The 1,153,433-nt window shown below is 41.8% G+C and overlaps 1 protein-coding gene across 1 annotated transcript; it reads left to right on the plus strand.

Annotated features, from left to right (window-relative positions):
- The first annotated feature begins 1,141,502 nt into the window (after positions 1–1,141,502).
- LOC124795740 lies at positions 1,141,503–1,152,993 on the plus strand. Its single transcript, XM_047259823.1, has 3 exons — positions 1,141,503–1,141,738; positions 1,142,066–1,142,684; positions 1,152,955–1,152,993. Exons 1-3 carry the CDS (start codon positions 1,141,503–1,141,505, stop codon positions 1,152,991–1,152,993), a joined length of 894 nt encoding a protein of 297 aa, XP_047115779.1.
- The last annotated feature ends 440 nt before the right edge of the window (positions 1,152,994–1,153,433 follow it).

A 1,153,433-nucleotide genomic window follows, 5' to 3' on the forward strand; every position in this document is an offset into this window, starting at 1 on the left:
CATCAAACAATGGTCGCAATCGACGGAGACTTGTTTCAATTGGTTGGCCCGCATTGAATGAAACCACTCAAAGGCGGTGAGTGAGTGAAAACATGCATATAGCTGATATGCCTGCAGAGACTAGTTTCGTTCGGTTGTTTCATTCGACTGAAAACAATTGCGTGAACTAAAAAACAATCGACTGACAAATCGATTGTCAAAAACTGTCGATTGTCCCATCACTACGTGGCAGCGCGCCTCGCGATCGTACTCCAGCACCAGACACGAAGGGCTCCACACTGTTTGCCCGTCCGTATTAAATCTAATGCCCTTCAAAGAGAACCAACGGTGGAAGAAAGAGTACAGCTAGCTAATGTGAACAGTACACTTAAAATCTCTAGCAACACGAAACTAGACTGACGGCAAAAAAAAATCGCAGCACTAAAAAGGTGTTGTGTAACACAAACTTGTTTCTACATCTGAAAGATGTTGTCTGTTCGAATTTTGCACCAGTCGCCTAAGAGTGGTGCTAATAGCGCCACTATGAGGATGCAAATCATGTTTGCTTTAAATACACGCAGTAATGGTCGGGAGCGTTAGTTACGTATGGGATAGGACGTGGTTAGTTGATATTAGTTAAGAGTGCCTTTAAGGCGAGAAATACGCCAATGCGAACACCTCACTGAGTTCGAATGAAATCGTGTAACAGGATACGAGAAGCTGGCTGTTCCTTCTGTGGTATTGGAGAACGACTTGGTGAGGAATGTATCCAACGTACATGACTGTTGGCAGCGGTGGTGACTAGAATGGGACTAGAGAAGGAGATCAATGTGGACTATGGGAAGACAACAACATGCTGAGAAGATGTTAAATTATTTATTTATGCAATGGCAATATAAGGGCCTCTTACATCTAACCAGATATCTATAGCGTGTAAACATTACAATCTGTATAGTACATGAGCAGTACATAGTAATAATGATAATAATAATGATAATGATAATATGTATAGTAATGAAAATATGGCATTTAAGAAATGACAGTCTCATTAATAATGTATTAAGCAATTTCGTTATTACATCTTTGTCGAACGCCAGTAATGACATTTAATACAAACATGCTTTCCAATTCAGAAGAAATCAATATAAAGAAGAAATTGACTGGCTACAAGAAGAGAGAGATGTAACAGAGGAATATTAACAAATGATATGGAAGGAAGAAAATAGAAATGTGTGAGAAAGGCATAGACAGTTTACAATGTGGCAGCGGTACTGGTTCCCTGTTAGAAAGAAATAAAACAGCTGCGATATGGCGAGAGGGAAGCTACGCTGATGGTAACAGACAAAGCTTTAATGTCCTATTGAATGCAGAGTGGTTTTGAATTAGAGTCTGATTACAGGGCAGTTTGTTCCACAGTGGTATGGCTGAAATGGAGACAGTTTTTCTCATGAGCTCGTACGCCTGTCACTCCATAAAAACCACATGTCGCAGCATATGCTGTCAATGCTTGCATATTACCTAGTCCAGTCAACGAACGAAAATTCGGGGGAATAAAGTTTGAGGAGTCGCAAATTTTGGTACAGTGGCAGGAGAGAGTATCATGAACAACATAGTACAAATCCCCACCGGTATGATGTGATTATGGGGGTGGGGGTGAGGTGCTGTTTAAAGGTCACTTTTTTATGTTTTACTCGGATAACTCAAGTACCCCCCCCCCCCCCCCCCCCCAATGAACCATGGACCATGCCATTGGTGTGGAGGCTTGCGTGCCTCAGCGATACAGATAGCCGTGCCGTAGGTCCAACCACAATGGAGGGGTATCTGCTGAGAGGCCAGACAAACGTGTGGTTCCTGAAGAGGGGCAGCAGCCTTTTCAGTAGTTGCAGGGGCAACAGTCTGGATGATTGACTGATCTGGCCTTGTAACACTAACCAAAACAGCTATGCTGTGCTGGAACTGCGAACGGCTGAAAGCAAGGGGAAACTTGTAACGCCGGAAATGCATATCCTCCTATTTCCATCTATTGTACTATAATTTGTTTTCCTTATTTTTGTTACCTGAATATATGACATTTCTGTGTCTTTACATATTGTAATTGTTTTACTATTTGTATATATATATATATTTATGCATTTATGTCGATGTATAATTGGTTTGTTTCGTAAATATTATTTGTATTTTTACGCTGGGTCTTGCCTAGGGAAAACTGCTATCGAACGATTACATCGACAGGTCGTGTGAAGACTCAAAGTGTGTAAGATCTTTGGTAGTGTTAACTCTCCCGCGTGGAGCGCGGGCAGAGCTGTGGGAGTCTGGCTGGAGTAGCGAGTGGAGTAGGTGTGTTGTGTGACGCTCCCGCGAGTTGCCGCGCTTTCGGGGTTTGGCAGCATGTAATTACGCTCGACTCGCGATGATAGTTTCTGACATGGTGTCGCGGACGGGAAGCATTAGCCCCTGGCGCACATCAAGAGCCCGTGTCGCCTGGTGACCGTGTCGAGAAGAAGGCGCGCCAACATCCAGCTTCTGCAACAGCGACGGCCGACAATGAGTGACTGTCGCCACCTCCTCGATCGACGGCTTCATACCCTCAATCAACCAACAAGGAAGACTAAAAGCACGTAAAGTTTCAGAACTGTGTGGCAGACCTCAGCTTTTCAAATTGTTCCATTTGCCTCGCAAAATTACAGCAACTTAGCATGAACCTTTGTTGCTCATTGTCCCAATTGCATTGCCAAGCAGGGTCCCTCCCTTTTCCGAAATGAACCCGAGTGTCTTTGAAATTCAAACGCCAGCATAATTCCATTTGACTGCTTTAATTTCAAAGTTCAATTTAAGTATTCATAGCTGGCTACAATAGTTAGATTACACAAGCACAAATTAAGAGTGCGAGTTTTGTTACCGTATTTTAGCTTACCTGTGACTGCAGCTCAGCTTGGTACGTACTAAATTTTACTATTGTTAATTGTTCAGAATCGTTTAATTCAAGTTCAAAGTTAAATCTCTTCTTTCTAAATTGCGTAGATTCAAGTAGCTTTAGAAATGATTGTTGAGGTAGTCCAAGACTAACTGTATTTCGATGTGCTTCAGAAAGAAAGCTCACTATTAACTTCAGTCACTAAATTAACTTTCGATTTTCCGGTTTCATTAATTCTTTTGCTAAATTAAGTGTAGCAAAATTTATTACTTCTGACAAACTTTCAGTTTTCACACTACACGTGTCAACCTTCAGTTGCCACGCTTCTAGTGCTAATTATATGTGTAATAACCTTTCTTTTTCAGTTATTATAGTAATTGTCCATAGGACTGGCGACCCTAATTTCCCCCAAATCTCAAATATCTAATTACCGCTAGTTGATTGTTAACGTAACGGCCGCACATTTACTTTCTTTATTAACTTTATCCCTATTTCAAAATTAATTTCCACCAGTTTCACTTGCATTTTTCCTTTCATTTAGATGTAACCCTTTCCTCCCTCTTTACCGACAGGTTAACTTCGGTGACGATTGCTTTTCCAAAATTCCCATTAGGTACACGCGGTTTCATTTTTCACTGTCATTAAGGTCGATAAGTGAGGGGGAGGTTACACGTGGCGACCTGGTGACAGAACAATCTTCAAATTTGAGGTTGTTCTGGACACGAATTTTGCATTGTACAAATCTCGTAACAAAGTACTGGTTACGAAATGGTCGATACGTCAGCGAGAATATTAGTGTGAGGAATCCTAATTAGATTTGAGATTTGGCATTTATATTGAAAATTATTAAAATGAGTGAAGGCAACAATTAGCAAAATTTGGTAGGCTTGGATAAGGAACAATCGGTCGAACAGTGGGGAACGCGCACCGCGGTACCCATTGTTCAGGGACAGGCGGCTAGCATGAAAGACGCAACCGCCGAAACGCAACAGAGAGCAGAAATGGAATTCCACACTTTAGAAAATGTTTCGGAGTCGGAAGTGAAAACCAAATGCGAATCCCTTGATGACGAATACGGGGGGACAATTAAAGAGGAAGCCGCTACGGAAGTAAAACCGGTAGTTTCCGGGAATTTAACTGATTTATTGAATGTTTTGACTAACGAAATCAAGAGTCAATCGGTCAAGCAAGAAGCTCAGTCTGAAAAAATTGAACGAAAGCTAGACAGTCACAACAAAGCTATTAATGTTGTTAACAACAATGTTGGAGTTGTTAACACAAAAGTTGATAAAATCAATGCAGATATTGTTGTGATTAATAGCGAAATCGGTAATCTTAAACAGGAAATGATAGGCGTTCAGGCGGAAATTGCGAGCATAAATAGTCGTTTTTATTCCGAAATTAGCAGAATCGAGAAAAGTGTAGGAGAATCAGTTCCTCCGATCATCGAGAATAAGGTGACGGAGCAAATTCAATTAGTGAAAAAAGAGGATCAAAAGAAGGTGGAAACTTTAAAGGCTTTAGTATCCGAAGTAGATACCAAAGTGACGAAGCAGGCTAATACCTGCGAAGAGAAAAAAAGGGAAGTAGAAACGCTTGCGACAACACTTGCCAAGTAATTACGAGAGTGTCGGAATTAGAAAAGAAACTTGACGAAAAACAGAGCTATGTGCCAATCTATGCGCATAGTTCGGAATTGTTGACGAAAGACGAGCGGTTCGACCCCTTGAAAAAAGGCGGTATACACGCGACGGATTTCATTAAGAATTGTGAAAGAGTTTTACCCAGATCATGGACTAATGAGAGAAAAATTAATGCGATTATTGATGTGTTGGCTGGTGATGCCAAGCGTTGGGGCTTAAACCTCAACATTACGGACCTGACTTTTGACGAGTTTAAAAATTTGTTTCTGGCTGAATACTGGTCAGAGCAAAAACAGCAAAGTGTCTGGCGCGAATTTGTCGTATCAAGGCCTTTCGATGCGAATTCGCGCGGTTCGATGAAGGAGTTTTGTGAGGGCTGGATCCGCAAGTTGGAATATTTGCGTGATCGCCGCTCGGAATCCGAAATAGTCTGGGAACTCTACAAGAAGCTTCCAGATGATACAAAAAGATACGTAGGAAGCAATTACAGGACAATCATTGATTTCCTGGAAAGAGTGGAGGACGAGGACAATTGGCGCAATAATCGCGACAGTGGCAGAGGCCGTGGTAAGAACAACGGGTACCACAGCAACCACAACAACGATAACCATGGGAATAATGCATACCGCAACCATGGCAGCAATAACAATAATGGTTCGGATCGTAATAACAATCGGTACAACGCAAATAACAACAGGAATGACGGAAACCAGTATCATACTAACGTGATACGGGCTTCACAGAATAGTAATAACGCCAGAGGGTGTGGTCAGCCGCCTCAGCAGCATCCGGGGACCGTATCTGCTGGGACGAGACAGGGAAACCATTAGCCGCGCCGGTGAGGGGCCGACCGGGCGTGGAGAAATTTTGGCGGCCAAATAGCAGGAGAAAACCCAGGTGTCGTCGATATGAAAATTCCGTGTGGAATAATCAACGGCGGGAGCGTGTGCCAGTGTTAGGAGAAAGGAGTGCGCCCACAAGTAGTAGATCAGCTGTATACACGGCAGTGGGAAGTACATTCACTGTCAGTGAGAACAATTTAAGTAGTGTTCCGGAAATCGATTATAAAGTGGCAGCTGTAATACCCACAGCGGAACTGGAGATTGAGTTTAAGAATGATTCGCAAGTGTTGAGAGAAGATCAGATGTCGGATAAAACGTCCGTCATCGAGCGAGGGGATGCAGAGAGGGATGAGGTCTGGTTAAGGCAGTTCGGTCGCTTATACGACGAACTAAGAGATTATAGGGGCCTGTATGGGAGAAGTGTTTATGGGGAGCGCGTGCAGGATTTTCCGCGTCTCGTCCCGCAGGAAGATAGTGTTTGTGAAATGATAGAAAGCTCTGGCCCTAACCGGCAGACTTTACTAGAAATAGTTGATGTTAATGGGGAGCACGAGCAAGATTGGTCATGTTTCGTCCCGCAAGAGTTGGATGTTGAAGTAGTAACGGAAAGTTCTGGCCCTAACCGGCAGACCTTACCGAAAGTTTCAGTGGTAGAAGTAGCCGACCCATCCGACGCAAACCTCCAGTTTAAACATTGCGAAAGTATGAAGGAGAAAGATTGCGAAAATTTTAGTGATAGCCGGACACGATTGGTAGAAAACCACGTAGATTACAGTGTGTATGAGGTTAGAGCTGACGTTATACGGTCAGACGATAACAGTGTGGGTTGCGCAGATCTAGAGGAAGTAATTGCAGATACTACCGGGCACATTTCTCCAGGTAGATTGGCAGATGAGATCAATCGGGCTAAAGAGGAATCGACGAAGGTGACAATTAGTGAATTGATAGCAAAGCAACACTCGCTAGTTGACGAGTTACAGGAAAAGGTTTCGGTGTTGGAGGCGAAGCTACAGACAAAGCCTCAGGACAATCGTGTTGAAACTAAAACTGTATGTGAACAGAGGCTGAAAAAGCCGCCAGATAAGCCGGATTTGGGATCAAAGCCGGATGGTTTTTTTCTGGAATGAGCTGGATATAGACGAGGATTTACTGTGGGAAAATAAAGAAACAGTGGAGGACAAGTGTAGACGGGTAGTAGTGTCTGTTAATATGCACGACCTACAACTAAACGTGTTGATTGACACCGGTGCAGAATTGAGTGTTGTATCTGGGAAAATATTTGAGTTACTGAAAGATAGACCTGGCATCGTAGTTATGCCAGTAACAGGAGTGAAAATTATCGGTGCTACTGGGAAGGCCTGTAAACCGGTCACAAAACAGATTTTTGTCCACTTCGAGATATGTGGGACACGATTTGAACAAGAGTTTGTCGTCGTGCCAGACTTAACTACGGAAGTAATTATCGGGTTAGATTGGCTATTAAAGTACCGTGCAGCGATTAATTGCGAAAGCAAAACTTTGACATGTACGTCACAAGATAAGACAATAGTAGTTAGTTTTGACGAGGCAGGAGACTGTGTGCATAGGCAATACCAGCCTATACACATTGTTAACTGGCCGGATGCTATTGACGTAGGTATGAATCTGAACTACTGTAATGTGAAGAATCTCGGCATTGACAATAATGTAGAAAGTGAATTGGAAAGTATTGTAGACGGTGTGTCAAACGTAACACACGAACTAAGACGAGGCCGACTTTCCCGTACCTATTGCCATCTCAACCATAGGGCATGGGGCAAATATGAAGCAGAATTTAAGAGAATTATGAACACCTTGAGACATGAATCGACGGGATTTTCTCCAGAGGAAATCCTGTTGGATGACAGAAGTAAAAGTTTAGTAGAAGAGATAATCAAATTCCCTCCACGGATTAACATTAGTATTGGTGTGAAAAAAGATCGTTTGCGAGAAGTAATGAAGCTAAAAGCCGATGATCGCACACGTCGTCATGACGCTAAAGCGCGTTTTGCTAAGTTTGCAATCGGAGACTTAGTACTTGTAAAAGCTCATGAGGAATCGAGCGAGATAGACAATGAAATCTCTAAATTTAAGTTTGTTTATAATGGACCATATAAAGTCATTGGTATACCTCACACAAATGCTTGTTGCTTAGAGTATCCAAGCTCTGGAAAACTATTAGGTATACGGAACATTGTAGACCTGAAATTGTACCAACCTAGGATCGATTAATACCACAGAATGGGTAATTTGTACAGTATGTAAAATAGAGTGTAAGATTTAACGATTTGGTAGATTGCCATGCTTTTGACTGACCAAGGTCATTAAAGAAGTTGTAATTAATAAGTAATTAATTTTGATTAATCAATTTAATTTTAATCAATTTAATCATGATCTAATCAACTGAAAAATCCAAGCTGCTAGTTTAAGTTTTCAGCTGAGTCACAGAAGATTAAGGAATGTAAATATGATTTTGTCAATAGCTGTAAGATTTCATAAATATGTGATTTATTAGTCGTTGCCGGTGTACTTAGACGCTGTTTTAAATTTCAGGCTAGTACATGCGTGTGAAGATGGACAGTGTTGAGTTATCCACTGTGATAGTGTTTATGGACTCCTTGAGATTACTCGGGAGTGAGTTTTCCCGAAAGAATTCAGTGAAACGGACGTTCTGGAAATGCCGTTACAAGGGCGAGAGAGACCAAGCGTGCCGCACAGGCGGGCGCAACAATACTGGCGGGGCGGAACCGCTGTCGGCTCTTGTGCCGCTGTCGGCTCTTGTGCCGCTGTCGGCATTCTTTGTACTTGCGAGTACGGAAGGCGGAGTTGTTTTTCTTCCCGGACAGCTGATATGAAAGAATTCTGTTGTCAATATTTATGTTTTTGTCGATCTGCTATATGTTATTTTCTTGTTTAGCGTTAAGTGCACACTCATGACGAGAATATTAATTATGAAAAGTTTATATAAAATACGTATTCTATGTAATTAATTATTAATTTGCGTATTGTGATATACCTGTTTTATATGACCATGTAATCTGATTAATTTTGTAAATAGTATTCCATTTCTTGATACTGCTAGGAATTTAGATTTTTAGAATAGCTAAACCATTTTCTATGTTTTCTATGAATTTTAATATGTTGTCAACCTGTTTTATTTTGATCAAGATGACAGAGTGGAATAAGATTAGGAGTGTCTCCACTCAATTATTATCGTCTAAAAATTGGTTTATGGTTAATTAGGCGAATGCTAAATTTTGTTGATGTTTTGAGCATATGCATTTCCGCTGTTTCTTTTTTTTTGGACATTTTCTGTGTCTGTTTACGTTACACGAACATCCTCAGACAATGTGGGGCACGTGTAACGCCGGAAAAGCATATCCTCCTATTTCCATCTATTGTACTATAATTTGTTTTCCTTATTTTTGTTACCTGAATATATGACATTTCTGTGTCTTTACATATTGTAATTGTTTTACTATTTGTGTATATATATTCATGCATTTATGACGATGTATAATTGGTTTGTTTCGTAAATATTATTTGTATTTTTACGCTGGGTCTTGCCTAGGGAAAACTGCTATCGAACGATTACAGCGATAGGTCGTGTGAAGACTCAAAGTGTGTAAGATCTTTGGTAGTGTTAACTCTCCCGCGTGGAGCGCGGGCAGAGCTGTGGGAGTCTGGCTGGAGTAGCGAGTGGAGCAGGTGTGTTGTGTGACGCACGCTCCCGCGAGTTGCCGCGCTTTCGGGGTTTGGCACCATGTAATTGCGCTCGACTCGCGATGATAGTTTCTGACATGGTGTCACGGACGGGAAGCATTAGCTGGCGCACATCAAGAGCCCGTGTCGCCTGGTGACCGTGTCGAGAAGAAGGCGCGCCAACATCCAGCTTCTGCAACAGCGACGGCCGACAATGAGTGACTGTCGCCACCTCCTCGATCGACGGCTTCATACCCTCAATCAACCAACAAGGAAGACTAAAAGCACGTAAAGTTTCAGAACTGTGTGGCAGACCTCAGCTTTTCAAATTGTTCCATTTGCCTCGCAAAATTACAGCAACTTAGCATGAACCTTTGTTGCTCATTGTCCCAATTGCATTGCCAAGCAGGATTCCTTCCTTTTCCGAAATGAACCCGAGTGTCTTTGAAATTCAAACGCCAGCATAATTCCATTTGACTGCTTTAATTTCAAAGTTCAATTTAAGTATTCATAGCTGGCTACAATAGTTAGATTACACAAGCACAAATTAAGAGTGCGAGTTTTGTTACCGTATTTTAGCTTACCTGTGACTGCAGCTCAGCTTGGTACGTACTAAATTTTACTATTGTTAATTGTTCAGAATCGTTTAATTCAAGTTCAAAGTTAAATCTCTTCTTTCTAAATTGCGTAGATTCAAGTAGCTTTAGAAATGATTGTTGAGGTAGTCCAAGACTAACTGTATTTCGATGTGCTTCAGAAAAAAAGCTCACTATTAACTTCAGTCACTAAATTAACTTTCGATTTTCCGGTTTCATTAATTCTTTTGCTAAATTAAGTGTAGCGAAATTTATTACTTCTGACAAACTTTCAGTTTTCACACTACACGTGTCAACCTTCAGTTGCCACGCTTCTAGTGCTAATTATATGTGTAATAACCTTTCTTTTTCAGTTATTATAGTAATTGTCCATAGGACTGGCGACCCTAATTTCCCCCAAATCTCAAATATCTAATTACCGCTAGTTGATTGTTAACGTAATGGCCGCACATTTACTTTCTTTATTAACTTTATCCCTATTTCAAAATTAATTTCCACCAGTTTCACTTGCATTTTTCCTTTCATTTAGATGTAACCCTTTCCTCCCTCTTTACCGACAGGTTAACTTCGGTGACGATTGCTTTTCCAAAATTCCCATTAGGTACACGCGGTTTCATTTTTCACTGTCATTAAGGTCGATAAGTGAGAGGGAGGTTACAAACTACAGCCGTAATTTTTTCCGAGGGCATGCAGCTTTACTGTATGGTTAAATGATGATGGCGTCCTCTTGGGTAAAATATTCCGGAGGTAAAATAGTCCCCCATTCTGATCTCCGGGCGGGGACTACTCAAGAGGATGTCGTTATCAGGAGAAAGAAAACTGGCATTCTACGGATCGGAGCGTGGAATGTCAGATCCCTTAATCGGGCAGGTAGGTTAGAAAATTTAAAAAGGGAAATGGATAGGTTAAAGGTAGAGATAGTGGGAATTAGTGAAGTTCGGTGGAAGGAGGAACAAGACATTTGGTCAGGCGAATACAGGGTTATAAATACAAAATCAAATACGGGTAATGCAGGAGTAGGTTTACTAATCAATAAAAAAATAGGAGTGCAGGTAAGCTACTAAAAACAGCATAGTGAACGCATTATTGTGGCCAAGATAGACACGAAGCCCACGCCTACTACAGTAGTAGAAGTTTATATGCCAACTAGCTCTGCAGATGACAAAGAGATTGAAGAAATGTATGATGAAATAAAAGAAATTATTCAGATAGTGAAGGGAGACGAAAATTTAATAGTCATGGGTGAATGGAATTCGGCAGTAGGAAAAGGGAGAGAAGGAAACGTAGTAGGTGAATATGGATTGGGGGTAAGAAATGAAAGAAGAATCCGCCTGGTAGAATTTTGCACAGAGCACAACTTAATCATAGCTAACACTTGGTTCAAGAATCATATAAGAAGGTTGTATACATGGAAGAAGCCTGGAGATACTGACAGGTTTCAGATAGATTATATAATGGCAAGACAGAGATTTAGGAACCAGGTTTTAAATTGTAAGACATTTCCAGGGGCAGATGTGGACTCTGACCACAATTTATTGGTTATGAACTGTAGATTAAAACTGAAGAAACGGCAAAAAGGTGGGAATTTAAGAAGATGGGACGTGGATAAACTGAAAGAACCAGAGGTTGTACAGAGTTTCAGGGAGAGCATAAGGGAAAAATTGACAGGAATGGGGGAAAGAAATGCAGTAGAAGATGAATGGGTAGCTTTCAGGGATGAAGTAGTGAAGGCAGCAGAGGATCAAGTAGGTAAAAAGACGAAGTTTAGTAGAAATCCTTGGGTAACAGAAGAAATATTGAATTTAATTGATGAAAGGAGAAAATATAAAAATGCAGTAAATGAAGCAGGCAAAAAGGAATACAAACGTCTCAAAAATGAGATTGACAGGAAGTGCAAAATGGCTAAGCAGGGATGGCTAGAGGACAAATGTAAGGACATAGAAGCATATATCACTAGGGGTAAGATATATACTGCCTACAGGAAAATTAAAGAGACCTTTGGAGAAAAGAGAGCCACTTGTATGAATATCAAGAGCTCAGATGGAAACCCAGTTCTAAGCAAAGAATGGAAAGCAGAGAGATGGAAAGAGTATATAGAGGATCTATACAAGGGCGATGTGCTTGAGGACAATGTTATGGAAATGGAAGAGGATGTAGATGAAGGTGAAATGTGAGATATGATACTGCGTGAAGAGTTTGACAGAGCAGTGAAAGATCTAAGTCGAAACAAGGCCCCGGGGGTAGAAACATTCCATTAGAACTCCTGACAGCCTTGGGAGAGCCAGTCCTGACAAAACTCTACCATCTGGTAAGCAGGATGTATGAGACAGGCGAAATACCCTCAGACTTCAAGAAGAATATAATTCCAATCCCAAAGAAAGCAGGTGTTGACAGATGTGAAAATTACCGAACTATCGGTTTAATAAGTCCCGGCTGCAAAATACTAACGCGAATTCTTTACAGACGAATGGAAAAACTGGTAGTAGCCGACCTCAAGCAAGATCAGTTTGGATCCCGTAGAAATATTGGAACACGTGAGGCAATACTGACCCTACGACTTATCTTAGAAGCTATATTAAGGAAGGGCAAACCTACGTCTTTAGCATTTGTAGACTTAGAGAAAGCTTTTCATAATGTTGACTGGAATACTCTCTTTCAAATTCATAAGATGGCAGGGGTAAAATACAGGGAGCGAAAGGTTATTTACAATATGTACAGAAGCCAGATTGCAGTTATAAGAGTCGAGAGGCATGAAAGGGAAGCAGTGGTTGGGAATGGAGTAAGACAGGCTTGTAGCTTATCCTCGATGTTATTCAATCTGTATATTGAGCAAGCATTGAAGGAAACAAAAGAAAAATTCGGGGTAGGTATTAAAATCAACAGAGAAGAAATAAAAACTTTGAGGTTCAAATGGCTCTGAGCACTATGGGACGTAACATCTATGATCATCAGTCCCCTAGAACTTAGAACTACTTAAACCTAACTAACCTAAGGACACCACACAACACCCTGTCATCAGGAGGCAGAGAAAATCCCTGACCCCGCCGGGAATCGAACCCGGGAACCCGGGCGTGGGAAGCGAGAACGCTACCGCACGACCACGAGCTGCGGACACTTTGTGGTTCGCCGATGACATTGTAATTCTGTCAGAGACAGCAAAGGACTTGGAAGAGCAGTTGAACGGAATGGGCAGTGTCTTGAAAGGAGGATATAAGATGAACATCAACAAAAGCAAAACGAGGATAATGGAATGTAGTCGAATTAAGTCGGGTGATTCTGAGGAAATTAAATTAGGAAATGAGACGCTTACAGTAGTAAAGGAGTTTTGCTATTTGTGGAGCAAAATAACTGATGATGGTCGAAGTAGAGAGGATATAAAATGTAGACTGGCAATGGCAAGGAAAGTGTTTCTAAAGAAGAGAAATTTGTTAACATCGAGTATAGATTAAAGTGTCAGGAAGTCATTTCTGAAAGTATTTGTATGGAGCGCAGCCGTGTATGGAAGTGAAACATGGACGATAAATAGTTTGGACAAGAATAAAATAGAAGCTTTCGAAATGTGGTGCTACAAAAGAATGCTGAAGATTAGATGGGTAGATCACATAACTAATGAGGAGGTATTGAATAGAATTGGGGAGAAGAGGAGTTTGTGGCACAACTTGACTAGAAAAATGTATCGGTTGGTAGTGAAACGTCCCCTTTGAACAATTTATACAGGACTGTGCTTAACCTGACACACAATATTTTGTTAGCGCAACGCAATCTGACTTTCAGAATTCCCTACAAAAGAATGGCTCTGACTAACATTAAACTATACCTTTCACAAATCACTTACCTCACAAAAATCTTCGCTGCTCAAACTACTGCAATACAGCGAGCGCCACTACTGCCAGCTAAATAAAAGATTCAAACTACTGAAGGCACTAACTACTGATAGGGATAGTTAGCAAATGAAAGATATTAATAGAGAACGAACAATGTATTTACCTTGATATCATCATGTATAAATATAGCAGTTCATGACAAATTACAAATCTCCGCCATCTCTCTCCCCACATCCACCACTGCTGGCGGCTCACCTCCAACTGCGCAACGCTACGCGCTGTTCACATCCAGCTGCCGCTGCCCAACACTACAATGGCGAGTATTACAACAATGCAAAGCAGCCACAGACTGCACACAGCACAGCCAGTGATTTTCATACAGAGGTAGCGTTACCAATAAGAAAACCTAAACAGCCTACTTACATAGAGAAAACATAAACAGCATACTTACATAGCCCCCATGCTCCCCACAAAAAATTTTTACAAATGGTGTTGGGCACTGGCCAATACAGATTTGACAAAAATTTTTCATAATTACAATAATAAAGAAATCAAATGCACACACTTATTGATACAATGTTGGTCAAAAGCTAAAATTTTCTCACAGTCCATAAAGATAGTCCTGATCATTCATCATAATAGTAATTACAGGTTTTTTTTCACAAAGTCTCACTAGTAAAAGAAATTGCACACAGAAGTAGTGGATTTCCATGCAGTCTTGAAGAAGTAGTGTTGTCCTTCCAACGGAAAGACAGTGCTGACTCTTGACATGCTGACAGGTAATGGGCCACAACAGAGCAAACCCACAGCAGAGTCAGTCGTAGTTTGGAAGAATATTGGTAGGTAGGTCATCACAGAGCAGACCCACTGGAGTCTTGGTAGAGATTGTGGTATTGGTGGGCCACCAGAGGTGCAGACCCACTGCAGTCCTTGTAGAAATAATGGTATTGGTGGGTCATCAAAGATGCAGACCCACTGTAGTCCTTGTAGAGATAATGGTATTGGTGGGCCACCAGAGGTGCAGACCCACTGTAGCCCTTGTAGAGATGGCCAGCAGCCATCTGTTGCGATTGTGCAGGTGCACATTCACCATCGAAGAGTCTTGCGGAGAATATAGCAAGTCCATAAACCACCACTTGTGCACTCACAAAGTTTTTTGGAATTGTCCTTAGAACGAGCAATGCTGTTATCCAGTCCCTTGCTGAATTATCAACACACATGCAAACACTAACAGTCCCTACTTCTCACATATTGTCCATATACTATGACCAACAGAAACGTGTGCAGTGAAATGTAACTTACAAGTTAATAATAAGATGAACTGGTGTCAATTACAATTTTATAACATGAGAATACAATTACAAAGGTACAAAATACATCACTAAAAACATAACAATACAGATAACATTTGTAGTACAGGCTTTACAAAAGAATCGAACTAACATATACATCAGTGGAATTATGACATGAGTACATACATAAAAGATCACAATAACTTTTGAAACATCAACTTCACACATGAGCATTAAACAGAACAGAATTAATAATGTCTAACATCTTTACAAAGTAAATAACATATTATTAATGCCAATTATATTCGAGGATAACAGTATTCCTCATCATAGTGAACGTAGCTTAATATTAAAAGAAAAAAAATTTCTATGAAACTACACAGAGACAGGAAGAAAACAAATACACAAGGGTACACAAACATATAGTGGGATAATACAAAAGGAAAGGACAGGGTTTGTTGTACTGCAGTATTTTGCAAACAAAACTTTCTTTACTTCTTGGAGATCTCCCTTCATTCAACATTATTCCCAAAAAGTCCTATCTATACCTGCTTTCTGTATTCTATTCATATTTTTTTCAATATAATTATTTCTCAGTGCACAATACTCATTTTGGCCCAAGTCTGTTTCATATAACTTCGCAACGCATTCTTTACCTACTCTCCATAGTCAGTTTCTTATATAGTCTCTCAGTGCATTTCTTCAAATTCATCACAACTCATTCTCTTATAGGCTACCCCCTCTTAAGCTAACTTAAATCTACTGAGCTCAGATGCTAAACTAAGGGACGAGGCAATGCAGCAGCACATAAAACAATTAATATAAACAGCAATGAAAAAAAAAATGGAAAATCGCAAAGCAAGCTACAGTAAATCTAAATTACCAAGCAATTCAACATTACAACTAATATGAGGCAATGCGCAGCAAACAAAAAAATAAATCTGGCTTAGCAGAATAACACAAATTAAAGTTCAGTAGCACTATGCTTGGCAAACAGCAGCTTATATCTAAACATGACATAGCTCAAGCAGAAAAAATATTACAGTAAAGATAACAATGCAGATAAGGGAAATGTATAATCACATCTTAATGTCTAAGTAATTAAAGTGGTGCACCACAACAACTTATTGTAAAAGAAATATTACCATGTACTGGAAAAGAATATTATGTATGCAGTTACTGTTACTAGTCCCTTCTTATTGTTCTTTCCTTTCCAAGTGCTCCTTTTTTGAAGAATGTGGATCACAAAATTATTATTTAACAGATCTGTTGACAGAAAGTGTTCACATTAGCAAATGCATTTAATTTTATTTTATGAAACCAATGCTGCAACACAGCTGGAAAACAGATGTCAAATGAAATAAGCAATTACGCAAACCAAAGCATAAAAATATCATTCAATAGTCATGTGGCATTTCGTAAGTCAGTAGCTCTCAACTCTCATAGAAAGACACTTGTCATTATAATGGCCTCCCCTCTTTTTTTTTTTCTACTTGTGCCGCTGAAAGGCTAATGCCTTTTTTTCGGGCGGCTGTCGCCCAGGTGGGTGCCCGCGACGCATTACGTGCAGGTGGTCACTTAACTTTCTTACGGAAATATTTACGACAGCAGTTTCCGCTACAGTGACAGTCTCACATAAAAATATTTCACAGGTCAAGAATTAGCGTTGCAAATCTGTAGAAAGAAAATCCTATAAATATAAGTGTCCAAATAAAATACTCGTCAGCATTGTGATACAGTCACGCATTTACGCACATTTCATAACTCTTAAAGCACGATTCTTGGTTTCCAACATACTTCTTATTTCTCATATACGGTAGCATCGTCTTATTGACATAAACATACCTCAATAGCATAATACACATCGTCGTCGTAATAATAACATCATAACACCTCAGTCAAATCTCAAAAACCTCGTAGCTTTCTGCAATAATTTCAAAACCTAAAAAAGTTCTCTGCTCATTTCAATAGTGTCATCTACCTCAAACGTACTTTAAAATCATGCTCCCTTGCCAAATATATCATTCAAAGCTCTCATAGTATCACAATGGTTCCGAAAAAATATGAACAGATCACACAGTACTGACAAAATACAATTTCATAAGTGTGAAGTTATCCAACTGTGTAATTACTTAAACATCTGTCACTGATGTAGTAAAAAAAAGTTCCTTTCTCTGTTAAATGATCAGATAGCTGTGTAATTTGTGTGTTAGAGAAATATGGTACCGATGTGTAAAGTTGTATAAGCAAATACCATATTAGCTAGGGTTCCTTGTGGTTGCCACACACATGGTACACAAAGTAAGCGTGTACCCCCCTGAGGATTAATGTAATTATACCCTCAGGTGTTACAGATTACACCAATGGAATGAAATGTATCACGGAAAACTTTCTTTGTAATTAAAAAAACATTTAAAAATAAGTGTTTTAAGTATAAGATTAATCACTCAAATGCGTGTACTGTAGCGCTAAACTGTGCATCTTGTCGCAACATAATCTCTGTGGAAGTGTCGTAGTTATCGTCCTCCGAAAGCTAAGTTCTGCAGAAGTCAATGTACTTACCACATGATAAACAAAAGTGAAATGCTTTGCGTATAGATATCGTAGTTATTATGCTTATTGGCGTGATGAAGAAAGTACTGTACAGTAACGTATTGTTATGCCACGAAAAAGGCTGTCTCATTGTTGCTATACCACAAAAGTTACTACTAAAACATGTTTTTCTTCCTAGAAGAATTCAGAAAACTGTGCAGATATAAAACAGATACACTGCAAAAGCAACATTGTAAATTGTCACTCATTAGTAGAGTCGTGATAACATCGTGTAGCTGTCACGTAAACTAACCACTGTGTCCTCTGGTATCTCACAGAAAGTACTTTAAACCCAGAATGTATTTTCAAGTAAACCAAAATGTTGCATTAAAATCTCATTAGCAGTACCAGTATGTGTCCTAAGTATGTAAGCCTGATAGTCGTTACGTAATCGTGCAACTAACAAGCAAGAATGTACAACTAACAACACTGTGTCATCTGTTCATTATAACAATGCATTCGTAATTTCTGTTTAAATAAGTTCTCTTGGTTCTTGACTGGATATTTCACTTCAAACATTGTTACATGTTAACAGATTCTAAATCTGACAAAGCATACTAGAAATGTGAAGTGAAAAGTTTTATGGCAAAGACAAAGTTAAAAAGCAGATTATCTTTCAATAAACGGTTTTACATGTGAAATGTGGTGTAAACCTTTACTCTTCCTAGTACGCAGAGTTTCAACTTCAACGCAATTATCATGTGGTATACGTCGGATTCTGTAAGGTCCATTGTAAACTAGAAAGAATTTGTGACTCAAGTGTTTCTTCTTATGTGACAATGAATGAGCTTTAATGAGAACTTTCTGACCAATATACAACTTCTTTGCATTTGCTTTACCGTGTAGTTTTCTCCTTTTGTCTGCTGCAGATTTTATATTTTTAAGAGCCAAATCAATTATGTCTTTGTGTCGAAGTTTACGTGTATTCGGGAAAGGTACAACCTCTCTGATTCTGTTCGGTGGTTCTTCATTCTTCAGTACAAGAGTATGTGGTAAAGCAGTGGAGTCGTGAGGCATTTCATTCAGCACGTTTTGAAATAAGTGTAAATATCTGTCCCAATGCTGATGCTTTGTGTGACAATAAAGTCTGCAAAGCTTATTGATTTCTTTCATAATCCGTTCAGACGGGTTGCAATGTGGTGAGTACAATGAAATAAAAACAGGTTTGATTTTATGATTCCGAAGCGTGCGTGACCAAACAGCAGATCTAAATTGCGGTCCGTTATCTGAAATGACTTTAGCAACGTGGCCAACTTCACGTAAGAAATTTTTAACAAAGGCGTTGGAGACAGATCGTCCAGTGGCTTTACGTAACGGAGTGAAAGAAACAAATTTTGAAGTAAGTTCAACAGCGACTAGAACGTACGAAAATCCATTGGATGTTCTGACAAGCGGTCCCAAGAGATCAACAGCAGCAAATTCTTTTAATTTAGAAGGAATAATAGGAAACAATGGAGCACGATGTGAGACAGTAGATGGTTTCGCCTTTTGACAAAGTTTACAAATAGACAAGACTCTTCGAATTCTTTTTTCCATAGTGTTAAAATAACAAATCGTTCGAAGAATATGATAACATTTTCGTGGACCAAAATGTGCGTAGCTGAAATGAATGTACCAAATGAGCTTATTAACAAAATCGTCAGGAATGCAAAGTACCCATAGCTTGTCATCAACAGTGCAGCGTTTGAACAGTATGTTGTTTCTAACCAGATAATAATGCCGAATCTGTGTGTGTGTCTTTTCATGCCATTTGCTCTTGATGTCTTTCCAAATCGGATCTTTATCTTGTTCATGAGCAATGTCCTTTAAAGATGTGGTGATGAAGTTTTCAAAGGCGACTTTCTGAATGTAAAGAATACTGAAATTTTTCTCGAGGTTGCCTTCTGTGGTACTTTTCTCAAGCCCAGCCGGTGCGCGAGACAGTGCGTCCGCAACAATGTTCTCCTTGCCGGGAATGTAGACTATTGTGAAGCGGAATTCTTGCAGAAACAATGCCCAACGTTTTAACCTGTCATGATTTAATTTTGAAGACATAAGAAATTGTAATGCACGATGATCACTGTATACTTTTACGTGCTTACCAGAAAGAAAGAAACGGAATTTGTTAAATGCCCAAACGATAGCTAACGCTTCTAATTCAGTAACGGAATAATTTTTTTCAGATTTTGTTAGCACTCGGCTAGCAAAAGCAATGGTTTTCTGAATGGTAGTGTCATTTTCTATGGCTTCTTGAAATAAATGGGCACCAAGACCGACTTTAGAAGAATCCGTGCTAAGACAGAAATCTTGTGACAGATCTGGATGAGCTAAGATTGGCGCGTTAAGTAGCGATTCTTTCAAAGAATTGAATTCCAACTGTGCTTGTTCGTCCCAGTTCCAAATAGTATTTTTTCCAGTGAGAGAGCAAAGTTTTGGTGTAACAAGAATTTGCATATTCAGAAAACGACGGTAAAAATTTACGAGACCTAGAAAACTGCGGACTTGTTTTTTTGTGGATGGAACTGGAATCGCTCTGATTGCTTCTAACTTTTCAGGATCCGGCTGAATGCCTTCAGAAGAAATAATATGTCCCAAAAACTCCACCTTTGTCCTACCGAATTCAAACTTTTCCAAGTTAACTGTAATTCCAGATTCTGCAAAAATACGTAACAAACTGTTGAGGATGCGATTATGTAGTTCCCATGAAGCTTCTGCTATTAGAATATCGTCCACATATAAGGTGATGTGACGTTTTAAGAACTCAGGTAATATGGAATTTAGCCCGCGAATGAATGCTGCTGAAGAAATGTTCAAACCAAAGGGAAGTTTCCGAAACTGATAACAAACGCCGAAACAAAGGAAAGCTGTGTATTTTCTACATTCTGGATGAAGTTCGATCTGATAAAAGCTGGATCTGAGATCAATGGAAGACAACACTTTTACACCATTAAAATTTTGAAGAAGTTCTTCCAACGTTTGCGGCCTGTCTGTTTCAGGAATAATGATCGTATTGATTTGTCTCGAATCTAAAACAAGCCTGATCGATCCATTTTTCTTCTCAACAACATGTAATGGATTGTTGTATGAGCTTACTGCAGGCTCAATAATGCCCTCGTCAAGCATAGATTGTATTTCTGTTCTAACACGGTCCCTATAATGTGCTGGAATTACATATGGTCTAACACAAAATTTAGTATGCTCACGAACACGAAATTGGTATTGAAATCCCTTGATTGTTCCTGTTTTATGAGTAAAAACTGTGGAATGTTCTTGTAAAATCTCAAAAAGGTGCTGCCTATCAGTGTCATTACAATTCTCAATTGTTTGAATTTTATTCTGAATTAACTCATTAATTTCAAATATGCCGTCGATATCATCCCTGTCAGTTCTTGCAGAGTGATTGTTAGTGTCTAGTTCCGTAGAAAATTCCGAACTGTTGTCCAACAGAAGGTAAAGCCGATTGATATCTTCGTCATGGTTTGAGAGCCAATCTTCAAATTCCAAAGCTATTGACTTACCTTCCTTCTCTAAACTTATTTCAGCATCGTGAAAGTTTAAGATTGCTTTGAATTCATTCAAAAAGTCTACTCCCAATATAATTTCCGTCGACAATAATGGAACAATAAGAAAGTTCGTAGAGAAGCTGTGGCTTTGACAAAAGAATTCTAAGTTGGTTTGTTGGCGTACATCTACACTTTTTCCAAAGATTGCACCTTGTAATTTAATCTTACGTAACGGAAGTGTGGGGCAATCGTTCGATTTGTTGCATTTGCTAAAGGCTGTTTCACTAATTACTGAAATGGGACTGCCAGAGTCAAGTACTGCCGTAAATTTTACGTCATTTACTGTAATGTGAATCACAGGATATGCAATGTTGTTATGTTTTACGTCGTGTTCTTGGAGTAAGATGTCCCTAATGCCTTCCATTTTTACGTTATTACTAGCTACGGCAGCTGCCTCGTTAGTGTCATAAGAACGTTTTGTGGCTGCCAGCGGTGTGAGTCATTGCCTATTGTCTCTTTGTTGGCGCGCGTCGTTATTGGGATTTGGAGACCTAACTTCTACAAATTCACCGTGATGAGAGGGCCCTGCCCTGTTTAAATCCCGCCAGTTCTGATGCAATTCAGGTCTGTCGTTACGATCACATCGTCTGTCGTCATGTCGGTAGTTCCTGTAATTTCTTTCTTGTCGGTTAAGTGGTGGAGAATTTCTCCCTGAATCGTAACTGTGCGCTGGACCGTTGCATCTAAAGTTATTCTGTCTCCCTTGATAATAATTATTTTGGTTCCCAAATTGTCTGTTTCTCTGATTGTCTCTGTGATAGTCACTACCGCGGAGAGGTGATCTTTCCCTGTAATTATTACTACTCTGGCAACGGTTGTAATACGGGTGGTGTCTGTTTCGGTCACGATTTGTGTTGTGAGAATAGTCTTGTCGCGTCCAGTTATTATTTCTTTCATCGCGGAATTGTGACGAATGTGATCTGTAATTGTTGTGCTCGTGCGTTCCGCGATTGTCAGTGTCAATTTCCAGTTCTTGTAAGAGTCCTTGAAATGCTTCAATGTCGTCTTTGCAACGTCCTGCCAAAATAATATGTCGTAAATGTTCAGGCAGTTTGATTAAGCAAATGCGGATGAGTTCTGAGGGGCTGTATGGGTTTGAAAGATACTGATTCTTGTGTAACATGTCTTCAAAATATTTCACAAGACTGGAAAATTCAGATTGTTCGAAATGTTTCATCATTATGATGCTGTGTTTTACTCGGTCTTGTGTAGCTTGAGACCAATATGCTGAGAGGAAGGCATGATAAAAATCTCCTTCATTGTGACAATCGTGAATGACCGATCGCATTCTTACAGCTGGTTCTTTCTCCAAGTAGCCATACATAAATTCTAATCTGTGCTCTAATGACCAGTTGGGGGGAAAACAATGAGAGAATTGATGGAGCCACGCTTGTGGATGAATGTCGTTAGCAGAATTCTTAAATGTTTTGAATTTACGTGTAGTAATGAACAGCTTATAGTCAAAATCATCGTGTCGGCGAGTCGCATATCGGTCATTGTTACGTCGTTTCGGCTGTTCCATTTCAAAATTCGGTGCACCTTGCCAATTTCTTTCATAATTTCCGAAATGCGCTGTGTTATTATTTTGTGGCTGTTCCGTATTTCTATGTCCCTCTTCCTGTATTGGGGCGCGAGTGTCCTCTGAAATATGTAATTCTTGTATTACCTGTGTCAGCTGATCTTGTATTTCCCGGATTTCTCTTTGGTGTTGCGTATTAATTTGATTCTGATTTTGTTTGAATTTCCTAATTCGTTCGCACTCTTCTGTGTCATTCAGATTATCATCTACCTTTGTAGATAAATCATTTAGCTGATCCGAAAGTTCAACTACTTTCTCTGATAGTGTACTTATTTCCTCAGTGTGTTTTTCTGAACCAAGTTTCAGAGTGTCCATTTGTGTTGAAATCGAATCTACTGCGTCCTTTAAGTTTTCCTGAGTTATTGCAAGTTGCGTAACCGAATCGGTAGATGCAACTGAGTCAATTTTAGCCCACAAGGTCTCATGATTTTCATGAACAATGGCTTGCAGTTCTTTTATGGCTGCTTCGTGATTCTGTAATGCATTTTCATGCCGTGAAAAAATAGGTTGAAAATGCTCACAAATGTGTGTTTTTACGTCATTACAGACTTTTTGACATTTCGATTCAATGTTATGTAACTCAGTAGTTAAATCTTCACGTGTTTGTTCAAGTGTGGTGTCTAACTTTTGAAGATTTTGTTCCATTGTGTCTAACTTAATAAGATTTTGTTCCACTGTGTCTAACTTTTTAAGATTTTGTTCCACTGTATCTAACTTTCGAAGATTTTGTTCCATTGTGTCTAACTTTTGAAGCTTTTGCTGTGTTTGTCCCATTTGCTGTATTAATTGTAATAACAATGCACTGGTGTCTGGAACATGTTCCTCAGTGCTTTTCGGCAGTGAATTTGCACCGGAAACATTCACATTTTGACAAGCAGAAAATGTGTCTTGACTTATTTGAGAAAACGGTGAGGATCCAAAACCTGAATCTACAGTATTTGCGAGATTGTTTCCTGTCATTTCGGATTCCTGAGGCGAGCTGTTGCCGACCGATCGATCGATAACGCTTCCCTGTTCACTACCTGTTTCACTGTCTACACCATTGTTTGCCGCCCGCTCCATTTCCCTATGCACAATTACCAAATTACTACTTTGAACATTAGTTAATTCATTACTCTGCGGCGCTAACACACTGCTTTCGTCTTCACTGTCATTTCTCAGTTTACTTTGGAGCCTAGTATTACGTTTTTCACACGCCATTATTGTCACAGTATTTCACACGATAACACAGAAAAGCGCAATTTGAAGAGCAAAATAAAATAACATAGCAATGGAAATAATGTCTACTTAATTGCCAGCGCAGCTGCGAAATACTTGGTGCAAATCTACATGCATGCCACAACAGTTTTACTGTAGAACAATGAAAAACTACAACTACAAAGGAAATTCTCTCTATAATTACGTGCTAGCAATAAACAATAGCTACACTAATTACACAAACTACAAGAAAAAATCAGAAGATTCCAGTCAGGTATCCTAGGCTAAGGGTCGACATATGAAACGTCCCCTTTGAACCATTTATACAGGACTGTGCTTAACCTGACACACAATATTTTGTTAGCGCAACGCAATCTGACTTTCAGAATTCCCTACAAAAGAATGGCCCTGACTAACATTAAACTATACCTTTCACAAATCACTTACCTCACAAAAATCTTCGCTGCTCAAGCTACTGCAATACAGCGAGCGCCACTACTGCCAGCTAAATAAAAGATTCAAACTACTGAAGGCACTAACTACTGATAGGGATAGTTAGCAAATGAAAGATATTAATAGAGAACGAACAATGTATTTACCTTGATATCATCATGTATAAATATAGCAGTTCATGACAAATTACAAATCTCCGCCATCTCTCTCCCCACATCCACCACTGCTGGCGGCTCACCTCCAACTGCGCAACGCTACGCGCTGTTCACATCCAGCTGCCGCTGCCCAACACTACAATGGCGAGTATTACAACAATGCAAAGCAGCCACAGACTGCACACAGCACAGCCAGTGATTTTCATACAGAGGTGGCGTTACCAATAAGAAAACCTAAACAGCCTACTTACATAGAGAAAACATGAACAACATACTTACAGTAGGACATGTTCTGAGGCATCAAGGGATCACCAATTTAGTATTGGGGGCAGCTTGGACGGTAAAAATCGTAGAGGGATGCCAAGAGATGAATACACTAAGCAGATTCAGAGGGATGTAGGTTGCAGTAGATACTGGGAGATGAAGAAGCTTGCACAGGATAGAGTGGCATGGAGAGCTGCATCAAACGAGTCTCAGGACTGAAGACAGCAACAACAACAACAACAACAACAACAACTCGAGAACTGTGGCTTCAGTACAAAATTAAACTAGGTTTCCCATAAAAAAGGTCCCATTCTTTTTTACTCTAGGACTAATAGTTACTCCGTTGCAAAGCTCCCCCGTTGCAACGAATAGAAATTCTGCCAATTATTAAAAATAGTGTTTTAATGCTATAAAACTATTACTTACTGTGAAATGCAGTGGGTTAAAAACAAACATTAAACTTGTGTACCACGTGTAAGTGCAGTAGAGCAGTATTAAGGGGTAAATTGTTTTCAGGGGATGTAACAGAGCTGAGCAGGGTTGGCGTCGGTACTGTAGCCTGAACTTGTGACATTGGCCCCTATTACCAGGCTAACAATGAAACAGTTGATGTTTGCGGCTAGGATTTGGCTATTCGTGTTGCGCTTGCACACAGGTCACTACCCTCTTACATCATTCTTCGCACCTCTGACAGCGGTCATGCCTTGACGCGACACTATACAGGATATCAAAAAAAAAAAAAAAATGCCAATATTTTGAGACATGTTAGTACTCACCAAAATGAGAAAGAAAGCCCAATGAACTTGTGCTCTAAAATACACATCTTAATAGCTATGGACATTTGTTCCTCTTCGATACTGTGAAACACATCTATTCTATTGAAGAAGTGTTCATAGGTCTTAAGATACGCATTTTAGAGACGAAGTTTACTGAACTTTCTTTCTTTTTTGGTGAGTGCTAGCACCTTTCAAAATATTGGACACTTCTTTTTTAACACCCGTCGTCCTCCCGAATGCGAGTCCAGTGTCAAACTGTGAAAGACAGAAATTTGTCATGTCACTGGATAGAGGAGGGTTCAAAGTTTTATGTTCGAACAGACGCTATACCATGCACTCAACATGAGCACCATACGTTGCTCGAGAAACATCGAAACGGTACTCATTTTCATTCCACACACGAATCAACAGGTCCCTGTTTACTGAATCGACAACTTCAACAATTAGATTTCTCAAATTTTGAAGAGCGTTGCCATAGGTGGGGAAAAGACCCCGACTTTTATGTAATCCCTCCACCCTTCCCACAGAAAAGAACCTCAAAGTGTGGGCAAATCTTGTTGTCCACCTCTTCCAAACCACGGTGTGGTGTGGTGTTAAGACAACCCCGCACCTCAAAGTGAAAGTGACGCTGGGCATCGTCTTGTGTGAAAATGAAATCATTGGAATTTTCGTGAAGTTGAGGAAACAACCGATTTTGTAGCAGGTGCAGGGATGCTATTCCTGTCACAGTTAGTAAACTTTGTGAATATAAACAGCAAAAACCACATTCAGTTTCGCAGAGTCTCTTTCATGATCGAAAACGACGCCAGGATCTTGTGACCCCAAATTATTGCATTATGGTAATTTACTTCACCCGATAGGTGAAACGACAATTTGTCCGAAAATATCAGTCTTTCGGAAAAAGTGTCCTCAGCCATACCCTGGAAATCTGAAAAGCAAAATTCATACCTACTGTTACGGCCGCCGGGACGCCGTTTCTGCAATAACGGTAATTTGTGTAAGACTTCATATGCAAGACGTCGTTTCAGAAGACGCCACATCGTTCTTTGAGGAAGCTGAAGTTCTTGGCCTGCCCGTCTTGTGGGCTTCCGAGGCCACCGGGTGAATGCGTCTCGTATACACTCGATATTTTAATCAGACACGCCTGGCAGACCAGCGCTCTTCCCTTTGCACATGCAACCAACTTCCAAGAATTTTTTATGCCATTTATAAATCAGCTTGTGCAAAGGCGCCTTCTTGCTAAACCGACGGCGGAATACACGTTGCACTCGAATACTGGATTGACTTCGTTTGAATTCCAACACACAATATGAAATCTCTTGTGGTGCAGTCGCTATGCTGCTACAAAGAAACACCGGCGCAGCTGTGTCAAAAGATTGAACATTGCTGCATCCAGTGACAAGTGCAATGTGTTTCTGTCTTTTATACACTGATATGACGAAAGTCATGGGATAGCGATATGCACATAGACAGATGACGGTAGTATCACGTACAAAAGGTATAAGAAAGCAGTGCATTGGCGGAGCTGTCATTTGTACTCCGACGATTCAAGTGAAAAGGTTGCCGACGTGATTATGGCCGCGCGATCGGAACTAAGACACCTACCGCGGGGTGGTAGCTGCAGCTAGATGGATGGGACATTTGATTTCGGAAATCGTTAGGGAATTCAATAATCCGAGATTCACAGTGTCAGGAGTGTGCCGAGACTACAGAATTTCAAGAATTACCTCTCGCAACGTACAACGCAGTGGCCGACCACCCTCATTTAACGACCAAGAGCAGCGACGTCTGCGTAGAGTTGCCCTTCCCAACACACAAGCAACACTGGTTGAAATAGCCACAGAAATTAATGTGGGATATACAATGAACATATCAGTTTCGACAGTGCGACGAAATTTGGCGCCGGCCGGGGTGGCCGAGCGGTTCTAGGCGCTGCAGTCTGAAACCGCGCGACTGCTACGGTCGCAGGCTCGAATCCTGCCTCGGGCATGGATGTGTGTGATGTCCTTAGGTTCGTTAGGTTTAAGTAGTTCTAGGTTCTAGGGGACTGATGACCTCAGCAGTTACGTCCCATAGTGCTCAGAGCCATTTTCTTTTTTTTTTTCTTTTTTTTTTTTTTTTTTAAATTTGGCGCTAAGGGGGGTAGGACGTCAAACGGGCCGTCTTGGAGCAGGAGAGACACCACAGAACATTTCAATTTCCACTGTCTATACTTTTACGAATAAATTCATAAAACTTTGTCAGCATGACCAGAAAGACTTCAGGATTTACACTCATAGCAGTGGAAGTTCAAAAACATAACAAAATAATTTGTTTCACATGTGAAATTTCATCATTTTTTTCACTTACTATTGGCTGCGTTTTTTGTTAAGGGTACACGTTTCTTCATAAGTAAGAGAGATTCTTCGATGAATCTTGCACAGCACACAAAGCATACTTACAGGTGTATGAAACTCTAGAAATTATTTAATTTATGAAAAAATGAATATGCTGTTATATTCTAAACTTCATGTTTAGAAAAAACTCAAATTTTATAGTTATTTATCTCAATTTTTACCACAGTTTTCAATAGATTTGAAAAATCCTAGAGTTCCATACACCTGTAAGTATGGTTTGTATGCTGTGCAAAATTCATGGAAGAATCTCCCTTACTTATGAAGGAAAATGTACCTATAGCAACAAATGCAGCCAATGGTAAGTGAAAAATGGTAAATTTCAAATGTAAAAAAAAATATTTTCCTATATTTTTGAACTTTCCTTGCTGTGAGTGTAAATCCACAATCCTTTCTGGCCATTTTGACAATGTTTTATGAATTTATTCGTAAAAGTATAGACAGTGGAAATTAAAATGTCCTCTGGTGCCTCTCCTACTCCAAGTTGTCCCGTTTGACGTCCTACCCCCCTTAATGGGTTATGGCAGCTGATGACCAACGCGAGTGCCTTTGCCAACGGCATCTGCAACGCCTCTTCTGGGCTCGTGTCCACATCGATTGGACGCTAGACGACGGAGAACAGTGCGAGTTCGAAAATGGGACAGACCCTACGAAGCTGTGGACCCAAGTTGTCATGAAGGGACTGTGCGAGCTGGTGGTGGCTCCATGATGGTGTGGGCTGTGTTTACATGGAACGGATTCGGTTCTCGGGTCCAGCTGAACCGATCATTCAGTGGAAATGGTTACGTTCGGCTACTTGGAGACCATTTGCTGACATTCGTGGGCTTCATGTTATGGATGACGATGTACCGTGTCGGCAACCCAAAATTGTTAGCGATTGGTTTGAAGAACATTCTGGACAATTCGAGAGAATGGTTTGGCCATCCCGAACGCCCGACGCGAATCCCATCGCACGTTTATGAGGCACATTGGGGAGGTCATTTCGTGCACAAAATCCTGCACCGGCAACACTTTTGCAATTATGGACGGCTACAGAGGCAGTATGGCTCCGTATTTCTGCGGAGATTTCCAGCGACTCGTTGAGTCCATGGCACGTCGAGTTGTGACAGTAGGCCGGGAAAAAGGAGGTCCGACACGAATTAGGAGATATCCTGGTGATTTTTACCACGGCAGTGTAATCTGCCTGTAATAAACAACTGACTGCTGCGTACTATGGCAGTTACCTCGGATTTTATATGTGAGTAATATTACTGTTGGCAAGCGTACCCGAAGGCCAGAAGGTGAGTAGCAGGGCGGTGTAGGTGGTCACGATGGAGACGAGAGTTGCGACGAGGCGCAGCCGCAGCCTCAGCAGGCCCCTCAGCTTCACCTGGGGCCACTCGGAGGTCGCCAGAAGCCGCAACTCGCGGTGGGCGGCGCCGCCCACCCGCCTCCCTCCCAGAAACAGCCGCCAGCACTGCCCGTGTGTGCTCCCGGCTTCCACTTCTACCCAGTGAGCGGAGGCTACCACCAACGCGAGTGTGCTCAAGCTATAAATGGCTCCTATGCAAGAATACCCTGTCATGTTCACTGTTGACACACCCATAAACAGCGAATTGCTCACAGGGAAGTAAATAAATGTGATCATCATCAGCGACTGCGCTACAAAATACAGTACCAAGAAATTTTCGTGAGCGGTATTTACCTCTGCAGACAGTTCACAAAGCGCCGTAAACACCCGTCTCATTGATCGCACGTAGGATGATGTGAAACGGACACTTTCACTTATCGTTTCTGTGCCTTTACTCAGAGGAAATACGGACGTCGTATGTAGTAGCATTTTACGTGCACCGTACACATCGTCTTGCATTTTGAGTAAGCAAATATTCAATAATGATATTCTGCCCCTGATCACTAATTGTAAGGTCGTAAATCTTATCACCGTTAACACAGATGTTAAATAGTTATTTGCGCTGCATATGCTACATAATTTGAAATGCATGCTAACAGAGGGACTGATGACAGTACTGCACAATGAACAGAAGTTACAAAGAAAGATCAAGAGTTGGATTTTCACCCACTTTTGAGCGGGGGCACTCACTGGTGGTATATGTTGTGTCAAAATTTTGTCGCATATCGTTATCAGCTGAAGCATTCTTTCATATTTTTCCGTATTACAACAAACGTCAGACACTATAGAAACGAAGGCCAAAACAGAATTATGCCATATTCCAATAAAGAAAATACAATTAATGACAGAAAATGTGTCTACCACATAGGAAAAAAAGTATGGTAAAGTACAAGTCGAAGTAAGTTGCGACGAGCAGACTAGGATCAAAATGATCAAGTCCGAGTTTGATCTCTTCAGTGATCCGGTTCGTATATCCATACTGAATGGCAGCAGACCAAAAAGTTTACAAGTGGCGTAGAAAGCTTTGTCCACCGACGACAGAGACGTGGTGATTTCTGGTGCTGCGACGGTTAACATGTTGGTTGGCACCATCTGGAAGAAGACACACACAACTGCTCAGAACACGTCATATTTTACTATCAATAAATTTTAATTTTGTTTTTCTTCCTGACTACTGAAGCAGTAATCCCACAGGACTGAAATGTTATTCACAGATTATATAGGCATTACATTATTTAAAATAAGTTCAAAGTGTCTAACATTTAGTTGGTGCTAATGGTATGGGGCAATAATTTTAGTATTTTTGAGTAGTCTTCACCAGTCGTAATGTTGCTGCTGTTGTTGTGGTCTCCAGTCCGAAGATTAGTCTGATGCAGCTCTCCACGCTCGTCTATCCTGTGCAAGGATCTTCATCTCTGCATAACTACTCCAACCAACATCTATTTGCAGCTGCTCATTGCTTGATCTCCCACTACAATGTTAACTCCCTTACCAGATTCACGATTCCTTGATACTTAAGGTTATCAGCTCATGCATTCTTTTAGTCAAATTCCGTCATAATTTATTTTTTTCCCATTCGATTCAATACCTCCTCATTAGTTGCTCGATCTTCCTATCCAGTCTTCAGTATTCTTCTGCAGCACCACATTTCAAAATGTACTGTGTTCTTATTGTCTGAAATGCTTATTGTGCACGCTCCATTTTCGCGCAAAGCTTCATTCCAAATACCTTCTGAAAAGATTTCCTAACGTTTAGGTTCACATTAAGTATCAACAACTTCCTCTCTCTCGGAAACGCTTTTCGTGGTATAGTGAGTCTGCCTTTACATTCTCTATACTTTGGCCAACATCATATTTTTTGCTGCCCAAATAGTACTTTAGTATCTAATACCTGCAGCATCAACTGATTTAATGTGACTACAGTCCATTACCGTTGCTTTATGTTTAGTAATATTCATCTTGTAACCTCTTTTCTACACACTGTCCATTCAAATCGTAATACGCTCTCAGGCTATTTCTTAGAGACTATTAAAGAATTCACATACTCAACAGGCGGACATTTCTAGTTCCTTATCGGCCAGAGATGTTGATGAACATCATGGCAAGCCATGGGGAACGCCAGAAAAGACGTATTGCTACTATCATGCTGAAGTAGTCTCACATTGTAAAAACAACGGCAGAAAAGGATGGATGACGTTGTGGATGGATAACGCACTGTTTATGGCACAGGCAGTAAGAATAATAACGCCTATAGTCACAAAAATTTCATGTTACGTTAAATCAGACGATACGTCTCGGACTCTGTGGGTCCATCATCAGGTGCAAAACATTAATTACATTATTTTTTGTGACTGAAGTCGTTATTTTCCTTACCTCCTGTATACTGATTACAGTCACGTGCATAACTGCAAAATATGAATAAAACTACGTTGTTCATTGTTCCGTCAACAAACACTTCAGTCAGGCATTCACTGTAAGGTGAGGGATATGTTCCGGGAACCTGGGTAGTATGTCCCTAAAAAGCACTATGTATGTTGGTGCGTTGAAGCGGGGAGGAAAAAGAAACGGGCCTTGTACGTGATCATTTACACCTGCCTATACGATGAGTGATAATCTGTGTTGGTCCGTCACAACTGAAGCGTAGGGATTGTCACCGGGGCAACCATGACTATTGCGACTATTTAATATTTCGTCTCTGGTGAAACAGGCTTCATCTGTGAAAAGTGCATTTGCAGGAAAGAGAGTATCAACTGTAAGGCGCTGCAAGAACCACTGACTGAACACGACACGACGTCCGAAGTTAGCAGGAATCAAAGCAAACACTGTCCGTGGATGGTAGAGGTGTAGCTGCATTTTCCGTAATACGCGGCACACTGTACTCGGCATGAGCAACTGACCGAGTGCTGATTGCAGGCGCTTCACCCTCTAAGTCGGGATTCCTTGTAGTTTAACGTTCCTCCTCGGTAGTATGCATTGATGTTAATTGCCCAGTTTCACTTAATTGTTGGAACAGTTTTGGAAATATGATGCGTCCCGGATATCTTACCTCTGGTTCCCAGAAATGAAACATGCTGGACGGTTTTTGGATGCTCTCAGGAATCCTATTGCTCTTAGGATTTTCCTTGTCGCTCTGGGAGCAGATTTATGTTCGAATGATGTGTGGTTACGTTGGAACCCATCTGTAAGGAAATAAGTGCCGTTTCCTGTGTGCGATCGTACTGTGCACTAGAACACTCCGGGCCTTGTGGTGTAGTAGCAATATAAATTTTTATGAAATTCAATGCAGATACACTGTCTGATCAAAAGTAAAGGGACACCCCTATGTAATATGGAACTGATCAGCTGGAGAAAAATAAAAAGCAGAATGGGTCGGTCAAGGAAGCTGTGACTTCGAACACCTAGTGGATGTCATCTGAGTAACAAATCCATCAGGGACACTTCAACCCTTCTAAAGCTTCCCAAGTCGACTGTTGGTGACGTAACTGCGAACTGCAAACGCGAAGGATCAACCACAGCTAACCCAGGCAGACATCATGTACAGGTGGAAAGGGACCGACGAACATTGCTGAGGGTGGTTGTAGAAATTATATGAAATCAGCCAGTTCCAATGCGCTGCCAGCAGTCTAGTTAGCACAATGTCTGTGCATCAAGAACTGAAGGGAGTAGGGTTCTCTAGTCAGTGTTAAGCGACGCTTGAGGTGGTGTAAAGAGGCGCCGCTGGACACTGTTTTGTAAACCCTCGTCGCCAGTTTTGTAAAAGCCTCGTCACTACTGCTGTGGAGGCCAAGTTTCCACTATCGTTACGGTAGGCCGAATCTGTGAGTTCGTGCTTCTGTTGCAGTACACCGCTATGACAATTTCTCCCTGCTGCTATTACACAGCTATGCATCAGGGTCAGGTAACAGGATAGGAGAACGAAGGTTCTACAACACTCCAACGAATTAGTAACAAAGTCACACCAATGAGGTAAAAAGGTTCAGTTATGCAAAAACAGACATAATGTCTGATGGGATAGCAGCAATCAGTGATTGTATAATGTTACTTTTAATCCGTCTTGATTGCAAAATTTTTTATTCATATGACCGGTTTCGGTTCATTCAGAACCATCTTCAGATCTGATATTTCATTTACAGGAGTAACCCAGCAACTTTCACATGCTGCGTCACATGATGGATTTGGACGGGTTACTCCTGTAACTGAAATATCAGATCTGAAGATGGTTCTGAATCAACCGAAACTGGTCATATGAATAAAATATTTTGCAAGCAAGACGGATTATAAGTGACATTACAGGTTCACTTATCTTTGTGACTTGTCAAATAATGAAGTTTGCAACACTGAATGTAATATAACACAGAATAGGCCCTCTATGGCTACGTGCAAATAATCGTTGGTAAACTTCATAGTACATAGAAAATGCAATTTACAACAACTGTTTGTCCACTTTTAAGAGTTCACTAAATGACGTCCCCTGTTTAAGTCAGTCCTAGACGATGATCTATAATCATGTGGGCGAGAGCTGCTCTTCTGTCTTCCGAGTTCGCTTCTGTCCGTTGTCGTCCGGCCATTGGCGGATCGTACTCGGCCGTCAATTGGACGAGACGAAGTCGATAGCTTCATCCAGCGCCGCCCGTGGCGCTGGTGGAACTCGTGCTAGTGGCACAGGTACCAGTTCGCATATGTGCACCTGTGGTGGTTTTGCCCTCGCTGTGTCTTGTTCGGACGACACAGCACACCAGATGACTGGAAACAAATGGTTTGGGATGATGAATGACGTTATTGGCAGTGGCAAAATTATGGACGTGTCTGGGTTTGGCGAATGCCTCTAGAATGTCAACTGCCATATGTGACTTGCCAACAGTGAAGTACAGGTAGGTGGTGTTACACTGTGGAGGTGTTTTCCGTGTTTAGATATGGTCCCGTTATTGCGCTCAAGAAAGCGTAAAATGTGGAAAGACATGAACGTAGTTTACTGCATTGTGTACTCTTAACAACACAAAAAAATGTTCAAATGTGTGTGAAATCTTATGGGACTTAACTGCTCAGGTCATCAGTCCCTAAGCTTACACACTACTTGACCTAAATTATCCTAAGGACAAACACACACACCCGTGCCCGAGGGAGGACTCGAACCTCCGCCGGGACCAGCCGCCCTGTCCATGACTGCAGCGCCTTACACTGCTCGGCTAAACCCGCGCTCTTAACAATACAAGAACAGTTAGTAAACGATGTTTGTTTTTGTCAACATGACATTGCACCCTTTTATAAAGGAGCATCTTGAGGCAATGGTTAAGGACAATAACATTCCTGAACTGGAACTGGGCAGGACTGTCCAGAATCTCACCCTGAATCTAATGGAATGCTCCAGATCCCAGCGTCCAACATCACTACTTCCTCTGGCTTCACCTCTTGAGGAATAACGGGCTGCTGTTCCTACACAGACATGCAAATCCTCATCGAAAATACCCCAAGGAAAGTTCAAGCTGACATAAAGGCAAACGACGGACACACCGCATATTAATGTCCACTAATAGATGTCCAGATACTTTTGACCAGATAATGTATACGTGAAAGTAAATAAAATCGAGTTAGATAATGTTTTTAAAGCACATTGACTATTAAAAGGCCGTGACTGTTTCAGAAATATGAAACAGTTGTTCAGAGAACACTACCATTCACAAAATTTGTTAACATTCGAATAATGTAATGGAGCAACATTTTTCGAGATATAAACCTCATAGTTAAACAATACTACTACAATAATATTTAACGAAAATATGTATAGATATTAGAGTTATTTTCTAGAGTCGTGACATGTGCAGTGGTCATTTTTGTTCATGTGAAATGTCTGTGTTCTCAGTGAGTGTCCAGTTTCTTCCCTTGCTGTGGCTCCATGAAACTTTTAACCACTGCTCACAGAGTGTCTAATGGATCAATAGAGACTTGGCCAGTGATACACGCAGCCGATTCCATCTACTCTTCAAATGTTCAAATGTGTGTGAAATCTTATGAGACTTAACTGCTAAGGTCATCAGTCCCTAAGCTTACACACTATTTAACCTAGATTATCCTAAGGACAAACACACACGCCCATGCCCGAGGGAGGACTCGAACCTCCGCCAGGACCAGCCGCACAGCGTATCTAGAGTCTTCAGAAATCTCAGATGACCAGAAGTTGGAGCGTCATAGAAATACTTCATGATGACTGGCCATAGATGAGCCGGGACGACGAAAAACTTTTTCTATCCCTTTGGATCATAGTTCCTGCTATACAATGTTTCATTTATTAACTGTAATTTTCCCTTGTTCGGTTCCACCCTCTTGAAGGCTTCTACGGCTTTCAGCAAAGCTGGATTTTGGCTCTGTTTGGAAGCAACGTCGCTTAATGCACCTATGATTGAGATTTCATCCACACTACTGTGTTCCACAAAGGATTCCTTGAAGGGCAACTGCCGTCCTTGTGTATGCGCCCGCTTTTTATACCACTGTGACCTAGCACGCATGAAGCCTCATGGCACATCTCTCCAGTCGACCTGACGGATCCTTTTTCACCGAAAAAACCGACAGTGTCATCTAGATAGCAAAGACACGTCGTCCATTTAAAGTGTCGAAGCACTTTTTCTGTATTATATTCGAAGGTGACTGAAGCGCTTCATTATCCAAAAGACACAATTGCGAATTCATAGACGTCATGAGGAGTTACGTAGGTAACGTTTTCTCGATCAGCTTCGTCAACCTAGATTTGCCAGTAGCCTATCTCAAGGAGACATAGTTGAGAAATGCCTCACTCCTTTTAAGCATTGTAGAATGTCATAAACACGTGGCAATGAATAGACATCTTTTTTGTGATTTCCTTCACGCGCCTGCAGTCGAAGCAGGAACGCAATTCAATGATATAATTTTGCACGATCTTCTCCATTTAATCCTGTACGAGCGCTGGCTGGTTGGTAGATGATCCCTAGTGTTGATATGGTGGTATATTGTGTGTCGCTTGGTCTCCACACCGGATCTGAAAGCATCCAAAACTGGCTACCACTCGCCAATGTTGTTCCTCGCTCAGGCCAGGTCCTGCTGGCCGTTCCATAGCAGTTTCCTCCGCTGTGTTGTCTGTAGTGGAAGCGGATCATGATTGTTCGTCGATGACACTGAGTGCTCATGCTGGATTAGACCAGCTGCCCTTGCGCGCATGCCTTGTGGATAAACTGGGGCTCCGCATGGCAGTAGTAACAAAAATTTTCCTTCGACTTCCTGCAATACTTATGATCGTCGCTTGCAAGATCTCTTTGTGGGCCCGAGCAGCTTTTTAGAATCAGTAGAAGCTTGACAGTTTTGTGAGTAGGCCGTTTAGGTTTTTTTTATTGGTAACGCCACCTCTGTATGAAAATCACTGGCTGTGCTGTGTGCAGTCTGTGGCTAGTTTGCATTGTTGTCTGCCATTGTAGTGTTGGGCAGCGGCAGCTGGAAGTGAACAGCGCGTAGCGTTGCGCAGTTGGAGGTGAGCCGCCAGCAGTGGTGGATGTGGGGAGAGAGATGGCGGAGTTTTGTAATTTGTCATGAACTGCTATATATATTATGACTATTAAGGTAAATACAGTGTTTATTCTCTATTAAAATCTTTCATTTGCTAACTATGCCTATCAGTAGTTAGTGCCTTCCTTAGTTTGAATGTTTTATTTAGCTGGCAGTAGTGGCGCTCGCTGTATTCTAGTAGTTCGAGTAACCAAGATTTTTGTGAGGTAAGTGATTTGTGAAACGTATAGTTTAATGTTAGTCAGGGCCATTCTTTTGTAGGGATTTCCGAAAGTCAGATTGCGTTGCGCTAACAAAATATTGTGTGTCAGTTTAAGCACAGTCCTGTATAATTTTTCAAAGGGGACGTTTCATATGCACTTTTGTGTACCATGAGGTAAGTACATTGACTTCTGCAGAACTTAGCTTTCGGAGGACGATAACTACGACACTTCCACAGAGTTTATGTTGCAACAAGACGCACATTTAGCGCTACAGGACACGTATTTGAGTGATTAATTTTGTACTTAAAACATTTATTTTTAAAGATATTTGAAGTACAATGATACAAAGGTTTTCCATGATACATTTCATTCCATTGCTGTAATCTGTAACACCTGAGGGTATAATTACATTAATCCTCAGGGGGGTACACGCTTACTTTGTGTACCATGTGTCTGGCAAGCACAAGGAGCCCTAGCTAATATGGTATTTGTTTATACAACTTTACACATCGGTACCAGATTTCTCTAACACACAAATTACACAGCTACCTGATTATTTAACAGAGAAACAAACATTTTTTTTACTATGTCAGTAACAGATGTTTACGCAATTACACAGTTGGGTTACTTCACACTTACGAAATTGTATTTTTGTCAGTACTTTGTGAACTCTTCATACTTTTTTGGAACCATTGTGATACTATGAGAGCTTTGAATGATGTATTTGGTATGGGATCACGATTTTTCAAGTACGTTTGAGGTAGATGACACTCTTGAAATGAGCAGAGAATTTTTTTCAGGTTTTGACATTATTGCAAAAAGCTACGACGTTTTTGAGATTTGACTGAGATGTTATGATGTTATTATTATGACGACAATGTTTATTATGCTGTTGAGGTATGTTTATGATCAATGAGATGATGCTATATGAGGAATTTAATTTTGCTATGTATTTATTATAATGAAATATTGAAGAATGCTACAAATACGTATATGTGTAATAAGGTAAGAAATAATGAGTAGTGGTTAGGAACGCTGATTTGTGAAAAAGGTTGTTGGAAACTAAGAATCGTACTTTAAGAGTTATGAAATGTGTGTAAATGCATGAATGTATCACAATGCCGACGAAAACGTTTTGAACACTGTTATATTCATAGGATTTTGTTTCTACACATTTGCAACGCAAATTCTCGACCGGTGAAATTTTTTATGTGAGACTGTCACTGTAATCCAAACTGGTGTCGTAAATATTTCGGTAAGAAAGTTAAGTGACCACCTGCACGTAATGCGTCGTGGGCACCCAGCTGGGCGACAGCCGCCTGAAAAAAAAAAAAAAAAAAAAAAGCCATTAGCGTGTGCCTTTCACAGGTACAGGTGGAGAATAAAAAAGGGAGGCCATTATCCTCGCTATTGACATTCCTTTGTTGAAATCATCGCAAATACGACACGCTCATAACTTGGAAACATTCTTACATCTGCACACCTGATTAGGACAAGTGTCTATCTACGAGAATTGAAAGAATTTCTACTAACTTATGAAATGCCTCATGACTACTGAATGATTATCTTATGCTTTACTTTGTACATAGTTGCTTATTTCATTTAATATCTGGTTTCCAGCTGTGTTGCAGCATTAGTTTTATAAAATAAAATTAAATGCATTTGCTAATGTGAACACTTTCTGTCAACAGATCTATTAAATAATAATTTTGTGATCCACATTCTTCAAAAAAGGAGCACTTGGAAAGGTAAGAACAATAAGAAGGGACTAGTAACAGTAACTGCATACATAATATTCTTTTCAAGTACACGGTAATATTGTTTTTTAGAATAAGTTGTTGTGGTGCACCACTTTAATTACATAGACATTAAGATGTGATTATACATTTCCCTTGTCTGCATTGTTATCTTCAGTGTACTATTTTTTCTGCTTGAGCTTTGTCATGCTTAGGTGTACGTTATAGCATTTACTGCTGCTGTTTGCTAGGCATAGTATTACTGAATTTGACTTTGTATTATGCTGTTAAGTCAGTTTACTACGCATTTATTTTTCTTGTTTGTTGCACAGTGCCTTATATTAGTTGTAATATTGCAATTGCTTTGCAAGTTTGAATTTTTTGTCATTGATGTTTGTGTTACTTGTTTTGTGCTGCTGCATTACCTCGCCCCTTAGTTTAGCATCTGAGCTCAGTAGATTTAAGTTAGCTTAAGAGGGGGTAGACTATATAAGAAACTAACTATGATGAATTGGAAGAAATGCATTGAGAAGCTATAAGAAACAGATTTGGCAAAAATGAGTATTGTGCACTGAGAAATAATTATTTTGAAAGAAATATTAATAGAATACAGAAAACAGGTATAGATAGGAATTTTTGGGGAATAATGATGAACGAAGGGAGATCTCCAAGAAGTAACGAAAGTTTTGTTTGCAAAATACTGCAGTAAAACAAACCCTGTCCTTTCCTTGTGTTATCCCACTATGTGTTTGTGTACCCTTGTGTATTTATGTTCTTCCTGTCTTTATATGTTTATCTGATAAGACTTATGTTGTAGAATTTTTCTAATACTCAGCTACATGAACTATGATGAGGAATACTGTTATCCTCAAATATAATTTGCATTAATAATATGTTATTTACTTTGTAAAGATGTTAGACAATATTAATTCTGTTCTGTTCATGTGTGAAGTTGATGTTTCAATAATTATTCTGATCTTTTATGTATGCACTTATGTCATAATTCCTGTAACACTGATGTATACGTTATTTCGATTCTTTTGTGAAGCCCATATTACTACAAATGTTATCTGTACTATTATGTTCTTTAATGATGTATTTTGTACCTTTGTAATTGTATTCTTATGTTATAAAATTGTAATTGACACCAGTTTATCAAATTAAGTAACTTGTAAGGTACATTTCATTGCACACGTTTCTGTTGGTCATAGTATATGGATAATATGAGAGAAGTAGGGACTGATAGTATTTGTACGTGTGTTGATAATTCAGCAAGGGACTGGATAACAGCATTGCTGGTTGTAAGGACAATTCCAGAAACTTTGTGAGTGGACAAGTTGTGGTTTATGGACTTGCTATATTATCTGCAAGACTCTTCAATGGTGATTATGCACCTGCACATTTGCAACAGATGGCTGCTGACCGTCTCTACAAGGACTACAGTGGGTCTGCGTCTTTGCTGACTCACCAGTACCATTATTTCTACAAGGACTGCAGTGGGTCTGCGCCTCTGGTGGCCCACCAATATCGTAATCTCTACCAGGACTACAGTGGGTCTGCTCTGTGATGACCTACCAAACGATATTCTTCAAAACTTCGATTGACTCTGCTGTGGGTTTGCTCTGTTGTGGCCCATTACCGTCTGCATGTCGAGAGTCAGCACTGTCTTTCCGTTGGAAGGACAACATTACTTCTTCAAGACTGCTTGGAAATCTACTACTTCAGTGTGCATTTTCCATTACTGTTCAGACTTTGAGAAAAACACCGCTATTTTACCTTGATGAACGATTAGGACTGTCTTTATGGACTGTGAGAAAATTTTAGCTTTTTACCAACATTGTATCAATAAGTGTGTGCCTTTGATTTCTTTGTTATTGTAATTATGAAAAATTTTATCAAATCATTATTGGCCACTGCCCAAAACAATTTGTAAAATTTTTTATGGGGAGCATGGGGGCTATGTAAGTACGCCATTTAGGTTTTTTTATTGGTAACGCCACTTCTGTATGAAAATCACTGGCTGTGCTGTGTGCAGTCTGTGGCTAGTTTGCATTGTTGTCTGCCATTGTAGTGTTGGGCAGCAGCAGCTGGAAGTGCACAGTGCGTAGCGTTGCGCATTTGGAGGTGAGCCGCCAGCAGTGGTGGATGTGGGGAGAGAGATGGCGGAGTTTTGTAATTTGTCATGAACTGCTATATATATGTTATGACTATTAAGGTAAATACAGCGTTTGTTCTCTATTAGAATCTTTCATTTGCTAACTATGCCTATCAGTAGTTAGTGCCTTCCTTAGTTTGAATGTTTTATTTAGCTGGCAGTAGTGGCGCTCGCTGTATTGCAGTAGTTCGAGTAACGTAGATTTTTGTGAGGTAAGTGATTTAGTGATTTGTGAAAGGTATAGTTTAATGTTAGTCAGGGCCATTCTTTTGTAGGGATTTCTGAAAGTCAGATTGCGTTGCGCTAGCAAAATATTGCGTGTCAGTTTAAGCACAGTCCTATATAATTTTTCAAAGGGGGCGTTTCAGTTTAACTGACAAACTATGTTGGCGACTGCAACATTTCTTGTTGATGACAGCAGCACAACAATATCTCCTTTAGAAATCAATTGCCTAATGCAATCTTTGTTATTGTGCTTTTTGGAAGAGTTTCGTTAGTTTAGAGCTCTGATGCCGGCAAGAAACTTCATCCGCGAATAACATTATGACTACATATTGTTAAAACGACAAATTCGAAGGGCTCTGTCACTGATAGTCTTGCAGTACATATTCCTGATGGATGAACGCATTTCCTGTTTCAGGACATCAGCACAACTGCTTTCTTCAAAAATCAAATGGTTCAAATGGCTCTGAGCACTATGGGACTTAACATCTGAGGTCATCAGTCCCCTGGAGCTTTGAACTACAGTACTTAAACCTAGCTAACGTAAGGACATCACACACATCCATGCCCGAGGCATGATTCGAACCTGCGACGGTAGCAGTCGCGCGGTTCCAGACTGAAGCGCCTAGAACCGCTCGGCCTCATCGGCCGGCAATTGCTTTCTTATCAAGGAATGTACTCTTCTAGGGCTGGCGATAATGAGCATTCGATGTTATGGGAAAAGAAGCACCTGAGTCAAACAGCGCCCGGACTGCTTGGCCATCGATGTTGACGTCGATAAGATTTCCTGTTATCTTGGTAACTGTCGTACACGTTAGATTTTCATCTCTGATGGCTTCATTTCCATATACAGTAGGTTTGCTTAATTTTCCTGAATTTGGCGGCTAGACGTGTGGCTGGTAAATTCGTACGGCGACGGGAAATATCTGATCTCCGTGGTCCTTACGCGCAGTGTATATTGGCGACAGTAGAATCGTTTGGCAGTCAGCTTCAAATGCCGATTCTCTAAATTTTGTCCCCTCGAGGGATTTCCATTTCAGTTCCTGTAACATCTCCATAAGACTTAAATGTTGTTCGAACCCATCGGTAACAAATCTAGCATCCCGCCTCTGAATGACTTCGATGCCTTCCTTCAATTTGGCTTGGAGACATTAAGTACATACTTTCGTAAGTGGAGATTACGGACAAATCCTACAAAAACCGAAACTACAAGTTTCCATCTCAATAATGAATTAGCGAGCAAACAACTTGACGTTCGTCTCGAGGGAAATCGGCTCCGATCTAATAAGCATACAAAGAACCTTATAGTCGCTGTGGACAGAGAGCTCACTTATAAATGACATCTGGAAAATACTGCAGCCAAACTAAAGACGAGGAATAATATTCTCCAGAAGTTGTGCAGCACTACTTGGGGCTCTTCGGCTGACACGCTACACACGTTGGCACTCGGACTGGTCTACTCGGTCTGGATGAACAGTATTCACAAAAAAAAGAAAAAAAGTCGACGTGCAGCTGAATAGCACGGAACCATGAGATCAACCCCAACACATTGGCTGCCAATTCTGAGCCACATACTACCTGCGGACCTACGTCGAAAGAATGCTCTTCTCCAGGAATATAGGAAGATAACCGACAACGCCCAGCTCCCTATACACTGCGACATGCCTGACCTGGAAGAAACAGACTTCGGTCTAGACATCGAACAACTATAACAGTCAATGAATTGCAGAGTATAAACTTTAATGCAATAATTACCTGTAGGGAACAATGGCGAGAGGTGTGCCCTGAGCATTATCAAGCCCTCCCCTGCATCACTGAGAGACCGCCCAGATATGAACTACCGCGTAAAATATGGTCATCCCTTAACAGAATGCTCACAAATCACGGAAGATGTGCAGATACTCTTTACAAATGGGGAAAAACACCAACTCCCAACTGTGACTGAGGAATCAGCAGACAGACCATCCGCCACATCGTCAAAGGGCGCGACAGAAGAGCATACAGTGGCAATTTCAGTGATCTGATGGCAACAAACGCCTCAAAAGACTTTATACATAATCTTGATGTTTGTATTTAATTGCATTGACCATACATAATCTTGATATTTGTATTTAGTTGTATTGTCCATTGTATGTATGTTTTATACTTCTTGTATACATATTTTATTGTGTTTTCATGTATCTTTGTTTAAACATTTGTAAGAAGCATAAAGTGATGTGCATTGCCCTACGCTAAATAAATAAATAAACGTATTCCAAACACTCGAGCAGTACTCAAGAACAGGTCGCACCAACGTCCTATATACGGTCTCCTTTACAGGTGAACCACTCTTTCCTAAAATTCTCCCACTAAACCGAAGTCCACCATTCGCCTTCCCTTCCACAATTCTCACATGTTCGTTACACTTAATACCGCTTTGCAACGTTTCGCACGTCCAGATATCTAAACGACTTGATTGCGTCTAGCAGGACACTAGTAACATTGTACCCGAACATTATAGGCTTGTTTCTCTCGCTCATCCGCATCAACTTACATTTTTCCACATTTAGAACTATCTGCAATTCATCACACCAACCGGAAGTTTTGTCGAAGTCGTCTTGTATCTTCCAACAGTCATTCAACTTCAACACCTTACTATACACCGAAGCATCATAAGCAAACAACCACAGATTGCTCCCCAACCTGTCCGCCAAATCATTTATACACTCCTGGAAATGGAAAAAAGAACACATTGACACCGGTGTCTCAGACCCACCATACTTGCTCCGGACACTGCGAGAGGGCTGTACAAGCAATGATCACACGCACGGCACAGCGGACACACCAGGAACCGCGGTGTTGGCCGTCGAATGGCGCTAGCTGCGCAGCATTTGTGCACCGCCGCCGTCAGTGTCAGCCAGTTTGCCGTGGCATACGGAGCTCCATCGCAGTCTTTAACACTGGTAGCATGCCGCGACAGCGTGGACGTGAACCGTATGTGCAGTTGACGGACTTTGAGCGAGGGCGTATAGTGGGCATGCGGGAGGCCGGGTGGACGTACCACCGAATTGCTCAACACGTGGGGCGTGAGGTCTCCACAGTACATCGATGTCGTCGCCAGTGGTCGGCGGAAGGTGCACGTGCCCGTCGACCTGGGACCGGACCGCAGCGACGCACGGATGCACGCCAAGACCGTAGGATCCTACGCAGTGCCGTAGGGGACCGCACCGCCACTTCCCAGCAAATTAGGGACACTGTTGCTCCTGGGGTATCGGCGAGGACCATTCGCAACCGTCTCCATGAAGCTGGGCTACGGTCCCGCACACCGTTAGGCCGTCTTCCGCTCACGTCCCAACATCGTGCAGCCCGCCTCCAGTGGTGTCGCGACAGGTGTGAATGGAGGGACGAATGGAGACGTGTCGTCTTCAGCGATGAGAGTCGCTTCTGCCTTGGTGCCAGTGATGGTCGTATGCGTGTTTGGCGCCGTGCAGGTGAGCACCACAATCAGGACTGCATACGACAGAGGCACACAGGGCCAACACCCGGCATCATGGTGTGGGAAGCGATCTCCTACACTGGCCGTACACCACTGGTGATCGTCGAGGGGACACTGAATAGTGCACACGGTACATCCAAACCGTCATCGAACCCATTGTTCTACCATTCCTAGACCGGCAAGGGAACTTGCTGTTCCAACAGGACAATGCACGTCCGCATGTATTCCGTGCCACCCAACGTGCTCTAGAAGGTGTAAGTCAACTACCCTGGCCAGCAAGATCTCCGGATCTGTCCCCCATTGAGCATGTTTGGGACTGGATGAAGCGTCGTCTCACGCGGTCTGCACGTCCAGCACGAACGCTGGTCCAACTGAGGCGCCAGGTGGAAATGGCATGGCAAGCCGTTCCACAGGACTACATCCAGCATCTCTACGATCGTCTCCATGGGAGAATAGCAGCCTTCATTGCTGCGAAAGGTGGATATACACTGTACTAGTGCCGACATTGTGCATGCTCTGTTGCCTGTGTCTATGTGCCTGTGGTTCTGTCAGTGTGTTCATGTGATGTATCTGACCCCAGGAATGTGTCAATAAAGTTTCCCCTTCCTGGGACAATAAATTCACGGTGTTCTTATTTCAATTTCCAGGAGTGTATATATAGAAAACAACAGCGATCCTATCAGACTTTCCTGAGGCACCCCTGACGATACCCTTGTCTCTGATGAACATTCGTTTTCGAGGACAACATGTAACATCTATTTTCGACCTATTTTGTATATCGATATTTCTAAGTCAATTTGCAGTGTCGCTTATGCAGAGTGTTCTACATCTAAATCTACATCTACATCTACATGGATACTCTGAAAATCACATTTAAGTGCCTGGCAGAGGGTTCATCGAACCACCTTCACAATTCTCTATTATTCCAATCTCGTATAGTGCGCGGAAAGAATCAACACCTATATCTTTCCGTACGAGCTCTGATTTCCCTTATTTTATCGTGGTGATCGTTCCTCCCTTTGTAGGACGGTGTCAACAAAATATTTTCCCATTCGGAGGAGGAAGTTGGTGATTGAAATTTCGTGGGAAGATTCAGTCGCAACGAAAAGCGCCTTTCTTTTAATGATTTCCAGCCCAAATCTTGTATCATTTCTATGACACTCTCTCCCATATTTAGCGATAATACAAAACGAGCTGCCTTTCTTTGAACTTTTTCGATATACTCCGTCAGTCCTATCTGGTAAGGATACCACGCCGCGCAGCAGTATTCTAAAAGAGGACGGACAAGCGTAGTGTAGGCACTCTCCTTAGTAGGTCTGTTACATTTTCTAAGTGTCCTGCCAATAAAACACAGCGTTGTATCTGCCAAGGAAATTCTTTGACTATCTATAAATATTTCATTTATGTGAACTTTTTGAACGATGTTGTTTAAACTGTGCTTGTGGATTTAAATAACTACTGCAATGATTGTTATATAATGTGCTGTAAATGACTTGGTCCATAGTTATGGAACGTAGGGCTGAATGTAAAAGATGTGGGGAAGCCCAGCAGCTTCTGAAGTAGCCTGGCAGAGTGGAAAAAAGTGTGGTTGACGCGCTAGTGGCAACTCGTCCTTTGTGACAGGTAAGGAGTCCGGGCTGGGCAGTGCTGTGGTTAACATCTCGCTAGCAGCAGCGGATCACTGTGGCTCATATTCTTGGAGTTTTGAGGCCAGGGGAGCTTAAGAGCAGTATTTATGGGCCTCGGATGCTGCATTTGGTGATGCTATAATCATGACGTGGTTTTTGGCCTGTAAAACATAATTCCGAAGCTAAGAAAATCTATAACAGGGCGTGGCCAACGGTACTGTCATGACTGCATCACCGACGTGTTAACAACCACTACAAATTACGCCACCAGTGCCACTAGCCTTCCACTAAATTGTTTGTATTTGGCACTCTGTAAATGGACCAGGTATTTGTGAAATCTGGTTGATTTTAATAATAATCGAGGTGTTGCTAAAAACTCTATCTTACGCCCGTGATTATCCCAAATCACAAACCTGGACAGGAATCCTATCCTTGTGAATTTAATTCCGAGTGTCCCAATTTATTACGGAAAGACTTATTTGGCAGATATAAAACTAGTTGTGATTGGTTTCTAATGTGTGGAATTATAGTGTTTAAAGTTAAGTTTTATAGTTTGAGAAATACTCCTCTTCCAGTGCATTTTTTAATGAATCTGCCGTCATTTCCTTAAATAATTTGCCTTTCTTGAAAAGCTGCCTGAAAATAGTAAAGTTGTTTGTTAAAAGAACAATAATATATATCTGAAGCGATAAAGATTATTAATTGTTGCATTTATGCACATTGATCAGAATTACAAAGTTTTATCAGTGTTCATTTCAAGAGAAAGTGTTTGAACTTGAATTTAATGTTGTGTTGGCATTTGCACAGCCAAATATATTTTGAATAGGTTAAAAGACTAATTATCAAAGCACATTTTTTATTTAAAAAATTATAGTTTGTTGTGCTTTACTTAATTAATAATTATTGATGAGAATACCTACAATTTCTCATACATACTTGAGTAGTTTTGTTAATGAGCACGGTTCTTCAAACCATGGAAGTTTAAGGGCCCTCATGTGCTAGGCTAGTTAGTTAATGAAGCAAAGTAAAGGCTCCTTCAGAGCCGGTGTAGTTAGATTTGGTTGTGTTTAATTGCTTCAAACTGAGCTTAAGAAAGAAATATTTACTATGTTAGCTATTCTATTGCAAGTTGGTTAATGCACAGGCATCGAGACCCTGTAATAAGCAATGATGTTATAGAGTATGATCATTAACAGACCCCCCTGATTTAAGTCAGAATCATTTGATGCTCTTCCCTGTTTAGTATTGCTATTAGTTTCATGTGTGTTGGTGATTGATTCTATAGACTGCTGCATTTAGCTCATTTAAGGTACGTGTTGTTGAGAGGCATATGTTACTGTTGGCTATTTCATTGGTCATTTGTTTGTCTGACTTGCTATTTAGTAGCACATTTATCTGCAAGGTTAGGTTACTGTGTTGTAGTGTGAACAGATATAAAGAAAGAGTTTAGTGTGTTTGTCAAGGAAAGTTAGGTTAACTTTAGCACTGCCTTCTGCTTTATTATATTGTTTGACACAAGAATGCCTAAATAGGTGGCGAACGATATTAATACGTTGTATTACAGCTTGATTTAATGCTGGGAGAACGTCTGGTCCTCACCCACCCGCTTCCTGTTGGTTATACTCTGCTAGAGTGTTTCCGAAACGAATCCCAGCCCGATTGTTCTGTTCCCATTAGGTTATCTCATGATTGCGACTTTCTCAAAAATTCCTAGCAGAGGTTTAATATTAGCATCGGTCACCGTCTAACGTGGTCGGTATTACCGTTACAAACATACTGGCTTTTATTACTTAACAGGTCTTCGAGGCACCTACATATCTGTGGTCTATTCCATATGCTCGTACATTCGTTAACAGTCTGCAGTGGGGCAACGTATCAAATGCTTTCCTGGAATCTAGGAATATGGAATTTACCTGTTGCCTTTCATCCATAGTTCGCAGTGTATCACGTAAGAAATGGGCAAGCTGAGTTTCGCACGAGCAATGCTTTTTAAAATCGTGCTGGTTTGTGTACATAAGCTTCCCAGTCTCAAGAATATTCATTACATTCGAACTGAGAATATGTTCAAGGATTCTGCAGCAAACTGGAGTTATGGATATTGGTCTGTAATTTTGCGGGTCCGTTAGTTTACCGATATTATATACTGGAGTCACCTGCGTTTTTTTCCAGTCCCTTGGAACTAGAGATTTACGATAAATGCAGGCTAGGTAAGCGGCCAGTGTCGTACAGTACTCTGTAAAATCGAATCCATTCTGACCTGGTGATTTATTTGCTTTTAAATCTTTCAGTCTTTCTTCTACGCCAGGGATGCTTATTGCTAAGTCGTCCCTGCAGGAGTCTACCCGATGATCAAACGAAGGTATGTTTGTACGATTCTCCTGTGTGAACGACTTCTTGAACGTGAAATTTGAAACTTCGGCTTTCGTTTTGTTATCTTCAACTGCCGCACCAGACTGGTCAACAAGGGGCTAAATGGAAGCCTTAGACCTGCGGTTTTACATAAGACCAGAATTTTGTCGGGTTCTCTGACAGATCTTCTGCTATGGTGTGACGACGGTAATTGTTGTCTGCTTCGAGCATAGATCTTCTCACTGACGCACGAATCTCCCATCGTCATTTGTGCGTTCCCTTTTGAACCGAGAATGCGACAGCTTCTTCTTCCTCAGCATCCCCCGAATTTCGTTACTAAACGATGGACGGACTTTTCCATACTTTATTCGCTTACTAGGAACATAACTCTCCAGACCACGATTTACAACTTTCTTAAACTTTACCCATAATTCCTCTACATCCATTTTACTGGAGCCAAGTGATGTCAGTTCATTGTCTAAGTGAGATGCTAATAACTGCTAAGCTGCTATGTCTCGCAGAAACATTCTCCTAGCCTTTTTGACTTTCGTAATCATATTTGCTATAATGACATCTTGATCGCTAATCCCTCTTTCTATATTGACAATGTCGATAAGGTCCGGCTTATTTGTAGCTAAAGGGTCTGAGGTATTTCCGCTGCGTGTGAGCTGCCGAGCTAGCTGCTCAAGGCAATTTTCAGAAAACGTGTTCGAAAATATTTCACATGAGTGTGTGTCTGTACCCCGAGCAATGAATCCATAGGCATCCCAGTCTATAATCGGTATGTCAAAGTCCCCTCCAGCTAGTTCTGCATGATCAGGGTATTTGCGCGCTATTGACCTTAGACTTTCTTTGAATGCCTCTAGAACTATCACACCAGAATCCGATGGCCTGTAGAAACATGCAACAATTATCTTTTTTTACGTGCATCTATTATAATCGACCAGTTAACTTTACTGTCATAATCAACTTTGACCTCAATAGAGCCAATATTTTAGTCAGTTGCAATGAATACTCCCCCCCTTTATGTCCTCTAATCTATGTTTCCGATGTACGTTATACGACTCGCTGAATATCTTGGAGTTTTCTATTTCCGGTTTCACCCAGCTCTCGGTCCCAGGAATAACTTGAATGTGACAATCTTCCTGGAGGGTAGTAAATTCGGGAACTTTATTACGAATACTTCGACAGTTTACTGATAAAATTATGACAGTCGAAGTGTCTTTATTCTGAACGGCGTTTAATTTCCCTTGTTGCATATCGACTGGTGAGTGTTCATCATAACACCTCAAACTACCGCCTAGCCTAAACAAAACCTAATGTGCACTCCACAAGTACTCTGCTACCCAAAACACTACTTCCTTTGTGTAGTGCACCTTTGACTTATCAAGGGGAGTCCTACAGTCCCCACACCGCAGATCTAGAAATCTGCAGCCAAGACCGTCATAGAGCCGACAAAGCCTTTGATTGAGACTCTCCACCCCATACCCAAGGACCCTGATCAACTCTGGAAACAATGTCGCAAATTCCGAGGCCAGCAGTTTTCACCACCTCCACCAGCCATCTGTACGAACAGAGCATGGCCTCAGAACCCACGTGACAGGCGCCATTGGTGCCGACGTGAGCCACAACTTGCAGACAACTGCACCTTGCACACTCGATAGCTGCAGGCAAGGCCACCTCCATATCTCGGATAAGGCCCCTCAGTAGACATGCCGGGTGCACATTGGTATTCTTTCCAGCCCTGAACGCTATCTGCCGAAGGGGGCTCCATAACATGCCTAACATTGGAGCTCCTAATAACTAGTAAATCCCTCCCCCCCCCTTCTCCCCCCACGTGCCTGCTCGAACCCTGCTGAAGGAGCGGCCACCTGTCGACTCGCAGGGTGAATTGGCAAGGGCAGGTGGCTAGTCTCCACATTGGCACTCTGCCTCGAGAAACGCGAACGCGTTACCACCCACCACTCACCCTGCAGTGAGGGCGGATTCACCGCATCGGGTGCATTAGGAGATGCATTGGAAGCAGAGACCATTAGCAAAACAAGCGACACCAGATGTATGCCATGCGACGCACCAGATTCTCTGCCACCGCTACACTCTGAGGGAGCAGCCTGGAAGTGACTGACCATAGTCAAAAGAGCATTCAGTTGTTCGCGAATTGCAGCTGCTCCTGCATCCAAACACAGCATGCACACCTAACCATCCTAGCAACATTAGCTGAAGAAGTAACACATAAAAGCAGACAGAATCCTAGATATGCAAGTTGCTACCCTCCTGATGCGTCACCAATGGGCACTGATGCACTAATGGGCAATGTAGCTGGCTGTTCAGTGAGCAACTACAGCGCTGCACACTGAATGAATTTATACTTGCAAAAACGCGAGATTAAACCCCTTAAACAGAAAAACATGGACGAAATTTAATAAATATACAAACACCATGTAGAAAACATTAAGCCATATCATAGTGAGCAAGATTAATGACTAATTGTTATATGTGATATTTGGGAATATGTACGTATGTCACCTGCTATTTTCCTTAAGTACAAACATTCATTTCTGATTATTATGAGGTTTTATGAGGATACTCTAATCGTGTGAGATTTAACTAGGATGTTTTACCACCATATGCAGTATTATATTTTTTTCACTTCCTATCTGTTCAATCTAGACTATATATATTAAGTTTCCTCTTGCCCATACAGTGATTTGGTTTGAGTGATTACTACTGTCTATAGGTTGTGCTATCCAAAAGGATTTTCAATTAAAAATTTCTTACCACTCCTGCTTAATGATTGCTATTATTTATGTATTATTCACTTAGTAACTAAATTTAACTTAGTGGAGATCCATATACTCTTTTGATATTAGCCTATGTGTTTATTATGTCATATAGAACATTGTAATGTCTTCTGCAGTAGTAACAGACTATGAGTAGGTTGAATAGGCATTCCTAGGACAACACTGAGAGCGTCATTAACCTGTTTCATGTACGCCAATGGACGGATTACAGCGAGGAGAGAGTAGCGAGCAGATCGCTATACTGCCCATCAGCCGGTCGGCGCAGCATCGACGCTACAGCCATTCCCCACCCCCTTTCAGTGCAAAGAATACTCCCTTGTGACGCAGTGTTGTGAGTAGTGAAATAATTTTTTTAGCTGGATTTTGACGGCCTAGTGCTTATGAAGCTTCTCTAGTTGTTACGCCTAATACTGTCACCAGTGATATTGTCTACCAAGAGCAGCAGTGAGCGCATGCGTTTTTCTACTATTTTCTTTTATCTCTTTGTTTCAGGGAGCTGTATACCGTGTATAACCTCTTGTATTTGTAAACCTTTCTTATCAGGGACTCAATATTCTCAACTCTTGTTTATCCACTGTATTGTAACTGTGTTTTGCTATACAAGTTGCACTGTAGGTTGATTTCTTTGGTTATGTATTTTTTTCTCTATTTGGCAATTGTTTACTTACTGTTCTTTATGATTCTCTGTGATTGTAACTAATGTCTGGTCCACAATGTGGCAATGGGTCTATACATGTGGGATGGGGTAGTATACCCACTCCCCTGCCCCCGCCTCCCCCCACACCATCTCTTAACCCCTTGTGGGAGAGAATTACCTCGATTTTCGATATTCTCTTCGACAACTCGAAAATTTTTTCGTGCGGGAATGTAAATGTATCGTCATATCGCTGGCTTGGTTGCGGAGCACCTTTGCGCGCGGCTGCATTTTTTGCAGAGTCGATCACACGACTGGGAGCGGTTATGTTGTGCTGTTGGTAGCTCTAAATGTAGAAGGCATTGTTATGGAAGTTCAAGTGTTGCTACAAGTGCTATTACAGTGAAGTAATGAGATGTGGAAGTGGTTTCAGTGAAAAGCGTGCAAAGAAGTAATTAAATATGAGCAGTGCAACCGATAACGTTTTTGTGTATCAGCTCGTGAGAACGTGCGTTCGGTCATCGCGTTTCCGCATCATCAACAATCAACCACGTCGTGGCGGTTACGCGCACGCTCGTTCAAGTGAGAACTGAGAACTGAAAATTTAACTTTATGAACAGTATTATATTATTACTAGTGTCAAGGAGGACTGGTAGCAAATATCCGTGTATGCGTGATGAGCGTAAGAAATTTCGTTCGATCATTCGGCTTCCGCATCATCAACAATCACCCACGTCGCGTCGGTTACACGTACGCTCGTCCAAGTCATATTGTGGACATAATCATCAAGAATGTTAATTGGGATAAACACTTATGACTTAGAATGTGCACAGTGAAATTTGCGATTATCTTATCGTCTCAGAATATAGTTGATCATACCAGACGTAGGACAGTGTTGTGTTTAATGTTGAGTGGCTCCTCTATATCCACTTGCATATTTAGGTACATAATTTAGGCAAGCCAGCAGCAGTGTGGAACAGAACATATTGTCATTTCGTCATTTGGAGATAGCGAACAGAGCTGCAGACGCTGGTAAATGGAGTGTCAAGTGGAGAAATCGGAATATTTGCGACGTATCACTCTGAGTTCAGTAGAGGAGTGACACAAGCGGAGGCAGCTGCAAACATTTGCGCCTTGTACGGGATAGTGGCGTTGGACATAGCACGGCAAGAAATTGGCTTTCTCATTTAAAGGAGAATCGGTTTGACATTAGTGGCTGTCTGCGTTCAGGGAGACCTTTGGGGTTTCATGGAAATCGTTTATCCACGTGTAATGACCAGCAGGACTGCGTGAAGTGATGCTTCTCCACGATAAACACTCACCCGCATTCTGCTAGACTTGTAACCCTTATATCGATTAGGAGTAGGTTTATTTTAAGTAATTGTGAACCTGCAATTTATGAAGTGTGCATTGTGTGTTGTTTGAACTCCTTGATGCATGACAATAACATTAGAGTTTTGTAATGTATATATGAAAAAAGGAAAAGAATATGTTGAAATTTTAAATTATTGTAATATGAATATGTTTATGAAAGACGCATGTTTGTTAAAAGCTGGTTCATGCTTAGGGCACTTGTATTTGTAACATGTAAACGCTGTAGGGAAGTCCCTCCGCAACGAAAGTGGCTTGGCGCGATGTATAAGGTGGGTTTGGTATCGAACTGTACGGCTCCTTTATGTGAACGGCACGCAGTGTGCGGCTAGCCTTAGCACGGTACACCTCGACTTTGCTAAGACAGGCAATTGGAAGCGGCATTAAAAAGGATTTGCCTCGGATGTGGATCTGGCTATTATTTAGTATTCACAAAATAATGGAATGGTTCACAAAATCTGACGCCAAGAAGAGATTTTATAGAGCATTCGCACATCAAGAGCTGTGAGTACAGTTAGCCGACATTTCGCCTGCCACTAATCTTCGCCACTGCTTCACATACTTCAGACATTCAGTTACGTAATGTATATTGGCATGGACCGGTTAATCTATGTGTTGTTTCAATAATAATCACATAAAACGTGTTCGAAACCATAACTTTTATCACGAACCTGCACAGGGTCTTCAGCTAAGTGCTACTAAATCGAGTATCCTGATTTAAATGAACAGTTCTGACAGTTATCTGTTTAAAAGCGATTTTTTGTCTAAGTAAAAGAAGTTGCAAAAATTAAAGCAATAATAAAATTTGGGTGCTTCGTTTATGGACTACTCCAAGTGAAATTGTTAAGGTAGGGACTTTAAATACAAAAATTTAAAGATCAATCAATAGGAAAGTGAAAACCTTAATTATTTAAAAGCTAAACCCATAAAAGTGAAGTTGGATAGGCTTTTGCTAAAGTATCCTTAGTTTATTATAAAATGTAGCTTTGTAGGATTACAGTGCAAGATTGTGTAAATATTATTGCCAAGAACACCTGTTTCACAGGTGATTAAAGTACAAGTACATATAAATCTTTAATGAACCGATTTGCCGTAGTACTATTAGAAGTGAAGCAATGCACATTTTCAAAGATAGTGTAGTTTTGGTACACATCATGAATGGTTCCTTTTGAAGTTAATTAAGCCCAGTGTTGCATTCCATTACCTTGCAAAGTAATTTAAGTGAATGATTAGCTTTTAGAGATAGTTTTTGCTTTTGCAATAATCAAAGAATCTTGGGTAGTGAAAATATACCAGTTTATGGGTCCCTGTCATATTGTCCTCCTATTAAGAAAAAAATGAGCTATTACTGTTACTAAGGAAAACTGATACATGCAGAGGAGCTTAAACAGTGTATTTAAGATATTAATCATCTTTATTTGTGTTATTCATGTCATCAGGATAGAAGCTCCTCATGTCCAAAATTAGTCCTGCACTTCATGCAGTGATGTTTCAGTATTTTGATTAAGTAATGCTAATGATTGTGGCCATCATGAGTATGAGCTCATTGCAATTTTGCTCTCCATAATTTACTGTTGTGTGTTTTATTGGTAACTGCTGCTACACACAGTACAGAGTGCACTGTGTCAGTTTGTATCCTGTTTACTAATCAAAGGGAAATCTCAAGAAAAGTAACTTCAGTAACTAATATCCAATTTTCTTAAATATATATTTCCAAATTTATTTGCCTAATTAGTCTAGCGACTGTTCATTTTTTTCATTCACTTATAATTTTACCACTTGTGTAACTTCCATTTGGTCTTACTGTCAACTTCACAATTTCGAAATTATAGTCCGATACCCTGGAAGAGCAGTTGAATGGAATGGACAACGTCTTGAAAGGAGGATATAAGATAAACATCAACAATAGCAAAATGAGGATAATGGAATGTAGTCGAATTAAATCGGGTGATGCTGCCGGAGTTAGATTAGGAAATGAGGCACTTAAAGTAGTAAAGGAGTTTTTCTATTTGGGGAGAAAAATAACTGATGATGGTCGAAGTAGAGAGGGTATAAAATGTAGACTGGCAATGGCAAGGAAGAGAAATTTCTGAAGAAGAGAAATTTGTTAACATCGAGTTTATATTTAAATGTCAGGAAGTCTTTTCTGAAAGTATTTGTATGGAGTGTAGCCATGTATGGAAGTGAAACGTGGACGATAAATAGTTTAGACAAGAAGAGAATAGAAGCTTTCGAAATCTGGTGCTACAGAAGAATGCTGAAGATTAGATGGGCAGATCACATAACTAATGAGGAGGTATTGAATAGAATTGGAGAGAAGAGAAATTTGTGGCACAACTTGACTATAAGAAGGGATCGGTTCATAGGGCATATTCTGAGGCATCAAGGGATCACCAATTTAGTATTGGAGGGCAGCGTGGAGGGTAAAAATCGTAGAGGGAGACCAAGGGATGAGTACACTAAACAGATTCAGAAGGATGTAGGTTGCAGTAGGTACTGGGAGATGAAGAAGCTTGCACAGGATAGAGTAGCATGGAGAGCTGCATCAAACCAGTCTCAGGACTGAAGACCACAACAACAACAACTCTTTTCCATTAGACAGATGTATGATCGAACTTTGAAATCCTCTCAGAGGATGACGTTAGCGTGTTTCGCGGTACGTTAGTGTTATAGACTGACAAAAAACACTATAAAGGAGGTAGGTTGGGAAGTCATTCCGCACCCACCTCATTTACCTGATCTTGTGCCCTCAGATTTTCACCTTTTCCGCACTGTATCCAACAACCCTCGAGGAACTTCCTTTCAGGATAAAAATGCGCCCAGAACATGGCTAGACGAGCCCTTTGCCTCAAAACTACATGATTTCTACAGCCACGGAATCTAAGAGTTACCCCAACGTTGGCAGACTGTTTAATGAAGGAGAACGTGTTATTGAAGAACAAAGTCTCAGTTATATGTATTTGCTGTGTTTATTACTTACAGTAAAACGATACGAACTTTTGCACCAATCCAGTTTAATCAAGTACATATCCGAATGCAGGGTCGTCAGTTAAGTGCAACACTTAGAACTCAAAGCACATATTCATGGACAGCAATGTACAGATCGAGCAGAACTGCCTCCTGGATGGAGAATGCTGCTATTCATACACGCAGTGAATATTTCAGAATGTACAAACTTTGCTAACATAAGAATAGTCGGTAAACTTCCAAAAATGATAAATACTAAATATCAAATATTTGCTGATGATCGGATTTGAAATAGAGACCCATTAAGACATAAAAATGCGCCAGATGAAACAAGCGAAAGGGGAATACAGAGTCAAAAATTAGACTGACAGAAAAGCAAAATGACAAAGAGGAATGACAAGGAAATAAATGCAATCCTATAGAAGCATGCAGAACTAGGGCAACGATAGATGCCATCTCTAGGAAAATTAAAGAGACCTTTGAAGAAAAACGAAGCAGCTGTATGAATATTAAGAGCTCATATGGTAAACGAGCACTAAGCTAGTAATGGAAGGCTGAAAGGTGAATAAGTATACAGAGGGGTCCATACAAGGGAAACAAACTGGACGAAAATGTTATAGACAGAGAAGAGTAGTCTAAGTATGTGTAGATAAGATGGAAGATGTGATACTGCGAGGAGAATTGGACATAGCACTGAAAGACCTAAGTCGTAAAAAAGCCTCTATAATAGAAGAAATTCCCTCCTAACGACTGAGATCCTTGAGAGAGCCAGCCATGACAAAATTATTCTACATGGTCTGCAAGACAGATGAGACAGGCAAATGACGATGCTTTTATACTTTAGTATGAATATAATAATTCTAATTCAAAAGAAGGCAGTTTAATAAGTCATCGTTACAAGACATTGACATGAATTATCTACAGAAGAATGGTAAAACTGGTACAAGCTGATCTCTGGGAGATCAGTTTCTGTTCCTGACCCTATGGCTTATCTTCAAAGACAGGGTGACGAAGACAAACCTATATTTATAGTATTTGTAGATTTAGAAAAAAGACGAAGGTAATGAAAATTAGTAGAAATGAGAACAGCGAGAAACTTAAGATGGGGACTGATGGTCACGAATTGGATGAACTTAAGAAATTCTGCAACCCAGGCAGTAAAATAACCAATGACGGACGGAGCAAGGAGGACATCAAAAGCAGACTAGCTGTGGCAAAAAAGGCATTCCTGGCCAAGAGAAGTCTACTAGTATCAAATAAGAGGCCTTAATTTGAGGAAGAAATTTCTGAGGATGTTTGTCTGGAGTACAGCATTGTATGGTAGTGAAACATGGAATGTGGGAAAACCGGAACACAAGGGAATCAAAGCACCTGAGATGTGGTGCTACAAACGAATGTTGAAAACTAGGTGGACTGATAAGGTAAGGAATGAGGAGGTTCTACACAGAATCGGAGAGGAAAGGAATATGTAGAAAATACCGATAAGGAGAAGGGACAGGATGATAGGACATCCCTTAAGACATGAGGGAATGACTCCCATGGCACTAGAGGGAGCCGTAGAGGGCAAAAACTGCAGAGGAAGACAGAGATTGGAATAAATCCAGCAACTAATTGAGGACATAGGTTGCAAGTGATACTCTGAGATGAAGAGGTTAGCACAGTCAAAATATGGCAGGATGTTGGTTCGTTTGTTTCCGAGACTAGCAATCTTACACAAGAAGGAAAAGTATCTGATCTTAATTGTTTAAGAATCTCAGTAATATGCTTCTTCCAGTCCAAGTACACGTCAATATGTACAAGCAGAAGTATGCTGCATTCCGTTATATTTACTGCCTTCTGTTCTTGAGCTACATCAATTATTGGTGTGACTATTTGTTGCATAGAGGTGAATATAGTGTGATTTCTCAAAATGAAGGGTGAGTTCATTTTCAGAGAACCACTTAACAATCCCGTAAAAAACGTAATAAACACATTATGTTGTTTTCACTCTAGGTGGCATTTATTGTAACACTGTATTGTCTGCAAAAGTTATGAGTTCTGCTTGTTGAAAGATAAGTGGAATGTCATTCATATATAGAAGGAATAGGAGTGGATGCAAAACTGAACCCTATGGGACTAGCTTTGTGATTTCTACCCTGCTGCTAAAATTTTTCACCCTTTCAACATAGTTTGATTTCTCAGCACTACCTTTTGTATTCAGTTTCTTAAGTATGAGTGAAATCAGTTGTGTGTAAATTTTTTAAGACTGCAACATGATCTATGCAAGAAAATGCCTTATAAAGACCACAAAAAATACAAACTGGTGATATTTTGTTATTTAAGATTCGTAATATTTAATAAATGAATGTATAAATCACATTCTCAGTCGAGTAACCCCTCTGGAATCCAAACTGTGGTATGCTAAGTGAATTGTTTCTACTTAAATGTGAGACTACTAAGGAAACTGGACGACAGTTATTTAAGTCTTTCTTTTCACCTTTCTTGTACAGTGGTTTCAATATTGCAGATTTTAATCTGTCTGGAAAAAATCCCCTGTGCCGATGATGCATTACTTGTATCACTAAAAACATTACTTATTAGGCTAGACCAACTCCTTAGAGTTCTGTTTGGATTTCCATCAACACCATACAAGCTTTTTTTAATTTTTATAATTCTATTAATTCTAGTGAAGGATGTTGTTGCCACGTTTATTTGCTTAAAGTTTTCTGGAATGACATTTTAACATATGGTATTTTCTTAATTGTTCAGGTGAACTATTTAATCCTATTTCTGCTGTTACATTTAGAATGTTACAAGTGCTTGCAATTTGTGAATTATTGGTCACAGTATTGTCATTTAGTTCGATTGTTATGGTATGTTGTAAAATGAATATGTCTGTTTTGTCACCCATCTAACAATATTCCATATAGTTTTAATCCTGTTATGTGCACTATTTATTTCTGTCATGGCATGCATAGTTCTGGACTTATTAATGACTTTCTTTAAAATACTACAGCAGAATTTGTAGTATGTATTTTGTAGCTGTATAACTAACATAATTTTTTTCATAATAACTCACTAGTTCTGCTTCGTAAATAGATATGGCGGACATGATCTGTGGAGTCTGAAAACTAACAAACACATAGTCCTCTATGACAGTGGACACATACTTTCATGTGAAAGAATCATGTCACAGAAACTTACCTGTGGTCGCTACCTGACTAGTACCATGAATATCCAGTAGACTTCTTCGGTACGAGAAACTGTTAGACAGCATGTTATGTCTTAAGTTCGTTGTTCCGATACTGGCCTTTGATAAGAATGTGTAGCTGGTCGATCTCGCTGCATTGTTATCTCCTTACGGAGATGAGCTCGAGACCTTAGTCCTCCTCTAACAATTACTGAAGAAGACAGATTATCGTTTTCATTAAGCTTAAAGGCACCACGGTCAACAACGTTATGGAAGATATAGCATTCTTTTCCTTTCGACTGAATTGCTGAATGGAGTGTACGTTTGCTTCCTGGAAGACTCAGTGTGGGTAGCTAGTAGTTTGATGTTCATTGGTAGTATCATCTATACTTCTGTTAAAGACTTTAACTTGACAACTAGGAGAATTGGAAGTGAGGAGCGGCAGCTGCTAATATTGCCTCGCTCAGCCCAATAACAACGTCTACAGCTATGTCTATATTCCGCAAGCCACCTTGCGGCATGTGGTAGTGGGTACTTTAGGTACCATCGTTTCGTCCCTTTACTTTTCCATTTGCGATCTGGCGTGCCAAGAATGGCTGTCGGTAAACATCCGTATGAGCTGTCATTTCTCTGACTTCTTCACTGTGCTTAATTCGCGGCACAAATGTACGGGGAATAGCACGAGCCTCGCTCCTCTTGGAACGCATGCTCTAGGAATTGCAACAGTAAACTTCTCCGTGATTTGCAGCGCATTTTTGTAGCGTCTGCTAGTAGAGTTTGTTGAGTATTTGCATATCGCTCTCGCATCGACCGCATTCGTTGGATCTTCTCTCTCTCTTCTGTTAAACCCAGATTAATGAGCAAAACTCAAGAACTGGTCCAACAAGTATTTTGTAATCCACTACTTTTGGGGATAAATTACATTTCCTTAAGGTTCTGCCCATGAATCTAAACCTGACATCTGCTTTTCATAAAGTTGTTTTTATGTGGTCATTGCATCTTAGGTCGCAAGAGACTGTTTCGCCTTGGTATTTTACAACTCTTACTGTTTCCAACAGTTTATCGCCAGCAGTGCAATCGAGAAGCAATGGATCTGTTCGCTTACTTGTACGCTATACGTTACGTTTATTTACGTTCAGGTTCAACTGACAGTCTTTGCAACAAACGCTGATCCTCGACAGGTGTTCATGAATTTCTCTATAGATTACTGGCACTGCAACACATCCATAAACAACAGTATGGTTTGCGAAGAGCCTCATGGAGCTTCCGACGAGATCCAATAGATAATTTAGCCTACATATGTTGGAAACGATAGCGGCCCTATAACACTCACTGAAGGTACTGCCGAAATTGCAGCGAGCGGGACAGCGCAGTGGTTAGCACACTGGAATAGCATTCGCGAGGACGATGGTTCAAATCCACGTCCGCCCATCCTAATTGACGTTCTCCGTGAGTTTCCTAAATCGTTTAAGGCTAATGCCGGGATGTTTCCTTCGAAAGTGCATGACCGTTTTCCCTCTCCGTCCTTCCCTAATCCGAACTGGGGTTCCGTCTCTAATATCTGGTTGTCGACGGAACTTTAAACAATAATCTCCTCTTCCTCCTGAAATTACCTTTACGTCTACCTTTAAAAACAAGTTGATGAGTTCTTATCATATAGCAAGTCCTGAATACAGGCACAAATCTATGTCAATACTCGGTAAACTCCCCCCCCCCCTCTTTTTTTGCACCACACGGTAGTACGGAAATTTATCGAATGCTCTCCAGATGTCGAGAAAGACGACATCGATCATCAGCCTTTATCTAAGGTGCTCTGCCTCTCAAGGACGAACAGAACGAGCTGAATTTCGCAACATTGATACGTGTTGAGTGTAAATAGGTGATATTCGTTCTCCAAAAACATCATAATAAGTGAGAACAAAACATGCTGAACTATTGTACAACAAACAAACGGCAGTGATGTCGGTCTACAATTATGTGCATCTGTCCGATGACCCTTCTTGAAAACAAGAAAGGTCTGCACGTTTTTCAAAACGCTTGGTGCCCGTTGTAGCTAACGAGACCTTTGATGAACTACATCTACATCAACATACATAGTCTGCAAGACACGCTATGTTGCATGGCAGAGGCTACCACGTACCACCACTAGTCATTTCATTTCCTATTTCAGTCGCAAATGGAAAGAGAGATAGAAGTATTGTCTCTCTGCCCTAACTTCTCTTATCTTGTCTTCCCGGTCCTTAGGCAAAATGTACGTTGGCGCCAGTAGAATCGCTCTGCAAACAGCTGCAAATGGTTGTTCTCTAAACTTTATGAATGGTGTTTTGCGATAAGAATATCGTCCTCCCTCAATGGATCCCGTTTGAGTTCACGAAACATCTCTATAAACCTACCAGTATGAAATCTAGCAGCACGCTTCTGAATTTATACGACTTCTTTCTGTATTCAACCTGGTGTGGATCCCAGACACCTCTGCAGCAATCAAAAATGGGTCGCACAAGTGTTCTGTACGCTGTCTCCTTAGTAGATGAGCTACACTTTCATAAAACTCGCCCAATAAACCGAAGTAGACCATTCGACTTCCCTACTACCGACCGTGATGGTTCATTCCATTTCATATCGGTTTTGCAACATTAATATATATATATATATATATATATATATATATATATATATATATATATATATGTGTGTGTGTGTGTGTGTGTGTGTGTGTGTGTATTCCTAAGGGACCAAACTGCTGAGGTCATCGGTCCCTACACCTACACACTACTTAAACTAACTTATGCTAAGAACAAGACACGCACACCCATGTCTGAAGGAGGACTCGAACCTCCGGCGGGAGGGGCCGCGCAATCCGTGACATGGCACCTCAAACCGTGCGGCCACTCCGCGCGGCGACGTTACTGTCTCAAGCAGCACATTACTAATAGCGTATTTAAACACTACGGGATAGTTTTTCCTACCCAGTCGCATCAGATTACATTTTTTTTCATTCAGAGAAAGCTGCCATTCATCACGGCAAATAGAAACTCTTTCTAAGTCATCATGTATTCTCTTACAGTCGCTCAATGACGACTCATTTCTGTACAACACAGCGTCATCACCAGACACTCGCAGACTGCTACTCACACTATCTGTCAGATCATCTGTACTATAACATAACATAAATACAATTCCTTTTTTAACGTTGTCATAAAAAATCTGGAAAAGTTCCTGACCGATTTACTTCAAATGTTTACACTGTGATCTAATAAATTTTGCCGAACATAGGCTATATACTTTTTTAAAGTATATAAACACTGAAGCGCCAAAGAAACTGGTAGACGCGTATTCAAATACAGATATATGTAAACAGGCAGAATACGGCGCTGCGGTCGGCACGCCTATGAAAGACAAAAAAATGTCTGGCACAGTTAATAGATCGGTTACTGCTGCCACAGTGGCAGGTTATTAAGATGTAAGTGACTTTGAACGTGGTGTTATAGTCGGTGCACGAGCGATGGGACTCAACATGTCCGAGGCAGCGATGAAATGGGGATTTTCCGGTACGACCATTTCACGAGTTTACCCTGAATATCAGAAATACGGTAAAACATCAAATCTCCAATATTGGTGCGGCTGCAAAAAGATCGTACAAGAACGGGACCAACGACGACTCAAGAGAATCGTTCAACGTGACAGAAGTGCAACCCTTCCGCAAATTGCACCAGATTTCAATGCTGGACCATCAACAAGTGTCAGAGTGCCACCCATTCAACGAAACATCATCGATATGGACTTTCGGAGCCGAAGGCCCACTCGTGTACCCTTGATGACTCCACGACACAAAACTCTACGACACGCCTGGGCTCGTCAACACCGACATTGGACTGTTGATGACTGGAAACAAGTTGCCTGGCCGGAGGAGTCTTGTTTCAAATTCTATCGAGAGGATGGAAGTGTACGGGTGTGGAGACAACCTCATAAATCCATGGACCTGCATGTCAGGATAGGACTGTTCAAGCTGGTGGAGGCTCTGTAGTGGTGCGGGACGTGTGCAGTTGAAGTGATATGGGACCCCTGCTACGTCTAGATACATGCATTCCGACGAAGTTGGGCAATTCCAACAGGACAATGCGACACCAGACACGTCCAGAATTGCTACAGAGTGCCTCTAGGAACACTCTTCTAAGTTTAAACACTTCGCTGGCCACGAAACTTCCAAGACATGAACATTATTGAGCATATCTCGGATGTCTTGCAACGTGCTATACAGAAGAGATCTCCATCCCCTCGTATTGTTACGGATTTATGTGCAGTCCTGCAGGGTTCATGGTGTCAGTTCCCTCCAGCACATATTCAGGCATTAGTCGAGCCAATGCCACGTCGTGTTGCGGCACTTCTGCTGCGTGCTCGCGGGGACCTTGCACGATATTAGGGAGGTGTACCAGTTTCTTTAGCTCTTCAGTTTATATGACTTCTTCTAATTCATTGGGACCTAGGGTTCTAGGAAGCCCCAGCATTTGCGGTGACGCAGAGATGGACTAAGATGGACTGTACTCAAATGCTTTCTAGGTTTAAGTTCAAGAAGAAATGCTACTTTAGAACATTAAATGTAGTTTCTCTTCTGAAAATCGGGAAGCAGGAGGAATTCGAATTATTTCTACAGAATAAACTTGCACAAATTTTAGCGGTGCAGGACATGAGATTCGCAGATGAGAATGTAGTTGACACACAACATTATAGAAATTATAAAGGGAAACCAGCAGAAAGAAAAATGAGGAAATGAGCCAATTGGAACAGAATTTTATGTGAGCAAATAAACGTAGGTAGTATAACAGAATTTAAGTCGAAATCAGAAAGAATGCCCGCATCTAACAATAAAGTGCAAGAATAAAAGCTATTGCCTTATAAATTGTCATGCACCCATAAATGTTGATAACTGAAGAAATATGCAGAAAGTAAATCAGTTTTGGGATTTTTTGTAATCTGAAATCTCCATAGTAACCAAATAACTAAAATAGTCTCGGGACTTCAGCGCGCAGATTGGGAAGGAAAAGAAATTTAAGAATACTGTAGTCGAATATTCAGCACACTTAAGAACAAACAGAAATGGCAAAAGAAGGATCAAGTTGTGTAAACAGTTCCAGTTAAAACTGACGTCCACACATTTTCCGAAACTACCAAGAAAAGCTAAAGCTTGGATATCTCCAAATCCAAACCTAGGAGCATTTAAACTGGATCAGATAGCCATATCTAGGAGATGTATAATTGATATTACGAATGTTAAAGTAATCATAAATGGGGACTTACCTCACATCATTATCTCTCTAAGACTAAAATTAAATTTCTCCTATCAAAAACAAAAATTTCAACCAAACAAAAATTTCAACCAAAAAAGTAATTATATACAACTTCACTGTAGCTAATATTACAATAGAAAATATAAACAGATTTAGAGAAGAAACTAAGACAACGAAAAAACGTGATAGGCATGAACTTCAGGAACCAGTTACTAAAGCAGCAGAGAAAACTTTCGTGCTTGCCAAGAATAAAAAGAAGACATTGTGGGACGAAGAGTGTGAAGTAACACTAGAACAAAGAGATCAAAAGCGAAGGAAATGGAGGTGTTCAAATGATAACATTTAGATGAATTTAGACAACAAAGAAAAGAAACACGAAAAATAATCCGAAAAATCAAAGAAACCTTTGAAAAAACTCAGCTAGTGGAAATACGAGCAAATTTTACCGAAAACATTACTATAAATTTTTATCAAACTATTGAACATGTACTTAAAGGGCATCAAGCACCAAGCAAAATAGGATTAAATAACAAAGAAAATTGTGAAATAATATCATAAGTTTTTGACAGGCTCTTAAACAGCCCAGTTCCAACAGTTACATTGGAATTTCAGCAATACCACAAAACGTGGAGGATGATTTCCCACCAACAGAGCAAGAAATTCATGAAGTCATCAAATCATTCAAAAATAGCAAAGCGAGTAGTGAAGACTCCATTACAGCAGAATTATTGAAATGGTGTTTCTCTATACCATTTCTGGGTCCAGTTTCTTACAGGATACAACGTCTGCTTCCAAATAAATATAACTGTAGGGTAGCCTTCTCCACTAATAATTCTTTAAAAAGTAACGTCACAAATAACGTATAACCTACGCTTTCCCCTTTGCTAAATTCTGGTTTTTATAAAATTGTCCCGTCTATTATATAGGGCAAGCAGGCCGAGCTATTTCGATAACATTTAAGGAACACCTTCTAGGCGAAAAAGGCACCAATTTCCACAATTCATCTATCGCTGACTATTTATTAATCACAGGACATAATCCTACATATGTAAAAGACGTCCAGATCTTGCACTCGAAGAAAAAAAAGGCTTTAGGCTTAACATTTTAGAATAGCTAGAAATTTTTAAACACCTGTCTCTGAAGGATGGTCTCGTTCATAACGAACAGTTGCAATTACGCAACAAAAACTTTTCTCAAGGTACAGAGGCGCTAATAAAAATGGTCTGAATGGCGATACTCTCCTCAATGTAGACTCTTAGACATCGGTTTCCCTGCCTATTTTCATGTATTCTCTGTACATTACTTGAACTATATTTTCTCTTGTAAAAAAAGACTGTAACGTTATGTTGCAACTTTATACACTGGTTCCTGTTTGTTACCTGTATTGTTTAAAATTGTCTTGCAATGCCTCATTTGCTCTTGTCTGTAATTCGATTACTTCTTGCTAGATGGCGCGAATCTGTGTCCATCTTATGACTGCCTTGGCCTGTTAATCGTGTAGTCTGCCGGTAGCGGCTGTGTTGCTGCAATTCTTGGCCCTAAGCGACCTCGCGGTTGCAATTGTATCTCCATGGAATATTTTATACATTTGATAAATATGTTACATTTTTACATTTTAGTTCTTATTCTTGCGACATTTTCTATGTGACGAGAGCACTTTTGCTCCGACGTTTTTCACATAAGGTGTGATTATATGTAAGTACACTCTGTTTGTACAATTTATGGAAGTAATCCTATTAAGTATATTGTATTTCAAGCCATGTCACATTTTCTGGATAATCCTATGTAATTTTTATTCTGATGAAGACCGCCTTAGTGCAGTCGAAACCATGGTCAATTTGAAAATAATTCTGTGCAACCGAGGTGACAATACATACATCCTGTATATGCAGTTCTCATATAGACTTAGAAATTGCAAAACACTGCTGGGTTTGCTAGTTTCTGAACACTGGCGGGAAAAGGAATTTGTACACCTGGAACGACTACTTCGATTTTGATCTCATTACGGCAGTGCCACCTGGGGGATCATAGATGTACTGATAATGGCTTCAACGTCGTCCGCCAACAGATAACGTATGGCACAGCTACCAGAGTGCCACCTTTGTATACCCTTTAATAGTGAATTCTCACAACCAGAATGCTCATTGTGGTGCAAACGTGTAAAGCACGCGGGAAACCACGCCACTGAGACCCACTCGCCCTTCCTACAGCCAAATGAGCGAGTTAGAAAGAGATGAAATTGCGGCCACCCGAGAGGCGGAATGGTCCTGTCGGAGAACTGCCTCACAAGCTGGACGTGCTGCTGGTATCAGTGGTCACATGGACATTTTCACACCCATGGACGAGTTTCTGGACATAAATGCAGTACACCCGACCCGCAGGATCGTCGTACAGTAAGGACAATAGTGGCAGATCGTACAGTTACCACAGCACAGTTGAGAAGGGTTGCGAGCCCAGATGTGTCAACACGAACTGTTACGGACCGATTATTAGAAGTCGGATTACGGGTACGCATACCACTAGCCCATCCTCCAGTCACGCTACAGCATCGACTAGTACGGCTCAACTGGTGCTGTCAGAAGACCATTTGGAAGACGGACTGGTGCGTCGAGATCTTCAGCGATAAAAGCAAATTCTGCCTGCAAGCGACTATCGTTTGCGTGTACGACGTACGTCAGGTTATCACTCTCATAGAGTACATTCGTCCAAGACTCACTGGCCCCAACCCAGAACTTATGGTCTGGGGTGTAAAAAGCTACAACTCTCGTTCACCTTTGGTGTTTCTGGAGGCTGCGCTAACCAGCTCTCGGTACGTGCAGAATCTCGTTAGACCTGTTCTTTTACCATTTTCGTAAAAGGAAACTGATACGTAGTCCCAAATGATAATACTCACCCACACACTGCCAGTGAAACTCAACGTGCTCTGAGAGACGTGCAGCAACGTCCCCGGCCAGTATGTCTGCGCGCGTGTGTGGGGTACTATATGACGAAAGTGACTCGTCCAACTCGTCAAGCAGCAACTCTTACAGAACTGCTTGAATAGGTCGAGCAGGCGTGGCATAATGTATCCCAGGACAGTATTCGCCATCTGTACGATCGACTGGACGCCAGGGACAGTGCCTGCATTGCCGCCTTTGGAGGCAACACCGGGGCTGGCCAGGGTGGCCGAGCGGTTCTAGGCGCTACAGTCCGGAACCGCACGACCGCTACGGTCGCAGGTTCGAATCCTGCCTCGGGCATGGATGTGTGTGATGTCCTTAGGTTAGTTAGGTTTAAGTAGTTCCAAGTTCTAGGGGACTGATAACCTTAGAAGTTAAGTCCCATAGTGCTCAGAGCCATTTGAACCATTTTTTTGAGGCAACACCAAGTACAAATATAGGTGTTCCAGCGTGGGTCGATACGTGCTGCCTCAAAAGCGCTTGTGTCATTAATCTGTAAATGTAACCATTTCATGTACTACATATGCACTGTTGCAACAATAAATCTTGAGTGAGTCAGAAGCCACTAAAAGAGTTTACTAATTTTCTTTCTGTGGTGTATATAGAGAACAAGAGTAGCCCTTCCACACTTCTCTGGGCCACTGCTGGCACTACCCCTGTCTCCGATGAGCACTCGCCGACGAGAACAACGTATGCTCTTACTTAGACGTTCTCAAACCACTCGCGTATCTGAGAACCGTACGCTCGGATCTTTGTGGGGCACCACGTCGACCGCTTCCTGGAAATCTAGGAATATAGAATCCGCCTGCTGCCCTTCATCTGTGGTTTGCAGGAAATCGTGCGAGAAACGTACTGGCTGGGATTCGCACGAGCGATGCGTTCTAAATCCGTGCTTATTCGTGGACAGAATCTTTTCTATCTCAAAGATATATGTTATACTCGAACTGAGAATATGTTCAGGACTTCTGCAGCAAATCCATGCCGAAGGCTATTGGTTTGTAATCTCACTGGTCCGTTCTTTTATCCTTCTGCTACGCAGGAGTCACTTCCGCTTGTTTCTAGTCGCTTGGGCCTTTGTACTGGGAGTGAGATTCGTGATAAATAAGTCAGGGGTCAAAGGCGTAGAGTACTCTATGTAAAACCGAGAAAACAGCTAAGCAGCAGGTAGATTTTTGCGTACAGCTTCGATGCAAACATACCTTATCACAAAATATTCAGAAGTTACCAGAATTTTTTGTCCAAGTAGTTATAAATCAGGCACTATGCAACATCGGTTATTCTCAGTACACCAGAACATCCCAGGACTCAAGTGTAAAATTGAGGGACTGTTAATTCCAGCCGTGGAATTAAGTTCCTCTAATCCAGTTGACATAATCTGTTTTCCCGAATATCATTTGACCACTGGTATAAACGTTTCAGTAATTAAGTTAGATTTGTACCTCTACATGTTTGTGTACATCTGTGTCTTCTGTGTATTAATAAGATTACTCTAATCAACAGTGTTAGACGTGAATGGGTTGTGGTAATATTATTTTTAGCAAACCAGAAGATGGAGGCTGACAAGACCTTTTTTCAAAAAAGTACACTTCAATAAGTTCCAATTTGAGAACGTGTTTAATATTTTTTAATTCAATGCATCATTTTGATTGTAATACATGAATCATGTTACTTTTCATATGTAGTAGTTTCAAAAGGTTTCAGCAATACTTAAGGGTTTTTTATGAGAATTTACAGGCGTTTAACAAGGGTATTATTTTTCAGTAAATTTTGATGTGGTTAAATAAGTGTAACACATACAAGGATGTTTTCTTTCAGTCCTACATTCGCAGTTTAGTTACATATGTGAATTACGATAAACTCTATAGCTGATTGGTTTCCATTCAGTTTCATAATTAATCACTTTTCTATGTTCGATGAGAAATGTATCATTTATTTTATTATTTTGTGTTTATTTCAGTATGTAATAATGAGTTTAACGTTTGTCAGACAAGGCAGAAAAATACACATTTCTAGGGGCACCTCTAAGACATAAAAATCCATTTCCTATTCTCTTTTCATTACATCAAGTTTAGTGCAGCAACTTAAAACTATTTTTAAAAAAATACCCAACACATATCTATCATTTTATGTCATGAATAGGTTCGTTCTTTTCCTGAAAACAACCCAAACAATTACACATTTCTAGGTGCTTCTGTAACATCTTTATAACACTTTTGCGCTGGAAGGTCATGTGTAACAACACAGAAAACTCGAGGCAGTTACATAACACAGTTTGCTTGCTTTTGTTTATCAGTTTTTAAATAATTCATTTTCAAGTTTATCAGTATATACACGCCAATATAATGTAAACGTAGCATATACAGGGTGACAATTATTTAACTATATGAAACAAAATCATCATAACTCCTGAACAGTTTGAGTTAGGACGTTCAACTGCACAGTTGGTCACAGGTCATGATGGGAATTAGTATGCGCATGCACATAGTGACGAAACCCATTAACTTGTGGATGGGTTCATCAATAAGCATAATTGGCGCATTTGGAGGACTGAGAATCCGCGTTTCACGATCGAGAAGTCTTTACAGCATCAACGGGTTATTGTGTGGTGTGTAATACCCAGTCACAGAATAAGTGGTGCAATATTCCTTGATGGCACAGTGACTACCGAATGGTACGTGCAGGTTTTGGAAGATGATTTCATCCTTATTATCCAAAGTGACCCTGTTTCCGACAAGATGCAGTTCATGCAAGATGGAGCTCGACCCCATCGATGCAGGAGTGTTTGATGTCCTGGAGGGGCATTTGGGGACCACATTCTGGCTCTCCAGTACCCAGAGGCCACTGGCATGGGCCTCGATTGCCCGAAATATTCTCCGGATCTAAACACATTGGATTCCTTTTTGTGGGGCTATATTAAAGAAAAGATACACAGCAATAACCCAAACACTGTTTCTGAGCTGAAAACAGCCGTTCAGGAGGTCATCGACATCATCGATGTTCCGACATTTCGGCGGGTCATGCAGAGTTTCCCTATTTGTTTGCGCCACATCGTCAACCTAAATCCGAATATCTGTAGTGATAATTGTTTAAATAAATATTGGTGCATGCAAAATAATAAAGACTTATGTCCAGCACAGGTTGAGTCCTATGCCCACCAATCCATTTGAGGAAGTGGCGGTCGAGTGACCTGGGTTAGTAGAGGTAGCCGAACTGCCCTTTCTTTCCCGCCATTTTCTTAGGTTAGTAGAGATAGCCCAAGTGACTTTTCTTTACCGCCAAAATTCAAACTTGGCGCCAGTTCCTAGGAAGAGGTGGCGGTTGGACGAGTTAGGTTAGTCGAGGTAGTCCAAGTGACCTATCTTCCTGTCATTTTCTTAGGTTAGTAGAGGTAACCATGGTGTATTACATTATCCTGATGGAATATGAACTTCCCACCAATTCCTAGGATGAGGTGGCGGTCGGATGACTTAGGTTAGTGGAGGTGGTCCAAGTGACCTATCTTCCTGTCATTTTCTTAGGTTAGTCAACTGGTGTATTGCACTATCCTGATGGAATATGAACTTCCCGCCATTTTCTGGGGGAGGGGGTTAGGTTAGTAGAGGTAGCCCAACTGACCTATCTTCACACCAAAATTCAAACATCCCGCCAAAATCTGTCATCTTGGATGATGTCATGCATTGTTGCCAAGTCTATACACTGCAATCTTGGATGACGTCATTGCCGCCATCTTGGATATACACTCCTGGAAATGGAAAAAAGAACACATTGACACCGGTGTGTCAGACCCACCATACTTGCTCCGGACACTGCGAGAGGGCTGTACAAGCAATGATCACACGCACAGCACAGCGGACACACCAGGAACCGCGGTGTTGGCCGTCGAATGGCGCTAGCTGCGCAGCATTTGTGCACCGCCGCCGTCAGTGTCAGCCAGTTTGCCGTGGCATACGGAGCTCCATCGTAGTCTTTAACACTGGTAGCATGCCACAACAGCGTGGACGTGAACCGTATGTGCAGTTGACGGACTTTGAGCGAGGGCGTATAATGGGCATGCGGGAGGCCGGGTGGACGTACCGCCGAATTGCTCAACACGTGGGGCGTGAGGTCTCCACAGTACATGATGTTGTCGCCAGTGGTCGGCGGAAGGTGCACGTGCCCGTCGACCTGGGACCGGACCGCAGCGACGCACGGATGCACGCCAAGACCGTAGGATCCTACGCAGTGCCGTAGGGGACCGCACCGCCACTTCCCAGCAAATTAGGGACACTGTTGCTCCTGGGGTATCGGCGAGGACCATTCGCAACCGTCTCCATGAAGCTGGGCTACGGTCCCGCACACCGTTATGCCGTCTTCCGCTCACGCCCCAACATCGTGCAGCCCGCCTGCAGTGGTGTCGCGACAGGCGTGAATGGAGGGACGAATGGAGACGTGTCGTCTTCAGCGATGAGAGTCGCTTCTGCCTTGGTGCCAATGATGGTCGTATGCGTGTTTGGCGCCGTGCAGGTGAGCGCCACAATCAGGACTGCATACGACCGAGGCACACAGGGCCAACACCCGGCATCATGGTGTGGGGAGCGATCTCCTACACTGGCCGTACACCACTGGTGATCGTCGAGGGGACACTGAACAGTGCACGGTACATCCAAACCGTCATCAAACCCATCGTTCTACCATTCCTAGACCGGCAAGGGAACTTGCTGTTCCAACAGGACAATGCACGTCCGCATGTATCCCGTGCCACCCAACGTGCTCTAGAAGGTGTAAGTCAACTACCCTGGCCAGCAAGATCTCCGGATCTGTCCCCCATTGAGCATGTTTGGGACTGAATGAAGCGTCGTCTCACGCGGTCTGCACGTCCAGCACGAACGCTGGTCCAACTGAGGCGCCAGGTGGAAATGGCATGGCAAGCCGTTCCACAGGACTACATCCAGCATCTCTACGATCGTCTCCATGGGAGAATAGCAGCCTGCATTGCTGCGAAAGGTGGATATACACTGTACTAGTGCCGACATTGTGCATGCTCTGTTGCCTGTGTCTATGTGCCTGTGGTTCTGTCAGTGTGATCATGTGATGTATCTGACCCCAGGAATGTGTCAATAAAGTTTCCCCTTCCTGGGACAATGAATTCACGGTGTTCTTATTTCAATTTCCAGGAGTGTATCTGGCAACAATGCAGTGTGTGCCAGTGCCGCCCTTGTCCAATACTCACCTCCAATCAATCTTCCATTGATACATGATTTTTTTGGCTCAACACTGAGTACAAAACCTATGTGCTCAGGAGAATGCCACAATTTCCCTGTGACGCTGCAACAAGAGAAGAGCATCTTGCACGTTCTGTAAAAGTTTTTCTGTTCACTACATTTGTTGAGGGGCCTGTATAGCATTACATGAATCTGAGCAGATGAGAAACAACTTTCTGTGGTCTCGTCTCAGCCATACAATCACGGTCAGCCCAGTTTGGTAGACTGCTTACCAAAATTAGCAAAATTTAAAATAACTCTGGGGCTCTGAAGTAGCCAAAATGATAATTTACTTTACCCTTGGTGTAAAAAACTGACACTAGCCTTCCCCTTTTCCCAAAGATGGTTCTTTGCTTGGTTTCCAAGTGGAATTTTTGCTCCATTGCTGGATGAGCAATTTTATGGGATGAAAGTGCTGGAGTCCGGTATACATTTTGTACAATTGTTGCACCATGAGTACTTGGCGCCTGAACTGAACTGGTGACTCGCCAGCTTCGTCACAGAGACTGGGAACAGAGCGCATTCAAAATGCACCCATTGCGAACCTAATGCTTTCATGATGGATGATATTCAGTACCTTAAGGTATGATAGCTAGTAGATCCGTAGGCCGTGCAACCATAATTATTCCAGGACCACACAACAGCTCTACGAAACTGGAAAAAACATGTTCAGTCTGCATATTTTCAAACGTTAAGGGTTTTGACGGATCGCGTTCTCAAGTCCCTCAAGTATGGCTGTCACATAAGTTTCTGATCAAAACGAACGCCAAGATACCTCACCGACTCTAGAACTTAAAATGGTGTCCCCCCAATTTAAATTCTGGAAGATTAAGTTAAAACAACGCACACAGATTTTTCTGGCGAAAGTGTGGAACCAGTTTCTAGCGCCCTTTCCTCCAGCCTCTTAACAGTGAACTGAAACTGGCGTGCACTTGCTTCAAGACTACTGAAAAAAAAAACCGGAAAAGCTCATCACAAATAAAGAGCACTTGAAACGACTCCTTAATGTAGATGTAAAGATGTAATACTATCTATAGCTATTAAAAGATCTCACTACAAATACTACCTTGAGCAATACCGTTTCCTGATCTCATAAAACACCACTAACTGGATATCTGAAATAACAGGGGAAGAGGAAGGAGCATATAAAAACAGTAAAACGCCTCCAAATATCCCATGCTGTCGGCTTGTCCGAGAATATAATACTTCCAAGTAGTAAAGGCAACAAAAAAAAACCTGTTTAAGTGATGGTTGCGTAGGGAACCCTGTTGTACACTGAGGTGACAAAAGTCATGCGATACCTTCTAACATCGTGTCAAACCTCCTTTTGCCTGGTGCAATGCAGTAACACCATCTCGACATTGCATGGACTCAATTTTGTGCACGAACTGGCCTCTCGATTAGGTTCCAGAAATGTGCAATGGAATTCAAGTCAGGTGATCTGGGTGACCAAATCATATGCTCAAACTGTCCACAATATTCTTCAAACCAGTCGTGAACACATGTTACTCTGAAGCCTGACACATTGCCATTTACAAAAATTCCATTGTTATTTGGGAGCATGAAGACCATGAATGGGTGCAAATGGTCTCCAAGTACCGAAAATAACCATTTCCAGTAACTAATCGGTTCAGTTGAACCAGGGGACACAGTCCAGTCCACATAAAGACAACCCACACTATTATCGAGCCACCACCGGTACCTTATCGACAAATTGGGTTCATGACTTCGTGACGTCTGTGCCACACTCGAACGTTGTCATCAGCTCATAGAAATTGACATTGGGACTCGTCTGACTTGGTCACGGTTTTCCAGTCGAATAGGGCCTGACCAGTTTGGTCACGAGCAGGTGATGTTGTGCTGCCGATTAAAGCCAAATTTCGCCCCCCTGTCCTAATGGTTAAGTTCCTCGTTCGTCCCACATTGATTTCTGCGGTTCTGTCACTCAGTGTTGCTTGTCTTTCAGTGCTGACAACTTTATGCAAACGCCGCTGCACTCAGTCGTTAAGTGAAGGCCGTTGGGCACTGCGTTATCCTTCGTGAGAGGTAATGCCTGAAATTTGGTATTCTCAGCACACTCTTGATACTGCGGATCTGGGAACATTGAATTCCCTAACGATTTCCGAAATGGAATATCCCATGCATCTAGCTCCAACTACCATTCCGTGTTCAACGTCTGTAGTGCAGCCATAATCACGCCAGAAATCTTTTCACATGAATCACCTCACAAGGGAAACTCTCCATCGCACCTCACTCAGATATAATGGTAAAATGGTTCAGTGGATAGCCTGTCAGAAACTGAACACAGATCAAGGATAAAACCAGGAAGAAGGTGTACTGAACTGTGAAATAAGAAGCAAAAGTGAAGCAGTGAAGAATAACGGTGTTGTGGTTGTGTGATCACGGTTTTGGACTGCAAAGGGAGAGATCTTTGTTTAAATATCCCTCGCTCTACTTTTTTTTTTTTTTTTTTTACAAAATTATGAATTTTCCATCCATGCATTGACGTGTCTGTTCTGCTTCTGCACTCCTGTCAGTTATTATACTACACAGTGGTTGTAGAACATGAGTCATATGGTAACAACATATTACCGTCTCAAGTAAATGTGATGAACAATGACAGCAGGCGAGATGTCACATAGTCCTCTCACAGAAAGGAAGACAACTAACAAACACGCATGAACTATGTTACAACAAAGGATTTCAAGAATCAAAACTTTCAGAAAGGAACGCAAGAGTCATAAGATGCACATGTGTAAAAGAAATAGGAGGTACGTACATCTGGAGGTCCCTTCCATATAGCACGGTATTGCAGACGGACTTTACACCTCGACACGGACACAAATTTAAATACAGCGAAGAGACACATCAATGTTCGGACGGACAATTCATAATTTAGCACAAAAATGGGACACGAGGGAGACTTGAACTCGGTCTTCCTCTTCACAGTCCAACATGCCGTGGGTATTCAAATTCGCTCATGTTGCAATATCTTCACCTTGGACCGTTCACTGTTTCAGTTTTACTTCTTTTCAAACGTCCCCTTAGAAAAATTATAAATGACTGTGCTGATAAACCTCTTACGTCATTTAATTTTCAAACAGCTGAGCAAAACTGAATGTACTCAGACATTTCACTCTGATCATCACTAAACGACACACTATTTTTTTTTTTTTTTTTTTTTTTTTTTAGCGCAACGCAATCTGACTTTCAATAATCCCTACAAAAGAATGGCTCTTACTAACAATAACCCATCCCTTTCAGGAATCACTTACCTCACTAAAATCGTTACTCGAACTACTGCATTACAGCGAGCGCCAATACTGCCAGCTAAATGAAAGATTCTAATTACTGAAGGCACTAACTATGGATGGGCATAGTTAGCAAATGAGAGATTTTAATAGAGAACAGCCAGCCGGAGTGATCGTGCGGTTCTAGCCGCTACAGTCTGGAACAAAGAGACATCTCCGGTCGCAGGTTCGAATCCTGCCTTGGGCATGGCTGTGTGTGATGTTTAATTAGTTCCAAGTTAATTAGTTCCAAGTTCTAGGTAACTGATGACCTCAGAAGTTAAGTCGCATAGTGCTCAGAGCCATTTGAACCATTTAATAGAGAACAAACAATATATTTACCTTAATAGTGTTCAAAATTCAAATGACATCCAGTCTAACAAATTTCCTTTTTCTGACGGACACACCTCCACATCATCCGCTCTCAAAACTCTGCCATCCCTCTCCCCACATTCACCACTGCTGGCGGCTCACCTCCAACTGCGCAACGCTATGCGCTGTTGCCTAACACTACAATAGTGAATATTCCAACAATGCCAACCAGCCACAGACTGCACACAGCACAGTCAGTGATTTTCATACAGAGCGCTACGTGGCGTTACCAACATAAAAACTTAAACAACCTACTTACATAGCCCCATGCTCCCCACAAAAATTTTACAAATTGTTTTGGGCAGTGTCCAATACATATATTTTTTAAAAAATTTATATTAACGCTAACAAATATACCAAATGCACACAATTACTGATACACTGTTGGTCAAAAGCTAAAATTGTCCACTGTCCATAAAGACAGTCCTGATCATTCATCACATTAGTAATTACATTGCACAAAGTCTGATCAGTAAAAGAAAATGCGCACGAAAGAAGTGGATTTCCATGCAGTCTTGAATAAGTAGTGTTGTCCTTCCAATGGAAAGACAGTGCTAACTCTTGACTTGCAGACAGGTAATGGGCCTCAACAGAGCAAACCCACAGCAGAATCAATCGAATTTTTGAAGAATATTGGTAGGTAGGTCATCACAGAGCAGACCCATTGTAGTACTGGTAGAGATTATGGTATTGGTGGGCCACCAGAGGTGCAGACCCACTGCAGTCTTTGTAGAGATAATGGTACTTGTGGGCCATCAAAGGTGCACACCCATCATAGTCCTTGTAGAGATGGCTAACAGCCATCCGTTGTGACTGTGCAGGTGCACATTCACCATCGAAGAGTCTTGTGGATAATATAGCATATAAATTAACCACCACTTGTGCAAAAAAAATTTTGAAATATCCTTAAAGCCAGTCGCTTGCTGAATTATCAACACACATGCGAGCACCAACAGTCCCTTTTTTTATCTTCTCATATATTGTGCATATACTACAACCAACAGAAACGTGTGTAGTGAAATGAAACTTAATTTGATGAAGTGGTATCTATAAAATTACAAATTTATGGCATAAAAATACAATTACAAAGGCACAGAATACAACATTAAAAACATAATAATACAGATAAAATTTGTAGTAATACAGCCTTTACAGAAGAATTGAAATAAACATATCCATCAGTGATACAGGAATTATGACATACGTAAATAAATAAAAAAATGAGAACAGCTTTCGAAACATTAACTTCACACGTGAGGATTAAAATGGAACAGAATAAATAATGTCTAAACATCTTTACAAAGTAAATAACATATTATAAGTGCAAATTATATTTGAGGATAACAGTATACCTCATCACAGTGAATGTACCTTATCATTAGAAAAATTCTACAACATGCTCTTATCAGATAAACACAGGAAGACAGGAAGAACACAAATACACAAGGGTACATAAACACATAGCACAATAACACAAAAGGAAAGGGCAGCAGTTGTTTACAGTGTGACATTTGGTACTGCAGTATTTATCATATTTGATTTGCAAACAAAACTTTCTTTACTTTTTGGAGATCTCCCTTAGTTCATCATTATTCCCTAAAAGTCCTATCTATACCCGTTGTCCCTAAACCCTACTCTTTCAAAATAATTATTCTTCATTGTACACTACTTTTTCACCATACTTTTTTTCTTATAGCTTCTCAATACATTTCTTCGAATTCATCACAACTCATTCTCTTATATAGCCTATCCCTCTTAAGCTAACTTAAATCTACTGTGCTCAGATATATATCAGAGAACGAGGCAATGCAGCAGCACAAAACAATTAACACAAACAGCAATGACAAAAAAATGCAAATTGGCAAAGCAAGCAGCAGTAAATATAAATTAGCACAGCAAATGCAACATTACAACTAATATGAGTCAATGTACAGCAACAAGAAAAATAAATCAGTAGTATACTGGCTTAATACAATGTAAAATTCAGTAGAACTATGCCTGACAAACAGCAGCAGCAAATGCAATAACTTTTACCTAAACATGACAAAGTACAAGCAGAAAAAGTGTTACAGTAAAGATAGGAAATGTCTAATATGTATGTCATGTCTTAACAGTAGAATGATGGATCACAATAACTTACTCTACCAAAAAAGGTACCAAATCGTTGAAAAATTATGTATACAATTCCTGTGACGGAAAATATCTGTTTGTGCTCCCTTTTTTAAGAAAGTAGATCATAAAATTATTATTTAATTGATCTGTAGGGATAAAATAGTGATGTTAGTGCACCTATTAAATTTTGTTTTAACCAATGCTGTAGTCCAACTAGAAACTAGATATTAAACAAAATTGGCAAATATATACATAAAGCAAGGCATGAAACGTCATTCAATAGCCATATAGCATTTCATAAGGCAGTAAAATGTCTTTCAACTAGAAAGACATTAGTCGTAAAATGTTTCTCAAAATTCAGTAAATATCAGAAAGTAAAAGCTCCAAACTGAAATCATATATTTTCAAGAATGAGCGTGTCATATTTGCGGTGCTTTCTACAAAGGAATGTCAATACTGAGGTTAATGGCCTCGTTTCTCTCCATCTGTCCCTCTCAAAGGTACGCACTAATGGATTTCTTTTCCAGGTGACGGTTGCACAGATGGGCGCCCACGGCACATTACATCAAAGTGACTTGCCTTCCTTACTGACATTTTTACAACAGCAGTTTCTGCTACTGTGACAGTCTGATACAAATAAAATTTTACATGTCGAGAAATCCCAGTAGAAATGTGTAGAAACGAAATCTCATGAATAGCAGTGTTGTGATACATTCACGCATGTACACACATTTCATAACTCTTAAAGTACGATTCTTGGTTTCCAGCATCCTTTTTCACAAATCAGAGTCTCTAACCACTACTCATTACTCATATATGTATAAACACATAATCACATTCCTCATATAGCATCATCTTATTGATCATAAACATATCTCACCAGCATAATTCACACCATTGTCATAATAACATCATCATAACAGATCAATCACATCTCAAAATCGTCGCAGCTTCTTTCAGTAATTTCAAAACCTTAAAAAACACTCTCTGCTTTTTTCAATCGTGTTAACTACTTCAAACGAAATTCAAAAATCATGATCCCATACTAAATACATCATTCAAAGCTCTCATAGTATCACAATGGTTCCGAAAAAATATGAAGAGTTCACAAAGTACGGACAGAATACAATTTCTTAAGTGTGAAGTTATCAAACTGTGTAATTGCGTAAACATGTGTCACTGACACAGGAAAAAAAAATGTTTGTCTCTCTCAGTTAAATGATCAGATAGCTGTATAATTCTGTGTTAGAGAAATATGGTACCGATGTGTAAAGTTGTATAAGCAAATACCATATTAGCTAAGGCCCCTAGTGCTTGCCACACACTTAGTACACAAAGTAGGCGTGTACCCCCTGAGGATTAATGTAATTATGCCATCAAGTGTTACAGATTACAGCAATGGAATGAAACGTATCACAGAAAACCTTCTTTGAATGTATGTAATTCAAAAATCTTTAAAGATGAATGTTTTAAGTACAAAATTATTCACTCAAATACATGTACAGTAGCGCTAAACTGTGTGTCTTGTTGTAAGACAATCTCTGTCATTACTTAACGGTAAAAATGTGCCAAGTGTCGTAATTATCGTCTCTGTAGAAGACAATGTACTTACCTTGTGATAAGCAAAAGTGAAATGCTATGCGTATAGATATCGTAGTTATTACGTACATTACCGTGATCAAGAAAGTACTATACTGTAACATATTGTTGTGCTACAGAAAAGGCTGTCTCATTGTAGCTATACCACAAAAGTTAGTATTAAAACATGTTTTACTTTCCAGAAGAATTCAGAAAAACTGTGCAGATGTAAAACAGATACAGCGCAAAAGCAATAATATTAATTGTGTCATTCATTAGTAGCGTCCTGATATAATCGTGTAGCTGTCAAATAAAGTAACCACTGTGTCATCTGGTATCTCTTAGAAAGTACTTTAAATCCAGAATGTATTTTCAAGTAAACCAAAATGTTGCATTAAAATCTCATTAGCAGCACTGGTATATGTTCTAAATATGTAAGTCGTTACAAAATCGTTCAACTAACAAACAAGAATATACACACAATAACACTGTGTCGTCTGTTCACTATAACAATGCATTTTCAATTACTGTCTAAATAAGTTCCCTACGTTCATGACTGGATAGTTAATTTTAAAACATTGTTGCGTGTTAACAGTTTGTAAGTGTGTCAAAGTGTATTAGTAATGTGAAGTGAAAGATTTTATGGCAAAGACTAAGTTAAAAAGCAGATTACCTCTCAATAAACGGTTTTACATGTGAAATGTGGTGCAATTCTTTACTCTTCCTAGTACACAGAGTTTCAACTTCAATGCATATGGTATACGTCGGATTCAGTAAGGTCCATTGTAAATCAGAAAGAATTTGTGACTCAAGTGTTTCTTCTTATGTGACAATGAATGAAATTTAATGAGAAGTTTCTGACCAATATATAGTTTTTTTGCAGTTGTTTTATCGTATAGTTTTCACCTTTTGTCTGGAGCTTCTGGAGCTCTCTGACTAACAATAACCTATACCTTTCATGAAACACTTAAGTCACAAAAATCGTTACTCGAACTACTGCATTACAGCGAGCGCCAATACTGCCAGCTAAATGAAAGATTCTAACTACTGAAGGCACTAACTTCTGATAGGCATAGTTAACAAATGAGAGATTTTAATAGAGAACAGCCAGCCAGAGCTTACAAATAGATACGACTCTCCGAATTCTCTTTTCCATATTATTAAAATAACGAGCTGTCCAAAGAATATGATAACATTTTCGTAGACCTGAATGGGCGTAGCTGAAATGAATGAAACAGATGAGCTTATTAACAAACTCATCAGGAATGCAAAGTACCCATAGATTGTCATCAACAGTGCAACATTTGAAGAGTATGTTGTTTCTAAGATCAGTTTGGATTCCGTAGAAATATTGGAACACGTGAGGCAATACTGAACTTACGACTTATCTTAGAAGAAAGATTAAGGAAAGGCAAACCTACGTTTCTAGCATTTGTAGACTTAGAGAAAGCTTTTGACAATGTTGACTGGAATACCCTTTTTCAAATTCTAACGGTGGCAGGGGTAAAATACAGGGAGCGAAAGGCTATTTACAATTTGCACAGAAACCAGATGGCAGTTATAAGAGTAGAGCGGCATGAAAGGGAAGCAGTGGTTGGGGAGGGAGTGAGACAGGGTTGTAGCCTCTCCCCGATGTTATTCAATCTGTATATTGAGCAAGCATTAAAGAAAACAAAAGAAAAATTCGGAGTACGTATTAAAATCCATGGAGAAGAAATAAAAGCTTTGAGGTTCGCCGATGACATTGTAATTCTGTCAGAGACAGTAAAGGACTTGGAAGAACAGCTGAACGGAATGGACAGTGTCTTGAAAGGAGGATATACGATGAACAACAACAGAAGCAAAACGAGGATAATGGAATGTAGTCGCATTAAGTCGGGTGATGCTGAGGGAATTAGATTAGGAAATGAGACACTTACAGTAGTAAAGGAGTTTTGCTATTTGGGGAGCAAAATAACTGATGATGGTCGAAGTAGAGACGATATAAAATGTAGACTGGCAATGGCAAGGAAAGCGTTTCTGAAGAAGAAAAATTTGTTAACATCGTGTATAGATTTAAGTGTGAGGAAGTCGTTTCTGAAAGTATTTGTATGGAGTGTAGCCATGTATGGAAGTGAAACATGGACGATAAATAGTTTGGACAAGAAGAGAATTGAAGCTTTCGAAATGTGGTGCTACTGAAGAATGCTGAAGATTAGATGGGTAGATCACATAACTAATGAGGAGGTGTTGTTGTTGTTGTTGTGGTCTTCAGTCCTGAGACTGGTTTGATGCAGCTCTCCATGCTACTCTATCCTGTGCAAGCTTTTTCATCTCCCAGTACCTACTGCAACCTAGATCCTTCTGAATCTGCTTAGTGTATTCATCTCTTGGTCTCCCTCTACGATTCTTACCCTCCACGCTGACCTCCAATACTAAATTGGTGATCCCTTGATGCCTCAGAACATGTCCTACCAACCGATCCCTTCTTCTGGTCAAGTTGTGCCACAAACTTCTCTTCTCCCCAATCCTATTCAATACTTCCTCATTAGTTATGTGATCTACCCATCTAATCTTCAGCATTCTTCTGTAGCACCACATTTCGAAAGCTTCTATTCTCTTCTTGTCCAAACTATTTATCGTCCATGTTTCACTTGCATACATGGCTACACTCCATACAAATACTTTCAGAAATGACTTCCTGACACTTAAATCTATACTCGATGTTAACAAATTTCTCTTCTTCAGAAACGTTTTCCTTGCCATTGCCAGTCTACATTTTATATCCTCTCTACTTCGACCATCATCAGTTATTTTTCTCCCCAAATAACAAAACTCCTTTACTACTTTAAGTATCTCATTTCCTAATCTAATTCCCTCAGCATCACCCGACTTAATTAGACTACATTCCATTATCCTTGTTTTGCTTTTGTTGATGTTCATCTTATATCCTCCTTTCAAGACACTGTCAATTCCATTCAACTGCTCTTCCAAGTCCTTTGCTGTCTCTGACAGAATTACAATGTCATCGGCGAACCTCAAAGTTTTTATTTCTTCTCCATGAATTTTAATACCTACTCCGAATTTTTCTTTTGTTTCCTTTACTGCTTGCTCAATATACAGATTGAACAACATCGGGGAGAGGCTACAACCCTGTCTTACTCCCTTCCCAACCACTGCTTCCCTTTCATGTCCCTCGACTCTTATAACTGCCATCTGGTTTCTGTACAAATTGTAAATAGCCTTTCACTCCCTGTGTTTTACCCCTGCGACCTTTAGAATTTGAAAGAGAGTATTCCAGTCAACATTGTCAAAAGCTTTCTTTAAGTCTACAAATGCTAGAAACGTAGGTTTGCCTTTCCTTAATCTTTCTTCTAAGATAAGTCGTAAGGTCAGCATTGCCTCACGTGTTCCAGTGTTTCTACGGAATCCAAACTGATCTTCCCCGAGGTTGGCTTCTACTAGTTTTTCCATTCGTCTGTAAAGAATTCGTGTTAGTATTTTGCAGCTATGACTTATTAAACTGATAGTTCGGTAATTTTCACATCTGTCAACATCTGCTTTCTTTGGGATTGGAATTATTATATTCTTCTTGACGTCTGAGGGTATTTCGCCTGTTTCATACATCTTGCTCACCAGATGGTAGAGTTTTGTCAGGACTGGCTCTCCCGAGGCCGTCAGTAGTTCCAATGGAATGTTGTCTAGTCCGGGGGCCTTGTTTCGACTCAGGTCTTTCAGTGCTCTGTCAAACTCTTCACGCAGTATCATATCTCCCATTTCATCTTCATCTACATCCTCTTCCATTTCCAAAATACTGTCCTCAAGTACATCGCCCTTGTATAGACCCTATATATACTCCTTCCATCTTTCTGCTTTCCCTTCTTTGCTTAGAACTGGGTTTCCATCTGAGCTCTTGATATTCATACAAGTCGTTCTCTTATCTCCAAAGGTCTCTTTGATTTTCCTGTAGGTGGTATCTATCTTACCCCTAGTGAGATAGGCCTCTACATCCTTACACTTGTCCTCTAGCCATCCCTGCTTAGCCATTTTGCACTTCCTGTCGATCTCATTTTTGAGACGTTTGTATTCCTTTTTGCCTGCTTCATTTACTGCATTTTTATATTTTCTCCTTTCATCAATTAAATTCAGTATTTCTTCTGTTACCCAAGGATTTCTACTAGCCCTCGTCTTTTTACCTACTTGATCCTCTGCTGCCTTCGCTACTTCATCCCTCAAAGCTACCCATTCTTCTTCTACTGTATTTTCTTTCCCCCATTCCTGTCAATTGTTCCCTTATGCTCTCCCTGAAACTCTGTACAACCTCTGGTTCTTTCAGTTTATCCAGGTCCCATCTCCTGAAATTCCCACCTTTTTGCAGTTTCTTCAGTTGTAATCTACAGGTCATAACCAATAGATTGTGGTCAGAGTCCACATCTGCCCCTGGAAATGTCTTACAATTTAAAACCTGGTTCCTAAGTCTCTGTCTTACCATTATATAATCTATCAGATACCTTTTAGTATCTCCAGGGTTCTTCCATGTATACAACCTTCTTTCATGATTCTTAAACCACGTGTTAGCTATGATTATGTTGTGCTGTGTGCAAAATTCTACCAGGCGGCTTCCTCTTTCATTTCTTCCCCCAATCCATATTCACCTACTATATTTCCTTCTCTCCCTTTTCCTACACTCGAATTCCAGTTACCCATGACTATTAAATTTTCGTCTCCCTTCACAATCTGAATAATTTCTTTTATTTCATCATACATTTCTTCAATTTCTTCGTCATCTGCAGAGCTAGTTGGCATATAAACTTGTACTACTGTAGTTTGGTGTGGGCTTCGTGTCTATCTTGGCCACAATAATGCGTTCACTATGCTGTTTGTAGTAGCTTACCCGCATTCCTATTTTCCTATTCATTATTAAACCTACTCCTGCATTACCCCTATTTGACTTTGTGTTTATAACCCTGTAGTCACCTGACCAGAAGTCTTGTTCCTCCTGCCACCGAACTTCACTAATTCCCACTATATCTAACTTTAACCTATTCATTTCCCTTTTTAAATTTTCTAACCTACCTGCCCGATTAAGGGATCTGACATTCCACGCTCCGATCCGTAGAACGCCAGTTTTCTTTCTCTTGATAACGACATACTCTTGAGTAGTCCCCGCCCGGAGATCCGAATGGGGGACTATTTTACCTCCGGAATATTTTACCCAAGAGGACGCCATCGTCATTTAATCACACAGTAAAGCTGCATGCCCTCGGGAAAAATTACGGCTGTAGTTTCCCCTTGCTTTCAGCCGTTCGCAGTACCAGCACAGCAAGGCCGTTTTGGTTATTGATACAAGGCCAGATCAGTCAATCATCCAGACTGTTGCCCTTGCAACTACTGAAAAGGCTGCTGCCCCTCTTCGGGAACCATATGTTTGTCTGGCCTCTTAACAGATACCCCTCCGTTGTGGTTGCACCTATGGTACGGCTATCTGTATCGCTGAGACATGCAAGCCTCCCCACCAATGGCAAGGTCCACGGTTAATGGGGGGGGGGGGCATAAACTCCTCTTCCCCCCAATTCTATTCAATAATGAGGAGGTATTGAATAGAATTGGGGAGAAGAGGAGTTTATGGCACAACTTGACAAGAAGAAGGGACCGGTTGGTAGGACATGTTCTGAGGCATCAAGGAATCACAAATTTAGCATTGGAAGGCAGCGTGGAGGGTAAAAATCGTAGAGGGAGACCAAGAGATGAATACACAAAGCAGATTCAGAAGGATGTAGGTTGCAGTAAGTACTGGGAGATGAAGAAGCTTGCACAGGATAGAGTAGCATGGAGAGCTGCATCAAACCAGTCTCAGGAATGAAGAGCACAACAAGAACAACCAGAATATAATGCCGAATCTGTGTGTGTCATTTCATGCTATTTACTTTTGATGTCTTTCGAAATCGCATCTTAATCTTGATCGCAAGCAATGTCCTTTAAAGACGTGATGATGAAGTTTTCAAAAGCGACTTTCTGAACGTAAAGAACACTGAAATTTTTTTCGAAATTGCCTTCTGCGTTACTTTTCTCAAGCCCAGCCGGTGCACGTGCAACAATGTTCTCCTTGTCGGGAATGTAGACTATTGTGAAGTGGAATTCTTCGCAACAACATGTAATGGATTATTGTATGAGCTTACTGCAGGCTCAATAATGCCCTCGTCAAGCATAGATTGTATTTCTGTTCTAACACAGTCCCTATAATGTGCCGGAATTATGTATGGTCTAATACAAAATTTAGTACGGTCACGAACACGAAATTGGTATTGAAATCCCTTGATGTTTCCTGTTTTGTGATTAAAAACTGTGGAATGTGCTTGTAAAATCTCAAAAAGGTCCTGCCTATCAGTGTTATTACAATTCTCAGTTGTTTGAATTTTATTCTTAATTAACTCATTAGTTTCAAATACGCTGTCGATATCATCCCTGTCAATACTTGCAGAGTGACTGTTAGTGTCAAGTTCCGTCGAAAATTCTGAACTGTTGTCTAGCAGGAGATAAAGGCGATTAATTTCTTCGTCATGGTTTGAGAGCCAATCTTCAAATTACAAAGCTATTGACTTACCTTCTTTCTCTAAACTTATTTCAGCATCGTGGAAGTTTAAGATTGCTTTGTATTCATTCAAAAAGTTTACTCCCAATATAGTTTCTATTGACAATAATGGAACGATAAGAAAGTTCATAGAGAAACTGTGGCTTTGACAAAAGAATTCTAAGTTAGTTAGATGGCATGCATCTACACTTTTTCCAAAGATTCGACCTTGTAACTTAATCTTACGAAACGGAAGTGTGGGGCAAGCGTTCGATTTGTTACATTTGCTAAAGGCTGTTTCACTAATTACTGAAATGGGACTGCAAGAGTCAAGTACTGCCGTAAATTTTACATTATTTACTGTAATGTGAATTACGGTATATGCAATGTTGTTCTGTTTTACATCGTGTTCCTGGAGTAAGATGTCCCTAATGTCTTCCATTTTTACGGAACTAATAGCCACTGCAGCTGCGTCGTCAGCTTCATAAGTACGTTTCTGGCTGCCAGCGGTGTGAATCATAGTCTACTGTCTATTTGTTGTCGTGCATTGTTATTGGCATTTGGAGATCTAACCTCCACAATTTCAGCTTGTCGAGGGGGGCCCTGCCCTGTTTGAATCCCGCCAATTCTGATTAAATTCTCGTCTGTTGTTAAGATTATATAGCCACTCTTCATTTCAGTAGTTTCTGTAATTTATTTCTTGTCGGTCACGTGATGGAGAACTTCTCCCTGAGTCGCAACTGCGCTCTGGGCTGTTGCGTATGAAATTGTTCTGTCTCCCTTGATAATAACAGTTCTGGTTCCCATATTGTCTGTTTCTATGATTGTCTTTAACATAGTTATTACTGCAGAGAGGTGATATTTCCCTGTAATTATTAGTACTCTGCCAACGGTTGTCATACGGATGGCGTCTGTTTTGGTCACGATTTGCGTTGTAAGAATAGCCTTGTCGTGTCCAGTTATTATTTCTGTCCTCGCGGAATTGTGACGGATGTGACCTGTAATTGTTGTGTTCCTGTTTTTGCGTCCCGCGATTGTCAGTGTCGATTTCCAATTCTTGTAACAGTCCCCGAAAAGCTTCGATGTCGTCTTTGCAACGTCCTGCCAAAATAATATGTCGTAAATGTTCAGGCAATTTGATTAAGCAAATGTGAACAAGTTCTGAAGGGCTTTATGGGTTTGACAGATACTGATGCTTATGCAACATGTCTTCAGAATATTTGACAAGACTGGATAATTGAGATTGTTCGAAACGTTTCATCATTATGATGTTATGTTTTACGCGATCTTGAGTAGCTTGAAACCAATATGCTGAGAGGAAGGCATGATAAAATTCTCCTTCACTGTGACAATCGTGAATGACCAATCGCATTCTTACGGCTATTTCATTCTTTAAGCAGCCACACATAAATTCTAATCTGTGCTCCAATGACCAGTTAGGAGGAAAACAATGAGAGAATTGATGAAGCCATGCTTGTGGAGGAATGTCGTTGCCGGAATCCTTAAATGTTTTGAATGTACGTGTTGTAATAAACAGCTTATAGTCAAAATCATCATGTCGGCGAGTCGCATATCGATCACTGTTACGTCGTTTCGGCGGTTCCATCACAAAATTCGGTGTACCTTGCCAATTTGTTTCATAATTTCCGAAATGTCCTGTGTTATTATTTTGTGGCTGTTTCGTATTTCTAAGTCCCTCTTCCCGTATTGGGGCGCGAGTGTCCTCTGAAATATGTAATTCTTGTATTACTTGTGTCAACTGATCTTGTACTTCCCGGATTTCTCTTTTGTACTGTGTATTGATTTGATTCTGATTTTGTTTGAATTTTCTAATTTGTTCATACTCTTCTCTGTCAGTGAAGGCTACCGGTCTTATGTCATTCAGATCATCATCTACCTTTGTAGATAAGTTTGTGAACTGATCCGAAAGTTCGGCTACTTTCTCCGATAATGAACTGATTTCCTCAGTGTGTTTTTCTGAACCAAGTTTCAGAGTGTCCATTTGTGTTGAATGCGTATCTACTATGTCCTTTAAGTTTCCCTGAGTTTTTGCAAGTTGCGTAACCGAATCCGTAGATGCAACTGAGTTAGCTTTAGCTTGCAAGGTGTCCTGATTTTCATGAACAATAGTTTGCAGTTCTTTTATGGCTGCTTCGTGATTCTGTAATGCATTTTTATGATGCGAAAAAATAGTTTGGAAATGCTCACAAATTTGTGTTTTTACGTCATTACAGACTTTTTGACATTTCGATTCGATTTTAAATAACTCAGCAGTTAAATCTTGACGTGTTTGTTCAAGGGTTTGCTCAATTGTGTTTAACTTTTGAAGATTTTGTTCCATTGTGTCTAATTTTTGTAGCTGTTGCTGTGTTCGTTCCTGATTTTGTTCCATTGTGTCTAACTTTTGAAGCTGTTGCTGTGTTTGTCTCTGATTTTGTCCCATTTGTTTTTTATTTTGTTTCATTTGTTGCATTAATTGGAATAATAATGTATTAGTGTCTGAAATCTGTTCCTCTATGCTTTTCGGCAGTTCATTTGCACCGGCAACATTCACTTTTTGAAAAGCAGAAAATATGTCTTGACTTAATTGAGAAAAAATATGAGGACGTAAAACCTGAATCTACAGCATTTGCAAGATTGTGTCCTGTCATTTCGGGTTCCTGGGGCGAGCTGTTGTCGACCGATCGATCGACAATACTACCCTCTTCACTAGCTGTTTCACTGCCCACACGATTATTTATTGCCTGGTCCATTCTCCTATGTACAATTACCAAATTACTATGTTGAACATTAGTTAATTCATTACGCGGTGGCGCTAACACACTAATCTCGTTTTCACTGTCCTTTCCCAGTTTACTTTGGAGCCTTAGTATTGCGTTTTTCACATGCCATAATTGTCACAGTATTTCACACGATAACACAGAAAAGCACAATTTGAAGAGCAAATTAGACAAACCATTAAAATAGCACTGAAAATAATATCTAATTAATTGGAAGCGCGGCTGCGAAATACTTGGTGCAAACCTACATGCATGCCTCAACTGCTTTACAGTACAACAATGAAAAACTACAACTACAAAGGAGACTTTCTCTACAATTACACGCTAGCAATAAACAATAACTACACTAATTACAGAAACTACAAGAAAAAATCAGAAGATTCCAGTGTGGTATCGTCGGCTAAGGGTCGACATATGTATCGTTCCCTTAGAAAAATTATAAATGACTGTGCTGATAAACCTCTTACGTTATTTGATTTTCAAACTGCTGAGCAAAACTGAATGTACTCAGACATTTTTTTTTTTTTTTTTTTTTTTTAGCGCAACACAGTCTGACTTTCAATAATCCCTACGAAAGAATGGCTCTGACTAACAATAACCTATACCTTTCATGAATCACTTACCTCACAAAAATCTTCGTTACTCGAACTACTGCAATACAGCGAGCGCCAATACTGCCAGCTAAATGAAAGATTCTAACTACTGAAGGCACTAACTACTGATAGGCATAGTTAGCAAATGAAAGATTGTGATAGAGAACAAACAATGTATTTACCTTAATAGTGTTCAAAATTCATAACATATATATCAGTTCATGACATCCAGTCTAACAAATTTCCTTTTTCTGACGGACACACCTCCAGATCGTCCGCTCTCAAAACTCTGCCATCTCTCTCCCCACATCCATCACTGCTGGCGGCTCACCTCCAACTGCGCAACGCTACGCGCTGTTCACATCCAACTGAGCAATACTGCCGTAGTGAATATTCCAACAATGCCATCCAGCCACAGACTGCACACAGCACAGTCAGTGATTTTCTTACAGAGCGCTACGTTGCGTTACCAACATAAAAACCTAAACAGCTTACTTACACTTTTTTCAAAGTTCAGTATATCTTCTTCCTATTTTCACGCTTGGTCTATGTTCAGTTTTTGACGGACTGTCAACGGGGTCATCTTACCACTAAATCTGAGGGGCTGCAATGAGTAGTTTCCCTTGTGCATACAAAAGACAGGTCCGCCAATACACTGCCCTTTTATCATGTGTACGCAATACGTCAGCCATCTACGTATGTGCACATCGCTATCCCAGCACTTTTCTCGCCTCAGCCGGCCACCGTGGCCGAGCGGTTCAAGGTACTTCAGTCCTAAAGTGCGCTGCTGCTACAGTCGCAGGTTCGAATCCTGCCTCAGGCATGGATGTGTATGATGTCCTTAGGTTAGTCAGGTTTAATTAGTTCTAAGTCTAGTGGACGGATGACCTCAGATGTTAAGTCCAATAGTGCTTAGAGCCATTTGAATAATTTTTCTCACCTCAGTGTGTAGCACCTCCAACAGCGTCAGTTCATCAACTGTGGAGTGATACCTCCAGAATCCACACTGAAATCGACGAAGAAGCTGCCTGAATTCTAAGATCCAGTCAAGGCAGCGGTTGATTATCCGCTCCATGGTGTTTTCGATGCAGCTGGTGAGAAAAACAGTAAGTAGCTATATGAGCATTTCAGTCGTTCGAAGGTTTAAGAAGGGGAAGTAAAATAGCTTCTTTCCGTGAGTTAGGACGTTATCCATTTTCGCATATTGAGCCAAAAACTGCAAGGAGGATTCGCTCAGAAGTTACAGTGAGATGCCGCAACATGCTATAACGGATTTTGTCAAGAACTGGTGTCGTGTCGGATGCTGCATCCAATGCTGAACCCAGCTTCCACAAGGAGTTGGGGCAGTTATAGACTTTATCATTTGTGGGACTAAAGTCCCAACTGACCCTCTACACAAGCACTCGGAAGTGAGGGTAAGATGGATCTAGGATGACAGTGACCGTAAGTTGAACGAAGAGCACCACCATGGTTTGTGCAAAGTCTCTGTTGTTGGTCAGGAGTCTCCCATTCTTCATTACAGCATTACAGAGCACCTCCCACGTCTCCCAGAAATACTCCTAGTTGGTTCCCATACATGGTTTAGTGCTAGCGGTGTTCACGAAATGTTGTCACGATCTGTATTTTTGCTCTCCCTAACTGTTCGACGGCATTCCACCATCGGCACCCGAAAGGCTGTGCAAACTTCTCATCAGGTGACCAGCACTTGAATCTCATTGAAATGAAATGACATGTCGCTAGGGCCTCCCGTCGGGTATACCACACGCTTCTGTAAGTCTTATTAGCTGACGCCACTTCGGCGACTTGCATGATTATGAGGATGATGTGATGATGAAGAAAACACATACCCAGTCGCCGAACGGAAAAAATCTCCGACCCAGCCGGGAATCGAACCCAGGCCTCTTGCATCACAATCTGCCGCCCTGACCAGTCAGGGCACTTGAACCTCAATGAACTTCATTGTGTTTTTTAGATCTACGTTTTGGCCACTGTTTCAAGTGTACTTTATCAACCGACATCCAGGTGCACCTATAAGAGGGAAAGAGGGAGTATAAGGGTCCTCGAGGTTGCCCCCTTCCCTCCCAATCCCTTACAGCAAATGTCAGCATAGCCAAGTTTCTTAATACATTATAAGACAAAAATAAAGCTGATCCACATAGCAGTCGATGATTTTAAAAGACTTAGCAATTGATCCGTTTTGTAAAAACCAGTAATTCCTCAGTTTCGTTTCAAAGAGTACCAGATATATTGGAGTAATTATCGTTTTTCCATCATCATGTGCTGCAAAACTGGATTGAAGCTTTAATCTTGTAGTTCAGCTGTATCCTTCAATTACCAAATAACTTAACGACAAAATTTGAACTAATACAAAAGTATTATGTAGTGTCTAGCATTTAATAGTAGATTTCAGTGACAGTTTTTATCGTCAACGACAGTTTTTGTTCCTTTCTGTACTTTATACGAACTAAAGTGTCGAATACAACACTAACTGGAGTATTTTTATGTATTTTGCACATTGTAAAATAGGGAACCATTATTTATTTGCTTATCCAGAAGTATCGACTATTTTTTTTAACAAATTTCAGCATTTTTTAAATTACGTCCTTGAGTGAGTAAGACTTTCTTTTTCCCCTCACTCTAAAAATAATTATATGTGTATCCCTGAGCACATCACATTATCGTCACTTGCAACAGTAGCCAAAACGTTGGTCCATAAAACATCATAACGATACGATCACTTACCCAGAAGTGTTACTGATGCTGATGACCCAACGTTCCTTTCCCTTTGCTATGGAAAGTGATCCTCGAGGATGTGGATTAGCTCCAAAACTTCATTCATTTTCGTTCACTAATTAATACAAAGCATATCACAGTCGTGTAAATCTATGCATACCACAGTGTTTAAGATAATCCACTGGCTATTATAGACAAGATTTGTAAGGAAAAGTGTCTAATTACAAAATGATGACAAAATATGAACGTATTACAAGATCAAGATCACAATTTGAAATCTTTCTGATAATACTGCCAAGTGTTCCTTAAAGCCTTATTGAACTCCTTCTGATGTCATATATTATTAACACCTTACACTGAATGTTCCTCCTAGTGTTATCTTTCGTTGAAAAGTACATAGGACCACCTGTTGCAGAGCGGATAAGAGCTTTGCTTCCTTCTGTGTTTAACAGAATGTGCTTTAGAAACAAAAGCCAAGGAATTCAGAAGTACTTGGGTATTTGGGTTTAGCAGGGTTGATTCTGTGTCCAAGTACTCTGAGATGCATCATTATTATGTATTATGATATAACTATGATGACGCTCGATCCACACGTAGCCATTTGGAATTTTGGTGGTATAAGAAATACCTGTTACTATCATTCGGTAAATAATAGAAGACAGTTGGTAGTGTGCAAAGTTCAACAGCACAGTGTACCCCCAAGCTAGTATAAAGCCCAAACCAAATCACTCCATGGTGTTACAAGAAGCAAGCGCATTTGTCATTGTTATAGATCCTTCAGTCGGACGGGAGTGTTAATCCTGACGTCCCCGTCCGTGCTAATGAGTGACGTTGAGTATGTAACGACATCGGATTTCACTTTCTCCCACTCTTGGCAGTTGTAATCACCCGCGAGAAAAATTAAAAACACAACAGTACACTACACAAACCCCGATTACAGCCACACTCACAATGCAATTTCGCATTTGTTGCGTCATCGAAAATCGAATGGAAACAGTGACAATCTACCTCTCTTAGTATTTTATAACACACCACTATGGGATTTCCTATACAGTTAACACAGTAGTGAGAACAAGGTCATCGAGTAATGGGATTTGTGGCAGATAGGTATCTCATTGGATGCTGTGAAGAGCAAACCAAATGAAGCCAGTAATTACTGATAGCTCCTTTACAGGATCGATTTTGGATGCCTTAGCATCTATGAGCTGTAAGGCCACTACGCAGCAATATGAACTATTTTTTAAAAGTGTTATTTTACTTCAGAATAATACGAGGAAGTAATTGCCAATAAAATTTATTTCCCTACTTTTAGCATTGACATAGTCTATGCTCATTGATTCTTGAGCCATTATCTGAGGAACATAACAAACGTTTTGTCAAGACACTGCAACTGCCACTTGCATTCGGCTCTTGGTAGCTTCAGTCACATAACGAAGAAAAACCGCTGTTGGGATGAATAAGTAGTTAAAAGCCACCCCATGTTTTTCGATCCTTACAAGAAGGAAACTGTTAACCAGCTGAGGTGGTTATGAGGTAACCTGTCAGGAGTGTTAGATCATGGAGGAGGGAACAGTACCGATTTGTCCACAAGTCGTTCTGAGTTGGTTCTGTTGCTCTTCCTAGACGTAGTTTCATTCGTTTCCAGTTTTTCATCTTCAAGCTGGAGGGGTAGATAAGCGTGTCGACCTCAGTTACGCTTCATACATACAAGAGGAATAAACGTGTACATTAGAATACTAATAAGTAGACACAAACACTCATACTTTTGCCTGCAGATATAACTATTAATCAATATGTTCATACAAAATACGTGCAGAAAGACATACAGAGAATAGGCAAAATAATGTGAACACCTGTACTTACTTGGGGATGGTTTATTACTGAGGGGATGGACCCCCATTTGCCCATAATACAGCCGCGATTCTTCTTGGAATACTGGCATATAATGATTGTGTACTCTCAAGTGGAATGCTGTGCCACTCTTCGATCAGAACCTCTTCGAATTCCTGTAGTGATGAGGGTGGCCAAAATCTGCTCAGGAGTCTGCGCTCCAATACCGCCCAAAAGGGTTTGATAATTTTAAAGTCCAGGGACTGTGCTGGCCAGGGGAGACGTCACAGTTTATCTGCATGCTCCTCATACCCCGATTGTACTTTCCTGACTGTGTGAATCGGTGCATTATCGTCCTGAAATATGGCATCATTTTTGGGGAAAAACAATTCAACAATGGGGTGTACCGAATCATCTAAAATGTTTACATAATCGTCGGTTGTAATACGGCCTTTGAGATTAATGATGGGACTAGCAGAATGCTATTAAATGGCTGCCCACACCATCACACTTCCATCTCCATGCCTAACTGTTGGAGTCAAGCAATCAGAATTGTAGGCTTCTTTGGCGTTCTCCAGATGTAAACCTGGCCCGATGTTGGAAATAACGAAAGCGTTGACTCGTCGGATTGTATGACGTGTTTCCACTGATAAGCTTCACAAGATTTGTGTTTCTGACACCATGTTTAACCCTTCTTCCCGTTGGTTGTCGCCACTAGTGGTTTCGGTATAGCAGATCGTCCGTGAATATTCGCTTTGTGGAGTACTCAGCAGACAGTGTCGATAGATACAGGGTCTGACCGATGGGCATAGTGTGGCAAATTTATTTAACAAGTATTTTATATCCGTTACTGATAGAATGGGACTCTCAGGATCAGTAAATAATGCCCTTGAATATCTGAAACTAGCCTTTACAAATAGCTTCGGGTACATGAATGTCACTCACTTCACCAAAAGAAATAACTTCCATAATAAAATCTTTAAAAACAAAGCATTCTAGTGGTTACAATGAAATATCAACAAAGTCAATTAAGGCATGTTCTTGTGAGTTTAGTGACAACGGCCTTGCCGCAGTGGATACACCGGTTCCCGTGAGATCACCGAAGTTAAGCGCTGTCGGCCGTGGCCGGCACTTGGATGGGTGACCATCCAGCCGCCATGCGCTGTTGCCATTTTTCGGGGTGCACTCAGTCTCGTGATGCCAATTGAGGAGCTACTCGACCGAATAGTAGCGGCTCCGGTCAAAGAAAGCCATCATAACAGGAGAGCGGTGTGCTGACCACATGACCCTCCTATCCGCGTCCTCCACTGAGGATGACACGGCGGTCGGATGGTCCCGATGGGCCACTTCTGGCCTGAAGACGGAGTGCTTGTGAGTTTAGTACAATTCTAAGTTACTTGTGTAACCAGCCAATTATAACTGGGACATTTCCTGACTGGCTAAAATATGCAGATGTTAATCCCCTATTCAAGAAAGGGGATAAAGAGATACCATCAAACTACAGACCCATTTCACTTTTGCCAGCATTCTCAAAAGTTTTAGAAAAAGTAATGTACAGGCAGCTGCTCAAACATCTGACCACAAATAACATATTATCAAGAACACAGTTTGGATTTCTGAAGGGTTCTGATACTGAGAAGGTTATTTACACTTACATTGAAAACGTACTTAATTCATTAAATAACAAGTTACAAGCAGCAGGTATTTTCTGTGATTTGTCAAAGGCATTCGATTGTGTGAACTACACCATCCTTGTAAATAAATTAGAATTCTATGGAGTCACAAGCAGTGCTGCAAAATGGTTCAAGTCATACTTTGTTAACAGGAAACAAAGGGTGTCAGTGCAAGGGATTAGTGAATTAAGTCATCAGTCATCATCATAATGGGAAGAAATTACATGTGGTGTCCCACAAGAATCCATCTTAGGGCCACTGCTTTTTCTTGTGTACATTAATGATCTCTCATCAGTTACACTGCCAGAAGCAGAGTTCGTTTTGTTTGCAGATGACACAAGTATTGCAATAAATAGTATGTCGAGTGTAGTTCTAGAAAGCTCTGCTAATGATATTTTCATGGATATTAATAAATGGTTTAAAGCCAACTCACTGACATTAAACTTCGAAAAGACTCACTATATGCAATTCAGAACCTGTAAGAGGTTTCCATCCAGCATATGCATGAAGTATGAAGAAGAGCAGATAAAAGAGGTTGACAGGCTTAAATTCCTGGGATTACAACTTGATAATAAATTCAGTTTGGAGGAGCACACCACAGGACTGCAGAAACGCCTTAACAAATCTGTATTTGCAATTCGAGTGTTAGCAGACATAGGCGACATGAAAATGAAAAAGCTTGCATACTTTGCCTACTTTCATTCCATAATGTCATATGGTATAATATTTTGGGGTAACTCTTCAAGTCAAACAAAAGTTTTCGGAGTCCAAAAGCGTGTAGTACATATTATTTGTGGAGTAAATTCACGCACGTCCTGTAGAAACCTCTTCAAAGAACTGGGTATACTAACTACTGCCTCTCAGTATATTTACCCCTTAATGAAATTTGTCCTAAATAATATATCTCTTTTTCCAACAAACAGCTCAATTCATACATACAATACCAGGAACAAAAATGATCTGCACTTACTTTAGCTCAAAAAGGGGTCCGCTACTCAGGAACACTCATCTTCAATAATTTGCCAGCAAACATTAAACATTTTTGTTACAAATAAAGATCAGCTTAAAAGGAGCCTGAAAGACTTACTAGTGGCCAACTCCTTCTACTCCATTGATGAATTTTTTAACAGAAACAAAAGATGTATATATTCATACTATTAGTATTGCTATTTCAGCTTTAAAAAAAAATGACGTTTTCTGCATCCACGAGGATCTCCTCAGCACGGATCTATGTAACGGAAAACTAATCTAATCTAATCTAATCTCAAAGGTGGCTATTGATCTCTGCAGTCACCTTAGCCGCCGTAGTTTTGTGCTGTTCTTACACAATTCGTATTAGCGTACGACGATCTCTGTCATTTAGTTTTGATTTACGCCCGCTATTACGTTTACACGATGATGTATCTCTATGTTTTGTGTAAGTTGTAATGACTGTTAAAACAGTTGCTCTTGAAACATTCAATAAGTTGGTTGTCTTGGTTACCGATGCTCCATCTAATCGGGCATCCACAATCTGCTCTCTCTTGAAATCTGCTAGATTTTCCATTACACGTCGACGTCGGCCTCTGAATACAAATACGAAGTTTGCACTACCTGTAAACAACCTGCACTGATGCATAGTCCATACCGAACACACACAGTCCAGCACGACACGTCTTACCTGTATTGTTGACCATCAAACACAACCACCCCATTACAACCACTTTTCACGTTATTTTGCCTATCTCTTGTATATGCTGCTGCAGATCAGACGTGTCGTTTCCTAAAATTGCCGTTTTAAATTTTAAAGTCCCGTGCCTCCAGCTCATGCTTATGATGACTGATGAGTGGAAAATGGATGGACTCATAGATGTTCCCCAATGATACTGTCATCATTGGAGGAGGGGTTAGTCATCCAATAATCGACAGGTATAGTTACAGTTTAGTAAATGATGGTTGTTACAAGACATCCAACAAAAAATAGTAAATACCTTCTCAAGGAACTACCTGGATATGATACTTCAGAATAACAGTCACGGCGGAAATATATTTGAGCTGATGGCAACAAGTAGACATGGCCTCTAAGATAATATCCATATCGATAAATATCAATGACCATGACGAGATGTAGCAACAATGGATACCAAAGTGTAAAGGAGAACTAAAACGAAGAGAAAGACATGGAACTTCAGTATACTCTCACAATTAGCATTCCACCCGAAAGGATGAGGAATAACTGATGAGCATTTTGTCTAACCACCTGTCCCTGGCTTTGTGCAGAGACAAGGGCACAGTTAGATGGGATCGATGCATGAAGCGAGCCGCTATGGAAATATACAGAACCAGTATCATGCCTCAGTGTCATTGTTTACCTGCCAGTCGGTGCTCCAGCACCTACTGGAACCAGGTGCACTTCGTTATGTGGCAAACGTACTTCAGTAGCCATAGCACCACAGCGTATCTTCTTTGGCGCTTATAAATGCCGACCTTCTGTTCAAGCTGGTAACTGGTCGAATCGACATTTCAGAGTCGTCAACTGTGTTCATGCCAGCTTCCGCCATGAGGTCGTCATCACTCTGCCGTCATCCTGATAGTACCTCCTACCGAGAGGGTCCAGCCGCCGCCTAATGGGCTGTGGAGCAAACCGAGGCACTCCCGGCCACCACCAGCTAGTCACCTCTCGGGGGTTTCCTCCCTGGGCGTCTTCGCCCGTCAGTTCCCGTGGCTCGGCGGAACTCAACATTGACCGCCACTTTGCGCGCCAAAGGCAGCATGAGCTTGCTACATCAGCACCTGATGTACCTCGGAATGCCATGATTGGATATGGCGCAAGGTTGCGCCACGACTGGCCGCACTGATGAGGAGAACACGGCGAGTGCCATAACTAAATTTCCCAGAAACTTTGCTCACTTGAAGAAGGTTCAAATCAAGCGAATATGTGTCTCGGTTTGTGTGGAGATACTCGAATATTTCTGAAATAAGGACGGTCAAAATACTCTAGGTATTTTACAGGTGCTTTATGTGCATTTTACTGCGCAACACTCTCAGTCGAAATGGTGGCATAGTGGCTATCGTCGCGGCTTTTTAATTTTGCGTCCTATAATCGAAACCAGACTGTTAATTTTATTTCTGTTTTTCATTTATACATCCATGTCTGTAGAAGATTATCACACAAATGAATTCCAGTGTGTATTGATGTAATGTTGTGCTTATTTGGACTACTAATCGTATGTCAGATGAATGAAGTAAAACAGTTGAAAATTATTTGAAATTTTTTTCGGTGTAATTTCTGTAGTGCATCTTGATTCATATTCAGCTGCAAGCGCCAGTTTTCGGAAAAGTGATTTGTTATGCATGGTTTGCTGCGAAATTGTTGCCAACACACGAAATATTCAATAATATTAACAAGTTTCCCTAATGATATTCGTACGAAGAAGTGTCACCGTTGCAAATCTCCCTTTGCGTGATACCCATAGTATTCAGAATATCTGTGTTTTGAATGTTCTGCGATCAGTATCATCCAAGAGAATGCACCCAATCTTCCTGAAGAATAAATGAAAGTGAAATATCACAACACGAGAATTTTAAAAGATTATAACTCTTCTGCACACCATATACAAATACACTCCTGGAAATTGAAATAAGAACACCGTGAATTCATTGTCCCAGGAAGGGGAAACTTTATTGACACATTCCTGGGGTCAGATACATCACATGATCACACTGACAGAACCACAGGCACGTAGACACAGGCAACAGAGCATGCACAATGTCGGCACTAGTACAGTGTATATCCACCTTTCGCAGCAATGCAGGCTGCTATTCTCCCATGGAGACGATCGTAGAGATGCTGGATGTAGTCCTGTGGAACGGCTTGCCATGCCATTTCCACCTGGCGCCTCAGTTGGACCAGCGTTCGTGCTGGACGTGTAGACCGCGTGAGACGACGCTTCATCCAGTCCCAAACATGCTCAATGGGGGACAGATCCGGAGATCTTGCTGGCCAGGGTAGTTGACTTACACCTTCTAGAGCACGTTAGGTGGCACGGGATACATGCGGACGTGCATTGTCCTGTTGGAACAGCAAGTTCCCTTGCTGGTCTAGGAATGGTAGAACGACGGGTTCGATGACGGTTTGGATGTACCGTGCACTATTCAGTGTCCCCTCGACGATCACCAGTGGTGTACGGCCGGTTTGGATGTACCGTGCACTATTCAGTGTCCCCTCGACGATCACCAGTGGTGTACGGCCAGTGTAGGAGATCGCTCCCCACACCATGATGCCGGGTGTTGGCCCTGTGTGCCTCGGTCGTATGCAGTCCAGATTGTGGCGCTCACCTGCACGGCGCCAAACACGCATACGACCATCATTGGCACCAAGGCAGAAGCGACTCTCATCGCTGAAGACGACACGTCTCCATTCGTCCCTCCATTCACGCCTGTCGCGACACCACTGCAGGCGGGCTGCACGATGTTGGGGCGTGAGCGGAAGACGGCCTAACGATGTGCGGGACCGTAGCCCAGCTTCATGGAGACGGTTGCGAATGGTCCTCGCCGATACCCCAGGAGCAACAGTGTCCCTAATTTGCTGGGAAGTGGCGGTGCGGTCCCCTACGGCACTGCGTAGGATCCTACGGTCTTGGCGTGCATCCGTGCGCCGCTGCGGTCCGATCCCAGGTCGACGGGCACGTGCACCTTCCGCCGACCACTGGCTACAACATCGATGTACTGTGGAGACCTCACGCCCCACGTGTTGAGCAATTCCGCGGTACGTCCACCCGGCCTCCCACATGCTCACTATACGCCCTCGCTCAACGTCCGTCAACTGCACATACGGTTCACGTCCACGCTGTCGCGGCATGCTACCAGTGTTAAAGACTGCGATGGAGCTCCGTATGCCACGGCAAACTGGCTGACACTGACGGCGGCGGTGCACAAATGCTGCGCAGCTAGCGCCATTCGACGGCCAACACCGCGGTTCCTGGTGTGTCCGCTGTGCCGTGCGTGTGATCATTGCTTGTACAGCCCTCTCGCAGTGTCCGGAGCAAGTATGGTGGGTCTGACACACCGGTGTCAATGTGTTCTTTTTTCCATTTCCAGGAGTGTATATTACATAATAACTGTATGACACTTATTGTTAAATCCAGTTGTAATTTTACAATTACTATAACTGTATCCCCCAATGTGATAAGGAACAATCATGTAGTAACCTTCTACAGACAGGGGTAGATAAACGAAAACAAGACAATAAAAATGAAAATAAACAAAAAGTAATCGGGTTTTGAACATGGGGAATAAAATTAAGAAGTTGCAATGCTAACCACGAAGCCACCGTTTTGTCTGAGAATATTGCGCAGTAAAAGGCACATAAAGTACCTCAAAAACTTGGTCTACCTTTTCTTCAGAAACGGTTGAGTATCTGTGGATAAGCTGAGACGTGTGTTCGTTTATTTTGAACCTTTTTCACAGAGCTAAAGTCTCCCGAAAATCGGGTGATGGCCCTTGCTGTATTCTTCTCGCGAGCCCATCTGCAGGCGACGACAACTTTTCACTGCCGCCAGTCTGTGGATCGAGGTCAACCTTCCTGCACACATCAGATGAGAACTTGAGCTTGCAATAAATTAACAGAGGTATTCTGCTACCTACAAGCAGCTTCTGAATCACCCTGAACCACCATTCTCCACCAGTGCATACCCACACTCTCTGCAAGTGGCGTCAGAAGTACTTGTGGAAACTGCAGGGTGATTCGACGTTGTCAGCATCAGGGAGCAAACATGGCTGCAGCAACAGGAAAGAACTAGTGACTGCCAACTATGAGTTTTCTGTATGGGTCTGCATGGTTATTTCCTTCTTCTTCCTTTGAGCTTTGGAATGTTGTTACTTTGTGCTTTTGTAGTAATAGACAGCAATCAAAATCAGGCCAAAGGAAAAGATTTCAGCTACAGAAATAGTTCAACAAGTGTGGGATCAGATTTCTCACATGCGATCTAATAATTTAGAATTACACAAGTAGCTTGAAAGTCCACAGGGGACGAGAAGGAAACAGACCTCTCCTAATGTGACCTCACCTGCACTAGGTACTAGTACCACCTCATTAGTAACTCCTTTTTCAGGATCAGGGAAAATATTTTTAGGTTTGTAGATGATTTATACTGATAGCTGCGGGATTGGGGGGGGGAGGGGGGGGGGGGGAAATCTAAAGATGAACAGTTACTGAGTATGACTCGATTAAAAGTTACAGGGCCGGCCGCTGGTGACCGAGTGGTTCTAGGCGCTTCAGTCTGGAACCGCGCAACCGCTACGGTCGCAGGTTCGAATCCTGCCTCGGGCATGGATGTGTGTAATGTCCTTAGGTTAGTTAGGTTTAAGTAGTTCTAAGTTCTAGGGCACTGATGACCTCAGATGTTGAGTCCCATAGTGCTCAGAACCAACCAACCATAGGTGACAGGATATGCTAGAGCATATGCAATGTGACACACCAGGCGAAGTTAAGTAATGCTCGGTGTTTTCAGGACCTACAGGAGTGTTTGGTGAAACAGTATCAAGGGAAGATTTTATCGTGAGCAGCTTACTGCAATAGCATGGAGACGGCGAGCGTGTGTAGAGAGCTTTGCTAATCGAACTAAGAAATAAAACGTCAGTACTTATGAGCTGTCAACGCTATCAGGGTCATTTTTCAGGAAACCGAGCAGAGGGTATTAAAAGCATTTTGTGGGGCTTCCTGGCAAAATTTCCACCATGGCGTGAGTACAAGTGCCAAACATTTTACATAAGGTTGTAATGATTGCAACAGGTTAGCATAAACAGATACCGTGACCAGGACAAAGGAAAAGAAATGGTCATTGATGTGGAACTTGTGTGCTACTGTTGTGGTCTACCTGGCCACATTTGACAGAACTTCAGAAAAACTCTATGTGGGAAGTGTACAGGAAGTAGGGCACTCTGAACAGGAATGTTCGAAGGATAAACTTGTGTGCCACTTTTACATAAAATGTGGCCACTGTGCAGTGTTCCCAGTGAAGGTCAGCACAGGGTGCTTGTGTGCGGAATCAGTGGCAGACTATTACTTAACCAGTTTTATGCGATGAAAGGCATATAAAGTTTCATTGGATAAGGGATTGCAGGTGTATATAGCAAGTCAAGGTGTAATTGGTATAAAGAAGTTGAACCTAGCTCATTGTAGATTACGTGGCGTAGGTGGAAATAGTATTAACTTCCTCAGTTTGGCATAAACAAGCTTCCAGATGTGAAATGAGGACTTCTGTGGAAGTATTTCCTCTGGTAGGCCAAAGCTACAATGGAATACTTAAGACTGGATTTCCTGAGTAAACAGGAAGAGCGTATAGCAGAGCTGGATGGGACACTACTCTGCCTGAAAAATATAACACCACAAGGTATACCCAGATGTGGGATTAAAAGCCAACTAAAGTGAGAGATCCCTTCGACTTGACTCATAGGGCAAAATATCGAAAGACACAGGAAGCTAATATACGTGGATGTAAAAAAGGATTTTCCCATTAATATATTATGTTTAGTTGAGCTTTTATTAGAAAAAGAAAAAAAAACTGGACGGAGGACAATGCTTTGTACATGGCAGGTTGTTGTATCTACAAGACATCAATGGTAACCAGATGGTGTTCGGCAGCCTTGATAATCCTGGATCTATGGGAGTGGAGTTATCAATCTGGATGTGTTTGAGGTAGAAGTATTAGATTTCAGGGTAAAATATTATTTCATGGTAAAGTATTCTAAGCTGCATCAGTCTGTTGATTTGGCTGCAGTGTGGGGAAAAGTGTCACATTTTCAAGGAAAGGGTATGGAGGTAAAGGAAGAGTTGTTGGTGGATTACCCAGAGTTATTCAGTTCTCTCTGCCCATTGTCAGCTAAGCCAATAACGCAATGTAGAATTCCCACTGGGAATGAACTGCTAGTGTATATGAGAAAGCTGTAATGAGCTCCACATTACTTCTAACCACTGATGGAGGAATATATAAACCAGCAACTCCAGAACTGCTTCAAGCGCTGAGAGAGCAGTCACTCGCAGGCATCGTAACGATAATGTTTGTTTTTAATTATTTTCTACTTAATTAACGCAATAGTCGTTAAATTTTTGCGTTCCATGCGTTAGTAAATTACTAAGTGACATGAATTATCATGAAATACATTTAAAAACAGCCGAATCACACAGATTCAATGACATAAGCTACAACTTTTCCAAGACAAAATACTTTCGAATATGTGTGTAGTTGCATGCTATCCCACCGAAAGCAAGAGAATATAAATACGTATTTCATGTATGAGAAGCATATACTTCAAAGATTCACCCAGAAAAACTGGACATAATAGCAGCCATCAAGAAAAATCACGTTTTATATTTATCAATGTGAAGCCTGCGATAAAAATTTCAGGGATTACAGATGCGTCCGATTCCACCCGTATGCTTTGACACATGACGTCATCAATACAGCGGATATGGCCATTCTCAGCGTCTCCAATATGGCGCCTATGACGTCACTACATGAACATGGCAATAAACACGAAAATACATATACATAAGGCAATAACAATACCCTCCAAAATACAACCAAACTAACAGTACAACTGCGGTAAATAGGGGTTTTTAAGGTGGGAAGAAGCTAAATACTACAGTTAAAAAACTGTCCCAAAACACGCAAAATGACGAACAAAAAACAAAAAAATTACATCATTACGCTACACCATCAAAATCCACAGGAATTAGACACTGCCCATGACCTATACAGCTCAACTGCAAATGTCGATACCACAATATCAACACGTACAACTACAAAACTTGGAATCGGGGATTTCCCTCGACCTATATAGGTCAACCACAACTACCAATACCAAAAAACCAATACCTACAACTATGAAAAATAAAACCAAACAATAACAACTCAAAAACCCAAAAATCAAACATCCCTATATAAATTAAAACACAATCAATACACCACATATACACAAAACATCACAACTCAAGAAGAATAGACAAAAAACAATAATTACTTACTATCAACAAATTACAGCGCTGCAAACTAGGTCAGCAACCCCAAACACACACACACACACACACACACACACACACACACACACACACACACACAAACACACACACCTACAAGGAAAACACGAACAAAAAAAAAACTCCCAAACCAACCACAACCTACCAACCCCAAATGACCAATGTACCCCCTCCCTCCCCCCAATAACAAAAAACCATCAACAGAAAAAAGCCACAGAATAAACGAAAATCAATCACACATCACAAATCAATAACTGCAACAAAAAAAGTCTTCTACTACATAATCATAAAACAATCCCCTTCCCCACCCACAACCCACACACCTAACTCCACAACAATTACCAACTCACCTCCACCCACCCATACATACCAAACCCCTTCAACTAACCACCCTCAGCCTGTACGTTTAACCTGCAGCCCACAGCCCTCAGGAAAACACGAAAAGTACAATGATCCCAGGGACTCTCTTCCGCCAGCAATAGTCAACTAAATGACACCGCAGGTTAGAAGAATGCCTCTTCCCCCTCCCTATGACTGATTTAACCACCTCCCCCAAAACTGCTCTGTTGTATTAGTACATGCCCCAGTTTTATAATTTTTAAACTCTGAACTATGGTTCACAATTAAATGATCAAAGCCCCTCTTCCCCAAACCCACATAGGATGAAAAAGCATCTGAAACGACAGTACTCCTCTCCTCAATATACTCTTCAATGAACCCCCCCCCTCCACTTTCCTCTTGGTATGTCCCTCCAAAACCCTGAAAACACAGTCAGTATACCCACCCCCCAAAATCACAGCCCTCCCACATCCACAAACCAACCGGAGAACTACCCCTCCCATACTTCCTGTATCCACTTTCAACCACCACCCCCACCCACCCAACTTACCCCTGTACTTAACATACTGAGAACACACTTCCCTACAAAAAGAAAACCAGTCGAACACCATTATCTCACTCACTCCAGTCTCATGTGCACAAAGCAAACAATAAGAGTACAGCTTTGTGCGTAATCAGTGTGGTCATGGTGAGATCTCAAAAGACATAATTGGAGAGATGACAAAATGCTGTGTGTGTGATCTTTAACATGGTCAGGAAAGTGCTATTTTGATCATTTAGAAATGGTGCATGACGTTAAAACGACTACAGAAAATCTTTGATTCTCATCATTTTCTGATTTTAAGCAATAGAAACAAGATACAGAGAAGACAACAAGAACAGCCTTTGTTGAAAACTGTGGATTTACAGTGGCTGCTGATGGTACAGTGAGACATTATTATATTTGCCACCACTCAGGTCACTTTATTCCAAACCGTAAGGGTGTCAGGCACTTGAAAGTGGAAGTGAGCAAAAAAATGTGCCCAGTGCAGATTAAAGTTACCCAGACCACAGGTCACCCATGCCAGGCAATATTTGTGTCTATGCAAAATTGTCACTACAATGACTTGTCAAATTGCATTAACCATAAGAGAAAGAGCCAGCATAGCCACAGACATCACAACAAAATCCCTTTTCAAGCTATTATGGACAAAATCAGAGATTCAGACTCTGGTTTTGAACTGGAAAGGATTCATCTCCTTATGAACATCAAAATACACCTTATCCATTTCAGTGAAACATCAGAATGACACTGTTAGTGTAGAGGCCTGGGTATGTGAAATGAGCTCAGGTGAGAATCATTCTGTGCTGTTTTATAAGCTGCAAGGAAAGTTAGTGAAGCTCATCCAAGACTAAAAAGCGATTTTGTGCTAATTATAATGAATAAAGCTCAGAGAATTTCTGAAAAAATGTGTAAATGACTGTGTATGTATGACTGCAGCCCATGGACTGAATGCCAACGATTTTGAATTGGCAATATTATTAGTGCTAGATGGTATGAGGCAGGGGTTCCCTCATGACTTTCTTACATTGAACAGGACTGATACTCTGGTGATGTCCATATTTCTGGAGTGTATAAGATCTGAGGTAGGTTAATTCAGCTCAAGTTGTACATGTCTGATATGACTGACTCTGTAATGCCTGGAATGCAATAATAGATCCACCAGTGAAGAGACTATTTTGCGCTTGGCATGTGGACCAAGCATGGAGAAGAAACATTGGTAAGAAAATTAATCCCAGGTTATAAATTTGTCAGAGCTTTATTGGAGGAAAGGAATGTGATAGCATTTGAACTTATGTTTCCAGCTGCTGTCCAGAAACTTAATAGGAATCCAGATACATCTGAATTTGTATCTTAGTTACAGGACAACTACCTGCATAATGTACTGTGCTGGTCTTGGCACCACAGACTAAATGTTGGCATAAACACAAATGTGCATTACACAATTAAATATTTTTATTTGAAAGGTTTACGTTTGAAATGCCTACACAAAGGAACACCTGCTCTGATGCCATTTGATAAGGAAAAAATGTTCAACAGGCTTCTTGTCCTGACAAAAGGAAAGCTCACCCACAAACTGAAAGAGATTAGCCACAGGCACAATTTAAGCAAAAATAATAAGCAACAAAAACAGCCCATTATCAAGGTGGATGGTGGTTGGAAACATCACCTTTTTCAAATATGTCAGAAATATTTTTATCAGAGGATAATGAGCTGGAGTGTAAATGTAAATTAATGTTTTGAATTGTATAACATATGTATAACAAGTACTGCTCATGTTTTTATTTAAGAATTAAGTGGCAGATGTGTAGTAAACCCATACCCATTGTGTGTAAGAAGACTATAACTATACAGCAGCCTGCAAGTAGTTCAGACAATGAAAATAAACTGTTGGTTTCAAGAGTACAAGCTTCTTTTGTAAATGAAATGCAGGAAATACTGCCACAGGTCAGCAGAAGGGAGATACCTAATAATCATGCCGCCATATCTCATCAAGCTCTAAAACCTTGTTGGAGGAATTTCAACACACAGGGAACTTGAGGTACTTAAAAAGCACATAGCTTCCTGTGAAGCTACTCTATAATGATGTACATAATATATTTATTCCGAGAAGTGAGGGACCAAGTTGTAAGAGAAAAATTGTTCCCCAGAGAATGCTTTTCTCAACAAAGAAGACAAAAACTTCTCAACGTGTTCCTCTGCCAAAACCTGATGCAACTGAATGGCAGAAAATATCAACAACATTGCTAGAAAAATTGTAAAGTATCACCAGCACCTGAAGTGTCAGAAAACTGATACATACAAAGTGAAACATTTATTACTGTTGTGAGCCCCACAGATAATGAAAATGACATTGAGCCTCTTGTACTTCAGAATGTAAGAACATTTAAGTAGATGTGTATTCATTTATTGATCTCTGTTTAGAGCAATATTGAATACATCAACGTATATGGAAACGTAGGAAAAACAAAAACTTATTTACTAATTTCATTTGCTAGATATAGACACCCAATTTCACTTTATGCTGCAATGCTTGAGTGTACTTCTTAGTTTTGTTTTCAAGATTTGTTGTGCTTTTATAATTTTTAAACTGCATGGTTGCATGGTGTAGGTATAATAAGCAGTCATATCTAGGAAGCTGTTTATTGACCATTTGTGCTTACATAATGACTGGTTGATTACTGTCTTGTGTGTAGTTCTCTATTTAGCATTGGTGCACTAATTTGAGTTTGTTTCAAATAGGCATAGAGAAGACGCAAAATTTTAAACACTTAAGCATTGTGTTAATATGCACATTTTCTGCTCTACCCTATATCATTATACATTACAATAGTGTATCTTCATCAACTGTGTGGGAGATATTCTTCATTAAAAGTACGTTGCTGCTTATTTTTAAGCATATGGCTTTCTTGGAGTTATATATCTATTGTCAATTCCAGAAACTTGCTACTATTGGCTTCTGCTATCAGTGTGTACCTAAATCTTGTATTTAGTTCTCCTTCTTTTGTTGTTCTCTTTACAAGCAATCCCATGTAAGTTACTTTCCTTTGATGTATAATTCTGGTTTTCACGTATATATTCATTGGCCTTTTTATGTCTCCATGAGAGTCCTATACATGTTGTTATGTATTACATGTCCATGTACTTACATATTATATGTTCATGGAAATTATTCTGCTATCAAAAACTATTTTATGTATGCATTTACAGTATAACAACTTATGTAATAAAGGTTTTTAATATTTGGCTAAAGATGCTGGGATCTTTTGCAACTTGTAATTTGCTTTGGCAGGCTGTTTTACAGTTATAGTCCATGATATACCACACCAATTCGTGTTTTACACTTGTTTTTTCTCCTTAGTCACTCTGTTTTATGCTCATGTTTTCAGTTGTTTTTAGCATACAGATGAATATTTTCCTAATGTACATAGTAATCTACCCCTCCCTCCCATCATTTAGTGATTGTCTCTGTCGTCTCAGTTAAATCTTTTAATAAGCTTCAACAGGAGTAAGATTTACTATAAACTTTTTACTTATCTTCTTTTCTCGTAGTTGGCTCCTGTTTTTCATGTCTAGAGACTGATTCTTGAGCTGAAATTTTTGTGGGGGAAGGGAGTGAGACAGGGTTGTAGCCTATCCACGATGTTATTCAATCTGTATATTGAGCAAGCAGTAAAGAAACAAAAGAAAAATTTGGAATAGGAATTAAAACCCATGGAGAAGAAATTAAAACTTTGAGGTTCGCCGATGAGATTGTAATTCTGTCAGAGACAGCAAAGGACCTGGAATAGCAGCTGAACGGAATGGAAAGTGTCTTGAAAGGAGGATATAAGATGAACATGAACAAAAGCAAAACGAGGATAATGGAATGCAGTCGAATTAAGTCAGGTGATGCTGAGGGAATTAGATTAGGAAATGAGACACTTAAAGTAGTAAATGAGTTTTGCTATTTGGTGAGCAAAATAACTGATGATGGTCAAAGTAGAGAGGATATAAAATGTAGACTGGCAATGAAAAGGAAAGCGATTCTGAAGAAGAGAAATCTATACTCGATGTTAAGTGTCAGAAAGTCGCTTCTGAAAGTATTTGTATGGAGTGTAGCCATGTATGGAAATGAAACGTGGATGATAAATGGTTTGATGAATACTGCTCCCTCATCACCAAACACAAATGGATAAACATAAGGAAGAAAGTTTTGTCCAATGATAAGGACAGCACATCAGAATTGGGAAGGAGTGGAATATACACAATCTCTAATTAACCACTCTTTCTACAAATTATCTGAATATCAAGGCTTAAATTTCTGGCATCTATATGGCAAATAGCTTGTCTGTGCTATATAGCTGTATAACAAGTAATAGTGTACTATAAACAGGGTTAAATTATATGAAGAAATATTTTCTTTTGAAAAAATAATGTTGTAATCAAGCAAATATCAAGCTATTGCAGTAATAACAGATAAACAGCAGTTCAATAATAAAACCTAATGGGCAGCAATGTTTTTCAAAGTACCAGCTTTGTTACTAATTTACTCAATTAAATTTAGGTGACATAAGGCTGAAAAGCATTCAACAGTGGAGTGATCGTTTAATGTTAGTACAGTGTACAAATTTAAGTTTCTATGATGCCCATGTCCCGTGTTAATGTGTATCTTGACTTGTTTTGCATCCCTGAAGGTTCTCCTCAATGGGATCTATGGAACACAGTGAATGAAGGAATTATTGTGGCAATTTTCTATAAAGGCTAGTCAGACAGGTCAGTACCAACCTACCTGATGGGACACTGTACAGCAGTATTCATCAAAAGATAATATTAATGGTATGTAAGAAATAATGAAAAGAATCACTAATGACTCATTCTCCATTACAGTGGTACACCACTGTACACCAGTGGTCCTTGTGTGTGATTTGTTACTTTTGGTTGTTTTAAGTGTCTCACTGTCATCGTATCTATTGGTTAATAATGGCCATTTTTAAATCTCATTAATCTTTTGGAATATCCCATCTTGGCCAGGGAACATATGTTTAACAACATTTAAAACTACATCAGCTTTGCAAATGTTTGATATAACATTGGTACAAGCATATTGCCCGATAGGCTTACAATTAACATGTTAGCTGACTCCAGCAGCTGCTGTGGTCACTGTCAGCCATGTGGCAGTTGGTGTGTTACGGGAAGAGAAATTGTAGATTTGGGGTATCTGGCAGAAGATTGGTTTTAGAATTTTGCATCATCACATTAGTATTAACATCACCAAATATTAAAATTTGATGGCTCTTATATAAAAATGGTACATTAACAGAATTTGCAAAAAAAGAAATACAGCTACAGGTTGATACCTAATTAAAGAGGTTCATAAGCCATATAAATAAACTCAGAATCGGGTAGATGAGCACAGGAAGAAGCATGCCACTGCCTTAAATGCCTATAGACATCATGGTTACAGTCACTACTTCATTAGCATAGTGTAAAATACTTAAGTGAAATTGCAGACTGAGAGTCATATGTAACTGGAACTATGTACGGTCATTGGAAAAATCATGAATTCATGTAAGCCCCCAGAGAGTGCAGATAAGCGTAGTATATCCTGAACAACCCTCAGGACAATCAATATAGAGCTTGCTCAATTACTAGCCATAGTAATCAATGAATGTTTATCCTTTACAGAATTCCTGAAGCTGGCACACAGAGTACCAGTAAAGGTGACCAAAAATAGTGTCCAGAAATTAAGAAACAGAGAGAGCAGTACAAGTCTGTAGTCACACAATTAGGAATGATAACCATTTTCAGTCAGTATGTGGTTTTATGGCTCATCAGTGTAAAAGAAAACTGAGTGACTTTCGTCGTAAGGCAACAAACATATAATTATCTAGAAATACTAAGCCGCCAACTGTCTGGAACACATGACAGATTCCCAATAGTTTTTCTAAAAATGTTCAGTACATTGCTTCAAGAAATACTATGTCTGATGCCACGATTATTCAGAAGGGAAACTGCACAGGACTTGAAGCAGCCTCCATTACACCCTGGTGAAAGTTTTTCAATAACGACTCAACTGATGGGAGAAAATAATATTGTTTTTCATCTGTTTTTATGTCCTTTTGGAAATAATTTTCTTATACGTTCTATTAAAAACTGTTATAATTAACTTTCTTCATGTGTAATGTGATAAATTATTTAAGTCTGATGCAGTCTGTCCAGTCATGAAGTAAATGATACATACCTAGTAATAAAGTATATATTGGGCAGGAACTTCTGTACCAGTGCTACTTCATGAAATAAATCTGTGAAATATATGATCTTAATTGTGTGACTGATACCCCACCAGTTTTCATATCTGATCTAAAATAAACAGTTAAAAATTTAAAGCCAACTGGATTACACATCTTGAATTTGTGTTCCATAATACATTGACTGCCTTGAGGCTGCCTGCGGCCTTGTGGCAGTCAACATGTTAAGCCAGTGTTTATTCAGGCACAGTACATTACACTACAATACTTCTGAAAGTAGTTCAGCTTTATTTATCACTGGCTGTATGTTTATGTGAAAGGAGGTCAGATATTCACAATATTTAACAGTTAATTGTACCATAGGTTTATCATTACCTGACTGTGGACTTAAAGATTGCTGTAATTTAACAGACTCACTTGAAAGCTTTGCCATCATTGCAAGTTTCTCTGGAAAAGACCTCATGTTCAAGAATATTGGCAGTTTCCTCAAATTTTGACACTTCTGCTTTGGCTAAAGTTACATATTGGACACTCCTCCTCCCTCCCTGAAATCTTGATTGTGATGACAAACTGATCAATCGCACAGCCTGAGGTCTAGGTTATTTAAGATGGTGACAATTTGATTGTGAGTTGGCAAAGCCAAGTAACATGAAAGTGGAAAATCTGATTGTGGTTACAAATTGACCAATAGCGAAGTCTAATGTTTACATCCGTGCCATACTGAAAAATGCAAGTGGGGTCTAATATGTAACTTTGACCTCAACTTTTTCAATAACTTTGTGTAAGGCTAGTTTACCAGAGTAATTAAAGTGCTGCCCATGTTTTTGTATATTAGTTCCTATTAGAACTACTTGTATTTTAGTGTCACATTACTGAAATGACCACAGAGTTATTTGTATTTAATGTTGATTTCAACTACTTGTTTCTTCATGTATGAGTCTTCTATCAAGTCATGTTGATGTAGTATGTTCACAATTATGGTAGGCCTATTCGTATGTATGAAGCCTGCTTGTATTCTTCTGAGGGGAGAGGATGCCAAATACGAATAGTTTCAGAAGATTTTTAGATATCTCTAGTCACCCATACATTTCTTTCTGAAGTATCTTTTTCTTTCTGAAGTATCAAGAAAAAGAACTTGTTTGGGAAAGTTTCTCAATCTTTTCATTAACACAGTGTTATAAAATTTCTAAACATCTTATTCACAATTGCTTCTATGTAACTCCTTCCCAATTTCATTGGAAAAAAATTGTAACAACAGTAGAAGGATTTAGTTTGAAGAAGAGAATTGAAGTTAAATGCTACTAATAAAATATTTCTTAAAATAGATGACAAGTAACTGTTTAAACAAGTTTATGTAACAAGTGCCAAGCTACTTTTATTTAAATGTGTGGTATACCTGTTAAATCAACATATATGTTTTACAAGTGCTAGGCTATTGAACCCACTCCTTCATTGACAACGCTACATTTAGCACCAATTTATGTAATTTATGGATTGTAAGGCCTGTAGGATAATATAGGTCGGTGTATGACATTTTTATGAATCGTTAATTCCAGTTGTCCGCTGATGCTTTATTATTCTCTCGCACAATAAGCGCTACTGTTATTTTCTAGTACACTACAATCATTATACATAGTACAGATGTCGTCTATTAGATGGTAATTTATGGAAAATGTGTGTCTATGTAAATTACCGTACCGTCCAGTTACCGGGGTCTATATTATGTATTTTTTTTTGCTATAGTAATTGTGGGAATACTAGAAAATGACAGTAGCACTGAAATAAGCTAATTGTATGAAAGAATAATAAATCATCGGCAGCTAAATTAACAATTCATAAAAATGTCACTGTTTCAAATTTATGTAGTTACAATTCATGGAATGGTTCAGTAAACGAATCAGAACTAAACATTGGTCACATTTAACAAATAACACAATGAATGGACATGTCTGCAAAAACAATTCATCCCATTTGCACAATATATTACCACTAATTGCCCAAACTGTGTTATTCTTCACATGTTGGAATGCAAAGTTCCACAATGATAAACAATTTGACTGGCACTAATGACACATTACTCGATTTCTATCGTGTATACTTTTCTCACTGTGGTGATACTCAGAAAACTTGCCCGTGTACATTCTTTACTTATCTCGTAAATTTCTCATTTCACATGTTCATGTAGTAACTCAACAAATGTAAGCAAAGTATTCACTAAAATTCTCTCCTTTAATAAACCTCCCTATTTCGGAACAAATTATCTTTCGCCAAACCAGGAGTCTATCTAGTATCTAGGAAACTCTGGAATACTATTAACACATACTCGTACACCGCAACCTAAGGCGAACAAAAGATAAGAAGAAATGATTTATTTGCTCGCTGTGTGTTAATTTCGGAAACGATATTCCGTCACAAAAAAAGTCTTCCCCAAAAGTTATAAATCCGTGTTCTCAGTAATCAGTTATCGGGTATATTATTACTGTACAAATCCGTATACAGGCGCTTAAACACTATTTAGTATTTACAAAACACACAAACATCAACAAAGGAGTCACGTGACCGACATCCGAGATGACCGGAAGTCCCGACAACGACTCGCTGGGGTTAACATCTAGTGGCAGCACTTCATACTAGATGATGTGACGTCACGATCCGAGGCAAAGGACGAAAGCAGAAAGACAGGCTGTGGCGCGTGCTTCATGAAGGTAGATCTGAAGCCCCCTGCTCGCTCAGCTCAGCAGACAAAATGCGTTTCTAAGCCTGTTAACATGCAGCTGGGCGTGTACATATTAACGAGAATTGTATCTACTGCTGGAATCTGCTGTTCTGAAGTCTTACTGATTGACACTACTACAACAAAATTTAATATAAGTTCAATACTCGATTTAAATGGTATAGCGGCTTGTTTATAGGATTTAGTCTCTTCTGCCCAACTCTCCCTTTCTCACGACTCCTCCCCCGGGCTTCCCCTACCCCCGTCCCTCTACTCCTCCTCCCATCTCCTCTGCCATCGGCATCTCTGCTGTCCCCTCTCCCTCCCCCTCACCCCTCTTCCACTCTTGGCAGGTCCCCAGACTCGCACACGTTACGTGGACATTCGCGCCCCGGAGATCATTGCCATCAGTTTCTCGTGTGTGTGCCATCGTGTTTGTGTTAGTGTTCACCGTCACACTCCTACGTTCACCTGTGCCGTCAAATCATCAGTGTTTGTGCGCCGTGCCAACGTGTTTCAGTGTAATTTTCATCAAGTGTGAACGGCTCCGTGTTTTGTATTTTTGTATGTCTAACTATTATGTATCTTCTTACTGTTTTTTATCATTGGAAAATCAAAGGCTGAAGAGCAGTGTATGATGCTGCTGCCAGCATACCTATGTGTCTATATAGGTATGAAAATTACAATAAAGGAATAAAAACTGCCTAACTCCATCCATAATGCCAATTCCCACACCTTCTACCCCTCTGCAGGTGTGCCCCAGGGCTCTGTCCTCTCCCCTCTCCTCTACCTCCTGTACACGGCAGATATGCCCCAACCCTCCCTCCAGTACATCTCTTGCAATATGCCGATGACACCGCATTCCTCGCCCTCGCTCCTACCCTCCGACGGTCCCAATGCCTTCTCCAGAATCACCTTGACCTTTTTGCTGCGTGGTGTAACCAGTGGCTCCTGAAAATCAATCCTTCCAAGACCCAGGCAATCATTGTAGGTCATACCATTCGCTCCTTCTGGCTCCTGGATTTCTCCTTAACCGTCTGCACCCGTCCTGTCTGCCTTATTGCCTCACCCCCACCCTCACCTACCTTGGCCTCGCCATTAACCATCACCTCACCTGGATCCCTCATCTCCGCTACATCCAATCCAAAGCCCACAACCGCCTCCAACTCCTCAAACTCCTCTCTGGCCGGACATGGGGGTTGCACCCCTCTACCATCCTCCACACCTACAAATTCTTAATCCGTCCCATCCTCTGTTATGCCAGTCCCACTTGGATATCTGTCCCCCCCCCCCAAATTCTCTAAGTCCCTCCAGATCCTTGAGCATCGTGCACTCTGCCTCGCCTTCTGTATATGCCTCCCGTCCCCCACACAGATTCTCTATGACCTCATTCCTTTCCTCCATCTGCTCCTATTCCTCGAACATATCCACATACTCTACACCAACTGCCGCCTTGATCCCCCTCACCCCCTGGTTGCTCCTCTCCTCTCCCATCCCCGCCCCCTGCCACGTCTTCACTGTTGTGTCCCCCCATCCCTCCATCTGTACACCCTTCATCTCCTTTCCCAAGGTGGCTTCCATCAACTCCCCCTCCCACATGATGCCCTCTCTCCCTCCATTTATCCCTCCTATCAACTCTGGTTCTCACCCCCTGTCCTTTCCTCTGTCCTTTCCTGGGCTCCCTCTCCCCCCCCCCCTTCCATCCTCTTTTTTCCCCGCCTAACCTCTCTCTGCCCCACTTCTCTCCCCCGAGTCCTTTTGCATTTCCCTACTCTGCTTTTTTCCATTCCCTCTCGCGTCTGCCCTGCTCCTCCCCCCCCCCCTTATGAGTCGTCTACCTCCTTCGGTACCCTCCCTTTCGTTTTTCCTCTCCTCCCTCCTTGTTTTCTCCCTCATCTGTCCAGCCCCCCCCATCTGCCCTTGGCTATGGTGTGTCATCTCTGTGCCGACATTTAGTGCAGTGTTTACAGTGGGTGTTCAGTGTTGTGTGTCTTTTCCGAAGTGTTGTGAACAGAAATCATACTGTCGCTGGGTGTGATTTTTATATCTCTTGCGAACAGAAACCAGACTGTCGCCATGTTTTTTAATTGTCTGTCTACTATTTTACCTGTCTGCTTCCTGTGTATTTTATTAGCATTGCCAACCCTTTGTTTTATGTTTTAACTTTCCACAATTTTCCACCGTTTCACTATTTAAGTCACCGTTTTATCGCCTCCTTTTATTGTTTCGTTTTAAAAAGCCTGTAGGCTGAAGAGCAGCGTACTAAGCTGCTGCCAGCCCGCCCCCTTAGGGGGGAATCGAAATTCAATAAAGGAAAAGAAAAAGTCTGCCTAACTGTCCTTATTACATACAAGAAGTATGCAACTGATCATCATTTTGGCAAGATTTTCGTTTTATTGCATCTTAGTACAGCCATAACAAATTATAAGTAGGCACTCCATAATAGCGGATTCCAGTAGAAGATGCAATTCTCGTCTGTACGTACACACCTAGTTACGAGTTAATAGTTGTAGAAACATAATTCGTCTGCTGAGTTGAGCGAGCGCAGGCCTAACTTCGCGATGAATGCGCTGCGGCCTGTCTTTCTTGTAGGCCTTGTCACAATGCTAGGATGCTCATGGTTTAAAGGCCGAGTGAACAGAAGGTGGGTATTCGCGCGTCGTGGCCTACACTTTTTTCTCACGCCCCCCCCCCCCCTCCATTTCCTAGGTAAGGCGTCCTTACCCCTCACAGCAATCAAGTGGCATCGGGAGAGACGTGGAACGCACATACATACATACATTTTTGTAATATAAATGATTATCTGTTATCCGTGATCCACTGCTGCGACATATAGCCTATCAGTCATCGTTCACACATTAGAAGCAATTGTAATTGAAAAATAGTTGCTTCGATGCTACCCTTTCTTCTGTTAAAATTTTCTCTGTGGAAACTATACTGTACGCTAACAGCATTCTTGTGGCAAGAAAACAACAGCTATCAAAGAAATATTGAATACGTGACTGTGCCATATAGGCCACCATTCTCAGTGATTTACAACATTAATTATATTACCACGGTAGGCTTCAAAAATTCCTTATTCCAAAAGCAAACAAGAGTTGGGTGAGTCATTATCACAAAGAGTTGTACATAAACATGAACCCACATATGGTAGTAACCTATATTTCGCATCCTAATAGTTTTAATTTCGCTGGGATGAAGATGTCGATAAACTACATTTACCAACGATATAGAAACCGAGAAAAATATGTGAGTTTCGTGTCATACACCAAGCGCTAACAGAGAAGTATTTATCAAATCTGTAGGTTGCATACTTGGTTCACAGAAACAATTATACCAGATTAAAGTAATTTATGGGTATAGAGTAAGTATTACATTTTATTTAAAATATCTGTATAAATGTATTTAAAGTAATCTCCAGTGTGCCAGAAGTGTATGGTATGCTTTTTGTTGTGTTAATTTTGCGAGGAAAGCTTAGATACCATAATATATTCCGCCTTATTTAAAGCATAAACATAATTAACTTCACCACGTCCGTTACAACAAATGTTCACTACTATTTAATCTTGAGTGTGTTTGTACAATGGGGGTCACACAACAAATATATAAATTTCATAATTACTTTACGTCAGGAGACAGTTCTCAAACGCGATTAAAATGTAGTGAGTACTATAACTTTCCATACTATGCTCGCTAATTTGTTGAGTCCATATGGGTAACTGAGGGATTAGAATGACGAAAAGTACACGAACTTTATAGCTACGAATATACAATCATATTCCACTTGAGCATGAGTTCCGTTTTAGCTGTTCATCCGTCGTTGCAGCCAGGTGTGTACAGTAGCTGTGATATCGATTTCCGGTCAGAAACTGGCGCAAGACACCGCACGCGAGAAGACCAAGTACTTCACTCTACGACCGCTATGCCGCGCATCCCTCACTCTGAGCGACGTCGATACAGAAAATACATTCAGCAAGCTCACGCAGAGAAACTGCAGTTATTACTCATAAGCAATTATTTACAATCAAAATTGGTAAGTATATCAGTTAACTTGAGAACATGTTCAACTATTACCGATCACGGTATAAATCTGTACCCATTGAAGCAACGTCACTTATCGTGTATATAAATGATTGTAGATACAAATAAGTAGGTGAGACCATGCTGCTCCCGTCCCAAGTATCCACTTTTTGGAAGTGCCAGACGTATGTGTTCTGGGGCTGTGATTGGAAGGAAGGAAGCGGTGTTAAATGCGATGTGTGGTGTGCATTGGAATGGCCTAACGCGACTGCTTGGTGGTGGCGCGGCAAGAACATTTCACACCGAAGAGATGCTCTCTGTGATACAGAATTAAGTCATTAATGCAGCGGATCGTTTATATCTCGTAAACACTGGCGAGCGAAGAAGATATTGGGTACATCCGTTATGGTTGAAAAAAGGAAAGAAATATCACACATTCGACGTAATGAAATAATTCAACTTGAATCCTGACTGTTTCCAGCATTCCTATAGAACGTCTCAAAAGTGTTTCTTTACTGCGCTTGACAAAGCCAGAGAAAAGTAACGAAACTGCAATGTTCTGATCACAATTCCTAGTTTTCATATAATTTTCATTTGAATGTAACATTGCTGATTTTGTGAGAGATATTAAAAATATTATGAGACTTTTCCAGAATCTAATTATCCGTAAATATTTCACTGCTGCAGACCAGAAATTCCTCAATACAGGACGTAGTTCCTCACCATATGATAGAGATTTTGTCCTTATAGATAGGAACAAAATATCCTTTCACACTGAAAATTGGATTCGAGCCATTTCCAGCGCCAAGGACAATAGACTCCTTCTCCATAAAACAGAACCAAAGGGTTTCAGGGATCTTAGCACACTAGACCACGGGTTGTACATACGCTCATTCAGAATAATTGAATACGTCCGGTTACAAATGTCACCTGACAACCCTACTACATTCAGGGGAAAGAAAATATCGTAACAACCAGCAACCGTGGGTTTGTCAAAGCATTGCAAAGAAGCCTAAAGGTGCTAGAAAAAGAAACCTGCTGCTATACGTTTAAATTCTCCCTGTCCAAGATGCTACTCCAGGCGGGTGTAAAATGTATTTTCGCAAAGGAAAATAATAAACGTTAAAATGAAGATTTGGCCCTGTCTGACTACCCACTGAAGCAGATCTTAGGATCTCTTAATCCTATAAATTACAATCTAAACATAAATGAATGATGAAGGCAACTAGTCCTACTAAATGATAAACGCTGTTCCTGCTTATATATTTATTGTAGATTTTTGAAAAAACCTTTATATTACAAAGTTTACATTCCCTAAGTGAAACTACTGATCAGTTGCCCAACTCTGCCGCTTATTATGACTGCGCGGTCAAAATATCAATAACACGAAATGACTGACACCATCTAGGTACGAAACACTAGAAGACACTACTTTCAAAGGTGATCTTCGGTAGCGTGGAACCTCAGTGGAAATAAACTAACGTGATCACATCTGTTTAGCTTTTATAGCGCCAATTATCCAAAGAAATTTGCGATATCACCATATATACTGCGTCTGGTGCGTCGAAGTGATGGTTCTCGTACTCGTCTGCGACAATGGAAGAACTCCTGCCACAAATAAACTCTTTCAAACACTAGGATGGCAGAAGGCGATCCTCTGACTAATATACTCTAATAATGTCTTCTCCTCTCTGTGTTCTACAGACGAGAAATGCGAACTCCCGACCACAACGACGGAGTTCAGATAACGTCTCAACGTAAGTATAGGCAGAAGAAGTGCTCTCAATTACTGAACGCTGCGCACTCAATGACGACTTCCAACCCGGAGGTGAAGCCCAGAATCGTATAGGTTCGCAACAGTACAGTTCCTAACTGTTCTAACTATAAACTCTACTGAGAGCAAAGACAGCAAGTCCGTCTGAACCAACAAAAGCTGATATCAAACAACCGTCACACATGGGCGCTCACAACGGATGACCACGTCTCTCCAGCACTGGCTTCCCAGCAAGGCCCACCACCGTAATTCCTAAAACGAATAATATTCCCGAAACCACGGAATATTCTCCTTCTCTACAGATTCTTCCGAACGGCGACCAACCTTATTTTAGTCTTTTGTGGTCCAGCGCGGAAAGTTTGCGAGGAAAAACCGATACTCGTACATGGTACGCATCTGAGTAAAAATCGTTGGAAATAACCCAGCCTGCATGGTTTCCGAGGTGATGCTTCCTCATTCCTGTCAGCTGCGTTCAAGATTTTCGTAGTTTCCGAAGGATAATCCTCCCCGTCCGGCTACAAACTGGCCGGTCGCGTCTCTATTGTGCCTCAGTGCTCAGGTGCCCCAACGTCTGTCTTGCTACTTCTGTGTTTAAGCAGGGCCAGCATACCTGTGTGGGCTTTCCACCCAGGGCGTGAGTTCTGCCTGCCGTTTCATTTCCACTGTCGTGCCAACATCTACTAGTATGATAATAAAGACACTCCGTCACCTTTCATGCAATAAGCGTTAACAATTATTTACAAGGCGTATGTGACAACGTCAGTCTCCTTTGAATACTCATATATACGATGTACTACCTATCAAGTAATACCTAATGTGGTTGTAGATCACGGCAAAGTATGTGGATGAGTGTTTGTTAGGTGTGAAATTATAGCCACCTTACAATACTCCCACTTAACAAACTAACTGCATCAAACCAGTCTCAGGACTGAAGACCACAACAACAACAACGAACTATTTTGTACTAGGATGAGGTTAGGCCTACTGTTATAGTATTATGTGATCCAATACAAAATCATATGACCATCAATTGTCTGTACAAGCGAACTAATAAGAATACGAGGGCAGAGGAACATTTGAATTATGACACGTTCTTCTAGAGTCATTCTGCATTCATTCATGGGTTTACTGCCATAAATTTACTTAATACATGTTTATTATAATGTCTACCCCTTATATTTGGAACAATGTTCCGAGACATGACAACTTAACTAAGATTACAAAAAATTTCTTTATGCCCTTTCAAAAATGGCAGTTCCCATCTTTCTTTAGACTTAAGGCCTACACTCTCTGTCATTCAACCATTCCTAAGACATAGGTTGAGGCAAGAAACATTTAAGTATCCTAATGTTTCCAAAGTGGTCATCCAATAAATTACATGGTCTTCATTTAGCCATTGATAGCAAAACAAGTAGTTACATCAATTATTCAAGAGGTTATCTATTGTTCATTATACAAATATAAAATTCTATGAAACATTCTGCATAATTCTTAATTGTCATATTTATGCTCTTGTCCTACATCACAAAAAAATATCATTTCACAAACTGATTGACCAAGTCTAGTGTTACACTAACGTGTATACTCTTTAAACATTTCCAAAATTGTATGTTCTAAAGCGTTCTTTGACGAACTGCATTTACATATACTGTGACAATTAATATTTGTAATAAGAGTTCGAGCGACCAGCAATTTTAACTAATGTGTTTATTCACAATGTGTTAAATGTAATACATAAAAACGTTAAAAACCCATAGCATCATTAACAGAGACATGACAAACAATAATTTTACATAAATACATACACAAATACAATTCTGGAAATACAAAAATATATAAAAACAGTGAGGACATCACATCTTTATCAAAGATAATGTCAAACAATATTTTTACATGAACATATACACAAATATTTTCTTAAGATCACCCTGAAAAATAAGTACAAGAAGCTTACATGATGATAGATATCGGAAACTGTTAGTTTGTGGGTGAAGCTGTTCAGTGTTCATAACATTATGCACCTTTTTTTTTATCAAGAGTCACAACTGATTCGGATTTCACCACACACTTTCATCTTCATTTGTGTACGGGAATGGAAGCTACAGTTTTTTTTTTTCTATTTGAGTTTAGGACGCGAAGATGATTTGAGATGGGATATGTTGCCTTTACAAGCCAGTCTTTGGACCCTCAGCTGATTGCTGCTCTCGTCAGATTACTAGTCTCTCGTAGAATTGATGATGTGGGAGGATCCTCGGATTATACAGCCAGGTAAGTGAGTGTATGATTTGAAACAGCCAAGTTACCGTCGAATTTGCACACAGTATGAGGGAGGTACTGTCAGGTAAGATCGTTATAGGTCACCTAGAATTCTTCTGCGTCGGCTAAGAGAAGTGTAATTGTGCCTTGTCCTCAGTTCTTCGTGTCGCTTCTTTCTTTTGATATAACTATTGTATTTTGGATAAGGATATCGGTAATTGTGACAAGTAGGTTATCTGTTTGGTGACACTATACATGGAACTTGAGTCGTTGTGTGTGACTCAGATTCCTCAGAAGTCAATGCTAGTTGACTGCAGAAGACGGCGGAGGACCACAGAAGAAAGCAAACACAGTTGACAGTTCCGTACAGCTATTAGCAGTTGCTGTAGGCTTACGTGACTGTATTATGCGTACAATTGGATTATCTCGTCTCCATCGTGTAGTACAACAGTGGTGACAAGTCAGTAGTGGCCGTTTAAATACCACCTTCGCTGCGTTGGCTACATTACCTGGCGCCATTGTCTGCTACCCGGGCGAGGTCTTCAGGCAGCTGATGAATAGCCCACGTCCTCATATTCACTGTGACATGGCTAATGGCGCCCCTTGCTCCTGGACCGTTCCGTCCGCTCAAGGTGTTGTTGCTGCTAGTGTCACACAAAGTTATTTTTGGGCATCCTGAGCTCACTAATGCCCACAATTAGTTTCCAATTTACAACAAATACTATACAATACATAAAACAATTTATTGACATTTATGAAATATAAAATTTTAAGATGCACTCACTAGTGAGGTCATTTACCTTTACATTTGATATTGTTCTATTTGTATTATTAGCCAACAGGTCGAAAGCCACCCTCTTACCTATCACCATCCCGACAACATCATTCACGCCTCGTCCTTCCTTTGGAAGGTAATTACTGATGCCATGGAGGCCCATGTTCCAACTAAAACCATACACCCCCACTGTCCCACTCTCCCTCCGTGAGCTGTCTTCCTCCTTCGCGAGTCCCGCCGCCTCTATCGCTCCTTCCTGCGCACTCATGACAGGGATACACTCCAACGCCACCGGCAAATACAGCGACACGTACGGAACCTTATTACAGCAAAGAAACGCCGGGACTGGCGCCAGACCTGCACATGACTCAACGCCACCCTCCCTATCAACTCCTCCAAGTACTGGCCTGCCTTCCGTCGCCTTACTGGTTCCCATTCCACTCCCCACTACCCCCTTCTCCATAACGACCGCCCCCTTCCAGACAACCTCAGCAAGGCCAATCACTTCGCTTCCCACCTTTCTGAGGCCTTCTCCGTCCCAGATGATCCCCACTTCGATTATTCTCTTTTTCCCACCATCATGGAACGTGCCGATCCCTCGGTCGCTCCACTTGCTCCTAGTCTCCAGTACTTGGGGCAGTTGCCTCACCTCCATCTTAAGTAAGGTCTTCGAATACATCCTCTGCCACTGTATCCATCAGCACCTTAATCTACACCACCTCCTCCCCCTTATCCAGTGTGGCTTATGACCCTCCTTCTCCACTGAACACCAACTCCTTAACCTCCTTCAACTATTGTCCCTCCAGCTTAACTCCTGTCGCTTCGCCATTTTTGTATCCCTCGACCTCCAAAATGCCTATGACCGTGTATGGCATCCCGGTCTCCTCTTTAAACACCAAACCTACGCCCTGCCTATCAATTTTATCCATCTAGTCGCTTCCCTTCCTATGTCACCCTCCACAACACCAACCCACATATCTTTTATCCCACTGCTGGCGTCCCCAAGGGCTCTGTTCTCTCCCCTCTCCCTTATCTCTTGTATGCAGCTGATACGCCCAAGCCACCCCCACCTGTCCACCTTCTCCAGTATGCTCATGACACCGCCTTCCTGGCTCTCTATCCTACCCTTCAATGGTCCCAACGCATTCTCCAAACCCACCTTGACCAGTTCACCACTTGGTGTAACGAGTGGTTCCTCCATCTCAACCCCTCCAAAACTCAGGCAATCATCATAGGCCGCAACCCCCACTCCTTCCATCTCCATGATTTCTACCTCACCCTTTATGGTCATCCCATCCAGCTCACCCCCACCTTGAGCTGCCTCGGCCTCACCCTCGACCGTCACCTCACCTGGACCCCTCACCTCCCGACCATCCAGCAGAAGGCCCATTCCTGCCTTCATCTCCTGAAACTCCTGTCTGGTCGGACATAGGGATTGCATCCTTCCACCATCCTCCACACCTACAAATCCCTCAACCGTCCTATCCTCTGTTATGCCAGCATTGCCTGGATCTCCGCACCCATCCACTTTTACAAGTCCCTCCAAATCCTCAAAGGCCATGGGCTCCACCTTGCCTTCCATATCCGCCATCCTTCCCCCACATGGCTCCTGTATGAACTCATCCCCTTCCCCTACCTCCTCCTTTTCCTCCAACATCTCTGCATCTCTTACACTGTCCGCAGGCTTGATCCCCCCACCCCCTGGTTTCCTCCTTCCTCTCCACCCCCACCTGTTGCTGTGCCTCTATCGTTGTATCCCTCCCTCTCTCCACCTCCACACCCGCCATCTCCTTCATTAGGGCAATCTCCAGCGCCTCCGCTTCCCAGATGATGAACTTCACTGTGACATATACCCTTCCTTCCAGCTATAACCTGGCCTTGTTCCCCGCTCCCCAGCGCCCCCTTTTCCTCTCCCCTCCTTCTCACAAAGCGGATTTTCCTCCTTCCCCCCTGAGACCCTGCACCCCATCCTCACCTCTTTCCCTCCCACGTCCCTCTCTCCCTGACCCTCTTTGCCATGCCCTCCACCCATCTCCCCCCTCTCTTCCCCTCCCTCCCTTCTTCCCTTCTCCCTCATCTCCTTGCACTTGGCGGATCCTCCATTTTGATCATCTCCATTCAGAGAAACGGGAGTTCAATAGGTGGCCAGCTCCACATGTCTATGCACCGTTATTTGTATGGGAAAGTTGTATTTACGCTGTCCAAAGAGACAGAATAATTTCAGACATGGTGGCCAGTTCTACGGAATGACTGACAGTAACACTAAGCATAAGGCCAGCACACAATTAAAAACACACCAATCGACGCCAACCATCGATACTCTTATGCTCCGGTCATAATTCACCTTGTGTTCTTTTAATTGTCCCAGTTTATGGTTTTTTGTGTGCACTACTTTTTTACAGTTTTTATCTCCATTTTACAGTCGCCCCTTTGTGTCTATTGTCTTCCATAATGTTACCCCCTTTTTTATATCTATGTACGTCATGTTCTCTCCTTTATGTTATTTTTAAATGTCTTCTATTGTATGTTCTATGTCTTTTGACTGAAGAGCAGCGCATATGCTGCTGCCAGCCCGCCCCGTTGGGGAACTGAAATACAATAAAGAAAAAAAAATTAGTCAAGACACTCACTTATTTACTATGATTATTATTTTGATAATTTTTATGTACAAAGTTAATGTTCCTTATAAAGGAATAAGCCTCTACCTATGTCGATGAATTATTAAATACCTATCAGCACCTGTATACCTACAAAAATAATGTTCATTAGCTGTTCATACAATAATATACTACTGGCCATTAAAATTGCTACACCAAGAAGAAATGAAGATGATAAACGGGTATTCATTGGACAAATATATTATGCTAGAACTGACATGTGATTACATTTTCACGCAATTTGGGTGCATAGATCCTGAGAAATCAGTACCCAGAACAACCAACTCTGGCCGTAATAGCGGCCTTGATACGCCTGGGCATTGAGTCAGACAGAGCTTGGATGGCGTGCAGGTACAGCTGCCCATGCAGCTTCAACACGATACCACAGTTCATCAAGAGTAGTGACTGGCGTATTGTGACGAGCCAGTTGCTCGTCCACCATTGACCAGACGTTTCCAATTGGTGAGAGCTCTGGAGAATGTGCTGGCCAGGGCAGCAGTCGAACTTTTTCTGTATCCAGATAGGCCCGTGCAGGACCTGCAACATTCGTCGAGAGGAGTGATTTTAATTGTGTGCTGGCTTTGTACTTAGTGTTACTGTCAGTGATCAGTGTGCCACGTCAGTGTTATGTTTGGTGCTGTTCTCCTGTGCGTCGCCTATTTTACATGTTTAGCAATAGGATCATAAGTGAGTTACTTGCTAACAGGGTTTGCTGCGACATGCAAGAGCGTCGTCAAGTATGATTTGTCATTTCTAACAATTTTTTACTGACGTTCTCTCCTAATACATTCCACATCAATTAGTTAACAATTTTTTTATCTATTAACACATCTTTAAAACACTTCTGCAGTACCACACGTCTCTCAATTTCACTTTATTACTTCATGGACAGATAGCACATCTTAAACTCTAAACACCTAAAACTGTACGCTCAGCTTGCTGTGCACGTAGTTATAACCTACCAAGAAACATACCCTAATTTTCGTACCCACGACATCCTGCCCTTTTATATACTGTAGTACCTCTTTTAACATGATAATATTATAGAAAATTTGATAAATCTACAGATCCCTTCAGTGTATAACTTAACTTAATTGCTATCTATACACAATACTTTACTGTCGCCATACCAACTTGCCTTAATTCCTCCTCCTTATTCTACGCTATTTTGCCCCACTCTCCCAGGATTGGGTGGTCTAATTTCAACTGATTGTTCCCGGTTCCTGTTACTATTCATTCCACCCCATCCTTGGTCAGACCGTTGACGAGTTTCTCTATTGTTGTCCCATGATGCGCCATTATTTTGTGGCTCCCATCTCCGGTCATTTTGTTGCCCATATTCTCTGGCATAGTTCCTCCACTGTCCATTATTTCCACTATGATCTCTCTGGATCATGTTTTGGTGAGGCGGACGATTTACATTGTTTTGCCAATTATGGCCTCTGTTATTCCCTCCGTTGTTCTCCCTTCTTTCACCTTGCACGTCTCTGTGCCTACGTTTTTCTCGCTCCTGCTGCTCGTTGAAAGCGAACTCCAACTTTCTTAGGATACCTTTGAACCCTTCTACATCTCTTCCATATCGGCCGACGAGCGTTTGCTGGTAGGAAATTGCCAACTTCATATAACATAATCTTATGATCTCAGTTGGTGTGCATGGATTGTCCAAATACTGATTTTTCTTGGTCAAGTTTTCGAAATACTTCACCGTACTATGGAACCCGGAACTCTCCAATTTCCTGCTTATCATTATTTCCTGCTTGATCCTATCCTGTGTCTTCTTGGACCAGTATTTGTTTAAAAATTTGTCACGAAACACTGCATATGACATGCACGTTTTTGCAATGTTCCGCATGTATCGGCCGTTGTTCCCTCGATATGTGAACATACGGAGTCCAGTTTGTACATCAGAGGCCAGTGAGGAGGTAATGATAACTCAAACTGACCAATAAAGGTTTTCGGGTATAAAACATTACCCTCGTCTTTGTAATGCTGAAATTTTCGTACAGAGATAAAATGCTTAAAATCGAAAATTTCATAGAGTTTCTTCCCGCTCGGCCTACCACATTCTCACTTGGCGCTAACGTTTCCAGTCTACCATTACTTTGGGCATCCTCTCTTCTACTCCCTGTTACGTTTGCATCAGTGGAAAAATGTTTCGTGGCGCGCATTGTTGGTTAAGAATTATGCATATGAAATATTTCATTGCTCTTCTCCGTATTCGTAATTTGCGACCCAGTTGTGCCATGTGTAGGCGTGTGGCCCATATCTCTAGCGATATTTCGTTGCTCTGCATATACACTTTCAGTCTGTAGTTGACGAGCAACTCTTATATTCGAGTACATTCGAATATCGTCTGGGTTGGACATGATCGTGTAGAGCTTGAACCGGCTCTTTCGGTTTCCGTTTTTTCCAGATCGCCTACTATTTCTTTTCTGAGAGGTGATTTTTCCCTTGGTCGCAACGTGACGTCCTGAGATAATTGCTTGATTTCGCTTTCTATGTTCTGTTTAAATTGGGAGAATTCTGCGATCAATGCCTTATTTGCTGTCTTTTGCAGCTGCGCTATTTCTACTTGTTTCCCTCGATTCTGCAACTTCGTTAATGCGCCTCTACCTATCTTTGTCACGTTTTCTGTCTTCTCTAAAGTTTCAATAGCGACAGAACGTAGATACAGGAACCGTAGGTATAACAGTTGTAAACTGCCGTAGCTGTGTTGGGAAAGTACCAGAGCTCAAAGCGCTAATAGAAAGCACTGATGCTGAAATCGTTATAGGCACTGAAAGCTGACTAAAGACGGAAGTAGTAGTAGTATAGTGGGGTTATGGGTGCAATTTTGAATCAAATTGATATGCAAATTAATTAAATTGATCAATTAATCATCCCTGCCACCCGCCCAACCCCGCCAGCGACCTTGCCCACGACCACGCCAACCCCCGACCCTAGATGACATCACGAGTTTTTCTTAGCCTGCATTTGTGCCCCAACCCCCTCCTCAAAAAATGGTTCAAATGGCGCTGAGCGCTATGGGACTTAACTTCTGAGGTCATCAGTCCCCTAGAACTTAGAACTACTTAAACCTAACTAACCTAAGGACATCACACACATCCATGCCCGAGGCAGGATTCGAACCTGCGACCGTAGCGGTCGCGCGGTTCCAGACTGTAGCGCCTAGAACCGCTCGGCCACTCCGACCGGCAACCCTCTCCCCCCCCCCCCCTCCTCTTCCCCTCTCCCACCCTACCACATCCGCCAATATTCCCTATTTGATGGAATTACTATTTTTTGGCGGAAATTTCGAATTTTGGAGGGAATTTCGAATTTTGGCGGGAATTTCTTTGTCCCAGGGCTGTGCTGACATCCCACCCCACCACCCACCCGGGAACTGACGGGAAATTACAATTGGCAGTAGCCTTTCCAGGACTCAAGTTCTGGTCTTCCTGGGTGGGAAGCCCAAGTGTACAACCCCCCCCCCCCCCCCCCCCAAACACAGTTGAATCACCAGGGATATTTGGAATCGACAGTAAATTAAAAATGGCGGTGCCCTTTCCAGGATGCGAGCCCTGATTATACTGAAGGGAAATCCTAAGTGCACCCCATAACACATGGAAACTGTCTAGATGCGGGAATCTAACGCAAATATTGATCCTAATTAGGTAATTAATCACAAAGATTGGCCCTAATTACATAATTGTATGCATGGCGCTACAGAAGGACGGCATAAATTCGCAATACAACTCAAAAACAGACGATGCCATACAACTGGTTTTATTAAACTGGGAAAAAATTTCGCAATACCCTTCGAAAACCAGTGACACACACTCAAGCACCTACAAGCTGGCAGTAAAAAGGCAGGGGTGTAAGGTCTTTTTGGCAGGAAACACGTTCAACTGACAAGATGCTGATGTTGGACAGAGAGGAGTTTAATAAGTGTATTCCTGTAAGCATACAGTATCTACCGCTACTTGACGTCAGAGTTCGCTACTGATGCCTGTTCAAAAATCACCCTGCAGCCCAGGTAACCGATGCCAATACAAGCTACCACAACTGATGGAAAAAAATGCGTCACAATCCTAATTACACTTCGAAACTGTTGTGAAAAAACTAGCACTCGTAATGAATGGGTCATAACACAACACATGTACTGGGGAAAATCGTCGTCCTAAAATACTGCAGAGGAGGCGGTAGTTGAACATGCGTTCTCCTCGATGTGCAGGGCGCACCAGCAGAAGTGACCTGACACAGACTAGGTAGGCCCCCAACGCATCCAATAGGTCTCTCGTTTCCGGAATGGAAAACACTTTTATTTAACATCAACAACTCTTTCTTGCAATCTGTTGAGAGTATTTCTCAGAAAGACTGGAGCCCTCTGGAACAACAACGAAATTCCAGGAACAGTCTATATGGCCCGCATCACTCAGCTGATGGATCGCATCACTCGGTTCAAAATGGTTCAAATGGCTCTGAGCACTGTGGGACTTAACATCTATGGTCATCAGTCCCCTAGAACTTAAAACTACTTAAACCTAACTAACCTAAGGACATCACAAAACACCCAGTCGTCACGAGGCAGAGAAAATCCCTGACCCTACCGGGAATCGAACCCGGGAACCCGGGCGAGGGAAGCGAGAACGCTACCGCACGACCACGAGCTGCGGAGCGCATCACTCGGTTTTCCACCATCTGGCTGCTGTCTTAAGACGACGATCCTACGCCAACACAATAAAGTGCAACTTGTTTGTCTAAAATATAGCGACAGAGCTCCCATGCACCGCCCCCTGGGCAGAGAGCGGCTGTAGCCGGCGACCGCCCGCAACACCTCCAACAGATCTCTCGTTCTGCGATGGAAAACACTTTTATTTGACGTCAAAAACTCTTTTTTGCAATCTGTTAAAAGTATTTCTCTGAAAAACCGAAGCCCTACGGAACAACAACGAAATTCCAGAGAACGGTCCATATATCTCGCATCACTCAGCAGATGGATCGCATCACTCGGTTTTCCAACATGTGGCTACCGCCTTAAGGCGACGATCCTGCGCCAACACAATGAAGCGCAACTTGTTCGTCTAAAATTTGGCGACAGAGCCCCCACGCGTCGCTCTCCACGTAGCTAGCGGCCGTGTCTGGCGACCGCTCACAGCAGACTCGCCCCGTTGCCCGCCCTTTGCTATTATTCTGCCGACCCACGTATGGCTGCAGGCCCCCGAGGCCTTTTGCACCACTCGCGATACGCGGCATTTCATCAGGCGGCGGTCCTAGGCAACACAAAAGGGAAATTAAGTAGCATAATCCCGCCCATCCTGGGAATGCTCCAGATGGCCATTTCAAATAGGAAGCCCATGCCGCCTAAAGCGAGCGCAGCCGTACCCCGGCATACTCAGAACCGTGATAAATGACTGCTATCCCAACCGAGGGAGAGCCACGGCCTCGTACGATACTCGCCCGCCATTCTGCGCTGGACAATTTAACACCAACTCGACTCCTATCATAAAGAAACTATTAAAAAAGAAAAACGCAATCATTTTGCATTCGATAACAGCAAGCTATAATTCAAGAGAACGTAGCTGTTTTGTACACTATGACAGGTCCCCTTTTACCAGTGGGATGCTATACCATACTAGCGTATACGAAACAAATCGTGAGAGCCTGTCTCTCCCTGTGTAGGTGGGAGACTGAAATTTCGTTAAAAGATATCACTGCAACTAAGGAAAAGGAAACACTTGTCAAGAATCATCCCGTGGCACCCTAGCCATCCCTTCCACCCCCCCCCCCTCCCCCCAAACGACACGTCATTGATATCAAGTTGATGGGCTACTTAATGAAATTGATCATGAGCTCACTTTGCACGGCGAAAAAAATTTTTTTCAGCAATCGGATTACACTCGCCAAGTAAGACAACTGGGAATCCATGGAGGGAAAACGAGATTCTATTCGAGGAACACTATTGAGAAATGACATCTGAAGCTGACACAGAGGGATTCTACAGCCCACAGCATACATTTCGCGTAAGGAACGCACTATTAAAAACACGATCATAACACCTATGTTAACTTCACCCCACATAAAAAGCGGTCTTGAGTCTACAGAGGCACACATGGGTCGCTGGTAGTGTTACGCTTTCAGGTAGAAATGCTGTCTGAAATGCGTCCACAATTTGGAATCAAGTCTATCCATTCAATCACATATTTGCGTTGGATCTTGTAGAGACGTTTTCTAATGATTACAGCCACTGATGAGTCATATTCGTGCAACTCTCGTATCTCGAAACGAGTCACCTTTTTTTTTCGAACCTATCTGCTCAGGATCCCATACACCACGAACTCCAGCGCTGTTTTTAGACAGTCCCTCTGCATCTTGTAACTGCTCCTAAGTCTCTGTCCCGCCCTCCCTGCAGCTTAGTTCATGTGATAATTCCAATTTAAGTCTGACCTGTACGGAAGTTTGAGAGCGCTATATCTAAGACCTTCTGCATCCTGTGGGCAAACAGGAAGGCATGGTCAACTACCGCCCCTTTCCCAGTCTTTTAGGACGACCATTTTCCCCAGAACGTGTGCTGCATTATGACCCATTCATTATGAGTGGTGGATTTTTCACAATTTCGAAGAGTAATTAACATTGTGACGCATTTTTTTCTATCAGTTGTGGTATCGTGTATTGGGTTCGATTACCTGGGTTGCAGGATGGTTTTTTAGTAGGTGTCTGTAGCGACCTCTGATGTCAAACAACGATAAATACTCTATGCTTACAGGTAATACACTTCTTAAGCTCCCCTCTGTCTAACACCAGCATCTCGTCAGTTGAGTCTGTTCCCTGCCAAAAAGAATAAATATAGTACCTTACACCTCTGCCTTTTTCCCGCCAGGTTGTAGGTGTACGGTAGAGTTTGAGTGTGTCTGTCGCTAGTTTCGAGTGGTATTGAGAAATTTCTTCCCTGGAGGATAACTCAAATTGTATGGTATCGTCAGTTTTTGAGTTGTATTGCGCTTTCATGCCATCCTTGTGCAGTGCTCTGCATGCAGTTATGTAATTAGGCCCAATCTTTGTGATTAATTACGTAATTAGGATCTATCTTAGCATCAGTTTTCCGACCAAAATAAATAAAATATACTAACCTAAACGTCCTCTCCTGCAATTGGACAGTTTCCATTTGTTAGGGGGAGCAGTTGGGCTTTCAGTCCAGTAGAATCGGGTTCGAGTCCCACAAAGGGCACCGCCATTTTTAATTTCCTGTCAATTCCAAGTGCCTCTGATGGTTTAATTGTGTAAGGGAGGGGGGGGGGGGGTACATTTCGGCATTCCGCCCAGGAGGACCAGGGTTCGATACTCAGGAAGGACATCACCAATTTTAATTTCCTGTCATTTAGTGACCTTTTTTTTTTGGGGGGGGGGGGCGGATGTTATCACAGCCCTGGGACAAAGAAAATCACGCAAAAATTCGAAATTCCCATCAAAATTCGAAATTCCCGCTAAAATTCTAAATTTTCGTCATTAGGGTGAGTTGGTGGATGGGGAGGGGTGGGGATGGGACACGCAGTGGGAGGAGCTGGGGCACACGTGCAGGCTGAGAAAAACACATGATGTCATCCAGGGGTAGGGGTGGGCGTTGTCAGGGGCGGGGGTGGGTGCAGGTGATTAATTGATCAATTTAATTAATTTGCAAATTAATTTTATATCAAAATTGAGCTGAAACCGGCTTTATACTACTACTGCTAGAGATAAGCTCAGCCGAATTTTTTGCGAAGAACCTAACGGTGTTCTGAAAGGAAAGGCTAACATGGTTGGCGGTGGCGTGTTTGTTGCTGTTGAAAATGGAAATGCCGTGTGGCTAGGGTCTCCTGTCGGGTAGACCGTTTGGCTGGTGCAAGTCTTTCGAGCTGACTACACTTCGGCGACCTGAGAGTCGATGGAAATGAAATGATGATGACAAGGACAACACAACAACCAGTCCCTTAGAGGAGAAAATCTCTGACTCGGCCGGGAATCGAACCCGGGCCGTTAGGTATCTCATTCCGTCACATTGACCACTTAGCTACCAGGGGCAAACTTTGTTACTCTTAGAAGTAGTTTATCTTGTCGCGAAATTGAAGTAGATAGCTCCTGTGAGTTTGTATGGGCAGAAGTCATTGTTGTCAACCGGAGTAAAATAATAATCGCATCATTTTATTGACCTTATAATTCAGATAATACAGTTGCTGAAAGGTTCAAAGAAAACTTGTGTTTGATTTCAAACACACACCTGACTCATACGATTATAGTTGGTGGTGACATTAATTTGCCCTCGATATGTTGGCGAAAATGCATGTTTAATTCCAGAGGTATGCATAAAACATCATCTGAAATTGTGCTAAACGCATTCTCTGAAAATTATTTCAAGCATTTAGTAAATGAGCCCACGCGAGTAGTAAACAGTTGTGAAAACACACTTGACCTCTTAGCAACAAATAACCCTGGGTTAATAACCAGCATCAAAACCGATATAGGGATTAGTGAACACAGGGTTGTTGTAGCGAGAATATTGTAATCCCCAAATCCTCGAAAAATAAGCGAAAAATATACCTATTCAATAAGGCAGATAAAAATTCACTTGACGCCTTCCTGAGAGACGATCTCCACTCATTCCAAATTAATAATGTAAGTGTAGACCAGATGTTGCTTAAATTCAAAGAAATAGTATCGGCAGCAATTGAGAGGTTTATACCAAATAAACTAACAAACGACGGAGCTGATCCTCCTTGGTTCACAAAACGGGTTAGAACACTGTTGCAGAAACAACGAAACAAACATACCAAATTTAAACAGACGCAAAATCCCCAAGATTGGCGATCTTTTACAGAAGCTCGAAATTTGGCGCGGACTTCAATGCGAGATGCTTATAACAGTTTCCACAACGAAACTTTGTCTCGGAACCTGGCAGAAAATCCAAAGAGATTCTAGTCGTATGTGAAGTATGTTAGTGGCAAGAAACAATCAATGCCTTCTCTGCACGATAGCAATGGAGATACTATCGAAGACAGTGCTGCCAAAGCAGAGTTACTAATTACAGCCTTCCGAAATGCCTTCACAAAAGAAGACGAAGTAAATGTTCCATAATTCGAATCAAGAACAGCTGCCGACGTGAGTAAAGTAAACACCCTCGGAGTAGTGAAGCAACTTAAATGACTTAATAAAAGCAAGTCTTCTGGTCCATACTGTATACCAATTAGGTCCCTTTCAGAGTATACTGACAAAAAAGCTCCATATTTAACAATCATATACTACCGTTCACTCGACGAAAGATTTGTACCCGCAAACTGGAAAGTTGCATAGGTCACACCAATATTCAAGAAAGCAATAATCCACTAAATTACAGTCCCATATCATTAATGACGATATGCAGCAGGATTTTGGAACTTATATTGTGTTCGAACATTATGAATTATCTCGAAGAAAACAGTCTATTGACACACAGTCAGCATGGATTTAGAAAACATCGTACTTGTGAAACACAACTAGCTCTTTATTTTCGTGAAGTTTTGAGTGCTATTCACAAGGGATTTAAGATTGGTTCCGTATTTCTGGATTTCTAGAAGGCTTTTGGCACTGTACCACAAAAGCACCTTGTAATGAAATTGCGCGCTTATGGAATATTGTCTCAGTTATGAGACTGGATTTGTGATTTCCTGTCATAGAGGTCACAGTTCGTAGTAATTGATGGAAAGTCATCGAGTAAAACAGAATTGATTTCTGGCATTCCCCAAGGTAGTGTAGCGGCACCACCATTTAAGATGGGAAAAGGTTAAATTCGGTGCAGTATTTCTAAGCGCACAAGTTACAGCCAGGCGCAGGCCTGTTGACAGTAAGTTATGCATACCAGTGGATGCGAAGCAGAATGGAGGCCACAGGGCCATAGAACCGCTGAAAAGAGTAAATGCAGCAGTTTGCATGGCGCACGTTACAGGCATAATGGGCCCACTGGCCTATCTAGGTGTTATGAATACATGACTTGGAGCAGTGTGTTAGCAAAACAGAGGCGCACTGCTGTGTATAAGTAGGTACTAGTTTTCTAACGAGAGCATTGAATTGTGACAGCTGTCCTGGACGGTGGGGCATGTCACACCACCGGTTACACACAGCAGCAGATGGGGCGCCAGCGTTCCAGTCCACAGCAGGTCACTGGTTCGACCCTCTGAGGCCAACACAGGGTCCACAGTCAGCCAGCGGCGAGCCACGCCACGACTCGCTACCGCGGTCTGTCTTGTTGGCTCCCAACACATGCTGGAGGCATCCCGAGGTGAGATGCAGGTGCTGTATCGTGGGCGCTTGATGTCGCAGCGATCTAAGCCACGTCGGCCTTACAACTCTGAATGGGCAGCCGTGAGTCATCAGGGTCAGAGACCACTGAGTTGGCTGCCGACACATCCTGACGTCATCACAACTGCACAGCCGTACAAGGCGGACACACAGCAGTGTTCTGCATAGGTCGCTGAGGCAGCCATTCCGCGCCGAGCCATTTTACAGACAGCGAAATGGTGTCCTCAGCATTGTGGGACCTGGTGACGGAGACTGAGAGGAACGGGGGCACTGTAGCTGGAAATAGTAAATACGGGCGATCCTGACAGTTTCAATCCTTGTCCAACATTCCTCTTCAGTAGTGTTAGAGGCCCTTTCCTGTTCCTTTTCTATATAAACGATTTGGGAGACAATCTGCGCAGATGTCTTAGGTTGTTTGCAGACAGTGCTGTCGTTTATCGACTAATAAAGTCATTAGAAGATGAAAACAAATTGCACAAAGATTTAGAAATGATATCTGAATGGTGCGAAAATTGGCAGTTGATCGTAAATGATGAAAAGTGTGAGGTCATCTACATTATTACTAAAAGGAATCTATTAAACTTCAGTTACATGATAAATCATTCAAATCTAAAGGCCATAAATTCAATTAACTACCTAGGAATTACTGTCATGAACAACTTGAATTGGAACACATAGAAAATGTTGTAGGGAAGGCTAACCAAAGACTGCATTTTATTGGCAGGACACTTAGAAATTGTAACAGATCTACTAAGGAGACTGCCTACACTAGGCTTGTCCATCCTCTTTTAGAATACTGCTGCACGGTGTGGCATCCTGACAATATAGGATTGATGGAGTACATTGAAAGAGTTGAAAGAAGGCAGCATATTTTGTATTATTGTGAAATTAGGGAAAGAGTGTCACTGAAATGTTACAGGATTTGGACTCGATGTCATTCAAACAAAGGCATTTTTCATTGTGACGGAATCTTCTCACGAAATTCCAATCTCCAACTTTCTCCTCCAAACGCAAAAATTTTTGTTAAGAACGACCTACATAGGAAGAAACGATCACCACGATAAAATAAGGGAAATAAGATCTTGTATGGAAAGATATAGGGGTTCATTCTTTCCCACGTACTATATGAAACTGTAATAATAGAGAATTGTGAAGATGGTTTGATGAACCCTCTGCCAGGCACTTAAATGTGATTTGCAGAGTATCCATGTCGATGTAGGTGTACATGTAGAAGTGACAGCCGCCCTGCCCACAATGAAATGCCAGTTGCAACCGAACCTTGACGCTCGCAGCTGCAGTGCAATATCTCTTCGTTACGGAATAGGCTGGCAGTGTGAAGAACCTTGTCGACATGCATTCCGATTTGTCAAGTTCTCCTGATCTATGTTATCAGGCCACCAGAAGACCGAGGTACTGTCTTTTATGTTGGCAAACAACTCAACAATAAAAACGTATGGCACACATGACTAAAATTTGGCCATGGACTGCGCCTCACATTTGTGTTGACTGTGGCTGATGTCAACAAGCCAATCCTGGGTGCGGATTTCCATGACCACCACAGCTTATAAGCCAACATCCCGAACAACCAGCTGATTGATTTGACGACAAATCTGCAGCTCAGTGATGGCCAGTTAGTAGGGGGACAAGGGTGGCACAACTGTGTTTTTTAGTGTCGATACCTACATCAGGGGCAGGTATGCACTCAGGGGCAAACCTTTTGTTCTCATCTGATTGTTAAGTCATTAACTTATTGTTCTCCTTTGATTGACTGGTCCTTAACCTATTGTTCCACTAAAAGGATCTTTCCTTTTGATTGACAGGTCCTTAACCCATTGTTCTGCTAAAAGGATCTTTCCTTTTGATTGTCAGGTTCTTAACGTATATTTCCCCTGCCCGCTTCCTCCCCCCCCCCCCCTCAGGAAACATTCAGGCCGCCCTTCTCCTCGCTGCTATGGATACACTTCCAGGTCTCAGTTAATGAAATAGCCCCACTTACTCTTATCAATTTGAGTGACTACTTAATTAAATTGATCAATTAATTAACCTCTCCCCCTTCCTCTCCCGCCTGGAAATTGGCGGGAAAAGACTCAGTTGATTGGTCATTTGGAGGGAATTCGATTGCAGTGTGTGGAATATTGTTCAGACAATTTAGACAATGTATAGAATATTGTTTAATTGTTTATGGCAGTGTAAGGAATATAGTTCATTTATTTGGTTAAAAATTTTTTCCAGAAATCGATTGCAGTGTATGGAATATTGTTTAAACAATTTAGACAATGTGTGGAACATTGTTTATTTAAGGATTTATTGAGATTCAAGGCAGTGTAAAGAATATAGCATATTTATTTATTTAAAGAATTTTTCAGGAAATCGATCCCGCCACTTCCACCACCCCATCCCGCCCTCTCCAGTCCCCCTCCCCTCAGATACCTGAAAATTGGTGGCTCTCCAGTGGAAATTCAAGGGTGTAGTGTTTATTTATTTAAGAAAAGCAGTTAGTGTGGGTTGGATTGCTCTTGCTCACCATTCTGTACTGTTTTGAAAGCTGCAGGTCCCGCAAGAAGTAATTAAATCGATCGCCTTTCTTTTTATTCCAGTCGTGCAAGGAATACTGTCATGGAACTCACATCACACATAACTACACAGTTAAAAATCGATCGTGAAGCATGCACCGTCCACCGTCCCCTTTCCACTGAACTGCACAGAGCAACACCGCACACGCTCTCAGGAGTCAGGATGCATTGGTGGCCCCGCAGAGCGACGACGCGGCTGTCAGCCTCCGAACCACGCGAGGGTGTCAGTTTGGGTCCCAAGAGCATGAGGTGGCAGCATCCCTTTCACACTTGACACCTGAGAAATAACTGCCCCGAAACATGTGTCTACCTAGACACCGTTGCTGGTGCGATAACGTACCTGCAGTCCAGCTTGATGTTCGCGTAGCAGATCACCTTCAGCGAGCTGTTTGCAGAAGGCTCATCCTCGTAGATGCAGCTAAAAGATGTTAATTTTGTTGTTGTTGTGGTTTTAGGGCGCACAACTACAGTGGTCATTAGCGCCCAGACTAAATTATGAATGCACTGCAAGGCACAATGTTAAAACAGCAAATAAAAAGGACAACATTACAAAAGGCACATTAACAGGCAAGGGATTAAAAGAAAACAGCATAATCGAATGTCCTTAGACAGGTTTGTCAAGTGGATAAAACGAAGAACGCGAGCAGCTGCTCCTGGGTCATCCGCTAAAATTTCATCCAGAGTACATGGCAGGCCAAGATCAATGCGCAGTGTATTAAAATTCGGACAGGACGTTAAAATGTGGCCTACCGTCAGCAATTGCCCACATGGGCAGAACGGCGCCGGCGCAGCCGTCAGCAGATGGCGGTGGCTGAACTGGCAGTGTCCAATCCGTAACTGGGCCAAAACGCAAGTTGGCAGTGTTATACTGACGTCACATGTCTATGTAAATAACAGCCAAGTGTCCATCTGGGTGTGCTATAGAAATCTTTTGCAATGCTCCCCAGAATGACACAGGGTGGATTCTTCCTAGCAATCCTAACGGGTCAGCACGTCCATTACATATCAGTTCCTTCCCGGAAATCTTGAAGTCTCGCAGAAATAGTTAACGGTAGGTTTTGTTGTTGTTGGCGGTTTCATTAAGTCTCAGCTTGTCTGTATAGAGATTCTTGTCCTAACAGAACCTGCTTACGAAAATAGCCCAAAATAACACCGATAGGCCGGCCGGTGTGGCCGTGCGGTTAAAGGCGCTTCAGTCTGGAACCGCGTGACCGCTACGGTCGCAGGTTCGAATCCTGCCTCGGGCATGGATGTGTGTGATGTCCTTAGGTTAGTTAGGTTTAAGTAGTTCTAAGTTCTAGGGGACTTATGACCACAGATGTTAAGTCCCATAGTGCTCAGAGCCATTTGAACCATCCATAACACCGATAGCATTCTTCCTTATGGTCGCAATGAGGCATCATGTGTTCCCTTCCTGGAAATCGAGACGTCTTCTTTTCAACATACGTCTCAGAAACGGTAAACGTTCTCACTGCTAAAAGCCTTCCTCATGTCTGTGCACGCTCACGAAAACACCATTACTCATAAAAGCATTCCTGTTGTATCGAAAGAGAGCACTGTCTAATCACAGCCAGGGAATTCAGAACAATTACGCAAACAGAATTCAAAGCACTATCCTACAGAAGAGAAAAATGGCGGAAATTTTCGATGTCCTGCAGCTACTGGTCTGGAGATGTCTTAAGGCTTAACGAGTGACAGCATCCCCGCCAGAGATGGATGGTCTACTTCAACTTGTATTTGAACACTTGCTTTCTCAGAACTTTCGATAGATACCTTGGTTCCATCTTGTTTAAACCAATTTGTAGAGGCTCCTGTGGCCTAGCACTTAGGATGTCTTATCAATGAATGGAGTATTCTGGTTGGATCTTACTGAATTTGCCCGCCAAATTACTGATGCTGCCGGTGTGGGTGCACTGCCCAACACTTATTTCTGCAGACGAGACTTTCATGAATAAAACTATTTTGTGTAGATCGCCATGTTGCGCTGACAGTTAAACCCCACAATAGTGGTTTACAGATCGTCAAATACATTCCACGTACCCGCCGTGCTGCTGTGCAGTGCTGGCAGAGGAAACTGCCACTATAATCGTGGCCCATGTCCGCAGCTGCAGAAGAACATGTCAGCCAGAGAGAGGCCAGCCGGCCGTGAACATCCCAGGAGGACCTGAGTGGTAGGAGTTAAAACGCCATCAATACTGCTAGCGCAAACACTCGTCGTATTGAATCTTCTCAAATTTCCGCAGAGTACACACGTGACACATGCCGTCCTGATGGCGACTATTCACCAATCCAGAGGGAGCTGCGAGACAAATCGTCATAAGCCAGAAGCTTTCTCGGATTCTCCGAACTGGCGTGCAAAGGATGGGCAAGCCCCAGCTCAGAACAAAGGCATCCACTGAGATGCTGTTTCCGGCCCCGACCTGCCTGCTTGCTGCTGTGCTTTCTACGGCCATCTCCAGACTCACAAGAATATTGGCAACCAGGCACATATTTATCAATGTAACTACAATTAAATATTAGGACTGCTGCCGCCGTCTGACACCGAGCAATGTAATGGAAATGTCTCCTCTTGGCGGCCGTGGTTCTGGAACGAATTTCAATATTTATAGCGCACATGCACATATACAGAAAACAAAGCAAACGCGCTGCAAATGTGGAATATGTGGGTGGAGGCGACTGGATTCAATCCGCTACAGTGCTGTACTATGTCGCCCTATCAGAAAAATAGTGCATTTTGCGCTAGGTATTGGCAGTTGTACTACATTTACAAGCAATTTTAAAACACGGAACGACAAGTGATGTCATGATCGCATGGGTAGAAGTGACATAAAATCGATAGAATTACGGAAAATGGTGGAAAATTGAGGGAAAATACACCGAAATACGGAGAAATTGAGGAAGTACTTGCGTGTCTTCTGGTTGGCACAGAACAATTCTTGTACATGGGAACAAGTATGTGACAGCAAGAAGAATCCGAGAACACGTCAACATGAAAGCGAAGGGAACCAGGGAAACTGTCACTTTTTTCCTGTCGAGGCAGCATTCTACTGTATGTCTATTGAGGTAACAGAGAAACACGCAAGTTGATTAATGTATTTGACGCTTTTCAGGGAAACAGAGTACCATCTGCCTCTAAACTTACATGCATCTGCGTTAAAGGATAACAGAGAGTGATCGGTTGAGATGGAGCTGCAACGAGGTATGATTTAATGACAGAATGAGGATGCATTCTAGAGAGGGGGAAGGAGATGTTGCTGCAGGTCATTTGACCATTTTTTCCGCTGTTCTATCTGGATGCGTCAGTCGTGTGACATAGCCTGAATTCGACTCGTATACAACCACGTGTTCTGTATGTGACTTAGAGCACTGTCTACTTGCGATCGTTAACAGCAAACCCCTCAGTCATTAGAGGATTTCCATCTCATGTGTAATGAAACGTGACCATCCTGTTTCGAAACATTCCTCTACATGAACGACGATTTATGTGACGTACTCCATTCCCCTGTTGCATCTTGGGTATAAAATGGAGACTTCAGTTCCATATTTAAGGTGATTCTAAGTTAGTTATAGGTGTATGTAAGGTACTGCAATCCCCGTGTGTACACCTGCTTGACAGATGTCCTGTTTACAGAGTTAGTGGCGGCATGACGTGTAATTTCACATGTCAAACGCCTCTGGTATGAATTCATCTCTTTCCTTGTAAGAGATATTCTCTGTTACTAACAATCATTTCATAAAGGACTGATGAGAGAATAGCATAATTTCCGAACTGTTAGCCGGTTTTAAATGCAGAACCGTGTAGCCTTTTGAGTGTGTGTGTTCATGACCCCTCTTACCAGTGCCCTCCTGGTACTGATCCCAGACACTAGAACAATACTTTAAAACTGATAGCGTAGTTCATTTACGTAAAATGCTTCGAACTCCATCTGTCTGGAGCTACATCATACATAAAGGCCAATCATTTCTTGTTCTTCTTAGCCATCTGCTATTACATCACAACACTTTCAAATCCGCTACTATACACCGATAAGGGGTGCTAATCTCCTCAACATGGGTGCATCTGGAGAAATCTTGTGCACTTGGATGGGCGAGAACTCGGTAAGCTCCATTCATACATGCGGAATGTAACAGTCTACTTCTGGTCAGCTGCACAGTGAATCGGTAACGGTGCTGCAGGGTGGGTTGGTCAAAGACAGTACGAGAGGATCTTTCAGTCTCTAATTTTACCCTAAGACTGCGAGAAAGCCCTGAGACTCCCATCTGCCTAGAGACAGATCATAAATTATGCACTATGTTCGAGGTGCTAGAAATATGTATATCACTGTCTGGGATACTTTCTTTGGAAATTTGTGGTAAGTTCCTATGGGACCCAACTGTTGAGGTCATCGGCCTCTAGGCTTACACACTACTTAATCTAACCTAAACTGACTTAAACTAACTTACACTGAGGACAACACTCACACCCATGCCCAAGGGAGGAGTCAAACCTTCAATGGGGAAAGGTGCGCGAACCGTTGCAAGGCGCCTCAGACCGCACAGCTACCCCACACGGCCTGGTATACTTTGATAATGTATATGTTCGAGAATTAACAATGAATGGACGACTGCACCGTCATCTATCTACACTCGGAATGATACTTGCAAAGTAGAGAAGGGGCAGTTTTGGGATCAAACTGAAATTGGGAAACATGCTGTCACATCATTGGTCGGTGTTGAAATTAGTGTAATATTGCTAAAATTGTTTACACTATCAACTGTGATGCTTATTATTACAGTACAACGATAGTGTCTTTTCCATCCCATCCGTTCCCTGATACGCTGTTGGTTACCACATAACGATTGACTGACATCACTTGTTTGAGATGGAGAAAGAGTTTTGGTGGAGGGTCAACACCATCTGGACATGGCGTGATTGCGTACATGACTGCAATATGAGGAATCGGTCGATATGGAATGCAGAGCCATCAGATACCCCATCACTGTGACAGATGAGTTTAAATGTAGAGGCCATCAATCAGCTTTGGACAGCAGTTTGCAAACTCTCCACAACACCGCAAAACTCTTCCAGTATCCTTAAGTTGTGACTGTCTTTTATTTAATAACATCCAGTGTGCGTGTGTGTTATGCTAGCAGCAGGAGCAACAACATGATTTACATCGTGAAACGCCTAGTTTTCTGTGAGAGGCAATGAAACACAATGTGTTAATGTCAGTTTAGAATCTGACCTCGAAGTCGTGGTGGTAAAGACAAAATGTACGACAGTGTACAAAGCGTGTTACAGCAGAAAAAAAAAGTTTCAAACAACGACACAGGGAGCCTCTCTTGGGACTGACTGTATAGTCTGTGGACTACGGTCATCCACCTTCTCCTACAGTATGAGCATTGACAGTTTACACTGGTCTGAGCAATGGATCAATACCCGAACATTTAATAGGATCGCCACATGTGCTTGATGCCAGCACACAGTCGATATTTGGTTTCCCATGTGTGGGAAGAGGGAGATGCAGTGAAAATCTTATCAAGTTCTCTATTGGATGAAGTTAACTTTGAAAATTCGTAATTTTTCTCTGTTGGATGGTACAGAATAATAATGATAAAATTTTGGGGTGACAGATGTGAATGGATCATGAGGGACGCGGATTCGCTTCGGACTGCAGTACCTGTATGTAGTTCGAAGATGCACCACAATGCAGTAGCAAAATCCTCGTCCTTCTCCCAGTTCCCATATTTACTACCTCATGTTGCAGGACTAGGCTTCATTTGGCGCTGACCTTACACATCATACACTGTTGTCGGAGCTATGACAACATGTTCCCATTTCCACCGAATGGTCAAAACAGGGTCCTGTCACACTAACTCAGGTCACTCCGTTTCTACACAGGTTGCAGAAGGTGGTAGATATAGCTCTCACCGACTTCTGCTCAGTTCCGATTTAAATTGGAACAATCACATGCATAAAGCTGCAGGAATGGCAGCAGTTGCAAGAGGCATAGGGACTGCCTAAAAAGCCACGTTAGTATTTTGCTTTAACAGACAGGTTCTAAAAAGGTGACTCGTTTTGTGATATGAGAGTGCCACAAATATGATTCACTAGTGGCTGTATCATCATAGGACTTCTCCATAGGATTCAATGCAGGTATGTGGTTGAAGGAAAGACTTAATTCCAAATCACAGCATTTCTGCCAGAGACTGTAACTCTACAGATCTGAAAAGCCTATGTACATTTCTTACCATCTCAGTCAGCACACCATCTTCTGTTTGTGATTATTCTTAATCAGTCATCACCTGTAATCCAGTGGATATATCGCAGAACCTCTGACATGACATCGAGACAGAATGCGTTACAAATACTGGAAAAATATTTAGCAGCGGCGTGAGGGAGTTACAAATATCGGCTTCATAACGCATTCTTTAGCCGAATCACTTACTAAATTTGGTGATTTTATAACGTGGTTGCACCGTCGGCGACGCGTAACCGCACTGTTGGTCCGATAATATACACTCCGGTGATCACCATATTCAGTGTCGCGGTACTTGTCTGGAAAAACCACGATGTTCGGAGGTAATGTCATACCTCGATTTATAAGGCTTGTTTAGTATAGAAAATGACTATGTCCAGTCGAAAGAAGAGTATGGATTTGATGTGGAATACTGCGATAGCAAAGGGAGTGGAAGATTCTTTTTTTAATTGGAAAAGTATGCCAAGTCATAAGAATGATACAGATATTTCTATTTCCTGAGACACAGCCTAAAGCAGGGGGTATTTCTGATACTTCACTCATTCTTGAATGTCGTTCAACAGAGACCACAATCGTAATATTAAATTGTAAGTATAGCAAACAAAGATGTATGTAGCCAGTTTTCTAGGACGATTCTGTCTGGGGTGTATGGCGTGCGGCGGCGGTGGCCTGTGGCGGAAGTGATCCATGTTTCTGGCTAACGGCAGGAGCTGTCCGAATGGAAAGGCCTGTTGGTGTGCAGGAATGTAGATGACCTGCCGGTTTCGTCCTCTAGACGCCTGAATAATGAACTAATACTCTGTATGCGTTGGACCGCTTTCGTTATGGCGTGTGTTCCCCACGGAAATTTCAGAAGATTTAACATGGACGTGTGTTTGCACTGGACCATTATTCTCTCCCATGTACGAGGTGCATTCAAGTTCTAAGGCCTCCGATTTTTTTTTTCTCCAGACTGGAAAGAGATACAAACATGTGCATTGTTTTAAAATGAGGCCGCGTTCTTTGTCAATACGTCCCAGAGATCAGAGATGGCATCACCGTACGGCAGATACAATTTTACCGGCAGCGGCGAGAATGGGAACTGTTTTAAATACTTAAAATGGCGACGTTTTCCTTACTTGAACAACGTGCAATCATTCGTTTTCTGAATTTGCGTGGTTTGAAACCAATTGAAATTCATCGACAGTTGAAGGAGACATGTGGTGATGGAGTTATGGATGTATCGAAAGTGCGTTCGTGGGTGCGACAGTTTAATGAAGGCAGAACATTGTCTGACAACAAACCGAAACAACCTCGGGCTCACACAAGCCGGTCTGACGACATGATCGACAAAGTGGAGAGGATTGTTTTGGGGGATCGCGGAAAGACTGTTGAACAGATCACCTCCAGAGTTGGCATTTCTGTGGGTTCTGCACACACAATCCTGCATGACGACCTGAAAATGCGAAAAGTGTCACCCAGGTGGGTGCCACGAATGCCGACGGACGACCACATGGCTGCCCGTGTGGCATGTTGCCAAGCAATGTTGACGCGCAACGACAGCATGAATGGGACTTTCTTTTCGTCAGTTGTGACAATGGATGAGACGTGGATGCCATTTTTCAATCCAGAAACAAAGCGCCAGTCAGCTCAATGGAAGCACACAGATTCACCGCCACCAAAAAAATTTCGGGTAACCGCCAGTGCTGAAAAAATGATGGTGTCCATGTTCTGGGACAGCGAGGGCGTAATCCTTACCCATTGCGTTCCAAAGGGCACTACGGTAACAGGTGCATCCTACGAAAATGTTTTGAAGAACAAATTCCTTCCTGCGCTGCAACAAAAACGTCCGGGAAGGGCTGCGCGTGTGCTGTTTCACCAAGACAACGCACCCACACGTCGAGCTAACGTTACGCAACAGTTTCTTCGTGATAACAACTTTGAAGTGATTCCTCATGCTCCCTACTCACCTGACCTGGCTCCTAGTGACTTTTGGCTTTTTCCAACAATGAAAGACACTCTCCGTGGCCGCACATTCACCAGCCGTGCTGCTATTGCCTCAGCGATTTTCCAGTGGTCAAAACAGACTCCTAAAGAAGCCTTCGCCGCTGCCATGGAATCATGGCGTCAGCGTTGTGAAAAATGTGTAAGTCTGCAGGGCGATTACGTCGAGAAGTAACGCCAGTTTCATCGATTTCGGGTGAGTAGTTAATTAGAAAAAAAATCGGAGGCATTAGAACTTGAATGCACCTCGTAAATTATCCAGTTGCATGCTTCTGCACATTTCCCGCCTTTATTTAGTTGAGAGAACATCGATTGTGGTGCGTGCACATAGCAGGTGAAAGACGAGTCGAAGACACGTTTGCTGGTTCTCTAAACATGAGAAACACCTTAGTTGATTTTGAGGGATGATTTGGAATCTGTTATATCACCAACATCGGTATTCGCTAGTGGAAATATCAGTTTACTGTATTTTTTTCGAGTTTTCACTTGAAGGTTTTCACAGACGGGATAAGATTCTAGTTCTACATCTACATCTACATTTATACTCCGCAAGCCACCCAACGGTGTGTGGCGGAGAGCACTTTACGTGCCACTGTCATTACCTCCCTTTCCTGTTGCAGTCGCGTATGGTTCGCGGGAAGAACGACTGCCGGAAAGCCTCCGTGCGCGCTCGAATCTCTCTAATTTTACATTCGTGATCTCCTGGGGAGGAACAAGTAGGGGGAAGCAATATATTCGATACCTCATCCAGAAACGCACCCTCTCGAAACTTGGACAACAAGCTACACCGCGATGCAGAGCGCCTCTCTAGCAGAGTCTGCCACTTGAGTTTGTTAAACATCTCCGTAACGCTATCACACTTACCAAATAACCCTGTGACGAAACGGGCCGCTCTTCTTTGGATCTTCTCTATCTCCTCTGTCATCCCAACCTGGTACGGATCCCACACTGATGAGCAATACTCAAGTATAGGTCGAACGAGTCTTTTGTAAGCCACCTCCTATGTTGATGGACTACTTTTTCTAAGGACTGTCCCAATGAATCTCAACCTGGAACCCCCTTACCAACAATTAATTTTATATGATCATTCCACTTCAAATCGTTCCGTATGCATACACCCAGATATTTTACAGAAGTAACTGCTACCAGTGTTTGTTCCGCTATCATATAATCGTACAATAAAGGATCCTTCTTTCTATGTATTCGCAATATATTACATTTGTCTATGTTAAGGGTCAGTTGCCACCCCCTGCACCAAGTGCCGATCCGCTGCCGATCTTCCTGCATTTCGCTGCAATTTTCTAATGCTGCAACTTTTCTGTATACTACAGCATCATCCGCGAAAATCCGCATGGAACTTCCGACACTATCTACTATGTCATTTATATACATTGTGAAAAGCAATGGTCCCATAACACTCCCCTGTGGCACGCCAGAGGTTACTTTAACCTCTGTAGAAGTCTTTCCATTGAGAACAACATGCTGTGTTCTGTTCGCTAAAAACTCTTCAATCCAGCCACACAGCTGGTCTGATATTCCGTAGCCTCTTACTTTGTTTATCAGGCGACAGTGTGGAACTGTATCGAACGCCTTCCGGAAGTCAAGGAAAATGGCATCTACCTGGGAGCCTGTATCTAATATTTTCTGGGCCTCATGAACAAATAAAGCTAGTTGGGTCTCACACGATCGCTGTTTCCGGAATCCATGTTGATTCTTACAGAGTAGATTCTGGGTTTCCAGAAATGACATGATACGCGAGCAAAAAACATGTTCTAAAATTCTACAACAGATCGATGTCAGAGATATAGGCCTATAGTTTTGTGCATCTGCTCGACGACCCTTCTTGAAAACTGGAACTACCTGTGCTCTTTTTCAATCATTTGGAACCTTCCGTTCCTCTGGAGACTTGCGGTACACGGCTGTTAGAAGGGGGGCAAGTTCTTTCACGTTCTCTGTGTAGAATCGAAATGGTATCCCGTCAGGTCCAGTGGACTTTCCTCTGTTGAGTGATTTCAGTTGCTTTTCTATTCCTTGGACACTTATTTCGTTGTCAGCCATTTTTTCGTTCGTGCGAGGATTTAGAGAGGGAACTGCAGTGCGGTGTTCCTCTGTGAAACAGCTTTGGTAAAAGGTGTTTAGTATTTCAGCTTTACGCGTGTCATGCGCTGTTTCAATGCCATTATCATCCCAGAGTGTCTGGATATGCTGTTTCGATCCACTTACTGATTGAACGTAAGATCAGAACTTCCTAGGATTTTCTGTCAAGTCGGTACATAGAATTTTACTCATTGGTTTACAGTACCCTGCATGTCGCTAAGTTTTGGGTTTCTAGGCAAATAATTTCCAATCTATATCTTCTGAACTATACCGTCCAAGCGAAAATTCTATGTAAGTGATATTGCTATGTACTTGATATCGAGAAGTATCGCGTAAATGCCATAATATACTGGCAAACAACGTGAAAATACGTGTGCTCTTGTAATTCCAGAGATGGGTGTAGAAAGCAAGCAAGCAGGTCAGGGCCAAAACAGTGACGCCTTTGTGCCGAGGGGAATTGACCCAGCCCTTGTACTAAAGTCTTCGTGGTACATATACATGTGTCTGGTGGTCGCTACTGTGTGTCCCATCATGAGGGAGGTATAGACTCAGCACATAAGTAGCCGTAAGGGGAATGAAAGATCTTTTTTACATGAAAAATTATGTGCGGTATAGATATAGAGATTCGTTCCAGAACCGCGGCTGTCAAGAGGAGAAATTTCCAATACATTGCTCGGAGTCAGATTGCAGCAGCAATCCTAATATTTAATTATAGTTATTCTCTATCAGCATATTTCTCTTTATTCCATCTGTAATAGCGTCAGTACGCGATCCATGTATATCGCTTTCCATTTGTGGAATCACACTACTTTACACTGCATTCAAACTGTTGTCATATTTTTCCATTTTTCCGATTATTCCAATTTTTCCCATATTTTCCATATTCTGTGTGTAAATGTACGAGTCTTACATGCTCTTATTGTTTACATTACCAGATGTGGGTTATTTTTACGATCCAACTCTGATACAGAGTCCCAACTCAGTCAGAGTAACTATAAACTATAGTTCTCCCAGATGTCAACCCACGTAATTCCAGCTGACAATCCCAATGCTGAACCACTCACACATACATGGATTGATGTACAGGTTGAGTGTTGACTTTTTTCTGCTATAGACAGACACATATTTTAGTTACACTACGATGTGTGTCAGATAAAATGCAAAGTGGTATGATTTCATAAACGAAATGCGATGCAGATGGATCACATATTGACATCATTCCATATGAAGTAACGATAACTTTGCTCGTAGAGATAAAAGGACTTACTGCACATCACGAGTAGTATAATTTTTAACTAGATGACTTAGATTAGCACCTAATATAATTGCTCAGCATTTGTCTTACTTTTTAAACCATTTATCTTAGTTTCAATCATTATTTAAATTGCTCTCTCTGACAGTATCAGTTGTGGGAAATATACTGCTTTCGACACATGCAGTTGTTTGTTTTGGAGGGGAGTTAATTCACAATGGAGAGAGAGAACTCTGGAGATGCTGTCAGATCAGGTTGATTGCTGTCCATACCTCATCACTACTGTGTGAAAGGTTAGATTTGACGCTGCTGAATTGACGGTCGCTTTCGATATCTCCACCTCATGGCCATCCTGGGTCTTATCTGTCAGCCAGCGACCGCCTAACACTGTCCCGTAGTTCTAATGCTCAACATTTCATAATCACACATTATTATTTTTTAATAAAGAACCACATTCTTGCTGTTGGAACTGGTCTACAGTAAAATACATGTTAAAAAAGCTGTATAAACGCGTTTTAGGCTCCATCTACAAGACATCGCTGTTTATGAAACTATTACTGGGGATGTCCACGTTGTCTTCGGCAGGTGTGGATCTAATGCGAACTGTTATCTGTCTGTCTGTAGTTTTAATTATTTAACGTAGAAATCGATTACCAAAACACGAGTTGTTGGTGAACTCTTATAAAACAATATATTCTGAGACGTTTACTGCAGAGGATGCATAAGCGTATCCAAGGTCAAAGTCTAGGTTGTCTGTATTGTTTTATCAAAATAGCAGAGTCGCTCACTGAAGTGCGCTGTGACCATAATTCAAAGGGGCCACTTGCGTTTAAGGCAGTGGCAGTACTCACAGATAATAGTCGCAGCATGCTGTAATCTTCAAAGCAGCGAAAAACTATCTTCTCTTTCATCATCGGATTTGTGTTGCATTCCACCGCCGCTCTCGTGACGGATAAGAGTGCACATATGCACTGAAATATAATCCTGTATTTAAGAGTTCCATTGGAAGCGAGGTACGACGGTGTCGCCCCCAAACTGCCGCGAGCTTGTGTGATCCCATAAAATTCACGTGACTAGAGATAAGCGTACTCAATTCCTGTCTACATGAATACTCTGTAATTCACAATTACGTGCCTGGCAAAGTGTTCATCGAACCACCTTAGAACTGTTTCTCTACTGTTCCATTGTCGAACAATGCGAACTCTAATCTCTCTTATTTTATTACAATGATCATTTCTCCTTATGTAGGTGGGAGCCAACAAAATATTTTCACACTCTAAGGAGAAAGTTAATAATTGAAGTTTCCCCAAAAGATCCTGTTCCAAAGAAAAAGGCCTCTGTTTTAATTATTAACACCCCAATTCGGGTATCATATCCATGACACTGTGTCCGTTATTTCACGATGATTAGTTAACGAACAGGTGCAGAGTATTGGTCTCGTATGTTCGCTTACGCAAAATGCAAGACGATACAATGCCCACATTTCCGCTGAGCTGCAGCATAGAATCTAACATTAAAGGCGTCCAGTTCACGCTGATCAGTTAGATGAACATATACAGAACTTTGTGGACTGTCTACGGTGGTAGCTGCCACCCACGAAAATTTCTTGGCACTTTGTTCGTAGAACAGTCCCTGAGTGAGAACTAGTCCCTCAGTGACAACTACCATACAAACACTATGTGATCAAAAGTATCCGGTCACCTGGCTGAAATTGACTTACAAGTTCGTGTCGCCTTCCATCGGTAATGCTGAAATTCAGTATAGTGTCGGCCCACTCTTAGCTTTCATGACAGCTTCCACTCTCGTAGACATACGTTCAATCAGGTGCTGGAAGGTTTCTTGGGGAATGGCGGCTCATTCGTCACCGAGTGCTGCACTGAGGAGAGGTATCGATGTCGGTCAGTGAGGCCTGGCGCAATGACGGCGTTACAAAACATCCCAAAGGTATTCTGTAGGATTCAGGTCAGGACTCTGAGCAAGCCAGTTCATTACATGGATGTTATTGTCTTGTAGCCGCTCCGCCACAGGCCGTGCATTATGAAGAGGTGCTCGATCGTGTTGAAAGATGCAATCACCGTCCCCGAATTGCTCTTCAACAGTGGGAAGCGAGAAAGTGCTTAAAACATCAATGTAGGCTTGTGCTGTGATAGTGCCACTCAAAACAACAAGGGATGCAAGCCCACTTCCATGAGAAACACGACCAAACCACAACACTACCGCCTCCGAATTTTAATGTTGGCACTACACATGCTGGCACATGACGTTCGCCGTGCATTTCACTCTACACAAAGTTTTTCCACTGTTCAATCGTCCAATGTTTACGCTCCTTACACCAAGCGAGGCGTCGTTTGGCATTTACCGGCATGATGTTAGCTTATGAGCAGCTGATCAACCATGAAATCCAATTTCTCTCACCTAACTGTCATAGTATTTGCAATGGATCCTGATGTAGTTTGGAATTCCTCTGTGATGCTCCGGATAGATGTCTGCCTATTGCACATTACGACCCTCTTCAACTGTCGGCGGTCTCTGTCAATCAACAGACGTGGTCGGCCTGTACACTTTTGTGCTGTACGTGTCCCTTCACGTTTCCACTTCACTATCACATCGGAAACAGTGGACCTAGGAATGTTTAGGAGTGTGAATAAAGACGTATGAAACAAATGACACCCAATCACCTGACCACATTCAAAGTCCGTAAGTTTTGCGGAGTGTCCCATTCTCCTCTCTAACGAAGTCTAATGACTACTGAGGTTGATGATATGGAGTACCTGGCAGTAGGTGCCAGCACAATGCACCTAATATGAAAAACGTATGTTTTTAGGGGTGTCCGGATAGTTTTTATCACATAGTGCATTTACTTCCCTGCGATCAAATTATTATTTGTCTTGTGTGCGATTGGTTTACAACTTGAAAGCACTCGCGTTGGTGATAGTCATCGGTCGCTGAAGCTAAGCGCACACACGGGCTTTGCTGGCAGCTGCTGTGTGGGCGACTTCGCCCAACGCAAGGTGCCGCCGCTGGCGACCTCTGAGCGGCGACCTCTCAAGCTGAAGGACCTGCTGAAGCAGCAGATGTACTTCACCTCGACTTTCGACTCCGTTGTGACCACCTACACCACCCCATTACTCACCCACTGGCTTTGTGGCATAGCTACTTTCGAACATTAATATTACCCTCAGCTGAAATTAGAGCTATTTCTACTTTACCCCAGGGACCAGCCATAAAGTAGGAACATAGCACTATTCATAAAACTATAACAATTCATTTGTTATGAAATAATTTTTCTTTCTGTCACCTCTTTAGACGTATCTGTTTTCACCATCGTTTAGTGTAAGTTAGGTCATCTGTTGGGTAAATTATGCATTGTTTTCAGTTGTAGAACCAAAGTAACATGTGTTCAACGAACAGTTTGGATTTTTTGGAAATTTTATGAAAATAACGATGTATTAATAAGGTACTGATTCGGCCTATGTTGCTATACTGAAGAATACACACATCAGTGCTACAGCTACCATTAGACTCCACCATGATAGTGAGATATTCAAAAGTCAGGCAATAAGACTACATACCACTGAAATTATTCTGTTTCTTGTACGCTACCCGTGTGAATAAATTAAGCTAAAATTACAAAAGAATAAGTCAATGAAACATATACCATCCCTTCGCTTATAATCGGACAGAATGGACTGTGGTGATCGCGAATTGACTTATACCTTAACAAGGCTCTAAACATCGGAAAGACTTTGTACACTTAAAAAAACTTCACTTGCATTATACATTTTTGTGTGTTCAGTCACTAATCTGATCAGGAAGTTGTGGCAATTTTCGTGGACGCTCTTGGAGCAAATGAAGTTACGGAGTAGTCATATGAGCCCCTTTCTCTCCTCAGCATAGTGTGCCAAAATTATAGCTAATTCCCTTTTACTCATTATAACTTACGAATTTCCTATCATCAAAAGATATCGTGAACATGTTCCATGGAGGCTGAGAACTAGCTGATTCGCAATTAGCTGTAACAGTAGATAAGCAGGCCCTACTTGTGTAACACAGAAACTTACCTTCGGTCGCAAGTTGACTGTGGCCGTGAAGATCGAGCAAACTGTTTCGTTGTGAGAAAGTGTTAGATGAGACATCACGTCCCAAGACAAGTTCATTTAATATCGTAACAGCTTTCGGCAGTGTTGCTTAACTGGTCGATATCGCTTCGTTTGTAATCTCCATTAGGGAAATGAGCCGCAGGACTAAATTCTCAATAATTACTGATGAAGTCACATTTACTTGTCATTAAGCTTAAACGTTTAGGGATACACAACTCTATTTCACAGTTGACAGAATCGCGGAATTGAACTTAGGTTTCTTTTCTGGAAGCATTTTTCGGCCTGGCTAGTAGTTTGATGTTCACTGCTAGAATTATGTACACCGCTATTAATGTATTTCAGCAGACTACCTAAGAGTATTATGCAGTATGGGAAAGTGGTTGCTAATCCCGTGCCTTGTTTAGTATCTCTTAACAGCATCTAAATTACGTGTATATCTGTATCTATACACCGTAAGCCACCTTACTGTCTGTAGCGGAGGGTATGTATGGTACCATTAATTTTTGCCCCTTCCTTTTTCCAGTTGCGAATGGTGTAAGGAATAAGTGGCTGACGGTACGCCTCTGTGTAACCTTCAATTTCTCTGATTTTCTCGCCGTACCCATTTCGCGAGATGTATGTGAAAGCAGGCGATAGGTGTCTCACTCTTGTTGAAACTAAGCTCCCGGAATTTGAACAGTTAACCTCTTTGTGACGCACAACGCCTTTCTTGCACACTTTACCACCGCAAACTGTTGACTATCGCCGGCCGGAGTGGTCGAGCGGTTGTAGGCGCTACGGTCTGGAACCGCGCGACCGCTACGGTCGCAGGTTCGAATCCTGCCTCGGGCATGGATGTGTGTGGTGTCCTTAGGTTAGTTAGTTTTAAGCAGTTCTAAGTTCTAGGGGACTGATGACCGCAGAATTTAAGGCCCATAGTGCTGAGAGCCATTTGAGCCATTTTTTTTGTTGACTATCTACATAAAACTCTTCCACTTACTAAAAAATCCTGTGACGAAACGTGCCGTTTTTGGTTGTGTCTTCTCAATTAGGTCTATTTATCCGACCTGGTAGGTGCCCAGGGACCGATAGGCAGCACTCAAGAATCCGTCGAACAAATATTTTGTAAGTCACTTCTTTAATGGGCGAATGACATTTCCCTGAGATTCTTTCTCTGAATATCAGTATGGCACCCGCTTTTCCTAAAGTTGCTTTCATGTAGTCAGTCCATTTTAGGTCATTCCGTACTACTTCGCCTCTCCACTTTACACGTGTTAATGTCTCCGGAATTTTAAATGTGCGCTTGTGAATCTAGGGAGCTCAACAGCGATCTTAAGAGCAACATTGCTAAAATATACAGTCCAGTCACACTAATGTGACCACCACTTATATTCGACGTCGACGTGCGCTAACCATTCACAGACGGTAGGTGGTAGCACTGGCAGTGGAGGGCATATAAAGCAGGTCTGGGAGGATGCGGAAAACAGTGCAGTCGTTTTCGTAATGCGGAAACGGAGCAATTTATGTGACGTCCAATACAGCATTACCATTTTCTTTCCGGCCAAGAGTGGAAGCACTTCCGAAACTGCTAAGTTTACAACCTGTTCGCTTGCCACCTTTGTTAAAGTCTGCTGTGATGGTAAAATAGTGCTATCCACTGAAACTGTGGTGTGTACCATGGGCCGTAGATGACAGGTGTGAACGAGGCTGCAGAAATACGTAAGGGCGGATACTCGTGCATCTGTTGAGGAAGTCACCGTCCAGATGAACGAAGGCGCTACCAACAGCGTCTCTTCAATGGCCATTCAGTGAACGTTTTCGCATATGGGCTTCCGTAGCAGGCGCATGGTTAATACATCCTTGCCGATTGCTTTTCATTGACGATGAAGGCTGGAATTTTAACGCCAAAGCCGCAACTGAATGTCCACTGTATAGTTACGGATGGTCTTTTCGGGTGAATCACGTCTAATGCTTCATCGGACAGACGGCTGTCCGCATGTCTGACCCTGCAACAGTCGTCAGAGGAGGGTGTGTTACGGTCAGAGGTATGTTTTCGTGTCATTCCCTGAGTTATCTCGTAATTCTGGAAGGAAAATTGGATCAACACAAGTATGCATCTCTCCTTGGGGACCATGTCCACCCCTACACGCAGTTTGTTTTTCCTCGGAATGATGGCATTTAACAGCAGGACGTGCGACGTCTCACACCTTGCAGTGTACGTGCGTGGTCCAAAGGGCACCAGGATGAGTTTGCCGTCCTCCTCTGTCCACCAACCCTCCTGGATTTAAACCCATCTATAGTCTGTGGGAACACCTCTATTAGACTGCTCGCGCCATGGATGCTCAACCTAGAAACCTAGCGCAGCTGGCCATGGCACTGGAGTCAGCATGGCTCCACATCGGTGTCGGCACCTTCCAGAACCTCACTGGCCCTCCTCCTGCACGTATCGCAGCGATACACGGTGCAAAAGGGGCTGTTTAGGCTTTTGACAGGTGGTCACGTTACTGTGACTGCACAGTGTAGCCTCACTGAAAATTACGATCACTCTCTGCCATGTGCACTCACATTCAGCTACCCAGTCACATTCAATTACACTAAAATAAACTCTCTCCGAACAGACTTTGAAACCACCGTGTCGTCCTCAGATCACAGGCGTCACTGGATGCGAATATGGAGGGTACGTGGTCAGCACACTGCTTTCCCAGCCAATGTCAGTTTCCGTGGCCGAAGCCGCTACTTCCCAGTCAAGTAGCTCCTCAATTGGCTTCACAAGGGCTGAGTGCACCCCACTTGCCATCAGCGCTCGGCAGACCAGACGGTGACCCATCCAAGCGCTAGCCAAGCACGACGGGAACCCGTGTTACCACTGCGGCAAGGCCGTTGGCATATTATAATAGAATAGTATTGGCTGGCAGAACCAATCCTATAGCTATTCAGCTGTGTCCCGCAGGGCATTCAATTATACAGAACTTAATATTTTTGACCCTGTCAGTGTTAAAATGTGTTATTAAAATTATCGCTGAACTGTAGGACAAAGGATAAATAATAATTACTCAAGCAGGTAAGACTGACTGATCACTTACAAAAACTTGATAGAACAAGCTAACCATTTCACGAATACTTTAGGGAGCAAGTCAAACATCTCGAAATATCTTAAAAGTCGAATCACATTCCTCTCATTGTTGGCTAACTTACATGACAAATCAGATGGTAAGCTAACCTCTCTCGTCTTGTTGGAATAAAAAGTGCATTCATTTAAAATGAGGTGTACTGGTGATCTATATGTCAGGAGGACCACACACTGAAGGGTCCTCCCATTGTATCAGCAAGTCATACATCGTCGGAAAATGCTCCATTCGTTGGTGAATCAGAAGTACTTCATTTCATCTCAGTATCTGGAAGCAAGTATAGTGCGATATCGAGTATCTCGTTTTATCGACTGCAATTACTGTTCGTCACTTTCATAAAAAAAAAAAAAGTTTAAATTGCTCTGAGCCTGAGCACTATGGGACCCAACATCTAACATCTGAGGTCATTAGTCGCCTAGAACTTAGAACTACGTAAACCTAACTAACCTAAGGACATCACACACTTCCATGCCGGAGGCAGGATTCGAACCTGCGACCGTAATGGTCGCGTGGTTCCGAACAGAAGCTCCTAGAACCGCTCGACCACTCCGGCCGGCACTTTCATCCATTCTTGTTCCCTTTCTCCATGGGCCTGTACCTCAATAACAAGGACATAGCATGCAAGCTGACAGCAGATTGAGCCGCTTGATTTGGAATACACGCTTCCTTATGTGCTGCATCTGCTAATTTATTCCCTTGTACCCTAGTGCCCAGCAGAATACCTCATTCCCGCCCAGAAAATTCACCGAATCTTTGAGATTTGGAACTGTATCCCCCATTTGCAGGTCAGCTACATCAAAGAAAATCGAAAAAATCACGAGAAAGCGTTAAATAAACACGCATGCCCTTATCTCTGGAAAATTTAAAATCAGTATGGGCAGCCCATTTTTCCAACTTTTTGATGGTAGGTTGCACAAGGCTAGAAGTGGAACAAAACATTGCAAAATCGTCCACAAATAACGAACACTCCTCTGCGTTCCTTACCATGGACGTTATGCCATTTTCAGTAGTTGAAAACAAAGCTACTCAATAAATACTATCTTGACAGACACTATTCTCCTGCTCACATCTGTCAGATAGTACTTGACCAACTTGGTATCCAAACAAACGTTGGGTTAGAAAGGATTGTATGAATATAGAGATTCTTTTGCGGAAACCTCATTGATAGATCTGCCACAATTGTGCCCCCTGGTAGTATCATATACATTAATTATACACTGAGGTGACAAAAATTATGGGACAGCAATATGCACAAATACAGATGGCGGTAGTACCGCGTACACTAGGTATGAAAGAGCAGTGCATTGGCGGAGCTGTCATTTGTACTCAGGTGACTGATGCAAAAAGCTTTCCGACATCATTATGGCCGCACGACGGGAATTAACAGACTTTGAACGAGGAATAGTAATCGAAGTTAGACGCATGGGACATTCCGTTTAGAAAATCGTTAGGGGATTTAGTATTCCGAGATCCACCGTGTCAAGGGTGTACCGAGAATACCAAAATTCAAGCATTTCTTCTCACCGTAGACAATGCAGTGGCATACAGCCTAGAGTTGTCAATGCTAACAGACAAGAAATACTGCGAAAAATAACCGCAGAAATCAATGTGCGACATACGACGTACGTGTCCGATGTGATAGAGAGGCGAAATCTGGCGTTAATGGACTGTGGCAGCAGAGACGACCGACACGAGTGCCTCTGCAGAGAGAGTCACCTCGCCTGCAATGCCTCACCCGGGGTTGGGACCACATCCGTTGACCCTAGACGACTAGAAAACCATGGCCTGGTCAGATGAGTCACGTATCGACTTGGTAAGAGCTGATGGTAGGGTTCAAGTGTGTCGCAGACCCTTCGAAGCCATGGACCCAAGTTGTCAACATGCCACTGCACAAGCTGGTTGTGGTTCCATAATGGCGTGAGCTGCGTTTTGATGGAATGGGCTGGGTCCTCTGGTCCATCTGATGGTTCACTGGCTAGAAATGGTTGGGTTCAGATACTTGGAGACCATTACCAGCCAAAATTGTTCGTGATCAGTTTGAAGAAAATTCTTGGCAATTCGAGCGAGAGACCGTGACACCCAGATCGCCTGACATGAATCCCATCAAACGTTTATGGCACATAATCGAGATCCATACGTGAATAACATCCCACACTGGCAACACTTTCTCAGTTATGGACGGCTATATAGTTGGCATGGCTCAACATTCGTGCAGAGGACTTCCAACGACTTGAATCCATGCATGTCGAATTGATGTACTACAGCGGCCAAAAGGAGGTCCAACATGATATTAGGAGGAATCCCATGACTTTTATCACCTCAACGTGTGAAGAAATATGCTCAACAGGTGCTGCCTCAAAGGGAAAGGCTGTAGTATAGCTGTCTGCAGCAGTGACAGGATGTCAGTAGTTGATCGATATTATCTGAGAGCGACTAAGGAGCTTCCTGAATTCTAGGATACAGATCAGTCAACGGTTTACCATATGCGCCATGTTATTTCCTAGATAGCTAGATAAGGCGAGAATCCGATAACTGTTGGTACTCGGTTGGAGCTTCTCTGTTTTGAGGAGGACAAAATTTTCCTTCCTCGATAATGTGCGAAACTGTCCGCCATAGTGTACGAGTATTACCAATTTCTAGAAAGATTTCCCTTGCCTAATTGCCGCAGTAGGCTCTGCCTGATTCGTCCGTGCTCGGGCGCAGTATTGCTAGCCTCGATAAGGGCTGAATTCAGTTCCCACATGAAGAGAGTGCAGTTACAGGAATCAGTGTTGTTCAGTCTGAAGTCCAATCCACCGTCTCCATGTACAGGTGGTGACGACGGCATGCTGGATCCAATCAGGTGTTACTAGTAGTCTTGGCGAAATCCTGTGCCATTGTCTAGCTGATGTCTTCAGTTGTTGTTTGGAGACATCCTCCTTCACTACAGCTGCTATAGGTGGCCTGCTTTACCTTTCGGCAAACCTTCTGATGATTACCCTTACTTGTGCTGAACTGATAGAAGGAGTAAAGTGTTCAATAACTCTGCTTGGTGATACGGTGGCATTTCGCCCTCTACACCTATTATGTGTCGCGTAGCGAAAAGCAAGTGTCCACCAAGATGCTCAGCACCAGCGTGCCATGCCATGACACGTGGAGCTCGTGGAAACGCTGAGTGTCAACCTAACCAGTTAGCAGAGAATCCAAAGCCATCGTCAGGACAACAAAGAAACTGAGTACAACAGAGTAAAGAATTCATAACATATATGTAAAGCGAATGTAGGAAAAATAAACAAGATCTGGGCTCGTGTTATCATGTGAAAGACTTTGAAGTCCACGTGGTCGAAAGAGGTACTTGACAGAGCATCCTCTAGAGGTGCCAAGACTGTTTTCTTTCGTTGCGATTTCAGCGTTGTGATCAGCTGCTCGATCTCTGCATTTGATGCCTGATGGAACAGTGCAGTAGTCAGTTGCTGAATTTCATTTTGGTAGCAGAATGCTTCAAATTGCTCTGACACAAACTGGCGACCATTGTCTGAAATCAGACCGTGTAGTGCCTCCATCGATAGCGAAAATGGCAACTAATGCTTAAATGTCTTGGAGGACAGTTCTTTGTATCCCTGTTCACATGGGCGCTTGGCTTACACTTAATAGGCAGGCACCATGTATTCAATGGCAGAATTAATTGCTGGCCAATAGACATGTTTCCAGGCCAGTAGTTTCATGCACAACATCCTCCAATGTAATGCATGTAACATCTACAAAATGCATTGTCGCAACGATGGTAGAATAAAAATGTGGCAGTTCTGCTAGCAGTAGGACACTTGCTATAGTGTTGAGTCAACCTCAAAGTTTGAAGTACGTGCGCAGCGCTTTTTTCTGACCAAGTTGGAAAACGTTCTGCCCACCCTTCCTAGACTGCAGTAATTATTCTGTGCAAGAATGGATCCTCGCAGATAGCTGCCACTACTTCCCATGCTATCAAGGGACATCCATTGATGGTATACTCAAGATTCTGGTCTAGCGCGAAACCGATTACTTCTTGCTTTTTGACGTCGACGTTAGGATGCATAGGTAACTGTGACAAGGCACATGTATTCGCACGCTGTGAACAATTAGTCAGAAGCGAGGCCCACTGCTCAAAATGCTGTTCCATTCTATCTGGGTGCTTCGACTGGGGACCAAACAGAGAGAGATGGGCGGCTTATGGTCTATAAGGAGCTGGAATGTGATGCCATGCAAGAAAACATGAAAATTTTTTACTCTATATATCATCTCAAGTGACCCTTTCTCAACGTAAGAATATTTCTCTATGCTGTCGATGGGTGAATGAGTTCTTCGCTGTCGCCTCCAAAACAGTTCATAGTCGGATTATGCAGTGAACTTAACTGAGAAAAACATAGTACTATTCTCCTAGCAGCCATTAAAGTCAGTCCAGACAGGAACTGTAGCCAGGTGAATACAGATACAAATGCAGGAATTACTATTAATCTCAGAATAGTGAGAGGCGTACATTCTTGTGTCGCTAGAGTTACAAGAATTTCTAAGAGAAGGCATCACCATTTGTCCAGACAGAGTGATACAGAATAACACATGGTCATGTGAGGTACAGTTGTTCTTAGGAAAAACAGAAGTAGCAGAGTGTCGAAGAGGAGTGTTTGCCCCATGACCGATTTCCAGACAGTGGGAGGACATTGGATTTTCTCACCAGAAGGTGTCATTGCAAACTGTCACAAAAATGGACCAAATGACCAAAATTAAGCTACAAAACAGTGGTATATTAATAAATTGTACATTGTGTGACGGAGCAGCAGCACAATTTCGCCTTCCAGTTATCATTACTGGCATGTCCATGATCAAGTTATCACAAACTGTGTTGTATTGGCCGAAAAAACTGTTAGAAGAGTTACCATCCCAAAAACTCAAGTTCCTCAACAACTTCTTAAACGCTGACCTATTACACTCATTGGATGAGCTGATAGCGTCAAACGTTATAACATCACGACTAAAAGTATTACCACTATGATAACTGCCATGGTTCTGCTGACGGTATATGTACTCTACTTTCGCCCGAAACATAAAACGACTCATCCCCCTAAATCATCAATACATCAAATACCTGTGAAGTGGTTAAATAGTATTAATAAGGAGCAAAAAACTGTAACATAAAATATGATTCTATACCTGTTTTAGAGCATAAGGATTCAACAGGGACAATACAGGATTAAAAAACAAAACAAGTACTTTGTGAATAAGTTTTTGCAAACATTTAAATAATAAGAAATTGTACAGTGTGTAATTATCCATGTAACATATACACACATCAAAAAAAGTTTTGCATCACCTCGGTTCCGAGAGTTCCGGAACCTGTACAGAATTTTGTAGTAAGGTCAACATAAACACCATTTCCTCTCTTTTTATTCCTCATGCATTGCATGTTGTACAACCATACAGCGAGACCTTCAGAGATGGTGGTTCAGATTGCTGTACACACCAGTACCTCTACTGTAGCACGTCCTCTTGCATTGATGCATACCTGTATTCGTCCTGGCATACTATCCACAAGTTCATCAAGGCACTGTTGGTTCATATTGTCTCACTCCTCAACGGCGATTCGCGTAGATCCCTCAAAGTGGTTGGTGGGTCACGTCGTTCATAAACAGCCCTTTTCGATCTATCGCAGGCATGTCTGGAGAACGTGCTGGCCACTCTGGTCGTGCGATGTCGTTATCCTAAAGGAAGTCATTCACAAGATGTGCACGGTGGGGGCGCGAATTGTCGTCCATGAAGGCGAATGCCTCGCCAATATGTTGCCGATATCGTTGCACTATCGGTCGGAGGATGGCATTCATGTATCGTACAGCCGTTACGGCACCTTCCATGACCACCAGAGGCGTACGTCGGCCAAACATAATGCCACCTCAAAACGGCAGGGAACCTCCACCTTGCTGCATTGGCTGGACAGTGTGTCTAAGGCGTTCAGCCTGACCGGGTTGCCTCCAAATAAGTCTCTGACGATTGTCTGGTTGAAGGCATATGCGACACTCATCGGTGAAGAGAACTGGATGCCAATCCGGAGCGGTCCATTCGGGATGTTGCTGGGCCCATCTGTACCGCACTGCATGGTGTCGTGGTTGCAAAGACGGATCTCGCCAAGGACGTCGAGTGTGAAGTTGCGCATCATGCAGCCTATTGCGCACAGTTTGAGTCGTAACACGACGTCCTGTGGCTGCACGAAAAGCATTATTCAACATGGTGACGTTGCTGTCAGCGTTTCTCCGAGCCATAATCCACAGGTAGCGGTCATTCACTGCAGTAGTAGCCCTTGGGCGGCCTGAGCGAAGCATGTCATTGACAGTTACTGTCTCTCTGTATCTCCTCCATGTCCGAACTACATCGCTTTCGTTCACTCCGAGACGGCTGGACACTTCCCTTGTTGAGAGCCCTTCCTGGCACAAAGTAACAATGATGATGTGATCGAACCGCGGTATTGACCGTCTAGGTACGGTTGAACTACAGACAACACGAGCCGGGTACCTCCTTCCTGGTGGAATGACTGGAACTGATCGGCTGTCGAACCCCATCCGTCTAATAGGCTCTGCTCATGCATGGTTGTTTATATCTTTGGGCGGGTTTAGTGACATCTGTGAACAGTCAAAGAGATTGTGTCTGTGGTACAATATCCACAGTCAACGTCTATGTTCAGGCGTTCTGGGAACCGGGGTGATCCAAAACTTTTTTTGATGTGTGTATGACATGAGAGTGTTCCAGAGGCAAAATAAAAAAACATTCAGGACGAATTTTTTAAAGGAGAGGTTTATACTCATGTTGCACCACAGAAAGATACAGTAGGCAGAAACAAAATCTTCTGAAAGTTTTCTCCAGCCACCACTCAGCCAAGTCAAACCAGGCCAGCGCACCACGTAGCAACCAGAACGACAAACAGGATGAGAGCCAACACTGCAAATAATATGGCACAAGCCAGAAGCTGTTGCTTCACCTCATTTGAGTGAGAAGACTGACTCATTGATTCAGTAACATGGCCTCACTTAAGAGAAATCTTAATTTCATAATGACAGCACAACATAATGCTGCAACAATGGGTAAATGTTCGACAAGAACACCTATCAGCCAACTGACGTAGCAGGAAAGCATCAAGCACTGAGGTGTGGCAAATAACACTGATGGGTCCAGAACACAAAGACATGTGCAGTAACCTCGGCAAGACATAATGTCATTGCCTTAGATTGACAGCTTCCAAGCCGATATATGAGTCAGTTATAGTGAGCCAACTATGATGCAGGCCACGTGATGTGCTGCCTACCATTCACCAGATAACTTTCACCTTCGAGACTGCTGTCCCCCTGGTCGCCTGTTGATATGAAGTCTTGGGGACTTCTACCTCCAACTTGCTGAATGTCGGAGTGATGGTGTTTGGTGCACCATCAAGCTGTCACTGTATCCAAAAGGTGTGCTAAAGGCTGCTGCCCCTGACTTGCACCTGTGAGCAGACACTAGCACTCAAGGCCTACCAATGGTGGAGAATCCATACTGTAATTCTGCAGTACACTCTACATCCCATGAAGAGCTGTTGGAGTTTAGTCGGGCACACATCTTCGATGTCAACAAGAGTGCCTAGTAAAAAGCAGTTGATGATCTCGTGGCTGACGCCACTGCACGAGCAGCATCAGTAGCTTGCTGCCGTGCACGGTGCTGTGCTGTTACATGAGCAGTAGTTATGGAGACAATGACCTCAAGGATGTGCTGAGGTGGAAAGTCAGCACCTTCTACAGCTGTGTGCTGTATCCACTGCCCTCACCATGACCATGGAGAAGATGATTCAGTTGTAACCCTTAAATCTAATAAATGTATGTCATGCTAATGCTATTTCATTAGTGTACCAACTGGCCTTCATCCCTTTACTCCATGCTTTATTATCTTGAAACTGTAAGAGTTTTATGTCAAGCCCTTACAGTTCATAGTTTGATTAATGTAGCATACATAGTGTAAGGCACAACAGAGCCTCAAGTTATTTACTTTCAACGCGTGTGTTGCTTATCAAGTGCCACAATGTTAATTCAATGTTTAAAGTGCCTGCAAAATACGCCAGCAGTACAGAAAAGTGCAATGTGTAACTCATGTATTGCAATGTTATTTTCCATGTACGTACATATCCGTTCAACCAGCGCCCAGAACACTACTGCAAACAATCCTGAGGCTATTACCATATCTAAATACTTACAAACAACATGCTAAACAGACAAATGTGGCTTAAAGATTGATTCTAACTTGTTACCAGGCAGAAAATGTATATTAGCTAGAACACTAGGCAAACACAAAAACTAATGGGTGGTCTGAATTCCTAGAAGAATGCTGCTATTTTGCGCTACTCTTTGTGTCAGGCACAATGTACCAGCAAATTAAATGTTTCCACATCTGTAAGTGTACAATAGTAACGAAGTACATGGAGGGTGTTGTCATTTCAGTCTGATTCTGTGCCAAAAAACGTACAGTCATTTTAGGACCCGTATTTTTACATATTTATAAAACTGATTTTAGCCCTTTATTTTCTTGGAATAGGCCTTTTTGGGTTTAAACGAACTATTGCAGGCTTTTTGAGGTCTTCTGATGAAAAATATAATGAATTCTGATATTAACATAGAATATTTATTTGTAATTTTGATACAGCTGTTCTAGTTCATGTGGAAAATAAATAATCAATTATTCCTTGTATCCATTAGAAAAAATGCATAAACAGTTAAGACATTTAGCTGTGATACAATTGTTTTCTTTTTTGTAATATGAATGATAAGAAAAGTTCTTTAACTCAAAAATTTGTGTCTTGTATCACTCATAAAAAACGCATGTGTACATATGTGCGACCCCAGTACTGATTGGCCAAACGCTACAACTAACAAGACATTTTATTTTACATTTTGGTACAGCAGTTTACAATTAACCACATTTCTAAATTTTGTAAATCGAAAACTTTCCTTTTGTCTCTCAACATATTCTGGTAGGCTGAGAAGGATCTCTATACAGCACAAGAGGTCAATGGTGCATATTTCATCGACGCATTTGCTCGTGGCCCCAATACTATCCACCTTCGAACTTCTCTCCCTGAATAATGGCAGGCACTTTCTTCATATCTTCCTATCTGGGATTCCCCAGAAAAATTTTCCTTATTTTAGTGAAACATGCTGCACCCACTGAAGCAGGTATTCCTTCCAACTATATCTGCACCATAGAGATCACGTTTCCAACATCTATCGGTGGTCGAGATGCCAACCCTAAGAGTTGAATTGCAACAGGTAGATGTTGGAAGTGAACTCTTAAAATGCAATTATGCTCCATTCTTGTTATTCTTAAGGGCTCTCTTCGTTCTTTTCACTAGATCTGTATGTGTTTACTACCACTTTGACTTTGGTAGTGTTCAGCGTAATATTCGCATAAAACTGTGAATAAACAGGCGCAGCTGATACTCTGCCGAAAGCCCTTAAAATTAGAGTTCTATAGCATGTTCCATGGCACATTAGCCGACACTAAAGCCTCGCACAAGCCTATATAACAGCTGTCCACTATACTACTTGTACTAGTGGTGCTCGGAATGTGAGCTGTGAAATTTCTGTGTTGAAAGAAACCTAAAATTAAAACAAACAAACAGCAAGAAGATACCAGAAACTAAAACATAAGAACGTGATCATGTAATTTCCAACTTCAATTAAACTGTATATGCATATTCGTAGACTAATTTTAAATTTCGATTTGAAAATCTGAGGAAAGGAGACTAGCAAGAAGACTGGTAGATAAAAAGAACAATAAAAATAGCCCGTGTTCACTTACTTGCTTTTGACAGGCTTGGCAAAAAAATTACTCAACTGTCAGTTGTGAAATTGTAGTCTTCCCCAATTCACAGCCAGAAAATACCAATTATTGAAGATTTCTGTTTAATCACGACAAAATTACACTTACAGCCCTTTACTCAATGCGAGTCAACACACCACACAATTTTCCTTCGTAATTACAAACATAAATAGACTCAAGCATGAGCGATTTGATCCTTTAATATACCTGTCTATTGACAGATATCATTTAAACAAAGTCTGGCTGGGTTTGTCCCAACGCAGCAGCATGTGGATATATTTCCAAAACGACAGTGCAGCGACAATGTGTCACGTACAATGTTGATTTCAATGCGAGCTAAATTTCTTATGCCTTCCAAACTTCAAAAACAAGAATACTTAGGTGTCACAGAAGCAGGAGAGAGTGCTGACACGATGTAGAGTTACAAAGACAAGTGACATTATGTCATACACATTCTTCATTTCAGTTTTGTGTATAAATTCATTACGTCTTTTCTTGGAATGTGCAGATTCTTATTACTGATTTCCTTTGGTACTAATTAAAAAATCTATTTAAAAACCGTATTTTTCTGCAAAAGTCCTCTTTAGCCCTCCTTTTATCTGTGCAAATCTTATTTAAGGTTTTAAGTTCAGTGTAGTACTTTTTAGAGTCTATAAGGTTAAAACTTTCCAATCCGGTCTGTAGTCGCCATCTAACATTTTTCAGGTGTGTTTCATCACCAATGTGTGGCTAAAAAAAGGTAAAGCATCACTAGAAAAATGTAGTCCAGACTCAATATTGCATTAAAAGTAGGGTTAATAGGGGTTAAGCACAAAATGAAGACTGCATGCACTTTAATAGTTCTCTAGAACTGTAGTCAACAACTAACAATACCACATTCTCATACAATCCATTTTAAGAAGAAAATTTTTATTTCAATGTATCATTTAATCTGCAGTACATAAGAACATAAGAAGAACATCTGCTTTGTTTACGCACAAAACATGATCCAAGTGGCGAAAGAGCTGAAACATCACTGAAGAAGATGACAGCATCGATATCTCAAAAGTAAAGTTATTTACCAAAACACATGCAGGTTACATGAAAGTATAATTACGGATCTAAAAAAAATTCGAACTGCAACATAAAAAATTGTGTTATTGGAAAGACACACTTTGCAGGAACAATGGTTCTTTCAAGTTAGATATTTTCACATTAAAATAGTCGTACTACTTATTAAAATACACACAGCTTGCATATTGGCCCTACTGGAACAAATTATAGGTTAGTAGAGCAGCTTACTTCAGTGTTTGTACCACGCACTAAATTCATTAAAATATGTAAAAATTGATTGTAAAAGACACACATGAGCATTACTGCAGATCTAACTTAGTATCTAAAGTGCACCATGAAATAGCAAACTAAACTATGTTACTCCCATGTCAAACAGTCGTATGATATGATAGTGAGTCATTCATCATAGTGACTCTCTGCTTGCATATTGGCTTTATGTTACAATGGAAAACGCCTGTCATCGCTACATGACACTTCACCCCTCCATAAATCATGATGTTACAGTAAAATTGTGACAAATTTCCATCCATGTTATAGTGAAATTGTAACTAATGGTCCTCCACGTTACAGTAAGAACGTAACAAACTGCTCATGTTGCAGCATAATTGTAAAAAATTGTCTCCACTTTACAGTGGTATTGTTACAAATTGCCCTCAATGTAATAAAAGGAGATGGTCAGAGAGAGGGGGGAATAAGAGATGAATACATAGAAGGAGGAAGAGAAGATGGACAATGAGATGGGTGAGGATGAGACAGAAAGAGAGGGGAGTAGTAAATATACAGAGAAAGGGGGAGTAGGAGTTGAACAGAGATAAGAGAGAGGAGGAGGGGGGCAGAGACAGGGGGCAGGATGACATGCATAGAGAGAGGGGGAGGAGATGGACAAAGAGAAAGAAGAAGATGGACAGAGAGGGAGGAAGAAGAAATGAATAGAGATAAGAGAAAGGATGAGATGAACAGAGAGGGTGGGAATCAGGAGATGGACAGTGGGGGAAGGATGATAAGGACATGCAGAGGGGAGGAAAATCGAAGTCAGAGATGGTTGGAGAACATGGTCGAGGGAGGAACGAAGAGGAGATAGACACAGAGAGAAGAAAGAAGAGATGGTCAGAAAGAGAGGGAGTAGGAGATGGATGTAGGGTTGATGACAGACTGAGAAAAGGAGAGCAAAAGATGGACAGAGAGGGGGGAAGGAGAAGATGGAAGAGAGAGGATGAAGAGGAGATGGATACAGAGAGGGCAAATGAGATGGTAGAGATTGGAGGAGGAGATGGACAGGGAGAGGGAAGGAGAAATGTAATCAGAGAGGGAGAAGAAAGGATGGACAGAGAGAAGGGGGAAGAGGAGATGGACATAGAGGGTGGAGATGAGGGGATGGAAAGAGGGCGGAGAAAGAGATAGAGGTGGAGAAATAAATGGACAGAGACAGTGGAGAGGAGGAGATTGACAGTGAAAAGTGGGGCAGGGGCATGTATAGGAGGTAGGTGAAAGATGGAGAGGGGTAGTGGGCAGGTGGAGAGGGAAGAGGTGAGAGGTAATAGTGGGTGTACTGTATCCTTCTCATTGGCATGGGAATCAGAACAATCAAAGAAAAAATTAACATTCTCTCTTGGTTCACATAGTGTAAAACAGCAAAGAATCAGATATTAATAGGTGAAATATACGTGACATATGTTCGCATGAGCAAACATACAGGTAAAAGGCTAATATCTAAAGTTGTTATTCCCTCATTAAAGTAATCATTACAGAGTGATAGAGAAAATTTACTGAGATCTGTCAGAGAAATAAAACGTACTGATTATGGTAATGATGATGTGGCAAACTTGGAAATATTGTATATAATAGTATAATAGTATTCAGAACTATTCGCCTGCTGACTCAACAGATGAAGGGAGAGGGGGGCAGGCGGTAGAATTTCTTGTCTTGTGTGCAAATTTCTGCTGAATCAGCAGATTGTTACAATTTATGTAAAACGGTGGGGAATTTGTTACAATTTTGCTGTAACATAGAGTGCAAATTGTTACGATTTCAGTGTGACATGGAGGGCAATTTTTACAATTTTCCTACTATAACATGGAGGGCAATTTCATACTGTTTTGCTGTAACATAGACAATTTTACTGTAACATGGAGAGCAATTCTGTTACAATTTTGCTGTAACATCGAGGGAGATTTGCTCTTGGAAAGCAATTTGTTAGAATTTTGCTTTAACATGCGGATTTTTGTTACAGTTTTGATGTAACATAGAGGGCAGTTTGTTACAGTGTCATGGTAACATTGATAGTTTGTTACAATTTTGCTGTAATATAGAGAACAATATTTTACAAGTTTTCTGTAACATAAAGCTGTATGGAGGGTAAAAATGTCATAACTTATCCACAGTGCTATAACAGTGGAAGGCAGACGTTTTATACTGTAAGTTAAAGTTAATACCCAAGTGAGAGATCACTATGGTGTATGAGCTACTGTGTTATCAGACTGGTTTTTGATATGAGAATAATATTGTTTACGTTGTTAATGGTCACTTTAGACTGCAAGTTAGATCTGCAGCAGTACTCATGTGTACGTTTTGCAACCAGTTTTTATATATTATGATGAATTTAACCTGTGGTACAAAGATCAAACAGTGGTTGTCGTCTAACCTGTAATTTATTTCAGTAGCATCAATATAGTGACAATTTAGGTCTGGTAATATTTAATTTGAAAGTCCATTGCCCTTGTAAAATGTGCTCTTCAAATTATAAGGAGGTGTAGGTACATCCATTTCGGATTGTGATGTCACATGATTGCATTTCAAAGTGTTTACATGAATGCTTTCCTTATATTCCAAAGTGGATGCGAATGTACGTACATATGAATCGCCTAGATGCAAAACTGTCCATGTCCTTCATAACCGGTTTTGAGAAAAAGTGGAAAAATTGTTTCCACTGGGTAAATACACACTGCCCTACACTGTATGTTGTATACATAAGTATGGATTAGTATAAAACCATTTGGGCTATTGAAAAAAGATCAGGAACTCAATGCATGTCAAATATAAGCAAAATAAAAATGGAATTGGACAGTTTTGCATCTGACTTTGCAGATGGCCACTTTTGCATGCAACTGAAAAGGACATGGACAGTATTGAACCTGACTAGTTGTACATGAGGAGAGGATATGGGGTGAGCACAATACTGTGTATTCAGTTTTAATTTCTTTTAATATTTCTGAAGGTACATGGTGTAACAACTGACAAACTGCAATCCACTTAATACATCATATCTGGAACAATGTCTTCATCCCCTCCTGCTAGGCATTCTGATTCAACTGATGCCCCTGACCAGCTGGAACCTAGTAATGTCATGTACCACGACAGGGATTCACGTTCCCTCCGGGACTCACCATAGTGTTTCTCGAGGAGTTTTGAAACATCCTCCAGTTTCTTTTCATTAATAGGAACAACCGTGTTCGTAATGCAGCTCGAGTTTATGTGTCCTAAGTGTTTCCTACGTTTGCATACGGACGCTGGTAGGTTGATTTCAGAATTATAATTAGGCTCCCCTTGGACTTTTATGGCATTCTGAGAGTCACGGATGATGATCACTCATTTTACTTTCGTTATCTGAAAGGGGAATAGTGCTGCGGGTTTAGTGATGTTTTGAATGGCTCCTTTACAGTCAACTACCTTCCAGTCTCTTCCTAGAATGTGAAGGGTCCCATACTGTTCCAAGATGGTATGGTACTCTGATGGCTGAACTATCACTTCTCGTTTCCGCAGTTGCCTTTCGATGAGCCCAAAAACTTTATCAGGAGGCATGAATGAATGTCCAGTTACGGGATAAATAACTTCTGTTTTGTTTACGCTTGGCGCATGTTTGTACATCCAGTGACACAGCACTGAGACAACTATTGTGTTCTTATTTTGCCCAGGGCATCGATCGGCAATTAATCTCAAAGTCTGTACGTTGCTCATGTCTGTATGACACAAACGGTGGTAAAGAGTTGAACTTATTTCATTTGACTCCTTCTTACTTTCATGTTCAAGCCAAGTATACATGAAGACATAATTAGTAGTTAACTTTGATTTAGAGGAGCCTACAGCAATGGCAAAATTGTATAGGTATAATTGCTTACTGTAATAGACATTCTGATCAGGTATTTTTGGCAAGGGTAAATTCTTTTGGCAGTTAAAGGACATTGTCAGAAGACTGTCTTGCTTTTCATTCAGCAGTGAATGGAAACTGTTTGCTTTAGGTTTATGAAGTCTCTTTCGACCCATAAGTGGAGCTTTCTTAACGTCACGCTTTTCAGTTTTGATCTGCTCCAAAAGACTGAGGCACATGGAACAAACATCTGTTTTTGGAGGCCCAAATCCAATGTTAAATTTTGTATTAAATGTGTTCCTAAAAAAATTCTGCGTGACTCGCTTTTCAGGAGTAACCATGGAATTGTAATGTAGCCATATCTTTCTAATGTTGAGAGTCACAGGTAAATACACGCGACAGCTTTTCTCCCTGCAGTAATGTGACTCAGTTGGAACATACCTTTTTATAGGAGCAATTACTTCCTGTCGTTTGGGCTCATTCTTCATCGTCTGGCGATCACCTCCTCTTCTCTCCTTAGCAATATCTCCAGTCTTGAGGTGATGGCGTGCGATGTTTTGCACTCTTGCTTTTGAAACACCAAGAATGTTCAAAAATGTTTCACGACATACTTTCACTTTCACTGATCCACCAGGTACCTTTTTTCGTACGAAATAAGAGATTGTCCTTCCTCTGTTGATTTGTCTTTCTCCCCTACAACGAGATCTCGAAGGTGTCTTGATACTCATGTATTTCAGAAGGAAATTATCTTGGTAAATTTTATCACACTTTGCATAATAGCTGGTATGAAAAGACTTAATATCTGTCATTGTCAGGCTAGCACAGTCCCATCCGTCTCGATGACCACATTCTGGATACTCAGGAAGTCCTTTTGACGAATATCTGAAATCACACATACAAACAAAAAGTTATTCATAGATCAATGTTAGGTCATGTCAATAATAATAGTCAACACATGTATTTATTACTTTCACACAAATACGATTAATGGGGTATACATTTTTTCTTAACACCCTGAACTGTTATTCTAATGTTAAGATTTCCATCATTTACAGCATGATGTAAAGACAAAAATAATACATACCTCTTCAATTTTGCCGTACTTCGTTTCCACTGGTCTTCACGGTGTACCTGCTTCCTAAAACGGTCAGATTGTCTTTCTGTCATGCCTTGATTATGTTCCACAATTTATAATTTATTTAAATGTAAAATGTGTATAACTTTCAGAATAAACAGCTGAAAGAGACCACACAAGTACAATGTTTACGTGTTTATGGTAGTCATCTTGCATTACAGTCACATGACCCCAGCCTTCAATGCGATTTGTCAAAAGGGACAAGGCAAGTTTTTCACCCAACTTACTGATGGACATGGACAGTTTTGAATCTAACCACACTTTTCGTGAGCTGTTTTCCATAGGACATGGAGAGCTTTGAGCATAAATAGCATTTCAAGCATGTGTAAAATGTCATGCTCTACAATGCAGAGTTGCCAACTCAATTTTTTTTTAAAGTGGACATTAACAGTTTTGCATCCAAGGGATTCATGTATTATTGCCACTGTTATGTCAAACTGTTGTTTTGTAAATGCAGTGCTGTAAGATAACAAATAACTGTCCTTATGCAGCTCAACCTTTCTGTTCTTCAGTAAACAAAATTATTTTTTCCTCTAATTTCAGTCTCAAAATTTGTACATACAAAGTGATACATGGCACTGGAGATCCAATGTACCCACAGTCATCGTTCCTAATTGTGAATAATATTTAAGTAGTAAATTCTGATGGCTGTGTTACAAACAGATTTAGTAGAAATTACCCCTGTAATACGTAAGCCTGATATTTAACAGTGATGTTCAATAAAACCCCGTAAATCTGAGAGATAGAAAGAAGCTGTAAAAATAAGAAATGTAACTGCAAAAGTTGAGTGTTTACATATTTACCATGTAGAAGAAAAAATGTTATTAATACTACTTACGTTTGTATGATGTGTCACTTACGAACTCCATGACAACGTGATTAAAATAGAAAATAAATGTTTTATAACATATATGTTTTAATTTCTTACAACTGAAAGACATATGCCCATTGTGGATACAGCCATCTATTGAAAACAGTACAGAGATTAGTATAAGGCCCCATTCTCGAATTTGACTCAGGTCTAGCAATTGATATGTGAGTCAAAAGTGCACAATCATGTTTGATTCTGGCTTGCATATGTTTAAAAAAAAAAAAAAAAAAAAAAAAAAGAACACTGCTCTTCAGAAAGACACAAATTATACAGAGATAATAATTTCTTTTTGATCCAGACATACTTCAACAGATGAAATTTTGTAATGATTCTAGAATAACTTACTTGCATATTCCATGTTGACATTGGTAACAAAGATAACAGCATGGATCATACACAAGAGCTACATATACGAAATGATGCATTTTGGCTACAAACAAACCTATAACTGAAGGATAATAAACCATATATCCCCTATAGAATTTAAAATAAGTTTTTCGAGGATTATAAACATTAACTTCTTCTCTGAAATGTTGAGGTTTTGTGTCATTAATTAGCATCACTGTTCTTGGTGGTTAATGATTTCCCCAAGTCACGCCAGGCTAATATTAGGATGCTTTCTCCGAGAAGTACATGACCGATTTCCTTCCCAGTTTTTTACTAATATGGACTTGTGGTCCATCTCTGATGGCGTTGTCAAATCCTAATCTTCCCTCATATTACAAAACATCAAGTGGTATGGCGGTAATGTGGCCATTCAAAGATGCCCACACAATATTTCGAAGCGTGGAACCGTGACACAGATACAGGGCACACTGGAATATCGGTCACGACCGGTGGGTGGCGCTTATTATTGCGCTGTCCCTGCGCCAATGGTATACACAGCCTCAAATACGAGATGTGATACCATTAAACAGCAATTCAGCTCTCCTTATTGTGGGTCACACCGTCCAGCATACCTTACAGTAATGCTTCCCATTGTTAGACAAACTTTTTCTGGAAGTTAACAACAGTGGTGGTGTTAGGACTGCAGTTTGTTCTGATTTAAGTACGAGGAAATTTGTGATAAGGTCTTATGGGACCAAACTGCTAAGGCCATTGGTCCCTAACTTTACATACTACTTAATCTAACTTTAACTTACGCTAAGGACAACACACACACCCATGCCCGACGGGGGGGGGGGGGGGGGGGGGGGACCCGCTCGAGCCGTGACAAGGCATCTGGTATAGCTGTGCTTATGTCTTACGTTCCCAGGAGAGCGCAGTGTTGCTGAACAACATAATCCACCAGGTGGAACTCAGATCCATGTTCACCAAGGAGAAGGCACACACGCCACAACTGGATAATACACTACGTACCTCAAGCGGCATAGTACACACAGGAAATCTTTTGAGTCACTTTCACAATATTTGACTGTAATAGCGGCATGGACAACGAGGAGTATCACAGTCTGAGCTAAACTGGAGACAGAGAAATGAAAACAGCTAATAGGTTCAAACGGCTCTTGGTTGCAATAATTATTGTAGGTATCAAAAGACATGCATTGGACGAACTAGAGTGGAGAGCTGCGTGAAACTAGTCTTCGGACTAAAGGCCATAGCAACAACAACATTGACAAGAGAGTATTACTCAATTTCTCTCAGATCTCTACTGAGGGCAAGTTCTGAGCTGGTTGGAAGCGTTTGGGCATTTGAGGAAAGATAATTATTCCTGTTCAGGATTGTAGCAGTTGATAGAACATGCCTCTGCTGTAGCCGAAATTTATCTCTGTACAGGAAGCTTCTCCACCAGCATGAAAGGATACTGTGCTCTACGTCGCGCTTACACCGTGCCGAATTTCTCTGATTGGTTTCTAACATGTCACTGATTCATTCGTGAGGAATATCATCCAGATGTGTCTCCTACACCATCCCACTTTCCTGCGATTCAAATATTGTATACCGCATTCACAGAACACGCAGTGTTTGTAGCTTCCGTCCACATAGGCTACTGGAGGCACCCAAAGAAGGAATGAACGATGCTCAATGTTAAGTAATATTGTTGCAGAGTGCCTATTAAACGAATAATTCGTTCTCTGCTGAACACTATGTAAGTTTTCATGTCGTACGATTCATTCGTATAGAGAGGAGAGTTTTCATTATTTGGCTCTTTTTTGGATAGCAGAGAGAAAATTATTCAGTTCCTTACTATTAAAATATCAGCTGTTTTAAAGAAATCAGAACCATTCATGTGTTGATACTGTAATAGACAGCCACAGAGTTCAATACTGCAGGCTATTACATGCATGTCACTAGATTCAGCCAGGGTGTTATTAGTGTGCCTGCAACATATTCTGATTGACGCTGGTTGTTCATAAACAGCACCCTCTAGAAAACGTTACAACACAGCTAATACTGTTCCTTCTGAACATTCCACTGCAGCCGTTCCATGCTTCAACCATGAGTCATTAACATGTCCGCTCAGTCAGGGCTTTACCTGCGCACCTACAACGTCTTCCTCTGCCTTTCCATGTGGCAGCTACGCCCTGGAGGGTGCAACAAAGAGCAACCAACGAGTCATTCCATTGTCCGAGCAGTGACGTCGTTCCAACATGCCAGCTATGAGATGTTTACAGTTTCCAGTGTGCTGTCCGTAATTATTTGTAGAAGTATGTATGAATAGATCATTTTGAATGTTCGATAAAACTTAAATAAATAGAATTTGAAAAGGTTTCATTAACGACGTGAAACAGGAAGAAAACATTGCAACTGGAACTACTTCGTTGGTTTCAGTGCCCTTCACAGTCTATGTGGAACCTACTAAAAAATAATAGTTTTGTAGAACCTATTATTTGGTTGTAACTGTACCGTTGTAGCTTACTACACGTAATTAATAACATTGCCTGACCAAAAAACCAAAGCACCCACAAGTGGAGGAGGAAATAAAATGAAACTTCTTGTTTTGAGAGAAGATGTGATATTATTTCAGAGAATAAAAAATCGAGTCGAGTTTACAAAGGACTTGGCAGTATATGTCCTTTTATTAGTTTTGCACCTTGCCTCACCTGGATGCATGCTCTGATTCGATTTGGAAGGGGTCACAAAGTCGTTACATCCTCTCCTGAGCCAAGCTGGCCCACAACTATTGCAACCCGTTCTTCGTGTAGGGGGTACTTGCTGTGGGATGAAATTGAATCCCGAGCTGACGGTCCCACGAAAGTTCCATTGGGGATAACCTGGGCATCTTGCTCGCTTCAACACCATGCAGACAGTACATAGAGACACCTGCGACCTGTAGATTAGCGTCATACTGTTGAACAATGACACTATAGTAGTGTCACATGAGGAGTAACACATGAGGATGCAGGATGACTGCGATGTACCATGGTGCCGTCAGAGTCCTTCAGACCAGCTGCGACCTGAAGTCATACCCAATGGCCCCCCACGCTATGATGACAGAACTAACACTGCTGTTGTATCTCTCAACATTGGAAGAACGGAACCTTTCTGCAAGTCGCAGCCACGCTCGCAAACAACGGCCATCTGGGGTAGTGCAGAGATGCTATTCGTCGCTGAACACAGAACGACGCCACTCATCAGCAGTCTGCACTTCCCAGTCCCAGCCCGACTCCAAATATAGCTACTTGTGTCATTGTATTGATGCTAGCCTAAGCATTAGACGGCTGTAATTCCTCAATTCAGCTGCTGCTGGTCTCTGACCAATGCCGCAGGAAGATACAGAATTTTGCAGTCAGTCCATTACTTGTTCTCGGATGGCGGGTGCAGATGTGAAGCGGTTATGATGTGTTTGGTGCACAATTTGGCCATCTTCCTTTGTGATGGACAGATATGGTCTACTGAAACGTTCTCGATGAGTATTCCTGCCCTCACGTTGCCATGTAGGCCAACATCGGATGACCGTCACATCCAAATGCTCTACACATCTGGGTACTGGATGATTCGACGAGCGGCAAAATGGAGGCTCAAAATGAAGCCACTTTCAAACTCTGCCAGGTGCTAATAATGCTGTCTCAGTGACTATGGCGCATCTCCATGTCCTTCACAGTGATCATTCAACATCTGACACTTTTCAAGCCCTTTGTATATACTACAAGGCGTGCTAACAACACCAAACAACATTAATGCATTCTTGTGGCTGTGTGGTTGTAATTATCACAGAAAATTGCAACTCTAACCTTTTACATATTCAACGATGCTGTGTACGTGCAAGACTGCATTGGCATTCAACCATGTCTTCTGGGAGATTCCCTTTTTTTGGCAGTTAGTTCTGGTACAGATTTTGTGGGAGGGACGGGAAGAGGATGAAGTCTCTTTGTGGCAGGGAGACACAAAAGCATCAAAGTGAATAGTGGGAGGCGCCAAGCCATCACAGACACAATCGAACAGGAGCTATCAAGTACATACCATGAAAAAAAGTGAAGCGTCGGGAAGATGTGACCAGACGTCGATGTAACTTCATATATGTTCGCACAATCAAGTTCTGGTACAGAGTTTGTGGGAGGGACGGGAAGAGGATGAAGTCTCTTTGTGGCAGGGAGACACAAAAGCATCAAAGTGAATAGTGGGAGGCGCCAAGCCATCACAGACACAATCGAACAGGAGCTATCAAGTACATACCATGAAAAAAAGTGAAATGTCGGGAAGATGTGACCAGACGTCGATGTAACTTCATATACGTTCACACAATCAGTGTGAAAGTAAATGACAAGAGTTGAAATCCTCTGTAATAGGTAGCATGGCCAATGGAACGTATTAGTGTTTAGCGTCATTACCAGGCCTGGTGGGATAATACTAGACATGAACAGTATCAGATGTTGAGAGATCACTGTGAAGGATAAGGAGATGCTGTGTACTAGTATGAGACAGCGTTATCAGCCCATGACAGAACTTTAAAGGGGCCTCATTATGGGTTTCCATTTGGACAGCTGGCCAAATCGTACTGTATTTAGATTGTGGGCCATCTGAATGCGACACTGACCTGATGTAGGGCGTATTAAGCGATGCTGGTTTCCTCGACGGACTCGTACATCTCATAAACTCATATCTCACGAACAGATGTTTCAACAAGGATGTGCAGGGCAAACAATTGACACATAATTGTGTCTAAGCTGGAATACCCCAGGGAAGCATTCTGGGACACATCTTGTTCAACCTCTACATTAGTGATCTTCCAGGAACACAAAACACGGCATTAGCCATCTACTCCGCGGATGACACAGCCATCGTTGCGCAAGATTGAAAACTGTCGAACATAAATTCACGATTACAGGTGGCACTTAGAACTCCCGAGCCTTGATTGGATATATGACACATTACAGTAAACGTCGACAAGTCCGAAGCAGTTCTGTTCACACGCAAACCGAAGCTACTGCGCAAACATCAACACTCTCAACAGATAACACTATGCACGCCCAGTACGTTTCTGAGAGAAAGTCATATACCTCGGCGTCTGACTGGATTGGAAACTTATATGGGGGGACCACATGGAATATGTTGCCAACAGAGCGCACGTGAGGCTCAAACAACTCTACGCAAGGCTGAACAGGGAAATCACACTAAATAGGAGGGTGTCGAGGTCCATACGCATGACATTGATTAGACCTCTGATGACGTACGCAACTCCCGTCTGTGGACATGCAACTCCTACACGCCTTCGCAGCCCCTAGAACATATAGAACAAATTGCTACGCATCATTAGCAGCGCTCCACACTACACTCGCACCGTGGATCTTCACACTGAAGGCCACATTGAAATTCTTATGGAAGAATTCAAAAAATACTCCACGCGACTACACAGGAACTCGAGACATTCGAACAATCCTTTCATCTTTACTCTAGGAAACTATGATCACAACACTAGGTGGAAGCATAAGCGGCCAAAGACATTGCTAGTTAGGGCATAACCACCTCTTGCGAGCTGACATACACTCACAAGTGACAACATCGGCAAGCCTCTGCACAACAGCAATGCTGACTGGATATGGCAGATGCTATCACAGTCGAATGGACACCCGTGTCCAGGGGTAGTGTCTTTGATTAGTAATCAAAACGTCCTCGGTCCAGGGCTCTAAAGCCGCCACCGCTTAAATTTTGATTAATATTCAGCATTGGTGGCCGAAGACTTCCGGCATAAGAAGTCATCCTCATTCTGCCAACGGCCTTGTCAAAGAGGGCAGAAGAGCGAATAGAGAATCTGGGCACTCGCTTGTCCTTAGGGTGGGACACTGCCTCTAAAGGCGGAAGAATCAGCAATGAACAACGGCATGAGCCTGCAGAAGGCAACGGAAACCACTGCGTTAAAGACACATAACGTGTATCCCCAGGACTTGTGACCTGTAATTGAAAAAGTGTCATGATGGTTTCTCCATTGGCAAAAGATTCCGGAATAGTCTCCCAATCGGATATCCGGGAGGGGACTGCCAAGGGGGAGGTAAATGGAACTGAGCGCTTGGCGTCATTGGCCGGCAGGTCCGGCCGCTTTGGTGGAGGTCTTACTACATTCGACGCCACATTGGGCGACCAGCGCGCCGGATGGGGATAAAATGATGATGAAGAGAACACAACACCCAGTCCCTGAGCGACGCAGCCGGGAATCGAACCCGGGCCCGTAGGACGGCAATCCGTCACGCTGACCACTCAGCTATCGGGGCGGACCAAGGGTCCCTGAGCGACGCAGCCGGGAATCGAACCCGTGCCCATAGGACGGCAATCCGTCACGCTGACCACTCAGCTATCGGGGCGGACCAAGGGAGAGGGGGGGGGGGGAAGTGACCATGAGAAAAAGACTGAATAACCAACGAAGGTATAATGTTCTACTAGTCGAGGCGTGGAACGTCTGAATGTGGTAGGGAAGCTAGAAAATCTGAAAAGGGAAATTCAAGGGCACAATCTAGATATAGCAGGGGTCAGTGAAGTAGAATGGAAAGAAGACAAGGAATTCGGGTCAGATGAGTATAGGGTAATACTAACAGCAGCAAACAAACAAAGGTATAACGGGAGTAGGATTCGTTATAAATAGGGAGATAGGGCAGAGAGTATGTTACTCTGAAGAGTTCAGTGATACGATTGTTTTTATAAGAATCAACAACAAACCAATACCGGCAATGATAGTTCGGGTATACATGCCGGCTTCGCAAGCTGAAGATGAAGAGACAGAGAAAGTATAAGAGGATATTGAAAGGTTAATACGGTACCTAAAGGGAGATGAATATCTAATAGTCATGGGGACTGGACTGCAGTTGTAGGGGAAGAAGCAGAAGAAAAGGTTGCAGGAGAATTTAGGCTTGGGGCAAGGATAAGAGAGGAGAAAGACTAATTGCGTTCTGTAATAAATTTCAGGTAGTAATAACGAATACTTTGTCCGAGAATCAAAAGACAAGGAGGTATACTTGGAAAAGGCGGGGTGATACGCAAGATTTCAACTAGATGACATCATGGTCAGACAGAGATTCCATAATCAGAAACTGGATTGCTCAGATCACAATGTCGTAGTGATGAAGAGTAGATTGAAGTTTAAGAGGTTAGTCAGGAAGAATTAATACGCAAAGAAGTGGGATACAGAAGTACAAAGGACTGACGAGGTACGCTTGAAGCTCTCTAAGGCTATAGACACAGCAATGAGGATTAGCTCTGCGGGCGGTACAGTTGAAGAGGAATGGACATCTCTAAAAAGAGCAATCAAAGCAGATGGGAAGGAAAACATAGGTACGAAGAAGATAACTGCCAAGAAACCATGGGTAACAGAAGAAATACTTCAGTTGATCGAGGAAAGAAGGAAGTACAAACATGTTCAGGGAAATTTAGGAATACAGATGTATAAGTTGCTGAGGAATGAAATAAATAGGAAGTGCAGTGAAGCTAAGACGAAATGACTGCATGAAAAATGTGAAGAAATCGAAAAAGAAATGATTGTCGGTAGAACTGACTCAGCATATAAGGAAGTCAAAACAGCCTTCGGTGACATTAAAAGCAAGGGTGGTAACATAAGAGTTCAACGGGAATTCCACTGTTAAATGCAGAGGAGACAGCGTATAGGTGGAAAGAGTACATTGAAGGCCTCTATGGGTGGGGGGGGGGGGGGGGGGGAAGATTTGTCTAATGAGATACAAGAAGAAACAGGTGCCGATTTAGAAGAGTTAGGGGATACAGTATTAGAATCAGAATTTAAAAGAGCTTTGGAGGACTTACGATCAAATAACGCAGAAGGTATAGATAACATTCCATCAGAATTCCTAAAATCATTGGGTGAAGTGTCCACGAAACGCCTGTTCCTGTTGGTGTACAGAATGTATGAGTCTGGCAACATACCATCTGACTTTTCGAAAAATATCATCCACACAATTCCAAAGACTGCAAGAGCTGACAAGTGCGAGAAGTATCGCACAATCACCTTAACAGCTCACGCATCCAAGTTGCTTACAAGAATAATGTACACAGAATGGAAAAGAAAATTGAGAGTGTATTAGATGACGATCAGTTCTGACTTAGGAAAGACAAAGGGATCAGATAAGCAATTCTGATGTTGCGGTTGATAATGGAAGCAAGACTGAAGAAAAATCAAAACACGTTCATAGCATTTGTCCACCCGGAGGAAGCGTTCGACAGTGTAATGTGGTGCAAGATGTTCGAAATTCTGAGAAAAATAGGGTTACGGCATAGGGAAAGACGGATAATATACAATAATGTGCGAGGTCCAAGAGGGAATAATACGAGTGGACGACCAAGAACGAGGTGCTCCGATTGAAAAGGGTGTAAGACAGCAATGTAGTTTTCGAAACTGTATAACGAAGAAGCAATGATGGAAATAAAAGAAAGGTTTAGGAGTGGAATTAAAATTCAAGGTTAAAGGATATCAATGATACGATTCGCTGATGACATTGCTATCCTGAGTGAAAGTGAAGAAGAATTACAGGATCTGCTGAATGGAATGACCAGTCTCATGAGTACAGTATGTGGATTGAGAGTGAATGGAAGAAAGACGAAAGTAATTAAAAGTAGCAGAAATGAGAACAGTGAGAAATTTAATATCAGGGTTGATGGTCACGAAGTAGATGAAGTTAAGGAATTCTACTACCTAGGCAGTAAAATAACCAATGACGGATGGAGCAAGGAGGACATGAAAAGCAGACTAGCAATGGCAAAAAGGGCATTCTACTTGTACCAAACATAGGTCTTGATTTGAGGAAGAAATTTCTGAGAATGTACGTTTGGAGTACAGCATTTATGGATGTGAAAATTGAAATGTTGCAAAGCCGGAACAGAAGAAAATAGAAGCATTTGAAATGGAGTGCTACAGACGAATGTTGAAAATTAGGTGGACTGATGAAGTAAGGAATGAGGAGGTTCTTCACAGAATCGGAGAGGAAAGGAATATGTTGAAAACACTGACAAGGAGGAGGGATAGGATGATAGGACACCTCTTAAGACATCAGGGAATGACTTCCATGGTACTAGAGAGAGCTATAGAGGTGAAAAACTGTAGAGGAAGACAGAGATTGGAATACATCCAGCAAGTAATTGAGAACGTAGATTGCAAGTGCTACTCTGAGATGAAGAGGTTGGCACAGAAGAGAAATTCGTGGCGGGCTGCATCAAACCAGTCAGAAGAATGATGACTAAAAATAAAAAAAATAAAGCAGCCGATTAACAGACTACAGCAGGGAAGCCGACAAGCTCGCACACTAATGCACAAACAAACCGCCAAGACTACCCTACATTGTGAATCCGATATATGACCTATCGGACACTAACTGGTGATGAGCCCAACTGTTACAGGTATTCCGATGTTGGTCAAAAAGCCAACGCCGGTACCCAGCTGCAGCCGCCGAGTAACCACGCTTCACAACGCCTGAATTATACCCACTACTAACACAACCTGTCCTTGCATGACCTGTCGCAGGCAGCAAGAAATTCACTACTGCTCTTACAGCCCGACTCAGCTATCGCATACGGTTTTTTTCCCCTTGGCTGTTGCCGTGGCACTTTTTTCCCCTCTGCCCTTCAAACTGCTAACCTTAGTTCGACTTTCGACCCAATCTATCTACAGATGAGGACGCGTTAATGGGTAACCATAACTAGACGTACGTTAACATCACATTACCCATACCCTGCGAGACCTCACTTAGTGGATCTTTTGTGTTGGCCATCATGCCAGTGTAGGCATGGAGAGGCTCCAGCCTATATATATATATAAAAAAAATGTTGGACTGCATGGGAACCTGAGAGCAGGCATACCCATAGCGAAGGATCCAGTCGACCGCATGTGACCAACGCAAGGAAGGATCTTTGTATGGTGCGCCAGACACATCATAACCCCTTCACATCTGCGCCTCCCATCTTAGAACAAGAAATGGACTCCCTGCAACATTCTGTCGTCTGCACCATTGGTCACAGATTTGCAGCTGCCGGACTAGGGACTACCATCCTTTATTTATTTTTATTTACACGTCAAGTTCCGTAGGACCAAATCGAGGAGCAAATCTCAAAGGTCATGAAACGTGTCAGTACATGAAATTGCAACATAAAAGTAATAACAGATAAAAATAAAATGTTTATGGACCCGAAAAAAATCAATCCATAAGTTTAAATAAACGCAATCAACACTACAACAGGAATCATCTTAATTTTTCCCGAACACCTCGACAGAATACAAGGAGTGATCCATGAGGAAACTGTTCAGTCTCGATTTGAAAGCGCGTGGATCACTGCAAAGATTTTTGAATTCAAGTGGTACCTTATTGAAAATTGATGCAGCAGTATACTGCACACCTTTCTGCACAAGAAGTCCGATTCAAATGCAAGTTTGATTTCTGCCGAGTATTAACTGAAGTGAAAGCTACTCATTCTTCGGAATAAGCTAATATTGTTAATAAGAAATGACAGCAAGGAATATATATATTGACAGACCTATGTCAGAATACCGAGACTAGTGAACAAGGGTCGACAAGAAGTTCGTTAAGTTACACCACTAATTTCCTGCACCGCCAGCTTCTGAGCCAAAAATATCCTTTTAGAATGTGAAGAGTTACCCCAAAACATAATACCTTATGACATAAGCGAATGAAAATAAGCAAAGTAACCTAATTTTTGTGTCGAACGATCACTCACTCCAGATACAGTTCGAATAGTAAAAATGGCAGCATTAAGTCTTTGAACAAGTTCCTGAACATGGGCTTTCCGCAACAGTTTACTATCTATCTGAACACCTAGAAATTTGAACTGTTCAGTTTCACTAATCATGTGCCCATTCTGTGAATTTAAAACATCAGGTATTGTTGAATTGTGTGTTAGAAACTGTAAAACTAAGTCTTACTGTGATTTAGCGTTAGTTTATTTTCTACAAGCCATGGACTTAAGTCTGCACTATTCGAAACCGAGCCAAAGTTGCACACAACACTCTTTACTATCAAGCTAGTGTCATCAGCAAACAGAAATATTTTAGAGTTACCCGTAATACTAAAGGGCATATCATTTATATAAATAAGGAACAGGAGTGGCCCCAACACTGATCAGTGCACGATTAAGACCCCACATCACAGCCATTCTCAACATTGTGAATAATGACCTTTTGCTTTCTGGTGGTAAAGTAAGAGGTGAACCAATTGTGAGCTACTCCCCGTATTCCGTAATGGTCCAACTTCTGGAGCAATATTTCGTGATCAACACAATCAAACGCTTTAGTTAAATTAAAAAATATGCCTAGCGTTCGAAACCTTTTGTTTAACCCATCCAGTACCTCACAGAGAAAAGAGAATAAAGCATTTTCAGATGTTAAATGACTTCTAAAGCCTATCCTTAGGCTGTCATTAACAACAGAACACAAACGCCTGTGTTTAGAATGGCGTGACTGGCATGTTTGGTCTCTGACGACGCTGTGTTCAGCAATGAATTGCAGTTCTGCACTACCGTGGATGACGATGATGATGATGATGATGTTTTGGTTGTGGGGCGCTCAACTGCGCGGTCATCAATTTTACGCTAACCAGTCTAGACACTGTCACGAATGACACCCGGCCGGGAATCGAACCAGCGACCCTGATCCAGAGCCAGCAACGCTAGCCACTAGACCACGAGCTGCAGACCATTACCGCGGATCATCTAGTTAGCAAGTGCGTTGACGATCTGGGCAGAGGTCCCTGAGTTATCTGAAAATTGTCACAAGATAGAACACTTAGTTCGGTAATGGAAGGTACACGTATACGTACCGAGAAATAAAAACACGCAATTTTTATAAAATAATTTTATTTCATCAAATATCTCTAAATAAAACTGCCAGTTGAAAAATTTGAAAAACAACAATAATTCTTTAAAAACATGTACAGCTTAAACATTAAATTAGATACAATCCTTTGTGGAGTGCAACAACTTATAACACTTCAAAAACAACTGCCATGTCCAGTCTTCCAAAATGTTCCCTTTTCAGACGGATTAATTATGATACAGAGGGGATCACACTATTCAGTGATCTAAAACACACATAAAAAAACAATTACAACACATGTCTTAAAAGGAAAAAAGGAACTAAACCCTTTACAGTGTGAAAAGGAGGGAGAAGACTTTATTGGGTAATGTGATCTGAAAACCAGGTAACGATACTAAAACAAATCTTAAATCAGGGCTTCATAAACAAGATTTTTACCAATACTTAGACAAAATATCAAGATTAAAAGATTAAACCAACTCTCTTACAACATAATTTCAAAAGCACATTGCATGACTTGAATCACAGGTTAGCCAAAGTCTCTCTTCGCTTGGTGTTTAGCAAGAGTAAAGGTGCCTGCTGATATATAATTTTAAAAACACTGCACCAATAAACATCAACATGGGTACACAAAACTTAACGGCACTTGGCCAGAACAACATACTGAAAGATCGGGAACCGTCTGACCATACAGTGTACCACTCACGATATGGACTTGAACACAATGCTCTCAGACACCGTCAGGCTATTAAACAAGATTAATCAGTGGCGTTCATAAATACCAAATGTTGACAAATGACTCTCTATCAAACTGTAATCTCACAGTTTATTCATTTGCGTTATCCCTTGTGCGCTGCGATGACCATCCACAAGCATTACGGCGAAATCCAACCAAATTATCAAATGACACAAGCCATGCTTACTGTACCTGCCAACCTTTAGATAAAACAGACTGCACATTCAACATTGTATGCACAAATCGTAATCCCACGGTGAGCTAGTTGGCCCAGAAAGCATAATACTTTCGTGCCAACGCTTAGTTCAGACTCCAAACATAACTCAGAGTTCCACGTCACTTCCAGGTGACCCAGCGAACAGGGTCCGTCTTAGCCGGCGTGGGGCCATGTGCAAAACTTCCGCGTGAGGTTCACCCGCATCTCCCCCTCCCCTGCCCTCCCTCCTCCAACAGAGGTTATACACCTTCCTCACGTTCAAACGAATTCAAAGCTTCGTCATTGACGTACTATTAATATATCAAAAGAGAGTTACTACAGTAGACCTGCTGTTATGATAGTAATATAATTAACCGGAGAGGTAATTTTAATAGGTAAGGTAATTATTAAAATGTTAATAATAAGAACTATCTTAGCTATGGAAATCCTTTCAATTTAATGAAATTCAAAATGAAATAAGGTTCACAAATGTTGTTCAGGATATACACTTAAATGTTTTTATCACTTGACTGTACTCTACATTTACAAGAAATTAAATGAGTTGTGGGCTGTAAACGCTAAGGGTGTTCTGCTTATACACACTTTACACAAAACATCTTTTTCCTGCTTTTTGGCGAGCAAATTCATCAATAATATCCTCAAAATTCAATTCTGAAACCAAGTCGTGTTCCACTGACAGCACGGCCAGAGAATAACGGCGTTCTTGCGACGTGCTGCTTCTGAAATAACTCTTGAGAAGCTTTAAACGCGAAAAGCCCCTTTCAGCGGAGGCGACAGTCACTGGCAAGGTTAGCAAAATTCTGAAGGCAATGTAAATGTTGGGAAATGCCTTTCCAACGTCATTCAAGTACCGGGTGATCAAAAAGTCAGTATGAATTTGAAAACTGAATAAATCACGGAATAATGTGGATAGAGAGGTACAAATTGACACACATGCTTGGAATGACATTGGGTTTTATTAGAACCAAAAAAATACAAAAGTTCAAAAAATGTCCGACAGATGGCGCTTCATCTGATCAGAATAGCAGTAATTAGCATAACAAAGTAAGACAAAGCAAAGATGATGTTCTTTACAGGAAATGCTCAATATGTCCACCATCATTCCTCAACAATAGCTGTAGTCGAGGAATAATGTTGTGAACAGCACTGTAAAGCATGTCCGGAGTTATGGTGAGGCATTGGCGACGGATGTTTTCTTTCAGCATCCCTAGAGATGTCGGTCGAGCACGATGCACTTGCGACTTCAAGTAACCCCAAAGCCAATAATCGCACGGACTGAGGTCTGGGGACCTGGGAGGCCAAGCATGACGAAAGTGGCAGCTGAGCAAACGATCATCACCAAACGACGCGCGCAAGAGATCTTTCACGCGTCTAGGAATACTTTGTTTTCTTCGGTTCTAATAAAACCCCATGTCATTCCAAGCATGTGTCTCAATTTTTACCTCTCTATCTACATTATTCTGTGGTTTATTAAGTTTTCAAATTTATACTGACTTTTTGATCACCCGGTATTTCAATATTAACATAGGAGTTTTCACATCCTCGGGCACCATTTCTCTGAAGTCTTTCATTTCTGTCAAAAGGTATGATGCAGCAATGTCATTCGAACATTCGCCATTTATGTTTACACTTAGCTCTTTCCCAAGGTTTCTACATACCACTTTCAGTTCTTTGTCCTGTACGTAAAAGGGCCATTCAAATGAACAAATGAACCCCGGTCACTAGTGTAAAGTAACGGTAACGATTTTATTAACTCAAAAATGTAGTTCTACACAGTACATATAGTCAAAAATAGTCGCCAAAACAGTTGGCATATTTATCCCATTGCGACACTAGACGGTCGATTCCATCCTTGAAGAAGCTAGTAGGCTGCTGTCAGATCCAGGCCTGGATCCAGTCACACACTTCGTCGTGGGTGGTGAGAACGCTGATACCCAGTAACCGATGGATCTCGTCCATGGTGATCTACATCTACATCTACATTTATACTCCAAAAGCCACCCAACGGTGTGTGGCGGAGGGAACTTTACGTGCCACTGTCATTACTTCCCTTTTCTGTTCCAGCCGCGTATGGTTCGCGGGAAGAACGACTGTCTCAAAGTCTCCGTGCGCGCTCGAATATATCTAATTTTACATTCGTGATCTCCTCGGGAGGTATAAGTAGGGGGAAGCAATATATTCGATACCTCATCCAGAAACGCACCCTCTCGAAACCTGGACAGCAAGCTACACCGCGATGCAGAGCGCCTCTCTTGCAGAGTCTGCCACTTGAGTTTATTAAACATCTCCGTAACGCTATCACGGTTACCAAATAACCCTGTGACGAAACGCGCCGCTCTTCTTTGGATCTTCTCTCTCTCCTCCGTCAAACCGATCTGGTACGGATCCCACACTGATGAGCAATACTCAAGTACAGGTCGAATGAGTGTTTTGTAAGCCACCTCCTTTGTTGATGGACTACATTTCCTAAGGACTCTCCCAATGAATCTCAACCTGGTACCCGCCTTACCAACAATTAATTTTATATGACGGTTCCACTTAAAATCGTTCTGCACGCATACTCCCAGATATTTTACAGAAGTAACCGCTACCAGTGTTTGTTCCGCTATCTTATAATCATACAATATAGGATCCTTCTTTCTATGTATTCGCAATACATTACATTTGTCTATGTTAAGGGTCAGTTGCCACTCCCTGCACCAAGTGCCTATCCGCTGCAGATCTTCCTGCATTTCGCTACAATTTTCTAATGCTGCAACTTCTCTGTATACTACAGCATCGTCCGCGAAAAGCCGCATGGAACTTCCGACAGTATCTACTAGGTCATTTATATATATTGTGAAAAGTAATGGTCCCATAACACTCCCCTGTGGCACGCCAGAGGTTACTTTAACGTCTGTAGACGTCTCTCCATTGATAACAACATGCTGCGTTCTGTTTGCTAAAAACTCTTCAATCCAGCCAGACAGCCGGTCTGATATTCCGTAGGCTCTTACTTTATCAGGCGACAGTGCGGAACTGTATCGAACGCCTTCCGGAAGTCAAGGAAAATAGCATCTACCTGGGAGCCTGTATCTAATATTTTCTGGGTCTCATGAACAAATAAAGCGAGTTGGGTCTCACACGATCGCTGTTTCCGGAATCCATGTTGATTCCTACAGAGTAGATTCTGGGTTTCCAAAAACGACATGAAACGCGAGCAAAAAACATGTTCTAAAATTCTACAACAGATCGACGTCAGAGACATAGGTCTATAGTTTTGCGCATCTGCTCGACGACCCTTCTTGAAGACTGGAACTACCTGTGCTCTTTTCCAATCATTTGGAACCTTCCGTTCCACTAGAGACTTACGGCACGCGGCTGTTAGAGGGAGGGCAAGTTCATTCGCGTACTCTACATAGAATGGAACTGGTATCCCGTCAGGTCGAGCGGACTTTCCTCTGTTGAGCGATTCCAGTTGATTTTCTATTCCTTGGACACTTATTTCGATGTCATCCATTTTTTCGTTTGTGTGAGGATTTAGAGAAGGAACTGCAGTGCGGTCTTCCTCTGTGAAACAGCTTTGGAAAAAGGTGTTTAGTATTTCAGCTTTACGCGTGTCATCCTCTGTTTCAATGCCATCATCATCCCGGAGTGTCTGTATATGCTGTTTCGAGCCATTTACTGATTTAACGTAAGACCAGAACTTCCTAGGATTTTCTGTCAAGTCGGTACATAGAATTTTATTTTCGAATTCACTGAACGCTTCACGCGTAGCCCTCCTTACGCTAACTTTGACATCGTTTAGTTTCTGTTTGTCTGAGAGGTTTTGGCTGCGTTTAGACTTGGAGTGAAGCTCTCTTTGCTTTCGCAGTAGTTTCCTACGGTGGGTTTTTCTCGTCCCTCATAGTTTTACTCGGCACGTACCTGTAGAAGACGCATTCTGCGGTTGGCCAAGACTAGAGCATTCACTTCTGCAACCACTTCCGGTGTGATGACACGATGAGCCTGTCTAGGACGAGCATCGTCTTCCAGTGACTCGCGCCCCTCAAGGAATCGTTTGCGCCATTCCACAACACTTGAACGCCTCAAATTGTATTCACTGTACACAGCCTTCATCCGTCGATATATTTCACGGCCTCTAACTCCCTCCGCCGCCAAAAATCCAATCATTCCTTGTTGTTCCTGCTTACTCACCTGCATGTTCAGTCGATAGTGGACGATAACTTGTGTAACCACCTTCTCTTCACCGTGAAGCCACACTGGCGCTATGCAACATCAAACGGTACGCACGCGTCAATCTCTACCAATAGATGGCGCCACCATACCCGCAGTTACGTGGTGCCACCTCACGTGTAGGACAAGGGTGGACGCATTGACCAGGTGTCATTTGAATGAACCTCATATTTTAAACTTTCAGGAGAAAACAAAAAGCTGAAATTTCGGAACACTTAGACAGTTGGTCAACCCTTTTTTTCAACCATTTTAATACTGTGTCAACGATAGGAGAGAAAATCTATTTTGTGTTTCTTCTCCGAAGGCTGAGCTCTGCAAACCATGTTGTCACCGTCATAATTATGTTGCTACACCTTCTTTGCAGTACCCTTTTCTTCAAATTTTGGTTCAATCTGTAAACTTTCAGCTATCTCTTTCACTGTTATCTGCACATTAACGAAACCTTTTTCACGGAAATTCTCAATAAACTTCACTAAACTTTTGAGGGATTTAGATGCTACTTTCACGTCCATGTTTTCTTGCTTGTAGTGTCTTACTTGCTGCGTTAATGGCAAAGCGAAGGTCATACCATATGACAACACCTACGATAAACTCGAAGCTTTCTAGTTCGTTCACAGCAAGCGAGTGCGCATCGCTCTTTGTTTTCGATTCAACAGTGCTCTTGCTCACCTCAAGAAGAGCATGTCTGACTTCTCTTGCCTAGTAACTTATAGCTTTGACACTCTCCACCCTGCTTTCCCATCGAGTATCTGAAGCTTCTTCATTGTTAAAGTTGGCACCCTCTTCCATAATATTTCCCATCTCTGAATGGATGCACTGAAAACAATGCATATTCTTTGAACTACACCAAAAAATGTGTATGCTTTTGCTGTCGATTTTGCCGAATCTGATAAAACAGGATTACGTTGCGGCTCGCAGAGGGCATATTAAATGCTCTTGGATTGCACTGTGGGATCTTGAATATCACTTCGATAACCTTTCATATTTGCGCCATTTTCGTATCTTTTGTCTGTGCAATCATGAATATCGAGTTCTAGTTGATCTAGTTTCTACAAAAGGATTTCAGTCAAACTTTCTGCTATTGTTGAAGTGACGTTCAGAAATTCGACGAACTGTTCTTCTACAGTCACTGCGTCTTCTGATAAATTTACAAACCTAACCATCAATGTCATTTGTTCATTGTGGCTTGTATCGGGAATATAATCAAGTATGACAGAAAAATATTTACTCTCTTTCACAAAATTAACAATGCTGTTTTTTACTTTGTTGGCAAGCAAATTTATGAGTTCATTTTCAGTGTTTTTCCCAAGATAACGGTCCTGAATTTCTTGAGTTTTTACCCGCCTTAAATGTTCCTCCAAAACAGGGTTCAATTCTGATATCATTTTGATCAAACCAAGAAAATTAGCAGTATTTTCTTGATATAGCTGGTCGCTGTTACCCCTTAAGGCGATATAATGTTGAGCTATGTACCTGATGGTGAATATCATTCTTTTTAGAATCTGACGCCAATGTTCCTTCTCTTTTTCCAGTACTTCAAGGTCAATTTGATAAATACCACTTTTTGTTTCAAACTTATCTTACATCTATCCATTTTTTTGTACAATTTATGTGGTTAAATGATTGTTCATGCTCTTGAAACCGATTTCCTAAATGAGCCCAATCACAGAGTCCATCACTTGATAGCTTTTTTGAAGGAGATCTAAAAAATTTAAAACAAAAGCAAAAAATATTGTCGATAGATTTCGAATATACGAGCCATTAACGATCCCTTTTTTCTCTATTTGGTAAAGTTCTTACGTAAAAATAAGTTCAAAATTTTCTTCTGTTCTCATGTAAAAAATACTCAAAATTTACAATTTTAGTAGGGCCTTTCTGTATAATTTCGTTTATAATGGGGTATATTAACGTTTTAGGCCAAGTGCCGGGGTCCGCATTGGTGATTACTTCACAACTGTTACTACTAGGCCTATCTGAATGTGAGATAGCAGGAGGTCCGCAATCACTTGTATGTAAAACACCACATGATGAGAGACTACTTTTAAAGCCATCGTCCTTCAAGCGCACTTTAGTCTCACCGTATGAAGTTACTGTCCGAAGAAATTTTTCGAAAGCGCCTTTTTGTGAGTTCAGAAACTGTTCATGTCGTAGCTTTTGCTTGATCTTTTGAGCTCCTAAATCGTATCTTCTAAATCTGTCCCTTTCACGAGATTTTTCCCCGTTGGCATTTTGAACTACACATGACAGACAAAAACACTGTGTCTTCACACAGAGTACGCACACAACATGTGAAACGGCGTGAACTGGAAAAACACCGTACCTTTAAACTGACGGGAATGAATAAATCATTCTGTGGAGGACACCTGCTGACGGAAGAAAGTAATGCTAGATTGTTTAGCCACAATAGTGAGCCGAAAGGGCGCGTACCTCTTAATTTACGCACGATCAATAGTCATGTGCTGACAGCAGATATACTGTAGCGCTTCGCTACGGTCGCAGGTTCGAATCCTGCCTCGAGCATGGATGTGTGTGATGTCCTTAGGTTAGTTAGGTTTAAGTAGTTCTAAGTTCTAGGGGACTGGTGACCTCAGAAGTTAAGTCCCATAGTGCTCAGAGCCATTTGAACCATTTTTTACTACAGCGCTTCAGTACCTTAGCCTCTGGTTCCCTCGGCACCGATGCAGGCATAATTTTCTGAGACGTACTCCAGTGGCCATAGTCGTGTCACAATGGGTATATAATTGAATTACATTACATTAAAAGTAGTTTTAGAAACACCTTACTTTAGTTTTCCATTTATCTGTAATAACAAAATTACGGCTGACAATTTTCAAATTACTTTCCAGTGTTCCGCGAAGGGTCCTGTGCGATTGCACCATTTGCTCATGCCTAAGGCCGACCCAGCCTGTGAACACCTATTACAAAAGCTGCCACTGAACGTCCGGCCTCGGTAACATTGCGTCAACCCCGCAGCTACAGTTCCACATGCGAACAGCTCCCCCACTCTCCCACCAGACTTAATAGCTCTTCCATTCGCTGGAGGTGGCAAAACTGTGAGCTGATCCACCTATAGTGCTTTAAAGCCACATAGCTCGACCCCACCGCCGCCTAGCGCGACGCCGGGGTAGGCGCTGCCTAGAGACGCGGATTCGGTATCTTTGAACATCGATAGTGGACCGGCTCAGTCCCATTCTTCCAATGGTTTGGAAAGGCACAGTGGCTTAACTCCTGGCGTCATTGTGTGGGGAACCTTTGAGTCATGGCCAGCAGGGATCGAGCGAACTCTGACAGCTCAATGGTAGAGCAAGGACATGCTGCGTTTCCATGTATTATTTCTCCTGTAGTAGTACGATGGTGCCATTTCTCAACAGGACAAAGCTCGTCCACACATGAACGTGTGTCTACGAAGTGCCTGCTCGATATTCAGGTCCTATCATAACATCACATTCTCTCAATTTGTGAAGTTTCACTTCGTTCCCTCCTCCCTTTCTGGATACTTCATTCTTTTTTCCAGGCAGTGTATTTAACACGCACCCGGACAGGGAAAGACTTGGTTCAAGTAGTATTGTGTCAAAGGCGTAAGAAGTAGATATGCTAGCCTCCAGGATACACTGTAGAATGTACGGATATGAAGGGTTGTCATAAACCAGAGGGTCTTGATGGACTACGTAAGCCACAGCATTCTACTCAGCCCCTCATCTCATGGCCCCCTGGCAGAGATTTATTTAGTTTAGTAAATGAATGAATCAGTATTTGTGCCAATAGCCAAAATACAATGTACATACAGTGATTAGGTTATTTAATACTGGCTGGAACAAGTTCATTGTCCCTACCCCAAAACTTGAATATAAGTGACAAAATATGGAAAAAACAGTAAAAGGCTGTACTGAAAACATCTGTCAGAGATCTAAATTAGTTTTGCTAAGAATTTTGAAAACGAGAGAGAGAGTATAATCAATTTTTCAAATTTTAAAACTTTCAAGTTATAAAGAAAAATTCTATTTATAGAAGAACTGTGAACTCGTAATTTTATGAACTGTTTACGTTTTTAAAGCGTTTTTGCTGTTACACAACCACAGCAATATTAGAACGTGTATCACCAAAGTATTATCGAGTCAGGACTAAAGTCGCAATCTTCTGTATGCATAAAAGTATTGCACATTAAATCCGTTTTGTGTGGCTGTGCCAATAAAGAGAACCATGTTAATATATATTTCAATTCCTGCTAAATGAAATCCGACAACGAAACCAAAATTTAGATAATTCTTTCATGTTCAAAATTATTGCAACAGCTATGAAATTGGAAGGTACAGATCTAGTTTAACACTACACTGTTCGTACTGCGCCCGTACATATTGTGATACAATGAGTTAATAGCAAAATCTTCTTTTCTTGTGTTATTTCTGTGGTGTTCTGGGTTGTTTAGATTCAGTGGTGTGTCTAATTAACACGTTTTCTAACAACAACGACTCTGTACTATTGTACATATAAGTAATTCATTTCATCTGATATTACGGTAAACTTGTGTAATTGATGTTCTGATTTCATTTCTTTTTGTTTCATGCCATTATGTTACGAAAACTGTAAATAAGATTCAATGTGAATATTAACGTTTATGCCAAATGTCAAGTAATATTGTAAAAGAATTGAAATGTAACAAATGTTGAAACTGTTGTAAGGTGTTTAAAATTGTAACTGTGCGTCTGGTCCATACGTAGGCAATGTGTTAGGATATGTAGAATGCAAAACCTCGGGTGAATACCCGGTCTGTCAGGGAGCGGTAAAAGGTGGATGGCAGACGAGTGCGGGAAAATGCGCGCGGGCACTGCACGGCACAACGGGCTCAGTAGTAGTAGTTGGAGTTTGGCACTGGTTTGAGCAACACCTTCTGGAGCGAGGAGGCTCTCCTGGAAGACAGAGCTTCACTGAGCCTCGGGTATGCCGTTCCAACGCCCACACAGCATGGCAAAATTCCATACGCACTAAATGGAAAAGTATTGCGACGCTAAGAAGAATTAAAGTGCCGATGCGTCAAGAGCCATAGCTGCGGTTGTATGTGTGTCTGTGCCTCGCCATCTTGCCGCCCGCCAACCGCCGCAACGATACTAGCAGGTTGAAACTTTTAGTACTGTATTCGTATGGATCAGAGGGTGAACTGTGTTTGTTTGGTGTAATAATAACCTAAATTTTACCAGAACTTTTCCATCATTTAATTATCCTCTCAACTAACCTAGACAGGGTCCTTTCCAAACGTTGTGCAATCAGAGTGTCCCCAAATGAAAATTAAAAATTGTGTTAATAATTATTATTTGCAGAACTAGCTATATTAGAATGGTGTTTAAAGAAATATTTTGTTAATGAACCAGCAAATGAATAGCGAAGTTCTAACGAGTCGAAAGATAACTTTAGTATTGATATAGTAATGAAGTTTATTATTTCGAGACAGATTTAAAAGCATTTAAATGAGCAGTAAATAAGATGAAAAGAGTAGTAACTTATATGCTGGAAATCTTGAATGAATAATAAATTCAGTAATCATTTTTTTAAATACAGCGATCATAACAGTTTCAGGGTCCCCCCCGCCCCTCATTCATTTGAATTCTGAAGTGTTCTAAATTGGTTTGACCAGCAAAAGTTAAAGTCAATATAAAAGTCAAAATTTATCAGTGTTTTATCTTTATCAAAATTGACATTTTGTGTGAGATATGAAAGTAAAATTTCTAGGGTAACCTATGCCCGATTTTAATCAGATTAATAGACAGTATAAAATTTTGTAGTAAACATTATAGTGTAGTGTTATGTATTCATGATTTTCCATATCAGTACAGAACGTGAAACTATCAGTTCAATAGATTTTCTGGGTCTAAAATTCTACCATATTATACAGTGTTACATCTTGTTGTTTTGCATGGACATATACCAACTGGTACAGGGAAGAAACTCAGTTAATGCCTAATTAGGCTGGCGACCGTGTTATTGTCACATTGGTAGCATCTTCTGGTTTGCTTTTGATCCATCCATCCATCCATTTCAAACTTACTTGACGGATCATTGTTATTACAGAGTGGATGTAAGTCTGATTCGTCACCATTCAGGTACACGCGGTCGATATCTACGAAAAAATCCTTTCTTATAAGGTGGATCTCGCTCACTTACCATAGCACAGGCTTTAACGAGTACTGTGTCAGGGATTACAGTTTGCTTCTTAATGTACTATGATATGGTATGAAATTCTCTGTTATACGAAGGGCAGATAATTAATTTCACCTAGTGTAGTCATGAAGGGAAGGCAGAAAAGTGAAAGGAGTATATAGAGGGTTTATACAAGGGCGATGTACTTGAGGACAATATTATGGAAATGGAAGAGGATGTAGATGAAGACGAAATGGGAGATAAGATACTGCGTGAAGAGTTTGACAGAGCACTGAAAGACCTGAGTCGAAACAAGGCCCCGGGAGTAGACAACATTCCATTAGAACTACTGACAGTCTTGGGAGGGCCAGTCATGACAAAACTCTACCATCTGGTGAGCAAGATGTATGAGACAGACGAAATACCCTCAGACTTCAAGAAGAATGTAATAATTCCAATCCCAAAGAAAGCAGGTGTTGACAGATGTGAAAATTACCGAACTATCAGTTTAATAAGTCACAGCTGCAAAATACTAACGCGAATTCTTTACGGACGAATGGAAAAACTGGTAGAAGCGGACCTCGGAGAAGATCAGTTTGGATTCTGTAGAAATGTTGGAACACGTGAGGCAATACTAACCTTACGACTTATCTTAGAAGAAAGATTAAGAAAAGGCAAACCTACGTTTCTAGCATTTGTAGACTTAGAAAAAGCTTTTGACAATGTTAACTGAAATACTCTCTTTCAAATTCTGAAGGTGGCAGGGGTAAAATACAGGGAGCGAAAGGCTATTTACAATTTGTACAGAAACCAGATGGCAGTTAGAAGAGTCGAGGGGCATGAAAGGGAAGCAGTGGTTGGGAAAGGAGTGAGATAGGGTTGTAGCCTGTCCCTGATGTTATTCAATCTGTATATTGAGCAAGCAGTAAAGGAAACAAAAGAAAAATTCGGAGTAGGTATTAAAATTAATGGAGAAGAAGTAAAAACTTTGAGGTTCGCCGATGACATTGTAATTCTGTCAGAGACAGCAAAGGACTTGGAAGAGCAGTTGAACGGAATGAACAGTGTCTTGAAAGGAGGATATAAGATGAACATCAACAAAAGCAAAACAAGGATAATGGAATGTAGTCAAATTAAATCGGGTGATTGTGAGGGAATTAGATTAGGAAATGAGACACTTAAAGTAGTAAAGGAGTTTTGCTGTTTAGGGAGTAAAATAACTGATGATGGCCGAAGTAGAGAGGATATAAAATGTAGACTGGCAATGGCAAGGAAATCGTTTCTGAAGAAGAGAAATTTGTTAACATCGAGTATAGATTTAAGGGTCAGGAAGTCGTTTCTGAAAGTATTTGTATGGAGTGTACCCATGTATGGAAGTGAAACATGGACGGTAAATAGTTTGGACAAGAAGAGAATAGAAGCTTTCGAAATGTGGTGTTACAGAAGAATGCTGAAGATAAGGTGGGTAGATCACGTAACTAATGAGCAGGTATTGAATAGGATTGGGGAGAAGAGAAGTTTGTGGCACAACTTGACCAGAAGAAGGGATCGGTTGGTAGGACATGTTTTGAGGCATCAAGGGATCACAAATTTAGCAGTGGAGGGCAGCGTGGAGGGTAAAAATCGTAGAGGGAGACCAAGAGATGAATACACTAAGCAGATTCAGAAGGATGTAGGAGATGAAGAGGCTTGCACAGGATAGAGTAGCATGGAGAGCTGCATCAAACCAGTCTCAGGACTGAAGACCACAACAAACAGTGTAGTCATGCTTTTTTTTTTCATCAGTCTTCTGACTGGTTGGATGCGGCCTGCCACTAATTCCTCTCCTGTGCCAACCTCTTCATCTCAGAGTAGCACTTGATACCTACGCCCTCAATTATTTGCTGGATATATTCAAACCTCTGTCTTCCTCTACAGTTTTTGCCCTCTACAACTCCCTCTAGTACCGTGGAAGTCATTTCCTGATGTCTTAACAGATGTCCTATCATCCTGTCTGTCCCTTCTCCTTATCAGCGTTTTCCACATACTCCTTTCCTCTCCTCATTCCTTACCTTATCAGTCCACCTAATTTTCAACATTCATCTCTAGCACTACATCTCAAATGCTGCTATTCTCTTCTGTTCCGGTTTCCCACAGTCCATGTTTCACTACCATACAATGCTGTACTCCAGACGTACATTCTCAGAAATTTGTTCCTCAAATTCAGGTCGATATTTGATATTAGCAGACTTCTCTTGGCCAGGAATGTCCTTTTTGCAATTGGTAGTCTGCTTTTGATGTCCTCCTTACTCCGTCCGCCATTGGTTATTTTACTGCCTAGGTAGTAGAATTCCTTAACTTCATCTACTTTGTGACCATCAATCCTGATGTTAAGTTCCTCGCTGTTCTCATTTCTAATACTTCCTACTACCTTTGTCTTTCTCCGATTTATCTCAGTCCATACTCTGTACTCATCAGACTGTTCATTCCGTTCAGCAGATCATGTAACTGCTTTTCACTTTCACTCAGGATAGTAACGTCATCAGCGAATCGTATCATTGATATCCTTTAACCTTAAATTTTAATTCCACTCTTAAACCTTTATTTTATTTCCATCATTGCTTCCTGGATGTACAGATTGAACTGTAGGGACGAAAGGCTGCATCCTTGTCTTACACCCTTTTTAATACGAGCACTTCGTTCTTGGTCGTCCACTCGTATTATTCCCTCTTGGCTGTTGTACGTATTGTATATGACCCGTTTCTCCCTATAGCTTATCCCTACTTTTCTCGTAATTTCGAACATCTTGCACCACTTTACATTGTCGAACGCCTTTTCCTGGTCAACAAATCCTATGAGCGTATCTTCATTTTTCTTTAGTCTTGCTTCTATTATTAACCGCAACGTCAGAATTGCCTCTTTCGTTCCTTTATCTTTCCTATTGCCTAACTGAGTGTCATGAAGCGCATCCACATTTTTCTTTTCCATTCTTCTGTATATTATTCTTGTGAACAACTTGGATGCATGACCTACTAAGCTGATTGTGCGGTAATTCTCGCACTTGTCAGGTCTTGCCGTCTTCGGAATTGTGTGGATGATGCTTTTCCGAAAGTCAGATGGTATGTCGCCAGACTCATACGTTCTACACACCAACGTGAATAATGGTTTTATTGCCACTTCCGCCAATGATTTTAGAAATTCTGATGGAATTTTATCTATCCATTCTGCCCTTAAGTCCTCCAAAGCTCTTTTAAATTCTGATTCTAATACTGGATTCCCTATCTCTTCTAAATCGACACCTGTTTCTTCTTCTGATCTTCCCTCCTTTTCGTACTTTCAAAGAGAAAGTAAGCTAAAACAATTCAAACTACCAAAATAAAAAAAAATGTACACCACAGAGCTAGCTAGCTATTTCGCGAGAGACAGGACATTCGCTAGCAAAATATAGCATGATTAAGCCAGTTCTCTACCCACTGCGAAACATTAAGCTCATGCCACGTCCAGCAGCAGAAGCTCTTGGTTTGGGAGTACCTGGTACATACATGAGGTGATTAGCGGTTGCACATGTACAGATGGCGGTAGTATCGGCTACACATGGTATAAAAGGTCAGTGCAACAGCAGAGTTGTCATTTGTACTCCGATGATTCACTTGAAAAGGTTTCCGACTGCAACATTCTGAGACCCACAGTGCCAAGAGAGTGCTGATAGTGTCGAATTTCTGGCGTTGCCTCTCACCACAGACAACGCAGTGGCCGATGGCCTTAGCTTAACGACCGAGAGTAGTGGAATTTGTGTATAGTTGTCAGTGCTAACAAACAAGCAACATTGCGTGAAATACCCACAGAACTCTATGTCAAACGTGTCCTTTAGGACAGTGAGACGCAGTTTGACGCTACTGGGATATGGCAGCAGACGACCGACGCCGAGTACCTCTGCTGTCAGCACAATATCGCCTGCGGCTCCTCTCCTGGGCTCGTGACCACATCGGTTCGATCCTAGACGGCTGGAAAAGTGAGCCTGGTCAGATGAGTCCCGATTTCAGTTGGTAAGAGCTGAAGTTGGGGTTCGAGTGTGGCGTAGACCCCACAAAGCCATGGACACAAGTTGTCAACAAGGCCGCGTGCAAACTGTTGGAGGCTCCATAATGGTGAGGGCTGTGTTTACATGGAATGGACGGCGTCTTCTGTTCCAGCTAAATCCATCATTGACTGGAAGTGGTTATGTTCGGCTGCTTGCAGACCATTTGTAGTCATTCATGGAGTGCATGTTCCCAGACAACGACGGAATTTTTATGGGTGACAATGCGCGATGTCACTGGGCCACAATAGTTCGCGATTGGTTTGAAGAACATTCTGGACAATTTTGGAAATTGGAAAGTTGTGGTAAGTTCCTATGGGACCAAACTGGTGAGGTCATCGGTCCCTAGGCATACACACTACTTAATCTAACTTAAACTAACTTAGGGGCTAAGGACAACACACATACCAATGCGCAAGGGAAGACTCAAATCTCCGATGGGGGTAGCCGCACGAACTGTGGCAATGTGCCTGAGACAACGCGGCTACTTCGTGCGGCCGGACGATTTGAGAGAATGATCTGGCTACCAGATGGTCCGACATGTATTTAATCGAACATTTATGGGAAATAATCGAGAAGTCAGTTCGTGAATTAAATCCTATACCGGCAATACTTCCGGAATTATGGATGGCTATAGAGGCAGCTTGGCTCAGTATTTCTGCAGGGGACTTCTGACTTCTTGAATCCATGCTAGGTCGAGTTACTGCATTACGTCGAGCGAAAGTAGGTCCGACACGTTATCAGTAGGTATCCCATGACCTTTGTCACTTCGGTGTAAAGCTGAATACATATTAAGTCACCTTTCTTTGAGTTCATTTTCAAAAGACTGCTGTCTCCAGTTGTATAGAATTTGGGTAGTATGGCACTCATCCAGTTAATTGTAAATATTTGCCGTGAAAAAAATGCAACAGTCAAACACTTTATGGTTGGGAAAGTACAAAATTTTTTATACAATTTGGAAAGTTTACGTGTCTGTGTCTGTCACTGATATTTTGTCGCGTTTTATCTACCATTGCTGTGTTTTCAATAAGTTTCCCACATTTTGTGTCCCTTTGCTTGTACACAACGATCCCTAAAATTAACAGAATGATAAATCTCCGGCAGTAATTATTATGGCTAAAAATAATGCTCCTGAAGACCTTAAAAGATGGTGGTGTAGACTAGACGGACGCAAAACTTATAAAGGAAATCTACACAAGAAAGCAGTGGTAATGAGACTAGGTGATGATGAAACGGATGGGACAGGTACTGGAAGAGATGTCAGACCAGAGTATTGTTTGTTACAAACGCGTTTCAGTTCAGCCAAGAAAGTAACGTGCAAAAAATTAGAAAAAAGAGGCGTAATAGTAAGCGGAGAAAGGATAAACACAATTATGAGTACGCAGATGACGGGGCAGTGTTGATTGAATCAGAAGAGGAGCTACAATCGAGAGCGCGCATACGATAGTTTGTAGTGCGGGAGGCAGCGGGGGCCAAGACATGGATGTATGGAGTGTCTCCAATATTTTGGAAGACGAATGGTGACGTCTAAGTAACCATAAAAAAGTCCCTCTTAGAAACGTACATAACACCGACTTTTAAATTGTTTTCTTGAAAGAAGCACCACTGACTATATTATATTTTATTTTCCTTTCCCTAAAGAGAAGCGTAAGGGCGTGTGGCGCACCTCCCCCCCACCCCACCCCCCCCACCCCACCCCCCCACCCCACCTCCGTCCTGCCCTGGGTATGACCCTTGTCTACAATTTATGACGAAGAGAATCATAATAATGGAAAAATTATGGAATTGGGTAAAATACAGGGAGAGATCAGTAATCGTAAAGGTTGCATCAAACTATTATTGCAAGGAAAGGGTTTAAAATGGATAAAATCGTTAAGTACTTGCTAATTTTCATGACTGAAAATGGAAACTTATGGAGGAAAAAAGAAGCAGAACACGTATGCACTTTTGATAAAGTGAAAAGTTTGTTGACAGCAGAAAAAACTCCGATATAATTAAGAACGATGTTCGCCAAATCATTTTTGTGGAGTGTAGTGCTGAACGTAGCGAATCGTGGACAGTGAAAAAGAAAATGGAAAAAATGTTGGATAACTAATACTTGTATAGCTTAGAAATGCGGTTGTGGAGACAAATGCTAAATGTGGGAATGATTAGCAGAATGACAAATGAGAAGTGCTTTTGAGAAGAGGAGAGGAAGCAGCACTATTAGGAATGGTAAGAATGACGGATAAATTTTTGGTTGGGACGTATCTACATCTACATGGATACTCTGCAAATCACACCTAAGTGCCTGGCAGAGGGTTCATCGAGCCACTTTCACAATAATTCGCTATTACTCTCTGTTATACTGCAACAGCACGAGGAAAAAAAGAATATACTACAAAGAAACTACCCGCAACAAAAAGTCGTTGACGGAGAAATTCCAGGGACGAGTGAAAATGAAGAAGAAGCCTTGGAGTGCTGGTTGACATCAGAAAAGGACGAAGTTAGGACGAGATAAAAGACGAAGCGCGAAGCAGCTACACTACTGGCCATTAAAATTGCTACACCACGAAGATGACGTGCTACAGACGCGAAATTTAACCTACAGGAAGAAGATGCTGTGATATGCAAATGATTAGCTTCTCAGAGCATTCACACAAAGTTGACGCCAGTGGCGACACCTACAGCGTGCTGACATGAGGAAAGTTTACAACCGATTTCTCATACACAAACAGCTGTTGACCGGCGTTGCCTGGTGAAACGTTGTTGTGATGCCTCGTGTAAGGAGGAGAAATGCGTACCATCACGTTTCCGATTTTGATAAAGGTCGGATTGTAGCCTATCGCGATTGCGGTTTATCGTATCGCGACATTGCTGCTCACGTTAGTCGATGTCCAATGACTGTTCGCAAAATATGGAATCGGAGGGTTCAGGAGGGTAATACGGAACGCCGTGCTCGATCTCAACGGCCTCGTATCACTAGCAGTCGAGATGACAGGCATCTTGTCCGCATGGCTGTAACGGATCACGCAGCCACGTCTCGATCCCTGAGTCAACAGATGGGAACGTTTGCAAGACAACAACCATCTGCACGAACAGTTCGACGACGTTTGCAGCAGCATGGACTATCAGCTCGGAGACCATGGCTGCGGTTACCCTTGACGCTGCATCACAGAAAGGAGTGCCTGCAATGGTGTACTCAATGACGAACCTGGGTGCACGAATGGCAAAACGTCATTTTTTCGGATGAATTCAGGTTCTGTTTACAGCATCATGATGGGCGCATCCGGTGTTTGGCGACATCGCGGTGAAAGACATTGGAAGCGTGTATTGGTCATCACCATACTGGCGTATCACCTGGCGTGATGCTATGGGGTGCCATTGATTACACGTCTCGGTCACCTCTTGTTCGTATTGACGGCACTTTGAACGGTGGACGTTACATTTCAGATGTGTTACGACCCGTGGCTCTACCCTTCATTCGATCCCCGTGAAACACTACATTTCAGCAGGATAATGCACGACCGGATGTTGCAGGTCCTCTACAGGCCTTTCTGGATACAGAAAATGTTCGACTGCTGTCTTGGCCAGCACATTCTCCAGATCTCTCACCAACTGAAAATGTTTGGTCAATGATGGCGGAACAACTCGCTCGTCACAATACGCCAGTCACTACTCTTGATGAACTGTAGTATCGTGTTGAAGCTGCATGGGCAGCTGTACCTGTACACGCCATCCAAGCTCTGTTTGACTCAATTCCCAGGCGTATCAAGGGCGTTATTACGGCCAGAGGTGATTGTTCTGGGTACTGATTTCTCAGGATCTATGCATGCAAATTGCGTGAAAATGTAATCACGTATCAGTTCTAGTATAATATATTTGTCCAATGAATACCCGTTTATCATCTGCATTTCTTCTTGGTGTAGCAATTTTAATGGCCAGTAGTGTATAAATGAAGAGCAAGCAGTCGCTACCTGTCGTATGGCATGGATACCAGATAAGAAGAAAGAAATGAAATACACTTTGTGGCGACCGAAGATGATAATGGATAAGAATGTTATGGTTAAGTTACCTGAAGGCCACCAGGTGATTATCAGGGTGGTGTAGGTGGTGAGGACGGAGATGTACGTCGCGACGAGACTCATACGCAGCCTCAGCACACCTGCCAGGTTGGCCTCTGGCCGCTCCGAGGTCGTCTGAAGCGCCAGCAGCCGCAGCTCGCGGTGGGCGGCGCCGCCCACGCTACGCCCTTCCTTCAGCAGCTGCCAGCACAGCTTCTGCGTGCGCCCCACCTCCGCCTCCACACAGTGGGGGGGGACTACCAGTAGTGCTAGTGAGCTCATTTGGATGTACATTCCCAACTGTGACAGCCATTTCCGACTTTTCATATCTCTACCTAGGAATAAAGCATTTGTAATATTGAAATACAACTGCACTACATTCATCGCTGTCGTCGCTACGAAATATAATATCAAGAAACTTGCGTGAGCGGAAGATACTACCGTTGACAGTTCACATAGTCCCAAATACACTCTCCTGAGAAATCGCACACGCTCCGATGTGCAACAGACACCTCCTCGATTGACATTTACGTTTTTTCCTGACGCAACACCTCGAATGGAATGCACTTGCCTGTGGTTTGTAGCATATAAGTTGTCTCGCATTTCTAATAGGCTAATATTCAAGCGTGAGATTCTCTGCCTTATCACCAGCTGTAAGTTCAAAAATCGCAAAATAGGTAACTGGGTTGTTCCATAAAGATAGACACTAAGCATTCCTCCTAGCCTGCTGCTTTGTTCAGTAAAAGAAGTGAACACAATAACAAGCATTAAACAAGCACAGGAAAACAGTAAGAACAGCTGCAGCATTATGAACATTCCATAATTACTGTTCTCTTCTTTGATATAGACTGTCAGAATTTTGTCACACGATGTAATTAGCTGAAGCATGTCTTCATACTTTTTGTTGTTAAGGCAAGCATCGGAGATTACAGGAATTAAACTCATAACTGTGTAATTTATATTCCCTATAAGACTAACAACGTCTATCACGGAAAATGTCTGTGCCGACCAAAAAATTAAACACAGATAAGTGAAAGTAGATGCCAGACGTGCTACGCAGCCGAGGGTCAAGATCACCAAATCCGATTTGCATCTGCTGAGTGACGCCGTGTTTACATCGACAGTAAACGGCATGAGACCAAACAGCTTGCATACGACGTGGAACGGTTTGCTGGCCAATAGGAGGTTTCTAGTGATCGCTGGCGCTCTGGTGGTGTCCATGTTTACTGAAGTCATCTGAAAAATTCGAGATATGTGTTATTAGTACGAAGTTATTTATTATTTGACACACTGACAATTTTGAGTTCAAAATGTGTTCGCTAGTTGCTATGTTCTTCTGTACTGACACCACGTTGGAGTTGTAATATATGCTTCTACTACATGGGTCATCAAGACTTTAATTAATATTTGCAATGAAGATGCTGTAATAAATAATTTGAAACTTCTTACGGCAGAGACTGCCATTTTTCTTGTGGACTGTATTAATATTGCGGTCATTGAGCACATGTTCCTAGTGGAATAAAAACTCAAAAACTTTTTTGGAGCACTTAAACATAATTAATCAACAGTGAAATTTTTTCGTAATTTTTATGACATTAGGAGAGCATAGTGGTGTAACAAAACGTACCTACAATTTTCAGATAACTACAGCTACTCTGACCGACAAAAGTTTCTCGACACGTGCAGGCATTACATAAAACGGGATATCTTACGAGGAACTCGCCATTAGCTAATTAAATCAATGGCTTTTGAGAATATTAGTCGAGTAATCAATATCATTACACACAGACATTTTCAACGAAGTGGAACCTTGACATTATTACTTCACAATCAACTTTTCTCCCCTTCAGTAATTACTTAGGAGTTATTTCGTTATTGCTAATAAACTTTAAGTTCCTGTCGGTAGTCAAAATATCACTGAATAAACAGTAGTTAACGCGCCTTAGGGTGGTAAACGCGACATGAAGATACTCGCTCTGTATCCACCATTTCGTCAGCAACTTTTCGAAAGATAGTCGGGCCTCTATTACCTGTAATGTTGAGCGCCACGAACCCAAACAATAACAACAACTCCCACGCCCGGGTTCCCGGGTTCGATTCCCCGCGGGGTCAGGGATTTTCTCTGCCTCGTGATGGCTGGGTGTTGTGTGCTGTCCTTAGGTTAGTTAGGTTTAAGTAGTTCTAAGTTCTAGGGGACTGATAACCATAGATGTTGAGTCCCATAGTGCTCAGAGCCAATAACAACAACAGTTAACAATCTTCAGATTGTGGTATTCATATCTTAAGAACTAAGCTGTCCGCCAACTTCTTTAACTTCTAAAACACTTCATATTGTCTCAAGGAGACACGCCATTTCACGGCGTTGATCGTGATTCAAACTTTGGGTAGGGCAGCTAAGGTAGATAGCAATCTAATTATGTAGTGCATTCAATGAAACTCGCTGAAATTAAATGAGTCAGTCGGGTGAAATTATGAAATGATCGGAGATAGAATCGTGACTATCATTAAGTTTGAAGTAACTGGTTTGGTAACACAGATCATGTATACATTTATTGTCTTCAGTCACAAATGCAGCTTTATTTTATATTTTACACGACGAAAGATCGAATTACGAGGAGGCACCTGAAGATGTTTATGTTTACACATTGACGAAATAAATCGCAACGCCTAAAAGTAAATAACAATGAGCGTATTTCATTGGTGGCCGGGATACCCATCGCGGGGCGGTTCGACCGCCGTTCCACAAGTTTTTTAACGCCACTCATGAGACTTGAATGTGAATGAGGATGAAATGATGATGAAAGACACACATCACCCAGTCATCTCGAGGCAGAGAAAATCTGTGACCCCGCCGGGAATCGAACCCGGTACCCCGTTCGCGGGAAGCGAGTTCGCTAGCGCAAGACCACGTGCCGCGGACGCTAAAGAGTAATAAATATAGAGTAATAAAATTTCAGGAATACATTTGGCCAGGTAACATTTCAGTGATTAACATTGCAAGATCACGGGTTAATGTAAGCGCAAGATAAGCAACTTGAAATGTGAAATGGTGGTACCATAATAATAAATGTAACCCCCAGAATGCGGAATTCAATCGTGCAAAAGTGCATGCATTGTGTTGTACCGCTGTTGGATGTCAGTTACTGGGATGGAATTCCAGGCCTGTTGCAGGAACGACGGTCAGTACTTTATGTGGATGGCGCTGGAGTTGTCGTCCGATGAGGTCTCATATGTGGTCGTTGGAGACAGTTCTGGTGATCGAGCAGGCCAAGGCAACATGTCGCCACTCTGTAGAGTGTACAGCATGTTGGGTTACAACAGCGATATGTGGGCGAGCGTTACCCTGTTGAAAAATACCCCGTAACACCCCAGGAAAGCTGTTAGTGAATGGCATCAGAACAGGTCGAATCACCAGCTAGATGTAAAAATTCGCAGTCAAGGTGAGTTGGATAACTATGAGAGTGCTCCTGCTATCATACAAAATCGCACTCCAGAACATAACTCCGGGTATAGGTCAAGTGTGTCTAGCATGCAGACAGGTTGGTTGTAGGTCCTCAACCCTCCCCCTTATAACCGACACATGGCCGTTACTGGCACCCTGGCAGAACCAGCTTTCATCAGAAAACACAACAGACCTGCACTCTACTCTCGATTGACACCACTGAAGTCGCAAATGGCGATGGTTTAGGGTCAGTGAAACACATGTCACAGGCCGTGCGTATCGGAGCTGTCCTTGAAATAACCGATTTGTAACAGTTTTCTGTGTCACTGTGGTCCGAACTGCTACTCAAATTGCTGCTGCAAAAGCAGTACGATGCGCCAGAGCCACACACCGAACACGATGGTCTCCCCTCTGAGTAATGCCATGAGGTCGTCCAGAGGCCGGTCACCTTGCGACCGTACATACTCGTGACTACCGCACCAGCAGTCATTTACAGTGGCTACGTTCATGCCACGTGTTTCTGTAGTATCCCAGAACGAACATCCAGCTTCTCGCAGCCCTAATATATGGTCTCGTTGAAACTCAGTGAGGTATCGACAATGGCGTCTTTGTCATCTTAAAGGCATTCTTGACTAACATCAACTCACCACGTTCTGTCTCAAAGGTAACTAATACTCACGACCATTACAACATATATTTGTAGCAAACGTAATTTGCATCCTCATAGTGGCGCTGCTAGAGTCACTCGTATGCGACTGGCGCGGAATTCGAATAGACATCATCTTTCATATGTAGAAGCAAGATTATCAACTTCCGTTTATGTCGCACAACTGCTTCATGGTGTTGCGATTTTTCTTCAGTACTCTTTCATGTGTTTTCTTGCGTCAGGTACTAACAAATCGAATCATGTGGCTCCATCTTTAGATGCTTGTGTTTATATGTACGTTTACATGTGTTTTCTTATGTCTGGTAGTAGTATATCGATTTAATACAGAGAAAATATGAACATTACAATTAAATCTTTACAGCGCTGAAGCGCTATAATAAATACAGCCAATCTCAAACCTTTTGGTTCAAACGAAAACAGATGATAGTGGGACCACAGCCGATTAAACTTAGACAGGGAACCACTGGTCAGAAACGCGTATTTATTGTTTTATGTAGATACACAGCGTACACCGCATAAGAACAACACAGCTCGTAGTAATTGTTGAAAGAGACGACTACCAGTCTCAGTGCATGCATGACAACGGCGCATGAAGTTCTGGCACACTGTGTCAAAGATCCCTGGTGTCTGTTGTACCAGAAGACAGGCAGCTTGGACCCTAGCAAGCATGTCTTCATCCGATTCTATGGGGTTTCATACACCAACGTTTTGATGTAACCCAAGAGGAAGAAGTCCCGAGGTGTGAAATACGGTGATCACGCTGGCTGTGGGGCAGGACCTTACCTTCCTATCCAGCGACGAGGTTACAAGTTTTACAGGTACTCGCGGACATTACCATCGAAGTGCACTGGTGCACCGTCTTGTTGAAATCACGTCCTTTCGCGAGCAACAAGGAGTACGGTCTCCAAGAACTGTGGCTGTAAACATCGCAGTAACACCTGGTGTAAGTAGGCTGTTTAGGTTTTTATGTTGTTAACGTCACGTAGCGCTCTGTATGAAAATCACTGGCTGTGCTGTGTGCAGTCTGTGGCTGGTTGGCATTGTTGGAACATTCGCTGTTGTAGTGTTGGGCAGTTGGATGTGAACAGCGCGAGCGTTGCGCAGTTGGAGGTGAGCCGCCAGCAGTGGTGGATGTGGGGAGAGAGATGGCGGACTTTTGAGAACGGATGATCTGGACGTGCGTCCATCAGAGACAGTAAATTTGTAAGACTGGATGTCATGAACTGATATACATATATAAATATATAGTGACTTTTGAACACTGTTAAGGTAAATAAATTTTTTGTTCTGTATCAAAATCTTTCATTTGCTAACTATGCCTATCAGTAGTTAGTGCCTTCAGTAGTTAGAGTCTTATATAGCTGGCAGTATTGGCGCTCGCTGTATTGCAGTAGTTCGAGTAATGAAGATTTTTGTGAGGTAAGTGATTCATGAAAAGTATAGGTTATTGTTAGTCAGCGCCATTCTTTTGTAGGGATTATTGAAAGTCAGATTGCGTTGTGCTAAAAATATTGTGTGTCAGTTTGTTGATGATCTGAATAAGTAAAGAGAGAAATGTCTGTGCATGTTCAGTTTTGCTCAGCTGTTTGAAAATCAAATAATGTAAGGGGTTTATCAGCACAATCATTCATAAATTTTTCCAAGGGGAGGTTTCACAGGTAGCGTGGACCAGTCGAACGTGCAGGCAGAAAATACGGTCCTATTAGGCGATGTTGGACAATGCCAACCCATAGGGAGGCACTGGGATTGTCCTTACTCAGACATCTCAATACATGCTCTGGGTTGGACGGCCTCCACTTTGAACAGTTACTATGAGCTACGTTGTTGTTATGTGGTGTACGCTGTGTATGTCCATAACAAAGTAAATATGCATGTCCACTGGTTCCCTATCTCAATTATAATCGGATGTGGATCAACTCTTACATGTTTCAATTTGATCCAAAAGTTTTGAGACAGCCTGTTTGTCTGAAAAAGTCGCATGCACAGTAATGGTTTGGGTGGTCTTGGTGTTCGCTTCCTATTTGAACTAGGAACGTGAGGCAAAAAGTTTTTGGTTTAGCTTGGACCAGCGGCTATTTGTACAGCCATTCAAACATCTTTCCTACTGTAGCTACGTTACTGTACATTAAGCGAGGTTTGAACAATGAACCGGAGCAGGACTGAGGGCAAATTTTGCGAATCGATTAATTCATTTTGCAAAAGATTTTAATTGGGCTGGAATTAATGCTCATCTAATGACATCATTTGTATGTACGCTGTTCGGATTTACATGTAAAATCATGAAAGAAACACGTTTTTCTGGGAGGTATTTGAAGCGCGCCACTTCTATACTTTAAACTTGTTTGAATCGGTTCAAACTTCGCACGAAGATGGATAAATTCAAAACTCATTTTTTTTCATTCAGTAATTTCTATTTGCTGTCGAGATACTATTGTTTAAAGTTGAGCAAAACTTATCACATGAAATTCGTTCTTATGTGAACTGAATGCACGAAAACGGATTAAAGTGAATCAAATAAATAAAAAATTGCATTCTTGCCATAAAATTGAATCCTCGCTACCAAAAATGTAGCCTCATGCGGATTTTACGAGCAAAAAACATCTTTTTGTGAGGTTTTAACGCGCGCCACTTCTATATTTCACACTTGTGTGAATCGGTTAAAATATTGTAAGAGGGCTGACAAATACGTGTAATCAATGGTCTTCCTGTTTTGCGAAAGCCTTACAGTTGCCACGATATAAGCAACATGGTTCGAAAGACAATATAAAAAATCTATACCCGATCAGTCGTTGTCCGACTCAACAAAAGCCTACAACGGTTGAGAAGTTATGGCTGTCGAATGTCAAAATTATGGTACAGTAAAAATTGGGAACCGGAAGGAAAAATGTTCATATCATAGCACAAAAAAGACAAATGTGTCCTAGGCAAAGTCAGAGATGTAAAAGATAGAACTAGTTTTTCGACTTATCTGGCTGCTTCCAACACATTTAAATCAAAACATCTTGACATATTGGCGCTTTTTTCTGAGTTCACCCAAATTCCCCAGCACACTGAACTCTCTTAGCTACAAGGTATTGGCATACCTGCATCTTGAAATTTATGAGCTAAAATCCCTCATTCTGTGTCCGAAATCCAGAAGATCCTCCAGCCATGGTAAACAATACATAATATCGTATGGCTGAAGCGTCATGTAAGAGTTAAAAATGTTTTTTTGGAGGGACAGAATTAATGGGTATGGATTTGTTCCTGATGGGATGCTAAAACATTTTTTTTTCTGAGTGTGGGCGGGGTAGTGCGTAGATTTTCTTCTCCATGGTGGCCTTTTCTCCCCAAAACCCTCTTCCTGTTACATGTATGGTAAGAAAAAAATAGACACAAATTTATGTGCTCCAAGAGAGCAAGGTGTATCTACGATCGGAAGTATCCGTGAGTGGGGGTCCATGTGTAAGAGGAAATAGGATGTATCCAAAGTAGGGCTGCATTCATACTAAACTTTGAAAATGAAGAAAATGAACACACTTGGTACGCCGAGATCGCAATGTAGACACTTTTATTGCCTTTTATGCTTTGATCATCGCCCAATTATCTATATTTAGGTTTCCTCTATTTTTCCTAAATCGCTTGAGGGAAATACCAGAACGATTTCTTTGATAAATACACGGCCTGGTTTTCCTAATCCGAAGTTGTGTTCCGCATCTAACGACTTCTTTAAACCCTAATCTGCCTTCCTTCAGGGAAATTACGAAACAACTAGGACGGCGGCAATCTATGCACTAAAAGGTATCCACGCTACATTTTGACGCGTGGAATTGTGATTTACTTACAGGATATACCAGAATATCGGTCATGAGACATGCGTGGCACTTACCATGTGTGCTGTTCCTCTGACAGTGGTATGCAAAGCTTCAATACGAGATTGTTGTTGTTGTTGTTCTTGTTTTTGTTGTTGTCTTCAGTCCTGAGACTGGTTTGATGCAGCTCTCCATGCTACTCTATCCTGTGCAAGCTTCTTCATCTCCCAGTACTTACTGCAACCTACATCATTCTGAATCTGCTTAGTCTATTCATCTCTTGGTCTCTCTCTACGATTTTTACCCTCCACGTTGCTCTCCAATGCTAAATTTGTGATCCCTTGATGCCTCAGAACATATCCTACCAACCGGTCCCTTCTTCTTGTCAAGTTGTGCCACAAACTCCTCTTCTCCCCAATTCTATAGCATAAAACGACTATACAGTTCCCCATACTATGGATCACATCGTCCAGCACAGCTTACGGTGACGCCTCCTATTGCTAGACAATCGCTTTCTGGAGGTTAACAATGGTGGCAATCTTAGCACTGCAGTCGTCCTACCTAGAGCACCCCATGCACCACAGTCGAATTGAGGTTCGAGGAGCGAGCAGATTTCTGCAGATGCGTGTAGGATTCGAACCTGCGACGGTATCGGTCGCGCGGTTCCAGACAGTAGCGCCTAGAACCGCACGGCCACTGTTAATTACAAACGCGTTTCAGTTCAAGCCAAGAAAGTAACGTGCAAAAAATTAGAAAAAAGATGCATAATAGTAGGCAGAGAAAGGATAAATACAATTATAAGTACGCAGATGGCGAGGCAGTGTTGACTGAATCAGAAGAGGAGCTACAATCGAGAGCGTGTGTACGATAGCTTGTAGCGGGGGAGGCAGCGGTGAGCAAGACATGGATGTATGGAGTGTCTCCAATATTTTGGAAGACGAATGGTAACGTCAATGTAGCCATAAAAAAGTCCCTCTTAGAAACGTATGTAACACCGACTTTTAAATTGTTTTCTTGGAAGAAGCACCACTGACTATATTATATTTTATTTTCCTTTCCCTAAAGAGAAGCGGAGATGCGAGTGGCGTCCCTCCCGCCCCCCTCCCCCTGCCCTGGGTACGGTCCATATCTACAATTTATGACGAAGAGAATCATAATAATGGAAAAATTATGGAATTGGTAAAAATACAGGGAAAGATCAGTAATCGTGAAGGCTGCATCAAACTATTATTGCAAGGTAAGAGTTTAAAATGGGTAAAATCGTTTAGTACTTGCAAATCCTAATGACTAGAAACGCGAATTTTGGGGGAAGAAAGAAGCAGAATTTGTACGCACTTTTGAAAAAGTGAAAAGTTTGTTGACAGCAGAAAAAGCTCCGATATAATTAAGAACGATGTTCGAGAAGTCATTTTTGTGGAGTGTAGTGTTGAACGTAGCGAATCGTGGACAGTGAAAAAGAAACAGGAGAAATTGTTGGATAACTAATACGTGTATAGCTTAGAAATGCGGTTGTGGAGACAAATGCTAAATGTGGGAATGACTAGCACGATGACAAATGAAAAGTGCTTCTGAGAAGAGGAGAGGAAGAAGCACTATTAGGAATGGTAAGAATGACGGATAAATTTTTTGTTCGGACGTATCTATATCTACATGGATACTCTGCAAATCACACGTAAGTGCCTGGCAGAGGGTTCATCGAGCCATCTTCACAATAATTTTGTAGTACTCTCTATTATAATCCAAAAGCACGTGGGAAAAAAGAATATACACCAAAGGAACCACCCGCAACAAAAAGTCATTGACGGACAGATTCCAGGGAAGAGTGAAAATGAAGAAGAAGCCTTGGAGTGCTGGCTGACATTAGAAAAGGACGAAGTTACGACGAGATAAAAGACGAAGTGCGAAGCAGCTATAAATGAAGAGCAAGCAGTCGATATCAGATAATAAGAAAGAAATGAAAAACACCTTGTGGCGACCGAAGTTGATAATGGATAAGAATGTTATGGTTAAGTTACCTGAAGGCCACCAGGTGATCATCAGGGTGGTGTAGGTGGTGAGGACGGAGATGTACGTCGCGACGAGACTCATACGCAGCCTTAGCACACCTGCCAGGTTGGCCTCTGGCCGCTCCGAGGTCGTCTGAAGCGCCAGCAACCGCAGCTCGCGGTGGGCGGCGCCGCCCACGCTACGCCCTTCCTTCAGCAGCTGCCAGCACAGCTTCTGTGTGCGCCCCGCCTCCGCCTCCACACAGTGGGCGGGGACTACCAGAAGTGCTAGTGAGCACATTTCCATGTACATTCCCAACTGTATCTGCCACTTCCTGCTTTTCATATCTCTACCTAGGAATAATGCATTTGTAATATTGAAATACAACTGCAATACATTTATCGCTGTCGTCGCTACGAAATATAATATCAAGAAACTTGCGTGAGCGGAAGATACCACCGTGGACAGTTCACATAGTCCCAAATACACTCTCCTGAGGAATCGCACACGCTCCGATGTGCAACAGACACCTCCTCGATTGACATTTACGTTTTTTCCTGACGCAACCCCTCGAATGGAATGCACTTGCCTGTGGTTTGTAGCATGTAAGTTGTCTCGCATTTCTAGTAGGCAAATATTCAAGCGTGAGATTCTCTGCCTTATCACCAGCTGTAAGTTCAAAAATCGTAAAATAGGTAACTGGGTTGTTCCATAAAGATAGATACTAAACATTCCTGCTAGCCCGCTGCTTTGTTCAGTAAAAGAAGTGAACACAATAACAAACATCAACCAAGCACAGGAAAATAGTAAGAGCAGCTGCAGCATTATGAACATTCCGTAATTACTGTTCTCCTTTTTGATATAGACTGTCAGAATTCTGTCACACGATGTAATTAGCTGAAGCATGACTTCATACTTTTTGTTGTTAAGGCAAGCATCGGAGATTACAGGAATTAAACTCATAATTGTGTAATTTATATTCCCTATAAGACCAACAACGTCAGTTGTGGAAAATGTCTGTACCGAAAAAAAAAAAAAATACAGATAAGTGAAAGCAGATGCCAGATGTGCTAAGCAGCCGAGGGTCAAGATCACCAAATCCGATTTGCATCTGCTGAGTGACGCCGTGTTCACATCGACGGTAAACGGCATGAGGCCAAACAGCTTGCACACGACGTGGAACGGTTTGCTGGCCAATAGGAGCTTTCTAGTGGTCGCTGGGGCTGTTGCGGTGTCCATGTTTACTGACGTCATCTGAAAAATTCGATATATGTGTTACTAGTACGGTTAAAACTGCCCGGTAATTTATTATTTGACACACTGACAATTTTGAGTTCAAAATGTGTTCGATAGTTGCTATGTTCTTCTGTACATACACTATGTTGGAGTTGTAATATAAGCTTCTATTACATGAGTCTTCAAGACTTTAATTAACACTTGCAATGAAGATGCCCACACAGTGAGTGAAATCCTTTTGCTGTAATAAATAATTTGAAACTTCGTACGACAGAGACTGCCATTTTTCTTGTGGACTGTACTAATATTGCGGTCATAGACCACATGTTCCTAGTGGAATCAAAACTCAAGAACTCTTTTGTAGCACTTAAACGTAATAATTCAACAGTGAAATTTTCCGTAATTTTTATGACACTAGGAGGGCATAGTGGCGTAACAAAGCGTACCTACAATTTCCGGATAACTACAGCTACTCTGACCGACGAAACTTCCTCGACACGTTCAGGCATTACATAAAACGAGATATCTTACGAGGAACGCGTCATTAGCTAATTAAATCAATGGCTTTTGAGAATATTAGTCGCGTAATCAATATCATTACACACAGACATTTTCAACGAAGTGAAACCTTGACATTATCTCTCCACAGTTAACTTTTGTCCCCGTTAGTAATTACTTAGGAGTTACTTCGCTATTGCTAATAAACTTGAAGTTCCTGACGGTTGTCAAAATATCACTGAATAAACAATAGTAACGCGCGTTAGGGTGGTAACACGCTACACGAAGATAGTCGCTCTGTATCCACCATTTCGTCAGCGACTTCTCGAAAGATTGTCGGGCCGCTATGAACTGTAAAAATGTTGAGCGCCACAAACCCAAACTATAACAACAACAACAGTTAACAGTCTTTAGATTGTGGTTTGCATATCTTAAGAACTAAGCTGTCCACCAACTTCTTTAACTTCCAAAACACTTCATATTGTCTCAAGGAGTGACGCCATTTGACGGCGATGATCGTGATTCAAACTTTGGGTAGGGCAGCTAAGCTGGATAGCAATTTAATTATGTAGTGCATTGAATGAAACTCACTGAAATGAAATGAGTCAGTCGGGTGAAATTATGAAATGATCTGAGATAGATTCGTGATCATCATTAAGTTTGAAATAACTGGTTTGGTAACACAGATCATGTATACATTTATTGTCTTCAGTCACAAATGCAGCTTTATTTTATATTTTACACGACGAAATATCGATTACGTGGAGTCACCTCTAGATGTTTGTGTTTACACATTGACGAAAAAAGTCGCAACGCCAAAAAGTAAATAACAATGAGCCTATGGCATTTGTGGCCGGGAGACCCTTCGCTGGGCAGTACGACCGCCGCTCCACAAGTTCTTTAACGCCTCTCATGCGACTTCAGAGTGAATGAGGATGAAATGATGATGAAAGACACACAACACCCAGTCATTTCGAGGCAGAGAAAATCCCTGAACCCGCCGGGAATCGAACGCGGGACTCTGTTCGTGGGAAGCGAGTACGCTACTGGATGACCACGTGCCGCGGACGCCAAAAAGCAACAAATGTAGAGTAATAAAATTTCAGGAATACATTTGGCCAGGAAATATATTTAAGTGATTAACATTGCAAGATCACAGGTTAATGTAAGCGCAAGATTAGCCACTTGAAATGTGAAATGGTGGTACCATAATAATCAATGTAACCCCCAGAATGTGGAATTCAATCGTGCAAAAGTGCATGCATTGTGTTGTACCGCTGCCGGATGTCAGTTTCTGGGATGGAATTCCAGGCCTGTTGCAGGAACGACGGTCAGTACTTTATGTGGATGGCGCTGGAGTTGTCGTCCGATGAGGTCTCATATGTGGTCGTTGGAGACAGTTCTGGTGATCGAGCAGGCCAAGGCAACATGTCGACACTCTGTAGAGTGTACAGCATGTTGGGTTACAACAGCGATATGTGGGCGAGCGTTACCCTGTTGAAAAATACCCCGTAACACCCCAGGAAAGCTGTTAGCGAATGGCATCACAACAGATCGAATCATCAGATTGATGTACAGGTTCGCAGTCAAGGTGAGTTGGATAACTATGAGAGTGCTCCTGCTATCATACAAAATCGCACTCCAGAACATAACTCCAGGTATAGGTCAAGTGTGTCTAGCTAACATGCTGACATGCTGGTTGCAGGTCCTAAGCCGTCCCCCTTATAACCAACATACGGCCATTACTGGCACCCTGGCAGAACCAGATTTCATCAGAAAACACAACAGACCTGCACTCTACTCTCGATTGACACCACTGAAGTCGCAAATGGCGATGGTTTAGGGTCAGTGAAACACATGTCACAGGCCGTGCGTATCGGAGCTGTCCTTGAAATAACCGATTTGTAACAGTTTTCTGTGTCATTGTGGTGCGAACTGCTACTCAAATTGCTGCTGCAAATGCAGTACGATGCGCCAGAGCCACACACCGAACACGATGTTCCCCCCTCTGGGTAATGTCACGAGGTCGTCCAGAGGCCGGTCACCTTGCGACCGTAAATTCTCGTGAGTACCTCAGCCAGTAGTCATTTACAGTGACTACGTTCATGCCAAATATTTCTGCAGTATCCCTGGATGAACATCCAGCTTCTCGCAGCCCTAATACATGGCCTCGTTCAAACTCATTGAGGTATCGACAATGGCGTCTTTGTCACCTTAAAGGCATGCTTTACTAACATCAGCTCACCACGTTCAGTCCAAAGGTCACTAATGCTCACGACCATTAAAACATATATTTGCAGCAAACCTAATTTGCATCCTCATAGTGAAGCTACTAGGGTCACTCTTATGCGACTGGCGCGGAATTCGAATAGACATCATGTTTCATATGTAGAAACAAGCCTACCAACCTTCGTTTATGTCGCACAACTCCTTCATGGTGCTGCGATTTTTCTTCAGTTCATTTACCCTTTCATGTGTTTTCTTGCGTCTGGTACTAACAAATGATGTTAGTCAAGAATGTGGCTCCATCTTTAGATGCTTGTGTTTATATGAACCTTTACACGTGTTTTCTTATGTCTGGTACTAGTACATCGATTTTATACAGAGAAAATATGAACATTACAATTAAATCGTTACAGCGGTGAAACGCTATAATAAATACAGCCAATATCAATCCTTTTCGAAAACAGATGATAGTGGGACCACAGCCGATTAAACTTCGACAGAGAACCAATGGTCAGAAATGCGTATTTATTGTTTTATGGACATACTCACGTACACGGCATGACATCAACACAGCTCGTAGTACTTGTTGAAAGCGACAGCTACCAGTCTCAGTGCATGCATGACAACGGCGCATGAAGTTCTGGCACACTCTGTCAAAGATCCCTTGTGTCTGTTGTACCAGGAGACAGGCTGAGGAGTAGCGCCTTCGCATCGCTCCTGTCACTTGTTAGGACGATATCGTTATAGGCATGAGTCATCGACAGATGTCACCAGCTGACATGGACCAGAGTTACAGAGGTGCACGTAGTTGTACTAGTAGGCGGCAGAGGTCAGCAGTTGACGGACAGTGCTTGCAGTCATAGTCAAAACAATGTTGTAAAGTTATGTTTGACTAATATTTAATGTATTTGCATAATTATAATTGTTTTATATGTGTAGTAATTAGCAGTGTGAGTGTTGTATGATTGAAGAAGAACAGAAGTAAATGAAAATTGTTTTGTTTATTCACGAAGTACCAGTTAAACTATACAGGGGATTTACTACACTCCTGGAAATGGAAAAAAGAACACATTGACACCGGTGTGTCAGACCCACCATACTTGCTCCGGACACTGCGAGAGGGCTGTACAAGCAATGATCACACGCACGGCACAGCTGACACACCAGGAACCGCGGTGTTGGCCGTCGAATGGCGCTAGCTGCGCAGCATTTTTGCACCTCCGCCGTCAGTGTCAGCCAGTTTGCCGTGGCATACGGAGCTCCATCGCAGTCTTTAACACTGGTAGCATGCCGCGACAGCGTGGACGTGAACCGTATGTGCAGTTGACGGACTTTGAGCGAGGGCGTATAGTGGGCATGCGGGAGGCCGGGTGGACGTACCGCCGAATTGCTCAACACGTGGGGCGTGAGGTCTCCACAGTACATCGATGTTGTCGCCAGTGGTCGGCGGAAGGTGCACGTGCCCGTCGACCTGGGACCGGACCGCAGCGACGCACGGATGCACGCCAAGACCGTAGGATCCTACGCAGTGCCGTAGGGGACCGCACCGCCACTTCCCAGCAAATTAGGGACACTGTTGCTCCTGGGGTATCGGCGAGGACCATTCGCAACCGTCTCCATGAAGCTGGGCTACGGTCCCGCACACCGTTAGGTCGTCTTCCGCTCACGCCCCAACATCGTGCAGCCCGCCTCTAGTGGTGTCGCGACAGGCGTGAATGGAGGGACGAATGGAGACGTGTCGTCTTCAGCGATGAGAGTCGCTTCTGCCTTGGTGCCAATGATGATCGTATGCGTGTTTGGCGCCGTGCAGGTGAGCACCACAATCAGGACTGCATACGACCGAGGCACACAGGGCCAACACCCGGCATCATGGTGTGGGGAGCGATCTCCTACACTGGCCGTACACCACTGGTGATCGTCGAGGGGACACTGAATAGTGCACGGTACATCCAAACCGTCATCGAACCCATCATTCTACCATTCCTAGACCGGCAAGGAAACTTGCTGTTCCAACAGGACAATGCACGTCCGCATGTATCCCGTGCCACCCAACGTGCTCTAGAAGGTGTAAGTCAACTACCCTGGCCAGCAAGATCTCCGGATCTGTCCCCCATTGAGCATGTTTGGGACTGGATGAAGCGTCGTCTCACGCGGTCTGCACGTCCAGCACGAACGCTGGTCCAACTGAGGCGCCAGGTGGAAATGGCATGGCAAGCCGTTCCACAGGACTACATCCAGTATCTCTACGATCGTCTCCATGGGAGAATAGCAGCCTGCATTGCTGCGAAAGGTGGATATACACTGTACTAGTGCCGACATTGTGCGTGCTCTGTTGCCTGTGTCTATGTGCCTGTGGTTCTGTCAGTGTGATCATGTGATGTATCTGACCCCAGGACTGTGTCAATAAAGTTTACCCTTCCTGGGACAATGAATTCACGGTGTTCTTATTTCAATTTCCAGGAGTGTATAATTAAATGTGCAGTCAGTTTATGGTACTAATAAATCGTGAGTAGAACACAAATTAATCGTTAATTTCGGAAGGAGTAATTTTATATTTGATACTTTTCTAAATTTATTTATTTAGCAATTGCCATAGAAAGGAAAGTTTTACTATGATTCGTCATTGGAGTAAATCGCGGGTTAGCGCGGGATAATTCTGCAACCTGATTTGCTGTTTGTGATATCAGCCAATCAGAAAAATGCAGGCTCGCGCCAATCTATGCTTGGAAAAACCCTTTGGTGTGATCTAGGAGAGTCGGAGCTGAGGGTTCGAACTAGTAACATCTGATTGAAAGCAGCTCCGACAAAAGTACTATAAAATCGCGGAAAAATGCTAATTACCAGTTCGCGAAGTAGTAAAAAGCGTATTTAAGTGAACGGTTAGTGGAAGTCGTGTGGAATTTCGGACGGAATATCAAAATTATTGCTTGACTGTTAGTTGAAACCGCGTGGCGTGTTGTGCGATCTAAGACTGGAACAGGTATTACGTGTAGAGCAGAGTGCACAACATTTGAGCGAGCATTTTCATAACTAAACGATCCGGTGAACTCTATTAACTTCGGTAAAGGGTGTAAATACCATAAACTGGCTACGTGTGTGATTGTGGTGTGTGTGGGAGCTTTACCTTGTGTAGACACTTAGTACAGACTTGGCAGTATTAACTGTGATCTTTATCATAAAAATACACCTGAAAATTTACATTGCCAAGTTAGAACCATTATTTCAGTAGCTAGCCACATCCCGTTTACCGGACAATTCTGTGTGTGTTGCGACCTGCAGTAGACAGTAGTGGTCTAGTATTTTCTACTACAACTATTAACTAGACAGATGAACAGTGATGGACACTGGCAGGGTGGTAAAAGGAAACGTACAGCGCCGCACATGGTGCATCGGCCGGGAAGCTATTAAGCTGTAGGAACCGACTTCGTGATCGAGAGGAACGGTCAATAAGGAACTTTACAACAGTGACTGTAGGCGCGAGTGGGATATTGCTGTGAAGACGAACATACGTTTTGAGATGCAACAAGGAGAGAACCTGTGGAACGGAGATTGTATAGCGAACTGGATGCTACTGGACTGCAAAGGCGCAGCGTAGCATTGGTCCACTGAGCAACAGATGGCACAGTAAGCGGACAGCAAGGCGCAGCAGCTTCCATCGCAGTGGCAGTGCGTGGGGGCCCGTGAATCTGGTACATCGCAGGAAGAAAGGCAGATTGCTGTTTTCAACACACTGCGACTTCATCGGACGAAGAAATATAAGCTAAGTTTATATAGTGTATTATTTGCATGTGTAAACAGACTTGCTAGTATGGATGGGAATGATAATTATGTGGTTGTGAGAGAGGGTGATGTAAGTCAGTTTGATGTGAGTGCTAGTCAGGCAAGTACTCCTGAACAAAAGCAAGTAGGGGATACCGTTAATATGGAGGTAATTAAATAACGATGTGCCTCAGATATCTCTAGTTGTAAAGATGGAAGTGGAACATAATGTTCCGACCGATTCTGGTATGAGTGACAGTTTAAATCTTCACGATAGTCAGTTGAATGATTTCAGTATTAATAATTTGTTTGATGTCAGTAGTGTTAATGTGAGTGAGGAGGCTGACAGAACAGATACCAAATTTGGTGTCAAGCCCGGTCCACACGAAACGATCTGTCTGCGCAGACATCGGCGCAGATGTCTGTACATGCAAAAGATCGCTGCAAATGTGGGGTGTTCACACGACACAAACCCAAGTCTACTACTCGCCCGCCATCTGTCGGTGTAGTAAAGAAATATCAGTGGCAAGCGACTACGCTCCCCGTAAACGTCGAAAATTTAATTCAGTTATTTTGAAATATAGAAACGGAGGAAATTTTGTTGTGGTCTGTGTTCGCAACTTGTGTTGCAAAAAACATTCAGACCAACCGCAGGAAACAGAGAAAGCGGGCAAAATGGTGTAGACAGTGGCTGCTAGAGCGAAAGTATTTTTCTCACGTATATTTAGTGCGAGAGTTGCAGGGAGAACCTGTTTTGTTTTACATTACCTCGTGTTCCATTTCCTGGCACATTGACACTCCAATTTCATCTTCAATTGTACTCCTGCTTGGTCGTGGCGTTTCTTGATCACTAAGAAAGCCAAGCAGATCAAAATACCATAATGTCGACTGGTGTACTTGATCTACTCTTACACCAGATCTTCTAGATTTCTGAACTTTGGATAACTCTTTTCGGTAAACAGTTCGCTGACAGACTTAATTTACTTGACTTGCCTTCATGAACTCATCCTTCAGGACAGCATAAATAGCTTCACATCTATTGGGTATTATTTTACTCAACGCTTGTTTCGATATTGCAGTTGAAAATTCCAAATCCTTGTAGCTCCTTCCTGTTGCTAGGCATCTTAATGTTACTGCCAGCCGTTCATGAGGAGAAATTACCCTTCTCATACAAGTATTTTTTTCTCATAATATGAGGATTTACAAGCTTTAAGAGATAATTATAAGTTTCGACATCCATCCGCAAATAATTTCGCCAGTTCGCAACGAATTTTTTTTTTAATTACCGTTTCTCTGTTTGCCGAGGCGTCAAATGCCCGCAATTTTTCAATTAGAGCATTGTATGCGGCTGTATTTTTCTCTCGGTCACTATATTCTTTACTTTTAATCTTCCACAAACATGGGTGGTTTCTATATTTTTCAATGAATTCAGCTGTTTCGCGCCAGATTTGCGGCGATGTCCTGGCCACACGCTCCAACTTGTCTGTGCAGATGTAGTTTGAACCCACAGATTTGAGAGGTTTCGCTCAAACCTCCAACACCAACTTCCAGGTTTGCACACACCTCAGGTTGGTGCAAATCTTCTGTCCACACGCAACGATCTGTCTGCGCAGATGTGATGTGCGCAGACATTTGCGCAGATAGATCGTTGCGTGTGGACGGGCCTTTATGCCTGTACAATTAGCTGAACAAAAAATTGTACAACAGGAAAACAAACCAGTAAATTTACAAGATATGTTTGCAGCTTTAATGACGAATATGAATCAAAATTTCAGTAATATTAATCAGAATTTCACTGAGGTAAAACAAAATTTTGGGAAGTTAGATCAGAAAGTTGAACAACATTCTGGTAGTATTACCAAGCTACCTAATGATCTGAAACAGTTTAAGACTGAAATTAATGAGAAAATAGAACAACAGGCTGTTGAGCTTAAGAACATGTGGAGGACGGATTTGCAGGTGTTTGATACTCATGTAAATAAGAGAATTTCTGATGCAGAAAGTAGGTGTAAAAAGTCTTCAGAAAATGTAAAAAGTGAATTAACAGAGCTGTTTAGCAAGGCTGCTATTGGAAGCCAACAGAATATAGATCAGATAAGAAAAGGAGTAGGTCAAGTCAAGTCAAATCTGACATCAGTAGAATCTATGTGTCAAACTGCAAATGGAAATTTAAATAGAAAAATTGATTCTGTGAATGAAAATGGTTTGGACAGTGTTAAAGATGTGTCTGAACGAGTGAATGCGTTTGTGAGTGGTGTAGAACAAATTACTAACAAAACTGAACAAATAGCCCTTAAACTAAATGAGCATGACAGTAGACTAAACAAAGTGGAACGTAATATTATATTGGGTGCTAACGGTGTGAACTGTAGTATGGTGACGGAAACTGCTGAAGTGTCTTATATTACAAACAAACAGTTTCTTCGTTTTGATCCAGCTGGAAATGTTCTTCCGAAAGAGTTCTGGAACGATTTTGAAAATGTTTTGCCTAGTTTGTGGAGTGACCGACAGAATATTGGTTTCGTAATATCGAAGTTTTTGGGTGAGGCTAGGATATGGGGAACGACGGCAACGGAACAATATGAGACGTTAGAGCAGTTTAAAGAAGCGTTTTTCAAAGAATATTGGGGCAAGCAAAAGCAAATAGAATTGCAAAACAGTTTCTGGGCTGGGGAAAAGTTCAATCCCAGGAAAGAGAATATAAAAAGATTTCCTTCAAGATGGGTGACTAATTTGTCATATTTGACGAACAAATTAGAGCCCGAGGAAATAATTATGGGGTTAGATGGAAAGTTGCCTCTAAGCTGGAGAAATAAAATAGTTGCTGCTCCTAGGGACAATGTTGATAAGTTTATTGGCTATTTGGAAAGGGTGGAGAAGCTTATGCAGGGAGAGGAGTAGAAAAATCGTAGTTTTAGGCCTCAGAATACAGTTGAGAGAGGTCAGAATGTTAATGTAAACAGAATGGTTGTGTCACATAATAGCCGAGGAAGGGGTTGGTGCTCTGCTCCAGTTCCAATGACAATTGATAATGATCAGGGGCACACTTACAGATCGCGATCGCCAATTCATGATGACGATGATTTTCAGGAGAGAGATCAGGTGGGGGTGCGGAGCAGAATCACAGGGCATGGGAAACTAGATCATGTCTGTGAAGGGGCTGGCATATGCAGAACGGGCAGCAGTATTTTGAATCCGCTGGCCATACCTTTTGTATACAATAAGAATAAAATAACTGAAGTCCAAATTATTGACAATAGTGATACAATTGAAAGTAGTAAACCGAAGGATGATAGAATAGGCATGCTACAAGGTGGCTATGTAGATGGGAGCAGGCAAAAGGAGCACTGTGCTGCAGGTTGTTTGGTGGAAAAAGATGTTGAAAGTGATGCAAAATCTAGCAGTGAGGGAGAAGTGTACAGTAGAGCGAATGAGGAATCTTGCCAGGGAGGAGGAGGAGATACGAATATACAGGGATTGCAGGAGCTAGATGAGAAATGGGTAGAAGAATTATTGATGTCAGTAAATAGGGACTTAGAGGGAGCTATGGAAGCATTTCATGCCAGTGATGACCAGAAAGGGGGTCAGCCGAGTAAAAATAATGTAGAAGGAGGAGGTAGAAGAATTAGTGGAGAAACTAATTACTATAGAAAAGGGAGCTGCAGATTTGCAGAAGTGTTTTAATCTATCCATAGTGGCAAAGATACAGAATGTAGGAAGGGAGAGTAGTGAAAGCAATCCTGTAGATATTTGTCTAATCTCTGGGCACAAGGAAGGTTTCGCAAGGCGTAAAATTGTGCACGACTTGCTTGAGGAGGATGAAGTCACTGTTAAGGAAGAAAAGAAAGTTCGACCAGTAATCAATCTTTTACTGCAAGAGGAAGAAGTACTGTGCCTAGCTGATAGTGGCAGTGATTTGTGTGCTGTTAGTCAGCAATAGTTAGATGCTTTGCCTAATAAAAGAGAGCTAGTAATTATGCCTGTAATGGGAATCCAGATAATTGTAGCCACAGGAAAAGTGAAGAAGCATGTAAAGTATGAAGTGATGTTGCCTATCATAATAAATGGTAACCAGTTGTATCATAACTTTCTAGTTATTGAGGGCTTAAGTATAGATATGTTAGTGGGAATTGATTTCGCAATGAAGTACAAGGGGAGGCTGGACTTAGAAAATGACAGTATAAGCCTGGAAGTGAGTGGGAAAAACATTATAGTGCCTTTCTCTAAGAAAAGAAAGCTTACAAAGAGGGAAGGTGAGCAGATTCCGATTAGATATTATAATAAAAGGGCTCAGAGTAATGAGGAGGAAGGACATATCTTGTTGTAGAAGGTAGTGTTACCCTGTTGGAAAATGGTAAAGGAATTGTGGAGTGTAGTTACAAAAGTTGATGTTGCAAACAAAAGAAAAGTGTTAGTTAGCATTTGATTACTAATGGATAGCGAGTAAGATGATTTGCATGAAGATGCATGGTCATAATGGAAAATGAATCTATCCCAAAAATGACATGAGATTTACCGGAGGTGAGTAATAAAAAGAAACCGATAGAGATGACAACCAAAATATTACTAATACTAATGCTACCAGGTGTGAAAGGTAAGAGTGAATGGGCATATATAATGGATTTTGTAAATAGTTATATGAATTTGAATTTAATATCTTACGTGGTTTTGAAGTCATGGTCAAGTTTTGAATTTGGTGTATTATTTGCTATTGTAAAAGACTTCTTAACATTTTTTGAAGAAGAAATCATAGAGTTAAGGGTATTTATGGAACCTGGTAAAAGCTGTCATAAAGACTTTGCCGTAGTTTTCAAGTTTAGAGAAAAGATTTAGTGGATAGGGAATAATCAGAATTTAACCTAATTAAGTAATTTCAGTGTATGCCTTCAATAGCAACACATAATTTTGCTGAAGTAGTTAAACACTTTAAAAGAAAATGCAAATTTTCTTGCATTAAGAGTCAAATGGTCTGTTAATTTGCTTTGAATAGATAAAATATAACTAATTAAAGAGTATAGCACAGGGAGAACAATTTTATACTATGAGTTGAGACGGTTATGTATATTAGTAGTCTTAGACGAAACTATGTTTTGTAGGTAAAAACCACTGTACAATAAGGACTGGCCTGAGAGTGGACCAATGTGCAATGTTGTGGACGCCAACCAACCAAGGTGTTGTGACATGCTAAGAGAAAAATCGTGAGGTAGAGGACACTTATGCAGTGTAACGTGTAAGGGAGGAGTGATTTCAAAATTACACCAGGACACCAATCAAAGTGGGTGGAGATTCAATGAAATAGTGAGTTCATGTAAATAAGGGGAGGTAAAAGGCAAAAAATTTAATTGTAATGGACAAGAACTATTTTATGTAAAGTCACAATTGGTGGAAAGTATGGTTTTGAAGGAAAAAATTAATTAGTTCAAATGTAAAGTTTTGTAAAAGAATTCCTAAAAAATCAAAAAGTTTTGTAAAATATTAGACATAGATAGGCTAGTATGCCAAGTACATAGTAAGAATTCTGTAACTTAAATTAGTAATTTTCAAATTTCACATTTGTTTTGAGAGTAAGGAGACAGTCACGATGTAGTAAAATTATAAAAAGTTGTTTTCTACAATTTTAATAATTACAGGGGGTGTGAGGCGTAGCGCTTTCGCATCGCTCCTGTCACTTGTTAGGACGATATCGTTATAGGCATGAGTCATCGACAGATGTCACCAGCTGACATGGACCTGAGTTACAGAGCTGCACGTAGTTGTACTAGTAGGCGGCAGAGGTCAGCAGTTGACGGACAGTGCTAGCAGTCATAGTCAAAACAATGTTGTAAAGTTATGTTTAATATTTAATGTATTTGCATAATTATAATTGTTTTATATGTGTAGTAATTAGCAGTGTGAGTGTTGTATGATTGAAGAAGAACAGAAGTAAATGAAAATTGTTTTGTTTATTCACGAAGTACCAGTTAAACTATACAGGGGATTTACTATAATTAAATGTGCAGCCAGTTTATGGTACTAATAAATCGTGAGTAGAACACAAGTTAATCGTTAATTTCGGAAGGAGTAATTTTATATTTGATACTTTTCTAAATTTATTTATTTAGCAATTGCCATAGAAAGAAATGTTTTACTATGATTCGTCATTGAAGTAAGTCGCGGGTTAGCGCGGGATAATTCTGCAACCTGATTTGCTGTTTGTGATATGAGCCAATCAGAAAAATGCAGGCTCGCGCCAATCTATGCTTGGAAAAACCCTTTGGTGTGATCTAGGAGAGTCGGAGCTGAGGGTTCGAACTAGTAACATCTGATTGAAAGCAGCTCCGACAAAAGTACTATAAAATCGCGGAAAAATGCTAATTACCAGTTCGCGAAGTAGTAAAAAGCGTATTTAAGTGAACGGTTAGTGGAAGTCGTGTGGAATTTCGGACGGAATATCAAAATTATTGCTTGACTGTTAGTTAAAACCGCGTGGCGTGTTGTGCGATCTAAGACTGGAACAGGTATTATGTGTAGAGCAGAGTGCACAACATTTGAGCGAGCATTTTCATAACTAAACGATCCGGTGAACTCTATTAACTTCGGTAAAGGGTGTAAATACCATAAACTGGCTACGTGTGTGATTGTGGTGTGTGTGGGAGCTTTACCTTGTGTAGACACTTAGTACAGACTTGGCAGTATTAACTGTGATCTTTATCATAAAAATACACCTGAAAATTTACATTGCCAAGTTAGAACCTTTATTTCAGTAGCTAGCCACATCCCGTTTACCGGACAATTCTATGTGTGTTGCGACCTGCAGTAGACAGTAGTGGTCTAGTATTTTCTACTACAGCTTTTAGCTAGGCAGATGAACATTGATGGACACTGACAGGGCGGTAAAAAGAAACGTACCGCGCCGCAAGGCTGCTTTGACCCTAGCAAGCGTGTATTCATCCGTTTCTATGGGGTTTCATACACCAATGTTTTGATGTAACCCAAGAGGAAGAAGTCCTGAGGTGTGAAATCCGGTGATCGCGCTGGCTGTGGGACAGGACCTCCCCTTCCTACCCAGCGATGAGGGTGCAAGTTCTGCAGGTGCTAGCGGATATTACCATCGAAGTGGACTGGTGCACCGTCTTGTTGAAATCACATCCTTTCGCGCGCAACAAGGAGTATGGTCTCCACTTACTGTGGCTGCAAACTTCGCAGTACCACCAGGTAGTGTGGACCAGTCAAACATGCAGGCAGAAAATACGGTCCTATTAGCTGATCTTGGACAATGCCAGCCCATAGCTTGACAGACAGTCATTGCAGATGGCCACCGATGTGGGTGGCATGGGGATTGTCCTTACTCAGACATTTCAATAAATGATCTGAGTTGGGTGGCCTCCGCTTTGAACAGTTACTATGAGCTACGTTGTTGTTATGTGGTGTACGCTGTGCCTGTCCCTTTCTCAACATAATCAGTTGTGGATCCACTCTTTCATGTTTCTATTTGATCCAAAAGTTTTGAGACAGCCTGTTTGTCTAAAAACGTCGCATGCAGAATAATGATTTGGGTGGTCTAGGTGTTCGCTTCATATTTGAACTAGGAACGTGAGGCAAAAAGTTTTTGGTTTAGCTTGGACCAGCGGCTATTTGTACAGCCATTCAAACATCTTTCCTACTGTAGCTACGTTACTGTACATTAAGCGAGGTTTGAACAATGAACCAGAGCTGGACTGAGGGCAAATTTTGCGAATCGATTAATTCATTTTGCAAAAGATTTTAATTGGGCTGGAATTAATGCTCATCTAATGACATCATTTGTATGTACACGGTTCGGATTTACATGTAAAATCATGAAAGAAACAAGTTTTTCTGGGAGGTATTTGAAGCGCGCCACTTCTATACTTTAAACTTGTTTGAATCGGCTCAAACTTTGCACGAAGATGGATAAATTCAAAACTCATTTTTTTTTCATTTAGTAATTTCTATTTGCTGTCGAGATCCTATTGTTTAAAGTTGAGCAAATCTTATCACATGAAATTCGTTCTTATGTGAATTGAATGCACAAAAATGGATTGAAGTGGATCAAATAAATAAAAAGTTAATTCTCGCAATAAAATTAAAACCTCGCTACCAAAAATCTAGCCTCATTCGGATTTTACGCACAAAAAACATCTTTTTGTGAGGTTTTAACGCGCGCTTCTTCTATGTTTCACACTTGTGCGAATCGGTTAAAATTTTGTAAGAAGGCTGACAAATACGTGTAATCAATGGTCTTGCTGTTTGGCGAAAGCCTTGCCGTTGCCACGATATAAGCAACATGGTTCGAAAGACAATAAAAAAAATTTAGACTGAGTCAGTCGTTGTCTGACTCAACAAAAGCCTACAACGGTTGAAAAGCTATGGCTGTCTAATGTCAAAATTATGGTAGAGTAAAAATTGGGAACCAGAAGGAAAAATGCTCATACCATAGCACAAAAAAGACAAATATATGCTAGGCGAAGTCAGGGATGTAAAATATAGAACTAGCTTTTTGACTTATCTAGCAGCTTCCAAAACATTTAAATCAAAATATCTTGACATGTTGGCGCTTTTTTCTGAGTTCACCCAACGTCCCCAGCAAACTGAGCTCTCTTAGCTACAAAGTGTTGACATACCTGCAACTTGGAATGTATAGGCTAAAACCCCTGACTCTGTGTCCGAAATCCAGGAGATCCTCCAGTCTTAGTAAACAATACATAATATCGTATCGCTGAAGCGTCATGTAAAATAATCCGACATTGTGTTCCATCTCTTAACGACCTCTTCAAACCCTAATCTGCCTTCCTTCAGGGAGATTACGGAACAACTAGGACGGCGGAAGTGTATCCACTGCAAGGTGTCCAAGCTACATTTTGACGCTTTGAATTGTGATTTGCTTACAGGATATACCAGAATATCGGCCATGAGACATGCGTGGCATATCGGCCATGAGACATGCGTGGCACTTACCATGTGTGTTGTTCCTCTGCCAGTGGTATGCAAAGCTTCAATACGGGATGTGATACCATAAAACGACTATACGATTCCCCATTTCCTTATACTGTGGATCACATCTTCCAGCACAGCTTACGGTGACGTCTCCCATTGCTAGACAATCGCTTTCTGGAGGTTAACAATGGTGGCAATCTTAGCACTGCAGTCGTCCTACCTAGAGCATTCCATCCACACCTAGTCGAATTTAAGTTCGAGAAGCAAGCAGATTTCTGCAGATGCGTGTAGTTGTCCTCTTGTCTTACGTCCACCAGGCTACCACTGTGCAGAACGATAACGTCATCCACCAGAGAGAACTCAGATCTATGTTTCACCTTGGAAAATGCGCGCATGCCATCGTAGGACGATACCTAACAGACCTCAGCTGCCATAGTACACACCGAAAATACTATCGGTTGCTTCCACAGTATTTGTAATGGGGGTGTTGGTTAATAGGGACTCATCATCCAACCTTAAGGCAATATTATAGAAATGGAAGAGGAAGTAAACGAAAATGAAATGGGAGATTGGTACGGAGAGAAGTATGTGACAGAGCACTAAAAGACGTAAATCGAAAGAATCCTCGTAGAGTGGACGAAATGCCCTCCCGACTACTGAGATCCTTGCGAGAGCCAGCTGTGACAAAAGTATTTCATCTTGTGTACAAGATGTACGAGAGAGGAGAAATAACCTCAAGCTTCAAGAAGAGTGTAATAATTCCAGTTGCGAGGAAGGCAGATACTGACAAGGGTGAATGTTACCAAATTATCAGTTTAATATGTCATGGGTGCAAAATACTGATATGAATGGAAAACCCGGTACAAGCCGACCTCAGGGAAGATCACTTTGGGTTCCAGAGAAATGTAGGAATGCACATGGCAATACTGACCCTAACACTTATCCTAGAAGATAGACTAAAAAAGGGAAAACCTGAGTAATAGATGAAAAGCACCACTTTGCTATTATTCTACAATATTACTTTTATTGTTAACCGGTTTTCAGCTTACAAGGCCATCTTCAGACATTTACTGAGTATTATCACCAAAGAAGTTAAAATGTTTGTAAACAACAATGGAAGAGAAGTAACACGTCTAGACTGAAGTAGAAACATACAGTAAGTAACATAAGTATAAACAATTAGATGGCTTAGCAATGGGTTCCCCTCTTAGTCCACTGTTGGCTGAAATATTTATGGACCATTTTGAACAAAATTTTCTAAAAACAGAAGCTTTGGGTGCAAGCATCAAATACTGGTTTAGATATGTAGATGATGTCCTGTCTATGTGGACTGGTGCTACAAGACAACTCAACAGTCAACATAAAAATATCCAGTTCACTATGGAGATTGGCAACAAATCCATAAACTTCTTAGATCTCACCATTGACATTAGTACACACACACATTGTTTCAAAATTTACAGAAAAACAACTACTACAGACACAGTAATACCTTCTTGCTCATAACACCCCATAGCTCAGAAACATGCAGCTTTCCACTCAATGGTACACCGTCTCATATCTATCCCCATGTCCAGAGATGATTTTAAAGCAGAGTTAGATACAATAAAATTTATTACCACAGCCAATGGCTACAATCCAGTTCATACTGACCACATCTTGCACAGGAAACAAAAATGGAAAATTATACCCCTCCTCTGTGCCCCACCTGCTTCCCCATCCATTGTCTGTAAGAAATGGTGTACACTACCATTTCTAGGTCAGGTATCACATATTGTAGCCAAAGCACTGAAATCCTGCAAGTATAGGCTTCCCTACTATGTAACACGACAGCCCAGTGTGTTTTTAATAGCTAAGATAAGATCCAGTTATTAGCCAACAGTGGGGTATATAAAATCACCTGTTCTGATTGTGACAAATTTTACATTGGTCAGTGCGGCAAAGACATATCAACTAGGCTGGCTGAACATGAACACAGATGGAGGTTGCAGAATTCAGACTCTGCATTTTCTGAGCATGTACTGAGTGAGGGTCACAACTACCAACCATGTACTTCACTTAGCAAACAAAGGCCATAAACTCAACCTGTTGGAAGCCCTGGAAATTAACAAACATCTTGCTCACAGTCCAGATCTCATCCTAAGTGACCAGACACAGCTCAACACTTCCCCTCCCCTAAACTTCATATAATCATCTCTGTTGTTCATTACTTCCCACACTCTCTCTTCCTACATATTCCCTTTTCCCTATATTCATTAAGTTGTTTTGTTTTGTTGAAGTTGTCTTTGTATTCCATATAGACTGTAGTTTCAATAGTTAAGGCTTTATATTAACTGATACCGGTACTTGTATTACTGTCCATGTTTAACACCCCTTGTAATTGTCTCATCAAATACTGTTCATATTTTACTTTCCTCATTTCTTTAATGAAAACTGTTACACAGCCACTGCTTCAGTTATAATGTTAATGTTAAAATGCAGTACCACCACACTCTCAAACTGTAGGTTCCCTCAAACACCTCCATTTTCCTGCATTTATTTATTTCTTTTTATCTTATTGATATTGCCTAAGTTCCTTATGTATTCTGTAGTTACATTGATGTGTGTCTCTTTTTTTAATTGGTTTGTGTATCACTCTCCATGTTTCATACCTCCTGATGTAGCCTTGTCTAGTACTAATTTTATTTTATTTTATTAGTTTTGTTTATTAATAGTTAGTGTTATGTAGGCATGCTATTCCTATTTTTTGCTAAAGGTTTTCCTGTCTACTCCATTGTTATTTATATACTGCTCAATTTTTACTTTTTCATTGCAAAGATGTTACTTACTGTATGTTTCTACTTCAGTCTAGACGTGTTACTTCTCTTCCATTGTTGTTTGCAAACATTTTAGCTTCTTTGGTGATAATACTCAGTAAATGTCTGAAGATGGCCTTGTAAGCCGAAAACCAGTTAACAATAAAAGTAATATTGTAGAACAAAAGCAAACTGGTGCTTTTCATGTATTATAATGTTGTTCTACCAAGATCCTGAGTACATTATTGATTGACAATGCTGAGTGAAATACACTATTTGAAACGTAGTGCTATAGAAGAATGCTGAAAGCTAGACTGGTGGATCGAGTAACTTATGGGTATGTAATGGGGAGAACTGAGGAAAAAAGCAATTTAGACACAATGCGGCTAAAAGAAGGGATCATTTGATAGAACACATCTTCAGGCATCAAGGAATTTGGTAAAGAGGGAAGTGTGGGTGTAAAGCTGCGCAGAGGGAAACCATGGGACAAATACAGTAAACAGATCCAAATGGCTATAGGTTGCAGTAGTTATGCAGAAAGTAAGAGACATGCACAGGACAAACTAACATAGAGAGCTGCAGCAAACCAATCTTCGGAGTAAAGAACACAACAGTACCAACACTGAACGGCATTTTATGCTGTCACTCTTGCGTCGATGACGGCGGGCTATGTACAACATTTACTGCGCCACCCATTGTCTTAATGTGAAGGCCATACATCTAGTGGTTCGCCAAGTGTATAAAACAACTTATCACAGCCAGAGATACACAATCTGGTGAAAGTTGTGTGGCCCAGAAGCTAGTCCTCTAGCCAGGGTAGGTTCTGTGCTGGTTGGATATGTTTGTGTATTTGAGGGAAGATAACTTTCCTCGCCTTGGACTGCCGCAGGTAACCGAGCTTACCTCTACTGTAGTCGAATTTTTCCTCTTCCATGAAGCTTTTTCAATGCCATGAAATTATGCTACGCTCAGTTATTGCGCTCGCATCGTGTCTGTTGTTGCTGGCTGGTCTCTTAACTTGTCTTTGATTGATTCTTGTGGAATATCGTCTAAATGCGTCTCCTGTAACATTCCACTTCTCTATGGCTCGAGTATTACGTACCGAGTGGACACAACCTGTCCCTTCTGCCCGTATTGCTCGCTGGAAGTACGCGAAGTAGGTATAGGTGATATTCAATGGCAAATAACACTGTTTAGGGTACCTATTAAGTAAATAATTCGTTCCAGGTTGGATCCTATAAAAGTTTTCAAATATGGTTCTGAGCACTATGGGACTTAACATATGAGGTCATCAGTCCCCTAGAACTTAGAACTACTTAAACCTAACTAACCTAAGGGCATCACACACACCCATGCCCGAGGCAGCATTCGAACCTGCGACCATAGCGGTCGCGCGGTTCCAGACTGAAGCGCCTAGAACCGCTCAGCCACAACGGTCGGCTACATATAAAAGTTTTAATAATGTCCGAGTCATCAACCCAGAAAAAAAGGTTTTTACAATTTGTCTCGTTACTGAATAGCAGTGAGAGGCTTATTCAGTTTTTATTACAATGCTTGCTGTTAAATTTCAGTAATTTTAAGCAAATCAGTGCCATTAGTGCCTTTAAACTGTAATAGTCACCCACAGAGTTCAATATTCATTATACTAAGGTTTCATGCTGCTCTTGATGTTCTTCCATGTGTGCGATTTAAAACTGGATTGTTTTGAAAATTAGCCTTATGCAAACACAATTTGTTTATTTTTGTATTTACCCAGACATGTTTCGACATCTTTGTGTCATCTTTTGTGGGTCAAATTTTTATTTCTGTAATGTACAGTATGAAATTTATAATAATTTAACTGTTGTAGACCTAAGAATTACAATTGTGCAATTTGTTTTGTTTTGTTTAGACTCTCACCTTAAAATTACATCGCTAAATGAACTACATTATTATGCACCGTTTTTGTGCTCTTTATGGTCGTTTTTTGACAGCAACTTATCTGCAAACTAGCCATAAAGAAAATTAATGCGTATTTATCAAGAACTGTTTCGTGGGTAGAGTTTATGTCCCAATGCACCAATCCATCATAGAAACAGTCGAAGAGGTATTTAACACACAGTCAGAGAGGGGGAAACTTGTACAAGCAGAATGATGAAATACCCTCGGATGGGCGATACTGATGTGTCAAGAGCATAAGAAATACACGCACGGGGTTGTACGGGGATGAATAACTGCCATAAATCGAAAGAGGCACATGCGCTAGACATTCGTCAATATCCTACTCAGTCCCTCTTCTCATCCCCACCACCCTGCAGAGTTTTATTTAGTTTTTTAAATGCATTTATCACTATTTGTGCTAATAGACTGTATAGTGTATGTGTTACTTCAGGCTTGGGTAGAAAGAGATTAAACTATTTCATACTGCCTGGGACAAGTTCCTTCTCCACACCCAAAAATCTAAATGCTAGTGACACAGTGTGTAGGCTGTGAAACTTGTGCACGTTCAGCATTTCGTCTATGAAAAATGGGCCTATGAGGTGAGGGTTCACTATCCCACACCACTCGTTAGACTCCATGGATGCTGTCATTCCACATGACGAATACAAAGGAATTGTCAACAGACCAATAGTGCAAGCGTCGGTGGTTTACCTGGACATGATTGATGAATGTGGCTTCATCACCAAGTAAAATATGTGGTATGTCTGGAGTACTCTGTGCTAACGCCAATAAACAGAAGTTAACACAATTCTCATAATGGTTTCCATGCAGCACTTGATGGAGAGAGATGTGATGGGGATGGAACTTAACGTCGATGGAGATTGCGTATGACACTTTGAGGCGTGGCGCCTTATATCGCTCCTGTATGGAGCCTATGCATCGGGAGAATGACTCGTGTGTACAGTGACAGATGGTCTGAAGCGGGTTCAGTCGAGTATGTAGTGCTAATTTTCATCTGCTAGAGGACAGCAGCTGACAGAGATATTTAAGAAACAGGCCAAGAGAATCTTTCTGTGAATTCTTCTGTTTATTTCTTGAAGGCTTTTTTGTTTATTTATGTTTGTGCGGTTTTGTATATACTTCTAATAATGTGAATGATGCGTGGATGTTGTCTAAAGCAAATATGTAGATAATTGTTCTACTGATGAACGCTGTACGAACTAATGTAAGAAAGTTTTAAGACAGTGTGAATGCAGGCGATGGGGAATTTTGTATCATAATATGTTACGTTTATGGTAAAAGGAAAGCTAATTCGAGTGTAAATGAAAATAGTTAATAACTTAAAGTATAAACAAAATATCAGAATGTTAAATATTTATTTTGGGAAAAAGTATAGTTCGAAAGCGTGTTAAGGCCGGCCGCTGTAGCCGGGCGATTCTAGGCGCTTCAGTCCGGAACCGCGCTGCTGCTACGGTCGCAGGTTCGTATCCTGCCTCGGCCATGGATGTGTGTGATGTCCTTAGGTTAGTTAGGTTTAAATGATGACCTTAGATGTTAACTCCCATAGTGCTTAGAGCCATTGAAAGTGTATTATTTGATGACTGGTTAGTCATCAAAAGCGCGGACTAACGCAGGAGAATAATGATTCTCTATTGGCCTTAATGAAAACTGACCAGTCAGACTGGAGCGTTCTTCGTGCATCTTTACTCTTGGAGATACAGAATGCTTACAGCAGTCTAAGAAAGTCAGAGACCAGTCTTTCAATGTTACGGTCGTGTGCAGTATGAGCTCCGAAGGAAGTTATAATTTGCCGATTTTAGTTTCAAAAGTGTTTCAAAGTGAAGGCATATTTATTCTGGTGTGTTTTTTTTTAGAAACTACGGATTTTTAAGTAATTTTGTCTATGAGAAAAGACAGTAATTCTGCATGGCATATTGAGCACATCGGTGACTAAAAACTTGAGTGCATTAGACACCGATAAACTTAATAAGATGGCGAGCATCTTCCCGTAAGAACAATCCGTGTTTGGTAGCTGTTCAAATTTCGGGAAATACGTTACCTTAAACTTGCTTACCTGAATGAAATGGTTTGTGCATGACTGTGTTAAGATTAGTACGGGTTTGGCAGTGAACGTGTTCATAATTAAGGATTTTTCCCGATTCTTGGAATGTCTACTTTGTATGCAGCCTGGTGCGAGTTGCAATACGGTGGACATTGCTCAGCTTTCCTACCGGCGATCTGCTGCAACGAGTTCACAGGTTGATCCAGGTAATGGACAATAGTAGCCACGCCGCCGCACGTGGTGGATTCTCCTGGAAAACAGTTAAAAAGCCGTAGTAAATTGCACCCGTAGTTGAGAGAAATTTTGTGAAACACCGTAGTGAACGATAATGAAAAACTTAATTAATCGATACACGAGAAATTTTGAACGTAACCCGTTTCGAGTCGCCGGAGAGACTTAAGCCTAGTTTACATGACGACATTGGGTTGCGCCACGCGTTGCGTGGGATTAGTTGCACGCAAATGGTTTCATATTTGACTGTAGACACGGCAAAACCAGTATGTTCTTCAGTTTCGTTGTTTTGTGGGTTCCTGAATCGTGTCTGAAATGAAAGTTTTGGCACCTGCACATCGCAGGAGTTGAGATGGAGTTCAAGCTTGTTGCATGGAATCGCTGCATAAGGAAAAATATGAGAAACGTGTTTCGATTCATTACTGGATGAAGAAAAGACGTCAGCTCGGTTGCTCAGCATCCTTGCTGAAATAATTTGTACTGGAGGACCCAAGAAGTTCTTTTAACTATCTTAGAATGTCACTAGAACTGTTAATGTTTCTTCTAAATAGAGTTAATTATGCGATAAGGACTAAAGATATTGTAATGCTTGAAGCACTGCCGCCAGAACTGAAATTACACATCATATTGCATGCACTGTAATCAAGAACATTCGGCATGCCATAAGATGCGGTTCTAGCTGGTGATGACACTTTTTCATTAACACCAATAATTATTAACAGTGATAATTACTAACATTAACAGCAGTAATTATTCAAAGCAGGCCACATTAAGAAGAGAATGGTTTGCAAACTACTCTATTGAAGATAGATCTGTACAGTGGAAATATTTCAAAATTCAATCATATGTGAATAGGGAGCACTGCTGCAACGTTTTAAACACATGAATATTGAATAAAGAATGTAGATTCTTGATTTGTGTAGCCTTCCCTCCTGTCAACAATATTCCTTAAAAAAAAAAAAAAGTCGGCCAACTCGAACGATGGGATTTTAGTCTTGTAGACGAGAGCATTTCTATGTCTAGAATTACATTTGCTTATATTTTTCTTAAATGAGTTGTATATGTGCCCCTAATTCAATAAATTTTGCCTTGCAGCTCAGATATTGTCAAACTATCTATGTTCTGATCGCATGTGAAGGTCTCAGAAGCAGCAATATGTTGCTTACTTTTGTAATCAGCATCACTGAAATCCCACAAACACGTGTGCAAAGCTCTGATATCCAAAAAACGAATAGTATTCTCCGTTCCCCACTTCATATTTGATTTTGTCTACACTCTACAAACACACATAACCTCAAAACGCATGAACTGGTGTCACCAAAGTTGGAACACGTCTAAACTGTTTAGTTTCACCGACGAGTGGCGCAAATGCTCGGCGCCCATGCACAGTGGCCGGAAGTGCAGTGGGCTGCAACCTAGTGTCGTCGTGTAAACTAGGCTTTACAAGAAAGAAGGTGATGTTAAACAGTCACAATAACAACGAGGGCGCATTGAAGCAGCAAACGACGTCATAGCCATATCAACGAGCAGCAGTCAGGGCAGCACTGCCAACTTAACACAACGAGCGGGGAGCATGAAACTGGTATGGCAGACGAAGGAGGTTGGACTCGCAGTTTCAGCAAGCTGACGTTGCAGCATTCAATGAAAGAATAAATTAAGTTTGTCACATTTGTTGTGTGTTTGCTGAAAGACTGAGTAGCATGGAAAGTAATAAAGATTTTGTAAATATGCTAAAAGAGGAAGAACTCTCATTCAGTGTAAGTGCTTCACTAACTAGCTTGCCTGAACGGAGAGAAGGAGCAGATGATAAAATAAAAGAGAAGGTTTTTGACGAGAGTTCTGTGTTATTTATGGACAGTGGAGTAGAATCTGCTTGAAGGATGTCAGTTAATGTAACTAGTGGGGTTAATGTAAGTCCTGAAAGTGACATTAAGCATGAAATCGGTAACAACCATTTGTGTGATGACAAGTGTTGGTAGTGTTACTGAATCAAATGTCTCAAATGTGGATGCCAAATTTGGTATAGTACCGGTGGAACAAGATAAACAGGAAACAGTAGTGCAAAAAATAGAACCTGAAAGTATGCAAGAAATGCTTGCAGCATTAGTGGGTTCTATAAAAGATGAAAACAAACAACATACTAATTTGGCTGAAACGATTGGTCAGAAAATTAATAAACTTGATGAAAAACCCTAAAATCAGACTGCTGTTTTAAAAGAAATGTGGAAATTGATTTGAAGTCGTTAGAAAGTAAAGTGGATGTCAAAATTTCTCAAGTTGAGAATAACTGCCAGCAATTCATTAAAACTGTAAAAAGTGAATTAACAGATGCCTTGAAAAGATTTGCTATTGGAAATAAACAAAGGATAGATTTGATAAAAGAAAGTGTGCAGAAAGTAGAAGTCAAACTAGCGGCGATAGTCTATATGTGTAAATGATCACAAATTGTTAGACAGTAAAATCAGTTTTGAATACGCCAAATGTATGAATTAAGTAAAAAGCGTGTCTGACAGAGTTGTCTTCATCTAACTAACTAACCAAGTAGAAGAGGTTGAAAATAAGTTGGATGAGCATAGCAGCAGATTATGCCAAGTTGAAACTAACGGCAGACATGGAACTAACAGTAGTGGGTGTAGCTTTGTAGTAGAATTGTCTGAAATATCATATGTCATTAACAGGGAGTTTTTACATTTTGGTCCAATAGGAAATGTACAGACAAAAGAATTCTGGAATTACTTTGAAGGTGTTCTACCTAGTTTGTGGCCAGACAAACAAAAATTAGGGTTTATTACGCCTAAATTCTTGGAAGTGGCTAGAACTTGGAGGTTATCGCTACTGAACAGTATGATACTCTAGATAAATTTAAAGAGGCGTTTTTTAAAGAATATTGGGGCAAGCAAAAACAAATGGATTCGCTAAATAGCTTCTAGGCTGGGGAAAAGTTAAATCCCAGAAAGGAAAGCGTAATAAAGTTTGTGTTAAAGTGAATGGCAAATTTGTCATATGTAAACATTAAAGTCGAGCCAGAACAAATTGTTTTGGGCCTGGAAGGTAAACTGCCCATGAACTGGCGAAACAAAATTATTGCAGATCCGAGGGATGATGTTCATAAATTTACTAGTTATTTGGGGAGAGTTGAAAAGTTGTTATATGGCGAGGGGCATTCAGGTCATAATGTCAGGGCTCAAAATAATGCAGAACCACAGCAGAATGTGAACGTTGACAGAATTGGTGTGTACCGTGGAAACAGCAGGAGCAGAGGTGCTGGGAGGTGGCGCTATCCAGCAAATGATAGGTGAAATAATGGGGAGCAGGTGCACAGTTATCGATTGTATTCTCTGGTGCGAGAGTATGATGTTGCGCCAAGGCAACAGCAAATGGAGTTAAACGTAATAAGCGGTACAGAATCCATTAAACTAAATGCTGTCTGTGAAAGGGATAGCGTTTACAAGACAGGAAGTAATACTTTGAACCCGCTAGCAAAACCCTTTGTATGTGTTAGATTGGGATTATAAGTGAGGAGCAGAAGAAAGAAGTAACAACACACGAAATGAGCTACATAAAAATCTGTACCTTTAACGAAGGTTTAGGAGATTTATTGGAGAGACATAAGCAAAATAAGCATTGTATTGCAGACGAAATGGGTGATGTGTTAGCAGAAAATGTGACAGAACTTGATTGACACGAAGGAATTAGCAACCTGGTTGAAGTCGAATCACGTTCTGGGGAAGGGGAAAGTACAGAAGCTGCAGAATTACAGGAGATTAGGGATGTCAGTGTAGACGAAATACTAGTGTCTATAAATGACGAGGTTTGTGTGGCTATAAGGGAGATGCAGGAAAACAGTGACCAAAACGGGGTCAGCCAACTAATTGTGAAAGAGAGGAAAGGGAGAATGGTGAAACACCGGAAATTTTTTTGGAGCTGTCATTAATGGACAGAATAGTTAGTAGGGAGAAAAGGGATGAGGGTAATTCTGCAAAAATCTGTGTAATTTCTGGAAACAGGGAAGGTTTCAACAGAAGGAAGGTTGTGAACGATTTGTTGGAGGAGGGTTCTGACACAAGCAATGAAAGGATGGTGTTGAATTAGCCAATAATTAGTCTGCAAGTGTTTAACAAAGAAGTACAGTGTTCAGCAGATAGTGGCAGTGATTTATGAGCTGTGAGTAAAACTTGGTTAGAATCGCTGCCAAATAGAAATGAACTTGTAATAATGCCAGTAATAGGGTTGCAGGTAATTACAGCTACAGGAAAAGTTGTAAAACCTGTTTAACAAGAAGGTCTGTTGCTAGTAAAAATAAGTGGTGTGCAAGTACTCCATAACTTTCCTGATCTATGTATAAAATGCTTATTGGTGTGGATTTCTTCAACCAGTACAAAGGGAGATTAACTTTTAATGAAAATGTAGTAATTTTTAAATATATGGGAAAAAGTGGTTCCACCATTTTTTTGAAAAAATAATATGACCAAAGAAGAAGTAGCCAGTATACCAATTAGGTACTGTAAAAGGCTGGGAGATTTAGAGGATTACAATGAGTATGGGGATGATGTGGGGGTGGACCCTGAGGAAATAAGGCTTCAGAGGGCGTTGCAACCTATGCAATGCTAGGTGTTTGACGAACACCAGGTGCTCGAGTTATTGACAATGCTATTTCAGTTTCTTTCCGTATTGTCAATCTTCCTCTTCTGTCACTCTGAGCTGAACCTATCATCTTTAATTTTCTTCTCTATCAGTGAAGGTTAGGTATTTGAGAGCGTCAGAGGGTGTTATGGTGTCTTATAACGAAATAAGGTTTATGGTCAGAGAAATGAGGGTCAAATTGTAATGGAGTGAAATGTCAACATAAGTATGTTGACGTGCGAAAATGATTGAGGTACGAAGGTAATGACGTAAAACGAAAGTAGAAAAAGATACATTATCCTGCTGGAAGCTGACAGTAAGGATTGACTTCAGTAATATGAGAAGTTATTCCATGATATGTGGAAGTGTATGAAGCATTAACTAACAGTTAAAATACTGGCAGATAGGAAGAAATATCCGGCTGCAGTAAGTAAAAGTAAATTGGAGGCAGAGAGAAATATAGGGATAAAAAATAACTGGATGTGACAAGTGCAGTTAATGAGATTTTGATGATGAACACTTACGTGTAGTGGTCGCGGAAAGGCGTGTTTTAATGATGAAATGGGATGTACAGTGGCCACATAGTTAAAGGAAGTTTAACAAACATGAGGAAAAATATACCTGTATAAGGCTGAAGAACATTTATTATGAGAGAAATATGAATGAATGTGGAGATGGTAAACGTACTGTAAATAAAAAAATTTGATTTCTGTTCAATAGAGGTAAAAAATATGAAGAAGAAGTGATACAAAGAGACACTGCATAAAAGTGGAAACTATGTATTGTAAAATGTTTGTAAATAATTGCTTTGTCACAATTAAATGTTCTCAAGTTGAGTTACAGTAAAGGAAAAGTAAGTTTTGCTTTCAATAACAACTAGTTTTTTCTAATAAAAAAACTCATTAAGTCTTCCAAAGGAAATAGATTCTCGAAAAAACGTTTTCTAGTAGATTTGATCTGGCTGATTAAAGTAAAATAAAGAAGCAACACCCTGTTAATTTACTTTCATTTGCAGTCAGTTTAAACGAAATATAAAATTTGTAAATAATTTCTTTAATAATAAGTGATTGTGTATTAGGATGTATGTAAAGAAAGTAGTCTTAGATGGAAGTATGGTTTCAGGGACAAAGTTTCGTGTAAATCCTAGGAGGACAGATGTATGGAGAATGGAGGAATGTTATGGCCGCTACAATGCAAATGTGCCATAATGAAAAACCAGGGAAATGAATGTGACGAAGGCAAAAGTGATTTGCTAGTGCTAAGGCAGAATGAAATACCATTATTAAATGGAAGGACACAAATAGCAGTGCCTTTAGATAAAGAAGTGAACAAGTAGTTAACTTTAAAACACTTTCATGAAATATGAATTTAAAAATGCTGAAAAAGATATTAAGAGATTGAAAATTTGTTTTGAAAATCTGCATCAACTTTGCCAAGTAAGAAACAATTTTTCATAAAGAAACTAAAAGATTAGGCTAGGTTAGTTGTAGACTACCAAGTCCAGAGTTCAAAATGGCTCTGAGCACTATAGGACTTAACATCTATGGTCATCAGTCCCCTAGAACTTAGAACTACTTAAACCTAACTAACCTAAGGACATCACACAACACCCAGTCATCACAAGGCAGAGAAAAAGTCCAGAGTAAGAAATTTGTAATTTTAGTGTATAAGAATGAGATTTTTTTGAAAGATTTAAATTTTAAGTCAGGATCGATAATTTGTATAATTCTAAATTTTTGGGAAAAATCTTTGTAATCAGATGGAGTGTGAGATGTGACACTTTATTTCGGGCATTTGCTGTGAAGTGTGAGGTTTGACGCTTTATTTCGGGCATTTGCTGTGCATAGCCATCTTGGATTCAGCGGCTCAGATTTGGTACGAAAAAATGGTACAAAAACCTTTTTTGGTATTTTTAGGAACCCCCACAAACTAATCAGGCCTCCATAACATCTTAAGACCCACCGTAGACCATATCAAATGCAAAAAGAACCAAGCGATCTCCTCCATTTGCGTAACCAATGTAACATGAGGGATCTGCTCTGGAAGAAACTAATTTTATAACACATCGGGTAGTGGATGCTGTCGCATGTGTACCACCATTCATGTTACATCTCATGTACAGTGAGATAAAACAATGGGATTCTCTTGTCAGGGGCCTAGCTACAGAAGTGAATACTGCACCAGCGGTTTCAAATTTGCATTACAATAACTTCAGATATACTTAATAAACACCTCATTCTATCACTACATGTGTCTGTATTGCAACAGCACCAGTGGGTTTGTCGAAAACTCACTGTTAGTTCAAAACAAAATTAATAAGATGATGGTTTGAGGCAGAAACCACTGGTACTGACCTGGTTAATTGCAAAGACGACACCCTTTCTGTATACAATCATTCCAGTGACCCGAAATAGTAGTTTATACTATAAATCAAACATCAAAACTTTCACCATTTTCTACATACAAATTAGTTTTACATTATTGTTCAAATGTGGTGGTTAAATAATATGACATGTCGTTTTGCATATTCTACATTTCATTACAGATACAAATGAGTAGTTAGCCACTTGTGGTTATATCACATCGTCCATAACAGCAGGTCTGTGTAATAACTCACTACTGCTACTGTAGCTACTTGCTAGTGTCGCCTTAATCATGAACTGTCCACCTGTCCGTAGTGCTGATTTGACGAGGTCTCTTGATAGCTCTACTTGCTAGCCAGCAAGTTCATGTCACAGCCAATGTCTTGTGAAATAACTGTAGATTATGCTCATAAACCAGATTTTTCTAAGCAACAGATACATTGCAGTAATAATAATCTTGTTGGGTAGTTGTTATGTGGGAAAGGGGTGGAGCAGGGTTAAGGGACTAAAGAGCAAAGTCATCAGTCCCTCTATCCAAGAGTGGCACATCCAGAAGTAGAGACATCCATCAAGACATGATCTGATCCAGTTGGGAGATTCATAACAGTATAACCGTAAAGACTTAAAGCATAATGGACATATTTTGTACCATCAACATCCCTGGGGCTCTGCATGTGACAGGAAACGTCCCAACCACAGATGTCCCACTCCGATCCATTAAAATCAAGAGTGCCCACAACACAGCAGAGTGTGATACCTTGAATGGAAAACTGGGTGCGGAAGAAAGGAGGCAAACTCAATCTAAAAGTTATTAAAACAGAGTAAAAGAGGGGTGAAAGAGTGGCTTGGCCTAAGAGGTGGGGTCAGGGACTCCCCAGACCCAGTACATAGCTAGAGATGTCCCAACCCTAATCACTTTGCCCCTGCTCTTGAGGTAGATTAAAATCTTATAACTGAGAATAAAAACCACTTTCACGAAGAAAAATGTGAACCAGTTCAATCATTCATGGATCGTCTGCCAATATTAGAGCCAATGAGTCCAGAAGTCTAAATTTAGCATGGAGGGTCAAATGGAGGGGGATTCCACCAAAATATGAGCTACTGTCTGGAAGACTACACAACCACAATATGGAGGTGACATGTTACACAAAATAAAACTTTGGCTTAACATGGTATGACCGAAATGAAGATAATATAGGACTGTGGATTTCTTCTGGCTGAAGCACAAGGAAGAGCACTATGTTGCAGCAGCCCAGCAAATGTCACTTCACTTCTGAGCGAGCGCACCCAGGATCGTCAAAGCGAATGGGGAGTGGTTAAGTGCTCCTCTAGTCAAACGGTTGGTCTTTCATCCCCTGGGATACCCACGTGACTTGACAGACAGAGAAAGATAACTGAGCATGCAGCACAACAAAGTCATGAATAGAGGAGACCAAAGTGTCCCACAAAAAGCATCGGTCAATAGCATGGAGACTGCTCATTGAGCCAGTACATACTAAAACATGGTCAAGGGAGGCCTATTTAGTAAAATGGAGGGTTCTGGTAACAACTATCAGCTCGTTGTAACATGCTATATGTTTCTGGCAGCGTATGACATCCCATACAGGCAGGAGATGAAAATGAAAATCCCGTCTAATCCACCAGTTTTAGAGCTATCGGTGTAACATATTGTAGCACCCTATAACTCTTGAAGAACTTAACGCAACAGAAGCACAAAGGTCATGGTGGCGTCCGAGACTTTAGTACCTTGGAAGAGATCATTTCCAATCCGTGGTCTGGGCGCCATCCTCAAGGGCAGCGCGCAAGAAAACATGGGCAGCACAGCCCAGTGAGGAGAGCTGGAGATCTTGGCACAGGGAAGAAGGTGCATTCCTACTGGTAATCACATCTGATGATGGTTATCAGGGGGACAACACCTCTCACATGTAGAGAGAATAGGATACGTGGGATATTTGGGATCTGTCGAATGGCGATTGATTAGGGCATGAAGACCTGTAACAACACCAATCGGCAATGATTAGAGCACACAAAAGTTGTCTTGGTTAGAAGTACTTTTTTTCATTTCCACTGCTTCTGGATATTGCTTGTAGTTTTCATAAATCATCTCAGTACGTGTGTGCTACAGCTCTTTTATTTTTAGTGGAATTTTCGGTAACGACACACTACACTACTGGTAGATGTAGTAATGACCATCTTCGTAAGTACAAACTTCCAGAACAAAGGACACATTGAATCAGGACTGTGTAATATAGTTATTGGCATTAATGTATTTTGCTTATTGCGAGGCGCGGCACCAAACAGCAAAACTGTGTAGATGTACTGTAAACTATGTTACACACCCACCTCATTGCTTTGCCATGCTGAGTGTACATCGCAAGCAAATCACATTTCAAAAAATTGTACATGTGCGAGTAGGACTCACGCATTGATGGTTTCGTACAAACTTCATTTTGTTAATAAACAGCTCATCCATTCCAGGAATCGAGGAACATGACGATCTTTGCCTGTCGTTGACATTGATACTGGTAAGATCTCCCACAGTTTCCAAGACATCCCAAAATGCTTTAATTTCAAGTCTGAAGTCAAATAACAAATGACAAATGAAATAGTTTTTCGTGTAATATAATTACAATTTAACAATTTTCTGATTTTTTTCCTTTACTTGTACTGTAAAACCTTGCCAACATGATTCCGTTTTATCCACGTAATGTTGAATAACAAAGACTGGAGGCGTGAGTGGCAAAACAAGTTTTATCTCTCAACTGAAGTTCACAAACGATCAGAATACAACACTGTCAGACGGAATTCTACACTGAGTCCCTGTCACAGTCATACAACACTGTATATGTCCACAGTTACACGTGGTGAGTCCAAAAACCTTGTGAGACTGGATCCTAACTTAGTACTGCCGTCCATGGCGTGCATGCACTTTTAACTTGTCTGGCAGCGCAGGAGTACACAGGCCGCTGGAGGGCATGCAGTGGTGTGGCATGGCATGGCATGGCGTGATTGGCCCATAGTCGGTAGATTGCTATTTTCTGTACGGGCACAGGCTGGTGTTGACGAGGTTACCACAGAAGCAGCTTAGGGATGGTTGCGCCTGTGCTATTATGCAGCTGTGATGCCACCATCTATCAACCGTGAGCAAACGCCATCTGATTCCTGCCCACGAAATGTTGTGCACCATGATGTGGTCATTGATGATACTGCACTGTTGTGGCATAGTGAGCATGGCCACAGCAGCGATGGTGCAAACGTCTGGGCTGGAGGCAGGGGTGGCGATGGCAGTGGTGGAAGGAGTGGAATTCACAACAGAGGTGGTGCGGGCCCCCAAGGCAGAGATGGTGGTGATGGCAGTGGGTCCAATGCTAAATACTGCAGTCAGTGCCAGGCCATTGGGATGACATTCGTTTCGTGGAACCACCAGGAGAGATGGCGCCTGTCCATACCTGCTCTGTAACCAAGAAGTCACAGAAGGGTTGGGAGTAGCGTGAGGGTGCAGATGATTTTGATGCCTGTGCTGATGGTGCCCCATTCCGTCCTGAATAACGTATGTAGCTCTATCCTCATAGTGGATGACAATCCCAGGAGCCCATGAATGACCCCTGTGAAAAACCCAAAAGTAGATCTTGTCATTGGTTCTGAATCGGGGGGGGGGGGGGGATCATGGGAGCATGGAAGATGGAGGAGATGCAGAATGGTCTGGTGAAAACTGCCATTGAGAAATTCAGCTGACGACGTATCTCCCAGATGCATCATGCAGTAGGAGGAACAAGAGTGGAGCATTTCCTTGGAGTGGAATGGTCATAGCTTTGTCATTTGGACTTTGAAAGCTCGCATGAACCTTTCCCATTTCCACTGGACTGTGGTGAAAATGGCGCTGAGCAGAAATGAGTGATGCAATTAGCCTTGCAAAAGGATGCATATTCAGTGGAGGTGAATTGTGGGCTGTCATCCAATACAAGAATGTCATGCAACCCTTCTTGGCAGAAAATAATCTCCCAGGCCTGGATCATATTGGTCAACGTCATGGAAATCTGACAGACCACAAAAGGAAATTTGGAAATGACATCTACCGTGATAAACCATTGTGAACCCCAAAACGGTCCAGCAAAACTGATGTGAACCCATTGCCAGGGGCTAGCTGGTCAGGCAGGCGAAAAATTGAAGGAAGGATCAAGCAAATTCTCAGCACAATCCTTCCTACTCATGACCAAGCATTGTCCATACCCAACCATGTACGGTGCTGCCTGGCCAACTGCTTTGCATGGACAATGCTCCAGTGACCCTTGTGAAGTAAGTCTAACATATACTCCTGTAGAGATGCTGGGATTAGCACCCAGGTCTGCTCTTTTGGTGTGTCTAAAAGGACAACCCCCTGTCAGAAAATGCATCACACTGGAGAAACAAATGCAGAAGTGACTCAGTAAGAAGGAAGGCTTTCGTCTCCAGCCAGCTGGACTGGATTAATTGACAGAGGAGCCAGAAAGTAGCATCCTGCCAAGTGGTTGCTGCAAGTTGATGGTGGTCAATTGGGAATTAAGCCACGCTGTTTCCTCAATCTGGTCAGTGTGAAAACATGCCCTCTGAGAACAATCAAATTCTGTATTTGAACTGACAGGGAAATAGGGACAAGCAGGCAGATGGTCAATAGAGAATCTCATTGAGACCTGATAGTCAAGGGAAGACAGGAATCAGTTACGATCGTGGAAAGGGCCATAATCAGTTGCTATTGGTTGCCTTTTACAGTTAAACACATTTATTTTTAAAACAAGAATTCCAGACTCAACAATAAATAAAAAATACCACACATTACTGATGAAGGAATAGACAACTGTGTAAATAATAGTATTCTTAGTGCGTTACAATTTAGCAAATCACCATAACATACAGATAATGCTTAAAAAAAACAAGCCACTGTGATCACAGCTGAAAGCCTTTCACACAAAGAATGGCAATAAATTAAGAATGTTTAAGAACTCGCTGCAATTACAACTTACATCGCTGCAATTACAACTTACAGGTATTGAAATATTAAAAAGTCAGTGGCTACACACTGCAAAAGGTATCAGATGCCAGGAATGCAAGTAAACAAGGTTTTAACCGTTACTGCTAAAATAGAAATATCAAATTATTTTTTTCAAAGCAAATGACCACAATCACGGCTGAAGGCCTTACACACCAGGAATGGCAATTATATAAAAAATTTAGAAACCCGCTGTAAAATAGCAAATACAAGCAAAGGTTAATTAAAAGAAACAAGCAACTAACAAGCAAACAGGTGAAGTAAGATGATAGTAACCTCGTAACATAACCCTTTGCTAGATTTATTCCAGAAGGTGACCAGAACTATTAACTAGACATGCATAACCTTTAATGTAGGCATTAAAAGGTATGCTAATAAATAATACAATAATAAAACACAAGGACCAGTCACGGTGCTCCAGGAATCGACCTCTGAGATGGTCCAGCAACAAACACTTTCGTGATCGATGAGATAGGCAGCCAAGAGTTGCATTCACTTCACAAGATGGTAACTCACACTAGTAGCAGTCTAACGAATGACTAATGAAAATCTCGCTGATGCTACCTGATGTCCAATAAATCAAATTCAGGAATGGAACAACACGCTAAAGCCAGAACCGGCCACTAGCGGAAAGGCAACGCTTGCGAAACGAGTGGCGCCAGCCAATGCAAGAAGAAGACAAACAACTGCAACCATGCTAACTAAAGGATACGGTCTGGCCTTCAACAGGGGGCGGAAACCTACAAACAACACCAATGTGAGCCGCAGCACAGCTCACTCATAATTGCAGGTTTCCATGATAAGCGCCTAACATTGAAGTTTTTGTGCTGTCCGGACGGGTACAGGCTTGGCTGGGCGGAAGAAACAGGTGAGGGGCTTGTGACCTGTCAGATCTTTCCAAGAGCAGCCTGAAGCTCAGAGAGATTCGCCAGAGAAGGGTGTTCCTGGATACCTTATCAGAAGGACAAACACCATGTGCATCAATGATGTGACCAAGGTATTCGATCTGAGTGCAGAAAAAATAGCATTTCTCTCAGTTGCACCTGAGACCAGCATCAGTAAGTGTCTGGAAGAGGCACTCCAGGTCCCAGAGGTGCTCCTCTAGAGACCTGTCTGAAACGAGAATGTCATCCATATAATTGGCGCAAGGTGGTACTTTCGATATCAGTTGTTCCAAAAGTAATTGGAAGATGGCTGGGACAGAAGCTCTGCCAAAGGGGAGACACTGATATTGGAACAGCCTGATGTGAGTGTTGACGATGAGAAAGGACTTTGTATCATTGTCCAACAGAAGTTGTAAGTAAGCAGTCCAGATATTGATCGTGGAAAAGAAAATGCCTCATTATAATTTGTCCACTAACTGCTCAGGGAGAGGGCAGTAATCTATGACAGACTCTGCATTAACGGTGCATTTAAAATCAGCACGCAGGCGAAGGTTGCATTGGGGATGCTCGCTGACTAGCAGAAATGGTTGGAAGGAACCCCAGGTGTCGCATACAATGCAACTCTGCTGCAATGGTGTCCCAAATACCATCAGGAATTTCCTGAGCTTTGATGAACTTTGGCTGGGCCGTATCTTTCAAGGTAATATGATTGAAAAACCTTTATCCCTAGCCAGAGATACCTCAAAAAGCTGGTGGAATTTGTCACAGAGCTTTGTGACACAGTTGTAAGAAATAATAATCGCCACATCATCTGAGTTCGAAGACCAAAAATGTCAAAGGCATTAAGATCAAAAACGTCAGGTCTGTCATAGGAGTGCAGCACCGTGATCAGAACTGTCTTAGAGGTATATCGGTATTGGATCAACAAAGAATAGGTGCACAGGACAGCAATGCGATCACCACTCTACAGGTATGCAATTAGAGCCTGTGTTGAAGTGTCGAGCCATGGAGAACTGAGCTTCTCGAATGTTCCTCTATTAATCAGTCCCCAAAGCCCCAATATCCAGCTAGAATTGTACAACTGGGTTCCATATGAGCAAATGAATGAACAGCTCTTTTTATTTCCTGTATAGGCAAAGAGGGATGCTGTGGATGACTGACAACTAGGGCTGATGACTCGTCAGAAACTGATTGATACAGGAATACAGCATTGTCGCTATGGACCTGATTGGTATCTATTGTCTCTGACCTGTAAGGGACAGAGGGACAGACTTGCTGAACAATTTCTTAGAGCAAACTTCTTGAAAGTGGCCAACTTCCTTGCAAAACAAACGTTTGGCTTGGTGAAAACGACAGGCATTCTTATCATGGGCTATGTAGCACTGACGACAGGATTGCAACTTGCCAGTGGGACAGAGCTGCCACAGACTTGATGTGGGTTGTTCTACAGTGCTCAGTAGAAACAGAAGGCCTTTGCGGAGGGGACCAACGAGTGTCAAGGGCAGCCACCATGGGGAAGTGATATCTGCAACTCAGCTGTGTTGAATAATTCTTGTGCCTTGATTATACAAATGACATCCTCAAGGGAAGGGTCTGAGAGCTTGAGAACCTCTGGATGAGGTTGGTAATCAGTAACAATTTGAACAATAGTGTCCTGCAACATAGCGTGAGCATATGACTTACCACAAGAACAGACAAATTTGTATGCGCATTTCAAACCACATAACTCCATGAGCCATTGCCATTATAAATGGAAATGTTGGCGTTTTGTGCGAAAAGTCTTAAAACAAGCAGAGGCGACCAACACCTGAGAGTCAAAATACTGATCTAGAACAAGAATGACATCCTAGAAAGGAACTAGTTCCAGCTGGGTATGGGAAACCAACCCAAGAGAAGAAAGAAGAGCACCTCATGGAGTGGCCGCGCGGTTAGGGATGCCATGTCACTTATCGTGCGGCCCCTCCCACCGCAGGTTCGAGTCCTCCCTCCGGCATGGGTGTGTGTGTTGTCCTTAGCTTTAAGTTAGTTTAAATAGTGTGTAAGTCTAGGGACCGATGACCTCAGCAGTTTGATCCCTTAGGAATTCACACACATTTGAACATTTGAGAAATAAGAGTGCTGAACATGACCTGAAATTTCGTAGGCCACAAAGTGTTGAAACAGCTGCCATTTGTACTCGTCACATTCTTCCAATGCAGCGTCCTACTTTTTGTCAGCCTGGCTGAGGCAATGATGCAAGGTGGGCTGCAGTAACTGCTGGTCATTCAAGAGCAATGTCAACTTTGCCATCAGTTGAGAGAATTGCATCAGTTGATATTTGAAAACTCCTTGAGTGACGTAGGTTCCTCAGGTTGGGAAGCCACCATGGCGAAGAGGAGAGAAGAAACAAGGAAGACATAAGCAAAGGTACAAACCGATGTCCCCCAACACCGATTGCACAAAACAAGAGAAGAAAAGACACACAGTGGCCCCCTTGTTGGAGGTGGTGAGACACCTAACCAGAAGCAAGGCAGGACCAACACAGGCTGCTGGTGAGCACGTGGTGGCGTGGCATGGCGTAATTGGCTCGTAGTCGACCGGTTGCTATTTCTTGTATGGACGCCAGCTGGCGTAGCTGTGGTTACAATGGAAGTGGCTTAAAGGAGTGGTCGCGCCTGCGGTGTTAAGTGGCGGTGGTACTGCCACCTATTGGTCATGAGTTGAAAGCCATCTGATTCCTGGCCGCATACCGCTGTGTGCTATGGTGTGGTCATTGATGATACTGAGACTCTACTTCAAGGGGAAGTACACTATATGTTGAAATGAGTGAGATCGCGAGTATCAAAGTATCTTTTGACTGCACTGACTTAGAAACTAATGTTTATTATACTGCCAAGCGATCATAGACCTGAGTATGTGACGTAAATTTCAAGTTGATACATTTACCTGTTCCGGAGAAAAAAGGTCTCAACAAACAGTCAGACATACAGACAGGCCAATAACAAACAGAAAAAATTCACGATATAATTGTAAATTAATAGTTTTTGGATTTTATTTCCTTTGGTTGTAGTGTGAAACATTGCTTATTTTCATGATATTAGGTCAACCTGTAGGTTTTAACGAGTGTGTTTGCAAACATCAACATACGTGACATAAAAGGCCATGTCTTTTGACTGGATTGATTTAGATGGTTCATGTTTTTTACATTACTAAGGGACCATAGACGTTAATGTGTGACATAAAATAATCAGTAGTTCTGCATTCAGGCCGACTAGGTTGCAATGGAAACTGCCAAACATCGTCAGGCAAGGAATGATTTCATTGCTCATATGACACGTTTCAGAATTAATGCACTATCTGATATCTACAAAAAGTAGGATACAAAATAACACACATTAAAAAAGTTTCGCATCACCTCGGTTAGGAGAATTCTGGAACCTGTGCAGAAAATTAGAAGAGAGATCAACATAAACATCATTTCAGGCCTTTTTATTGCTCATGAGAACCACACATTGCATGTTGTATAACCATACAGCGAGACCTATAGAGGTGGTGGTCCAGATTGCTGTACACACTGGTGCCTCTAATACCCAGCAGCACGTCCTCTTGCATTCATGGATGCCTGTATTCATCATGGCATACTATCCACGAGTTCATCAAGGCATGTTGGTCCAGATTGTCCCATTCCTCAACAGCGATTCAGGGTGGATCCCTCAGAGTGGTTGGTAGGTCATGTCGTCCATGAACAGCCCTTTTCAATCTATCCCAGGCATGTTTAATAGGGTTCATGTCAGGAGAACATGCTGGCCACTCTATTCAAGCGATGTCATTATCCTGAAGGAAGTCATTCACAAGATGTGCATGATGGGGGCGCGAATGCCTCGCCAATATGATGCCGATATGGTTGCACTATCGGTTGGAAGATGCCAGTCACATATTGTACAGCTGTTACAGTGCCTTCCATGACCACCAACAGTGTACACCGGTCCACATGATGCCACCCCAAACCAGCAAGGAACCTCGACCTTGTTGCACTCGCTAGACAGTGTGTCCTAGACATTCAACCTGACTGTGTTGCCTCTAAACACATCTCCAACAGTTGTCTGGTTGAAGGCATATGTGACACTCATCTGTTGAGAGAACATGATGCCAATCATGAGCAGTCCATTCGGCATGTTGTTGTGCTGCATGGTGTCATGATTGCAAAGATGGACCTCGCCATAGGCATCAGGAGTGAAGTTGCGCATCATGCAGCCTATTGCACACAGTTTGAGTCATAACACAATGTCCTGTAGCTGCACGAAAAGCATTATTCAACATGGTAGCATTGCTGTCAGGGTTCCACAGAGACATAATCCATAGGTAGTGGTCCCACTGCCCTTAGGAGGCCTGAGCGAGACCTGTCATCGACAGTTCCTGTCTCTCTGTATCTCCTCCATGTCCGAACATTGCTGTGGTTCACTCCAAGATGCCTTCCCTTGTTGAGAGCCCTTCCTGGTACAACGTAACAATGCAGATGTGATTGACGTGCTGTATTGACGGTCTAGGAGTGATTGAACAACAGACAACATAAGCCGTTTACCTCCAGATTAACTGTCAGACCCCTCCGTCTAATAGGCGCTACTCATGCATGGTTGTTTACGTCTCTGGGCGGGTTTAGTGACATCTCTAAACAGTCACAGCCAACTATCTTCAGGAGTTTTGGTAATCAGGGTGATGCAAAACTTGTTTTGATGTGTGTAGTTTATAAAACACAGTATAGGATGGGTATAGCATTTCACAACTGGCACAACTCATGAGTAATCTCTGTACACAAGACATAGTGTCTTCAGCTCTATGTGAAAGAAACATTCACACACTACTGATGTAGCATAGTGCAGGCCATTATTATGCATTTATATTTAGGAAGCTTAACTGCTACCTGTGGTTCAGTCCCCCTGTCACAACAATCGCAGAGTCGATGCACAACTGGCTCCACAAGAATGTGGCCTGAAAGCAGTCCTCCCAACGTAATAACGCATTCTTCTGCCTACTTACATAACAGTGTAGAATCCAGCAAAACCACAAGTATTGGCAGCCAATGTTCCTGACCACAGGATCAGTGCATTTTTGTCTCTGGTTGTGAATGGGTGGAGTGACCCACTGCATTTACGTCGAAAACCCTCATGGCAGCGCAGAAGAATTACAGCCAGATAGAAATCTCTGAGCATCATCTCTGGAATCAAACACTTCCATAATTATACCTATGATTGCTGTTTCATGCTCTTGACAGATCATAAACCTCAACTGCTGCTCTTCATCAACAGCAGTACTGACCTGAAAGGCACAAAGGCTGCAACAATGGGCCCTTTTTCCCTCAGCATACAACTATGATATCCAATATCGCACTAATGCCACCATGTTTGTGAAGACCTCCTTAGGCTACAAGCCAAGAGTGACGAGGATCCAGAAATACGTTTTCACTTGGAAGGAGAGGCTACAAATATCATGTCCAATCTCCCCTTCAATCTGCACCTCGTTGGACAACACACAGCGAACAACCCTGTCCCTCCAGTGGGTTTGCAATATACAACAAAGGGATGGCCCCCAGACAAGGAACTACTGACACATCTGGACCTCCAAGCATACTCGAACAGGCAGTACAAACTTTCATATTTATGGTAATTTGTTGCTATAGGGCGCCATGGGTCATTCTTGGGTTCTACTCCTGGCACCCTCTGACATTAGGTACTTCAGCTTCTCCATGATAGCCACTCCCCACTCATACTAACAAAGCACCTCGCAACATGTTTACTGGATGGGTATAGATGCGGATAGGGAGTGTTCCACAGGTCAAAGCAAGCAAGCAGGGCCCCCCCTCCCCCACTTGTCTGTATTTTCTATGGCTCACCATGACTCCTTGGTCCTGTCTACATTTGGATTTTGAAAGTCCTTGGATATTTTCCCGGATGTGGATGCAAGCAATTGGGTCCCTTTCCTGTTTTGCATGCAGCCCACAACCTTGATAAAACTACGAATTCTGCCTCTCTAATTAATGATGTAATGACATCACATCAATCCATACAGCTCCATTCCATCCTGCCTCAAATGGTATGACTGAAAGTTTGGTAACCACTTCAAAACCAAAGTGGAAGAAATATCTTAACATCACTCCATTGAAGATGCCTGAACGTTATACCTTTCGTCATACCGTGTATCTCCTCAGGACAAGTCCTCACTGGCAGAGATATTGCATGGCCACCAGCACAGTTTGCAATTACCCCTGGTGTACCCCCAGAACAGCCCCTGGCCATCAAAGGCTAAGAGATGGCGTCATTTTTCTCCTCAGGGTCCAGTGAGGGTACTAATATACAAACAAGGTCATCAGTAGTGGCAGTCCAGTTGATACAAGGAGGCCACTACCACTGACACATTAATCAAGTCTGGGAAAGACATGGACTGGAACCTCTGAGGCATGCCCTAACACCTTGTTCCGTTCCAGTTTTATGAGATGAGGTGATAACCTCCCACTGAGGATGAACCAAGGACTATGGACTACTGGGTACCCTGCCAGGCATCAGCAACAGGTCCCACACTTAAACTCTCATTGACATTCCGTTGCAGAAAACTGCATCATACTGAGAAGTTAGGCTGCATAGTAGGTATCAGTTCTTTCAGTCCTAGCTTTCCCCATTTTAGTTCCAGCTCCCTAGAATTACCTAGAGACTGTACCAAAGAACTGTATATAGTTGGAACTGTTGAAGAGGTGGAGTTAATATCTTACTTTTCCTATTGTAACCACCAGTGTTTTTCAAGTTAATAAAGAAGCTGTTTGTAACAACTACTGGGTCTTTCCTCCATTAGCAACTAAAAGTAGGATCTTTCTGCTTTGAACACTGCATTGCTTTACTAGGCATGGTTCTTTTGGAGGTGGCATGTCTTTGCCTTCCTCCAACCTCTGAAATGACAAGCCAAGCAAGATACAGAAAGAACTGCAGTTCAATATAAATGCCTAAACATACAGTTACACAATATTTTGTATATTCATTTCTTAGTATTGTAACAAATATTTTAATGCAAAGGATTTTAGGAGAAATTTGGGCCAATGAAAACACATATCGACTCACCTGTCTTACAGTTACTGCCGAAATTTGATACTATCTCAAATTTTTTCTCTCTCATCTGATGACAAACAAGTTTTTCACAATATCAAAATTCAGTAATTTACAATTATAGATACTAAAATATAAAAAAGAGTCATGCATTGTTTCTAAAGAATAGCAGAGTAACAAAACAGCTTGTTTTGTGAATGGATACCATATTTGATTTATTTTATCCAAAATCTGCCATACTAAAACAATTTATAATTTACCATCCAGAATATTTCTGTTAATGCAAAAGGAATAACACTTTAAAAGTTTACTACCCAAAATGTTCTCAACACATGTTGTATCTCTAAAAATTACCACTCTCCTACAAGTTGGCAAAGATTCCTATACCATTATAAAGGGACTCAGGAATAATGAATGCTAAATAAAGGTCCTCTCACATTCATGGTCTATTTATCCAACTTTTTATGGCTTTCGGCACTATTCTACCTCTTAGAAAATATGATGTTATTTTTATGAGATAGAGGGAATTCAGGTATGATACCTAAACAGTGATTAATTATAGAATTATACTTAGAAATACATTCACAAACTATAGTCCAATGTATTTCCACTGGCAGTTTACTGCTACGCAAATATTCCTTCGCTGGCTTAAAACTGATGTCTTGATCACAAATATCACTAATTTCTCTCACTTCAGATACAAGAAATTTTCATAGAAATATATGTAATGAAATTACCATTACTGTTCTGGTGTAGAGCTAAATTTGTTTTGAATATATTGTATCATAAGAAAGAGAGATTACATATTCTTATTCAAATGAAGGAATCCTATAAGAATTTACTTACTTATTTATTTATTTAGTCCTGCAAATCCTACATGTATAGAACATATACAAGGGTATTGGACATTGTTAGGTCTTTACAAGATAAAATACAGTTTGTATTGCATTCATAAGGACTAGATATTAAAGTAATTTAGCGAATAATCATATATAGAACAAACATTAAAAGCAACATACAATGTAGAATATTCAAAATGCATCTTTATTTTTGTTGTCTGGTTTCTAGGTACTCTGTCTGACTGTAAAAGCAATGAGCAATTAAATATGCCTTTAGTTCAGCCTTAAAACTACTCAGCTTACTTACTGATTTAATATGTTTAGGCAGATTATTGTAAATTTTTATCCAAGTATGTAGAGTGCCTTTTTGGAACAATGATATTGTCACCTGTTTCATGTGAAGGTCACATTTTTGCCTTGTATTTTATGCATATGTATCTTTATTTTTTAATAAGGTATGTGGGTGCCTATCAATATATTGTTTGATGAAAGCTGATGTTTCATAGATAAAAATTCAAGGAAGAGAAAGAAGTGACAGTTTTTTGAATATGGGTCTGCATGATTTCATATTGTTTACCCCTTCAATAATTCTTAATATTCTCTTTTACATCCTAAAAAGTTAAATATTTGTTGTTTCATTGCTCCTGAATATTATGCCACATTTAATTACAGAATGCACACAGGAGTAGTATACATTTAACAGCATGGCTTTGCTGCAACAAGTTTTTAAGATCCTTATCGCGTAGCAGGTTTTGCTTAGTTTTCTTTGCAAATATTCAATGTGTACCTCCCATTTTGTGTTGTTCTGGAGCCAGAGTCCTAGAAATTTTGTATGTCAACGCTTTCAAGAACTCTGTCCCTTAGTTCTATTTGTATGTTTGGGTGGCGTCTTCCTTTTAGATTATAGAAGGTCAGAGCTAATGTCTTTTCTTTCTTTATAATTAGCTTGTTATAGCTGAACCACTGTTCTACACTGTTTATTGTTTGGATAGCAGAGTCTTTTAGTTTTTCTTGTTTTACCACTAATAAGGAAGCTTGTATCGTCTGCAAATTGGTAAATTGGTGGCTAGTTTGGCAATACTTGTTGAACATAAGATCATTGACATAGAGGACAAACAGAATGGGTCCTAATACTCAACCTTGAGGGATGCCATATTTCACAACCTGAATAGTAGTATCTCATTTTGTTATCGTCAGTAAATTGCACATCAACCGCCTGTTTGCGACCACATAGGTATGTCCTGAGCCACTGATTGGGTATACCTCTAATTCCTAATTGGTCAGGCTTCTGCAGTAGGGCATTACGATCAATGACGTCAAAACTTTGGATAAATCAAGACATATGCCCATCACAAACTCACTTAATTCCAGTTTAGCATAGATTTCATTAAGAAATTCAAATATTGCACTTTGAGTTGAATAGCCTTTCCTGAAACCATGCTGTGAGGGAGAGAGAATTTTATTTCTATTTAGGAAATCAGGCAAACTCTTATAAAAATAATTTCTAAAATTTTTGAAAATACAGGTAGTAGGGCTAATTGTCTATAATTTGAAACACGTTCTGGATTTCCTTTTTTGAGCAGTGGTTTCAATTTTGCTGTTTTTAAGCCTGAATGGAAGGTTCCTGATGCCAGTGAGCTGTTTCACAAGTGTGTCAAGGATTCAGTTAAGACTAGACAGCATTTTTTAATAATTGCATCTGATATTCCATCAATTCCACATGAGTACCCTGTTTTCCAGGTTTTTATAACTCCTGTTTGGTAAATTTCTGCGTCTTAGACAAAAACATTCAATTAAAATATAAATTTTAACTAAGATAACAAAAATTGATGAATAAACTCATCCTAAAGAGATGCAATTTCATGGGATAAAAAAACTCTGAAGCAACCTGCTTAAAAATAGTAACTATACTGGGCACTGAAATATATTTAAGGCTGTCTTTGACAGCTGAAAGCTGACAAGTTTTATATTATGTTCAAATTAGTTTTAACTTGCAGGAATGTTTTTCCCATGTTTTCGTTTGCTATTATCTCATTATGTAAGTTGTGCTGCAAATATTCTCATCAGAAAATGGTAGGATGTTTAGTGGCAGATTACATTAACAAGTTGTGACTTTTCATGCGTCTATCGCAAATCAACTCATATAGAGCTATATTTGCAGGCCACAAGTTGCCACCATCCTGCGCAACGCGGTAGTGTCCTATGCTCTTTGGTGCATAGAGCACATGTAGTCTCAGAAGCCGACAGTCTACCTGGTAAGCTACAACACCTGAGAACAGTACTCCAACAGAATGGCTATTCCGATAGGCAGACACGCCATGCATTCCGTTCCAAGCAAACTCAAAGCAGGGATGTAAATGAAGATACAGAGGCACCCACTGCAACAGCGTTCTTGCCCTATTTTGGCGGCATGTCTTTGAGAATAGAAAGAATCCCCAAAAAGCACGACGTCAAGTGTGCTTTTCGGCCACCAGCAAAACTGAGGAATTTATTGTTCTCGGTCAAAGACGACCTTGGCCTCAGGAAACGTGGTGTGTATAAAAACCCATGCCAATGTGCAAAATCTTTTATTGGACAGACATGCCGAAAAATGCAAGAATGTTGCGTCGAACATCATCGTCATGCACGCCTGGGGCAACCTGATAAATCAGCCATAGCGGAGCATTGCCTGGACACGGGACATTGTTTGCTTTACGAACATATGGAAATTTTATCCCCAGCGTCATCTTTCTGGGACTGTATTATTAAGGAGGCCATACATATCCGCAAGGCGGACAGTCTTATCAACAGGGATGCAGGTTTTCAACTGAGCGCCGCCTGGAATCCAACACTGGCTGCCATAAAATCAAAAACGGGGAAAACAAGAACTTCTGTTTCCTCAAGTGACGCAACGCGTAGTTGAGATTTAGTTCAGACTTTAACCACAAGAGCGTCCGGCAGCACAGTTATTGCCCATAGCGCACGCGCGGATGGCCTTTCTGGAGCTCCCAGTAGGGGGCACCAGGAGCGCCGCTTTCCTCCAACTACGAGCGTCTTCCCGCGCACGCGTATTGCCTGCTCCCGTCATGATAAATTCCGACACCGCCGTGAGATTATCATCAGTCGCACCTTGCAGCAGTGTCAGCAGCAGCTACCACCACCTGATGATGTCGAGCAGTTGCATCGAAGAAATATTGTGTGATTTACACAATACGATCAGGCAGCAAACCCGAGAAGCGTATTTGCTAGATTAATAAGATTTATAAAAGCAATTGCCAGTGCACTAAAATTTGGTTAAATGCAAATAGGAGTTGTCTGAATATCTACCTATTTCACATTAGCTCATACAGTCTACATTTTAAAAATGGTTACAAAAAACACCAGTAAGACAATGTATGCACAATTATAACTATTTCCTATGTACATTTGTGACAGATGAATTTCTTTAAATGTTACTATTCAGCATTTGAACTGACTGTTGGTCTATGACATTTTTTAACAGTATAGTGCTGCATACATAATGAAATGGGCATAACAGCAATAAAATAAGCAAAATTTCTGACATATTCTTCAGTTACTGTATCGTATGATTTCCGTTTTTAAAACTGAGTAAGCTGCCTTAACAAATGCATAAAAGTAACTAGATCTAATACTAAAAAGAGGTTATACAAACCCTAGTCACTACCATTTATACATCACTTAAACATACTCGCATTAAACTAGGTATTTTAAATTGAATTGTCTTTATTGTTTTATTATTGGAAGCAAAAAACTATGAGTGTGAGCTAAATTTATCTAGATACAAGTATATATTGACGGAGTGTTCACTCACAATAAATTACTCTGTTTCCTTCAACAAATGAAGCTGCTAAACATGAAAAATTTTTGCATTAAAATTTCAGCTTTATAAACTAATTTTGTATTGAAATATCACCATTAATAATTAAGATCAAATACAATGAAATTGCAGACACAAACTAAACCACTCTGCACAAGTCAACACGAGTACATTTGGAATGTTCACAGCTTACGCTTCTGGAAGAAATGGATAAAAGTACACCTAGCAGAATGTCATGGAAAGAAGCTCAGTTCGACTCCTAAGAGACAGAGTACTGACTTATTACAGTATATACATAATAATTCTGAGAAAACTATTATTCTACATCTACATACATACTCCGCAATCCACCATACGGTGCGTGTCGGAGGGTACCTCGTACCACAACTAGCATCTTCTCTCCTTGTTCCACTCCCAAACAGAACGAGGGAAAAATGACTGCCTATATGCCTCTGTACGATCCCTAATCTCTCTTATCTTATCTTTGTGGTCTTTGCGCGAAATGTAAGTTGGCGGCAGTAAATTTATACTCCAGTCAGCCTCAAACGCTGGTTCTCTAAATTTCCTCAGAAGCGATTCGCGAAAAGAACACCTCCTTTCCTCTAGAGACTCCCACCCGAGTTCCTGAAGCATTTCCGTAACACTCGCGTGATGATCAAACCTACCAGTAACAAATCTAGCAGCCTGCCTCTGAACTGCTTCTATGTCCTCCCTCAATCCAACCTGATAGGGATCCCAAACGCTCGAGCAGTACTCAAGAATAGGTCGTATTAGTGTTTTATAAGTGGTCTCCTTTACAGATGAACCACATCTTCCCAGAATTCTACCAAACTGCCATTACATGCTTGGCCCACTTCATATCGCTCTGCAATGTTACGCCCAAATATTTAATCGACGTGACTGTGTCAAGTGCGACACTACTAATGGAGTATTCAAACATTACAGGATTCTTTTTGCTATTCATCTACATTAATTTACATTTATCTATATTTAGAGTTAGCTGCCGTTCTTTACACCAATCACAAATCCTGTCCAAGTCATCTTGTATCCTCCTACAGTCACTCAACGACAACACCTTCACGTACACCACAGCATCATCAGCAAGCAGCCACACATTGCTATCCACCCTATCCAAAAGATCATTTATGTAGATACAAGACAACAGCAGACCTACCACACTTCCCTGGGGCACTCCAGATGATACCCTCACCTCCGATGAACACTCACCATCGAGGACAACGTACTGGGTTCTATTACTTAAGAAGTCTTCGAACCACTCACATACTTGGGAACCAAACCCATATGCTCGGACCTTATTTAGGAGTCTGCAGTGGGCCACAGAGTCAAACACTTTCCGGAAGTCAAGGAATATGGCATCTGTCTGATACCGTTCATCCATGGTTCACAAGATATCATGTGAAAAACGGGCGAGTTGTGTTTCGGAGGAGCATGCTTTCTAAAGCTGTGCTTATGCATGGACAGCAACTTCTCTGTCTCAAGGAAATTCATTATATTCGAACTGAGAATATGTTCAAGAATCCTGCAACAAACCGATGTTAAGGATATTGGTCTGTAATTTTGAGGATCCGTCCTTCTACTCTTCTTATATACAGGCGTCACCTGCGCTTTTTTCCAGTCGGTCGGGACTTTATGTTGACAAGAGATTCGCGATAAATGCTAAGTAAGGAGCCAATGCAGTAGAGTACTCTCTGTAAAATCGAATTGGAATCCCATCGTGACCTGGCGATTTATTTATTTTCAACCCATTCAGCTGCTTCACAACCCCAGGGATGTCCATCACTATGTCCTCCACATGGGAATCTGTACGAGACTCAAAATGGCGGTATGTTTGTACGATCCTCCTGCGTGAAAGATTTCTCAAATGTTAAATTTAAAATTTCAGCTTTCGTTTTGCTGTCTTTCATTGCCAGGCCAGACTGATCAGTGAGTGACTGGATGGAAGCCTTCGACCCGCTTGCCGATTTTACGTAAGACCAAAATTTCCTTGGGTTTTCAGCAAGATCTTTCGCTGAGGTATGACGGTGGTAGTGGTTGAATGCTTCGCGCATCGCTCTTTTTAGAGCAGCACGAATCTCTACTAACTTTTGCCTGTCCTCAATCTTGTACCGCGAGTGCATCTGCCCTTGCTTCCTGAGCATTCTCCGAATTGCACTGTTAAACCACGGTGGGTCTTTTCCGTCCGTAACCCACTTTTTCGGCACATACTTGTCCAATGAGTGATTTACAATGTATTTAAAATTTGCCCATAATTCTTCCACGTCCATCGTACCGGAAGTAAATGAAGTCGATTCATTTACTAAGTGGGAAACCAACAACTGCTTATCTGCTCTGTCTAGTAAGAATACTCTCCTAGCCTTCTTTGACCGACTTTTTAACTTTCGTAACCATAGTCGTAATGACAACATCATGATCACTAATCCCTGTCTCAACACTGACACCATCGATGAGGTCTTGTCTGTTCGTGGCTACCAGATCTGGATAATGTGTTCAAAAGTAATTCGCATGACGGCTTGTCTGTACCACCTGTAATGAATCCATAGACAGCCCAGTCTATACTAGGTAGGTTGAAGTCGCCTCCAACTAATATTGCGTGATCCGGGTACTTCTGCGATACAGAATGTAGACTCCCTCTGAATGATTTTAGAACTGTCATGGTGGAACCTAGTGGCCGGTAATAGCACCTCACAATTAACTTTATTTCCCCTAGCCCAGTTAAACGTGTCCAGATAACTTCACAATCACACTCTACTTCGACCTCAGTAGACACAATATTTTTGTCAACTGCAGTGAAGACACCATCTACATCTACATCTACATGATTACTCTGCAATTCACATTTAAGTGCTTGGCAGAGGGTTCATCGAACCACAATCATACTATCTCTCTACCATTCCACTCCCGAACAGTGCGGGGGAAAAACGAACACCTAAACCTTTCTGTTCGAGCTCTGATTTCTCTTATTTTATTTTGATGATCATTCCTACCTATGTAGGTTGGGCTCAACAAAATATTTTCGCATTCGGAAGAGAAGGTTGGTGACTGAAGTTTCATAACTAGATCTCGCCGCAACGAAAAACGTCTTTGCTTTAATGACTTCTATCTCAACTCGCGTATCGTATCTGCCACACTCCCTCCCCTATTACATGATAATACAAAACGAGCTGCCCTTTTTTGCACCCTTTCGATGTCCTCAGTCAATCCCACCTGGTAAGGATCCCACACCGCGCAGCAATATTCTAACAGAGGACAAACGAGTGTAGTGTAAGCTGTCTCTTTAGTGGACTTGTTGCTTCTTCTAAGTGTCCTGCCAATGAAACGCAACCTTTGGCTCGCCTTCCCCACAATATTATCTATGTGGTCTTTCCAACTGAAGTTGTTCGTAATTTTAACACCCAGGTACTTAGTTGAATTGACAGCCTTGAGAATTGTACTATTTATCGAGTAATCAAATTCCAACGGATTTCTTTTGGATCACCTCACACTTTTCGTTATTTAGCGTCAACTGCCACGTGCCACACCATACAGCAATCTTTTCTAAATCGCTTTGCAACTGATACTGGTCTTCGGATGATCTTACTAGACAGTAAATTACAGCATCATCTGTGAACAACCTAAAAGAACTGCTCAGATTGTCACCCAGGTCATTTATATAGATCAGGAACAGCAGAGGTCCCAGGACGCTTCCCTGGGGAACACCTGATATTACTTCAATTTTACTCGATGATTTGCCGTCTATTACTACGAACTGTGACCTTCCTGACAGGAAATCATGAATCCAGTCGCACAACTGAGACGATACCCCATAGGCCCACAGCTTGATTAGAAGTTGCTTGTGAGGAACGGTGTCAAAAGCTTTCCAGAAATCTAGAAATACGGAATCAACTTGAGATCCCCTGTCGATAGCGGCCATTACTTCGTGCGAATAAAGAGCTAGCTGCGTTGCACAAGAACAATGTTTTCTGAAACCATGCTGATTACGTATCAATAGATCGTTCCCTTCGAGGTGATTCATAATGTCTGAATACAATATATGCTCCAAAACCCTACTGCAAACCGACGTCAATGATATAGGTCTGAAGCTCGATGGATTACTACTACTACCCTTCCTAAACACTGGTGCGACCTGCGCAATTTACCAGTCTGTAGGTACAGATCTATCGGTGAGCGAGTGGTTGTATATGATTGATAAGTAGGGAGCTATTGTATCAGCGTAATCTGAAAGGAACCTAATCGGTATACAATCTGGACCTGAAGACATGCCCGTACCAAGCGATTTGAGTTGCTTCGCAACGCCTAAGGTATCTACTTCTAAGAAACTCATGCTAGCAGCTGTTCGTGTTTCAAATTCTGGAATATTCCATTCGTCTTCCCTGGTGAAGGAATTTCGGAAAACTGCGTTCAATAACTCCGCTTTAGCGGCACAGTCGTCGGTAACAGTACCATCGGCACTGCGCAGCGAAGGTATTGACTGCGTCTTGCCACTTGTGTACGTTACACACGACCAGAATTTCTTCAGATTTTGTACCAAATTTTGAGACAATGTTTCGTTGTGGAACCTATTAAAGGCATCTCGCATTGAATTCCGTGCCAAATTTCGCGCGTCTGTAAATTTTAGCCAATCTTCAGGATTTAGCGTTCTTCTGAACTTCGCATGCTTTTTCCGTTGCCTCTGCAACAGCATTCGGACCTGTTTTGTGTACCATGGGGGATCAGTTCCATCTCTTACCAATTTATGAGGTATGAATTTCTCAATTGCTGTTGCTACTATATCTCTGAATTTGAACCACATCTCGTCTACATTTGCATACTCAGTTCGGAAGGAATGGAGAGTGTCTCTTAGGAAGGCTTCTAGTGGCACTTTATCCACTTTTTTAAATAAAATTATTTTGCGTTTGTTTCTGGTGGATTTGGAAGAAACGGTATTGAGCCTATCTACAACGACCTTGTGATCACTAATCCCTGTATCAGTCATGATGCTCTCTATTAGCTCTGGATTGTTTGTGGCTAAGAGGTCAAGTGTGTTTTCGCAACCATTTACAATTCACGTGGGTTCGTGGACTAACTGCTCGAAATAATTTTCCTACCGTGTCTAATCTGTCTTTCCGATCCACGTTCCAACCCTCACTAAATATTTCAGAACTTCCTATCTCAGGGTTCAGCCAGGTCTCAGTCCCGAGAATAATTAGCGCGCCACACGCTTCCTGGAGGGCAATAAATTCAGGAACTTTATTCCAAACACTCTGAAAATTTACTGCTAATATCTTGATAGCTGAAGTGTCTTTACATTGAGCGCATCCTGATTTCCCTGCCTGCACATCTACTGGTGAGTGTTCATCAGGACACCTCGCACTACTGCCTAGCCTAAAAAAACCCCATGTGCACGCCACAAGTACTCTGCTACCCGAGTAGCCGCTTCCTTTGTGTAGTGCACCCCTGACCTATCTAGGGGCATCCTACAATTCCCCACCCAACAGCGCAAGTCTAGAAATCTGCAGCCAAGACTGTCACAGAGTCGACAAAGCCTCTGGTTGAGACCCTCCTCTCGGCTCCAAACCAAAGGACCCCGATCCACTCTGGAAATGATGCTGCAAATAGAGAGCTCTGCTTGCAGCCCACGTGCGAGGCCAGTGGTTTTCACCAAATCCGCCAGCCACCTGTACGAACTGAGGATCGCCTCAGAACCCAAGCGACAGGCATCATTGGTGCCAACGTGAGCAACTACTTGCAGACAACTGCACCCCCTACGCTCGATAGCCGCAGGCAAGGCCGCCTCCACATCTCGGATGAGGCCCCCTGGCAGACAGACCGAGTGCACGTTGGATTTCTTTCCAGCCCTGTACGCTATTTCCCAAAGGGGCTCCATCACCTGCCTAACGTTGGAGTTCCCACTAACCAGCAAGCCTTTGCCCCCATGTGCTTGCTCGGGCCCTGCTGAAGGAGCAGCCACCTGCCCACTGACAGGATGAACGGGCGAGGCCAGCCGGCCAGCCTCTACATTGGCCTTCCGCCTCGAGCGACGAGAACGCGTTGCAGTCCACCACTCACCATGAGGTGAGGGCGGCCCCAATGCGCCGGGTACACTAGAAGGTGCCTCGGCGGCTGAGTCAGCGGACGCAGCAAGCGACACATGGGGTGTCTCAAGCGACGCGCCAGACCCTCCGCCATCGCTGCACCTCGAGGCAACAGCCTGAAGGCGGCTGACCGTGGCCAACAGCACTCTCAGCTGCTCGCGAACTGCGGTCAGTTCCTCCTGCGCCCATGCACACACCCTATCCATCCTACTGCTAATATCTAACGACTCCGTGAATTTATACTCTACAGCTATCAATAAGCAATATTACTCCTCTCAAATACGAGAATACGCAAGGATTTTATGTAATTAAATATGCAGGCACACAAACACTCGGAAAGAAATTAAGATTCAAACTACAAAACAAATATGAAGCTAAATATGCGACTTGCTGCTGCACTGATACTTAAGGGAATAATTTATGAGTAAAGGAGACCACTCACCAAATAGTAGAAGTGTTGAGTCATCAATAGTCATACAAAAATAATGAAAACTGTCCTAGCTTTCTGACGAATCCTTTAACAAGTAAGAGGATGCGCGTGCGCGCCCACACCCACACCCACACACACACACACACACACACACACACACACACACACACACACACACGTGCATGTGAACACACCTGAACATTCAAGGAGTAAAAGGCAAAGAATTTATTGTAAATAATTTTGGACTAGAGAACAAATTTGATTTTTTTTTTCTGAATGAACACGGGGCAACTGAGAGTGAATCTACAACTATAAAATAGCAAATGATTACTGTAGAAAAGTGCATAAAAGGGGTGGTGTGGCATTGTATACTAACCAGTCAGTCAGCCACTCCATCAATAGGTTGGATCTAGGCTATTTGTGTGATGAACAGAAGTTTGAAGCCACTGGTATAATTAGTGACAATTTTAAGTTAGTGATAATAGCCTTATACAGATCAGCTAAGGATAACATTAATGCATTTTTAGAAAAACTGGACATGCTGTTAGGTGTATTTAGAAAGACAAAATTGTTACATTATGACATTGTAATAGGCAGAGATTTGAATGCAGAGTTTGATGTAACAACAGCCAAACATAGTGTCACTGAGTTCAAAACTCTTCTAAGACAGTACAATCTGCACTTTATAAATAATAGACCCACAAGATATGAAGCATGTCTTGATAATATCTTTGCCAGCTTCAATACTGCAGAAGAATCATGTGATGTGACAGTCAGTATTCCCATTCTCTGATCATGATTCTGTATCATTAAATTACATAGGTAGGTTCTGTGTTGATAAGAGTAACATTGATAAATCTGTCCCAAAAATGGTAATCACAAGATAGGTCACAGATGATAAAAGTGACAGGTTTTGTAAGTCCCTTACTGTCAGAGACTGGTTTGGTCAATGGTCTGGTGACACAAATTATAGTCTATGTAAAGATCTGTCAGCAAAACTAATATTTGAAAGGTTTTTCAAAGCGTTTTTGACACAATTTAATGACTGCATTCTGATAAGGAAATGCAAAATAATTGACAAAGGTTCCAAAGGCAAGGATATAAACAAACAAAACCCATGGTATACTACACAACTAACAAATCTGAAAAACCAAGTTATGTTGTTGCACAGTATACATAAAAATCTGAAGACCAAACATGCCAGATCAGCATATGTTCAATGTGGGAATATGTACAAAAAAGCCACTGGGGAAGCCAAAGAGCACACAACTTCAGCAATATTGAGAATTCCAGGAATAAATGTAAATCTGCATGGAAACTAATAAATGGTGTTACTAAAGATGAAAGAAATGAAAAAAAACAGTATATTCTCTCAGGAATTGAATGATTTCTTTACTAAATTAGTACAAGAAGTAGGAAATGCTATCACCAAACCTGTCATTAGCTCATCTGAGATTATTTCAAAAAATGTCTGTAAACCACTAGTAAATACAAGTACGTTTACCTTCACTGAGGTCCCACCTAGTTTCATTCTAAAAATAGTTAAACATCTGAAATCATCAGAGGGTGTAGACATATATGACATTTCTTGTAACATTCTAAAAAAAAGTATTAGATTGTACTGTGTATCCTTAAACATACTGCATAAATAAGTGTATATATGAAGGATATTTTCCTGATGAGCTAAAAGTGTCTAGGGTACTCCCAATATCTAAAAAAGGAGATACTGACTCACCTTGAAGTTACAGACCAATTTCCATAGTCCCAGCTCTCTTTAAAGTATTTGAATGTATAATATATCAACAGTTATCCGTGTACTTTGAAAATACAGGAATAATTAGTGAATCACAGTATGGTTTTAGGAAAAACTTGTCAACTGTTGATGCTATAGACTTAGTAGTCAAACATACATCAAGTGTTTGAGGATAGAGGATTTGCTCAAGTCACCTTTACATAAGGCTTTTGACTGTGTGGAGCATAAAATACTCCTAGAAAAAAATGGGGTACTACGGCATTCGAGGTAACAGCCTTAAACTATTTAAATTGTACCTACAGGATAGCAAGCAAGCTGTTTGTGTCGGTAAAAAAAAAAGTGCAGTATTGAATTAAGTAAAATAGGTTTACCACACGGATCTGTACTGGAGCCTTTTATGTTCCTAATAACTGTTTATGATCTGCCATCATTCATGGAATCCATGACAGTACTATATGCAGATGATACAACTTTCCTTCATTGTAGTAATGATTTCAGTAGCCTCAAAGCTTGTGTTGCAGAGACAATGGCTCAAGCATCCTATTGGTTTAAAGCAAATGGCTTCCTATTGAATGATAACAAAATGCAGCACTTGGTTTTTAGTCTAAAAGACAAGCCTCAATCAGATGATCCTAGTTGTGTTATGTTTTTAGGGGTATATATACACGAAAAATTTTCATGGGGTCAACATGTACAACATATTAGTGGTAAATTGTCTAGAGTGATGTATTTGCTATGGCGACTTACGGACTGTGTACCTCAAAATTATGTTAGAATGTCAAATTTTCCATTTTTCCAAAGCATCCTAAGATACGGTATTATTTTATGAGGGAACTTGAGTTCAGTACATGACATCCTAATACTACCAAAAAAACCATTAGGATAATTACTGGTTCTCTATATAAAGCACACTGCAAACCATTGTTCTGTGAACAAAAAATCATGACTGTAATAAACGTATATATTTTACTCCACACAAAGAAGAAGTTATTGGAAGCAAAACGTAGATAAAATTTACATTTCTACAACATGAGAAGGAGCACACGCATTTATACTCCTTACCACAGACTGTCAAAGTCACTTAACAGCTATGAACTGATGAGGCATGAATTATTTAATAAGCTTCCACAATATGTACAAGAACTACCTGAACAAGCATTCAAACAAAAACTGAAGTTGCTCACCCATTCTATGACATAAATAATTATTTCAAATGTAATATAATTTCATAGTATTAATGACAGGCCTCTTGTAATGGCTGAATAACAATAAAATTACTATTACTATTATTATTATTATGTCAACAACTTTATGATTCTACTGTTCAGTAAGTGGTCTCCTTTTACTCTTAAATTGCTTGCTTTCTTCCAGAATTTCTGTGGCAATATGTCATTTAAGAAACCATTTTCAATCTATTAATGAGTGCTAGGATCCTACAAGTAATAGCAAATGCTGTGGAATTGCTAACCCAAGGACCATGCAAAGAAGTTTTGGTGCCACCACTAGAGGAAAGACAATAGTATTGGGCTGTGCACAGGAAATAAGTGTAATTTAAATTAGTTCATGTAGCATTCTTCAACACAAAGGTGCCTGTGAGTGGCAAGAAGATTATAGACATACAAAGGTTCACACTATAAGCTACTTATCATCCATTACAACTGGTGTTTGATCTTTGCATTGATTTAAATAAGAAATTTCAAAATACTGAATTATTTTGAGAGAATACTTTTACCAGACCAACTGATTTAGCAAACTGAAGCGCAATGTTATAGGATGGCTGTTCGTTAATGTGGCCTCAAATGCAATTTAACTTTAATTGTTACCATTGTTAACACCATTTCATGAATATACTTATTAGATAGCTTTTTCCTCAGGTTGTTTATTTAAAGGAAAAATAGCTTTTTCCTCAGGTTGTTTATTTAAAGGAAAGAAAAAACTTATTGTGCATGCTGACATATCATCTCTCCCCAGTATTTTGCACGTATGAGGAGCTGGTAGATCCCTTACCCCAATTGACCTTTAAAATCAAATAACAAAAAATTCTCAACACTTGTTGCTGGACAGTGTGTCAAACTTGTCCATTTCCAGAGCTGCATGAGTATGGTTATAATCAGTTATTTTAAATTGGAAACTGCACATAAAATATTGTAAAAGGAAAATATTATGGAGTGTGGTGCCAGTCACCAATGAAATTTACAGTAGAATTCATTCCAGTATAAATTTCTGTATAATACATTCTAAGACAAAAACATCAACACACCATAAACGAATTATCCGAATGGGACAGAAATCAGTAGATATGACTTGCATGTACTTACAAACAAATGATTTCAATTTCAGAAAAATTTGATGATTTATTCAAGAGAAAGAGCTTCACAAATTGAGCAAGTAAATTGTTTGTTGGTCCACCTCTGGCCCTTATGAAAGCAATTATTTGGCTTGGCACTGACTGAGTTGTTGGATGTCCTCCTGTGGGAGATTGTGCCAAAGTCTGTCAAAAGGCCCTTATATACCAAAATCGAGGTTCATTTCGAAGCAGAACTCATCGCTGAAGACAATTCTAATCCAGTTATTGAGGTTCTAGGCATCAATGATAAGTGAAGACGTGCCTGGAGACACCTCAGACGGTGGTGGGACCCCAACCTGACTGTCACTTTGATGCAGCCTGACAGCTAGGAGTGATGGTCTGAGGTGCCATTTGTTTTCATAGCAGGGGAACTTTGGTCATCTTCTGCAACACTCTTACAGTACAACAGTATGTCGATGATATTCAATGCCATTTTGTTGCCTACTTGTTTAAGAGTGTATTTTTATGCCCCAGGTGAATGGTTTCTTCTGATTCCACAGAAATTTTCTTAGGTAAGTTATTAACATAACCTTATTTTTAAATCCATACAAAGGGTAACCAGTTTCCATGAATTCTTAAGTTTCAATCAGTTTATTACTTTGTAAAATCACTGTACATTGCAGAAATGTGTCTACGTTGTTTTGGTATATTTCACAAACATTAAGGAATTGTGAAAAAAATTGCATAAATTCGTACATAAGCACCAACAGATAATAACAGCAACAACAAAATATTTGTAATTTTGTAAGTCTTTCTCCACTCACATCATTTATGTCTCAAGAATTTATGTTGTTTTGCTTTATCATTCCTCCAGGGCATGCCCACTCACCCCATTCCCACTCATCAAAGAAAAGGGGGGATATAAACTGAGGATAAAATTTTCTCAGGTGATTATCTGAGTGGTGGTGTCATCGTGTCACTAAGTTTCAGACTCATTATCTTCAGCCAAAGTGCTGGGATGCTGTGTTCTGTGTATCTATATAGCTGCTACCACTGACCTTTTCTATGGATGGTCCCATCATATGTCTCCAGAAAAGGGTGCTACACCAGTGCAGCAGTTTTAGGTGGCCAGTGTTCAGCACTAAATCTTCAAAGTGCTCCGTGTATAGATTAGCGATACACTGAGTAACGGGGGAAGGAAAATAAACTAAAAACTTGATATAGGTAACTTTAAATCATATTTTATGATTTAGCAATACAAAATAATATTTCTTCATTATTCCTCTCTTAATCAACAATCCACAACACCTTTAATTACCTGTCCATCAGAGTTTGATAACATGCAGGATGAGAAAGCTACAGTAATTTGAATCTGTAAACAGTCTGATTACTGCCAAGGAAAATGTGCCATTATTTTTATGCAACTCATGAAATTATGGACTATTCTCCACTTCATTGCATACCAAATAAGATATACAGGCTGCGTAATGGAAATAAGGAAAACTTAAGGCACTCTATTTGCGAATTTTATCAATTAGAGCATAAAAATAATATTCTGCCACACTTTATGTGTACTGTACACTTCAATAAGCTGAAACTCTTTTGTGCGCTACTTTACTGTCATTCCAATGCTCTGAAATTTCACCTCTCATTTAGAAGTCAGCATAGAGTGTTTCTCAACCAAATGTAAAACCCATGAAGTAAAGAATCAGACAGTCACAGGTGACATTTTTAAATAATTTTAACTACAGTTTCGCCATTGCAAAATGCTGGTATTTTTTCAGTTGTCCCAAGAATGCCTGAGTTATGAGACTTTTTCATAATTAAAAAATACTCTCTTTCTTCTTTACCCATAAAATAGTGTAACAATTACAGACAGTATGAGATCTTTCTGTCTAGCACCACTACTTTGCTAAATGTACATCAGCAGTAATGTCATTATATCATTCTTCAACAGTTTCTACTCAAAGGATTTAATCCATTTGGTTAAGACAAATTTGTCATATATTGCTTGCACTCATTTTTTCTACTAGATTCATTCTTCTATTAAGGCAAATGATATTCTTCACAAAATTGACATGGACTGGTATTACTGACAGACACGCTGTACATATGCACAGAAACTTAGCAAAGCCAGTACTCTAAAAGACAAAGACAGAAAGTAAAGTTGCAAACTGTTAAAAAATAAGTTTAATATATACTGATAGTCTTACATTTACTGTAAAATATAGTATTATCATAGATAGAAAAGTAACTTTCTGGTAACTCCACAGTTTTGCTGAGACAAAGATGGCTAAAGAAGAAGAACGTTTTAGTTTGTATTAGTGTGTAGCTTCCACAAAATATAATGTATTGGTATGTACATATAGAAAAAAAGTAAATGTGGTTAAAATTTTGGTACAGATTTAAAATGACTTACAAGATAATTTACAGGAAACCAGTCACTACTACTTTAATATTTTTGTTTTTCTTCCTTGGCTTGATATTGTATCTCTTCTCATCAGCTATGCAATTGTGACAGTCATGACTTCACCTTGTATTACAGATCACATCCACAAGAATTTAAGATGTTAACAGTTGTGTGAATAAAACAAAGCTAAGTGCTACAATATCTTATAAAGATTATTAGGCACAAGAATCAAATAACAAAAAAAGTCCTTCAGCATTATCACAATATCCACAGACTAACATATGTGTACTTCACATGAAAAATGTAGATAATTGTGAAAATAAGACTTTCTTGGTAATGTTGTGTGTGAATAAACAGCTGCAACTACTTATCTTGGTCATATTTCATATCAATTTCTTTTCTCAATGTGTCTTCCAGTTTAGCAGTCAGTGTGCTCTCAGCATGGCTTATTTTTGGGACTTTCTAGTAATCCTGTGACGGACAAAACAGTTTTTTGCTGTATTTGTATAAACAGTTACAAACAATATGCACAGTTGAAAAAATAATAGGACATATCTTTTTAAAAGTCATATCAAAGGATCAGCTAAACACTTTAAGTAACAGAGCAAAGTGACTCTTCACATCCAGCATTTTTCAATGTCACTCAAATAACATTCCTGTTCTGTAGGTTCTGGATTAGAAAAAACAAAGTTTTTCTGTCTTATTTATGAACACTGTTGCTGTCACCCTTCACAAAAAGAAACAGCACTTACCACCATGAGGCAAAATATTTAGCACTGACAATAAATACATATAAAATTATGCAACACTATTCTAAATTGAGAGCTGTTCGTTTTTTCCTCGTGGAGGAGAGAGCAATAGGTCGACTTGGTTCAAAAGTAAGGGAATAACACTCAGACCCAAGGATAAGAGGGACCTATCTGTTGTGAGGATGAGGGAAGACATGGATAAAGAATAAGAACAATCTACTATCTTTGACCTCCTATTCTCCATGATGCCTCCCCTTCATTATCAGAACAAGTGGGTCTCTATCATCCTAGGGTATGATGACCAGCGTATCATTATCAACCTTCCTTATTTATCCCTCCCTCCTTCCCAAGGAAGGAACCAATAATTTCAAAAGCTAAGACAGTTCATGTACAGTGGGGGCTGTGTGACATGGACTACACCTTTTTAATAGTAATAATAATAATAATTATTATTATTATTATTTGTTTATGTTAGACAGTCTTGGGAAAGTATATAAACTTCTGAACTGCAAGTAGTGTGTTTTTTTTTTCAAAGTTTAGTGACAAGGAATTGGCTAGGAACCAGTGATTAATGTCCACAAATATTTTATTAGCTGATCTTTCTAAGACTACACTTGATTTGCTATTTATTGCAATGTTTGTATCATTGGCAAACAAAACGAACTTGGCATCTGGTAATGTTACTGATGAAAGGTCATTGATATACACAAGAAAAAGTAAGGGCCCCAAAATGGAGCCTTGTGGGACCCCACATGTAATTAGTTCCCAGTTGGATGATACCTGATAGCTTGATACATGTCTCTTTCCTAATAACACCCTTTATTTCCTACCAGAGATATAAGATTTGAACCACTTTGCAACATTTCCTGTTACACTATAATATTCTAATTTAATAAAACGATATTGAGATTTACACAGTCAAATGCCTTTGACAGATCACAAAATATATCAGCTGCATGCAATCTCTTGTCTAATGAATTAAGCACATTTTCACTGTAAGTGTAGATAGCCTTCTTAATATCAGAACCTTTTAGAAATCCAAACTGTGACTTTGACAGTATGTTATTTGAGATAAGATGGTTATAAAGCTGACTGTACATTACTTTTTCTAAAATTTTTGAGAATGCTGGCAACGGTGAAATTGGATGGAAGTTTGATGCTATTTCTTTATCTCCCTTCTTAAACAGTGGCTTAACTTCAGCATATTTCAACCATTCAGGAAATATTCCACAGATAAACAACTGGTTACACACATGGCTTAATATGTTACTTAGCTCAGAATCATGTGCTTTAATTAACTTTGTTGACATTTCATTGTACCCACTAGATGTTTTTGATTTTAAAGATTTTATGATGGACATTATTTCTGTTGGTGTAGTGAGGGTCAAATTCATATTATGGAAGTTACTTGAAATGTCTGGTCTGAGGTATTCCATAGCAGCATCTACCGAACCTGACAGCCCCATCTTTTCAGTAACAGTTATAAAATGTTTGTTTAAAAGTTCTGCAACACTATACACATCTGTCATCAATGTATCATTTACTCTTAATGCAATTTGTTCCCCTTCACATCTGGTTCTACCAGTCTCCTCCTTCACTATATCCCATATTGTCTTTACTTTGTTATCTGATATGACACTCTTTTCCTTGTAATACTTTTGCTTTGACGTCTGTATTACAGTCTTTAATATTTCGCAGTATATCTTGTAATGTGCTATAGCATCAACATCAGAACTGTTTCGGATTGACAGATACAGTTTTCTTTTTGTTTTACAAGATACCCCTATTCCTTGAGTAATCCATGGCTTCTTTGTAGACTTTGCTCTAACCTTGGTAAGGTTTGGGGGGGGAAACGGTGTTCGAATAAGGTAAGCACTTTATTAGCAAAAGTGTTATATTTTTCATTCATGCCATGAGCACTGTAAACATCAGCCCAGTGAATGTCTCTGAGGAGTGCCCTAAAATAATCAATTTTTGACTTATTGATTACCCTCTTGAGCTCAGATTTTATATCCTGTTTAGTATTAACATTTAACAGAAGGAACTGCATGTCATGGTCTGAGAGGCCATTGACTGTTGGTTTTGTAATATAATTTTGTTCATTGGACTTTTCTATAAAGATATTATCAATGGCTGTTTGTGAGCAATTGGCTACCCTAGTGGGGAACTTTACAGTGGGAATTAAGTTGAATGATAGTGTTACTAACTCAAATAAGTTCTTATTGGGAAAGTCTTTAAGGAAATCTACATTGAAATCATCAGCAACCACTATTTCTTTGTTTTTGGTTGTTAAATGGGCCAGTACAGCTTCAAGGTGGTTTGCAAACAGATTAAAGTTACCTGCAGGTGCTCGATGTACATTTAATATTATGAAGGATTTTTTGTGAAATTCTACTTCTGTTGTACATGCTTCCATATGCTGTTATAGGCAAAATTTATGCATGTCCATGTTCTTAAATTTATGACAGTTCCTGATGAATGTGGCAACTCCTCCTTTCTCCATTTCTGATCTAAAAATACGTTCAGAAAGACTGTAAAGTATACCTAAAGGATCATTTGGTCTCTGAAATGAATCATACACTGTCAAACATAAATATTCAGAAATAAACTTTTCTTTGTTTTAAATTGTACAGAAGAAATTCTTTATACTTTCATCAATCATTGTTAAAACAAGTAAGTAAAACAATGTCACAATATTTTTCTTTGTAAAAAGATTGAAATGGACTCAAAACACACTGTTTATGTTAGTACTAATAGTATTTTTACTTTTACAGACAAATAAGGTAAGTACCGAGTATTTGTGAAAGATTAAAAATGCTGCTGGTGACTGAAATGCTCTCCATGCATTCTTGCTTATCACAATCAAGGAACTAAAACATAAGAACAAACAACTTCAGTCTATAATTATAAATATTTGGAAACAATTAGGAACAAAGAGTAGACAGAATTGTCTCAGGTGGTATAGGCCCACAGTTTAGACATTCAACAATAGCTCTTGCTTGGTGGCCTTTGCACGCATCCTTGTTGTCCCTGAAACATAGGTTTGATGTTCTTATTCCTGTTTTGTTCTTTGCAGGAAACCTGAATTTCACAACACTTTCTATTCTCACATTGGCCAGTGCTGGTGTCAAGTGCCTGCACGAGAACATTAGCTGCTCTCTGCAGTTTTTAGGGGGCAGCAAGCTCATTTGCTACTCTGAGGACAAAGTCTCAGCATGAAATCTTCTTAGAGCTAAGTAATTTAAAAACTGAGTGAGCATTGATCATTTCAAGGTCAAGAATATTGCAAAAGATGTGCCAGCTCTGACACTATAGTGTCTAGCCATTTGGTCAATTATATCTCTCTACCCTTAGTTTCATTATAAAACTTCACAGTTTCTGGAAGTTTCTTTTCGTTAATCTCATTCACCTGACATCCAGCATGCATGTGACTCAGAATAACGACTTCTTTTTCCCTTGGTATACTGTGAGAAGATTGTCACCTGTCTTGTACAAGAGTGTTGCACACGGCGCCGGAGGGACCTCTTTGAGTGTCGACTAAATTTGTCCTTTATTGTTTCACCTCATACCAGTTTCAAGGAGGTGAAGAAGTTGTCAGTTGTGGTGTTGCAACCACAGTTGAGGAGGGCTGTACCAGCTTCATAGCGACAAAGTGACCAAGACCCTTGCTAGGATCACGAGTTTTGTGCTTGTCATGGTAAGGGAATGCATTCAGGATCTAATCCTTGTCAGTATCACATGAAAGCCAGTATTTCATCCAATACTTGCCAGGTTCACTCAGCATGTACTGTATGAATGGGCACTGCGCTTGCAAGGATATAGTTGCTCATCGACAGTGAAGTTCTCATCTGGCTTGTAGCAGGCAATGCAATTGTCAGAAAATAGATTCCACATTTCTGAAGCAAGGGAAAATTTATCAACATTGTCTTCTTGATGACATAGAATCAAACAAAAAGTGACTGCATATTTCTGCAAATATGTTCCATGACATAATGCTTTGAAAGAAATTGTTCTGTAAATCCTTATATGAAATACCCTGAGCACCATATGCTCCATGAGCATAGAGTAATCCAATGAAAGCATCTAACTCTTCCAGGGTTAGGGACCACTCATTATTACCAACTGTGCTGTGAGCCTTTTCTTCAGCATACATTTTTATCAGTTTCAAGATTGGGTCACTGAAATATAGCCACAACGTAGCGGATGGCAAGTCATCTACAACATGTTGTTTGGCATGTCCTGTCAGCTGGCACACCTCCCAGAAGGCTTTGTGGGCACTGCACCTACTTGCTGTGTTGCCTGGCTCAGTTTGTGTCCATTTGGTGCCATTGGATCTCTCCACTTCCTCACCTGGCAGTGGATGTTGCACAGTGCATCCTGTTCCTCATCCACAATGAGCTGCTGCACAATGTCTGGCACCCAATATACTGCAACCATATCCACTTCTCGCTGCTCTGTCAACTGCACCAACCGCCATGCCATCAGTCTTGTGCATTGTCCACAACACATGGATCATCACCATTGTCAGCTACAAATTGTATTGTGTCAAAATTCGTTGTAACTAGTGAGAGATAGGGAATGACAGCAAAAGAACCGCCATGACGCAATCCGACTTCTGCATTTACATTAGATGATCACTGATACGGTGTTCGAGTTGATTTATTTATTAGTGACTTGCCGACTCCCACAGGTAGCTGATAGATAACTCCTCTGCCCTGCCATCCTCATCCTTGTCAAAGGCCCTGTTCTGTAGTGCACATGTTTGGCTCATCATGCCCTTGAGTAGGATCCATAAATCTGACACTTAAAGAATAAAAGAAAGAAAGCCATATAGTGGATTTCTCGCTTGCTGGTTCAAAAACTTAGGTAGAATGATTCATGCTTATGTTGTGCGAGAGGCAGGACATTGTCCGATGGAACTGATTCTGCTTGCTGTTCATTTGATGCATATAAATCACTTGAGTCAGCAGTATCCAATGAAACAAAATTGTCATCCTCCTTCACATTTATCTCACTACCCGATTTATCACTCAATTGTGTCGGTGAAATGTTCTCCAGATAGCACAGAATTGCAGCCTCCATAAGGTGACATCTTCTTGCCATCGTAGCTTCAATTAAGCGACCTCACACAAATAAACTGCATGCTCACACTGCTGGTGTCAGTACTGTCTCAGCCCACTTAGCTTGACCACAGGTAAAGAAGTACTGCCATGAAATTTCCGTAAGAGTGATGAGCCTGACATCTGTCATGTAAGATAAACTATTAGCAATGCCCCAGACAGCGAAGTATGAGGGGGAGGAGGGGCTTCTTCCCCACTGAATAATATGTTACTGTGTGGCTTCCCAGTGTCATTTCATAGGTCTGCATGTCACCAGTCCACAGAAAACGGAAAGCTGCACTGATATAAAGTATCTCCCGACCTCCAAATTCTTCGCATTTTATGTTATTTTTAGCCCAAAGCATCATAATATACTCCAACATCTCATGAGTAATGTTGAGAGACATCCAGAAACTATTCAATGTCTAAAAACTGGTATCAAACTGATATCAAATTGTGTTAAAATGCGTATGGGTAAAATAGATGCACATGGTACTATTGATATTACACGTGAGTTTTTCATACTTCAGGTTGGGACAGGGGTATGAAATTTTGGTGAGTTGTACAGCCCTATAAAAGAAGAAAATACACAGGAGTGGTGGTCCTGCAATGATTATGGACAGAGATAGGGCTCTCAAAAAATCCTGTGTCAAAAATGAACCATGTGATACTTCTAGCATCAAAGCTGATGATAATTTCAAATTAACCTCAATACATTGGCAAAAATTCATATTTAAAGCCAGTGGTAGGTACAAACTATCATCATAAATTGTAGTAAATGCTTTCTCTGAAAATTATAATCAGTTAGCTCAGGAGTCCACTGGAAGTGTAAAAGGCTGCAGAAACATAATTGACCTCTTAGCAACAAATAATCCTGAGCAAATATGGAGCATCACAATGGTGACAGGGATTGATAACCATAAGGTTGCTGTAACGATGTAACGAAACAAAAAAGAGCAGATAAAAATTCGCTTGACACCCTCTCTTAAGAGATAGTATCCACTCGTTCCAAACTATAATATTAGTAGTAGTAGTAGTGGTGGTGGTGGTGGTGGTGGTGGTAGTGACAGTGGTGATGGAGATGATAAAGAAGAAGTTGTATGACTTATTTTACATATAACATGTATACATATAAAATAGCAAATCTATGTGCTACAATGATAATTTATAATTACCTGACATTATAAAAGCGTGTTCTAAAAGTGATATAACTTTATGAAAGAATGTTTCTGTTTTGTAGTATGCATGACCATTTCTTAATTGAGGAAGAAACAAGTTTTTAAAAATTTATGCACCATTTATGTGTAATATTCAGTACATTGGATGTGCCATTTATGCCAAGACACAGAATACTTTTACATAAATGTCTTCAAAGGATGCCACAAACAAATCCACCATAAAACAGCTGTATGATGAGTCCTAGAAGACAGGAAATGCAGCAGATTCCACTGAAACTGCCCAGACAAAAGTGCTAACACCAATAAAACTGACAGACATACAAGCTGTATTTTCTAGTTCCAAAAAATATTTGTGACACCGATCTAGCCAATTTCATTTCTCCATTGGTGGTGCACATATTTAAAGATGCATCCACAAAGAAATTGTACTGTTCTTGACTTGCTACATGAAGGTATTGGAAATGTGTCAGTGATTCATGTTATCTGTAACAACACATGGTTTTAGTCCAATGAGGCATGGTTCCAGTTTGATGTACGAGGTGCATTCAAGTTCTAAGGCCTCCGATTTTTTTTTTCTAATTAACTACTCACCCGAAATCGATGAAACTGGCGTTACTTCTCGACGAATCGCCCTGCAGACTTACACACTTTTCACAACGCTGACGCCATGATTCCATGGCAGCGGCGAAGGCTTCTTTAGGAGTCTGTTTCGACCACTGGAAAATCGCTGAGGCATTAGTAGCACGGCTGGTGAATGTGCGGCCATGGAGAGTGTCTTTCATTGTTGGAAAAAGCCAAAAGTCACTAGGAGCCAGGTCAGGTGAGTAGGGAGCATGAGGAATCACTTCAAAGTTGTTATCACGAAGAAACTGTTGCGTAACGTTAGCTCGATGTGTGGGTGCATTGTCTTGGTGAAACAGCACACGCGCAGCCCTTCCCGGATGTTTTTGTTGCAGTGCAGGAAGGAATTTGTTCTTCAAAACATTTTCGTAGGATGCACCTGTTACCGTAGTGCCCTTTGGCACGCAATGGGTAAGGATTACGCCCTCGCTGTCTCAGAACATGGACACCATCATTTTTTCAGCACTGGCGGTTACCCGAAATTTTTTTGGTGACGGTGAATCTGTGTGCTTCCATTGAGCTGACTGGCGCTTTGTTTCTGGATTGAAAAATGGCATACACGTCTCATCCATTGTCACAACCGACGAAAAGAAAGTCCTATTCATGCTGTCGTTGCACGTCAACATTGCTTGGCAACATGCCACACAGGCAGCCATGTGGTCATCCGTCAGCATTCGTGGCACCCACCTGGATGACACTTTTCGCATTTTCAGGTCGTCATGCAGGATTGTGTGCACAGAACCCACAGAAATGGCAACTCTGGAGGTGATCTGTTCAACAGTAACTCGGCGATCCCCCAAAACAATTCTCTCCACTTTCTCGATCATGACGTCAGACCGGCTTGTGCGAGCCCGAGGTTGTTTCACTTTGTTGTCACACAATGTTCTGCCTTCATTAAACTGTCGCTCCCACAAACGCACTTTCGACACATCCATAACTCCATCACCACATGTCTCCTTCAACTGTCGATGAATTTCAATTGGTTTCACACCACGCAAATCCAGAAAATGAATGATTGCACGCTGTTCAAGTAAGGAAAACGTCACCATTTTAAGTATTTAAAACAGTTCTCATTCTCGCCGCTGGCGGTAAAATTCCATCTGCCATACGGTGCTGCCATCTCTGGGACTTATTGACAATGAACGTGGCCTCATTTTAAAACAATGCTCATGTTTCTATCTCTTTCCAGTCCGGAGAAAAAAAATCGGAGGCCTTAGAACTTGAATGCACCCCGTATGTGTGAATGCACTCAATTCACATATTTGGGCTATAACACACGCCAACTGCAAGCATTCCCTATGCATACATTCATTCAACGGAAAGTGAATACTGAATACTACACATAAATGGTGCAGAAATTTTTAAAATCTGTGCCTAAAGATCCCCCACCCCATGAACCATAGACTTTGCCGTTGGTGGGGAGGCTTATGTGCCTCAGCGATACAGATAGCCGTACTGTAGGTGCAACCACAATGGAGAGGTATCTGTTGAGAGGCCAGACAAATGTATGGTTCCTGAAGAGGGCAGCAGCCTTTTCAGTAGTTGCAGGGGCAACAGTCTGGATGACTGACTGATCTGCCCTTGTAACACTAACCAAAAACCGTCTTGCTGTGCTGGTATTGCGAACGGCTGAAAGAAGGGGAAACTAAGGTCGTAATTTTTCCCGAGGGCATGCAGCTTTTCTGTATGGATAAATGATGATGGCGTCCTCTTGGGTAAAATATTCCGGAGGTAAAATAGTACCCCATTCGGATCTCCAGGTGGGGACTACTCAAGAGGATATTGTTATCAGGAGAAAGAAAATTGGCGTTCTATAGATCGGAGCGTAGAATGTCAGTTCCCTTAATCGGGCAGGTAGGTTAGAAACTTTAAATAGACATGGATAGGTTAAAATTAGATATAGTGGGAATTAGCGAAGTTCGGTGGCAGGAGAAACAAGACTTTTGGTCAGGTGAATACAGATTATATAATGGTAAAACAGAGATTTAGGAAGCAAGTTTTAAATTGTAAGACATTTCCTGGATAATCTGACTAAACCAGAGGTTGTACAGAGTTCCAGGGGGAGCATAAGGGAACAATTGACAAGAATGGGGGAACGAAATACAGTAGAAGAAAAATGGGTAGCTTTGAGGTATGAAGTAGTGAAGGCAGCAGAGGATCAAGTAGGTAAAAAGACGAGGGCTAGTAGAAATTCTTGGATGACAGAAGAAATATTGAATTTAATTGATGAAAGGATAAAATATAAAAATGCCGTAAATGAAGCAGGCAAAAAGGAATACAAACGTCTCAAAAATGAGATCGACAGGAAGTGCAAAATGGCTAAGCAGGCATTCTTAAGGACAAATGTAAGGACGTAGAGCCTTATCTCACTGGGGGTAACATAAATACTGCCTACAGGAAAATCAAAGAGACCTTTGGTGAAAAGAGAACCACTTGTATGAATATCAAGAGGTCAGATGGAAACCCAGTTCTAAGCAAGGAAGGGAAAACAGAAAGGTGGACGGAGTATATAGAGGGACTATACAAGGGCGATGTACTTGAGGGCAATGTTATAGAAAGGGAAGTGGATGAAGATGAAGATGAAATGGGAGATATGATACTGTGTGAAGAGTTTGATAGAGCACTGAAAGACCTAAGTCGAGATAAGGCCCCGGGAGTAGACAACATTCCATTAGAACTGCTGACAGCTTTGGGAGAGCCAGTCCTGACAAAACTCTACCATGTGGTGAACAAAATGTATGAGACAGGCGAAATACCTTCAGACTTCAAGAAGAATACAATAATTCCAATCCCAAAGAAAGCAGGCATTGGCAGATGTGAAAATCACTGAACTATCAGTTTAATAAGTCACAGCTGCAAAATACTAATGTGAATTCTTTAAAGATGAATGGAAAAACTTGTAGAAGCCGACCTCGGGGAAGATCAGTTTGGATTCCGTAGAAATATGGGAACACGTGAGGCAATTCTGACCCAACGACTTATCTTGGAAGCTAGATTAAGAAAAGAGAAACCTACGTTTCTAGCAATTGTAGACTTGGAGAAAGCTTTCGATAACATTGACTGGAATACTCTCTTTCAAATTCTGAAGGTGGCGGCGGTAAAATACAGGGAGCGAAAGGCTATTTACAATTTGTACAGAAACCAGATGGCAGTTTAAGAGTCGAGGGACATGAAAGGGAAGCAGTGGTTGGGAAGGGAGTGAGACAGGGTTGTTGTCTCTCCCTGATGTTATTCAATCTGTATATTGAGCAAGCAGTAAAGGAATCAAAAGAAAAATTGGAGTAGGTATTAAAATCCATGGAGAAGAACCAAAAACTTTGAGGTTCGCTGATGACATTGTAATTGTGTCAGAGACAGCAAAGGACATGGAAGAGCAGTTGAACGGAATGGACAGTGTCTTGAAGGGAGGATATAAGATGAACATCAACAAAAGCAAAACAAGGATAATGGAATGTAGTTGAATTAAGTTGGGTAATGCTGAGGGTATTAGATTAGGAAATGAGACACTTAAAGTAGTAAAGGAGTTTTGCTATTTGGTGAGTAAAATGACTGATGATGGTCAAAGTAGAGAGGATATAAAATGTAGACTGGCAATGGCAAGGAAAGCTTTCCTAAAGAAGAGAAATTTGTTAACATCGAGTATAGATTTAAGTGTCAGGAAGTCGTTTCTGAAGGTATTTGTGTGGAGTGTAGCCATGTATGGAAGTGAAACATGGAAGATAAATAGTTTGGACAAGAAGAGATTAGAAGCTTTCGAAATGTGGTGCTACAGAAGAATGCTGAAAATTAGATGGGTAGATCACATAACTAATGAGGAGGTATTGAATAGGATTGGGGAGGAGTTTGTGGCACAACTTGACTAGAAGAAGGGATTGGGTGGTAGGACATGTTCTGAGGCATCAAGGGATCACCAATTTAGTACTGGAGGGCAGTGTGGAGGATTAAAATCGTAGAGGGAGACCAAGAGATGAATACACTAAGCAGATTCAGAAGGATGTAGGCTGCAGTACATACTGGGAGATGAAGAAGCTTGACAGGATGGAGTAGCATGGAGAGCTGCATCAAACCAGTCTCAGGACTGAAGACCACAACAACAACAACAACCTAAATATCCGCCACAGGACGTATGGTTTCAGTATGAGAATGCTGCAGCTCATTCAACCAACAATACTATAACTGTTTAGGATCTGTGTTTTCATACACAAGTAATTTATCTTTCCCTGACTCTTGCTTGTGGGTTTAGTAACCTCATTGGACATTCCCCGGAAGCTAACAACATATCTAATTGCATAACACTGCTTATGCCTGACAATGGTGCCTCTGGTGAGGAGAGCTGATAATATTGCAGGCCACTCATGTGAAATTCTGAACGTACTGATGTATGATACAAGTGACACCCAATCACCTGACCACATTCGAAGCCCGTGAGTTCCACATAGTGCCCTGTTCTGCTCTCTCACATTGTGTAATGACCACTGAGGTCACTGATATGGAGTAACTGGCAGTAGGTGGCAGCACAATGCACCTAATATGAAAAATGTATGCTTCTGGAGGTGTCTGGATACTTTTGATCACATAGTGTAGGTACATAGGCATTAAAGTTCGATCATTTATGTCAAATCTTACAAGGTAATTTAAGCCCGAGCAGTTTAGGTACAGCAATGTATTTTATATAGAAGAAATGGAGGCCATCATCTTCTTGATGTAGTATCAACTTGCTCTGCTTAATCAAAAGATATTAACTGTACAGTAAATCACCCTTAATTAAGCATGAAATGTACAGCATATTTAGAAAGAGAAAAATTTATTATTCTGAAGTAGAATAAAAAAGGGGGGAGGGGCCAGGAGGGCTTAAGATAATTGCCCCTCCAAGTTTCACAGTTTCTTTGTTGCAGCTTTATCAAAACTAATACCGCATATTAAGCATATGTTGAAATGTAACAGTGTTATGTTTGTTCACTGTCCACACTCATTGTACTCCTCATCCATACTTGGATAAATTAAAATACTGAAGAAAAGAACTGAGCAAGTATAGGCATATCTAGCTGTATACAGAATTTTTTTTAGGATAGTTGTGGTAAATAACACAATGTGATCTGAATTGTGAATCACAAGATATTTAAGTTTTCATTGGCTGGCTGATCTAAATTCACAATTGCCAGAAGCAAGTGGGGTCTACCATTGTCACAGAAAGGGGTGGTGGTGGCTGAGGAAACGCAAGTTATTAGAGATGCAGGTGAAGCCATGGCATCAGAAAAGTTACAAAGGCTGGTAATGGATACAAACTGCATATTCTGCAGCAGCAGACACCCTTTCTTATCAAATGAGTGGAAGAGTCCAAAATGCCACAAACAGACATGGTAAAGGTGAGGAATGATAAAGTTACATACTATAATAATCATAGGAGAGGTAAAATTCTGGCAGACATCATTCTGCAAGGTTTTTACTTGGCACTATCCATGAAGGTATTCTAACATCAAAAACATTAACAGTTCTTAAAGGTGATGGTGTGATGTTACTGTTGCCCCAGTTGGGCAGGAGTGGGGAGGATGTGCCTTCGCTCCAAGAGAATATGGCTGAAGCCTGAAGCAATCAGAAGTATTGCAAAGGGGGTTCCACAGTTATGGTAAAATACAATTTATCTTTGAGTGTACTACATAACTGATGTATCTGCAAATCAAGTCACACAAGAAGTGAATTTGTTTGGTGATTATAAGTATTTTTGATTTGTGACAAATTCGAAGAATTAGACCATGTCAGACAATGTGCAAAGGTAATGCCAGTCTCGATGCCATTACTAGAATTAATGTGGTAAGTTGAGTGTCTTTACTATTCCAGTGCTTACTGCCTCAGTATTGTTACTGTATCATAACTGATGAACATTTCATTGTGATAGGCAGAGGACCTGGTTATTTTGTGTTTGTTGAGAAAGTGTCAGCATTTACTAAACTATCCTGGCAGTGTGGCAGCAAGATCTCCATGGCAGGTACATGTTTCAAAGCATGCTAGAATTTTGGCAGCTTAGTATTGCATAGTCTGGTGCAAGTAACTTTCTCTTGTGCATTGGTAATGTCAGTGCGAGAATAAAAAGTTACATCCACGAGAGCACTGTGAATTCTAATGTACACCAATGAAATTGAAGGACATTGGTCTTGACAATATACTGAGTTTTCACCAGATTCCTCTGTGATTCATTTATGGGTGCAACAACTTGACCAGAGTGTTATTTCTGTGGCATACTAATTCTCAGAATTCATATGCTGGTGTGCAACATGCTGCTAGTTGTCCTGCACGTAAGAGGAGGAGGAGCTTAGTGTTTAACGTCCCGTCGACAACGAGGTCATTAGAGATGGAGTGCAAGCTCGGGTGAGGGAAGGATGGGGAAGGAAATCGGCCGTGCCCCTTTCAAAGGAACCATCCCGGCATTTGCCTGAAGTGATTTACGGAAATCACGGAAAACCTAAATCAGGATGGCCGGAGACGGGATTGAACCGTCGTCCTGCACGTAAGATCAGGTTAAGTTTGACAAGTGGGGAAGGTGTGGTTGGACTTCAAAGATGCAGAACCAAAGAGATGGTTTGCGATTCACTAGATCTATCTGCTCTTGTTGGGCTACCGCTTTCTGATACAGGCAGTTTACATGTGGTATTTTGATGGTTTGGGTTTGGGCTGCTGGTATTTTCTCCCATATCAAATCAATGTTTTTTGGTCTGTTTGACAGTAAAGAGGTAACTATGCAAATCGACAGAAAATATTTGAGGGGAGAGCGAATAGGTTTCAAGGTTACCAAGATTGGACCAAACACCTGTACTTGTAAATGTACTGACCAGGGAAAACTGTCAGTTTCCTCGGAAAGAGTTTGCTATAAAGCAGTCTACAAAAAGAATGAGAAATTTGACATCAATAAACGTGTTTGTTTATGATTCATCTACCTTGTCTGAAAGCTATCAATCTTTTCTTTCTAAAGAAGATCTTATCTTTTCAGAAAACTGTACTTGAAAACTAAAAAATTATCTGTGTTCAAAGTTATTGACTTATACAATGTTCAGAACTTAAAATGCAATCCTTTCAACCATTCAATATTATTGTCTTGTAGTCCTAATTTTTTGTTTGCATTATGTATAATTTTGCTAGAACAACATACTAGTTATGAAAATATTTCCGTTATAAAATTTGAGTCTATAGAAAATTTTTGGCGGGTCTTTCAAATTCATAAGGATAAAAGTGCACCAAAAATTCCAACACATAAACTAAATATCACAATTTTTGTCATTTGAAGAATACCCTGGTTATCATTAAGTAAAATAACTTTATGCGCTAACAAATATACACTGATCAGCCAAAATGTAGGATGCCACCTGGTGGTGCTACAGGCACGTGATGTGGTAACAAAAATCAAATGGTCGAAAATCCAGGTGGAATGTAACAATATTGTGAAAAGGAAAGCTGCTACTCAGCATAGAGCCAAGATGCTGAGTCGCAGATAGGCACAACAAAAAGACCCTCACAATTAAAGCTTTCGGCCATTAAGGCCTTCATCAACAATAAACGACACACACACACACACACACACAACTGTAGTCTCAGCAACTGAAACCATACTGCGAGCAGCAGCACCAGTGCATGATAGGAGTGGTGACTGGTTGGGGGTAAGGAGGAGGCTGTGGTGGGGAGGGTGAGGGATGGTACATTGGTGGTGGCACACAGTGAAGTGCTGCAGGTTAGATAGAGGGCAGGGGGGGGGAGTAGTGGAAAAGGAGAGAAATGAAAAGATGGCTGTGATGGTGGAATGACGGCTGCATAGTGCTGGAGTGGGAACAGGGAAGGGGCTGGATGGGTGAGGACAGTGACTAATGAAGGTTGAGGCCAGGAGGGTTACGGTAATGTAGGATGTATTGCAGGGAAAGTTCCGACCTGCGCAATTCAGAAAAGCTGATATTGATGGGTAGGATCCATATGGCGTATGTGCATAACTGATTTGGTGGTGGCATTAGTGCCATGGTGTTTAGAAGTATTTGCGGTTGTATGAGCTCCAAATTGTAATAAATGTTCACATAATTTTGGATAATTGTTGGAACAAATGTATATGAGGGTAATCTCAAAAGTTAGGTCTCCTATTTTTTTATAAGTACATAGACCTGTTTATTTCTACAATGGCTTACATCAGTTTACAGCTTAAACGTTTAGTTATTTTTCAACATAATCACCATTTCTGTTGCATTTTTGTAGATGCTGTGGCAGTTTTTGTATACCCATGTCATACCAGCTCGCCACCATGCTGTTCAGAAAGTTATGAACCTCTTCTATCACCTCGTCGTCGGAGCTGAATCGCTTTCTGGCGAAATGTTATTTTAATCTAGGGAACAGGTAGCCACTGGGCACCAAGTCAGGACTATAGGGTGGGTTGGATTCCACTGAAACTGTTGCAGGGGAGCAACGGTTGGCCAAGCAATTTGTGGATGAGTGTTGTCATGGAGAATGTGTACTCCTTTGCTCAACATTCCTCTTCCTCGGTTCTGAATTGCCTGTCAGGAATCAAAGGGCAGAGATCATCCAGGATGATCTGCCGATCTTCATGCATGCTTTGCTCAGCCTTCAATACTGTCTCCTCAAAAACTAATGGTCTCCTACTCCTTTGTTCATCGTGAATATATGTCTGACCAGCTGCAAACTCTCTACACCACTTGCGAACTTTTTTGACATTCATGCATGACTCACCATACACATCCGTCAATTGGCGATGGATTTCAATCGGCGCATTGCCCTTTTGTGTTCAAAAACTGAATAACTTGGCGATAACGTCCAACGGGAGCTCCATTCTCATTGGCTGCCAAGCCTAGACTGAGCACCTCAGTGTGGCGTGCGCATGTTTACACACAGCGCCTGAAGCACTCTTCATAACAGTGTGACCAACTGCCACATAAACAGAGTTCTGTACTTATAAAAAAAATAGGAGACCTTACTTTTGGGATTACTCGTACTAACAATATCTGAGGACACTGACCCTCAACAACGTATAAAGATTTACCAGATTTGCTTGCTTTTCACATGTTGGTGAACCGACTTCTCCCAGAGTGTTGCGTTAGAGTATTTTGTCATCAGAGTATACATGCTGGAGTGTGGCATACAAACATCTGCACTATAGGAGTTAAACAGGTTCACTTTGACCATGCAGTACCACCAGGTAGGTCTATTGAAACTCAGTCCCACACCTCTGCTAGGCCTCTACTTCCAGTCACAGGTAATTTGTTCCATAGTGCTTTATTGGTTAGGGTTTTGCAAATAATTTAACATATTCCAAAATGGTGCATCTGGCAAAAAACTGCACAAACACTATGGTATAGTTAATAACAAAGCAATTAGTTGGTCATATATTCTCCTATAGTAAAATCTAGATTTTTAAACAGTAAACTGAGAAGTAGCAGACTCGTCTCGTTGTAGCAGTAAGACTGGACTGAACTGAACACTTTTGCCAACACTGATGGACCATTCATAAAACATGGCAGTGGTAGCCATGAGGGAGCCAGCAGAAGACTGGTGTTGGGATGAAAAGTACCAAGCAATGGGGTGTCTATGCTTCTTAGCACCAGTGGCAACTACAGCAGCGATGGATGATGCTGTCCAGAATTCTTCAAAAGCTAAGCTCTCAAAATCTGTATCAACTGTTCTACATGCATTTAGCACTTCAGGACAGAATGCCCAATAGGGATAAATATCCAGTAGTTTCCACTTCACTGGGTGAAGTCAGGGTGCAACTGACATGGGTAGAATTAAGAGGGAACTGTACAGTACTTAGGTTTTCAGCCCTGACACGTACTCGACATGAGTATTGTATGAAGATGAAAGGGGATCAGAATTCCTGAGTACTGTGTCAGCAGAACAGTGTAATTTTAACCACTGGTAATCTATCTAAGTGATTCAGCACCTGTGCGTGTTGATGATACTCAAGCAATGACAGAATCAGTATCAGAGCAATTGTCTCCAGAGGTTCAAGCTGGACAGGCAAACTGTGTTACTGTTGTCCTTAATTGCAATGTTAGGTAATAAAAGTTGAGCTTATAGACAGAAAGGAGTAATTTAAATTCCAACGTGTAAACTGAAATAAAGACTGGTAGTGAAGAGGTAAATTTAAATGTAAAAACAGACTGACGTAGTCAAGTCCAAGGTGTCTAACTTAAAATTCGAGTAAAAAGTGACACTGAAGATCACTTTGCCCAATACTTAGTACAAATGAAGCTGTAGGCTGAAGCACAGCTCAGAAAGATTTTTTAAAAAGTAGATTCAGATCCTAGTGGAGGAGAGCGGAAGTTGCAACACCCATGCAAGATAGTTTCAAGTAACAGATCATGAAAAGGTAGGAAGCTTATGAAGCTGTCTATTGCACTTTCATCAGTAAATAGGGCTGAGGCAAGCAACATGAGAAGATGGTGGGCAAGGAATTGTCTATATAAGGGATAAAATACTGCTCAATCAGTGCACTAATTTTAATATGCATGTAACCAAGAAGAATTGGATGTTTGATGCAGAGCAAACACAAGCACATCGTTTCAAAAAGAGCAGCTTGTGCATAATCAAACATTTGATTCAAAACTAGACAAAACACAACACAAGATTCTACATTTGTCTCAGTGTGTCATACAGCATTTGTCTTTTATCTCGCTGAAAGCAGCAGTCATCTGTTGTCTAAAATTGATTTATTTTGATCTGCATGGAAATGTGCAGCCAAACTTATTCATACAGGAATTTATGGGTGTGCTTCAAGTATCTTGGTCAGCCCAGGAATCAATTCCTTGTGTTGTAGGACATTTTAAAGGCCAGGTACATTAGGAGGATGGATAATGTGGCTAAGTTCATGACAATTGGAAGAGTTTTGCGATAAATTTCTCAAAGAGTAATGGTCTGCTGAAATTCAAGGTTGGGGGAAAAATACAAGGGAATAAAGTATACTGACAAGGGCTTGGCTGTATAAATTTTTGCAGAGGGTGTGGAATGTACGTTGGCACTGTGTGTTCACTGAAAGATGGTTGCAGTGTCACAGGATAATTATGATAACTATGTCCATTTCCTCAAAAGAGTGGATTTACTGGTGACCAGCATGGTGGGCAGAAGAACAGACTGCTACAGCAAGATGGTGTTAGGCTGGTGTATCCTATTCATAGCTGAAGTTTCACACAAAACACAGGCTGTAGGTGACAGAACAGGAGCCATTGTAACAATGCAGAATATGGCAATCAGCATAAGCTACATGATCTGTTAAAGTAGAAAGTGACTTGTTGGGTGTCAACCAGAGACAACGAAGTCTGAGGTCCCAGACTTTAGCAAAAAACTGGCAAACAACATTCATGGATTATGTGTAAACAATCTACAGTACACAGACACCATGGCTGATCTTGATGGTGTGCAATAGTGATGGGGTGGGATGGGGGGAGGGGGGGGAGCCTTAGGGCAGCCAGGCAGCCTGTGAAAACAGTTGCCAAGGTGTTCTAGTGACTTCTTTCAGAGTGAAGAGACTCATACCCTTCAAGAGTCAGAATGGGGCACACCCACAGTGCAGGGAGTGCATGCCGAGCAGCTTGACCAACGTAGCAGCAGTCAAGCCATCATCACATTCAGATGGACTTTGCACAAATGATATATTCAAAATTGTGAAGCTGTTTGACAAACAGGAACTGAATGCAGTAGGAATAGTAATTAATAACAATTTGTCAAGAACGTTGAGCTCCAAAACAGAATAATAGTGCAGGGTGAATGCGCTTTAGTCTTAGAAGCGACAGAATTCAAACAAGCAAGAAAAGTATAAAGAGCGAGAGTGCCTCTGGAGGAAAGTAACATTATCCCTAAATTAAACAATGGAAAATCCAGGATGGAATGTAATGATACCAGAGAAGCAAAATAGCTACTCACCGTATAGCGGAGATCTACATCTACATCTACATTTATACTCCGCAAGCCACCCAACGGTGTGTGGCGGAGGGCACTTTACGTGTCACTGTCATTACCTCCCTTTCCTGTTCCAGTCGCGTATGGTTCGCGGGAAGAACGACTGCTGGAAAGCCTTCGTGCACGCTCGAATGTCTCTAATTTTACATTCGTGATCTCCTCGGGAGGTATAAGTAGGGGAAAGCAATATATTCGATACCTCATCCAGAAACGCACTCTCTCGAAACCTGGACAGCAAGCTACACCACGATGCAGAGCGCCTCTCTTGCAGAATCTGCCACGTGAGTTTGCTAAACATCTCCATAACGCTATCACGCTTACCAAATAACCCTGTGATGAAACGCGCCGCTCTTCTTTGGATCTTCTCTATACTCCTCCGTCAACCCGACCTGGTACGGATCCCACACTGATGAGCAATTCTCAAGTATAGCTCAAACGAGTGTTTTGTAAGCCACCTCCTTTGTTGATGGACTACATTTTCTAAGGACTCTCCCAATGAATCTCAACCTGATACCCGCCTTACCAACAATTAATTTTATATGATCATTCCACTTCAAATCGTTCCGCACGCATACTCCCAGATATTTTACAGAAGTAACTGCTACCAGTATTTGTTCCGCTATCATGTAATCATACAATAAAGGATCCTTCTTTCTATGTATTCGCAATACATTACATTTGTCTACGTTAAGAGTCAGTTGCCACTCCCTGCACCAAGTGCCTATCCGCTGCAGATCTTCCTGCATTTCGCTACAATTTTCTAATGCTGCAACTTCTCTGTATACTACAGCATCATCCGCAAAAAGCCGCATGGAACTTCCGACACTATCTAGTAGGTCATTTATATATATTATGAAAAGCAATGGTCCCATAACACTCCCCTGTGGCACGCCAGAGGTTACCTTAACGTCTGTAGACGTCTCTCCATTGAGAACAACATGGTGTGTTCTGTTTGCTAAAAACTCTTCAATTCAGCCATACAGCTGGTCTGATATTCCGTAGGCTCATGCTTTGTTTATCAGGCGACAGTGCGGAACTGTATCGAACGCCTTCCGGAAGGCAAGGAAAATAGCATCTACCTGGGAGCCTGTATTTAATATTTTCTGGGTCTCATGAACAAATAAAGCGAGTTGGGTCTCACACGATCGCTGTTTCCGGAATCCATGTTGATTCCTACAGAGTAGATTCTGAATTTCCAGAAACGACATGATATGCGAGCAAAAACATGTTCAAAAATTCTACAACAAATCGACGTCAGAGATATAGGTCTATAGTTTTGCGCGTCTCCCCGACGACCCTTCCTGAAGACTGGGACTTTCTGTGCTCTTTTCCAATCATTTGGAACCTTCCGTTCCTCTAGAAACTTGGGGTACACGGCTATTAGAAGGGGGGCAAGTTCTTTCGCGTACTCTGTGTAGAATAGAATTGGTATTCCGTCAGGTCCAGTGGACTTTCCTCTGTTGAGTTATTTCAGTTGCTTTTCTATTCCTTGGACACTTATTTCGATGTAATCCATTTTTTCGTTTGTGCGAGGATTTAGAGAAGATTACCCCTACTATTATTACTATTATTATTATTGATGACGTTGTTGTTTTTGTTATTTTCATTATTATTGAGTGTAAATTTCAATATGCAGAGTAAGCACCGCGTTGTGACTTTTTAAAATAATGTCAGAATGGTACTGCATCTATTCACCGCAGCATTATCCTACAAAATTCTTTCTGTATTTGTACCATGTCACATTTGAGTAGTAACATGAACTTTCGAACGTGAAGACCAAGATCAGTCTCAGGAGATGAATGAATGCCGTAAGTGCTGTGTGGCTCTTGTTCGGCAGTGTTCTGCTTAACTGTAGGTGTAGTGACGTCAAATTGAGGCCGGTGTTCAGCTGCTTAAATGTAGGTAATCAACAATGGAACGAATACAACCCTTTCAGAGGGGCCATAAATATGGAGCAACACGTGGAAAGAGACTGGCAAAACAACACCTCTTTGCCGGCTGGTGTGGCCGTACGGTTCTAGGCGCTTCAGTCTGGGACCGCGTGACCGCTACGGTCGCAGGTTCGACTCCTGCCTCGGGCATGGATGTGTGTGATGTCCTTAGGTTAGTTAGGTTTAAGTAGTTCTAAGTTCTAGGGGACTGATGACCTCAGATGTTAAGTCCCATAGTGCTCAGAGCCATTTGAGCCAACACCTCTTCCCTCTGAGATTCAGACACTACTTTTCCTCTTTGTGAGCATCCCATCTCTAGCGCTCATCCACATGCTCCAAACATTAGATCAGTATTCGCAGTGCGTGCGATGTGATGCAGTGGTCAACACACTGGGCCCTCATTGGGTGGATGGCGGTTCAACCTGCCCAAATCGCTTAGTGCAGATGCCCATATGGTTACTTTGAAAACACTGTGGTCAGTTTCCTTCTCCATCCTTCCCAAATACGCCTCTAAGCGCCCTGTAATCCAAAGGACATTGAACCCAAATCCTTTTTCCTACTCTCTCCAGTAACGGTAGGCTAAAACCAATTCAGACAACGGAAATGTACACCCAAAGCAATCTGGTTTTTCAGACACAGCACGTCTGCTAGGCAAATATAATATTATTAAGCCAATGTTATTCCCACTACCAGAAAAATAGCTCATGCTATTTTCCGTGTCAGAAGTCTTTGGTTTGATAATACCTGGTATATACAAAGAGTCATGCGAATAAAGTGAGACACAGCGTACACAATCCGCATAACGTCCGACTGCTGCAATGAAAATAAATGAGAATAAAGCTAGAAACCTCGAAAAATCAGCGATAATGGATTACAGCCTTACATAGAGGCTTAAGGTTAGCATCGAAAACACATGCATCTTGATCAGTGCTTAGTCTAAGTGGGATCCTGTAATAAAAGAAGCAGCATCGATTCACAACTGCACATGCAGTGAAGACAATACTACAATTCTAATACAGAGTGGGGACGAGTACTCACGGTCACAAAAAGGTAAAATTTAAGGAAGACGTTGAAAAAATAGGCCAACCAGTTTCAAAACAAAGGTACATTATCCCTTGACCTAGATTTCGATAGTTCTAAAAATATTTTTTTTTTTTTTCAGAAGGGATGGGCCTTGATACATCACACAGTGGTACAATACATTAGCTGAAGCTGAGCGGCTCTTGTTATATTTTTAGAAACGTTCAAATCTGAGACAAGGGCTAATAAACCTTTGTATTGTCACTGGTTGGCTGATGTTTTTTCAACCTCTTCAGATTTACACCGTTTCTGATACGCAACCATGTTAAATGTTTTAAAATTTATGGACTGAATACAAGTTGGGGAGGTGACGTTGAGGTACTCCCTGCTCCCTTCCTCTCCATAATTCTGACCTCAGTCCTGATTCCCTATATTTGCGCACGCGAATCTTATAACTGCCATCTGGTTTCTGTACAAATTGTAAATAGTCTTTCGCTCCCTGTATTTTACCCCTGCCACCTTCAGAATTTGAAAGAGAGTATTCCAGTCAACATTGTCAAAAGCTTTCTCTAAGTCTACAAGTGCTAGAAACTTAGGTTTGCCTTCCCTTAATCTATCTTCTAAGATAAGTCGTAGGGTCAATATTGCCTCACGCGTTTCAGTATTTCTACGGAATCCGAACTGATCTTCCCTGAGGTCAGCTTCTACCAGTTTTTCCATTCATCTGTAAAGAATTCGCGGTAGTATTTTGCAGCCGTGACTTTTTGGACTGATAGTTCGATAATTTTCACAACTGTCAACACCTGCTTTCTTTGGAATTGGAATTATTATATTCTTCTTGAAGTCTGAGGGTATTTCGCCTGTCTCATACATCTTGCTTACCAGATGGTATTGTCAGGGCTGGTTCTCCTAAGGCTGTCAGCAGTTCTAATTGAATGTTGTCTACTCCCAGGGCCTTGTTTCGACTTAGGTCTTTCGCTGCTCTGTCAAACTCTTCACGCAGTATCATATCTCCCATTTCATCTCCTTCCACGCCCGCTTCCATTTCCATAATATTTGCCTCAAGTATATCGCCCTTGTATAGACCCTCTATATACTCCTTCCACCTTTCTGCTTTCCCTTCTTTGCTTAGAACTGGGTTTCCATCTGATCTCTTTATATTCATACAAGTGGTTCTCTTTTCGCCAAAGGTCTCTTTAATTTTCCTGTACGCAGTATCTATCTTATCCCTAGTGAGCTAAGCCTCTACATCCTTACATTTGTCCTCTAGCCATCCCTGCTTAGTCATTTTGCACTTCCTGTTGATCTCATTTTTGAGACGTTTGTATTCCTTTTTGCCTGCTTCATTTACGGCATTTTTATATTTTATCCTTTCATCAATTAAATTCAATATTTCTTCTGTTACCCAAGGATTTCTACTAGCCCTCGTCTTTTTACCTACTTGATCCTCTGCTGCCTTCACTACTTCATGCCTCAAAGCTACCCATTCTTCTTCTACTGTATTTCGATCCCCCATTCCTGTCAATTGTTCCCTTATGCTCTCCCTGAAACTCTGTACAACCTCTGGCTTAGTCAGTTTATCCAAGTCCCATCTCCTGAAATTCCCACCTTTTTGCAGTTTCTTCAGTTTTAATCTACTGTTCATAACCAATAGATTGTGGTCAGAGTCCACATCTGCCCCTGGAAATGTCTTACAATTTAAGACCTGGTTCCTAAATCTCTGTCTTACCATTATATAATCTATCTGATACCTTCTAGTATCTCCAGGGTTCTTCCATGTATACAACCTCCTTTCACGAGTCTTGAACCACATGTTAGCTATGATTAAGTTATGCTCTGTGCAAAATTCTACCAGGCAGCTTCCTCTTTCATTTCTTACCCCCAATCCATATTCACCTACTACGTTTCCTTCTCTTCCTTTTCCTACTATCGAATTCCAGTCACCCATGACTATTAAATTTTCGTCTCCCCTTACTATCTGAATAATTTCCTTTATCTCATCATAAATTTCATCAATTTCTTCGTCATCTGCAGAGCTAGTTGGCATTTAAACTTGTACTACTGTAGTAGGCATGGGCTTCGTGTCTATCTTGGCCACAATAATGCGTTCACTATGCTGTTTGCAGTAGCTTACCCACACTCCTATTTTTTTTATTCGTCATTAAACCCACTCCTGCATTACCCCAAGAGACCAATAAACCTCCATCGGAAATTTAAATGGCTGCAAATAATTCTTCTAAAGACCTTAAAAATGTTGGTGTAAACTGGAAGGACCGAAAACTTGAAAACGAACTGTTCACAAGACAATAGTGTAATTAAGATGGTGATGAGAAAACACATGAGATAGGTATTGGAAGAATTGGTAGACAAGGGTGTTGTTTGTTAGCAACGGTTCTCAACATTCACTCGGAGAAAGATTACAGAAAGCAAGAGGCGTCGTAGTAGGAGCACAGACAAAGGGTGTTAACCCTTTCTCCACTACTGACGTGCTGTTCGCATTCCGTGCCGAGGCGGCTTTTGTACGGCTGTACTGCTCACCAATGCTGACGCTTGTGCTGAGAGACGGTGTTCCGGTCCGAGTCAAATACTTATCATCCGGTTTACCGATAATTTTTTTCCATCTTACTGTCTGATATCTTCGCTCGATGAAAAACTGAATTTCTTTTCGTTATCCGCCACACTTACTGCGCTGCATCAAATTAAAAAAAAACATTGCACGAAATGTTAAAGATTTTGCTGAGGTAGAAACATATTGCGTAATTTTTTGCGTATGGTTGATTTTAGCTGACACATTGCAGTAAAGGACATGTAGATAAAACATCAAAGATTTATTTGAAGTTGGGAGCTGAACGATATTTCATTCTCGAGTTATTGGACCGAGCGAGGTGGCGCAGTGGTTAGCACACTGGACTCGTATTCGGGAGGACGACGGTTCAATCCCGTCTCCGGCCATCCTGATTTAGGTTTTCCGTGATTTCCCTAAATCGTTTCAGGCAAATGCCGGGATGGTTCCTTTGAAAGGGCACGGCCGATTTCCTTCCCAATCCTTCCCTAACCCGAGCTTGCGCTCCGTCTCCAATGACCTCGTTGTCGACGGGACGTTAAACACTAACCACCACCTCGAGTTATTGGATTTGTATCTTAACGGAAAGTCGGGAGCAGTGCGCTCAGTTCCGTCCATGCTCAATTCTCGGCTGTCATGAAATACCGTTTTTAATAACACTATTAGGTGAAAAAAATTTATTTTTGCTCAACTTACAGTCTGAAATATTCGCTTGAAAAAGGACTACAATACTGCTTCAAATTAAGTAAAACATTGTGCGAAATTGTGACTATTTTGCAGATGTAAAAGCACGTTGCTTAAATTTTTCGTATGGTTGATTTTAGCTCTTATATTACAGCGAAAGAAATATAGATAATATATCTAAATTTTATTTAAAATTGAGAGCAGAAGGATATCTCATTTCGTTCTTGAGTTATTGCATTTTATGTCCGATGGGCGGACTCGCACGACGCGCCCATAGACGTTCCTGCGCATCGCGAATCACGTGGTCATAATAAGCGTCATATCTCATAAACGATTCAGGATACGGAAACGAGGTCTTTTGCAAATGTTGGCACACGATGAGGCACATATGTCGTACAGTGAATACTCGAAACTTTTTCATTGACTGAAAAATGGAAGTAACTCGTCCACGGCAGTGACCATGCAATGTTGACTGAATCAGAGGAGGATCGTAATAACGGGCAAAGCTTATGTAATTGGGGTAAACACATGAAAGATCGGTAATGAGAATCAGAAAACTTGAAGGTTTCGTGTAAATATCACTGCTTGGAAAGACACTGGAGTAAGCAAAATCGTTTAGGTAGTAAGGAAATTTGGTGATAGGAAACAGAAAATGGTTGGAGACACGAGCGAGGTGGCGCACTGGTTAACACACTGGACTCGCATTCAGGAGGACGATGGTTCAAATCCACGTCCGGAGATCCAGATTTAAGTTTCCCGTGACTTCCCTAAATCGCTACAGGCAAATGCTGGGATCGTTCATTTGAACAGGCATGGACGATTTCCTTCCCCATCCTTGACATAATCCGAACTTGTGCTCCGTCTCTAACGACCTCGACGTCAAAGGGACATTAAACGCATTCTTCCTTCCTTCCTCCTGTTTGGACGAAATAGGAAATAAAATATTTGTGAATTAAAGAACTTTTGGAAAAGTGAAAGTTATGTTGACATCAAAAAAGAACTGTGATAAAAATTTCGGCAAGTGGTATTTATAGAGTGTAGTGTTGTATGACAGCGGATCACGGACAGTGAAAAAGAAAGAGGGAAAGCACTTGGATACCTGTGAAATGTCGTTCTGGAGAAAAATGCTAAATGTTAAATTGACTGACAGAATGACGAATGAAGAGGTGTTTCTAAGAACAGGAAAGGAAAAGACACTAGTGTGATTGGTAAGAATGAGGAATACATTTTGATGGGACGTGTACTGCGAAGAAATTTCACATAACAAAGAGCCATTAAAGGGAAGAGCGAAAGAAGAATAAGAAGAAGACTGACTCATAACAGGTGTATCAAAGAAGAAGAAATAAAAAAGCCTGGCATCACTGTTGGTGGGGATTGAAGTTGATAAGGCTCAAGAATGTTTGTGTTAAGTTACCTGATGGCCAGAAGGTGATCATCAGGGCGGTGTAGGTGGTGAGGATGGAGATGAATGTCGCGACGAGGCTCATTTTCAGCGTCAGCACGCCTGCCAGATTGGCCTCTGGACGCTCTGAGGTCGTCTGAAGCGCCAGCAGCCGCAGCTCGCGGTGGGCGGCGCCGCCCATGCGCCTCCCTCCCATCAGCAGCTCCCAGCACAGCCTTTGTGTGCGCCCCGCCTCTACCTCCACACAGTGGGCGGGGACCACCAGTAACAACAGGAAGCTTGTTTGGAAGAATATTCCCAGATGATACTGCCATTTCATGCCATTCAGGTCCATATCTAGGAATAACACTTTTGTAAAACTGAAATACAACATTATGACACTCATTGCCGAAATGGCTACAAAATACAATATTAAGAAACTTGCGTGAGCGGAGGATACCACTGTTGACAGTTCACATAGCCCCATATACACTCTCCTGAGTGATCGCACATGTTCCGACATGCAATAGACACCCCCATGGCTAACATCTAGGCCTTTCACTGGCGCAGCCCACCCTGTGGGGTTCATTTGCCTATGGCATGTCGCGCCTAAGTTATCACGCATTTCAAGTATGCAAATATACAAGTGTGAGATTCTCTGCCTTATCACAAGCTGCAAATTCAAAAATCGTAAAACTGTTAGTATGCCTGTTCCATAATTGTACACACAATAAATTCCTGTTACCACTAAGCTCTGATCAGTCTTGGCAGTGATTCCAGCAGCAACCAATATACCACAAACAACAAACAATAAAAGCAGCTGCAGCTTTATGAACATTCCCTCTCTCCTAGTCTCTTTCTTGATGTGGGCAGACAGAATTCTGTCACAGGCCGTAATTAGCTCAAGCATATATTCATACTTTTTTTGGTTGAAACAAGCATCAGAGATTACAGGAACTAAATTCAGAACTACGTAACATATATTTCCTATAAGAGTAATACAGTCTATCACAGAAAATATCTTTACCGAACAATAAGATAAGATTGAATAAGTTAATGCAGACACCAGTTGTGCTGAGCAGGCGAGGATAAGCATCACCAAATCCGATCTGCATCTTCTGAATGACGCCGTCCTCACATCGACAGTAAACGGCATCAGGCCAAACAGCTTGCATACGACGTGGAACGGTTTGCTCCCCAGTAGGAGCTTCCTAGTGATTTCTGTCACTGTGCCGGTGTCCATGTTTACTGACGTCATCTGAAAAAGTAATATATGCTGCTTGTATGTTACAAGTGCCAAAGTATTTATTATTTGCATTGCTGCCAAAAGAAAATCTTTTCCCTCTGTCTATCAAGGTGTGGGTAATGAATATACTTACAGTGTCAAACCTTTTCATCTTATTTGCCAGATCTTCCACTGTGTGTCTGCTTCAAGAATAAATTGTTAACTGTACAACACTGATGGGAATTTACACCCTGGAACTTTCATTTTACGAATCATTAGGAGAGTTATAAGGGAAATAAAGCGTGAACCAAAGTCAGGAAGGGGATTTAACTGTGAATAACATTTTTTATCATTCGTTTCCCTTGATAGTTTACAAGCTAAAGGCAAACCATGCTCAGCCTCTTGCCCTTCCTCTGTCAAAATCTGAAACAAAAGTAAGGGGAAACAATAAATAAAATAAAATTGTTCACAATTTCAAGGCCACTGTAACTTTTGATTCACCCTGTATTTTACATTGGAATGTTCAGCTACTCTTATTGAAGTTTTCATCCTTGATAATTGCTAGCCTCATTGGAAATTGATCAGAAGCAGGCAGTAAATTTGTCAGAAGATAAATATGAGGGAAGGAAACAGAGTCCAATAAAGCAGTGATTGAAAGTCATCAAGCAATGAACCAACAGCATCAGTAGCTGGGCAGCGTGGCAATACTTAACTAGTACAAGACACTTCAATACACAAAGTATTAGGTTTATAACGTTACGCATATTTAGGCGAGCTAATCGGCCGCCCAATATTGGCATGAGGCAAGATGAATTTTTGTACGGCTGAATGCTAGCGGGCCCACATCTCAGGGCACCCCTGGCAGATCCGGCTTCCGGCTAGGCGAACAATATGAGCGAGTCCAGGAACAAAGACTAGCAGCGTAGCCAGAAATGGGGATGTTCCCTAAACTGGGAATTTTGACGGCCGTTACATGTGTGGCCTTTGTGCAGGAGGTGCTCCAAGAAACGGCGGAGTATCGGACAATCTTAAAGATAGCCAAGTTACAGCTCTCTGACATTCGACAACAACCCACATCAAATACTATTAATGCAAATATGAATACATTGTCGATCTCAGAAAAATGAGGGACATCCAGTGACACTACAATATTTCAGTCAACAGTATTTCAAAAACTACAGAAGTTAATATTTCACAGTGAATAAATATTTGCACCATGGACCTCTGAACTAACAACTTTTAATCAATTCATGCAATTTCAACAAACCATATCTGAGATGACAGCATTGCACCAAAGCTACAATCTCTGATAGCTAAGTTTCTGTATCTATTTTATTTATTGATTCACAATTTCTTTTGTATCTTTTTCCATTATGCAAATGTTTGTCACAACACTGTGTTCTTCACATTTACACAGAGCACAGCATTAAAACGTCACGTTTTGTCGTACTTGTGTATTTATTTAATGAACACTTTACTATTTTGCCAGTAACTTTATTCAAATGTTGACTGCAAGTGGTATTAAAAATGTGCTAATTTATAAGTGGTCTGTCACATGTGTTAGCGGACGCCACCATTGAACAGAGAACCAAAAGACATTTCTGTCAAGAAGGCACAAATAACTGTTTAAAGAGTACTTAAGAACAATCTGTTGTCATTTATGATGAACAAACTTGCGAAAGAATGCTGGCTTATTTATTTATGAGCCAACTTTTATTTACATTTATTGCAAACGATCTGAGTGTAACTGAATGTTTATTACATTTCTTTATTCAAATGGTGTTGTAATATATTAGTTTAGTCCGGGATGAGGTCAACTTGAATGAAATCATGTCTGTAGAGCTTATGGATCATCTCTGGTTGACAGCTGAGTTAATGCGTTGTTCTCCAGCAACGCTTTAGAAAGTTTCTTAATTGCCATCTTCAGACGAAGATGACAAGTAAGATAGCAAGTAAGAAACTTGTTGAAACGTTGCTGGACAACAACGCATTAACTCGGCTGTCAACCCGAGAAGATTTTATCATCGAGATTCGCCGAGAAAGACTGCATTCTCATATAGGACATGAATGTCCAAAACGTAGATCATAATATAGGACACCATGATATGGTAGACAAGCAAACGGTTTAATCAGAGATTTGACGTTAGTGAGTACATTATTTTAAAAGAACCTTGCGCGCTGTACAAATCGATATCTGTATAATTAGAGTATTAGTCGTATTATAGTATTCTATTTTATCTTCCCTCCTTTTACCATCCGTCACATTCTTCCATCATATAATTTCTACATCTTTAAGATTGTGACGTCTATATCGTTGACCCACTGCTACCCTGAGTTCTTTGGTGAAAGAGTGCTACACCTGCTAGCATCTGGAGTCGCAGTGAAATGTAGTGAGAAATATAGTGCAAAGAGCTAAAGTATCTTGGCTTTGTTCTTGTCTACAATAAAGATCATCGAACTCAAATTTATATTTAGTCGCGTTTGTAAAAATTTTTAATTTGGAACACAGTAGATTACATGTATGTTATCTTGGAAATGATCAGGGCTATATAATATAAGAGATGGCGAAATACACGTGGACCTTTATTTCCTGTGCTTAAGGACTCGTGTGTTATCGTTGCATGATTAATGTCAAACCAACATCTGGCCGAGCGGCTCTAGGCGCTACAGTCTGGAACTGCGCCACCGCTACAGTCGCAGGTTCGAATCCTACCTCGGGCATGGATGTGTGTGATGTTCTTAGTTAGGTTTAAGTATTTCTAAGATCTAGGGGACTGATGACCTCAGAAGTCCCATAGTGGTCAGAGCCATTTTTTGAAACCAACATCGGCCCTTCCATCCACTTTTGTAAATGTTATATTTATTTAGCTAGTATTTGTTCTTTTCATATTTATAGGAGATGTAGCTTGGGGTCTGAGTTATCGATCTGAGCTGGGGACAGATCCCGATATTATAAGGTTTATTATTGTTGTTGTGGTCTTCAGTCCAGAGACTGGTTTGATTCAGCTCTCCATGATACTCTGTCCTGTGCAAGCTTCTTCATCTCCCAGTACCTACTGCAACCTACATCCTTCTGAATCTGTTTAGTGTATTCATCTCTTGGTCTTCCTCTACGATTTTTCCCCTCCACGCTGCCCTCCAATACTAAATTGGTGGTCCCTTGATGCCTCAGAATATGCCCTACCAACCGATCCCTTCTTCTAGTCAAGTTGTGCCACAAACTCCTCTTCTCCCAAATTCTCCTCTTCTCTCCAATTCTATTCAATGCCCCCTCATTAGTTATGTGATCTGCCCATCTAATCTTCAGTATTCTTCTGTAGCAAAGGTTTATTATTAGTTTTTTCGTGAAAGCAATTTTTCTTGACTTATTGCAGCCCTTGTCGTAACTAAGTGGGTCTCATTTTTACACTACTGGCCATTAAAATTGCTACACCAAGACGGGTATTCATTGGACAAATATATTTTACTAGAACTGACATTTGATTACATTTTCACCCAATTTGGGTGCATAGATCCTGAGAAATCAGTACCCAGAACAACCACCTCTGGCCGTAATAAAAGCCTTGATACGCCTGGGCATTGAGTTACACAGAGCTTGGATGGCGTGTACAGGTACAGCTGCCCATGCAGCTTCAACATGATACCACAGTTCATCAAGAGTAGTGACTGGCGTACTGTGACGAGCCAGTTGCTCGGCCACCATTGACCAGACGTTTTCAGTTGGTGAGAGATCTGGAGAATGTGCTGGCCAGGGCAGCAGTCGAACATTTTCTGTATCCAGAAAGGCCCGTACAAGACCTGCAACATGCGGTCGTGCATTTTCCTGCTGAAATGTAGGGTTTTGCAGGGATCGAATGAAGGGTAGAGCCATGGGTCGTTCAAAGTGCCGCCAATGCGAACAAGAGGTGACCGAGACGTGTAACCAATGGCACCCCATACCATCACGTCGCGTGACACGCCAGTATGGCGATGACGAATACACGCTTCCAATGTTCGTTGACCGCAATGTCGCCAAACACGGATGCGACCATCATGATGCTGTAAACAGAACCTGGATTCATCCGAAAAAAATGACGTTTTGCCATTCGTGCACCCAGGTTCGTCGATGAGTGCACCATCGCAGGCACTCCTGTCTGTGATGCAGCGTCAAGGGTAACCGCAGCCATGATCTCCGAGCTGATAGTCCATGTTGCTGCAAACGTCGTCGAACTGTTCGTGCAGATGGTTGTTATCTTGCAAAGGTCCCCATCTGTTGACCCAGGGATCGAGACGTGGCTGCACGATCCGTTACAGCCATGCGGATAAGATGCCTGTCATCTCGACTTCTAGTGATACGAGCCCGTTGGGATCCAGCACGGCGTTCCGTATTACCCTCCTGAGCCCAGCGATTCCATATTCTGCTAGCAGTCATTGGACATCGACCAACGCGAGCAGCAATGTCACGATACGATAAACCGCAATCGCGATAGGCTACAATCCGACCTTTATCAAAGTCGGAAACGTGATGGTGCGCATTTCTCCTCCTTACACACGAGGCATCACAACAACGTGTCACCAGGCAGCGCCGATCAACTGCTGTTTGTGTATGAGAAATCGGTTGGAAACTTTCCTCGTGTCAGCACTTTGTAGGTGTCGCCACCGGTACCAACCTTGTGTGAATGCTGTGAAATGTTTATCACTTGCATATCACAGCATCTTCTTCCTGTCGGTTAAATTTCGCGTCTGTAGCACGTCATCTTCGTGGCGTAGCAATTTTAATGGCCAGTAGTATAGATTGGAACCAATATAATAAAATGTGTCCGTTGAGTGCTTTCCAGTGTCCCACATACTTTCACCGTTCTTCAGCTACTCAGCGTGAGCATAGTCACATTATGAGGTAGCACCACACATAGTACACGTGGGTTAAGTCAAGCGCAGTGCAGACAAGTGCACAGTTCAGAGCGGCAAGGCATAAAGTCGCTTAATAGCGCCACATGAAATTCTTAAAAGAACTGCATGTGCACGAACAGTTTTCAGTATTTCTCTGCGAAACTTATGTTATTCAGTATCTCTGATCACGTTGAAATAAGGTCTTAAAATTGTGAACAACTTAGATGTTTTAAGTATAATGCCTTTCGCTAAGTCCGTACTTATTATTTATTTCATTTGTCCAAACAAATGATATCAGTGAAAAACAGTCAATGGTTTCGTCAAGCCCTGGACCAGCGATAAAGTGCTCTACTGTTTGAACACTTATGAATGACAATCGCCATCCATAGTATCGCTGAAATATGCAGTCAATTTATTGTTACAATTTCAATTGCGAAATGATCATGAATATTTTTTCTGGAACCACTGACAGTCATAATGTTTGCTGCGTTCCTCATTTACAATGTTAGCTTTTAGTGTGAGCAGATACCAGGCGGTGCATACCCAAGAAGAATCCTTCGCCGCTGGACTAGTTGGCTCCAGATCACTGCTATCATTTACGTCAACGATATATGTCGCTTGCAATCTGGCAGTTCTGGAGAACTGCAGAAGTGTTAAAGACAGCTATTCTTACTTGTAAGGCCCCAGAGCACCTGTCAATTTGAAGTATCATTAAGGTGATGGGTAAGCTTCTCGGACATGAAACTCAGTGGAGAATCTACAACAGAGGGCTCATTGGTTCTGCGCCGATTTCGCCTGTAGATTTCTTGACATTTGCTATGGGGCAGACACCACTCAAGTCTAATCCACGAACTGTGGCGGTTCTCGCATGTCAAGGCACGGACAGGGATGGATTGTCGCAGATTCCAGTCGTCAGTTGCGGTACGCGCAGGCGCATGCTTTACGCTTGAAGAAAGAGTATATCCAGCAAATTATGTCTCTCGCTTTCTTATGCAGAATTTCTCACCTACCACCACCATCAGTGATGAGAACTCGGCAACAAACGGAATGAAATTCACTAAATAACCCTCTACTATCACATTTAACGCTCGCATTGGCTGCAGCATTCGCAGTAGAGCGCTGACACAACTATTGAACGCTCATTGGCTGTTGGAGAATGAGTCACGTAGATGCGCAGAACAGGCCTAAACACCACGGCCTTCGTTCGTGACTCCAACTATAGTGATTCCAAATTGAAATTTTCACTGTGCAGCTTAGTGTGCGCTGATATGAAATTTCTGCTGCAGTTTAAAAATTTCATTCTAGAAGTATCGGTGAGCTGCGGTTTGGCCGTATCTCCGCAGTATCCTTTCGTCCAAGAGTGCCTAGTCCAGCAAGTTTCGCAGGAGAACTTCTGTGATATGTGGAACATCAGAGACGAGGAATTGGAGGAAGTAAAGCTGTGATGACGCGTCGTGTGTAGTGCTTTGGTAGCTCAGTTGTGTAGAGCACTTACCCGCAAAACACAAAGGTCCCGATTTCGAGTCTCGGTCCGACTACAGTTTTAATCTGCCAGCAAGTTTCGCTACTAGCGTTATTCAAAATCGGTCAGGTGTGCTTTGTGCACCACATTCAGCTGGTCAGATGTACGCTTGTGTAGAATGCAAATGGAATTTTCCCGGTTAGTACGAAGAGACAAGTTATGTTTCAGTTAAAAAGTGAAAGTACGCTACATCTACAGGAACACTGACCAATACACTTGACTGCATTGGTAGCTGCGAAGTCAGCGTGGCTGGATACCACACAGGGGAGCCTGGGTTCGATCCCCAGCTGTGATGCAGATTTTTCTCCTCTTGGCAAATGAGTGTTATCTTCAACACCGCGTCATTATCAACGTCACACAAGTCGCCTAAATGGCGTCAACTGAAACGAGCTGCACCTGGCAGCGTAGTCCCCACACGAAAGAGAGAAAGGTGGTGTGTACCTCATAGGCGTTACTTATCCATAGCTTACCTATTCCTCTCGCCAACATGCGAAGAACACAGCAGAATCGTTTTTCAGACTGTCCAGAACACTGATTATTTAAACACGCGGAACAGTATTTCTAGAAACGACGTTCCTGTAAGAACACTCAACACTTTCGTAACAACGTCATACTTCTAACTGCAAATGTGGCATAAGACTGAACTCACACGATCTTCTGAAAATCGTAAAGCCTCTAGCATTATCCCAGAAGAGGTTGCCTGAGTTTCCACGTATGTGATATTCTCTGCACTCAAGTCCCATAATTTTAACAATAAATCCAAGTTTGAGTTTTTCCTAATTATTAATATCTTATATTCCTTTCACTTCATGTCACTAAGCAACGCTACTCCAAAACATGCGAGCGGCGCTACATTAATTGTGCAATATATTTTCATTTTCTGAAAGCCGATTGGTTTTATTCAGGATTTTAATACACCGTATTATCCTCCACACTTTTGGCTACAAAACATTATTTTTCGCCGGCCGGTGTGGCCGAGTGGTTCTAGGCGCTACAGTCTGGAACCGCGCGACCGCTACGCTCGCAGGTTCGAATCCTGCCTCGGGTATGGATGTGTGTGATGTCCTTAGGTTAGTTACGTTTAAGTAGATCTAAGTTCTAGGGGACTGATGATCTCAGAAGTTAAGTCCCATAGTGCTCAGAGCCATTATTTTTCAACATTACCGTCTTACTCCACCGCACAGGGAGGGTGTGTATTTACGCAAGGTACCACTTTACTGGTAGACGTCGGAACCAACGTCTTCCTACATTAATAACCTCCGCATCATCCATGTCCGCAGCTCGTGGTCGTGCGATAGCGTTCTCGCTTCCCACACCCGGGTTCGATTCCCGGCGGGGTCAGGGATTTTCTCTGCCTCGTGATGACTGGGTGTTGTGTGATGTCCTTAGGTTAGTTAGGTTTGAGTAGTTCTAAGTTCTAGGGGACTGATGATCATAGATGTTCAGTCCCATAGTGCTCAGAGCCATTTGAACCCATCATCCATGTACTGCCTCCCGCGGAGTTCATCCTTCATTGGGCCAAACACATGGAAACAAGGAGGTGCGAGATCTGGGATGTATGGTGGATGAGGAAGAACAGTCAAATGAAGTATTGTGAGCTCGTCTTGTGTGCGTAGAGAAGGAGAAGTTCGTTTTTGTGGCGACGAACACGCTGAAGTCATTTCTTCAATTTCCTGGGGGGTAACAAAATACACTTCAGACTTGATCGTTGCACCATGAGGGAGGACATAAAACAGAAGACCGTCGACATGACTTTACCAGCTGAAGGTCCGGCTTTGAACTTTGTCTTCGCAGAAGAGATGGTGTGCCACCACTCTACGGACTGGCGTTTTGTTTCTGGTTCGAAGTGATGCACTCATGCTTCATCGCCTTTGACGATGTTCGTCAAAATATTGTAACGATCAGCCCCGTAACGCGCAGGCAGTTCCGCACAGACGGTCCTTCGATGCTCTTTATGTTCTTCTGTTGGGTGGCGAGGAACCCATCGGTCACACACATTTGAGTACCACAACCGGTAGGTGAGCGTGTCAGCAGCACCAACAAAGACGTCCCATCGTGCAGCGAAGGTGTGATTGGGATCCGTCATTCACTTGGAATGGAAGTATCCGCATGCTCCAACATTGCAGGAATCACAATTGTGTGCAGCCGCCCGACACGCGGGAGGTCATAGAAGTTCGCGCGATCTTGTTGCAATAACGACTCACTGTGTTTTTGTTCACTGCTGGTATCCGTAGATATTTTGCAAGCAGCTACGAGTATGAATAAATGCAATGCTCTGATTTTCCACCAAAAGAAACTCAATAACAGTTTTCTGCTTGGACCGCACATCCGTTACAGACACCATTTTCAAGGTTATATATAGCGCAGCCACCTATTGGAATTTCATGAAACTACAGAGGCCGAAGAGAGACCATTCCGAAATATCGTACGACAAATTTCTTTTTTTTTTCAACTGAAGTTCGCCAAGAAACAAAACTGTGATGCATTTCTTATTGAACGCCCCTCACGTAATAAGCATAAGAGTCCAACCTCATACCACTCTTACGTCTCAGTATTGCAGACACCCCTCTGTCCTGTAAATATGCACGCCAAAGTCACATGGAAGACACGCAAATTGCTATGAAAGTCAAGTAAAAATGAAAATTCCTTCGCGATGCTTCTCAAAAAATAATTTTGTATTGAATCACACAAATATAATAAACTGATAGCGAATATCTTCACAATTTGTATGTCATTAGGAAGACACAGTGTTACCCGACCTAACAGCTGAGTACGTTAAATCGTCCGCTTCTGGGAAACGGGCGAGGCTTGCCAGCCTCAGACAGAATCTGCCCAGCGGGTTAACAAAGAGGGTCAGTGCGTGGGCCAGCATGAATGTGATTTTAGGCGGTTTCCCACATCTGACTAGGTGAAAACCTGGCTGGTACCCTCAGCGTGCAACGACACGATCCTAAATCATTTCGAAAACGTTCTCACACTTGCACGTGAGAAAATACTCGACACAGACAGTTAGGGTACACAATTTCCGTCGTGGGGTTATGTGGTGCCAAGGGAAAAGGCGTCTGGCCACCTGCTACCATCAACACTACCAAATCCGTAATAACAGACCAACCCCTTTGAAACACGGATTAAGCCCAGGAAGAGGAAAAACAAGTAGAAAAAGAGGAACTATAGAAAGACATAGTATTGCAACAAAAGCTTACTATAATTTCTGGATAGGTGTAGTTAGCACGGTGCACAAAATCACCTCGGTGTGTGGAGGGCTAGGGAGAAGAGAGTTGTTAACTAATCAAGCGAATGGCTTTTGCGAATATTAGCTGAGTGATCAATATCTTTGCAGACGGGCACTGTACTTACGAGATGAAGCCTAGAATTAACTCTCCAGAGTTAAATTTCCTCTCCCCTTAGTAATTAACGAATGAGCCTCATGGCCATCGATAACAAACGTAAACGTCCTGTCGATAGTCAAAGCATCACTGTATAAACAGTAGTCAACATACGCCCGGACGGCAATGCTTGACACGGATGCAGTAGTTCTGTATCCAGTATTTCGTCAGGAAATATATGAAAGAGTGCTTGGCCGCTGACCACTACAGTGTTGAGCAACCTAAACCCAAACAATAACAACTAAAAATCGGCGATTGCAGATCATACGCTCTAAGCTGTACATCAATTTCTTTCCTTAACTTCAAAAACCCACCATATGTTCTCAAGGAGTGACATCTTATGAATAACGGGTGTGTACCAGTTTCAGAACAAAGACTCCACTGTTCTCCTTAAGTGAACAAACCGGTCGTTTGCGATAACCTAATTTAATGACCCTTTTATAAAGAAACTGTTCACTTGGGTGCATGTATTCTTTATTTGTGTCACATGTAATGGTCAATAGCTGTCATGATCATTACCATAATTTATGGACAAGATGACCACCTAGTGGCTTCAGGTTTACCCAAGTGTTGAATGATTTTATCTAGGTGATAACTGTCATTTTTATGTGATGGTAGTTTATGACCCAAAAATGACACCTGTCACCGTCCCACTGTGCTATAATTGGTCATCCCCCTCCACATCACCACTGCCCGCACTGATCCTTAGGATCCCCGAGATTGTCATTCTTAATGTGGATCTCACTGGAGCAGCAGCGGCAGTAGCAGTAAATTCAGATGATGTTGCAGATTTCCACCATAGCATAGCACGCAGATATACTGGCTTTGTTTTCACGTTTGTTCATCTCCCACACTGTTTTCTGCGATATACGACGTTATTTATGGTTTCGTGGGTATTTTTGAGGAAGATACAGTTTTTCATTGCTGTTTTCTTATTCCTCTGCACTTTTCTACAAGATATATGTAAATATGGGTTTAACTGATATTCCCCCCCCCCTCTCCCCTCTTTTTAAGAAGATACACGTAAATATATGTTTCGTGACTAATTTTACTGATTTTTTGAGACAACACACATAAATATGGGTTTTGCTGCTATTTTATCGATTTTTTGAAAACACATGTAAAAATATACGGCTTTAAATTTTGAATAACATCGCCAACACATGACACGGTTTACTGTTTTTAGGCGAGTCGTTAGAATTTTGTCGATTATCCCTCAACGTCCCAAAAACACCTAACTATTCAGCAAGATCGACTTAAATACGGAACTTTGTATGTGTAGCAACCAACACCATTGTGAATACCCTACGAGCCTATCAACAATGACACTATTTACAGTTATTAAAAATTTTTTCGATTTCCACCGCAAATATCCACTTTCTTCAGGAAGACACACAATAACGTGAATAATGCAGCAGGCGTATGTTTCGCTCAAAGTAAATTTATCTCTCCGCGCTTTTAAAGTATGACGTAACTATCAGCTCCCATAACAATATATGATTATACCAGATTTGTAAAAAAGAACTGCTGTAACACTTCTGCAGAGGGAGCTATACATTCTACTCGCGAAGTCTGCAATGGCCCAGTGGAGTCTTATGTTTCTGTGACCACCGACCGCATCTAACCATCACTCACATTTCGCATTTTACTACTTCGCTTTAACTAGTTCCTTCCTTTCCCCTACGCATTCGAGCAGACTGAATGGGCTAGCTGCGTCCTATCCTGAAAGCTTGCACACGTTTCCAGAGGTACGTGACGTCATTTGTTTCATTAAAACTCACGTTCATTTATTGTTTGGCAATTCTAGTATAATTTTTTCCCGTCTTTCCGGCCGAATAATAATCGATGAATGTTTCAACATTCCAATTCCGGCAGATGGCACTGCTCTCATTTTAAGTTTCACTATCGGAGCGATAAAATACACAATTTGTCACTTCTATTAGTCGAGAAGCATGTCTGTTTTTCATCTGCAGCTAGAACTATTCGAAAATAGCTCGTGGAAAAAAAGGCCTTTCCGTTAGTCAGAATTTTTGGGCTGCATAGTAGTCCCATAATCTGATCCGTTGGCTTTTTATATTTAGTCTGCCTATCAAGATATCAGTCTATCAATTTAATGGTTGACAAAACTCACAGAAGAATGTACACTACCACCCAGTCTTCTCACGCACTCACGAAGACTCTAACACTACTTACTGTACAGCGCAGTGATCAGACGATTGATAATAACTGACGAAGTAACGCTATTATCTTCCATAACTGAGCACTCGGAACAAAATGTTAAATTATAAGTAAACTCTGTGTTGGTAATGTTCAACATTTTCTTCCACAGGTCATCGAGAAGAACCTTCGTCTATTTAGCTTGATGTTACAGACTGTGTCAGGCTATTTTTTCATCGTCATTTATTACATAATAATTATTTAACCGTGTTATTCCATACTTTGATAATGTAATTTTAATTGGAGGTGGGAACCACCGACCAGCCCTAATAACAAGAGCTAATCCTTCGTGAATAACACCGCTTTTCCCCTCATACTCTTGTCTTTTAAAGTGCCTCAAGTTAAAAACTTCAACCATCGATATATAGATGTCCAACGGATCAGTAATATCGTCTTTCTTTTTTTTGTCCTATCCTATTTATAGAGAGAAAAGAAAAGGACAGAACTTCTGCTGCTGAATGTCTCTCGGTAAAAACCTCCCTTATTTTCTCACTGCAGTCACTTCATGAATAATATGTGGGAGGGAGCAATATGTATCCTCACAATATTTAGAAGAAGCTGTAAAATGATCACCTCGCTACCTCCCTTTTGCCAGAGTAGCGTTTGCCCTCCTACATTCTCTTGAATCTTCCACTCTCCGAAGTAAGCCTTTTGCATCCACATGCTTTTCAAGAGTGAGGTTGGCTCTAGCTATCCCAGCCAAGTCACAGACCTCTGTTAATTGTCTCGAAATCCCATCACGTTGTGACAGCACTATTCCATTAGTCGTAAGTATGTCCAACCCTCAACCGTCACCGGATATGTAGAGAACTATTACGACGAGATAAATACCACACTAACACGCAGGGGAAAATTCGCCAACTTGGGGATTCATACCTCCAGATATTTTACTATCGGTAGTGTTTCCAGTGATTTGTAGTCAATGGCGTAATAGGACAGTAGCAGGTCACTTAAATTATTTTACATACAATATTTACATTTATCTGCATTCAGCTCCAACGCCCACCTGTCCTTAATCATCTGCAAATCATTATAGCCTACCGCTGTCACCACCCTGCTATACGCAAGAGCCGACATCTAAACACATATTTCACAAATCACTTTACAGTCCAAGGCGTAGGTTATGTCGAAGCACTGTTATCGATTGTTTTGTGTCTGTTCCACTCACATTGTCTGTGTGCCTCTATATATTCCTTAATCCGCCCTACGGTAACTTCGCCAGATATAGATTTTTTTAATGACCAAGGGAGCCTTACTGCTGCCCCTTTGCTATATGATGCCTCATCAAAAGAATTTAAAGGGGTAATCCAAGCAGTTCATCAATATCAAATGATTGTCTACCAATATGTCCCTCTAAGTGTCCTAATCGCCTTTATTATATTACTATGTCACTACGCTATAAAAACAATAGCAAAAGGGTATCAAAGCCTTATTTGAATCCACAGCGTTTCGCGAGAAATAAGTCTTTCTTTCAGTTGGGATACACCGGGATAATTCGATTTTAACAGCGTCGCTATGCTTCCAGCACATTGTATTAACTGAATCATTTCTACTGATGCAGCTGGTTCACACGATCAAGCACAATTCAGAATTACTGTAACTGCAGGGAAAAGACTTTGGGATTAATCACAGTGTTGTTCACCAACCCCCCACCCGTTATTCGGAAATGGGCTGAACATGAAATCTTATTCCAATTAGACCAATGGACATTGTGCATACTAAAAGTGGTACTATTTTTTTGTTATTCGAAACCAACCCACCAGTATTTACAAGTCTATGCGAGATTTATTGTTAGTTAGCTGACATGCAGAGGGGATTTACAGTTGCTCGCCTGCCACATGCAAGTCGACCTGTCAGTTCTTAGTGCTTCGGTTACTTCCCTTAAGATTACAGCAAATGATTCTGATTCTTATACAGACATTCTACTTCAGCTCGCTCCATATGCTTACTGCTAGGCAGTTTACTGCAGTTAATGCTTCCGATAGCGTGTACGGAATTTTTACTCATTTTAATGTGTCATAGATTTAGTTACGTCCACGTTAGCTACCAGCCCGACAACAGGTCTTCCCACCTGCTTCTAGTCAACTCCATCCCCTCCAAACATCCTAAGTCTAAAACAAATATGCCACGCCACAGTGAACGATCCTCCCTCGGGCATGGCTGTCTGTGTTTTTCCTTAGTATAATTTAAGTTAAGTAGTGTGTAAGCTTAGGGACTGATGACCTTAGCAGTTAAGTCCCATAAGATTTCACACACATTTGAACAATTTTTTATCATTTCCCACAGTCAGGATCAGGACGCATATACGCAGAAATTATTATGGATGCAGTGGAAATATTGGAAGTCTGTCTATAGCAGAACTTGTTGAGGCTGAAATGGACCATCAGTTTCTACTATTACAATGGCCTTCTATAGATCAGCGCTAGCTTCTGGATCCGGATAAAAAGCGAGATTTTTTTTCACAGAATGGAAATGTACAACCACCTAATGCAGGCAGGATATTATCCCGCTAAAAAGATTTTCGCTCTTAAGCTCTAATTTATAAATATGGAATTCGACTGCTTGAGTTTGATCCTATCTAAATGCTAGCGATACGGGAGTACATTTTAAAAATCAGCATGGAGTGTATATGGTGTAGAAGCCTGTAGTTTTAATGGAACATTTGTTGATGGTCGGATGGAATAACACAGTCCGCATCACTGTACTTAAATGTCCCGGACAGACGTTTGAAAACTATGTTACAGACATCTGAATCCATTGCTTCACAGGACAGCTGGGTATTTCATCGTAACGAAATTACATTTCAAAATGAGGAGTCTATATATATTTATATGGCATAGAAGACTGTAGTTTAATGGCACATTTGTTAACGGGTGAGGGCGTACCACACACAGCGTCACTTTACTTAAGGGCACTGACGGACGGTTAGAAACTACGGACAGTATGTCGCAAATAATTTTTTTGTATATGCTTTGAATTCCACATTTATTGCATCCAAAACCTGTTGGAGTAAGTACACCATCTTGTATTGAACTTCCGTTGGCCTCAGAATGACTGAGTGACCGAAATCACAAGCACCACAAGTCAATCTCAACGACGCCACTACCATAATCAAGACAATACCACAGATCTACTCTCGCTCCACTATAGCACTTACCCTTTCCTGCATCCAGATATGGTTATGGTACTTTGACGCTTTAGAAATAAGCTCTCCAATGGCCCTCAACCTGTTAATTTTGTCGTATTAACACCAAACACAATGAGTATTGAAGCACTAACATTGCTGCTGTCGAAGACAGGAATGTCGCGACAGATTTTACTATAATTAGCCGTCAACTGTACCACGATATACTCGTATGACAGTTTGTCGCACAGGTTCTCCTACTCCGTTTGAACGAGCCCCTCTTTCGTACCTCACCATACATTTTCAATTTCCACTCCAACTCGAGGCCATTGTCAGCTGATATCTTGACATTAACATGGATAACCCGTTTGTGGTTAGATGATTCGTACTGGGGAACAGTAACGTCGGTTCAACAGCTCAGCACCACCTAGTCGATGTCTACCAATTATCTGAGTCCACATCTGTTCGTGTTACATGGGTGATCTGCGAAGCAAAGGAATCATTTGTTTCCTGCTATGATTGTACAGGTTAGCACACACCAATTTAGAACGTAAATGGAAAAAAAATCTCTATAAAGGGTGACGTATCTCTCCCAGAAGCGTAATGGTGGATTATGGTATGTACGGAACTATATAGACAATCATTTTTTTACTTGATCAGTGCGTGAGAGTGGGATACAATAGTAATCGATAATGTTGTTGTTGTTGCAGTCTTTTGTCCGAAGATTGATTTGATGCAGCTCTCCATCCTGCGCTATCCTGTGCAAGCCTCCTCATCTCCAAGTAACTACTGTAACCTACATCCATCTGAATCTGCTTGTTGTATTCAACTCTTGGTCTCCCTCTACGATTTTTACCGTCCACTCTTCCCTTCAGTACTAAATCGGTGATCTTTTGATACCTCAGAATGTGTTCTACAAACCGATCCCTTCTTCTAGTCAGGTTGTACCACAAATTTCTCTTCTACCCAATTCTATTCAGTATCTGCTCATTAGTTACGTGATCTACCCAACTAATGTTCAGCATTCATCTGTAGCAACACATTTCAAAACTTCTATTCTCTTCTTGTCTAAACTGTTTATCGTCCATGTTTCACTTCACTACACTCCATACAAATATTATCAGAAAGAATTTTCTCACTCTTAAATCTATACTCGATGTTAACAAATTTCTCTTCTTCAGAAACGCTTTTCTTGTCATTGCCCGTTTGCATTTTGTATCCTTCCTATTTCGCCCATTATCAGCTATTTTGCTTCCCCAATAACAAGGCTCATCTACTACTTTAAGTGTGTCATTTCCTAATCTGATTCCCTCAGCATTACTTTATCTAATTAGACTACATTCCATTATCCTAGTTTTTCTTTTGTTCATTTTCATCTTACATCCTCCTTTCAAGGCACGGTCTATTCTGTTCAGCTGCTTATGCAAGTTCTTTGCTGTATCTGTCAGAATTACACTGTCATCGGCAAATCTCAATGTTTTTATTTTTTCTTCTTGGCCTTTAATTCCTACTCCAAATTTTTCATTACGTCCAGCCGAAGCGGGCCTAACACTTTTGCACCCCGTGTTCGAAATTCGATTATTACTTTTATTTTTATTTTTGTTTTTCATTTACGAGTATCTACCCATGTTCGGAGAAGATTACTAAGCGAATGGTTCACAATGTACACTGAAATAACGCTTTCTTTATTTGTCTACTAACTGCATGTCTGAGTCGCCTCATTCTCTGGGCATCCGTACCATTCTGATTGTATAGATCCATTAACGATAGTTACAATATAACTGCTGCTGATGCTTTGCTTCCGGCCGCAGGTTCGAATCCTGCCTCGGGCATGGATGTGTGTGATGTCCTTAGGGTAGTTAGATTTAATTAGTTCTAAGTTCTAGGCGACTGATGACCTCAGAAGTGCTCAGAGCCATTTGAACCATTTTTGATGCTTTGCTAAGAGACGTGAAAAGTGCATTTTAGATGACAATTTATATTTTCAGTACACCTCGATTTTTGAGTTTGACCATAGTAAATTCTCGACAGTGTCACACTAACGGGCCCTTCCAGCTATCAAATTATTCGTATGAGAATTACCTAAGCGTAATTGCTAGAACACTCAACTGCTTTGTGTAGTACTCCGTTTTGGGGTGTATATGACTCGGAAAGCGACGTTAATCTGATTTTCAGTCCATCTTCTGTCGACGTACTGAATGCTGACTGAATGAACCGACAACTATGTGACCTCACACGTGAACTCTGTAAAGTGCTGTCTCTGCTGTGAGTCAGTGCTGAGTGGACACGTGTGTACAGATGTAGAAACGTTCACTGCAGTAAGGGGGCGGGGGTTGGAATCTTCCATCGTTACATGCCTCCATATCAATCATAATCACAAGAAAAAAATTGATGTCCGCAAATCCATCCGGTAGTTATGCATGAAAGGAAAGAGACTCCTGGGTTTATTATGTTTGTGATCAGGGCTGCAGTTTGAAGCTGGTATCATATTATGCTTCACTATCCTTAAATGTTTATTTTCTTACTTCATACCGAAGTAAGTACTGTGAAACGAGAGAAGGAAATGAATCATATGCATCTCAGGAAAACTATTTACTTGTGTACTACTATCGACTGTAGAAAAACTCTTTAGTTCCTTGTGTGTGTTTTGCGTAAATTTTGATCTCATCTAATCTTACTTTGCCAGTAAATTCTCTTCCTTCAGGGGTAAGAAGTGACTCATCAATCACTGGTTAATAATCTAACGCTAACTACATAATAATTGTTCCACATGAAGGAGGTTGGAAGATAATGGACGTTGATAATGAAGAGCTGCTATAAACCAACGCTTGACTGATTACGAGAACAGCGACTGCATGGGTTTTAGGGAAGCGTGTACTTCTTGTAGCCAACCCATCCACCATAATTGCGCAGGGTTTCTCCAAGGCGTCTTGGAACTGATTTAATTAATTGACCTGACAGTGTTTCGCAATGGTTTATTTCCTACCACGTGTTTTTTATATTCTCCCAGAGGTCGCTTGTATTTCTAGATCCAAATGCCAATGACCTCGATACCTCTCCCTACATGTTCTCAACAGGGCTGTGGTCTGGTGATCATGGCATGAAAGCCATTAGTTTTACTCTGTATTTGCCGTGAAACCATTCCTGATCGGCTCTGCTTTGATGGATGGTCCTCTGTTCTTGTAAATAAATAGATATCATCTACTTATATTTGAAGAACATATTTGTAATTTACATACTGTATTAATGCTTTTTTTAAATATTGTCTAAGCGTTCAGGTCCAGACATGGCTGAGAAGTCTATTGTAAGTTAAACATTCAGATTATGAGCGTACATTACCATAATCCATTATCATTATATGACGAGAATCTTAGCCTGACAGCAAGATAGGGAGAATGGCTAAATCAGATCAAAGGATGTGGTATCGAACTGGCAAAATGATCAGCAGACCTGTTACTCACGGATTTTGATGAGTCTTCGGTATGTCGTCGAGGTACCTGTGCTCAATACTAAAGTAGCGGCGTTTCATCCAACGGCCTCTAGTCGTATTGTCTGCACCAGTAACGGATCTCTGTGTTAAGCAAGTGAGAAAGGCGCAGCGACCATAGTTCGAGGTTATCAAGCGGACGGTACAGGTTCAAATCCCGTCCGCATGATCTTTTACAGTGTAATCGTATAGAATATCATTAAATAGTATATGTCGTGCTAAATTATAAAAAATTGTCAATTTAGACACAGTAATTTCATTAATAAAACAGTCATTACAGCAAACTTTCTTCAAGTGTGTAGTCTGTTTGTTACGAAATGGATAACAGAATATTGTTACTCACTTTCGTTTACTGTGCTAGAACATAATTACTGATGATATTTGTCGTAGAGGCTAGTGAAACGCAGACTGGTAGAGTATCACGCACATTAATGAAAGCTACTGCCTTCCAGGCACACGGATTTTTCAGAAGGGATAAATTCCAAAAACAGTTATTACTGCGGTCAACTTCGATGTGAACCACGCATATTTGATCATTACTGTAAAAGCAGCCGCACTAAAATGATGCAGAGTTGAAGGATGTATTTTTATGGAACCTTCTCTCAAAACAATTTCTGTTCTAGTCTTTAGCAACTTGATGCACTTTGAATGTTTTTCGTGAGTGCTAGCTAGCTACATACTCAGAACAGATCCCTATTCAACATACTCAACATTTATCAAAATGTCTGGTTTACACGTCTAGTGGTCTCCTTGTGGGAGATGGAAATCACTGGATAGTTTGAACTGCTTCGTTTTCGACAATACTGCGCAAATAAATCCCATCGATGGAGTAACAGGCAGCAACCGCACAAGGGAAATTGAAGAATATGACTTGTGCCAGCATTGTGAAAATTCTCACACGCTATGTTTATGTGATGGTAATACTAGAATGAACATTAACTATCTGGCTTAGAGGTGAAAATATACATCGAATCACATTAGTGGACGTCGTAATAACAATAATAATAATAATATCATAATAATAATGGAGAGATTATTAGAAAAACGTGGGTGCAATACAAACTACAGTTGACTGGAAAATGGTTAGTAATGAGGAGATGTACAAAATTATAGAGAAAATACTGGCAACGCGAGGATTAATCTTTGTTGAACGTATCTACAGAATGAATGCGAAAGAGGCTAAAGAAACAAATCTTCTTTTACTTCTGGAAGAATAAATCAACAGTAGCATGGGTTAAGAAGTAAGCAAAGAACTAGAAAGAAACATCAAAGAATCGGAACTGATAGTAATAAATCCTTTTAAGAATAAAATATTGAATTTAGAAGCCTTTCAAAGCAGAAGAAATAAGAAATTGGGAACAACATAGACAGAAGAAGAAAAAGACACCATGGGAGAAAATGACGAAATACTTGAAAAATAGGAAACAACAAAAACAAAGAGGAACTGAGGTTGTTACGTGATACTAGTTGGTAAACAAAATAAGAATAACAATAAAATAAATGAATATTAGAAATCTATGAAAAAACTTTTACGTTATTTGCTGTCCATAGCTGCAGGAAATACACGTTGTCTTGAGGATACAGCATCTCAACGCTGGGCGTCTTCTTCTTCTTCTTTCCAATGGGCCAGATAAGGACCACGATATTCAACTTTTCAGCCTGGACACGGACTTGATGTTTGCCCAGTAATCCCGCATTCTCTGGCTATGCTTCCCCTTTCTCTCCTTCGTCCAAAGGGCGCCGGCCTTTTTACGGGGTGATCTGTCCTGAAACCTCTTTTCTTTTAGTATCCTTTGAGAAGTACTCCGTTTCTAATGTCACTTTCAGTTATGTTCAGTTCCTGGAAGCCTTTCTTGGCTTCTATCAGCTATGGTGTGATCATCTTCCTGCTCTTCCAGTAGTTGAGAAGCCGGCTGGTTAGTCTTGTTTGGTCCATCCTTGTGATAAGTACGTAGAAAGGGAGACGTCTCTTCCTGGCAATATTTTTGATTTTTTCGGTATCATTGTATAGCTCCTGGTTTGATTGTCTTCTGTACTCACCATCTGTTTTTACCGGTCCCAGAATTTTTCTCAGGATCTTCCTCTCCTGAATCTCTAGTTTATCTGTCAAGCCTTTCCTGTTCATATTCAAGCATTCTGAGGCATACAGGGCTTCAGGGCGGATAACTATTTGGTAGTGCTTTAGTTTGAAATTGTGAGATTGGCATTTGTTGTTACATATGTTTGTGGTTAATCGATATGCTTCATTATATTCTCCAGAATATTAACGTAGGCTTCTGCGTTGAAAACACCCTCAATGTGCCACAGGAACCCTGCTCCTCGAGCCGAGATATAGCCCCAAACGGCAACAGAATAGCGTCCACTTCTTTGTCATACCACGAGATACATCGCACTAAATAGCTTTCCTCATGGACTGCACACCCACTAATATCTAAACCGTTTGATGTTAATAAATTCATTCACAAATTCAACAAAAGCATTTATACAACAATAGCACCATCATAGAAGTGTAACTATAAAAAAAGGAAAACCGATTCTATAAAGAACGCCGCAAGGTGGAACAAGGTAAAGCGAGTTTTACATAAAATGCTTACATGTGTGATACTATACACAATCAATTTATTGATATCTCATCTGAACTGGGGAATTACTCATGGAAGAAATGAGTCTGCTCCAGTCAAAGGAAATGTATTCTTCCGCAAAAGTCGTGTGGTCGATCTCCTGATACGCAGTTAAGCGTTCCTTCATAGCAAATCTTCGGCACAAAAGTTGATTATCCTTCAACCTCCTCCTCACAGTACTTGCACTGCCAGGAAACTCAGAAATGTCTCTCCTAGGCGCCGTCAACCGAGAAACGGATTGGTGCATATGTTGTCGAGCAGCCGTCTGTCACCTCTCTCTCTGGACAGACGGGATCGTCCACTCGCAGTTTACATCTGGTACGGCTGGTGGCGACATACTTCTCTCCACCAACGCTCCGCCGTCACTTTTGGGACGCCGCATCTCTCACCTGCCTGGGATGGGTATTATCACCCGTACTTGATCAGTGCGAAGACTCGAACTCTCGTCTCGTGATTCGAGTGAGCAACCATGATGGCTGAAACCTATGTGCGGTTTTTCTTCCTTCATTGTTATTTCATACCCCTACCCATGTGAGCAGGGGCGAGCTGGCAGCGGCACAGTTCGCCGCTCTTCAGCCAAGAGACTGTGTAAAATAAAACGCTGCATACATGAAACATGAGGATAATACATCAGGATAAAAGATGGAGTTTACACACGAGAAGGGGAAGCAATGGGATTTAAAATAGGGATAATTTCATGGTGCATCTTTACTTAAAATCCAGGTATAATTAAAATGACACTCGACGAAAACATAGCACATAAAAACTGGCGGCACGAAGAGCACAATTAAAAACGGCATTTACACTAATGAGATCCCCATGGGATGACGACACTGAGCACACGCCGCACTTATGTTACAGTCAAGGCGAGCACCAAAACATGACAAAGTAACTGGGTTAAAATTGGAAGGAGGTACCAAGGGAGGGGGTGGGAGGATTAGAGAGGAGGGAGAGAAGAAAGAGAGAAGGGTGGTCGGCGGATGAGGAGGGGCAGGAAGGGGTGGAAAGGGGAGAGCTGGTAGCATGCCAAAGGGTGGGAGTGGGGAGGGGGGAGGGAGCGACCCAGCAAGTAGTGCAAGGACTGGAATAGGTGAAGTGATGACAGCGGGGGGGGGGGGGGGGGAGGGGGGAACAGGAAGGAGGAAATAGCAAAAGGGGAGGGGAACCTGCATATAGTGCGCGTTTAGGGCTCCTGTGGCATTAGATGTGTAATATATTTAGCAAAGACTGTGGGCTCTGAATACAGTGACTTGCGACAAGTGCAGTGATAAGCAGCGACCAATGTGTTTACGTTGACTGACCAATGGAAACTCCAACACACGGCGAGATACAAACAGGAAGACTTCGTCTTGGCACTGAACAAAGTGTGCCGACATCACTAGCTGCACATTCTTTGCGTAACTAAAGTGAGACTCTGTTCCCAGATCCGATGGAGCAAATCGAACCAGTATCATGCCATTAGTCATCAGAATGTGAACCAGTGATTGACGGCCCTCTTCTTACCCTTATAGGAAGAGAAATTACTCACAAAGTAAGATGAAGAGACATCAAAATTTACGCAACACACTGAAAAGGAACTAAACAGTGATCCTCCAATCGATAGTAGTAAACTAGTAAACAGCTTTTCTGAGAAGCATATGATTCATTTCCTTCTCTCATATCACAGCAGTTGTTTCAGTATGAAGTGAGAAAATAAACATATCATGGTTGTGAACCATAATATGATACCAGATACAAATATCAGTCCCAATCAAAAATATCATAAAACAGAGGAGTCCCTTTCCTTTCATGAATAACGACCGTTCACAAACTGTTGTTTATGGATTTGCGGACATCGAGTTTTTCTTGCGAATGAGCCATGTCTTATCTTACTCATTATAGTATGGGAACATGTAACAATGAAGAATACCGCTCTTCCCCTGACCCCTCCCCTTTACTGTAGTGAAAATCTTTATGCATGTATGCATTCAGCCACAATTTAGTAAGTCGACAAAAGATGGACTGAAAATCAACTTAACGTCGCTTTCCGAGTCATATACATCCAAAAGTGTAGTATTACTCAAAGTAGTCGGGTGTTCCAGCAATTACACGTACATAATTCCCGTAGGAATAATTTGATGGCTGAAAGGGCCCATTAGTGTGAAACTGTCGGGCATTATCAAGGCCAAACTCAAAATATAAATTCTCATCTATAAGGCACTTTTCACGTTTCTTGGCAAAGCGACAGCAGCAGTTCTATTGTTACCATCGCTAATAGAATCAGAATGGTACGGGTGCCTAGAGAATCAGGCGACGTCAGCTGTCCACCTGCTTTGTATGACATTAATGCTGATGCACTTAATCTAGATCTGACTACTTACATAAAGATAGCGTGGCGTTGTCCTATCTTCTTATGATCAGCAGCTCTTATGAGGTTCTGCCTGTATCATCATGATCCACAACCTGTGCACTGCTGAATGACAACGAACACCTTCGCTTCTATAGGACCTCACGTTTCCGTCAAGAACGAGCACAGAATGGAAATAACGTTTGAAGGGAAACACCCGTCAGTCTGCTCAATCCAGTACCCGTAGCACCTATCGCGTTAATACTAAGTAGACACAGAATTATTTCTTACGGTAATTACATTAATTTTCCAGACAAATACTTAGGCAAATTACCGTCTGCTACGCAACTGAAATGACAGTCATTACACAGGTTCCACACGTAACAGTTAGTTAAGTAATCAGTTTGCTGCAGTATTTTTTCCACTGTTATGGAACACACTGCTCATTAGTTATTTGCATCGATAGACGTTTTACTACCAGTCGCAAGTATTTGACATGTTTAGCCGCATTACAAGACAATGACTAACGGAAGAATGTCGTTAAAGTCCCGTTCCATGAAATGTCTGAGAAACAGTTACACAAAAAATGGGATCTGAGAAGTATTTGGCAACTCAGTGATAGTTGAGAGTGTTTCAGGCCCGGAGATTAATAACTGTAGTTCACTAGGTATTTGTTTGGAATTTTGATGTCTGAATAACTTGTCCGTAATTAATGCTTTCGCCTAGCCTACAGGATGGTCATTTGAAAGAGGAAATTACAATGCCTCTCATAATTTACTGTATGGAGAACATCCTTTTTTCTTAATTCATTGCTGGCAAGTTGGCTAGTTTCAATATCGCGACTGTGTGGAATAATTATGACCAAATCAGTACTTGATTAAGCAGTCCGGTAGTGTAATGTCGTAAACCACCCATCCAGAGTGCCGCGGATACAGATGACGTATGGGTTGCCAAAAATGCAAGTGAAGAATTGATTTGACAAAAAGTGTGTCACACGGCATCGCACCACAGCAATTGAGGAATCACTATAACAAGCCCACACAGGCCGCGATTTCAATCACGGCAAACAAGACACAGCCCAATGTCAACAGAAGTGCCTTCTGGCAATGGATTTATCGCCACTCGCTTTCACCGCTTCCCCTCAAATACTCCAATAGTAACTCCAGCGGCGAACAGCGAATAAATGTTCACATTCTCGATGGTATCTCACTAGCTGCATACTGCTGCAACTGTAGCGATACATTCAGATCACCCCTCAAATCTATGTTTGGAGCCAGACGTTTTTCCTCTTCCTCTATTTTAACTGAAAACGACCGCAACGAATTCATCTAAAGGAATCATATGAAAAATCTGAGTTTGTAATAGTCAGATGAGTGATGGAGTTCGCCACACTTTGCCAGTTACTACCATTATTTTTGCTATCAGTCATAAGCGCATTTATGACACCAAGAAGCCTGTACGGTAGGTATGAAACCGCATCAAATGTCAAATTTCAAGATACATCCACGGTAGCTGTTGTGATTGTGTGGGGAAGGAGTAGGGGGTGAATTATGGTGTGGTAGACTGTAACAATTGTTCATAGCTTTCAAAACGAGGTAACAGTCTATTTGCAAAAGAAACTAAAGTAAAAAAAAAGATGTTGCAATAAAGACGCGAGAATGCGGCATTTTACTATGATTACCTGGTATATTACAGGTCTCTGTTATGTATGGGGTACCAGGGTGTGGATCCTACACATCCACTGCTGAGGAACTCTCATGAGCAGAAAATAAGTCTGAGCTAGAATGCGACGTAGAGGTAGTTTAGCGTCATGAATCAGCAGAGTATAGATAGTTTCTGCAAGTACTAGAAGTGTAAGCCCCTCTGTGCCGTCGTATTGCACGTTGATAATTCTCAGGGGACTAATATGGCAGGATAGAGGCGTCATTTGTAAATGACACCACCAGGCATTCAGTTAATAACACAGTGCACTGACTGTGAAGCACTGCATAGAAAATTAGCACAACGCTCAGTATGGTGAACGTATTGTTATCTCAGTATCTCTCTGTCTTAAGCATAATGGAAGTTGAAAAGCTCTTCAACGTGGGTGCTTTTCGCTTTTACTGACAAAAACATCACTAGTGGTTATACAGTAATCATTACAAGTAGATACTTAACATTCTTCCAGTATTTATAGCCTCAATGATAGTTTTGCTTGAGGAAGACTTATTCCAGACATTATTCTCTGCATTTTTTGTTCCTTACTCCCTGTACTGATGAAAACTGCTCCTTCTTTCACGTTACCAGCAGCTCCAATCGAACTAACACTGCACATATTCGCTGGCGTCATTTTTTACACCGTTTTTGCGCCCGCTTTTCAGCTAATTCTTGGTTTGGGGCATAACAGTATTCGTAGCTTACGAAGTCTCTTTCGGATGTTCACGTTTTGCAATGAAAGCTCTGTCACTTAATTTGTGTTCTTCCGTTTCGGGGACGGTACCAACGACTTAAGAGAAACATTTTCGTTTTCAAAGGCTGTAACCATCAAAAGACGTGTTACTTTCTCAGAATATATTCAGTATAACTACTTGAGACTCTCCAGACATGTGAATTGCGTTTGGTGAATTTGCTTTTCATTTTTCAATATGCTTACGATAGAAAAACAGAAATAATTGTGGTAGTTACCAATTTATGATCTTTAGCAGCAGTTGTAACATCTGAGTATTATTAGTAAATACCCTCATGCGCCGTGTCTTTCAGACACAAGAGGTGCTCACTTTCCCGCAAGGCTTCACATCGCGTGGTGGAACGATTTCTTCCTGCTCGTAATATAACAAACTCTGCAAGAAGGTTGAAAATGGTTGGCAACGGTGTGACTACCCAGTTACTTCCTGGATTACATATAAGTTTGCTTACAAGTTCACTTCATATTTCCTTGTCAGTTTGATTGAATAGTTGCGTTATTTTCCTTAAAGGTGTGACATCGGCGTATAACTTTATGCTTTTGAGTCTGGGTAGGTTATTCCAGGTGGAGAATGCAATAAACCTTGCGTTTTACGTTGTAGTTTATAAGTTCAATCCGCCACTGGTGCAGTAAGGAAGAACGCATGACAGCAGCACCTTAATGGCACAGAAGTAATGTGTTTGCCTGTGGAACAACGGTTGCCTTGGTGCACGGTTCCAGTCTTGCAGGAGACCAGATTTTTTTTGCTGTCTCGCAACATAGCTACCGGCAAAGCAGACAGATCAAAAATCAACAAATAAATTGTAATTATGAAATGCCAAATTTGCATACTGTTAAAGTTTGACATAAGAAAGCAAATATACACAGACCGTATCGAAGTCCAGAATGTGTAACATCTTATTCATTCGTCCTGTTGCAGGCACGCTCGTGTTACAGTTCTTTCCGTTTTATTACGATAGGCTTACGTAAGTAAGCTGAATGAAATTTCGTAGTCGTCAGTAAACACCAGCTACGATAGACTCGGCCTTGAAGAGGATTTCATAGTGTATAACATCCTTACTGGGCATCCGGCTGCAAAATATTATGTTCACACATCCCTTTGCTCGATGAGACTTCTTGTCTTATGGCTGAAACAGGAATTTCCCCTTAAGAAGTTAATATAAAGACATCATAACTAGACACTAGTAACAATACTGGATAGGAAGTCTCTATCAGCAAAACGATGACGTTCAAGCTAAAATGCATTAATAGTCCCCCCTTCAATTTTTGTTGCTTTCATTTGAGCCTGTTGTACTCCTACACCGACTTCTCAACCTTGTCTACAGAATTAAAATGCCGCACTACGGTTAAATGGTCGCGGTTCATCACCTATGTTAGTTATCGAGACTTCCTGAGTGTAGAAAAGGGGCCATGACGGAACGAACGGCGTTTCTCGAAACAGTAAAATTGTTTACCGACGTTTTTTATCCAAAATTGCTGGTTCAATATAAAGTGCAAGTGTTCCGAGATGCCTTGCTGTCTTCACACCTCTGTTAAACCCAGAACACACAACATGTTGCAAATATTAGACTTTTTTTCCACTTGCGACTCTTTTTTGCAAACCCTTGAATAACGTTCATTAGAGTCGAGGATGAAAAATCCAATATGTAACTGCAAGATGAGAGGACTTCAAATTAGAAAATGACATTCGATAACACAATCATAACGCCGCGTTCGTATGGTCGTACGATGCATGACGAAATGTGGGAGTGCGGTGCGGTCGGTAGCCATCTGCCAGGGCCCTCTGTAGTCCAGGGGATTCCCGAGCGACAACTTGGTCTTGGCACAGCCGCGACCTATGTGGCAAAATTGTTGTGGAGATTTCTGGTATTACAAGTGGTTTAGAAAGTGAAGGGAATTATTCTAACTTCCTCAGACTGACGACCGAAATGCGATTTAAAAAATATGGAATGTTGTAGATACGCTCTCGCAACTTTGAGGTAACAATGCGCGATGGTTATCACTAGACCACAAAGCCGGTATTACACCATCAAATTTCTTTGTCAAATATCTTTTTCAAAAATCTTTGTCAAAGATATTTGATGGTGTAACAGTGAACTTTGTCAAATGTCGTCCAATATTTGATCAAATCTAGGGCCTCGCTGTAAATTTGATCAAAGAAGTCGCTTGTCTTCTGTTCACTGAAATGTGACATGTTACCGTCATGGAGCGCTAGCATCGCTGCGGCGTTTTGTCGTCTTTAGTGTTTTTATATACATTGCCGGTAAATACAATTGGTGTGTGCCGACAACTATAACATTAATGGAGATATATGAAGCTGATGCACTTTACAACGTGAGGCGCCCTGAATACAAAAATAGATTAAGAAGATTGGAGACCTGACCTGACCTAACGTAACCTAACTCTCTCCTGTAGCAAGGAATCGGAGTGTTACAGTGATCCTGTGTTCTACAGATGTAGCAGTTCTTAAGTGAATATTGTGCTTTGTGATATGAGGACACACTTCACTTAGCACATACAAAAATGTATGCTCATCCATCCTTAAGTAATTGATGTACGACTTGACGTCTTCCACTATAAGCTCACGTAACAAGTTTTGTTGAATGCTTTTATCGTGTCGTCGTAAAACCCACGGCTTCACCCAGGTATGTTTCCTTTCTTTTTCTCGCTTCTCATCCGCATGTGCACACAGTGCAATTGTGCTACATGCAACTGCTGCGGTTAATAACAAGTTGTTGTTGTCAGCCATCTTGAACTTTGACGAAAAATATGATGACAGTGTAATACCCCTCTAGCGCTACGTCAAAGATCTTTGTCAAATATATTTGACGGAATATTTGATCACATCTTTGATCAAATCTTTGACAAAGAGATTTGATAGTGTAATACCGGCCTAAGCAAACCTTGAGGCCTCTCGAGAGCAGAATAAGACTTCCTTCAGACACTTCCGCATTCTAGAGTGTTGCCAGATAATGCATATCCCTGGACTTAGAATTCTGGTGGGTGATCGACTTTATTGGCCACCTTAAGTGAACGATTCGCATTTAGCCTCTGCCTCAGCTGACCGGCAATCAATTTTTTTTTTTTTTTTTTTTTGTCTAACGCTGTATTTGAGCGGCTTATCAGTGCAGCAAACTGTGTCGCCATGCACAGCCCACACTCAGTCGTTTTGAGACTCCAAATGGTCGATTTCAACTTGTCCACCTCAACGTGGTTGATGCTGCTCCCGAGTCTGAAGCCTATCCGCATCACTGACAGCGTAATGTGCTGGGTGGGAGCAATTCCCTTCAAGTAAATTACAACAAAGATGACAGCAAGAGCATTTGTCGACACATCTCTATAACCGCTGACCATGGACGACAGTTTAAACGGTGCTATTTAACTAACTATGCAACCTCTTTGGTGTACGACGTTACTCCAAAATGCCTTACCATCCACAAAGCAATGGCTAAATGGAACGATTACACTGTAAACCTAAAGCCCCTCTTATGTGTCATGGTGGTCATTGGATGGGAGAATTACCTTGGATGGTATTACTGTATGCATTGCTCACAAACAAGATCTCTGGCGAACCACCTGCTACGCCCACAGACTTCGTGCTACGAGAACCACTGGTGGAGGCCTCAGAAGTCCCTGCTCTTGTCACAAGACTCAAACAAAACATCACACAGCTCAGGATACCGCATCCACAGCCACATAGGTATCCGAAAATCTTCGTGCATAAGGCACCAGTGGACTGTCACTACGCCGTGCTCCGAGATGACACTATCCGACCTTCCTACAGCCACCATACACTGGCACTAACAGAGTTATCTGATGAAGCACTAACATTTCCGACATACAGCTAACCACTGAGGTGGTTAACCACTTAAAAACAGCTTGGTTTTTATGTGACATCACCCATGCTGGCGACATACAAACCACATCATTCACATGGTTCCTCTGCTCCCTTCACAACCCAATGACACATCGCCCAGCTTGAACAACGACAACAGCTTCATGTTACAACAAGATGCGCAGCACTTTCAGCTGCGTGGCATTCAGGTCAAACCAGTCGATGATTCCCTCATGACTGAGGGGCGGCATAAGTAACATCAAATCGATAACGGATTTATCACCCTACATTTTGCTTGCAGTGACAAAATCCTGTGCACTGTGGAAAAAGCCTAATTCACGTCACGACTATCACCTGAGGAATTCCTCACTATCACTGCTCCCAGGGCATCACGCTGCCCTGCAAGTGACCCTGCAGGTCCTGAAGCCACCGCCCCCGCCACTTCGACACACCCACGCTCAAGCCCCACACTGTCGACAATCATCATCAGTCATTCTCGTTATGGCCGACCCATTGGATTCCATCTGTATGTCGTGGATTAGGATCAATGTCATCGCGTCCTCCATGTTCAACGAGGAACGGTCCAACTGTGTCCTGCTTTGGAGCCAGCTTGAGTGCAGTTGGTCATGTGCACAGGCGTGAAGGTGATCGCTACCGTGACGCTCCCTGGCTATCTCCACCCCCAATGCTCCACATTCCCAGTGGGAAGAGGAGCGAGGAGGGGACCTCTGTGGGGACTCCAACAGCGTCTGCTACATAGAGTACATTCTCTGACTAGCGTCAGCATCTGGTGTGAAATATCTAAGGACCTATGATTTGGTCTGCTTTATGCCTGCTGTTTTATTTGTCCCACCTCGATTACAGAATAAAGTGCATATTATATGTAACTCTGTCGTTACTACACGTTACCCTTATCCAGTCCCAGAGTAAAATCCATATTCATCGAAATATAAGTGAAAATCGGTATTAAGATGAATATTACAGACTGATGAAATATGTCATCCCATATGATTCGTGAATATGCTGGGAATTATAGAAAAGGCAAGTCACATGAAAGCTCGCATCGAAAGTAATCCGAAAACCCTAAAACGACCACTGCCTAGCGGATGCGAGAACTGTGGCAGGTTCAAAAGGGAAATGAAAAAAACCGGCGCAAACCGATTATGTGGCTGACCCGTCGACATACAGCGGCCGGAACCAGTCGAAACTTGTGAACTATTTGTTCTGTAACCATTATACTACACTGTGGACCACTGTATTAAACTGATTGATAATTAAATTGCATGTTAATACGAAAGGGTTGTTACGATTTTATCTCGACGTTTTTATGAAAAATCTGCGGCACAGTCATGAACTTTGCATATAAAATTATTTTTTTTACTTGGTGTTATTTTGGTAGGATTCTGAAGTGTTTAATTTTAACACTGTGTGTGCAATTGACACACTTGGTGCTGCATATATGTACGATATGGCCTGAAATCTTCTATTGTAGAAAGGGCAATAATGAGAGCATTTCACCTACGTAGTCATACTATTATCTCCATCTACAGATACACCTACAAGAGCCCAACGAAACTTATAATTAACCGCCTGGCAAAGGGTTCATCGATTCACCTACAAGCATATATCTCTACCGTTCCGTCCGCCTGCTTAGCTGGGTGGTAACGTGTTTGCCTCCCGTGCAACAGGCCCGCGTTCGATTCCCGGTCAAGTCGGAAATTTTCTCCACTTTTGGGCTGGGTCTTGAGTTGTCCTCATCATCATTCCCTCCTCATCACCCGCGCGCAAGTTGCCCAGTGTGGCGTCCAGGCGTCCACTGAAATTAAACTTGCACTCGGCGGCCGAACTTCCGAGAATGGGGCCTCCCAGCAAACAATGCAATGCTCTGATTCCATTTTTTTCTACCGTTCCACTCTATAGCGGCGGGCGAGAAAAACGATCATTTAAATCTTTCTGTGCGATCTCTCTCTATATCGGTAGTCGCCAAAGCAATATTTTCGAAATCGGAGCAGAAAGCTGTTGGTTGAAATTTCACGAGAAGATCCTGCGGCAACGAAAGACGCCTTTGTTTTAATGATTGCCACCACATTTCACAGATTACGTGATTTATCGTGTAATCGAAATTACCGGATTTCTTCTAGTACTCAAATTGACGCCTTCCCAATTTTCATTATTTAAAGTCATTTACTACTTTTCGCACCATACAGATCTCTGTGATATCGCGGTGTCTGTGTTGTTTCGAAGTACGATGCAACATTAAATTGGGCATGCGCATGTGGGTAGAAACACTCCATCGTACTTCTGAACAACACAGGCACTGCACTATCGGCACCGGGCAAGAAACTTTTCAGTTAAAAGTGTCTCCCCTGTGCAATATTATACATAATAAACGTACGAGTGCAGACAGATTATGTACACATAGTTGGCAACGTTTGAAAAATTGGAACTAGCCATGAAGCGTGCTCGGAGAGCCTAAAGGTAAGGCGACTGCTCGCGATAAGAGGGAAAATCCGGGTTCGAGTCTCAGTCCAGCGCAAATTTTCGTTGTTGTCATTCCATTATGCAGCTGATGGCTATCCGTATTCACGACTGCGTATACATTTAATGTAGACATATATCTTGTCTAAATCATTTTGCATTTGGTTTTGACCATCCGATTACTTTACAATACAGTAAATGATTGCATCATCTGTAAACAATCTAAGAGGGCTACTCAGATTGTCTCCTATGTGGTTTATGTAGATAAAGAACAGTAAAGGGCGTACAACGCTTCCTTCGGGAGCGCCAGATATTACACTACTGGCCATTAAAATTGCTACACCACGAAGATGACGTGCAACAGACGCGAAATTTAACCGACAGGAAGAAGATGCTGTAATATGAAAATGATCAGCTTTTCAGAGCATTCACACAAAGTTGGCGCCGGTGGCGACACCTACAACGTGCTGACACGAGGAAAGTTTCCAACCAATTTTTTCCAACCGATTTCTCATACACAAACAGCTACTGACCGGCATTACCTGGTGAAACGTTGTTGTGATGCCTCGTGTAAGGAGGAATAATGCGTACCATCACGTTTCCGACTATGATAAAGGTCGGATTGTACCCTATCGCGATTGCGGTTTATCGTATCGCGACATTGCTGCTCGCGTTAGTCGAGGTCCAATGACTGTTAGCAAAATATGGAATCGGTGGGTTCAGGAGGGTAACACGGAACACCGTGCTGGATCCCAACGGCCTCGTATCACTAGCAGTCGAGATGACAGGCATCTTATCCGCATGGGTGTAACTGATCGTGCAGCCACGTCTTGATCCCTGAGTCAACATATGGGGGCGTTTGCAAGACAACAACCATCTGCACGAACAGTTCGACGACGTTTGCAGCAGCATGGACTAATAGCTCGGAGACCATGGCTGCGGTTACCCTTGACGCTGCATCACAGACAGGAGCGCCTGCAATGGTGTACTCAACGACGAACCTAGGTGCACGAATGGCAAAACGTCATTTTTTCGGATGAATCCAGGTTCTGTTTACAGCATCGTGATGGTCGCATCCGTGTTTGGCGACATCGCGGTTAACGCACATTGAAAGCGTGTATTCGTCATCGCTATACTGGCGTATCACCCGGCGTGATGGTATGGGGTGCCATTGGTTACACGTCTCGGTCACCTCTTGTTCGCATTGACTGCACTTTGTACAGTGGATGTTACATTTCAGATGTGTTACGACCCGTGGCTCTACCCTTCGTTCAATCCCGGCGAAACCCTACATTTCAGCAGGAAAATGCACAACCGCATGTTGCAGGTCCTGTACGGGCCTTTCTGGATACAGAAAATGTTAGACTGCTGCCCTGGCCAGCACAATCTCCAGATCTCTCACCAACTGAAAACATCTGGTCAATGGTGGCCGAGCAACTGGCTCGTCACAATACGCCAGTCACTACTCTTGATGAACTGCGGTATCTTGTTGGAGCTGCATGGGTAGCTGTACCTGTACACGCCATCCAAGCTCTGTTTGACTCAATGCCCAGGCGTATGAAGGCCGTTATTAAGGCCAGAGGTGGCTGTTCTGGGTACTGATTTCTCAGGATCTATGCACCCAGATTGCGCGAAAATGTAATCACATGTCAGTTCTAGTATAACATATTTGTCTAATGAATATACGTTTATCATCTGCATTTCTCCTTGGTGTAGCAATTTTAATGACCAGCCCGTTGAATTTCCATTACGACGAACTGTGACCTTTGTGACAGGAACTCCCAAATCCAGTCACAAGTGCGACGACATTCTGTAGGCGTGCAATTTGATTAGCAGTCTCCTTTGAGAAACGGTGTCAAAAGCCATTTGGAAATAAAAAAATATGAAGTCACTTTGACATTCCCCGTCGGTAGCACTCGTTATGTCACGAGAATAAAGAATTAGTTGTGTTTCACAAGAACGGTAGTTTCTAAATTCCTGCTGACTATTTCTCAATAAATTGTTTTCTTCGAGGTAATTGATAATGTTCTGACACAATAAAAGTTCCAAAATCCTACTACAAATCGACGTTGTTGATATGCGTGTGTAATTCAGCATATTACCCCTACGATTGTTGCAATTATTATTATTGTTGGTGGTGTTGTTGTTATCTTCATTATTATTGAATGTACGTTTTCAATACACGGAGTAAGCACCATGCTGTGCCTTCCTAAAATAATATCAGAATGGCACTCCATCTGTTCACCGCAGCATTATTGTATAAAATTCTTTCTGTATTTGTGCCGTGTCACATTTGAGTAGAAACATGAACTTTCGAACCTGAAGACCGACTGCAGTCTCAGGAAATGAATGAAAGCCATAACTGATGTGTGGCTCTTGTTCAGCAGTGTTCTGCTATACTGTAAGTGTAGTCACGTCAAGTGAGGGAGGTGTTCAGCCGCGTAAATGCAGGTAACCAGCAATGGAGCAAATACAGCCCTCTCCGTGGGGCCAGAAATATGAAGCAATCCAGGATAAGAGACTGACAAAACATCACCTCTTCCCTCTGAGATTAAGACACTAATTTTTCCTATTTGTGAGCATCTCATCTCTAGCGCTCATCCGGAGGCTCCAAACATTAGATCAGCATTCGCAGTGCGTGCGACGTGACGCAGTGCTCAACACACTGGGCCCTCATTCGGACGTATGGCGGTTCAACGTGCCTAAATTGCTTAATGCAGATGCCAGGGTAGCTCCTTTAAGAACAATGTGGCCAATTTCCTTCTCCACCCTTCCCAAATATGCCTCAAAAGGCCTCGTAGTCCAAAGGACATTGAACCGTTATCTTCCTTCTTTCTTTCTTCCTACTCTCGCCAGTAACGGTAGGCTAAATCCTAGTCACACTACAGAGAAAGTACACCCAAAGCATTCCCGTTTTGCAGAGCTTCTTCGTGAGAGACAGAATGTCTGCTCGGCAAATATGGCATTATTATGCCAGTGCTATGCCCACTGTCATAAAAACAGCTCATGTTATTTTCAGTGGCAGCAGTCTTTGGTTTGATAGTACCTGGAATATACAAAGCGTCATTCGAATATAGTGAGACACAGGGTACACAGTCCGGATAACGTGAGACTGCTGCACTGAAAATACGAATAACTGAGAATAAAGTTATAAACATCGAAAAATCAGCGATAGTGGATTACAGCCTTACAAAAAGGTTTAAGGTTAGCATACCTTGTTCAATGTTCAGTCTGACTGGGATCCTATATTAACAGAAGGAGCAACAATTCACAGGTGCACATGCAGTGGAGACAGTATCTACAATAATAATGGAGAGTGGGGACGAGTACTCGCGCTGACGAAAAGGTAAAATTTAAGGAAGATGTTGAAAAAAGTCAGCCAACTAGTTCCAAACTAAGGTTTATTTGCCCTTGACCTAGGTTTCGATATTCCCAAAAAATTTTCTTCAGAAGAGGTGAGCCTTGTTACATCACATGGTGGTACATTAGAATAGCTGAAGCCGAGCGCCTCTTGTCATATCTTTTGAAATATCGTAACCTATGTCAAGGGATAATAAACCTCTTTTTTGTAACTGGTTAGCTAATTTTTTTTTCATCCTCTTCAGATTTACACCGTTGCTGATTCGCAGCCATGTTTAAGATTTTAAAATTCAAGGACTGAATATAAGTTGAAAGCGGTGGCGTTGAGAAAGTCCCTGTTCCCTTCCTCTCCATAATTCGAATCTCAGTCCTGATTCCCTGCATTTGCGCCCGCCAATCATGCCCCCATGCCACGTAACGATAAAGATGGAACTAATCTTCGAAACGTCGAACTTCAATTGAGATGTGACACGTTTCAACGCAAGAGAATTGTATACGGATTCGAAAGGTTCCGCGTCTGTCAATAATGTTCTGTTGTATTTCATGTACTGTGGATGAGCTGTAGATCAGATTCCTACATTTCGAGTTATTTTGCATGAAGACGTTCGAGAAAGCGATCTCTGAGAGTAACAGACCCATAAATCTGCACCGTAAATTTAGATGGCTGCAAATAATTCTCCTGAGGACCTTAAAAGGCGTGGTGTAGACTGGAAGGGTAAAGGAACTCTTCACAAGGCAATAGTGGTAATTATGATTGGTGATGACGAAGAGTAGGAGACAGGTATCCGAAGAAGTGTTGGATAAGGCTGTTGTTTGTTACCAACGCTTCTCAACATTCACGCTGAGAAACATGGCAAAAAGCAAGAGGTGTCATAGTAGGTGGAGAAAAGACAGAAAGAGATGACCCATTCGAGCTAACAGGCGTGCTGTTTGCATTCCGTGCCGAGGCGGCTTAAATTATGCCTGTACTGCCGAAGTGAAATACTTATTATTCGGTTTACCGACAACTTTTTGCACATTTTGCAGTCTGATATCTTCATTCGATGAAGAGCTAAATTTCTTTTCGTTATCCTCCACACTTACTGCGCTGCATCAAATTAAGTAAAACATCGCACTAAATATTAAAGATTTTGCAAAGGTAGAAATATATTGCGAAATTTTTTACGTGTGGTTGATTTTAGCAGATATATTGCAATAAAGGAAATGTAGGTAAAACATCAAAGTTTTATTTGAAGTTGGGAGGATTTGATGACACTGATCATTAATCTGCAGTGAAATTGGGATTGCGAGGCCGAAAGTGCAGGAGGTCAGGTCCATATGTAGGAGGATAAGAGTGGAGGAACTTCAGGATAAGGAAATCAGGCACAAGTACATAACAGCGATCTCAGAAAGGTACCAGTTAGTTGAATGTAGTCAATTACAGTCATTGGAAAAGGAATGGACAAGGTACAGGGACACAGTACTAGAAGTGGCTAAAGAATGTCTTGGAACAGTAGTGTGTAAAAGTAGGAGGAAGCAAACAGCTTGGTGGAATGACACAGTCAAGGCAGCCTGTAAAAGGAAAAAGAAGGCGTATAAAAAATGGCTACATACTATAACTCAGGTAGACAGAGAAAGTTATGTTGAAGAAAGAAACAAAGCCAAACAGATAATTGCAGCATCCAAGAAAAAATCTTGGGAAGACTTTGGAAACAGGTTGGAGACATTGGGTCAAGCTGCTGGAAAACCATTCTGGAGTGTAATTAGCAGTCTTCGAAAGGGAGGTAAGAAGGAAATGACAAGTATTTTGGACAGGTCAGGAAAACTGCTGGTGAATCCTGTGGATGCCTTGGGCAGATGGAGGGAATATTTTGAAGAGTTGCTCAATGTAGGTGAAAATACGATCAGTAACGTTTCAGATTTCGAGGTAGAATGGGATAGGAATGATGATGGAAATAGGATCACGTTTGAGGAAGTGGAGAAAATGGTCAATAGATTGCAGTGCAATAAAGCAGCTGGGGTGGATGAAATTCAGTCGGAACTCATCAAGTACAGTGGAATGTCAGGTCTTAAATGGCTACACAGGATAATTGAAATGGCCTGGGAGTCGGGACAGGTTCCATCAGACTGGACAAAAGCAGTAATCACACCAATCTTTAAACATGGAAACAGAAAAGATTGTAACAACTACAGAGGTATCTCTTTAATCAGCGTTGTGGGTAAAATCTTTTCAGGTATTGTTGAAAGGAAAGTGCGAGTATTAGTTGAGGAGCAATTAGATGAAAATCAGTGTGGGTTTAGGCCTCTTAGAGGTTGTCAGGACCAGATCTTTAGCTTACGACAAATAATGGAGAAGTGTTATGAGTGGAACAGGGAATTGTATCTACGCTTTATAGATCTAGAAAAGGCATATGACCGGGTTCCTAGGAGGAAGTTATTGTCTGTTCTACGAGATTATGGAATAGGAGGCAAACTTTTGCAAGCAATTAAAGGTCTTTACATGGATAGTCAGGCAGCAGTTAGAGTTGACAGTAAACTGAGTTCATGGTTCAGAGTAGTTTCAGGGGTAAGACAAGGCTGCAACCTGTCTCCACTGTTGTTCATATTATTTATGGATCATATGTTGAAAACAATAGACTGGCTGGGTGAGACTAAGATATGTGAACACAAAATAAGCAGTCTTGCATATGCGGATGACTTAGTTGTGATGGCAGATTCGATTGAAAGTTTGCAGAGTAATATTTCAGAGCTAGATCAGAAATGTAAGGACTATGGTATGAAGATTAGCATCTCCAAACCGAAAGTAATGTCAGTGGGAAAGAAATATAAACGGATTGAGTGCCAAATAGGAGGAACAAAGTTAGAACAGGTGGACGGTTTCAAGTACTTAGGATGCATATTCTCACAGGATGGCAACATAGTGAAAGAACTGGAAGCGAGGTGTAGCAAGGCTAATGCAGTGAGCGCTCAGCTACGATCTACTCTCTTCTGCAAGAAGGAAGTCAGTACCAAGACTAAGTTATCTGTGCACCGTTCAATCTTTCGACCAAATTTGTTGTATGGGAGCGAAAGCTGGGTGGATTCAGGTTACCTTATCAATAAGGTTGAGGTTACGGATATGAAAGTAGCTAGGATGATTGCAGGTACTAGTAGATGGGAACAATGGCAGGAGGGTGTCCACAATGCGGAAATCAAAGAAAAACTGGGAATGAACTCTATAGATGTAGCAGTCAGGGCGAACAGGCTTAGATGGTGGGGTCATGTTAGACGCATGGGAGAAGCAAGGTTACCCAAGAGATTCATGGGTTCAGCAGTAGAGGGTAGGAGGAGTCGGGGCAGACCAAGGAGAAGGTACCTGGATTCGGTTAAGAATGATTTTGAAGTAATAGGTTTAACATCAGAAGAGGCACCAATGTTAGCACTGAATAGGGGATCATGGAGGAATTTTATAAGGGGGGCTATGCTCCAGACTGAACGCTGAAAGGCATAATCAGTCTTAAATGATGATGATGATGATGGGGGAGCAGAACGATATCTGATTTCATTTTCGAGTTATGGGATTTATATCCGACGGAAAGTCGGGCGCAGTGCGCTCAGTTCTATCCATGCTCACTTCTCGGCTCTTATGAAATACGGTTTTTAATAACACTGTTAGGTGAAAAAAATTGATTTTTGCTCAGCTTACAGTCTGATATCTTCGCTTGATAAAAGACTGAATTTCTTTCCGTTATATGCCATAGTTACTGTACTGCTTCAAATTCAGTAAAACATTGTGCGAAATTGTGAAGATCTCCCAGACGTAAAAACACATTGCGTAAATTTTTCGTATGGTTGATTTTAGCTCACACATTGCGGCAAAAGAAATATAGACAATATATCTAAATTTTATTTAAAATTGAGAGCAAAAGGATACCTCACTTCGTTCTTGAGTTGTTGGATTTTATGTCCGATGGACGGTCCTGCGCAGCGCGGCCATAGACGTTCTTGCGCATCGCGAATCACGTGGTCGTAACAACCACCCGCAAGACTGTAGGGAAACACAAGGGGTACGCCACAGCAGGACGTGTATACACGCCCGCAGCTGCCAAAGGGTTTCCATTCAGTTGACCAAGCAGTGTTGACTGAATCAGAGGAGGATCGTAACAACGGGCAAAACTTACGAAACTTGGATGAACACATGGAAGATCAGTAATGAGAATCAGCAAACATGAAGGTTTCGTGTAAATATCACTGGTTGCAGAGATGCTGGAGTAAGCAAAATCGTTTAGGTACTCAGGATATTTGGTGATAGGAATCAGAAGCTGTTTGGAGGACCGAGCGAGCTGGCGCACTGGTTAGCACACTGGACTCGTATTCGGGAGGACGATGGTTCAAATCTGCGTCCGAACATCCAGATTTAGGTTTTCCTTGACTTCCCTATATCGCTCCAGGCAGATATCGAGATCGTTCCTTTGTACAGGCATGGACGACTTCCTTCCCCATCCTTGACACAATTCGAGCTTGTGCTCCGTCTCTAATGGCTTCGATGTTGACATGACGTTAAACGAATTGTTCATGCTTTCCTCCCCGAGCTTGTGCTCCGTCTCTAATGGCCTCGATGTTGACATGACGTTAAACGAATTGTTCATGCTTTCCTCCTGTTTGGAGGAAATAAGAAGTAGAATATTTGTGAATTGAAGAGATTTGAAAAAGCGAAAATTATGTTGTCTCCAGAAAAGAACTGTGATAAAATTAAGAAAGATATTCGGCAAGTGTTATTTATAGAGTGTAGGGTTGCATCGCATCGGACGATGGACAGTGAAAAAGAAAGAGGAAAAACACTTCGATACCTGTGAACTGTCGTTGTGGAGAAAAATGCTAAATGTTAAATTGGCTGACAGAATGACGAACGAAGAGGTGTTTCTAAGAACACCAAAGGAAAAACCACTAGTGGGATTGGTAAGATTGAGCAGTACATTTTGATGGGACGTGTACTGCGATGAAATCTCACATAACAAAGAGTCATTGAAGGGAAGAGTAGGGAAGAGCTAAAGAAGAAGAAGAAATAAATAAAATTGCTTTCATTGACGGTGGGGTCTGAAGTTGATGACGCATAAGAATATTTGGGTTAAGTTACCTGAAGGCCAGAAGGTGACCATCAAGGCGGTGTAGGTGGTGAGGATGGAGATGAATGTCGCGACGAGGCTCATTTTCAGCGACAGCACACCTGCTAGAGTGACCTGGGGCCGCTCCGAGGTCGTCTGCAGCACCAGCAGGCGCAGCTCGCGGTGGGCGGCGCCGCCCATGCGCCTCCCTTCCATCAGCAGCTCCCAGCACAGCCTATGTGTGCGCCCCGCCTCCGTCTCTACACAGTGGACGGGGAGTACCAGTAACAATAGGAAGATAATGTGTAAGACTACTCCCATATGATACTGCCATTTCATGCCATTGAGGTCTACACCAAGAAATAACACTTTTGTTAAACTGAAATATAACATTATGGCACTAATCGCTGACATCGCTACGAAATATAATATCAAGAAATTTGCGTGAGTGGAGAATACCACCGTTGACAGTTTACACAGCCCCATGTTCACTCTCCTGAGTGATCGCACATGCTCTGACATGCAACAGGCACCTCCGTGGCTGTCATTTAAGTCTTTCCCTGACGCAACTCGTCCAGAGGAATATACCCGCCTACGGCACGTAGCGCGGAAGTTGTCTCGCATTTCAAGTATGCAAATATTCAAATGTGAGATTCTCTGCCTTATCACCAGCTGTAAGTTCAAGAATCGTACAACAGTTAGTAAACTTGCACCATAATTATACATACAAAAGATTCCTGATAACCTGAAGCGCTGCTCAGCCTTAGCACTGATTCCAGCAACGAGCATTACACAGTAAGTCAAAAGCAATAAGAGCAGCTGCAGCTTTATGAACGTTCCCTCTCTACCAGTCTCTTTCTTCATGTATACTGACAGAATTCTGTCACAAGCTGTAATTAGCTCAAGCATATTTTCATACTTTTTTCTATTGAAGCAAGCATCAGAGATTACAGGAACTAAACACAGAACTGTGTAACATATATGTCCTGTAAGAGTAATACAGTCTATCACAGAAAATTTTTGTACCGAACGAGAAGAGAAGAATGGATAAGTAAAAGCGGACACCAGTTGTGCTGAGCAGGCGAGGGTCAGCATCACCAAATCCGATCTGCATCTTCTGAATGACGCCGTCCTCACATCGACAGTAAACGGCATCAGGCCAAACAGCTTGCATACGACGTGGAACGGTTTGCTCCCCAACAGGAGCTTTCTAGTGATTTCCGTCACTGTGGCGGTGTCCATGTTCACTAACGTCATCTGAAAAAGTAATATATGCTGTTTGTATGTTAAAAGTGCCAAAGTATTTTTTATTTGCATTGCTATCAAAACAAAATCCGGGCTCTCTGGCTGTCAAGCCATGGGTAATGGGTAAACTTAAAGTGTCTAACCCTTTCATCGTACTTGCCAGTTCTTCCACTGTGTGTCTGCTTCAAGAACAAATTGTTAATTACACCACACTGAAGGGCATATTCTAAGACAGCAAAACGAAAACTGAAATTTTAAATTTAGCATTTGAGAAATCTTTCACGCAGGAGGATCGTACAAACATACCGCCGTTTGAGTCTCGTACAGATTCCCGTATGGAGGACATAGTGATAGACATCCCTGGGGTTGTGAGGCAGCTGAATGGGTTGAAAATAAATAAATCGCCAGGTCCCGATGGGATTCCAATTCGGTTTTACAGAGAGTACTTTACTGCATTTGCTCCTTACTTAGCTTGCATTTATCGCGAATCTCTTGCCCAACGTAAAGTCCCGAGCGACTGGAAAAAAGCGCAGGTGACGCCTGTATATAAGAAGGGTAGAAGGACGGATCCTCAAAATTACAGACCAATATCCCTAACATCGGTTCGTTGCAGGATTCTCGAACATATTCTCAGTTCGAATATAATGAATTTCCTTGAGACAGAGAAGTTGCTGTCCATGCATCAGCGCGGCTTTAGAAAGCATCGCTCCTGCGAAACGCAACTCGCCCTTTTTTCACATGATATCTTGCGAACCATTGATGAAGGGTATCAGACGGATGCCATATTCCTTGACTTCTGGAAAGCGTTTGACTCGGTGTCCCACCGCAGACTCCTAACTAAGGTACGACCATATTGGATTGGTTCCCAAATAAGTGAGTGGCTCGAAGACTTCTGTCCCTTGGACAGATGACGCATTCTAATACGTTCTCCATCGACGTTGTCCAAGCACCGAGCACGGATCGAAAGTTCCTCCAGTCGACGTCTCGTGATCGATATAATGCACGCCTGAATGCGATGGACTTCCACTTGACGTTCGGGCGATGGGGCCCTGGAGGCCAAATCACGGAGCACCATGTAGTAATAATCAAGTGTGTCTCGGAGGCATTTCGCTTTTTCCTTACCATACGTCATGAGAGCTATCCGTATCTCCAGTCTTTCACATTGCAGCCACCATGAAAGAACCGCATCGGCAGACGGCGAGTGTGTGTCTACCATGTTTCTTCGATCCACTGGCGACATTCGAGATCCATCAATAAGCATAAATTAAATTTCCATGAACTACGGCTCCACCAGACCCGCTGCCGTAGGAGGGTTAACGTGCATAGATTAGATTAGATTAGATTAATACTAGTTCCATGGATCATGAATACGATGTTTCGTGATGATGCGGAACGAGTCAAATTTTCCAATACATGAAATAATTAAGTTAATTTAACAACATACTTAAGTTAATATAACAACTTTTTTATTTTTTGTGTTTTTTATTTTTTTTTATTTTTTTAAATAATTTTTTTGTTTTTTTTCTTAATTTGTATCTAAAAATTCCTCTATGGAGTAGAAGGAGTTGTCATTCATAAATTCTTTTAATTTCTTCTTAAATACTTGTTGGTTATCTGCCAGACTTTTGATACTATTTGGTAAGTGACCAAAGACTAGTGGCAGTATAATTCACCCCTTTCTGTGCCAAAGTTAGATTTAATCTTGAATAGTGAAGATCATCCTTTCTCCTAGTATTGTAGGTATGCACACTGCTATTACTTTTGAATTGGGTTTGGTTGTTAACAACAAATTTCATAAGAGAGCATATATACTGAGAAGCTACTGTGAATATCCCTAGATCCTTAAATAAATGTCTGCAAGATGATCTTGGGTGGACTCCAGCTATTATTCTGATTACACCCTTTTGTGCAATAAATACTTTATTCCTCAGTGATGAATTACCCCAAAATATGATACCATATGAAAGCAATGAGTGAAAATAGGCGTAGTAAGCTAATTTACTAAGATGTTTATCACCAAAATTTGCAATGACCCTTATTGCATAAGTAGCTGAACCCAAACGTTTCAGCAGATCATCAATGTGTTTCTTCCAATTTAATATCCCAACAATGGACACTCCTAAAAATTTGGAATATTCTACCTTAGCTATATGCTTCTGATTAAGGTCTATATTTATTAATGGCGTCATACCATTCACTGTACGGAGCTGTATGTACCGTGTCTTATCAAAATTCAGTGAGAGTCCGTTTACAAGGAACCACTTAGTAATTTTCTGAAAGACAGTATTGACAATTTCATCAGTTAATTCTTGTTTGTCAGGTGTGATTACTATACTTGTATCATCAGCAAAGAGAACTAACTTTGCCTCTTCATGAATATAGAATGGCAAGTCATTAATACACTGCTGGCCACCGTAAATGCAACACCAAGAAAGACAAGAGGTAGCACAACAAAATTTATTTTGTAGATAACATGTTGACCAAGCATCAAATGATTACGTTTACAGACGTCTGTGACATGTGGTTCCTGCCAGAATCAGTGGCCAGAGTAGCCGCCATGGTTGGAGATCACCGCTGCCACACGTCTCGGCATTGAGTCAAAGAGACGTTGGATGTGTTCCTGGGGTACAGCAGCCCAGGCAGCTTCCACACGTTGCCAAAGATCATCTGGTGTGGCAGCTGGGGATGTAATCTGGGTCACTCGTTGAGCAACCATGGACCACATGTTTTCTATCGGCGAAAGATCCGGAGAGCGAGCCAGCCAGGGAAGCAATTCAATCTGGTTATTGACGAAGAACCTTTGGACTATGCGCGCCACGTGTGGTCGCGCATTATCCTGTTGAAATATGGCTGTGGCCGAGCCCTGAAGGTAAGGAAGGACAACTGGCTCCAGCACCTCGGATATGTAGCGCCGGCTATTTAAAGTACCGGCAATGCGTACTAGAGGCGTGCGAGAGTAATATCCAATACCGCCCCATACCATAATACCCAGTGCAAGACCAGTGTGGCGGTGCATAATGCAGCTGTCCAGCATCCTCTCTCCACGGTGTCTCCACACTCGAATCCGACCATCGTGATGCTGCAGACAGAAGCGTGCCTCGTCAGTAAAGACAACGTCATTCCATTCTGCCGTCCACATCCGTCTGTCATCACACCATTGGCGACGGAGACGTCTGTGGTTCTGCGTCAATGGTAGACGAAGCAACGGACGTCTTGCGGACAGACCACTCTGCTGTAAACGGCGTCGAATGGTACGCGCAGACACTGGATGATGCGTTACAGACGCAATGTGCTGTGCTATGGTTCGGGATGTCACTGAGCGATCCGTCACTGCCATGCGCACAATTTGCCTATCAGCACGTGAAGCGGTGCACCGAGGTGAATGCGATCGACCACGTCGGTCCGTCGTTCCCTCCTGCATCCAACGGTCACATATCCGCATTACAGTTGTTTGGTTTCGTCCAACACGACTAGCGATTTCTCTGTATGATAATCCACAATCTCGGTAAACCACTATCCTTCCTCTGTCGAACTCGGATACTTGATCAAACGATGTTCGCTGTTGTCTACGAGGCATAACTGATCGTCTTGTGAAACAACCACAAGGTAAACACACGTGGCGAACGTACACTCGTCGAAATCGCCAAGCCTTAAATGGCGCTATGAGGTGGCGCCACAGGCGCGCGTGATGTGCGTCTGCGCTGAAATTCTAATCAGTTGCATATCTCATCGCTGCAAACCCATGGTGTAATTTTCACTTGATTCGGATGCTTCCTTCAGGGTGTTGCATTTACGGTGGCCAGCAGTGTATATATTAAGAACAACAAAGGACCCAAGACTGACCCTTGTGGAACCCCATTCTTGATAGTTCCCCAGTTTGAGGAATGTGCTGATCTTTGCATATTATGAGAACTGCTTATTTCAACTTTCTGCACTCTTCCAGTTAGGTACGAATTGAACCATTTGTGCACTGTCCCATTCATGCCACAATATTTGAGCTTGTCTAGCAGAATTTCATGATTTACACAATCAAAAGCCTTTGACAGATCACAAAAAATCCCAATGGGTGGTCTTCGGTTATTCAGATCATTCAAAATTTGATTGGTGAAAGCACATATGGCATTTTCTGTTGAAAAACCTTTCTGGAAACCAAACTGACATTTTTACAGATATGTGGAGCTACTCTTGAATACATTACTTTCTCAAAAATTCTGGATAAAGCTGTTAGAAGGGAGATTGGACGGTAATTGTTGACATCAGATCCATCCCCCTTTTTATGCAAAGGTATAACAATAGCATATTTCAGTCTATTAGGGAAAATGCCCTGTTCCAGAGAGCTATTACACTGGTGGCTGAGAATCTTACTTATCTGTTGAGAACAAGCTTTTAGTATTTTGCTGGAAATGCCATCAATTCCATGTGATTTTTTGCTTTTAAGCAAGTCTATTATTTTCCTAATTTCAGAGGGAGAAGTGGGTGAGATTTCAATTGTATCAAATTGCATAGGTATGGCCTCTTCCATTAACAGCCTAGCATCTTCTAATGAACACCTGGCTCCTACTATATCCACAACATTTAGAAAATGATTATTAAAAATATTTTCAACTTCTGACTTTTTGTTCGTAAAGTTTTCATTCAATTTGATGGTAATACTGTCTTCCTGTGCTCTTGGTTGACCTGTTTCTCTTTTAATAATATTCCAAATTGTTTTAATTTTATTATCAGAGTTGCTGATTTCAGACATGATACACATACTACTGGATTTTTTAATAACTTTTCTTAATATAACACAGTAGTTTTTATAATGTTTGATAGTTTCTGGGTCACTACTCTTTCGTGCTGTCAGATACATTTCTCTTTTCCGGTTACAAGATATTTTTATACCCTTAATAAGCTATAGTTTGTTACAAGGTTTCTTACGAGTATATTTAACTATTTTCTTGGGGAAGCAGTTTTCAAATGCATTTACAAAAAGTCATGAAATAAATTATATTTTAAATTGGCATCAGGTTCACGGTACACCTCATCCCAGTCTAACTGCTGTAGGCTTTCCCTGAAATTTGCAATTGTTAAATCGTTGACTGAACGTACTACTTTGGAGGACTGTTTAGTAATGCTGAATGGAGCTATGTCATATATTGTAACTAGCTGTGCACCATGATCAGAAAGACCATTCACAACAGGCTGAGCATTTATCTGGTTAAACTTATCTTGGTCTATAAAGAAGTTATCTATCAGTGAGCTGCTATCCTTTACTACCCGAGTAGGAAAATCAATAACGGGTGTCAAATTGAAAGAACCAAGTAATACTTCAAGGTCATTTTTCCTATTACCCTCTTTCAGAGAATCTACATTGAAGTCCCCACATATAATAATTTGCTTCCCCCTGTCTGACAGATAGCACAACAAGGAGTCCAAATTTTTCAGAAATAGATGAAAATTTCCTGATGGGGACCTATATACAATTACAATTATAAATGTGCCTTTATTTAATTTAAGCTCACAGGCCCATGCTTCTATATGTTTCTCTACACAAAACTTTTTTGTTTCTATACTTTTTGCACAATGATAACTTTTGACATATATGGCAACTCCTCCTTTCTCCATATTTTCTCTCATTACATGTGCAGAGAGCTTATATCCACTTACATTTACCTTATCCATATCAGTAACAATGTGATGCTCAGACAGGCATAGTATATCTATTTCATCCTCAGCTTATAAATCTTCTAAACAAACCAGAAGCTCATCTATTTTATTCTTTAAACTCCCAATATTTTGATGAAATATACTTACATTATTTTTAATTATACTTTTATGAGAACCTTTCCTTATTCTAACATTTGCAGTACTTTCCTGTCTGAGTTTCTCATTGTGCTTAGGCCTAGTTCCTATACCAGTAGTCACATGGTGTTCAGAGAGGCAGATTATGTCAACTGGGTTGGGTGACTTTAATTCATCAATGCAATTACTTAGGACTGAGATACAACTTGGTGGAGATAAAATTTCTGGTGATTGGTGAAAATTTATAATTGACAGCTGTGATTGATGATCCAATGTGCTAGAATTGTGCTGTTTAATTTCTTTCCTAAACTCAAGATTTGTTTCAATCCTGACCTCTCGTAGAACTTGACATCTTTCTGTCTTACCTATCCTAAAAAAGGTGCTGCTCCAACACCTGTAACCACTGGTATTTTACCATTCATGGCAGTGCCTCCCCCCCTTAAATTTCCTGCTATTACCCCAGTCAGTTTCCCCTTCCCTTTCCTGTTGAGATGTAGGCCGTGCCTGGTATAGTCCTACCTACTGACAGAATCAACAGGAACCACACCAATATGAGCCCCCGCACCCGATCCAAGCAGCCGTTCCAACTCCAAATTAACTCTCCCAACAGAAGAGTTCAAATGAGGCCGGCCATGGCGTCTCAGGACAGATACAAATTCAACATTAGTGTGTCTCGATGCCGACGCAATCTTTACCAGGTCACACTCTATACTGTACCCAGGACCTCTGTCGATGCTGTTCCCTGGCCCTCCCACAATAACCACGGTGTCTTCCCTGGTAAATCCTTTACAGAGTGAACCTAAATCCTCTGTCACCTGATCCAGACTAGCACTTGGTTTGAAAAAATTTGTGACCTGGTATTCTGGTTCTAATTCCTCCTGCAGAAGTTGGCCTACACCTCTGGCATGAGAACTGCCTAACAACAAAACTTTCTTCCTTTTCGACGACTTTCCTACATTCTTTTTCAATTTCCTATTGAAAGTTTGTTGTGTCCTGTCTACACCTACCTCTGCTTGAGGCTCATCAGTTTCTAACTGAAGCAACAGGTCAAACTTATTTTTGACATTCACCACAAAACTGTCAGACTTAGTTCTAGGCCTGTTCCTTCTGTTACCTGTTGCCACGTCCCACCTCTCTTTGCCCTTCTCCCTCCTTAACCTGTCCAGATCTTCCCTAGCCTGATCTAGCTCAGCCTGAAGGGCAGCAATTTTCCCCTCTTGTTCCACTATCTTCCTATCTCTGCTGCAAATCCTACATAACCACTGATGAGCCTGATCCACTTCCCCGACACCCACGCCACTGCAGTCTCCCCAGTGAAAAAAACTACTGCATCCATCACACCAAACCCCGGAACTAACTATTCTACGGCAAGTCAGGCACTTCTCACTCATGGCAAAAATAATACTTTAGCTAGAATAAATCAATTAAATTACCGAAAATCAAAAAAGACGTTACAAGAATTAAGCCTATTCACAAATATATATGAGCAAGTTTCTGATTTAAAATTCCGCTGTTTTTCTGAGATCTGTATTAAAACAATGAAGGTATACGCTATTTATTATATATTTCACTCGGTGGAATGAAAAAAAGGACAATTAAACGAGATACTTTAAGTTTGATTCTCCAAAAACGTTACGAGAATTAAGCCTATAAACAAATGTATATAAACAAGTTTCTGATATAAAGTTACGCTGTTTTTCTGAAATCTGTTTTGACACAATGAAGTTATACACTATTTACGGTAGTTTACTTATTTGTTACCGAGAAACTAGTTAAATTACCGTGAAACAAAATTTAAGCCTAAGCGCGACTTCGCGAAGTTACGATCTTTTCGTGTTTTCCGAAAAAATACACAAAGAAAAGTCAAACCTTCAACGGCAAGACTAAACGATACACTAATGCACGTATTTAATTTGTTATCGGCGTTAAACTAAATTATATTCCTGTCTAAATCACTTAACTTTCTGTAAATAGTTTCTGGCGTCACTTACTCGGTGGCCATCTTGGAACCTTCCATAAATATGCAAGGTAATCCGTAAAAGCTGTGGGCCAAAGTTCATCAGCCAACACGTGATCTCTTAATCCGTCAGAAACGTAAATCCGATCCAATCTGCTCCCCAAGTGGCTATTAAAAAACGTGTAGCCCTCTCGCTGCCCATGGAGCTTTTCCCACGTGTCCATTAGTGCCATTTCCTGGCAGATCGTGTGCAATGCGTAGCAAGAGCTGAAATTAGGGGTTTGATCCTTCGGTGTGAGAGAACAATTAAATTCCCCTCCTACTAAGATGTGGTCATATCTCCCATGGAATAGAGGGGTAATCTCCTGCGAGTGGAATCCTGCTCGCGCCCGTCAATTGTCAGATCCGGAGGGTGCATAGTTGTTGACAATACGAATGCTGTTCACGGTCACAGCCAAATACCGAGCCGAAGGGAGGTAATCGAGGTCACTCATCGGAATCCCTTCACGGACTAATATCGTTGTGCCATGTCCTCCATCTGGAGGCGGCACTAGATAAGTATTGTAACCATGCACGTCGGGAAGGGCAGCATTGCAGGTTTCCTGGACCAGCAGAATATCCACGTCTGTGGCGTAAATCATGTCCCTGAAAAGTTGCATCTGTGCAAGTGAACATGCGGTGTTAATGTTCACTGTTCCCACCTTTTATGCTTGGTCCGTTGTCGTTGTCATGCTCGTGTCATGTCATTGTGAACTCCAGGGTCTTTAGTCCACTATTCGTGCTCAGAGGGGTGCCTCCGTTGTTTTCGTTCCGTGGTGTGCATCCTGTAAGGGAGCCGTCATCAACTGGGAGCGCCAATTCCTGCATCTCTTCGACTGGTTCCGCCCAGTCGCAGTGGTCATCAATCCCAGAAACGTCCTCTGATGTATTTCGATGTGGTTACCGGGTCATTGTACCTGACGCCTCCGTCGGCAGTACCGGGTCAGTCGGTGTGAATGAAGAGGGACGTCTGAAGGAATCCTGTCAGCGTCCTCTAAAGGCACGTGTTCCATGTCAGACAGTTCTTCGGCTAGAATAATTTCCGTGTCCCCGAAGCTAGGGGAGAACGTATCACCCGAACCATGGCGACGCTTTTTGAGATGCTTCGGCGATCGTTGTTTGCGCGCCCTGCCCTCTGCTGCCGTAGGCGACGCCTCACTTTGTTCGACGTGCGTTCGTTGGTTTTATTGCTGACGCCACTGTCTCCACCTCCACTTCCACGTCACGTGCTACAAGTGAGGTTGCGGAAGGCTCCTCTTACGTGACGTGGGTCTAAGGGCATTCTCCGTGTCTCCTCCATGCTCCCGCAACTCGGTCTCGCCGGCCGCTGTGGTTAAGTGCTTGCAGCGCTTCAGTCCGAAATCATGCGCTTCAGTCCGAAATCATGCGGCTGCTACGGTCGCAGGTTCGAATCCTGCCTCTGGCATCGTTGTATGTGATGTCCTTAGGTTAATTAGGTTTAACTAGTTCTAAGTCTAGGGGACGGATTACGTCAGATGTTAAGTCCCATAGTGCTTAGAGCCATTTGAACCATTTAACTCTGTCTGCTCTTGCATCAACACATCCTTGTCACGCTCCGAACTCGGCAACACCCCCTGGCGGGCCACGGACACGTACGTCATAGGCAGTTGCCTGGGAACTTCTCGCTGTGTCGTTTCTCCATGTGGCAGTCGTATGACGCGGAGTTGTATGCACCCCACCACAGCCAGAACATGTGCGTTGCTGGCCATAGTAAATCACAATAGCTCGACATCCTGCAATATATAAATAAGAAGGGATATGTTTGTTAAGGATGACCCGCACCTGTCGGACGCCGTTTAGCAGGGGATAGGCGCTAAAACTCGCCTAGCGTTCAGGCGTATGACTGAGTACCGTTCTATATCGTCGCAGCGATTCAATAACCATTGATTCTGGTACCTCAAATGGCAGTTCAAAGATACGAATGACCCTCACACCCAAGGTGAAGGAGCTACTGTTACATCGCTGGTATGGCAATCAGAGTGTCGAAATTTAAATCTTCTTTGAACAGCGGCGAGCGTTCTTTCCCACGCAGCTTCATCGATCATCTTGACGTACATTGTACTGTTTACAATGGATAGGTAGTGTATTCCAATTAAGTCTGTAGCAGGTAAATTAACTTCTTGCCTCAAAAAACGCTCTATTTCGAAAGCCTTGGGTCTGGCATATTCGTTGTCAAACGTAAATAGGAGCGTAGTCTTTCTAAAATTGTGTGCCATGACGATCTAGTCAGACAACAACAAGCGCGAGTACCGGCGGCGTAAACACGTCCTCATCCACGCGCGCCCGCAGCCGGGACAACAGGTCCGTGCCGCGCCACCGCCTAAAGCAGACTGTTCATCTACGCTACCCAAGCACGACTGACGCCCCGTCCTCAAAGCTTTACTTCCGCCAGTACCTCGTCTCCTACCTTCAAAACTTGATAGAAGCTCTCCTGCGAACCTTTCAGAACTAGGACTCCTGGAAGAAAGGATATTGCGGAGACATGGATGTTTCCAGAATGAGATTTTCACTCTGCAGCGGAGTGTGCGCTGGGACCGAGTTCGAGTCTCGGTCCGGCACACAGTTTTAATCTAACAGGAAGTTTCACATCAGCCCACACTCCGCTGCAGAGAGAAAATCTCGTTCTGGAAACATCCCCCAGGCTGTGGCTAAGCCATGTCAAAATGGTTCAAATGGCTCTGAGCATTATGGGACTTAACATCTGAGGTCATCAGTCCCCTAGAACTTAGAACTACTTAAACCTAACTAACCTAAGAACATCACACACATCCATGCCTGAGGCAGGATTCAAACCTGCCACCGTAGCGATCGCGTGGTTTCAGACTGAAGGGCCTAGAACCGCTCGGTCACTGCGGCTGGCCATGTCTCCGCAGTATCCTTTCTTCCAGGAGTTCTAGTTCTGCCAGGTTCGCAGGAGAGCTTCTGTTAAGTTTGGAAGGTAAAGACGAGGTACTGGCGGAAGTAAAGCTGTGAGGACGGGGCGTGAGTCGTGCTTGGGCAACTCAGATGCTAGAGCATTTGCCCGCGAAAGGCTAAGGTCCAAAGTGAGAGTCTCGGTCCGGCACACAGTGTTATTCTGCCAGGAAGTTTCATATCAGCGCACACTCCGCTGCAGAGTGAAAATCTCATACTAGCAGCGTAGCCAGAAAAGGGGAAGTCCCTAAGCTTGGAATTGTGACGGCTGTTACTCGCACAGCTTTTGTGCAGGTGATGTTACAAGAAATGGCGGAGTGTCAGACAATCTTAAAAATGGCTAGGTTACAGCTTTTTGATATTCGACAACGACTGACATCAGATATTAATGCAAATCTGAATTCATTTGCGACCTCAAAAAAATCCGGCACATCCAGTGACACAATAATATTCAATTTCTTTAAAAGTACCGAAGTTAGTATTTCACAGCGAGTAAATATTTACACTGTGAACCTCTGAACCAACAACTTTTGATTAATTCATGCGATTTCAACGAACGATATCTCAGGTGATAGCATTACACTATACTTAGCACCCCTGAAAGCTACATATCTGTATCTACTTTATTTATTGATTTACGATGTCTTTTGTATCTTTTTCATTATGGATATGTTTGTCAGAACATTGTATTTTTCACATTTACACTGCAAGTGAAGGCAGCATCAGTACCTCATTTTGTCATACTTGTGTATTTATTTGATGAACAGCTTACTGTTTTGCCAATAACTTTATTCAAATGTTGACTGCAAGTGATATTAAAAACTGTGCTGATTTATAAGTGGTCAGTCTCATGTGTTAGCGGACACCACAATTGAAAAGACAACCAAGAGACGCTTGTGTCAAGAAGGCATACATAACTGTTTAAACAATACTTAAGGACAATCTGTTGTCATTTATTGTGAACAAACTTGCGAAAGAATGCTGGCTTATTTATTTATAAGCCAACTTTTATTTACATTTATTGCAAATGATCTGAGTGTAACTGAATGTTTATTACATTTCTTTATTCAGATGGTGTTGTAATATATTAGTTTAGTCCAGGAAGAGGTCAACTTGAATGAAATCATGTCTGTAGAGTCTATGGATCATCTATTTTTGGTGCAGATGGCCTCAGCAAGTGGACAAGCAGATAGGAACATTTTATGATGAGTCCTTGAAGAAGAGAGAAATGCCTGCGGTAAAGCTCGTGATTTTACAAAAGTTGGGACAAGGGCTAATAAACCTTAGTCTGCAACTGGTTGGTTGAATTTTCGACCTCTTCAGATTTACACAGTTGCCGTTTCGTAGCCATGTTTAAGATTTTGAAATGTAGGACATGAATGATAAAATCTTCTCGGGTTGATAACCGAGTTAATGCGTTGTTCTCCAGCAACGCTTTAGCAAGTTTCTTAATTGCCACCTTCAGGCGAAGATGACAAGTAAGCTAGTAAGTAAGAAACTTGCTGAAACGTTGCTGGACAACAACGCATTAACTCGGCTGTCAACCCGAGAAGATTTTTCATCGAGATTCGCCGAGAAAGCCTGCATTCTCATACAGGACATGAATGACCAAAACGTAGAGCATATAGGACACCATGATATGATAGACAAACAAACGGTTTAATCAAAGATTTGACGTTAGTGAGTACATTATTTTAAAAGAATCTTGCGCGCTGCACAAGTCGATATCTGTTTTATCTTCCCTCCTTTTATCATCCGTTACATTCTTCCGTCATATAAAAGTTTAAGCTCAACTAATTTCTACATTTTTAAGATTTTGACATCTATATTGTTGACGCACTGCCACCCTGAGTTCTTTGGTGAGAGAGTGCTACATCTTCTAGCTTCTGGAGTCACAGTGAAATGTAGTGAGAAATATAGTGCAAAGAGCTAAAGTATCTTGGTTTTGTTCTTGTCTACAATCAAGTTCATCGAGTCAAATTTATATTTAGTCGCGTTTGTAAAAATTTTTAATTTGGATGACAGTAGATTACATGTATGTTACCTTGGAAATGATCAGGGGTATAAAATATAAGAGAGGGCGAAATACACATGGACCTTTATTTCCTGTGCTTAAGGACTCTTCTGTTATAGTCGCGTGATTAATGTCAAACCAACATCTGGCCGAGCAGTTCTAGGCGCTACAGTCTGGAACCGCGCAGCCGCTACAGTCGCAGGTTCGAATCCTGCCTCGGGCATGGACGTGTGTGATGTCCTTAGGTTAGTTAGGTTTCAGTAGTTCTAAGTTCTGGGGTGGTCAGTCTCATGTGTTAGCGGACACCACAATTGAAAAGAAAACCAAAAGACACTTCTGTCAAGAAGGCACAAATAACTGTTTAAAGAATACTTAAGGACAATCTGTTGTCATTTATCGTGAACAAACTTGCGCAAAAATGCTGGCTTATTTATTTATGAACCAACTACTTTACATTTACTGCAAATGATCTGAGCGTAATTGAATGTTTGTGACATTTTTTTATTCACATATTCTATAATACAGTATGTTAGTTTAGTCTGTAGAGCTTATGGATGATGTATTTTTGGTGCGGATGGCCACGGCAATTGAAAAGCAGATAGTAGCTGAATACTATGGGAGTCAAGTGGAGACTGGGTCTTTCCGAGTGAAGAGCTCGAGGAAGTGACTCTGAGACACTTCATGACGAGTTCTCGAAGAAGGCAGAACTGCCTGCGGTAATGTGCGAGATTCGATCGTGGAGGTATTTGATTCTGGCCGATGAACGGCTGCTATCATACTTCTGAAGGGACTTTCTAATTCGAGAGATCTGAATGTGCTCCAGAATAGTACTCTTTATTTTTTTCGGCTTGTAATAAAGAACTGCACATAGAGTACGAGTTACTTTTCTTTGTTTCGCTTGTGATGATTTGTAAAGCATCAGGTTGAACTCTGAACTGTTTTGAGCTGGTAAATATTTTTTGCATTGTGATAACGAAATCGACTCAGTTTTCGTGTATCTTCGATGGCTATTTAGTTTAGGGATTTTACTACCTTTCTCGTAATGCTCTTAACGTAGCTTTATCGCAGGTAACAAGGGTATTTTCTGTCTGTACTTTAAATGAAAATCGTAGGAACACTTCACGTTCATTTGAGATGTCCTTTTTTGAATAAATACTTTTCAGCATAATTCTCTGTCGTCTACATGAATTACTGACATAGGAATAGAAACCTTTTAAGAAACTATTCATTTATCTTTTATTTTATATTTATGGTTATATTATTAATTCACAATTCCAACCGACTGATAGACTATTTGACTGCAGGGCTACAGCTTCAGGTTATTACTTGCATCGAATTAGTAGCGGGGTATGAAAGCAGTCGATCGCGACTCGGCCGTGTGACTATGTCGAACAATTCTTTTTACACAGAGTCACGCATACACAGCCCCAGTAGCTAAAGTACGAGTAACCAGAAGTAAAGACGCAACTGGTTTGCTCGTATGGGATGCTGTCTGAAAGAGCAGCTACATCAGGCAGTAACTGTTTGTTACGGTCGGAACTCGTCCGGGATATGAATGAAATCCCTTTAGAATTACGACCGTAACTCTAACCCTTCACAATTTTCTGTTATCCAGATCTCAAATCTATTGCATTATAGCAGCTTGCGTAGAGGCTCCGAGCATAAAATTTTACAGCATTTGCTTGCGTCGGACTCGATAGTGAAAGCTAAGAGTGGGGATACCCGCCATGGAACTTCCAGAAAGAAGGAGAAGGCTACGCACCGGCGTGTTGAGTTCGAGTCTGCAGCGGCCATCATCAGCGGTGACCTTGACGGTGGTATAGCGACAGTGGGGGCCTTCGCAACGCAGGCCACCGGCGGTGACTTCGAGTTCATCAGCATCGACACTTTGGGCAGCAGCAGTACAGCAGAAGCAATGTTGTTTGGTTGTTTGTGGGAAGAGACCAAACAGCGAGGTCATCGGTCTCATCGGATTAGGGAAGGATGGGGAAGGAAGTCGGCCGTGCCCTTTCGAAGGAACCATCCCAACATTTGCCTGGAGCGATTTAGGGAAATCACGGAAAACCTAAATCTGGATGGCCGGACGCGGGATTGAACCGTCGTCCTCCCGAATGCGAGTCAAGTATGCTACCACTGCGCCACCCCGCTCGGTACAGCAGAAGCATCCAGCATGATCCATAACTTAAGTATTTGTGCCGAGAGTGAATCGTAACAGAAATATTTATCAACGAAATAATAATTTTCAAAGAGGAAATGGAAACTCGGAACCTTATTAATGGAAATCAAAATCGGGAACGAAAATTCCAGGGTCAGGAGCCTCAAGATATGCAGCGCCAGAATACAAGGTCGGGAAATACGAGATCGCTGCTTCTCAGGTCCGGAGATGGCGAAATAAACCGGCGTTGAAAAGAACACGTTTTCTCAAAAATTCTGTGGGTATCGAAAATCCGGCAAAGAAGCCACAGATGATGGAGATTTATTTTACGAAAGATTGAGTGATCGGAAGACAGGCTGAGATGGATCTTAATTTGCTGGAGGTGGAATATATAACGAATTCTAATGAGTAAGGAGCAAGAATTATAGTAATGTAGGTGGAAATAATGTAGATGATTTTGTATTGGAGGAGGTAGATGAAGCTAACTGTGAAGTTGGTGAAGTTGTAGTCTTGTCAGCTGGAAATGAAGTTTTTGGCTTAGTGACGGAAGAGTGTGAAGGTAGTTGTGAAGGCAGCGTAGCAACGGTCTCATCAGCTGGTGAAGAATTTTGGAAGTTGGTGATTTATTGTTAAAGGGAATCAAAGGCGATGCTTTAGAGGCTGAAGTTGCAAAAGTTGAGGCTACAGATTCAAATATCTCATAGGAAGAAGTTTGTGCTGTAATTTCTATTGATGGAGGTGAACCGATCGCTCTCGACGAAAGCGTGAATTATGAGTGGATGTGGAAGGATGAATGTGAAAGTAATGTGTTAGGTAGTAGATCAGAATGCACAGTGGTGGAGCAATTTTAGACTAGATAAAATGTAACAGACATATAGATGGATCCGAGTTCGGCGCAGTTCGGGTGTACAGCGAATTAAAATGTGGAGCGATGCAATAGTGGTAATTTATGTGATGTGTCGGCGGAAGTCGACAGATGTATTGATGGCGATTTCTATACTGTTTCGATGGATGTAATAGACTTTATAAGTAATGAATCTTATAAGTTATCGGCAGATGCTAGTGGAGCTAATTTTGATAAAGTTTGTATTGTTTCGGCGGAAATAAGTGAGGATTTGTTGAAGACAGACCAAGTTTTATGTTGTGTGGTTAATTGTGAGGATTTTTGCAGCTATTGATATCGTTAATTCTGAGAAAGCGAACAGTATATTTAATGCTTACGAGGCTGATGAAAGGACGGGTTTTGAGGGTGATTTAAATCACTCGGATGAGTTGCAGGTGGAACAGGAGAGTCTAGGAATGGATAATGAGACCGAGGGTTGTTCTGAAATTATAACGTTTACCATAAATGTGGAAGAAAAATGAAGGGTTGTAAAATGATTTTTTGAGAGAACAGTGTTCAGAGAGGGGTGAAACAAAAAATGTGCAGCCCGTAGGTGAAATGATCGATATTAATGATGAAAGAAAGTGTGCATAGCTCAGAACGAGAAATGGTGTTATAGCGGAGATTACAATTTTTTTATGTAAACAAAAAGGTCCGATTGTGATCGAGAAAAAAGCGCTCGAATTTGAACAGGTGAAAATATACAAAAAGGTGAGGTTCAAAAGATAATCTCACTGGCTGGATAAATGTAAGCGGCTACGGTGGCTGACTTGCATCTTGTGTACGAAGAACATGGTATTAAAAAACTTTTGTATGTAAATAAGGGTATTTTCATGTGGAGTTTATAGAATTTTGGGTCGCACAACTCCTGGTGCGCGAAGATCGGCAGACAGTAATTAGTTGTGTAAGCGAGGAATAAATTGTATTCTACGTAAGATTTGTGCGGGAATTTCAAGATGTTATTTAAATATGTTACTTTGGTACGTGTATTTCTAGTGTGATATATGTGGTTTATTTGTAACTATTGTTCGCACTAAATCTGTTGTGTGAAGGTCATCAGGGCTGATTAAAATTTTAATTGTTTATGGGCAAAAAGGTGGGAATTTGAGGAGATGGGACCTGGATAAACTGAAAGAACCAGAGGTTGTAGAGAGTTTCAGGGAGAGCATAAAGGAACAATTGACAGGAATGGGGGCCAGAAATACAGTAGAAGAAGAATGGGTAGCTTTGAGGTATGAAATAGTGAAGACAGCAGAGGATCAAGTAGGTAAAAAGACGAGAGCTAGTAGAAACCCTTGGGTAATAGAAGAAATATTGAATTTAATTGATGAAAGGAGAAAATATAAAAATGCAGTAAATGAAGCAGGCAAAAAGGAATACAAACGTCTCCAAAAATGAGATCGACAGGAAGTGCAAAATGGCTAAGCATGGATGGCTAGAGGACAAATGTAAGGATGTAGAGGCTTATCTCACTTTGGGTAAGATAGATACTGCCTACAGGAAAATTAAAGAGACCTTTGGAGAAAGGAGAACCATTTGCATGAAAATCAAGAGCTCAGATGGAAACCCAGTTCTAAGCAAAGAACGGAAAGCAGGAAGGTGGAAGGAGTATATAGAGGGCCTATACAAGGGCGATGTACTTGAGGACAATATTATGGAAATGGAAGAGGATGTAGATGAAGATGAAATGGGAGATATGATACTGCGTGAAGAATTTGGTAGAGCACTGAAAGACCTAAGTCGAGATAAGGCCCCAGGAGTAGACAACATTCCATTAGAACTACTGACAGCCTTGGAAGAGCCAGTCCTGACAAAACTCTACCATCTGGTGAGCAAAATGTATGACACAGGCGATATACCCTCAGACTTCAAGAAGAATATAATAATTCCAATCCCAAAGAAAGCAGGTGTTGACTGATGTCAAAATTACCGAACTATCAGTTTAATAAGCCACAGCTGCAAAATACTAACACGAATTCTTTACAGACGAATGGAAAAACTGATAGAAGCCGACCTCGGGGAAGATCAGTTTGGGTTCCGTAGAAATGTTGGAACACGTGAGGCAATACTGACCCTACGACTTATCTTAGAAGAAAGGTTAAAGAAAGGCAAACCTACGTTTCTAGCATTTGTAGACTTAGAGAAAGCTTTTGACAATGTTGACTGGAATACTCTCTTTTAAATTCTGAAGGTGGCAGGGGTAAAATACAGGGAGCGAAAGGCTATTTACAATTTGTACAGAAACCAGATGGCAGTTATAAGAGTTGAGGGGCTGGAAAGGGAAGCAGTGGTTGGGAAGGGAGTGAGACAGGGTTGCAGCCTCTCCCCGATGCTATTCAATCTGTATATTGAGCAAGCAATAAAGGAAACAAAAGAAAAGTTCGGAGTAGGTATTAAAATCCATGGAGAAGAAACAAAAACTTAGAGGTTCGCCGATGACATTGTAATTCTGTCAGAGACAGCAAAGGACTTGGAAGAGCAGTTGAACGGAATGGACAGTGTCTTGAAAGGAGGGTATAAGATGAACATCAACAAAAGCAAAACGAGGATAATGGAATGTAGTCGAATTAAGTCGGGTGATGCTGAAGGAAATAGATTAGGAAATGAGACACTTAAAGTAGTAAAGGAGTTTGCTATTTGGGGAGCAAAATAACTGATGATGGTCGAAGTAGAGAGGATATAAAATGTAGACTGGCAGTGGGAAGGAAAGAGTTTCTGAAGAAGAGAAATTTGTTAACATCGAGTATAGATTTAAGTGTCAGGAAGTCATTTCTGAAAGTACTTGTATGGAGTGTAGCCATGTATGGAAGTGAAACGTGGACAACAACTATTTTAGACAAGAAGAGAATAGAAGCTTTCGAAATGTGGTGCTACAGAAGAATGCTGAAGATTAGATGGGTAGATCACATAACTAATGAGGAGGTGTTGAATAGAATTGGGGAGAAGAGGAGCTTGTGGCACAACCTGACAAGAAGAAGGGACCGGTTGGTAGGACATGTTCTGAGGCATCGGGGGATCACAAATTTAGCATTGGAGGGCAGCGTGAAGGGTAAAAATCGTAGAGGGAGACCAAGAGATGAATACACTAAGCAGATTCAGAAGGATGTAGGCTGCAGTAGGTACTGGGAGATGAAGAGGCTTGCACAGGATAGAGTAGCATGGAAAGCTGCATCAAACCAGTCTCAGGACTGAAGACGAAAACAACAAAAACAACATGGGTATAGAACACAGGGTTGAGTGCAAAGTATAAGCTAAGGTATTAGAGATATATTACGTAGGTTAGTTGATAATGTACGTTGTTTTGGAAGAGTTTTTCAATAGATTTATCTACGTAAAATTATTGGAATAAGTTCGTAATATGTTTATGATTATAAAGTCTGGAGATAAATCGTATTTTAGTGCAAATAAGAATGAGCATTTTATGAACTGATCCAGTTATGTGCTAAGTTAAAATGAAAGCTAAATGGGGGATTTCTGCTCCAGGGAAGCAGAGGGAAATGGCGGCGGACGGGCCTCTGCAAAGGAGCCAGAGAAAGTTTGTCTCACAATGCCCTTTCTTTCCTCTTATTCTATCCTGTTTTCCATCACTTGCCTTCGAAGATACGGTCTTCGTTAGCACTGGCGTGCCATCCGTATAGGAGAGGGACAACTCCAAACTGAAAACCGGAATCGGTACTTCCGTTAGGCGCAAGTACGGTCCAACCGGAAATGAGCGGCAGTTGCCTGCAGCCAACCTGACTCCGCACGTCGCCTATTTTCGCTCCTGTGGAACCAGTCAGCTAGTCCGAGAGGGTGGCACGAATAGTGGGAAAGCTCGCCGTCACCTAAAATCTGCGTCCCAGGCGCAGTAGCATCGACGGAGAGGACACTCCTTCCACGTGAAAACAACACGGATAGCGGCAGTTGCCGGTCACAAGCTCGCTCTAATGGGCTTAGGAGCGGGCGTCAGGGGTCGGTAGTGACAGTGGGAGGGACCATCGTAGGTCCACTGGCCAGTCACCGCCCGCTTCAAGCTGGGCAGCCCCCAGTCAGTTAGGTACTGGTCCGTCCATTGTGTGCTAGGAGTCGTCACCGTAATATCGACACCCGATGCTACAAAAATAACAAAAAAAAATAAAGCTATTTCATTACGCATTGGTACATGGAACACCCGCACTATGCTACAAGGCTTCCCGTACACCTGTGGATGCCTACAAGAGCTACGCAAGACGGCTGCTATCGACTTAGAGCTAGTCAGACTGCTGAAAACCGGGCTACCAGAAGAAGGTTCAATACCGGAAAAATACTACACTTTTTTCTTGAAGGGCAACGATGCTGCTAGCCCCAGACAGCACAGAATCGGATTTGCTGTCCGTAGTGACCTGCTGTGTTGTACCGAAAACCCGACTGGGATCTCAGAACGCATTATGACTCTGCGATTCACTACATATAGTGGACCACTGACGCTGATATCTGTATATGCGCCAATTCTTACTTCAGCTGCTGATGCCGAGGATCAATTTTATGAAAAACTCAGTGACGTGGTACAAGGAGTGCACTCCGGCGACCGTCTATGCATCCTTGGTGATTTCATTGATCGTATTGGTAGTGATTTTGCCACCTGGCCTGACTGTATAGACAAACACGGAGTGGGCAAAACGAATGAAATTACATACTTTAAAGGCAAACCGACCCACAAGGTTTCCTGGATGTACCACCGATCAAAACATTGGCACCAATTAGATCTTATTCTAACTAAAACGAAAGATCTGCGTTACTTTCTTCATACACGTTCTTTCCTTAGTGCAGACTGTGACACGGATCATGCACTAGCAGCGACAAAAGTGCGCTTTGGGACTAAAAATTTCACTCTGCCAGAACATCCTGCAAATCGAAAATTAATCTTTGCCAAACAAGAAACACTGCTGCAGTAGAAGTATGTAGTCAGGAGATACGAAAAGAGGTGGATCTCTGGGACGCAGCCGCTCCTATTTCTGAAGACTGGCACGAGATAAAATCATTTCTTACCGTTACGGTTAGAAACATGTTCCGTAATCTGGAAGCAAAATCCCAGGATTGGTTCATCGAGAACATAGATGTCCTGAAACCTCTCCTTGAGGCTAAGCGTCAGGCCACTGTCATCTGGCATAAAAACCCATGCAGTTCTACACGCAGGAAGCTAAGCAAGGCAAAGGCAGCTGTTCACCGCACTGTCCGCAACTGCACCAGTTCCTATTGGGAGCAATTTTTCACTGGCATACATTAGTGTTTCAATGTTGGCGACATTGGTGGTGTGTACTCGGGCATCAAACGGGCCATTGGACCCATTCCAAAGAAGAGAGTACCACTTAAGGAAATAGATGGAAAAGACATCACAGATCGGAATCGTCAAATGCACCGTTGGGTAGAACATTACTCCAGCCTCTACTCACATCCCATCAACATTAGTCCAGACACAATGGATGAAATTCCTCAGATGACACCTTACCATGACTTGGATGTCACGCCTTCTTTGGAGGAACTTCAAAGAGCAGTTGCACAGCTCAAATGTGGGAAGTGCCCTGACAATGACATCATCGCCATAGAAAATGTAAAACTTAAGCCAGTTTTTCAAAGGTGATCGCGGCGATTGCAACTGTCACCGTGGAATCTCACTTCTGAGAATAACTGGAAAAACATTTGCCTGTGTGGTGTTGGGCAGACTTCAGAAGCTTGCCGAGCGCATATACCCTGAGGACAATGTGGGTTTCGTCCGAACGATCTACAGTTGATATGGTCTTCACACTCCGGCAAATTCAGGAAAAGTGCCGCGAGCAGAAAACCCCTCTGTTCATTGCCTTTATCGACCTAAACAAGGCCTTCGACACAGTCAGCAGAGAAGGACTGTGCGCAGTACTCTTGAAGATAAGGTGTCCTCGAAAGCTTTTAAAATGACCAAGGCTTTCCACGAAGATATGGAAGGTGCTGTAGTCTTCGACGGAATCACATCTGATCCTTTTGCTGTGAACAGGGGGGTGCGTCAAGACTGCGTATTGGCTCACATTCTGTTCAATATTTTTTTCTCAGCACTCCTCAAAGTTGCTTTTGGTGAAACAAACTGCGCCTACATCTGTATACCAGTGCCGATGGGAAGCTCTACAACATGTCCCTACTCAGATCCAAGCGCTTCCGAGAACACTTGCTTGTAAACAGCCTTTTATTTGCTGACGATGCTGCATTTGTAGCGCATACTCAAGACGATCTGCAAGTGCTTGTGGATAAATTCTCTACAGCATGCAAGCTATTCTCCATGTCTATAAACGTAAAGAAGACGGTTGTCACGTCACAAGGATACACAGCTCCGCCTGTCATCAAACTGGACGGCTCCTTGTTGAAGGTAGTCGATAAATTCTGCTATCTTGGTTCAATAATGACAGAAGAACTCTCCCTGGATGACGAGATAATGAAAGAATAGGAAAGGCTGCCAGCACTTTCGGAAAGTTCCGCACACGAGCATGGGACAATAAATATCTTACATTGTCAACAAAAATACTTGTGTATCAATCATGTGTGCTGAGTACTCTCCTCTATGGAGCTGGAGACTAAACGCCTTTCACCTGCAGTGCTTACGGAGCATATTGGGAATGTCGAGGAAGGACCCTGTGGCAAATGATATGGTTCTGAAAAGTGCAAAACAACAGAGTATCACTGCCACTCCCAAGCAACGCCGACTGCGTTGGTTAGGACATCTGCATCGTATGGACCACTCCCGTCTGCCCTGGCGCACATTACTCAGTGAAATAGCAGAAGCAAAGAGACCTTGTGGAAGACCTTTACAACGCTTTAGGGATTGCGTCAAGCGTGATATATGCGCATTTAATATTGACAGACAAGTGGGAGCAACTCGCTTCGCTGCCGATCGCAGCAAATGGAGGAAACTGACTACAGATGGAAGCCAGATGCACGACCAAGAATGGCTTAACAACTTAGCTGCAAAACGATCGCGCAGACATGAGCTTACGACTAACCCTCCTGCAGGAGCGACTCATATTTGTCTCGCTTGTGGGCGCCAAGTCGTCTCTCGCATCGGACTTCTGAGCCAGCAGAGAAAATGTCTCCAGGATGACACTTGAATCTTCCGACAGGAAGCACCAGGTCATTATATTATAAGTTTTAAACTTTCTTATTAGATGCGGTAAAATCGTAGAAAAATGATAAATTGTTAGTTGATTTATGACATCGAACAATTATCATAGCATGAAAGACGTGTTTTCTTGTGGGAATAGTGACAAAGTATTTGAAATGCCGAGTTGAATCAAATGTTTCGCATGTGCGATAAGTCAGTTTTTGTCTTTGTGTATGTATCGACTCCACTGTGGAGGGCGTTCAGTGCCTGAACTATGCAGATTCGGGAAATCATATGACTACTGTAACTACACAACAGTCGTAATTTGACAGCTATCGCCCTTCAGAACTGGCGATGACTGTGGCTTGACGTATATTCGGCGCGGTACATGGCCATGGACTCACGAAATTCTGCAGAAGCTGTTGGACTGCGGACAATCTGAACTTCGACGTCAGAAAACCAATCCTCTGCTGTGTCCCTGAAAGAGAAGTGCTGCGATGTAGTGGTCAAAGCAAAGGTGTAATTAAATGAGCACAAAAGCACTGAGAACATTTCAAAAGAACGAACTGACTCGAGAATTTATTTACAATTATGTGTTTATCTTGGCATTTAATTACTATAAAACTTCGAGGCAGGTTAAACTTGTGCCAGACCGAGACTCGAACTAGGCACCTTTGCCTTTGGTGGACAAGTGCTCTACCACTGATCTATCCAAGCAGGACTGATGACCTGTCCTCACAGCTTCACTTCCGACAATATCTCGTGTCCTAACTTCCAAACTTCACAGCAACTCTCCTGCGAACCTTTCAAGACTGGCATTCCTAGAAGAAAGGATGGTGCAGAGACATGGCTTAGCCACAGCCTAGGGGAAATTTCCAGAGTGGGTTTTTCACTCTGCAGCGGAATGTGCGCTAACATGGAACTTTCTGACAGATTAAAACTGTGTGGCGGATCGCTGGTTCGCAGGAGAGATTCTGTGAAGTTTGGAAGGTAGAAGACGAGTTACTTCCGGAAGAAAATTTGGGAGGAGAGGTCGTCAGTGGGAAGTCGGCTTTCAGCCCCGGCACGGCTCGGACGGCCGACGCGCCGAGCACCGCTCCGCACGTGTGTTTGTCTGCTCGATGCGCGAGGTACTGCGTTCGTTATTGTGATTTCAAGCTCTCACTATATATTGCGTTCTATTACCGCCAGGCGACGGTGAAATTTACTTTCGACGATTCCTACTCGCGCCCAAATGCTTATGAAACCGAACAACGATATTTGAGAGACGACATGCATGTCGATCCCCACGAGCTGATAGGCATTCATCTGTTATCACTTCCAGTACACTCTACTACAAGATGAAGAGGTGTGTGACAACCTAGTCCGACGTTTCACCAACGGCTACCGCTTTCGCCATGCTAACGGTAACTCAGCACTGTAACCATGAACCACGCAGCTATTGGGAGTGCATACTTTGCACATATTCGAACTGCCGTTCGAAGTCCCGGCCGCGCTTGTCACAGACGCGTTACGACAGCTACATGGAAGAGAAGTGAAACACCTTTGAAATCTGCCACGGTCTCAACGGCAACCGATAGGTACGCATCGAACGTCCCGTCGTATGTGTTCATCGGCGGTTGCCGAGCCATCATTGTTTATGACGGACAACCGCGGACGTGTGCCGCCGGTCCAGGTTCACGTGCGGAACCAGTATACTGTTGATAGTGGTGCCCACCACATTACCGGGAGCGGTGAGACAGGTGTGCATAGACGCCGTGCCCGCGACAAAGTCTCACGCGACCTCGAGCTCAGCTGCCCAAGACGCCATGACGGTAGCGTTGCACCACGAGACGCCCTTCCAGGACACAACGCTTGCCACCGGCACCAACGTCGTCGTACCAGGGACGTCGGTATCGGACGCCGGCCTCACTGCCGGAGGTGTTGACTCCAACCCTTCGACGGTGATGGACATTCGGTCCCGGAGAAAACAGTCTTCGAAAATAAGATTTTCACTCTGCAGCGGAGTGTGCGCTGATATGAAACTTCTTGGCAGATTAAAACTGTGTGCCAGACCGAGACTCGAACTAGGAACCTTTGCCTTTCGCGAGCAAGTGCTCTACCATCTGAGCTATCCAAGCACAACTCACGACCCGTCCTCACAGCTTCAATTCTGCCAGTACCTCGTGTCCTACCTTCCAAACTTCTCACAAGCTCTTCTGTGAACCTTGCAGAACTAGCACTCCTGGAAGAAAGGATATTGCGGAGACATGGCTTAGCCACAGTCCGCGAAAGGCAAATGTCCCGAGTTCGAGTCTCGGTCCAGCACACAGTTTTAATTTGCCAGGAAGTTTCATATCAGCGCACACTCCGCTGCAGAGTGAAAATCTCGTTCTGGAAACATCCCCCAGGCTGTGGCTAAGCCATGTGAAAATGGTTCAAATGGCTCTGAGCAATATGGGACTTAATATCTGAGGTCATCAGTCCCCTAGAACTTAGAACTACTTAAACCTAACTAATCTAAGGACATCACATACATCCATGCCCGAGGCAGGATTCGAACCTGCGACCGTAGCGGTAGCGCGGTTCCAGACTGTAGCGCCTAGAACAGCTTGGCCACCCCGGCCGGCTCACATACTGCAGTCGCGACCACGAGCGCTGAACGTGTCGGCGGGAGATCGCTGCTATGTGAGACCACTGCCTCCGGAGTTTTTATTTGCATCCTTCTACCTTACGTTGGTGGCTCGAACACGCCAAGCTGGCCCTCCAACAGACGCTCATGGGATATGGCCACGACAGAGCACGCTGGTATTGGCCGATTTCGGAATTTTATTAGACAGCGCTGAGGGAACTAATGATACAGCCGCCATCACGAGACCGGCAGACAGTGGTTAATCGTCTCAAAGCTCACCATGGAACAGCTTGATGGAGCCAGAGTTCGGGCGAGGATGATCATATCGACCATGGTTTCCATCGTGCCCTGCTCGAGCGCACGGGCCTCTCACAAGCGTCAGCAAGAGTGAACCTACGTTTATCCCAGACTACGGTCGACGGCCACCGGACCTTACACATCACTTTTACTGTCGGTGCTAAAGGGATATCCTTTATCAAGAGTCTTATTCGCAAGAGTCCTCGAACCTGCGCTGCACGGCCTTCACCAACGACTGCAAGGCATCTTCATTCGGGACATGACCTTCCAATGTGGTGCCTTCACTGATGACATGGTGTTCTTGGTGCAGTCGGCCGATGAGATACAAGCAATGCTTCAGTAATTATCAGGCTGTGTCATCAACATGTGCAAGATGACGTACATTGATGTCAGGAGAGGCTTCCTCCACCCGACAGCGATCCCCTTCCCTAAGGAATCCTCACTGAACGTACTGGGAGTGCAGTTGTCCAGTACAGTTCACCTAACTCCGACACATCGCTGGCTACTATGACGGACACGTCACTCTTCTCTGTGACAGTAGACTTCGCAACATGGATATGATACTCCAGTTGTGTTACATCAACGGTTACCTAGCATCCAAACTTAATTATTTTGCATACATACTTCCCCTGATGGTCACCATGGCCCATAGTTTTGTGAGCGCAGGTCACGTATTCGAAGTCCGCAACACTACTTTACGAGGCCTCCACTGGCGGGAGATCTGGGGCTTGACTCATGTCCACAACCGTGTGTGGGCATTATACTTATGCACGAGGCCACTCACATGGATGATGGCCAGTACCAGCTTGACAGGGACGCTGCTTGAGACTGTTGCACCCTGAGATCTTTGACCACCAGCCGCCATGGGCCACATAGCTCCATCTCTCGCCCACATCCGAGATTTGCTGGTCGAACTGACCTACGTGACCAAGAATCTACCGTCAGTGAGGGCTCGGAGCACGCTAGACTATTACCAAATTATCGAGCTCAACAACCCCGCAACATTGTCAAACAGCAACACCTGACAATCCACTGGACAGGGTGTGGCGGGCCGTCGACACCCCATACCAGCCCACGTACACTCGTTCCTTGTGGTATGTGCTGGTGAACAGCAAATTAGCCAGCGCCTCCATTCCATCCATCTTAAGGACGACATTTTGTGCCCTCACTGCACAGTCGTCCATTTGGACATGACCACTTGACATGTACTGCGACAGGCAGCTGCTGGGATCTTACCCAACTTATGCTCGCGCTCATGCTGCCACATTGTAGCACGCTGGACGAACTCTTACGCCCAGCTATTGTTTACTTTCCCACTGCCAGAAAGAACGCCGTCAACAGGCTGAAGGGAATGGTGCTTGCAAGCCGCGCCAGAAAGCGCTCTCGACTTATGGTTCCGCTTGACAATGACTCATGAGGCGTTCTACCGCCGTGCATTGTACCGGACAGGACTATAGAATTATTTAGGCGCATTATCCAAGGATTCTCCAGTCCATTGGGGCGTTCTGAATATTAGAAGGCACATTTGAAGATGATTCATGGCACATGATTGATCCTCTGAGGATTTAGAGGGCGTTTAGAGGGAGTCCCCCCTTCATTAATTTTCTGGAAGACGACACAGAAGCTTCTGGTGGCAGTCGCAGCATCAGGTTAAAAATAATAAAACAAAATAATGGAAAAATAAAAATAAACAAATAAATAAAAACAAAATTTAATTGTAGCTAAATAATTGAATTTGTTCAAATAAAGCTCTCTTGATCGTGTAAGCCACTTTTGCTACGGTCACAGGTTCGAATCCTGCCTCGGGTATGGATGTGTGTGATGTCCTTAGGTTAGTTAGGTTTAAGTAGTTCTAAGTTAAGGGGACTAATGACCTCAGATGTTAAGTCCCATAGTGCTTAGAGCCATTTGAGTCATTTTAAGTCACTTTTCTTCCTTGGCTCTGGCAGGACGGGAATGGGACGTTGAGGCCACACTTCAGGAACGACCCCTGCTGTCTTTGCCCCTGACCCTCCTGTCGGGCTTCTTATAAAAAAATAAAAAAGGATCAATGGTTCAAGAATTGCTGAGGACTAAAAAGCAGTAGAGCACTTGCCCTTGAAAGACAAAGGTCCAGAGTTTGAGCCTTAGTGCTGCACACGGTGTTAATCTGCCAGGAAGTTTCATAACAGTGCACACTCCTTTGCAGATTGAAAATTATATTCTGGAAATTTAATTACTACGTTGTGATTTTATAATTTGAGTTAGTTTTAGTAAATGCATACTCATAAGCTGTTATGACATGTTCCAGGAGATACGTGTTGTTTCATACACCACCACAAAGATAATTAGTCTATTTCCTGACATGCAAGTTGGGTATTCCATTTATTACGTTATATATGCATTTATGACGTTACGTATGTCAAATTTGGTGCTACTTAATGTGCCAAATTAGCGAGCTAATTTGACACATTAAGTGCAGTTGTGCAACGCTACCCGTATTTCCGCGTGCTAATTAGCTGCCCAGTATTGGCACGAGGTAAGATGAGTTTGGTGTACGGCTAGACGTTAGTGGGCCCAGGTCTCAGGGTGCGGTGCGGCAGTTTAGGCTTCCGACTAGGTGACTGGTACGAGCGAGTCCAGGTACAAAAACCAACAGCATAGCCGGAAAGGGAGAAAATCTATACAATATAGGAATTTTTATGGTTGTCACTCGCATGGCCTTCGCGCAGAAGATGCTACAAGAAATGGGAAAGTGTCAGACAATCTTAGACGATGGCAAAATAATAATTTAAAATCTTTAAACCCCCAGAAGTTAATATTTCACAGTGAATAAGTATTTACATTATGAACCTCTGAATTACAAAATTTCGATCACTTCATGCGATTTCAACAAACGACATCTCAGGTCATTGCATTGCACTATAGCTACCATCACTAAAAGCTACATATCTGTATCTATTTTATTTATTGACTTACGATGTTTTTTCTATCTTTTTCATTATGGAAATGTTTGTCAAAAATGGCTCTGAGCACTATGGGACCTAACTGCTGAGGTCATCAGTCTCCTAGAACTTAGAACTACTTAAACCTAACTAAGCTAAGGACATCACACACATCCATGCCCGAGGCAGGATTCGAACCTGCGACCGTAGTGGTCGCGCAGTTCAGACTGCAGCGCCTAGAACCGCTCGACCACCTCGGCAGGCCCGTAATAACAGACCGACCCCTTTGAAACAATGGAAAAGACCGGGAAGAGGAAAAAAGTAAAAAAAGAGGAACTAGAAAAAGTGTTACAACAAAAGCTTACCTGTAATTTCTGTATAAGTCCAGTTACCACGGTGCACAAAACCACCTCGGTGTGTGGAGGCGCTAGGGAGAAGAGAGTTGTTAGTTAATCAAGCAAATGGCTTTTGAGAATATTAGCTGAGTGATCAATATCTCTGCAGACAGGCATTGTACTTACGAGATGAAACCTAGACATTAACTCTCCGGAGTTAAATTTCCTCTCCCCTTACTAATTACTAATAATTCGCACGGTCATTGATAACAAAACTTGAACGTTCTGTCGATAGTCAAAGCATCATTGAACAAGCAATAGTCAACACACGCCTGCGCGGCGATGCCTGACACGTATGCAGTAGTTCTGTATCCAGTATTCCGTCAGGAAACGTTTGAAAAAGTGTCTAGGCTGTGATCACTACAGTGTTGTGTGCCGTTTACCCAGGTGTTCAATGCTTTTATCTATGTGATAACTGTCATTTTTTTATGTGAAGGTAGTTTATAATCCAAAAATGACGCCTGTCACCATCCCTACTGTGCTGCAATTGGTCCTCACCCCTCCACAGCATCACTGCTCCCACTGATCCTTAGCATCCCCGAAATTGTCCTTCTTAACGTGGATCTCACTGGAGCAGCAGCGGCAGTAGCAGTAAATTAAGGTGTTGTCGCAAATTTATAGTATAGTACAGCACGCAATAATACTGACTTGTTCATGTATGTTCAGTATCAACACTGTTTCTGGCGTCATACGACGCTACTTATGGTTTCGTGGCTACTTTTTAAGAAGATGCACTTTTCATTGCTATTTCCTAATTCCCCTTTACTTTTCTAATAAAATACATGTAAATATGGGCTTCACTGCTATTTTTCCCATTTTTAAGAAGATACACATAAATATATGTTTCTTGACCAATTTCACAGATTTTCTCTGAAACACACATAAATATGGATTTCACTGTTACTTTATCAATTTTTAAGAAACACATAAAAAATGTATGGTTTTAAATAACCACTCCAGCAAATGACGTTATTTACTGTTTATAGGCGAGCCGTTAGAATTTTGTCAATTTTCCCTCAGTGTTCCGCAAAATACCTACCTTTTCAAGAAGACCAACTTAAATACGGAACTTTGAATGTGTAGCAACTAACACCATAGTGCATACGCTGCGAGCCCACCAACATACGACACTATTTACAGTTCTTAAAAAAATTTTTCGATTTTCGCCGCAAATAGCTACTTTTTCTCAGGAAGACATACATAAACGTCGAATATGCAGCAGGCGTATGTTTCACTCAAAGTAAATTTCTCCCCCAGTGCTTTTAGTATGTGACGTAACTATCACCTGCCATAACACTGTATGATTATACCGGACTTGTAAAACATAAATAAAAAAATTAAAAAAAAAAAACGGCTGGGGCACTGCAGAGGGAGGTAAACATTGTACTCGCGAAGTCTGCACTGGTCAAGAGGAGTCTTATGTTTCTGCGACCACCTACTGCATTTCACTATTTTGCTTTAACTACTTCCTTCCATCCCCCTACGTGTTCGAGCAGCCTATATGCCGGAACTGCATCCGACCTGAAACTTGTATACGTTTGAAGAGGTATGTGACGTCATTTGTTTCACTAAACCTCACGTTCAACTATTGTTTGACAATTCGAGTATAATTTTTTCCGTCTTTCCGATCGAATCATCCTCAATGAATGTTTTAAAATTCCAAATGCGGCAGATGACACTCCCCTCAGTTTAAGTTTCACTCTCGTAGCTGTAAGATATACACTTTGTCACTCCTAGAAGTCATGAAGCATGTCTGTTTTTCGTCGGCAGCTAAAACCATTGGGAAATTGCTCGTGGAAAGAATGCTTTACCGTTAGCCAGAATTTTTGTGTTGCAGAGTAGTTCCATAACCTGATCTGCTGGATTTTTAAATTTAGTCTGCCTATCATGATATCGGTCTATCAGTTTAAAGACAGACAAAACTCAAAATGTACACAACCACCCTGTCTTCTCACTCACTCACGAATGCTCTAACTCTTTATTTACTGTACAGCAACTGTCAGAGGATTGATAATAATTTTCGAAGTAACATAATTGAGTTCCATAACTCAGCAGTCGGAAGAAAATGCTAAATTACAAGTAAAATCTGTGGTGAATTTGTTCAACATTTTCTTCCACAAGTCATCGAAAGAACCTTGGAAACCATCGCCTGTTTAGCCTGATGTTACAGACTGTTTCAGCTACTTGTCCTTCGTCATTTATTACACAATCATTATATAATGGGGTTATTCGATCAGTTTTAAGGGAGGTGGGAACCACCGCCCACCTTTAATAAACGAAAGCTCATCCTTCGTGAATGTCGCCGCTTTCCCCCTCATATTCTCGCCTTTTAAAGTTTCTTCTTTTAAAAACACCAATCATAGATATATAGACGTACAATACAGTAGTAATATCGCATTTCTTTCTTTCCACCGAGCGAGGTGGCGCAGTGGCTACCACACTGGACTCGGATTCTGGAGGACGACGGTTCAATCCCGCGTCCGGCCATCCTGATTTAGGTTTTCCGTGACTTCCCGAAAACGCTCCAGGCAAATGCCGGGATGCTTCCTTTGAAAGGGCACGGCCGACTTCCTTCCACGTCCTTCCCTAATCCAATGAGACCGATGACCTTGCTGTCTGGTCTCTTCCCCCAAACAACCCATCTCAACCCTATTTCTTTCCTGTCGTACCCTAGCATATTTCTCAAGAGAAAACAAAAATACCGAACTTCTGCTGCTAAATGTCTTTCGATAAAAACCTTCGTACTAGCCCCTAATTTTCTCACTTCATGAGATGTATGTGGGAGAAAGTAATATGTATGCTCACAACACTTAGAAGAAGCTGTAAAAAGATCACCTCGCTACAGCCCTTTTGTCAGAGTGGTGTTTACCCCCCTACATTCTCACGAATCTTCTGGTCTTCGATGTAAGCCATTTGCATCCACATGATTTTGAAGATTGAGGTTGTCTCTAGCTATCCCAGCCAAGTCACAAACCCCTGTTAATTCTCTCGAAATCCTATCAGTTTGTGACAGCACTATTCCATTAGTTAAAAGATTGGCTAACAATACAATATTTACATAAAATATTTACATTTCTCCACATCCAGTTCCAACTTCCACTTGTTCTGAATCATCTGCAAATCGTTTTAGCCGACCGTTGTCGCTACCCCGCTATACACAGGAGCCTACATCCAAACACATATTTCGCAAATCACTGTACAGTTCAAAGCGTAAGCTATGTCTAGCACTATTATCGACCGTTTCGTGCCTGTGCCACTCACATGCTTAATGGTCGAGTAAAAATCGTTGTCTCTGTGCCTCTGTACATTCCCTATCCGTCCTATGGTCACTTCGCCAGATATAGGTTTTTTCAATGACCAAAGGACCCTTCCTGCTGCCCCTTTAGTATACGATGCATCATCAAAGGAATTTAGAGGCGTAATACACGAACTCATCGATATCAAATGATTGTCTACAAATAAGTCCCTTTAAGTGTCCTTATATCTTTTATTATGTTCCTATGATCGCCACGCTAGAAATACGACGGTACTATGGTCTTACTTGAATCCATAGCGTCTTGCGAGATATAATAGCCTTTTTTCAATTGGATATACCGACACAATTCGATTTTAACAGCTTCCTAAAGCCTCCAGCACACGCTATTAATCGAATCTTTTATACTGATGCAGCTGGTTCACACTATCAAGCACAATTCAGGACCACTGTAATAGTAGGTTCAAATGGTTCAAATGGCTCTGAGCACTATGGGACTTAACATCTATGGTCATCGGTCCCCTAGAACTTAGAACTACTTAAACCTAACTAACCTAAGGACATCACACAACACCCAGCCATCACGAGGCAGAGAAAATCCCTGACGCCGCCGGGAATCGAACACGGGAACTCGGGCGTGGGAAGCAAGAACGCTACCGCACGACCACGAGATGTGGGCTGTAATAGTAGGGAGAAGACTTAGGGTTTAATCACAGTGATGTTCACCTCCCCCCCCCCCCAGCCCTATTAGGGAACGGGCTGAAAATTACATCTTATTCCAGTCAGAGCAGTGAACAGTGTACGTACTAAAATGGTGCGGCACCGATCCCTATGTTTACGTCATTGGGTCACAATTGTTCTCAGTTGGTTCGAAGAATGTTCTGATCAGTTCGAGCGAATTATTTGGTTACCCACACCTCCCGACATGAATACCATCGAACATGCATGGGATATAATCGAGAGATAAGTTTGTGCACAAACTCCTGCACCAGTAACCAATATCGCAATCATGGATGGCTACAGAGGCAGCGTGGTCTCTGTTTCTCCAGGGGACTTGCAATGACTTGTTGAGTGCACGCCATCTCGAGTTTATACTCTACACCGGCAAAAGGAGGTTCCATCCTATATTACGAGATAAGCATTGACTTTTGTCACCTTAGTGTATTGCTGGATACGATAAATGAGAACCTGTCCTTGCCTCTGTGTGCTGTGTGTCAGAACCTGTTTTAGCTACAGTTAGAGCACTTTTGACGAAGCAACGATATTGTAAGAGATGCTGTTATTTTATTACCTTTATTTTATACGTTGTTAATACACATAGTGAAGAAGGAAGCATTGTCATTAAAATGAATTCATGACTTGTTTTCTCCTACATCAATCACATTTAGTTCTGCCCTTAATATGATAGCTATCATTACACTACGATCGTAACTCCTCCTGACCTACGTTGAAGAGTCGTGATTTCTATGTAGAAACATAGAACAGACAATACCACTATTCTCTCAATATACACTACTGGCCATTAAAATTGCTAAACGAAGAAGAAATGCAGATGATAAGCGGGTATTCATTTGACAAATATATTATACTAGAACTGACATGTGATTACATTTTCACGCAGCTTGGGTGCATAGATCCTGGGAAATCAGTACCCAGAACAACCATGTCTGGCCGTAATAACGGCCTTGATACGCCTAGGCATTGTCAAACAGAGCTTGGATGGCGCGTACAAGTACAACTACCCACGCAGCTTCAACACGATACCACAGTTCATCAAGAGTAGTGACTGGCGTACTGTGACGAGCCAGTTGCTCGGCTACCATTGACCAGACGTTTTCAGTTGGTGAGAGATCTGGAGAAGGTGCTGGCCAGGGCAGCAAGCGAACATTTTCTGTATCCAGAAACGCCCTTACAGTACCTGCAACATGCGGTCGTGCATTATCCTGCTGCAATGTAGGGTTACGCAGGGATCAAATGAAGGGTAGAGACACGGGTCGTAACACATCTGAAATGTAACGTCCACTGTTAAAAGTGCCGTCAATGCGAACAAGAGATGACCGAGACGCGTAACCAATGGCATCCCATACCATCACGCCGGGCGATACGCCAGTGTGGCGATGACGAATACACGCTTCCAATGTGCGTTCACCGCGATGTCGCCAAACACCATCATGATGCTGTAAACAGAACCTGGATTCATCCGAAAAAATGACGTTTTGCCATTCGTGCACCCAGGTTCGTCGTTGAGTACACCATCGCAGGCGCTCCTGTCGGTGATGCAGCGTCAAGGGTAACCGCAGCCATTGTCTCCGAGCTGATAGTCCATGCTGCTGCAGACGTCGTCAACTGTTCCTGCAGATGGTTGTCGTCTTGCAAACGTCCCCATCTGTTGACTCAGGCATCGAGACGCGGCTGCACAATCCGTTACAGCCATGCGGATAAGATGCCTGTCATCTCGACTGCTAGTGATACGAGGCCGTTGGGATCCAGCACGGCGTTCCGTATTACCCTCCTGAACCCACCGATTTCATATTCTGCTAACAGTCGGTGGATCTCGAGCAACGCGAGCATCAATGTCGCGATACGATAATCCGCAATCGCGATAGGCTACAATCTGACCTTTACCAAAGTCGGAAACGTGATGGTACGCGTTTCTCCTCCTTACACGAGGCATCACAATAACGTTTCACCAGGCAACGCCTGTCAACTGCTGTTTGTATATGAGAAATCGGTTCGAAACTTCCCTCGTGTCAGCACGTTGCAGGTGTCGCCACCGGCGCCAACCTTGTGACAATGCTCTGAAAAGCTAATCATTTGCATATCACAGCATCTTCTTCCTGTCAGTTAAATTTCGCGTCTGCAACACATCATCTTCGTGGTTTAGCCATTTTAATGGCCAGTAGTGTATAAAGTCCTCCATGGGGTTAAAAAACATCATTTCGTACCTCATCATAGTACTATTGTTAAGGCCTGTGCTTCGAACAGTTTCATATCCGGTAACAAGTGCTTTGTAACACGCACGTCCCGCTAAGCTGGTTGCTACTAGATTCTATATTGGGAGGTACTGCAGGACGAAAAATGAAAACTGAGTGCTACCTACAGCCTGGTGTCATATTACTTCAATGAAACGCATTACACAGCAGATGTAAGCGGAATTAGCCACATAAGTTATTTAGCTTTTTAATGTATTCACTATATGTTGGACAGAAGAATGATGTCATATATCACCGATATCGTAGCGGAAAGTCTATGCATTCTCGAGACATTGTGTCATTTCCAGCAGCGTAACGTGGTTGTAAAGGTTAGGGAGACTGCAGTTATTGTAGGGAGACAAAATAGTACAATAAACAATAATTTAAACAAATGAAATAAAAGGCATCAATAAAACAACAACTACTACTATTACCACTACCACCGCCACTAATAATAATAATAATAATAATAATAATAATAATAAACTTGTTCAAGAAACGATGACAAATTTGTAGAACTCCAGCAGCAAGAGAAGAAGCACTTATATTTTCTTGTACACAAGTCAGCGCGACTGTCTTTCCTTTCCAGGAATAAGTCTACAATTCGGTCTACAAAGATCTGGTCACTGGATAGCTCTCCAAGTAGTGTCTGTTCTATTGCTTACGTGCTCAAACATGACAGCCGGGTGTTGGTCATTGAATAATGCTTCATTCGTTTAAGTGTACTCATGCTTCGTTCACTGCCTGCTGTAGTTGCGGGTAGGGTCAAAACCAAATACAGAAACTTCGTTGTTTCTTCATAAACGGAGTCTAAATCATTGCTGACAATGTACTTTAAGAAGATTCTTGGAGATAAGTGCTTTTTCTCATCGGCGTATATGTTACACAGTTCATTTTCAAGTTGTTCTTGTTTGAAAAAAGGGTACTGTTCTGATAATTGAAGCAGTTTCGACTTTGAGAATTGTTTTTTATAGTTCCGGAAACACTTCTCGTTCAAAAGTTCAACAGACTGAATTTGGGGAAAGTCTTGACACCTTCTTTCGATTTGAAAAATTTGCAAATCCAGTACCTCATAAGTTAGTGGCCTGAGATATGTCTTTTGACTGTCACAGAATGATAAGTTGCCATTCAAACACAAGCTGCATTTAATGCATTCATCAACGAATGTTTCCGTTCTTAATTGTCGTAAGTTTCTCAAAACAGTTCTTATTTCGTCGTGGCAAGCAGTTTTGACTGAAGAATATTAAAGAGATGATCAACATAAACAAAGCACCCTAGGTAGAAACAAAGCAAGTAGACAAACGTAGGATCATCCATCCATCGTTTCATTCCCACAGCACAGCTCAAAGATTCTGGGTCCCACTGAGAGTCTGTGTCATCAAATATATAATTAGAAACACTATACAACCCTGAGAAATGACTAGGTGTTATTGAAACCGCCAAGGAACGAAAGTTCCAGCGAGTGTTGCTTGCATCTGGCAGTTTAAATCCTTTCTCAGTTAGTAATACAGTTAGTTTTGATGATTTGCTGAAAAACGAATGGAATGCAGTAAGATCACTTACAAACATGTGTACTTATCGTATGATTTTGAAGGCATGTAACAGTACCAAACTAAGTTGGTGTGTGTAACAATGAATAAGCAGCGCATAGGGACAAAACTGCTTCACCAATTTTTGTAGTCCTCTTTCTCTGCCCGCCATTACTGAAGCGCCATCATATGTTTGACTAACCACTTTTCCTTCCACATTCCATTCTTTCAATACTGCATGATTAATGTTTGACAAACCTTCAGCAGTTTTATCTCCAGAATCATCGTAAAATCCAACGATCTTTCCTCAATTTTGTCTGCAATACAGTACCTGAATATTATACTCATTTGACTCTTGCAATATACGTCTAATGTTTCATCAGCCTGAATCGAAATGAAATTGCAGTTCTGAATTTCAGATTTTATTTTCTCATTAACTGCCAGAGTTATCATTTCTATTACATCATTCTGTATATCTGGAGAAGTTCCTTTAAAGGTTGAAGATGATGACAGCTGGTCTCGGATTAACTGCTCTCCTTGAGCTAGTAAATCCAACAATTCCAGATAGTCACCTTTGTTGCTGGAGTAATCGTCTTCTCGATGGCCGTGAAAGGCTAGTTCTTGTTTGAAAAGAAATACAATTGCCTGAATAAGACGAGCCAATACTCTCCTGCTGGATGCAACTTATTTGTTGTATTTTATTGCTGTCAGAGGAGCGGCTTCAGAAGGGGCGTGCTCAATTCTACTTTTGCCCAATAACTGAAATGAATCTATGTTCTGCAGGTGACGGTATCATCTGATTCTTTTGTGCTTTCCTCTCAAAGTTCTTTATTGTACAAATGCCCTCATTTGCATTATTCTTTTTCAACACCAAACAGGAGACATATATAATAATATAATCTGTTATTAACTGCATTCGCAGTCAGCCAAGCATACTTTTCGTACCAGGCTGTCTGAAAAGTGCATTTTTGTTTGGCTTCACTTAAAACTACACTGAGTATAGGAGTAGGTCGTTTGTCCTTCAATTCGCACTTTTTTTTGTACGTTAATGTAGAAAAAAGCGTTTTAATAAAAATTCTATAAGGTGTTCAGTTGCTGGCTCACTCATGTTGGCGACACAACGAAAATATGCACTAGAATCACACAAGAATGGCTATGAACACAGGCCGCGCGACTGTTCACTTCCGTGTTAAAAGCTAGCATAGAAGCGGCAGAGACTAGTCTCGATACCTGCTAGCAAGTGCAGCGCACCGGCCTTCGTGGAGGAGGGGAAGTGGAGGGGAGCCGAGAACGCTGAGGCGCACACAGCCAGGTACGGGAGGGGAGGCAGACTGAGAGCAGTCGAGTCTCAAGCAATGAAGTACACCAATACTCAGGGTGCGGCGGCGCGGCTACAAAACTGATGTCTTCGCACATTTAGTCTTCCTAGTAGAAAGTTGTTTATATTTTTGTTATGAATTACTATTGCATCTTTTTTAAGCACGAATACAGGGGAGACTAAGTCTCAAAGTCTCCCCTCACGCTACGCCACTGGTCATTTCTCACAGTCAGGAGCAGGAGGCATATTAGGAGAAATTGGTACGGATGCAGTGGGAGTATAAGAAACCTATCTAAAGCACAGCTGGTTGAGGCGGAAATGGACCATCAGATTCTACTACTGCAATGTCGACTATAAATGTACACTACCTTATGGATTTGGATGAAATGAGAGGCTTTTTTGACAGAATGGAAATGTCAGACTACCTAACGTCTAACATTAACATTTACGTATTATCCCGCTAAAAAGATCTCCGCTTTTAAGTTCTGATTTATAATTATGGAACTGGACTGTTCGACTATGACCTTGTCTAAATGCTAGCGATACTGAACTACATTTCAAAAATCAGTAGGGGGTGCATACGATGCAGAAACCTGTAGTTTCTATGGTACATTTGTTGATGGTGGGATGGAATACCACATGCTGCGTCATTATACGTAAAAAATCCCTGACAGAAGCTTGAAAACTATGTCTCAGACATACGAATCCATTGCTTCGCTGGATAGCTGGGATTTCACCCTAAGGAAATGAGGAGCGAGTTAGTACGGCATGGAAGACATTAGTCTTAATGGAACATTTGTTAACGGAGGAATGAGTACCACACACAGCGTCAGTGTACTTAAATGGCACGGACAGACGTTTTGAAACTACGAGCAGTATGTTGCAAATAATTTTTATGTATATGCTTTGAATTCCACATTTATTGCGTCCAAAACCTGTTGGAGTAAGTATACCATCTCACATTCAACTTTCGTTGACATTAGAATGACTGAGTGACCGACATCACCACTAGCACAACTCCATCTCAACGATCCCACTACCTTAATCAAGATAAACCCTCAAGTCTACACTCGCTCCGCTGTAGCACTTACCGCTTCCTGCATACCACGTGGTGCCATAATACTTCGATGCTTTATAAATACGCTCTGTGATGACCCTGGAACTGTTAATTTTATCGTAGAAACACCATACACAATAAGTACTGAAGCACTAACACTGCTACTGTCGAAGACAGGAATGCCGAGACAGATTGTGCCATAGCCAGCCGTCAATTGTATCTCGATATATGACAGTTTGTCGTACGGGTTCCCCTACTGTGTTTGAACGATCCCCTCTTTCGTGCCTTACCAAACATTCTCAGTTTCCACTCTAACTCGAGGCAGTTGTCAGCTGATATCTCGACATTAATATGCATAACCCGTTTGTGGCTAGATGATATGTACTGGTGAACAGTGACGTCGATTTCTTAGCTCAGTACTGCCCAGTCGATGACTACCAGTCATTGTCTCCACACCTGTTCATGTTACATGGGTGATCTGCAGAGCAAAAGAATCATGCGGATGCTGCTAGGATTGTATAGGTTGACACACTCCAATCTAATACGTAAATGGAAGAAAAATCTCTGCAAAAGACGACGTATCTCTCCCGAAAACGTAAGTGTGAATTATACGGAACTATATAGCAATCGTTTTTTTACTAAATCAGTGCGTGAGAGTGGGATGCAAGGGTAATAGATAATGTTGTTGTTGTTGCTGCGGTCTTCAGTCCAAAGACTGGTTTGCAGCACCTCTTAAATATATGCTACTCTATCCTGAGCAAGCCTCTTCATCTCCAAGTAACAACTGCAACCTACATCCATCTGAATCTGCTTATTGTATTCATCTCTTAGTCTCCCCCTACGATTTTTACCGTCCATGCTTCCCTTCAGTACTAAATTGGTGATCTCTTGATGCCTCAGAATGTGTCCTACAAACCGATCACTTCTTCTAGTCAGGTTGTACCTCAAATATCTCTTCTACCCAATTCTATTCAGTACCCCCTCCTTAGTTATGTGATCTACCCATCTAATCTTCAACATTCTTCTGTAGCACCACATTTCAAATACTTCTATTCTCTTCTTGTCTAAACTGTTTATTGTCCATGTTTCTCTTCACTACAATCGATTCAAATACTACCAGAAAGGACTTCCTCACACTCAAATCTATACTCGATGTTAACAAATTTCTATTTCTCAGAAACGCTTTTATTGCCATTTCCAGTTTGCATATTATGTGCTCCCTACTTCGCCCATCATCTGTTATTTTGCTTCCCAAATATCAAAACTCATCTACTAATCTAACTGTCTCATTTCCTAATCTAATTTCATCAGCATCACTTGATTTAATTAAACTACATTCCACTATCTCCGTTTTTCATTTGTTGAAGTTCATCTTATGTCCTCCTTTCAAGACACTGTCCATTCAGTTCAGCTGCTCTTGCAAGTCCTTTGCTGTCTCTGGCAGAATTACACTGTCATTGGCAAACCTCAAAGTTTTTATTTCTTCCCCCTTATTCCTACTCCAAATTTTTCTTTTGTTTCCTTTACTGCTTGCTCAGTATACAGATTGAACAACATCGATGATAGGCTACAACCCTGTCTCACTCCCATCTCGTGCACTGCTTCCCTTTCATGGCCCTCGAGTCTTATAACTGCTACCTGGTTTCTGTACAAATTATAAATAGCGTTTCGCTCCATGTATTTTACCCTTGGCACCTTGCCAGCTTGAAAGACAGTATTCCAGCCAACATTCTCAAACGCTTACTCTAAGTCGACGATGCTATGAACCTAGATTCGCCTTTTCTTAAACTATCTTCTAAGGTGAGTCACAGTGTTAGTGTTGCCTCGCGTGTTCTTACATTTCTCCAGAATCCAGACTGATCTTCACCGAGGTCATCTTCTATCAGTTTTTCCATTTGTATGTAAAGAATTCGTGTCAGTATTTTGTAACCGTGATTTATTAAACTGATAGTTTGGTAATTTTCACACCTGTCAGCACCTACTTTCTTTGGAATTGATATTGCTATATTCTTCTTGAAGTCAGAGTATTTCGCCTGTTTCATACATCTTACTCATCAGATGGAGGAGTTTTCTCATGGCTGACTCTCCCAAGGATATCAGTAGCTCTACTCCCGGGGCCATGTTTTAACTTAAGTCTTTCAGTGCTTTGTCAAATTCTTCATGCAGTATTGTATCTCCCTTCTCATTTTCATCTACGTCCTCTTCCATTTCCATAATATTGAGCTGAAATACATCTCCCTTGTATAGACTCTCTATATACTTGCGTGCTTTCATATAATGAAATGTGGTGATGGCCCTCCAACAACGTACCCTCTGACTCAGAGTTGAAATATTAAAAGTTTTGGCTGGTTTCGTTGTCTAGGGGCTGGGATACGTAGTTGCCGCATTACGAGCCAAATACTGCTGAGACTACAGTATACACTATGAAGAGACACATGAATGAAGTGGTCAACGGTTCCTCTCACTCAACAGTTGCGAATTTTGAACGTACATAGACATTTATAAATGAAAGATTGCAATTAAATAAATTCTGTGGGTGCTATTTTAACGACATTAAATGAGGAGTACAGTAGCAGAAGTACCTTTAAGAACGCCCTTTATTACTGTAAAACACTTATTGGTGTTGACGGTCCAGCAGTTAAATAAAATATAAGTTGAATAACAGAGAAACAATAGATTCCTACTTCACGTAATTTGTTATGAATAAAACAGAGCTCGCAAGATATTCACTTCTAAACACATTCTACGTCTACACTGCAGAAGCCACAGAAATCTCACAACTGCACAAGTCGGCACTACGAAATATATCTATCTCCTGCGACCTGTCGCGCCATACTGTCCAGGACTCTCCGTGTCCTATGCGACTCCCCTCGCGCTGCACTACCCAGCACTGCCTCCCCCACTTCCATACACTCTCGCCACGTGTCCTTTTTGAAACGATCGCTGTGATTGGCTAGAGCGCTCCCGCCCTGTTTCCAAGCCAACGCACACTCACAAACATAATGAAACACATTCTAAATAGTGGATTTACATTTAAACAACTTGAAATTAAATAAATATTCCTATGGCTGGACCATAAACACGCTCTAACACACATTATAAATACATAAACAGATTAAATAAACATATATCAAAGGAATGGAACAGAAGTAAGCCAGTAGCCTAAAGTCTCTGTGCTTTCTAAAACACAGGAAATAATTGACCAATTTCTTCATGAATAGTATAAATCGGATATAAACAAAGACATAGATGAATAAATATGTTTATAAGCATGCTGGCACCGTTTTTTCGTGTAACAGTGGAGTACTTATGGCCTGACAGTATCGATAGTAATCGGCCACTTTGACCTCCAATAACTCATCTACTATTCGAGTTACATGCCTGTAATTGGTACCAATTTAGGTTTACACTAATATCTTTCTAAAACATGTCGATCGATAAAATTGGATGAACCGTTTAGATTTTGGAAATTCGTTGCTGGGTGTTGCTTGTATAATTTACAGTCAGATACTAAGCTTTAAACTAATAAAGATATTGAAAATCTGATTACACCATCAGAATAGTCGTGCAAATATTGGTAAGATACATGTTTCTTTTTGAGGTATCATGATTCAACTAGCTACTATTAATTTCTATACGAACTGTGAAATGGCTGTTATTAAGGTTTCACAAAGTCCGCCATCTTTGGCACTCCCAGCATGTCTCCTTCATCGACACAGCGTCACCATGGAATTCCCAGCCATGCGGTCCCTGGGCCCCAGCTAACGTTTGGCACCATGCGCCCGCTGACGAGTCGCGGCCTGCCGAGATGCCCGCAGTACGGCCACACCAACTCCAAAATTAGAAGATTTTCAGGGTGCCACAACTCACCTGTTATCTCACATACTCCTTCCATCTTTCTGCTTTCCCTTCTTTGCTTAGGAATGGTTTTTCATCTAAGCTCTTGATATTCATACCTTTTCTCCAAAGGTCTCTTTAATTTTCCTGCAGGCAGCATCAATCTTAGTCCTAGTGATATATATGCTACTACATCCTTACATTTTTTTCTCTAGCCTCTCCTGCTTAGCCATTTTGTACTTCCTGTAGATCTCATTTTTTAGACGTTTGTATTCCCTGTCACCTGCTTCATTTATTGCATTTTTATATTTTCTCTTTTCACCAATTAAATTCAATATTTCCTGTGTTACTCAAGGATTTCTACCAGCCCTCGTCCTTTTAACTACTTGATCCTCTGCTACCCTCAGTATTTCATCTCTCAAAGCTACTCATTCTTCTTCTAGTGTATTAGTTTCCCCCGTTCTTCTCAGTCGTTCCCTAATGCTCCTGAAACCCTCTAGAACCTCTGGTTCTTTCAGTTCATCCAAGTCCCATTTCCTCTTTGCAGTTTCTTCAGATTTAACCTGCAGTTCCTAACCAATAAATTGTTGTCAGAGACCACATCTTCCCCTGGAAATTGCTTGCAATTTAAAACCTGGTACCAAAACCTCTGTCTTACCATAATATAATCAACCTGAAAACTTATGGTGTCTCTTCCACATATACAGCCTTCTTTCATGATTCTTAAACCAAGTATTAGCTATGATTAGATTCTGTTCTGAGGAAAATTCTACCAGGCGGCTTCCTTTTTCATTCCTTCCTTCTAGTTCATATTGACCTACTACTTTTCCTTCTCTTCCTTTTCGTACTATCGAATTCCAGTCCCCTATGACTATTAAATTTTTGTCTCCCTTAGCTATCTGAATCGATAATATTGGTGCTAAATACCGTCTACCGTGCACTGCACAGTGGCTTGTGGTGTATTTGTTTTAGACATAGGATGTTTGCAGGATATGGAGTTGTCTACAAGCAGGTGGGAAGCCCTGTGTTGGGGCTGGTAGCTAACGTGGACGTAACTGAATCTGTGACACATTAAAAGGGGAAGTGTACAAGGGATAAGTCCATGCAGTCGCGTTATTCATCTGTGTCCTCAGTGACTCAGATGGATAGAGCGTCTGCCATGTAATCAGGAGATCCTGGGATTGAGTCCCAGTCGGGGCACACATTTTCAGCTGTCCCAATTGAGGTATATCAACAACACCTGTCGGCAGCTGAGGGTTTCAATGAATTGTCCTTTCCTGTACGTTTTACTCAGTACATTGATACCTACAATAAGTCAACAATCCAATGTCATGTAGCATCAATAGATACAAAATTCAACAATGTAACAAGCGCCCTGAATATCTGTCATAAATTTTCCTATTAATCGCATTAAATATGTTACTAAACACGTAATTATTACAAATAACATTAAAATGTGCAGTGCATCTAATAATTTGGCCAGAGACTGCATATTGTTGCGTTGCAGCGTAAGTGCGAATAAATATGTTAAAGTCTCTAAATATACGTTCAACTAGAGACACTTCTGCATGATATCATAATATGCTTTATGTCTAATTTTAACATACACTCCTTCCAAATCTTGCTTGTATAATATGATAAAATAGCACTCTTCTTACCAGCCTTAGGTATGTAGTCTTTAATTAGTTGATGGAATATAGGCTTAACATTAGTAGACCTTATTGGGTATGTTTTAATGTATTTTGAAAACAAGTCATAATAGGAAATTATGGATTTAATCGGGCAGGTAGGTTAGAAAATTTAAAAAGGGAAATGGATAGGTTAAAGTTAGATATAGTAGGAATTAGTGAAGTTCGGTGGCAGGAGGAACAAGACTTCTGGTCAGGTGACTACACCGTTATAAACACAAAATCAAATAGGGGTAATGCAGGAGTAGGTTTAATAATGAATAGGAAAATAGGAATGCGGGTAAGCTACTACAAACAGCATAGTGAACGCATTATTGTGGCCAAGATAGATACGAAGCCCACACCTACTACAGTAGTACAAGTTTATATGCCAACTAGCTCTGCAGATGACGAAGAAATTGAAGAAATGTATGATGAAATAAAAGAAATTATTCAGATTGTGAAGGGAGACGAAAATTTAATAGTCATGGGTGACTGGAATTCGAGTGTAGGAAAAGGGAGAGAAGGAAACATAGTAGGTGAATATGGATTGGGGGGAAGAAATGAAAGAGGAAGCCACCTGGTAGAATTTTGCACAGAGCACAACATAATCATAATTAACACTTGGTTTAAGAAACATGAAAGACGGTTGTATACATGGAAGAACCCTGGAGATACTAAAAGGTATCAGATAGATTATATAATGGTAAGACAGAGATTTACGAACCAGGTTTTAAATTGTAAGACATTTCCAGGGGCAGCTGTGGACTCTGACCACAATCTATTGGTTATGACCTGTAGATTAAAACTGAAGAAACTGCAAAAAGGTGGGAATTTAAAGAGATGGGACCTGGATAAAGTGAAAGAACCAGAGGTTGTACAGAGTTTCAGGGAGATCATAAGGGAACAATTGACAGGAATGGGGGAAAGAAATACAGTAGAAGAAGAATGGGTAGCTTTGAGGGATGAAGTAGCGAAGGCGGCAGAGGATCAAGTAGGTAAAAAGACGAGGGCTAGTAGAAATCCTTGGGTAACAGAAGAAATATTGAATTTAATTGATGAAAGGAGAAAATATAAAAATGCAGTAAATGAAGCAGGCAAAAACGAATACAAACGTCTCAAAAATGAGATCGACAGGAAGTGCAAAATGGCTAAGCAGGGATGGCTAGAGGACAAATGTAAGGATGTAGAGGCTTGTCTCACTAGGGGTAAGATAGATACTACCTACAGGAATATTAAAGAGACCTTTGGAGATAAGAGAACGACTTGTATGAATATCAAGAGCTCAGATGGAAACCCAGTTCTAAGCAAAGAAGGGAAAGCAGAAAGGTGGAAGGAGTATGTAGAGGGTCTATACAAGGGCGATGTACTTGAGGACAGTATTATGGAAATGAAAGAGGATGTAGATGAAGATGAAATGGGAGATGTGATACTGCGTGAAGAGTTTGACAGAGCACTGAAAGACCTGAGTCGAAACAAGGCCCCCGGAGTAGACAACATTCCATTGGAACTACTGACGGCCTTGGGAGAGCCAGTCCTGACAAAACTCTACCATCTGGTGAGCAAGATGTATGAAACAGGCGAAATACCCTCAGACTTCAAGAAGAATATAATAATTCCAATCCCAAAGAAAGCAGGTGTTGACAGATGTGAAAATTACCGAACTATCAGTTTAATAAGTCACAGCTGCAAAATACTAACACGAATTCTTTACAGACGAATGGAAAAGGTAGTAGAAACCAACCTCAGGGAAGATCAGTTTGGATTCCGTAGAAACACTGGAACATGTGAGGCAATACTGACCTTACGACTTATCTTAGAAGAAAGATTAAGGAAAGGCAAACCTACGTTTCTAGCATTTGTAGACTTAGAGAAAGCTTTTGACAATGTTGACTGGAACACTCTCTTTCAAATTCTAAAGATGGCAGGGGTAAAATACAGGGAGCGAAAGGCTATTTACAATTTGTATAGAAACCAGATGGCAGTTATAAGAGTCGAGGGAGATGAAAGGGAAGCAGTGGTTGGGAAGGGAGTAAGACAGGGTTGTAGCCTCTCCCCGATGTTGTTCAATCTGTATACTGAGCAAGCAGTTAAGGAAACAAAAGAAAAATTCGGAGTAGGTATTAAAATCCATGGAGAAGAAATAAAAACTTTGAGGTTCGCCGATGACATTGTAATTCTGTCAGAGACAGCAAAGGACTTGGAAGAGCAGTTGAATGGAATGGACAGAGTCTTGAAAGGAGGATATAAGATGAACATCAACAAAAGCAAAACAAGGATAATGGAATGTAGTCTAATTAAGTCGGGTGATGCTGAGGGAGTTAGATTAGGAAATGAGGCACTTAAAGTAGTAAAGGAGTTTTACTATTTGGGGAGCAAAATAACTGATGATGGTCGAAGTAGAGAGGATATAAAATGTAGGCTGGCAATAGCAAGGAAAGCGTTTCTGAAGAAGAGAAATCTGTTAACATCGAGTATAGATTTAAGTGTCAGGAAGTCATTTCTGAAAGTATTCGTATGGAGTGTAGCCATGTATGGAAGTGAAACATGGACAGTAAATAGTTTGGACAAGAAGAGAATAGAAGCTTTCGAAATGTGGTGCTACAGAAGAATGCTGAAGATTAGATGGGTAGATCACATAACTAATGAGGAAGTATTGAATAGGATTGGGGAGAAGAGAAGTTTGTGGCACAACTTGACCAGAAGAAGGGATCGGTTGGTAGGAGATGTTCTGAGGCATCAAGGGGTCACCAGTTTAGTATCGGAGGGCAGCGTGGAGGGTAAAAATCGTAGAGGGAGACCAAGAGATGAATACACTAAGCATATTCAGAAGGATGTAGGTTGCAGTAGGTACTGGGAGATGAAAAAGCTTGCACAGGATAGAGTAGCATGGAGAGCTGCATCAAACCAGTTTCAGGACTGAAGACCACAACAACAACAACATGGATTTAAATCCTTGCAGTCGGAAGTGACTTGGCCTGCTGAATGGAGTAAGAGGCTTTACAAAAAGTTTGATGTGGATAGACATCCATCTCATAAACATAATCCATGACCACACCAGGTTTCTGATCGAAGACTTCCAAATATTCCTTTAACATGCTAGCTAATTCATTCCGCTGTACTTCAGTCAAGTATTCGACTACTTCGTTCTGGATAATGTTTCCAACGTCCGATAAATTGTCTGTCAGTAAACTACTTAATCAATAATTGTGAGTTAAATACAGCACATTAGCAAATGAATAATAAATCTTTGTTCTTGGCAGAATCTCCGATGCAATTCTAATTTCCTCGCCAGGTTCAAAATAATAAATCTCTCATCATTGGCTAGGATGCATATCCCTTTTAAGAGGTCAATTACTGCATTTTTGTGCCTCAGATAACCCTAGCCCAAAAACGGGTGGATAACATAGTGTGCACCCATGGTGTTGGGGTAGTGGCTTTGACTGATAATCTGTACATCTATGCTCATGGGTTCGAACCTGGCCTTCGCTTAAATTTTGGTTAATAATCAACGGCAGAAGACATTTGGCATAAGAAGTCACCCTCATTCTGCCAATGGCATTGCCAAAGAGGGTGGACGAGTGGACAGAGGTTCAGGACAGTCTCTTGGGGTGGAAATCAGCAATTATCAACGGCATTATGGTGCAGAAGGCAATGGAAACCACTGAATTAAAGACACATAACGTTTATCGACAGGACAGGTGGCCTGTAATTGAAGAAGTGTCATAATGATCTCTTCATTGGCAAAATATTTCGGACTAAGGCCCAGTTCGGATCTCTGGGAGGGTACTACCAAGGGTGAGGAGAACATGTGAAAAAGACTGATAACCAACGAAAGGATAACGTCCTAAGAGTTGGGTCGTCGAATGTCATAAGTTTGAAAGTGAGAGGGAAGCTAGAAAATCTGAAAAGGGAAATGCAAAGGCTCAATCTAGATATAGTATTGGTCAGTGAAATGAAGTAGAAAGAAGACAAGGATTTCTGGTTGGATGAGTATAGGGTAATATCAACAGCAGCACAAAATGTTATAACAGAAGTAGGATTCTTTATGGATAGGAAGGAAGGGCAGAGAGTGTATTACTGTGAACAGTCCAGTGGTATGGTTGTTCTTATCAAAATCCGACAGCAAACCAACACTGATAACACTAGTTCAGGTATAATGCTGACGTTGCAAGCTGAAGATGAAGAGATGGAGAAGGTATATGAGGATGTTGAAAATGTAATACAGTACATAAAGGGTAGTGTTGCTGCCTCTGGATCATGGGGTCCTGGGTACGATTCCCGGCCGGAATGGGGATTTACTCTACCTAGGGACTGTGAGTTTGTGTTGTCCTCATCATTTCATCATCATCATTCGCGACAGTGGTTAGATTGGACTGTGTAAAAATTGAGACTTTGTATGGGCGCTAATGACCGCGCAGTTGAGCATCCCACAAACCAAACATCATCATCATCATCATCATCATCAGTAAGTAAAGGGAGACGAAAATCTAATAGTCATGGGCAACAGGAATGCAGTTGTAGGGGAAGGAGTACAAGACAAGTTACAGGAGAATATGGGCTTGGGACAAGGAATGAGAGAGGAGAAAGACTAATTGAGTTATTATAAATTTCAGCTAGTAATAGCGAATACTCTCTTCAAGAATCACAAGAGGAGAATGTATACTTGGAAAGGCTGGGTGATATGGAAGATTTCAGTTAGATTACATCATAGTTAGACAGAGATTCCAAAATCATATACTGAATTGTAAGGCATCCCCAGGAGGAGATATAGACTCAGATCACAACGTAGTAGTGATGAAGAGAAGGTTGAAGTTTAAGAGATTAATCAGGAAGAAGCAATAGACAATGAAATGGAATATGGATGTACTAAGGAATGACAAGATACAATTCAAGTTCTCTAAGACTATAGATACATCAATAAGGAATAGCTCAGTAGGCAGTACTGTTGAAGAGGAATGCACATCTCTAAAAAGAGAAGCCACAGAATATGCAAACTAAAATATAGGTACAAAGAGGGTGTGAGGCACTCTGAAAATATTCTAAGTTCGGAATTGGCATGAGTGCATGGGCCATGTGGCGAGCCGGGGCTCATCAGAAACCGCGTGGTGCTGAACATTAGCCGGTGCAATAGGGAAGACCCAGTGCGTGTCCAGGCTGACCGCGTGACTGGGAATTCCATGTTGATGTTGTGTCGAAGAATGGGCTTTGTGTCAATGAAGGAGATTTGTATGCTGGGAGTGCCAAAGATGGCGGACTTTGTGAAACCATAATGGCAAACATTTCACAGTTCATGTAGAAATTAATAATAGCCAGAGGAATCATGATGCTTCAAAAGAAATATGTACATTACCATTATTTGCATGGCGATTCTGATGGTGTAATCAGATTTTCAAGATCTTTATTAGCTTAAAGTTTAGTATCTGATTGTAAATAATACAAGTAACACCCAGCAACGAATTTCCAAAATCTAAACGGTTCATCCAATTTTGTCTAACGACATGTCTTTAGAAAGCTATGAGTGTAAACCTAAATTGGTAGGAATTACAGGCATGTAACTTGAATAGTAAATGAGTTATTGGAGGTCAAAGTGGCCGATTACTATCGATCGCGTCAGGCCATAAGTACTCCACAGTTACAAGAAAAAACAGTAGCAGCATGCTTATAAATGTATTTATTCGTCTTTGTCTTTGTTTATATCCTATATATACTATTAATGAAGAAATTGGTCAAATATTTACGGTGTTTTAGAAAGCACAGAGACATTAGGCTACTGGCCTACTTTTGTTTCTATTATTTGATATATGTTTATTTAATTTGTTTATGTATTTATAATGTGTGTTAGAGCGTGTTTATGGTCCAGCTATAGGAATTGGCTTGGAGACATGGCGGGAGCGCTCTAGCCAATCACAGTGCTCGTTACTAAGTTAGGCGACTACCGAAGTCAATGGAGAGACTGGATGGAAGGGAAGTGCTGGACGGGAAGGCACGACAGACGGTAACAGGAAATACTTGGAGAGTGTTGAGCGGTTTGCGCGCGGTGACGGTAGATAGAAATATTTCGTATTCTGTTGGGTTGTTTTGGGGGAAGAGACCAAACAGCGAGGTGATCGGTCTCATCGGATTAGGGAAGGATGGGGAAGGAAGTCGGCCGTGCCCTTTGAAAGGAACCATCCCAGTATTTGCCTGGAGTGATTTAGGGAAATCACGGAAAACCTAAATCAGGATGGCAGGACGCGGGAATATTTCGTAGTGCTGACTTGTTCACTTTCGAGATTTCCGTGGCATGTGCATTGTAGACGTAGTATGCATTTAGAAGTGAATATCTCAGGAATTCTGTTGTTGTTTATAACTCATTACGTGAAGTAGGAATCTATTGTTTCTCTGTTATTCAACTTATATTTTATTCAATTGCTGGACCATTGACACCAATAAGTGTTTTGCATTAATAAACAGCATTCTTAAAGGTACTTCTGCTATCGTACTCATCATTTAAAGTCTTTAAAATAGAACCTGCAGATTTTATTTAATTGCAATCTTTCATTTATAAATTTCTATGTAACATTAAAAATTCGCAATTGCCGAGTGATAGGAACCTTTGATCATTCGATTCGTATGTATATCCATATTGTATACTGTAGAATATTTGGCTTGTAATGCGGCAGCTACGTACCCCAGCCCCTAGACAACGAAACCAGCCAAAACTTTCAATATTTCAACGTCGAGTCAGAGGATACATAGTTGAGGATCACATATTCATTTATTTATTTTTTATTATTATTATTTTTTTTAAAGCCCACAAATGTAACTGTGAAGAAATCATGGGTACAGAAGAAATACTTCAGTTGAGCGATGAAAGGAGGAAGTACAAAACTGTCAAAGGAAAATAAGGAATACAGAGATACAAGTCGCTGAGGAATGAAGTAAACAGGAAGTGTAGGGAAGCTAAGACGAAATGGATGCAAGGAAAATGCGAAGAAATCGAAAAATAATTTGTTGGAAGGACTGACTCAGTATACAGGAAAGTCGAAACAACCTTCGATGAATTTGAAAGCAAGGGTGCTAACATTAAGAGTGCAACTGGAATTCCACTGTTAAATGCAGAGGAGAGGGCGGATAGGAAGAATGAGTGCACTGAAGGCCTCTATGAGAGGGGGTGGGGAGATTTGTCTGATGTGATAGAAGAAGAAACAGCAGTCGATTTAGAGGAGTAGGGGATCCAGTATTAGAATCAGTATTAAGAAGAGCCTTGGAGGACGTCAGATCAGACAGAAGGGATAGATAGCATTCTATAAATACAGGGTTTGTAAATAAAGTTTCAAGACTGATTTTTTCCTGAGTAGTGATGCGCGTGCAGACTGGTCTCACTACCTGCGCCAGGGGGTGGTAGAGTGTTGCCTAAGCAAGCCAAGCATTGGCATTTGTCGGCGAAACGCTGAAGTGAAAACATTGCGAGTGCAGAAAGTGTCTGTTTCGAAACGTCGTGGAGAAATCGGAGCGTCCAAACTGCAGCACCTCTTGGAGCAGCGGTGTTCGATAAAATTTTGTGTAAAACTGAACAAGACTGGCACGGAAACGTTCGAAATGATTCAAGAGGCCTATAAAGACTACGCCATGTCATGTGCAAAGGTTTTCACTTGACACAAGAGGTTGAAAGATGGCTGTGAAGACTTGGAGGATGATGAACGCTCTGGAAGACTTTCACAAGCAGAACTGACGAAAATCCAGCCAAAGTGCGTCAAGTTTTAAACAGTGACCGACGTCTCAGCATCAGAATGATTTCAGATGAAGTGGGGTGAGGGATTGAGTCCGCCCAGAGAAGAAAGACGACTGTGTGCTCCACCACGACAATACGACCATTCAGACCTGCTTCGCTGTCACTGAAGTCTTGACCTGGTTCAACGTGGCAACGCTGCCACAGTCAGCCTATAGCCCCGACCACGCCCCCATTGACTTCTTTTTGTTCCCCCAGATGAAGAGAGACCTGTAAGGGAAGGGGTTTGACAGCGCCGCAACGGTCCAAAAGGCTTCGAGGAGGGTTTTTAACAGCATTCTGGTTAAGGAGTTTCTGGAAGCTTACCAGAAGTGTATAATCTCGTTGGGCAGCGGTGTGTGGATTCTCTTTTGAAGAATTTTATTCCGATGTATGAAAATATTCAATAAATTTTGGGTTCTGAGACCAGTCTTGACACTTTATTTAACACCCTGTATTTCTAAAATCACTGAGGCAAGTGGCAACAAAACAACTATTCACTTTTATATGTAGAATGTATAAGTCTGGCGATATACCATCTGACGTTCAGAAAAATATCATGGACACAGTTCCGAAGACTGCAAGAGAAGCAAATGCGAGAATTATCAGACAATCAGCTTAACAGCTCTTGCATCAAAGTTACTTACAAGAATAATATACAGAAGAATGGAAAAGAAATTTGAGGATGTCATAGATGACGAACAGTTTGGCTTCAGAAAAGTTAAAGGCACCAGAGACGCAATTCTAACGTTGTGGTTGATAGCGGAAGCAGGACTAAAGAAAAATCAAGACACATTCATAGAATTTGCTGATCTGGAAAAATGTAAATGGTGCAAGATGTTCGGAATTCTGAGAAAAACGGGGGTAGGCTATAGGAAGAGACGTGTAATATGCAATATATTCAACAGCCAGGAGGAAATAATATGAGTGGACGACCAAGAACGAAGTGCTCGGATGAAAAAGGGTGTAAGACAGGGGTATCCTCTTTCACCCCTGATGTTTAATATGTACATCGAAGAAGCAATGACGGAAATAAAAGAATGGTTCAGGAAGGAAATTAAAATTGAAGGTGAAAGGATATCAGTGATAGGATTCGCTGATGACATTGCTACCCTGAGTGGAAGTGAAGAAGAATTACATGATCTGCTTAATAAAATGAACCACCTAATGAGTACAGAATATGTTCCGAGTGAAGAAAGACTAAAGTAATGAGAAGTAGCAAAAATGAGAACAGCGAGAAACTTATCAGGGTTGATGGCCACGAAGTAGATGAAGTTACGGAATTCTACTACCCAGGCAGCAAAATAACCAATGACGGACGGAACAAGGAGGACATCAAAAGCAGACTAGCACTGGCAAAAAGGGCATTCCCAAGCAAAACAAGAGATGTCTGCTAGTATCAAACATGGGTCTTCATTTGAGGAAGAAATTTCTGAAAATGTATGTTTAGAGCACAACATGTATGAAAGTCGCGAGCTCTATCTTCTTATCTCGTGTTTTCTACTGAAAATCTCGTGCTTGTACTCTTGTTAAACTTTACTATTACAGAGATCGCCTAAACTTTATTTTTTTTTTAATTGGTCCTGTGCGCAACAAATAACTTACTTGGTCTTTCTGCTGCCACTGCGTGATCTGCTGCATTCCATTATTTACAAAAACATTAAAAAAACCTATTATTCATGCTGAGTGCAATGCATGTTCTGTATGGCGGCTCCTGTTGTTGCTGTGGCTGCTGCTGCTTACTACAAGAGAAAGGGTTTGGTCAAATCTAAACGCGATAAATGATAACCCAGACACACAATTCCCTTTTCTTTCCAAAACGATATTCTGAAAGCGATTCTTTCTCATTCATTTAACAAAACGCTAGAAGCTCTTTGAACAATCGCTCCGTATGTAAATCTGCCTCCAGTGGCATTAAAGCAATACTACAAATTAATCAAACTCTTGAGACAGACTGAAATACTTCTCAGTTAAATGCATAGTGAAACAATTCCCTGACAATTACAAAAGAAATCAATGACAAAAATCAATACTTAATCTATTCGCCTAACAATGGCTTCCCTTAAGAATTCAACTCCTATCATTATCAAAATTACCGTCTGCTGCTACGCACATACACAAACCCTTTTCTTTAAATTAATAAGCGCGCTGCAAATTATAAAAAATATCAACTCACTACCAAATCCTGTGTCGCTGCTGGCGGACACGGCAGTACGGCAGCTCGGCGACGACCCCTCGCTCAACACACGTGCGCAACACAGCAGGCGGCCTCCTACGCTGGCTTCAAAACTGCCACTAGTTAATCTGTGCGCTGCAAAGCGCGACAATAATATCTTAGATTCCAGAGCTTGTGTATGCGTGCTGTAGCCAACCTTTACATCCTAAGAGAGTATTGCCAACTCATGTATGGTAGTGAACGTGGACTGTGAGTAAACCGGAACAGGAGAGAATCGAAGCATTTGAGATGTGGTGTTGCAGACGAATGTTGAAAATTTCGTGGACTGATAAAGTAAGGAATGAGGAGGTTCTCCACAGGAGCGGAGAGGAAAAGAGTATGTGGAAAACTGTGACAAGGAGAAGGGACAGAATGATAGGACCTTTGTTAAGACGTCAGGGAATGACTTTCATGGTACTAGAGGGAGCTGTAGAGGGCAAAAGCAGTAGAGGAAGACAGAGATTGGAATACATCCAGCAAATAATTGAGGACATAGGCTGCAAGCGCTACTCTGAGATGAGGAGTTTAGCACAGAAGAGGAATTCGTGGGAGGGGGGGGGGGGGGGGCAGCATCAAACCAATCAGAAGCCTAATGACTAAGAAGAAAAGAAAAGAAAGATAGCCTAGGAGCTAACAAGAATGTGCTTAATAGTCCTTCCATTTGTGCAACAATTTCTATCTGCCCATCAGTATTAAATATTCTTTCTGGGATTGAAAATTGTTGAAGAATATTGAGACATTGTATCTACTACAACTTCTTGAACGAGCAACACTCATCGATTTAGGCTGTCTTTGGCATAGTTGTCTGTAACATTTTATGGTGAATAGGCATCACTGTTTACTAGCGTCTACGTTTTTGTTCCAAGATTGAGGCATGTTCTTACCAATTTTTAAACTAATTACAGGCAAAGGTTAGCGCTTTTTGGAGATATTTATGGACGATAGTGAACTCATTTTCATTCTCAAGATTGGACTGAATAATTTTTGGAAGAAGCAGAAATACGATTTTTTAAATATCTCTGTAGAGCAGCGCTTAAACATCTTAAACACCATAATTTTTAATTTTTGACTCACTGCCCTTTGGCAGGAGTAGAATGATGGCTGGAGTAATGGCACCATGTCCCATTATGGCACCATGTCCCATTAGGTTCAAATGGTTCTGAGCACTATGGGACTTAACTTCTAAGGTCATCAGTCCCCTAGAACTTAGAACTACTTAAACCTAACTAACCTAAGGACATCAGACACATCCATGCCCGAGGCAGGATTCGAACCTGCGACCGTAGCGGTCTTGCGGTTCCAGACTGTAGCGCCTAGAACCGCTCGGCCACCCCGGCTGGCTGTCCCTTTAGGAACTTGGTGGCAGCAGGCTTGGATGGAAGGTCTATGAAGTTGTGGTATCAAGTTCCGTGAAAGACATAGTGCTGGCAGCAGATGCAACCAGATCTTAAACCTGTAGCTGCTGCTGCTGGTGACCAGATGTCTTGCTGTCTGGCATAGCTCTGGGGTCATGGTAGTGCTGCTTGTTTCCAGCGACGAGAAGTGATCTGTGCCTCCAAAAAATAGACTGATTTATATGCCTCTATTGTGCCTGTGTTTCACTAAAACCCGACACTAGTCATGTCGCCCATAACAAAAGACCTGACATGGTGTGGTGACATTACCCCGCAGGCAACACAGTCAGTACTGTGCAGTACAGTTTACTACTGTGCTCTGCTATCCTGGCTTCACAATCGACTTTCGTGTCTGTCATTGTGACCCACATGTCACCACAATGATGACTACCAGCTCCTGTTTGTTGATGCAATGCTCCACAGTGTCTTCCACACCACTTCTCACAACTTTTGCTACAGATATATAATTTTTACTGAAAGACTATGTAGCAGCACTACACTGCCCTTTCCATAGAGAAGACCCAGTCCCTTGGGTCTTTCCCTGGCCCAGTTCTCTATTGAAATTGCTTCAACGCCTTAACCTTAAAACAAATGTATGAAATTGAATTGGTTACTATTAACTACTATGCGTATTATGAAACGTCCCCTTTGAACAATTATTCATGACTGTGCTTAAACTGACATACAATATTTTTAGCGCAACGCAATCTGACTTTCAAAAATCCCTGCAGAAGAATGGCCCTGAGTAACATTAAACTATACCTTTCAGAAATCACTTACCTCACAAAAATCTTCATTAGTCGAACTACTGCAGTACAGCGAGCGCCACTACTGCCAGCTAAATAAAAGATTCAAACTACGGAAGGCACTAACTACTGATTGGGATAGTTAGCAAATGAAAGATATTAACAGAGAACAAACAATGTATTTACCTTGATAGTCATAATATATATAGCAGTTCATGACAAATTACAAAACTCCGCCATCTCTCTCCCCACATCCACCACTGCTGGCGGCTCACCTCCAACTGCGCAACGCTACGCGCTGTTCACATCCAGCTGCCGCTGCCCAACACTACAATGGCAGACAACAATGCAAACTAGCCACAGACTGCACACAGCACAGCCAGTGATTCTCACACAGAGCGCTATGTAACGTTGCCAATAAGAAAACATAAACAGCCTACTTACAGTATTACAAGGTCAGTATGACTCCATAAGTCAATCTTTCATCCCTAGCTTTGGGGATTCCGTCTACAAGAAAATGAATCAACATTGGATTGGGTTCTTACATGGCTCGTCATTTCATATACATAAGAGCTATCCAGAGCAAAATCAGAGTCACCACAGTGCTAGGTATGGCAGTGCTCAAGACACCAGTTACCTGACTTCTTCCATCCTGATACTGTTCCACATGCTGCAGCAATTGCCCTGTGCTGAGCTATCACTCCTGTGCTGTTTTTATCTGACTTAATGAATAGTCGAGGCTCAGTTCCCAGGTGTCGTTTAGGGAGCTAAGGCTTTCTTTGAACATCATCTACAGAGGTTCATCTAGCCATTACAACTGTCGCTGTGGTACATTCAACAGGATATTTCCTTTCATAGATGCTAGTGACTGAAACATTGGTCTTGTAATTTCGCACATAGTTCTATCGATTAACAGTCCACTGTCTGCCCATTCCAAACACCTAGCCCCGATGAATTTCCTTTGCTCATAGAAACTAGCGACCTCCACCATGTCGTTGAACGCAGAGTATATCCAATGTAAACCCACTCTCTTAAAGTATGGTTCTGGTTCGATCACCTCCTTCTGGCAAAGTCGCCCTGTGTTTTACCCCTGAAGGGTGGCATGACGCACGCACGCCCGCCCGTTGCCATTTAGTGGGTCTAGAATATGATGACTACCCTGCTGTGACATTGCTGGAGCTCACTCTCGGTTATAAAGAAGTGTCGGTCCCCATCTTCCGCTAGTAGTAACACCCTTTCCTCTCTCACTTGCACAAATTTCCGAACTGTTGCCAACTTCAGAAGATAAACGTGCTCTGTGTAGCACTTAAACAGGATAAGTGTGCACTGTATAACGTCTATAAATTAGGTTGCCAGGTGTGTGCACTCTGTGGGTGCAGGGTGGGAAACTATCACGGTTCAGGATGCTAAGTGCACTCGGCACACTGTCAACTAACGAATAACTTTTTACTAGGATAAAAAAATACTCGAAATCTACAGTTTGTAGATGTCATGACGTGGTTGTTCGGACGTATCAGAACTGGACAGTGTAAACAAAAGTAGCGACGCTCATCTGGTAAACAATAAGATCACCATACTTATGGGAAAAAATATCAGACTAGCAGCAGAAATCGAATCCGTACACATGTCAACTGCCTGTTGTAGATCTCAACACGGTAGGGTGGAATTCAGATGAACGTGCAGAACTGTGCCATATTTTGAGTTTGTATCAAGTGCATCGCTACATGGGTCTGCAGACAAGCTCGTAGCAGTGCACAGATTTGTTTCCAGACTACGGGTTTCCAAGGTGCACCACTTTTTGAGTCTCATATAGGTACGAAGCGAGTGTTAATATCATTATCTCCCTATCCGCACTCATGTAGATCATCGGGAAGAGGGGAATTCTGAGGATTTTTAACAGGCTGTTGTATAGGACGCGCAAATATCCTCGTAAAAATCAAACAACGCATGGGTATGCCAGAAATATGACCATATAGATATGGAAAAATATCAAAAAATACACAGATGACATAAAATTGGTAAAAATCGAGGGAAACCTTGTATAGTTGATGGAAAACACGTAAAATTGAGGGAACTATGACGAAATATGTAAAACCGCGACAACAACTTGCAAAATTACTTAAACTGGCTGAGAATACACAAAATTAGAGAAAAAATACCACGAAATACATGGAATTGAGATGGATTGGTGGTACCCGGACACTCAAGACCGAGAAAAACTTAAAAACTATGCTTTGGCTTCACTCAGGTTTAGCCCTTCCCCTCCACCTCTAAACTACGTGGATTTTAGCAACACATACTCCAACAAAGGTGAATAGGTATTACACAGAGGTGCTATATTAAAGCATGTGAAGCATAAGTACTTCAATCCATAACAGTGTTCTCACACAAGCAGTTGAATATAGATATTACTGAATTACAGTCGGTTCTCACAAACAATTTTACTCCTGAAGTATTAAAAAGAAGAATCAACACGTTTATCAGATTTAAGCCATTCCCTAGAGTGTTCTTAGAAGAGTAGACCAATATCACACGTATCACATTAAATAATGTGAGGGGGTTGCACTCGAGAGATGTGGTATTACACGAAACGGCTATATTATCCTACACCTGAGAAAAACTACGTGACATCAGACCAGGACTTCTTTGTGCTAGAGGAATGCTACCAGATCTGTGGTGATGCTACTGTGATATACCTCGATTTTAGACAGTATCAGTTAGCAAATATCAACTTTAAATTACATAACGTAAACATTGTTAACGGACGCGAATTCCTACCCAGCATCTCTTAGACAAAATACTTATGCAGTGCTATAAGACGAAAACATCGACCTGACTCAAACTGTCGGAAGTTTGTTTTAGAACTTTCGTTCCTGGATAAAGAGCTTTTCCTATTTGAGATATCTGTGAACGTTGCTGCATAAGACGATTTAAGAAGAAGCTAAATTCCTTCAGCTACGACACTGTTTAAAGAAATCGTCTTAACGGCACTAAATCGTGGTTTGTGAATCGTGTACTGGCTTTACTCTGCCGCATTTCGCTGGTTGGAAGGCAAAAAGCTTACTGACAAAATTCACACAGGGAAAAGGGGGACGAAATGTCTCCCACTGGAAGGTCATGTTGTTTTATTTAAATGATTACAAAATCAGCTAAAACGAACAGTGAGGCTGTCAGTATAAGCACATTACTGTTGTCAGAATGATGTTGCACTGCCCAGGGCCTGTAATGATAAAGGGCCCGTTTAGGTCACGCATATTGTATACAGAAGTGGAAGAGAGAGCACCACTAAATTCCACAATCCGCATTCATTGCATACACACAGAAATAACTGTTATGGTGTACTATTCGAGCCCAATGAGTGAATTGGATATTTTCCGGTGAAAAAGAGCACTGGCAAACAGTCTTTGCTACATTAGGTTACTTAAACTGGTGTCACTCTGAGCTAGAATTTATGGTCAGCGACTAAGTATAAGGTCAATGAGTCGGATGCGGGTTTTGCAAACTGTGAAATACTTTCCTACATTATACAAGTGAATATTAAATCTGAACTAATAATGCGAAAATTTTGAACTTGGATAGCTTACAATGAAAATCTTTTTGTTTATTGCAATGGAAAACAAATGTTTTTCTAAAACATTCTCTGCCATACACAACTTGAAACAGGTCACGCCAACCAAATCTTGTGGAAGAATTGACAGCGACGTATAACGGAAGGCAGTAAGATCCCTTGGCTTTTGGTTTGGCAGTATTCGACAGCCATTTCTAGGCGCAAGTAAATTATGAAAGGCAGCGCGCTTTTGTTATCAAGTAACGTCGTCATCAATTACTTTAGTTTTAAAGTAATCTGCGAGTAATTGCTGATTGATATTAACATGAAAAGGACTCCGTAGACAGGGAAAGAACCTCTTCTTGGGCAACTACTTCTATAATGACCAAAAGGCACTAAATGATCTTCAAGCACATATGTTCCAGCAACGATATGAAGAAAATGATAGTAACAACGACGGTAATAATCGAATTATCCGGTAACTTCACACTTCAAAGTGAATTTTCTCGAACTAAGAAATTTGCTGAATTGGTGATTATTTCAAAATGGCTTTACATCGAGGGATTATTTCAAAATGGCTTTACATCGAGGCTATGATGCCTAGAAAAGTCTTTACATACTTCTGACATAAGAATAGCATGATCTCCACATCAGAAGATTGCTTCAACTTAACCATTTAATAGACTCGCATTTTTTTCCACCGTGACTAATTTTGTAAGCTAAGCACATCATCAGTTACAGCACACTCCTGTGGCTGGAAAATGTGGCCACAATGGTCTGGTGGAACGAACTATCACAGGTGCAGTGCGTGGGTTCAGGCATTTACTTTTAAGAGGCACAAACAGATTTACTTTACCTCTGGTAACCTCAAGAGAAAGACGTTATAATCCAGAATCCGCATTAAACATCACGTTCCTTCATTACCAATTGGGCAGAGCCGGTTTAAGTTGGGAAATGACATAGGCGGAAGTCATGGTAAACAGAAATACTGCCTCCAGTAAACTTACTTACACTAGAAAATTTTATTTTATTTGATGAAACGATAGCCATTTAAAGGAAAAGGCCTTTTATTTTTCTTGTACTTGATTGAACTAGAGACGTTGAAAAATTTGGTGCTGGACTGTGATTCGAATTCGTATCTCTTCTTTCGAGGATCTGAATCTCTCTGAACAGTATAGTTCAATCATTTCGTTCCTTTTCCCAAGATTGCAATCTTCTCTAGGTGTCCTCCAAAGGTAAGTATGTGGGTCCGAATCCTGATCCAGTATAAAAATATTCATAATTTAATTTCAAGCCCTATCACGTGCATACCAGTCTGCTAGTGAAAATGAACGTGCATTTTTAATGAATGTTCATGTGTTGCTAACAATCGCAATAGGTGTCGTTATTTCTGGTCAAACAGGCACACATCTTACTGTTGGTGAGTAAGCAAGTGTTACTTAAGCTATGTTCGTGGATGATAAAGAAGGACGGTAGGTGTGCGGTTCGATTGTCGCTCAGGCACAAAAATTTGTGTCCTTATTTTAGATTCAAATATCTAGCAGCTTACGAAAGATATATAAAACCAATTATGAGAGTTACTGATTTATGAAGCTTAGTTTGCAGTCAGTTCTGAGTATTATTAGTAACTACGCTCCAGTCCCTAAACCCAGTTACAGAAATGTGAATCAGACGGATTACGTGTTCCAGGCCGTAGCAGCCGCGTCTTTGAGACGTCAGCTATGGTCACTTCCCAGCCCACTGTAAGATCACATCGGTTCGTCTTCTTCCTGCTGGTAATGTAACTGAGATTTGCCAACAAGGCAAGGTATATTTGGCAACTCTGTGATCGACGAGTTACTTCCTGGTGTGCGCGGAATTAAGCCTCTAAGTTCACTTGATTTTTCCTGTCATTTCCATTGAATAATCTGAGTTATTATTAACGCTTGAGCTGTAACAAAGGATTGTAAATTTACGGTTTTCAGTCCAGGAAAGTCGTTGCACGTGAAAATCGCATCTAATCTCGTCCTTTAAATAGCGGTTTACGAGTTCTAGCCACTACTGGTCTCGTAAGAGGAAACCTAGACGCACGCCTCTTCCCTAGCTCTGTGGAAACGTGATAACATGAGAGAAAGCGCCTGTTATGGTTTGCGGTTCCAGTCTCGCTGACTGTAACGTTTTTATCCCTTCTGTGAAAGAGCTACAAGCAGTCAGATCACACATCGATAAGGAAATCGCAAGAAAAGACTTTCGGCTCATAGTGCAATGGTGAAAAACTTACAATGCTGCACAACAGGTAACGCCTCTTTCCGCTGCTGACAAACAAATTTTGGGTTTCTAGGAATACATAACATGTAGAAAACTTGTTCTGAGTTAAAGCTGTCAAACAAGGTTTTATGAAGAGTAAAATGCCACTGCCACACGACAGCTAATGCAGAAAACACTTTTCTGACGTATTCTGGCACTATGCGCTCTCCCCATACATAATACAAAAGTTTCGAGATGCATCTGCAGCCTGGCCATCTATTAAACCTGAAAAGAACAAAATGTCGCAGAAGTTAGCCCTTTTTCCATATGCAACTATTTTGGGTTGAGAAGTGAAGGGAATTATGTCCAAAGTTCCACTAGATCGATAACTTCAGCAGACAGCAGTATGGCGTTTTAAAAAATGTAGCAGTGAATGTACCCCAACTCGTGACGCCTTATCAACAGTGCACGACGCTTATCGTTACGCTACTAGCAGACATGTCGCTATAATACCTCCAAAACTCAACAACACGTCCTCCAGAACTTGCGCATTGCACAGTGCTGTGAGATAATGCATATGGCCGGATCTAGACTTCTGAGAGACAGACAGTTACAGCTTTTATTTTGCATTTGCACGACGTTTTTAACAGACAGATGGCGTAATAGAGTAGCTCAAGTCGAAAGGAACACTTCCTGTTTAAATTTCTGCATCCTACACTGTTGGCAGTTCTGTGTAGGTGTCAGTTACGTGATTTATTTCGGTGATTACAAAGTAGAGTCGAATGTATGCACTGGGTAGCCGAGGCAGCTAGTTTATGGCGATTCGGTCAACCAAGTAAATGAATGTACTGAACATGCTGCAAACCACTACGGGGAGTCTGTGTGTCAGAATTCTCATCCAGTGTGGCGCAACATCGTTATGATAGAAAAATGAGTGATCGAGAAGAGAGTTTGGTGGTCTCTTGGATTGATGCTAGGTTATATACTTATGGTCAGGGTTCGATTCCAACTTCTGCTGATAATTTCTGATAGAGAGAGACAGATTCTGTCCTCTCCTGGCTACGCCAAGTGAAGATGGTAAAATGGCATTCTGGTCTGACATTCATGTTAAACATGGTATTCCTTCTCTACCAAGTAGACGTTAGGATGAACCACAATAAAGTCAGGATTCGCGACACGTAGAAACTCTATCAGCAGTAGTCTTTCTTATACTAGTTATTTATTTCTATTGACGAAACAAACGCTATGTAGGGTTACAGGACACTTATTCCCTCTTTTATTTGAGCTTCTGTATGTCGATAAAATTGGTTCTGATCTGGGAATGCAACTCAGACCGCCCTTAATGCGGAATTTGATCCCTTCGTGACAATACAGCTCGACTGCGATTTGTTGTTTGTTCAAAACTGCAGATTCCTCAACATCTCCACATATTGCGCGTGAAAGGGTTCGAATCCTGGCCCGGCACTAAAGCTTTCATTATGTATTATCAAGCTCCAGCATGAGAACACCTATCTGCTGGTGGGTAATAATTTTGATCTTTAATGTATTTTCATTCGTTGTCAACACTAACGGTATCTGACGTTTTTGAGTGCCAGTGAGACACAGAACTGTTTGCGAAATCATTGTAAATTCAAGGATGTTATTCCGAGGTGCTGGTGGAGAAAAATTCGGTAGCTGACGTCTCTTTGTATGCAGTCAACAACGATATGTGTGGGGCTCGATTCCCAGTCAGCACTGAACTCTTTGTCATATTATTTCTAGTTCAAACATGCTCACATGTCGCTGCTGGTGTAACAAACCCATTTTTAACGTTCGTTTTCTCTAGAATATAACAGCGATAGGTGCCAGGTTGGATTCCTGGGAAAGAAAAAATTAATGTTTCGTCTCGTCATTTCAGTTAAAACATCTAGCTACTGCCGAGAAAATCCGATATGTCACAGTTGATTGTTCAAAAATGGTTCAAATGGCTCTGAGCACTATGGGACTCAACTTCTGAGGTCATTAGTCCCCTAGAACTTAGAACTAGTTAAACCTAACTAACCTAAGGACATCACACACAATCATGCCCGAGGCAGGATTCGAACCTGCGACCGTAGCGGTCTCGCGGTTGCAGACTGCCACCCCTAGAACCGCACGGCCACTGCGGCCGGCACAGTTGATTGTGCTTCGATGACAATCCAGTTAGGTTCTGGGTTCGAATCCCTGTCCAACACAAAGCTTCACCTCACGGCATTTCAAGTAAGTTACTTGTGAAGAAGCAATATTTAACATCTCTCGTAGTTCGTTAACAAGGACAATAGATGCTGGGTAGGAATTCGCGTCCGTTAACAATGTTTATGTTATGTAATTTAAAGTTGATATTTGCTAACTGATACTGTCTAAAATCGAGGTATATCACTCTCTGTATGCCTAATCAGGAATGACTGTTAGTTTCCGTCAGTCACGAAGTCTTTGCTTAGTCTGCATGACCTGAGTTTGAATCCATATGCAGAACGAGACGGTTTGTCGTGCCATATTCATACATGTTCTCAACTAGCTGCTCGTGAATAACTTAAATTTTTAATGTCATTTTGTGTTAAATAATAAGTACGGTATGTTTTTTTGAAGAGGAAGTCATGAATACGACGAACATACTACGTGAATTACCTATCTGACGTTATAATGAGAGTGGTAACATTTCATGTATGTCATTTATTGTAACAAATGTGAACTTACAAGCCTGAAGAACCGATTTATCTGTGATAAGATGTTCCCTGATATTTGTAGTACCTTGGTATTACTTTACATCTAGAGTTATTGCGACACAGAGCAGTTTTTTCCAATGGTGATTTGTTGACACCATTTTCAATAGTCAAACGACTGTACCAAGGAGCGATTAGAGGACCTGCTAGACAGCTGCGCTATGTGGGTTGCATTCGAATCAGCCGAAATGCAATTCAGGTCGTTCGGATACTTTCAAGCACGACTGTACATGATCGCAAAATGGGTAAACAATGCGCTTCAAACTGGAAAACCGGGACATCCGCTACCCAGTTGCTGTGGGAGATGAGATTAAGTGTATAGGTCATCACCTTCGGATTGCTGTTGGAAACGCTCTACAATGCTAGAAACTCTTCCAGTTTCCATATGGTGCGATGTCTTCCATACTTTTTTCAATGAGAAACATCGCCTCTTTGTTTTATTTTTACCAACCTGTTTGTTGCGGGAGCTGCATTGGATACAACATGAGATGTTCAGCATTCTGTGAGAGCCAAAGGGTCGAAACGTGTTAACGTCGGTTTAGCAGCTGACACTGACCATGAAGTAATGCTAGAAAAACAAAGCGTATAGCAGTCTACACAACTGTAGTCGTACAATTCGTGGGTATGTTACAGCCAAAAAAACGATGTATTAAACTGCTTATGAGGGAACAATACAAAAACCCTCTCTTGTGACTGATATTCTGTTGGATATGGTCCTCCTCCAGTATAGCCCACACAGGTCTGTACAAGTAACTTCAAGCACTGGCCTGCAGCTTCAATGGCTCGATTTGTGTATATGTAATATGCTCGATGGTAACACGCAGACGGTATTTGTTTTTCGATACATCGGAAGAGAGAGACATGGTAAAATCTCATAGGAGGTTCTAATGTGTGCTATAACTGGTAAAAGTTTGGATGCGTATAATTCTCTCAAAATTGCACCGATTTTGCTCATAAAACTAACAGAAATCGGCTGTATCTATTATTTGGGTATCCTTGCTTTTTATTATTATTGTCATGATTGCGTGTTTAAAAATAGGTGTTACCGCAAGTCCAGTGTTATTACATACTTCATAATCTCTCATCATGAAGTAGACACCACTTGAACTGTAGCTCGTTCTGGAACCTAGAAATGAGAGTGTTTCTCCCTACATGTGAGTAGATTGCGTGAAACAGGCTGTGATGATCAAACTGCTTACAAAACTAGACCCCAGGAATCTGCTGTATGATTAGAAACTTTACAGACATATTGGTAGAGGGGAGTTTTGAAGCAAAAATGTCAGATGTAGGCACACACATAGTAATAGTTTTCGATTTAACGGGAAAGAGAGAAAGAGGGAGGGAGAGATACGGTAAAATCTTATAGGAGGTCCTACTACAAGAAAGGCTCTAGCGATTTGTTTCGTAAATGCAGGTGTAATACAGTTTCGCATTGGTAAAACGGGACTTGCCATAGTGTAAAAAACAGCAACATGGTCTGGAATTATAGCTTGTTGATGTCGAACGTAAAATGATTGTGTTTTTCCGACATGTGAGCCATTGGCATAAAAGATTGTGTTCACAAACGGTTTATTTACAGACAGTGATTTGAACGCGAGAGACTCTCGCAGACTGTGTAAGTTGTCCCTCAAGCTGAAAGAAACTGTTTAACATAGATGTTTTTTCTTCAGAGTTTAAATTCACGCCTTTTTTCTTTATTTTAACGATGGCTTCGAGATAACGAGGACGTTCTGTGGTTATCGGAAGTTTCCGCAGCAAAATAGTGGAAGTTCTTTTTCACAATTTTATGCAGGGTGGACGTGTATAGGGACTGTATAGTTACACCTCTGATTTTTTGTCATAGTGACATCGCAAAATAATGAGATGCGAATTGTATGCTGCAGTCGAACGTAAAAACTATACCGATTTTGCTCATAAAACTAAATGAAAATGAACTGTGCCTATTTTCGTGGTTGGAGGACATTTATTAGTGTCGCGATTGTGTTTTCCTTTTTTAATTGATGCTTAATGTAGCGGACACGCTGATGTTAAATACAAATGTTAAGTGTAGTGCTCAGAATAGCGAGCGCTTGCTGGCAGGGCTACTAGAGACGTGGTGGCCGAGTTCCATAGGAGGTTGCAGATGTTCTTTTAGACAAACAACTTGCAGTCAGGATAGCCCTCATTAATCATGGTTTTATTTTGAGGGATTCCAGCATTTCGGTCTATTGTACGTGTAGCTTTTGTCGGATAATGCTGACTGCCCAGCCATGTGCAACATGGTCTGGAATTATAGCTTGTTGATGTCGAACGTAAAATGATTGTGTTTTTCCGACGCATTACACTGAAGACATTGCGATGTGAGACTGCTCTGGGGTGTGCAGTCGCTTTAGGCGGAAGGTTTCCTGTTTCCCAAGCAGTCGACTTTTGAAAAAGCCATATGGAGCATTCTCCAGAATATCGTTGTTGTTCCAAAGGGGTCCAGTCTATCCAAGAAGATTGCAAGAAAGAGTTGCGTTAATGTTAAATAAACGTGTTCTCCATTGCAGAACGACATGCCTATTGGAGGCTTTTGGGTTGTGCCTAGTCTTTGTAAGGTCGCTGCCACAGCTGCGCCCCCTGACCTTGTGGGCTGTGTGTGGGGAGGGGGGGGGGGGGGGGATAGGCTGTGTTGCTGTATTTTAGATGAACAAGTTGCCCTTGGGGCGGCTGTCTTTTTACCTCCTATTGTTTAGGTGACTGTACATGGCTTTTGTTTTGGCGAAAGACCTTCGCCTCGAGGTGGTCAGCAACCATGGGCAGCTTGTGCCATGTCAAAAGGGCGGTGGGCTGCAGAAAAGCCATGAGGTTCTCTGCGGAGCAGTTGGCGACTTGAAAAAGCGATCTGGAGCATTCTCCAGAATTTCGTTGTTGTTCCAGAGGGGTGTAGCCTTTCCGAGATTGCCTGACAGATTGCATGACAGTATATCAGTGTTACCAGAAGGAACTCTTTGTGAACCACCAGTGGCAAGATAGAACGATCCTCTACCATACCTATGGTGAGGAGGGGGAGGGAGGGAGGGAGGGAGGGAGGGTGGGAGGGATGAGGGGTGAGAGGGGTGTAAGACTACCTCCAAGTTGGTTAGTTCATGGGCACCCATCGAGGAGAACGCATGTCCAAATACCGCGCCCTCTGCAGACTTTTGGGATGATGATTTGCCACAGTGCATTTGTTGCATTATGATTCATTCATTGTGAGTGCTAGCTTTCTGATGATAATTTCGGAGAATAATTACAACAATGATTCATTTTTTCTATCAATTGTGGTAGCATGTATTGGCATCTGGGCTGCAGGGTGAGTTTTGAACAGGCATCTGTAATGAACTCTGACGTCAAACAGCGATAGATACATTCTTCAGCTGTATGCTTACAGGCTGGCCGAGGTGGCCGAGCGGTTCTAGGCGCTACAGTCTGGAACCGCGCGACCGCTTCTGTCGCAGGTTCGAATCCTGCCTCGGGTACGGATGTGTGTGGTGTCCTTAGGTTAGTTAGACTTAAGTAGTTCTAAGTCCTAGGGGACTGATGACCTCAGATGTTAAGTCCCATAGTACTCAGGGCCATTTGAACCTTTTTTTTGTATGCTTACATGTAATACACATACTAAACTCCTATCTGTCTGACACCAGCATCTCATCAGTTGAACGTTCGTGCCAAAAATAATAAAGATAATACCTTACACCCCAGCCTTTTCCTGCCAGCTTGTAGGTGTAGGATTGAGTCCGGATACATCTGCCACTAGTTTTGAGTCGTATTGTGAATTTTTTTCCCAGCAGGATAATACCAGCTGTATGATATCGCCAATTTTTGAGCTGTATTGCGATTTCAAGCAGTCCTTGCGTAGATCTATGTTTAGTTGTGTAGTTAGAACCAATCTGTATGATTAATTACGTAATTAAGACCGATCTTTTCTTCAGTTTCCCAACCAAAATAAGTAAAGTACACTAATCTAACGTTCCTCTCCTGCATCTGGGCAGCTTCCATGTGTTAAGGGGTGCTCTTGGGCTTTCATCCAGAAGGACCAGAATTCAAGTCCCAGGAATGGCACAGCCACTTTTAATTTTCGCCAATTCTAAGCGCCGCTGGTGGTATAATTGTGTTAGGGGGTGCACTTGAGCTTTCCAGCCAGGAGGACCAGGGATCAAGTCCTGGAAAGGGCACCGCCATTTTTAATTTCACGCCATTCGATATTAATTTGACATAAAAAGTGGGCTCATGCTCCCACTACCCCACTACTCTGGTGAACAACACGTTATTGCTGTGAAGCTTGTTGGTCACACAGCATATATTTCGAACTCATTACAAACTCGCGTGTCGTGCCCTACTCCCGTGGGCAGATGCTATCAAAAGTGTGGGTACAGAACTTTGAAGAAATGGTGATACGTTTTGAAACAGAAGTGGAAGTGCAAAACGCTTGTCATATCAGGAAATGCTGCAAGAATGGAAGAAGGCTTCAGCCAAAGTCACAGGCGTTCTGCAATCAAGCAGGCGCTACAACTTGACATCGGCTCACAAGAAACTAGACTTTTATCGGGAGTTGTTGGAACTAATGAACAACAATCCAGGCCTGTGCGACAATCTGATCATGAGCAGTGCTGTGTGTCAGGCTTTGTTAACAAGCTGGTTTAGATACCAGCCATGTCAAAATCTCTAAAATGCTTAAAACACACTTCAGTCAATAAGTTGTAGTGTGGTGCGGCTGTCGTTGTATAGAATCTTAAGGTCTTTTTTAAAAAAAAAAAAAAAAAAACGTTGGTAGCAATGCTGTTACCGCCAATACAGAACGTTATGTTTAAACATTTTTCCTGATCATCTCATCTCCGACCACAGTGACATTTCCTGGACTCAGAGATCCTAAGACATTTCAGCGTGCGGTTTCTTTCTTTAGGGTCGTTTAAAACGTCTGATCTTCGCTTGTGACACACCACAGCCCTCCATTAGCTGATGGATCAAATTCGGGAGCAAGTTAATCGAATTCCAGTGCCAGTCATATAAGATTTAATGTCTATGTTACGTAAAAAACTTGAAATGTGTATGAAGGAAAATGACACCCACCTACGTGATGTCATTTACAAGTGACAGGTATTTTTAACTGCAGGCGTTGTAAATTCATGCAGATTTCCTTTTAAATCGCTGCGATTAAATTTGTCTTGCTGGTGCAGATTTCAAAATCAATCGTTTCACTGCCACACCTGTTACATGAAGGTTCAGCTTGCGGTGTTGCCCACAAGGTATAGCCTTGTATCGCCTCAGTGAATAAAGAACTCATCAAAATGCCTAGAGAACTTAATGATATGAGGAAAACCATGCGATTTTTTTTTTCAAATAGCGCTTCTTCCTGTTGTTTTAGGTGTTATTGACTCTACCCATTGTAAAGTGTGTGACTCAGTCCACTCACAACGATTGACAACGTGTTAAGAGAACGTTTCTAAGAGATTTATTCGGCGTAATTTTGAGTATGGATTTATTTGAGGAACTTGATATGGAAAAGAATGATGCAGTAAATTTTGATTATTTCGAGCAAAAAGAACCTGTTTCACTTCTGAAGTTAATGAGAGAAATAATGTCAGAATTTGGTGAAGAGCTCTAAAAGAATACAAACGATAAAAAAATTACGTAACTCATTCCTTAAATAATGACTGAACCAGCTGTAATTTTGTTCAGTTTTAACTATGAAAACTAAATAATCCCGCATTTGGTCATGAGCATGCGGTAATATGATGTTCTGCTGGATATAAATAGAGTTCACTTAGCTGGATAGCTCTCAGATTTAAAGTTCCCACCGATAATGTACCTTGCACCGATAGTAAATAAATAGTCTTGCTATGATTGGTCGGCCTCGCAATCTGATGGCAGCTGCCACAACTGTTGCGAGTTTCCACATGTTCTAGCAAAGACAATCACCATGCATTCACATGGACATCGTCACTGCTGTTTATACTACGCCATGTAACTCGCAATTTTCCAAAAGTATAACATTTTCTTTCATACCATTCACGTCGAAATTTAGTTCAAACCAAGACCGAAACATAAAAGATGAAACATAACTTTTCGTGTTTTCTACTCAACGCGTTAACAGCACACCACCACATACTCGCAAAAACATCACACTCCTTCACACCCACTAACTGTCGCTCTTCGATTACAGTTACCGATATTGTTCTCACCTCACAAGTTATACCACAGTTCTGCATATTGTATTTAGTTTTAGACATTAGATTAAAAAAAACATTACAAAGAACATCAAACATAATTTAAAACTTTACATACTCAATTAATGAGAGATTCATGTAGCAACATACAAAAAGTAAATCATAGCCACATTTCATACCTTAGAACAAAACAGAAAATATCCTACACCTTCAAAGATGTATGTGCAAAGCAAAGAGGAAAAAAAAGAAGATAAAACTTTATCTATGACAATTAGGATATATGTGAGCTGGAAACAGGAAAAATTCCAGTTTAGAAGTCAGTGCATTTGATGAGGAGCTGAAATGAATGTCAATGTATTTGTTGGGAGAAGAGTATACGAAGAAATCACAGTACCTCCAGAAAATGGAACCAACAGGGGTCAAAATGCAGAAAGGGCAGCATTTATTAACCATGTATTTTCATAAAAGCAGTTAAAAAATCGGAATAAATTTACGTAGTATCTGTCTCAAAGCCACAATTTGTTTTTTTCTTTCTTTTCGTTCCAGTTCTTCCTGGCTAGGTAAAATGGTTACAATTTCAAGTTAGAGTTGCCAAAATCTAACTAGAAGAGATGGAATTGGTAAAGAAGCATGAGAAATTCAAATACATAACATCTGAAATACTCAAATTCTTTCACACATATCATGGACCATTTGAAGTAGCTGATATACGCCACTGCTGTGCATACTATTCTGTTTTTCTTAAATCTAGGAAAACTTTCGGTGTTAGAAACACTGAAGATATAAAATTCCAGAAATAAAGGGTTGAATGGGGTAGCTGACCACAGGATAGTTCACATTTTTGTGAACATGTGTCTTCCAAGCCCAGGGCTCAGCCATTATGCAGTTTTCTATTTCATTTTTTTGTGCTACATTTTTCTTCAGTTGTCCTGTATATCTGCAAAACATAACTTTTACTGCCATTACAATCTTTCTTGCAAATAAGTCTTACTGTGGGTATAATTCATAATTACTTGGACAAAATTTTTTTACAATATGTTACTTTCCAGTATGTAACAGAGGTCGCTCACATCTTTGATTTTCATTGTGTTGCAGATTGACCAATAAAATATAGTATAGATTACGATTTCTTAATTTAAGATGTCAGTTTATACATTTAAGAATACTTATTTTACTTACACTGGAAATTGTGTATGTATTTTGTCAGTTAATGATTTATAAATGGAGTCAGTGATTTAGAAATAAAGTCGATGGTTTGAACAAGATGTCAAAGAACTAATTAATTATAATGTTATTATAGTGAAATTTTTAATGCTGAACATAATTTTCACTGATACACAAGTGTGAGCTATGTTCAATCAGTCCAGTGATAAAAATTGTTCACTTTACAAAAGAATCATATCCCTTATTTCAGCATTATTTTTACTGTTACTGGTTATATATGACTAAAAGAAGGTGATGAAAAGAAGAAGAACCGAATAATTTTTGAGTGGAACAACTTCATTTGTTGTGAAGTATATTTTGGAGTAAATACACTCTGTCTGGTCTGTATAGGATTTTAATAAGACTGTGACAATGTTAATGTGCTCTGCATTGTAAAACTAATTGTATTAAAGGACACAAAATTTCATCATGACTTTATGATTTGGTAAGCTGATACATTTTTGGTATATGCCTAGTGTAAATAAGGAATGAATGTTGGGATAAGTGAGAAAGAATAATTAGTTGAATTATTTGTGAAATGATAAAATGAAAATAAGTTACGAGTTTAATACTGATGCCTGTACTGGCTATTCAAAGCTGAATGACTAAGGTTCCAACAGTATACAAGATACAATTTTATGTGCAACTATGACTACATTTTGTGCCAGCAAGGACAGATGATAATTTTCTTGGGATGAAATGGTGTGATACATCCCATCTTAGACATGTAAATAAGAGTTTTCAGTCAGGGGCTTCAGATGAAATGGTGTGTTACATGCCATCTTAGATATATAAATAACAATTTTCAGTCAGGGCTACAGCAGAATAAGAAAAGTGAATAATGAAACTCAGACAGGCACACACTATTGTGTCCAAGGGCACGAATAATCTTGTGTTGCATGTCAAGCAAGGAACACCTAACCCAAAAGTGATGATGTGAAATCAATAATGGAGACCTGAATAAACACTATAGAACAGTAACAAAGCGGACAGACCAAGAGTCTGATTGTGAGCATTAACAAGTGGAATAAGCTAATATATATTTTACCCTTTAGCAATATACAAACATAATTTTGTGTATTAATAAGATTATTCTTATGAACATAGCTAGAAGTGAAGAAGTCATACGAATGCTATACCAATAGATCTATAATGTAGAGGATGACACAAGACATCGATTTTCTTTCCAAAATGAATTTTAGTAGTAAGTACAAATATAAATATCAGATTAATGTTTTCTAATTCAGTGTGTCATATTTATACAGTAATTACAATAGGTTTCATGAATACTCATGAGCATTTTTGTGTATTTTGTGTATCAATAATATTAATGTCATGAAAAATGTTGTATATTAAGGAGTTGTACTTGGTATCATTTTTATCAGTTCATAATGTAAAGATAGACACAAGACTTCGTTTCCTCAGAATATCCTTTAGTAAGTTCAAATCTGCGGATCAGATTAATATTTTGTAGTTCACTGATCCATTTTGTTTTTAATACATGAATCAGACACACATTAGTTTTCGTATGTACTGAAATCAAGATGATTCAGAATTACTTATGTGTTTTGTGTTTGAAATGAAAGTCAATTAGTCAAATTCTCTGATGTAATAAAAATTGTTTTTTCTTGCTTTAGATACTAAAATTAACTGATGTTTCTGTAAAACTATTTTACACTTATAGCATTTCTCAACAAATTTTGATGGGCTAAGATGTATGTAATAATTTCAACAATATTTTTTTCAGTCTTAGATTTGTATTTTTGGCTTCCCTGTTCCTATAAACGTATACAAATAATGATTAACTGTATAGTTACATGATTTCGATTGAGTTTCACAGTTAATTAAGTTTCATGAGAAATGTATTTCATATTCAATTTTTATTGCATTTATTTCACTATGTAATAATGAGGGTAATGTTTGGCAGCAACACAAAGAACTACAATTTTCTAGGGATGCTTCCAAATCATAAAAGATCAGTGTCTACTCTCTTTACATCACATTAAGTATAGTGGTGCATTATTAACTTCTTAATAGAAAATTTTATCCAAATGATATCTTCAAATTATATTTACAGTCAGTATTTCACAACATTGATAGGTTCAGTCTTCATTTCTTTTGCTGAAGACAACAAAAGTAGTTACACATTTGTAAGTGTTTCATTGCACTTTTATAAAACTTCAGCATTATCTGAGCCATTGCAGCCAGTTTTCTCTGGTGAAATCCATGTGCTGATCTAGACGCACGTAAGTAAGAACACAGTAAAGCTGAGGCAGTAACACAGTTTATCTTTCTTTCTTTTTTTCTCAATTATTTTAAATAATTCATTTTTAACTGTTAGTATCTCTCTCTGTCTCTGTCTCTCTCTCTGTCTCTCTCTGTATGTATACAGGGTGAGTCACCTAACGTTACCGCTGGATATATTTCGTAAACCACATCAAATGCTGACGAACCGGTTCCACAGACCGAACGTGAGGAGAGGGGCTAGTGTAATTGTTTAATACAAACCATACAAAAATGCACGGAAATATGTTTTTTAACACAATCCTACGTTTTTTTAAATGGAACCACGTTAGTTTTGTTAGCACATCTGAACACATAAACAAATACGTAATCAGTGCCGTTTGTTGCATTGTAAAATGTTAATTACATCCGGAGATATTGTAACCTAAAGTTGACGCTTGAAACCTCCGACGTTCAGTTGCGTGTTGTAACAAACACAGGCCACGGTCGGCGAGCAGCATCTGCAGGGACATGTTTATGATGACGACCGTGTTTACGAGTGTGGCTGTAGTGCACTGTTGTGGTTTGGTCTAGCTGTCGCAGTTCAAAAATGGCTCTGAGCACTATGGGACTTAACATCTTAGGTCATCAGTCCCCTAGAACTTAGAACTACTTAAACCTAACTAACCTAAGGACATCACACACATCCATGCCCAAGGCAGGATTCGAACCTGCAACCGTAGCAGTCCCGCGGTTCCGGACTGTAGCGCCTAGAACCGCACAACCACCGCGGCCGGCTGCTGTCGCAGTGTCCACATGTAGCGCTTGCTGCTATTGTTATTCTGCATTCGTCTCCGCACGCAGACCAACTGTAGTACACCGTGTTACCAGACGTCTGTGATAGTGTAGTGTTGTAGGAACTGTGACCATGGTGTATTCGAACTCTGAAAAGGCAGAGATGATACTCATCTATGGCGAGTGTCGACGAAATGCAGCTGAACCCCGTAGGGTGTATGCAGAACGGTACCCGGACAGAGAGCATCCAACGTGTCGCACATTGCAAAACATCTACCGCCAACTGTATGCAACAGGTATGGTCGTAGCACGCAAACGGGTCCGTAACAGGCTCGTCACAAGAGAAGCGGGTGCACCATTTCAGTGCAGTAATGTGTTCATTGTAAATAAGTATTACAGTAGTTGTATTACATGTTTATTGCCTTATAAATAAATAAAAAACTTTTTTATTTTAAATTCAGTGCATTAGTATTTGTAAAATGACTCTTAGTGTACATTAAAAAATGACGATCATTCCACTTGGGACCTGTGGAATGGTACATTAGCTTATTTGTTTTAGTTGTAAATATTTGTCATGTATTGTTGTTTTTCTGACATGTTCCACATCCTGGAGGACCTCGTCACTACAGATCAATTGGAATGAACGTAAATCTAATCTAATCTAAAGTTGGTGTGTTAGCTGCTGTTGCCATGAACCTACACATGAGCACACGGGACATTGCGAGAGCCGGTGGACTGAGTCAAAGTAGTGTCATGCGCATACTGCATCGTCACCGCTTTCACCCGTTTCATGTGTCACTACATCAGCAATTACATGGTGATGACTTTAATCATAGAGTGCAATTCTGTCAATGGGCATTAACAGAGAATGCGTTGCAGTTCTACCTGTTTACCGATGATGCAGGTTTCACAAACCATGGGGCAGTGAATCTACGGAACATGCATTACTGGTCCGTGGACAATCCTCGCTGGCTCAGACAGGTAGAGCGACGGCGACCGTGGACTGTAAATGTATGGTGCGGAATCACTGGCGACCACCTCATTGGTCCTCACTTCATTGCAGGGGCCCAAACAGCTGCAACATACATCGCGTTTCTACAGAATGATCTGCCAACGATGCTCGAAAATGTCCCACTGGAAACGCGTCGACGTATGTGGTATCAGCATGATGGTGCACCCGCACATTCCACAATTAACACTAGGCTGACCCTTGACAGGATGTTCGACGGGCGTTTCATAGGACGTGGAGGACGTATAATTTGGCCAGCCCATTCTCCTGATCTTACACCTCTGGACTTCTTTCTGTGGGGTACGTTAAAGGAGAATGTGTACCGTGATGTGCCTACAACCCCAGAGGATATGAAATAACGTATTGTGGCAGCCTGCGGCGACATTACACCAGATGTACTGTGGCGTGTACGACGTTCATTACGCCAGAGATTGCAATTGTGTGCAGCAAATGATGGCCACCACATTGAACATCTATTGGCCTGACATGTCGGGATACACTCTATTCCACTCCGTAATTGAAAACGGAAACCACGAGTGTAAGTGTACCTCACCCCTCATGGTAATGTACATGTGCGTCAGTGAAAAAGACCAATAAAAAGGCGTTAGCATGTGGACGTAATGTGCTGTTCCAGTCTCTTCTGTACCTAAGGTCCATCACCGTTCCCTTTGGATCCCTACATAATTCGGTGCTCTCCGATACACATGATCGAACAGCAGAGGAGTGGTACTCAAGCGTCAACTTTAGGTTACAATATCTCCGGATGTAATTAACATTTTACAATGCAACAAACGGCACTGTTTACGTATTTGTTTATATGTTAAGATATGCTAACAAAACTAACGGGGTTCCATTTTAAAAAAACTTAGGTTTGTGTTAAAAAACATACTTCCGTGCATTTTTTATGGTTTGTATTAACTAATTACACTAGCCCCTCTCCTCACATTCGGTCTGTGGAATCGATTCGTCAGTATTTGATGTGGTTTACGAAATATATCCAGCGATAATGTTAGGTGACTCACCCTATATATATATATATATATATATATATATATATATATATATATATATATATATATATATATGCCAATTCACTGTAAGCATACTGAGTAGTGCCACCTCTTGGAGTTCGTAAAAAAATATATTTTGTCTGTGCAAAGTTGTAATTTTCTTTTTAATATTTATGTAATATGTTTTCTCAAGGCTTAACGAATTTGCATACAGTTAATGCAGTACAAAATAAAATTAATATCTAAATATTTTTGCTAACATTTGAAATACAACTGCACTGGGTAGGCTCAAACAGTTGTCACTGAAACTTCAAACAATTTCAGTCTCTTGCTAACAGTGAGCTTCAGTGGACTTTGAACATAGCTATGAGCACTGGTGCTGTATGGAGGAAACCAAGTGGCTTCGTGTATGTGTGATAGTGATGTACTGAAATTATGGAGGAAGTCGTTTATTTCCATGGATTATGAACCACAAAATCGCAACAGAGATGCTGAGAGAGAGAGAGAGAGAGAGAGAGAGAGAAGAGAGAGAGAGAGAGAGAGAGAGAGAGTCTGTTCTGCTAGTAAAGTCATGACACTCACTTCAACGATGTATCTACACAGATAAGTCAATCAGTAAACTCTGTAAAATGCAGGTGCAAGTGATTTTTTTACCTTTTATGAATTGTATCATTTAAAAATGATTTAAGGAGAAATCACTTTTTCCTAATCATTTTTGAACCCATTGTAATAAATCAACTTCAGGTAGTCTATTGAAATGGAAAGACAAATTTGTTTCAATAATGCTAAGTCATAAAAAAGTTTATTTTATTTCGATTCCTCTTGACAATATTTCATATTTAAAGGACATCACATCATAGAATCTTACTATCTCCACAATATGTTTTAATACTGCAGTAATTACATTGTTATTTTTTTAATGATGTATTTTGTATGAAATTGGTTATGAATGTTTTCCTATTAATATGTCAAATTTTTATTATATACATCCAGTATTGTAGGATATCAAAACCATTGACCATACCCATGTCAGCCTTGTAGTTGTTGTGTGAATAAAATTATTTTTCCTATAATTTCGATATCAAAATTGTGTACATGAAAGGAAGGTACTCCTGCTATGTGTGCTTATAAAATTTTCATTATAACAGAGCACTAGTGATCCGAAGTACACACAGATGTTATTCATAATTAGAAGGGGTATGTATGTAGTAAATCCTGATGGCCATATCACAAGTAGATGTCAATGATATTTCATTCATGTGGAGCCACACTCATATAAAACTTATGGAAAGATATAAACGCCATTTGATTGTATGATATGCTTTATTACATGATCTAGATTTCAGCCTTAGGCCATTTTCAAGGGTTACAACAGAAGCAAAAGAATATACAATAAAAGTGCAAATAGCAGAAAAGTAGAGAAAAATATAGCTAATGTATAATTATATAAACCTGATGTTCTGTAAGTAAAAGTGAGATGAATTTTGTGATGCATTAACTGGCTGGTTGTAAGTAGGCTGTTTAGGTTTTCTTATTGGCAACGCCACGTAGCGCTCTGTATGAAAAATGACTGGCTGTGCTGTGTGCAGTCTGTGGCTAGTTTGCATTGTTGTCTGCCATTGTAGCGTTGGGCAGTTGGCTGTTAACAGCTTGTAGCGTTGCGCAGTTGGAGGTGTGCCACCAACAGTGGTGGATGTGGGGAGAGAGATGGCGGAGTTTTGAAATTTGTAAGACTGGATGTCATGAACTGCTATATATATTATGACTATTAAGGTAAATACATCATTTGTTCTCTATCAAAATCTTTCATTTGCTAACTATGCCTATCAGTAGTTAGTTCCCTCAGTAGTTAGAATCTTTTATTTAGCTGGCAGTAGTGGCGCTCGCTATATTGCAGTAGTTCGAGTAACAAAGATTTTTGTGATGTAAGTGATTTGTGAAAGGTATAGATTAATGTTAGTCAGGGCCATTCTTTTGTAGGGATTATTGAAAGTCAGACTGCATTGCGCTAAAAATATTGTGTGACAGTTTAAGCACAGTCATGTATAATTTTTCTAAGGGGACGTTTCATGGTGACTTGCTTGATTATTAAGAGTATAAGGTTGTGAAATAAAACATATGACCATATCATACATTTACCTACAAAACTTCAGGGTTATATAACTGAAGATATATATACACTCCTGGAAATGGAAAAAAGAACACATTGACACCGGTGTGTCAGACCCACCATACTTGCTCCGGACACTGCGAGAGGGCTGTACAAGCAATGATCACACGCACGGCACAGCGGACACACCAGGAACCGCGGTGTTGGCCGTCGAATGGCGCTAGCTGCGCAGCATTTGTGCACCGCCGCCGTCACTGTCAGCCAGTTTGCCGTGGCATACGGAGCTCCATCGCAGTCTTTAACACTGGTAGCATGCCGCGACAGCGTGGACGTGAACCGTATGTGCAGTTGACGGACTTTGAGCCAGGGCGTATAGTGGGCATGCGGGAGGCCGGGTGGACGTACCGCCGAATTGCTCAACACGTGGGGCGTGAGGTCTCCACAGTACATCGATGTTGTCGCCAGTGGTCGGCGGAAGGTGCACGTGCCCGTCGACCTGGGACCGGACCGCAGCGACGCACGGATGCACGCCAAGACCGTAGGATCCTACGCAGTGCCGTAGCGGACCGCACCGCCACTTCCCAGCAAATTAGGGACACTGTTGCTCCTGGGGTATCGGCGAGAACCATTCGCAACCGTCTCCATGAAGCTGGGCTACGGTCCCGCACACCGTTAGGCCGTCTTCCGCTCACGCCCCAACATCGTGCAGCCCGCCTCCAGTGGTGTCGCGACAGGCGTGAATGGAGGGACGAATGGAGACGTGTCGTCTTCAGCGATGAGTGTCGCTTCTGCCTTGGTGCCAATGATGGCCGTATGCGTGTTTGGCGCCGTGCAGGTGAGCGCCACAATCAGGACTGCATACGACTGAGGCACACAGGGCCAACACCCGGCATCATGGTGTGGGGAGCGATCTCCTACACTGGCCGTACACCACTGGTGATCGTCGAGGGGACACTGAATAGTGCACGGTACATCCAAACCGTCATCGAACCCATCGTTCTACCATTCCTAGACCGGCAAGGGAACTTGCTGTTCCAACAGGACAATGCACGTCCGCATGTATCCCGTGCCACCCAACGTGCTCTAGAAGGTGTAAGTCAACTACCCTGGCCAGCAAGATCTCCGGATCTGTCCCCCATTGAGCATGTTTGGGACTGGATGAAGCGTCGTCTCGCGCGGTCTGCACGTCCAGCACGAACGCTGGTCCAACTGAGGCGCCAGGTGGAAATGGCATGGCAAGCCGTTCCACAGGACTACATCAAGCATCTCTACGATCGTCTCCATGGGAGAATAGCAGCCTGCATTGCTGCGAAAGGTGGATATACACTGTACTAGTGCCGACATTGTGCATGCTCTGTTGCCTGTGTCTATGTGCCTGTGGTTCTGTCAGTGTGATCATGTGATGTATCTGACCCCAGGAATGTGTCAATAAAGTTTCCCCTTCCTGGGACAATGAATTCACGGTGTTCTTATTTCAATTTCCAGGAGTGTATATTAATGAAACATATCAGTCAGATAACTTTTGATATACAAGCAACAAATCAAATTATGTAATCTCTACATTAACTATAATGTATTTCTGTCAGATTTTCTGCTACTTTTCTGCTATTTGTTTTTTGTTGTGTATTAATCTATTCCAATTTTAACACTTGGAAATGACCTAAGGATGAAATCTGGATCACGTAATAAAGTACATCGCTCAGTCAAATGGTGGTTATATTTTTTTGCAAATAGGTAGATGCAGTAAAATTAGCCCCTCTATTACATTAGGCTGATGTTTAAGAATGGTGCTCTGCACAACATTGGTAAATAAGAGAAAAAGCAAGAAGTCTTATAAATAAGAAATCAAACTAGAAACTTGAATGTTTACATATGTGTTATGTATAAGAAGAGTATTCATTATTCATATTGCTTACATTTCTGTAATGAATTACTTATGAAATTTGTAACACCTAAATATGATTAGAAGAAAAAGTTAAGTTCACTGTTGCTTATACAGTTCCACTTCTTACCATGGAAACATGCATACTTTTTGTGGATACAGCCATCTGTAAGAAAGACTTCAAAGAAGAAGATATGTGACATACTCTTGGCATTGACTCTGCACTGCCAAATGACATGTGGGTCAGTGCCAGTGCTAAGAATGTCAGTACAAATAAACCCAATCTTATTTGATTCTGGCTTGCATTACCTGTAAATGAAGAATACAGTGTTTCAGGAACATATCCTTAGGACTGCTATCCAGAAATACTAATTTCTTTTTAATTTATAAATACTTCAACAGAAAAATTTCATAATGGTACTATAGTGACTTAGTTGCATGTCCCATGTTCACATTGATAACAAACCTAACAATGTGGATATATATAAGGGCTATACATACACAATGCAGAATTTTGGCTATACACAAACTTTTAACTGAGGGATAGTAATTCACATACCATATGTAGAATTTAAAACCAGTATTTGGATAATTATAAGCCTTAATTCCATCAATATTTTTAAACTTACCCTGCAATGTTAGAGTTTTGTGTCATTAATTACCATCACTGTTCATGGTGGCTAATGATAGTACATAAAGCTATTCTTCTAAATGAAACTTGATTTGTATCATATTTTTGCATGAGTTTTACACTGTAAGTGTACTTGTTTTCTCAAGTCCATTGCTCCCTAAGAATAGTATATAGTAAAAAAGAAACAGAGTAAGAGTAAAATCATTAATTCAAAACACATTGACAAATGTGATATTTATAAAATAAATGTCTGATGGAAAATCAGGAAAAAAAGAAAAATTATTTACACTTATTCTGAAGTCCATTTAATAGTTTTGTAGGCTTTTCTTCAGGAGAGTGTCATGTGTAATGGCGTTACAAGTTGTGTGTTTGTGTGTGTGAATGTGTATTAAACTCAACAGACTTTTTTCAGTGAACTAAAATAAATTTTACTACTTAAGGGCAGCAATGGAGTAAAGAAAAAAATATTTAACAATAATTTTTCATAGTATTGTTTTTATAATGAGTCGATTATACAGGCCGGCCGCGGTGGTCTCGTGGTTCTAGGCGCACAGTCCGGAACCGTGTGATTGCTACGGTCACAGGTTCGAATCCTGCCTCGGGCATAGATGTATGTGATGTCCTTAGGTTAGTTAGGTTTAAGTAGTTCTAAGTTCTAGGGGACTGATGACCGCAACTGTTAAGTCCCATAGTGCTCAGTGCCTCGATTATACAGCTGCTTTCCTTTCAAATAATGCCTACTTATAAAAACTTATTTGCTTACTTGCTGTCATTTCACATCTAATATACAGAGTGTATCTGTAAGAGAGTACAAAACTGTAACAGGACATAGAGAATGATCCACTGAACAATCTGAGGTAGGGAAACTGGGGTCAGAGACGTCTTAAGGAAATATGGAAGTAAACTTGCCTACTGCTTTGTCTAGCATTACTATTTTCCAGCTTATTTACGACTGACATACGTACAAGGTTAAATGCACTGAGCTATTAATTTACATGCACATTCTTTATTTGCAAGGAAGACAGGAGGATGAGCCTGATTACTAGGAAGTATTTCCTGGTCACTGGATTGGAACGGGAGGTCCTATTCCATGGTCTGGAGAGTCACCTGACCTGACTCTCCTTTATTATTTCCTATGGGAATATCTAAAGTCACTTATGTATGAGCCCCCAGTGGATACGGAGATGGAATTAGTTGCCAGAATTGTAGCTGCCTGTGATATGATTCGAAACACACTAGGGATATTTGTCAAGATGCATTAGAATCTTGTTCATCGATGGCATGCTTGCGTTGAGGTCAGTTTCAGCACATTTTGTAAGGAACAGTAGAAATGGTACGCTCATGCGTCAATGGTGGTACTTGCAGTTAACTGTAACTAATGTAAATAAAATAGTACATAGTACTGCGATTTTATTCCTATTATGTCTTCAAGCTGGCTTCTCTGACCTCAGGTTCTCTACCTCAAATTGTTGAATGGAGCATCCTCTTGGTCCCATTAAATGTTTGCACGCTCTTACACCCTGTGTACACAGTCCCATAATTAGAGAGATCAACCGAGCGAGATGGCAGATTTGAGAGGAAAGCAGTTTCGATCCTCGTCCAGTTACCTACGTAGATTTAGGTTTTCTATGGTTTTCCCAAATCGCTTGAGACAAATGCCAAAATGATTTCTTTGATAAATACACAGCCTATTTCCCTCGTAATACTTTCCTAATCCAAGCTTATGTTCCATCTTTAACGACTTCTTTAAACCTTAATCTACCTTCCTTCAGAGAGATTACGAAACAAGTAGTACGGCGGTAACGTCACCACTAAAAGGTGGCCATGCCCACGCGACATTTTGACGCGTGGAATCGTGACTTCCTTTCGGGATATACCAGAACATAGGCCATGAGACATGGGTGGCACTTACCATGTGTGCTGTTCCTCTGCCAGTGATATGCATAGCTTCAATACGAGATGTGGTAGCGTAAGACAACAATACAGTTCCCCATACTGTGGATCACACCGCCCAGCATATCTTGCGGTCACGCCTCCCATTGCTAGACAATCGCTTTCTGCAGGTTAACAATGGTGGCTGTGTTAGGTCTGCAGTCCATATCTAGAGCATCCCATGCACGCTTAGTCGAATTTAAGTTCGAGGAGCGAGCATATTTCTGCAGATGCGTGTAGTTGTCCTCATGTGTTAGGTAAACTAGATTACAACTATGAAGACAGTTAATGTCATCCACCAGACAGAACTCAGGTCTACGTCTACCTTGGGAATGGCGTCCATGCAGTCGTAAGACGAAACCCTAAAGACCTCAGCCGGCATACTATACACAGAAAACACTATCGGTCGCTTCCACAGTATTTTATTGTAATGGGGATGTGGGTTACTTTGAGCCGACGAGGCAATGTTATAGAACGGGTTGAGGAAGTAAACAAAGATGAAATGGGAGATATGATATGGTGATAAGAATTTGACTGGGCGCTAAAATACCTAAATCGAAAGAAGCCTTATAGAGTGGACGGAATTTCTTCAGGATTGTTGAGATCCTTCCGAGAGCCAGCCGAGGCAAAAGTATTCCATCTAGTGTACAAGATATATGAGACAGGCGAAATTATATCAAACTTCAAGAGGTGTGTAATATTTCCAGATCCAAAAAAGGGAAATACTTTCAATGTTATCGAATTATCGATTTAATAAAGTCATACTTGCAAAATACCGACGCATATTATGTATAGAAGAAAAAGTTGTTAGAGAATGGAGAAAAGCAGGTGCACCAGCACACAGACTGGGACCAAGACGTAAGGGCATAGAATTAGACTGTTTAGCATTTGCTGATGACATGGCACTGATCGCACAAGACATTACCGATGCACAGAAACAGCTAGAATTATTACAAGAGCAGGCAGCAAAAATAGAATTACAAATTTCATTTGAAAAAACAAAATTTATGACTGACATCAAAGATGCACCTTCTGATCTCAAAATTGGTAATAACTACATCTCTCAAGTAAAAGAATTTTAATATTTAGGTGAGTGGATTGCAGAAAATTGTAATGAAAAGAAATCTATCAGATCAAGAGTCCAGAAAATGGAGATGGCGTTTCAATTAACAAAAAACATTTACAACAAAAAGAGTCTCTCGTGGAACTGCAAAATATGACACTACAGAACAGTAATTAAACCCGAACCTCTCTACACATCTGAGACACTAAACCTTAATCACAGAACACTAAAAGAGGAATTAGAAGTGAAAGAACGTAAAATAATGAGGAAAATCCTAGGACCAAGAACTAAAGATGGTGTGCATTATCCAAAGCCCAATGCAGAAATATATAAAAATATTTCCAAAACAACAGACACAATGCGCATGAGAAGAATTCAATTCATGGGGCATTTAGAAAGAATGGACTCAGACAGGTTAAAGAACAAAATCCATACATTTTTAAAGAACAAAACTACAAGACCGAAATGGTACAACCAGACAGAAAAAGACCTGAGAGAATTAGGGTCTCCAAATCTACACGATAGAAATGCAATCAGAAAAATCGCAAACACACGGGGTTTTGAGGAAGAAGAGAGAAAAACTAACCGACATACGTGGTCTACGCAACGAAAGCTAGCCCATTCGTTGTTTATGAAGGAATACTGGGCGAAAAGGAAGGCCAACAAATGTCGATTACGCGTGGTCCTAAGTGATCCATCCGCAAGCAAGAAAGAAGAATGGGAAACCCAATAGAAGCCGACCTCATGGAAGATCACTTTGCGTTCTGCATAAATGTAGGAATACACATGACAATACTGACCGTAACACTTATCCTAGGAGACAGGTTATGAAAGGGCAAATCTGAGTTCATACTATTCGTAGAATGAGAATGTTGACTGAAATACTCTCATTGAAATGTAGTGCTGCAGAAGAATGCTGAAAGTTAATTGGTACACTGAGTAACTTACGGGTATGTACTGAGAAGAAGTGAGAAAAATTGAAATTTAGGACACAATGTGACTAAAATAAGTGATCAGTTGACAGAATATGTCTTGAGGCATGTAGGAATTTGGTAAAGAGGGAAGTGTGTGAGGCAAACTTTGCAGAGGGAGACCATGGGATGAATACAGTAAATAGATTCGAGTGGCTATAGGTTGCAGTAATTATGTAGAAATTAAGAGACATGCACAGGACAAACCAGCATAGAGAGCTGCATCAAACCAGTCTTCGATCTAAAAACCACAACAATACCAACACTAGCAGAATCATAAAATTCTGCTAGACAAGCTCAAGTATTGTGGCATGAGTGGGACAGTGCACAAATGGTTTAATTCGTACCTAACTGGAAGAGTGCAGAAAGTTGAAATAAGTAGTTCTCGTAACATGCAAAGATCAGCACATTCCTCAAACTGGGGAACTATCAAGAATGGGGTTCCACAAGGGTCAGTCTTGGGTCCTTTGTTGTTCTTATTAAGTATTAATGACTTGCCATTCTATATTCATGAAGAGGCAAAGTTAGTTCTCTTTGCTGATGATACAAGTATAGTAATCACACCTGACAAACAAGAATTAACTGATGAAATTGTCAATACTGTCTTTCAGAAAATTACTAAGTGGTTCCTTGTAAACGGACTCTCACTGAATTTTGATAAGACACAGTACATACAGTTCCGTACAGTGAATGGTATGACGCCATTAATAAATATAGACCTTAATCAGAAGCATATAGCTAAGGTAGAATATTCCAAATTTTTAGGTATGTCCATTGATGAGAGATTAAATTGGAAGAAACACATTGATGATCTGCTGAAACGTTTGAGTTCAGCTACTTATGCAATAAGGGTCATTGCAAATTTTGGTGATAAACATCTTAGTAAATTAGCTTACTACGCCTATTTTCACTCATTGCTTTCATATGGCATCATATTTTGGGGTAATTCGTCACTGAGGAATAAAGTATTTATTGCACAAAAGCGTGTAATCAGAATAATAGCTGGAGTCCATCCAAGATCATCCTGCAAACATTTATTTAAGGATCTAGGGATATTCACAGTAGCTTCTCAGTATATATACTCTCTTATGAAATTTGTTATTAACAGCCAAACCCAATTCAAAAGTAATAGCAGTGTGCATAACTACAATACTAGGAGAAAGGACGATCTTCACTATTCAAGATTAAATCTAACTTTGGCACAGAAAGGGGTGAATTATACTGGCACTAAAGTATTTGGTCACTTACCAAATAGTATCAAAAGTCTGACAGATAACCAACAAGTATTTAAGAAGAAATTAAAAGAATTTCTGAATGACAACTCCTTCTACTCCATAGAGGAATTTTTAGATATAAATTAAGAAAAAAAGAAAAAAAACAAAAATATAAAAAATAAGAAAAAATAAAAATAAAAAATAAAGAAAAAAACACAAAAAATAAAGTTGTTATATTAACTTAATTATGTTGTTAAATTAACCTAATTATGTCATGTATTGGAAAATTCGACTCGTTCCACATCATTACGAAATATCGTATTCATGATCCATGGAACTAGTATTAATCTAATCTAATCTAATCTAAAATCTAATCTAAGCGGCATTTTATGCTGTCACTCTTGCGTCGATCACGGCGGGCAAGGTACAACATTTACTACGCCAAGTGTCTTAATATGAAGGATATACATCCGGTGGTTCTCCAAGTGTACAAAACAACCTCTCACAGCCAGAGATACACAATCTGGTGGAAATTGTGTAGGCCAGAAGGTAGTCCTCTACCCAGGGTAGGTTCTGTGCTGCTTGGGTATGTTTGGGTATTTGAAGCAAGATAACTATCCTCGCTTTGGGTTGCAGCAGCTTCTTCAACGCCATGAAATGATGCTACGCTCAGTTATTGCCCCCACACCATGTCGATTGCCACTGGCTCATCTCTTAACTTGTCTGTGATTTATTCATGTGGAATATCGTCTAACTGCGTCTCCTGTAACATTCCACTTCTCTATGACTCGAATAGTACATACCGAGTGAACACAACCAGTCACTTCTGCCTGCATTGCTCGCAGGAAGTACGCGAAGTGAGGATGGACTTTATTCAGCGTCACGCAACAGTTACATGGTATCTATTAAGTAAATAATTCGTTCCACGTTGGACCCTATAAATTTTTTAACAGTGTACGATTCATCAACCCAGAAAAAGAGGTTTTTACAATTTGTCTCGTTACTGGATAGCCGTGAGAGGCTTCTTCAGTTTTTATTACAATGCTTGCTATTAAATTTCAGTAATTTTAAGCAAATCAGTGGCATTAGTGCCTTGAAGTTGTAATAGGCAGCCACAGATTTCAGTATTGCAACCTGTTACACGCATATAACACCCTGCGTTTAGGTTGCTACACACACGCGCGCAACGTACTGTGATTTTCGCCGTCTCTTCGTAAATAGCACCCCTTGGAAGATGTCCCATCGCTGCTAGAACCGTTCCTCCAGAACACTCCATGGTAGCCATTCCACGCTGCAATCATGAATCATTAAGATGTCCACTCGGTCAGGGATTTATTTGTGCACCTGTAAATATTTGTTTCTTTGGGACGTTTCGTCACAACCTTTCAGCCGTGACTCATTAATAGCTCCACCCGGGTACAGAGCGTAACCAACATGCCGTTCCATATCCAAAGCAGTGTCGTCGTTCCAATGCGCAAACCGTGATATGTTTACAGTGCGCTGTACACTTTTACTTGTTCAAGGACATGTGAATACACTGATTTGAAGAGCCAGTATATCGTAAATAAATAAAATCTGAAGATATCATTGCTATGTTATTGAAACTATTTCGCTGGTTTCAGTGTACTTTACGGCCTATGTGGAACTTATTAAATAAATAATAAGTTTGTAGAACCTTTCCTGGTTGTAAATGTGATGTTGTAGCTTATTACTCGTAATTAATACTGTACTAAAATGCAGAGTGTTAGAAAGGGAGTATCAGTTTCGCTGTGGCAGGGAAGTGCAAAGGAGACAAAGGGAAAGGTGCGATGCGCCATTGACCCAAGCCATCGTAGAATCAGTCGAACAAGGGCTATCAAGTATTTAAAACACAGCTGGAGAGGGGCAAACTTATACAAACAGAATAATGCAATATCCTCGGATGGATGACATTGTTGTGTCAAAGGCATAATAAATAGACACACGGGGTTGTATGAGGATGAAGAGTTGCCATAAATCGAAATAGCCACATGAGCTGGACAATCGACAGTAACCTACTCATCCCCTCATCTCATCCCCAGCCTCCTGGCAAAGTTTTATGTAGTTTTTTTAATTCATTAATCACTGTTTGTGCTAATAGACTCAGTGTAGTGTATATGTTACTTCAAGCTTGCGTAGAAGATGATTAGCCTACTTTATAATGCCTGGGACAAGTTCCTTCTCCATACCCGAAAATTTGAATGTAAGTGAGACAGTATGGAATCTGAGAAACCTGTGCACGTTCAGCATTCCGTGTATGAAAAATGGCCCCATGAGCTGACGGTTCACTATCACACACCACACGCTACACTCCACCGTTGCTGACATTCCATATGATGAAACCAACGGGGATTGTCAGCAGACCAATAGTACAAGTTTCTGCGGTTTACTTGGACATGACTGATAAATGTAACTTCATCACTAAGTAAAATACGCGATACATTAGGAGTATATGGTGAGAGATATGATAGGGATGGAACCTACATCGATGGAGGATGCTTTTGACACATGCCTGATTCAGGCACTTCCTTCTGCGTTTGCACGAGAGCTAACATGCACATCAACTATAACAGCAGCAAGAACGCTAATTTACCCCTCTTCTGTCGTCACTTGTTCCCTTCTGTTACGTTGTCTAGGTGGTACATTATCACTTTCATAAATAGTTGCCGAGATGGTTGACGCCTATTGGGATCTCTTGCCCCACACACTCTACAAGAAGAAACTGCATTCTTCCTACATTCTCCATATACCGTGAGCATGTTGGCTTTTTCTGCATTGGTAAATCCCATCGTCCTCTCACGCCCTACTGCTTGGACTGTCACACACTAACTGACCAGCAAGTTGCAGTGCACTCAAGGAACATACAAACACACTGTAAGCAAACATAATAACATCATACGAGCAACCACGCAAGTTGACTGGTACAGACAAGGGTCAAAAATTCAAATGACTCCAAGCATTATAGAACTTAACATCTGAGGTCATCAGTACCCTAGACTTAGAACTACTTAAACATAACTAACTTAAGGACATCACAAACATCTATGCCCGAGGCAGGATTCGAACCTGCGACCATAGCAGCAGCGCGGTTCTGGACTGAAGCGCCTAGAAGCACTCAGTCACAGCGCTCGGTCAGACAAGTGTCGGTGTTGAAACCTTGCACAGCATGACTCGTACTAGACTCCTGCAACAAACAACTGATGTATCCTCCTTTTAGTCTGTTAATGGCAATGGGCATTGTCCATTTAAAAAGGGTGTATGTTTGCACAAAAATATGCCTTCTAGACATTATTACAATCTGTTTATTGGTTAACAGTATGAGCCCCTGAATACCAATCCATTCTGTGAAAACCGCACACCAGTAGCAGTTTCGATTTCATATTTACGTTGTGTGGCTTAGCTAATTAGCCCTGTACAGCGCAATTCACAACTGATGTAAGAGTTGTTCGCGGAGTAGACTACATTACCACGTCTGTTGAGAATAAATGCCCTTTCCACACAAGTCGTCTACAACAAATTATCAGAGGCGCAGTTACAAGACCGACAAATTATGGATCTCCTTCAGTAAATGTAAAATTTTACCATGAGTGAGAAGTGTGGGCTCTGTCGTAGATTTGTGAGTAGTGGGATATGGTGTGGGATTTGTTCAAAGTATTTTCATTGAGGGGAATGCAGTGGGGAAGCCAGTGGTCATTTTAGTGAGATCCTCTCCTGGGAATGCAGAATCTGTAGTACAAATAAGTTGCTAGAGGAGCAGGAGCATAAGATCTGTGCCCCTCAGCTGCAGTTACAATGCCCAAAGGAGGAACTAGATAGGTTGAGGAGGGTGAAGGGCGGTGTGGAATCGGAACTGACAGTTGGCAAGAAGGCAGCTAGAAAGAGGAGGTATTCAGACAGTTTTACTTTATGTACATACAATAGATATGACTGGCTGTCAGAGCTGAATGGAGAGGAGCCTTGTGTAGCTGTAGGTGTAGGGAACATGCAGCAGTCCTCGGCAATTAGGAGGTCTAGGTTAGTTGCAAAATCTAGCAGAAAGAAGAAGGTTCTGCTTCTAGGTAGTTCCCACAGTAGAGGTGTGGGCTAGCAGTTACAGGAAGTGTTGAGGAGTGAGTACCAGGTCACCAGTATTGTGAAGCCTAGTGCAGGGTTGTTTCAGATGACTGACAGCATAGGGGACTTATGTAAGAATTTTACGAAGGAGGATCAGGTAGTGATAGTGGGTGGAGCAGGGAACAGTTTTGATAGGGATAGGGATGGTTAAGATAGCTACTCAAACTGGTGCACTAATGTGCATTTCGTCTAACGGTTTCAGCGTCATGATCAGCCTCACCTTAATGCAACTGTTAGGTGCGTTAACGTGGGGCTGGAGAGGGCGCTGATGGCAGAGGGCATGGGTCATATTTCAGTGGTGCTTGTTGGGTCTATCAGTAGATTGGGTTTCACTAGGCATGGCCTGCACCTCAATGGTTATGGGAAGGGGAGGCTGGCTAAGCTTATAGGTGATAGAGTAGTGGGTGGTGGTGGTGGTGTCACTCATGGAAAAAGTCCTGTAGTAGTTGGTGTTAGAGCTGCACCTTTTTTAGATTGAAGTTAGCTGATAGGTATACCTGCTTAAAAGAAGTCTCTCTAACTAAGGGCTCACCTTCCAAGGATGTAATGTTTCCAAGGAGAGAAGGAATTAGCATATTTCATCACAATATAAGAGGTATTAGAGATAAAGTTAGTGAACTGCTTATAGATGTTGACTCTGAAATTATTGGTATATCAGAGCACCACTTAAATAATTTGACAATTCAGAGGCTTCCTTTATCAGGCTACATATTATCTGGCTGATTCTCAAAGAGTTCCTTGTGAGGTGGGGGAATGGCTATGTATGTAAAAAACAGTATGCATTTGAGTCCATAGACGCATCACAACACTGAACTGACCAGATAGTTGAATATTGTGCAGTGGTAGTTGAATTTAGTGAAACTAAACTTCTAATTGTTGTTGTTTATAGGTACCCTAACTCCGACTTCAGAGCATTTCTTCTCAAGTTAGAGAGGTTTCTTGATTCCCTTTGTAGGAAGTACCGGAAACTGGTTATATGTGGTGACTTCAATATAAATTTTTTATATGATGGTGCAAGAAAAAGGATGTTGGTAGATATCCTAAATTCATATGATCTAATATAGACTGTGTTTTTTCCAACTAGGGTGCAGGGGAACAGTAGCACAGCCATAGACAACAATTTCATTCATTCTTCATTACTAGATGGGCACTCTGTTAGTAAAAGCGTGAATGGCCTTGCAGACCATGATGCACAAATCTTAGCACTAAAAGGCTTTTGTACTCAAATCAATGCCATATGTAATTACAAACTATGTAGGAAAGTTAATCCGACAGCAATAGAGAGTTTTTTAAAACTTGTCAAGGTACAAGAGTGGCAGGATGTTTATAGTGCCAATAACATAGATGACAAATACAATGCTTTCCTTAACACAATTCTCATGCTCTTTGAGTGCTGCTTTCCATTAGAACATTCTAAACGGGGTACTAGCAGTAATGGGCAGCCCGGGTGGCTTACTAGTGGGATAAGGATATCATGTAGAACAAAGCAGGAATTATATCAAAATGTTAGAAGTAGTCACAATAAAGCTACAGTAGCCCATTACAAACAGTACTGTAAGGTTTCCAGAATGATATTTTCATTCTGCAGCGAAGTGTGCGCTGATATGAAACTTTCTAGCAGATTAAAACTGTGTGCCGGACCAAGACTCGAACTCAGGACCTTAGCCTTTTGCGGGCAAGTGCACTTGCCCGCGAAAGTCTAAGGTCCTGAGTTCGAGTCTCAGTCCGGCACACAGTTTTAATCTGCCAGGAAGTTTCAATATTGTAAGGTGCTTAAAATGTTATTAGGAAGGCAAAGAGTATGTGGTACGCAAACAGAATAGTTAATTCACAGGACAAAATTAAAACTATATGGTCAGTTGTGAAGGAAGTGTCTGGTCAGCAGCACAAGGTCGACAATATAAAGTCAGTTCGCATTAAAAATATTTCTGTTACTGATAAATCAGATATATGTACATTATTTAACAATCATTTTCTGAGCATTGCTGGTGAATTAAATAAAAATTTAGTTTCTACAGAAAATGCCCTTCCGAGGTTAATGTCTGAAATACTCCTCTGTGATATGGACAAGAGGGAGATTGAGTCAATAATTAAATCACTGAAGACTAAGGACTCTCATGGTTATGGTGGAGTGCCTAGCAGAATATTAAAGTACTGTACTGCACATGTTAGCCCTGCATTTAGCCATATTTGTAATTTTACCTTTAGGAATGGTCAGTTTCCTGAGCAATTAAAGTACTCAGTAGTAAAACCGCTTCATAGAAAGGGAGAAAGAGATAATGTAGATAATTTTAGACCTATTTCTATGCCATCAGTGTTTGTAAAAGTTATTGTAAAGGCTGTGTACGTAAGAATAATTGAACATATTTGCTATCAAATGTACAGTTTGGCTTTAGAAGTCGCTTAACAACTGAAAATGCTATATTCGCTTTTCTCTGTGAGGTACTGGATGGACTAAACAAAAGGTTTCGAACGCTTGGCATATTTTTTGATTTAACTAAGGCATTTGATTGTGTTGATCACAAAATATTGCTTCAGAAGTTGGACCATTACAGTATTGTGGGAGTAGCTCACAATTGGTTCACCTCTTACTTTAGCTACAGGCAGCAAAAGGTCATTATTCACAATGTTGATAACGGCTGTGATGTGGGGTCTGAGTGGGGTACTGTCAAGTGGGGGGTGCCCCAGGGATCAGTGTTGGGGCCACTCCTGTTCCTTATTTATATAAATGATATGCCCTCTAGTATTATGGGTAACTCTAAAACATTTCTTTTTGCTAATGACACTAGCTTGGTAGTAAAGGATGTTGAGTGCAACATTGGCTCGGTTTCAAATAGGGCAGTACATGACCTCAGTTCATGGCCTGTAGAAAATAAACTAACGCTAAATGACAGTAAGACTAAATTTTTACAGTTTCTAACACACAATTCAACAAAATCTGACGTTTTAACTTCACAGAACGGGCATATGATTAGTGAAACTGAACAGTTCAAATTTCTTGGAGTTTAGATAGATAGTAAGCTGTCTTGGAAAGCCCATGTTCAGGATCTTGTTCAAAGACTTAATACTGTCATTTTTACTATTCGAACGGTATCAGAAGTGAGTGTTCGTTCGACACGAAAATTAGTCTACTTTGCTTATTTTCATTCGTTTATGTCGTATGGTATTATATTTTGGGACAACTCTTCCCATTCTAAAAGGATATTTTTGGCTCAGAAACAAGTGGTTCGGGCAATAAGTGGTGTGAGTTCACGAACCTCTTGTCGACCTCTGTTCACGAGTCTGGGTATTTTGACATTGGCCTCTCAATATGTATATTTCTTATTGTCGTTTTCTGTTAGCAATATTGTTTATTCCCAAGAATAAGCAGCTTTCACTCGGTTAATACTCGGCAGAAACCAACCTGCATTTAGACTGAACTTCCTTAACTCTTGTGCAAAAAGGTGTGCAGTATACTGCTACATCCATTTTCAATAAGCTGCCACTCGAATTCAAAAATATTAGCAGTAATCCACGCGCTTTCAAATCGAAACTGAAGAGTTTTCTCATGGGTCATTCCTATTCTGTCGAGGAGTTCCTTGAAAAATTAAGCTAATTCTTATTGTATTGCTGATAGCGTTTACTTTAACTTATGGACTGACTTTTTTCAAGTTCATGAACATTTATTGTTATCTGTTATTATTTTTATGTTGTAATTTCATCTACTCACACGTTCCATGACCTTGGAGGTTTGAACCTCAATTTGGTCCTACGGAACTTAACATGTAAATAAAAATAAAATAAAGTAAGATTCTACAACCAACATACACAGAGAACTTTGTCCCACACATGGATCCACTAAGCAAGCATTGCGTGTTGTTTTGCAAAATATAACTCAGCCTCTTGTTCCCGCATAAATGAGGAGGGTCATATTCGGCCAGTTCCACAGTCTTTCAAACCTGGCATATTCTCACTGACACAACTCGTTACGGACCAGTTCGTGTGGCCTAACGTCGAAAATGATTTCTGAGACTGGAGATGTACAGTCTTAGACATAAAGTTGATCGCCGCCTGGACGCCGCAGAAGCTTTGTCCGAGGAGTTTGCTTAATGTGGCCAATAAATTGGATCGCCCCCTCAGAATTATAAGTCCGGCGATATGCGCGCTCTGGTTACACTTACAATGCGGAAGTGTCTGAAGATGTGTTCTGCTTTGCTCGAGAGGCTGCACGGCTGCAGCTGCCCGTGGTGTAGTGGTAAACGTTGCGCGATGTAGCCATAAAATCGCGAGATCGAATTCACTCCACTGCAGTTCTTTTTTTTCCATCGCATTTCTGTTGTCTACGAAAGTAGACAGTTTGATGCAGTTAAAAGAATAAAGCCCTTCACTTTCCAACCCACCTGTAATACCACAAATATTAGCATCATTTCCGCCACACAGGTCGCGGCTGTGTCAAGACCAAGTTGGCGCTCGGGAGTTTCCTCGCCCTACAGAGGTCCACTGCAGCCGCCTACCGACTGACTGCACGCCGCTCGCCAACTTCGCCAGGCGTCGTTCGACCAAGTGACCGTGGCGCTACGATTGTGCTTATCAACTGTTATTTTACCAAATAAAGTTCTTTTTTCTTGCAGTTCCATATTGGATTTCTCAAGCTTGACTATAATTAACGTTATTCAAGAGTTGTAAAATAGAGCCGCAATTGGAAAAATGTCCAACACTTGCAACATATTCTTTGGTCTGGGTTTAACATACGTGTGAAGGCAGCAAGGCAGCTCGGAACATTTGCACTGAGTGTGGAGCGATTGATTTTGGGCAAAACACGTCAGTAAAGGATTTTTCTGTTTCAAGAAATGTCGTACGTTCTGTCATAACCACTTTACTACATTCAGGAAGTCTTTATAACTGACATATGTGATGAACCGCGATCATTTAACAGTAGTACGCCATTTGCATTCATTAGACAAGGTAGAGTAGTCGGGTGTAGGAGTACCACAAACTCTTAACTGAAAGCGACAAAAATCAAAGGGTTTACTACTAATCCATTTTAGCTTGATCGTCATCATTTCGTTCATTGAGAATTCCTAGCCAATATTGTTACTGGTGTCTAATCATGACATCTTTATGTTAACTTCTCAGTGGGAAATGCATGGTTCAGCCGTGTGACAAGACATCTCCTCGAGCAAAGGGTAGTGTGAACATAATATTCTGCAGCTGGTGGCTCAATAAGGATGTTGTGCACTACGAAACCCTCCTCAAGGTCGTGTCTATCGCAGCTGGTGTTTGTTGGCAACTAAGAACCTTAATTCAGCTTACCGTGGAAACCTTACGAGGAAAGATTGTCGTAATAGAACGGAAACAGTATGCAAATTTGACATTTCATAGTTTCCATTTATTTACTGATTGTGGATCTGTCTGCTTTGCCTGTAGCTCTGTCACAAAACAGCTAAAAAACATGGTCTTCTGCAAGACATGAACGGTGACCAGTTTGCTTCGGAAGCAAACATGTTACATCACTGCCAGTAAGGTGCTTCTGTGACGGGTTCCTTATTTGCCCCAGTGGTAGGTAGAACTGATAATCTACAACGTAAAAGGCGAGGTTAGTTGCATTTTCCACGTGGAATCACCTACCCACTCTCAAAAGCATAAACTGATACGCCGATTTCATACCTTTAAGGAAAATATCTCAGATCATTGAATCAAACTGGCAAAGAAATATCAAGTGAACTTGTCAGCATACTTATATGTCATCCAGAAAGTAACTCGGCAGTCACACCGTTGCCAAACATATTCAACCTTATTGCCGAGTTTCAGTTATACTACGAGTAGGAAGAATTCGTTTCGCCAGACGGTGTGAAGCCTGGCGCGGAATTGAGCAACTCTTGTGTCTGAAAGACACGGCGAATGAGTACCTGAATACGAAAGGTAGATGTCAATGGACTTTATTCACATTTCCGAACTACAGTGTAGTTACTAATAATACTCAGATGCCCCAGCTGCAGAGTAAACATCGTAAATCAGTAACTGTCACAATTATTTCTGTTTTTCTGTCGTAATCACATTGGAAACCGCAAAGCTAATTACCAAACGTGATTCACATATCTGGAGGGTCTCAAGTGGTTAATATGCATACATTATGAAAAAGTAACACGCCTTTCGACCGTTACAAATTTCGAAAATGTATCTCTTAAGAATGCTGTCATTGGTACCATCCACGAAACGGAAGGATGCAAATGAAGTGACAGAGCTTTCATTGCAAAACGTGAACAGCCAAGAGACGCGTCGTAAACTGCGGATAATAAACTACGGATAACGTTATGTTCCCAACGAAGAATTAGCTGAAAAGAGGGCTCAAACACTGTGTAAAAAATGACACCAGCGAATATTTGGAGTGTTAGTTCGATTTGAGCTACAGGTAAGGTGAAAGGAGAGACAGTTGTCATCAGGATAAGGAATAAGGAACGAAAAATGCAGACAGTAATATCTGGAATAAGTCATCCTTAAGAAAAAACTGTCATTAAGCCTGTAAATACTGAAGGAATGACAATTATGTATTCATTCGGCTTCTTCTTGTCAGCTTTCTCGAGTGGTGATTCTGCTGTTTCCCTGAAGACGAATACATGTTTCACAGGATTCCTTTCGTTGATTTCATCGTGGTCGTTTTCAATTAAAATAGAGGAAGAGAAAAAAAAATCTCGCTTCAAACATACATTTGTACGGGGAGGGGGTCAGAATGTATCGCTACCGTTGCCGCACTACAGGCTAGCGAGATATCGTCGAGAATGTGATCATTCTCTCATTGCTTTAGTATAGGCTAAGGCAGAAATTAGCTGTCATAATTATTTATTTTAGGTTTAATTTAAGATAGTGCAACTCATTTCAGGTATGTTGTGCTCATCATCAGGTGATTATGCATGCTGAAGATAGTTACTTAAAGATAATTGTCTTCGCAAAGAACTGTTTCGTTCACAGTTCACTGCTGGAGCGGATATTGAAGTATCGGAGGGGAAGTGGTGCCAGTGAGTGGCCAGAAATCGATTGCCAGCGGTGCCTTCTGTTGGCATGGAGCTGTCTCTCGTCGTTAGTCGTGATTGAAATCACAGCCTTTATGGGCTGCGGATAATGTTTCTTCAGTTGCTGTGGTGCGATATCGTGTGATACATTTTTTGGAGCTCTGTTGTTCACTTACATTTTTGGCATCCCATGCTTCATCTGTATCCATGGTACACTGGATGCGTGGTTTATGACGTTACACTGTTGCACTGCTTAATCTAACACTGATTTGGACGTAAATATTCCGCACAGTCTCGTTCCTTAAGCTTAGTCTGCATGGAAATAATGAATTAATCAAAAAGGAGGTTATCCATATTAAAAGAGACATTGTTATTTACTCGTAGGATGACTACCTTTTCGGCTAGGCACAACTTATTCAGGCATTAAACTTCCGAACAAATATCTGGTAAACTACAGTCATCAAGCTCCAGTCCTGAAAGACCGTCAGCTAACACTGGGTTGCCAAACACTTTGTAGATGGCATTACACGCATAGCTGTTTTTCAGACAATACAAGGAATGGGACTTTAACGACATTCTTTCGTTAGTCATTTTCTTGTAACGCGGCTAAAACATGTCAAATACTTGCGACTGGAAATGAAATGTCTACTGATTCAAATAAGTAATGGGCACTATATTTCATAGCAGTGGAAGCAATACTGCAGAAAAATGATTACTTAAATAACTGTAACATATAGTACCTGTGTAATGACTGTCATATCACATGCGTTGCAGACGATACCTTGCCTTAGCAGTTACCTGCAGAATTAATGTAATTACCATAAAAAGTAATTCAGTGTCTACTTAGTACTGGTGAGACAGGTGCTTCAGAATCTCATCAGGGTTGTTAGTCATAAGAAGGGAGGGCAACACCACGTTATCTTTATTTAAGTAGTCAGCGCTAGATTAAGTACACCAACACTATTGTCGTGCAAAACCGGCTGACAGCTGACGTGGCCTCATCCTCTGAGCACCCGTACCATTCTGATCGTACAGTTATCACAGTTATCTATTGACGATGGTTATAATATACCTGCTGCCGATGCTTTGCCAAGAAACGTGTAAAGTGCCTTATAGATGACAATTTTTATTTTCAGTGTGCCTCGATTTTTGAGTTTGACCTTAGTAAATTCCCGACAGTTTCAGACTAACGGGCACTTTCAGCTATCAAATTACACTCCTGGAAATGGAAAAAAGAACACATTGACACCGGTGTGTCAGACCCACCATACTTGCTCCGGACACTGCGAGAGGGCTGTACAAGCAATGATCACACGCACGGCACAGCGGACACACCAGGAACCGCGGTGTTGGCCGTCGAATGGCGCTAGCTGCGCAGCATTTGTGCACCGCCGCCGTCACTGTCAGCCAGTTTGCCGTGGCATACGGAGCTCCATCGCAGTCTTTAACACTGGTAGCATGCCGCGACAGCGTGGACGTGAACCGTATGTGCAGTTGACGGACTTTGAGCGAGGGCGTATAGTGGGCATGCGGGAGGCCGGGTGGACGTACCGCCGAATTGCTCAACACGTGGGGCGTGAGGTCTCCACAGTACATCGATGTTGTCGGCAGTGGTCGGCGGAAGGTGCACGTGTCCGTCGACCTGGGACCGGACCGTAGCGACGCACGGATGCACGCCAAGACCGTAGGATCCTACGCAGTGCCGTAGGGGACCGCACCGCCACTTCCCAGCAAATTAGGGACACTGTTGCTCCTGGGGTATCGGCGAGGACCATTCGCAACCGTCTCCATGAAGCTGGGCTACGGTCCCGCACACCGTTAGGCCGTCTTCCGCTCACGCCCCAACATCGTGCAGCCCGCCTCCAGTGGTGTCGCGACAGGCGTGAATGGAGGGACGAATGGAGACGTGTCGTCTTCAGGGATGAGAGGCGCTTCTGCCTTGATGCCAATGATGGTCGTATGCGTGTCTGGCGCCGTGCAGGTGAGCGCCACAATCAGGACTGCATACGACCGAGGCACACATGGCCAACACCCGGCATCATGGTGTGGGGAGCGATCTCCTACACTGGCCGTACACCACTGGTGATCGTCGAGGGGACACTGAATAGTGCACGGTACATCCAAACCGTCATCGAACCCATCGTTCTACCATTCCTAGACCGGCAAGGGAACTTGCTGTTCCAACAGGACAATGCACGTCCGCATGTATCCCGTGCTACCCAACGTGCTCTAGAAGGTGTAAGTCAACTACCCTGGCCAGCAAGATCTCCGGATCTGTCCCCCATTGAGCATGTTTGGGACTGGATGAAGCGTCGTCTCACGCGGTCTGCACGTCCAGCACGAACGCTGGTCCAACTGAGGCGCCAGGTGGAAATGGCATGGCAAGCCGTTCCACAGGACTACATCCAGCATCTCTACGATCGTCTCCATGGGAGAATTGCAGCCTGCATTGCTGCGAAAGGTGGATATACACTGTACTAGTGCCGACATTGTGCATGCTCTGTTGCCTGTGTCTATGTGCCTGTGGTTCTGTCAGTGTGATCATGTGATGTATCTGACCCCAGGAATGTGTCAATAAAGTTTCCCCTTCCTGGGACAATGAATTCACGGTGTTCTTATTTCAATTTCCAGGAGTGTATTCGTATGGGAATTATCTAAGCGTAATTGCTAGAACACTCGATTACTTTGGATAGCACTCCATTTTGGGGCGTGTATGACTCGGAAAGCGACGGTAATCTGATTTTTTGTCCATCTTCTGTCGACTCTCGGAATGCTGCTTGAATGATCTGACAACTGTGTTGCCCCATGCGACTATTCTGTGAAGTGCTGTGTCAACTGTGAGTCAATGCTGAATGGACACGTGGGTAGGGATGTTCACTGTAGTAAGGGTAGAGGGGTAAGGGATACCCTTCCTCGTTACATGTCTCCTACCATGATGAGTAACGTTACAAATGGCTGAATCACAAGAAAAAATTTATGTCCGCAAATCCATCTGGTAGCTATGCATGAAAGGAAAGAGAGTCCTGGGCTTTTTTTGTCAATGGGACTGCAATTTGAAGCTGGTATCATATTATACTTCACAACCCTAAAATGTTTATTTTCTCACTTCATACCGAAACAAGTACTGTGATAACGAGAGAATGAAACGAATCAGATGCTTCTCAGAAAAACTGTTTACTTGTGTACCACTATCGATTGCAGAAAAACTATATTCTCCCAACGGTCGCTTGCATTTCTAGATCAACTGACAATGACCTCGACACTTCTGCCTACATGTTCTCAATGGGGCTGCGGTCGGGTGACCATGGAATGTACGACATTAGTTTTATTCTGTCTTGGCCGTGAAAGCAGCTCTGATCGGATCGGATTAGATGGATGGGACTGTGTTCCTGTAAATAAATAGATATCTAGTTATTTCATCTATTTATATATCAAGAACGTATTTGTAATTCTCACACTGTATTAATTATTTTCTTATATTGTCTAAGAGTACAGGTCCAGACATGGCTGAGAGGTCTATTGTAAGATTTAAATTACGAACGTATTTCATCGTATGAATACAGAGTCTCGCGGCGATAACAATGAATAAAATGTTCTCGGGTTTCCAACCGCGTCAATTGCTTAAAACTACACGAGCTTTCGGCCAAGCACTTCTTGACCATTGTCAAGTGTTATGACTGCCAGTGGGCTGTTGGTGCGCCCCTATATACGCTAGCTGCCGGCTGTGACGTTACTGGTGCCCGTAACATTGCCATATATGGGCATGTTTTGAGTAATATATGGCAATGTCACGGGCACCAGTGACGTCACAGCCGGCAGCTAGCGTATATAAGGGCGCACCAACAGCCCACTGGCAGTCATAACACTTGACAATGGTCAAGGAGTGCTTGGCCGAAAGCTCGTGTAGTTTTAACCAATTGACGCGTTTGGAAACCCGAGAGTATTTCATCGTGTCCATTGTGTAATAAGGATCTTAGGCTGAAACTCGGATTGAGAGAGACTGGCTGAATCAGATCAAACGATGTGGTATCGAATTAATATCGAACTAACGAGGAGGTCATCGAACCTGTTAATCAAGGATTTTTTTGAGTCTTAGTTAAGTTGTCGAGGAACCTATCCTGAATAATGGGCTAGCGGCATTTGATCCAACGGCTTCTAGTTGAAGTATTTTGAGTATACTAGTAACGTGATATCTGTGTTAAGCCACTGAGAGAAGTGCAGCGGCTATAGTTAAAGGATATGATGCGGACGGTACAGGTTCAAACCCTGCCTGTGTACGTATTTTACAATTTTATCGTATACTTTGTAATTAAATAGTATATGTCGTGCAAAATTATTCAGAAATAGTCATTTCAGACATAGTAATTTCATTAATAAAACAATCACTACAGAAAACTTTCTTCAGATGTGTAGCCTGTTAGTTACGGAATGGATTACAGAACGTTCTCAGTCACAATCACTTGCTGTGCTGAAACAGAATTACTGACGGTATTTGTCGTAGAGGCAACTGAAACGCAGGTTGGTAGAGCACCATGGTCATTTAATGAAAACTATTGCCTTCCAGGCACTTTTCAAAAATGGTTCAAAAGGCTCTGAGCACTATGGGACTTAACGTCTGAGGTCATCAGTCCCCTAGAACTTAGAACTACTTAAACCTAACTAACCTAAGGATATCACACACATCCATGCCCGAGGGAGGATTCGAACCTGCAACCGTAGCGGTCGCGCGGTTCCAGATTGAAGCGCCTAGAACTGCTCGGCCACTGCGGCCAGCGGCACATTTCAGGAAGGGATGCCGGGAAACATAGTTTATTTAAATTACAATACTTCGATGTGAACCAAGCATTTTTGATCATTGTTGTGAAGGCAGGCACACTAAAATGCAGAATCGAAGGATGTATTTATTATGAAATCTTCTTGCGAAACAATTTCTATAATAGTCTTTCCCAACTTGGTTGCATTTTGAATTTTTTTCGTGAAACTTTGACCCTGCTTGCAAAAATAAATATCACAGGTTCGGCAAAGTGGAGTACATGTTCGAGGGATAGTTTTTACAGTGCAAATGCCTACCTTTTTTCATCTACCAAGATATGATCAGAATGTGCCTGATGATCTGCACTCCCTGTGGTGTCACCACCAGACACCACACTTGCTAGGTGGTAGTTTAAATCGGCCGCGGTCCATTTAGTACATGTCGGACCCGCATGTCGCCACTGTGTGATCGCAGACCTAGCGCCACCACAAGGCAGGTCTCGAGATACGAACAAGCACTCGCCCCAGTTGTACGACGACATTGCTAGCGACAATACGGACGAGGCCTTCCTCTCATTTGCCGAGAGACAGTTAGAATAGCCTGCTGCTAAGTCCATGGCTACGACCTAGCAAGGCGCCAATTGTAACAGTGCATGTATCTTACGAGTCGCATTTGTATAGTCAAGAGAGATGTATCACAAGGCATCATTAAAGTTAAGTATAAAGCAGCTACGTACTTTTCTTGCTACCATTCACTAGTTATCCTGTTCCAGACTTGACGCCCGTCGGCGTGTGTGTACGCGTGCCTTTCTTTCGGCTACTACCGTGTGGCATAACAGTCTTGTTACGTCACTACACTCCCCATGAATCAAACGTAGGTTATCCAAATATTTCGAATTGTAAATAAGTGCCACAAACAGAATACATCTTCGTAGAACGTTTTCGGTATAGAATTTTTACTAATGAAATTACTACGGCAAAAACCACTATTCTGGAATACTTTTGCATGACATAAACTACACTACTGGTCATTAAAATTGCTACACCAAGAAGAAATGCAGATGATAAACGGGTATTCATTGGACAAATATATTATACTAGAACTGACATGTGATTACATTTTCACGCAATTTGGGTGCATAGATCCTGAGAACTCAGTACCCACAACAACCACCTCTGGCCGTAATAAAGGCCTTGATACGTCTGGGCATTGAGCCAAACAGAGCTTGGATGGCGTGTACAGGTACAGCTGCCCATGCAGCTTCAACACGATACCACAGTTCATCGAGAGTAGTGGCAGGCGTATTGTGACGAGCCAGTTGCTCGGTCACCATTGACCAGAGGTTTTCAACTGGTGAGAGATCTGGAGAATGTGCTGGCCAGGGCAGCAGTCGAACATTTTCCTGCAGCATGCAGTCATGCATTATCCTGCTGAAATGTAGGGTTTCGCAGGGATCGAATGAAGGGTAGAGCCACGCGTCGTAACACATCTGAAATGTAACGTCCACTTTTCAAAGTACCGTCAATGTGAACAAGAGGTGACCGAGACGTGTAACCAATGGCATCCCATACCATCACGCCGGGTGATACGCCAGTATGGTGATGACGAATACACGCTTCCAATGTGCGTTCACCGCGATGTCGCCAAACACGGTTGTGACCATCATGATGCTGTAAACAGAACCTGGATTCATCCGAAAATATGACGTTTTGCCATTCGTGCGCCCAGGTTCGTCGTCGAGCTCACCATCGCAGGCGCTCCTGTCTGTGATGCAGCGTCAAGTGTAACCGCAGCCATGGTCTCCGAGCTGATTGTCCATGCTGCTGCAAAACGTCGTCGAACTGTTCGTGCAGATGGTTGTTGTCTTGTAAACGTCCCCATCTGTTGACTCAGGGATCGAGACGTGGCTGCACGATCCGTTACAGCCACGCAGATAAGATGTGTGTCATCTCGACTGCTAATGATACGAGGCCGTTGGGATCCAGCGCGGCGTTCATTATTACTCTCCTGAACCCACCGGTTCCATATTCTGCTAACAGTCATTGGATCTCGACCAACGCGAGCAGCAATGTCGCAATACGATAAACCGCAATCGCGACGGGCTACAATCCGACCTTTATCATAGTCGGAAACGTGATGGTACGTAGTTCTCCTCCTCAAACGAGGCATCAAAACAACGTTTCACCAGGCAACGCCGGTCAACTGCTATTTGTGTATGAGAAATCGGTTGGAAACTTTCCTCATGTCAGCACGTTGTGGGTGTCGTCACCGGCGCCAACCTTGTATGAATGCTCTGAAAGGCTAATCATTTGCATATCACAGCATCTTCTTCCTGTCGGTTAAATTTCGCATCTGTAGCACGTTATCTTCGTGGTGTAGCAATTTTAATGGCCAGTAGTGTATTTAATGATATTCTGTATGCTGAAATTGAAAAGAATAATACACGGACAGGATTTGAACCTGTACCGTCCGCATGATAAACGTGAACTATAGCCAATGCACCACTGCCTTCACTACCTTGGAACAAAGCTCAGTTACAGATATAGGAGGTACGCAAAAATTTTGAAAATCGAATTGCTCGGAAACTAGGACCTGATGGATAAAAAGCTGCTAGCTACGTACTCAGAACAGGTCCCTCTACAACATACCCAATATTTATCAAAATTTTTTGGTTTACAGGTCTAACACTCTCTTAGTGAGATATAGAAAACTACCAAATGAATGCGAGCAGGTTGAAGAAACAAATATTATTTTACTTCTGGAAGAATAAATCAACAATTTCATGGGTTAAGAAGTAAGCAAAGAACTAGAAAGAAACAACATGAAGGACTTGGAACTAATCGTAATAAACGTTTTTAAGAATAAGATATTGAATTTAGAAGCCTTTCAAAGCAGAAGAAATAACAAATTGGAAACAATATAGACAGAAGTAGAAAAAGACATTATGGGAGAAAATGACGGGATACTTGAGAAAATGGGACACAAGAGCAAAGAAAAAAAGGAACTGACGTTGTTACATGAAACTAATTGGTAAACTCAATAATAATAATAATAAATGAATATTCGAAAACTGTGAAGAACTTTTACGTTATTTTCTGTCCATACCTGCAGGAAATACACATCGCCTTGAGGATACAGCATCTCAACGATCGGCTCATTATATTCTCCAGAATATCAATGTGGGCTTCTGCGTTGAGAATACCCTCAATTTGCCACAGGAACCCTGCTCCCCGAGCTGAGATATAGCCCCAAACCGCAACAGAATAGCGTTTAATTCTTTCTCATCCCACAAGATACCTCGGACTAAATCGCTCTCCTCGCAGATGATGCACCCAGTAATATCAAAACCGTTAAACGTTAATAAAACCGCTCACAAATTCAACAAAAACATGTATTGAACAAAAACACCATCATATAACTATACAAGAAGGAAAACCGATTCTATAAAGGGTGTTCTGTACCACAATAACTTAAGTTTTACTTAAAATGCTAACATAGATGATCTTACACACAATTAATTTATTGATATCTCACCTGAACTGGGGCATTACTCACAGAAGAAAAGAGTCTGCTCCAGTCGAAGGAAATGTATTCTTCCGCAAAAGCCATGTGGTCATCTTCTGATACATAGTCAAGCGTTGCTTTACAGCAGTTCTTCGGCATAAAAGTCGATTATCTTTCAACCTCCTCTAACAGTTCCTGCACTCCCAGGAAACTCAGAAATCTATCCTAGGCGCCGACAACTGAGGAACGGATTGGCGCATGCGTTGTCGAGTAACCATCAGTAGCTTCTCTCACTGGACACATGGGGTCGTCCCCCTGCACATTCAATCCTGGTAAGGCCAGTGGCGGCATACTTCTCTCCACCAACGCCTCCCCATCGCTTTTGGGACTCCACATCCCTCACCTGCCTTGGACAGGCTGTAACTCCCGTACTCGATCAGTACAACGACTCGAATTCTTGTCTCATGATTCCAATGAGATGCCATGATGACTGAAAACTATGTGTTTTTTTTCTTTTATTGTTATTTCATAACCCTGCCCCATGTGGCTAGAGGTGGGCTGGCAGCGGCTCAATTCTCCGTTCTTCAGCCCAGATATTGTATAAAATAAGACATTACATACATAAAAGATAAGGATAAAAGATGGAGATTACAACACAGAAGGGGAAACAATGGTAGTTGAAACATACAAACATAAGACATAGTTTCACGGCGCACGTTTACGTAAAATCCACATATATTTAAAATGACACTAGATAAAGACATAGCACACAAAAGCATGAAGAGCACAATTAAAAATGGGCGTTCACAGTAATGAGAGCCACACAGGACGATGACACTGAACACACACTGCACATATGTTACATACACGGCGAGCACCAGAACACAACATAGTAACTGGGTTAAAATCGGAAAGAACTGCCAAGGGAGGGGATGGGGTCAGAGAGGAGGTGGTGGTGGTGGTGGTTAGTGTTTAACGTCCCGTCGACAACGAGGTTATTAGAGACGGAGCTCATGCTCAGGTTAGGGAAGGATTGGGAAGGAAATCGGCCGTGCCCTTTCAAAGGAACCATCCCGGCATTTGCCTGAAGAGATTTAGGGAAACCACGGAAAACCTAAATCAGGATGGCTGGAGACGGGATTGAACCGTCGTCCTCCCGAATGCGAGTCCAGCGTGCTAACCACTGCGCCACCTCGCTCGGTGCAGAGAGGAGTAAGAGAAGAATGTCGGTTGAGGATGGCGGGCAGGAAGGGGCGGAAGGGGGGAGCCAGTAACACACCAAAGGGCAGGAGACAGGGAGAGTGTGGTGGGAGCAGCCCAGAAGGGAGCGCAAGGAGGGGAATGGAAAAGTGAGGACATGAGGGGTTGGAGGGAGGAAATAGCACAGAGGGAGGGGAACCTATGTGGTGTAATGCATCCATTATATAGTGTGCACTTAGCACTCCCACGGCAATGTTATCAGATCCCTCACTTAAGCAGAAGACCTTTTACTGCTGATAGGAAGAGCACAAATTTATTCAATACAAAAGTTTAAAGGGTATTCAGTGAGAAGGAAAACATGTTTGGTATAATATTGCATAAATAAAGATCATTATGAGGTAAAATTAATGAGAAAATGCAAACGACAGTAAATATCAGTGTAAAGTATTTTATTGTGACAGCATCCTACGTAATTAATATTTACTCAAACTGTGTCCTGCACATTACGTTACTTAAATTTGTGCAGAATCCATTATGTCCGTAAAATATTTGGCAAAGACAGTGCGCTCTGTGACTTGCGACATGTACAGCGATAAACAGTGTCCAAAGTGTTTATGTTGACTGACCAAGGGGACCTCCACCACACGGTAAGATACAAACAGGAAAGAAGTGTGCCTACATCACTATCTGCACATTTTTTGCGTAGCCAAAGTGAAACTCTATTCCCAGGTCCTATGGAGCATGTCGAACCAGTATCATGTCATTAGTCATTAGAATACTAACCAGTGGTTGACGACTCTCTTCTTACCTCAATAGGTAGAGAACTTCCTCGGAAAGTAAGATGAGGTGACGGAATTTACACAACTAAAGAGTTTTTCTGTAATCGTTAGTAGTATACTAGTAAATAGCTTTTCTGAGAAATGTATAATTCATTTCCTTTTATTGCATCACAGCACATATGTCAGCATGAAATGAGAAAAAGAACATTTTAGAATTGCAAAGCATACTATGATACCAGATTCAAATTGCAGTCCCGATCTGAAACATTATAAAACCCAGCAGTCTGTTTTCTTTCATGCATAACTGCCGCTCACAAAATCTTATATATGGATTTGTGGACATCAAGTTTTTCTTGTGAATGAATCTTGTGTTACCTTACTCATTATGGAATGGTGACATGTAAACGATGTAGAATACACCTCACCCCCCCCCCCCCCCCCCTTACTACAGTTAACGTCTCTTCACATGTGTGCATTCAGCACTGACAGACACTTGCCACAGCACTTTACAGAATTCGCGCTTGAGCCAACAGTTGTCAGATCATTCAGACAGCATTCAGTAAGTCGACAGAAGATCAAATCACCGTCCCTTTCCGAGTCATAAACATCCCAGTATCGAGCATTACTCAGAGTAGTCGAGAATTCCAGAAATTATGCTTAGATAATTCTCATATGAATAATTTGCTAGCTCAAAGGGTCTATTAGTGTGAAACTGTCGGGAATCGAGGCACACTGAAAATATAAATTCTCATCTATAATGAGCTTTTCACGTTTCTTGCGAAAGCATCAGCAGCAGTACTATTGTAACCATCGCTAACAGATGACAGTGACAACTGTATAATCAGAATGCTACGGTTGCTCAGAGAACAAGGCGACGTCAACTGTCAGCCGGTTTTCCGTGACATTAGTGTTGGTGCATTTAAAGTAGCACTGACTACTTAAATAAAGATAGCGTGGTGTTGTCCTCCTTTCTTATGACTAGCAGCTCTTATGAGGTTCTGAAACACCTATCTCACCATTACTAAGTAGACACAGAACTATTTCTTACGGTAATTACATTAATTCTGCTGGTAACTGCCTGAGCAAAGCATCGTCTGCTACACAACTGAAATCACAGTGATTACACAGGTTCTATATGTTACAGTTAGTTAAGTAATCAGTTTGAAGCAGTATTCCTTCCACTGTTATGAAATATGAAATATACTGCTTATTACTTATTCGAATCAATAGACGTTTTAGTACCATTCGCAGGTGTTAGACGTGTGTTAGCCGTATTACAAGACTAACGAAAGAATGTCGTTAAAATCCCATTCCATGTGTTGTCTGAAAAACAGTTACACTACTGGCCATTAAAATTGCTTCACCAAGAAGAAATGCTGATGATAAACGGGTATTCATTGGACAAATATATTATACTAGAACGCTATTTGGGTCCATAGATCCTGAGAAATCAGTACCCAGAACAACCACCTCTGGCCGTAATAACGGCCTTGATATGCCTGGGCATTGAGTCAAACAGAGCTCGGATGTCGTGTACAGGTTCAACTGCCCATGCAGCTTCAACACGATACCACAGTTCATCGAGAGTAGTGGCTGGCGTATTGTGACGAGCCAGTTGCTCGCCCACCATTGACCAGACGTTTTCAACTGGTGAGAGATCTGGAGAATGTGCTGGCCAGGGCAGCAGTCGAACATTTTCTGTATCCAGAAAGGCCCGTACAGGACCTGCAACACGTGGTCGTGCATTTTCCTGCTGAAATGTAGGGTTTCGTAGGGCTCGAATGAAGGGTAGAGCCACGGCTCGTAACACATCTGAAATGTAACATCCACTGGTCAAAGTGCCGTCAATGCGAACAAGAGGTTACCGAGACGTGTAACCAATGACACCCCATACCATCATGCCGGGTGATACGCCAGTATGACGATGACGAATACACGCTTCCAATGTGTGTTCACCGCAATGTCGCCAAACATTGATGCGACCATCATGATGCTGTAAACAGAACGTGGATTCATCCGAAAAAATGACGTTTTGCCATTCGTGCACCCAGGTTCGTCGCTGAGTACACCATCGCAGGCGCTCCTGTCTGTGATGCAGCGTCAAGGGTAACCGCAGCCATGGTCTCCGAGCTGATAGTCCATGCTGCTGCAAACGTCGTCCAACTGTTCGTGCAGATGGTTGTTGTCTTGCAAACGTCCCCATCTGTTGACTCAGGGATCGAGACGTGGCTGCACGATCCGTTACAGCCATGCGGATAAGATGCCTGTCATCTCGATTGCTAGTGATACGAGGCCGTTGGGATCTAGCACGGCGTTCCGTATTACCCTCCAGAACCCACCGATTCCATATTCTGCTAACAGTCATTGGTTCTCGACCAACGCGAGCAGCAATGTCGCGATGCGATAAACCGCAATCGCGATAGGCTACAATCCGACCTTTATCAAAGTCGGAAACGCGATGGTACGAATTTCTCCTCCTTACACGAGGCATCATAACAACGTTTCAGCAGGCAACGCCGATCAACTGCTGTTTGTGTATGAGAAATCGGTTGGAAACTTTCCTCATGTCAGCACGTTTTGGGTGTCGCCACCGGCGCCAACCTTGTGTGAATGCTCTGAAAGGCTAATCATTTGCATATCACAGCATCTTCTTCCTGTCGGTGAAATTTTGGCGTCTGCAGCACGTCATCTTCGTGGTGTAGCAATTTTAATGGCCAGTAGTGTATGTATACAACGCCATCTTAAAACTGTTTGGCAACTCAGTGATAGTTGACGGTCTTTCAGTATTGGTGCTTGATTACTGTAGTTCACTAGGTATTGGTTTGGAATTCTAACGCCTGAATAATTCGTTCGTAATTCAGTTTTTCGCCTAGCTTATTAGAGTAAATTACAACGTCTCTCATAATTTGCTTTTTGGAAACCTCCTTTCATCTTAATTTTAATGTTATGGACCGTTACTATGTGGGATAATTACGGCCAGATCAGTGTTAGATTAAGCAGTGCAGTACTGTAATGTCGTATACCACTCATCCAGTGTGCCATAGATGCAGATGAAGCACGGGATGCCAAAAATGTAAGTGAACAACTGACTTACAAAAAGTGTATCACACGATATCGCACCACAACAACTGAAGAAACGTTACACGCAGACCACACAGGACGTGATTTCAATCACGACGGACGGCGAACACTGCTCCATGTCAACAGAAGGCACCGCTGGCAATCGACCCCCTTCCACTCACCGCTTCCCCCCCCCCCCCCCGCCACTTCTTGTTCCAATAGCCACTCCAGCGGTGAAGAGTGAACAAAACAGTTCTATTCTAAGACAATTATCTTCAATTAACAAACTTAAGTAAGCGTGCAGCCGCCAGATAAAGAGCAAAACATGCCCGAAAAGGGTTGCAATATGTTAAATGAAACATAAAATAAATAATTACGATGACTAATTTCTGCCTTCGCCTATACTGAAGAAATGAGAGAATGTCCACACTCTCGACGATACCTCAACAGCTGCATAGTGCTGAAACTGTAGCGATACATTCAGGTCCCTTCTACAAATGTATGTTTGAAGCCAGCTGTTTTTCCTCTTCCTCTATTTGAACTGAAAACGACCACGGTGAAATCAACGAAAGGAATCATATGAAACACTTGAGTTCATAATTGTCAGGTGAGTGATGGAGTTCGCAACACTTTGCCAGTTACTACTATACAGTATTGTTTAACAGTCACAATCGCATAGTGGTCTAGCGGTTCAGGCGCTCAGTCCGGAACCGCGCGACTGCTACGGTCGCAGGTTCGAATCCTGCCTCGGGCATGGATGTGTGTGATGTCCTTAGGTTAGTTAGGTTTAAGTAGTTCTAAGTTCTAGGGGACTGATGACCAGAGATGTTAAGTCCCATAGTGCTCAGAGCCATTTGAACCACAATCGCATTTATAACAACAATAAGCCTGTAGGGAGGGTATGAAACCGCATCCAGTGTCAATGTTCTTGATATATCCACGGTGGTTGTTGTCGTTGGGCGGCGAGGGAGTGGATGCGAATTACGGAGTGATAAAATGTAACACGTGTTTATCGCTTCAAAAGCAAGGAGACATTTTTTTGTACCCCGCCTGGAAGGCGTCGCGTGGGTAGGAGCAGGAGCAGAAAAAATACATTGGTACTGCACGTAAGTAAAAGTGGTTTACTGGAGCCTGAATATATATACAGAGGCATACATAGCTTTTACAGATGAGCACAGTCTCAAGCTGAAGCGAAGTGTCCCGGCCGTCAGCTCTTGATCAAATGGGGAGAATCTGGAGCGGAGCGCGTGGAGCTCTCCCACTCCGGCTAGAGTGCGCTGACGTCGGTGTCTCGTAGTGCCAACTTATGAAACTATGCTGTGGCATCGTTGCTAGCGATACCACTTATTTTACTGCAAAAGAAGAAAAAAGAGTCTGCCAGAAAGACGCGAGCATACGGCATTTTAGTGCGATTAACTGGCATGTTATAGCTCTGTGTTACGTGTGGTGTGGATGCCATACATCCACTGCTGAGCAACTCTTTCACGAGAAGATAAGATGTCTGGGCTACAGTCCGACCTAGAGGTGGTTTAGCGTCATGAATCAGCAACCTATACATGGCCTCTGCAAGTACTAGAACTATATGCCCATCTGTGCCTTAGTATTACACCTTGACAATTCTCAGCTGAATATTGTGGCATGATAAGAGGCCTCGTCCATAAATGATTTCACCAGGGACTCAGTGAATAACACACCGGCTGTTCATCGACGATGCACCGACTGTGAAACACTGCATAGAAAATTAGCTTGATGAACGTATATTTCTCTATCGTAAGCATAATTCAAGCTGAAAAACATTTCAACATGGCTGTCCTTCGCTTTTACTGAGAAAATATCATCAGTGGCTATACTATAATCATTATGAGTAGATAATTGTCATTCTTTCAGTATTTACAGGCTTAATGACAGTTTTGCTTCAGGTTGACTTATTACAGATATTACTATCTGCATTTTTCGTACCTTATTTCTTGTCCTGGTGACAACTGCTTCTACTTTCACGTTACCACCGGCTCTAATCGAACTAACACTGCATATATTCGCTGGTGTCATTTTTTACACAGTTGTTTGAACCCGCTTTTCAGCTACTTCTTGGTTTGGACCATAACATTATTCGTAGCTTACGACGTCTCTCTCGGATGTTCACGTTCTGCAATGAAAGCTCTCTCCTTTCATTTGTGTTGTTCCGTCTCGGTGACGGTACCAATTACAGTATTCTTAAGAGAAAGATTTTCATTTTCGAAGTCTGTAACTATCAAAAGACGTGTTACTTCCTCAAAATGCATGCAGGATAACCACTTGAGACGCTCCAGAGTGTTGATCGCATATGGTGAATTAGCTTTTCAGTTTTCAATATGCTTACGACAGAAAAACTGAAATAATAGTGACAGTTACTGATTAGTGATGTTTAATCTGTAGTTGGAGCATATGAGTGTTATTAGTAACTACGCTCTAGTTCAGTAATGCGAATAAAATCCATTGACATATACTTTCGCTATTCGGCCCTCATTCACCATGTCTTTCAGACACAAAGGGTGCTTTACTTCCGCACCACGCTTCAAACCGTCTGGTGAAACGAATTCTTCTAAAAATGGTTCAAATGGTTCTGAGCACTATGGGACTTAAAATCTGAGGTCAACAGTCCCCTAGAACTTAGAACTACTTAAACCTAACTAACCTAAGGACATCACACACATCCATGCCCGAGGCAGGATTCGAGCCTGCGACCTAGCAGTCGCGCGGTTCCAGACTGTAGCGCCTAGAACCGCTCGGCCACCGCGGCCGGGGAATTCTTCCTCTGCGTAATATAAAATAAACTTGGCAATAACGTAGAATATGTTTGGCAACGGTGTGACTGCCGAGATACTTCCCCGGTGAAATATAAATATACTGACAAATTCACTTGATATTTCCTTGTCACTTTTGATACAATAATCTGAGTTATGTCCTTTAAAGGTGTGACATCGGCGAATCACGTCATGCTTTTGAGTCCAGGGAGCTTACTTCAGGCGGAAATTGCAACAAATCTCTCCTTTTACGTTAAAATTTATCAGTACAAGCCAGCAGTGGAACAATAAGGAAGCGCCCAACACAGGAGCGCCTGACTGGCACTGATGCGATGTGTTTGCTTCTCAAGCAAGGGCTGCTTTGGGTCACGGTTCCAGTCTTGCAGGAGATCAGATTTTTGAGTTGTTACAAGCAAAGCAGATAGATCCAAAAACCAAAAAATAATTTGGAACTATGAAATGCCAGATGTGCATACTGTTCCAGTTTGACATAGGACAAAAAAATGTTCAAATGTGTGTGAAATCTTATGGGACTTAACTGCTAAGGTCATCAGTCCCTAAGCTTACACACCACTTAACCTAAATTATGCTAAGGAAAAACACACACACCCATGCCCGAGGGAGGGCTCGAACCTCCGCCGGGACCAGCCGCACAGTCCATGACTGCAGCGCCCAAGACCGCTCGGTTAATCCCGCGCGGCGACATAGGACAGGAAACATACACGAAGTCCAGAACGTGTAATATCTTATTCATTTGTGCTGTTGTAGGCAGGCTCGTGTTACAGTGCTTTCCGTTTTATCACAATAGACTGTCGTCGTAAGGTTACTGTGGAAAGATGAATTAAAGTTCTTAGTTGTTGACAAAAAACTGAACTGCGATAGGCACGACCCTGTGGAGGGTTTCGTAGTGCACGACATCGTTATCAAACCACCAGCTACAAAATATTATATTCACCCCGCCCTTTGCTCGAGGAGATGTCTTGTTCTATGGGTCAACCAGGAATTTCCTCTTAGGAAATTAATAACTAGACACCAGTAACAGTTCTGCGTGGGAACTCTCAATGAGTGAAGTGATGATATTAAAGCTAAGTTGCAGTAATAGTCACCCCTTTGATCTTTGTTGCTTTCAGTTAGAGCCAGTTGTACTCCTATACTCGACTTCTCAACCTTGTCTATTAAATGCAGATGCACGCCGTTCATCACGTATGTCAGTTATCGAGACTTCCTGAATGTCGAAGAGATATCGTGACAGGACGAACAACGTTTCTTAAACAGTGAAATCGTTTACTAACGTGTTTTGTCCAAAATCGCTCGCTCCACACACAGTGCAAGTGTTTCGATCTGCCTTACTGCCTTCACACTCCTGTTAAGCCTAGAGCAAACAATATGTTGCAAATGTTTGACTTTTTCCACTTGTGACTATTTTACAGCCCTTTAACAACATTCATAAGCTTCGAGCATGAAAAGATGCAAGATAAAAGTACCTCAAATTAAAAAATGCCATTTGGTATACATAATCATAGCGTCACGTTCATCTGCTCGTACGATGCGTGACGAAGTTTGCGAGTGGCGTGCGGTCGGTAGCCGGTTGCCAGGGGCCCTTGTAGGGCGAGGGAACTCACAAGCTTCAACGTGGTCTTAACATAGCCGCGACCTGTGTAGCAGAATTTAGTACCGACTTCTGATATTACTGATGGGCTAGAAAGTGAAGGGAATTATTTTTTAGCTCCATCAGACTGACAACCTGAATGCGATTTAAAAAAAAATTGAATGGAGTGGATTCGGTTTCGCGACTTTGTGGCAGCATTGCGCGACGTTTACCACTAGACCACGCGCGAACCTTCTGGCGTCTCGTGGAACGTGTAACGATACAGCCTTCCCAATATTCATATGATATGTCTAATACCACCTTCTTTATATATGCATCCGGATAGTTACGGACAATTCAGTGCTTCCTAAGGCCTTGTATGTGTGTCTTTAAATATATCATTCTGTGTCCAATTTGATACAAAAAGACTTGATATTCATTGCGAAGTCGTATGGAATGTTCTAGAAGATCGTGCGTTGTCATAATTATCGGTGGATTGATAAAATTATGTACATATGCTAAATTAAGTAACTAAACAAGAAATTGAAGTAATAAGTCCTTACCAATAAATAACTAGAGACTACAGAAATGTTATCATGAAAAATGAATGCTTCTAATTAAATAAATTGTAATCTAAAAATCCAGTAATAGAAAACATCTTTATGTTATTACCAAGCGATGTATTTTCATTGTTGTTTATTTTTATGTCTTTCTCTGTAATTAATAGTCTTCGTAATTACATTTCTAATTCACTCTCCAATTGTTTACTTCTCACAGTTTTCTAATTTCAGAATTTGAGGTCTTACTTATAACTTTCTCGTATGCAGTTGGTAAAACACAAGATTTGTAATATCACTGAATATTAGGAACCAAAACCAAACTGTAATTAATTACGTAACTAAAATAATATGAGAGACATTACTGTAATTAAAGTTCAGAATGATTTTTGTGGAAAACTAATGATATTACTATAAAAGATTGTTATTGAAATGTATTTTATACCTTATTCGGCTGTAACATCAGTTTCTTTACGCTTTGTAAATTTTAATTGTAACATTGAAATTAAACAAATTTAATAATGGACTATTTTGGAATCTATTGTTAAAATTCTATATAAAGAAATGCAGCGACGCTGCAACAAGTCAGTTTTGAAGTTACTTTTGGAAGTCAAAGAGATCAGTGAAGTCTGTACGTGTTTTGTTTACGTGACGAGTGTGCAGTTCGGATGTCAATTAATGTGAATAAATTTTGCTAAGCATGAAAATTTCGTATTCATTCATCAATGGACCAGGCAGAGAAAAATTAAGTAACATTCAACATGAATCGTTACAAACGGGCAACACTTCCTTCAGACACTTTCGCATTCTAGAGTGTTGCCAGATCGTGCATATTGCCGGACTTGGAATTCTCACGGGCGATCGACTTTGTTTGACACTCTAAGAAAAGGACTCGAATTTAGTCTGCGGCAGCTGGCCGGCAATCAATTTTCTTTTCTAAGACTGTACTCGCGCTGCTTCCCGGTGCAACAAAGTGTGTCGCCACGCACAGCCGCCACTCAGCCGTTTTGAGATTCCAAATAGTCGATTTCAACACGTCCATTTCAACCTGGTTGGGCTTGTTCCCGAGTCTGAAGACTATCTGCATCGTTGACAGCGCGATGTGCTGGGTGGGAGCAATTCCCTTCAAGAAAATTACGACAGAGATGATGGCAAGAGCATCGGTCGACACGCGGATATCGCCTTTTGGCTGTTCGATCTCTATAACCACTGACCACGGACGACAGTTTAAACAGTCCTATTTAACGAACTATGCAAACTCTTTGGTGTACAACGTTACTCCAAAATGGCTTACATTTACAAAGCAATGGCCACATGGAACGATGACTCTGTATACCTAAAGCCACCCTTGCGTCTCATGGTAGCTATTAGATGGCTGGTATTAGCTGCACACATTGCTCACAAACAAATCTCTGTGCCTCCCTTGCAGGAATCCTCTATGGTAAACCGCCTACTATGCCCACAGTCCTTTTGCTACAAGAACCACTGATGAAGACCTCAGAAGTCCCCACTCTCATCACGATACTCAAACAGCACATCACACAGCTCAGGATACCGCCTCCACGGCCACACAGGTCCCCGGAAATCTTCGTGCATAAATCACAATTGGACTGTCACTATGCCTTGCTCTGGGATGACACTATCCACCCTTCCTATATCCACCTTACACTGGCACTAACAGAGTTATCAGACGAGGCACTAATACTTTCGACGTGCAGCTTCATGGTAAGCCAACCACTGTGGTGGTCAACAAATTAAAAATAGCTTGGTTTCTATGAGAGATCACCCATATTGACGATGTACAAACCACTCCATCGCCCAGCTTGAACACCAACAACTGCTTCATGTTCCAACTAGGTGTGCAGCACTTTCTGCTAAGACTAATCGGTGATTTCTTCATGATTGGGGGGGCGGCATGATTTAACATCAAATCGAGAGTGGATTTATCACTGACATTTCTCTTGTAGTGACAAAATCCTGTGCATTGTGGACAAAGCCTAATTCACGTCACGACTATCACCTGAGGAATTACTCACTATCACTGCTCCCAGGACATCACGAAGCCCTGCAAGCGATCTGCAGATCCTGACGCCACTGGCTCTGGCACTTCGACACACCTACACTATAGCACCGTACAGTCGACAATAATCATCATTCTCGGTATGGCTGACCGATTGAATATCATTTATATGTCGTGGAGTAGCATCGATGTCATCGCATCCTTCCTCCATGTTCAACGAGAAACGGTGCAATTGCGTCCTGCTTTGGAGCCAGCTTCAGTGCAGTTGATCATGTGCACATATGTAAAGGTGATCGCAACAGTGATGCTCCCTGGCTATCTCCACCCCTAATCCTCCACACTCCCAGTGGAGGAGAGGAAAGGAGGGGGCCTCTGTGGGGACTCCAGCAGCGTTTGCCACATAGAGGAAAAACTGCCTTGCATCATCGTCTGGTGCGGAATACCTCATATATGGTACGATCTGCTTTATGCTGCCGTGAACTCAGACACATATTTGTCACACCTCGATTACAGAATAAAGTGCATATTATATATAACTGTGTGGTTACTACATGTGACCATTGTCCCATCCTGGGGTAAAGCCCACATAAGACAAAATATGACCACCAGGTCTCAGAAAGCGTTTATGCAATATGTATCTATTATCAGGTGATGTAGCGTGGTTCCGCATTTTAGATAGAATATTGATTCGCTAGTCACTATAAAGGGTTTGCAGAGTACCACTACGACCCAAAGTGAGAAAATAAAAATATTCATCGAAACAGAAGCGAAAATCGGTATTAAATTGAAATTACAGACTAATGAAATATGTCGTCTCATATGGTTCGTAAATACGCAGGGAATTAAAGAAAATGCAAGTCACATGAAATCTCGAAAGCCCTAAAACGTCCACTGCCTAGCGAATGCGAGTACTATGGCAGCTTCGAAAAGGAAATGAAAAAACGGCGCAAACCAATTATGTGGCGGGCCCACGACACATACAGTGGCCGGCGCCTGTGGAAACTCGTGATCTGTTTGTTTTGTAATCATTATACTATCCTGTGTACCACTGTATTAAACAGATCGATAATTAAATTGCATAGTACTACGAAAGAGTTGTTATGATTTTATTTCGACGTTTTCATGAAAAATCTGAGGTGCAGGCCCGAACTTTGCTCACAAAATTATTTTTTCTACTTTGTGTTATTTTGGTGGGATTCTGAGCTGTTTAATTTTATCGCTGTGTGTACAACTGACACTTTTGATGCTGTATGTATGTATGATGTGGTATGAAACCTTCTGTTGTAGAAAAGGCAATAATAAGAGCATTTCACCAACGTAGTCATACTATTATCTGCATCTACACCTACACCTACATGATCACTACACAATTTATAATTAAGTGCCTGGCAAAGGGTTCGTCGGACCACCTTCAAGCTATATCTCAACCGCTCCACACTCGGGCGGCGCGCGCGAAAAACGAGCATTTAAATCTTTCTGTGCGAGCTCTGATTTCTCTTATTTTATCACGATCATTTCTCTCTATGTCGGTGGGCGCAAAAGCAATAAGCAATACTTTCGCAATCAGAGGATAAAGTTGTTGCTTGAAATTTCACGAGGAGATCAAAATGGTTCAAATGGCTGTGAGCACTATGGGACTCAACTGCTTTGGTCATCAGTACCCTAGAACTTAGAACTACTTAAACCTACTAACCTAAGGACATCACACACATCCATGCCCGAGGCAGGATTCAAACCTGCGACCGTAGCAGTCGCGTGGTTCCAGACTGTAGCGCCTAGAACCGTTCGGCCACTCCGCCCGGCTCACGAGGAGATCCTGCGGCATTAAAAACGCCTTTGTTTTAATAACTGCCACCCCGACTCACAGAGTACGTCCTTAGCAGTCTCTCCCCTACTTTTAAATAATGCAAAACGAGCTGCCCTTCTTTGAACTTTTTCGATGCCCCCATCAGTCCTGTCCAGCGCGGATCCCATACCACACAGCAATTACTCCAGAAGAGGGCCGACAAGCGAGGGGTAAGCAGTCTTTTGCATAGATCTGTTGCATTTGCTAAGAGTTCTGCAATGAATCGTAGTCTTGATTTGCTTTCCGCACAACATTATCCAGTTCCAGTTTAAGTTATATGTAATTGCAATCCCTATGCAAATAGTTGAATTCGTAGCCCTTAGGTTTGTGTGATTTATCGTGTAATCGAAATTTAACGGATTTCTTTTAGTACTCATACGAATGACTTTCCAATTTAGATTATTTAAGGTCATTTACTGCTTTTCGCACCATACGGACATCCGTGATAGTGCGTTGTCTATGGTGTTCAGAAGTACGATGTAACGTTGCTTTGGACATGCGCATATGGGAAGGAACATTGCATTGTACTTCTGAACAACACAGGTACTGCAATATCGGCACAGGGCAAGCAACTTCCAATTGAAAATGTCTCCCCTATACGCTATGGATGTACGAATAAAGGTTTTGGACACATAGTTGATGACGTATGGAAACTTGGATTTCTGCCACGAAGCGTGCTCGGAGAGCCTAAAGGTAAGGCGACCGCTCGCGATAAGAGGGAAAATCTGGGTTCGACTTTCAGTCCAGCACAAATTTTAACTGACGTCATTCAGTTACACAGCTGATCATTTTCCATATTCACAACTCCGTACAGATTTAATGTCTACAGATATCTTGTCTAAATCATTTTGCATTTCGCTTTGACCATCTGATGACTTTACAAGACGATAATGATAGCATAATCTGCAAACAATCTCAGAGGACTACGTATCTACATCTACGTGATTACTCTGCTATTCATAATAAAGTGCCTGGCAGGGGGTTCAACGAACCACCTTTAAGCTGTCTCTCTACCGTTCCACTCTCTAACGGCGCGCGGGAAAAACGAGAACTTAAGTTTTTCTGTGCGAGCCCTGATTTCTCTTATTTTATCGTGATGATCGTTTCTGCCTATGTAGTTGGGTGCCAACAGAATGTTTTCGCAATCGGAGGAGAAAACTGGTGATTGAAATTTCATGAGAAGATCCCGTCGCAACGAAAAACGCCTACGTTTTAATGATTGCCACTCCAATTCACGTATCTTGTCTGTGGCACTATCGCCGGCCGAAGTGGCCGTGCGGTTAAAGGCGCTGCAGTCTGGAGCCGCAAGACCGCTACGGTCGCAGGTTCGAATCCTGCTTCGGGCATGGATGTTTGTGACGTCCTTAGGTTAGTTAGGTATAACTAGTTCTAAGTTCTAGGGGACTAATGACCTCCGCAGTTGAGTCCCATAGTGCTCAGAGCCATTTTTGTGGCACTATCTCCCCTATTTCGCTATAGTACAAAACGAGGAGCCCTTCTCTGAACTTTTTCGATGTCATCCGTGAGTCCCACCTGATGCTGATCGCACACCGCACAGCAATACTCCAGAATAGGGCGGACAAGCGTGGTGCAAGCAGTCTCTTTAGTAGACCTGTTGCACCTTCCAAGTATTCTGCCAATGAATCGCAGTCTTTGGTTTGCTCTACCCACAACATTATCTATATGATCGTTCCAGTTTAGGTTATTTGTAATTGTAATCCCTAAGTATTTAGTTGAATTCATAGCCTTAATATTTGAGTGACTTATCGTGTAAGCGAAATTTAGCTGACTTCTTTTAGTACTCTTGTGAATAACTTCACACTTTTCTTTACTCAGGGTCAATTGCCACTTTTCGCACCATATAGATATCTTATCTAAATCATTTTGCAATTCGTTTTGGTCACCTGATGACGTTACAAGACGGTAAATGAGAGAATAGTCTGCAAACACTCTAATAGGCGTACTCGAATTCTCTCCTATGTCGTTAATATAGATCAGGAACAATAGAGGGCCTGTAACACTTCCTTGGGGAACGCCGGATATTACTTCTGTTTCACTCGATGACTTTCCGTCTATTACTACGAACTGTGTGTGACGTTTCTGACAGGAAAACACGAATCCAGTAGCACAACTGAGGCAATATTCCACAGGCACGCAGTTTGGGTAGAAGACGCTTGTGAGGAACGATACCAAAACCTTCTGGAAATCTAAAAATATGTAATCAATTTGACATCCCCTGTCGATAGCACTCATTACTTCCTGAATATGAAGAGCTAGTTGTGTTTCACAAGAACGATGTTTTCTGAATCCGTGCTATGTGTCAACAAATTGTTTTCTTCCGGGTAATTATTAATGTTCGAACACAGCAAAAGTTCCAAAATCCTTCTGAAAATCGCCGTTAATGATATGGGTGTGTAATTCAGCGTATTTCTCCTATTTTATTATTGTTGATATTATTATTATTGTTATAGTTATTTTCATTATTATTGAATGTATGTTTCCAATACACAGAGTAAGCACCACTTTATGCCTTTTTAAAAATAATATCAGTATGGCACTTCAGTGTCAGGAGACGAATGAATGCCACAACTGATGTATGCCTCTTGTTCAGCAGTGTTCTGCTTTAGTGCAGGTGTAGTGACGTCAAATTAGGGCGGTGTTCAGCCACATAAATGCAGGTACTCACCAATGGAGTAAATACAGCCCTCCAAAAGTGGCTCTGAGCACTATGGGACTTAACATCTGTGGTCATCAGTCCCCTAGAACTTAGAACTACTTAAACCTAACCAACCTAAGGACATCACACACATCCATGCCCGAGGCAGGATTCGAACCTGCGACCGTAGCAGTCGCGCGGTTCCGGACTGCGCGCCTAGAACCGCTCGGCCACCGCGGCCGGCTACAGCCCTCCCCTCGGGGCTGGAAATGTGGTGCAATATGGGAAAAGAGACTGGCAAAACATCACCTCTCCCCTCTGACTTTAATACAATAATTTTTCCTCTTTGTAAGCATCTCTTCTCTAGCGCTCATCCGCAAGCTCCGAACATTAAATCAACATTCGCAGTGCGTGCGACGTGACGCAGTGGTCAACACACTGAACCCTAACTGGGGTGGATGGCGGTTCAACGTGACTAAATTGAATAATGCTGTTGCCGGGATGATTCCTTTGAGAACAATATGGCCAGTTTCCTTCTCCATCCTCCCCAAATACGCCACTAAAGGCCTCGTAATCCAAAGGACATTGAACCCTTATCTTCCTTCTTTCCTTCTTCATACTCTCGCCAGTCACCGTAGGCTAAAGCCCATTCAACGTACGGAGAAAGTACACCCAAAGCACTCCCGTTTTGCAGAGCTACTTCATGAGAGATCGAATGTGTGCTATGCAAATATGGCATCATTAGGCCAGTGTTATGCCCACTGCCAGAAAACTACCTCATGCTACTTTCAGTGGCAGAAGTACCTGGTATATACAAAGTGTCGTGCTAATACAGTTAGACACAGGGTACACAATCCACATAACGTCAGACTGCTGCACTGAAAATAAATGAGAATTAAAAATTTCGAAAAATCAGCGATAGTAGATTACAGCCTTAAAAAAAGGCTTAACGTGAGCATCGAAGACACACGTTTTGATCAATGCTTAGTCTAACTGAGATCTTATAATAAAAGAAGCAGCAATGATTTACAGATGCACATACAGTGAAGACCGTAGCCAGTAGCCACAATTCTAGTGGAGCATGGGGACGAGTACTCACGGTCACAAAAAAGTAAAATTTAAGGAAGAGGTTGAAAAAATCAGCCAACCAATTGCAAAACAATGGTTTATTATCTCTTGATCTAGGTTTCAGTATTTCTAAAAATATTTTCCTCAGAAGGGGTGGGCCTTGTTGCATCACATGATGGTACATTAGATTAGATGAAGCCCAGCGGCTCTTGTCATATTTTTAGAAATATCGAAAACTAGCTCAAGGGCTAGTAAACCTTTGTTTTGTCACTGGTGACTGATTTTTTTCAATCTCTTCAGATTTATACAGTTGCTGATTCCGTAGCCATTTTTGAGATTCTAAAATTTAACGACTGAATACAAGTTGGGAGAGGTGGCGTTGAGTTCGTCCCTGTTTCCTTCCTGCTGGAATTGCCCAACTCTGTAGGAATGCACAATGGACATCAGTGGATACAGATGATCAAACAGGATGCTTCCATACGTGACACGTGTCAGAGTCGTATGTAGACGTATCAAGGGCCCCATATCACTCCTACTTCACCCGCCCCACACCATAACGCAGCCTTCATCATCTTGAACAGTCTCTTGCCGACACGCTGGGTCCATGGATTCATGAGGTTGTCTCCATGCCCATAAACGTCCAGCCGCTTGATACAATTGGAACAGAGACTCGTCCGACCAGGCAGCATGTCTCCAGCCATCAAAAGTTCAATGTCGGTGTTGACAGGCCCGGGCGAGGTGTAAATCTTTGTGCCGTGCAGTCATCAAAGGTACACGAATGGAATCAACAGCAATAGCAGCCCTCGGCTGCAAAAAAGGAGTCTTTTGACCCAAGTTTCGGCACTGCTATGAGTGCCTTCATCAGAAATAAAACTCTCAAATTGGTCTATAACGTAATATAAGATTACAGGAAAGAAAAAAAATTAAGTACAAGTACTAACTGGCATTAAAAAAAAGAAACAGTACTTACTTGTCACGTATTAAACTAAAAATCAAGCGATAAAACTTTAGTCACCAAATTTGTAAAACAGAAAACATAAAATTCAAGCCGCTATGTGCTGCTAATATGCGTCAAGCTACGGTAAGCGCCAGACTGTAGCGCCTGCGTTAGCAATTACGGCAGACGAACGTTAAACCAACAGTGCCATCTAGTAGCCGCAAATACGAACAGGCAACTTAACATTCAAAATGTAGACAGACGAATGTTACGATGAACATTATTTTGAATAAGAAGTAAAAGGCAATAATTTTATCTGACAGCAGCAGACACGATAGCAAAATTGTCTACATAAGAGCTTATAAATACAGTTTAAAGGCTGAAAACCCCATTTCAGAAATACAAAGGGAGCTGAATAATTCAGCGAGCAGAAAAGATTGTATAACATGAAATATAGTCGATATAAACTTTTAAAAAAACAAAAAAAATATGAGTCGACTTAGATAGAAAAAATATTTCGGTAACAGCACGAGGGAACACGAAATCAAATATCAAGTAATGGCTTTATACCATTGAAGAAGCTTTTATGACATAATTGTAGTTGCTCATTGTTGATATCGTGAACAGCTTTGGGTGCGTGACCTGTAATCAGAAGGTGGTCGGCAAAATACGAATTCTGGGTGATAGTGCCGTTTTTTTCTTAAATTGATGTTCCTTGTATCTGACTGTCAAGGCACGTCCCGTTTGTACTATGTAGTAAGAAGAGCAAGTGTAGCAAAAAATCTTGTAGACACCAGAGTTTTTGAAAGGGGAACAAGTTGATTTCAAATTGTGAATAAAATTTTTTTTCAAACTATTATTAGTTGAAAAAGCGAAATTACAGTTGTATTTGTTACGAAGATGGCGTTGAATTTGATAGAAGATGGGGCCCAAGAAAGGAATAGAAAAGAACTTCTTCTTTTGGTTGGACTTCATGACAGGGGTGCCAAATGTAGTAACTCTTTTAACAGTTTTCTTTTTAAGGATGTCGCCAACCATGGCAGGTTCTTATTCATTATTAACTGCTATAGTTTTGATCAAATTAATTTCTACCTCGAGTTTTTCTTTCGATAGCGGAACAGAAGTATCTCTGAATAGCAGAGTGAAAGAAAGCGTTTTTACGAGTATGAAATTGAGGGTTCGTGGAAAAAGCAGGTACGACCTGATCGGTATATGCTCTTTACGAGAAACATTGAAAGAGATTTTATTTTCTTAGAGTCAAATCGAAAAAATTCATTTGGCGGGTCTCGTTTTCGAGTTTACCAGTGAAGGATGTTTTCTCGTGAAGTTCATTAAAGAAACTGAAAATATGGTGAATACCATCACCAGGAAATTTGTAGACGACTAAAATATCATCTAATTATATGCAATAGGAGAGTATGCCCAGCGCTGTAGCTGAGAGACTGTTGAAGAACTTTTATTCCAGAAAATTAACGAAAATCTCAGCAAGGACTCCAGCGAACTGATTTTCCATAACAAGACCATCGGATTGCTGATACAATTGTTCTTTAAATTCAAAATAGTTGTATTTAACTACGATGTGATTAGATTCATAAAGTCAGTGATTTGTTGATCTGAAAGTTCTTTTTTGAAATGGCGAAATTTTTTTCCGCGACCATAAGCGTTTCTCGCACGGGAACGTTTGTATAAAGTTCTTTGATGTCTAGCGAAAACAGCTTGGTATCTGGGCTGCAACCTAAATCTTTTATTTTATTAACTAAGGCGTGGCAATTGGGGATGGAATAATTGTTCTAGAAGATGAAACATTTTTTCAGAGTTTCATGCGGAAATTTGGCTGGATCATGGTGCGCGCTGTTCATACTACAGAAATCGGCCGTATCGGATGGTTAGGATTGTGAACTTTGAATTGAGAACGAAGTTTTGGGGACTGAGGGTTCATGTTGATAAACATTTTCTTATGAAAAGGTTTGAGTGAAAATTTTGCGTCACTGATAACTGACCTGTTCTGGTATTTTCGGAGTCCGGAATATTATTTTCACTGAAAAAATCTAAGGTTTTAGAAATGTATTCAGAATTATAGGCATTAACCAAACAACAACCTTTGTGAGACTTGATTATTAAAGCATCAGCTCCCTTAAGATTAAAATCAATAGATTGTGTATGGTTGAGTTTCGCTCATGTATTGCAGTGAAACAAATATAGATAATACATTGAAATTTTATTTAAAATTGAGAGCAGAAGAATACCTCATTTCGTTCTTGAGTTATTGGATTTTATATCCGAAGGACGGTCGCTCGCGACGCGCCCATAGACGTCCTTGAGCATCGCGAATCACGTGGTAACAACAATCGTCATATCTCATAAACGATTCAAGATGTGGAAACGAGGTCTTTTGCAAATGTTAGCACACAATGAAGCACATATGTTGTGCAATAAATACTCTCAACTTTTTTATTCACTGAGAAATGGAAGTAACTCGTCCACAGCAGTGAGAGGTCGGCAGTTCAGATCGCATTGAAACGTCCGCAGCACTGTAGGGAAACCCAAGCGGCGCGCAGAACACCTGGGGAACGCCACAGCAGGACGTGTATACTCGCCCATCGCAGCCAAAGGGTTTCCATGCAGGTGACAGACCAGTGTTGACTGATTCAGAGGAGGATCGTAATAATGGATAAAGTTTATGGAATTGGGATAAACACACGGAAGGTCAGTAATGAGAATCGGAAAATATGAAGGTTGTTGCTGTTGTTGTTGTTGTTGTTGTGGTCTTCAGTCCTGAGACTGGTTTGATGCAGTTCTCCATGCTACTCTATCCTGTTCAAGCTTCTTCATCTCCCAGTACCTACTGCAACCTACATCCTTCTGAATCTGCTTAGTGTATTCATCTCTTGGTCTCCCTCTACGATTTTTACCCTCCACGCTGCCCTCCAATACTAAACTGGTGACCCCTTGATGCCTCAGAACATCTCCTACCAACCGATCCCTTCTTCTAGTCAAGTTGTGCCACAAACTTCTCTTCTCCTCAATCCTATTCAATACTTCCTTATTAGTTATGTGATCTACTCATCTAATCTTCAGCATTCTTCTGTAGTACCACATTTCGAAAGCTTCTATTCTCTTCTTGTCCAAACTATTTATCGTCCATGTTTTACTTCCATGCATGGCTACACTCCATACAAATACTTTCAGAAACGACTTCCTGACACTTAATCCTATACTCGATGTTAACAAATTTCTCTTCTTCAGAAATGCTTTCCTTGCCATTGCCAGTCTACATTTTATATCCTCTCCACTTCGACCATCATCAGTTATTTTGCTCCCCAAATAGCAGAACTCCTTTACTACTTTAAGTGTCTCATTTCCTAATCTAATACCCTCAACATCACCCGACTTAATTCGACTACATTCCATTATCCTTGTTTTGCTTTTGTTGATGTTCATCTTATATCCTCCTTTCAAGACACTATCCAATCCGTTCAACTGCTCTTCCAAGTCCTTTGCTGTCTCTGACAGAATTACAATGTCATCACCGAACCTTAAAGATTTTATTTCTTCTCCATGGATTTTAATACCTACTCCAATTTTTCTTTTGTTTCATTTACTGCTTGCTCGATATACAGATTGAACAACATCGGGGAGAGGCTACAACCCTGTCTCACTCTCTTCCCAACCACTACTTTCCTTTGATGTCCCTCGACTCTTATAACTGCCATCTGGTTTCTGTACAAATTGTAAATAGCTTTTCGCTCCCTGTATTTTGCCCCTACCACCTTCAGAATTTGAAAGAGAGTATTCCAGTCAACATTGTCAAAAGCTTTCTCTAAGTCTACAAATGCTAGAAACGTAGGTTTGCCATTCCTTAATCTTTCTTCTAAGATACGTCATAAGGTCAGTATTGCCTCACGTGTTCCAATATTTCTACGGAATCCAAGCTGATCTTTCCCGATGTCAGCTTCTACCAGTTTTTCCATTCGTCTGTAAAGCATTCGTGTAGTATTTTGCAGCCGTGACTTATTAAACTGATGGTTCGGTAATTTTCACATCTGTCAACATCTGCTTTCTTTGGGATTTGAATTATAATATTCTTCTTGAAGTCTGAAGGGATTTCGCCTGTCTCATACATTTTGCTCACCAGATGGTAGAGTTTTGTCAGGACTGGCTCTCCCAAGGCTGTCAGTAGTTCTAATGGAATGTTGTCTACTCCCGGAGCTTTGTTGCGACTCAGGTCTTTCAGTGTTCTGTCAAACTCTTCACGCAGTATCATATCGCCCATTTCATCTTCATCTACATCCTCTTCCATTTCCATAATATTGTCCTCAAGAACATTGCCCGTGTATAGGCCCTCTATGTACTCCTTCCGCCTTTCTGCTTTCCCTTCTTTGCTTAGAACTGGGTTTCCATCTGTGCTCTTTATGTTCATACAAGTGGCTCTCTTTTCTCCAAAGGTGTCTTTAATTTTCCTGTAGGCAGTATCTATCTTACCCCTAGTGAGATAAGCCTCTACATCCTTATATTTGTCCTCTAGCCATCCCTGCTTAACCATTTTGCACTTCCTGTCGATCTCATTTTTGAAACGTTTGTATTCCTTTCTGCCTGCTTCATTTACTGCATTTTTATATTTTCTCCTTTCATCAATTAACTTCAATATTTCTTCTGTTACCCAAGGATTTCTACTAGCCCTCGTCTTTTTACCTACTTGATCCTCTGCTGCCTTCACTACTTCATCCCTCAAAGCTACCCATTCTTCTTCTACTGTATTTCTTTCCCCCATTCTTGTCAATTGTTCCCTTATGCTCTCCCTGAAACTCTGTACAACCTCTGGTTCTTTCAGTTTATCCAGGTCCCATCTCCTTAAATTCCCACCTTTTTGCAGTTTCTTCAGTTTAATCTACAGGTCATAACCAATAGACTGTGGTCAGAGTCCACATCTGCCCCTGGAAATGTCTTACAATTTAAAACCTGGTTCCTAAATCTCTGTCTTACCAGTATATAATCTATCTGATACCTTTTAGTATCTCCAGGGTTCTTCCATGTATACAATCTTCTTTTATGATTCTTGAACCAAGTGTTAGCTATGCTTAGGTTGTACTCTGTGCAAAATTCTACCAGGAGGCTTCCTCTTTCGTTTCTTACCCCCAATCCGTATTCACCTACTACGTTTCCTTCTCTCCTTTTTCCTACTGACGAATTCCAGTCACCCACGACTATTAAATTTTCATCTCCCTTCACTATCTGAATAATTTCTTTTATTTCATCATACATTTCTTCAATTTCTTTGTCATCTGCAGAGCTAGTTGGCAAATAAACTTGTACTACTGTGGTAGGCGCGGGCTTCGTATCTATCTTGGCAACAATAATGCGTTCACTATGCTGTTTGTAGTAGCTTACCCGCATTCCTATTTTCCTATTCATTATTAAACCTACCCCTGCATTACCCCTATTTGATTTTGTGTTTATAACCCCGTAGTCACCTGATCAGAAATCTTGTTCCTCCTGCCATCCAACTTCGCTAACTCCCACTATATCTAACTTTAACCTATCCATTTCCCTTTTTAAATTTTCTAACCTACCTGCCCGATTAAGGGATCTGACATTCCACACTCCGATCCGTAGAACGCCAGTTTTATTTCTCCTGATAACGACATCCTCTCGAGTAGTCCCCGCCCGGAGATCCGAATGGGGGACTATTTTACCTCCGGAATGTTTTACCCAAGTAGACGCCATCACCATCTAACCATACAGTAAAGCAGCATGCCCTCGGGAAAAATTACGACCGTAGTTTCCCCTTGCTTTCAGCCGTTCGCAGTACCAGCACAGCAAGGCCGTTTCGGTTAATGTTACAAGGCCAGATCAGTCAGTCATCCAGACTGTTGCCCCTGCAACTACTGAAAAGGCTGCTGCCCCTCTTCAGGAACCACACGGTCTGGCCTCTCAACAGATACCCCTCCGTTGTGGTTGCACCTACGGTACGGTTATCTGTATCGCTGAGGCACGCAAGCCTCCTCACCAACGGCAAGGTCCATGGTTCGTGGGGGTAGGTTACGTGTAAATGGTGGAAGGTTACGCGTAAATATCACGAATTGGAAAGACACTGGAGTAAGTAAAATCGTTTAGGTATTTAGCAAATTTGGAGGTAGCAAACAGAAGCTGTTTGGAGGACCGAGTGCGGTAGGGCACTGGTTAACACACTGGACTAACATTCGAGAGGACCATGGTTGAAATCCGCGTCCGGCCATCCTGATTTACGTTTTCGGTGACTTAACTAAATCGCTCCAAGCAACTGTTGGGATACTTCCCCCATCCTTGACACAATCCGAGCTTGCCGTCCGTCTCTAATGACCTCGATGCTGACGGGACGTTAAACGCGTTCTTCCTACCTTCCTTCTATTTGAAAAAAATAAAAAGTAAAATATTTCTGGGTTAAAGAGCTTTTGAAAAAGTGAAATTTATGTTCAAATCAAAAAAGACCTGTGATAAAATTAAGAAAGATATTCGGCAAGTGTTGTTTATAGAGTGTAGTGTTGTATGACAGCGGATCATAGACAGTGAAAAAGAAAGAGCTAAAACACTTGTATGACTGTGAAATGTCGTTGTGGAGAAAAATTCTAAATTTTAAACTGCCTCACAGAATGAAGAATGATGGGCTGTTTCTAAGAACAGTGAACGAAAAACCACTAGTATGGCTGGTAAGAATGTTGAGTGCATTTTGATGGGACCTGTACTGCAAAGAAATCTCACGTAACAAAGATACATGGAAGGGAAGAGCGGAGATGAGTGAAAGAAGAAGAAGAAATAAGTAATATGGCTTTCATTGTTGGTGGGAACTGAAGTTGATGAGGCACAAGAACTTTTGGAAAAGTTACCTCAAGGCCAGAAGGTGATCATCAGGGCGGTGTAGGTGGTGATGATGGAGATGAATGTCGCGACGAGGCTCGTCCGCAGCGTCAGCACGCCTGCCAGATTGGCCTCTGGCCGCTCCGACGTTGTCTGAAGCGCCAGCAGCCGCAGCTCGCGGTGGGCGGCGCCGCCCATGCGCCTCCCTTCCATCAGCAGCTCCCAGCACAGCCTATGTGTGCGCCCCACCTCAACCTCCACACAGTGGGCAGGGACTACCAGTAACAACAGGAAGCTCATGTGGAAGACCATTCCCACACTATACTGCCACTTCATGCCATTCAGGTCCACACCTAGGAATAACGCTTTTGTAAAACTGAAATACAACATTATGACACTCATTGCTGACATCGCTACAAAATATGGGATTAAAAAACTTGCATGAACGGAGCACCCCACCGTTGACAGTTCACATAGCCCCATATACACTCTCCTGAAAGATCGCACGTGCTCTGACATGCAATAGGCACCCCCGTGGCTGACGTTTAGGTCATTCACTGGCGCAGTCGATCCTATGGAGTGTACTTGCCTACGGCATGTCGCTTGTAAGTTGTCTTGCATTTCAAGTATGCAAATATTCAAGTGTGAGATTCTCTGTCTTATCACCATTTGCAGGTTCAAAAACCGTAAAACAGTTAGTACACCTGTTACATAATTGTACATACAAAAAATACCTGCTATCAAGAAGCTCTCCTCAATCTTGGCATTGATTCTAGCAACAAGCGTTACACAACAAAGGATAAACAATAGGAGCAGCTGCAGCTTTATGAACATTCCATCTCTACTAGTCTCCTTATTGACGTAGACTGACAGAATTCGGTCACAAGTTGTAATTACCTCAAGCATATATTCATACTTTTTTTTGTTGAAACAAGCATCAGAGACTACAGGAACTAAACTCAGAACCACATATCCAATATTTCCTGTAAGAGTAATAAAGTCTATCACAGAAAAATTCTCTACCGAACGAAAAGATAAGAATGGATAAGCGAATGCGGACACCAGTTGTGCTGAGCAGGTGAGGGTCAGGATCACCAAATCCGATTTGCTTCTCCTGAATGACGCCGTCCTCACGTTGACAGTAAACGGCATCAGACCAAACAGCTTGCATACGACGTGGAACGGTTTGCTCCCCAGCAGGAGCTTGCTAGTGATTTCTGCCACTGTGCCGGTCTCCATGTTTACTGACGTCATCTGAAAAAGTAATATATGCTGCTTCTCACAAGTGCCAAAGTATTTTTTATTTGCGTTTCTGCAAAAACAAAATCTTGGCCCTCTGTCTACCAAGACGTGTGTAATGAGTATACATAAAGTGTCTACCCCTTTCATCATACTTGCTAGCTCTTCCACTGTGTGTCTGCTTCAAGAACAAACTGTTAACTGACCACATTAATCGGCATATACACGATGGAACTTTCATTTTACAGATCAGTAGGAGACTTATAAGGGAAATAAGGCGTGAGGGAAAGTTAAGAAGGAGTTTTAACTGGGAATAACATTTTTTTTATTTGTCATACGTTCCCCTTGACAGTTCACAAAGACAAAGCATCGTCAGTCTCTTGTCCTTCCTCTGTTGGAATCTGAAACTAAAGTAAGGGGAAACAAGAAATAAAAAAGTTATTCACAATTGTAAGGCCATTGTAATACTGGATTGTCAACAAAACTAACTGACGTTTTCATACTTAATAATTGCTAGCCTCATTGCAAAATGATCAAAAACAGGCAATAAGTTTTGAGAAGATAAATATCAGAGAAGGAAGCAGAGTTCATAAAAGCAATGACTGAAAGTCATCAAGCAATGAACCAAAAACATCAGTAGCTGGGCAACGTGGCAAAACTTAACTAGCGCATAACACTTCAATACACAATATATTAGGTTTGTAACGTTACGCATGTTTAGCCGAGCTAATCGGCCACCCAGCATTGGTACAAGGTAAGATGAATTTGTTGTACGGCTGTACGCTAGAGTGCCCACGTCCCAGGGAGCGCTGTGGAAGTTCGGACTTGCATCTAGGCGACCAAGACGAGCGAGTCCAGGTACAAAGACTAGCAGCATAGCCAGAAATGGGGAAAATCCCTACATTGGGAATTTTGACGGCCGTTACACGCGTGGCCTTTGTGCAGGAGATTCTCCAAGATACGGCGGAGTGTCGGACAATCTTAAAGATAGCTAAGTTACAGCTCTTTGACATTCGACAACAACCTACATCAAATATTAATGCAAATCTGAATACATCTGCGATCTCAAAAAAATAAGGCACATCCAATGACACAACAATATTTCAATCAACAATATTTCAATATCTTCAGAACTACAGAAGTTAATGTTTCACAGTGAATAAATATTCACACTACGAACCTCTGGATTAACTTTTAATCACTTCATGCAATTTCAGCAAACCATATCTGAGATGATAGCATTGCAATAAAGCTACAATCTCTGAAAGCTACGTATCGATATCTGCTTTATTTATTGATTTACTATTTCTTTATTATCTTTTTCATTATGTAAATGTTTGTCAGAACATTGTACTCTTCACATTTAAGCAGCAAATGAGCACAGCATTAAAACCTCACATTTTGTTCAAAAATCGAATGGCTCTAAGCACTATGGGACTTAACATCTGAGGTCATCAGTTCCCTAGACTTAGAACTACTTAAATCTAACTAACCTAAGGACATCACACACATCCATGCCCGTGGCAGAATTGGAACGTGCGATCGTAGCAGCGGCGCGGTTCCGGACTGAAGCGCCTAGAACCGCACGGCCACAGCGGCCGGCTCACATTTTCTTGTACTTACGTATCTATTAATGAACAGTTAACTACTTTGCCACTAACTTTATTCAAATGTTTTCTGCAAGTAGTATTAAAAACTATGCTAATTTATGTGGTCAGTCGCATGTGTTAGCTGACACTACAATTGAAAAAAGAATCAAGAGACGCTTCTGTAAAGAAACATAAATAACTGTTTAAACAATACTCAAGAACAATCTCTTGTCATTTATCATGAACAAACTTGTGCAAGAAAGCTGACTTATTTATTTATGAACCAAATATTACGTACAATTACTGCAAATGACTGAATGTTTATGACATTTCTTTATTCATATAGTGTTGTAATATATTAGCTTAGTCCGGGTAGAGGTCTACGTGAATGAAATCATGTCTGTAGAGCTTATAGATGATGTATTTTTAGTGCGGATGGCCTCAGCCGACGGAAAATCATATAGTAGCAGAACAGTACGGGAGTCAAGTTTAGACTGAGACTTCTCGAGTGAAGAGCTCGAGGGAGTGATTCTGGAACATATTATGATGAGTTCTTGAAGAAGACTGAAATGCCTGCGGTGAAGCTCGTGATTTTACAAATATCGAAACCTAGGTCAAGGACTAATAAACCTTTCTTTGTAACTGGTTGGCTGAATTTTCGACCTCTTCGGATTTATACAGTTGCTATATTGCATCCATGTTGAAGATTATGAAATGTAGGACATGAAAGTCCAAAAAGTAGAGCATAATATAGGACACCATGATATGGTAGACAAGCAAACGGTTTAATCAAAGATTTGACGTTATGAGTACATTATTTTAAAAGAACCCTGCGTACTGTACAGGTCGATATCTGTGTTATTAGAGTATTAATCATATAGTATTCTACTTTATCTTCCATCATTTTATCGTCCCTCACATTCTTCCATCATATAAAAGTTTAAGCTCGACTAATTTCTACATATCTAAGATTGTGACATCTATATTGATGACGCACTGGGACCCTGAGTTCTTTGGTGAGAGAGTGCTACATCTGCTAGCATCTGGAGTCACAGTGAAATGTAGTGGGAAATATATTGCAAAGAGCTGAAGATCTTGGTCTCGTTCTTGTCTACAATCAAGCTCATCGCACTCAAATTTTTATTTATTCGAGTTTCTAAATTTTTTTTTAATTTGGATAACAGTAGATTACATCTTTATTATTTTGGGAATGATCAGGGCTGTAGCCGGCCGCTGTAGTCGAGCGGTTCTAGGTGCTTCAGTCTGGAACCACGCGGGTTCTACAGTCGCAGGTTCGAATCCTGCCTCTGGCATGGATGTGTGTGATGTCCTTAGGTTAGTTAGGTTTTAGTAGTTCTACGTCTAGGGGACTGATGACCTCAGAGGTTAAGCCCCATAGTGCTTAGAGCATTTTGATCAGGGCTGTATAATATAAGCGACGGAGAAATCCACGTGGACCTTTGTTTCCTGCGCTTAATGTCAAAACAACATAGCCACTTCAGCCCACTTTTGTAAAGGTTAATTTATTTAGTTAGTATTTATTCTTTTCAGATTGATAGGTGTAGCTTGAAATCTGAGTTTTCGAGCTGAGCTTGGGACAGATCCAGTTTTTATAAGATTTATTGTAATTTGTATTTGCGCTCTTTAAGGCTTCGTAGAAGTAATTTTTCTCGACTTGTTGTAGTTCTTGTGTTAACTAAGTTGGTATCATTTTTAATTTGGAAGTAATATAATACAATATATCCGTTGAGTGCTTGCCAGCGTCCAACAGGCCTCCACCGTTCTTCAGCTAGTCACCTTGATCATAGTCACATTTTTGAGGCAGCACCACACATAGGCCACGTGGGTTAAGCCAAGCGCAGTGCAGGCAAGTAGGCATTCCAGAGCGTTAAGGTACAAAGTACTTTAATAGCGCCAGATGAAATTACTAAAAGAACTGCATTTGTACGAACAGTTTTCAGTAGATCTCTGCGAAACTAACCTCATTAAGTATCTCGGATTAATATGAAGTAAAGTTATAAAATTATCAGTGACTTACATGTTTTAAGTATAATGCCTTTCGCTAAGTCCATACTTAACATTTATTTCATTTGTCCAACCAAATGACATAAGTGAAAAAACAATTAATATATCCATCATGCGCTGGAACAGCGATAAAGAGCTCTACTATTTGAACAGTTATGAATGACAATCGCCGTCAAAGCTGTGGCCGAAATATTCAATCAATTTATTGTTGCACTTTAAATTGCGAAATGATCGTAGATATTTTTTTCTGGAGCTGCTGACAGTCACAACGTCTGCCGCATTCCTCGTTTACAATGTTAGCTTTTAGCGTGAGCAGATACCAGGGTAACAGACGGTGCATACCCAAGAAGAATCCTTCGCCAGCTGGAGTAGTTGGCTGCAGATTAATTCCAACGATATGAGCCACTTGTGATCTGTCAGTTCTGGAGAATGGCAGAAGTGGCAAAGACAGCTATTCTTACTTATATGGCCTCAGAGAACCTGTCAATTCGAAGCATCATTCAGGTGATGCGTAAGCTTCTCGGACACGAAACTGAGTGGAGAATCTACAACAGAGGGCTCATTGCTTCTGTGCTGATTTCGCCAGTAGATTTTTTAAATGTGATATGGGGCGGATACTACTATAGTCTGATCCACGATCTGTGGCGGTTCTCGCATGTCAAGGCACGGACGGGAATGGATTGGTGCAGATTCCAAGCGACGGTTGTGGTACACGCATGAGCGTGCTTTGCGCTTGAAGAAAGAGTATATCAAGCAAATTATATCTCTCGCTTCCTTATGCAGAATTTATTACTTACCACCACCATCAGTGACGACAGCTCGCAACAAACGGAATAGAAATTCAGTAAATAACTCTCTACTATCACATTTAGTGATAGCTTCAGCTGCAGCATTCGCAGTGGAGCGCACATACCACTATCGAACGCTCACTGGCTGTCGGAGAATGCGTCACATAGGTGCGCAGAGCAAGAATAAACTCCACCGCCATCGTTCCTGACTCCAACTATAGTGTTTTCAAACATAAATTTTCACTCTGCAACTGAGTGTGTGCTGATATGGAACTTCCGCCGCAAATTAAAATTTTCATTCCAGAAGCATCGCCCGGGCTGTGGCTTCGCCATATCTCCGCAGTATCCTTTCGTCCAGGAGACAAGACGAGGAACTGGAGGAAGTAAAGCTGGGATGGCGGGTCGTGAGTCGTGCTTGGGTAGGTCAGTTGGTAGAGCACTTGCCCACAAGAGACAATGGTCCAGAGTTCGGGTCTCAACCCAGCACACAGTTTTAAGCTGCCAGGAAGTGTCACTACTCGTGTTATTCAAAATCGGTCAGGTGTGCATTGTGTACCACATTCAGCTAGTCAGGTGTACACTTATGTGTAGAATGCAAATTGAATTTTCCTGGTTGGTATGAAGAGGCAAGCTATGCTTCAGTTAAAAAGTAAAAGTGCGTTACCTCTACAGCACACTAAGCAACACAACTGACTGTATCGGTAGCTGCGGAGTCAGCGTGGCTGGATGCCAAACGGAGTGGCACGGGTTCGATTCCTTGCGGTGATGCAGATTTTCTCCTCTTGGGAACTGGGTGTTGTACAGCGTCTCATTATCACAGACTCGCAAGTCGCCTAAATGGCGTCAACCGTAACGGGCTACACCTGGCAGCGTAGCCGCCACAAGAAAGGGAGAATGGCGGTGTGTATCTCATAGGAGATATTTTTGCCATTGTTCACCGGTTCCTCTCGTCAACAAACGAAGGATCATCAGAATAGTCCGTCAAACTGACCAGAAAATTGTTTATTTAAACATGCACAACAATATTTCGAAAAAATAACATCTTTACATTAAAGATCTTTCTGTAAGAACCCTCAGCATCTTCGTAACAACGTGTTAATGGTAACTGCAAATATGGCATAAGGCTGAACTCATAAGTTCGGAAACATTCGAGCATAACTCCAGAAGAGGTTTCATGAGTATTCACGTATGTGATATCCTCTGCACTTTACTTACTATAATTCTAACAATAAGTCCAAGTTTGAATTTGTCCTAATTATTAATATCTTGTATTCCTTTTACTTCATATCATTTTGCAACGCTACTCGAAGACATCTGAACGGCGCTAAATGTGTAACACATTTTTTTTCTGAAAGCAGGTTGGTTTTATTCAGGATTTCAGTACACCATATTATTCTCCACTCTTTTGGCTACAAACTCTTATATTTCAACGTAATGGTGATTCAATGCCACGGCATTACGTCACCTAACTGGGAGGGACTGTAAGCCCGCATGGTACCACTCTAGTGGTGGACGTCAGAGCCAACGTCTTGCTGCATCAACAACTTTCCCATCAGCCACCTACTGCTTCCCGTGGAGTGCATTCTTCATTGGACCAACAGATGGTAGGCGGAAATCGCTAGATCCGGGATGTATGGTGGATGAAGTAGTACAGCCCAATGAAGCTGTGTGAGCGCCTCTTCGGTGGGCTGACATGTATGAGACCTTGCAATCCCATGGAGAAGGAGAAGTTCGTTTTTGAGGTGACGAACACACTGAAGTCGCTTTTTCTGTTTCCTGAGGATAGCACAATACACTTCCGACTTGATCGTTGCACCATGATGGAGGACATCAAACAGAATAACCCCTTCAGAGTCCCAGAAAACCGACGTCATGACTTTACATGTTGAAGCTACGCTTTCAACTTTTTCTTCAGAGCCACTCCATGGATTGCCGTTTTGTTTCTGGTTCGAAGTGACGAACCCATGTTTCATCGCCTGTGATGACGTTCGACAAAATATTGTAACGATCAGCCTCATAAAAGGTAAGCAATTCAGCACAGATATTGGAGTAGTTGGGCAAAACAGCTATCACCCCATATTCTGGGTTGCCTGCATCAGGAGCAAGCATACATTCAGGGGCAACCTTGATCGATTTATGACCATAACCAATTGTTCTGAAATGTGGGGTTGATTTATGACACCATGATGATGATGCGTCCCTCTGACAAACACCCCACACCTCCCCCTCCTCCCCCCCCCCCAATTCCTCTTCTATTCCGCCACCCATCTGGGAAATCCTCCTCACCGATATAAGAACAACTTCGGTATAAAATTAAATGACTAATTAATAAATTGAAAAATTAACTAACCCTCCCTCATCTGCGAAATCCCTCAGTCCTCCACTCCTACCCCCATTCCTTTCGATACACCATCTGGAAATTGACGTGAAGAAGGCTCAGTTTGTGCTGTAAAGGAAGGATCTCACGACAAGAAATTCAGTTACATAGCAAAGGATACATTGTTTATTTATAAAATTCAGTTCACAGCAGTTGGGTCTCTCTTTTGTTTGGTGGAAAAAGCTCACCATTCTCTGATGTTTTGGAAGATACAGGTCTTGTAAAATATATCGAAAGGAAGAAATTACATAGATCGCAATTTTTTCTGATCAAGCAATACCGTCATGAAATCAACGTCAGCATACCTCACCACACACAATCACACTGTTAATAATCTCTTGATCACTTCTTTGCACCAACCAACACGGGACATGCCAGTTGGAACATTGTGTCCCCACATGCCAGCCGCTTCACCATACTACACCATGGACCAATGTCCAAGAGGCTGCACTACACCCAATCAGCCCCACGAGCATTATCGACTGCTGCACTGCCAGCCATCTTGCATTATTAGCAAACCCCCAAGTCGCTACTTCGTGTCGTGTGCCACTGCTTGGGAGAATTCTGACCAAACTGTTCAAAACAGCAGACCATAATGTCTCAGAATAATACAATCATTGTTTGTGACTGTCCACCACCGCAGTCCCCTTTCATCACAGCAGCGCCTTTGCTACCTCAAGTGACTTCTTTTGGTTTCAGAACCTGCACAACCTGCTCCCAAACACACACCTTACATACCAGGTCAGTGGAAGCAGCTGCTTAAGTGCTCGCCCTTCTGTGCAGGTACTCACTGAGTTAGTTCACAGTACTACCAGCAGGGAACGCTGGGAGAAGCAACACCCCCTTCCCCTCCTCCCGCCAACTCCCTCCTCTCCTTCCCCTCACCCAACAAGTTACTTCCGCTAGTGACAACTCTTTAATACAGGTGGCAGCAACTCTTTGATATTGATACCTGCGAAATTCCTCTCAGAACATATGCTCTCTCTCTCTCTCTCTCTCTCACTCTCTCGCCCTCGCTCTCGCTCTCACTCTCGCTCTCTCTCCCTCTCTCTCTCTCTCTCTCTCTCTCTCTCTCTCTCACTCTCTCAGGTGGCTACTTCCTGCCCAGCGAGCATATGTCATATGCCATACTAGCCACTCCTTTGTCCCGAACAAAGTAGTGGACACGTGGTAAATCCCAGCTGTGAATGTCTTATAAATATTCCCTCTCTGTATCACATTGATTGACTAATTAATTAATTAAATCTTGCATCCTATTCTTGGCTACTAGGACTGGTATATGTGGTGGGATTTGATCTCACGATATCCCACCAGTTTCCACACACTTCTGGATATTTTTTTTTCCTTTGCCTCCTATTGGTGGATACTGATGCAGTTTCATCATTTGCTAGGAAGTCCATTATGTTGGAGGTAGCTGAGAATTTCAAATGTCAGCTCAGTTGCATGATATGTCCTTAAACAATCTGCAAAGGAGTTGGATTAGTGTTTGTGCTTTCAGTACCACTATTGGAAACAATAAATTTACCAATCATTGATTTTACATCTCAATTGGAGAAGGTACTGTGTGAAATGAGAGATGTAAATTTATATTTCAGCATCAATGTATACTATCACCACTGTGGAATTCCCAACTACTGCAGGTCTGCTAAGTGTATTTTATAAAGCACTATAGAATTCCTGTCTGTTCTCTGAGCTATAGCAAGATGAAGAAAGCGGAGGAGAAGGTCTACCACATGACAGGATAGGGACAATAAAAAATACCACTACAAGACAGAGTGCACTGCAATACAGCAAGGAGCACTAAACCATGGCTCTTGTAGCTGTCACGGCAAGATGCCTGAGATAGCTGAAAATATTCATACATACAGCCCACTCACTAACCCAGATGTCCACACGCAGAGTGCTCATCCCTTCCTACACTGCCAGCACCAACAACGCTCAGAGTTTGGAGAAAACTGCCACCATGACCACAGCTGCAGTCGTGGAGGCTCGTGTGTATCAGAGTGCAATACCCCAGCCGTGGAAGGTATCTGTGGATGATTGGAGTAGTAGGAATCTGGATGTTATCAATATGTCCAGCGCTAACACTTGGCAGTGATCGATATTGAATCACACAATTTTCCATGGAGAACACGTGCAACACACACAAACGCGGTCACAGCCTCATGCATACTGAATATTAGTTCACTATGCAGCTGTCTAGAGAGCGCTGCGAGGCCCGCCGCTGGGACTTGCTCCTGCAACTGAGAGCAAGAACCAACTACATCGCTGGCCGAAACTTTTCTTTGTACCCGCTGCTTGCCTTAAGCCAGATGTGTCACTTCGTTCTAGTCACCGACTACCTCTACCATGCACCCAAACACCTGGCTGAATCGTCCTAGGTAACCAGCCACATATTTATCACTGTAATTACAATTAAATATTACTTTTTCAGCCATAATCTGGTGATATTAGACAATGAACAATGTATCTGAAGTCCACCCCCTCCCCCCCCCCCCAGCTGGCTCCGGCTGTGGAAATATCACTATATATATATATATATATACACTCCTGGAAATTGAAATAAGAACACCGTGAATTCATTGTCCCAGGAAGGGGAAACTTTATTGACACATTCCTGGGGTCAGATACATCACATGATCACACTGACAGAACCACAGGCACATAGACACTGGCAACAGAGCATGCACAATTTCGGCACTAGTACAGTGTATATCCACCTTTCGCAGCAATGCAGGCTGCTATTCTCCCATGGAGACGATCGTAGAGATGCTGGATGTAGTCCTGTGGAACGGCTTGCCATGCCATTTCCACCTGGCGCCTCAGTTGGACCAGCGTTCGTGCTGGACGTGCAGACCGCGTGAGACGACGCTTCATCCAGTCCCAAACATGCTCAATGGGGGACAGATCCGGAGATCTTGCTGGCCAGGGTAGTTGACTTACACCTTCTAGAGCACGTTGGGTGGCACGGGATACATGCGGACGTGCATTGTCCTGTTGGAACAGCAAGTTCCCTTGCCGGTCTAGGAATGGTAGAACGATGGGTTAGATGACGGTTTGGATGTACCGTGCACTATTCAGTGTCCCCTCGACGATCACCAGTGGTGTACAGCCAGTGTAGGAGATCGCTCCCCACACCATGATGCCGGGTGTCGGCCCTGTGTGCCTCGGTCGTATGCAGTCCTGATTGTGGCGCTCACCTGTACAGCGCCAAACACGCATACGACCATCATTGGCACCAAGGTAGAAGCGACTCTCATCGCTGAAGACGACACGTCTCCATTCGTCCCTCCATTCACGCCTGTCGCGACACCACTGGAGGCGGGCTGCACGATGTTGGGGCGTGAGCGGAAGACGGCCTAACGGTGTGCGGGACCGTAGCCCAGCTTCATGGAGACGGTTGCGAATGGTCCTCGCCGATACCCCAGGAGCAACAGTGTCCCTAATTTGCTGGGAAGTGGCGGTGCGGTCCCCTACGGCACTGCGTAGGATCCTACGGTCTTGGCGTGCATCCGTGCGTCGCTGCGGTCCGGTCCCAGGTCGACGGGCACGTGCACCTACCGCCGACCACTGGCGACAACATCTATGCACTGTGGAGACCTCACGCCCCACGTGTTGAGCAATTCGGCGGTACGTCCACCCGGCCTCCCGCATGCCCACTATACGCCCTCGCTCAAAGTCCGTCAACTGCACATACGGGTCACGTCCACGCTGTCGCGGCATGCTACCAGTGTTAAAGACTGCGATGGAGCTCCGTATGCCACGGCAAACTGGCTGACACTGACGGCGGCGGTGCACAAATGCTGCGCAGCTAGCGCCATTCGACGGCCAACACCGCGGTTCCTGGTGTGTCCGCTGTGCCGTGCGTGTGATCATTGCTTGTACAGCCCTCTCGCAGTGTCCGGAGCAAGTATGGTGGGTCTGACACACCGGTGTCAATGTGTTCTTTTTTCCATTTCCAGGAGTGTATATATATATATATATATATATATATATATATATATATATATATATATATATCTTCTGCCTTGACGTATCTTTCCGTGTAATATCTTTCATTCTCCTTGTGGCTATCGATTCACTGAAATCGCAGTTTTCCACGTGACATCCATATCTCCCTTAAGACCACACACAGTCATTTTCTTTTCACTTATTGAATAGTGACCATTGTAACTTTACACCTTAACACATATTTTATAAACCTATCAATCACAGTGATTCTGTCACTATGCTTTCAGCTACCTAGTTCCAGCTACTGTTCAAGGTCATCCAACCACCCACTTGTCCCATAAGAAATTCGTGCACATATATCATTGCACACACATCAAAAAAGTTTTGTATCACCTCTGTTCCGAGAGTTCCAGAACCCGTACAGAAAATGGAAATAGAGATAAACATAAACATCATTTCCGCTCTTTTTATTGCTCATGAAAACCAAACATTGCATGTTGTACCACCGTACAGCGAGACCTACAGAGGTGGTGGTCCAGATTGCTGTACATACCGGTACCTCTAATACCCAGTAGCACATCCTCTTGCATTGATGGATGCCTGTATTCGTTGTGGCATACTATCCACAAGTTCATCAAGGCACTGTTGGTCCAGATTGTCCCACTCCTCAACAGCGATTTGGCATAGATCTCTCAGAGTGGTTGGTGGGTCACGTCGTCCATAAACAACCCTTTTCAACCTATCCCAAGCATGTTCGATAAGATTCATATCTGGAGAACATGCTGACCACCCTAGTCGAGCGAAGAAAGTCATTCACAAGATGTGCACGATGGGGGCGCGGATTGCCGTCCATGGTTGCACTATCTGTCGGAGGATGGCATTCACTTATCGTACAGTCGTTGCGGCGCCTTCCATGACCATCAGCGGCGTACGGCGGCCCCACATAATGCCACCCCAAAACAGTGGGGAACCTCCACCCTGCTGCACTCGCTGGACAGTGTGTCTAAGGCGTTCAGCCTGACTGGGTTGCCTCCAAACATGTCTCCGACGATTGTCTGCTTGAAGGCATATGCGACACTCATCGGTAAAGAGAACGTGATGCCCATCCTGAGCGATCCATTCGGCATGTGTTGGGCCCATCTGTACCGCGCTGCATGGTGTCGTGTTTGCAAAGATGGAACCCGCCATGGACGTCAGGAGTGAAGTTGCTCATCATGCAGCCTATTGCGCACAGCTTGAGTCGTAGCAATTACGCTTTCGTAGCTGCACGGAAAACATTATTCAACTTGGTGACGTTGCTGTCAGGGTTGCTCCGAGCCATAATCAGGTAGCGGTCATCCATTGCAGTAGTGGCCCTTGGGCGGCCTGAGCGAGGCATGTCATCGACAGTTTCTGTCTCTCTGTCTCTCCTCCATTTCCGATTAACATTGCTTTGGTTCAGTCCGAGATGCCTGGGCACTTCCCTTATTGAGAGTCCTTCCTGGCACAAAGTAACAATGCGGACGCGATCGAACCGCGGTATTGACCGTCTAGGCATGGTTGAACTACAGACAACACGAGCCGTGTACCTCCTTCCTGGTGGAATGACTGGAACTGATCGGCTGTCGGATCCCCTCCGTCTAATAGTTGCTGCTCATGCATGGATGTTTACATCTTTGGACGGGTTTAGTGACATCTGTGAACAGTCAAAGAGACTCTGTCTGAGATTCAATATCCATAGCAACGTCTATGTTCAGGATTTCTGGGAACCGGGGTGATGGAAAACTTCTTTTGATCTGTATGTATAGGGAACGTCTTAGTATTTTTCGTAGGTTAGCGAATGAGACCGGTAAATATTTTCGTACAAAATCTTTATTTACTACTTCATCTACATTTAGGGATCGAAAACAACACTTTTCTTATTATTGCCAGTTTGAATAATGTGTAATTTAATTTTTAACTTATCCACATCTGAATAATCTGTTTCTTTCTCCAATCAGTAATTTGGCAAATACAGAGAAGGTATATTCTAGAATTCTTATACCTATCTAATCTTCTTCCTGTAAAATACTTGTTGTATAGCTTTAACTATTAGATGTGTTCCTTCCCGCACTTCTTCTAGGAGAGAGCATTCGGGGACTTTAATTTTCCCTCTTATATCCTCTATCCCCCCCCATGAACCATGGACTTGCCGTTGGTGGGGAGGCTTGCGTGCCTCAGCCATACAGATAGCCGTACCGTAGGTGCAACCACAACGGAGGGATATCTGTTGAGAGGCCAGTCAAACGTGTGGTTCCTGAAGAGGGGCAGCAGCCTTTTCAGTAGTTGCAAGGGCAACAGTCTGGGAGATTGACTGATCTGGCCTTGTAACAATAACCAAAACGGCCTTGCTGTGCTGGTACTGCGAACGGCTGAAAGCAATGGGAAACTACAGCCGTAATTTTTCCCAAGGGCATGCAGCTTTACAGTATGATTAAATGATGATGGCGTCCTCTTGGGTAAAATATTCCGGAGGTAAAATAGTCCCCCATTCGGATCTCTGGGCGGGGACTACTCAAGAGGATGTCGTTATCAGGAGAAAGAAAACTGGCGTTCTACGGATCGGAGCGTGGAATGTCAGATCCCTTAATCGGGCAGGTAGGTTAGAAAATTTAAAAAGGGAAATGGATAGGTTAAAGTTAGATATAGTGGGAATTAGTTAAGTTCGGTGGCAGGAGGAACAAGACTTCTGGTCAGGTGACTACAGGGTTATAAACACAAAATCAAATGGGGGTAATGCAGTAGTAGGTTTAATAATGAATAGGAAAATAGGAATGCGGGTAAGCTACTACAAACAGCATAGTGAACGCATTATTGTGGCCAAGATAGATACGAAGCCCACACCTACTACAGTAGTACAAGTTTATATGCCAACTGGCTCTGCAGATGACGAAGAAATAGAAGAAATGTACGATGAAATAAAAGAAATTATTCAGATTGTGAAGGGAGACGAAAATTTAATAGTCATGGGTGACTGGAATTCGAGTGTAGGAACAGGGAGAGAGGGAAACATAGTAGGTGAATATGGATTGGGGCTAAGAAATGAAAGAGGAAGCCGCCTGGTAGAATTTTGCACAGAGCACAACATAATCATAACTAACACTTGGTTTAAGAATCATGAAAGAAGGTTGTATACATGGAAGAACCCTGGAGATACTAAAAGGTATCAGATAGATTATATACTGGTAAGACAGAGATTTAGGAACCAGGTTTTAAATTGTAAGACATTTCCAGGGGCAGATGTGGACTCTGACCACAGTCTATTGGTTATGACCTGTAGATTAAACTGAAGAAACTGCAAAAAGGTGGGAATTTAAGGAGATGGGACCTGGATAAACTGAAAGAACCAGAGGTTGTACAGAGTTTCAGGGAGAGCATAAGGGAACAATTGACAGGAATGGGGGAAAGAAATACAGTAGAAGAAGAATGGGTAGCTTTGAGGGATGAAGTAGCGAAAGCAGCAGAGGATCAAGTAGGTAAAAAGACGAGGGCTAGTAGAAATCCTTGGGTAACAGAAGAAATATTGAATTTAAATGATGAAAGGAGAAAATATAAAAATGCAGTAAATGAAGCAGGCAAAAAGGAATACAAACGTCTCAAAAATGAGATCGACAGTAAGTGCAAAATGGCTAAGCAGGGATGGCTAGAGGACAAATGTAAGGATGTAGAGGCCTATCTCACTAGGGGTAAGATAGATACTGCCTACAGGAAAATTAAAGAGACCTTTGGAGATAAGAGAACGACTTGTATGAATATCAAGAGCTCAGATGGAAACCCAGTTCTAAGCAAAGAAGGGAAAGCAGAAAGGTGGAAGGAGTATATAGAGGGTCTATACAAGGGCGATGCACTTGAGGACAATATTATGGAAATGGAAGAGGATGTAGATGAAGATGAAATGGGAGATATGATACTGCGTGAAGAGTTTGACAGAGCACTGAAAGACCTGAGTCGAAACAAGGCCCCCGGAGTAGACAACATTCCATTTGAACTACTGACGGCCTTGGGAGAGCCAGTCCTGACAAAACTCTACCATCTGGTGAGCAAGATGTATGAAACAGTGAAATACCCTCAGACTTCAAGAAGAATATAATAATTCCTATCCAAAAGAAAGCAGGTGTTGACAGATGTGAAAATTACCGAACTATCAGTTTAATAAGTCACAGCTGCAAAATACTAACACGAATTCTTTACAGACGAATGGAAAAACTAGTAGAAGCCAACCTCGGGGAAGATCAGTTTGGATTCCGAAGAAACACTGGAACACGTGAGGCAATACTTACCTTACGACTCATCTTAGAAGAAAGATTAAGGAAAGGCAAACCTACGTTTCTAGCATTTGTAGACTTAGAGAAAGCTTTTGACAATGTTGACTGGAATACTCTCTTTCAAATTCTAAAGGTGGCAGGGGTAAAATACAGGGAGCGAAAGGCTATTTACAATTTTGTACAGAAACCAGATGGCAGTTATAAGAGTCGAGGGACATGAAAGGGAAGCAGTGGTTGGGAAGGGAGTAAGACAGGGTTGTAGCCTCTCGCCGATGTTGTTCAATCTGTATATTGAGCAAGCAGTAAAGGAAACAAAAGAAAAATTCGGAGTAGGTATTAAAATTCATGGAGAAGAAATAAAAACTTTGAGGTTCGCCGATGACATTGTAATTCTGTCAGAGACAGCAGAGGACTTGGAAGAGCACTTGAATGGAATGGACAGTGTCTTGAAAGGAGGATATAAGATGAACATCAAGAAAAGCAAAACAAGGATAATAGAATGTAGTCTAATTAAGTCGGGTGATGCTGAGGGTATTAGATTAGGAAATGAGGCACTTAAAGTAGTAAAGGAGTTTTGCTATTTGGGGAGCAAAATAACTGATGATGGTCGAAGTAGAGAGGATATTAAATGTAGGCTGGCAATGGCAAGGAAAGCGTTTCTGAAGAAGCGAAATTTGTTAACATCCAGTATTGATTTAAGTGTCAGGAAGTCATTTCTGAAAGTATTCGTATGGAGTGTAGCCATGTATGGAAGTAAAACATGGACGATAAATAGTTTGGACAAGAAGAGAATAGAAGCTTTCGAAATGTGGTGCTACAGAAGAATGCTGAAGATTAGATGGGTAGATTACATAACTAATGAGGAAGTATTGAATAGGATTGGGGAGAAGAGAAGTTTGTGGCGCAACTTGACCAGAAGAAGGGATCGGTTGGTAGGACATGTTCTGAGGCATCAAGGGATCACCAATTTAGTATTGGAGGGCAGCGTGGAGGGTAAAAATCGTAGAGGGAGACCAAGAGATGAATACACTAAGCAGATTCAGAAAGATGTAGGTTGCAATAGGTACTGGGAGATGAAAAAACTTGCACAGGATAGAATAGCATGGAGAGCTGCATCAAACCAGTCTCAGGACTGAAGACCACAACAACAGCAACATATCCTCTATAACTCAATAGTTAAAGCTTTCCACATCTTCCTGAGTGTTAAGTCGGCAACTCTTCTGCTCCACATTCTTGCAAGATTTCTGTACACAACTTTAAGTTAAAACTTTTGCAAACGAGTTTCCATTAAACGTAGTTATTCCATCACTTTTAAACTCGGCAAATGGCTCTTCTGTTGCTAGGTGGACAACATCCAGTTCACCACACTTACATAGAGTATATCCATCTTTTTTAACTGGATCAAAATGGGAACAGAAATTAATAAACATATTTTTCGTGTATCCCTTAAAACAGTAAACATTCTCGATTCCATTGATTTCGGTCAGTGCTTCAACACGTGACCAATTTCAGTTGCTGTTTATTGTAAATGCCAATATTTTGTACACCTCTTCGTAGCCAGATTTCTCTATACAGCCTTTTTAAAGCCATATGTAAATCTGACCTGCACATCCGAAATAGCTTCTTTCTTTTCCAATTGCAACTTACACTTTTCCTTTATGGTAGTTGTCTTCTCCATATACTTCAGTTTACTTTTCTTTACTTCGATGCCCTCTTTTCCAGATTCCTTTTCCATGCGCATAACGCATTAACTGTACTTAAAGATGTAATTTTTTAAAATGGGGAATAAAAATTTGTCCATTATGGATGAGGATTACTGCGATTGTGACGAATAAATGTTTCTTGAAATTACTGCAGCCAGTTGTCTTTTGCTTCCGGTCACGTTATTCCTGTCATACACTCTACCTAACTCCTACCCTAGTTGCGCTATGTCGTTTGGAAGGAGTCCGTGGTAGGGTGGAAGTCTCTCCCTCGCGAGTACCATCCTTTTGTATGGGATAGAGCCAGCACATTAGCCAGAATGTATAGTACAGTGCGGTACTTGGACACGTTAGTTTCGAGGGTATGGTGCAGTGCAATATTCGTACAGTTGAATATAACGCTGTAACCAGACACGGTTTCGGGAGGGATCATACAGTGCAATAGATAGACGTAATACTGTAGCACTGTGCCCGACCATGATAGCGAGATTGTGTGGTGTGTGATAGGGTGGTATTCGTGAGGGACAGTCTGTCTACTTGCCACTGATACATTGCACACAAAATATCGAAACTGGGCTTGGAGTTATGTAGAATATATGACCGGAAATCACGCGACCGGAAGTGCCGCTATCTTGAATCGTTAGGGTGTAATGTACGCCTGAGAGCCGCAACGCATCAGCTTTCTGTGGTAGTTAAAAGTGTGAACATTTATTCATCCAAAGTGCTAAACATGCCTCAGCTATTAGGGAGGAAGGCAAGACCAACAGAGGAACGCATCGGTTTGTGGTTATTACAGCAGAACCTGGATAATCTGGATACTGACATTGGCAACATAAATTACACGGAAAATAATATACTGCTTAGCAAGAAGAATGTTAATGTGCTTACTCCTGTTACAGAACCGCTTTGCGATAACATTAGGGGGCTAAAATCTGTGATCAAGTGGACTGTAGAGAACAATTAGAAAAAGGAGGGTCTGTAATGTTAAGAAGGAGATGTGTGGCTCATTTAACTATTATCTACGTAGTAAATTCTTCAGCAATGCCACTGCGAGACATGGCATCAAGGCGAAGCTGCCATTTCTCCCACACGGAAACGACAGTGTGACAGCAAGGGGGATACGGGAAAAATCGGCAAGGAAGTTCTGGAAGCTATGTCGAGAAACTATATAAATAGTGTGGTTATATCGTATAAAGTGGAATTAGCTGACACTAAAATGGATGTTCTAATGGAAGAACTTCCTGAAATATTGCAACAGATACGTGTAGCGGCTATTAACTTTAGGGTTTGGACATAACGCAAGGCTTTATCGGAATTTTTAATAAAATGTAGATGTGCGACTATTTAATATCAAACCATGACCTCTACGTGGAATTGAGATCGCCAGGGAAACAACAATGTGATTGTGGACAACGATAAGACAGTCTACTGTGGCTTAGCTCCAACTGCAGAGTAAAGATGTATATAAATTTGTATGTCAAATCACAAGTCCTGGAGTGAAGAAAGATATTGGTAATCATATTATAAATTTTATAAAGTGTCCTGACTTGCGACTACGACAGACTTTTAGGTTTTACTTGGTTAAGCAGCATGACATTACCAAGCTGGAGGCTACAACATACAACTACAGAATGGATCATGTCTGGTGCAAAGTGATATCAAAAGTGCGCGAGAGTTTTTTTTGGTCATGTGTTGTTTATTATCTTTGCCGTCAGACTATAGAGTCTCCTAGTTTTTGTTACTTCTCTGTTGCTTTTTTAGTTTTCTTCTCATTGTGAGTTTTGCGAATAAATATTTTTTCGTTAACTCATTATACCGGACGGCTATGCAATTAATTGTTGTAGGCAAGTCGCCTACAAATCGAAACCACGAACTTGGGTTCCACTGTCCAGTGCGCTAGCACGTAGCTATTGATGTTTGCAGCAATATGTCTTTCAATAACATATATATACACATATATACACTGTAACATAAATTTCACAGTGTATTGTTCTCTTTCAGTTCAAAATATTATTACACATTTTCATTCAATAAATAAAATTAATTAATGTTTTTGTGCATATTCAGAGATATGTGAACGTATTCTCTGTAGAATGTCACTTGTTAGAAATGGTTTATACTGTGCTAAAGTCTTTGTACTTTAAAATAAATATGACGTGTCACATGTTTCGTTTACGTTGAGATGAAAGTTCTTGAAGAAATAAGTTGGAGATCAACAATCCCGCAATGAAGCGTGCTTTGGGAGACGTAGTTAAAATATGGTTTCGTCTTGGTAGGAATACATGGCGTCAGTGGTTCCATACTGACCAGTCCGTGTTACATCTACACAATAACCTCCATATTTCGTCTGCCGAAAGGCGTATGTCGTCTCTTGGATATTGTGTCGTCGTTTCGTCGAAAAGTGTGCGGTGGTTTTGCGACTCACGTCACCAATAGTGTCCCATCATGAGCGCAAGTAAAACGTTTTTCAAAAATTTGCATAAAACTTGTTCATACATTGTTTGTTGCAAAACAAAATGTTCGTTCACAACAGAGAGCACTAAACAGAACAAATATCACTTCACATTTTCTGTTACATATTTATATAGATATAAAAAATTTCTGTGAAACATGTACCTATAAATTTACATTACATTGTTTGGTAATACACATTTTACATCTTTCAATTGCATTAAACTAGATATTTACAAATACATATGGGTCAGATATAGAAAAGATTATCTTATAGGTTTTTTTAATAATGTTTTCCTTTTAAGTATATTTTCCTTTATATCAATACTACACAATAAGTGTTCTTCCTCATTAAATGTTTCCTGCAACATAAACTTTCATAGTTGGTTAGAATACATCTTGGAGATGATCTGTCCTGAAAAGTCATGATTACAATAAGACACGACACGTCACATCCACAATCAATTCCAAATTAGCACATGCACAAAGTATCATTCACAAATAAAATAAAGTATATAGCCTTGCTCAATTAATCTCATTTGTCATTTCCTGTAGAGTGTTTTTTGTGCATGTTGTGTTTATGTGGATTGTGGTGTGAGTGTGAATAGCAAATCAAGCTCTATCATACCAATTAATATATCAGGCTCAGGGCAGAAATTGTCTCCGGTCATTTAGTCTGTCAGCTTGTCTGCAGGGTATTAATAAATAGTATCAGTAGCTGTGCTATGCATGAAAATTGTTAGTTCTTCCTGTGTGTTATCTTCTTGCTGCTGCTGTTATTGTTGGTGTTGTAAAATGTAGACACTTGAGATTATAGCTTATATCTTCTTCTTCTTCCAGCTTGAAGTACCAGATGTGACTTACCTTGTTGTTGTATCAGCATACTCTGCTTAAGGGCTAAATGTTTTCAAATCTTTGTGAGGGTTCAAACCTAAAATTCTCTTATTCTTGGGGTTTTGTAGGAGATATGCTCCAGGGTGTGGTGTATCAATGATTGTGTAAGGACCTTCATATAATGGACGCCAATTAACTTTACGTTTTAGAGGTGTTGACAATTTGTAGTGGGTCTTAAGTAAAACTTGTATGCCAAGTGTAAAGTTTTGCCTTCTTTTAAGATTAGCACCATAGTTCTTATTTCTAATGTCAGCTTGTTCAGTAATTGCAATGAGTACTTCCCTTACCCTTTCCTCGTGTGAAGGTTTGGTGTCAGAAAATTTTGGCATTGGGTTGCTCCATTCATTAATTTCCTTTGTGTCAAACATGATTTCTCTGGGAGTATAGGGTGTGTTCTATATATTTAAATTGTTGTGTATTTCCTCAAAAAGTGGTAGGTAATGTATCCAGTTTGTGTGCTGTATTGAGGTATAAGTTCTCATGAATCTGTTTAAGTCTCTAAAAATTCTCTGGTTGTGTCCTCACAGGTAAGATAATTTGGATGACAGCTCTTGCATCTAATACTAACCTGATACTTCCATTGTGTCTTTTCACTGCATGCAATAGGCTACAATATGGAGATGTTCATGGTTCTATAATATTCCATGTAATCATTTTCTTTACTTCTTCCCAAACTGCAGGTCGCAGACCTAGAGGTACATTGTATGACTTACGGTAATAGATTTAGTGAGGCTTGACTTCAATCGTATACATATACGTGTTGATCCTACATGGCTTACTAGTGAAAACATCCTTATTCTTAAGTAAAATATGTTTAAGCTGGGATCTCTCCTCTTCATTAATTGTGCAGTCCTTCTCGCAAAGAAAATCAATACCCAATATACAATTGGCAGCAAGGTTTTGGACAACTAGGAAAGGCCATTGTACGATTCCATTTCCCATATTAACAGTCACAAATACCTGCTTATTAACCCTACTTGACTTATTACCTAATGCAGTTAATATTAAACAGTTTTGAACTGGGAACTGTGGTATCTTAGAAATTTCCTTTATCATAACATAAAAATTGTGAGAAATCACGCTGACAGCAGCTCCTGTATTAATAATTATGTTAGTAGGTATACCTCCTACAATGCCAGAGGTGGAAGACAGTACAAATCTTTTCTTTACGTTGTGACATTGTGTGTTGTCATTTATCAGATCATCAGCTAAGTTTCCAGTTTCATTATATCTTAAGAATAGTGTAGGCAACTCATGTTGTGTAAATGTTAATTTTTCTTGTTTCACAGTGTATTCAAACATAGTCTCTAAATTGAAGTTGCCCCCCAAATGTTCCTCAGTCATTACCTGGGGCTCAGTAAGGACTGGTTCTAGTTTACCTGGTTTGTCTGGTCATTTGCAAATGTAGTTGTAGTTTCATTAGCTACCTCAATAATATTTACATTAGGATATTGTCTTTGCCAATCGCCTGTCTGTTTTCGGTTGGCGGATGTCACTTGTTGGTTTCTGTTGCTTGTTTGTGCAAAATTCCCTTGTGGCATCTGAAGATGATTTTGTGGTGGCGGTTGCTGTGTTTGCCACTGTCTCACATAATACTGGTTGTTGTTCTGGTTAAAATGCGTTGTAAGTGTTCCATTTCTTGTGTAATCTGTGTTGTTGTTTCTTTGCCAATGTTTCTGTTTGGCTTTGTGTCCGTCGTTGTTTCCGTTATTCCTTCTTGAATTAAAATTGTCGTTTCTTCGTTTTTTGTACGGGTTATCTCCCTGTGTATAGTTACAAAAAAATGGTTCAAATGGCTCTGAGCACTATGGGACTTAACATCTTAGGTCATCAGTACCCTAGACCTTAGAACTACTTAAACCTAACTAACCTAAGGACAACAAACATATCCATGCCCGAGGCAGGATTCGAACCTGCGACCGTAGCAGTCCCGCGGTTCCGGACTGTAGCGCCTATAACCGCACGGCCACCGCGGCCGGCTGTATAGTTACAGTTGTTGTTTGTGTGCAGCTGTGAGTATTGGTGATTGTTTTGCATGTTTACTGTGTGTTGTGAATTTTGCTGCGTGTTTGGTAATGTAGCAATGTAGATATGTTGATTCCTACTGCGTGAGTTGCGTGGTGGTTCTTGTTCTTCATACAGTAAATCAACAGCATCTAACTTTTCCAAAAAATATTTAGGATCGTCGTCCGGTATGTACAGTTATTTCTCTTTAATATTAAAAGGAAGTCTTGCTTTCAGTGATCAGATCACATCTTTTGGTTTCACTGGTTCATTAAGAAAGTGTATCATGTTTAGGTACTTCTCGAAATATCGGCGCAGATTGCCGCTTTTAGGATTGAAGTGTTCAGGTTCAGTGACTTGTTTGCGGATACGTTCCTGCACAGTGGGTGACCAAAACTTATTCAAGAAGGCGCGTTCAAACTGCTCGTATGTTACACTTCTGTCGCTTTCATGGTAAGCCCAGCCAGCAGTGTCCCCTTGAATGTAATCCACAACGTGTGCAATGCGTTTGTGGTCACTCCACGAACGTGGGAATGCGTTCCTAAAAGCTTTTAAGAAGACTACAGGGTGTACAATGTTTTTGCCTGGTGTAAAAGGTTGGAATTTACTGTACTTGAATAGACTTTCTTCTTCTTTGTTACGTGTTCGTCTGTTTCTTTCCGTGTAATCATTGAATTCTTCCTTGTGTGCACATGGTTCTTCATCAAAATGATAATTGTATTGTATTTCAGGTGATGGGTATCTGTTGCTATGCGTGTCAGTGTGTTGTGTATTTGAGTGTTGAAATTCGCGTGTGTACATGTGTTCATTTCCGAATCGAGATTTTCTTCTGTATGTGTTAAAATGTGTAGTTGGTGTACTATTCTGTTATGCTTGGCATTGAGTTGTCTTTGTTTGCATATGGTCATCGATTACTTGTCTATTGTTGTTCATGTATTCCACTACAGAATCGTGCACATTATGTGACAATTTGTTTTGTATACATTCTTCAAAAAGTTCGTCTTTGTGTGCTGTCCATTCTTTAAATTGTGAATTAATGCGAGAGAAATGGGGTTCAGCCTCTCTCTGAACTGTTGTGTGAATCTGTTTGTGAATGTCAGCTACGTTTGTTTCTATTGTATTCACCTTTAAATTAATTTCGTCACACGTGTGCGTGTTTGATTCTAATTTGCAATTAATAGTTTCACAGGTTTTTGTCAATTCTTGGATTTGACTGGCATTGTCGCTTTGTCGTAACTCTAAATTTTCAAGTTTTTCCGTAAGATCGTCGACCTGTTTGGAGAGACGTGTATTAATTTCATCTACCATTTGAGCCAGTGTGACGAAGTCTGATTTTATCTCATTTCTGAAAGCTGCATTGTCTGTCATTAAATGTGTGAATTTTTCTTCATTACCTCGCTTAATATTGGATAAGCCTTCCAAAATTGAATTCAGTATAGCGGCAAAATTTTGATTGCAAAATGAGCTTGCCCCCGCCGCGTCATTAGACGTGACGTGGTCTCTCAGGTTTGGTTCTGAATTGCTCCTTTCGGCGTTTGTGTGTGTGTGTGTGTGTAGCGGGTTATTTTGATGTGTTTGCGTGTCTGTATTAATTTCTGTGTCTGAATGTGTCTGTGTATCCATGTTTGCGTTACTTGATTGTTGTTCCATTGTCTACTGGTGTCGAGTTTTTACCATATCGTGAATAAATTGTGTGCAAGAAAAAAATTATTTAAACGCGTAGTGTGAAAATGTACTGCCTATGTGTGTGTTTAAATGACTGAGAATGATTGAGAGATGACTTTAAAGATCGAAAGTACCATACCTGTTAATGGTGACTAGCCACGTCGCTTGAATCTTGTACAATGTCGGCCATATAGTGCAATGTAACTTGCGTATTCTTGGATCGGAATATAATCGTCTGAATTATGAGATTTCGCGGAATTTGGAAAAAATTACTGAATGGAAACTTAATATTGAATTTAATGCTGAGAAAAATAATACTGAATGAAAAATGTGCTTCGAATCAATTGTGGATGCGCGAGTGCTACATCTTACCGTACATGTCGTCTTGATGCGAAGATTGCATTTCCAGTCAAAATTGTCTCCAGATTTTATTCGTTTTCTTCAATATTCTCGTCAGATAGGTTGTTGCCGGTTAGGATGTACACTCTTTGACATAAAACTCGACCGGCGGCCGGCCGCTTCAGAGGCTAAGTCCGCGCCGATCGCGACATGGGACAAACAAACTGGCCAACTCGCTAATTCTGTAAGTCCGGTTATCTGCACAATCTGGCAACACTGTAGACTGCGGCACTTCCTGGAGGAAAACTTATCCCATGATAGAGAAACCACAGGCTGATTGCGCCCGTGGTCTAGCGGTAGCGTCCGTTGTTTCTATTCACAATGTCAGTGGATCAGGAGCAGCTGGCATGAAATATTTTTATAGCCTCTTCTGTCTGAACGCTGAAGGTGTGAATGTAATGGTAGCGCAGATTCAATCTATTTCGCTTTCTGACACACCGATATCAAAATTTTATCCAGTAACCATTTTGCTGCAGATTTCCTGCAGACTGTCCTCTGGACGCCGTATGCGGCAACGCTCCGGGATCCATTTGCTGGCTACCGGCAGCTGCCGTGGCAACAGCAGCGGCGATGCACTCCCCCGTTCTTTATCGAAACCGCCTGCTAACGCTCATCGCTTTTGATGACTTAAAACGCTTTATTATTAAATGTTGGTACACAGAAAATTTCTACGATTTCCATTCACGCTCAAAAGCAACGGAGACAGACGCCGTGATTAGTAGGCGGGTGTTATATTACATTAATCGACAAGAGTTGAGTATGGCCCGAAATTAATTTTATAGATTGGGACGAAATTAAACCACTTCACTACAATCGACGAATTTATAAATGCTTCATACCTCGTTTCTTTTCCTTTCAAAGTCAATTGTTTGTGAAACTTTTGGTCAATGTTCGGATGTTTTCGTCAAGCCAGAGTGAACGTCCTTGGTGTAAAGTGTATTACAGTTCTTGTTTCATTCCTTATGGTAAGTCAGTGCAATAAACTGTGTGAATACCTTGCAATGTATGCTCTGTAACAGTGCAGGAACACTGCACATTTGGAGTTTCATGTATGGATTCATGAAGTATTTAACCTTGATCGAAAGTGATAGTTAAGATCATCAGATTTAAGCCAGAAACATTTATCGTTTTGGAGGTTTCAGAGAACGGAAAGGAATTGCTAACACCGGTGTCAGAAAACGTCTTCAGTTAAGTGCTATTGCAAAAATTTAGAAGTGAGGAACTATATTAATCATCATGTGGACTTCACAAACAACCTCTTGACATGTTAGACCTATATGACTAACAAAGCTCAAATTTATATCGTTGACAGTCGGTTGGAATCTTTTCAGGATCTATTTTACAGTGAAGCACCTTTTCATTTGCAAAGCAGACATCCATGATATTAACATAATTTACTAAGTCGAAATCGGACGAAGATTGATGTTTAAAGGCATTCTTCAGATTTCGTTCAAGGAATTTTTACTAGCAGTTTGCAACTCCATTAATTAAAATGGAAAATAAAAGGTTGCATTCGGCGGCTTCCACCGATATTGGAACTGCTATGTCATATAGTACGAGCACGGCAACGGACAAGGGAACCTATTTTTTTTTTTTTTTTTTTTTTAGGGCCTCCCTTCCCCCCTCACAGCCCTTCCAAACACTCACGTTGTTATGCCTTCTTCGGCTAGCTTCTTTGCTTTTGTCGTTTTTATTATTATTATTATTATTATTATTAAGAGTCCATCCTTCTTACAACTTTTTTTTACTTTTTTATTTTATGTACTTTTTTATGTTTTTGATGCCAAATCCTCATTTTTCTTACTTTTTGCGAGTGCTCGGCCACCTTTTCTTTTTTTGTATCTTTTTATTTTATTTTATTTTTTTATTTTTTTTATTTCGGCTTCTTAATTTTTTTCTGTAAGCTGGATGCCTAAATTAGCTAACATAAATGAGAATAAATATTTCTTCTTAATATCAATTAAAGGTATTGAATCTTCCTCTTGCTAATGGAAAGACAAGTATATTAAAATAAACTGAAACCTGAAGTCTCTCATCTTCATAAGGAAAACATAAAATCTTGCATCCCCTTGAAAAACGTTTTTTAGAACTTAAAACTTCTCCGCGTATGGCATAAGATGATTAAAAAAAGATAAAATACATAAAATTTGATGTCTAATTTCTTCATGGGGATGTAGTCCGGTGCATCTTGCCACGGACTTGATTTCTTTTCTGTAGTGTCTCGTGAAAGGATCGAAGACATTCCGGTTCCAGTTATCTGTAATCGTGCAAGGCTGACATCTCTGAATTCCGTACCAGTCTTAATCTGTTATTGTTCTCTGTTTAATGTTATTCCATGATTCTATTTAGGAAGCATGTGAAAATTTTTTTGTAGTCTTTCGTCCGCATGAGATGATGGTGCTGAGTCGTTATATACACCCAGTAATCTTCTTTGCTTTTATTTTCTGCTTCAAGATATAGTGCAGCGTGTGCCCTTTTAGCCAGTTAACAGTATTTCTTTTCGTATTAGGATATGGCACTGCGGCTGGAGTCAGAAAATCTGCGGCGGTGAAAACGGTTGGAGATGTTCTGTTAACGGTCGCTAATTTCTGCTTAACTATATGCCATATGTCTCTTACTCTTTCACACACGAATCGGTGTTCTTCAGTGTCAAGAATGTTACATGACGCGCACAAGGGCGAATTTGTGAGATGTATAGCATGCAATTTGGAATTAGTTGATATTTTCCTGTTGACTGCATTATACCAAGTTGCTTTCACCTTAGAGGGTAAGTTCCGATCGTGGATATTTTCCAAATTGCAGACCAGTCGTTGCTGGGGTATTTTCTTTCAATAATATTTCCTTCCTTAGCTTCCATTAAATATGTATAGATGTCCTTTACTCTCTTCAACTGCTGTTCTGAGAGCCTCTAGGAGATATAACTGTACTCAACGAGAAAAGTTTTCAGGTGACAAAGACCAGCTGGTATATGCTTCACATCTATTGGCGGCTGCATGCTTGCCGGAGCAATTTCATTCAGCAAGTAGGCCGTTAAGCTGTCGGGCGTCTGTTTCCATTGCTTGCACATTCGACACACATATAACGCTCGTGACCTGTAACTGACATCAACCAGGTTTAAACCTCCTTTCCTTGTTGGGAGTGTTAGTATATTGAACTTCACTTTGAAAATGTTGCCTTGGCATACAAAGCATCCTATCGCGGATAAAATTCTTCTGGCTGTTTCTAATGGCGGAAAAGCTTGGACAACATAGTTAAGTTTGGATGTTATATACACATTTACTAGTTTGATTTTCTGTATCTCGTCCAGTTGCCTCATACTGTTTCCTTGTACAGATGCTCGTATGCTTGCAAGTAGTTTTTTATAATTGACGGCAATAGTGTGTTGGATGTTGCTCCTAAATTCAATACCCAAACATTGCAATGTGGATACTTCTGTCAATTGTCCCCGATTTTGCATGGATATTCCTCAGCCTAGGTTCATGATGCCTGACTTCCTTTTATTTAGTTTGGCGCCAGAAGCAAGTGCATATGTGTGTACAATCTGAAGAGCTTTCGCCACTTCATCTTCATTTATGACCAGGACGCCCACATCATCTGCGTAGGCGTTGCACACTATTTTCTTGCCGTTTATACACAATCCTTGCAGGTGATGCGTGAGTGTCGCGAGGAGAGGTTCTATTGCTATTGCGAAAAGGACAATTGACATTGGGCAACCTTGACGTACGGATCCAGTCAATTCAATCTCTCTACTTAGTTGTCCGTTTATTATTATACGTGCTACACTGTTTTTCAGAATTTGTTGAATAATCCTAACGAATCGTGATTTTATCCTTGCTCAAATGGAAACAGATGAATCTTTCGTTTCAAAGATTGTGTTTAGTGGTGAAGCAACTTTCCACACTAACGGGAAAGTCAACCGTCACAATGTCTGTATATGGGGCACTGAGAATCCACGGGAAACAACTCAGTATGAACGTGACTCGCCTAAGGTGAACGTTTTCTGTGCCATTTCAGCCAATAAAGTTTTTGGTCCCTTTTTCTTCGAAGGTGCTACTGTAACTGGACTACAGTATCTGGAGATGTTAGAGAATTGGCTGTTCCCTCAGCTCGAACAAGAAGCACAACAATTCATATTTCAGCAGGATGGAGCGCCACCACATTGGCACTTATCTGTCCGTAACTACCTGAACGTCAACTACCCGAGGCGATGGATCGGCCGCCAGGCAGCCCGTGACAGAGCATTTCATCACTGGCCTCCAAGATGCCCTGATCTTACCCCCTGCGATTTTTTCTTATGGGGGTATGTTAAGGATATGGTGTTTCGGCCACCTCTCCCAGCCACCATTGATGATTTGAAACGAGAAATAACAGCAGTTATCCAAACTGTTACGCCTGATATGCTACAGAGAGTGTGGAACGAGTTGGAGTATCCGGTTGATATTGCCCGTGTGTCTGGAGGGGGCCATATTGAACATCTCTGAACTTGTTTTTGAGTGAAAAAAAAACCTTTTTAAATACTCTTTGTAATGATGTATAACAGAAGGTTATATTATGTTTCTTTCATTAAATACACATTTTTAAAGTTGTGGTATTCTTTTTGAATCACCCTGTACAGTAACTTGCTTTTCATTTGTTGCCAGACACTTGGTAGAATTCCACGGGGATACCATCAGTTCCTGGAGACTTATTTTTAGGACTCTGTGCTATTGCGTCTTTCAATTCGTCCTCTTCTATTTCGGCCATGAGATTTTCTACTTGCTCTGTACTAATTCGTCCTGATACGATTCTAACAAGATCACGCCGCGCCTCGTCGACGGTAGGTTTGGTGGACATCATATCTGAGATATACTTATGAACAGCGTTTCGAATTTCATGCTGTTTTGTGTGCCTGGTCCCATCAGGTAACGTAACTTCTGTCAGTATTTTTCTGTTTCCTCTCTTATTCTCACGCATTACATGGTACATAGCCGTTTCTTCCCCTTCTACAATGTTGTGTAGTCTCGCTCTGACTTTAAAACCTTCTGACTGTCGCCGCTTCAGTGCTAAAAGTTTTGCTTTAACTTTCTGAATCCGGCTAAAGTTCTCCATTAATCGTGTGTCCAAGGTGTACAGGTCTCTAAGGCAGCTAAAATAAAATTCAGCCGTCTTTTTAATCCAGAAACTTTTCTGTCGTGAGTAATCGATCAGCATTCTTCTTATTTTAGGCTTCGCACATTGTAACCACCAAGCTATGGCAGAACTGTATAGCGGGAATCGTTTCTCGCATTCTTGCCACACATTAGTAAATGCTACGCGACATTCCTCATCTTGGAGATGTGTAATGTTGAGTTTCCATATGCCCCTCGCTCGGTAAGTCTCTTGTTTTTCCAAATTTACTGTGGTGATGTACGCGGCATGGTCAGAAAACATAGTGTGCCAGACCTCAGACGGGAGTACATGGTTCTTAAGGTTGGACGAGACGTAAATTCTGTCTAGCCTGCTTGCTGAGTGACTGGTGAAATATGTGAAACCAGCCTGTGCGCCATGGGTATGTTCCCAGGTATCGGTTAACTGCATTTGGTGGACTATTCTTTCCAGTTCTACGGACTTGTTGAAATTCGGTGTCTGGTCTTTCGGGCTAAGTACAGAATTAAAATCGCCGGCTAGGATTATATAATCTTGACGTGTACCGAAGAGATGAACGATTTCACTTTTAAAAAAATCCGCTCTAGCACGCCTGTTATTGTTGCCTGACGGTGCATAAACGTTGATGATGCGGGCATTGTTAACAGTCACTGCAACCCCTCTGCTGTTTTCAAGTTTTGCTATTTCTGTGACACGGATGCCTTCTTTCGTGAGAATTGCGGTTCCCAGCTCTGCACCGATACCGGGGTTTATTATGGCGTTGTATCCACGTATATTTTCTAATTTACTTCCTGTAACAGTAGTATATCAACGTCAGCTGCGTACAGAAAGTCTTGCAGATGTTGTAAATGCAGGGAGGAGCGCATCTTATTAATGTTCAACGTAGCGATTTTGTAGGCTTGTGCTGCGTTCATATTGTCCTATTCATTACCGAAGTCAATGTTCGTCATACGAAGTGCTGTCGGAGGAAAATCCTTTTTCACATGTATGTTCCGGCAATGATGTATCCATCGTGTTCAGTTGATCTCTTGGGGCAGGAGTCTGTTCCGTTCCTCCAGTTTCATTCAGTTCTTCATCTTGATTCACTTCATCCGATTCATCAGCCCAGGTTTTGTGTTGATTAGCTTTCGATGTCTCTTTTTCTGCATTTCTAATATCAGCGAAAACCTTGTCGGCATCGAAAATTACTATCAGCTTCAACCTCTCGTGTGACGAATGGTCCGTTGACATGGGGCATGGTGTATTTGATTTGGTTTGCAAGGGGTCAGGTGCCCGCATACTCAGAACCAGATTACTATGTCGTTCTTCATGCAGTTTGTTGCTAATCAGCTTTGCTTTTTCTCGCAAGGGCGGTGCCAGTTGTTCAGCGCCCTTATGAGCTAGTCTCCTCTTTTTATGTTTCCTTGGAGGACTGACTCTTGGGGAGGTTTCATCGTTTTCCATTACCTCTTGGGTTTCTTGCGCTCGGTCCTGTTCGCTGGCAAGTGATGGGTTGGTTTCCTTGTGGCTTTCTGGAGACTGCTCATTCTGAACGACTATAACCGGTTCAGGAGTTTGTTCTATTTGAACAGAGATATTTGGTTCTTTTTCTTGACTCTTTGGCTGTGTTGTCACCGTCGAGTCGCTAACTTTCATTATCACTTCATTGTCGCGAGTTGCATCATCCTGAGTAGCGTCCCGAGTAGCGTCAGGAGCGCCACGCGTATGGAGTTGTCCAGCGGCTGCCACTACATAAGTTACAGGCAATGTTGACATGGCTGGGGATCTCACTGCTTCGCCCGCAGGTAGCTGGGCCACTCGGCGTTGTATACACTGCGAGCGGACATGGCCTGTACCGCCGCAAGACGCGCAGGTTCTTGGCTGCCCATCATATGTTACTATAGCCCGATAACCACAAACATTTATATACGAGGGTATGTGCTTGTGTAAATCAACTCGCAGTTGCCTGATACCATTCAAGACGGGGAACTTGTGAGCAGGAGACCACTTTTCTGCAAAATTGCTAATTATTCTCCCATAAGGAGCTATTACGGAATTGATCTGCTCAGCGGTGATTTCAAATGGTAGCTCAAAGACACGGACAGTCCTTAATCCAAAGCCAGCATGTGTAACACGAACTTCACTAATATTGCCATCGTGATGTTTGAACTTAAATATTCCGCCACTAGATTCAACAATTTTGTCACACAATTCCGTGTTTTTAAGTTTGACAAACACAATGCTACTCACAATTGAAAGGTGAATACCTATAATATCCTCAAACGAAATTTTCACAACTTCCTCTAACCATGTCTCAATTTCGAACGAATTCGGTCTCTGCCCTTTCTGTTCAAAAACAAATTTCAATGTGTCTCTTCTATTAGGCTGATCCATCTCTCCTTCTAATATGAACCCATCAAGAGTCTCAAATAACGCAGCTAACTACTGCAACAGGCGCTTGACTTACCGAGCGGAGCGCAGCAGTCCGCAGCGCACAGCACAGGCCGCAGGTCCGCACACCACGGCCGCCAAAAGCCGACTGTGAACCTCTGAGCTAACGATAGACTGGCGGCAACAGGCGGACTATGGTCGCTGCGACGTTGCCTGAGCCTCAAAACGCAACCTTAAACACACAAACAGGTGTTACTTATGTGAAGAACGCCGTCCTTGGAGTCCAGAAATTAAATATACTTTCTAACAAGGGAACCTCCCCATCGCACCCCCCTCAGATTTAGTTATAACTTGGCACAGTGGATAGGCCTTGATAAACTGAACACAGATCAATTGAGAAAACAGGAAGAAGTTGTGTGGAACTGTGAAAAAATAAGCAAAATATACCAACTGAGTAGTCCATGGGCCACATAGGTAACATCAAGGAGTACATGAGTTTAGGAGCGCCGTGGTCCCGTGGTTGCGTGAGCAGCGGGTGAAGGAGAGGTTCTTGGTTCAAGTCTTCCCACGAGTGAAAATTTTACTTTCTCTATTTTTGCATAGTTATTATCTGTCCGTTCGTTCATTGACGTCTCTGTTCACTGTAATAAGTTTAGTGTCTGTGTTTTGCGACCGCATCGCAAAACCGTGCGATTAGTAGACGAAAGGACATGCCTCGTCAATCGGAACCGAAAACATTTGATCGCAAGGTCATAGGTCAACCGATTCCTCCACAGGAAAACACATCTGATATATTCTATACGACACTGGTGACGGCATGTGCGTCACATGACAGGAATATGTTGTCGACCCACCTAACTTGTACACTTGGCGAATGGGTAAAAAGATTCTTCTACCTTGCCCGATTTAGGTTTTCTTGTGGATGTGATAATCACTCCCAAAAAAGTGATGAAAACATAAGAGTTTGTCACATAAACTGAAAATAAAAAATTAAAGTTTTCACTCGGTGGAAGGACCTTTCGTTCCGCAGCCGCTCACGTTACCACGAGACCACGGCGCTCCTGCGATCACAGTGTCCTTTATGTTATATATCTTCGCATGAACTACTCAGTTTGTGTATTTTGCTTATTTTTTCACAGTTCCACACAACTTCTTCCTGTTTTCTCAATTGATCTGTGTTCAGTTTTTCAAAGCCTATCCACTGTGCCAACTTATAACTAAATCTGAGGGGGGTGCGATGGGGAGGTTCCCTTGTAAGTGTCTCATCTTACAGTGGATTATATCGTATGAGTCCTCGATGTGGAAAACGAATGTCAAGTGAATTTAGCGAGGTAATGCCGACCTACACCCGGAAGTAAATGCACTATCACAGCGTTGACAAATACTTGCTACGTCGCTACCAATTCTCGGCTCTCTTACGAGGCAGCTCTTTAGCGAAATGCTCGTCGTGATTGTCCGATACGGTTCTTCAGCGTGGAGACGTGCGCGCACGTTTGGTTTTTATGCGGCGTTCTCCCCTTACAGTTTCTGACGTCGCCTTGTAGGCTATGTATACATTTGAGACATTCAATTATCATTAATCCAGAATGATACAAGTTTCAGCTTCCGGCGTGGAAGAAGGCTGTTGACGCCGACATTATATCATTTCAACGTAAGGAAAGCAAAACGGATGATTCAGTGTTTCTCATTCAGCATAAAGCATGTGAGATAATTTTCCGTAACATTATAATCATCTAAAAATACAAACGAAGTAAAAATACATCGGAAGCTCATTTGGATTGAATATAATGTAAGATATCAAACGCTTTGCACCTCGATGTCGAATGTGTCCACGTGCAATCTTTTGCTGCAACTTATAGAATGTCATGATTACCACGAGAATGAAGAGATATGTTGGTAGGGATGGAAGCAAGAAGTCACGCAGTCAACAAATATTCGATTGCTTATGGCATTCATTTCATTTGAGATGTAAGAAGAGGTAAAGCGGGATATTACTTTCGTTAACACGAAAGATATGGCGCACATATTGATAACGAGGAAGTCTGCGTCTTCATAGTTTCCTTCTTGAAATCTGTATGCTCTATTACATAGTACGTAGACTGGTCATTGTTTCAGTAGTGTTACCCTCTTGTTTGACCCCGAAACGATGAACAGATTCCAAATGCATGTCTCTGCATGAAAGAAGTTGTTCGAAATCCTTTCTGCATTGTTTTCTGCGTTTTATTGCTTGGAATTCCTGAAGCAGACCACTGTGCCTGCCCCCCCCCCCCCCCCCCCCTATGGGTTAGGTCTCAAAACGAAACCGCTTTTTATCCAACGGCACAAGACTATCAAACAAAGCCTTCCATTTACAGTTGCAACATTCTAACCAGCAGCTGACCCAAGGGTAACCCACGGTCATGGTCCGAAATTCGCAGCTCTCTGCTACTCTGGCAAAGTCCGTACTGCACTTTCGATTCCGCAGCACCATTTTATCTGGTAACACTGTGTAGTTGCAGAGTTGTGCCAGCATGTCTGTCCTCACACTGTCAGTTTTATGTTTCTCACTTCTCCTGTAGCGTTGATCAAAAATGGTTCAAATGGCTCTGAGCACTGTGGGACTTAACATCTGAGGTCATCAGTCCCCTAGAACTTAGAACTACTTAAACCTAAGTAACCAAAGTACAACATACACACCCATGCCCGAGGTAGGGTTCGAACCTGCGACCGTAGCGGTCGCGCGGTTCCCAGACTGTAGCACCTAGAACCGCTCGGCCACTCTGGCCGGCCGATAGGGAAATAATTCCTTCATTTATTTAGGAATGGTTCGAAATGGAAGGTGTAATTTTACTATTATAAAAACTAGCCTGGATTGAGTTGATTAGTTCCAATTTTTGAATACATTACAGCCCAATAATCAATACAAATGGAATAAAATAGGAATATAACGTCTGGAAATGAGTAAGCGAGGACGTCCTTTGTCCACATATCTGCTTCGAATATAGGGTATTAAAAACAAGTAGTCCATATTTCGAGAGCTGATAGGATGGACAGAAACAAGACAAACATATCCAGTAAACAAGAGCAATCAGTCTGGAATGAATATCTTAAGAGCAATGAGCATTTCTTCACCTTTACCACTGTGAAACACATCTGTTGTTCTACTTAAAACACTTCTCTTGTACTGAAGAAGTGTGTGTAGCTCTTACGATATGCGCTTTGTCATGTTTTACTCCATATTACCGACTCACAAAGTATGGAATACCACTTTCCTTAACACCGTGTGTATATGTATTACAGAAGCAATATAAACAACGGAACAGTTAACATTAACAGTTAAATTCAATTGTGAAAAGATACGCTGCATCACATTTGTTAACAATTTCGTAATAGTTCCACATTTTGAAACAAAATGAACAACATTTTGCAGGTATTATCCGAAAATCGAGAAAATAATAACACTGGAATGTAAGAACAACAACAAATGGTAATGGCAATGAAAAAAAGTAATAAACATATGAACACAGCAATAAAAACTGATGCCGTTACAAATATAGCACTTCAGCCACGTCAGGACCAGAATGAGAGAGAAATAGATGCTTAACAGAAGTAAAACGAAGAACAACGCTAGCAAACCATTGATGATTACGAATAATGTTCTTTCAAGTGAACGTACAAGTCACAGAAATATAGAAACACACTGCAAAATGGATTATGTAGAGTACTCTTTTCTTTGTAAGTGAAATATGGGATCTGAAAAAATGTAGTACCGTCCGCCTACAGGTAACAGGATACTGAATGTAGTGGAAAATGACCAAAACAAGGTAGAAGGAGCTAGAAACGAATCGCAGAGTCGTATAAGAAGTAACTGTGGAGAGAAGCCTAAGAAGAGAAAAGCTAAGTAGGAAAATGAAATTTATATATATCAGTTATTTATACACGGTGTCTTCCTTACACATACAATTATGGAACGAGGCACTAAGGAAGAAACTAAGATGGTGCCCGGGAAAGCTGTATTTCACGGCCATCAATATCAAAGCAAGGTGTAGAAATCAAAATTATACAACTGACAAAGTAGAGTAGACGCTTCGATAAGAAGTAGAGCTTATCAAAGTAGTGAATAAATCGTAGGAAAAACCGGCATTACTCTTAATTGTTCCACACGTCCACTGTTCATACCTGCAGAAGATATATTTCACAGTCTGGGTACGACATTTCAGCACTCGGTTTCGTAATGGAATTCAGTATGTTAATGTAGGTCTCTCCGTTGGGAATTCCCTCTGTCCTCCAGAGAGGACCTGCCTCATGAGCCGAAATATAGCTCCATACAGCTACAGAGAACCGTCCACTTCTTTGTCTTTCGTTAAGATACATTGACCGGAAGCGTTGTCCTCGTGGGCGGTATACTTAACACAAAAAACATTTGCGTGTTAATGCAAATATTCACAAATTCAGGTGTCATATTTACTTATCTGATGAGGGAAAAACTACTAAAATCATGATATAGGGAACTGTTTATATTTATTATTTTGTGCCTACTACAAATGTAAAGTCACTAACAGCATAAACTAATAAATTTATGGAGAAAATTTAGTGTGTCTCCTGAACAGGGGCGTCGCTACAGGATGAAAATATTTTTTCATCCGAAAAGATTACTCTATTCCAGTCAAAGTCGATATATTCTGCTGCAAAAGCCATGCGGTCAATCCTCTGATAGTCGGTCAATGACTGCTTTATAGCGGTCCTCCGACCATATAATCCGGCGTCTTTCAGTCTCCTCGCAACAGTCTTTCCGCCGCCGGTAAACTGAGATATCTCTTTCAGACCACGGCAACCGAGGAATGGATTAGCACGTATATTCTCCAAAACACGCTGATCATCTGCTGCAGTAGACACACGGGGCCGGCCACTTCCTCTTTTCCGCCCTATACAGCCCCTTTCTTGGTATTCTTTCCACCAGCGTCTAGCTGTTCTTGCCGGTACTCCACACTTTTCTCCAGCTTCTGATGCCGAGTAGTTGCCACGCTCAATCAGTGCAACCACACGTACCCTACTCTCTCGATTCCACTGCGACTGCATTGCGAATGTCGCCCTTGTGACGTTACCACGCGTTTTATAAAGAGAACCATTTACAGCTCAGTGGAGAAACAAAGTCTGACAAAATGAAATAATATCTTTTTTCAGTTATCTGACACACAAAAATATAAACTTCGTTAAAATTCTTTGTCAAGAATCCCTGTTAAGAAAGAAACGATAATCATTAGGGAAGATATTAAACGATGCTGTTGTTCATTTAGGTCAGACCACAAATAAGCAATGAAAGGTAAATTAAGGTTTCTGTCCCATTCATGTAATCCATTTGACTTACTACTTGAGTAACGTGTTGAAAAAACACTGCGCCCTCTTGACACTGCCACTCGCAGCACGTGACGTGGTGAGCAGCGTGCCCAGTCACGTGGTGCTTGTGTTGACGAAACAGGAACGCTGCGGCAGCCACTGTGATGTAGAAACAGCAGTCGATCTTGACCATCATCACATAACTCGACTACCCAAAAACTGATTCCCATTCTTAAATCCAACGGAACTAGTGAAATCTGCGTTGCCCGACTTTTTATCATCACATAACACACTTCCCACACAGCACCAGACTCGAGAGCATTCATGAAATGAGTTTTTCGAAAAGTATATAAATCACTTCTGCATCTTGTGACGTAATACATGGGTATTCTTACTGCCCACAGTGTTGTATTCCAAGACCTGCTGACAGCAGGCCCATGTTCAGAAGTGGTCTTTTGTATTTTCTAATCGCTGCTCAAATGATTTGATGCTCTAAACCAAGTCAGAGCTTTATGGGTGTCTAATATACGGTGTGACTAACACTCGATATAACGCTTTAAGAAATCTCTGAGGCCGGAAACAGTCAGAAAAGTTCGAAAACATTTCAGTGCGTCAACAAGGAATGGGCTGAAATTAAAATCAATGATGGCCGCAAGCGAAACGCTACCTAACGTGACCAGGTATTTTTTCAATTAGACGTTGGAAGTAGTTCCCATATGAGTACATTGATGCTTTTGTATCAAGACCATATTTTGGTCTATCAGTAACTAAATAAGACGGAAAGTGGTCCAACTTCAAGACACTACATCAAACCCTCCCCACGCTCGCTATGGTCAACTTGCTTCTCTTAATATTATTTTCTTTCATTCGGTCTGGTGTGTGCTGCAAAGTGAAAGGCTCGTTCAGAGCTTCTGAGCGCTTCTATAAGCACAATTTTCTGATTTCATCACGGTAAACATTACATATAGATGTTATATATCTTTCCTTGGTGTATAGCCTTTAATGAAAGGGTAATGAACAGCAGTAAAATTAAGTAAGGCTATGCAGAGGGTATGAGGTCAGGAAATGAGACGATGGTAGTCGTAGCGTGGTTTGCAATGTGGGTAGCAAAATGACTGCTGCGGAAGAAGTAAGAAGGATATGAAATGTGGTTTGGAAATAGAAACAATAGCTTTACTGAAAAAGAAAACCTGCTACATCCAAAAATGAATTCAAATATCAAGGCGTATACTCAGAAAGTATTTCTCTCCGTTTCTGCCGTTGTTTGATGATCTAGGTAAGCACGAACAGTGGTAATACATGGGCTTTAACCATGATACGAGTCACAGACGTGGGAATATTACTGAAAGGGTTTACAATTAGGTTTTCTGCTCTTTTTAGACATGTAGGCGTACCGCCATATCTGTCATTCGGACTGCATTGTATCCGCATCCGTTCGTGAAGAATTACTGCTAAGAAAATGGAATCTTCTTGCCACTAACGTAGTCAAGGACTCATGACGTCGTACGTCCTTCTTGGCAACTGTGTTGGTATGAGAATGACTTGCGGTTGTGGGACTACATCGTATCTGCTACATCCATTCAATATTTTCTTGTCATCTCGATCAAATATTGTCAATAATTATCACAGAAGGAGTGGTTTTGAGTTAGGAAACGTATTTCAGTTCAAAATGGTCGCTTCATGAAAAGGTGGTCGTACTCTTCATGTTTCACGTTTGGAGCCGTATACGTCAGCTGCGATTATGGTAAGGACAGTATTTGCTACTGTGCGAACAAGGCACTGCTGCAGTAAAGTGCTCAATTTATATAACTATATCTGTTTCTTTCATTAGTTCCAGTTTTCTGCAGAAGCTTGATCTTATCAATTCCTTCCGCTAGTGCTTTTTTTAAGTTCTAATGCCTAAGTGACCAAACTGCTAGGGTCATCAAACCCTAGACGTAGAAACTCCTTACACTAACTTAAACTAACTTATTCGAAGGACAACCCACACATCCATACCCGGGGGAGGACTCGAACCTCCGGCAGAAGCGGCCGTGAAATCTGTGACACGTCGCACCAGACCGCGCAGCCACCCTGCGCGGCAACTGCTATTCAAAAGGTCAGAGCTGAGAGACTATTCTTAACCCTCCGTATCGTATGTGTTTCGAAAACCTCTCAGGATTTGCGACAGTAGTATTATTCGCGAATGCCAATTTACAGCAACAACAAAACAAGACTCAGTCGCTGAAGAGACTAGAATTATGTGTCAGGGACCCGAATTTGTGTTGTTTACATCATCTCGGTGTGGAACAAGACGGTAACCGTCACTGAAGCAATAAACGAGGTTATTATTGATGTGTTAACTATGGCAGCTATATCCTATTCAAATATAGCAAATTTCACTGAAGCTGATGAGTATAAGTACACAATTCATTGGTAGATTTCAGCGATGTAATGTGCTATCAGGTTGGCGTCTGGCAGCGCAGCTTCACTAGGGAAGACAGAAAAAGGCTGTGGACAGCTGTAAGGCCTTTCTGATCTGTCCAATGCCTTACTCACATTGCTACTGTTTTTGGTACTTGGCAGACGTTTTGAAAGGGTTTAGCACGCCTGTGGTCATTCACTCTCTTTCAGGACTGGTGCCGAAGGACCATGCTCAATTCCCAAAATATTGTCTTTTTATATTGACGAGTAAACTGGATAGTCGTATCACGTTCATGTGCCATCTACATAGCAAATTTAATATTGCGATCCTAGGACCTAACCTGCAATACGTTTTGTATTTCATAATCGGAACTATCTACATTAAGCGTCATCAGAGCAATGTCAGGGAACAGAATGCAGCAGTACCTTGGTAGCTACTTGGAAACCTGCTTGAGTCGTGTACTAAGGAAAGGGTAGTTGCTGGTTCACATTGTCTTACACTAGCGAGAAGTACCGACTTTTCCTTTTTCTCTACAAACATCCAGAACTAAATTCAGTAACAAAATGCAAAGAATATATTTGCATTGTGCCTACTCAAAGATCAATCTGTTTCTATAGATTTTTATATTCACAGCCATTCCCATTCTGCATTGCAATAAACTTCATTCATTACTTCTTCTTGTTACGATTATTATTTTCATTCTCTCACTCCCAAGCGTTTTGACATCCCTATTTAGTATCGATGCACATAAAGAGTAGCTATGAAAGAAGGGCCTGCTTCAGGAATTCCAAGCAATATAACTCAGAAAACAATGCAGAAAGGATTTCGAACAACTTCTTTCATGCAGAGACATGCATTTGGAATCTGTTCATCGTTACGGGGTCAAACAAGAGGGTAACATTACTGAAACAATGATCAGGCTACTTACTATGTAATAGAGCATACAGATTTCAAGAAGGAAACTATGAAGACGCAGACTTCCTCGTTATCAATATGTGCGCCATATCTTTCGTGTTAACGAAAGTAATATCCCGTTTTACCTCTACTTACATCTCAAATGAAATGAATGCCATGAGCAATCGAATATTTGTTGACTGCGTGTCTTCTTGCATCCATCCCTACCAACATATTTCTTCATTCTCGTGGTAATCATGACATTCTATATGTTGCAGCAAAAGATTGCACGTGGACACATTCGACATCGAGGTGCAAAGCGTTTGATATCTTACATTATATTCAATTCAAATGAGCTTCCGATGTATTTTTACTTCGTTTGTATTTTTAGATGATTATAATGTTACGGAAAATTATCTCACATGCTTTATGCTGAATGAGAAACACTGAATCATCCGTTTTGCTTTCCTTACGTTGAAATGATATAAATTCGGCGTCAACAGCCTTCTTCCACGCCGGAAGCTGAAACTTGTATCATTCTGGATTAATGATAATTGAATGTCTCAAATGTATACATAGCCTACAAGGCGACGTCAGAAACTGTAAGGGGAGAACGCCGCATAAAAACCAAACGTGCGCGCGCGTCTCCAGTCTGAAGAACCGTATCGGACAATCACGACAAGCATTTCGCTAAAGAGCTGCCTCGTAAGAGAGTCGAGAATTGGTAGCGACGTAGCAAGTATTTGTCAACGCTGTGATAGTGCATTTACTTCCGGGTGTAGGTAGGCATTACCTCGCTAAATTCACTTGACATTCGTTTTCCACATCGAGGACTCATACGATATAATCCACTGTAAGATAAGACACTTAGAAAGATTATTTAATTTCTGGACTCCAAGGGCGGCGTTCTTCACATAAGTAAGGTTGCGTTTTGAGGCTCAGGCAACATCGCAGCGACCATAGTCCGCCTGTTGCTGCCAGTCTGTCGTTAGCTCAGAGGTTCCCTTGTCCGTTGCCGTGCTCGTACTATATGACATAGCAGTTCCGATATCGGTGGAAGCCGCCGAATACAACCTTTTATTTTCCATTTTAATTAATGGAGTTGCAAACTGCTAGTAAAAATTCCTTGAACGAAATCTGTAGAATGCCTTTAAACATCAATCTTCGTCCGATTTCGACTTAGTAAATTATGTTAATATCATGGATGTCTGCTTTGCAAATGAAAAGGTGCTTCACTGTAAAATAGATCCCGAAAAGATTCAAACCGACTGTCAACGATATAAATTTGAGCTTTGTTAGTCATATAGGTCTAACATGTCAGGAGGTTGTTTGTGAAGTGCACACGTTGATTAATATAGTTCCTCTCTTCTAAATTTTTGCATTAGCATTTAACTGGAGACGTTTTCTGACACCGGCGTTAGCAATTCCTTTCCGTTCTCTGAAACCTCCAAAACGATAAATGTTTGTGGCTTAAATCTGATGATCTTAACTATCACTTTCGATCAAGGTTAAATACTTCACGAATTCATACATGGAACTCCAAATGTGCAGTGTTCCTGCACTGCTACAGAGCATACATTGTAAGGTATTCACACAGTTTATCGCACAGACTTACCATAAGGAATGAAACAAGAACTGTAATACACTTTACACCAAGGACGCTCACTCTGGCTTGACGGAAACATCCGAACATTGACCAAAAGTTTCACAAATAATTGACTTTGAAAGGAAAAGAAACGAGGTATGAAGCATTTATAAATTCGTCGATTGTAGTGAAGTGGTTTAATTTCGGTCCCAGTCTACAAAATTAATTTCGGGCCATACTCAACTCTTGTTGATTAATGTAATATAACACCCGCCTACTAATCACGGCGTCTGTCTCCGTTGATTCTGAGCGTGAATGGAAATCGTAGGAATTTTCTGTGTACCAACATTTAATAATAAAGCGTTTTAAGTCATCAAAAGCGATGAGCGTTAGCAGGCGCTTTCGATAAAGAACGGGGGAGTGCATCGCCGCTGCTGTTGCCACGGCAGCTGCCGGTAGCCAGCAAATGGATCCCGGAGCGTTGCCGCATACGGCGTCCAGAGGACAGTCTGCAGGAAATCTGCAGCAAAATGGTTACTGGATAACATTTTGATATCGGTGTGTCAGAAAGCGAAATAGATTGAATCTGCGCTACCATTGCATTCACGTCTTCAGCATTCAGACCGAAGAGACTATAAAAATATTTCAAGCCAGCTGCTCCCGATCCACTGACATTGACAACAGGAACAACGGACACCACCGCTAGGCCACGGGCGTAATCAGCCTATGGATTCTCTATCATGGGATAAGTTTTCCTCCAGGAAGTGCCGCAGTCTACAGTGTTGCCAGATTGTGCAGATAACCGGACTTAGAGAATTAGCGAGTTGGCCAGTTTATTTGTCCCATGTCGCGATCGGCGCGCACTTAGCCTCTGAAGCGGCCGGCCGCCGGTCGAGTTTTATGTCAAAGAGTGTACATGAAAAAGAACAATTAGTTGTAGTACAGAGACAATAATCTGCCCTGTCACGGTCGCCAGTTTAACAAATAAAATAAAATAATAAAATATAATAATAACAATTTTGTAATAATAATACTTGTTTGTTTGTTTGGATAAGTAATTGAGAGATTAAAATTTACACCGTTAATTTATCGAGCTTCGCACGTCCGAAGATGTATGGAACGTAGCCAGGGCTCATTATATATTTTTTGTAGACAAAGCCTGATATCTGACCTCAGCTTCAATCATGACAATCGAGTGACTAAAACCACTAAAACAGCGAGAAGCATACGATTAAATAAAACATATATTCATTACAACATATATATTACGATGTGAATGACACTTACGTAAAATTATAGGTAAATAATTGCAGATAATTCACAAATGAGAGCAACTTATTAATTCTGCGCCTCTTTTCTGCAAATATATCAATCTGGCTATGTGTGGAGCCACACAAAATATTACGTCCTTCTAGGACAACGAATGACATAGGAGTGTAGATGCCTACTGACTGCGACAAGAGAGCGGTGTTAATTGCTTTGTTTTGCTTTCTCCTGTCTTAAAAAATCGATACTTATAATCTAATTTCAGTAAATTAAGTATCGTCTGTGCTCGAGTGCAAATGGTTCCTTAAATCGCCAACAGAAGATTTTTAGTGATTTCTGTCAGTGTGGTTGTGTCCATATTTGCTGACGTCATCTGAAAAGTAATATATGCTACTAAGTATCGTCACAAGTGTCAATGTGCCTGTTAATTAATTGCGACGCTAACGATACAAAATCTGGACCCTTTGCCCATCGAAGCGTACGTAATGACTGCACCTTACAGTGTCTGACCTGTTCACCATACTTGCGAGTTCTTCCTCTGTAACTCCGTGTCGTCGTGAAGTAAAAACGCTTAATTAGTTCACACTGACAAGCGTATTCACCCTGGAACTTACATTTTACAGGTCGTTCCCCGACTTACATGGAAAAAATTTTACACTGGCATGTTCAACTAATCTAATTGACTTCTCATGCTAGCCTTAGCTAACCTCTACGCAAGGTGATCAAGAACTGGTAGTAAATTTGTGATAAAAGCACTACGATAGAAGCAAGCAGATATCAGTAACAGAAAGGGCCGAAAGTCATCAATCAACCAGAACTCTGTCCCATATTTCGCCATAATACAAAACGTGCTCCTTTTCTTTGAACTTTTTCGATGTACTCTGTCAGTCCTACCTGGTAAGGCTCCCACACAGCGCAGCAGTATTCTAAAAGAGGACGGACAAGCGTAGTGTAGGCAGTCTCCTTAGTAGGTCTGTTACATTTTCTAAGTGTCCTGCCAATAAAACGCAGTCTTTGGTTAGCCTTCCCCACATTTTCTATGTGTTATTTCCAATTTAGGTTGTCCGTAATTGTAATACCTAGGTATGAAGTGGAATTTACGGCTTTTAGATTAGACTGATGTATCGTGTAACCGAAGTTTAACGAGTTCCTTTTAGCACTCATGTGGTTCAAATGGCTCTGAGCACTATGGGACTTAACTTCTGAGGTCATCAGTCCCCTAGAGCTTAGAACTACTTAAACCTAACTAAACTAAGGACATCACACACATCCATGCCCGAGGCAGGATTCGAACCTGCGACCGTAGCGGTCGCGTGGTTCCAGACTGTAGCGCCTAGAACAGCTCGGCCACTCCGGCCGGCCACTCATATGGATGACCTCACACTTTTCGTTATTTAGAGTCAACTGCCACTTTTCGCACCATTCAATTTTTTTTTCTAAATCGTTTTGCAGTTTGTTTTGATCTTTTGATGACTTTATTAGTCGATAAACGACAGCGTCATCTGCAAACAACCGAAGACGGCTGCTCAGATTGTCTCCCAAATCGTTTATAAGGAACAGTAAAGGGCCTATAACACTACCTTGGGGAAATTCTGTTTTACTCGATGAGTTTCAGTCAATTACTACGAACTGTGACCTCTCTGACAGGAAATCGCAAATCCAGTCATATAACTGAGACGATGTTCCATAAGCACGCAATTCTGCTACGATCCGCTTGTGTGGTACAGCCTTCCGTAAACCCAGGAATACGGAATCGATTTGAAATAACTTGTCAATTGCACTCAGTGCTTCATGTGAATAAAGAGCTAGTTGTGTCTCACAGGAACGATGTTTTCTAAACCCATGTTGACTGTGTGTCAATAGAACGTTTCCTTCGAGGTAATTCATAATGTTCGAACACAATATATGTTCTACAATCCTACTGCATATCGACGTTAACGATATGGGCCTGTAATTTAGTGGATTACTCCTACTACCTTTCTTGAATATTGGTGTGACCTGTGCAACTTTCCAGTCTTTGGGTACGGATCTTTGGTCGAGCGAACGGTTGTATATGATTGTTCACTATGTAGCTAATGCATCAGCATACTCCGAAAGGAACCTAATTGGTATACAGTCTGGACCAGAAGACTTGCTTTTATTAAGTGATTTGAGTTGCTTCACTACTCCAAGGACATTTACTTCTACGTTATTCATGTTGGCAGCTGTTCTCGATTCGAATTCTGGAATATTTACTTCGTCTTCTTTTGTGAAGGCATTTCGGAAGGCTGTGATTAGTAACTCTGCTTTGGCAGCACTGTCTTCGATAGTATTTCCATTGTTACCGCGCAGAGAAGGCATTGATTGTTTCTTGCCGCCAACATACTTCACATAGACCAGAATCTCTTTGGATTTTCTGCCGGGTTTCGAGACAAAGTTTCGTTGTGGAAACTGTTATAGGCGTCTCGCATTGAACTCCGCTCTAAGTTTCGAGCTTCTGTAAAGGATCGCCAATCTTGGGGATTTTGTGTCTGTGTAAATTTGGCATGTTTGTTTCGTTGTTTCTGCAACAGTGTTCTAACCCGTTTTGTGTACCAAGGAGGATCAGCTCCGTCGTTTGTTAGTTTATTTGGTATAAACCTCTCAAATGCTGCCGATACTATTTCTTTGAATTTAAGCCACATCTGGTCTACACTTATATTATTAATTTGGAATGAGTGGAGATTGTCTCTCAGGAAGGCGTCAAGTGAATTTTTATCTGCTTTTTTGAATAGGTATATTTTTAGCTTATTTTTCGAGGATTTGAGAATTATAATATTCAATCTCGCTACGACAACCCTGTGTTCACTAATCCCTATATCGGTTTTGTTACTGATTATTAACTCAGGCTTACTTGTTGCTAAGAGGTGAAGTGTGTTTTCACAACCGTTTACTATTCGCGTGCGCTAATGAACTAACTGCTCGGAATAAATTTCAGAGTATGCGTTTAGCACAATTTCGGATGATATTTTATGCGTACCTTTGGAATTAAACATGTATTTTCGCCAACATATCGAGGGTAAACTAAAGTCACCACCAATTATTATCGTATGAGTCGGGTACGTGTTTGAAATCAAACTCAAGTTTTCTTTGAACCTTTTAGCAGCTGTATCATCTGAACTGGGTGGTTGGTAAAAGGATCCCATTATTATTTTATTCCGGTTGCCAACAATGACCTCTGCCCATACTAACTAACAGGAAGTATCTACTTCAATTTCGCGACAAGTTAAACTACTTCTAACAGCAACAAACACGCCACAGCCAACCGTGTTTAGCCTACCTTTTCGGAACACCGTTAGGTTCTTCGCAAAAATTTCGAGTGAGCTTATATCCGGTTTTATCCAGCTTTCAGTGCCTATGACGATTTGAGCATCAGTGCTTTCTATTAGCGCTTGGTGCTCTGGTACTTTCCCAACACAGCTACGACAATTTACAACTGTTATACCAATGGTTCCTGTACCTATGTTCTTCCTGTGTTCAGCCTGCACCCTTTGTGATTGAAGCCCATCTTGTGTTTTCCCGAGACCCTCTAACCTAAAAAACCGCCCAGTCCACGCCATACGGCCCCTGCTACCCATGTAGCCGCCCCCTGCGTATAGTGGACACCTGACCTATTCATCAGAACCCGAACCCCAACCACGCTTTGACGCAAGTCGAGGAATCTGCAGCCTACACAGTCCCAGAATCGTCTGAGCCTCTGATTCAGACCCTCCACTCGGCTCTGTACCAGAGGTCCGTAATTGGTCTTGTCGATTATGCTGCAAATGGTCAGCTCTGCTTTCATCTTGCAAGCAATACTGGCAGCCATTACCACTTCTGTTAGCCGCTTGAAACCAGAGAGAATCTCTTCTGATCCAAAGCGGCACACATCATTGGTACCGAAGTGAGCAACCACCTGCAGTTGGCTGCACCCTGTGTTCTTCATGACATCCTGGAGGACCCTTTCCACATATGGAATGACTCCACCCGGTATGCACACGGCGTGCACATTGGTCTTATTACCATCCTAGTCAGCCAAATCTAGAAGGGACCCCACAACGCATCTAACGTTGGAGCTCCCAACTACCAATAATCCCACCCTCTGCGATTGCCCGGATCTTGCAGGCCGAATGGTTTCCTCTGAAACAGGACAGGCAGCAGCACCCGGCTGTCAGCCACAGACAGCACCTGAAACCTAATTGTCAGACAAACCAGGGAGGCCTTACGTGCGGCCGCCTGGGAAGTCTTTCGCCGCTTGCTTCGCCCCAGGGCGACCTCCCGCTCGACCACAGGTAAGAGGTCAGCTTCAGTGCGAGCAGTAACTGGGCTGGCCAGTAAGGGGTCAGCTTCAGTGCGAGCAGTAACTGGGCCGGCCACCGGTGAGGACCGATTGGAGGACTCTGACGCGCTGGACGTCCGTTGGATCCCCACGGCCGGCCCACAACGGTGGTGCCCATCCACTGCAGCCTTAAGCTGTGTAACTGAAGCCATCACAGCCTGAAGCTGAGAGCGAAGTGTCACCAACTCGGCTCGTATCCGCGAACAACAGTCGTAGTCCCTGTCCATACCAAGTGGAAAACTAAACTATGGAGATAAATGGACTATCGGCACGTGCTGCGCAACTCTAACGTAGACCCTGACGAAAACGCACGAACTGTGTCTAGTAATAAGCAGATATTCCAGAACCTAACTAGAAGCACTCAGGTGAAACTAAATAATTTGCCCCTGATAAGGAACTTGTATTACGTCACAAAGTCGGTTTACTTTCTGACGCAAACGAAAACTGTGGCTATTAGATTTTGAATTTACACGCAGAAACTCAAGAAACTAATCTATTAAAGCACACAGATGATATAATAAAACTCGCTCCTAGTTAGGAACTCGTAAATGTCACAAAAGCGGTTTACTTTCTTTTTCTACATAATCTTTTCTACGTAATCACCATTCAAATTGAGGGTCTTATCATTCTGTGGCACAAGTTTTTCAGTACCGTCTCTGTAGAAATCTGCCGTCTGCGATTTGCAACCATTGCTTTATGCCAGCATGCAGTTCGACGTCAGTATAAAAGCGTTGTGTAGCGAGCCGTGTCTTCATTGCTGGGAAGAGGTGGTATCGCCCAGCGCCAAATCCTGGCTGTATGGTAACGATCAAACACCTCCTATCTAAAAACCCCGTAGTAACTCTCAGGGACGACTGGCCGTGTGTGTTGCCGTGTTAAAATATAGCTTTTGCACAAGTTTCTTCCCGACACTTCTTTCGATCGCCCGCCTTAACTTTGTCGTTGTCTAGGTTAATTGTTGTGCCTTGTTCAAGAAAATCAACGAGAATCTCTCCTTTGGAATCCCAAAACACAATAGCCATTATCTTTCTTACTGACAGAGTTTGTGACCACTTCCTTGGCTTCATGGTACAATTTGTGTGTACCCATTCCATCGACTGCCTTTTTGTTTCACAGCTGACAAACTTCATCCAAGTCTCGTCTCCAGTTACGGTACGGTACGGTACTTTGTTACCATTTTCCTCGCAATCTTCGAGGAAGGTCAGTCATGCAGTGATTTTGAAAACTCAGCTAACACAAAATATGTAGTAACTAGGCTTGTCCACAGCAATTTCATGCACCAAACTCCGTAAAATTTGCGGAAAATATTGAGAAAGTTCCGTAACCATGAATAGTCCATTTTCACAAATTTTGTCTTTGACTTTCATCACCAGTTCGTCAGTTACAAGGCTAATCATACAGTTGTGTCTCTCAATGTGAACATTGGTACAGTCATTTTTAAAATCAATGCATTATTGCCTCACTCGGCATTCACTCATTATTCCTTTTCCATACATGTCACAATGGCCGCGATGAATATCAATTCGTTTGCAGTTTTTTTGCCATCAAAAATCTAATCACAGAACGCATCTCACAAGTGGAGAGATTTGCTATCGCAGCATACATTTTAACACTTCACAGAAAGCAAATTAGCAGAGACACAAACCACTCGCTAGCACCGTTGGATGTAGAAACGTTATGGCACCAAGATGGCGGCTGCAGCTCTGCCCACATCCGCGACGGACCAAATCGTCTGTTACTTTCTGGACAGCACACGTACGAAGTGTTTCTCATCTTTCTGTTAGTAGTGTGTAGCCAGTGACAGGAGTTACCTCGTAGTTCAGCTTCATATCGTAAACCTTTCACGGTAATAGCTTATCGTACTTTAGCTTCTGCAATCCGAAGTACGAAGTTAATTACTTTCCACTTCTCAAAACTGCCTGAAATAGGGTGATGCCTGCCTTCTATCACGAAGTCATATTCGGTTTACCACATCCTTTTAATGAAATATTGGACATGAAAGTGGAAAATGTAGGACGCAATGCGGGACACCATGATATGGTGGACAATTAATTCATGAAATTTAAAATTTGACGTTACATTATTTTAAAAGCATGCTACGTCCTGTACAAGTCAATACCAAATTTATTCGAGTGTTGGTCATATTGAAAGGAGTTTATTTTCCCTTCCCTCTTCTCATCGTCGCTCACCATCCTTCGATTATCCACGAACTGCAGCTCGAGAAATTTCCACATCCCTAAGCTTGAGGCAGTTAGATTGTTGGAGCACTGCCACATTAGGTTCTTTAATGCAAAAGTGCTTTTTGATTGTGTAGTGGTCTTTTGTGGTTGCTTCTGACATTGAGTCCAAGTGGAGCACGTGGCGTGTTGCCATTCATTGCCGGATTTTGGTGGAGCCTACATCTGCCAGCATGCAGAGCCACAATGTTATGTGCTGGGAAGCATAGTGTATAGTACTAATGTATCTTGAACATTTTGTTGTTTACTTTCAGTCTTATCTCACTCGGATTTTTCTTAAAAGCATGTTCTAAAATTTGTTAATAACATGTATGTGAACTTGTGAATGATAAGAACAACATAATATGAGATAGTGGAGAAAGCTATGTGCACCTTCGCTTCCAGTGTTAAACGATCGTTCTACTCTAGACGCATGATTAATGTCGAACAAAGATAGACTAATAAGTACTATAATTATTTTCCCAGAAAGATAGGAGATGAGTAATGGGGTGATGGGGCTCTGACGCCAATTTTTATATCGAATTAACTATGCAAATTAATTACATTGATTAATTAATTACCCCAACACCAGATGACATCATAGGTTTTCCCCCCAGCCTCCCGCTCCCCATCCGACACTGGTGTAAGAAAGGATGGGACAGACAAAGGATCTGTACGTATGAAGGATGGTGGAAGGATGTAATCCCTGTGTCTAGCTGGATATCCTGCCCCTATATACAGGACTTCCATAGCAACATTATTTGGGAATATTCTTTTCTTTCTCTTTTTTTTTCTTTATCGTAATTTCATTCCCCTGCCCCATGGGCAGAGTAGGGCTGGCAGCGGCACAGTCCACTGCTCTTCAGCCAAATGATTGTACAACATACATGAAAGGGGAAACTTACAAAAAAGGGAATGAGAAAAGGGAGACAGAAAAAAACAACCACAGCAAATGGGGATGATGGAAGTTAAAATATACGCTACTACGGTGACATGCACAGGAGGACAGTTAAAAAGTCGACATAAAGTTAAAAGAACACAGCTGGCAATTCGCTGCACACTTGAAAATCACTGGAGTCAAACCCAAGTTAAAAGTCGGCCACAGTATAAAAATCATACAGAGATTGGGAATATTTTTTTTTCCTTTATTATATTTCAATTCCCCATCGGGGCGGGCAGGCAGCAGCATATGCGCTGCTCTTCAGCTGAAAGACATAGAACAAACAATAGAAGATATTTAAAAAATACAAAGGAGAAAATATGGTGAACATATATATATATATAAAAGGGGGAACAACATGGAAGGCAATAGACAAAAAAAAAGGGGGCGACTGTCAAATGGAGATAAAATTCGGAAAAAAGTAGCGCACACAAAAAACCACACACTGCGACAATTAAAAGAACACAAGGCACAGTATGACCGGAGCATAAAAGTACCGACGGATGGCGTAGCACATAACAAACACTGAGAATGAACCTCAAGGCAGCACACAATTAAAAATCACACCTTTTGATGCACAGGAGAAACAACCACACACTGCGACAATCAAAAGAACACAAGGCACAGTATGACCGGAGCATAAAAGTACCGACGGATGGCGTAGCACATAACAAACACTGAGAATGAACCTCAAGGCAGCACACAATTAAAAATCACACCTCTTGATGCACAGGAGAAACAGCACTAAACACAACACTGACGTGGCACACTGACGACAATCAAAACGGAGGATCTGCCAGGTGCAAGGAGATCAGGGAGACTGGAAGAAGGGAGGGAGGGATGGAAAGAGATGGGGGAGATGGGCGGGGGGCGCGCGGAAGAGGGCCAGGTAGGGAGGGATGTGGGAAGGAAAGAGGCAAGGATAGAGCGCAGGGTCTCAGTGGGGGGGAAGGAGGAAAATCCGCTCTGGGAGAAGGATGGTAGAGGAAAATGGGGGCCCTGGGGAGGGGGGGAGGGAACAAGGCTAGGTTATAGTTGGAAGGAAGGGTAGATGTCACGGCGAAGTTCATCATCTGGGAGGGGGAGTCGCTGGAAATTACTCTGATGAAGGTATGGTGGGTGTGGAGGTGGAGAGAGGGAGGGATACAGAGATAGAGGTGCGGCAACGGGCGGGGGGTGGAGAGGAAGGAGGAAACCAGAGGTTGGGGGGATCAAGCCTGCGGACAATGTAAAGGATGCAGAGATGTTGGAGGAACAGGAGGAGGTGAGGGAAAAGAATGAGTTCATACAGGAGCTGTGTGGGGGAAGGAAGGCAGATACAGAAGGCAAGGCGGAGCGCATAGTGTTAGAGGATTTGGAGGGCCTTGTAATAGCAGGTGGGTGCGGAGATCCAGGCAACGCTGGCATAACAGAGGATAGGATGAATGAGAGATTTGTAGGTGTGGAGGATGGTAGAAGGATGCAATCCCCATGTCCGGCCAGACAGGAGTTTCAGAAGGCGGAGGCGGGAATGGGCTTTCTGCTGGATGGTGTGGAGGTGAGGGGTCCAGGTGAGGTGTCAGTCGAGGGTGAGGCCAAGGTATCTCAGGGCGGAGGTGAGCTGGATGGGACGACCATAAAGGGTGAGGTAGAAATCATGGAGACGAAAGGAGCGGGTGGTGCGGCCTATGATGATTGCCTGGGTTTTGGAGGGGTTGAGAAGGAGAAACCACTGGTTACACCAAGTGGTGAACTGGTTAAGGTGGGTTTGGAGGGTAAGTTGAGACCGTTGAAGGGTAGGATAGAGAGCCAGGAAGGCGGTGTCATCAGCATACTGGAGAAGGTGGATAGGTGGGGGTGGCTTGGGCATATCAGCCGTATACAAGAAATAAAGGAGAGGGGAGAGGACAGAGCCCTGAGGGACGCCAGCAGTGGGATAAAAGACATGGGAATTGGTGTTGTGGAGGGTGACATAGGAAGGACGATGCGTGAGGAAGAAGGTGACCAGATGGACAAAATTGATAGGCAGGGCATAGGTTTGGAGTTTAAAGAGGAGACCGGGATGCCATACACGCTCATAGGTATTTTGGAGGTCAAGGGAAACAAAAATGGTGGAGCGATGGGAGTTGAGCTGGAGGGACAGAAGGTGAATGAGGTTAAGGAGTTGGGCTTCAGAGGAGAAGGAGGGTGGGAAGCCACGCTGGGTAAGGGGGAGGAGTTGGTGTTGAGTAAGGTGCTGATGGATACTGTGGGAGAGGATGGATTCGAAGACCTTACTGAAGACGGAGGTGAGGCAGATGGGATGATAGGAAGAGGCGGCAGAAGGAGATTTGTTGGGTTTGAGGAATAAGAGGACACGGGAGGTCTTCCACAGGTCAGGGTAGAAGCCAGTAGAGAGGATGACGTTATAGAGATGGGCGAGGACAGTCAGAAAGGAATAGGGGCTTTCTCGAAGGTGGCGGTAGGTGACACAGTCGTGACCAGGGGCCGTGTTGCGTTTGGACAGGAGGATAAGTTAATGTCCTGTGCTGTGATGGGAGTGTTTATGTCGGAGGGGGGCAACTGTCCCAAGTACTGGAGACTAGGAGCAAGTGGAGCGACCGAGGTGTCGGCACATTCCATGACAGTGGGGAAAAGAGAATAATCAAAATGAGGATCATCTGGGATGGAAAAGACCTCGGAAAGGTGGGAAGTGAAGAATTTGGGAATAAAACAACCTGCCCCTATATACAGGATTCATGTAGCAACATCATTTTGGAATAAAACACACTGATACCTATTTATGTGTCGCAAGTCATAGCCTAGCCAACAGAAAAATTGGAAATATGTTGTATGATATTTTTTATAAATGTAGCACCCTTTAACTAACATGAACATGGTGTCTCAAGACGAAAAAAAAAAAAAACTGACTGGTCACTTCCAGTTTAGTCCAGCGCCATTTACTGACTGTATTGTGTACCCAAAGATCTCAGCAGCTGAGAAACCATTGTTGTGACAGTTTTCTTAAGCCTCTACTTTTGGCCACCTGACAGATCTTTGAGTCCATCCTCTCCCATTGTATCCATCACCATATAACTCACCATCACTTCCTCCCTCCTACCCAATGTGGTAAGACCTCCTTCTCCACTGATGACCAGCTCCTTAACCTTACCCATCTCCTTTCCCTCCAACTTAACTCCGTTGCTGTTTCCTTTGACTGCCAGAATGCCCATGACTGTGTGTGATATTAAGGGCACCTTTTGCAAGCACCAGACCTTCGCTCTTCCTATCAACTTCATCTGTCTCATTGCCTCCTTCCTCTCCCACCTCCTCCTCCCATGTCACCACTCATGATACTAATTCCTGTATCTTCTACCCTTCTGCAGGTATTCTAGAGTTCCATACTTCCTCTTCTCCTATATCTCCTGTAGACCGCTGATATGCCCAAATCACCACAACCCATCCATCTCCTTCAATATGCTAATGACCACACCTTCCTTACCCTCTGTTCTTCTCTTCAACAATCCCAGAGCTCCCTAAAAACCTACCTAAGCCCTTTCACTGCTTGGCGCAACCAGTGGCTCCTTCGAAAGAGTCTTTCCAAAGTCTGGGCAATTACCATAGGAAGTAACACTCCCTCCTTCCGGCTCCATGATTTCTACTTCACCATCTATGACCATCCTATCCAACTTACCCCCACTGTGAGATATTTTGGCCTCACTCTCGACCGTTACCTCACCTGGACTCCGCATCTTATGGCCCAATGCAAAGCCCACAGTAGACTCCACGTCCTGAAACTCCTGTCTGGCTGTACATTGGGATCACATCCTTCCATCATCCTTCATCCCCACAAATCCTTGACCCACCCTAATGTTTGTTATGCCAATGTTGTCTCCATCTCTGCCCATCTAAATTCTATAAAGCTCTCCAAATCCTTGAATGAAATTTGCCTTGCTCTCCATATCTGTCTCCTGTGTCCACAAGGATCCTCTATGACCTTACCCCTTTCCAAACCTTCTCCTCTGTATCCTCTTCACCAATCGCTGCCTCGATTCCACTCACCCTCTGGTGTCTCCTTTCCTCTCCACTCCCTACCTACTGCCACACCTTTACTGATGTGTCCCACCATCTCTCCATCTTCACACCCTCCACATCCTCTCACAAAGGATCTTCCATCATCTCCCCATCACGGATGATGTCCTTTAGCCTCATATTTATCCTTCCTACCAACTATGACCCTCCTCTTCCCCACCCCTCTGACCTTGGGCTCCCTCTCCTTCACCTCCCCCTCTGCTGTTTTCTCCCTCCTATGCCCCTGTGTCCTTCTCACTTCTCCTTTTCCAGTCCTTGTGCTCCCTCCTGGGCTGCTTCCTCCCCGCCCTCCCTGCCTCATTCCCCTTTGTGTGCTACTGGCTGTTGCCCCTTTCCACCCCCTCCTGCCCCTCCTCCTCTGCTGGTCATCCTTCTGTCTTTCCTCTCTCCCTCCTCTCTGACCTCCCCTCCCTTGGCATGTCCTTCCAATTTTAATCCACTTCAGCATGTTTTGGTGCCCACCATTTATCTAACATATGTACAGTGTTTGTTCAGTGTCGTCATCTTGTGTGGCTCTCATTATTGTGAACGCCGTTTTTAATTGTGCTCTTCTTACCGCCACTGTTTATGTGCTCCGCCTTCGTCAAGTGACATTTTAATTATATGTGGATTTTATGTAAACGAGCCTCGTCAAACTAGCCCTGTTTTGTGTATTTTATCTCCCACTGTTTCCCCTTCTCATTTATCACTGTATTTTATGTATGTACCGTTGTACTGTGTTGTTTTATATAGTCTTTTGGCTGAAGAGCGGCGTATTGCGCGGCTGCCAGCCCACTCCTGGTCACATGGTGCAGAGATGTGAAATAACAATAAAGGGAAAAGACAGACACCCGGCCACTGCCGACGCCAGCCGCGGTACAGTACAGCACGACGCTGACCAACTGCAGCCCCACACCTGACACACCCATCAGTTTAAAAAGTACAAAACAAGGATGTTTTTTTGTCAATACACCTCCAATTTGTCACGTTAAATGTAGATTCCTCCCATTTATATGTGTTATTTTCGAATATTGAAGATATCGGACCATACACGCCTTTTCACATCGCTAAAGTATCGTTACGAGTGAAAATTCTGTACAACACTATGGCGTAGGCTATATTTCCTCTAAGTATTCTCTCATAAGTTAGAAAAATCTGTTCTTATCTGCCACGTCCTGCATCAAAGGACTACAATATTAAACTCATTTTTGCCTCATGACGAAGTGGTAAGAGCATGATCTACCTCCGTCACAGGATGATTTTTCACTTTGGAACTCTCTTAAAGCGAACAAATGTCTCGTCACATAAGAAATCTCTCAATGTGACACCACAGAAAATTTGTAAGTATCTCGTTATATATATATATATATATATATATATATATATATATATATATATATATATATATATATGCCACTTTATAAATTCGATAATGTAGCTGATTTTATTACTATGATCATCTCTCCCTGTCTAGGGGGGAGAACGAAATTCCGTTAAAACATCTCGCCAGAACGAAAAAACGTTTGTTTACCGCTCCATCTCTTGGATCATATCCGTGGTACCCTCGCCACGCTTCCAGCCGTCGGGGGGGGGGGGGGGGGGGGGAGGGGGGCGGGGACACGCCATTCATATCGAATTCGTAGACAAATTATTTAGACTGATCATGAGAGTCCATGCATGGCGGGAAATTTTTTTCCTGGAGTCGGATTATACTCACCAGGTAACCATCAACATTAATTGCGTTCTGCCTCTTGGTTGTCTTGTTGTGCTTGTGGAGAAGTAAGTCACTTCTTATTCTGGTATACTGCTCCTCAACTAATTCTGCTGGGACCTGTCGGTCCATGGGTATTGTAGGATGCTTCACTCTCATCTCCACCCCCACCACGCCTCCGCCACCAGACTGCATGTCAGAAGCTGCCACCGGGGCGCGAACCTCCACTGGTGCATCAGAACTGTTCTGCTGTTTTCCGACAACCCAGCACTCGCCGTGCCAGACAGCTGTTGATCCAGACTCGCAAAAGTTGTCCTATCCTTCTCAGAAGGATTGGGTGCTTAAATTTCGTCTGGGGTAAATATCAGGGTACTAAACAAAATGCTTCCCCTCATTCCTCCTGCAAACCGAAACGTTCTGAGATGTGTTTTCGAAATATCCTGGAAAACCTGATGCAGTGAGCAATAACAAAATACCTGTGTACTGTCCGCCACATCCGAAACATGTACGAAATTCTTCAGCTCTAGGTTTACCTCAGAATACTATATCGGAGCGTTCCTATAGGGATGTGGAATTCTGGAAACATCCCCCAGGCTGTGGCTAAGCCATGTCTCCGCAATATCCTTTCTTCCAGGACTGCTAGTTCTGCAAGGTTCGGAGGAGAGCTTCTGTGAAGTTTGGAAAGTAGGAGAAGAGGTACTGGCGGAAGTAAAGCTGTGAGGATGGGGCGTGAGTTGTGCTTGGGTAGCTTAGATGGTGGAGCTCTTGCCCACGAAAGGCAAAGGTCCGCAGTTCGAGTTTCGGTCCGGCACACAGTTTTAGTCTGCCAGACTGAGTTTCCAATACATCTACCTGCACGAAGTGATTGTTAATATACTTTTCTTGATCGTCCTATCCAAAATACATGCATGTGAATCGTTGGGGAGAGGCGAAGTCTTAGAAATTTTTATTAGCCCGGTGTATAAGATGCTCAGACAGTCTCGTTGAAAATCAAACTAGACATGGGTATGTCAGGTTACGACCATATACATATGTAAAGCTGTCGAAAAAATATGAAAAATGATGTGATATTGGTAAAATTCGAAGAAGCCCAGTATAATCACGAAAAACTAATGTGAAATACGTAAAAATTGAGGGAAATACAATGAAATACGTAAAATCGCGAGAACCTATTAAATTTACAGAAACTGACTCAGAAGACATAAAATTAGAGGAAACTGATGCTACATATACACACTTTAATAGTGGAAAGAGGGGGCATTCTAGAGACGCGGTGTCAAGGTGAAACGGCAATACTGTCCCCCACATGAGCAAACAACCTAAATCGGACCATGATTTCTGCGTGCAAGAGGAAGGTTACCAGTGGCGGTGGTTAACTGTGATAAGACTGTTACATCTCCTCTGGCAAACGATCGTGGTGTGTAATTGCTCATAAGGTGTCACTGTTTCTTCATATGCATTTTCGGCTGCCGACGGTCATTTTATCGGAGTGTTGTGAACATATCATAATTTCTGAGCTGTAACCAGGTTTGAACTTCGTAAACAGCAGGCGTCATACACCCTCTGAAACCTGTATGGTGTTTGTATTACAAAAAATAGATGTTTTCTTTGGTGTACAAGGTAGTTATTTTATCACTTTACAGTTCGTCACCGCAGTTTATCGGAGAGGAACTCGCAGGGAATGTGTATGTCAAGCGCTGGAAATATATTTCTTACATTAGAATACTAACAGCGTTGCATTCCACAGGAATAATATGTCGGAAATCGCAGAGCTCAAGCGTAATATCATGTTTAAGTACAGAACCGTGGAGCCCTTGGAATGTGTTTACGTTCCACGATCATTTCTCTCTTTCAGATATCTTCTTGGTATGGACACTAAACACCGGAACAATACTCCAGGATTGTTAGCACAAGTGATTGACGTAAAATGTTTCCAACTCCATTCCTAAGTCACTGACAGAGGTTTGTGAGGTACTGCGATCCCCGTGTGTGCACATTTCCTTGACAGTTGTCCCATTTACGGAGTTAGTGCAGCATGGTGTGTATGTAATTTCACATGTCAAACACCACTGTTATGCATTTGTCTGTTTCCTCATAAAATGCATTTCCCTTGCTGACGATCAATTACAGGACTGGTGCAACCATAGCATAATTTCTGAATCGTAATCGGATGTAACCACTGGGCGCTATACACATCCAGAAAGTATATTGCGCATGTATCACCAAGAATCTATGTTTTTCTTTGATTTAGAAGGAAGTTGTTTTATCATTTTAAGGTTTGTCACGTAGTGGGTGGGACAGAAAACATCCAGGGTGGATGTATGTCAGATGTTGTACATATATGTCCTGCATTACAGTATTAAGAGCGTTGCACTCTGCGTGACTAATATTTCGGAAACCACATATCTTAAACATTAAAGTGTGTTTAAGTGCAGAACCTTGTAGCCTAACCGAGCGGTTCTAGGCGCTTCGGTCCGGAAGTGCGCGCCTGCTACAGTCGCAGGTTCGAATCCTGCCTCGGGCATGGATGTGTGTGATGTCCTTAGGTTAGTTAGGTTTAAGTAGTTCCTATGCTTAGGGGACTGATGACCTCAGATGTTAAGTCCCATAGTGCTTAGAGCCATTTGAACCTTTTTTTTATGACTGAAATGCTTAAAACTAAGTCCGTCTGGGGCTCCATCATGCATAAGTCACACGTTTCTTCTTACCTGATAAAGGGTGCTAACCTTCTTAACATGCACGCACCTAGAGAGATCTTGCGCACTTGGATGAGTGCCATAAGACTGGTGTGGAACAGTCTTCGCTTAACAGCAGTTATGGACTCGGTTCGCTATGTTCCTTCACGAGACATGGACTGTAGTGAAAATAGTACCATCCTACTTCTAGTCATTTGTAAATTAAATCGATGACAGTTTGCAGGGAGGTTTGGTGAACGACAGTTCGGGGAAATATTTCAATACCCAACTTTACCCTATGAATGCGAGAAAACTCTGTGACTCTCATCCACATAGGGAAAGATGGCCAATCGTAATCGTAAATTCCGCATTATGATCGACATGCTAGAAATATGTAGATAACCTAACTGGATCGGCACAGGACGCTGTCTGGTATACTTTGGTGTACATGTCCGAGAATTAACAGTGAATTGACTTACTGTAGTCATCTATCTCCATTCACAATTTAGTATGTGGTACATGAAAAGTAATGGTGGTATGATTTAGCGATGATACAGAAATTGGGAAGCACGCAGCTGTCATTGGTTGGCGTTGAAATTGTGGAAAAGCTATAAATTTGCCAAAATTTATCGCACAAAACTTTACACGCGTCAGTGGATGTGACTCCGATCACTGGTCCCCTGGCCGCGCAGGGCAGTCGAGCGGTCTGAGGCGCCTTGTCACGGTCCGCACAGCTCCCTCCCCCTCCCCCCGGCCCCCGTCGGAGATGATTCGAGTCCTCCATCGGGCATGGGTGTGTGCGTTGTCCTTAGCGTAAGTTAGTTTAAGTTAGATTAAGTAGTGTGTAAGCTTAGGGACCGATGACCTCAGCAGATTGTTCCCATAAGACCTTACCACCACTAGTCCCCTGCTCCAGTGGACTGATATATGTGTAATTAATGGGATCACCACATATGGTCGATGCCAACACGCAGACGGTATTTGTTTCCCCGATATATCGGAAGAGAGAGATGTGGTAAAATCTTACTGAGTTCTATGCCAGTTAGTAGTTTTATTCCGTTGCATGTTACAAAAATAACGAGGGGAGAGAGAGAGAGAGTGTGTGAGAGAGAGAGAGTGAGAGGAATAGAAAGAGAGAGAGAGAGAGAGAAAGAGAGAGAGAGGGACTGTGCTGCCAATGAAGACTCGGTCACCATTACACTATCGTGTTTCTGGCGTGGTAATCACACGAACACGAGGAAGGAGATTAGGACATGTAGAGAGTGATATTTATAGACCGTCATTCGACATCGATGAATTTCAGGGGTTATGCTTCTGAATTTCTGCGTGCATTCCGTGCGCATTGTTGTGCATTTTCTCCTGTAGGTTAGTGTGCTATTTTTTTTCATTTTCTTTATCTGTCACCTCTTCTAAGTAATGGAACGGTGCTGTCGGAACGTGATGGGATTTCGCGAGAATTAGCAGTGCTCTGTAATTTACTCGTGGAAATCAGGTGGATTCAAATGCTATATATCGAAGACTGGAAGATTCGTGAGAATTGGACAGGTAAGCGGTACTCTGACGAAAGGGGAATGGAGAGGTTAGCTCTACACCGTCTCTTCTAAGTATTGTGGGCAAAGGTACTACAACATCCCACATACGTCTCATGAAGTGACTGCAATGAGAGAATTGGGGGCTAATACGAAGGTTTCTAAGAGAGATAGTCAGCAGCATGTGACCCGTCTTTTGTTTTCTCGGTAAATAAGAGACAACATCCTTCCGTGAGTTTTGTGCACTTATAAATGTTTGGTCTGACATCTTAATATGTAGACTAAATTTACATTTACATCTGCTTACGTCCAAGCCATCGTACAGTGTGTTGCAGAGGCTGTTCTGTATCACTACTAGTCATTCTCTTTCCTATTCCACTCGCAAATAGATCGAGGGAAAGAGACTACCAATATGCCTCCCTATGAGTGGTAATTTCTGGTATATTATCATCGTGGTCCTCATGCGAAATGGACGCTGGTGGTAGTAGAATCCTTCTGCGGTCAGCTTCAAATGCCAGTTCTCAATAGAGTTCCTCAAAAAGCACATCGTCTTCCCTCCAGGAATTCCCACTTAAGTTCTCGAAGTGTCCGTCCACTAATTTGGCAGGAGCCAATAGGAACAGTTCAATAGGGCTGTATTCTGAGGTAAACCTAGAGCTGAAGAAATTCATACACGTTTCGGATGTGGCGGTCAGTACACAGGTATTTTTTTATTGCTCACTGGATCAGGCTTTCCAGGATATTTCGAAAATACATCTCAGAACGTTTCGGTTTACAGGAGGACTGAGGGGAAGCATTTTGTTTAGTACCCTGATATTTACCCCAGACGACATTTAAGCACCCAATCCTTCTGAGAAGGATAAGGCAACTTTTGCGAGTCTGGAATCATTAACAGCTGTCTGGCACGGCGAGCGATGAGTTGTCGGACAGGAGCAATACAGTTCTGACGGACCGGTGTAGGTTCAAAAATGGTTCAAATGGCTCTGAGCACTATGGCACTTAACATTTTGGGTCATCAGTCCCCTAGAACTTAGAACTACTTCAACCTAACTACCCTAAGGACATCACACACATCCATGCCCGAGGCAGGATTCGAACCTGCGACCGTAGCGGTCGCGCAGTTCCAGACTGAAGCGCCTAGAACCGCTCGGCTACTTCGGCCAGCGCACCGGTGTAGGTTCGCGCCCCGGTGGCAACTGCTGACATGCAGTCTGGTGGCGGAGGCATGGTAGGGGTGGAGATGAGAGTGAAGCATCCTACAATCCCCCATGGACCGACAGGTCTCAGCAGAATTAGTTGAGGAGCAGTATACCAGAATACTAAGTGACTTACTTTCACAAGGACGACAAGACAACCGAGAGACAGAACACAATTAGCCTTGGATGTCTTCAGCTATTTACCGCCCATTTTGCTATAACAGGAAGTGACTTCCAAGGCTGTGGGAAGCCTACAGAGACATCACTGAAACGGCTGTAATGGATACATGGTTACCTGGCGAGTATTATGCGACTGCACGAAAAAAATTACTCACCATGCATATGGACTCTCATGATCAAATTAAATAATTAGACTATGAAATCGATATCAATGGCGTACCAACGAGCGGGTGGAAGTGAGGCTAGAGTACTGCGGATATGATTCAAGACTTGGGGCGGTAAACAATTTTTTTTTTCGTTCTGGTGAGATGTTTTAACGGAGTTTCGATCTCCCACCTAGACAGGGAGAGATGATCATAGTAATAAAATCAGATACATAATCGAATTTATATATATATATATATATATATATATATATGTGTGTGTGTGTGTGTGTGTGTGTGTGTGTGTGTGTGTGTGTGTTAGTATAAACCTGATACTTACAACTTTTCTGTGCTGTCACATTAAGTGATTTCTTATGTGACGTGACATTTGTTCGCTTTAAGAGAGTTCCAAAGTGAAAAAGCATCCTGTGACAGAAGTAAAGCATGCTCTTAGCACTTCGTCATGAGGCAAAAATGAGTTTAATATTCTAGTCCTGTGATGCAGGACATGGCAGATAAGAACAGATTTTTCTACCTGATGAGGGAATACTAAGAGGAAATACAGCCTAGACCATAGTGTTGTACAATATTTTCACAACAAGTAACGATACTTTAGCGATGCGAAAACGCGTGTATGGTCCGATTTCTTCCATATTCGTAAATGACTCGTACATAGGGAAGGAATCTACATTTCATGTGACAAATTGGAGGTGTAAGGATAAAACAACATCCCTGTTTCGTAATTTTTAAACTGAGGAGTTTACGTCAGGCGTGGGGCTGCAGTTAGTCCGGGTCGCGCCGCTTTGTACCGCGGCTGGTGGCAGGAGAGATGGGACGGCCAGTTGTGGAGGCTTAAGCAGGCTGTCGCGAGCCGTGGTTTCTCTCCTGGCCAGATCTTTGGGTACACAATACACTCGGTAGATGACGCTGGACGAGACTGGAGGTGACCGGTAATTTTTCTTTTTCTGCTTGAGGTACCATGTTCAGGTAAGTTAATGAGCGCTACATTTGTAAAAAATATCATACGATATATTCCCATGTTTCTGTTTGGTAGGATGCGACTTGCAATTCGTAAATATGTATAAGCATGTTTCATTTCAAATGATGTTGTTACAGGAATCCTGTATACAGGGGCAGTATGTTACAGATGCAGTGCCTCCTAGAAGTCCTGTCTGGCCAGACATAAGGATTACACCATTCCACCATCATTTATACCTACAGATTCTTGACCCGTCCCATCCTTTGTTACGCCTGTGTCACCTGGATCTCTGCCCCTCCTAAATTCTATAAAACCCTCCAAATCCTTGTACGCCATGTGCTCCACCTCACTTTCTGTGTCCATCTCCCATCCCCCATGAGGATCCTCTATGACCTCATCCCCTTATCACATCTCCTCCTTTTCCCTGAGCACATCCGTATCCACTGCCCCAAACGCCTCTCGATCCTCCCCATCCCCTGGTGTCTCCTTTCCTCTCCACTCCCCACTTACTGCCACACCTCTACCGTAGTGTCTCACTCTGTCTCGATCTTCACATCCTCCACCTCCTCTCCTAAAGAAGTTTCCAGCGTCTCCACATCCCAGATGATGTGCTCCGCCCCAATATTCATCCTTCCTTCCAACCCTGACTCTTCTCTTCCTCTCCCCTCTTTCCTAGGGCTCCCTCTCCTTCCCTCCCCCCCCTCTGCTAGGTCCCTCCTCCTATCTCCCTGTCCTTCTCACTTCTCCTTTCTCAGTCCTTGTACTTCTCCCAGGGTTGCTCCTCCCCATACTTCCTGTCTCCTGCCCCTTTGTGTCTTACTGGCTTCCCCCCCTTTCCACCCCTTCCTGGACCCCTCCTCCAACGACCCCCTTCTCTCTTTCCTTTCGCTCTCCTCTCTGACCTCCCCTTCCCTGGCAGGTTCTTCCAATTTTCATCCAGTTACTTTCTGTCGTGTTTTTGTGTTCGTCATGTACGTTACATAAGCGCACTGTGCATTCAGGGTCGTCGTCCCTTACTGTGAACGCCATTTTTAATTGTGCTGTTCGTGCCACCAGTTGTTTATGTGCTGCGTCATTGTCGAGTGTAATTTTAATTGTATGTGGATTTAAGCCTTATCAGACTACCCCTTTTTTGTATATTTTAACTCCAATTATTTCCCCTTCTCATGTGTAACCTTCATATTTTATCCTCGTATTTTATGTATGTAACATCCTCCTCTGATATTTTATATAGTCTCTTGGCTGAAGAATGGTGAATTGTGCCTCTGGCAGGTCATCCCTCCCCACATGGGGAAGGGGTATGAAATAACAATAAAGAAAAAAACAGGCATAGTGGGACAGTGGTCACTGTTCTATTATTATTATCACCCATCCCTATATTCCTCCCAGAAGCAACCATTCATTTGTATACCAGCAGAAGGCTCCCCCCCCCCCCCCTCGGACGTCAGAGATAGCTTGCTATCCTCTCATTATTATACATGCTTCCGCTATAGGGCTGTTGGCTAGATTGGCTGGAGAAACTCTCCAGCGCTAGAATAAAAGCGAAAATATCCGCATCACATCTAGCAGTTATTGTCGAAACTGGATGGACCTACTGTCTAGTGATCCATCAGTGGCAACTCAAATAGTTAAAAAAACGATATTCTGCACTGTGCACGAAATAATAAAGACTTACATCCATCATATCCAGCAGCCTAGCACAGACTGAGTCCTTTTCCCACCAATTTCTAGATGGGGGAGGGCCAACAGCATTCTCTGGTGTTGCTGTTGTGAACCAGATCAGTTGGTCTCCGAATCTCAAGGTGAACACACAAAATTTGATATTCCTGACTATAAAATTGAATTTCCTGCCAATTTTTGAATTTTCCGCCAAAATTTCAATTTCCCGGCATTTCCAGGGGAGGGGAGGGGCGAGAGGAAAAGAGAGGGACGGATTAATTGGTCGATTTAATTAATTTGCATAATTAATTTGATTTCAATTTGGTATCAAAATCGGGATCAGAGCGCCATCACCCAGCTTTTATTGTAAGTTTTCAAATGGAGTATGGGACATATCCTTTTTGTGTATGATATATAATGTATATTTGCATGCATTAATGTTTCGATATGCATCAGTCTTTGTCTTCTGTGATTCTTGTTGTCACCGCTTTGGCCCAATTTTTAACTTGAAAATATTATAACAAAATACATACTTTCAGTGTGTAGCAGTCTGTTTTGGAACTATGTTGCCGGCCGGAATGGCCCAGCGGTTCTAGGCGCTACAGTCTGGAACCGCGCGACCGCTACGGTCGCAGGTTCGAATCCTGCCTCGGGCACGGATGTGTGTGATGTCCTTGGGTTAGATAGGTTTAAGTAGTTCTAAGTTGTAGGGGACTGATGACCTCAGAATTTAAGTCCCATAGTGCTCAGAGCCATTGGAACCATTTGGAACTATGTTATAGGCTTCTAAAGTTCTCCAACTAAATGTAGTCATATTTTGAGGCAGTTTCCCACTTAGTTCACGTAAGTTAAGTTCAGCACAGAACAGACAAGTACTTCGTTGAGGATAGTAAAGCACAAAGTCCCTTAATAGCAACACATAAAATTCCTAAAATAACTGCAAGTGTACGAACAGTTTTCAGTATTTGTCTAAGAATCAGGTTTTACCGAGCGAGGTGGCGCAGTGGGTAGCACACTGGACTCGCATTCGGGAGACCGACGGTTCAATCCCGCGTCCGGCCATCCTGATTTAGGTTTTCCGTGATTTCCCTAAATCGCTCCAAGCAAATGCCGGGATGGTTCCCCTGAAAGGGCACGGTCGACCTCCTTCCCCGTCCTTCCCTGATCCGACGAGACCGATGACCTCGCTGTTTGGTCTCTTCGCACAAACAAACAACCAACCAAAAATAAGAATCAGGTTTATTCAATATCTCAGCTTACTTTGAAATGAAGTCATAGAGTACTGAAGAACTTACATTCCTGAAGCTGTGTTTAAGTAGAACAATGTCTTTTAATATGTCCATCTTTAATATTTGGTTCACTTATAGAATGAATTGATGTAAGTAGGAAAAAGTCAGTACATGTACGTTAGTGCTCTACAATTTCAACAGTTCTGAATGACAATCGACGTGCTTGCTGTCACTGAAATATCAAGCCCATTTAGTGTTACAATTTAACTTTCAAAATGTCGTATATACACTGGTGTCCAAAATTTTTTAAAAAAATGGTTCAAATGGCTCTGAGCACTATGGGACTTAACATCTATGGTCATCAGTCCCCTAGAACTTAGAACTACGTAAACCTAACAACCCTAAGGACAGCACACAACACCCAGTCATCACGAGGCAGAGAACCAAAATTAAAAATGGCTCTAAGCACTGTGGGACTTAACATCTGAGGTCATCACTCCCCCCCCCCCCCCCCCGCACACACATACACACAAATTAGAGCAAAAAACCTCTGTTTCCCCGTCCTGTGTCTAATTCACGATGTTATCACACAAACTGTCAACCAGAGGTCCGTACGATCGTGTTCTGCACGAAAAAAGGCACTCGGTTAACGGACAATCATTCCAACGATAACGTAGGACACCTATGAAACGAGGTAGTGTTTGCTGGGTATCCCCACATCCACAATCGCTGTGTACACAGTCACACACGGTGCAGTATGGCACAGAGAAGATGCCTACCAGACTCTCTGACGAGGGAGCCATAGGAAGAATGGAAGCAGGATAGTAGCAAACTGGTTTGGCCCGATGGCTTAATGTGAATCGTTCTGTAGCTTCTCGGATGTGGCGACAGTTTATATAGACCTAAAATGTATCCCAACGACCAGGGCAGGGCCGACCACGTGTGACTTCAGATGAAAGGACCGTTATTTGTCTGTAAAGGCATGACGTTACCGCCTTAGTACTGCACGCAACTGGTATGTGAGCTCGCAGCATCCACTGGACGTACCGTATCGAGGCAAACGGTGTGCAGAAGGCTTCGGCCGAGTGGCCTTTACTGTCGGAACATGCTGTATGTCTACCTCTGACGCGTCTTCACGGAAGCGAACGCCTATAGTGGAATCATCAACGTGCCACCTGGACGGTCGAAGAGTGGGGCAATGTTGTTTTCACAGATGAGTCCCAGTTTAGTCTGGAGATTGATTCTCGATGAATTCCTATCTGGAGGAGACATAGAACACGATTTCGGGGCCCAAAAATTATGCAAAGAGACAGAGATCGAGGAGGATCCCTAATGGTGCGGGCAGGGATTATGTTTATCACTCGAAGCCCTCCTCATGAAATTCTACGGGTGAGTCAGAAAGGTTTAATTGCTATCAGGTATCTTGACGAGATTTGCGGTTGTTGCGAGGTGCTTTGGGCCCAGAAGTCGTGCTCGACCTCATAGAGCACGGACGGTTGATGTTTTCTTTGAAACGGAAGATAATGCATACATGGCTTGGGCTGCTCGCTCTCCCAAATTGATTCCCATAGAGCATGTCGGATGCACTAGGGAGACAGGTTGCATCGCGCTAGCGTCCACCAACCACACTCCAAGACTGCAAACAGCACTGCAGGAAGAGTGGGAATTACTGCCTCATTATGAGACTGATGACATCGTTTTCAGGCTTGTATTGCTGCCAGAGGTGGTCACATCCCATACTGAGCAGATTAACCAGTTTTCGGAATGTGTGTGCAAGTGTGTTAATTTGGGAAAAACGAAAAACATTTTTGTCCACCGTTATAAATGTTGCAGTTTTTTGCGTTTTGTATTTTTTACATTGTTTCTGCTTTGCTATCACATGGTTATACCGTTTTGGGGCAAAATAAATGCAACCTTACACAATTTCCTTTCGTTGTTTTAATTTTGGTTCAAAAATGGTTTAATGGCTCTGAGCACTATGGGACTTAACTTCTGAGGTCATCAGTCCCCTAGAACTTAGAACTACTTAAACATAACTAACCTAAGGACATCACACACATCCATGCCCGAGGCAGGATTCGAACCTGCAACCGTAGCAGCAGCGTGGTTCCGGACTGTAGCACCTAGAACCGTTCGGCCACTGCGGGCGGCCTTAATTTTGGGCACCAGAGCATTTTTGTCTGTAACTGCAGAGTCACAGCATCTACTGCCTTCCTCACTCACAACATTAGCTTTTAATGTGACCGGGTACCAGGACACAGACACTCTGTGCCCAAGAGAAATCGTTTGGCAGCTGAAAGAATCGGAACCACAGATTGCAGTTGGTTATACATCGCTGCTCTCTTTACGACAGACATCTGTCGCCTGCGATCTGCAAATTCTGCAGATTGGCGGAAGGACTGCAGGCAACTAGCCTCGCTTGTGTGGCCTCTGAACACCTGTCGATCCGCAGAATCACTCTGGCATAAAACTGAGTGGAGCATTTACAACAGAGGCCTCATTGGTTCTGTGACGATTTAGGCTACAAATTTCTTGACCTGTACGATTGGGAGAGGACTACTGGTTTTGTTCAAAATGATCAGGCATGTATTGTGCACTACATTCTGCAACTCAGGTGTACGCTTGCTTGTAGAATGGACAAGAGTTCTCTTGATTAGTATGAAGAGGCAAGCTATGCTTCAATTAACACAGTAAATGTGACCTACATCTACACAAATACTATTCAATTCACACTATGGTGGATGGCATTGTGTACTTCATATCGTTGCTTGTCCCTCCGTTATCTGTTTCTCTCGCCAACCTACGAAGGACGCAGTAGAGGAGTTTTACAAACTGTCCATGATATTGATTATTTAAAGAGTATTTCCAGAAAATAACATTTTTCTAGTAAAGACCTCCTCGTAAGAACCATGAACAGTTTTCTTATAGTGTCTTATTCACTTAACTACAACTGAAGTTTCAAGACTCGATTTCGACGATATTCTGGATTTCGACCTACAGACGATTGCAAATACTCGAGCAGCACTCCGGAAGAGTAACCGTGGATATCACTTCCAGAATTCCAGCAGTAAGTCTAAGTTTGACATTTGTCCTTCTTATTAATACCTTCTATTCTTTCTGCTCATATCACTTTGCAACGCTAGTCCAGAGTCCAGCGTCATACCACTGCTATGTCTCAACATTGCATGCGCCCCTCTCTCCTGGGAATGCATACGCCCTACTGGCATGGAAGACACACAATGCACTAAGAAAGTCACGTGTAAGGAATAAATTTCATAGTGGTACTGCTCAAAAAACTTTATTTTAAGGCACTTAAAAATTATAATTCAGCAGTAAAATATTTTTTACAATTATTACATTAGTCCTATATGTAACAAAAGCTTACCTATACACTGCGTGTAGCTAAAGCTATTACGACGCACAAAACTTCGTCAGTATGTGGAGGCACAACATAAAACGCGATATCTTAGTAGGAGAGCGTCATTAGCTAATTAAGCCAATGGCTTTTGAGAATATTAGTTGGTAATCAATACACCTTCTAACAGACGTTCTGCTAATGAAATGGAACCCAAAGATTAACTCTCAACTGTTAAATTTGCTCGCCCTTCGTTATTAATAAGGAGTTGCGTCGCCATTGATTGTAAACTTGCAGGTCCTGTCGGCAGTCAAAATATCACTGAACAAGCAGTAGTTATCGCATGTTATGGTAGCAACTCTCGACATGAAGATAATTGTTCTGTATCCATTATATCCCCAGCAATCTTTCGAAAGATTGTTCGGCCGCTGACAACTGCAATGTTGAGTGTCCTAAACCCAAACAATACCAATTAAAATTGCAGATCTTGAGCACTAGGTTATATAAAAAACTTGTTCGTTTAACTTCCAAAACTCTTTACATTTTCTCAAGGAGTGACGTCATATGACGTTTGGTGGGGTAATTAAGCTGGGTAGTCCACTTATGATACACACTGAATGAAATTCGTTAAAATCAAATGGAGTAAGTGGGGATGAAACCATGAAATATTACATAGAACAGTGCTATTAATCATTCTATGGGTCATATGTATCCTTTTGTTTGTTTTCTTGCGGCTGATATTGAAAAATCGATTTTGCACAAAGCTAGTATCTTCTTTTTTTGTCTTGTATCGTCACAGGGTCGGCTCGTTAACCTGGATTTGACACTATGGTTGGCTGCCCTTCAAGTCGCTACCCCTACTGTACGTTCTGAAATGTATGTATTCCTTTCACCGATCGTAATTAAGAAGTATATAATTCAATAGTGAGAATTGTAATGATTCGGAAAGAAAAGGTACAAAGAAATCAGCTTGTCTGAGAGGTAGCAGCGCGCCAAAGAAAAAGGCGTGAGGGCGTGAAGCTAACGAGTCAAGTGGAAGTCCGAATTCCTTAAAGTGGAGGTGAGGCAGAGTTACTTCCAAACTATTGTAAAATGGTCGCGTAAAGAATGATCTGCACACGAAATGTGACATAATACTCTCTGATAACGGAAAGAAGATATTTAATAGAGTAAGCGGTTTGAAGAACGATGATTGCGAAATACTTTCCTACGTCAACGTTGCAGCGGATCATCAGCTCGACATCGCCAGGCTATGTACCGACTATTTAGACTTGGATTTAGACTTGCACGAATCAGTAATTTCATTTCATTACTTCAATATATTGGTGAAATTCAATGTTGTAGTGTAACGAGAACACCACTGACTAACTCTTGTAACCTATATTAGGGATCTGTTTGTGATCCTGGAGGTTTCCGAGTATCCGTTAAAGTGAAGTTAAATGATTTGGTTACGCTAACATTAAAAACTAAAGTGTTCAAAGACTTGTGACAAAGTATTAAATCAGTTTAAAAGATATTGCAGTTCATAAATAGCTCCAAGTGTTCAGAAATTCAAATTACTGCAGAAAAAGTTGGTCAAAGTTGGCATACTAGTCTGAAGCTGCTTTTGCTTATACTAGAAGTACAAAATTTAACATATGTCCTACACGTTTCTGTGTGTGAAAAGTGTTTCTAAAAGTGTTACTGAATGGTTTTATGGCCCCCAAGCTCCCATATTTTACAAGATGTTTCGATCACTGGTTGAAACTTTCGATACTGCAGTGCTCCTTCGGAAATGCATGCATGTACGAAGGAACAGGCACTGCGCCGACTACAGTCATCATGCAACACTTAAAGTGTATTCATAGTTGCGAAAACGAACAACAATCTGCTGTATAAGGGAATGACGACAATGAAAATTTGTGCCGGACAGGGACTCGCAACTAGATGCATTCCCAAAGGAACATTCCACCTTCTTAATAACACAGACGTTGCAATATCATTTATCCGCCGATACCGGCAGCAACTTTCAGTTAAAATATCCTTCCCTGCTCTGGAGTTAGAAAATGTGTGTACGAGTACAGGCTATGACGCAGGAACGACGGCATATGGGAGTTTAGATGTGACCTTGAGTCACGCACAGATAACCAAAGAGCTTAAGGTAGTCTGGCTCGAGAAGCTGTGCAACGCGGACGCGCAGTTTACCTCCCTGCCGCTGCACGCGCTCGGTGTTTGTCTACTTTCTTCAGCTGTTTCGTGCATCCTAGTTTCCTCATAGACTAGAGTAGCCAACTCTTACATAGAATCGACGCTGAAATTCAGTTTCAGGAGTGAATTTAGTCGACCAAAAACCAGAACGTTTTCTCGAGACGAAGTAAATACCCCAAGTGACGAACTAGGTGATATACACCTTTCCATTGTCAACAGTGTGGTGTACGTCATGTTTCTCAACGACGCAGTCTGTGAAAGGTTTCTTCAAGAGACAAGAAACGGGCTCAAATTCTGCAACTCGATTGGTGATGTGGGTGATGTGGAAATCAACTATGTTGGGCTGGGATTGCAGATGATCCGAATCTTCGAACCGCCTTTTGAACTGCCCGCAGACGAGGTGGTGTCTGCATTTCGCCCTAATGGGATGGTGAACGAACATGTTGCGAAGAACTGGGCTCAGTTCACCATCTAACCCGCTCTTAATGGCTTGTGTCAGGTGCACATTACTTTAAAAAATCACGTTCCATCCTATTTCCACAATGGAGGGTGCATCATCATTTACAATGGATAGCCGAAGACGTGCTGAGGATGCAATTCATTTTATCTCACCTCTATGTTGCTCCTTGTATACAGCACAGTATTTACATAATACCATATAAGTAGCATTCAGACAAGCTGGTTACTACACCTTCCAACTTCATGTGTAATATTATATGCTCATAATGTAAGGTTTATCTTTGTGTTTTAATTTTCATTATGTTTGTCTATTCTTTAAAAACAGTCATACTGTGAAATCAAAGCAACCTGTATATTGTAATGTCTCTGGGAGAGAACGTCTCTGACACAGTCGTATTTGTAAATCTGCAATCTTTGTGATGGCATTCACATGTGGCAAATTCTTTTTGGTGTGTATGTGTGTGTGGTACTTTGCACAATATGGTGATGTACAAATTACATAAGTGCTGGATATATTTTGAAATATTTGAAAAATACAACCCTGCAACTTCACAACAAAATCGCGCGGAATTTTCGACATCACCAACAAACCAAGGATATTTCGCCACAGTGGAAGAATAAAAATCGAAAACTGACGATTATGTAAAGTGTATCTTGCAAATCATGTGAACAGCCATCTGATGATGAACCTGCCAGTTCGAAACCGGTTACAGCGCTGTTTACCTAAATAAATAGCAGCATTAATAGTGGCTGGTTGCTGTCTTCTTCTTTGTAAGAAATGACTTACATTAATTGTACACAGCCATGGTCTCACTATGTCAGTTTTAGACAAATTAGAATAAAGAAGACCTTGTTGTGTCCGAATCTCTGCAGTGAAGGATAGCATAACTACCACCTGCGGACCCTATCCCACTCCCTGTGCCAATGTCTGTACCAGTGACATATGTCGCAGCACTCAAGAGCTGGCAGATGGTGCTTCACTTCCAGGGTGTATAAGAGAAAAAGAAGAAAAATCGGATTTCCCGATTAAAAATACACCTTTTTCGGATGAAAGTACATTTTTGACGTGTTAAGTGACAATAAACTTTCCCTCATGGCTGAAAAAGGTATCAAGGCCGTATACACCGGCGTAGAACTTCCAGGCACTCCCAAAAAAAGTCAAAACATTTTGGAAAGATCTTTAATGCGCGGTAACATGTACACTGTATATTTGGTATTAAAAACGTATAAATACGAATCCACTGAATACAGCGCAGTAGTTTCCGAGCACAGAACACCAAAGTATAGAAGGGCGATGCCCATTCTATGATACGGAAACAGTAACTGCAGTACCGCTCCGAGTGGCCTGGCAGTGAACGAATTCGGGAAAATATGGCGCGATAATACACTATTCGATCAAAAGTATCCGGACACCCCCAAAAACATATGTTTCTCATATTAGGTTCATTGTGCTGCCACCTACTGCCAGGTACTCCATATTAGCGACCTCAGTAGTCACTACACATCGTGAGAGAGCAGAATGGGGCGATCTGCGGAACTCACGAACTTCGAACGTGTTCAGGTGATTGGGTGTCACTTGTGTCATACGTCTGTACGCGAGATATCCACACCCCTAAACATCCCTAGGTACACTGTTTCCGATGCGATAGTGAAGTGGAAATGTGAAGGGACACGTACACGAAAAAAGCGTGCAGACCAACCTTGTCTGTTGACTGACGGAGACCACCGACAGTTGAAGAGGGTCATAATGTGTAATAGGCAGACGTCTATCCAGACCATGACACATGAATTCCAAACTGCATCAGGATCCACTGCAAGTAGAATGACAGTAAGGTGAGGGGTGAGAAAACTTGGATTTCACAGTCGAGTGGCTGCTCATACGCCACACATGATGCCGGTAAATGCCAAACGAAGCTTCGCTTGGTGTACGGTGCGTACACATTTGACAGTTGAACAGTGGTAAAACCTTGTGTGTCGTGATCGAATCACGGTACACAGTGTGGTGATTCGATGGCAGGATGTAGCTGTGGCAAATGCCCGGTGAACGTCATCTGCCAGTGTGTGTAGTGCCAACGGTAAAATTCGGAGGCGGTGTTATCATCGTGAGGTCGTGTTTTTCATGGCGAGGGGCATGCACCCCTTGTTGTTCTGCGTGGCAATATCACAGCACAGGCCTATATTGATGTTTTAAGCTCCTTTTTGCTTCCCACTGTTGAAGAGCAATTCAGGGATGGCGATTGCATCTTTCAACATGATCAAGCACCTGTTCCTAATGCACGGCCTGTGGCGGAGTGGCTACAAGACAATATCATCCCTGCAATGGGCTGTTCTGCACAGAGTCCTGATCTGAATCCTATAGAACACCTTTGGGATGTTTTGGAACGCCAACTTCGTGCCAGGCCTCACTGACCGACACTGATACCTCTCCACACTGTAGCACTCCGTGAAGAATGGGGCGCCATTCCCCAAGAAACCCTCCAACACCTGATTGAATGTATGCCGTCATCCTGATAGTACCTCCTACTGAGAGGGTCCAGCCGCCGCCTAATGTGCTGGGGACCAAACTGAGGCACTTCCGGCCACCAGCAGCTAGTCACCTCTCGGGGGTTTGCTCCCTGGGCGTCCTCGCACGTCAGTTTCCGTGGCTCGGCGGAACTCAGCACTGACAGTCATTTTGCGCGCCAAAGGCAGCATGAGCTTGCTACATCAGCACCTGATGCACCTCGGAATGCCATGATTGGGTATGGCGCAAGGTTGCGCCACAATTGGCTGCACTGATGAGTAGAACACGGCAAGTGCCGTTTCTAAATTTCCCAGAAACTTTGCTCACTTGAAGAAGGGTCAAAACAAGCAAATATGTGTCTCGGTTAGTCTGTAGATACTCGAATATTTCTGAAAAAAGGACAGTCAAAATACTCGAGGTATTTTCCAGGTACTTTATGTGCATTTTACTGTGCTACGCCGTCAGGCGAAATGGTGGCATAGTGGCTATCGTCGCGGCTTTTTAATTTTGCGTCCCATAATCGAAACCAGACTGTTACTTTTATTTCTGTTTTCCATTTAATATCCATGTCTGTAGAAGATTATCAGACATATGTATTTCAGTGTATGTTGATATAATGTTTTCCTTATTTGGTCTACTAATCATATGTCAGATGAATGGGTTAAAACAGTTGAAAATTATTTGAAATTTTGTTCGGTGTAATTTCTGTAGTGCATATTGATTCATATTCAGCTGCAAGTGCCATTTTTTGGAAAAGTGATTCGTTATGCATGGTTTGCTGCAAAATTGTTGCCAATACACGAAATATTCAATAATATTAATAAGTTTCCCAAATGAGATTCGTACGAAGAAGTGTCACTGTTGCAAAACCCCCTTTGCATGATGCCTGTAGTATTCGGAATACCTGTGTTTTGAATGTTCTGCGATCAATATCATCCAATGAAATGCACCCAATCTTCCTGAAAAATAAATGAAAATGAAATATAACAATACGAGAATTTTAAAAGATTATAACACTTCAGCATACCATATACAAATATATTACATAATAACTGTATGACACTTATTGTGAAAACCAGTTGTAATTTTACAATTACTACAACACCCTTGTATCCCCTAATGTGATAAGAAACAATCGTGTAGTAACCTTTTACAGACAGGGATAGATAAACGAAAACAAGACAGACAAAATGAATATAAACAAATAAAAACAATAACCGGGTTTTGAACATGAGGAATAAAATTAAGAAGTTGCTTTGGTAACCACGGAGCCACTGTTTTGTCTGAGAATATTGTGCAGTAAAAGGCAAATAAAGTATCTCAAAAACTTGGTCTACCCTTTTTTCAGAAACGGTTGAGTAACTGCGGATAAGCTGAGACGTGTGTTCGTTTATTTTGACTCCATTTCCACAGAGTAAAGTTCCCCGGAGATCGGGTGATGGCCCTTGCTGTATTCTCCTCGCTAGCCCATCTGCAGGCGACGATAACTTTTCATTGCTGCCAGTCTGTGGATCGAGGTCAACCTTCCTGCACACATCAGATGAGAGATTGAGCTTGCAATAAATTAACAGAGGTATTCTGCTACCTACAAGCAGCTTCTGAGTAACCCTGAACCATCATTCTGCACCACTGCATCTCCACACTCTCTACAAGTGGTGTCAGAAGTACTTGTGGACACTGCAGTGTGATTCGGCGTTGTCAGCATCAGGGAGCAAAGATGGCTGCAGCAACAGGAACGAACGAGTGACTGCCGACTATGAGTTTTCTGTATGGGTCTGCATGGTTATTTCCTTCTTCTTGCTTCGAGCTTTGGAATGTTGTTACTTTGTGCTTTTGGTAGTTCAAAATGGTTCAAATGGCTCTGAGCACTATGGGACTTAACATCTGTGGTCATCAGTCCCCTAGAACTTAGAACTACTTAAACCTAACTAACCTAAGGACATCACACACATCCATGCCCGAGGCAGCATTCGAACCTGCGACCGTAGCAGTCGCGCGGTCCCAGACTGAGCGCCTTAACCGCGAGACTACCGCGGCCGGCGCTTTTGGTAGTAATAGAAATCAAAATCAGGTCAGAGGAAAAGAATTCAGCTACAGAAATAATTCAACAAGTGTGGGATCAGATTGCTCAAATGGGATCTAATAATTTAGAATTACACAAGTAGCTTGAAAGTCCACAGGGGACGAGAAGGAAAGAGTCCTCTCCTAATTTGTCCTCACCTGCACTGTGTACTAGTACCACCTCATTAGGAGCTCCTTTTTGAGGATCAGGGAAATTATTTTTACTTTTCTAGAGGTTTATACTGATAGCTGCGGAATTGGGGAGGGGGGGGGGGGGGATCGAATGATGAACAGCTACTGAGTATGACTCGATTAAAGGTGACAGGATATGCTAGAGCATATGTAATGTGACACACCAGGCGAAGTTATGTAATGCTCGGTGTTTTCAGGACCTACAGGAGTGTTTGGTGAAACAGTATCAAGGGAAGATTTTATTGTGAGAAGCTGACTGCAATAGCAGGGAGACGGCGAGCGTGTGTAGAGAGCTTTGCTAATCGAACTAAGAAATAAAACGTCAGTACTTATGAGCTGTCAACGCTATCAGGGTCATTTTTCAGGAAACCGAGCAGAGGGTATTAAAAGCATTTTTGTGGGGCTTCCTGGCAAAATTTCCACCATGGCGTGAGTACAAGTGCCAAACATTTTACATAAGGTTGTAATGATTGCAACAGGTTAGCATAAACAGATACCGTGACCAGGACAAAGGAAAAGAAATGGTCATTGATGTGGAACTTGTGTGCTACTGTGGTGGTCTACCTGGCCACATTTGACAGAACTTCAGAAAAACTCTATGTGGGAAGTGTACAGGAAGTAGGGCACTCTGAACAGGAATGTTCGAAGGATAAACTTGTGTGCCACTTTTACATAAAATGTGGCCACTGTGCAGTGTTCCCAGTGAAGGTCAGCACAGGGTGCTTGTGTGCGGAATCAGTGGCAGACTATTACTTAACCAGTTTTATGCGATGAAAGGCATATAAAGTTTCATTGGATAAGGGATTGCAGGTGTATATAGCAAGTCAAGGTGTAATTGGTATAAAGAAGTTGAACCTAGCTCATTGTAGATTACGTGGCGTAGGTGGAAATAGTATTAACTTCCTCAGTTTGGCATAGACAAGCTTCCAGATGTGAAATGAGGACTTCTGTGGAAGTATTTCCTCCGGTAGGCCAAAGCTACAATGGAATACTTAAGACTGGATTTCCTGAGTAAACAGGAAGAGCGTATAGCAGAGCTGGATGGGACACTACTCTGCCTGAAAAATATAACACCACAAGGTATACCCAGATGTGGGATTAAAAGCCAACTAAAGTGAGAGATCCCTTCGACTTGACTCATAGGGCAAAATATCGAAAGGCACAGGAAGCTAATATACGTGGATGTAAAAAAGGATTTTCTCATTAATATATTATGTTTAGTTGAGATTTTATCAGAAAACGAAAAACTGGACGGAGGACAATGGTTTGTACACTGCAGGTTGTTGTATCTACAAGACAGCAATGGTAACCAGATGTTTCCAGAATGAGATTTTCACTCTGCAGCGGAGTGTGCGCTGATATGAAACTTCCTGGCAGATTAAAACTGTGTGCCCGACTGAGACTCGAACTCGGGACCTTTGCCTATCGCGGGCAAGTGCTCTACCATCTTTTTTTTCTTTTTTCTTTTTTTTTTTTTTTTTACAAAGCAACTGTTCTTCAAGGTACCAGTTAAGCATATACAAATGAGTGTTAGGTAAACAAATTATTAGAATAACAGTAAATACAACAAAACGTAACACATCCTGTTCTCTGTTTTTTTTAATAATTTGTATTGAACAAACTAAAAGTACATAAATATTTACTATGCAAGAGTTCTTCAAGGTGCCATTTAAACATATACAAATGACTGTTAGTCAAACAAAAAAAATATTAAAAAGAAAAACATTAAATACAACAAAATATAACATATTCTGTCGTCTTCCTTTTTTTTGCTCGATGCATGAGAACGTGGATAAGGGTGTTGCATCATGTGACAGGTAGGCATGGTACACCCCAACTTTGAGGGGGTCAAGGAAGACGCTGCGCGCTGCGGAGATAACCGGCAAAAGTTTGTCGGTAAGATGGTTTTCGGGTGAGGGTGCTATGCGCGGTCACAACTTTGTACCAGAAGTCAAGGACTGTATGCGGACCACTCTGGAAGAGGTATTCTAAAGCCTGTCCTCGAAACCAGATTAGGGCATGGTGCTTAGCAAGAGGGTAGTGAAATGTCTGGGGCAACAACAGAAAATCCGGGGTTACCGTCGTTGGCGGGGCACAGAGGTAAAAGTCCACGATGCGTTGGATGAGGAGCCATACGTTTTGTTTAAGGGGGCACGTAAGACGGTGCTCGTCGGTGTCTTCGAGCTGACAATCAGGGCAGAGTGGGGAGGTGGCCAGTCCTATGCGATAAAGTCGACTATTAGTCGGGAATTTTCCATAGACTAAAACGTACCAGAGTGCAGACACAGACGACGGTAAAAAGGGGGCATGCACACCCCCCCAAACCGTGCGCCAGTTAATGTCAGGATGCTGTAGCACCATAGGGTCGCAAGGGTTGGACAGCATAAACAAACGATAATAATCTTTTGTACGGGGAGGACGGGTGACTGGAAGATCGGCTCGAACGTAGCTGAGTTCTATGAAACAATTGGCGACGTGGTACAATAATGGAGAAATAGGTGCCACATTGATCGGTGGATCGAGAGAAGCTGGTCGAAGGATATCTAAGAGACTGCGTGTTGAGGACGGGACTGGCCCCTGCCAGTGCCACAACAGAGTGTGGACAAAGAGTGCAGAAGATCGTGCCCGCACGTTGACGAGTCCGAGGCCACCTTTTGCAGGAGGCAGTGTTAGAGTGTTGTAGCGGACTTTGAAAAGTGCCCCTACTGACACGAAATATCCAAAGGCTGATTGGATGCGGCGGCCAAGGAGTAACGGCATTGGGAGGATCTGGGCGACGTGTACCAGTTTAGGAGCGACATACATGTTGACATAGGACACACGTTGGAGTTGGTTTAAGTTACGGTGCACTTGACCGCGGACATGGTGCCGAATCGACTGCAAAAGCCGCCGATAAGCCAGGGCCACTGTGCGGTGTGTGGAGCTCGTAAATTCGATACCCAAGTAACGAAGGGTGGCACTGACTGGGAGTGGGGTCGGCACCATAGCCGGGAGTCCGCGCCCATTGTGCATCATAGTCGATTTACGGACATTAAGAATGCTACCAGAAAGACGTCCATACTGGTGGATCCATTGGATGGCGTCATTGAGTTCCGTGGAGGAGCAGGTGAGAAAGAGGAGATCGTCCGCATAAGCCCTACAGTGAAAGGTGTAGTCACGCAAAGTGAGGCCCTGCAGTCTAAAGGTAAGTCCAGTGATGAGGGGCTCAAGTGCAATGGCATATAGTAAAGTAGACATAGAGCATCCTTGACGCACAGAGCGGCGTATAGGAATCGGTCCTACAAGCCTCCCATTGACTTGTACCATCGAGACCGCGGGAAGTAGTAACCGGCGAATGGCATCGACAAAAAGTAATGGGAACCCCATACGTGTCGCCACCATGAGGAGGAATGGGTTTCGAACGCGATCAAAGGCACTCGTGAAATCGATGGATTCCAGTGCTGCACGAAGGCGACAAACCGACGCCAGTGCAATGAGGTCACGGCATTCTCCTAGGGCTGTTTGTAAGGTGGCCCCACAACCACGTGCAGTCTGCTCAGGTGAAAGGACCGTAGGTAAGACGGTGCGTATGCGCGCTGTTAAGAGGCGTGCATAGATTTTATAGTCTGCATTCAGTAGTGTAAGGGGGCGATATGCAGAGACATGAGACCCTCCCTTCGGTTTAGGCACAGGTAGAAGAATGCCAGTGACGAATTCAGGTGGAATTGGGAAGGACAGAGTAAACAGTTCCTGAATCATTTCCGTCCAGCGAGGAAGCATTAACGTGGTGAACGCCCGGTAAAACTCCACTGGGAGACCATCTGGTCCGGGCGATTTGTTCTTGGCCCCTTTGTTGATCGCATCTACCACCTCTTCTGCGGTGACTGCAGACATCATGGACGTTGACTCCGCTACGGTGAGGGTCCGATCAGGGGAAGGACGGAGATCATCAGGAATGGGCGTCGCCATCGGTTCATCATCATGAAATTGGCGATAATGTTCAGCAAAGGCAGACACCACTGACTGCCGCCTGCGTTGTGTGGTGAACACCATCGGAGGTCGTGATGTTGGGGACGAAAAGTCGACGTCGACGACTATGGTCGGATGCGGCATGGATTGTGGATGGGGTTTCGTCGTGGATGAGGTCTTGTCGTCGGGAACGCACCACGACACCATGCAGTCGTGCACGTTAAAGAGAGAGGAGACGAGCTTTAGTACGTTGTCGTTCCCTATGGGTGTCAGGTGATGGAGGGAGCGCATCGAGCTCACGGAGGACGGCGTAGTGAAAATTTGTGGTGTCTCGATGCCATGCTGCTGCTTCCTTGCCACATTTTATGAAGGCCTTTCTGATTGCAGGTTTGGCACATTTGAGCCACCAATGGAACGTGGATGTGTACTGCGGAAGGCGTCTTTCACAAGATGCCCATGTAGTGGCAATACATTGTCGGCAGTGTGGATCATTAAGGAGGTAGGTATTAAGCTTCCAGTAACCTCTGCTGCGCCACACTGACTGAGGTGGCAGAGCCAGGGAGCAAATGACGGCGCAGTGGTCCGAAAATGCAAGGGGCCATCGTGCAGCTTGGGCGACTTCATTGCCAAGGTGGGCAGAGACATAAAAGCGGTCCAGTCTGCTCGCAGAATGTGCTGTATAATGGGTAAAACCGGGGGTATTGCCATGAATTTTCTCCCAAACGTCCACTAGATGAAAATTGTCGATTAAGGTGAGCAGCGCCGGGCATGGCGAATAACCAGGCATTTGGTCCTGCGGATGGAGGACACAGTTGAAATCGCCTCCCATGATGAGGCGATCATAGCGTCCAGAAAACAGGGGCGCCACGTCATGTCCGAAGAAAGTGGACCTCTGCTGACGGTTCGTGGAGCCAGACGGAGCGTAGATATTGATGACGCGCGTGTCGAAGATGGTAACAGCCATGCCTCTTCCACAGGGAAGGATTGTCGTGTCCTTGAGTGGGATTCCTTCGCGTATGTAGAAAGCCACTCCACGCCCTGATTGATCACGTGTGGACGTGTATGAGTCGTAGCCGTAGACTGGTGGTAGTGTGGCAACGCGTACTTCCCGAAGAAGGGCGACGTCGACGTCAGAGGCCCGAAGCATGTCACATAGGAGTTGCAGCTTGGGTGCAGTGCCGATCATGTTGATGTTCAGTGTGGCAAACCGGTACGTTTGTTTCAGTGGTGGTGGACGCGCAGCTACCATCACCAAGGGAAGTAAGAGGAGGGCACCGACAGGTAGTCCCGTCCCATCAGCTGCAGTGGCTCGCTTTTGATGTTAACAGGCAGCCTTGTCCGGCGGAGGCAACTCATCCGGAGGAGGGGGCGTATCTTCCTCAGTGTCGTCGGCCCATGCTCCTGTGCCGTGGGTCTGTCCAATGTCCATGGGAATTGCGTCGTGATGAGAGAGATCTGGAGTTGTCGGCGGGGAGACAGGCGTCTCAACCGGCGCACCGATCGTTACATTGTGCGTGGCGACCTCCATGGTGGTCCCGTCCTGCGAAACGTCTTGTTCATCGTGAAAGTTGTCCGCCGACCTCTGAGTGGAAATGTCGGCTGGTTGGGAGTCGTCTTCGTCGTCGCGGGTGGCGACGCTTTGAGAGCCCATGGGTGAACGGCGACGGCGTTTGCGCCTACGTGGCGAGCGTTGTTTGTGCACATGTTCCTCAGTGTCGGACGACGGCAAGGAGGAGCGTCGACCTGGTTCGAAGGCGTCGGTGGGTACAATGAAATTGTCAAACAGGTGTTGTGAAGAAGTACTGTTCTCCTCAGCGTCCGGTGCGGGAGCCTGTTCGGCGGCAAGGTTGTCAGGTGGGACGTCCGCACCGTCCATAGGTGACTGGGACGGTGGGACGTGCCGATCGGAAGGACCGGGCGACGGACTGGACGAAACTGTAGACGTGGCGGTAGGGCGGTCATCGTAGGTGTGACGGACGCTTCCGACAACGGGAGCTGCGTGACACGTCGATGAATGGTGACCTTCTTTCCCGCAACCGGAACAGGTCCGAGGTTGGCCGTCGTACATTATAATGGCACTGCAGCCTCCGATACGTAGATAGGAAGGCACGTCTTTCTGCAACTCGATGCGGACCTGTCTAACACCGTTTAAAACGGGATAGGTTTGAAATTGTACCCATAGTTCGGCAACATGTTCCAGAACGTTGCCATAGGGACGGAGCGCCTCGATGACGACGTCTGCAGGTAGTTCGAACGGCAGTTCGAAGATCCTTATCGTCCGTGTGCCGAGACCTGCGTGATCGACGGTAACGGGTCCGACGTTGCCGTCGGAATGACAGAAGGGCAGTCCACGTTTTGCCTCTTGAAGCACCTTTTCGCACGCCGCATCGTTGATCATTTCGACGTAGACGGTACTGCTAACTATGGACAAGTAGATACCAAGTAGATCCGTTGGAGGTATTTTAACTTCATCGCGAATAAATCGTTCTACCTCCAGGGCCTTGGGTCGGGCGAAGTCGGAACAAAAGTTGAAACGTAATGTCGTCTTCCGATAGTTGTGCGCCATGGTGGTCTAGAAGGGAAAACGGCACTTACAGCGGCCGAAGTAAATACAAACACACCGTGCGCGCCTCGCCCGCAGCGCTCTGGCGCGTGACCGCCTCGCAGCACTGCCGGCGGCAGACCATCTGAGCTACCGAAGCACGACTCACGGCCGGTCCTCACAGCTTTACTTCTGCCAGTATCTCGTCTCCTACCTTCCAAACTTTACAGAAGCTCTCCTGCGAACCTTGCAGAACTAGCACTCCTGAAAGAAAGGATATTGCGGAGACATCGCTTAGCCACAGCCTGGCGGATGTTTCCAGAATGAGATTTTCACTCTGCAGCGGAGTGTGCGCTGATATGAAACTTCTTGACAGATTAAAACTGTGTGCCCGACCGAGACTCGAACTCGGGGCCTTTCGTAACCAGATGTTGCTCGTCAGCCTTGATAATCCTGGATCTATGGGAGTGGAGTTATCACTCTAGATGTGTTTGAGGTAGAAGAATTAGATTTCAGGGTAAAATGTTATTTCAGGGTAAAGTATTCTAAGCTGGATCAGTCTATTGATTTGGCTGCACTGTGGGGAAAAGTGCCGGCCGAAGTGGCCGAGCGGTTCTAGGCGCTACAGTCTGGAACCGAGCGGCCACTACGGTCGCAGGTTCGAATCCTGCCTCGGGCATGGATGTGTGTGATGTCCTTAGGTTAGTTAGGTTTAAGTAGTTCTAAGTTCTAGGGGACTTATGACCTCAACAGTTGAGTCCCATAGTGCTCAGAGCCATTTGAACCATTTTGGGGAAAAGTGTCACATTTTCAAGGAAAGGGTATGGAGGTAAAGGAAGAATTGTTGGTGGGTTACCCAGAGTTATTCAATTCTCTCAGCCCATTGTCAGCTATGGCAATAACAGCAATGTAGAATTCTCACTGCGAATGAACTGCTAGTGTAGACAAGAAAGCTGTAAAGAGCCCCACACTACCTCCAAGCACTGATGGGGGAATTTATAAACCAGCAACTCCATGACTGCGATCCTAACGCTTCAAGCGCTGAGAAAGCAGTCAGTCGCAAGCGTCGTAACGATAATGTTTGTTTTTAATTACTTTCTACTTAATTCACGTAATAGTCGTTAAATATTTGCGTTCCATGCTTTAGTAAATTACTAATTATCATGAAATACATTTAAAAACAGCCGAATCATACAGATTCAATGACATAAGCTCCAACTTTTTCATGACAAAATACTTTCGAATATGTGTATAGTTGCATGCTATCCCACTGAAAGCAAGAGAATATAAACACGTATTTCATGTATGAGAAACATATACTTCGAAGCTTCACCAAGAAAAATTGGATATAATAGCAGCCCTCAAGAAAAAACACGTTTTATATTTATCAATGTGAAGCCTGCGATGAAAATTTCAGGGATTACAGAAGCGTCCGATTCCACCCGTATGCTTTGAACCATGACGTCATCAATATGGCGGAAATGGCCATTCTCAGCGTCTCCAACATGGCGCCTATGACGTCAGTACTTACACATGGCAACAAACACGAAAATACATATAGATAGGGCAATAACATTTCCCTCCAAAATACAACCAAATTAACAGTACAACTGCGGTAAATTGGGTTTTTTAAGGTGGGAAGAAGCTAAAACAGTTAATAAACTGTCCCAAAACATGCAAAATGACGAACAAAAAAAAATTCATTATTACGCTACACCAACAAAATCCACAGGAAACGGACACTGCCCATGACCTATACAGCTCAACTGGAAATGTCGATACCACAAAATCAACACCTACAACTACGAAACTTGGAATCAGGGATTTCCCTCGACCTATATAAGTCAACCACAACAACCAATACCAAAAACCAATACCTACAACTATGAAAAATAAAACCAAACCACAACAGCTCAAAAACCCAAAAATCAAACATCCCTACACAAATTAAAACACAATCAACACCATATATACACAAAACATCACAACTCAAGAAGAATAGACAAAAAAAACATTACTTACCATCAACAAATTACAGCGCTGCAAACTAGGTCAGCCACCCCAAACACAAACACACACACCCACACATACCTACAAGGAAACCAACCACAACCTACCAACCCCAAACGACCAATGTACCCCTCCCTCCCCCCAATAACAAAAAACCATCAACAGATAAAAGCCACAAAATAAACGAAAATCAATCACACGTTACAAATCAATAACTGCAACAAAAAAGTCTTCTACTACATAATCATAAAACAGTCCCCTTTCCTACCCACAACCCACACACCTAACACCTAACTCCACAAAAATTACCAAAAACCCACCTCCACCCACCCACACATACCAAACTCCCTCAAATAACCACCCTCAGCCTGTACATCTAACCCACAGCACTCAGGAAAACACGAAAAGTACAATGATCCCCAGGGACTCTCTTCCGCCAGCAATACTCAACTAAATGAGACTGCAGGTTAGAAGAGCGCCTCTTCCCCATCCCCATGACTGATTTAACCACCACCCCCAAAACTCCTCAATTGTATTAGTACATGCCCCACTTTCATAATTTTTAAACTCTGAACTATGGTTCACAATTAAATGATCAAAACCCCTCTTCCCCAAACCCCCATAAGACAAAAAAGCATCTGAAACGACAGTACTCCTCTCTTCAATATACTCTTCAATGAATCCTCCCCCCCTCCAGTTTCCTCTTGGTACATCCCTCCAAAACCCTGAAAACACAGTCAGCCTACCCCCCCCCCCCAAAAATAACAGCCTTCCCACACCCACAAACCAGCCAGAGAACTACCCCTCCCATACTTCCCCTTTCCAAACTACAACTCATCGATTTCAACCACCACCCCCACCCACCCAACTTACCCCTGTACTTAACATACGGAGAACACACTTCCCTACAAAAAGAAAACAGTCGACCACCATTCTCTCACTCACTCCAGTCTCATGTGCACAAAGCAAACAATAAGAGTACAGCTTTGTGAGTAATCAGTGTAATCATGGTGAGATCTATAAAGACATGATTGGAGGGATCACAAAATGCTGTATGTGTGATCTTTAACATGGTCAGGAAAGTGCTATTTAGATCATTTAGAAATGGTGCCTGACGTTAAAACGACTACAGAAAATCTTTGATTCTCATCATTTTCCGATTTTAAGCAATGGAAACAAGATACAGAGATGACAACGAGAACAGTCTTTGTTGAAAACTGGGTATTTAAAGTGGCTTCTGATGGTACAGTGAGACATTATTATATTTGCCACCACTCAGGTCACTTTATTCTAAAATGTAAGGGTGTCAGGCACTTGAAAGTGGAAGTGAGCAAAAAAATGTGCCCAGTACAGATTAAAGTTACCCAGACCACAGGTCGCCCATGCCAGGCAATATTTCTGTCTATGCATATTGTTCACTACAATGACTTATGAGAGAAAGAGCCAGCATAGCCACAGACATCCCTTTTCAAGCTATTATGGACAAAATCAGAGATTCAACTCTGGTTTTGAACTGGAAAGGATTCATCCCCTAATGAACACTAAATTACACCTAATGCATTTCAGTGAAACATCTGAATGACACAGTTAGTGTAGAGGCCTGAGTATGTGAAATGACCTCAGGTGAGAATCATTGTGTGCTGTTTTATAAGCTGCAAGGAATAGTTAGTGAAGCTCATCCAAGACTAAAAAGCAGCGATTTTAAGCTAATTATAATGATTAAATCTCAGAGAAGTTCTGAAAAATGTGGAAATGACAGTGTATGCATGACTGCAGCCCATGGACTGAATGCCAATGATTTTGAATTGGCAATATTATTAGTGCTAGATGGTATGAGGCAGGGGTTCCGTCATGACTTTCTTATATTGAACAGGGCTGATACCCTAGTGATGTCCATATTTCTAGAGTGTATAAGATCTGAGGTAGGTTAAGTTCAGCTCAAGTTGTACATGTCTGATATGACTGACTCTGTAATGCCCGGAATGCAGTAATGGATCCACCAGTGAAGAGACTATTTTGCGCTTGGCATGCGGACCAAGCATGGAGAAGAAACGTTGGTAAGAAAATTAAGCCAACGTTATAAACTTGTCAGAGCTTTATTGGAGGAAAGGAATGTGACAGCATTTGAACTTACGTTTCCAGCTGCTGTCCAGAAACTTAATAGGAATCCAGATACATATGAATTCTTAGTTACAGAACAACTATCTGCATATCTGTGCTGGTCTTGGTGATGCAGACTAAATGTTGGCATAAACACAAATGTGCATTACACAATTAAGTATTTTTATTTGAAAGGTTTACGTGTGAAATGCCTACACAAAGGAACACCTGCTTAGATGTCATTTGATAAGGAAAAAATGTTCAACAGACCCCTTGTCCTGACAAAAGGAAAGCTCACCCACAAACTGAAAGAGATTAGCCATAGGCACAATTTAAGCAAAGATAATAAGCAGCAAAAAAAGCCCATTATCAAGGTGGATGGTGGTTGGGAAACACCAATTTTTTTCAAATATGCCAGAAATATCTTTATCAGGGGATAATGAGCTGGAGTGTAAATGTAAATTAATGTTTTGAATTATATAACATATGTGTAACAAGTACGGCTCATGTTTTGATTTAAGCATTAAGTGGCAGATGTGTAGTAAACCCATACACATTGCGTGTAAGATGACTATAACTATGCAGCAACCTGCATGTACTTCAGACAATGAAAATATTTATTTTTATTTATTTATTGTATTTTTTTGCATGGAGACACCAACTGGTGTCTTTTGCAAACGTCATAGCCTTTTTTACAAGTTTAGTACAGTCATATATACATATGTGATTACATATACATGATACAAATGTACCATTGTACCTAATAAGGCACAATATTGGGTGTTACATCGTACCTATTACAAATATTCAGATTTTACACAACAATATATATATATATATAATAATTTATTTTAGTTTAATATTAATATTCACTTAAAGAATATAAAAACTTGTCAATCAAGAAATATTTCAGTTTCACTTTGAATAAGTTCCCTTTGTGACACCTTATAGAGCTCGGTAATCTGTTGTACCATATTTGACCACTAATGCATGGACTATGGTCTGTTGTTTTTAATTTTGTTATTTGTCTATAGTAGCAGTCTTTATTTCTTGTATTATAGGCTTGCATATCAGAGCACTTTGTTGCTTTGTTTTGATGTGTCACAAAAAATATAGTTAATTTGTTAAGATACAGTGAGTAGACTGTGAGGTATTTATGATGAACAAAGATTTCCCTGCATTAATCTCTGTACCCTAATCCATGGATAATTCTGATTGCTCTTTTCTGTAGGGTTAATATTCTGCTCATATATATGTCGGCAGCACAACCCCATATCTCTATCCCATAATTAATCTGTGCATAAATGGTTCCATAATAAATTGTTTTTAATGTCTGATGTGGGACTACTTTTGATAACTGGCTGATTAGATGTAATGAACTGCTGATTTTATTGCATAAAAATTTGATATGGTTTACCCATCTTAGATTTTCATCTAGGTGAATACCTAGTAATCTGCGGCCTTGTGTGTCCACTACTTCAATTCCACCTATGTTACTGATAGAGGTTTGGTGTGAGTTTGTAAGTTTAAATGGCAATAACGGAGATTTACTGATATTAACTTTCAAACCTTGATCTTGGAAATAAGTAGTTATTTGACGTAGTCCCTCAGTTGCTACCAACATTAACTCATCATTTTGTTTACCAAGAAATAACAGTGAGGTATCGTCTGCATAGGTTACCAATTGGGAGTTGAATGGTTGCTCTATATCATTTATGTACACTAGGAAAAGGAAAGGGCCCAAAATTGAGCCCTGGGGCAAACCTTGTGTGACTGTCTCATATTTGGACTGGAAATTAATGATCTGATTATTGATTTTGTAAGTCAGCTTTGTACACTGCTTGCGGTTAAATAAATATGTAGCCAGCAATTGCATGGATGCAGCATTTACATTGTATGACTCAAGTTTACTTAAAAGTAACTCATGGTTTCCCGAGTCAAAGGCTTTAGTAAGGTCTAGAAATATGCCAGCTGTTTGCATTCCTTGATCAAGGGCGCCATACGTTTTGTGAAGAAATTCCGTAATTGCTGTGATAGTACTATGATCTTTTTGGAATCCATGTTGTGTCTCTGTTAGGAACTTATTTTTCAAGAAATAGTCACTAAGTCATGTCAGCAGCACAATACTTTGCTGAAGACAAGTATTAATGATATGGGCCTGAAATTTGAAACCTCTTCCTTGGATCCTTTTTTATGCACTGTTTTAACTGTGCTCCATTTCAGTACATTTGCAAATGTATGTTCTCTGATACTGCAGTTTACCAGGTGGGTGATTATTTTAACTAATTCCTTATTACATTTTTTAATCACGATACTACTCAAACCATCCCATCCAGATGGGAACTTATTCTTTAGGTTATTTATTATCCTGCCTATTTCTTTTTCACTTACTTGTTTGAATTCAAAAGGTGGCTCTTCAAAGGGGCAGAGCTTTACCTCATTACTAACAATTGTGTTATTAACTGGACTAACAGCTGCAGATATAAAGTATTTATTGAAAACATTTCAGACTTTATTAGGATCTTTAATTGTGTTTCCTTCATGTCTTATATTCTTATATTTACAATTTCAGTTTCTGGCTTCGGTGTGGCTTTGCGAAATTGATTTACAATTCTCCATGAGGTCTTGGCTATATTGTCTGATTGAGCTATTTCACTGCTGTATATCTGTTTTCTTAGATTTGAAAGCTCTTTCTTAAAGATTTTCTTGGCTTCGTTGTACTTGGTCTTAAAAACCTGCAGGTTTGTTGACTTGTGTAACACATCCAGGTCCTGGATGTTTTGCCTGAGTTTTATCATATTTGCTGAAAGTATCAGTCTGTTGGTTTTCGCACTTTGGTTATGGGTGATCACTCTCAGTATTTTCTTAACAGGGCAGCATCTGTCAAAGAGTCTTAGCATTGTATCATAGAATTTGGCCCATTTGTTTACAGATCCTTCAGTCTGGTAAACCAGATCCCAGTCCTCTATAGCTAATTTATTTCTTAGGGCAAGGATGTTACCCTCTTTTAGGATTCTTTTATTTTCGATAACTGTTGTCATTTTTGGGATGCTTATGTTTACATACTCTACAAGCTGGAATTTGTGGTCAGAGTAGTGAAAATCCATATTCCAGCACCTAACACTGTCTTTAATGTGTTTACATAGTATAATGTAATCAATTCTGCTAGATGTGGACTTTGTTACCCTGGTATCACTATTTACTACATTTATGAGATTATATGGGTTAAGAGTGTCTATTAACCTCATATTACACAAACTGCAAGATTTTGCCTCAATATTCAGATCACCAAGTACAGTTATGTCACTGGGACCACAACATCCCACTACTTTACTAAATATGTCTATGAAGCTAACTACATCAGCCTTTTGTGGATGATAAATCCCAATAACTTTATGTTTTCTCACAACCTCTCTACACTCTTTGGTGTGGACTTCAATGCCTGTCACTTCAATCATGCCTTCTTTGTTGTACTGGTCTAGATCGTTTATTTTCTTGTACTCGAGATTCTCACTAATGTAAACTGCCACACCACCACCCTTATGTTGCTGTCTACAATAACTATTTGAAAGGGAGTAGCCCTCTAGTTTACAGTAAATAATTTTATCAGATTTTAATCCATGCTCAGTTAACACTACTATATGAGGTGACTGTTCATTTACAAAAACCTGTAACATATTAAGCTTATTTCTAAGGTACTGTATGTTTAGGAGCATGAGCCTTAGTGGTATTTTTAACTGGTCACTCTGATTATCTTCCTTTAAAATGCACTGAGTTGGTTCACTTATGTAAGTTCTGCATCCAGGCATTAAAAGCGTTCCTGTTCTTTGGCGATCTTGCATTTCTCGATCTACTACCCAACCTGGCTTCTGTCTGTCTAGTTGTCAAGGTAGCTGTTGAGGTGCCTTCTTGCTCCGTACAGTCTGTGGAGTTGCCGAACTGCTTGGTGTTGCAATAACTGGAGTTGTATACTCCACCACATTTGTTTGAGTCAGTGATGCTGAAGAGTCTGCAGTTGATGCCACAGCTTCTGTTATTTTAACTAGATGGCTTGGCAAGTTGTTTTTACACAGTCCTGGGAATTTGTTAGTTGCTTTACTTTCCCACAAAAACACGTCACTTTGAACTCTGGGTTTTATTGGTCTGAGGATCTTCTAGGAGCAGAATGTGTTTCAGGACTTTTGAATATCCTGTTGCTGCAAACTGATCTTCCTACTCCATTGTTCGTTACTGTCCTCTTGACAACATTGTGGTTGATTTCTGGAACTGTAATTTTTTCTTGCTGTGGTATTATTTGCTCAGTTCCATCTGGATCCTTCCACTCAAGTGATATTGCAGGCTTTAGTTGATTTTTTGGAGAGATGACTGCAAGTAAAGTTTTGGCCATTTCTTAATTGCCATTAGCATTTAGGTGTAGTCCGTGAGAAGTGTACCAGTCTCTGTTCTCAGGGACTGTTACAAACTGAGTGTTTTGGAAAGATTTCACTATTTTGGCTATTTTCCTATTTGTTCGCCTGGTTTCATCGTTCACACAAGACCAGTTTTCAAGATTATATCTATGGGGTATTCCTACTATTATTACATTTGTGTGCTGAAGCTTAATTAATGCTGATGTTATAGCATTTAATGGCTTGTCTGCTTCGTTTTTGGATACATCATTTGTGCCACCCCAGATTATAACTGTGTCATTCATTGTGAGATTCTGTAAGTTGTTACAGCTTTCAAGTATTGAAGTTAATGGTGCACCTGGTATGATATTTCCTTGGATTACGAAATTATTATGACTTTGATGCATTACGTTATCTGCAACTGATCGCCCATGGCTGTCTGCAAACACTGTTATTCTTTTTTTGTATTTAGGTGAGCTTTTTATGTCACTGCCTTGTCTGTTGTACGAATGTTTCTTGCTACTTATGCTGTTTTCTTGAACTATGAAGTTTTTATTTACCTCAGTGCTTTGTTGTTTACAATTTTCATCTTTTTGTAGCACATCAAACCTGTTCCTTGTCGTAATGTATAACGAGGAACCATTCGCAAATTTTTTCACAGCTTTGGATGTTGTTTTAGGCGTAATATACTGATTGGTTTTTGCAGCGATTTCGTTTATAGAGTTTTTGTTTTTGCATGATTTGGAACCTTTTTTTTTTTTGTCTCTGAGTATTTCACCATCATTTTGTAACTTCTGTCGTGGGAGCTCGTCACATTTATTTTTTAATTCTTTAACCTCATCACTGAGCACATTGATTATATCGTAAGTACAGTCTTTGTTATTCAAGTCTAGTCCTAACTCGTCTTCCATACACAGCCAGAACTTATGTTTAGAGTTCACATTTACACAGTTTTACATTTTATGCACATAATTCCTTTACAGACGCGATGTCCACAGTAGCAGAATCCTGAAACTTTTCGACTCAACTTTTCGTTTTGTTCATTAGATGTAGTTGCCACACATGGAATTTCTCCGTTTCTGCATGTCTCCTTTCCGCAACTTTTGATATTTTAGTGCAAGCTAAGCACATCCTGTCACTGAAAGTGTTGTACTTTTTACACACGCATCACGTATTTTCGTAAATTTTTCTCTTGTTTGTCGAGTAGTTCGACTGATTATTTACAATTGGCGCCATGTTGCGAGGGACTTTCAGCTGCCCAGCATTTTCGTTTCTGAAACGCGAAATGTCATATCTTAAAACGTCCACAGTTTTTTGTAAACTTGTAATTCGCTCTTTTAGCTTCGCAATTTCACTACTACAATTCCCATAGACACTTGTTTTTAAGGCACAACTGTAACTTTTGTTCACTTGATCACTACACACAACCGCACTAGACGCCATCTTATGGATACACTGTTGGTTTCAAGCGTGCAAGCTTCTTTTGTAAATGAAATGCAGGAAATATTGGCACAGGTCAGCAGAAGGGAGATACCTAATGATCATGCCGCCATATCACATCAAGCTCTAAAAACTTGTTGGACGAATTTCAACACACAGGGAACTTGAGGTACTTAAAAAGCACATAGCTTCCTTTGAAGCTACTCCATAATGATGCCCATAATGTATTTATTCTGAGAAGTGAGGGACCAAGTTGAAAGAGAAAAATTGTTCCCCAGAGAATGCTGTTCTCAACAAAGAAGACAAAAACTTCTCAACGTGTTCCTCTGCCAAAACCTGATGCAGCTGAATGGCAGAAAATATCAACAACATTGCTAGAAAAATTGTAAAGTATCACCAGCACCTGAAGTGTCAGAAAACTGATACATACAAAGTGATACATTTATTACTGTTGCGACCTCCGCAGATAATGAAAATGACAGTGAGCCTCTTGTAATTCAGGATGTAAGAACATTTAAGTAGATGTGTATTCATTTATTGATCAGTGTACAAACATGTTGTTTTCAAGTGCTTTCTTAGTTTTGTTTTGAAGATTTGTTGCGCTTTTATAATTTTTACACTGCATGGTTGCATGGTGTAGGTATAATAAGCAGTCATATCTAGGAAGCTGTTTATTCTATTGACCATTTGTGGTTACATACTGACTGGTTGATTACCGTCTTGTGTGTAGTTCTCTATTTAGCATTGGTGCACTAATTTGAGTTAGTTTCAAATAGGCATAGAGAAGACTGGCAAAATTTTAACCACTTAAGCACTGTGTTAATATGTACATTTTTCTGCCCTACCCTATATCATTATACTTTACAATAGTGTATCATCATCAACTGTGTGGGAGATATTCTTCATTAAAAGTACGTTGCTGGTTATTTTTAAGCATATGGCTTTCTTGGAGTTATATATCTATTGTCAATCCCAGAAACTTGCTACTATTGGCTTCTGCTATCAGTGTGTATTAGTTCTCCTTCTTTTGTTGTTCTCTTTACAAGCAATCCCATGTAGGTTGCTTTACTTTGATATATAATTTGGGTTTTCACATATATATTCATTGGCCTTTTTATGTCTCCATGAGAGTCCTATACAATTTGTTATGTATTACATGTCCATGTAGTTACATATTATATGTTCATGGAAATTATTCTGCTATCAAAAACTATTTTACGTATTCATTTACAGTATAACAACTTACGTAATAAAGGTTTTTAATATTTGGCTAAAGATGCTGGGATCATTTGCAACTTTTAATTTGCTTTGGCAGGCTGTTTTACAGTTTTAATCCATGATATACCACACCAATTTGTGTTTTACACTTGTTTTTTCCCCTTAGTCACTCTGTTTCATGCCCATGTTTTCAGTTGTTTGTAGGATACAGATGAATATTTTTCGTAATGTACGTTGTAATCTACCCCTCCCTCCCATCATTTAGTGATTGTCTCTATCTTCTCAGTTAACTCTTTTAATATGCTTCAACAGGAGTAAGATTTACTATCAACTTTTTACTTATCTTCGTTTCTCATAGTTGGCTCCAGTTTTTCATGTCTAGAGACTGATTCTTGAGCTGAAATTTTTGTGGGAAGGGAGTGAGACAGGGCTGTAGCCTATTCCCACTGTTATTCAATCTCTACATTGAGCAAGCAGTAAAGGAAACAAAAGAAAAATTTAGAGTAGGAAGTAAAACCCATGGAGAAGAAATTAAAACTTTGAGGTTCACCGATGACATTGTAAATCTGTCAGAGACAGCAAAAGACCTGGAAGAGCAGCTGAATGGAATGGAAAGTGTCTTGAAAGGAGGATATAAGATGAACATCAACAAAAGCAAAACGAGGATAATGGAATGTAGTCGAATTAAGTCGGGTGATGCTGAGGGAATTAGATTAGGAAATGAGACACTTAAAGTAGTAAAGGAGTTCTGCTATTTGGGGAGCAAAATAACTGATGATGGTCAAAGTAGGGAGGATATAAAATGTAGACTGGCAATGACATGGAAAGCGTTTCTGAAGAAGAGAAATCTATACTCAATGTTAACAAATTTAAGTATTAGGAAGTTGTTTCTGAAAGTATTTGTATGGAGTGTAGCCATATTTGTAAGTGAAACGTGGACGATAAATAGTTTAAACAAGAAGGGAATAGAAGCTTTCAAAATGTGGTGCTACAGAAGAAGGCTGAAGGTTAGATGGGTAGATCACATAACTAATGAGGAGATTTTGAATAGAACTGGAGAGAAGGGAAATTTGTGATACAACTTGACTAGAAGAAGGGATCAGTTGGTAGGACATATTCTGAGGCATCAAGGGATCACCAATTTAATATTGGAGGGCAGCACGAAGGATAAAAATTGTAGAGGGAGAACAAGAGATGAATACACTAAACAGATCCAGAAGGACATAGGTTGCAGTAGGTACTGGGAGATGAAGAATCTTGCACAGGATAGAGTAGCACGGAGAGCTGCAACAAATCAGTCTCTGGACTGAAGGGCACAACAACAACAATAACTTCTAAAGAATTGCCTCAGCAGCAATTTCTGTTTTTATGTTAATTTTTTTCTGTCATATTTTCCACTTCCACAAAACCAAAAATTACATTGTTACTGCCAAAAAGAAAAACACATCCAGTCACATCAGAGGCATGGCCACTACTCCTCCACACTGTAGCACTAACAACATTCCAAAGAGCCTACAAATTTTCTTGACAAATGACTATTAATTTCTATACCATTATTTTATAAATGAATCCAGAAACAAATTTAATAATGAGCATCAGATTGCATAATTAATAATAGAAATTTAAGTGTGCCGAATGTTTCATAATTTCAAATGTTTTTAAAATGAAAGTAATTTTAACTGTACTTTCAAAGCTAGGACACATCGATTGTAACAACGAAAATAAAGTAATTTCTTTTTATACATTTTAGCATGAAGTATAATACATCGTGTACAAAATCACATGCAATTCTTTTAGGAAAACAGTTGAGATAGTATTAACCTGTTTTAAAAATTTGTAAATATTTTTGCTATCGACTACTTCTGTCGAGGAAAATTAATGCTAGAGGAGGGTCTCCCTTTGCAATGTTATATTCTGAAGTGTATATTCATATGGGTAGTCACAATTTCTAGCACTCTAAATAACACAATACAGTGGGCCCTACACTTCTATTTCCCATTATTCGTACTGATCTGTTTTGCATATTTGTAACGTGTGCCTTGGTTTTTGCCAGGAGCATCACTGTATTTGCTGGTTTATCCCAAATGGATGAAACTCAAGTGCTTGGAAATTCCTGCTGTGATTTCTTAGCAGTACTACTGAAGTATATATTCACATAGTCTGCTAATTTCTTTGGATGGCTTGTGTGTGCAGGTTTATTTTTAAAGTATAAATTCACATTTTTCCATGTCAATTTTATTTACACAGCTATCAGTATCTTTCTCTAAGTTTTCAAGTATTTTTTATAAAACATAAATAAAGCTAAAACATTTGTCAATTTTTGATTGAAACTGAAATTGATTTACTTGCCTATGTCTCAATCACCAGTTTAAATTTACTTTCATACAGTGCCCTTGTATGGTATATTGATAAAAAAAGTTAATGGCGTAGTTGTACCACTTATATCCAATTCCACTTCGATAGCCCATGGAGAACTCATCTATCCTTCCCACCCCTCCCACATTAGTATTCTGCTGTATGCTGAACCTACACAATATACTCGTCCATCCCTACACAACCCCTGCTCCCAACCCCTTACCTCATGGCTTGTACCCCTGCAATCGACCTAGATGCAATACTTGTCCTATACATCCTCCCACCACCATCTACTCCAGTCCAGTCTGGTCACGAACATCACCTATCCCATCAAAGACTTAGCTATCTTTGAAACCAGTCATGTGATCTACAAGCTAAGCTGCAACCACTGTGCTGCATTCTATGTGGGCATGACAACCAACGAGCTTTCAGTCTGCATAAACGGCCATTGACAAACTGTGGCCAAGAAACAAGTGGACCAATCTGTTGCTAAGCATGTTGCCAAACATGACATCCTTCACTTCAATGACTGCTTCACTGCCTGTGCCACATGGTTCCTTCCCAACAACACCAGCTTTTCTAAATTGCGCAGGTAGCTAATTTCCCTGCAATATATCCTATGTTTCCATAACCTTCCTGGCCTCAACCGTTGTTAGTCATTGTCCTCTCCCATCCAGCCTCTTCTCTGTCCCCATTCCAGCACTACACAGCCCTAATTCCTCCAACACACCCAGTCTTTTTAATTCTCTCCTTTTCTGCTATCTCCCAGCCCCCTCCACACTGCCCTCCGTCTAACCTCCTGACTGTACATAGCTGCCCTACCCTCTTTCCACCTCGTCCCTGCACAATCCCCAACAGCATGTCACTGTCACCCCTACCCTACTATCCCTCCCTCTCCCTGCCCCAGCCTCCTCCTTACCCCCACCCAGTGACCACTCCCATCATGCACTGGTGCTACTGCTTGCAGTGTGGCTCAGTTGCCTGAGATTGCAGTCATGTGTCTGTGTGCAAGTTGCATTTGTGTGAGTGTGTAACTTTGTCAAAGGCCTTACTGGCTGAAAGCTATATTTGTAACAGTCTTTTGTTGTGCCTATCTGCAACTCAGCATCTCCACTATATGGTGAGTGGCAACTTTCCTTTTCACAATATTCTTACAATATTATTAATGTTTGATTTAGGACTGTAACGAACAAAACCATTTCAGTACAGTGTGGTGTAAAATTGTTTACCTTGGACAAAAATGTGACATTTAATAATGAACTACATGGAAAATTACAATTGTTCTCAGAAGGAAAATAAGTTGAACAATACACACAAAACTGTGGTGACATGTTCCACAGAAGAGATTGAACGAGATCTCCTCTTCAACGAGCTAGGCATTTTAACTGCACAGTCACAATATACATTTTCACTAATGAAATTATAAATAATCCATCACAATTTGAGAAGTACAGTGATGTATATACCTAATACACTAGAGGGAAAAATGATCTTTATTGCCCATTGTTAAAGATGTAAGGAGTTCAATATGGAGCAATAATATTTTTGTCATTTGCCCAATAATGTAAAATATCTGACAGGTAGCGAAGCAGGTTTTAAAACTATCTGAATTTAAAATAATTTCTCCTGGACAATTCCTCCTGTTCCACTGATGGATTTGTACATAAACACTGGTAGCCAATTAAGAAATATAGCTTGTTTTGTAAGTGAAGTTTCATGACTAGGAATAAAAGGGAAATGTGTTTCTTAATTTTGACACTACTCACATGTACATATACTGTAAACTGCTCTTCCACATCATTACGATAAAAGAATCAATCAAATGATCTCTGGAACATGTAACTAACTAACTAATCTTATTCCTATCAGGTCCAATATTACAAATAGGTAAATTTACAAACTCTCTCTCTCTCTACAGTGAGTACATCTGTTGTAATGGTAGCATGAGAAAGATGTGAACCACTGTTACTCACACTTAGGACTACTTTGACCCACTCAACAGTTCTTCATGGAAAAGTGGTAATATAATGCTGGGTTTACGTAAATACAATCAATACTTCTAGAGTTGAGATACAGGAGCATGAGAAAATAATAAAACCTAAGTTGTGAAGGAAAGAACAGGAAATACTGGACTCTAAATAGAAGGTGAGCCAGTAAACATGAACATTACAGTATTTCAGCAAATTATTAATTCATTTTCCAGTTACATGTTACACTATGTAACTGCAAAGAGAATACATCACATGTTACCAATACTGTGCAGTAGAGGTGCAGGCCTTATTACACTAATAACTGACGGTCTGGTACTTGAAAATAGCCATGTTAATCATGGTGGACTGGTGATTCTTATCAAATCCTTCCAGTGACAAAGAGTTTATCTTTCTATTCTGGCCATTTGTAGTAGAACTCTGCCTTTTGGATTCTGCCCACTTCATTCATCACTAACCAAATTTACAGTTCCAGGATATTCTTCCCTGACATATAAAACTGTAACATGTTACTAATTTGTGTTGCTGGACATCATACTGCAAATCAGAGAATCTTTCAGAATTACCGTAAGATTCTAGAACAAATTCATGCTTATTTTAGCGATACTTTGGGGGGGGGGGGCTGATGTAACTCCACATTTTGCAAAAACTGTGCAGAATTTTACAAAAGTGTTAAATACATTACCTACATTGTACATCAAACAAATGACAGTTTCTCACCTTAGTACCTAACAATGACAGAATGCAAAACTACACTCACACTTTAACTTTCATGGAACCTCCAGGCAAATTTTATTGGGATGTGACAGCTGTTAACATTCAACATCAGGTCCAGTGATGGAAATGTAGAATCACTTCATAGTACTCACACTTATGCACACTATTTTAAATTGTTCTTTGCACATTGTGAATGCCTACTGCCTGGTTAACTCCACACTAATGACACAACTTTCATGGGAAAAAAATTCAGAAACATTTCCAACCAGTGGGCTAAAACTACCCACAAAGGGCCAAAATAACCGCAGCTTACAGTAAGACTAAACAGGTAAGTGAAGAAATTTAATTATGCTAAGTAAAATTTATGTGTAATTAGAGTACCTGAAATAAAGGGGAAAAGGGCCATAAGAGTAGGATGAGTAATTTACAAAGTGACCTGGATGGCATTATTAGTCTTTTTGCAGTTAGAAATAATGAGTAATGGAATAGTGGAACTATGTCTGATCACCCAGTACTAACCTTCGGCAGGTGGACATATGTTTATAATTTCCAGTATTTCAAGGTAGTTCACTACTTCTTCCCTGCGCAGACCTTATGTACATCATAATGCTCCTTATAATTGTGGCATTCTTTAATCATATAATTCACAAAAGTAGTCTGCATTACTAAGTCTCCAACTTGTACAGTGTCACATCAGGCAGGTTGGTGCTGACCTGTCTGACTAGCCTTTATAGAATTTGCGACAATAATTCCTTCATTCACTGTGTTCCATAGATCACATTGAGTAGAATCTTCAGGGATGCGAAACAAGTCAAGACACACATTAACACAGGACATGGGCATCATAGAAACTTAAATCTGTACACTGTACTAACATTAAATGATCACTCCACTGTTTAATGCTTTTCAACCTTACGTCATCTAAATTTAATTGAGTAAATTAGTAACAAAGCTGGTACTTTGAAAAACGCTGCTGCCCCTTGGGTTTTATTATACAACTGCTGTTTATCTGTTATTACTGTAATAGCTTAATATTTGCTTGATTACAACATTATTTTTTCAAAAGAAAATATTTCTACATATAATTTAGTCCTGTTTATAGTTTACTATTACTTGTTATACAGCTATATAGCACAGACAAGCTATTTGCCATGTAGATACCAGAAATTTAAGCCTTGATATTCAGATAATTTGTGGAAAGAGTGGTTAATTAGAGATTGTGTATATTCCACTCCTTCCCAATTCTGATGTGCTGTCCTTATCATTGGACAAAACTTTCTTCCTTACATTTATCCATTTGTGTTTGGTGATGAGGGGGGAGTATTCATCAACAGATAATATTAATGGTATGTAAGAAATAATGAAAAGAGTCACTAATGACTCATTTTCCATTACCGTGGTACACCAGTGATCCTTGTGTGTGATTTGTTACTTTTGGTTGTTTTAAGTGTCTCACTGCCATCGTATCTATTGGTTAATAATGGCCATTTTTAAATCTCATTAATCTTTTGGAATATTCCATCTTGGCCAGGGAGCATATGTTTAACAACATTTAAAACTACAGCAGCTTTGCAAATATTTGATATAACATTGGTACAAGCATATTGCCCGATAAGCTTACAATTAACATGTTGACTGACTGCAGCAGCTATTGTGGTCACTGTCAACCTTGTGGCAGTTGGTGTGTTATGGGAAGAGAAATTGTAGACTTGGGGTATCTGGGAGAAGATTGGTTTTAGAATTTTGCATCATCACATCAGCATTAACGTCACCAAATATTAAAATTTGATGGCTCTTATATAAAAACGCTACATTAACAGAATCTGCAAAAAAAGAAATACTGTTACAGGTTGCTACCTAATTAAAGAGGTTCATAAGCCACATAAATAAACTCAGAATATGGTACATGAGCACTGCCTTAAATTCCTATAGACCTGATGGTTACAATCGCTACTTCGTTAGCATAGTGTAAAATACTTAAGTGAAATTGCAGACTGGGAATCATATATAACTGGAACTATGTACTGTCATTGGAAAAATCATGAATTCATGTAAGCCCCCAGAGAGTGCAGATAAGCGTAGTATGTCCTGCACAACCCTCAGGACAATCAATATAGAGCTTGCTCAATTACTAGCCATAGTAATCAATGAATGTTTATCCTTTACAGAATTCCTGAAGCTGGCACAGAGAGTACCAGTAAAGGTGACCAAAAATAGTGTCCAGAAATTAAGAAAAAGAGAGAGGAGTACAAGTCTGTAGTCACACAATTAGGAATGATAACCATTTTCAGTCAGTATGTGGTTTTATGACTCATCAGTGTAAAAGAAAACTGAGTGACTTTCGTCGTAAGACAACAAACATATAATTATCTAGAAATACTAAGCTGCCAACTGTCTGGAACACATGACAGTTTCCCAATAGTTTTTCTAAAAATGTTCAGTACATTGCTTCAAGAAATGCTATGTCTGATGCCACGATTATTCAGAAGGGAAACTGCACAGGACTTGAAGCAGCTTCCTGATGGGAGAAAATAATATTGTTGTTCATCTTTTTTAATGTCCTTTTGGAAATAATTTACTGATATGTTCTATTAAAAACTGTTATGTGAGAAATTATTTAAGTCTGTTGCAGTCTGTCCAGTCATGAAGTAAATGATACGTACCTCGTAATAAAGTATATATTGGGCAGGAACTTCTCTACCAGTGCTAATTCATGAAATAAATGAGTGAAATATATTATCTTAATTTTGTGACTCAGATCTTTTTTGATCATTACTACTGATACCCCACCAGTTTTCATATTTGATCTAAAATAAACAGTTAAAAATTTAAAGCCAACTGGATTAAACATCTTGAATTTGTGTTCCATAACACATTGACTGCCTTGAGGCTGCCTGCGGGCTTGTTGAGCCGGTGTTCATTCTGGCACAGTACATCACACTACAATACTTCTGAAAGTAGTTCAGCTTTATTTATCACTGGCTCTATGTTTATGTGGAAGGAGGCCAGATATTCACAATATTTAACAGTTAATTGTAGCATAGGTTTATCATTACCTGACTGTGGACTGAAAAGATGGCTGTAATTTAACAGACTCACTTGAAAGCTTCGCCATCATTGCAAGTTCCTCTGGAAAAGACCTCATATTCAAGAATATTGGCAGTTTTCTCAAATTTTGACACTTTAGCTTTGGCTAAAGTTGAATATTGGACACCCCTCCTCCCTCCCTGAAATCTTGAGTGTGGTGACAGACTGATCAATCGCACAGCCTGAGGTCTAGGTTATTTTGGATGGTGACAATTTGGTTGTGAATTGGCAAAGCCAAGTAACATGAAAGCGGAAAAACTGATTGTGGTTACAAATTGACCAATAGCGAAGCCTAATGTTTACATCCATGCCATACTGAGAAATGCAAGTGGGGTCTAATGTGTAAGTCTGACCTCAACTTTTTCAATATCTTTGTGTAAGGCTAGTTTACCAGAGTAATTAAAGTGCTGCCCATGTTTTTATATATTGGTCCCTATTAGAACTACTTGAATTTTAGTGTCGTATCACTGAAATGATCACAGAGTTATTTGTATTTAATGTTGATTTCCACTACTTGTTTCTTCATGTATGAGTCTTCTATCAAGTCATGTTGATGTAGTATGTTCACAATTATGGTAGGCCTATTCATATGTATGAAGCCTTCTTGTATTCTTCTGAGGGGAGAGGATGCCAAATACAAATAGTTTCAGAAGATTTTTAGATATCTCTAGTCACTCATACTTTTCTTTCTGAAGTATCAAGAAAAAGAACTTGATTGGGAAAGTTTCTCAAACTTTTCATTAACACAGTGTTATAAAATTTCTAAACATCTTATTCACAATTGCTTCTACATACACGCCTTCCCAATTTCATTGCAAAAAATTGTAACAACAGTAGAAGTATTTAGTTGGAAGAAGAAAACTGAAGTTAAATGCTACTAATAAAATGTTTCTGAAAATAGATGACAAGAATCTGTTTAAACAAGTTTATGTTACAAGCGCCAAGCTACTTTTATTTAAATGTGTGGTATACCTGTTAAATCAATATATGTTTTACAAGTGCTAGGCTATTGAACCCACTCCTTCATTGACAACGCTACATTTAGCACCAATTTATGTAATTTATGGATTGTAAGTCCTGCAGGATAATATAGGTCTGTGTATGACATTTTTATGAATCGTTAATTCCAGTTATCTGCTGATGCTTTAATATTCTCTCGCACAATAATGCTACTGTTATTTTCTAGTACCCTACAATTATTATACATAGTACAGATGTCGTCTATTAGATGGTAATTTATGGACAATGTATGTCTATGTAAATTACCGAGCCGTCTAGTTACCGGCGTCTATATTATGTATTGCGTTTTTTTTTTTTGCTATAGTAATTGCGGGAATACTAGAAAATGATAATAACACTGAAATAAGCTAATTGTATGAAAGAATAATGAATCATCGGCAGCTAAATTAACAATTCATAAAAATGTCACTGTTTCAAATTTATGTAGTTACGATTCATGGAATGGTTCAGTAAACGAATCAGAACTAAAAATTGGTCACATTTAACAAATAACACAATGAATGAGCATGTCTGCAAAACAATTCATACCATTTGCACAATATATTACCACTATTTGCCCAAACTGTGTTATTCTTCACATGTTGGAATGCCAAGTTCCAGAATGATAAACAATGTGACTGGTAGTAACGACACATTACTCGATTTCTATCGTCCATACTTTTCTCACTGTGCTGATACCCTGAAAACTTGCCCGTGTAAATTCTTTACTTCTCTCGTAACTTTCTCATTTCACATGTTCATGTAGCAACTCAACAAATGTAAGTAAAGTATTCACTAAAGTTCTCTCCTTCAATAAACCTCACTACTTCGGAACAAAATATCTTTCGCCAAACCAGGGGTCTATCGAGTATCTAGGAAACTCGCATACTTAACACATACGAGTACACCGCAACCTAAGGCGATCATAAGAAGAAATGATTTATTTTCTCGCTGCGTGTTAATTTCGGAAACGATATTCCGTTACAAAAAAAGTCTTCCCCAACAGTTATAAATCCGTGTTCTCAATAATCAGTTATCGGGTATATTATTACTGTACAAATATGTATACAGGCGCTTAAACACTATTTAGTATTTACAAAACACACAAACAAGGGAAAGCAGAAAGTTGGAAGGAGTATATAGAGGGTCTATACAAGGGTGATGTACTTGAGGACAATATTATGGAAATGGAAGAGGATGTAGATGAAGATGAAATGGGAGATACGATACTGCGTGAAGAGTTTGACAGAGCGCTGAAACACCTGAGTCGAAACAAGGCCCCCGGAGTAGACAACATTCCATTGGAACTACTAACGGCCTTGGGAGAGCCAGTCCTGACAAAACTCTACCATCTGGTGAGCAAGATGTATGAAACAGGAGAAATACCCTCAGACTTCAAGAAGAATATAATAATTCCAATCCCAAAGAAAGCAGGTGTTGACAGATGTGAAAATTACCGAACTATCACTTTAATAAGTCACAGCTGCAATATACTAACTCGAATTCTTTAGAGACGAATGGAAAAACTAGTAGAAACCGACATTGGGGAAAATCATTTTGGATTCCGTAGAAATGTTGGAACACGTGAGGCAATACTGACCCTACGACTTATCTTAGAAGCTAGATTAAGGAAGGGCAAACCTACGTTTCTAGCATTTGTAGACTTAGAGAAAGCTTTTGACAATGTTGACTGGAAAACTCTCTTTCAAATTCTGAAGGTGGCAGGGGTAAAATACAGGGAGCGAAAGGCTATTTACAATCTGTACAGAAACCAGATGGCAGTTATATGAGTCGAGGGACATGAAAGGGAAGCAGTGGTTGGGAAGGGTTATAGTCTCTCCCCAATGTTATTCAATCTGTATATCGAGCAAGCAATGAAGGAAACAAAAGAAAAATTCGGAGTAGGTATTAAAATCCATGGAGAAGAAATAAAAACTTTGAGGTTCGCCGATGACATTGTAATTCTGTCAGAGACAGCAAAGGACTTGAAAGAGAAGTTGAACAGAATGGACAATGTCTTGAAAGGAGGATGTAAGATGAACATCAACAAAAGCAAAACGAGGATAATGGAATGTAGTCGAATTAAGTCAGGTGATGCTGAGGGAATTATATTAGGAAATGAGACACTTAAAGTAGTAAAGGAGTTTTGCTATTTGGGGAGCAAAATAACTGATGATGGCCGAAGTAGAGAGGATATAAAATGTAGACTAGTAATGGCAAGGAAAGCGTTTCTGAAGAAGAGAAATTTATTAACATCGAGTATAGATTTAAGTGTCAGGAAGTCATTCCTGAAAGTATTTGTATGGAGTGTAGCCATGTATGGAAGTGAAACATGGACGATAAATAGTTTGGACAAGAAGAGAATAGAAGCTTTCGAAATGTGGTGCTTCAGAAGAATGCTGAAGATTAGATGGGTAGATCACATAACTAATGAGGAAGTATTGAATAGGCTTGATCCCCCCACCCTCTGGTTTCCTCCTTCCTCTCCACCCCCCGCCCGTTGCCGCGCCTCTATCGCTGTATCCCTCCCTCTCTCCACCTCCAGATCCTCGATCCCCTTCATCAGAGCAATTTCCAGCGCCTCCCCCTCCCGGATGATGAAGTTCGCTGTGACATCTACCCTTCCTTCCAACTATTACCTGGCTGTGTCCCCCCCCCCTCCCCAGGGCCCTCTTTTTCCTCTCCCCTCCTTCTTCCAGAGTGGATTTTCCTCCGCCCCCCCCCCCTGAGACCCTGCACCCCATCCTTGCCTCTTTCCTTCCCACATCCCTCCCTACCTGGCCCTCTTCAGCACGCACCCACCCATCTCCCTCCCTCTCTTCCCCTCCCTCCCTCCCTTCTTCCGGTCTCCCTGATCTCCTTGTGCCTGGCAGATCCTCCATTTTGATTATCGTCAGTGTGCCATGTCAGTGTTGTGTTTAGTGCTGTTTCTCCTGTGCGTCCAGAGGTGTGATTTTAATTGTGTGCTGCATTGAGGTTCACTGTCAGTGTTTGTTATGTGCTACGCCATCCGTCGATACTTTTATGTTCCTTTCATACTGTGCCTTGTGTTCTTTTAACTGTCGCAGTGTGTGGTTTTTTTGTGTGTGCTACTTTTTTACAGTTTTTATCTCCATTTTACAGTCGCCCCTTGTTTTTTGTCTATTGCCTTCCATGATGTTTCCCCCTTTTTTATATCCCACATTCTCTCCTTTGTATATTTTTAACTGTCTTCTATTGTTTGTTTTATATCTTTTGGCTAAAGAGCAGCGCATTTGCTGCTGCCAGCCCACCCCAATGGGGAACTGAAAGACAATAAAGAAAAAAAAAGAAAAATTTAAATGGTATAGCGACTTGTTTATAGGATTTAGCCTCTTCTGCCTAACTCCATCCACAATGCCAATTCCCACACCTTCTACCTCTCTGCAGGTGCGCCCCAGGACTCTCCCCTCTCCACTACCTCATGTACATGGCAAATATGCCCCAACCCCCTCTCCAGTACACCTCTTGCAATATGCCGATGACACCGCATTCCTCACCCTCGCTCCTACCCTAGGACAGTCCCAACGCCTTCTCCAAAATCACCTTGACGTTTTTGCTACATGGTGTAACCAGTGGCTCCTGAAAATCAATCCTTCCAAGACCCAGGCAATTATTGTAGGTCATACCACTCGCTCCTTCCGGCTCCTGGATTTCTCCCTAACTGTCTGCGCCTGTCCTGTCCACCTCACCCCCACCCTCACCTACCTTGGCCTCACCATTGACCGTCACCTCACCTGGATCCCTCATCTCTGCTCCATCCAATCCAAAGCCCACAACCGCCTCCAACTCCTCAAACTCCTCTCTGGCTGGACATGGGGGTTGCACCCTTCTACCATCCTCCAGACCTACAAATCCTTAATCCGTCCCATCCTCTGATATGCCAGTCCCACTTCGATATCTGCCCCCCCCCCCCCCGAAATTCTATCAGTCCCTCCAGATCCTTTGAGTGTCATGCACTCCGTCTCACCTTCCATATATGCCTCCTGTCCCCCATGCGGATCCTCTATGACCTCATTCCTTTCCCCCATCTGCTCCTATTGGTCGAACATATCCACATACTCTACACCTCTCGCCGCCTTGATACCCCTCACCCCCTGGTTGCTCCTCTCCTCTCCCATCCCTGCCCCCTGCCACGTCTTCACTGTTGCGTCCCCCTACCCTCCATCTCTACACTCTTCATCTCCTTTCCCAAGGTGGCTTTCATCAACTCCCCCTCCTGGATGATGCCTTCTCTCCCTCCATTTATCCCTCCTATCAACTCTGGTCCTCAACCCCCTCCTTTCCTCCGTCCTTTCCTGGGCTCCCTCTCCCCCCCTTCCATCATCTTTTTCCCCCGCCTACCCTCTCTCTGCCCCCCTTCTTTCCCCCGAGTCCGTTTGCATTTCCCTCCTCTGTCTTTTCCCATTCCCTCTCGCGTCTGCCCTGCCCCTCCCCCCCTTATGAGTCCTCTACCTCCTTCGGTTCCCCCCTTTTGTTTATCCTCTCCTCCCTCCTTGTTTTCCCCCTCATCTGTCCATGTTCTCCCCCCCCCCCCCCATCTGCCCTTGGCTATGGTGTGTCATCTATGTGCCGACATTTTAGTGCAGTGTTTACAGCGAGTGTTCAGTGTTGTGTGTCTTTTCCGAAGTGTTGCGAACGGAAATCATACTGTCGCTGGGTGTGATTTTTATATCTCCTGCGAACAGAAACCAGACTGTCACCATGTTTTTTAATTGTCTGTCTACTATTTTACCTGTCTGCTTCCTGTGTATTTTATTAGCATTGCCAACCCTTTGTTTTATGTTTTAACTTTCCACAATTTTCCGCCGGTTTACAATTTAAGTCAGCGTTTTATCGCCTGCTTTTATTGTTTCTTATCTTCTTCTTACGTTTTAAAAAGTCTGTAGGCTGAAGAGCAGTGTACTAAGCAATAAAGGAAAAGAAAAAAGCTGCCTAACTGTCCTTATTACATACAAGAAGTATGCAACTGATAATTGGCAAGATTTTCGTTTTATTGCATCTTAGTACAGCCGTAACAAATTATAAGTAGGCACTCCATAATAGCGGATTCCAGTAGAAGATGCAATTCTCGTCTGTACATACACACCTAGTTATGAGTTAACAGGTGCAGAAACGTAATTCGTCTGCTGAGTTGAGCGAGTGCAGGCCTAACTTCGCGACGAATGCGCTGCGGCCTGTCTTTCTCGTAAACCTCGTCACGATCCTAGGATGCTCATGTTTTAAAGGCCGAGTGAACAGAAGGTGGGTATTCGCGCGTCGTGGCCTACACTTCTTTCTCCCCCCCCCCCCTCCCCCCTTTTCCTAGGTAAGGCGTCCTTACCCCACACAGCAATCAAGTGACATCGGGAGAGACGTGGAAGGCACATACATATATACATTTTTGTAATATGAATGATTATCTTTTATCCGTGATCGGCTGTTGCGACATATAGCCTATCAGTCATCGTTCACACATTAGAAGCAACAGTAATTGAAAAATAGTTGCTTTTTCTTCCGTTAAAATTTTCTCTGTGGAAACTATACTGTATGCTAAAAGCATTCTTGTGCCAAAAAAACAACAGCTATCAAAGGAATACTGAATACGTGACTGTGCCATATAGGCCACCATTCTCAGTGATTTACAACATTAATTATATTACCATGGTAGGCTTCAAAAATGCCTTATTCCAAAAGCAAACAAGAGTTGAGTGAGTCATTATCACAAAGAGTTGTGCATAAACATGAACCCACATATGGTAGTAACCTATATTTCGCATCGAAATAGTTTTAATTTCGCTGGGATGAAGATGTCAATAAACTACCTTTACCAACGATATAGAAACCGAGAAAAATATGCGAGTTTCGTATCATACACCAAGCGCTAACAGAGAAGCATTTATCAAATTTGAAGGTTGCATACTTGGTTCACAGGAACAATTATACCAGATTAAAGTAATTTATGGGTATAGAGTAAGTATTACATTTTATTTAAAATACCTATATAAATGTATTTAAAGTAATCTCCAGCGTGCCAGAAGTGTATGGTATGGTTTTTATTGTGTTAATTTTGCGAGGAAAGCTTCGATACCATAATACATTCCGCCTTATTTAAAGCACAAACATAATTAACTTCACCACGAACGTTACAACAAATGTTCACTACTATTTAATCTTGAGTGTGTTTGTACAATGGGGGTAACACAACAAATATATCAATTACATAATTACTTTACATCAGGAGACAGTTCTCAAATGCGATTAAAATGTAGTGAGCACTATAACTTTCCATACTATGCTCGCTAATTTGTTGAGTCCATATGGATAACTGAGGGATTAGAATGACGAAAAGTACACGAACTTTATAGCTACGAATATACAATCATATTCCACTCGAGCATGAGTTCCGTTTTAGCTGTTCATCTGTCGTTGCAGCCAGGTGTGTACAGTAGCTGTGATATCGATTTCCGGTCAGAAACTGGCACAAGACACCGCGCGCGAGACGACCAAGTACTTCACTCTACGACCGCTATGCCGCGCTTCCCTCACTCTGAGCGACGTCGATAAAGGATCGTTTTTATCTCGTAAACACTGGCGAGCGAAAAAGATATTGGGTACATCCGTTACGGTTGAAAAAAGGAAAGAAATATCGCACATTCGACCTAATGAAATAATTCAACATGAATCCTGAATGTTTCCAGCATTCCTACAGAAGGTCTCAAAAGTGTTTCTTTACTGCGGTTGACAAAGTCCAGAGAAAAGTAACGAAACTGCAATGTTTTGATCACAATTCCTATTTTTCATATAATTTTCATTTGAATGTAACATTGCTGATTTTGTGAGAGATATTCAAAATATTATGACACTTTTCCAAAATCTGATTATCCGTAAATATTTCACTGCTGAAAACCATAAATTCCTCATTATAGGACGTAGTTCGTCACCATATGATAGAGATTTCGTCCTTATAGATAGGAACAAAAGATCCTTTCACACTGAAAACTGGATTTCAGCCATTTCCAGCGCCAAGGACAATAGATTCCTTCTCCATAAAACAGAACCAAAGGGTTTCAGGGACCTTAGCACACTAGACCACTGGATGTACATACGCTCATTCAGGATAATTGAGTACATCTGGTTACAAATGTCACCTGACAACCCAACCACATTCAGGGGAAGGCAAATATCGTAACAACCAGCAACCGTGGGTTTGTCAAAGCATCGCAAAGAAGCCTAAAGGTGCTAGAAAAAGAAACCTGCTGCTATACGTTTAAGTTCTCCCTGTGCAAGATGCTACTCCAGGCAGGTGTAAAATGTATGTTCGCAGTGGAAAATAATAAAGGTTAAAATGAAGATTTGGCCCTCTCTGACTACCCACTGAAGCAGATCTTAGGATCTCTTAATCCTATAAATTACAATCTAAACATAAATGGATGATGAAGGCAACTAATCCTACTAAATGATAAACGCTGTTCCTGCTTATATATTTATTGTAGATTAAAAAAACCTTTATATTACAAAGTTTACATTCCCTAAGTAAAATAAACTTTGTAACATAAAGGTTTTTTTTTTAATCTACAATAAATATATAAGTTTACATTCCCTAAGTAAAATTAGGAATACAAACGTCTCAAAAATGAGATCGACAGGAAGTGCCAAATGGCTAAGCAGGGATGGCTAGAGGACAAATGTAAGGATGTAGAGGCCCATCTCACTAGGGTTAAGACAGATACCGCCTACAGGAAAATTAAAGAGACCTTTGGAGATAAGAGAACGACTTGTATGAATATCAAGAGCTCAGATAGAAACCCAGTTCTAAGCAAAGAAGGGAAAGCAGAAAGATGATAGGAGTATATAGAGGGTCTATACAAGGGCGATGTACTTGAGGACAATATTATGGAAATGGAAGAGGATGTAGATGAAGATGAAATGGGAGATATGATACTGCGTGAAGAGTTTGACAGAGCACTGAAAGACCTGAGTCGAAACAAGGCCCCCGGAGTAGACAATATTCCATTGGAACTACTGACGGCCGTGGGAGAGCCAGTCCTGACAAAACTCTACCATCTGGTGAGCAAGATGTATGAAACAGGCGAAATACCCTCAGACTTCAAGAAGAATATAATAATTCCAATCCCAAAGAAAGCAGGTGTTGACAGATGTGAAAATTACCGAACTATCAGCTTAATAAGTCACAGCTGCAAAATACTAACACGAATTCTTTACAGACAAATGGAAAAACTAGTAGAAGCCAACCTCGGGGAAGATCAGTTTGGATTCCGTAGAAACACTGGAACACGTGAGGCAATACTGACCTTACGACTTATATTAGAAGAAAGATTAAGGAAAGGCAAACCTATGTTTCTAGCATTTGTAGACTTAGAGAAAGCTTTTGACAATGTTGACTGGAATACTCTCTTTCAAATTCTAAAGGTGGCAGGGGTAAAATACAGGGAGCGAAAGGCTATTTACAATTTGTACAGAAACCAGATGGCAGTTATAAGAGTCGAGGGACATGAAAGAGAAGCAGTGGTTGGGAAGGGAGTAAGACAGGGTTGTAGCCTCTCCCCGATGTTGTTCAATCTGTATATTGAGCAAGCAGTAAAGGAAACAAAAGAAAAATTCGGAGTAGGTATTAAAATTCATGGAGAAGAAATAAAAACTTTGAGGTTCGCCGATGACATTGTAATTCTGTCAGAGACAGCAAAGGACTTGGAAGAGCAGTTGAATGGAATGGACAGTGTCTTGAAAGGAGGATATAAGATGAACATCAACAAAAGCAAAACAAGGATAATGGAATGTAGTCTAATTAAGTCGGGTGATGCTGAGGGAATTAGATTAGGAAATGAGACACTTAAAGTAGTAAAGGAGTTTTGCTATTTGGGGAGCAAAATAACTGATGATGGTCGAAGTAGAGAGGATATAAAATGTAGGCTGGCTATGGCAAGGAAAGCGTTTCTGAAGAAGAGAAATTTGTTAACATCCAGTATTGATTTAAGTGTCAGGAAGTCATTTCTGAAAGTATTCGTATGGAGTGTAGCCATGTATGGAAGTGAAACATGGACGATAAATAGTTTGGACAAGAAGAGAATAGAAGCTTTCGAAATGTGGTGCTACAGAAGAATGCTGAAGATAAGGTGGGTAGATCACGTAACTAATGAGGAGGTATTGAATAGGATTGGGGAGAAGAGAAGTTTGTGGCACAACTTGACCAGAAGAAGGGATCGGTTGGTAGGACATGTTTTGAGGCATCAAGGGATCACAAATTTAGCAGTGGAGGGCAGCGTGGAGGGTAAAAATCGTAGAGGGAGACCAAGAGATGAATACACTAAGCAGATTCAGAAGGATGTAGGAGATGAAGAGGCTTGCACAGGATAGAGTAGCATGGAGAGCTGCATCAAACCAGTCTCAGGACTGAAGACCACAACAAACAGTGTAGTCATGCTTTTTTTTTTCATCAGTCTTCTGACTGGTTGGATGCGGCCTGCCACTAATTCCTCTCCTGTGCCAACCTCTTCATCTCAGAGTAGCACTTGATACCTACGCCCTCAATTATTTGCTGGATATATTCAAACCTCTGTCTTCCTCTACAGTTTTTGCCCTCTACAACTCCCTCTAGTACCATGGAAGTCATTCCCTGATGTCTTAACAGATGTCCTATCATCCTGTCTGTCCCTTCTCCTTATCAGCGTTTTCCACATACTCCTTTCCTCTCCTCATTCCTTACCTTATCAGTCCACCTAATTTTCAACATTCATCTCTAGCACTACATCTCAAATGCTGCTATTCTCTTCTGTTCCGGTTTCCCACAGTCCATGTTTCACTACCATACAATGCTGTACTCCAGACGTACATTCTCAGAAATTTGTTCCTCAAATTCAGGTCGATATTTGATATTAGCAGACTTCTCTTGGCCAGGAATGTCCTTTTTGCAATTGGTAGTCTGCTTTTGATGTCCTCCTTACTCCGTCCGCCATTGGTTATTTTACTGCCTAGGTAGTAGAATTCCTTAACTTCATCTACTTTGTGACCATCAATCCTGATGTTAAGTTCCTCGCTGTTCTCATTTCTAATACTTCCTACTACCTTTGTCTTTCTCCGATTTATCTCAGTCCATACTCTGTACTCATCAGACTGTTCATTCCGTTCAGCAGATCATGTAACTGCTTTTCACTTTCACTCAGGATAGTAACGTCATCAGTGAATCGTATAATTGATATCCTTTAACCTTAAATTTTAATTCCACTCTTAAACCTTTATTTTATTTCCATCATTGCTTCCTGGATGTACAGATTGAACTGTAGGGACGAAAGGCTGCATCCTTGTCTTACACCCTTTTTAATACGAGCACTTCGTTCTTGGTCGTCCACTCGTATTATTCCCTCTTGGCTGTTGTACGTATTGTATATGACCCGTTTCTCCCTATAGCTTATCCCTACTTTTCTCGTAATTTCGAACATCTTGCACCACTTTACATTGTCGAACGCCTTTTCCTGGTCAACAAATCCTATGAGCGTATCTTCATTTTTCTTTAGTCTTGCTTCTATTATTAACCGCAACGTCAGAATTGCCTCTTTCGTTCCTTTATCTTTCCTATTGCCTAACTGAGTGTCATGAAGCGCATCCACATTTTTCTTTTCCATTCTTCTGTATATTATTCTTGTGAACAACTTGGATGCATGACCTACTAAGCTGATTGTGCGGTAATTCTCGCACTTGTCAGGTCTTGCCGTCTTCGGAATTGTGTGGATGATGCTTTTCCGAAAGTCAGATGGTATGTCGCCAGACTCATACGTTCTACACACCAACGTGAATAATGGTTTTATTGCCACTTCCGCCAATGATTTTAGAAATTCTGATGGAATTTTATCTATCCCTCCTGCCCTTAAGTCCTCCAAAGCTCTTTTAAATTCTGATTCTAATACTGGATTCCCTATCTCTTCTAAATCGACACCTGTTTCTTCTTCTGATCTTCCCTCCTTTTCGTACTTTCAAAGAGAAAGTAAGCTAAAACAATTCAAACTACCAAAATAAAAAAAAATGTACACCACAGAGCTAGCTAGCTATTTCGCGAGAGACAGGACATTCACTAGCAAAATATAGCATGATTAAGCCAGTTCTCTACCCACTGCGAAACATTAAGCTCATGCCACGTCCAGCAGCAGAAGCTCTTGGTTTGGGAGTACCTGGTACATACATGAGGTGATTAGCGGTTGCACATGTACAGATGGCGGTAGTATCGGCTACACATGGTATAAAAGGTCAGTGCAACAGCAGAGTTGTCATTTGTACTCCGATGATACACTTGAAAAGGTTTCCGACTGCAACATTCTGAGACCCACAGTGCCAAGAGAGTGCTGATAGTGTCGAATTTCAGGCGTTGCCTCTCACCACAGACAACGCAGTGGCCGATGGCCTTAGCTTAACGACCGAGAGTAGTGGAATTTGTGTATAGTTGTCAGTGCTAACAAACAAGCAACACTGCGTGAAGTACCCACAGAACTCTATGTCAAACGTGTCCTTTAGGACAGTGAGACGCAGTTTGACGCTACTGGGATATGGCAGCAGACGACCGACGCCGAGTACCTCTGCTGTCAGCACAATATCGCCTGCGGCTCCTCTCCTGGGCTCGTGACCACATCGGTTCGATCCTAGACGGCTGGAAAAGTGAGCCTGGTCAGATGAGTCCCGATTTCAGTTGGTAAGAGCTGAAGTTGGGGTTCGAGTGTGGCGTAGACCCCACAAAGCCATGGACACAAGTTGTCAACAAGGCCGCGTGCTAACTGTTGGAGGCTCCATAATGGTGTGGGCTGTGTTTACATGGAATGGACGGCGTCTTCTGTTCCAGCTAAACCCATCATTGACTGGAAGTGGTTATGTTCGGCTGCTTGCAGACCATTTGTAGTCATTCATGGAGTGCATATTCCCAGACAACGATGGAATTTTTATGGGTGACAACGCGCAATGTCACTGGGCCACAATAGTTCGCGATTGGTTTGAAGAACATTCTGGACAATTTTGGAAATTGGAAAGTTGTGGTAAGTTCCTATGGGACCAAACTGGTGAGGTCATCGGTCCCTAGGCATACACACTACTTAATCTAACTTAAACTAACTTAGGGGCTAAGGACAACACACATACCAATGCGCAAGGGAAGACTCAAATCTCCGATGGGGGTAGCCGCACGAACTGTGGCAATGTGCCTGAGACAACGCGGCTACTTCGTGCGGCCGGACGATTTGAGCGAATGATCTGGCTACCAGATGGTCCGACATGTATTTAATCGAACATTTATGGGAAATAATCGAGAAGTCAGTTCGTGAATTAAATCCTATACCGGCAATACTTCCGGAATTATGGATGGCTATAGAGGCAGCATGGCTCAGTATTTCTGCAGGGGACTTCCGACTTCTTGAATCCATGCTAGGTCGAGTTACTGCATTACGTCGAGCGAAAGTAGGTCCGACACGTTATCAGTAGGTATCCCATGACCTTTGTCACTTCGGTGTAAAGCTGAATACATATTAAGTCACCTTTCTTTGAGTTCATTTTCAAAAGACTGCTGTCTCCAGTTGTATAGAATTTGGGTAGTATGGCACTCATCCAGTTAATTGTAAATATTTGCCGTGAAAAAAATGCAACAGTCAAACACTTTATGGTTGGGAAAGTACAAAATTTTTTATACAATTTGGAAAGTTTACGTGTCTGTGTCTGTCACTGATATTTTGTCGCGTTTTATCTACCATTGCTGTGTTTTCAATAAGTTTCCCACATTTTGTGTCCCTTTGCTTGTACACAACGATCCCTAAAATTAACAGAATGATAAATCTCCGGCAGTAATTATTATGGCTAAAAATAATGCTCCTGAAGACCTTAAAAGATGGTGGTGTAGACTAGACGGACGCAAAACTTATAAAGGAAATCTACACAAGAAAGCAGTGGTAATAAGACTAGGTGATGATGAAACGGATGGGACAGGTACTGGAAGAGATGTCAGACCAGAGTATTGTTTGTTACAAACGCGTTTCAGTTCAGCCAAGAAAGTAACGTGCAAAAAATTAGAAAAAAGAGGCGTAATAGTAAGCGGAGAAAGGATAAACACAATTATGAGTACGCAGATGACGGGGCAGTGTTGATTGAATCAGAAGAGGAGCTACAATCGAGAGCGCGCATACGATAGTTTGTAGTGGGGGAGGCAGCGGGGGCCAAGACATGGATGTATGGAGTGTCTCCAATATTTTGGAAGACGAATGGTGACGTCTAAGTAACCATAAAAAAGTCCCTCTTAGAAACGTACATAACACCGACTTTTAAATTGTTTTCTTGAAAGAAGCACCACTGACTATATTATATTTTATTTTCCTTTCCCTAAAGAGAAGCGTAAGGGCGTGTGGCGCACCTCCCCCCCACCCCACCCCCCCACCCCACCACCGTCCTGCCCTGGGTATGACCCTTGTCTACAATTTATGACGAAGAGAATCATAATAATGGAAAAATTATGGAATTGGGTAAAATACAGGGAGAGATCAGTAATCGTAAAGGTTGCATCAAACTATTATTGCAAGGAAAGGGTTTAAAATGGATAAAATCGTTAAGTACTTGCTAATTTTCATGACTGAAAATGGAAACTTATGGAGGAAAAAAGAAGCAGAATACGTATGCACTTTTGATAAAGTGAAAAGTTTGTTGACAGCAGAAAAAACTCCGATATAATTAAGAACGATGTTCGCCAAATCATTTTTGTGGAGTGTAGTGCTGAACGTAGCGAATCGTGGACAGTGAAAAAGAAAATGGAAAAAATGTTGGATAACTAATACTTGTATAGCTTAGAAATGCGGTTGTGGAGACAAATGCTAAATGTGGGAATGATTAGCAGAATGACAAATGAGAAGTGCTTTTGAGAAGAGGAGAGGAAGCAGCACTATTAGGAATGGTAAGAATGACGGATAAATTTTTGGTTGGGACGTATCTACATCTACATGGATACTCTGCAAATCACACCTAAGTGCCTGGCAGAGGGTTCATCGAGCCACTTTCACAATAATTCGCTATTACTCTCTGTTATACTGCAACAGCACGAGGAAAAAAAGAATATACTACAAAGAAACTACCCACAACAAAAAGTCGTTGACGGAGAAATTCCAGGGACGAGTGAAAATGAAGAAGAAGCCTTGGAGTGCTGGTTGACATCAGAAAAGGACGAAGTTAGGACGAGATAAAAGACGAAGCGCGAAGCAGCTACACTACTGGCCATTAAAATTGCTACACCACGAAGATGACGTACTACAGACGCGAAATTTAACCTACAGGAAGAAGATGCTGTGATATGCAAATGATTAGCTTCTCAGAGCATTCACACAAAGTTGACGCCAGTGGCGACACCTACAGCGTGCTGACATCAGGAAAGTTTACAACCGATTTCTCATACACAAACAGCTGTTGACCGGCGTTGCCTGGTGAAACGTTGTTGTGATGCCTCGTGTAAGGAGGAGAAATGCGTACCATCACGTTTCCGATTTTGATAAAGGTCGGATTGTAGCCTATCGCGATTGCGGTTTATCGTATCGCGACATTGCTGCTCGCGTTAGTCGATGTCCAATGACTGTTCGCAAAATATGGAATCGGAGGGTTCAGGAGGGTAATACGGAACGCCGTGCTCGATCTCAACGGCCTCGTATCACTAGCAGTCGAGATGACAGGCATCTTGTCCGCATGGCTGTAACGGATCACGCAGCCACGTCTCGATCCCTGAGTCAACAGATGGGAACGTTTGCAAGACAACAACCATCTGCACGAACAGTTCGACGACGTTTGCAGCAGCATGGACTATCAGCTCGGAGACCATGGCTGCGGTTACCCTTGACGCTGCATCACAGAAAGGAGTGCCTGCAATGGTGTACTCAATGACGAACCTGGGTGCACGAATGGCAAAACGTCATTTTTTCGGATGAATTCAGGTTCTGTTTACAGCATCATGATGGGCGCATCCGGTGTTTGGCGACATCGCGGTGAAAGACATTGGAAGCGTGTATTGGTCATCACCATACTGGCGTATCACCTGGCATGATGCTATGGGGTGCCATTGGTTACACGTCTCGGTCACCTCTTGTTCGTATTGACGGCACTTTGAACGGTGGACGTTACATTTCAGATGTGTTACGACCCGTGGCTCTACCCTTCATTCGATCCCCGTGAAACACTACATTTCAGCAGGATAATGCACGACCGGATGTTGCAGGTCCTCTACAGGCCTTTCTGGATACAGAAAATGTTCGACTGCTGTCTTGGCCAGCACATTCTCCAGATCTCTCACCAACTGAAAACGTTTGGTCAATGATGGCGGAACAACTCGCTCGTCACAATACGCCAGTCACTACTCTTGATGAACTGTGGTATCGTGTTGAAGCTGCATGGGCAGCTGTACCTGTACACGCCATCCAAGCTCTGTTTGACTCAATTCCCAGGCGTATCAAGGGCGTTATTACGGCCAGAGGTGATTGTTCTGGGTACTGATTTCTCAGGATCTATGCATGCAAATTGCGTGAAAATGTAATCACGTATCAGTTCTAGTATAATATATTTGTCCAATGAATACCCGTTTATCATCTGCATTTCTTCTTGGTGTAGCAATTTTAATGGCCAGTAGTGTATAAATGAAGAGCAAGCAGTCGCTACCTGTCGTATGGCATGGATACCAGATAAGAAGAAAGAAATGAAATACACTTTGTGGCGACCGAAGTTGATAATGGATAAGAATGTTATGGTTAAGTTACCTGAAGGCCACCAGGTGATTATCAGGGTGGTGTAGGTGGTGAGGACGGAGATGTACGTCGCGACGAGACTCATACGCAGCCTTAGCACACCTGCCAGGTTGGCCTCTGGCCGCTCCGAGGTCGTCTGAAGCGCCAGCAGCCGCAGCTCGCGGTGGGCGGCGCCGCCCACGCTACGCCCTTCCTTCAGCAGCTGCCAGCACAGCTTCTGCGTGCGCCCCGCCTCCGCCTCCACACAGTGGGGGGGGACTACCAGTAGTGCTAGTGAGCTCATTTGGATGTACATTCCCAACTGTGACAGCCATTTCCGACTTTTCATATCTCTACCTAGGAATAAAGCATTTGTAATATTGAAATACAACTGCACTACATTCATCGCTGTCGTCGCTACGAAATATAATATCAAGAAACTTGCGTGAGCGGAAGATACTACCGTTGACAGTTCACATAGTCCCAAATACACTCTCCTGAGGAATCGCACACGCTCCTTTGTGCAACAGACACCTCCTCGATTGACATTTACGTTTTTTCCTGACGCAACACCTCGAATGGAATGCACTTGCCTGTGGTTTGTAGCATATAAGTTGTCTCGCATTTCTAATAGGCTAATATTCAAGCGTGAGATTCTCTGCCTTATCAGCAGCTGTAAGTTCAAAAATCGCAAAATAGGTAACTGGGTTGTTCCATAAAGATAGACACTAAGCATTCCTCCTAGCCTGCTGCTTTGTTCAGTAAAAGAAGTGAACACAATAACAACCATTAAACAAGCACAGGAAAACAGTAAGAACAGCTGCAGCATTATGAACATTCCATAATTACTGTTCTCTTCTTTGATATAGACTGTCAGAATTTTGTCACACGATGTAATTAGCTGAAGCATGTCTTCATACTTTTTGTTGTTAAGGCAAGCATCGGAGATTACAGGAATTAAACTCATAACTGTGTAATTTATATTCCCTATAAGACTAACAACGTCTATCACGGAAAATGTCTGTGCCGACCAAAAAATTAAACACAGATAAGTGAAAGTAGATGCCAGACGTGCTACGCAGCCGAGGGTCAAGATCACCAAATCCGATTTGCATCTGCTGAGTGACGCCGTGTTTACATCGACAGTAAACGGCATGAGACCAAACAGCTTGCATACGACGTGGAACGGTTTGCTGGCCAATAGGAGGTTTCTAGTGATCGCTGGCGCTCTGGTGGTATCCATGTTTACTGAAGTCATCTGAAAAATTCGAGATATGTGTTATTAGTACGAAGTTATTTATTATTTGACACACTGACAATTTTGAGTTCAAAATGTGTTCGCTAGTTGCTATGTTCTTCTGTACTGACACCACGTTGGAGTTGTAATATATGCTTCTACTACATGGGTCATCAAGACTTTAATTAATATTTGCAATGAAGATGCTGTAATAAATAATTTGAAACTTCTTACGGCAGAGACTGCCATTTTTCATGTGGACTGTATTAATATTGCGGTCATTGAGCACATGTTCCTAGTGGAATAAAAACTCAAGAACTTTTTTGGAGCACTTAAACATAATTAATCAACAGTGAAATTTTTTCGTAATTTTTATGACATTAGGAGAGCATAGTGGTGTAACAAAACGTACCTACAATTTTCAGATAACTACAGCTACTCTGACCGACAAAAGTTTCTCGACACGTGCAGGCATTACATAAAACGGGATATCTTACGAGGAACTCGCCATTAGCTAATTAAATCAATGGCTTTTGAGAATATTAGTCGAGTAATCAATATCATTACACACAGACATTTTCAACGAAGTGGAACCTTGACATTATTTCTTCACAATCAACTTTTCTCCCCTTCAGTAATTACTTAGGAGTTACTTCGTTATTGCTAATAAACTTTAAGTTCCTGTCGGTAGTCAAAATATCACTGAATAAACAGTAGTTAACGCGCCTTAGGGTGGTAACACGCGACATGAAGATACTCGCTCTGTATCAACCATTTCGTCAGCAACTTTTCGAAAGATAGTCGGGCCTCTATTACCTGTAATGTTGAGCGCCACGAACCCAAACAATAACAACAACTCCCACGCCCGGGTTCCCGGGTTCGATTCCCCGCGGGGTCAGGGATTTTCTCTGCCTCGTGATGGCTGGGTGTTGTGTGCTGTCCTTAGGTTAGTTAGGTTTAAGTAGTTCTAAGTTCTAGGGGACTGATAACCATAGATGTTGAGTCCCATAGTGCTCAGAGCCAATAACAACAACAGTTAACAATCTTCAGATTGTGGTATTCATATCTTAAGAACTAAGCTGTCCGCCAACTTCTTTAACTTCTAAAGCACTTCATATTGTCTCAAGGAGACACGCCATTTCACGGCGTTGATCGTGATTCAAACTTTGGGTAGGGCAGCTAAGGTAGATAGCAATCTAATTATGTAGTGCATTCAATGAAACTCGCTGAAATTAAATGAATCAGTCGGGTGAAATTATGAAATGATCGGAGATAGAATCGTGACTATCATTAAGTTTGAAGTAACTGGTTTGGTAACACAGATCATGTATATATTTATTGTCTTCAGTCACAAATGCAGCTTTATTTTATATTTTACACGACGAAAGATCGAATTACGAGGAGGCACCTGAAGATGTTTATGTTTACACATTGACGAAATAAATCGCAACGCCAAAAAGTAAATAACAATGAGCGTATTTCATTGGTGGCCGGGATACCCATCGCGGGGCGGTTCGACCGCCGTTCCACAAGTTTTTTAACGCCACTCATGAGACTTGAATGTGAATGAGGATGAAATGATGATGAAAGACACACATCACCCAGTCATCTCGAGGCAGAGAAAATCTGTGACCCCGCCGGGAATCGAACCCGGTACCCCGTTCGCGGGAAGCGAGTTCGCTAGCGCAAGACCACGTGCCGCGGACGCTAAAGAGTAATAAATATAGAGTAATAAAATTTCAGGAATACATTTGGCCAGGTAACATTTCAGTGATTAACATTGCAAGATCACGGGTTAATGTAAGCGCAAGATAAGCCACTTGAAATGTGAAATGGTGGTACCATAATAATCAATGTAACCCCCAGAATGTGGAATTCAATCGTGCAAAAGTGCATGCATTGTGTTGTACCGCTGCCGGATGTCAGTTTCTGGGATGGAATTCCAGGCCTGTTGCAGGAACGACGGTCAGTACTTTATGTGGATGGCGCTGGAGTTGTCGTCCGATGAGGTCTCATATGTGGTCGTTGGAGACAGTTCTGGTGATCGAGCAGGCCAAGGCAACATGTCGACACTCTGTAGAGTGTACAGCATGTTGGGTTACAACAGCGATATGTGGGCGAGCGTTACCCTGTTGAAAAATACCCCGTAACACCCCAGGAAAGCTGTTAGTGAATGGCATCAGAACAGGTCGAATCACCAGCTAGATGTAAAAATTCGCAGTCAAGGTGAGTTGGATAACTATGAGAGTGCTCCTGCTATCATACAAAATCGCACTCCAGAACATAACTCCAGGTATAGGTCAAGTGTGTCTAGCATGCAGACAGGTTGGTTGTAGGTCCTCAACCCTCCCCCTTATAACCGACACATGGCCGTTACTGGCACCCTGGCAGAACCAGCTTTCATCAGAAAACACAACAGACCTGCACTCTACTCTCGATTGACACCACTGAAGTCGCAAATGGCGATGGTTTAGGGTCAGTGAAACACATGTCACAGGCCGTGCGTATCGGAGCTGTCCTTGAAGTAACCGATTTGTAACAGTTTTCTGTGTCACTGTGGTCCGAACTGCTACTCAAATTGCTGCTGCAAAAGCAGTACGATGCGCCAGAGCCACACACCGAACACGATGGTCTCCCCTCTGAGTAATGCCATGAGGTCGTCCAGAGGCCGGTCACCTTGCGACCGTACATACTCGTGACTACCGCACCAGCAGTCATTTACAGTGGCTACGTTCATGCCACGTGTTTCTGTAGTATCCCAGAACGAACATCCAGCTTCTCGCAGCCCTAATATATGGTCTCGTTGAAACTCAGTGAGGTATCGACAATGGCGTCTTTGTCATCTTAAAGGCATTCTTGACTAACATCAACTCACCACGTTCAGTCTCAAAGGTAACTAATACTCACGACCATTACAACATATATTTGTAGCAAACGTAATTTGCATCCTCATAGTGGCGCTGCTAGAGTCACTCGTATGCGACTGGCGCGGAATTCGAATAGACATCATCTTTCATATGTAGAAACAAGATTATCAACTTCCGTTTATGTCGCACAACTGCTTCATGGTGTTGCGATTTTTCTTCAGTACTCTTTCATGTGTTTTCTTGCGTCAGGTACTAACAAATCGAATCATGTGGCTCCATCTTTAGATGCTTGTGTTTATATGTACGTTTACATGTGTTTTCTTATGTCTGGTAGTAGTATATCGATTTAATACAGAGAAAATATGAACATTACAATTAAATCTTTACAGCGCTGAAGCGCTATAATAAATACAGCCAATCTCAAACCTTTTGGTTCAAACGAAAACAGATGATAGTGGGACCACAGCCGATTAAACTTAGACAGGGAACCACTGGTCAGAAACGCGTATTTATTGTTTTATGTAGATACACAGCGTACACCGCATAAGAACAACACAGCTCGTAGTAATTGTTGAAAGGGACGACTACCAGTCTCAGTGCATGCATGACAACGGCGCATGAAGTTCTGGCACACTGTGTCAAAGATCCCTGGTGTCTGTTGTACCAGAAGACAGGCAGCTTGGACCCTAGCAAGCATGTCTTCATCCGATTCTATGGGGTTTCATACACCAACGTTTTGATGTAACCCAAGAGGAAGAAGTCCCGAGGTGTGAAATACGGTGATCACGCTGGCTGTGGGGCAGGACCTTACCTTCCTATCCAGCGACGAGGTTACAAGTTTTACAGGTACTCGCGGACATTACCATCGAAGTGCACTGGTGCACCGTCTTGTTGAAATCACGTCCTTTCGCGAGCAACAAGGAGTACGGTCTCCAAGAACTGTGGCTGTAAACATCGCAGTAACACCTGGTGTAAGTAGGCTGTTTAGGTTTTTATGTTGTTAACGTCACGTAGCGCTCTGTATGAAAATCACTGGCTGTGCTGTGTGCAGTCTGTGGCTGGTTGGCATTGTTGGAACATTCGCTGTTGTAGTGTTGGGCAGTTGGATGTGAACAGCGCGAGCGTTGCGCAGTTGGAGGTGAGCCGCCAGCAGTGGTGGATGTGGGGAGAGAGATGGCGGACTTTTGAGAACGGATGATCTGGACGTGCGTCCATCAGAGACAGTAAATTTGTAAGACTGGATGTCATGAACTGATATACATATATATATATATATATATATATATATATATATATATATATATATATATATATAGTGACTTTTGAACACTGTTAAGGTAAATAAATTTTTTGTTCTGTATCAAAATCTTTCATTTGCTAACTATGCCTATCAGTAGTTAGTGCCTTCAGTAGTTAGAGTCTTATATAGCTGGCAGTATTGGCGCTCGCTGTATTGCAGTAGTTCGAGTAATGAAGATTTTTGTGAGGTAAGTGATTCATGAAAGGTATAGGTTATTGTTAGTCAGCGCCATTCTTTTGTAGGGATTATTGAAAGTCAGATTGCGTTGTGCTAAAAATATTGTGTGTCAGTTTGTTGATGATCTGAATAAGTAAAGAGAGAAATGTCTGTGCATGTTCAGTTTTGCTCAGCTGTTTGAAAATCAAATAATGTAAGGGGTTTATCAGCACAATCATTCATAAATTTTTCCAAGGGGAGGTTTCACAGGTAGCGTGGACCAGTCGAACGTGCAGGCAGAAAATACGGTCCTATTAGGCGATGTTGGACAATGCCAACCCATAGGGAGGCACTGGGATTGTCCTTACTCAGACATCTCAATACATGCTCTGGGTTGGACGGCCTCCACTTTGAACAGTTACTATGAGCTACGTTGTTGTTATGTGGTGTACGCTGTGTATGTCCATAACAAAGTAAATATGCATGTCCACTGGTTCCCTATCTCAATTATAATCGGATGTGGATCAACTCTTACATGTTTCAATTTGATCCAAAAGTTTTGAGACAGCCTGTTTGTCTGAAAAAGTCGCATGCACAGTAATGGTTTGGGTGGTCTTGGTGTTCGCTTCCTATTTGAACTAGGAACGTGAGGCAAAAAGTTTTTGGTTTAGCTTGGACCAGCGGCTATTTGTACAGCCATTCAAACATCTTTCCTACTGTAGCTACGTTACTGTACATTAAGCGAGGTTTGAACAATGACCCGGAGCAGGACTGAGGGCAAATTTTGCGAATCGATTAATTCATTTTGCAAAAGATTTTAATTGGGCTGGAATTAATGCTCATCTAATGACATCATTTGTATGTACGCTGTTCGGATTTACATGTAAAATCATGAAAGAAACACGTTTTTCTGGGAGGTATTTGAAGCGCGCCACTTCTATACTTTAAACTTGTTTGAATCGGTTTAAACTTCGCACAAAGATGGATAAATTCAAAACTAATTTTTTTTTTCATTTAGTAATTTCTATTTGCTGTCGAGATACTATTGTTTAAAGTTGAGCAAAACTTATCACATGAAATTCGTTATTATGTGAATTGAATGCACGGAAACGGATTACAGTGAATCAAATAAATAAAAAATTGCATTCTTGCCATAAAATTGAATCCTCGCTACCAAAAATGTAGCCTCATGCGGATTTTACGAGCAAAAAACATCTTTTTGTGAGGTTTTAACGCGCGCCACTTCTATATTTCACACTTGTGTGAATCGATTAAAATATTGTAAGAGGGCTAACAAATACGTGTAATCAATGGTCTTCCTGTTTTGCGAAAGCCTTACAGTTGCCACGATATAAGCAACACGGTTCGAAAGACAATAAAAAAAAATTATACCCGATCAGTCGTTGTCCGACTCAACAAAAGCCTACAACGGTTGAGAAGCTATGGCTGTCGAATGTCAAAATTATGGTAGAGTAAAAATTGGGAACCAGAAGGAAAAATGTTCATATCATAGCACAAAAAAGACGAATGTGTCCTAGGCAAAGTCAGGGATGTAAAAGATAGAACTAGTTTTTCGACTTATCTAGCTGCTTCCAACACATTTAAATCAAAACATCTTGACATATTGGCGCTTTTTTTTGAGTTCACCCAAATTCCCCAGCACATTGAACTCTCTTAGCTACAAGGTATTGGCATACCTGCATCTTGAAATTTATGAGCTAAAATCCCTGATTCTGTGTCCGAAATCCAGAAGATCCTCCAGCCATGGTAAACAATACATAATATCGTATGGCTGAAGCGTCATGTAAGAGTTAAAAATGTTTTTTTGGAGGGACAGAATTAATGGGTGTGGATTTGTTCCTGATGGGATGCTAAAACATTTTTTTTTTCTGAGTGTGGGCGGGGTAGTGGGTTGATTTTCTTCTCCATGGTGGCCTTTTCTCTCCAAAACCCTCTTCCTGTTACATGTATGGTAAGAAAAAAATAGACACAAATTTATGTGCTCCAAGAGAGCAAGGTGTATCTACGATCGGAAGTATCCGTGAGTGGGGGTCCATGTATAAGAGGAAGTAGGATGTATCCAAAGTAGGGCTGCATTCATACTAAACTTTGAAAATGAAGAAAATGAACACACTTGGTACGCCGAGATCGCAATGTAGACACTTTTATTGCCTTTTATGCTTTGATCATCGCCCAATTATCTATATTTAGGTTTCCTCTATTTTTCCTAAATCGCTTGAGGGAAATACCAGAACGATTTCTTTGATAAATATACGGCCTGGTTTTCCTAATCCGAAGTTGTGTTCCGAACCTAACGACTTCTTTAAACCCTAATCTGCCTTCCTTCAGGGAAATTACGAAACAACTAGTACGGCGGCAATCTATGCACTAAAAGGTATCCACGCTACATTTTGACGCGTGGAATTGTGATTTACTTACAGGATATACCAGAATATCGGTCATGAGATATGCGTGGCACTTACCATGTGTGCTGTTCCTCTGACAGTGGTATGCAAAGCTTCAATACGAGATTGTTGTTGTTGTTTTTGTTGTTGTTGTTGTTGTTTTTGTTGTTGTTGTTGTTGTCTTCAGTCCTGAGACTGGTTTGATGTAGCTCTCCATGCTACTCTATCCTGTGAAAGCTTCTTCATCTCCTAGTACTTACTGCAACCTACATCCTTCTGAATCTGCTTAGTCTATTCATCTCTTGGTCTCTCTCTACGATTTTTACCCTCCACGTTGCCCTCCAATGCTAAATTTGTGATCCCTTGATGCCTCAGAACATATCCTACCAACCGGTCCCTTCTTCTTGTCAAGTTGTGCCACAAACTCCTCTTCTCCCCAATTCTATAGCACAAAACGACTATACAGTTCCCCATACTATGGATCACATCGTCCAGCACAGCTTACGGTGACGCCTCCTATTGCTAGACAATCGCTTTCTGGAGGTTAACAATGGTGGCAATCTTAGCACTGCAGTCGTCCTACCTAGAGCACCCCATGCACCACAGTCGAATTGAGGTTCGAGGAGCGAGCAGATTTCTGCAGATGCGTGTAGGATTCGAACCTGCGACGGTATCGGTCGCGCGGTTCCAGACAGTAGCGCCTAGAACCGCACGGCCACTGTTAATTACAAACGCGTTCCAGTTTAAGCCAAGAAAGTAACGTGCAAAAAATTAGAAAAAAGATGCATAATAGTAGGCAGAGAAAGGATAAATACAATTACAAGTACGCAAATGGCGAGGCAGTGTTGACTGAATCAGAAGAGGAGCTACAATCGAGAGCGTGTATACGATATTGTGTAGGGGGGCAGGCAGCGGTGAGCAAGACTGGATGTATGGAGTGTCTCCAATATTTTGGAAGACGAATGGTAACGTCGATGTAGCCATAAAAAAGTCCCTCTTAGAAACGTACGTAACACCGACTTTTAAATCGTTTTCTTGAAAGAAGCACCACTGACTATATTATATTTTATTTTCCTTTCCCTAAAGACAAGCGGAGATGCGAGTGGCGTCTCCCCCCCCCCCCCCCCCCTGCCCACGGTACGGTCCATATCTACAATTTATGACGGAGAGAATCATAATAATGGAAAAAATTATGGAATTGGTAAAAATACAGGGAAAGATCAGTAATCGTGAAGGCTGCATCAAACTGTTATTGCAAGGTAAGAGTTTAAAATGGGTAAAATCGTTTAGTACTTGCAAATCTTAATGACTGGAAATGCGAATTTTGGGGGAAGAAAGAAGCAGAATTTGTACGTACTTTTGAAAAAGTGAAAAGTTTGTTGACAGCAGAAAAAGCTCCGATATAATTAAGAACGATGTTCGAGAAGTCATTTTTGTGGAGTGTAGTGTTGAACGTAGCGAATCGTGGACAGTGAAAAAGAAACAGGAGAAATTGTTGGATAACTAATACTTGTATAGCTTAGAAATGCGGTTGTGGAGACAAATGCTAAATGTGGGAATGACTAGCACAATGACAAATGAAAAGTGCTTCTGAGAAGAGGAGAGGAAGAAGCACTATTAGGAATGGTAAAAATGACGGATAAATTTTTTGTTCGGACGTATCTATATCTACATGGATACTCTGCAAATCACACCTAAGTGCCTGGCAGAGGGTTTATCGAGCCATCTTCACAATAATTTTGTGTTACTCTCTATTATAATCCAACAGCACGCGGGAAAAAAGAATGTACACCAAAGAAACTACCCGTGACAAAAAGTCATTGACGGACAGATTCCAGGGAAGAGTGAAAATGAAAAAGAAGCCTTGGAGTGCTGGTTGACATTAGAAAAGGATGAAGTTAGGACGAGAAAAAAGACGAAGCGCGAAGCAGCTATAAATGAAGAGCAAGCTGTCGATAACAGGTAATAAGAAAGAAATGAAATACACCTTGTGGCGACCAAAGTTGATAATGGATAAGAATGCTATGGTTAAGTTACCTGAAGGCCACCATGTGATCATCAGGGTGGTGTAGGTGGTGAGGACGGAGATGTACGTCGCGACGAGACTCATACGCAGCCTCAGCACACCTGCCAGGTTGGCCTGAGGCCGCTCCGAGGTCGTCTGAAGCGCCAGCAGCCGCAGCTCGCGGTGGGCGGCGCCGCCCACGCTACGCCCTTCCTTCAGCAGCTGCCAGCACAGCTTCTGCGTGCGCCCCGCCTCCGCCTCCACACAGTGGGCGGGGACTACCAGAAGTGCTAGTGAGCTCATTTGGATGTACATTCCCAACTGTGTCTGCCACTTTCGGCTTTTCATATCTCTACCTAGGAATAATGCATTTGTAATATTGAAATACAACTGCACTACATTTATCGCTGTCGTCGCTACGAAATATAATATCAAGAAACTTGCGTGAGCGGAAGATACCACCGTTGACAGTTCACATAGTCCCAAATACACTCTCCTGAGGAATCGCACACGCTCCGATGTGCAACAGACACCTCCTCGATTGGCATTTACGTTTTTTTCCTGACGCAACACCTCGAATGGAATGCACTTGCCTGTGGTTTGTAGCATGTAAGTTGTCTCGCATTTCTAGTAGGCAAATATTCAAGCGTGAGATTCTCTGCCTTATCACCAGCTGTAAGTGCAAAAATCGTAAAATAGCTAACTGGGTTGTTCCATAAAGATAGATACTAAACATTCCTGCTAGCCCGCTGCTTTGTTCAGTAAAAGAAGTGAACACAATAACAAACATCAACCAAGCACTGGAAAATAGTAAGAGCAGCTGCAGCATTATGAACATTCCATAATTACTGTTCTCTTTTTTGATATAGACTGTCAGTATTCTGTCAGACGATGTAATTAGCTGAAGCATGTCTTCATACTTTTTGTTGTTAAGGCAAGCATCGGAGATTACAGGAATTAAACTCATAATTGTGTAATTTACATTCCCTATAAGACTAACAACGTCTGTTGTGGAAAATGTCTGTACCGAACAAAAATATAAATACAGATAAGTGAAAGCAGATGCCAGATGTGCTAAGCAGCCGAGGGTCAAGATCACCAAATCCGATTTGCATCTGCTGAGTGACGCCGTGTTGACATCGACGGTAAACGGCATGAGACCAAACAGCTTGCACACGACGTGGAACGGTTTGCTGGCCAATAGGAGCTTTCTAGTGGTCGATGGGGTTGTTGCGGTGTCCATGTTTACTGACGTCATCTGAAAAATTCGATATATGTGTTACTAGTACGGTTAAAATTGCCCGGTAATTTATTATTTGACACACTGACAATTTTGAGTTCAAAATGTGTTCGCTAGTTGCTATGTTCTTCTGTACATATACCATGTTGGAGTTGTAATATATGCTTCTATTACATGAGTCTTCAAGACTTTAATTAACACTTGCAATGAAGATGCCCACACAGTGAGTGAAATCCTTTTGCTGTAATAAATAATTTGAAACTTCCTACGACGGAGGCTGCCATTTTTCTTGTGGACTGTACTAATATTGCGGTCATAGACCACATGTTCCTAGTGGAATCAAAACTCAAGAACTCTTTTGAAGCACTTAAACATAACAAATCAACAGTGAAATTTTTTCGTAATTTTTATGACACTAGGAGGGCATAGTGGTGTAACAAAGCGTACCTACAATTTCCGGATAACTATAGCTACTCTGACCGACGAAACTTCCTCGACACGTTCAGGCATTACATAAAACGAGATATCTTACGAGGAAGGCGTCATTAGCTAATTAAATCAATGGCTTTTGAGAATATTAGTCGCGTAATCAATATCATTACACACAGACATTTTCAACGAAGTGAAACCTTGACATTATCTCTCCACTGTTAACTTTTGTCCCCGTTAGTAATTACTTAGGAGTTACTTCGCTATTGCTAATAAACTTGAAGTTCCTGTCGGTAGACAAAATATCACTGAATAAACAATAGTTAACGCGCGTTAGGGTGGTAACACGCTACACGAAGTTAGTCGCTCTGTATCCACCATTTCGTAAGCAACTTCTCGAAAGATTGTCGGGCCGCTATGAACTGTAAAAATTTTGAGCGCCACAAACCCCAACTATAACAACAACAACAGTTAACAATCTTTAGATTGTGGTTTGCATATCTTAAGAACTAAGCTGTCCACCAACTTCTTTAACTTCCAAAACACTTCATATTGTCTCAAGGAGTGACGCCATTTGACGGCGATGATCGTGATTCAAACTTTGGGTAGGGCAGCTAAGCTGGATAGCAATCTAATTATGTAGTGCATTGAATGAAACTCGCTGAAATGAAATGAGTCAGTCGGGTGAAATAATGAAATGATCGGAGATAGATTCGTGACCATCATTAAGTTTGAAATAACTGGTTTGGTAACACAGATCATGTATACATTTATTGTCTTCAGTCACAAATGCAGCTTTATTTTATATTTTATACGACGAAATATCGAATTACGTGGAGTCACCTCTAGATGTTTGTGTTTACACATTGACGAAAAAAGTCGCAATGCCAAAAAGTAAATAACAATGAGCGTATGGCATTTGTGGCCGGGAGACCCTTCGCGGGGCGGTACGACCGCCGCTCCACAAGTTCTTTAACGCCACTCATGCGACTTCAGAGTGAATGAGGATGAAATGATGATGAAAGACACACAACACCCAGTCATTTCGAGGCAGAGAAAATCCCTGAACCCGCCGGGAAGCGAACGCGGGACTCTGTTCCGGGAAGCGAGTACGCTACTGGAAGACCACGTGCCGCGTATGCCAAAAAGCAACAAATGTAGAGTAATAAAATTTCAGGAATACATTTGCCCAGGTAATATATTTAAGTGATTAACATTGCAAGATCACAGGTTAATATAAGCGAAAGATGTTGTTGTTGTTGTGGTCTTCAGTCCTGAGACTGGTTTGATGCAGCTCTCCATGCTACTCTATCCTGTGCAAGCTTCTTCATCTCCCAGTACCTACTGCAACCTACATCCTTCTGAATCTGCTTAGTGTATTCATCTCTTGGTCTCCCTCTACGATTTTTACCCTCCACGCTGCCCCCCAATGCTAAATTTGTGATCCCTTGATGCCTCAAAACATGTCCTACCAACCGATCCCTTCTTCTAGTCAAGTTGTTCCACAAACTTCTCTTCTCCCCAATCCTATTCAATACCTCCTCATTAGTTACGTGATCTACCCACCTTATCTTCAGCATTCTTCTGTAGCACCACATTTCGAAAGCTTCTACTCTCTTCTTGTCCAAACTGGTTATCGTCCATGTTTCACTTCCATACATGGCTACACTCCATACAAATACTTTCAGAAACGACTTCCTGACACTTAAATCTATACTCGATGCTAACAAATTTCTCTTCTTCAGAAACGATTTCCTTGCCATTGCCAGCCTACATTTTATATCCTCTCCACTTCGACCATAATCAGTTATTTTACTCCCTAAATAGCAAAACTCCTTTACTACTTTAAGTGTCTCATTTCCTAATCTAATCCCCTCAGCATCACCCGATTTAATTTGACTAAATTCCATTATCCTCGTTTTGCTTTTGTTGATGTTCATCTTATATCCTCCTTTCAAGACACTGTCCATTCCGTTCAACTGCTCTTCCAAGTCCTTTGCTGTTTCTGACAGAATTACAATGTCATCGGCGAACCTCAAAGTTTTTATTTCTTCTCCATGGATTTTAATACCTACTCCGAATTTTTCTTTTGTTTCCTTTACTGCTTGCTCAATATACAGATTGAATAACATCGGGGAGAGGCTACAACCCTGACTCACTCCTTTCCCAACCACTGCTTCCCTTTCATGCCCCTCAACTCTTCTAACTGCCATCTGGTTACTGTACAAATTGTAAATAGCCTTTCGCTCCCTGTATTTTACCCCTGCCACCTTCAGAATTTGAAAGAGAGTATTCCAGTTAACGTTGTCAAAAGCTTTCTCTAAGTCTACAAATGCTAGAAACGTAGGTTTGCCTTTTCTTAATCTTTCTTCTAAGATAAGTCGTAAGGTTAGTATTGCCTCACGTGTTCCAACATTTCTACGGAATCCAAACTGATCTTCCCCGAGGTCCGCTTCTACCAGTTTTTCCATTCGTCTGTAAAGAATTCGCGTTAGTATTTTGCAGCTGTGACTTATTAAACTGATAGTTCGGTAATTTTCACATCCGTCAACACCTGCTTTCTTTGGGATTGGAATTATTATATTCTTCTTGAAGTCTGTGGGTATTTCGCCTGTCTCATACATCTTGCTCACCAGATGGTAGAGTTTTGTCATGACTGGCTCTCCCAAGGCCATCAGTAGTTCTAATGGAATGTTGCCTACTCCCGGGGCCTTGTTTCGACTCAGGTCTTTCAGTGCTCTGTCAAACTCTTCATGCAGTATCATATCTCCCATTTCATCTTCATCCACATCCTCTTCCATTTCCATAATATTGTCCTCAAGTACATCGCCCTTGTATAAACCCTCTATATACTCCTTCCACCTTTCTGCCTTCCCTTCTTTGCTTAGAACTGGGTTGCCATCTGAGCTCTTGATATTCATACAAGTGGTTCTCCTCTCTCCAAAGGTCTCTTTAATTTTCCTGTAGGCAGTATCTATCTTACCCCTAGTCAGACAAGCCTCTACATCCTTACATTTGTCCTCTAGCCATCCCTGCTTAGCCATTTTGCACTTCCTGTCGATCTCATTTTTGAGACGTTTGTATTCCTTTTTGCCTGCTTCATTTACTGCATTTTTATATTTTCTCCTTTCATCAATTTAATTCAATATTTCTTCTGTTACCCAAGGATTTCTATTAGCCCTTGTCCTTTTACCTACTTTATCCTCTGCTGCCTTCACTACTTCATCCCTCAGAGCTACCCATTCTTCTTCTACTGTATTTCTTTCCCCCATTCCTATCAATTGTTCCCTTATGCTCTCCCTGAAACTCTGTACAACCTCTGGTTCTTTCAGTTTATCCAGGTCCCAACTCCTTAAATTCCAGCCTTTTTGCAGTTTCTTCAGTTTCAATCTGCAGTTCATAACCAATAGATTGTGGTCAGAATCCACATCTGCCCCTGGAAATGTCTTACAATTTAAAACCTGGTTCCTAAATCTCTGTCTTACCATTATGTAATTTATCTGATACCTTCTAGTATCTCCAGGATTCTTCCAGGTATACAACCTTCCTTCATGATTCTTGGACCATGTGTTAGCTATGATTAAGTTATGCTCTGTGCAAAATTCTACAAGGCGGCTTCCTCTTTCATTTCTTCCCCCCAATCCATATTCACCTACTATGTTTCCTTCTCTCCCTTTTCCTACTGACGAATTCCAGTCACCCATGACTATTAAATTTTCGTCACCCTTCACTACCTGAATAATTTCTTTTATCTCGTCATACATTTCATCAATTTCTTTATCATCTGCAGAGCTAGTTGGCATATAAACTTGTACTACTGTAGTAGGCATGGGCTTTGTGCCACTTGAAATGTGAAATGGTGGTACCATAATAATCAGTGTAACCCCCAGAATGCGGAATTCAATCGTGCAAAAGTGCATGCATTGTGTTGTACCTCTGCCGGATGTCAGTTTCTGGGATGGAATTTCAAGCCTGTTGCAGGAACGACGGTCAGTACTTCTAGTGGATGGTGCTGGAGTTGTCGTCCGATGAGGTCTCATATGTGGTCGTTGGAGACAGTTCTGGTGATCGAGCAGACCAAGGCAACATGTCGACACTCTGTAGAGTGTACAGCATGTTGGGTTACAACAGCGATATGTGGGCGAGCGTTACCCTGTTGAAAAACACCCCCTAACATCCCCAGGAAAGCTGTTAGCGAATGGCATCACAACAGATCGAATCATCAGATTGATGTACAGATTCGCAGTCAAGGTGAGTTGGATAACTATGAGAGTGCTCCTGCTATCATACAGAATCGCACTCCAGAACATAACTCCAGGTGTGTCTAGCATGCAGACAGGTTGGTTGTAGGTCCTCAACCCTCCCCCTTATAACCGACACATGGCCGTTACTGGCACCCTGGCAGAACCAGCTTTCATCAGAAAACACAACAGACCTGCACTCTACTCTCGATTGACACCACTGAAGTCGCAAATGACGATGGTTTAGGGTCAGTGAAACACATGTCACAGGCCGCGCGTATCGGAGCTGTCCTTGAAATAACCGATTTGTAACAGTTTTCTGTGTCACTGTGGTGCGAACTGCTACTCAAATTGCTGCTGCAAATGCAGTACGATGCGCCAGAGCCACACACCAAACACGATGGTCTCCCCTCTGGGTAATGTCACGAGGTCGTCCAGAGGCCGGTCACCTTGCGACCGTAAATTCTCGTGAGTACCTCAGCCAGTAGTCATTTACAATCACTACGTTCATGGCAAATATTTCTGCAGTATCCCTGGATGAACATCCAGCTTCTCGCAGCCCTAATACATGGCCTCGTTCAAACTCAGTGAGGTATCGACAATGGCGTCTTTGTCACCTTAAAGGCATGCTTTACTAACATCAGCTCACCACGTTCAGTCCAAAGGTCACTAATGCTCACGACCATTACAGCATATATTTGCAGCAAACCTCATTTGCATCCTCATAGTGAAGCTACTAGGGTCACTCTTATGTAGTGATGGGGAGCTCGTGAATGAGTCGTTCAAATGAACGCTTCACTCCTGTGAAGTGTGAACTAACCATTCAATTTCAATGAACTGGTACTTCAAACTCTTCACAGATAGCACGCTCCACACTTTTTTCTAGTTCACTCACTCTGTTCCCCTCTCCCTCACCCACGTCACTCCTCCTCCCATCACTTCACTCCTCCCTGTCCTGCCTGTCGACGAATCACGCGGTGATAGTGGGGAACGATAGGTTTAGGACGGGTGGAGGAGGTGAGGGGTGAGGAGAAGGCAGCGTCAGCTGCTACCTGCGGTGCTGACATCACTACCCGTGACTATTTGTGCATTTAAACTTCGCGTCTACGGGTAGCCTACCGTTGGCAGCGCTTGAAGACAAATGAATATTAAAGATAGAAACGAAGTGGCTATCTGTGTGAGCACGCACAGCAAACATGAAAATAAAGGGTTTGTTAATAACACTGAAAGAGGGATTTTACCTGAAATCGTACCAGTGACTACAGGTGACAGTTTACGTTTTGAATCTAGTGGGTTATTATTGTCAACAAAAATAAATTGTACAGGACAACTTCTGAATAATTACTTAACATAGGTATATAGACTTTATGACAGTGTTAAACATACTCATTCTATTTTGGATTAAATTTTAAAAGGAACATAAAATTGGACTGCATTTCGTTGGTAGCCCTATTTTTCAGTTCATGAATACAACAAATAATGTTTCATTTGGCAGATAAAGACTTTTTTGGGCGCTTCATGAGAAAATGTCGAGCAAGATTAAATGTAGTACCTTCTTTATATGTGACAGACTTCTCTTTCCTTTGTCCCCCTTTTTTTTCTTTATTGTCATTTTGAAACCTGTATACAGGCAGGCCTGCAGCAGCATACTACGCCGCTCTTTGGCCGCAGAGAAACACAAAAGATAGAAATGAAGATAATTAGAGAAAAAAGATGGTAGACATATAAACGGAGCCAAACACTTTTTAAAATACAAGGTGCCGTTCACGGGCATAAAGTCCAAGATAAAATTGTTCAGACACTTGGACACAGACAGAAACGCCCTTTGTCCCCTTCGACCATGCTGTATTTAAGATAACTCAGACGCTGTAAGAGCGTAAAACTTTGCGTGCACGTTACTCCATAGTTCCGCCATCCGTTGGTAAAATTGTGAAGTATTACGAAGCTTTATTGTACGAGCGAGGCGAAGCGAGCGTAGCAGCGGCTGAGCGGCGACCTGGGCAACTTCGCTAGGCTTCCGTACTTCACGAATGAACTACTTCATTTGAACGCTTCACGGCAAAGAGTGAAATGAATGAAGTAGTTCACGGGAATGAACGAGTTCGACCCACCTCTACTCTTATGCGACTGGCGCGGAATTCGAATAGACATCATCTTTCATATGTAGAAACAAGCCTACCAACCTTCGTTTATGTTGCACAACTCCTTCATGGTGCTGCGATTTTTCTTCAGTTCATTTACCCTTTCATGTGTTTTCTGGCATCTGGTACTAACAAATGATGTTAGTCAAGAATGTGGCTCCATCTTTAGATGGTTGTGTTTATATGTACCTTTACACGTGTTTTCTTATGTCTGGTACTAGTACATCGATTTTATACAGAGAAAATATGAACATTACAATTAAATCGTTACAGCGGTGAAACGCTATAATAAATATAGCCAATGTCAATCCTTTTCGAAAACAGATGATAGTGGGACCACAGCCGATTAAACTTCGACAGGGAACCAATGTTTTTTTTGTCCTTTATTGTAATTTTAAACACCTAGACAGGCGGGCTGTCAGCAGCATAGTACGCTGCTCTTCAGCCTTAAGTGGAACAATAAACATGACAGAGAGGTGATATATACAATACAAAAAACGGCGGGCAAAAAATGGAGATACAAAAAAACAAACAAGAAGCCGTTCACGTTGGACGAAAAAAACACTAACGCTTGGAGACACGGCGCACAAAGTACGGAGAATGGCGACGGCACATGTGAACAGTTGAGTTGTAACTGCACGAAACACAAAACAATGCACACACACTAAACACTGATGGCGATGATCTCCGGCGCGCGAATGTTCACTGAGCGTGTACGAGTCCGGGGACCTGCCAAGAGAGGAGGTGGAGGAGGAGGAAGGGGAAATGGGAGAGGGGAGAGCAGAGATCCAATGGTCAGAAATGCGTATTTATTGTTTTATGGATATACCCACGTACACGGCATAACATCAACACAGCTCGTAGTTCTTGTTGAAAGCGACAGCTACCAGTCTCAGTGCATGCATGACAACGGCGCATGAAGTTCTGGCACGCTCTGTCAAAGATCCCTGGTGTCTGATGTACCAGGAGACAGGCTGAGGGGTAGCGCCTTCGCATCGCTCCTGTCACTTGTTAGGACGATATCGTTGTAGGCATGAGTCATCGACAGATGTCACCAGCTGACATGGACATGAGTTACAGAGCTGCACGTAGTTGTACTAGTAGGCGGCAGAGGCCAGCAGTTGACGGACAGTGCTAGCAGTCATAGTCAAAACAATGTTGTAAAGTTATGTTTGACTAATATTTAATGTATTTGCATAATTATAATTGTTTTATATGTGTAGTAATTAGCAGTGTGAGTGTTGTATGATTGAAGAAGAACAGAAGTATATGAAAATTGTTTTGTTTATTCACAAAGTACCAGTTAAACTATACAGGGGATTTACTATAATTAAATGTGTAGTCAGTTTATGGTACTAATAAATCGTGAGTAGAACACAAATTAATCGTTAATTTCGGAAGGAATAATTTTATATTTGATACTTTTCTAAATTTATTTATTTAGCAATTGCCATAGAAAGAAATGTTTTACTATGATTCGTCGTTGAAATAAATCGCGGGTTAGCGCGGGATAATTCTGCAACCTGATTTGCTGTTTGTGATATCAGCCAATCAGAAAAATGCAGGCTCGTGCCAATCTATGCTTGGAAAAACCCTTTGGTGTGTTCTAGGAGAGTCGGAGCTGAGGGTTCGAACTAGTAACATCTGATTGAAAGCAGCTCCGACAAAAGTACTATAAAATCGCGGAAAAATGCTAATTACCAGTTCGCGAAGTAGTAAAAAGCGTATTTAAGTGAACGGTATAGTGGAAGTCGTGTGGAATTTCGGACGGAATATCAAAATTATTGCTTGTCTGTTAGTTAAAACCGCGTGGCGTGTTGTGCGATCTAAGACTGGAACAGGTATTACGTGTAGAGCAGAGTGCACAACATTTGAGTGAGGATTTTCATAACTAAACGGTGAACCCCATTAACTTCGGTAAAGGGTGTAAATACCATAAACTGGCTATGTGTGTGATTGTTGTGTGTGTGGGAGCTTTACCTTGTGTAGACACTTAGTACAGACTTGGCAGTATTAACTGTGATCTTTATCATAAAATTACACCTGAAAATTTACATTGCCAAGTTAGAACCTTTATTTCATTAGCTAGCCACATCCCGTTTACCGGACAATTCAGTGTGTGTTGCGACCTGCAGTAGACAGTAGTGGTCTAGTATTTTCTACTACAGCTTTTAGCTAGACAGGTGAACATTGATGGACACTGGCAGGGCGGTAAAAAGAAACGTACAGCGCCGCACATGGTGCTTTTTTTTTTTTTTTTTTTCTTTATTGTATTTCAATTCCCCATCGGGGCGGGCTGGCAGCAGCATATGCGCTGCTCTTCAGCCGAAAGACATAGAACAAAACAATAGAAGACATTTAAAAACAGCAAAGGAGAGAAGAAGGCGAACATAGATATAAAAAAGGGAGAACATCATGGAAGGCAATATACAAAAAAAACGGGGTGACTGTTAAATGGAGATAAAAAACTGTTTAAAAGTAGCACACACAAAAAGCCACACACTGCGACGATTAAAAGAACACAAGGCACAGTATGACTGGAGCATAAAGGTGTTGACGGATGGCATAGCACACAACGTAACACTGACGGCGAACCTCAAGGCAGTACACAATTAAAATCACACCTCTTGACGCACGCGAGAAACAGCACGAAACACAACACTGACGTGGCACACTGATGATGATCAATACAGAGTATCTGCCAGGTTCAAGGAGATGAGGGAGACCTGAAGAAGGGAGGGAGGGGAAGAGATGGGGGAGAGGAATGGGGGGCGCTCGGAAGAGGGCCAGGTAGGGAGGGATGTGGGAAGGAGAGAGGCAAGTATGGGGTGCAGGGTCTCAGGGGAGGGGGGGATGGAGGAAAATCCGCTCTGGGACAAGGAGGAAAGAGGAGAGGGGGGGGGGAACAAGGCCGGGTTATAGTTGGAAGGAAGGGTATATGTCACGGCGAAGTTCGTCATCCGGGAGGGGGAGGCGTTGGAAATTGCCCTGATGAAGGAGATGGAGGGTGTGGAGGTGGAGAGAGGGAGGGATACAGCGATAGAGGCGCGGCAACGGGCTGGGGGTGGAGAGGAAGGAGGAAACCAGAGGGTGGGGGGGATCAACCCTGCGAACAATGTAAAGGATGCGGAGATGTTGAAGGAACAAGAGGAGGTGGGGGAAGGGGATCTGTTCATACAGGAGCCGTGTGGGGGAAGGAAGGCGGATATGGAAGGCAAGGCGGAGCGCATGACGTTCAAGGATTTGGAGAGCCCTGTAAAAGCGGGTGGGGGCGGAGATCCAGGCGACGCTGGCATAACAGAGGATAGGACGGATGAGGGATTTGTAGGTGTGGAGGATGGTAGAAGGATGCAATCCCCATGTCCGGCCGGACAGGAGTTTTAGCAGGCGGAGGCGGGAATGGGCTTTCTGCTGGATGGTCAGGAGATGAGGGGTCCGGTGAGGTGTCGGTCAAGGGTGAGGCCAAGGTATTTCAGGGTGGGGGTGAGTTGGATAGGACGACCATAAAGGGTGAGGTAGAAATCTTGGAGGCGAAAGGAGCAAGTGGTATGGCCTATGATGATTGCCTGGGTTTTGGAGGGGTTGAGACGGAGGAGCCACTGGTTACACCAAGTGGTGAACTGGTTAAGGTGGGTTTGGAGGGTACGTTCAGACCGTTGAAGGGTAGGATAGAGAGCCAGGAAGGCGGTGTCATCAGCATATTGGAGTAGGTGAACTGGTGGGGGTGGCTTGGGCATATCAGCTGTATACAAGAGATAAAGGAGAGGGGAGAGGACAGAACCCTGGGGGACGCCAGCCGTGGGATAAAAGATACGGGAGTTGGTGTTGTGGAGGGTGACATAGGAAGGACGGTGCGAGAGGAAGGAAGCGACCAGATGGACAAAATTGATAGGCAGGGCGTAGGTTTGGAGTTTAAAGAGGAGACTGGGATGCCATACACGGTCATAGGCATTTTGGAGGTCAAGGGAAACAAAAATGGCGGAGCGACGGGAGTTGAGCTGGAGGGACAGAAGGTGAACAAGGTTGAGGAGTTGGTCGTCAGCAGAGAAGGAGGATCGGAAGCCACACTGGGTAAGGGGGAGGAGGTGGTGTTGAGCAAGGTGCCGATGGATACGGTGGGAGAGGATGGATTCAAGGACCTTACTGAAGATGGAGGTGAAGCAGATGGGACGATAGGAAGAGGCGGCAGAAGGGGGTTTGTTGGGTTTGAGGAAGAGGAGGATCCGGGAGGTCTTCCACAGGTCAGGGTAGAAGCCAGTAGAGAGGATGACATTATAGAGATGGGCGAGGACAGTTAGGAAGGAATAGGGGCTTTCTCGAAGGTGACGGTAGGTGACCGCACATGGTGCATCGGCCGGGAAGCTATAAAGCTGTAGGAACCGAATTCGTGATTGAGAGGAACGGTCAATAAGTAACTTTACAACAGTGACTGTAGGCGCGAGTGAGATATTGCTGTGAAGACGAACATACGTTTTGAGATGCAACAAGGAGAGAACCTGTAGAACGGAGATGTATAGCAAACTGGATGCTACGGGACTGCAAAGGCGCAGCGTAGCATTGGTCCGCTGAGCAACAGATGGCACAGTAAGCGGACAGCAAGGTGCAGCAGCTTCCATCGCAGTGGCAGTGCGTGGGGGCCCGTGAATCTGGTACATCGCAGGAAGAAAGGCAGATTGCTGTTTTCAACACACTGCGACGACGTCGGACGAAGAAATATAAGCTAAGTTTATATAGTGTATTATTTGCATGTGTAAACAGACTTGCTAGTATGGATGGGAATGATAATTATGTGGTTGTGAGAGAGGGCGATGTCAGTCAGTTTGATGTGAGTGCTAGTCAGGCAAGTACTCCTGAACAAAAGCAAGTAGGGGATACCGTTAATATGGAGGTAATTAAGTAACGATGTGCCTCAGATATGTCTAGTTGTAAAGATGGAAATGGAACATAATGTTCCGACTGATTCTGGTACGGGTGACAGTTTAAATCTTCACGATAGTCAGTTGAATGATTTCAGTATGAATAATTTGTTTGATGTCACTAGTGTTAATGTGAGTGAGGAGGCTGACAGAACAGATACCAAATTTGACCAAATTTGGTGTTATGCCTGTACAATTAGCTGAACAAAAAATTGTACAACAGGAAAACAAACCAGTAAATTTACAAGATATGTTTGCAGCTTTAATGACGAATATGAATCAAAATTTCAGTAATATTAATCAGAATTTAACTGAGGTAAAACAAAATTTTGCGAAGTTAGATCAGAAAGTTGAACAACAGTCCGGTAGTATTACCAAGCTAGCTAATGATCTGAAACAGTTTAAGACTGAAATTAATGAGAAAATAGAACAACAGGCTGTCGAGCTTAAGAACATGTGAGGACGGATTTGCAGGTGTTTGATACTCATGTAAATAAGAGAATTTCTGATGCAGAAAGTAGGTGTAAAGTCTTCAGAAAATGTAAAAAGTGAATTAACAGAGCTGTTTAGCAAGGTTGCTATTGGAAGCCAACAGAATATAGATCAGATAAGAAAAGGACTAGGTCAAGTCAAGTCAAATCTGACATCAGTAGAATCTATGTGTCAAACTGCACATGGAAATTTAAATAGAAAAATTGATTCTGTGAATGAAAATGGTTTGGACAGTGTTAAAGTTGTGTCTGAACGAGTGAATGCGGTTGTGAGTGGTGTAGAACAAATTACTAACAAAACTGAACAAATAGCCCTTAAATTAAATGAGAATGACAGTAGACTAAACAAAGTGGAACGTAATATTATATTGGGTGCTAATGGTGTGAACTGTAGTATGGTGACGGAAACTGCTGAAGTGTCTTATATTACAAACAGACAGTTTCTTCGTTTTGATCCAGCTGGAAATGTTCATCCGAAAGAGTTCTGGAACGATTTTGAAAATGTTTTGCCTAGTTTGTGGAGTGACCGACAGAAGATTGGTTTCGTAACATCGAAGTTTTTGGGTGAGGCTAGGATATGGGGAACGACGGCAACGGAACAATATGAGACGTTAGAGCAGTTTAAAGAAGCGTTTTTCAAAGAATATTGGGGCAATCAAAAGCAAATAGAATTGCAGAACAGTTTCTGGGCTGGGGAAAAGTTCAATCCCAGGAAAGAGAATATAAAAAGATTTGCTTCAAGATGGGTGACTAATTTGTCATATTTGACGAACAAATTAGAGCCTGGGCAAATAATTATGGGATTAGATGGAAAGTTGCCTCTAAGCTGGAGAAATAAAATAGTTGCTGCTCCTAGGGACAATGTTGATAAGTTTATTAGCTATTTGGAAAGGGTGGAGAAGCTTATGCAGGGAGAGGAGTAGACAAATCGTAGTTTTAGGCCTCAGAATACAGTTGAGAGAGGTCAGAATGTTAATGTAAACAGAATGGTTGTGTCACATAATAGCCGAGGAAGGGGTTGGTGCTATGCTCCAGTTCCAAGGACAATTGATAATGATCAGGGGCACGCTTACAGATCGCGATCGCCAATTCATGACGACGATGATTTTCAGGAGAGAGATCAGGTGGGGGTGCGGAGCAGAATCACAGGGCATGGGAAACTAGATCATGTCTGTGAAGGGGCTGGCATATGCAGAACGGGTAGCAGTATTTTGAATCCGCTGGCCATACCTTTTGTATACAATAAGAATAAAATAACTGAAGTCCAAATTATTGACAATAGTGATACAATTGAAAGTAGTAAAGCGAAGGATGATAGAATAGGCATGCTGCAAGGTGGTTATGTAGATGGGAGCAGGCAAAAGGAGCACTGTGCTGCAGGTCGTTTGGTGGAAAAAGATGTTGAAAGTGATGCAAAATCTAGCAGTGAGGGAGAAGTGTACAGTAGAGCGAATGAGGAATCTTGCCAGGGAGGAGGAAGGATTGCAGGAGCTAGATGAGAAGTGGGTAGAAGAATTATTGATGTCAGTAAATAGGGACTTAGAGGGAGCTATGGAAGCATTTCATGCCAGTGATGACCAAAAGGGTGTCAGCCGAGTAAAAATAATGTAGAAGGAGAAGTTGAGGTAGAAGAATTAGTGGAGAAACTAATTACTATAGAAAAGGGAGCTGCAGATTTGCGGAAGTGTTTTAATCTATCCATAGTGGCAAAGATACAGAATGTAGGAAGGGAGAGTAGTGAAAGCAATCCTGTAGATATTTGTCTAATCTCTGGTCACAAGAAAGGTTTCGTAAGGCGTAAAATTGTACACGACTTGCTTGAGGAGGATGAAGTCACTGTTAAGGAAGAAAAGAAAGTTCGACCAGTAATCAATCTTTTAGTGCAAGAGGAAGAAGTACTGTGCCTAGCTGATAGTGGCAGTGATTTGTGTGCTGTTAGTCAGCAATAGTTAGATGCTTTACCTAATAAAAGAGAGCTAGTAATTATGCCTGTAATGGGAATCCAGATAATTGTAGCCACAGGAAAAGTGAAGAAGCATGTAAAGTGTGAAGTGATGTTGCCTATCATAATAAATGGTAACCAGTTGTATCATAACTTTCTAGTTATTGAGGGCTTAAGTATAGATATGTTAGTGGGAATTGGTTTCTTAATGAAGTACAAGGGGAGGCTGGACTTAGAAAATGACAGTATAAGCCTGGAAGTGAGTGGGAAAAACATTATAGTGCCTTTCTCTAAGAAAAGAAAGCTTACAAAGAGGGAAGGTGAGCAGATTCCGATTAGATATTATAATAAAAGGGCTCAGAGTAATGAGGAGGAAGGGCGTATCTTGTTGTAGAAGGTAGTGTTACCCTGTTGGAAAATGGTAAAGGAATTGTGGAGTAAAGATTTAGTGGATAGGGAATAACCAGAATTTAACCTAATTAAGTAATTTCAGTGTATGCCTTCAATAGCAAAACATAATTTTGCTGAAGTAGTTAAACACTTTAAAAGAAAATGCAAATTTTCTTGCATTAAGAGTCAAATGTTCTGTTAATTTGCTTTGAATAGTTAAAATATAATTAATTAAAGAGTATAGCACAGGGAGAACAATTTTATACTATGTGTTGAGACGGTTATGTATATTAGTGGTCTTAGACGAAACCATGTTTTGTAGGTAAAAACCACTGTACAATAAGGACTGGCCTGAGAGCGGACCAATGTGCAATGTTATGGACGGCAACCAACCAGGGTGTTGTGACATGCTAAGTGAAAAATCGTGAGGTAGAGGACACTTATGCAGTGCAACGTGTAAGGTAGGAGTGATTTCAAAATTACACCAGGACACCAATCAAAGTGGGTGGAGATTCAATGAAATAGTGAGTTCATGTAAATAAGGGGAGGTAAAAGGCAAAAAATTTAATTGTAATGGACAAGAACTATTTTATGTAAAGTCACAATTGGTGGAAAGTATGGTTTTGAGGGAAAAAATTAATTAGTTCAGTTGTAAAGTTTTGTAAAAGAATTCCTAAAAAATCAAAAAGTTTTGTAAAATATTAGACTTAGATAGGCTAGTATGCCAAGTACATAGTAAGAATTCTGTAACTTAAATTAGTAATTTTCAAATTTCACATTTGTTTTGAGAGTAAGGAGACAGTCACGATGTAGTAAAATTATAAAAAGTTGTTTTCAACAATTTTAATAATCACAGGAGGTGTGAGGCGTAGCGCTTTCGCATCGCTCCTGTCACTTGTTAGGACGATATCGTTGTAGGCATGAGTCATCGACAGATGTCACCACCTGACATGGACCTGAGTTACAGAGCTGCACGTAGTTGTACTAGTAGGCGGCAGAGGTCAGCGGTTAGGACAGTGCTAGCAGTCATAGTCAAAACAATGTTGTAAAGTTATGTTTAGTTATGTTTGACTAATATTTAATGTATTTGCATAATTGTAATTGCTTTATATGTGTAGTAATTAGCAGTGTGTGTGTGTCCCCCCTGTGGGTCCGGGGTAAGAATAGGCCCGAGGTATTCCTGCCTGTCGTAAGAGGCAACTAAAAGGAGTTTCAACCGTTTCGGCCTTCCATGTGATGGTCCCCCTTGGGGTTTGACCTCCATTTTTCAAAATTCTACAGAAGTACGAGCCTTTTGGGGAAGGACACCTTACGTGGTGTACCACTGGTCCTAAGTGCACTAAGACCTTGGCACTCAGCATTGTACCGGCGTTGTAACCATACCTACTATTCCTCAGATTGGGCCTAAACGCCTGATGGGTTGTCCAAGTTACGCTCATAGTGCATCTCCATCTGCACCAGCGACCATGATGGACTTTCGATGGCACCAGAAATCCAGCACGGTAGCCAGCCCGTTGTGGTGGGGTCATCATGTACCCTCTAGGTTGTAGCCCCCTGACAACACAGGGATCATACTGCCGATACCTGAGCTGCATCCTCCCCACGTCGGCCAAGGAGTAGATGCCCGTCTCCTTGGAGCATCAGAACTCCCGGCAATGGTCATCCTGCCAGGTGGCCCTTGCTGCGGCTGGGTGGCGCCCATAGGGAGAGCCCCTGGTCGGAGTGGGTGGTATCGGGGCGGACGTTTCGCAGATGAAACGTCAACACGTATCAGGTCGCTCTGCGGCCGAGTCTTCTAGTTCTGGTTCTCCTGCCCTTTCCCCCTTGGCCACTCCCTGGAAGGAGGGACAGGCCCGCCGGCTTGGGGCGAAGTACTTCCCCCGCTACTTGGTCTGTTCTCGAACCGATGGGGGGACGTTCGCCACCTCCAAGCCCATGTTCTTTGTTCAGCACATTGAGGACATCTTCGGGGAAATCGAGGCTCTCAGCAAGATGCGTTCAGGGTCCGATCTTCACCTCCGCCACACAGTCGGCGGCGCTCCAGGCGTGCGACTGCCTAGGGGACATCCCAGTATCCATTGTCCCACATCTGGCACTAAATAGGATGCAGGGGGTTATTTTTCATCGTGACCTCCTGCTACAATCTGATGAGGAGCTCAGGGCCAACCTGGAGCGCCGAGGCGTGCATTTCGTTCAGCGAGTCCAGCGTGGCCCCAAAGACCGTCGCATCGACACCGGGGCCTTTATCCTCGCCTTCGAGGGGGACGTTCTCCCGGAGAAGGTAAAGGTGATGTGCTACTGGTGCGACGTGCGACCTTACGTCCCACCTCCTATGCGCTGTTTCCGGTGTTTGCGCTTTGGGCACATGTCGTCACGGTGTGAGGCTGAGCCCCTTTGTGGCGATAGTGGACGTCCTCTTCGTGAGGAACATACCTGCACCCCACCACCTCAGTGCGTTAATTGTCCTGGCGTCCACTCGCCTAGATCCTCAGACTGCCCCGCATATCAGAAGGAGAAGAAGATACAAGAACGCAAAACTTTGGATCGGCTCTCTTATTCTGAGGCCAGGAAGAAGTATGACCACCTCCATCCCATGCCGTTGACCACTTCATTTGCCTCAGTTGTGTCCACTCCTTCCGCGGTATCCTCACCCCTATCCTGTCCCCCCTCCGCCTCCTCCGCCCATCAGGGGACTCTGCCTCCACCTCCCAAATCCCTCCCTTCCAAATCCTCCTCCCCCGTGGCCCCGGCCCCCTCTGCCCCAGGGGCCACCCTTCCTCCTCCTCCTCTCCCCCCGCCAACTGAGAAGCGATCCTCTTCTCAGGCGTCCATCGGGGAAACGTTCTGGACCCCAGCTTCCGAGGTCCGGCGTTCCAAAACGAACCCCGCGCGTGAGGACCTTCTTCGGGTCCAGCCCACCATCCCTGTGCCTCCTCGGCCTTCCAAGAAGGCCTCTAAGAAGAAGTCTCTATCCCCCTCTCCACCCCGGCGCGTTTCGTCTGACGCTCCATCCGTGAGTCGCTGCTTCCCGCCGTCCTCAGTTTTGCTGGGACGCTCTGCTGCCAGGCGCTCAGCTGCCCTCTCATCGGCAAATGATGCTGCCCCTCCTACACAACCAGGGACAGCGGCTGCAGCTGGCGACGACTCGATGGAACCGGATCCGCCTCCCGCCGGTTGTAGCGTTGTTCCCTCGCAACCTGGCTCTCCGCGGCCGTCGAGGTGACCAGCTCTTCCCCCTTCTCGTTCCCCCAACTTTTTGATTAGCGATGGCCTTGTTACATTGAAACATAAGAGGTATTCGATCTAATCGGGAGGAATTACAACTGCTCCTCCGCCTGCACTGTCTGCTCGTCCTTGGTCTCCAGGAAACCAAGTTGCGCCCGACTGACCGTATTGCCTTTACCCACTATACCTCGGAGCGGTATGACCTCACCCCTGTGGACGGTATCCCAGCTCATGGTGGGGTCATGTTGCTCGTTCGGGACGATGTCTATTACCATCCCATCCCATTGACCACCCCACTCCAAGCAATAGCTGTCCGTATTACTCTTTCTGCTTTTACTTTTTCAGTTTGTACCATCTACACTCCACCGTCATCTGCTGTTAGTCGGGCTGACATGATGCACCTGATCGTTCAGCTTCCCCCACCATTTTTATTGTTTGGCAACTTCAATGCCCATCATCCCCTTTGGGGCTGTCCTGCATCCTGTCAAAGAGGCTCACTCTTGGCGGATGTCTTCAACCATCTCAGTCTTGTCTGCCTCAATACTGGCGCCCCGACTTTCCTCTCGGACTCTACTCATACCTACTCCAACTTGGACCTCTCGATCTGTTCTACCACTCTTGCCCGTCGGTTCGAGTGGTATGTCCTTTCTGACACCTATTCGAGCGACCATTTCCCCTGTGTCGTTCGTCTCCTGCACCACACCCCATCCCCACGTCCTTCGCGCTGGAACATACTGAAAGCTGACTGGGGACTTTACTCCTCCCTGGCGACCTTTCCGAACCACGATTTTCTCAGTTGTGACAGTCAGGTCGAATACCTTACGGCTGTTATCATCAATGCTGCCGAACGTTCCATTCCTCATACTCCCTCTTCTTCACGTCGCGTTTCCGTCCCCTGGTGGAACGAGGCTTGTAGGGACACTATCCGTGCTAGACGACGTGCTTTACGCACCTTTCGCCGCCATCCTACGTTGGCGAATTGTATTGAATACAAACGACTCTGAGCGCAATGCCGTAGAGTCATCAAAGACAGCAAAAGAGCTTGTTGGGTTTTACTCCCTCTTCTGTCGTTTGGGGTGGCCTGCGCTGGCTGTCGGGCATTAAGGCCCACTCCTCTGTACCTGGCCTGACCTCAGGTAATGAGGTCCTTGTTGATCCTGTGGCTGTCTCCAACGCCTTAGGCCGCTTTTTCGCGGAGGTTTCAGGCTCCGCCCATTACCACCCTGCCTTCCTTCCCAGGAAAGAGGCAGAAGAGGCTCAGCGACCTTCCTTCCACTCGCTGAATCTGGAAACTTATAACGCCCCCTTTACTATGCGGGAACTCGAACGTGCGCTTGCACTGTCCCGATCCTCTGCTCCGGGGCCAGATGCCATTCACGTTCAGATGCTGGCACACCTTTCTCCGGCAGGCAAAAGCTTCCTTCTTCGTACCTACAATCGCGTCTGTACCGAAGGTCAGGTCCCCATGCGTTGGCGTGACGCCGTCGTTGTTCCTATACCCAAACCCGGGAAGGATAGACACCTTCCTTCTAGTTACCGCCCCATTTCTCTTACAAGCTGTGTCTGTAAGGTGATGGAGCGCATGGTTAATGCTCAGTTAGTCTGGATTCTTGAATCTTGACGACTACTTACTAATGTCCAATGCGGCTTTCGTCGCCGCCGCTCCACTGTTGACCACCTTGTGACCTTGTCGACATTCATCATGAACAACTTTTTGCGAAGGCGCCAAACGGTAGCCGTGTTCTTCGACTTGGAGAAGGCTTATGATACCTGTTGGAGAGGAGGTATCCTCCGCACTATGCACAGGTGGGGCCTACGTGATCACCTGCCCCTTTTTATTGATTCCTTTTTAACGGATCGAAAGTTTAGGGTACGTGTGGGTTCCGTATTGTCCGACGTCTTCCTCCAGGATAACGGGGTGCCTCAGGGCTCCGTCTTGAGCGTAGCCCTTTTTGCCATCGCGATCAATCCAATTATGGATTGTATTCCACCTAATGTCTCAGGCTCTCTCTTTGTCGATGACATCGCGATCTACTGCAGTGCCCAGAGAACATGCCTCCTGGAGCGCTGCCTTCAGCGTTGTCTAGACAGCCTCTACTCATGGAGCGTGGCAAATGGCTTCCGGTTCTCTGAAGAGAAGACAGTTTGTATCAACTTTTGGCGATATAAGGCGTTCTTTCCGCCATCCTTACATCTTGGTCCCGTTGTTCTCCCATTCGTGGAAACAACTAAGTTTCTAGGGCTCACATTGGACAGGAAACTGTGTTGGTCTCAACATGTCTCTTATTTGGCGGCCCGTTGTACTCGTTCCCTTAATGTCCTCAGAGTTCTTAGCGGTTCATCTTGGGGAGCGGATCGCACTGTCCTGCTTCGCCTGTATCGGTCCATTGTCCGATCGAAGCTGGATTATGGGAGCTTCATCTACTCGTCTGCTCGGCCATCCCTCTTACGCCGGCTCAACTCCATCCACCATCGGGGGATATGTCTTGCGACCGGAGCCTTCTACACTAGTCCCGTCGAGAGTCTTTATGCTGAAGCTGCCGAATTACCATTGACCTACCGGCTCGACGTACTGCTGTGTCAGTATGCCTGCCGGCTGTTGTCTATGCCTGACCACCCCTCTTACCAGTCCTTCTTCGCCGATTCTCTCGACCGTCAGTACGGGTTGTATGTGTCTGCCCTGCTGCCCCCCCGGAGTCCGCTTCCGTCGCCTGCTTCGACAATTGGAATTTGCCCTCACTACCACCTTCAGAGAGGGTGAGAGCCCGACACCACCTTGGCTCCAGGCTCCGGTTCATATTTATCTCGACCTCAGCTCACTCCCGAAGGAGGGTACTCCGGCTGCAGTGTATTGCTCATGGTTTGTCGAACTTCGTGCTCGACTTGCCGGTCACACCTTTATTTACAGCGATGGCTCCAAAACTGACGATGGTGTCGGCTGTGCCTTTGTCGTCGGGGCCGCCACCTTTAAATACCGGCTCCTCGACCCATGTTCGAGCTTTACGGCCGAGCTTTTTGCTCTCTATCAGTATGCTCGCTGCCACCGCCATTCATCGTGTGTACTTTGCTCTGACTCACTCAGTGCTCTTCAGAGCCTTGGAGCTCCCTATCCGGTCCATCCCTTGATTCAATGGATACAGCGGTCCCTCCATTCTTTCGCTGATAATGGTGGTTCTGTCAGCTTTCTGTGGGTTCCCGGACATGTAGGAGAGCCTGGGAATGAGGCTGCGGATGCTGCAGCCAAGGCTGCAGTCCTCCTGCCTCGTCCAGCCTCCCATTGTGTCCCGTCATCTGACATTCGTGGGGCAGTTTGTAAGAGGCTTGTGTCGTTGTGATAGGATGCTTGGTCGTCCCTCCAAGGAAACAAGCTCCGGGCAGTAAAACCGCTCCCAACTGCTTGGACAACCTCCTCCCGACCATCTCGGCGAGAGGAGGTCCTTCTGACCAGGTTGCGGATTGGGCATTGCCGGTTTAGCCACCGCTACCTGCTCTCCGGTGACCCAGCCCCGCAGTGCCCTTGTGGTCAGGCATTAACAGTGCGCCATGTTTTATTGTCGTGTCCCCATTTTAGTCAATTTCGTGTTGTCCTGTCCCTGCCATCTACTTTACCAGATGTTTTAGCTGATGACGCTCGAGCAGCTGCTCGTATTCTGCGTTTTATAACTTTAACTGGTTTGTCCAAAGACATCTAACCTTTTTACTTATTTTATCTGCATCTTTGTCAGGTCCTTCTGGTGTCCCCCCCATCCCCTTGAGTTTTACTAGATTCCATGTGCTCTAACAACAGTGACTGGGCGCTAATGACCTCAGCAGTTGAGCGCCCTTAAACCCCATCCAAAAAAAAATGTGAGTGTTGTATGATTGAAGAAGAACAGAAGTAAATGAAAATTGTTTTGTTTATTCACGAAGTACCAGTTAAACTATACAGGGGATTTACTATAATTAAATGTGCAGTCAGTTTATGGTATAATAAATCGTGAGTAGAACACAAATTAATCGTTAATTTCGGAAGGAGTAATTTTATATTTGATACTTTTCTAAATTTATTTATTTAGCAATTGCCATAGAAAGAAATGTTTTACTATGATTCGTCATTGAAATAAATCGCGGGTTAGTGCGAGATAATTCTGCAACCTGATTTGCTGTTTGTGATATCAGCCAATCAGAAAAATGCAGGCTCGCGCCAATCTATGCTTGGAAAAACCCTTTGGTGTGATCTAGGAGAGTCGGAGCTGAGGGTTCGAACTAGTAACATCTGATTGAAAGCAGCTCCGACAAAAGTACTATAAAATCGCGGAAAAATGCTAATTACCAGTTCGCGAAGTAGTAAAAAGCGTATTTAAGTGAACGGTATAGTGGAAGTCGTGTGGAATTTCGGACGGAATATCAAAATTATTGCTTGTCTGTTAGTTAAAACCGCGTGGCGTGTTGTGCGATCTAAGACTGGAACAGGTATTACGTGTAGAGCAGAGTGCACAACATTTGAGCGAGCATTTTCATAACTAAACGATCCGGTGAACTCTATTAACTTCGGTAAAGGGTGTAAATACCATAAACTGGCTACGTGTGTGATTGTGGTGTGTGTGGGAGCTTTACCTTGTGTAGACACTTAGTACAGACTTGGCAGTATTAACTGTGATCTTTATCATAAAAATACACCTGAAAATTTACATTGCCATGTTAGAACCTTTATTTCAGTAGCTAGCCACATCCCGTCTACCGGACAATTCTGTGTGTGTTGCGACCTGCAGTAGACAGTAGTGGTCTAGTATTTTCTACTACAGCTTTTAGCTAGACAGGTGAACATTGATGGACACTGACAGGGCGGTAAAAAGAAACGTACCGCGCCGCAAGGCTGCTTGGACCCTAGCAAGCGTGTATTCATCACTTTCTATGGGGTTTCATACACCAATGTTTTGATGTAACCCAAGAGGAAGAAGTCCTGAGGTGTGAAATCCGGTGATCGCGCTGGCTGTGGGACAGGACTTCCCCTTCCTATCCAGCGATGAGGGTGCAAGTTCTGCAGGTGCTAGCGGACATTACCATCGAAGTGGACTGGTGCACCGTCTTGTTGAAATCACGTCCTTTCGCGAGCAACAAGGAGTACGGTCTCCAAGAACTGTGGCTGTAAACATCGCAGTAAAACCTGGTGTAAGTAGGCTGTTTAGGTTTTTATGTTGGTAACGTCACGTAGTGCTCTGTATGAAAATCACTGGCTGTGCTGTGTGCAGTCTGTGGCTGGTTGGCATTGTTGGAACGTTCGCTGTTGTAGTGTTGGGCAGTTGGATGTGAACAGCGCGTAGCGTTGCGCAGTTGGAGGTGAGCCGCCAGCAGTGGTGGATGTGGGGAGAGAGATGGCGGACTTTTGAGAACGGATGATCTGGACGTGCGTCCATCAGAGACAGTAAATTTGTAAGACTGGATGTCATGAACTGATATATATATAATGACTTTTGAACACTGTTAAGGTAAATACATTTTTTGTTCTCTATCAAAATCTTTCATTTGCTAACTATGCCTATCAGTAGTTAGTGCCTTCAGTAGTTAGAGTCTTATTTAGCTGGCAGTATTGGCGCTCGCTGTATTGCAGTAGTTCGAGTAACGAAGATTTTTGTGAGGTAAGTGATTCATGAAATGTATAGGTTATTGCTAGTCAGCGCCATTCTTTTGTAGGGATTATTGAAAGTCAGATTGCGTTGTGCTAAAAATATTGTGTGTCAGTTTGTTGATGATCTGAATAAGTAAAGAGAGAAATGTCTGTGCATGTTCAATTTTGCTCAGCTGTTTGAAAATCAAATAACGTAAGGGGTTTATCAGCACAATCACTCATAAATTTTTCCAAGGGGAGGTTTCACAGGTAGCGTGGACCAGTCGAACATGCAGGCAGAAAATACGGTCCTATTAGGCGATCTTGGACAATGCCAACCCATAGGTTGTCAGAGAATCGTTGCAGATGACCACCGATCTGGGTGGCACTGGGATTGTCCTTACTCAGACATCTCAATACATGCTCTGAGTTGGGCGGCCTCCACTTTGAACAGTTACTATGAGCTGCGTTGTTGTTATGTGGTGTACGCTGTGTATGTCCATAACAAAGTAAATATGCATGTCCGCTGGTTCCCTATCTCAATTATAATCGGATGTGGATCAACTCTTACATGTTTCAATTTGATCCAAAAGTTTTGAGACAGCCTGTTTGTCTGAAAAAGTCGTATGCAGAATAATGGTTTGGGTGGTCTTGGTGTTCGCTTCCTATTTGAACTAGGAACGTGAGGCAAAAAGTTTTTGGTTTAGCTTGGACCAGCGGCTATTTGTACAGCCATTCAAACATCTTTCCTACTGTAGCTACGTTACCGTACATTAAGCGAGGTTTGAACAATGAACCGGAGCTGGACTGAGGGCAAATTTTGCGAATCGATTAATTCATTTTGCAAAAGATTTTAATTGGGCTGGTTTTAATGCTCAACTAATGATATCATTTGTATATACACTGTTCGGATTTACATGTAAAATCATGAAAGAAACAAGTTTTTCTGGGAGGTATTTGAAGCGCGCCACTTCTATACTTTAAACTTGTTTGAATCGGTTTAAACTTCGCACAAAGATGGATAAATTCAAAACTATTTTTTTTTCATTTAGTAATTTCTATTTGCTGTCGAGATACTATTGTTTAAAGTTGAGCAAAACTTATCACATGAAATTCGTTCTTATGTGAATTGAATGCACGAAAACGGATTAAAGTGAATCAAATAAATAAAAAGTTAATTCTCGCAATAAAATTAAAACCTCGCTACCAAAAATCTAGCCTCATTTGGATTTTACGTACAAAAAACATCTTTTTGTGAGGTTTTAACACGCGCTTCTTCTATGTTTCACACTTGTGCGAATCGGTTAAAATTTTGTAAGAAGGCTGACAAATACGTGTAATCAATGGTCTTCCTGTTTGGCGAAAGCCTTACCGTTGCCATGATATAAGCAACATGGTTAGAAAGACAATAAAAAAAATTTAGACCGAGTCAGTCGTTGTCCGACTCAACAAAAGCCTACAACGGTTGAAAAGCTATGGCTGTTTAATGTCAAAATTATGGTCGAGTAAAAATTGGGAAGCAAAAGGAAAAATGCTCATACCATAGCACAAAAAAGACGAATATATGCTAGGCGAAGTCAGGGATGTAAAATATAGAACTAGCTTTTTGACTTATCTGGCAGCTTCCAACACATTTAAATCAAAATATCTTGACATATTGGCGCTTTTTTCTGAGTTCACCCAACGTCCCCAGCAAACTGAGCTCTCTTAGCTACAAAGTGTTGGCATACCTGCATCTTGGAATGTATAGGCTAAAACCCCTGACTCTGTGTCCGAAATCCAGAAGATCCTCCAGTCTTAGTAAACAATACATAATATCGTATGGCTGAAGTGTCATGTAAAATAATCCGACATTGTGTTCCGTCTCTTAACGACCTCTTCAAACCCTAATCTGCCTTCCTTCAGGGAGATTACGGAACAACTAGGACGGCAGAAGTGTATCCACTACAAGGTGTCCAAGCTACATTTTGACGCGTTGAATTGTGATTTGCTTACAGGATATACCAGAATATCGGCCATGAGATATGCGTGGCATATCGTCCATGAGACATGCGTGGCACTTACCATGTGTGTTGTTCCTCTGCCAGTGGTATGCAAAGCTTCAATACGGGATGTGATACCATAAAGTGACTATACGATTCCACATTTCCTTATACTGTGGGTCACATCGTCCAGCACAGCTTACGGTGACGTCTCCCATTGCTAGACAATCGCTTTCTGGAGGTTAACAATGGTGGCAATCTTAGCACTGCAGTCGTCCTACCTAGAGCATCCCATCCACATCTAGTCGAATTTAAGTTCGAGGAGCAAGCAGATTTCTGCAGATGCATGTAGTTGTCCTCTTGTCTTATGTCCACCAGGCTACCACTGTGCAGAACGATGACGTCATCCACCAGAGAGAACTCAGGTCTATGTTTCACCTTGGAAAATGCGTGCATGCCATCGTAGGACGATACCTAACAGACCTCAGCTGCCATAGTACACACCGAAAATACTATCGGTTGCTTCCACAGTATTTGTAACGGGGGTGTTGGTTAATAGGGGCTCATCATCCAACCTTAAGGCAATACTATAGAAATGGAAGAGGAAGTAAACTAAAATGAAATGGGAGATTGGTACGGAGAGAAGTATGTGACAGAGCACTAAAAGACGTAAATCAAAAGAATCCCTGTAGAGTGGACGAAATGCCCTCCCGACTACTGAGATCCTTGCGAGAGCCAGCTGTGACAAAAGTATTCCATCTTGTGTACAAGATGTACGAGAGAGGAGAAATAACCTCAAGCTTCAAGAAGAGTGTAATAATTCCAGTTGCGAGGAAGGCAGATACTGACAAGTGTGAATGTTACCAAATTATCAGTTTAATATGTCATGGGTGCAAAATACTGATATGAATGGAAAACCCGGTACAAGCCGACCTCAGGAAAGATCACTTTGGGTTCCAGAGAAATGTAAGAATGCACATGGCAATACTGACCATAACACTTATCCTAGAAGATAGACTGAAAAAGGGAAAACCTGAGTAATAGATGAAAAGCACCACTTTGCTTTTGTTTTGCAATATTACTTTTATTGTTAACCGGTTTTCAGCTTACAAGGCCATCTTCAGACATTTACTGAGTATTATCACCAAAGAAGTTAAAATGTTTGTAAACAACAATGGAAGAGAAGTAACACATCTAGACTGAAGTAGAAACATACAGTAACATAAGTATAAACAATTAGATGGCTTAGCTATGGGTTCTCCTCTTAGTCCACTGTTGGCTGAAATATTTATGGACCATTTTGAACAAAATTTTCTAAAAACAGAACCTTTGGGTGCAAGCATCAAATACTGGTTTAGATATGTAGATGATGTCCTGTCTATGTGGACTGGTACTACAAGACAACTCAACATATTTTTGAAAAACCTAAACAGTCAACATAAAAATATCCAGTTCACTATGGAGATTGGCAACAAATCCATAAACTTCTTAGATCTCACCATTGACATTAGTACACACACACATTGTTTCAAAATTTACAGAAAAACAACTACTACAGACACAGTAATACCTTCTTGCTCACAACACCCCATAGCTCAGAAACATGCAGCTTTCCACTCAATGGTACACCATCTCATATCTATCCCCATGTCCAGAGATGATTTTAAAGCAGAGTTAGATACAATAAAATTTATTACCACAGTCAATGGCTACAATCCAGTTCATACTGACCACATCTTGCACACGAAACAAAAATGGAAAATTATACCCCTCCTCTATGCCCCACCTGCATCCCCATCCACTGTCTGTAAGAAATGGTGTACACTACCATTTCTAGGTCAGGTATCACAGATTGTAGACAAAGCACTGAAATCCTGCAAGTATAGGCTTCCCTACTATGTAACACGACAGCCCAGTGTGTTTTTAATAGCTAAGATAAGATCCAGTTATTAGCCAACAGTGGGGTATATAAAATCACCTGTTCTTATTGTGACAAATTTTACATTGGTCAGTCAGGCAAAGACATATCAACTAGGCTGGCTGAACATGAACACAGATGGAGTTGCAGAATTCAGACTCTGCATTTTCTGAGCATTTACTGAGTGAGGGTCACAACTACCAACCATGTACTTCACTTAGCAAACAAAGGCCATAAACTCAACCTGTTGGAAGCCATGGAAATTAACAAACATCTTGCTCACAGTCTAGATCTCATCCCAAGTGACCAGACACAGCTCAACACTTCCCCTCCCCTAAACTTCATATAATCATCTCTGTTGTTCATTACTTCCCACACTCTCTCTTCCTACATATTCCCTTTTCCCTGTATTCATTAAGTTGTTTTGTTTTGTTGAAGTTGTCTTTGTATTCCATATAGACTGTAGTTTCAATAGTTAAGGCTTTCTATTAACTGGTACCGGTACTTGTATTACTGTCCATGTTTAACACCCCTTGTAATTGTCTCATCAAATACTGTTCATATTTTACTTTCCTCATTTCTTTAATGAAAACTGTTACACAGCCACTGCTTCAATTATAATGTTAATGTTAAAATGCAGTACCACCACACTCTCAAACTGTAGGTTCCCTCAAACACCTCCATTTTCCTGCATTTATTTATTTCTTTTTATCTTATTGATATTGCCTAAGTTCCTTATGTATTCTGTAGTTACATTGATGTGTGTCTCTTCTTTTAATTGGTTTGTGTATCACTCTCCATGTTTCGTACCTCCTGATGTAGCCTTGTCTAGTACTAATTTTATTTTATTTTATTAGTTTTGTTTATTAATAGTTAGTGTTATGTAGGCATGCTATTCCTATTTTTTGCTATAGGTTTTCCTGTCTACTCCATTGTTATTTATATACCGTTCAATTTTTACTTTTTCATTGCAAAGATGTTACTTACTGTATGTTTCTACTTCAGTCTAGACGTGTTACTTCTCTTCCATTGTTGTTTGCAAACATTTTAGCTTCTTTGGTGATAATACTCAGTAAATGTCTGAAGATGGCCTTGTAAGCCGAAAACCAGTTAACAATAAAAGTAATATTGTAGAACAAAAGCAAACTGGTGCTTTTCATGTATTATAATGTTGTTCTACCAAGAACCTGAGTACATTATTGATTGACAATGCTGAGTGAAATACACTATTTGAAACGTAGTGCTGTAGAAGAATGCTGAAAGCTAGACTGGTGGATCAAGTAACTTATGGGTATGTAATGGGGAGAACTGAGGAAAAAAGCAATTTAGACACAATCCGGCTAAAAGAAGGGATCATTTGATAGAACACATCTTCAGGCATCAAGGAATTTGGTAAAGAGGGAAGTGTGGGTGTAAAGCTGCGCAGAGGGAAACCATGGGACAAATACAGTAAACAGATCCAAATGGCTATAGGTTGCAGTAGTTATGCAGAAAATAAGAAACATGCGCAGGACAAACTAACATAGAGAGCTGCAGCAAACCAATCTTCGGAGTAAAGAACACAACAGTACCAACACTGAACGGCATTTTATGCTGTCACTCTTGCGTCGATGACGGCGGGCGAAGTACAACATTTACTGCGCCACCCATTGTCTTAATGTGAAGGCCATACATCTAGTGGTTTGCCAAGTGTATAAAACAACTTCTCACAGCCGGAGATACACAATCTGGTGAAAGTTGTGTGGCCCAGAAGCTAGTCCTCTAGCCAGGGTAGGTTCTGTGCTGGTTGGATATGTTTGTGTATTTGAGGGAAAATAACTTTCCTTGCTATGGACTGCCGCAGGTAACCGAGCTTACCTCTACTGTAGTCGAATTTTTCCTCTTCCATGAAGCTTTTTCAATGCCATGAAATGATGCTACGCTCAGTTATTGCGCTCGCATCGTGTCGGTTGTTGCTGGCTGGTCTCTTAACTTGTCTTTGATTGATTCTTGTGGAATATCGTCTAAATGCGTCTCCTGTAACATTCCACTTCTCTATGGCTTGAATATTACGTACCGAGTGGACACAACCTGTCCCTTCTGCCCGTATTGCTCGCTGGAAGTACGCGAAGTAGGTATAGGTGATATTCAATGGCAAATAACACTGTTTAGGGTACCTATTAAGTAAATAATTCGTTCCAGGTTGGATCCTATAAAAGTTTTCAAATATGGTTCTGAGCACTATGGGACTTAACATATGAGGTCATCAGTCCCCTAGAACATAGAACTACTTAAACTTAACTAACCTAAGGGCATCACACACACCCATGCCCGAGGCAGCATTCGAACCTGCGACCATAGCGGTCGCGCGGTTCCAGACTGAAGCGCCTAGAACCGCTCAGCCACACCGGTCGGCTACATATAAAAGTTTTAAGTGTCCGAGTCATCAACCCAGAAAACAAGGTTTTTACAATTTGTCTCGTTACTGAATAGCAGTGAGAGGCTTATTCAGTTTTTATTACAATGCTTGCTGTTAAATTTCAGTAATTTTAAGCAAATCAGTGCCATTAGTGCCTTTAAACTGTAATAGTCACCCACAGAGTTCAATATTCATTATACTAAGGTTTGATGCTGCTCTTGATGTTCTTCCATGTGTGCGATTTAAAACTGGATTGTTTTGAAAATTAGCCTTATGCGAACACAATTTGTTTATTTTTGTATTTACCCAGACATGTTTCGATATCTTTGTGTCATCTTTTGTGGGTCAAATTTTTATTTCTGTAAAGTACAGTATGAAATTTATAATAATTTAACTGTTGTAGGCCTAAGAATTACAATTGTGCAATTTGTTTTGTTTTGTTTAGACTCTCACCTTAAAATGAACTACATTATTATGCACCGTTTTTGTGCTCTTTATGGTCATTTTTTAACAGCAACTTATCTGCAAACTAGCCATAAAGAAAATTAATGCGTATTTATCAAGAACTGTTTCGTGGGTAGAGTTTATGTGCCAATGCACCAATCCATCACAGAAACAGTCGAAGAAGTATTTAACACACAGTCAGAGAGGGGGAAACTTGTACAAGCAGAATGATGAAATACCCTCGGATGGGCGATACTGATGTGTCAAGAGCATAAGAAATACACGCACGGGGTTGTACGGGGATGAAGAACTGCCATAAATAGAAAGAGGCGCATGCGCTAGACATTCGTCAATATCCTACTCAGCCCCTCTTCTCATCCCCACCACCCTGCAGAGTTTTATTTAGTTTTTTAAATGCATTTATCACTATTTGTGCTAATAGACTCTGTATAGTGTATGTGTTACTTCAGGCTTGGGTAGAAAGTGATTAAACTATTTCGAACTGCCTGGGACAAGTTCCTTCTCCACACCCAAAAATCTAAATGCTAGTGACACAGTGTGTAGGCTGTGAAACTTGTGCACGTTCAGCATTTCGTCTATGAAAAATGGGCCTATGAGGTGAGGGTTCACTATCCCACACCACTCGTTAGACTCCATGGATGCTGTCATTCCACATGACGAATACAAAGGAATTGTCAACAGACCAATAGTGCAAGCGTCGGTGGTTTACCTGGACATGATTGATGAATGTGGCTTCATCACCAAGTAAAATATGTGGTACGTCTGGAGTACTCTGTGCTAATGCCAATGAACAGAAGTTAACACAATTCTGATAGTGGTTTCCATGCAGCACTTGATGGAGAGAGATATGATAGGGATGGAACTTACGTCGATGGAGATTGCATATGACACTTTGAGGCGTGGCGCCTTATATCGCTCCTGTATGGAGCCTATGCATCGGGAGAATGACTCGTGTGTACAGTGACAGATGGTCTGAAGCGGGTTCAGTCGAGTATGTAGTTCTAATTTTCATCTGCTAGAGGACAGCAGCTGACGGAGATATTCAAGAAACAAGCCAAGAGAATCTTTTTGTGAATTGTTCTGTTTATTTCTTGAAGGCTTTTTTTGTTTATTTATGTTTGTACGGTTTTGTATATACTTTTAATAATGTGAATGACGCGTGGATGTTGTCTAAAGCAAATATGTAGATAATTGTTCTACTGATGAACGCTGTACGAACTAGTGTGAGAAAGTTTTAAGACAGTGTGAATGCAGGCGATGGGGAATTTTGTATCATAATATGTTAAGTTTATGGTAAAAGGAAAGCTAATTCGAGTGTAAATGAAAATACTTAATAACGTAAAGTATAAACAAAATATCAGAATGTTAAATATTTATTTTGGGCAAAAGTATAGTTCGAAAGCGTGTTAAGGCTGGCCGCTGTAGCCGGGCGATTCTAGGCGCTTCAGTCCGGAACCGCGCAGCTGCTATGGTCGCAGGTTCGTATCCTGCCTCGGGCATGGATGTGTGTGATGTCCTTAGGTTAGTTAGGTTGAAATGATGACCTTAGATGTTAACTCCCATAGTGCTTAGAGCCATTGAAAGTGTGTTATTTGATGACTGGTTAGTCATAAAAGCGCGGACTGACGCAGGAGAATAATGATTTTGTATTGGCCTTAATGAAAACTGACCAGTCAGAACGGAGCGTTCTTCGCGCATCTTTTCTCTTGGAGATACAGAATGCTTACAGCAGTCTAAGAAAGTCAGAGACCAGTCTTTCAATGGTACGGTCGTGTGCAGTATGAGCTCCGAAGGAAGTTATAATTTGCCGATTTTAGTTTTAAAAGTGTTTCAAAGTGAAGGCATATTTATTCTGGTGTGTTGTTTTAGAAAGTACGGATTTTTAAGTAATTTTGTCTATGAGAAAAGACAGTAATTCCGCATGGCATATTGAGCACATCGGTGACTAAAAACTTGAGTGCATTAGACACCGATAAACTTAATAAGATGGCGAGCATCTTCCCGTAAGAACAATCCGTGTTTGGTAGCTGTTCAAATTTCGGGAAATACGTTACCATAAACTTGCTTACCTGAATGAAATGGTTTGTGCATGACTGTGTTTAGATTAGCACGGGTTTGGCAGTGAATGTGTTCATAATTAAGGCCTTTTCCCGATTCTTGGAATGGCTACTTTGTATGCAGCCTGGTGCGAGTTGGAATACGGTGGACATTGCTCAGCTTTCCTACCGGCGATCTGCTGCAACGAGTTCACAGGTTGATCCAGGTAATGGACAATAGTAACCGCGCCGCCGCACATGGTGGATTCTCCCGGAAAACAGTTAAAAAGCCGTAGTAAATTGAACCCGTAGTTGAGAGAAATTTTGTGAAACACCGTAGTGAATGATAATGAAAAACTTAATTAATCGACACACGAGAAATTTTGAACGGAACCCGTTTCGAGTCGCCGGAGAGACTTCAGCCTAGTTTACATGACGACATTGGGTTGCGCCACGCGTTGCGTGGGATTAATTGCACGCAAATGGTTTCATATTTGACTGTAGACACGGCAAAACCAGTATGTTCTTCAGTTTCGTTGTTTTGTGGGTTCCTGAATCGTGTCTGAAATGAAAGTTTTGGCACCTGCACATCGCACGAGTTGAGATGGAGTTCAAGCTTGTTGCATGGAATCGCTGCATAAGGAAAAAATGAGAAACGTGTTTCGATTCATGACTGGATGAAGAAAAGACGTCAGCTCGGTTGCTCAGCATCCTTGCTGAAATAATTTGTAATGGAGGACCCAAGAAGTTCTTTTAACTTTCTTAGAATGTCACTAGAACTGTTAATGTTTCTTCTAAATAGAGTTAATTATGCGATAAGGACTAAAGATATTGTAATGCTTGAAGCACTGCCGCCAGAACTGAAATTACACACCATATTGCATGCACTGTAATCAAGAACATTCGGCATGCTATAAGATGCGGTTCTAGCTGGTGATGACACTTTTTCATTAACACCAATAATTATTAACAGTGATAATTACTAACATTAACAGCAGTAATTATTCAAAGCAGGCCACATTAAGAAGAGAATGGTTTGCAAACTACTCTATTGAAGATTGATCTGTACAGTGGAAATATTTCAAAATTCAATCATATGTGAATGGGGAGCACTGCTGCAACGTTTTAAACAGATGAATATTGAGTAAAGAATGTAGATTCTTGATTTGTGTAGCCTTCCCTCCTGTCAACAATATTCCTTAAACAAAAACAAAAACAAAAAAAAAAAGTCGGCCAACTCGAACGATGGGATTTTAGTCTTGTAGACGTGAGCATTTCTACAGCTAGAATTACATTTGCTTATATTTTTCTTAAATGAGTTGTATATGTGCTCCTAATTCAATAAATTTTGCCTTGCAACTCAGATATTGTCAAACTATCTATGTTCTGATTGCATGTGAAGGTCTCAGAAGCAGCAATATGTTGCTTTTTTTTTTGTAATCAGTATCACTGAAATCCCACAAACACGTGTGTAAAGCACTGATATCCAAAAAGCGAACAGTATTCTCCGTTCCCCACTTCATATTTGATTTTGTCTACACTCTACAAACACACATAACCTCAAAACGCATGAACTGGTGTCACCAAAGTTGGAACACGTCTAAACTGTTTAGTTTCACCTACGAGTGGCGCAAATGCTCGGCGCCCATGCACAGTGGCCAGAAGCGCAGTGGGCTGCAACCTAGTGTCGTCGTGTAAACTAGGCTTTACAAGAAACAAGGTGATGATAAACAGTCACAATAACAACGAGGGCGCATTGAAGCAGCAAACGACGTCATAGCCATATCAACGAGCAGCAGTCAGGGCAGCACTGCCAACTTAACACAACGAGTGGAGAGCATGAAACTGGTATGGCAGACGAAGGAGGTTGGACTCCCAGTTTCAGCAAGCTGACATTGCAGCATTCAATGAAAGAATAAATTAAGTTTGTCATATTTGTTGTGTGTTTGCTGAAAGACTGAGTAGCATGGAAAGTAATAAAGATTTTGTAAATATGCTAAAAGAGGAAGAACTCTCATTCAGTGTAAGTGCTTCACTAACTAGCTTGCCTGAACGGAGAGAAGGAGCAGATGATAAAATAAAAGAGAAGGTTTTTGACGAGAGTTCTGTGTTATTTATGGACAGTGGAGTAGAATCTGCTTCAAGGATGTCAGTTAATGTAACTAGTGGGGTTAATGTAAGTCCTGAAAGTGACATTAAGCATGAAATCGGTAACAACCATTTGTGTGTGACAAGTGTTGGTAGTGTTACTGAATCAAATGTCTCAAATGCGGATGCCAAATTTGGTATAGTACCGGTGGAACAAGATAAACAGGAAACAGTAGTGCAAAAAATAGAACCTGAAAGTATGCAAGAAATGCTTGCAGCATTAGTGGGTTATATAAAAGATGAAAACAAACAACATACTAATTTGGCTGAAACGATTGGTCAGAAAATTAATAAACTTGATGGAAAAACCCTAAAATCAGACTGCTGTTTTAAAAGAAATGTGGAAAATTGATTTGAAGTCGTTAGAAAGTAAAGTGGATGTCAAAATTTCTCAAGTTGAGAATAACTGCCAGCAATTCATTAAAACTGTAAAAAGTGAATTAACAGATGCCTTGAAAAGATTTACTATTGGAAATAAACAAAGGATAGATTTGATAAAAGAAAGTGTACAGAAAGTAGAAGTCAAACTAACGGCGATAGTCTATATGTGTAAATGATCACAAATTGTTAGACAGTAAAATCAGTTTTGAATATGCCAAATGTGTGAATTAAGTAAAAAGCGTGTCTGACAGAGTTGTCTTCATCTAACTAACTAACCAAGGAGAAGAGGTTGAAAATAAGTTGGATGAGCATAGCAGCAGATTACGCCAAGTTGAAACTAACGGCAGACATGGAACTAACAGTAGTGGGTGTAGCTTTGTAGTAGAATCGTCTGAAATATCATATGTCATTAACAGGCAGTTTTTACGTTTTGGTCCAATAGGAAATGTACAGACAAAAGAATTCTGGAATGACTTTGAAGGTGTTCTACCTAGTTTGTGGCCAGACAAACAAAAATTAGGGTTTATTACGCCTAAATTCTTGGAAGTGGCTAGAACTTGGAGGTTATCGCTACTGAACAGTATGATCCTCTAGATAAATTTAAAGAGGCGTTTTTGAAAGAATATTGGGGCAAGCAAAAACAAACGGATTCGCTAAATAGCTTCTAGGCTGGGGAAAAGTTAAATCCCAGAAAGGAAAGCGTAATAAAGTTTGTGTTAAAGTGAATGGAAAATTATTCATATGTAAACAATAAATTCGAGCCAGAACAAATTGTTTTGGGCCTGGAAGGTAAACTGCCCATGAACTGGCAAAACAAAATTATTGCAGATTCGAGGGATGATGTTCATAAATTTACTAGTTATTTGGGGAGAGTTGAAAAGTTGTTATATGGCGAGGGGCATTCAGATCATAATGTCAGGGCTCAAAATAATGCAGAACCACAGCAGAATGTAAACGTTGACAGAATTGGCGTGTACCGAGGAAACAGCAGGAGCAGAGGTGCTGGGAGGTGGCGCTATCCAGCAAATGATAGGCGAAATAATGGGGAGCAGGTGCACAGTTATCGATTGTATTCTCTGGTGCGAGAGTATGATATTGCGCCAAGGCAACAGCAAATGGAGTTAAACGTAATAAGCGGTACAGAATCCATTAAACTAAATGCTGTCTGTGAAAGGGCTAGCGTTTACAAGACAGGAAGTAATACTCTGAACCCGCTAGCAAAACCCTTTGTACGTGTTAGACTGGGATTATAAGTGAGGAGCAGAAGAAAGAAGTAACAACACACGAAATGAGCTACATAAAAATCTGTACCTTTAACGAAGGTTTAGGAGATTAATTGGAGAGACATAAGCAAAATAAGCATTGTATTGCAGACGAAATGGGTGATGTGTTAGCAGAAAATGTGACAGAACTTGATTGACACAAAGTATTTAGCAACCTGGTTGAAGTCGAATCATGTTCTGGGGAAGGGGAAAGTACAGAAGCTGCAGAATTACAGGAGATTAGGGATGTCAGTGTAGACGAAATACTAGTGTCTATAAATGACGAGGTTTGTGTGGCTATAAGGGAGATGCAGGAAAACAGTGGCCAAAACGGGGTCAGCCAACTAATTGTGAAAAAGAGGAAGAGAGAGAGGAAAGGGAGAATGGTGAAACACCGGAAATTTTTTTTGAGCTGTCATTAATGGACAGAATAGTTAGTATGGGGGAGAAAAGGGATGAGGGTAATTCTGCAAAAATCTGTGTAATTTCTGGAAACAGGGAAGGTTTCAACAGAAGGAAGGTTGTGAACGATTTGTTGGAGGAGGGTTCTGACACAAGCAATGAAAGGATGGTGTTGAATTAGCCAATAATTAGTCTGCAAGTGTTTAACAAAGAAGTACAGTGTTCAGCAGATAGTGGCAGTGATTTATGAGCTGTGAGTAAAAGTTGGTTAGAATCGTTTCCAAATAGAAATGAACTTGTAATAATGCCAGTAATAGGGTTGCAGGTAATTGCAGATACAGGAAAAGTCATAAAACCTGTTTAACAAGAAGGTCTGTTGCTAGTAAAAATAAATGGTGCGCAAGTACTCCATAACTTCCTGATCTATGTATAAAATACTTATTGGTGTGGATTTCTTCAACCAGTACAAAGGGAGATTAACTTTTAATGAAAATGTAGTAACTTTTAAAATATATGGGGAAAAAAGTGGTTCCACCATTTTTTTGAAAAAATAATGTGACCAAAGAAGAAGTAGCCAGTATACCAATTAGGTACTGTAAAAGGCTGGGAGATTTAGAGGGTTACAATGAGTATGGGGATGATGTGGGGGTGGACCCTGAGGAAATAAGGCTTCCGAGGGCGTTGCAACCTAAGCAATGCTAGGTGTTTGACGAGCACCAGGTGCTCGAGTTATTGACAAAGCTATTTCAGTTTCTTTCCGTATTGTTAATCTTCCTCTTCTGTCACTCTGAGCTGAACCTATCACCTTTAATTTTCTTCTCTATCAGTGAAGGTTAGGTATTTGAGAGCGTCAGAGGGTGTTATGGTGTCTTATAACGAAATAAGGTTTATGGTCAGAGAAATGGGGGTCAAATTGTAATGGAGTGAAATGTCAACATAAGTATGTTGACGTGCGAAAATGATTGAGGTACGAAGGTAATGACGTAAAAGGAAAGTAGAAAAAGATACATTATCCTGCTGGAAGCTGACAGTAAGGATTGACTTCAGTAATATGAGAAGTTATTCCATGATATGTGGAAGTGTATGAAGCATTAACCAACAGTTAAAATACTGGCAGATAGGAAGAAATATCCGGTTGCAGTAAGTAAAAGTAAATTGGAGGCAGAGAGAAATGTAGGGATAAAAAATAACTGGATGTGACAAGTGCAGTTAATGAGATTTTGATGATGAACACTAAAGTGTAGTGGTCATGGAAAGGCGTGTTTTAATGATGAAATGGGATGTACAGTGGCCACATAGTTAAAAGAAGTTTAACAAACATGACGAAAAATATACCTGTATAAAGCTGAAGAACATTTATTATGAAAGAAATATGAATGAATGTGGAGATGGTAAACATACTGTAAATAAAAAATTTTGATTTCTGTTCAATAGAGGGAAAAAATATGAAGAAGAAGTGATACAAAGAGACACTGCATAAAAGTGGAAACTATGTATTGTAAAATGTTTGTAAATAATTGCTTTGTCACAATTAAATATTCTCAAGTTGAGTTACAGTAAAAGAAAAGCAAGTTTTGCTTTCAATAGCAACTAGTTTTTTCTAATTAAAAAACTCATTAAGTCTTCCAAAGGAAATAGATTCTTGAAAAAACGTTTTCTAGTAGATTTGATCTGGCTGATTAAAGTAAAATAAAGAAGCAACACCCTGTTAATTTACTTTCATTTGCAGTCAGTTTAAACGAAATATAAAATTTGTAAATAATTTCTTTAATAATAAGTGATTGTGTATTAGGATGTATGTAAAGAAAGTAGTCTTAGATGGAGAATGGTTTCAGGGACAAAGTTTCGTGTAAATCCTAGGACGACAGATGTATGGAGAATGGAGGAATGTTATGGCTGCCACAATGCAAATGTGCCATAATGAAAAACCAGGGAAATGAATGTGACGAAGACAAAAGTGATGTGCTAGTGCTAAGGCAAAATGAAATACCATTATTAAATGGAAGGACAGAAATAGCAGTACCTATAGTTAAAGAAGTGAACAAGTAGTTAACTTTAAAACACTTTCATGAAATATGAATTTAAAAATGCTAAAAAAGGTTATTAAGAGATTGAAAATTTGTTTTGAAAATCTGCATCAACTTTGCCAAGTAAGAAACAATTTTTCATAAAGAAACTAAAAGATTAGGCAAGGTTAGTTGTAGACTGCCAAGTCCAGAGTTCAAAATGGCTCTGAGCACTATAGGACTTAACATCTATGGTCATCAGTCCCCTAGAACTTAGAACTACTTAAACCTAACTAACCTAAGGATATCACACAACACCCAGTCATCACAAGGCAGAGAAAAAGTCCAGAGTAAGAAATTTGTAATTTTAGTGTATAAGAATGAGATTTTTTTGAAAGATTTAAATTTTAAGTCAGGATCGATAATTTGTATAATTCTAAATTTTTGGGAAAAAATCTTTGTAATCAGATGGAGTGTGAGGTTTGACGCTTTATTTCGGGCATTTGCTGTGCATAACCATCTTGGATTCAGCGGCTCAGATTTGGTACGAAAAAATGGTAAAAAAAACCTTTTTTGGTATTTTTTAGGAACCCCCACAAACTAATCAGGCCTCCATAACATCTTAAGACCCACCGTAGACCACATCAAATGCAAAAAGAACCAAGCGATCTCCTCCATTTGCGTAATCTGAAGGAAGTGTGAAGTATTCATATTTGTCCCTGTACTATAGTACAATGACACTAAGACCATGCTTCTGTTGAGTATATACATTATCGCTAGCTCAAGGACTATGCAGAACACTTGACCCTACCTTTCTATAACCAATGTAACCTGAGGGATCTGCTCTGGAAGAAACTAATTTTATAACATATCGGGTAGTGGATGCTGTCGCATGTGTACCGCCATTCATCTTACATCTCATGTACAGTGAGATAAAACAATGGGATTCTCTTGTCAGGGGCCTAGCTACAGAAGTAAATACTGCACCAGCGGTTTCAAATTTGTATTACAATAACTTCAGATATACTTAATAAACACCTCATTCTATCACTACATGTCTCTGTATTGCAACAGCACCAGTGGGTTTTTCTAAAACTCACTGTTAGTTCAAAACAAAATTGATAAGATGGTGGTTTGAGGCAGAAACCCCTGGTACTGACCTGGTTAATTGCAAAGACGACACCCTTTCTGTATACAATCATTCCAGTGACCTGAAATAGTAGTTTATACTATAAATCAAACATCAAAATTTTCACCATTTTCTACATACAAATTAGTTTTACATTATTGTTCAAATGTGGTGGTTAAATAATATGACATGTCGTTTTGCATATTCTACATTTCATTACAGATACAAATGAGTAGTAAGCCACTTGCGGTTATATCACATCGTCCATAACAGCAGGTCTGTGTAATAACTCACTACTGCTACTGTAGCTACTTGCTAGGGTCGCCTTAATCATGAACGTCCACCTGTCCGTAGTGCTGATTTGACGAGGTCTCTTGATAGCTCTACTTGCTAGCCAGCAAGTTCATGTCACAGCCAATGTCTTGTGAAATAACTGTAGATTATGCTCATAAACCAGATTTTTCTAAGCAACAGATACATTGCAGTAATAATAATCTTGTTGGGTAGTTGTTATGTGGGAAAGGGGTGGAGCAGGGTTAAGGGACTAAAGAGCAAGGTCGTCAGTCCCTCTATCCAAGAGTGGCACATCCAGAAGTAGAGACATCCATCAAGACATGATCTGATCCAGTTGGGAGCTTCATAACAGTATAACCGTAAAGACTCAAAGCATAATGGACATCTTTTGTACCATCAACATCCCTGGGGCTCTGCATGTGACAGGAAACGCCCCAACCACAGATGTCCCACTCCTGATCCATTACAATCAAGAGCGCCCACAACACAGCAGAGTGTGATACCTTGAATGGAAAACTGGGTGCGGAAGAAAGGAGGCAAACTGAATCTAAAAGTTATTAAAACAGAGTAAAAGAGGGGTGAAAGAGTGGCTTGGCCTAAGAGGTGGGGTCAGGGACTCCCCAGACCCAGTACATAGCTAGAGATGTCCCAACCCTAATCACTTTGCCCCTGCTATTGAGGTAGATTAAAATCTTATAACTGAGAATAAAAACCACTTTCACGAAGAAAAATGTGAACCAGTTCAATCATTCACGAATCGTCTGCCAATATTAGAGCCAATGAGTCCAGAAGTCTAAATTTAGCGTGGAGGGTCAAATGGAGGGTGATTCCACCAAAATATGAGCTACTGTCTGGAAGACTACACAATATGGAGGTGACATGTTACACAAAATAAAACTTTGGCTTAATATGGTATGACCGAAATGAAGATAATATAGGACTGTGGATTTCTTCTGGCCGAAGCACAAGGAAGAGCACTATGTTGCAGTAGCCCAGAAAATGTCACTTCACTTCTGAGCGAGCAGAGATCTTACATTCACCCGAAAATCCACACCCAGGATCGTCAAAGTGAATGGGGAGTGGTTAAGTGCTCCTCTAGTCAAATGGTTGGTCTTTCATCCCCTGGGATACCCACGTGACTTGACAGACAAAGATAACTGAGCATGCAGCACGACAAAGTCATGAATAGAGGAGACCAAAGGGTCCCACAAAAAGCATTGGTCAATAGCATGGAGACTGCTCATTGAGCCAGTACATACTAAAACATGGTCAAGGGAGGCCTGTTTAGTAAAATGGAGGGTTCTGGTAACAACTATCAGCTCGTTGTAACATGCTATATGTTTCTGGCAGCGTATGGCATCCCATACAGGCAGGAGATGAAAAAGAAAATCCCGTCTAATCCACCAGTTTTAGAGCTATCAGTGTAACATATCGTAGCACCCTAGAACTCTTGAAGAACTTAACGCAACAGAAGCACAAAGGTCATGGTGGCGTCAGAGACTTTAGTACCTTGGAAGAGATCATTCCCAATCCGTGGTCTGGGCACCATCCTCAAGGGCAGCGCGCAAGAAAACATGGGCAGCACAGCCCAGTGAGGAGAGCTGGAGATCTTGGCACAGGGAAGAAGGTGCATTCCTACTGGTAACCACATCTGAGGATGGTTATCAGGGGGACGACACCTCTCACTTGTAGAGAGAATAGGATACGTGGGATATTCAGGATCTGTCGAATGGCGATTGATTAGGGCATGAAGAGCTGTAACAACACCAATCGGCAGTGATTAGAGCACACAAAAGTTGTCTTGGTTAGAAGCACTTTTTTTCATTTCCACTGCTTCTGGATATTGCTTGTAGTTTTCATAAATCATCTCAGTGCGTGTCGGGGGGGATCATGGGAGCATGGAAGATGGAGGAGATGCAGAATGGTCTGGTGAAAACTGCCATTGAGAAATTCAGCTGGCGTCTTATCTCCTAGATGCATCATACAGTAGGAGGAACAAGAGTGGAGCATTTCCTTGGAGTGGAATGGTCATAGCTTTGTCATTTGGACTTTGAAAGCTCGCATGAACCTTTCCAATTTCCACTGGACTGTGGTGAAAATGGCGCTGAGCAGAAATGAGTGATGCAATTAGCCATGCAAAAGGATGCATATTCAGTGGAGGTGAATTGTGGGCTGTCATCCAATACAAGAATGTCATGCAACCCTTCTTGGCAGAAAATTATCTCCCAGGCCTGGATCATACTGGTCAACGTCATGGAAATCTGACAGACTACAAAAGGAAATTTGGAAAAGGCATCTACCGTGATAAACCATTGTGAACCGCAAAACAGTCCAGCAAAACTGATGTGAACCCATTGCCAGGGGCTAGCTGGTCAGGCAGGCGAAAAATTGATGGAAGGATCAAGCAAATTCTCAGCACAATCCTTCCAACTCATGACCAAGCATTGTCCATACCCAACCATGTACGGTGCTGCCTGGCCAACTGCTTTGCATGGTCAATGCTCCAGTGACCCTTGTGAAGTAAGTCTAACATACACTCCTGTAGAGATGATGGGATTAGCACCCAGATCTGCTCTTTTGGTGTGTCTAAAAGGACAACCCCCTGTCAGAAAATGCGTCACACTGGAGAAACAAATGCAGAAGTGACTCAGTAAGAAGGAAGGCTTTCGTCTCCAGCCAGCTGGACTGGATTAACTGACAGAGGAGCCAGAAAGTAGCATCCTGGCAAGTGGTTGCTGCAAGTTGATGGTGGTCAATTGGGAATGAAGCCACGCTGTTTCCTCAATCTGGTCAGTGTGAAAACATGCCCCCTGAGAACAATCAAATTCTGTATTTGAACTGACAGGGAAATAGGGACAAGCAGGCAGATGGTCAATAGAGAATCTCATTGAGACCTGATAGTCAAGGGAAGACAGGAATCGGTTACGATCGTGGAAAGGGCCATAATCAGTTGCTATTGGTTGCCTTTTACAGTTAAACACATTTATTTTTAAAACAAGAATTCCAGACTCAACAATAAATAAAAAAAATACCACACATTACTGATGAAGGAATAGACAACTGTGTAAATAATAGTATTCTTAGTGTGTTACAATTTAGCAAATCACCATAACATACAGATAATGCTTAAAAAAAACAAGCCACTGTGATCACAGCTGAAAGCCTTTCACACCAAGAATGGCAATAAATTAAGAATGTTTAATAACTCGCTGCAATTACAACTTACAGGTATTGAAATATTAAAAAGTCATTTGCTACACACTGCAAAAGGTATCAGATGCCAGGAATGCAAGTAAACAAGGTTTTAACCGTTACTGCTAAAATAGAAATATCGAATTATTTTTCTCAAAGCAACTGACCACAATCACAGCTGAAGGTCTTACACACCAGGAATGGCAATTATATAAAAAATTTAGAAACCTGCTGTAAAATAGCAAATACAAGCAAAGGTTAATTTAAAGAAACAAGCAACTAACAAGCAAACAGGTGAAGTAAGATGATAGTAACCTTGTAACATAACCCTTTGCTAGATTTATTCCAGAAGGCGACCGGAACTATTAACTAGACATGCATAACCTTTAATGTAGGCATTACAAGGTATGCTAATAAATAATACAATAATAAAACACAAGGACCAGTCACGGTGCTCCAGGAATCGACCTCTGAGATGGTCCAGCAACAAACACTTCCGTGATCGATGAGATAGGCAGCCAAGAGTTGCATTCACTTCACAAGATGGTAACTCACACTAGTGGCAGTCTAACGAATGACTAATGAAAATCTCGCTGATGCTACCTGATGTCCAATAAATCAAATTCAGGAATGGGACAACATGCCAAAGCCAGAACCGGCCACTAGCGGAAAGGCAACGCTTGCGAAACGAGTGGCGCCAGCCAATGCAAGAAGAAGACAAACAACTGCAACCATGCTAACTAAAGGATACGGTCTGGTCTCCAACAGAGGGCGGAAACCTACAAACAACACCAATGTGAGCCGCAGCACAGCTCACTCATAATCGCAGGTTTCCATGATAAGCGCCTAACGTTGAAGTTTTTGTGCGGTACAGGCTTGGCTGGGTGGAAGAAACAGGTGAGGGGATTGTGACCTGTCAGATCTTTCCAAGAGCAGCCTGAAGCTCAGAGAGATTCGCCAGAGAAGGGAGTTCCTCGATACCTTATCAGAAGGACAAACACCATGTGCATCAATGATGTGACCAAGGTATTCGATCTGAGTGCAGAAAAAATAGCATTTCTCTCAGTTGCACCTGAGACCAGCATCAGTAAGTGTCTGGAAGAGGCACTCTAGGTCCCAGAGGCGCTCCTCTAGAGACCTGTCTAAAACGAGAATGTCATCCATATAATTGGCGCAAGGTGGTACTTTCGATATCAGTTGTTCCAAAAGTAGTTGGAAGATGGCTGAGACAGAAGCTCTGCCAAAGGGGAGACACTGATATTGGAACAGCCTGATGTGAGTGTTGACGATGAGAAAGGACTTTGTATCATTGTCCAACAGAAGTTGTAAGTAAGCAGTCCAGATATTGATCCTGGAAAAGAAAATGCGTCCTTATAATTTGTCGACTAACTGCTCAGGGAGAGGGCAGTAATCTATGACAGACTCTGCATTAACGGTGCATTTAAAATCAGCACGCAGGCGAAGGTTGCATTGGGGATGCTCGCTGACTAGCAGAAACGGTTGGAAGGAACCCCAGGTGTCGCATACAATGCAACTCTGCTGCAATGGTGTCCCAAATACCATCAGGAATTTCCTGAGCTTTGATGAGCTTTGGCTGGGCCGTATCTTTCAAGGTAATATGATTGAAAAACCTTTATCCCTAGCCAGAGATACCTCAAAAAGCTGGTGGAATTTGTCACAGAGCTTTGTGACACAGTTGTAAGAAATAATAATCGCCACATCATCTGAGATCGAAGACCAAAAATGTCAAAGGCATTAAGATCAAAAACGTCAGGTCTGTCATAGGAGTGCAGCACCGTGATCATAACTGTCTCAGAGGTATATCGGTATTGGATCAACAAAGAATAGGCGCACAGGACAGCAATGCGATCACCACTATACAGGTATGCAATTAGAGCCTGTGTTGGAGTGTCGAGCCATGGAGAACTGAGCTTCTCGAATGTCCCTCTATTAATCAGTCCCCAAAGCGCCAATATCCAGCTATAATTGTACAACTGGGCTCCATATGAGCAAATGAATGAACAGCTCTTTTTATTTCCTGTATAGCCAAAGAGGGATGCTGTGGATGACTGACAACTAGGGCTGATGACTCGTCAGTAACTGATTGATACAGGAACACAGCATTGTCGCTATTGACCTGATTGGTATCTATTGTCTTTGACCTGTAAGGGACAGAAGGACAGACTTGCTGAACAATTTCTTAGAGAAAACTTCTTGAAAGTGGCCAACTTCCTTGCAAAACAAACGTTTGGCTTGGTGAAAACGACAGGCGTTCTTATCATGGGCTATGTAGCACTGAGGACAGGATTGCAACTTGCCAGTGGGACAGAGCTGCCACAGACTTAATGTGGGTTGTTCTACAGTGCTCAGTAGAAACAGAAGGCCTTTGTGGAGGGGACCAACGAGTGTCAAGGGCAGCCACCATGGGGAATTGATATCTGCAACTCAGCTGTGTTGAATAATTCTTGTGCCTTGATTATACAAATGACATCCTCAAGGGAAGGGTCTGAGAGCTTGAGAACTTCTGGATGAGGTTGGTAATCGGTAACAATTTGAACAATAGTGTCCTGCAACATAGCGTGAGCATATGACTTACCACAAGAACAGACAAATTTGTATGCGCATTTCACACCACATAACTCCATGAGCCATTGCCATTATAAATGGAAATGTTGGCGTTTTGTGCGAAAAGTCTCAAAACAAGCAGAGGCGACCAACACCTGAGAGTCAAAATACTTATCTAGAACAACAATGACATCCGAGAAAGGAACTAGTTCCAGCTGGGTATGGGAAACCAACCCAAGAGAAGAAAGAAGAGTACCTCATGGAGTGGCCACGCGGTTAGGGGTGCCATGTCACTTATCGTGCGGCCCCTCCCACCGCAGGTTCGAGTCCTCCCTCCGGCAAGGGTGTGTGTGTTGTCCTTAGCTTTAAGTTAGTTTAAATAGTGTGTAAGTCTAGGGACCGATGACCTCAGCAGTTTGATCCCTTAGGAATTCACACACATTTGAACATTTGAGAAATAAGAGTGTTGAATATCACCTGAAATTTCTTAGGCCGCGAAGTGTTGAAACAGCTGCCATTTGTATTCGTCACATTCTTCCAATGCAGCGTCCTACTTGTTGTCAGCCTGGCTGAGGCAATGATGCAAGGTGGGCTGCAGTAACTGCTGGTCATTCAAGAGCAATGTCAACTTTGCCATCAGTTGAGAGAATTGCATCAGTTGATATTTGAAAACTCCTTGAGTGACATAGGTTCCTCAGGTTGGGAAGCCACCATGGTGAAGAGGAGAGAAGAAACAAGGAAAACATAAGCAAAGGTACAAACCGATGTCCCCCAACGCCGATTGCACAAAACAAGAGAAGAAAAGAAACACACAGTGGCCCCCTTGTTGGAGGTGGTGAGACACCTAACCAGAAGCAAGGGAGGACCAACACAGGCTGCTGGTGAGCGCGTGGTGGCGTGGCATGGCGTAATTGGCTCGTAGTCGGCCGGTTGCTATTTCTTGTATGGACGCCAGCTGGCGTAGCTGTGGTTACAATGGAAGTGGCTTAAAGGAGTGGTCGCGCCTGCGGTGTTAAGTGGCGATGGTGCTGCCGCCTATTGGTCATGGGGTGAACGCCATCTGATTCCTGGCCGCATACCGCTGTGTGCTATGGTGTGGTCATTGATGATACTGAGACTCTACTTCAAGGGCAAGTACACTATATGTTGAAATGAGTGAGATCGCGAGTATCAAAATATGTGACACAAATGATCATATCTTTTGACTGCACTGATTTAGAAACTAATGTTTATTATACTGCCAAGCGATCATAGACCTGAGTATGTGACGTAAATTTCAAGTTGATACATTTACCTGTTCCGGAGAAAAAAGGTCTCGGCAAACAGTCAGACATACAGACAGGCCAATAACAAACAGAAAAAATTCACGATATAATTGTAAATTAATAGTTTTTGGATTTTATTTCCTTTGGTTGTAGTGTGAAACTTTGCTTATTTTCATGATATTAGGTCAACCTGTAGGTTTTGACGAGTGTGTTTGCAAACATCAAAATACGTGACATAAAAGGCCATGTCTTTTGACTGGATTGATTTAGATGGTTCATGTTTTTTACATTACTAAGGGACCATAGACGTTAATATGTGACATAAAATAATCAGTAGTTCTGCATTCTGGCCGACTAGGTTGCAATGGAAAGTGCCAAACGTCGTGAGGCAAAGAATGATTTCATTGCTCATATGACATGTTTCAGAATTAATGCACTATTTGATATCTACAAAAAGTAGGATACAAAATAACACACATTAAAAAAAGTTTCACATCACCTCGGTTAGGAGAATTCTGGAACCTGTACAGAAAATTAGAAGAGAGACCAACATAAACATCATTTCAGGCCTTTTTATTGCTCATGAGAACCACACATTGCATGTTGTATAACCATACAGCGAGACCTATAGAGGTGGTGGTCCAGATTGCTGTACACACTGGTGCCTCTAATACCCAGCAGCACGTCCTCTTGCATTCATGCATGCCTGTATTCATCATGGCATATTATCCACGAGTTCACCAAGGCATGTTGGTCCAGATTGTCCCATTCCTCAATAGCGATTCAGGGTGGATCTCTCAGAGTGGTCGGTAGGTCATGTCGTCCATGAACAGCCCTTTTCAATCTACCCCAGGCATGTTTAATAGGGTTCATGTCAGGAGAACATGCTGGCCACTCTATTCAAGCGATGTCGTTATCCTGAAGGAAGTCATTCACAAGATGTGCATGATGGGGGCGCGAATACCTCGCCAATATGATGCCGATATGGTTGCACTATCGGTTGGAAGATGCCATTCACATATTGTACAGCTGTTACAGTGCCTTCCATGACCACCAACAGTGTACACCGGTCCACATGATGCGACCCCAAACCAGCAATGAACCTCGACCTTGTTGCACTCGCTAGACAGTGTGTCCTAGACATTCAACCTGACTGTGTTGCCTCTAAACACATCTCCAACAGTTGTCTGGTTGAAGGCATATGTGACACTCATCTGCTGAGAGAACATGATGCCAATCTTGAGCAGTCCATTCGGCATGTTGTTGTGCTGCATGGTGTCATGGTTGCAAAGATGGACCTCGCCATAGGCATCAGGAGTGAAGTTGCGCATCATGCAGCCTATTGCACACACATAATCCATAGGTAGTGGTCCCACTGCCCTTAGGAGGCCTGAGCGAGACCTGTCATCGACAGTTCCTGTCTCTCTGTATCTCCTCCATGTCCGAACATTGCTATGGTTCACTCCAAGATGCCTTCCCTTGTTGAGAGCCCATCCTGGTACAACGTAACAATGCGGATGTGATTGACGTGCAGTATTGACGATCTAGGAGTGATTGAACAACAGACAACATAAGCCATTTACCTCCAGATTAACTGTTAGACCCCTCCGTTTAATAGGCGCTACTCATGCATGGTTGTTTACGTCTCTGGGCGGGTTTAGTGACATCTCTAAACAGTCACAGCCAACTATCTTCAGGAGTTTTGGTAATCAGGGTGATGCAAAACTTGTTTTGAAGTGTGTAGTTTATAAAACACAGTATAGGATGGGTATAGCATTTCATAACTGGCACAACTCATGAGTAATCTCTGTACACAAGACATAGTGTCTTCAGCTCTATGTGAAAGAAACATTCACACACTACTGGTGTAGCATAGTGCAGGCCATTATTATGCATTTATATTTAGGAAGCTTAACTGCTACCTATGGTTCAGTCCCTGTCACAACAATCGCAGAGTCGATGCACAACTGGCTTCACAAGAATGTGGCCTGAAAGTGGCCCTCCCAACGTAATAACGCATTCTTCTGCCTACTTACATAACAGTGTAGAATCCAGCAAAACCACAAGTATTGGCAGCCAATGTTCCTGACTACATCAGTGCATTTTTGTCCCTGGTTGTGAATGGGTGGAGTGACCCACTGCATTTACGTCGAAAACCCTCATGGCAGCGCAGAAGAATTACAGCCAGATAGAAATCTCTGAGCATCATCTCTGGAATCAAACACTTCCGTAATTATACCTATGATTGCCGTTTCATGCTTTTGACAGATCATAAACCTCAACTGCTGCTCTTCATCAACAGCAGTACTGACCTGAAAGGCACAAAGGCTGCAACAATGGGCCCTTTTTCCTTCAGCATACAACTATGATATCCAATATCGCACTAATGCCACCATGTTTGTGAAGACCTCCTTAGGCTACAAGCCAAGAGTGACGAGGATCCAGAAATACGTTTTCACTTGGAAGGAGAGGCTACAAATATCACGTCCAATCTCCCCTTCAATCTGCACCTCGTTGGACAACACACAGCGAACAACTCTGTCCCTCCAGTGGGTTTGCAATATACAACAAAGGGATGGCCCCCAGACAAGGAACTACTGACACATCTGGACCTCCAAGCATACTCGAACAGGCAGTACAAACTTTCATATTTATGGCAATTTGTTGCTATAGGGCGCCATGGGTCATTCTTGGGTTCTACTCCTGGCACCCTCTGACATTAGGTACTTCAGCTTCTCCATGATAGCCACTCCCCACTCATACTAACAAAGCACCTCGCAACATGTTTACTGGATGGGTATAGATGCGGATAGGGAGTGTTCCACAGGCCAAAGCAAGCAAGCAGGGCCCCCCTCCCCCACATGTCTGTATTTTCTATGGCTCACCATGACTCCTTGGTCCTGTCTACATTTGGATTTTGAAAGTCCTTGGATCTTTTGCTGGATGTGGATGCAAGCAATTGGGTCCCTTTCCTGTTTTGCATGCAGTCCACAACCTTGATAAAACTACGAATTCTGCCCCTCTAATTAATGATGTAATGACATCACATCAATCCATACAGCTCCATTCCATCCTGCCTCAAATGGTATGACTGAAAGTTTGGTAACCACTTCAAGACCAAAATGGAAGAAATATCTTAACATCACTCCATTGAAGATGCCTTAACGTTATTCCTTTCGTCATACCGTGTATCTCCTCAGGACAAGTCCTCACTGGCAGAGATATTGCATGGCCACCAGCACAGTCTGGTGTACCCCCAGAACAGCCCCTGGCCATCAAAGGCTAAGAGATGGCGTCATTTTTCTCCTCAGGGTCCAGTGAGGGTACTAATATACAAACAAGGTCATCAGTAGTGGCAGTCCAGTTGATACAAGGAGGCCACTACCACTGACACATTAATCAAGTCTGGGAAAGACATGGACTGGAACCTCTGAGGCATGCCCTAACACCTTGTTCCGTTCCAGTTTTATGAGATGAGGTGATAACCTCCCACTGAGGATGAACCAAGGGCTATGGACTACTGGGTACCCTGCCAGGCATCAGCAACAGGTCCCACACTTAAACTCTCAATGACATTCTGTCGCAGAAAACTGCATCATACTGAGAAGTTAGGCTGCATAGTAGGTATCAGTTCTTTCAGTCCTAGCTTTCCCCATTTTAGTTCCAGCTCCCTAGAGTTACCTAGAGACTGTACCAAAGAACTGTATATAGTTGGAACTGTTGAAGAGGTGGAGTTAATATCTTATTATTCCTATTGTAACCACCAGTGTTTTTCAAGTTAATAAAGAAGCTGTTTGTAACAACTAATGGGTCTTTCCTCCATTAGCAACTAAAAGTAGGATCTTTCTGCTTTGAACACTGCATTGCTTTACTAGGCATGGTTCTTTTGGAGGTGGCATGTCTTTGGCTTCCTCCAACCTCTGAAATGACAAGCCAAGCAAGTTACGGAAGGAACTGCAATTCAATATTAATGCCTAAACATACAGTTACACAATATTTTGTATATTCATTTCTTAGTATTATAACAAATATTTTATTGCAAAGTATTTTAGGAGAAATTTGGGCCAATGAAAACATATAGCAATTCATCTGTGTTACAGTTACTGCCAAAATTTGATACTATCTCAAATTTTTTCTCTCTCATCTGATGACAAACAAGTTTTTCACAATATCAAACTTCAGTAATTTACAATTATAGATACAAAAATATAAAAAAGAGTCATGCATTGTTCCTAAAGAATAGCAGAGTAACAAAACAGCTTGTTTTGTGAATGGATACCATATTTGATTTATTTTATCCAAAATCTGCATACTAAAACAATTTATAATTTACCATCCAGAATATTTTTGTTAATGCAAAAGGAATAACACTTTAAAAGTTTACTACCCAACATGTTCTCAACGCATGTTGTATCTCTAAAAATTACACCACTCTCCTACAAGTTGGCAAAGATTCCTATACCATTATAAAGGGACTCAGGAATAATGAATGCTAAATAAAGGTCCTCCCACATTCATGGTCTATTTATCCAACTTTTTATGGCTTTCGGCACTATTCTACCTCTTGGAAATTATTATGTTATTTTTATGAAATAGGGAGAATTCAGGTATGATACCTAAACAGTGCTTAATTATAGAATTATACTTAGAAATACATTCACAAACTATAGTCCTATGTATTTCCACTGGCAGTTTACTGCTACTCAAAGATTCCTTCGCTGGCTTATAACTGATATCTTGATCACAAATATCACTAATTTCTCTCACTTCAGATACAAGAAATTTTCATAGAAATATATGTAATGAAATTACCATTACTGTTCTGGTGAAGAGCTAAATTTGTTTTGAATATATTGTATCATAAGAAAGAGAGATTACATATTCTTATTCAAATGAAGGAATCCTCTAAGAATTTACTTACTTATTTATTTATTTAGTCCTTCAAACCCTACATGTATAGAACATATACAAGGATATTGGACATTGTTAGGTCTTTGCAAGATAAAATACAGTTTGTATTGCATTCATAAGGACTAGATATTAAAGTAATTTAGCGAATAATCATATATAGAACAAACATTAGAGGCAACATACAAAGTAGAATATTCATAATGCATCTTTATATTTGTTGTCTGGTTTCTAGGTACTCTGTCAGACTGTAAAAGCAATGAGCAATTAAATATGCCTTTAGTTCAGCCTTAAAACTACTCAGCTTACTTACTGATTTAATATGTTTAGGCAGATTATTGTAAATTTTTATCCCAGTATGTAGAGTGCCTTTTTGGCACAATGATATTGTCACCTGTTTCATATGAAGGTCACATTTTTGCCTTGTATTTTATGCATATGTATCTTTATTTTTTAATAAGGTGTATGGGTGCCTATCAATATATTGTTTGATGAAAGCTGATGTTTCATAGACAAAAATTCAAGGAAGAGGAAGAACTGACAGTTTTTTGAATATGGGTCTGCATGATTTCATATTTTTTACCCCTTCAATAATTCTTAATATTCTCTTTTACATCTTAAAAAGTTTAATATTTGTTGTTTCATTGCTCCAGAATATTATGCCACATTTAATTATAGAATGCACACAGGAGTAGTATACATTTAACAGGATGGCTTTGCTGCAACAAGTTTTTAAGATCCTTATCATGTAGCAGGTTTTGCTTAGTTTTCTTTGCAAATATTCAATGTGTACCTCCCATTTTGTGTTGTTCTGGAGCCAGAGTCCTAGAAATTTTGTATGTCAACGCTTTCAAGAACTCTGTCCCTTAGTTCTATTTGTATGTTTGGGTGGCGTCTTCCTTTTAGATTATAGAAGTTCAGAACTAATGTCTTTTCTTTGTTTATAATTAGCTTGTTATAGCTGAACCACTGTTCTACACTGTTTATTGTTTGGATAGCAGAGTCTTTTAGTTTTTCTTGTTTTACCACTAATAAGGAAGCTTGTATCATCTGCAAATTGGTGGCTAGTTTGGCAATACTTCCTGAACATAAGATCATTGACATAGAGGACAAACAGAATGGGTCCTAATACTCATCCTTGAGGGACGCCATATTTCACATCCTGAATAGTAGTATCTGATTTTGTTATCGTCAGTATATTGCACTTCAACCGCCTGTTTGCGACCACATAGGTATGTCCTGAGCCACTGATTGGGTATACCTCTAATTCCTAATTGGTCAAGCTTCTGCAGTAGGACATTACGATCAATGACGTCAAAAACTTTGGATAAATCAAGACATATGCCCGTCACAAACTCACTTAATTCCAGCTTAGCATAGATTTCTTAAGAAATTCAAATATTGCACTTTGAGTTGAATAGCCTTTCCTGAAACCATGCTGTGAGGGAGAGAGAATTTTATTTCTATTTATGAAATCAGACAAACTCTTATAAAAAAAAATTTCTAAAATTTTTGAAAATACAGGTAGTAGGGCTAATTGTCTATAATTTGAAACACATTCTGGATTTTCTTTTTTGAGCAGTGGTTTCAATTTTGCTGTTTTTAAGCCTGAATGGAAGGTTCCTGATGCCAGTGAGCTGTTTCACAAGTGTGTCAAGGATTCAGTTAAGGCTAGACAGCATTTTTTAGTAATTGCATCTGATATTCCATCAATTCCACATGAGTACCCTGTTTTCCAGGTTTTTATAACTCCTGTTTGGTAAATTTCTGCGTCTTAGACAAAAACATTCAATTAAAATATAAATTTTAACTAAGATAACAAAAATTGATGAATAAACTCATCCTAAAGAGATGCAATTTCATGGGATAAAAAAACTCTGAAGCAACCTGCTTAAAAATAGTAACTATACTGGGCACTGAAATATATTTAAGGCTGTCTTTGACAGCTGAAAGCTGACAAGTTTTATATTATGTTCAAATTAGTTTTAACTTGCAGGAATATTTTTCCCATGTTTTCGTTTGCTATTATCTCATTATGTAAGTTGTGCTGCAAATATTCTCATCAGAAAATGGTAGGATGTTTAGTGGCAGATTACATTAACAAGTTGTGACTTTTCATGCGTCTATCGCAAATCAACTCATATAGAGCTATATTTGCAGGCCACAAGTTGCCATCATCCTGCTCAACGCGGTAGTGTCCTATGCTCTTTGGTGCATAGAGCACATGTAGTCTCAGAAGCCGACAGTCTACCTGGTAAGCTGCAACACCTGAGAACGGCACTCCAACAGAATGGCTATTCCGATAGGCAGATACGCCATGCATTCCGTTCCAAGCAAACTCAAAGCAGGGATGTAAATGAAGATACAGAGGCAACCACTGCAACAGCGTTCTTGCCCTATTTTGGCGGCCTGTCTTCGAGAATAGAAAGAATCCCCAAAAAGCACGACGTCAAGTGTGCTTTTCAGCCACCAGCAAAACTGAGGAATTTATTTTGTTCTCGGTCAAAGACGACCTTGGCCTCAGGAAACGTGGTGTGTCTAAAAACCCATGCCAATGTGCAAAATCTATATTGGACAGACATGAACGTTGCGTCGAACATCATCGTCATGCACGCCTGGGGCAACCTGATAAATCAGCCGTAGCGGAGCATTGCCTGGACACGGGACATCATATGCTTTATGAACGGATGGAAATTGTATCCCCAACGTTATCTTTCTGGGACTGTGTTATTAAGGAGGCCATACATATCCGCAAGCGGACAGTCTTATCAACAGGGATGCAGGTTTTCAACTGAGCGCCGCCTGGAATCCAACACTGGCTGCCGTTAAATCAAAAACAGGGAAAACAAGAACTTCCGTTTCCTCAAATGGCGCAACGCGTAGTTGAGATTTAGTTCAGACTTTAACCACAAGAGCGCCCGGCAGCACAGTTATTGCCCATAGCGCACGCGCGGATGGCCTTTCTGGAGCTCCCAGTAGGGGCCACCAGGAGCGCCGCTTTCCTCCAACTACGAGCGTCTTGCCGCGCACGCGTATTGCCTGCTCCCGTCATGATAAATTCCGACGCCGCCGGGAGATTATCATCTGTCGCACCTTGCAGCAGTGTCAGCAGCAACTACCACCACCTGATGATGTCGAGCAGCTGCATCGAAGAAATATTGTGCGATTTACACAATACGATCCGGCGGCAAACCCGAGAAGCGTATTTGCTACATTAATAAGATTTATAAAAGCAATTGCCAGTGCACTAAAATTTGGTTAAATGCAAATTAAAGAGTAGTCTGAATATCTACCTATTTCACATTAGCTCATACAGTCTACATTTTAAAAATGGTTACAAAAAACACCAGTAAGACAATGTATGCACAATTATAACTATTTCCTATGTAGATTTGTGACAGAGATGAATTTCTTTAAATGTTACTATTCAGCATTTGAACTGACTGTTGGTCTATTACATTTTTTAACAGTGTAGTGCTACATACATAATGAAATGGGCATAACAGCAATAAAATAAGCAAAATTTCTGACATATTCTTCAGTTACTGTATCGTATGATTTCAGTTTTTAAAACTGAATAAGCTGCCTTAAGAAATGCATAAAAGTAACTAGATCTAATACTAAAAAGAGGTTATACAAACCCTAGTCTCTACCATTTATACATCACTTAAACATACTCGCATTAAACTAGGTATTTTAAATTGAATTGTCTTTATTGTTTTATTATTGGAAGCAAAACGCTATGAGTGTGAGCTAAATTTATCTAGATACAAGTATATATTGATGGAGTGTTCACTCACAATAAATTACTCTGTTTCCTTCAACAAATGAAGTTGCTAAACATGAAAAAATTTTTACATTAAAATTTCAGCTTTATAAACTAATTTTGTATTGAAATATCACCATTAATAATTAAGATCACATACAATGGAATTACAGACACAAACTAAACCACTCTGCACAAGTCAACACAAGTACATTTGGAATGTTCACAGCTTACACTTCTGGAAGAAATGGATAAAAGTACACCTAGCAGAATGTCATGGATTGAAGCTCAGTTCGACTCCTAAGAGACAGAATACCGACTTATTACGGTATATACATAATAATTCTGAGAAAACTATTATTCTACATCTACATACATACCCCGCTATCCACCATACGGTGCGTGGCGGAGGGTACCTCTTACCACAACTAGCATCTTCTCTCCCTGTTCCACTCCCAAACAGAACGAGGGAAAAATGACTGCCTATGTGCCTCTGTACGAGCCCTAATCTCTCTTATCTTATCTTTGTGGTCTTTCCGCGAAATTTGGTGGCAGTAAAATTGTACTGCAGTCAGCCTCAAATGCTGGTTCTTAAATTTCCTCAGTAGCGATTCACGAAAAGAACGCCTCCTTTCCTCCAGAGACTCCCACCCGAGTTCCTGAAGCATTTCCGTAACACTCGCGTGATGATCAAACCTACCAGGAACAAATCTAGCAGCCCGCCTCTGAATTGCTTCTATGTCCTCCCTCAATCCGACCTGATAGGGATCCCAAACGCTCGAGCAGTACTCAAGAATAGGTCGTATTAGTGTTTTATAAGCGGTCTCCTTTACAGATGAACCACATCTTTCCAGAATTCTACCAAACTGCCATTACATGCTTGTCCCACTTCATATCGCTCTGCAATGTTACGCCCAAATATTTAATCGACGTGACTGTGTCAAGAGCGACACTACTAATGGAGTATTCAAACATTACAGGATTATTTTTGCTATTCATCTACATTAATTTACATTTATCTATATTTAGAATTAGCTGCCATTCTTTACACCAATCACAAATCCTGTCCAAGTCATCTTGTAACCTCCTACAGTCACTCAATGACGACACCTTCTCGTACACCACAGCATCATCAGCAAGCAGCCACACATTGCTATCCACCCTATCCAAAAGATCATTTATGTAGATAGAAAACAACAGCGGACCTACCACACTTCCCTGGGACACTCCAGATGATACCCTCACCTCCGATTATTATTCACCATCGAGGACAACGTACTGGGCCACTCACATACTTGGGAGCCAAACCTATATGCTCGTACCTTAGTTAGGAGTCTGCAATGGGCCACCGAGTCAAACGCTTTCCGGAAGTCAAGGAATATGGCATCTGTCTGATACCCTTCATCCATGATTCACAAGATATCATGTGAAAAAAGGGCGAGTTGTGTTTCGGAGGAGCATGCTTTCTAAAGCCGTGCTTATGCATGGACAGCAACTTCTCTGTCTCAAGGAAATTCATTATATTCGAACTGAGAATATGTTCAAGAATCCTGCAACAAACCGATGTTAAGGATATTGGTCTGTAATTTTGAGGATCCGTCCTTCTACTCTTCTTATATACAGGCGTCACCTGCGCTTTTTTTCAGTCGGTCGGGTCTTTACGTTGACAAGAGATTCGCGATAAATGCAAGCTAAGTAAGGAGCCAATGCAGTAGAGTACTCTCTGTAAAACCGAATTGGAATCCCATCGGGACCTGGCGATTTATTTATTTCCAACCCATTCAGCTGCTTCACAACCCCAGGGATGTCCATCACTACGTCCTGCACACGGGAATCTTTACGAGACTCAAACGGCGGTATGTTTGTACGATCCTCCTGCGTGAAAGATTTCTCAAATGTTAAATTTAAAATTTCAGCTTTCGTTTCCAGGCCAGACTGATCAGTGAGTAACTTCGACCCACTTACCGATTTTACGTAAGTCCAGAATTTCCTTGGGTTTTCAGCAAGATCTTTCGCTAAGGTATGACGGTGGTAGTGGTTGAATGCTTCGCGCATCGCTCTTTTTAGAGCAGCACGAATCTCTACTAACTTTTGCCTGTCCTCAATCCTGTACCGCGAGTGCAACTGCCCTTGCTTCCTGAGTATTCTCCGAATTGCGCTGTTAAACCACGGTGGGTCTTTTCCGTCCGTAACCCACTTTTTTGGCACATACTTGTCCAATGAGTGATTTACAATGTGTTTAAAATTTGCCCATAATTCTTCCACGTCCATCGTACCGGAAGTAAATGAAGTCGATTCATTTACTAAGTGGGAAACCAACAACTGCTTATCTGCTCTGTCTAGTAAGAATACTCTCCTAGCATTCTTGACCGACTTTTTAACTTTCGTAACCATAGTCGTAATGATAACATCATGATCACTAATCCCTGTCTCAACACTGACACCGTTGATGAGGTCTGGTCTGTTCGTGGCTACCAGATCTAAAATATTTCCATTACGCGTCGGCTGTTGATTTAGCTGCTCAAGACAGTTTTCGCATAATGTGTTCAAAAGTAATTCGCACGACGGCTTGTCTGTACCACCTGTAATGAATCCATAGACAGCCCAGTCTATACTAGGTAGGTTGAAGTCGGCTCCAACTAATATATCGTGATCCGGGTACTTCTGCGATACAGAATGTAGACTCCCTCTGAATGATTCTAGAACTGTCACGGTGGAACCTAGTGGCCGGTAATAACACCTCACAATTAACTTTATTTCCCCTAGCCCTGTTAAACGTGTCCAGATAACTTCACAATCACACTCTACTTCGACCTCAGTAGACACAATATTTTTGTCAACTGCAATGAAGACACCATCTACATCTACATGATTACTCTGCAATTCACATTTAAGTGCTTGGCAGAGGGTTCATCGAACCACAATCATACTATCTCTCTACCATTCCACTCCCGAACAGTGCGAGGGAAAAATGAACACCTAAACCTTTCTGTTCGAGCTCTGATTTCTTTTATTTTATTTTGATGATCATTCCTACCTATGTAGGTTGGGCTCAACAAAATATTTTCGCATTCGGAAGAGAAAGTTGGTGACTGAAATTTCGTAAATAGATCTCGCCGACACGAAAAATGTCTTTGCTTTAATGACTTCCATCCCAACTCGCGTATCGTATCTGCCACACTCCCTCCCCTATTACGTGATAATACAAAACGAGCTGCCCTTTTTTGCACCCTTTCGATGTCCTCAGTCAATCCCACCTGGTAACGATCCCACACCGCGCAGCAATATTCTAACAGAGGACGAACGAGTGTAGTGTAAGCTGTCTCTTTAGTGGACTTGTTGCATCTTCTAAGTGTCCTGCCAATGAAATGCAACCTTTGGCTCGCCTTCCCCACAATATTATCTATGTCGTCTTTCCAACTGAAGTTGTTCGTAATTTTAACACCCAGGTACTTAGTTGAATTGACAGCCTTGAGAATTGTACTATTCATCGAGTAATCGAATTCCAACGGATTTCTTTTGGAACTCATGTGGATCACCTCACACTTTTCGTTATTTAACGTCAACTGCCACCTGCCACACCATACAGCAATCTTTTCTAAATCGCTTTGCAACTGATATTGGTCTTCGGATGACCTTACTAGACGGTAAATTACAGCATCATCTGTGAACAACCTAAAAGAACTGCTCAGATTGTCACCCAGGTCATTTATATAGATCAGGAACAGCAGAGGTCCCAGGACGCTTCCCTGGGGAACACCTGATATTACTTCAATTTTACTCGATGATTTGCCGTCTATTACTACGAACAGCGACCTTCCTGACAGGAAATCACGAATCCAGTCGCACAACTGAGACGATACCCCATAGGCCCACAGCTTGATTAGAAGTTGCTTGTGAGGAACGGTGTCAAAAGCTTTCCGGAAATCTAGAAATACAGAATCAACTAGAGATCCCCTGTCGATAGCGGCCATTACTTTGTGCGAATAAAGAGCTAGCTGCGTTGCACAAGAACGATGTTTTCTGAAACCATGCTGATTACGTATCAATAGATCGTTCCCTTCGAAGTGATTCATAATGTTTGAATACAATATATGCTCCAAAACCCTACTGCATACCGACGTCAATGATATAGGTCTGAAGTTCGATGGATTACTCCTACTACACTTCCTAAACACTGGTGCGACCTGCGCAATTTACCAGTCTGTAGGTACAGATCTATCGGTGAGCGAGTGGTTGTATATGATTGCTAAGTAGGGAGCTATTGTGTCAGCGTAATCTGAAAGGAACCTAATTGGTATACAGTCTGGACCTGAAGACATGCCCGTATCAAGCGATTTGATTTGCTTCGCAACCCCTAAGGTATCTACTTCTAAGAAACTCATGCTAGCAGCTGTTCGTGTTTCAAATTGTGGAATATTCCATTCGTCTTCCCTGGTGAAGGAATTTCGGAAAACTGCGTTCAATAACTCCGCTTTAGCGGCACAGTCGTCGGTAACAGTACCATCGGCACTGCGCAGCGAAGATATTGACTGCGTCTTGCCACATGCTAGCAGCTGTTCGTGTTTCAAATTGTGGAATATTCCATTCGTCTTCCCTGGTGAAGGAATTTCGGAAAACTGCGTTCAATAACTCCGCTTTAGCGGCACAGTCGTCGGTAACAGTACCATCGGCACTGCGCAGCGAAGATATTGACTGCGTCTTGCCACTTGTGTACTTTACACACGACCAGAATTTCTTCAGATTTTGTACCAAATTTCGAGACAATGTTTCGTTGTGGAACCTATTAAAGGCATCTCGCATTGAAGTCCATGCCAAATTCCGAGCGCCTGTAAATTTTAGCCAATCTTCGGGATTTAGCGTTCTTCTGAACTTCGCATGCTTTTTCCATTGCCTCTGCAACAGCGTTCGGACCTGTTTTGTGTACCATGGGGGATCAGTTCCTACCATGGGGAATCAGTTCCATGTCTTACCGATTTACGAGGTATGAATCTCTCAATTGCTGTTGTTACTATATCTTTGAATTTGAACCACATCTCGTTTACATTTGCATACTCAGTTTGGAAGGAATGGTGATTGTCTCTTAGGAAGGCTTCTAGTGGCACTTTATCCACTTTTTTAAATAAAATTATTTTGCGTTTGTTTCTGGTGGATTTGGAAGAAATGGTATTGAGCCTATCTACAACGACCTTGTGATCACTAATCCCTGTATCAGTCATGATGCTCACTGTTAGCTCTGGATTGTTTCTGGCTAAGAGGTCAAGTGTGTTTTCGCAACCATTTACAATTCGCGTGGGTTCGTGGACTAACTGCTCGAAATAATTTTCCTACCGTGTCTAATCTGTCTTTCCGATCCACATTCCAACCCTCACTACATATTTCGGAACTTCTTATCTCACGGTTCAGCCAGGTCTCAGTCCCGAGAATAATTAGCACGCCACACGCTTCCTGGAGGGCAGTAAATTCAGGAACTTTATTCCGAACACTCTGAAAATTTACTGCTAATATCTTGATAGCTGAAGTGTCTTTACACTGAGCGCGTCCTGATTTCCCTGCCTGCACGTCTACTGGTGAGTGTTCATCAGGACACCTCGCACTACTGCCTAGCCTAAAAAACCCCCATGTGCACGCCACAAGTACTCTGCTACCCGAGTAGCCGCTTCCTTTGTGTAGTGCACCCCTGACCTATCTAGGGGCGTCCTACAATTCCCCACCCAACAGCGCAAGTCCAGAAATCTGCAGTCAAGACCGTCACAGAGTCGACAAAGCCTCTGGTTGAGACCCTCCACTCGGCTCCAAACCAAAGGACCCCAATCCACTCTGGGAATGATGCTGCAAATAGAGAGCTCTGCTTGCAGCCCACGTGCGAGGCCAGTGGTCTTCACCAAATCCGCCAGCCGCCTGTACGAACTGAGGATCGCCTCAGAACCCAAGCGACAGGCATCATTGGTGCCGACGTGAGCAACTACTTGCAGACGACTGCACCCCCTACTCTCGATAGCCGCAGGCAAGGCCGCCTCCACATCTCGGATGAGGCCCCCCGGCAGACAAACCGAGTGCTCGTTGGATTTCTTTCCAGCCCTGTGCGCTATTTCCCTAAGGGGCTCCATCACCCGCCTAACGTTGGAGTTCCCACTAACCAGCAAGCCTTTGCCCCCATGTGCCTGCGCGGGCCCTGCTGAAGGAGCAGCCACCTGTCCACTGACAGGATGAACGGGCGAGGCTAGCCGGCCAGCCTCTACATTGGCCCTCCGCCTCGAGCGACGAGAACACGTTATAGTCCACCACTCACCATGAGGTGAGGGCGGCCCCAATGCGCAATTTTATAGGATGGCTGTTCCTTAATGTGGCCTCAAATGCAATTTGACTTTAATTGTTACCATTGTTAACACCATTTCATGAATATACTGCATTAAATAGCTTTCTTCTCAGGTTGTTTATTTAAAGGAAGGATAAAACTTATTGTCCATGCTGACATATCATCTCTCCCCAGTATTTTGTACGTATGGGGAGCTGGTAGATCCCTTACCCCCATTGATCTTTAAAATCAAATAACAAAAAATTCTCAACACTTGCTGCTGGACAGTGTGTCATAAACTTGTCCATTTCCAGAGCTGCATGAGTATGGTTATAATCAGTTATTTTAAATTGGAAACTGCACATAAAATATTATAAAAGGAAAATATTATGGATTGTGGTGCCAGTCACCAATGAAATTTACAGTAGAATTCATTCCAGTATAAATTTCTGTATAATACATTCTAAGACAAAAACATCAACACACCATAAACGAATTATCCGAATGGGACAGAAATCAGTAGATATGACTTGCATGTACTGACAAACAAATGATTTCAATTTCAGAAAAATTGGATGATTTATTCAAGAGAAAGAGCTTCACAAATTGAGCAAGTAAATTGTTTGTTGGTCCACCTCTGGCCCTTATGAAAGCAATTATTTGACTTGGCACTGACTGAGTTGTTGGATGTCGTCCTGGGGGAGATTGTGCCAAAGTCTGTCAAAAAGGCCCTTATATCACCAAAATCGAGGTTCATTTCGAAGCAGAACTCATCGCTGAAGACAATTCTAATCCAGTTATTGAGGTTCTAGGCATCAATGATAAGTGAAGACGTGCCTGGAGACACCTCAGACGGTGGTGGGACCCCAACCTGACTGTCACTTTGATGCAGCCTGACAGCTAGGAGTGATGGTCTGAGGTGCCATTTGTTTTCATAGCAGGGGAACTTTGGTCATCTTCTGCAACACTCTTACAGTACAATGGTATGTCGATGATATTCTATGCCGTTTTGTTGCCTACTTGTTTAAGAGTGTATTTTTATGCCCCAGTTGAATGGTTTCTTCTGATTCCACAGAAATTTTCTTAGGTAAGTTGTTAACATAATCTTATTTTTAAATCCATACAAAGGGTAACCAGTTTCCATGAATTCTTAGGTTTCAATCAGTTTATTACTTTGTAAAATCACTGTACATTACATAAAGTGTCTACGTTGTTTTAGTATATTTCACAAACACTAAGGAATTGTGAAAAAAATTTGCATAAATTCGTTCATAAGCACCAACAGATAATAACAGCAACAACAAAATATTTGTAATTTTGTAAGTCTTATCCACTCACATCATTTATGTCTCAAGAATTTATGTTGTTTTGCTTTATCGTTCCTCCAGGGCGTGTCCACTCACCCCATTCCCACTCATCAAAGAAAAGGGGGGATATAAACTGAGGATAAAATTTTCTCAGGTGATTATCTGAGTGGTGGTGTCATTGTGTCACTAAGTTTCAGACAAAGTGCTGGGATGCTGTGTTCTGTGTATCTATATAGCTGCTACCACTGACCTTTTCTATGGATGGTCCCATCATATGTCTCCACAAAAGGGTGCTACACCAGTGCAGCAGTTTTAGGTGGCCAGTGTTCAGCACTAAATCTTCAAAGTGCTCCGTGTATAGATTAGCGATAAACAGAGCAACGGGGGAAGGAAAATAAACTAAAAACTTGATATAGGTAACTATAAATCATATTTTATGATTTAGCAATATAAAATAATATTTTTTCATTATTCCTCTCTTAATCAACAATCCATGACACCTTTAACCGCCTGCCCATCAGAGTTTGATAACTTGCAGGATGAGAAAGCTACAGTAATTTGAATCTGTAAACAGTCTGAATACTGCCAAGGAAAATGTGCCATTATTTTTATGCAACTCATGAAATTATGGACTATTCTCCACTTCGTTGCATACCAAATAAGATACACAGGCTGCGTAATGGAAATAAGGAAAACTTAAGGCACTCTATTTGCAAATTTTATCAATTAGAGCATAAAAATAATATTCTGACACACTTTATGTATACTGTACACTTCAATAAGCTGAAACTCTTTTGTGCGCTACTTTACTGTCAATCCAATGTTCTGAAATTTCACCTCACATGTAGATGTCAGCATAGAGTGTTTCTCAACCAAATGTAAAACACATGAAGTAAAGAATCAGACAGTCACAGGTGACATTTTTAAATAATTTTAACTACAGTTTCGTCATTGCAAAATGCTGGTATTTTTTCAGTTGTCCCAAGAATGCCTGAGTTATGAGACTTTTTCATAATTAAAAAAATACTCTCTTTCTTCTTTACCCACAAAACAGTGTAACAATTACAGACAGTGTGAGATCTTTCTGTCTAGCACCACTACTTTCCTAAATGTACATCAGCAGTAATGTCATTATATCATTCTTCAACAGTTTCTACTCAAAGGATTTAATCCATAACTTGGTTAAGACAAATTTGTCATATATTGCTTGCAGTCATTTTTTCTACTGGATTCATTCTTCTATTAAGGTAAATGATTTTCTTCACAAAATTGACATGGACTGGTATTACTGACAGACATGCTGTACATATGCGCAGAAACTTAGCAAAGCCAGTACTCTAAAAGACAAAGGCAGAAAGTAAAGTTGCAACCTGTTAAAAAATAAGTTTAATATATATTGATAGTCTTACATTTACTGTAAAATATAGTATTATTATAGATAGAAAAGTAACTTACTGGTAACTCTACAGTTTTGCTGAGACAAAGATGGCTACTGAAGAAGAACGTTTTAGTTTGGATTACTGTTTAGCTTCCACAAAATATAATGTATTGGTATGTACACATAGAAAAAAGTAAATGTGGTTAAAATTTTGGTACAGATTTAAAATGACTTACAAGATAATTTACAGGAAACCAGTCACTGCTACTTTAGTATTTTTATTTTTCTTCCTTGGCTTGATATTGTATGTCTTCTCATCAGCTATGCAATTGTGACAGTCATGACTTCACCTTGTATTGCAAATCATATCCACAAGAATTTAAGATGTTAACAGTTGTGTGAAAAAAACAAAGCTGAGTGCTACAATATCTTTTAAAGATTATTAGGCACAAGAATACAAATAACAAAAAAAGTCCTTCAGCATTATCACAATATCCACAGACTAACATATGTGTACTTCACATGAAAAATGTAGATCATTGTGAAAATAAGACTTTCTTGGTAATGCGGTGAGCGAATAAACGGCTGCAACTACTCATCTTGGTCATATTTCATATCAATTTCTTTTCTCAATGTGTCTTCCAGTTTAGCAATCAGTGTCCTCTCACCATGGCTTATTTTTGGGACTTTCTAGTAATCCTGTGACAGACAAAACAGTTTTTTGCTGTATTTATATAAACTGCACAAAATGTTACAAACAATATGCACAGTTGAAAAAATAATAGGACATATATTTTTAAAAGTCTTATCAATGGGTCAGCTAAACACTTAAGGTGCTCCGGAACGCCCTATACTGGCAATGTTAAAATAACGCTTATAAATTATAAATTACATCTTTCCTCACAAAGTATTTGAGGTAGGAAGTTGAACTTTTTACAGATTATTTATTGGAATATGGGCTACAACTTAACACAAGGATTTTACAAAATTTTAGTTCAGTTATTAAAGATTATTTTTTTTCAATTGTAATGAAAATTCACAACATTTTTTTGCAATTTTTTATTTATATATTCAAAAATATACAGTTTTTTGGAAAAAGGCTGTGTTAAATTATGCAGAAGGTTCTGTGTAACATTTACTGAAAGTTTGAAACAAATTTGTTTGGAAGATCCTTAGAAAACATGTAATTAGTATGAGAAAATAAAAGTTTCGGAATCGAGTGACAAAGATTGGATTAACTTTTTAGTGCATTCCAGGTACATAGGATGGATTATCTTCATCCTCTGCAAACTCCTCCTCCAGCTTCCTCTTGTTCCTCCTCCTGTTTACTCTTGCTTGTATTTCCAGACTCTTTACAGCCCTGTCTGCAGCCCGAAGGCGTTCCTTGTCTAAAGCAAGCATCGCTCGTTGTTGTGTTTGTAGATTTTGCTACCATTTTCTTCAGTTGCAGTTACTGCAACACTGTTCCAAAAGGTGGTCATGTATGAACACTTATCACATTTCAGTTGTATTTCACTAGCAAGTCCTACGTGCTTTATTATGGAGAGTTCCAGACCAACTTCACTACAATGAATACATCTTACACAGTTTGAAAAAATTCCTTTGAGAACCGACATATCAAATATTTTATTCACATCCGATTCGCCCATAAAACATTCATAGTTTTCACTCATTGAACCAAGCTTCTTCTGTGAAGTATTTTCTTTCCCACCTTTACTGCTGTGGGCAGGTGTACTTGAGAGGTTAGGTTCACTCACTTGGTTATCGTCTTTATTGTTTACAGTAATAACACATACCTTTGGCCTTCCAACATTTCTCCTTTTCTTAAAAGCCTTCAGAGGATTTCTAATAACTTTACTTTTACTCATTATTATACTTCAACAAAACAGAGACTCAGGAAACAGAATTAATTACGAATATTTTCGAGATAACGACAGAGTAAATAAACATGAAACAATCGACAATCACACCAGCCATATATATTGAACCATCACAGGTTAGCCACAACACATACTTTATCTCACATCACTAAAATGTACCTGATGAACACGGACGTTAATAATAACACCATTTGACAGCAATTTAACAGCGCCACAGTGGGTCACGCCCATGTAGAACACATTTCAAAAAAAATTTAAGAATAGTTCTAGTCTTCGGAATTGAATAAATTATATATCTATTAAAAGGTAATAGTCTTCAGATTCAGAAAACGCAAAAAAGTAAAAATTGAACTTTTCATGATTTTGAGCCTTTCTGGAGCCCCTTAAAGTAACAGAGCAAAGTGACTCTTCACATCCAGCATTTTTCAATGTCACTCAAATAACATTCCTGTTCTGTAGGTTCTGGATTAGAAAAACCATAGTTTTTCTGTCTTATTTATGAACACTGTTGCTGTCACCTTTCACAAAAAGAAACAGCACTCACCACCAAAATACTTAGCACTGACAATAAATACACATATAATTATGCAACACTATTCTAAATTGAGAGCTGTTCGTTTTTTCCTCGTGGAGGAGAGAGCAATAGGTCGACTTGGTTCAAAAGTATGGGGATAACACTCAGACCCAAGGATAAGAGGGACCTATCTGTTGTGAGGATGAGGGAAGACATGGATAAAGAATGAGAACAATCTACTATCTTTGACCTCCTATTCTCCATGATGCCTCCTCTTCATTATCAGATCAAGTGGGTCTCTATCATCCTAAGGTATGATGACAGGCGTTTCATCATCAACCTTCCTTATTTATCCCTCCCTCCTTCCCAAGGAAGGAACCAATAATTTCAAAAGCTAAGACAGTTCATGTACTGTGGGGGCTGTGTGACATGGACTACACCTTTGTAATTATTATTATTATTATCATCATTATTATTATTATTTGTTTATGTGAGACAGTCTTGGGAAAGTATATAAAGTTCTGAACTGCAAGTAGTGTTTTTTTTTTTCAAAGTTTAGTGACAAGGAATTGGCTAGGAACCAGTGATTAATGTCCACAAATATTTTATTAGCTGATCTTTCTAAGACTACACTTGATTTGCTATTTATTGCAATGTTTGTATCATTGTCAAACAAAACGAACTTGGCATCTGGTAATGTTACTGATGAAAGGTCATTGATATACACAAGAAAAAGTAAGGGCCCCAAAATGGAGCCTTGTGGGACCCCACATGTAATTAGTTCCCAGTTGGATGATACCTGATAGCTTGACACATGTCTCTTTCCTAATAACACCCTTTGTTTCCTACCAGAGATATAAGATTTGAACCACTTTGCAGCATTTCCTGTTACACTATAATATTCTAATTTACTTAAAACGATATTGTGATTTACACAGTCAACTGCCTTTGACAGATCACAAAATATATCAGCTGCCTGCAATCTCTTGTCTAATGAATTAAACACATTTTCACTGTAAGTGTAGATAGCCTTCTCAATATCAGAACCTTTTAGAAATCCAAACTGTGACTTTGACAGTATGTTATTTGAGATAAGATGGTTATAAAGCTGACTGTACATTCCTTTTTCTAAAATTTTTGAGAATGCTGGCAACGGTGAAATTGGATGGAAATTTGATACTATTTCTTTATCTCCCTTCTTAAACAGTGGCTTAACTTCAGCATATTTCAACCATTCAGGAAATATTCCACTGATAAACGACTGGTTACACAGATGGCTTAATATGTTACTTAGCTCAGAATCATGTGCTTTAATTAACTTTGTCATCGTACCCACTAGATGTTTTTGATTTTAAAGATTTTATGATGGACATTATTTCTGTTGGTGTAGTGAGGGTCAAATTCATATTATGGAAGTTACTTGAAATGTCTGGTCTGAGGTATTCCATAGCAGCATCTACCGAACCTGACAGCCCCATCTTTTCAGTAACAGTTATAAAATGTTTGTTAAAAAGTTCTGCAACACTATACACGTCTGTCATCAATGTATCATTTACTCTTAATGCTATTTGTTCCCCTTCACGTCTGGTTCTACCAGTCTCCTCCTTCACTATATCCCATATTGTCTTTACTTTGTTATCCGATATGACACTCTTTTCCTTGTAATACTTTTGCTTTGACTGTATTACAGTCTTCAATATTTTGCAGTATATCTTGTAATGTGCTATAGCATCAACATCAGAACTGTTTTGGATTGACAGATACAGTTTTCTTTTTGTTTTACAAGATACCCGTATTCCTTGAGTAATCCATGGCTTCTTTGTAGAATTTGCTCTAACTTTGGTAAGGTTTGGGGGGAAACAGTGTTCGAATAAGGTAAGCACTTTATTAGCAAAAGTGTTATATTTTTCATTCATGCCATGAGCACTGTAAACATCAGTCCAGTGAATGTCTCTGAGGAGTGTCCTAAAATAATCAATTTTTGACTTATTGATTACCCTCTTGAGCTCAGATTTAACAGATTTTATATCCTGTTTAGTATTAACATTTAACAGAAGGAACTGCATGTCATGGTCTAAGAGGCCATTGACTATTGGTTTTGTAATATAATTTTGTTCATTGGACTTTTCTATAAAGATATTATCAATGGCTGTTTGTGAACAGTTGGCTACCCTAGTGGGGAACTTTACAGTGGGAATTAAGTTGAATGATAGTGTTACTAACTCAAATAAGTTCTTATTGGGAAAGTCTTTAAGGAGATCTACATTGAAATCACCAGCAACCACTATTTCTTTGTTTTTGGTTGTTAAATGGGCCAGTACAGCTTCAAGGTGGTTTACAAACAGATTAAAGTTACCTGCAGGTGCTCGATATACACTTAATATTATGAAGGTTTTTTGTGAAATTCTACTTCTGTTGTAGATGCTTCCATATGCTGTTATAGGCAAAATTTATGCATGTCCATGTTCTTAAATTTATGACAGTTCCTGATGAATGTGGCAACTCCTCATTTCTCCATTTCTGATCTAAAAATACGTTCAGAAAGACTGTAAAGTATACCTAAAGAATAATTTGGTCTCTGAAATGAATTATACATTGTCAAACATAAATATTCAGAAATAAACTTTTCTTTGTTTTAAATTGTACAGAAGAAATTCTTTATACTTTCATCAATCATTGTTAAAACAAGTAAGTAAAACAATGTCACAATATTTTTCTTTGTATAAAGATTGAAATGGACTCAAAACACACTGTTTATGTTAGTACTAATAGTATTTTTACTTTTACAGCAAATAAGGTAAGTACCGAGTATTTGTGAAAGATTAAAAATGTTGCTGGTGACTGAAATGCTATCCATGTTTTCTTGCTTATCACAATCAAGGAACTAAAACATAAGAACAAACAACTTCAGTCTATAATTATAAATATTTGGAAACAATTAGGAACAAAGAGTAGACAGAATTGTCTCAGGTGGTATAGGCCCACAGTTTAGACATTCAACAATAGCTCTTGCTTGGTGGCCTTTGCACACATCCTTGTTGCCCCTGAAACATAGGTTTGATGTTCTTATTCCTGTTTTGTTCTTTGCAGGAAACCTGAATTTCACAACACTTTCTATTCCCACATTGGCCAGTGCTGATGTCAAGTGCCTGCACGAGAACATTAGCTGCTCTCTGCAATTTTTAGGGGGCAGCAAGCTCATTTGCTACTCTGAGGACAAAGTCTCAGCATGAAATCTTCTTAGAGCTAATTAATTTAAAAACTGAGTGAGCATTGATCATTTCAAGGTCAAGAATATTGCAAAAGACGTGCCAGCTCTGACACTATAGTGTCTAGCCATTTGGTCAATTATATTATCTCTACCGTTAGTTTCATTATAAAACTTCACAGTTTCTTGAAGTTTCTTTTCATTAAGCTCATTCACCTGACATCCAGCATGCATGTGACTCAGAATAACGACTTCTTTTTTCTTTTTCCCTTGGTATACTGTGAGAAGATTGTCACCTGTCTTGTACAAGAGTGTTGCACACGGCGCCGGAGGGACCTCTTTGAGTGTAGACTAAATTTGTCCTTTTATGTTTCACCTCATACCAGTTTCAAGGAGGTGAAGAAGTTGTCAGTTGTGGTGTTACAACCACAGTTGATGATGGCTGTACCAGCTTCATAGCGACAAAGTGACCAAGACCCTTGTTCGGATCACGAGTTTTGTGTTTGCCATGGTAAGGGAATGCATTCAGGATCTAATCCTTGTCAGTATCACATGAAAGCCAGTATTTCATCCAATACTTATCAGGTTCACTCAGCATGTACTGTATGAATGGGCACTGCGCTTGCAAGGATATAGTTGCTCATCAACAGTGAAGTTCTCATCTGGCTTGTAGCAGGCAATACAATTGTCAGAAAATAGATTCCACATTTCTGAAGCAAGGCAAAATTTATCAACATTGTCTTCTTGATGACATAGAATAAAAAAAAAGTGACTGCATATTTCTGCAAATATGTTCCATGACATAATGCTTTGAAAGAAATTGTTCTGTAAATCCTTATATGAAATACCCTGAGCACCATATGCTCCATGAGCATAGAGTAATCCAATGAAAGCATCTAACTCTTCCAGGCTTAGGGACCACTCATTATTACCAACTGTGCTGTGAGCCTCTTCTTCAGCATACATTTTTATCAGTTTCAAGATTGGGTCACTGACATATAGCCACAACATAGAGAATGGCAAGTCATCTACAACATGTTGTTTGGCATGTCCTGTCAGCTGGCACACCTCCCAGATGGCTTTATGGGCACTGCACCTACATGCTGTGTTGCCTGGCTCAGTTTGTGTCCATTTGGTGCCATTGGATCTCTCCACTTCCTCACCTGGCAGTGGATGTTGCACAGTGCATCCTGTTCCTCATCCACAATTAGCTGCTGCACAATGTCTGGCACCCAATGTACTGCAACCATGTCCACTTCTCGCCGCTCTGTCAACTGCACCAACCGCCATGCCAGCAGTCTTGTGCGTTGTCCACAACACATGGATCATCACCATTGTCAGCTGCAAATTGTATTGTGTGTCAAAATTCTTTGTAACTAGTGAGAGATAGGGAATGACAGCAAAAGAACCGCCATGACGCAATCCGACTTCTGCATTTACATTAGATGATCACTGATACGGTGTTCGAGTTGATTTATTTATTAGTGACTTCCCGACTCCCACAGGTAGCTGATAGATAACTCCTCTGCCCTGCCATCCTCATCCTTGTCAAAGGCCCTGTTCTGTAGTGCACATGTTTGGCTCATCATGCCCTTGGGTAGGATCCATAAATCTGACACTTAAAGAATAAAAGAAAGAAAACCATATAGTGGATTTCTCGCTTGCTGGTTCAAAAACTTAGGTAGAATGATTCATGCTTATGTTGTGCGAGAGGCAGGACATTGTCCGATGGAACTGATTCTGCTTGCTGTTCATTTGATGCATATAAATCACTTGAGTCAGCAGTATCCAATGAAACAAAATTGTCATCCTCCTTCACATTTATCTCACTACCCGATTTATCACTCAATTGTGTCTGTGAAATGTTCTCCAGATAGCACAGAATTGCAGCCTCCATAAGGTGACATCTTCTTGCCATCGTAGCTTCAATTAAGCGACCTCGCACAAATAAACTGCATGCTCACACTGCTGGTGTCAGTACTGCCTCAGCCCACTTAGCTTGACCACAGGTAAAGAAGTACTGCCATGAAATTTCCGTAAGAGTGATGAGCCTGACATCTGTCATGTAAGATAAACTATTAGCAATGCCCCAGACAGCGAAGTATGAGGGGGAGGAGGGGCTTCTTCCCCACTGTATAATATGTTACTGTGTGGCTTCCCAGTGTCATTTCATAGGTCTGCATGTCACCAGTCCACAGAAAACGGAAAGCTGCACTGATATAAAGTATCTCCCGACATCCAAATTCTTCGCATTTTACGTTATTTTTAGCCCAAAGCATCATAATATACTCCAACATCTCATGAGTAATGTTGAGAGACATCCAGAAACTATTCAGTGTCTAAAAACTGGTATCAAACTGATATCAAATTGTGTTAAAATGCGTATGGGTAAAATAGATGCACATGGTACTATTGGTATAACACGTGAGTTTTTCATACTTCAGGTTGGGACAGGGGTATGAAATTTTGGTGAGTTGTACAGCCCTATAAAAGAAGGAAATACAGAGGAGTGATGGTCCTGCAATGATTATGGACAGAGATAGGGCTCTCAAAAAGTCCTGTGTCAAAAATGAACCAATGAACCATGTGATACTTCTAGCATCAAAGCTGATGATAATTTCAAATTAACCTCAATACACTGGCAAAAATACATATTCAAAGCCGGTGGTAGGTACAAACTATCATCATAAATTGTACCAAATTCTTCCTCTGAAAATTATAATCAGTTAGCTCAGGAGTCCACTGGAAGTGTAAAAGGCTGCAGAAACATAATTGACCTCTTAGCAACAAATAATCCTGAGCAAATAGGGAGCATCACAATGGTGACACGGATTGATAACCATAAGGTTGCTGTAACGATGTAACAAGACAAAAAAGAGCAGATAAAAATTCGCTTGACACCCTCTCTTAAGAGATAGTATCCACTCCTTCCAAACTATAATATTAGCAGTAGTAGTAGTAGTAGTAGTAGTAGTAGTAGTGGTGGTAGTGACAGTGGTGATGGAGATGGTAAAGAAGAAGTTGTATGACTTATTTTACATATAAAATGTATACATATAAAATAGCAAATCTATGTGCTACAATGATAATTTATAATTACCTGACATTATAAAAGCGTGTTCTAAAAGTGATATAACTTTATGAAAGAATGTTTCTGTTTTGTAGGATGCATGATCATTTCTTAATTGAGGAAGAAACAAGTTTTTAAAAATTTATGCACCATTTATGCGTAATATTCAGTACATTGGATGTGCCATTTATGCCAAGGCACAGAATACTTTTACATAAATGTCTTCAAAGGATGCCACAAACAAATCCACCATAAAACAGCTGTATGATGAGTCCTAGAAGACAGGAAATGCAGCAGATTCCACTGAAACTGCCCAAACAAAAGTGCTAACACCAATAAAACTGACGGACATACAAGCTGTATTTTCTAGTTCCAAAAAATATTTGTGACACCGATCTAGCCAATTTCATTTCTCCATTGGTGGTGCACATATTTAAAGATGCATCCACAAAGAAATTGTACTGTTCTTGACTTGCTACATGAAGGCATTGGAAATGTGTCAGTGATTCATGTTATCTGTAACAACACATGGTTTTAGTCCAATGAGGCATGGTTCCAGCTTGATGTACGAGGTGCATTCAAGTTCTAAAGCCTCCGATTTTTTTTTCTAATTAACTACTCACCCGAAATCGATGAAACTGGCGTTACATCTCGATGTAATCGCCCTGCAGACGTACACACTTTTCACAACGCTGCCGCCATGATTCCATGGCAGCGGCGAAGGCTTCTTTAGGATTCTGTTTTGACCACTGGAAAATCGCTGAGGCAATAGCAGCACGGCTGGTGAATGTGCAGCCACGGAGAGTGTCTTTCATTGTTGGAAAAAGTCACTAGGAGCCAGGTCAGGTGAGCAGAGAGCATGAGGAATCACTTTAAAGTTGTTATCACGAAGAAACTGTTGCGTAACGTTAGCTCGATGTGCGGGTCGTTGTCTTGGTGAAACAGAACACGCGCAGCCCTTCCCGGACTTTTTTGTTGCAGTGCAGGAAGGAATTTGTTCTTCAAAACATTTTCGTAGGATGCACCTGTTACCGTAGTGCCCTTTGAAACGCAATGGGTAAGGATTATGCCCACGCTGTCTCAGAACATGGAGACCATTTTTTTAGCACTGGCGGTTACCCGAAATTTTTTTGGTGGCGGTGAATCTGTGTGCTTCCATTGAGCTGACTGGCGCTTTGTTTCTGGATTGAAAAATGGCATACACGTCTCATCCATTGTCACAACCGACGAAAAGAAAGTCCCATTCATGCTGTCGTTGCGCATCAACATTGCTTGGCAACGTGCCACACGGGCAGCAATGTGGTCATCCGTCAGCATTCGTGGCACCCACCTGGATGACACTTTTCGCATTTTCATGTCGTCATGCAGGATTGTGTTCACAGAACCCACAGAAATGGCAACTCTGGAGGTGATCTGTTCAACAGTAACTCGGTGATCCCCCAAAACAATTCTCTCCACCTTCTCGATCAGGTCGTCAGACCGGCTTGTGCGAGCCCGAGGTTGTTTCGGTTTGTTGTCAGACAATATTCTGCCTTCATTGAACTGTCGCTCCCACAAACGCACTTTCGACACATCCATAACTCCATCACCACATGTCTCCTTCAACTGTCGATGAATTTCAATTGGTTTCACACCACGCAAATCCAGAAAACGAATGATTGCACGCTGTTCAAGTAAGGAAAACGTCGCCATTTTAAGTATTTAAAACAGTTCTCATTCTCGCCGCTGGCGGTAAAATTCCATCTTCCATACAGTGCTGCCATCTCTGGGACGTATTGACAATGAACGCGGCCTCATTTTAAAACAATGCGCATGTTGCTATCTCTTTCCAGTCCGGAGAAAAAAATCGGAGCCCTTAGAACTTGAATGTACCTCGTATATGTGAATGCACTCAATTCACATATTTGGGCTATAACACACACCAACTGCAAGCATTCCCTATGCATACATTCATTCAGCGGAAAGTGAATACTGAATACTACACATAAATGGTGCAGAAATTTTTAAAAACTGTACCTAAAGATCCCCCACCCCATGAATCATAGACTTTGCCGTTGGTGGGGAGGCTTGCATGCCTCAGCGATACAGATAGCCGTACTGTAGGTGCAACCACAACAGAGAGGTATCTGTTGAGAGGCCAGACAAATGTATGGTTCCTGAAGAGGGGCAGCAGCCTTTTCAGTAGTTGCAGGGGCAACAGTCTGGATGACTGACTGATCTGCCCTTGTAACACTAACCAAAACCGCCTTGCTGTGCTGGTATTGCAAACGGCTGAAAGAAGGGGAAACTAAGGTCGTAATTTTTCCCGAGGGCATGCAGCTTTTCTGTATTGATAAATGATGATGGCGTCCTCTTGGGTAAAATATTCCAGAGGTAAAATAGTCCCCCATTCGGATCTCCAGGTGGGGACTACTCAAGAGGATGTCGCTATCAGGAGAAAGAAAACTGGCATTCTATAGATCGGAGCGTAGAATGTCAGTTCCCTTAATCGGGCAGGTAGGTTAGAAACTTTAAATAGAAATGGATAGGTTAAAATTAGATATAGTGGGAATTAGCGAAGTTCGGTGGCAGGAGGAACAAGACTTTTGGTCAGGTGAATACAGATTATATAATGGTAAAACAGAGATTTAGGAAGCAGGTTTTAAATTGTAAGACATTTCCTGGATAAACTGACTAAACCAGAAGTTGTACAGAGTTCCAGGGAGAGCATAAGGGAACAATTGACAAGAATGGGGGAATGAAATACAGCAGAAGAAGAATGGGTAGCTTTGAGGTATGAAGTAGTGAGGGCAGCAGAGGATCAAGTAGGTAAAAAGACGAGGGCTAGTAGAAATTCTTGGATGGCAGAAGAAATATTTAATTTAATTGATGAAAGGATAAAATATAAAAATGCCGTAAATGAAGCAGGCAAAAAGGAATACAAACGTCTCAAAAATGAGATCGACAGGAAGTGCAAAATGGCTAAGCAGGCATTCTTAAGGACAAATGTAAGGACGTAGAGCCTTATCTAACTGGGGGTAACATAAGTACTGCCTACAGGAAAATCAAAGAGACCTTTGGAGAAAAGAGAACCACTTGTATGAATATCAAGAGGTCAGATGGAAACCCAGTTCTAAGCAAGGAAGGGAAAACAGAAAGGTGGAAGGAGTATATAGAGGGACTATACAAGGGCGATGTAGTTGAGGGCAATGTTATAGAAAGGGAAGCGGATGTAGATGAAGATGAAATGGGAGATATGATATTGTGTGAAGAGTTTGATAGAGCACTGAAAGACCTAAGTCGAGATAAGGCCCCGGGAGTAGACAACATTCCATTAGAACTACTGACAGCCTTGGGAGAGCCAGTCCTGACAAAACTCTACCATGTGGTGAGCAAAGTGTATGAGACAGGCGAAATACCTTCAGACTTCAAGAAGAATACAATAATTCCAATCCCAAAGAAAGCAGGCATTGGCAGATGTGAAAATTACCGAACTATCAGTTTAATAAGTCACGGCTGCAAAATACTAATGTGAATTCTTTAAAGATGAATGGAAAAACTGGTAGAAGCCGACCTCGGGGAAGATCAGTTTGGATTCCGTAGAAATATGGGAACATGTGAGGCAATTTTGACCCAACGACTTATCTTGGAAGCTAGATTAAGAAAAGGCAAACCTACGTTTCTAGCAATTGTAGACTTGGAGAAAGCTTTCGATAACATTGACTGGAATACTCTCTTTCAAATTCTGAAGGTGGCAGGGGTAAAATACAGGGAGCGAAAGGCTATTTACAATTTGTACAGAAAGCAGATGGCAGTTATAAGAGTCGAGGGACATGAAAGGGAAGCAGTGGTTGGGAAGGGAGTGAGACAGGGTTGTAGTCTCTCCCTGATGTTATTCAATCTGTATATTGAGCAAGCGGTAAAGGAAACAAAAGAAAAATTCGGAGTAGGTATTAGAATCCATGGAGAAGAAATAAAAACTTTGAGGTTCACCGAAGACATTGTAATTCTGTCAGAGGCAGCAAAGGACTTGGAAGAGCAGTTGAACGGAATGGACAGTGTCTTGAAGGGAGGATATAAGATGAACATCAACAAAAGCAAAACAAGGATAATGGAATGTAGTAGAATTAAGTTGGGTAATGCTGAGGGTATTAGATTAGGAAATGAGACACTTAAAGTAGTAAAGGAGTTTTGCTATTTGGGGAGCAAAATGACTGATGATGGTCAAAGTAGAGATGATATAAAATGTAGACTGGCAATGGCAAGGAAAGCTTTTCTAAAGAAGAGAAATTTGTTAACATCGAGTGTAGATTTAAGTGTCAGGAAGTCATTTCTGAAAGTATTTGTGTGGAGGGTAGCCATGTATGGAAGTGAAACATGGATGATAAATAGTTAGGACAAGAAGAGATTAGAAGCTTTCGAAATGTGGTGCTACAGAAGAATGCTGAAGATTAGATGGGTAGATCACATAACTAATGAGGAGGTACTGAATAGGACTGGGGAGGAGTTTGTGACACAACTTGACTAGAAGAAGGGATTGGGTGGTAGGACATGTTCTGAGGCATCAAGGGATCACCAATTTAGTACTGGAGGGCAGCGTGGAGGATAAAAATCGTAGAGGGAGACCAAGAGATGAATACACTAAGCAGATGCAGAAGGATGTAGGCTGCAGTACATACTGGGAGATGAAGAAGCTTGACAGGATGGAGTAGCATGGATAGCTGCATCAAATCAGTCTCAGGACTGAAGACCACAACAACAACAACCTAAATATCCGCCGCATGACGTATGGTTACAGTATGAGAATGCTGCAGCTCATACAACCAACAATACTATAACTGTTTAGGATCTGTGATTTCATACACAAGTAATTTATCTCTCCCTGACTCTTGCTTGTGGGTTTAGTAACCTCATTGGACATTCCCCGGAAGCTAACAACATATCTAATTGCATAACACTGCTTATGCCTGACAATGGTGCCTCTGGTGAGAAGAGCTGATAATATTGCAGGCCACTCATGTGAAATTCTGAACGTACTGATGTATGATACAAGTGACACCCAATCACCTGACCACATTTGAAGCCTGTGAGTTCCACATAGTGCCCTGTTCTGCTCTCTCACATTGTGTAATGACCACTGAGGTCACTGATATGGAGTAACTGGCAGTAGGTGGCAGCACAATGCACCTAATATGAAAAATGTATGCTTCTGGAGGTGTCTGGATACTTTTGATCAGATAGTGTAGGTACATAGGCATTAAAGTTCGATCATTTATGTCAAATCTTACAAGGTAATTTAAGCCTGAGCAGTTTAGGTACAGCAATGTATTTTATATAGGAGAAATGGAGGCCATCATCTTCTTGATGTAGTATCAACTTGCTCTGCCTAATCAAAAGATATTAACTGTACAGTAAATCACCCTTAATTAAGCATGAAATGTACAGCATGTTTAGAAAGAGAAAAATTTATTATTCTGAAGTAGAATAAAAAAGGGGGGAGGGGCCAGGAGGGCTTAAGATATTGCCCCTCCAAGTTTCACAGTTTCTTTGTTGCAGCTTTATCAAAATTAATACCGCATGTTAAGCATATGTTGAAATGTAACAGTGTTATGTTTGTTCACTGTCTACACTCATTGTACTCCTCATCTATACTTGGATAAATTAAAATACTGAAGGAAAGAACTGAGCAAGTATAGGCATATCTAGCTGTATACAGAATTTTTTTTAGGATAGTTGTGGTAAATAACACAATGTGATCTGAATTGTGAATCACAAGATATTTAAGGTTTCATTGGCTGGCTGATCTAAATTCACAATTGCCAGAAGCAAGTGGGGTCTACCATTGTCACAGAAAGGGGTGGTGGTGGCTGAGGAAATGCAAGTTATTAGAGATGCAGGTGAAGCCATGGCATCAGAAAAGTTACAAAGGCTGGTAATGGATACAAACTGCATATTCTGCAGCAGCAGACACCCTTTCTTATCAAATGAGTGGAAGAGTCCAAAATGCCACAAACAGACAGGGTAAAGGTGAGGAATGATAAAGTTACATACTATAATAATCATAGGAGAGGTAAAATTCTGGCAGACATCATTCTGCAAGGGTTTTACTTGGCACTATCCATGAAGGTATTCTAATATCAAAAACATTAACAGTTCTTAAAGGTGATGGTGTGATGTTACTGTTGCCCCAGTTGGGCAGGAGTGGGGAGGATGTGCCTTCGCTCCAAGAGAATATGGCTGAAGCCTGAAGCAATCAGAAGTATTGCAAGGGGGGTTTCACAGTTATGGTAAAATACAATTTATCTTTGAGTGTACTACATAACTGATGTATCTGCAAATATAGTCACACAAGAAGTGCATTTGTTTGGTGATTATAAGTATTTTTGATTTGTGACAAATTCAAAGAATTAGACCATGTCAGACAATGTGCGAAGGTAATGCCAGTCTCGATGCCATTACTAGAATTAATGTGGTAAGGTGAGTGTCTTTACTATTCCAGTGCTTACTGCCTCAGTATTGTTACTTTATCATAACTGATGAACATTTCGTTGTGATAGGCAGAGGACCTGGTTATTTTGTGTTTGTTGAGAAAGTGTCAGCATTTACTAAACTATCCTGGCAGTGTGGCAGCAAGATCTCCATGGCAGGTTCATGTTTCAAAGCATGCTAGAATTTTCGCAGCTTAGTATTGCATAGTCTGGTGCAAGTAACTTTCTTTTGTGCATTGGTAATGTCAGTGCGAGAGTAAAAAGTTACATCCACGAGAGCACTGTGAATTCTAATGTACACCAATGAAATTGAAGGACATTGGTCTTGACAATATACTGAGTTTTCACCAGATTTCTCTGTGATTCATTTATGGGTGCAACAACTTGACCAGAGTGTTATTTCTGTGGCATACTAATTCTCAGAATTCATATGCTGGTGTGCAACATACTGCTAGTTGTCCTGCACGTAAGAGGAGGAGGAGCTTAGTGTTTAACGTCCCGTCGACAACGAGGTCATTAGAGACGGAGTGCAAGCTCGGGTGAGAGAAGGATGGGGAAGGAAATCGGCCATGCCCCTTTCAAAGGAACCATCCCGGCATTTGCCTGAAGTGATTTATGGAAATCACGGAAAACCTAAATCAGGATGGCCGGAGACGGGATTGAACCGTCGTCCTGCACGTAAGATCAGGTCAAGTTTGACAAGTGGGGAAGGTGTGGTTGGACTTCAAAGATGCAGAACCAAAGAGATGGTTTGCGATTCACTAGATCAATGTGCTCTTGTTGGGCTACCGCTTTCTGATACAGGCAGTTTACATGTGGTATGTTGATGGTTTGGGTTTGGGCTGCTGGTATTCTCTCCCATATCAAATCAATGTTTTTTGGTCTGTTTGACAGTAAAAAGGTAACTATGCAAATCGACAGAAAATACTTGAGGGGAGAGCGAATAGGTTTCAAGGTTACCAAGATTGGACCAAACACTCGTACTTGTAAATGTACTGACCAGGGAAAACTGTCAGTTTCCTCAGAAAGAGTTTGCTAAAAAGCAGTCTACAAAAAGAATGAGAAATTTGACATCAATAAACATGTTTGTTTATGATTCACCTACCTTGTTTGAAAGCTATCAGTCTTTTCTTTCTAAAGAAGATCTTATCTTTTCAGAAAACTGTACTTCAAAACTAAAAAATTATCTGTGTTCAAAGTTGTTGACTTATACAATGTTCAGAACTTAAAATGCAATCCTTTCAACCATTCAATATTATTGTCTTGTAGTCCTAATTTTTTGTTTGCATTAAGTATAATTTTGCTAGAACAACATACTAGTTATGGAAATATTTCCGTTATAAAATTTGAGTCTATAGAAAATTTTTGGCGGGTCTTTCAAATTCATAAGGATAAAAGTACACCAAAAATTCCAGCACATAAACTAAATATCATAATTTTTGTCATTTGAAGAATACCCTGGTTATCATTAAGTAAAATAACTTTATGTGCTAACAAATATACACTAATCAGCGAAAATGTAGGATGCCACCTGGTGGTGCTACAGGCACGTGATGTGGTAACAAAAATCAAACGGTCGAAAATCCAGGTGGAATGTAACAATATTGTGAAAAGGAAAGCTGCTACTCAGCATAGAGCCAAGATGCTGAGTCGCAGATAGGCACAACAAAAAGACCCTCACAATTAAAGCTTTCGGCCATTAAGGCCTTCATCAACAGTAAACGACACACACACACACACACACACACAACACACACACACACACACACACACACACACACACACACAACTGTAGTCTCAGCAACTGAAACCACACTGCGAGCAGTAGCACCAGTGCATGATAGGAGTGGTGACTGGTTGGGGGTAAGGAGGAGGCTGGGGTGGGGAGGATGAGGGATGGTACATTGGTGGTGGCAGACAGTGAAGTGCTGCAGGTTAGATAGAGGGCAGGGGGGGGGGGGGGAGTAGTGGAAAAGGAGAGAAATGAAAAGATGGCTGCGATGGTGGAATGACGGCTGCATAGTGCTGGAATGGGAACAGGGAAGGGGCTGGATGGGTGAGGACAGTGACTAATGAAGGTTGAGGCCAGGAGGGTTACGGGAATGTAGGATGTATTGCAGGGAAAGTTCAGACCTGCGCAATTCAGAAAAGCTGGTATTGATGGGAAGGATCCATATGGCGTATGTGCATAACTGATTTGGTGGTGGCATTAGTGCCATGGTGTTTAGAAGTATTTGCGGTTGTATGAGCTCTAAATTCTAATAAATGTTCACATAATTTTGCATAATTGTTGGAACAAATGTATATGAGGGTAATCTCAAAAGTTAGGTCTCCTATTTTTTTATAAGTACATAGACCTGTTTATTTCTACAATGGCTTACATCAGTTTACAGCTTGAACATTTAGTTGTTTTTCAACACATTCACCATTTCTGTTGCATTTTTGTAGATGCTGTGGCAGTTTTTGTATGCCCATGTCATACCAGCTCACCACCATGCTGTTCAGAAAGTTATGAACCTCTTCTATCACCTCGTCGTCGGAGCTGAATCGCTTTCTGGCGAAATGTTATTTTAATCTAGGGAACAGGTAGCCACTGGGCACCAAGTCAGGACTATAGGGTGGGTTGGGTTCCACTGAAACTGTTGCAGGGGAGCAACGGTTGGCCGAGCAATGTGTGGATGAGTGTTGTCATGGAGAATGTGTACTCTTTTGCTCAACATTCCTCTTCTTCGGTTCTGAATTGCCTGTCAGGAATCAAAGGGCAGAGATCATCCAGGGTGATCTGCCGATCTTCATGCATGCTTTGCTCAACCTTCAATACTGTCTCCTCAAAAACTGACGGTCTCCTACTCCTTTGTTCATCGTGAATATATGTCTGACCAGCTGCAAACTCTCTACACCACTTGCGAACTTTTTTGACATTCATGCATGACTCACCATACACTTCCGTCAATTGGCGATGGATTTCAATCGGCGCAGTGCCCTTTTATGTTCAAAAACTGAATAACTTGGCGGTAACGTCCAACGGGAGCTCCATTCCAATTGGCTGCCAAGCCTAGACTGAGCACCTCAGTGGGGCGTGCGCATGTTTACACACAGCGCCTGAAGCACTCTTCATAACAGTGTGACCAACTGCCACATAAACAGAGTTCTGTACTTATAAAAAAAAATAGGAGACCTTACTTTTGGGATTACTCGTACTAACAATATCTGAGGACACTGAGCCTCAACAACGTATAAAGATTTACCAGATTTGCTTGCTTTTCACATGCTGGTGAACCGACTTCTCCCAGAGTGTTGTGTTAGAGTATGTTGTCATCAGAGTATACATGCTGGAGAGTGGCATACAAACATCTGCACTATAGGAGTTAAACAGGTTCACTTTGACCATGCAGTACCACCAGGTAGGTCTATTGAAACTCAGTCCCACACCTCTGCTAGGCCTCTACTTCCAGTCATAGGTAATTTGTTGCATAGTGCTTTGTTGGTTAGCGTTTTGCAAATAATTTAACATATTCCAAAATGGTGCATCTGGCAAAAAACTACACAAACACTATGGTATAGTTAATAACAAAGCAATTAGTTGATCATATATTCTCCTATAGTAAAATCTAGATTTTTAAACAGTAATCTGAGAAGTAGCAGACTCGTCTCGTTGTAGCACTAAGACTGGACTGAACTGAACACTTTTGCCAACACTAATGGACCATTCATAAAACATGGCAGTGGTAGCCATGAGGGAGCCAGCAGAAGATGGACTGGTGTTGGGATGAAAAGTACCAAGCAATGGGGTGTCTATACATCTTAGCACCAGTGGCAACTACAGCAGCGATGGATGATGCTGTCCAGAATTCTTCAAAAGCTAAGCTCTCAAAATCTGTATCAACTGTTCTACATGCATGTAGCACTTCAGGACAGAATGCCCAATAGGGATAAATATCCAGTAGTTTCCACTTCACTGGGTGAAGTCAGGGTGCAACTGACATGGGTAGAATTAAGAGGGAACTGTACAGTAATTAGGTTTTCAGCCGTGACACGTACTCGACATGAGTATTGTATGAAGATGAAAGGGGATCAGAATCCCTGAGTACTGTGTCAGCAGAACAGTGTAATTTTAACCACTGGTAATCTATCTAAGTGGTTCAGCACCTGTGCGTGTTGATGATACTCAAGCAATGACAGAATCAGTATCAGAGCAATTGTCTCCAGAGGTTCAAGCTGGACAGGCGAACTGTGTTGCTGTTGTCTTTTATTGCAATGTTAGGTAATAAAAGTTGAACTTATAGACAGAAAGGAGTAATTTAAATTCCAACGTGTAAACTGAAATAAAGACTGGTAGTGAAGAGGTAAATTTAAATGTAAAAACAGACTGACATAGTCAAGTCCAAGGTGTCTAACTTAAAATTCGAGTAAAAAGTGACACTGAAGATTACTTTGCCCAATACTTAGTACAAATGAAGCTGTAGGCTGAAGCACAGCTCAGAAAGATTTTTTAAAAAGTAGATTCAGATCCTAGTGGAGGAGAGCGGAAATTGCAACACCCATGCAAGATAGTTTCAAGTAACAGATCATGAAAAGGTAGGAAGCTTATGAAGCTGTCTATTGCACTTTCACTCAGTAAATATGGCTGAGGCAAGCAACATGAGAAGATGGTGGGCAAGGAATTGTCTATATAAGGGATAAAATACTGCTCAATCAGTGCACTAATTTTAATATGCATGTAACCAAGAAGAATTGGATGTTTGATGCAGAGCAAATACAAGCACATCGTTTCAAAAAGAGCAGCTTGTGCATAATCAAACATTTGATTCAAAACTAGACAAAACACAACACAAGATTCTACATTTGTCTCAGTGTGTCATACAGCATTTGTCTTTTATCTCGCTGAAAGCAGCAGTCATCTGTTGTCTAAAATTGATTTATTTTGATCTGCATGGAAATGTGCAGCCAAACTTATTCATACAGGAATTTATGGGTGTGCTTCAAGTATCTTGTTGTAGGACATTTTAAAGGCCAGATACATTAGGAGGATGGATAATGTGGCTAAGTTCATGACAATTTGAAAGAGTTTTGCGATAAATTTCTCAAAGAGTAATGGTCTGCTGAAATTCAAGGTTGGGGGAAAAATACAAGGGAATAAAGTATACTGACAAGGGCTTGCCTGTATAAATTTTTGCAGAGGGTGTGGAATGTACGGTGGCACTGTGTGTTCACTGAAAGATGGTTGCAGTGTCACAGGATAATTATGATAACTATGTCCATTTCCTCAAAAGAGTGGATTTACTGGTGACCAGCATGGTGGGCAGAAGAACAGACTGCTACAGCAAGATGGTGTTAGGCTGGTGTATCCTATTCATAGCTGAAGTTTCACACAAAACACAAGCTGTAGGTGACAGAACAGGAGCCATTGTAACAATGCAGAGTATGGCAATCAGCATAAGCTACATGATCTTTGAAAGTAGAAAGTGTCTTGTTGGGGGTCAACCAGAAACAACGAAGTCTGAGGTCCCAAACTTTAGCAAAAAACTGGCAACAACATTCATGGATTATGTGCAAACAATCTACAGTACACAGACACCATGGCTGATCTTGATGGTGTGCAATAGTGATGGGGTGGGATGGAGGGAGGGGGGCAGCTTTAGGGCAGCCAGGCAGCCTGTGAAAACAGTTGCCAAGGTGTTCTAGTGACTTCTTTCAGAGTGAAGAGACTCATACCCTTCAAGAGTCAGAATGGGGCACACCCACAGTGCAGGGAGTGCATGCCGAGCAGCTTGACCAACGTAGCAGCAGTCAAGCCATCATCACATTCAGATGGACTTTTCAAAAACGATATATTCAAAATTGTGAGGCTGTTTAACAAACAGGAACTGAATGCAGTAGGAATAGTAATGAATAACAATTTGTCAAGAACGTTGAGCTCCAAAACAGAATAATAGTGCAGGGTGAATGCGCTTTAGTCTTAGAAGCGACAGAATTCAAACAAGCAAGAAAAGTATAAAGAGCAAGAGTGCCTCTGGAGGAAAGTAACATTATCCCTAAATTGAACAATGGAAAATCCAGGATGGAATGTAATGATACTCACCGTATAGCGGAGATCTGCATCTACATCTACATTTATACTCCGCAAGCCACCCAGCGGTGTGTGGCGGAGGGCACTGTCACTGTCATTACCTCCCTTTCCTGTTCCAGTCGCGTATGGTTCGCGGGAAGAACGACTGCCGGAAAGTGCACGCTCGAATCTCTCTAATTTTACATTCGTGATCTCCTCGGGAGGTATAAGTAGGGGAAAGCAATATATTTGATACCTCATCCAGAAACGCACTCTCTCGAAACCTGGACAGCAAGCTACACCACGAAGCAGAGCGCCTCTCTTTCAGAATCTGCCACGTGAGTTTGCTAAACATCTCCGTAACGCTTACCAAATAAACCTGTGATGAACCGCGCCGCTCTTCTTTGGATCTTCTCTATACTCCTCCGTCAACCCGATCTGGTACGGATCCCACACTGATGAGCAATACTCAAGTATAGCTCAAACGAGTGTTTTGTAAGCCACCTCCTTTGTTGATGGACTACATTTTCTAAGGACTCTCCCAATGAATCTCAACCTGGTACCCGCCTTACCAACAATTAATTTTATATGATCATTCCACTTCAAAACGTTCCGCACGCATACTCCCAGATATTTTACAGAAGTAACTGCTACAAGTATTTGTTCCGCTATCATATAATCATACAATAAAGGATCCTTCTTTCTATGTATTCGCAATACATTACATTTGTCTACGTCAAGAGTCAGTTGCGACTCCCTGCACCAAGTGCCTATCCGCTGCAGATCTTCCTGCATTTCGCTACAATTTTCTAACGCTGCAACTCCTCTGTATACTACAGCATCATCCGCGAAAAGCCGCATGGAACTTCCGACACTATCTAGTAGGTCATTTATATATATTATGAAAAGCAATGGTCCCATAACACTCCCCTGTGGCACGCCAGAGGTTACTTTAACGTCTGTAGACGTCTCTCCATTGAGAACAACATGCTGTGTTCTGTTTGCTAAAAACTCTTCAATCCAGCCACACAGCTGGTCTGATATTCCGTAGGCTCTTGCTTTGTTTATCAGGCGACAGTGCGGAACTGTATCGAACGCCTTCCGGAAGTCAAGGAAAATAGCATCTACCTGGGAGCCTGTATTTAATATTTTCTGGGTCTCATGAACAAATAAAGCGAGTTGGGTCTCACACGATCGCTGTTTCCGGAATCCATGTTGATTCCTACAGAGTAGATTCTGAATTTCCAGAAACGACATGATATGCGAGCAAAAAACATGTTCTAAAATTCTACAACAGATCGACGTCAGAGATATAGGTCTATAGTTTTGCGCGTCTGCCCGACGACCCTTCCTGAAGACTGGGACTACTTGTGCTCTTTTCCAATCATTTGGAACCTTCCGTTCCTCTAGAAACTTGGGGTACACGGCTATTAGAAGGGGGGCAAGTTCTTTCGCATACTCTGTGTAGAATAGAATTGGTATCCCGTCAGGTCCAGTGGACTTTCCTCTGTTGAGTGATTTCAGTTGCTTTTCTATTCCTTGGACACTTATTTCGATGTAATCCATTTTTTCGTTTGTGCGAGGATTTAGAGAAGATTACCCCTACTATTATTGCTATTATTATTATTGATGATGCTGTTGTTTTTGTTATTTTCAATATTATTGAGTGTAAATTTCAATATGCAGAGTAAGCACCGCGTTGTGACTTTTTAAAATAATGTCAGAATGGTACTGCATCTATTCACCGCAGCATTATCCTACAAAATTCTTTCTGTATTTGTACCATGTCACATTTGAGTAGTAACATGAACTTTCGAACGTGAAGACCAAGATCAGTCTCAGGAGATGAATGAATGCCATAAGTGCTGTGTGGCTCTTGTTCGGCAGTGTTCTGCTTAACTGTAGGTGTAGTGACGTCAAATTGAGGCCGGTGTTCAGCTGCTTAAATGTAGGTAATCAACAATGGAGCAAATACAACCCTCTCAGAGGGGCCATAAATATGGAGCAACACGTGGAAAGAGACTGGCAAAACAACACCTCTTCGCCGGCCGGTGTGGCCGTGCGGTTCTAGGCGCTTCAGTCTGGAACCGCGTGACCGCTACGGTCGCAGGTTCGACTCCTGCCTCAGGTATGGATGTGTGTGATGTCCTTAAGTTAGTTAGGTTTAAGTAGTTCTAAGTTCTACGGGACTGATGACCTCAGATGTTAAGTCCCATAGTGCTCAGAGCCATTTGAGCCATTACCTCTTCCCTCTGAGATTCAGACACTACTTTTCCTCTTTGTGAGCATCCCATCTCTAGCACTCATCCACAGGCTCCAAACATTAGATCAGCATTCGCAGTGCGTGCGATGTGATGCAGTGGTCAACACACTGGGCCCTCACTCGGGTGGATGGCGGTTCAACCTGCCCAAATCGCTTAGTGCAGATGCCCATATGGTTACTTTGAAAACACTGTGGTCATTTTCCTTCTCCATCCTTCCCAAATACGGCTCTAAGCGCCCTGTAATCCAAAGGACATTGAACCCAAATCCTTCTTCCTACTCTCTCCAGTAACGGTAGCCTAAAACCAATTCAGACTACGGAAATGTACACCCAAAGCAATCTGGTTTTTCAGACCAGCACGTCTGCTAGGCAAATATAATATTATTAAGCCAATATTATTCCCACTACCAGAAAAATAGCTCATGCTATTATCCGTGTCAGAAGTCTTTGGTTTGATAATACCTGGTATATACAAAGAGTCATGCGAATACAGTGAGACACAGCATACACAATCCGCATAACGTCCGACTGCTGCAATGAAAATAAACGAGAATAAAGCTAGAAACCTCGAAAAATCAGCGATAATGGATTACAGCCTTACATAGAGGCTTAAGGTTAGCATCGAAAACACATGCATCTTGATCAGTGCTTAGTCCAAGTGGGATCCTATAATAAAAGAAGCAGCATCGATTCACAACTGCACATGCAGTGAAGACAATATCTACAATTCTAATACAGAGTGGGGACGAGTACTCACGGTCACAAAAAGGTAAAATTTAAGGAAGACGTTGAAAAAATCAGCCAACCAGTTTCAAAACAAAGGTTCATTATCCTTTGACCTAGGTTTCGATAGTTCTAAAAATATTTTTTTTCAGAAGGGATGGGCCTCGATACATCACACAGTGGTACAATACATTAGCTGAAGCTGAGCGGCTCTTGTTATATTTTTAGAAACGTTCAAATCTGAGACAAGGGCTAATAATCCTTTGTCTTGTAACTGGTTGGCTGATGTTTTTTCAACCCCTTCAGATTTACACCGTTTCTCATACGCAACCATGTTAAATGTTTTAAAATTTATGGACTGAATACAAGTTGGGGAGGTGACGTTGAGATACTCCCTGCTCCCTTCCTCTCCATAATTCTGACCTCAGTCCTGATTCCCTACATTTGCGCACGCGAATCTTGTCCCCAGGTGACGTCGTCATTGCCGTAGTAGGCCAGAATGCTAATATATAAGAGGCACATATAACTTTGGCAGTCATCTCCTGACGATGAAGATGGAACTAATCTTCGAAACGTCGAACTTGAACGCGGATGTGACGCGTTTGAACGCCAGGAGAATTCTATACGGGGTGGAAAGATACTGCGACTGTCAATAATGTTCTGTTGTATTTCATGTACTGTGGGTGAGCTGTAGATACCGATTCCTACACTTCGTGTCATTTTGCACGAAGACGCTCGAGAAACTCGTCTCTGAGAGTTGTTGTTGTTGTTGTGGTCTTCAGTCCTGAGACTGGGTTGATGCACCTCTCCAAGCTACTCCATCCTGTCAAGCTTCTTCATCTCCCAGTACCTACTGCAACCTACACCCTTCTGAATCTGCTTAGTGTATTCATCTCTTGTTCTCCCTCTACGATTTTTTCCCGTCCACGCTGTCCTTCAATACTAAATTGGTGATCCCTTGATGCCTCAGAACATGTCCTACCAACCGATCCCTTCTTCTAGTCAAGTTGGGCCACAAACTCCTCTTCTCCCCAATTCTATTCAATACCTCATCCTTAGTTATGTGATCTACCCATTTAATCTTCAGCATTCTTCTGTAGCACCACATCTCGATAGCTTCTATTCTCTTCTTGTCCAAACTGTTTATTGTCCATGTTTCACTTCCATACACGGCAACACTCCATACAAATACTTTCAGAAACGACTTCCTGACACTTAAATCTATACCCGATGTTAACAAATTGCTCTTCTTCAGAAAGGCTTTCCTTGCCATTGCCTGTCTGCATTTTATATCCTCTCTACTTCGACCATCATCAGTTATTTTGCTCCGTAAATAGCAAAACTCCTTTACTACTTTAAGTGTCTCATTTCCTAATCTAATCCCTCAGCATCACCCGACTTAATTCGACTACATCCCATTATCCTCGTCCTGCTTTTGTTGATGTTCATCTTATATCCTCCTTTCAAGACACTCTCCATACAGATTTAATAACATCGGCAATAGGATACAACCCTGTCTCACTTCCTTCCCAACCACTGCTTCCCTTTCATGTCCCTCGACTCTTATAACTGCCATCTGGTTTCTGTACAAATTGTAAATAGTCTTTCGCTCCCTGTATTTTACCCCTGCTACCTTCAGAATTTGAAAGAGAGTATTCCAGTCAACATTGTCAAAAGCTTTCTCTAAGTCTACAAGTGCTAGAAACTTAGGTTTGCCTACCCTTAATCTATCTTCTAAGATAAGTCGTAGGGTCAATATTGCCTCACGCGTTTCAGTATTTCTACGGAATCCAAACTGATCTTCCCTGAGGTCAGCTTCTACCAGTTTTTCCATTCGTCTGTAAAGAATTTGCGGTAGTATTTTGCAGCCGTGACTTATTGAACTGATAGTTCGGTAATTTTCACAACTGTCAACACCTGCTTTCTTTGGAATTGGAATTATTATATTCTTCTTGAAGTCTGAGGGTATTTCGCCTGTCTCATACATCTTGCTTACCAGATGGTATTGTCAGGACTGGTTCTCCCAAGGCTGTCAGCAGTTCTAATTGAATGTTGTCTACTCACAGGGTCTTGTTTCGACTTAGGTCTTTCGCTGCTCTGTCAAACTCTTCACGCAGTATCATATCTCCCATTTCATCTCCTTCCACATCCGCTTCCATTTCCATAATATTTGCCTCAAGTATATCGCCCTTGTATAGACCCTCTATATACTCCTTCCACCTTTTTCCTTTCCCTTCTTTGCTTAGAACTGGGTTTCCATCTGAGCTCTTGATATTCATACAAGTGGTTCTCTTTTCTCCAAAGGTCTCTTTAATTTTCCTGTACGCATTATGTATCTTATCCCTTGTGAGGTAAGCCTCTACATCCTTACATTTGTCCTCTAGCCATCCCTGCTTAGTCATTTTGCGCTTCCTGTTGATCTCATTTTTGAGACGTTTGTATTCCTTTTTGCCTGCTGCATTTACGGCATTTTTATATTTTATCCTTTCATCAATTAAATTCAATATTTCTACTAGCCCTCGTCTTTTTACCTACTTGATCCTCTGCTGCCTTCACTACCTCATGCCTCAAAGCTACCCATTCTTCTTCTACTATATTTCGTTCCCCCATTCCTGTCAATTGTTCCCTTATGCTCTCCCTGAAACTCTGTACAACCTCTGGCTTAGTCAGTTTATCCAGGTCCCATCTCCTGAAATTCCCACCTTTTTGCAGTTTCTTCAGTTTTAATCTACTGTTCATAACCAATAGATTGTGGTCAGAGTCCACATCTTCCCCTGGAAATGTCTTACAATTTCAAACCTGGTTCCTAAATCTCTGTCGTACCATTATATAATCTATCTGATACCTTCTAATATCTCCAGGGTTCTTCCATGTATAGAACCTTCTTTCATGAGTCTTGAACCACATGTTAGCTATGATTAAGTTATGCTCTGTGCAAAATTCTACGAGGCGGCTTCCTCTTTCATTTCTTATCCCCAATCCATATTCACCTACTACGTTTCCTTCTCTTCCTTTTCCTACTATCGAATTCCAGTCACTCATGACTATTAAATTTTCGTCTCCCTTCACTATCTCAATAATTTCCTTTATCTCATCATTAATTTCATCAATTTCTTCGTCATCTGCAGAGCTAGTTGGCATATAAACTTGTACTACTGTAGTAGGCATGGGCTTCGTGTCTATCTTGGCCACAATAATGCGTTCACTATGCTGTTTGCAGTAGCTTCCCCACACTCCTATTTTTTTTATTCGTCATTAAACCCACTCCTGCATTACCCCAACAGACCAATAAACCTCCATCGGAAATTTAAATGGCTGCAAATAATTCTCCTAAAGACCTTAAAAATGTTGGTGTAAACTGGAAGGACCGAAAACTTGAAAAGGAACTGTTCACAGGACAATAGTGTAATTAAGATGGTGATGAGAAAACACATGAGATAGGTATTGGAAGAATTGGTAGACAAGGGTGTTGTTTGTTAGCAACGGTTCTCAACATTCACTCGGAGAAACATTACAGAAAGCAAGAGGCGTCGTAGTAGGAGCACAGACAAAGGGTGTTAACCCTTTCTCCACTACTGACGTGCTGTTTGCATTCCGTGCCGAGGCGGCTTTTGTACGGCTGTACTGCTCACCAAATGCTGACGCTTGTGCTGAGAGACGGTGTTCCGGTCCGAGTCAAATACTTATCATCCGGTTTACCGATAATTTTTTTCCATCTTACTGTCTGATATCTTCGCTCGATGAAAAACTGAATTTCTTTTCGTTATCCGCCACACTTACTGCGCTGCATCAAATTAAAAAAAACATTGCACGAAATGTTAAAGATTTTGCTGAGGTAGAAACATATTGCGTAATTTTTTGCGTATGGTTGATTTTAGCTGACACATTGCAGTAAAGGACATGTAGATAAAACATCAAAGTTTTATTTGAAGTTGGGAGCTGAACGATATTTCATTCTCGAGTTATTGGACCGAGCGAGGTGGCGCAGTGGTTAGCACACTGGACTCGCATTCGGGAGGACGACGGTTCAATCCCGTCTCCGGCCATCCTGATTTAGGTTTTCCGTGATTTCCCTAAATCGTTTCAGGCAAATGCCGGGATGGTTCCTTTGAAAGGGCACGGCCGGTTTCCTTCCCAATCCTTCCCTAACCCGAGCTTGCGCTCCGTCTCTAATGACCTCGTTGTCGACGGGACGTTAAACACTAACCACCACCTCGAGTTATTGGATTTGTATCTTAACGGAAAGTCGGGAGCGGTGCGCTCAGTTCCGTCCATGCTCAATTCTCGGCTGTTATGAAATACCGTTTTTAATAACACTATTAGGTGAAAAAAATTTATTTTTGCTCAACTTACAGTCTGAAATATTCGCTTGAAAAAGGACTACAATACTGCTTCAAATTAAGTAAAACATTGTGCGAAATTGTGACTATTTTGCAGATGTAAAAGCACGTTGCTTAAATTTTTCGTATGGTTGATTTTAGCTCTTATATTACAGCGAAAGAAATATAGATAATATATCTAAATTTTATTTAAAATTGAGAGCAGAAGGATATCTCATTTCGTTCTTGAGTTATTGCATTTTATGTCCGATGGGCGGAGTCGCGCGACGCGCCCATAGACGTTCCTGCGCATCGCGAATCACGTGGTCATAATAAGCGTCATATCTCATAAACGATTCAGGATATGGAAACGAGGTCTTTTGCAAATGTTGGCACACGATGAGACACATATGTCGTACAGTGAATACTCGAAACTTTTTCATTGACTGAAAAATGGAAGTAACTCGTCCACAGCAGTGACCATGCATTGTTGACTGAATCAGAGGAGGATCGTAATAACGGGCAAAGCTTATGTAATTGGGGTAAACACATGAAAGATCGGTAATGAGAATCAGAAAACTTGAAGGTTTCGTGTAAATATCACTGCTTGGAAAGACACTGGAGTAAGCAAAATCGTTTAGGTGGTAAGGAAATTTGGTGATAGGAAACAGAAAGTGGTTGGAGACACGAGCGAGGTGGCGCACTGGTTAACACACTGGACTCGCATTCAGGAGGACGATGGTTCAAATCCGCGTCCGGAGATCCAGATTTAAGTTTCCCGTGACTTCCCTAAATCGCTACAGGCAAATACTGGGATCGTTCATTTGAACAGGCATGGACGATTTCCTTCCCCATCCTTGACATAATCCGAACTTGTGCTCCGTCTCTAACGACCTCGACGTCAACGGGACATTAAACGCATTCTTCCTTCCTTCCTCCTGTTTGGACGAAATAGGAAATAAAATATTTGTGAGTTAAAGAACTTTTGGAAAAGTGAAAGTTATGTTGACATCAAAAAAGAACTGTGATAAAAATTTCGGCAAGTGGTATTTATAGAGTGTAGTGTTGTATGACAGCGGATCACGGACAGTGAAAAAGAAAGAGGGAAAACACTTGGATACCTGTGAAATGTCGTTCTGGAGAAAAATGCTAAATGTTAAATTGACTGACAGAATGACGAATGAAGATGTTTCTAAGAACAGGAAAGGAAAAGACACTAGTGTGATTGGTAAGAATGAGGAATACATTTTGATGGGACGTGTACTGCGAAGAAATTTCACATAACAAAGAGCCATTAAAGGGAAGAGCGAAAGAAGAATAAGAAGAAGACTGACTCATAACAGGTGTGTCAAAGAAGAAGAAATAAAAAAGCCTGGCATCACTGTTGGTGGGGATTGAAGTTGATAAGGCTCAAGAATGTTTGTGTTAAGTTACCTGATGGCCAGAAGGTGATCATCAAGGCGGTGTAGGTGGTGAGGATGGAGATGAATGTCGCGACGAGGCTCATTTTCAGCGTCAGCACGCCTGCCAGATTGGCCTCTGGACGCTCCGAGGTCGTCTGAAGCGCCAGCAGCCGCAGCTCGCGGTGGGCGGCGCCGCCCATGCGCCTCCCTTCCATCAGCAGCTCCCAGCACAGCCTTTGTGTGCGCCCCGCCTCTACCTCCACACAGTGGGCGGGGACCACCAGTAACAACAGGAAGCTTGTTTGGAAGAATATTCCCGGATGATACTGCCATTTCATGCCATTCAGGTCCATACCCAGCAATAACACTTTTGTAAAACTAAAATACAACATTATGACACTCATTGCCGAAATGGCTACGAAATACAATATTAAGAAACTTGCGTGAGCGGAGGATACCACCGTTGACAGTTCACACAGCCCCATATACACTCTCCTGAGTGATCGCACATGTTCCGACATGCAATAGACACCCCCATGGCTGACATCTAGGTCTTTCACTGGCGCAGCCCACCCTGTGGGGTTCACTTGCCTATGGCATGTCGCGCCTAAGTTATCACGCATTTCAAGTATGCAAATATACAAGTGTGAGATTCTCTGCCTTATCACAAGCTGCAAATTCAAAAATCGTAAAACTGTTAGTATGCCTGTTCCATAATTGTACACACAATAAATTCCTGTTACCACTAAGCTCTGATCAGTCTTGGCAGTGATTCCAGCAGCAACCAATATACCACAAACAACAAACAATAAAAGCAGCTGCAGCTTTATGAACATTCCCTCTCTCCTAGTCTCTTTCTTGATGTGGGCAGACAGAATTCTGTCACAGGCCGTAATTAGCTCAAGCATATATTCATACTTTTTTTGGTTGAAACAAGCATCAGAGATTACAGGAACTAAATTCAGAACTACGTAACATATATTTCCTATAAGAGTAATACAGTCTATCACAGAAAATATCTTTACCGAACAATAAGATAAGATTGAATAAGTTAATGCAGACACCAGTTGTGCTGAGCAGGCGAGGATAAGAATCACCAAATCCGATCTGCATCTTCTGAATGACGCCGTCCTCACATCGACAGTAAACGGCATCAGGCCAAACAGCTTGCATACGACGTGGAACGGTTTGCTCCCCAGTAGGAGCTTCCTAGTGATTTCTGTCACTGTGCCGGTGTCCATGTTTACTGACGTCATCTGAAAAAGTAATATATGCTGCTTGTATGTTACAAGTGCCAAAGTATTTATTATTTGCATTGCTGCCAAAAGAAAATCTTTTCCCTCTGTCTATCAAGGTGTGGGTAATGAATATACTTACAGTGTCAAACCTTTTCATCTTATTTGCCAGATCTTCCACTGTGTGTCTGCTTCAAGAATAAATTGTTAACTGTACAACACTGATGGGAATTTACACCCTGGAACTTTCATTTTACGAATCATTAGGAGAGTTATAAGGGAAATAAAGCGTGAACCAAAGTCAGGAAGGGGATTTAACTGTGAATAACATTTTTTATCATTCGTTTCCCTTGATAGTTTACAAGCTAAAGGCAAACCATGCTCAGCCTCTTGCCCTTCCTCTGTCAAAATCTGAAACAAAAGTAAGGGGAAACAATAAATAAAATAAAATTGTTCACAATTTCAAGGCCACTGTAACTTTTGATTCACCCTGTATTTTACATTGGAATGTTCAGCTACTCTTATTGAAGTTTTCATCCTTGATAATTGCTAGCCTCATTGGAAATTGATCAGAAGCAGGCAGTAAATTTGTCAGAAGATAAATATGAGGGAAGGAAGCAGAGTCCAATAAAGCAGTGATTGAAAGTCATCAAGCAATGAACCAACAGCATCAGTAGCTGGGCAGCGTGGCAATACTTAACTAGTACAAGACACTTCAATACACAAAGTATTAGGTTTATAACGTTACGCATATTTAGGCGAGCTAATCGGCCGCCCAATATTGGCATGAGGCAAGATGAATTTTTGTACGGCTGAATGCTAGCGGGCCCACATCTCAGGGCACCCCTGGCAGATCCGGCTTCCGGCTAGGCGAACAATATGAGCGAGTCCAGGAATAAAGACTAGCAGTGTAGGCAGAAATAGGGATGTTCCCTAAACTGGGAATTTTGACGGCCGTTACATGTGTGGCCTTTGTGCAGGAGGTGCTCCAAGAAACGGCGGAGTATCGGACAATCTTAAAGATAGCCAAGTTACAGCTCTCTGACATTCGACAACAACCCACATCAAATACTATTAATGCAAATATGAATACATTGTCGATCTCAGAAAAATGAGGGACATCCAGTGACACTACAATATTTCATTCAACAGTATTTCAAAAACTACAGAAGTTAATATTTCACAGTGAATAAATATTTGCACCATGGACCTCTGAATTAACAACTTTTAATCACTTCATGCAATTTCAACAAACCATATCTGAGATGACAGCATTGCACCAAAGCCACAATCTCTGATAGCTACGTTTCTGTATCTATTTTATTTATTGATTCACAATTTCTTTTGTATCTTTTTCCATTATGCAAATGTTTGTCACAACACTGTGTTCTTCACATTTACACAGAGCACAGCATTAAAACGTCACGTTTTGTCGTACTTCTGTATTTATTTAATGAACACTTTACTATTTTGCCAGTAACTTTATTCAAATGTTGACTGCAAGTGGTATTAAAAATGTGCTAATTTATAAGTGGTCTGTCACATGTGTTAGCGGACGCCACCATTGAACAGAGAACCAAAAGACACTTCTGTCAAGAAGGCACAAATAACTGTTTAAAGAGTACTTAAGAACAATCTGTTGTCATTTATGATGAACAAACTTGCGAAAGAATGCTGGCTTATTTATTTATGAGCCAACTTTTATTTACATTTATTGCAAACGATCTGAGTGTAACTGAATGTTTATTACATTTCTTTATTCAAATGGTGTTGTAATATATTAGTTTAGTCCGGGATGAGGTCAACTTGAATGAAATCATGTCTGTAGAGCTTATGGATCATCTCTGGTTGACAGCTGAGTTAATGCGTTGTTCTCCAGCAACGCTTTTGAAAGTTTCTTAATTGTCATCTTCAGGCGAAGATGACAAGTAAGATAGCAAGTAAGAAACTTGTTGAAACGTTGCTGGACAACAACGCATTAACTCGGCTGTCAACCCGAGAAGATTTTATCATCGAGATTCGCCGAGAAAGCCTGCATTCTCATATAGGACATGAATGTCGAAAACGTAGATCATAATATAGGACACCATGATATGGTAGACAAGCAAACGGTTTAATCAGAGATTTGACGTTAGTGAGTACATTATTTTAAAAGAACCTTGCGCGCTGTACAAATCGATATCTGTATAATTAGAGTATTAGTCGTATTATAGTATTCTATTTTATCTTCCCTCCTTTTATCATCCGTCACATTCTTCCATCATATAATTTCTACATCTTTAAGATTGTGACGTCTATATCGTTGACCCACTGCTACCCTGAGTTCTTTGGTGAAAGAGTGCTACACCTGCTAGCATCTGGAGTCACAGTGAAATGTAGTGAGAAATATAGTGCAAAGAACTAAAGTATCTTGGCTTTGTTCTTGTCTAGAATAAAGCTCATCGAACTCAAATTTATATTTAGTCGCGTTTGTAAAAATTTTTAATTTGGAACACAGTAGATTACATGTATGTTATCTTGGAAATGATCAGGGCTATATAATATAAGAGATGGCGAAATACACGTGGACCTTTATTTCCTGTGCTTAAGGACTCTTCTGTTATCGTTACATGATTAATGTCAAACCAACATCTGGCCGAGCGGCTCTAGGCGCTACAGTCTGGAACCGCGCCACCGCTACGGTCGCAGGTTCGAATCCTGCCTTGGGCATGGATGTGTGTGATGTCCTTAGTTAGATTTAAGCAGTTCTAAGTTCTAGGGGACTGATGACCTCAGAAGTTATGTCCCATAGTGGTCAGAGCCATTTTTTGAAACCAACATCGGCCCTTCCATCCACTTTTGTAAATGTTATATTTATTTAGCTAGTATTTGTTCTTTTCATTTTTATAGGAGATGTAGCTTGGGGTCTGAGTTATCGATCTGAGCTGGGGACAGATCCTGTTATTATAAGGTTTATTATTGTTGTTGTGGTCTTCAGTCCAGAGACTGGTTTGATTCAGCTCTCCATGATACTCTGTCCTGTGCAAGCTTCTTCATCTCCCAGTACCTACTGCAACCTACATCCTTCTGAATCTGTTTAGTGTATTCATCTCTTGGTCTCCCTCTACGATTTTTCCCCTCCACGCTGCCCTCCAATGCTAAATTGGTGATCCCTTGATGCCTCAGAATATGCCCTACCAACCGATCCCTTCTTCTAGTCAAGTTGTGCCACAAACTCCTCTTCTCTCCAATTCTCCTCTTCTCTACAATTCTATTCAATACCTCCTCATTAGTTATGTGATCTACCCATCTAATCTTCAGTATTCTTCTGTAGCAAAGGTTTATTATTAGTTGTTTCGTGAAAGCAATTTTTCTTGATTTATTGTAGCCCTTGTCGTAACTAAGTGGGTCTCATTTTTACATTATTGGCCATTAAAATTGCTACACCAAGACGGGTATTCATTGGACAAATATATTATACTAGAACTGACATGTGATTACATTTTCACCCAATTTGGGTGCATAGATCCTGAGAAATCAGTACCCAGAACAACCACCTCTGGCCGTAATAAAAGCCTTGATACGCCTGGGCATTGAGTTACACAGAGCTTGGATGGCGTGTACAGGTACAGCTGCCCATGCAGCTTCAACATGATACCACAGTTCATCAAGAGTAGTGACTGGCGTACTGTGACGAGCCAGTTGCTCGGCCACCATTGACCAGACGTTTTCAGTTGGTGAGAGATCTGGAGAATGTGCTGGCCAGGGCAGCAGTCGAACATTTTCTGTATCCAGAAAGGCCCGTACAGGACCTGCAACATGCGGTCGTGCATTATCCTGTTGAAATGTAGGGTTTCGCAGGGATCGAATGAAGCATAGAGCCATGGGTCGTAAAACATCTGAAATGAAACGTCCACTGTTCAAAGTGCCGTCAATGCGAACAAGAGGTGACCGAGACGTGTAACCAATGGCACCCCATACCATCACGTCGCGTGATACGCCAGTGTGGCGATGACGAATACACGCTTCCAATGTTCGTTGACCGCAATGTCGCCAAACACGGATGCGACCATCATGATGCTGTAAACAGAACCTGGATTCATCCGAAAAATATGACGTTTTGCCATTCGTGCACCCAGGTTCGTCGATGAGTGCACCATCGCAAGCAATCCTGTCTGTGATGCAGCGTCAAGGGTAACCGCAGCCATGGTCTCCGAGCTGATAGTCCATGCTGCTGCAAACGTCGTCGAACTGTTCGTGCAGATGGTTGTTATCTTGCAAAGGTCCCCATCTGTTGACTCAGGGATCGAGACGTGGCTGCACGATCCGTTACAGCCATGTGGATAAGATGCCTGTCATCTCGACTTCTAGTGATACGAGCCCGTTGGGATCCAGCACGGCGTTCCGTATTACCCTCCTGAGCCCAGCGATTCCATATTCTGCTAGCAGTCATTGGACATCGACCAACGCGAACAGCAATGTCACGATACGATAAACCGCAATCGCGATAGGCTACAATCCGACCTTTATCAAAGTCGGAAACGTGATGGTGCGCATTTCTCCTCCTTACACACGGGGCATCACAACAACGTGTCACCAGGCAGCGCCGATCAACTGCTGTTTGTGTATGAGAAATCGGTTGGAAACTTTCCTCATGTCAGCACTTTGTAGGTGTCGCCACCGGCGCCAACCTTGTGTGAATGCTGTGAAAAGTTAATCACTTGCATATCACAGCATCTTCTTCCTGTCGGTTAAATTTCGCGTCTGTAGCACGTCATCTTCGTGGCGTAGCAATTTTAATGGCCAGTAGTATAGATTGGAAGCAATATAATAAAATGTGTCCGTTGAATGCTTTCCAGTGTCCCACATACTTTCACCGTTCTTCAGCTACTCACCGTGAGCATAATCACATTATGACGTAGCACCACACATAGTACACGTGGGTTAAGTCAAGCGCAGTGCAGACAAGTGCACAGTTCAGAGCGGTAAGGCATAAAGTCGCTTAATAGCGCCACATGAAATTCGTAAAGGAACTGCATGTGCACGAACAGTTTTCAGTATTTCTCTGCGAAACTTATCTCATTCAGTATCTCTGATCACGTTGAAATAAGGTCTTAAAATTGTGAACAACTTAGATGTTTTAAGTACAATGCCTTTCGCTAAGTCCGTACTTATTATTTATTTCATTTGTCCAAACAAATGATATCAGTGAAAAACAGTCAATGGTTTCGTCAAGCCCTGGATCAGCGATAAAGTGCTCTACTGTTTGAACAGTTATGAATGACAATCGCCATCAATAGTATCGCTGAAATATGCAGTCAATTTATTGTTACAATTTCAATTGCGAAATGATCATGAATGTTTTTTCTGGAATCACTGACAGTCACAATGTTTGCTGCATTCCTCATTTACAATGGTAGCTTTTAGTGTGAGCAGATACCAGGCGGTGGATACCCAAGAAGAATCCTTCGCCAGCTGGACTAGTTGGCTCCAGATCGCTGCTATCATTTACGTCAACGATATATGTCGCTTGCAATCTGGCAGTTCTGAAGAATTGCAGAAGTGTTAAAGACAGCTATTCTTACTTGTAAGGCCCCAGAGCACCTGTCAATTTGAAGTAACATTAAGGTGATGGGTAAGCTTCTCGGACATGAAACTCAGTGGAGAATCTACAACAGAGGGCTCATTGGTTCTGCGCCGATTTCGCCTGTAGATTTCTTGACATTTGCTATGGGGCAGACACCACTAAAGTCTAATCCACGAACTGTGGCGGTTCTCGCATGTCAAGGCACGGACAGGGATGGATTGTTGCAGATTCCAGTCGGCAGTTGCGGTACGCGCAGGCGCATGCTTTACGCTTGAAGAAAGAGTATATCCCGCAAATTATGTCTCTCGCTTTCTTATGCAGAATTTCTCACCTATCACCACCATCAGTGATGAGAACTCGGCAACAAACGGAATAGAAATTCACTAAATAACCCTCTACTATCACATTTAATGCTCGCATTAGCTGCAGCATTCGCAGTAGAGCGCTGAAACAATTATTGAACGCTCATTGGCTGTTGGAGAATGAGTCACGTAGATGCGCAGAACAGGCCTAAACACCACGGCCTTCGTTGGTGACTCCAACTATAGTGATTCCAAATTGAAATTTTCACTGTGCAGCTTAGTGTGCGCTGATATGAAATTTCTGCTGCAGTTTAAAATTTTCATTCTAGAAGTATCGCCGGGCTGTGGTTGGCCGTATCTCCGCAGTATCCTTTCGCCCAAGAGTGCCTAGTCCAGCAAGTTTCGCAGGAGAACTTCTGCGATATGTGGAACATTAGAGACGAGGAACTGGAGGAAGTAAAGCTGTGATGACGCGTCGTGTGTCATGCTTTGGTAGCTCAGTTGTGTAGAGCACTTACCCGCAAAACACAAAGGTCCCGATTTCGAGTCTCGGTCCGACTACAGTTTTAATCTGCCAGCAAGTTTCGCTACTAGCGTTATTCAAAATCGATCAGGTGTGCTTTGTGCACCACATTCAGCTGGTCAGATGTACGCTTGTGTAGAATGCAAATGGAATTTTCCTGGTTAGCACGAAGAGACAAGTTATGTTTCAGTTAAAAAGTGAAAGTACGCTACATCTACAGGAACACTAACCAATACACTTGACTGCATTGGTAGCTGCGAAGTCAGCGTGGCTGGATGCCACACAGGGGAGCCTGGGTTCGATCCCCAGCCGTGATGCAGATTTTTCTCCTCTTGGCAAATGAGTGTTATCTTCAACAGCGCGTCATTATCAACGTCACACAAGTCGCCTAAATGGCGTCAACTGAAACGAGCTGCACCTGGCAGCGTAGTCCCCACACGAAAGAGAGAAAGGTGGTGTGTACCTCATAGGCGTTACTTATCCATTGCTTACCTATTCCTCTCGCCAACATGCGAAGAATACAGCAGAATCGTTTTTCAGACTGTCCAGAACACTGATTATTTAAACACGCGGAACAGTATTTCTCGAAACGACGTTCCTGTAAGAACACTCAACACTTTCGTAACAACGTCATACTTCTAACTGCAAATGTGGCATAAGACTGAACTCACACGATCTTCTGAAAATCGTAAAGCCTCTAGCATTATCCCAGAAGAGGTTGCCTGAGTTTCCACGTATGTGATATCCTCTGCACTCAAGTCCCATAATTTTAACAATAAATCCAAGTTTGAATTTTTCCTAATTATTAATATCTTGTATTCCTTTCACTTCATATCACTAAGCAACGCTACTCCAAAACATGCGAGCGGCGCTAAATTAATTGTGCAATATATTTTCTTTTTCTGAAAGCCGATTGGTTTTATTCAGGATTTTAATACACCGTATTATCCTCCACACTTTGGGCTACAAAACATTATTTTTCGCCGGCCGGTGTGGCCTAGCGGTTCTAGGCGCTACAGTCTGGAACCGCGCGACCGCTACGCTCGCAGGTTCGAATCCTGCCTCGGGCATGGATGTGTGTGATGTCCTTAGGTTGGTTACGTTTAAGTAGATCTAAGTTCTAGGGGACTGATGATCTCAGAAGTTAAGTCCCATAGTGCTCAGAGCCATTATTTTTCAACATTACCGTCTTACTCCACCGCACAGGGAGGGTATGTATTCACGCAAGGTACCACTTTACTGGTCGACGTCGGAACCAACGTCTTCCTACATTAATAACCTCCACATCATCCATGTCCGCAGCTCGTGGTCGTGCGGTAGCGTTCTCGCTTCCCACACCCGGGTTCGATTCCCGGCGGGGTCAGGGATTTTCTCTGCCTCGTGATGACTGGGTGTTGTGTGATGTCCTTAGGTTAGTTAGGTTTGAGTAGTTCCAAGTTCTAGGGGACTGATGACCATAGATGTTCAGTCCCATAGTGCTCAGAGCCATTTGAACCCATCATCCATGTACTGCCTCCTGCGGAGTGCATCCTTCATTGGGCCAAACACATAGAAACAAGGAGGTGCGAGATCTGGGATGTATGGTGGATGAGGAAGAACAGTCAAATGAAGTATTGTGAGCTCGTCTTGTGTGCGGAGAGAAGGAAAAGTTCGTTTTTGTGGCGACGAACACGCTGAAGTCATTTCTTCAATTTCCTGGGGGGTAACAAAATACACTTCAGACTTGATCGTTGCACCATGAGGGAGGACATAAAACAGAAGATCGTCGACATGACTTTACCGGCTGAAGGTCTGGCTTTGAACTTTGTCTTCGCAGAAGAGATGGTGTGGCACCACTCCACGGATTGGCATTTTGTTTCTGGTTCGAAGTGATGCACTCATGCTTCATTGCCTTTGACGATGTTCGACAAAATATTGTAACGATCAGCCTCGTAACGCGCAGGCAGTTCCGCACAGGCGGTCCTTCGATGCTCTTTATGTTCTTCTGTTGGGTGGCGAGGAACCCATCGGTCACACACATTTGAGTGCCCCAACCGGTAGGTGAGCGTGTCAGCAGTACCAACAAAGACGTCCCATCGTGCAGCGAAGGTGTGATTGGGATCCGTCATTCACTTGGAATGGAAGTATTCGCATGCTCCAACATTGCAGGAATCACAATTGTATGCAGCCGCCCGACACGCGGGAGGTCATAGAAGTTCGCGCGATCTTGCTGCAATAATGACTCACTGTGTTTTTGTTCACTGCTGGTATCCGTAGATATTTTGCAAGCAGCTACGAGTATGAATAAATGCAATGCTCTGATTTTCCACCAAAAGAAACTCAATAACAGCTTTCTGCTTGGACCGCACATCCGTTACAGACGCCATTTTCAAGGTTATATATAGCGTAGCCACCTATTGGAATTTCATGAAACTATAGAGGCCGAAGAGAGACCATTCCGAAATATCGTACGACAAATTTAACTTTTTTTTCAACTGAAGTTCGCCAAGAAGCAAAACTGTGATGCATTTCTTATTGAACGCCCCTCACATAATAAGCATAAGAGTCCAACCTCTTACCACTCTTACGTCCCAGTATTGCAGACATCCCTCTGTCCTGTAAATATGCACGCCAAAGTCACATGAAGACACGCAAATTGCTATGAAAGTCAAGTAGAAATGAAAATTCCTTCGTGATGGTTCTCAAAAAATAATTTTGTATTGAATCACACAAATATAATAAACTGATAGCGAATATCTTCACAATTTGTATGTCATTAGGAAGACACAGTGTTACCCGACCTAACAGCTGAGTACGTTAAATCGTCCGCTTCTGGGAAACGGGCGAGGCTTGCCAGCCTCAGACAGAATCTGCCCAGCGGGTTAAAAAAGAGGGTCAGTCCGTGGGCCAGCCTGAATGTGGTTTTAGGCGGTTTCCCACATCCGACTAGATGAAAACCTGGCTGGTACCCTCAGCGTGCAACGACACGATCCTAAATCATTTCGAAAATGTTCTCACACTTGCACGTGAGAAAATACTCGACACAGACAGTTAGGGTACACAATTTCCGTCGTGGGGTTATGTGGTGCCAAGGGGAAAGGCGTCTGGCCACCTGCTACCATCAACACTACCAAATCCGTAATAACAGACCAACCCCTTTGAAACACGGATTAAGCCCAGGAAGAGGAAAAACAAGTAGAAAAAGAGGAACTAGAGAAAGACATAGTATTGCAACAAAAGCTTACTATAATTTCTGGATAGGTGTAGTTAGCACGATGCACAAAACCACCTCGGTGTGTGGAGGGCTAGGGAGAAGAGAGTTGTTAACTAATCAAGCGAATGGCTTTTGAGAATATTAGCTGAGTGATCAATATCTTTGCAGACGGGCACTGTACTTACTAGATGAAGCCTAGAATTAAATCTCCAGAGTTAAATTTCCTCTCCCCTTAGTAATTAACGAATGAGCCTCATGGCCATCGATAACAAACGTAAACGTCCTGTCGATAGTCAAAGCATCACTGTATAAACAGTAGTCAACAGACGCCCGGACGGCAATGCTTGACACGGATGCAGTAGTTCTGTATCCAGTATTTCGTCAGGAAATATGTGAAAGAGTGCTTGGCCGCTGACCACTACAGTGTTGAGCAACCTAAACCCAAACAATAACAACTAAAAATCGGTGATTGCAGATCATAAGCTCTAAGCTATACATCAATTTCTTTCCATAACTTCCAAAACCCACCATATGTTCTCAAGGAGTGACATCTTATGAATAACGGGTGTGTACCAGTTTCAGAACAAAGACTCCACTGTTCTCCTTAAGTGAACAAACCGGTCGTTTGCGATAACCTAATTTAATGACCCTTTTATAAAGAAACTGTTCACTTGGGTGCATGTATTCTTTATTTGTGTCACATGTAATGGTCAATAGCTGTCATGATCATTACCATAATTTATGGACAAGATGACCACCTAGTGGCTTCAGGTTTACCCAAATGTTGAATGATTCTATCTAGGTGATAACTGTCATTTTTATGTGATGGTAGTTTATGACCCAAAAATGACACCTGTCTCCGTCCCACTGTGCTATAATTGGTCATCCCCCTCCACATCACCACTGCCCGCACTGATCCTTAGCGTCCCCGAGATTGTCATTCTTAATGTGGATCTCACTGGAGCAGCAGCAGCAGTAGCAGTAAATTCAGATGATGTTGCAGATTTCCACCATAGCATAGCACGCAGATATACTGGCTTTGTTTTCACGTTTGTTCAGCTCCCACACTGTTTTCTGAGATATACGACGTTATTTATGGTTTCGTGGGTATTTTTGAGGAAGATGCGGTTTTTCATTGCTGTTTTCTTATTCCTCTGCACTTTTCTACAAGATATATGTAAATATGGGTTAACTGATATTTCCCCCCCCCCCTCACCCCTCTTTTTAAGAAGATACACGTAAATATATGTTTCGTGACTAATTTTACCGATTTTTTGAGACAACACACATAAATATGGGTTTTGCTGCTATTTTATCGATTTTTTGAAAACACATGTAAAAATATACGGCTTTAAATTTTGAATAACACCGCCAATACATGACACGGTTTACTGTTTTTAGGCGAGTCGTTAGAATTTTGTCGATTATCCCTCAACGTCCCAAAAACACCTAACTATTCAGCAAGATCGACTTAAATACGGAACTTTGTATGTGTAGCAACTAACACCATTGTGAATACCCTACGAGCCTATCAACAATGACACTATTTACAGTTATTAAAAATTTTTTCGATTTCCACCGCAAATAGCCACTTTCTTCAGGAAGACACACAATAACGTGAATAATGCAGCAGGCGTATGTTTCGCTCAAAGTAAATTTATCTCTCCGCGCTTTTAAAGTATGACGTAACTATCAGCTCCCATAACAATATATGATTATACCAGATTTGTAAAAAAGAACTGCTGTAACACTTCTGCAGAGGGAGCTATACATTCTACTCGCGAAGTCAGCAATGGCCCAGTGGAGTCTTATGTTTCTGTGACCACCGACCGCATCTAACCATCACTCACAGTTCGCATTTTACTACTTCGCTTTAACTACTTGCTTCCTTTCCCCTACGTATTCGAGCAGACTGAATGGGCTAGCTGCGTCCTATCCTGAAAGCTTGCACACGTTCATTTATTGTGTGGCAATTCTAGTATAATTTTTTCCCGTCTTTCCTGCCGAATAATAATCGATGAATGTTTCAACATTCCAATTCCGGCAGATGGCACTGCCCTCATTTTAAGTTTCGCTATCGGAGCGATAAAATACACAATTTGTCACTTCTATTAGTTGAGAAGCATGTCTGTTTTTCATCTGCAGCTAGAACTATTCGAAAATAGCTCCTGAAAAAAAAGGCCTTTCCGTTAGCCAGAATTTTTGGGCTGCATAGTAGTCCCATAATCTGATCCGTTGGATTTTTATATTTAGTCTGCCTATCAAGATAGCAGTCTATCAATTTAATGGTTGACAAAACTCACAGAAGAATGTACACTACCACCCAGTCTTCTCACGCACTCACGAAGACTCTTAACACTATTTACTGTACAGCGCAGTGATCAGACGATTGATAATAACTGACGAAGTAACGCTATTATCTTCCATAACTGAGCACTCGGAACAAAATGTTAAATTATAAGTAAACTCTGTGTTGGTAATGTTCAACATTTTCTTCCACAGGTCATCGGAAAGAACCTTCGTCTATTTAGCTTGACGTTACAGACTGTGTCAGGCTATTTGTTCATCGTCATTTATTACATAATAATTATTTAACCGTGTTATTCCATACTTTGATAGTGTAATTTTAATGGGAGGTGGGAACCACCGACCAGCTCTAATAACAAGAGCTAATCCTTCGTGAATAACACCGCTTTTCCCCTCATACTCTTGTCTTTTAAAGTGCCTCAAGTTAAAAACTTCAACCATCGATATATAGATGTCCAACGGAGCAGTAATATCGTCTTCCTTTTTTTTTGTCCTATTCTATTTATAGAGAGAAAAGAAAAAGACAGAACTTCTGCTGCTGAAGGTCTCTCGGTAAAAACCTCCCTTATTTTCTCACTGCAGTCATTTCATGAAACATATGTGGGAGGGAGCAATATGTATCCTCACAATATTTAGAAGAAGCTGTAAAATGATCACCTCGCTCCTCCCTTTTGCCAGAGTAGCGTTTGCCCTCCTACATTCTCTTGAATCTTCCAGTCTCCGAAGTAAGCCTTTTGCATCCACATGCTTTTCAAGAGTGAGGTTGGCTCTAGCTATCCCAGCCAAGTCACAGACCTCTGTTAATTGTCTCGAAATCCCATCACGTTGTGACAGCACTATTCCATTAGTCGTAAGTATGTCCAACCCTCAACCGTCACCGGATATGTAGAGAACTATTACAACGAGAAAAATACCACACTAACACGCAGGGGAAAATTCGCCAACTTGGGGATTCATACCTCCAGATATTTTACTATCGGTAGTGTTTCCAGTGATTTGTAGTCAATGGCGTAATAGGACAGTAGCAGGTCACTTAAATTATTTTACATACAATATTTAGATTTATCTGCATTCAGCTCCAACGCCCACCTGTCCTTAATCATCTGCAAATCATTATAGCCTACCGCTGTCACCACCCTGCTATACGCAAGAGCCGACATCTAAACACATATTTCACAAATCACTTTACAGTGCAAGCCGTAGGTTATGTCGAAGCACTGTTATCGATTATTTTGTGTCTGTTCCACTCACATTGTCTGTGTGCCTCTATATGTTCCTTAATCCGCCCTACGGTAACTTCGCCAGATGTAGATTTTTTTAATGACCAAGGGAGCCTTACTGCTGCCCCTTTGCTATATGATGCCTCATCAATAGAATTTAAAGGGGTAATCCGCGCAGTTCATCAATATCAAATGATTGTCTATCAATATGTCCCTCTAAGTGTCCTAATCGCCTTTGTTATATTACTATGATCACTACGCTATAAAAACAATAGCAAAAGGGTATCAAAGTCTTATTTGAATCCACAGCGTTTCGCGAGAAATAAGTCTTTTTTTCAGTTGGGATACACCGAGATAATTCGATTTTAACAGCGTCGCTATGCTTCCAGCACTTTATATTAAGTGAATCATTTCTACTGATGCAGCTGGTTCACACGATCAAGCACAATTCAGAATTACTGTAACTGCAGGGAAAAGACTTTGGGATTAATCACAGTGTTGTTCACCAACCCCCCACCCGTTATTCGGAAATGGGCTGAACATGAAATCTTATTCCAATTAGACCAATGGACATTGTGCGTACTAAAAGTGGTACTATTTTTTTGTTATTCGAAACCAACCCACCAGTATTTACAAATTTACAAGTCTATGCGAGATTTATTGTTAGTTAGCTGACATGCAGAGGGGATTTACAGTTGCTCGCCTGCCACATGCAAGTCGACCTGTCAGTTCTTAGTGCTTCGGTTACTTCCCTTAAGATTACAGCAAATGATTCTGAGTCTTATATACACATTCTACTTCAGCTCGCTCCATGTGCTTACTGCTAGGCAGTTTACTGCAGTTAATGCTTCCGATAGCGTGTACGGAATTTTTACTCATTTTAAAGTGTCATAGATTTAGTTACGTCCACGTTAGCTACCAGCCCGACAACAGGTCTTCCCACCTGCTTCTAGTCAACTCCATCCCCTCCAAACATTATAAGTCTAAAACAAATATGCCACGCCACAGTGAACGATCCTCCCTCGGGCATGGCTGTCTGTGTTTTTCCTTAGGATAATTTAAGTTAAGTAGTGTGTAAGCTTAGGGACTGATGACCTTAGCAGTTAAGTCCCATAAGATTTCACACACATTTGAACAATTTTTTATCATTTCCCACAGTCAGGAGCAGGACGCATATACGCAGAAATTATTATAGATGCAGTGGAAATATTGGAAGTCTGTCTATAGCACAACTTGTTGAGGCTGAAGTGGACCATCAGTTTCTACTATTACAATGGCCTTCTATAGATCAGTACTAGCTTCTGGATCCGGATAAAAAGCGAGATTTTTTTTCACAGAATGGAAATGTATAACCACCTAACGCAGGCAGGATATTATCCCGCTAAAAAGATTTTCGCTCTTAAGCTCTAATTTATAAATATGGAATTCGACTGCTTGAGTTTGATCCTATCTAAATGCTAGCGATACGGGAGTACATTTTAAAAATCAGCATGGAGTGTATATGGTGTAGAAGCCTGTAGTTTTAATGGAACATTTGTTGATGGTCGGATGGAATACCACAGTCCGCATCACTGTACTTAAATGTCCCGGACAGACGTTTGAAAACTATGTTACAGACATCTGAATCCATTGCTTCACAGGACAGCTGGGTATTTCATCGTGACGAAATTACATTTCAAAATGAGGAGTCTATATATATTTACATGGCACAGAAGACTGTAGTTTAATGGAACATTTGTTAACGGGTGAGGGCGTACCACACACAGCGTCACTTTACTTAAGGGCACTGACGGACGGTTAGAAACTACGGACAGTATGTCGCAAATAATTTTTTTGTATATGCTTTGAATTCCACATTTATTGCATCCAAAACCTGTTGGAGTAAGTACACCATCTTGTATTGAACTTCCGTTGGCCTCAGAATGACTGAGTGACCGGAATCACAAGCACCACAAGTCAGTCTCAACGACGCCACTACCATAATCAAGACAATACCACAGATCTACTCTCGCTCCACTATAGCACTTACCCGTTCCTGCATCCAGATATGGTTATGGTACTTTGACGCATTAGAAATAAGCTCTCCAATGGCCCTCGACCTGTTAATTTTGTCGTATTAACACCAAACACAATGAGTATTGAAGCACTAACATTGCTGCTGTCGAAGACAGGAATGTCGCGACAGATTTTACCATAATTAGCCGTCAACTGTACCACGATATACTCGTATGACAGTTTGTCGCACAGGTTCTCCTACTCCGTTTGAACGAGCCCCTCTTTCGTGCCTCACCATACATTTTCAATTTCCACTCCAACTCGAGGCCATTGTCAGCTGATATCTTGACATTAACATGCATAACCCGTTTGTGGTTAGATGATTCGTACTGGGGAACAGTAACGTCGGTTCAACAGCTCAGCACCACCTAGTCGATGTCTACCAATTATCTGAGTCCACATCTGTTCGTGTTACATGGGTGGTCTGCGAAACAAAAAAATCATTTGTTTCCTGCTAGGATTGTACAGGTTAGCACACTCCAATTTAGAACGTAAATGGAAAAAAAATCTCTATAAAGGGTGACGTATCTCTCCCAGAAGCGTAATGGTGGATTATGGTATGTATGGAACTATATAGACAATCATTTTTTTACTTGATCAGTGCGTGAGAGTGGGATACAATAGTAATCGATAATGTTGTTGTTGTTGCTGTTGTTGTTGCAGTCTTCTGTCCGAAGATTGATTTGATGCAGCTCTCCATCCTGCGCTATCCTGTGCAAGCCTCCTCATCTCCAAGTAACTACTGTAACCTACATCCATCTGAATCTGCTTGTTGTATTCAACTCTTGGTCTCCCTCTACGATTTTTACCGTCCACTCTTCCCTTCAGTACTAAATTGGTGATCTTTTGATACCTCAGAATGTGTTCTACAAACCGATCCCTTCTTCTAGTCAGGTTGTACCACAAATTTCTCTTCTACCCAATTCTATTCAGTACCTGCTCATTAGTTACGTGATCTACCCAACTAATGTTCAGCATTCATCTGTAGCAACACATTTCAAAACTTCTATTCTCTTCTTGTCTAAACTGTTTATCGTCCACGTTTCACTTCACTACACTCCATACAAATATTATCAGAAAGAATTTTCTCACTCTTAAATCTATACTCGATGTTAACAAATTTCTCTTCTTCAGAAACGCTTTTCTTGCCATTGCCCGTTTGCATTTTGTATCCTTCCTATTTCGCCCATTATCAGCTATTTTGCTTCCCCAATAACAAGGCTCATCTACTACTTTAAGTGTGTCATTTCCTAATCTGATTCCCTCAGCATTACTTTATCTAATTACACTACATTCCATTATCCTAGTTTTTCTTTTGTTCATTTTCATCTTACATCCTCCTTTCAAGGCACGGTCTATTCGGTTCAGCTGCTCTTGCAAGTCCTTTGCTGTATCTGTCAGAATTACACTGTCATCGGCAAATCTCAATGTTTTTATTTTTTCTTCTTGGCCTTTAATTCCTACTCCAAATTTTTCATTACGTCCAGCCGAAGCGGGCCTAACACTTTTGCACCCCGTGTTCGAAATTCGATTATTACTTTTATTTTTATTTTTGTTTTTCATTTACGAGTATCTACCCATGTTCGGAGAAGATTACTAAGCGAATGGTTCACAATGTACACTGAAATATCGTTTCCCTTATTTGTCTACTAACTGCATGTCTGAGTCGCCTCATTCTCTGGGCATCCGTACCATTCTGATTGTATAGATCCATTAACGATAGTTACAATATAACTGCTGCTGATGCTTTGCTTCCGGCCGCAGGTTCGAATCCTGCCTCGGACATGGATGTGTGTGATGTCCTTAGGGTAGTTAGATTTAATTAGTTCTAAGTTCTAGGCGACTGGTGACCTCAAAAGTGCTCAGAGCCATTTGAACCATTTTTTATGCTTTGCTAAGAGACGTGAAAAGTGCATTTTAGATGACAATTTATATTTTCAGTACACCTCGATTTTTTAGTTTGACCATAGTAAATTCTCGACAGTGTCACACTAACGGGCCCTTCCAGCTATCAAATTATTCGTATGAGAATTACCTAATCGTAATTGCTAGAACACTCAACTGCTTTGTGTAGTACTCCGTTTTGGGGTGTATATGACTCGGAAAGCGACGTTAATCTGATTTTCAGTCCATCTTCTGTCGACGTACTGAATGCTGACTGAATGAACCGACAACTATGTGGCCTCACACGTGAACTCTGTAAAGTGCTGTCTCTGCTGTGAGTCAGTGCTGAGTGGGCACGTGTGTACAGATGTAGAAACGTTCACTGCAGTAAGGGGGCGGGGGTTGGAATCCTCCATCGTTACATGCCTCCATATCAGTCATAATGAGTAAGGTATCACATAGTCATTCACAAGAAAAAAATTGATGTCCGCAAATCCATCCGGTAGTTATGCATGAAAGGAAAGAGACTCCTGGGTTTATTATGTTTGTGATCAGGGCTGCAGTTTGAAGCTGGTATCATATTATGCTTCACAATCCTTAAATGTTTATTTTCTTACTTCATACCGAAGTAAGTACTGTGAAACGAGAGAAGGAAATGAATCATATGCATCTCAGGAAAACTATTTACTTGTGTACTACTATCGACTGTAGAAAAACTCTTTAGTTCCTTGTGTGTGTTTTGCGTAAATTTTGATCTCATCTAATCTTACTTTGCCAGTAAATTCTCTTCCTTCAGGGGTAAGAAGAGACTCATCAATCACTGGTTAATAATCTAACGCTAACTACATAATAATTGTTCCACATGAAGGAGGTTGGAAGATAATGGACGTTGATGATGAAGAGCTGCTATAAACCAACGCTTGACTGATTACGAGAACAGCGACTGCATGGGTTTTAGGGAAGTGTGTACTTCTTGTAGCCAACCCATCCACCATAATTGCGCAGGGTTTCTCCAAGGCGTCTTGGAACTGATTTAATTAATTGACCTGACAGTGTTTCGCAATGGTTTATTTCCTACACGTGTTTTTTTATATTCCCCCAGAGGTCGCTTGCATTTCTAGATCCAAATGCCAATGACCTCGATACCTCTCCCTACATGTTCTCAACAGGGCTGTGGTCTGGTGATCATGGCATGAAAGCCATTACTTTTACTCTGTATTGGCCGTGAAACCATTCCTGATCGGCTCTGCTTTGATGGATGGTCCTCTGTTCCTGTAAATAAATAGATATCATCTATTTATATTTGAAGAACATATTTGTAATTTACACACTGTATTAATGCTTTTTTTTAGTATTGTCTAAGCGTTCAGGTCCAGACATGGCTGAGAAGTCTATTGTAAGTTAAACATTCAGATTATGAGCGTACATTACCATAATCCATTATCATTATATGACGAGAATCTTAGCCTGACAGCAAGATAGGTAAATGGCTAAATCAGATCAAAGGATGTGGTATCGAACTGGCAAAATGATCAGCAGACCTGTTACTCACGGATTTTGATGAGTCTTCGGTATGTCGTCCAGGTACCTGTGCTCAATACTAAAGTAGCGGCGTTTCATCCAACGACCTCTAGTCGTATTATCTGCATCAGTAACGGATCTCTGTGTTAAGCAAGTGAGAAAGGCGCAGCGACTATAGTTCGAGGTTATCAATCGGACGGTACAGGTTCAAATCCCGTCCGCGTGATCTTTTTACAGTGTAATCGTATAGAATATCATTAAATAGTATATGTCGTGCTAAATTATAAAAAATTGGCAATTTAGACACAGTAATTTCATTAATAAAACAATAATTACAGCAAACTTTCTTCAAGTGTGTAGTTTGTTTGTTACGAAATGGATTACAGAATATTGTTACTCACTTTCGCTTACTGTGCTAGAACAGAATTACTGATGATATTTGTCGTAGAGGCTAGTGAAACGCAGACTGGTAGAGTATCACGCACATTAATGAAAGCTACTGCCTTCCAGGCACACGGATTTTTCAGAAGGGATAAATTCCAGAAACTGTTATTACTGCGGTCAACTTCGATGTGAACCACGCATATTTGATCATTACTGTAAAAGCAGCCGCACTAAAATGATGCAGAGTTGAAGGATGTATTTTTATGGAACCTTCTCTCAAAACAATTTCTGTGCTAGTCTTTAGCAACTTGATGCACTTTGAATTTTTTTCGTGAGTGCTAGCTAGCTACATACTCAGAACAGATCCCTATTCAACATACTCAACATTTATCAAAATTTCTGGTTTACACGTCTAGTGATCTCCTTGTGGGAGATGGAAATCACTGGATAGTTTGAACTGCTTCGTTTTCGACAATACTGCGCAAATAAATCTCATCGATGGAGTTACAGGCAGCAACCGCACAAGGGAAATTGAAGAATATGACTTGTGCCAGCATTGTGAAAATTCTCACACGCTATGTTTATGTGATGGTAATACTAGAATGAACATTAACTATCTGGCTTAGAGGTGAAAATATACATCGAATCACATTAGTGGACGTCGTAATAACAATAATAATAATAATATCATAAATAGCAGTTCTTCGGCACAAAAGTTGATTATCCTTCAACCTCCTCCTCACAGTACTTGCACTGCCAGGAAACTCAGAAATGTCTCTCCTAGGCGCCGTCAACCGAGAAACGGATTGGTGCCTATGTTGTCGAGCAGCCATCTGTCACCTCTCTCTCTGGACAGACGGGGTCGTCCATTCGCAGTTTACATCTGGTATGGCCGGTGGCGACATACTTCTCTCCACCAAAGGTCCGCCATCACTTTTGGGATGCCGCATCTCTCACCTGCCTGGGATGGCGTACTCGATCAGTGCAAAGACTCGAACTCTCGTCTCGTGATTCGAGTGAGCTACCATGATGGCTGAAACCTATGTGCGGTTTTTTTCCTTCATTGTTATTTCATACCCCTACCCATGTGAGCAGGGGCGGGCTGGCAGCGGCACAGTTCGCCGCTCTTCAGCCAAGAGACTGTGTAAAATAAAACGCTGCATACATGAAAGATGAGGATAATACATCAGGATAAAAGATGGAGTTTACACACGAGAAGGGGAAGCAATAGGATTTAAAATAGGGATAATTTCATGGTGCATCTTTACTTAAAATCCACGTATAATTAAAATGACACTCGACGAAAACATAGCACATAAAAACTGGCGGCACGAAGAGCACAATTAAAAACGGCATTTACTGGGTTAAAATTGGCAGGAGGTACCAAGGGAGGGGGTGGGAGGATTAGAGAGGAGGGAGAGAAGAAAGAGAGAAGGGTGGTCGGCGGATGAGGAGGGGCAGGAAGGGGTGGAAAGGGGAGAGCCGGTAGCATGCCAAAGGGTGGGAGTGGGGAGGGGGGAGGGAGCGACCCAGCAGGTAGTGCAAGGACTGGAATAGGTGAAGTGAGGACAGCGGGGGGGGGGGGGGGGAGGGGGGAACAGAAAGGAGGAAATAGCAAAAGGGGAGGGGAACCTGCATATAGTGCGCGTTTAGGGCTCCTGTGGCATTAGATGTGTAATATATTTAGCAAAGACAGTGCGCTCTGAATACAGTGACTTGCGACAAGTGCAGTGATAAGCAGCGACCAATGTGTTTATGTTGACTGACCAATGGAAACTCCAACACACGGCAAGATACAAACAGGAAGACATCGTCTTGGCACTGAACGAAGTGTGTCGACATCACTAGCTGCACATTTTTTGCGTAACTAAAGTGAGACTCTGTTCCCAGATCCGATGGAGCAAATCGAACCAGTATCATGCCATTAGTCATCAGAATGTGAACCAGTGATTGACGGCCCTCTTCTTACCCTTATAGGAAGAGAAATTACTCACAAAGTAAGATGAAGAGACATCAAAATTTACGCAACACACTGAAAAGGAACTAAGCAGTGATCCTCCAATCGATAGTAGTAAACTAGTAAACAGTTTTTCTGAGAAGCATATGATTCATTTCCTTCTCTCATATCACAGCACTTGTTTCAGTATGAAGTGAGAAAATAAACATATCAGGGTTGTGAACCATAATATGATACCAGCTACAAATATCAGTCCCGATCAAAAATATTATAAAACAGAGGAGTCCCTTTCCTTTCATGAATAACGACCGTTCACAAACTGTTGTTTATGGATTTGCGGACATCGAGTTTTTCTTTTGAATGAGCCATATCTTATCTTACTCATTATAGTATGGGAACATGTGACAATGAAGAATACCGCTCTTCCCCTGCCCCCTCCCCTTTACTGTAGTGAAAATCTTTATGCATGTATGCATTCAAGCACAATTTAGTAAGTCGACAAAAGATGGACTGAAAATCAACTTAACATCGCTTTCCGAGTCATATACATCCCAAAGTGTAGTATTAGTCAAAGTAGTCGGGTGTTCCAGCAATTACACGTACATAATTCCCGTAGGAATAATTTGATGGCTAAAAGGGCCCATTACTGTGAAACTGTCGGGCTTTATCAAGGCCAAACTCAAAATATAAATTCTCATCTATAAGGCACTTTTCACGTTTCTTGGCAAAGCGACAGCAGCAGTTCTATTGTTACCATCGCTAATAGAATGGTACGGGTGCCTAGAGAATCAGGCGACGTCATCTGTCCACCTGCTTTGTATGACATTAATGCTGATGCACTTAATCTAGATCTGACTACTTACATAAAGATAGCGTGGCGTTGTCCTATCTTCTTATGATCAGCAGCTCTTATGAGGTTCTGCCTGTATCATCATGATCCACAACCTGTGCACTGCTGAATGACAACGAACACCTTCGCTTCTATAGGGCCTCACGTTTCCGTCAAGAACGAGCACAGAATGGAAATAACGTTTGAAGGGAAACACCCGTCAATCTGCTCAATCCAGTACCCGTAGCATCTACCGCGTTAATACTAAGTAGACACAGAATTATTCCTTACGGTAATTACATTAATTTTCCAGACAAATACTTAGGCAAATTACCGTCTGCTACGCAACTGAAATGACAGTCATTACACAGGTTCCACACGTAACAGTTAGTTAAGTAATCAGTTTGCTGCAGTATTTTTTCCACTGTTATGGAACACACTGCTCATTAGTTATTTGCATCAATAGACGTTTTACTACCAGTCGCAAGTATTTGACATGTTTAGCCGCATTACAAGACAATGACTAACGGAAGAATGTCGTTAAAGTCCCATTCCATGAAATGTCTGAGAAACAGTTACACAAAAAATGGGATCTGAGAAGTATTTGGCAAGCCAGTGATAGTTGAGAGTGTTTCAGGCCCAGAGATTAATAACTGTAGTTCACTAGGTATTTGTTTGTAAATTTGATGTCTGAATAACTTGTCCGCAATTAATGCTTTCGCCTAGCCTACAGGATGGTTATTTGAAAGAGGAAATTACAATGCCTCTCATAATGTACTGTATGGAGAACATCCTTTTTTCTTAATTCATTGCTGGCAAGTTGGCTAGTTTCAATATCGCGACTGTGTGGAATAATTATAACCAAATCAGTGCTTGATTAAGCAGTGCGGTAGTGTAATGTCGTAAACCACCCATCCAGAGTGCCGCGGATACAGATGACGTATGGGTTGCCAAAAATGCAAGTGAAGAATTGATTTAACAAAAAGTGTGTCACACGGTATCGCACCACAGCAATTGAGGAATCACTATAACAAGCCCACACAGGCCGCGATTTCAATCACGGCAAACAAGACACAACCCAATGTCAACAGAAGTGCCTTCTGGCAATGGATTTGTCGCCACTCGCTTTCACCGCTTCCCCTCAAATACTCCAATAGTAACTCTAGCGGCGAACAGCGAATAAATGTTCACATTCTCGATGGTATCTCACTAGCTGCATACTGCTGCAACTGTAGCGATACATTCAAATCACCCCTCAAATCTATGTTTGGAGCCAGACGCTTTTCCTCTTCCTCTATTTTAACTGAAAACGACCGCAACGAATTCATCTAAAGGAATCATATGAAAAATTTGAGTTCGTAATAGTCAGATGAGTGATGGAGTTCGCCACAGTTTGCCAGTTACTACCATTATTTTTGCTATCAGTCATAAGCGCATTTATGACACCAAGAAGCCTGTACGGTAGGTATGAAACTGCATCAGATGTCAAATTTCAAGATACATCCACGGTAGCTGTTGTGTTTGGGTGGGGAAGGAGTAGGGGGTGAATTATGGTGTGGTAGACTGTAACAATTGTTCATAGCTTTCAAAACGAGGTAACAGTCTATTTGCAAAAGAAGAAAAAGTAAAAACAAAGATGTTGCCATAAAGACGCGAGAATGCGGCATTTTACTATGATTACCTGGTATATTACAGGTCTCTGTTATGTATGGGGTACCAGGGTGTGGATCCTACACATCCACTGCTGAGGAACTCTCATGAGCAGAAAATAAGTCTGAGCTAGAATGCGACGTAGAGGTAGTTTAGCGTCATGAATCAGCAGAGTATAGATAGTTTCTGCAAGTACTAGAAGTGTAAGCCCCTCTGTGCCTTCGTATTACACGTTGATAATTCTCAGGGGACTAATATGGAAGGATAGAGGCGTCATTTGTAAATGACACCACCAGGGATTCAGTTAATAACACAGTGCACTGACTGTGAAGCACTGCATAGAAAATTAGCACAACGCTCAGTATGGTGAACGTATTGTTATCTCAGTATCTCTCTGTCTTAAGCATAATGGAAGTTGAAAAGCTCTTCAACGTGGGTGCTTTTCGCTTTTACTGACAAAACATCACTAGTGGTTATACAGTAATCATTACAAGTAGATACTTAACATTCTTCCAGTATTTATAGCCTCAATGATAGTTTTGCTTGAGGAAGACTTATTCCAGACATTATTCTCTGCATTTTTTGTTCCTTACTCCATGTACTGATGAAAATTGCTCCTTCTTTCACGTTACCAGCAGCTCGAATCGAACTAACACTGCACATATTCGCTGGCGTCATTTTTTACACCGTTTTTGAGCCCGCTTTTCAGCTAATTCTTGGTTTGGGGCATAACAGTATTCGTAGCTTACGAAGTCTCTTTCGGATGTTCACGTTTTGCAGTGAAAGCTCTGTCACTTAATTTGTGTTCTTCCGTTTCGGGGACGGTACCAACGACTTAAGAGAAACATTTTCGTTTTCAAAGGCTGTAACCATCAAAAGACGTGTTACTTTTTCACATTGTATTCAGTATAACTACTTGAGACTCTCCAGACATGTGAATTGCGTTTGGTGAATTTGTTTTTCATTTTTCAATATGCTTACGATAGAAAAACACAAATAATTATGGTAGTTACTAATTTATGACCTTTACGCAGCAGTTGTAACATCTGAGTATTATTACTAATTACCCTCATACGCCGTGTCTTTCAGACACAAGAGGTGCTCACTTTCCCGCAAGGCTTCACATCGCGTGGTGGAACGATTTCTTCCTGCTCGTAATATAACAAACTCTGCAAGAAGGTTGAAAATGGCTGGCAACGGTGTGACTACCCAGTTACTTCCTGGATTACATATAAGTTTGCTTACAAGTTCACTTCATATTTCCTTGTCAGTTTGATTGAATAGTTGCGTTATTTTGCTTAAAGGTGTGACATCGGCGTATAACTTTATGCTTTTTAGTCTGGGTAGGTTATTCCAGGTGGAGAATGCAATAAACCTTGCGTTTTACGTTGTAGTTTATAAGTTCAATCCGCCACTGGGGCAGTAAGGAAGAACGCATGACAGCAGCACCTTAATGGCACAGAAGTAATGTGTTTGCCTGTGGAACAACGGTTGCCTTGGTGCACGGTTCCAGTCTTGCAGGAGACCAGATTTTTTTTTGCTGTCTCGCAACATAGCTACCGGCAAAGCAGACAGATCCAAAATCAATAAATAAATTGTAATTATGAAATGCCAAATTTGCATACTGTTAAGGTTTGACATAAGAAAGCAAGTATACACAGACCGTATCGAAGTCCAGAATGTGTAACATCTTATTCATTCGTCCTGTTGCAGGCACGCTCGTGTTACAGTTCTTTCCGTTTTATTACGATAGGCTTACGTAAGTAAGCTGAATGAAATTTCGTAGTCGTCAGTAAACACCAGCTACGATAGACTCGGCCTTGAAGAGGATTTCATAGTGTATAACATCCTTACTGGGCCTCCGGCTGCAAAATATTATGTTCACACATCCCTTTGCTCGATGAGACTTCTTGTCTTATGGCTGAAACAGGAATTTCCCCTTAAGAAGTTAATATAAAGACATCATAACTAGACACTAGTAACAATACTGGATAGGAAGTCTCAATCAGCAAAACGATGACGTTCAAGCTAAAATGCATTAATAGTCCCCCCTTCAATTTTTGTTGCTTTCATTTGAGCCTGTTGTACTCCTACACCGACTTCTCAACCTTGTCTACAGAATTAAAATGCCGCACTACGGTTAAATGGTCGCGGTTCATCACCTATGTTAGTTATCGAGACTTCCTGAGTGTAGAAAAGGGGCCATGACGGAACGAACGGCGTTTCTCGAAACAGTAAAATTGTTTACCGACGTTTTTTGTCCAAAATTGCTGGTTAAATATAAAGTGCAAGTGTTCCGAGATGCCTTGCTGTCTTCACACCTCTGTTAAACCCAGAACACACAACATGTTGCAAATATTAGACTTTTTTTCCACTTGCGACTCTTTTTTGCAAGCCCTTGAATAACGTTCATTAGAGTCGAGCATGAAAAATCCAATATGTAACTGCGAGAGGACTTCAAATTAGAAAATGACATTCGATAACACAATCATAACGCCGCGTTCGCATGGTCGTACGATGCATGACGAAATGTGGGAGTGCGGTGCGGTCGGTAGCCGTCTGCCAGGGCCCTCTATAGTCCAGGGGATTCCCGAGCGTCAACTTGGTGTTGGCACAGCCGCGACCTATGTGGCAAAATTGTTGTGGCGATTTCTGGTATTACAAGTGGTTTAGAAAGTGAAGGGAATTATTCTAACTTCCTCAGACTGACGACCGAAATGCGATTTAAAAAATATGGAATGTTGTAGATACGCTCTCGCAACTTTGAGGTAACAATGCGCGATGGTTATCACTAGACCACAAAGCCGGTATTACACCATCAAATTTCTTTGTCAAATATCTTTTTCAAAAATCTTTGTCAAAGATATTTGATGGTGTAACAGTGAACTTTGTCAAATGTCGTCCAATATTTGATCAAATCTAGGGCCTCGCTGTAAATTTGATCAAAGAAGTCGCTTGTCTTCTGTTCACTGCAATGTGACATGTTACCGTCATGGAGCGCTAGCATCGCTGCGGCGTTTTGTCGTCTTTAGTGTTTTTATATACATTGCCGGTAAATACAATTGGTGTGTGCCGACAACTATAAAATTAATGGAGACATATGAAGCTGATGAGGCGCTTTACAACGTGAGGCACCCTGAATACAAAAATAGATTAAGAAGATCGGAGACCTGACCTGACCTAACGTAACCTAACCCTCTCCTGTAGCAAGGAATCGGAGTGTTACAGTGATCCTGTGTTCTGCAGATGTAGCAGTTCTTAAGTGAATATTGTGCTTTGTGATATGAGGATACACTCCACTTAGCACATACAAAAATGTATGCTCATCCATCCTTAAGTAATTGATGTACGACTTGACGTCTTCCACTATAAGCTCACGTAACAAGTTTTGTTGAATGCTTTTATAGTGTCGTCGTAAAACCCACGGCTTCACCCAGGTATGTTTCCTTTCTTTTTCCCGCTTCTCATCCGCATGTGCACACAGTGCAATTGTGCTACATGCAACTGCTGCGGTTAATACCAAGTTGTTGTTGTCAGCCATCTTGAACTCTGACGAAAAATATGATGACAGTGTAATACCCCTCTAGCGCTACGTCAAAGATCTTTGTCAAATATATTTGACGGAATATTTGATCACATCTTTGATCAAATCTTTGACAAAGAGATTTGATAGTGTAATACCGGCCTAAGCAAGCCTTGCGGCCTCTCGAGAGCAGAATAAGACTTCCTTCAGACACTTCCGCATTCTAGAGTGTTGCCAGATAATGCATATCCCTGGACTTAGAATTCTGGTGGGTGATCGACTTTATTGGCCACCTTAAGTGAACGATTCGCATTTAGCCTCTGCAGCAGCTGACCGGCAATCAATTTTTTTTTTTTTTTTTGGTCTAACACTGTATTTGAGCGGCTTATCAGTGCAGCAAATTGTGTCGCCATGCACAGCCCACACTCAGTCGTTTCGAGACTCCAAATGGTCGATTTCAACTTGTCCACCTCAACGTGGTTGATGCTGCTCCCGAGTCTGAAGCCTATCCGTATCACTGACAGCGTAATGTGCTGGGTGGGACAATTCCCTTCAAGTAAATTACAACAAAGATGGCAGCAAGAGCATTTGTCGACACATAGATATCACCTTTCGGCTGTTCGATCTCTATAACCGCTGACCATGGACGACAGTTTAAACGGTCCTATTTAACTAACTATGCAACCTCTTTGGTGTACGACGTTACTCCAAAATGCCTTACCATCCACAAAGCAATGGCTAAATGGAACGATGACACTGTAAACCTAAAGCCCCTCTTATGTGTCATGGTGGTCATTGGATGGGAGAATTACATTGGATGGTATTACTGTACGCATTGCTCACAAACAAGATCTCTGTGTATGGCGAACCACCTGCTATGCCCACATACTTCGTGCTACGAGAACCATTGGTGGAGGCCTCAGAAGTCCCTGCTCTTGTCACAAGACTCAAACAAAACATCACACAGCTCAGGATACCGCCTCCACAGCCACATAGGTATCCGAAAATCTTCGTGCATAAGGCACCAGTGGACTGTCACTACGTCGTGCTCCGAGATGACACTATCCGACCTTCCTACAGTCACCATACACTGGCACTAACAGGCTTATCTGATGAGCACTAACATTTACGACATACAGCTAACCACTGAGGTGGTTAACCACTTAAAAACAGCTTTGTTTTTATGTGACATCACCCATGCTGGCGACATACAAAGCACATCATTCACATGGTTCCTCTGCTCCCTTCACAACCCAATGACACATCGCCCAGCGTGAACAACGACAACAGCTTCATGTTCCAACAAGATGCGCAGCACTTTCAGCTGCGTGGCATTCAGGTCAAACCAGTCGATGATTCCCTCATGACTGAGGGGCGGCATAAGTAACATCAAATCGATAACGGATTTATCACCCTACATTTCGCTTGCAGTGACAAAATTCTGTGCACTGTGGAAAAAGCCTAATTCACATCACGACTATCACCTGAGGAATTCCTCACTATCACTGCTCCCAGGGCATCACGCTGCCCTGCAAGTGATCCTGCAGGTCCTAACGCCACTGCCCCCGCCACTTCGACACACCCACGCTCAAGCCCCACACTGTCGACAATCATCATCAGTCATTCTCGTTATGGCCGACCCATTGGATTCCATCTGTATGTCGTGGATTAGGATCAATGTCATCGCGTCCTCCATGTTCAACGAGAAACGGTCCAACTGTGTCCTGCTTTGGAGCCAGCTTGAGTGCAGTTGGTCACGTGCACAGGCGTGGAGGTGATCGCTACAGTTACGCTCCCTGGTTACCTCCACCCCCAATGCTCCACATTCCCAGTGGGAAGAGGAGCGAGGAGGGGACCTCTGTGGGGACTCCAACAGCGTCTGCTACATAGAGTACATTCTCTGACTAGAGTCAGCATCTGGTGTGAAATATGTAAGGACCTATGATTTGGTCTGCTTTATGCCTGCTGTTTTATTTGTCCCACCTCGATTACAGAATAAAGTGCATATTATATGTAACTCTGTCGTTACTACACGTTACCCTTATCCAGTCCCAGAGTAAAATCCATATTCATCGAAATATAAGTGAAAATCGGTATTAAGATGAATATTACAGACTGATGAAATATTTCTTCCCATATGATTCGTGAATATGCTGGGAATTATAGAAAAGGCAAGCCACATGAAAGCTCGCATCGAAATTAATCCGAAAACCCTAAAACGACCACTGCCTAGCGGATGCGAGAACTGTGGCAGGTTCAAAAGGGAAATGAAAACAAACGGCGCAAACCGATTATGTGGCTGACCCGTCGACATACAGCGGCCGGAACCAGTCGAAACTTGTGAACTATTTGTTCTGTAACCATTATACTACACTGTGGACCACTGTATTAAACTGATTGATAATTAAATTGCGTGTTAATACGAAAGGGTTGTTACGATTTTATCTCGACGTTTTTATGAAAAATCTGAGGCACAGTCATGAACTTTGCATATAAAATTATTTTTTTTACTTGGTGTTATTTTGGTAGGATTCTGAAGTGTTTAATTTTAACACTGTGGGGGTGGTTGTTAGTGTTTAACGTCCCGTCGACAACGAGGTCATTAGAGACGGAGCGCAAGCTCGGGTTAGGGAAGGATTGGGAAGGAAATCGGCCGTGCCCTTTCAAAGGAACCATCCCGGCATTTGCCTGAAACGATTTAGGGAAATCACGGAAAACCTAAATCAGGATGGCTGGAGACGGGATTGAACCGTCGTCCTCCCGAATGCGAGTCCAGTGTGCTAACCACTGCGCCACCTCGCTCGGTGTTTTAACACTGTGTGTGCAATTGACACACTTGGTGCTGCATATATGTATGATATGGTCTGAAATCTTCTATTGTAGAAAGGGCAATAATGAGAGCAGTTCACCTACGTAGTCATACTATTATCTCCATCTACAGATACACCTACAAGAGCCCAACGAAACTTATAATTAACCACCTGGCAAAGGGTTCATCGATCCACCTTCAAGCATATATCTCTACCGTTCCGTCCGCCTGCTTAGCTGGGTGGTAACGTGTTTGCCTCCCGTGCAACAGGCCCGCGTTCGATTCCCGGTCAAGTCGGAAATTTTCTCCACTTGTGGGCTGGGTCTTGAGTTGTCCTCATCATCATTCCCTCCTCATCACCTCCGCGCAAGTTGCCCAGTCTGGCGTCCAGGCGTCCACTGAAATTAAACTTGCACTTGGCGGCCGAACTTCCGAGAATGGGGCCTCCCAGCAAACAATGCAATGCTCTGATTCCATTTTTTTCCACCGTTCCACTCTCTAGCGGCGGGCGAGAAAAACGATCATTGAAGTCTTTCTGTGCGATCTCTCTCTATATCAGTAGTCGCCAAAGCAATATTTTCGAAATCGAAGCAGAAAGCTGTTGGTTGAAATTTCACGAGAAGATCCTGCGGCAACGAAAGAAGCCTTTGTTTTAATGATTGCCACCACATTTCACAGATTACGTGATTTATCGTGTAATCGATATTACCGGATTTCTTCTAGTACTCAAATTGACGCCTTCCCAATTTTCATTATTTAGAGTCATTTACTACTTTTCGCACCATACAGATATCTGTGATATCGCGATGTCTGTGTTGTTTCGAAGTACGATGCAACATTAAATTGGGCATGCGCATATGGGAAGAAACACTCCATCGTACTTCTGAACAACACAGGCACTGCACTATCGGCACCGGGCAAGAAAATTTTCAGTTAAAAGTGTCTCCCCTGTGCAATATTATACATAATAAACGTACGAGTGCAGACAGATTATGTACACATAGTTGGCAACGTTTGAAAAAATGGAACTAGCCATGAAGCGTGCTCGGAGAGCCTAAAGGTAAGGCGACTGCTCGCGATAAGAGGGAAAATCCGGGTCGAGTCTCAGTCCAGCGCAAATTTTCGTTGTTGTCATTCCATTTTGCAGCTGATGGTTATCCGTATTCACGACTGCGTATACATTTAATGTAGACATATATCTTGTCTAAATCATTTTGCATTTGGTTTTGACCATCCGATTACTTTACAAGACACTAAATGATTGCATCATCTGTAAACAATCTAAGAGGGCTACTCAGATTGTCTCCTATGTAGTTTATGTAGATAAAGAACAGCGGGAGCGCCAGATATTACACTACTGGCCATCAAAATTGCTACACCACGAAGATGACGTGCTACAGACGCGAAATTTAACCGATAGGAAGAAGATGCTGTAATATGAGAATGATCAGCTTTTCAGAGCATTCACACAAAGTTGGCGCCGGTGGCGACACCTACAACGTTCTGACATGAGGAAAGTTTCCAACCGATTTCTCATACACAAACAGCTATTGACCGGCGTTACCTGGTGAAACGTTGTTGTGATGCCTCGTGTAAGGAGGAAAAATGCGTACCATCACGTTTCCGACTATGATAAAGGTCGGATTGTACCCTATCGCGATTGCAGTTTATCGTATCGCGACATTGCTGCTCGCGTTAGTCGAGGTCCAATGACTGTTAGCAAAATATGGAATCGGTGGGTTCAGGAGGGTAACACGAAACACCGTGCTGGATCCGAACGGCCTCGTATCACTAGCAGTCGAGATGACGGGCATCTTATCCGCATGGGTGTAACGGATCGTGCAGCCACGTCTTGTTCCCTGAGTCAACAGATGGGGGCGTTTGCAAGACAACAACCATCTGCACGAACAGTTCGACGACGTTTGCAGCAGCATGGACTAATAGCTCGGAGACCATGGCTGCGGTTACCCTTGACGCTGCATCACAGACAGGAGCGCCTGCAATGGTGTACTCAACGACGAACCTAGGTGCACGAATGGCAAAACGTCATTTTTTCGGATGAATCCACGTTCTGTTTACAGCATCATGATGGTCGCATCGGTGTTTGGCGACATCGCGGCGAACGCACATTGAAAGCGTGTATTCGTCATCGCTATACTGGCGTATCACCCGGCGTGATGGTATGGAGTGCCATTGGTTACACGTCTCGGTCACCTCTTGTTCGCATTGACGGCACTTTGAACAGTGGATGTTACATTTCAGATGTGTTACGACCCGTGGCTCTACCCTTCATTCAATCCCGGCGAAACCCTACATTTCAGCAGGAAAATGCAAAACCGCATGTTGCAGGTCCTGTACGGGCCTTTCTGGATACAGAAAATGTTAGACTGCTGCCCTGGCCAGCGCAGTCTCCAGAGCTCTCACCAACTGAAAACGTCTGGTCAATGGTGGCCGAGCAACTGGCTCGTCACAATACGCCAGTCACTACTCTTGATGAACTGCGGTATCTTGTTGAAGCTGCATGGGCAGCTGTACCTGTACACCCCATCCAAGCTCTGTTTGACTCAATGCCCAGGCGTATGAAGGCCGTTATTAAGGCCAAAGGTGGCTGTTCTGGGTACTGATTTCTCAGGATCTATGCACCCAGATTGCGTGAAAATGTAATCACATGTCAGTTCTAGTATAATATATTTGTCCAATGAATATCCGTTTATCATCTGCATTTCTTCTTGGTGTAGCAATTTTAATGGCCAGCCCGTTGAATTTGCATTACGACGAACTGTGACCTTTGTGACAGGAACTCCCAAATCCAGTCACAAGTGCGACGACATTTTGTAGGCGTGGAATTTGATTAGCAGTCTCCTTTGAGAAACGGTGTCAAAAGCCATTTGGAAATAAAAAAATATGAAGTCACTTCGACATTCCCCGTCGGTAGCACTCGTTATGTCACGAGAATAAAGAATTAGTTGTGTTTCACAAAAGCGGTAGTTTCTAAATTCCTGCTGACTATTTCTCAATAAATTGTTTTCTTCGAGGTAATTGATGATGTTCGGACACAGTAAAAGTTCCAAAATCCTACTACAAATCGACGTTGTTGATATGCGTGTGTAATTCAGCATATTACCCCTACGATTGTTGCAATTATTATTATTGTTGGTGGTGTTGTTGTTATCTTCATTATTATTGAATGTACGTTTTCAATACACGGAGTAAGCACCATGTTGTGCCTTCCTAAAATAATGTCAGAATGGCACTCCATCTGTTCACCGCAGCATTATTCTATAAAATTCTTTCTGTATTTGTGCCGTGTCACATTTGAGTAAAAACATGAACTTTCGAACCTGAAGGCCGACTTCAGCCTCAGAAAATGAATGAAAGCCGTAACTGATGTGTGGCTCTTGTTCAGCAGTGTTCTGCTTTACTGTAAGTGTAGTCACGTCAAGTGAGGGAGGTGTTCAGCCGCGTAAATGCAGGTAACCAGCAATGGAGCAAATACAGCCCTCTCCGTGGGGCCAGAAATACACTCCCGGAAATTGAAATAAGAACACCGTGAATTCATTGTCCCAGGAAGGGGAAACTTTATTGACACATTCATGGGGTCAGATACATCACATGATCACACTGACAGAACCACAGGCACATAGACACAGGCAACAGAGCATGCACAATGTCGGCACTAGTACAGTGTATATCCACCTTTCGCAGCAATGCAGGCTGCTATTCTCCCATGGAGACGATCGTAGAGATGCTGGATGTAGTCCTGTGGAACGGCTTGCCATGCCATTTCCACCTGGCGCCTCAGTTGGACCAGCGTTCGTGCTGGACGTGCAGACCGCGTGAGACGACGCTTCATCCAGTCCCAAACATGCTCAATGGGGGACAGATCCGGAGATCTTGCTGGCCAGGGTAGTTGACTTACACCTTCTAGAGCACGTTGGGTGGCACGGGATACATGCGGACGTGCATTGTCCTGTTGGAACAGCAAGTTCCCTTGCCGGTCTAGGAATGGTAGAACGATGGGTTCGATGACGGTTTGGATGTACTGTGCACTATTCAGTGTCCCCTCGACGATCACCAGTGGTGTACGGCCAGTGTAGGAGATCGCTCCCCACACCATGATGCCGGGTGTTGGCCGTGTGTGCCTCGGTCGTATGCAGTCCTGATTGTGGCGCTCACCTGCACGGCGCCAAACACGCATACGACCATCATTGGCACCAAGGCAGAAGCGACTCTCAACGCTGAAGACGACACGTCTCCATTCGTCCCTTCATTCACGCCTGTCGCGACACCACTGGAGGCGGGCTGCACGATGTTGGGGCGTGAGCGGAAGACGGCCTAACGGTGTGCGGGACCGTAGCCCAGCTTCATGGAGACGGTTGCGAATGGTCCTCGCCGATACCCCAGGAGCAACAGTGTCCCTAATTTGCTGGGAAGTGGCGGTGCGGTCCCCTACGGCACTGCGCAGGATCCTACGGTCTTGGCGTGCATCCGTGCGTCGCTGCGGTCCGGTCCCAGGTCGACGGGCACGTACACCTTCCACCGACCACTGGCGACAACATCGATGTACTGTGGAGACCTCACGCCCCACGTGTTGAGCAATTCGGCGGTACGTCCACCCGGCCTCCCGCATGCCCACTATACGCCCTCGCTCAAAGTCCGTCAACTGCACATACGGTTCACGTCCACGCTGTCGCGGCATGCTACCAGTGTTAAAGACTGCGATGGAGCTCCGTATGCCACGGCAAACTGGCTGACATTGACGGCGGCGATGCACAAATGCTGCACAGCTAGCGCCATTCGACGGCCAACACCGCGGTTCCTGGTGTGTCCGCTGTGCCGTGCGTGTGATCATTGCTTGTACAGCCCTCTCGCAGTGTCCGGAGCAAGTATGGTGGGTCTGACACACCGGTGTCAATGTGTTCTTTTTTCCATTTCCAGGAGTGTATGAAGCAATACAGGAAAAGAGACTGACAAAACATCACCTCTTCCCTCTGAGATTAAGACACTAACTTTTCCTATTTGTGAGCATCTCATCTCTAGCGCTCATCCGGAGGCTCCAAACATTAGATCAGCATTCGCAGTGCGTGCGACGTGACGCAGTGCTCAACACACTGGGCCCTCATTCGGACGTATGGCGGTTCAACGTGCCTAAATTGCTTAATGCAGACGCCAGGGTAGTTCCTTTAAGAACAATGTGGCCAATTTCCTTCTCCACCCTTCCCAAATATGCCTCAAAAGGCCTCGTAGTCCAAAGGACACTGAACCGTTATCTTACTTCTTTCTTTCTTCCTACTCTGAACCGTTATCTTACTTCTTTCTTTCTTCCTACTCTCGCCAGTAAAGGTAGGCTAAATCCTAGTCACACTACAGAGAAAGTACACCCAAAGCATTCCCGTTTTGCAGAGCTTCTTCGTGAGAGACAGAATGTCTGCTCCGCAAATATGGCATTATTATGCCAGTGCTATGCCCACTGTCATAAAAACAGCTCATGCTATTTTCAGTGGCAGCAGTCTTTGGTTTGATAGTACCTGGAATATACAAAGCGTCATTCGAATATAGTGAGACACAGGGTACACAGTCCGGATAACGTGAGACTGCTGCACTGAAAATACGAATAACTGAGAATAAAGTTATAAACATCGAAAAATCAGCGATAGTGGATTACAGCCTTACAAAAAGGTTTAAGGTTAGCATACCTTGTTCAATGTTCAGTCTGACTGGGATCCTATATTAAAAGAAGGAGCAACAGTTCACAGGTGCACATGCAGTGGAGACAGTATCTACAATAATAATGGAGAGTGGGGACGAGTACTCGCGCTGACGAAAAGGTAAAATTTAAGGAAGATGTTGAAAAATGTCAGCCAACTAGTTCCAAACTAAGGTTTATTTGCCCTTGACCTAGGTTTCGATATTCATAAAAATATTTTCTTCAGAAGAGGTGGGCCTTGTTACATCACATGATGGTACATTAGAATAGCTGAAGCCGAGCGCCTCTTGTCATATTTTTTGAAATATCGTAACCTATGTCAAGGCATAATAAACCTCTGTTTTGTAACTGGTTAGCTAATTTTTTTTTCCATCCTCTTCAGATTTACACCGTTGTTGATTCGCAGCCATGTTTAAGATTTTAAAATTCAAGGACTGAATATAAGTTGAAAGCGGTGGCGTTGAGAAAGTCCCTGTTCCCTTCCTCTCCATAATTCGAATCTCAGTACTGATTCCCTGCATTTGCGCACGCCAATCATGCCCCCAGGCCACGTAACGATAAAGATGGAACTAATCTTCGAAACGTCGAACTTCAATTCAGATGTGACACGTTTCAACGCAAGAGAATTGTATACGGATTCGAAAGGTTCCGCGTCTGTCAATAATGTTATGTTGTATTTCATGTACTGTGGATGAGCTGTAGATCAGATTCCCACATTTCGAGTTATTTTGCATGAAGACGTTCGAGAAAGCGATCTCTGATAGTAACAGACCCATAAATCTGCACCGTAAATTTAGATGGCTGCAAATAATTCTCCTGAAGACCTTAAAAGGCGTGGTGTAGACTGGAAGGGTAAAGGAACTCTTCACAAGGCAATAGTGGTAATTATGATTGGTGATGACGAAGAACAGGAGACAGCTATTCGAAGAAGTGTCAGATAAGGCTGTTGTTTGTTACCAACGCTTCTCAACATTCACGCTGACAAACATGGCAAAAAGCAAGAGGTGTCATGGTAGGTGGAGAAAAGACAGAAAGAGATGACCCATTCGAGCTAGCAGGCGTGCTGTTTGCATTCCGTGCCGAGGCGGCTTAAATTATGCCTGTACTGCCGAAGTGAGATACTTATTATTCGGTTTACTGACAACTTTTTGCACATTTTGCAGTCTGATATCTTCATTCGATAAAGAGCTAAATTTCTTTTCGTTATTCTTCACACTTACTGCGCTGCATCAAATTAAGTAAAACATCGCACTAAATATTAAAGATTTTGCAAAGGTAGAAATATATTGCGAAATTTTTTACGTGTGGTTGATTTTAGCAGATATATTGCAATAAAGGAAATGTAGGTAAAACATCAAAGTTTTATTTGAAGTTGGGACCAGAACGATACCCGATTTCATTTTCGAGTTATGGGATTTATATCCGACGGAAAGTCGGGCGCAGTGCGCTCAGTTCTATCCATGCTCACTTCTCGGCTCTTATGAAATACGGTTTTTAATAACACTATTAGGTGAAAAAAATTGATTTTTGCTCAGCTTACAGTCTGATATCTTCGCTTGATAAAAGACTGAATTTCTTTCCGTTATATGCCATAGTTACTGTACTGCTTCAAATTCAGTAAAACGTTGTGCGAAATTGTGAAGATCTCCCAGATGTAAAAACACATTGCGTAAATTTTTCATATGGTTGATTTTAGCTCATACACTGCAGCAAAAGAAATATAGACAATATATCTAAATTTTATTTAAAATTGAGAGCAAAAGGATACCTCACTTCGTTCTTGAGTTGTTGGATTTTATGTCCGATGGACGGTCCCGCGCAGCGCGGCCATAGACGTTCTTGCGCATCGCGAATCACGTGGTCGTAACAACCACCCGCAAGACTGTAGGGAAACACAAGGGGTACGCCACAGCAGGACGTGTATACACGCCCACGGCTGCCAAAGGGTTTCCGTTCAGCTGACCAAGCAGTGTTGACTGAATCAGAGGAGGATCGTAACAACGGGCAAAACTTACGAAACTTGGATGAACACATGGAAGATCAGTAATGAGAATCAGCAAACATGAAGGTTTCGTGTAAATATCACTGGTTGCAGAGATGCTGGAGTAAGCAAAATCGTTTAGGTACTCAGGAAATTTGGTGATAGGAATCAGAAGCTGTTTGGAGGACCGAGCGAGCTGGCGCACTGGTTAGCACACTGGACTCGTATTCGGGAGGACGATGGTTCAAATCTGCGTCCGAACATCCAGATTTAGGTTTTCCTTGACTTCCCTATATCGCTCCAGGCAGATACCGGGATCGTTCCTTTGTACAGGCATGGACGACTTCCTTCCCCATCCTTGACACAATTCGAGCTTGTGCTCCGTCTCTAATGGCCTCGATGTTGACATGACGTTAAACGAATTGTTCATGCTTTCCTCCCCGAGCTTGTGCTCCGTCTCTAATGGCCTCGATGTTGACATGACGTTAAACGAATTGTTCATGCTTTCCTCTTGTTTGGAGGAAATAAGAAGTAGAATATTTGTGAATTGAAGAGATTTTAAAAGCGAAAATTATGTTGTCTCCAGAAAAGAACTGTGATAAAATTAAGAAAGATATTCGGCAAGTGTTATTTATAGAGTGTAGGGTTGCATCGCATCGGACGATGGACAGTGAAAAAGAAAGATGAAAAACACTTCGATACTTGTGAACTGTCGTCGTGGAGAAAAATGCTAAATGTTAAATTGGCTGACAGAATGACGAATGAAGAGGTGTTTCTAAGAACACAAAAGGAAAAACCACTAGTGGGATTGGTAAGATTGAGCAGTACATTTTGATGGGACGTGTACTGCGATGAAATCTCACATAACAAAGAGTCATTGAAGGGAAGAGTAGGGAAGAGCTAAAGAAGAAGAAGAAATAAATAAAATTGCTTTCATTGACGTTGGGGTCTGAAGTTGATGACGCATAAGAATATTTGGGTTAAGTTACCTGAAGGCCAGAAGGTGACCATCAAGGCGGTGTAGGTGGTGAGGATGGAGATGAATGTCGCGACGAGGCTCATTTTCAGCGACAGCACACCTGCTAGAGTGACCTGGGGCCGCTCCGAGGTCGTCTGCAGCACCAGCAGGCGCAGCTCGCGGTGGGCGGCGCCGCCCATGCGCCTCCCTTCCATCAGCAGCTCCCAGCACAGCCTATGTGTGCGCCCCGCCTCCGTCTCTACACAGTGGACGGGGAGTACCAGTAACAATAGGAAGATAATGTGTAAGACTAATCCCATATGATACTGCCATTTCATGCCATTGAGGTCTACACCAAGAAATAACACTTTTGTAAAACTGAAATATAACATTATGGCACTAATCGCTGACATCACTACGAAATATAATATCAAGAAACTTGCGTGAGTGGAGAATACCACCGTTGACAGTTCACACAGCCCCATGTACACTCTCCTGAGTGATCGTACATGCTCTGACATGCAACAGGCACCTCCGTGGCTGTCATTTAAGTCTTTCCCTGACGCAACTCGTCCAGAGGAATATACCCGCCTACGGCACGTAGCGCGGAAGTTGTCTCGCACATCAAGTGTGCAAATATTCAGATGTGAGATTCTCTGCCTTATCACCAGCTGTAAGTTCAAAAATCGTACAACAGTTAGGAAACTTGCACCATAATTATACATACAAAAGATTCCTGATAACCTGAAGCGCTGCTCAGCCTTAGCAGTGATTCCAGCAACGAGCATTACACAGTACGTCAAAAGAAATAAGAGCAGCTGCAGCTTTATGAACATTCCCTCTCTACCAGTCTCTTTCTTCATGTAGACTGACAGAATTCTGTCACAAGCTGTAATTAGCTCAAGCATATTTTCATACTTTTTTCTATTGAAGCAAGCATCAGAGATTACAGGAACTAAACACAGAACTGTGTAACATATATGTCCTGTAAGAGTAATACAGTCCATCACAGAAAATATCTTTACCGAACGATAAGATAAGAATGAATAAGTTAATGCAGACACCAGTTGTGCTGAGCAGGCGAGGATAAGCATCACCAAATCCGATCTGCATCTTCTGAATGACGCCGTCCTCACATCGACAGTAAACGGCATCAGGCCAAACAGCTTGCATACGACGTGGAACGGTTTGCTCCCCAGCAGGAACTTTCTAGTGATTTCTGTCACTGTGGCGGTGTCCATGTTTACTGACATCATCTGAAAAAGTAATATATGCTGTTTGTATGTTAAAAGCGCCAAAGTATTTTTTATTTGCATTGCTATCAAAACAAAATCCGGGCTCTCTGGCTGTCAAGCCATGGGTAATGGGTAAACTTAAAGTGTCTAACCCTTTCATCGTACTTGCCAGTTCTTCCACTGTGTGTCTGCTTCAAGAACAAATTGTTAATTACACCACACTGAGGGGATATATACGCCGGAACAATCATTCTAAGACAGCAAAACAAAAACTGAAATTTTAAATTTAGCATTTGAGAAATCTTTCACGCAGGAGGATCGTACAAACATACCGCCGTTTGAGTCTCGTACAGATTCCCGTATGGAGGACAGAGTGATAGACATCCCTGGAGTTGTGAGGCAGCTGAATGGGTTGAAAATAAATAAATCGCCAGGTGCTGATGGGATTCCAATTCGGTTTTAAAGAGAGTACTCTACTGCATTTGTTTCTTACTTAGCTTGCATTTATCGCGAATCTCTTGCCCAACGTAAAGAAAGTCCCGAGCGACTGGAAAAAAGCGCAGGTGACGCCTGTATATAAGAAGGGCAGAAGGACGGATCCTTAAAATTACAGACCAATATCCTTAACATCGGTTCGTTGCAGGATTCTCGAACATATTCTCAGTTCGAATATAATGAATTTCCTTGAGACAGAGAAGTTGCTGTCCATGCATCAGCGCGGCTTTAGAAAGCATCGCTCCTGCGAAACGCAACTCGCCCTTTTTCACATGATATCCTGCGAAACATTGATGAAGGGTATCAGACGGATGCCATATTCCTTGACTTCCGGAAAGTGTTTGACTCGGTGCCCCACTGCAGACTCCTAACTAAGGTACGACCATATTGGATTGGTTCCCAAATAAATGAGTGGCTCGAAGACTTCTTAAGTCATAGAACCCAGTGCCTTGTCCTCGATGGTGAGTATTCATCGAAGGTGAGGGTATCATCTGGAGTGCCCCAGGGAAGTGTGGTAGGTCCGCTGTTGTTTTCTATCTACATAAATGATCTTTTGGATAGGGCGGATAGCAATGTGCGGCTGTTTGCTGATGATGCTGTGGTGTACGGGAAGGTGTCGTCGTTGAATGACTGTAGGAGGATACAAGATGACTTGGACAGGATTTGTGATTGGTGTAAAGAATGGAAGCTAACTCTAAATATAGATAAATGTAAATTAATGCAGATGAGTAGGAAAAAGAATCCCGTAATGTTTGAATACTCTATTAGTAGTGTAGCGCTTGACACAGTCACGTCGATTAAGTATTTGGGCGTAATATTGCAGAGCGATATGAAGTGGAACAAGCATGTAATGGCAGTTGTAGGAAAGGCGGATAGTCGTCTTCGGTTCATTGGTAGAATTTTTGGAAGATGTGTTTCATCTGTAAAGGAGACCGCTTATAAAACACTAATACGACCTATTCTTGAGTACTGCTCGAGCGTTTGGGATCCCTATCAGGTCGGATTGAGGGAGGACATAGAAGCAATTCAGAGGCGGGCTGCTAGATTTGTTACTGGTAGGTTTGATCATCACGCGAGTGTTACGGAAATGCTTCAGGAACTCGGGTAGGAGTCTCTAGAGGAAAGGAGGCGTTCTTTTCGTGAATCGCTACTGAGGAAATTTAAGAACCAGCATTTGAGGCTGACTGTAGTACAATTTTACTGTCACCAAATTTCGCGGAAAGACCACAAAGATAAGATAAGAGAGATTAGGGCTCGTACAGAGGCATATAGGCAGTCATTTTTCCCTCGTTCTGTTTGGGAGTGGAACAGGGAGAGAAGATGCTAGTTGTGGTACGAGGTACCCTCCGCCACGCACCGTATGGTGGATTGCGGAGTATGTATGTAGATGTAGATTCTACAGAACATTAGAAGACTCACAAGGGAAATGAAAGGTGAACCGAAAGCCGCGAAGGATTTATAACTATGAATAACTTTTTTTTGTTTATCATTAGTTTCCCTTGGTATTTCACACACTTAAAGAAAAAACATGCTCAATTTCTCGTCTTTCCTATGTCGGAATCTGAAACAAATGCAACGCTTGTATTTTATATTGTAATGTTCAAGTAATCTGATTGACACTTTCATCCTTGATGATTACTAGCCGGATTACAAGGTGATCAAAAACAGGCAGTAAGTTTGTGAGAAGATAAATATCAGAGAAGGAAGCAGAGTCAGTAAAGCAATGATTGAAAGTCATCAAACACTGAACCAGCAGCATCAGTAGCTGGGCAGCGTCGCAAGACTTAACTAGCGCATGACACTTCAACACACACTCGTATTAGTTTTGTAAAATTACGCGGACTGACGCGAGCTAATCAGCCGCACAGTATTGGCACGAGGTAAGATAAATTTGTTGTACGGCTGAATGTTAGCAGGCCCAGGTCTCAGGCCAGCCGGTGTGGCCGATCGGTTCTAGGCGCCTCAGTCTGGAACCGCGCGACCGCTACGGTCGCTGGTTCGAATCCTGCCTCGGGCATGGATGTGTGTGATGTCCTTAGATTAGTTATGTTTAAGTAGTTCTAAGTTCTAGGGGACTGATGACCTCAGATGTTAAGTCCCATAGTGCTCAGAGCCATTTGAATTTTGAACCAGGTCTCAGGGCACGCTGCGGCAGGTCCGGCTTTCAGCAAGGCGACCGATACGAGCGAGCCCAGGTACAAATACTAGCAGCGTAAGAAGCTTCCTGGCAGATTAGAACTGTGCCGCAACGAGACTCGAACTGGGGACCTTCCCCTTTCGCGGGCAAGCGTTCTACCATTTTCTTATGGTATAGTAGATCCGGAGACAGAGTGGGCAGGGGTCGTTCTTGGAGGTCTGGCCACAGTGTCCTGGTCTTCTGACAGGATAATGGAGAGGCAGCGGGAAGGAAACATTGTACATGTATGTAATTCTTTTTGTTTTATTATTTTTCTGTTTATTTATTTAATTTTAATGTCCCAGAAAAAAATTACACAGGTACAAATACTAGCAGCGTAAGAAGCTTCCTGGCAGATTAGAACTGTGCCGCAACGAGACTCGAACTGGGGACCTTCCCCTTTCGCGGGCAAGCGTTCTACCATTTTCTTATGGTATAGTAGATCCGGAGACAGAGTGGGCAGGGGTCGTTCTTGGAGGTCTGGCCACAGTGTCCTGGTCTTCTGACAGGATAATGGAGAGGCAGCGGGAAGGAAACATTGTACATGTATGTAATTCTTTTTGTTTTATTATTTTTCTGTTTATTTATTTAATTTTAATGTCCCAGAAAAAAATTACACAGGAAAAAGAAGGGAAAGATATATAGGGCCGAAGTGACATCCCCGTCACTTCCTGTCTCGTGAAACTACGTAAACGTGGGACTCCCCACCATTGCGGGGGGTCATGAAACTTGCTGCCCAGAAAGTTCGCAAAGTGAGTTTTGTATTTAGGGTGACGTCGAATGATTTCGTGTTGTTCTAGTAGATAATGCCAATAGTCCATGCCCAAATTACGGTCCGCGAGAGCATGTAGTGTGATGCGTGTCTTCCAATCCAGCGGATTGCCGACTTTTTCTGTGACGGGAAAAAGACAGCGTCTGGCAGAAATAAAACGTCCGTCGTGGTCGTGAATTCGTCGGTGCACCGGAGGAGTGCCATGATGCGTTGCGTCAGCTGCCAAACATCCTTTGCCTCGCCGCACTGCAGAGAATGTTCGTTGGTGTCCTTCATGCCACATATAAGGCAGAGCGGGGAATCTACCATGTGAATGTCGTACAGTCGTTGGCGGTTGACTGTCTTGCGGATGATTAATGTATACCAAGACGATCTCGCTGCCGTGGTGAGGAGAAGCGTATGGACAGCTCGCCAAATCTGTATTTAAGTTCGACAACATTGCTACCACGAAGACTCCTCAAGTATCGATATATCTCATGGGTACTTGGGATTCATGTAGAAGATATCTCCAACTGAACTTAACTAAAATTAATAAAGAATCGGGCGATGTGAGAAAAAGAATGCGATATTGTGCCTACCACCACCGGCGGTTCAAAGAACGAGGGAAGTAGCACGTCCAAGATCGCCGACGTGATGGAGTGTAGCCGTTGGTTCCATGTCCGTGGTGTTGCTTGCAGAATGGTGTGGGAGAGTTAAAGTCTCGTATTTGACCTTAACGTCCCTTGGCTGATATAGTATCCAAAGGCCTCCATTAACCTGTCAGCAGTACCATGTGGCATTGGCAGTACGTGTGCCAGGTGCGGCAGTCGCGAGGACAGATGAACATTAGTGTATGCTATGCTTTGGAGCAAGTCGTGGGTTCTGAGTGAATTGTAACGTATGTGCAGTCGGACATGCGGCAACAGACGTCGGTAGCTAGCCGTCATTGATTGCCGTAGCGATCGGGTGAACAATACCCCTAAGCATAGCAAGGCGTCCACCGTCGTAAACGGACTGTGCAGAGCGTCCAGCCCTCGTCCGATGTGCATAATCTCGATTTTATTCGTGTTGACCCTGCTACCCGCCGCTACTCCGTCCGTAGTAAGAAGGGCAACCACTTCACGTACTTCGCTCTCCGACAGGAGGAATGTCATAAGTTGTCGGCATATGTACGACACGTGAAGGAACTCGCACGCCTGTAAGAGTCCGTCTAAGAGTCTACATCAATGGTTAGAGCGCTATTGCAATCATCGACAAGGGACATCCTTGCCTAACTGAGCTGCAAACAGGAATCGTTCCTACCTCCCTGCCATTGACTCTCACCGTCGAAGGAGCGCCGCGAAGGAGGCGCATGAGGACGTTAATAAAATCCTGAGGTATCGCCATGCGTCGCATAGTCGAGTCAAGGAAAGCATGGTTGATCCCGTCAAAGGCACGATCAAAATCCACTGACACGAACGCCGCTCGCATGCGACAAGCGTCCGTCAGGGAAATTATGTCCCGGTATTCGCCTAGGATAGAATGAATGTTGCTCCGAACCCCGAGACAAGCCAGGTCTGGTGGTAATGTCTTAGATATTACAGTCTTGAGCCTTGGCGCCAACATTCACGCAAAGATCTCATAGTCGGTATTGAGCATTGTGAGCGGTCGAAATTGATGGGCACGACACTCCCTGCCGATTTCGGTGTTGGTATAAGCAGTCCCGCCATGAACTGCGACGAAACGTCCATGTCAGAGCTCAATGACTCATTATACGTCAATACCAATTGGGGCATCATTAAATCATCAAATTTGCAATAAAATTCGAGTGTTAACCCATCTGCCCCAGGGGATTTATGCACCACACCCTTCATGAGTGCCCTTCGTGTGTCATCTTCCGTTAGGGGTTCCAATAACGCCTCTGCATCAGTACCATCCACTTCCGTTCGCACCTGTCGCAAAATTTCTCTTATTCGATTGTCCAACGGCATCCCAGGGAAAAGGAGGTGGTAATGCTCCAGAAACACAGCAGCAATGTCCTGTTTGGACGTCAAGGGCCGACCATCATCATCATGGAGCACTGTGATCAAGGATAGGCGATTACGAGCATGTCCCTTGGACAGATGACGCATGCTAATACGTTCTCCATCGTCGTTGTCCAAGCACCGAGCACGGATCGAAAGTTCCTCCAGTCGACGTCTCGTGATCGATATAATGCACGCCTGAATGCGATGGACTTCCACTTGACGTTCGGGCGATGGGGCCCTGGAGGCCAAATCACGGAGCACCATGTAGTAATAATCAAGTGTGTCTCGGAGGCATTTCGCTTTTTCCTTACCATACGTCATGAGAGCTATCCGTATCGCCAGTCTTTCACATTGCAGCCACCATGAAAGAACCGCATCGGCAGACGGCGAGTGCGTGTCTACCACGTTTCTACGATCCGCTGGCGACATTCGAGATCCATCAATACGCATAAATTAAATTTCCATGAACTACGGCTCCAGCAGACCCGCTGCCGTAGGAGGGTTAACGTGCATAGATTAGACTAGATTAGATTAATACTAGTTCCATGGATCATGAATACGATGTTTCGTAATGATGTGGAACGAGTCAAATTTTCCAATATATGACATAATTAAGTTAATTTAACAACATACTTAAGTTAATATAACAGCTTTTTTTATTTTTTTGTGTTTTTTATTTTTTTTAATAATTTTTTTTCTTAATTTATATCTAAAAATTCCTCTATGGAGTAGAAGGAGTTGTCATTCAGAAATTCTTTTAATTTCTTCTTAAATACTTGTTGGTTATCTGCCAGACTTTTGATACTATTTGGTAAGTGACCAAAGACTTTAGTGGCAGTATAATTCACCCCTTTCTGTGCCAAAGTTAGATTTAATCTTGAATAGTGAAGATCATCCTTTCTCCTAGTATTGTAGTTATGCACACTGCTATTACTTTTGAATTGGGTTTGGTTGTTAATAACAAATTTCATAAGAGAGCATATATACTGAGAAGCTACTGTGAATATCCCTAGATCCTTAAATAAATATCTGCATGATGATCTTGGGTGAACTCCAGCTATTATTCTGATTACATGCTTTTGTGCAATAAATACTTTATTACTCAGTGATGAATTACCCCAAAATATACCATATGAAAGCAATGAGTGAAAATAGGCGTAGTAAGCTAATTTACTAAGATGTTTATCACCAAAATTTGCAATGACCCTTATTGCGTAAGTAGCTGAACTCAAACGTTTCAGCAGATCATCAATGTGTTTCTTCCAATTTAATCTCTCAACAATGGACACACCTAAAAATTTGGAATATTCTACCTTAGCTATATGATTCTGATTAAGGTCTATATTTATTAATGGCGTCATACCATTCACTGTACGGAACTGTATGTACCGTGTCTTATCAAAATTCAGTGAGAGTTCGTTTACAAGGAACCACTTAGTAATTTTCTGAAAGACAGTATTGACAATTTCATCAGTTAATTCTTGTTTGTCAGGTGTGATTACTATACTTGTATCATCAGCAAAGAGAACTAACTTTGCCTCTTCATGAATATAGAATGGCAAGTCATTAATATATATTAAGAACAACAAAGGACCCAAGACTGACCCTTGTAGAACCCATTCTTGATAGTTCCCTAGTTTGAGGAATGTGCTGATCTTTGCATATTATGAGAACTGCATATTTCAACTTTCTGCGCTCTTCCAGTTAGGTACAAATTGAACCATTTGTGCACTGTCCCACTCATGCCACAATATTTGAGCTTGTCTAGCAGAATTTCATGATTTAACACAATCAAAAGCCTTTGAGAGATCACAAAAAATCCCAATGGGTGGTGTTCAGTTATTCAGATCATTCAAAATTTGATTGGTGAAAGCATATACGGCATTTTATGTTGAAAAACCTTTCTGGAAACCAAACTGACATTTTGTTAGTACTTCATTTTTACAGATATGTGAAGCTACTCTTGAATACATTACTTTCTCAAAAATTTTGGATAAAGCTGTTAGAAGGGAGATTGGATGGTAATTGTTGACATCAGATCTATCCCCCTTTTTATGCAAAGGTATAAAAATAGCATATTTCAGTCTATTAGGGAAAATGCCCTGTTCCAGAGAGCTATTACACCGGTGGCTGAGAATCTTACTTATCTGTTGAGAACAAGCTTTTAGTATTTTGCTGGAAATGCCATCAATTCCATGTGATTTTTTGCTCTTAAGCAAGTCTATTATTTTCTTAATTTCAGAGGGAGAAGTGGGTGAGATTTCAATTGTATCAAATTGCATAGGTATGGCCTCTTCCATTAACAGCCTAGCATCTTCTAATGTACACCTTGCTCCTACTACACCCACAACATTTAGAAAATGATTATTAAAAATATTTTCAACTTCTGACTTTTTGTTCATAAAGTTTTCATTCAATTTGATGGTAATACTGTCTTCCTGTGCTCTTGGTTGACCTGTTTCTCTTTTAATAATATTCCAAATTGTTTTAATATTATTATCAGAGTAGCTGATTTCAGACATGATACACATACTTCTGGATTTTTTAATAACTTTTCTTAATATAACACAGTAGTTTTTATAATGTTTGATAGTTTCTGGGTCACTACCCTTTCATGCTGTCAGATACATTTCCCTTTTCCAGTTACAAGATATTTTTATATCCTTAGTAAGCCATGGTTTGTTACAAGGTTTCTTACGAGTATATTTAACTATTTTCTTGGGGAAGCAGTTTTCAAATGCATTTACAAAAATGTCATGAAATAAATTATATTTTAAATTGGCATCAGGTTCACGGTACACCTCATCCCAGTCTAACTGCTGTAGGCTTTCCCTGAAATTTGCAATTGTTAAATCGTTGACTGAACATACTACTTTGGAGGACTGTTTAGTACTGCTGAATGGAGCTATGTCATATATTGTAACTAGCTGTGCACCATGATCAGAAAGACCATTCTCAACAGGCTGAGCATTTATCTGGTTAAACTTATCTTGGTCTATAAAGAAGTTATCTATCAGTGAGCTGCTATCCTTTACCACCCGAGTAGGAAAATCAATAACGGGTGTCAAATTGAAAGAACCAAGTAATACTTCAAGGTCATTTTTCCTATTACCCTCTTTCAGAGAATCTACATTGAAGTCCCCACAAATAATAATTTGCTTCCCCCTGTCTGACACATAGCACAACAAGGAGTCCAAATTTTTCAGAAATAGATGAAAATTTCCTGATGGGGACCTATATACAGTTTCAATTATAAATGTGGCTTTACTTAATTTAAGCTCACAGGCACATGCTTCTATATGTTTCTCTACACAAAACTTTTTTGTTTCTATACTTTTTGCACAATGATAACTTTTGACATATATGGCAACTCCTCCTTTCTCCATATTTTCTCTCATTACATGTGCAGAGAGCTTATATCCACTTACACTTACCTTATCCATATCAGTAACAATGTGATGCTCAGACAGGCATAGTATATCTATTTCATCCTCAGCTTATAAATCTTCTAAACAAACCAGAAGCTCATCTACTTCATTCTTTAAACTCCCAATATTTTGATGAAATATACTTACATTATTTTTAATTATACTTTTATGAGAACCTTTCCTTATTCTAACATTTGCAGTACTTTCCTGTCTGAGTTTCTCATTGTGCTTAGGCCTAGTTCCTATACCAGTAGTCACATGGTGTTCAGAGAGGCAGACTATGTCAACTGGGTTGGGTGACTTTAATTCATCAATGCAATTACCTAGGACTGAGATACAACTTGGTGGAGATAAAATTTCTGGTGATTGGTGAAACTTTATAATTGACAGCTGTGATTGGTGATCCAATGTGCTAGAATTGTGCTGTTTAATTTCTTTCCTAAACTTAAGATTTGTTTCAATCCTGACCTCTCGTAGAACTTGACATATTTCTGTCTTACCTATCCTAAAAAAGGTGCTGCTCCAACACCTGTAACCACTGGTATTTTACCATTCATGGCAGTGCCTCCCCCCCCTTAAATTTCCTGCCATTACCCCAGTCAGTTTCCCCTTCCCTTTCCTGTTGAGATGTAGGCCGTGCCTGGTATAGTCCCACCTACTGAGAGAATCAACAGGAACCACACCAATATGAGCCCCCGCACCCGATCCAAGCAGCTGTTCCAACTCCAAATTAAATCTCCCAACAGAAGAGTTCAAATGAGGCCGGTCATGCCGTCTCAGGACAGATACAAATTCAACATCAGTGTGTCTCCGACCCAATCTTTACCAGGTCACACTCTATACTGTACCCAGGATCTCTGTCGATGCTGTTCCCTGGCCCTCCCACAATAACCACGGTGTCTTCCCTGGTAAATCCTTTACAGAGTGAACCTAAATCCTCTGTCACCTGATCCAGACTAGCACTTGGTTTGAAAAAAATTGTGACCTGGTATTCTGGTCCTAATTCCTCCTGCAGAAGTTGGCCTACACCTCTGGCATGAGAACTGCCTAACAACAAAACTTTCGTCCATTTCGACGACTTTCCTATATTCTTTTTCAATTTCCTATTGAAAGTTTGTTGTGTCCTGTCTACACCTACCTCTGCTTGAGGCTCATCAGTTTCTAACTGAAGCAACAGGTCAAACTTATTTTTGACATTCACCACAGAACTGTCAGACTTAGTTCTAGGCCTGTTCCTTCTGTTACCTGTTGCCACTTCCCACCTCTCTTTGCCCTTCTCCCTCCTTAACCTGTCCAGACCTTCCCTAGCCTGATCTAGCTCAGCCTGAATGGCAGCAATTTTCCCCACCTGTTCCACTATCTTCCTATCTCTGCTGCAAATCCACGCCACTGCAGTCCCCCCAGTGAAAAAAAACTACTGCATCCATCACACCAAACCCCGGAACTAACAATTCTACAGCAAGTCAGGCACTTCCCACTCATGGCAAAAATAATACTTTAGCTAGAATAAATCAATTAAATTACCGAAAATCAAAAAAGACGTTACAAGAATTAAGCCTATTCACAAATATATATAAGCAAGTTTCTGATTTAAAATTCCGCTGTTTTTCTGAGATCTGTATTAAAACAATGAAGGTATACGCTATTTATTATATATTTCACTCGGTGGAATGAAAAAAAGGACAATTAAACGAGATACTTTAAGTTTGATTCTCCAAAAACGTTACGAGAATTAAGCCTATAAACAAATGTATATAAGCAAGTTTCTGATATAAAGTTACTCTTTTTTTCTGAAATCTGTTTTGAAACAATGAAGTTATACGCTATTTACGGTAGTTTACTTATTTGTTACCGAGAAACTAGTTAAATTACCGTGAAACAAGAAACAAACACGTTTACAAAATTTAAGCGTAAGCGCGACTTCGCGAAGTTACGATCTTTTCGTGTTTTCCGAAAAAATACGCAAAGAAAAGTCAAACCTTCAACGGCAAGACTAAACGATACACTAATGCACGTATTTAATTTGTTATCGGCGTTAAACTAAATTATATTCCTGTCTAAATCACGTAACTTTCTGGAAATAGTTTCTGGCGTCACTTACTCGGCGGCCATCTTGGAACCTTCCATAAATATGCAAGGTAATCCGTAAAAGCTGTGGGCCAAAGTTCAGCAGCCAACACGTGATCTCTTAATCCGTCAGAAACGTAAATCCGATCCAGCCTGCTCCCCAAGTGGCTATTAAAAAACGTGTAGCCCTCTCGCTGTCCATAGACCTTTTCCCACGTGTCCATTAGTGCCATTTCCTGGCAGATCGTGTGCAATGCGTAGCAAGAGCTGAAATTAGGGGTTTGATCCTTCGGTGTGAGAGAACAATTAAATTCCCCTCCTACTAAGATGTGGTCATATCTCCCATGGAATAGAGGGGCAATCTCCTGCGAATGGAATCCTTCTCGCGCCCGTCAATGTCAGATCCGAAGGGTGCATAGTTGTTGACAATACGAATGCTGTTCACGGTCACAGCCAAATACCGAGCCGAAGGTAGGTAATCGAGGTCACTCATCGAAATCCTTTCACGGACTAATATCGTTGTGCCATGTCCTCCATCTGGAGGCGGCACTAGATAAGTATTGTAACCATGCACGTCGGGAAGGGCAGCATTGCAGGTTTCCTGGACCAGCAGAATATCCACGTCTGTGGCGTAAATCATGTCCCTGAAAAGTTGCATCTGTGCAAGTGAACATGCGGTGTTAATGTTCACTGTTCCCACCTTTTATGCTTGGTCCGTTGTCGTTGTCATGCTCGTGTCATGTCATTGTGAACTCCAGGGTCTTTAGTCCACTATTCGTGCTCAGAGGGGTGCCTCCGTTGTTTTCGTTCCGTGGTGTGCATCCTGTTAGGGAGCCGTCATCAATTGGGAGCGCCAATTCCTGCATCTCTTCGACTGGTTCCGTCAAGTCGCAGTGGTCATCAATCCCACAAACGTCCTCTGATGTATTTCGATGTGGTTACCGGGTCATTGTACCTGACTCCTCCGTCGGCTGTACCGGGTCAGTCGGTGTGAATGAAGAGGGACCGTCTGAAGGAATCCTGTCAGCGTCCTCTAAAGGCACGTGTTCCATGTCAGACAGTTCTTCGGCTAGAATAATTTCCGTGTCCCCGAAGCTAGGGGAGAACGTGTCACCCGAACCATGGCGACGCTTTTTGAGATGCTTCGGCGATCGTTGTTTGCGCGCGTTGCCCTCTGCTGCCGTAGGCGACGCCTCACTTTGTTCAACTGTCTCGACCTCCACTTCCACGTCACGTGCTACATGTGAGGTTGCGGAAGGCTCCTCTTACGTGACGTGGGTCTAAGGGCATTCTCCGTGTCTCCTCCATGCTCCCGCAACTCGGTCTCGCCGGCTGCTGCGGTTGAGTGCTTGTAGCGCTTCAGTCCGAAACCATGCGGCTGCTACGGTCGCAGGTTCGAATCCTGCCTCTGGCATCGTTGTATGTGATGTCCTTAGGTTAATTAGGTTTAAGTAGTTCTAAGTCTAGGGGACGGATTACGTCAGATGTTAAGTCCCATAGTGCTTAGAGCCCTTTGAACCATTTAACTCAGTCTGCTCTTGCATCAACACATCCTTGTCACGCTCCGAACTCGGCAACACCCCCCGGCGGGCCACGGACACGTACGTCATAGGCAGTTGCCTGGGAACTTCTCGCTGTGTCGCTTCTCCATGTGGCAGTCGCATGACGCGGAGTTGTGTACACCCCACCACAGGTAGAACATGTGCGTTTCTGGCCATAGTAAATCACAATAGCTTGACATCCTGCAATATATAAATAAGAAGGGATATGTTTGTTAAGGATGACCCGCACCTGTCGGACGCCCTTTAGCGGGGGATAGGCGCTAAAACTCGCCTAGCGTTCAGGCGTATGACTGAGTACCGTTCTATATCGTCGCAGCGATTCAATAACCATTGATTCTGGTACCTCAAATGGCAATTCAAAGATACGAATGACCCTCACACCCAAGGTGAAGGAGGTACTGTTACATCGCTGATATGGCAATCAGAGTGTCGAAATTTAAATCTTCTTTGAGCAGCGGCGAGCGTTCTTTCCCACGTAGCTTCATCGATCATCTTGACGTACATTGTACTGTTTACTATGGATAGGTGTATTCCAATTAGGTCTGTAGCAGGTAAATTAACTTCTTGCCTCAAAAAACGCTCTATTTCGAAAGCCTTGGATTTGGCATATTCGTTGTCAAACGTAAATTGGAGCGTAGTCTTTCTAAAATTGTGTGCCATGACGATCTAGTCAGACAACAACAAGCGCGAGTACCGGCGGCGTAAACACGTCCTCATCCACGCGCGCCCGCGGCCGGGACAACAGGCCCGTTCCGCGCCACCGCCTACAGCAGACTGTTCATATACGCTACCCAAGCACGACTGACGCCCCGCCCTCAAAGCCTTACTTCCGCCAGTACCTCGTCTCCTACCTTCAAAACTTGAGAGAAGCTCTCCTGGGAACCTTTCAGAACTAGGACTCCTGGAAGAAAGGATATTGCGGAGATATGGATGTTTCCAGAATGAGATTTTCACTCTGCAGCGGAGTGTGCGCTGGGACCGAGTTCGAGTCTCGGTCTGGCACACAGTTTTAATCTAACAGGAAGTTTCACATCAGCCCACACTCGGCTGCAGAGAGAAAATCCCGTTCTGGAAACATCCCCCCGGCTGTGGCTAAGCCATGTCAAAATGGTTCAAATGGCTCTGAGCATTATGGGACTTAACATCTGAGGTCATCAGTCCCCTAGAACTTAGAACTACTTAAACCTAACTAACCTAAGGACATCACACATATCCATGCCCGAGGCAGGATTCGAACCTGCGACCGTAGCGATCGCGTGGTTTCAGACTGAAGCGCCTAGAACCGCTCGGTCACTACGGCTGGTCATGTCTCCGCAGTATCCTTTCATCCAGGAGTTCTAGTTCTGCCAGGTTCGCAGGAGAGCTTCTGTTAAGTTTGGTAGGTAAAGACGAGGTACTGGCGGAAGTAAAGCTGTGAGGACGGGGCGTGAGTCGTGCTTGGGCAACTTAGATGCTAGAGCATTTGCCCGCGAAAGGCTAAGGTCCCAAGTGAGAGTCTCGGTCCGGCACACAGTGTTATTCTGCCAGGAAGTTTCATATCAGCGCACACTCCGCTACAGAGTGAAAATCTCATACTAGCAGCGTAGCCAGAAAAGGGGAAGTCCCTAAGCTTGGAATTGTGACGGCTGTTACTCGCACAGCTTTTGTGCAGGTGATGTTACAAGAAATGGCGGAGTGTCAGACAATCTTAAAAATGGCTAGGTTACAGCTTTTTGATATTCGACAACGACCGACATCAGATATTAATGCAAATCTGAATTCATTTGCGACCTCAAAAAAATCCGGCACATCCAGTGACACAATAATATTCAATTTCTTTAAAAGTACCGAAGTTAGTATTTCACAGCGAGTAAATATTTACACTGTGAACCTCTGAACTAACAACTTTTGATTAATTCATGCGATTTCAACGAACGACATCTCAGGTGATAGCATTACACTATGCTTAGCACCCCTGAAAGCTAAATATCTGTATCTACTTTATTTATTGATTTACGATGTCTTTTGTATCTTTTTCATTATGGATATGTTTGTCAGAACATTGTATTTTTCACATTTACACTGCAAATGAAGGCAGCATCAGTACCTCACATTTTGTCATACTTGTGTATTTATTTGATGAACAGCTTACTGTTTTGCCAATAACTTTATTCAAATGTTGACTGCAAGTGCTATTAAAAACTGTGCTGATTTATAAGTGGTCAGTCTCATGTGTTAGCGGACACCACAATTGAAAAGACAACCAAGAGACGCTTGTGTCAAGAAGGCATAAATAACAGTTTAAACAATACTTAAGGACAATCTGTTGTCATTTATCGTGAACAAACTTGCGAAAGAATGCTGGCTTATTTATTTATAAGCCAACTTTTATTTACATTTATTGCAAATTATCTGAGTGTAACTGAATGTTTATTATATTTCTTTATTCAGATGGTGTTGTAATATATTAGTTTAGTCCAGGAAGAGGTCAACTTGAATGAAATCATGTCTGTAGAGCTTATGGATCATCTATTTTTGGTGCAGATGGCCTCATCAAGTGGACAAGCAGATTGGAACATTTTATGATGAGTCCTTGAAGAAGGGAGAAATGCCTGCGGTAATGCTCGTGATTTTACAAATATCGAAAGTTGGGACAAGGGCTAATAAACCTTTGTCTGCAACTGGTTGGTTGAATTTTCGACCTCTTCAGATTTACACAGTTGCCGTTTCGTAGCCATGTTTAAGATTTTGAAATGTAGGACATGAGTGATAAAATCTTCTCGGGTTGATAGCCGAGTTAATGCGTTGTTCTCCAGAAACGCTTTAGCCAGTTTCTTAATTGCCACCTTCAGGCGAAGATGACAAGTAAGATAGTAAGAAACTTGCTGAAACGTTGCTGGACAACAACGCATTAACTCGGCTGTCAACCCGAGAAGATTTTTCATCGAGATTCGCCGAGAAAACCTGCATTCTCATACAGGACATGAATGACCAAAACGTAGAGCATATAGGACACCATGATATGATAGACAAACAAACGGTTTAATCAAAGATTTGACGTTAGTGAGTACATTATTTTAAAAGAATCTTGCGCGCTGTACAAGTCGATATCTGTATTATTAGAGTATTAGTCGTATTATAGTATTCTGTTTTATCTTCCCTCCTTTTATCATCCGTTACATTCTTCCGTCATATAAAAGTTTAAGCTCAACTAATTTCTACATCTTTAAGATTGTGACATCTATATTGTTGACGCACTGCCACCCTGAGTTCTTTGGTGAGAGGGTGCTACATCAGCTAGCTTCTGGAGTCACAGTGAAATGTAGTGAGAAATATAGTGCAAAGAGCTAAAGTATCTTGGTTTTGTTCTTGTCTACAATCAAGTACATCGAGTGAAATTTATATTTAGTCGCGTTTGTAAAAATTTTTAATTTGGATGACAGTAGATTACATGTATGTTATCTTGGAAATGATCAGGGGTATAAAATATAAGAAAGGGCGAAATACACATGGACCTTTATTTCCTGTGCTTAAGGACTCTTCTGTTATAGTCGCATGATTAATGTCAAACCAACATCTGGCCGACCAGTTCTAGGCGCTACAGTCTGGAACCGCGCGACCGCTACAGTCGCAGGTTCGAATCCTGCCTCGGGCATGGATGTGTGTGATGTCCTTAGGTTAGTTAGGTTTAAGTAGTTCTAAGTTCTAGGGTGGTCAGTCTCATGTGTTAGTGGACACCACAATTGAAAAGAAAACCAAAAGACACTTCTGTCAAGAAGGCACAAATAACTGTTTAAAGAATACTTAAGGACAATCTGCTGTCATTTATCGTGAACAAACTTGCGCAAAAATGCTGGCTTATTTATTTATGAACCAACTACTACTTACATTTACTGCAAATGATTTGAGCGTAATTGAATGTTTGTGACATTTTTATTCACATATTGTATAATACAGTATGTTAGTTTAGTCTGTAGAGCTTATGGATGATGTATTTTTGGTGCGGATGGCCACGGGCAATTGGAAAGCAGATAGTAGCTGAATACTATGGAAGTCATGTGGAGACTGGGTCTTTCCGAGTGAAGAGATCGAGGAAGTGACTCTGAGACACTTCATGGCGAGTTCTCGAAGAAGGCAGAACTGCCTGCGGTAATGTGCGTGATTCGATCGTGGAGGTAATTGATTCTGGCCGATGAATGGCTGCTATCATACTTCTGAAGGGACTTTCTAATTCGAGAGATCTGAATGTGCTCCAGAACAGTACTCTTTATTTTTTTCGGCTTGTAATAAAGAACTGCACACAGAGTACGTGTTACTTTTCTTTGTTTCGCTTGTGGTGATTTGTAAATCATCAGGTTGAACTCTGAACTGTTTTGAGCTGGTAAATATTTTTTGCATTGTGATAACGAAATTGACTCAGTTTTCGTGTATCTTCGATGGCTATTTAGTTTAGGGATTTTACTGCCTTTCTCGTAATGCTCTTAAAGTAGCTTTATCGCAGGTAACAAGGGCATTTTCTGTCTGTACTTTAAATGAAAATCGTAGGAACACTTCACGTTCATTTGAGATGTCCTTTTTTGAATAAATACTTTTCAACATAATTCTCTGTCGTCTACATGAATTACTGACATAGGAATAGAAACCTTTTAACAAACTATTCATTTATCTTTTATTTTATACTTATGGTTATATTATTAATTCACAATTCTAACCGACTGATAGACTATTTGACTGCAGGGCTACAGCTTCAGGTTATTACTTGCATCGAATTAGTAGCGGGGTATGAAAGCAGTCGATCGCGACTCGGCCGTGTGACTATGTCGAACAATTCTTTTTACACAGAGTCACGCGTACACAGCCCCAGTAGCTAAAGTACGAGTAACCAGAAGTAAAGACGCAACTGGTTTGCTCGTATGGGATGCTGTCTGAAAGAGCAGCTACATCAGGCAGTAACTGATTGTTACGGTCGGAACTCGTCCGGGATATGAATGAAATCCCTTTAGAATTACGACCGTAACTCTAACCCTTCACAATTTTCTGTTATCCAGATCTCAAATCTATTGCATTATAGCAGCTTGCGTAGAGGCTCCGAGCATAAAATTTTACAGCATTTGCTTGCGTCGGACTCGATAGTGAAAGCTAAGAGTGGGGATACCCGCCATGGAACTTCCAGAAAGAAGGAGAAGGCTACGCACTGGTGGGTTGAGTTCGACTCTGCAGCGGCCATCATCAGCGGTGACGTTGACGGTGGTATAGCGACAGTGGGGACCTTCGCAACGCAGGCCACCGGCGGTGACTTCGAGTTCATCAGCATCGACACTTCGGGCAGCAGCAGTACAGCAGAAGCAATGTTGGTTGGTTGTTTGTAGGAAGAGACCAAACAGCGAGGTCATCGGTCTCATCGGATTAGGGAAGGATGGGGAAGGAAGTCGGCCGTGCCCTTTCGAAGGAACCATCCCAGCATTTGCCTGGAGCGATTTAGGGAAATCACGGAAACCTAAATCTGGATGGCCGGACGCGGGATTGAACCGTCGTCCTCCCGAATGCGAGTCAAGTATGCTACCACTGCGCCACCCCGCTCGGTACAGCAGAAGCATCCAGCATGATCCATAACTTAAGTATTTGTGCCGAGAGTGAATCGTAACAGAAATATTTATCAACGAAATAATAATTTTCAAAGAGGAAATGGAAACTCGGAACTTTATTAACGGAAATCAAAATCGGGAACGAAAATTCCAGGGTCAGGAGCCTCAAGATATGCAGCGCCAGAATACAAGGTCGGGAAATAAGACATCGCCGCTTTTCAGGTCCGGAGATGGCGAAATAAACCGGCGTTGAAAAGAACACGTTTTCTCAAAAATTCTGTGGTTATCGAAAATTCGGCAAAGAAGCCACAAATGATGGAGATTTATTTTATGAAAGATTGAGTGATCGGAAGACAGGCTGAGATGGATCTTAATTTGGTGGAGGTGGAATATATAACGAATTCTAATGAGTAAGGAGCAAGAATTATAGTAATGTAGGTGGAAATAATGTAGATGATTTTGTATTGGAGGAGGTAGATGAAGCTAACTGTGAAGGTGGTGAAGTTGTAGTCTTGTCAGCTGGAAATGATGTTTTTGGCTTAGTGACGGAAGAGTGTGAAGGTAGTTGTGAAGGCGGCGTAGCAACGGTCTCATCAGCTGGTGAAGAATTTTGGAAGTTGGTGATTTATTGTTAAAGGGAAGCAAAGGCGATGCTTTAGAGGCTGAAGTTGCAAAAGTTGAGGCTACAGATTCAGATATCTCATAGGAAGAAGTTTGTGCTGTAATTTCTATTGATGGGGGTGAACCGATCGCTCTTGAGGAAAGCGTGAATTATGAGTGGATGTGGAAGGATGAATGTGAAAGTAATGTGTTAGGTAGTAGATCAAAATGCACAGTGGTGGAGCAATTTTAGACTAGATAAAATGTAACAGACACATAGATGGATCCGAGTTCGGCGCAGTTCGGGTGTACAGCGAATTAAAATGTGGAGCGATGCAATAGTGGTAATTTATGTGGTGTGTCGGCAGAAGTCGACAGATGTACTGATGGCGATTTCTATACTGTTTCGCCGGATGTAATAGACTTTATAAGTAATGAATCTTATGAGTTATCGGCATATGCTACTGGAGCTAATTTTGATAAAGTTTGTATTGTTTCGGCGGAAGTAAGCGACGATTTGTTTAAGACAGACCAAGTTTAACGTTGTGTGGTTAATTGTGAGGATTTTTGCAGCTATTGATATCGTTAATTCGGAGAAAGCGAACAGTATATTTAATGCTTGCGAGGCTGGTGAAAGGACGGGTTTTGAGGGTGATTTAAAGCACTCGGATGAGTTGCAGGTAGAACAGGAGAGTCTAGGAATGGATAATGAGACCGAGGGTTGTTCTGAAATTATGACGTTTACCATAAATATGGAAGAAAAATGAAGGGATGTAAAATGGTCTTTTGAGAGAACAGTGTTCAGAGAGGGGTGAAATAAAAAATGTGCAGCCTGTAGGTGAATTGATCGATATTAATGATGAAAGAAAGTGTGCATAGCTCAGAACGAGAAATGGTGTTATAGCGGTGATTACAATTTTTTTATGTAAACAAAAGTGTCCGATTGTGACCGAGGAAAAAGCGCTCGAATTTGAGCAGGTGAAAATATGCAAAAAAGTTAGGTACAAAAGATAATCTCACTGGCTGGATAAATGTAAGCGGCTACGGTGGCTGACTTGCATCTTGTGTACGAAGAACATGGTGTTAAAAAACTTTTGAATGTAAATAAGGGTATTTTCATGTAGAGTTTATAGAATTTTGGGTCGCACAACTCCTGGTGCGCGAAGATCGGCAGACAGTAATTAGTTGTGTAAGCGAGGAATAAATTGTATTCTACGTAAGATTTGCGCGGGAATTTCAAGATGTTATTTAAATATGTTACTTTGGTACGTGTATTTCTAGTGTGATATATGTGGTTTATTTGTAACTATTGTTCGCACTAAATCTGTTGTGAGAATGTCATCAGGGCTCATTAAAATTTTAATTGCTTTTGGGCAAAAAGGTGGGAATTTGAAGATATGGGACCTCGATAAACTGAAAGAACCAGAGGTTGTACAGAGTTTCAGGGAGAGCATAAAGGAACAATTGACAGGAATGGGGGAACGAAATACAGTAGAAGAAGAATGGGTAGCTTTGAGGTATGAAATAGTGAAGACAGCAGAGGATCAAATAGGTAAAAAGACGAGGGCTAGTAGAAACCCTTCGGTAATAGAAGGAATATTGAATTTAATTGATGAAAGAAGAAAATATAAAAATGCAGTAAATGAAGCAGGCAAAAAGGAATACAAACGTCTCAAAAATGAGATCGACAGGAAGTGCAAAATGGGTAAGCATGGATGGCTAGAGGACAAATGTAAGGATGTAGAGGCTTATCTCACTTTGGGTAAGATAGATACTGCCTACAGGAAAATTAAAGAGACCTTTGGAGAAAGGAGAACCATTTGCATGAATATCGAGAGCTCAGATGGAAACCCAGTTCTAAGCAAAGAACGGAAAGCAGGAAGGTGGAAGGAGTATATAGAGGGTCTATACAAGGGCGATGTACTTGAGGACAATATTACGGAAATGGAAGAGGATGTAGATGAAGATGAAATGGGAGATATGATACTGCGTGAAGAATTTGATAGAGCACTGAAAGACCTAAGTCGAGATAAGGCCCCGGGAGTAGACAACATTCCATTAGAACTACTGACAGCCTTGGGAGAGCCAGTCCTGACAAAACTCCACCATCTGGTGAGCAAGATGTATGACACAGGCGATATACCCTCAGACTTCAAGAAGAATATAATAATTCCAATGACTGATGTGAAAATTACCGAACAATCAGTTCAATAAGTCACAGCTGCAAAATACTAACGCGAATTCTTTACAGACGAATGGAAAAACTGATAGAAGCCGACCTCGGGGAAGATCAGTTTGGATTCCGTAGAAATGTTGGAACACGTGAGGCAATACTGATCCTACGACTTATCTTAGAAGAAAGATTAAGGAAAGGCAAACCTACGTTTCTAGCATTTGTAGACTTAGAGAAAGCTTTTGACAATGTTGACTGAAATACTCTCTTTCAAATTCTGAAGGTGGCAGGGGTAAAATACAGGGAGCGAAAGGCTATTTACAATTAGTACAGAAACCAGATGGCTGTTATAAGAGGTGAGGGGCAGGAAAGGGAAGCAGTGGTTGGAATGGGAGTGAGACAGGGTTGTAGCCTCTCCCCGATGCTATTCAATCTGTATATTGAGCAAGCAATACAGGAAACAAAAGAAAAGTTCGGAGTAGGTATTAAAATCCATGGAGAAGAAACAAAAACTTTGAGGTTCGCCGATGACATTGTAATTCTGTCAGAGACAGCAAAGGACTTGGAAGAGCAGTTGAACGGAATGGACAGTGTCTTGAAAGGAGGGTATAAGATGAATATCAACAAAAGCAAAACGAGGATAATGGAATGTAGTCGAATTAAGTCGGGTGATGCTGAAGGAAATAGATTAGGAAATGAGACACTTAAAGTAGTAAAGGAGTTTTGCTATTTGGGGAGCAAAATAAGTGATGATGGTCGAAGTAGAGAGGATATAAAATGTAGACTGGCAATGGGAAGGAAAGAGTTTCTGAAGAAGAGAAATTTGTTAACATCGAGTATAGATTTAAGTGTCAGGACTTGTACGGAGTGTAGCCATGTATGGAAGTGAAACGTGGACGACAAATAGTTTAGACAAGAAGAGAATAGAAGCTTTCGAAATGTGGTGCTACAGAAGGATGCTGAGGATTAGACGGGTAGATCACATAACTAATGAGGAGGTGTTGAATAGAATTGGGGAGAAGAGGAGCTTGTGGCACAACCTGACAAGAAGAAGGGACCGGTTGGTAGGACATATTCTGAGGCATCGGGGGATTACAAATTTAGCATTGGAGGGCAGCGTGGAGGGTAAAAATCGTAGAGGGAGACCAAGAGATGAATACACTAAGCATATTCAGAAGGATGTAGGCTGCAGTAGGTACTGGGAGATGAAGAGGCTTGCACAGGATAGAGTAGCATGGAAAGCTGCATCAAACCAGTCTCAGGACTGAAGACGAAAACAACAACAACAACATGGGTATAGAACACAGGGTTGAGGGCAAAGTATAAGCTAAGGTATTAGAGATACATTACGTAGGTTAGTTGATAATGTACGTTGTTTTGGAAGAGTTTTTCAATAGATTTATCTACGTAAAATTATTGGAATAAGTTCGTAATATGTTTATGATTATAAAGTCTGGAGATAAATCGTATTTTAGTACAAATAAGAATGAGCATTTTATGAACCGTGATCCAGTTATGTGCTAAGTTAAAATGAAAGCTAAATGGGGGATTTCTGCATAGGGTATTGTAAGTGCTCCAGGGAAGCAGAGGGAAATGGCGGCGGACGGGCCTCTGCAAAGGAGCCAGAGAAAGTGTGTCTCACAATGCCCTTTCTTTCCTATTATTCTATCCTGTTTTCCATCACTTGCCTTAGGAGATACGGTCTTCGTTAGCACTGGCGTGCCATCCGTATAGGAGAGGGACAACTCCAAACTGAAAACCGGAATCGGTACTTCCGTTAGGCGCAAATACGGTCCAACCGGAAATGAGCGACAGTTGCCTGCAGCCAACCTGACTCCGCGCGTCGCCTATTTTCGCTCCTGTGGAACCAGTCAGCTAGTCCGAGAGGGTGGCACGAATAGTGGGAAAGCTCGCCGTCACCTAAAATCTGCGTCCCAGGCGCAGTAGCATCGACGGAGAGGACACTCCTTCCACGTGAAAACAACACGGATAGCGGCAGTTGCCGGTCACAAGCTCGCTCTAATGGGCTTAGGAGCGGGCGTCAGGGGTCGGTAGTGACAGTGGGAGGGACCATCGTAGGTCCACTGGCCAGTCACCGCCCGCTTCAAGCTGGGCAGCCCCCAGTCAGTTAGGTACTGGTTCGTCCTGGTGCCGATTGTTCCACTGTGTGCTAGGAGTCGTCACCATAATATCGACACCCGATGCTACAAAAATAACAAAAAAAAGATAAAGCTATTTCATTACACATTGGTACATGGAACACCCGCACTATGCTACAAGGCTTCCCGTACACCTGTGGATGCCCACAAGAGCTACGCAAGACGGCTGCTATCGACTTAGAGCTAGTCAGACTGCTGAAAACCAGGCTACCAGAAGAAGGTTCAATACCGGAAAAATACTACACTTTTTTCTTGAAGGTCAACGATGCTGCTAGCCCCAGACAGCACAGAATCGGATTTGCTGTCTGTAGTGACCTGCTGTGTTGTACCGAAAACCCGACTGGGATCTCAGAACGCATTATGACTCTGCGATTCACTACATATAGTGGACCACTGACGCTGATATCTGTATATGCACCAATTCTTACTTCAGCTGCTGATGCCGAGGATCAGTTTTATGAAAAACTCAGTGACGTGGTACAAGGAGTGCACTCCAGGGACCGTCTATGCATCTTTGGTGATTTCATTGATCGTATTGGTAGTGATTTTGCCACCTGGCCTGACTGTATAAACAAACACGGAGTGGGCAAAACGAATGAAATTACATACTTTAAAGGCAAACCGAACCACAAGGTTTCCTGGATGTACCACTGCTCAAAACATTGGCACCAATTAGATCTTATTCTAACTAAAACGAAAGATCTGCGTTACTTTCTTCATACACGTTCTTTCCTTAGTGCAGACTGTGACACGGATCATGCACTAGCAGCGACAAAAGTGCGCTTTGGGACTAAAAAGTTTCACTCTGCCAGAACATCTTGCAAATCGAAAATTAATCTTTGCCAAACAAGAAACACTGCTTCAGTAGATGTATGTAGTCAGGAGATACGAAAAGAGGTGGATCTCTGGGACGCAGCCGCTCCTGTTTCTGAAGACTGGCAGGAGATAAAATCATTTCTTACCGTTACGGTTAGAAACAGTTCCATAATCTGGAAGCAAAATCCCAGGATTTGTTCATCGAGAACATAGATGTCCTGAAACCTCTCCTTGAGGCTAAGCGTCAGGCCACTGTCATCTGGCATAAAAACCCATGCAGTTCTACACGCAGGAAGCTAAGCAAGGCAAAGGCAGCTGTTCACCGCACTGTCCGCAACTGCACCAGTTCCTATTGGGAGCAATTTTTCACTGGCATACATTAGTGTTTCAATGTTGGCGACATTGGTGGTGTGTACTCGGGCATCAAACGGGCCATTGGACCCATTCCAAAGAAGAGCGTACCACTTAAGGAAATAGATGGAAAAGACATCACAGATCGGAATCGTCAAATGCACCGTTGGGTAGAACATTACTCCAGCCTCTACTCACATCCCATCAACATTAGTCCAGACACAATGGACGAAATTCCTCAAATGTCACCTTACCATGACTTGGATGCCACGCCTTCTTTGGAGGAACTTCAAAGAGCAGTTGCACAGCTCAAATGTGGGAAGTGCCCTGACAATGACATCATCGCCATAGAAAATGTAAAACTTAAGCCAGTTTTTCAAAGGTGATCGCGGCGATTGCAACTGTCACCGTGGAATCTCACTTCTGAGAATAACTGGAAAAACATTTGCCTGTGTGGTGTTGGGCAGACTTCAGAAGCTTGCCGAGCGCATATACCCTGAGGACAATGTGGGTTTCGTCCCAACGATCTACAGTTGATACGATCTTCACACTCCGGCAAATTCAGGAAATGTGCCGCGAGCAGAAAACCCCTCTGTTCATTGCCTTTATAGACCTAAACAAGGCCTTCGACACAGTCAGCAGAGAAGGACTGTGCGCAGTACTCTTGAAGATAAGGTGTCCTCGAAAGCTTTTAAAATGACCAAGGCTTCCCACGAAGATATGGAAGGTGCTGTAGTCTTCGACGGAATCAAATCTGATCCTTTTGCTGTGAACAGGGGGGTGCGTCAAGACTGCGCATTGGCTCCCATTCTGTTCAATATTTTTTTCTCAGCACTCCTCAAAGTTGCTTTTGGTGAAACAAACTAGGCCTACATCTGTATACCAGTGCCGATGGGAAGCTCTACAACATTTCCCTACTCAGATCCAAGCGCTTCCGAGAACACTTGCTTGTAAACAGCCTTTTATTTGCTGACGATGCTGCATTTGTAGCGCATACTCAAGACGATCTGCAAGTGCTTGTGGATAAACTCTCTACAGCATGCAAGCTATTCTCCATGTCTATAAACGTAAAGAAGACGGTTGTCACGTCACAAAGATACACAGCTCCTTGTTGAAGGTAGTCGATAAACTCTGCTATCTTGGTTCAATAATGACAGAAGAACTCTCTCTGGATGACGAGATATTGAAAGAATAGGAAAGGCTGCCAGCACTTTCGGAAAGTTCCGCACACGAGCATGGGACAATAAATATCTTACATTGTCAACAAAAATACTTGTGTATCAATCGTGTGTGCTGAGTACTCTCCTCTATGGAGCTGGAGACTAAACGCCTTTCACCTGCAGTGCTTACGGAGCATATTGGGAATGTCGAGGAAGGACCCTGTGGCAAATGATATGGTTCTGAAAAGTGCAAAACAATAGAGTATCACTGCCACTCCCAAGCAACGCCGACTGCGTTGGTTAGGACATCTGCATCGTATGGACCACTCCCGTCTGCCCCGGCGCCAGTGAAATAGCAGGAGCAAAGAGACCTTGTGGAAGACCTTTACTACGCTTTAGGGATTGCGTCAAGTGTGATATGTGCGCATTTAATATTGACAGGCAAGTGGGAGCAACTCGCTGCCGATCGCAGCAAATGGAGGAAACTGACTGCAGATGGAAGCCAGATGCACGACCAAGAATGGCTTAACAACTTGGCTGCAAAACGATCGCGCAGACATGAGCTTCCGACTAACCCTCCTGCAGGAGCGACTCATATTTGTCTCGCTTGTGGGCGCCAAGTCGGCTCTCGCATCGGACTTCTGAGCCAGCAGAGAAAATGTCTCCAGGATGACACTTGAATCTTCCGACAGGAAGCACCAGGTCATTATATTATAGGTTTTAAACTTTCTTATTAGATGCGGTAAAATCGTAGAAAAATGATAAATTGTTAGTTGATTTATGACATCGAACAATTATCATAGCATGAGAGACGTGTTTTCTTGTGGGAATAGTGACAAAGTATTTGAAATGCCGAGTTGAATCAAATGTTTCGCATGTGCGATAAATCAGTTTTTGTCTTTGTGTATGTATCGACTCCACTGGGGAGGGCGTTCAGTGCCTGAACTATGCAGATTCGGGAAATCATATGACTACTGTAACTACACAACAGTCGTAATTTGACAGCTTTCGCCCTTCAGAACTGGCGATGACTGTGGCTTGACGGTTATTCGGCGCGGTACATGGCCATGGACTCACGAAATTCTGCAGAAGCTGTTGGACTGCGGACAGTCTGAACCTCGACGTCAGAAAACCAATCCTCTGCTGTGTCCCTGAAAGAGAAGTGCTGCGATGTAGTGGTCAAAGCAAAGGTGTAATCAAATGAGCACAAAAGCACTGAGACATTTCAAAAGAACGAACTGACTCGAGAATTTATTTACAATTATGTGTTTATCTTGGCATTTAATTACTATAAAACTTCGAGGCAGGTTAAATTTGTGCCAGACCGAGACTCGAACTAGGCACCTTTGCCTTTGGTGGACAACTGCTCTACCACTGATCTATCCAAGCAGGACTGATGACCTGTCCTCAGAGCTTCACTTCCGACAATATCTCGTGTCCTAACTTCCAAACTTCACAGCAACTCTCCTTTCAAGACTGGCATTCCTAGAAGAAAGGATGGTGCAGAGACATGGCTTAGCCACAGCCTAGGGGAAATTTCCAGAGTGGATTTTTCACTCTGCAGCGGAATGTGCGCTAACATGGAACTTTCTGACAGATTAAAACTGTGTGGCGGACCGCTCGTTCGCAGGAGAGATTCTGTGAAGTTTGGAAGGTAGAAGACGAGTTACTTCCGGAAGAAAATTTGGGAGGAGAGGTCGTCAGTGGCAAGTCGGCTTTCAGCCCCGGCACGGCTCGGACGGGCGACGCGCCGAGCACCGCTCCGCGCGTGTGTTTGGCTGCTCGATGCGCGACGTACTGCGTTCGTTATTGTGATTTCAAGCTCTCACTGTATATTGCGTTCTATTACCGCCAGGCGACGGTGAAATTCACTTTCGACGATTCCTACTCGCGCCCAAATGCTTATGAAACCGATCAACGATATTAAAGAGACGACATGCATGTCGATCCCCACGAGCTGATAGGCATTCATCTGTTATCACTTCCAGTACACTCTACCACAAGATGAAGAGGTGTGTGACAACCTAGTCCGACGTTTCACCAACGGCTACCGCTTTCGCCACGCTAACGGTAACTCAGCGCTGTAACCATGAACCACGCAGGTATTGGGAGTGCATACTTTGCACATATTCGAACTGCCGTTCGAAGTCCCGGCCGCGCTTGTCACAGACGCGTTACGACAGCTACATGGAAGAGAAGTGAAACGCCTTTGAAATCTGCCACGGTCTCAATGGCAACCGATAGGTACGCATCGAACGTCCCGTCGTATGTGTTCATCGGCGGTTGCCGAGCCATCATTGTTTATGACGGACAACCGCGGACGTGTGCCGCCGGTCCAGGTTCACGTGTGGAACCAGTATACTGTTGATAGTGGTGTCCACCACATTACCGGGAGCGGTGAGACAGGTGTGCATAGACGCCGTGCCCGCGACAAAGTCTCACGCGACCTAGAGCTCAGCCGCCCAAGACGCCATGACGGTAGCGCTGCACCACGAGACGCCCTTCCAGGACACAACGCTTGCCACCGGCACCAACGTCGTCGTACCAGGGACGTCGGTATCGGACGCCGGCCTCACTGCCGGAGGTGCTGACCCCAACCCTTCGACGGGGATGGACATTCGGTCCCGGAGAAAACAGTCTTCGAAAATGAGATTTTCACTCTGCAGCGGAGTGTGCGCTGATATGAAACTTCCTGGCAGATTAAAACTGTATGCCAGACCGAGACTCGAACTAGGGACCTTTGCCTTTCGCGAGCAAGTGCTCTACCATCTGAGCTATCCAAGCACAACTCACGACCCGTCCTCACAGCTTCAATTCTGCCAGTACCTCGTGTCCTACCTTCCAAACTTCTCACAAGCTCTTCTGCGAACCTTGCAGAACTAGCACTCCTGGAAGAAAGGATATTGCGGAGACATGGCTTAGCCACAGCCCACGAAAGGCAAAGGTCCCGAGTTCGAGTCTCGGTCCAGCACACAGTTTTAATCTGCCAGCAAGTTTCATATCAGCGCACACTCCGCTGCAGAGTGAAAATCTCCTTCTGGAAACATCGCCCAGGCTGTGGCTAAGCCATGTCAAAATGGTTCAAATGGCTTTGAGCACTATGGGACTTAATATCTGAGGTCATCAGTCCCCTAGAACTTAGAACTACTTAAACCTAACTAATCTAAGGACATCACACGCATACATGCCCGAGGCAGGATTCGAACCTGCGACCGTAGTGGTAGCGCGGTTCCAGACTGTAGCGCCTAGAACCGCTTGGCCACCCCGGCCGGCTCACATAGTGCAGTCGCGACCACGAACGCTGAACGTGTCGGCGGGAGATCGCTGCTATGTGAGACCACTGCCTCCGGAGTTTTTATTTGCATCCTTCCACCTTACATTGGTGGCTCGACCACGCCAAGCTGGCCCTCCAACAGACGCTCATGGGATATGGCCACGACAGAGCACGCTGGTATTGGCCGATTTCGGAATTTTATTAGACAGTGCTGAGGGAACTAATGATACAGCCGCCATCACGAGACCGGCAGACAGTGGTTAATCGTCTCAAAGCTCACCACGGAACAGCTTGATGGAGCCAGAGTTCGGGCGAGGATGCAGGATACCATTCCCACTGCCATTCCGTCTGTCAGCAGAGAGAGACGCCACCATAAGCACCACCTTATAACATCAGTGGAGACAGCAGCGGGTGAACACGTCGACATGCAGTATGCAGTGTGCCATCGGTGCAGCATTCGTCTCCTCGAAGACATCATTGATACTGGTTTCAAAACCGAGCGGTTCTCACGGTTGTGACTACTATCGTCCTCTTACGCTCCTGAAAGCGGATTGTAAACTTTTGCCTGTATCCTTCGCACTCGTCTTCAGGCCATAATCGGGCACATGATCCATCCTGACCAGACATGTCAGCACCCACAATGCACTTGGCGTCTACCGCGACGTCACTGCGCTGCCAACGGCCTGCCGCCTCTGAGGCACCCTTGTCGCTATCGATTTTGATCACACCTTTGATCATATCGACCATGGTTTCCATCGTGCCGTGCTCGAGCGCACGGGCCTCTCACAAGCGTCAGCAAGAGTGAACCTAGGTTTACCCCAGACTACGGTCAACGGCCACCAGACCTTACACATCACTTTCACTGTCGGTGCTACAGGGATATCCTTTATCAAGAGTCTTATTCGCAGGAGTCCTCGAACCTGCGCTGCACGGCCTTCACCAACGACTGCAAGGCATCTTCATTCGGGACATGACCTTCCAATGTGGTGCCTTCACTGATGACATGGTGTTCTTGGTGCAGTCGGCCGATGAGATACAAGCAACGCTCCAGTAATTGAGTCGCCACAGCACATTATCAGGCAGTGTCATCAACATGTGCAAGATGACGTACATGGATGTCAGGAGAGGCTTCCTCCACCCGACAGCGATCTCCTTCCCTAAGGATCCCTCACTGAACGTACTGGGAGTGCAGTTGTCCAGTACAGTTCACCGAACTCCGACACATCGCTGGCTACTATGACGGACACGTCACTCTTCTCTGTGACAGTAGACTTCGCAACATGGATATGATACTCCAGTTGTGTTACATCAACGGTTACCTAGCATCCAAACTTAATTACTTTGCATATATACTTCCCACGATGGTCACCATGGCCCATAGTTTCCAGGCGGCGTATGGACGTTTTGTGAGCGCAGGTCACGTATTCGAAGTCTGCAACACTACTTTACGAGGCCTCCACTGGCGGAAGATCTGGGGGTTGACTCATGTTCACAACCGTGTGTGGGCATTATGCTTATGCACGAGGCCACTCGCATGGATGATGGCCAGTACCAGCTTGACAGGGACGCTGCTTGAGACTGTTGCACCCTGAGATCTTTGACCACCAGCCGCCATGGGCCACATAGCTCCATCTCTCGCCCACATCCGAGATTTGCTGGCCGAACTGACCTACGTGACCAAGAATCTACCGTCAGTGAGGGCTCAGAGCACGCTAGACTATTACCAAATTATCGAGCTCAACAACCCCGCAACATTGTCTAACAGCAACGCCTGACAATCCACTGGACAGGGTGTGGCGGGCCGTCGACACCCCATACCAGCCCACGTACACTCGTTCCTTGTGGTATGTGCTGGTGAACAGCAAATTAGCCAGCGCCTCCATTCCATCCATCTTAAGGACGACCTTTTGTGCCCTCACTGCACGGTCGTCCATTTGGACATGACCACTTGACATGTACTGCGACAGGCAGCTGCTGGGATCTTACCCAACTTATGCTCGCGCTCATGCTGCCACATTGTAGCACACTGGACGAACTCTTACGCCCAGCTACTGTTTACTTTCCCACTGCCAGAAAGAACGCCGTCAACAGGCTGAAGGGAATGGTGCTTGCAAGCAGCGCCAGAAAGCGCTCTCGACTTATGGTTCCGCTTGACAATGACTCATGAGGCGTTCTACCGCCGTGGATTGTACCGGACAGGACTATAGAATTATTTAGGCGCATTATCCAAGGATTCTCCAGTCCATTGGGGCGTTCTGAATATTAGAAGGCACATTTGAAGATGATTCATGGCACATGATTGATCCTCTGAGGATTTAGAGGGAGTTTAGAGGGAGTCCCCCCTCCATTAATTTTCTGGAAGACGACATAGAAGCTTCTGGTGGCAGTAGCAGCATCAGGTTAAAAATAATAAAACAAAATAAAGGAAAAGTAAAAATAAACAAATAAATAAAAGCAAAATTTACTTGCAGCTAAATAATTGAATTTGTTCAAATAAAGCTCTCTTAATCGTGTAAGCCACTTTTGCTACGGTCACAGGTTCGAATCCTGCCTCGGGTTTGGATGTGTGTGAAGTCCTTAGGTTAGTTAGGTTTAAGTAGTTCTAAGTTTAGGGGACTGATGACCTCAGATGTTAAGTCCCATAGTGCTTAGAGCCATTTGAATCATTTTAAGTCACTTTTCGTCCTTGGCTCGGGCAGGACGGGAATGGGACGTTGAGGCCACACCTCAGGAACGACCCCTGCTGTCTTTGCCCCTGACCCTCCTGTCGGGCTTCTTATAAAAAAATAAAAAAGGATCAATGGTTCAAGACTTGCTGAGGACTAAAAAGTAGTAGAGCACTTGCCCTTGAAAGACAAAGGTCCAGAGTTTGAGCCTTAGTGCTGCACACGGTGTTAATCTGCCAGGAAGTTTCATAACAGTGCACACTCCTTTGCAGATTGAAAATTATATTCTGGAAATTTAATTACTACGTTGTGATTTTATAATTTCAGTTAGTTTTAGTAAATGCATACTCATAAGTTGTTATGACATGTTCCAGGAGATACGTGTTGTTTCATACACCACCACAAAGATAATTAGTCTATTTCCTGACGTGCAAGTTGGGTATTCCATTTATTACGTTATATATGCATTTATGACGTTACGTATGTCAAATTTGGTGCTACTTAATGTGCCAAATTAGCGAGCTAATTTGACACATTAAGTGCAGTTGTGCAACGCTACCCGTATTTCCGCGTGCTAATTAGCTGCCCAGTATTGGCATGAGGTAAGATGAGTTTGTTGAACGGCTAGACGCTAGTGGACCCAGGTCTCAGGGTGCGGTGCGGCAGTTCAGGCTTCCGACTAGGTGACTGGTACGAGCGAGTCCAGGTACAAAGACCAACAGCATAGCCGGAAAGGGAGAAAATCTATATAATCTGGGAATTTTTATAGTTGTCACTCGCATGGCCTTCGTGCAGAAGATGCTACAAGAAATGGGAAAGTGTCAGACAATCTTAGACGATGGCAAAATAATATTTTAAAATCTTTAAACCCCCAGAAGTTAATATATCACAGTGAATAAGTATTTAGATTATGAACCTCTGAATTACAAAATTTCGATCACTTCATGCGATTTCAACAAACGACATCTCAGGTCATAGCATTGCACTATAGCTACCATCCCTAAAAGCTACGTATCTGTATCTATTTTATTTATTGACTTACGATGTTTTTTCTATCTTTTTCATTATGGAAATGTTTGTCAAAAATGGCTCTGAGCACTATGGGACCTAACTGCTGAGGTCATCAGTCTCCTAGAACTTAGAACTACTTAAACCTAACTAACCTAAGGACATCACACACATCCATGCCCGAGGCAGGATTCGAACCTGCGACCGTAGCGGTCGCACAGTTCCAGACTGTAGTGCCTAGAACCGCTCGGCCACCCCGGCAGGCCCGTAATAACAGGCCGACCCCTTTGAAACAATGGAAAAGACCGGGAAGAGGAAAAAAGTAAAAATAGAGGAACTAGAAAAAGTCAGTGTTACAACAAAAGCTTACCTATAATTCCAGTCCAGTTACCACGGTGCACAAAACCACCTCGGTGTGTGGAGGTGCTAGGGAGAAGAGAGTTATTAGTTAATCAAGCAAATGGCTTTTGAGAGAATTAGCTGAGTGATCAATATCTCTGCAGACAGGCATTGTACTTACGAGATGAAGCCTAGACATTAACTCTCCGGAGTTAAATTTCCTCTCCCCTTAGTAATTACCAATAATTCGCACGGTCATCGATAACAAACTTGAACGTTCTGTCGATAGTCAAAGCATCACTGAATAAGCAATAGTCAACACACGCCTGCGCGGCGATGCCTGACACGTATGCAGTAGTTCTGTATCCAGTATTCCGTCACGAAACGTTCGAAAAAGTGTCTAGGCTGTGATCACTACAGTGTTGTGTGCCGTTTACCCAGGTGTTCAATGCTTTTATCTATGTGGTAACTGTCATTTTTTTATGTGAAGGTAGTTTATAATCCAAAAATGACGCCTGTCACCATCCCTACCGTGCTGCAATTGGTCCTCACCCCTCTACAGCATCACTGCTCCCACTGATCCTTAGCATCCCCGAAATTGTCCTTCTTAATGTGGATCTCACTGGAGCAGCAGCGGCAGTAGCAGTAAATTAAGGTGTTGTCGCAAATTTATAGTATAGTACAGCACGCAATAATACTGACTTGTTCATGTATGTTCAGTATCCACACTGTTTCTGGCGTCATACGACGCTACTTATGGTTTCGTGGCTACTTTTTAAGAAGATGCACATTTCATTGCTATTTCCTAATTCCCCTTTACTTTTCTAATAAAATACATGTAAATATGGGCTTCACTGCTATTTTTCCCATTTTTCAGAAGATACACATAAATATATGTTTCTTGACCACTATCACAGATTTTTTCTGAAACACACATAAATATGGATTTCACTGTTACTTTATCAATTTTTAAGAAACACATAAAAAATGTATGGGTTTAAATAACCACTCCAGCAAATGACATTATTTACTGTTTTTAGGCGAGCCGTTAGAATTTTGTCAATTTTCCCTCAGTGTTCCGCAAAATACCTACCTTTTCAAGAAGACCAACTTAAATACGGAACTTTGAATGTGTAGCAACTAACACCATAGTGCATACCCTGCGAGCCCACCAACATGCGACACTATTTACAGTTCTTAAAAAAAAATTTCGATTTTCGCCGCAAATAGCTACTTTTTCTCAGGAAGACACACATAAACGTCGAATATGCAGCAGGCGTATGTTTCACTCAAAGTAAATTTCTCCCCCCGTGCTTTTAGTGTGTGACGTAACTATCACCTGCCATAACACTGTATGATTATACCGGACTTGTAAAACATAAATAAAAAAATTAAAAAAAAACGGCTGGGGCACTGCAGAGGGAGGTAAACATTCTACTCGCGAAGTCTGCGCTGATCAAGACGAGTCTTACGTTTCTGCGACCACCTACTGCATTTCACTACTTTGCTTTAACTACTTCCTTCCATCCCCCTACGTGTTCGAGCAGCCTATATGCCGGAACTGCATCCGACATGAAACTTGTATACGTTTGAAGAGGTATGTGACGTCATTTGTTTCACTAAACCTCACGTTCAACTATTGTTTGACAGTTCTAGTATAATTTTTTCCGTCTTTCCGATCGAATCATCCTCAATGAATGTTTTAAAATTCCAAATGCGGCAGATGACACTCCCCTCAGTTTAAGTTTCACTCTCGTAGCTGTAAGATATACACTTTGTCACTCCTAGAAGTCATGAAGCATGTCTGTTTTTCGTCGGTAGCTAAAACCATTGGGAAATTGCTCGTGGAAAGAATGCTTTACCGTTAGTCAGAATTTTTGTGTTGCAGAGTAGTTCCATAACCTGATCTGCTGGATTTTTAAATTTAGTCTGCCTATCATGATATCGGTCTATCAGTTTAAAGACAGACAAAACTCAAAATGTACACAACCACCCTGTCTTCTCACTCACTCACGAAGGCTCTAAATCTTTATTTACTGTACAGCAACTGTCAGAGGATTGATAATAATTTTCGAAGTAACGTAATTGAGTTCCATAACTCAGCAGTCGGAAGAAAATGCTAATTTACAAGTAAAATCTGTGTTGAATTTGTTCAACATTTTCTTCCACAAGTCATCGAAAGAACCTTGGAAACTTTCGTCTGTTTAGCCTGATGTTACAGACTGTTTCAGCTACTTGTCCTTCGTCATTTATTACACGATCATTGTATAATGGGGTTATTCGATCCTTCACAGCGCAGTTTTAAGGGAGGTGGGAACCACCGCCCACCTTTAATAAACGAAAGCTCATCCTTCGTGAATGACGCCGCTTTCCCCCTCATATTCTCGCCTTTTAAAGTTTCTTCTTTTAAAAACACCACTCATAGATATATAGACGTACAATACAGTAGTAATATCGCATTTATTTCTTTCCACCGAGCGAGGTGGCGCAGTGGCTACCACTCTGGACTCGGATTCTGAAGGACGACGGTTCAATCCCGCGTCCGGCCATACTGATTTAGGTTTTCCGTGACTTCCCTAAATCGCTCCAGGCAAATGCCGGGATGCTTCCTTTGAAAGGGCACGGTCGACTTCCTTCCCCGTCCTTCCCTAATCCGATGAGACCGATGACCTTGCTGTCTGGTCTCTTCCCCCAAGCAGCCCATCTCAACCCTATTTCTTTCCTGTCGTACCCTAGCATATTTATCAAGAGAAAACAAAAATACCGAACCTCTGCTGCTAAATGTCTTTCGATAAAAACCTTCGTACTAGCCCCTAATTTTCTCACTTCGTGAGATGTATGTGGGAGAAAGTAATATGTATACTCACAACACTTAGAAGAAGCTGTAGAAAGATCACCTCGCTACCGCCCTTTTGTCAGAGTGGTGTTTACCCCCCTACATTCTCACGAATCTTCTGGTCTTCGATGTAAGCCATTTGCATCCACATGATTTTGAAGATTGAGGTTGGCTCTAGCTATCCCAGCCAAGTCACAAACCCCTGTTAATTCTCTCGAAATCCCATCAGTTTGTGACAGCACTATTCCATTAGTTAAAAGGTTGACTAACAATACAATATTTACATAAAATATTTACATTTCTCCACATCCAGCTCCAACTTCCACTTGTTCTGAATCATCTGCAAACCGTTTTAGCCGACCGTTGTCGCTACCCCGCTATACACAGGAGCCTACATCCGAACACATATTTCGCAAATCACCGTGTAGTTCAAAGCGTAAGCTATGTCTAGCACTATTATCGACCGTTTCGTGCCTGTGCCACTCACATGCTTAATGGTCGAGTAAAAATCGTTGTCTCTGTGCCTCTGTACATTCCCTATCCGTCCTACGGTCACTTCGCCAGATATAGGTTTTTTCAATGACCAAAGGACCCTTCCTGCTGCCCCTTTAGTATATGATGCATCATCAAAGGAATTTAGAGGCTTAATACACGAAATCATCTATATCAAATGATTGTCTACAAATAAGTCCCTTTAAGTGTCCTTATATCTTTTATTATGTTCCTATGATCGCCACGCTAGAAATACGACGGTACTATGGTCTTATTTGAATCCATAGCGTCTTGCGCGATATAATAGCCTTTTTTCAACTGGGATATACCGACATAATTCGATTTTAACAGCTTCCTAAAGCTTCCAGCACACGCTATTAATCGAGTCTTTTATACTGATGCAGCTAGTTCACACTATCAAGTACAATTCAGGACCACTGTAATAGTAGGGAGAAGACTTAGGGTTTAATCACAGTGATGTTCGCCTCTCTACCCCCCCGCCCCCCCTCTCCCCCAGCCCTATTAGGGAACGGGTTGAGAATTACATCTTATTCCAGTCAGAGCAGTGAACAGTGTACGTACTAAAATGGTGCGGCACCGATCATTGACTGGAAATGGTTATGTTTCGCTATTTCGAGGCAATTTACAGCGATTCATGGGCTTTATGTACCCAAACAGTAATGGAACTTTTGTGGATGCCAATGTTTACGTCATTGGGCCACAATTGTTCTCAGTTGGTTCGAAGAATGTTCTGGACAGTTCGAGCGAATTATTTGGTTACCCACACCTCCCGACATGAATACCATCGAACATGCATGGGATATAATCGAGAGATAAGTTTGTGCACAAAATCCTGCACCAGTAACCAATATCGCAATCATGGATGGCTACAGAGGCAGCGTGGTCTCTGTTTCTCCAGGGGACTTGCAATGACTTGTTGAGTGCACGCCATCTCGAGTTTATACTCTACACTGGCAAAAGGAGGTTCCATCCTATATTACGAGATAACCATTGCCTTTTGTCACCTTAGTGTATGGCTGGCTACGATAAATGCGAACCTGTCCTTGCCTCTGTATGCTGTGTGTTAGAACCTGTTTTAGCTACAGTTAGAGCACTTTTGACGAAGCAACGATATTGTAAGAGATGCTGTTATTTTATTACCTTTATTTTTTACGTTGTTAATACACATAGTGAAGAAGGGAGCATTCTCATTAAAATGAATTCATGACTTGTTTTCTCCTACATCAATCACATTTAGTTCTGCCCTTAATAATATAGCTATCATTACACTACGATCATAACTCCTCCTGACCTACGTTGAAGAATCGTGATTTCTATGTAGAAACATACAACAGATAATACCACTATTCTCTCAATATACACTACTGGCCATTAAAATTGCTAAACGAAGAGGAAATGCAGATGATAAACGGGTATTCATTCGACAAATATATTATACTAGAACTGACATGTGATTACATTTTCACGCAGTTTCGGTGCATAGATCCTGAGAAATCAGTACCCAGAACAATCACGTCTGGCCGTAATAACGGCCTTCATACGCCTGGGCATTGAGTCAAAGAGAGCTTGGATGGCGTGTACAGGTACAGCTGCCCACGCAGCTTCAACACGATACCACAGTTCATCAAGAGTAGTGACTGGCGTATTGTGACGAGCCAGTTGCTCGGCTACCATTGACCAGACGTTTTCAATTTGCCGTAATAACGGCCTTGATACGCCTGGGCATTTAGTCAAACAGAGATTGAATGGCGTGTACAGGTACAGCTGCCCATGCAGCTTCAACACGATACCACAGTTCATCAAGAGTAGGGACTGGCGTATTGTGATGAGCCAGTTGCTCGGCCACCATTGACCATAAGTTTTCAGTTGGTGAGAGATCTTGAGAATGTGCTGGCCAGGGCAGCAGTCGAACATTTTCTGATCCAGAAACGCCCTTACAGTACCTGCAACATGCGGTCGTGCATTATCCTGCTGCAATGTAGGGTTACGCAGGGATAAAATGAAGGGTAGAGCCACGGGTCATAACACATCTGAAATGTAACGTCCACTGTTCAAAGTGCCGTCAATGCGAACAAGAGGTGACCGAGACGTGTAACCAATGGCATCCCATACCATCACGCCGGGTGATACGCCAGTGTGGCGATGACGAATACACGCTTCCAATGTGCGTTCACCGCGATGTCGCCAAACACGGAAGCGACCATCATGATGCTGTAAACAGAACCTGGATTCATCCGAAAAAATGACGTTTTGCCATTCGTGCACCCAGGTTCGTCGTTGAGTACACCACTGCAGGCGCTCCTGTCGGTGATGCAGCGTCAAGGGTAACCGCAGCCATTGTCTCCGAGCTGATAGTCCATGCTGTTGCAAACGTCGTCAACTGTTCCTGCAGATGGTTGTCGTCTTGCAAACATCCCCATCTGTTGACTCAGGCATCGAGACGTGGCTGCACGATCCGTTGCAACCATGCGGATAAGATGCCTGTCATCTCGACTGCTAGTGATACGAGGCCGTTGGGATCCAGCACGGCGTTCCGTATTACCCTCCTGAGCCCACCGATTTCATATTCTGCTAACAGTCATTGGATCTCGACCAACGCGAGCAGCAAAGTCACGATACGATAAACCGCAATCGCGATAGGCTACAATCCGACCTTTACCAAAGTCGGAAACGTGATGGTACGCGTTTCTCCTCCTTACACGAGGCATTACAACAACGTTACACCAGGCAACGCCTGTCAACTGCTGTTTGTATATGAGAAATCGGTTGGAAACTTTCCTCGTGTCAGCACGTTGTAGGTGTCGCCACCGGCGCCAACCTTGTGTCAATGCTCTGAAAAGGTAATCATTTGCATATCACAGCATCTTCTTCCTGTCGGTTAAATTTCCGCGTCTGCAACACGTCATCTTCATGGTTTAGCCATTTTAATGGCCAGTAGTGTATAAAGTCCTCCATGGAGTTAAAAAAATTCATTTCGTACCACATCGTAGTACTATTGTTAAGGCCTGTGCTTCAAACAGTTTCATATCCGGTAACAAGTGCTTTGTGACACGCACGTCCCGCTAAGCTGGTTGCTACTAGATTCTGTATTGGGAGGTATTGCAGGGCGAAAAATGAAATCTGAGTGCTACCTACAGCCTGTCATATTACTTCAATGAAACGCATTACACAGCAGATGTAATCGGAATTGGCCATATAAGGTATTTAGCTTTTTAATGTATTCACTATATGCTGGACAGAAGAATGATGTCATATAACACTGATATCGTAGCGGAAAGTCTATGCATTCTCAAGACATTGTGTCATTTCCAGTAGCGTAGCGTGTTTGTAAAGGTTAGGGAGACTCTGCAGTTATTGTAGGGAGACAAAATAGTACAATAAACAATAATTTAAACAAATGAAATAAAATGCATCAATAAAACAACAACTACTACTATTACCGCTACCACCGCCACTAATAATAACAACAATAATAATAATAATAAACTTGTTCAAGAAACGATGACAAATTTGTAGAACTCCAGCAGCAAGAGAAGAAGCACTTATATTTTCTTGTACACAAGTGCAGTGCGACTGTCTTTCCTTTCCACGAATAAGTCTACAACTCGGTCTACAAAGATCTGATCACTGGATAGCTCTCCAAGTAGTGTCTGTTCTATTGCTTACGTGCTCAAACACGACAGCCGGGTGTTGGACATTGAATAATGCTTCATTCGTTTATGAGTACTCATGCTTCGTTCACTGCTTGCTGTAGTTGTGGGTAGGGTCAAAACCAAATACAGAAACTTCGTTGTTTCTTCATAAACGGAGTCTAAATCGTTGTTGACAATGTACTTTAAGAGGATTCTTGGAAATAAGTGCTTTTCCTCATCGGCGTATATGTTACACAGTTCATTTTCAAGTTGTTCTTGTTTGAAAAAAGGGTACTGTTCTGATAATTGAAGTAGTTTCAACTTTGGGAATTCTTTTTGATAGTTCCGGAAATAATTTTCGTTCAAAAGTTCAACAGACTGAATTTGGGGAAAGTCTTGGAACCTTCTTTCGATCTGAACAATTTGCAAATCCAGTATCTCGTAAGTTAGTGGCCTGAGATATGTCTTTTGACTTTCACAGAATGATAAGTTGCCACTCAAACACAAGCTGCATTTAATGCATTCATCAACGAATGTTTCCCTTCTTAATTGTCGTAAGTTTCTCAAAACAGTTCTTATTTCGTCGTGGCAAGCAGTTGTACTGACAGATTTTGACTGAAGAATATTAAAGAGATGATCAACATAAACAAAGCACCCTAGGTAGAAACAAAGCAAGTAGACAAACGTAGGATCATCCATCCATTGTTTCATTCCCACAGCACAACTCAAAGATTCTGGGTCCCACTGAGAGTCCGTGTCATCAAATATATAATTAGAAACACTATATAACCCTGAGAAATGACTAGGTGTTATTGAAACCGCCAAGGAACGAAAGTTCCAGCGAGTGTTGCTCGCATGTGGCAGTTTAAATCCTTTCTCAGTTAGTAATACAGTTCGTTTTGACGATTTGCTGACAGACGAATGGAATGCAATAAGATCGCTTACAAACATGTGTACTTGTCGTATGATTTTGAAGGCATGTAACAGTACCAAACTAAGTTGGTGTATGTAACAATGAATAAGCAGCGCATAGGGACAGAACTGCTTCACCAATTTTTGTAGTCCTCTTTCTCTGCCCGCCATTACTGAAGCGCCGTCATATGTTTGACTAACCACTTTTCCTTCCACCTTCCATTCTTTCAATACTGCATGAATAATGTTTGACAAGCCTTCAGCAGTTTTATCTCCAGAATCATCGTAAAATCCAACGAATCTTTCCTCAATGTTGTCTGCAATACAGTACCTGAATATTATACTCATTTGACTCTTGCAATATACGTCTAATGTTTCATCAGCCTGAATCGAAATGAAATTGCAGTTCTGAATTTCAGATTTTATTTTCTCATTAACTGCCAGAGTTATCATTTCTATTACATCATTCTGTATATCTGGAGAAGTTCCTTTAAAGGTTGAAGATGATGACAGCTGGTCTCGGATTAACTGCTCTCCTTGAGCTAGTAAATCCAACAATTCCAGATAGTCACCTTTGTTGCTGGAGTATTCGTCTTCTCGATGGCCGTGAAAGGCTAGTTCTTGTTTAAAAAGAAATACAATTGCCTGAATAAGACGAGCCAATACTCTCCTGCTGGATGCAACTTGTTTATTGTATTTTATTGCTGTCAGAGGAGCGGCTTCAGAAGGGGCGTGCTCAATTCTACTTTTGCCCAATAACTGAAATGAATCTATGTTCTGCAGGTGACGGTATCATCTGATGCTTTTGTGCTTTCCTCTCAAAGTTCTTTATTGTACAAATGCCCTCATTTGCATTATTCTTTTTCAACACCAAACAGAAGACATATATAATAATATAATCTGTTATTAACTGCATTCGCAGTCAGCCAAGCATACTTTTCGTACCAGGCTGTCTGAAAAGTGCGTTTTTGTTTGGCTTCACTTAAAACTACACTGAGTATAGGAGTGGGTCGTTTGTCCTTCAATTCGCACTTTTTTTTGTACGTTAATGTAGAAAAAAGTGTTTTAATAAAAATTCTATAAGGTGTTCAGTTGCTGGCTCACTCATGTTGGCGACACAACGAAAATATGCACTAAAATCACGCAAGAATGGCTATATACACAGGCCGCGCGACTGTTCACTTCCGTGTTAAAAGCTAGCATAGAAGCGGCAGAGACTAGTCTCGATACCTGCTAGCAAGTGCAGCGCACCGGCCTTCGTGGAAGAGGGGAAGTGGAGGGGAGCCGAGAACGCTCAGACGCACACAGCCAGGTACGGGAGGGGAGGCAGACTGAGAGCAGTCGAGTCTCAAGCAATCAAGTACACCAATACTCAGGGTGCGGCGGCGCGGCTACAAAACTGATGTCTTCGCACATTTAGTGTTCTTAGTAGAAAGTTGTTTATATTTTTGTTATGAATTACTATTGCATCTTTTTTAAGCACGAATACAGGGGAGACTAAGTCTCAAAGTCTCCCCTGACGCTACGCCACTGATCATTTCTCACAGTCAGGTGCAGGAGGCATATTAGGAGAAATTGGTACGGATGCAGTGGGAGTATAAGAAACCTATCTAAAGCACAGCTGGTTGAGGCGGAAATGGACCATCAGATTCTACTAATGCAATGTCGACTATAAATGTACACTACCTTATGGATTTGGATGAAATGAGAGGCTTTTTTGACAGAATGGAAATGTCAGACTACCTAACGTCTAACATTAACGTTTACGTATTATCCCGCTAAAAAGATCTCCGCTTTTAAGTTCTGATTTATAATTATGGAACTGGACTGTTCGACTATGACCTTGTCTGAATGCTAGCGATACTGAACTACATTTCAAAAATCAGTATGGGGTGCATACGGTGCAGAAGCCTGTAATTTCTATGGTATATTTGTTGATGGTGGGATGGAATACCACATGCTGCGTCATTATACGTAAAAATCCCTGACAGAAGCTTGAAAACTATGTCGCAGACATACGAATCCATTGCTTCGCTGGATAGCTGGGTATTTCACCCTAAGGAAATGAGGAGCGAGTTAGTACGGCATGGAAGACAGTAGTCTTAATGGAACATTTGTTAACGGAGGAAGGAGTACCACACACAGCGTCAGTGTACTTAAATGTCATGGACAGACGTTTTGAAACTACGAGCAGTATGTTGCAAATAATTTTTTTGTATATGCTTTGAATTCCACATTTATTGCGTCCAAAACCTGTTGGAGTAAGTATACCATCCTACATTGAACTTTCGTTGACATTAGAATGACTGAGTGACCGAAATCACCACTAGCACAACTCCATCTCAACGATCCCACTACTTTAATCAAGATAAACCCTCAGGTCTACACTCGCTCCGCTGTAGCACTTGTAAGTGGCTGTTTAGGTTTTTTTATTGGTAACGCCACCTCTGTGTGAAAATAACTGGCTGTGCTGTGTGCAGTCTGTGTCTAGTTTGCATTGTTGTCTGCCATTGTAGTGTTGGGCAGCGGCAGCTGGATGTGAACAAAAAAATGGTTCAAATGGCTCTGAGCACTATGGGACTCAACTGCTGAGGTCATTAGTCACCTAGAACTTAGAACTAGTTAAACCTAACTAACCTAAGGACATCACAAACATCCATGCCCGAGGCAGGATTCGAACCTGCGACCGTAGCGGTCTTGCGGTTCCAGACTGCAGCGCCTTTAACCGCACGGCCACTTCGGCCGGCCGGATGTGAACAGCGCGTAGCGTTGCGCAGTTGGAGGTGAGCCGCCAGCAGTGGTGGATGTGGGGAGAGAGATGGCAGAGTTTTGTAATTTGTCATGAACTGCTATATATATTATGACTATTAAGGTAAATACATTGTTTGTTCTCTATTAATATCTTTCATTTGCTAACTATCCCTATCAGTAGTTAGTGCCTTCCGTAGTTTGAATCTTTTATTTAGCTGGCAGTAGTGGCGCTCGCTGTATTGCAGTAGTTCGAGTAATGAAGATTTTTGTGAGGTAAGTGATTTCTGAAAGGTATAGTTTAATGTTAGTCAGGGCCATTCTTTTGTAGGGATTTTGAAAGTCAGATTGCGTTGCGCTAAAAATATTGTGTGTCAGGTTAAGGACAGTCGTGTATAATTCTTCAAAGGGGACGTTTCGCACTTACCGCTTCCTGCATACCACGTAGTGCCGTAATACTTCGATGCTTTATCAATACGCTCTGTGATGACCCTGGAACTGTTAATTTTATCGTAGAAACATCATACACAATAAGTACTGAAGCACTAACACTGCTACTGTCCAAGACAGGAATCACGAGACAGATTGTGCCATAGCCAGCCGTCAATTGTATCTCGATATATGACAGTTTGTCATACGGGTTCTCCTACTCTGTTTGAACGATCCCCTCTTTCGTACCTTACCAAACATTCTCAATTTCCACTCTAACTCGAGGCAGTTGTCAGCTGATATCTCGACATTAATATGCATAACCCGTTTGTGGCTAGATGATATGTACTGGTGAACAGTGACGTCGATTTCTTAGCTCAGTACTGCCCAGTCGATGGCTACCAGTCATTGTGTCTCCACATCTGTTCATGTTACATGGGTGATCTGCGGAGCAAAAGAATCATGCGGATGCTGCTAGGATTGTATAGGTTGGCACACTCCAATCTAATACGTAAACGGAAAAAAAATCTCTGCAAAAGACGACGTATCTCTCCCAGAAACGTAAGTGTGAATTATACGGAACTATATAGGCAATCGTTTTTTTACTGAATCAGTGCGTGCGGGTGGGATGCAAGGGTAATAGATAATGTTGTTGTTGTTGTTGCGGTCTTCAGTCCAAAGACTGGTTTGCAGCACCTCTTAAATATATGCTACTCTATCCTGTGCAAGTCTCTTCATCTCCAAGTAACAATTGCAACCTACATCCATCTGAATCTGCTTATTGTATTCATCTCTTAGTCTCCCTCTACGATTTTTACCGTCCACACTTCCCTTCAGTACTAAATTGGTGATCTCTTGATGCCTCAGAATGTGTCCTACAAACCGATCACTTCTTCTAGTCAGGTTGTACCACAAGTATCTCTTCTACCCAATTCTATTCAGTACCCCCTCCTTAGTTATGTGATCTACCCATCTAATCTTCAACATTCTTCTGTAGCACAACATTTCAAATACTTCTATTCTCTTCTTGTCTAAACTGTTTACTGTCCATGTTTCTCTTCACTACAATCGATTCAAATACTACCAGAAAGGGCTTCCTCACACTCAAATCTATACTCGATGTTAACAAATTTCTCTTTCTCAGAAACGCTTTTATTGCCATTTCCAGTTTGCATATTATGTGCTCCCTACTTCGCACATCATCTGTTCTTTTGCTTCCCAAATATCAAAACTCATCTACTAATCTAACTGTCTCATTTCCTAATCTAATTTCATCAGCATCACTTGATTTAATCAGACTACATTCCATTATCTCCGTTTTTCATTTGTTGAAGTTCATCTTATGTCCTCCTTTCAAGACACTGTCCATTCGGTTCAGCTGCTCTTGCAAGTCCTTTGCTGTCTCTGGCAGAATTACACTGTCATTGGCAAACCTCAAAGTTTTTATTTCTTATCCCTTTTTCCTACTCCAAATTTTTCTTTTGTTTCCTTTACTGCTTGCTCAGTATACAGATTGAACAACATCGATGATAGGCTACAACCCCGTCTCACTCCCATCTCATGCACTGCTTCCCTTTCATGGCCCTCGAGTCTTATAACTGCTATCTGGTTTCTGTACAAATTATAAATAGCCTTTCGCTCCATGTATTTTACCCTTGCCACCTTGCCAGCTTGAAAGACAGTATTCCAGCCAACATTCTCAAACGCTTACTCTAAGTCGACAATGCTATGAACCTAGATTCGCCTTTTCTTAACCTATCTTCTAAGATGAGTCACAGTGTTAGTGATGCCTCGTGTGTTCTTACATTTCTCCAGAATCCAGACTGATCTTCACCGAGGTCATCTTCTATCAGTTTTTCCATTCGTATGTAAAGAATTCGTGTCAGTATTTTGTAACCGTGATTTATTAAACTGATAGTTTGGTAATTTTCACACCTGTCAGCACCTACTTTCTTTGAAATTGTTATTGCTATATTCTTCTTGAAGTCAGAGTATTTCGCCTGTTTCATACATCCTACTCATCAGACGGAGGAGTTTTCTCATGGCTGACTCTCTCAAGGATATCAGTAGCTCTACTCCCGGGGCCATGTTTTAACTTAAGTCTTTCAGTGCTTTGTCAAATTCTTCACGCAGTATTGTATCTCCCTTCTCATTTTCATCTACGTCCTCTTCCATTTCCATAATATTGAGCTGAAATACATCTCCCTTGTATAGACTCTCTATATACTTGCGTGCTTTCATATAATGAAATGTGGTAATGGCCCTCTAACAACGTACCCTCTGACTAAGAGTTGTAATATTAAAAGTTTTGGCTGGTTTCGTTGTCTAGGGGCTGGGATACCTAGTTGCCGCATTACGAGCCAAATACTGCTGAGACTACAGTATACACTATGAAGAGACACATGAATCAAGTGGTCAACGGTTCTTCTCACTCGACAGTTGCGAATTTTGAACGTACATAGACATTTATAAATGAAAGATTGCGATTAAATAAATTCTGTGGGTACTATTTTAACGACATTAAATGACGAGTACAATAGCAGAAGTACCTTTAAGAACGCCCTTTATTACTGTAAAACACTTATTGGTGTTGGCGGTCCAGCAGTTAAATAAAATATAAGTTGAAAAACAGAGAAACAATAGATTCCTACTTCACGTAATTTGTTATGAATAAATCAGAGCTCGCAAGATATTCATTTCTAAACACATACTACGTCTACACTGCAGAAGCCACAGAAATCTCACAACTGCACAAGTCGGCACTACGAAATATATCTATCTCCTGCGACCTGTCGCACCATACTGTCCAGGACTCTCCGTGTCCTATGCGACTCCCCTTGCGCTGCACTACCCAGCACTGCCTCCCCCACATCCATACACTCTCGCCACGTGTCCTTTTTGAAACGATCGCTGTGATTGGCTAGAGCGCTCCCGCCCTGTTTCCAAGCCAACGCACACTCACAAACATAATGAAACACATTCTAAATACTGGATTTACATTTAAACAACTTGAAATTAAATAAATATTCCTATGGCTGGACCATAAACACGCTCTAACACACATTATTAAATACATAAACAGATTAAATAAACATATATCAAAGGAATGGAACAGAAGTAAGCCAGTAGCCTAAAGTCTCTGTGCATTCTAAAACACAGGAAATAATTGACCAATTTCTTCATGAATAGTGTAAATCGGATATAAACAAAGACATAGATGAATAAATATGTTTATAAGCATGCTGATACCGTTTTTTCGTGTAACTGTGGAGTACTTATGGCCTGACGGTATCGATAGTAATCGGCCACTTTGACTTCCAATAACTCATGTACTATTCGAGTTACATGCCTGTAATTCGTACCAATTTAGGTTTACACTAATAGCTTTCTAAAACATGTCGATCGATAAAATTGGATGAACCGTTTATATTTTGGAAATTCGTTGCTGGGTGTTGCTTGTATAATTTACAGTCAGATACTAAACTTTAAACTAATAAAGATATTGAAAATCTGATTACACCATCAGAATAGTCTGCAAATATTGGTAAGATACTTGTTTCTTTTTGAGGTATCGTGATTCCACTAGCTACTATTAATTTCTATACGAACTGTGAAATGGCTGCCATTAAGGTTTCACAAAGTCCGCCATCTCCTTCATCGACACAGCGTCACCATGGAATTCCCAGCCATGCGGTCCCTGGGCCCCAGCTAACGTTTGGCACCACGCGCCCGCTGACGAGTCGCGGCCTGCCGAGAGGCCCGCAATACGGCCACACCAACTCCAAAATTAGAAGATTTTCAGGGTGCCACAACTCGCTTGTTATCTCACATACTCCTTCCATCTTTCTGCTTTCCCGTCTTTGCTTAGGAATGGTTTTTCATCTAAGCTCTTAATATTCATACCTTTTCTCCAAAGGTCTCTTTAATTTTCCTGCAGGCAGCATCAATCTTAATCCTAGTGATATATGCTACTACATCCTTACATTTTTCCTCTAGCCTCTCCTGCTTAGCCATTTTGTACTTCCTGTAGATCTCATTTTTTAGACGTTTGTATTCCCTGTCACCTGCTTCATTTATTGCATTTTTATATTTTCTCTTTTCACCAATTAAATTCAATATTTCCCGTGTTACTCAAGGATTTCTACCAGCCCTCGTCCTTTTACCTACTTGATCGTCTGCTGCCCTCAGTATTTCATCTCTCAAAGCTACTCATTCTTCTTCTAGTGTATTAGTTTCCCCCGTTCTTCTCAGTCGTTCCCTAATGCTCCTGAAACCCTCTAGAACCTCTGGTTCTTTCAGTTCATCCAAGTCCCATCTCCTCTTTGCAGTTTCTTCAGATTTAACCTGCAGTTCCTAACCAATAAATTGTTGTCAGAGACCACATCTGCCCCTTGAAATGTCTTGCAATTTAAAACCTGGTACCAAAATCTCTGTCTTACCATAACATAATCACCCTGAAAACTTATGGAGTCTCTTCCACATATACAGCCTTCTTTCATGATTCTTAAACCAAGTATTAGCTATGATTAGATTCTGTTCTGAACAAAATTCTACCAGGCGGTTTTCTCTTTCATTCCTTCCTTCTAGTTCATATTGACCTACTACTTTTCCTTCTCTTCCTTTTCGTACTATCGAATTCCAGTCCCCTATGACTATTAAATTTTCGTCTCCCTTAGCTATCTGAATCGATAATATTGGTGCTAAATACCGTCTACCGTGCACTGTACAGTGGCTTGTGGTGTATTTGTTTTAGACATAGGATGTTTGCAGGATATGGAGTTGTCTACATGCAGGTGGGAAGCCCTGTGTTGAGGCTGGTAGCTAACGTGGACGTAACTGACTCTGTGACACATTAAAAGGGGAAGTGTACAAGGGATAAGTCCCTGCAGTCGCGTTATTCATCTGTGTCCTCAGTGGCTCAGATGGATAGAGCGTCTGCCATGTAAGCAGGAGATCCTGGGATTGAGTCCCGGTCAGGGCACAAATTTTCAGCTGTCCCAATTGAGGTATATCAACAACACCTGTCGGCAGCTGAGGGTTTCAATGAATTATCCTTTCCTGTACGTTGTACTCAATACATTGATACCTACAATAAGTCAACAATCCAATGTCATGTAGCAACAATAGATACAAAATTCAACAATGTAACAAGTGCCCTGAATAACTGTCATAAATTTTCCTATTAATCGCATCAAATATGTTACTAAACACGTAATTATTACAAATAACATTAAAACGTGCAGTGCATCTAATAATTTGTCCAGGGACTGCGTATTGTTGCATTGCAGCGTAAGTGCGAATAAATATGCTAAAGTCTTTAAATATACGTTCAACTAGAGACACTTCTGCATGATATCATAATATGCTTTGTGTCTAATTTTAACATACACTCCTTCCAAATCTTGCTTGTATAATATGATAAAATAGCACGCTTCTTACCAGTCTTAGGTATGTAGTCTTTAATTAGTTGATGGAATATAGGCATAACATTAGTAGACCTTATTGGGTACGTTTTAATGTATTTTGAAAACAAGTCATAATAGGCAATTATGCATTTAAATCCTTGCAGTTGGAAGTGACTTGGCCTGCTGAATGGAGTAAGAGGCTTTACAAAAAGTTTGATGTGGATAGACATCCATCTCATAAACATAATCCATGATCACACCAGGTTTCTGATCGAAGACTTCCAAATATTCCTTTAACATGCTAGCTTATTCATTCCGCTGTACCTCAGTCAAGTATTCGACTACTTCGTTCTGGATTATGTTTCTAACGTCCGATAAATTGTCTGTCGGTAAACTACTTAATCAATAATTGTGAGTTAAATACAGCACGTTAGCAAATGAATAATAAATCATTGTTCTTGGCAGAATCTCCGATGCAATTCTAATTTCCTCACCAGATTCAAAATAATAAATCTCTCATCATTGGCTAGGATGCATATCCCTTTTAAGAGGTCAATTACTGCATTTTTGTACCTCAGATAATCCTAGCCAAAAAACGGGTGGATAACATAGTGTGGGCCCATGGTGTTGGGGTAGTGGCTTTGATTGATAATCTGTACATCTATGCTCATGGGTTCGAGCCTGGCCTTCGCTTTGATTAATAATCAACGGCAGAAGACATCCGGCATAAGAAGACACCCTCATTCTGCCAACGGCATTGCCAAAGAGGGTGGACAAGTGGACAGAGGTTCAGGACAGTCTCTTGGGGTGGAAATCAGCAATGATCAACGGCATTAGGGTACAGAAGGCAATGGAAACCACTGAATTAAAGACACATAACGTTTATCGACAGGACAGGTGGCCTGTAATTGAAGAAGTCTCATAATGATCTCTTCATTGGCAAAATATTTCGGACTAAGGCCCAGTTCGGATCTCTGGGAGGGTACTACCAAGGGTGAGGAGAACATGAGAAAAAGACTGATAACCAACGAAAGGATAACGTCCTAAGAGTTGGGTCGTCGAATGTCATAAGTTTGAAAGTGAGAGGGAAGCTAGAAAATCTGAAAAGGGAAATGCAAAGGCTCAGTCTAGATATAGTATTGGTCAGTGAAATGAAGTAGAAAGAAGACAAGGATTTGTGGTCGGATGAGTATAGGGTAATATCAATAGCAGCACAAAATGTTATAACAGAAGTAGGATTCTTTATGGATAGGAAGGAAGGGCAGAGAGTGTATTACTGTGAACAGTCCAGTGATATGGTTGTTCTTATCAAAATCCGACAGCAAACCAACACCGATAACACTAGTTCAGGTATAATGCTGACGATGCAAGCTGAAGATGAAGAGATTGAGAAGGTATATGAGGATGTTGAAAATGTAATACAGTACGTAAAGGGTAGTGTTGCTGCCTTTGGATCATGGGGTCCTGGGTACGATTCCCGGCCGGAATGGGGATTTACTCTACCTAGGGACTGGGAGTTTGTGTTGTCCTCATCATTTCATCATCATCATTCGCGACAGTGGTTAGATTGGACTGTGTAAAAATTGAGACTTTTTATGGGCGCTAATGACCGCGCAGTTGAGCACCCCACAAACCAAACATCATCATCATCATCAGTAAGTAAAGGGAGACGAAAATCTAATAGTCATGGGCAACAGGAATGCAGTTGTAGGGGAAGGAGTACAAGAAACGTTACAGGAGAATATGGGCTTGGGACAAGGAATGAGAGAGGAGAAAGACTAATTGAGTTCTATAATAAATTTCAGCTAGTAATAGCGAATACTCTCTTCAAGAATCACAAGAGGAGAATGTATACTTGGAAAGGCTGGGTGATATGGAAGATTTCAGTTAGATTACATCATGATCACACAGAGATTCCAAAATCATATACTGAATTGTAAGGCATACACAGGAGGAGATATAGACTCAGATCACAACGTAGGAGTGATGAAGAGAAGGTTGAAGTTTAAGAGATTAATCAGGAAGAAGCAACAGACAATGAAATGGAATACGGATGTACTAAGGAATGACAAGATACAATTCAAGTTCTCTAAGGCTATAGATACCTCAATAGGGAATAGCTCAGTACGCAGTACAGTTGAAGAGGAATGTACATCTCTAAAAAGAGCAGTCACAGAATATGCAAACAAAAATATAGGTACAAAGAGTGTGTGAGGCACTCTGAAAATATTCTAAGTTCGGAGTTGGCATGGGTGCATGGGCCATGTGGCGAGCCGGGGCTCGTCAGAAACCGCGTGGTGCTGAACATTAGCCAGTGCAAGAGGGAAGACCCAGTGCGTGTCCAGGCCGACCACGTGACTGGGAATTCCATGTTGATGTTGTGTCGAAGAATGGGCTTTGTGTCAATGAAGGAGATTTGTATGCTGGGAGTGCCAAAGGTGGCGGACTTTGTGAAACCGTAATGGCAAACATTTCACAGTTCATGTAGAATTAATAATAGCCAGAGGAATCATGATGCCTCAAAAGAAATATGTACATTACCATTATTTGCATGGCGATTCTGACAGTGTAATCAGATTTTCAAGATCTTTATTAGCTTAAAGTTTAGTATCTGATTGTAAATAATACAAGTAACATCCAGCAACGAATTTCCAAAATCCAAACGGTTGATCCAGTTTTGTCTAACGACATGTATTTAGAAAGGTATGAGTGTAAACCTAAATTGGTACGAATTACAGGCATGTAACTTGAATAGTAAATGAGTTATTGGAGGTCAAAGTGGCCGATTACTATCGATTGCATCAGGCCATAAGTACTCCACAGTTACAAGAAAAAACAGTAGCAGCATACTTATAAATGTATTTATTCGTCTTTGTCTTTGTTTATATCCTATATATACTATTAATGAAGAAATTGGTCAAATATTTACGGTGTTTTAGAAACAACAGAGACATTAGGCTACTGGCCTACTTTTGTTTCTATTATTTGATATATGTTTATTTAATTTGTTTATGTATTTATAATGTGTGTTAGAGCGTGTTTATGATCCAGCTATAGGAATATTTATTTACTTTCAAGCTATTTAAATGTAAATCCAGTATTTTGTATGTGTTTCAATATGTTTGTGAGCGTGCGTTCGCTTGGAGACATGGCGGGAGCGCTCTAGCCAATCACAGTGCTCGTTACTAAGATAGGCGACTACCGAAGTCAATGGAGAGACTGGATGGAAGTGAAGTGCTGGACGGGAAGGCACGACAGACGGTCGCAGGAAATACTTGGAGAGCGTTGAGCAGTTTGCGCGTGGTGACGGGAGATAGAAATATTTGGTATTGGGTTGGGTTGTTTTGGGGGAAGTGACCAAACAGCGAGGTCATCGGTCTCATCGGGTTAGGGAAGGATGGGGAAGGAAGTCGGCCGTGCCCTTTGAAAGGAACCATCCCAGCATTTGCCTGGAGCGATTTAGGGAAATCACGGAAAACCTAAATCAGGATGGCCGGACGCGGGAATATTTCGTAGTGCCGACTTGTTCACTTTCGAGATTTCCGTGGCATGTGCAGTGAAGACGTAGTATGCATTTAGAAGTGAATATCTCAGGAGTTATGTTGTTGTTTATAACTAATAATCAGGTTAAATAAATAAATAAATAAATAAATAAATAAATAATTACGTGAAGTAGGAATCTATTGTTTCCCTGTTATTCAACTTATATTTTATTCAATTGCTGGACCATAGACACCAATAAGTGTTTTGCATTATTAAACAGCATTCTTAAAGGTACTTCTGCTATCGTACTCATCATTTAAAGTCGTTAAAATAGTACCTGCATCTTTTATTTAATTGCAATCTTTCATTTATAAATTTCTATGGAACATTAAAAATTCGCAATTGCCGAGTGATAGGAACCTTTGACCATTCGTTTCATATGTATATCCATATTGTATACTGTAGAATATTTGGCTTGTAATGCGGCAACTACGTACCCCAGCCCCTAGACAACGAAACCAGCCAAAACTTTCAATATTTCAACTTCGAGTCAGAGGATACACAGTTGAGGATCACATATTTATTTATTTATTTTTTATTATTATTATTTTTTTTAAAGCCCACAAATGTAACTGTGAAGAAATCATGGGTACAGAAGAAATACTTCAGTTGAGCGATGAAAGGAGGAAGTACAAAACTGTCAAAGGAAAATAAGGAATACAGAGATACAAGTCGCTGAGGAATGAAGTAAACAGGAAGTGTAGGGAAGCTAAGACGAAATGGATGCAAGGAAAATGCGAAGAAATCGAAAAATAATTTGTTGGAAGGACTGACTCAGTATACAGGAAAGTCGAAACAACCTTCGATGAAATTGAAACCAAGGGTGCTAAATGCAGAGGAGAGGGCGGATAGGAAGAATGAGTGCACCGATGGCCTCTATGAGGGGGGGGGGGAGATATGTCTGATGTGATAGAAGAGGGAACAGGAGTCGATTTAGAGGAGTAGGGGATCCAGTATTAGAATCATAATTAAGGAGAGCCTTGGAGGATGTCAGATCAGACAGAAGGGATAGATAGCATTCTATAAATACAGGGTTTGTAAATAAAGTTTCAAGACTGATTTTTTCCTGAGTAGTGACGTCGTGCAGACCGGTCTCACTACCTGCGCCAGGGGGTGGTGGGGTGTTGCCTAAGCAATCCAAGCATTGGCATTTGTCGGCGAAACGCTGAAGTGAAAACATTGCGAGTGCAGGAAGTGTCTATTTCGAAACGTCGTCGAGAAATCTGAGCGTCCTAACTGTAGCACCTCTTGGAGCAGAGGTGTTCGATCAAATTTTGTGTAAAACTGAACAAGACTGGCACGGAAACGTTCGAAATGATTCAAGAGGCCTATAAAGACTACGCCATGTCATGTGCAAAGGTTTTCAAGTGACACAAGAGGTTCAAAAATGGCTGTGAAGACTTGGAGGATGATGAACGCTCTGGAAGACTTTCACAAGCAGAACTGACAAAAATCCAGCCAAAGTGCGTCAAGTTTTAAACAGTGACCGACGTCTCAGCATCAGAATGATTTCAGATGAAGTGGGTGAGGGATCGAGTCCACCCAGAGAAGAAAGACGACTCTGTGTTCCACCACGACAATGCGACCATTCAGACCTGCTTCACTGTCACTGAAGTCTTGACCTGGTTCAACGTGGCAACGCTGCCACAGTCAGCCTATAGCCCCGACCACGCCCCCATTGACTTCTTTTTGTTCCCCCAGATGAAGTGAGACCTGTAAGGGAAGGGGTTTGACAGCGTCGCAACGGTCCAAAAGGCTTCGAGGAGGGTTTTTAACAGCATTCTGGTTAAGGAGTTCCTGGAAGCTTACCAGCAGTGTAAAATCTCGTTGGGCAGCGGTGTGTGGATTCTCTTTTGAAGAATTTTATTCCAATGTATGAAAATATTCAATAAATTTTGTGTTCTGAGACCAGTCTTGACACTTTATTTAACACCCTCTATTTCTAAAATCACTGAGGCAAGTGGCAACAAAACAACTATTCACGTTGATATGTAGAATGTATAAGTCTGGCGATATACCATCTGACTTTCAGAAAAATATCATGGACACAATTCCGAAGACTGCAGGAGCTGGCAAGTGCGAAAATTATCAGACAATCAGCTTAACAGCTCTTGCATCAAAGTTACTTACAAGAATAATATACAGAAGAATGGAAAAAAATTTGAGGATGTCATAGATGACGAACAGTTTATTTTATTTTGATTCCTCCTGACAATATTTCGTATTTAAAGGACATCACATCATAGACTCTTACTATCTGCACAATATGTTTTAATACTGCAGTAATTACATAGTTATTTTTTTAATGATGTATTTTGTATGAAATTGGTTATGATGGCTTTCCTATTGTTATGTCAAATTTTTATTACATAAATCCAGTATTGTAGGATATCAAAACCATTGACCGTACCCATGTCAGCCTTGTAGTTGTTGTGTGAATAAAATTATTTTTCCTTAAATTTGGATATCAAAATAGTGTACATGAAAGGAAGGTACTCCTGCTATGTGTGCTTATAAAATTTTCATTATAACAGAGCACTGGTCATCTGAAGTACACACAGATGTTATTCATAATTACAAGGGGTATGTATGTAGTAAATCCTGATGGCCATATCACAAGTAGATGTCAATGATATTTCATTCACGTGGAGCCACACTCCTATAAAACTTATGGAAAGATATAGACGCCATTTGATTGTATGATATACTTTATTACATGATCTAAATTTCAGCCTTAGGCCATTTTCAAGGGTTCAACAGGAACAAAAGAATACACAATAAAAGTGCGAATAGCAGAAAAGTAGAGAAAAATATAGTTAATGTATAATTATATAAACCTGATGTTCTGTAAGTAAAAGTGAGAAGAATTTTGTGATGCATTAACTGGCTGCTGACTTGCGTGATTATTAAGAGTATAAGGTTGTAAAATAAAACATATGACCATATCATACATTACCTACAAAACTTCAGGGTTATATAACTGAAGATATATATATATTAATGAAACATAAAAGTCAGATAACTTTTGATATACAAGCAACAAATCAAATCATGTAATCTCTACATTAACTATAACGTATTTCTGTCAGATTTTCTGCTACTTTGCTGCTACTTCTTTTTTATTGTGTATTAATCTATTCCAATTTTCAGACTTGGAAATGACTTAAGGATGAAATCTGGATCATGTAATAAAGTACATCATTCAGTCAAATGGTGGTTATATTTTCTTGCAAATAAGTAGACGCAGTAAAATTAGCCCCTCTATTAAATAAGGCTGATGTTTAAGAATTGTGTTCTGCACAACATTGGTAAATAAGAAAAAAAGCAAGAAGTCTTATAAATAAGAAATCAAACTATAAACTTGAATGTTTACATATGTGTTATGTATAAGAAGATTATTCATTATTCATATTGCTTACATTTCTCTAATGAATTACTTATGAAATTTGTAACACCTAAATATGATTAGAAGGAAAAATTATGTTCACTGCTGCTAATATAGTTCCACTTCTTACCATGGGAACATGCATACTTTTTGTGGATGCAGCCATCTGTAAGAAAGACTTCAAAGAAGAAGATATATGACACATTCCTGACATTGACTCTGGTCTGCCAAATGACATGTAGGTCAGTGGCAGTGCTAAGAATGTCAGTACAAATAAACCCTATCATGTTTGGTTCTGGCTTGCATTACCTGTAAATGAAGAATACGCATGTAGGTCAGTGGCAGTGCTAAGAATGTCAGTACAAATAAACCCTATCATGTTTGATTCTGGCTTGCATTACCTGTAAATGAAGAATACAGTGTTTCAGGAATACATCCTTAGGACTGCTATCCAGAAATACTAATTTCTTTTTAATTTATAAATACTTCAACAGAAAAATTTCATAATGGTACTATAGCGACTTAGTTGCATATCCCATGTTGACATTTATAATAAACCTAACAATGTGGATCATACACAAGGGCTATACATACACAATGCAGAATTTTGGCTATACACAAACTTTTAACTGAGGGATACTAGTTCACATACCATATGTAGAATTTAAAGCCAGTATTTTGATAATTATATGCCTCAATTCCATCAATATTTTTAAACTTACCCTGCAGTGTTAGAGTTTTGTGTCATTAATTAGCATCAGTGTTCTTGGGGGCTAATGATAAGTACATAAAGCTATTCTTCTAAATGAAACTTGATGTGTATCGCATTTTTGCATGAGTTTTACACTAGAAGTGTACTTGTTTTCTCAAGTCCATTGCTCCCTAAGAATACTGTATAGTAAAAAAGAAACTGAGTAAGAGTAAAATCATTAATTCTAAACACATTGATAAATGTGATAATTATAAAATAAATGTCTGAAGGAAAATCAGGAAAAGAAGAAAAATTATTTACACTTATTCTGAAGTCCATTTAATAGTTTTGTAGGCTTTTCTTCAGGAGAGTGTCATGTGTAATGGCGTTACAAGTTGTGCGTTTGTGTGCGTGTGAATGTGTATTAAACTCGACAAACTTTTTTCAGTGAACTAAAATAAATTTTACTACTTAAGGGCAGCAATGGAGTAAAGAAAAAAAATTTTTAACAATAACTTTTCATAGTAATGTTTTCATAATAAGTCGATTACACAGCTGCTCTCCTTTCAAATAATGCCTACTTATAAAAACTTATTTGCTTACTTGCTGTCATTTCACATCTAATATACAGAGTGTTTCTGTAAGAGAGTACAAAACTGTAACAGGACATAGAGAATGCTCCACTGAACAATCTGAGGTAGGGAAACTGGGATCAGAGAAGTCTTAAGGAAATATGGAAGTAAACTTGCCTACCGCTTTGTCTAGCATTACTATTTGCCAGCTTATTTACGACTGACATATGTACGAGGTTAAATGTACCGAGCTATTAATTTACATGCACATTCTTTATTTGCGAGGAAGACAGGAGGATGAGCCTGATTACTAGGAAGTATTTCCTGGTCACTGGATTGGAACGGGAGGTCCTATTCCATGGTCTGGAGGGTCACCTGACCTGACTCTCCTTGATTATTTCCTATGGAAATATCTAAAGTCACTTATGTATGAGCCCCCAGTGGATACTGAGATGGAATTAGTTGCCAGAATTGTAGCTGCCTGTGATATGATTCGAAACACACTAGGGATATTTGTCAAGATGCATTAGAATCTTGTTCGTCAATGGCATGCTTGCGTTGAGGTCAGTTTAAGCACATTATGTAAGGAACAGTAGAAATGATACGCTCATGCGTCAAAGGTGGTACTTGCAGTTAACTGTAACTAATGTAAATAAAATAGTACATAGTACTGCGATTTTATTCCTATTATGTCTTCAAGCTGGCTTCTCTAACCTCAGGTTCTCTACCTCAAATTGTTGAATGGAGCATCCTCTTGGTCCCATTAAATGTTTGCACGATCTTACACCCTGCATACACAGTCCCATAATTAGAGAGATCAACCGAGCGAGATGGCAGATTTGAGAGGAAAGCAGTTTCGATCCTCGTCCGATTACCTACGTAGATTTAGGTTTTCTATGGTTTTCCCAAATCGCTTGAGACAAATGCCAGAATGATTTCTTTGATAAATACACAGCCTATTTCCCTCGTTCAAATGGTTCAAATGGCTCTGAGCACTATCCGACTTAACTTCTGAGGTCATCAGTCGCCTAGAACATAGAACTAATTAAACCTAACTAACCTAAGGACATCACACACATCCATGCCCGAGGCAGGATTCGAACCTGCGACCGTAGCAGTCCCGCCGTTCCGGACTGCGCGCCTAGAACCACTAGACCACCGCGGCAGGCTCATTTCTCTCGTAATACTTTCCTAATCCAAGCTTATGTTCCGTCTTTAACGACTTCTTTAAACCCTAATCTACCTTCCTTCAGAGAGATTACGAAACAAGTAGTACGGCGGTAACGTCACCACTAAACGGTGGCCATGCCCACGCGACATTTTGACGCGTGGAATCGTGACTTCCTTTCGGGATATACCACAACATCGGCCATGAGACATGAGTGGCACTTACCATGTGTGCTGTTCCTCTGCCAGTGATATGCATAGCTTCAATACGAGATGTGGTAGCGCAAGACAACAATACAGTACCCCATACTGTGGATCACACCGCCCAGCATATCTTGCGGTCACGCCTCCCATTGCTAGACAATCGCTCTCTGCAGGTTAACAATGGTGTCTGTGTTAGGTTTGCAGTCCCCCTATCTAGAGCATCCCATGCACGCTTAGTCGAATTTAAGTTCGAGGAGCGAGCATATTTCTGCAGATGCGTATAGTTGTCCTCATGTGTTAGGTAAACTAGATTACAACTATGAAGACAGTTAATGTCATCCACCAGACAGAACTCAGGTCTATGTCTACCTTGGGAAATGCGCCCATGCAGTCGTAAGACGAAACCCTAAAGACCTCAGCCGGCATACTATACACAGAAAACAATATCGGTCGCTTCCACAGTATTTTATTGTAATGGGGATGTGGGTTACTTTGAGCCGACGAGGCAATGTTATAGAACGGGTTGAGGAAGTAAACAAAGATGAAATGGGAGATATGATATAGTGATAAGAATTTGACAGGGTGCTAAAAGATCTAAATCGAAAGAAGCCTTATAGGGTGGACGAAATTTCTTCAGGATTGTTGAGATCCTTCCGAGAACCAGCCGAGGCAAAAGTATTCCATCTAGTGTACAAGATATATGAGACAGGCGAAATTATCTCAAACTTCAAGAAGTGTGTAATAATTCCAATTCCAAAAAAGGGAGATACTTTCAATGTTATCGAATTATCAATTTTATAAGTCATACGTGCAAAATACTGACGCATATTATGTATAGAAGAAAAAGTTGTTAGAGAATGGAGGAAAGCAGGTGCACCAGCACACAGACTGGGACCAAGACGTAAGGGCATAGAATTAGACTGTTTAGCATTTGCTGATGACATAGCACTGATCGCACAAGACATTACCAATGCACAGAAACAGCTAGAATTATTACAAGAGCAGGCAGCAAAAATAGGATTACAAATTTCATTTGAAAAAACAAAATTTACGACTGACATCAAAGATGCACCTTCTGATCCAAAATTGGTAATAACTACATCTCTCGAGTAAAAAAATTTAAATATTTAGGTGAGTGGATTGCAGAAAATTGTAATGAAAAGAAATCTGTCAGATCAAGAGTCCAGAAAATGGAGACGGCGTTTCAATGAACAAAAAACATTTACAACAAAAAGAGTCTCTCGTAGAACTGCAAAATACGACACTACACAACAGTAATTAAACCCGAAGCTCTCTACGCATCTGAGACACTAAACCTTAATCACAGAACACTAAAAGAGGAATTAGAAGTGAAAGAACGTAAAATAATGAGGAAAATCCTAGGACCAAGAACTAAAGACGGTGTGCATTATCCAAAGCCCAATGCAGAAATATATAAAAATATCTCCAAAATAACAGACACAGTGCGCATGAGAAGAATTCAATTCATGGGGCATTTAGAAAGAATGGACTCAAACAGGTTAAAGAATAAAAATCCATACATTTTTAAAGAACAAAACTACAAGACCGAAATGGTACAACCAGACAGAAAAAGACCTGAGAGAATTAGGGTCTCCAAATCTACACGATAGAAATGAAATCAGAAAAATCGCAAACACACGGGGTTTTGAGGAAGAAGAGAGAAAAACTAACCGACATACGTGGTCTACGCAACGAAAGCTAGCCCATTCGTTGTTTATGAAGGAATACTGGGCGATAAGGAAGGCCAACAAATGTCGATTACGCGTGGTCCTAAGTGATCCATCCGCGAAGAAGAAAAGAAGAATGGGAAACCCAATAGAAGCCGACCTCACGGAAGATCATTTTGGGTTCTGCATAAATGTAGGAATACACATGACGATACTGACCGTAACACTTACCCTAGGAGACAGGTTATAAAAGGGTAAATCTGAGTTCATACTATTCGTAGAATGAGAATGTTGACTGAAATACTTTCATTGAAATGTAGTGCTGCAGAAGAATGCTGGAAGTTAATTGGTACACCGAGTAACTTATGGGTATGTACTGAGAAGAAGTGAGAAAAATGGAAATTTAGGACACAATGTGACTAAAATAAGTGATCAGTTGACAGAATATGTCTTGAGGCATGTAGGAATTTGGTAAAGAGGGAAGTGTGTGAGGCAAACTTTGCAGAGGGAGACCATGGGATGAATACAGTAAACAGATTCTAATGGCTATAGGTTGCAGTAATAATGTAGAAATTAAGAGACATGCACAGGACAAACCAGCATAGAGAGCTGCATCAAACCAGTCTTCGATCTAAAAACCACAACAATATCAACACTGAATGGCATTTTATGCTGTCACTCTTGCGTCGATCACGGCGGGCAAGGTACAACATTTACTACGCCACCAAGTGTCTTAATGTGAAGGATATACATCCGGTGGTTCGCCAAGTGTACAAAACAACCTCTCACAGCCAGAGACACACAATCTGGTGGAAGTTGTGTAGGCCAGAAGGTAGTCCTCTACCCAGGGTAGGTTCTGTGCTGCTTGGGTATGTTTGGGTATTTGAAGCAAGATAACTATCCTCGCTTTGGGTTGCAGCAGCTTCTTCAACGCCATGAAATGATGCTACGCTCAGTTATTGCCCCCACACCATGTCGATTGCCACTGGCTCATCTCTTAACTTGTCTGTGATTTATTCATGTGGAATATCGTCTAACTGCGTCTCCTGTAACATTCCACTTCTCTATGACTCGAATAGTACATACCGAGTGAACACAACCAGTCACTTCTGCCTGCATTGCTCGCAGGAAGTACGCGAAGTGAGGATGGACGTTATTCAGTGTCACGCAACACTGTTACATGGTATCTATTAAGTAAATAATTCGTTCCACGTTGGACTCCATAAATTTTTTAACAGTGTACAATTCATCAACCCAGAAAAAGAGGTTTTTACAATTTGTCTCGTTACTGGATAGCCGTGAGAGGCTTCTTCAGTTTTTATTACACTGCTTGCTATTAAATTTCAGTAATTTTAAGCAAATCAGTGGCATTAGTGCCTTGAAGTTATAATAGGCAGTCACAGATTTCAGTATTGCAACCTATTACACGCATATAACTCTGTGCGTTTAGATTGCTACACACACGCGCGCAACGTACTGTGATTTTCGCCGTCTCTTCGTAAATCGCACCCCTTGGAAGATGTCCCATCGCTGCTAGTACCGTTCCTCCAGAACACTCTATGGTAGCCATTCCACGCTGCAATCATGAATCATTAAGATGCCCACTCGGTCAGGATTTATTTGCGCGCCTGTAAATATTTGTTTCTTTGGGACGTTTCGCCACAACCCTTCAGCCGTGACTCTTTAATAGCTCCACCCGGGTACAGAGCGTAACCAACATGCCGTTCCATATCCAAAGCAGTGTCGTCGTTCCAATGCGCAAACCGTGATACGTTTACAGTGTGCTGTACACTTTTACTTGTTCAAGGACATGTGAATACACTGATTTGAAGAGCCAGTATATCGTAAATAAATAAAATCTGAAGATATCATTGCTATGTTATTGAGAACTATCGCTGGTTTCATTGTACTTTACGGCCTATGTGGAACTTATTAAATAAATAATAAGTTTGTAGAACCTTTCCTGGTTGTAAATGTGATGTTGTAGCTTATTACTGGTAATTAATACTGTACTAAAATGCAGAGTGTTAGAAAGGAAGTATCAGTTTCGCTGTGGCAGGGAAGTGCAAAGGAGACAAAGGGAAAGGTGCGATGCGCCATTGACCCAAGCCATCGTAGAATCAGTCGAACAAGGGCTATCAAGTATTTAAAACACAGCTGGAGAGGGGCAAACTTATACAAACAGAATAATGCAATATCTTCTGATGGATGACATTGTTGTGTCAAAGGCATAAGAAATAGACACACGGGGTTGTATGGGGATGAAGAGTTGCCATAAGTCGAAATAGCCGCATGAGCTGGACAATCGACAGTATCCTACTCATCCCCTCATCTCATCCCCAGCCTCCTGGCAGAGTTTTATTTAGTTTTTTTTAAATTCATCAATCACTGTTTGTCCTAATAGGCTCAGTGTAGTGTATGTGTTACTTCAAGCTTGCGTAGAAAATGATTAGCCTACTTTATAATGCCTGGGACAAGTTCCTTCTCTATACCCGAAAATTTGAATGTGAGTGACACAGTATGGAATCTGAGAAACCTGTGCACGTTCAGCATTCCGTGTATGAAAAATGGGCCCATGAGCTGATGGTTCACTATCACACACCACACGCTACACTCCACCGTTGCTGACGTTCCATATGACGACGCCAACGGGGATTGTCAGCAGACCAATAGTACAAGTTTCTGCGGTTTACTTGGACATGACTGATAAATGTAGCTTCATCACTAAGTACAATATGGTGAGAGATATGATAGGGATGGAACCTACGTCGATGGAGGATGCTTATGACACATGCCTGATTCAGGCACTTCCTTCTGCGTTTGCACGAGAGCTAACATGCACATCAACTATAACAGCAGCAAGAACGCTAATTTACCCCTCTTCTGTCGTCACTTGTTCCCTTCTGTTACGTTGTCTAGGTGGTACATTATCACTTTCATAAATAGTTGCCGAGATGGTCGACGCCTATTGGGATCTCTTGCCCCACACACTCTACAAGAAGAAACTGCATTCTTCCTACATTCTCCATATACCGTGAGCATGTTGGCTTTTTCTGCATTGGTAAATCCCATCGTCCTCTCACGCCCTACTGCTTGGACTGTCACACACTAACTGACCAGCAAGTTGCAGTGCACTCAATGAACACAAACACACTGTAAGCAAACATAATATCATCATACGAGCAACCACGCAAGTTGACTGGTACAGACAAGAATCAAAAATTCAAATGGCTCCAAGCATTATAGAACTTAACATCTGAAGTCATCAGTCCCCTAGACTTAGAACTACTTAAACATAACTAACTTAAGGACATCACAAACATCCATGCCCGAGGCAGGATTCGAACCCGCGACCGTAGCAGCAGCGCGGTTCTGGACTGAAGCGCCTAGAAGCGCTCAGTCACAGCGCCCGGTCAGACAAGTGTCGGTGTTGAAACCTTGCACAGCATGACTCGCACTAGACTCCTGCAACAAACAACTGATGTATCCTCCTTTTAGTCTGTTAATGGCAATGGGCACTGTCCATTTAAAAAGGGTGTATGTTTGCACAAAAATATGCCTTCTAGGCGTTATTACAATCTGTTTATAGGTTAACAGTATGAGCCCCTGAATACCAATCCATTCTGCGTAAACCGCACATCAATAGCAGTTTTGATTTCATATTTGCGTTGCATGGCTTAGCTAATTAGCCCCGTATAGCGCAATTCACAACTGATGTAAGAGTTCTTCGCGGAGTAGACTACGTTACCACGTCTGTTGAGAATAAATGCTCTTTCCACACAAGTCGTCTACAACAAATTAGCAGAGGCGCAGTTACAAGACCGACAAATTATGGATCTCCTTCAATAAACGTAAAATGTTACCATGAGTGAGAAGTGTGGGCTCTGTCGTAGATTTGTGAGTAGTGGGTTATGGTGTGGGATTTGTTCAAAGTATTTTCATTTGGGGGGAATGCAGTGGGGAAGCCAGTGGTCATTTTAGTGAGATCCTCTCGTGGGAATGCAGAATCTGTAGTAGAAATAAGTTGCTAGAGGAGCAGGAGCATAAGATCTGTGCCCCTCAGGTGCAGTTACAATGCGCAAAGGAGGAACTAGATAGGTTGAGGAGGGTGAAGGGCGGTGTGGAATCGGAACTGGCAGTTGCAAGAAGGAGCTAGAAAGAGGAGGTATTCAGACAGTTTTACTTTATGTACATACAATAAATATGACTAACTGTGAGAGTTGAGTGGAGAGGAGCCTTGTGTAGCTGTAGATGTAGGGTGGTGGTGGTGGTGGTTGTTGGGATGTTTAAGGGGGACTAAACTAGATGTAGGGAACATGCAGCAGTCCTCGGCAATTAGGAGTCCTAGGTTAGTTGCAAAGTCTAGCAGAAAGAAGAAGGTTCTGCTTCTAGGTAGTTCCCACAGTAGAGGTGTGGGCTAGCAGTTACAGGAAGTGTTGAGGAGTGAGTACCAGGTCACCAGAATTGTGAAGCCTAGTGCAGGGTTGGCTCAGGTGATTGACAGCGTAGGGGAGTTATGTAAGAATTTTACGAAGGAGGATCAGGTAGTGATAGTGGGTGGAACAGGGAACAGTTTTGATAGGGACGGGGAATATCATGTAGGTGGTGACCTGGTTAAGATAGCTACTAAAACTGGTGGCACTAATGTGCATTTCGTCTAACTGTTTCAGCGTCATGATCAGCCTCAACTTAATGCAACTGTTAGGTGCGTTCACGTGTGGCTGGAGAGGGCACTGATGGCAGAGGGCATGGGTCACGTCTCAGTGGTGCTAGTTGGGTCTATCAGTAGATCGGGTTTCACTAGGCATGGCCTGCACCTCAATGGGTATGGGAATGGGAGGCTGGCTAAGCTTATAGGTGATAGTGTAGTGGGTGGAGGTGGTGGTGTCACTCATGGAAAAATTCCTGTAGTAGTTGGTGTTAGAGCTGCACCTTTTTTAGACTGAAGTTAGCTGATAGGTATACCTGCTTAAAAGAAGTCCCTCTAACTAAGGGCTCACCTTCCGAGGATGTAATGTTTCCAAGGAGAGAAGGAATTAGCATATTTCATCACAATATAAGAGGTGTTAGAGATAAAGTTAGTGAACTGCTTATAGATGTTGACTCTGAAATTATTGGTATATCAGAGCACCACTTAAATAATTTGACAATTCAGAGGCTTCCTTTATCAGGCTACATATTATCTGGCTGTTTCTCAAAGAGTTCCTTGTGGGATGGGGGAGTGGCTATGTACGTAAAAAACAGTATGCATTTGAGTCCATAGACGTATCACAACACTGAACTGAACAGATAGTTGAATGCAGCGGTAGCTGAATTTAGTGAAACTAAACTTTTAATTGTTGTTGTTTATAGGTCCCCTAACTCCGACTTCAGAGTATTTCTTCTCAAGTTAGAGAGGTTTCTTGATTCCCTTTGTAGGAAGTACCGGAAACTGGTTATATGTGGTGACTTCAATACAAATTTTTTATATGATGATGCAAGAAAAAGGATGTTGGTAGATATCCTAAATTCATATGATCTGATATAGACTGTGTTTTTTCCAACTAGGGTGCAGGGGAACAGTAGCACAGCCGTAGACAACATTTTTATTCATTCTTCATTACTAGATGGGCATTCTGTTAGTAAAAGCGTGAATGGCCTTTCAGACCATGACGCACAAATTTTAACACTAAAAGGCTTTTGTACTCAAATCAATGTCATATTTAATTACAAACTATGTAGGAAAGTTAATCCAACAGCAATAGAGAGTTTTTTAAAACTTGTCAAGGTACAAGAGTGGCAGGGTGTTTATAGTGCCGATAACGTAGATAATAAATACAATGCTTTCCTTAACACAATTCTCATGCCCTTTGAGTGGTGCTTTCCATTGGAACATTCTAAACAGGGTACTATCAATAATGGGCAGCCCAGGTGGCTTACTAGTGGGATAAGGATATCATGTAGAACAAAGCAGGAATTATATCAAAATGTTAGAAGTAGTCACAATAAAGCTACAGTAGTCCATTACAAACAGTACTGTAAGGTTTCCAGAATGATATTTTCATTCTGCAGCGAAGTGTGCGCTGATATGAAACTTTCTGGAAGATTAAAACTGTGTGCCGGACCGAGACTCGAACTCAGGACCTTAGCCTTTTGCGGGCAAGTGCACTTGCCCGCGAAAGTCTAAGGTCCTGAGTTCGAGTCTCGTTCCGGCACACAGTTTTAATCTGCCAAGAAGTTTCAGTATTGTAAGGTGCTTAAAATGTTATTAGGAAGGCAAAGAGTATGTGGTACGCAAACAGAATAGCTAATTCACAGGATAAAACTAAAACTAAATGGTCAGTTGTGAAGGAAGTGTCTGGTCAGCAGCACAAGGTCGACAATATAAAGTCAGTTCGCATTAAAATTATTTCTGTTACTGATAAATCAGATATATGTACATTATTTAACAATCATTTTCTGAGCATTGCTGGTGAATTGAATAAAAATTTACTTTCTACAGAAAATCCTATAACTTTCTTGGCAAATGCCTTTCCGAGATTAATGTCTGAAATACTCCTCTGTGATATGGACAAGAGGGAGATTGAGTCAATAATTACATCACTGAAGACTAAGGACTCTCATGGTTATGGTGGAGTGTCTAGCAGAATATTAAAGTACTGTACTGCACATGTTAGCCCTGCATTTAGCCATATTTGTAATTTTTCCTTTAGGAATGGTCAGTTTCCTGAGCAATTAAAGTACTCAGTAGTAAAACTGCTTCATAGAAAGGGAGAAAGGGATAATGTAGATAATTTTAGACCTATTTCTATGCCATCAGTGTTTGTAAAAGTTATTGTAAAGGCTGTGTATGTAAGGATAATTGAACATATTTGCTACCAAATGTACAGTTTGGCTTTAGAAGTCACTTAACAACTGAAAATGCTATATTCGCTTTTCTCTGTGAGGTACTGGCCAAGGTTTCGAACGCTTGGCATATTTTTTGATTTAACTAAGGCATTTGATTGTGTTGATCACAAAATATTGCTTCAGAAGTTGGACCATTAAGTATTATGGGAGTGGCTCACAATTGGTTCACCTCTTACTTTAGCTACAGGCAGCAAAAGGTCATTATTCACGATGTTGATAACGGCTGTGATGTGGGGTCTGAGTGGGGTACTGTCAATTGGGGGGCAGCTCCAGGGATCAGTGTTGGGGCCATTCCTGTTCCTTATCTATATAAATGATATGCCCTCTAGTATTATGGGTAGCTCTAAAATATTTCTTTTTGCTGATGGCACTAGCTTGGTAGTAAAGGATGTTGAGTGCAACATTGGCTCGGTTTCAAATAGGGCAGTACATTACCTCAGTTCATGGCCTGTAGAAAATAAACTAACGCTAAATGACAGTAAGACTCAGTTTTTACAGTTTCTAACACACAATTCAACAAAATCAGACGTTTTAATTTCACAGAACGGGCATATGATTAGTGAAACTGAACAGTTCAAATTTCTAGGTGTTTAGATAGATAGTAAGCTGTCGTGGAAAGCCCACGTTCAGGATCTTGTTCAAAGACTTAATACTGCCATTTTTACTATTCGAACGGTATCAGAAGTGAGTGATCGTTCGACACGAAAATTAGTCTACTTTGCTTATTTTCATTTGCTTATGTCGTATGGTATTATATTTTGGGGCAACTCTTCCCATTCTAGAAGGATATTTTCGGCTCAGAAACAAGTGGTTCGGGCAATAAGTGGTGTGAGTTCACGAACCTCTTGTCGACCTCTGTTCACGAGTCTGGGTATTTTGACATTAACCTCTCAATATGTATATTTCTTACTGTCGTTTTTTGTTAGCAATATGGTTTATTCCCAAGAATAAGCAGCTTTCACTCTGTTAATACTCGGCAGAAACCAACCTGCATTTAGACTGGACTTCCTTAACCCTTATGCTACTCTATCCTGTGCAAGCTTCTTCATCTCCCAGTACCTACTGCAACCTACATCCTTCTGAATCTGCTTAGTGTATTCATCTCTTGGTCTCCCCCTACGATTTTTACCCTCCACACTGCCCTCCAATACTAAATTGGTGATCCCTTGATGCCTCAGAACATGTCCTCCCGACCGATCCCTTCTACTGGTCAAGTTGTGCCACAAGCTTCTCTTCTCCCCAATCCTATCCAACACTTCCTCATTAGTCGTCCTGGCATACTATCCACAAGTTCATCAAGGCACTGTTGGTCCATATTGTCTCACTCCTCAACGGCGATTCGGCGTAGATCCCTCAAAGTGGTTGGTGGGTCACGTCGTTCATAAACAGCCCTTTTCGATCTATCGCAGGCATGTCTGGAGAACGTGCTGACCACTCTGGTCGTGCAATGTCGTTATCCTAAAGGAACTCATTCACAAGATGTGCACGGTGGGGGCGCGAATTGTTGTCCATGAAGACGAATGCCTCGCCAGTATGTTGCCGATATCGTTGCACTATCGGTCGGAGGATGGCATTCATGTATCGTACAGCCGTTACGGCGCCTTCCATGACTACCAGCGGCGTACGTCGGCCAAACATATTGCCACCCCAAAACGGCAGGGAACCTCCACCTTGCTGCGCTGGCTGGACAGTGTGTCTAAGGCGTTCAGCCTGACCGGGTTGCCTCCAAATAAGTCTCTGACTATTGTCTGGTTGAAGGCATATGCGACACTCATCGGTGAAGAGAACGTGATGCCAATCCCGAGCGGTCCAGTCGGCATGTTGTTGGGCCCATCTGTACCGTGCAGCATGGTGTCGTGGTTGCAAAGACGGATCTCGCCAAGGACGTCGAGTGTGAAGTTGTGCATCATGCAGCCTATTGCGCACAGTTTGAGTCGTAACACGACGTCCTGTGGCTGCACGAAAAGCATTATTCAACATGGTGACGTTGCTGTCAGGGTTTCTCCGAGCCATAATCCACAGGTAGTGGTCATTCACTGCAGTAGTAGCCCTTGGGCGGCCTGAGCGAAGCATGTCATTGACAGTTACTGTCTCTCTGTATCTCCTCCATGTCCGAACTACATCGCTTTCGTTCACTCCGAGACGCCTGGACACTTCCCTTGTTGAGAGCCCTTCCTGGCACAAAGTAACAATGATGATGTGATCGAACCGAGGTATTGACCGTCTAGGTACGGTTGAACTACAGACAACACGAGCCGTGTACTTCCTTCCTGGTGGAATGACTGGAACTGATCGGCTGTCGGACCCCCTCCGTCTAATAGGCTCTGCTCATGCATGGTTGTTTATATCTTTGGGCGGGTTTAGTGACATCTGTGAACAGTCAAAGAGATTGTGTCTGTGGCACAATATCCACAGTCAACGTCTATGTTCAGGAGTTCTGGGAACCGGGGTGATCCAAAACTTTTTTTGATGTGCCTATGACATGAGAGTGTTCCAGAGGCAAAATAAAAAAACATTCAGGACGAATTTCTTAAAGGAGAGGTTTATACTCATGTTGCACCACAGAAAGATACAGTGGGCAGAAACAAAATCTTCTGAAAGTTTTCTCCAGCCACCACTCAGCCACGTCAGACCAGGCCAGCGCACCATGTAGCAACCAGAACGACAAACAGGATGAGAGCCAACACTGCAAATGATATGGCACAAGCCAGAAGCTGTTGCTTCACCTCATTTGAGTGAGAAGACTGACTCATTGATTCAGCAACATGGCCTCACTTAAGAGATATCTTAATTTCATAATGACAGCACAACATGACGCTGCAGGAATGGGTAAATGTTCGACAAGAACATCTATCAGCCCACTGACATAGCAGGAAAGCATCAAGCACTGAGGTGTGGCAAATAACACTGATGAGTCCAGAACACAAAGACTTATGCAGTAACCTCGGCAAGACATAATGTCATTGCCTTAGACGGACAGCTTCCAAGCCCATATGTGAGTCAGTTATAGTGAGCCAACTATGATGCAGGCCACGTGATGTGCTGCCTACCATTCACCAGATAACTTCTACCTTCGAGACTGCAGTCCCCCTGGTCGCCGTGAGCTGCCAGGTTCTCATCTGTTGATATGAAGTCTTGGGGACTTCTACCTCCAACTTGCTGAGTGTCGGAGTGATGGTGTTTGGTGCACCATCAAGCTGTCACTGTATCCAAAAGGTGTGCTAAAGGCTGCTGCCCCTGACGTGCACCTGTTAGCAGACACTAGCACTCAAGGCCTACCAATGGTGGAGAATCCATACTGTAATTCTGCAGTACAGTCTACATCCCATGAAGAGCTGTTGGAGTTTAGTCGGGCACACATCTTCGATGTCAACAAGAGTGCCCTAGTAAAAAGCAGTTGATGATCTCATGGCTGACGCCACTGCACGAGCAGCATCTGTAGCTTGCTGTCGTGCACGGTGCTGTGCTGTTACATGAGCAGCAGTTATGGAGACAATGGCTTCAAGGATGTGCTGAGGTGGAAAGTCAGCACCTTCTACAGCTAAGTGCTGTATCCACTGCCCTCACCATGACCATGGAGAAGATGATTCAGTTGTAACCCTTAAATCTAATAAATGTATGTCATGCTAATGCTATTTCATTAGTGTACCAACTGGCCTTCATCCCTTTACTCCATGCTACATTATCTTGAAACTGTAAGAGTTTTATGTCAAGCCCTTACAGTTCATAGTTTGATTAATGTAGCATACATAGTGTAAGACAAAACAGAGCCTCAAGCTATTTACTTTCAACACGTGTGTTGCTTATCAAGTGCCACAATGTTAATTCAATGTTTAAAGTGCCTGCAAAATACGCCAGCAGTACAGAAAACTGCTATGTGTAACTCATGTATCGCAATGTTATTTTCCACGTACGTACATATCCGTTCAACTGGCGTCTAGAACACTATTGCATACAATCCTGAGGCTATTACGATATCTAAATAGTTACAAATAACATGCTAAACAGAGAAATGTGGCCTAAAAGATTGATTCTAACTTGTTACCAGGCAGAAAATATATATTAGCTAAAACACTAGGCAAACACAAAAACTAATGGGCAGTCTGAATTCCTGGAAGAATGCTGTTGTCTTGTGCTACTCTTTGTGTCAGGCACAATGTACCAGATAATTAAATGTTTCCACATCTGTAAGTGTTACAATAGTAACCAATTACATAGAGGGTGTTGTCATTTCAGTCTGATTCTGTGCCAAAACACGTACAGTCATCTTTCGGACCCGTATTTTTACATATTTATAAAACGGATTTTAGCCCTTTATTTCCTTGGAATAGGCATTTTTGAGTTTAAACAAACTATTGCAGGCTCTTTGAAGTCTTTTGATGAAAAATATAATTAATGCTGATATTAACATAGAATATTTATTTGTAATTTTGATACAGCTGTTCTGGTTCATGTGAAAAAAATCAACTATTCCTTGTATCCATTAGAAAAAATGCTTAAACGGTTAAGATCTTTAGCTGTGATACAATTGTTTTCTTTTTTGTTATATGAATGATAACGAAAGTTCTTTAACTTAAAAATTTGTGTCCTGTATCACTCACAAAAAACGCACACTCGGGATATGTACATGTGTGCGACCCCAGTAGTGATTGGCCAAACGCTACAACTAACAAGACATTTTATTTTACATTTTGGTACAGCAGTTTACAATTAACAACATTTCTAAATTTTGTAAATCGAAAACTTTCCTTTTGTCTCTCAATACATTCTGGTAGGCTGAGAAGGATCTCTATACAGCACAAGAGGTCGATGGTGCATATTTCATCGACGCAGTTGCTCGTGGCCCCAATACTATCCACCTTCGAACTTCTCTCCCTGAATAATGGCAGGCACTTTCTTCATATCTTCCTATCCGGGATTCCCCAGAAAAATTTTCCTTATTTTAGTGAAACATGCTGCACCCAGTGAAGCAGGTATTCCTTCCAACTATATCTGCACCATAGAGATCACGTTTCCAACATCTATCGGTGGTCGAGATTCCAACTCTAAGAGTTGAATTGCAACAGGTAGATGTTGGAAGTGAACTTCAAAATTCAATTATGCTCCATTCTTGTTATTCTTAAGGGCTCTCTTCATTCTTTTCACTAGATCTGTATGTGTTTACTACCACTTTGACTTTGGTAGTGTTCAGCGTAATATTCACATAAAACTGTGAATAAACAGGCGCAGCTGATACTCTGCCGAAAGCCCTTAAAATTAGAATTCTGTAGCATGTTCCATGGCACATTAGCCGACACTAAAGCCTCGCACAAGCCTATATAACAGCTGTCCACTGTACTATTTGTCCTAGTTGTGCTCGGAATGTGAGCTGTGAAATTTCTGTGTTGAAAGAAACCTAAAATTAAAACAAACAAACAGTAAGAAGATACCAGAAACTAAAACATAAGAACGTGATCATGGAATTGCCAACTTCAATTAAACTGTATATGCATATTCTTAGACTATTCTTAAATTTCGATTTGAAAATCTGAGGAAAGGAGACTAGCAAGAAGACTGGTAGATAAAAAGAACAATAAAAGTAGCCCATGTTCACTTACTTGCTTTTGACAGGCTTGGCAAAAAAATTACTCAGCTGTCAGTTGTGAAATTGTAGTCTTCCCCAATTCACAGCCAGAAAATACCAATTATTGAAGATTTCTGTTTAATCACGACAAAATTACAGCCCTTTACTCAATGCGAGTCAACACACCACACAATTTTCCTTCGTAATTACAAACATAAATAGATTCAAGCATGAGCGATTTGTTCCTTTAACATATCTCTCTATTGACAGACAGCATTTAAACAAAGTCTGGCTGGGTTTGTCCCAACGCAGCAGCATGTGGATATATTTCCAAAACGACAATGCAGCGACAATGAGTCACGTACAATGTTGATTTCAATGTGAGCTAAATTTCTTATGCCTTCCAAACTTCAAAAACAAGAATACTTAAGTGTCACAGAAGCAGGAGAGAGTGCTGACACGATGTAGAGTTACAAAGACAAGTGACATTATGTCATACACATTCTTCATTTCAGTTTTGTGTATAAATTCATTACGTCTTTTCTTGGAATGTGCAGATTCACATTACTGATTTTCTTTGGTACTAATTAAAAAAATCTATTTAAAAACCGTATTTTTCTGCAAAAGTCCTCTTTAGCTCTCCTTTTATCTGCGCAAATCTTATTTAAGGTTTTAAGTTCGGTGTAGTACTTTGTAGAGTCTATAAGGTTAAAACCTTCAAATCCGGTCCATAGTCGCCATCTAACATTTTTCAGGAGTGTTTCATCAGGAATGTATGGCTAAAAAAAGGTAAAGCATCACGAGAAAAATGTACTCAAGACTCAATATTGCATTAAAAGTAGGGTTAATAGGGGTTAAGCACAAAATGAAGACTGCATGCACTTTAATAGTTCACTAGAACTGTAGTCAACAACTAACAATACCACATTCTCATACAATCCATTTTAAAAAGAAGATTTTTATTTCAATGTATCATTTAATCTGCAGTACATGAGAACATAAGAAGAACATCTGCTTTGTTTACACACAAAACATGATCCAAGTGGCGAAAGAGCTGAAACATCACTGAAGAGGATGACAGCATCGATATCTCAAAAGTAAAGTTATTTACCAAAACACATGCAGGTTACATGAAAGTATAACTACGGATCTAAAAAAATTCGAACTTTGCAACATAAAAAATTGTGTTATTGGAAAGACGCACTTTGCAGGTACAATGGTTCTTTCAAGTTAGATATTTTCACATTAAAATAGTCGTACTACTTATTAAAATACACACAGCTTGCATATTGGCCCTACTGGAACAAATTATAGGTTAGTAAAGCAGCTTACTTCAGTATTTGTACCACGCACTAAATTCATTAAAATATGTAAAAATTGATTGTAAAAGACACACATGAGCATTACTGCAGATCTAACTTAGTATCTAAAGTGCACCATGAAATAGTAAACTAAACTATGTTACTCCCATGTCAAAAAATCGTATGATATGATAGTGAGTCATTCATCATAGTGACTCTCTGCTTGCATATTGGCTTTATGTTACAATGGAAAACGCGTGTCATCGCTACATGACACTTCACCCCTCCATAAATCATGATGTTACAGTAAAATTGTGACAAATTTCCCTTCATGTTATAGTGAAATTGTAACTAATGGTCCTCCATGTTACAGTAAGAACGTAACAAACTGCTCATGTTGCAGCATAATTGTAAAAAATTGTCTTCACATTACAGTGGTATTGTCACAAATTTCCCTCAATGTAATAAAAGGAGATGGTCAGAGAGGGGGGGGGAATAAGTGATGAATACATAGAAGGAGGAAGAGAAGATGGACAATGAGATCGGTGAGGATGAGACAGAAAGAGGAGGGGAGTAGTAAATATACAGAGAAAGGGGGAGTAGGCGTTGGACAGAGATAAGGGAGAGGAGGAGGGGGGCAGAGACAGGGGGCAGGAGGACATGCATAGAGAGAGGGGGAGGAGATGGACAACGAGGAGATGGACAGGGAGAGGGAGAGGAGGAGATGAACAGTGAAAGTTGTGAAGAAGAGCCAGAAAGAGAGAGAGAGAGAGGAGGAGATACCTAGAGAGAGGGGAAAGGAGGAGATGGAAAAGAAAAGAGGTTGAAGGAGATGGTGAGAAAGGGGGAAGTGAAGGTGATTAAAACAGAGAAGAGTAGGAGCAGATGGACAGTGAGTGGGGGAAGGAGAAGATGGAAGAAAGAGGATGAAGAGGAGATGGATACAGAGAAAGCAAATGAGAAGGTAGATAGAGATTGTGGGAGGAGATGGACAGGGAGAGGGAAGGAGAAATGTACTCGGAGAGGGAGGAGAAACGATGGACAGAGAGAAGGGGGAAGAGGAGATGGACATAGAGGTTGGAGATGAGGGGATGGAAAGAGGGTGGAAAATGAGATAGAGGTGGAGAAATAAATGGACAGAGACAGTGGAGAGGAGGAGATTGACAGTGAAAAGTGGGGCAGGGGCATGTATAGGAGGTAGGTGAAAGATGGAGAGGGGTAGTGGGCAGGTGGAGAGGGAAGAGGTGAGAGGTAGTAGTGGGTGTACTGTATCCTTCTCATTGGGATGGGAATCAGAAAAATCAAAGAAAAAATTAACATTCTCTCTTGGTTCACATAGTGTAAAACAACAAAGAATCAGATATTAATAGGTGAAATATATGTGACATATGTTCACATGAGCAAAGATACAGGTAAAAGGCTAATATCTAAAGTTGTTATTCCCTCATTAAAGTAATCATTACAGAGTGATAGAGAAAATTTACTGAGATCTGTCAGAGAAATAAAACGTACTGATTATGGTAATGATGATGTGGCAAACTAGGAAATATTGTACATAATAGTATAATAGTATTCAGAACTATTCGCCTGCTGAGTCAACAGATGGGGGGGGAGGGGGGCAGGCGGTAGAATTTCTTGTCTTGTGTGCAAATTTCTGCTGAATCAGCAGATTGTTACAATTTATGTAAAACGGTGGGGAATTTGTTACAATTTTGCTGTAACATAGAGTGCAAATTGTTACGATTTCAGTGTGACATGGAGGGCAATTTTTACAGTTTTCCTACTATAACATGGAGGGCAATTTCATACTGTTTTGCTGTAACATAGACAATTTTACTGTAACATGGAGAGCAATTCTGTTACAATTTTGCTGTAACATCGAGGGAGATTTGCTCTTGGAAAGCAATTTGTTAGAATTTTGCTTTAACATGCGGAATTTGTTACAGTTTTGATGTAACATAGAGGGCAGTTTGTTACAGTGTCATGGTAACATTGATAGTTTGTTACAATTTTGCTGTAATATAGAGAACAATATTTTACAAGTTTGCTGTAACTTAAAGCTGTATGGAGGGTAAAAATGTCATGACTTATCCACAGTGCAATAACAGTGGATGGCAGACGTTTTATACTGTAAGTTAAAGTTAATACCCAAGTGAGAGATCACTATGGTGTATGAACTACTGTGATATCAGACTGGTTTTTGATATGGGAATAATATTGTTTACTTTGTTAATGGTCACTTTAGACCGCAAGTTAGATCTGCAGCAGTGCTCATGTGTACGTTTTGCAACCAGTTTTTATATATTATGATGAATTTAACCTGTGGTACAAAGATCAAACAGTGGTTGTCGTCTAACCTGCAATTTATTTCAGTAGCGTCAATATAGTGACAATTTAGGTCCGGTAATATTTAATTTGAAAGTCCATTGCCCTTGTAAAATGTGCTCTTCAAATGATAAGGAGGTGTAGGTACATCCATTTCGGATTGTGATGTCACATGATTGCATGTCAAAGTGTTTACATGAATGCTTTCCTTACATTCGAAAGTGGATGAGAATGTACGTACATATGAGTCGCCTAGATGCAAAACTGTCCATGTCCTTCATAACCGGTTTTGAGAAAAAGTGGAAAAATTGTTTCCACTGGGTAAATACACACTGCCCTACACTGTATGTTGTATACGTAAGTATGGGTTAGTACAAAACCATTTGGGCTATTGAAAAAAAAAATCAGGAACTCAATGCATGTAAAATATAAGCAAAATAAAAATGGAATTGGGCAGTTTTGCATCTGACTTTGCAGATGGCCACTTTTGCACGCAACTGAAATGGACATGGACGGTTTTGAACCTGACTAGTTGTACATGAGGAGAGGATATGGGGTGAGCACAAAACTGTATATTCAGTTTTAATTTCTTTTAATATTTCTGAAGGTACATGGTGTAACAACTGACAAACTGCAACCCACTTAATACATCATATCTGGAACAATGTCTTCATCTCCTCCTGCTAGGCATTCTGATTCAACTGATGCCCCTGACCCGCTGGAACCTAGTAATGTCATGTACCACGACAGGATTCACGTTCCCTCCAGAACTCACCATACTGTTTCTCGAGGAGCTTTGAAACATCCTCCAGTTTCTTTTCGTTAATAGGAACAACCGTGTTCATAATGCAGCTCGAGCTTATGTGTCCTAAGTGTTTCCTACGTTTGCATACGGACGCTGGTAGGTTGATTTCAGAATCATAATTAGGCTCCCCTTGGACTTGTGTAGCATTCTGAGAATCACGGATGATGATCACTCATTTTACTTTCGTTATCTGAAAGGGGAATGGTGCTGCGGGTTTAGTGATGTTTTGAATGGCTCCTTTACAGTCAACTACCTTCCAGTCTCTTCCTAGAATGTGAAGGGTCCCATACTGTTCCAAGATGGTATGGTACTCTGATGGCTGAACTATCACTTCTCGTTTCCGCAGTTGCCTTTCGATGAGCCCAAAAACTTTATCAGGAGACATGAATGAATGTCCAGTTACGGGATAAATAACTTCTATTTTATTTACGCTTGGCGCATGTTTGTACATCCAGTGACACAGCACTGAGACAACTATTGTGTTCTTATTTTGCCCAGGGCATCCATCGGCAATTAATCTCAAAGTTTGTACGTTGCTCATGTCTGTATGACACAAACGGTGGTAAAGAGTTGAACTTATTTCATTTGATCCCTTCTTACTTTCATGTTCAAGCCAAGTATACATGAAGACATAATTAGTAGTTAACTTTGATTTAGAGGAACCTACTACAATGGCAAAATTGTATAGGTATAATTGCTTACTGTAATAGACATTCTGATCAGGTATTTTTGGCAAGGGTAAATTCTTTTGGCAGTCAAAGAACATTGTCAGAAGATTGTCTTGCTTTTCTTTCAGCAGTGAATAGAAACTGTTTGCTTTAAGTTTATGAAGTCTCTTTCGACCCATAAGTTGAGCTTTCTTAACGTCACGCTTTTCAGTTTTGATCTGCTCCAAAAGACTGAGGCACATGGAACAAACATCTGTTTTTGGAGACCCAAATCCAATGTTAAATTTTTTATTAAATGTGTTCCTAAAAAAATTCTGCGTGACTCGCTTTTCAGGAGTAACCATGAAATTGTAATGTAGCCACATCTTTCTAATGTTGAGAGTCGCAGGTAAATACACGCGACAGCTTTTCTCCCTGCAGTAACGTGACTCAGTTGGAACATACCTTTTTATAGGAGCAATTACTTCCTGTCGTTTTGGCTCATTTTTCATCGTCTGTCGATCACCTCCTCCTCTCTCCTTGGCAATATCTCCAGTCTTGAGGTGATGGCGTGCGATGTTTTGCACTCTTGATTTTGAAACACCAAGAATGTTCAAAAATGTTTCACGACATACTTTCAATTTCACTGATCCACCAGGTACCTTTTTTGGTACGAAATAAGAGACTGTCTTTCCTCTGTTGATTTATCTTTCTCCCCTACAACGAGATCTCGAAGGTGTCTTGATACTCATGTATTTCAGAAGGAAATTATCTTGGTAAATTTTATTACACTTTGCATAATAGCTGGTATGAAAAGACTTAATATCTGTCATTGTCAGGCTAGCACAGTCTCATCCGACTCGATGACCACATTCTGGATACTCAGGAAGTCCTTTTGACGAATATCTGAAATCACACATACAAACAAAATGTTATTCATAGATCAATGTTAGGTCTTGTCAATAACAATAGTCAACACACGTATTTATTACTTTCACACAAATACGATTAATAGGGTGTACATTTTTTCTTAACACCCTGAACTGTTATTCTAATGTTCAGATTTCCATCATTTACAGCATGATGTAAAGACAAAAGTAATACATACCTCTTCAATTTTGCCATACTTCGTTTCCACTAGTCTTCACGGCGTACCTGCTTCCTAAAACGGTCAGATTGTCTTTCTGTCATGCCTTGATTATGTTCCATAATTTATAATTTATTTAAATGAAAAATGTGTATAACTTTCAGAATAAACAGCTGTAAGAAACCACACAAGTACAATGTTTACGTGTTTATGGTAGCCATCTTGCATTACAGTCACATGACTCCAGCCTTCAATGCGATTTGTCAAAAGGGACAAGGCAAGTTTTTCACCCAACTTACTGATGGACATGGACAGTTTTGAATCTAACCACACTTTTCGTGAGCTGTTTTCCGTAGGACATGGAGAGCTTTGAGCATAAATAGCATTTAAGCATGTGTAAAATGACATGCTCTACAATCCAGAGTTGCCAACTCAATTATTTTTTTAAAGTGGACATGGACAGTTTTGCATCTAAGCGATTCATATATTATTGCCACTGTTATGTCAAACTATTGTTTTGTAAATGCAGTGCTGTAAGATAACAAATAACTGTCCTTATGCAGCTCAACCTTTCTGTTCTTCAGTAAACAAAATTATTTTTTCCTCTGATTTCAGTTTCAAAATTTGTACATACAAAGTGATACATGGCACTGGAGATCCAATGTACCCACAGTCATCGTTCCTAATTGTGAATAATATTTAAGTAGTAAATTCTGATGGCTGTGTTACAAACAGATTTAGTAGAAATTATCCCTGTAATATATAAGCCTGATATTTAACGGTGATGTTCAAGAAAACCCCGTAAATCTGAGAGATAGAAAGAAGCTGTAAAAATAAGAAATGTAACTGCAAAATTTGAGTGTTTACATTTTTACCATGTAGAAGAAAAAAATGTTATTAATACTACTTACGTTTGTATGATGTGTCACTTACGAACTCCATGACAACGTGATTAAAATAGAAAATAAATGTTTTATAACATATATGTTTTAACTTATTACAACTGAAAGACATATGCCCATTGTGGATACAGCCATCTATTGAAAACAGTACAGAGATTAGTATAAGGCCCCATTCTTGAATTTGACTCAGGTCTAGCAATTGATATGTGAGTCAAAAGTGCACAATCATGTTTGATTCTGGCTTGCATTATATTTAAAAAAAACACTGCTCTTCAGAAAGACACAAATTATACAGAGATAAAAATTTCTTTTTGATCCAGACATACTTCAACAGACGAAAGTTTGTAATGATTCTAGAATAACTTACTTGCATATTCCATGTTCACATTGGTAACAAAGCTAACAGCATGGATCATACACAAGAGCTACATATACGAAATGATGCATTTTGGCTATAAACAAACCTATAGCTGAAGGATAATAAACCACATACCCCTATAGAATTTAAAATAAGTTTTTCGAGGATTATAAACATTAACTTCTTCTCTGAAATGTTAAGGTTTTGTGTCATTAATTAGCATCACTGTTCTTGGAGGTTAATGATTTCCCCAAGTCACTCTAGGCTAATATTAGGATGCTTTCTCCGAGAAGTACATGACCGATTTCCTTCCCAGTTTTTTACTAATATGGACTTGTGGTCCATCTCTAATGGCGTTGTCAAATCCTAATCTTCCCTCATATTACAAAACATCAAGTGGTACGGCGGTAATGCGGCCATTAAAAGATGCCCACACAATATTTTGAAGCGTGGAACCGTGACACAGATACAGGGCACACTGGAATATCGGTCACGACCCGTGGGTGGCGCTTATTATTGCGCTGTCCCTGCGCCAATGGTATACACAGCCTCAAATACGAGATGTGATACGATTAAACAGCAATTCAGCTCTCCTTATTGTGGATCACATCGTCCAGCATACCTTACAGTAATGCTTCCCATTGTTAGACAAACGTTTTCTGGAAGTTAACAATAGTGTTGGTGTTAGGACTGCAGTTTGTTCTGATTTAAGTACGAGGAAATTTGTGATAAGCTCTTATGGGACCAAACTGCTAAGGTCATTGGTCCCTAACTTTACATACTACTTAATCTAACTTAAACTAACTTACGCTAAGGACAACACACACACCCATGCCCGACGTTGGGGGGCGGGGGGGGGGGGGGGGGGGGGAGCCACTCGAACCGTGACAAGGCATCTGGTGTAGCTGTCCTTATGTCTCACGTTCCCAGGAGAACAACATAATCCACCAGGTGGAACTCAGATCCATGTTCACCAAGGAGAGGGCACACACGCCACAACTGGATAATACACTACGTACCTCAAGCGGCATAGTACACACAGGAAATCTTTTGAGTCACTTTCACAATATTTGACTGTAATAGCGGCATGGACAACGAGGAGTATCACAGTCTGAGCTAAACTGGAGAGAGAGAAATGAAAACAGCTAATAGGTTAAAACGGCTGTTGGTTGCAATAATTACTGTAGGTATCAAAAGACATGCATTGGACGAACTAGAGTGGAGAGCTGCGTGAAACTAGTCTTCGGACTAAACGCCATAGCAACAACAACATTGACAAGAGAGTATTACTCAATTTCTCTCAGATCTCTACTGAGGGCAAGTTCTGAGCTGGTTGGAAGCGTTTGGGCATTTGAGGAAAGATAATTATTCCTGTTCAGGATTGTAGCAATTGATAGAACATGCCTCTGCTGTAGCCGAAATTTATCTCTGTATAGGAAGTTTCTCCACCAGCATGAAATGATACTGTGCTCTACGTCGCGCTTACACCGTGCCGATTTTCTCTGATTGGTTTCTAACATGTCTCTGATTCATTCGTGAGGAATATCATCCAGATGTGTCTCCTACACCATCCCACTTTCCTGCGATTCAAATATTGCATACCGCATTCACAGAACACGCAGTGTTTGTAGCTTCCGTCCACATAGCCTACTGGAAGCGCCCAAAGAAGGAATGGACGATGCTCAATGTTAAGTAATAGTGTTGCAGAGTGCCTATTAAACGAATAATTCGTTCTCTGCTGGACACTACGTAAGTTTTCATGTCGTACGATTCATTCGTATAGAGAGGAGAGTTTTCATTATTTGGCTCTTTTTTGGATAGCAGAGAGAAAATTATTCAGTTCCTTACTATTAAAATATCAGCTATTTTAAAGAAATCAGAACCATTCATGTGTTGACACTGTAATAGACAGACACAGAGTTCAATACTGCAGGCTATTACATGCATGTAACTAGATTCAGCCAGGGTGTTATTAGTGTGCCTGCAACATACTCTGATTGACGCTGGTTGTTCATAAACAGCACCCTCTAGAAAACGTTACAACTCAGCTAATACTGTTGCTTCTGAACATTCCACTGCAGCCGTTCCATGCTTCAACCATGAGTCATTAACATGTCCGCTCAGTCAGGGCTTTACCTGCGCACCTACAACGTCTTCGTTGCTTTGGTGCGTACCACCTCTGCCTTTCCATGTGGCAGCTGCGCCCTGGAGGGTGCAACAAAGAGCAACCAACGAGTCATTCCATTGTCCGAGCAGTGACGTCGGTCCAACATGCCAGCTATGAGATGTTTACAGTTTCCAGTGTGCTGTCCGTAATTATTTGTAGAAGTATGTATGAATAGATCATTTTGAATGTTCGATAAAACTTAAATAAATAGAATTTGAAAAGGATTCATTAACGACGTGAAACAGGAAGAAAACATTGTAACTGGAACTACTTCGTTGGTTTCAGTGCCCTTCACAGTCTATGTGGAACCTACTAAAAAATAATAGTTTTGTAGAACCTATTATTTGGTTGTAACTGTACCGTTGTAGCTTACTACACGTAATTAATAACATTGCCTGACCAAAAAAGCAAAGCACCCACAAGTGGAGGAGGAAATAAAATGAAACTTCTTGTGTTGAGAGAAGATGTGATATTATTTCAGAGAATAAAAAATCGAGTCAAGTTTACAAAGGACTTGGCAGTGTATGTCCTCTTATTAGTTTTGCACCTTGCCTCGCCTGGATGCATGCTCTGATTCGATTTGGAAGGGGTCACAAAGTCGTTACATCCTCTCCTGAGCCAAGCTGGCCCACAACTATTGCAACTCGTTCTTCGTGTAGGGGGTACTTGCTGTGAGATGAAGTTGAATCCCGAGCTGACGGTCCCACGTAAGTTCCATTGGGGATAACCTGGGCATCTTGCTCGCTTCAACACCATGCAGACAGTACATAGAGACACCTGCGACCTGTAGATTAGCGTCATACTGTTGAACAATGTCACTATAGTAGTGTCACATGAGGAGTAACACATGAGGATGAAGGATGACTGCGATGTACCATGGTGCCGTCAGAGTCCTTCAGACCAGCTGCGACCTGAAGTCATACCCAATGGCCCCCCACGCTCTGATGACAGAACTAACACTGCTGTTGTATCTCTCAACATTGGAAGAACGGAACCTTTCTGCAAGTCGCAGCCACGCTCGCAAACAACGGCCATCTGGGGTAGTGCAGAGATGCTATTCGTCGCTGAACACAAAACGACGCCACTCATCAGCAGTCTGCACTTCCCAGTCCCAGCCCGACTCCAAATATAGCTACTTGTGTCATTGTATTGATGCTAGCCTAAGCATTAGACGGCCGTAATTCCTCAATTCAGCTGCTGCTGGTCTCTGACCAATGCCGCAGGAAGATACAGAATTTTGCAGTCAGTCCATTACTTGTTCTCGGGTGGCGGGTGCAGATGTGAAGCGGTTATGATGTGCTTGGTGCACAATTTGGCCCTCTTCCTTTGTGATGGACAGAGGTGGTCTACTGAAACGTTCTCGATGAGTATTCCTGCCCTCACGTTGCCATGTAGGCCAACATCGGATGACCGTCACATCCAAATGCTCTACACATCTGGGTACTGGATGATTCGACGAGCGGCAAAATGGAGGCTCAAAATGAGGCCACTTTCAAACTCTGCCAGGTGCTAATAATGCTGTCTCAATGACTATGGCGCATCTCCATGTCGTTCACAGTGATCATTCAACATCTGACACTTTTCAAGCCCTTTGTATATACTACAAGGCGTGCTAACAACACCAAACAACATTAATGCATTCGTGTGGCTGTGTGGTTGTAATCATCACAGAAAATTGCAACTCTAACCTTTTACATATTCAACGATGCTGTGTACGTGCAAGACTGCATTGGCATTCAACCATGTCTTCTGGGAGCTTCCCTTTTTTTGTCAGTTAGTTCTGGTACAGATTTTGTGGGAGGGACGGGAAGAGGATGAAGTCTCTTTGTGGCAGGGAGACACGAAAGCATCAAAGTGAATAGTGGGAGGCGCCAAGCCATCACAGACACAATCGAACAGGAGCTATCAAGTACATACCATGAAAAAAAGTGAAGCATCGGGAAGATGTGACCAGACGTCGATGTAACTTCATATACGTTCACACAATCAGTGTGAAAGTAAATGACAAGAGTTGAAATCCTCTGTAATAGGTAGCATGGCCACTGGAACGTATTAGTGTTTAGCGTCATTACCAGGCCTGGTGGGATAATACTAGACATGAACAGTATCAGATGTTGAGAGATCACTGTGAAGGATAAGGAGATGCTGTGTACTAGTATGAGACAGCGTTATCAGCCCATGACAGAACTTTAAAGGGGCCTCATTATGGGTTTCCATTTGGACAGCTGGCCAAATCGTACTGTATTTAGATTGTGGGCCATCTGAATGCGACCCTGACCTGATGTTGGGCGTATTAAGCGATGCTGGTTTCCTCGACGGACTCGTACGTCTCATAAACTCATATCTCACGAACAGATGTTTCAACAAGGATGTGCAGGGCAAACAATCGACACATAATTGTGTCTAAGCTGGAATACCCCAGGGAAGCATTCTGGGACACATCTTGTTCAACCTCTACATTATTGATCTTCCAGGAACACAAAACACGGCATTAGCCATCTACTCCGCGGATGACACAGCCATCGTTGTGCAAGATTGAAAACTGTCGAACACAAATTCACGATTACAAGCGGCACTTAGAACTCCCGAGCCTTGATTGGATATATGACACATTACAGTAAACGTCGACAAGTCCGAAGCAGTTCTATTCACACGCAAACCGAAGCTACTGCGCAAACATCAACTCTCAACAGATAACACTATGCACGCCCAGTACGTTTCTGAGAGAAAGTCAAATACCTCGGCGTCTGACTGGATTGGAAACTTATATGGGGGGACCACATGGAATACGTTGCCAACAGAGCGCACGTGAGGCTCAAACAACTCTACGCAAGGCTCAACAGGGAAATCACACTAAATAGGAGGGTGTCGAGGTCCATACGCATGACATTGATTAGACCTCTGATGACGTACGCAACTCCCGTCTGGGGATATGCAACTCCCACACGCCTTCGCAGCCCCTAGATCATATAGAACAAATTGCTACGCATCATTAGCAGCGCTCCACACTACACTCGCACCGTGGATCTTCACACTGAAGGCCACATTGAAATTCTCGTGGAAGAATTCAAAAAATACTCCACGCGACTACACAGGAACTCGAGACATTCGAACAATCCTTTCATCTTTACTCTAGGAAACTATGATCACAACACTAGGTGGAAGCATAAGCGGCCAAAGACATTGCTAGTTAGGGCATAACCACCTCTGGCGAGCTGACATACACTCACAAGTGACAACATCGGCAAGCCTCTGCACAACAGCAATGCTGACTGGATATGGCAGATGCTATCACAGTCGAATGGACACCCGTGTCTAGGGGTAGTGTCTTTGATTAGTAATCAAAACGTCCTCGGTCCAGGGCTCTAAAGCCGCCACCGCTTAAATTTTGATTAATATTCAGCATTGGTGGCCGAAGACTTCCGGCATAAGAAGTCATCCTCATTCTGCCAACGGCCTTGTCAAAGAGGGCAGAAGAGCGAATAGAGAATCTGGGCACTCTCTTGTCCTTAGGGTGGGCGGAAGAATCAGCAATGATCAACGGCATGAGGATGCAGAAGGCAACGGAAACCACTGCATTAAAGACACATAACGTGTATCCCCAGGACTTGTGACCTGTAATTGAAAAAGTGTCATGATGGTTTCTCCATTGGCAAGAGATTCCGGAATAGTCTCCCAATCGGATATCCGGGAGGGGACTGTCAAGGGGGAGGTAAATGGAACTGAGCGTTTGGCGTCATTGGCCAGCAGGTCCGGCCGCTTTGGTGCAGGTCTTATTACATTCGACGCCACATTGGGCGACCAGCGCGCTGGATGGGGATAAAATGATGATGAAGAGAACATAACACCCAGTCCCCGAGCGACGCAGCCGGGAATCGAACCCGGGCCCGTAGGACGGCAATCCGTCACGCTGACCACTCAGCTATCGGGGCGGACCAAGGGAGAGGGGAGGGGGGGGGGTGAGTGACCATGAGAAAAAGACTGAATAACCAACGAAGGTATAATGTTCTACGAGTCGGGGCGTGGAACGTCTGAATGTGGTAGGGAAGCTAGAAAATCTGAAAAGGGAAATTCAAGGGCTCAATCTAGATATAGCAGGGGTCAGTGAAGTAGAATGGAAAGAAGACAAGGAATTCGGGTCAGATGAGTATAGGGTAATACTAAGAGCAGCAAACAAACAAAGGTATAACGGGAGTAGGATTCGTTATAAATAGGAAGATAGGGCAGAGAGTATGTTACTCTGAAGAGTTCAGTGATACGATTGTTTTTATCAGAATCGACAACAAACCAACACCGGCAATGATAGTTCAGGTATACATGCCGGCTTCGCAAGCTGAAGATGAAGAGACAGAGAAAGTATAAGAGGATATTGAAAGGTTAATACGGTACCTAAAGGGAGATGAATATCTAATAGTCATGGGGACTGGATTGCGGTTGTAGGGGAAGAAGCGGAAGAAAAGGTCCACCCTCTAAGATTAGGGCTCTGCTCGGCTCTGTGAAGGATGATTTGGGACTTAGAAAACCCGGGGTGTACAAAATCCCGTGTCAATGTGGGAAAGCTTACGTTGGTAGTTCTATTCGCACAGTGAATGACAGGTGTGTGGAACATCGCCGTCACACGAGGCTACAACAGCCGGAAAAATCGGCCGTAGCAGAACACTGTCTGAATGAGAGACACAAAATGAAATTTGAGGAAACTGTTGTAATTGCCAACATTTCCGGTTTTTGTAATAGCGTGTATAAAGAGACGATCGAAATTAGGTTGGCTGATAATTTAATCAACAGGGACAATGGGTTTCCTCTTAGTAAAACGTGGAATCCTGTATTATCTCGCATTAAAACAGAACGTTCTTCGGTGCGGCCTTGATTGCGATATATCGTTGTCAGCAGTGTTTCACTAAGGGCGGCGCCACCTCCCTGTTTTGGAAGTCAGAAACCGTGATGGGCGGCGCATGCGCCGTGTACTGAACGGTGGCCTATATAGGACGTCGAATTGCAATCTTGCGTCAGTTCTCAGCGGGACTCATCAGCAGAAGCAGCATTCCCTGAAGATGGCGAACAGTTGGATCGCCGAAATATCGAGTCAAGTTGATTTTAGGATCCGACAGCAAACCCGAAAAGACTTTCAAGAAAAGGTTGCAGGAGAGTATAGGCTTGGGGCAAGGAATAAGAGAGGAGAAAGACTAATTGCATTCTGTAATAGATTTCAGGTAGTAATAGCGAATACTTTGTCCGAGAATCAAAAGACAAGGAGGTATACTTGGAAAAGGCGGGGTGATACGCAAGATTTCAGCTAGATGACATCATGGTCAGACAGAGATTCCATAATCAGAAACTGGATTGCTCAGATCATAATGTCGTAGTGATGAAGAGTAGATTGAAGTTTAAGAGGTTAGTCAGGAAGAATTAATAGGCAAAGAAGTGGGATACAGAAGTACAAAGGACTGACGAGGTACGCTTGAAGATCTCTAAGGCTATATACACAGCAATGAGGATTAGCTCTGCGGGCGGTACAGTTGAAGAGGAATTGACATCTCTAAAAAGAGCAATCAAAGCAGATGGGAAGGAAAACACAGGTACGAAGAAGATAACTGCCAAGAATTCACGGGTAACAGAAGAAATACGAGTACTTCAGTTGATCGAGGAAAGAAGGAAGTACAAACATGTTCAGGGAAATTTAGGAATACAGAAGTATAAGTTGCTGAGGAATGAAATAAATAGGAAGTGCAGTGAAGCTAAGACGAAATGACTGCATGAAAAATGTGAAGAAATCGAAAAAGAAATGATGGTCGATAGGACTGACTCAGCATATAAGAAAGTCAAAACAGCCTTCGGTGACATTAAAAGCAAGGGTGGTAACATAAAGAGTTCAACGGGAATTCCACTGTTAAATGCAGAGGAGACAGCGCATAGGTGGAAAGAGTACATTGAAAGCCTCTATGGGAGGGGGGGGGAAGATTTGTCTAATGAGATACAAGAAGAAACAGGCGTCGATTTAGAAGAGTTAGGGGATACAGTATTAGAATCAGAATTTAAAAGAGCTTTGGAGGACTTACGAGCAAATAACGCGGAAGGTATAGATAACATTCCATCAGAATTCCTAAAATCATTGAGTGAAGTGTCAACGAAACGACTGTTCGTGTTGGTGTACAGAATGTATGAGTCTGGCAACATACCATCTGACTTTCCGAAAAATATCATCCACACAATTCCAAAGACTGCAAGAGCTGACAAGTGCGAGAATTATCGCACAATCAGCTTAACAGCTCACGCATCCAAGTTGCTTACAAGAATAATGTACACAGAATGGAAAAGAAAACTGAGAGTGTGTTAGATGACGATCAGTTCTGACTTAGGAAAGACAAAGGGATCAGAGAAGCAATTCTGATGTTGCGGTTGATAATGGAAGCAAGACTGAAGAAAAATCAAAACACGTTCATAGCATTTGTCCACCCGGAGGAAGCGTTCGACAGTGTAAGATAGTGCAAGATGTTCGAAATTCTGAGAAAAATAGGGTTACGGCATAGGGAAAGACGGATAATATAGAATAATGTGCGAGGTCCAAGAGGGAATAATACGAGTGGACGACCAAGAACGAGGTGCTCCGATTAAAAAGGGTGTAAGACAGCAATGTAGTTTTCGCCCCTATTGTTCAAACTGTATAACGAAGAAGCAATGATGGAAATAAAAGAAAGGTTTAGGAGTGGAATTAAAATTCAAGGTTAAAGGATATCAATGATACGATTCGCTGATGACATTGCTATCCTGAGTGAAAGTGAAGAAGACTTACAGGATCTGCTGAATGGAATGACCAGTCTCATGAGTACAGTATGTGGATTGAGAGTGAATTGAAGAAAGACGAAAGTAATTAAAAGTAGCAGAAATGAGAACAGTGAGAAATTTAATATCAGGGTTGATGGTCACGAAGTAGATGAAGTTAAGGAATTCTACTACCTAGACAATAAAATAACCAATGACGGATGGAGCAAGGAGGACATGAAAAGCAGACTAGCAATGGCAAAAAGGGCATTCTACTTGTACCAAACATTGGCCTTGATTTGAGGAAGAAATTTCTGAGAATGTACGTTTGGAGCACAGCATTTATGGATGTGAAAATCGAAATGTTGCAAAGTCGGAACAGAAGAAAATAGAAGCATTTGAAATGGAGTGCTACAGACGAATGTTGAAAATTAGGTGGACTGATGAAGTAAGGAATGAGGAGGTCCTTCATAGAATCGGAGAGGGAAGGAATATGTTGAAAACACTGACAAGGAGGAGACATCAGGGAATGACTTCCATGGTACTAGAGAGAGCTATAGAGGTCAAAAACTGTAGAGGAAGACAGAGATTGGAATGCATCCAGCAAGTAATTGAGAACGTAGATTGCAAGTGCTACTCTCAGATGAAGAGGTTGGCACAGAAGTGAAATTCGTGGCGGGCTGCATCAAACCAGTCAGAAGACTGATGACTAAAAAAAAGAAGCCGATTAACAGACTACAGCAGGGAAGCCGACAAGCTCGCACGCTAATGCACAAACAAACCGCCAAGACTACCCTACATTGTGAATCCGATATATGACCTATCGGACACTAACTGGTGATGAGCCCAACTGTTACAGGTATTCCGATGTTGGTCAAAAAACCAACGCCGGTACCCAGCTGCAGCCGCCGAGTAACCACGCTTCACAACGCCTGAATTATACCCACTACTAACACAACCTGTCCTTGCATGAACTGTCGCAGGCAGCAAGAAATTCGCTACTGCTCTTACAGCCCGACTCAGCTATCGCACACGGTTTTTTTCCCCTTGGCTGTTGCCGTGGCACTTTTTTCCCCTCTGCCCTTCAAACTGCTAACCTTAGTTCGACTTTCGACCCAATCTATCTACAGATGAGGACGTGTTAATGGGTAACCATAACTAGACGTACGTTAACATCACATTGAAAGGGTACAGTACCGCCCGACATTGAAAATAGGTACAACATACTTCATTATTTTTGTCATAACAACACATTTTTTTTGTAAAATAACTCAATTTCAATTAATACAGCGAAGCCGGATACCAGTGTGGGAAAGAATGACAATTTATTTATTTAATTGATCACATGTGCACTCCCACAAAGTAAATCCCTACATCCAGTTTGGTGAGATCTGTGAAATGAATGAATGTATGGTCGTCTGCTAACCACAGATAGTGAATGTGAATATATGATCATCTTTGAGACGATCCTTTGGCCACCTTTGGTGGGACCAAAGAGATGAAATTTACCTGAGCTTTGAGCGCCTGAAATGTGGCTGACCAATACGGTAGCAAGGTGCTCCCCCACTTCACCAAAGGTGCGAGAGGACCTGGAGAACGGCCATGTTTCAAGCACTCCGCCACTGGATCTTGTGCTGTTAAGACCTGTTTTAGTTGTGCTCCGTAATGACGAAAGAGTGGAGACATGGTATGCATGTGGAATATTTAAGAGTAGTTTGAAATAATAATTTCTCTATTTCAGGAACTTTTGTGGGGAGAATTAAATGTCAGGCAGGTAATATTAATGGGATTGTAGTAATCTTCGGAAGTGACCAACGGTCACAATGAAACCACGTGTAGCAATAAGTTGAAATATTTCCGTGTGCTTAAGTTAAGCTGAATTACTAGCGTGTGTACAATAAGTTGAAATATTTAAGAAATAGCGTGTGTACCATAAGTTGAAATATTTAAGAAATGGCGTGTGCATGACTTGAAATTAGAGACGAGTACTTCCACATGGTGAGTACTGTGTGAGTCTCAAACTATGTATGAGACAAAAGATAAAGAGAAGTACTCATCCATGGTATCAGTTGAGGACTCGCGTGTGTGATGAATATGTTCTTAATATTACTTTGCGTGATATGATTCCGTGTGACGCTAGATTCAAACTCTGAGAGAGAAGCAAGGTGAGTCGGCCGTCTATCCAGCAACGCCACTTGGCTTGCATGCACAGGAAGACGTGCATATATCTCCAGAGTTCATAGTAGGTGTTATATCCTAGCCAGTAATGCCAACCGAGCCCGCTGCCAAAAGGTTGGCAGCATCAAAGTCCGGACGCCGTCCGCATAAGCAGCGCCAGCGATACAGGAAATCGCCGCAAGTCTGCGCGCGCCACCGCTGGCTTCTGGCTTCTTAAGCGCTGGAGTCGCGAGCGCTAGGACAGTTCTGCATTCGCCGCTGAGTTGTGTACTCGCCACCGAATTGTGTACTTGCTAGTCAGTTGGGTGTTCATCGCAGCAGAGTTGTTGTTTGTCGTCAGCCGACGCTGACCTAGCCGCTCCGACTCGAACTAGACAGATTTCCGTAATCTGACGCGGAGTTCACGACCTTGTTTCTGTATCTTCGTTAATAAAGATAAGTACCGACTTTTATTTAATCTGAGTGTTTGGGCTTTCATCTTTCTGTTCACTGTTCCAGCGGACCGGTCGGCCCGCTATTAAAAGTGTGGCGGTGACTTCGTAAGCCGTTTCTACGGCGAATTGCTTGTCGCTACGAACACCGCCACAAAAATGGCGACGAGTACTTCCGAACTCGTGTGCAGGGCCGGTTCAACTTGTTTCTGGTTATACTAATTATAGCGATAAAATTTTGGGGGCTGGTTTAATTTGTGTTCACTATGTCTGCCGAATTACAACAGTTGATCTTGTTACAGAGTCAGCAAATACAAAGTCTGGTGGAAGCGATCGCCAAACAAGCGGCTAATCCTCCAACACAAAAGGAACAAGCACAGGCAGCACCACCGTTCCGTGCTTTTGATGCATCAAGAGAAGAATGGCGAGAATATTTCGCGCAGTTGCAGGCGCACATGACAGTCTACAAAATCACGGGTACTGAGCGGCAGCTTTATTTAATTTCCACTGCAGGCGTGGAAGTCTATCGACTACTTTGTAAGTTGTTCCCGGAATCCCAGCCAGAAGCTTTAGACTATGACGTTGTTGTTAACAAGCTTGCTGAGTATTTCGAGTCGCGAGTTCATGTGGCAGCAGCCAGATTCAAGTTCTTCAGATTAAAGAAACTGCCACATCAATCTAATAAACAGTGGTTAACAGATTTACGGGGCCTCACCCGTCAGTGCCGATTTAATTGTGTGTGTGGAGCTTCCTACAGTGATGTCATTTTAAGAGACGCTATTACTCAAAACATTGCAGATTCTCGTATTCGTGCTGCTATCTTAAAGTTGCCTGACCCGTCATTAGAGACTGTGATGAACATCATTGAAGCCCAAGATACTTTTGACTATGCTGAGTGTGAGTTAGATCAGCCATGTATTTCTCAAATTGCCTGTGCTAAGCAAGTTATGTCACGCCCGCGGCCCCACCGGCAGAGTCAGACTGTAAACACTAGCCGGCCGCGTCATGTTAAAAACATTCGTCAGCCGCGTGTGCAAAATGATAGAGTTAAGTCTTGCCCTAAGTGTGCTCTTGCTCATCCTCGTGAACGTTGCCCGTTGAGAAACGCGGTTTGTCACTTTTGTCAAAGGAAAGGACACATCCAGACTGTTTGTTTGCGTAAACGCAAGAACACTTCTAGTGCTGCCCAGCCCATGGATATTCATGTTCTTCAAAGCCAGCCCGCCCAGAAGGTCGCGTTTAAAGACTCTTCCACGGTTCGTGTGGGTAATAAACTTGTTCGCAATAAGCCACCCACCCAGCCCTCTGCTATGCGATCCAAGCGTAATTCAAACGCTGTAAAAAGTAATGTACTGACTGCAAGTGAAGCGGGAGTTGTTGTTCCACCCGCCCAACCCACGAGTTGTCGCAAGCAGCGAACACGCGCTAGACGCGCTGATTTTGTGTCTTCCGCCTTCACTGCACTGATCCAGAGACAGTGTAATAAACTATTTGTGAAGCTACGCATCCAGGATAAGACCTTCAATTTTCAATTAGACACTGGTGCGTCTGTGACTCTCATAAATAGTGCTACGTATGCGGCTATCGGCCGCCCTAAACTTACAGCGGCAAAACATTCTTTGGCTACTTATAGTGGCGAACACATTCCTGTGTTAGGTGTATGTAGCGTGCCAGCCACATTCCGTGGCAATACAAAAACAGTTTCATTCACAGTGCTCCGCGCTACAGACAGTGTAAACATTTTCGGATTAGACTGTTTTGACTTGTTTGGCCTGTCTATCCAAGACAATGTGTTGCAAATTAATTCTGTTGTTGTTCCTCAAGACAGCATAACCGATTTGTGTAAACGATACAGTGACATATTTAAAGACGAACTAGGTTGTGCTGCGAACTTTGCCGCTCATATTACGTTAAAAGATAATGCTCAGCCTCGATTTTGTCGTGCTCGTCCAGTGCCTCACGCCCTCCGGGCGCCTGTAGAAGATGAACTTCGTCGTTGGCAAAACAACGTTGTTATTCAACCCGTTTCAGCGAGCCAGTGGGCTTCTCCTTTAGTTATTATAAAGAAACCGTCTGGCAAGTTACGTTTGTGTGCTGATTTTAAGTCGACAGTTAATCCTCAGACTGTCATTGATTCTTTTCCTTTGCCTAGACCGGACGAGCTGATGGATAAGTTAGGGGAAGCTCGTTTCTTTTCCAAAATTGATCTCCGTGAAGCATATTTGCAATTGCCCCTCGACGAGCAATCACAACAGTATTTTGTCATAAACACGTCGTTGGGGTTGTTCCGTTTTCTGCGTTTGCCTTTTGGTTGTGCGTCAGCTCCAGCTGTTTTTCAGCGTTTTTTGTCACAACTTCTGGCTAATGTGCCATCGTGTTGCAACTATTTAGACGATATTGTTGTGTCCGGTCGGACGCCTGCTGAACATTTCCGTAATTTGGAGTGTTTGTTTCAAGTGTTGTCTCAGGCAGGCCTACGTTGCAACATCGATAAATGTTCATTTTTCCTTACAGAGTTGGAGTATCTGGGACATGTTATTAATGCTCAAGGCATTCATCCCTCCCAGTCACATTTAGCAGCTATTCGTGATTTGCCCGCCCCTCGCAATCTGCATGAATTGCAAGCAGTTCTTGGCAAGTTGACATAGTATATTAGGTTTATACCTAATGCACCACAGATTGCTGCACCGTTGCATCGTCTCCGCCGTAAGAATGTTCCGTTTGTGTGGTCAGCTGATTGCCAATCAGCCTTTCAGCAGCTTAAAGAGGCTTTATTGAATGATCGTTGTCTGGTCCATTACGACCCTAACAAGCCTCTGGTGTTAGCTTGTGATGCCTCTTCTTTCGGCCTCGGTGCTGTGTTGTCTCACAGAGTCGGTAACACCGAACGTCCTATTGCGTTCGCATCTAAATTGCTAAACAAAGCTCAGAGTAATTATAGCCAATTGGACAAGGAAGCGTTGGCTATTGTGTTCGGTGTCACAAAATTCCATCACTACCTCTATGGTAGACCATTCTATTTAGTAACAGATCACAAGCCCCTGACGTCACTGTTTCATCCGTCTAAACCAGTTCCTCAGCGGACAGCTCAGAGACTACAACGTTGGGCTCTTTTGTTATCACAATACCAGTATGAGATGCTGTATCGCCCTACAGCTCAGCATGCAAACGCTGACGCGCTTTCTCGATTGCCGGTTGCTGCGGATGATGTCTTCGATTCCTCTGACGACTCTTGCCATCAGATTGACGCCGATGAGCATCAATCCCTACGGGATTTTCCGATTGATTATCGTCAGGTGGCACGTGAGACAGCTACGGATCCTCATCTGAGTTTACTATTACGTTTTGTTCAACGTGGTTGGCCGTCCAAGGCAAAGGACATATCGGATCCTGTGGTTCGTCGCTATTATCCGCAACGTCATCTGTTGTCTGTTTCGCACGGAGTTTTGCTGTTACGCACCGAGAATGACCAGCTTCGTGTAGTGGTTCCCCAAGTGCTCCAATCCAAGGTCCTCGACTTGTTGCATCAAGGTCATTGGGGAGTGGTCCGCACCAAGCAGCTTGCCCGCCGTCATTGTACATGGATCGGCATTGATAAGCAGATTACGCAGATGTCTACAGATTGTTCGACGTGTGCCGAACACCAAGCTGCTCCGCCTCAACGCTATTTTGAGTGGGCACGCCCTGCCGGTCCCTGGCAGCGAGTACATATTGATTTCGCTGGTCCCTATTGGAATTCTCGTTGGCTCATCGTGATAGATGCATTTAGTAATTTTCCGTTTGTTGTGCCCATGCAGTCTACAACGTCTGCACAAACTATACAGGCGTTGACTTCAATTTTTTGTATTGAGGGTCTTCCAGAAGTTTGTGTCTGACAATGGTCCACAATTTACCTCTGCTGAATTTGAAAGTTTTTGTTCTGCCAATGGCATTCGCCATGTTCTTACTCCGCCGTTCCACCCTCAATCGAATGGTGCAGCGGAACGTTTTGTACGCACATTCAAGGATCATATGGACCGCCTTCGTGCTACGCACTCTCGTCAGCAGGCCCTCATCACGTTCCTGTCGTCGTACCGGACCACGCCACGCGACGGCCCTTCGCCTGCGGAGCTTCTCCACGGCCGTCGTCATCGCACCCTACTACGGTTGTTGCACCCCCCGGATCGACCCGCCGCTTCTGAGCCTCGCACGCGTTTTCAGCGCAACGACGCCGTTTTTTTCAGAGTTTATCACGGTCGCCGTCGTTGGGAACGTGGTACCGTGATAAGTGTCCAGGGTCGCGGTTTTTATACTGTTCAAGGTGCCGCTGGGGTGCACAGGAGGCATCAGAACCAGTTGCGCCGCGCTGGCCGCCCGGATTCTGCCGCTCGTTCTTTGTCCACGGATTTGGTCCGCGGCGGGTTCCAGCCGCGCCTTCCGACTTCGCTGCCGCCCCCAGGGCAGCAGCAGCAGCCGTCGCCGCTACCACGCCGACAGCCCGTCCCGTTGATGCCTCCCGCGCTGCTTCATTCGGGAGCGCCCCAGGTGGTCGCTCCGGCGCCTGCGGTCCCTCTTCAGTCGCCACCGCCTTCGGAGCTGATGGACGTCGACCCCTCAGCCGGGCCACCTTCCCAAGCGGTGGCTGTGCAGCCTGTCCTGCAGCCGCTTTCCTTGGGCACCCCCAAGGAGTCTGACACCGCAGCGCCTTGTCTGGCGCCCACTCAGCAGCCGTCGACGCAGCGTCAGGAGACGCTGCCTCTCTTCGTGGGTCCCGACGCCCCGTCGCGTCCAGTACCAGAAGCTGCGCCCGTGGTCACAGGCGTGCGCCCTGACCTCGGTTTTCAGTCGGTGTTTCCCGAGACCCCGCGCAGCCAATGCTGGGGTGCGGACCGGGGACTGCCACCGACAACAGTCTCCGCCCCGGTCTCTTCTGCTACGCCTGCGGCCAGACCCCTCCCCCGCCGTCGACGCTCGCCACGTCATTATTCAACGATGGTGCGGCGATTTGGGGGGGAGGAGTGTTATATCCTAGCCAGTAATGCCAACCGAGTCCGCTGCCAAAAGGTTGGCAGCATCAAAGTCCGGACGCCGACCGCATAAGCAGCGCCAGCGATACAGGAAATCGCCGCAAGTCTGCGCGCGCCACCGCTGGCTTCTGGCTTCTTAAGCGCTGGAGTCGCGAGCGCTGGGACAGTTCTGCATCCGCCGCTGAGTTGTGTACTCGCCACCGAATTGTGTACTTGCTAGTCAGTTGGGTGTTCATCGCAGCAGAGTTGTTGTTTGTCGTCAGCCGACGCTGACCTAGCCGCTCCGACTCGAACTAGACAGATTTCCGTAATCTGACGCGGAGTTCACGACCTTGTTTCTGTATCTTCGTTAATAAAGATAAGTACCGACTTTTATTTAATCTGAGTGTTTGGGCTTTCATCTTTCTGTTCACTGTTCCAGCGGACCGGTCGGCCCGCTATTAAAAGTGTGGCGGTGACTTCGTAAGCCGTTTCTACAGCGAATTGCTTGTCGCTACGAACACCGCCACAAAAGTAAGAAAGTAGAATTACGAAGTGGGGCAGTGTCGTGTGAAACTGGGATAAATATTAATTGAAGTGGGAAATCTGAAAGTGATAATGTTGTGACAAATCCCTGTGTAGTATTTCATATTGTAGTGTGGTGTATGTCATGTAATTTGGGTATGTGTGGTTTGCATGGGAGAGTAGCGAGGTAGTTTCAAAAGATTAGTGGGTTATGCTTGTTCCTTCGGTACCGCTCGGTCTGGAGGATAGTTTAGTGATGATGATTGTGAGAGTCGAAGTGTGAGAAATAATAAAAGATCCACCATCCTATCCAGAAAGCGTTAAATAATTACGAGACCATAATATAGAGATTCAACAATGTAAAGCCATGCCCACTGGGCGGAATTTCTCATGTGTTATTGTTGTAGGTTATAGAATTTGTGTGTTTAGGTTAGAGAATTTATCGGAATAAATAAGATAGTGAAAAGAAAAAGATTGGTGGACTTTTCCTTCGAATTGTATGTTGTCATAATGTCCCAAATTTAGTGTGTGCGCCATTCATATTCAGTGCGGTGGCCACGTGTTGACAAAAGCCGTTAAATAAAAGACAAAAAGAAAATGTGGTATTGCCAGTGCGTAGTGTACAGTCAGAGTACTGTAAATTACTGATAGTCAGATGCGTGTTTCCATTGCGTATTAATCATATAGGAGGATAACTTGTAACTTAAGGGTGAGTACTAGAGTTCATGTTACTCGATAAATAAGAATGAATCCACTCGCTCGGCAGACCACTCATCTTGCAGGCCTGACTGCTTGATGCCACAGTATGAGCAAGGCATGTGGGTGCCTCTCAACATTATCCATACCCTGCGAGACCTCACTTAGTGGATCTTTCGTGTTGGCCATCATGCCAGTGTAGGCGTGGAGAGGCTCCAACCTATATAAAAAAAAATAATGTTGGACTGCATGGGAACCTGACAGCAGGCATACCCATAGCGAAGGTTCCAGTCGACCGCATGTGACCAACGCAAGGAAGGATCTTTGTATGGTGCGTCAGACACATCATAACCCCTTCACATCTGCGCCTCCCATCTTAGAACAAGAAATGGACTCCCTGCAACATTCTGTCGTCTGCACCATTGGTCACATATTTGCAGCTGCCGGACTAGGGACTACCATCCTTTATTTATTTTTATTTACACGTCAAGTTCCGTAGGACCAAATCGAGGAGCAAATCTCAAAGGTCATGAAACCTGTCAGTACATGAAATTGCAACATAAAAGTAATAACAGATAAAAATAAAATGTTTATGAACCCGAAAAAAATCAATCCATAAGTTTAAATAAACGCAATCAACAATACAACAGGAATCAGCTTAATTTTTCTCGAACTCCTCGACAGAATACAAGGAGTGATCCATGAGGAAACTGTTCAGTCTCGATTTGAAAGCGCGTGGATCACTGCAAAGATTTTTGAATTCAAGTGGTACCTTATTGAAAATGGATGCAGCAGTATACTGCACACTTTTCTGCGCAAGAAGTCCGATTCAAATGCAAGTTTGATTTCTGCCGAGTATTAACTGAAGTGAAAGCTACTCATTCTTGGGAATAAGCTAATATTGTTAATAAGAAATGACAGCAAGGAATATATATATTGTCAGAGCTATGTCAGGATACCGAGACTAGTCAACAAGGGTCGACAAAAAGTTCGTGAACTTACACCACTAATTTCCCGGACCGCCAGTTTCTGAGCCAAAAATATCCTTTTAGAATGCGAAGAGTTACCCCAAAACATAATACCATACGACATAAGCGAATGAAAATAAGCAAAGTAGACTAATTTTTGTGTCGAACGATCACTCACTCCAGATACAGTTCGAATAGTAAAAACGGCAGCATTAAGTCTTTGAACAAGATCCTGAACATGGGCTTTCCACGACAGTTTACTACCTATCTGAACACCTAGAAATTTGAACTGTTCAGTTTCACTAATCATGTGCCCATTCTGTGAATTTAAAACATCAGGTCTTGTTGAATTGTGTGTTGGAAACTGTAAAAACTAAGTCTTACTGTGATTTAGCGTTAGTTTATTTTCTACAAGCCATGGACTTAAGTCTGCACTATTCGAAACCGAGCCAAAGTTGCACACAACACGCTTTACTATCAAGCTAGTGTCATCAGCAAACAGAAATATTTTAGAGTTACCCGTAATACTAAAGGGCATATCATTTATATAAATAAGGAACAGGAGTGGCCCCAACACTGATCAGTGCACGATTAAGACTCCACATCACAGCCATTCTCAACATTGTGAATAATGACCTTTTGCTTTCTGGTGCTAAAGTAAGAGGTGAACCAATCGTGAGCTACTCCCCGTATTCCGTAATGGTCCAACTTCTGGAGCAATATTTCGTGATCAACACAATCAAACGCTTTAGTTAAATTAAAAAATATGCCTAGCGTTCGAAACCTTTTGTTTAACCCATCCAGTGCCTCACAGAGAAAAGAGAATAAAGCATTTTCAGTTGTTAAACGACTTCTAAAGCCTATCCTTAGGCTGTCATTAACAACAGAACACAAACGCCTGTGTTTAGAATGGCGTGACTGGCATGTTTGGTCTCTGACGACGCTGTGTTCAGCAATGAATTGCAGTTCTGCACTACCGTGGATGACGATGATGATGATGATGTTTTGTTTGTGGGGCGCTCAACTGCGCGGTCATCAATTTTTACGCGAACCAGTCTAGACACTGTCACGGATGACACCCGGCCGGGAATCGAACCAGCGACTCTGATCCAGAGCCAGCAACGCTAGCCACTAGACCACGAGCTGCAGACCATTACTGCGGATCATCTAGTTAGTGAGTGCGTTGACGACCTGGGCAGAGGTCCCTGAGTTATCTGAAAATTGTCACAAGATAGAACACTTAGTTCGGTAATGGAAGGTACACGTGTACGTACCGAGAAATAAAAACACGCAATTTTTATAAAATAATTTTATTTCATCAAATATCTCTAAATAAAACTGCCAGTTGAAAAATTTGAAAAACAACAATAATTCTTTAAAAACATGTACAGCTTAAACATTAAATTAGATACAATCCCTTGTGGAGTGCAGCAACTTATAACACTTCAAAAACAACTGCCATGTCCATTCTTCCAAAATGTTCCCTTTTCAGACGGATTAATTATGATACAGAGGGGATCACACTATTCAGTGATCTAAAACACACATAAAAAAACAATTACAACACATGTCTTAAAAGGAAATAAGGAACTAAACCCTTTACAGTGTGAAAAGGAGGGAGAACACTTTCTTGGGTAATGTGATCTGAAAACCAGGTAACGATACTAAAACAAATCTTAAATCAGGGCTTCATAAACAAGATTTTTACCAGTACTTAGACAAAATATCAAGATTAAAAGATTAAACCAACTCTTTTACAACATAATTTCAAAAGCACATTGCATGATTTGAATCACAGGTTAGCCAAAGTCTCTCTTTCTAACGAAAACGGATCACTAATCTGAAGCAGGAACTGTGCTATTAAAAATTTATTTGCTTTTAAAACAATTTAAAAAACATTTCGAAAGAAAAGAAAAGGAAGGAAGATTGAATTTAACGTCCCACCTACACCGAGGTCCCTAGGGACGGAGCACAAGCTCGGATTAGGGAAGGATTGCGGAGGGAAATAGATCGCACTTTTTCAAAGGAACCGTCACGGCATTTGCCCCGAGTGATTTAAATCGGGATGACCGGTCTCGGATTTGAACCGTCGTCCTCCCGAATGCGAGTCCAGTCTACAACGCCTCCTCACTTGGTGTTTAGCAAGAGTAAAGGTACCTTCTGATATATAATTTTAAAAACACTGCAGCAATAAACATCAACATGGGTACACAAAACTTAACGGCACTTGGCCAGAACAACAACTGAAAGATCGGGAACCGTCTGACCATACAGTGTACCACTCACGATATAGACTTGAACACAATGCTCTCAGACACCGTCAGGCTATTAAACAAGATTAATCAGTGGCGTTCATAAATACCAAATGTTTACAAATGACTCTCTATCAAACTGTAATCTCACAGTTTATTCATTTGCGTTATCCCTTTTGCGCTGTGATGACCATCCACAAGCATTACGGCGAAATCCAACCAAATTATCAAATGACAGAAGCCATGCTTACTGTACCTGCCAAACTTTAGATAAAACAGACTGCACATTCAACATTGTATGCACAAATCGTAATCCCACGGTGAGCTAGCTGGCCCAGAAAGCATAATACTTTCGTGCCAACGCTTAGTTCAGACTCCAAACATAACTCAGAGTTCCACGTCACTTCCAGGTGACCCAGCGAACAGAGTCCGTCTTAGCCGGCGTGGGGCCATGTGCAAAACTTCCGGGTGAGGCTCACCCGCATCTTCCCCTCCCCTCCCCTCCCCTCCCCTCCTCCAACAGAGGTTATACACCTTCCTCACGTTCAAACGAATTCAAAGCTTCGTCATTGACGTACTACTAATATATCGAAAGAGAGTTACTACAGTAGACCTGTTGTTATGATAGTAATATAATTAACCGGAGAAGTAATTTTAATAGGTAAGGTAATTATTAAAATGTTAATAATATGAACTATCTTAGCTATGGAAATCCTTTCAATTTAATGAAATTCAAAATGAAATAAGGTTCACAAGTGTTGTTCAGGATATCCACTTAAATGTTTTTATCACTTGACTGTACTCTACATTTACAAGAAATTAAATGAGTTGTGGGCTGTAAACGCTAAGGGTGTTCTGCTATACACACTTTACACAAAACATCTTTTTTTTGCTTTTTGGCGAGCAAATTCATCAATAATATCCTCAAAATTCAATTCTGAAACCAAGTCGTGTTCCACTGACAGCACGGCCAGAGAATAACGGCGTTCTAGGACGTGCTGCTTCTGAAATAACTCTTGAGAAGCTTTAAACGAGAAAAGCCCCTTTCAGCGGAGGCGACAGTCACTGGCAAGGTTAGCAAAATTCTGAAGGCAATGTAAATGTTGGGAAATGTCTTTCCAACGTCATTCAAGTACCGGGTGATCAAAAAGTCAGTATAAATTTGAAAACTGAATAAATCACGGAATAATGTGGATAGAGAGGTACAAATTGACACACATGCTTGGAATGACATGGGGTTTTATTAGAACTAAAAAAATACAAAAGTTCAAAAAATGTCCGACAGATGGCGCTTCATCTGGTCAGAATAGCAGTAATTAGCATAACAAAGTAAGACAAAGCAAAGATGATGTTCTTTACAGGAAATGCTCAATATGTCCACCATCATTCCTCAACAATAGCTGTAGTCGAGGAATAATGTTGTGAACAGCACTGTAAAGCACGTCCGGAGTTATGGTGAGGCATTGGCGACGGATGTTTTCTTTCAGCATCCCTAGAGATGTCGGTCGAGCACGATACACTTGCGACTTCAAGTAACCCCAAAGCCAATAATCGCACGGACTGAGGTCTGGGGACCTGGGAGGCCAAGCATGACGAAAGTGGCAGGTGAGCAAACGATCATCACCAAACGACGCGCGCAAGAGATCTTTCACGCGTCTAGCAATGCTTTGTTTTCTTCGGTTCTAATAAAACCCCATGTCATTCCAAGCGTGTGTCTCAATTTTTACCTCTCTATCTACATTATTCTGTGGTTTATTAAGTTTTCAAATTTATACTGACTTTTTGATCACCCGGTATTTCAATATTAACATAGGAGTTTTCACATCCTCGGGCACCATTTCTCTGAAGTCTTTCATTTCTGTCAAAACGTCTGATGCAGCAATGTCATTCGAACATTCATTTATGTTTACACTAGGCTCATTCCCAAGGTTTCTACATACCACTTTCAGTTCTTTGTCCTGTATGTATAAGGGCAATTCAAATGAACAAATGAACCCCGGTCACTAGTGTAAAGTAACGGTAACGATTTTATTAACTCAAAAATGTAGTTCTACATAGTACATATAGTCAAAAATAGTCGCCAAAACAGTTGGCACATTTATCCCATTGCAACGCCAGACGGTCGATTCCATCCTTGAAGAAGCTAGTAGGCTGCTGTCAGATCCAGGCCTGGACCCAGTCACACACTTCGTCGTGGGTGGTGAGAACGCTGATACCCAGTAACCGATGGGTCTCGTCCATGGTGATCTACATCTACATCTACATTTATACTCCACAAGCCACCCAACGATGTGTGGCGGAGGGAACTTTACGTGCCACCGTCATTACCTCCCTTTTCTGTTCCAGTCGCGTATGGTTCGCGGGAAGAACGACTGTCTGAAAGCCTCCGTGCGCGCCCGAATCTCTCTAATTTTACATTCGTGATCTCCTCGGGAGGTATAAGTAGGGGGAAGCAATATATTCGATACCTCATGCAGAAACGGACCCTCTCGAAACCTGGACAGCAAGCTACACCGCGATGCAGAGCGCCTCTCTTGCAGAGTCTGCCACTTGAGTTTCCTAAACATCTCCGTAACGCTATCACGGTTACCAAATAACCCTGTGACGAAACGCGCCGCTCTTCTTTGGATCTTCTCTCTCTCCTCCGTCAACCCGATCTGGTACGGATCCCACACTGATGAGCAATACTCAAGTATAGGTCGTATGAGTGTTTTGTAAGCCACCTCCTTTGTTGATGGACTACATTTTCTAAGGACTCTCCCAATGAATCTTAACCTGGTACCCGCCTTACCAACAATTAATTTTTTGTGATGATTCCACTTCAAATCGTTCTGCACGCATACTCCCTGATATTTTACAGAAGTAACTGCTACCAGTGTTTGTTCCGCTATCTTATAATCATAAATAAAGGATCCTTCTTTCTATGAATTCGCAATACATTACATTTGTCTAGGTTAAGGGTCAGTTGCCACTCCCTGCACCTAGTGCCTATCCGCTGCAGATCTTCCTGCATTTCGCTACAATTTTCTAATGCTGCAACTTCTCTGTATACTACAGCATCGTCCGCGAAAAGCCGCATGGAACTTCCGACACTATCTACTAGGTCATTTATGTATACTGTGAAAAGCAATGGCCCCATAACACTCCCCTGTGGCACGCCAGAGGTTACTTTAACGTCTGTAGACGTCTCTCCATTGAGAACAACATGCTGTGTTCTGTTTGCTAAAAACTCTTCAATCCAGCCACACAGCTGGTCTGATATTCCGTAGGCTCTTACTTTATCAGGCGACAGTGCGGAACTGTTCGAACGCCTTCCGGAAGTCAAGGAAAATAGCATCTACCTGGGAGCCTGTATCTAATATTTTCTGGGTCTCATGAACAAATAAAGCGAGTTGGGTCTCACACGATCGCTGTTTCCGGAATCCATGTTGATTCCTACAGAGTAGATTCTGGGTTTCCAAAAACGACATGATACGCGAGCAAAAAACATGTTCTAAAATTCTACAACAGATCGACGTCAGAGATATAGGTCTATAGTTTTGCGCATCTGCTCGACGACCCTTCTTGAAGACTGGGACTACCTGTGCTCTCTTCCAATCATTTGGAACCTTCCGTTCCTCTAGAGAGTTACGGTACACGGCTGTTAGAGGGAGGGCAAGTTCTTTCGCGTACTCTGTATAGAATGGAACTGGTATCCCGTCAGGTCGAGCGGACTTTCCTCTGTTGAATGATTCCAGTTGCTTTTCTATTCCTTGGACACTTATTTCGATGTCAGCCATTTCTTCGTTTGTGCGAGGATTTAGAGAAGGAACTGCAGTGCGGTCTTCCTCTGTGAAACAGTTTTGGAAAAAGGTGTTTAGTATTTCAGCTTTACGCGTGTCATCCTCTGTTTCAATGCCATCATCATCCCGGAGTGTCTGGATATGCTGTCTCGAGCCATTTACTGATTTAACGTAAGACAAGAACTTCCTAGGATTTTCTGTCAAGTCGGTACATAGAATTTTATTTTCGAATTCACTGAACGCTTCACGCATAGCCCTCCTTACGCTAACTTTGACATCGTTTAGCTTCTGTTTGTCTGAGAGGTTTTGGCTGCGTTTACACTTGGAGTGAAGCTCTCTTTGCTTTCGCAGTAGTTTCCTAACTTTGTTGTTGAACCACGGTGGGTCTTTCTCGTCCCTCATAGTTTTACTCGGCACGTACCTGTCTAAGGCGCATTCTGCGGTTGGCCAAGACTAGAGCATTCACTTCTGCAAGCACTTCCGGTGTGATGACACGATGAGCCTGTCTAGGCTAGGACGAGCATCGTCTTCCAGTGACTCGCGCCCCTCAAGGAATCGTTTGCGCCATTCCACAACACTTGAACGCCTCAGATTGTATTCACCGTACACAGCCTTCATCCGTCGATATATTTCACGGCCTCTAACTCCCTCCGCCGCCAAAAATCCAATCATTCCTTGTTGTTCCTGCTTACTCACCTGCATGTTCGGTCGATAGTGGACGATAACTTGTGTAACCACCTTCTCTTCATCGTGAAGCCACACTGGCGCTATGCAACATCAAACGGTACGTACGCGTCAATCTCTACCAATAGATGGCGCCACCATACCCGCAGTTACGTGGTGCCACCTCACGTGTAGGACAAGGGTGGACGCATTGACCAGGTGTCATTTGAATGAACCTCATATTTTAAACTTTCTGGAGAAAACAAAAAGCTGAAATTTCGGAACACTTAGACAGTTGGTCAACCTTTTTTTTTTCAACCATTTTAATACTGTGTCAACGATAGGAGAGAAAATCTATTTTGTGTTTCTTCTCTGAAGGCTGAGCTCTGCAAACCATGTTGTCACCGTCATAATTATGTTGCTACACCTTCTTGGCAGTACCCTTTTCTTCAAATTTTGGTTCAATCTGTAAACTTTCAGCTATCTCTTTCACTGTTATCTGCACATTAACGAAACCTTTTTCACGGAAATTCTCAATAAACTTCACTAAACTTTTGAGGGATTTAGATGCTACTTTCACGTCCATGTTTTCTTGCTTGTAGTGTCTTACTTGCTGCGTTAATGGCTAAGCGAAGGTCATACCATATGACAACACCTACGATAAACTCGAAGCTTTCTAGTTCGTTCACAGCAAGCGAGTGCGCATCGCTCTTTGTTTTCGATTCAACAGTGCTCTTGCTCACCTCAAGAAGAGCATGTCTGACTTCTCTTGCCTAGTAACTTATAGCTTTGACACTCTCCACCCTGCTTTCCCATCGAGTATCTGAAGCTTCTTCATTGTTAAAGTTGGCCCCCTCTCTGAATGGATGCACTGAAAACAATGCATATTCTTTGAACTGCACCAAAAAATGTGTATGCTTTTGCTGTCGATTTTGCCGAATCTGATAAAACAGGATTACGTTGCGGCTCGCAGAGGGCATATAAAATGCTCTTGGATTGCACTGTGGGATCTTGAATATCACTTCGATAACCTTTCATATTTGCGCCATTTTCGTATCTTTTGTCTGTGCAATCATGAATATCGAGTTCTAGTTGATCTAGTTTCTACAAAAGGATTTCAGTCAAACTTTCTGCTATTGTTGAAGTGACGTTCAGAAATTCGACGAACTGTTCTTCTACAGTCACTGCGTCTTCTGATAAATTTACAAACCTAACCATCAATGTCATTTGTTCATTGTGGCTTGTATCGGGAATATAATCAAGTATGACAGAAAAATATTTACTCTCTTTCACAAAATTAACAATGCTGTTTTTTACTTTGTTGGCAAGCAAATTTATGAGTTCATTTTCAGTGTTTTTCCCAAGATAACGGTCCTGAATTTCTTGAGTTTTTACCCGCCTTAAATGTTCCTCCAAAACAGGGTTCAATTCTGATATCATTTTGATCAAACCAAGAAAATTAGCAGTATTTTCTTGATATAGCTGGTCGCTGTTACCCCTTAAGGCGATATAATGTTGAGCTAGGTACCTGATGGTGAATATCATTCTTTTTAGAATCTGACGCCAATGTTCCTTCTCTTTTTCCAGTACTTCAAGGTCAATTTGATAAATACCACTTTTTGTTTCAAACTTATCTTACATCTATCCATTTTTTTGTACAATTTATGTGGTTAAATGATTCTTCATGCTCTTGAAACCGATTTCCTAAATGAGCCCAATCACAGAGTCCATCACTTGATAGCTTTTCTGAAGGAGATCTAAAAAATTTAAAACAAAAGCAAAAAATATTGTCGATAGATTTCGAATAGACGAGCCATTAACGATCCCTTTTTTCTCTATTTGGTAAAGTTCTTACGTAAAAATAAGTTCAAAATTTTCTTCTGTTCTCATGTAAAAAATACTCAAAATTTACAATTTTAGTAGGGCCTTTCTGTATAATTTCGTTTATAATGGGGTATATTAACGTTTTAGGCCAAGTGCCGGGGTCCGCATTGGTGATTACTTCACAACTGTTACTACTAGGCCTATCTGAATGTGAGATAGCAGGAGGTCCGCAATCACTTGTATGTAAAACACCACATTATGAGAGGCTACTTTTAAAGCCATCGTCCTTCAAGCGCACTTTAGTCTCTCCGTATGAAGTTACTGTCCGAAGAAATTTTTCGAAAGCGCCTTTTTGTGAGTTCAGAAACTGTTCATGTCGTAGCTTTTGCTTGATCTTTTGAGCTCCTAAATCGTATCTTCTAAATCTGTCCCTTTCACGAGATTTTTCCCCGTTGGCATTTTGAACTACACATGACAGACAAAAACACTGTCTCTTCACACAGAGTACGCACACAACATGTGAAACGGCGTGAACTGGAAAAACACCGTACCTTTAAACTGACGGGAATGAATAAATCATTCTGTGGAGGACACCTGCTGACGGAAGAAAGTAATGCTAGATTGTTTAGCCACAATAGTGAGCCGAAAGGGCGCGTACCTCTTAATTTACGCACGATCAATAGTCATGTGCTGACAGCAGATATACTGTAGCGCTTCGCTACGGTCGCAGGTTCGAATCCTACCTCGGGCATGGATGTGTGTGATGTCCTTAGGTTAGTTAGGTTTAAGTAGTTCTAAGTTCTAGGGGACTGGTGACCTCAGAAGTTAAGTCCCATAGTGCTCAGAGCCATTTGAACCATTTTTTACTACAGCGCTTCAGTACCTTAGCCTCTGGTTCCCTCGGCACCGATGCAGGCATAATTTTCTGTGACGTACTCCAGTGGCCATAGTCGTGTCACAATGGGTATATAATTGAATTACATTACATTAAAAGTAGTTTTAGAAACACCTTACTTTAGTTTTCCATTTATCTGTAATAACAAAATTACGGCTGACAATTTTCAAATTACTTTCCAGTGTTCCGCGAAGAGTCCTGTGCGATTGCACCATTTGCTCATGCCTAAGGCCGACCCAGCCTGTGAACACCTATTACAAAAGCTGCCACTGAACGTCCGGCCTCGGTAACATTGCGTCAACCCCGCAGCTACAGTTCCACATACGAACAGCTCCCCCACTCTCCCACCAGACTTAATAGCTCTTCCATTCGCTGGAGGTGGCAAAACTGTGAGCTAATCCACCTATAGTGCTTTAAAGCCACATAGCTCGACCCCACCGCCGCCTAGCGCGACGCCGGGGTAGGCGCTGCCTAGAGACGCGGATTCGGTATCTTTGAACATCGATAGTGGACCGGCTCAGTCCCATTCTTCCAATGTTTTGGAAAGGCACAGTGGCTTAACTCCTGGCGTCATTGTGTGGGGAACCTTTGAGTCATGGCCAGCAGGGATCGAGCGAACTCTGACAGCTCAATGGTAGAGCAAGGACATGCTGCGTTTCCATGTATTATTTCTCCTGTAGTAGTACGATGGTGCCATTTCTCAACAGGACAAAGCTCGTCCACACATGGAACGTGTGTCTACGAAGTGCCTGCTCGATATTCAGGTCCTATCATAACATCACATTCTCTCAATTTGTGAAGTTTCACTTCGTTCCCTCCTCCCTTTCTGGATACTTCATTCTTTTTTCCAGGCAGTGTATTTAACACGCACTCGGACAGGGAAAGACTTGGTTCAAGTAGTATTGTGTCAAAGGCGTAAGAAGTAGATATGCTAGTCTCCAGGATACACTGTAGAATGTACGGATATGAAGGGTTGTCATAAACCAGAGAGTCTTGATGGACTACGTAAGCCACAGCATTCTACTCAGCCCCTCATCTCATGGCCCCCTGGCAGAGAGTTATTTAGTTTAGTAAATGAATGAATCAGTATTTGTGCCAATAGCCAAAATACAATGTACGTACAGTGATTAGGTTATTTAATACTGGCTGGAACAAGTTCATTGTCCCTACCCCAAAACTTGAATATAAGTGACAAAATATGGACAAAACAGTAAAAGGCTGTACTGAAAACATCTGTCAGAGATCTAAATTAGTTTTGCTAAGAATTTTGAAAACGAGAGAGAGAGTATAATCAATTTTCCAAATTTTAAAACGTTCAAGTTATAAAGAAAAATTCTATTTATAGAAGAACTGTGAACTCGTAATTTTATGAACTGTTTACGTTTTTAAAGCGTTATTGCTGTTATACAACCACAGCAATATTAGAACGTGCATTATCGAGTCAGGACTAAAGTCGCAATCTTCTGTATGCATAAAAGTATTGCACATTAAATCCGTTTTGTGTGGCTGTGCCAATAAAGAGAACCGTGTTAATATATATTTCAATTCCTGCTAAATGAAATCCGACAACGAAACCAATATTTAGATAATTCTTTCATGTTCAAAATTATTGCAACAGCTATGAAATTGGAAGGTACAGATCTAGTTTAACACTACACTGTTCGTACTGCGCCCGTACATATTGTGATACAATGACTTAATAGCAAAATCTTCTTTTCTTGTGTTATTTCTGTGGTGTTCTGGGTTGTTTAGATTCAGTGGTGTGTCTAATTAACACGTTTTGTAACAACAACGACTCTGTACTATTGTACATATAAGTAATTCATTTCATCTGATATTACGGTAAACTTGTGTAATTGATGTTCTGATTTCATTTCTTTTTGTTTCATGCCATTATGTTACGAAAACTGTAAATAAGATTCAATGTGAATATTAATGTTTATGCCAAATGTCAAGTAATATTGTAAAAGAATTGAAATGTAACAAATGTTGAAACTGTTGTAAGGTGTTTAAAATTGTAACTGTGCGTCTGGTCCATACGTAGGCAATGTGTTAGGATATGTAGAATGCAAAACCTCGGGTGAATACCCGGTCTGCCAGGGAGCGGTAAAAGATGGATGGCAGGCGAGTGAGGGAAAATGCGCGCAGGCACTGCACGGCACAACGGGCTCAGTAGTAGTAGTTGGAGTTTGGCACTGGTTTGAGCAACACCTTCTGGAGCGAGGAGGCTCTCCTGGAAGACAGAGCTTCACTGAGCCTCGGGTATACCGTTCCAACGCCCACACAGCATGGCAAAATTCCATACGCACTAAATGGAAACGTATTGCGACGCTAAGAAGAATTAAAGTGCCGATACGTCAAGAGCCATAGCTGCGGTTGTATGTGTGTCTGTGCCTCGCCATCTTGCCGCCCGCCAACCGCCGCATCGATACTAGCAGGTTGAAACTTTAATACTGTATTCGTATGGATCAGAGTGTGAACTGTGTTTGTTTGGTATAATAATAACCTAAATTTTACCAGAACTTTTCCATCATTTAATTATCCTCTCAACTAACCTAGACAGGGTCCTTTCCAAACGCTGTGCAATCAGAGTGTCCTCAAATGAAAGTTAAAAATTGTGTTAATAATTATTATTTGCAGAACTAGCTATATTAGTATGATGTTTAAAGAAATGTTTTGTTAATGAACCAGCAAATGAATAGCGAAGTTCTAACGAGTCGAAAGATAACTTTAGTATTGATATAGTAATGAAGTTTATTATTTCGAGACAGATTTAAAAGCATTTAAATGAGCAGTAAATAAGATGAAAAGAGTAGTAACTTATATGCTGGAAATCTTGAATGAATAATAAATTCAGTAATCATATTTTTAAATACAGCGATCATAACAGTTTCAGGGTCCCCCCCGCCCCTCATTCATTTGAATTCTGAAGTGTTCTAAATTGGTTTGACCAGCAAAAGTTAAAGTCAATATAAAAGTCAAAATTTATCAGTGTTTTATCTTTATCAAAATTGACATTTTGTGTGAGATATGAAAGTAAAATTTCTAGGGTAACCTATGCCCGATTTTAATCAGATTAATAGACAGTGTAAAATTTTGTAGTAAACATTATAGTGTAGTTTTATGTATTCATGATTTTCCATATCAGTACAGAACGTGAAACTATCAGTTCAATAGATTTTCTGGTTCTAAAATTCTACCATATTATGCAGTGTTACAACTTGTTGTTTTGCATGGACATATACCAACTGGTACAGGGAAGAAACTCAGTTAATGCCTAATTAGGCTGGCGACCGTGTTATTGTCACATTGGTAGCATCTTCTGGTTTGCTTTTGATCCATCCATCCATCCATTTCAAACTTACTTGACGGATCATTGTTATTACAGAGTGGATGTAAGTCTGATTCGTCACCATTCAGGTACACGCGGTCGATATCTATGAAAAAATCCTTTCTTATAAGGTGGATCTCGCTCACTTACCATAGCACAGGCTTCAACGAGTACTGTGTCACGGATTACAGTTTGCTTCTTAATGTACTATGATATGGTATGAAATTCTCTGTTATACGAAGGGCAGATAATTAATTTCACCGAGTGTAGTCATGAAGGGAAGGCAGAAAAGTGGAAGGAGTATATAGAGGGTTTATACAAGGGCGATGTACTTGAGGACAATATTATCGAAATGGAAGAGGATGTAGATGAGGACGAAACGGGAGATAAGATACTGCGTGAAGAGGTTGACAGAGCACTGAAAGACCTGAGTCGAAACAAGGCCCCGGGAATAGACAACGTTCCATTAGAACTACTGATGGCCTTGGGAGAGCCAGTCATGACAAAACTCTACCATCTGGTGAGCAAGATGTATGAGACAGACGAAATACCCTCAGACTTCAAGAAGAATATAATAATTCCAATCCCAAAGAAAGCAGGTGTTGACAGATGTGAAAATTACCGAACTATCAGTTTAATAAGTCACAGCTGCAAAATACTAACGCGAATTCTTTACAGACGAATGGAAAAACTGGTAGAAGCGGACCTCGGAGAAGATCAGTTTGGATTCCGTAGATATGTTGGAACACGTGAGGCAATACTAACCTTACGACTTATCTTAGAAGAAAGATTAAGAAAAGGCAAACCTACGTTTCTAGCATCTGTAGACTTAGAGAAAGCTTTTGACAATGTTAACTGAAATACTCTCTTTCAAATTCTGAAGGTGGCAGGGGTAAAATACAGGGAGCGAAAGGCTTTTTACAATTTGTACAGAAACCAGATGGCAGTTATAAGAGTCGAGGGGCATGAAAGGGAAGCAGTGGTTGGGAAAGGAGTGAGATAGGGTTGTAGCCTGTCCCCGATGTTATTCAATCTGTATATTGAGCAAGCAGTAAAGGAAACAAAAGAAAAATTCGGAGTAGGTATTAAAATTAATGGAGAAGAAGTAAAAACTTTGTGGTTCGCCGATGACATTGTAATTCTGTCAGAGACAGCAAAGGACTTGGAAGAGCAGTTGAACGGAATGAACAGTGTCTTGAAAGGAGGATATAAGATGAACATCAACAAAAGCAAAACAAGGATAATGGAATGTAGTCAAATTAAATCGGGTGATGCTGAGGGAATTAGATTGGGAAATGAGACACTTAAAGTAGTAAAGGAGTTTTGCTATTTAGGGAGTAAAATAACTGATGATGGTCGAAGTAGAGAGGATATAAAATGTAGACTGGCAATGGCAAGGAAATCGTTTCTGAAGAAGAGAAATTTGTTAACATCGAGTATAGATTTAAGGGTCAGGAAGTCGTTTCTGAAAGTATTTGTATGGAGTGTAGCCATGTATGGAAGTGAAACATGGACGATAACTAGTTTGGACAAGAAGAGAATAGAAGCTTTCGAAATGTGGTGCTACAGAAGAATGCTGAAGATAAGGTGGGTAGATCGCGTAACTAATGAGGAGGTATTGAATAGGATTGGGGAGAAGAGAAGTTTGTGGCACAACTTGACCAGAAGAAGGGATCGGTTGGTAGGACATGTTTTGAGGCATCAAGGGATCACAAATTTAGCAGTGGAGGGCAGCGTGGAGGGTAAAAATCGTAGAGGGAGACCAAGAGATGAATACACTAAGCAGATTCAGAAGGATGTAGGACATGAAGAGGCTTGCACAGGATAGAGTAGCATGGAGAGCTGCATCAAACCAGTCTCAGGACTGAAGACCACAACAAACAGTGTAGTCATGCTTTTTTTTTCATCAGTCTTCTGACTGGTTGGATGCGGCCCGCCACGAATTCCTCTCCTGTGCCAACCTCTTCATCTCAGAGTAGCACTTGATACCTACGCCCTCAATTATTTGCTGGATATATTCAAACCTCTGTCTTCCTCTACAGTTTTTGCCCTCTACAACTCCCTCTAGTACCATGGAAGTCATTCCCTGATGTCTTAACAGATGTCCTATCATCCTGTCTGTCCCTTCTCCTTATCAGCGTTTTCCACATACTCCTTTCCTCTCCTCATTCCTTACCTTATCAGTCCACCTAATTTTCAACATTCATCTCTAGCACTACATCTCAAATGCTGCGATTCTCTTCTGTTCCGGTTTTCCCACAGTCCATGTTTCACTACCATACAATGCTGTACTCCAGACGTACATTCTCAGAAATTTGTTCCTCAAATTCAGGTCGATATTTGATATTAGCAGACTTCTCTTGACCAGGAATGTCCTTTTTGCAATTGGTAGTCTGCTTTTGATGTGCTCCTTACTCCGTCCGTCATTGGTTATTTTACTGCCTAGGTAGTAGAATTCCTTAACTTCATCTACTTTGTGACCATCAATCCTGATGTTAAGTTCCTCGCTGTTCTCATTTCTAATACTTCCTATTGCCTTTGTCTTTCTCCGATTTATCTCAGTGCATACTCTGTACTCATCAGACTGTTCATTCCGTTCAGCAGATCATGTAATTGTTCTTCACTTTCACTCAGGATAGTAACGTCATCAGCGAATCGTATCATTGGTATCCTTTAACCTTAAATTTTAATTCCACTCTTAAACCTTTATTTTATTTCCATCATTGCTTCCTGGATGTACAGATTGAACTGTAGGGACGAAAGGCTGCATCCTTGTCTTACACCCTTTTTAATACGAGCACTTCGTTCTTGGTCGTCCACTCGTATTATTCCCTCTTGGCTGTTGTACGTATTGTATATGACCCGTTTCTCCTATAGCTTATCCCTACTTTTCTCGTAATTTCGAACATCTTGCACCACTTTACATTGTCGAACGCCTTTTCCTGGTCAACAAATCCTATGAACGTATCTTCATTTTTCTTTAGTCTTGCTTCTATTATTAACCGCAACGTCAGAATTACCTCTTTCGTTCCTTTATCTTTCCTAAAGCCTAACTGAGTGTCATGTAGCGCATCCACATTTTTCTTTTCCATTCTTCTGTATATTATTCTTGTGAACAACTTGGATGCATGACCTACTAAGCTGATTGTGCGGTAATTCTCGCACTTGTCAGGTCTTGCCGTCTTCGGAATTGTGTGGATGATGCTTTTCCGAAAGTCAGATGGTATGTCGCCAGACTCATACGTTCTACACACCAACGTGAATAATGGTTTTATTGCCACTTCCGCCAATGATTTTAGAAATTCTGATGGAATTTTATCTATCCCTTCTGCCCTTAAGTCCTCCAAAGCTCTTTTAAATTCTGATTCTAATACTGGATTCCCTATCTCTTCTAAATCGACACCTGTTTCTTCTTCTGATCTTCCCTCCTTTTCGTACTTTCAAAGAGAAAGTAAGCTAAAACAATTCAAACTACCAAAAAAAAAAAAAATGTACACCACAGAGCTAGCTAGCTATTTCGCGAGAGACAGGACATTCGCTAGCAAAATATAGCATGATTAAGCCAGTTCTCTACCCACTGCGAAAAATTAAGCTCAAGCCACGTCCAGCAGCAGAAGCTCTTGGTTTGGGAGTACCTGGTATATACATGAGGTGATTAGCGGTTGCACATGTACAGATGGCGGTAGTATCGGCTACACATGGTATAAAAGGTCAGTGCAACAGCAGAGTTGTCATTTGTACTCCGATGATTCACTTGAAAAGGTTTCCGACTGCAACATTCTGAGACCCACAGTGCCAAGAGAGTGCTGATAGTGTCGAATTTCTGGCGTTGCCTCTCACCACAGACAACGCAGTGGCCGATGGCCTTAGCTTAACGACCGAGAGTAGTGGAATTTGTGTATAGTTGTCAGTGCTAACAAACAAGCAACACTGCGTGAAATACCCACAGAACTCTATGTCAAACGTGTCCTTTAGGACAGTGAGACGCAGTTTGACGCTACTGGGATATGGCAGCAGACGACCGACGCCGAGTACCTCTGCTGTCAGCACAATATCGCCTGCGGCTCCTCTCCTGGGCTCGTGACCACATCGGTTCGATCCTAGACGGCTGGAAAAGTGAGCCTGGTCAGATGAGTCCCGATTTCAGTTGGTAAGAGCTGAAGTTGGGGTTCGAGTGTGGCGTAGACCCCACAAAGCCATGGACACAAGTTGTCAACAAGGCCGCGTGCAAACTGTTGGAGGCTCCATAATGGTGTGGGCTGTGTTTACATGGAATGGACGGCGTCTTCTGTTCCAGCTAAATCCATCATTGACTGGAAGTGGTTATGTTCGGCTGCTTGCAGACCATTTGTAGTCATTCATGGAGTGCATGTTCCCAGACAACGACGGAATTTTTATGGGTGACAATGCGCGATGTCACTGGGCCACAATTGGTTTGAAGAACATTCTGGACAATTTTGGAAATTGGAAAGTTGTGGTAAGTTCCTATGGGACCAAACTGGTGAGGTCATCGGTCCCTAGGCATACACACTACTTAATCTAACTTAAACTAACTTAGGGGCTAAGGACAACACACATAACAATGCGCAAGGGAAGACTCAAATCTCCGATGGGGGTAGCCGCACGAACTGTGGCAATGTGCCTGAGACAACGCGGCTACTTCGTGCGGCCGGACGATTTGAGCGAATGATCTGGCTACCAGATGGTCCGACATGTATTTAATCGAACATTTATGGGAAATAATCGAGAAGTCAGTTCGTGAATTAAATCCTATACCGGCAATACTTCCGGAATTATGGATGGCTATAGAGGCAGCTTGGCTCAGTATTTCTGCAGGGGACTTCTGACTTCTTGAATCCATGCTAGGTCGAGTTACTGCATTACGTCGAGCGAAAGTAGGTCCGACACGTTATCAGTAGGTATCCCATGACCTTTGTCACTTCGGTGTAAAGCTGAATACATATTAAGTCACCTTTCTTTGAGTTCATTTTCAAAAGACTGCTGTCTCCAGTTGTATAGAATTTGGGTAGTATGGCACTCATCCAGTTAATTGTAAATATTTGCCGTGAAAAAAATGCAACAGTCAAACACTTTATGGTTGGGAAAGTACAAAATTTTTTATACAATTTGGAAAGTTTACGTGTCTGTGTCTGTCACTGATATTTTGTCGCGTTTTATCTACCATTGCTGTGTTTTCAATAAGTTTCCCACATTTTGTGTCCCTTTGCTTGTACACAACGATCCCTAAAATTAACAGAATGATAAATCTCCGGCAGTAATTATTATGGCTAAAAATAATGCTCCTGAAGACCTTAAAAGATGGTGGTGTAGACTAGACGGACGCAAAACTTATAAAGGAAATCTACACAAGAAAGCAGTGGTAATGAGACTAGGTGATGATGAAACGGATGGGACAGGTACTGGAAGAGATGTCAGACCAGAGTATTGTTTGTTACAAACGCGTTTCAGTTCAGCCAAGAAAGTAACGTGCAAAAAATTAGAAAAAAGAGGCGTAATAGTAAGCGGAGAAAGGATAAACACAATTATGAGTACGCAGATGACGGGGCAGTGTTGATTGAATCAGAAGAGGAGCTACAATCGAGAGCGCGCATACGATAGTTTGTAGTGCGGGAGGCAGCGGGGGCCAAGACATGGATGTATGGAGTGTCTCCAATATTTTGGAAGACGAATGGTGACGTCTAAGTAACCATAAAAAAGTCCCTCTTAGAAACGTACATAACACCGACTTTTAAATTGTTTTCTTGAAAGAAGCACCACTGACTATATTATATTTTATTTTCCTTTCCCTAAAGAGAAGCGTAAGGGCGTGTGGCGCACCTCCCCCCCCCCCACCCCCCCACCCCACCCCCCCACCCCACCTCCGTCCTGCCCTGGGTATGACCCTTGTCTACAATTTATGACGAAGAGAATCATAATAATGGAAAAATTATGGAATTGGGTAAAATACAGGGAGAGATCAGTAATCGTAAAGGTTGCATCAAACTATTATTGCAAGGAAAGGGTTTAAAATGGATAAAATCGTTAAGTACTTGCTAATTTTCATGACTGAAAATGGAAACTTATGGAGGAAAAAAGAAGCAGAACACGTATGCACTTTTGATAAAGTGAAAAGTTTGTTGACAGCAGAAAAAACTCCGATATAATTAAGAACGATGTTCGCCAAATCATTTTTGTGGAGTGTAGTGCTGAACGTAGCGAATCGTGGACAGTGAAAAAGAAAATGGAAAAAATGTTGGATAACTAATACTTGTATAGCTTAGAAATGCGGTTGTGGAGACAAATGCTAAATGTGGGAATGATTAGCAGAATGACAAATGAGAAGTGCTTTTGAGAAGAGGAGAGGAAGCAGCACTATTAGGAATGGTAAGAATGACGGATAAATTTTTGGTTGGGACGTATCTACATCTACATGGATACTCTGCAAATCACACCTAAGTGCCTGGCAGAGGGTTCATCGAGCCACTTTCACAATAATTCGCTATTACTCTCTGTTATACTCCAACAGCACGAGGAAAAAAAGAATATACTACAAATAAACTACCCGCAACAAAAAGTCGTTGACGGAGAAATTCCAGGGACGAGTGAAAATGAAGAAGAAGCCTTGGAGTGCTGGTTGACATCAGAAAAGGACGAAGTTAGGACGAGATAAAAGACGAAGCGCGAAGCAGCTACACTACTGGCCATTAAAATTGCTACACCACGAAGATGACGTGCTACAGACGCGAAATTTAACCTACAGGAAGAAGATGCTGTGATATGCAAATGATTAGCTTCTCAGAGCATTCACACAAAGTTGACGCCAGTGGCGACACCTACAGCGTGCTGACATGAGGAAAGTTTACAACCGATTTCTCATACACAAACAGCTGTTGACCGGCGTTGCCTGGTGAAACGTTGTTGTGATGCCTCGTGTAAGGAGGAGAAATGCGTACCATCACGTTTCCGATTTTGATAAAGGTCGGATTGTAGCCTATCGCGATTGCGGTTTATCGTATCGCGACATTGCTGCTCGCGTTAGTCGATGTCCAATGACTGTTCGCAAAATATGGAATCGGAGGGCTCAGGAGGGTAATACGGAACGCCGTGCTCGATCTCAACGGCCTCGTATCACTAGCAGTCGAGATGACAGGCATCTTGTCCGCATGGCTGTAACGGATCACGCAGCCACGTCTCGATCCCTGAGTCAACAGATGGGAACGTTTGCAAGACAACAACCATCTGCACGAACAGTTCGACGACGTTTGCAGCAGCATGGACTATCAGCTCGGAGACCATGGCTGCGGTTACCCTTGACGCTGCATCACAGAAAGGAGTGCCTGCAATGGTGTACTCAATGACGAACCTGGGTGCACGAATGGCAAAACGTCATATTTTCGGATGAATTCAGGTTCTGTTTACAGCATCATGATGGGCGCATCCGGTGTTTGGCGACATCGCGGTGAAAGACATTGGAAGCGTGTATTGGTCATCACCATACTGGCGTATCACCTGGCGTGATGCTATGGGGTGCCATTGATTACACGTCTCGGTCACCTCTTGTTCGTATTGACGGCACTTTGAACGGTGGACGTTACATTTCAGATGTGTTACGACCCGTGGCTCTAGCCTTCATTCGATCCCCGTGAAACACTACATTTCAGCAGGATAATGCACGACCGGATGTTGCAGGTCCTCTACAGGCCTTTCTGGATACAGAAAATGTTCGACTGCTGTCTTGGCCAGCACATTCTCCAGATCTCTCACCAACTGAAAATGTTTGGTCAATGATGGCGGAACAACTCGCTCGTCACAATACGCCAGTCACTACTCTTGATGAACTGTAGTATCGTGTTGAAGCTGCATGGGCAGCTGTACCTGTACACGCCATCCAAGCTCTGTTTGACTCAATTCCCAGGCGTATCAAGGGCGTTATTACGGCCAGAGGTGATTGTTCTGGGTACTGATTTCTCAGGATCTATGCATGCAAATTGCGTGAAAATGTAATCACGTATCAGTTCTAGTATAATATATTTGTCCAATGAATACCCGTTTATCATCTGCATTTCTTCTTGGTGTAGCAATTTTAATGGCCAGTAGTGTATAAATGAAGAGCAAGCAGTCGCTACCTGTCGTATGGCATGGATACCAGATAAGAAGAAAGAAATGAAATACACTTTGTGGCGACCGAAGTTGATAATGGATAAGAATGTTATGGTTAAGTTACCTGAAGGCCACCAGGTGATTATCAGGGTGGTGTAGGTGGTGAGGACGGAGATGTACGTCGCGACGAGACTCATACGCAGCCTCAGCACACCTGCCAGGTTGGCCTGAGGCCGCTCCGAGGTCGTCTGAAGCGCCAGCAGCCGCAGCTCGCGGTGGGCGGCGCCGCCCACGCTACGCCCTTCCTTCAGCAGCTGCCAGCACAGCTTCTGCGTGCGCCCCGCCTCCGCCTCCACACAGTGGGGGGGGACTACCAGTAGTGCTAGTGAGCTCATTTGGATGTACATTCCCAACTGTGACAGCCATTTCCGACTTTTCATATCTCTACCTAGGAATAAAGCATTTGTAATATTGAAATACAACTGCACTACATTCATCGCTGTCGTCGCTACGAAATATAATATCAAGAAACTTGCGTGAGCGGAAGATACTACCGTTGACAGTTCACATAGTCCCAAATACACTCTCCTGAGAAATCGCACACGCTCCGATGTGCAACAGACACCTCCTCGATTGACATTTACGTTTTTTCCTGACGCAACACCTCGAATGGAATGCACTTGCCTGTGGTTTGTAGCATATAAGTTGTCTCGCATTTCTAATAGGCTAATATTCAAGCGTGAGATTCTCTGCCTTATCACCAGCTGTAAGTTCAAAAATCGCAAAATAGGTAACTGGGTTGTTCCATAAAGATAGACACTAAGCATTCCTCCTAGCCTGCTGCTTTGTTCAGTAAAAGAAGTGAACACAATAACAACCATTAAACAAGCACAGGAAAACAGTAAGAACAGCTGCAGCATTATGAACATTCCATAATTACTGTTCTCTTCTTTGATATAGACTGTCAGAATTTTGTCACACGATGTAATTAGCTGAAGCATGTCTTCATACTTTTTGTTGTTAAGGCAAGCATCGGAGATTACAGGAATTAAACTCATAACTGTGTAATTTATATTCCCTATAAGACTAACAACGTCTATCACGGAAAATGTCTGTGCCGACCAAAAAATTAAACACAGATAAGTGAAAGTAGATGCCAGACGTGCTACGCAGCCGAGGGTCAAGATCACCAAATCCGATTTGCATCTGCTGAGTGACGTCGTGTTTACATCGACAGTAAACGGCATGAGACCAAACAGCTTGCATACGACGTGGAACGGTTTGCTGGCCAATAGGAGGTTTCTAGTGATCGCTGGCGCTCTGGTGGTGTCCATGTTTACTGAAGTCATCTGAAAAATTCGAGATATGTGTTATTAGTACGAAGTTATTTATTATTTGACACACTGACAATTTTGAGTTCAAAATGTGTTCGCTAGTTGCTATGTTCTTCTGTACTGACACCACGTTGGAGTTGTAATATATGCTTCTACTACATGGGTCATCAAGACTTTAATTAATATTTGCAATGAAGATGCTGTAATAAATAATTTGAAACTTCTTACGGCAGAGACTGCCATTTTTCTTGTGGACTGTATTAATATTGCGGTCATTGAGCACATGTTCCTAGTGGAATAAAAACTCAAAAACTTTTTTGGAGCACTTAAACATAATTAATCAACAGTGAAATTTTTTCGTAATTTTTATGACATTAGGAGAGCATAGTGGTGTAACAAAACGTACCTACAATTTTCAGATAACTACAGCTACTCTGACCGACAAAAGTTTCTCGACACGTGCAGGCATTACATAAAACGGGATATCTTACGAGGAACTCGCCATTAGCTAATTAAATCAATGGCTTTTGAGAATATTAGTCGAGTAATCAATATCATTACACACAGACATTTTCAACGAAGTGGAACCTTGACATTATTACTTCACAATCAACTTTTTCTCCCCTTCAGTAATTACTTAGGAGTTATTTCGTTATTGCTAACAAACTTTAAGTTCCTGTCGGTAGTCAAAATATCACTGAATAAACAGTAGTTAACGCGCCTTAGGGTGGTAAACGCGACATGAAGATACTCGCTCTGTATCCACCATTTCGTCAGCAACTTTTCGAAAGATAGTCGGGCCTCTATTACCTGTAATGTTGAGCGCCACGAACCCAAACAATAACAACAACTCCCACGCCCGGGTTCCCGGGTTCGATTCCCCGCGGGGTCAGGGATTTTCTCTGCCTCGTGATGGCTGGGTGTTGTGTGCTGTCCTTAGGTTAGTTAGGTTTAAGTAGTTCTAAGTTCTAGGGGACTGATAACCATAGATGTTGAGTCCCATAGTGCTCAGAGCCAATAACAACAACAGTTAACAATCTTCAGATTGTGGTATTCATATCTTAAGAACTAAGCTGTCCGCCAACTTCTTTAACTTCTAAAACACTTCATATTGTCTCAAGGAGACACGCCATTTCACGGCGTTGATCGTGATTCAAACTTTGGGTAGGGCAGCTAAGGTAGATAGCAATCTAATTATGTAGTGCATTCAATGAAACTCGCTGAAATTAAATGAGTCAGTCGGGTGAAATTATGAAATGATCGGAGATAGAATCGTGACTATCATTAAGTTTGAAGTAACTGGTTTGGTAACACAGATCATGTATACATTTATTGTCTTCAGTCACAAATGCAGCTTTATTTTATATTTTACACGACGAAAGATCGAATTACGAGGAGGCACCTGAAGATGTTTATGTTTACACATTGACGAAATAAATCGCAACGCCAAAAAGTAAATAACAATGAGCGTATTTCATTGGTGGCCGGGATACCCATCGCGGGGCGGTTCGACCGCCGTTCCACAAGTTTTTTATCGCCACTCATGAGACTTGAATGTGAATGAGGATGAAATGATGATGAAAGACACACATCACCCAGTCATCTCGAGGCAGAGAAAATCTGTGACCCCGCCGGGAATCGAACCCGGTACCCCGTTCGCGGGAAGCGAGTTCGCTAGCGCAAGACCACGTGCCGCGGACGCTAAAGAGTAATAAATATAGAGTAATAAAATTTCAGGAATACATTTGGCCAGGTAACATTTCAGTGATTAACATTGCAAGATCACGGGTTAATGTAAGCGCAAGATAAGCCACTTGAAATGTGAAATGGTGGTACCATAATAATCAATGTAACCCCCAGAATGCGAAATTCAATCGTGCAAAAGTGCATGCATTGTGTTGTACCGCTGCCGGATGTCAGTTTCTGGGATGGAATTCCAGGCCTGTTGCAGGAACGACGGTCAGTACTTCTAGTGGATGGTGCTGGAGTTGTCGTCCGATGAGGTCTCATATGTGGTCGTTGGAGACAGTTCTGGTGATCGAGCAGGCCAAGGCAACATGTCGGCACTCTGTAGAGTGTACAGCATGTTGGGTTACAACAGCGATATGTGGGCGAGCGTTACCCTGTTGAAAAATACCCCGTAACACCCCAGGAAAGCTGTTAGTGAATGGCATCAGAACAGGTCGAATCACCAGCTAGATGTAAAAATTCGCAGTCAAGGTGAGTTGGATAACTATGAGAGTGCTCCTGCTATCATACAAAATCGCACTCCAGAACATAACTCCGGGTATAGGTCAAGTGTGTCTAGCATGCAGACAGGTTGGTTGTAGGTCCTCAACCCTCCCCCTTATAACCGACACATGGCCGTTACTGGCACCCTGGCAGAACCAGCTTTCATCAGAAAACACAACAGACCTGCACTCTACTCTCGATTGACACCACTGAAGTCGCAAATGGCAATGGTTTAGGGTCAGTGAAACACATGTCACAGACCGTGCGTATCGGAGCTGTCCTTGAAATAACCGATTTGTAACAGTTTTCTGTGTCACTGTGGTCCGAACTGCTACTCAAATTGCTGCTGCAAAAGCAGTACGATGCGCCAGAGCCACACACCGAACACGATGGTCTCCCCTCTGAGTAATGCCATGAGGTCGTCCAGAGGCCGGTCACCTTGCGACCGTACATACTCGTGACTACCGCACCAGCAGTCATTTACAGTGGCTACGTTCATGCCACGTGTTTCTGTAGTATCCCAGAACGAACATCCAGCTTCTCGCAGCCCTAATATATGGTCTCGTTGAAACTCAGTGAGGTATTGACAATGGCGTCTTTGTCATCTTAAAGGCATTCTTGACTAACATCAACTCACCACGTTCAGTCTCAAAGGTAACTAATACTCACGACCATTACAACATATATTTGTAGCAAACGTAATTTGCATCCTCATAGTGGCGCTGCTAGAGTCACTCGTATGCGACTGGCGCGGAATTCGAATAGACATCATCTTTCATATGTAGAAGCAAGATTATCAACTTCCGTTTATGTCGCACAACTGCTTCATGGTGTTGCGATTTTTCTTCAGTACTCTTTCATGTGTTTTCTTGCGTCAGGTACTAACAAATCGAATCATGTGGCTCCATCTTTAGATGCTTGTGTTTATATGTACGTTTACATGTGTTTTCTTATGTCTGGTAGTAGTATATCGATTTAATACAGAGAAAATATGAACATTACAATTAAATCTTTACAGCGCTGAAGCGCTATAATAAATACAGCCAATCTCAAACCTTTTGGTTCAAACGAAAACAGATGATAGTGGGACCACAGCCGATTAAACTTAGACAGGGAACCACTGGTCAGAAACGCGTATTTATTGTTTTATGTAGATACACAGCGTACACCGCATAAGAACAACACAGCTCGTAGTAATTGTTGAAAGGGACGACTACCAGTCTCAGTGCATGCATGACAACGGCGCATGAAGTTCTGGCACACTGTGTCAAAGATCCCTGGTGTCTGTTGTACCAGAAGACAGGCAGCTTGGACCCTAGCAAGCATGTCTTCATCCGATTCTATGGGGTTTCATACACCAACGTTTTGATGTAACCCAAGAGGAAGAAGTCCCGAGGTGTGAAATACGGTGATCACGCTGGCTGTGGGGCAGGACCTTACCTTCCTATCCAGCGACGAGGTTACAAGTTTTACAGGTACTCGCGGACATTACCATCGAAGTGCACTGGTGCACCGTCTTGTTGAAATCACGTCCTTTCGCGAGCAACAAGGAGTACGGTCTCCAAGAACTGTGGCTGTAAACATCGCAGTAACACCTGGTGTAAGTAGGCTGTTTAGGTTTTTATGTTGTTAACGTCACGTAGCGCTCTGTATGAAAATCACTGGCTGTGCTGTGTGCAGTCTGTGGCTGGTTGGCATTGTTGGAACATTCGCTGTTGTAGTGTTGGGCAGTTGGATGTGAACAGCGCGAGCGTTGCGCAGTTGGAGGTGAGCCGCCAGCAGTGGTGGATGTGGGGAGAGAGATGGCGGACTTTTGAGAACGGATGATCTGGACGTGCGTCCATCAGAGACAGTAAATTTGTAAGACTGGATGTCATGAACTGATATACATATATATATATATATATATATATATATATATATATATATATACATATATAAATATATAGTGACTTTTGAACACTGTTAAGGTAAATAAATTTTTTGTTCTGTATCAAAATCTTTCATTTGCTAACTATGCCTATCAGTAGTTAGTGCCTTCAGTAGTTAGAGTCTTATATAGCTGGCAGTATTGGCGCTCGCTGTATTGCAGTAGTTCGAGTAATGAAGATTTTTGTGAGGTAAGTGATTCATGAAAGGTATAGGTTATTGTTAGTCAGCGCCATTCTTTTGTAGGGATTATTGAAAGTCAGATTGCGTTGTGCTAAAAATATTGTGTGTCAGTTTGTTGATGATCTGAATAAGTAAAGAGAGAAATGTCTGTGCATGTTCAGTTTTGCTCAGCTGTTTGAAAATCAAATAATGTAAGGGGTTTATCAGCACAATCATTCATAAATTTTTCCAAGGGGAGGTTTCACAGGTAGCGTGGACCAGTCGAACGTGCAGGCAGAAAATACGGTCCTATTAGGCGATGTTGGACAATGCCAACCCATAGGGAGGCACTGGGATTGTCCTTACTCAGACATCTCAATACATGCTCTGGGTTGGACGGCCTCCACTTTGAACAGTTACTATGAGCTACGTTGTTGTTATGTGGTGTACGCTGTGTATGTCCATAACAAAGTAAATATGCATGTCCACTGGTTCCCTATCTCAATTATAATCGGATGTGGATCAACTCTTACATGTTTCAATTTGATCCAAAAGTTTTGAGACAGCCTGTTTGTCTGAAAAAGTCGCATGCACAGTAATGGTTTGGGTGGTCTTGGTGTTCGCTTCCTATTTGAACTAGGAACGTGAGGCAAAAAGTTTTTGGTTTAGCTTGGACCAGCGGCTATTTGTACAGCCATTCAAACATCTTTACTACTGTAGCTACGTTACTGTACATTAAGCGAGGTTTGAACAATGAACCGGAGCAGGACTGAGGGCAAATTTTGCGAATCGATTAATTCATTTTGCAAAAGATTTTAATTGGGCTGGAATTAATGCTCATCTAATGACATCATTTGTATGTACGCTGTTCGGATTTACATGTAAAATCATGAAAGAAACACGTTTTTCTGGGAGGTATTTGAAGCGCGCCACTTCTATACTTTAAACTTGTTTGAATCGGTTCAAACATCGCACGAAGATGGATAAATTCAAAACTAATTTTTTTTTCATTTAGTAATTTCTATTTGCTGTCGAGATACTATTGTTTAAAGTTGAGCAAAACTTATCACATGAAATTCGTTATTATGTGAATTGAATGCACGGAAACGGATTACAGTGAATCAAATAAATAAAAAATTGCATTCTTGCCATAAAATTGAATCCTCGCTACCAAAAATGTAGCCTCATGCGGATTTTACGAGCAAAAAACATCTTTTTGTGAGGTTTTAACGCGCGCCACTTCTATATTTCACACTTGTGTGAATCGATTAAAATATTGTAAGAGGGCTAACAAATACGTGTAATCAATGGTCTTCCTGTTTTGCGAAAGCCTTACAGTTGCCACGATATAAGCAACATGGTTCGAAAGACAATAAAAAAAAATTATACCCGATCAGTCGTTGTCCGACTCAACAAAAGCCTACAACGGTTGAGAAGCTATGGCTGTCGAATGTCAAAATTATGGTAGAGTAAAAATTGGGAACCAGAAGGAAAAATGTTCATATCATAGCACAAAAAAGACGAATGTGTCCTAGGCAAAGTCAGGGATGTAAAAGATAGAACTAGTTTTTCGACTTATCTAGCTGCTTCCAACACATTTAAATCAAAACATCTTGACATATTGGCGCTTTTTTTTGAGTTCACCCAAATTCCCCAGCACACTGAACTCTCTTAGCTACAAGGTATTGGCATACCTGCATCTTGAAATTTATGAGCTAAAATCCCTGATTCTGCGTCCGAAATCCAGAAGATCCTCCAGCCATGGTAAACAATACATAATATCGTATGGCTGAAGCGTCATGTAAGAGTTAAAAATGTTTTCTTGGAGGGACAGAATTAATGGGTGTGGATTTGTTCCTGATGGGATGCTAAAACATTTTTTTTTCTGAGTGTGGGCGGGGTAGTGGGTTGATTTTCTTCTCCATGGTGGCCTTTTCTCTCCAAAACCCTCTTCCTGTTACATGTATGGTAAGAAAAAAATAGACACAAATTTATGTGCTCCAAGAGAGCAAGGTGTATCTACGATCGGAAGTATCCGTGAGTGGGGGTCCATGTATAAGAGGAAGTAGGATGTATCCAAAGTAGGGCTGCATTCATACTAAACTTTGAAAATGAAGAAAATGAACACACTTGGTACGCCGAGATCGCAATGTAGACACTTTTATTGCCTTTTATGCTTTGATCATCGCCCAATTATCTATATTTAGGTTTCCTCTATTTTTCCTAAATCGCTTGAGGGAAATACCAGAACGATTTCTTTGATAAATATACGGCCTGGTTTTCCTAATCCGAAGTTGTGTTCCGAACCTAACGACTTCTTTAAACCCTAATCTGCCTTCCTTCAGGGAAATTACGAAACAACTAGTACGGCGGCAATCTATGCACTAAAAGGTATCCACGCTACATTTTGACGCGTGGAATTGTGATTTACTTACAGGATATACCAGAATATCGGTCATGAGATATGCGTGGCACTTACCATGTGTGCTGTTCCTCTGACAGTGGTATGCAAAGCTTCAATACGAGATTGTTGTTGTTGTTTTTGTTGTTGTTGTTGTTGTCTTCAGTCCTGAGACTGGTTTGATGTAGCTCTCCATGCTACTCTATCCTGTGAAAGCTTCTTCATCTCCTAGTACTTACTGCAACCTACATCCTTCTGAATCTGCTTAGTCTATTCATCTCTTGGTCTCTCTCTACGATTTTTACCCTCCACGTTGCCCTCCAATGCTAAATTTGTGATCCCTTGATGCCTCAGAACATATCCTACCAACCGGTCCCTTCTTCTTGTCAAGTTGTGCCACAAACTCCTCTTCTCCCCAATTCTATAGCACAAAACGACTATACAGTTCCCCATACTATGGATCACATCGTCCAGCACAGCTTACGGTGACGCCTCCTATTGCTAGACAATCGCTTTCTGGAGGTTAACAATGGTGGCAATCTTAGCACTGCAGTCGTCCTACCTAGAGCACCCCATGCACCACAGTCGAATTGAGGTTCGAGGAGCGAGCAGATTTCTGCAGATGCGTGTAGGATTCGAACCTGCGACGGTATCGGTCGCGCGGTTCCAGACAGTAGCGCCTAGAACCGCACGGCCACTGTTAATTACAAACGCGTTCCAGTTTAAGCCAAGAAAGTAACGTGCAAAAAATTAGAAAAAAGATGCATAATAGTAGGCAGAGAAAGGATAAATACAATTACAAGTACGCAAATGGCGAGGCAGTGTTGACTGAATCAGAAGAGGAGCTACAATCGAGAGCGTGTATACGATATTGTGTAGGGGGGCAGGCAGCGGTGAGCAAGACTGGATGTATGGAGTGTCTCCAATATTTTGGAAGACGAATGGTAACGTCGATGTAGCCATAAAAAAGTCCCTCTTAGAAACGTACGTAACACCGACTTTTAAATCGTTTTCTTGAAAGAAGCACCACTGACTATATTATATTTCATTTTCCTTTCCCTAAAGACAAGCGGAGATGCGAGTGGCGTCTCCCCCCCCCCCCCCCTGCCCACGGTACGGTCCATATCTACAATTTATGACGGAGAGAATCATAATAATGGAAAAAATTATGGAATTGGTAAAAATACAGGGAAAGATCAGTAATCGTGAAGGCTGCATCAAACTGTTATTGCAAGGTAAGAGTTTAAAATGGGTAAAATCGTTTAGTACTTGCAAATCTTAATGACTGGAAATGCGAATTTTGGGGGAAGAAAGAAGCAGAATTTGTACGTACTTTTGAAAAAGTGAAAAGTTTGTTGACAGCAGAAAAAGCTCCGATATAATTAAGAACGATGTTCGAGAAGTAATTTTTGTGGAGTGTAGTGTTGAACGTAGCGAATCGTGGACAGTGAAAAAGAAACAGGAGAAATTGTTGGATAACTAATACTTGTATAGCTTAGAAATGCGGTTGTGGAGACAAATGCTAAATGTGGGAATGACTAGCACAATGACAAATGAAAAGTGCTTCTGAGAAGAGGAGAGGAAGAAGCACTATTAGGAATGGTAAGAATGACGGATAAATTTTTTGTTTGGACGTATCTATATCTATATGGATACTCTGCAAATCACATCTAAGTGCCTGGCAGAAGGTTCATCGAGCCATCTTCACAACAATTTTGTGTTACTCTCTATTATAATCCAACAGCACGCGGGAAAAAAGAATGTACACCAAAGAAACTACCCGTGACAAAAAGTCATTGACGGACAGATTCACAGGGAAGAGTGAAAATGAAGAAGAAGCCTTGGAGAGCTGGTTGACATTAGAAAAGGACGAAGTTAGGACGAGAAAAAAGACGAAGCGCGAAGCAGCTATAAATGAAGAGCAAGCAGTCGATACCAGATAATAAGAAAGAAATGAAAAACACCTTGTGGCGACCGAAGTTGATAATGGATAAGAATGTTATGGTTAAGTTACCTGAAGGCCACCAGGTGATCATCAGGGTGGTGTAGGTGGTGAGGCCGGAGATGTACGTCGCGACGAGACTCATACGCAGCCTCAGCACACCTGCCAGGTTGGCCTGAGGCCGCTCCGAGGTCGTCTGAAGCGCCAGCAGCCGCAGCTCGCGGTGGGCGGCGCCGCCCACGCTACGCCCTTCCTTCAGCAGCTGCCAGCACAGCTTCTGCGTGCGCCCCGCCTCAGCCTCCACACAGTGGGCGGGGACTACCAGAAGTGCTAGTGAGCACACTTGGATGTACATTCCCAACTGTGTCTGCCACTTCCGGCTTTTCATATCTCTACCTAGGAATAATGCATTTGTAATATTGAAATACAACTGCAATACATTTATCGCTGTCGTCGCTACGAAATATAATATCAAGAAACTTGCGTGAGCGGAAGATACCACCGTTGACAGTTCACATAGTCCCAAATACACTCTCCTGAGGAATCGCACACGCTCCGATGTGCAACAGACACCTCCTCGATTGACATTTACGTTTTTTCCTGACGCAACACCTCGAATGGAATGCACTTGCCTGTGGTTTGTAGCATGTAAGTTGTCTCGCATTTCTAGTAGGCAAATATTCAAGCGTGAGATTCCCTGCCTTATCACCAGCTGTAAGTTCAAAAATCGTAAAATAGCTAACTGGGTTGTTCCATAAAGATAGATACTAATTATTGCTGCTAGCCCGCTGCTTTGTTCAGTAAAAGAAGTGAACATAATAACAAACATCAACCAAGCACAGGAAAATAGTAAGAGCAGCTGCAGCATTATGAACATTCCGTAATTACTGTTCTCTTTTTTGATATAGACTGTCAGTATTCTGTCACACGATGTTATTAGCTGAAGCATGACTTCATACTTTTTGTTGTTAAGGCAAGCATCGGAGATTACAGGAATTAAACTCATAATTGTGTAATTTATATTCCCTATAAGACTAACAACGTCTGTTGCGGAAAATGTCTGTACCGAACATAAATATAAATACAGATAAGTGAAAGCAGATGCCAGATGTGCTAAGCAGCCGAGGGTCAAGATCACCAAATCCGATTTGCATCTGCTGAGTGACGCCGTGTTGACATCGACGGTAAACGGCATGAGACCAAACAGCTTGCACACGACGTGGAACGGTTTGCTGGCCAATAGGAGCTTTCTAGTGGTCGCTGGGGCTGTTTACTGACGTCATCTGAAAAATTCGATATATGTGTTACTAGTACGGTTAAAGCTGCCCGGTAATTTATTATTTGACACACTGACAATTTTGAGCTCTAAATGTGTTCGCTAGTTGCTATGTTCTTCTGTACATACACTATGTTGGAGTTGTAATATATGCTTCTATTACATGAGTCTTCAAGACTTTAATTAACACTTGCAATGAAGATGCCCACACAGTGAGTGAAATCCTTTTGCTGTAATAAATGATTTGAAACTTCCTACGACAGAGGCTGCCATTTTTCTTGTGGACTGTACTAATATTGCGGTCATACACCACATGTTCCTAGTGGAATGAAAACTCAAGAACTCTTTTGGAGAACTTAAACATAATAAATCAACAGTGAAATTTTTTCGTAATTTTTATGACACTAGGAGGGCATAGTGGTGTAACAAAGCGTACCTACAATTTCCGGATAACTACAGCTACTCTGACCGACGAAACTTCCTCGACACGTTCAGGCATTACATAAAACGAGATGTCTTACGAGGAAGGCGTCATTAGCTAATTAAATCAATGGCTTTTGAGAATATTAGTCGCGTAATCAATATCATTACACACAGACGTTTTCAACGAAGTGAAACCTTGACATTATCTCTCCACAGTTAACTTTTGTCCCCGTTAATAATTACTTAGGAGTTACTTCGCTATTGCTAATAAACTTGAAGTTCCTGTCGGTAGTCAAAATATCACTGAATAAACAATAGTTAACGCGCGTTAGGGTGGTAACACGCTACACGAAGCTAGTCGCTCTGTATCCACCATTTCGTCAGCAACTTCTCGAAAGATTATCGGGCCGCTATGAACTGTAAAAATGTTGAGCGCCTCAAACCCCAACTATAACAACAACAACAGTTAACAATCTTTAGATTGTGGTTTGCGTATCTTAAGAACTAAGCTGTCCACCAAATCCGTTAACTTCCAAAACACTTCATATTGTCTCAAGGAGTGACGCCATTTGACGGCGATGATCGTGATTCAAACTTTGGGTAGGCCAGCTAAGCTGGATAGCAATCTAATTATGTAGTGCATTGAATGAAACTCGCTGAAATGAAATGAGTCAGTCGGGTGAAATTATGAAATGATCGGAGATAGATTCGTGACCATCAATAAGTTTCAAATAACTGGTTTGGTAACACAGATCATGTATACATTTATTGTCTTCAGTCACAAATGCAGCTTTATTTTATATTTTATACGACGAAATATCGAATTTCGTGGAGTCACCTCTAGATGTTTGTGTTTACACATTGACGAAAAAGTCGCAACGCCAAAAAGTAAATAACAATGAGCGTATGGCATTTGTGGCCGGGAGACCCATCGCGGGGCAGTACGACCGCCGCTCCACAAGTTCTTTAACGCCACTCATGCGACTTCAGAGTGAATGAGGATGAAATGATGATGAAAGACACACAACACCCAGACATTTCGAGGCAGAGAAAATACCTGAACCCGCCGGGAATCGAACGCGGGACACTGTTCCGGGAAGCGAGGACGCTGCTGGAAGACCACGTGCCGCGTACGCCAAAAAGCAACAAATGTAGAGTAATAAAATTTCAGGAATACATTTGGCCAGGTAATATATTTAAGTGATTAACATTGCAAGATCACAGGTTAATATAAGCGCAAGATGTTGTTGTTGTTGTGGTCTTCAGTCCTGAGACTGGTTTGATGCAGCTCTCCATGCTACTCTATCCTGTGCAAGCTTCTTCATCTCCCAGTACCTACTGCAACCTACATCCTTCTGAATCTGCTTAGTCTATTCATCTCTTGGTCTCCCTCTACGATTTTTACCCTCCACGCTGCCTTCCAATGGTAAATTTGTGATCCCTTGATGCCTCAAAACATGTCCTACCAACCGATCCCTTCTTCTAGTCAAGTTGTGCCACAAACTTCTCTTCTCCCCAGTCCTATTCAATACCTCCTCATTAGTTACGTGAACTACCCACCTTATCTTCAGCATTCTTCTGTAGCACCACATTTCGAAGGCTTCTACTCTATTCTTGTCCAAACTGGTTATCGTCCATGTTTCACTTCCATACATGGCTACACTCCATACAAATACTTTCAGAAACGACTTCCTGACACTTAAATCTATACTCGATGTTAACAACTTCCTCTTCTTCAGAAACGATTTCCTTGCCATTGCCAGTCTACATTTTATATCCTCTCTACTTCGACCATCACCAGTTATTTTACTCCCTAAATAGCAAAACTCCTTAACTACTTTAAGTGTCTCATTTCCTAATCTAATCCCCTCAGCATCACCCGATTTAATTCGACTAAATCCCATTATCCTCGTTTTGCTTCTGTTGATGTTCATCTTATATCCTCCTTTCAAGACACTGTCCATTCCATTCAACTGCTCTTCCAAGTCCTTTGCTGTCTCTGACAGAATTACAATGTCATCGGCGAACCTCAAAGTTTTCATTTTTTTTCCATGGATTTTAATACCTCCTCCGAATTTTTCTTTTGTTTCCATTACTGCTTGCTCAATATACAGATTGAATAACGTCGGGGAGAGGCTACAACCCTGTCTCACTCCTTTCCCAACCACTGCTTCCCTTTCATGCCCCTCGACTCTTATAACTGCCATCTGGTTACTGTACAAATTGTAAATAGCCTTTCGCTCCCTGTATTTTACCCCTGCCACCTTCAGAATTTGAAAGAGAGTGTTCCAATTAACGTTGTCAAAAGCTTTCTCTAAGCCTACAAATACTAGAAACGTAGGTTTGCCTTTTCTTAATCTTTCTTCTAAGATAAGTCGTAAGGTTAGTATTGCCTCACGTGTTCCAACATTTCTACGGAATCCAAACTGATCTTCTCCGAGGTCCGCTTCTACCAGTTTTTCCATTCGTCTGTAAAGAATTCGCGTTAGTATTTTGCAGCTGTGACTTATTAAACTGATAGTTCGGTAATTTTCACATCTGTCAACACCTGCTTTCTTTGGGATTGGAATTATTATATTCTTCTTGAAGTCTGAGGGTATTTCGCCTGTCTCATACATCTTGCTCACCAGATGGTAGAGTTTTGTCATGACTGGCTCTCCCAAGGCCATCAGCAGTTCTAATGGAATGTTGTCTACTCCCAGGGCCTTGTTTCGATTCAGGTCTTTCAGTGCTCTGTCAAACTCTTCACGCAGTATCTTATCTACCATTTCATCTTCATCTACATCCTCTTCCATTTCCATAATATTGTCAAGTACATCGCCCTCGTATAAAGCCTCTATATACTCCTTCCACCTTTCTGCCTTCCCTTCTTTGCTTAGAACTGGGTTGCCATCTGAGCTCTTGATAATCATACAAGTGGTTCTCCTCTCTCCAAAGGTCTCTTTAATTTTCCTGTAGGCAGTATCTATCTTACCCCTAGTGAGACAAGCCTCTACATCCTTACATTTGTCCTCTAGCCATCCCTGCTTAGCCATTTTGCACTTCCTGTCGATCTCATTTTTGAGACGTTTGTATTCCTTTTTGCCTGCTTCATTTACTGCATTTTTATATTTTCTCCTTTCATCAATTAAATTCAATATTTCTTCTGTTACCCAAGGATTTCTATTAGCCCTCGTCCTTTTACCTACTTTATCCTCTGCTGCCTTCACTACTTCATCCCTCAGAGCTACCCATTCTTCTTCTACTGCAATTCTTTCCCCCATTCCTATCAATTGTTCCCTTATGCTCTCCCTGAAACTCTGTACAACCTCTGGTTCTTTCAGTATATCCAGGTCCCATCTCCTTAAATTCCAGCCTTTTTGCAGTTTCTTCAGTTCATAACCAATAGATTGTGGTCAGAATCCACATCTGCCCCTGGAAATATCTTACAATTTAAAACCTGGTTCCTAAATCTCTGTCTTACCATTATGTAATCTATCTGATACCTTTTAGTATCTCCAGGATTCTTCCAGGTATACAACCTTCTTTCATGATTCTTGAACCAAGTGTTAGCTATGATTAAGTTGTGCTCTGTGCAAAATTCTATAAGGCGGCTTCTTCTTTCATTTCTTCCCCCCAATCCATATTCACCTACTATGTTTCCTTCTCTCCCTTTTCCTACTGACGAATTCCAGTCACCCACGACTATTAAATTTTCGTCACCCATCACTACCTGAATAAATTCATTTATCTCGTCATACATTTCATCAATTTCTTCATCATCTGCAGAGCTAGTTGGCATATAAACTTGTACTACTGTAGTAGGCATGGGCTTTGTGCCACTTGAAATGTGAAATGGTGGTACCATAATAATCAATGTAATCCCCAGAATGTGGAATTCAATCGTGCAAAAGTGCATGCATTGTGTTGTACCGCTGCCGGATGTTAGTTTCTGGGATGGAATTCCAAGCCTGTTGCAGGAACGACGGTCAGTACTTTTTGTGGATGGCGCTGGAGTTGTCGTCCGATGAGGTCTCATATGTGGTCGTTGGAGACAGTTCTGGTGATCGAGCAGGCCAAGGCAACATGTCGGCACTCTGTAGAGTGTACAGCATGTTGGGTTACAACAGCGATATGTGGGCGAGCGTTACCCTGTTGAAAAACACCCCCCAACATCCCCAGGAAAGCTGTTAGCGAATGGCATCACAACAGATCGAATCATCAGATTGATGTACAGATTCGCAGTCAAGGTGAGTTGGATAACTATGAGAGTGCTCCTGCTATCATACAGAATCGTACTCCAGAACATAACTCCAGGTATAGGTCAAGTGTGTCTAGCTAACATGCAGACAGGCTGGTTGCAGCTCCTAAGCCGTCCCCCTTATAACCAACATACGGCCATTACTGGCACCCTGGCAGAACCAGCTTTCATCAGAAAACACAACAGACCTGCACTCTACTCTCGATTGATACCACTGAAGTCGCAAATGGCGATGGTTTAGGGTCAGTGAAACAAATGTCACAGGCCGTGCGTATCGGAGCTGTCCTCGAAATAACCGATTTGTAACAGTTTTCTGTGTCACTGTGGTGCGAACTGCTACTCAAATTGCTGCTGCAAATGCAGTACGATGCGCCAGAGCCACACACCGAACACGATGGTCTCCCCTCTGGGTAATGTCACGAGGTCGTCCAGAGGCCGGTCACCTTGCGACCGGAAATTCTCGTACCTCAGCCAGTAGTCATTTACAGTGACTACGTTCATGCCAAATATTTCTGCAGTATCCCTGGATGAACATCCAGCTTCTCGCAGCCCTAGTACACGGCCTCGTTCAAACTCAGTGAGGTATCGACAATGGCGTCTTTGTCACCTTAAAGGCATGCTTTACTAACATCAGCTCACCACGTTCAGTCCAAAGGTCACTAATGCTCACGACCATTACAGCATATATTTGCAGCAAACCTCATTTGCATCCTCATAGTGAAGCTACTAGGGTCACTCTTATGCGACTGGCGCGGAATTCGAATAGACATCATCTTTCATATGTAGAAACAAGCCTACCAACCTTCGTTTATGTCGCACAACTCCTTCATGGTGCTGCGATTTTTCTTCAGTTCATTTACCCTTTCATGTGTTTTCTTGCGTCTGGTACTAACAAATGATGTTAGTCAAGAATGTGGCTCCATCTTTAGATGCTTGTGTTTATATGTACCATTACACGTGTTTTCTTATGTCTGGTACTAGTACATCGATTTTATACAGAGAAAATATGAACATTACAATTAAACCGTTACAGCGGTGAAACGCTATAATAAATATAGCCAATATCAATCCTTTTCGAAAACAGATGATAGTGGGACCACAGCCGATTAAACTTCGACAAGGAACCAATGGCCAGAAATGCGTATTTATTGTTTTATGGACATACTCACGTACACGGCATGACATCAACACAGCTCGTAGTACTTGTTGAAAGCGACAGCTACCAGTCTCAGTGCATGCATGACAACGGCGCATGAAGTTCTGGCACACTCTGTCAAAGATCCCTGGTGCCTGTTGTACCAGGAGACAGGCTGAGGAGTAGCGCCTTCGCATCGCTCCTGTCACTTATTAGGACGATGTCGTTATAGGCATGAGTCATCGACAGATGTCACCAGCAGACATGGACCTGAGTTACAGAGCTGCACGTAGTTGTACTAGTAGGCGGCAGAGGTCAGCAGTTGACGGACAGTGCTAGCAGTCATAGTCAAAACAATGTTGTAAAGTTATGTTTGACTAATATTTAATGTATTTGCGTAATTATAATTGTTTTATATATGTAGTAATTAGCAGTGTGAGTGTTGTATGATTGAAGGAGAACAGAAGTAAATGAAAATTGTTTTGTTTATTCACGAAGTACCAGTTAAACTGTACAGGGGATTTACTATAATTAAATGTGCAGTCAGTTTATGGTACTAATAAATCGTGAGTAGAACACAAATTAATCGTTAATTTCGGAAGGAGTAATTTTATATTTGATACTTTTCTAAATTTATTTATTTAGCAATTCCCATAGAAAGAAATGTTTTACTATGATTCGTCATTGAAGTAAATCGCGGGTTAGCGCGGGATAATTCTGCAACCTGATTTGCTGTTTGTGATATCAGCCAATCAGAAAAATGCAGGCTCGCGCCAATCTATGCTTGGAAAAACCCTTTGGTGTGATCTAGGAGAGTCGGAGCTGTGGGTTCGAACTAGTAACATCTGATTGAAAGCAGCTCCGACAAAAGTACTATAAAATCGCGAAAAATGCTAATTACCAGTTCGCGAAGTAGTAAAAAGCGTATTTAAGTGAACGGTATAGTGGAAGTCGTGTGGAATTTCAGACGGATTATCAAAATTATTGCTTGACTGTTAGTTAAAACCGCGTGGCGTGTTGTGCGATCTAAGACTGGAACAGGTATTACGTGTAGAGCAGAGTGCACAACATTTGAGCGAGCATTTTCATAACTAAACGATCCGGTGAACTCTATTAGCTTCGGTAAAGGGTGTAAATACCATAAACTGGCTACGTGTGTGATTGTGGTGTGTGTGGGAGCTTTACCTTGTGCAGACACTTAGTACAGACTTGGCAGTATTAACTGCGATCTTTATCGTAAAAATACACCTGAAAATTTACATTGCCAAGTTAGAACCTTTATTTCAGTAGCTAGCCACATCCCGTTTACCGGACAATTCTATGTGTGTTGCGACCTGCAGTAGACAGTAGTGGTCTAGTATTTTCTACTACAGCTTTTAGCTAGACAGATGAACATTGATGGACACTGACAGGGCGGTAAAAAGAAACGTACCGCGCCGCAAGGCTGCTTGGACTCTAGCAAGCGTGTATTCATCCGTTTCTATGGGGTTTCATACACCAATGTTTCGATGGAATCCAAGAGGAAGAAGTCCTGAGGTGTGAAATCCGGTGATCGTGCTGGCTGTGGGACAGGACCTCCCATTCCTATCCAGCGATGAGGGTGTAAGTTCTGCAGGTGCTAGCGGACATTGCCATCGAAGTGGACTGGTGCACCGTCTTGTTGAAATCACATCCTTTCGCGTGCAACAAGGAGTATGGTCTTCACTTACTGTGGCTGCAAACTTCGCATTAACACCAGGTAGTGTGGACCAGTCAAACGTGCAGGCAGAAAATACGGTCCTATTAGCTGATCTTGGACAATGCCAACCAATAGCTTGACAGACAGTCATTGCAGATGGCCACCGATGTGGGTGGCATGGGGATTGTCCTTACTCAGACATTTCAATAAATGATCTGAGTTGGGTGGCCTCTGCTTTGAACAGTTACTATGAGCTACGTTGTTGCTATGTGGTGTACGCTATGCATGTCCATAACAAATTAAATATGCATATCCGACCATTGGTTCCCTTTCTCAATATAATCAGTTGTGGATCCACTCTTTCATGTTTCTATTTGATCCAAAAGTTTTGAGACAGCCTGTTTGTCTGAAAAAGTCGCATGCACAATAATGGTTTGGGTGGTCTAGGTGTTCGCTTCATATTTGAACTAGAAACGTGAGGCAAAAAGTTTTTGGTTTAGCTTGGACCCGCGGCTATTTGTACAGCCACTCAAACATCTTTCCTACTGTAGCTACGTTACTGTACATTAAGCGAGGTTTGAACAATGAACCGGAGCAGGACTGAGGGCAAATTTTGCGAATCGATTAATTCATTTTGCAAAAGATTTTAATTGGGCTGGAATTAATGCTCATCTAATGACATCATTTGTATGTACACTGTTCGGATTTACATGTAAAATCATGAAAGAAACAAGTTTTTCTGGGAGGTATTTGAAGTGCGCCGCTTCTATACTTTTACTTGTTTGAATCGGTTCAAACTTCGCACGAAGATGGATAAATTTTAAACTAATTTTTTTTTTTTTCATTTACTAATTTCTATTTGCTGTCGAGATACGATTGTTTAAATTTGAGCAAAACTTATCACATGAAATTCGTTCTTATGTGAATTGAATGCACGAAAACGGATTAAAGTGGATCAAATAAATAAAAAAATTAATTCTCGCAATAAAATTAAAACCTCGCTACCAAAAATGTAGCCTCATGCGGATTTTACGTGCAAAAAACATCTTTTTGTGAGGTTTTAACGCGCGCTTCTACTACGTTTCACACTTGTGCGAATCGGTTAAAATTTTGTAAGAAGGCTGACAAATACGTGTAATCAATGGTCTTCCTGTTTGGCGAAAGCCTTACCGTTGCCACGATATAAGCAACATGGTTCGAAAGACAATAAAAAAAAATTAGACCGAGTCAGCCGTTGTCCGACTCAACAAAAGCCTACAACGGTTGAAAAGCTATGGCTGTCTAATGTCAAAATTATGGTCGAGTAAAAATTGGGAACCAGGAGGAAAATGCTCATACCATAGCACAAAAAAGACGAATATATGCTAGGCGAAGTCAGGGATGTAAAATATAGAACTAGCTTTTTGACTTATCTGGCAGCTTCCAACACATTTAAATCAAAATATCTTGACATATTGGCGCTTTTTTCTGAGTTCACCCAACGTCCCCAGCAAACTGAGCTCTCTTAGCTACAAAGTGTTGGCATACCTGCATCTTGGAATGTATAGGCTAAAACCCCTGACTCTGTGTACGAAATCCAGAAGATCCTCTAGTCTTAGTAAACAATACATAATATCGTATGGCTGAAGCGTCATGTAAAATAATCCGACATTGTGTTCCATCTCTTAACGACCTCTTCAAACCCTAATCTGCCTTCCTTCAGGGAGATTACGGAACAACTAGGACGGCGGAAGTGTATCCACTGCAAGGTGTCCAAGCTACATTTTGACGCTTTGAATTGTGATTTGCTTACAGGATATACCAGAATATCGGCCATGAGACATGCGTGGCATATCGGCCATGAGACATGCGTGGCACTTACCATGTGTGTTGTTCCTCTGCCAGTGGTATGCAAAGCTTCAATACGGGATGTGATACCATAAAACGACTATACGATTCCCCATTTCCTTATACTGTGGATCACATCTTCCAGCACAGCTTACGGTGACGTCTCCCATTGCTAGACAATCGCTTTCTGGAGGTTAACAATGGTGGCAATCTTAGCACTGCAGTCGTCCTACCTAGAGCATTCCATCCACACCTAGTCGAATTTAAGTTCGAGAAGCAAGCAGATTTCTGCAGATGCATGTAGTTGTCCTCTTGTCTCACGTCCACCAGGCTACCACTGTGCAGAACGATAACGTCATCCACCAGAGAGAACTCAGGTCTATGTTTCACCTTGGAAAATGCGCGCATGCCACCGTAGGACCATACCTAACAGACCTCAGCTGGCATAGTACACACCGAAAACACTATCGGTTGTAACGGGGGTGTTGGTTAATAGGGACTCATCATCCAACCTTAGGGCAATATTATAGAAAAGGAAGAGGAAGTAAACGAAAATGAAATGGGAGATTGGTACGGAGAGAAGTGTGTGACAGAGCACTAAAAGACGTAAATCGAAGGAATCCCCGTAGAGTGGACTAAATGCCCTCCCGACTACTGGGATCCTTGCGAGAGCCAGCCGTGACAAAAGTATTCCATCTTGTGTACAAGATGTACGAGAGAGGAGAAATAACCTCAAGCTTCAAGAAGATTGTAATAATTCCAGTTGCGAGGAAGGCAGATACTCACAAGGGTGAATGTTACCAAATTATCAGTTTAATATGTCATGGGTGCAAAATACTGATATGAATGGAAAACCCAGTACAAGCCGACATCAGGGAAGATCACTTTGGGTTCCAGAGAAATGTAGGAATGCACATGGCAATACTGACCCTAACACTTATCCTAGAAGATAGACTAAAAAAGGGAAGACCTGAGTAATAGATGAAAAGCACCACTTTGCTTTTGTTCTACAATATTACTTTTATTGTTAGCCGGTTTTCAGCTTACAAGGCCATCTTCAGACATTTACTGAGTATTATCACCAAAGAAGTTAAAATGTTTGTAAACAACAATGGAAGAGAAGTAACACGTCTAGACTGAAGTAGAAACATACAGTAAGTAACATAAGTATAAACAATTAAATGGCTTAGCTATGGGTTCCCCTCTTAGTCCACTGTTGGCTGAATATTTATGGACCATTTTGAACAAAATTTTCTAAAAACAGAACCTTTGGGTGCAAGCATCAAATACTGGTTCAGATATGTAGATGATGTCCTGTCTATGTGGACTGGTACTACAAGACAACTCAACACATTTTTGAAAAACCTAAACAGTCAACATAAAAATATCCAGTTCACTATGGAGATTGGCAACAAATCCATAAACTTCTTAGATCTCACCATTGACATTAGTACACACACACATTGTTTCAAAATTTACAGAAAAACAACTACTACAGACACAGTAATACCTTCTTGCTCACAACACCCCATAGCTCAGAAACATGCAGCTTTCCACTCAATGGTACACTGTCTCATATCTATCCCCATGTCCAGAGATGATTTTAAAGCAGAGTTAGATACAATAAAATTTATTACCACAGCCAATGGCTACAATCCAGTTCATACTGACCACATCTTGCACAGGGAACAAAAATGGAAAATTATACCCCTCCTCTATGCCCCACCTGCTTCCCCATCCACTGTCTGTAAGAAATGGTGTACACTACCATTTCTAGGTCAGGTATCACAGATTGTAGCCAAAGCACTGAAATCCTGCAAGTATAGGCTTCCCTACTATGTAACACGACAGCCCAGTGTGTTTTTAATAGCTAAGATAAGATCCAGTTATTAGCCAACAGTGGGGTATATAAAATCACCTGTTCTGATTGTGACAAATTTTACATTGGTCAGTCAGGCAAAGACATATCAACTAGGCTGGCTGAACATGAACACAGATGGAGGTTGCAGAATTCAGACTCTGCATTTTCTGAGCATGTACTGAGTGAGGGTCACAACTACCAACCATGTACTTCACTTAGCAAACAAAGGCCATAAACTCAACCTGTTGGAAGCCCTGGAAATTAACAAACATCTTGCTCACAGTCCAGATCTCATCCTAAGTGACCAGACACAGCTCAACACTTCCCCTCCCCTAAACTTCATATAATCATCTCTGTTGTTCATTACTTCCCACACTCTCTCTTCCTACATATTCCCTTTTGCCTGTATTCATTAAGTTGTTTTGTTTTGTTGAAGTTGTCTTTGTATTTCATATAGACTGGAGTTTCAATAGTTAAGGCTTTCTATTAACTGGTACCGGCACTTGTATTACTGTCCATGTTTAACACCCCTTGTAATTGTCTCATCAAATACTGTTCATAGTTTACTTTCCTCATTTCTTTAATGAAAACTGTTACACAGCCACTGCTTCGATTATAATGTTAATGTTAAAATGCAGTGCCACCACACTCTCAAACTGTAGGTTCCCTCAAACACCTCCATTTTCCTGCATTTATTTATTTCTTTTTATCTTATTGATATTGCCTAAGTTCCTTACGTATTCTGTAGTTACATTGATGTGTGTCTCTTCTTTTAATTGGTTTGTGTATCACTCTCCATGTTTCATACCTCCTGATGTAGCCTTGTCTAGTACTAATTTTATTTTATTTTGTTAGTTTTGTTTATTAATAGTTAGTGTTATGTAGGCATGCTATTCCTATTTTTTGCTAAAGGTTTTCCTGTCTACTCCATTGTTATTTATATACTGTTCAATTTTTACTTTTTCATTGCAAAGATGTTTCTTACTGTATGTTTCTACTTCAGTCTAAACGTGTTACTTCTCTTCCATTGCTGTTTGCAAACATTTTAGCTTCTTTGGTGATAATACTCAGTAAATGTCTGAAGATGGCCTTGTAAGCCGAAAACCAGTTAACAATAAAAGTAATATTGTAGAACAAAAGCAAACTGGTGCTTTTCATGTATTATAATGTTGTTCTACCAAGAACCTGAGTACATTATTCATTGACAATGCTGAGTGAAATACACTATTTGAAACGCAGTGCTGTAGAAGAATGCTGAAAGCTAGACTGGTGGATCGAGTAACTTATGGGTATGTAATGGGGAGAACTGAGGAAAAAAGCAATTTAGACACAATGCGGCTAAAAGAAGGGATCATTTGATAGAACACATCTTCAGGCATCAAGGAATTTGGTAAAGAGGGAAGTGTGGGTGTAAAGCTGCACAGAGGGAAACCATGGGACAAATACAGTAAACAGATCCAAATGGCTATAGGTTGCAGTAGTTATGCAGAAAGTAAGAGACATGCACAGGACAAACTAACATAGAGAGCTGCAGCAAACCGATCTTCGAAGTAAAGAACACAACAGTACCAACACTGAACGGCATTTTATGCTGTCACTCTTGCGTCGATGACGGCGGGCGATGTACAACATTTACTGCGCCACCCATTGTCTTAATGTGAAGGCCATACATCTAGTGGTTCGCCAAGTGTATAAAACAACTTCTCACAGCCAGAGATACACAATCTGGTAAAAGTTGTGTGGCCCGGAAGCTAGTCCTCTAGCCAGGGTAGGTTCTGTGCTGGTTAGGTATGTTTGTGTATTTGAGGGAAGATAACTTTCCTTGCTATGGACTGCCGCAGGTAACCGAGCTTACCTCTACTGTAGTCGAATTTTTCCTCTTCCATGAAGCTTTTTCAATGCCATGAAATGATGCTACGCTCAGTGATTGCGCTCGCATCGTGTCGGTTGTTGCTGGCTGGTCTCTTAACTTGTCTTTGATTGATTCTTGTGGAATATCGTCTAAATGCGTCTCCTGTAACATTCCACTTCTCTATTGCTCGAATATTACGTACCGAGTGGACACAACCTGTCCCTTCTGCCCTTATTGCTCGCTGGAAGTACGCGAAGTAGGTATAGGCGATATTCAATGGCAAATAACACTGTTTAGGGTAAGTAAATAATTCGTTCCAGGTTGGATCCTATAAAAGTTTTCAAATATGGTTCAGAGCACTATGGGACTTAACATATGAAGTCATCAGTCCCCTAGAACTTAGAACTACTTAAACCTAACTAACCTAAGGGCATCACGCACACCCATGCCCGAGGCAGCATTCGAACCTGCGACCATAGCGGTCGCGCGGTTCCAGACTGAAGCGCCTAGAACCGCTCAGCCACACTGGTCGTCTACATATAACAGTTTTAATAGTGTCCGCGTCATCAACCCAGAAAAAAAGGTTTTTACAATTTGTCTCGTTACTGAATAGCAGTGAGAGGCTTATTCAGTTTTTATTACAATGCTTGCTGTTAAATTTCAGTAATTTTAAGCAAATCAGTGCCATTAGTGCCTTTAAACTGTAATAGTCACCCACAGAGTTCAATATTCATTATACTAAGGTTTGATGCTGCTCTTGATGTTCTTACATATGTGCGATTTAAAACTGGATTGTTTTGAAAATTAGCTTTATGCAAACACAATTTGTTTATTTTTGTATTTACCCAGTCATGTTTCGACATCTTTGTGTCATCTTTTGTGGGTAAAATTTTTATTTCTGTAAAGTACAGTACGAAATTTATAATAATTTAACTGTTGTAGGCCTAAGAATTACAATTGTGCAATTTGTTTTGTTTTGTTTAGACTCTCACCTTAAAATTACATCGCTAAATGAACTACATTATTATGCACCGTTTTTGTGCTCCTTATGGTTGTTTTTTAACAGCAACTTATCTGCAAACTAGCCATAAAGAAAATTAATGCGTATTTATCAAGAACTGTTTCGTGGGTAGAGTTTATGTGCCAATGCACCAATCCATCATAGAAACAGTCGAAGAAGTATTTAACACACAGTCGGAGAGGGGGGAACTTGTACAAGCAGAATGATGAAATACCCTCGGATGGGCAATACTGATGTGTCAAGAGCATAAGAAATACACGCACGGGGTTGTACGGGGATGAAGAACTGCCATAAATCGAAAGAGGCGCATGCGCTAGACATTCGTCAATATCCTACTCAGCCCCTCTTCTCATCCCCACCACCCTGCAGAGTTTTATTTAGTTTTTTAAATGCGTTTATCACTATTTTTGCTAATAGACTCTGTATAGTGTATGTGTTACTTCAGGCTTGGGTAGGAAATGATTAAACTATTTCATACTGCATGGGACAAGTTCCTTCTCCACACCCGAAAATCTAAATGCTAGTGACACAGTGTGTAGGCTGTGAAACTTGTGCACGTGCAGCATTTCGTCTATGAAAAATGGGCCTATGAGGTGAGGGTTCACTATCCCACACCACTCGTTAGACTCCATGGATGCTGTCATTCCACATGACGAATACAAAGGAATTGTCAACAGACCAATAGTGCAAGCGTCGGTGGTTTACCTGGACATGATTGATGAATGTGGCTTCATCACCAAGTAAAATATGTGGTACGTCTGGAGTACTCTGTGCTAACGCCAATGAACAGAAGTTAACACAATTCTCATAGTGGTTTCCATGCAGCACTTGATGGAGAGAGATGTGATAGGGATCGAACTTACGTCGATGGAGATTGCGTATGACACTTTGAGGCGTGGCGCCTTATATCGCTCCTGTATGGAGCCTATGCATCGGGAGAATGACTCGTGTGTACAGTGACAGATGGTCTGAAGCGGGTTCAGTCGAGTATGTAGTTCTAATTTTCATCTGCTAGAGGACAGCAGCTGACAGAGATATTCAAGAAACAGGCCAAGAGAATCTTTTTGTGAATTGTTCTGTTTATTTCTTGAAGGCTTTTTTGTTTATTTATGTTTGTACGGTTTTGTATATACTTTTAATAATGTGAATGATGCGTGGATGTAGTCTAAAGCAAATACACTCCTGGAAATTGAAATAAGAACACCGTGAATACATTGTCCCAGGAAGGGGAAACTTTATTGACACATTCCTGGGGTCAGATACATCACATGATCACACTGACAGAACCACAGGCACATAGACACAGGCAACAGAGCATGCACAATGTCGGCACTAATACAGTGTATATCCACCTTTCGCAGCAATGCAGGCTGCTATTCTCCCATGGAGACGATCGTAGAGATGCTGGATGTAGTCCTGTGGAACGGCTTGCCATGCCATTTCCACCTGGCGCCTCAGTTGGACCAGCGTTCGTGCTGGACGTGCAGACCGCGTGAGACGACGCTTCATCCAGTCCCAAACATGCTCAATGGGGGACAGATCCGGAGATCTTGCTGGCCAGGGTAGTTGACTTACACCTTCTAGAGCACGTTGGGTGGCACGGGATACATGCGGACGTGCATTGTCCTGTTGGAACAGCAAGTTCCCTTGCCGGTCTAGGAATGGTAGAACGATGGGTTCGATGACGGTTTGGATGTACCGTGCACTATTCAGTGTCCCATCGACGATCACCAGTGGTATACGGCCAGTGTAGGAGATCGCTCCCCACACCATGATGCCGGGTGTTGGCCCTGTGTGCCTCGGTCGTATGCAGTTCTGATTGTGGCGCTCACCTGCACGGCGCCAAACACGCATACGACCATCATTGGCACCAAGGCAGAAGCGACTCTCATCGCTGAAGACGACACGTCTCCATTCGTCCCTCCATTCACGCCTGTCGCGACACCACTGGAGGCGGGCAGCACGATGTTGGGGCGTGAGCGGAAGACGGCCTAACGGTGTGCGGGACCGTAGCCCAGCTTCATGGAGACGGTTGCGAATGGTCCTCGCCGATTCCCCAGGAGCAACAGTGTCCCTAATTTGCTGGGAAGTGGCGGTGCGGTCCCCTACGGCACTGCGTAGGATCCTACGGTCTTGGCGTGCATCCGTGCGTCGCTGCGGTCCGGTCCCAGGTCGACGGGCACGTGCACCTTCCGCCGACCACTGGCGACAACATCGATGTACTGTGGAGACCTCACGCCCCACGTGTTGAGCAATTCGGCGGTACGTCCACCCGGCCTCCCGCATGCCCACTATACGCCCTCGCTCAAAGTCCGTCAACTGCACATACGGTTCACGTCCACGCTGTCGCGGCATGCTACCAGTGTTAAAGACCGCGATGGAGCTCCGTATGCCACGGCAAACTGGCTGACACTGACGGCGGCGGTGCACAAATGCTGCGCAGCTAGCGCCATTCGACGGCCAACACCGCGGTTCCTGGTGTGTCCGCTGTGCCGTGCGTGTGATCATTGCTTGTACAGCCCTTTCGCAGTGTCCGGAGCAAGTATGGTGGGTCTGACACACCGGTGTCAATGTGTTCTTTTTTCCATTTCCAGGAGTGTATGTAGATAATTGTTCTACTGATGAACGCTGTACGAACTAGAGTGAGAAAGTTTTAAGACAGTGTGAATGCAGGCGATGGGGAATTTTGTATCATAATACGTTAAGTTTATGGTAAAAGGAAAGCTAATTCGAGTGTAAATGAAAATAGTTAATAACGTAAAGTATAAACAAAATATCAGAATGTTAAATATTTATTTTGGGAAAAAGTATAGTTCGATAGCGTGTTAAGGCCGGCCGCTGTAGCCGGGCGATTCTAGGCGCTTCAGTCCGGAACCGCGCTGCTGCTACGGTCGCAGGTTCGTATCCTGCCTCGCCTCGGGCATGCATGTGTGTGATGTCCTTAGGTTAGTTAGGTTTAAATGATGACCTTAGATGTTAACTCCCATAGTGCTTAGAGCCATTGAAAGTGTGTTATTTGATGACTGGTTAGTCATCAAAAGCGCGGACTAACGCAGGAGAATAATGATTTTCTATTGGCCTTAATGAAAACTGACCAGTCAGAACGGAGCGTTCTTCGTGCATCTTTTCTCTTGGTGATACAGAATGCTTACAGCAGTCTAAGAAAGTCAGAGACCAGTATTTCAATGGTACGGTCGTGTGCAGTATGAGCTCCGAAGGAAGTTATAATTTGCCGATTTTAGTTTCAAAAGTGTTTCAAAGTGAAGGCATATTTATTCTGGTGTGTTTTTTTAGAAAGTACGGATTTTTAAGTAATTTTGTCTATGAGAAAAGACAGTAATTCCGCATGGCATATTGAGCACATCGGTGACTAAAAACTTGAGTGCATTAGACACCGATAAACTTAATAAGATGGCGAGCATCTTCCCGTAAGAACAATCCGTGTTTGATAGCTGTTAAAATGTCGGGAAATATGTTAGCATAAACTTGCTTACCTGAATGAAATGGTTTGTGCATGACTGTGTTAAGATTAGCATGGGTTTGGCAGTGAACGTGTTCATAATGAAGGCCTTTTCCCGATTCTTGGAATGGCTACTTTGTATGCAGCCTGGTGCGAGTTGCAATACGGTGGACATTGCTCAGCTTTCCTACCGGCGATTAGGCATTAGAGGCAACATACAAAGTAGAATATTCATAATGCATCTTTATTTTTGTTGTCTGGTTTCTAGGTACTCTGTCAGACTGTAAAAGCAATGAGCAATTAAATATGCCTTTAGTTCAGCCTTAAAACTACTCAGCTTACTTACTGATTTAATATGTTTAGGTAGATTATTGTAAATTTTTATCCCAGTATGTAGAGTGCCTTTTTGGCACAATGATATTGTCACCTGTTTCATATGAAGGTCACATTTTTGTCTTGTATTTTATGGATATGTATCTTTATTTTTTAATAAGGTATATGGGTGCCTATCAATATATTGTTTGATGAAAGCTGATGTTTCATAGATAAAAATTCAAGGAAGAGGAAGAACTGACAGTTTTTTGAATATGGGTCTGCATGATTTCATATTGTTTACCCCTTCAATAATTCTAAATATTCTCTTTTACATCCTGAAAATTTAATATTTGTTGTGTCATTGCTCCAGAATATTATACCACATTTAATTACAGAATGCACACAGGAGTAGTATACATTTAACAGGATGGCTTTGCTGCCACAAGTTTTTAAGATCCTTATCATGTAGCAGGTTTTGCTTAGTTTTCTTTGCAAATATTCAATGTGTACCTCCCATTTTGTGTTGTTCTAGAGCCAGAGTCCTAGAAATTTTGTATGTCAACACTTTCAAGAACTCTGTCCCTTAGTTCTATTTGTATGTTTGGGTGGCGTCTTCCTTTTAGATTATAGAAGTTCAGAGCTAATGTCTTTTCTTTGATTATAATTAGCTTGTCATAGCTGAACCACTGTTCTACACAGTTTATTGTTTGGATAGCGGAGTCTTTTAGTTTTTCTTGTTTTACCACTAATAAGGAAGCTTGTATCGTCTGCAAATTGGTGGCTAGTTTGGCAATACTTGTTGAACATAAGATCATTGACATAGAGGACAAACAGAATGGGTCCTACTACTCATCCTTGAGGGACGCCATATTTCTCATCCTGAACAGTAGTATCTGATTTTGCTATCGTCAGTATATTGCACTTCAACCGCCTGTTCGCGACCACATAGGTATGTCCTGAGCCACTGATTGGGTATACCTCTAATTCCTAATTGGTCAAGCTTCTGCAGTAGGGCATTACGATCAATGACGTCAAAAACTTTGAATAAATCAAGACATATGCCCATCACAAACTCACTTAATTCCAGTTTAGCATAGATTTCATTAAGAAATTCAAATATTGCACTTTGAGTTGAATAGCCTTTCCTGAAACCATGCTGTGAGGAAGAGAGAATTTTATTTCTATTTAGGAAATCAGACAAACTCTTATAAAAAAAATTTCTAAAATTTTTGAAAATACAGGTAGTAGGGCTAATTGTCTATAATTTGAAACACATTCTGGATTTCCTGTTTTGAGCAGTGGTTTCAATTTTGCTGTTTTTAAGCCTGAATGGAAGGTTCCTGATGCCAGCGAGCTGTTTCACAAGTGTGTCAAAGATTCAGTTAAGGGTAGACAGCATTTTTTAATAATTGCATCTGATATTCCATCAAGTCCACATGAGTACCCTGTTTTCCAGGTTTTTATAACTCCTGTTTGGTAAATTTCTGCGTCTTAGACAAAAACATTCAATTAAAATATAAATTTTCACTAAGATAACAAAAATTGATGAATAAACTCATCCTAAAGAGATGCAATTTCATGGGATAAAAAAACCCTGAAGCAACCTGCTTAAAAAAATAGTAACTATTCTGGGCACTGAAATATATTTAAGGCTGTCTTTGACAGCTGAAAGCTGACAAGTTTTATATTATGTTCAAATTAGTTTTAACTTGCAGGAATATTTTTCCCATGTTTTCTTTTGCTATTATCTCATTATGTAAGTTGTGCTACAAACATTCTCATCAGAAAATGGTAGGATGTTTAGTGGCAGATTACATTAACAAGTTGTGACTTTTCATGTGTCTATCGCAAATCAACTCATATAGAGCTATATTTGCAGGCCACAAGTTGCCATCATCCTGCGCAACGCGGTAGTGTCCTATGCTCTTTGGTGCATAGAGCACATGTAGTCTCAGAAGCCGACAGTCTACCTGGTAAGCTACAACACCTGAGAACGCTACTCCAACAGAATGGCTATTCCGATAGGCAGATACGCCATGCATTCCGTTCCAAGCAAACTCAAAGCAGGGATGTAAATGAAGATACAGAGGCACCCACTGCAACAGCGTTCTTGCCCTATTTTGGCGGCATGTCTTCGAGAATAGAAAGAATCCCCAAGAAGCACGTCGTCAAGTGTACTTTTCGGCCACCAGCAAAATTGAGGAATTTATTGTTCTCGGTCAAAGACGACCTTGGCCTCAGGAAACGTGGTGTGTATAAAAACCCATGCCAATGTGCAAAATCTTATATTGGACAGACATGCCGAAACATGCAAGAATGTTGCGTCAAACATCATCGTCATGCACGCCTGGGGCAACCTGATAAATCAGCCATAGCGGAGCATTGCCTGGACATGGGACATCGTATGCATTACGAACAGATGGAAATTTTATCCCCAGCGTCATCTTTCTGGGACTGTGTTATTAAGGAGGCCATACATATCCGCAAGGCGGACAGTCTTATCAACAGGGATGCAGGTTTTCAACTGAGCGCCGCCTGGAATCCAACACTGGCTGCCATTAAATCAAAAACAGGGAAAACAAGAACTTCTGTTTCCTCAAGTGACGCAACGCATAGTTGAGATTTAGTTCAGACTTTAACCACAAGAGCGTCTGGCAGCACAGTTATTGCCCATAGCGCACGCGCGGATGGCCTTTCTGGAGCTCCCAGTAGGGGGCACGAGGAGCGCCGCTTTCCTCCAACTACGAGCGTCTTCCCGCGCACGCGTATTGCCTGCTCCCGTCATGATAAATTCCGACACCGCCGTGAGATTATCATCAGTCGCACCTTGCAGCAGTGTCAGCAGCAGCTACCACCACCTGATGATGTCGAGCAGTTGCATCGAAGAAATATTGTGTGATTTACACAATACGATCAGGCGGCAAACCCGAGAAGCGTATTTGCTACATTAATAAGATTTATAAAAGCAATTGTCAGTGCACTAAAATTTGGTTAAATACAAATGAGAGTTGTCTGAATATCTACCTATTTCACATTAGCTCATACTGTCTACATTTTAAAAATGGTTACAAAAAACACAAGTAAGACAATGTATGCACAATTATAACTATTTCCTATGTAGATTTGTGATGGAGATGAATTTCTTTAAATGTTACTATTCAGAATTTGAACTGACTGTTGGTCTGACATTTTTTAACAGTATAGTGCTGCATACATAATGAAATGGGCATAACAGCAATAAAATAAGCAAAATTTCTGACATATTCTTCAGTTACTGTATCGTATGATTTCAGTTTTTAAAACTGAACAAGCTGCCTTAACAAATGCATAAAAGTAACTCGATCTAATACTAAAAAGAGGTTATACAAACCCTAGTCACTACCATTTATACATCACTTAAACACACTCGCATTAAACTAGGTATTATAAATTGAATTGTCTTTATTGTTTTATTGGAAGCAAAAAACTATGAGTGTGAGCTAAATTTATCTAGATCCAAGTATATATTGATGGAGTGTTCACTCACAATAAATTACTCCGTTTCCTTCAACAAATGAAGTTGCTATACATGAAAAACTTTTGCATTAAAATTTCAGCTTTATAAACTAATTTTGTATTGAAATATCACCATTAATAATTAAGATCACATACAATGAAATTGCAGACACAAACTAAACCACTCTGCACAAGTCAACACGAGTACATTTGGAATGTTCACAGCTTACGCTTCTGGAAGAAATGGATAAAAGTACACCTAGCAGAATGTCATGGAATGAAGCTCAGTTCGAATCCTAAGAGACAGAGTACCGACTTATTACAGTATATACATAATAATTCTGAGAAAACTATTATTCTACATCTACATACATACACCGCAATCCACCATATGGTGCGTGGCGGAGGGTACCTCGTACCACAACTAGCATCTTCTCTCCCTGTTCCACTCCCAAACAGAACGAGGGAAAAATGACTGCCTATATGCCTCTGTACGAGCCCTAATCTCTCTCTTATCTTATCTTTGTGGTCTTTGCGTGAAATGTAAGTTGGCGGCAGTAAAATTATACTGCAGTCAGCCTCAAACGCTAGTTCTCTAAATTTACTCAGAAGCGATTCACGAAAAGAACACCTCCTTTCCTCTAGAGACTCCCACCCGAGTTCCTGAAGCATTTCCGTAACACTCGCGTGATGATCAAACCTACCAGTAACAAATCTAGCAGCCCGCCTCTGAATTGCTTCCATGTCCTCCCTCAATCCGACCTGATAAGGATCCCAAACGCTCGAGCAGTACTCAAGAATAGGTCGTATTAGTGTTTTATAAGCGGTCTCCTTTACAGATGAACCACATCTTCCCAGAATTCTACCAAACTGCCATTACATGCTTGGCCCACATCATATCGCTCTGCAATGTTGCGCCCAAACGTATAATCGACGTGACTGTGTCAAGTGCGACACTACTAATGGAGTATTCAAACATTACAGGATTCTTTTTGCTATTCATCTACATTAATTTACATTTATCTATATTTAGAGTTAGCTGCCATTCTTTACACCAATCACAAATCCTGTCCAAGTCATCTTGTATCCTCCTACAGTCACTCAACGACGACACCTTCTCGTACACCACAGCATCATCAGCAAGCAGCCACACATTGCTATCCACCCTATCCAAAAGATCATTTATGTAGATAGAAGACAACAGCAGACCTACCACACTTCCCTGGGGCACTCCAGATGATACCCTCACCTCCTATGAACACTCACCATCGAGGACAACGTACTGGGTTCTATTACTTAAGAAGTCTTCGAACCACTCACATACTTGGGAACTAAACCCATATGCTCGTACCTTATTTAGGAGTCTGCAGTGGGCCACCGAGTCAAACACTTTCCGGAAGTCAAGGAATATGGAATCTGTCTGATACCGTTCATCCATGGTTCACAAGATATCATGTGAAAAAAGGGCGAGTTGTGTTTCGGAGGAGCATGCTTTCTAAAGCTGTGCTTATGCATGGACACCAACTTCTCTGTCTCAAGGAAATTCATTATATTCGAACTGAGAATATGTTCAAGAATCCTGCAATAAACCGATGTTAAGGATATTGGTCTGTAATTTTGAGGATCCGTCCTTCTACTCTTCTTATATACAGGCGTCACCTGTGCTTTTTTCCAGTCGGTCGGGACTTGACGTTGACAAGAGATTCGCGATAAATGCAAGCTAAGTAAAGAGCCAATGCAGTAGAGTACTCTCTGTAAAATCGAATTGGAATCCCATCGTGACCTGGCAATTTATTTATTTTCAACCCATTCAGCTGCTTCACAACCCCAGGGATGTCCATCACTATGTCCTCCACACGGGAATCTGTACGAGACTCAAATGGCGGTATGTTTGTACGATCCTCCTGCGTGAAAGACTTCTCAAATGTTAAATTTAAAATTTCAGCTTTCGTTTTGCTGTCTTTCGTTGCCAGGCCAGACTGATCAGTGAGTGACTGGATGGAAGCCTTCGACCCGCTTGCCGATTTTACGTAAGACCAGAATTTCCTTGGGTTTTCAGCAAGATATTTCGCTGAGGTATGACGGTGGTAGTGGTTGAATGCTTCGCGCATCGCTCTTTTTAGAGCAGCACGAATCTCTACTAACTTTTGCCTGTCCTCAATCTTGTACCGCGAGTGCATCTGCCCTTGCTTCCTGAGCATTCTCCGAATTGCGCTGTTAAACCACGGTGTGTCTTTTCCGTCCGTAACCCACTTTTTCGGCACATACTTGTCCAATGAGTGATTTACAATGTATTTAAAATTTGCCCATAATTCTTCCACGTCCATCGTACCGGAAGTAAATGCAGTCGATTCATTTACTAAGTGGGAAACCAACAACTGCTTATCTGCTCTGTCTAGTAAGAATACTCTCCTAGCCTTCTTTGACCGACTTTTTAACTTTCGTAACCATAGTCGTAATGACAATATCATGATCACTAATCCCTGTCTCAACACTGACATCATCGATGAGGTCTGGTCTGTTCGTGGCTACCAGATCTGGATAATGTGTTCAAAAGTAATTCGCACGACGGCTTGTCTGTACCTCCTGTAATGAATCCATAGACAGCCCAGTCTATACTAAGTAGGTTGAAGTCGCCTCCAACTAATATAGTGTGATCCGGGTACTTCTGCGATACAGAACGTAGACTCCCTCTGAATGATTTTAGAACTGTCACGGTGGAACCTAGTGGCCGGTAATAACACCTCACAATTAACTTTATTTCCCCTAGCCCTGTTAAACGTGTCCAGATAACTTCACAATCACACTCTACTTCGACCTCAGTAGACACAATATTTTTGTCAACTGCAATGAAGACACCATCTACATCTACATGATTACTCTGCAATTCACATTTAAGTGCTTGGCAGAGGGTTCATCGAACCACAATCATACAATCTCTCTACCATTCCACTCCCGAACAGTGCGAGGGAAAAATGAACACCTAAACCTTTCTGTTCGAGCTCTGATTTCTCTTATTTTATTTTGATGATCATTCCTACCTATGTAGGTTGGGCTCAACAAAATATTTTCGCATTCGGAAGAGAAGGTTGGTGACTGAAATTTCATAAATAGATCTCGCCGCAACGAAAAACGTCTATGCTTTAATGACTTCCATCTCACCTCGCGTATCGTCTCTGCCACACTCCCTCCCCTATTACGTGATAATACAAAACGAGCTGCCCTTTTTTGCACCCTTTCGATGTCCTCAGTCAATCCCACCTGGTAAGGATCCCACACCGCGCAGCAATATTCTAACAGAGGACGAACGAGTGTAGTGTAAGCTGTTTCTTTAGTGGACTTGTTGCATCTTCTAAGTGTCCTGCCAATGAAACGCAACCTTTGGCTCGCCTTCCTCACAATATTATCTATGTGGTCTTTCCAACTGAAGTTGTTCGTAATTTTAACACCCAGGTACTTAGTTGAATTGACAGCCTTGAGAGTTGTACTATTTATCGAGTAATCAAATTCCAATGGATTTCTTTTGGAACTCATGTGGATCACCTCACACTTTTCGTTATTTAGCGTCAACTGCCACCTGCCACACCATACAGCAATCTTTTCTAAATCGCTTTGCAACTGATACTGGTCTTTGGATGACCTTACTAGACGGTAAATTACAGCATCATCTGTGAACAACCTAAAAGAACTGCTCAGATTGTCACCCAGGTCATTTATATAGATCAGGAACAGCAGAGGTCCCAGGACGCTTCCCTGGGGAACACCTGATATTACTTCAATTTTATTCGATGATTTGCCGTCTATTACTACGAACTGCGACCTTACTGAAAGGAAATCACGAATCCAGTCGCACAACTGAGATGATACCCCATAGGCCCACAGCTTGATTAGAAGTTGCTTGTGAGGAACGGTGTCAAAAGCTTTCCAGAAATCTAGAAATACGGAATCAACTTGAGATCCCCTGTCGATAGCGGCCATTACTTCGTGCGAATAAAGAGCTAGCTGCGTTGCACAAGAACGATGTTTTCTGAAACCATGCTGATTACGTATCAATAGCTCATTCCCTTCGAGGTGCTTCATAATGTTTGAATACAATATATGCTCCAAAACCCTACTGCAAACCGACGTCAATTATATAGGTCTGAAGTTCGATGGATTACTCCTATTACACTTCCTAAACACTGGTGCGACCTGCGCAGTTTACCAGTCTGTAGGTACAGATCTATCGGTGAGCGAGCGGTTGTATATGATTGCTAAGTAGGGAGCTATTGTATCAGCGTAATCTGAAAGGAACCTAATCGGTATACAATCTGGACCTGAAGACATACCCGTATCCAGCGATTTGAGTTGCTTCGCAATGCCTAAGGTGTCTACTTCTAAGAAACTCATGCTAGCAGCTGTTCGTGTTTCAAATTCTGGAATATTCCATTCGTCTTCCCTGGTGAAGGAATTTCGGAAAACTGCGTTTAATAACTCCGCTTTAGCGGCACAGTCGTCGGTAACAGTACCATCGGCACTGCGCAGCGAAGGTATTGACTGCGTCTTGCCACTTGTGTACGTTACACACGACCAGAATTTCTTCATTTTTGTACCAAATTTTGAGACAATGTTTCGTTGTGGAACCTATTAAAGGCATCTCACATTGAAGTCCGTGCCAAATTTCGCGCGCCTGTAAATTTCAGCCAATCGTCAGGATTTAGCGTTCTTCTGAACTTCGCATGCTTTTTCCGTTGCCTCTGCAACAGCGTTCGGACCTGTTTTGTGTACCATGGGGGATCAGTTCCATCTCTTATCAATTTATGAGGTATGAATTTCTCAATTGCTGTTGCTACTATATCTTTGAATTTGAACCACATCTTGTCTACATTTGCATACTCAGTTCGGAAGGAATGGAGATTGTCTCTTAGGAAGGCATCTAGTGGCACTTTATCCACTTTTTTAAATAAAAATATTTCGCGTTTGTTTCTGGTGGATTTGGAAGATATGGTATTGAGCCTATCTACAACGACCTTGTGATCACTAATCCCTGTATCAGTCATGATGCTCTCTATTAGCTCTGGATTGTTTGTGGCTAAGAGGTCAAGTGTGTTTTCGCAACCATTTACAATTCGCGTGGGTTCATGGACTAACTGCTCGAAATAATTTTCCTACCGTGTCTAATCTGTCTTTCCGATCCATGTTCCAACCCTCACTAAATATTTCAGAACTTCCTATCTCAGGGTTCAGCCAGGTCTCAGTCCCGAGAATAATTAGCGTGCCACACGCTTCCTGGAGGGCAGTAAATTCAGGAACTTTATTCCAAACACACTGAAAATTTACTGCTAAGATCTTGATAGCTGAAGTGTCTTTACACCGAGCGCATCCTGATTTCCCTGCCTGCACATCTACTGGTGAGTGTTCATCAGGACACCTCGCACTACTGCCTAGCCTAAGAATCCCCCATGTGCACGCCACAAGTACTCTGCTACCCGAGTAGCCGCTTCCTTTGTGTAGTGCACCCCTAACCTATCTAGGGGCATCCTACAATTCCCCACCCAACAGTGCAAGTCTAGAAATCTGCAGCCAAGACTGTCACAGAGTCGACAAAGCCTCTGGTTGAGACCCTCCACTCGACTCCAAACCAAAGGACCCCGATCCACTCTGGGAATGATGCTGCAAATAGAGAGCTGTGCTTGCAGCCCACGTGCGAGGCCAGTGGTCTTCACCAAATCCACCAGCCACCTGTACGAACTGAGGATCGCCTCAGAACCCAAGCGACAGGCATTATTGGTGCCAATGTGAGCAACTACTTGCAGACAACTGCACCCCCTACGCTCGATAGCCGCAGGCAAGGCCGCGTCCACATCTCGGATGAGGCCCCCCGGCAGACAGACCGAGTGCACGTTGGATTTCTTTCCAGCCCTGTACGCTATTTCCCTAAGGGGCTCCATCACCCGCCTAATGTTGGAGTTCCCACTAACCAGCAAGCCTTTGCCCCCATGTGCTTGCTCGGGCCCTGCTGAAGGAGCAGCCACCTGCCCACTGACAGGATGAACGGGCGAGGCCAGCCGGCCAGCCTCTACATTGGCCCTCCGCCTCGAGCGACGAGAACGCGTTGCAGTCCACCACTCACCATGAGGTGAGGGCGGCACCAATGCGCCGGGTACACTAGAAGATGCCTCGGCGGCTGAGTCAGCGGACGCAGCAAGCGACACCTGGGGTGTCTGAAGCGACGCGCCAGACCCTCCGCCATCGCTGCACCTCGAGGCAGCAGCCTGAAGGCGGCTGACCGTGGCCAACAGCACGCTCAGCTGCTCGCAAACTGCGGCCAGTTCCTCCTGCGCCCACACACATCATGCACACACCCTATCTATCCTACTCCTAATATCTAACGACTCCGTGAATTTATACTCTACAGCTATCAATAAGCAATATTACTCCTCTCAAATACGAGAATACGCAAGGATTTTATGTAATTAAATATGCAAGCGCACAAACACTCTGAAAGAAATTAAGAATCAAACTACAAAACAAATATGAAAGCTAAATATGCGACTCGCTACTGCACTGATACTTCACCAGCGGCTGCTCAAGGCTCACTGAGATGTGTCAAAAGCGCTCTGGCTGTCCAAAACAAACAACTGACTTAACGACTCCGCAAATTTATACTCTACAGCTATCAATAAGCAATATTACTCCTCTCAAATACGAGAATGCACAAGGATTTTATGTAATTAAATATGCAGGCGCACAAACACTCGGAAAGAAATTAAGATTCAAACTACAAAACAAATATTAAGCTAAATATGCGACTCGCTGCTGCACTGATACTTAAGGGAATAATTTATGAGTAAAGGAGACCACTCACCATATAGTAGAAGTGTTGAGTCATCAATAGTCATACAAAAATAATGAAAACTGTCCTAGCTTTCTGACGAATCCTTTAACAAGTAAGAGGATGCGCGCGCGCGCACACACACACACACACACACACACACACACACACACACACACACACGTGCATGTGAACACACCTGAACATTCAAGGAGTAAAAGGCAAAGAATTTATTGTAAATAATTTTGGACTAGAGAACAAATTTGATTTTTTTTTCTGAATGAACACAGGGCAATTGAGAGTGAATCTACAACTATAAAATAGCAAATGATTACTGTAGAAAAGTGCATAAAAGGGGTGGTGTGGCATTGTATACTAACCAGTCAGTCAGCCACTCCATCAATAGGTTGGATCTAGGCTATTTGTGTGATGAACAGAAGTTTGAAGCCACTGGTATAGTTAGTGACAATTTTAAGTTAGTGATAATAGCCTTATACAGATCAGCTAAGGATAACATTAATGCATTTTTAGAAAAACTGGACATGCTATTAGGTGTATTTAGAAAGACAAAATTGTTACATTATGACATTGTAATAGGAAGAGATTTGAATGCAGAGTTTGATGTAACAACAGCCAAACATAGTGTCACTGAGTTCAAAACTCTTCTAAGACAGTACAATCTGCACTTTATAAATAATAGACCCACAAGATATGAAGCATGTCTTGATAATATCTTTGCCAGCTTCAGTACTGCAGAAGAATCATGTGATGTGACAGTCAGTATTCCCATTCTCAGATCATGATTCTGTATCATTAAATTACATAGGTAGGTTCTGTGTTGATAAGAGTAACATTGATAAATCTGTCCCATAAATGGTAATCACAAGATAGGTCACAGATGATAAAAGTGACAGGTTTTGTAAGTCCCTTACTGTCAGAGACTGGTTTGGTCAATGGTCTGGTGACACAAATTATAGTCTATGTAAAGATCTGTCAGCAAAACTAATATTTGAAAGATTTTTCAAAGCGTTTTTGACACAATTTAATGACTGCATTCTGATAAGGAAATGCAAAATACTTGACAAAGGTTCCAAAGGCAAGGGTATAAACAAACAAAACCCATGGTATACTACACAACTAACAAATCTGAAAATCCAAGTTATGTTGTTGCACAGTATACATAAAAATCTGAAGACCAATCATGCCAGATCAGCATATGTTCAATGTAGGAATATGTACAAAAAAGCCACTGGGGAAGCCAAAGAGCACACTACTTCAGCAATATTGAGAATTCCAGGAATAAATGCAAATCTGCATGGAAACTAATAAATGGTGTTACTAAAGATGAAAGAAATAAAAAAAACAGTATATTCTCTCAGGAATTGAATGATTTCTTTACTAAATCAGTACAAGAAGTAGGAAATGCTATCACCAAACCTGTCATTAGCTCATCTGAGATTCTTTCAAAAATGTCTGTAAACCACTAGTAAATACAAGTACGCTTACCTTAGCTGAGGTCCCACCTAGTTTCGTCCTAAAAATTGTTAAACATTTGAAATCATCAGAGGGTGTAGACATATATGACATTTCTTGTAACATTCTAAAAAAAAGTATTAGATTGTACTGTGTATCCTTAAACATACTGCATAAATAAGTGTATATATGAAGGATATTTTCCTGATGAGCTAAAAGTGTCTAGGGTAGTCCCAATATCTAAAAAAGGAGATACTGACTCACCTTCAAGTTACAGACCAATTTCCATAGTCCCAGCTCTCTTTAAAGTATTTGAATGTATAATATATCAACAGTTATCTGTGTACTTTGAAAATGCAGTAATAATTAGTGAATCACAGTATGGTTTCAGGAAAAACTTGTCAACTGCTGATGCTATAGACTTAGTAGTCAAACATACATCAAGTGTTTGAGGATAGAGGATTTGCTCAAGTCACCTTTACATAAGGCTTTTGACTGTGTGGAGCATAAAATACTCCTAGAAAAAAATGGGGTACTACGGCATTCGAGGTAACAGCCTTAATCTATTTAAATCGTACCTACAGGATAGCAAGCAAGCTGTTTGTGTCGGTAAAAAAAAGTCCAGTATTGAATTAAGTAACATAGGTTTACCACACGGATCTGTACTGGGGCCTTTTATGTTCCTAATAATCGTTTATGATCTGCCATCATTCATGGAATCCATGACAGTACTATATGCAGATGATACAACTTTCCTTCATTGTAGTAATGATTTCAGTAGCCTCAAAGCTTGTGTTGCAGAGACAATGGCTCAAGCATCCTATTGGTTTAAAGCAAATGACTTCCTATTGAATGATAACAAAATGCAGCACTTGGTTTTTAGTCTAAAAGACAAGCCTCAATCAGATGATCCTAGTTGTGTTATGTTTTTAGGGGTATATATAAACGAAAAATTTTCATGGGGTCAACATGTACAATATATTAGTGGTAAATTGTCTAGAGTGATGTATTTGCTATGGCGACTTATGGACTGTGTACCTCAAAATTATGTTAGAATGTCAAATTTTCCATTTTTCCAAAGCATCCTAAGATATGGTATTATTTTATGAGGGAACTTGAGTTCAGTACATGACATCCTAATACTACCAAAAAAAACCATTAGGATAATTACTGGTTCTCTATATAAAGCACACTGCAAACCATTGTTCTGTGAACAAAAAATCATGACTGTAATAAACGTATATATTTACTATGTTTTACTCCACACAAAAAAGAAGTTATTGGAAGCAAAACGTAGAGAAAATTTACATTTCTACAACATGAGAAGGAGCACATGCATTTATACTCCTTACCACAGACTGTCAAAGTCACTTAACAGCTATCAACTGATGAGGCATGAATTATTTAATAAGCTTCCACAATATGTACAAGAACTACCTGAACAAGCATTCAAACAAAAACTGTATGAATGGCTAGTTGCTCACCCATTCTATGACATAAATAATTATTTCAAATGTAATATAATTTCGTAGTATTAATGACAGGCCTCTTGTAATGGCTGAATAACAATTAAATACTATTATTATTATTATTATTATTATTATTATTATTATTATTATGTCAACAACTTAATGATTCTACTGTTCAGTAAGTGGTCTCCTTTTACTCTTAAATTACTTGCTCCTTCCAGAATTTCTGTTGCAATATGTCATTTAAGAAACCATTTTCAATCTATTAATGAGTGCTAGGATCCTACAAGTAATAGCAAATGCTGTGGAATTGCTAACCCAAGGACCATGCAAAGAAGTTTTGGTGCCACCACTAGAGGAAAGACAATAGCATTGGGCTGTGCACAGGAAATAACAGTGTAATTTAAATTAGTTCATGTAGCATTCTTCAACACAAAGGTGCCTGCGAGTGGCAAGAAGATTATAGACATACAAAGGTTCACACTATAAGCTACTTATCATCCATTACAACTGGTGTTTGATCTTTGCATTGATTTAAATAAGAAATTTCAAAATACTGAATTATTTTGAGAGAATACTTTTACCAGACCAACTGATTTAGCAAACTGAAGCGCAATTTTATAGGATGGCTGTTCGTTAATGTGGCCTCAAATGCAATTTAACTTTAATTGTTACCATTGTTAACACCATTTCATGAATATACTGTATTAGATAGCTTTTTTCTCAGGTTGTTTATTTAAAGGAAGGAAAAAACTTATTGTGCATGCTGACATATCATCTCTCCCCGGTATTTTGCACGTATGAGGAGCTGGTAGATCCCTTACCCCAATTGATCTTTAAAATCAAATAACAAAAAATTCTCAACACTTGCTGCTGGACAGTGTGTCAAACTTGTCCATTTCCAGAGCTGCATGAGTATGGTTATAATCAGTTATTTTAAATTGGAAACTGCACATAAAATACTGTAAAGGAAAAATATTATGGAATGTGGTGCAAGTAACCAATGAAATTTACAGTAGAATTCATTCCAGTATAAATTTCTGTATAATACATTCTAAGACAAAAACATCAACATACCATAAACGAATTATCCGAATGGGACAGAAATCAGTAGATATGACTTGCATGTACTTACAAACAAATGATTTCAATTTCAGAAAGATTTGATGATTTATTCAAGAGAAAGCGCTTCACAAATTGAGCAAGTAAATTGTTTGTTGGTCCACCTCTGGCCCTTATGAAAGCAATTATTTGGCTTGGCACTGACTGAGTTGTTGGATGTCCTCCTGAGGGAGATTGTGCCAAAGTCTGTCAAAAGGCCCTTATATCACCAAAATCGAGGTTCATTTCGAAGCAGAACTCATCGCTGAAGACAATTCTAATCCAGTTATTGAGGTTCTAGGCATCAATGATAAGTGAAGACGTGCCTGGAGACACCTCAGACGGTGGTGGGACCCCAACCTGACTGTCACTTTGATGCAGCCTGACAGCTAGGAGTGATGGTCTGAGGTGCCATTTGTTTTCATAGCAGGGGAACTTTGGTCATCTTCTGCAACACTCTTACAGTACAACAGTATGTCGATGATATGCTATGCCGTTTTGTTGCCTACTTGTTTAAGAGTGTATTTTTATGCCCCAGGTGAATGGTTTCTTCTGATTCCACAGAGATTTTCTTAGGTAAGTTATTAACATAATCTTCTTTTTAAATCCATTTAAAGGGTAACCAGTTTCCATGAATTCTTAAGTTTCAATCAGTTTATTACTTTGTAAAATCACTGTACATTACAGAAATGTGTCTACATTGTTTTGGAATATTTCACAAACACTAAGGAATTGTGAAAAAAATTGCATAAATTCGTACATAAGCACCAACAGATAATAACAGCAACAACAAAATATTTGTAATTTTGTAAGTCTTTCTCCACTCACATCATTTATGTCTCAAGAATTTATGTTGTTTTGCTTTATCATTCCTCCAGGGCATGCCCACTCACCCCATTCCCACTCATCAAAGAAAAGGGGGGGATATAAACTGAGGATAAAATTTTCTCAGGTGATTATCTGAGTGGTGGTGTCATCGTGTCACTAAGTTTCAGACTCATTATCTTCAGCCAAAGTGCTGGGATGCTGTGTTCTGTGTGTATATATATAGCTGCTACCACTGACCTTTTCTATGGATGGTCCCATCATATGTCTCCAGAAAAGGGTGCTACACCAGTGCAGCAGTTTTAGGTGGCCAGTGTTCAGCACTAAATCTTCAAAGTGCTCCGTGTATAGATTAGCGATACTCAGATCAACGGGGGAAGGAAAATAAACTAAAAACTTGATATAGGTAACTTTAAATCATATTTTATGATTTAGCAATACAAAATAATATTTCTTCATTATTCCTCTCTCAATCAACAATCCACAACACCTTTAATTACCTGTCCATCAGAGTTTGATAACATGCAGGATGAGAAAGCTACAGTAATTTGAATCTGTAAACAGTCTGAATACTGCCAAGGAAAATGTGCCATTATTTTTATGCAACTCATGAAATTATGGACTATTCTCCACTTCGTTGCATACCAAATAAGATATACAGGCTGCGTAATGGAAATAAGGAAAACTTAAGGCACTCTATTTGCGAATTTTATCAATTAGAGCATAAAAATAATATTCTGACACACTTTATGTGTGCTGTACACTTCAATAAGCTGAAACTCTTTTGTGCGCTACTTTACTGTCATTCCAATGTTCTGAAATTTCACCTCACAGGTAGAAGTCAGCATAGAGTGTTTCTCAACCAAATGTAAAACACATGAAGTAAAGAATCAGACAGTCACAGGTGACATTTTTAAATAATTTTAACTACAGTTTTGCCATTGCAAAATGATGGTATTTTTTCAGTTGTCCCAAGAATGCCTGAGTTATGAGACTTTTTCATAATTAAAAAATACTCTGTTTCTTCTTTACCCATAAAACAGTGTAACAATTACAGACAGTATGAGATCTTTCTGTCTAGCACCACTACTTTGCTAAATGTACATCAGCAGTAATGTCATTATATCATTCTTCAACAGTTTCTACTCAAAGGATTTAATTCATAACTTGGTTAAGACAAATTTGTCTTATATTGCTTGCATTCATTTTTTCTGCTGGATTCATTCTTCTATTAAGGTAAATGATTTTCTTCACAAAATTGACATGGACTGGAATTACTGACAGACACACTGTACATATGCACAGAAACTTTGCAAAGCCAGTACTCTAAAAGACAAAGACAGAGAGTAAAGTTGCAAACAGTTAAAAAATAAGTTTAATATATACTGATAGTCTTACATTTACTGTAAAATATAGTATTATCATAGATAGAAAAGTAACTTACTGGTAACTCCACAGTTTTGCTGAGACAAAGATGGCTAAAGAAGAAGAACGTTTTAGTTTGTATTACTGTGTAGCTTCCACAAAATATAATGTATTGGTATGTACATATAGAAAAAAGTAAATGTGGTTAAAATTTTGGTACAGATTTAAAATGACTTGCAAGATAATTTACAGGAAACCAGTCACTACTACTTTAATATTTTTGTTTTTCTTCCTTGGCTTGATATTGTATGTCTTCTCATCAGCTATGCAATTGTGACAGTCATGACTTCACCTTGTATTACAGATCATATCCACAAGAAATTAAGATGTTAACAGTTGTGTGAATAAAATAAAGCTAAGTGCTACAATCTCTTATAAAGATTATTAGGCACAAGAATACAAATAACAAAAAAAGTCCTTCAGCATTATCACAATATCCACAGACTAGCATATGTGTACTTCACATGAAAAATGTAGGTAATTGTGAAAATAAGACTTCCTCGGTAATGCGGTATGTGAATAAACGGCTGCAGCTACTTATCTTGGTCATATTTCAAATCAATTTCTTTTCTCAATGTGTCTTCCAGTTTAGCAATCAGTGTGCTCTCAGCATGGCTTATTTTTGGGGCTTTCTAGTAATCCTGTGACAGACAAAACAGTTTTTTGCTGTATTTATATAAACTGCACAAAAAGTTACAAACAATATGCACAGTTGAAAAAATAATAGGACATATCTTTTTAAAAGTCATATCAAAGGATCAGCTAAACACTTAAAGTAACAGAGAAAAGTGACTCTTCACATCCAGCATTTTTCAATGTCACTCAAATAACATTCCTGTTCTGTAGGTTCTGGATTAGAAAAACCATAGTTTTTCTGTCTTATTTATGAACACTGTTGCTATCACCCTTCACAAAAAGTAACAGTACTTACCACCATGAGGCAAAATATTTAGCACTGACAATAAATACATATAAAACTATGCAACAATATTCTAAATTGAGAGCTGTTCGTTTTTTCCTCATGGAGGAGAGAGCAATAGGTCGACTTGGTTCAAAAGTAAGGGGATAACACTCAGACCCAAGGATAAGAGGGACCTATCTGTTGTGAGGATGAGGGAAGGCATGGATAAAGAATAAGAACAATCTACTATCTTTGACCTCCTATTCTCCATGATGCCTCCCCTTCATTATCAGGACAAGTGGGTCTCTATCATCCTAGGGTATGTTGACCGGCGTTTCATTATCAATCTTCCTTATTTATCCCTCCCTCCTTCCCAAGGAAGGAACCAATAATTTCAAAAGCTAAGACAGTTCATGTACAGCGGGGGATGTGTGACATGGACTACAACTTTTTAATTATTATTATTATTATTTGTTTATGTTAGACAGTCTTGGGAAAGTATATAAAGTTCTGAACTGCAAGTAGTGTGTTTTTTTTTTTCAAAGTTTAGTGACAAGGAATTGGCTAGGAACCAGTGATTAATGTCCACAAATATTTTATTAGCTGATCTTTCTAAGACTACACTTGATTTGCTATTTATTGCAATGTTTGTATCATTGGCAAACAAAACGAACTTGGCATCTGGTAATGTTACTGATGAAAGGTCATTGATATACACAAGAAAAAGTAAGGGCCCCAAAATGGAGCCTTGTGGGACCCCACATGTAATTAGTTCCCAGTTGGATGATACCTGATAGCTTGATACATGTCTCTTTCCTAATAACACCCTTTGTTTCCTACCAGAGATATAAGATTTGAACCACTTTGCAGCATTTCCTGTTACACTATAATATTCTAATTTACTTAAAACGATATTGTGATTTACACAGTCAACTGCCTTTGACAGATCACAAAATATATCAGCTGCGTGCAATCTCTTGTCTAATGAATTAAACACATTTTCACTATAAGTGTGGATAGCCTTCTTAATATCAGAACCTTTTAGAAATCCAAACTGTGACTTTGACAGTATGTTATTTGAGATAAGATGGTTATAAAGCCGACTGTACATTACTTTTTCTAAAATTTTTGAGAATGCTGGCAATGGTGAAATTGGATGGAAGTTTGATGCTATTTCTTTGTCTCTCATCTTAAACAGTGGCTTAACTACAGCATATTTCAACCATTCAGGAAATATTCCACTGATAAACGACTGGTTACTCAGATGGCTTAATATGTTACTTAGCTCAGAATCACGTGCTTTAATTAACTTTGTTGACATTTCATTGTACCCACTAGATGTTTTTGATTTTAAAGATTTTATGATGGACATTATTTCTGTTGGTGTAGTGAGGGTCAAATTCATATTATGGAAGTTACTTGAAATGTCTGGTCTGAGGTATTCCATAGCAGCATCTACCGAACCTGACAGCCCCATCTTTTCAGTAACAGTTATAAAATGTTTGTTAAAAAGTTCTGCAACACTATACACATCTGTCATCAATATATCATTTACTCTTAATGCTATTTGTTTCCCTTCACGTTTGGTTCTACCAGTCTCCTCCTTCACTATATCCCAAATTGTCTTTACTTTGTTATCCAATATGACACTCTTTTCCTTGTAATACTTTTGCTTTGATGTCTGTATTACAGTCTTTAATATTTTGCAGTATATCTTGTAATGTGCTATAGCATCAACATCAGAACTGTTTCGGATTGACAGATACAGTTTTCTTTTTGTTTTACAAGATACCCCTATTCCTTGAGTAATCCATGGCTTCTTTGTAGACTTTGCTCTAACCTTGGTAAGGTTTAGGGGGAAACGGTGTTCGAATAAGGTAAGCACTTTATTAGCAAAAGTGTTATATTTTTCATTCATGCCATGAGCACTGTAAACATCAGTCCAGTGAATGTCTCTGAGGAGTGTCCTAAATTAATCAATTTTTGACTTATTGATTACCCTCTTGAGCTCAGATTTAACAGATTTTATATCCTGTTTAGTATTAACATTTAACAGAAAGAACTGCATGTCATGGTCTAAGAGGCCATTGACTATTGGTTTTGTAATATAATTTTGTTCATTGGACTTTTCTATAAAGATATTATTAATGGCTGTTTGTGAGCAATTGGCTACCCTAGTGGGGAACTTTACAGTGCGAATTAAGTTGAATGATAGTGTTACTAACTCAAATACGTTCTTATTGGGGAAGTCTTTAAGGAAATCTACATTGAAATCATCAGCAACCACTATTTCTTTGTTTTTGGTTGTTAAATGGGCCAGTACAGCTTCAAGGTGGTTTACAAACAGACTAAAGTTACCTGCAGGTGCTCGATATACACTTAATATTATGAAGGATTTTTTGTGAAATTCTACTTCTGTTGTGCATGCTTCCATATGCTGTTATAGGCAAAATTTATGCATGTCCATGTTCTTAAATTTATGACAGTTCCTGATGAATGTGGCAACTCCTCCTTTCTCCATTTCTGATCTAAAAATACGTTCAGAAAGACTGTAAAGCATACCTAAAGGATCATTTGGTCTCTGAAATGAATTATACACTGTCAAACATAAATATTCAGAAATAAACTTTTCTTTGTTTTAAATTGTACAGAAGAAATTCTTTATACTTTCATCAATCATTGTTAAAACAAGTAAGTAAAACAATGTCACAATATTTTTCTTTGTAAAAAGATTGAAATGGGCTCAAAACACACTGTTTATGTTAGTACTAATAGTATTTTTACTTTTACAGACAAATAAGGTAAGTACCGAGTATTTCTGGAAGATTAAAAATGCTGCTGGTGACTGAAATGCTATCCATGTTTTCTTGCTTATCACAATCAAGGAACTAAAACATAAGAACAAACAACTTCAGTCTATAATTATAAATATTTGGAAACAATTAGGAACAAAGAGTAGACAGAATTGTCTCAGGTGGTATAGGCCCACAGTTTAGACATTCAACAATAGCTCTTGCTTGGTGGCCTTTGCACACATCCTTGTTGCCCCTGAAACATAGGTTTGATGTCCTTATTCCTGTTTTGTTCTTTGCAGGAAACCTGAATTTCACAACACTTTCTATTCTCACATTGGCCAGTGCTGGTGTCAAGTGCCTGCACGAGAACATTAGCTGCTCTCTGCAGTTTTTAGGGGGCAGCAAGCTCATTTGCTACTCTGAGGACAAAGTCCCAGCATGAAATCTTCTTAGAGCTAAGTAATTTAAAAACTGAGTGAGCATTGATCATTTCAAGGTCAAGAATATTGCAAAAGACGTGCCAACTCTGACACTATAGTGTCTAGCCATTTGGTCAATTATATCTCTCTACCCTTAGTTTCATTATAAAACTTCACAGTTTCTGGAAGTTTCTTTTCATTAATCTCATTCACCTGACATCCAGCATGCATGTGACTCAGAATAACGACTTCTTTTTCCCTTGGTATACTGTGAGAAGATTGTCACCTGTCTTGTACAAGAGTGTTGCACACGGCGCTGGAGGGACCTCTTTGAGTGTCGACTAAATTTGTCCTTTATTGTTTCACCTCATACCAGTTTCAAGGAGGTGAAGAAGTTGTCAGTTGTGGTGTTACACCCACAGTTGAGGATGGCTGTACCAGCTTCATAGAGACAAAGTGACCAAGACCCTCGCTAGGATCACGAGTTTTGTGCTTGCCATGGTAAGGGGATGCATTCAGGATCTAATCCTTGTCAGTATCACATGAAAGCCAGTATTTCATCCAATACTTACCAGGTTCACTCAGCATGAACTGTATGAATGGGCACTGCGCTTGCAAGGATATAGTTGCTCATCGACAGTGAAGTTCTCATCTGGCTTGTAGCAGGCAATGCAATTGTCAGAAAATAGATTCCACATTTCTGAAGCAAGCCAAAATTTATCAACATTGTCTTCTTGATGGCATAGAATCAAACAAAAAGTGACTGCATATTTCTGCAAATATGTTCCATGACATAATGCTTTGAAAGAAATTGTTCTGTAAATCCTTATATGAAATACCCTGAGCACCATATGCTCCATGAGCGTAGAGTAATCCAATGAAAGCATCTAACTCTTCCAGGCTTAGGGACCACTCATTATTACCAACTGTGCTGTGAGCCTCTTCTTCAGCATACATTTTTATCAGTTTCAAGATTGGGTCACTGACATATAGCCACAACGTAGAGGATGGCAAGTCATCTACAACATGTTGTTTGGCATGTCCTGTCAGCTGGCACACCTCCCAGAAGGCTTTGTGGGCACTGCACCTACATGCTGTGTTGGCTGGATCAGTTTGAGTCCATTTGGTGCCATTGGATCTCTCCACTTCCTCACCTGGCAGTGGATGTTGCACAGTGCATCCTGTTCCTCATCCACAATGAGCTGCTGCACAATGTCTGGCACCCAATGTACTGCAACCATGTCCACTTGTCGCTGCTCTGTCAACTGCACCAACCGCCATGCCATCAGTCTTGTGCATTGTCCACAACACATGGATCATCACCATTGTCAGCTGCAAATTGTATTGTGTGTCAAAATTCGTTGTGACTAGTGAGAGATAGGGAATGACAGCAAAAGAACCGCCATGACGCAATCCGACTTCTGCATTTACATTAGATGATCACTGATACGGTGTTCGAGCTGATTTATTTATTAGTGACTTGCCGACTCCCACAGGTAGCTGATAGATAACTCCTCTGCCCTGCCATCCTCATCCTTGTCAAAGGCCCTGTTCTGTAGTGCACATGTTTGGCTCATCATGCCCTTGGGTAGGATCCATAAATCTGACACTTAAAGAATAAAAGAAAGAGAGCCATATAGTGGATTTCTCGCTTGCTGGTTCAAAAACTTAGGTAGAATGATTCATGCTTATGTTGTGCGAGAGGCAGGACATTGTCCGATGGAACTGATTCTGCTTGCTGTTCATTTGATGCATATAAATCACTTGAGTCAGCAGTATCCAATGAAACAAAATTGTCATCCTCCTTCACATTTATCTCACTACCCGATTTATCACTCAATTGTGTCTGTGAAATGTTCTCCAGATAGCACAGAATTGCAGCCTCCATAAGGTGACATCTTCTTGCCATCGTAGCTTCAATTAAGCGACCTCGCACAAATAAACTGCATGCTCACACTGCTGGTGTCAGTACTGCCTCAGCCCACTTAGCTTGACCACAGGTAAAGAAGTACTGCCATGAAATTTCCGTAAGAGTGATGAGCCTGACATCTGTCATGTAAGATAAACTGTTAGTAATGCCCCAGACAGCGAAGTATGAGGGGGAGGAGGGGCTTCTTCCCCACTGTATAATATGTTACTGTGTGGCTTCCCAGTGTCATTTCATAGGTCTGCATGTCACCAGTCCACAGAAAACGGAAAGCTGCACTGATATAAAGTATCTCCCGACCTCCAAATTCTTCGCATTTTACGTTATTTTTAGCCCAAAGCATCATAATATACTCCAACATCTCATGAGTAATGTTGAGAGACATCCAGAAACTATTCAATGTCTAAAAACTGGTATCAAACTGATATCAAATTGTGTTAAAATGCGTATGGGTAAAATAGATGCACGTGGTACTATTGATATAACACGTGAGTTTTTCATACTTCAGGTTGGGACAGAGGTATGAAATTTTGGTGAGTTGTACAGCCCTATAAAAGAAGAAAATACACAGGAGTGTTGGTCCTGCAATGATTATGGACAGAGATAGGGCTCTCAAAAAATCCTGTGTCAAAAATGAACCATGTGATACTTCTAGCATCAAAGCTGATGATAATTTCAAATTAACCTCAATACATTGGCAAAAATACATATTCAAAGCCGGTGGTAGGTACAAACTATCATCATAAATTGTACTAAATGCTTTCTCTGAAAATTATAATCAGTTAGCTCAGGAGTCCACCGGAAGTGTAAAAGGCTGCAGAAACATAATTGACCTCTTAGCAACAAATAATCCTGAGCAAATATGGAGCATCACAATGGTGACAGGGATTCATAACCATAAGGTTGCTGTAACGATGTAACGAGACAAATAAGAGCAGATAAAAATTCGCTTGACACCCTCTCTTAAGAGATAGTATCCACTCGTTCCAAACTATAATATTAGTAGTAGTAGTAGTGGTGGTGGTGGTGGTAGTGACAGTGGTGATGGAGATGATAAAGAAGAAGTTGTATGACTTATTTTACATATAACATGTATACATATAAAATAGCAAATCTATGTGCTACAATGATAATTTATAATTACCTGACATTATAAAAGCGTGTCCTAAAAGTGATATAACTTTATGAAAGAATGTTTCTGTTTTGTAGTATGCATGACCATTTCTTAATTGAGGAAGAAACAAGTTTTTAAAGATTTATGCACCATTTATGTGTAATATTCAGTACATTGGATGTGCCATTTATGCCAAGACACAGAATACTTTTACATAAATGTCTTCAAAGGATGCCACAAACAAATCCACCATAAAACAGCTGTATGATGAGTCCTAGAAGACAGGAAATGCAGCAGATTCCACTGAAACTGCCCAAACAAAAGTGCTAACACCAATAAAACTGACTGACATACAAGCTGTATTTTCTAGTCCCAAAAAATATTTGTGACACCGATCTAGCCAATTTCATTTCTCCATTGGTGGTGCACATATTTAAAGATGCATCCACAAAGAAATTGTACTGTTCTTGACTTGCTACATGAAGGTATTGGAAATGTGTCAGTGATTCATGTTATCTGTAACAACACATGGTTTTAGTCCAATGAGGCATGGTTCCCGTTTGATGTACGAAGTGCATTCAAGTTCTAAGGCCTCCGTTTTTTTTTTCTAATTAACTACTCACCCGAAATCGATGAAACTGGCGTTACTTCTCGACGTAATCGCCCTGCAGACGTACACACTTTTCACAACGCTGACGCCATGATTCCATGGCAGCGGCGAAGGCTTCTTTAGGATTCTGTTTTGACCACTGGAAAATCGCTGAGGCATTAGCAGCACGGCTGGTGAATGTGCGGCCACGGAGAGTGTCTTTCATTGTTGGAAAAAGCCAAAAGTCACTAGGAGCCAGGTCAGGTGAGTAGGGAGCATGAGGAATCACTTCAAAGTTGTTATCACGAAGAAACTGTTGCGTAACGTTAGCTTGATGTGTGGGTGCGTTGTCTTGGCGAAACAGCACACGCTCAGCCCTTCCCGGACGTTTTTGTTGCAGTGCAGGAAGGAATTTGTTCTTCAAAACATTTTCGTAGGAAGCACCTGTTACCGTAGTGCCCTTTGGAATGCAATGGGTAAGGATTACGCCCTCGCTGTCTCAGAACATGGACACCATCATTTTTTCAGCACTGGCGGTTACCAGAAATTTTTTTGTGGCGGTGAATCAGTGTGCTTCCATTGAGCTGACTGGCGCTTTGTTTCTGGATTGAAAAATGGCATACACGTCTCAGCCATTGTCACAACCGACGAAAAGAAAGTCCCATTCATGCTGTCGTTGCACGTCAACATTGCTTGGCAACATGCCACACGGGCAGCCATGTGGTCATCCGTCAGCATTTGTGGCACCCACCTGGATGACACTTTTCGCATTTTCAGGTCGTCATGCAGGATTGTGTGCACAGAACCCACAGAAATGGCAACTCTGGAGGTGATCTGTTCAACAGTAACTCGGCGATCCCCCAAAACAATTCTCTCCACTTTCTCGATCATGTCGTCAGACCGGCTTGTGCGAGCCCGAGGTTATTTCGGTTTGTTGTCAGACAATGTTCTGCCTTCATTAAACTGTCGCTCCCACAAACGCACTTTCGACACATCCATAACTCCATCACCACATGTCTATTTCAACTGTCGATGAATTTCAATTGATTTCACACCACGCAAATCCAGAAAATGAATGAATGCACGCTGTTCAAGTAAGGAAAACATCGCCATTTTAAGTATTTAAAACAGTTCTCATTCTCGCCGCTGGCAGTAAAATTCCATCTGCCGTACGGTGCTGCCATCTCTGGGACGTATTGACAATGAATGCGGCCTCATTTTAAAACAATGCGCATGTTTCTATCTCTTTCCAGTCCGGAGAAAAAAAATCCGAGGCCTTAGAACTTGAATGCACCTCGTATATGTGAATGCACTCAATTCACATATTTGGGCTATAACACACACCAACTGCAATTATTCCCTATGCATACATTCATTCAACGGAAAGTGAATACTGAATACTACACATAAATGGTGCAGAAATTTTTAAAACTGTACCTAAAGATCCCCCACCCCATGAACCATAGACTTTGCCGTTGGTGGGGAGGCTTGCGTGCCTCAGCAATACAGATAGCCATACTGTAGGTGCAACCACAATGGAGAGGTATCTGTTGAGAGGCCAGACAAATGTATGGTTCCTGAAGAGGGGCAGCAGCCTTTTCAGTAGTTGCAGGGGCAACAGTCTGGATGACTGACTGATCTGCCCTTGTAACACTAACCAAAAACCGCCTTGCTGTGCTGGTATTGCGAACAGCTGAAAGAAGGGGAAACTAAGGTCGTAATTTTTCCCGAGGGCATGCAGCTTTTCTGTATGGATAAATGATGATGGCGTCCTCTTGGGTAAAATATTCCGGAGGTAAAATAGTCCCCCATTCGGATCTCCAGGTGGGGACTACTCAAGAGGATGTTGTTATGAGGAGAAAGAAAACTGGCGTTCTATAGATCGGAGCGTAGACTGTCAGTTCTCTTAATCAGGCAAGTGGGTTAGAAACTTTAAATAGAAATGGATAAGTTAAAATTAGATATAGTGGGAATTAGCAAAGTTCGGTGGCAGGAGGAACAAGACTTTTGGTCAGGTGAATACAGATTATATAATGGTAAAACAGAGATTTAGGAAGCAGGTTTTAAATTGTAAGACATTTCCTGGATAAACTGACAAAACCAGAGGTGGTACAGAGTTCCAGGGAGAGCATAATGGAACAATTGACAAGAATGGGGGAACGAAATACAGTAGAAGAAGAATGGGTAGCTTTGAGGTATGAAGTAGTGAAGGCAGCAGAGGATCAAGTAGGTAAAAAGTCGAGGGCTAGTAGAAATTCTTGGATGACAGAAGAAATACTGAATTTAATTGATGAAAGGATAAAATATAAAAATGCCGTAAATGAAGCAGGCAAAAAGGAATACAAACGTCTCAAAAATGAGATCGACAGGAAGTGCAAAATGGCTAAGCAGGCATTCTTAAGGACAAATATAAGGACGTAGAGCCTTATCTCACTGGGGGTAACATAAATACTGCCTACAGGAAAATCAAAGAGACCTTTGGAGAAAAGAGAACCACTTGTATGAATATTAAGAGGTCAGATGGAAACCCAGTTCTAAGCAAGGAAGGGAAAACAGAAAGGTGGAAGGAGTATATAGAGGGACTATACAAGGGCGATGTACTTGAGGGCAATGTTATAGAAAGGGAAGTGCATGTAGATGAAGATGAAATGGGAGATATGATACTGTGTGAAGAGTTTGATAGAGCACTGAAAGACCTAAGTCGATTTAAGGCCCCAGGAGTAGACAACATTCCATTAGAACTACTGACAGCCTTGGGAGAGCCAGTCCTGACAAAACTCTACCATGTGGTGAGCAAAATGTATGAGACAGGCGAAATACCTTCAGACTTCAAAGAAGAATACAATAATTCCAATCCCAAAGAAAGCAGGCATTGGCAGATGTGAAAATTACCGAACTATCAGTTTAATAAGTCACGGCTGCAAAGTACTAATGTGAATTCTTTAAAGATGAATGGAAAAACTGGTAGAAGCCGACCTCGGGGAAGATCAGTTTGGATTCCGTAGAAATATGGGAACACGTGAGGCAATTCTGACCCAACGACTTATCTTCGAAGCTAGATTAAGAAAAGGCAAACCTACGTTTCTAGCAATTGTAGACTTGGAGAAAGCTTTCGATAACATTGACTGGAATACTCTCTTTCAAATTCAGAAGGTGGCAGGGGTAAAATACAGGGAGCAAAAGGCTATTTCAAAATTGTACAGAAAGCAGATGGCAGTTATAAGAGTCGAGGGACATGAAAAGGAAGCAGTGGTTGGGAAGGGAGTGAGACAGGGTTGTAGTCTCTCCCTGATGTTATTCAATCTGTATATTGAGCAAGCGGTAAAGGAACCAAAAAAAAATTCGGAGTAGGTATTAGAATCCATGGAGAAGAAATAAAAACTTTGAGGTTCACCGAAGACATTGTAATTCTGTCAGAGACAGCAAAGGACTTGGAAGAGCAGTTGAATGGAATGGACAGTGTCTTGAAGGGAGGATATAAGATGAACATCAACAAAAGCAAAACAAGGATAATGGAATGTAGTCGAATTAAGGTGGGTAATGCTGAGGGTATTAGATTAGGAAATGAGACACTTAAAGTAGTAAAGGAGTTTTGCTATTTGGGGAGCAAAATGACTGATGATGGTCAAAGTAGAGAGGATATAAAATGTAGACTGGCAATGGCAAGGAAAGCTTTTCTAAAGAAGAGAAATTTGTTAACATCAAGTGTAGATTTAAGTGTCAGGAAGTCATTTCTGAAAGTATTTGTGTGGAGTGTAGCCATGTATGGAAGTGAAACATGGACGATAAATAGTTCGGACAAGAATAAATTAGAAGCTTTCGAAATGTGGTGCTACAGAAAAATGCTGAAAATTAGATGGGTAGATCACACAACTAATGAGGAGGTATTGAATAGGATTGGGGAGGAGTTTGTGGCACTAGAAGAAGGGATTGGGTGGTAGGACATGTTCTGAGGCATCAAGGGATCACCAATTTAGTACTGAAGGGCAGTGTGGAGGATAAAAATCGTAGAGGGAGACCAAGAGATGAATGCACTAAGCAGATTCAGAAGGATGTAGGCTGCAGTACATACTGGGAGATGAAGAAGCTTGACAGGATGGAGTAGCATGGAGAGCTGCATCAAACCAGTCTCAGGACTGAAGACCACAACAACAACAACCTAAATATCCGCCGCAGGACGTATGGTTTCAGTATGAGAATGCTGCAGCTCATACAACCAACAATACTATAACTGTTTAGGATCTGTGTTTTCATACACAAGTAATTTATCTCTCCCTGACTCTTGCTTGTGGGTTTAGCAACCTCATTGGACATTCCCCAGAAGCTAACAACCTATCTAATTGCATAACACTGCTTATGCCTGACAATGGTGCCTCTGGTGAGGAGAGCTGATAATATTGCAGGCCACTCATGTGAAATTCTGAACGTACTGATGTATGATACAAGTGACACCCAATCAACTGACCACCTTCAAAGCCCGTGAGTTCCACATAGTGCCCTGTTCTGCTCTCTCACATTGTGTAATGACCACTGATATGGACCAACTGGCAGTAGGTGGCAGCACAATGCACCTAATATGAAAAATGTATGCTTCTGGAGGTGTATGGATACTTTTGATCACATAGTGTAGGTACATAGGCATTAAAGTTCGATCATTTATGTCAAATCTTACAAGGTAATTTAAGCCCGAGCAGTTTAGGTACAGCAATGTATTTTATATAGGAGAAATGGAGGCCATCATCTTCTTGATGTAGTATCAACTTGCTCTGCCTAATCAAAAGATATTAACTGTTCCGTAAATCACCCTTAATTAAGCATGAAATGTACAGCATATTTAGAAAGAGAAAATTTATTATTCTGAAGTAGAATAAAAAAGGGGGGAGGGGCCAGGAGGGCTTAGATAATTGCCCCTCCAAGTTTCACAGTTTCTTTGTTGCAGCTTTATCAAAACTAATACCGCATATTAAGCATATGTTGAAATGTAACAGTGTTATGTTTGTTCACTGTCCACACTCATTATACTCCTCATCCATACTTGGATAAATTAAAATACTGAAGAAAAGAACTGAGCAAGTATAGGCATATCTAGCTGTATACAGAATTTTTTTTAGGATAGTTGTGGTAAATAACACAATGTGATCTGAATTGTGAATCACAAGATATTTAAGTTTTCACTGGCTGGCTGATCTAAATTCACAATTGCCAGAAGCAAGTGGGGTCTACCATTGTCACAGAAAGGGGTGGTGGTGGCTGAGGAAATGCAAGTTATTAGAGATGCAGGTGAAGCCATGGCATCAGAAAAGTTACAAAGGCTGGTAATGGATACAAACTGCATATTCTGCAGCAGCAGACACCCTTTCTTATCAAATGAGTGGAAGAGTCCAAAATGCCACAAACAGACAGGGTAAAGGTGAGGAATGGTAAAGTTACATACTATAATAATCATAGGAGAGGTAAAATTCTGGCAGACATCATTCTGCAAGGGTTTTACTTGGCACTATCCATGAAGGTATTCTAATATCAAAAACATTAACAGTTCTTAAAGGTGATGGTGTGATGTTACTGTTGCCCCAGTTGGGCAGGAGTGGGGAAGATGTGCCTTGGCTCCAAGAGAATATGGCTGAAGCCTGAAGCAATCAGAAGTATTGCAAGGGGGGTTCCACAGTTATGGTAAAATACAATTTATCTTTGAGTGTACTACATAACTGATGTATCTGCAAATCAAGTCACACAAGAAGTGAATTTGTTTGGTGATTATAAGTATTTTTGATTTGTGACAAATTCGAAGAATTGGACCACATCAGACAATGTGCAAAGGTAATGCCAGTCTCGATGCCATTACTAGAATTAATGTGGTAAGTTGAGTGTCTTTACTATTCTAGTGCTTACTGCCTCAGTATTGTTACTGTATCATAACTGATGAACATTTCGTTGTGATAGGCAGAGGACCTGGTTATTTTGTGTTTGTTGAGAAAGTGTCAGCATTTACTAAACTATCCTGGCAGTGTGGCAGCAAGATCTCCATGGCAGGTACATGTTTCAAAGCATGCTAGAATTTTGGCGGCTTAGTATTGCATAGTCTGGTGCAAGTAACTTTCTCTTGTGCATTAGTAATGTCAGTGCGAGAGTAAAAAGTTACATCCACGAGAGCACTGTGAATTCTATTGTACACCAATGAAATTGAAGGACATTGGTCTTGACAATATACTGAGTTTTCACCAGATTTCTCTGTGATTCATTTGTGGGTGCAACAACTTGACCAGAGTGTTATTTCTGTGGCATACTAATTCTCAGAATTCATATGCTGGTGTGCAACATGTTGCTAGTTGTCCTGCACGTAAGAGGAGGAGGAGCTTAGTGTTTAACGTCCCGTCGACAACGAGGTCATTAGAGACGGAGTGCAAGCTCGGGTGAGGGAAGGATGGGGAAGGAAATCGGCCGTGCCCCTTTCAAAGGAACCATCCCGGCATTTGCCTGAAGTGATTTACGGAAATCACGGGAAACCTAAATCAGGATGGCCGGAGACAGGATTGAACTGTCGTCCTGCATGTAAGATCAGGTTAAGTTTGACAAGTGGGGAAGGTGTGATTGGACTTCAAAGATGCAGAACCAAAGAGATGGTTTGCGATTCACTAGATCTATGTGCTCTTGTTGGGCTACCGCTTTCTGATACAGGCAGTTTACATGTGGTATGTTGATGGTTTGGGTTTGGGCTGCTGGTATTTTCTCCCATATCAGATCAATGTTTTTTGGTCTGTTTGACAGTAAAAAGGTAACTATGCAAATCGACAGAAAATACTTAAGGGGAGAGGGAATAGGTTTCAAGGTTACCAAGATTGGACCAAACACCTGTACTTGTAAATGTACTGACCAGGGAAAACTGTCAGTTTCCTCAGAAAGAGTTTGCTAAAAAGCAGTCTACAAAAAGAATGAGAAATTTGACATCAATAAACATGTTTGTTTATGATTCACCTACCTTGTTTGAAAGCTATCAATCTTTTCTTTCTAAAGAAGATCTTATCTTTTCAGAAAACTGTACTTGAAAACTAAAAAATTATCTGTGTTTAAAGTTGTTGACTTATACAATGTTCAGAACTTAAAATGCAATCCTTTCAACCATTCAATATTATTGTCTTGTAGTCCTAATTTTTTGTTTGCATTATGTATAATTTTGCTAGAACAACATACTAGTTATGGAAATATTTCCGTTATAAAATTTGAGTCTATAGAGAATTTTTGGCGGGTCTTTCAAATTCATAAGGATAAAAGTACACCAAAAATTCCTACACATAAACTAAATATCACAATTTTTGTCGTTTGAAGAATACCCTGCTTATCTTTAAGTAAAATAACTTTATACGCTAACAAAATTACACTGATCAGCCAAAATGTAGGATGCCATCTGGTGGTGCTACAGGCATGTGATGTGGTAACAAAAATCAAACGGTCGAAAATCCAGGTGGAATGTAACAATATTGTGAAAAGGAAAGCTGCTACTCAGCATAGAGCCAAGATGCTGAGTCGCAGATAGGCACAACAAAAAGACCCTCACAATTAAAGCTTTCGGCCATTAAGGCCTTCATCAACAATAAACGACACACACACACACACACACACACACACACACACACACACACACACACACACAACTGTAGTCTCAGCAACTGAAACCATACTGTGAGCAGCAGCACCAGTGCATGATAGGAGTGGTGACTGGTTGGGGGTAAGGAGGAGGCTGGGGTGGGGAGGGTGAGGGATGGTACATTGGTGGTGGCAGACAGTGAAGTGCTGCAGGTTAGATAGAGGGCAGGGGGGGGGGGGAGTAGTGGAAAAGGAGAGAAATGAAAAGATGGCTGTGATGGTGGAATGACGTCTGCATAGTGCTGGAGTGGGAACAGGGAAGGGGCTGGATGGGTGAGGACAGTGACTAATGAAGGTTGAGGCCAGGAGGGTTACGGGAATGTAGGACGTATTGCAGGGAAAGTTCAGACCTGCGCAATTCAGAAAAGCTGGTATTGATGGGAAGGATCCATATGGAGTATGTGCATAACTGATTTGGTGGTGGCATTAGTGCCATGGTGTTTAGAAGTATTTGCGGTTGTATGAGCTCCAAATTCTAATAAATGTTCACATAATTTTGCATAATTGTTGGAACAAATGTATATGAGGATAATCTCAAAAGTTAGGTCTATTTTTTTACAAGTACATAGACCTGTTTATTTCTACAATGGCTTATGTCACTTTACAGCTTAAACATTTAGTAATTTTTCAACATAATCACCATTTCTGTTGCATTTTTGTACATGCTGTGGCAGTTTTTGTATGATCATGTCATACCAGCTCACCACCATGCTGTTCAGAAAGTTATGAACCTCTTCTATCACCTCGTCGTCGGAGCTGAATCGCCTTCTGGCGAAATGTTATTTTAATCTAGGGAACAGGTAGCCACTGGGCACCAAGTCAGGACTATAGGGTGGGTTGGGTTCCACTGAAACTGTTGCAGGAGAGCAACGGTTGGCCGAGCAATGTGTGGATGAGTGTTGTCATGGAGAATGTGTACTCCTTTGCTCAACATTCCTCTTCTTCGGTTCTGAATTGCCTGTCAGGAATCAAAGGGCAGAGATCATCCAGGGTAATCTGCCGATCTTCATGCATGCTTTGCTCAACCTTCAATACTGTCTCCTCAAAAACTGACGGTCTCCAACTCCTTTTTTCATCGTGAATATATGTCTGACCAGCTGCAAACTCTCTACACCACTAGCGAACTTTTTTTACATTCATGCATGACTCACCATACACATCCGTCAATTGGCGATGGATTTCAATTGGTGCAGTGCCCTTTTGTGTTCAAAAACTGAATAACTTGGCGGTAACGTCCAACGGGAGCTCCATTCTCATTCGCTGCCAAGCCTAGACTGAGCACTTCAGTGTGGCGTGCGCATGTTTACACACAGCGCCTGAAGCACTCTTCATAACAGTGTGACCAACTGCCACATAAACAGAGTTCTGTACTTATAAATAAAAAAATAGGAGACCTTACTTTTGGGATTACTCGTACTAACAATATCTGAGGACACTGAGCCTCAACAATGTATACAGATTTACCAGATTTGCTTGCTTTTCACATGCTGGTGAACCGACTTCTCCCAGAGTGTTGTGTTAGAGTATGTTGTCATCAGAGTATACATGCTGGAGTGTGGCATACAAACATCTGCACTATAGGAGTTAAACAGGTTCACTTTGACCATGCAGTACCATCAGGTAGGTCTATTGAAACTCAGTCCCACTCCTCTGCTAGGCCTCTACTTCCAGTCACAGGTAATTTGTTCCATAGTGCTTTGTTGGTTAGGGTTTTGCAAATAATTTAACATATACCAAAATGGTGCATCTGGCAAAAAACTGCACAAACACTATGGTATAGTTAATAACAAAGCAATTAGTTGATCATATATTCTCCTATAGTAAAATCTAGATTTTTAAACAGTAAACTGAGAAGTAGCAGACTCGTCTCGTTGTAGCAGTAAGACTGGACTGAACTGAACACTTTTGCCAACCCTGATGGACCATTCATAAAACATGGCAGTGGTAGCCATAAGGGAGCCAGCAGAAGATGGACTGGTGTTGGGATGAAAAGTACCAAGCAATGGGGTGTCTATGCATCTTAGCACCAGTGGCAACTACAGCAGCGATGGATGATGCTGTCCAGAATTCTTCAAAAGCTAAGCTCTCAAAATCTGTATCAACTGTTCTACATGCATGTAGCACTTCAGGACAGAATGCCCAATAGGGATAAATATCCAGTAGTTTCCACTTCACTGGGTGAAGTCAGGGTGCAACTGACATGGGTAGAATTAAGAGGGAACTGTACAGTACTTAGGTTTTCAGCCCTGACCCGTACTCGACATGAGTATTGTATGAAGATGAAAGGGGATCAGAATCCCTGAGTACTGTGTCAGCAGAACAGTTTAATTTTGACCACTGGTAATCTATCTAAGTGGTTCAGCTCCTGTGCGTGTTGATGATACTCAAGCAATGACAGAATCAGTATGAGAGCAATTGTCTCCAGAGGTTCAAGCTGGACAGGCAAACTGTGTTACTGTTGTCCTTAATTGTAATGTTAGGTAATCAAAGTTGAACTTATAGACAGAAAGGAGTAATTTAAATTCCAACATGTAAACTGAAATAAAGACTGGTAGTGAAGAGGTAAATTTAAATGTAAAAACAGACTGACATAGTCAAGTCCAAGGTGTCTAACTTAAAATTCGAATAAAAAGTGACACTGAAGATTACTTTGCCCAATACTTAGTACAAATGAAGCTGTAGGCTGAAGCACAGCTCAGAAAGATTTTTTAAAAAGTAGATTCAGATCCTAGTGGAGGAGAGCGGAAGTTGCAACACCCATGCAAGATAGTTTCAAGTAACAGATCATGAAAAGGTAGAAAGCTTATGAAGCTGTCTATTGCACTTTCACTCAGTAAATAGGGCCGAGGCAAGCAACATGAGAAGATGGTGGGCAAGGAATTGTCTATATAAGGGATAAAATACTGCTCAATCAGTGCACTAATTTTAATATGCATGTAACCAAGAAGAATTGGATGTTTGATGCAGAGCAAACACAAGCACATCGTTTCAAAAAGAGCAGCTTGTGCATAATCAAGCATTTGATTCAAAGCTAGACAAAACACAACACAAGATTCTACATTTGTCTCAGTGTGTCATACAGCATTTGTCTTTTATCTCGCTGAAAGCAGCAGTCATCTGTTGTCTAAAATTGATTTATTTTGATCTGCATGGAAATGTGCAGCCAAACTTATTCATACAGGAATTTATGGGTGTGCTTCAAGTATCTTGGTCAGCCCAGGAATCAATTCCTTGTGTTGTAGGACATTTTAAAGGCCAGGTACATTAGGAGGATGGATAATGTGGCTAAGTTCATGACAATTTGGAAGAGTTTTGCGACAAATTTCTCAATGAGTAATGGTCTGTTGAAATTCTAGGTTGGGGGAAAAATACAAGGGAATAAAGTATACTGACAAGGGCTTGGCTGTATAAATTTTTGCAGAGGGTGTGGAATGTACGTTGGCACTGTGTGTTCACTGAAAGATGGTTGCAGTGTCACAGGATAATTATGATAACTATGTCCATTTCCGCAAAAGAGTGGATTTACTGGTGACCAGCATGGCGGGCAGAAGAACAGACTGCTACAGCAAGATGGTGTTAGGCTGGTGTATCCTATTCATAGCTGAAGTTTCACACAAAACACAAGCTGTAGGTGACAGAACAGGAGCCATTGTAACAATGCAGAATATGGCAATCAGCATAAGCTACATGATCTGTTAAAGTAGAAAGTGTCTTGTTGGGGGTCAACCAGAGACAACGAAGTCTGAGGTCCCAAACTTTAGCAAAAAACTGGCAAACAACATTCGTGGATTATGTGTAAACAATCTAGAGTACACAGACACCATGGCTGATCTTGATGGTGTGCAATAGTGATGGGGTGGGATGGGGGGAGGGGGGGAGCTTTAGGGCAGCCAGGCAGCCTGTGAAAACAGTTGCCAAGGTGTTCTACTGACTTCTTTCAGAGTGAAGAGACTCATACCCTTCAAGAGTCAGAATGGGGCACACCCACAGTGCAGGGAGTGCATGCCGAGCAGCTTGACCAACGTAGCAGCAGTCAAGCCATCATCACATTCAGATGGACTTTGCACAAATGATATATTCAAAATTGTGAGGCTGTTTGACAAACCGGAACTGAATGCAGTAGGAATAGTAATGAATAACAATTTGTCAAGAACGTTGAGCTCCAAAACAGAATAATAGTGCAGGGTGAATGCGCTTTAGTCTTAGAAGCGACAGAATCCAAACAAGCAAGAAAAGTATAGAGCAAGAGTGCCTCTGGAGGAAAGTAACATTATCCCTAAATTAAACAATGGAAAATCCAGGATGGAATGTGATGATACCAGAGAAGGAAAGTTGCTACTCACCGTATAGCGGAGATCTGCATCTACATCTATACTCTGCAAGCCACCCAACAGTGTGTGGCGGAGGGCACTTGTGTCACTGTCATTACCTCCCTTTCCTGTTCCAGTCGCGTATGGTTCGCGGAAAGAACGACTGCCGGAAAGCCTTCGTGCACGCTCAAATCTCTCTAATTTTACATTCGTGATCTCCTCGGGAGGTATAAGTAGGGGAAAGCAATATATTCGATACCTCATCCAGAAACGCACCCTCTCGAAACCTGGACAGCAAGCTACACCACGATGCAGAGCGCCTCTCTTGCAGAATCTGCCACGTGAGTTTGCTAAACATCTCCGTAACGCTATCACGCTTACCAAATAACCCTGTGATGAAACGCGCCGCTCTTCTTTGGATCTTCTCTATACCCCTCCGTCAACCCGATCTGGCACGGATCCCACACTGATGTGCAATACTCAAGTATAGCTCAAACGAGTGTTTTGTAAGCTACCTCCTTTGTTGATGGACTACATTTTCTAAGGACTCTCCCAATGAATCTCAACCTGGTACCTGCCTTACCAACAATTAATTTTATATGATCATTCCACTTCAAATCGTTCCGCACGCATACTCCCAGATATTTTACAGAAGTAACTGCTACCAGTATTTGTTCCGCTATCATATAATCATACAATAAAGGATCCTTCTTTCTATGTATTCGTAATACATTACATTTGTCTACGTTGAGAGTCAGTTGCCACTCCCTGCACCAAGTGCCTATCCGCTGCAGATCTTCCTGCATTTCGCTACAATTTTCTAATGCTGCAGCTTCTCTGTATACTACAGCATCATCCGCGAAAAGCCGCATGGAACTTCCGACACTATCTACTAGGTCATTTATATATATTATGAAAAGCAATGGTCCCATAACACTCCCCTGTGGCACGCCAGAGGTTACTTTAACGTCTGTAGTCGTCTCTCCATTGAGAACAACATGGTGTGTTCTGTTTGCTAAAAACTCTTCAATCCAGCCACACAACTGGTCTGTTATTCCGTAGGCTCTTGCTTTGTTTATCAGGCGACAGTGCGGAACTGTATGGAACGCCTTCCGGAAGTCAAGGGAAATAGCATCTACCTGGGAGCCTGTATTTAATATTTTCTGGGTCTCATGAACAAATAAAGCGAGTTGGGTCTCACACGGTCGCTGTTTCCGGAATCCATGTTGATTCCTACAGAGTAGATTCTGAATTTCCAGAAACGACATGATATGCGAGCAAAAAACATGTTCTAAAATTCTACAACAGATCGACGTCAGAGATATAGGTCTATAGTTTTGCTCGTCTGCCCGACGACCCTTCTTGAAGACTGGGACTACCTGTGCTCTTTTCCAATCATTTGGAACCTTCCGTTCCTCTAGAAACTTGGGGTACACGGCTATTAGAAGGGGGGCAAGTTCTTTCGCGTACTCTGTGTTGAATAGAATTGGTATCCCGTCAGGTCCAGTGGACTTTCCTCTTTTGAGTGATTTCAGTTGCTTTTCTATTCCTTGGACACTTATTTCGATGTAATCCATTTTTTCGTTTGTGCGAGGATTTAGAGAAGATTACCCCTACTATTATTACTATTATTATTATTATTGATGATGTTGTTGTTTTTGTTATTTTCATTATTATTGAGTGTAAATTTCAATATGCAGAGTAAGCACCGCGTTGTGACTTTTTAAAATAATGTCAGAATGGTACTGCATCTATTCACCGCAGCATTATTCTACAAAATTCTTTCTGTACTTGTACCATGTCACATTTGAGTAGTAACATGAACTTTCGAACGTGAAGACCAAGATCAGTCTCAGGAGATGAATGAATGCCATAAGTGCTGTGTGGCTCTTGTTCGGCAGTGTTCTGCTTAACTGTAGGTGTAGTGACGTCAAATTGAGGCCGGTGTTCAGCTGCTTAAATGTAGGTAATCAACAATGGAGCAAATACAACCCTCTCAGAAGGGCCATAAATATGGAGCAACACGTGGAAAGAGACTGGCAAAACAACACCTCTTCGCCGGCTGGTGTGGCCTTTCGGTTCTAGGCGCTTCAGTCTGGAACCGCGTGACCGCTACGGTCGCAGGTTCGACTCCTGCCTCGGGCATGGATGTGTGTGATGTTCTTAGGTTAGTTAGGTTTAAGTAGTTCTAAGTTCTAGGGGACTGATGACCTCAGATGTTAAGTCCCATAGTGCTCATAGCCATTTGAGCCAACAAGATTCAGACACTACTTTTCCTCTTTGTGAGCATCCCATCTCTAGCGCTCATCCACAGGCTCCAAAAATTAGATCAGCATTCGCATTGCGTGCGATGTGATGCAGTGGTCAACATACTGGGCCTTCACTCGGGTGGATGGCGGTCCAACCTGCCCAAATCGCTTAGTGCAGATGCCCATATGGTTACTTTGAAAACACTGTGGTCAGTTTCCTTCTCCATCCTTCCCAAATACGCCTCTAAGCGCCCTGTAATCCAAAGGACATTGAACCCAAATCCTTCTTCCTACTCTCTCCAGTAACGGTAGGCTAAAACCAATTCAGACTACGGAAATGTACACCCAAAGCAATCTGGTTTTTCAGACACAGCACGTCTGCTAGGCAAATATAATATTATTAAGCCAATGTTATTCCCACTACCAGAAAAATAGCTCATGCTATTTTCCGTGTCAGAAGTCTTTGGTTTGATAATACCTGGTATATACAAAGAGTCATGCGAATACAGTGAGACACAGCGTACACAATCTGCATAACGTCCGACTGCTGCAATGAAAATAAATGAGAGTAAAGCTAGAATCCTCGAAAAATGAGCGATAATGGATTACAGCCTTACATAGAGGCTTAAGGTTAGCATCGAAAACACATGCATCTTGATCAGTGCTTAGTCTAAGTGGGATCCTATAATAAAAGAAGCAGCATCGATTCACAACTGCACATGCAGTAAAGACAATATCTACAATTCTAATACAGAGTGGGGACGAGTACTCACGGTCACAAAAAGGTAAAATTTAAGGAAGACGTTGAAAAAATCAGCCAACCAGTTTCAAAACAAAGGTTCACTATCCCTTGACCTAGGTTTCGATAGTTCTAAAAATATTTTTTTTTTCAGAAGGGATGGGCCTTGATACATCACACAGTGGTACAATACATTAGCTGAAGCTGAGCGGCTCTTGTTATATTTTTAGAAACGTTCAGATCTGAGACAAGGGCTCATAAACCTTTGTCTTGTAACTGGTTGGCTGATGTTTTTTCAACCTCTTCAGATTTTCACCGTTTCTGATACGCAACCATGTTAAATGTTTTAAAATTTATGGACTGAATACAAGTTGGGTAGGTGACGTTGAGATACTCCCTGCTCCCTTCCTCTCCATAATTCTGACCTCAGTCCTGATTCCCTACATTTGCGCACGCGAATCTTGCCCCCAGGTGACGTCGTCATTGCCGTAGTAGGCCAGAATGTTAATATATAAGAGGCACATATAACTTTGGCAGTCATCTCCTGACGATGAAGATGGAACTAATCTTCGAAACGTCGAACTTGAAAGAGGATGTGACGCGTTTGAACGCCAGGAGAATTCCATACGGGGTGGAAAGATACTGCGACTGTCAATAATGTTCTGTTGTATTTCATGTACTGTGGGTGAGCTGTAGATACCGATTCCTACACTTCGTGTCATTTTGCACGAAGACGCTCGAGAAACTCATCTCTGAGAGTTGTTGTTGTTGTTGTGGTCTTCAGTCCTGAGACTGGGTTGATGCAGCTCTCCATGCTACTCCATCCTGTCAAGCTTCTTCATCTCCCAGTACCTACTGCAACCTACACCCTTCTGAATCTGCTTAGTGTATTCATCTCTTGTTCTCCCTCTACGATTTTTTCCCGTCCACGCTGTCCTTCAATACTAAATTGGTGATCCCTTGATGCCTCAGAACATGTCCTACCAACCGATCCCTTCTTCTAGTCAAGTTGGACCACAAACTCCTCTTCTCCCCAATTCTATTCAATACCTCATCCTTAGTTATGTGATCTACCCATTTAATCTTCAGCATTCTTCTGTAGCACCACATTTCGATAGCTTTTATTCTCTTCTTGTCCAAACTGTTTATTGTCCATGTTTCACTTCCATACACGGCAACACTCCATACAAACACTTTCAGAAACGACTCCCTGACACTTAAATCTATACCCGATGTTAACAGATTTCTCTTCTTCAGAAAGGCTTTCCTTGCCATTGCCTGTCTGCATTTTATATCCTCTCTACTTCGACCATCATCAGTTATTTTGCTCCGTAAATAGCAAAACTCCTTTACTATTTTAAGTGTGTCATTTCCTAATCTAATCCCTCAGCATCACCCGACTTAATTCGACTACATCCCATTATCCTCGTCTTGCTTTTGTTGATGTTCATCTTATATCCTCCTTTCAAGACACTGTCCATACAGATTTAATAACATCGGCAATAGGATACAACCCTGTCTCACTTCCTTCCCAACCACTGCTTCCCTTTCATGTCCCTCGACTCTTATAACTGCCATCTGGTTTCTGTACAAATTGTAAATAGTCTTTCGCTCCCTGTATTTTACCCCTGCCACCTTCAGAATTTGAAAGAGAGTATTCCAGTCAACATTGTCAAAAGCTTTCTCTAAGTCTACAAGTGCTAGAAACTTAGGTTTGCCTTCCCTTAATCTATCTTCTAAGATAAGTCGTAGGGTCAATATTGCCTCACGCGTTTCAGTATTTCTACGGAATCCAAACTGATCTTCCCTGAGGTCAGCTTCTACCAGTTTTTCCATTCGTCTGTAAAGAATTCAGGGTAGTATTTTGCAGCCGTGACTTATTGAACTGATAGTTCGGTAATTTTCACAACTGTCAACGCCTGCTTTCTTTGGAATTGGAATTATTATATTCTTCTTGAAGTCTGAGGGTATTTCGCCTGTGTCATACATCTTGCTTACCAGATGGTATTGTCAGGACTGGTTCTCCCAAGGCTGTCAGCAGTTCTAATTGAATGTTGTCTACTCCCAGGGCCTTGTTTCGACTTAGGTCTTTCGCTGCTCTGTCAAACTCTTCACGCAGTATCATATCTCCCATTTCATCTCCTTCCACATCCGCTTCCATTTCCATAATATTTGCCTCAAGTATATCGCCCTTGTATAGACCCTCTATATACTCCCTCCACCTTTCTGCTTTCCCTTCTTTGCTTAGAACTGGGTTTCCATCTGACCTCTTGATATTCATACAAGTGGTTCTCTTTTCTCCAAAGGTCTCTTTAATTTTCCTGTACGCAGTATTTATCTTATCTCTAGTGAGGTAAGCCTCTACATCCTTACATTTGTCTTCTAGCCATCCCTGCTTAGTCATTTTGCACTTCCTGTTGATCTCATTTTTGAGACGTTTGTATTCCTTTTTGCCTGCTGCATTTACGGCATTTTTATGTTTTATCCTTTCATCAATTAAATTCAATATTTCTTGTGTTACCCAAGGATTTCTACTAGCCCTCGTCTTTTTACCTACTTGATCCTCTGCTGCCTTCACTACTTCATGCCTCAAAGCTACCCATTCTTCTTCTACTGTATTTCGTTCCCCCATTCCTGTCAATTGTTCCCTTATGCTCTCTCTGAAACTCTGTACAACCTCTGGCATAGTCAGTTTATCCAGGTCCCATCTCCTGAAATTCCCACCTCTTTGCAGTTTCTTCAGTTTTAATCTACTGTTCATAACCAATAGATTATGGTCAGAGTCCACATCTGCCCCTGGAAATGTCTTACAATTTCAAACCTGGTTCCTAAATCTCTGTCTTACCATTATATAATCTATCTGATGCCTTCTAGTATCTCCAGGGTTCTTCCATGTATACAACCTCCTTTCATGAGTCTTGAACCACATGTTAGCTATGATTAAGTTATGCTCTGTGCAAAATTCTACCAGGCAGCTTCCTCTTTCATTTCTTACCCCCAATCCATATTCACCTACTACGTTTCCTTCTCTTCCTTGTCCTACTATCGAATTCCAGTCACCCATGACTATTAAATTTTCGTCTCCCTTCACTATCTGAATAATTTCCTTTATCTTATCATAAATTTCATCAATTTCTTCGTCATCTGCAGAGCTAGTTGGCATATAAACTTGTAGTACTGTAGTAGGCATGGGCTTCGTGTCTATCTTGGCCACGATAATGCGTTCACTATGCTGTTTGCAGTAGCTTACCCACACTCCTATTTTTTTTATTCGTCATTAAACCCACTCCTGCATTACCCCAACAGACCAATAAACCTCCATCGGAAATTTAAATGGCTGCAAATAATTCTCCTAAAGACCTTAAAAATGTTGGTGTAAACTGGAAGGACCGAAAACTTGAAAAGGAACTGTCCACAAGACAATAGTGTAATTAAGATGGTGATGAGAAAACACATGAGATAGGTATTGGAAGAATTGGTAGACAAGGGTGTTGTTTGTTAGCAACGCTTCTCAACATTCACTCGGAGAAACATTACAGAAAGCAAGAGGCGTCGTAGTAGGAGCACAGACAAAGGGTGTTAACCCTTTCTCCGCTACTGACGTGCTGTTTGCATTCCGTGCCGAGGCGGCTTTTGTACGGCTGTACTGCTCACCAAATGCTGACGCATGTGCTGAGAGAGGGTGTTCCGGTCCGAGTCAAATACTTATCATCCGGTTTACCGATAATTTTTTCCATCTTACAGTCTGATATCTTCGCTCGATGAAAAACTGAATTTCTTTTCGTTACCCGCCACACTTATTGCGCTGCATCAAATTAAAAAAAAAAACATTGCACGAAATGTTAAAGATTTTGCAGAGGTAGAAACATATTGCGTAATTTTTTGCGTATGGTTGACTTTAGCTGACACATTGCAGTGAAGGACATGTAGATAAAACATCAAAGTTTTATTTGAAGTTGGGAGCTGAACGATATTTCATTCTCGAGTTATTGGACCGAGCGAGATGGCGCAGTGGTTAGCACACTGGACTCGCATTCGGGAGGACGACGGTTCAATCCCGTCTCCGGCCATCCTGATTTAGGTTTTTCGTGATTTCCCTAAATCGTTTCAGGCAAATGCCGGGATGGTTCCTTTGAAAGGGCACGGCCGATTTCCTTCCCAATCCTTCCCTAACCCGAGCTTGCGCTCCGTCTCTAATGACCTCGTTGTCGACGGGACGTTAAACACCAACCACCACCTCGAGTTATTGGATTTGTATCTTTACGGAAAGTCGGGAGCGGTGCGCTCAGTTCCGTCCATGCTCAATTCTCGGCTGTTATGAAATACCGTTTTTAATAACACTATTAGGTGAAAAAAATTTATTTTTGCTCAACTTACAGACTGAAATATTCGCTTGAAAAAGGACTACAATACTGCTTCAAATTAAGCAAAACATTGTGCGAAATTGTGACTATTTTGCAGATGTAAAATCACGTTGCTTAAATTTTTCGTATGGTTGATTTTAGCTCTTATATTACAGCGAAAGAAATATAGATAATATATCTAAATTTTATTTAAAATTGAGAGCAGAAGGATATCTCATTTCGTTCTTGAGTTATTGCATTTTATGTCCGATGGGCGGAGTCGCGCGACGCGCCCATAGACGTTCCTGCGCATCGCGAATCACGTGGTCATAATAAGCGTCATATCTCATAAACGATTCAGGATACGGAAACGAGGTCTTTTGCAAATGTTGGCACACGAAACTTTTTCATTCACTGAAAAATGGAAGTAACTCGTCCACAGCAGTGACCATGCATTGTTGACTGAATCAGAGGAGGATCGTAATAACGGGCAAAGCTTATGTAATTGGGGTAAACACATGAAAGATCGGTAATGAGAATGAGAAAACTTGAAGGTTTCGTGTAAATATCACTGCTTGGAAAGACACTGGAGTAAGCAAAATCGTTTAGGTAGTAAGGAAATTTGGTGATAGGAAACAGAAAGTGGTTGGAGACACGAGCGAGGTGGCGCACTGGTTAACACACTGGACTCGCATTCAGGAGGACGATGGTTCAAATTCGCGTCCGGAGATCCAGATTTAAGTTTCCCGTGACTTCCCTAAATCGCTACAGGCAAATACTGGGATCGTTCATTTGAACAGGCTTGGACGATTTCCTTCCCCATCCTTGACATAATCCGAACTTGTGCTCCGTCTCTAACGGCCTCGACGTCAAAGGGACATTAAACCCATTCTTCCTTCCTTCCTCCTGTTTGGAGGAAATAGGAAATAAAATATTTGTGAGTTAAAGAACTTTTGGAAAAGTGAAAGTTATGTTGACATCAAAAAAGAACTGTGATAAAAATTTCGGCAAGTATAGAGTGTAGTGTTGTATGACAGCGGATCATGGACAGTGAAAAAGAAAGAGGGAAAACACTTGGATACCTGTGAAATGTCGTTCTGGAGGAAAATGCTAAATGTTAAATTGACTGACAGAATGACGAATGAAGATGTTTCTAAGAACAGGAAAGGAAAAGACACTAGTGTGATTGGTAAGAATGAGGAATACATTTTGATGGGACGTGTACTGCGAAGAAATTTCACATAACAAAGAGCCATTAAAGAGAAGAGCGATAGAAGAATAAGAAGAAGACTGACTCATAACAGGTGTACCAAAGAAGAAGAAATAAAAAAGCCTGGCATCACTGTTGGTGGGGACTGAAGTTGATAAGGCTCAAGAATGTTTGTGTTAAGTTACCTGATGGCCAGAAGGTGATCATCAGGGCGGTGTAGGTGGTGAGGATGGAGATGAATGTCGCGACGAGGCTCATTTTCAGCGTCAGCACGCCTGCCAGATTGGCCTCTGGACGCTCCGAGGTCGTCTGAAGCGCCAGCAGCCGCAGCTCGCGGTGGGCGGCGCCGCCCATGCGCCTCCCTTCCATCAGCAGCTCCCAGCACAGCCTTTGTGTGCGCCCCGCCTCTACCTCCACACAGTGGGCAGGGACCACCAGTAACAACAGGAAGCTTGTTTGGAAGAATATTCCCAGATGATACTGCCATTTCATGCCATTCAGGTCCATATCTAGGAATAACACTTTTGTAAAACTGAAATACAACATTATGACACTCATTGCCGAAATGGCTACGAAATACAATATTAAGAAACTTGCGTGGGCGGAGGATACCACCGTTGACAGTTCACACAGCCCCATATACACTCTCCTGAGTGATCGCACATGTTCCGACATGTAATAGACACACCCATGGCTGACATCTAGGTCTTTCACTGGCGCAGCCCACCCTGTGGGGTTCACTTGCCTATGGCATGTCGCGCCTAAGTTATCACGCATTTCAAGTATGCAAATATACAAGTGTGAGATTCTCTGCCTTATCACAAGCTGCAAATTCAAAAATCGTAAAACTGTTAGTATACCTGTTCCATAATTGTACACACAATAAATTCCTGTTACCACTAAGCTCTGATCAGTCTTGGCAGTGATTCCAGCAGCAACCAATATACCACAAACAACAAACAATAAAAGCAGCTGCAGCTTTATGAACATTCCCTCTCTCCTAGTCTCTTTCTTGATGTGGACAGACAGAATTCTGTCACAAGCCGTAATTAGCTCAAGCATATATTCATACTTTTTTTGGTTGAAACAAGCATCAGAGATTACAGGAACTAAATTCAGAACTACGTAACATATATTTCCTATAAGAGTAATACAGTCTATCACAGAAAATATCTTTACCGAACAATAAGATAAGATTGAATAAGTTAATGCAGACACCAGTTGTGCTGAGCAGGCGAGGATAAGCGTCACCAAATCCGATCTGCATCTTCTGAATGACGCCGTCCTCACATCGACAGTAAACGGCATCAGGCCAAACAGCTTGCATACGACGTGGAACGGTTTGCTCCCCAGTAGGAGCTTCCTAGTGATTTCTGTCACTGTGCCGGTGTCCATGTTTACTGACGTCATCTGAAAAAGTAATATATGCTGCTTGTATGTTACAAGTGCCAAAGTATTTATTATTTGCATTGCTGCCAAAAGAAAATCTTCTCCCTCTGTCTATCAAGGTGTGGGTAATGAATATACTTAAAGTGTCAAACCTTTTCATCATATTTGCCAGATCTTCCACTGTGTGTCTGCTTCAAGAATAAATTGTTAACTATACAACACTGATGGGAATTTATACCCTGGAACTTTCATTTTACGAATCATTAGGAGAGTTATAAGGGAAATAAAGCGTGAACCAAAGCCAGGAAGGGGATTTAACTGTGAATAACATTTTTTATCATTCGTTTCCCTTGATAGTTTACAAGCTAAAGACAAAGCATGCTCAGTCTCTTGCCCTTCCTCTGTCAGAATCTGAAACAAAAGTAAGGGGAAACAATAAATAAAATAAAATTGTTCACAATTTCAAGGCCACTGTAACTTTTGATTCACCCTGTACTTTACATTGGAATGTTCAGCTACTCTTATTGAAGTTTTCATCCTTGATAATTGCTAGCCTCATTGGAAATTGATCAGAAGCAGGCAGTAAATTTGTCAGAAGATAAATATGAGAGAAGGAAGCAGAGTCCAATAAAGCAGTGATTGAAAGTCATCAAGCAATGAACAAACAGCATCAGTAGCTGGGCAGCGTGGCAATACTTAACTAGTACAAGACACTTCAATACACAAAGTATTAGGTTTGTAACGTTACGCATATTTAGGTGAGCTAATCGGCCGCCCAATACTGGCACGAGGTAAGATGAATTTTTGTACGGCTGAATGCTAGTGGGCCCACATCTCAGGGCACCCCTGGCAGATCCGGCTTCCGGCTAGGCGAACAGTATGAGCGAGTCCAGGAACAAAGACTAGCAGCGTAGCCAGAAATGGGGATGTTCCCTAAACTGGGAATTTTGACGGCCGTTACATGTGTGGCCTTTGTGCAGGAGGTGCTCCAAGAAACGGCGGAGTATCGGACAATCTTAAAGATAGCTAAGTTACAGCTCTCTGACATTCGACAACAACCCACATCAAATACTATTAATGCAAATATGAATACATTGTCGATCTCAGAAAAAAGAAGGACATCCAGTGACACTACAATATTTCAGTCAACAGTATTTCAAAAACTACAGAAGTTAATATTTCACAGTGAATAAATATTTGCGCCATGGACCTCTGAATTAACAACTTTTAATCACTTCATGCAATTTCAACAAACCATATCTGAGATGACATCATTGCACCAAAGCTACAATCTCTGATAGCTACGTTTCTGTATCTACACTCCTGGAAATTGAAATAAGAACACCGTGAATACATTGTCCCAGGAAGGGGAAACTTTATTGACACATTCCTGGGGTCAGATACATCACATGATCACACTGACAGAACCACAGGCACATAGACACAGGCAACAGAGCATGCACAATGTCGGCACTAGTACAGTGTATATCCACCTTTCGCAGCAATGCGGGCTGCTATTCTCCCATGGAGACGATCGTAGAGATGCTGGATGTAGTCCTGTGGAACGGCTTGAAATGCCATTTCCACCTGGCGCCTCAGTTGGACCAGCGTTCGTGCTGGACGTGCAGACCGCGTGAGACGACGCTTCATCCAGTCCCAAACATGCTATACATCTACATCTACATTGATACTCCGCAAGCCACCCAACGGTGTGTGGCGGAGGGCACTTTACGTGGCACTGTCATTACCTCCCGTTCCTGTTCCAGTCGCGTATGGTTCGCGGGAAGAACGACTGTCTGAAAGCCTCCGTGCGCGCTCTAATCTCTCTAATTTTACATTCGTGATCTCCTCGGGAGGTATAAGTAGGGGGAAGCAATATATTCGATACCTCATCCAGAAACGCACCCTCTCGAAACCTGGCGAGCAAGCTACACCGCGATGCAGAGCGCCTCTCTTGCAGAGTCTGCCACTCGAGTTTATTAAACATCTCCGTAACGCTATCACGGTTACCAAATAACCAGGTGACGAAACGCGCCGCTCTTCTTTGGATCTTTTCTATCTCCTCCGTCAACCCGACCTGGTACGGATCTCACACTGATGAGCAATACTCAAGTATAGGTCGAACGAGTGTTTTGTAAGCCACCTCCTTTGTTGATGGACTACATTTTCTAAGCACTCTCCCAATGAATCTCAACCTGGTACCCGCCTTACCAACAATTAATTTTATATGATCGTTCCACTTCAAATCGTTCCGTACGCATACTCCCAGATATTTTACAGAAGTAACTGCTACCAGTGTTTGTTCCGCTATCATATAATCATACAATAAAGGATCCTTCTTTCTATGTATTCGCAATACATTACATTTGTCTATGTTAAGGGTCAGTTGCCACTCCCTGCACCAAGTGCCTATCCGCTGCAGATCTTCCTGTATTTCGCTACAATTTTCTAATGCAGCAACTTCTCTGTATACTACAGCATCATCCGCGAAAAGCCGCATGGAACTTCCGACACTATCTACTAAGTCATTTATATATATTGTGAAAAGCAATGGTCCCATAACACTCCCCTGTCTCACGCCAGAGGTTACTTTAACGTCTGTAGACGTCTCTCCATTGATAACAACATGCTGTGTTCTGTTTGCTAAAAACTCTTCAATCCAGCCACACAGCTGGTCTGATATTCCGTAGGCTCTTACTTTGTTTATCAGGCGACAGTGCGGAACTGTATCGAACGCCTTCCGGAAGTCAAGAAAAATAGCATCTACCTGGGAGCCTGTATCTAATATTTTCTGGGTCTCATGAACAAATAAGGCGAGTTGGGTCTCACACGATCGCTGTTTCCGGAATCCATGTTGATTCCTACATAGTAGATTCTGGGTTTCCAGAAATGACATGATACGCGAGCAAAAAACATGTTCTAAAATTCTACAAGAGATCGACGTAAGAGATATAGGTCTATAGTTTTGCGCATCTGCTCGACGACCCTTCTTGAAGACTGGGACTATCTGTGCTCTTTTCCAATCATTTGGAACCCTCCGTTCCTCTAGAGACTTGCGGTACACGGCTGTTAGAAGGGGGGCAAGTTCTTTCGCGTACTCTGTGTAGAATCGAATTGGTATCCCGTCAGGTCCAGTGGACTTTCCTCTATTGAGTGATTCCAGTTGCTTTTCTATTCCTTGGACACTTATTTCGATGTCAGCCATTTTTTCGTTTGTGCGAGGATTTAGAGAAGGAACTGCAGTGCGGTCTTCCTCTGTGAAACAGCTTTGGAAAAAGGTGTTTAGTATTTCAGCTTTACGCGTGTCATCCTCTGTTTCAATGCCATCATCATCCCGTAGTGTGTGGATATGCTGTTTCGAGCCACTTACTGATTTAACGTAAGACCAGAACTTCCTAGGATTTTCTGTCAAGTCGGTACATAGAATTTTACTTTCGAATTCAATGAACGCTTCACGCATAGCCCTCCTTACGCTAACTTTGACATCGTTTAGCTTCTGTTTGTCTGAGAGGTTTTGGCTGCGTTTAAACTTGGAGTGGAGCTCTCTTTGCTCAATGGGGGACAGATCCGGAGATCTTGCTGGCCAGGGTAGTTGACTTACACCTTCTAGAGCACGTTGGGTGGCACGGGATACATGCGGACGTGCATTGTCCTGTTGGAACAGCAAGTTCCCTTGCCGGTCTAGGAATGGTAGAACGATGGGTTTGATGACGGTTTGGATGTACCGTGCACTATTCAGTGTCCCCTCGACGATCACCAGTGGTGTACGGCCAGTGTAGGAGATCGTTCCCCACACCATGATGCCGGGTGTTGGCCCTGTGTGCCTCGGTCGTATGCAGTCCTGATTGTGGCGCTCACCTGCACGGCGCCAAACACACATACGACCATCATTGGCACCAAGGCAGAAGCGACTCTCATTGCTGAAGACGACACGTCTCCATTCGTCCCTCCATTCACGCCTGTCTCGACACCACTGGAGGCGGGCTGCACGATGTTGGGGCGTGAGCGGAAGACGGCCTAACGGTGTGCGGGACCGTAGCCCAGCTTCATGGAGACGGTTGCGAATGGTCCTCGCCGATACCCCAGGAGCAACAGTGTCCCTAATTTGCTGGGAAGTGGCGGTGCGGTCCCCTACGGCACTGCGTAGGATCCTACGGTCTTGGCGTGCATCCGTGCGTCGCTGCGGTCCGGTCCCAGGTCGACGGGCACGTGCACCTTCCGCCCACCACAGGCGACAACATCAATGTACTGTGGAGACCTCAAGCCCCACGTGTTGAGCAATTCGGTGGTACGTCCACCCGGCCTCCCGCATGCCCACTATACGCCCTCGCTCAAAGTCCGTCAACTGCACATACGGTTCACGTCCACGCTGTCGCGGCATGCTACCAGTGTTAAAGATTGCGATGGAGCTCCGTATGCCACGGCAAACTGGCTGACACTGACGGCGGCGGTGCACAAATGCTGCGCAGCTAGCGCCATTCGACGGCCAACACCGCGGTTCCTGGTGTGTCCGCTGTGCCGTGCGTGTGATCATTGCTTGTACAGCCCTCTCGCAGTGTCCGGAGCAAGTATGGTGGGTCTGACACACCGGTGTCAATGTGTTCTTTTTTCCATTTCCAGGAGTGTATTTTATTTATTGATTCACAATTTCTTTTGTATCTTTTTCCATTATGCAAATGTTTGTCACAACACTGTGTTCTTCACATTTACACAGAGCACGGCATTAAAACGTCACGTTTTGTCGTATTTGTGTATTTATTTAATGAACACTTTACTATTTTGCCAGTAACTTTATTCAAATGTTGACTGCAAGTGGTTTTAAAAAATATGCTAATTTATAAGTGGTCTGTCACATGTGTTAGCGGACACCACCATTGAAAAGAGAACCAAAAGACACTTCTGCCAAGAAGGCACAAATAACTGTTTAAAGAGTACTTAAGAACAATCTGTTGTCATTTATGATGAACAAACTTGCGAAAGAATGCTGGCTTATTTATTTATGAGCCAACTTTTATTTACATTTATTGCAAACGATCTGAGTGTAACTGAATGTTTATTACATTTCTTTATTCAGATGGTGTTGTAATATATTAGTTTAGTCCGGGATGAGGTCAACTTGAATGAAATCATGTCTGTAGAGCTTATGGATCGTCTCTGGTTGACAGCTGAGTTAATGCGTTGTTCTCCAGCAACGCTTTAGAAAGTTTCTTAATTGCCATCTTCAGGCGAAGATGACAAGTAAGATAGCAAGTAAGAAACTTGTTGAAACGTTGCTGGACAACAACGCATTAACTCGGCTGTCAACCCGAGAAGATTTTATCATCGAGATTTGCCGAGAAAGCCTGCATTCTCATATAGGACATGAATGTCCAAAACGTAGATCATAATATAGGACACCATGATATGGTAGACAAGCAAACGGTTTAATCAGAGATTTGACGTTAGTGAGTACATTATTTTAAAAGAACCTTGCGCGCTGTACAAATCGATATCTGTATTATTAGAGTATTAGTCGTATTATAGTATCCTATTTTATCTTCCCTCCTTTTATCATCGGTCACATTCTTCCATCATATAATTTCTACATCTTTAAGATTGTGACGTCTATATCGTTGACCCACTGCTACCCTGAGTTCTTTGGTGAGAGAGTGCTACACCTGCTAGCATCTGGAGTCACAGTGAAATGTAGTGAGAAATATAGTGCAAAGAGCTAAAGTATCTTGGCTTTGTTCTTGTCTACAATAAAGCTCATCGAACTCAAATTTATATTTAGTCGCGTTTGTAAAAATTTTTAATTTGGAACACAGTAGATTACATGTATGTTATCTTGGAAATGATCAGGGCTATATAATATAAGAGATGGCGAAATACACGTGGACCTATATTTCCTGTGCTTAAGGACTCGTCTGTTATCGTTGCATGATCAATGTCAAACCAACATCTGGCCGAGCGGCTCTAGGCGCTACAGTCTGGAACCGCGCCACCGCTACGGTCGCAGGTTCGAATCCTGCCTCGGGCATGGATGTGTGTGATGTTCTTAGTTGGGTTTAAGTAGTTCTAAGTTCTAGGGGACTGATGACCTCAGAAGTTAAGTCCCATAGTGGTCAGAGCCACTTTTTGAAACCAACATCGGCCCTTCCATCCACTTTTGTAAATGTTATATTTATTTAGCTAGTATTTGTTCTTTTCATATTTATAGGAGATGTAGCTTGGGGTCTGAGTTATCGATCTGAGCTGGGGACAGATCCTGCTATTATAAGGTTTATTATTGTTGTTGTGGTCTTCAGTCCAGAGACTGGTTTGATTCAGCTCTCCATGATACTCTGTCCCGTGCAAGCTTCTTCATCTCCCAGTACCTACTGCAACCTACATCCTTCTGAATCTGTTTAGTGTATACATCTCTTGTTCTCCCTCTACGATTTTTCCCCTCCACGCTGCCCTCCAATACTAAATTGGTGATCCCTTGATGCCTCAGAATATGCCCTACCAACCGATCCCTTTTTCTAGTCAAGTTGTGCCACAAACTCCTCTTCTCCCCAATTCTCCTCTTCTCTCCAATTCTATTCAATGCCTCCTCATTAGTTATGTGATCTACCCATCTAATCTTTAGTATTCTTCTGTAGCAAAGGTTTATTATTAGCTTTTTCGTGAAAGCAATTTTTCGTGACTTCTTGTAACCCTTGTCTTAACAAGTGGGTCTCATTTTTACACTACTGGCCATTAAAATTGCTACACCAGGACGGGTATTCATTGGACAAATATATTGTACTAGAACTGACATGTGATTACATTTTCACCCAATTTGGGTGCATAGATCCTGAGAAATCAGTACCCAGAACAACCACCTCTGGCCGTAATAAAAGCCTTGATACGCCTGGGCATTGAGTTACACAGAGCTTGGATGGCGTGTACAGGTACAGCTGCCCATGCAGCTTCAACATGATACCACAGTTCATCAAAAGTAGTGACTGGCGTACTGTGACGAGCCAGTTGCTCGGCCACCATTGACCAGACGTTTTCAGTTGGTGAGAGATCTGGAGAATGTGCTGGCCAGGGCAGCAGTCGAACATTTTCTGTATCCAGAAAGGCCCGTACAGGACTTGCAACATGCGGTCGTGCATTATCCTGCTGAAATGTAGGGTTTTGCAGGGATCGAATGAAGGGTAGAGCCATGGCTCGTAAAGCATCTGAAATGAAACGTCCACTGTTCAAAGTGCCGTCAATGCGAACAAGAGGTGACCGAGACGTGTAACCAATGGCACCCCATACCATCACGTCGCGTGATACGCCTGTATGGCGATGACGAATACACGCTTCCAATGTTCGTTGACCGCAATGTCGCCAAACACGGATGCGACCATCATGATGCTGTAAACAGAACCTGGATTCATCCGAAAAAATGACGTTTTGCCATTCGTGCACCCAGGTTCGTCGATGAGTGCACCATCGCAGGCACTCCTGTCTGTGATGCAGCGCCAAGGGTAACCGCAGCCATGGTCTCCGAGCTGATAGTCCATGCTGCTGAAAACGTCGTCGAACTGTTCGTGCAGATGGTTGTTATCTTGCAAAGGTCCCCATCTGTTGACTCAGGGATCGAGACGTGGCTGCACGATCCGTTACAGCCATGCGGATAAGATGCCTGTCATCTCGACTTCTAGTGATACGAGCCCGTTGGGATCCAGCACGGCGTTCCGTATTACCCTCCTGAGCCCAGTGATTCCATATTCTGCTAGCAGTCTTTGGACATCGACCAACGCGGGCAGCAATGTCACGATACGATAAACCGCAATCGCGATAGGCTACAATCCGACCTTTATCAAAGTGGGAAACGTGATGGTGCGCATTTCTCCTCCTTACACACGAGGCATCACAACAACGTTTCACCAGGCAACGCCGGTCAACTGCCATTTGTGTATGAGAAATCGGTTGGAAACTTTCCTCATGTCAGCACTTTGTAGGTGTCGCCACCGGCACCAACCTTGTGTGAATGCTGTGAAAAGTTTATCACTTGCATATCACAGCATCTTATTCCTGTCGGTTAAATTTCGCGTCTGTAGCACGTCATCTTCGTGGCGTAGCAATTTTAATGGCCAGTAGTATAGATTGGAAGCAATATAATAAAATGTGTCCGTTGAGTGCTTTCCAGTGTCCCACATACTTTCACCGTTCTTCAGCTACTCAGCGTGAGCATAGTCACATTATGAGGTAGCACCACACATAGTACACGTGGGTTAAGTCAAGCGCAGTGCAGAGAAGTACACAGTTCAGAGCGGTAAGGCATAAAGTCGCTTAATAGCGCCACATGAAATTCTTAAAAGAACTGCATGTGCACGAACAGTTTTCAGTATTTCTCTGCGAAACTTATCTCATTCAGTATCTCTGATCACGTTGAAATAAGGTCTTAAAATTATGAACAACTTAGATGTTTTAAGTATAATGCCTTTCGCTAAGTCCGTACTTATTATTTATTTCATTTGTCCAAACAAATGATATCAGTGAAAAACAGTCAATGGTTTCGTCAAGCCCTGGATCAGCGATAAAGTGCTCTACTGTTTGAACAGTTATGAATGACAATCGCCATCCATAGTATCGCTGAAATATGCAGTCAATTTATTGTTACAATTTCAATTGCGAGGTGATCATGAATATTTTTTCTGGAACCACTGAAAGTCACAATGTTTGCTGCGTTCCTCATTTACAATGTTAGCTTTTAGTGTGAGCAGATACCAGGCGGTGCATACCCAAGAAGAATCCTTCGCCGCTGGACTAGTTGGCTCCAGATCGCTGCTATCATTTACGTCAACGATATATGTCGCTTGCAATCTGGCAGTTCTGGAGAATTGCAGAAGTCTTAAAGACAGCTATTCTTACATGTAAGGCCCCAGAGCACCTGTCAATTTGAAGTATCATTAAGGTGATGGGTAAGCTTCTCGGACATGAAACTCAGTGGAGAATCTACAACAGAGGGCTCATTGGTTCTGCGCCGATTTCGCCTGTAGATTTCTTGACATTTGCTATGGGGCATACACCACTAAAGTCTAATCCACGAACTGTGGCGGTTCTCGCATGTCAAGGCACGGACAGGGATGGATTGTTGCAGATTCCAGTCGGCAGTTGCGGTACGCGCAGGCGCATGCTTTACGCTTGAAGAAAAAGTATAGCCAGCAAATTATGTCTCTCGCTTTCTTATGCAGAATTTCTCACCTACCACCACCATCAGTGATGAGAACTCGGCAACAAACTGAATAGAAATTCACTAAATAACCCTCTACTATCACATTTAATGCTCGCATTGGCTGCAGCATTCGCAGTAGAGCGCTGAGACAACTATTGAACGCTCATTGGCTGTTGGAGAATGAGTCACGTAGATGCGCAGAACAGGCCTAAACACCACGGCCTTCGTTCGTGACTCCAACTATAGTGATTCCAAATTGAAATTTTCTCTGTGCAGCTTTGTGTGCGCTGATATGAAATTTCTGCTGCAGTTTAAAATTTTCATTCTGGAAGTATCGCTGGGCTGTGGTTTGGCCGTATCTCCGCAGTATCCTTTCGTCCAAGAGTGCCTAGTCCAGCAAGTTTCGCAGGAGAACTTCTGTGATATGTGGAACATCAGAGACGATGAATTGGAGGAAGTAAAGCTGTGATGACGCGTCGTGTGTAGTGCTTTGGTAGCTCAGTTGTGTAGAGCACTTACCCGCAAAACACAAAGGTCCCGATTTCGAGTCTCGGTCCGACTACAGTTTTAATTTGCCAGCAAGTTTCGCTACTAGCGTTATTCAAAATCGGTCAGGTGTGCTTTGTGCACCACATTCAGCTGGTCAGATGTACGCTTGTGTAGAATGCAAATGGAATTTTCCTGGTTAGCACGAAGAGACAAATTATGTTTCAGTTAAAAAGTGAAAGTACGCTACATCTACAGGAACACTAACCAATACACTTGACTGCATTGGTAGCTGCGAAGTCAGCGTGGCTGGATACCACACAGGGGAGCCTGGGTTCGATCCCCAGCTGTGATGCAGATTTTTCTCCTCTTGGCAAATGAGTGTTGTGTTATCTTCAACAGCGCGTCATTATCAACGTCACGCAAGTCGCCTAAATGGCGTCCACTGAAACGAGCTGCACCTGGCAGCGTAGTCCCCACACGAAAGAGAGAAAGGTGGTGTGTACCTCATAGGCGTTACTTATCCATTGCTTACCTATTCCTCTCGCCATCATGCGAAGAATGCAGCAGAATCGTTTTTCAGACTGTCCAGAACACTGATTATTTCAACACGCGGAACAGTATTTCTAGAAACGACGTTCCTGTAAGAACACTCAACACTTTCGTAACAACTTCATACTTCTAAAATGTGGCATAAGACTGAACTCACACGATCTTCTGAAAATCGTAAAGCCTCTAGCATTATCCCAGAAGAGGTTGCCTGAGTTTCCACGTATGTGATATCCTCTGCACTCAAGTCCCATAATTTTAACAATAAATCCAAGTTTGAATTTTTCCTAATTATTAATATCTTGTATTCCTTTCACTTCATATCACTAAGCAACGCTACTCCAAAACATGCGAGCGGCGCTAAATTAATTGTGCAATATATTTTCTTTTCCTGAAAGCTGATTGGTTTTATTCAGGATTTTAATACACCGTATTATCCTCCACACTTTTGACTACAAAACATTATTTTTCGCCGGCCGGTGTGACCGAGCGGTTCTAGGCGCTACAGTCTGGAACCGCGCGACCGCTACGCTCGCAGGTTCGAATCCTGCCTCGGGCATGGATGTGTGTGATGTCCTTAGGTTAGTTACGTTTAAGTAGATGTAAGTTCTAGGGGACTGATGATCTCAGAAGTTAAGTCCCATAGTGCTCAGAGCCATTATTTTTCAACATTACCGTCTTACTCCATCGCACAGGGTGGGTATGTATTCACGCAAGGTACCACTTTACTGGTCGACGTCGGAACCAACGTCTTCCTACATTAATAACCTCCCCATCATCCATGTCCGCAGCTCGTGGTCGTGCGGTAGCGTTCTCGCTTCCCACACCCGGGTTCGATTCCCGACGGGGTCAGGGATTTTCTCTGCCTCGTGATGACTGGGTGTTGTGTGATGTCCTTAGGTTAGTTAGGTTTGAGTAGTTCTAAGTTCTAGGGGACTGATGACCATAGATGTTCAACCCCATAGTGCTCAGAGCCATTTGAACCCATCATCCATGTACTGCCTCCCGCGGAGTGCATCCTTCATTGGGCCAAACACATAGAAACAAGGAGGTGCGAGATCTGGGATGTATGGTGGATGAGGAAGAACAGTCAAATAAAGTATTGTGAGCTCGTCTTGTGTGCGTAGAGAAGGAGAAGTTCGTTTTTGTGGCGACGAACACGCCGCAGTCATTTCTTCAATTTCCTGGAGGGTAACAAAATACACTTGAGACTTGATCGTTGCACCATGAGGGAGGACATAAAACAGAAGATCGCCGACATGACTTTACCGGCTGAAGGTCCGGCTTTCAACTTTGTCTTCGCAGAAGAGATGGTGTGGCACCACTCCACGGACTGGCGTTTTGTTTCTGGTTCGAAGTGATGCACTCATGCTTCATCGCCTTTGACGATGTTCGACAAAATATTGTAACGATCAGCCTCGTAACGCGCAGGCAGTTCCGCACAGACGGTCCTTCGATGCTCTTTATGTTCTTCTGTTGGGTGGCGAGGAACCCATCGGTCACACACATTTGAGTACCCCAACCGGTAGGTGAGCGTGTCAGCAGTACCAACAAAGACGTCCCATCGTGCAGCGAAGGTGTGATTGGGATCCGTCATTCACTTGGAATGGAAGTATCCGCATGCTCCAACATTGCAGGAATCACAATTGTGTGCAGCCGCCCGACACGCGGGAGGTCATAGAAGTTCGCGCGATCTTGTTGCAATAATGACTCACCGTGTTTTTGTTCACTGCTGGTATCCGTAGATATTTTGCAGGCAGCTACGAGTATGAATAAATGCAATGCTCTGATTTTCCACCAAAAGAAACTCAATAACAGCTTTCTGCTTGGACCGCACATCCGTTACAGACGCCATTTTCAAAGTTATATATAGCGCAGCCACCTATTGCAATTTCATGAAACTATAGAGGCCGAAGAGAGACCATTCCGAAATATCGTACGACAAATTTCACTTTTTTTTCAACTGAAGTTCGCCAAGAAACAAAACTGTGATGCATTTCTTATTGAACGCCCGTCACATAATAAGCATAAGAGTCCAACCTCATACCACTCTTATGTCCCCGTATTGCAGACACCCCTCTGTCCTGTGAATATGCACGCCAAAGTCGCATGGAAGACACGCAAATTGCTATGAAAGTCAAGTAAAAATGAAAATTCCTTCGCGATGCTTCTCAAAAAATAATTTTGTATTGAATCACACAAATATAATAAAGTGATAGCGAATATCTTCACAATTTGTATGCCATTAGGAAGACACAGTGTTACCCGACCTAACAGCTGAGTACGTTAAATCGTCCGCTTCTGGGAAACGGGCGAGGCTTGCCAGCCTCAGACAGAATCTGCCCAGCGGGTTAACAAAGAGGGTCAGTGCGTGGGCCAGCCTGAATGTGGTTTTAGGCAGTTTCCCACATCCGACTAGGTGAAAACCTGGCTGGTACCCTCAGCGTGCAACGACACGATCCTAAATCATTTCGAAAACGTTCTCACACTTGCACGTGAGAAAATACTCGACACAGACAGTTGAGGTACACAATTTCCGTCGTGGGGTTATGTGGTGCCAAGGGGAAAGGCTTCTGGCCACCCGCTACCATCAACACTACCAAATCCGTAATAACAGACCAACCCCTTTGAAACACGGATTAAGCCCAGGAAGAGGAAAAACAAGTAGAAAAAGAGGAACTAGAGAAAGACATAGTATTGCAACATAAGCTTACTATAATTTCTGGATATGTGTAGTTAGCATGGTGCACAAAACCCCCTCGGTGTGTGGAGGGCTAGGTAGAAGAGAGTTGTTAACTAATCAAGCGAATGGCTTTTGAGAATATTAGCTGAGTGATCAATATCTTTGCAGACGGGCACTGTACTTACGAGATGAAGCCTAGAATTAACTCTCCAGAGTTAAATTTCCTCTCCCCTTAGTAATTAACGAATGAGCCTCATGGCCATCGATAACAAACGTAAACGTCCTGTCGATAGTCAAAGCATCACTGAATAAACAGTAGTCAACAGACGCCCGGACGGCAATGCTTGACACGGATGCAGTAGTTCTGTATCCAGTATTTCGTCAGGAAATACGTGAATGAATGCTTGGCCGCTGACCACTACAGTGTTGAGCAACCTAAACCCAAACAATAACAACTAAAAATCGGTGATTGCAGATCATAAGCTCTAAGCTATACATCAATTTCTTTCCTTAACTTCCAAAACCCACCATATGTTCTCAAGGAGTGACATCTTATGAATAACGGGTGTGTACCAGTTTCAGAACAAAGACTCCACTGTTCTCCTTAAGTTAACAAACCGGTCGTTTGCGATAACCTAATTTAATGGCCCTTTTATAAAGAAACTTCACTTGGGTGCATGTATTCTTTATTTGTGTCATATGTAATGGCCAATAGCTGTCATGATCATTACCATAATTTATGGACAAGATGACCACCTAGTGGCTTCAGGTTTACCCAAGTGTTGAATGATTTTATCTAGGTGATAACTGTCATTTTTATGTGATGGTAGTTTATGACCCAAAAATGACACCTGTCACCGTCCCACTGTGCTATAATTGGTCATCCCCCTCCACATCACCACTGCCCGCACTGATCCTTAGGATCCCCGAGATTGTCATTCTTAATGTGGATCTCACTGGAGCAGCAGCGGCAGTAGTAGTAAATTCAGATGATGTTGCAGATTTCCACCATAGCATAGCACGCAGATATACAGGGTTATTACAAATGATTGAAGCGATTTCACAGCTCTACAATAACTTTATTATTTGAGATATTTTCACAATGCTTTGCACACACATACAAAAACACAAAAAGCTTTTGAAGCATTCACAAATGTTCGATATGTGCCCCTTTAGTGATTCGGCAGACATCAAGCTGATAATCAAGTTCCTCCCACACTCGGCACAGCATGTCCCCATCAATGAGTTCGAAAGCATCGTTGATGCGAGCTCGCAGTTCTGGCACGTTTCTTGGTAGAGGAGGTTTAAACACTGAATCTTTCACATAACCCCACAGAAAGAAATCGCATGGGGTTAAGTTGGGAGAGCGTGGAGGCCATGACATGAATTGCTGATCATGATCTCCACCACGACCGATCCATCGGTTTTCCAATCTCCTGTTTAAGAAATGCCGAACATCATGATGGAGCACCATCCTGTTGAAAGATGAAGTCGGCGCTGTCGGTCTCCAGTTGTGACATGAGCCAATTTTCCAGCATGTCCAGATACACGTGTCCTGTAACGTTTTTTTCGCAGAAGAAAAAGGGGCCGTAAACTTTAAACCATGAGATTGCACAAAACACGTTAACTTTTCGTGAATTGCGAATTTGCTGCACGAATGCATGAGGATTCTCTACTGCCCCGATTTGCACATTGTATCTGTTCACTTCACCATTAAGAAAAAATGTTGCTTCATCACTGAAAACAAGTTTCGCACTGAACGCATCCTCTTCCATGAGCTGTTGCAACTGCGCTGAAAATTCAAAGCGTTTGACTTTGTCATCGGGTGTCAGGGCTTGTAGCAATTGTAAACGGTAAGGCTTCTGCTTTAGCCTTTTCCGAAAGATTTTCCAAGCTGTAGGCTGTGGTACGTTTAGCTCCCGGCTTGCTTTATTCGTCGACTTCCGCGGGCTATGTGTGAAACTTGCCCGCACGCGTTCAACCGTTTCTTCGCTCACTGCAGGCCAGCCCGTTGATTTCCCCTTACAGAGGCATCCAGAAGCTTTAAACTGCGCATACCATCGCCGAATGGACTTAGCAGTTGGTGGATCTTTGTTGAACTTCGTCCTGAAGTGTCATTGCACTGTTATGACTGACTGATGTGAGTGCATTTCAAGTACGACATACGCTTTCTCGGCTCCTGTCGCCATTTTGTCTCACTGCGCTCTCGAGCGCTCTGGCGGCAAAAACCTGAAGTGTGGCTTCAGCCGAACAAAACTTTATGAGTTTTTCTACGTATCTGTAGTGTGTCGTGACCATATGTCAATGAATGGAGCTACAGTGAATTTATGAAATCGCTTCAATCATTTGTAATAGCCCTGTACTGGCTTTGTTTTCACGTTTGTTCAGCTCCCACACTGTTTTCTGCGATATACGACGTTATTTATGGTTTCGTGGGTATTTTTGAGGAAGATGCAGTTTTTCATTGCTGTTTTCTTATTCCTCTGCACTTTTCTACAAGATATATGTAAATATGGGTTTAACTGATATTTCCCCCCCCCTCCCCTCTTTTTAAGAAGATACACGTAAATATATATTTCGTGACTAATTTTACCGATTTTTTGAGACAACACACATAAATATGGGTTTTGCTGCTATTTTATCGATTTTTTGAAAACACATGTAAAAATATACGGCTTTAAATTTTGAATAACACCGCCAACACATGACACGGTTTACTGTTTTTAGGCGAGTCGTTAGAATTTTGTCGATTATCCCTCAATGTCCCGAAAACACCTAACTATTCAGCAAGATCGACTTAAATACGGAACTTTGTATATGTAGCGACTAACACCATTGTGAATACCCTACGAGCCTATCAACAATGACACTATTTACAGTTATTAAAAATTTTGTCGATTTCCACCGCAAATAGCCACTTTCTTCAGGAAGACACACAATAACGTGAATAATGCAGCGGGCGTATGTTTCGCTCAAAGTAAATTTATCTCTCCGCGCTTTTAAAGTATGACGTAACTACACTCCTGGAAATTGAAATAAGAACACCGTGAATTCATTGTCCCAGGAAGGGGAAACTTTATTGACACATTCCTGGGGTCAGATACATCACATGATCACACTGACAGAACCACAGGCACATAGACACAGGCAACAGAGCATGCACAATGTCGGCACTAGTACAGTGTATATCCATCTTTCGCAGCAATGCAGGCTGCTATTCTCCCATGGAGACGATCGTAGAGATGCTGGATGTAGTCCTGTGGAACGACTTGCCATGCCATTTCCACCTGGCGCCTCAGTTGGACCAGCGTTCGTGCTGGACGTGCAGACCGCGTGAGACGACGCTTCATCCAGTCCCAAACATGCTCAATGGGGGACAGATCCGGAGATCTTGCTGGCCAGGGTAGTTGACTTACACCTTCTAGACCACGTTGGGTGGCACGGGATACATGCGGATGTGCATTGTCCTGGTGGAACAGAAAGTTCCCTTGCCGGTCTAGGAATGGTAGATCGATGGGTTCGATGACGGTTTGGATGTACCGTGCACTATTCAGTGTCCCCTGGACGATCACCAGTGGTGTACAGCCAGTGTAGGAGATCGCTCCCCACACCATGACGCCAGGTGTTGGCCCTGTGTGCCTCGGTCGTATGCAGTCCTGATTGTGGCGCTCACCTGCACGGCGCCAAACACGCATACGACGATCATTGGCACCAAGGCAGAAGCGACTCTCATCGCTGAAGACGACACGTCTCCATTCGTCCCTCCATTCACGCCTGTCGCGACACCACTGGAGGCGGGCTGCACGATGTTGGGGCGTGAGCGGAAGACGGCCTAACGGTGTGCGGGACCGTAGCCCAGCTTCATGGAGACGGTTGCGAATGGTCCTCGCCGATACCCCAGGAGCAACAGTGTCCCTAATTTGCTGGGAAGTGGCGGTGCGGTCCCCTACGGCACTGCGTAGGATCCTATGGTCTTGGCGTGCATCCGTGCGTCGTTGCGGTCCGGTCCCAGGTCGACGGGCACGTGCACCTTCCGCCGACCACTGGCGAACACATCGATGTACTGTGGAGACCTCACGCCCCACGTGTTGAGCAATTCGGCGGTACGTCCACCCGGCCTCCCGCATGCCCACTATACGCCCTCGCTCAAAGTCCGTTAACTGCACATACGGTTCACGTCCACGCTGTCGCGGCATGCTACCAGTGTTAAAGACTGCGATGGAGCTCCGTATGCCACGGCAAACTGGCTGACACTGACGGCGGCGGTGCACAAATGCTGCGCAGCTAGCGCCATTCGACGGCCAACACCGCGGTTCCTGGTGTGTCCGTTGTGCCGTGCGTGTGATCATTGCTTGTACAGCCCTCTCGCAGTGTCCGGAGCAAGTATGGTGGGTCTGACACACCGGTGTCAATGTGTTCTTTTTTCCATTTCCAGGAGTGTATCAGCTCCCATAACAATATATGATTATACCAGATTTGTAAAAAAGAACTGCTGTAACACTTCTGCAGAGGGAGCTATACATTCTACTCGCGAAGTCTGCAATGGCCCAGTGGAGTCTTATGTTTCTGTGACCACCGACCGCATCTAACCATCACTCACAGTTCGCATTTTACTACTTCGCTTTAACTACTTCCTTCCTTTCCCCTACGTATTCGAGCAGACTGAATGGGCTAGCTGCGTCCTATCCTGAAAGCTTGCATGCGTTTCCAGAGGTACGTGACGTCATTTGTTTCATTAAAACTCACGTTCATTTATTGTTTGGGAATTCTAGTATAATTTTTTCCCGTCTTTCCGGCCGAATGATAATCGATGAATGTTTCAACATTCCAATTCCGGCAGATGGCACTGCCCTCATTTTAAGTTTCACTATCGGAGTGATAAAATACACAATTTGTCACTTCTATTAGTCGAGAAGCATGTCTGTATATAGCTCGTGGGAAAAAAAAGGCCTTTCCGTTAGTCAGAATTTTTGGGCTGCATAGTAGTCCCATAATCTGATCCGTTGGATTTTTATATTTAGTCTACCTATCAAGATATCAGTCTATCAATGTAATGGTTGACAAAACTCACAGAAGAATGTACACTACCACCCAGTCTTCTCACGCACTCACGAAGACTCTAACACTATTTACTGCACAGCGCAGTGATCAGACGATTGATAATAACTGACGAAGTAACGCTATTATCTTCCATAACTGAGCACTCGGAACAAAATGTTAAATTATAAGTAAACTCTGTGTTGGTAATGTTCAACATTTTCTTCCACAGGTCATCGAGAAGAACCTTCGTCTATTTAGCTTGATGTTACAGACTGTGTCAGGCTATTTGTTCATCGTCAATTATTACATAATAATTATTTAACCGTGTTATTCCATACTTTGATAGTGTAATTTTAATTGGAGGTGGGGACCACCGACCAGCTCTAATAACAAGAGCTAATCCTTCGTGAATGACACCGCTTTTCCCCTCATACTCTTGTCTTTTAAAGTGCCTCAATTTAAAAACTTCAACCATCGATATATAGATGTCCAACGGAGCAGTAATATCGTCTTTTTTTTGTCCTATCCTATTTATAGAGAGAAAAGAAAAAGACAGGACTTCTGCTGCTGAATGTCTCTCGGTAAAAACCTCCCTTATTTTCTCACTGCAGTCACTTCATGAAACATATGTGGGAGGGAGCAATATGTATCCTCACAATATTTAGAAGAAGCTGTAAAATGATCACCTCGCTATCTCCCTGTTGCCAGAGTAGCGTTTGCCCTCCTACATTCTCATGAATCTTCCAGTCTCCGAAGTAAGCCTTTTGCATCCACATGCTTTTCAAGAGTGAGGTTGGCTCTAGCTATCCCAGCCAAGTCACAGACCTCTGTTAATTGTCTCGAAATCCCATCACGTTGTGACTGCACTATTCCATTAGTCGTAAGTATGTCCAGCCCTCAACCGTCACCGGATATGTAGAGAACTATTACAACGAGAAAAATAGCACACTAACACGCAGGGGAAAATTCACCAACTTGGGGATTAACACCTCCAGATATTTTACTATCGGTAGTGTTTGCAGTGATTTGTAGTCAATGGCGTAATAGGACAGTAGCAGGTCACTTAAATTATTTTACATACAATATTTACATTTATCTGCATTCAGCTCCAACGCCCACCTGTCCTTAATCATCTGCAAATCATTATAGCCTACTGCTGTCACCACCCTGCTATACGCAAGAGCCGACATCTAAACACATACAGTCCAAGGCGTAGGTTATGTCGAAGCACTGTTATCGATTGTTTTGTGTCTGTTCCACTCACATTGTCTGTGTACCTCTATATATTCCATAATCCGCCCTATGGTAACTTCGCCAGATATAGATTTTTTTAATGACCAAGGGAGCCTTACTGCTGCCCCTTTGCTATATGATGCCTTATCAAAAGAATTTAAAGGGGTAATCCACGCAGTTCATCAATATCAAATGATTGTCTACCAATATGTCCCTCTAAGTGTCCTAATCGCTTTTATTATATTACTATGATCCCTACGCTAGAAAAACAATAGCAAAAGGGTATCAAAGTCTTATTTGAATCCACAGCGTTTCGCGAGAAATAAGTCTTTTTTTCAGTTGGGATACACCGAGATAATCCGATTTTAACAGCGTCGCTATGCTTCCAGCACATTGTATTAACTGAATCATTTCTACTGATGCAGCTGGTTCACACACTCAAGCACAATTCAGAATTACTGTAACTGCAGGGAAAGGACTTTGGGATTAATCACAGTGTTGTTCACCAACCCCCCACCCGTTATTCGGAAATGGGCTGAACATGAAATCTTATTCCAATTAGACCAATGGACATTGTGCGTACTAAAGGTGGTACTATTTTTTTGTTATTCGAAACCAACCCACCAGTATTTACAAGTCTATGCGAGATTTATTGTTAGTTGGCTGACATGCAGAGGGGATTTACAGTTGCTCGCCTGCCACATGCAAGTCGACCTGTCAGTTCTTAGTGCTTCGGTTACTTCCCTTAAGATTACAGCAAATGATTCTGAGTCTTATATACACATTCTACTTCAGCTCGCTCCATATGCTTACTGCTAGGCAGTTTACTGCAGTTAATGCTTCCAATAGCGTGTACGGAATTTTTACTCATTTTAGTGTGTCTTAGATTTAGTTACGTCCACGTTAGCTACCAGCCCGACAACAGATCTTCCCACCTGCTTCTAGTCAACTCCATCCCCTCCAAACATCCTAAGTCTAAAACAAATATGCCATGCCACAGTGAACGATCCTCCCTCGGGCATGGCTGTCTGTGTTTGTCCTTAGGATAATATAAGCTAAGTAGTGTGTAAGCTTAGGGACTGATGACCTTAGCAGTTAAGTCCTGTAAGATTTTACACACATTTGAACATTTTTTTATCATTTCCCACAGTCAGGAGCAGGACACATATACGCAGAAATTATTATGGATGCAGTGGAAATATTGGAAGTCTGTATATAGCACAACTTGTTGAGGCTGAAATGGACGATCTGTTTCTACTATTACAATGGCCTTCTATAGATCAGCGCTTGCTTCTGGATCTGGATAAAAAGCGAGATTTTTTTTCACAGAATGGAAATGTACAACCACCTAACGCAGGCAGGATATTATCCCGCTAAAAAGATTTTCGCTCTTAAGCTCTAATTTATAAATATGGAATTCGACTGCTTCAGTTTGATCCTATCCAAATGCTAGCGATACGGGAGTACATTTTAAAAATCAGCATGGAGTGTATATGGTGCAGAAGCGACATACTTCTCTCCACCAACGCTCCGCCGTCACTTTTGGGACGCCGCATCTCTCACCTGCCTGGGATGGGTATTATCACCCGTACTCGATCAGTGCGAAGACTCGAATTCTCGTCTCGTGATTCGAGTGAGCTACCATGATGGCTGAAACCTATGTGCGGTTTTTCTTCCTTCATTGTTATTTCGTGCCCCTACCCATGTGAGCAGGGGCGGGCTGGCAGCGGCACAGTTCGCCGCTCTTCAGCCAAGAGACTGTGTAAAATAAAACGCTGCATACATGAAAGATGAGGATAATACATCAGGATAAAAGATGGAGTTTACACACGAGAAGGGGAAGCAATGGGATTTAAAATAGGGATAATTTCATGGTGCATCTTTACTTAAAATCCACTTATAATTAAAATGACACTCGACGAAAACATAGCATATAAAAATTGGCGGCACGAAGAGCACAATTAAGAACGGCATTTACACTAATGAGATCCCCATGGGATGACGACACTGAGCACACGCCGCACTTATGTTACATTCAAGGCGAGCACCAAAACATGACAAAGTAACTGGGTTAAAATTGGAAGGAGGTACCAAGGGAGGTGGTGGGAGGATTAGAGAGGAGGGAGAGAAGAAAGAGAGAAGGGTGGTCGGCGGACGAGGAGGGGCAGGAAGGGGTGGAAAGGGGAGAGCCGGTAGCATACCAAAGAGTGGGATTGGGGAGGGGGGAGGGAGCGACCCAGCAGGTAGTGCAAGGACTGGAATAGGTGAAGTGAGGACAGCGGGGGGGGGGGGGGGGAGAGGGGGGAATAGGAAAGAGGAAATAGCAAAAGGGGAGGGGAACCTGCATATAGTGCGTGTTTAGGGCTCCTGTGGCATTAGATGTGTAATATATTTAGCAAAGACAGTGCGCTCTGAATACAGTGACTTGCGACAAGTGCAGTGATAAGCAGCGACCAATGTGTTTATGTTGACTGACCAATGGAAACTCCAACACACGGCAAGATACAAACAGGAAGACATCGTCTTGGCACTGAACGAAGTGTGCTGACATCACTAGCTGCACATTCTTTGTGTAACTAAAGCGAGACTCTGTTTCCAGATCCGATGGAGCAAATCGAACCAGTATTATGCCATTAGTCATCAGAACGTGAACCAGTGATTGACGGCCCTCATCTTACCCTTATAGGAAGAGAAATAACTCACAATGTAAGATGAAGAGACATCAAAATTTACGCAATACACTGAAAAGGAACTAAACAGTGATCCTCCAATCGATAGTAGTAAACTAGTAAACAGCTCTTCTGAGAAGCATATGATTCATTTCCTTCTCTCATATCACAGTACTTGTTTCAGTATGAAGTGAGAAAATAAAACATATCAGGGTTGTGAACCATAACATTATACCAGATACAAATATCAGTCCCGATCAAAAATATTATAAAACAGAGGAGTCCCTTTCATGAATAACGACCGTTCACAAACTGTTGTTTATGGATTTGCGGACATCGAGTTTTTCTTGTTAATGAGCCATGTCTTATCTTACTCATTATAGTATGGGAACATGTAACAATGAAGAATACCGCTCTTCCCCTGCCCCCTCCCCTTTACTGTAGTGAAAATCTTTATGCATGTATGCATTCAGGCACAATTTAGTAAGTCGACAAAAGATGGACTGAAAATCAACTTAACGTCGCTTTCCGAGTCATATACATCCCAAAGTGTAGTATTACTCAAAGCAGTCGGGTGTTCCAGCAATTACACGTACATAATTCCCGTAGGAATAATTTGATGGCTGAAAGGGCCCATTAGTGTGAAACTGTCGGGCTTTATCAAGGCCAAACTCAAAATATAAATTCTCATCTATAAGGCACTTTTCACGTTTCTTGGCAAAGCGACAGCAGCAGTTCTGTTGTTACCATCGCTAATAGAATCAGAATGGTACGGGTGCCTAGAGAATCAGGCGACGTCAGCTGTCCACCTGCTTTGTATGACATTAATGCTGATGCACTTAATCTAAATCTGACTACTTACGTAAAGATAGCGTGGCGTTGTCCTATCTTCTTATGATCAGCAGCTCTTATGAGGTTCTGCCTGTATCATCATGATCCACAACCTGTGCACTGCTGAATGACAATGAATTTAGGGCCTCACGGTTCCGTCAAGAACGAGCACAGAATGGAAATAACGTTTGAAGGGAAACACCCGTCAATCTGCTCAATCCAGTACCCGTAGCACCTATCGCGTTAATATTAAGTAGACACAGAATTATTTCTTATGGTAATTACATTAATTTTCCAGACCAATACTTAGGCAAATTACCGTCTGCTACGCAACTGAAATGACAGTCATTACACAGGTTCCACACGTAACAGTTAGTTAAGTAATCAGTTTGCTGCAGCAAGTATTTGACATGTTTAGCCGCATTACAAGACAATGACTAACGGAAGAATGTCGTTAAAGTCCCATTCCATGAAATGTCTGAGAAACAGTTATACAAAAAATGGGATCTGAGAAGTATTTGGCAACCCAGTGATAGTTGAGAGTGTTTCAGGCCCAGAGATTAATTACTGTAGTTCACTAGGTATTTCTTTGGAATTTTGATGTCTGAATTACTTGTCCGTAATTAATGCTTTCGCCTAGCCTACAGGATGGTCATTTGAAAGAGGAAATTACAATGCCTCTCATAATTTACTGTATGGAGAACATCCTTTTTTCTAAATTCATTGCTGGCAAGTTGGCTAGTTTCAATATCGCGACTGTGTGGAATAATTATGACCAAATCAGTGCTTGATTAAGCAGTGCGGTAGTGTAATGTCGTAAACCACCCATCTAGAGTGCCGCGGATAGAGATGACGTATGGGTTGCCAAAAATGCAAGTGAAGAATTGATTTAACAAAAAGTGTGTCGCACTGTATCGCACCACAGCAATTGAGGAATCACTATAACAAGCCCACACAGGCCGCGATTTCAATCACGGCAAACAAGACACAGCTCAATGTCAACAGAAGTGACTTCTGGCAATGGATTTATCGCCACTCGCTGTCACCGCTTCCCCTCAAATACTGCAATGGTAACTCCAGCGGCGAACAGCGAATAAATGTTCACATTCTCGATGGTATCTCACTAGCTGCATACTGCTGCAACTGTAGCGATTCATTCAGATCACCCCTCAAATCTATGTTTGGAGCCAGACGTTTTTCCTCTTCCTTTATTTTAACTGAAAACGACCGCAACGAATTCATCTAAAGGAATCATATGAAAAATTTGAGTTCGTAATAGTCAGATGAATGATGGAGTTCGCCACACTTTGCCAGTTACTAACATTATTTTTGCTATCAGTCATAAGCGCATTTATGACACCAAGAAGCCTGTACGGTAGGTATGAAACTGCATCAAATGTCAAATTTCAACATACATCCACGGTAGCTGTTGTGATTGGGTGGGGAAGGAGTAGGGGGTGAATTATGGTGTGGTAGACTGTAACAATTGTTCATAGCTTTCAAAACGAGGTAACAGTCTATTTGCAAAAGAAGATAAAGTAAAAAAAAGATGTTGCCATAAAGACGCGAGACTGTGGCATTTTACTATGATTATCTGGTATATTACAGGTCTCTGTTATGTATGGGGTACCAGGGTGTGGATCCTACACATCCACTGCTGAGGAACTCTCATGAGCAGAAAATAAGTCTGAGCTAGAATGCGACGTAGAGGTAGTTTAGCGTCATGAATCAGCAGAGTATAGATAGTTTCTGCAAGTACTAGAAGTGTAAGCCCCTCTGTGCCTTCGTATTGCACGTTGATAATTCTCAGGGGACTAATATGGCAGGATAGAGGCGTCATTTGTAAATGACACCACCAGGGATTCAGTTAGTAACACAGTGCATTGACTGTGAAGCACTGCATAGAAAATTAGCACAAGGCTCAGTATGGTGAACGCATTATTATCTCAGTATCTCTCTGTCTTAAGCATAATGGAAGTTGAAAAGCTCTTCAACGTGGGTGCTTTTCGCCTTTACTGACAAAACATCACTAGTGGTTATACAGTAATCATTACAAGTAGATACTTAACATTCTTCCAGTATTTATAGCCTCAATGATAGTTTTGCTTTAGGAAGACTTATTCCAGACATTATTCTCTGCATTTTTTGTTCCTTATTCCTTGTACTGATGAAAACTGCTCCTTATTTCACGTTACCAGTAGCTCGAATCGAACTAACACTGCACATATTCGCTGGCGTCATTTTTTACACCGTTTTTGAGCCCGCTTTTCAGCTAATTCTTGGTTTGGGGCATAACAGTATTCGTAGCTTACGAAGTCTCTTTCGGATGTTCACGTTTTGCAATGAAAGCTCTGTCACTTAATTTGTGTTCTTCCGTTTCGGGGACGGTACCAACGACTTAAGAGAAACATTTTCGTTTTCAAAGGCTGTAACCATCAAAAGACGTGTTACATTCTCACAATGTATTCATTATAACCACTTGAGACTCTCCAGACATGTGAATTGCGTTTGGTGAATTTGTTTTTCATTTTTCAATATGCTTACGATAGAAAAACAGAAATAATTGTGGTAGTTACTAATTTATGATCTTTACTCAGCAGTTGTAACATCTGAGTATTATTAGTAATTACCCTCATACGCCGTGTCTTTCAGACACAAGAGGTGCTCACTTTCCCGCAAGGCTTCACATCACGTGGTGGAACGATTTCTTCCTGCTCGTAATATAACAAACTCTGCAAACCCTTGAATAACGTTCGTTAGAGTCGGGCATGAAAAATCCAATATGTAACTGCAAGATGAGAGGACTTCAAATTAGAAAATGACATTCGATAACACAATCATAACGCCGCGTTCGCATGGTCGTACAATGCATGACGAAATGTGGGAGTGCGGTGTGGTCGGTAGCCGTCTGCCAGGGCCCTCTGTAGTCCAGGGGATTCCCGAGCGTCAACTTGGTCTTGGCACAGCCGCGACCTATGTGGCAAAATTGTTTTGGAGATTTCTGATATTACAAGTGGTTTAGAAAGTGAAGGGAATTATTCTAACTCCCTCAGACTGACGACCGAAATGCGATTTAAAAAATATGGAATGTTGTAGATACGCTCTCGCAACTTTGAGGTAACAACGCGCGATGTTTATCACTAGACCATAAGGCCGGTATTACACTATCAAATTTCTTTGTCAAATATCTTTTTCAAAAATCTTTGTCAAAGATATTTGATGGTGTAACAGTGAACTTTGTCAAATGTCGTCCAATATTTGATCAAATCTAGGGCCTCGCTGTAAATTTGATCAAAGAAGTCGCTTGTCCTCTGTTCACTGCAATGTGGCATGTTACCGTCATGGAGCGCTAGCATCGCTGCGGCGTTTTGTTGTCTGTAGTGTTTTTATATACATTGCTGGTAAATACAATTGGTGTGTGCCGACAACTATAAAATTAATGGAGATATATGAAGCTGATGAGGCGCTTTACAACGTGAGGCGCCCTGAATACAAAAATAGATTAAGAAGATTGGAGACCTGACCTGACCTAACGTAACCTAACCCTCTCCTGTAGCAAGGAATCAGAGTGTTACAGTGATCCTGTGTTCTGCAGATGTAGCAGTTCTTAAGTGAATATTGTGCTTTGTGATATGAGGATACACTTCACTTAGCATATACAAAAATGTATGCTCATCCATCCTTAAGTAATTGATGTACGACTTGACGTCTTCCACTATAAGCTCACGTAACAAGTTTTGTTGAATGCTTTTATCGTGTCGTCGCAAAACCCACGGCTTCACCCAGGTATGTTTCCTTTCTTTTTCCCGCTTCTCATCCGCATGTGCACACAGTGCAATTGTGCTACATGCAACTGCTGCGGTTAATAACAAGTTGTTGTTGTCAGCCATCTTGAACTTTAACGAAAAATATGATGACAGTGTAATAAAGATGGCTCTGAGCACTATGGGACTTGACATCTATGGTCATCAGTCCCCTAGAACTTAGAACTACTTAAACCTAACTAACCTAAGGACATCACACAACACCCAGCCATCACGAGGCAGAGAAAATCCCTGACCCAGCCGGGAATCGAACCCGGGAACCCGGGTGTGGGAAGCGAGAACGCAACCGCACGACCACGAGATGCGGGCGACAGTGTAATACCCTCTAGCGCTACGTCAAAGATCTTTGTCAAATATATTTGACGGAATATTTGATCACATCTTTGATCAAATCTTTGACAAAGAGATTTGATAGTGTAATACCGGCCTAAGCAAGCCTTGCGGCCTCTCGAGAGCAGAATAAGACTTCCTTCAGACACTTCCGCATTCTAGAGTGTTGCCAGATAATGCATATCCCTGGACTTAGAATTCTGGTGGGTGATCGACTTTATTGGCCACCTTAAGTGAACGATTCGCATTTAGCCTCTGCGGCAGCTGACCGGCAATCATTTTTTTTTTTTTGTCTAACACTATATATGAGCGGCTTATCAGTGCAGCAAACTGTGTCGCCATGCACAGCCCACACTCAGTCGTTTTGAGACTCCAAATGGTCGATTTCAACTTGTCCACCTCAACCTGGTTGATCCTGCTCCCGAGTCTGAAGCCTATCCGTATCACTGACAGCGTAATGTGCTGGGTGGGAGCAATTCCCTTCAAGTAAATTACAACAAAGATGACAGCAAGAGCATTTGTCGGCATATAGATATCACCTCTATAACCACTGACCATGGACGACAGTTTAAACGGTCCTATTTAACTAACTATGCAACCTCTTTGGTGTACGACGTTACTCCAAAATGCCTTACCATCCACAAAGCAATGGCTAAATGGAACGATGACACTGTAAACCTAAAGCCCCTCTTATGTGTCATGGTGGTCATTGGATGGGAGAATTACCTTGGATGGTATTACTGTACGCATTGCTCACAAAGAAGATCTCTGTGCCTCTATGGCGAACCACCTGCTACGCCCACAGACTTCGTGCTACGAGAACCACTGGTGGAGGCCTCAGAAGTCCCTGCTCTTGTCACAAGACTCAAACAAAACATCACACAGCTCAGGATACCGCCTCCAAAGCCACATAGGTATCCGAAAATCTTCGTGCATAAGGCACCAGTGGACTGTCACTACGTCGTGCTCCGAGATGACACTATCCGACCTTCCTACAGCCACCATACACTGGCACTAACAGAGTTATCTGATGAAGCACTAACATTTCCGACATACAGCTAACCACTGAGGTGGTTAACCACTTAAAAACAGCTTGGTTTTTATGTGACATCACCCACGCTGGCGACATACAAACCACATCATTCACATGGTTTCTCTGCTCCCTTCACAACCCAATGACACATCGTCCAGCTTGAACAACGACAACAGCTTCATGTTCCAACAAGATGCGCAGCACTTTCAGCTGCGTGGCATTCAGGTCAAACCAGTCGATGATTCCCTCATGACTGAGGGGCGGCATAAGTAACATCAAATCGATAACGGATTTATCACCCTACATTTCGCTTGCAGTGACAAAATCCTGTGCACTGTGGAAAAAGCCTAATTCACATCACGACTATCACCTGAGGAATTCCTCACTATCACTGCTCCCAGGGCATCGCGGTGCCCTGCAAGTGATCCTGCAGGTCCTGACGCCACTGCCCCCGTCACTTCGACACACCCACGCTCAAGCCCCACACTGTCGACAATCATCATCAGTCATTCTCGTTATGGCCGACCCATTGGATTCCACCTGTATGTCGTGGATTAGGATCAATGTCATCGCGTCCTCCATGTTCAACGAGAAACGGTCCAACTGTGTCCTGCCTTGGAGGCAGCTTGAGTGCAGTTGGTCATGTGCACAGGCGTGAAGGTGGTCGCTACAGTGACGCTCCCTGGCTATCTCCACCCCCAGTGCTCCACATTCCCAGTGGGAAGAGGAGCGAGGAGGGGACCTCTGTGGGGACTCCAACAGCGTCTGCTACATAGAGTACATTCTCTGACTAGCGTCAGCATCTGGTGTGAAATATCTAAGGACCTATGATTTGGTCTGCTTTATGCCTGCTGTTTTATTTGTCCCACCTCGATTACAGAATAAAGTGCATATTATATGTAACTCTCTCGTTACTACACGTTACCCTTATCCAGTCCCAGAGTAAAATCCATATTCATCGAAATATAAGTGAAAATCGGTATTAAGATGAATATTACAGACTGACGAAATATGTCATCCCATACGATTCGTGAATATGCTGAGAATTATAGAAAAGGCAAGTCACATGAAAGCTCGCATCGAAAGTAATCCGAAAACCCTAAAATGACCACTGCCTAGCGGATGCGAGAACTGTGGCAGGTTCGAAAGGGAAATGAAAAAAAAACGGCGCAAACCGATTATGTGGCTGACCCGTCGACATACAGCGGCCGGAACCAGTCGAAACTTGTGAACTATTTGCTCTGTAACCATTATACTACACTGTGGACCACTGTATTAAACTTATTGATAATTAAATTGCATGTTAATACGAAAGGGTTGTTACGATTTTATCTCGACGTTTTTATGAAAAATCTGCGGCACAGTCATGAACTTTGCATATAAAATTATTTTTTTTACTTGGTGTTATTTTGGTAGGATTCTGAAGTGTTTAATTTTAACACTGTGTGTGCAATTGACACACTTGATGCTGCATATATGTATGATATGGTCTGAAATCTTCTATTGTAGAAAGGGCAATAATGAGAGCATTTCACCTACGTAGTCATACTATTATCTCCATCTACACATACACCCTCAAGAGCCCAACGAAACTTACAATTAACCAATTGGCAAAGGGTTCATCGATCCACCTTCAAGCATATATCTCCACCGTTCCGTCCGCCTGCTTAGCTGTGTGGTAACGTGTTTACCTCCCGTGCAACAGGCCCGCGTTCGACTCCCGGTCAAGTCGGAAATTTTCTCCACTTGTGGGCTGGGTCTTGAGTTGTCCTCATCATCATTCCCTCCTCATCACCTCCGCGCAAGTTGCCCAGTGTGGCGTCCAGGCGTCCACTGAAATTAAATTTGCACTTGGCGGCCGAACTTCCGAGAATGGGGCCTCCCAGCAAACAATGCAATGCTCTGATTCCATTTTTTTCTACCGTTCCACTCTCTAGCGGCGGGCGAGAAAAACGATCATTTAAATCTTTCTGTGCGATCTCTCTCTATATCGGTAGTCGCCAAAGCAATATTTTCGAAATCGGACCAGAAAGCTGTTGTTTGAAATTTCACGAGAAGATCCTGCGGCAACGAAAGACGCCTTTGTTTTAATGATTACCACCACATTTCACAGATTACGTGATTTATCGTGTGATCGAAATTACCGGATTTCTTCTAGTACTCAAATTGACGCCTTCCCAATTTTCATTATTTAGAGTCATTTACTACTTTTCGCACTATACAGTTATCTGTGATATCGCGGTGTCTGTGTTGTTTCGAAGTACGATGCAACATTAAATTGGGCATGCGCATGTGGGAAGAAACACTCCATCGTACTTCTGAACAACACAGGCACTGCACTATCGGCACCGGGCAAGAAAACTTTCAGTTAAAAGTGTCTCCCCTGTGCAATATTATACATAATAAACGTACGAGTGCAGACAGATTATAGACACATAGTTGGCAACGATTGAAAAATTGGAACTAGCCATGAAGCGTGCTCGGAGAGCTTAAAGGTAAGGCGACTGCTCGCGATAAGAGGGAAAATCCGGGTTCGAGTCTCAGTCCAGCGCAAATTTTCGTTGTTGTCATTCCATTATGCAGCTGATGGTTATCCGTATTCACGACTGCGTATACATTTAATGTAGACATATATCTTGTCTAAATAATTTTGCATTTGGTTTTGACCATCCGATGACTTTACAAGACAGTAAATGATTGCATCATCTGTAAACAATCTAAGAGGGCTACTCAGATTGTCTCCTATGTGGTTTATGTAGATAAAGAACAGTAAAGGGCGTACAACGCTTCCTTCGGGAGCGCCAGATATTACACTACTGGCCATTAAAATTGCTACACCACGAAGATGACGTGCTACAGACGCGAAATTTAACCGACAGGAAGAAGATGCTGTAATATGAAAATGATTAGCTTTTCAGAGCATTCACACAAAGTTGGCGCCGGTGGCGACACCTACAACGTGCTGACATGAGGAAAGTTTCCAACCGATTTCTCATACACAAACAGCTATTGACCGGCGTTACCTGGTGAAACGTTGTTGTGATGCCTCGTGTAAGAAGGAAAAATGCGTACCATCACGTTTCCGACTATGATAAAGGTCGGTTTGTACCCTATCGCGATTGCGGTTTATCGTATCACGACATTGCTGCTCGCGTTAGTCGAGGTCCAATGACTGTTAGCAAAATATGGAATCGGTGGGTTCAGGAGGGTAACACGGAACACCGTGCTGGATCCCAACGGCCTCGTATCACTAGCAGTCGAAATGACAGGCATCTTATCCGCATGGGTGTAACGGATCGTGCGTCTTGATCCCTGAGTCAACAGATGGGGGCGTTTGCAAGACAACAACCATCTGCACGAACAGTTCGACGACGTTTGCAGCAGCATGGACTAATAGCTCGGAGACCATGGCTGCGGTTACCCTTGACGCTGCATCACAGACAGGAGCGCCTGCAATGGTGTACTCAACGACGAACCTAGGTGCACGAATGGCAAAACGTCATTTTTTCGGATGAATCCAGGTTCTGTTTACAGCATCATGATGGTCGCATCCGTGTTTGGCGACATCGCGGTGAACACACATTGGAAGCGTGTATTCGTCATCGCCATACTGCCGTATCACCCGGCATGATGGTATGGGGTGCCACTGGTTACACGTCTCGGTCACCTCTTGTTCGCATTGACGGCACTTTGAACAGTGGATGTTACATTTCAGATGTGTTACGACCCGTGGCTCTACCCTTTATTTAATCCCGGCGAAACCCTACATTTCAGCAGGAAAATGCACAACCGCGTGTTGCAGGTACTGTACGGGCCTTTCTGGATACAGAAAATGTTAGACTGCTGCCCTGGCCAGCACAATCTCCAGATCTCTCACCAACTGAAAACGTCTGGTCAATGGTGGCCGAGCAACTGGCTCGTCACAATACGCCAGTCACTACTCTTGATGAACTGCGGTATCCTGTTGAAGCTGCATGGGCAGCTGTACCTGTACACGCCATCCAAGCTCTGTTTGACTCAATGCCCAGGCGTATCAAGGCCGTTATTAAGGATTGAAGTGGCTGTTCTGGGTACTGATTTCTCAGGATCTATGCACCCAGATTGCGTGAAAATGTAATCACATGTCAGTTCTAGTATAATATATTTGTCTAATGAATATCCGTTTATCATCTGCATTTCTCCTTGGTGTAGCAATTTTAATGGCCAGCCCGTTGAATTTCCATTACGACGAACTGTGACCTTTGTGACAGGAACTCCCAAATCCAGTCACAAGTGCGACGACGTTCTGTAGGCGTGCAATTTGTTTAGCAGTCTCCTTTGAGAAACGGTGTCAAAAGCCATTTGGAAATAAAAAAATATGAAGTCACTTTGACATTCCCCGTCGGTAACACTCGTTATGTCACGAGAATAAAGAATTAGTCGTGTTTCACAAGAACGGTAGTTTCTAAATTCCTGCTGACTATTTCTCAATAAATTGTTTTCTTCGAGGTAATTGATAATGTTCGGGCATACTAAAAGTTCCAAAATCCTACTACAAATCGACGTTGTTGATATGTGTGTGTAATTCAGCATATTACCACTACGATTGTTGGAATTATTATTATTGTTGGTGGTGTTGTTGTTATCTTCATTATTATTGAATGTACGTTTTCAATACACGGAGGAAGCACCATGTTGTGCCTTCCTAAAATAATGTCAGAATGGCACTCCATCTGTTCACCGCAGCATTATTCTATAAAATTCTTTCTGTATTTGTGCCGTGTCACATGTGAGTAGAAACATGAACTTTCGAACCCGAAGACCGACTTCAGTCTCAGGAAATGAATGAAAGCCATAACTGATGTGTGGCTCTTGTTCAGCAGTGTTCTGCTTTACTGTAAGTGTAGTCACGTCAAGTGAGGGACGTGTTCAGCCGCGTAAATGCAGGTAACCAGCAATGGAGCAAATACAGCCCTCTCCGTGGGGCCAGAAATACGAAGCAATACAGGAAAAGAGACTGACAAAAAATCACCTCTTCCCTCTGAGATTAAGACACTAATTTTTCCTATTTGTGAGCATCTCATCTCTAGCGCTCATCCGGAGGCTCCAAACATTAGATCAGCATTCGCAGTGCGTGCGACGTGACGCAGTGCTCAACACACTGGGCCCTCATTCGGACGTATGGCGGTTCAACGTGCCTAAATTGCTTAATGCAGATGCCAGGGTAGTTCCTTTAAGAACAATGTGGCCAATTTCCTTCTCCACCTTTCCCAAATATGCCTCAAAAGGCCTCGTAGTCCAAAGGACATTGAACCGTTATCTTCCTTCTTTCTTTCTTCCTACTCTCGCCAGTAACGGTAGGCTAAATCCTAGTCACACTACGGAGAAAGTACACCCAAAGCATTCCCGTTTTGCAGAACTTCTTCATGAGAGACAGAATGTCTGCTCGGCAAATATGGCATTATTAGGCCAGTGCTATGCCCACTGTCATAAAAACAGCTCATGCTATTTTCAGTGGCAACACTCTTTGGTTTGATAGTACCTGGAATATACAAAGCGTCATTCGAATATAGTGAGACACAGGGTACACAGTCCGGATAACGTGAGACTGCTGCACTGAAAATACGAATAACTGAGAATAAAGTTATAAACATCGAAAAATCAGCGATAGTGGATTACAGCCTTACAAAAAGGTTTAACGTTAACATACCTTGTTCAATGTTCAGCCTGACTGGGATCCTATATTAAAAGAAGGAGCAACAGTTCATAGGTGCACATGCAGTGGAGACAGTATCTACAATAATAATGGAGAGTGGGGACGAGTATTCGCGGTAACGAAAAGGTAAAATTTAAGGAAGATGTTGAAAAAAGTCAGCCAACTGGTTCCAAACTAAGGTTTATTTGCCCTTGGCCTAGGTTTCGGTATTCCCAGAAATATTTTCTTCAGAAGAGGTGGGCCTTGTTACATCACATGGTGGTACATTAGAATAGCTGAAGCCGAGCGCCTCTTGTCATATTTTTTGAAATATCGTAACCTATGTCAAGGGATAATAAATCTCTGTTTTGTAACTGGTTAGCAAATTTTTTTTTCATCCTCTTCAGATTTACACCGTTGCTGATTCGCAGCCATGTTTAAGATTTTAAAATTCAAGGACTGAATATAAGTTGAAAGCGGTGGCGTTGAGAAAGTCCCTGTTCCCTTCCTCTCCATAATTCGAATCTCAGTCCTGATTCCCTGCATTTGCGCCCGCCAATCATGCCCCCAGGCCACGTAACGATAAAGATGGAACTAATCTTCGAAACGTCGAACTTCAATTCAGATGTGACTCGTTTCAACGCAAGCGAATTGTATACGGATTCGAAAGGTTCCGCGTCTGTCAATAATGTTTGTTGTATTTCATGTACTGTGGATGAGCTGTAGATCAGATTCCCACATTTCGAGTTATTTTGCATGAAGACGTTCGAGAAAGCGATCTCTGAGAGTAAGAGACCCATAAATCTGCACCGTAAATTTAGATGGCTGCAAATAATTCTCCTGAAGACCTTAAAAGGCGTGGTGTAGACTGGAAGGGTAAAGGAACTCTTCACAAGGCAATAGTGGTAATTACGATTGGTGATGACGAAGAACAGGAGACAGGTATTCGAAGAAATGTTAGATAAGGCTGTTGTTTGTTACCAACGCTTCTCAACATTCACGCTGAGAAACATGGCAAAAAGCAAGAGGTGTCATGTAGCTGGAGAAAAGACAGAAAGAGATGACCCATTCGAGCTAGCAGGCGTGCTGTTCGCATTCCGTGCCGAGGCGGCCTAAATTATGCCTGTACTGCCGAAGTGAAATACTTATTATTCGGTTTACCGAAAACTTTTTGCGCATTTTGCAGTCTGATATCTTCATTCGATGAAGAGCTAAATTTCTTTTCGTTGTCCTTCACACTTACTGCGCTGCATCAAATTAAGTGAAACATCGCACTAAATATTAAAGATTTAGCAAAGGTAGAAATATATTGCGAAATTTTTTACGTGTGGTTGATTTTAGCAGAAATATTGCAATAAAGGAAATGTAGGTAAAACATCAAAGTTTTATTTGAAGTTGGGAGCAGAACGATATCCGATTTCATTTTCGAGTTATGGGATTTATATCCGACAGAAAGTCGGGCGCAGTGCGCTCAGTTCTATCCATGCTCACTTCTCGGCTCTTATGAAATACGGTTTTTAATAACACTATTAGGTGAAAAAAACTGATTTTTGCTCAGCTTACAGTCTGATATCTTCGCTTGATAAACGACTGAATTTCTTTCCGTTATATGCCATAGTTACTGTATTGCGTCAAATTCAGTAAAACATTGTGCGAAATTGTGAAGATCTCCCAGACGTAAAAACACATTGCGTAAATTTTTCGTATGGTTGATTTTAGCTCATACACTGCAGCAAAAGAAACATAGACAATATATCTAAATTTTATTTAAAATTGAGAGCTAAAGGATACCTCACTTCGTTCTTGAGTTGTTGGATTTTATGTCCGATGGACGGTCCCGCGCAGCGCGGCCATAGACGTTCTTGCTCATCGCGAATCACGTGGTCGTAACAACCACCCGCAAGACTGTAGGGAAACACAAGGGGTACGCCACAGCAGGACGTGTATACACGCCCACAGCTGCCAAAGGGTTTCCGTTCAGCTGACCAAGCAGTGTTGACTGAATCAGAGGAGGATCGTAACAACGGGCAAAATTTACGAAACTTGGATGAACACATGGAAGGTCAGTAATGAGAATCAGCAAACATGAAGGTTTCGTGTAAATATCACTGGTTGCAGAGATGCTGGAGTAAGCAAAATCGTTTAGGTACTCAGAAAATTTGGTGATAGGAATCAGAAGCTGTTTGGAGGACCGAGCGAGCTGGCGCACTGGTTAGCACACTGGACTCGTATTCGGGAGGACGATGGTTCAAATCTGCGTCCGAACATCCAGATTTAGGTTTTCCTTGACTTCCCTATATCGCTCCAGGCAGATACCGGGATCGTTCTTTTGTACTGGCATGGACGACTTCCTTCCCCATCCTTGACACAATCCGAGCTTGTGCTCCGTCGCTAATGGCCTCGATGTTGACATGAGGTTAAAGGAATTGTTCATGCTTTCCTCCTGTTTGGAGGAAATAAGAATATTTGTGAATTGAAGAGATTTGAAAAAGCGAAAATTATGTTGTCTCCAGAAAAGAACTGTGATAAAATTAAGAAAGATATTCGGCAAGTGTTATTTATAGAGTGTAGGGTTGCATCGTATCGGACGATGGACAGTGAAAAAGAAAGAGGAAAAACACTTCGATACCTGTGAACTGTCGTCGTGGAGAAAAATGCTAAATGTTAAATTGGCTGTCAGAATGACGAACGAAGAGGTGGGATTGGTAAGATTGAGCAGTACACTTTGATGGGACGTGTACTGCGATGAAATCTCACATAACAATGAGTCATTGAAGGGAAGAGTAGGGAAGAGCTAAAGAAGAAGAAGAAATAAATAAAATTGCTTTCATTGACGTTGGGGTCTGAAGTTGATGACGCATAAGAATATTTGGGTTAAGTTACCTGAAGGCCAGAAGGTGACCATCAAGGCGGTGTAGGTGGTGAGGATGGAGATGAATGTCGCGACGAGGCTCATTTTCAGCGACAGCACACCTGCTACAGTGACCTGGGGCCGCTCCGAGGTCGTCTGCAGCAACAGCAGGCGCAGCTCGCGGTGGGCGGCGCCGCCCATGCGCCTCCCTTCCATCAGCAGCTCCCAGCACAGCCTATGTGTGCGCCCCGCCTCCGTCTCTACACAGTGGACGGGGAGTACCAGTAACAATAGGAAGATAATGTGTAAGACGAATCCCATATGATACTGCCATTTCATGCCATTGAGGTCTACACCAAGAAATAACACTTTTGTAAAACTGAAATATAACATTATGGCACTAATCGCTGATATCACTACGAAATATACTATCAAGAAACTTGCGTGAGTGGAGAATACCACCGTTGACAGTTTACACAGCCCCATGTACACTCTCCTGAGTGATCGCACATGCTCTGACATGCAACAGGCACCTCCGTGGCTGTCATTTAAGTTTTTCCCCGACGCAACTCGTCCAGAGGAATACACCCGCCTACGGCACGTAGCGCGGAAGTTGTCTCGCATTTCAAGTATGCAAATATTCAAATGTGAGATTCTCTGCCTTATCACCAGCTGTAAGTTCAAAAATCGTACAACAGTTAGGAAACTTGCACCATAATTATACATACAAAAGATTCCTGATAACCTGAAGCGCTGCTCAGCTTTAGCAGTGATTCCAGCAACGAGCATTACACAGTAAGTCAAAAGCAATAAGAGCAGCTGCAGCTTTATGAACATTCCCTCTCTACCAGTCTCTTTCTTCATGTAGACTGACAGAATTCTGTCACAAGCTGTAATTAGCTCAAGCATATTTTCATACTTTTTTCTATTGAAGCAAGCATCAGAGATTACAGGAACTAAACACAGAACTGTGTAACATATATGTCCTGTAAGAGTAATGCAGTCTATCACAGAAAATATCTTTACCGAACGATAAGATAAGAATGAATAAGTTAATGCAGACACCAGTTGTGCTGAGCAGGCGAGGATAAGCATCACCAAATCCGATCTGCATCTTCTGAATGACGCCGTCCTCACATCGACAGTAAACGGCATCAGGCCAAACAGCTTGCATACGACGTGGAACGGTTTGCTCCCCAGCAGGAACTTTCTAGTGATTTCTGTCACTGTGGCGGTGTCCATGTTTACTGACGTCATCTGAAAAAGTAATATATGCTGTTTGTATGTTAAAAGCGCCAAAGTATTTTTTATTTGCATTGCTATCAAAACAAAATCCGGGCTCTCTGGCTGTCAAGCCATGGGTAATGGGTAAACTTAAAGTGTCTAACCCTTTCATCGTACTTGCCAGTTCTTCCACTGTGTGTCTGCTTCAAGAACAAATTGTTAATTACACCACACTGGAGGGCATATATACGCCGGAACAATCATTCTAAGACAGCAAAACAAAAACTGAAATTTTAAATTTAGCATTTGAGAAATTATTCACGCAGGAGGATCGTACAAACATACCGCCGTTTGAGTCTCGTACAGATTCCCGTATGGAGGACAGAGTGATAGACATCCCTGGGGTTGTGAGGCAGCTGAATGGGTTGAAAATAAATAAATCGCCAGGTCCTGATGGGATTCCAATTCGGTTTTAAAGAGAGTACTCTACTGCATTAGATCCTTACTTAGCTTGCATTTATCGCGAATCTCTTGCCCAACGTAAAGAAAGTCCCGAGCGACTGGAAAAAAGCGCAGGTGACGCCTGTATATAAGAAGGGCAGAAGTACGGATCCTTAAAATTACAGACTAATATCCTTAACATCGATTCCTTGCAGGATTCTCGAACATATTCTCAGTTCGAATACAATGAATTTCCTTGAGACAGAGAAGTTGCTGTCCATGCATCAGCGCGGCTTTAGAAAGCATCGCTCCTGGAAACGCAACTCGCCCTTTTTCACATGATATCCTGCGAACCATTGATGAAGGGTATCAGACGGATGCCATATTCCTTGACTTCCGGAAAGCGTTTGACTCGGTGCCCCACTGCAGACTCTTAACTAAGGTACGACCATATTGGATTGGTTCCCAAATAAGTGAGTGGCTCGAAGACTTCTTAAGTAATAGAACCCAGTGCCTTGTCCTCGATGGTGAGTATTCATCGAAGGTGAGGGTATCATCTGGAGTGCCCCAGGGAAGTGTGGTAGGTCCGCTGTTGTTTTCTATCTACATAAATGATCTTTTGGATAGGGCGGATAGCAATGTGCGGCTGTTTGCTGATGATGCTGTGGTGTACGGGAAGGTGTCGTCGGTGAGTGACTGTAGGAGGATACAAGATGACTTGGACAGGATTTGTGATTGGTGTAAAGAATGGAAGCTAACTCTAAATATAGATAAATGTAAATTAATGCAGATGAGTAGGAAAAAGAATCCCGTAATGTTTGAATACTCCATTAGTAGTGTAGCGCTTGACACAGCCACGTCGATTAAGTATTTGGGCGCAACATTGCAGAGCGATATGAAGTGGAACAAGCATGTAATGGCAGTTGTGGGGAAGGCGGATAGTCATCTTCGGTTCATTGGTAGAATTTTTGGAAGATGTGTTTCATCTGTAAAGGGGACCGCTTATAAAACACTAATACGACCTATTCTTGAGTACTGCTCGAGCGTTTGGGATCCCTATCAGGTCGGATTGAGGGAGGACATAGAAGCAATTCAGAGGCGGGCTGCTAGATTTGTTACTGGTAGGTTTGATCATCACGCGAGTGTTACGGAAATGCTTCAGGAACTCGGGTAGGAGTCTCTAGAGGAAAGGAGGCGTTCTTTTCGTGAATCGCTACTGAGGAAATTTAAGAACCAGCATTTGAGGCTGACTGCAGTACAATTTTACTGCCACCAAATTTCGCGGAAAGACCACAAAGATAAGATAAGAGAGATTAGGGCTCGTACAGAGGCATATAGGCAGTCATTTTTCCCTCGTTCTGTTTGGGAGTGGAACAGGGAGAGAAGATGCTAGTTGTGGTACGAGGTACCCTCCGCCACGCACCGTATGGTGGATTGCGGAGTATGTATGTAGCTGTAGATGTAGATTCTACAGATCATTAGAAGACTCACAAGGGAAATGAAAGGTGAACCGAAAGCCGCGAAGGATTTATAACTATGAATAACTTTTTTTTGTTTATCATTAGTTTCCCGTGGTATTTCACACACTTAAAGAAACAACATGCTCAATTTCTCGTCTTTCCTATGTCGGAATCTGAAACAAATGCAACGCTTGTATTTTATATTGTAATGTTCAAGTAATCTGATTGACACTTTCATCCTTGATAATTGCTAGCCGGATTACAAGGTGATCAAAAACAGGCAGTAAGTTTGTGAGAAGATAAATATCAGAGAAGGAAGCAGAGTCAGTAAAGCAATGATTGAAAGTCATCAAACACTGAACCAGCAGCATCAGTAGCTGGGCAGCGTCGCAAGACTTAACTAGCGCATGACACTTCAACACACACTCGTATTAGTTTTGTAAAATTACGCGGATTGACGCGAGCTAATCAGCCGCACAGTATTGGCACGAGGTAAGATAAATTTGTTGTACGGCTGAATGTTACCAGGCCCAGGTCTCAGGCCGGCCAGTGTGGCTGATCGGTTCTAGGCGCCTCAGTCTGGAACCGCGTGACCGCTACGGTCGCTAGTTCGAATCCTGCCTCGGGCATGGATGTGTGTGATGTCCTTAGATTAGTTATGTTTAAGTAGTTCTAAGTTCTAGGGGACTGATGACCTCAGATGATAAGTCCCATAGTGCTCAGAGCCATTTGAATTTTGAACCAGGTCTCAGGGCACGCTGCGGCAGGTCCGGCTTTCAGCAAGGCGACCGATACGAACGAGCCCAGGTACAAAGACTAGCAGCGTAAGAAGCTTCCTGGCAGATTAAAACTGTGCCGCAGCGAGACTCGAACTGGGGACCTTCCCCTTTCGCGGGCAAGCGTTCTACCATTTTCTTATGGTGTAGTAGATCAGGGGACAGAGTGGGCAGGGGTCGTTCTTGGAGGTCTGGTCACAGTGTCCTGGTCTTCTGACAGGATAATGGAGAGGCAGCGGGAAGGAAACATTGTACATGTATGTAATTCTTTTTGTTTTATTATTTTTCTGTTTATTTATTTAATTTTAATGTCCCAGAAAAAAATTACACATGAAAAAGAAAGGAAAGATATATAGGGCCGAAGTGACATCCCCGTCACTTCCTGTCTCGTGAAACTACGTAAACGTGGGACACCCCACCATTACGGGGGGTCATGAAACTTGCTGCCCAGAAAGTTCGCAAAGTGAGTTTTGTATTTAGAGTGACGTCGAATGATTTCCTGTTGTTCTAGTAGATAACGCCAATAGTCCATGCCCAAATTACGGTCCGCGAGAGCATGTAGTGTGATGCGTGTCTTCCAATCCAGCGGATTGCCGACTTTTTCTGTGACGGGAAAAAGACAGCGTCTGGCAAAAATAAAACGTCCGTCGTGGATTCGTCAGTGCACCGGAGGAGTGCCATGATGCGTTGCGTCAGCTGCCAAACATCCTTTGCCTCGCCGCACTGCAGAGAATGTTCGCTGGTGTCCTTCATGCCACATATAAGGCAGAGCGGGGAATCTACCATGTGAATGTCGTACAGTCGTTGGCGGTTGACTGTCTTGCGGATGATTAATGTATACCAAGACGATCTCGCTGCCGTGGTGAGGAGAAGCGTATGGACAGCTCGCCAAATCTGTATTTAAGTTCGACAACATTGCTACCACGAAGACTCCTCAAGTATCGATATATCTCATGGGTAGTGGGGATTCATGTAGATGATATCTCCAACTGAACTTAACTAAAATTAATAAAGAATCGGGCGATGTGAGAAAAAGAATGCGATATTGTGCCTACCACCACCGGCGGTTCAAAGAACGGGGGAAGTAGCACGTCCAAGATCGCCGACGTGATGGAGTGTAGCCGTTGGTTCCATGTCCGTGGTGTCGCTTGCAGTTATAGAGCTAGAGTCTTGTTCCGCACATTCGTGAGGACAAGTCCTCCAGAATGGTGTGGGAGAGTTAAAGTCTCGTATTTGACCTTAACGTCCCTTGGCTGACATAGTATCCAAAGGCCTCCATTAACCTGTCAGCAGTACCATGTGGCATTGGCAGTACGTGTGCCAGGTGCGGCAGTCGCGAGGACAGATGAACATTAGTGTATGCTATGCTTTGGAGCAAGTCGTGGGTTCTGAGTGAATTGTAACGTATGTGCAGTCGGACATGCGGCAACAGACGTCGGTAGCTAGCCGCCGTTGATTGCCGTAGCGATCGGGTGAACAATACCCCTAAGCATAGCAAGGCGTCCACCGTCGTAAACGGACTGTGCAGAGCGTCCAGCCCTCGTCCGATGTGCATAATCTCGATTTTATTCGTGTTGACCCTGCTACCCGCCGCTACTCCGTCCGTAGTAAGAAGGGCAACCACTTCACGTACTTCGCTCTCCGACAGGAGGAATGTCATAAGTTGTCGGCATATGTACGACACGTGAAGGAACTCGCACGCCTGTAAGAGTCCGTCTAAGAGTCTACATCAATGGTTACAGCGCTATTGCAATCATCGACAAGGGACATCCTTGCCTAACTGAGCTGCAAACAGGAATCGTTCCTACCTCCCTGCCATTGACTCTCACCGTCGAAGGAGCGCCGCGAAGGAGGCGCATGAGGACGTTAATAAAATCCTGAGGTATCGCCATGCGTCGCATGGTCGAGTCAAGGAAAGCATGGTTGATCCCGTCAAAGGCACGATCAAAATCCACTGACACGAACGCCGCTCGCATGCGACAAGCGTCCGTCAGGGAAATTATGTCCCGGTATTCGCCTAGGATAGAATGAATGTTGCTCCGATCCCCTAGACAAGCCAGGTCTGGTGGTAATGTCTTAGATATTACAGTCTTGAGCCTTGCCGCCAACAGTCACGCAAAGATTTCATAGTCGGTATTGAGCATTGTGAGCGGTCGAAATTGATGGGCACGACACTCCCTGCCGATTTCGGTGTTGGTATAAGCAGTCCCGCCATGAATTGCGACGAAACGTCCATGTCAGAGCTCAGTGACTCATTATACGTCAATACCAATTGGGGCATCATTAAATCATCAAATTTGCAATAAAATTCGAGTGTTAACCCATCTGCCCCAGGGGATTTATGCACCACACCCTTCATGAGTTCCCTCCGTGTGTCATCTTCCGTTAGGGGTTCCAATAACGCCTCTGCATCAGTACCATCCACTTCCGTTCGCACCTGACGCAAAATTTCTCTTATTCGATTGTCCAACGGCATCCCAGGGAAACGGAGGTGGTAATGCTCCAGAAACACAGCAGCAATGTCCTGCTTGGACGTCAAGGGCCGACCATCATCATCATGGAGCACTGTGATCAAGGATAGGCGATTACGAGCATGTCCCTTGGACAGATGACGCATGCTAATACGTTCTCCATCGTCGTTGTCCAAGCACTGAGCACGGATCGAAAGTTCCTCCAGTCGACGTCTCGTGATCGATATAATGCACGCCTGAATGCGATGGACTTCCACTTGACGTTCGGACGATGGGGCCCTGGAGGCCAAATCACGGAGCACCATGTAGTAATAATCGGAGGCATTTCGCTTTTTCCTTATCATACGTCATGAGAGCTATCCGTATCGCCAGTCTTTCACATTGCAGCCACCATGAAAGAACCGCATCGGCAGACGGCGAGTGCGTGTCTACCATGTTTCTACGATCTGCTGGCGACATTCGAGATCCATCAATAAGCATAAATTAAATTTCCATGAACTAAGGCTCCAACAGACCCGCTGCCGTAGGAGGGTTAACGTGCATAGATTAGATTAGGTTAGATTGATACTAGTTCCATGGATCATGAATACGATGTTTCGTAATGATGTGGAACGAGTCAAATTTTCCAATATATGACATAATTAAGTTAATTTAACAACATACTTAAGTTAATATAACAACTTTTTTATTTTTTTGTGTTTTTTATTTTTTTAATAATTTTTTTTTCTTAATTTATATCTAAAAATTCCTTTATGGAGTAAAAGGAGTTGTCATTCAGAAATTATTTTAATTTCTTCTTAAATACTTGTTGGTTATCTGCGAGACTTTTGATACTATTTGGTAAGTGACCAAAGACTTTAGTGGCAGTATAATTCACCCCTTTCTGTGCCAAAGTTAGATTTAATCTTGAATAGTGAAGATCATCCTTTCTCCTAGTATTGTAGTTATGCACACTGCTATTACTTTTGAATTGGGTTTGGTTGTTAACAACAAATTTCATAAGAGAGCATACATACTGAGAAGCTACTGTGAATATCCCTAGATCCTTAAATAAATGTCTGCATGATGATCTTGGGTGGACTCCAGCTATTATTCTGATTACGCGCTTTTGTGCAATAAATACTTTGTTCCTCAGTGATGAATTACCCCAAAATATACCCTATGAAAGCAATGAGTGAAAATAGGCGTAGTAAGCTAATTTACTAAGATGTTTATCACCAAAATTTGCAATGACCCTTATTGCATAAGTAGCTGAACTCAAGCGTTTCAGCAGATCATCAATGTGTTTCTTCCAATTTAATCTCTCAACAGTGGACACACCTAAAAATTTGGAATATTCTACCTTTGCTATATGCTTCTGATTAAGGTCTATATTTATTAATGGCATCATACCATTCACTGTACGGAACTGTATGTACCGTGTCTTATCAAAATTCAGTGAGAGTCCGTTTACAAGGAACCACTTAGTAATTTTCTGAAAGACAGTATTGACAATTTCATCAGTTAATTCTTGTTTGTCAGGTGTGATTACTATACTTGTATCATCAGCAAAGAGAACTAACTTTGCCTCTTCATGAATATAGAATGGCAAGTCATTAATATATATTAAGAACAACAAAGGACCCAAGACTGACCCTTGTAGAACCCCATTCTTGATAGTTCCCCAGTTTGAGGAATGTGCTGATCTTTGCATATTATGAGAACTGCATATTTCAACTTTCTGCACTCTTCCAGTTAGGTACAAATTGAACCATTTGTGCACTGTCCCACTCATGCCACAATATTTGAGCTTGTCTATCAGAATTTCATGATTTAACACAATCAAAAGCCTTTGAGAGATCACAAAAAATCCCAATGGGTGGTGTTCAGTTATTCAGATCATTCAAAATTTGATTGGTGAAAGCATATACGGCATTTTATGTTGAAAAACCTTTCTGGAAACCAAACTGACATTTTGTTAGTACTTCATTTTTACAGATATGTGAAGCTACTCTTGAATACATTACTTTCTCAAAAATTTTGGATAAAGCTGTTAGAAGGGAGATTGGATGGTAATTGTTGACATCAGATCTATCCCCCTTTTTATGCAAAGGTATAAAAATAGCATATTTCAGTCTATTAGGGAAAATGCCCTGTTCCAGAGAGCTATTACACCGGTGGCTGAGAATCTTACTTATCTGTTGAGAACAAGCTTTTAGTATTTTGCTGGAAATGCCATCAATTCCATGTGATTTTTTGCTCTTAAGCAAGTCTATTATTTTCTTAATTTCAGAGGGAGAAGTGGGTGAGATTTCAATTGTATCAAATTGCATAGGTATGGCCTCTTCCATTAACAGCCTAGCATCTTCTAATGAACACCTTGCTCCTACTACACCCACAACATTTAGAAAATGATTATTAAAAATATTTTCAACTTCTGACTTTTTGTTCATAAAGTTTTCATTCAATTTGATGGTAATACTGTCTTCCTGTGCTCTTGGATGACCTGTTTCTCTTTTAATAATATTCCAAATTGTTTTAATATTATTATCAGAGTAGCTGATTTCAGACATGATACACATACTTCTGGATTTTTTAATAACTTTTCTTAATATAACACAGTAGTTTTTATAATGTTTGATAGTTTCTGGGTCACTACCCTTTCATGCTGTCAGATACATTTCCCTTTTCCAGTTACAAGATATTTTTATATCCTTAGTAAGCCATGGTTTGTTACAAGGTTTCTTACGAGTATATTTAACTATTTTCTTGGGGAAGCAGTTTTCAAATGCATTTACAAAAATGTCATGAAATAAATTATATTTTAAATTGGCATCAGGTTCACGGTACACCTCATCCCAGTCTAACTGCTGTAGGCTTTCCCTGAAATTTGCAATTGTTAAATCGTTGACTGAACATACTACTTTGGAGGACTGTTTAGTACTGCTGAATGGAGCTATGTCATATATTGTAACTAGCTGTGCACCATGATCAGAAAGACCATTCTCAACAGGCTGAGCATTTATCTGGTTAAACTTATCTTGGTCTATAAAGAAGTTATCTATCAGTGAGCTGCTATCCTTTACCACCCGAGTAGGAAAATCAATAACGGGTGTCAAATTGAAAGAACCAAGTAATACTTCAAGGTCATTTTTCCTATTACCCTCTTTCAGAGAATCTACATTGAAGTCCCCACAAATAATAATTTGCTTCCCCCTGTCTGACACATAGCACAACAAGGAGTCCAAATTTTTCAGAAATAGATGAAAATTTCCTGATGGGGACCTATATACAGTTTCAATTATAAATGTGGCTTTACTTAATTTAAGCTCACAGGCACATGCTTCTATATGTTTCTCTACACAAAACTTTTTTGTTTCTATACTTTTTGCACAATGATAACTTTTGACATATATGGCAACTCCTCCTTTCTCCATATTTTCTCTCATTACATGTGCAGAGAGCTTATATCCACTTACACTTACCTTATCCATATCAGTAACAATGTGATGCTCAGACAGGCATAGTATATCTATTTCATCCTCAGCTTATAAATCTTCTAAACAAACCAGAAGCTCATCTACTTCATTCTTTAAACTCCCAATATTTTGATGAAATATACTTACATTATTTTTAATTATACTTTTATGAGAACCTTTCCTTATTCTAACATTTGCAGTACTTTCCTGTCTGAGTTTCTCATTGTGCTTAGGCCTAGTTCCTATACCAGTAGTCACATGGTGTTCAGAGATGCAGACTATGTCAACTGGGTTGGGTGACTTTAATTCATCAATGCAATTACCTAGGACTGAGATACAACTTGGTGGAGATAAAATTTCTGGTGATTGGTGAAACTTTATAATTGACAGCTGTGATTGGTGATCCAATGTGCTAGAATTGTGCTGTTTAATTTCTTTCCTAAACTTAAGATTTGTTTCAATCCTGACCTCTCGTAGAACTTGACATATTTCTGTCTTACCTATCCTAAAAAAGGTGCTGCTCCAACACCTGTAACCACTGGTATTTTACCATTCATGGCAGTGCCTCCCCCCCCCCCCTTAAATTTCCTGCCATTACCCCAGTCAGTTTCCCCTTCCCTTTCCTGTTGAGATGTAGGCCGTGCCTGGTATAGTCCCACCTACTGAGAGAATCAACAGGAACCACACCAATATGAGCCCCCGCACCCGATCCAAGCAGCTGTTCCAACTCCAAATTAAATCTCCCAACAGAAGAGTTCAAATGAGGCCGGTCATGCCGTCTCAGGACAGATACAAATTCAACATCAGTGTGTCTCCGACCCAATCTTTACCAGGTCACACTCTATACTGTACCCAGGATCTCTGTCGATGCTGTTCCCTGGCCCTCCCACAATAACCACGGTGTCTTCCCTGGTAAATCCTTTACAGAGTGAACCTAAATCCTCTGTCACCTGATCCAGACTAGCACTTGGTTTGAAAAAAATTGTGACCTGGTATTCTGGTCCTAATTCCTCCTGCAGAAGTTGGCCTACACCTCTGGCATGAGAACTGCCTAACAACAAAACTTTCGTCCATTTCGACGACTTTCCTATATTCTTTTTCAATTTCCTATTGAAAGTTTGTTGTGTCCTGTCTACACCTACCTCTGCTTGAGGCTCATCAGTTTCTAACTGAAGCAACAGGTCAAACTTATTTTTGACATTCACCACAGAACTGTCAGACTTAGTTCTAGGCCTGTTCCTTCTGTTACCTGTTGCCACTTCCCACCTCTCTTTGCCCTTCTCCCTCCTTAACCTGTCCAGACCTTCCCTAGCCTGATCTAGCTCAGCCTGAATGGCAGCAATTTTCCCCACCTGTTCCACTATCTTCCTATCTCTGCTGCAAATCCACGCCACTGCAGTCCCCCCAGTGAAAAAAAACTACTGCATCCATCACACCAAACCCCGGAACTAACAATTCTACAGCAAGTCAGGCACTTCCCACTCATGGCAAAAATAATACTTTAGCTAGAATAAATCAATTAAATTACCGAAAATCAAAAAAGACGTTACAAGAATTAAGCCTATTCACAAATATATATAAGCAAGTTTCTGATTTAAAATTCCGCTGTTTTTCTGAGATCTGTATTAAAACAATGAAGGTATACGCTATTTATTATATATTTCACTCGATGGAATGAAAAAAAGGACAATTAAACGAGATACTTTAAGTTTGATTCTCCAAAAACGTTACGAGAATTAAGCCTATAAACAAATGTATATAAGCAAGTTTCTGATATAAAGTTACTCTTTTTTTCTGAAATCTGTTTTGAAACAATGAAGTTATACGCTATTTACGGTAGTTTACTTATTTGTTACCGAGAAACTAGTTAAATTACCGTGAAACAAGAAACAAACACGTTTACAAAATTTAAGCGTAAGCGCGACTTCGCGAAGTTACGATCTTTTCGTGTTTTCCGAAAAAATAATACGCAAAGAAAAGTCAAACCTTCAACGGCAAGACTAAACGATACACTAATGCACGTATTTAATTTGTTATCGGCGTTAAACTAAATTATATTCCTGTCTAAATCACTTAACTTTCTGGAAATAGTTTCTGGCGTCACTTACTCGGCGGCCATCTTGGAACCTTCCATAAATATGCAAGGTAATCCGTAAAAGCTGTGGGCCAAAGTTCAGCAGCCAACACGTGATCTCTTAATCCGTCAGAAACGTAAATCCGATCCAGCCTGCTCCCCAAGTGGCTATTAAAAAACGTGTAGCCCTCTCTCTGTCCATAGACCTTTTCCCACGTGTCCATTAGTGCCATTTCCTGGCAGATCGTGTGCAATGCGTAGCAAGAGCTGAAATTAGGGGTTTGATCCTTCGGTGTGAGAGAACAATTAAATTCCCCTCCTACTAAGATGTGGTCATATCTCCCATGGAATAGAGGGGCAATCTCCTGCGAATGGAATCCTTCTCGCGCCCGTCAATGTCAGATCCGAAGGGTGCATAGTTGTTGACAATACGAATGCTGTTCACGGTCACAGCCAAATACCGAGCCGAAGGGAGGTAATCGAGGTCACTCATCGAAATCCTTTCACGGACTAATATCGTTGTGCCATGTCCTCCATCTGGAGGCGGCACTAGATAAGTATTGTAACCATGCACGTCGGGAAGGGCAGCATTGCAGGTTTCCTGGACCAGCAGAATATCCACGTCTGTGGCGTAAATCATGTCCCTGAAAAGTTGCATCTGTGCAAGTGAACAAGCGGTGTTAATGTTCACTGTTCCCACCTTTTATGCTTGGTCCGTTGTCGTTGTCATGCTCGTGTCATGTCATTGTGAACTCCAGGGTCTTTAGTCCACTATTCGTGCTCAGAGGGGTGCCTCCGTTGTTTTCGTTCCGTGGTGTGCATCCTGTTAGGGAGCCGTCATCAATTGGGAGCGCCAATTCCTGCATCTCTTCGACTGGTTCCGTCAAGTCGCAGTGGTCATCAATCCCACAAACGTCCTCTGATGTATTTCGATGTGGTTACCGGGTCATTGTACCTGACTCCTCCGTCGGCTGTACCGGGTCAGTCGGTGTGAATGAAGAGGGACCGTCTGAAGGAATCCTGTCAGCGTCCTCTAAAGGCACGTGTTCCATGTCAGACAGTTCTTCGGCTAGAATAATTTCCGTGTCCCCGAAGCTAGGGGAGAACGTGTCACCCGAACCATGGCGACGCTTTTTGAGATGCTTCGGCGATCGTTGTTTGCGCGCCTTGCCCTCTGCTGCCGTAGGCGACGCCTCACTTTGTTCGACTGTCTCGACCTCCACTTCCACGTCACGTGCTACATGTGAGGTTGCGGAAGGCTCCTCTTACGTGACGTGGGTCTAAGGGCATTCTCCGTGTCTCCTCCATGCTCCCGCAACTCGGTCTCGCCGGCTGCTGCGGTTGAGTGCTTGTAGCGCTTCAGTCCGAAACCATGCGGCTGCTACGGTCGCAGGTTCGAATCCTGCCTCTGGCATCGTTGTATGTGATGTCCTTAGGTTAATTAGGTTTAAGTAGTTCTAAGTCTAGGGGACGGATTACGTCAGATGTTAAGTCCCATAGTGCTTAGAGCCATTTGAACCATTTAACTCAGTCTGCTCTTGCATCAACACATCCTTGTCACGCTCCGAACTCGGCAACACCCCCCGGCGGGCCACGGACACGTACGTCATAGGCAGTTGCCTGGGAACTTCTCGCTGTGTCGCTTCTCCATGTGGCAGTCGCATGACGCGGAGTTGTGTACACCCCACCACAGGTAGAACATGTGTGTTTCTGGCCATAGTAAATCACAATAGCTTGACATCCTGCAATATATAAATAAGAAGGGATATGTTTGTTAAGGATGACCCGCACCTGTCGGACGCCCTTTAGCGGGGGATAGGCGCTAAAACTCGCCTAGCGTTCAGGCGTATGACTGAGTACCGTTCTATATCGTCGCAGCGATTCAATAACCATTGATTCTGGTACCTCAAATGGCAATTCAAAGATACGAATGACCCTCACACCCAAGGTGAAGGAGGTACTGTTACATCGCTGATATGGCAATCAGAGTGTCGAAATTTAAATCTTCTTTGAGCAGCGGCGAGCGTTCTTTCCCACGCAGCTTCATCGATCATCTTGACGTACATTGTACTGTTTACTATGGATAGGTGTATTCCAATTAGGTCTGTAGTAGGTAAATTAACTTCTTGCCTCAAAAAACGCTCTATTTCGAAAGCCTTGGATTTGGCATATTCGTTGTCAAACGTAAATTGGAGCGTAGTCTTTCTAAAATTGTGTGCCATGACGATCTAGTCAGACAACAACAAGCGCGAGTACCGGCGGCGTAAACACGTCCTCATCCACGCGCGCCCGCGGCCGGGACAACAGGCCCGTTCCGCGCCACCGCCTACAGCAGACTGTTCATATACGCTACCCAAGCACGACTGACGCCCCGCCCTCAAAGCCTTACTTCCGCCAGTACCTCGTCTCCTACCTTCAAAACTTGAGAGAAGCTCTCCTGGGAACCTTTCAGAACTAGGACTCCTGGAAGAAAGGATATTGCGGAGATATGGATGTTTCCAGAATGAGATTTTCACTCTGCAGCGGAGTGTGCGCTGGGACCGAGTTCGAGTCTCGGTCTGGCACACAGTTTTAATCTAACAGGAAGTTTCACATCAGCCCACACTCGGCTGCAGAGAGAAAATCCCGTTCTGGAAACATCCCCCCGGCTGTGGCTAAGCCATGTCAAAATGGTTCAAATGGCTCTGAGCATTATGGGACTTAACATCTGAGGTCATCAGTCCCCTAGAACTTAGAACTACTTAAACCTAACTAACCTAAGGACATCACACATATCCATGCCCGAGGCAGGATTCGAACCTGCGACCGTAGCGATCGCGTGGTTTCAGACTGAAGCGCCTAGAACCGCTCGGTCACTACGGCTGGTCATGTCTCCGCAGTATCCTTTCATCCAGGAGCTCTAGTTCTGCCAGGTTCGCAGGAGAGCTTCTGTTAAGTTTGGTAGGTAAAGACGAGGTACTGGCGGAAGTAAAGCTGTGAGGACGGGGCGTGAGTCGTGCTTGGGCAACTTAGATGCTAGAGCATTTGCCCGCGAAAGGCTAAGGTCCCAAGTGAGAGTCTCGGTCCGGCACACAGTGTTATTCTGCCAGGAAGTTTCATATCAGCGCACACTCCGCTACAGAGTGAAAATCTCATACTAGCAGCGTAGCCAGAAAAGGGGAAGTCCCTAAGCTTGGAATTGTGACGGCTGTTACTCGCACAGCTTTTGTGCAGGTGATGTTACAAGAAATGGCGGAGTGTCAGACAATCTTAAAAATGGCTAGGTTACAGCTTTTTGATATTCGACAACGACCGACATCAGATATTAATGCAAATCTGAATTCATTTGCGACCTCAAAAAAATCCGGCACATCCAGTGACACAATAATATTCAATTTCTTTAAAAGTACCGAAGTTAGTATTTCACAGCGAGTAAATATTTACACTGTGAACCTCTGAACTAACAACTTTTGATTAATTCATGCGATTTCAACGAACGACATCTCAGGTGATAGCATTACACTATGCTTAGCACCCCTGAAAGCTAAATATCTGTATCTACTTTATTTATTGATTTACGATGTCTTTTGTATCTTTTTCATTATGGATATGTTTGTCAGAACATTGTATTTTTCACATTTACACTGCAAATGAAGGCAGCATCAGTACCTCACATTTTGTCATACTTGTGTATTTATTTGATGAACAGCTTACTGTTTTGCCAATAACTTTATTCAAATGTTGACTGCAAGTGCTATTAAAAACTGTGCTGATTTATAAGTGGTCAGTCTCATGTGTTAGCGGACACCACAATTGAAAAGACAACCAAGAGACGCTTGTGTCGAGAAGGCATAAATAACAGTTTAAACAATACTTAAGGACAATCTGTTGTCATTTATCGTGAACAAACTTGCGAAAGAATGCTGGCTTATTTATTTATAAGCCAACTTTTATTTACATTTATTGCAAATTATCTGAGTGTAACTGAATGTTTATTATATTTCTTTATTCAGATGGTGTTGTAATATATTAGTTTAGTCCAGGAAGAGGTCAACTTGAATGAAATCATGTCTGTAGAGCTTATGGATCATCTATTTTTGGTGCAGATGGCCTCATCAAGTGGACAAGCAGATTGGAACATTTTATGATGAGTCCTTGAAGAAGGGAGAAATGCCTGCGGTAATGCTTGTGATTTTACAAATATCGAAAGTTGGGACAAGGGCTAATAAACCTTTGTCTGCAACTGGTTGGTTGAATTTTCGACCTCTTCAGATTTACACAGTTGCCGTTTCGTAGCCATGTTTAAGATTTTGAAATGTAGGACATGAGTGATAAAATCTTCTCGGGTTGATAGCCGAGTTAATGCGTTGTTCTCCAGAAACGCTTTAGCCAGTTTCTTAATTGCCACCTTCAGGCGAAGATGACAAGTAAGATAGTAAGAAACTTGCTGAAACGTTGCTGGACAACAACGCATTAACTCGGCTGTCAACCCGAGAAGATTTTTCATCGAGATTCGCCGAGAAAACCTGCATTCTCATACAGGACATGAATGACCAAAACGTAGAGCATATAGGACACCATGATATGATAGACAAACAAACGGTTTAATCAAAGATTTGACGTTAGTGAGTACATTATTTTAAAAGAATCTTGCGCGCTGTACAAGTCGATATCTGTATTATTAGAGTATTAGTCGTATTATAGTATTCTGTTTTATCTTCCCTCCTTTTATCATCCGTTACATTCTTCCGTCATATAAAAGTTTAAGCTCAACTAATTTCTACATCTTTAAGATTGTGACATCTATATTGTTGACGCACTGCCACCCTGAGTTCTTTGGTGAGAGGGTGCTACATCAGCTAGCTTCTGGAGTCACAGTGAAATGTAGTGAGAAATATAGTGCAAAGAGCTAAAGTATCTTGGTTTTGTTCTTGTCTACAATCAAGTACATCGAGTGAAATTTATATTTAGTCGCGTTTGTAAAAATTTTTAATTTGGATGACAGTAGATTACATGTATGTTATCTTGGAAATGATCAGGGGTAGAAATATAAGAAAGGGCGAAATACACATGGACCTTTATTTCCTGTGCTTAAGGACTCTTCTGTTATAGTCGCATGATTAATGTCAAACCAACATCTGGCCGACCAGTTCTAGGCGCTACAGTCTGGAACCGCGCGACCGCTACAGTCGCAGGTTCGAATCCTGCCTCGGGCATGGATGTGTGTGATGTCCTTAGGTTAGTTAGGTTTAAGTAGTTCTAAGTTCTAGGGTGGTCAGTCTCATGTGTTAGTGGACACCACAATTGAAAAGAAAACCAAAAGACACTTCTGTCAAGAATGCACAAATATCTGTTTAAAGAATACTTAAGGACAATCTGCTGTCATTTATCGTGAACAAACTTGCGCAAAAATGCTGGCTTATTTATTTATGAACCAACTACTACTTACATTTACTGCAAATGATTTGAGCGTAATTGAATGTTTGTGACATTTTTATTCACATATTGTATAATACAGTATGTTAGTTTAGTCTGTAGAGCTTATGGATGATGTATTTTTGGTGCGGATGGCCACGGGCAATTGGAAAGCAGATAGTAGCTGAATACTGTGGAAGTCATGTGGAGACTGGGTCTTTCCGAGTGAAGAGATCGAGGAAGTGACTCTGAGACACTTCATGGCGAGTTCTCGAAGAAGGCAGAACTGCCTGCGGTAATGTGCGTGATTCGATCGTGGAGGTAATTGATTCTGGCCGATGAATGGCTGCTATCATACTTCTGAAGGGACTTTCTAATTCGAGAGATCTGAATGTGCTCCAGAACAGTACTCTTTATTTTTTTCGGCTTGTAATAAAGAACTGCACACAGAGTACGTGTTACTTTTCTTTGTTTCGCTTGTGGTGATTTGTAAATCATCAGGTTGAACTCTGAACTGTTTTGAGCTGGTAAATATTTTTTGCATTGTGATAACGAAATTGACTCAGTTTTCGTGTATCTTCGATGGCTATTTAGTTTAGGGATTTTACTGCCTTTCTCGTAATGCTCTTAAAGTAGCTTTATCGCAGGTAACAAGGGCATTTTCTGTCTGTACTTTAAATGAAAATCGTAGGAACACTTCACGTTCATTTGAGATGTCCTTTTTTGAATAAATACTTTTCAACATAATTCTCTGTCGTCTACATGAATTACTGACATAGGAATAGAAACCTTTTAACAAACTATTCATTTATCTTTTATTTTATACTTATGGTTATATTATTAATTCACAATTCTAACCGACTGATAGACTATTTGACTGCAGGGCTACAGCTTCAGGTTATTACTTGCATCGAATTAGTAGCGGGGTATGAAAGCAGTCGATCGCGACTCGGCCGTGTGACTATGTCGAACAATTCTTTTTACACAGAGTCACGCATACACAGCCCCAGTAGCTAAAGTACGAGTAACCAGAAGTAAAGACGCAACTGGTTTGCTCGTATGGGATGCTGTCTGAAAGAGCAGCTACATCAGGCAGTAACTGATTGTTACGGTCGGAACTCGTCCGGGATATGAATGAAATCCCTTTAGAATTACGACCGTAACTCTAACCCTTCACAATTTTCTGTTATCCAGATCTCAAATCTATTGCATTATAGCAGCTTGCGTAGAGGCTCCGAGCATAAAATTTTACAGCATTTGCTTGCGTCGGACTCGATAGTGAAAGCTAAGAGTGGGGATACCCGCCATGGAACTTCCAGAAAGAAGGAGAAGGCTACGCACTGGTGGGTTGAGTTCGACTCTGCAGCGGCCATCATCAGCGGTGACGTTGACGGTGGTATAGCGACAGTGGGGACCTTCGCAACGCAGGCCACCGGCGGTGACTTCGAGTTCATCAGCATCGACACTTCGGGCAGCAGCAGTACAGCAGAAGCAATGTTGGTTGGTTGTTTGTAGGAAGAGACCAAACAGCGAGGTCATCGGTCTCATCGGATTAGGGAAGGATGGGGAAGGAAGTCGGCCGTGCCCTTTCGAAGGAACCATCCCAGCATTTGCCTGGAGCGATTTAGGGAAATCACGGAAACCTAAATCTGGATGGCCGGACGCGGGATTGAACCGTCGTCCTCCCGAATGCGAGTCAAGTATGCTACCACTGCGCCACCCCGCTCGGTACAGCAGAAGCATCCAGCATGATCCATAACTTAAGTATTTGTGCCGAGAGTGAATCGTAACAGAAATATTTATCAACGAAATAATAATTTTCAAAGAGGAAATGGAAACTCGGAACTTTATTAACGGAAATCAAAATCGGGAACGAAAATTCCAGGGTCAGGAGCCTCAAGATATGCAGCGCCAGAATACAAGGTCGGGAAATAAGACATCGCCGCTTTTCAGGTCCGGAGATGGCGAAATAAACCGGCGTTGAAAAGAACACGTTTTCTCAAAAATTCTGTGGTTATCGAAAATTCGGCAAAGAAGCCACAAATGATGGAGATTTATTTTATGAAAGATTGAGTGATCGGAAGACAGGCTGAGATGGATCTTAATTTGGTGGAGGTGGAATATATAACGAATTCTAATGAGTAAGGAGCAAGAATTATAGTAATGTAGGTGGAAATAATGTAGATGATTTTGTATTGGAGGAGGTAGATGAAGCTAACTGTGAAGGTGGTGAAGTTGTAGTCTTGTCAGCTGGAAATGATGTTTTTGGCTTAGTGACGGAAGAGTGTGAAGGTAGTTGTGAAGGCGGCGTAGCAACAGTCTCATCAGCTGGTGAAGAATTTTGGAAGTTGGTGATTTATTGTTAAAGGGAAGCAAAGGCGATGCTTTAGAGGCTGAAGTTGCAAAAGTTGAGGCTACAGATTCAGATATCTCATAGGAAGAAGTTTGTGCTGTAATTTCTATTGATGGGGGTGAACCGATCGCTCTCGAGGAAAGCGTGAATTATGAGTGGATGTGGAAGGATGAATGTGAAAGTAATGTGTTAGGTAGTAGATCAAAATGCACAGTGGTGGAGCAATTTTAGACTAGATAAAATGTAACAGACACATAGATGGATCCGAGTTCGGCGCAGTTCGGGTGTACAGCGAATTAAAATGTGGAGCGATGCAATAGTGGTAATTTATGTGGTGTGTCGGCAGAAGTCGACAGATGTACTGATGGCGATTTCTATACTGTTTCGCCGGATGTAATAGACTTTATAAGTAATGAATCTTATGAGTTATCGGCATATGCTACTGGAGCTAATTTTGATAAAGTTTGTATTGTTTCGGCGGAAGTAAGCGACGATTTGTTTAAGACAGACCAAGTTTAACGTTGTGTGGTTAATTGTGAGGATTTTTGCAGCTATTGATATCGTTAATTCGGAGAAAGCGAACAGTATATTTAATGCTTGCGAGGCTGGTGAAAGGACGGGTTTTGAGGGTGATTTAAAGCACTCGGATGAGTTGCAGGTAGAACAGGAGAGTCTAGGAATGGATAATGAGACCGAGGGTTGTTCTGAAATTATGACGTTTACCATAAATATGGAAGAAAAATGAAGGGATGTAAAATGGTCTTTTGAGAGAACAGTGTTCAGAGAGGGGTGAAATAAAAAATGTGCAGCCTGTAGGTGAATTGATCGATATTAATGATGAAAGAAAGTGTGCATAGCTCAGAACGAGAAATGGTGTTATAGCGGTGATTACAATTTTTTTATGTAAACAAAAGTGTCCGATTGTGACCGAGGAAAAAGCGCTCGAATTTGAGCAGGTGAAAATATGCAAAAAAGTTAGGTTCAAAAGATAATCTCACTGGCTGGATAAATGTAAGCGGCTACGGTGGCTGACTTGCATCTTGTGTACGAAGAACATGGTGTTAAAAAACTTTTGAATGTAAATAAGGGTATTTTCATGTAGAGTTTATAGAATTTTGGGTCGCACAACTCCTGGTGCGCGAAGATCGGCAGACAGTAATTAGTTGTGTAAGCGAGGAATAAATTGTATTCTACGTAAGATTTGCGCGGGAATTTCAAGATGTTATTTAAATATGTTACTTTGGTACGTGTATTTCTAGTGTGATATATGTGGTTTATTTGTAACTATTGTTCGCACTAAATCTGTTGTGAGAATGTCATCAGGGCTCATTAAAATTTTAATTGCTTATGGGCAAAAAGGTGGGAATTTGAAGATATGGGACCTCGATAAACTGAAAGAACCAGAGGTTGTACAGAGTTTCAGGGAGAGCATAAAGGAACAATTGACAGGAATGGGGGAACGAAATACAGTAGAAGAAGAATGGGTAGCTTTGAGGTATGAAATAGTGAAGACAGCAGAGGATCAAATAGGTAAAAAGACGAGGGCTAGTAGAAACCCTTCGGTAATAGAAGGAATATTGAATTTAATTGATGAAAGAAGAAAATATAAAAATGCAGTAAATGAAGCAGGCAAAAAGGAATACAAACGTCTCAAAAATGAGATCGACAGGAAGTGCAAAATGGGTAAGCATGGATGGCTAGAGGACAAATGTAAGGATGTAGAGGCTTATCTCACTTTGGGTAAGATAGATACTGCCTACAGGAAAATTAAAGAGACCTTTGGAGAAAGGAGAACCATTTGCATAAATATCGAGAGCTCAGATGGAAACCCAGTTCTAAGCAAAGAACGGAAAGCAGGAAGGTGGAAGGAGTATATAGAGGGTCTATACAAGGGCGATGTACTTGAGGACAATATTACGGAAATGGAAGAGGATGTAGATGAAGATGAAATGGGAGATATGATACTGCGTGAAGAATTTGATAGAGCACTGAAAGACCTAAGTCGAGATAAGGCCCCGGGAGTAGACAACATTCCATTAGAACTACTGACAGCCTTGGGAGAGCCAGTCCTGACAAAACTCCACCATCTGGTGAGCAAGATGTATGACACAGGCGATATACCCTCAGACTTCAAGAAGAATATAATAATTCCAATGACTGATGTGAAAATTACCGAACAATCAGTTCAATAAGTCACAGCTGCAAAATACTAACACGAATTCTTTACAGACGAATGGAAAAACTGATAGAAGCCGACCTCGGGGAAGATCAGTTTGGATTCCGTAGAAATGTTGGAACACGTGAGGCAATACTGATCCTACGACTTATCTTAGAAGAAAGATTAAGGAAAGGCAAACCTACGTTTCTAGCATTTGTAGACTTAGAGAAAGCTTTTGACAATGTTGACTGAAATACTCTCTTTCAAATTCTGAAGGTGGCAGGGGTAAAATACAGGGAGCGAAAGGCTATTTACAATTAGTACAGAAACCAGATGGCTGTTATAAGAGGTGAGGGGCAGGAAAGGGAAGCAGTGGTTGGAATGGGAGTGAGACAGGGTTGTAGCCTCTCCCCGAAGCTATTCAATCTGTATATTGAGCAAGCAATACAGGAAACAAAAGAAAAGTTCGGAGTAGGTATTAAAATCCATGGAGAAGAAACAAAAACTTTGAGGTTCGCCGATGACATTGTAATTCTGTCAGAGACAGCAAAGGACTTGGAAGAGCAGTTGAACGGAATGGACAGTGTCTTGAAAGGAGGGTATAAGATGAATATCAACAAAAGCAAAACGAGGATAATGGAATGTAGTCGAATTAAGTCGGGTGATGCTGAAGGAAATAGATTAGGAAATGAGACACTTAAAGTAGTAAAGGAGTTTTGCTATTTGGGGAGCAAAATAAGTGATGATGGTCGAAGTAGAGAGGATATAAAATGTAGACTGGCAATGGGAAGGAAAGAGTTTCTGAAGAAGAGAAATTTGTTAACATCGAGTATAGATTTAAGTGACAGGAAGTCATTTCTGAAAGTACTTGTACGGAGTGTAGCCATGTATGGAAGTGAAACGTGGACGACAAATAGTTTAGACAAGAAGAGAATAGAGGCTTTCGAAATGTGGTGCTACAGAAGGATGCTGAGGATTAGACGGGTAGATCACATAACTAATGAGGAGGTGTTGAATAGAATTGGGGAGAAGAGGAGCTTGTGGCACAACCTGACAAGAAGAAGGGACCGGTTGGTAGGACATATTCTGAGGCATCGGGGGATTACAAATTTAGCATTGGAGGGCAGCGTGGAGGGTAAAAATCGTAGAGGGAGACCAAGAGATGAATACACTAAGCATATTCAGAAGGATGTAGGCTGCAGTAGGTACTGGGAGATGAAGAGGCTTGCACAGGATAGAGTAGCATGGAAAGCTGCATCAAACCAGTCTCAGGACTGAAGACGAAAACAACAACAACAACATGGGTATAGAACACAGGGTTGAGGGCAAAGTATAAGCTAAGGTATTAGAGATACATTACGTAGGTTAGTTGATAATGTACGTTGTTTTGGAAGAGTTTTTCAATAGATTTATCTACGTAAAATTATTGGAATAAGTTCGTAATATGTTTATGATTATAAAGTCTGGAGATAAATCGTATTTTAGTACAAATAAGAATGAGCATTTTATGAACCGTGATCCAGTTATGTGCTAAGTTAAAATGAAAGCTAAATGGGGGATTTCTGCATAGGGTATTGTAAGTGCTCCAGGGAAGCAGAGGGAAATGGCGGCGGACGGGCCTCTGCAAAGGAGCCAGAGAAAGTGTGTCTCACAATGCCCTTTCTTTCCTATTATTCTATCCTGTTTTCCATCACTTGCCTTAGGAGATACGGTCTTCGTTAGCACTGGCGTGCCATCCGTATAGGAGAGGGACAACTCCAAACTGAAAACCGGAATCGGTACTTCCGTTAGGCGCAAATACGGTCCAACCGGAAATGAGCGACAGTTGCCTGCAGCCAACCTGACTCCGCGCGTCGCCTATTTTCGCTCCTGTGGAACCAGTCAGCTAGTCCGAGAGGGTGGCACGAATAGTGGGAAAGCTCGCCGTCACCTAAAATCTGCGTCCCAGGCGCAGTAGCATCGACGGAGAGGACACTCCTTCCACGTGAAAACAACACGGATAGCGGCAGTTGCCGGTCACAAGCTCGCTCTAATGGGCTTAGGAGCGGGCGTCAGGGGTCGGTAGTGACAGTGGGAGGGACCATCGTAGGTCCACTGGCCAGTCACCGCCCGCTTCAAGCTGGGCAGCCCCCAGTCAGTTAGGTACTGGTTCGTCCTGGTGCCGATTGTTCCACTGTGTGCTAGGAGTCGTCACCATAATATCGACACCCGATGCTACAAAAATAACAAAAAAAAGATAAAGCTATTTCATTACACATTGGTACATGGAACACCCGCACTATGCTACAAGGCTTCCCGTACACCTGTGGATGCCCACAAGAGCTACGCAAGACGGCTGCTATCGACTTAGAGCTAGTCAGACTGCTGAAAACCAGGCTACCAGAAGAAGGTTCAATACCGGAAAAATACTACACTTTTTTCTTGAAGGTCAACGATGCTGCTAGCCCCAGACAGCACAGAATCGGATTTGCTGTCTGTAGTGACCTGCTGTGTTGTACCGAAAACCCGACTGGGATCTCAGAACGCATTATGACTCTGCGATTCACTACATATAGTGGACCACTGACGCTGATATCTGTATATGCACCAATTCTTACTTCAGCTGCTGATGCCGAGGATCAGTTTTATGAAAAACTCAGTGACGTGGTACAAGGAGTGCACTCCAGGGACCGTCTATGCATCTTTGGTGATTTCATTGATCGTATTGGTAGTGATTTTGCCACCTGGCCTGACTGTATAAACAAACACGGAGTGGGCAAAACGAATGAAATTACATACTTTAAAGGCAAACCGAACCACAAGGTTTCCTGGATGTACCACTGCTCAAAACATTGGCACCAATTAGATCTTATTCTAACTAAAACGAAAGATCTGCGTTACTTTCTTCATACACGTTCTTTCCTTAGTGCAGACTGTGACACGGATCATGCACTAGCAGCGACAAAAGTGCGCTTTGGGACTAAAAAGTTTCACTCTGCCAGAACATCTTGCAAATCGAAAATTAATCTTTGCCAAACAAGAAACACTGCTTCAGTAGATGTATGTAGTCAGGAGATACGAAAAGAGGTGGATCTCTGGGACGCAGCCGCTCCTGTTTCTGAAGACTGGCAGGAGATAAAATCATTTCTTACCGTTACGGTTAGAAACAGTTCCATAATCTGGAAGCAAAATCCCAGGATTTGTTCATCGAGAACATAGATGTCCTGAAACCTCTCCTTGAGGCTAAGCGTCAGGCCACTGTCATCTGGCATAAAAACCCATGCAGTTCTACACGCAGGAAGCTAAGCAAGGCAAAGGCAGCTGTTCACCGCACTGTCCACAACTGCACCAGTTCCTATTGGGAGCAATTTTTCACTGGCATACATTAGTGTTTCAATGTTGGCGACATTGGTGGTGTGTACTCGGGCATCAAACGGGCCATTGGACCCATTCCAAAGAAGAGCGTACCACTTAAGGAAATAGATGGAAAAGACATCACAGATCGGAATCGTCAAATGCACCGTTGGGTAGAACATTACTCCAGCCTCTACTCACATCCCATCAACATTAGTCCAGACACAATGGACGAAATTCCTCAAATGTCACCTTACCATGACTTGGATGCCACGCCTTCTTTGGAGGAACTTCAAAGAGCAGTTGCACAGCTCAAATGTGGGAAGTGCCCTGACAATGACATCATCGCCATAGAAAATGTAAAACTTAAGCGAGTTTTTCAAAGGTGATCGCGGCGATTGCAACTGTCACCGTGGAATCTCACTTCTGAGAATAACTGGAAAAACATTTGCCTGTGTGGTGTTGGGCAGACTTCAGAAGCTTGCCGAGCGCATATACCCTGAGGACAATGTGGGTTTCGTCCCAACGATCTACAGTTGATACGATCTTCACACTCCGGCAAATTCAGGAAATGTGCCGCGAGCAGAAAACCCCTCTGTTCATTGCCTTTATAGACCTAAACAAGGCCTTCGACACAGTCAGCAGAGAAGGACTGTGCGCAGTACTCTTGAAGATAAGGTGTCCTCGAAAGCTTTTAAAATGACCAAGGCTTCCCACGAAGATATGGAAGGTGCTGTAGTCTTCGACGGAATCAAATCTGATCCTTTTGCTGTGAACAGGGGGGTGCGTCAAGACTGCGCATTGGCTCCCATTCTGTTCAATATTTTTTTCTCAGCACTCCTCAAAGTTGCTTTTGGTGAAACAAACTAGGCCTACATCTGTATACCAGTGCCGATGGGAAGCTCTACAACATTTCCCTACTCAGATCCAAGCGCTTCCGAGAACACTTGCTTGTAAACAGCCTTTTATTTGCTGACGATGCTGCATTTGTAGCGCATACTCAAGACGATCTGCAAGTGCTTGTGGATAAACTCTCTACAGCATGCAAGCTATTCTCCATGTCTATAAACGTAAAGAAGACGGTTGTCACGTCACAAAGATACACAGCTCCTTGTTGAAGGTAGTCGATAAACTCTGCTATCTTGGTTCAATAATGACAGAAGAACTCTCTCTGGATGACGAGATATTGAAAGAATAGGAAAGGCTGCCAGCACTTTCGGAAAGTTCCGCACACGAGCATGGGACAATAAATATCTTACATTGTCAACAAAAATACTTGTGTATCAATCGTGTGTGCTGAGTACTCTCCTCTATGGAGCTGGAGACTAAACGCCTTTCACCTGCAGTGCTTACGGAGCATATTGGGAATGTCGAGGAAGGACCCTGTGGCAAATGATATGGTTCTGAAAAGTGCAAAACAATAGAGTATCACTGCCACTCCCAAGCAACGCCGACTGCGATGGTTAGGACATCTGCATCGTATGGACCACTCCCGTCTGCCCCGGCGCCAGTGAAATAGCAGGAGCAAAGAGACCTTGTGGAAGACCTTTACTACGCTTTAGGGATTGCGTCAAGTGTGATATGTGCGCATTTAATATTGACAGGCAAGTGGGAGCAACTCGCTGCCGATCGCAGCAAATGGAGGAAACTGACTGCAGATGGAAGCCAGATGCACGACCAAGAATGGCTTAACAACTTGGCTGCAAAACGATCGCGCAGACATGAGCTTCCGACTAACCCTCCTGCAGGAGCGACTCATATTTGTCTCGCTTGTGGGCGCCAAGTCGGCTCTCGCATCGGACTTCTGAGCCAGCAGAGAAAATGTCTCCAGGATGACACTTGAATCTTCCGACAGGAAGCACCAGGTCATTATATTATAGGTTTTAAACTTTCTTATTAGATGCGGTAAAATCGTAGAAAAATGATAAATTGTTAGTTGATTTATGACATCGAACAATTATCATAGCATGAGAGACGTGTTTTCTTGTGGGAATAGTGACAAAGTATTTGAAATGCCGAGTTGAATCAAATGTTTCGCATGTGCGATAAATCAGTTTTTGTCTTTGTGTATGTATCGACTCCACTGGGGAGGGCGTTCAGTGCCTGAACTATGCAGATTCGGGAAATCATATGACTACTGTAACTACACAACAGTCGTAATTTGACAGCTTTCGCCCTTCAGAACTGGCGATGACTGTGGCTTGACGGTTATTCGGCGCGGTACATGGCCATGGACTCACGAAATTCTGCAGAAGCTGTTGGACTGCGGACAGTCTGAACCTCGACGTCAGAAAACCAATCCTCTGCTGTGTCCCTGAAAGAGAAGTGCTGCGATGTAGTGGTCAAAGCAAAGGTGTAATCAAATGAGCACAAAAGCACTGAGACATTTCAAAAGAACGAACTGACTCGAGAATTTATTTACAATTATGTGTTTATCTTGGCATTTAATTACTATAAAACTTCGAGGCAGGTTAAATTTGTGCCAGACCGAGACTCGAACTAGGCACCTTTGCCTTTGGTGGACAACTGCTCTACCACTGATCTATCCAAGCAGGACTGATGACCTGTCCTCAGAGCTTCACTTCCGACAATATCTCGTGTCCTAACTTCCAAACTTCACAGCAACTCTCCTTTCAAGACTGGCATTCCTAGAAGAAAGGATGGTGCAGAGACATGGCTTAGCCACAGCCTAGGGGAAATTTCCAGAGTGGATTTTTCACTCTGCAGCGGAATGTGCGCTAACATGGAACTTTCTGACAGATTAAAACTGTGTGGCGGACCGCTCGTTCGCAGGAGAGATTCTGTGAAGTTTGGAAGGTAGAAGACGAGTTACTTCCGGAAGAAAATTTGGGAGGAGAGGTCGTCAGTGGCAAGTCGGCTTTCAGCCCCGGCACGGCTCGGACGGGCGACGCGCCGAGCACCGCTCCGCGCGTGTGTTTGGCTGCTCGATGCGCGACGTACTGCGTTCGTTATTGTGATTTCAAGCTCTCACTGTATATTGCGTTCTATTACCGCCAGGCGACGGTGAAATTCACTTTCGACGATTCCTACTCGCGCCCAAATGCTTATGAAACCGATCAACGATATTAAAGAGACGACATGCATGTCGATCCCCACGAGCTGATAGGCATTCATCTGTTATCACTTCCAGTACACTCTACCACAAGATGAAGAGGTGTGTGACAACCTAGTCCGACGTTTCACCAACGGCTACCGCTTTCGCCACGCTAACGGTAACTCAGCACTGTAACCATGAACCACGCAGGTATTGGGAGTGCATACTTTGCACATATTCGAACTGCCGTTCGAAGTCCCGGCCGCGCTTGTCACAGACGCGTTACGACAGCTACATGGAAGAGAAGTGAAACGCCTTTGAAATCTGCCACGGTCTCAATGGCAACCGATAGGTACGCATCGAACGTCCCGTCGTATGTGTTCATCGGCGGTTGCCGAGCCATCATTGTTTATGACGGACAACCGCGGACGTGTGCCGCCGGTCCAGGTTCACGTGTGGAACCAGTATACTGTTGATAGTGGCGTCCACCACATTACCGGGAGCGGTGAGACAGGTGTGCATAGACGCCGTGCCCGCGACAAAGTCTCACGCGACCTCGAGCTCAGCCGCCCAAGACGCCATGACGGTAGCGCTGCACCACGAGACGCCCTTCCAGGACACAACGCTTGCCACCGGCACCAACGTCGTCGTACCAGGGACGTCGGTATCGGACGCCGGCCTCACTGCCGGAGGTGCTGACCCCAACCCTTCGACGGGGATGGACATTCGGTCCCGGAGAAAACAGTCTTCGAAAATGAGATTTTCACTCTGCAGCGGAGTGTGCGCTGATATGAAACTTCCTGGCAGATTAAAACTGTATGCCAGACCGAGACTCGAACTAGGGACCTTTGCCTTTCGCGAGCAAGTGCTCTACCATCTGAGCTATCCAAGCACAACTCACGACCCGTCCTCACAGCTTCAATTCTGCCAGTACCTCGTGTCCTACCTTCCAAACTTCTCACAAGCTCTTCTGCGAACCTTGCAGAACTAGCACTCCTGGAAGAAAGGATATTGCGGAGACATGGCTTAGCCACAGCCCACGAAAGGCAAAGGTCCCGAGTTCGAGTCTCGGTCCAGCACACAGTTTTAATCTGCCAGCAAGTTTCATATCAGCGCACACTCCGCTGCAGAGTGAAAATCTCCTTCTGGAAACATCGCCCAGGCTGTGGCTAAGCCATGTCAAAATGGTTCAAATGGCTTTGAGCACTATGGGACTTAATATCTGAGGTCATCAGTCCCCTAGAACTTAGAACTACTTAAACCTAACTAATCTAAGGACATCACACGCATACATGCCCGAGGCAGGATTCGAACCTGCGACCGTAGTGGTAGCGCGGTTCCAGACTGTAGCGCCTAGAACCGCTTGGCCACCCCGGCCGGCTCACATAGTGCAGTCGCGACCACGAACGCTGAACGTGTCGGCGGGAGATCGCTGCTATGTGAGACCACTGCCTCCGGAGTTTTTATTTGCATCCTTCCACCTTACATTGGTGGCTCGACCACGCCAAGCTGGCCCTCCAACAGACGCTCATGGGATATGGCCACGACAGAGCACGCTGGTATTGGCCGATTTCGGAATTTTATTAGACAGTGCTGAGGGAACTAATGATACAGCCGCCATCACGAGACCGGCAGACAGTGGTTAATCGTCTCAAAGCTCACCACGGAACAGCTTGATGGAGCCAGAGTTCGGGCGAGGATGCAGGATACCATTCCCACTGCCATTCCGTCTGTCAGCAGAGAGAGACGCCACCATAAGCACCACCTTATAACATCAGTGGAGACAGCAGCGGGTGAACACGTCGACATGCAGTATGCAGTGTGCCATCGGTGCAGCATTCGTCTCCTCGAAGACATCATTGATACTGGTTTCAAAACCGAGCGGTTCTCACGGTTGTGACTACTATCGTCCTCTTACGCTCCTGAAAGCGGATTGTAAACTTTTGCCTGTATCCTTCGCACTCGTCTTCAGGCCATAATCGGGCACATGATCCATCCTGACCAGACATGTCAGCACCCACAATGCACTTGGCGTCTACCGCGACGTCACTGCGCTGCCAACGGCCTGCCGCCTCTGAGGCACCCTTGTCGCTATCGATTTTGATCACACCTTTGATCATATCGACCATGGTTTCCATCGTGCCGTGCTCGAGCGCACGGGCCTCTCACAAGCGTCAGCAAGAGTGAACCTAGGTTTACCCCAGACTACGGTCAACGGCCACCAGACCTTACACATCACTTTCACTGTCGGTGCTACAGGGATATCCTTTATCAAGAGTCTTATTCGCAGGAGTCCTCGAACCTGCGCTGCACGGCCTTCACCAACGACTGCAAGGCATCTTCATTCGGGACATGACCTTCCAATGTGGTGCCTTCACTGATGACATGGTGTTCTTGGTGCAGTCGGCCGATGAGATACAAGCAACGCTCCAGTAATTGAGTCGCCACAGCACATTATCAGGCAGTGTCATCAACATGTGCAAGATGACGTACATGGATGTCAGGAGAGGCTTCCTCCACCCGACAGCGATCTCCTTCCCTAAGGATCCCTCACTGAACGTACTGGGAGTGCAGTTGTCCAGTACAGTTCACCGAACTCCGACACATCGCTGGCTACTATGACGGACACGTCACTCTTCTCTGTGACAGTAGACTTCGCAACATGGATATGATACTCCAGTTGTGTTACATCAACGGTTACCTAGCATCCAAACTTAATTACTTTGCATATATACTTCCCACGATGGTCACCATGGCCCATAGTTTCCAGGCGGCGTATGGACGTTTTGTGAGCGCAGGTCACGTATTCGAAGTCTGCAACACTACTTTACGAGGCCTCCACTGGCGGAAGATCTGGGGGTTGACTCATGTTCACAACCGTGTGTGGGCATTATGCTTATGCACGAGGCCACTCGCATGGATGATGGCCAGTACCAGCTTGACAGGGACGCTGCTTGAGACTGTTGCACCCTGAGATCTTTGACCACCAGCCGCCATGGGCCACATAGCTCCATCTCTCGCCCACATCCGAGATTTGCTGGCCGAACTGACCTACGTGACCAAGAATCTACCGTCAGTGAGGGCTCAGAGCACGCTAGACTATTACCAAATTATCGAGCTCAACAACCCCGCAACATTGTCTAACAGCAACGCCTGACAATCCACTGGACAGGGTGTGGCGGGCCGTCGACACCCCATACCAGCCCACGTACACTCGTTCCTTGTGGTATGTGCTGGTGAACAGCAAATTAGCCAGCGCCTCCATTCCATCCATCTTAAGGACGACCTTTTGTGCCCTCACTGCACGGTCGTCCATTTGGACATGACCACTTGACATGTACTGCGACAGGCAGCTGCTGGGATCTTACCCAACTTATGCTCGCGCTCATGCTGCCACATTGTAGCACACTGGACGAACTCTTACGCCCAGCTACTGTTTACTTTCCCACTGCCAGAAAGAACGCCGTCAACAGGCTGAAGGGAATGGTGCTTGCAAGCAGCGCCAGAAAGCGCTCTCGACTTATGGTTCCGCTTGACAATGACTCATGAGGCGTTCTACCGCCGTGGATTGTACCGGACAGGACTATAGAATTATTTAGGGGCATTATCCAAGGATTCTCCAGTCCATTGGGGCGTTCTGAATATTAGAAGGCACATTTGAAGATGATTCATGGCACATGATTGATCCTCTGAGGATTTAGAGGGAGTTTAGAGGGAGTCCCCCCCTCCATTAATTTTCTGGAAGACGACATAGAAGCTTCTGGTGGCAGTAGCAGCATCAGGTTAAAAATAATAAAACAAAATAAAGGAAAAGTAAAAATAAACAAATAAATAAAAGCAAAATTTACTTGCAGCTAAATAATTGAATTTGTTCAAATAAAGCTCTCTTAATCGTGTAAGCCACTTTTGCTACGGTCACAGGTTCGAATCCTGCCTCGGGTATGGATGTGTGTGAAGTCCTTAGGTTAGTTAGGTTTAAGTAGTTCTAAGTTTAGGGGACTGATGACCTCAGATGTTAAGTCCCATAGTGCTTAGAGCCATTTGAATCATTTTAAGTCACTTTTCGTCCTTGGCTCGGGCAGGACGGGAATGGGACGTTGAGGCCACACCTCAGGAACGACCCCTGCTGTCTTTGCCCCTGACCCTCCTGTCGGGCTTCTTATAAAAAAATAAAAAAGGATCAATGGTTCAAGACTTGCTGAGGACTAAAAAGTAGTAGAGCACTTGCCCTTGAAAGACAAAGGTCCAGAGTTTGAGCCTTAGTGCTGCACACGGTGTTAATCTGCCAGGAAGTTTCATAACAGTGCACACTCCTTTGCAGATTGAAAATTATATTCTGGAAATTTAATTACTACGTTGTGATTTTATAATTTCAGTTAGTTTTAGTAAATGCATACTCATAAGTTGTTATGACATGTTCCAGGAGATACGTGTTGTTTCATACACCACCACAAAGATAATTAGTCTATTTCCTGACGTGCAAGTTGGGTATTCCATTTATTACGTTATATATGCATTTATGACGTTACGTATGTCAAATTTGGTGCTACTTAATGTGCCAAATTAGCGAGCTAATTTGACACATTAAGTGCAGTTGTGCAACGCTACCCGTATTTCCGCGTGCTAATTAGCTGCCCAGTATTGGCATGAGGTAAGATGAGTTTGTTGAACGGCTAGACGCTAGTGGACCCAGGTCTCAGGGTGCGGTGCGGCAGTTCAGGCTTCCGACTAGGTGACTGGTACGAGCGAGTCCAGGTACAAAGACCAACAGCATAGCCGGAAAGGGAGAAAATCTATATAATCTGGGAATTTTTATAGTTGTCACTCGCATGGCCTTCGTGCAGAAGATGCTACAAGAAATGGGAAAGTGTCAGACAATCTTAGACGATGGCAAAATAATATTTTAAAATCTTTAAACCCCCAGAAGTTAATATATCACAGTGAATAAGTATTTAGATTATGAACCTCTGAATTACAAAATTTCGATCACTTCATGCGATTTCAACAAACGACATCTCAGGTCATAGCATTGCACTATAGCTACCATCCCTAAAAGCTACGTATCTGTATCTATTTTATTTATTGACTTACGATGTTTTTTCTATCTTTTTCATTATGGAAATGTTTGTCAAAAATGGCTCTGAGCACTATGGGACCTAACTGCTGAGGTCATCAGTCTCCTAGAACTTAGAACTACTTAAACCTAACTAACCTAAGGACATCACACACATCCATGCCAGAGGCAGGATTCGAACCTGCGACCGTAGCGGTCGCACAGTTCCAGACTGTAGTGCCTAGAACCGCTCGGCCACCCCGGCAGGCCCGTAATAACAGGCCGACCCCTTTGAAACAATGGAAAAGACCGGGAAGAGGAAAAAAGTAAAAATAGAGGAACTAGAAAAAGTCAGTGTTACAACAAAAGCTTACCTATAATTCCAGTCCAGTTACCACGGTGCACAAAACCACCTCGGTGTGTGGAGGTGCTAGGGAGAAGAGAGTTATTAGTTAATCAAGCAAATGGCTTTTGAGAGAATTAGCTGAGTGATCAATATCTCTGCAGACAGGCATTGTACTTACGAGATGAAGCCTAGACATTAACTCTCCGGAGTTAAATTTCCTCTCCCCTTAGTAATTACCAATAATTCGCACGGTCATCGATAACAAACTTGAACGTTCTGTCGATAGTCAAAGCATCACTGAATAAGCAATAGTCAACAAACGCCTGCGCGGCGATGCCTGACACGTATGCAGTAGTTCTGTATCCAGTATTCCGTCACGAAACGTTCGAAAAAGTGTCTAGGCTGTGATCACTACAGTGTTGTGTGCCGTTTACCCAGGTGTTCAATGCTTTTATCTATGTGGTAACTGTCATTTTTTTATGTGAAGGTAGTTTATAATCCAAAAATGACGCCTGTCACCATCCCTACCGTGCTGCAATTGGTCCTCACCCCTCTACAGCATCACTGCTCCCACTGATCCTTAGCATCCCCGAAATTGTCCTTCTTAATGTGGATCTCACTGGAGCAGCAGCGGCAGTAGCAGTAAATTAAGGTGTTGTCGCAAATTTATAGTATAGTACAGCACGCAATAATACTGACTTGTTCATGTATGTTCAGTATCCACACTGTTTCTGGCGTCATACGACGCTACTTATGGTTTCGTGGCTACTTTTTAAGAAGATGCACATTTCATTGCTATTTCCTAATTCCCCTTTACTTTTCTGATAAAATACATGTAAATATGGGCTTCACTGCTATTTTTCCCATTTTTCAGAAGATACACATAAATATATGTTTCTTGACCACTATCACAGATTTTTTCTGAAACACACATAAATATGGATTTCACTGTTACTTTATCAATTTTTAAGAAACACATAAAAAATGTATGGGTTTAAATAACCACTCCAGCAAATGACATTATTTACTGTTTTTAGGCGAGCCGTTAGAATTTTGTCAATTTTCCCTCAGTGTTCCGCAAAATACCTACCTTTTCAAGAAGACCAACTTAAATACGGAACTTTGAATGTGTAGCAACTAACACCATAGTGCATACCCTGCGAGCCCACCAACATGCGACACTATTTACAGTTCTTAAAAAAAAATTTCGATTTTCGCCGCAAATAGCTACTTTTTCTCAGGAAGACACACATAAACGTCGAATATGCAGCAGGCGTATGTTTCACTCAAAGTAAATTTCTCCCCCCGTGCTTTTAGTGTGTGACGTAACTATCACCTGCCATAACACTGTATGATTATACCGGACTTGTAAAACATAAATAAAAAAATTAAAAAAAAACGGCTGGGGCACTGCAGAGGGAGGTAAACATTCTACTCGCGAAGTCTGCGCTGATCAAGACGAGTCTTACGTTTCTGCGACCACCTACTGCATTTCACTACTTTGCTTTAATTACTTCCTTCCATCCCCCTACGTGTTCGAGCAGCCTATATGCCGGAACTGCATCCGACATGAAACTTGTATACGTTTGAAGAGGTATGTGACGTCATTTGTTTCACTAAACCTCACGTTCAACTATTGTTTGACAGTTCTAGTATAATTTTTTCCGTCTTTCCGATCGAATCATCCTCAATGAATGTTTTAAAATTCCAAATGCGGCAGATGACACTCCCCTCAGTTTAAGTTTCACTCTCGTAGCTGTAAGATATACACTTTGTCACTCCTAGAAGTCATGAAGCATGTCTGTTTTTCGTCGGTAGCTAAAACCATTGGGAAATTGCTCGTGGAAAGAATGCTTTACCGTTAGTCAGAATTTTTGTGTTGCAGAGTAGTTCCATAACCTGATCTGCTGGATTTTTAAATTTGTGTCGCAAGAATGGCTATATACACAGGCCGCGCGACTGTTCACTTCCGTGTTAAAAGCTAGCATAGAAGCGGCAGAGACTAGTCTCGATACCTGCTAGCAAGTGCAGCGCACCGGCCTTCGTGGAAGAGGGGAAGTGGAGGGGAGCCGAGAACGCTCAGACGCACACAGCCAGGTACGGGAGGGGAGGCAGACTGAGAGCAGTCGAGTCTCAAGCAATCAAGTACACCAATACTCAGGGTGCGGCGGCGCGGCTACAAAACTGATGTCTTCGCACATTTAGTGTTCTTAGTAGAAAGTTGTTTATATTTTTGTTATGAATTACTATTGCATCTTTTTTAAGCACGAATACAGGGGAGACTAAGTCTCAAAGTCTCCCCTGACGCTACGCCACTGATCATTTCTCACAGTCAGGTGCAGGAGGCATATTAGGAGAAATTGGTACGGATGCAGTGGGAGTATAAGAAACCTATCTAAAGCACAGCTGGTTGAGGCGGAAATGGACCATCAGATTCTACTAATGCAATGTCGACTATAAATGTACACTACCTTATGGATTTGGCTGAAATGAGAGGCTTTTTTGACAGAATGGAAATGTCAGACTACCTAACGTCTAACATTAACGTTTACGTATTATCCCGCTAAAAAGATCTCCGCTTTTAAGTTCTGATTTATAATTATGGAACTGGACTGTTCGACTATGACCTTGTCTGAATGCTAGCGATACTGAACTACATTTCAAAAATCAGTATGGGGTGCATACGGTGCAGAAGCCTGTAATTTCTATGGTATATTTGTTGATGGTGGGATGGAATACCACATGCTGCGTCATTATACGTAAAAATCCCTGACAGAAGCTTGAAAACTATGTCGCAGACATACGAATCCATTGCTTCGCTGGATAGCTGGGTATTTCACCCTAAGGAAATGAGGAGCGAGTTAGTACGGCATGGAAGACAGTAGTCTTAATGGAACATTTGTTAACGGAGGAAGGAGTACCACACACAGCGTCAGTGTACTTAAATGTCATGGACAGACGTTTTGAAACTACGAGCAGTATGTTGCAAATAATTTTTTTGTATATGCTTTGAATTCCACATTTATTGCGTCCAAAACCTGTTGGAGTAAGTATACCATCCTACATTGAACTTTCGTTGACATTAGAATGACTGAGTGACCGAAATCACCACTAGCACAACTCCATCTCAACGATCCCACTACTTTAATCAAGATAAACCCTCAGGTCTACACTCGCTCCGCTGTAGCACTTGTAAGTGGCTGTTTAGGTTTTTTTATTGGTAACGCCACCTCTGTGTGAAAATAACTGGCTGTGCTGTGTGCAGTCTGTGTCTAGTTTGCATTGTTGTCTGCCATTGTAGTGTTGGGCAGCGGCAGCTGGATGTGAACAAAAAAATGGTTCAAATGGCTCTGAGCACTATGGGACTCAACTGCTGAGGTCATTAGTCACCTAGAACTTAGAACTAGTTAAACCTAACTAACCTAAGGACATCACAAACATCCATGCCCGAGGCAGGATTCGAACCTGCGACCGTAGCGGTCTTGCGGTTCCAGACTGCAGCGCCTTTAACCACACGGCCACTTCGGCCGGCCGGATGTGAACAGCGCGTAGCGTTGCGCAGTTGGAGGTGAGCCGCCAGCAGTGGTGGATGTGGCGAGAGAGATGGCAGAGTTTTGTAATTTGTCATGAACTGCTATATATATTATGACTATTAAGGTAAATACATTGTTTGTTCTCTATTAATATCTTTCATTTGCTAACTATCCCTATCAGTAGTTAGTGCCTTCCGTAGTTTGAATCTTTTATTTAGCTGGCAGTAGTGGCGCTCGCTGTATTGCAGTAGTTCGAGTAATGAAGATTTTTGTGAGGTAAGTGATTTCTGAAAGGTATAGTTTAATGTTAGTCAGGGCCATTCTTTTGTAGGGATTTTGAAAGTCAGATTGCGTTGCGCTAAAAATATTGTGTGTCAGGTTAAGGACAGTCGTGTATAATTCTTCAAAGGGGACGTTTCGCACTTACCGCTTCCTGCATACCACGTAGTGCCGTAATACTTCGATGCTTTATCAATACGCTCTGTGATGACCCTGGAACTGTTAATTTTATCGTAGAAACATCATACACAATAAGTACTGAAGCACTAACACTGCTACTGTCCAAGACAGGAATCACGAGACAGATTGTGCCATAGCCAGCCGTCAATTGTATCTCGATATATGACAGTTTGTCATACGGGTTCTCCTACTCTGTTTGAACGATCCCCTCTTTCGTACCTTACCAAACATTCTCAATTTCCACTCTAACTCGAGGCAGTTGTCAGCTGATATCTCGACATTAATATGCATAACCCGTTTGTGGCTAGATGATATGTACTGGTGAACAGTGACGTCGATTTCTTAGCTCAGTACTGCCCAGTCGATGGCTACCAGTCATTGTGTCTCCACATCTGTTCATGTTACATGGGTGATCTGCGGAGCAAAAGAATCATGCGGATGCTGCTAGGATTGTATAGGTTGGCACACTCCAATCTAATACGTAAATGGAAAAAAAATCTCTGCAAAAGACGACGTATCTCTCCCAGAAACGTAAGTGTGAATTATACGGAACTATATAGGCAATCGTTTTTTTACTGAATCAGTGCGTGCGGGTGGGATGCAAGGGTAATAGATAATGTTGTTGTTGTTGTTGCGGTCTTCAGTCCAAAGACTGGTTTGCAGCACCTCTTAAATATATGCTACTCTATCCTGTGCAAGTCTCTTCATCTCCAAGTAACAATTGCAACCTACATCCATCTGAATCTGCTTATTGTATTCATCTCTTAGTCTCCCTCTACGATTTTTACCGTCCACACTTCCCTTCAGTACTAAATTGGTGATCTCTTGATGCCTCAGAATGTGTCCTACAAACCGATCACTTCTTCTAGTCAGGTTGTACCACAAGTATCTCTTCTACCCAATTCTATTCAGTACCCCCTCCTTAGTTATGTGATCTACCCATCTAATCTTCAACATTCTTCTGTAGCACAACATTTCAAATACTTCTATTCTCTTCTTGTCTAAACTGTTTACTGTCCATGTTTCTCTTCACTACAATCGATTCAAATACTACCAGAAAGGGCTTCCTCACACTCAAATCTATACTCGATGTTAACAAATTTCTCTTTCTCAGAAACGCTTTTATTGCCATTTCCAGTTTGCATATTATGTGCTCCCTACTTCGCACATCATCTGTTCTTTTGCTTCCCAAATATCAAAACTCATCTACTAATCTAACTGTCTCATTTCCTAATCTAATTTCATCAGCATCACTTGATTTAATCAGACTACATTCCATTATCTCCGTTTTTCATTTGTTGAAGTTCATCTTATGTCCTCCTTTCAAGACACTGTCCATTCGGTTCAGCTGCTCTTGCAAGTCCTTTGCTGTCTCTGGCAGAATTACACTGTCATTGGCAAACCTCAAAGTTTTTATTTCTTATCCCTTTTTCCTACTCCAAATTTTTCTTTTGTTTCCTTTACTGCTTGCTCAGTATACAGATTGAACAACATCGATGATAGGCTACAACCCCGTCTCACTCCCATCTCATGCACTGCTTCCCTTTCATGGCCCTCGAGTCTTATAACTGCTATCTGGTTTCTGTACAAATTATAAATAGCCTTTCGCTCCATGTATTTTACCCTTGCCACCTTGCCAGCTTGAAAGACAGTATTCCAGCCAACATTCTCAAACGCTTACTCTAAGTCGACAATGCTATGAACCTAGATTCGCCTTTTCTTAACCTATCTTCTAAGATGAGTCACAGTGTTAGTGATGCCTCGTGTGTTCTTACATTTCTCCAGAATCCAGACTGATCTTCACCGAGGTCATCTTCTATCAGTTTTTCCATTCGTATGTAAAGAATTCGTGTCAGTATTTTGTAACCGTGATTTATTAAACTGATAGTTTGGTAATTTTCACACCTGTCAGCACCTACTTTCTTTGAAATTGTTATTGCTATATTCTTCTTGAAGTCAGAGTATTTCGCCTGTTTCATACATCCTACTCATCAGACGGAGGAGTTTTCTCATGGCTGACTCTCTCAAGGATATCAGTAGCTCTACTCCCGGGGCCATGTTTTAACTTAAGTCTTTCAGTGCTTTGTCAAATTCTTCACGCAGTATTGTATCTCCCTTCTCATTTTCATCTACGTCCTCTTCCATTTCCATAATATTGAGCTGAAATACATCTCCCTTGTATAGACTCTCTATATACTTGCGTGCTTTCATATAATGAAATGTGGTAATGGCCCTCTAACAACGTACCCTCTGACTAAGAGTTGTAATATTAAAAGTTTTGGCTGGTTTCGTTGTCTAGGGGCTGGGATACCTAGTTGCCGCATTACGAGCCAAATACTGCTGAGACTACAGTATACACTATGAAGAGACACATGAATCAAGTGGTCAACGGTTCTTCTCACTCGACAGTTGCGAATTTTGAACGTACATAGACATTTATAAATGAAAGATTGCGATTAAATAAATTCTGTGGGTACTATTTTGACGACATTAAATGACGAGTACAATAGCAGAAGTACCTTTAAGAACGCCCTTTATTACTGTAAAACACTTATTGGTGTTGGCGGTCCAGCAGTTAAATAAAATATAAGTTGAAAAACAGAGAAACAATAGATTCCTACTTCACGTAATTTGTTATGAATAAATCAGAGCTCGCAAGATATTCATTTCTAAACACATACTACGTCTACACTGCAGAAGCCACAGAAATCTCACAACTGCACAAGTCGGCACTACGAAATATATCTATCTCCTGCGACCTGTCGCACCATACTGTCCAGGACTCTCCGTGTCCTATGCGACTCCCCTTGCGCTGCACTACCCAGCACTGCCTCCCCCACATCCATACACTCTCGCCACGTGTCCTTTTTGAAACGATCGCTGTGATTGGCTAGAGCGCTCCCGCCCTGTTTCCAAGCCAACGCACACTCACAAACATAATGAAACACATTCTAAATACTGGATTTACATTTAAACAACTTGAAATTAAATAAATATTCCTATGGCTGGACCATAAACACGCTCTAACACACATTATTAAATACATAAACAGATTAAATAAACATATATCAAAGGAATGGAACAGAAGTAAGCCAGTAGCCTAAAGTCTCTGTGCATTCTAAAACACAGGAAATAATTGACCAATTTCTTCATGAATAGTGTAAATCGGATATAAACAAAGACATAGATGAATAAATATGTTTATAAGCATGCTGATACCGTTTTTTCGTGTAACTGTGGAGTACTTATGGCCTGACGGTATCGATAGTAATCGGCCACTTTGACCTCCAATAACTCATGTACTATTCGAGTTACATGCCTGTAATTCGTACCAATTTAGGTTTACACTAATAGCTTTCTAAAACGTGTCGATCGATAAAATTGGATGAACCGTTTAGATTTTGGAAATTCGTTGCTGGGTGTTGCTTGTATAATTTACAGTCAGATACTAAACTTTAAACTAATAAAGATATTGAAAATCTGATTACGCCATCAGAATAGTCGTGCAAATATTGGTAAGATACATGTTTCTTTTTGAGGTATCGTGATTCCACTAGCTACTATTAATTTCTATACGAACTGTGAAATGGCTGCCATTAAGCTTTCACAAAGTTCGCCATCTTTGGCACTCCCAGCATGTCTCCTTCATCGACACAGCGTCACCATGGAATTCCCAGCCATGTGGTCCCTGGACCCCAGCTAACGTTTGGCACCATGCGCCCGCTGACGAGTCGCGGCCTGCCGAGAGGCCCGCAGTACGGCCACACCAACTCCAAAATTAGAAGATTTTCAGGGTGCCACAACTCGCTTGTTATCTCACATACTCCTTCCATCTTTCTGCTTTCCCTTCTTTGCTTAGGAATGGTTTTTCATCTAAGCTCTTGATATTCATACCTTTTCTCCAAAGGTCTCTTTAATTTTCCTGCAGGCAACATCAATCTTAATCCTAGTGATATATGCTACTACATCCTTACATTTTTCCTCTAGCCTCTCCTGCTTAGCCATTTTGTACTTCCTGTAGATCTCATTTTTTAGACGTTTGTATTCCCTGTCACCTGCTTCATTTATTGCATTTTTATATTTTCTCTTTTCACCAGTTAAATTCAATATTTCCTGTGTTACTCAAGGATTTCTACCAGCCCTTGTCCTTTTACCTACTTGATCCTCTGCTGCCCTCAGTATTTCATGTCTCAAAGCTACTCATTCTTCTTCTAGTGTATTAGTTTCCCCTGTTCTTCTCAGTCGTTCCCTAATGCTCCTGAAACCCTCTAGAACCTCTGGTTCTTTCAGTTCATCCAAGTCCCATCTCCTCTTTGCAGTTTCTTCAGATTTAACCTGCAGTCCCTAACCAATAAATTGTTGTCAGAGACCACATCTGCCCCTGGAAATGTCTTGCAATTTCTGAAAACTTGTGGTGTGTCTTCCACATATACAGCCTTCTTTCATGATTCTTAAACCAAGTATTAGCTATGATTAGATACTGTTCTGAGCAAAATTCTACCAGGCGGCTTCCTCTTTCATTCCTTCCTTCTAGTTCATATTGATCTACTACTTTTCCTTCTCTTCCTTTTCGTACTATCGAATTCCTGTCCCCTATGACTATTAAATTTTCGTCTCCCTTAGCTATCTGAATCGATAATATTGGTGCTAAATACCGTCTACCGTGCACTGCACAGTGGCTTGTGGTGTATTTGTTTTAGACATAGGATGTTTGCAGGATATGGAGTTGTCTACAAGCAGGTGGGAAGCCCTGTGTTGGGGCTGGTAGCTAACGTGGACGTAACTGACTCTGTGACACATTAAAAGGGGAAGTGTACAAGGGATAAGTCCCTGCAGTCGCGTTATTCATCTGTGTCCTCAGTGCCTCAGATGGATAGAGCGTCTGCCATGTAAGCAGGAGATCCCGGGATTGAGTCCCGGTCAGGGCACACATTTTCAGCTGTCCCAATTGAGGTATATCAACAACACCTATCGGCAGCTGAGGGTTTCAATGAATTATCCTTTCCTGTACGTTGTACTCAGTACATTGATACCTACAATAAGTCAACAATCCAATGTCATGTAGCAACAATAGATACAAAATTCAACAATGTAACAAGTGCCCTGAATAACTGTCATAAATTTTCCTATTAACCGCATTAAATATGTTACTAAACACGTAATTATTACAAATAACATTAAAATGTGCAGTGCATCTAATAATTTGGCCAGGGACTGCATATTGTTGCGTTGCAGCGTAAGTGCGAATAAATATGTTAAAGTCTTTAAATATACGTTCAACTAGAGATACTTCTGCATGATATCATAATATGCTTTATGTCTAATTTTAATATACACTCCTTCCAAATCTTGCTTGTATAATATGATAAAATAGCACTCTTCTTACCAGCCTTAGGTATGTAGTCTTTAATTAGTTGATGGAATATAGGCTTAACATTAGTAGACCTTATTGGGTACGTTTTAATGTATTTTGAAAACAAGTCATAATAGGCAATTATGGATATAAATCATTGCAGTCGGAAGTGACTTGGCCTGCTAAATGGAGTAAGAGGCTTTACAAAAAGTTTGATGTGGATAGACATCCATCTCATAAACATAATCCATGTTCACAACAGGTTTCTGATCGCAGACTTCCAAATATTCCTTTAACATGCTAGCTAATTCATTCCACTGTACTTCAGTCAAGTATTCGACTACTTCATTCTGGATAATGTTTCCAACGTCCGATAAATTGTCTGTCGATAAACTACTTAATCAATAATTGTGAGTTAAATACAGCACGTTAGCAAATGAATAATAAATCTTTGTTCTTGGCAGAATCTCCGATGCAATTCTAATTTCCTCGCCAGGTTCAAAATAATAAATCTCCCATCATTGGCTAGGATGCATATCCCTTTTAAGAGGTCAATTACTGCATTTTTGTACCTCAGATAATCCTAGCCAAAACATGGGTGGATAACATAGTGTGCACCCATGGTGTTGGGGTAGTGGCTTTGATTGATAATCTGTACATCTATGCTCATGGGTTCGAACCTGGCCTTCGCTTTGATTAATAATCAACGGCAGAAGACATTCGGCATAAGAAGTCACCCTCATTCTGCCAACGGCATTGCCAAAGAGGGTGGATGAGTGGACAGAGGTTCAGGACAGTCTCTTGGGGTAGAAATCAGCAATGATCAACGGCATTAGGGTACAGAAGGCAATGGAAACCACTGAATTAAAGACACATAACGTTTATCGACAGGACAGGTGGCCTGTAATTGAAGAAGTCTCATAATGATCTCTTCATTGGCAAAATATTTCGGACTAAGGCCCAGTTCGGATCTCTGGGAGGGTACTACCAAGGGTGAGGAGAGCATGAGAAAAAGACTGATAACCAACGAAAGGACAACGTCCTAAGAGTTGGGTCGTCGAATGTCATAAGTTTGAAAGTGAGAGGGAAGCTAGAAAATCTGAAAAGGGAAATGCAAAGGCTCGATCTAGATATAGTATTGGTCAGTGAAATGAAGTAGAAAGAAGACAAGGATTTGTGGTCGGATGAATATAGGGTAATATCAATAGCAGCACAAAATGTTATAACAGAAGTAGGATTCTTTATGGATACGAAGGAAGGGCAGAGAGTGTATTACTGTGAACAGTCCAGTGATATGGTTGTTCTTATCAAAATCCGACAGCAAACCAACACCGATAACACTAGTTCAGGTATAATGCTGACGTTGCAAGCTGAAAATAAAGAGATAGAGAAGGTATATGAGGATGTTGAAAATGTAATACAGTACGTAAAGGATAGTGTTGCTGCCTCTGGATCATGGGGTCCTGGGTACGATTCCCGGCTCGAATGGGGATTTACTCTACCTAGGGACTGGGAGTTTGTGTTTCAGCATCATCATTCGCGAGAGTGGTTAGATTGGACTGTGTAAAAATTGAGACTTTTTATGGGCGCTAGTGACCGCGCAGTTGAGCACCCCACACACCAAACATCATCATCATCATCAGTAAGTAAAGGGAGACGAAAATCTAATAGTCATGGGCAACAGGAATGCAGTTGTAGGGGAAGGAGTACAAGAAAAGTTACAGGAGAATATGGGCTTGGGACAAGGAATGAGAGAGGAGAAAGACTAATTGAGTTCTATAATAAATTTCAGCTAGTAATAGCGAATACTCTCTTCAAGAATCACAAGAGGAGAATGTATACTTGGAAAGGCTGGGTGATATGGATGATTTCAGTTAGATTACATCATGGTCAGACAGAGATTCCAAAATCATATACTGAATTGTAAAGCATACCCAGGAGGAGATATAGACTCAGATCACAACGTAGTAGTGATGAAGAGAAGGTTGAAGTTTAAGAGATTAATCAGGAAGAAGCAATAGACAATGAAATGGAATACAGATGTACTAAGGAATGACAAGATACAATTCAAGTTCTCTAAGGCTATAGATACGACAATAAGGAATAGCTCAGTAGGCAGTACAGTTGAAAAGGAATGCACATCTCTAAAAAGAGCAGTCACAGAATATGCAAACAAAAATATAGGTACAAAGAGGGTGTGAGGCACTCTGAAAATATTCTAAGTTCGGAGTTGGCATGGGTGCATGGGCCATGTGGCGAGCTGGGGCTCGTCAGAAACTGCGGGGTGCTGAACATTAGCCAGTGCAAGAGGGAAGACCCAGTGCGTGTCCAGGCCGACCACGTGACTGGGAATTCCATGTTGATGTTGTGTCGAAGAATGGGCTTTGTGTCAATGAAGGAGATTTGTATGCTGGGAGTGCCAAAGATGGCGGACTTTGTGAAACCATAATGGCAAACATTTCACAGTTCATGTAGAAATTAATAATAGCCAGAGGAACCATGATGCCTCAAAAGAAATATGTACATTACCATTATTTGCATGGCGATTCTGACGGTATAATCAGATTTTCAAGATCTTTATTAGCTTAAAGTTTAGTATCTGATTGTAAATAATACAAGTAACACCCAGCAACGAATTTCCAAAATCTAAACGGTTCATCCAATTTTGTCTAACGACATGTATTTAGAAAGCTATGAGTGTAAACCTAAATTGGTACGAATTACAGGCATGTAACTTGAATAGTAAATGAGTTATTGGAGGTCAAAGTGGCCGATTACTATCGATCGCGTCAGGCCATAAGTACTCCACAGTTATAAGAAAAAACAGTAGCAGCATACTTATAAATGTATTTATTCGTCTTTGTCTTTGTTTATATCCTATATATACTATTAATGAAGAAATTGGTCAAATATTTACGGTGTTTTAGAAAGCACAGAGACATTAGGCTACTGGCCTACTTTTGTTTCTATTATTTGATATATGTTTATTTAATTTGTTTATGTATTTATAATGTGTGTTAGAGCGTGTTTATGGTCCAGCTATAGGAATATTTATTTAAGTTCAAGCTATTTAAATGTAAATCCAGTATTTTGTATGTGTTTCAATATGTTTGTGATCGTGCGTTGGCTTGGAGACATGACGGGAGCGCTCTAGCCAATCACAGTGCTCGTTACTAAGATAGGCGACTACCGAAGTCAATGGAGAGACTGGATGGAAGGGAAGTGCTGGACGGGAAGGCACGACAGACGGTCGCAGGAAATACTTGGAGAGTGTTGAGCAGTTTGCGCGCAGTGACGGGAGATAGAAATATTTCGAATTGGGTTGGGTTGTTTTGGGGGAAGAGACCAAACAGCGAGGTCATCGGTCTCATCGGATTATGGAAGGATGGGGAAGGAAGTCGGCCGTGCCCTTTGAAAGGAACCATCCCAGCATTTGCCAGGAGCGATTTAGGGAAATCGCGGAAAACCTAAATCAGGATGGCCGGACGCGGGAATATTTCGTAGTGCCAACTTGTTCACTTTCGAGATTTCCGTGGCATGTGCAGTGAAGACGTAGTATGCATTTAGAAGTGAATATCTCAGGAATTATGTTGTTGTTTATAACTAATTACGTGAAGCAGGAATCTATTGTTTCCCTGTTATTCAACTTATATTTTATTCAATTGCTGGACCATCGACACGAATAAGTGTTTTGCATTAATAAACAGCATTCTTAAAGGTACTTCTGCTATCGTACTCATCATTTAAAGTCGTTAAAATAGTACCTGCAGATTTAATTTAATTGCAATCTTTCATTTATAAATTTCTATGTAACATTAAAAATTCGCAATTGCCGAGTGATAGGAACCTTTGACCATTCGATTCATATGTATATCCATATTGTATACTGTAGAATATTTGGCTTGTAATGCGGCAACTACGTACCCCAGCCCCTAGACAACGAAACCAGCCAAAACTTTCAATATTTCAACTTCGAGTCAGAGGATACACAGTTGAGGATCACATATTTATTTATTTATTTTTTATTATTATTATTTTTTTAAAAGCCCACAAATGTAACTGTGAAGAAATCATGGGTACAGAAGAAATACTTCAGTTTAGCGATGAAAGGAGGAAGTACAAAACTGTCAAAGGAAAATAAGGAATACAGAGATACAAGTCACTGAGGAATGAAATAAACAGGAAGTGTAGGGAAGCTAAGACGAAATGGATGCAAGGAAATTGCGAAGAAATCGAAAAATAATTTGTTGGAAGGACTGACTCAGTATACAGGAAAGTCGAAACAACCTTCGATGAAATTGAAAGCAAGGGTGCTAACATTAAGAGTGCAACTGGAATTCCACTGTTAAATGCAGAGGAGAGGGCGGATAGGAAGAATGAGTGCACTGAAGGCCTCTATGAGGGGGGGGGGGGGGGAGATTTGTCTGATGTGATAGAAGAAGGAACAGGAGTCGATTTAGAGGAGTAGGGGATCCAGTATTAGAATCAGAATTAAGGAGAGACTTGGAGGACGTCAGATCAGACAGAAGGGATAGATAGCATTCTATAAATACAGGGTCTGAAAATAAAGTTTCAAGACTGATTTTTTCCTGAGTAGTGATGCGCGTGCAGACCGGTCTCACTACCTGCGCCAGGGGGTGGTGGGGTGTTGCCTAAGCAAGCCAAGCATTGGCATTTGTCGGCGAAACGCTGAAGTGAAAACATTGCGAGTGCAGGAAGTGTCTGTTTCGAAACGTCGTCGAGAAATCGGAGCGTCCAAACTGCAGCACCTCTTGGAGCAGAGGTGTTCAATCAAATTTTGTGTAAAACTGAACAAGACCGGCACGGAAACGTTCGAAATGGTTCAAGAGGCCTATAAAGACTACGCCATATCATGTGAAAAGGTTTTCACGTGACACAAGAGGTTGAAAGATGGCTGTGAAGACTTGGAGGATGATGAACGCTCTGGAAGACTTTCACAAGCAGAACTGACGAAAATCCAGCCAAAGTGCGTCAAGTTTTAAACAGTGACCGACGTCTCAGCATCAGAATGATTTCAGATGAAGTGGGGTGAGGGATCGAGTCCGCCCAGAGAAGAAAGACGACTATGTGCTCCACCACGACAATGCGACCATTCAGACCTGCTTCGCTGTCACTGAAGTCTTGACCTGGTTCAACGTGGCAACGCTGCCACAGCCACCCTATAGCCCCGACCACGCCCCCATTGACTTCTTTTTGTTCCCCCAGATGAAGAGAGACCTGTTAGGGGAGGGGTTTGACAGCGTCGCAACGGTCCAAAAGGCTTCGAGGAGGGTTTTTAACAGCATTCTGGTTAAGGAGTTCCTGGAAGCTTACCAGCAGTGTAAAATCTCGTTGGGCAGCGGTGTGTGGATTCTCTTTTGAAGAATTTTAATCCGATGTATGAAAATATTCAATAAATTTTGTGTTCTGAGACCAGTCTTGACACTTTATTTAACACCCTGTATTTCTAAAATCACTGAGGCAAGTGGCAACAAAACAACTATTCACATTGATATGTAGAATGTATAAGTCTGGCGATATACCATCTGACTTTCAGAAAAATATCATGGACACAATTCCGAAGACTGCAAGAGCTGGCAAGTGCGAGAATTATCAATCAGCTTAACAGCTCTTGCATCAAAGTTACTTACAAGAATAATATACAGAAGAATGGAAAAGAAAATTGAGGATGTCATAGATGACGAACAGTTTGGCTTCAGAAAAGTTAAAGGCACCAGAGACGCAATTCTAACGTTGTGGCTGATAGCGGAAGCAGGACTAAAGAAAAACCAAGACAAATTCATAGAATTTGCTGATCTGGAAAAATGTAAATGGTGCAAGATGTTCGGAATTCTGAGAAAAACGGGGTAAGCTATAGGAAGAGACGTGTAATATGCAATATATTCAACAGCCAGGAGGGAATAATATGAGTGGACGACCAAGAACGAAGTGCTCGGATGAAAAAGGGTGTAAGACAGGGGTATCCTCTTTCACCCCTGATGTTTAATATGTACATCGAAGAAGCAATGACGGAAATAAAAGAATGGTTCAGGAAGGGAATTAAAATTAAAGGTGAAAGGATATCAATGATAGGATTCGCTGATGACATTGCTACCCTGAGTGGAAGTGAAGAAGAATTACATGATCTGCTTAATAAAATGAACCGCCTAATGAGTACAGAATATGGTCCGAGCGAAGAAAGACTAAAGTAATGAGAAGTAGCAAAAATGAGAACAGCGAGAAACTTATCAGGATTGATGGCCACGAAGTAGATGAAGTTAAGGAATTCTACTACCCAGGCAGCAAAATAACCAATGACGGACGGAACAAGGAGGACATCAAAAGCAGACTAGCACTGGCAAAAAGGGCAGTCCCAAGCAAGACAAGAGATGTCTGCTAGTATCAAACATGGGTCTTCATTTGAGGAAGAAATTTCTGAAAATGTATCTTTAGAGCACAACATGTATGAAAGTCGCAAGCTCTATCTTCTTATCTCGTGTTTTCTACTGAAAATCTCGTGCTTGTACTCTTGTTAACTTTACTATTACAGAGTTCGCCTAAACTTTATTTTTTTTTAATTGGTCCTGTGCGCAACAAATAACTTACTTGGTCTTTCTGCTGCCACTGCGTGATCTGCTTCATTCCATTATTTACAAAAACATTAAAAAAACTTATTATTCATGCTGAGTGCAATGCATGTTCTGTATGGCGGCTCCTGTTGTTGCTGTGGCTGCTGCTGCTTACTACAAGAGAAAGGGTTTGGTCAAATCTAAACGCGATAAATGATAACCCAGACACACAATTCCCTTTTCTTTCCAAAACGATATTCTGAAAGCGATTCTTTCTCATTCAATTAACAAAACGCTAGAAGCTCTTTGAACAATCGCTCTGTATGTAAATCTGCCTCCAGTGGCATTAAAGCAATACTACAAATTAATCAGACTCTTGAGACAGACTGAAATACTTCTCAGTTAAATGCATAGTGAAACAATTCCCTGACAATTACAAAAGAAATCAATGACAAAAATCAATACTTAATCTATTCGCCTAACAATGGCTGCCCTTAAGAATTCAACTCCTATCATTATCAAAATTACCGTCTGCTGCTATGCACATACACAAACCCTTTTCTTTAAATTAATAAGCACGCTGCAAAAAAAATATCAACTCACTACCAAATCCTGTGTCGCTGCTGGCGGACACGGCAGTACGGCAGCTCGGCGACGACCCCTCGCTCAACACACGTGCGCAACACAGCAGGCGGGCTCCTACGCTGGCTTCAAAACTGCCACTAGTTAATCTGTGCGCTGCGAAGCGCGACAACAATATCTTAGATTCCAGAGCTTGTGTATGCGCGCTGTAGCCAACCTTTACATCCTAAGAGAGTATTGCCAACTCATGTATGGTAGTGAAAATGGACTGTGAGTAAACCGAAACAGGAGAGAATCGAAGCATTTGAGATGTGGTGTTACAGACGAATGTTGAAAATTTCGTGGACTGATAAAGTAAGGAATGAGGAGGTTCTCCACAGAAGCGGAGAGGAAAAGAGTATGTGGAAAACTGTGACAAGGAGAAGGGACAGAATGATAGGACATTTCTTAAGACGTCAGGGAATGACTTTCATGGTACTAGAGGGAGCTGTAGAGGGCAAAAGCAGTAGAGGAAGACAGAGATTGGAATACATCCAGCAAATAATTGGGGACATAGGCTGCAAGCGCTACTCTGAGATGAGGAGATTAGCACAGAAGAGGAATTCGTGGGGGGTGGGGGGGGGCATCATCAAACCAATCAGAAGCCTAATGACTAAGAAGAAAAGAAAAGAAAGATAGCCTAGGAGCTAACAAGAATGTGCTTAATAGTCCTTCCATTTGTGCAACAATTTCTATCTCCCCATCAGTATTAAATATTCTTTCTGGGATTGAAAACACGTTGACTGACACTGATTTTAAATTGTTGAAGAATATTGAGACATTGTATCTACTAAAACTTCTTGAACGAGCAAGACTCATCGATTTAGGCTGTCTTTGGCATAGTTGTCTGTGACATTTTATGGTGAATAGGCATCACTGTTTACTAGCGTCTACGTTTTTGTTCCAAGATTGAGGCATGTTCTTGCCAATTTTTAAACTAATTACAGGCAAAGGTTAGCGCTTTTTGGAGATATTTATGGGAGATAGTCAACTCATTTTCATTCTCAAGATTGTACTGAATAATTTTTGGAAGAAGCAGAAATACGATTTTTTAAATATCTCTGTAGAGCAACGCTTAAACATCTTAAACACCATAATTTTTAATTTTTGACTCACTGCCCTTTGGCAGGAGTAGAATGATGGCTGCAGTAATGGCACCATGTCCCATTATGGCACCATGTCCCATCAGGTTCAAATGGTTCTGAGCACTATGGGACTTAACTTCTACGGCCATCAGTCCCCTAGAACTTAGAACTACTTAAACCTAACTAACCTAAGGACATCAGACACATCCATGCCCGAGGCAGGATTCGAACCTGCGACCGTAGCGGTCTTGCGGTTCCAGACTGTAGAGCCTAGAACCGCTCGGCCACCCCGGCTGGCTGTCCCATTAGGAACTTGGTGGCAGCAGGCTTGGATGGAAGGTCTATGAAGTAGTGGTATCAAGTACCGTGAAGGACATATTGCTGGCAGCAGATGCAACCAGATCTTAAACCTGTAGCTGCTGCTGCTGGTTCTAGGCGCACAGTCCGGAACCGTGCGACTGCTACGGTCGCAGGTTCGAACCCTGCCTCGGGCATGGATGTGTGTGATGTCCTTAGGTTAGTTAGGTTTAAGTAGTTCTAAGTTCTAGGGGACTGATGACCACAGCAGTTGAGTCCCATAGTGCTCAGAGCCATTTGAACCATTTTTTTTTTTTTTTTGCTGCTGCTGGTGCCCAGATGTCTTGCTGTCTGGCATAGCTCTGGGGTCATGGTAGTGCTGCTTGTTTCCAGCGACGAGAAGTGATCTGTGCCTCCAAAAAATAGACAGATTTATATGCCTCTATTGTGCCTGTGTTTCACTAAAACCCAACACTAGTCATGTCGCCCATAACAAAAGACCTGCCATGGTGTGGTGACATTACCCCACAGGCAACACAGTCAGTACTATGTAGTACAGTTTACTACTGTGCTCTGCTATCCTGGCTTCACAATCGACTTTCGTGTCTGTCATTGTGACCCACATGTCACCACAATGATGACTACCAGCTCCTGTTTGTTGATGCAATGCAATGCTCCATAGTGTCTTCCACACCACTTCTCACAACTTTTGCTACAGATATATAATTTTTACTGAAAGACTAGGTAGCAGCACTACACTGCCCTTTCCATAGAGAAGACCCAGTCCCTTGGGTCTTTCCCTGGCCTGGTTCTCTATTGAAATTGCTTCCACGCCTTAACCTTAAAACAAATGTATGAAATTGAATTGGTTACTATTAACTACTATGCGTATTACAATATCAGTATGACTCCATAAGTCAATCTTTCATCCCTAGCTTTGGGGATTCCGTCTACAAGAAAATGAATCAACATTGGATTGGGTTCTTACATGGCTCGTCATTTCATATACATAAGAGCTATCCAGAGCAAAATCAGAGTCACCACAGTGCTGAGTATGGCAGTGCTCAAGACACCAGTTACCTGACTTCTTCCATCCTGATACTGTTCCACATGCTGCAGCAATTGCCCTGTGCTGAGCTATCACTCCTGTGCTGTTTTTATCTGACTTAATGAAAAGTCGAGGCTCAGTTCCCAGGTGTCGTTTAGGGAGCTAAGGCTTTCTTTGAACATCATCTACAGAGGTTCATCTAGCCATTACAACTGTCGCTGTGTTACACTCAACAGGATATCTCCTTTCATAGATGCTAGTAACTGAAACATTGGTCTTGTAATTTCGCACATAGTTCTATCGATTAACAGTCCACTGTCTGCCCATTCCAAACACCTAGCCCCGATGAATTTCCTTTGCTCATAGAAACTAGCGACCTGCACCATGTCGTTGAACACTGAGTATATCCAATGTAAACCCACTCTGTTAAAGTATGGTTCTGGTTCGATCACCTCCTTCTGGCAAAGTCGACCCTGTTTTTTACCCCTGAAGGGTGGCATGACGCACGCACGCCCGCCCGTTGCCATTTAGTGGGTCTAGAATATGATGACTACCCTGCTGTGACATTGCTGGAGCTCACTCTCGGTTATAACCAAGTGTCGGTCCCCATCTTCCGCTAGTAGTAACACCCTTTCCTCTCTCACTTGCACAAATTTCCAAACTGTTGCCAACTTCAGAAGATAAACGTGCTCTGTGTAGCACTTAAACAGGATAAGTGTGCACTGTATAACGTCTATAAATTAGGTTGCCAGGTGTGTGCACTCTGTGGGTGCAGGGTGGGAAACTATCACGGTTCAGGATGCTAAGTGCACTCGGCACACTGTCAACTAACGAATAACTTTTTACTAGGATAAAAAAAATACTCAAAATCTACAGTTTGTAGATGTCCTGACGTGGTTGTTCGGACGTATCAGAACTAGACGGTGTAAACAAAAGTAGCGACGCTCATCTGGTAAACAATAAGATCACATACTTATGGGAAAAAATATCAGACTACCAGCAGAAATCGAATCCGTACACATGTCAACTGCATGTCGTAGATCTCAACACGGTAGGATGGAATTCAGATGAACGTGCAGAACTGTGCCAGATTTTGAGTTTGCATCAAGTGCATCGCTACATGGGTCTGCAGACAAGCTCGTAGCAGTGCACGGATTTGTTTCCAGACTACGGGTTTCCAAGGTGCACCACTTTTTGAGTCTCATATAGGTACGAAGCGAGTGTTAATATACTTTTCATTATCTCCCTATCCGCACTCATGTAGATCATCGGGAAGAGGGGAATTCTAAGGATTTTTAATAGGCTGTTGTATAGGACGCGCAAATATCCTCGTAAAAATCAAACAACGCATGGATATGCCAGAAATATGACCATATAGATATTGAAAAGTATCAAAAAATATACAAATGACATAAAATTGGTAAAAATCGAGGGAAACCTTGTATAGTTGATGGAAAATACGTAAAATTGAGGGAACTATGACGAAATATCTAAAATCGCGAAAACAACTTGCAAAATTAAGTAAATTGGCTGAAAATACACAAAATTAGAGAAAAATAGCGCGAAATACAGGGAATTGAGGTGGATTGGTAGTACCCGGACACTCAAGACCGAGAAAAACTTAAAAACTATGCTCTGGCTTCACTCAGGTTTAGCCCTTCCCCTCCACCTCTAAACTACGTGGATTTTCGCAACACATATTCCAACAAAGGTGAATAGGTATTACACAGAGGTGCTATATTAAAGCATGTGAAGCATAAGTACTTCAATCCATAACAGTGTTCTCACACAAGCAGTTGAATATAGATATTACTGAATTACAGTCGGTTCTCACAAACAATTTTACTCCTGAAGTATTAAAAAGAAGAATCAACACGTTTATCAGATTTAAGCCATTCCCTAGAGTGTTCTTAGAAGAGTAGACCAATATCACACGTATCACATTAAATAATGTGAGGGGGTTGCACTCGAGAGATGTGGCACTAGGCGAAACGGCTATATTATCCTACACCTGAGAAAAACTACGTAACATCAGACCAGGACTTCTTTGTGCTAGAGGAATGCTACCAGATCTGTGGTGATGCTACTGTGATATACCTCGATTTTAGACAGTATCAGTTAGCAAATATCAACTTTAAATTACATAACGTAAACATTGTTAACGGACGCGAATTCCTACCTAGCATCTCTTAGACAAAATACTTATGCAGTGCTATAAGACGAAAACATCGACCTGACTCAAACTGTCGGAAGTTTGTTTTAGAACTTTCGTACCTGGATAAAGAGCTTTTCCTATTTGAGATATCTGTGAACGTTGCTGCATAAGACGATTTAAGATGAAGCTAAATTCCTTCAGCTACGACACTGTTTAAAGAAATCGTCTTAACGGCACTAAACCGTGGTTTGTGAATCGTGTACTGGCTGTACTCTGCCGCATTTCGCTGGTTGGAAGGCAAAAAGCTTACTGACAAAATTCACACAGGGAAAAGGGGTACGAAATGTCTCCCACTGGAAGGTCATGTTGTTTTATTTAAATGATTACAAAATCAGCTAAAACGAACAGTGAGGCTGTCAGTATAAGCACATTACTGTTGTCAGAATGATGTTGCACTGCCCAGGGCCTGTAATGATAAAGGGCCCGTTTAGGTCAGGCATATTGTATACAGAAGTGGAAGAGAGAGCACCACTAAATTCCACAATCCGCATTCATTGCATACACACAGAAATAACTGTTATGGTGTACTATTCGAGCCCAATGAGTGAATTGGATATTTTCCGGTGAAAAAGAGCACTGGCAAACAGTCTTTGCTACATTAGGTTACTTAAACTGGTGTCACTCTGAGCTAGAATTTATGGTCAGCGACTAAGTATAAGGTCAATGAGTCGGATGCGGGTTTTGCAAACTGTGAAATACTTTCCTACATTATACAAGTGAATATTAAATCTGAACTAATAATGCGAAAATTTTGAACTTGGATAGCTTACAATGAAAATCTTTCGGTTTATTGCAATGGAAAACAAATGTTTTTCTAAAACATTCTCTGCCATACACAACTTGAAACAGGTCACGCCAACCAAATCTTGTGGAAGAATTGACAGCGACGTATAACGGAAGGCAGTAAGATCCCTTGGCTTTTGGTTTGGCAGTATTCGACAGCCATTTCTAGGCGCAAGTAAATTATGAAAGGCAGCGCGCTTTTGTTATCAAGTAACGTCGTCATCAATTACTTTAGTTTTAAAGTAATCTGCGAGTAATTGCTGATTGATATTAACATGAAAAGGACTCCGTAGACAGGGAAAGAACCTCTTCTTGGGCAACTACTTCTATAATGACCAAAAGGCACTAAATGATCTTCAAGCACATATGTTCCAGCAACGATATGAAGAAAATGATAGTAACAATGACGGTAATAATCGAATTATCCGGTAACTTCACATTTCAAAGTGGATTTTCTCGAACTAAGAAATTTGCTGAATTGGTGATTATTTCAAAATGGCTTTACATCGAGGGATTATTTCAAAATGGCTTTACATCGAGGCTACGATGCCTAGAAAAGTCTTTACATACTTCTGACATAAGAATAGCATAATCTCCACATCAGAAGATTGCTTCAACTTAACCATTTAATAGACTCGCATTTTTTTCCACCGTGACTAATTTTGTAAGCTAAGCACATCATCAGTTACAGCACACTCCTGTGGCTGGAAAATGTGGCCACAATGGTCTGGTGGAACGAACTATCACAGGTGCAGTGCGTGGGTTCAGGCATTTACTTTTAAGAGGCACAAACAGATTTACTTTACCTCTGGTAACCTCAAGAGAAAGACGTTATAATCCAGAATCCGCATTAAACATCATGTTCCTTCATTACCAATTGGGCAGAGCCGGTTTAAGTTGGGAAATGACATAGGCGGAAGTCATGATAAACAGAAATACTGCCTCCAGTAAACTTACTTACAGTAGAAAATTTTATTTTATTTGATGAAACGATAGCCATTTAAAGGAAAAGGCCTTTTATTTTTCTTGTACTTGATTGAACTAGAGACGTTGAAAAATTTGGTGCTGGACTGTGATTCGAATTCGTATCTCTTCTTTCGAGGATCTGAATCTCTCTGAACAGTATAGTTCAATCATTTCGTTCCTTTTCCCAAGATTGCAATCTTCTCTAGGTGTCCTCCAAAGGTAAGTATGTGGGTCCGAATCCTGATCCAGTATAAAAATATTCATAATTTAATTTCAAGCCCTATCACGTGCATACCAGTCTGCTAGTGAAAATGAACGTGCATTTTTAATGAATGTTCATGTGTTGCTAACAATCGCAATAGGTGTCGTTATTTCTGGTCAAACAGGCACACATCTTACTGTTGGTGAGTAAGCAAGTGTTACATAAGCTATGTTCGTGGATGATAAAGAAGGACGGTAGGTGTGCGGTTCGATTGTCGCTCAGGCACAAAAATTTGTGTCCTTATTTTAGATTCAAATATCTAGCAGCTTACGAAAGATATATAAAAACAATTATGAGAGTTACTGATTTATGAAGCTTAGTTTGCAGTCAGTTCTGAGTATTATTAGTAACTACGCTCCAGTCCCTAAACCCAGTTACAGAAATGTGAATCAGACGGATTACGTGTTCCAGGCCGTAGCAGCCGCGTCTTTGAGACGTCAGCTATGGTCACTTCCCAGCCCACTGTAAGATCACATCGGTTCGTCTTCTTCCTGCTGGTAATGTAACTGAGATTTGCCAACAAGGCAAGGTATATTTGGCAACTCTGTGATCGACGAGTTACTTCCTGGTGTGCGCGGAATTAAGCCTCTAAGTTCACTTGATTTTTCCTGTCATTTCCATTGAATAATCTGAGTTATTATTAACGCTTGAGCTGTAACAAAGGATTGTAAATTTACGGTTTTCAGTCCAGGAAAGTCGTTGCACGTGAAAATCGCATCTAATCTCGTCCTTTAAATAGCGGTTTACGAGTTCTAGCCACTACTGGTCTCGTAAGAGGAAACCTAGACGCACGCCTCTTCCCTAGCTCTGTGGAAACGTGATAACATGAGAGAAAGCGCCTGTTATGGTTTGCGGTTCCAGTCTCGCTGACTGTAACGTTTTTATCCCTTCTGTGAAAGAGCTACAAGCAGTCAGATCACACATCGATAAGGAAATCGCAAGAAAAGACTTTCGGCTCATAGTGCAATGGTGAAAAACTTACAATGCTGCACAACAGGTAACGCCTCTTTCCGCTGCTGACAAACAAATTTTGGGTTTCTAGGAATACATAACATGTAGAAAACTTGTTCTGAGTTAAAGCTGTCAAACAAGGTTTTATGAAGAATAAAATGCCACTGCCACACGACAGCTAATGCAGAAAACACTTTTCTGACGTATTCTGGCACTATGCGCTCTCCCCATACATAATACAAAAGTTTCGAGATGCATCTGCAGCCTGGCCATCTATTAAACCTGAAAAGAACAAAATGTCGCAGAAGTTAGCCCTTTTTCCATATGCAACTATTTTGGGTTGAGAAGTGAAGGGAATTATGTCCAAAGTTCCACTAGATCGATAACTTCAGCAGACAGCAGTATGGCGTTTTAAAAAATGTAGCAGTGAATGTACCCGAACTCGTGACGTCTTATCAACAGTGCACGACGCTTATCGTTACGCTACTAGCTGACACGTAGCTGTAATACCTCCAAAACTCAACAACACGTCCTCCAGAACTTGCGCATTGCACAGTGCTGTGAGATAATGCATATGGCCGGATCTAGACTTCTGAGAGACAGACAGTTACAGCTTTTATTTTGCATTTGCATGACGTTTTTAACAGACAGATAGCGTAATAGAGTAGCTCAAGTCGAAAGGAACACTTCCTGTTTAAATTTCTGCATCCTACACTGTTGGCAGTTCTGTGTAGGTGTCAGTTACGTGATTTATTTCGGTGATTACAAAGTAGAGTCGAATGTATGCACTGGGTAGCCGAGGCAGCTAGTTTATGGCGATTCGGTCAACCAAGTAAATGAATGTACTGAACATGCTGCAAACCACTACAGGGAGTCTGTGTGTCAGAATTCTCATCCAGTGTGGCGCAACATCGTTATGATAGAAAAATGAGTGATCGAGAAGAGAGTTTGGTGGTCTCTTGGATTGATGCTAGGTTATATACTTATGGTCAGGGTTCGATTCCAACTTCTGCTGATAATTTCTGATAGAGAGAGACAGATTCTGTCCTCTCCTGGCTACGCCAAGTGAAGATGGTAAAATGGCATTCTGGTCTGACATTCATGTTAAACATGGTATTCCTTCTCTACCAAGTAGACGTTAGGATGAACCACAATAAAGTCAGGATTCGCGACACGTAGAAACTCTATCAGCAGTAGTCTTTCTTATACTAGTTATTTATTTCTATTGACGAAACAAACGCTATGTAGGGTTACAGGACACTTATTCCCTCTTTTATTTGAGCTTCTATATGTCGATAAAATTGGTTCTGATCTGGGAATGCAACTCAGACCGCCCTTAATGCGGAATTTGATCCCTTCGTGACAATACAGCTCGACTGCAATTTGTTGTTTGTTCAAAACTGCAGATTCCTCAACATCTCCACATATTGCGCGTGAAAGGGTTCGAATCCTGGCCCGGCACTAAAGCTTTCATTATGTATTATCAAGCTCCAGCATGAGAACACCTATCTGCTGGTGGGTAATAATTTTGATCTTTAATGTATTTTCATTCGTTGTCAACACTAACGGTATCTGACGTTTTTGAGTGCCAGTGAGACACAGAACTGTTTGCGAAATTGTAAATTCAAGGATGTTATTCCGAGGTGCTGGTGGAGAAAAATTCTGTAGCTGACGTCTCTTTGTATGCAGTCAACAACGATATGTGTGGGGCTCGATTCCCAGTCAGCACTGAACTCTTTGTCATATTATTTCTAGTTCAAACATGCTCACATGTCGCTGCTGGTGTAACAAACCCATTTTTAACGTTCGTTTCCTCTAGAATATAACAGCGATAGGTGCCAGGTTGGATTCCTGGGAAAGAAAAAATTAATGTTTCGTCTCGTCATTTCAGTTAAAACATCTAGCTACTGCCGAGAAAATCCGATATGTCACAGTTGATTGTTCAAAAATGGTTCAAATGACTCTGAGCACTATGGGACTCAACTTCTGAGGTCATTAGTCCCCTAGAACTTAGAACTAGTTAAACCTAACTAACCTAAGGACATCACACACAACCATGCCCGAGGCAGGATTCGAACCTGCGACCGTAGCGGTCTCGCGGTTGCAGACTGCAACCCCTAGAACCGCACGGCCACTGTGGCCGGCACAGTTGATTGTGCTTCGATGACAATCCAATTAGGTTCTGGGTTCGAATCCCTGTCCAACACAAAGCTTCACCTCACGGCATTTCAAGTAAGTTACTTGTGAAGAAGCAATATTTAACATCTCTCGTAGTTCGTTAACAAGGACAATAGATGCTGGGTAGGAATTCGCGTCCGTTAACAATGTTTATGTTATGTAATTTAAAGTTGATATTTGCTAACTGATACTGTCTAAAATCGAGGTATATCACTCTCTGTATGCCTAATCAGGAATGACTGTTAGTTTCCGTCAGTCACGAAGTCTTTGCTTAGTCTGCATGACCTGAGTTTGAATCCATATGCAGAACGAGACGGTTTGTCGTGCCATATTCATACATGTTCTCAACTAGCTGCTCGTGAATAACTTAAATTTTTAATGTCATTTTGTGTTAAATAATAAGTACGGTATGTTTTTTTGAAGAGGAAGTCATGAATACGACGAACTTAATACGTGAATTACCTATCTGACGTTATAATGAGAGTGGTAACATTTCATGTATGTCATTTATTGTAACAAATGTGAACTTACAAGCCTGAAGAACCGATTTATCTGTGATAAGATGTTCCCTGATATTTGTAGTACCTTGGTATTACTTTACATCTAGAGTTATTGCGACACAGAGCAGTTTTTTCCAATGGTGATTTGTTGACACCATTTTCAATAGTCAAACGACTGTACCAAGGAGCGATTAGAGGACCTGCTAGACAGCTGCGCTATGTGGGTTGCATTCGAATCAGCCGAAATGCAATTCAGGTCGTTCGGATACTTTCAAGCACGACTGTACATGATCGCAAAATGGGTAAACAATGCGCTTCAAACTGGAAAACCGGGACATCCGCTACCCAGTTGCTGTGGGAGATGAGATTAAGTGTATAGGTCATCACCTTCGGATTGCTGTTGGAAACGCTCTACAATGCTAGAAACTCTTCTAGTTTCCATATGGTGCGATGTCTTCCATACTTTTTTCAATGAGAAACATCGCCTCTTTGTTTTATTTTTACCAACCTGTTTGTTGCGGGAGCTGCATTGGATACAACATGCGATGTTCAGCATTCTGTGAGAGCCAAAGGGTCGAAACGTGTTAACGTCGGTTTAGCAGCTGACACTGACCATGAAGTAATGCTAGAAAAACAAAGCGTATAGCAGTCTACACAACTGTAGTCGTACAATTCGTGGGTATGTTACAGCCAAAAAAACGATGTATTAAACTGCTTATGAGGGAACAATACAAAAACCCTCTCTTGTGACTGATATTCTGTTGGATATGGTCCTCCTCCAGTATAGCCCACACAGGTCTGTACAAGTAACTTCAAGCACTGGCCTGCAGCTTCAATGGCTCGATTTGTGTATATGTAATATGCTCGATGGTAACACGCAGACGGTATTTGTTTTTCGATACATCGGAAGAGAGAGACATGGTAAAATCTCATAGGAGGTTCTAATGTGTGCTATAACTGGTAAAAGTTTGGATGCGTATAATTCTCTCAAAATTGCACCGATTTTGCTCATAAAACTAACAGAAATCGGCTGTATCTATTATTTGGGTATCCTTGCTTTTTATTATTATTGTCATGATTGCGTGTTTAAAAATAGGTGTTACCGCAAGTCCAGTGTTATTACATACTTCATAATCTCTCATCATGAAGTAGACACCACTTGAACTGTAGCTCGTTCTGGAACCTAGAAATGAGAGTGTTTCTCCCTACATGTGAGTAGATTGCGTGAAACAGGCTGTGATGATCAAACTGCTTACAAAACTAGACCCCAGGAATCTGCTGTATGATTAGAAACTTTACAGACATATCGGTAGAGGGGAGTTTTGAAGCAAAAATGTCAGATGTAGGCACACACATAGTAATAGTTTTCGATTTAACGGGAAAGAGAGAAAGAGGGAGGGAGAGATACGGTAAAATCTTATAGGAGGTCCTATTACAAGAAAGGCTCTAGCGATTTGTTTCGTAAATGCAGGTGTAATACAGTTTCGCATTGGTAAAACGGGACTTGCCATAGTGTAAAAAACAGCAACATGGTCTGGAATTATAGCTTGTTGATGTCGAACGTAAAATGATTGTGTTTTTCCGACATGTGAGCCATTGGCATAAAAGATTGTGTTCACAAACGGTTTATTTACAGACAGTGATTTGAACGCGAGAGACTCTCGCAGACTGTGTAAGTTGTCCCTCAAGCTGAAAGAAACTGTTTAACATAGATGTTTTTTTCTTCAGAGTTTAAATTCTCGCCTTTTTTCTTTATTCTAACGATGGCTTCGAGATAACGAGGACGTTCTGTGGTGATCGGTAGTTTCCGCAGCAAAGTAGTGGAAGTTCTTTTTCACAATTTTATGCAGGGTGGACGTGTATAGGGACTGTATAGTTACACCTCTGATTTTTTGTCATAGTGACATCGCAAAATAATGTGATGCGAATTGTATGCTGCAGTCGAACGTAAAAACTATACCGATTTTGCTCATAAAACTAAATGAAAATGAACTGTGCCTATTTTCGTGGTTGGAGAACATTTATTAGTGTCGCGATTGTGTTTTCCATTTTTAATTGATGCTTAATGTAGCGGACACGCTGATGTTAAATACAAATGTTAAGTGTAGTGCTCAGAATAGCGAGCGCTTGCTGGCAGGGCTACTAGAGACGTGGTGGCCGAGTTCCATAGGAGGTTGCAGATGTTCTTTTAGACAAACAACTTGCAGTCAGGATAGCCCTCATTAATCATGGTTTTATTTTGAGGGATTCCAGCATTTCGGTCTATTGTACGTGTAGCTTTTGTCGGATAATGCTGACTGCCCAGCCATGTGCAACATGGTCTGGAATTATAGCTTGTTGATGTCGAACGTAAAATGATTGTGTTTTTCCGACGCATTACACTGAAGACATTGGGATGTGAGACTGCTCTGGGGTGTGCAGTCGCTTTAGGCGGAAGGTTTCCTGTTTCCCAAGCAGTCGACTTTTGAAAAAGCCATATGGAGCATTCTCCAGAATATCGTTGTTGTTCCAAAGGGGTCCAGTCTATCCAAGAAGATTGCAAGAAAGAGTTGCGTTAATGTTAAATAAACGTGTTCTCCATTGCAGAACGACATGCCTATTGGAGGATTTTGGGTTGTGCCTAGTCTTTGTAAGGTCGCTGCCACAGCTGCACCCCCTGACCTTGTGGGCTGTGTGTGGGGAGGGGGGGGGGATAGGCTGTGTTGCTGTATTTTAGATGAACAAGTTGCCCTTGGGGCGGCTGTCTTTTTACCTCCTATTGTTTAGGTGACTGTACATGGCTTTTGTTTTGGCGAAAGACCTTCGCCTCGAGGTGGTCAGCAACCATGGGCAGCTTGTGCCATGTCAGAAGGGCGGTGGCTGCAGAAAAGCCATGAGGTTCTCTGCGGAGCAGTTGGCGACTTGAAAAAGCGATGTGGAGCATTCTCCGGAATTTCGTTGTTGTTCCAGAGATTGCCTGACAGATGCATCAGTGTTACCAGAAGGAACTCTTTGTGAACCACCAGCGGCAAGATAGAACGATCCTCTACCATACCTATGGTGAGGAGGGGGAGGGAGGGAGGGAGGGAGGGAGGGAGGGATGAGGGGTGAGAGGGGTGTAAGACTACCACCAAGTTGGTTAGTTCATGGGCACCCATCAAGGAGAATGCATGTCCAAATACCGCGCCCTCTGCAAACTTTTGGGATGATGATTTGCCACAGTGCATTTGTTGCATTATGATTCATTCATTGGGTGTGCTAGCTTTTTGACGATAATTTCGGAGAATAATTACAACAATGATTCATTTTTTCTATCAATTGTGGTAGCATGTATTGGCATCTGGGCTGCAGGGTGAGTTTTGAACAGGCATCTGTAATGAACTCTGACGTCAAACAGCGATAGATACATTCCTCAGCTGTATGCTTACAGGCTGGCTGAGGTGGCAGAGTGTGGGAAGCGAGAACGCTACCGCATGACCACGAGATGCGGGCAAAACTTTGCATACTCAATTAATGAGAGATTCATGTAGCAACATACAAAAAGCAAATCATAGCCACATTTCATACCTTAGAACAAAACAAAAAATATCCTAGACCTTCAAAGATGTATGTACAAAGTAAAAAGGGGCAAAAAAAAAGAAGATAAAACTTTATCTATCACAATTAGGATATATGTGAGTTGGAAACAGGGAAAATTCCAGTTTAGAAGTCAGTGCATTTGATGAGGAGCTGAAATGAATGTCAATGTATTTGTTGGGCGAAGAGTATACGAAGAAATCACAGTACCTCCAGAAAATGGAACCAATGGGGGTCAAAATGCAGAAAGGGAACATTTATTAACCACGTATTTTCACAAAAGCCACAATTTGTTTTTTCTTTCTTTTCGTTCCAGTTCTTCCTGGCTAGGTAAAATGGTTATAATTTCAAGTTAGAGATGCCAAAATCTAACTAGAAGAGATGGAATTGGTAAAGAAGCATGATCAATTCAAATACATAACATCTGAAATATTCAAATTCTTTCACATATATCATGGACCATTTTAAGTAGCTGATATATGCCATTGCTGTGCATACTATTCAGTTTTTTTCCTAAATCTAGGAAAACTTTCAGTGTTAGAAACACTGAAGATATAAAATTCCAGAAGTAAAGGATTGAATGGGGTAACTGACCACAGGATAGTTCACATTTTTGTGAACATTTCCCTTCCAAGCCCAGGGCTCAGCCATTATGCACTGTTTTCTATTTCATTTTTTTGTGCTACATTTTTCTTCAGTTGTCCTGTATATCTGCAAAACATATATTTTACTGCCATTACAATCTTTCTTACAAATTAGTCTTACTGTGGGTATAATACATAATTACTTGGACAAAATTTTTTTACAATATGTTACTTTCCAGTATGTAACAAAGGTCGCTCACGACTTTGATTTTCAATGTGTTGCAGATTGACCAATAAAATATAGTATAGATTACGATTTCTTAATTTAAGATGTCAGTTTATACATTTAGGAATACTCATTTTACTAACATATGAAATTGTGTATGTATTTTGTTGGTTAATGATTTATAAATGGAGTCAGTGATTTAGAAATAAAGTCAATGGTTTGAAAAAGATGTCAATGAACTAACTGATTATGATGTTATTTTACTGAAATTTTTAATGCATAACATAATTTTCACTGATACACAAGTGTGAGCTATGTTCAATCAGTCCAGTGATAAAAATTGTTCACTTTACAAATGGATCGTATCCCTTATTTCAGTATTAATTTTACTGTTACTGGTTATATGTGACTAAAAGGAGGTGATGAAAATAAGAAGAACCGAACAATTTTTGAGTGGAACAACTTCATTTGTTGTGAAGTATATTTTGGAGTAAATACACTCTGTCTGGTCTGTATAGGATTTTAATAAGACTGTAACAGTGTTAATGTGCTCTGCATTGTAAAACTAATTGTATTAAAGGACACAAAATTTCATCACAACTTTATGATCTGGTAAGCTGATACATTTTTGGTATATGTCTAGTGTAAATAAGGAATGCATGTTGGGGTAAGTGAGAAAGAATAATTAGTTGAATTATTTGTGAGATGGTAAAATGCAAATAAGTTAAGAGTTTAATACTGATGCCTGTACTGGCTATTCAAAGCTGAATGACTAAAGTTCCAACAGTATACAAGATACAATTTTATGTGGAACTATGACTACATTTTGTGCCAGCAAGGACAGATGATAATTTTCTTGAGATGAAATGGTGCGGTACATCCCATCTTAGACATATAAATAACAGTTTTCAGTCAGGGGCTTCAGATGAAATGGTGTGTTACATGCCATCTTAGATATATAAATAACAATTTTCAGTCAGGGCTACAGCAGAAGAAGAAAAGTGAATAATGAAACTCAGACAGGCACACTCTATTGTGTCCAAGGGCATGAATGATCCTGTGTTGCATGTCAAGCAAGGAACACCTAACCCAAAAGTGATGATGTGAAATCAATAATGGTGACCTGAATAAACACTACAGAACAGTAACAAAGGGGTCAGACCAAGAGTCTGATTGTGAGCATTAACAAGTGGAATAAGCTAATATATATTGTACCCTTTAGCAATATACAAACATAATTTTGTGTAATTAATAAGATTATTCTTATGAACATAGTTAGAAGTGAAGATGTCATATGAATGCTATACCAATAAATCTATAGTGTGGTGGATGACACAAGACATCGATTTTTGTTCCAAAATGTACTTTAGTAAGTACAAATATATATATCAGATCAATCTTTTCTAATTCAGTGTGTCATATTTATACAGTAATTACAATAGGTTTGATGAATACTCATGAGCATTTTGTGTATCAATAATATTAATGTCATGAAAAATGTTAGATATTAAGGAGTTGTACTTGGTATCATTTTTATCAGTTCATAATGTCAATATAGACACAAGACTTCGTTTCCTCACAATCTGAGGATCAGATTAATATTTTGTAGTTCAGTGATCCATTTTGTTTTCAATACATGAATCGGAGAAACACATTAGTTTTCATATGTAGTGAAATCAAGATGTTTCAGAATTACTTATGTGTTTTGTGTTTGAAATGAAAGTCAATTAGTCAAATTCTCTGATGTACTAATAATTGTTTTTTCTTGCTTTAGATACTAAAATTAACTGATGTTACTGTAAAAATATTTTACACTTATAGCATTTTTCAACAAATATTGATGGGCTAAGATGTATGTAATAATCTGAACAATATTTTTTTTCAGTCTTAGATTTGTATTTTTGGCTTCCCTGTTCCTATAAACATATACAAATAATGATGAACTGTATAGTTACATGATTTCGATTGAGTTTCACAGTTAATTAAGTTTCATGAGAAATGTATTTCATATTCAATTTTTATTGCATTTATTTCACTATGTAATAATGAGGGTAATGTCTGCCAGCAACACAAAGAACTGCAATTTTCTAGGAATGCTTCCAAATCATAAAAGATCAGTGTCTACTCTCTTTACATCACATTAAGTTTATGTTGCATTATTAATTTATTAATAGAAAATTTTATCCAAATGATATCTTGAGAGTTGGCAGTACTCTCTTAGGATGTAAAGGTTGGCTACAGCATGCATACACAAGCTCTGGAATCTAAGATATTGTTGTCGCGCCTCGCAGCGCACGGATAAACTAGTGGCAGTTTTGAAGCCAGTGAAGCAGCCTGCCTGCTGTGGTGCGCACGTGTGTTGGGTGAGTGGTCGTCACCGAGCTGTCGTACTGCCGTGTCCGCCAGCATTTGGTATTTATTTGATATTTTTTATAATTTGCAGCGCATTTATTAATTTAAAGAAAAGAATTTGTTAATGTGTGTAGCAGCAGACGGTAATTTTGATAATGATAGGAGTTGCAATCTTAAGGGGAAACCATTGTTAGATTAACTATTGATTTTTGTCATTGATTTCTTTTGTAATTGTCAGGGAATTGTTTCACTATGTATTTGATTGAGAAGTATTTCAGTCTGTCTCAAAAGTTGGATTAATTTGTAATATTGCTTTAATGTCACTGGAGGCAGATTTACAAACGAAGCGATTGTTCAAAGAGCTTCTAGCGTTTTGTTAATTGAATGAGAAAGAAGCGCTTTCAGAATATAGTTTTTTGCTTGGGTTATCATTTATCGAGTTTAGATTTGATCAAACCCTTTCTCTTGAGTTATATGTAGTTGTAGTAAGCATCAGCAGCCGCAGCAACAGCAGGAGCCGCCATACAGAACATGCATTGCACTCAGCATGAATAATAGGTTTTTCTTATGCTTTTGTTAAATAATGGAATGCAACAGATCAAGCAGTGGCAGCAGAAAGACCAAGTAAGTTATTTGTTGCGCACAGGACCAATAAAAAAAGAATAAAGTTTTGGCGATCTCTGTAATAGTAAAGTTAACAAGAGTACAAGCACGAGATTTGCAGTAGAAAACACGAGATAAGAAGATAGAGCTCGCAACTTTCACCTGTCGACATGCCTGCCAGGATTCTTTTTTTTTTTTTTTTTTTTTTTTTTTGATGGGTCGTAGTTAGATATGCTTCGTCTTTCTACTGCCAACTGCAAGCTTACGCAACAGTAATCATTAGTGGAGGCACAGCAGTTTGATCGCTTGCACACTGCTTTGTATTAACACAAAATTATATTTCAGCAGTTTTGTCTTTGAATTTGTTGGTGCATTGTGTAATAGTTAATTGAACAGTGGAATTTTTAAGATAGGGGTATATTTTAGTGACATGTTTTCGTTCGTATTGCGACAATGAAGATACGAGCACAAAAGAACATGGAAAATAATGCAGATGCTACCGCAAACGCGAACGTAGATACGGTTGCAAACATGAATGTAGGAGCAGTTTCAAATGCAGTTTCCGAAAATTCGGAACAGAGAGTAGAAAATTCTTTTGAGAATATTGAGATCCGGGAATTTTCGAACAATACTGCGGAGAATCGGAATGTAGGCGATCATTTGCCAACAATGCGTGATGAGCACCCGTTATTGATTTTCCTACTCGGGTGGTAAAGGATAGCAGCTCACTGATAGATAACTTCTTTATAGACCAAGATAAGTTTAACCAGATAAATGCTCAGCCTGTTGAGAATGGTCTTTCTGATCATGGTGCACAGCTAGTTACAATATATGACATAGCTCCATTCAGCAATACTAAACAGTCCTCCAAAGTAGTACGTTCAGTCAACGATTTAACAATTGCAAATTTCAGGGAAAGCCTACAGCAGTTAGACTGGGATGAGGTGTACCGTGAACCTGATGCCAATTTAAAATATAATTTATTTCATGACTTTTTGTAAATGCATTTGAAAACTGCTTCCCCAAGAAAATAGTTAAATATACTCGTAAGAAACCTTGTAACAAACCATGGCTTACTAAGGGTATAAAAATATCTTGTAACCGGAAAAGGGAAATGTATCTGACAGCAAGAAAGAGTAGTGACCCAGAAACTATCAAAAATTATAAAAACTACTGTGTTATATTAAGAAACGTTATTAAAAAATCCAGGAGTATGTGTATCATGTCTGAAATCAGCAACTCTGATAATAAAATTAAAACAATTTGGAATATTATTAAAAGAGAAACAGGTCAACCAAGAGCAGAGGGAGACAGTATTACCATCAAATTGAATGAAAACTTTACGAACAAAAAGTCAGAAGTTGAAAATATTTTTAATATTCATTTTCTAAATGTTGTGGATATAGTAGGATCCAGGTATTCATTAGAAGATGCTAGGCTGTTAATGGAAGAGGCCATACCTATGCAATTTGATACAATTGAAATCTCACCCACTTCTCCCTCTGAAATTAGGAAAATAATAAACTTGCTTAAAAGCAAAAACTCACATGGAATTAATGGCATTTCCAGCAAAATACTAAAAGCTTGTTCTCAACAGATAAGTAAGATTCTCAGCCACCTGTGTAATAGCTCTCTGGAACAGGGCATTTTCCCTGATAGACTGAAATATGCTATTGTTATACCTTTGCATAAAAAGGGGGATAGATCTAATGTCAACAATTACCGTCCAATCTCCCTTCTAACAGCTTTATCCAAAATTTTTGAGAAAGTAATGTATTCAAGAGTAGCTTCACATATCTGTAAAAATGAAGTACTAACAAAATGTCAGTTTGGTTTCCAGAAAGGTTTTTTCAACAGAAAATGCCATATATGCTTTCACCAGTCAAATTTTGAATGATCTGAATAACCGAACACCACCCATTGGGATTTTTTGTGCTCTCTCAAAGGCTTTTGATTGTGTAAATCATGAAATTCTGCTAGACAAGCTCAAGTATTGTGGCATCAGGTGACAGTGCACAAATGGTTTAATTCGTACCTAACTGGAAGAGTGCAGAAAGTTGAAATAAGTAGTTCTTGTAACATGCAAAGATCAGCACATTCCTCAAACTGGGGAACTATCAAGAATGGGGTTCCACAAGGGTCAGTCTTAGGTCCTTTGTTGTGCTTATTATATATTAATGACTTGCCATTCTATATTCATAAAGAGGCAAAGTTAGTTCTCTTTGCTGATGATACAAGTATAGTAATCACACCTGACAAACAAGAATTAACTGATGAAATTGTCAATACTGTCTTTCAGAAAATTACTAAGTGGTTCCTTGTAAACGAACTCTCACTGAATTTTGATAAGACACGGTACATACAGCTCCGTACAGTGGATGGTATGACGCCATTAATAAATATAGACCTTAATCAGAAGCATATAGCTAAGGTAGAATATTCCAAATTTTTAGGAGTGTCCATTGTTGAGATATTAAATTGGAAGAAACACATTGATGATCTGCTGAAACGTTTGAGTTCAGCTACTTATGCAATAAGGGTCATTGCAAATTTTGGTGATAAACATCTTAGTAAATTAGCTTACTACGCCTATTTTCACTCATTGCTTTCATATGGCATCATATTTTGTGGGAATTCATCACTGAGGAATAAAGTATTTATTGCACAAAAGCGTGTAATCAGAATAATAGCTGGAGTCCACCCAAGATCATCCTGCAGACATTTATTTAAGGATCTAGGGATATTCACAGTAGCTTCTCAGTATATATACTCTCTTATGAAATTTGTTATTAACAACCAAACCCAATTCAAAAGTAATAGCAGTGTGCATAACTACAATACTAGGAGAAAGGATGATCTTCACTATTCAAGATTAAATCTAACTTTGGCACAGAAAGGGGTGAATTATACTGGCACTAAAGTCTTTGGTCACTTACCAAATAGTATCAAAAGTCTGACAGATAACCAACAAGTATTTAAGAAGAAATTAAAAGAATTTCTGAATGAGAACTCCTTCTACTCCATAGAGGAATTTTTAGATATAAATTAAGAAAAAAAAATATTTAAAAAATAAAAAAAATAAAAATAAAAAATAAAGAAAAACAAAAACACAAAAAATAAAGTTGTTATATTAACTTAAGTATGTTGTTAAATTAACCTAATTATGTCATGTATTAGAAAATTCGACTCGTTCCACATCATTACGAAATATCATATTCATGATCCATGGAACTAGTATTAATCTAATCTAATCTAACTGTGTACTACACGCAACTTAGGACATGACAATACAGCTTTCAGAATATAGTTTTTTGTTTGGGTTATCATTTATCGAGTTTAGATTTGATCAAACCCTTTCTCTTGAGTTATATGTAGTTGTAGTAAGCAGCAGCAGCCGCAGCAACAGCAGGAGCCGCCCTATAGAACATGCATTGCACTCAGCATGAATAATAGGTTTTTTATGTTTTTGTTAAATAATAGAATGCAGCAGATCAAGCAGTGGCAGCAGAAAGGCCAAGTAAGTTATTTGTTGCGCACAGGACCAATAAAAAAAGAATAAAGTTTTGGCGATCTCTGTAATAGTAAAGTTAACAAGAGTACAAGCACGAGATTTTCAGTAGAAAACATGAGATAAGAAGATAGAGCTCGCAACTTTCATATCTTCAATTTATATTTACAGTCAGTATTTCACAACATTGATAGGTTCAGTCTTCATTTCTTTTGCTGAAGACAACAAAAGCAGTTACACATTTGTTAGTGTTTCGTAACACTTTAATAAAACTTCAGCATTATCTGAGCCACTTAAGCCACTTTTCTCTGGTGAAATCCATGTGCTGATCTAGAGGCGCATAAGTAACGACACAGTAAAGCTGAGGCAGTAACACAGTGTATCTTTCTTTCTTTTTTTCTCAATTTTTTTAAATAATTCATTTGTAACTGTTGGTATCTCTTTCCCTCTCTCTCTCTCTCTCTCTCTCTCTCTATATATATATATATATATATATATATATATATATATATATATATATATATATATGCCAATCCACTGTAAGCATACTGAGTAGTGCCACCTCTTGTACTTCATAAAATAAATTTATTTTGTCTGTGCAAAGCTGTAATTTTCTTTTTGGTATTTTTCTAATATGTTTCTCAAGGCTTAAAGAATTTGCATACAGTTAATGCAGTATAAAATAAAATTAACATCTAAATATTTTTGATAATACTCGAAATACAACTGTACTGGGTAGGGTCAAACAGTTGTCACTGAAACTTCAATTTCAGTCTCTTGCTAACAGTGAGCTTCAGTGTACTTTGAACATAGCTATGAGCACTGGTGCTGTATGGAGGAAACCAGATGGCTTCGTGTATGTGTGATAGTGATGTACTGAAATTATGGAGGAAGTCGTTTATTTCCATGGATTATGAACCACAAAATCACAACAGAGATGCTGAGAGAGAGAGAGAGAGAGAAGAGAGATAGAGAGAGAGAGAGAGAGAGAGAGAGAGAGTGGGTCTGTTCTGCCAGTAAAGTCATGACACTCACTTCAACAATGTATTTACACAGATAAGTCAATCAGTAAACTTTGTAAAATGCAGGTGCAAATTATTTTTTTACCTTTTATGAATTGTATCATTTAAAAATGATTTTAGGAGAAATCACTTTTTCTTAATCATTTTTGAACCCAATGTAATAAATCAACTTCAGGTAGTCCATTTAAATGGAAAGACAAATTTGTTTCAGTAATGCTAAGTCATTAAAAAGTTTATTTTATTTCGATTCCTCCTGACAATATTTCATATTTAAAGGACATCACATCATAGACTCTTACTATCTGCACAATATGTTTTAATACTGCGGTAATTACATAGTTATTTTTTAATGATGTATTTTGTATGAAATTGGTTATGATTGCTTTCCTATTGTTATGTCAAATTTTTTTACATAAATCTGGTATTATAGGATATCAAAATATTGTAGGATATCAAAACCATTGACCATACCCATGTCAGCCTTGTAGTTGTTGTGTGAATAAAATTATTTTTCCTATAATTTCGATATCAAAATAGTGTACATGAAAGGAAGGTACTCCTGCTATGTGTGCTTATAAAATTTTCATTATAACAGAGCACTGGTCATCTGAAGTACACACAGATGTTATTCATAATTACAAGGGGTATGTATGTAGTAAATCCTGATGGCCATATCGCAAGTAGATGTCAATGATATTTCATTCACATGGAGCCACACTCATATAAAACTTATGGAAAGATATAAACGCCATTTTATTGTATGATATACTTTATTACATGATCTAGATTTCAGCCTTAGGCCATTTTCAAGGGTTACAACAGGAACAAAAGAATACACAATAAAAGTGCAAATAGCAGAAAAGTAGAGAAAAATATAGTTAATGTATAATTATATAAACCTGATGTTCTGTAAGTAAAAGTGAGAAGAATTTTGTGATGCATTAACTGGCTGCCGACTTGTGTGATTATTAATAGTATAAGGTTGTAAAATAAAACATATGACCATATCATACATTACCTACAAAACTTCAGGGTTATATAAATGAAGATATATATATTAATGAAACAGAACAGTCAGATAACTTTTGATATACATGCAACAAATCAAATCACGTAATCTCTACATTAACTATTATGTATTTCTGTCAGATTTTCTGCTACTTCTTTTTTATTGTGTATTAATCTATTCCAATTTTAACACTTGGAAATGACTTAAGGATGAAATCTGGATCATGTAATAAAGTACATCATTCAGTCAAATGGTGATTACATTTTTTTGCAAATAAGTAGATGCAGTAAAATTGGCCCCTCTATTACATAAGGCTGATGTTTAAGAATTGTGTTCTGCACAACATTGGTAAATAAGAAAAAAAGCAAGAAGTCTTATAAATAAGAAATCAAACTATAAACTTGAATGTTTACATATGTGTTATGTATAAGAAGATTATTCACTATTCGTATTGCTTACATTTCTGTAATGAATTACTTATGAAATTTGTAACACCTAAATATGATTAGAACAAAAAATTAAGTTCACTGCTGCTAATATAGTTCCACTTCTTACCATGGAAACATGCATACTTTTTGTGGATACAGCCATCTGTAAGAAAGACTTCAAAGAAGAAGATATGTGACACATTCCTAACATTGACTCTGGTCTGCCAAATGACATGTAGGTCAGTGGCAGTGCTAAGAATGTCAGTACAAATAAACCCTATCATGTTTGGTTCTGGCTTGCATTACCTGTAAATGAAGAATACACATGTAGGTCAGTGGCAGTGCTAAGAATGTCTGTACAAATAAACCCTATAATTTTTTATTCTGGCTTGCATTACCTGTAAATGAAGAACACAGTGTTTCAGGAACATATCCTTAGGACTGCTATCCAGAAATACTAATTTCTTTTTAATTTATAAATACTTCAACAGAAAAATTTCATAATGGTACTATAGCGACTTAGTTGCATATCCCATGTTCACATTTATAACAAACCTAACAATGTGGATCATACACAAGGGCTATACATACACAATGCAGAATTTTGGCTATACACAAACTTTTAACTGAGGGATAGTAGTTCACATACCATATGTAGAATTTAAAGCCAGTATTTTGATAATTATAAGTCTCAATTCCATCAATATTTTTAAACTTACCCTGCAGTGTTAGAGTTTTGTGTCATTAATTAGCATCAGTGTTCTTGGTGGCTAATGATAAGTACATAAAGCTATTCTTCTAAATGAAACTTGATGTGTATCACATTTTTGCATGAGTTTTACACTAGAAGTGTACTTGTTTTCTAAAGTCCATTGCTCCCTAAGAATACTATATAGTAAAAAAGAAACTGAGTGAGAGTAAAATCATTAATTCAAAACACATTGATAAATGTGATATTTATAAAATAAATGTCTGAAGGAAAATCAGGAAAAGAAGAAAAATTATTTACACTTATTCTGAAGTCCATTTAATAGTTTTGTAGGCTTTTCTTCAGGAGAGTGTTATGTGTAATGGCGTTACAAGTTGTGTGTTTGTGTGTGTGTGGATGTGTATTAAACTCGACAAACTTTTTTCAGTGAACAAAAATAAATTTTACTACTTAAGGGCAGCAATGGAGTACAGAAAAAAATTTTTAACAATAATTTTTCATAGTAATGTTTTTATAATAAGTCGATTATACAGCTGCTTTCCTTTCAAATAATGTCTACTTATAAAAACTTATTTGCTTACTTGCTGTCATTTCACATCTAATATACAGAGTGTTTCTGTAAGAGAGTACAAAACTGTAACAGGACATAGAGAATGTTCCACTGAACAATCTGAGGTAGGGAAACGGGTCAGAGAAGTCTTAAGGAAATATGGAAGTAAACTTGCCTACCACTTTGTCTAGCATTACTATTTGCCAGCTTATTTACGACTGACATACTTACAAGGTTAAATGTACTGAGTTATTAATTTACATGCACATTCTTTATTTGCAAGGAAGACAGGAGGATGAGCCTGATTACTAGGAAGTATTTCCTGGCCACGGGATTGGAACGGGAGGTCCTATTCCATGGTCTGGAGGGTCACCTGACCTGACTCTCCTTGATTATTTCCTATGGGAATATCTAAAGTCACTTATGTATGAGCCTCCAGTAGATACTGAGATGGAATTAGTTGCCAGAATTGTAGCTGCCTGTGATATGATTCGAAACACACTAGGGATATTTGTCAAGATGCATTAGAATCTTGTTCGTCAATGGCATGCTTGCGTTGAGGTCAGTTTCAGCACATTTTGTAAGGAACAGTAAAAATGATACGCTCATGCGTCAATGGTGGTACTTGCAGTTAACTGTAACTAATGTAAATAAAATAGTACATAGTACTGCGATTTTATTCCTATTATGTCTTCAAGCTGGCTTCTCTGACCTCAGGTTCTCTACCTCAAATTGTTGAATGGAGCATCCTCTTGGTCCCATTAAATGTTTGCACGCTCTTACACCCTGCGTACGCAGTTCCATAATTAGAGAGATCAAACGAGCGAGATGGCACATTTGAGAGGAAAGCAGTTTCGATCCTTGTCCGGTTACCTACGTAGATTTAGGTTTTCTATGGTTTTCCCAAATCGCTTGAGACAAATGCCAGAATGATTTCTTTGATAAATACACAGCCTATTTCCCTCGTAATACTTTCCTAATCCAAGCTTATGTTCCGTCTTTAACGACTTCTTTAAACCCTAATCTACCTTCCTTCAGAGAGATTACGAAACAAGAAGTACGGCGGTAACGTCACCACTAAACGGTGGCCATGCCCACGCGACATTTTGACGCGTGGAATCGTGACTTCCTTTCGGGATATACCAGAACATCGGCCATGAGACATGAGTGGCACTTACCATGTGTGCTGTTCCTCTGCCAGTGATATGCATAGCTTCAATACGAGATGTGGTAGCGTAAGCCAACAATACAGTTCCCCATACTGTGGATCACGCCGCCCAGCATATCTTGTGGTCACGCCTCCCATTGCTAGACAATCGCTTTCTGCAGGTTAACAATGGTGGCTGTGTTAGGTCTGCAGTCCCCCTATCTAGAGCATCCCATGCACGCTTAGTCGAATTTAAGTTCGAGGAGCGAGCATATTTCTGCAGATGCGTGTAGTTGTCCTCATGTGTTAGGTAAACTAGATTACAACTATGAAGACAGTTAATGTCATCCACCAGACAGAACTCAGGTCTATGTCTACCTTGGGAAATGCGCCCATGCAGTCGTGAGACAAAACCCTAAAGACCTCAGCCGGCATACTATGCACAGAAAACACTATCGGTCGCTTCCACAGTATTTTATTGTAATGGGGATGTGGGTTACATTGAGCCAACGAGGCAATGTTACAGAACGGGTTGAGGAAGTAAACAAAGATGAAATGGGAGATATGATATAGTGATAAGAATTTGACAAGGTGCTAAAAGACCTAAATGGAAAGAAGCCTTATAGAGTGGACGAAATTTCTTCAGGATTGTTGAGATCCATCCGAGAGCCAGCCGAGGCAAAAGTATTCCATCTAGTGTACAAGATATATGAGACAGGCGAAATTATCTCAAACTTCAAGAAGTGTGTAATAATTCCAATTCCAAAAAAGGGAGATACTTTCAATGTTATCGAATTATCAATTTAATAAGTCATACTTGCAAAATACTGACGCATATTATGTATAGAAGAAAAAGTTGTTAGAGAATGGAGAAAAGCAGGTGCACCAGCACACAGACTGGGACCAAGACGTAAGGGCATAGAATTAGACTATTTAGCATTTGCTGATGACATGGCACTGATCGCACAAGACATTACCGATGCGCAGAAACAGCTAGAATTATTACAAGAGCAGGCAGCAAAAATAGGATTACAAATTTCATTTGAAAAAACGAAATTTATGACTGACATCAAAGATGCACCTTCTGATCTCAAAATTGGTAATAACTACATCTCTCGAGTAAAAAAATTCAAATATTTAGGTGAGTGGATTGCAGAAAATTGTAATGAAAAGAAATCTGTCAGACCAAGAATCCAGAAAATGGAGACGGCGTTTCAATTAACAAAAAACATTTACAACAAAAAGAGTCTCTCGTGGAACTGCAAAATACGACACTACACAACAGTAATTAAACCCGAAGCTCTCTACGCATCTGAGACACTAAACCTTAATCACAGAACACTAAAAGAGGAATTAGAAGTGAAAGAACGTAAAATAATGAGGAAAATCCTAGGACCAAGAACTAAAGATGGTGTGCATTATCCAAAGCCCAATGCAGAAATATATAAAAATATCTCCAAAATAACAGACACAATGCGCATGAGAAGAATTCAATTCATGGGGCATTTAGAAAGAATGGACTCAAACAGGTTAAAGAACAAAATCCATACATTTTTAAAAAACAAAACTACAAGACCGAAATGGTACAACCAGACAGAAAAAGACCTGAGAGAATTAGGGCCTCCAAATCTACACGATAGAAATTAAATCAGAAAAATCGCAAACACACGGGGTTTTGAGCAAGAAGAGAGAAAAACTAACCGACATACGTGGTCTACGCAACGAAAGCTAGCCCATTCGTTGTTTATGAAGGAATACTGGGCGAAAAGGAAGGCCAACAAATGTCGATTACGCGTGGTCCTAAGTGATCCATCCGCGAAGAAGAAAAGAAGAATGGGAAACCCAATAGAAGCCGACCTCACGGAAGATCATTTTGGGTTCTGCATAAATATAGGAATACACATGACAATACTGACCGTAACACTTATCCTAGGAGACAGGTTATAAAAGGGTAAATCTGAGTTCATACTATTCGTAGAATGAGAAATTTGACTGAAATACTCTCATTGAAATGTAGTGCTGCAGAAGAATGCTGGAAGTTAATTGGTACACCGAGTAACTTATGGGTATGTACTGAGAAGAAGTGAGAAAAATGGAAATTTAGGACACAATGTGACTAAAATAAGTGATCAGTTGACAGACTATGTCTTGAGGCATGTAGGAATTTGGTAAAGAGGGAAGTGTGTGAGGCAAACTTTGCAGAGGGAGACCATGGGATGAATACAGTAAACAGATTCGAGTGGCTATAGGTTGCAGTAATAATGTAGAAATTAAGAGACATGCACAGGACAAACCAGCATAGAGAGCTGCATCAAACCAGTCTTCGATCTAAAAACCACAACAATACCAACACTGAACGGCATTTTATGCTGTCACTCTTGCGTCGATCACGACAGGCAAGGTACAACATTTACTACGCCACCAAGTGTCTTAATGTGAAGGATATACATCCGGTGGTTCGCCAAGTGTACAAAACAACCTCTCACAGCCAGAGATACACAATCTGGTGGAAGTTGTGTAGGCCAGAAGGTAGTCCTCTACCCAGGGTAGGTTGTGTGCTGCTTGGGTATGTTTGGGTATTTGAAGCAAGATAACTATCCTCGCTTTGGGTTGCAGCAGCTTCTTCAACGCCATGAAATGATGCTACGCTCAGTTATTGCCCCCACACCATGTCGATTGCCACTGGCTCATCTCTTAACTTGTCTGTGATTTATTCATGTGGAATATCGTCTAATTGCGTCTCCTGTAACATTCCACTTCTCTATGACTCGAATAGTACATACTGAGTGAACAAAACCAGTCACTTCTGCCTGCATTGCTCGCAGGAAGTACGCGAAGTGAGGATGGACGTTATTCAGTGTCACGCAACACTGTTACATGGTTTCTATTAAGTAAATAATTCGTTCCACGTTGGACCCTATAAATTTTTTAACAGTGTACGATTCATCAACCAAGAAAAAGAGGTTTTTACAATTTGTCTCGTTACTGGATAGCCGTGAGAGGCTTCTTCAGTTTTTATTACAATGCTTGCTATTAAATTTCAGTAATTTTAAGCAAATCAGTGGCATTAGTGCCTTGAAGTTGTAATAGGCAGCCACAGATTTCAGTATTGCAACCTATTACACGCATATAACTCCGTGCGTTTAGATTGCTACACACACGCGCGCGACGTACTGTGATTTTCGCCGTCTCTTCGTAAATCGCACCCCTTGGAAGATGTCCCATCGCTGCTAGTACCGTTCCTCCAGAACACTCCATGGTAGCCATTCCACGCTGCAATCATGAATCATTAAGATGTCCACTTGGTCAGGATTTATTTGCGAGCCTGTAAATATTTGTTTCTTTGGGACGTTTCGTCACAACCTTTCAGCCGTGACTCATTAATAGCTCCACCCGGGTAAAGAGCGTAACCAACATGCCGTTCCATATCCAAAGCAGTGTCGTCGTTCCAATGCGCAAACCGTGATACGTTTACAGTGTGCTGTACACTTTTACTTGTTCAAGGACATGTGAATACACTGATTTGAAGAGCCAGTATATCGTAAATAAATAAAATCTGAAGATATCATTGCTATGTTATTGAGAACTATTTCGCTGGTTTCAGTGTACTTTACGGCCTATGTGGAACTTATTAAATAAATAATAAGTTTGTAGAACCTTTCCTGGTTGTAAATGTGATGTTCTAGCTTATTACTGGTAATTAATACTGTACTAAACTGCAGAGTGTTAGAAAGGGAGTATCAGTTTCGCTGTGGCAGGGAAGTGCAAAGGAGACAAAGGGAAACATGCGATGCGCCATTGACCCAGGCCATCGTAGAATCAGTCGAACAAGGGCTATCAAGTATTTAAAACACAGCTGGAGAGGGGCAAACTTATACAAACAGAATAATGCAATATCCTCGGATGGATGACATTGTTGTGTCAAAGGCATGAGAAATAGACACACGGGGTTGTATGGGGATGAAGAGTTGCCATAAATCGAAATAGCCACATCAGCTGGACAATCGACAGTATCCTACTCATCCCCTCATCTCATCCCCAGCCTCCTGGCAGAGTTTTATTTAGTTTTTTTTAAATTCATTAATCACTGTTTGTCCTAATAGACTCAGTGTAGTGTATGTGTTACTTCAAGCTTGCGTAGAAAATGATTAGCCTACTTTATAATGCCTGGGACAAGTTCCTTCTCTCATCATCATCATCATCATTTAAGACTGATTATGCCTTTCAGCGTTCAGTCTGGAGCATAGCCCCCGTATAAAATTCCTCCATGATCCCCTATTCAGTGCTAACCTTGGTGCCTCTTCTGATGTTAAACCTATTACTTCAAAATCATTCTTAACCGAATCCAGGTACCTTCTCCTCGGTCTGCCCCGACTCCTCCTACCCTCTACTGCTGAATCCATGAGTCTCTTGGGTAACCTTGCTTCTCCCATGCGTGTAACATGACCCCACCATCTAAGCCTGTTCGCCCTGACTGCTACATCTATACAGTTCATTCCCAGTTTTTCTTTGATTTCCTCATTGTGGACACCCTCCTGCCATTGTTCCCATCTACTAGTACCTGCAATCATCCTAGCTACTTTCATATCCGTAACCTCAACCTTGTTGATAAGGTAACCTGAATCCACCCAGCTTTCGCTCCCATACAACAAAGTTGGTCGAAAGATTGAACGGTGCACAGATAACTTAGTCTTGGTACTGACTTCCTTCTTGCAGAAGAGAGTAGATCGTAGCTGACCACTCACTGCATTAGCTTTGCTACACCTCGCTTCCAGTTCTTTCACTATGTTGCCATCCTGTGAGAATATGCATCCTAAGTACTTGAAACCGTCCACCTGTTCTAACTTTGTTCCTCCTATTTGGCACTCAATCCGTTTATATTTCTTTCCCACTGACATTACTTTCGTTTTGGAGATGCTAATCTTCATACCATAGTCCTTACATTTCTGATCTAGCTCTGAAATATTACTCTGCAAACTTTCAATCGAATCTGCCATCACAACTAAGTCATCTGCATATGCAAGACTGCTTATTTTGTGTTCACATATCTTAATCTCACCCAGCCAGTCTATTGTTTTCAACATATGATCCATAAATAATATGAACAACAGTGGAGACAGGTTGCAGCCTTGTCTTACCCCTGAAACTACTCTGAACCATGAACTCAATTTACCGTCAACTCTAACTGCTGCCTGACTATCCATGTAAAGACCTTTAATTGCTTGCAAAAGTTTGCCTCCTATTCCATAATCTTGTAGAACAGACAATAACGTCCTCCTAGGAACCCGGTCATATGCATTTTCTAGATCTATAAAGCATAGATACAATTCCCTGTTCCACTCATAACACTTCTCCATTATTTGCCGTAAGCTAAAGATCTGGTCCTGACAACCTCTGAGAGGCCCAAACCCACACTGATTTTCATCCAATTGGTCCTCAACTAATACTCGCACTTTCCTTTCAACAATACCTGGGAAGATTTTACCCACAACGCTGATTAAAGAGATACCTCTATAGTTATTACAATCTTTTCTGTTTCCATGTTTAAAGATTGGTGTGATTACTGCTTTTGTCCAGTCTGATGGAACCTGTCCCGACTCCCAGGCCATTTCAATTATCCTGTGTAGCCATTTAAGACCTGACATTCCACTGTATTTGATGAGTTCCGACTTAATTTCATCCACCCCAGCCGCTTTATTGCACTGCAATCTATTGACCATTTTTTCCACTTCCTCAAATGTGATCTATTTCCATCATCATTCCTATCCCATTCTACCTCGAAATCTGAAACATTACTGATCGCATTTTCACCTACATTGAGCAACTCTTCAAAATATTCCCTCCATCTGCCCAAGGCATCCACAGGATTCACCAGCAGTTTTCCTGACCTGTCCAAAATACTTGTCATTTCCTTCTTACCTCCCTTTCGAAGGCTGCTAATTACACTCCAGAATGGTTTTCCAGCAGCTTGACCCATAGTCTCCAACCTGTTTCCAAAGTCTTCCCAAGATTTCTTCTTGGATGCTGCAATTATCTGTTTGGCTTTGTTTCTTTCTTCAACATAACTTTCTCTGTCTACCTGAGTTCTAGTATGTAGCCATTTTTGATACGCATTCTTTTTCCTTTTACAGGCTGCCTTGACTGAGTCATTCCACCAAGCTGTTTGCTTCATCCTACTTTTACACACTACTGTTCCAAGACATTCTTTAGCCACTTCTAGTACTGTGTCCCTGTACCTTGTCCATTCTTTTTCCAATGACTGTAATTGACTACATTCAACTAACTGGTACCTTTCCGAGATCGCTGTTATGTACTTGTGCCTGATTTCCTTATCCTGAAGTTTCTCCACCCTTATCCTCCTACATATGGACCTGACCTCTTGCACTCTCGGCCTCACAATCCCAATTTCACTGCAGATTAAATAATGATCAGTGTCATCAAAGAATCCCCTGAATACACGTGTGTCCCTCACAGCCTTCCTGAATTCCTGATCTGTTATTATATAGTCAATGACAGATCTGGTTCCCCTGCCTTCCCAAGTATACCGGTGAATGTTCTTATGTTTAAAAAAGGAGTTTGTGATTGCTAAGCCAATATTGGCACAGAAATCCAAGAGTTGTTTCCCGTTCCTGTTGCCTCCATATCCTCTCCAAATTTATCCATAACCTTTTCATACCCTTCTGTTCGATTTCCAATCCTGGCGTTAAAATCACCCATGAGCAGAACACTGTCCTTGTCCTTTACTCTGACAACTACATCACTAAGTGCCTCATAAAAACTATCCATCTTATCTTGATCTGTCCCTTCACAATGCGAATATACTGACACAATCCTAATTTTCTTGCTAGACACTGTCAAATCTATCCACATCAGTCGTTCGTTTACATACCTTATTGCAGCTACGCTGGGTTCCATTTCTTTCCTGATGTAAAGCCCTACACCCCATTGTGCTATTCCTGCTTTGACTCCTGACAGGTAGACCTTGTATTCTCCCACTTCCTCTTCTTTCTCACCCCTTACCCGAATGTCACTAACAGCTAAAACGTCCAGCCCCATCTTACTTGCAGCCTCTGCCAGCTCTACCTTCTTCCCAGAGTAGCCCCCATTGATATTAATAGCTCCCCATCTCATTACCATTTGTTTGCCATTCTCTATACCCGAAAATTTGAATGTGAGTGACACAGTATGGAATCTGAGAAACCTGTGCTCGTTCAGCATTCCGTGTATGAAAAATGGCCCCATGAGTTGATGGTTCACTATCACACACCACACGCTATACTCCACCGTTGCTGACGTTCCATATGACGACGCCAACGGGGATTGTCAGCAGACCAATAGTACAAGTTTCTGCGGTTTACTTGGACATGACTGATAAATGTAGCTTCATCACTAAGTACAATATGGTGAGAGATATGATAGGGATGGAACCTACGTCGATGGAGGATGCTTATGACACATGCCTGATTCAGGCACTTCCTTCTCCGTTTGCACGAGAGCTAACATGCACATCAACTATAACAGCAGCAAGAACGCTAATTTGCCCCTCTTCTGTCGTCACTTGTTCCCTTCTGTTACGTTGTCTAGGTGGTACATTATCACTTTCATAAATAGTTGCCGAGATGGTTGACGCCTATTGGGATCTCTTGCCCCACACACTCTACAAGAAGAAACTGCATTCTTCCTACATTCTCCATATACCGTGAGCATGTTGGCTTTTTCTGCATTGGTAAATCCCATCGTCCTCTCACGCCCTACTGCTTGGACTGTCACACACTAACTGACCAGCAAGTTGCAGTGCACTCAAGGAACACACAAACACACTGTAAGCAAACATAATATCATCATACGAGCAACCATGCAAGTTGACTGGTACAGACAAGGGTCAAAAATTCAAATGGCTCCAAGCATTATAGAACTTAACATCTGAGGTTTAATGGTTTAAATGGCTCTGAGCACTATGGGACTCAACTGCTGAGGTCATTAGTCCCCTAGAACTTAGAAGTAGTTAAACCTAACTAACCTAAGGACATCACAAACATCCATGCCCGAGGCAGTGTAATCTCCCCACGGAAAATTACCCTCTACCACGCAATAATTAATAATGGTCAATCAAATCATCCACATTTATTTACGTTTGAAAAGTATCTGATCAGATTTTCTAGTAATATATGCGCCGACAGCTCGTCGACGCCAAGGTATTTTTCTAGTACGTTTATTCTTTGGAACAACAGAGGTACAGAAATGTATGCTCCATGGTTATTATAGTGAGAGAGAGGAACAGCTTCGGAAGTATCGGTTGGAAGATTTTCGGATTGCTAAAAGAGATTTATTTACTCTTCTTCGTGCTAAAGCGAGCTAGGAAAGTTTGTGCCGCTAGCGTGATAGATAAAGAGAAAGAAAAACCTGTAAAAGAAAATTACATGAGACTTGGAACCAAGAGAAAACGGAACATGTACGAAAATGGATTCAATATACAATTTTCCTCAGAAATAAGGTTGGTGACCATTTTATTCTAGAGTGAATGATGAATGAGTTCTCTGTCTGAAACACTGATGATTGTCTGGGCCCTGTAATTAATTGGGAAGTTTCAGCTGTGACGAAGAGAGCCTGCAATCCCTGAGTTTTTATAAATCGTCCAAAAGGCTTCGTCCACATCTGAAATTTTAGATCTGTCGTAAACTGAACGAATTGTTCAAACGATCGATTTTCCCAACTGAATGCAGCGCTTAATAATAATAACAAATGTAAAGATCTTTTCCAGCAAGCCAGCCGCTGAACATTAAGACGAAGGGCTCCACCAGAGATTCTACTAGGCTGATTTCACGTAAATAATATAGTTAAACTGTACACAGATAAAGGACAGAGAGAGAGAGAATGAAATTCGAGAAATTACTCAGAATCCTCCATTAGCATAATTGTTTGTCTGTCTTTTCACGGATCAGCCTAATAAGAAAACACGAAGCCCTGACTTTATTGTACCGATTTATGTGTGAGGGTGAAAGAGCGATAAAGGCGACAGATACACTTCTGTACAGACAAAACATTACACCAAGTTAGCGGCAAGCTGCATTCATATAGACTTTCATCATTTACAGAGTAGAATTCATTATAATGGCCAATCCGTGACAGGACACGTTTTTGGACGTTGTTAAAATAATTTTGTTCTCTGTTTCATGTGAACTACGACGAGACAACTTAACTTGGAAAAGAGAAGAAATACTCGCAGCCAAATTAAGTGCATCTACAAATAAAAGCAGCACGCTGGGCGCAGAAAAGAGGGCCAGATCTACAATTTTTTATTAAATCTTCCTAGTATTGAGGAAGTAGACGTAGATTTGATCATTTACTACTTGTGTTCATGCCAGACGTAGTTTGATTGACCTGCCCTATTTATATTTACCTGCATATACTATAAGAAAGTAGCCACAGAAGTATTCTTGTGTGAAGGGAGATATATACATATTGACGATAGAACATTTATATGCTTTTAACTAGGGCAATGTTTAAGATGAGTCAAGCAGAACAGAGCAACACGCAACAGCCTTCAGCTGTTAGCACGGATAATAGTGATGCAGTAAGAAGTGTTGTAGAACCGATCGCTACAGATAGCGCGATAGAACGCCCTGTAGACACGGCTGGAGAAGTAACAGCAAGTACGCAATATGGATTAGATCCATTGGTCATTATCATGAGGCAGATGCAGATGTTAACTGAGACCATGAATAATATGAATACGAAATTAGCCTCAGTTACTGAGGGGCAAGAAAATCTAAAAATTGACATTAACGCGAAGTTCGCCTCAGTTAATGAGGGGCAGGAAAATCTGAAAGCTGAGATTAAGCAGCAGTTACACGACAGTTTTTCCGAATTAGAGCAGCGGATAGAGGCGAAGACAAAGGAACTTAAAGATCAGGCCGAAGAGACGGAACGAAAATTAACTGCACAAATAGAATTGGTGAAAGCTCAATGTGAGGAATCTACTCACCGCGTACGTGTAGAAATGAAGGAGTATGTGGCGATTAAGATAGATACCGTACGCGAACAGATGGAAATGGTTCCGCAGTTAGTACAAAAGCAAGATGCCATGTCATGTGCAATTGCGCAACTTCCTGAATTGGCACGTACACAGACGAACCTAAAGGAAAGTGTGGAACATCTGACAGAACGTCAAGACGTTATAGATCACCAGATTAATGTATTAACGGGTAAATTATCCGAAATCACATTATAAAACAAAAGGCTAATGTGTGAAAACGTTGAGCAAAATGTTAAAGCAGCATTCCAGAGTCTATGTGGCAAACAGGAAGAGAATTTGTTTGCGAAAGGACTTGAGGAAGTGCGACAGCAGTTAGGGGCTGATTTCGAGCATTGGAAACAAACGATAGCAGAGTCGATACGCGTTTCACAACAAGGCTCAGAACAAATGAATACCGGCCAGCAGCAGAAGTTGGCAGCGTCTGTAGAGCCAGTTACTGCACATTCGCACACGATACCGACTTGTGTGAGTAACTCGAATATTAAATTGCCACGAGCTAGTTGTTCGCGTGAAGTTTTATCTGACGGAGATTACGAAAGCCTTTGCCATGCCGAAGAAAAAACGATAAAGCATCGGCAATTCCAGATTTTTAACACTGACAAAAGGGGGGTTCATCCGATTGTTTTTATTCGAAGTTTTAGAGGAGTGCTACCCAGAAATTGGTCGGAGTGGCAGAAGATCAGTTTCGTGACTGGGTATATACAAGGTTCGGGGGCGATCTGGGCCTCGGACATGACTTCTGTTTGCTCGACATATGACGATTTTGAGAAAGCGTTTTTAGCAAAATTCTGGTCAGAAGGGGTACAGGAACGCCTAAGGCAGGAGGTGCTCTACCCAGAGCCTTTCTCTTTTTCAAAAGGAAGCCGTAGGAAGTATTTTGAAAAATATATAAATAAAACTAGATATTGGGACAGACCTATGCCTTTGCCAGACATAATAAACATACTTAAGGCAAGATTACCAACTAACATCCGGAATCAATTAATTTACGGGAACGATAAAGACTTGGAGTCGTTCCTCACGACGTTAGATCATATAGACATTATAGAAAAGAGCAACCAGAAAGCCCGTAACAACAGATTCCAATATAGGGAGATAGAACCTCCGCCAAATGGTAGGCAAGGGAACGCACAGAGATCGATAAATAGTGGAGAAACCCCTCAAAATCTCAATAATAATACCGGCAATAGTCTTGCGAGGGGCTATCCAAGGAACAACAGGAATGGGAAACGATACAATCCCGTATGGGGGAACGAAAGGAATTTCAGACCGCAAGCCTGGAACAATAACGATAATAGAAAGTGGAATCAACCGGGGGGAATAAACTCAAATAACCAACATCAGTGGGGACGGACATCTACGAATCAACCGGTAATTACCGAAGTGACGGACGATGTCAACCACCAGGCGAATCAAAATCCAACAAACTTGTAAGGACCCACTCGTGCCCCGGAGGAGCGGTCAACAATTGGTTGAGGGGCAACAGGATATGTGTACCAATGCTAACGTATAATGATGGACGATTACTGGCAGATGAATTGACCGAGGACTTAGAACTCCAAGATGAGGATAAGGAACAGGTGGCAGTAGCCGAAGTGCGAGTCATTTTGGAGACTGTACCTATAGTGGCGGTTTTGGACACAGCTGCAACCACGAATGTTATTTCGGAGGCTCTATTCAACAAGATCAGAAATATAAGACGAGTACCAATTTTTCCAGTTCAAAATTGCAGAATAATAGGCGCCGTTGGGGCTAGATCGGCTAATGTAAAAGTGCAGTCACTATTAGTGTAGAAGTCGGAAATGTAGCAATATTAAGCACATTCCTTGTTGTAAAAAATTTGGTGGTAGACTGCATTATCGGAGTCGACAGCCTACGTCAATACGGATGCAGAATAGATTTTAAAACAGGAAAAATTTGGTTAAATGTAAATAAACAAGAAATTGAGTTGGACTTGTTGAAAAAGGAAAGCCTTACCAGAAAATATAATAGTGGGATCAGTGTGCAAGTAATCAGGACTGCACAAAATTCTAAACAGCACGTAAATAATGAGTTCCAAGTCAAAGGAGATTTCGGTCAATTAGTGTATGAGAAGTTAAATGAATCCGACTGCATTATTGAAGATCAGAAGCAGCAGCTCAAAGAATTATTATTAGCGTATGAAAACGTGTTTGACGAAAGGCCAGGAGTGATTAAGGGATAAATATGCCATCTCTACGTTAAGCCGCACGAAACGTATTGTAGAACTTTCTATCCTGTTCCCTGGAGGTTAAAGGCTCTAGTTCAAAAAGAAATAGATCGCATGTTGAAATGGGGTTTGATCGAACCCTCTACAAGCCCATACTGCTCCCCATTGTTGGTCGTGCCAAAAGCAAAATGAATGCTCGTAAAAAACATAACAATAAACTGTGTGTGTAGTGATAGAAACCTTTAAATTGAAATAGTTAATCAGTGACATAGAGTATAGAAATAGTGACTAACTATTATTATCGAGTGTTGTAAAGAAGATAGTGGAGATAGGCTTCACCTGTGGTTTGGGTGAACATAGAACTTGAGCATTGCTAATGTCATCAAGAATGATTAAGGATCTAACTGACCTTCAAGAAGAATGAAATGTTTCCCGCAAATGACGCGGAATAATCAAAAGAGGTTGGTTGGTTGGTTGTTTGGGGGAAGAGACCAAACAGCGAGGTTATCGGTCTCATAGGGTTAGGGAAGGATGGGGAAGGAAGTCGGTCGTGCCCTTTCAAAGGAACCATCCCGGCATTTGCCTGGAGCGATTTAGGGAAATCACGGAAAACCTAAATCAGGATGGCCGGACGCGGGATTGAACCGTCGTCCTTCCGAATGCGAGTCCAGTGTGCTAACCACTGCGCCACCTCGCTCGGTATCAAAAGAGGTTCCGAGTGAATATTCATATATAATCTCATGTGAACGCTGAGATGTGTAAACGAGTGAAGCGATGTGTTGTAGCAGTGAATTGTGAGTGACGGTTAACGCCGCAAAGATAATTTCCCGCGCAAAACAGTTGACGTCGGCGCGAGAATTAAAATCGATATAGACGACACAGATATGCTTTGTAAGAGACTCGCACCAAACGCGAGGATAAACTGATTCATGTTGAACTCTAAAAGGAATAGGTGTTATAATAAGAAGTTAAGAGTTTTTAATTTATTAACGAATGATTAAAGAAAGTAATATTCATAGATTCAGTAGTAATTTAATGGTTGTGTTCGTTTGGGAATTTTGTGTGAAAAATCCATTTCCATATATGAGCATGGATGAACGCCGTATGAATCAGAGAGTAAATGAAAGAAGTAATCCGCATTCCTCAATGCTAATAAATTTTACATTTCAGCACTCAAGCGAAGAAATATATGTATTTAGAATAAAAAGTTTTGAGTATAGCTAAATTATATGACTTATCAAGGAAATATGGATGATGTCTTGGTATAAAATGTACTACACTTTCCATTATTCGATGATTTGAATCCAAAATCTATAGTAAGTTACATGAATCCTTTAAATTACGAAGAACAAATCAGTGATAGAAAATGTGTTAGAACTTTTGGACTTATAAGCACAAGTGGGGAGGCAAAGTCAAAAGGAGTATTCAAAAGGGAGTAAATCGGATGATGCTTTTGGCAACATCATTAGTTAATGGTTGAATTCCTTGAAGTACGTCGTAACAAAAAGGATCCATGAAACCATAAGGATTTTGCTTTCAAAAAGGAGAATCTTGGACGGTGCAACCTAATCAGTTCTCTTACAGGAAGAGTTTTCCTTTTGGTCATTGCTAATTCTTTTGGAATGAATGTTGCATGTGAATTCGAGTATCCCTGTTCCTTCTACTCTTCCCATTGTGGGCCGCGTAGAAGATCAAATAAGGAGGGGGCCGCGTAGAAGACCCACTACAAATGTGACGTCGGGGACATGCAAGACCCAGGGGAGTTTACCACCGCAAGATATTGTACTAGGAACAAGATTGTAAAACGAGAATTCACGTTATTCATTGTAAAACGTTTTGTTTTGCTAGAGGCACAAACCACTCTTCTCCAAATCGTGATACAAATTGATCCCTGTTTTTCCTTTAGAGATGAATTTCAAAATTATTTTTTTTTCTTCTATAGGCTTTCCTATCTTCTATGTACCGTAGGCTGGGGGTCTAGGCTTAAGAGGTTTTCCAAGGTTTCCCTGCTTAAGAAAGTTCCCGAATGGGTAGACCCTGACATCAGTTCATGAAAGATCATCTTCCTTGGTTGTGCACAGCAAATATAACACCTAGATGCACGTAAAAGCAATACAGCCGCGGTACCGGTCTCTTCATTTCTTCTGTCTTCAACATTTCTTTTCTTCGTCTGTCTCAAATATAATATTCTTTTTCAGTCGGAGGACTGACAATCATCACTTCCGGGTTATCCACGCTAATAGATAGCTCGCGAAGTGTGTTCGGTGAATCAAAACTGAGCTCACAAACTTCGCTCGCTGCGAGGGGCATTGTAATCTCCCCACGGAAAATTACCCTCTACCACGCAATAATTAATAATGGTCAATCAAATCATCTACATTTATTTACGTTTGAAAAGTATCTGATCAGATTTTCTAGTAATATATGCGCCGACAGCTCGTCGACGCCAAGGTATTTTTCTAGTACGTTTATTCTTTGGAACAACAGAGGTACAGAAATTTATGCTCCATGGTTATTATAGTGAGAGAGAGGAACAGCTTCGGAAGTATCGGTTGGAAGATTTTCGGATTGCTAAAAGAGATTTATTTACTCTTCTTCGCGCTAAAGCGAGCTAGGAAAGTTTGTGCCGCTAGCGTGATAGATAAAGAGAAAGAGAAACCTGTAAAAGAAAATTACATGAGACTTGGAACCAACAGAAAACGGAACATGTACGAAAATGGATTCAATATACAATTTTCCTCAGAAATATGGTTGGTGACCATTTTATTCTAGAGTGAATGATGAATGAGTTCTCTGTCTGAATCACTGATGATTGTCTGGGCCCTGTAATTAATTGGGAAGTTTCAGCTGTGACGAAGAGAGCCTGCAATCTCTGAGTTTTTATAAATCGTCCAAAAAGGCTTCGTCCACGTCTGAAATTTTAGATCTGTCGTAAACTGAACGAATTGTTCAAACGATCGATTTTCCCAACCGAATGCAGCGCTTAATAATAATAACAAATGTAAAGATCTTTTCCAGCAAGCCAGCCGCTGAACATTAAGACGAAGGGCTCCACCAGAGATTCTACTAGGCTGATTTCACGTAAATAATATAGTTAAACTGTACACAGATAAAGGACAGAGAGGGAGAGCGAATGAAATTCGAGAAATTACTCAGAATCCTCCATTAGCATAATTGTTTGTCTGTCTTTTCACGGATCAGCCTATTAAGAAAACACGAAGCCCTGACTTTATTGTACCGATTTATGTGTGAGGGTGAAAGAGCGATAAAGGCGACAGATACACTTCTGTACAGACAAAACATTACACCAAGTTAGCGGCAAGCTGCATTCATATAGACTTTCATCATTTACAGAGTAGAATTCATTATAGCAGGATTCGAACCTGCGACTGTAGCAGCAGCACGGTTCTGGACTGAAGCGCCTAGAAGCGCTCAGTCACAGCGCCCGGTCAGACAAGTGTCGGTGTTGAAACCTTGCACACCATGACTCGCACTAGACTCCTGCAACAAACAACTGATGTATCCTCCTTTTAGTCTGTTAACGGCAGTGGGCACTGTCCATTTAAAAAGGGTGTATGTTTGCACCAAAATATGCCTTCCAGGCATTATTACAATCTGTTTATTGGTTAACAGTGTGAGCCCCTGAATACCAATCCATTCTGTGAAAACTGCACATCAATAGCAGTTTTGATTTCATATTTGCGTTGCATGGCTTAGCTAATTAGCCCTGAAAGCGCAATTCACAACTGATGTAAGAGTTCTTCGCGGAGTAGACTACGTTACCACGTCTGTTGAGAATAAATGCCCTTTCCACACAAGTCGTCTACAACAAATTAGCAGAGGTGCAGTTACAAGACCGACAAATTATGGATCTCCTTCAATAAATGTAAAATTTTACCATGAGTGAGAAGTGTGGGCTCTGTCGTAGATTTGTGAGTAGTGGGTTATGGCGTGGGATTTGTTCAAAGTATTTTCATTGGGGGGAATGCAGTGGGGAAGCCAGTGGTCATTTTAGTGAGATCCTCTCCTGGGAATGCAGAATCTGTAGTACAAATAAGTTGCTAGAGGAGCAGGAGCATAAGATCTGTGCCCCTCAGGTGCAGTTACAATGCGCAAAGGGGGAACTAGATAGGTTGAGGAGGGTGAAGGGCGGTGTGGAATCGGAACTGGCAGTTGGCAAGAAGGCAGCTAGAAAGAGGAAGTATTCAGACAGTTTTCCTTTATGTACATACAATAAATATGACTAACTGTCAGAGCTGAGTGGAGAGGAGCCTTGTGTAGCTGTAGATGTAGGGAACATGCAGCAGTCCTCGGCAATTAGGAGGCCTAGCTTAGTTGCAAAGTCTAGCAGAAAGAAGAAGGTTCTGCTTCTAGGTAGTTCCCACAGTAGAGGTGTGGGCTAGCAGTTACAGGAAGTGTTGAGGAGTGAGTACCAGGTCACCAGTATTGTGAAGCCTAGTGCAGCGTTGGCTCAGGTGACTGACAGCATAGGGGAGTTATGTAAGAATTTTACGAAGGAGGATAAGGTAGTGATAGTGGGTGGAGCAGGGAACAGTTTTGTTAGGGACGGGGAATATGATGTAGATGGTGACCTGGTTAAGATAGCTACTCAAACTGGTGGCACTAATGTGCATTTCGTCTAACTGTTTCAGCGTCATGATCAGCCTCACCTTAATGCAACTGTTAGGTGCGTTAACGTGGGGCTGGAGAGGGCGCTGATGGCAGAGGGCATGGGTCACATCTCAGTGGTGCTAGTTGGGTCTATCAGTAGATCGGGTTTCACTAGGCATGGCCTGCACCTCTATGGGTATGGGAGGGGGAGGCTGGCTAAGCTTATAGGTGATAGTGTAGTGGGTGGTGGTGGTGGTGTCACTCATGGAAAAATTCCTGTAGTAGTTGGTGTTAGAGCTGCACCTTTTTTAGACTGAAGTTAGCTGATAGGTATACCTGCTTAAAAGAAGTCCCTCTAACTAAGGGCTCACCTTCCGAGGATATAATGTTTCCAAGGAGAGAAGGAATTAGCATATTTCATCACAATATAAGAAGTATTAGAGATAAAGTTAGTGAACTGCTTATAGATGTTGACTCTGAAATTATTGGTATATCAGAGCACCACTTAAATAATTTGACAGTTCAGAGGCTTCCTTTATCAGGCTACATATTATCTGGCTGTTTCTCAAAGAGTTCCTTGTGGGGTGGGGGAGTGGCTATGTACGTAAAAAACAGTATGCATTTGAGTCCATAGACGTATCACAACACTGAACTGAACAGATAGTTGAATGTTGTGCAGCGGTAGTTGAATTTAGTGAAACTAAACTTCTAATTGTTGTTGTTTATAGGTCCCCTAACTCTGACTTCAGAGCATTTCTTCTCAAGTTAGAGAGGTTTCTTGATTCCCTTTGTAGGAAGTACCAGAAACTGGTTATATGTGGTGACTTCAATACAAATTTTTTATATGATGATGCAAGAAAAAGGATGTTGGTAGATATCCTAAATTCATATGATCTGATATAGACTGTGTTTTTTCCAACTAGGGTGCAGGGGAACAGTAGCACAGTCATAGACAACATTTTTATTCATTCTTCATTGCTAGATGGGCATTCTGTCAGTAAAAGCGTGAATGGCCTTTCAGACCATGATGCACAAATTTTAACACTAAAAGGCTTTTGTAATCAAATCAATGTCATATTTAATTACAAACTATGTAGGAAAGTTAATCCAACAGCAATAGAGAGTTTTTTAAAACTTGTCAAGGTACAAGAGTGGCAGGATGTTTATAGTGCCGATAACATAGATAATAAATACAATGCTTTCCTTAACACAATTCTCATGCTCTTTGAGTGCTGCTTTCCATTAGAACATTCTAAACGGGGTACTAGCAGTAATGGGCAGCCCAGGTGGCTTACTAGTGAGATAAGGATATCATGTAGAACAAAGCAGGAATTATATCAAAATGTTAGAAGTAGTCACAATAAAGCTACAGTAGTCCATTACAAACAGTACTGTAAGGTTTCCAGAATGATATTTTCATTCTGCAGCGAAGTGTGCACTGATATGAAACTTTCTGGAAGATTAAAACTGTGTGCCAGACCGAGACTCGAACTCAGGTCCTTAGCCTTTTGCGGGCAAGTGCACAAAGTCTAAGGTCCTGAGTTCGAGTCTTGGTCCGGCACACAGTTTTAATCTGCCAGGAAGTTTCAGTATTGTAAGGTGCTTAAAATGTTATTAGGAAGGCAAAGAGTATGTGGTACGCAAACAGAATAGCTAATTCACAGGATAAAATTAAAACTATATGGTCAGTTGTGAAGGAAGTGTCTGGTCAGCAGCACAAGGTCGACAATATAAAGTCAGTTCGCATTAAAAATATTTCTGTTACTGATAAATCAGATATATGTACATTATTTAACAATCATTTTCTGAGCATTGCTGGTGAATTAAATAAAAATTTAGTTTCTACAGAAAATCATATAACTTTCTTGTCAAATGCCTTTCCGAGATTAATGTCTGAAATACTCCTCTGTGATATGGACAAGAGGGAGATTGAGTCAATAATTAAATCACTGAAGACTAAGGACTCTCATGGTTATGGTGGAGTGTCTAGCAGAATATTAAAGTACTGTACTGCACATGTTAGCCCTGCATTTAGCCATATTTGTAATTTTTCCTTTAGGAATCGTCAGTTTCCTGAGCAATTAAAGTACTCAGTAGTAAAACCGCTTCATAGAAAGGGAGAAAGTGATAATGTAGATAATTTTAGACCTATTTCTGTGCCATCAGTGTTTATAAAAAATTATTGTAAAGGCTGTGTATGTAAGGATAATTGAACATATTTGCTATCAAATGTACAGTTTGGCTTTAGAAGTCACTTAACAACTGAAAATGCTATATTCGCTTTTCTCTGTGAGGTACTGGATGGACTAAACAAAAGGTTTCGAACGCTTGGCATATTTTTTGATTTAACTAAGGCATTTGATTGTGTTGACCACAAAATATTGCTTCAGAAGTTGGACCATTAAGTATTATGGGAGTAGCTCACAATTGGTTCACCTCTTACTTTAGCTACAGGCAGCAAAAGGTCATTATTCACGATGTTGATAACGGCTGCGATGTGGGGTCTGAGTGGGGTACTGTCAATTGGGAGGGTGCCCCAGGGATCAGTGTTGGGGCCACTCCTGTTCCTTATTTATATAAATGATATGCCCTCTAGTATTATGGGTAACTCTAAAATATTTCTTTTTGCTGATGACACTAGCTTGGTAGTAAAGGATGTTGAGTGCAACATTGGCTCGGTTTCAAATAGGGCAGTACATGACCTCAGTTCATGGCCTGTAGAAAAAAACACGCTAAATGACAGTAAGTCTCAGTTTTTACAGTTTCTAACACAATTCAACAAAATCTGACGTTTTAATTTCACAGAACGGGCATATGATTAGTGAAACTGAACAGTTCAAATTTCTAGGTGTTTATATAGATAGTAAGCTGTCGTGGAAAGCCCATGTTCAGGATCTTGTTCAAAGACTTAATACTGTCATTTTTACTATTCGAACGGTATCAGAAGTGAGTGATCGTTCGACACGAAAATTAGTCTACTTTGCTTATTTTCATTCGTTTATGTCGTATTGTATTATATTTTGGGGCAACTCTTCCCATTCTAGAAGGATATTTTCGGCTCAGAAACAAGTGGTTCGGGCAATAAGTGGTGTGAGATCACGAACCTCTTGTCGACCTCTGTTCACGAGTCTGGGTATTTTGACATTGGCCTCTCAATATGTATATTTCTTATTGTCGTTTTTTGTTAGCAATATTGTTTATTCCCAAGAATAAGCAGCTTTCACTCGGTTAATACTCGGCAGAAACCAACCTGCATTTAGACTGGACTTCCTTAACCCTTGTGCAAAAAGGTGTGCAGTATACTGCTGCATCCATTTTCAATAAGCTGCCACTCGAATTCAAAAATCTTAGCAGTAATCCACGCACTTTCAAATCGAAACTGAAGAGTTTCCTCATGGGTCATTCCTATTCTGTCGAGGAGTTCCTTGAAAAATTAAGCTGATTCTTATTGTATTGCTGATAGCGTTTACTTTAACTTATGGACTGACTTTTTTCAAGTTCATGAACATTTATTTTTATCTGTTATTATTTTTATGTTGTAATTTCATCTACTGACACGTTCCATGACCTTGGAGGTTTGCTCCTCAATTTGGTCCTACGGAACTTAACGTGTAAATAAAAATAAAATAAAATAAGATTCTACAACCAACATACACAGAGAACTTTGTCCCATACATGAATCCACTAAGCAAGCATTGCGTGTTGTTTTGCAAAATATAACTCAGCCTCTTGTTCCCGCATAAATGAGGAGGGTCATATTCGGCCAGTTCCACAGTCTTTCAAACCTGGCATATTCTCACTGACACAACTCGTTACGGACCAGTTCGTGTGGCCTAACGTCGAAAATGATTTCTGAGACTGGAGATGTACAGTCTTAGACATAAAGTTGATCGCCGCCTGGACGCCGCAGAAGCTTTGTCCGAGGAGTTTGCTTAAGGTGGCCAATAAATTGGATCGCCCCCTCAGAATTATAAGTGCGGCGATATGCGCGCTCTGGTTACACTTACAATGCGGAAGTGTCTGAAGATGTGTTCTGCTTTGCTCGAGAGGCTGCACGGCTGCAGCTGCCCGTGGTGTAGTGGTAAACGTTGCGCGATGTAGCCATAAAATCGCGAGATCGAATTCACTCCACTGCAGTTCTTTTTTTTCCATCGCATTTCTGTTGTCTACGAAAGTAGACAGTTTGATGCAGTTAAAAGAATAAAGCCCTTCACTTTCCAACCCACCTGTAATACCACAAATATTAGCATCATTTCCGCCACACAGGTCGCGGCTGTGTCAAGACCAAGTTGGCGCTCGGGAGTTTCCTCGCCCTACAGAGGTCCACTGCAGCCGCCTACCGACTGACTGCACGCCGCTCGCCAACTTCGCCAGGCGTCGTTCGACCAAGTGACCGTGGCGCTACGATTGTGCTTATCAACTGTTATTTTACCAAATAAAGTTCTTTTTTCTTGCAGTTCCATATTGGATTTCTCAAGCTTGACTATAATTAACGTTATTCAAGAGTTGTAAAATAGAGCCGCAATTGGAAAAATGTCCAACATTTGCAACATATTCTTTGGTCTGGGTTTAACATACGTGTGAAGGCAGCAAGGCAGCTCGGAACATTTGCACTGAGTGTGGAGCGATTGATTTTGGGCAAAACACGTCAGTAAAGGATTTTTCTGTTTCAAGAAACGTCGTACGTTCTGTCATAACCACTTTACTACATTCAGGAAGTCTTTATAACTGACATATGTGATGAACCGCGATCATTTAACAGTAGTACGCCATTTGCATTCATTAGACAAGGTAGAGTAGTCGGGTGTAGGAGTACCACAAACTCTTAACTGAAAGCGACAAAAATCAAAGGGTTTACTACTAATCCATTTTAGCTTGATCGTCATCATTTCGTTCATTGAGAATTCCTAGCCAGTATTGTTACTGGTGTCTAATCATGACATCTTTATGTTAACTTCTCAGTGGGAAATGCATGGTTCAGCCGTGTGACAAGACATCTCCTCGAGCAAAGGGTAGTGTGAACATAATATTCTGCAGCTGGTGGCTCAATAAGGATGTTGTGCACTACGAAACCCTCCTCAAGGTCGTGTCTATCGCAGCTGGTGTTTGTTGGCAACTAAGAACCTTAATTCAGCTTACCGTGGAAACCTTACGAGGAAAGATTGTCGTAATAGAACGGAAACAGTATGCAAATTTGACATTTCATAGTTTCCATTTATTTACTGATTGTGGATCTGTCTGCTTTGCCTGTAGCTCTGTCACAAAACAGCTAAAAAACATGGTCTTCTGCAAGACAGGAACGGTGACCAGTTTGCTTCGGAAGCAAACATGTTACATCACTGCCAGTAAGGTGCTTCTGTGACGGGTTCCTTATTTGCCCCAGTGGTAGGTAGAACTGATAATCTACAACGTAAAAGGTGAGGTTAGTTGCATTTTCCACGTGGAATCACCTACCCACTCTCAAAAGCATAAACTGATACGCCGATTTCATACCTTTAAGGAAAATATCTCAGATCATTGAATCAAACTGGCAAAGAAATATCAAGTGAACTTGTCAGCATACTTATATGTCATCCAGAAAGTAACTCGGCAGTCACACCGTTGCCAAACATATTCAACCTTATTGCCGAGTTTCAGTTATACTACGAGTAGGAAGAATTCGTTTCGCCAGACGGTGTGAAGCCTGGCGCGGAATTGAGCAACTCTTGTGTCTGAAAGACACGGCGAATGAGTACCTGAATACGAAAGGTAGATGTCAATGGACTTTATTCACATTTCCGAACTACAGTGTAGTTACTAATAATACTCAGATGCCCCAGCTGCAGAGTAAACATCGTAAATCAGTAACTGTCACAATTATTTCTGTTTTTCTGTCGTAATCACATTGGAAACCGCAAAGCTAATTACCAAACGTGATTCACATATCTGGAGGGTCTTAAGTGGTTAATATGCATACATTATGAAAAAGTAACACGCCTTTCGACCGTTACAAATTTCGAAAATGTATCTCTTAAGAATGCTGTCATTGGTACCATCCACGAAACGGAAGGATGCAAATGAAGTGACAGAGCTTTCATTGCAAAACGTGAACAGCCAAGAGACGCGTCGTAAACTGCGGATAATAAGCTACGGATAACGTTATGTTCCCAACGATGAATTAGCTGAAAAGCGGGCTCAAACACTGTGTAAAAAATGCACCAGCGAATATTTGCAGTGTTAGTTCGATTTGAGCTACTGGTAAGGTGAACGTAGAAGCAGTTGTCATCAGGATAAGGAATAAGGAACGAAAAATGCAGACAGTAATATCTGGAATAAGTCATCCTTAAGCAAAAACTGTCATTAATCCTGTAAATACTGAAGGAATGACAATTACGTATTCATAATGATTACAGTATAAACACTGCTGATGATTTGTCAGTAAAATCGAAAAGCATCCATGTCGAAGAATTTTTCAACTTGCATTATGCGTAAGACAAAAAAATGGTTCAAATGGCTCTGAGCACTATGGGAATTAACATCTGAGGTCATCAGTCCCCCAGAACTTAGAACTACTTAAACCTAACTAACCTAAGGACATCACAAACATCCATGCCCGAGGCAGAATTCGAACCTGCAACCGTAGCATTCGCGCGATTCCGGACTGAAGCGCCTAGAACCGATCGGCCACCGCGGCTGGCTGCGCAAGACAGAGACATACTGAGACAGCAGTACGCTCACTATACTGAGCGTTGTCGTGATTTTCTATGCAGAGCTTCACAGTCAGTGCACCATGTTATTAACTGAGTCCCTGGTGGTGTCTTTTATAAATGACACCTCTATCCTGCCACATTACTCACCTGAGAATTATCAACGTGCAATACGAAGGCACAGATGGGCTTACACTTCTAGTACTTGCAGAAACTATCTATATGCTGCTGATTCTTTACGCAGCTCGTAGTCTTGCGGTAGCGTTTTCGCTTCCCGCGCACGGGGTCCCGGGTTCGATTCCCGACGGGGTCAGGGTTTTTCCCTGCCTCGAGATGACTGGGTGTTGTGTCGTTCTCATCATCATCATTCATCCCCATTACTGTCGGAGTAAGGCAATGGCAAACCACCTCCGCTAGGACCTTGCCTAGTCAGCGGTGTGGGTCTCCCGCATCGTCCCCTAAGCTCCTTGAAGTATGGGACCTCATCATAATCATCAAATGGTTCAAATGGCTCTGAGCACTATGGGACTTAACATCTGCGGTCATCAGTCCCCTAGAACTTAGAACTACTTAAACCTAACTAACCTAAGGACATCACACACATCCATGCCCGAGGCAGGATTCGAACCTGCGACCGTAGCGGTCGCTCATAATCATCAACCAGCTCTACATCGGATTGTAGCTCAGACTTATTTTTTGATCGTGAAATTGTTGCTCAGCAGTGGATCAATAGCATCTATAACCTGGTCACCCACACATTACACAGACCCATAATATGCAAGTTAATCTCAATGAAATGTCATAAGCTCGCATCTTTGCGGCAGCGACTTTTTTTATTTTTATGTTTTTTACATTTCTGGTCTTGCAGTAGTCTGCACCTCGTATTGAAAGCGATAAACAATTGTTTCAGTCTACCACATCATAATTCACAGCCACTCTCTCCCCACCCAATCACAACAACAACAACCTTGAAACACAACAGTGGATGAGGTTACATACCTACGTTATCGGCTTCTTCTTGTCAGCTTTCTCGAGTGGTGATGCTGCTGTTTCCCTGAAGATGCATACATGTTTCATAGGATTCCTTTCGATGATTTCATCGTGGTCGTTTTCAATTAAAATAGAGGAAGAGAAAAAAAATCTCGCTTCAAACATACATTTGTAGGGGGGGGGGGGGGGGGGGGGGGTCAGAATGTATGGCTACCGTTGCCGCACTACAGGCTAGCGAGATATCGTCGAGAATGTGATCATTCTCTCATTGCTTTGGTATAGGCTAAGGCAGAAATTAGCTGTCATAATTATTTATTTTAGGTTTAATTTAAGATAGTGCAACTCATTTCAGGTATGTTGTGCTCATCATCAGGTGTTTATGCATGCTGAAGATAGTTACTTAAAGATAATTGTCTTAGCAAAGAACTGTTTCGTTCACAGTTCACTGCTGGAGCGGATATTGAAGTATCGGAGGGGAAGTGGTGCCAGTGAGTGGCCAGAAATCGATTGCCAGCGGTGCCTTCTGTTGGCATGGAGCTGTCTCTCGTCGTTAGTCGTGATTGAAATCACAGGCTTTATGGGCTGCGGATAATGTTTCTTCAGTTGCTGTGGTGCGATATCGTGTGATACATTTTTTGGAGCTCTGTTGTTCACTTACATTTTTGGCATCCCATGCTTCATCTGTATCCATGGCACACTGGATGAGTAGTTGATGACGTTACACTGCTGCACTTCTTAATCTAACACTGATTTGGACGTAAATATTCCGCACAGTCTCGTTCCTTAAGCTTAGTCAGCATGGAAATAATGAATTAAGCAAAAAGGAGGTTATCCATATTATAAGAGACATTGTTATTTACTCGTAGGATGACTACCTTTTCGGCTAGGCACAACTTATTCAGGCATTAAACTTCCGAACAAATATCTGGTGAAGTGCAGTCATCAAGCTCCAGTCCTGAAAGACCGTCAGCTAACACTGGGTTGCCAAACACTTTTCAGATGCCATTAACACGTATAGCTGTTTTTCAGACAATACAAGGAATGGGACTTTAATGACATTCCTTCGTTAGTCATTGTCTTGTAACGTGGCTAAAACATGTCAAATACTTGCGACTGGAAATGAAACGTCTACTGATTCAAATAAGTAATGGGCACTATATTTCATAGCAGTGGAAGCAATACTGCAGAGAACTGATTACTTAACTAACTGTAACATATAGTACCTGTGTAATGACTGTCATTTCACATGCGTTGCAGACGATACCTTGCCTAAGCAGTTACCTGCAGAATTAATGTAATTACCATAAAAAGTAATTCAGTGTCTACTTAGTACTGGTAAGACAGGTGCTTCAGAATCTCATCAGGGTTGTTAGTCATAAGAAGGGAGGGCAACACCACGTTATCTTTATTTAAGTAGTCAGCGCTAGATTAAGTACACCAACACTATTGTCGTGCAAAACCGACTGACAGCTGACGTGGCCTCATTCTCTGAGCACCCGTACCATTCTGATCGTACAGTTATCACAGTTGTCTATTGACGATGGTTACAATATAACTGCTGCCGATGCTTTTCCAAGAAACGTGTAAAGTGCCTTATAGATGACAATTTTTATTTTCAGTGTGCCTCGATTTTTGAGTTTGACCTTAGTAAATTCCCGACAGTTTCAGATTAAGGGGCCCTTTCATCTATCAAATTATTCATATGGGAATTATCTAAGCGTAATTGCTAGAACACTCGATTTCTTTGGGTAGCACTCCATTTTGGGGCGTGTATGACTCGGAAAGCGACGTTAATCTGATTTTTGGTCCATCTTCTGTCGACTCTCGGAATGCTGCTTGAATGATCTGACAACTGTGTTGCCCCATGCGACAATTCTGCAAAGTGCTGTGTCAACTGTGAGTCAATGCTGAATGGACACGTGGGTAGGGATGTTCACTGTAGTAAGGTGGTGGTGGTGGTGGTTAGTGTTTAACGTCCCGTCGACAACGAGGTCATTAGAGACGGAGCCGTGCCCTTTCAAAGGAACCATCCCGGCATTTGCATGAAACGATTTAGGGAAATCACGGAAAACCTAAATCAGGATGGCCGGAGACGGGATTGAACCGTCGTCCTCCCGAATGCGAGTCCAGTGTGCTAACCACTGCGCCACCTCGCTCGGTTGTAGTAATGGTAGAGGGGGAAGGGGTACCCTTCCTCGTTACATGTCTCCTACCATGATGAGTAACGCTACGAATGGCTGATTCACAAGAAAAAATTTATGTCCGCAAATCCATCTGGTAGCTATGCATGAAAGGAAAGAGAGTCCTGGGCTTTTTTTTTTTGTCAATGGGACTGCAATTTGAAGCTGGTATCATATTATACTTCTCAACCCTAAAATGTTTATTTTCTCACTTCATACCGAAACAAGTACTGTGATAACGAGAGAATGAAATGAATCAGATGCTTCTCAGAAAAACTGTTTACTTGTGTACCACTATCGATTGCAAGAAAACTATATTCTCCCAACGGTCGCTTGCATTTCTAAATCAACTGACAATGACCTCGATACTTCTACCTACATGTTCTCAATGGGGCTGCGGTCGGGTGACCATGGAATGTACGACATTAGTTTTATTCTGTCTTGGCCGTGAAAGGAGCTCTGATCGGATCGGATTGGATGGATGGGACTGTGTTCCTGTAAATAAATAGATATCTAGTTATTTCATCTATTTATATATCAAGAACGTATTTGTAATTTACACACTGTATTAATTATTTTCTTATATTGTCTAAGAATTCAGGTCCAGACATGGCTGAGAGGTCTATTGTAAGATTTAAATTACGAACGTATTTCATCGTATGAATGCAGAGTCTCGCGGCGATAACATTGAATAAAATGTTCTCGGGTTTCCAAACGCGTCAATTGGTTACAACTTCACGAGCTTTCGGCCAAGCACTCCTTGGCCATTGTCAAGTGTTATGACTGCCAGTGGGCTGTTGGTGCGCCCTTATATACGCTAGCTGCCGGCTGTGACGTCACTGGTGCCCGTGACATTGCCATATATGGGCATGTTTTGAGTAATATATGGCAATGCCACGGGCACCAGTGACGTCACAGCCGGCAGCTAGCGTATATAAGGGCGCACCAACAGCCCACTGGCAGTCATAACATTTGACAACGGCCAAGGAGTGCTTGGCCGAAAGCTCGTGTAGTTTTAACCAATTGACGCGGTTGGAAACCCGAGAGTATTTCATCGTGGCCATTATGTAATAAGGATCTTAGGCTGAAACTCAGATTGAGAGAGACTGGCTGAATCAGATCAAACGATGTGGTATCGAACTAAATCGAACTAACGAGGAGATCATCGAACCTGTTAATCAAGGATTTTTATGAGTCTTAGTTAAGTTGTCGAGGAACCTATCCTGAATAATGGGCTAGCGGCATTTCATCCAACGGCTTCTAGTTGAAGTATTTTGAGTATACCAGTAACGTGATATCTGTGATAAGCCACTGAGAGAAGTGCAGCGGCTATAGTTAAAGGTTATGATGCGGACGGTACAGGTTCAAACCCTGCCTGTGTACGTATTTTACAATTTTATCGTATAGATCGTCATTAAATAGTATATGTCGTGCAAAATTATTCGGAAATAGTCATTTCAGACATAGTAATTTCATTAATAAAATAATCACTACGGAAAACTTTCTTCAGATGTGTAGCCTGTTAGTTACGGAATGGATTACAGAACGTTCTCAGTCACTATCACTTGCTGTGCTGAAACAGAATTACTGACGGTATTTGTCGTAGAGGCAACTGAAACGCAGATTGGTAGAGCACCATGGTCATTTAATGAAAACTATTGCCTTCCAGGCACTTTTCAAAAATGGTTCAAAAGGCTCTGAGCACTATGGGACTTAATATTTGAGGTCACCAGTCCCCTAGAACTTAGAACTACTTAAACCTAAGTAACCTAAGGATATCATACACATCCATGCCCGTGGGAGGATTCGAACCTGCAACCGTAGCGGTCGCGCGGTTCCAGACTGAAGTGCCTAGAACTGCTCGGCCACTGCGGCCAGCGGCACATTTCAGGAAGGGATGCCGGGAAACATAGTTTATTTAAATTACAAAACTTCGATGTGAACCAAGCATGTTTGATCATTGTTGTGAAGGCAGACACACTAAAATACAGAATCGAAGGATGTATTTATTATGGAATCTTCTCGCGAAACAATTTCTATAATAGTCTTTACCAACTTGGTTGCATTTTGAATTTTTTTCATGAAACTTTGACCCTGCTTGCAAAAATAAATATCACAGGTTCGGTAAAGTGGAGTACATGTTCGAGGGGTAGTTTTTACAGTGCAAATGCCTACCTTTTTTCATCTACCTAGATGTGATCGGAAAGTGCCTGATGATCTGCACTCCCCATGAATCAAACGAACGTTATCCAAATATTTCGAATTGTAAATACGTGCCACAAACAGAATACATCTTTGAAGAACGTTTTCGGTATAGGATTTTTACTAATGAAATTACTACGGCAAAAACCACTATTCTGGAATACTTTTGCATGAGATAAACTACACTACTGGCCAATAAAATTGCTACACCAAGAAGAAATGCAGATGATAAACGGGTATTCATTGGACAAATATATTATACTAGAACTGACATGTGATTACATTTTCACGCAATTTGGGTGCATAGATCCCGAGATAGATGGGTAGATCACATAACTAATGAGGAAGTATTGAATAGGATTGGGGAGAAGAGAAGTTTGTGGCACAACTTGACCAGAAGAAGGGATCGGTTGGTAGGACATGTTCTAAGGCATCAAGGGATCACCAATTTAGTATTGGAAGCCAGCGTGGAGGGTAAAAACCGTAGAGGGAGACCAAGAGATGAATACACTAAGCAGATTCAGAAGGATGTAGGTTGCAGTAGGTACTGGGAGATGAAAAAGCTTGCACAGGATAGAGTAGCATGGAGAGCTGCATCAAACCAGTCTCAGGACTGAAGACCACAACAACAACAAAGATCCTGAGAACTCAGTACCCACAACAACCACCTCTGGCCGTAATAAAGGCCTTGACACGCCTGGGCATTGAGCCAAACAGAGCTTGGATGGCGTGTACAGGTACAGCTGCCCATGCAGCTTCAACACGATACCGCAGTTCAACAAGAGTAGTGACTGGCGTATCGTGACGAGCCAGTTGCTCGGCCACCATTGACAGACGTTTTCAATTTGTGAGAGATCTGAAGAATGTGCTGGCCAGGGCAGCAGTCGAACATTTTCCTGCAGCATGCAGTCGTGCATTATCCTGCTGAAATGTAGGGTTTCGCAGGGATCGAATGAAGGGTACAGCCACGGGTCGTAACACATCTGAAATGTAACGTCCACTGGTCAAAGTACCGTCAATGCGAACAAGAGGTGACCGAGACGTGTAACCAATGGCATCCCATACCATCACGCCGGGTGATACGCGAGTATGGTGATGACGAATACACGCTTCCAATGTGCGTTCACCGCGATGTCGCCAAACACGGATGCGACCATCATGATGCTGTAAACAGAACCTGGATTCATCCGAAAATATGACGTTTTGCCATTCGTGCGCCCAGGTTCGTCGTCGAGCTCACCATCGCAGGCGCTCCTGTCTGTGATGCAGCGTCAAGTGTAACCGCAGCCATGGTCTCCGAGCTGATTGTCCATGCTGCTGCAAAACGTCGTCGAACTGTTCGTGCAGATGGTTGTTGTCTTGTAAACGTCCCCATCTGTTGACTCAGGGATCGAGACGTGGCTGCACGATCCGTTACAGCCACGCAGATAAGATGTGTGTCATCTCGATTGCTAATGATATGAGGCCGTTGGGATCCAGCGCGGCGTTCATTATTACTCTCCTGAACCCACCGGTTCCATATTCTGCTAACAGTCATTGGATCTCGACCAACGCGAGCACCAATGTCGCAATACGATAAACCGCAATCGCGATGGGCTACAATCCGGAAACGTGATGGTACGCAGTTCTCCTCCTCAAACGAGGCATCAAAACAACGTTTCACCAGGCAACGCCGGTCAACTGCTATTTGTGTATGAGAAATCGGTTGGAAACTTTCCTCATGTCAGCACGTTGTGGGTGTCGTCACCGGCGCCAACCTTGTATGAATGCTCTGAAAGGCTAATCATTTGCAAATCACAGCATCTTCTTTCTGTCGGTTAAATTTCGCATCTGTAGCACGTTATCTTCGTGGTGTAGCAATTTTAATGGCCAGTAGTGTATTTAATGATATTCTGTATGCTGAAATTGAAAAGAATAATACACGGACAGGATTTGAACCTGTACCGTCCGCATGATAAACGTGAACTATAGCCAATGCACCACTGCCTTCACTACCTTGGAACAAAGCTCAGTTACAGATATAGGAGGTACGCAAAAATTTTGAAAATCAAATTGCTCGGAAACTAGGACTTGATGGATAAAAAGCTGCTAGCTACGTACTCAGAACAGGTCCCTCTACAGCATACCCAATATTTATCAAAATTTTTTGGTTTACCGGTCTAACAATCTCTTAGTGAGATATAGAAACCACTGGACAGTTTGAACTGCTGTGTTTTCAACAATACTGCGCAAATAAATCCCATCGGTGGCGTAACAGGCAGCAACCACCCAAGGGGAATTGAAGAATATGACTAGTGCCAGCGTTGTAAAATTCTCACACATTATGTTTATTTGATGCTAATACCTTAATGAATATTAAATATCTGTTTTAGTGGTACAAATATACACCGTATCACATTTGCAGAAGACATACTAATAATCATAGTGATAATAGAGGAATTGTTAGAGAAAAGTGGGTGCAATACAATAAGTTAGTAATGATCAGTAATGAGAAGATCTACAAAAATGTAGAGAAAATATCAGACATAATGGGTAAGCGAGGATTAAACTTCATTGGACATATCTACCAAATGAATGCGAGCAGGTTGAAGAAACAAATATTATTTTACTTCTGGAAGAATAAATCAACAATATCATGGGTTAAGAAGTAAGCAAAGAACTAGAAAGAAACAACATGAACGACTTGGAACTAATCGTAATAAAACGTTTTTAAGAATAAGATATTGAATTTAGAAGCCTTTCAAAGCAGAAGAAATAACAAATTGGAAACAATATAGACAGAAGTAGGAAAAGACATTATGGGAGAAAACGACGGGATACTTGAGAAAATGGGACACAACAGCAAAGAAAAAAAAGGAACTGACGTTGTTACATGAAACTAATTGGTAAACTCAATAATAATAATAAATGAATATTCGAAAACTGTGAAGAACTTTTACATTATTTTCTGTTCATACCTGCAGGAAATACACGTCGCCTTGAGGATACAGCATCTCAACGATCGGCTCATTATATTCTCCAGAATATCAACGTAGGCTTCTGCGTTGAGAATACCCTCAATTTGCCACAGGAACCCTGCTCCCCGAGCAGAGATATAGCCCCAAACCGCAACAGAATAGCGTTTAATTCTTTCTCATTCCACAAGATACCTCGGACTAAATCACTCTCCTCGCAGATGATGCACCCAGTAATATCAAAACCGTTAAACGTTAATAAAACCGCTCACAAATTCAACAAAAACATGTATTGAACAAAAACACCATCATAAAAGTGTAACTATACAAGAAGGAAAACCGATTCTATAAAGGGTGTTCTGTACCACAATAACTTAAGTTTTAGTTAAAATGCTTACATACATGATCTTACACACAATTAATTTATTGATATCTCACCTGAACTGGGGCATTACTCACAGAAGAAAAGAGTCTGCTCCAGTCGAAGGAAATGTATTCTTCCGCAAAAGCCATGTGGTCATCTTCTGATACATAGTCAAGCGTTGCTGTACAGCAGTTCTTCGGCATAAAAGTCGATTATCTTTCAACCTCCTCTAACAGTTCCTGCACTGCCAGGAAACTCAGAAATCTATCCTAGGCGCCGACAACTGAGGAACAGATTGGCGCATACGTTGTCGAGTAACCATCAGTAGCCTCTCTCACTGGACACATGGGGTCGTCCCCCTGCACATTCAATCCTGGTAAGGCCAGTGGCGGCATACTTCTCTCCACCAACGCCTCTCATCGCTTTTGGGACTCCACATCTCTCACCTGCCTTGGACAAGCTGTAACTCCCGTACTCGATCAGTACAACGACTCGAATTCTTGTCTCATGATTCCAATGAGATGCCATGATGACTGAAAACTATGTGTTTTTTTTTCTTTTGTTGTTATTTCATAACCCTGCTCCATGTGGCTAGAGGTGGGCTGGCAGCGGCGCAATTCTCCGTTCTTCAGCCCAGATATTGTATAAAATAAGACGTTACATACATAAAATATGAGGATAAAAGATGCAGATTACAACACAGAAGAGGAAACAATGGTAGTTGAAATATAAAAACATAAGACATAGTTTCACGGCGCACGTTTACGTAAAATCCACATATAATTAAAATAATACTAGATGAAGACATAGCACACAAAAGCATGAAGAGCACAATTAAAAATGGGCGTTCACAGTAATGAGAGCCACACAGGACGATGACACTGAACACACACTGCACATATGTTACATACACGGCGAGCACCAGAACACAACATAGTAACTGGGTTAAAATCGGATGGAACTGGCAAGGGAGAGGGTGGGGGTGGATCAGAGAGGAGTAAGAAAAGAATGTCGGTTGAGGATGGCGGGCAGGAAGGGGCGGAAGGGGGGAGCCAGTAGCACACCAAAGGGCAGGAGACAGGGAGAGTGTGGTGGGAGCAGCCCAGAAGGGAACGCAAGGAGGGGAATGGAGAAGTGAGGACATGAGGGGTTGGAGGGAGGAAATAGCACAGAGGGAGGGGAACCTACGTGATGTTACGCATCCATTATATAGTGTGCACTTAGCACTCCCACGGCAATGTTATCAGATCCCTCACTTAAGCAGAAGACCTTTTACTGCTGATAGGAAGAGCACAAATTTATTCAGTATAAAAGTTTGAAGGGTATTCAGTGAGAAGGAAAACCTGTTTGGTATAATATTGCATAAATAAAGATCATTATGAGGTAAAATTAATAAGAAAATGCAAACGACAGTAAATATCAGTGTAAAGTATTTTATTGTGACAGCATCCTGCGTCATTAATATTTACTCAAACTGTGTCCTGCACATTACGTTACTTAAATTTGTGCAAAATCCATTATGTCCGTAATATATTTGGCATAGACAGTGCGCTCTGTGACTTGCGACATGTACAGCGATAAACAGTGTCCAAGGGGAACTCGACCACACGGTAAGATACAAACAGGAAAGAAGTGTGCCTACATCACTATCTGCACATTTTTTGCGTAGCCAAAGTGAAACTCTATTCCCAGGTCCTATGGAGCATGTCGAACGAGTATCATGTCATTAGTCATTAGAATACTAACCAGTAGTTGACGACTCTCTTCTTACCCCAATAGGTAGAGAACTTCCTCGAAAAGTAAGATGAGGTGACGGAATTTACACAACTAAACAGTTTTTCTGTAATCGTTAGTAGTACACTAGTAAATAGCTTTTCTGAGAAATGTATAATTCATTTCCTTTTATTGCATCACAGCACATGTGTCAGCATGAAATGAGAAAAAGAACATTTTAGAATTGCAAAGCATACTATGATTCCAGATTCAAATTGCAGTCCCGATCTGAAACATTATAAAACCCAGCAGTCTGTTTTCTTTCATGCATAACTGCCGCTCACAAAATCTTATATATGGATTTGTGGATATCAAGTTTTTCTTGTGAATGAACCTTGTGTTACCTTACTCATTATGGAATGGTGACATGTAATGATGTAGAATACACCTCCCCCCCCTTACTGCAATGAACGTCTCTTTACATGTGTGCATTCAGCACTGACAGACACTTGCCACAGCACTTTACAGAATTCGCGCTTGAGCCAACAGTTGTCAGTCATTCAGACAGCATTCAGTAAGTCGACAGAAGATCAAATCACCGTCCCTTTCCGAGTCATAAACATCCCAATATGGAGCATTACTCAGAGTGGTCGAGAATTCCGGAAATTATGCTTAGATAATTCTCATATGATAATTTGCTAGCTCAAAGGGTCTATTAGTGTGAAACTGTCGGGAATCGAGGCAAACTGAAAATATAAATTCTCATCTATAATGAGCTTTTCACGTTTCTTGCCAAAGCATCAGCAGCAGTACCATTGTAACCATCGCTAATAGATGACAGCGACAACTGTATAATCAGAATGCTACGGATGCTCAGAGAACAAGGCGACGTCAACTGTCAGCCGGTTTTCCGTGACATTAGTGTTGGTGCATTTAAAGTAGCACTGACTACTTAAATAAAGATAGCGTGGTGTTGTCCTCCTTTCTTATGACTAGCAGCTCTTATGAGGTTCTGAAACACCTATCTCACCATTACTAAGTACACACAGAACTATTTCTTACGGTAATTACATTAATTCTGCTGGTAACTGCCTGAGCAAAGCATCGTCTGCTACACAACTGAAATCACAGTGATTACACAGGTTCTATATGTTACAGTTAGTTAAGTAATCAGTTTGAAGCAGTATTCCTTCCACTGTTATGAAATATACTGCTTATTACTTATTCGAATCAATAGACGTTTTAGTAACATTCGCAGGTATTTGACATGTGTTAGCCGTATTACAAGACTAACGAAAGAATGTCGTTAAAATTCCATTCCATGTATTGCCTGAAAATCAGTTACACTACTGGCCATTAAAATTGCTACACCAAGAAGAAATGCAGATGATAAACGGGTATTCATTGGACAAATATATTATAGTAGGACGCAATTTGGGTTTATAGATCCTGAGAAATCAGTACCCAGAACAACCACCTCTGGCCTTAATAACGGCCTTGATACGCCTGGGCATTGAGTCAAACATAGCTCGGATGTTGTGTAAAGGTTCAACTGCCCATGTAGCTTCAACAAGATACCACAGTTCATCGAGAGTAGTGACTGGCGTATTGTGACGAGCCAGTTGCTCGGCCACCATTGACCAGACGTTTTCAACTAGTGAGAGATCTGGAGAATGTGCTGGCCAGGGCAGCAGTCGAACATTTTCTGTATCCAGAAAGGCCCGTACAGGACCTGCAACACGTGGTCGTGCATTTTCCTGCTGAAATGTAGGGTTTCGCAGGGATCGAATGAAGGGTAGGACCACGGGTCGTAACACATCTGAAATGTAACGTCCACTGGTTAAAGTGCCGTCAGTGCGAACAAGAGGTGACCGAGACGTGTAACCAATGGCACCCCATACCATCAGGCCGGGTGATGGCGATGACGAATACACGCTTCCAATGTGTGTTCACCGCGATGTCGCCAAACATTGATGCGACCATCATGATTCTGTAAACAGAACCTGAATTCATACGAAAAAATGACGTTTTGCCATTCGTGCACCCAGGTTCGTCGCTGAGTACACCATCGCAGGCGCTCCTGTCTGTGATGCAGCGTCAAAGGTAACCGCAGCCATGGTCTCCGAGCTGATAGTCCATGCTGCTGAAAACCTCGTCGAACTGTTCGTGCAGATGGTTGTTGTCTTGCAAACGTCCCCATCTGTTGACTCAGGGATCGAGACGTGGCTGCACGATCCGTTACAGCCATGCGAATAAGATGCCTGTCATCTCGATTGCTAGTGATACGAGGCCGTTGGGATCTAGCACGGCGTTCCGTATTACCCTCCTGAACCCACCGATTCCATATTCTGCTAACAGCCATTGGATCTCGACCAACGCGGGCAGCAATGTCGCGATGCGATAAACCGCAATCGCGATGGGCTACAATCCGACCATTATCAAAGTCGGAAACGTGATGGTACGAATTTCTCCTCCTTACACGAGGCATCACAACAACGTTTCAGCAGGCAACGCCGATCAACTGCTGTTTGTGTATGAGAAATCGGTTGGAAACTTTCCTCATATCAGCACGTTGTAGGTGTCGCCACCGCCGCCAACCTTGTGTGAATGCTCTGAAAAGGTAATCATTTGCGTATCACAGCATCTTCTTCCTGTCGGTGAAATTTTCGCGTCTGTAGCACGTCATCTTCGTGGTGTAGCAATTTTAATGGCCAGTAGTGTATGTATACAACGCCATCTTAAAACTGTTTGGCAACTCAGTGATAGTTGAAAGTCTTTCAGTATTGGTGCTTGATTACTGTAGTTCACTAGGTATTTGTTTGGAATTTTAACGCCTGAATAATTCGTGCGTAATTCAGTTTTTCGCCTAGCTTACAAGAGTAAATTACAACGTCTCTCATAATTTGCTTTTTGGAAAACCTCCTTTCATCTTAATTTTAATGTTATGGACCGTTACTATGTGGGATAATTACGTCCAGATCAGTGTTAGATTAAGCAGTGCAGTACTGTAATGTCGTATACCACTCATCCAGTGTGCCATAGATGCAGATGAAGCACGGGATGCCAAAAATGTAAGTGAACAGCTGACTTACAAAAAGTGTATCACACGATATCGCACCACAACAACTGAAGAAACGTTACACGCAGACCACACAGGACGTGATTTGAATCACGACGGACACTGCTCCATGTCAACAGAAGGCACCGCTGGCAATCGACCCCTTTCCACTCACTGGCACCGCTTCCCCCCCCCCCCCCCCACCCTTTGTTCCAATAGCCACTCCAGAGGTGAAGAGTGAATGAACAAAACAGTTCTATTCTAAGACAATTATCTTTAATTAACAAACTTAAGCAAGCGTGCAGCCGCCAGATAAAGAGCAAAACATGCCCGAAATGGGTTGCAATATGTTAAATTAAACATAAAATAAATAATTACGATGACCAGTTTCTGCCTTAGCCTATACTGAAGAATTCTCGACGATACCTCAACAGCTGCATAGTGCTGAAACTGTAGCGATACATTCAGGCCCCTTCTACAAATGTATGTTTGAAGCCAGCTGTTTTTCCTCTTCCTCTATTTGAACTGAAAACGACCACGGTGAAATCAACGAAAGGAATCTTATGAAACACTTGACATCTTAATTGTCAGGTGAGTGATGGAGTTCGCTACACTTTGCCAGTTACTACTATACAGTATTGTTTAACAGTCACAATCGCATTTATAACAACAATAAGCCTGTAGGGAGGGTATGAAACCGCATCCAGTGTCAATTTTCTTGATATATCCACGGTGGTTGTTGTCGTTGGGCGGCGAGGGAGTGGATGCGAATTACGGAGTGATAAAATGTTAACACGTGTTTATCGCTTCAAAAGCAAGGAGACATTTTTTTGTATCCCGCCTGGAAGGCGTCGCGTGGGTAGGAGCAGGAGCAGGAAAAATACATTGGTACTGCACGTAAGTAAAAGTGGTTTACTGGAGCCTGAATATATATATATACAGAGGCGTACATAGCTTTTACAGATGAGCACAGTCTCAAGCTGAAGCGAAGTGTCCCGGCCGTCTGCTCTTGATCAAATGGGGAGAATCTGGAGCGGAGCGCGTGGAGCTCTCCCACTCCGGCTAGAGTGCGCTGACGTCGGTGTCTCGTAGTGCCAACTTATGAAACTATGCTGTGGCATCGTTGCTAGCGATACCACTTATTTTACTGCAAAAGAAGAAAAAAGAGTGCCAGAAAGACGCGAGCATACGGCATTTTAGTGCGATTAACTGGCGTGTTATAACTCTGTGTTACGTGTGGTGTGGATGCCATACATCCACTGCTGAGCAACTCTTTCACGAGAAGATAAGATTCCTGGGCTACAGTCCGACCTAGATGTAGTTTAGCGTCATGAATCAGCAACCTATAGATGGCCTCTGCAAGTACTAGAACTATATGCCCATCTGCGCCTTCGTATTACACCTTGACAATTCTCAGCTGAATATTGTGGCATGATAGAGACCTCGTCCATAAATGATTTCACCAGGGACTCAGTTAATAACACACCGGCTGTTCATCGACGATGCACCGACTGTGAAGCACTGCATAGAAAATTAGCACAACAATCAGCTTGATGAACGTATATTTCTCTATCGTAAGCATAATTCAAGCTGAAAAACTTTTCAACGTAGCTGTCCTTCGCTTTTACTGAGAAAATATCAGCAGTGGCTATACTATAATCATTATGAGTAGATAATTGTCATTCTTTCAGTATTTACAGGCTTAATGACAGTTTTGCTTAAGGTTGACTTATTCCAGATATTACTATCTGCATTTTTCGTGCCTTATTTCTTGTCCTGGTGACAACTGCTTCTACTTTTACGTTACTAGCAGCTCTAATCGAACTAACACTGCATATATTCGCTGGTGTCATTTTTTACACAGTTTTTTGAACCCGCTTTTCAGCTAATTCTTGGTTTGGACCATAACATTATTCGTAGCTTACGAAGTCTCTCTCGGATGTTCACGTTCTGCAATGAAAGCTCTCTCCTTTCATTTGTGTTCTTCCGTCTCGGTGACGGTACCAATTACATTTTCAAATAACTTCCGGGAATTCAGCCAGGTAACACTTTCAGCTACCGCGGTCGCTGAAATTGTTACCTGGCTGAATTCCCGGAAGTTATTTGAAAGTTGTATACGCCAGGAGAAACTCAGGTACCAATTACAGTATTCTTAAGAGAAAGATTTTCATTTTTGAAGTCTGTAACTATCAAAAGACGTGTTACTTTCTCAAAATGCATGCAGGATAACCACTTGAGACGCTCCAGAGTGTTGATCGCATATGGTGAATTAGCTTTTCAGTTTTCAATATGCTTACGATAGAAAAACAGAAATAATAGTGACAATTACTGATTAGTGATGTTTAATCTGTAGTTGGAGCATCTGAGTGTTATTAGTAACTACGCTCTAGTTCAGTAATGCGAATAAAATCCACTGACATACACTTTCGCTATTCGGCCCTCGTTCACCATGTCTTTCAGACACAAAGGGTGCTTTACTTCCGCGCCACGCCTCACATCGTCTGGTGAAACGAATTCTTCTACAAATGGTTCAAATGGTTCTGAGCACTATGGGACTTAAAATCTGAGGTCATCAGCCCCCTAGAACTTAAGAACTACTTAAACCTAACTAACCTAAGGACGTCACACACATCCATGCCCGAGGCAGGATTCGAACTTGCGACCTAGCAGTCACGCGGTTCCCGACTGTAGTGCCTAGAACCGCTCGGCCACCGCGACCGGCGAATTCTTCCTCTGCGTAATATAAAATAAACTTGGCAATAACGTAGAATATGTTTGGCAACGGTGTGACTGCCGAGATACTTCCCCGGTGAAATATAAATATACTGACAAATTCATTTGATATTTCCTTGTCACTTTTGATACAATAATCTGAGTTATGTCCTTTAAAGGTGTGACATCGGCGAATCACGTCATGCTTTTGAGTCCAGGGAGGTTACTTCAGGCGGAAATTGCAACAAATCTCTCCTCTTACGTTAAAATTTATCAGTACAAGCCAGCAGTGGAACAATAAGGAAGCGCCCAACACAGGAGCGCCTGAGTGGCACTGATGCGATGTGTTTGCTTCTCAAGCAAGGGCTGCTTTGGGTCACGGTTCCAGTCTTGCAGAAGATCAGATTTTTGAGTTGTTACAGGCAAAGCAGATAGATCCAAAAACCAACAAATAAATTGGAACTATGAAATGCCAGATGTGCATACTGTTCCAGTTTGACATAGGACAAAAAAAATGTTCAAATGTGTGTGAAATCTTATGGGACTTAACTGCTAAGGTCATCAGTCCCTAAGCTTACACACTACTTAACCTAAATTATCCTAAGGACAAACACACACACCCATGCCCGAGGGAGGGCTCGAACCTCCGCCGGGACCAGCCGCACAGTCCATGACTGCAGCGCCCAAGACCGCTCGGTTAATCCCGCGCGGCGACATAGGACAGGAAACATACACGAAGTCCAGAACGTGTAATATCTTATTCATTTGTGCTGTTGTAGGCACGCTCGTGTTACAGTGCTTTCCGTTTCATCACAATAGACTTTCGTCGTAAGGTTACTGTGGAAAGATGAATTAAAGTTCTTAGTTGTTGACAAAAAACTGAACTGCGATAGGCACGACCCTGTGGAGGGTTTCGTAGTGCACAGCATCGTTATCAAACCACCAGCTACAAAATATTATATTCACCTCGCCCTTTGCTCGAGGAGATGTCTTGTTCTACGGGTCAACCAGGAATTTCCTCTTAGGAAATTAATAACTAGACACCAGTAACAGTACTGCGCGGGAACTCTCAATGAGTGAAGTGATGATATTAAAGCTAAGTTGCAGTAATAGTCACCCCTTTGATCGTTGTTGCTTTCAGTTAGAGCCAGTTGTACTCCTATACTCGACTTCTCAACCTTGTCTATTGAATGCAGATGCACGCCCTTCATCACGTATGTCAGTTATCGAGACTTCCTGAATGTCGAAGAGATGCCATGACAGAACGAACAACGTTTCTTAAACAGTAAAATCGTTTACTGACTTGTTTTGTCCAAAATCGCTCGCTCCACACACAGTGGAAGTGTTTCGATCTGCCTTACTGCCTTCACACTCCTGTTAAGCCTAGAGCAAACAATATGTTGCAAATGTTTGACTTTTTCCACTTGTGACTATTTTACAGCCCTTTAACAACATTCATAAGCTTCGAGCATGAAAAGATGCAAGATAAAAGTACTTCAAATTAAAAAATGCCATTTGGTATACATAATCATAGCGTCACGCTCATCTGCTCGTACGATGCGTGACGAAGTTTGCGAGTGGCGTGCGGTCGGTAGCCGGTTGCCAGGGGCCCTTGTAGGGCGAGGGAACTCACAAGCTTCAACGTGGTCTTAACATAGCCGCGACCTGTGTAGCAGAATTTAGTACCGACTTCTGATATTACTGATGGGTTAGAAAGTGAAGGAAATTATTTTTTAGCTCCATCAGACTGACAACCGGAATGCAATTTAATAAAAATTTGAATGGAGTGGATTCGGTTTCGCGACTTTGTGGCAGCATTGCGCGACGTTTACCACTAGACCACGCGCAAATCCTGTAGCCTCTCGTGGAACGTGTAACGATACAGCCTTCCCAAAATTCATACGAAATGTCTAATACCACCTTCTTTATATATGCATCCGGATAGTTATCGGACAATTCAGTGCTTCCTAAGGCCTTGTATGTGTGTCTTTAAATATATCATTCTGTGTCCAATTTGATATAAAAAAACTTGATATTTATTGCGAAGTCGTATGGAATGTTCTAGAAGATCGTGCGTTGTCATAATTATCGGTGGATTGTTGTCATTGATAAAATTATGTACATATGCTAAATTAAGTAACTAAACAAGAAATTGAAGTAATAAGTCCTTACCAATAAATAACTAGAGACTGCAGAGATGTTATCGTGAAAAATGAATGTTTCTAATTAAATAAATTGTAATCTAAAAATCCAGTAATAGAAAACATCTTTATGTTATTACCAAGCGATGTATTTTCATTGTTGTTTATTTTTATGTCTTTCTCTGCAATTACTAGTCTTCGTAATTACATTTCTAATTCACTCTCCAATTGTTTACATCTCACAGTTTTCCAATTTCAGAATTTGAGACCTTACTTATAACTTTCTCGTATGCAGTTGGATAAAGCACAAGATTTGTAATATCACTGAATATTAGGAACCAAAACCAAACTGTAATTAATTACGTAACTAAAATAATATGAGAGACATTACTGTAATTAAAGTTCAGAATGATTTTCTTATGGAAAACTAATGATATTACTATAAAAGATTGTTATTGAAATGTTGTATTTTATACCTTATTCGGCTGTAACATCAGTTTCTTTACTCTTTGTAAATTTTAATTGTAACATTGAAATTGTACAAATTTAATAATGGACTATTTTGGAAGCTGTTGTTAAAATTCTATATACAGAAATGCAGCGACGCTGCGACAAGTCAGTTTTGAAGTTACTTTTGGAAGTCAAACAGATCAGTGAAGTCTGTACGTGTTTTGTTTACGTGACGAGTGTGCAGTTCGGATGTCAATTAATGTGAATAAATTTTGCTAAGCATGAAAATTTCGTATTCATTCATCAATGGACCAGGCAGAAAAAAGTTAAGTAACATTCAACATGAATCGTTACAAACGGACAACACTTCCTTCAGACACTTTCGCATTCTAGAGTGTTGCCAGATCGTGCACATTGACGGACTTGGAATTCTCACGGGCGATCGACTTTGTTGGACACCTTAAGTAAACGACTCGAATTTAATCTGCGGCAGCTGGCCAGCAATCAATTTTCTTTTCTAAGACTGTACTCGCGCTGCTTCCCGGTGCAACAAAATATGTCGCCACGCACAGCCGCCACTCAGTCGTTTTGAGATTCCAAATAGTCGATTTCAACACGTCCATTTCAACCTGGTTGGGCTTGTTCCCGAGTCTGAAGACTATCTGCATCGTTGACAGCGCGATGTGCTGGGTAGGAGCAATTCCCTTCAAGAAAATTACGACAGAGATGATGGCAAGAGCATCGGTCGACACGCGGATGTCGCCTTTTGGCTGTTCGATCTCTATAACCACTGACCACGGACGACAGTCTAAACTGTTCTATTTAACGAACTATGCAAACTCTTTGGTGTACAACGTTATTCCAAAATGGCTTACATTTACAAAGCAATGGCCACATGGAACGATGACTCTGTATACCTAAAGCCACCCTTGCGTCTCATGGTAGCTATTAGATGGGTGGTATTAGCTGCACACATTGCTCACAAACAAATCTCTGTGCCTCCCTTGCAGGAATCCTCTATGGTAAACCGCCTACTATGCCCACAGTCCTTTTGCTACAAGAACCACTGATGAAGACCTCAGAAGTCCCCACTCTCATCACGATACTCAAACAGCACATCACACAGCTCAGGATACCGCCTCCACGGCCACACAGGTCCCCGGAAATCTTCGTGCATAAGTCACAATTGGACTGTCACTATGCCTTGCTCTGGGATGACACTATCCACCCTTCCTATATCCACCTTACACTGGCACTAACAGAGTTATCAGACGAGGCACTAATACTTTCGACGTGCAGCTTCATGCTAAGCCAACCACTGCGGTGGTCAACCAATTAAAAATAGCTTGGTTTCTATGAGAGATCACCCATATTGACGATGTACAAACCACTCCATCGACATGGTTCCTCTGCTCCCTTTACAATCCAATGACACATCGCCCAGCTTGAACACCAACAACTGCTTCATGTTCCAACTAGGTGTGCAGCACTTTCTGCTAAGACTAATCGGTGATTTCTTCATGATTGGGGGCGGCATGATTTAACATCAAATCGAGAGTGGATTTATCACTGACATTTCTCTTGTAGCGACAAAATCCTGTGCATTGTGGACAAAGCCTAATTCACGTCACGCCTATCACCTGAGGAATTACTCACTATCACTGCTCCCAGGACATCACGAAGCCCTGCAAGCGATCTGCAGATCCTGACGCCACTGGCTCTGGCACTTCGACACACCTACACTATAGCACCATACAGTCGACAATCATCATCATTCTCGGTATGGCTGACCGATTGAATATCATTTATATGTCGTGGAGTAGCATCGATGTCATCGCATCCTTCCTCCATGTTCAACGAGAAACGGTGCAATTGCGTCCTGCTTTGGAGCCAGCTTCTGTGCAGTTGATCATGTGCACATCTACACCTACACCTACATGATCACTACACAATTTATAATTAAGTGCCTGGCAAAGGGTTCGTCGGACCACCTTCAAGCTACAGGGTGTTTCAAAAATGACCGGTATATTTGAAGCGGCAATACAAACTAAACGAGCAGCGATAGAAATACACCGTTTGTTGCAATATGCTTGGGACAACAGTGCATTTTCAGGCAGACAAACTTTCGAAATTACAGTAGTTACAATTTTCAACAACAGATGGCGGTGCGGTCTGGGAAACTCTATAGTACGATATTTTCCACATATCCACCATGCATAGCAATAATATGGCGTAGTCTCTGAGTGAAATTACCCGAAACCTTTGACAACGTGTCTGGCGGAATGGCTTCACATGCAGATGAGATGTACTGCTTCAGCTGTTCAATTGTTTCTGGATTCTGGCGGTACACCTGGTCTTTCAAGTGTCCCCACAGAAAGAAGACACAGGGGTTCATGTCTGGCGAATAGGGAGGCCAATCCACGCCGCCTCCTGTATGTTTCGGATAGCCCAAAGCAATCACACGATCATCGAAATATTCATTCAGGAAATTAAAGACGTCGGCCGTGCGATGTGGCCGGGCACCATCTTGCATAAACCACGAGGTGTTCTCAGTGTCGTCTAAGGCAGTTTGTACCGTCACAAATTCACGAAGAATGTCCAGATAGCGTGATGCAGTAATCGTTTCGGATCTGAAAAATGGGCCAATGATTCCTTTGGAAGAAATGGCGGCCCAGACCAGTACTTTTTGAGGATGCAGGGACGATGGGACTGCAACATGGGGCTTTTCGGTTCCCCATATGTTCCAGTTCTGTTTATTGACGAAGCCATCCAGGTAAAAATAAGCTTCGTCAGTAAACCAAATGCTGCCCACATGCATATCGCCGTCATCAATCCTGTGCACTATATCGTTAGCGAATGTCTCTCGTGCAGCAATGGTAGCGGTGCTGAGGGGTTGCCGCGTTTGAATTTTGTATGGATAGAGGTGTAAACTCTGGCGCATGAGATGATACGTGGACGTTGGCGTCATTTGGACCGCAGCTGCAACACGGCGAACGGAAACCCGAGGCCGCTGTTGGATCACCTGCTGCACTAGCTGCGCGTTGCCCTCTGTGGTTGCCGTACGCGGTCGCCCTACCTTTCCAGCACATTCATCTGTCACGTTCCCAGTCCGTTGAAATTTTTCAAACAGATCCTTTATTGTATCGCTTTTCGGTCCTTTGGTTATATTAAACGTCCGTTGAAAACTTCGTCTTGTTGCAACAACACTGTGTTCTAGGCGGTGGAATTCCAATATCAGAAAAATCCTCTGTTCTAAGGAATAAACCATGTTGTCTACAGCACACTTGCAAGTTGTGAACAGCACACGCTTACAGCAGAAAGACGACGTACAGAATGGCGCACCCACAGACTGCGTTGTCTTCTATATCTTTCACATCACTTGCAGCGCCATCTGTTGTTGAAAATTGTAACTACTGTAATTTCGAAAGTTTGTCTGCCTGAAAATGTACTGTTGTCCCAAGCATATTGCAACAAACGGTGTATTTCTATCGCTGCTCGTTTAGTTTTTATTGCCGTTTAAAATATACCGGTCATTTTTGAAACACCCTGTATATCTCAACCGCTCCACTCTCGGGCGGCGCGCGCGAAAAACGAGCATTTAAATCTTTCTGTGCGAGCTCTGATTTCTCTTATTTTATCACGATCATTTCTCTCTATGTCGGTGGGCGCAAAAGCAATAAGTGATGCTCCCTGGCTATCTCCACCCCCCATCCTGCACACTCCCAGTGGAGGAGAGGAAAGGGGGGGGCCTCTGTGGGGACTCCAGCAGCGTTTGCCACATAGAGGAAAAACTGCCTTGCATCATCGTCTGGTGCGGAATATCTCATATATGGTACGATCTGCTTTATGCCTGCCGTGAACTCACACACATATTTGTCACACCTCGATTACAGAATAAAGTGCATATTATGTATAACTGTGTGGTTACTACATGTGACCATTGTCCCATCCTGGGGTAAAACCCACATAAGACAAAATATGACCACCAGGTCTCAGAAAGCGTTTATGCAATATGTATCTATTATCAGGTGATGTAGCGTGGTTCCGCATTTTAGATAGAATATTGATTCGCTAGTCACTATAAAGGGTTTACAGAGTACCACTACGACCCAAAGTGAGAAAATAAAAATATTCATCGTAACAGAAGCGAAAATCGGTATTAAATTGAAATTACAGACTAATGAAATATGTCGTCTCATATGGTTCGTAAATACGCTGGGAATTAAAGAAAATGCAAGACACATGAAATCTCGAAAGCCCTAAAACGTCCACTGCCTAGCGAATGCGAGTACTATGGCAGCTTCGAAAAGGAAATGAAAAAACGGCGCAAACCAATTATGTGGCTGGCCCACCACACATACAGTGGCCGGCGCCTGTGGAAACTCGTGATCTGTTTGTTTTGTAATCATTATACTATCCTGTGTACCACTGTATTAAACAGATCGATAATTAAATTGCATAGTACTACGAAAGAGCTGTTATGATTTTATTTCGACGTTTTCATGAAAAATCTGAGGTGCAGGCCCGAACTTTGCTCACAAAATTATTTTTTCTACTTTGTGTTATTTTGGTGGGATTCTGAGCTGTTTAATTTTATCGCTGTGTGTGCAATTGACACTTTTGATGCTGCATGTATGTATGATGTGGTATGAAATCTTCTGTTGTAGAAAAGGCAATAATAAGAGCATTTCACCAACATAGTCATACTATTATCTACATCTACACCTACACCTACATGATCACTACACAATTTATAATTAAGTGCCTGGCAAAGAGTTCGTCGGACCACCTTCAAGCTATATCTCAACCGCTCCATTCTCGGGCGGTGCGCGCGAAAAACGAGCATTTAAATCTTTCTGTGCGAGCTCTGATTTCTCTTATTTTATCACGATCATTTTTCTCTATGTCGGTGGGCGCAAAAGCAATAAGCAATACTTTCGCAATCAGAGGATAAAGTTGTTGCTTGAAATTTCACGAGGAGATCAAAATGGTTCAAATGGCTGTGAGCACTATGGGACTCAACTGCTTTGGTTCTCAGTACCCTAGAACTTAGAACTACTTAAACCTACTAACCTAATGACATCACACATATCCATGCCCGAGGCAGGATTCAAACCTGCGACCTTCTGCAAATCCTTCTGCAAATCGCCGTTAATGATATGGGTGTGTAATTCAGCGTATTTCTCCTATTTTATTATTGTTATTATTATTATTATTATTATTGTTATAATTATTTTCATTATTATTGAATGTATGTTTCCAATACACAGAGTAAGCACCACTTTATGCCTTTTTAAAAATAATATCAGTATGGCACTGAACCTATTCACCACAGCATTATTCTATAAATGCTTTTTGTATTCGTGCCGTGTCACATTTGAGTAGTAACATGAACGTTCAAGCCTCAAAACCAACTTCAGTGTCAGGAGACGAATGAATGCCACAACTGATGTATGCCTCTTGTTCAGCAGTGTTCTGCTTTAGTGCAGGTGTAGTGACGTCAAATTAGGGCGGTGTTTAGCCACATAAATGCAGGTACTCACCAATGGAGTAAATACAGCCCTCCCCACAGGGCTGTAAATATGGAGCAATATGGGAAAAGAGACTGTCAAAACATCACCTCTCCCCTCTGTCTTTAAGACAATAATTTTTCCTCTTTGTAAGCATCTCTTCTCTATCACTCATCCGCAAGCTCCAAACATTAGATCAACATTCGCAATGCGTGCGACGTGACGCAGTGGTCAACACACTGAACCCTAACTGGGGTGGATGGCGGTTCAACGTGACTAAATTGAATAATGCTGTTCCCGGTATGGTTCCTTTGAGAACAATATGGCCAGTTTCCTTCTCCATCCTCCCCAAATACGCCTCTGAAGGCCTCGTAATCCAAAGGACATTGAACCCTTATCTTCCTTCTTTCCTTCTTCATACTCTCGCCAGTCACCGTAGGCTAAAACCCATTCAACCTACGGAGAAAGTACACCCAAAGCACTCCTGTTTTGCGGAGCTACATCATGAGAGATAGAATGTGTGCTAGGCAAATATGGCATCATTAGGCCAGTGTTATGCCCATTGCCAGAAAACTACCTCATGCTATTTTCAGTGGCAGAAGTACCTGGTATATACAAAGTGTCGTGCTAATACAGTTAGACACAGGGTACACAATCCACATAACGTCAGACTGTTGCACTGAAATAAATGAGAATTAAAAATTTCGAAAAATCAGCGATAGTAGATTACAGCCTTAAAAAAAGGCTCAAGGTGAGCATCGAAGACATACATGTCTTGATCAATGCTTAGTCTAACTGAGCTCCTATAATAAAAGAAGCAGCAATGATTTACAGATGTACATGCAGTGAAGACCGTAGCCACAATCCTAGTGGGGAATGGGACGAGTACTCACGGTAACAAAAAAGTAAAATTTAAGGAAGAGGTTGAAAAAATCAGCCAACCAATTGCAAAACAAAGGTTTATTATCTCTTGACCTAGGTTTCAGTATTTCTAAGAACATTTTCCTCAGAAGGGGGGTGGGCCTTGTTGCATCACATGATGGTACATTAGATTAGATGAAGCCCAACGGCTCTTGTCATATTTTTAGAAATATCGAAAACTAACTCAAGGGCTAGTAAACCTTTGTTTTGTCACTGGTGGCTGATTTTTTTCAATCTCTTCAGATTTATACAGTTGCTGATTCCGTAGCCATTTTTGAGATTCTAAAATTTAACGACTGAATACAAGTTTGGAGAGGTGGCGTTGAGGTCGTCCCTGTTTCCTTCCTGCTGGAATTGCACAACTCTGTAGGAATGCACAATAGACACCAGTGGATGCAGGTGATCAGACAGGATGCTTCCGTACGTGACACGTGTCAGAGTCGTATGTAGACGTATCAAGGGCCTCATATCACTCCAACTTCACCCGCCCCACACCATTACGCAGCCTTCACCATCTTGAACAGTTCCTTGCCGACACGCTGGGTCCATGGATTCATGAGGTTGTCTCCATGCCCATACACGTCCATCCGCTTGATGCAACTGGAAAAGAGACTCGTCCGACCAGGCAGTATGTCTCCAGCCATCAAAAGTTCAATGTCGGTGTTGACAGGCCCAGGCGAGGTGTAAATCTTTGTGTCGTGCAGTCATAAAAGGTACGCGAACAGAATCAACAGCAATAGCAGCCCTCGGCTGCAAAAAAGGAGTCTTTTGACCCATGTGTCGGCACTGCTATGAGTGCCTTCATCAGAAATAAAACTCTCAAATTGGTCTATAACGTAATTATAAGATTAAAGGAAAGAAAAAAATTAAGTACAAGTACTAACTGGCCTTAAAAAAAGAAACAGTACTTACTTGTCACGTATTAAACTAAAAATCAAGCGATAAAACTTTAGTCACAAAATTTGTAAAACAGAAAACATAAAATTCAAGCCGCTATGGGCTGCTAATATGCGTCAAACTACGGTAGCGCCAGACTGTAGCGCTTGCGTTAGCAATTACGGCAGACGAACGTTACACCAAGAGTGCCATCTAGTAGCCGCAAATACAAACAGGCTACTTAACATTCAAAATGTAGACAGACGAATGTTACGATGAACATTATTTTGAACAAGAAGTAAAAGGCAATAATTTTATCTGACAGCAGCAGACACGATAGCAAAATTGTCTACATAAGAGCTTATAAATTTAAAGGCTGAAAACGCCATTTCAGAAATACAAAGGGAGCTGAATAATTCAGCGAGCAGAAAAGGTTGTATAACATGAAATGTAGTCGATATAAACTTTTAAAAAAACAAAAAAATATGAGTCGACTTAGATAGAAAAAATATTTCGGTAACAGCACGAGGGAACACGAAATCAAATATCAAGTAACGGCTTTATACCATTGAAGAAGCTTTTATGACATAATTGTAGTTGCTCATTAAGAATGAGAACAGTTAGCCTACAGCCTTTCTTCTCAGCGTGCAAAATGTTGATATCGTGAACAGCTTTGGGTGCGTGACCTGTAATCAGAAGGTGGTCGGCAAAATACGGACTCTGGGTGATAGTGCCGTTTTTTCTTCAAAGATGTTCCTTGTATCTGACTGTCAAGGCACGTCCCGTTTGTACTATGTAGTAAGAAGAGCAAGTGTAGCAAAAAATCTTGTAGACACCAGAGTTTTTCAAAGGGAAACAAGTTGATTTCAATTTGTGAATAAAATTTTTTCTTCAAACTATTATTAGTTGAAAAAGCGAAATTACAGTTGTATTTGTTACGAAGATGGCGTTGAATCTGATAGAAGATGGGTCCCAAGAAAGGAATAGAAAAGAACTTCTTCTTTTGGTTGGATTCCATGACAGAGGTGCCAAATGTAGTAACTCTTTTAACCGTTTTCTTTTTAAGGATGTCGCCAACTATGGCAGGTTCTTATTCATTATTAACTGCTATAGTTTTGATCAAATTAATTTCTACCTCGAATTTTGTTTTCGAGGGCGGAACAGAAGTATCTCTGAACAGCAGAGTGAAAGAAAGCGTTTTTATGAGTATGAAATTGAGGGTTCGTGGAAAAAGCAGGTACGACCTGATCGGTATATGCTCTTTACGAGAAACGTTGAAAGAGATTTTATTTCTTAGAGTCAAATCGAAAAAATTCATTTGGCGGGCCTCGTTTTCGAGTTTACCAGTGAAGGGTGTTTTCTCGTGAAGTTCATTAAAGAAACTGAAAATATGGTGAATACCATCACCAGGAAATTTGTAGACGACTAAAATATCATCCAATTATATGAAATAGGAGAGTATGCCCAGCGCTGTAGCTGAAAAACAGTTGAAGAACTTTTATTCCCTTCGACCATAAATATAATAGACTGGCCCTGACGTCATTTTCGTGGCTCCAACATCTCTGGGCTAAAGTCACGTGAATGTTGGCAAAACATGGTTGTTTCGTGTTGCGCTTATGGCTGTACTCAGCGTTTTATCGGGGGAAATGGCATTACATTTCACGTGTGTTTCTATGATAATGCAGATGCGTTTATTGAAATCTGCTGAAGTGACTTTTATATGTTTTTTACACTTGAAATATAGTATCACGTAAATTAAAGTGTTGAAAGTGATGCCTGTAAAGTCAGACTCATATTACATTTTGGAAAGTATCTGTGATAATTCGGTTACAGAAGTAAGTATAAGTGTTTCTCGTTCCTTCTCATTGGTTCCCTAAGGATGAAAACCGAAGACAGCTTTGGATACAGGCCCTGAAACGGAAAAACTTTAAGTCATCTGCACATACGCGCCTTTTTGTATATACAAGTGAGATTATAATAAGGTAAGAGCACCTATAGTCGACACATGAAGAGCATTTTTTTCTGCCTTGTAATACTATTAAATAAATGTAGGTTCCAAAATTATTTTCTGAAACTTCAGAGTCTCACCTTTCTTATAAAATATCGTTTTTTTTAAACTGATAGTTTAAACTTTTGTAAAAATAGTAGGAACTGAACCTCTGAAGTGCACCTAAAATTGATACTCTAAAATGGACCTGCTCCTAAAGTCGACAATTTTGGGACCTATAGTTGACATAATTCCCATATCCCATTTTCTTTTATAAGTGACTAGAGCTCAAAACGCGGCGAATCGAATATTTAAAGTTTTGACACGAGGCCACTCTTACTGTTTAAAAGAATTTTAACGACATTTTACTTTAACTGATAGTTTATAGTAATTTAGTCCCGCTGCCCACCAGAGGGGCGTTCGATATATTTTTTTAGATTTTATAAATGGTACTGTGAACAAATCAAGGTCAATTGTAGTTCTGACATAATTTTTCGCAAACAAAAAAGTAATTTTTGTTGGAAGCGTTTGGCAGTCAATTGAGAAATGTGGGTAAAATACGATACAAACACAGGATGGCAGACCGCTCATTTGAAATCCCGCCACGTTTTGCCAACAGTCACGTGGTTTATGTTGGAGCCACACCAGCCCTACAGCTTCTGCACAGCAAAGCCAGTCTACTAGTATCTATGGTCGAAATTTAATCCCAGAAAATTAACGAAAATCTCAGCCAGGACTCCAGCGAACGGATTTTCCATAACAAGACCATCGGATTGCTGATACAATTGTTCTTTAAATTCAAAATAGTTGTATTTAACTACGACTGTGATTAGATTCATAAAGTCAGTGATTTGTTGATCTGAAAGTCCTTTTTTGAAATGGCGATATTTTTTTTCCGCGACCCTAAGCGTTTCTCGCACGGGAACGTTTGTATAAAGTTTTTTGATGTCTAGTGAAAACAGCTTGGTATCTGGGCTGCAACCTAAGTCCTTTATTTTATTAACTAAGGCGTGACAATTGGGGATGGAATAATTGTTCTAGAAGATGAAACATTTTTTCAGAGTTTCATGCGGAAATTTGGCTAGATCATGGTACGCGCTGTTCATACTACAGAAATCGGCCGTATCGGATGGTTAGGATTGTGAACTTTGAATTGAGAACGAAGTTTTGGGGACTGAGGGTTCATGTTGATAAACATTTTCTTATGAAAAGGTTTGAGTAAAAATTTTGCGTCACTGATAACTGACCTGTTCTTATTGTATTTTCGGAGTCCGGAATATTATCGTCACTGAAAAAATCTAAGGTTTTAGAAATGTATTCAGAATTATAGGCATTAACCAAACAAAAACCTTTGTGAGACTTGATTACTAAAGCATCAGCTCCCTTAAGTTTAATATCAATAGATTGTGTATGGTTGATTTTCGCTCATGTATTGCAGTGAAACAAATATAGATAATACATTTAAATTTTATTTAAAATTGAGAGCAGAAGAATACCTCATTTCGTTCTTGAGTTATTGGATTTTATATCCGAAGGACGGTCGCTCGCGACGCGCCCATACACGTCCTTGAGCATCGCGAATCACGTGGTAACAACAATCGTCATATCTCATAAACGATTCAAGATGTGGAAACGAGGACTTTTGCAAATGTTAGCACACAATGAAGCACATATGTTGTGCAATAAATACTCTCAACTTTTTTATTCACTGAGAAATGGAAGTAACTCGTCCACAGCAGTGAGAGGTCGGCAGCTCAGATCGCATTGAAACGTCCGCAGCACTGTAGGGAAACCCAAGCGGCGCGCAGAACACCTGGGGAACGCCACAGCAGGACGTGTATACTCGCCCATCGCAGCCAAAGGGTTTCCATGCAGGTGACGGACCAATGTTGACTGATTCAGAGGAGGATCGTAATAATGGATAAAGCTTATGGAATTGGGATAAACACACGGAAGGTCAGTAATGAGAATCGGAAAACATGAAGGTGGTTGTTGTTGTTGTTGTTGTGGTCTTCAGTCCTGAGACTGGTTTGATGCAGCTCTCCAAGCTACTCTATCCTGTGCAAGCTTCTTCGTCTCCCAGTACCTACTGCAACCTACATCCTTCTGAATCTGCTTAGTGTATTCATCTCTTGGTCACTCTCTACGATTTTTACCCTCCACGCTGCCCTCCAATACTAAACTGGTGATAACTTGATGTCTCAGAACATGTCCTACCAACCGATCCCTTCTTCTGGTCAAGTTGTGCCACAAACTTCTCTTCTCCCCAATCCTATTCAACACTTCCTCATTAGTTATGTGATCCACCCATCTAATCTTCAGCATTCTTCTGTAGCACCACATTTCGATAGCTTCTATTCTCTTCTTGTCCAAACTATTTATCGTCCATGTTTCACTTCCATACATGGCTACACTCCATACAAATACTTTCAGAAACGACTTCCTGACACTTAAACCTGTACTCGATGTTAACAAATTTCTCTTCTTCAGAAATGCTTTCCTTGCCATTGCCAGTCTACATTTTATATCCTCTCTACTTCGACCATCATCAGTTATTTTGCTCCCCAAATAGCAGAACTCCTTTACTACTTTAAGTGTCTCATTTACTAATCTAATTCCCTCAGCATCACCCGACTTAATTGGACTACATTCCATTATCCTTGTTTTGCTTTTGTTGATGTTCATCTTATATCCTCCTTTCGAGACACTATCCATTCCGTTCAACTGTTCTTCCAAGTCCTTTGCTGTCTCTGACAGAATTACAATGTCATCAGCGAACCTTAAAGATTTTATTTCTTCTCCATGGATTTTAATACCTACTCCAATTTTTCTTTTGATTCCTTTACTGCTTGCTCAATATACAGATTGAACAACATCGAGGAGAGCTACAACCCTGTCTCACTCCCTTCCCAACCACTGCTTCCCTTTCATGTCCCTCGACTCTTGTAACTGCCATTTGGTTTCTGTACAAATTTTAAATACACTCCTGGAAATTGAAATAAGAACACCGTGAATTCATTGTCTCAGGAAGGGGAAACTTTATTGACACATTCCTGGGGTCAGATACATCACATGATCACACTGACAGAACCACAGGCACATAGACACAGGCAACAGAGCATGCACAATGTCGGCACTAGTACAGTGTATATCCACCTTTCGCAGCAATGCAGGCTGCTATTCTCCCATGGAGACGATCGTAGAGATGCTGGATGTAGTCCTGTGGAACGGCTTGCCATGCCATTTCCACCTGGCGCCTCAGTTGGACCAGCGTTCGTGCTGGACGTGCAGACCGCGTGAGACGACGCTTCATCCAGTCCCAAACATGCTCAATGGGGGACAGATCCGGAGATCTTGCTGGCCAGGGTAGTTGACTTACACCTTCTAGAGCACGTTGGGTGGCACGGGATACATGCGGACGTGCATTGTCCTGTTGGAACAGCAAGTTCCCTTGCCGGTCTAGGAATGGTAGAACGATGGGTTCGATGACGGTTTGGATGTACCGTGCACTATTCAGTGTCCCCTCGACGATCACCAGTGGTGTACGGCCAGTGTAGGAGATCGCTCCCCACACCATGATGCCAGGTGTTGGCCCTGTGTGCCTCGGTCGTATGCAGTCCTGATTGTGGCGCTCACCTGCACGGCGCCAAACACGCATACGACCATCATTGGCACCAAGGCAGAAGCCACTCTCATCGCTGAAGACGACACGTCTCCATTCGTCCCTCCATTCACGCCTGTCGCGACACCACTGGAGGCGGGCTGCACGATGTTGGGGCGTGAGCGGAAGACGGCCTAACGGTGTGCGGGACCGTAGCCCAGCTTCATGGAGACGGTTGCGAATGGTCCTCGCCGATACCCCAGGAGCAACAGTGTCCCTAATTTGCTGGGAAGTGGCGGTGCGGTCCCCTACGGCACTGCGTAGGATCCTACGGTCTTGGCGTGCATCCGTGCGTCGCTGCGGTCCGGTCCCAGGTCGACGGGCACGTGCACCTTCCGCCGACCACTGGCGACAACATCGATGTACTGTGGAGACCTCACGCCCCACGTGTTGAGCAATTCGGCGATACGTCCACCCGGCCTCCCGCATGCCCACTATACGCCCTCGCTCAAAGTCCGTCAACTGCACATACGGTTCACGTCCACGCTGTCGCGGCATGCTACCAGTGTTAAAGACTGCGATGGAGCTCCGTATGCCACGGCAAACTGGCTGACACTGACGGCGGCGGTGCACAAATGCTGCGCAGCTAGCGCCATTCGACGGCCAACACCGCGGTTCCTGGTGTGTCCGCTGTGCCGTGCGTGTGATCATTGCTTGTACAGCCCTCTCGCAGTGTCCGGAGCAAGTATGGTGGGTCTGACACACCGGTGTCAATGTGTTCTTTTTTCCATTTCCAGGAGTGTAGCTTTTCGCTCCTTGTACTTTGCCCCTACCACCTTCAGAATTTGAAAGAGAGTATTCCAGTCAACATTGTCAAAAGCTTTCTCTAAGTCTATAAATGCTAGAAACGTAGGTTTGCCTTTCCTTAATCTTTCTTCTAAGATACGTCATAAGGTCAGTATTGCCTCACGTGTTCCAATATTTCTACGGAATCCAAGCTGATCTTCCCCGATGTCAGCTTCTACCAGTTTTTCCATTCGACTCTAAAGAATTCGTGTTAGTATTTTGCAGCCGTGACTTATTAAACTGATGGTTCGGTAATTTTCACATCTGTCAACACCTGCTTTCTTTGGGATTTGAATTATTGTATTCTTCTTGAAGTCTGAAGGGATTTCGCCTGCCTCATATATCTTGCTCACCAGATGGTAGAGTTTTGTCAGGACTGGCTCTCCCAAGGCTGTCAGTAGTTGTAACGGAATGTTTTCTACTCCCGGAGCTTTGTTGCGACTCAGGTCTTTCAGTGCTCTGTCAAACTCTTCACGCAGTATCATATCTCCGATTTCATCTTCATCTACATTCTCTTCCATTTCCATAATATTGTCCTCAAGAACATCGCCCTTGTATAGGCCCTCTATATACTCCTTCCACCTTTCTGCTTTCCCTTCTTTGCTTAGAACTGGGTTTCCATCTGAGCTCTTGATATTCATACAAGTGGCTCTCTTTTCTCCAAAGGTCTCTTTAATTTTGCTATAGGCAGTATAGTGAGATAAGCCTCTACATCCTTACATTTGTTCTCTAGCCATCCCTGCTTAACCATTTTGCACTTCCTGTCGATCTCATTTTTGAAACGTTTGTATTCCTTTCTGCCTGCTTCATTTACTGCATTTTTATATTTTCTCCTTTCATCAATTAAATTCAATACTTCTTCTGTCACCCAAGTATTTCTACTAGCCCTCGTCTTTTTACCTACTTGATCCTCTGCTGCCTTCACTACTTCGTTCCTCAAAGCTACCCATTCTTCTTCTACTGCATTTCTTTCCCCCATCCTTGTCAATTGTTCCCTTATGCTCTCCCTGAAACTCTGTACAACCTCTGGTTCTTTCAGTTTATCCAGGTCCCATCTCCTTAAATTCCCACCTTTTTGCAGTTTCTTCAGTTTTAATCTACAGTTCATAACCAATAGATTGTGGTCAGAGTCCACATCTGCCCCTGGAAATGTCTTACAATTTAAAACCTGTTCCTAAATCTCTGTCTTACCATTATATAATCTATCTGAAACCTGTCAGTATCTCCAGGCTTCTTCCATGTATACAATCTTCTTTTATGATTCTTGAACCAAGTGTTAGCTATGTTCAGGTTGTGCTCTGTGCAAAATTCTACCAGGCGGCTTCCTCTTTCGTTTCTTACCCCCAATCCATATTCACCTACTACGTTTCCTTCTCTCCTTTTTCCTACTGACGAATTCCAGTCACCCATGACTTCTAAATTTTCATCTCCCTTCACTATCTGAATAATTTCTTTTATTTCATCATACATTTCTTCAGTTTCTTCGTCATCTGCAGAGCTAGTTGGCAAAGAAACTTGTACTACTGTGGTAGGCGCCACAATAATGCGTTCACTATGCGGTTTGCAGTAGCTTACCCGCATTCCTATTTTCCTATTCATTATTAAACCTACCCCTGCATTACCCCTATTTGATTTTGTGTTTATAACCCCGTAGTCACCTGACCAGAAGTCTTGTTCCTCCTGCCACCGAACTTCACTAATTCCCACTATATCTAACTTTAACCTATCCATTTCCCTTTTTAAATTTTCTAACCTACCTGCCCAATTAAGGGATCTGACATTCCACGCTCCGATCCATAGAACGCCAGTTTTCTTTCTTCTGATAACGACGTCCTCTTGAGTAGTCCCCGCCCGGAGATCCGAATGGGGGGCTATTTTACCTTCGGAATACTTTACCCAAGAGGAGGCCATCATCATTTAACCATACAGTAAAGCTGCATGCCCTCGGGAAAAATTACGGCCGTAGTTTCCCCTTGCTTTCAGCCGTTCGCAGTACCAGCACAGCAAGGCCGTTTTGGTTAATGTTACAAGGCCAGATCAGTCAATCATCCAGACTGTTGCCCCTGCAACTACTGAAAAGGCTGCTGCCCCTCTTCAGGAAATACACGGTCTCAGCAGATACCCCTCCGTTGTGGTTGCACCTACGGTACGGCTATCTGTATCGCTGAGGCACGCAAGCCTCCCCACCAACGGCAAGGTCCATGGTTCGTGGGGGTAGGTTACGTGTAAATGGTGGAAGGTTACGTGTAAATATCACGAATTGGAAAGACACTGGAGTAAGTAAAATCGTTTAGGTATTTAGCAAATTTGGAGGTAGCAAACAGAAGCTGTTTGGAGGACCGAGTGCGGTAGCGCACTGGTTAACACACTGGACTAACATTCGAGAGGACGATGGTTGAAATCCGCGTTCGGCCATCCTGATTTACGTTTTCGGTGACTTAACTAAATCGCTCCAAGCAACTGTTGGGATACTTCCCCCATCCTTGACACAATCCGAGCTTGTCGTCCGTCTCTGACGACCTCGATGCTGACGGGACGTTAAACGCATTCTTCCTACCTTCCTTCTGTTTGGAAAAAATAAAAAGTAAAATATTTCTGGGTTAAAGAGCTTTTGAAAAAGTGAATTTTATGTTGATATCAAAAATGACCTGTGATAAAATTAAGAAAGATTTTCGGCAAGTGTTATTTATAGAGTGTAGTGTTGTATGACAGCGGATCATGGACAGTGAAAAAGAAAAAGCTAAAACACTTGGATGACTGTGAATTGTACTTGTGGAGAAAAATTCTAAATGTTAAACTGCCTCACAGAACGACGAAAGATGAGCTGTCTCTAAGAACAGAAAACGAAAAACCACTAGTATGACTGGTAAGAAAGTTGAGTACATTTTGATGGGACCTGTACTGCAAAGAAATCTCATGTAACAAAGATTCATGGAAGGGAAGAGCGGGGAAGAGTGAAAGAAGAAGAAGAAATAAATAAAATTGTTTCACCTGTTGGTGGGAACTGAAGTTGATGAGGCACAAGAATATTTGGGTTAAGTTACCTGAAGGCCAGAAGGTGACCATCAAGGCGGTGTAGGTGGTGAGGATGGAGATGAATGTCGCGATGAGGCTCATCCGCAGCGTCAGCACGCCTGCCAGATTGGCCTCTGGCCGCTCCGACGTTGTCTGAAGCGCCAGCAGGCGCAGCTCGCGGTGGGCGGCGCCGCCCATGCGCCTCCCTTCCATGAGCAGCTCCCAGCACAGTCTTTGTGTGCGCCCCGCCTCTACCTCCACACAGTGGCAGGGGAATACCAGTAACAATAGCAAACTTGGTTGGAAGAACATTCCCAGACGATACTGCCACTTCATGCCATTCAGGTCCATACCTAGGAATAACGCTGTTGTAAAATTGAAATACGACATTATGACACTCATTGCTGACATCGCTACGAAATATGGGATTAAAAAACTTGCATGAACGGAGCATACCACCGTTGACAGTTCACATAGCCCCATATACACTCTCCTGAGGGATCGCACGTGCTCTGACATGCAATAGGCACCCCCGTGGCTGACATTTAGGTCATTCACTGGCGCAGTCGATCCTATGGAGTGTACTTGCCTACGGCATGTCGCTTGTAAGTTGTCTTGCATTTCAAGTATGCAAATATTCAATTGTGAGATTCTCTGTCTTATCACCATTTGCAGGTTCAAAAACCGTAAAACAGTTAGTACACCTGTTACATGATTGTACGTACAAAAAATTCTTGCTACCATGAAGCTTTCCTCAGTCTTGGCAGTGATTCCAGCTACGAGCATTACACAACAAAGGATAAACAATAGGAGCAGCTGCAGCTTTATGAACATTCCATCTTTACTAGTCTCTTTCTTGATGTAGACCGACAGAATTCTGTCACAAGTTGTAATTACCTCAAGCATATATTCATACCTTTTTTTGTTGAAACAAGCATCAGAGACTACAGGAACTAAACTCAGAACCACATATCCAATATTTCCTATAAGAGTAATAAAGTCTATCACAGAAAAATTCTCTACCGAACGAGAAGATAAGAATGGATAAGCGAATGCGGACACCAGTTGTGCTGAGCAGGCGAGGATAAGCATCACCAGATCTGATTTGCTTCTCCTTAATGACGCCGTACTCACATCGACAGTAAACGGCATGAGACCAAACAGCTTGCATACGACGTGGAACGGTTTGCTCCCCAGTAGCAGCTTTCTAGTGATGTCTGTCACTGTGCCGGTGTCCATGTTTACTGACGTCATCTGAAAAAGTAATATATGCTGCTTGTCCCAAGTGCCAAAGTATTTTTTATTTGCGTTGCTGCAAAAAACAAAATCTTGGCCTCTGTCTATCAAGGCGTGTGTAATGAGTATACACAAAGTGTCTACCCCTTCATCATACTTGCTAGCTTTCCAACTTTATGTCTGCTTCAAGAACAGATTGTTAACTGACCACATTAATAGGCATATACACGATGGAACTTTCATTTTACAGATTAGTAGGAGACTCATAAGGGAAATAAAGCGTGAGGGAAAGTTAAGAAGGAGTTTTAACTGGGAATAACATTTCTTTTTATTTGTCATACGTTTCCCTTGATAGTTCACAAAGACAAAGCATCGTCAGTCTCTTGTCCTTCCTCTGTTGGATTCTGAAACTAAAGTAAGGGGAAACAAGATATAAAAAAGTTATTCACAATTGTAAGGTCATTGTAATACTGGATTGTCAACTAATCTAACTGACGTTTTCATACTTAATAATTGCTAGCCTCATTGCAAAATGATCAAAAACAGGCAATAAGTTTGTGAGAAGATAAATATCAGAGAAGGAAGCAGAGTTCATAAAAGCAATGATTGAAAGTCATCAAGCAATGAACCAACAGCATCAGTAGCTGGGCAGCGTGGCAAGACTTAACTAGTACAAGACACTGCAATACACAAAGTATTAGGTTTGTAACGTTACGCATGTTTAGCCGAGCTAATCGGCCACCCAGTATTGGTACAAGGTAAGATGAATTTGTTGTACGGCTGTACGCTAGAGTGCCCACGTCCCAGGGAGCGCCGTGGCAGTTCGGACTTGCACCTAGGCGACCAAGACGAGCGAGTCCAGGTACAAAGACTAGCAGCATAGCCAGAAATGGGGAAAATCCCTACATTGGGAATTTTGACGGCCGTTACACGCGTGGCCTTTGTGCAGGAGATTCTCCAAGATACGGCGGAGTGTCGGACAATCTTAAAGATAGCTAAGTTACAGCTCTTTGACATTCTACAACAACCTACATCAAATATTAATGCAAATCTGAATACGTCTGCGATCTTAAAAAAATAAGGCACATCCAATGACACAACAATATTTCAATCAACAATATTTCAATATCTTCAGAACTACAGAAGTTAACGTTTCACAGTGAATAAATATTTACACTATGAACCTCTGGATTAACTTTTAATCACTTCATGCAATTTCAACAAACCATATCTGAGATGATAGCATTGCAATAAAGCTACAATCTCTGAAAGCTACGTATCGATATCTGCTTTATTTATTGATTTACTGTTTCTTTATTATCTTTTTCATTATGTAAATGTTTGTCAGAACATTGTACTCTTCACATTTAAGCAGCAAATGAGCACAGCATTAAAACCTCACATTTTGTTCAAAAATCGAATGGCTCTAAGCACTATGGGACTTAACATCTGAGGTCATCAGTTCCCTAGACTTAGAACTACTTAAATCTAACTAACCTAAGGACATCACACACATCCATGCCCGAGGCAGAATTGGAACGTGCGATCGTAGCAGCGGCGCGGTTCCGGACTGAAGCGCCTAGAACCGCACGGCCACAGCGGCCGGCTCACATTTTCTTGTACTTACGTATCTATTAATGAACAGTTAACTACTTTGCCACTAACTTTATTCAAATGTTTTCTGCAAGTAGTATTAAAAACTATGCTAATTTATGTGGTCAGTCGCATGTGTTAGCTGACACTACAATTGAAAAAAGAATCAAGAGACGCTTCTGTAAAGAAACATAAATAACTGTTTAAACAATACTCAAGAACAATCTCTTGTCATTTATCATGAACAAACTTGTGCAAGAAAGCTGACTTATTTATTTATGAACCAAATATTACGTACAATTACTGCAAATGACTGAATGTTTATGACATTTATTTATTCATATAGTGTTGTAATATATTAGCTTAGTCCGGGTAGAGGTCTACGTGAATGAAATCATGTCTGTAGAGCTTATAGATGATGTATTTTTAGTGCGGATGGCCTCAGCCGACGGAAAATCATATAGTAGCAGAACAGTACGGGAGTCAAGTTTAGACTGAGACTTCTCGAGTGAAGAGCTCGAGGGAGTGATTCTGGAACATATTATGATGAGTTCTTGAAGAAGACTGAAATGCCTGCGGTGAAGCTCGTGATTTTACAAATATCGAAACCTAGGTCAAGGACTAATAAACCTTTCTTTGTAACTGGTTGGCTGAATTTTCGACCTCTTCAGATTTATACAGTTGCTATATTGCATCCATGTTGAAGATTATGAAATGTAGGACATGAAAGTCCAAAACGTAGAGCATAATATAGGACATCATGATATGGTAGACAAGCAAACGGTTTAATCAAAGATTTGACGTTATGAGTGCATTATTTTAAAAGAACCCTGCGTACTGTACAGGTCGATATCTGTGTAATTAGAGTATTAATCATATTATAGTATTCTACTTTATCTTCCATCATTTTATCATCCCTCACATTCTTCCGTCATATAAAAGTTTAAGCTCGACTAATTTCAACATATCTAAGATTGTGACATCTATATTGTTGACACACTGCCACCCTGAGTTTTTTGGTGAGAGAGGTCTACATCTGCTAGCATCTGGAGCCACAGTGAAATGTAGTGGGAAATATAGTGCAAAGAGCTGAAGATCTTGGTCTTGTTCTTGTCTACAATCAAGCTCATCGCACTCAAATTTTTATTTAGTCGAGTTTCTAAAATTTTTTTAATTTGGATAACAGAAGATTACATGTATGTTATCTTGGGAATGATCAGGGCTGTATAACATAAGAGAGGAAAAATCCACATGGACCTTTGTCTCCTGTGCTTAAGGAACCTTCTGTTCTAGTGACATGATTAATGTCGAAACAACATAGGAACTTGAGTCCACTTTTGTAAAGGTTAATTTATTTAGTTAGTATTTATTCTTTTCAGATTGATAGGTGTAGCTTGGAGTTCGAGTTTTCGAGCTGAGCTTGGGACAGATCCAGTTTTTATAAGATTTATTGTAATTTGTATTTGTGCTCTTTAAGGCTTCGTAAAAGTAATTTTTCTCGACTTGTAGTTCTTGTGTTAACTAAGTGGGTATCATTTTAACTTGGAAGTAATATAATAAAATACATCCGTTGAGTGCTTACCAGCGTCCACCACGCTTCCACCGTTCTTCAGCTACTCACTGTGATCATAGTCACATTATGAGGCAGCACCACACGTAGGCCACGTGAGTTAAGCCAAGCGCAGTGCAGGCAAGTAGACATTTCAGAGCGGTAAGGTACAAAGTACTTTAATAGCGCCAGATGAAATTCCTAAAAGAACTGCATTTGTACGAACAGTTTTCAGTAGTTCCCTGCCAAACTAACCTCATTAAGTATTTCTGATTAATATGAAGTAAAGTTATAAAATTATCAGCCACTTACATGTTTTAAGTATAACGCCTTTCGCTAAGTCCATACTTAACGTTTATTTTATTTGTCCAACCAAATGACATAAGTGAAAAAACAATTAATATATCCATCAAACGCTGGAATAGCGATAAAGTGCTCTACTATTTGAACAGTTATGAATGACAATCACCGTCCAAGCTGTCGGCGAAATACTTAGTCAATTTACTGTTGCACTTTAAACTGCGAAATGATCGTAGATATTTTTTCTGGAGCTGCTGACACAATGTCTGCTGCATTCCTCGTTTAGAATGTTAGCCTTTATTGTGAGCAGATACCAAGGTACCAGACGATGCATACCCCAAGAAGAATTCTTCGCCAGCTGGAGTAGTTGGCTGCAGATTAATTCCAACGATATGAGTCACTTGTGATCTGCCACTTCTGGAGAATGTCAGAAGTGGCAAAGACAGCTATTCTTACTTATATGGCTTCAGAGCACCTGTCAATTCGAAGCATCATTCAGGTGATGAGTAAACTTCTCGCACATGAAACTGAGTAGAGAATCTACAATAGAGGACTCACTGCTTCTGTTGAGATTTCGCCTGTAGATTTTTTATTTAAATGTGCTATGGGGCGGATACTACTATAGTCTGATCCACGATCTGTGGCGGTTCTCGCATGTCAAGGCACGGACGGGAATGGATTGGTGCAGATTCCAAGCGACGGTTATGGTATGCGCATGCGCGTGCTTTGCGCTTGAAGAAAGAGTATATCAATCAAATTATATCTCTCGCTTCCTTATGCAGAATTTATCACTTACCACCACCATCAGTGACGACAGCTCGCAACAAACGGAATAGAAATTCCGTAAATAACTCTCTACGATCACATTTAGTGATAGCTTCAGCTGCAGCATTCGCAGTAGAGCGCACATATCACTATCGAACGCTCACTGGCTGTCGGAGAATGCGTCACATAGGTGTGCAGAACAAGAATAAACTCCACCGCCATCGTTCCTGACTCCAACTATAGTGTTTTCAAACATAAATTTTCACTCTGCAACTGAATGTGTGCTGATATGGAACTTCTGCTGCAAATTAAAATTTTCATTCCAGAAGCATCGCCCGGGCTGTGGATTCGCCATATCTCCGCAGTATCCTTTCGTCCAGGAGACGAGACGAGGAACTGGAGGAGGTAAAGCTGGGATGGCGGGTCGTGAGTAGTGCTTGGGTAGGTCAGTTGGTAGAGCACTTGCCCACAAAAGACAATGGTCCAGAGTTCGGGTCTCCGCCCAGCACACAATTTTAAGCTGCCAGGAAGTTTCACTACTCGTGTTATTCAAAATCAGTCTGGTGTGCTTTGTGTACCACATTCAGCTAGTCAGGTGTACACGTATGTGTAGAATGCAAATCGAATTTTCCTGGTTAGTACGAAGAGGCAAGCTATGCTTCAGTTAAAAAGTAAAAGTGCGCTACATCTACACCAACACTAAGTACCACAACTGACTGTATCAGTAGCTGCGGAGTCAGCGTGGCTTGATGCCAAACGGAGTGGCATGGGTTCGATTCCTTGCTGTCATGCAGATATTCTCCTCTTGGGAACTGGGTGTTGTGTTATCTTCAACAGCGCCTCATTATCAGCGACACGCAAGTCGCCTAAATGGCGTCAACTGAAACGAGCTGCATCTGGCAGCGTAGTCGCCACACGAAAGAGAGAATTTCGGTGTGTACTTAATAGGCATTATTAATCCATTGTTCACCGGTTCCTCTAGTCAACAAACGAAGGATACAGCAGAATAGTCCTCCAAACTGAGCAGAAAATTGTTTATTTAAACACACATAACAGTATTTCGGGAAAATAACATCTTTCCAGTAAAGATCTTTCTGTAAGGACCCTCAGCATCTTCGTAACAACGTCTTACTGGTAGCTACAAATATGGCATAAGACTGAATTAATGTGGTCTTCTGAATTCCGGAAATACCCGAAGATTACTTCAGAGGAGGCAGCATGAACATTCGCAAATGTGATATCCTCTGCACTTACTTTTCTATAATTCAAACAATAAATCCAAGTTTGAATTTGTCCTAATTGCCTTTTGCTTCCGGTCACTTTATTCCTATCATACACTCTACGCAACTCCTACTCTAGTTGCGCTATGTCGTTTGGAAGGAGTCCGTGGTATGGCGGAAGTCTCCCCCTCGCGAATACCATCCTTTTGTATGGGATAGAGCCAGCACATTAGCCAGAATGTGTAGTAAAGTGGTGTACTTGGACACGTTAGTTTCGAGGTGGTGGTACAGCGCAATACTCGTACAGTTGAATATAACGCTGTAACCAGACACGGTTTCGGGAGGGATCGTACAATGCGACAGATGGACGTCATAGTGTAGCGCTGTACCCGACCATGATAGCGAGATTGTGTGGTGTGTGATAGTGTGGTATTCGTGAAGGACAGTCTGTCTACTTGCCACGGATACATCGCACACAAAATATCGAAACTGGGCTTGGAGTTATGTAGAGTATATGACCGGAAATCACGCGACCGAAAGTGTAATGTAAGCTTGAGAGCCGCAACGTATCAGCTTTCTGTGGTAGGTAAAAGTGTCAACATTTATTCAACCAAAATGCTAAACATGCCTCAGCTATTAGGGAGGAACGCAAGACCAACCGACGAACGCATCGGTTTGTGGTTATTACAGCAGAACCTGGATGACCTGGCTACTGACATTGGCAACATACATTACACGGAAAATAATATACTGCTTAGCAAGAAGAAAGTAAATGTGTTTACTCCTGTTACAGAACCGCTTTGCGATAACATTAGGGGGCTAAAATCTGTAATCAAGTGGACTGTCGAGAATATTTAGAAAAAGGAGGGTCTGTAGTGTTAAGAAGGAGATGTGTGGCTCATTTAACTATTATCTCCTTAGTAAATTCTGCAGCAACGCCACTGCGAGACATGGCATCCAGGCGAAGCTGCCTTTTCTCGTATACGAGAACGACAGTCTGACAGCAAGGGGGATACGGGAAAAAAATCAGCGAGGAAGCACTGGAAACTAATTCGAGAAAATGTAAAAATCGTGTGGTTATACCATATAAAGTGGAATTAGCTGACGCTAAAATGGATGTTGTAATGGAAGAGCTTCCTGGAATATTGCAACAGATACATGTAGGCGGCTATTAACTTTTGGATTTGGACATAACGGAAGACTTTACCGGAATTTTTAATAAAATGGAGATGTGCGACTACTTAATATCAAACCACGACTTCTGCGTGGAATGAGATCGCCATGGAAACAGCAATGCAATTGTGGACAACGATAAGACAGTCGACCGTGGTTTATCTCCAACTGCAGAGTAAAGATACACTACTGGCCATTAAAATTCCTACACCAAGAAGAAATGCATATGATAAACGGGTATTCATTGGACAAATATATTGTACTAGAACTGACATGTGATTACATTTTCACGCAATTTGGGTGCATAGATCCTGAGAAATCAGTACCCAGAACAACCACCTCTGGCCGTAATAACGGCCTTGATACGCCTGGGCATCGAGTCAAACAGAGCTTGGATGGCGTGTACAGGTACAGCTGCCCATGCACCTTCAACACGATACCACAGTTCATCAAGAGTAGTGACTGGCGTGTCGTGACGACCAGTTGTTCGGCCGCCATTGACCAGACGTTTTTAATTGGTGAGAGATCTGGAGAACGTGCTAGCCAGAGCAGCAGTCGAGCATTTTCTGTATCCAGAAAGGCCTGTACGGGACCTGCAACATGCGGTCGTGAATTACCCTGCTGAAATGTAGGGTTTCGCAGGGATCGAATGAAGGGTAAAGTCACGGGTCGTAACACATCTGAAATGTAACGTCCACTGTTCGAAGTGCCGTCAGTGCGACAAGAGGTGACCGAGACGTGTAACAAATGGCACCCTATGCCATCACGCCGGGTGATAAGCCAGTATGGCGATGATGAATACACACTTTCAACGTGCGTTCACCGCGATGACGCCAACACGGATGCGACCATCATGATGCCGTAAGCAGAACCTGGAATCATCCGAAAAAATGACATTTTGCCATTCGTGCACCTAGGTTCATCGTTGAGTACACCATCGCAGGGGCTCATGTCTGATGCAGCGTCAAGGGTAACAGCAGCCATGGCCTCCGAGCTGATAGTCCATGCTGCTGCAAACGTCGTCGAACTGTTCGTGCAGCTGCTTGTTGTCTTGCAGACGTCCCCATCTGTTGACTCAGGGATCGAGACGTGGCTGCACGATCCGTTACAGCCATGCGGATAAGATGCCTGTCATCTCGACTGCTAGTGATACGAGGCCGTTGGGATCCAGCACGGCGTTCCGTATTACCCTCCTGAACCCACCGATTCCATATTCTGCTAACAGTCATTGGGTCTCGACCAACGAGAGCAGCAATGACGCGATACGATAAACCGCAATCGCGATAGGCTACAATCCGACCTTTATTAAAGTCGGAAACGTGATGGTACGCATTTCTCCTTGTTACACTACGCATCACAACAACGTTTCACTAGGCAACGTCGGTCAACTGCTGTTTGTGTATGAGAAATCGGTTGGAAACTTTCCTCATGTCAGCACGTTGTAGGTGTCGCCACCGGGGCCATCCTTGTGTGAATGCTCTGAAAAGCTAATCATTTGCATATCACAGCATCTTCTTCCTGTCGGTTAAATTTCCGCGTCTGTAGCACGTCATCTACGTGGTGTAGCAATTTTAATGGCCAGTAGTGTATATACAAATTCTGCATGTCAAATCACAAGTCCTGGAGTAAACAAAGATATTGGTAACCATATTATAAATTTGATAATGTGTCCTGACATGCGACTACGACAAACTTTTAATTCTTACTTGGTTAAGCAGCATGACATTACCAAGCTGGAGGCTACAACATACAACTACAGAATGGATCGTGTATTCGACCCTGTGCAACGCTGTTTACGTGTATTAGACACCAACTACGGGTACTCATAATGTGATCCACATTATTCTGTGCCAACTGCGTCGATGTGGAGCCAATTAACAGATAACTTATGGAGCAACTGTTGAATTGTGTTTAATAACGTCCTGCAGTTTGTGCACTGGGTAATAAGAATACCCGAAACTTGACAGGTGTTCGAATAAGTCTTCCAGGTATTCAGGACCGGGGAAAGCTTATCAGGTGCGTTTTGTCTGCGTACGGTTTTAATTACCTACCTATAAACTATGTGGAGATCCTTAACTCTGTCTCCAATAAAGACGGTATAAGTATTATACAGAAGTGTTATGTTAAAACAGGAAAAACTTATTTTTCGCAGTCTAGAACATTGTTCTCCACAATTTCTTCCGATATACAAATTGCAGTATTGGTTTTGATTGACACGAGCAACGGTATTCCATAAGTCCTAAGAAAAAGAGTAAATGTATCACACTCTCTGAAAACATACTCCATTGAAGAAATTAACTTTAAATACAGTTAATGTGCTATGCGCACAGAAAAGGAAACTGGAAATGGAGGAAATTGAAGTAAAGAAATGAAAACTGGAGTAGATGGAAAAGACAACCACCATAAATGAGAAATATAAGTAGCAATTGAAAAAGGAAGAAGCTATTGCGGATGTGCAGGCCGGTGTAGATATGGCTTTAAACACACTGTATGGAGAAATCTGGTTACGAGTAGGTGTACAAAATATTGGCATTTACAGCAAACAGCAATTGAAATTGGTCACGTGTTGAAATACTGTCCGAAATCAATGGAGTCGAGAACGCTTACTATGTTAAGGGATAGACGAAAAATTTGGGTATTAAGATCTATTCCCATTTTGTCCGGGTTAAAAACGATGGTTATACCCTAATTAAGTGTGGCGAACTGGATGTTGATGGAGACTCATTTGCAAAAGTTATAAACTTAAGGTTCTGTATAGAAATCCTGCAAGAATGTGGAGCAGAAGAGTTTCCGACTTACACACAGCTAATAGTTAAAGCCATATAACAAGTATTTTACAAGAAGGAGAGTAGATTTGTATAAGGTTTCTAGCACATACCTTCTCTTTATTTCCCAAATTACTGGCTGGAGAAAGAAACAGATGAGTCAGATGTGTATTTAAGTTATAAGCTAAAAATTAAATTGGACATCATTAAAACTGCACCTAATAAAAATAAGGGAAGAGTTATTTCCGGTGTGTAACTGTACATGCAGAAGTTTTTACGAGAATATTTGCTTGTCTTATTCGCTAATCTACGAAAAATCCTAAGACATTCCCTATATACAATGATCTATGTGCATGTATTTCGGATGGGGCAAGTGAGTGGTTGGCTGACCTTGAAAAGTAGTTGAAACTAGGTAGTTGAAACGTAGAGACCCCCTTTTCATACCTGAATGAACAGTTACAAGATGCAGAGAGATTGTCCAATCCATAGGATCCAAAGCAAGTGTGTGGTTGAATGGAGAGAGCTGATTCCAAATCACAGAAAGTATTTCTACCAGAAAGCGTAAAACTAGAGGTCTGAAGAGCCAGTGTATTGGTTATAGGATTTTGTACATTTATTACGACTTCAATCTAGCGTTGCTTCCTTTAAGTGATTCCTCACATACCACACTATCTACTTAATGTGATCATTCTCAATCAACCATCACCCTCCTTCGCCTATAACCCTGGGGATAAATTGCAGAACCTCTGTTACACTATCTACGTGCTAATAAGATAGAATGTGTTACAAATACTGTTTCAAAAAATGGCTCTGAGCACTATGGGACTTAACTTCTGAGGTCATCAGTCCCCTAGAACTTAGAACTACTTAAACCTAACTAACCTAAGGACATCACACACATCCATGCCCGAGGCAGGATTCGAACCTGCGACCGTAGCAGTCGCGCGGTTCCAGACTGTAGCGCCTAGAACCGCTCGGCCAGCCCGGCCAGCAAAATACTGTTTGTCAGCGTGGGAAATATCTAGCAGCGGCATGAGGGACTTGCATATTTCACTTTAATACCACGCTCCTTAGCTTAATCACTTTCTAAATTCGGAGAGAAGGCTGATTTTATTACAAGCTTTACACCTATGGCGACGTGCATCCGCACTATCGGCATGTTAATACAAACCCCGCGTTTACTGTATATATTCAATATCGCGGTATTTGTGTGGAAGACCATTTCATTCGGAAGCAATACAATACCTCGATTTATAAAGCATGTATAGTTTTTAAGATGGATATCTTCAGCGATACTTGTATGTTCCTGTAGAACCAAGACCGCTTTTGTTTAGCGTGACAGTAATATGATCGTTGCTATTGTGTTTTAATAACTGGTCGCTTGTAAGACGATTGCGTCAGTCTTCCTAAGACACACTGGAACACTCGCAAGAAAAACAAATGACGCATGTCCATCCATCGCGGATTTCTTTCACCGTTGTTAGGTGTCACCTGGATTCAGTCATTGGCGGAGCATTGTACTTGGTCGGGGATGTTTGATAGATACCCTGTGATCAGCAAGCTTATAAAGAATGTGTTGGGATGTAAAATTACTGTGGTTAGTGCCCCGACATGTGCATAGAAAATGACCATGTCCTTTCGTAAGAGAGGTATGGATCTGACGTGGAAAATTGCGATTTCAAGACATCAATATCCGTCGCACGGGTTCCCGGGTTCGATTCCCGGCGGGGTCAGGGATTTTCTCTGCCTCGTGATGGCTGGGTGTTGTGTGCTGTCCTTAGGTTAGTTAGGTTTAAGTAGTTCTAAGTTCTAGGGGCCTTATGACCACAGCAGTTGAGTCCCATAGTGCTCAGGGCCATCAATATCCGTAACGGGGATGAAAGATCTTACGTGGAAAATTATGTCCAGATACAGAGAGAACATAGATATTGATATTTCAACGTGAAATTCGTCCCGGAGCCACGTCAGGAGGATGTATTTCCGATACTTCACTCATTGTCTAATGTCACCAGATAGGGGCTACGATCGTAATATTTGGTTGTAATTAGGGTGATAAACATATAATCCTAGGACGACACTGTCTGGTGTGCGGGGTGAGTAGGTGGAGGTAGGCAGTGGCTAGAACAAATTGAAATTTCTGGCTCAATGCTGTCGGTAGCGGCGGGTACAAAGAAAAGTTCTGGCTGGCCCACTAGTCGGTTCTAGCCTGCAGCTGCAGGGCCAAGTCCCTGCGGCAGACCTCACGGCGTTGCCTGGATAGTAGAACAGTGAACTAATACTCAGTATGCATCAGGCTGTCTCTGCGATAGCGTGTGTTGCATGTATTCTCCATGGAAAATTGAGCGATTCAGTGTCGATCACTGCCAAGTGTTGGTGCTGGACGTATTGATGACAGCCGAATTCCTACCATTCCATTCAACCCTGTATGCCCTCCATGGCTGGGGTGGTGCACTCTGTTATGCACGAGCCTCCACGACAGCAACTGTGGCCATGGTGGCAGTTTTCTCCAACCTCCGAGCGTTGGCATTGGTGGTGTACGAGGAGACAGGCACGCTGTGTGTCGACATCTGGAGGGGGAGGGGAGGGGGGGCGGGTGCTGGCTGCATGTAAGAGTGTTTTTAGTGATCTCAAGTATCTAGCCGTGACAACTATTAGGAATGAGGTTTAGTGCTTCTCAATACATTGTAGTGCACTGTCTCGTAGAGGTATTTGTTGTTGTTACTATTCTGTCATGCTGTAGCCCCTTCCTCTTCCTTCTTCGGCCTGGTGCAGCTGAGAGTACAAACTTGGGAATTCTGTAGTGACTTATAAAATAAACTTAGCAGACCTGTAGTGATCACGAATTCCACAACCGTGATGGTATAAATACGCGCTGAAATTTGAAATTCCAACTATCATTTTATACAGCACTGCTTCCAGTAGAGACGTAAAATCCCCGATTTTTTAATCGTCAGTAGTGGTACTGAGATCACAAACATTTATCCATCCCCTTTTCAGATTCAAATGATGTAACTGTGTCAGTACCCACCAATAAGAGGCAAAGGAAAAAAAATGTCTGGAAGGGTGTGGAAGTCGGACAATTGTGAGATTGAATCCTACCACATACACCAGTCCTAGTATCCAGCAATAGGATGCAAGGTGAAAGTCTCTGCACACAAAGCACATCGATTTAATTAATTACTCAATCCAATAGAGTGAGAGAATATTTCCAAGGCATCCACGCATGGGTATATATCAGATATCCACCACTTCGTTCATGACAGAGGTACATGACAGACGCTCGGTGGGCAGGATCTAGCCACCTGAGAGCCAGAGAGAGAGAGAGCCTATATTTCAAGAGGTATTTCCCAGGTATCAGTATCTGCCGCCACCTGTATCAAAGAGTTGTCACCACCTGACACTTTGTCCAACTGCAAGTAACAGATCGGGCGAGCAGGAGGAGAGGAGGGAACTGGAAGGAGGGGTGGGGGTTGCTTCTCCCAGCTTCCTTTGCCCATGGTATTGTGAACTAACTCAGTCAGTGTCTGCCCAGAAGGCGAGCACTTAGAGGAGCTGCTTCAACTGCCCTTGTATGTAATATGTGTCACAAACTGTGACATGGTCGGGAATTGAACAGTGACCCAAAAATAGAGTAAATTTCCTTTACTTCACGTCTGTGATCACAAACTTTTAGGCCCCAAAACTACTGTTTCAGTCAGCAATGAGCACCCTAAGATCTGCAGCAAAATATGGTAAAAAGCACAAATACAACTAGCAGATTGTCTACAGCTTAAAACAATAAAACAGACCATTATGACAATTATTATTGACATACATGTGCAACTATGCGCTTCAGATATGATGAAGCATACCTGGTTGAATAAAACATGTCCTAATATACTGGAGCCATAGCGGCATCGTCATATATTAAACAAGAAATCAGCGCCAGCATCGTCAAACATGTAGAAATAACAGTATACACAAGAGTCATCTTGTCAGCAGCACTACTGATCAAAACCAACTGTCGTACAGTAGCCACAAAATGTTTGTGTTCCAAGTCCGCCAGATGTCGCTACTGTAGGCGTACAGTCATTACAGTAATAAAAGCAATGAAGTAAAACATGACAAAAGTTAGATTTTTAAAAGCAAAAAACTTAAGAGACAGTAACTGACATTTGCTCAAATGGCGATGTTTATATAAAACAGGTATGCCTCATCGTATTTAACGTGCATAAATGCAGATGTACCGGAAGATCAAAAAGTCAGTATAAATTTGAAAACTTAATTAAACCACGTAATAATGTAGATAGAGAGGTAAAAATTGACAAACATGCTTGGAATGACATGGGATTTTATTAGAACCAAAAAAAAAGATCACAAAATGTCCGACAGATGGCGCTGGACAGATAAACGTCAGTAACTACTACCGTGACGGGTGAGAGGTACGCCGATATGTTGCAGAATCGCATCATCCCCAGCCTGGCTGATAAACACCTGCTGGAACGTACGATGTTTATGCAGGATGGCGCTCCACCCCTTATTGCTAGACGCGTGAAAGATCTCTTGCGCGCGTCGTATGGTGATGATCGTGTGCTCAGCCGCCACTTTGTCATGCTTGGCCTCCCAGATCCCCAGACCTCAGTCCGTGCGATTATTGGCTCTGGGGTTACCTGAAGTCGCAAATGTATCGTGATCGACCGACATCTCTAGGCATGCTGAAAGACAACATCCGACGCCAATGCCTCACCATAACTCCGAACATGCTTTACATCGCTGTTCACAACGTTATTCCTCGACTACAGCTATTGTTGAGGAATGATGGTGGACATATTGAGCATTTCCTGTAAAGAACATCATCTTTGCTTTGTCTTACTTTGTTATGCTAATTATTGCTATTTTGATCAGATGAAGCGCCATCTGTCGAACATTTTTTGAACTTTTGTATTTTTTTGGTTCTAATAAAACCCCATGTCATTCCAAGCATGTGTGTCAATTTGTACCCCTCTATCCACATTATTACGTGATTTATTCAGTTTTCAAATTTATACTGACTTTTTGATCACCCGGTATGTCAGTAATACTTTTCATAATGCTCTATTTTATTGTTTTAAGCTGTAGACAATCTGCTAGATGTATTTGTGTTTTTTCCCATATTTTGGTGCAATCTCAAGATGGTCACTGCTGACTGAAACTGGTAGTCTGAAGACCTAAAAGTTTGTGACCATAGACGTGAAATAAAGGAAATTTATTGTAAGGTGAGTGTTTGGGAGCAGATTGTGCAGCTGCTGGAACTAGAAGTAACCACTTGAGGTGGCAAAGGACACTGCACATATGCAGGGGGCCGCAGTTGTGGGGGTGACCTGGCTGATGGAGGGTCACAAAAAAATGATCTCAGTATTCTGAGACATTATGGTCTGCTGGTTTGGACAGGTTGATCAGAATTCTCCCAAGCAGTGGCACATGACAGGGAGTGGCCACTTGGTGTGTGCTGAAAATGCGAGACAGCTGGTGGCGCGGCAGCCGGTAGTGGTCACGGGATCTGAGTGAGCATAGTGCGGCCTGTCGGACGCTAGCGAGTGGTGTAGTCCAGCGAAGCGGTCTGTGTGTGCGTGCGCAGTGTCCCGAGCGGCATGTCTGCCTTGCGGTTGGTGTACCAATGGAATTGGAAGATTTTTAACAGTGTAATTACGTGTGATGAATTTTTGATGACTTCCTTGTGTGATCGGAATAAAAAAGGGCCACAATTGTTTAAATGTTCTGTACCGTACTGTCACACAAAAAATGTTTAAATAAACAGTATTCCATACACTGCAGTCAATTTACCAACAACTTCTTTAAATAAATAAGCTAATTTCCAAACATTGCATTTCCCCCATATATTGTTTAAATAAACTATGTTTCACAGATTTCCTTGTCTACCAGAAATTGTTTAAACAATATTCCATACACTGCGAAGGATATCTCGCCAAATTCCTTAAGAAATTGATAAACTATACTCTGTACAACACCTTGCAACCAATATGTTGTTTAAATAAACAATAACCCACACATTGCCTTGTCTATCAGAAATTGCTTAAACAATATTCCGTAAACTACAATCTATTTTCCGCCAAATAGGCAATCAACTGAGTCTTTTTCCTGCCAGTTTCCATGTGGGGGAGGGGAGCAGGAGCTGGAGGACTTATCAGAGGGTGAGGGCTTAATTAATTTATTGCTGTAATTCATTAGTCAATCAAATTGATAGAGTGGTGTGGGAGGGGGGGGGATGCTATTCGAATAACTCAGGCCTGAAAGTGTGCTTGTATCGGCGGGATGTAGGGAGAAGGGTTGGAGGTTTCCAGAGGGTTGGGGAAGGTGGAGGGGGAGGGTTCAAATGGCTCTGAACACTATGAGACTTAACTCCTGAGGTCATCAGTCGCCTAGAACTTAGAACTACTTAAACCTAACTAACCTAAGGACATCACACACACACATGCCCGAGGCAGGATTTGAACCTGCGACCGTAGCGGTCGCGCGGCTCCAGACTGTAGCGCCTAGAACCGCTCGGCCACTCCGGCCGGCGAGGGGGAGGGGAGGGAGGCTTTCTCAGAAGGGTGGATTATCCCCAGGAGGTCATAAATCAACCATCAGGGGTCAAAACCACTCCACAGAATAATACCTTAAGATTGTAAGTCAATCATCTGTCACAGTTTAATTAATTTGCATATCAATGTGATGTCAAAAGTACACTCATTCCTGCTATGCCCTACTACTTTGTTGGTCTTTATGGTCTTCCGTTAAATGGCGAGGAGCCCATCGGTCACACACATTAGAGTACCCCAACTGCTGGACGAGCATGTTGGCACTACCGTTAATCACTTAGAATGAGAGTGTCCGCACGTTCCAACATTGCGGGAGTCACAGCTGTGTGCGTCCGGCCGACACGCGGGAGATCATACAAGGTTGCATGATCTTGTTGCAACAATAAGAGATGCCTCACAAAAATGACCCACCGTGCTTTTGTTCACTGCTAGATCTCCGTAGACATTTTGCAAGCGACTATGAATACATGCAGTAGTCTGCCTTTCCACCAAAAGAAACTCAATGACAGCTTTCTGCTTGGAAGAACCTCCGTTACAGACGCCATTTTCAAGGTTATATATAGCGCAGCCACCTATAGCAACTTCATCAAACTATAGGGGCCGAAGCGAGAACATCCCGAAATGTCCTGAAACAAACTTCGCTTTTTCATTTTCAACTGAAGTTTTACAAGTGACAGAACTGTTTTCCACTTCTTATTGACCCCCCCCCCCTTGTATCATAAGTATGAAAGTCCAACCTCACACCACTATTACGTCCCAGTATTGCAGACATCCCTTTCTCCTGCAAATGAATACGCCAAAGTCGCCTGGAAGACACGTAAATTGCTATGAAAGTCACGTAAAAAATGAAAATTCTTTCGCGGTGCTGCTCAAAAAAATTTTATATTGAACCACTTAACCGTAATAGATTCATAGCGAATATTTTCATAATTTTTATTCCATTAGGAACATGTAGTGTTACCCGACCTGGTAGCTGAACGCGTTCAAGCGTCCGTTCCGGGAAATGGGGGGCGTGTCAGCCTCGGATCAACTCCACCCAGTGGGTTAACAAAGAGTGCCAGTGTCTGGGGCAGCCTGAATGCGGTTTCAGGCCGTTTCCCGATTAGGTGAAAACCAAGCTGGTGCCCCACTCCTGCATCAACTGCACAATTCTAAAACGTTCTCACACTTGCACACCAGATAACGCTAGACGCAGACAGTTAGGGTGCACAATTTCTGTCCTGAAGTGAAGTGCTGGCAACGGAAAGGCCACCCACTACCGTCAACACTGCCAAATCCGAAATAACAGACCGACCCCTTTAGAGCATGGCATAAGACCAGGAAGAGAAAAAACAAGTAGAAAGTGGTGAACTGGAGTAACATATAGTGCAGTAACAAAAACTTACATATAATTTCTGGATAAGTGAGTACGGTGCACATACCTACCTATCTCGGAATGTGGAGGCGCTACATAACGTTGAGGAGAAGAGAGTTTTTAGCTAATCAAGAGATTGGCTTTTGAGAATATTAGCTGGGCGATAAATATCTCTGCAGACAGGCACTGCACTACAAGATAACGCCTAGACATTAACTGTCCAGAGTTAAATTTCCTCGTCCTTGGTAATTACTACAGAGACATATAGTAATCGATAATAAACTTGAACATTCTGTCGATAGGCAAAATATCACTGAATAAACAGTAGTCAACACACGTTCGTGTGGCAATGTTTGACATGGAAGGAGTCCTTCTGTGTCCAGTACTTCATCACGAAATGTATCGAAGATTGTCTGGCCGCTCATCACCACAGCGTTGAGCGCCCTAAACCCAAACAATAAGAACTAAAATTCGTTATTTGCAAATCATAAGCACTAAGCCGTGCAACAACTTCTTTGTTTAACTTCCAGAACTCTCCTTATGTTCTCAAGGAGTGACACTATTTGCGTAATGGGTGTGTACCAGTTTCAGAACAAAGAACCCATTGTTCTGCTTAAGTGAACAAACCAGTCATTTGCGATAGCCTAATTTAATGGTCCTTAAATAAAGAAACTGTTCACTTTGGTGCATGCATTATTTATTTATGATATAATTAATGGTCATAACTGTCATGACCATTACCATAATCTATGGACAAGATGGCCACCTAAGTGGCTTGAAGTTTACCCAGGTGTTCAATGCTTTTATCTGGGTGATGACTGTCATTTTCTAATAATGGTAGTTTATGACGCAAAAAGTTACTCGTGTCACCGCCCCTACTGTGTTGCAATTCGTCACCCCCCCCCCCTCCTCCCCTCCCCATCACCACCATTGCCCTCATTGCCCTTGGCATCACTGAGATGTCATTCTTAATGTGGATCTCACTGGAGCAGCAGTGAAAGTAGCAGTAAATTCAGGTGATGCTGCAAATTTCCAGCATAGTATTGCTCGCAGTAATACTGGCTTAGTTTGCATGCATATTCAGTGCCCAAACTGTTTTCGGCGACATAAGACGCTATTTACGGTTACGTGGCTACTTTTTACGAAGATGCACATTTCATTGCTATTTTCTGATTCCCCTTCACTTGTTAATAAGATACATGCAAACATGGGTTTCGTTGCTGTTTTTCCCCACTTTAAAGAATATACACGTAAATACGTGTTTCGTGTCTAATTTTACCGATTTTTTTTAGACAACCCACATAAATATGGGTTTCGCTGCTATTTCATCGATTTTTAGGAACACACACGAAAATACACGGCTTTAAATGTTTAATAACACCTACAACAAATGACAGTATTTATTGTTTTTAGGCGAGTCGCTAGAATTTAGTTAGTTTTCCCCCAGAAGCTGTAAAGAGATCACCTCGCTACCTCCCTTTTGTCAGAGTGTCGTTTACGCTCCCACGTTCTTCGTGTAAGCCATTTCGATCCACATGATTTTGAAGAGTGAATTTTGCACTGATATCCTAGCCGTGTCACAGACTCCTGTTAATTGTCTCGAAATCCCATGCCGTTGTAACAGCACTAATCCATTAGTGAGAAGGCTGTCTGGCCCTCTAGTCGTCATTGGCATTATAAAGAACTATTACAACGAGAATTAATAGCACTTTAACGTACAGGGGAAAGTTCATCAACATGTGAATTCTTACATCCAGATATTTTAATTGTTGTATTGTTTCCAGTGATTTGTAGGTAGTGGCGTAAGAGGATAGTAGCAGGCGTCTTCAGCTATTTTACATTCAGTATTTACATTTATCTACATTCAGCTTAAACTTCCATCTATCTTGAATCATCTGCAAATCACTATAATCTACCGGTGTCGCTACCCAGCTATACTCAGGAGCCTACATCTAAAGCCATATTCCGCAAACCACTGTACGGTCCAAGATTGTAGGCTATGTGTAGCACTTTTATCGAGTCTTTCGTGCCTGTTCCACACACACCCTTAATGTCGAGTAAAACTGATTGTCTGTATACCTCCTGTATGTTCCCTAATCCTCCCTATGATCGTTCGCCAGATATAGTTTTTTTTATGATCAAGGGAGCCTTACTCCTGCCCCTTTAGTACATGAGGATTGCACAAAGAAATTCAGAGGGATAACACAGTCAGTTCATCGATATCTAATGACTGTCTACAAATGTGTCCCTCTAAGTGACCTAACCGCCTTTATTTATTTACCATGATCGCCACCCTAGAAATATGATGATACAATGCTATCAAAGTCTTATTTGATCCCATAGCGTTTTCCTAGAAATAATAGTCTTTTTTTCAATTGGAATATGCCGACATAATGCGATTTTAACAGCGTCGCAGTGCACTTTTAATTGAATCATTTTTATTGATGCAGCTATTTCGCACAATCAAGCACAATGCGATTTTAAACAGCGTCGCAGTGCACTTTTAATTGAATCATTTTTATTGATGCAGCTACTTCGCACAATCAAGCACAATTCCTTTAAGAATAGGGGAATGATTTAGGGTTTAACCACAATGTTGTTGGTTTTCTTCCCCCATGCGCTATTCGGGAGTGATCATGACATCGTATTCCAGTTGGAGCAGTGGACAGTGCACGTGTAAGAAGTGGTACTAATTTCTTGTTATTCGGAACAAACCTACCAGTACTTACACTTCGATCCGAGTTGTAGTGTTAGTTAGACGACATGAAGATGGGATTTTCAGCTGCTCGCCTGCCACACAAATGTCGACCTGTAAATTCTTAGTGTTTGGGTTACTTCCCTTAAGATTCCAGCAAATGATTCTGAGCCTGACGTACGCGCTTTACTTCAGCTCGCCCCAGATGCTTACTGCTAGGCTGTTTACTGCAGTTAACGCTTCCGATACAGTGTATGGGATTTCTACTCATTTTGTGTGTCATAGATTTAGTTACGTCCACGTTAGCTACCAGCCCCACCACACGTCTTCCCACCTGCTTGTTGACAACTCCATCACCTGCGAACATTCTACATCCGAAACAGATACGCCACAAGCCACCGTACAGCGGATGGTGGAGGGTATGTTGTTGTTGTTGTTGTGGTCTTCAGTCCTGAGACTGGTTTGATGCAGCTCTCCATGCTACTCTATCCTGTGCAAGCTTTTTCATCTCCCAGTACCTACTGCAACCTACTTCCTTCTGAATCTGCTTAGTGTATTCATCTCTTGGTCTCCCCCTGCGATTTTTACCCTCCACGCTGCCCTCCAACACTAAATTGGTGATCCCTCGATGCCTCAGAACATGTCCTACCAATCGATCCCTTCTTCTGGTCAAGTTGTGCCACAAACTTCTCTTCTCCCCAATCCTATTCAATACCTCCTCATTAGTTATGTGATCTACCCATCTAATCTTCAGCATTCTTCTGTAGCACCACATTTCGAAAGCTTCTATTCTCTTCTTGTCCAAACTATTTATAGTCCATGTTTCACTTCCATACATGGCAACACTCCATACGAATACTTTCAGAAATGACTTCCTGACACTTAAATCAATACTGGATGTTAACAAATTTCTCTTCTTCAGAAACGCTTTCCTTGCGGAGGGTATGTGGAGGGTATATCGCACAGATATTATCGATTACTCTTGCATCCCATTCTCAAGCACAGATAAAGAAAAAACGATGAATGCCTATATAGTTCCGTACATAACGTAATCCACCATTACGTTGTGGGGGAAATACGTCACCTTTTCCAGACATTTTTATCCAGTTACATGTTCGGGTGGAGTACGACAACCTATACGATCCTAGCACCATCCATATGATCCTTTTGCTTCGCAAATCAACCACGTAACACGAACAGATGTGAACTCAGATGATTGGTAGATATCGACGAGGCAGGTAGTGCTGAGCTGTCGGATCAATGTTACTGTTCACCAGTACGTATAATCTAACCAGAAAAGGATCTACACACGTTAAATTCGAGATAGCAGTAGATAATGGCCTCGCGTTGTAGAGGAAACTGAGAACGTATTGTGAGGTACGAAGGTGGGGCTCGTTCAAATAGAGTAGGAGAAGCTGTGCGACAAAATGTCATACATTGAAATACAGTTGACAGGTAAGTTCGGCACATTCTGATTCGGCAGTCCAGTCTTAGACAGCATCAGTGTTAATGCAGCAATAGTCAATGTGTTAGGCAACCCGCCAGGATAGCCGAGAGCGCTAACGCTAACGCGCGCGGGCCCCGGATCGAATCCGGCCGACGGATTAACGACAAGGGCCGGTGTGCCGGCCAGCCTGGATGTGGTTTTTAGGCGGTTTTCCACATCCCCTAGGTGAATACCGAGCTGGTCCTCACGTTCCGCCTCAGTTACACGACTCGCCGACATATGAACACGTTCGCACTATTCCATGGATTACACTAGACGCAGACAGCTGGGGTACACTAATTCCGTCCCGGGGGGGTACGGGGTGGCCACCCCTTCATCCTAACCTTGCCAAATCCGTCCCTAACAATGCCGACCCTGCGTCAGTGCGGGACATGGCGCCAGTGAAAAAAAGAAAGAAAGACTCAATTTGATAGGTGTTGCTACGTTAAAATTAACAGGTGGAGAGCCATCGCTAAGCGTATTTCTAAAGCATCAAAGTGTCGTGATCATACGAGGTATGCAGGAAGCGGTAAGTGCTGTAGTGGACCGAGAGTAGATCTGTGGTATTGTCTTGATTAAGACAGTGGGGTAGTTGAGATGGAATTGTGTTGTTTGTGATTTCGGTCACTCAGCCATTCTAAGATCAACGAAAGTTCAATGGGAGACGCTACTTCTACTCCACCATGTTCAGGATGCAATAAATGTGGAATTCAAAGCATACAAAAGAAATTATTTGTGACTTTCTGTCCGCAGTTTCCAAACGTCTCTGTGTTATTAAAGCACAGTGACGCAATGAATGGTACACCCTCCCCCCAGTTAAGAAATATTCCAATAAAACTACAGTATTCCATGGCACATAGACTCCCTCCTCGTTTTGAAATTTAATTTCCTTCTGATGAAATACCCAACCACCCAGCGAAGCAGTGGAGTCAGATGTGTGAAACATAGCTTCCAAAGTCTGTCAGTGATATTTAAGTACAGTGATGGAGCGTGTGATTTTTCCATCCCTCATCAACATATGTTCCATTAAAACTACAGCCTTCTACACTATATACACCCCATGCTGGATTTTGAAATGTACTTCTGTATCGCTAGCATTTAGACAGGATCAAACTGAAACAGCCAATTACATAATTATAAATTAGAGTTAAAAAAACGATGTTTTTTTTGCGGAAGAAACTGTAAACGTATCTGCCTGAGTTAGGTAGTCACACATTTCCATTCTGTGAAAAAAAAACCTCGCATTTCATCCGAATCCGTAAGAGAAGCCCATTCAATAGTACAGGCTGATGGTCCATTTCAACCTCAACCAGATCTGCTTTAGATGGATTTTTTACATTCCCGCTGTATCGATACCAATTTCTCCTAGTATGCCTCCTGCTCCTGATTGTGGGAAATGATACGACGTCTCCAGAATGCATAGATTTTCTCCTGTTATAGCACTGATATATGACATGACCTTTCCGTCCAAAAGATAGTGAATACATTAAAAAACCAATCACCTTGTGGCCAATTCCAATTTCATGGCTTGTGTAATTATTTTTATTTATGATTAGTTAAGATTGGTATTTAAGACAGAATGTAGCCTAGGATTATAGTGAGAAAATCGAACAATAAAATACTTAAATGAAAGGAACTACTAATATTCGTAAAATAATATTCATCCTGTTTCAGCCTATGGGGACTCGTGTGGTCTCAAGAGTGACTACTGGAGCCAACATGACCATGTGATTTTCAGTAAAATCATCTGCTCCTTCGACCTCACACTGATTTAGCCACTCTAAATTGTTGTCGCCTGCGCACAGAAGCTCGGTACCTAGATGTGTGGCAATCTGTGAGGGTCACACTTTGAGCACTGGTGCAGCCGGTGCACTGCGGACCACACACTGGTGCTCTGCAGGTCTTGTGATGGAAGAAAAATAGATACCGCGTGTACCGCAGCATCTCTTTTATAGATCACCATGTGCACTTCGGCAGTAGAGGTCATGCTGATGAAGGCGTGCAAATGTTGAAATGGCAGGCAGTGACGAATCAAGAAGGGATCAAATAAATTCCCGTCATGCTCTCTAGGGTCCAGAACAGTCGGATGCTCGTCACCCTGAGTGATAGGCTGTGGAGGTGGCAGAAAATGGTTGTGAAGAATCGTATGATGCGCACTCCGGTGTGGGCTGCAGCATTTATTTTCGTTCGCGCTCGTTAAAAAATTTCAGAATATTGTAAAAAAGCACTCATTAAATCACTGTAAAAAAAAAGGTAACTACTGTGAAAATTCAAACAAAAAGAAAACAATACATTATTAAATGTGAACAAATTGCCACGTACCTGAAGTAAATATTGGTTCTCTCTTATGTGCTCGGCTTGCCATCCTTCAACTGGAATATCTAGGACGATGAAATGTCGTTGTCCGGGTTTATGTATTTAGCAACTACTTGCCGTCAATGTTCATTGCAGGCTATATTTCAGAAAAAGTTCCCCTACCTTTTTAAAATTACCCCTTTCCACCCTAACGTCTACTGTTCTGCCTCTGGGGTCCGGATGTATCTCGAAAGAGTCATGGGGAAGAACAACACCTGTTAGCTATCGGCTGAGTGGAGCCACGCGCCTCTCTACTTTGTTAAAAGCGCTTCTACTATGGCCATTAGCCACAATGAACACTGTTTCCAGACCATATTATTTTAATGCTCTGTGGCGAGTGCGATCATTTTGCTATATATTGGGTTCTCGTCGGGACCGATATCGCTCAAAATGATAAGGACAGGCTTAACTTCACCGTCTCCATTCTTCATAAAATTGTAAAGAGGCTCAAGGGTTAAAATAGTGTCCAAGTCTTGAGTGATTGGTTGTAGCTGACGAAGAGTGCTTGCCACTTCTGATTGCTACGTAAATTGGTCCAATGTATGAGATGGCTTCTGGCCGACCAATCCCATTGGGCTTCGCTTCTCAAAGATCATACACGCTCGGAATCAAAATGTGCTTTGAAGCAATCACAAAGTCGTTATCTGGCAGTGCTACGTTGTATCCTGCTTCTTTGCTGCTGTGAGTCCTACAGGAACACAGGCTTTACCATCCTGAGATAAAAAAGTCACAGAGTGAGGGCCAAGTAGTGAGGCTACCGTCTCCAGCGACCTTATGGAGGTCACACAAAAGTATTGATCTAGGTGTGTTTCATGATGGTCAGCTTCAGGACAGCTCAGCTTCACCGAGACAGTCGCCTCGCGCGTATCTGCTCGTGTAGACATCAGTCGAATATAAGGAACACTTCGTGAGATACTGAACCCCAGCTTATTTAGTCTGTCGCTCTGAAAGCGTAAGGAGAGTAGGAGTTGTCTCACAGCGACGCCGCTCCTCTAGCAGATGCAATAAGCATTGCTAAAGTAACTACTGCTTTCAGCACTTCAGGCTATTCTTCTAAACGTGGACGTCCACGGCCAGCATGAGGCGTCAACGACTTCGCCGCATCGGGTTTCTGAGAACAAAACTCATTTATTATTTGCCTCTTATTTTCCCTATGCTGAATAGCCTACTATCTCTGTTTTTCCTTAATCTTGAGCTTCTTTTCATAATCGTCGATTTCTCGTGTTCGGTGGCGCCAGCGACGAGTGACCCTTAGCGCCTTTCCTTCAGATCCGACTCCACACGCAGTTTGGCAGTCTTTTCCGGAGTGGGACGCACAGCAGATGTTGTGGAGTTCGACGTGACTTCATCCTCAACGTCGCTGATCACAAGAGACTGAGTTTTCCGTTTCGGAGTACCTGGGAAGCGAAAAATATATTGATTTAAACGGGAAAAGAAGGAAGAAAACGTCGCGCATACGAAGGAAGGCGAATTACTAACCCACCGGTTGAGGGTCGTCGTCAAGATCTTGATCCCTTGGCTGCTGGTCAGTAGTCCCAACCTGATCCACGGAGTCCGCGTTTTGAACATTCTGGGCGCTCGTCCCAGCCCGACTACGCATTCCACCCTTTGAACACACTTGGCGCTCGTTCCCGCCTGAGCCAAAGCATCCTTGGAGGTCGTGGTGTTTCCCTGGAATTAAAACATCGTGATGAAGACGTGAAACTGCCAAATCAAGAAGATAGTTTTTGTTTTAGTAATTTTGTGTGAGACGAATATAGCGTTAACCCTAGGATGCATTTACAGGGCCTCCGAGGCCCTTGTATGTCTTCATTTTTAAAAAATTCTGTAATTTTTTGTTTGATTTCAAAATACTTTCCAGTACTCTTTCACTAACACTGTGACATTCCTCCTATCGAGTCTGAACGAGATACCTTTTTAAGTTTTTTGTATAATTCAATACGTTTACCCATACATCGTGAATGCATAAGCAGGGCTTCAGAAGCCCTCACACATTTATAAATGTTCTTTAGCCGATATTGTCTTCAACATTTGTTTGGGAGCAGTTTTTAATTTAACAATAACTGTAGTGGTATTTCCGGCAACAGGAGTGCCAACAGCAGCAGTAGCTGTAGTAGTAATAGTATAACTAAAAAATAATACACACTACTTTCACATATTGGCGATGTCGGTGTATTATTGATCTTTTTGCTATGAAATGTTTTATTATTGCATAGTATTGTTATCCTGTGCTGCTCTTATCAGCCTCATTGTTACTGTAGTTTGTTTGTTGCTGCAAGGCCCATATTGTTACGAGTATGACTCGTTTAGTGCTGCACAAGCTGCTGTTGGAGAGACACGCCTTTTGCTATGGCTTCGACATGCAAAGCAAGAGAGTCAGTACATGCAAATGCAGCTAATTTCGAAAGTGTTGTGGCTCAGTGGTTTGAAGAAGATGATTCTTGCGAGGAAGGAAATATTTTTGAAGATGCAAGTAGTGAAGAATCAGCCAATGAACCTGCTAATGTGAATATTGAGGCAGATGACAGTCCTTCCGATAATATTACTTCATCAGAGTCTGACAATGAAGAGCCACCACAAAAAAGGTATAGAAGACCACACATACATCAGTCGGAATGGAACGATTTGGAAATTAGTTCCTCCTGCAACTTTTCGTACGCCTGTCCATAATATCGTGAAGAAGGCACCTGGTCCAGCCCGTGGTTTGAAAACCTGTAAACTAAGGATGCCTGGGACTTTTTCATCTCCCAGGAAATACTAGAAGAAATCATCAACTGCACAAATATTGAAGGCATAAGAGTGGCTGCCTGACGTGGTAAAACGTGGAAAAACGTTTCGCTTGCTGAAGTGGCGGGTTTTCTTGGTCTTTTACTGCTTTCTGGTGTTGAGAAGAGTTGGGATGTCCCTTTTAGAGAATTATTCTTGGATGAAAAGGCAAATCCTACATATAAGGCCACCATGTCAGTAAATAGATTCCAGGACATAAGGAGAATGATTAGATTTGATGACAGGCGTACCCGTGAAGCTCGATCTGCAGATGACAAACTTGCAGCTGTTCGCTATGTATGGGAACTATTTCTTGACAAGTGTAGAAATAGAATGATTCCCAATGATTCGCTCACAGTTGACGAACAGCTAGTCCCATTCCGTGGAAGATGCAACTTCACCCAGTATATGCTCTCTAAACCAGCCATGTATGGCATAAAAATATTTTGGTTATGTGATGCTACATCTGCATATGCTTTAGACGGAATTGTTTACACGGGAAGGAAGCCCCATGAACCTATTCAGAAAAATCTTGGATTGAATGTGGTGAAAGATCTTGCTAAAAGCATTGAAAGATCATCAAAAAATATTACTGTTGACAACATCTTTACTAGAGTGCAGCTGGCAGAAGAGATGCTTCAGAAGCAAATTACAGTGGCGGGAACAATCAAACAAAATAAACCAGAAATTCCTAATGACATGAAACCATCTGCCTCAAGAGCAATTCATTCCTCTTTGTTTGCATTTAGAGGTGACATTATAATGGTGAGTTATGTTCCCAAACAGAAAAAGTCTGTAGTTCTCATTAGCACAACGCATCACGACAGAAACATTGATGAAACTCATGCAAAAAAGAAACCAGATATAATAAAGTTCTATAATTCTACGAAGGGTGGAGTAGATCAAATGGACCAGAAAATTCGTTATTACACTTGCGAGAGGCAAACAAGATGATGGCCACTTGCATTATGGATGAATATGATGGACGTCGCAGCAATGAACAGTGAAATTTTGTTTTCCGCCCAACATCTGACTTACCAGAGTGGAAGAAGTGATACAATGCATTTGTTCCTAAGAGATTTAGCAGAGGAAATGGTAAGACCTGTAATGGAACTTTGTATTCAGATCGCTAATCTTCCAAAGGAAATCGTTGATGCCATGCAAAAATGTGGTGTTCAAAAAGATGTCATATTGCCGAACCAACTACCTTTTCAGGAAAAAGAAGAAGATGCAATTATTGTCCATATAATAAACACAAGAAAAGTGCTATGACATGCGTTAAGTGTAAAACCAACATTTGTAAGGATCATAGTGGCATTCTTTGTGCTTCTTGTCTGTCACATGTTAAAAACAAAGGAAAATGCAAATTTATGTGAACAATGCATAATAACTTTTTGTCAAAATATTGCCTATATACATAATATTGTGAATGATGAGTATGTTTTAATTGAAGAAATTGGTTGTAATAAATGTTATAAAATGTAAACTGCAACTTATAAGTGAATTAATAAAATTATTTGTATATGTTGTGGGCAAATGGATGAAACTAATAAAAATTCACTCTTACAGTTTTTTTAAAAAATTAATAAAATGTTAATGAGGCCCCCCAGATCCTGTTACTGTATCTTAGGAATCTTTCAATATGACAATAAATTTGACAGAAATAAATTTAACTCCAAAGAATGATTACATCAAAAGAGGAAAATTTTGTGTATGAGAAATCGGTTGGAAACCTTCCTCATGTCAGCACGTTGTAGGTGTCGCCACCGGCGCCAACCTTGCGTGAATGCTCTGAAAAGCTAATCATTTGCATATCACAGCATCTTCTTCCTGTCGGTTAAATTTCGCGTCTGTAGCACGTCATCTTCGTGGTGTAGCAGTTTTAATGGCCAGTAATGTAATATCATGATAACTAATTCTGAACGAGTGACAGCTTTGACTGGGCAGTCGAGTAGCGAAATATTTACGCGCGCAAACTCATCGCTGCCACCCGGCGGCTCGTCGAGTCGCGTCTTTGGCTGGCTGGTGGCGGCTGAACAGTCGAGGGGCTACTGTACTACTTTGCAACGTTCGCATAACCGCGATAAATATTATTGCGTAGGATTTAGCTATATTTTGGTGGAGAAACATGTTTTATTTAATTAATCCAGTTTTTTCGCAATTTTACACTGTTTCTTGTGGAAAAATAATTATGTGATATTTGTCGAGACTCCCCTATCCCTCATACGAGACTGGATGAGATACGGCTCGATCCTCTCCCTCCCCCCCCCCCCCTCCAAGCGCCTCAAGCAATGGACACCCCCTACATGCTGAGCAAGTTGCAGCAATCATGCAAAACATCAAAGCATGGGAGAACGACGAGGCACCCAAGTCTGCAGGCGAGATATAATGACATCATGGAAGTCAAGAGATACCGTCATACTACTGAAAAAGCTGAGTTTCGTAAGAAACGCTAGGTACAACACAACAATATGTATTCAGGTGTCGAGGCAGCAGAAAAGTGCCTCTGAAAGGTGAAGATGAGAAAGTCTGAAGTCAATAGGAGAGTTGACAGCGATGGAAAACCAGGACACATGATGTCATAGCCATCCCCTAAGCCACAGAACGCATTGGTAGTGCCATCATAAATATCCCACCCTTCATAACAAATGTCTGTTTGCTAAGTTTTGATTGCCGACTGCCCAGTGCATAGTCTCAGCCCTCGTGTCAGTTGCAGCTATCCAGTGAGAGGGTTCGGATGGAGGTTAACCCTCAGCACACTTAGCTGCCTACGACTGTCTATGGAATACGAGTTCGGCTGGAAGGGCAATACAGCTGCCAGCTGCACTGCCGACATCTGAGGCAACACTGATGGGCAAGGAGGCTGCCATCACTCTGCAGGCCTGCTGAAGGGTTGACCTGTGTGAACTGGATGCTGCCTATCACCTGCCCCTGAAAGGGGATGCACTGCTGCTACTCATTCCATTCCTGTGTCAGACACTGAAGCTGCTGGCTCTTGTCTCTGGGGCCGTGAGCTGACCCCATGTGTGCCAGAAAGTACTTCAGGTGGACCTGGGGCAGACTCCTGAGAGTAAATCTTCAGCATCAATGACAGTACTTTGAAGATCGATGTGGAGACAGGAGGCCACCGTATTGTGCAGATCAATGGCCCCACCTCATGACATAACAGCTGCCACCCAACGCTTTGGTGCACCAGCGATACTACATTACTGGCCATTAAAATTGCTATACCACGAAGATGAAGTGCTACAGACGCGAAATTTAACCGACAGGAAGAAGATGCTGTGATATGCAAATGATTAGCTTTTCAGAGCATTCACACAAGGTTGGCACCGGTGGCGACACCTACAACGTGCTGACACGAGGAAGGTATCCAACCGATTTCTCATACACAAACAGCAGTTGACCGGGGTTGCCTGGTGAAACGTTGTTGTGATGCGTAGTGTAAGGAGGAGAAATGCGTACCATCACGTTTCCGACTTTGATAAAGATCGGATTGTAGCCTATCGCGATTGCGGTTTATCGTATCGCGTCATTGCTGCTGCGTTGGTCAAGATCCAATGACTGTTAGCAGAATATGGAATCGGAACGCCATGCTGGATCCCAACGGTTCGTATCACTAGCAGTCGAGATGACACGCATCTTATCCGCATGGCTGTAACGGATCGTGCAGCCACGTCTCGATCCCTGAGTCAACAGATGAGGACGTTTGCAAGAAAACAACCATCTGCACGAACAGTTCGACGACGTTTGCAGCAGCATGGACTATGAGCTCGGAGACCATGGCTGCCGTTACCCTTGACGCTGCATCACAGACAGGAGCGCCTGCGATTGTGTACTCAACGACGAACCTAGGTGCACGAATGGCAAAACGTCATCTTTCGGATGAGTCCAGATTCTGTTTACATGATGGTCGCATCCGTGTTTGGCGACATCGCGGTGAACGCACATTGGAAGTGTGTATTCATCATCGCCATACTGGCTTATCACCCGCCGTGATGGTATGGGGTGCCATTGTTGTTTACACGTCTCGGTCACCTCTTCTTCGCATTGACGGCATTTTAAACAGTGGACGTTACATTTCAGTTGTGTTACACCCTTGGCTCTACCCTTCATTCGATCCCAACAAAACCCTACATTTCAGCAGGATAATGCACGACTGCATGTTGCAGGTCCTGTACGGACCTTTCTGAATACAGAATATATTCGACTGCTGCCATGGCCAGCACATTCTCCAGATCTCTCACCAACTGAAAACATCTGGTCAATGGTGACCGAGCAACTGGCTCGTCACAATACGCCAGTCACTACACTTGATGAACTGTGGTATCGTGTTGAAGCTGCATGGGCAGCTGTACCTGTACACGCCATCCAAGCTCTGTTTGACTCAATGCCCAGGCGTATCAAGGCCGTTATTACAGCCAGAGGTGGTTGTTTTGGGTACTGATTTCTCAGGATCTATGCACCCAAACTGCGTGAAAATGTAATCACATGTCAGTTCTAGTATAATATATTTGTCCAATGAATACCCGTTTATCATCTGCATTTCTTCTTGGTGTAGCAATTTTAATGGCCAGCAGAGTACAAGTCAGGCGTATGCTAGCTTTCCATTGCTGAAGTGCCGTTCTGCTATCCCATATTTGGTGTGGCACTTGGAAAGACAGTCCTATATTACTGCCTAATAAATGTATTATTGTCAATGATGTTTTCCTGTCGCCCTCGAAATAACTAGGTCCTCACCACCACGTTCCACCTGGCTCTCTCCTGACGGTTAGAAGTCTGGAGCCAGACACCTATAACCCACCAGACACTGCTCTGGCGACAGCAAGATTGGTCGTAGCTCCCCATGTAGCTCTTGGTGGATGGCTTCCTGCAAATTCGTTAACTCCATTCGTGCATCCCAGTTACTATCCGCTAGTGACTACAATAACCCCATCATCATCAGTCTTGCATCTAGTGCTTGCACCTGTGTTTGTGCTGTTTCCAAAACATGATGCAGATTACTAGCTGAGCCCCTGGCATAATCTATGACTTCCTTTTCAGCTATCGAAATAAGCAAGTGTTGTTTAACACACTGCTCTCCAGGTTCACAATCTGTGTGAAATGCCACTCTGTTGTTACTTATTTTCCTCCTCTAACCCCCATTTGGTTTCTACTGTTCTGTTCAATTGGCTGACGTTGCTTGCACCTGCTGTCCCAAGTATGGTTTTCAGTATTCTATCCCAAATGTCTATCCACCTCCTCTTCACTCTTCTAGATTCTTGTGGCACCACTCTAATCATCTCCTGCATCTGCTGCTTTAGTCGTGCATATGTTCCAAGCAATTTCCTGCGCTTCTTTGTGACCTCTCTCAGCCTCCAGCTACTAATTTCTAACTGTTCTGTCCCTGAAAACCCCTCCTCCATTCTCATAATTTCGTTCTGCAACTCCCACACATGGAGCACTGAATCTAAAGACCGCCTGCGACTGGAAAAAACCACGTCTGGTTGCCTGGAAAACAAAAACCCCTCCATCCATGTGATGATCTTGCAGCGCCCTCACTTGGCCCCCAGCAAAGAGGTATAGCACTGCTCTAAACTAGGTTTCTTCTTTTTGAGCAACCTGAGGACAGGTATCAATATCACATCCCCTCCCCTCCCTTCAGAAGTCCGCTTACTCCAAACAGCATGTCTTAACTCATTGAAGATAAAACCTACCCTAAAACAAATATATAACTTTATCCAAAACCACATGAATTTCGTACATACAGAAAAGAAAAATATTCCAAAATCCCTTAATTACAGGTATAACACACATCAATTACTTCATTAACCTCAGTGCATACTGAGGTATCTGAAACTCTTTCTCTTGTTGCTCATCCTTCCACTTCCTCTTCTTTGTCTCTTTTCTCACTTTCACTAATACCTCTTGTGAAACTGCCTCTGGTGCACCTTCAAATAGTTGTAGATGCCCAACATGCATAATCGTTGTCCTTGTTTGTAGCTGCAGCTTCACATCTATTGGAGATGCACTTTCGATTACTTGGCACAGCTCCTGGTACCATGTTACAAACTTCTTCGTCTTTCCTTAAGGATTATATTAGCCAGACAAAATCACCCACTGGCCTACTGAGATAATGTTCCCACTAGTTTCACTGCTTCCTCTTGCTTCCCCAGCACCTTAGTATTTGCTCACTAAACCTTTCTCCACACTTCCCTAACCGTCCTGTCCAGGCTGTCACTCCTTCCTAACCCCTTTCTCGCTAATCATGCATTTTTTCCGTGCACCATCTCAAATGACGACAACTCTGTGCTAGTGTTTACTTTGGGGTTGTTTGCAGTCATTGTGAAGAATGGATGTGTGTCCTAGTCTGAATTGTGTGCATTCCCATAATAACTAAGCATCTTTCCAATTGTATGTGAACATGCTCTGTCCTTCCATTAGATTTTGGATGAAGTGGACCATAGCTGGAGTCACGAACGATGACGGTTGAGTTTAGGCCTGTTCTGCGCACCTAAATCACGTACGCTCCGACAGCTAATGAGCGTTCAGTGTGTTCTGAGCGCTCTGTTGTGAATGCCATAGCTAATGCGAGCATTAAACGCGATCGTAGCGAGTTGTTTAGTGAATTTCGATTCCATTTGTTGCAAGTTGTCATCACTGACTGTTGTGGTAAGTGATAAATTCTGCATAAGTAAGCGAGAGACATAAATTGCTGGATATACGCGTCCTTCAAGAGGAAAGCACATGCTTGCGTCTACCGCAACTGTCGCTTGGAATCGTCATCAACGCGATCCCCGTCCGTGCTTTGACATGCGCGAACTGCCATCGTTCGCGTATCGGACTATAGTTCACATTTTTTTTTCTTTTGGCAACTGACACAACTTATTGTGTCTGGCACATAAAACTTCAATATCCGTCTATTAACCAACACCTGCAGGACTGTGATTGCATGCTGGTGTGGCATTGGCATTATCTCTAGGTAATGAGAAAAATGGTCTGTTATGATCAGCACAAAACGATTGCCTGCTGGTGTTCGTTTGAATGGACCCAACACATCCACCCCATTGAAACTGAGCGGTTCTGTTGCTTCTGGCAATTTCTGTACTAGTACCTGCTTCCAATTTAAATCTGCCTGCTGTGCACAATGCACACAATTTCTGACTTACTGATGAACATCATTCTTCCTTCCATTCCACCAGTACTTTTCTGTCACTCTCTAATTCGTTGTTCTGCATCGCTCATGACTCGATAAGTTGTGTTCATGCATTTCACGTAATACTTCTAACTTCAACTTGGCTGGCACCACCACACATGGTCCTAATTTCTTTTCTCTACATAATAATCTGTCATGCTAAACTGTTGTTGCTTGCCATACAATCTATACTCTTTCTCAGTGCTCTGTGCTGCTTATCATTCGCCAAGGGGCTGACTTATTGTTTACACTACCACTATCTTTCTGCTCAACCCATTTGCATTTCCATGTTTCTTCCCAGCTTTGTGGATTACTTTTGGCTCAAATCCACTGAGTTTCAAAGTCCATCTAGTTAATCTACTGGATAGGTCCTTCAAACTTAGTATCCACTTCAAAGCAACATTACCCATCACTACCTTGAATTTACTAGCATAAAAACAACACTATAAGTATGTTACTCCATACACCAAGCCAAGCATCTCTCTCTTAATTGTAGAGTTATTTCTTTCCGCTGCATTCAACTTTCTTGCTACAAAGGCAGTAGGATGTTCCTGACCACCGATTTCCTGACTTAAAACACACGTAAGAGTGTGATTCGGTGGATAACATGATAATATGAACGCGTTTTGATAATCTGGAAACACCGACACCAGACACGATGTTTACGTATTTTTTATTTAAAAAATGCTACCTGGCATTCCTCTGACCATACAAACTGGTTTTGCAATATCTGCATATCCGTTTATGAACTTCCTATAATAATTCATGAGGGCCAGAAATGATTGCAACTCCTTGATTTTTGCCGGTGCCGAAAGTCTTGCACTGCCTTCTCTAACCTAATATCAATTCTTACACCATCCTTACTAATGATATGACCCAAATAGTTAACTTCTTCCTCTGCAGAGTGACATTATTCCATGCTGAGTATCAAATGAGCTGCTCGTAATCTCTGGGTTAGACGTTGTCTATGCTCTAGCAAACACATGGAAAAGACCATTATGTCATCAAGATACTCTAGACACAGGCACAGTTTCAATCCTTTTGCACTCCATCCACAGGCTGTTAGAAAATTGCCAGTGCAACTTCAAAGGTATCCTTCTATATTTGTAGTGTCCTCAGAATGTAGAAAACGTCGTTTTCGATCTATCCTCGAACGCCACTTCTAACTGATGGTACCCACTCTTTATGTCCTCTGTCGAGAAGTACTGGCTTTGCCCTAGGTTCTCTATTGCCTCTGTAATGTTCAAGACCGGGTGATCATCTAGTGTAGTCTTACTATTCAAGTAGCGGTAATAACAACAAAAGCGACACTTCTTTCAGCCATCCATAGACTTCCTGGACACAGTCATGATTCCCATCGCCCGGTGGTTACTGCTCTCTTCTTTTATCTCATCAGGCAATTATTGATTTATAAAGTCCTGAAAAACTGCTCGAAGCAATTATGTTATTCTGTATGGCCTTCAGTACACAAGTGCTTCATTCTCTGTCTGAATCCTGTGCCGCATTACTGGTGTAGTAGGCAATGACCCTTGTGGGAAAAAAAGATCCTGAAATTCTTGCAACAGATCCTCCATCTGTGTCCTGTCTGTCCCCTTTAAATGTTTCAATGTCTCACAAACTGAAGTCCTAGCAGCATCTTGTGCCCCCTTATAACCTACAGCGCCTGTGCAGCAATCTTCCTCATCCGGAATCTCCAGTATAGCTAATGACGTTCTCTTCTACTTCTTGGCGCCAAAATTATCCACACCAATGGATACTACCTCGCCTCCATCCCTCTATTGTACATGTACAATACTATGTTTCACCAAACAACACACTGCATGTATATTCAACACTTCATTACCCTCCAGTGGTTCTGCTATACATGGCATATCAACTGGTAAGTCAGGCTCCACATCCACCCACAGCAATTTTCCGATACCTCCTGACATACAATCATCTGAACCAAGCCTTAATCTTATTGTTCATAGTTTTACTGGATTGTGCCATACACTAAACATTCCTCATGGCACACCAATGTTGACAACAGTTTCCCCTACTAGTATGTCTTTGCACTAAGTTTCACCATACATCATTGAAGGTCAGTTGTGGCATGATGTTGATGCAGAAATTCTAAGCCTAGGATCATGCTCTAATCCTCGCTGACATAAGACATCACCTCCACACATTGATAAAATTAGTTGCCTTCAATGTAAAGTTCATCACTACTGACCCTAATGGCTGTACATGTCTAATAGCCCCCTTGAGGCCACTGACACAAGTGCCCCTGTGGCCAACAACTCTTCATATTCCCTGCCATTATCTATCACACACAATGACACATCCTGCATCTGCATTCGTTTTTACTGCGTTCACCTTGAAAGATGCCGAGCTCTCGTGGCTTGTCCCTTCCCCCTCCCCCCCTTTTTTTGCCTTGATTCGACTTTTTCTTGTTAAGTTCCCGAGTGGTGATGGCCAAATGGCCAATCAAGGCCTTTGGGATCATGAAGTCTGGAATGAGAGCTTTGATTTTCTTTAGATAGTAACTGGGTGACGGGACTGGTGCCATTTATCAGGCGTGGGATGATGTGTGGTGGCATGGCTACCTGAGTGACAAGAGAACAATACGGCCCACTCATCGCATCACAGGGGGTGCCCAGCGTTTTCGCCTTTTGTACTGATGTGAGCAGGATGTCTGAGACATTGGCAGTGTCGCGGCTGGCTCCTTGCAGATTCTTTTAGTGCACTGAGGCCCATCATTCAACTACCAGATGACACTGGATGGCTGCATTGTCTGCATCGGTTTGGAGAATTTTAATGTTTGTGTCCCTGGAGGGGGGAGGGGGGGTCGACAGGTCGACAGTACGTTGCCCACATAGACTAATATAAACCACTGTCAACCAACGGCCAAGGCAATTTCAGGCCTGTGCTTTCCCGCGCATAGACGTTTTTCGTCTATGCGTCTGCATAGACGAAAAACGCCATCTGATTGGTGGACCTCTATGACGTATACTGACGCAAAAGAGCACACTCCGATTTGGCAGAAGGACCCGCGATAGGAGGAAAATTTGTTATAATGGTTTGGAGGGGAAAGGAGCAGCAGAATCTAAGAGTAAGACTGGCAGCTGTTTCTGTGTCCTCCCACAATTAGGGATTTTCCTGCCTGGTGGGCTTAATCTTTCAGTGTGAAAGAAGTGAGGAACTGAAAGGGGATTTGCTTCTCAATGGATGGAGAGATCGGTTGTGTTTCACTTCTGGACAGCCAAAGCAAACGTCAGAGCTCTTTACGTCTAGTCAGCCAGAGCAAAGGTGATCGCAAGAGTCAGAATTATTACTGTCATCATACTCCGGGCAGAACCTGTTTCTTACCATTTGGCGACAACAGTCGATACTGTTTGTGGTTTCGCGCTTGCACAATTTCAGTCGGGTCTTTATCCACTGGTGCGTTCCATCACTAAGAGCAGCTGTAGCGTCATCCCCGTACTCTGAGCCGTTGGCTCGTGGCCGGTCTTGCAGGTAGTAATGTATTCACACCAGCGGCGCAGTAGTCTAATTAATGAGATCCCTCTTACCTTATGCTGTCACCAAGACGCCATAAACAGTGCACATGTGATCTATATCAAGGGTTCTCATTTCTGATCTATATTGTTCATAATAGTCAGGGGTAACATGTTAAGGCATACTCTCACTCACAAAGTTTGTAGGCCTCTATAACGTGATAGTTTATCTCACTCCCGTATGCGAATTCAGCTAACATCTCATTATCCAAGTTACATTGTTCTTATTTATATTCAATTCAATATTTGTGTCTTACAATACTTTAGGAATTCTCGCAATAAATCTTTGTATTATTTACTAGCTGAGTTTCACCTTTATTAACAGGGCTCTTTGCCAGATATGAGGGAACACCTGTTATCATAAACAGAATTATGTTGAAGGTGCAACTCTTAAACTGATCACAAACAGGGCCATATCATAATTTCCTCCACAAATTGTCTTTTCTGAGGTAGGAACTATGTGGTAGTTAAAGAGGGATGAGTGTATTAGCGTCACTAATATGGATGTCTTTAATGAAATTCTTCCAATCCATCTGTGGCATGAATCAGCAAACCAGTGTTAAAAACCCTCCGTCGGGCGCAATCGGCCTGACAGGCACAGCTGACTTGTTTCTCTCCCTCTCTCGCCAAGTAGGCGGCGTGGGATCTCCCCGCCACTAGTAGCTTTCTATCTTCATGTGCTGTTTACAACTCACTCCATTAGTGTTCGCGTGACCCTCGTGGAGAGGAAGTGTGACGTTCGTGGCCACTCAAGCTCATTGCGCCTGATCACGTCTCACTTACAAAGGTGCGTATTTTTTGTTC

This window comes from Schistocerca piceifrons, chromosome 4 (genome assembly GCF_021461385.2).
Source record: "Schistocerca piceifrons isolate TAMUIC-IGC-003096 chromosome 4, iqSchPice1.1, whole genome shotgun sequence".
NCBI classification, from domain to species: Eukaryota; Metazoa; Arthropoda; class Insecta; order Orthoptera; family Acrididae; genus Schistocerca; species Schistocerca piceifrons.

Coding starts and splice junctions, on each gene's coding strand:
- LOC124795740 (XM_047259823.1), top strand. CDS start 1,141,503: ATGGCTTCGACATGCAAAGCAAGAGAGTCAGTACATGCAAATGCAGCT. Junction 1,141,739..1,142,065: donor GAAGAGCCACCACAAAAAAG/GTATAGAAGACC, acceptor TGTCCCTTTTAG/AGAATTATTCTTGGATGAAA. Junction 1,142,685..1,152,954: donor TTAGAGGTGACATTATAATG/GTGAGTTATGTT, acceptor CTTTATTAACAG/GGCTCTTTGCCAGATATGAG.